General features: G+C 41.4%; 8 protein-coding genes, 1 long non-coding RNA gene and 1 pseudogene across 31 annotated transcripts; 2 read left to right on the top strand and 8 right to left on the bottom strand.

The window, feature by feature from the left end:
- Positions 1-86,978: 86,978 nt before the first annotated feature.
- On the bottom strand, positions 86,979-128,473 carry LOC144593001 (uncharacterized; annotated as a pseudogene).
- A 182,253-nt stretch (positions 128,474-310,726) lies between these two features.
- LOC144593090 (chloride channel protein C-like) lies at positions 310,727-382,309 on the bottom strand. Its single transcript, XM_078398531.1, has 16 exons — positions 381,841-382,309; positions 375,210-375,339; positions 374,634-374,714; positions 372,131-372,306; positions 366,131-366,223; positions 365,576-365,819; positions 361,750-361,944; positions 359,761-359,849; positions 355,209-355,348; positions 354,282-354,453; positions 351,750-351,921; positions 339,476-339,642; positions 325,073-325,252; positions 318,939-319,032; positions 312,846-312,938; positions 310,727-311,105 (listed from the first exon to the last, which is right to left on the bottom strand). Exons 1-16 carry the CDS (start codon positions 382,065-382,067, stop codon positions 310,887-310,889), a joined length of 2,472 nt encoding a protein of 823 aa, XP_078254657.1. The 5' UTR covers positions 382,068-382,309; the 3' UTR covers positions 310,727-310,886.
- A 4,172-nt stretch (positions 382,310-386,481) lies between these two features.
- ube2v2 (ubiquitin-conjugating enzyme E2 variant 2) lies at positions 386,482-395,834 on the bottom strand. Its single transcript, XM_078397371.1, has 4 exons — positions 395,689-395,834; positions 389,986-390,125; positions 388,082-388,207; positions 386,482-386,711 (listed from the first exon to the last, which is right to left on the bottom strand). Exons 1-4 carry the CDS (start codon positions 395,702-395,704, stop codon positions 386,565-386,567), a joined length of 429 nt encoding a protein of 142 aa, XP_078253497.1. The 5' UTR covers positions 395,705-395,834; the 3' UTR covers positions 386,482-386,564.
- A 5,090-nt stretch (positions 395,835-400,924) lies between these two features.
- Positions 400,925-422,753, bottom strand: mcm4 (minichromosome maintenance complex component 4). The gene is made up of 17 exons (XM_078398529.1): positions 422,515-422,753; positions 420,279-420,356; positions 417,019-417,186; positions 415,987-416,147; positions 414,839-414,940; positions 414,134-414,229; positions 413,950-414,045; positions 413,704-413,842; positions 413,050-413,270; positions 411,486-411,606; positions 411,068-411,327; positions 408,750-409,115; positions 408,334-408,461; positions 407,619-407,826; positions 407,266-407,494; positions 406,232-406,365; positions 400,925-401,315 (listed from the first exon to the last, which is right to left on the bottom strand). The coding sequence occupies exons 2-17, from the start codon at positions 420,346-420,348 to the stop codon at positions 401,223-401,225; spliced, it is 2,592 nt and encodes an 863-aa protein (XP_078254655.1). The 5' UTR covers positions 420,349-420,356; positions 422,515-422,753; the 3' UTR covers positions 400,925-401,222.
- Positions 422,754-423,086: 333 nt separating this feature from the next.
- prkdc (protein kinase, DNA-activated, catalytic subunit) lies at positions 423,087-608,664 on the top strand. The gene is made up of 86 exons (XM_078397370.1): positions 423,087-423,314; positions 427,546-427,622; positions 428,311-428,403; positions 428,724-428,798; positions 429,515-429,614; positions 430,468-430,580; positions 431,706-431,805; positions 431,897-431,952; positions 434,248-434,278; positions 435,801-435,958; positions 440,677-440,823; positions 442,467-442,631; positions 443,507-443,675; positions 444,333-444,382; positions 448,432-448,578; positions 450,686-450,838; positions 451,779-451,894; positions 460,843-461,002; positions 463,537-463,623; positions 466,132-466,251; positions 467,061-467,217; positions 472,283-472,386; positions 472,490-472,580; positions 474,634-474,797; positions 475,072-475,218; positions 477,813-477,920; positions 478,884-479,110; positions 480,615-480,709; positions 481,433-481,532; positions 483,965-484,098; positions 484,445-484,696; positions 485,731-485,957; positions 488,749-488,957; positions 490,179-490,302; positions 491,336-491,494; positions 492,136-492,339; positions 498,424-498,609; positions 500,411-500,515; positions 506,809-506,976; positions 509,306-509,433; positions 511,575-511,782; positions 512,003-512,181; positions 513,123-513,291; positions 519,322-519,387; positions 519,917-519,989; positions 522,344-522,492; positions 524,388-524,528; positions 526,914-527,033; positions 527,475-527,618; positions 528,588-528,739; positions 530,315-530,446; positions 539,556-539,661; positions 541,121-541,245; positions 542,457-542,606; positions 543,993-544,166; positions 545,828-545,926; positions 546,067-546,277; positions 546,821-547,010; positions 555,786-555,992; positions 557,122-557,234; positions 557,652-557,783; positions 558,489-558,668; positions 560,035-560,243; positions 560,872-561,010; positions 564,304-564,492; positions 568,325-568,549; positions 572,142-572,250; positions 574,353-574,464; positions 581,639-581,819; positions 583,669-583,843; positions 585,441-585,631; positions 586,081-586,261; positions 587,392-587,552; positions 587,952-588,163; positions 590,442-590,529; positions 590,619-590,762; positions 591,503-591,704; positions 593,499-593,566; positions 594,535-594,755; positions 596,832-596,915; positions 597,332-597,424; positions 599,308-599,379; positions 601,875-602,076; positions 603,053-603,241; positions 604,868-605,007; positions 607,957-608,664. Exons 1-86 carry the CDS (start codon positions 423,161-423,163, stop codon positions 608,159-608,161), a joined length of 12,372 nt encoding a protein of 4,123 aa, XP_078253496.1. The 5' UTR covers positions 423,087-423,160; the 3' UTR covers positions 608,162-608,664.
- Positions 586,951-633,663, bottom strand: LOC144592642 (uncharacterized). Of its 2 annotated transcripts, none has more exons than XR_013547159.1 (5): positions 633,486-633,663; positions 609,728-609,777; positions 601,948-602,016; positions 590,379-590,454; positions 586,951-588,322 (listed from the first exon to the last, which is right to left on the bottom strand). It is a non-coding gene; the product is annotated as an uncharacterized LOC144592642 (long non-coding RNA). The 2 variants fall into 2 exon arrangements; XR_013547160.1 differs by having other exon boundaries at positions 590,379-590,449.
- Positions 633,664-633,723: 60 nt separating this feature from the next.
- cebpd (CCAAT enhancer binding protein delta) lies at positions 633,724-635,271 on the top strand. Its single transcript, XM_078397368.1, has one exon. It carries the CDS (start codon positions 634,030-634,032, stop codon positions 634,924-634,926), a length of 897 nt encoding a protein of 298 aa, XP_078253494.1. The 5' UTR covers positions 633,724-634,029; the 3' UTR covers positions 634,927-635,271.
- Positions 635,272-642,201: 6,930 nt separating this feature from the next.
- Positions 642,202-829,487, bottom strand: spidr (scaffold protein involved in DNA repair). Of its 5 annotated transcripts, none has more exons than XM_078397363.1 (20): positions 829,415-829,487; positions 825,866-826,024; positions 822,964-823,033; positions 820,866-821,078; positions 816,479-816,642; positions 788,382-788,638; positions 776,919-777,019; positions 755,440-755,659; positions 712,891-713,095; positions 709,108-709,379; positions 674,097-674,258; positions 670,004-670,091; positions 666,469-666,627; positions 663,142-663,201; positions 658,375-658,582; positions 653,900-654,052; positions 651,185-651,278; positions 648,457-648,571; positions 643,654-643,707; positions 642,202-642,414 (listed from the first exon to the last, which is right to left on the bottom strand). In XM_078397363.1, exons 1-20 carry the CDS (start codon positions 829,430-829,432, stop codon positions 642,277-642,279), a joined length of 2,910 nt encoding a protein of 969 aa, XP_078253489.1. In that variant the 5' UTR covers positions 829,433-829,487; the 3' UTR covers positions 642,202-642,276. The 5 variants fall into 5 exon arrangements, with proteins under 5 accessions (XP_078253489.1, XP_078253491.1, XP_078253490.1 ...); XM_078397365.1 differs by having other exon boundaries at positions 648,463-648,571; XM_078397364.1 differs by having other exon boundaries at positions 663,142-663,198.
- Positions 829,488-835,483: 5,996 nt separating this feature from the next.
- mapre2 (microtubule-associated protein, RP/EB family, member 2) lies at positions 835,484-889,843 on the bottom strand. Of its 5 annotated transcripts, none has more exons than XM_078397358.1 (7): positions 889,712-889,843; positions 862,369-862,496; positions 846,522-846,667; positions 845,684-845,891; positions 842,461-842,600; positions 840,780-840,932; positions 835,484-840,695 (listed from the first exon to the last, which is right to left on the bottom strand). In XM_078397358.1, exons 2-7 carry the CDS (start codon positions 862,487-862,489, stop codon positions 840,624-840,626), a joined length of 840 nt encoding a protein of 279 aa, XP_078253484.1. In that variant the 5' UTR covers positions 862,490-862,496; positions 889,712-889,843; the 3' UTR covers positions 835,484-840,623. The 5 variants fall into 5 exon arrangements, with proteins under 5 accessions (XP_078253484.1, XP_078253487.1, XP_078253483.1 ...); XM_078397361.1 differs by lacking the exon at positions 889,712-889,843 and adding an exon at positions 889,255-889,406; XM_078397357.1 differs by lacking the exon at positions 889,712-889,843 and adding an exon at positions 875,501-875,730.
- An 11,213-nt stretch (positions 889,844-901,056) lies between these two features.
- dtna (dystrobrevin, alpha) lies at positions 901,057-1,091,112 on the bottom strand. Of its 14 annotated transcripts, none has more exons than XM_078397354.1 (24): positions 1,090,405-1,091,101; positions 1,089,982-1,090,167; positions 1,015,373-1,015,440; positions 1,012,085-1,012,175; positions 1,007,551-1,007,631; positions 1,003,665-1,003,878; positions 998,429-998,514; positions 992,923-993,077; positions 981,690-981,795; positions 977,295-977,461; positions 974,860-974,984; positions 966,191-966,274; positions 956,657-956,734; positions 956,098-956,190; positions 950,225-950,312; positions 949,141-949,229; positions 940,723-940,836; positions 925,521-925,617; positions 925,021-925,041; positions 917,802-917,967; positions 916,316-916,405; positions 909,237-909,405; positions 908,455-908,584; positions 901,057-903,280 (listed from the first exon to the last, which is right to left on the bottom strand). In XM_078397354.1, the coding sequence occupies exons 6-24, from the start codon at positions 1,003,817-1,003,819 to the stop codon at positions 903,137-903,139; spliced, it is 2,157 nt and encodes a 718-aa protein (XP_078253480.1). In that variant the 5' UTR covers positions 1,003,820-1,003,878; positions 1,007,551-1,007,631; positions 1,012,085-1,012,175; positions 1,015,373-1,015,440; positions 1,089,982-1,090,167; positions 1,090,405-1,091,101; the 3' UTR covers positions 901,057-903,136. The 14 variants fall into 14 exon arrangements, with proteins under 14 accessions (XP_078253480.1, XP_078253468.1, XP_078253471.1 ...); XM_078397348.1 differs by lacking the exon at positions 1,012,085-1,012,175 and adding an exon at positions 906,292-906,329 and having other exon boundaries at positions 903,143-903,280; positions 1,090,405-1,091,112; XM_078397342.1 differs by lacking the exon at positions 1,012,085-1,012,175 and having other exon boundaries at positions 1,090,405-1,091,107.
- Positions 1,091,113-1,153,433: the final 62,321 nt, after the last annotated feature.

Raw genomic sequence — 1,153,433 nt, 5'->3', positions numbered from 1 at the left:
ACCCACCTGGATGTATAGTGTTCTTTTTCAAAACTAGAGTAAATGAGTGACCTATAACACAACAAAGGTATTTATTCACAAAATGCTGGAGTAACTCAGCAGTTCAGGTAGCATCTCAGGAGAGAAGGAATGGGTGACGTTTCGGGTCGAGACCCTTCTTCAGACTGAAGGGTCTCGACCCGAAACGTCACCCATTCCTTCTCTCCTGAGATGCTACCTGACCTGCTGAGTTACTCCAGCATTTTGTGAATAAATACCTTCGATTTGTACCAGCATCTGCAGTTATTTTCTTATACGACCTATAACGCAACAGTCATTCGGGTTTAATTTTATTTGCTGAGGAAACCCAGCTGTGGTCTTTAAAATGCTGCTGACATTTCTTGGAACTCCCTGCTTCAAGTTCTGAACAAATTTCTTTGGTTTAGGTAAAAATGTTGCACTTTTCATTGCAGTTAGAAATGAAGATATTTTACACATGCGTAATTATTCTCAGGAATCCTTTCCATTTGTTTTCTACATTGGCATCAAAGGCGCACTTGGAATTATTTTAACACTTTTGTCAGTTGTGTTTGGAAATTATCATGAGATTGTAAAAATGCTGTGATTCTAGAGCAATATTCATTGGTGATTTTAGAAACAGGACATGTTGTGAGTTTAGCTCACATCATTGACTGTGAACATTATATAATAAATACAAAGAATGCGGAAATGGCATCAATTGATTTTATTTTCTTCAGAATCTTAAATGTTGCTACTACCAATTTGGATGGGAGGAAACCTGGGGGTCAGGAGTATTAGCGGGCAGGAGATGGGGTCTGAAGAAGGGTCTCGACCCAAATAGCCGACTATCGATGCTCTCCAGAGATGCTGATGACCTGCTGAGTTACTCCAGCACTTTATGTCCATTTGTGTATTAACCTGAATCTGCTGCTCTTTGTATCTACAGGAGACATGGGCTGTGTGTGTATTCAGGATTGAAAGTAATTGGTAGCCCACTTTAGTGCCATGCTGGTAGAAGCATGATGTCCCTGGAGAATCTGGCATGCACTATTGGTCTCCTTATTTAAGGAAAGATGTTAATGCATTGGGAGTAGTTCAGAGAAGGTGTAAACACCTGAAATGGATGGTTTATTTTGTATATTACAGACCTTTTTGTCACGGAGTTAGGTTAGAGTGGATGGAGCGTTCCCACAGTAACCAGACACCACTGTCTCTTTAAGGACACAGGCTGTTAATTACACTGCTGGAGGCTATTGAAATTGACAATCGACATTTGTGCAATGATTCTCTATTAAACAATGATGCAAACATCCTTTAGTATTTTTAGCGCAGTAACAGAAACACATTGTTAGCTGTTTAAAAGAACTTTGTAGATAGACACAAAATGCTGGAGTAACTCAGGGGGCAGGCAGCATCTCTGGAGAGGAATGGATGACATTTCGGGTCGAAAACCTTCTTTAGACAACCCTTGATCCGAAAAGTCACCCATTCCTTCTCTCCAGAGATGCTGCCTGTCCCGCTGAGTTACTCCAGCATTTTGTGTCTATCTTCGATTTAAACCAGCATCTGCAGTTCTTTCGTACACGCAAAAGAACTTCGTATTTGAAAACAACTTGTTGTTTCACGGAGTGACCACTAGGCGGTTGGAGTGAATCCCTTATTCGGATATAGCGGACAATCGGCAATAAGGAACACCATTCCCCCCCATGGTCCACTATAATGAGGGTTATCTGTATCTTTTTTTTGCATTGGTCTTAGCTCTTTCTTTATGATTCTTCTTTTTCTTTATACTAGACCATAGAGGAATGTGGCGACTGTGTGAAAATCTGCCATATCAGGCAGCTTTCTGGTACACAAGCAAATGACTGAAAAGAGGTGGGACATGGGGTTTGAAGTTCCCAAAAAAGCAGACTGACTTGTGCATCATTGGAGATCAGAAGTGCATTGTGGCAAAATATCACCTGAAAATTGCTGTAATGAATAGTATGAAAATCAGAGATGTTCTAGAGCAAATCATACACAATGCACATTAAAATACACGTAACTCCCTGTCTATCCATTGGCTTACATAGAACCTAGAACATATAACAGTACAGCATAGGAACAGGTTCTTCGGCCCATAATGTCCATGCTGAACATGATGCCAAGACAAACCAATTTCATCTGCCTGCACATGATTTATATCTCTCCATTCCCTGTATAGCCATGTGCCCATCTAAACACCTCTTAATCTCCACTATTGTATCTACCCCCACCACCACCCCTGGCAGCACGGTCCAGGCACAACATCACACTGTGTAAAATAAAGCTTGCCCTACTCATCTCCTTTGAACCTTGCTCCTCTCACCTTAAAGCTATGCCCTCTAATCTTTGACATTTCCACCGTGGGGAAAAAGGTTCTTATGCCTCTCAAAATTTTATATACTTCAATTGAGTCTCCCTGCAACCTCTGGCATTCCAGATAAAACAATCCAAGTTTGTCTAAATTCTCTCCTTGTAGCTAACACCACATAATCCAGACAGCATTCTGGTAAACCTCCTAGGGCAGCACAGTGGCGCAACGGTGGAGTTGCTGCCTTACAGCGCCAGAGACCCAGGTTTGATCCTGACTACGGGTGCTGCCTGTACAGAGTTTGTATGTTCTCCCCATGACCTGCATAGGTTTTCTCCGGGAAACTCCAGTTTTCTCCCACACTCCAAAGACACAGGTTTGTAAGCTAATTGGCTTGGGGGTAAAATGGAAATTGTTCCTAGTATTAATGTGCGGGGATCACTGGTCGACGCGGACTTGGTGGGCCGAAGGCCCTGTTTCTGAGCTGTATCTCAAAACTAAAACTAAATTAAACTCTTCTGCTTCCTCTCAAAAGCCTCCACATCCTGAGCTTAGCTGCAATCTTGGCAGAAAACTAGGAGAAGGTATGTGAATAAGGAGGGCAGTGACACAGAAGATGTCATGAGAGTACAGGGTGAAGAAAGTTCAGAAAGAAGGAGTGGCATGTTCAAAGCTAAATTAAATCCTATCTAATTAAAGATAATGACCCTTTAAGGGAAGGCAGTTTTCCTTGTTGATGTGTTTAGAGCTGTTGCTTATACATATTTTTTATATTCAGCAATAGATATTTTTTTTAATCAGCTGCCTAGAAAAAAGGTTCTTGGCCTCACATGCTTGCTTGTGACTGCATGATCACTTGAATGTCCTATTGTTCATCTTCAATTCCCTTCTGTGTAACACGCAGAAAGTTCAATAAGTTCTTTTTTTAACTTAAAATTATTAAATTAAACTTTTAATGAACCAGATATAGCATAAAATATTATTCAAAAGTTCAACTGCACGCAAAAAAAATCAAACAATTCATTCAGTGATACGAAATAAAAATGAGGTTTAAATATTGATATGTCAAAAACGAATAATCATTGCTTGAATTCTACTTTTATATTCCCAGTATCTGTTTAGTTTGCTACTCAATTTGCTAATAATTTACTGTACTTTAATTTCACAAATAGTCAAGAAGGTGTGCACACAAAATGAGGAAAAATGTTTCCAAATAAGATTTTCTTCAAACAGTATTTTAGAATAGTTCTTTAGAAGAACTATTCTATTACAAAAAACGCAGGGGCATGTTATTACAGAGTTTTATCTGAGTTTCATTTGTTGCTCTAATTTCTCAACTCTTAAGCAGTTACCGGCATGTAGAGCTGAAATCAGCAGTTTCCACATCTAATAATGCTCAGATTTTAGTGTTATGCTTCCCTTCTCTCAAAAAAAAGTTGTTATTGTAATGCTGATTTGCTGTACTGCTCAAAATATTCATATATATTTTATCCTGTATGAGGTCATAAGTGATGCTAGCCGAATTAGACCAATCGGCCCATCAAGTCTACTCCGCCATTCAATCATGGCTGATATCTCCCTCCTAACCCCATTACCCTACCTTTTCCCCATAACCCCTGACACCAGTACTAATCAAGAATCTATCTATCTCTGCCTTTAAAATATCCTTTGGCCTCCACAGCCTTCTGTGGCAAAGAATTGCACAGATTCACCACCCTCTGACTAAAGACAATCCTCATCTCATCTCCTTCCTAAAAGAACATCCTTTAATTCTGAGGCGATGACCTCTAGCCCTAGACTCATCCACTAGTGGAAACAACCTTTCCACATCCACTCTATCCAGGCCTTTCACTATTTGGTACATTTCAATCAGCTCCCCCCCTCATTCTTCTACGTGAAGGTTTCCAGCACTGCTCATGTAGATATGTATTTACATGGCTGGTAGATGTGTATTTACGTGGCCGTAGTTTCTAATCAATCGTGTCTCCATCACAGTTAATGGTGGGGAAACTGGACAACGATAATGACAATGAATATCAAGGATGGGTGGTTAGATTTTCACTTGTTGGATTCACATTGGTTTTGCGCATTCACATTTTTGCATGTACCACTGATGTAATTTGCAGGATTTTTGCACAGTTGGGCATGTGATCCATTGATAATTCTAGGAACTGCGTGCATCGTGCGATGTCCTGCAGTGGTTAGAGTTCTTAAAGCTGACATCCACAATAGGCTCTGTGGCTGGAAAGATTGGGGTGGCTGTGGCCTTTCACTTTAGTAGCTGGGATGTCACCTGCCATTTACAATGTACTGGGGTTATTTGGTATTTAGTACAATTCCAGAGACTGGGTTTCTGCAACACCAAGAAAACCCAAATGATCCAGGCCAGACCAACCCATTTTATAAGCACCCCATCAGCCATCTCAACATGTAGTACCTCCACCACCAGCTCACAATGCCTGCAGTCTATAAATGCAATACAATTACTCACCCAGGCTATTCTGACAGCACCTCCCAAACCCACACCTTCGACCATCAAGCAGGTCAAGTGCAGCCGGCACATGTAAACACCACCACCTGCAGGTTACCTTCCAACTTATAAATGATCTTCACTCAGAAATATCTTGCTGTTCGTTCATCGTCACTACATCTAAATCCTGGAACTCCCCACCCATTAGCTCTCCATTCACCAGAAGGGCTGCAGCAGATCAAGATGGTATCTCACCACCTATCTCACGTCGGCAATTAGGAATGGGTGATAAATATTGACCTTGCCAGGAACCGGAGATGCTGAAATTAATATATTAACAAAACAGCATTAGAGTTTCACTATAAGAGAAAAATCATTTGGCGCTACCCACTGGACAGATTTAAAGAAGGGAGTGGGGTGAAATGATATCTGAACCTTGCTTAAAAATGAGTGACTACCTTGGGTTTTCTCTAAATGAGACCATGCAATTAGAAATTAGAAATGTCTATTCATTGAATTTAAGTAAAAGTACAAATTGTTAGTAATATATTAGATTTATTCAATATATCTTACAATCAGTCTTTTCCTGTCATGAATATTATCCAATTTGGTGTGCAGTTGTAGTGCTTTTTTTTCATTTCACATTTCTAGCACTTGCCTTTTCCCCCCACTTTTTTTTACATTTCCAGGCCTGATGTGTTTCCTTTTTTGTCAATTATCCAGAGTACAAATTTAGGATAAAGTATTGTCAGTTGTGTTCTTGAAATCCTTGAAGTCTGCACTAGCTGTGCAGTAGAAAGGCTGGCTTGTGAGACAGGAATCTGTAGGTGGTGACCGACCAGGAGCCTTGGCAGGATAAATAAAGAAGATAGAAGTAAGAAATTGCAGTGTGATATAGTGAATTCTGTTTGGAGACATTCTTACCTCAGTAATTAAGCACAAATGCAGGAGTTTCTTAAACACTGTTTACTTCTCTGCAGACTCTACTACTAAGACTTTACTTGATGGTAAACTAGCGTGAGATAGTACCACAGCAATGTAGTTAAAGAGCTCCACATATGGATTGGGACTTTTTGAAATGTTATTAGAAGATAGAAGTATAGGGAGATACGCTGTTTGCTATTTTCAATAGTTCTTTGGAATTGCACTAAACACCAAATAACCCAGTGCAGTAATCACTATGTGAAGGTTTCCAGCACTAATGACACCCTGAGGAAAAGAAGCAAACAAGGAATGATTCAAATGTAAATAAACCACAGTCACCCCGAATTCTTAACGCAAAACAAAATTGCGTGATCATGCGGCAGAAAATTTAGAAGTTCGCTTTACAGATGTTATTTTTCCTGAAAAAATAAAACACTTTTTTCTTTTTATTTGTTTCACAAAGCCCTGGATTGGAGTTGTCTGCCTGTGATGTGAAAGTGCCCCTTTATGTACTTGCACATTCCACCGGAGCAGAGAGAAGTGGGCTCCAGTGGGAAGCAGAGAAAGCAATGGATGACCTTGTCCTTCGTTGCTGAGGGTCTGTGGGTTTGGGCCAGGGACAGGAACTCCCTGTACAGACACTGTGTCTACCAGCATACAACCTACTCCACAGTGGAACACTTTGTTCACTGCCACCAAGGAAAACTCGCACAAAAACACAGCCTGTAGCAAGCTGAACCGTTGAGAGCTGCCCAATTTTTTCCCTCTCTTAAATATGCTTTGAGAATATTTCTGGCATATGAAAATGATATAGCTCGTTAGAATGTTTGAGCTGCTGTGGAAGATAGAATAACACTAAAATCCAAACAGCAGATAGTCAAGGTTACAAAAAAAAATCCCACTCAGTGTGTAACTTGTGTAGAGAGGAATCCATGGAAAATATTATCATTTGTGCCTTGACCCATTACCGACACTGTATCTTTGAAGAGGAATTTGACTTACAATGTTTCCTGTAAGAAAATATGGAATTTCTCAAAGTGCACATGACAACATGCACTTTTACCCTTTTATGTTGATTATGGGTATACTTTGGGGCAATTTTTAATTTAAAAATAGGCAGAACAGAGCAAGGAATTTATTTTATTCTGCCTGTATGATTTATTGTTTGGACGAAAAGATTCCACAGATTTGATCTTATAGTTACTCTCTGTAAATTAGTGAAAACCAAGTTAGATTTATAGACATTCAAATAGTGGAATATTTATTAAGCACATTCAGAAAATGAATAATAAAGTTCAAAGAGGCAATTTTAGAGCTGTCTGCAACTTCTTGATGAGTTAATGTAGTGTCTTGGAGGTTAAAAAATGTTGAATTGAATTTGTATGGTGTCTTGTGTAGGAAGGAACTGCAGATGCTGGTTTAAACTGAAGATTGACACAAAATGCTGGAGTAACTCAGCGGGACAAGCAGCATATCTGGAGAGAAGGAATGGGTGACGTTCCTGTGAAGAAGGGTCTCGATCCGAAATGTCACCCATTCCTTCTCTCCAGAGATGCTGCCTGTCCCGCTGAGTTACTCCAGCATTTTGTGTCTATCTATTGTAAGGTTTCTTAGCAGAACCAAACCAATCACTGTAGATGCAGCAGATCTTAAATACTCAGATCAGTGTCATTCCCACAGCCACCACAGATGGCAAAACCAGAACTTGAGTAGGTTTTCATTGCTTTAATCAAATAGATACAAAGTTGGAAGCAAAGGGAGGGAGCCTGATAACTCTTCTGCTTTCCCCTTGCAGAAGAAGGTACACTTACTGCCTTGGTGACACAAGGAACTGCAAGTGCTGGAATCTTGAGCAAAACACAAAGTGCTGGAAGACTCAATGCATCAGGCAGCATCTATGGAGGGAATGGACAGATGAAGATTCGGGTCGGGACACTTCTTCAGGCTGGGGGTGGGCGCCATTTTGAAACGTCGCCTGTCCATTCCCACCACAGATGCTGCCTGACACATTGAGTTCCTTCAGCACTTTGTATTTTACACTTACTGCTTTTCCTCTTGCATCCTATTCTGGTGTTCGGAGTTGTTGAGCTGTGACAGCAGAGCGATGTTTAGGTCTGTTGGGACTGTCTGTGAGGCATCCAAACTTCGGGTGATGGGCATTGCTTGGGCATGGTTTCTTCTAACATGGAGTAGGCATCACATGCTCGCTACTGCATATTCTTCATAGAAGAAGATTGTGCAAGAAGCAGCTGAAAAAAAGACTTTGACAGCCAGTTAAATCTTGCCTCTAACACATTTAAATACATTTCTAAAAATCTAGAATTAAGAACAAATTTAATTATTTGTAATAAACACTTAAATATAATGAATGTAAAATAAATTAAAGGATTTTGATATACTATGACAATTTCAAAAATGTAAGATACTGAAATTTCACATTTGTCTCCTGTGGCTATTCCTCAACATTCAAATGAAACGAATTTATGTTCATTTTAACAGATTCCCCAGAGAAACTACCACAAATGCCTCCTCTGTGACTGAACTCTATGAGAAAACCAACATTCTTGCAAAACACCACAGCAGAGTTCCACATTTTCATATGTAAAACCTTAACGTCATGACTCATGACTTTTAATCTATTCTACATGTTCCTTGGTCTCCATCCCCTTTGTCCTGTTTTCACACCTTAACTTCCATATCTATGTATCTCCCTCCCCCCTGACACCAGGCTGAAGAAGGGTCTCGACCTGAAACGTCACCCATTCCCTGTGGGGGAGGACCACAGTCTAGGGTCCTTCCGCTGCTGGAGACGCCCCTCCAAATAAGGGATACTGTGTAAATGTCTGTAAATTTGGAAGTGAATGCCTGTATCGAATGTGTAACCTCCGGAAATGTCGGATGGGGTTGTTAAAAAGAAGATGTTTTGTAAATATTTATTACTTGAATAAAGTATTTTTTGATATAATTTTTTTTATTTTTTAATTCCTGCTCTCCAGAGATGCTGCCTGTCCCACTGAGCTATTCCAGCATTTTGTGTCTATCTTATATATATATATATATATATATAACGTGTGTGTGTTTGTGTACACAAATACATACATACACATAAAACAAAAAATAAACATTAATAGTGCAATAATAGTGCAATAAAAATGACAAAAATTTAATATATCAGGGAATCAATATGACTGCCTTTGAAGAAGTTTTAATTCTATAATGAGGTACCTCTTGGCCACATTATTTCCACAGACTTTCTTTAAAATTTGTTTTAATTTACAGAAATTCTAGACAGAGGAATTGAGAATTGAGAAAATTATTTTGAGCAGTAAATTAGGAAATTAAGTAAAGCAGTAAAACATAATTCAGTGTCAGCCTTTTCAAACTGAATTGATATGAATTGTGTGGACTTTCAAAAATATTATGTGTTTGCATTACAGAACCATTATGTCATGTTTTATAATGTAATCTATAAATTATAAGTCTTGCTACAAAAATATAAATCAGGAAGATGGCTGGTATCCTTGCAACTACACAAAGCAAAGGGTAGCTACTTGGGGGGAGTGGAGAAAATTGACAAAAATAGAGAGAATATATGAGACCAGACAATGGTTTGTAAGTTCACATTTTGCCAGCAAACTTATCATTTATAAATCATATTGTAAAATGTAACAGAATGGCTTTGTAATTCAAACAAATCATATTTTCAAAATACCAAGTAAAACATGTCATTTCAGTATGAGTTGCCTGATGCTGTATCAAGTTTTTAATGTTTTACTTAATTTTCTTTCATTCCTACTCGACATTAATTTCTCAACTTTCAATTTCTTCATCCAGACTTTGCAGACATTGCAGCAAACTAAAAGAGTCAAGATGAGGTGAAAAAGATGAGGAAAAGTTAAAGTTGCAACTTGGTCGACCATCATTACCCTTTGAAAGACAGCTGGTGTGACTTTGTAATGAACTCAGCCCAATGCGTCTGCGAAGTTTTACTGTTGTATGCCTTGAACATAGAAGAGTAGAACTCTGAATATCCAGCAGCTTTGGGACTGTGATGGTGCAGGACAGGAAGATTTCTTGGATTAATTGAATACTTAGTAATAAACCAAGACACTTTAACCACATATTTTTAGATGTTACATAGTACTATGCAAACTGATAATTTCTCTCTACAGGTGCAAGACAGTTATGGAACAATGTAAAAGGCCTGACTAAAGATGTAGAAGTACGACTGCAATGTTGGCCTATAAATACAATAGTATGGCGAGTCCGAAACTTGTTGGTTGTAGAAGAAGTTTATTGCAGCCGCAATCTTCGAATACAGAGTTAAACAACAAGGTAAAGGACAACCATTACAAACTTACTGTCTTCCTTGAAGACTTCGCCGAACTGACTAAATCGGGCGCCAAACGCGCACCTGACATCGCTGGCCAATCAGCGATGTCGCTCCCTGGACCAATCCCCATGGTCGCGTTCCCACGTGACCTCGCTGGCCAATCCGAGGGTTCGACGACCTGGACCATTCTCTATGGTCGCTACATGACCCCCCCCAGAACCCGAGGTGCGGAACCTAACAGGGAGCCGGATTTCGCGACCATAACGGGTACGGAGAGGGACAGCCTGAGCCACAGGAGCCGGAGGTTCCGGACTTGGCAGAACAGCCGGGACGGGAGGTTCCGGAGGAACTACCGGAACGGGGGGTCCAGGAGGAACTGCCGGAACGGGTGGTCCTGGAGGAACTATCGGAACGGGGGGTCCTGGACTGAGCGGAACTAATGGAGGTTGGCCTCTCTTAGGGGTTTGACCGACCAGGACTGGTTGATCCGGATCCAAATGTGCAGGTTTGAGCCGGGACACCGAGACGAGCTCACTCTTGCCGCACATGTCTAAGGTGAAGGTAGCCGTTCCCTTACGCAGAACCCGGAACGGCCCTTGATAGACCCTCTGCAACGGGGCGCGATGGGCATCTTTACGCAAAAAAACAAACTCACAGTCCTTCAGAGAAGATGGTTCATGTACCATGGGACACCCATGACGTGAAGTCGGAACTGGAGCCAGGGAGCCCACCCGTTCCCGGAGAGATGCTAACATTGATGGGACGGTAGGCAGCTGGTCTGAAGGGTCAGGAAACAGATCTCCGGGTACTCGAAGTGTCGAGCCATATACTAGCTCTGCGGACGACGCACCGAGATCTAGCTTAGGAGCAGTCCGGATGCCCAAAAGAACCCAAGGGAGTTGGTCTACCCAGTCCGGGCCTTCAAGCCTTGCACTGAGGGACGCTTTAAGTTGGCGGTGGAACCTTTCTACGAGTCCATTTGCCTGGGGGTGATAAGCAGTCGTGGGTTGTAACTTGGACCCGTACAGCTCTGCCAGCGCGGCCCAGAGGGACGAAGTGAACTGTGGCCCTCTGTCAGTAGTAATAACTGCCGGGACCCCGAAACGAGCTACCCAATGAAGGGCCAAAGCCCTAGCACAAGACGCGGACGAAATATCAAACAATGGGAAAGCCTCTGGCCACCGGGTGAACCGATCCACCACCGTGAGGAGGTGGGTGTAGCCCCGGGAGGAAGGTAAAGGCCCGACTAAATCCACGTGGATGTGAAAAAAACGAACAGCCGGGACCTCGAAATCCTGTACGGGGGGCTGGACGTGGCGTTGGACTTTAGCGGTCTGACAGGGCACGCAGGAACGTGCCCACCCCGCTACCTGTTTCCGCAGGCCGTGCCAGACAAACCTCGCTGCTACCAAGGCCGAGGTGGAGCGGATAGACGGGTGCGCCAGCCCATGAATAGCATCGAAAACCCGGCGCTGAAGGGAGGGCGGTACTACCGGCCTGGGACGGGGAAGAGAAACATCGCACCAGACTTTCGTGCCCTCCGACCCACAAGCTACCTGGGCCAACTTCAATCCCGAAGTGGTGGACCGGTAAGTCGAAACGGTATCCGCTAGGAGCTGTGCCTCCGCAAGCTCCTGGGGATCCACCTCGCAGTCCACCGCCGAAATAGGGGGAAAAGCAGGTCTAGACAGGGCGTCAGCAACGGCATTAAGCTTACCCGCGACATGACGGACATCGGTGGTAAATTCGGAGATAGCAGTCAGATGCCGCTGCTGGCGGGCCGACCATGGGTCAGACAATTTCAAAAAAGCAAATGTTAATGGCTTGTGGTCCGTAAATGCCACAAATGGGCGGCCCTCGAGGAAATACCTGAAATGACGAACAGCTAAATAGAGGGCCAGAAGCTCTCGGTCAAATGCGCTATACTTCAGCTCGGCCGAATTTAGTTGCCGGCTGAAAAACGCTAAAGGCTGCCAACGGCCACCGACCTGCTGCTCCAGAACCCCGCCCACCGCCACGTCAGAGGCGTCAACCGTCAGGGCCGTGGGGGCGGAGGGGCTCGGATGGACCAACATGGTGGCGTCTGCCAAGGCTGCCTTAGCTGCTGTAAAAGCCGACTCAGCGGTCGGGGACCACAACAACTCTACCGGATTCCCTGCAAGGCATTGGAAGAGTGGGCGCATGACTCGCGCAGCTGCCGGAACGAACCTATGGTAGAAATTAACCATGCCTACGAACTCCTGTAGCCCTTTTACTGTGGTGGGCCTAGGAAATGCCCGGATAGCCTCCACCTTTTCGGGCAAAGGGGAGGCGCCGGCAGGGGTAATTCTGTGCCCTAGAAAATCAAGAGCAGGAAGGCCGAATTGACATTTGGAGGGTTGGATTATGAGCCCGTGGTCTTGGAGCCGCTGGAACACGGTCCGCAAATGGGCCTGGTGTTCCTGCACAGAGGGGCTGGCGACCAGGATGTCGTCTAAATAAATAAACACAAACGGTAAACCCCGGCCCACGCGGTCCATCAGCCGCTGGAAAGCCTGTGCCGCGTTCTTTAAACCGAAAGGCATACGCAACCATTCAAACAACCCGAACGGAGTAATTGTTGCAGTTTTCTGTATGTCCTCCGGTCGCACCGGAATCTGATGGTATCCTCGCACCAAATCGATTTTGGAAAACACCACCGCTCCTTCCAGCCCAGATGAAAAATCCTGTAGGTGCGGTATGGGGTAGCGATCAGCCGTGGTGACAGCATTGAGAAGCCGATAATCGCCACATGGTCTCCACCCCCCAGATGCCTTGGAGACCATGTGTAACGGCGAGGCCCACGGGCTGTCAGACTGACGGACAATTCCCATCTCCTCCATTTTCCTGAACTCCGCCCTTGCCACCACCAGTTTGTCTGGCGGTAGTCTCCTGGCCCGAGCGAAAACGGGAGGGCCTTCGGTGCGGATGTGATGGACCACACCGTGCTTAGCCGAAGGCGTGTCAAAGCGTTGGACGAGCAGCTCCGGAAACTCTGCCAGAATCGCAGCATACGAGTCGGGGGCCGCGACGACGGCCTGGACAGTAGGGCTGGGCGAGGAGGCGATTGTCGGAGCGACGTGCTCGTCTTCGGCGGAGGGTCGGAGGTCATTACCGCGGACATCCGGAACCAGTGAAAAAGCCCAGAGAAAATCTGCGCCCAGGATCGCTTGTTTGACGTCGGCTATGATGAATGGCCATTCGTACGTGCGGAGGCCTAACACAAGGGACATCTTCCGTGTACCGAAAGTGCGAATGGGGCTGCCATTAACCGCGATGAGGGTGGGACCTGTCTTACCCGATCTGGTTTCGAGGTCGGTCGGCGGCACTATGCTGACGATGGCTCCCGTGTCTACCAAAAATTCTGTGTCCGTGAATCGATCATGGACATAGAGGCGCCGGTTCTGGCCAATCGTAACTGCCCCTATGTACGATCGGCCGAGGCATTTCCCGCGAAGGTACAAGGCAAACGGCAGTTGCGGGCTCCGTTACCCCATCGTAGGTGATAATAGCACCAGCCGCGCTTGTGCGGATCTTTTTGGCGGGCTTTCGGAGAATTGGCGGGAGACGAGGCGCCATCTTGCCGTCGCTGTGGCGTGGTCACTGATGTCGAGACTTTGTTGATCGAACCACTTGCCTTGTTTTTTGCCGCTATGAGCGCGTCCGCTTTCGCTGCATATGCTTCGGGGTCCTTAAAAGAACAATCCGTGAGCAGCAGTCGGACATCCTCGGGAAGTTTCTCGCGGAATGCCTGTTCGAACATAGGGCAATCCGTATGCTCACCGGCTAGCATCATCATTTCGGCCATGAGGACGGAAGGCAGTTGGTCTCCAAGATCTGGTAGGTGCAGAAGTTTTGCCGCACCACCATGCTTATTAAATCCGAAGGTTCGCAGTAATACTTTCTTCATGGCCTCGTACTTGTTTTCCGCAGGTGGATCCACGATGAACCGCATCACGCGCTTGGTTGTGTCCGGCGATAGAGCGCTGACGAGGTAGAAGTACTTCGTGGATTCGTCCGACACCTTCTTTATATGAAATTGAGCCTCGGTGTGGATAAACCAAGCTTGCGGTGCGTGCGTCCAAAACCACGGAAGATGAACGCTTCCGGCGCTTAACTCCGGTGTGCCCGGCTCGGTCATCGTCAACGAGGCGTCGGGTTCCTGCTCAGTCGGTGATCGTCCAGATCACGTCGGGGTCACCAATATGGCGAGTCCGAAACTTGTTGGTTGTAGAAGAAGTTTATTGCAGCCGCAATCTTCGAATACAGAGTTAAACAACAAGGTAAAGGACAACCATTACAAACTTACTGTCTTCCTTGAAGACTTCGCCGAACTGACTAAATCGGGCGCCAAACGCGCACCTGACATCGCTGGCCAATCAGCGATGTCGCTCCCTGGACCAATCCCCATGGTCGCGTTCCCACGTGACCTCGCTGGCCAATCCGAGGGTTCGACGACCTGGACCATTCTCTATGGTCGCTACAATAGCAGCCTTTACACTCTGTAAGGGTTGATCACCAATACATTAAAAAAAGTCACAGGGAACCAACAGCCGGTGTTTTATTACAGATGCATGTGTGTGAAGAAAGAACATTAGCAAAATAGTGTCTGAGCTGGTGACCACAGAGCTATCCCTGAGTGTTAGCCCAATAACAGGGTTCATTTCCAATTTTGGTCAGGGCAAAATTGGTGGTCGCAGATTTTGTTCCACCAGTGGTGGCTTCTCGAATCCATGTTGTGATCTGCTAAATCAAAGTAGATAGCTACTTTCATAACTTGTATGGTTCTTTCTGCAATAGAAATATCAACAGTAGACGAGGGCATTCGATTCAATTTGAGATACCAGCTATCAAGACAGATGTGTATAGCGATTCATTCTTCCCTCGCATAATTAAAGCATGGAATAGTCTTCACCCTACTATAGTTATTCAACCAGACGCAACTAAATTTAAGGCAGCTCTTCTCCAAGAAGCCCTTCTTGCTTAAGTCCATACTCCGCCACCTCCAGTTTAAATTCCATTTGGAATATTTTGGAGGACCAAAAACCATGAACCAAGAACAGCAATCATTGATGCTTCCTGTTTACCTTCTGTCAGATCCATACCAAATTCCAAATGAAAATCTGAGAAGATTGCTGGAACTTATGCTTAATATTATACCAGGGTAACTTGACCACTTCTCAGTCTCTCCCTGCACATCAGCTGGCTTCTGTTCCTGGAGAGCACAGCTGAGCTTTGGACCGGGCTCTCTGGGAAGTCATAGGCCCAAAGACATTTTTTTGTTATTTTTTGTAAAGTGCTTTTGGCCCTTTGTCAATGCAAAATGGGAATCAAGTGATGCAAGATATTCAGGAACCACATTTAAATTCTTGGCAAATCTAGACACAATAACAGTGCCATCTAAGGAGGTGTGTGGAAATGTTCTCATCATTATAATTTCTAATCCTATTCGGAAATATGTATATATTTTTTCTCAGAGAGATGCAAGTGTACATTTACTTTATTATGAGCCATTAATTCATATGTTCATAAGTTGTAGAAGCAGAATTAGAACATTCGGCCCATCAAGTCTACTCCACCATTCAATCATGGCTGATCTATCTTTCCCTCTCAACCCCACTCTCCTCAAGTTCGTTGAGGTCGCATGTTCGTGGATATTTAAGAATCAAGTGTTATTGTTTAATTTATTTAATTCTGTAGCAATTATTAAAACATTTTGACCAAGATCTGTAAAGTATCTGTAAAATATCTGGAAAGGTCTGAAGAAAGGTCTCGACCTCGAACATCATCTATTCCTTTTCTCCAGAGATGATGCCTGACCCGCTGAGTTACTCCAGCATTTTGTGTCTATCTTCAGTGTAAACCAGCATCTGCAGTTCCTTCCCACACATCTGTAAAACATCTGTGGGTACTAACAGTTTTGTATTCCCTGTGGAGTGAATCACTAAAAGACACAGAGAACTGCTGAAACTCATGTACCTTTTTTGTTCCATGATCTCCAAATACTCCGCACCTCAGCACACTCGTGATACATACTTCACACATTTACATATACTATAAAGTTAATTTATTTTTGTATTTATTTATTCATTCATAAGTAGTGGATGATGCTGGCAAGATGGCTCTAATTCCATGTCTCTAAGCATTAAAAAAGTTGTGATGATTGAATTTCTGAACTGTTGCAGTCATTCTGCTGGTTGTATTTAGAAACATAGAAACATAGAAAATAGGTGCAGGATTAGACCATTCGGCCCTTCGAACCTGCACCGCCATTCAATATGATCATGGCTGATCATTCAGCTCTATATTTCTATATTTGTACATAGGGGTGTTTGTACGTTCTCCCTGTGACGATGTGGGTTTTCTCCGAGATCTACGATTTTCTCTCACAATCCAAAGACGTACTGGTTTGTAAGTTAATTGGCTTGGATAAATGTAAAATTGGCCCTAGTGTGTGCACGATAGTATTAATGTGCAGGGATCGCTGGTCGGTGGGCTGAAGCAGGGCCGTCTTAACGCATGGGCCTGATGGGCACTTGCCTGGGGGCCCACGAGCATAGGGGCCCCATGCTGATCTGTGTATGTTAAGTGACTTGCAATAAATAAATACTACTTTAAAAATGTAGGTTCAATAAGTGCTTTTTTCGCAACATTTTCAGTCACTAAGTGCTTCTCACAGCGATCTGTAAGTGCTTTTCGCAACAATGTAGCACCCTAAGTCCATCGCTAAGTGCTTTTCGGTAAGTGCTTTTCGCCGGCACGACAGGGGGGGCTGGTAGGGAAAGGGGGGTGGGGGAGAGTAACGGTAGGGGCCCCAGTACACTGCTTTGCCCTGGGGCCCATAATGCTGTAAAAACGGCCCTGGGCTGAAGGGTCTGTTTTCATGCTGTATCTCTAAACAAAACTAAACTACAATCATTTCAGGTAAGGCATGATAAAACTTTGACCAAGTAATGTTGAAGGAACGATATATGTACGTGTGCTACTCCATGATATTCAAAGGTTTCAAAGGTTTCAAAGGTCTTTTATTGTCACGTGTACCAATTAAGGTACAGTGACATGTGAATTACCATACAGCCATACTAAAAAAAAGCAACAAGACACTCAACTATATCAAAGTTAACATAAACATCCACCACAGCAGATACCCCACATTCCTAACTGTGATGGAAGGCAATAAAGTCTAATCTTCTTCTTCATTAAATCTCCTGTGGTCGGGGCAGTCGAACCATGCGTCGGGGCGATCGAAGCTCCTGCGTCGGGGTCCTTGGAGCTCCCGAAGTCGGTCTCTAACCAAAGGACCATGAGGTCTACGATGTTAAAGTCTGCAGGCACCCATGGTTGGAGCTCTGAGGTCGATCCCTGGCGAAGGGATCGTGAGCTCTGCGATAGTAAGACCGCGGACTCCCGCGGTTGGAGTTCCCGAAGTTAGTCTCCAGTAAAGGCCGCCAACTCCTTGATGTTAGGCCACAGTGTGGACGGAGATACAATACGGGAAAAAAATCGCATCACCGTCGAAGTAAGAGATTTAAAAAAGTTTCCCCCACCCCCCACATAAAACAAGCTAAAGAACACTAAAAACATACATTTAACACATACTATTAAAACAATAAAGAAAGAAGGTACAGACAGACTGTTGGCGAGGCAGCCATTGCTTCTCCTCCCGGTGGCCCACAGGGAGTGAAGAAAGGTCTCAACCCAAAACGTCGTCAACCGACGTTGTCCACAGATGCTAGACACAAAATGCTGGAGTAACTTAGCGGGACAGGCAGCATCTCTGGAGAGAAGGTATGAATGTTTTAGGTGTTTTAGGAGAGACGTTTTAGGTCGAGATAGTTCTTCATTTTGTCCGCAGACTGACAACATGTAAAAATTAAGATTTTAAGAGGTAATTTAACGAAAGTTTTCATATTTGTTATATTGTACATGCGTCATTGGTATTATGTTAAGGATCTCACTACTGTTGGGCAATGTTAAAGTATTCACCCATTTTTTTTCAATCTTTTTTTAATAGTAATCAAATAGAAGGCTCGATTAAGGAGGCTGTTTGGGTGGAACTCAGAAATGAGAAAGGTTTAGCAACACTTATAGGGGTGTATTATAGACCGCCAAATAGGGAACGAGAATTGGAAGAGCAAATATGTAAGGAGATAGCAGATATTAGTAGTAAGCACAGAGTGGTGATTGTGGGTGATTTCAATTTTCCGTATATAGACTGGGAATCACATTCTGTTAAAGGGCTGGATGGTTTGGAGTTTGTAAAATGTGTGCAGGATAGTTTTTTGCAGCAATACGTAGAGGTGCCTACCAGAGAAGGGGCAGTGTTGGACCTCCTGTTAGGAAATGAGATGGGTCAGGTGACGGAGGTATGTGTTGAGGAGCACTTTGGGTCTAGTGATCATAATGCCATTAGTTTCAATATCATTATGGAGAAGGTCAAATCTGGACCAAGGGTTGAGATTTTGGATTGGAGAAGGGCTAATTTTGAGGAGATGAGAAAGGATTTAAAAGGAGTGAAATGGAAATTGTTGTTTTATGAAAAGGATATAATAGAGAAATGGAGGATATTTAAAGGTGAAATTTTGAGAGTACAGAGTCTTTATGTCCCTGTTCGGTGGAAAGGAAAGAATAATAATTTGAAAGAGCCATGGTTTTCCAGGGAAATTGGACACTTGGTTCGGAAAAAGAGGGAGATATACAATAAATATAAGCGGCAGGGAGTAAATGAGGTTCTTGAGGAATATAAAGAATGTAAAAGGAATCTTAAAAAGGAAATTAGAAAAGCGAAAAAAAGATATGAGGCTGCTTTGGCAAGTAATGTAAAAGTAAACCCCAAGGGGTTCTACAGATATGTCAATAGCAAAAGGATAGTGAGGGATAAAATTGGTCCATTAGAGAGTCAGAGTGGACAGCTATGTGCTGAGCCGGAAGAAATGGGGGAGATATTAAACAATTTCTTTTCTTCGGTATTTACCGAGGAGAAGGATATTGAATTATGTGAGGTAAGCGAAACAAGTAGAGTAGTGATGGAAATTAGGAGGATTAAAGAAGAGGAGGTACGGACACTTTTGAAGAATATAAAAGTGGATAAGTCTCCAGGTCCTGATAGGATATTCCCTAGGACATTGAGGGAAGTTAGTGTAGAAATAGCAGGGGCTATGACGGAAATATTTCAAACGTCATTAGAAACAGGGATGGTGCCGGAAGATTGGCGCATTGCGCATGTTGTGCCTTTGTTTAAAAAAGGTTCTAAAAGTAAACCTAGCAATTATAGACTTATTAGTTTGACGTCTGTGGTGGGAAAATTAATGGAAAAGATACTTAGGGACAATATATATAATTATTTGGATAATCAAGGCCTGATTAGAAACAGTCAACATGGATTTGTGCCTGGAAGGTCATGTTTGACTAATCTTCTTGAATTTTTTGAAGAGGTTACCAGGGAAATTGATAAGGGCAAGGCTGTGGATGTTGTCTATATGGACTTCAGTAAGGCATTTGACAAGGTTCCACATGGAAGGTTGATTAAGAAGGTTAAATCGTTGGGTATTAATAGTGAGGTTGCAAGATGGATTCAACAATGGCTGAATGAGAGATACCAGAGGGTAACGGTTGACAATTGTATGTCAGGTTGGAGGCCAGTGTCTAGTGGAGTGCCCCAAGGATCTGTGTTGGGTCCACTGTTGTTTGTCATTTACATTAATGATCTGGATGATGGTGTGGCAAATTGGATTAGTAAATATGCAGATGATACTAAGATAGGTGGAGTAGTTGATAGTGAGGTAGATTTTCAAAGTCTACAGAGAGACTTGGGCCTTTTAGAAGGGTGGGCTGAAAGATGGCAGATGGAGTTTAATGCTGATAAGTGTGAGGTGCTGCATTTTGGTAGGACAAATCAAAATAGGACGTACAGGGTAAATGGTAGGGAATTGAGGAATGCAGTGGAACAGGGGGATCTGGGAATAACTGTGCATTGTTTCCTGAAGGTGGAATCTCATGTGGATAGGGTGGTGAAGAAGGCGTTTGGTATGCTTGCCTTTATAAATCAGAGCATCGAGTATAGAAGTTGGGATGTAATGTTGAAATTGTACAGGGCATTGGTGAGGCCAAATCTGGAGTATGGTGTGCAGTTCTGGTCGCCAAATTATAGGAAGGATGTCGACAAAATGGAGAGGGTACAGAGGAGATTTACTAGAATGTTACCTGGGTTTCAGCACTTAGGCTACAGAGAGAGGTTGAACAGGTTGGGTCTTTATTCTTTGGAGCGTAGAAGGTTGAGGGGGGACTTGATAGAGGTTTTTAAAATTTTGAGAGGGACGGACAGAGTTGACGTGGGTAGGCTTTTCCCTTTGAGAGTGGGGAAGATTCCAACAAGGGGACATAGCTTCAGAATTGAGGGACAAAGGTTTAGGGGTAACATGAGGGGGAACTTCTTTACTCAGAGGGTTGTGGCTGCATGGAATGGGCTTCCGGTGGAAGTGGTGGAGGCTGGCTCGATTTTATTATTTAAGAGTAAATTGGATAGGTATATGGATAGGAGGGGATTGGAGGGTTATGGTCTGAGTGCAGGTAGATGAGACTAGGTCAGGGAGAATGGTCGGCGTGGACTGGTAGGGCCGGACAGGCCTGTTTCCATGCTGTAGTTGTTATATGTTATATGTTATAATTAATTAATCCTGATACTTTTTAAATGTTACCATGTGAAGGGTTATTGTAATATGCTGTGCATTCAGGAAGAGAATGAGGTTTCCAAGAGGAATTTATTAGTTAGAAAGAGGCTGCTAGATGATTAGTTATTAATAGCATGAACATGAGCATTATTAATAACATGAGCATTAGACTGTTTCAACACTCTGGTAATGTGGAAACTTGCCCTGTCAGAGGTTTTCTGCATTGGTCAAACAATAAAATGGCTCAAGGTTATGAGAAAAAACCAGTGCAATTGGGAAAATTTCCTGGAATAAATCCCAGGGTAAAATACTCTTGGGAATTCTTCAGTGATTAGATGGAAGTAACATTTTTTCAATTGTTGTTGGAGCCTAAGTTGAATTTCATAAATCATGGCTGTTGGTTTTGGCTTGATAATGTGCCAGGATGAAAGCTGTTGCACATAAATACACAAAATATTTATATTTATTTAAACGTCCCAAAATTCTTAGTTGTATGCAGAGAGTAATTGCTTTCGTCCCCAGTCGCCCTCCACTCTGGTGTGTTAAATATGAGAGAACTTAGTTACAAAACACAATTTAGGCAGGTCATGGGATTATTTCAGCTTTTAACATGAAACAACCCTGCCAAAATGTGTTTAAAATTATCACATTTGTGCAGCTTTCCATCAAAATGAAATAACATAGAGTGATTGATAATTATGTTTTAATAAAACTCGTGTTCTATATCCAGAGTTCTTTATTATTTTTTCCCATGTTTTTTTGCCCTCAAAATTTGCAATTTGATAAAAGGATATTAGTGAACAACATGTTTAATGCTTTGGATGTTATAGACGAAAAATGTACTATTTCCCAATAATGTACCGACAGAGGAGACATAAAATATTATATCCCCACATAATAGTGGTGATAATTAATGCAGAGTGCACTACAATTCATCTTTTTGCAACAGCACAATATCATGCATCAATGGTGCGTGAGAAGGCACCATCACCACTAATTAAGGTGACAAAGACCCAATATAATAAGTTGGCTATATACATTATGTTAGCAAAATGCAACAGAAATGTTACTGTCAACTTCAAGTCATTATCATGCCCTGAATAGAACAAAAAGTGCTAGAGTAACTCAGCAAATCAGGTAGCATCTTTGGAGGACATGGATAAGTGACATTTCAGGTCTGGACCTTTCTTCATACTCATCTTGAATTCCAGTTTACCTAAGTTGAAATAAGGTTTAATGGTCATTTAGAGTTAATACTTACAGTATGCTGGTCAGATTTTAGATTTTGTTCATTTCACACCATGACCCAGAGCAATTATTTCCATTGGAATCCTCCAACCCTGTATAGTTTAAGTAGACTAAGCAGACATTCTTACAATGGAGCCAAATGACATGAAACCAGTGGAAATGGTGATGGTTATGTCTTCTATCCAGTCTTTTCAGTAAGGACAGATAATCAATGTAAGCAGTATTCATGCCAAGTTCTGTTTTATTCGCCAGATAATAACAATAATTAATAGCAAAGAGATGAAGCATATCTCTTTGTAAGTAAAGAAATGAAGTAAAGAAAAAATAACTTGTTTTTTTGGATGACAATAAAGGTTATTCTGATTCTGATTCTGATATGTGCTCTTGGTTCAGGCAATCTTCGCTTCAGTTTTGACAAGGGATAGGCCAACTGAAATGGAACATCGACTTCGTTTTTCAGTTTAGAGATACAGCGTGGAAACAAGCCCTTCGGCCCACCGAGACTGCGACGACCAGCAATCCCCGCACACTAACACTATCCTACACATACTAGGGACAATTTACAATTATAACAAGTCAATTAGCCTACAAACCTGTACATTTTTGGAATGTGGGAGGAAACCGGAGCACCCAGAGAAAACTCACGAATCACAGGGAGAACGTACAAGTTCCGTACAAACAGCACCCATGGTCAGGATTGAACCAGGGCCTCTGACGCTGTAAGACAGCAATACTACCGCTACACCACTGTGCCATTAGAATGTATATAGCCAACTTCAGTAGGAATCCTTTCTCTAATGATCAATGATGTCAGGCAGTGTTGATTAAACTATCGTTAGTCACTAGTTCCACATTTTACACACCTTCACCACAAGAACAAGTAAAGAACAAGTGGAAATGGGCTGTGAAATATATCCCACTCTGGGAACGCACATGAGATTCACAGAGAGCGGCACCAGGATTACTGCCAAAAGGAATTTCAAGGCTCATATGATTACAGATTAGCTGTATGGTTTTATGTGCCTCAGATGGGCTTCTTTCATAATGATGTTTCCAGCAGTCTCATTTCCTTTTAGATCATTTCAGTTTAGAGACTGAATATTAAAGGAAATAAACAGGCCATAGAACCCATTAAATTCTTTCTGTGAGCAATTTACTATTTTACTTTCTTTCTTGCCACCTTTGCCCTTTAATATTACTCCTTTTCAAATGCCCGTCCAATTTATCTTCACAGGATTCATGAATTTTGAAGTATAGTTCCTACCAGGGACATACACATCTTGACCACCCTCTCTAACAATTAAGAGTTAAGTTCAGATATACTTCAACACTGGCCAAATTAGTAAATGATTGGAGCATGGGGATATTTAGAATATTGCCCAATATTGAATTGCGCACAAACAAAATTCGAACGTATGAGAAAGGAGCCGTTGTGATTTAAACTGAGTATTGTGGTTGTTCCAAATCAGCCACTGTAACTGAGGAAGAGGTTTGACAGAAGTCCCAAAGAAATAGCATAAATGCCAATTTATACTTTTGAATGGGCTTTCTGCCAATCTTCCATAAATCAGGGCAACCTCTATGGATCAGCCAATTCTTTAGCAAGTTACTTGTCCTTTTTCTGGAATTACCCACAGGTAACAATAAGGCCCAACTTTGGGCCTTCCCTATCAAGTTCTTCAACATATTCCTCCAAAACATGTTTCTTTTCTCCCCCCACACTTAATCCAGAGCCCAAGAGGGAGAAAAGCAGATTTGTTAACAGGATTGTTAACCAAAACAAGAATATATTTGTCATCACCAAGAATATATTTTCTGCAGCCACTCCATAGTCGCATGCCCATGTAAATGGAGCCTTCCTCTTCTTCCTGACCCAACTTGTGATGAGAACATTGATTCTGGTTGATTAATTGTGAATCAAACTGTGAGTTGTATTGCTGTCCAAACAGCTCTTCTAATTTTAATGCGTTATTTATCTGTCGTGTTGCAGCAAAAAAAAATTTTTTTCATGTCATTAAAGATTTTCTGAGATGGTGTTGTAATGCTATTAATTTTGTTTTTAATTTATGTTTTACGTAATTATATTTTTCATCTCTAAATTTGAAAACTTAATGACTTCCAATGCATAGAAACCATGTTGATACAACAGCCAGGAAGGCACATCAATGCTTCCACTTCATGAGGAGACTGAGGGAAATTAGCATGTCTCCATTAACTCTTACAAACTTTAAAAGATGCACTATAGAATCCATACTGTCAGATTAGTTTGGGAACAGTTCTGCCTTAGACTGCAGGAAATTGCAGGGTGTTGTGGATGTATCCTAGTCAACACACAGACCAGACTAGACCTCCCACCATTGACTCCAACTACAATTCACACTGTCTTCGAAAACAGCCAACATTATCAAAGACTTGTCCCATCCTGATCATTGCTTCTTCTCTCTGCTTCAGAAGCTTATATGTCCATAAGTTTGGGTACTCTCTGATTCACCTCTTCCCCGTTGCGAACATTGGACTTTGTATATGGAACTGACGCCCTACAATGCTGAGGACTATACTTTGCACTCTGTATCTTCTCCTTTGCTCTATCAATTGTATTTGAATTTGACATGATTGTATTGATGTATAGTCGCATCTGATCTTTTTAGATAGCATGTAAAACAAAACTTTTCACTGTACCTTGATATATGTGACAATAATAAACACAAACCTAAACCCTAAATCTAAACATTTCAGTCTACCCAACTACGCAATACAATTAGTTATATCTCATGCTAGTTGCAGACCTGAGGAAATCTGTTCCACTGTGAATATGACGCACATTTGAATAGACTGTGGACAAAGTTTTGACACCACTTGCTTTAAGTGTTGATCCAGTAGCAGCTCAAATCATTCATAGCAGTGCTTCCCATAACATTTTGATGTTTGTTAGTTAAAGTGAGCCCAGCCTTAAATAGTGGTTGTGAAATGGACCAGCAATCCAGATTCTTGTAGTAAGTCTGAAGAAGGGTCTCGACCCAAAACGTCACATGTTGTTTTCCTCCAGAGATGCTGCCAGATCCGCTGAGTTACTCCAGCATTTTGTGTCTATCTTCTCTTGTTGTAAAACTCAGGAACATGTGACTTCAAATCTCCCGTGGCAGTCTACAAATTTAACTGAGTTTAAAATCAGTCTCTGAAAGTGATTACAAATCTCTGATTGCCACAATATAACAGTCAGTTGCCCTTGTAAAGAATGGAACTCGAGATAACCTTTTGAAGTTGTCCAGTAATTATTTCAATTAGATAAACCTGCCTTCAACAAAGCAACCACTTCAGAGATTTAGCTCTCAGGGCTAAAGGAATCAAGGGATATGGGGAAAAAGCAGGAACGGGTTACTGATTTTAGATGATCAGCCATGATCATATTGAATGGCGGTGCTGGCCCGAAGGGCCAAATGGCCTACTCCTGCACCTGCACCTGTTTTTCTATGTTTCTATGTTTTCTTCTCACGGAAACTAAGGAAGATGTTAACTGCCCAATTTACCAGCTGGACTTGCAACCCAAGAATGAATTAAAAACAAAACTTACATCAACAATCAAAGTACTGATCAACATTTGAATCTCAGGCCTTTTTTGAATTATGGTTCGTTTCCACACCAGCCCTCCAACTGAATTATCCAGAGAAGCATATCTCAACTTATTTCAGAGGAAGGCATTCCAGCAATGATAAAAAACCAATTAGCAACCAATCCAAGAACAGATGCTACCAAGACTTATAAAGGTCTCCAACATTTACTTAAGGCTGCATTGGTTTTGAAATTAAATCATGAAGCACTTAGAGTAACATAATATACAATTGAAGTATGGAGTACATCTTTTAAGATTGTGAAATGGACAAATTTCTTCACTCACGAGTCATACAGCATTGAAGCAGGCCCTTCAGCCCAACTTCCCCATGCCGACCAAGATGCCTCATCTACACCAGACCATGTTTGGCCCAAATCCATCTAAAACATTCCTATCCACTCAGGAAGATTAATCTTTCGAATTCTTCACCCCTTTCAGCACTGGAAGCTCAGTCGTTATGTTCATTCAGGAGAGAGATTGATAGATTTCTGCGCATTAGGGAAATTACTGGAAATAGTTAGAGCTGGAAAATGGTGCTGAGGTGTGAAATCTGCCATGATCTCAACCTGTGGTGAGTCAGACTGAAGGATCAGGTGGCTTACTCTTACTCCTACATCTAATATCAGGAGAGAAATTCCTAAAATATCAATTTTAATATAATAAAAAGTTCTTATTTAACCGAGTTCTTGGGAAATGTTTGTTTTAATATTTTATACACTAAAATTTCATTGTTTGCTGTTTTTTCTCCGCTATTACATACTTGAAATAGTTGGTCAGTGAAAATTGTGGCTCACTGAGTTCCCATAAACGACAAACTCGCTTCTGATTATCAAAGTTATGCGAGAATGGTTTTCAGCATAGATGTTATTGCAAACCACACAGTAAAAGAATGCATCTGAAGTGAACACAAATAATGTATTCAATAAAGAAAATACAGAATGAAAAATAAGTCCTTAAAGGATATGAGGCATGGCACAGTGGTGCAGCTAGTGGAGCTGCTGCCTCACAGCACCAGAGATCCAGGTTCCATCCAGACCTCGGGTACTGGCTATGTGGAGTTTGTGCGTTCTTCCTGTCACCTTTCCTCCCATATCCCAAAGACATGCAGGTTTATAGGATAATTGGCCTCCCTAATGCGTAGAAAGTAAATGGGATAATATAGACCTGGCGTGGGCAGGTGATCGGTAGTCGACGTGGACTTGATGGACCGAATGGCCTGTTTCTATTCTGTATCTCTAAAACAAAACTAAGTAAATTATAGGCAATAGGTGCAGGAGGAGGCCATTCGGCCCTTCGAGCCAGCACCGCCATTGAATGTGATCATGGCTGATCATTCTCAATCAGTACCCCGTTCCTGCCTTCTCCCCATACCCCCCGACTCCGCTATCCTTAAGAGCTCTATCTAGCTCTCTCTTGAATGCATTCAGAGAAATTGGCCTCCACTGCCTTCTGAGGCAGAGAATTCCACAGCTTCACAACTCTCTGACTGAAAACGTTTTTCCTCATCTCAGTTCTAAATGGCCTACCCCTTATTCTTAAACTGTGGCCCCTTGTTGGTTATAAATTGGTTATAAATATCCTTTATATCCATCAACCCCATGATGATGAGGTAGTTTTTTCTGTAAGAATATGGTCCCAAAATTGATGGCAAAATGTGAATGCTGATTCCACGTTGGCCACCAAAGCATTGCTGAGCTATTTTTATCTGGGGCAGAGAATGCATCAGCTCAGCGACAATTGCTAAATTGTATATAATGATGAACATGATTTTGGCTTATCAGGAAGAGAAAAGGTCACCAGGCATTTTGTACTGAGCTTCTTTTGTGAGATCGTGCCCTTCATGCATGCCTCCTATCTTTTAAGAGAGTATTAGTGAACTCTTTTTTTCCAGTAGTACAAAAGAAGCAACAAAAATTGACAGATCTGTTCAAACTGTTTTTGGTTTCTTTTTTTCATTGAACTAAAATAAAACTAAAGTTAGTGCAAAACATTAGGCTACTTACTCAACGTCCAAATTTTGTGTTACTGGGAAATCTTGTGTTACGAGAAGAACTGCTCCACTGCGGAATCTCCTCAAGGTATGTCTACTTTGAAGAAGTTCCCCTTCTCTCTCTTCTGTGAGACCCTCTCTCACTGCTCCCCTGTCATTCTTTTCCAGCTTTCTATCCCACCCACCCCTCCACCCACAATCTTTCTGAAGAAGGATCCTGACCCAAAATATCACCTATCCATGTTCTCCAAAGAAGCTGTTTGACTCACTGAGTTACTCTAGCACTTGATTAGTGACATTAAGACAAGAAGACTGTTGCCTGCAACTGAATAAAACAAAGATAAAGGAAGACTTAATGACTGACTTCGTTAACATTGATTGATCGTGTCTCTTTGGAAGCACACAATTTATGGCATTTTAGTTCAATACTGGAGAGTTTCAAACTCAATTTACTCACTTCACTCAGGCTGCTGCTATTCTGATACCAGTGAACACATGAAGTAGATCCTACTTTCCACATGTATGTCAGGACAAAGTGAACATGTATTTCTTTGGCTCTTAGGGAGATCGGAGGGAATACATTTTGAATTTTGTACAATAATTGATCAAGCAGAATAGCTTTAATTTATCTCTTAAAGCAATCTAGTGTCATTCAGTTTTCACAGATTAGTGGCAAATTTATCCTTTGTTATAAAGCGTTCTGAAAATAGATCTACCAGGTTAGCGAAATGCTAGAAAACATCTCCTTTTTGGAATTTATTGAATTTGATGCAAAGTTTGAATTTAATTCTCCTGATTTATAACTTTAACTTTTAGAGTTAATATTTTTCAGTCCTTAATAATGATTTAGGATAGTAGGACTGTTACATAGTACACATTTGTTCCAAAAATGAATTTTAGAGCATTCTTCGATAATAGGACTTTCTCCCTTAACATTCAGCTTGAGCATTCATGCCATAACTTGCTCGAAGTCTAACAGCAAGGTACCTGAAATGAAAATTAGGACCAAACACTTATTTTCTGAACAAATGAGCTTTACGGATTGAGATAGAAGTAAAAGCTTGAAGGACGAGTAGAATAACGTAGAGTCAAATCAGGTATGTAAAATTAGATAAAAGAAAGGGAAGAAAGATTAGTTTAAGGGAAATAAAATGGAAAGCAAAACAAAAAGTTTTTTATTAATAAAAACCTTTTTTTTTAAATGAGAGATAATTTCATTGCAGAAATGAAACTCATCTCTTCCTATCCATGGAAACATGGAATATTCACCCAGAGTAGGTGAATCGAGGACCAGAGGACACAGACTTAAGGTGAAGGGGAAAATATTTAATAGGAATGTGAGGGGTAACTGTGTCACACGAAGGTTGGTGGGTGTACGGAACGAGTTGCCAGAGGAGGTAGTTGAGGCAGTAACTATCCCAACATTTAAGAAACAGTTAGACAGATACATGGATAGGACAGGTTTTTTTGAGGATGTAACTAGGAAAATTGACAGGGGAGAGTCAGTGGATATGGTGTACCTCGACTTTCAGAAAGCCTTCGACAAGGTCCCACATAGGAGATTAGTGGGCAAAATTAGAGCACATGATATTGGGGGTAGGGTACTGACATGGATAGAAAATTGGTTGACAGACAGAAAGCAAAGAGTGGGGATAAATGGGTCCCTTTCGGAATGGCAGGCAGTGACCAGTGGGGTACCGCAAGGTTCGGTGCTGGGACCCCAGCTATTTACGATATACATTAATGACTTAGATGAAGGGATTAAAAGTACCATTAGCAAATTTGCAGATGATACTAAGCTGGGGGGTAGTGTGAATTGTGAGGAAGATGCAATAAGGCTGCCGGGTGACTTGGACAGGTTGTGTGAGTGGGCGGATACATGGCAGATGCAGTTTAATGTAGATAAGTGTGAGGTTATTCACTTTGGAAGTAAGAATAGAAAGGCAGATTATTATCTGAATGGTGTCAAGTTAGGAAGAGGGGATGTTCAACGAGATCTGGGTGTCCTAGTGCATCAGTCACTGAAAGGAAGCATGCAGGTACAGCAGGCAGTGAAGAAAGCCAATGGAATGTTGGCCTTCATAACAAGAGGAGTTGAGTATAGGAGCAAAGAGGTCCTTCTACAGTTGTACCGGGCCCTGGTGAGACCGCACCTGGAGTACTGTGTGCAGTTTTGGTCTCCAAATTTGAGGAAGGATATTCTTGCTATTGAGGGCGTGCAGCGTAGGTTCACTAGGTTAATTCCCGGAATGGCATGACTGTCGTATGTTGAAAGGCTGGAGCAATTAGGCTTGTATACATTGGAATTTAGAAGGATGAGGGGGGATCTTATTGAAACATATAAGATAATTAGGGGATTGGACACATTAGAGGCAGGAAACATGTTCCCAATGTTGGGGGAGTCCAGAACAAGGGGCCACAGTTTAAGAATAAGGGGTAGGCCATTTAGAACGGAGATGAGGAAGAACTTTTTCAGTCAGAGAGTGGTGAAGGTGTGGAATTCTCTGCCTCAGAAGGCAGTGGAGGCCAGTTCGTTGGATGCTTTCAAGAGAGAGCTGGATAGAGCTCTTAAGGATAGCGGAGTGAGGGGGTATGGGGAGAAGGCAGGAACGGGGTACTGATTGAGAGTGATCAGCCATGATCGCATTGAATGGCGGTGCTGGCTCGAAGGGCTGAATGGCCTACTCCTGCACCTATTGTCTATTGTCTATTGTCTATAGAGGGATATGGGCCAAACATAGGCAGGTGGGACTAGTGTAGCTGGGACATGTTGGCCGTTGTGGGCAAGTTGGGCCGAAGGGCCTGTTTCCACACTGTATGACTCTCTGACAGATTGGATTTCAATAGCAATAATTATATTATTTAAAACTTTTTATGCTCTGAATCACATCCTCTAAAGGGCCTGTCCCACTTAGGCAATTTTTAGGCGACTGCCGGCGACTGTCAAAGTCGTAGCAGATTGTCGAAATTTTCTTTTACCCGATGACAATGACCACGACAATGCCGAGTCAGGTCGAGATTACACCATCTTCGGAAACATCGCGAAATTCCCATGCTGTCAATGCTTCTCCGGCGTCCTAATTTTCACTGAAATCACTGACAAGTCGGTAAGTACTTGAGAGTTTTGAAATATAACATCTTTCCCGGGTTACTTGCAAACCAAGCTTGACAGTAACAAGGCATAAACTGGATTTACTTCCAGTTTACTAATAGCAGTATTAAGAAATTTAATTTAAAAAGTGGTTAAATGGATTTTTGTGAAAAGTGTGTGGGCATTCTTTGAAAATGTACTGGAGATGCATATCTGGTTTCTGGGTTGCATATCTGGGTTGGGACCCTACTTTACATGTGATCGCTGATGGTCGTAAACACCACGAAAATTCCCACGCTTACCTGACCGTCAAACTGTCGCCTCCAATCCACCCGTCAAATGGCCTGACGGTAAATAAATTGGTTAAACACAAGTATTTTATGGTATCTTCAAATGACTTTACTTATTTTAATATTATGTGCTTGTAAATGCATCTAAGACAACCTGGCAAACCTGGGGACAGCATGCAACAGCGCCCGCAATAAGCAACGATACCTGGTAACAAGTCAGCGAAGTGCTGAGATCCACTACGATTCTTGGAAGACTCCTCACGATCATGCCCGCGACACCCGACGAACTGTCGGCGACAGCCTAGTCGCCGGTAGTTGCCTTAAAATCGCCTAAGTGGGACAGGCTCTTTACTTTACATATTGAGGTTAAGGGACAATGAAATTCAGCAAATTCTTAAAACTAGGAGAAAGACTAGAAAGATGGAGCTGATTGTATCTTAGTTAGTGCAAATCAATCAGCCATTTACATATTACAGATTACATATGATGATGTATTCCCCCAAACTTGCTGATCTAATGAGTGCATCAATAGCCACATACCCCATTATTTGTTTAGGATGTTTTGGTTCATTATCTTGGAGCATGGCAAACTTTATTTGACAAAGCTCTGTGGTTCTTGATGCAATGAAAGGGTCAACTGAAGTGCTGGCTGAGGAAACGATGCTGAAGTAGCGATTTAGAGTCAATCAAAACCATGTGCTGTCTTCCTGGAATTCACAAATTCCTGTCAAAATTTGCCCATTGCCAGCCACCAGCAAGTTCTTTAATTATCTTCATCTGTGTTCTTTTAGTTGAAAGAATTTACTTTGTGTCCTTATTATGAGCAGGACTCTAAATTTGTAGGTTTGTGGGGAAAATACATACCCATCTTCAAATTAGTGGGGTATGAACATTGCATACATCCACAATTACATATTTTAAATTTTCTCTGGCTTGTTCCCCCAGGTCCTCCCCCCTCGCTGCATCCCGTACACTGAGTATGCTTTTGCTTTGAAAAATATCTTGCAGTTTATCTTTAAGGGTAAAACTTTTGGTCTTCAGGCAGCATTTTGTATTACCTTGAGGAGGAAGTTCAGCACAACACTGATTAGACTGTGTCAGCAGTTATGATTGCCCCAAAGTATACTTTAGAAATTAACGGAAATTCAAATAAGTCTTATGGGCCAATGTCACAAATACTCTTTTAACTGAGACTTAAGTTTACATGGCTTCTTTAAATTGACCTAACTTCTTTACGTAGTTTCTCTCCCATCAGGCAAAAGGTACCGAAGTGTGAAAACGCACAGCTCCAGATTCAGGGACAGTTCCTTCCCAACTATTATCAGGCAACCAAATCCTACAACAACCAGAGAGCAGTGCTGAACTACTATCTACCTCTTTGGTGATTCTCAGACTATCCTTGATTGGACTTTGCTGGCTTTACCTTGCACTAAACATTATTCCCTTATCATGTATCTATACACAGTAAATGGCTCGATTGTAATCGTGGATTGTCTTTCCACTGACTGGATAGCACGCAACAAAAGCTTTTCACTGTACCTCGGTACACGTGGCAATAATAAACTGAAATATAATAAAATTCACATGAATGAGATTTGGGTGCACTTGCTTTAATTATGCAACAACGCATCAGCATCTCTCCTCAGACAATCTGACTTCCATACAGCCACAATATCCTGTTCACCCACTCCAGTCTGGCAATTGCGGAGCAATCAAAGAAATATTTTCCAGATACTTTATCTGAAGTGGTCTGATGTCTTTAATCCATTTTTCGTCTCTCCTGCGGAGAAAGCTTGGCATTTGAGGATTCTGACATGGCACACTAGACACCACATGATAGGATCAATTAATCAATGTCCGCTTCGCCTTTTTCCATGTTGGGAATCATTAAAGGGGTGACGTAGTGAGTAGTTGCTTTGTTGGTGAGGATGGAGAACAATGACATGTGGAATTTGAACATGCAGAATGGGCTGGTTTTATTCAGTGCTTGAGTTCTGCTGCATTCAGCAGCATTTCCTGTTCTTCCAAAAGAAGCAAATATGCAGTGCTCTCATATTTTATTTAATACAAATTCAAAGATCTGATTCAGCCAAATCCTGCTAGTCTATTACTGTCCATAAGCTTGTGACATATGTGGCACATTATAGAATCCATCAAAAGAATGAAATTCATATTTTACTGCTCACCTTCTTCAAGCCCAAGATGTACAAGTGGAGTATTTGCAGTTTACATAAATTAATCCTAAAGATTATTGTAAAGAATTTCTATCATAACCATTGGACTTTCATGTGGCATGATTAAGAGCAGATATATTTTTATAACATTTGAAAGGCAAGTCAACATTTTACTTATGTAGAAACAAGGAACTGCAAATGCTGGTTTACAAAAAAAGACACAAAGCACTGGAGTAATTCAACACATCAGGCAGCATCCCCGAGGAACGTAGATAGGTGGCATTTTGGGTCGGGATCATTCTTCGGACTGCTGGAATCTAAAGAAGAGTCCTGACCCAGAATGTCACCCATCCATTTTCTCCAGGGTTTGGCCTGAACCGCTGAGTTACTCCAGCACTTTGTGTCTTTTTTTTAACTTATTCTTTCAGTGTAAGTTCTGATTCTACACATTCTGAAATAGAGGTGATAATCTCTTATGTAAATTTACCCTTTGATTTGCAGATGATTTTAAGAAATTCAAAGCTATTGCGATTTATTTTGCCAAGGCAACATCCGGGGGCTTGCCTGGATCGAGCGGCACTCCAGAAGACCAAGCACATGGACCAGACTGGACTTTGAAAATAGTGCCAAACCTGGTGACTTGCATACGGTCTCAGCGGACAATTACTATGCACTTTATACTAATTGGGGATTGTGACTAGGTATGGCAATACTATACTGAACTGTATGCCAAAAAAAGGAATTTCATTGTACATCTGTACGTTTGATAATGAACGATTGAACCATTGAATTGGCCTGAATGCCCCTTTCCAACAAAAATCGTGAAATGCCATGAGGCCTATCACAAATATACCTCGGCAACAACCCCGATCGACATAAAGGGAGCCAGGGTCAAGTGCTGAGTATAAATATAAGAGCTCAGAGAATGGAATAAATTGCAAAAGATTTAATTACCATCACTCACTTTTTCCCTAACCTTACAAAGGGTTTGCTTATATTTTAAGCTAATATTCTTAGAGATCTCAGCTAAATTATTAACTTATCTGATTTCTCCGCAATGCCACCATATTTCCATTTCTTGTTCGAACATTACAATTCCTGTTTAATGTTATATTAACCATTACAACTATGCTTAAAACTATAAAAACTATAACTTCAAGTAATATCGTTAAATAAGACCTTTTTTTTCATTTGTCACCTCTTATGTCATCCTAAAGCACTTTACAATCTATTGTTTTGATTGCACGGGCAGCCCGGTGGCGCGATGGTAGAGTTGCCTCTTTACACGGGGCAACCCCAGAGACACGGGTTTGATCCTGACTACAGGTGCTGTCTGTACAGAGTTTGTACGTTCTCCCTTTGACTGCCTGGGATTTCTCCAGGTGCACCGGTTTCCTCCTACACTCCAATGATGTACAAGTTTGTGGGTTAATAGGCTTGGTATAATTGATAAATTGTCCCTGGTGTGTAGGATAGTGCGAGTGCGCGGTGATCACTGGTTGGCGTGGACTCGGTGGGCCGAAGGGCCTGGTTCCCCATTGTATCTCTAAACTAAACTGAACTATACTAAAAGTATTTTTACAGTATTGCAATGCAGGAAATTTGGCAGCCAATTTCCACAAAGTTAAATCCACAAAAAACAATGTGATAATGATGCGATAACCTAATTCTGTTGTGTTGAGTGAGAGGTGAATATTTGCAAATACACAAATAATAATTTCCTGTTCTTTTTTGAAATAACACTATGTGATGTTTTGCACCCACCAGTGAGACTGATGTGACATATGCCGTGCATTCTCAGTTGCACAGGAGATCAGTTTACTCCATTCTTATCTCCAGAATCTGACTGGAACTCACAATTTTCTAACTTCAAAATGGGGGGTGCTGCCAGCTGAGTCAGAAGCATCAATTCAGAAACAAATCCAAAACAAGGAGAAATTGACAAAGGATCTTGCTTTTTACTGTGTACTTTCCACTTACATTTGACTTCCCAAAGTACAACTCAATGAATTTAAAAGAGACTTAGATAGAGCTCTAGGGGCTTGTGGAATCAAGGGATATGGAGAGAAGGCAGGCACAGGTTACTGATTGTGGATGATCAGCCATGAACACAACAAATGGCGGTGCTGGCTCGACGGGCCAAATGGCCTCCTTCTGCTCCTATTTTCTATGTTTCTATGTTTCTATGTAACAATGCACTTATATGGATTAAACCTCATCTGCCATCTCCTCATCCATATTCCAACTGATCTATTTTCTGCTCTATCATTTGACCATCTTTCACACTATTTACAACTCAGCCAATTTTTGTGTCATAAAATTTTGAAAGCATTTTCATAAAAAGACAAATAGAAGAAAAGTAGCCCTATGTTTACATAAGTGTTCGACTTCAGAGAAAGGAAATTGTGTATGAAGATAAACTTATTTTTTTAATCTGGGTATTCAAAAATGTGGCATTGACTGTAATTTGACTTATTTTCCTGAATGGCAATGAACTGAGGAAAACAAGTGTGAGAACCAGACTGAAATTATAATGTAAATTACGTCATAGACTTAACAAAGTGTAATGTTTCTCAACACATTACCTCCCCATCTGGATTACAAAGGATTTTCATCCAGATGTTCACATTCACAAAAAATTGTTTTCCTGACTATGTATATCTTCTAAGCAATACCCTACCCATGCTATCAGGGAGGCTGAGAAGTTAACAACAACAACAACAACAACAACAACACTAATAATATTAATAATAATAATAATAATAATAATATTAAAAATATTAAGTATTACAGTTACTTTCCAGGGTTGAAAGAGAGAAAAATGTAGTTTACTAATGTTTTTCTGACTTTCACAACACTATCAAGTTTCAAAACATCAACTCAAACATTGATTTTTTTGTTAAATATGTTTTCCTTTAATGTGGACATGAATAGAGTATAGAGTTGAATATTTTATACCATTAATGCTCCCAACATTATTTTTTTTAGGCATTTATATCAAAGGCTTTTGTCAGCACCTTATTCTGTTTTGTTGAAAACGGTAGGAACATGAATGTTTGTTCGAACATCTTAATGATGTTCTTTACTCTCTGTAGCCTGGTTTATTACTAAGATGTGTGTCACTTATTGCTCAGCTCACAGAACAGTCACCAGAAACCACAAGGTTGTCTTGGTGTAGACATTTGAGCACAACAAACTGGATGATGCTCTGTGGGAGGGCAAAAACAAATGAAGGAAATATTTTTCGAATGAGAAGTTTGAACTGTAATCCTATTTGTCCTCAGATGGACTTCAAAGACATAATGTGACTGTTCAGAAATACAGGAGAATTCTTTGTCCCTCAATCATTATCTGATCATTACCAGCTCACTGTTCACAGGATTTCACTCTACATACATTGACAGCTGTGTTTCCTACAAATACATCTGTTGCTACATTTCAGGGATAATGCAATTGCTATGATGTGCTTTCGTAGTTGCATAGAAACATAGACAATAAGTGCAGGAGTAGGCCATTCGGCCCTTCAAGTCAGCACCACCATTCAATGTGACCATGGCTGATCATACACAATCAGTACTCCGTTCCTGCCTTCTCCCCATACCCCTTGCTTCAGCTAGCCCTAAGAGCTCTATCTAATTCTCTTTTGAATACATCCAGTGAATTGGCCTCCACTGCCTTCTGAGGCAGAGAATTCCACAAATTCATAACTCTCTGTGTGAAAAAGGTTTTCCTCATCTCCGTTCTAAATGGCCTACCCCTTATTCTTAAACTGTGGTTCCTGGTTCTGGACTCCCCCAACATCAGGAAAATGTTTCCTGCATCTAGCATGTCCAATCCCTTAATAATTTTATATGTTTCTATAAGATCCCCTCTCATCTTCCTAAATTCCAGTGAATACAAGCCCAGTCATTCTATTCTTTCATCATATGACAGTCCCGCCATCCCGGGGATTAACCAAGTGAACCTACGCTGCACTCTCTCAATAGCAAGAATGTCCTTCCTCAAATTAGGAGACCAAAACTGCACACAATACTCCAGGTGTGGTCTCACCATGGCCCTGTACAACTGCAGAAGGGCCTCTTTGCTCCTATACTCAACTCCTCTTGTTATGAAGGCCAACATGCCATTAGCTTTCTTCACTGCCTGTTGTACTTGCATGCTTACTTTCAGTGACTGATGTACAAGGACACACAAGTCTCATTGTACTTCCCCTTTTCCCTTTCCTAACCTGACACCATTCAGATAATAATCTTCCTTCTCGTTCTTGCCACCAAAGTGGATAACCTCGCATTTATCCACATTATACTGCATCTGCCATGCATCTGCCCACTCACCCAACCTGTCCAAGTCACCCTGCATCCTCATAGCATCCTCCTCACAGTTCACACTGCCACACAGCTTTGTCATCTGCAAATTTGCTAATGCTACTTTTCGAAAATCCTGATATCGTGAAAGGGACTATATAAGTATGTCGCTCTTTTTTGTAAAGACATACGATACGATACGATACGATATGATGCGATTTAACTTTATTTATCCCAGGAGAGAAATTGATCTGCCAACAGTCATAAAACACAAATTACATACCAGTGTGTCATTGAGGGGGTGAGCTGTATTGTCTCACAAGAGACGAAACCCACAAGAGACAAAACAAAAGACCTTCTTTCTTACATTGAAGTATAGTAACGAGTGATGTTTTACATCCACAATGTTAAGCGAGTTTATTGCACCAATATCTGCCCTATTCTGGGTGGCAAGTAACATATTGGAGAATTTTTAGTTTTCTATTTGTTCATTGAGTATCTGCATCTGGTCTAGATCGTGAGGATATTGTTTGAGGTTTTTCAAGAGCCATGGATTTACTCCATTTTCTTGAGGTGGTTTTCTGAGACTTCTTATGAAGACCATTTGGGTTTCCAGGATTCATCTGGATAGAAGCTGCATCACTGAAGTTTAAACACGCTGGTTCAAACAATGCTTTTGCCACTTGAGGTAATGTGGAGAAATACTATTGACGTCCTCATAGATGGAGAAATCCAATTTCTGAGCATTCATTGGACTTCTTGGGAGGCTATGCCATGCAACAAATGCATGGACCTTTGGAGTTTAGAAGGATGAGGGGGACCTCATTGAAACTGAGTAGTGAAAGGCTTGGATCGAGTGGATGTGGAGAGGATGTTTCCACTAGTGGGAGAGTCTAGGACTAGAGGTCATAGCCTCAGAATTAAAGGACGTTTCTTTAGGAAGGAAATGAGGAGGATTTTCTTTAGTCAGAGGGTGGAATTCTTTCCTGGAAGGTTGTGGAGGCCGTCAATGGATATTTTTAAGGCAGAGATAGATAAATCCTTGATTAGTACAGGCATCAGGCGTTATGGGGAGAAGGCAGGAGAATGGGGTTAGGAGGGAGAGATAGATCAGCCATGATTGAATGGCGCAGTAGACTTGATGGGCCATATGGCCTAATTCTGCTCCTATCGCTTATGACTTTATAACCTTATGACCTTATGGGCAGAAATTAGGGTGTAACTGTGCAGGCATCCAACATAATTAAGGTAACTTGAGGATTCCATCATGCAACGCGTTGCATTGTTTATTTAGACATTGAAATAGTTCTGATCCATGTCAGTGCACAATACTCAATCCAATGTACTTAATCTTTGAACATTAAGGAAACTCATACATCCAACAGTTGAATACAGTTCTAACTTCCAAAGTTAGTTGTGGCAATAGCAGCCAGATAAAAATTCCCTAAAGGATTACCTTGAAAGTTATTTCTAACTTTGCTTGTATGAGGGGCTACTAAGGATGCACCTTTAGAAAGGAGAAGAGGATGAATTTCTTTAGTCAGCAGTTAGTGAATCTGTAGTGAATCTGTGGAATTCATTGCCACAGACGGCTGTGGAGGCCATCATTGGGTATTTTTAGAGCGGAGATTGACAGATTCTTGATTAGTAAGGGTGTCAAAGGTTATGGGGAGAAGGCAGGAGAATGAAGTTAAGAGGGCAAGATAGATCAGCCATGGTTGATTGGCGGAGGAGACTCGATGGGCCGAATAGCCTAATTCTGCTCCTATGACTTATGCACTTATGACCGAATTACTGAACTAATTGGTGCATGGCTTTGTTGGCAGCTTGTGGCCTTTAGCCATCCAAGCCACCCTACCCAATTTACCAAGAACTTTCTGCCAATTCCATATTAAAATTAAAATAGCAAAAACTTAATATCCTGTTGTATTTAAATTCATTTTTTCAATTTATGGTATTTATTAAAGAAGGACAACTGAAGTTAGCCTCTACATATTATGGAGACTCAAAGACTGCAGATGCTGGAATCTTGTATAGACAATAGACAATAGACAATAGGTGCAGGAGGAGGCTATTCGGCCCTTCGAGCCAGCACCGCCATTCAATGTGATCATGGCTGATCATTCTAAATCAGTATCAGTTGTATAGAACACAGTGCTGGAGAAACTCACCAAATCAGGCAGCATCTCTGGAGGACATGGACTGCTGATGTTTTAGGTCGAGACCCTTCTTCAGATATATGAATCGCTCCATAACATCCTTTTGTAATTGGCCGGGTCTGTTTTGGTGCAATTTTAAAGCTGTTTTTCTTTGTCCTTTTGCTGTCTTATCTAAAAGGTACATTTCTTGCTAAATTTTAATGTATGAATGCTCCATGTTATTGTGTATTTTGTGTGAATTTGTAATATCTGCAAGATTCAATTGACTATACTATTAGTTGTTTTCACTGTCATCCTGTGGAAAGTAGAAGATTTGGGACTCATTGTTATTTCATTCTTGGTTCTCAGCCTTAGTCAAAAGGATAAGTTCATGAGGGCACACGGTCACAAAATCAGATGCACCTTAGAGCTTGTGTGTTCGCACACAGTGGTGAACCGACTGAATAAACAGTCATGTTTGGGGATGCAAGGGGAGACTCATTCAGTGGCCGTGTTTCAGCAGAGAAGCAGGGGTGACACACTGCAGGCTGAACTTCAGATCACCTCTGGGAACACCACAGTATTTCCTGCAGCTGCTAAGGTTTGCATCACAGGATATTTCCAGACCAATGCAGATAACATCAGGTAGTCATTTGCACTCATGTGAAGGAAGCAAGAGAGTCATGGCAGTTTGCCAGGGGTTGAACACTTTCTACATTAAAAGAACTGAGCTAAAATCTGTAAGATATCTACAACCAAAAAAAATTTGATTAAGAAAAGTAGCTCCAATTAAAATCCTCAAGAAGGAGCAATTCTGATAAGACCATTCACTTCAAGCAAGACTCTTTGTATTATGATATGTATCTGCAAGGTTAATAAGTTAAGTTGGTGCAAGGGCCTACAATGCTACTTGGAAGACCATCAATGTTCTGCATGCAATATCCATACATGGTCAATAAAATTAATTAACACCAGTTTTAATTAATTGATTATTGATAATTGATTAATTATTTGATGCCAGTCTACTTATGGAGGCCTGGCTGGAGAAGGAAATATTTTTGATACAGTAGGGATTCTCCACTGTTACGTTCTCGAATGAGAATATAACAGCACAAGAGCAGCCAGTGATGAGTTTTTGCCACATGCCTTCCAAGTAATCAACCCTTATCAAATATGGTGATGATACCACGATAGGAATAGATCGTGTAGACGCACAGAGTCTCTTGCTCAGAATAGGGGAATTGAGAACCATAGGTTTAAGGTGAAGGGGGAAAGAAATCTGAGGATTAGCTTTTTTACACAAAGGGTGGTGGGTGTATGTAATGAGCTGCCAGAAGAGGTAGTTGAGGCAGGAACTATTGCAGCGTTTAAGAAACAGTTAGACAGGTGCATGGAGAGGATAAGTTAGGAGGGATAGGGGCCAAACGCAGGCAGGTGGGACTAGTGTAGATAGGACATGTTGGTCGGTGTGGGGCCGAAGGGCCTGTTCCCATGCTGTTTGACTCTATGAGTCTATGGCTATAACTGAATATCCCAAATCACAACATCAGATTTTGAATGTGCTCTACGCTCCCTCTCTGTTTTCATTGTCTCCGATAACGCCATAAGATCTCAACTTCACAAATGCAATCATTTTTGTAAATGATCCTAAATCTAGCCCAAAAGTGCCAATGAGATTTCATGTCTTTTCTCACCTTTACGTCTGTGATCAACTCTTTTCAGATGTGCCAACTGGCACAATTATCACTACCATCACCAAGAGATTGCAGCCACACAATGGCAAATCCCTGCTGGTCCTCTCTCTCACTGTAAAGCACCCACCTTCTATTCACTATCCCAGCCAAAATGCTACTTCCATTTTAAATTTCTGCAGTTTAGATTAGTTTGTAGTTTAGAGATACAGTGCGAAAACATGCCTTTCGGTCCTTCGAGTCCATGTCGACCAGTAATCCCTGTACACTAACACTTATCTACATAATAGGGACAAGTTGCAATCTTTACCAAAGCCTATTAACGTACAACCCTGTACATCTTTGGAGTGTGGAAGGAAACCGGAGCACCCAGAGAAAACTCACGCGGTCATGGGGAGAATGTGCAAACTCCATACAGACAGCACCTTTAGTCAGGGTTGAACCTGGGTCTCTGGCGCTGTAAGGCAGCAACTCTACTGCTGCGCCACCGTGCCACTGCTGCTATGATTGTCCAGCTGCTTGAGAAGACAATCACTTACTAAAACATGTTGGAGGTATTGTCATTTTAAAGTCTGTGAATGTTTTATGATTCACACAATTAGGGCAAAATTTGTCATACTGGTAATGGAATGTTTTAACCCAACTCAATACTATAGTATTGAATTGATACAATTTGGGGAAATTGAACAACCAGGTTACAAACACAAGAAATCCCTCAACATTAGAATAGACTAGACTGAGGTGGACCCGTTGGGTCCAAATCTCTCCAGTGGGCCTCTCCTGGGGCAACCCTACCCTAACTGACGATTCTGTGGGCCTGGCAACCCTCTCCAACTGACGAAACCCGTTGCCGGGCGGGGAGTGTCCCCCGGGATCGTGGGCGGGCGAGCGGGGACAGGGAAGAGGAGAGGGAGCCACTCACCTCGGGCCCGTGCCGCCAGCGCTGCAGCCAGAGGCTGCCGTGGACCCAAAGCCTCTCCTACATTGGCCTAGCACCCTCCCCTCCTCCTCTTCCACTCCCCCCCCCCACTGATCCACTGACCCACACCATCCCCCTTCAACTCCCCCTTTTCCCCCTCCTCCCCTCCCCTCCACTCCCCCTTCAACCCCCTTAAAACTTCCCTCCCCCACTCCCCCCTGATGAGCGGATTGCTCATCGTAGTGAATGGAAAATAAACCAAAATATAGCAAATGTTGGAAATATGAAATAAAACAAATAAAGATGAAAATGCACAACTGCTGCAATAGTATCTGTGAAGAGAGGAGTCAACAATTTGGGCTGGGTTCTTCTCTGTGAGAAGTGAGGAGTGAGAAGTGGACAAGCAACGATTCCTGGGAAATGTAGCCATTCATTATCCACACAAAGGAGCTGTGATGAAACAAAAAGCAAGCAAGAAAAACAGGTTGGAGGCATAATAAACTGCCCATGCTGGAATCATGAGAAAATTATAAAGTACTGGAGTTACTCGGCAGATCAGGCAGTACCTGTAGAGGGAATGGATAGGTGATGTTTTGGGTTGGGAACGGTCCCGACCCAAAACATTGCCTATCCTTTACTTCCACAGACGCTGCCTGGCCTGCTGAGTTGCTCCAGGACTTTGTGTTTGTCTGACTTGCTAAGACAATGTAATGCAGAAGGAAAAGTAAGTGAGTGACAAAAGCAGAAATCCATAAAGCCGATGCATCAAAACTGAAATTAATATGGGTACATATGCTAAAATTGTCAACACTGACCACTCATATTTACCTTCTGGTGTAAGATCCGTGTTTAGTGTGGAACTGTAGTTACAAGTGTAATGGAGACAAATGGGCTTCTCTGAAGAAGAGTCTCAGCCCGAAACGTCACCCATCTTCTCCAGAGAAGCTCCTTTCCAGCTGAGTTACTCCAGCACTTTGTGTCTATCTTGGGCTTCTCTTACAATTATATTGAAGGTTCAATAGAAAATGTCAGAGTTTCATGATGTGGTGGTGAAAGCAAAGACTCTCGCAGCACTATCTGAACTCTTACTTTTAAAACCCTCCCATTTGCCAAATGTCCTTTGAATAGCCTTCCCCAATCAACCTTTGAAAGTTCTAGTCTAACACTATGAAAATTAGTCTTGCCCCTCTTTAGAAGTTTAACCTGTGGACAACTCTTATCATTGTCCATATCTATTTTAAAACTAATAGAATTGATAGAGTTGTACGGTTTCATGTGAACTATCAGAGTTGCCACAGGTGGTACAATGTTTTCAATATTAATCATACTTGAAAACATTGGTAGAGTGACAAAAATCAACTCAACAACAAGGAGTAATGAATGCTGAGAACGTGAGAAACATTTGTGTTTTTTATGTGACTGTCACTCATTTCTTGTCATTCCATTTCCCAGTGAACAATCCACCTAGGTCATTGTAACACTGATTGTATCTTTCATGTAAATTTCTTGCAGAGTTTTTTTTTTTGTTAATGTCTATTATTATTCTCTCCAGCAGATTTCTCTTAACCACAATAGCTGGGAGGCAATTCAGTTGTCCCGGTCACTGGAAAACTTTCACAAGGGAACTTAATGAAATTGCTGATTCACAAATGACGTTGCTGGCTACAATTCAACATCATAACAGGTTCTTCTTCAGTGCTTCACCCCTTTTCTACATGGGTTTATGGGACTTTCTGGAAGCCTTCCAGTTTTACTGGGGTTGGCCTAATTCACCAAATCTGCTCACTTGCACCTGCTACAAAGCATCTGCCTATACCGTTTCTTGATTTCAAATTAATCTAGAAAAATAATGAAAAAGGGGCGAGGCTCTACCCTGAGATTGTACGTTTTAAGCATTTTGTGAAGATTCTATATTATTATTTTTGCACCTCAGTGAACATAGTACCAACTTGAATGTAGGTAGAAAGATTTGGAAAACTCGCAACAGGAAATTCTTCAGCTTCTCCATTATCTCATAGATATTTTGCATTATTCCTGAGTACACAGTGAGAAATAAAATTGCACTGTGCATTGCTGGAAATGTCGCCAGCAAATACTGAATCCATTTTCTAAATTGTCATCTCATACCTGCCAACCCCCCCCCCCCCAATAGAACAGAGATAGAGTTCCCTTAGTCCTCGCAGGTGCCATGGGTTATGGGGAGAAGGCAGGAGATTGGGATTAGGAGGGAGAGATCGACCAGCCATGATTGAATGGTGGAGTATACTTAATGGGCCGCATTGCCTAATTCTGCACCTATCACTTGTGACCTTACTTTCACCCTACGAATTCCCTTAGTCATTATCTTTTCCCTACCAATCCCCACATGCAGCACATCCTCCTTAGTCATTTCTGTCAACTGCAATGGAATCCCACCACAGTTTTCACTCTCCACCCTTGTCTGTTTTCCACCAGGACCGCTCTCTCTGAGTGATTCCCAGTATCACTCATCCCTCCCCATCCATCCTTTTCCATCCCTTGAAACATTCCTCTGCAACTCTAGGAGCTGCAACACCTGTCCTTACACCTCCTCCTTCAGCACAAATCCTTACTTATCAGATTCTGAATAAGGGTCTCAACCTGAAACGTCACTCATTGAGTCTGAAGAAGGGTCCCTACCCGAAACGTCACCTCCTCCTTCTATCCAGAGATGCTGCCGGTTCCGCTGAGTTACCGCCAGCGTTTTGTGTCTATCTCCAGCACCAACAGTCTCCTCTTTGTCAACATCATCTTCCAATTTCTGTCTCCACCCCTCCTCCTTCTCCATCTGACTCTCTCTGCCCAACATCTCCCTCCTCACCTCGTTCCATGAACCATCTGCCAACCCCTGCCTCAGCCTCCCTCTTACCTCTTTATACTGGCCATCTCCCCTCTACACTCTCTGTCCTGATTCAGCGACTCAACCCGAAATACCAAACATCCTTCTACCTCCATTGATGCTGCCTGACCTGCAGAGTTCCGCCAGTAGTTTTTTTTATTGCTTCTGTTTGTTGATGTTCATTGGGCAGTTGAAATGTAGAATCAATCATGTGCTTATTGTGTGATCTGCTTCCCTCACCAATGCTGTTATTGAGAGACAATGGCTGTAGTCTTCTCCTGTCTAAGCTAATTACCCTCATGTTTACTGCTCTCGAGTAAGAAGGAAGTAAATTAGCTGGCCACTGAACATCATTAATGGACTGACACAGCTCATTATGTCTTCCACAGGGCCTGTAAAAGTCTGGAAGTTTGGAGTTTAGAGTTAGTTTAAGCCAGCACCACTTTATGCTGCCTGGTTTTCCTTACCCTATTGAAAGAACAACTCAGTGACATAGATGAAAAGTTGCCTAGAAAGTTCCTTCCATGAATTATTTCTTGCTCTCACAATGCCACTAATCACTGGCCACACCCTTTATAATCTTGGAGAAGGGTCCCGACCTGAAACATCACCTGTCCATGTTCTCCATGAGATGCTGCCTGACCCGTTGAGTTACTCCGGCACTTTGTGTCCCTTTTTAGTCTTCTTGCCCACATAGTTTTATGGTCTGTGTGTGTGGTCCTGGCAGCCCTATAGTATGGTGCATGTCAGAATGACCACACAAAGATTGAGGATTACAGTCTACAATTAAATTTAAAGGCATTCCCAAGTAACCCTGAATCTATGTTAGGATATTGTTTAAGGGAAGTTTTCCCAATCATGTTACTGGAGGTGAGACACACCCCAAAGTAGCAGCAGTTCTGACATGAGGCTAAAAGGGATTACAGATGTGATCGGTGGAAGCTCCACCCCAGCCAATGTTTCGCTTTGCCTTCTGTGCGCATTCTCAAAGACTCTGTGATTTCACAGAAAATCTGGGATTCAACAGCAAATCTGTGGGAATTCACAGCATAAGCGCAGTCTGAACTGGGAAGGGAGGAACAGCAGATGGTGGTTTATACTGACGATAGACACAAAATGCTCGAGTAACTCAGTATGAAGAAGGGCTCTGACCCGAAATGTCACCTATTCTTCTCCAGAGATGCTGCCTAACCCACTGAGTATACACCAGCATTTTGTGTCAATCTCGTAGCTTGAATTGACTTTTCAACACATTTCAGACCGCTTCACTGTGCATGAGCTTCACTTGGGCCTAGCTGGTCAAATTATAACAATATTTAATGGGTATATATCATACTCGATGCTTATGACGTTAAAGCATGCACAGGAGGGTAGCTTTCCAAGAGTGTTTTAATATTCCAATCAATGGCATATTGTTTTGGTCGGACTCTGAATGTTTCCCTGTGACAGTCTTCCTTGTCTCGCACATAGAAGAACATTGACTGTCGCAGAACTCTTCCAAAACTTGGCAAATGGCAGGTCTTTATAGCTTCCTTGGACGCCGGATGTGTAGTTCTTAATGAGGCTGCCAACTAAGTAAAGGCAGAAATCTTAATTGCTGGAATAAAAGGCTCCAGTTATAGTCAAAGAGCCATAGAATCATATAGTGTGGAAACAGGCCCTTTGACCCAACGCCAAGACCAAGTACTTTGGTTCTGTCTTCACTAAGGAAGACACAAACAATCTCCCAGAAATACTAGGGGACCGTGGATCTAGCATGAGGGAGGAACTGAAGGAAATTCACATTGGTCAGGAAATGGTGTTTCATGATGTGTCCCACACAATGATCCATATCCTCCATTATCCGTATATTCATATCATAATCATAATGCTTTCTAAAAGCCTCTTAAATGCCACTATCATGTTTGCCTCCAGCACCTCCCCTAGCAGTGCATCCCAGGCAACCACCATCCTCTGTACAAAAAAAATGTGTCCATGCATCTTGTTTAAACTTTGCCCTTCTGCCCTTAAAGCTATGGCCTGTTGTCTTTGTCATTTCCACCCAGAGAAAAAGGTTCCAACGGTCTATCCTACAGTATTTGCCTTTCACGATTTTATATACATCCGTCATGTCTCCCCATAATCTCCAGCATTCCAGGTCCAACTATCTGAGTTTGTTCAATCATCCCTTGTAGCTATTACCTGCCTAATCCACCCCCTAATCTGGCTTTCACCAACCAAACCCAATGTTTAATTGTGTCCTCCATTGAATGGTCTTTTATTGGTTAGAAATAAGGCTCTGCTCCAGTGTATTAATGATGTGCTGGAAGGAATTGAAAGCACCATTACAGAACTAGTAATTCATTATTTTTCAAATGTTATCAAGCAATTAAACTTAAGTTGCCATTTTATACGTTTGAACCACATTAATATTTCCCAGTATCTACATTTCAAAATCTTTATAAAGATTCAGTGAGCTCCATAAATTCGTGTGGGCTGGTATAACATTACAACTAACAACACGTCCTACGCAATAAACATTGATAAAAGGAAGTTCTGGAAGAAGATTTTGAAAAAAGACTATGACTGAACTTGCCTCTGGCATCAACCAGTAAAGTTATTATTCATCTTCAAAAAAGTGCCACGCGCCTTGTACACCTGATTGTCTATCTGCAGCTGGCTGAACAAAGCTGGGCGAGCTCAGACAAGAGACCGAGGCAACATACACTTGTTCCATTGCCGCAGGTGTACGCTATAAGCTTCATGTTTTGTCAGATGATGGGCGGAGGCTCCTGAGAGCTGCATTTTTCCCCCGCATTATCTGTGCGGTAGGCCCGTTGCTTTAAACATCTTACTTTCAACAAACAAAGCTGGGGAATGATTGCAAACAGGGCCTTAAAGTGGGTCAGTTTTCATCGCCTGGTGTTCTTTGACAGCAGGGTTGAGCCTGGTCCCGTTTTAACCTTTCTACAGTGAACTGCTGATCTGAGAAAAGGGCAGATGATATAATCATCTGGGTAAAACTGCTGCAGGTCAGGGCCTGCCATAGCATTAAGTTATTTCTCTCAATGACGGAGGCACTTGCCTGTGGCAGGTGCAGGAGAAGGCAGGGCCGCAAACTTTCCGAAAAGCTGCTCACATGCAGGAGTTGTCGAGACAAGTTTTAGGTCTGGGAAGCTATTTGTTTTCCAGCCTATCTTTAGAAGAAGCTGAATACCTATCCAACATTATTCAGTCTAAAATGATAACTTATATTTTCTCTCATTCTTGTGCAATGTTTCCAAAAGTACAACAGGTTTAAATAAATAAAACATACCTTGCACATTTCTCACAATCTGTAATTGAAATCATAACTTTAAAAATATATTTCCGAGAGGAAATAAATGAATGAAAATATTCTTAATACAAACCTTGGGTTCTCAGTTAATAAATCTGCAGAAAGAATAAAAATAAAAATAAGTACCATAAAATCTAAATGGTAAATCAATTCCAAAATCGTTGCTGGTCAAGGTTTACATCTGTTGGTGCCTTCATCACTAAACATTGAAAAGCTACAAGGCACCTGTAAATGGAGGTCTTTTACCGCCTACCCCAGTAGCTATGTAAACAAACAAATCAGATTGTGTCAAAAATTGTGAGCCTTAAATCAAATCAAAAAGAAAGGTTCATCGTGAGCAAGCTGCACTGGCACATATAACAAAGAAGGTAAAATGTCACATTCAATGACAGCAGTTCGTAAATCAAAGTATTTTTCCCACACTTTTTAACCAGAAACCGCCCGTTTTTAACCAGAAACTGTCCATTGAAAATTTAATATGTCAATGGTACATATAAGAGAGGTTATCTGATGCTGAAGGGCAGTATTGTTGATGGTAAGCTCTTTACAGTTTTCAGCTTGTGTGGAGATGAGAGGAGTCATTTGTTTCTGCTGCTGAAGTATTTTTCCTTTCATTGATCCCCACGTGAACTGTTCATTTTAAACACAACTGCCTTTATGGATCCTATCAGGAGGCAGCTAATACATGTGTAAAACGCAAAGTGCTGGAGGAACACAAAGGGTCAGGCAGCATCTGTGGAAGGAATGGACAGGCAGCGTTTCAGGTGGGGACCTTTCATCAGACCGATGTTTGGTTTTCTGATGAACTGTAGACATTTTCAGATATTAGACAGTCTTCATTCTTCATTTCCATCCTGGCCTGCCCGATTAAAATTTGCACCTGAGGGGGGAGAGGATGCACATCTCAACCAGATGGATTCTTAATTAATTAAGTTCTGGTAGAGTGGCTGCCTCACAGCTCCCTTAACCTGGATTCGATTCAAACCTCCATCGCTGTCTGTGTAGAGTTTGCATGTTCTCCCTGTGAGGTTTCTCCTTATACTCCAGCATCCTACCACATCCCAAGGATATCCAATTGTCAAGTTAATTGATCACTGTAAGTTGTCCCAAGTGTGTAGGTGAGTTGTAGGATGTAGATAAATTTCATTGATGTTTAGTTTAGAGTTACAGCACGGAAACAGGCCCTTCATCCCACCAAGTCCAGGCCGATCATCGATCATCCGTACACTAGTTCTATGTTATACCACTTTTACATTCTGTACACTAGGGGCAATTTACAGAAGCCAATTAATCTACAAACCTGCACCTCTTTGGAATGTGGGAGGAAACCAGAGGACCCGGAGTAAACCCACACTGTCACAGGGAGAATGTACAAACTCCACACAGACAGCACCCACAGTCAGGATCTAACCCGGGTCTCTAGCCCTGTAAGACAGCAACACTACCCCTGAGGCTAAAGCTGATAGGAATCTGGGGAAAGTAATAGCGGCTCCTTAAACGTTGGCAAGCCACTCTATGATTCTAAATAAATGACTCAAATTCTGAAGAAGTTGTCAAGCTTAGACTGCTCTTTCTTGCAGATTGGAAGGAGCGAGAGTTCTTCTCCAGTGTCCACAAGAGGTGCTTTTCTGCCCCCTGTCCAGGACTCCGAACTCACCTGTGCTTTCCGACTCCCCAACCATCTCAGCTGGAATCCTTTCCTGCCACACATTGCTTCACCAGCAACTGTAAAGCTCCTAATCATAATAATAATAATAATACATTTTATTTATATAGCGCTTTTCATATACTCAAAGACGCTTTACAGAGATTTTGAGAACATAGGGAAATTAATAAATAGATAAATAAGTAAATAAATAAATGAACAGAGAAAGGAGACAGTAGGTGAGGTGACCTTCAGTGGTTGAAGGCAGTACTGAACAGGTGAGACTTCAGCGATGTTTTGAATGTGGTGAGTGTGGGGGAGTCTCTAACGGTTTGGGGTAGTGAGTTCCATAGGGTGGGAGCAGCGATGGAGAAAGCCCTGTCCCCCCAGGATCTGAGTTTAGTCCGGATGTGGGGGGATAGGAGATTGGCAGCGGCAGAGCGGAGGGTGCAGGTGGGAGTGTGCCTGTGGAGGAGGTCGGTCAGGTAGGATGGGGCCAGGTTATGGAGGGCTTTGTAGGTTATGAGGAGGATTTTGTACTGGATTCTCTGGGGGATGGGGAGCCAGTGGAGTTTATAAAGGACGGGGGTGATATGGTCACGGATCGAGGTGTGTGTGAGTAGACGGGCAGCGGAGTTTTGAATGTATTGAAGTTTATTGATGATTTTTGAGGGTGCGCCATAGAGGAGGCTGTTGCAGTAGTCCAGACGGGAGGTGATGAAGGCGTGGATGAGGGTTTCTGCAGCTGTGGAGGAGAGGGATGGACGGAGACGGGCAATGTTTTTGAGGTGGAAGAAGGCTGTCTTTGTGATGTGTTTGATGTGTTTGTCGAAGGAGAGGGTTTGATCAAGGATGATTCCAAGATTCCGGATGTGAGGTGAGGTGGATACTGGGAGACCATCAATGTTGAGGATGAAGTTTTGGGTGGATTTGGTGAGCATTTTTGGACCAATGATGATGATTTCAGATTTGTTGCAATTGAGTTTGAGGAAGTTTGATTGAAGCCAAGATTTTATTTCAGTAATGCAGTTTGTCAGTGTAGAGTGTGTGGTGGAGGAGATTGACTTGGTGGAGATGAGGAGCTGGATATCATCGGCGAAGCAGTGGAAGTTGAGACCATGACGGCGGATTAATTGACCAAGGGGGAACAGGTAGAGGATGAAGAGGAGGGGGCCAAGGACTGAGCCTTGGGGGACACCTTGGGGGAGGGGAGCGGTGGGGGATTTACAGTTGTTAATGGAGATGAACTGGTGTCTGTCAGAGAGGTAAGATTTAAACCAGGATAGGGCTGTGCCGGTGATGTTAAGGGAGGTTTCAAGTCGGGTGAGGAGAATGGAGTGATTTATGGTGTCAAAGGCGGCGCTGAGGTCAAGTAGGATGAGGATGTTGAGGTTGCCAGCGTCGGAGGAGAGGAGAATGTCGTTTGTGATTTTGAGGAGCGCAGTTTCAGTACAGTGGTTTGAGCGGAATCCAGATTGGAAAGTTTTATACAGGTTATTGGTAGAGAGGTGGTATTTTAGTTGGGAAGCTACAGCACGTTCCAAAACTTTGGACAGAAAGGGTAGGTTGGAGATTGGTCTGAAGTTGTTTGGGGTGTCAGGGTTTAGACCAGGTTTTTTCAGAATGGGGGTGACAGCAGCGATTTTGAGGGATGGCGGGACGATGCCAGTGGACAGGGAGGAGTTTATTGTTGCAGTGATAAGTGGAGAGAGAGCAGGAAGGCAGGCCTTGACAAAGCTGGAGGGGATGGGGTCCAGAGAGCAGGTGGCAGTTTTTATTCCTGTGAAGAGGTCAGAGAGGTCAGTGGTGGAGATTGGGGAGAACTGAGGCAGGGGCTGACAGGATAAGGGGGGGCAGGTGGTTTGAGGGGGAGCAGGTGCGTTGGTGGTTAAGGTGCTGTAGATGTTGTCTATTTTGCTTTGGAAGATTGAAAGGAAAGTGGTGCATTTGTCAACTGTGAATGATTGGGAGATGGTGTCCAGGGGGCTGAGGAGTTTGTTTATTGTAGAGAAGAGTGTTTTGGGGTTTCCGGAGCCAGAGTGAATTATTTGAGAGTAGTAGGTGGAGTGGGCATGGGAGAGGGCATCTTTATAGTGCTGTATGTGGTCTTTGTAGGCTTGGGAGTGAATTGTGAGACCTGTTTTGTTGCGGAGTCTTTCAAGTTGACGGGCATGAGTTTTCATCACGCGGAGTTCAGGGGTAAACCAGGGAGCAGAGTGGGTGAAGGAAACTGTTTTGGTTTTTATAGGTGCAAGCTGGTCGAGGCAGGAGGAGAGAGTGCGGTTGTAGTAGTCAGTGAGGTCAGAGGGGCTGTGGAGGTCAACGAAGGGAGAGGCGGACATTATTTCAGAGAGGGAGGATGAGAGCGAGGTAGGTGAAACAGAGTTCAGCTTGCGGAAGTTTATTTTGCGTTTTTGCTTTGGAGCTGGGGTGGGAATGTTGACGGACATGGTGATGGCTAAGTGATCAGAGAGGGTGGGGTCGGAGCCAGAGAGGTGATGTAGATTTAGTCCAGTGGAGCAGACAAGGTCCAGAATGTGCCCACGGTTATGGGTGGGAAAATTTACGTGTTGAGTGAGGTTAAAGCAGTTGAGTATTTCAGTGAAGTCAGCGGTTATTGTGGAGTCAGTGGAGTCCATGTGGATGTTGAAATCACCGAGGAGGAGGATTGAGGGGGAGAGAGAACAGAACTGGGTCAGAAAGTCAGAGAAGTCAGAAAGGAATGATGGGTGTGGTTTGGGAGGGCGGTAGACAACTGCCATGACTAATTTTGTGTGGCCAGAGAGTTTGAAAGCCAGGTGTTCAAATGACGGAGCAGATGAGATGGAGATGAGGTTGATCTTGAAGTCCTGTCGGTGAATTACGGCAATCCCACCACCTCGGCCTTCCGAGCGTGGTTTATTGATGTAGGAGTATCCGTTGGGTGTAGTGAGGTTGAGTGAGAGGTAATCCAGAGGTTGTTGCCAGGTTTCTGTCAGACAGAGGAAGTCCAGTTTATTTTCCAGGATGAAGTCATTTAGAATGAGGCTTTTATTGTTGAGGGACTGGATGTTGAGCAGAGTGAGCTTCATGTTGCTTTGTATGGTGTGGATGGACACGGGTGATTTAGCCAGGGCTTGTAGTCAGGGGGCACGCTCGTGTGCGTTGTTGTGATGATGTAATGGATGAGTGGAAGTCCGATCAGCTGACCAGAGTGTAGGGATTGAGTGACCGGTCTGGGAGTAGACAAACTTGTGACCGGAGCCTCTGTGGATGTATTTGGGTCGTCGTAGAAGTCCGTGGTTGATGATGGCAGAGATGCATGTCGGAGTGGGATTAGGATCATGGATGGGATTAGGATGACACCCATGATCCTGTTATCCCTGTGACCATGTGGTTTTAACACATATGTAGTCCCTTCCCATCAACCACCAGCTATTGTGATGGGAAGTTGGAAAACATGGCGGCTGTTTTAGTTTAGTTTAGTTTATTGTCACGTTTCTTGAGGTACAGTGAAAAGCCGAGTGCAGGAAAATGTGAATAACACAAAAGGTAGCTGATGACAGACATGGACATGATGGGCCAAAGGGCTGTGTTGATGCTGTATGGCTCTATCTGTCTGTGACATAGAGGGGTGGAACGGGACTGATGCTGCGATTGCTTCTGGTGAACTTGGCATGGATGCACAGGGCCAAATGGTCGCATTCATGAGTAAGTATGTGTTTATCATGGCTTGGATAATCATGGTTAGCTTTACTGCTCTTGAACATGACCTTCCTCTAGCATCTTGACTCATTACTTCAACCAGCTGCTCACTGTCAGTGCTTCTTCAGTGATTCTTATAAGCTCACTGACTCCACCCTTCAGCCTTTTTTTCCCACTTTCTGTCCTTAACAATTTATAAGCATCAGTAAAGTATTCTCCTCCCTCTGCCCAGACCAGCCTCAAGGTTCTAATTAGTAACAGGCTCCAACTCACTCTCCCAATCTTGTAAGCTGCAGTACGTTTTCCCTTTTTGATTTCTGAAAGTTTTCACTTCCTTAAGTTATTTATTACATTTGCTTGGGCATTCAATCAGATTTTCTGTAATTTTCTTGCTGGAAGCATCTTCTCAACCTGCTTTCTATCTCTTCATTCATTTTGCTCCGCTTAACGTGAACTCTGTTACGAACCCTACACACTAAATCATCTTTACCTCAGATTGATGTTTTGTTTAGACATTAACGTCTTCCTATCCACTTGACATTGCTCAAATGTGTTCCAGACAAGTCTGTATGCAGCTTCCTCCTCTTAATTTAAAGTTGTTTTTTGTTCAAATTATTGTGGGAAAGACAGCATAGAATTATCCGAAGTACCCAGCCTGGTATAGATTGCGGGTTCCCATTACTTATACCCCAAGGACAAGCGCGCATATTAGTTACTCCGGCTTTTTGTGTCTATCTGCACATATTACAATCTATGGTTCCTGTCCCTCATATTTCCTCACATCTGTCCAGACACATGATGGAATAATGTAGACATCAGTAATTGTAATCCCATTACAACCTGCAAAAAGCATTTAACATGGCCACAGGGAGGTAAATAATAATTAAGATGCAATTGACGTTTTGTTTAATTTGACCCACCAATTTTACACAGTGAGCAAAGAGGTAGTATGTGAATTATTTTCACATCATATTAAATTTGAATCTAGTATAATATTGACACAGATTTTACTAAGGAATTTGCACCATTGTAATATCACGCTAGTTCACGAGGGCTCTGACTGTGATGACCCAGGCCGTCCACCACTCTTTGCAGCCTCTTGCCTTCCTGTGCATTGGAATTGCCACACGAGGTCATGATGTAACCAGTCAGGTTATTTTCTATAGTGCAAGTTTAGAAGTTTCCTTTTCATTCATTTTCAGACAGCATTTATTTATTGCCATTTATTGCCCACCCCTTACTGTGGTGAGCAACCTTCCTGGACTGCAGCAATCCTATGACATGTTCAAAGCCATCAAAACCTGCTCTATCCACATTAGACACGGCACGCTTAAAAAATGTTTGGACAACTCTCTCGTTATATAATGCAATACATGCTGATGTTATTCAAACACAGAAAATAAAATTTAGATCTGAATTTATAATTGATATAATTTATATTGAAAGTAGATGTCACATTACAATACCTGGTTTCTTATAGGAAGTAAAATTCACAAAACACGTTGATTATTGTAGTCCTCATCTGTAAACCTCACATAATGAGGATCTTGCCAAGACCCGAAGCCCTGAGTTAAAGGGAGAGATTGGACAGGTTATGATTTTATTCTTTGTGGTGCAGGAGGCTAAGGGGTAATCATATAGAGGTGTATAAAATCATGAGGGGAATAGATAGGGTGAATGCAACAAGTCTTTTACCCAGAATAGGGGAGTCAAGAAAGAGAGGTTTAAGGTGAGTGGGGAAAGATTTAATATGAACCCGAGGGGCAACTTTTCCACACAGAGTGTGATGGGTATATGGAGTGAGCTGCCAGAGGCAGTAGTACAGGCAGAACTATAACAGCCTTTTTAAAACATTTGGATAGGTACATGGATGGGAAAGGTTAAGAGGTATATAGAGTCATAGAGTCATAGGGTGATACCATGTGGAAACAGGCCCTTCGGCCCAACTCGCCTATACCGGCCAACAATGTCCCAACACTCGTCCCACTTGCCTGCTCTTGGTCCATAACCCTCCAAACCTGTCCTATCCATGTACCTGCCTAACTGATTCATAAATGATGGGATAGTCCCAGCCTCAACTACCTCCTCTGGCAGCTTGTTCCATACACCCACCACCCTTTGTGTGAAAAAGTTACCCCTCGGATTCCTATTAAATCTTTTCCCCTTACCCTTGAACCTATGTCCTCTGGTCCTCGATTCCCCTACTATGGGCAAGAGACTCTGTGCATCTACCCGATCTATTCCTCTCAAGATTTTGTACACCTCTATAAGATCACCCCACATCCTCCTGCGCTCCATAGAATAGTGAACCAGCCTACTCCCTGTAGCTCACATCCTCTAGTCCTGGCAGCATCCTTGTAAATCTTTTCTGAACCCTTTCAAGTTTGACAATATCTTTCCTATAACATGGTGCCCAGAATTGAACACAATATTCTAAATGCGATCTCACCAATGTCTTACTGCAACTGCAACATGACCTCCCAACTTCTATACTCAATACTCTGACTGATGAAGTCCAAAGTGCCAAAAGCCTTTTTGACTACCTTATCCACCTGCGATTCGACATACAAGGAACCATGCACCTGTACTCCAAGATCACTCTGCTCTACAACACTACCCGGAGGCCTACCATTCACTGTGTAGGTCCTGCCCTTGTTCGACGTCCCAAAATGCAACAACTCACACTTCGCGGTATTAATTCCATCAACCATTCCTCTGCCCACCTGGCCAATCGATCCAGATCCTGCTGCAATCTTTCACAACCATCTTCACTATCTGCAAAACCACTCACATTTGTATTATCAACAAACTTGCTAATCTTGCCCTGTATGTTCTCATCCAAATCATTGATGTAGATGAGAAACAGTAAAGGGCCCAGCACCGAACCCTGAGGCACATCACTAGACACAGGCCTCTAGTCCGAGAAGCAACCTTCCACCATTACCCTCTGCTTCCTTCCATGGAGCCAATTTGCTATCCATTTAGCTATATCTCCTTGGATCTCATACGATCTAACCTTCCAGAGCAGGCTACCATGCAGAACCTTGTTGAACGCCTTACTGAAGTCCATGTACACAACATCTACAGCTCTGCCCTCATCAACCTTTTTGGTCACTTCTTCAAAAAAATCAATCAGATTTGTGAGACGTGACCTCCCACATGCAAAACCATGCTGACCATCAGTCTCGCCTGATGCCGCAGAATCTCCAGTCCGCACTGACTATCAAGTCCCCTACCACTACGGCCCTGCCTGACGTCACTTCCCAGTTAAGCCTCAGCACCAGGGTTGGAGTCATAGCCACTCAATCTTGTCATGTCATCCACTCTGACAGCTCCCAAGAGGATGTACCTGTTTTCAATAGGTACAGCCACCGGGGGCTCCTGCATTCCATGTTTACTTCTCTTCCTCGTTGTCACCCACCTTCGCTCTTCCTGTATCCTCGGTGTGACAACCTCACTGTAGGTCTTGCCAGGAAACGCTCGTTTTCCCAGATGGTCCTGAGGTCATCCAGCTGCTGCTCCAGTTCCCTAACACGTTCATTTAGCAGCTGCACCTGGACACAATTTCTGCAGGTGTAGTTGTCAGAAGCACCAGCAATGTCCCTGACTTCCCACATCCTGCAGGAGAGACACTGTAACAGCTTGCCTGCCACTACTTCAGTGGACAAAATCACAAATTACGAATGAGACACACTCAGAGTTAGACAATAGACAATAGACAATAGGTGCAGGAGTAGGCCATTCGGCCCTTCGAGCCAGCACCGCCATTCAATGTGATCATGGCTGATCATTCTCAATCAGTACCCCGTTCCTGCTTTCTCCCCATACCCCCTGACTCCGCTATCCTTAAGAGCTCTATCTAGCTCTCTCTTGAATGTATTCAGAGAATTGGCCTCCACTGCCCTCTGAGGCAGAGAATTCCACAGATTCACAACTCTCTGACTAAAAATGTTTTTCCTCATCTCTGTTCTAAATGGCCTACCCCTTATTCTTAAACTGTGGCCCCTGGTTCTGGACTCCCCCAACATTGGGAACATGTTTCCTGCCTCTAACATGTCCAACCCCTTAATAATCTTATACGTTTCGATAAGATCCCCTCTCATCGTTCTAAATTCCAATGTATACAAACCTAGTCGCCCCAGTCTTTCAACATATGACAGTCCCGCCATTCCGGGAATTAACCTAGTAAACCTACGCTTTACGTCCTCAATAGCAAGAATATCCTTCCTCAAATTTGGAGACCAAAACTGCACACAGTACTCCAGGTGCGGTCTCACTAGGTCCCTGTACAACTGCAGAAGGACCTCTTTGCTCCTATACTCAACTCCTCTTGTTATGAATGCCAACATTCCATTGGCTTTCTTCACTGCCTGCTGTACCTGCATGCTTCCTTTCAGTGACTGATGCACTAAGACACCCAGATCACGCTGTACGTCCCCTTTTCCTAACTTGACACCATTCAAATAATAATCTGCCTTCCTATTCTTACCACCAAAGTGGATAAGCTCACACTTATCCACATTAAACTGCATCTGCCATGCATCCGCCCACTCACACAACCTGTCCAAGTCACTCTGCAACCTCATAGCATCTTCCTCACAGTTCACACTGCCACCTAGCTTTGTATCATCGGCAAATTTGCTAATGGTACTTTTAATCCCTTCATCCAAGTCATTGATGTATATTGTAAATAGCTGCGGTCCCAACACCGAGCCTTGCGGTACCCCACTAGTCACTGCCTGCCATTCTGAAAGGGACCCATTTATCCCCACTCTTTGCTTTCTGTCTGTCAACCAACTTTCTATCCATGTCAGTACCCTACCTCCAATACCATGTGCTCTAATTTTGCCCACCAATCTCCTATGTGGGATCTTGTCGAAGGCTTTCTGAAAGTCGAGGTACACCACATCCACCGGCTCTCCCCTGTCAATTTTCCTAGTTACATCCAGTAGATTAGTCAAGCACGATTTCCCCTTCGTAAATCCATGCTGACTCGGAACGATCCTGTTACTGCGATCCAAATGCTCCGCAACTTCGTCTTTTATAATTGACTCCAGCATCTTCCCCACCACTGATGTCAGACTAACTGGTCTATAATTTCCTGTTTTCTCTCTCCCTCCTTTCTTGAAAAGTGGGATATCATTAGCAAACCCTCCAATCCACAGGATCTGACCCGGAATCTATAGAACATTGGAAAATAATTACTAATGCGTCCACAATTTCTAGAGCCACCTCCTTAAGCACCCTGGGATGCAGACCATCAGGCCCTGGGGATTTATCAGCCTTGAGTCCCATTAGTCTACCCAAAACTTTTTCCTGCCTAATGTGGATTTCCTCCAGTTCCTCTGTCACCCTAGGATCTCTGGCCACTAGAACATCTGGGAGATTGTTTGTATCCTCCTCAGTGAAGACAGATCCAAAGTACCGGTTCAACTCTTCTGCCATTTCCTTGTTCCCCATAATAAATTCCCCTGCTTCTGTCTTCAAGGGACCCACATTTGCCTTGACTATTTTTTTCCTCTTCACATACCTAAAAAAGCTTTTACTATCCTCCTTCATATTATTGGCTAGTTTACCCTCGTACCTCATCTTTTCTCCCCATATTGCCTTTTTAGTTATCTTCTGTTGCTCTTTAAAAGAGTCCCAATCCTCTGGCTTCCCACTCTTCTTTGCTATGTTATACTTCTTCCCTTTTATTTTTATGCTGTCCTTGACTTCCCTTGTCAGCCACGGATGCCTCTTACTCCCCTTAGAATCTTTCCTCCTCTTTGGGATAAATTGATCCTGCAACTTCTGCATTATTCCCAGGAATACCTGCCATTGCTGTTCCACAGTCTTCCCTGCTAGGGCCTCCTTCCAGTCAATTTTGGCCAACTCCTGCCTCATGCCTCTGTAATCCCCTTTGCTATACTGTAATACTGACACCTCCGATTTTCCCTTCTCCCTCTCCATTTGTAGAGTAAAACTTATTATATTGTGGTCACTGCCTCCTAATGGCTCATTTACCTCGAGTCCCCTTATCAGGTCAGGTTCATTACATAACACTAAATCCAGAATTGCCTTCTCCCTGGTAGGCTCCAGTACAAGCTGTTCTAAGAATCCATCTCGGAGGCACTCCACAAACTCTCTTTCCTGGGGTCCATTACCAACCTGATTTTCCCAGTCTACCTGCATGTTGAAATCTCCCATGACCACCGTAGCATTACATTTGTGACATGCCAATTTTAGCTCCTGATTCAACTTGCACCCTATGTCGAGGCTACTGTTTGGGGGCCTGTAGATGACTCCCATTAGAGTCTTTTTACCCTTACAATTCCTCATCTCTATCCATACTGATTCTACATCTCCTGATTCTATGTCACTCCTTGCAAGGGAGTGAATATCATTCCTTACCAACAGAGCTACCCCACCCCCTCTCCCCACCTGCCTGTTTTTTCTATACGTTGTGTACCCCTGAATATTCAGCTCCCAGCCCTGGTCCTCTTGTAGCCATGTCTCAGTGATTCCCACAACATCATACTTGCCAATGTCTAACTGAGCCTCAAGCTCATCCACTTTATTTCTTATACTTCGCGCATTTAAATACAACACTTTAACTTCGGTATTTACCTCCCCTCTCACACCGGTCACAATTGGCCCTGACCTTACTCTCATATCCCTTATTCCCTTCTCATGTGATGTGGACCAAATGCAGCCAAATGGGATTAGCATAGATGGAGCATCTTGGTTGGCATGGACAAATTGGGTTGAAGGACCTTTTTCCTTGCTGTATGACTCTATGACTATAACTAGTGACCTCCTCTTCCTCATCTATACACATGAAGCATGGAACCGACCATATTTACACTGGAGCAATGCGCCATCATTCCTAGAGAAAACAGGATACCACTCCTGCATGGTCCAGTGCATATTACATGGGTTGGTTCTTTTTAGCGTTGCCACAGTATCTATTATGGATACAGGAATCAAAATACTGCATTTGTACGCCTTCATTTCATCACTTACCTACACAGCCAGTAAAGGAAATGCAATATTTGGTCCTGTGTATTGAGAGGATTTTTATTAACCATGACATATTCATATTTGTTGAGATACTGCTCTTTCCTTTTAAAAGCTTTTCACATCTGCCAGCAATTAAAACATTTATCAGTGGCCAGATGCCAAATTTTTGGTTTCTGTAAATGCAGAGAACATCTGTTCGAGAGGCTGGAAATTTGGAAAATAAACTTTCACAATGAGGGAAAGAACCTCCGGTGCAGTATTTGGGAACGGACACTGCCTGTGAATTAAGGCACTAGCATGTAAGAAGGTCAGCCTGTTCCACAAAACCAATTCAATTGATTTATCCAACCAAGTACCACAGCTGGATGTCTTCTCCTTTTCAGTAAAGATGCGGTAAAGATTACAATGTGCTGAGTACGCCTGCAAAGGGACAAATATTATTCACATTGTGTAATCTGGAGATTTACTGCACAGAGTTTGTGCAAGGGCATGAGAATTGTCTCTTGAGAGTTTCCGGAGACTTCTCAGTCCAAAAACACAATCATCGAGTCATAAAAATAGTATTCTGTTTGTAACATACTTCAGTGTCATTTGTTTCTTTTGTGTTTACTTAGGATATATTTTAGTAGAGAGTTGAATCTTTGCGGGTTAAGCAAAAGTCAATCAGCAGAGAGCTGTAGATATAAAACAAAGAAAAAAATCTTCCATTTATATGGCACCTCTCCTTGTAAACTTTATCACCAATTAAGTATTTTTGACATGTGCAGGCCATTGTGAAAATAACCAAATCATCTTTTTTTAGTTATGTTGATTAAAGGACAGAAACGGCCAAGTCACCAAGGAGAACATCCCCTACTCTGTACAATAGAGTATCATGGGAACTGTGCCATTCCCTGAAGAGAGGGAAGTTGTGCCTCAGTTTCTTGGCTCATCCAAAACGCATCGTTTCCAACAATGCAGTCCTCCCACCAAACTTCCCTGGATGTCTGCCTGTATTTGCCTTTTTTGCACAAGTTACATCCAGAACCCTTCCAGCCCAGTAGAAAGGGTTTATCCAATGGTTAGGAGCAAGAGCCAACGATTGATTAAGCAGTTGTTCTTTACGTTCAGCTATTAATCAGGATGCTAATACTATGATGTGGATCGGGAGAAGGGGTTAATGAATGTGGTGGATGGAGCCTTTCCAAAAAACTAACTTCACTTCTGGGTGTTGCAGTCCAACATTTGATTCTTTTTGGATTGGAGACAATCACTTTAGCTGTGTTTGTTTGCAAGGCTGAAGTACATGGATGAGCGCATAACACTGCTTCCTGTGGTTTTGGCCAAAAGTTAAATTATGTTTGAAATTTCACATTTAAACATATATAAAATTTTAAAATAAATGTCTTCCTATGTGTTTGGGGAAATAACAGGAAGGGTTGCTGAAAGATTACTTTCTACTGTATCCCTACAGGACCAAGATTGCAGCCAAGGTTTTCCTTGCCAGGCTGTGTCTTACCCTGCCTTCTCCCTGTGTTGTGCTGATGAAGGAATTCATTACTTTCCTTGTGAGATATACACTCTTACCTTGGCAAAGGTTTGATCATTTCTACAAAGGGTACACTGGTAGAAAAGCACTGTGCAAAAGAAATTTACTGTAGCTGCTGAAAGTCTGAAATGTAAACAGAAAACATTGGAAACATTCAATGGCCATTGAGGATTAACATTCTGATTCGATGTAAAGTTATTGGCAAGAAAGTTTACCTCAATTTTTTTCTGGATAGATAAATATTTCCTCCATTTTCTATTAATTAGAAAAAAAGTTCTCCTTTACAGTCTGAAATAAGATGAAATGACAGATAAAACAGTCAGCAAAAAGATTCTTCAAAGTAATTTATTACGAGTTAGCATAGAACATAGAACAGTACAGAAGATAGACACAAAATGCTGGAGAAATGCGGGACAGGCAGCATCTCTGGAGAGAAGGAATGGGTGTCACTTTGGGTTGAGACCTGTCACCCATTCCTTCTCCCCAGAGAGCTGCCTCTCCCGCTGAGTTACTCCAGCATTTTGTGTCTATCTTTGGTTTAAACCAGCATCTGCAGTTCCTTCCTACAAATAGAACAGTACAGCACAAGCACGGATCCTTTTGCCCACAATATCAGCACCAAACAAGATGCCAAGTTAAATTAATCTCTTCTGCCTGGACGTGATTCATGTCACTCCATTCCTTGCATATCCATGTGCCTATCTAAACGCCGGTAAATGTCAGCAACGGAAGATTTACTCAAATGTTACCCATTTTAACTTGTTACTGCTGCTTGCAACACAGGAACGAGACTGGCACCAGGTTTTCCTTGCCATTGGACAACGTTATCAAAAGAAGACAATCTTCCAGCACTTAACTTATGACACTGTGCACATCCTTCATTTTCCCCCAGCACCTTGGTTATTGGCTGAAGTTGGTATGATGGTGATAGTCAGACCACACTTAATGTCAGGGAACTTGCATTGAGGGACAATAATTACCCTACATTGTAGACGGGTTTGCTTGTGTACTAGCTAGATGAAATCCACCATCAAAAATGGACTTACTGAAGGTGAAAAACAAATAGAAGTTAAAAACCATCCATGTCCCTTTTCTACTAATGTAATATAAGATATCAATTTTATCGAACAGATTTTGTATTCAGCTGGTTGAACAATTTCCCATTGCTCCAACATGAATACATCCCATTTAAGGTTTGATTGTCTACAATCAGTGAGACTCTCAGCTTCAGGCCAAGGTTCCGGCAATATTCTGCTATTGGCCTTACATCCAGAGGATATCATAAAATAATAAGCTGTGGTTTATTTTCTAGACCACTGACTGAACCGATGCATACGTGTGGTCATCAAGAAATAATTTGTCATGCATGCAATGAACCCCCTCCACACCCACAACTGTCTAGGTTGACACATAATGAATGGTCACCCGACAACGACTGTGGCTCATACCCAGGAATGAGTCACCGTCTTCAAGAAGAAAGGAATCTGTATCTGGAACTCCTTATCAGCAAAGAACCCTCTCAGATCAAAAACAGAACAGAGTGAAAACCAAAGCTCCGTGTGTTTCCAAATAATGTTGTTAGGATGAGTCATTCAAGGAACAGGGTCTTTAGGAGTGAAATATTTTCCATTGCAAAGCTATTATGTGTGAAATATTCTAACATCAAAAATAACCTGGTTTTGAATTAGGTTGTCAACTAGAAAAGCAAAGGACAAGTAACTATTTTCCGTGAATCCAAGCTAATTGCTTTTTCAACTGGCCACTCAGGGCAACAGTGGCACAGCTGGTAGAGCAGCTGCTTCCCGGTGCCAGAGGCCCTCGTTTGATCCTGACCTTGGGTGCTGTCTGTGTGAGGTTTGCTCGTTCTCCCTGTGATGGATAGAATTCGCCTCACATCTCAAAGTGTGTTTGTAGGTAAATTGGCCTGTGTAAATTGCCACCTGAGCATCAGGAATGGATGAGCATGTGGGAAAACAGAACTAGTGTGAACAGGTGATCGATGATCGGTGTGGACCCGGTGGGGCTTGTTTCCATGTTGTATCTTTAAACATAAACTCTGGATAGTATATTATAAGAAATAACTGAAGATAAAAGGGGAGTTATTCACCTCTGTACCGCTCAAATAACTTGAAAACTGAAATGCGATAACATTTGATGTATTTGAGATCCTGTTCCTTGAACCATTCATTCTTCTACCAGCTTTAGTCTCGAAATTCAGTTCACTGCTGTGAGATAACATTTCTGTTATTTCCATTTCCATTTCTTCGTGGTTCATATTTTCTGTCTCCTCCGTTGTCCATTGCCACCATGATGTTATTATCCTAACTGTTAGTCAGCCTCTATTGAATTTTTTAACATCTTTTCACACGCCTTCCTTTTGTTCTCTCATCCTGTCCCTGCTTTCCCTGCATTGGAAATATTGCCTTTTGTGACAATGGGAGGACTCGCCATGTTGCATTGGTCAAATACCACCTGCTATCAGGCCAGGCAGTGCCCTGATAGGTGCTCAGCTGCTTCAGTCTGTTTGGCTTATTCGGTGCATGGTGCACAACCTATGTCAAAAAATCTGATGGAACTCTGCACATGACAAAAACAACAAATTAAGAATATTATCGCTGAGCATTTGTTATATTCAGTCTGAAGAAGGATCTCGACCCGAAACGTCACCCATTCCTTCTCTCCTGAGATGCTGCCTGACCTGCTGAGTTACTCCAGCACTTTGTGAATAAATACCTTCGATTTGTACCAGCATCTGCAGTTATTTTCTTACACTATTTGTTATATTAAGTTCACTTGCCCTGGTTTTGAAACTATTTTATCTTTAAACGTTTTCAGTTCCAAAGAAAGATTATTTACCTGAATCTAGATTTAATTTCACCCTCCATAGGTTCTGTGTGTCCTACTGAAAATTTGCAGTACTTTCTGCTTTTATCAGAGGTTTCTAGCATTTACAGAATTTCACTTTTATGTTACCCTCTCAGGACTGATCAAAATCTTTCATCTAGATTATGTTTGTATGTGTCTGGCTTGAGTTTCCACGAAGGTTTGGAGTGTTATCAGTGAGTCATTGCTAAAATTCATTCGATACACAAGGTTCTAACTAGGTTAATGATATTTTATTGAAAATATTCTGAATTCAGATCCTTAAATTGGCTAATAGACACAAAAAACATTAAGGGTACGTACTACAAGTGATTTTAAAGATTTATTTTAAGGAGTCATTGAGTCATACAGTGTGGAAACAGGCCTTCACCTCAACTTGCCCACACCGGCCGGCCAGCATGTCACCGACCTACATTAGTCCCACTTGCCTGTGTTTGGCCCATATCCCTCTAAACCTGTCCTATGTATTTGCCTAATTGCTTCTTAAACATTCACAATCATTTACTTGCATTGAGCAGAATTCTGCTAAATAAAAACTTGTTCTAGCAATAAGAACGTGTTCTGGCAACAAATGAATATTTTCCTGTGTTAGGTGCAAAACAATTTCAAGAACCGAAAAAAGATAGAAGTATCCTAAATCTTCTATAACATATATATATATATGTAGAATGAGCAGTAAAATAGTTTACATGCTTTTTTTGTTGTTAATCCTTTTAAAAAACATAGGAGCAGCCCTTTATCAGTGAAGGTAATAAATTGCTTTGAATTTGGAGGAAAGAGGGTGTGGCGGACTTTATTACAAATGATAAGCATAGATATTTGTCAGTGAATCAACTTTCAACAATAAAATAGTGTTTTACAAAGACACAAGAGACTGCAGATATAGAAATCTTGAGCAAAGAACAAAACACTGAAGGAACTCAGCAAGTCGGGCAGCATCTGTTTAGTTTAGTTTAGTTTATTATTGTCATGTATATTGAGGTACAGTAAAAACCTTTGTTTGCATGCTATATAGCCAGAGAAAAGACAATACAGGAATACAATCAAGCTCTCCACAATGAACAGATAAATGTTAGAGGGTACACCCTTCAGTGCAAGATATAACATTGACGTTCGATAAACTCTGATTAAAAAGAGTTCAAATGTCCTCTGTGAGGTAGATGGGAGGTCAGGACCGCACTCTGGCTGATGAGAGGGTTGTTCAGTTGCTTGTTGATAGCTGGAAAGAATCTGTTCCCGAATCTGGAGGGAAATGTACAGACAATGTTTCGGCTCAGGACTCTTCTACACACTGTCCAGATCCCTCCACACATGCTGCCTGACTCACTTTATTTCCTTCAGCACATTGTTTATCTGCAACAGTCTTTTTTTTTCCTTGAGGCAGCAGCTCATTCTGGAATTATTCTTTGCAGCAATATCAGTGACAATTTATTGTAAGCTGAGAAAGCAGCCACTGTCTTCAGTAGCCAATTCTGGTTGATGCTTTTCTCCGGTATTTCACAATAACCACAGGCAAGAAGAAAAAAGAACTTAATCATAACATAACCATATGAAAGAACGATTCGGCATGTTCCCAGATGTAACCAAATACCTGGGAGTTGAACTAATTTTGCAAGCTGCCCACTCTTCTCTCGCATGGTTTATAACATTGTCTGGATTAGTTGTGTTATGCTGCTTGGAACAAGCACAAAGTTATTACCATGAGTTGGGGCGCCCAGTCTAAACAGCTTTAAACATGAATCACTGCCCTTGATTATTGTACTGCACATCTCATGTTACCGTCCTTCCTCTTGCATGCTGACAGTGTTCAGATATATAAAGATGCACCAAAACTGTGACTGTAGTCTTGGACAGAGGCAGTTTTCAAACCGTGCAGATCCAAATGTCACAGCAGGGGCTGCATTGTGACGTTCTGACCCTTCGGGAGATGAGCAGGGTTCCACGATCACTCACGAGATTCAGAGACGGCATTGGAAAGAACATAAGAGTGAAGAAAATGGAAGCAGACTTTTGCTGTTGAACCTCTTGAGCCTAAAACACCATTCAATAAGACGAGAGCTGATTTTTTACCACAGAACATTCATTGTATATGAATGCGCGAAGTATAATTGTATATGAATGCGCAAAGTATAAGAAGTAAAGTAGATGAGCTTGAGGCTCAGTTAGAGGTTGGTAGATATGACATTGTGGGGATTACAGAGACGTGGCTGCAGGAGGATCGGGCCTGGAACTTAATATTCAGGGTTATACATCCTATAGAAAGGACAGGCAGGTGGGCAGAGGCGGTGGGGTAGCTCTGCTGGTGAGGGATGAAATTCAGTCTCTTGCGAGGGAAGACATAGGGACTGACGAGATAGAATCACTGTGGATTGAGTTGAGGAATTGTAAAGGCAAGAAGACACTAATTGGTGTTATCTACAGACCCCCAAAGAGTAGCCCGGATGTAGAGTGTAAGATGCAGCAGGAGTTAAAACTGGCATGTAAGAAAGGTAATGCCACTGTGGTGATGGGGGATTTCAATATGCAGGTAGACTGGGAAAATCAGGTTGGTTCTGGACCCCAAGAAAGAGAGTTTGTAGAGTGCCTCCGAGATGGATTCTTAGAGCAGCTTGTAATGGAGCCTACCAGAGAAAAGGCAATTCTGGATTTAGTGTTGTCCAATGAACCAGATTTGATAAAGAGAACTCGAGGTAAAGGAACCGGAGGTAGTGAACGTAATATGATTAGTTTTAATCTACAATTTGAGAAGGAGAAGGTTAAATCGGAAGTGTCAGTGTTGCAGTTGAACAAAGGGGACTATGAAGGCATGAGAGAGGAGCTGGCCAAGGTAGACTGGAAAAGGGATCCTAGCAGGATTGGCGCTGGAACAGCAATGGCAGGAATTTCTGGGAATAATCCGGAAGACACAGGATCATTTCATTCCAAAAAGGAAGAAAGATTCTAAGGGGAGTAGGAGGCAACCGTGGCTGACAAGGGAAGTTAGGGATGGAATAAAACTAAAAGAAAAGATGTATAACACAGCAAAGAGTAGCCGGAAGCCAGAGGATTGGGAAACTTTCATAGGACAACAGAAAGTAACAAAACGGGCAATACGGGCTGAAAAGATGAAGTCCGAGGGGAAGTTGGCCAAGAATATAAAGAAGGACAGTAAAAGCTTCTTTAGATATGTTAAGAGAAAAAGAGTATCAAAGTCAAATGTGGGTCCCTTGAAGGCAGACACGGGTGAAATTATTATGGGTAACAAGGAAATGGCAGAAGAGTTGAACAGGTACTTCAGATCTGTCTTCACTAAGGAAGGCACAAACAATCTCCCAGATGTACTGGAGGACAGAGGATCTAGGGGAGTAGAGGGACTGAAAGACATTTTCATTAGGCGGGAAATAGTATTGGGTCGACTAATGGGACTGAAGGATGATAAATCCCCTGGGCCTGATGGTCTGCATCCCAGGGTCCTCAGGGAGGTGGCTCTAGAAATAGTGGACACATTGGTGATCATTTTCCAATGTTCAATAGATTCAGGATCATTTCCTGTGGATTGGAGGATAGCTAATGTTATCCCACTTTTCAAGAAAGGAGCGAGAGAGAAAACGGGGAATTACAGACCAGCTAGCCTGACTTCGGTGGTGGGAAAGATGCTGCAGTCAATTATTAAAGAGGTAATAACGGTGCATTTGGATAGCAGTAAAAGGATAAGTCCAAGTCGGCACGGATTTATGAAAGGGAAATCATGCTTGACTAATCTTCTGGAATTTGTTGAGGACATGACAAGTAAAATGGATGAAGGGGAGCCAGTGGATGTAGTGTATCTAGACTTTCAGAAAGCCTTTGATAAGGTCCCGCACGGGAGATTGGTGACTAAAATTAGAGCACATGGTATTGGGGGTAGGGTGTAGACATGGACAGAAAATTGGTTGGCAGACAGGAAGCAGAGAGTAGGAGTAAACGGGTCCTTTTCAGAATGGCAGGCAGTGGCGAGTGGAATGCTGCAAGGCTCGGTGTTGGGGCCGCAACTGGTTACCATATATATTAATGATTTGGAAGAGGGAATTAGAAGCAACACTAGCAAGTTTGCAGATGACACAAAGCTGGGTGGCAGTGTAAACTGTGAAGAGGATGTTAGGAGGTTGCAGGGTGACCTGGACAGGTTGAGTGAGTGGGCAGATGCGTGGTAGATGCAGTATAATATAGATAAATGTGAGGTTATCCACTTTGGCGGCAAAAACAAGGAGGCAGATTATTATCTCAATGGAGTTAGGTTAGGTAAGGGGGAGGTGCAGCGAGACCTGGGTGTCCTTGTACACCAGTCACTGAAAGTTGGCGTGCAGGTACAGCAGGCAGTGAAGAAAGCTAATGGAATGTTGGCCTTCATAACAAGAGGATTTCAGTATAGGAGTAAAGAGGTTCTTCTGCTGTTGTACAGGGCCCTGGTAAGACCACATCTGGAGTATTGTGTACAGTTTTGGTCTCCAAATTTGAGGAAGGACATCCTTGTAATTGAGGCAGTGCAGCGTAGGTTCACGAGATTGATCCCTGGGATGGTGGGACTGTCATATGAGGAAAGATTGAAAAGACAAGGCTTGTATACACTGGAGTTTAGAAGAATGAGAGGGGATCTTATATAATAAAATTATAAAAGGACTGGATAAGCTAGATGCAGGAAAAATGTTCCCAATGTTGGGCGAGTCCAGAACCAGGGGCCACAGTCTTAGAATAAAGGGGAGGCCATTTAAAACTGAGGTGTGAAAAAACCTTTTCGCCCAGAGAGGTGTGAATTTGTGGAATTCTCTGCCACAGAGGGCAGTGGAAGCCAAATCACTGGATGGATTTAAGAGAGAGTTAGATAGAGCTCTATGGGCTAGTGGAATCAAGGGATATGGGGAGAAGGCAGGCACGGGTTACTGATTGGGGGACGATCAGCTATGATCACAATGAATGGCGATGCTGGCTAGAAAGGTCAGATCAGTCTGATGCCTGATTGCTATCATGTTACTAGCCCCTTATCTTTCTTAACAAGTCAGCATTATCCTTTTCATATACTCCACTTGCGGTGTTTTCACCTGCTGTGTCCTAAACAGATTTGCCTATCAAAAGGCTTTGGAATGGATATTTTGTCAAAAAGTCCCTGACTGCTTTCAAGGCAGATGTACATGGATAGCAGCATCTCATGGATTTTCTTCTGCAGGCTTCTCAAGCTTTTTTAGAAGCAAATTTATGTTGCACACACCAGGTTAATACTTTTTGTTGGAACCCACACGTCTTGGACTATTTTGGAGAGCCCCTCCTAAATTGTGGCTCCTCAACACAGCACCTATTGTGTCATTAGTTAAGAAAAATATTCTCACCTATTTAACCAAATCAATTTTTATCAGCAATCATGCATACACATTGTAGTAATACAGAAAAACTTTAGGAAGAATGGTAAATTAATGGTCTAGCAATGAAAATGGAATGATTCTAGAAATTATTATGCTACAATGATCCCTATCATAATTTGGAATGCACTGGAAAAAATTGTTTTAAAGTGACTATTAAGATTCAACTGTCGGAGTTAAATCCAAGCCGAGCACCCTCTGTTTATTCCCCATTTTTCACTTATTTTAATGCCAGACAGAAAATGCTGGAGTAACTCAGTGGGACAGGCAGCATCTCTGGAGAGAAGGAATGGGTGACATTTCGGATCGAGACCCTTCTTCAGAAGTATGTCACCCATGCCTTCTCTCCAGAGATGCTGCCTGTCCTACTGAGCATCTTGTGTATACCTTCGGTTTAAACCAGCATCTGCAGTTCCCTCCTACTTATTTTAATGCTGTTGATTGCCCTCCTACTTATTTTAATGCTGTTGATTTCTTCAGTTGACTGAACACAAGAAATTCAAAGCTTTGTCATTGATTGTCAAGGGGAGGCAAAAAGATGCCTGCAGTGGTCATTGGCAAACCTTTCTGTGGCATAAGTCGTACTCGCCACTTGTCCACATGCCTGAATGTGGCTCAGTTCTCAATGGAAGGTGGGACAGACAAGTGAATTGTCCAAAGAGCAGCCATTAGATTTGTGCTTCTCTTTATTGAAAGCTAAATGCCATCAGTCTCTCCCTTACTGACCAGCTTCATCATCTCCTCCTCCTCCCACTCTACCTCTCCTCATCCCACCATCTCTTGTTCTACAGCTACTGAGGTGGCTTTGCTACAGAGCTCTGGAGGTCCAGCAGGCTACACCAGATTTTGACACCCAGATCCTCTCCCGGGCTATTTTGCAAGATATGCCCGGGGTGGAAATTCCAAAATTGCAGAGGAATTCCGATTCTCTACTTCGTAAGTTTTTGGGTGATAACATTCACTGTCTTCGCATGCATTGGCTTTGGGCAGAGTTGTAAGCCATTATTGAGCAACTATCTCCATTTTGCAAGTAGCAACCCTTTGATCCAATATGTGGTTCAGTGGACTTTGGCCTTATAAACAAACCATTGCTGATCCAATTACTATCCTCTGGTCATGATCACAAGACAGCTGGATTTTTGGGGAAGGGACAACCCTTTTGGTGCCAGTGTGTCCTGGGTTATTTGCGGAAAGCCTACAGGTTGATACAGATGCAATCGATAGCTGCTTCCATCCATTGGATGCTGCTGTCCTCAAATGTACCCACTCTTACTTTGCCTATTGATCTCTACCACAAATAGTGATGATGAATTTCATTCTGCGTGAGAGAGTAGCAGCCATTCCATCTTGGAGACCTTTGAACTATCTTTTATTGGACTTTATCTTGCTTTAAATGTTGTACCCTTTATCTGCACATTGTGGATGGTTTGACTGTAATCAGGTATAGTATTTTCTTTGACTGAATAGATTTAGATTTTTCTTTTAGATTTAGAGTAGCAAGCAACCAAGCCTTTTCACTGTAACTCAGTACACATGAAATTATTGAACTAAACTAAACTAATGCCTCCTCCTCCCTATCGTTCTGAAGGACTAGAGGTGCAGCTACCAAAGCTCCCATACTAAGCTGTACGGTTTGGGTTTAGGTTAATCCTATCCTTTGTCACAGTATTCTCTCTTGACCTCTCAAACTCCAAAAGTATCTAGCAATCAGGCAACACCATTTCTCTGCAAACGTCTCTTCTTCTAATCAATCACCAACAAACAGGCATGCAATTGGTGATCTCTTCCATTAGAACATGTTAGGAAGATCTTCCTGGACTAAACAACAGGCTCCAAATGAGCACCTAAAAAATGTCATTACTTGAGTTGCTGCTGTCCTATTTGCAGCATTGCAATAATTCTGTGTTACATGAGAATTTGCATCATGATTCCAGTGTATGCAAGCCCCCCCCCCCCCCCCCCTCTCTCCCCCTCTCTCCCCTTACCAATCTGGTGGTCGGCATGAGGTCATCATTCATAAGGTCATAAGGAATAGTAGAATTAGGCTATTCGGTCCATCAAGTCTACTCCTCCATTCAATCATGGCTGATCTGCCTCTCCCTCCTAACCCCATTCCCTTGCCTTTTTCCCCATAATCTCTGACACCTGTACTAATCAACAATCTATCTATCTCTGCCTTAAAAATATCCACTGACGGCTTCCACAGCCATCTGTGGCAAAGAATTCCACAGATTCACCACCCTCTGACTAAAGAAATTCCTCCTCATCTACTCCCTAAAATAACATCCTTTGATTCTGAGGCCATGACCTCTGGTCCTAGACTCGCCCACTAGTGGAAACATCCTCTCTACATCCACTCTGTCCAAGCCTTTCACTATTCTGTAGGTCCCCCCTCATTCTTCTAAACTCCAGCGAGGTCAGGCCCAGTGCTGTCAAACGCTCATCATATGTTAACCCACTCATTGCTGGGATCATTCTTGTAAACCTCTTCTGGACCCTCTCCTGAGCAAGCACATGCTTCCTCAGATATTGTACAAGTTGTATTATGATTCATCCAAAAAAAATCAGACGCATTTTGGCACATTCAAAACGAAAACAATGAGTGCCATGCACCCCAATTTCATGGCATTTCGGGATCTGCATGAATCACTTTCCACCAAATTTGTGCAACTTTTCATTCACACCTACTTCTTCATTAAACTAACGCGAACAAAAACAGGAATGTTGGCCACCCAAAATGAGCCACTTGATTCCCACGCTGTCTCTAATTGTTCTGTACATCTAACCCTTGTTCTATCTCGTTATTCTCAAACAGGTCAGGTTAGAAATTTCAAGCCAGCCTCATTCCACTCGGAAATGACAAGGACCCACCTTGTGTTTCATCCCTGCATTGAAAAAAACACCCTATAGGCAAAATAGGCTTCATTGGGTAAAACCTATGCTGGATGTGACAGATCACAAAAGCCTATTGACACAAGAGTAGTTTAAACTGACAGACAAGAATAACCAAGAACATTAATGAGTAATTGGCGCTGTCTTAGTTCTGACTGGAGCTGGTTCCCACAGCATTTGCGGTTTAACCACCCTGCGATTGCAAGAGGCTGGAGTTATCAGATGGCATTGAGGGGAAGTTGTTATTTGTGGTCATCACTGCCTTCAGAATCCTTGCTCTGAGAAGCTTTATAAAAATCCACCGGAGAGAAGATGTCAGATGGTCCCACTGTGCCACGCCTCAAATCATCTTTAGGGTGGCACAGTGGCAGAGCGGTAGAGTTGCTGCCTTACATCAGCAGAGACCCAGGTGTGATCCTAATCTCGGGTGCTATCTGCACAGAGTTTGTACATTCTGCGTTGGTTTTCTCCAGGTGCTCCGGTTTCCAGCGGTTTCCTCCCACATTCCAAAAACGTGTATGTTTGTAAATTGTAAATTGTCCCTAGTGTGTAGGATAATGTTAGTGCACTGGGTGATCATTGGTTGGCGTAGACTCGGTGGGTCACTGTGTCTCTAAAGTAAAGTTAAAATGGCTCGATTGCAATACAGGTCAGCAATTTGATCACGTAACAAGGGGAAAGAATGAGCTGAATTTGTGAATTCTCTGTCACCGAGGAAACATAATAATGCTCTCCGGTAAACCAGTACCTGATCACTTAATTTTCTATTTAACCCCAGGCATTTAGTTGGACATTTACCCAGCCTGTCAATAATATTTTCACCTATGTGTTCTTAGAGACTGGTGTTTTACAAGTGAACTGAGAAGCAGGACTATGTAAGAAGGAACTACAGATGCTGTTTTAAACCGAAGATAGACACAAAAAGCTGGAGTAACTCAGCGGGACAGGCAGTATCTCTGGAGAGAAGGAATGGGTGATGTTTTGGGTCGAGCCCCTTCTTCAGACAGAAGAAGCTGGACTGTTTCAGCTTTGGCTGATATAACCAAGTCTCAGTTTATCCTTGTGGAAGAATCAGAACCAACGTTCTGAGCTTTCAACTACGACCCTCTCGTTTAATATCAGCTGTGGCTTAGTGATGGAAATCTGGTTGTTGATTTAAAGGCCTCCTCCAGTTATGTGAAGCATAAGTTCAAAACATGAGTTGTGCTGAAATTGGAACTGATGTCTTTAGAATGAGATGATAAACTAAACCAGATCCCACGGCATTGATCAAAGAAAGGCAAGACCTAAATTCAAAAAAATTTGGGTTTCGCCCATTTTTGGTGTGCTAAACCATTTTTGGTGTGCTAAACCATTTTTGGTGTGCTAAACCATTTTTGCGCTCAATCAGATATTGCAATCATTGAAATTTCACCAGGAAATGATTGCTAGCACAAACTATTCTGACTAAAATGTACTTCTGTGGTTTAAAATGTCTTTTCAATGGATGTTAATTGATCAAATTTCTAGGATACTATGTTTCACAAACAAATTATCTGTCTGTTATTGCATTGTTGATATGAGGGCTCTGCATACACATTGTCAGTTGTATTTACCTTGGTCAAAAGAAAGATTGCACATAAAAACATGATACATGGATTGAAGAGTCATAGAGTCAGGGAGGCATACATCAGCCCAACTTATCCATGTCGACCATCATGCCCCATCTACACTAGCCCCACCTGCTTGCATGTGGCCCATATCCTTCTAAACCTTTCCTATCCAACTACCTGTTCAAATGTCTTTTAAATGATGTGATAATACCAGCCTCAACTACCCCCTCTGGCAGATGGTTCCATATACTTTGTGTTAAAAAGTTGCCCCTCAGGTTCCTAATAAATCTTTCCTCCCTCATCAATATCCTCTGGTGTAGGAAGGAACTGCAGATGTAGGTTTTCACCGAAGATAGACACAAAATGCTGGAGTAACTCAGCGGGACAGGCAGCATCTCTGGATCAAAGGAATGGGTGACGTTTCAGAAGATGGGTCTCGACCTGAAACGTCATCCATTCCTTCTATCCAGAGATGCTGCCTGTCCCACTATGTTACTCCAGCATTTTGTGTCTATCTTCTATGTCCTCTGGTTCTTGATTCCTCCACTCTGGATAAAAGACTGTGCATTTACCCTATTTGTTCCTCTCATGATCTTATACACCTTTATAAGATCCCCCAGGGATTAAAGTCCTGACCTGCTCAACCTCTTCCTATAGCTCAGGCCCTCAGGTCCTGGCATCATCCTCATAAATCTTCTCTGCACCCTTTCCAGCTTAACAACGTAATTATACGGCAAATTGGGATACCTTAAGACTGTGAAAGACACTATGCAAATGCAGGTAATTTCTTTAGTTTCAAAGTAATGTATTTTCATTTTATCATGCAGTGTTTAACATTTAGCAGACAATAGGTTTACAAGATTTATGAAATAGCTTATGGATATCAAAAGTAACAATTTGTTGTTAGCGCTTGAATTTTGGGAAGACGTTTTCTTTTGTCTGCAACGTTTCATGTCTTTTCCTGAACAAGGTATTTCCTTTGTTCTTCAGCCATCTAAATTTTGTGAGAGAGAATGATGTTTGACCTATGAATGTAGCCATGGGTCTCACCTCTTGGGTTACTGCCAAGGAAAACCAGAGTTCAGAAGTATGGGGTGCAAACCATGATGATATCAGCCACAAGTGTTGATATCAATCTCCACTCCACAATATTAGATATCTTCAAAACACACCGACAGACGGAAAGAAAGCTTTCAAGTATCATATGCATTCAAAAGCAATCATTTCTGACAGTGAATTTTACAAATGAGTGTTTAACACACTTAACATTAACGAACTTGAAATCCTGTGCACTGGTATTAGTGACTTGATTTATATGGGTTAACGTCCACTTAGAACTAAGTATTGTTAACTGAATAAAGTATTGTTACATGAACAGTAGTATTAAAGGTTCTTTAGTGACAGAGAGTGATCTGGACCCTTACAAATTCAGGAGCAGAATTCCCAATGCTTGAAAGAACCAGGTTGGTTCAAGTAATTGACATTTGCCCTGCCTTTGGGAAAATGTTATACACATTATTTAAGATAATTATAGCAGTACAGGTTATTGCTTAATTACCCAAGAAATGTGTTTTGATAACAATTTAGCAGCACCTGATGTGTAAACTCCCAGAGCTCTAAAATACGGTCCAAGTGTTTAACGCATTCAGACATAAAATCCATTTCATTCACACAGTGTGTTCAAGCAGTGAGCAACGTGAAAAGCAGATGATCCAGTACTGCACTCCAATCTATGCTGAGTTAGCTCATTTAAGTCTGTCATAAAAACTGAGGTGTTAAAATTGGCTTGCCATAACTCAAGATTCAGGAGGAAAAATTCAGACAAAGTTCCTATTGCCGACTAATATTCAAGGACATTTTTGGAAATTGTGTTGGAGATAGGAGTGAGCTGCAAAGAGCACTGATGTCATTTAATTTCCATAACCTGCTGATACTTGCACTATATTCTGGTAAATGACTGCCTGTTGATTACACGATAATTACAGAACAGCAGCCAAGCAAAAACCAAAATCTTCGAGAATGAAAAGAAAGGAAACTGAGGGATGTTAAATAAAGAGATTAAGTTATTTATTCATCGGTTATTGACGTCTATGCATCTCAATGTTTGCAAAGAGCTTTTAAAGAATGATAAAGTCTTTGAGAACATAAAGCATTACGAATCAAAAGCTTATTCTTTACCGTGGGCAATATATTTGATAGTATTTTCAATGTAGTGTTTTCAACAATAGAATCAGGCCATTCAGCTCCACTCGTCCATGAGAGTATTCCACTCCATATAAACATCCATTCACTTCACTTCCAAATAGCTCAATCATATACAATTCTACTCCTTTCTCTTTCATTCCTTTACCTGCCTTCCTTCCATAGAGATCATAAATCTCAACCATGTCATGAGGTACCAAGTTCTACCTATTCACTACTTTTATACTTGAGAGTTTAACATGTAGCCCTCATTGATTGACTATTTTACTTCTGTGGTCCCCTGTTTTGGACTTTCCCACAAATAGTAACACTTCTTTACATCGATAAAAAAATGTCTCATGTGTAAGATTTTTTTTTTGAAAAGCCAACATATTATTCTTTAATCCTGCTCATGCTGGCTCCTAATACAAAATTGTAGGTTGTTGAAGTTTTCCCCCTGGATCCAATAAAACCCAATAACACCATTAAAAAAATCAATGTATGAAATATGCTATGTCTCCATTCCATTTTATTTTTCCTTTTTAAGCATTCATCATTTCCTTATTAAACAATTGAATAATATTTATCTCAATGGAAATGAAAAATTCCTGGATGCAGCAGCGAAATCTATTTTATCTCCAGGTCTGGAATCTGTAACTCTCATGTGGAAATCAGTTAGTGATTCACAGATCGTACAAAAAGCAAGCTTACAATTTAGGCTAAACTTCTTCAAAATAATGGGGTGGTGTTAAATATGACAATCTGAGGGTTTGAACTATAGGGAGAGGTTGAGCAGGCTGGAACTCTATTCCTTGGAGCGTAAGAGGATAGGGTGATTTTATAAAGGTGTATAAAAGCATGAGAGGAATAGAACAGGCAATGTCTCTTGCCCAGAATTGGGGAATCGAGAACCAGAGGACACGGGTTTATGGTGAAGTGGGTAACATTTAATAGGGATTTGAGGGGTAACTTTTTCACACAAAGGGTGGTGGGTGTATGAAACGAGCTGCCAGAGGACGTACAGTGCCTTCCATAATGTTTGGGACAAAGCCCCATCACTTATATATTTGCCTTTGTACTCCACAATTTGAGATTTGTAATAGAAAAAATCACATGTGTTTAAAGTGCACATTGTCAGATTTTAATAAAGGCCATTTTTATACATTTTGGTTTCACCATGTAGAAATTACAGCAGTGTTTATAAATAGTCCCCCCATTTCAGGGCACCATAATGTTTGGGACACAGCAATGTCATGTAAATGGAAGTAGTCATGTTTAGTACTTTGTTGCATATCCTTTGCATACAATGACTGCTTGAAGTCTGCGATTCATGGACATCACCAGTTGCTGGGTGTCTTCTCTGGTGATGCTCTGCCAGGCCTGGATTGTAGCCATCTTTAGCTTATGCTTGTTTTGGGGGCTAGTCCCCTTCAGTTTTCTCTTCAGCATTTAAAAGGCATGCTCAATTGGGTTCAGATCGGGTGATTGACTTGGCCACTCAAGAATTGATCATTTTCTAGCTTTGAAGAACTTCTTTGTTGCTTTAGCAGTATGTTTGGGAGCATTAAGAAGATAACTGCAGATGGTGGTACAAATCGAAGGTTTTTATTCACAAAATGCTGGAGTACTCAGCAGGTCAGGCAGCATCTCGCTAGAGAAGGAATGGGTGACGTTTCGGGTCGAGACCCTTCTTCAGACTGATGTCAGGGGGGCGGGACAAAGGAAGGATATAGGTGGAGACAGGAAGATAGAGGGAGATCTGGGAAGGAGGAGGGGACCGGAGGGACAGAGGAACTATCTAAAGTTGGAAAAGTCGATGTTCATACCACTGGGTCATGAATTTTGAGGCATTTGTTTGAACTTGAGCAGATATGATGTGTCTATACACGTCAGAATTCATTATGCTACTACTATCAGCAGTTGTATCATCAACGAAGATAAGTGAGCCAGTAACTTCAGCAGCCATACATGCCCAGGCCATAACACCCCCACCACCGTGTTTCTCAGATGAGGTGGTATGCTTTGGATCTTGGGCAGTTCCTTCTCTCCTCCATACTTTGCTCTTCCCATCACTCTGATATGTTAATCTTTGTCTCATCTGTCCACAAGACCTTTTTCTAAAACTGTGGTTGCTCTTTTAAGTACTTCTTAGGAAACTGTAACCTGGCCATCCTATTTTTGCAGCTAACTAGTGGTTTGCATCTTACCATGTAGCCTCTGTATTTCTGTTCATGAAGTCTTCTGCGGACAGTGGTCATTGACAAATCCACACCTGACTCCTGAAGAGTGTTTCTGATCTGTCGGACAGGTGTTTGGGGATTTTTCTTTGTCATAGAGAGAATTTTTCTGTCATCAGCTGTGGAGGTCTTCCTTGGCCTGCCAGTCCCTTTGTGATTAGTAAGCTCACCAGTGCTCTCTTTCTTCTTAATGATGTTCCAAACAGTTTATTTTAGTAAGCTTATAATTTGGCTGATGGCTCTAACAGTTTTATTCTTGTTTCTCAGTCTCATAATGGCTTCTTTGACTTTCATTGGCACACTTTTAGTCCTCATGTTGATAAACAGCAATAAAAGTTTCCAAAGGTGATGGAAAGACTGGAGGAAAGACTGGCGCTGAGAGCTCTCTTTTACCTGCATTAAGGAGGCATTTAAACACACCTGAGCAATTACAAACGCCTGTGAAGCCATGTGTCCCAAACATTATGGTGCCCTGAAATGGAGGGACTATGTACCAACACAGCTGTAATTTCTACATGGTGAAACCAAAATGTGTAAAAATGGCCTTTATTAAAATCTGACAATGTGCACTTTAACCACATGTGAGTTTTTCCTATTACAAATCTCAAATTGTGGAGTACAGAGGCAAATAAATAAATGATGGGTCTTTGTCCCAAACATTATGGAGGGCACTGTAGTTGAGGCAGGGACTATTGCAATGTTTAAGAAACAATTAGACAGGTACATGGATAAGACAGTTTAAAGGAATATGGGCCAAATGCAGGCAAATGGGAATAGTTAGATGGGACATGTTGGTCTGTGTGGGAAAGTTGGTCGAAGAGCCAGTTTCCACGCTATATGACTCTGTGACTCTACTGCAGAAAACCTTTGACAAAAGTAATCACAGGTCCACTTGAATAATACCATCCATGTCGAGGATCACGAGTCACTTAATGCCACAAATCTAGAGGAGGGTAGTCTGATTATTGTGTTTGCAAGTACAAAATGAGTAATATATGAAATAAAAACAGAAAGTGCTAGAAGCACTTGGCAGGTCAGGTAGCATATGTTGAAAGAGAAACAGCATTTATTTTTCAGAAATGGGGCCCTTTATCGAACTAGGAAAAAAAAAGCCTAGTTTTCGATCAGCGAGGAGGTGGGAGCAGGGGAGGGAATCAATAGAACAAAAGGAATACGTCTGAGAGTGCAAGTCCAAATGAGTTAATGTAGCAGTAGGAAAAGCAGTTAGGGTCAGATTATAAAGGTCATAAGGTCATAAGGAATAAGAGTAGAATTAGACTATGTGGCCCATCAAGTCTACTCCGCCATTCAATCATGGCTGATCTATCTCTCCCTCCTAACCCCATTCTCCTGCCTTCTTCCCATAACCTCTGACTCCTGTACTATTCAAGAATCTATCTATCTCTGCCTTAAAAATATCCACTGACAGCCTCCACAGTCTCCTGTGGCAATGAATTCCACAAATTCACCACCCTCTGACTGAAGAAATTTCTCATCATCTTCCTTAAGGAACGTCCTTTAATCCTATTCATCCTCTTCCTCTTTATGCAGTGCTTTTTTTTGTGACAGTACATCCCAGTACAGTGTACCAGAATGTCAAATTTTAAAACTACATTTCAAAATGTTTTGACATTTTAATATTGCAAAAAGAATACCAAAGGTTAAAAAAATAAAATGTATTAATTAAATTAGATGGTTAGATCCTTAAACAGCAACAGCAGCTTTTAGACGCTCTGGGTAGAGGGGATGTTGAGAGGATGCTTCCACGGGTGAGAGAGTTTAGGACCAAGGGGCATAGAATAAAAGGATGCAGCTTTAGAAAGGATATGAGAAGGAATTTCTTTAGTCAGAGGGTGGTGAATTTGTGGAATTCATTGCCACAGACGGCCGTGGAGGCCGTCATTGGGTGTTTTTAAGATGGAGATTGACAGATTCTTGATAAGTAAAGGTGCCAAGGGTTATGGGGAGAAGGTAGGAAAATGGAGTTGAAAGGGAACAAGAGATCAGCCATGTTTGAAAGATAGAATAGACTTGATGGGCCAAATGGCCCAATTCTGCTACGATGACTTATGAACTTATGAACTTAGAATGATGATCCACCATAGACATCAACTGCAAGGAATAATATGAGGGCTGGCACCTTTTGGCCGACAAAAAAAAAATTGGCTTTGTGTAATGTAGCAAGGTCGTGGAGAAAAATTGCTAAGCCAATGAATAGGTGGATTATTACATTTAGTAAATACAGTTTTACAAATGTACTCCTCACCAACTTCTCCAGACTTTAATGGAAGCTTCACTCACACAAGAAAATGCGGATCCAAGGATAACTTTAGCACAAATGCATACAAACAGTCTTCTAGAAGATATGCACAAAAAGCTGGAGTAAATCAACGGGATAGGCAGCATCTCTGGAGAGAAGGAATGGGTGACGTTTCCGATCGAGACCCTTCTTCTGTATTCTACCTTCAGCATCTCACATTAAATACCCGAAACTCTACCCATTCCTTCTCTCCTGAGATGCTGCCTGTTTCGCTGAGTTACTCCAGCTTTTTGTGTCTATCTTCAGTTTAAACCAGCATCTGCAGTTCCTTCCTACAAACATTCTAAACGGGATTCAAAGATCCTATTGTAATCCGCTGTTCCATTTTGTGCTTGATTATTGCACTTCCTGAGGAAGTGCATGAGAAGCTCAGGAATGGGTGATTGCCAATGACGTCAGGATCAGTTTTGGACACCATATCATGCCACAAATCACTTCAGAAAACATTAATCCATTCTGTGCACCATTGCAGATACATCAATGTCAATCACACAGGCCCGAAGAATCCAATCCAGCTGGCCATTTGACTAAGAAGTTAACCACTGTTACGATCTTCCATACTGAGGGAGCATTTGCAATAGAATACTTTTGACAAATCACGCATATATAATCCCCAAGGAATAAAGACCTCATAATTGCAAAAAAATAGACGTATTCCAACCTCTAAACACTTCATACACTCAATTACTCAATAAAATTATGTTTATGGAATAATATGGAGGTTTGCCAACTGATCTTACCATTTTAAAGTTATTGACTCAAGGTAAAGTATTTTGAGACATTTGTTATATTGTATTTCAAGGCACCCAATTCGCAGCTCTTACTTTTAATTCCATACGTTTTCTATAACCAGATCACTTTATGAATTACACTCATTTTCCTGTTACTTTTGACCTAGCCCCCAGTATTTCTACCAGAAAAAGTATCCTAGCAGTCAATTCACAGGCCAGGCAAATGGTTTTCTTAAAAATTGATCTCATTATTTATTTGTTCTGAGGATACAATATCACTGTTAGTAGGTAAAAGGTTAGTCAGTCATACAGTCTTACAGTGTGGAAAGAGGCCCTTCGGCCCAACATGCCCACACCGGCCAAAATGTCCCATTTACACATATCGTACCTGTCTGCATTTGTCCCAAATTCCTCTAATCCTGTCCTATCCACGTACCTGTCTAAATGTTTCTTCAACATTGCAATAGTCCCTGCCTCAACTACCTCCTCAGGTAGCTTGTTTAATATACCTACCACCCTTTGTGTGAAAAAAAGTTGCCCCTCAGGTTTCTATTAAATCTATCTCCCCTCACCTTAAACCTATGTCCTCTGATTCCCAATTCCGCTACTCTGGGCTAGAAATTCTGCATCTACCTGTACGTTAAGAATAAGGGGTAGGTCATTTAGGACTGAGATGAGGAAAAACTTTTTCACCCAGAGAGTTGTGAATCTGTGGAATTATCTGCCACAGGAGGCAGTGGTGGCCAATTCACTGGATGTTTTCAAGAGAGAGTTAGATATAGCTCTTAGGGTTAACGGAATCAAGGGATATGGGGAGAAAGCAGAAACAGGGAACTGATTTTGAATGATCAGCCATGATCATATTGAATGGTGATGCTGGCTCGAAGGGCCGAATGGCCTACTCCTGCACCTATTTTCTATGTTTCTATGTTTCTATATTTACCCGATCTATTCCTCTCATGATTTTGTACTCTTCTATAAGATTACCCTTCATCCTTCTTTGCTACAAGGAATAGAGTCCCAGCCTACTCAACCTCTCCCAATAGCTCAGACCCTCTAGTCTTGGCAAAATTATCGTAAATCTTCTCTGCACCCTTTCCAGCTGGACAACATCTTTCCTATAACATGGTGCCCAAACTAAACACAATACTCTAAATGCGGCCTCACCAACGTCTCATACAACTGCAACATGACCTCCTAACTTCTATACTAAATGCTCTGACTGATGAAGGCCAATGTGCCAAAAGACATTTTGACCACCCATCTGCCTGTGATGCCACTTTCAATGAACTATGTACCTGTACTCCTAGATCCCCCTGTTCTACAACTTGCTCCACTGCTCTGTTATTATTTCTTCTTGCTGGAAAAACAATTTCTTCCATTTATCATAATTCTCAATATTCACGATTCAGCATCCACCAAGATGCTATCCCTCCACTTGTATCCAATAAGAAAAGAGCTGTTAGCTTTCTTCATGTTAAAAAAGCAAATTGAAATTTATTGTTTTACTCTCCTATAATATTTTTCAACACTAGGTCAGAAATACAATAGCCAATGAATTAATGCAGATTGGAGTTTTATTCGACCCACACATCACTCAAGTTTCAGTAAATAAACATCTTGAGAGTTTTCCATTATTTTAATGCGGGTTTCTGAACTTTAGTTACTGCAGAGTCATTGTGCTTTTCATTTGGGCCTTCAAAAGGTTAACAACTTCTTACTTACTCAGAGCATCATTTACCACACTTCTGAATTTAGCTTTCTGTTTTAAAATTAATGATAGTGAACGTACGGTGGTATATTTTTTATATATGACAGAAAGCATGCTGATGCACTTTAAAGTGAAAAATTAGTCAGGGAAAAAGTACCTTTACCGAAGCCATAAATCAGTACTTGTAATTCTTACAGCATGTCGAGACACATCGAGGAGAACAACTTGTGTTTTTTTGGAATTCTGCGAGTGATCTGAAGACGCAATATCATAAGCCTTGTGTCTGCTGGAGGCTTTTGATTGCCAGACACGTATCACACCTATGTGTAGGTCAGGCCCACCCGAAGTATGGAGCCATGACGTGTTTTGGCAGGTTGGTGTCTCGGAGAGAAACATGCACCTGTTTACAATTAGCTGCCACAGATTCTTTTCAAAATTCCTTTCTGCACCAAGAAGATCCCCTTTCATATGAGTGCCTCCAGTTTGTTTTTGATTGGCATTTGATTTAAAGCTGTTAGCACCCTCTATGAGATTATCTTCCAAATTTTACCCTTGGTGAACTGTGTTTCCATGCCTAAATATAACAAAACATTTCGGGAATTGATTTTATTCGCCCAAAATGTTCTTTAGTTCACAAGGAGGCAGAGTTTTTTTTCTTGATTTGCAGATGTGACTGGTTCATCCCATTTGACATCCTGCCCCTTCAGAAAACTTCTTCCTGTGGAGCTGCTCAGAAAAAGCCAGTAGGGGGCATCACAACTGAGCTTCCTCCTATTCTCATCCTACCTTTATACATGTTTACCTGAGCCACCACATAGTGGCCAAAATGTAACTCATCCCTGATGGCTGAAGTCAGGTGGCCCAGCAGTTCTCAGGAATTCACCATAGGGTATGTCGTGGTCCATGTTACTCAATGACTCTGTTCTGCATTGGTGGAGGTCAGGATGTGTGAGGGGTAGTAAAGGGTGATGAGGGCAAACATAAGCCTAAAATCATAGCCTTTTATGATTTAGCAGGATAGCACGCGACACATAGTTTTTCATTGTATCATGGCGGCACGGTGGCTCAGCTGGTAGGGCTGCTGCCTCACAGCACCAGGGACAATTATAAACCAAAACCAATACCAATATGCATATATAATAATAATAATAATAATAATAATAATAATAATAATAATAATAATAATAATAATAATAATAATAATAATAATAATAATAAGCATTTATTTTATATAGCACCTTACCAGAAGCTCAAAGCGCTTTACAAAAACAATCATAACATAAAAACAAACAGACAAACTATCCTAACAGAGAAGCGGCGAATAAACAGCGCCAGCGTCCTCTCACGTCAGGGTCCGGCAGTATACAACAAAAAGCACAGGACACACAAAAAGCACAGGAATACAATTTTAACACAAACAGCCATCACAGTGATTGCTCTAGGCACACCCTCACTGTAGGAGGCATCGTGGAAGAAAACGAAAAGATCGATTACTTTTCAGGTACAGAGGGATAAGTGGGTAGAAAGCAAAATAAGAAAGATTGGCATACAAAGCAAAATTCAGCCAAAAGCCAAAAGCAGTTTCATTTCAAAGCTGAGGACCACCTCTCCAGTGCAGTTTTCCAATGGAGCCCCTGTTTCAAGCACTAATTCACATTTCTCCCAAGCCTCTCTACAAACTGGGAAATATTTCCAAAAGTAGCTGCAACCTCATTCCATCAGAATGCTGCCCCTAATCTCAGGGAGGGGTTGGGAATGACTGTGGTAGGTAAATGCACCTGCAGACTGCTTATTAGTGGTTAGGTCCCATTTATACTCTGAGGCTCTGGGAGAGATAGAAGGAGAGAGAGGGGAGTGAAAGAGAGCGAGAAAGAGGGAGAATGAGAGAGAGGAGGAGAGAGAAAGATAGAGAGAGAATGAGAAAGAGAGGGAGGGAGAGAGGGAGAGAAAGAGGGAGGGAGAAGGGAGGAATGAGATGTAAGGTCAGAATGAAGAACAAGGAGGGCAAAAAGGTTTCTTCTTATTTTCTAATGCAGGATGTCAAATGGGATGATAGTCATCAGATTAACTGAATAGATACAAAAAAAATGCATAAAGCAGCACCTTTTACAAACTTAGATCCTTGCAGGCCATTTTCAACCACTGACGTCCTTTTGAAGTGCAGTGTGGTAAACATGGCAGCCAGTCTCCACCTACTAAGGTGCTAATAACAAGGGTCAGGGTTCAAAATGGTTTTAAACGAAACTGTCTGAAGAATGAATATTGGTCAGAATTATTCTTTCTCATATTGTTGAGTTGGATCCAATGGAAAAGTTCTGATGATCCTCATCCTGAAATGTTAGCTTTGTTTCTCCGATGCTGAATGACCTACTGAGTGTTTCCAGCGTTTTCAGTTTTTATTTTAGAAAAGTTCTTTTTTCAGACTTGTTAAAGGAAACACATTATGTACTGCATAGTTCCAGTGGGAAAGGCAGAAAAAGCCTCATGCATGATGACTTGTTTCTAACTCCTATAGCAAATGTAGATCTGTTTGTTTTCTGTACATGTGAACAGAGGCACTATGCCGGTGAGAGTCTTGAAACCACCATTTTTCGTCTGTAGTCAAATATAAATCTCATTGAAATATTTTAATATTTTGCCACATTAGGGTGAGAAGAACGGAAATCTATCATAATTTCAGGTACAAATGACTATGTCGTAACATTGGAGACACAAAAGACTGCAGATGCTGAAATCTTGAACAATAAAATAAACTACGACAAGAACTCAGCAAGTGAGATGGCATCTGTGGAGGGAATCATCTTCTGCTTAAGCCTTTTGCTCCTCTAGGAGCATAGGCCATTGACAAATGTCCTCCACCTCACTCGGTTGGCGGTTCTTTCGAGATCTCCCCAGTTGAGCCCACTCCCAGACATTTCTGCCTGGACACCTCTTCTCCAGCTATTCCTGGGGCGACCTCGTTTCCTTTTTCCTTGGGGGTTCCATTTCAAGGCTTGCCGGGTGATGTTTGTGGCAGGTTTTCTGAGGGTGTGTCCAATCCAACTCCAGTTTCTCCTTCGAATTTGTAAGTCAATGGGATCCTGGCTTGTTCTTTTCCACAGGTCCACATTGCTTACTTTGTCTCTCCACCAGATGTTTAGTATTCTCCTGAGGCAGGTGTTAATGAATGTTTGCAGCCTGTTTGTTGTGTGTTTTGTTGTTTTCCATGTCTCTGATCCATACAGCATTACCTGCTTCACATTTGAGTTAAAGATGCGTATTTTAGTGTTGATTGAGATGTGTTTTGAGCTCCAGATCTTCCTGAGGGTATGGGGAGAAGGCAGGAACGGGGTACTGATTGAGAATGATCAGCTATGATCACATTGAATGGTGGTGCTGGCTCGAAGGGCTGAATAGCCTACTCCTGTGTCTATTGTCTATTGTCTATTGAGCATGTTAAACACCACCCTAGCCTTATTGATTCTGCTTTTTATGTCTGCATCTGCCCCTCCGGTGGTGTCCACAACACTGCCTGGGTATGTGAATGTTTCTACCTCTTCTAAGGCTGTGCTGTGCATGAGGATAGGGTTGCTGGTTTTGGAGTGGATCTTCATCACCTGTGTCTTTGCAGTATTGGGTATAAGACCAAGTTTTGTTGCAGCTTGTGAGAGTCTGTCCGTCTTCTCCTGCATTTGTATCTGTGTGTGTGAAAAGAGAGCTATGTCGTCTGCAAAGTCAAGATCATCCAGCTGCTCCCACATTGTCCACTGAATTCCACTTCTTTTCCCTTCAGTTGTTTCCATCATGATCCAGTCAATTGCCAGGAGGAACAGGAATGGTGACAGTAGACATCCCTGCTTGACGCCCGTCTTGACACTAAAGCTCTGGGAGAGCTGGCCTGCATGCACAACGTTGCATGAGGTTCCATCGTACGAGTTCTTGATTAAGTTTATGATCTTGGTGGGAATTCCATAGTAGTCCATTAGGTGCCATAGTGTTGTCCTGTCTAAGCTGTCAAACGCTTTCTCAAAGTCGATGAAGTTGATGTACAGGGACGTGGTCCATTCAATAGACTGTTCAATGATGATGAGTAGTGTTGCTATGTGGTCTGTGCATGAGTGAACCTTCAAGAATCCTGCTTGCTGGTCCCGTAGCCTCTTGTCTACAGCTTCCTGAAGACGTTTGAGGATGACCGGTTGAGAATTTTACTGGGTACAAAAAGTAGGGTGATCCCTTGGTAGTTGTTACATTTTCTTAGGTCACCTTTTTTTGGCAGTTTCACAATGTATCCCTCTGCCCATTCTGTGGGTGTCTTTTCCTCTTCCCAAATTCTCCCAAAGAAGCCATAGAGCATGTCTGTCGATGAGTCTACATCTACTTTAAGGGCTTCAGGTGGAATATTGTCAGGGCCAGCAGCCTTGCCAGTTTTCTGTTGCTTGATTGTAGCCTTTATTTCTGATTTTGTTGGTCTATCATGCTTAATTTGTAGTGGTATCCTGACTTTGGGAATATGTGGCTGTACTGCCGGTGGTGGCCTGTTTAGGACATCTTTGAAATGCTCTACCCATCTGTCGAGTTGCCCTCCTGAGTTGAAAGCAGTTAGCCGTTCTTGTCTGTAATTGGTTTATTACTATGCAGGTATGTCCCGGACAATTTCCTTGTGATGGTATATAACTTCCTCATGTTCCTTTGAGTCGCCGCCATTTCTGCCTCCTTGGCTAGCCTCTCCACCTCTGTTCTCTTGTCCCTCCTGATGTTCTTTCGCACTTCTTTGTGGCATCTGTTGTACTCCTTTTGGGCCAAAGCCATTTCAGCTCTTGTTCTTGAGTTGTTCACTTTCTCTTTGAACTTTGTCCTCTGTTGGATTGTGTTGAGGGTTTCTGGTGTTATCCACTCCTTGTGCTTTTGTGCTCTTTTCTCTGGGGCTTCCTCACAGGTTGAGCTCCAAGCAGCTTTTAGGTGTTCTCACTCCTCATTTATTGTCCATCCTTCCTTCCTCCTCAGCTGTAGCTCTGTATTTTCCCTTGCGAGGATATCCTTGAACTTCTCCACCACTTGAACACTGCTGAGGTATTCAGTGGTGTATTTCGCTCTTTGGCTTTTGGCCCGGTGGTATCTCCTCAGCCTTAGCTTGAATTTCCCTACCAGGAGGTGGTGGTCTGAAGCAGTATCTGCTCCTCTTCTTGTTCTGACATCTTCCATGGATCTTCTGAACGTTTTACAGATACAAATGTGGTCAATTTGTTTTTCTGTGACATGATCTGGTGACACCCAAGTTGTTTTGTAGATTGTTTTATGGGGTAATACACTTCCCCCAATCACTAGGTTATTGTTAACACAGGTCTCAGCAAACATCTCGCCATTTTCATTCATTTTCCCCACTCCATGTTTTCCCATTGCTGCCTCATATCCCTCGTTTTGGTCTCCAATCTTAGTGTTGAAGTCACCCATCAGGATAATGAGATCTCTGGCTCCAATACTACCAAGTAGGTGGTTCAAGCTGTCATAGAACCTGTCTTTGACCTCATCCTCTGCATCGTTGGTGGGTGCATGACATTGGATTATGTGGGCTTTCACTCTCTTGTTGTTGGTTTTGAAGGTTGCGGAGATGAGGCGAGAGCTGATGGGTTTCCATGCCATTAGAGCCTTTCTTGTGTCCTTTGTCATCATGATGGCCATTCTCTCTGTATGCTTCGCTCCCTCATCTTCATGTCCAGAGTAGATAATGGACTGCCCGCTGCCCAATTTGATCTCCCCTGACTGTGTCCATCTAGTTTCTGCCAAGCACAGGACTGAGAGATTGTAGCGCACCATTTTGTTGGCATTTGTGGCAGCCATGCCAGCCTGGAACATGGTTCAGATGTTCCCTGTCCCCACAGAGATGGATTTCTTTGGCGTCAGAAGGTGTGTCAGCTTCCCAGCGCCCTTGCGGGTTTGGCTGGGAATCGTCATGTTCCCCGTCGCTGGGGCACCTTCTTCAACCAGGTGTGTAATTTGGTTTTCATTCATCAAAGTTTCTGTAACACACACTTTTTTCCAGGGTGGGGTAGTTAACCCCACGCCCAACCCCCAACCTAGAGGACCAGGGACTGCTTCGTCTGCCTCCTCACCCATGACCTGTCCGGTTTGGTTGAACCTGCCAGGGATATAAAACCCCATAGGGGTTGGATAGGATTGGGAGGGAATGAATAGATGATATTTCAGATCAGGAGCCTTCTTCAGACAGGAAAAGGGTCCTGGCCCAAACCGTTGTCTGTCCATTCCTTCCACAGATGCTGCTGACCCGCTGAGTTCCTCTAGCAGTTTATTTTAATAAGGCTAATATAATAAAATGATTTGTACTAGTATTCTTATGACGGCCGTGTTCTGAAGAGCAGTCAGAGAATGGGGTTCTTCATGTTTTTACTTATGCATTCCAATAGCTTAAAATTCACAAGCTGAATACTTCATCATTTAACTTTCAGAGTGTTTATAATCCAAGGATTTTCCAGATTACACAAGTATTTTTCTATGAATTAGATATCAAGTGAAATTGGTCAGTTCTCAAACCTATACATCTTTTATTAGCCATAACTGTCATTTCATTGACCATTTATCTTTTCCATGTCACCTATAAAGTGGACTCCAAAGCAGAAGGCATGCCTCTTGAAGATCCTTTGGTATTACGAGTCTACTACTGCTTTCTTTTATTCTATGGGAATGCCTTCATTTGCCGATTGATCTGTGGGATACCTTGCAGCCTACCGGCTTAAAACTGCACAAACATTTCGGGCATTGTGATGAATGTGAGCAAACACCTATTCACCCACTGCAGATCATACCTTCAAAGTTCTGAATGACCGACAGTAGACCAAAAGCATTCCTCTCTCTGCTGCAAAAAGAAAAAGAAAAGTTTTATAAAGGCACATATCAAAAATGTAAGACCATATTTTTCCATTCTGGCTTTCAGGCTGGTGAATGATTCAGATGCAGCAGAATTCAACCAAAAACAGATTTATGTTTAAAATGTAGTTTATCCTCTGGCAGAAAACAAGACTAAAAATTTAGCAATGTCTCAGCGGTTGCTCCCATTATCTCACTGTCATTAGGTGTAGGAGTAAAGGTGTGGATGGCACTTTTTTCAGTGCAGGGGTATGTCTGGTATTATTAGCCCTGTCAGCATATAAAGTAAAAATACATTTTACCTCTACATTTTGCAATTACATTTTAACATTTAAAAAACTATTGTCTTTAGTACAGCCAAGACTAAAGAGATTTTCCTAACTTTTTTCAGGATTTAATTATTTGAATGTGCTCCTCAAAACTGAAAATAAGAGCAAACATTAGCAATGTAGTAACTGGAATTTAAACAAAGATTTATTGAATATTATTACAAAGTTTGATCTGAAAAGAAAAATGACGGAACTACATGTGTTATAAAACTTCTTGACAGCTATTCTGAGTAATTCCTAGTGGGAAAGAATCTTACATCAATGCAAATACAATTGCAAAATGTTTAATTTAGTTTAGTTTAGAGAACAGCGCAGAAACTGGCCCTTCAGCCCACCGGGTCCGCACCGACCAGCGATCATCGCATATGGCACTAACCTACACACATGAGGAATATTTTTTGCATTTACCAAGTCAATTAACCTACATACCTGTACATCTTTGGAGTGTGGGTGGAAACCGAAGATCTCGGAGAAAACCCGCGCAGGTCACGGGGAGAACGTGCAAACTCCATACAGACAGCACCTGTAGTCAGGAACGATCCCAGGTCTCCGGCGCAGAAAGGAAGCAATTCTACCGCTGTGCCACCGTCCCACCGTGCCCACCGTGTCTTTAGGAATTAAATCAGATACTAATTTGATTAAAACAAATACTAGGCTCCGTGAGATTCATAGAGAAGTGTACAATATAGAGATCTTCATGCATAGGGTGGAAATGTATCTCTCTTCTTTCGCAGCAGCCTGCTTCATGCACCTTATAGTAGCTGGTGAGAAAGCAACTATGCAGTGACTTAATGCCAATTTTTGGTTACATGGAAGGAGGGAGAGGCAATATAAGATGGGCATGTGGGGAAGAGAGTCTAAAAACGAAATGATAAACTAAATTAGCACTGAAGAACAACAGAAAAGCAAAATTCATGTTTTTGATCAATTTTACTTCATGTGAGCAAACGGCACAAAAAAAAGTTCAATGCTGAATCTGAAATTGCCACTGGATAAGTCTTGTCCTTGGGCAAGGCATAAAAGTGAGTGCTCATGAATCAATGACAATTTTTTGTATTTTTTTGTTGATTTCTATTGAGCACAATGGAAATAAAAATATAAGAATATCAACAGCCACCTGTATCACGAGTCAAGAGTCAAGAGTATTTAATTGTCAAATGTATGGACAATGGATCAATGAAATTCATACTTGCAGCAGCCTAACTGGCCTGTAAACACAGCACTCAAGATAACATAACCATATGATAACAGACCAACCATCATGCAAACCAACCTCCCTTCCTTTGACTTCATCTACACTTCACGCTGCCTTGGCAAAGCCACCAACATAATCCAGACTCACTCCAGTCACTCTCTCTCTTCCCTCTCCCATTGAGCAAGAGACACACAAGTTTGAAAATGTATACCTCAAGATTCAGGGACAGCTTCTTCCCAACAACTATCAGGCAACTGAATCATCCTCTCAGTAGGTAGAGTATGGTAGTTGCCTCCCATCTACCTCATTGGAGATCTTTAAACTATCTTTAATCGGATTTTATTGGACTTTATCTTACACTAAATGATATACCCTTTATACTGTATCTGTATACTGTGGACGGCCTGATTGTAATCATGTACAGTCTTTTCGTTGACTGCATAGCATGCAACAAAAAAGCTTTTCACTCTACCTCGGTACACTTGACATTAATAAACAAAACAAACAAACTAAACTATATTAACATAATAAACAAAACACATTAATAAATTAGTTTTAGTGATACAGCACAGAAGCAGGCCCTTCGGCCCACTGAAACGATGCTGACCAGCGATCCCCATACTCCAGCACTATCCTACACACTAGGGACAATTTACAATATTTACCGAAACTAATTAACCTTCAAACCTGTATGTCTTTGGTGTGGGAGGAAACCGGAGCATCCGGGGATAATCCACGCAGTCATGGGGAGAACGTACAAACTCCGTGCAGACAGCACCCGCAGTCAGGATCATACCTAGGTCTCTGGTGCCCTAAGGCAGCAACTCTACCGTAGCAACTCTACCAAACTAAAAAACTCCAATATTAGTGCAAAAAGCCCGAAGTCCTTATTGCAACCAAGAATGTTCATAGTTTATAGCTGTAAATTATCTTTCTTTAAGCAATCAACGATGATATATTCCCATAGGTTCGACAGCATTTTTTTCAATAAAGGCATCTCGCATCTACTGCCACATCCCCAGTCCTCATTCAACATGATGACAAGTCAGCTTTCCAGTTGCACAGTTTCTAAAAAGAAATGTACTTTGTGAAGTTGTCTCATGGATGGAAGGCAAAGTGCCCTTGACACAGGAGGCACATAGCATCTGTCTGTAGAATTCAAACCACTTGCTTCCTTAAGAGCTGCCTCACACATCTGACGCTGCATTCCCCATGTAAAGGATTCTTCCACAACTCAAATTCTTTATCCAATTATCTGTCTAATGCCAATGTTTATGTGATAGGTAAATATTAGTGTGGGCTCGGTTACTAATCTCCCCTTTGAAAGGAAAGGATGCATACAAATTTAAAGCTGAGCAAGTGATTCTAAACTATGTATGGATCTTACTCCATAAGAATGATGCTTTCAAACTCCTCAAACAAGATCAGAAAATTATGAATTATTTCACTTTAACAGCCTAAATTCTTAAAATAAAATCCCACAACTCCTTTCAGAATATTTTTTTCTGTTCCAAGGGAAAGTTGATTTTACCAGGTAAACGATTTTACTGCTTCCTTTTAAAATTTAGAATCACTAGTTGGAGAGGTGGCTTGTTATATTAGAATAATTTTCACTTCCTAAAACTCGTCCCCTCCTTCACCTCACTCCCTTTCCCAAATGATCATCTAGGGACAGAGCTAGTGTGTTGGGATAGGATGCAGCTCATGAAATCCTTCTCTCAAGTGGAGACAAAAGAGCAATGAAATCTCTCAAGTGCATTTCTTCCAGTTACTTTCTCATATAAATATAGATCTCGTATAACATATGGTTCTTAAGTTGCATTTGCAAATATATATTTTCAATGGACTGTTGCATGTGTAATTTCCATTCCCATGGGATATTTCCTTTTCCCATTTATATTAAGATAGTAATGGAACATTTTATATACAGAGTGTAACATTTTACGATTTTGCACTCTGTACATGGAGAATTGCACAAGGAACATCGACTGAGAATTTGTGTACACATTTCCCACAAATTTTTCATCAATCAACATGAATTATATGAACTCGTGAAACTTACCAAAATACTAAAATACAAACAGAAAGATTATCATTTTAAGATTCTCGAGACACAAGTTTTGAAAAAAACAGGCTGTTTAGTACTTGTGGAAGAAATCCTCCAATAATAAAAAATGATGGATAGAGTGATGTTTTTGAATGAACGAATGAATGAATGAATGAATGAATGTTTATTGGTCAAATATGTGCATATACAAGGAATGTGCCTTGGTGCTCCGCTCACAAATGAAACACAAACATACAGTTAACAATGAAGAATAAAGCATATCCACATCAAAACAATAAGGATACACTATTACAGTGTAAACATGTGGGTGAAAATAAATCAGAGCAAAACTCAAATTTTATTTTTCTTATTGTTCTAAAAATCACCTTTTTGTAATCTTTTAAATGCTGGCTTGATTAACTTACAAATGTAATTTAATAAAAATTACAAAAAAAATACCACTAGCTACAGCAAATTACAGATATTAATGAGATGGATCAATTTAAAATCACCCAATTGAGGATCAGATCAAAGAGCAATTTAACATTCCAAGCTATTATCTTTAGGGAATATAACTGAGCAAAATGTCACTGCTCAGTGACATTCCTTTCTCCATCCTGGCCTTTTGACGGATTTCTCATTGACTTTGTCCCACACAAACCCCATTTCAAATAATAATTCTGTTTTTGCTCCTCGCTTAGGTGAGCAAACCGTTTTATGTCAAAATGGCCATGGATTGACCAAATTACATTAATCACAATGTTATTCCAATGCACTAAAATAAAAATAAAATAAAATGCTGGAAATGCTCAAAGGGTCAGGTCACATCTGTGGGAAGAGAAACAGAGTTAACATTTCAAGTCGAAGACCCTTCATCAGAATTGGGAAAGAGACAAAAGGTATCCAACCTGAAATTTTAAATCGGTTTCTCTTCCCACCAATGCGAGCCGACCTGTTGAAATTTTCAGCGTTTTAACATTTTATTTTAAATTACTATGGGGGTGTCACAGTGGTGCAGGAGGGCGTTACAGTGGAGCAGCGGTAGAGCTGATGCGTTCGATCCTGACTTTCGGGACTGTCTGAGTGGAGTTTGTACATTCTCCCTGTGACCTGCGTGGGTTTTCTCCGGAAGGTCCGGCTTCCTCCCTCACATCAAGGACGTATAGGATTGTACATAAATCATAAAGTTGTCACTAATGTGTGTAGGATAGTGTTAGTGTGCGAGGATCACTGGTCGCCATGGACTCAGTGGGCCAAAGGGCTTGTTTCCGCACTGTTTTTCTAAACTAAACTAAACTAAACTACCATTAAGTGTGTGAAGGAGAGATTTAGGAGATCCTTCCTTCCCACTGCTGTGAGACTGCACAACCAGCACTGTTCCCAGCAGACGAGTCAACTGTAACAGTTAAGAACACACAGAAAACTGATGACAATTTATCCTTGTCTTTACTTTTATCTATAATGTCTTGCTATGCACTTTGCTGCTGTAACTCTGTAAATTTCCCTGGTGTGGGACGAATAAAGGAATATATTATCAGGTAACCATTTTTTGCATGAAAATGGGTGGCCCACAAAAGAAAATTGGAGTGGGCATTCAGTATCTGAACTATTAATGTCCAGGCATGCTGACGCAATTTTCCGGTGATATGTGGAGCAATCTCCTCATCCAGAACAGATGATGGGTGCTAATTGAGGCCTGTCTACCTATTGTGGATGCCATTTAAATACTGTCACCCATATGTAGTTGCTTAGATCCTTTCATCCCAACACTCTCCACTCACAATGAAAATGTATTGTGTTACCCAAACTTTCCCTTCACTAATTCATACAACTCAAAATGTCACAATTATTCCACACTTTGTAAAGGACGTTTCAGATGTCAAAGCACGGTAATTTTGGACTTTAACAAATACGTTGTTGCTGTAGCCGGCCACATTTCACAAAATAGTGTGTTTAGAATCAATTTCAGACATATTGGAATTACTGCTGTCATAAGATATGTCCTTAATCTAAAACGGTTTCTTGAATGTACCCATTGTTCCTCATGTGCCAAATGCAGACTTTGATCTCCTCCGCGTGTTTACACTACAGATGTGAATTTGCAGCTGCTTCACATTCGTAGTGGACTTGTTAATGTAAACCGTGTGGCACCATTCACTCCCACCCTGTTTGAAGTTGCAAAAACTCCCACCTCCGAGAACCGGATTTGGGGTTAGCTGTGAAATTGTAGATTCCCATCAAACTGGTTACAATTCCTAATGGGAATCTCCTGTTGTTTTCAAACATTGAGGGGATATGCATCTTTCTGAGCTCATTCCCATCCCAATCCATTGCAGTTTTGCAACGTTAACGTGGCTTTTGCTCAGCACCAGGATCCAAAACCCCTCTTCACCACCAATCCCCATCCACATCAATATATTTGTATTATGCTGGCTGATACATTGAACATGTCATTTTCTGTCATTCCTTTGCCAAACCTACAACTCTGCTGGTTTATGGAGCTAGTCTTGCAACCCCAATCTTGAGAAGTGCCCCCCCCCCCCTCTGCCCCACATCCAATCTAAATGGTTCCTGAAATGGCTCCTTAAAGATAGCCAGTTTGCCTCCATAATAGAAGCTCAAGGGTGAAAATCTCATCCAAAGCAATTAGCGCATGGCTATCTAGCAGTCTCTGTGAAAGATAAAATCCAGAGGGAGATACCTCATGCTCATGATGGCTCCCCAAAGGTTCCTAGCAGTCCCACGATTTGGGTAGGGAGTCAATCCATGTAAAGACATGATGCAGGCTCGGTTGGAACTTTGATTTAGAGCATTTCCTCCTGACATTTTAATGATTTGCAACATTAGCAACACTCTTCTACCATTAAATGTTGATGCTAAGCACTCACAATAAGTGCTTTCAGACCCATACATCCCGTCCTTTGGGAAAGCAACTTTAAAATATTTTCTTTCTTACTGCGTCCATGTTTTGTTGGCCCTGAAATGTCGTAAGGGCTTTTACAAGCTTGCAAGAGACCAGCTGATCTTTGTTTTTGCCATTTCCTTGGAAGTGGAATCCCACTTAAAGGTCAGGATTCTTTTTGTGTAAACTCATTTGGAATTGAAGGATAAAATGGTTGAGAGGAAGTGAAATGCTTCACCTGATTTTCACTGTACCTAGTCTAGTGTACACATGGCCATAAACTAAACTGAACTGAACTGAATTTCATTTACATAGAAAGAATGAAGGAAGAAGTAATATCATGAAAAATATTGAATAAACGTACTGACTGTCAAGAAGATGAAAGGTGAAATGTTGGAATATAATTTGTCATATTCTGTTAGAGGAAACAAAGTGGTACATAACTGAGAGCATGTACCCAATGTGATTAATTTGTAGCTTGAGGGGAAGCTTGGTGGGTGTGTTGAAGGCAAGCCTTTGCAGGCGCTGTTACAAAATAACTTCAGCACTCGCTAAACTATTTCAGGGGTAGAATTTCTTCTTCATATGAGGGGGTGAGCTGTTTACCAAAGATGTGTTTTGACTCGCTCTCTGAGTTCTCGGGCAGCCCTGATTGCAACAAGAATGGCATTTACGCTCGAGAATAGTGTATCTTCTTGCCATCGGCTCCTTCGGCTGGACCTGAAGACACAAGGAATTACGGACGCTGATTTACAAAAATAAGGCACGGCACAGAGTGAAGTTACAGAGTGGCGCAGCAGTTGATTTGCTGCCTTACAGCTGCCAGAAACCCGGGTTTGATCCTGACTACGGGTGCTGTCTGTACAGAGTTTGAATGTTCTCCGAAACATGGGTAGATGATGTTTCGGGTCGGGACTCATTTTCAGACAGGGGAGAGACAAGTGAATGTTAGGTGGGGGCGGGTCCTGAAGGATGTTCTCAAACCTGCATGGGTTTTCTCCGGGTGTTCCGGTATCCTCCCACACTCCAAAGACGTACAGGTTTGTAGGGTAATTGGCTTTGGTAAGTTATAAAATTGGCCCTAGTGTTCAGGATAATGCTAATCTACAGGATCGCTGGTCGGCGCGGACTCAGTGGGCTGAAGGGCCTGTTTTCAGGCTGTATCTCCAAAGTCTAAAAGTCTAAAGACACAAATTGCTGGAGTAACTCAGCAAACTAGGCAGCATATCATATCATATCATATATATACAGCCGGAAACAGGCCTTTTCGGCCCTCCAAGTCCGTGCCGCCCAGCGATCCCCGTACATTAACACTATCCTACACCCACTAGGGACAATTTTTACATTTACCCAGCCAATTAACCTACATACCTGTACGTCTTTGGAGTGTGGGAGGAAACCGAAGATCTCGGAGAAAACCCACGCAGGTCACGGGGAGAACGTACAAACTCCTTACAGTGCAGCACCCGTAGTAAGGATCGAACCTGAGTCTCCGGCGCTGCATTCGCTGTAAAGCAGCAACTCTACCGCTGCGCTACCGTGCCGCCCTCATCTCAGGAGAACATGGATAAGAACGTTTCGGGTCGGAACCATTATTCAGAATGACTGCAGAAGGGGAAGGGAAGAATAGCGAAAGAGAGATGGGAGCATGATCTGAAGAAAAGAGTTGTTTCCTTTCTCAAAATGAACCGGCTTATACCTGTCTCCTCTCAGGACAAGGCAGACATGAAAAATCTGTGTTAAACCATGACAACGGGCAGGTGCTAATTTATTGAACCACTCTTGTTTCTTCATTTTCTCGCCCAGGAAACCTTGCTCCACCACCCATTCAACCAGCTGCGTAAATAACAGTGAGGGCACATGCCTCACATGTGAATTAAACTGATGCAAGGCCACTCTGTGCATTGGAAACACTCAACGTCAAAGATAAAATTAACTTGTACCACCTATAGGGCCACAACAAAAGTGCAGGTCATTGATGGATAAAGAGTGATCGCAGCTGATGAAGATTCATCAGCACAAACTTTGCGAGCCATTCAGAAATCAGTGACTAAACCAGTGGCCATGAGTACTGTGGGAACAGCTTTCCTGTCTCTGAGTCTAAAAGCACATGTAATCCACATGACACAAGCTCCTTATAAACCATGCTTTATTATTCCAGTAACACATTTGGGTGGCACAGTGGTGCAGCGGTAGAGTTGCTGCCTTACTGTGCCAGAGTCAGTTCAATCCTGACTAAGGGTACCGTCTGTACGGAGTTTGTATGTTCTCCCCGCGACCGCGTGGGTTTTCCTCGGGTGCTCCAGTTTCCTCCCACACTCCAAAGACGTACAGGTTTGGAAGTTAATTGGCTTTGGTAAAGGTGGTAAATTGTTTCTAGTGTGTCGGATAGTGCTCGTGTACGGGGTGATCGCTGGTCAACTCGGACTCGGTGGACCGAAGGGTTTGTTTTTGTGCTATATCTCTAAACTAAATATTTAATGAAAATACAAAGTGCTGGAGGAACTCATTTGGTCAGGCAGCATCTGCAGAAGGAAATGCATAGACAACGTTTCGGGTTAGAACCCTACTTCAGACAAACGTTTTATAACCTTATATAATCGACCACAAAGATACAGGTAACTCTTTTTGCCATAAAGTCCAGAGTTTTCTCTGGTTCTCTTTACATAGAAACATAGAAAAATAGGTGCAGGGCTAGGCCATTCGGCCCTTCGAGTTAGCACCGCCATTCAATATGATCATGGCTGATCATCTAAAATCAGTACCCTGTTCCTGCTTTTTTCCCATATCCCTTGATTCCTTTAGCCCTAAGAGCTAAATCTAACTCTCTCTTGAAAACATCCAGTGAATTGGCCTCCACTGCCTTCTGTGGCAGAGAATTCCACAGATTCGCAACTCTCTGGGTGAAAACGTTTTTCCACATTTCAGTCCTAAATGAGATTAAACTTATTCTTAAACTGTGACCCTTGGCTCTGGACTCCCCCAACATCGGGAACATTTTTCCTGCATTTTTAAGAATAGTATATGTTTCTACAAGATCCCCTCTCATCCTTCTAAATTCCAGTGAATACAAGCCCAGTCAACCCACTCTTTCATTCACAAAATGCTGGAGTAACTCAGCAGGTCGGGCAGCATCTCGGGAGAGAAGGAATGGGTGGCGTTTCGGGTCGAGAACCTTCTTTGGTATGTCCACTCTTTCATTATATGTTAGTCCCGCCATCCCGGGAATTAACCTGGTGAACCTACACTGCAATCCCCCAATAGCAATAATGTCCTTCCTCAAATTAGGAGACCAAAATTGCACACAATACTCCAGGTGCGGTCTCTCTTCATTTAAGATACCCAATGAAACTTATCACTCTTTACATTACCTCGACTAATTCCTCCATTTATAGATCATGGTGGAATTTTGTTTGATAACAGTCCTATGTAGTGCCTTGGTACAAAGTTTACCATTAAAGGTGTTGTTATACGAAACTGAGGTGACTGCATGTGCTATTTGGCGCTATATTCCTCAAAATGCTGGCGAAAAGAAAGGTGGGACAAATTTATATTGTTTTCTCTGGAGCACGAAGGTTGAGGGAAGACCTGATAGAAGTATATCAAATACTGAAAGCCATAGATAGGGCAGACTGTCAGAAACTTTTTCCCAGGGTGGAGTGGTCAAAGACTAGAAGGCATAGCTCTATGGTGGGAGGGGCAAAATTTAAAGATGTGCGGGGAAAGTTTTCTTCACAGAGAGTGGAGGATGTCTGGAACAAAGATAGACACAAAATGCTGGAGTAACTCAGCGGGTCAGGCAGCATCTCTGGAGAAGTGGGGCAAGTGACGTTTTGGGTCAAGACCCTTTTTCGGACTTTGTCAGGGAACGCCAGGGTTGGTGGCGGTAGCAGATAGTGGTATTTAAGATATTCTTGGATAAGCACTTGGAAGTACAGGGAATGGAGGGATATGGATCACATGCAAGCAGAGAAGTTTAACTTGGCATTAGGTTTGGTACAGATATTGTGGGCTGAAGGGCCTATTCCTGTGCCGTACAGTTTTATGTATGTTCTATGCTAATATTTATAGAAAGATATTCTACTTGGACATCACCTCCATCTTTTCTGTTTTGTTTGTGTGTCCGCTCATCAGCTCTAATTGGGAAAGCTAACTTCCTGACTCAGGTGCACCTTTTTAAAATCCACCAAACTTTCACCAAAATGTCACCAAAATAAAATGAACAGGATATGTCTATCTTTAGTATAAACCACCATCTGCAGTTCCTTCCCATACATGATTTTCCACATATTCTGTAGCATAACTATGCACAAATGTAAAATAGAAAAGGAACAGGTAACATAAGGTGACATTGATTCTGAAGAAGGGTTCTGACCCAAAAAGTCATCTGTTCCTTTTCTCCAGCGTGGCACAGAGGCACACAGGTAGAGTTGCTGCCTTACAGTGCCCACAGTGCCAGAGGCTTGGGTTTGATCCCGAGTGCTTGTCTGTACAGAGTTTGTACGTTTTCCCCGTGACTGCGTGGGTTTTCTCCGATATCTTCAATTTCTTCCCACACTCCAAAGACGTACTGGTTTGTAGGTAAATTGGCTAGGTATAAATGTAAATTGTCCCTAGTGTTTGTAGGATAGTGTTAATTTGCGGGGATCGCTGGTCAGTGCAAACTCGGTGGGCCGAAGAGCCTGTTTCCGTAGAGTATCCCTAAACTAAGCTAAACCAAGATTCTGCCTGACCCACTGAGTTGCTCCAGCACTTTGTGTCTTTGTGGAAAATCATGTCCACTAAGGGACATTTCGGCTTTAGTTTCAATATAAATTTGTTATTCGTACGTATAATAAAATCTAGAACAATCCTTATTTTTTGCGCTACATTAAAACCAACATATTTCTCAATATTTTAATGCTTCTTAAATGCCAGTAAGGACAAGTCAAATAAACTCCTAATTATTTACCAGCTTTTCTCAATAAATCTTTGTGAGAACTTAACAAAAAATCTCCCCTGGATCACTTTGTACAAGGGGAACGAAAAATTGCAAAAAGCCTAGGTTGAACAGTTCTTTTCAAAGTTTGAATGCTTAATGTACATAATTTTGATTTAATTATCGATCATATTTCCACCATTTATTTTCCAGTCCTTCACTGTGATCTCATCTATTTTTATATCCATTTCCTTTGAGGACACTGCAGCTGGTTCTAATGCTTACAAAGCACCTCCACAAGATTTGGAGCCATGCAACCAAACAATTCATTCTGTGTGGTATATTGTCCTTTATCCCAGGAGTCCAAACTCTGTTTAATTCCTTACCTCATCTCTACAGGTGCAGAACACAAAGTAACTCTTCTGTAGTACAATGTACAACCAAGTTCACTTCTGAACTCTTCACATTGTTAAGAGTTATTTCCCTAATGTTGTTGCTGATTGCAGGTTACGAATAATGATCCAGCTCGCTGGCCAGGTGTAAGAAACAGCTGTCCTTGGCCAGCTAAGGCTTTGCAAAGTTGATAAAAGTGTCATGCTTGAGAAAAACAGACTGATAAGAGAGCAAACCCATCAATATCCTTTTTCTATTCTTATTCTTATATAAACCTTATGAAGTATTCAACCCTGTAAGATATTTAACATATTTACCCAGAAATTTAAGGACTGAAGCGATCATACAGAGTATAAAACTATCTGCTGCAAAGGGAGGATTGCAGTGTTCTGAGTTACAAAGAGTTACAAAGGTACACTGCACTCTGTACCTTCCTCTTTGCTCTATCTATTGTACTTGAGTTTGAACTGATTGTATCTATAAATGGTATATCTGATATCTGTTTGGATAGCATGCAAAACAAAGCTTTTCACTGTACCTCGGAATGTGTGACAATAATAAACCTAAGCCTAAGCCTAAACTAGGGTGTCTCTCTGCATGATACATTTTTAAAAACTTAACATGTCAGTACAGCAAGTATTTAGGAAAACTAACAGAATGTCATCATTTATTTTTCGACTAATATCTTGTATGGGCCAGTTGTCTCACGAAGAAACACTGGACAGTCTTGGTGTGTATCTGCTGGAGTTCAGAAAAGTCAGAAGAGACTACTTTGCTGCAAATTTATATGTTCATATGCTCTGTGCTTGTTTTTCATGGTTAACCATTTTCTTCAAATATCAAAATTAATTGCTCTCATGTTCAAAATGACAGAATCATTCAGTTGAACAGTCTAGTCAAATAGTTCTAATGATGTAACTGGAAATGATATTACTACATAAATTGAAATATTCAGCACAAGAAATATTTGTTGTTAAATAGGTTAAGTTGATCCTTATGTAGCATAAAATGAATGGGGGGAAATGAAAACCACAAACTGAGATAATCTGTGGTTTCTTTTTTGCTAAGTAGTATATTATAATGCTCTGGCTCCAGTTGTGGCTATTTCAATATCATATGCCATTACCATCATGTCTGGGAAGAGGCTTGGTTTAATCTGGCTCAGCATGTGCAATACCAGACTGCCAACCCATTGATAAAGCAGCTCAACACATGGACTAGAATTAAAGCCAGTACTCTGATAATGTGGTTATATTTTTAAAGTTTATATGAAAATCTTTCTTTGGAGAATATTCCCACTTGAGAAACACTTCCATCTTGATGATCATCAGCGTAGGACCACCTCAAAGCTGAGTAGACTGAGTGGTGGAGTAGACTCGATAGGCCGAATGGCCTAATTCTACTCCTATAACTTGTGAAAGCTGTGTCCTCAGTACCTGCTCAACTCTTTCTATACCCATGACTGTGTAGCCAGAAACATTTCCAAAGCCATCTTTACATTCGCCCAATATACCACTGATATTGGATGAATAACAGGCACGGTGGCGCAGCAGTAGAGTTGCTGCCTTACAGCGGGTTCAATCCTGACTATGGGTGCTATCTGTACAGTTTTATGTTCTCCCTGTGATCATGTTGGTTTGCTCTGGGTTGTCCAGTTTCCTCCCACACTACAAAGATGTACAGGTTTGTAGGTTAATTGGCTTCGGTAAAATTGTAAATTGACCCTGGTGTTTGGGATAGTACTAGTGTACGGGATGAGCACTGGTCAGCGCGGACTCAGTGGGCCGAGGAGCCGACTGCAGAAGGCTAATTGATAATCTGATTGAATAATGCCAGATCAACAATCTTGCTCTAAAGGAACCAATTGACCAAGGAACCAATTGTTGACTTCAAGAACAGAAAGCCAAGGATCAATGAACCTGTCTTAATTGACAGGATGGTGGTGAAGAAAGTCAAAGGCTTCGAGTTCTTGTGTGAGCATATCTGAAGATCAGTCCTGCACAATGATGCAATCACAAAGAAAACATCAATGCGTCTACTTGCTTCGAAGATTGAGGAGATTTAGTATGTCACCGAATATACTAACGAAGTCTAAAGCACCGTTTCTCTACCGGGGTTCCCAGGAACCCTAGGGTTCTGCGAGAGGTCGCTAGGGGTTCTGAGAGAAATAGTGATAAATAGGCTAATCATATGTAAATGCATTTTTGAGTCCATTTTGCGTTTAATTTCATATTTATAATTTTATAATACACATACGGCATATTCTTGGAAAATTATTGGGTATTATAATAAAGTCTTCAACCTGTTATATTATTTAAAAGTATAATAATCATAGGGAATATGTTTAGCGACATCTATACGACGTCAATATGAAGCGGCCTTTAGTGGTCAGTGGACAGGAGCTGTACTTGACGGATTTGTGAATCAAAACTCACTCGAGTACAGACGCATGCACGGTCTCCATCAGTCCTGTCTGTGCTTCCTGGCATGCAGGTACAGCACCTCTTTCACCCACGTTATTTAATCATTTTTGCCCATCATTTAGGGATGTTATATGAATTTTCAAAATTTAAGTATGTTTATGTTTATTTTTGTTAGTTTATGAAAAGTTTGTGTTTATATATGTTTTTGTTAATTTATGAAAAGTTTATGTGTGTTGTTCTCTCTCTCTCTCTCTCTCTCTCTCTCTCTCTCTCTCTCTCTCTCTCTCTCTCTCTCTCTCGCTCTCTCTCTCTCTCTCTCTCGCTCTCTTTCCTCCAAGGTTAGTTCTGCTTGCAAAGAGAAATAACGAGATTAATAAAGATATATAATTTTTATGTAGGGGTTCCCTGAGACACAAAAATTATTTCAAGTGTTCCACAAGGGTAAAAAGGTTGAGAAACACTGGTCTATAGATTGTACCTGCCATTATTTAACTGGAAAAAAATTATGCTCATCCAACTTTGGGTATCTAAACAGGTTAACAATTTGGAGATAGTAGAGGAATCAAGAGATGTGCTGTGGCAAAGCTGGATGTTAAAGATACCAAGGCACCACTTGGACATGGCAACTTGGAAAGTTCACCTCATTCCATAACTTGGAGACCAAGACAATGGATATTTTTAAGGCGGAGATTGGCAGATTATTGATCAGTAAGAGAATCAGGGGTTACGGGGAGAAGGCAGGAGAATGGGGTTGAGAGGGAAAGATAGATCAGCCATGATTGAATGGCAGAGTAGACTTGATGGGCCGAATGGCCTAATTCTGCTCCTAGACCTTATGAATTTATGAACATCCCATTAGGCACCATTTAAATAATGGTTGCTAGGAACTGACTGTGTGTACATTATGTCATGATTATCTGCATGTTAACAGTGGATACATTTCAAAAACAATCCATTAAAAGTGAAACATTTTGAGATATCCTTATAAAGTGGAAAAGAGATAATCTTTACTATTATAAAAATCAAACAGCTGGAGGGGATCAGCAGGTTGAACAGTATTTTGTGTGGGGAAAGGAACTGGTAATGTCACAGGTCAAGTCCTTGCATCAGGAATGCAGGGTCTCAACCCAAAATGTCACCAATTCCTAACTCCCATAGATGCTGCTCAACATACTGCATTCCTCCAGAAGATGGTTTTTGCTCCAGTTTCCAGCATCTGCAGTCTCTTCTGTCTCAGTCTTCACTATTGTCTCCATTTCCAAATAATGTCCACCATGGCCAATGTTCCATTTGAATTAAGCACAGTAGGAGCAGTTTATACGGATCAGACTGATTTAATTAAAGATACCTCAAGTAGGTTAGATGTGGAGGCACGGTGGCACAGCGGTAGAGTTGCTACCTTACAGCGAATGCAGCGCCGGAGATCATGCACGGGTGCTGTCTGTATGCAGTTTGTACCTTCTCCCCGTGACCTGCGTGGGTTTCATCCGAGATCTTCGGTTTCTTCCCACACTCCAAAGACGTAAAGGTTTGTAGGTTAATTGGCTTGGTAAATGTAAAAATAACTGTCCCTAGTGTGTATAGGATAGTGATAATATGCGGGGATTGCTGGTCGATGCGGACTAGGTGGGCCGAAGGGCCTGTTTCCGTGCTGTACCTTTGAACTAAAAAACTAAAAAAAGATGGAAGCAGGGATTTATCCGTCTCTACCTCAATCATTGGATATTATTCATTTCCATTCATTCAAACAGTCCTGCCATTCCTCAAACAAGAGATTGTCACAAAATGCTGGAGTAACTCAGCGGGACAGGCAGCATCTCTGGATAGAAGGAATGGTTGACATTTCGGGTCGAGACCCCTCTTCAGACTCAATCTGTCTCGACCCGAAACGTCAACCATTCCTCCTATCCAGAGATGCTGCCTGTCCCGCTGAGTTACTCCAGCATTTTGTGTCTATCTTCAGTTTAAACCAGCATGTGCAGTTCCTTCCTACAACATTCCTCAAACAGGAGTCATCTAGACTTCGGATGTACTTTGGGCTACTTTGTTAGTTATTTTGCTAATATGACTGCACAACCTTAACTGGAAATGCTGACTTCCAAATGTTTTAATGAGAGTAACTCATACTTTGCATTACTTCTTGAGTACAAATGTTGCAACATGTCCTCTGACTTATGAATTATTCTTGTTTAAAAGTACTAAAGATAAAGTGGGTTACAGCAATCAAGCTTCAAGTTCTATCCCATCCCTTTTTGTTCTGGCACTGTTCGTGAAATTGATATGTTGTTTCATGTTACACCCATAGATCCCACAATGCACAAATTATTGTTGACCACGGTTATTAATAATGCACCCAAAATGAAGACTCTTTTGATAATCTGTGATTATAAATGATCCAGCTTTGTAAACCAACTACAAGGCAGATGATGTTTGTAGAAGAGAACTTTGTTATCCCAGACAGAATAATTGTGTCAGCCTAAATGTATACAATAAATCATTTTATATGCCGGCATTTTTCACTTCACTACAACATCTATTCAGGAATGTTGTCACAATCAAGTAAGAGTCATAGGGTCATATGGCTTCAGCCAACTTTTCCATGCCGACCAAGATGCCCTACCCTCACTAGTCCCATTTGCCCATGGTCAGTACATATCCCTCTAAACCTTTCCTGCCCATGTGGCTGTCAAAGTGTTTTTATATGCTGTTATAGTATCTATCCCAACTACCTCATCTGGCAGTTCATTCCCTACACCCATCATCCTCTGAGTGAAAAAGTTGCCCCTCAGGTTCATATCAAATTTTTCTCCTCTCACCTTAAACTTATGTCCTTTTGTTTTGGATTTCCCTACCCTGGGTAAAAGACTGTGCATCTACCCTATCTTGTCCCCTCATGATTTTACGCATCTCTATAAGATCACCACTCAGCCTCGTATGCTCCTAGGAATAAAGTCCTAGCCTGCCCAACTTCTCCCTATAGCTCAGCCTCTCAAATCCATGAAGATCTCTGAGTTAATGTGTGGAGCTTGGGAGCAACACATGGGTGCAGTGTAGCATTCTGAACTTGAGTAAATCCTCATGCCCATGATGACTCCTGGTCTCTGCTAGAGGGGAAGGAGATAAATTCCCCTCCCTTTCAGTATAGAGTCCGTTCACATATGGACTCTATGTGTCAGTCTATATACAGGCCATTTACTGAGACTTTAGGATATGGCATCAAATCCATAAACCATATGGACTATTCTATATGCTGGAATAGTCCATAATTCTATTGGACTATTAGCATATAAATTATATATGCTATAGACATATAGCATGTGTCCATTGCCCCAGGAACTATCATACCACCAGCCCATTTTATGTATTTACAGAGAGGATAACGTTTAGATCCAAATCAGCCACATACAGTTGAAAAATATCTTTCCACTGCAAGATGTGATATGGTGTTGATGTGCATGTTAATTATGTGCTAGATTAAGGCAGGAACAAATATAACCGACTGTCTCCTAGTTCACTGAGATCCAGGCCTTAATGGCACCATCTAGGGACCATTCCAAACCCACTGAGCCACAGGGAGCTGGATGAGAGGTGCCAAATACCCAAAGTAAATCTGTCTACAGGCATTATTGCCAAAAAACATTAAAACAGATCCTTTGAAAGCTCCTTGAAAATCAGCCACAACAAAGCTTGAGGTAATCCAAGGAGGGGGACAATCCTGTTGCTGGGGCAGTGTGGCTGGAGGGACACAAGTAGTTGTTCTGAGGGGCCAGGAAGGGTGTACCTGCTCCTGCTAACTTCACAGTTTGCAGAATTATTTGAAGAACTCCATGTCCTCTGTCCTTGGTTTAGTTGCCACCCATGAACTGATAATCTGTGCTCAGACCAGGCTAGAAATGAGTGCAGAAGCTCATCTCAATTCTGAGGCCTGCACTTGTCTTGGCCGTTAGCTAGAGTTGACTAAAAATAAGGCTAATGTTATGCTGGTCCAAAATGCTAAGTTGGTTTAGAATGTAGAAACAAGGAACTGCAGATGCTGGTTAAGGAGCAAAAGGACATAAATGCTGGAGTAACTCAACAGGTCAGGCAGCATTACGTTCATATTTATTTTCAATTTTGTCCAGGAATTTAAACTTGGAGGTTGTGAGGAGTCTGGGCTCAGGGGTAGGGGAGGTGATTTTAATGTTTGCATGTTCATAATCAAATCCATTAATCCACTAATTTCAAAATTAGTTTCACATTCTGATGCTTGGTTTGTAGACTGGCATGTAGTGTTTGAACAACCGAAACCACAGCCATTCTAAAAAGCAGACTAATTTTCTAAATTAATTTTGGCTCCACATTGGCATGAACTTGCACATGAAAAATTGCAAAGCATCATCATTTTTCAGCTGCTTTTAAAACATTCTTTGTTCCTGGTTCCCATTGATTTTCAAGCAATAAGCCTCAAGTTCTTGGGTTTAAAGGCTACATGTACAAATCTTTCAAAGTTTACAATGTTGGATAATTTTTAAAAACATATATAAATAGAATATCATTAGCTATGCTGTAGTATATTTAAAAAGACAAAACAATAGAGTCTTATGTAAAATGAAGCTAATGATCTTGGAAACCTGGTGCCCAAAGTTTCGAATGAAACATATTTATATGAAAAAAGAATTCAACACAAGTTTACAATCACAATAGGCATAACTCTAGTGAGTCCCCTAACAGTAACCTAACCAGAACAAACTAACCAGATGTTTCAGACGAGGGTAACATTGACTGGTGATTTTTTAGCCATTTCAGGCAAACATCTGTTTGCAACATCTAGCACATCTCATAGAGACATAGAAAATAGGTGCAGGAGTAGGCCATTCAGCCCTTCGAGCCAGCACCGCCATTCAAAATGATCATGGCTGATCATTCAAAATCAGTACCCTGATCCTTTCTCCCCATATCCCTTGATTCAATTAGCCCTAAGAGCTATATCTAACTCTCTCTTGTAAACATCCAGTGAATTGGCACCCACTGCCCTCTGTGGCAGAGAATTCATAACTCTCTGGGTGAAAATGGTTTTACTCATCTCAGTCCTAATGGCCTACCCCTTATTCTTAAACTGACTCCTGGTTCTGGACAGGGGGAAGATTCTGAACATGGGGAAGATTTTTCCTGCATCCAGCCTGTCCAATCCCTTAAGAATTTAATGTTTCTATAAGATTCCCTCATCCTTCTAAATTCTAGTGAATATAAGCCCAGTCGACCCATTCTTTCATCATATGTCAGTTCCGCCATCCCAGGAATTAACATGGTGAACCTACGCTGCACTCCTCCAATAGCAATATTGAAACGAGGTATCATGCTAATTCTCCAGCCTGGAATTGTGAACCCAGGAGGTCACTTCATCATTATGATCAGCCAACCCAAGAATGGGGGCTGCTCAGAAAAAAGTACACAGGATGAATATACTGCAATTTACAGATAAGAATTTGATAATCAAAGCAAAAGTGATCAAGGAGGTAACTCAGAATGTTGGCAGGACCAAGTGGGCTATTCCTGGATCTATAACATAACTGCCCATGTGCCAACCATGGTCCCATGGTTGTGTAAATCCTGGCCTTACCTTGCCATGGGCCCTGATATAGCCGATTTTCATCAGGACATTTTATTAAATATCTTTAAGGGACCAAAGATATGCGTTATCAAGGTCTATTGCTGTCAGGTGCTCACCAATCTGATGATTCCATATCTTTCACTGTGTTTTTTTTGTCATTGTCTTCTGCTTCAATGACTGTCCCTCTACACTCCATTTTAAATGAAACTATGGGTCTTCATTTGGATATTTATCCGGGCTGCTCCATCCTTTCAGTGTGCGTTCATCCACTTGCTTGAGGGTACATTTTACTGAAGCATCTGATTAATCACTGTTATTTTGCTTATTAAATCCTTATCTTTCAGTAACAGTGTGAACATTATGCTTTCTTTCCTGATCTCAGACAATCTATGTGGTAATCTGAACAAACTGTCATCAACTGCATTTTGCTTCAATGACTAATATTCAATTGTATGTTCATCCTGTGACTGTAAAATGACCATCTTTGCACCCCTGGCAGCCATAGTTACGATCAAACCCGGGTCTCTGGTGCTGTAAGGTCGCAACTCTATTACTGTGCCACTGTACCATGACTGCTAATGAGAAAACTCTCCTTTGTGTGCCAATGCTGTATCAGAAACAATTTTCTTATTTGTTCTGGCATGAAAAGCATTTGTACCTGGATTAACGGAACAATTTTATGGGGAATAAATACCAGTAGGATGCTAATGCTGATTTGTGTTATTCCGGGTCATATGATGCTGTCCCTCTTTCAGAACCAAACGTTTGTCCTTTGCCTTTAAACTACCATTATATGTGTTCCTGTGGAAGGGACAAAATTCAATAGCATTTTTAGCAGCCATTGGTTTAGTGGAAATGGTTGTTGAAGGTGGCGCAGCGACAGAGCTGCTGCCTTACAGCGCTTGCAGACCTGGGTTCAATCTCAACGACAGGTGCTGTCTATACGGAGTTTTGTACGCTCTCCCCGTGACAGCGTGAGATCTTTGGTTTTCTCCCACACTCCAAAGACGTACAGGTTTGTAAGTTCATTGGCTTGGTGTATGTGTAAATTGTCCTAGTTTGTGTAGGAAATTGTTAATGTGCAGGGATCACTGGTCGGTGCGGTCTCGGTGGGCCATAGGGCCTGTTTCTGCGCTGTATCACTAAACTAAACTAAATTGATGGTCAACGCAGACTTGGTGGGACAAAGAGCCCACAAATGAATCAAGGTTTTTATGCCTTACAGCTTAAAATTGATTCTATTATCCCTTTATGAAAACCTGTCCCTCAGTTCACAATCTGAAACTCTCCAAGGTTGCAGTGCCTGGGGTGGCAGAGTAATGCAGCTGGTGAAGCCACTGCCTCACTGCATAAGAGTCTTGGGTTTAATCCTGACCTCGGGTGCTATCTGTATGGAGAACCCTGTTGGTTTCCTCCAGGTATTCTGGTTTTCTCCCACATCCCAAAGATGTGTAGGTTGGTAAATTAATTGCCCACTGTAAATGGCGGCTCATACATAGAGGAAAATCAATTAAGATAGGCGCAAAAAGCTGGAGTAACTGAGCGGGTCAGACAGCATCTCTGGAGAAAAGGAATAGGTGACGTTTCGGGTTGAGACCCTTCTTCAGGTTGAATAAAATAATCTGAGGGCAGTTAATTAGCATGTGGGAAGAATTATTAAAAATGTAGGATTCATGTAAATGGTGGTTGACGGTCAGCATGGACTTGTTGCACCGAAAGAACTATTACCATGCTGTATTTCCCAACAAATCCCCATAAATCTATAAAAGGTCTTTCAGCACCACTTTGTAGCTCTCTGTATCTCAAAAAGGCTCGCGGGTCAAGGATTCTTCGAACCTCTGAACTGTAGAAGCGCCAAACTATAAATAGGATAGAAATACAACCATTTCAGAGTGCGTATTTTGGTGTCATTTGGCCAGGTGATCAAACAATCAAAAGTGTAGTTAACAGTAAGATACTGTGTATGTTGCAAAACAGTCGGATAAGGTGGATTACATTTGGAACCGAGCCATAGTAAAGTAGTGTTCCTGACCTCATTAATAATAAATATTAACTGTGCTACATAGTTTTTCCACACTCAGACCTCCCACACATCTGCAAAATATTCCCTCTTCTCATCTTAAACGACCAAATTCCAATCTTAATTAGATTTTTGTGAGTCATTCTATGCGCACAGAATTGTATCAATGTGTAGATGGACTTACTGAGATGGAAACCAATGTCCAAATAGGACCTTGCAAAACTTGCCTAATAAACTTTAACCTAACCTTTTAAACATGATATATGTTTCAGAATATCCCCACACCACAATCTCTTCAGAACATACTTTAGACATTCCTGATGGAGTAAAGTGTGCACTTGGCACTACATTTTAGTTTACTCCCCCTCTAACTGGCCTGTAATGTTTTCCATGTCGACAGAACTACATCCTTATGGGGTCTGGCTCAGAAAATACTACCAGATACATAGTCAGAGAAACCGTCAGAGACTCCTCCACACTCACCACATTCAAAACATCACTGAAGTCTCACCTATTCAGTACTGCCTTCAACCACTGAAGGTCACCCCACCTTCTGTCTCCTTTCTCTGTTCGTTTACTTATTTATCTATTTATCTATTTATCTATTTATTCACTTCCCTATGTTCTCTAAATCCCTGTAAAGCGTCTACTGTAAAGTATATGAAAAGCGCTATATAAATGTAATGTATTATTATTATTATTATTATTATAGTGGTTATGCAGCTTCTGCCGAAAATGTGAAAAAAGGGTCAAAAAAGACCAAGAGTGGTGCCGAATGGGGGAGGTCACATCCAGTAAGTTTTTGTTGAAAGATAGACACAAAGTGCAGGAGTAACTCAGCGGGTCGGGCAGCATCTCTGAAGAAAAAGGATGGGTGACGTGTCGGGTCGGGTCGGGCTGGGACCCTTCTTCAGACAGTCTCTTAGCTCAGGCAGTCGAGTCCTGATAACATCCTCGTAAATCTTCTCTGCACTCTTTCAGTTTAATGACATCTTTCCCACAGCAGGCTGACCAAAAACTGAACACAATATTCCAATTGCGGCCTCACCAATGTGTTGTACAACTGTAACAATACGTTCCAATTTCTATAATCAATTGCCTGACTGTGTGCCAAAAGGTGGAACATAAGAACATTGGTTGGGGCAAGTGACCCATTTCTCTGATGTGAAATTTACGTGAAAATATTTCTGCTTTCAGCTCTGGGATCTGGAATTAAATTCACCCTTTCCAATTAAATGAAAATGTTTCCCTCAATTGCTGGTTTGGGGAACCCCACAGTGAAACGAGAATCATTCCATAGCGGAAATTGCCTTCAATCTGTCTCGAATATGGCAATAAATTAAAATGATCATTTAGAAATACAATCGGGGATGGAGATGGAGCTCTCATAGAGTCATAGAGTCATAGAGTGATACAGTGTGGAAACAGGCCCATCGGCCCAACTTGCCCACACTGGCCAACATGTCCCAGCTACACTAGTCCCACCTGCCTGCGCGTGGTCCATAGCCCTCCATGCTGCTAGAATAGCCAGCTGTTCTACATTGAGACTTAGATGCATTGGAATTCAGGATAGGAGGGGTTATAATCGCTATCTGATCATGATATGCCTACATTGCAAGTATTTAATGCGAGATGCTGAAGGTAGAAAAGAGAAGAAGTATCTTGATCCAAAATGTCACCAATTCCTTTTCTCCAGAGGTGCTGTCTGACCCGCTGAGTTATTCCAGCTTTTTGTGTTTATCTAGAAAAGCTAGCTTGATTTGCTCAATATGGATGATGAAGTACTTACCAAAACCTTGCGGTATCTGAGTTTCAAAGGTCCTACTTTAAGAAAGGTGAGATCATATTTCTCTGAGCTACTTTGCCATATATAGTTTAACAATAAAAAAATAATAAAAAATTAACCAGTTTGCTATTTGGCAATTCCAGCAAAATCAAAGACATATTCAAAATGAATCATGTTCCTTTGAAAGTCAGGAATAGAAAAATGATAGCTGAGACCATGAGAGGATATGTGTCCGCTGATAAGATGAGCTCTTATCACCTCCCCGCCTTTCAGTGAAGGTTCCTCGTAATGGCAGTTTCTCTGATGTTTCACATCAGACCCATCCAATTTAGTTTTTAGTTAAGTTTAGTTTAGAGATACAGCACGGAAACAAGCCCTTCAGCCCACCGAGTCCATGCCGACCAGCAATCCCCACACGCGAACACTATCTTCAATTTACAATTATACCAAGCCAATTAGTCTACAAACCTATACTCTTTGGGGTGTGTGAGGAAACTGGAGCACCCGGAGAAAATCCACACAGGTCATGGGAAGAATGTACAAACTCCATACAGACAGCACCCGTGGTCAGGATCGAACCTGGGTCTCTGGCGCTGTAAGGCAACAACTCCAACACTGCACCACCATGCCTCCCTAAGCAATTCCAAAGCAATATGCAGGGATTCAATGTCCAGATAGTTTAGACAGCACGAATCACATGTCTAATTACAAAGATTTGAAACAATTTTGGAATTGTTATATCACTTAAGGTAATTGTGTTTTCTACTTCTTGATTAGCACTATGTTCTACTGTGGGGTTCTAACTAATGCATCAGTCAAGATGATAGGTGGGAGGTGAAAAAGAAGAGAGAAGACAAGATGATGATACTAAGTACCATCAGTTAGGTTGTTTTATCAGTTCTTTACAATTAACCTTACTATCTCATAAGATGATAAGAGATAGGAGTAGAATTAAACCTAGCCCATCAAGTCGACTCCGCCATTCAATCATGGCTGATCTATCTCTCCCTCCTAACCCCATTCTCCTTCCTTCTCCCCATACCCTCTGGCACATGTACTAATCAAGAATCTATCTATCTCTGCCTTAAATATATCCACTGACTTTACCTCCACAGCCTCCTGTGGCAAAGAATTCCACAGATTCACCACCTTCTGACTAAAGAAATTCCTCTTCATGTCCTTTCTAAAAGAACATCCTTTAATTCTGAGGCCTCAAATCCTTGTTTTCAAGTAAACCTCATTGGCAGATTTATACTTGGAAATGTCCATATAAAGCACCACTTACAGGTATTAATGATAATGAAGGTAGAGATCAGCCTGTTTAAATTGGGCTTTGCAGGAGATATACTGAAATGAAATTTTAGTTTTGCAAGCCATTGTTTACAGAAGAAAAGGTTGAAGGACTGTACTGTATCTGTCAAGGAATTCTCTATTTAACTTCCACAAGTGTACAGTAAAGAGCACACTGACGGGTTGGATCACGGCCTGGTTCGGCAACTTGAATGCCCAGGAATGAAGGAGATTACAGTGAGTGGTATACACTTCTCGGTCCATCAGAGGTACTTACCTCTCCACCATCGATGGGTTCTATAGGTGGCACAGCCTCAAAAAGGCAGCCAATATGGTCAAAGATGGTACGGTGGCGCAATGGTAGAGTTGCTGCCTTACAGCGCCAGGTACCCGGGTTCGATCCTGACTATAGGTGCTGTGTGTACGGAGTTTGTACGTTCTCCCTGTGACCTGCATGGGTTTCCTCCAAGATCTTCGGTTTCCTCCCACACTCCAAAGACATACAGGTTTGTAGGTTAATCGGCTTGGTATAAATGTAAATTTCTTTAGTGTGTATAGGAGAGTGTTAGAGTGCAGGGATCATTGGTCAGTGCAGACCTGATGGCCGATGGGTCTGTTTCCACAGTGTGTCTCTAAACTAAACTAAACTAAAGATTCACACCACAGTTGCCATTGCTCACTTTTCACTATGACTATCAGTCAGAAAGTAAAAAAGTCTGAAAATCATGACCAGCATGTTCAAGAATAGCTTCTTCCCAACAACCAGGCACAACCAAGACTATACAACACTAACCGCAACAATTATGAACTTATATGTACTGTCTGTAATTGCACCAAGGAGATTGATTTTTGCACAAATAATAGTCATTAATTTACTGATTTTTAAAAAATTAATATATATTTATGGCCCTGTTCAGCCCCTGCAAGTAAGAATTGTATTGTTCTGTTGTTGATACATATGACAATTAAAAACTCTTGACTCTTGATGCCAAGAAATTTCTCAAGATTAAAGTGCAGAATCTGTCACAGTAAAACATGTGTGGAAAGAAGCATTGATATAATTATGTACCTTACTTGGATGCATAAATATGTTGGACATAAATACATCAGATATGCTCAGAGGAGAATCTAATTAAGATGTGAATTATGCACTTCAGGACCCAAATCCTGTGGAGGAAGTATAGATACATCACAGTAAAGATAAAATCTGAAGAAATGAAACAAGTGTTCATAACTTATTGACTAAGTAATTTATGGCATTTCATAAAATGTGCTTAGCAGTGTATCATCTTTGCTTCTTTAACATGCTAGAAAACAATTCAATGTTCCACAAATAGCTTACATCAGGAAACAAAAGAATCGTAAATTTAATTTTAATATTATTGCAGCAGGAAGCTTTACATTTTCGAAAGGGGAGAGCATTGGGAGATCATTGGAAGTGCACATTTGGAAAACTGATAATTAACTAGATCATCTTTGCCAGAATGAAAATGGTGCTTAGTCTGAATTCAAATGAAAAGTCCTTCTGTAATCAAACCAGTTTCTTAAACATATGGCTAGAAATTGAAGACACAAAATGCTGGGGTAACTCAGTGGGTCAGGTAGCATCTCTGGAGAACATGGATAAGTGACTTTTCGGGTCAGAACCCTTCTTCAGATTGTGGTGTGGGGGGGGGGGGTGCAGGGGGAAAGCAGTCAAAGTCTGGTGAGTCACAGGTAGATACAGGTGAGGGGGGACAAAGGCCAGGAATGAAAATACAAAAGGTGTGAGATAAGGATAGAATCGGTGCAAATTGTGAAGCCAGAGGAAGGAATATAGATGGAATGGGGCGGGGGAAGTAGAGAAATGGGTGTGAGTCCAGATGGGGCAAAGAAAAAAAAACTTTAATCGGAGTTTACTGAATTTTATCTTTCACTGAATGTTATTCCCTTTATCAGTACACTGTGGACGATTCAACTGTAATCATGTATAGTCTTTCCACTGACTTGATAGCACGCAACAAAAAGCTGTTCACTGTACCTCGGTACACGTGACAATAAACTAAACTAAACTAACCTAAATAAACTAAACTAAACTAAACTAAGCTAAACTAAATTAAACTAAATTGAACTAAACAGGCCCTTTCGGCCAATCCCATCCACATCATCTATGATTCCTATCAATACTAATCCCATTTTCCCACATTAGGTCCCTATCCTTCAATGCCTTTCTTCATCAAGTTCCTACCTAAACAGCTTTTAAACATTGCAACTGTATCTCAAATGAGTATCTGCATGTGGTTGAAACTCCTGGCGGAAGTGAATTTTGTTATAATGTTGTTAGCATCAATTGACAAGCTAGGCAATAGACAAACAAAATAAGGCTACACAAAATTCTTCTGCTAAAATCTCTGCATTTATTAACAACTAGCATTAGCTCACTCAGAAGCATGCACAAAATTAGTTAAAGCTGCACTAATGTGATTTCTGTCTGCAATGTTAGTTTTTTTGCGGTGTTGTGCGGTTAAATTTCTTGGCTAAGGTTTTAAACGTTAATTCTGTAAGGGTGTAATCAGTGCAGTGATTAATCATGGAATTTCCATTTCAATGCTTTATGTAGTATTGCGTTTCACAAGCATAGAATAAATCATAATAATAAATATATTAAAAATGTGAAGCTGTGTTCATTTTCAAAGCTGCTAGACAATTATGTCTGCTTACAATCACAATTTGACGATAAGATCTGCTCAGGAAGAGCTCCTTTGATCAACAGAATATCCCTACAAATCAGTGTTTCTGACCTTAAAACAACATAATTTTAACCCTTTGCAATATTTTTTCTTTATAAATTTCAGAATACTTTTATTAGCATCCACAGAAATAGTGAAATTTATGACAACGTTCCAAGGAAGTATATCAGCAGATTTTAGTCAGATTTTATGTCAGGAAGTATATCAGCAGATTTTAGTCAGATGTGTAGCCAAAACCTAAGCAGACATTTCTGGCTAGATAATGCAAACTGCTGGCAATACTTAGCAGGTGCATCTAAAGCAGGTGAATAACCTTCAGGGCTTGGATCCTTCGCAGAACTCTTGAGCCAAAATATTACCCTGTCTTTCCCCTTATAGTTTTGCAAGAATCTGCTATGAATTTCCAATATTTCCTTTATACAGTCCAGATTTCAAGCTGTTTTTTTAAAGATCTTTTCTGCATTTATTTCAAGCTTTCTCTTAAATTTTCATTTAAGAGGCAAGGTAGAGGATAATATTTAACCTTAATTATTTATTTTACAATTAGTTTAGTTTAGTTTAGTTTAGAGATGCAGCGTAGAAACAGGCCCTTCGGCCCACCGAGTCCACACCGACCAGCGATCCCCGCACATTAACATCACCTTACACACACATTTTGCATTTTTGTGCCAAGCTACAAACCTGCACGTCTTTGGAGTGTGGGAGGAAAGCGAAGAATTTGGAGAAAACCCACCCTGGTCACGTGGAGAAAGTACAAACTCCATGCAGACAAGCAGCCGTAGTCAGGATCGAACCCGGATGTCTGGCACTGTAAGACAGTAGCTCTACCGCCACGCCACCATGCCGCCCCTAAATTTTACAAAATGATATTGGAGGAACCTTGTTATGTACCCAGATCATCTTGTGAGGAAAAACGTCAACTTTTGGTAACTTTAGCGAGGGGGTGAGGTGGAGTTCTATAATTTTGCTTTAACCATTTACATCTACAGTCACACTTTTACAGAGGAGTGTGTAGGCAATTGCTACACTTCATTTTAAATTGAATGGCCAAAAGATAGTTTCAATCACACTGTCACTAATTCCCCGACCCCCAGTCTCCATCCCCACTGAACACGTTATGTATCCTCTGCCAGATAGATCTACATCCTATCCACAAGAATAACTCCGTGAGTTAAAACTTGGCAGGTATAACAAAGCCCATGGGATTCATGAACTCCGCTTGAAAAGCATTTGACAGGGCTGAGTGTGAGGTCACGTGGAATGCTTTGATTATATAAACAGTCAGGCCAGAAGAGAATAGAAAAGTCTTTGCAAACCATTTAACTTTTGAGTTCTTTGTTTCATAGCACAGACCTTTTCTGAAATAACATTTAATTAGCCCGAATCCATGTTGAAAAGGTCAGTGGAAAGGGTGTTTCTGTGACAAAGTTATTATTCTGTTCAACTAAATGATATATATATAAACAAAAGAGCATCATGCACCAAACCACAATAAAGTGACCCTGTCAAAACTAAACAGGAGAATAGACCTAACCAAGTCACAATAATGATCAATTGGCCAGTCGAGTGCCTTATCAGTTAATCTAGTCCAATTAGAATGAGTTACAGTAATTATTGCTTTCATTAGCAGTGCATTTGCTTGTTCAGATAATCATGCCCCTGAAGATATAAATGTACAGTTTATGTCATTCAGGTTGGTGCTTTGCTGTGAACCGCTGGTAATTGAATTGGAGGTCAATCAGTCAATGATCAAGGTTCAAGGCTTTGTGTTCCCCATCCAGCCAGATTAAAATGAAGGGGAAAAAAAGTCAGCTGATCTTCAAATTTGGCAGCCGCAACGATGGTGAAGATAATTTACAAAAATGTCTTACTCTGACAGACTGCAAAATAAGAACAGCAGCTCAGCTAAGGTACATGAACAAAATTGGCCCTTCATCACAGGTGCAAACATTTATTTCTTGATCCACTTTCCCTGATATTTATAAGGCTGTAACATTATAACATAAAAATTGTGATACTCAGTTTAAAATTTAATTACCTATACTTCAATAAGTTATGAGACTCTCTGAGGATAGAGAATTTCAGAGATACAGTACACTCCAGAAGAAAAAAAATCCCATTAACATCGGAATTAAATGAACAAACCTTTACTTTGTAAATGTGTCCTCTTGTTCTAAAGCTGTCCCACGAGTCACTCATTTCAACATCTACCTTATTGTGCCCCCTTAGGATTGTATATGTTTCAACATGATCTCCATTCATTCTTCTAAACTCCAAAGAATTCAAAAACTTCTTTAGCTGATCATGATAGGACAAACCTATCAACCCAGGGATTACATTAATCCCATTTGGATGGCCTCCAATCCTAGCATATCCTTTCTTAAATAAGAGGGCTAAAACTTAAGCATGACTCCAGGTGTGGCCTCACCAACACTCTGTACAATTGTAACAATAACTCCCTATTTCTAAACCATTCCCTTTTGAAGATCAATATGCCATTTGGCTTCCAATCTGTTTCCTGCTGCCAATATTGTGTGATTCATACACAAGGACACCTTGATCTCTCTGTAAATTCCTCAATTGCAATCTTTCCCCATTTCAATAATAGTCTACCTTTTGATTCCACTTACTCACTATTTCCTATATTCAACTTCATTTGCCAAGCTTTCACCCATTCACTCAATCTATATACTTGCTATTGCAAGCCCAAATATTCTCATTGCAGCAGACCCTCCCACCTATTTTAATGTGCTCAGCAATACTTGGATACCTTACACTCGGAATACCTTAGAATGGAGATGAGGAGGAATTTCTTTAGCCTGAGGATGGCGAATCTGTGGAATTCATTGCCATAAACGACAGTGGAGGCCAAGACATTGGGTATTTTTAAAGTAGAGATTGATAGGTTCTTGATTAGGAAGGGAGTCAAATGTTATGGGCAGGAGAGTGGGGTTGAGAAGGAAAAATAGATCAGCCGTGATTGAATGGCAAAGTGGATTCCATGGGCTGGATGGCCTAACACTATTCCCTATGTCTTATGGTCAATCTGTCCTCCTCCTCCACATCATTAATATAAATCATGAATCATTAATCAAGGATGAAGAACTGATCATTGGAGCAGTCCATTGATTATTGCCTTCCTGCCTGACACAGATTCATTTATTCTGACTCTCTCACTTCCATATGATAACCAATGTTCAATCCACGCGTCCCCCAACAACATAAGCTCTTAAAGGAGGCTGTCGACACATTCCCCATGTCTGCCAGACAACAAAAATATACCCTTTGGATGTGATTACTATATCCTCTTTGATTTGGTAAATGCTGGATATCCAAACTGGCGTTGCCACACTATTTTCCCTTTTGTCTTTTTAAGGCATGAGGTGAACCCATTCTTTACATTTTAGACACAGCGCGGAAACAGGCCCTTTGTCCACCGAGTCCGCATCGACCAGCGATCACCATGTGCACTAGCACTATCCTACAGACTAGAGCCAATTCACAATTTTACTGAAGCCAATTAACCTACAAATCTGCTCGTCTTTGGAGTGTGAGAGGAAACCAGAGCACCTGGAGAAAACCCACGTGGTCATGGGGAGAACGTACAAACTCCATACAGACAGCACCCACAGTCAGAATCGAACCCGGGTCTCTGGTGCTGTAAGGCAGCAACTCAACCGCTGCGCCACTGTGCCGTCCTGGGGTGTTCTCTTTTACCAGAACACCATCACTTAGAGCAGGATGTGCAAACAAGAAGATTGGAGGGAGGGGAGGGGAGGGGAGGGGGGTATAATGAAGATGACGAAGAGCACAGTGTGTCAGTACCACCTCAGTGCCACAAGGCAGGAGTGGCATAAGTTGGCGGGTGGTGTATCACAGGGAGATACACCAGGCAGTGGCAGGTTGGAGTCTGGCACCAAGCACAATGGACTTAGTGCACGGGAACAGTCATATTGTCCCCGATGACTCAGGCAAGGATCATGATTGAGATTGCCTTCACGATAAGTCAGGTGCAGTTGCAAAAGTGAGATGGTAAGTGTGATTTTGAGTACCTCTCATCAAATATAGCTGAAGGCAAAGAACATCCTTCCCATGTGCACATTCTTGCAGAGGGATCTTGCTGAGGGCAGATTACAACAGCCTCTGTGGAGGCTTTGAGCACCCCTTTGCAATGGTGTAGTGACAATCCCATTCCACAGCACAAGTTGGTGCAGATGACAGCTGCCATGCAGGGAGAGGTGGCAGGTGTATCACATACAGCAGAGCAGATGTGCTTCCCTCCTCCCCCTGGAATATAGTTCTCAGCTTTTTTCTTTGCATCCCTCTCAAGTAGATGCCCAACATTAGCCACTGTCCAACCTTGCAGCACTTCACCCAAGTCTCAAGATGTTTCATATATCTGAGCCAGGAAGCTGTAATTTCTTCTCTGGCTTCCCACAATGTTCCTCTGATTAGGCCTGGAGAATATATTTACCTTCGTACATCTCAGGACGTCACAGTACCTCCTCAATAATAATATGGTCAGTCTTTAAAACATTTCCTTTAACTTTCACAAGTTCCCTAATTTTCATGTCTTTCTCTGCAGTAAAAGCAGAGGAGAAATATTCATTGAGGACAGTGCCCATCTCCTGTGACTCCATACAGAGATGACCACTTTGGTTTCTGAGGTGACCGATTCTCTCTCTAGCTATGTTTTACCTTAAAATCTCAATAAATCTCTGGATTCTCCTTAATCTTATCTGAAAGAGCTATATCATGCCTCCTTTGTGCCTTCCTGATTCCCTTCTTAAGTGTACTCCTCTGTTCCCTACATTCCTCCACAGATACACTTGATCTCGGATGCCTGTACCTGACCCCTCCCTCATTCTCTTTCCTGATCATAACATAACATAACAACACTTTATTGTCACTCGGCTTTTTACACCGAATGAAATTTCAGCAGTCACACAAAACACAGCAAAAAAGAAAAGAACACAGGACACCCGACCCCAACACAAACATCCATCACAGTGACTCCAAACACCCCCTCACTGTGATGGAGGCAACAAAACTTCCCCTCTCTTCCCCCCTCACCCACGGACAGGCAGCTCGACCCCTACCGACCCCTCACTCTCTTGTTAACCAGGGTTCTGTACTCCTATCTGCTGCGCCCTTCGGTCTAACAGGAACATGCATACCTTCAATTCCCACTATCACACATGTTAAAAACATCCCACTAACTCATCGTCACTTTTCCCACATACATCCTACCCCAATCAACCAACGCTGCCCTCATCTGTAACTATTTTACAGCCAATCTGATTCTGGTCCTGGTCACTGGTCCCACAGAGCTCACCCACTGGCGTCAGTCACTTGTCCTGGCCGATTCCCGAAGAGGAGGTCACATTTGGCCCTCTCCCTCATATGGCCCTCGACATATTATCTGAGGAAACTTTGCTGAATGTTTCGTAATTTCATAGGTTAATAAATTATAGGAGCAGAATTAGGCCATTCAGCCCATCAATTCTACTCCACCATTCAATCATAGCCGATCTACCTCTCCCTCTCAATCCCGTTCTCCTGCCTTCTCCCCATAACCCCTGACACCCATACTAATCAAGAATGCACTTGTCAAATGCCCCTCCATCTTCGTCCTTGGCACAATGCAGTCACTGTCTGCATTGAGAAAGTTAAAATCCCCTATTATGACAAACTTATCAGTCTTGCTGTCTGCAGTTTTCCTGCATATTTGTTCCTCTAATTCCCGTTAACTATTTGGAGACCTGCAGTACAATTCCAAAAAGGTGATCACATTTTTTTTAAATTCCCACCCATATAGCTTCAATGCATGAGCCTTCATTAATGTAACCCCAGACTACTTCTGTGATGTTCTCTTTAATCCATAAAGCAAACCCACCTCCTCTTTTATCAGAGATGCTGCCTGTCCCGCTGTTACTCCAGCATTTTGTGTCCACCTTCGATTTAAACCAGTATCTGCAGTTCTTTCCTACTCCTCTTTTATCTCTATCTTGCTACAGCATCTGTATGCTCCACCAGGGAGAATGTGCAAATTCCACATGGAGAGCACCCGAGGCAAGGATCGAACCCGGGTCTCTGGCGCTGTGAGGCAGCGGTTCTACCAGGTGTGCCACTGTGCCACCAACACTGTGAACTGCCTAGTGGCAATGACATTCTTTATAACTTGAATTTCCAGCGTTACTGTCATGGATTGTGTTGAAGAGTAGAAATGATGTGTGCAAGTTAAAATGGCTGGTTCTCGTTCCAAGATCCTTACATGTAGAGATGATGTGAGGGAGCTACAGAACTGGGAGGTGCAGTCATTCTCCCAGAACATGGCTCGTTGTTCCATTATGAGCAAAAGAATTCATACCAGATGTATATCTCATGCATCCAGTAACAACAAAGTAACAAGAGTGAAGGAAGAGAGTGAATTATGGTTCAATGGGAGTGAGTAATCACACTGACATTTAATCAAGAGGTGCAGATGATCTCATGCACCACTGTAACAAGTTCCAGTGCTTTATGGATGTGAGCTGAACCCCCAGATTAAGCTTCATTATTCTTATTCATTTCTGCCATCTATTATTTCCCATACTACGTATGTCTTATGGTTTCAGTCAAAAGCTCACAATAGTAATGACAGTTAAAAATGTTATTTTCATATTGACGTGATTAACGACTCTGAGAAGTTATTCAGACATGGTTAAGTTTTAAGCATGTGTGCACATTATAAAAGAGTTGTGGTGTTGCCGTTTGAGTTTTCATTCACTGCCTTAGATTAGCTTCAAAGCAAAAAGGCAGAATTCCAGTTGAGTTTAGTTTATCATCACATGTACCGAGGTACAGTGAAAAGCTTTTGTTGCATGTTAACCAGTCAGCGGAAAGACTCTACGTGATTACAATTGAGCCATTCACAGTGTACAGATACAGGACAAAGGAACTAATGTTTAGTGCAAGATGAAGTCCAGTAAAGTTCGATTGAAGAAAGCCCGAGGGTCTCCAGTGAGATAACTAGTAGCTTAGAACCACTCTCTAGATGTTGATAGGATGGTTCAGTTGCCTGATAACAGCTGGGAATAAACTGTCCCTGAATCTGTAGGTGTGCGTTTTCACACTTCTGTACCTCTTGCCTGATGGCAGAGGGGAGAAGAGGGAGTGACCAGGGTGAGACTTGTCCGTGATTATGCTGGTTATTATGCGTGATTATAGTTTCATATCCATTTTGCTGAGCAGGAGTTCAAATTGTTGTCAGTCTATCTCAGTTCTCAGAATAATCCCTCTCCCCCATATATGATGGGAATCTCATTGAAGCTTACGCAATAGTGAAAGGCCAGGATAGAGTGGATGTGGAGAGGATGTTTTCACTAGTGGTAGAGTCTCCGACCAGAGGTCATAGCCTCAGAATTAAAGGACGTTCTTTTGGAAGGAGATGAGGAGGAATTTCCCTCAAAGCACACCAACGATGTGAATTGATAGGGATGAGATTAACCCTTGATTATGCTGCTGGCCTTGCCGAGGCAGCGTGAGGTATAAATGGAGTCAACGGAAGGGAGGGTGGTTTGTGTGATGGCCTGGGCTGTGTCTACAAATCTCTGCAATTCCTTGCGGTCTTGGCTGTAGCTGTTCCCAACCATGCTGCAATACATCCCAATAAAAACCTTTCTACAGCACTTCTCTAAAAGTTGGTGAGAGTTGTTGGGGACATGCCAAGTTTCCTTAGCATTCTAAGGAAGTAGAGGTGTTGGTGTAATTTCTTAGCCATTGCTTCGATATGGGTGGACCAAGACAAGTTGCTGGTGATACTTACTCCTAGTAACTTATAGCTTTCACGATCTCTACTTTGGTGCCGTCAATGCGTGTTATGTGATATGTGTACCCTTCACTTCCCGAATTCAATCAATATCCCTTTTGGCTTGCAGACATTGAGAGAAAGGTTGTTGTCCAGAAACTAGATCACAAGGTTCTCAATCTCCTTCCTGTAATCTCACCATTATTTGATATCTGGCCCACAATTACACCAATTCCCTCCATTGGTGTAACTTTGACCAAATGGACTGTGATGCATCATGCAGGAAAAAATGCTCATCAATTCTACATGGATGACAGCAGAGTGGGGCAGCACAGTGACACAGTGGCATAGCTGGTAGAGTTGCTGCCTCAGTGCCCCAGAGACCCGGGTTCAATTATGATTTTGGGTGCTGTCTGTGCATAATTTGTACGTTCTCATCTCCGCCTGCCACTGAGTTCAATGTATTCCTTGGATAATAAGTGAAAAGCTGAAAATACTCTATAGATCAGGCTGCGTCTATGGGAAGACAAACAGTCAACTGGCGATCCTTTGTCTTCGACCTGAATCATGAACTCTACTATTTCCTGTATTTTCATTTTTTTTAGATTTCCAGCATCTGCAGTTTTCCCTGACTTCCATCTTTCAATCCCTGTCATTACATCACCCTATTCCAAGTGCTCTATTTTTGCTCATTAACCTCCAATGTTTTATCAGTCTTCTCAAAATCTAAATACACCCAGAAAAATCTCCATGAGATTCAACAGACACAGTTGTACTTTCATAAATCCATGTTAACTTTGTCTAATCCCCCTGATATTTTTAATTCTTTTGTCACCACATCCTTTATAATACACTTGAGCATTCTCTCTACTACTGACGCTAGGCCAACCGATGAGCTCTCTCTCTCTCTCTCTATCTCTTTTTAACAAAGTACTGAGTTTACATTTGCCATGCTCCACTCTGCAAAACCTGTTCCATAATCTATAGAATTTTGGAAGTTCTTAACTTTCTTTCTCCTCTCCTTTTACAGTGTGTGCAGTTTGAGCGTGTGTGTGTGTGTACTCATGCATGCTTTTGCTGTGTGTGTGTGCATACAGTGTATTTAATGTATGTGCGTGTGTGTACCCACTTTAGGAAAGATTAGGAAATGCAGTCCTAAAATGTTAAGAGACAGCTGACTTAAAGCCAGTTAAAGCTACTACATAAAGAAATTGACAACAAAAAAATGGATTTTCTGGTGAGCACCTCCCAAACCTTTGGTTAAAATTTGCTTCAAAGAGTAGATTTTCTTACATTATAATCTCTTTTTTTTTCAAATTGTGGTTTGCAGATTTATTTTTATAAAAGCAATTTTGTGTAATTTATGTATAATTTGTTTTTGCGTTTTTGTCTGAGTCTATGTGCCTGTGATGCTGCTCCGGTTTCCTCCAACATTCCAAAGACGTACAAGTTTGTAGGTTAATTGGTTTCTGTAAATTGTCCCCGGTGTGTGTAGGAAGAACTAGTGTATGGGTGATCGCTGGTCGGCGTGTACTCGATGGGCTGAAGGGCCTGTTTCCTTGCTGTATCTCTAAACTAAACTAAACTGGCCTCCTGACTCTGAGCCATTAGGTTCACGTTGCCTGTTCATTGACAATTTCATTGTGCATGGAGCTCTAATTAAACTGTTGATGATCTACGTCTTTCAACAATGAGCCCAGATCTGTATATTCAATAGCAGCAGGACTGCACCGCTTAAAACATTTTAGTATTGAAATGTTTTGAGTTCGTGGGAGTGCAACAAAACTATAAATGGTAGATGTGAGTCTCAGTGGATAAAAATTCTTGATGGGTGAGAAATGATGATGCAGCGAATTGAGACAGTGTCTGAGGTTGGAGCAGTTATGGTATTTGATGATGTATTTACTGACCTTAACCATATGCAAAATCACTGAACCTCTTGCATGTTCTTGAAGCTTAACCCCTCCAGCCAACTGCTCCAGTTTCTTTTTGAACATTCGTCCACAGAGCCTTTTGTTCCTGTACTTTTCCAGCTTGATATCCACCATGTTGCGGCCTTCTCTCTTAATTCTTCATTGTTACTGGGTCAGGTTTAATTCCTGCATAACTGGGTAGACACACAGTCTCTTGCCTAGAGTAGGGGAATCAAGAACCAGAGGACATAGCTTTAAAGTGAGGGGGGGGGAGATTTAATAGGAACCTGAGGGGTAATGTTTTCACACAAAGGGTGGTGGGTGTATGGAACAGGCTGCCGGAGGAGGTAGTTGAGGCAGATACTATTGCAACCTTTAAGAAACATTTGAAAAGGTACATGGATAGGACAGGTTTAGAGGGATGTGGGCCAAACACAGGTGGGTGGGACTAGATGGAACATGTTGGTCGGTGTGGGCAGGTTATGCTGAAGGGCCTGTTTCCACATGTATGACTCTGTGACTCTATCATTCTATGACTCCATTACTGCTTGCAGATTTTTCAAGCACAATGCAGCTCCCTTTAAGAGATCCAGGTTGACTTTAAGCAGTGCAGAATTTTTTTTTTTTTATTTTCTCCGGAAAGTCGGAGGTTGCAGGGAGACCTGACAGATGGATATAAAATTATAAGAGGCATAAATAGGGTAGACAGTCACAACCTTTTTTCCCAGAATGGAAACATCAAAAACTAGAGGGCCTGGCTTTACAGTGAGAGGGGCAAAATTTAAGGGAGATTTGCGGGGCGAGGTTTTGAACCCAGAGGGTGGTGAGTGCTTGGAACATGCTGCTAGGGGGTGGTGTTGAGGCAGATGCAATAGTGGCATTTAAGAGACTTTTGGTTAGACATTTAGATATGTAGAGGATGGAGGGATAAGGATTAGGTGCAGGCAGATAAGATTTGGTCTTGGTATCATGTTCGGCATGGACATTGTGGGCAGATGGATCTGTTCTTGTGCTGTACTGTTCGATGTTCTATGCGCAAATATGTTTCAGTTAGTGTGCAATGCAGATACCATTGTAATGAGCAAGCTGCATGAAGCTGGTGCAATCAGCAGACACGGGTCTATTTCCATCGCCATCCTGTTCCTAATTTTCATAAACTATATGACTTATCTATCTAAGCTTAAAGAAATAATGTACTATAGCTTTAAACAAATAATGATAAATTCATTCTGTAGATTGTGGCATTCAAACAGTCAGGGACAAGAGAATAATGCCTAGAATACACGTCTGATCATTTTGTTGAATATTGTCCGATATTCATGTAAACCCTTTCGTTGACTATAGAAACGTAGAAATAGAAAATAGGTGCAGGAGTAAGCCATTCGGCCCTTCGAGCCAGCACCGCCATTCAATATAATCATGGTTGATCATCCAAAATCAGTACACCGTTCCTGCTTTCTCCCCATATCCCCTGATTCCTTTAGCCCTAAGAGCTATATCTAACTCTCTCTTGAATACATCCAGTGGATTGGCCTCCACAGCCTTCTGTGGCAGAAAATTCCACAGATTCGCAATTCTCTGGGTGAAAAAGTTTTTCCTCATCTTAGTCCTAAATGGCCTACCCCTTATTCTTAAACTGTGACCCCTGGTTTTGGACTCCCCCAACATCGGGAACATTTTCCCTGCATCTAGCCTGTCCAATCCCTTCAGAATTTTATATGTATCTAAAGATCCCCTCTCATCCTTCTAAATTCCAGTGAATATAAGACCAGTCCATCCATTCTTTATAGACATTAAAGCAACAATCATTGCAGAAGGCATAACTGGACATAAGAGTACAGATATTTGCAATGCAATAGTTTCGCACTTAACTTAAATATTATTGACACTATTTTTAGAATTGCATTCTTTGTTGTAAGTTCCAATATGAAAATAAATCTTCTGCAGATTGGCAGAAATAAAAATCCAAAATGAAAATTCAAAACATAACTTTGCAGTCTCCTGTGGTTGTTGGAAGAGGCTCAGCTCTTCAAGGGCAGGAAGAAAGGTTGTGTGTCAGTGGAAAAGAGAAAAAACAAGCAGCCAGTAAAACAACTTTATTGAAATATGGACGGCAGGTAGTCAGTGACTTGGTTGTTTGTAGCCATTTCTCTGACTCTTTCTGTGCTACCACCACCAAGAAAGATCAGAATCAAACTTAAACAGAAACTGCCTTGTACTTCTACTTTTTTTTATAAAAAAGGGTACATACTCGCACAAAGTGACCTAGATTGTTCGTTTTGCATTAATTGGCCATGATATTTATGGGCAGTCTATTTAGAGGAATAGTAAACGGCAATATATTATAACAATACACAACTAGGTCTCTTTGTTAGGTATAACTCCAAATGTACTGTTCTGTGGTATTTATATGCACTAACAGCCCTTTAGTTCATTGGTAATAACGTTGATACATTGATAATAGTTACATGATTTTACAATAATGTGCCTAGTGCATAAAGAAGGTGGAGGAAAGACTGCAATGGATCAGTCTACTCTGACCAATCTTCCAGTCTGTTGCTGCCACAGGTCTTAGTCCAATATTAATAGTGACTGAACTTGATTCATTCTTTCGGAGAAGCTACTCTAAACTTCAGGGATTTACTTTGCAAATACTATCTGCGGGTCTCCTGCCCCACGCAGACTGTCAATACCCTGCACCACTACGGACCACCATCAAGGACACCTATCATTCCATCTCTCGCCCTCATTTTGACTAGTCTCAATATTGGGTGCTCCTCCTGCCTGTTTATAGGCTGATTGAAGAGCAACGTACTGGTGACGAAAGTAATACAGCAGTATCCGAAAAGACTGAGTGTGTGCTATAGAACTGCCTTGAGTCAACAGACTGGAATATGTTCAAGATCAATTCATCCAGCCTGAATTAGTATAACTTCGTAATCACCAGCTTCATCATGAAATGTGTTGATGTCTGCATTATGACAAAGAAAGTTAGGATCTATCCTAACCAGAAACCCTGGATGAACAGGGAGATTCACCGTCTGCTGAAGTCCAAATCTGAGGCTTTCAAGAAGGATGACCCCCATACTGTAGAAGAAGGCCTGTTATGATCTCCACAAGGTTGATCGGATGCCAAGAGAGGATTCAAAAACAAACCAAATAATCAATTCAGTCAAGTGGATGCCAGCTGACTGTGGCATAGCCTGAATGAATCATGAGTTACAATACGAAATCTGGATGATCTCTGGCAATGATGCATCTTTATCAGATGACCTCAATGCATTATAAGTGTTTTGAACAAACAAATAAAGTGTTCTATAAACCCCATCCTACCTATCCTTCATTGGCTGTCCCATAGATGTGCACATTTGTACATTAATTGGTTTCTGTAAATTGTCCCTAGTGTGTAGGTTAGAAATAGTGTGCAGGTAATCGTTGGTCAGCATGGACTCGGTTGGCCGAAGGGCCTGTTTCCACGCTGTATCTCTAAGCCAAACTAAACTAAACACACATCTCAGTAGCAGTCTCAGTAAGTGGCTGGCCCTGGTAGAGTCCATGGAATCACTGAAATCTCTGCCAATCAATTGCATCTTCAACATCTCACTTCAAAAGTATGCCATCCCCATCTGCTTCAAGGAAATCTCCATCATTCCAATCTCGAAGAAAATTAAAGTAGCCTGTCTCAATGACTACACTGGCAGCTCTGACATGGATCACAATGAAGTGCTTTGACAGGTAATGTCCCACATCCACCACCTTCAACATGGTCCCAGCACCGATCACATCTTCCCATCTCCACCCCTTTCTTTTTAGTTGTTTTAAGTCTTAGAGATACAGCACCGAAACAGGCCCTTCAGCCCACCAAATCCATGCTGACCTGCGATCCCTGCAGATTAACACTATCCTACACACACTAGGGACAATTTACACATACATCAAGCCAATTAACCTATATACCTCTACATGTTTGGAGTGTGGGAGGAAACCAAAGATCTCGGATAAAACCCACGCAGTCACGGGGAGAACATATAAACTCCATACAGACAGCGCCCGTAGTCAAGATCGAACCCATGTCTCCTGCAAGCGCTATGAGGCAGCAACTCTACCACTGCACCATCGTGCCACCCAAGGAGTTCTGCGAAGAGTTGCACAACTCCTTGTTCCACCCACCCTTCCCACCCTTCCCAACCCCTCCTGTTATTTTCCCCTACAACCACAGATGTAACACCTGTCCCTATACCTCCTCTCTCACCTCCATCCAACAACCACAACAGTCCTTCCAGGTAATACAGAGATTCACATGTACCTCCTTTAACCTCATCTACTGCATTCGGTGTTCCCGAAGTGGCCTTCTTTACATCGGCGATCTGTTTTGCCGAACACTTGTGCTTGGTCCACCATACCTGTTGGATCTCCCGGTTGCTAACCAGTTTAACTTCCCTTCCTATTCTCATTTTGACCTTTCTGTGCTAGATCTCCGAGAATCATAGTCATACAGCACGGAAACAGACCCTTCAGACCATTCCGACCAACAAACCCCTTCTACACTAGTCCCACCTGCCTGCGTTTGGCAAATATCCCTCGAAATCAGCAGCTCGTTCCATGTACCTACCACCTTTTGTGTAAAAAGGTTGCCCCTCGGGTTGCTGTTAAATCTTTCCCTCCTCACCTATAATCTATGTCCTCTGGTTCTTGATACTCCACCATTGCCAGAGTGAGGCCACACACAAACTGGAGGAACAGCACCTCATATTCCGCTTGGGTACATTACAACCTAACGTTATGAACATTGAATTCTTCAATTTTAGGTAACTAATTTACAAACACCCCCCTTCCACACTTGCAGAACTGGAGTAAAAGCAAATCACCCTTAACCCCAAGGAAATGCCTAGGATGAAGAAGACATACACATGTTGTCAAACTTTATGCCTTAATCCTCAACAGCAAACTTACTATGTACAATAAGAATGGTTCACTAAAGATAGACACAAAATGCTGGAGTAACTCAGCAGGATAGGTAGCATCTCTGGATAGAAGGAATGGGTGATGTTTTGGGTCGAGGCCCTTCTTCAGACTGAGAGTCAGGGGAGAGGGAGACACAGAGATAAGGAAGGGTACGGTGTAAAAACAAGACATCAAAGGGGATGGTGATAAAGGAAAATGTAGAATGGATCATTGTTAGCTAGGAGTAGGTGACAACGAAGCAAACAGAGATAAAATTTAACCAGGGAGACAGTCAGACTGGTCGGAGAACCTAGGATGGGGAAAAGATGGAAAGCAAGGGTTACTTGAAGTTAGAGAAGTCAATGTACATACCGCTGCGGTGTAAGCTGCCCAAGCAAAATATAAGGTGCTGTTCCTCCAATTTGCGCTGGGCCGTTCTCTGACAGTAGAGGAAGCCCAGGACCGAAAGGTCAGTATGGGAATGGGAGGGGGAGTTAAAATGTTTAGCAACCGGGAAATCAGATAAGTTGAGGCAGTCTGAGTGAGGTGTTCAGAGAAATAATCACTGAGTCTGCTCTTCGTCTCACTGATATATATGAGTCCACACCAGGAACAGAGGATACAGTAGATGAGGTTGGAGGAGGTGCAACTGAACCTCTGCCTCACTTTGAAAGACTGTTGCGATCCTCAGGCGGAGTCGAGGGAGGAGCTAGAGGTACAGGTGTTGTATCCACTGCGATTACTTCAGTGTAAACCAGCATCTGCAGTCCCTTCCTGCTCAAGAATGGTTCACTAATATGATACAAGGGTGATTTTTCAAGCCTGAAGATTTATTTATAAAACAAATCAAAGTAGAAACCTCTGTCCTAAAATATTGCTTAGAACTGTAAAGAGATGTATGTAGTAAAGGAGGCAGACCAATGTTTTCTGAAGAAGGAATCAAATACCACATTAATCAATATTGATCAATATTAATCAATAGTGACTTATGTAGAAAGATTGTCTAATACATGTGAATGAAGCATGAAATTTTGGTCTTTTTTTAAACGGTTGTGAATCATCGATTTGGATATTTCCAGTCTCTACAACTCACTCTGGATTAAACAGTTAGTTAGTTTGGGAACTGGACAGAGCAGAATAAAAGCCACATCAAAGGTCCAGTAGATTTGCCATGGGAGACACACGATAACATGACTCTAAGAAGCCTTCTGAGTCAGACAACCTCTATTGTGGAAGTGCACAGGAAATAGCAAAGCAAGGAAGGCCACATCTCCAGCTATTCCTCCGTCACTCCTGCAACAGCAACTGCTTTGCCTCCAACCAGTTAAAAAAAGAATCGTTTCAGTTGCATTTAATAGGTCCTTTTCTCATGGCTATTACTTTGACTATTTACTGCTAAACTGCCCAATTATTTTGATATGCGTTAGACTGATAGGAGCCTTCCAATTATCATAGTTGGTTTGCAGAGAAAGCACACAAACTTAAAATGAGCAGCCAGTAACTGCTAATGAAGCAACAAAAAACAACTAAAGACAAGCAGATCTACTCTTAAACAAAAATAAGAAGAAAATATAAAGAGATTGCAAAAGGATTCATTAATCAGTCAAAGGCTTTCCCAGAGGATAACCAGTGTAGAAGCCACCCATGATAGACACAAAATGCTGGAGTAACTCAGCGGGACAGGCAGCATCTCTGGAAAGAAGGAATGGGTGACGTTTCGGGTCGAGACCCTTCTTCAGACTGAGAGTCTGGGGAGAGGGAAACGAGATATGGAAGGGTGCAAAGAACATGTAAGGTGTGAAAAGAACAGATCAAAGCAGGCGATGTTCAAGGAAATGTAGAATGGTTTTTCATTGTTGGATATGAGGAATGTGACGAGGCATACAAACTGTGAAAAATTAATCAGCCACCCATCATAGTTCACAGTTACTCAGACCAAAATGTCTTAGATTGAATGATTTCTTCATTGGATTCAGCCTGGACAATTGCAGTTGTCCAGTTGCAGCATCTGGCGATTGGGAGAGGGAAATGTCAGCATGAGATCTTGTTTTTGAACTCCATCCCATGAGTTTGGGATGGTAGAGTGGAAGCGCCCATGGAGCCACCATCCCACAGAGCCAGCGTCCCGAGCTCAATCCAGGCCTTAGATCCTCTGTGTGTGTGTGTGTGGATTCTCATGCACTGGTGTAAATGGGTGATTGAGTGCAGGCATGGACTTGGTGGGCTGCAGGCCCTGTTATCCCACTTCAGTTCAGTTTAGTTTATTGCCACATGTAGCGAGGTACAGTGAAAATCTTTTGTTGCTTACTAACCAGTCAGTGGAAAGACAATACATGATTACAATCAAGCCATTTACAATGTATAGATACATGATAAGGGAATAACGTTTAGTGCAAGGTAAAGCCAGCAAAGTCTGATCAAGGATAGTCTGAGAATGACTCGGATTCATTCCCACTGTATGACTCGATGACTTTTGCTTGAGGGTTTGTGTGGCTTTGGGCAAGGACAAGGTTGGTTTAAGTCAACTTATTAACTTATGAACTCTGACTTTAGTTGTTAGATATGCCATTTTAACTGCACATTTCCTCTGTTCCTGAAGTTGTTCTGGCATTTATATTTAAATGGTGAAAATTAGTATTCCTCCCTCAAGCTGAGCAATCAGTCTATTCAATAGGACTCCAGCCAGGGTTTTACCAGCAGTCAGGAATAAAGAGCTTTCCTCTATGATTATGGAAGACATAATAGTTCCCCTTATGCTTATGTAGGTGGATAATTGAGATGATCTCAAAGTCTTGAGGAGCTTTCTCCTGGTTTCAGAAGCCCTGAACTATCTCTGTCAGTTTCTCAATCAGCAGGGGTTATTGGGAGAAGGCAGGAGAATGGGTTTGTGAGAGAAAGATAGATCAGCCATGATTGAATTGCAGAGTGGACCTGATGGACTGAATGGCCTAATCCTGCTCCTTTAACTTATGAACATGAACAATGGGCCCTCTTTTTTTCAGGATTTTTCAGGATTTAAAGAATTATGAGCAGATTGACGTAACAGCCAAGAAGGCTACTCCTTCAGGAGACTGAGGAAATATGGCATGTCCTCAATGACTCTTACAATCCTCTACAGATGCACCATAGAAAGCATAAAGTCGGGTTGCATCACAGATTGGTTTGGGAACAGCTCTGCCCAAGACCGCAAGAAATCGCAGAGTTGTGGATGTAGCCCAGTCCATCTCAAAGACCAGAATCCCTGCCATTGACTCCATCGACACTTCATGCTGTAGGAAAAGCAGTCAACATAATCAAAGATTTGTCCCACACTGGTCATTCTTCCGTCTCACTGCTCCCGTTGGGCAAAAGATACAGACGCTTGAAAGCGCATGCCACCAGACTCAGGAATAGCTTCTTTCCCTCTGTTATCAGGGTTCTGAATGATCCTTCCATAAGCTTGGGTACCACCTGACTGCACTCTGTATCTTCCCCTAAGTTCCACTTGAGTTTGACTTGATTATATTATGTATGGTATTATCTGATCTGTTTTGACACAATGCTAAACAAAGCTTTTCACTGCACCTTGGGTACATGTGACAACAATAAACATAAACCTAAAGATTTTCTATAAGAATATAATATTGCATCCTATTTGATTAAGAATTAGATTAGTTTAGTTTAGTTTAGAGATACAGCACAGAAACAGGCCCAAGCCCACGCCAACCAGCAATCCCACACAATTACATTATCCAACACACACTAGGGACAATTTAGTTATACCAAGCCAATTAACCTACAAACCTGTACGTCTTTGGAATGTGGGAAGAAACTGGAGACCCCGGAAAAAATCCATGCATGTCACGGGGAGAATGTACAAACTCCAAACAGACAAGCACCCGTAGTCAAGATCGAACCCGGGTCTCAGGCGCGGTAAGGCAGCAACTCTACCACTGCACCACAGTCCAACCCTTGTGACATTAGTCTTAGATCTTATGACATTTTCTATATGTTTGAGGAATATTGTTAACCTACCTTTTTGTGCTTATATCGCACATGCTTTGCAATTGCACTGTACTTTTTTTTACTTGGACTGTGGGAGCGATTAAGAATATTGCTGCACTTGGCAACCTTGTGCAGATTTGGCTTTTTTCTTCCCCTGGTTTTGAAATGCAGCTGACGTAGGCCAAGAGAAAAAATATATATTTCAGCTTTCAAAAGTACCAAAAATCCTTAAGGGAAAGCTTGGAAGGGAGGAGGGCGTAGGAGCAGCTAAAAGAGACAACAGTGCCAGTAACCAGAAACAACTGAGTCATTCAGCAAATCAGAGATATTTATATTGACGTTACCACGAACAAGGCCCTCACATCCCTATGGCAGGCAAAGCTCCACACAAAGCCCTGTGAAGGTTTTTTTTTTGCAATCCACAGCCTATCTATTATAATTGTTTCCAGATTTGTGTGGGAGGTCAGGGCCCTGGAGTGCTGCTCCATGCCAAGTTTATAAACACAGCAGTATTTCCAGATGGCCACTGGCTCCAGACTGGCTAGCAGGTTGATTGGGACCAGAATAACAACAGGTGGAGAACAGACAATGAATTCCTTGACACTCTTTCCTCATCCCCCACCGCCCTACCACCTCAACGGTTCGCATTCTAAAATAAGAAGACACTTAGCGTGCAGGAGAGATGTGTGCATTTTAGAAATGTCTTACCGTAGTCGCTGTACGAAGCAGAGACTAATATTCATCTCAGGAAAGTTGGCAGAGATGTGAAAATACCAGCGTAGAGGAGGTGAGAAATGCAAATGTTGAATAAGCCCACGAAGTGCACTGGTTTGTATAATGCAGGCTTTTACATTTTATAAGTGATGATGATATTTTTTTTTGCCTTTTTGGTTTTGTGTTGTCACAATAACAAATATATTGTTGGGAAAGGGAAACAACTGGTGTAAAATGCATCTTCTCTAATCCATCAATACAAGTTTGTTTCAGTTCTGACAGTTTTACTGAGTGAGCTTTCTTTAATTGGGAAATGCAGTGAAAAAAATCCTAGTTTTATGGCAGCCCAGAACTCTATATGATTTACCAATGGAGAGTTAAAAAAATGAGGGGGTGTTAAGCAGATACAAAATGTACATTATTTGTACAGAACATTTCGGGAGAAAGTTGTGCAATGTGATTTTCTGGATCCTCCAAGACCTACCAGAAACTGCTGATACCACCTTTACCACATGTTGTCTGACAAGTTACTTGAGGTTTATTCAGAAAATATTCTCAATAAAGAATCACTTGTGTGCAGTGTTTACTTGCATTACTTTTAGTGAGCTTGCAAAGACTGGCCACTATGTTGCTCCTGTTTTTTTAGGATATGTAACGCAGGTTCTGCTGATTTTATCAGTTATAAATCTACACTTGATAATTCACAACATGCTCTGTGCTAAAGGTTTAAATTATCCAATAATTCAAATTAAATAACATAAAATAAGAAGTCAAAAGTGAGCATTTAGTACTAAATCACGGTTTTAATCATGACACAACTCGAATGATCCAATTTAGAACTAAGAGACATAGACTGCAGATAATGTTTTGCGAGTTATTAGGGGAGAATTTAATTTTCATGGAATTTCTAATCTTTTAAGCAATACACCTTAAAATGTTCAACATTTTCTGATCCAGAATTATAACATATTCATCACATATTCCACTCTATGCTTTACTGCTTCAGGCAGTAAAGGAAGAAATCTTTGCCATTATCTTTTTGCCTGATTTTAGGGAAACTCTCAAAGTAGGCAACAATTCCAACCTAAACAGGCAGAATTAAAACATTTTTTGAACCAAACTACTGATTTGCTACAACCCTTTACATTGTGGAGTTCATTGCCACAGACGGCTGAGGAGGCCAAGTCAATTGATATTTTTAAGGTAGAGATTGACAGATTCTTGATTAGTAAAGATGTCAGGGGTTATGAGGAGAAGGCAGGAGAATGGGGTTGAGAGGGAAAGATGGATCAGCCATGATTGAGTGGCAGATTAAACTAGATGGGCCGAATGGCCTAATTCTACTCCTAGAACTTATGAACTTAGTGTAATGCAAACTCAAAATCTATCCTTTCTTCAGTTGTGAGGGTGTGATAGACATCTGATGTGAAATGCGAATCCAGCACATGGAAATCAGATGCTGATCATGACACATATAAACACTGATTCTGTATTTTAATTTCCAGATTATCAAAGCTTAATGTTAGCAGCTGTGTTTCAATTGATAGCACTTGTGTCTCTGAGTCATAAAGTTATAGGTCCAAGCCCCACTCCAGTGACTTTCAGCACAAACCCTGGTGTAGCACAAACCTGCAATTCTGTGTAGTATTGCCTTTTGTTTTTGGCCTTTATTTGTGGGATCCCATTCTGTTGGTGGTTTTGTGTTTTAAATCTATTTTGTTAAAAGCAAAAGAAAAGTGTTTCTGCCTAGGTCTAGGATGCAATGTAGCATTGTGCTGGCAATTCAGATAGATGTTAAACCAAATCTTCATCTGCCCATTCAGATGTAACTAACAGATCCCATGGTAGTATTGCAATGAAATGCAGCAGCTCTGGTGATATTAATACTTACCACTCAACTGACATTAATTAAGTGGATTATCTGGTCATTTCTGTGTGTGGCGCATGTCCACATGAATTGGCTGATGTATGTCTAATTTAAAAACAAAAAAATACACATCAAATTACTTCATTTGGCTTTAAGGGAGATATGAAAAGCACTATGCCATTTCCACACTTTCATTTCTCCCTTTGGTATAAAAGGTTTTTGTATAAATATATGGAATTACAAGTTCTTCCAGAAATTAATTTATTTATGTTTTTGAACCATACTGAAATCTAACGCAACAGTCTGGATGATATTATCTTGTGGCATGCAGTGTCCTGCATCCAGATATTGCTGACCATTGATTTCAAAGGCAAGGCACCAATGAGTTTTTAAAATGCAGCGGTTGCCAGCTGCTAATAATTTCACAAGGGTTTTGCAATACAGACTTTCTGGGGCCAAGTGTTTTGTGGAGTCGCCAAGAGCTGTACGAGTGCCAACAACAACCCACATTTAGCATCGTGCTATGAACTGTGTTTCAGGAAATACTAGTCCTGGTTTAATAAATTCAACGCATGATCAATAGGTGAAAAAGTGGCATTGATCATACTTGTATGCTCAAAATATTTTATTCAAAATATATATGCAAAATATCATCCATATGATATGCAGAAATTTAAGTTCGACCACATTTGGAGGGATCCTTAAAATAGACACATATTGTGTAAAGATGTGAGTACACTCATTAACGTAATATGCTTAATGTTATTTAGAGAGGGTGTAGGCACCTGCTGGGGATGCCACTGGTATCATCATATCAATGTACTTGATAATGTTGCTACTTAAATAGCAGAACACACCTAGAAATCCATAGAGAAACAGTGCAGCACAGGACTAGGCCCTTTGGCCCACAATGTCAGTCAATTATGTCAAACTAAATGAATCTCCTCTGCCTGCATGTGATTCATATCCCTCTATTCCTTGCATAATCATGTGGCTATCCGAAGTCTCTTAAATGCCACGATCGCATCTGTCTCCCCCACCACCCCTAGCAGCATGTTTCAAGCACCCACTACCGTCTGTGTAAAATAAAATGCCCCCTACATTTCTTTTTTTTTTTTAGAATTTAGAGATACAGCGTGGGAAAAGGCCATTCAGCCCACTGAGTCTGTGCTGGCCAGCATTCACCCCAGAGCCTAGCACTATATTACAGTCTAAGGACAACTTACAAATTTACCAAAGCCAATTAACCTACAAACCTGTACGTTTTTTGGAGTGTGGGAGGAAAATGAAGCGCCCAGAGGAAACCTACGCATTCACAGGGAGATTGTACAAAATCCGTACAGTCAGCACCCTTACTCAGGATCGAACTTGGGTCTCTGGCACTGTAGGTTTCAATTCTACCTCTGCGCCACTGAGCTGCCCTTTGTAAAGATCAGTTTATCCACAGTCTAATATCAGGCCTCATTCCATGAAAGATTCCTCAATATCATTCTCAATTCACAAGCTACCAGTCAACATTGAATGGCATCTATGTCCAGAAACCTCATATTCTCTACAAACATACATTTTTGGCATGTGCACTGAGGGACTGGTGTCAAAAATGTTGACAACGATAATCTAGTTGGATCTTCTTCTTCTGTCGTGTGTCTTTTAGAACTGCAGCTCCGTTGAGGCGAGCCAGGCCAACATGTCATCGTCCAGGTCAATCAGACCTCGTTCACCATTCGGTGGCCGGTATTTGGGGCAACTGGTGACCATGTGCTCCACTGTCTGTGTTGGGTCCCCACACTCACAGAAGGCACTGTCCACGAGACCCCACCTCTTCATCACTACTCCATAGCGTCCGACGCTTGTCCTCAAGCGATTGAGGGTTATCCACTGCTTTCAGGTCAGGTCCTGGCCAGGGACATCCATGGGTTCACCGATGTAGCGGTGTAGCCTAGATGGTTCCGCTGACTTCCACTGGTCTCTCCATCTCGTCTTGACCCAGGTGGCCTTGGAAGTGTCAACCGGTGTTGTACAGAGCAGCTCGTGGGCTTGCATGGCAAAGGGGTGCCGTGACTTGCGACGCACATGTCGTGGTGTCTCTGTGACGATCTGATGGAGAAGGTGGAAATCACTAGTCTGTGCCTTTCGAGAAAGGGCCAGCATGGTTGCTTCTCGTCTGATGTTGGCCGGGGCGATGCCAGCAAGGACGGGCAGTTGGTTTACTGGGGTAGCTCGTAGGCATCCGGAGACAGTCCGTAGGGCGCTGTTGAGGGCGGCATCCAGCTTCTTAGCGTGAGGGCTACGGCACCAGACCGGGGCTCAGTACTCGGTGGCTGAGAACACCAGGGCCACTGTGGACATGCGCAGTGTCTTCGTCGTAGCTCCCCATGTGGTGCCGGCTAGTCAGTGTGGCACGGGCGCTTATCTTTGCCTTGGCACCTTCCAGGTGTTGTTTGAATGACAGCGTTCTGTTGAGCTTCACTCCGAGGTACGTGGGGGGGGGGGGGGGGGGCTGGTTGGATGAAATCTGAGGATGATAAAACAAGAACTTTGAGGCTGCAAGCAAGTTAGGGAAGGTGCAGAAATGGGATAAATGTCATTCAATATGAATATAGATAGTAAACAATATATTTTGGAAAGAGAAAAGAAAAAGCAGAAGGAGAATTATACAACATACTGTGCCTTATATGCCGCTCTCTCAAATTTCAATAGTCCAGAGTACGTCATTGTCACTTGGAATGGAAAGATACGATACAATAGAACTTTATTTATCACAGAAGGGAAATTGGTCTGCAACAGTCATAAAACACAAGATACATGAAATTAAAGTGACGTGTGGAAAGGATTGGGGATGTGCAAAGATGGGGGGGGGGGGGGGGGGTCGGGAGGGGAGTCAGTCTACCCCACGACAGAAGGGGGAGGAGTTGTACAGTTTGATAGCCACAGGGGAAGAGGATCTCCTGTGGCGTCCTATCCTGCATCTTGGTGGAACCAGTCTGTTGCTGAAGGTACTCCTCAGGGTGACTAGTGTGTCATGGAGGGGGTGAGCTGTATTGTCCAAGATGCTCCGCAGTTTGAGGAGCATCCTCCGCTTCAAGGCCACCTCCCCTGACTCCAACACCGCTCCCAGGGCGGAGCCAGCCTTCCTGATGAGTTGCTAATCCTGTTGGCTTTTGGACCAACAGGTAATTCCTACTTACTACAGCTTTACAGGTACATTAACACAACAAGTAAACATACAATAAACAATAATACAATATGCTATCAGTTATATTAAGTAATCGGATCACAATAATGCAAGCTGAAGTATATAGTGCAACCCTAGTAGGTAAAGTCCATAGTAGTTCAGTGCTGAGGTAGTTAATGGTTAGAGTTGTGTAAGGTGCTCCAAGAACCTGATGGTTGATGGGAAGGAAGTATTCTTAAACATAGAGGTATCCGTTCTCAGGCTCCTGAACCTTCTTCCCATTGGTGGCAGCAAAATAAGAAGGTGGCCAAGGTTGTGTGGATCTGTGATGATATCAGCTGCCTTTTTGAGACAGTGCTTCCTTTAGATCCCTGCAATGGTGGGGGAGGTAAACACCAGTGATAGACCAACCAATGTCTGCCACTTTATGCAGCTTCCTTTGATCTTGGGTGTTTTTTAGTTGCAGTGCCATAAACCTATAGATTCTCTCCAGGTGAATGTCGCTCCTCAAACTTCTAAGCAAGTAGAGGCATTGATGAGCTTTCTTTGTGATTGCATCATTGTGTTGGGCCAGGACAGATAGTCAGAAATGTGCAGCACCAGGAACTTGAAAATGTTGACTCTCTCCATCACCATTCCGCCAGTGGAGATGGGTGCCTAGACATTTGGCTTTTTCTCCCGAAGTGAACAATCATCTCCTTGGTATTTCTAACAATACATGAGATTTGTGTAGGAAGGAACTGCCGATGCTGGTTTAAACCGAAGAAAGACACAAAAAGCTGGAGTAACTCAGCAGGTCAGAGAGCGTCTCTGGAGAGAAGGAATAGGTGACATTTCGGGTCGAGACCATTCTTCGAATCTTCTTCAGACAAGTGAGACTGTTGTTTTGACACCATTCGATCAGATTATTGATCCTCTCCTATATTCTGTTTCATCATTGCCCATTATTTATCCAACAATAGTTGTAATGTTATCGAATTTGAAAACGGCGTAGGATCTGTGTCTGATGTCACAATTATGAGAGTGGAGCAGGAGACAGAGCACACAGCATTGAGGTCTGGTGCTGACAGTCAGTGAGGAGGTGGTGATATTACCAATTCTTACTAATTGGGACCTGCCAATGTGGAAGTCGAGGATCTAGTTGCAAAGCAGTGAGCAGAAACCCAGATCCCTAAGTTTGATGATAGGTTTAGAATGGATGACGGTGTTGAATACCCAGCTCTCGTTGATGAACAACAGCCCTATGTACATGTATATATTGTGCAAGTGGTTGTGCAAAGTGAAGAGCCAGCAAGTTTGCATTCGCCTTTAGGTAGGTGAATTATAGTGGATCCAGGACCTTACTATGGCAGGAATTGATATGCGTTCATAACCAACCTCTCAAAGCACTTCATCAAAACGGATGTGAGCAACATTGGAGTACCAACGGATGTGAGTTGGTAGTCGTTGTGGCGTGCCAGCCATTTATACCTCGCACTGCCTTGGCAAGACCACCAGCATAATCAAGGACGTCGCACCCCGGCCACTCCCTCTTCTCCCCTCTCCCATCAGGCAAGAGGCATAGAAGTGTGAAAATGCATAGCTCCAGATTCAGGGACAGTTTCTTCCCAACTGTTATCAGGTAAAAGAACCATCCTACCACAACTAGAGAGCAGTCCTGAGCTACCATCTACATCATTGGAGACCCTCGGACTATCTTTGATCGGACTTTATCTAGCACTAAACATTATTTGTGTTCTTTCTTTTATCATGTATCTGTACACTGTGGACGGCTCGATTGTAATCATGTATTGTCCTTCCTCTGACTGGTTAGCGTCCAACAAAAGCTTTTCAATGTACCCCGGTACATGTGACAATAAACTAAACTAAACTAAATAAGTGGGAAAATTGGAACAATACAAGTCAAGTCCTCCAATTTTCACGCGCAGTCCCCAAATTCATTTTTTTCACTGAGCAAGATTCCATGGCCTTGCAAACATAAAATAATTAGGGAAAAGAAATGCAGGGAGCTAATAATAGAAGAAAGCAAGTCCTCAACCAGATAGCATATTTTAAAAAGCCATAGCTTCTTAGTCTTTATTGATCAGGAGCCCATGTGTCATTTTTTTCTCTCCTGCTTTCCATCTGACCTTTTCCTCCAGCCCTCCCCCCTTTCTCTGCTGATTAAAACATTTTAATTTCTAACTTTTCTCAGTTCTGATGAAAGGTAATCAAATTGGCACATTGACACTCTTTTCCTCTCCCCACAGATTCAGTTTGACCATTTGAGTATTTCCCACATTTTCAGCTTTTATCCCACACCTCAACAGGTCAGGCAGCATCTGTGGAGGGAATGGAGAGGTGAACCCTTCTTGAGGCTGGGTCTTAACCTGAAATATCATCTATCCAATCCCTTCACTGATTGGAGTTCTTACATTGACCTCTGGGGTGATGAAAACCCTGCTACACTGTAGAATTATTCAGACTATGTTTCTGTTCATCAATCGGCTGATCCTGAATAATCATGGTATTTGTTTTTTTGTTTCTGACGCTGACCCACAGTGGGCACAGGGTGAACTGCAATTTCCTTTCCTTTTGTAACACAAGAAACATCAACTCTCCAAATGTGTCATTTTTCTCCTATTCCAAAAAGGATTTGAAAGCAAAATATAATTTTGTTTTTCTTTGTTCTTTTACTTAACTGAAAGCAGTGATTAACATTCGGATGTGGGAGCAAGAAACTGCTGATGCTGGTTTACACAAAGAGCTGGTGCAACCTAGCGGGTCAGGCAGCATCTCTGGAGAACATAAATAGGTCATGTTTCGGGTTGGGACCCTTCTTCAGACTGATACAAGTCCAAGACCAATAATAGTGCATATTACTCGAGTACATAATGTGAAGTTAAGGAACGACATTCTTGCTATTGAGGAGGTGCAGTGTAGGTTTACCAAGTTAATTCCCGGGATGGCGGGACTGACATATGATGAAAGAATGGATCGACTGGGTTTATATTCACTGGAATTTAGGATGAGGGGATCTTATAGAAACATATAAAATTCTTAAGGGATTGAGAGGCTAGATGCAGGAAAAATGTTCCCCATGTTGGTGGAGTCTAGAACTAGGGGTTATAGTTTAAGAATAAGGGTAGGCCAGTTAGGACTAAAATTAGGAAATGAGGAAACATTTTTTCAGCCAGAGAGTTGTGAATCTGTGGAATTCTCTGTCACAAAAGGCAGTGGAGGCCAATTCACTGGATGTATTCAAGAGAGAATCAGATATAGCTCTTAGGGCTAATGGAATCAAGGGGTATGGGGAGAAAGCAGGAACAGTGTATTGATTCTGGATGATCAGCCATGATCATATTGATTGGCGGTGCTGGCTCAAAGGGCCAAATGGCCTACTCCTGCACCTATATTCTATGTTTTTAAGTTCAGACTGAGGGAACATCACAAGTGGTCTGATACGACATCTTCTGTCCTCTGCTCCACATTTGTGTCACTCTGCCATGAGAATTTGTAATTTAGTGTCCTCATTGCTATTTTACCTGAGACATTCAGTCAGTACAGTATAAAACCAAAACCTGGGATCCTATGATCCACGCAACTAAAGTCTACATCACACTCTGTGTCCAAACATTGGTAACTCCACACATTGTGCTCTTGTATGAATAACATGTTCTCCTAGTAATGATAATTTAATTTTCCTATCATATGACAACCACACAAAGCACCTGCTGGTAACAGCTCATCAGTTAATCAATGCAAGATGCAAGTAGCCATCAAAATCAACATAATACAAAGGAGCAATTGAGCTAACAGTTTTGCTGGCAAAGCGTCACTTTTTATTTTTGCTAAAAATGCCTTTTGACAGTTCTTTTTCCTATGGTCTTATACTACGACCAAAATCGCAAGCAGAAACTGCTCTAAAGAAACATAGACTTTCTCCCTGTGCCTCAAGCATGGGCAAAAAATAATGCATATGTAACTTTCCGGGAGAACAAAGTTTCCTTTTGAAGTCAGTTGGAAAACTGAGCCCACTTACTTACAATGTGCTGGTGCCATAATGATGTCATAAACACTCCAGCCACTTTCCAAGCAACTGAAATCTCTGCTGAAGATATCAGTGCAGCCTTGTTAGATTAACACAATACAGACACTGTAATGAAATGATTTACTCAGTGACTCTAGACTCTTAACAATATTTTTAACAATGTCCGTAATGTTTCAATACATGTAAGGATGTTGTGTTTTAGAGCTGTGAAAGAAAGGGTGAGTGCACCCACTCGATCAGTTATGTTTATACAAGGAAATAGACAGGAATGGGGGAGGGTGTGTTTTCAAGGGCTGCTGTCTTGTTCTGATGGCCCTGGCAAAGGCTGGCCTCTGTTTTTCAGTAAGTTTACTCCACTCCAGATGTGCCTTGGCTCCAGCGTGGCTGCCATGTACAGCAAATCGACATCTTAGCGCTCGTCAATCTGTGGGGTAGAACAGCCACTGTGTCGTCAAGCTGACCTACTGAGTGATCCAGGAATTTACACAGCAGAGCTCAGAGCAGAGGGGCTGCCATGCCTGCAACCTACAACAGCGGAAGTGAAATGGCAAGGGTGCCGGGTTTAAAATTATGGTTTTTGGGAACATTATTTACACTGCAGAGCTCAGAGCAGAGGGGCTGCCATGCCTGCAACCTACAACAGTGAAAGTGACATGGCAAGGGTGCCGGGTTTAAAATTATGGTTTTTGGGAACACTACCAGAAACAACGCTAATGAATGTATGTGTAGCCGTGGAGAACATCGGAGGAATTTTGCAAAGTTCGTGTTTTGTATATGTTTTAAATTCCGAATAAAGTTTATTTTGATATTTTTTAAATGAGCACTTCAGAATGAAAATATTCTTCCCGGGCATTATTTAAGTGTTTATTTTGCAGTCTTTAATTAAGGATACTAAGAAGCCATTTCTACATTACATCCGTAAATACAAATTCTTTAAACAATGGGCAGATGCTTTGCATCAAAACATGCAGTGAAAACAATATAGACAAATTCAACTTCTATTTTAGACCACAGAACAAACTCCCACTTCTGTATATGTCTGAAATCAGCTCAGTAACAAATGTTTTAGAATTAGCTTTATTCAGCAACTGATTCTACCTCAATATCACTATGTCTGTCAGGTAGAAAGTTCAGTGTGTATGAAGGAACTGCAGATGCTGGTTTAAACCGGATAGACAAAAAAGCTGGAGTAACTCAGCAGGACAGGCAGCATCACTGGAGAGAAGGCATGAGTGAAGTTTCAGGTCGAGACCCTTCTTCAGACTTCTTCAGAAGTTCAGTGTGTTTAAAGAGTTGCCACAGAGTCGTACAGCACAGAAACAGACTTCAGTAAACTCGTCCATGCCAACCAAGATGCCCCAGCTTTAGGAGCAAGGAGGTCCTATTGCAGTTGTACAGGGCCCTGGTGATTCCGCACCTGGACTATTGTGTGCAATTTTGGTCTCCTAATTTGAGGAAGGACATTATTGCTATTGAGAGAGTGCACCAGGTTAATTCCCAGGATGGCGGGACTGACATATGATGAAAGAGTGGGTCGACTGGGCTTGTATTCACTGGAATTTAGAAGGATGAGAGGGGATCTTATAGAAACGTATAAAATTCTTAAAGGATTGGACAGGCTAGATGCAGGAAAAATGATCCCGATGTTGGGGGAGTCCAGAACCAGGGGTCACAGTTTAAGAATTAGGGGTAGGCCATTTCGTTCTGAGATGAGGAAATACTTTTTTACCCAGAGAGTTGTGAATCTGTGGAATTCTCTTCCACAGAAGACAATGGAGGCCAATTCACTGGATGTTTTCAAGAGAGACTTAGATTTGGCTCTTAGGGCTAAAGGAATCAAGGGATATGGGGAAAAAGCAGGAATGGGGTACTGATTTTAGATGATCAGCCATGATCATATTGATGGCGGTGCTGGCTTGAAGGGCTGAATGGCTTACTCCTGAATCTACTTTTCGATCTTTCTGTCTAAGTCAGATTAATTTACCCGTGTTTGGCCCATATCCCTCCAAACCTTTCCTATCCATGTACCTGTCCAAATGTCTTTTAAATGCTGTTATTGTACCTGTCTGAACTACCTCTTCTGGCAACTCGTTCTATATATCCACTACCCACAGTGTGATAAAGTTCCCCTCAGGTTCCCATTAAATTGCTCCCCCCTCACCTTAAACCTATGTTCTCTGTGTCTTGATTTCCCCTACCCTGGGAAAAATATATTTTGTGCATTCACTCTATCTGATTTTATACGCCTCTATAAGATCAATCCTCAGTCTCCTCTTCTCAAAGGAATAAAGTCCAACCTCTCACTCTCAATTAGGCCCTTGATCTTGGCAACATCCTTGTAAATCTTCTCTGCATTTTTTCCAACTTAATGGCATCTTTCCTATAACAGGGTGACCAAATCTAAACTCAATATTCCAAGTTTTGCCTCACCGTTGCCTGGTACAATGTAACATAACATCCCCAAAGTCTATACTTAGTTCCCTGACTGATGAAGGCCAATATGCCTAAAGGCTTATTCACTACTATACCTACCTGAGATGCCACTTCAAGGGAACTGTATACCGGTGCTCTGAGAACCCTTTGCTCTATAACATTCCACAGGCCCCTATCATTCACTGTGAAGGTCCTGTCCTGGTATCATGTCCCAAAACGCAACACCTCACATTCATCTGAATAAAAATCCATTTGCCATTCCCCACCCCACTTGCCCAGCCGATCAAGATCCTGCTGTAATTCGTGATAGCCATCTTCACTGTGCACGATATATTACAATTTTAGCATCATCTGCAAACTTACCAATCATATCCTGTATATTCTCATCCAAATCATTGATACAGACAACAAACATTTATGAGTAGAATGTGTAAAAATGAACTGCAGATGTTGGGATATACCAAAGATAGACACAAAGTGCTGGAGTACCTCAGCATCTCTGGAGAAAAAAGGATGAGTGAAGTAGTACAATCCCAACAAGGTAATAATGGCTCCATCTTTACATCTCAGCTCCGCCCATGTAAACTCACTGAATGATCCCTCAATAACGTAATCTCAGACTACTGCAGTGATGTTTTCCTTAATCAATAAAGCATTTCCTGTCCTTCTTTATCCACACCTCTATTTTTTCTGCAGCCCCTCTACCTTGAAATACTAAGCTGCCAGTCCTATTCCTCCCTCCATTAGCCGGGTTTCTGTAATGACTACAATGTCCCATTCGCATGTACCTTTTGGTTTATTTATTTATTCACAAAATGCTGGAGTAACTCAGCAGGTCAGGCAACATCTCGGGAGAGAAGGAATGGGTGACGTTTCGGGTCGAGACCCTAGAAGGGTCTCGACCCGAAACATCACCCATTCCTTACCCATTCCTTATCTCCCGAGATGCTGCCTGACCTGCTGAGTTACTCCAGCATTTTGTGAATAAATCGATTTGTACCAGCATCTGCAGTTATTTTCTTATACCTTTTGGTTTAGGTTTATTGTTGTCAGATGTGTCAAGGTACAATACCAAGTCAGATAATACTATTCATAGATGCAATCTATCAAGCCAAACTCAATAGATAGAGCAAAGGGAAAGATACAGAGTGCAGAATGTAACTATCAGCATTGTAGTGCAACAGTCCCAAATACAAAGTCAATGTCTGCAATGCTGGTAGCTGCGAAGCAATCACTACATTGGCTTAGGGAAGGACCTAACCGAGGCCTGAAAGCAAAGAGGAAGAAGCCATCCCTGAGTCTGGTGGTGCATGCTTTCAAACTCGGTACCTATCCATGCCTTGAGTTCATCCACCTTACCTTACAATACATGCAATTTCATCCAATAGTCTTTCTTAGCCACGCCATGCTCCTGTCTAGCCTATCTACTGAACCTGTTGTCATCGGCTTCTGTATCGATATCCAACCTCAGCACTCGATCCCGTCCCCCAGTCAATTGAGTTTAAATGCTCCCATGCAACATTTGCAAACATGCCCCCCAGGATACTGGTCCTCTTCCAGTTCATGTGTAACCTGTCCCTCTTGCATAGGCGACCTCTGCTCCAGAATATATCAAAGTGGTCCAAAAATCTCAAACCCTGCCATCCTGCACCAACTCCTCAGCCACACGTGACGCTGTGAGTAATTCAGACATTATTATCCTTGAGGTCCTACTTTTTAACCTTTTGCCCGACTCCCATGTTCACTCTGCAAAACCTCATCCCTTTTCCTATCAATGTCATTTGTGCACAACAACTTCCAGCTGCTCAGCCTCCTTCTTGATAATGTTATGCAACTGCTCAGAGACATCTTGAATCCAGACATGAGGGAGGCAACACACCATCCTGGAGTCCTGTTAGCGGACACAACATTTGATGGTTGACTTCTAACTAATGGGTCCCCTATCACGCTTGCTCTGTGCAACCTTGCCACTGTTCCGCAGAGCCAGGCCTGGTCCCACGTAACTGCTGCTGCTTTCCCTTGAGTAGTTAACACTACCCCCAAGTGGGTGGCACAATGGCGCCGCGGTAGAGTTGTTGCTTTACAGCACCACAAATCTGGGTGTCATCCTGACTATTAGTGCTGTCTGTACAGAGTTTGTACATTCCCCCCCCGACCACGTAGGTTTTCCCTGGGTGCTCCGGTTTCCTCCCACACTCCAAAGACGTACAGGTTTGTAGGTCAATATGGCTTCGGTAAAAATTGTAAATTGTCCCTAATGTGTAGGATAGTGCTGGAGTGCAGGGAATCGCTGGTCAGTGTGGACTCGGTGGGCCAAAGGGCCTGTTTCAGCACGGTATCTCCAAACTACACTAAATTAAAAAACTGAACTAAACAATATCCAAAGGGGTACTTGTTTTCAAGGGGAATGATCACAGGGGATTCCTGCACTCTGTTTATACCCATTCCTGCTGGTCAACCAACTACTTTTTGTCTGCACCATAGGCATGACAACTTCACTAAACTCCTATTCTATGAAGCCCTCAGAATCCCTAACGATCCTCACTGTGTCCAGTTCCTTCATGTGGTCTGCCAGGAGCTGCATCTGGACGCACTTCTCAAAGGTGTAGACAGCAGGGACACTTTTCCTGATCTTCCACATCCTGCATGAGGAGCATACCACTGCCCCTAACTGCCATCTTTAATGCACTCAGATGCGCTCAGAGTAAAGAGGAACATGGGTGTTCTTCGCTGTATGTGGAGAGACTTGATTATCATTAACTAGTTTGAAATTCACATCATCAAACTTTTAACAAGCCTGGCAAATTAAGCTCAAGACTTTCCTCAAGCAATGGCGAAGGTTCATTTAACTCCAACACTATTCTGATTCTGTTGATTCCAGGGTATGTACCACACTGTCTGGCACTCCAAGGCCAGACAGGAATGCACCAACTCCAATAGAGACAGCAGAGCTGGACCACATCCAGGACACACACCAGGGCTAAACCAGTTCCAATAGACGCACAAGCCTGGACCAAATCCAGTAGACTCACCAAGGCTGGGTTGATTCCAAATTGATAGTAGAGCAAGGGCCAAGTAGAGACTTACCAAGAATGGACCAATAATAAACCTAAACCTAAACCTGATGCCAATCTGCTTATTGATCTTGACGGATTCCAACAGAGTCACCATGGCTGGATCTAAAAAAATACACCCACAGGCTGGACTATCTCCAATACGAACACCAAGATTCAGCCAATGACAATAAATGAACAAAGGCTGAAACAAATCCAATAGATAAACAAGGTCAAGATCAACTACAATAAACTCTCCAGGGCAAGACCAACTACAATAGACACATCAGGGCTTGATCAATTGCAATAGACGTATCGGGATTGCACCATTTCCGAAAGACATGCCAAATTTCAACAAGGAAAGGTGGACAACTGCATTGGAAGCAATTGGATCAATTTCAAAAGATGCATCAAAGCGAGACCAACCCTAATTAATTCACCAGTGTTTGGCCAATTCCAACAGTAACACTGGTGTTAGAACAGCCCAAGTTGGCTCAACATGCTGGAACAGTTTCTACAGGGTCACCAGTACTGGATGAACCCCATTAGATTCCACAAGGCTTGCCCAATTCCAATCAACATTTAGGCATGTGCTGAAGAATGGCAATTTGTACCACAAAAGTGCCAGGAAATGACTGCCCACAACAAGAGGGAACGTTGCCACACTACCTTGACAGTCAATGGTATTGAAGTCCTCTGCCCCATCCCAAGGGGATCATCATTGACCAGGAACTGAAATGGGCCAGCCTAGTGAAAGGCTGGGTATCATGCGGCAAGTGACTCCCCTTACGACACCCCAAAGCCTTTTCATAATCTGCAAGACACATGCCAGGAATGCAGTAAAATTGATTGGTTGATTGAAAGATACAGCATGGAAACAGGCCCTTCGGGCCATCCAGTCTACGTCGACCATCAATCACCCATTCACACAAGTGCTGTGTTAGTCTACTTTCTCATCCACTCCCTACACACCAGGGATAATTAACCCACACGTCACTGAGCTGTGAAAAGAAACTGGTGCACCGGGTTTGAACCTAAGTCAATGGCTACAAATTGCACCTTATCAGTCATGCAGGTTGCTCCACCAGTGCCTTCCAATGCAGCAACTTTTGCTGGAGGGTCAAAGGACGTCAAAAGCATGGGAAAATCAACCCTTTTAGATTTTCCTCCAAATCACACACCTTTCTGACTTGGAAATATATAGCCATCATTTTGAAGCTCCTTGCCCACTGTCACTGCGAGCACATCACCAGAAATATTGCACTGGTTCAAGAAGGCAATCGCCTTCACCTTCTCAGTGAAAACAGTGATGCATATAAATGTCAGCCTGATATGAACAATATGAGCAAAATAATGTTACAAATCAAAACCTTGCACCGGCACTGGAGCCATTGCATTAGGACTGTACCAATTCCAATTGAGTCACCAAGCTCCAATAGATTCATAAGAACTAAACCAAATCCAGTGAACGCACTGAGAGTGGACTAGCTGCGTGAGACTCAGAAGGATGGATGAAATACACAAAGCAACAAGATTGGACCAGCTCTAATCGGCAATTTATTTTCAGTAGATACACCAATGAGCATCAGAAATAAAGCTGTCTGGAATCTTTCCAACAGGAATAATCAATTCTAAAAGATACAGCGAGATCACCTCCAGGAGATTCACCAGGGTTGGACCAACTCAATCAAGACTTTATCAACTCTAAAAAGACAAACCAGGTTTGAACCAATTGTAATAGACAAATCAGCAATGGAACAAATCCTAATGGTACACCAAGTTTGGACCTTATGCAATAGATACACTAGTGTTATTCGAAACATCATAAACACACTATCTGGTGACCAACCCCAGCGGAGAGACCAAGTCTGGAATCATTCCAATAGACAGAATAAACTTCAACAAATAAACTGAAGCTGGAGCAACTCCAATAAGCTCACCAGGATGGGTGAATTCCAATAGAGTCACCAGAATCTGATAGAAATCCAAAAGGCTGAACAGGGCTGAACCACTTCCAATAGATACACCAGCATGAGAACAATAATCCAATGTACTAGAACTGGACCAAGACCAATGGACACAGCAGGGATGGACAAATTCCTGTACATGCTGCAGACTTTGGACCAATTCCACAAAACCTCCAAAGGCTGCAACTAAACAAACAGGATGACCATGGCTGGGTCAAATGCGAAGCAGTCATCAGAACTGAACGAATTCCAAAAGAGACACCATTGCATGGCCAGTTTAACGGATATTCCAGGGCTGGATCAATTCCATTAGACTCACCAAGGATGAACCAATTTAACTTATGAATCAATGCTGAAGAAAATAAGACAGGCTCACCAGGACTGGAAAATTCCAACAGGCAATCCAAGTCTGGTCCAACTGCATTAGACTCAGTGGGGATTGGCCAGTTCCAACAGATGCACCATGCTTGGAGAAATTTCAATAGATGCACAAAAACTGGACCAAATCCAACTTAATAACAAGGAATGAACTGACTCCCATAAAACATGGCAGATTTGAACCAATTTCAAAAGATGCACCTGTGTTGGTGCGATTCAAATAGAGAAGCCAAGCCAGGAGCAGTTCCAATAGACATAAGATGAAGAGATTAATTCCAGTTGACACATCCTTACTGCACCAACTCCAATAGAAACTCAATGGCTCGACAACCTCCTATTGGCACATCAAGATTGGACTAGTTACAATGAACTCATCATTTTAGGATCAATTCCAGTAGACATACCAGACGTAATCTAATTCAACTGGTACCCTAGATGCCACCTCCAATAGTCAGACCAAGGGGATGACCCTTTACATAAAGAAACAATAAGGATGAAGCAATTCCAAAAGACTCACCAGCAGTTGGCCAACTCCAGTCAACTTCCAGTGTTGAACCAATGGCTTGCCACTGCTGAATGGCAAAGCACATAATAATCCTGCTCAAACAGACTCACCAGGACTGGACTAATTCCAATAGACTGATATGCACTTATCTAATTGAAATAGATACACCAAGACTGCAAAATTACCGTAGGCATAAAAGAGCTGGGCTATAGTCCAGGAGTATAGCTCAATAGACACCAAGCCTGGACTAATCCCTAGAGACCAATCATATTTGGAGCCTTCCAGAGATGACACGGGGACTAGCCCAATATCTATACTCTCATCAGGGCTGCAGCATTTCAAATACACAAATCAGAGCTGGTCCAATGCCAGTAGGCAAACCATGCGTGGACAAACAATAGGGTTGACAGAGCCCAACAATGTTCAACTCCTGAAGACTTATCAGCACTTGACCAAATCCAATCAACCCACCAGTGCTGGACAAATCCCAATAAGTACATCATGGATGAAGCAATTCCAATTAACACATCTGTTCTGGACTATTTCCAATATGATGCTGTATTTAATAAAAGGGCTGGGCCAATGTTGATAAACATTTGATACCAACTTTCACAGCTATCAAGATAGGGCAAATTCTAAGACCCTCACAATGGCTTAACCTTAGTTTAGTTTAGTTTAGTTTGCAGTTTGGAGATAAAGCACAGGAACAGGCCTTTAGGCCCACTGAGTCCTCGCCGACCAGCAATCCCAATATCCCCATACACTAACACTATCCTACACACTTGGGACAATGTACAATTTTTACCAAAGCCAATTAGCCTACAAACCTGTACATCTTTGGAGTGTGGGAGGAAACCGTAGCACCTGGAGAAAGCCCATACAGTCACAGGGAGAAGGTACAAGGTCCGTACGACAGCACCCGTAGTCAGGATCGTACCCGGGTCTTTGGCACTGTAAGGCAGCAACACTACCACTGTGCCACCGTGCTGCCCCATTCAAAATGCCAACCTATTCAAAAAGATGTGCTAGGTCTGGATCAATTACAGTAGCACAAATATAGCTGGACCCCCTCGAAAGCAAATACCAGACTCAGACCACCTCATATGCTCAACAAGGCTGAGCGGTTTCAAAAAGAAACACCAGCACTGGATCAACTCTCCCAGATACCCCTGGGTTGGATCAATAACTAAAGACAGATGATAGCCAGAACCATTCCAGCGGACAACAATTTATCTGATAGTGGTAGAATAATAGTCAAAGTCATACAGCACGTTGACAAGCCCTTTGGCTCAACTCAACCAATTACATTTGCCTGCATTTGGCCCATATCTCTCTTAACCCGTCCTATCCATATACTTGTCCATATATTTTTTAATGTTGTTATTGTACTTGCCTTCAACTACTTACTCTGCAGCTCGCTCCATATACTCACCACTCTCTCTGTGAAAAAGGTTACCTATTGAAAGTCCTTTTGAATCTTACACTTCTTACCTTAAACCTATGCCCTCTCGCTCTCAAACAAACTCAGTACATAAACCCTACCTATTCCCCTCATGATTTTATACACCTACATAAGATGACTCCTCAGCCTCTTGTGCTCAAAGGAATAAAGTCCTAGCCGGTTCAAACTGGCCCTAGAGTTCAGGCCCTTGAATCCTGCCAATATCCTTGTAAATCTTCTCTGCACTCTTTCCAGCGACATAACATCTTTCCTAAAGAAGGATAACCAAAACTGAACACTATACTCCAAGTGTGACCTCACAAACGTCTCGTACAACTGTAACATAAAATCCCAACTTCGTTACTCAATTCCCCAACTGATGAAGACCAGCATGCCAAGAACCACATTTGTGAGACAAGGCCTCCCATGCTCAAAACCATTCTGATTATCCATAATCAACCCTTATATATCAACATGCGTAACCATCTTATGCCTCAGAATCTTCTCCAGTAACATTCCAACCACAAATGTTAGGCTTACTGGAATTTTGTTCCCAGATTTTATTTTTGCAACCCTCATTAAGTCGACGCTCAACATTAGCCACCCTCCAGTCTTCTGGCACTTCACCTACGTCTAATAATGATACAGATATCTCAGCCAGGAAGCCTGCAATGTCTTCTCTATCTTCCCACAGTGTCCTTGGATGTAAATGATCAGGCCCTAAATTTAGTTACCATATATCTTAGGGTGTCTAGCACCTCCTTAACTGTAATAAGCACAGTCCTAAAGACATTGCCATTAACTTTCACAAGTTCCTGAGTCTTCATGTCTTTCTACATGGTAAAAACTGAGGGGAAATATTCATTGAAGACCTTGCCCATCTCCTGTGGCTCTACATATAGATGATCACTTTGGTTTCTGTGGAGACCTATTCTCTCTCTAGTTACCATTTTCCCCTTAGTTTACCACTGAAAATTTTAGGATTCCCCTTAATCTTATCTACCTTTTTGCCCACCTGATTTTGTCCTTAAATAGCTTCCTCAATCCCCTGATCCACCAAAATATTTGATCCCAGCAGACCTGCCTGACCCATACTCAGCTCATCATCCAGGTTTCCTTACTTACTACCTACTTTGCCCTTCACTCCACCAGGAACATCTATACATTGGAGCTCCCACTTCAAAAGCATCCCACTCCCAAAGCCCCTTAGCCCACAATCAACTTTTGCAAATTCATGTTCAATTATCAAAGTTGGCCTTTCCTAAATTTAGAGCTTTAACATGGACTAGCCTGTCCTTATTTATAACTATTTTAAAGCTAACAGACCATTTGATTACTGGTCCAAAAGGTTCACCCACCACCAATTCCCCAACAGTAGGTCATGCCTGTCCCTCTACTCTGTCAAGCCCTCGACATATTGGCTGCGAAAGCTTTCCTGAACACACTTGACACATTCCACCCCATTTAAACCCTTGGCACAATCGCAGTCCCAGTCTATAACAGAAGAGTCAAACTCCCCTACTCTGACAACGCCATTAGTCTTGAAGTTGTCTGCAGAACCCAGTATATTTGTTCCTCTAATTACCTTTGACTATTTTGGGCCCGAGTACAATCCCAACAAGGTGATCATCCTCTTTTTTATTTTTCAGCTTTCACCAATACATCCTCACTGGACAATCCTTCAGTAATGTCATCTCGGACAACTGTCTATTGTCTATATTCTCCTTAATCAATTAAGCAACCACCCGCTCCTCTTTTACCCCTGCCTTATCTCTCCTGTCGTACCTGCACCCTGGAACATTGGGCTGCCAGGACTTTCCCCCACTTAGCTAGGTTCCTGTAATACCCATAACATCCCAGTCGCAAATACCTATCCACGCCCTGAGTTCATCCACCTTACCCGGCAGGCCCCCAGGATTCAAATAAATGTCATTTAATCTAACCATCTTTTTTCGCTCCCTGCTGTGCTCCTGCTTATTCTACCTATTGAACTTGCTGTCATTGCCTTCCAGCCTCTCACCTGTGTCACTACCTTTTGGATCCTGTCCCCTTGCCAATCTAGTATAAACCCTCTTGAATAGCACCACAAATCAGTCCGTCAGGATATTGGGCCCATTCAATTCAGGTGCAACCCATCCCTCTTATAGGTTTCACCTCTGCATAGAGTCATAGTCATACAGTCATCGAGTGATACAGCGTGGAAACAGGCCCTTCGACCCAACTTTCTCACACCGGCCAACATGTCCCAGCTACACTAATCCATCTACCTGCATTTGGCTCATACCCCTCCAAACCTGTCCTATCCCTCCATACCTGTCTAAGTGTTTCTTAAATGTTGGGATAGTCCCAGCCTCAACTACCTCCTCTGGCAGCGTGTTCCATACACCCACCACCCTTTGTGTGAAAAAGGTACCTCTCAGTTTCCCATTAAATCTTTTCCCTTTCATCTTAAGCCTATGTCCTCGTCCTCGATTAGCCTACTCTGGGCAAGAGACTATTTGCATCGATCAAGAGACACTGTGCTTCTGCCACAGAGAAAAATTGCAAAGGTCCAAAACTAACTATTTGCCTCTGCATCAACTCTTCAGCCACACATCTATCTGTCCTATGTCCTATTCCTACCCTGACTAGCCCAAGACACTGGGAGATTATTACCCTTCAGGTCCTGCTTCTTAACCTTTTTGCCTAACTTCCTATATTCACTCTGCAGTTCCTCATCCATTTTTCTACCTATGACATTTGTGCCAATGTGCACAATGACCTCACTGCGCACTGTTCCCCTTGGAAATATTCTGCAGCTACTCAGAGCCATTCTAGACTCTGGCACCATGACGTCAATAAATCATCTTGGAATTCTGTTTGCTGCACAGAATCTTCTGTCTGCCTCCCTAACTAATGAGCTTCCTATCACTTTAGCCCTGTCTGACTTCACCCTACCCCTCTGTGGCACAGAGCCAGGCCTGATGCCACAGATCTGACTGCTGTTGATGCCCTCCTCTGAACAGTCAACCCCCCCTCCACCCCTCCCCCCCTCCACCCCTCCCCCCCCTCCACCCCCCCCCCCCCCCCCCCTCCTGCACCTATTGTCTATTGGTTATTGTCTATTGGAACGATTAGTTAGTTACAAAGTTCAGCAAATAAAAATACCTGGTTACACTAATTGACTAACATTATTGGGCTTTGAAAATTCAAGCCAAACTGGATCAGGATGTTCAGTATAAATGCTTCAGAATCACAATTAGACATATTATGAGAGGAATTATACAGAAATGTTCACAGATAACCATATGGGTATTGCAAGTTACAATACCTTTACCATTTTTAAGCCTGGAGCCAACCAATCTTTTGTAAGCTTCAACTATTGCGTATTTGTTGAAGAGCCAGGTGGAACTGACTCCAAATTTGTTGAAGAACCACATTCTCATTTCACCTCTGCCATCGTGAAGAAGGTACGTGAAGAACCTGAAAACTGTAACATTCAGGTTCAGGAACAGCTTCTTCTCAACAACCATCAGGCTATTAAACACTACAACCTTCAACTAAGCTCCGAACTACACAGACTGAGGGGTATTGTTTTTGTCATTGCACTAGTATTGGGTTTTTTTTAATATACTGCACTTTTTTAAATGTTTATTATGGTGTTTACAGAAAACTGTGTTTACATATCTGCTGTGCTGCTGCAAGTAAGAATTTCATTGTTCTGTTGACTCATAACTTGAAGAAGACAAGGATAAGTTACAACTCAACAGAGTTCCGGTAAACACAACCCAAAGGAATTGACCAAAACCAACTGGAGTCGTATTTAAGGTAGGTTGACCATGTGGTGAGTGCAAGGTAACATTGAACAAGGCAGTTGATGAAGAACAGCTCTCATTGCCTTCTTTGCAGGGTTAAATGCTAAGTTGACTGGAGCCAAAGTTTTCAACAAACTAGATCTGTCATATGTTTCCAATCAGCTGAGCATAGACAAGGAAAGTCAGCAATATTAACAATTAATGCACACATGGGTTTTACTCCTACTCATAACTTCCTTGTGGTGTGAAATAATCACCACAAATTTTCCAGTTACCATAGACAAGATTCTAGAAGGTGCATTTCATTCCCTAAAGGTCAGAATGATGTACTAATAGCCACAAGAATCAAAGAAAAAGACCTTCAAATGTTATTTATTTTAAGTCTTGTGATATAATGTCAATCTCAAAAAGACTATATGTTCATTCATACAGAAAGCAATTGTTCACCTTGGACTAAAAGAAGAGTGAATATGATTATTAAAAAAATGAAAACTTTACAGAACTTGATCGATTCTTTAACATAGGACAATGCTAGTTTTTTTTGTCAGCCCTTGCAACAGTACACATTCCATTACATCATCTATTGGAGATGAACACAAGAGTGGTCAAAGATAATTTCTTTGTGAGAAGAGTCTGGGAAGTCATTCTTTATCAGCTCACTATGTTAAAGGGAGTGACATATTACTGTTATGGGCAATAGAGAAGAAAAGTGAAGAGGTGAAAATTGAGAAAAATTTGCTCAGTTTGAGAAAAAAGCATAACTAATTATTTTTGGATTGAAAATTTAGAACATAATCTTATGTTGATGTCATCGGCCTGTATCATTAATTTTTAGCCCAGTATCTGCAATATAAGCTGTGATTACATCAAGAATGCAAAGGTGTGTCTTCCCTATCTCAATATGATTGCACAGTCAAATACAAGTTCAAAACAAAAAGTAAGTGCAAAGGTTGCCATTTGAGAATACAGACACAGGGGATTAAAACATGATTATCACATGAAGATAAAAGATGGTTGTCAAATTGTAGTAATGAAGGTAGCCTAGAAGACAAAAAATATATCATTCTAAAAATATTATTAAATAAATTTTAAAAGAAGCGACTGATTTGGACAAATATTCACTTGAAGACCTGAGATTGATGATAATGAATCTTTCATGGAATGTATTGTGACATATAACAGTTTTCATGTATTGAGAAGACACATCTTGGAAGAATTTCACACTGGGCATTTTTATACTATATTAACATATTGTCAGAGATGTTGCCTTGTTGCCAGAACCCGCTAAAGATCTGCAACAGCCAGCAATCAAGTGCCAGCGTTGCAGAGCCAAGGCAGTGAGAGAACTGACAAGGGTAGCATTCATTGCCTATTTGTAGGCAACAAGGAACTGCAGATGCTGGTTTACAAAAAAAGATACAAAGTGCTGAAGTAGATGACTATTTCCTATTTCACCCTGCTGTGGTGGTAGTGGTTCACCTACTTGAATCACTGCAGTCTTTCTAGTGAAGGCATTCTCATTGTGTTACCTGGAAATCTTCAGCAATTAGACCCAGTGACAATGAACAAAAGTTGGGTAATCCCAAACAACCAATGACAACTCAGCCCAACAATCCAAACGCATCTAATTGTGAATGGGTGTGGACAAGTAAATAGCTGATGGCAGAAGTCACCTAAAAACATCCTCATCCCAGATGGGAGAAAGCCCAGATTGCCTCTCCTGAGGTACATAGGTGAGCCCAATGGACTTTCACAATAGTCTAGTAGTTTTGTGATCATCAACATTAATGATACATTTGATTTAGTACAGAACTGGAAGTGGCAATGACATTTGCAAAGAAGGCATGTTGATTCTTATGAGAAGGGATATTATAACTTCACTTTAATCATGGATGATCATTCAAAATAGATTGAGGTGAAACATTAGTCAAAATGCACAGAAAATATAGCTGCTTGATATCAGAAATAAATACAGAAAATGCTGAAAAATTCTCAACTAGTCAGTTAATATCTGCAGTCATTAGCTTGAAGCATTCATTCGGTTTCTTTTCCCACATATGCTGCCTGTCCTGCAGAGAATCCCCAACTTCCCATAGCCTTCCCACCAATAAGATACAATTCCAGCCCTTGGTGAAGGGCCCAGCCAGTTACAACTTTACAGAACAAATAATGTGCAGACCCCCTTCCAACCCACCCAGAAAGAGAAAGTTTCTTCTTTCGGACATTTTTGCCGGTTTTAATAACCAGGCATGTGCTTCAATGTGGAATTTATCTCCTGCTATTCCAGTCTTTTTAACTTTGTCATTCACAAGCCTTACTTTCTTCCAAACCAATTTATAGAGAGGGGAATATTGAAGGACAATTGAACTTGGCCAACACAACTGATACATACACATAAGTCATACAATCAGAAGGCAGTTGAGGCCAATTCACTGGATATTTTCAAGAGGGAGTTAGATTTAGCTCTTAGGACTAAAGGAATCAAGGGATATGGGGAAAAAGCAGGAACGGGGTACTGATTTTAGATGATCAGCCATGATCATATTGAATGGCGGTGCTGGCTCGAAGGGCAGAATGGCCCACTTCTGCACCTATTTTTCTATGTTTATATGTTTCTATTTGAAAAAGTGGATGCCTTCAGAATCATTAGTTGAGGGTATACCTTCTCATATCTGATTAAACAACATGTGTGCATTTGATTGCACATTGAACCCAGCAGCCAAAAAACACATGAAACTGTGTTGCCGCTCTTTAGACTTTGGACCTTAGTGGATACAGTGTGGAAACAGCCCCTTCAGCCCATCAAGTCCATGCTGACCAGTGATCACCATTAGCACTATCCTACACACTGGAGACAATTGACTATTATCAGAAATCAATTAACCTACAAACCCATACCTCTTTGGAGTGTGGGAGGAAACCGGAGCACCCTGAGAAAACTCACACCATCATATGGAGAACATGCAAACTCCGAGTAGATAGCACCCGTAGTCAGGATCAAACCCAGGTCTCTGGCGCTGTAAGGCAGTAACTCTACCGCTGAGCCACTGTGCAGCTCTACACTGAAGCTTTACTGTGAAGTCAAATATGATGAATTTAGCATCTTTTCTGTAGAATGCATCCATCAACTCAAGAATGTGGAATCATGTGCCAACGGATTTCAGAGACAAGTACTCTCACTCCATTCCGTTCTGCAAACCCCAATCCTGCTGCTTGCTGGTTGGGATGAACCAATGTCTAATGGTCTCACACCCCTGCACAGTAGATCTGCTGTACCGACCCTACCTTGAGCATGGTAAGGTTTCCATTCTGCCTTCATACTCTTCCAATAATTGTGCCGCAACTCAAAGGACCAAGCAGGTAGGTCACAGAAAGACCCAAGATTATGAGAGATCTTGGGAACAGCAAGTTAATGAATGGAAACAAATTATGACTAATTTCCTGCTACAAACCTATACTTGCCCAGTAATGCATCAGAAGTAAACTGGAAAACTTTAGATGATTCAAGCTTAGTCTAAAACATACAAATAGATCACGACTAAGAATTCAATGAGAGAGGATTTCATCCAAAGTGTTGTCTCTGGTAGTGCACAGAATACAAATTGAAGAAGATATAATTTACACATCAGCTTTCAAAGTTATCTTGTAAGTTCAGATTTGCTTAACAGAAAGAAAACTCAAATGATTGCCTGCAGCTATTAGGTTATATGTTTAAATGTATCTGCCTTTGGGATATATTTTTCCAATTACGGAGCAGAAACAGGTCATTTTGTCAGTTTTATGCTCCATCAGTTAGCATCATGCTTTCAGGTAAAGCATTGCACAGATGGAAAGGGAAAGCTCTGTGATGTGATTTATCCTCATTTATGTCAATTTTCCGTAAGAATGGTCCCTTGGTTTGCCTCAAGATTATTAATCAATCCCAATTAATGTTACATTACGTGTCAATCTATTTCTGGTCATTCCATCAATACAAGAATATCTATTTATGATCTATTTCTATCCTGTCAAAAGAAAACTACAAAGCTCAGTAATTTTATTAGATGCGCAGCAAAAATGGTCATGAAATGCCACAGATTTTCTTTTAGCAATGAACAACAGAAGTGAGAATTGTATTATCTCTTGCTCTCTGGTCTGGCCAAAGACAGTTATATAGGTTAAAAAAAGACATTAGAGTAAAAAAGTTGCTGGGGTAACTCAACGGGTTAGGCAGCATCTCTGAAGAATGTGGATAGGTGACGTATCAGCTCGGAGCCTTCAATCAGTCTGAAGAAAGGTTCCGACCCGAAACGTCATGTTCCCCAGAGATGCTGCCTTGTTTCTTCAGTAATATAAGTTAGCCACGAAAAAATTTGACCATCAAACGCCAAGTTTTCTTATTCCTTGCAATCGTGATATTGAATCTGTTCCTTGTTGGTCATTTGTCTGGTCTTATCATAAGGCATCTATGAAAATAAACAAAGAGAAATAAAATGGGAAATTATATCAAATCTGTGTGTAATAAATTCTGTATTTTGATTTGTTTTTATTTGCATTGCTTCCGTTACACAACAAAACTCCCTTTTGAGTTTCTGTATAATGTAAACCAAATATTTTACCTCAAAGATAAGAAGAAAATGTTTGAAAAAAATTGTTGAAGAATAAGATCTTTTACTTCATAGTTTTGTCATCTGGAATCATAGTGGGATTTTCGAGAGATGCAATACTTCATACTACTCGGATATTAGAATCTAAAGTATTGCCCTTCAGATGTGAAGTACAATATGTGCTGATAATTATCAGATATTTTGTTCTTTGAACCAGGCATGCAGAAAAGTCAAAGATCAAATGAAACCTAAATACAACAAAAACAGTGGCAATCATTTATAGTAATCAGAGCCAACAAATTTCCTTATTAATTATATAACCAAGTTCCTGTGGGAAAATGATACATATTTGTCATTTATGCTCATAAACAATACACAAAAAAACTCTTCTAAATTATAAATGAAGTTTCTTGAAAATCGCATCTTGATCCTGACCATACAGCAATGTTGTTTATCTTTGTGGGAATAATCCTATAATACGACATACTTTCAATTAACTTCTCGCGAGGGGACTCTCCACATTAATTGTGAAATTTTAAACAATCGTGTTCAAGATAACCATTTAGGAAAAGAAATAATTAATAGAGTAACTTTCATTTATGTAGACTATTTACCAGACCACCATTATTATCAGATTATCCACCTAAAGTAATGAGACTGTTTTGAATTTGAGTTGTTCATCACAGCTGAAGTGATAATAGTGTTTAGTTCAGTTTGGTTCAGAGATACAGTGAGCAACAGGTCTATCGACCCACCGAGTCCGCACCGACCAGCGATCCCCACACATTAACACCATCCTACACACACTGGGGACAAGTTACACATACACTGAGCCAATTAACCATCGTACCTGGTACGTCTTTGGAGCGTGAGATGAAACCGAAGATCTCGGAGAAAACCCACGTGGTCATGGGGAGAACGTACAAACTCCGTACAGACAGCACCCCTGGTCAGCATCGAACCCGGATCTCCGGCGCTGCAAGCGAGGTAAGGCAGCAACTCTACCGCTGCTCCATGGCTTGCTCCATGGTTAATCTTTTAGCCTGTGGCAGCAATCACAGTCCATTAATGTCAGTCAGCTAATTGCTACCATCTTAAAGAGGGCCCAGTGCTGGAATCATATCATATCATATCATATATATACAGCCGGAAACAGGCCTTTTCGGCCCTCCAAGTCCGTGCCGCCCAGTGATCCCCGTACATTAACACTATCCTACACCCACTAGGGACAATTTATACATTTACCCAGCCAATTAACCTACATACCTGTACGTCTTTGGAGTGTGGGAGGAAACCGAAGATCTCGGAGAAAACCCACGCAGGTCACGGGGAGAACATACAAACTCCTTACAGTGCAGCACCCGTAGTCAGGATCGAACCTGAGTCTCCGGCGCTGCATTCGCTGTAAAGCAGCAACTCTACCGCTGCGCTACCGTGCCAGAGAGTTGGACTGATCGAGGCAAGGGGCTCTGTTAGTGTGAATACTGTTGCCCCATTTCATGTCTGAGAACCCAAGAGTAACTTTGCAAAACAAACGGGTAACAGAGTTGCCACCCCCCCTTTAGCCAGTTATATATCCACTGAACAATGGAAACTAAAGAAGCAAGACTGAAGTGACATCCACCAGAGCACCTGACTCATAGAAACACTCCAGGCTCCATAATATTTTTCTGGGCCACCATCAGCTCAGACCCTCACCTCCAACAACTGAAAAATGTTAAACCCATTTCCTGCCCTCCAAGTTGTGTGCCATCTACAGATTTGGAAATTGAAACACATCCACCCAAATTCAAGTCAGTACTGTACACTAAGAAAATGAGTGGGGTTAGCACTGAACTTTGGAGAATTTTAGTTCAAATTTTCTCCAGGCTGAATAACAAGTTTTTACTTCTTATCTCTGCCCGCCGGGTCCACGCCGCTCAGCGATCCCCGCACATTAACACTATCCTATGCACACTAGGGACAATTTTTCTTTTATTTCATTTGCCGTGCCAATTAACCTACATACCTGTACGTCTTTAGAGTGTGGGAGGAAACCTAAGATCTCGGAGAAAACCCACGCAGGTCACGGGGAGAACGTACAAACTCCGTACAGACGGCGCCTGTAGTCAGGATCGAACCTGAGTCTCCGGCTGCCAGGGAGGACCGGCGCCCGTCCCGGCATGCCCCACGCCTGACCCTCCTCCCATGGTGCAGCACGGACCTTCCTCCTGTGGTGCAGCACGGACCTTCCTCCCATGGTGCAGCGTGCCTTCAGAGAGAAGGCAAAAGAAGATGTCTGGCAGGACAAACCTGCGGCCGCTCTCCTGCTCCTGGCCGCTGTGATGGCTGCCCAGGGCCGGGGTGAGTGGCTCCCCCTCCCCTTTCCTCTCCCCCTCGCCCGCCCCCGGCCCTGGGGGAGACTCCCCGGCCAGCAACGCGTCCACGGGTTGTCAGTTTGGGGAGGGTTGCCGGGTCCGCAGGAGAGGTTTGGACCCAGCGGGTCCACGGGTCGTCTAGTTGTGTCTAAAACTTGGGTGCACATTTACATCATTAGTCTCCCCTTCTCCGGCATGTTTTTGCACATTATCCAGGACCTGTGCATTGTAAAAGCAGCATAAAGTTTATTTAAATCATGTGTCTCTACCCTCGATGCTGATGAATAACAGGATCGCTGTTCAAGGGATGTTTTCAGGAACGTGCAGGAGGAGAGTGGCCAGAACTAATATCTGGGGAAAGACTTGAGGAAGAACAGATAGATGATCCTCCTTTGGACACTGACTGCTTTATTTCCAGAAGGTTACATCTGGGGCTCTCTGCGTGCACACAACATAGAACAGATGTGGAGCCTGGTGTTTGGATCTGAAGTTATTACTGGTTTCATGCTCACTTCAGAGCACTATGCCTCATTGTGGCATGATTTATACGTTGTCTTGTACAGGGCACTGCAGAATCCAGCACATGCCGGATGCACTTGCCTCAACAGCATCCTAGGGCTCCACATCAGCATTTATTTCAATGCTGTTGAGTGTCTGATACCTTTTGAGTTTGTTTTTTTCTTTAAAATTCAAGACCGATGCACAGACTAAAAACTTACTGGGAACTCAGATTATCTCATTGAGATTTCAAAATGTTATCAATGGACATCCCAATGCACCTCATTTTGATACGGCCCACACACCAACAATCAGTCTAAAGGTTAGTCAGTCAACAGTAAGTTGTCTCGGTGGATTTGGCATGTTTTCATTGGGTTGATTTGGTCTGATATATTAAACCCTTGTGGTTGGGAGGGGTATTCCATGCTACAAATGCGTGTGATAAGATACAAGTATATTTTCAAAAACCATTTTCTTCTTCTTGGTCATTTTTCAGGACATTCATTATCTTCTGGCAAGGCCAGGTTTGATGGTTCTTCCCCAATTGTTCTTGAGAAGGTAATAGTGGCATCACAGCTGCGCAGTGGCAGATCTGCTGCCTTACAGCACCAGAGACCCAGGTTCAATCCTGACTTTGTGTGCTGACTGTAAAGACATTGTACATTCTCCATGCAACTGCATGGGGTTTCCCCAGGTGTTCCGGTTTCCTCCCACATTCCAAAAACATGTAGGTTTGTAGGTTAATTTACTTCTGTAAATTATTCCCATTGTGTAGGATAGAAAGGGTATGAACGGATGATTGTTGGTCAGTGGACCCAGTGGGCTGAAGGGCCTGCTTTGACGCTTTATCTCTGAACTAAACTAAACCAGTGAGCTACTTCTTTGAACCTTTCTAGTTAAGGCATTCCCATTGTGTGGTTGATTGGGAAATTCCTACATTTAAACCCAATGTCACCTGTTGCCTTTTTCCTTCACGTGTACCTAGAACAGCCTAGGAGAGCAACAGCACCATTTTGTGGATGGTATATGTTATACCAATAGTGCATCAATAATGGAAGGAGGAAACAGGTTGCTGATTTGTCAATTCCCCCCCCCCAATGTTGAGAGCTCAATTTGCAAAGGAAGCATTGTCAGAAAAAAGGGTGTTTGGTGCAGCAATTTGGTAAAGGGATCAAGAAGACAGGCCATGGGGACAATTGAACTCAGAAACAGAATGTAATGGAAGGGAAGTGGGAGAAAAATGCAAATTCAAGGGAATTAGAACCTTCTGCCAATTAAACCCCCTTTACCTGTATCCATCTATCACATCTATCTAGGGGGAAAAAACTGCAGATGCTGGTTTAAATCGAAGGTAGACACAAAATGCTGGAGTAACTCAGCGGGTCAGGCAGCATCTCTGGAGAGAAGGAATGGGTGACATTTCTGGTCGAGACCCTATCACTTGCCAGGCTTTGTCTCAATTCCACCTCTCTTCCAACTCTTACAATCTCTTACAAACAGTCTGAAGAAGAGTCCAGATCCAAAACGTCAGCTATCCATGTTCTCCAGAGATGCCACCTGATCTGCTGAGTTTCTCCAGCTCTTTGCATCTTTTTTTGTAAACCAGCACCTCCAGTTCCTTGTATCTACATTTTTCCATTCAACTGTAATTATATACAGTACTTCTACATTTGTGAAGATTTTTTTAAAGTGGTACCAGTCGAGTTTGCGTTTAAAGATCTCTATGCTGGATCATTGGCTAATCCAAATCATTACTTTTATTTTTAATTAAATGTTTAATGGAGCATAGACCACCAATCTGTCTTTGTACAATATTACAATGTTGGCAGGTTCCATCAGCAGCTGCCCCACTCTAGAGATATCTTCATATCAGTTGGATCACTGTGAGATCAATTCCATCCCCAGTTCCACAGATAATAAAACAGCCCTTGTCAGTGTGGAGGAAGACACAGATATTGTTATATAGATCAAAGATGAGTCACTCTTGCGCAAACCAACTGCCAAGCAGTGACTGTCTCCAACATTCCCTCAAGCACCCCTTGGATTCAGTAACATTACCATCGCTGAACATAAAGAAGGGAGGAAAGCCCCCACCATTAGTCAGAAACTAAACTACACCTGCTACTGCGAGTCTACGCAGTCTACCAGAAGCTGAGAGACCAATCTACCAGAAGCTGAGAGACCAATCTACCAGAAGCTGAGAGACCAGTCTACCAGAAGCTGAGAGACCAGTCTACCAGAAGCTGAGAGACCAATCTACCAGAAGCTGAGAGACCAGTCTACCAGAAGCTGAGAGACCAGTCTACCAGAAGCTGAGAGACCAGTCTACCAGAAGCTGAGAGACCAGTCTACCAGAAGCTGAGAGACCAGTCTACCAGAAGCTGAGAGACCAATCTACCAGAAGCTGAGAGACCAGTCTACCAGAAGCTGAGAGACCAATCTACCAGAAGCTGAGAGACCAGTCTACCAGAAGCTGAGAGACCAGTCTACCAGAAGCTGAGAGACCAATCTACCAGAATCTGAGAGACCAGTCTACCAGAAGCTGAGAGACCAATCTACCAGAAGCTGAGAGACCAGTCTACCAGAAGCTGAGAGACCAGTCTACCAGAAGCTGAGAGACCAGTCTACCAGAAGCTGAGAGATACAGTCTACCAGAAGCTGAGAGACCAGTCTTCCAGAAGCTGAATATCCTGCAATGAATACTCACCTTCTAATTTAAACCAATCCATCATCTAGAAGGCATGCCTGTGATGGAATGCTGCCCATTTGCTGGATGAAGCTTTCTCCGGGTCCTCCGGTTACCTGCCACATTCCAAAGACATGCATGTTTGTCGGTTAATTGGCCTTTTTTAATTGCCCGTAGTGGGGATGATGCAAAACTTGGATAACATCGAACTAGTGGACAGTTGGGCATTGGCCGGCATGGACTTGGTGGGCCATTTTTCCAGGCTGTATCTTTAACTAAACTAAACCAAAAACAGCTTCATGGTAGCACAAGAAGTTGTCTGTAGTATTCTGTGGCTGAGGTAAGTTAAGCTTTTGCAGGGCAGTTCAAGAACCTGATGGCTGTAGGAAAGTAACTGTCCCTAAACCTAGTTATGTGCAGCTTCAGACTTCTGTACCTCCTGCCTGTTCACATCAGCATTGAAGAAGGCATTGCCCGGATGGTGTGAATTCTTGATGATAGATGCCATCTTCTTGAGGCAGCGCCTCATGTAAATGCTTTCGTTTGAGGGGAGGGCTGTGCCTGTGATGGAGTGGGTTGAATCTGCCACTCGAGGCCTGACCCAAAACATCACTTATCCATATGTACTAGATAATGATGGCTGATCTGCTGAGTTACTCCAGTACTTTGTGCTTTGTCTTGTATACCAGCATCTACAGTTAGTGCCATAGAGTGACTAGAGTCAAAGAGTCATACAGTTCCTTGCATCTATTCTTTGCAACCTCTTTCATTTCTGTGCATTGAGATTGCAATGATACAACCAGTCAGGATTCTTTTATAGTCCATCTGCAGACATTTACTGGAGTATTTGCTAACATGCCAAATCTCTTTAAACTTCTAAGAAAGTAGAGGTGCCAGCATGTCTTCTTTCTGATTACATCTATGCACTAAGCCGAGGACAGATTATCGAAGATATTAATGCCTAGGATTTTGCAGGTACGGTCTCACCAACGTCTTGTGCAACTGTAACATGACGTCCCAACTCCTGCACTCCTGCACTAGGCAAGGGTGTCAAATGCCTTCTTAACAAACCCTCTCCATAGTCAATCATCAATTTGTCTACCTGTGCTGGTACTCTGTACCTGCACCCCTGGATCTCTCTGCTCTACAACACATTCTAGGGCCCCTCCACTTGCTGTGTAATTCCTGCCCTGGTTTGACTTACCAAAATACATCACCTCACACTTGCCCAAGTGTGTGAGAGACGAGCAAAAGGTTTTTTCTCGATTCACTCAGACTTTGATGTAACTCATGAAGCTGACCACTAGCTGCAGTGCACATGGCAAGATGTTACAGGATTCGACACTGCGCGGCATCATCTAACTCCCGTTGCGGAAACACACATTATAGCAGAAACACCTGCATTGGCAGGCACCCATGTAATCTATATTCAATTTGTGCTTTTCCCTTTGTATGGTTTATAACAAAGAATAAGCAGAGCCTGACAAATCTATGCGAAATATTAAAATATCATGAAATAAAAATTAAAGATAAAAATGTTGGACATACTCAACAGTTGAAATCAGATCTGATCAAATTAGCTTATTGTGAAATATACCAAGGTGCAATAAAATTGATTGTGCACATAAAGTCCACAGGGCAGCACAGCTGGGCATACATACAGCATACATACAGCTTACATACAGCATACATACAGCTTACATACAGCTTACATACAGCTTACATACAGCTTACATACAGCATACATACAGCTTACATACAGCATACATACAGTAATGATGAATATGACAATAAGTACAATAACAAGTGGAAAAAAAACTGAATGGTGCAATTTTGCAGTGCAAATTGAAGAAGTACAAAAAATATTAAAGTACAAAAAGGGAATAACCAAGTACGGTAGAATTAAGAGAAAATGATGCAGCACCTCCAGAAGTGGGTATGAAAGAGGTGCTTGTTTCACGATTCACGGTGCCATCGGATTCCTGAACTAACCAGTCAGGCAGCATCTGTGGAGATAAAAACAGAATTCACCACTTGTGTTATTTGGTCTCCATTCTATCACAACCATTCTGTTGCTCTTTCCACTGTTCCCCATTCCCTGCAACATAAAACAGTTTATTGCAGCTCGTTTTCTAATGCTTCCCAGTTCCAATGAAAAGTCATCCACCAGACTTGCTAACTGTTTCCCTATCCACATGTGCTTCAGACCTTCTGAGTATTCCCAACAACTGTTTTTATATCAGATCTGATATATCAGGCCTGAGCTATAGGGAGAGGTTGAGCAGGCTAGGACTCTATTCTTTGGAGCGCAGGTGGATGAGGGGCGATCTTACAGGTATACAAATGCTGGAGTAACTCAGCAGGTTAGGCAGCATCTCTGGAGAGAAGGAATGTGTGACGTTTCAGGTTGAGACCCTTCTTCAGACTCATATCACATCAATCTGAAGAAGGGTCTCGACCCGAAACGTCACACATTCCTTCTCTCCAGAGATGCTGCCTGACCTGCTGAGTTATTCCAGGATTTTGTGATACCTTCGATTTGTACCAGCATCTGCAGTTATTTTCCTACAGATATACAAAATCATGAGGAGTAGATCGGGTAAACAGTCTTTTGTCCATAGTTGGGGAATCGAGAACCAGAGATCATGGGTTTAAGGCGAGGGGGGAAAGATTTAATAGGAACTTGAGGGGTAACTTTTTTTACACAAATGGTAGTGGGTGTATGGAACAAGGTAGTTGAGGCAGGTACTATCGCAACATTTAAGAAACATTTGGACAGGTACCTGAATAGGACAGGTTTAGAGGGAAATGGGCCAAACACAGGCAGGTAGGACTAGTGTAGATGGGGCATATTGGTCGGCATGGGCAGGTTTGGCCAAAGGGCCTGTTTCCATGCTGTAACTCTGACTCTATGACTCTATCTCCAGCATTTGCAGACTTTGTTTTTTTGCAAAGTACACAGCCCAGTTCCAGCGAATTTATGAAGCTTAACCACTTCGCTAGCTGGCACTGTCACATTTGACAAGGGGATGTTGTTATATAATAGAGTCAATTAAATAGATCGAAGACAGGTTTCACATTTAAGCAGGAATTTAATTCTGTCGTGATTTTAAAAGCTTTTCTTTCTAAGCACTTTTATCTTGTTAAAACATAGTATGCGATTGGGAGATTTATGGTTCGATTTGATGCAATGAGGATGATTAAACTGATGCCACAGGGCAGAATCATCCAAATACACTGTGAGAAGGAATGAGTAATGACGTAAATTGAGCTGTGTGGTTCCAATAGCAGTGACTGTTTGTGTGTGTGGGGTGGGGAGGTGGGGGAGGAGGAAAGGGTACTGGGAAACTGTAACTCATTGTGGCCTGATTTTACTGGCCTCAGTGGCAAGATCCTTGGACATCCATCAAGCTGCTGAGCGGGCCCGCCAGGCTGGAGCCCTCACGGTTTCACCGTGTCAGTGTGATCAAGTCCAACTGTGCAAAGCGCAGCCCTGCAGAGACGTGCTCAGCTCCGCCCAGATCATTCTCACTGCTGACTTCTCCCTCAGGTTCGGTCTTAAAATGCGACCAGTGCTGGCTGCAATAGAGAAGGATCCCACAGGAAGCCTGCGTCAGTGATCTCCACCACCCTGAACTCACCACTTAACCAGACACAGACACAGAGCTCCAGTGTCTGCACAACATCTGAAAGGTTTCTCACATTCCTCATACTTCAGTGATGCATAATTAAAAACTTTTGTACTTCGATGTCTCCCTGTGCCATTTTTTTCCATTACCTTTGTCATCTTGCAGAGGGTACATTTTTATTGTTATTAGAATACTCCTAAGCAACAGTTCTCATTTCAATGCTCATCTGTTTTCATTAAAATATAATTGTAATCCACACTATTTTTAAAAGAGTAAGCACTTTTTGCTACCATTCTGTTCACCACTTGTCAGTCTCCCTGAATCTATGTAAGATGAAGTTCAGCCATAGAAAACAACGGGCAGAGTTGTACTTTAGAATTGATTCCCCAAAACCATTTAGTCATGACTTGCAATATTCTCCTACACTGGAACTAACAAATAAGTGATATTTTAAAGTGATAAAGTTGACTTTATCATTCTTCCCTTTAGCTATGTTACATGGAACATGTAGGCCAGATTATCTAAAATATCTCCTATCACGTAGGTCTGAGATGCACAAATTTAACACCCAAATGGACATTGGTAACAAGCAGGAACCTAGTTGTCTCTAAATTTAGAAGCAAAATGTCATTATGGACTCCATAGGCTGTCAGTGAAAATTAATATTGGCCTGAAAACCACTACATATTTCATCTCAATGTCAAATAGGAAAAATATGGGCCCAATATGGGACCAACATAATTTACTCCAAATCCTTGCTGCACATAAGGTTTTTAGCTAACTTTAGCTAATTCTCCATCGCCTATAATACAGAGCCTAAGCCCTCCCTTTCTAACCTCCTCACATCACCCCTGTAAAGAAAGCAAACCACCAATCTTCCATCTTTGCAAACAATTATCCTGTCCCTTCCTTATCATCCCCAAATCTCTTTAAAGTTTGCAGACTCTGAGACTCATGTGCACCTTCCCCATATTCCTGCTCTAACTAAACTCCTGATCCCCAGCTGATAGTCATGGAGCTGGTGGCAGGACTTGTCCCCTGGTGGTGATGAGGGGAGGCATTGTGGCGCAGCGGTAGAGTTGCTGCCTCATAGCGCCAGAGACCCAGGTACGATCCTGACTATGGGTGCTGTCTGTACGGAGTTTGTACGTTCTCTCTGGGTGCTCCCGTTCCCTCCCACACTCCAAAGACATGCAGGTATGGCGGTTAACTGTAAATTGTAAATTGTCCCTTGTGTATAGGATAGTGCTATTGCATGGGATGATCGCTGATCAGCACAGACTCGCAGGGCTGAAGTCAGTCCTGATGATGCCACCATCTTGCTCTCCCCAAGCCCTCCAGGCAACACACCAGAAGCATTGCCCCTTTTCCGGGGTTACGTCCGTGCCCGGGTGGTATTAGAAAAGGGATTACGCGCTGTCCACAGGAACACCCTGGGGGATTTCCAGGACTGTTGGGCACCGCGGAGGTGGAATGCATCCTTTTTTTTAACCAAAAATAAATTTAATCAACTATACAAAATACAATACAAAACCAATACCAACAAACCCACCACCATAGTGCGGTATGGCACGGTAGCGCAGCGGTAGAGTTGCTGCTTTACAGCGAATGCAGCGCCGGAGACTCAGGTTCGATCCTGACTACGGGTGCTGTACTGTAAGGAGTTTGTACGTTCTCCCCGTGACCTGCGTGGGTTTTCTCCGAGATCTTCGGTTTCCTCCCACACTCCAAAGACGTACAGGTATGTAGGTTAATTGACTGGATAAATGTAAAAATTGTCTCTAGTGTGTGTAGGATGGTGTTGGTGTGCGGGGATCGCTGGGCGGTGCGGACTTGGTGGGCCGAAAAGGCCTGTTTCCGCGCTGTATCTGAAATATGAAAAAAAATATGAAAAAATAGTACAATTCTTATGAACTGTCTTGGTTGCACTATAGGCTGCACTTCAGGCTATTGTTTTCCTTTCCACTAATATATTTTTTTAATTTATTGAACTTTTCTGTTTGTTTTATTATGTTATCTATTGAGTATCATGTATGCTGCTGGAAGTATTAATTTCATTGTTCCATTTCAGTATATTTGACAATTGTACACTATATGTGACAATTAACCATAAAAAAAAGTGTTACTCTAAGCTGTACAGTGGTGCAGTGTTAGTGATTTTCTCACGCCTCCAGCAGCCCCAGTTCGATGGAGGCCACATGCAAACAGGAGGAATAGCATCATGCCTCACCCCACCCCACCCCACCCCACCCCACCCCACCCCACCCCACCTCACCCCACCCCACCCCACCCCACCCCACCTCACCCCACCCCACCCCACCCCACCCCACCCCACCTCACCTCACCCCACCCCACCCCACCCCACTCCCTTATGATCCACCCCAGTGTGTACCTATTTGTCCTATTGCTGAGGGACATCACAGAAGTGTTGAAGTGTCTCTAATATCTACCACAGAAACAAGATATCTTCCCACTGACCTAATAAAGCTGCGATATGGTAAGTGATTTGCAATCTGTTTTGGATGCAATCTCAATGTTATTTTTGGGCTTACAATGAATATCTTGAGGTTCAGGTGGCTTAGTCAGAGAACTGAATAATATTAAAGTTTGAATCCAGGTACACATTGTTTCAACATTGACTACATAGCGAGATGCTGCAAGAATAAGAAGAGTCTGTCCAATCCTCATCAAAAATGGTCCTTAGGCCTCATTTGAAATGCCAAACTATGCTGCTAACAGAATTGATTTTCATGCAATGAGTAGCACCAATACACCGACAGCTCAGCGTCCCACGAAAATACCTTTTCAATTCCCGATAACATTCATCATTGTCCTTTGTGAAATTCAGGCACCAAAATGCCTACTTGTACTCTACTGATGCTTTTCACTTGCTAAAGTCTTTCTAAAATCAGCACATTAGATTTTTTTTCGGTGCTTAAATCTTTGAGATGTGCTGAGAAAAGTGGCCCCCACTTGGTTAAAAGAATGTGACAAGAGCTTACACTCTGTCTTATCGCCCTCTGGAATAGTTCATAATCCTTTCAGCAGCTCTCAGACATGTGGTGTTTTGGCTTCAGTGATCAGCTGGAGACAGCTTTTTAGAAGGCAACTACTAGCTGTTTACCTTTGGTCGGTCTGGGTACACCGTAGGTCTATGTTTATGTAAGCCAAATGCATGACGTCAGAACAAACCTCCTCAGAAGTATTGATCTTAATGTTTGTGGTTAAGTAAAAAGAGATGAATGCACTCCAAAGTGTGGTGTTGGTAAATCTCCCAATACCAGCAAGACTATTTACAGCTGAAGAAATTCTGTTTGCAAGTTGGTCCAGGGTACAGTTAATAGTGAGCCTGAATATTGTAATGCCTCCAAGTGCATAGTGCAGATGACAAAAATATTTTTTTTGCATGCTTTCAATAGACAATAGACAATAGACAATAGGTGCAGGAGTAGGCCATTCAGCCCTTCGAGCCAGCACCGCCATTCAATGCGATCATGGCTGATCACTCTCAATCAGTACCCCGTTCCTGCCTTCTCCCCATACCCCCTCACTCCGCTATCCTTAAGAGCTCTATCCAGCTCTCTCTTGAAAGCATCCAACGAACTGGCCTCCACTGCCTTCTGAGGCAGAGAATTCCACACCTTCACCACTCTCTGACTGAAAAGGTTCTTCCTCATCTCCGTTCTAAATGGCCTACCCCTTATTCTTAAACTGTGGCCCCTTGTTCTGGACTCCCCCAACATTGGGAACATGTTTCCTGCCTTTTCACCAATTCACCAATGCTTTTTCACCAATGCAATTATAAATTGGTTTAATAAACAGTAAATTTACGAACGATACGTTGGCGCAGCGGTAGAGTTGCTGCCTTACAGCGCAGGAGACCTGGGTTCTATCTTGAATACGAGTGTTGTCTGTAAGGAATTTGTGCATTCTCCCCATGAACTGCATGGGTTTTGCCCAGGTGCTCTGGTTTCCTTCCACAGGTGTGTAGGTTAATTGGCTTTGGTAAAGATTGTACATTGTCCCTCGTGTGTAGAATAATGTTAGTGTATGGAGATCGCTAGTCGACGTGGACTCAATGGGCCGAAAGGCCTGCTTGCCTCTGTATCTCAAAACAAAATTAGACTAAGTCACAAAGAATTTACTAGATACAAAGCATGACGATTAATGACTGTAAAGGGAAAGCTGGAAGAGGAGAGCAAAGGAAAAGTCAAAGGGACGATAATGAATGAAGATAGAAAATGGCAAGGTGGACAGGACTAGACAGAGGAATGTAAAGGGTAGAAATTTTCAGCTGGTGATCATGAAAAAGGGAGGATAAAGGTCTTTTGTTAGGGAATGAGTGCGAGTTCTCGTGACAGATAAAATTGTAGGAAGTCAGTGCTTTCAATTGTGCTGTCTGCTCCCGTTGTCCAAACTTTCTTGCCAGATGTCAGGACCTTCCTCCAGCTGATGGTCAGCATATGTTTATTCATATATATATATATAGAGCATTTGTGTTCTTTATTTATTTATTTGTTTGTTTGTTTGTTTGTTTATTTATTAGCTTATTTGTTTATTTTTATGTATGCATGTGTGTGTGTGTATATATATATATATATATATATACACAGACACACGCACACATATATATATATATATAAGCACATAAATGTATGTGTGTGTGTGGGTATGTGGGTGTGTGAATGTGTATATATATATATATATATATACACACACACACACACACACACATATACACACACACACACACACACACACACATATATATATATATATAAATATATATACCCACACACACACACACACACACACACACACACACACACACACACACACACACACACATATATATATGGAGCCGAGAATAACCTCAATGCATGCTGACCAACAGATAGAGGAAGGTTTACCTCACTTCTGGCAAGAACCTTTGGATGATGGGAGCTGGCGGCAGAATGGAGCTGAATGTCCTTAACAATCCAATGGAAGCCAACACCGTTCTTCCAGATAACAGGCTGTCATAGCTGTTGAAAGCTCTGAAATGTGAAATATATCTTGTCTTAAATATCAGAAGCCAAGGTTTTAAAAGTAAAAACAAAATTCTCAGTGCTGCCTGAGTCTTAAAAGTACTCCTCATCATACAGATGTGTATAATTGGCATTGCACGATCTTACTACCGCTGCAATTGTTTACTTTTTCAGCTAGCATGCTATCCAGACTATGAGTATGGGTTTTGTTGAATCTTTTTGTACCTTTTGCTTACACTGTTGTCAGAACACCAACGGCAGCATCAATCAATTTCTTTTTGCCTTTGGTGCAGCCTTCAGTGACAACTGCTGTGCCTTCTGCCACCCTCTAGCATTTTGCAGTCAGTTTCTAAAGTGGTCCAAGCAGTCAGTAATTTTTCAACTTCAACAGGAAGGGAAAAGGTTTGTTGATGGATGTGCTATTTCCTCCACCCAGTGGAAAGGTCACATGGGTGGCAACGCACAGTTCCCCAGAGGAGAGATAAATACAAGTTCACTTTTGCCCGGTTTTGAACTGTGTGATATCAAGACATGTTGAGTTGGGGGGGGGGTGGGGGTTGAAGGATCTCTTAATAGGGGAGAGACCTGTGTATGAGTGATCTTTTGGGGACTGGGTGAAGGGGTGACCACAATGACCTGTGAGCAAAATGCAGACGAAAGGCTGAATGTACCCAGAATACCTCAAAGTTAATCTTACAAAATCACATTGCAGTCCACACTTACATCTCAGTTTAACACCGAGGCTGTTGTGACAAGGGAATGAGGAAGGGTGTTGGACTTGAAATGACCTTGGAGTTAGCCGTTAGTCAGACAATGCGGCTAGTGAGTAGGAGTTAATGTTAGCAGTGAATGTGCATATTTTGCAAAATGGTCTACTTTAAAGAAAAAAGGATTTTATTTTCAAGATCCATTCTGAAAAGATTTAGGGTGAGTATTTTTTTAGGTGAGTGTGTTTACTGAACAATCAAAGCATTATCAGGTTTTAAGTGGAAGCCTGGCTCTCCTGATATTGGTGATGGAGCTCAGCCAGGAGTGAGTCCTGCAGCTGCACTTCACTCAACTCCCTGGTCCCGACCCGATTTCCCTATGGGGTGTGCATGCAAAAGCAGATAGAGAAGTACTTCACTCATTATTCAACTAGAGACTGGAGATATTGCCAACCTAATTGGCTGTTGTGATTCTTACTGCATTTTTTTGAAAATGCTAACTCACACAAAGTGTACTATGTAAGTTTTCGAGATTATTTAAGAGAAACCAAATGTGTTTGTGTTGGCTCTTCCACAGCCAACAATAGACCATTGTGGGCTCCATCTTTCCTTGGACATCGGTGCCGGCACTAATTTTTTTAATATATATATATATATATATATATATATATATACATATATATATAATTAGAGGTATGGAAAGCTTCAGAAAAAATTAGAGCTGGCACCGATGACCAAGGAAAGATGGAGCCCACAATGGTCCATTCTTTTCTTTCATATGTCAACTACAACAATCAAAAGTGGCAATTGGTGCTTCAGAGTACCGTAGTTGACGCTTTGCTGCAAATTTTGCCAGTTCTGTAAAACTACCCAGGGTGGACGACGAGGACATAAAGCAGCTCCCACCCCAATGGCCCATTGTTGGCTGTGGAAGAGGTGACAATGAAGGGATATATGGATGCGAACAGTGGAACTGGCAGGATGAGCAGTTGGGGGAGGGGCAGGGAGAGAGGTAATGCACGGGCTACCTGAAGTTAGAGAAATCAAAACTAGTACCACTGGGTTGTAAGCTGCCCAAGCAAAATATGAAGTACATATTTCCTACATATATATATATATATATATGTCAACAACTAAAAGATAATTTCAGTAATATCATTATAATATATTTCTTCAGAAATACTTATTGGAAGTTCAAGCCATATGATATTTTCTAAGAGAAAATTACTATAAAATCTCAAGAGTTCCAGAAGAGTTGTTCAGGAAAGTGAAAACCGAGGCGTTTTTAACAAAAGTATAAATCAGAGCAGTCAGTTTTGATATATGTTCTGCTACTCATTCAATGTAAAACAATGATGCTACTTTTTGCTTAATGCTTCCTTTTGCTTACAGTACAATTTTTTCAGCCTTGATCTATTTTGCTCCAGACGTAAGTCAAATTTAAGTTAATTACTAATGCTTCTACTTATGCCAAAACATCCATTCTAATTCCAATTCTGTGGAACAGAAAGAATGGTGTGTCAAGTTTACAATGCTTACAGCACTAAAGAGTTCACTTCAATTCCATAGACTACAAATCTGAGCAAAATGATATCCAAACTGTGATTCTGTCCATCTTGGACCCATCCAAAACAAATAATGGTGCATGACCAAATCTTAAATTAATGCTGTCAATACGAGCAGCCTGTTGCTAAAGATCAAAAGTCAAAGTAAGAACTTAGCATTCGGTTGATAAAAAGATGGGTTTCTAATTACAACGTTAATTTAAGAGCTCCATTAATTCTGGATCCAAACATGAATGAAATCAATCTTGTGAGTGCAATTTGGATATAAAAAAGTTTTTGGTATTGTTTACTGAAGTCATTTATAGAAAGTGGCAGTAATAAGAGTAAAAATCTAGTTTTATTTATAAAAACAGTTACATGCACACACACATGTCATAAAATGTTTAGCAAGGATTTTATTCATGAATACTCGGCTTGAAATAAAGTGTTTTCTGGTCATTACTTTCAGATGTTTAGAAATAGCGGAATAACAAGAGCTTAATAATGGATTTTCTGCTTTAATAAACAATGCACTTTTCCAATTAAAATAAATCCAAGACATGAAAACTCGCAACCCATGAAATAACGTTTGATGTATAAAATTCTAAATGATTTTCAAACTACCAAACTACCACATTTTAAAATCTGAAATAATTATACATAGTCAATGACATGGGAGATATTGGTGTTTCAAACAGAACAATGTGAAATTCCACAGCACCAAATTTCCACACTGAGATGTGCCATGCAAGAATAAGGCTTAAAACATATTGGTGGCACAGTGACACAGCGGTAGAGTTGCTGCCTTACAGTGCCGAAGACCCGAGTTCGATACTGACTACGGGTGCTGTCTGTAGGGAGTTTGTACGTTCTCCCCATCATCGCGTGAGTATTCTCCAGGTGCTCCAGTTTCCTCCCACAGTACAAAAACATATAGGTTTGTAGGTTAGTTTGGCTTTGGTAAAAATTGTAAATTGTCCCTCGTGTGTAGGATGGTGCTGGTGTACAGAGTTCGCTGGTGGGCCGAAGGGTCTGGTTCCACGTTGTATCTCTAAACTAAACAAAATTAAATTCAATATGTTTTGCCTGCACAGAAAGCAGGTGGAGAAATTGGATTGACCATATTTTCATAAAATGACCTAGGTTTAATCAAATTTCTAAAACCTTGTTTTTAATATCCATCTGCTCTAAACAATTCATAACTTTTCATATCGATACTGACAACGGGTGCTGTCTGTACTGACTACGGGTGCTGTCTGAACGGAGTTTGTATTTTCTCCCCATGATCGCATGGGTTTTCTCCAGGTGAAAAAGGGGCCCGACCCAAAAGGTCACCCATTCCTACTATCCAGAGACGCCTGGCCCGCTGAGTTACTCCAGTTACTACTTTTAACCTTACCATAAATACAGAGATAAATCGATAAATAGGTAGGTAAATAGAAATATATATGTAAAAATAAATCAATGGCATTTTTTAATTCAGTCAGCAGTAACTTTACATTAGTTTAGTTTAGTCAAGGTCACAGGGGGAACATACAAACTTCGTACAAACAGCACCCGTAGTCAGGATCAAACCCAGGTCTCTGGTGCTGTAAGGCAGTAACTCTACCACTGCACCAACTCTCTATTTGAGTATTTTAGTCAGAGAGTGTGTATCGAGTTGAATACTGTGTGGTGTTGTCATTCAATCGTTTCATAGAAATATAGAACAATGATATCTCCCATGTCATTGACTTTTTAATCATTATTTTAGATTTTAACAAAATAAATGATGAATGACACAGTGGCTCAGCTAGTAGATCAGCTGCCTCACAGTGCCAGAGACCCGGGTCCGGACCTTACCTCGGGTGCTGTGTGCGCAGAGTTTGCACGTTCTCCCTGTGACTACGTGGGTTTCTTTCGGGTGCTCCGGTTTCTTCCCACATCCCAAAGATGTGCGAGATTGCAGGTTAATGGGCCTCTGTAAAATTGCCCTCAAGTGAGTAGAGTCTAGATGCAAAAATGGGCATAGCATAGATCTAGTGTGAATAAGTGATCGATGGTCGGTGTGGACTCGATGGGCCAAAGGGCCGCATTCCAAGTTGTATCTTTCATTTCAATTCTACTCAATTCACCTGCCTACCTCTACTTATCACGATAGACTGTCGACCAATATTCATCTCTGACCTTTCTTTTCCCTTCCGCAAACTTTCTCCGTTTCTGGGATTAGAATCTATTAGTTTCTGGGACTGCAATCTCTTGCAGGCTTTCCAGCATTTTATTTCAGATATTCGGCTTCTGAAGCACTTTGTTTCTGTACACTTATTATAATTAAATTGCTTCTGAGCAATAAATTACGGATCAAACCATAAATAAAAATGAGACCAGAACAATTACAAGAAAGGAAAAAAGCTTAATTACTTTGAAGTATATGTTCTCAGGATATTCCACTGCAATTTGCAGCTATTAAATTACCTTTGAAGTGGCATTAACGTTATTATTAAGCAAATGCAGCAACCGAACTGCATTGGTCAATGTCCCACAAATATCAAATAAATCAAATCATCACTTAATCTGTTCTTGGCACTGTTGGTTGAGGGAGGTGTCGGCACAGAGACTGGAAGTCTCTGCAGTTCATTGCACAGCAGTTTTCTTTTCATTCACCCGAGCGAGCGGATGAACCTTTACATTTTGACTTTTGACATTTCATCTTCAACAATGCCTTTACTCTTTCAAGACTACAATGAAGTATCAATTTTATTAACGTACCCAAAGCACACCCAGGGACAAGATATTAATATCTTCAAAGTTTTATTCTTGAAGCTTGTTGTTACATTGGCATAAGAGGCCTGTCCTGTGCGGGAAGCTGTAGATGGAAGAATACAATTAGGAGACAACAATGAAAAGATATAGAAACAAGGAACAAGCAGATACGGGTTTATACCAAAGACAGACACAAAGTGCTGGAATAACTCAGCAAGTCAGGCGGCATATCTGGAGAAAAAAGGATGGGTGACGTTTCTGGTCGGGACCCTTCTTCAGACTCACAATAAAAAATATATAAATTGTTTCGGGAAGATGGGTGTAGTAGAATTGTATGGGTTGTAGAAATCCCATTGAGCATAAAGGTTAAACAGAATACATCGGAATGCCAGGATATTCAATGGAATCCAAGAGACTGGATCATTCTGGATGTAGTTAAATAAAGGAAAGAACACAAAATTGCCAGTGGGGATTTACGAGTGGCTGTTCTGAGCAGACAGCTGGCGTTGGCAGTTACTTCTTAAATGAGAAAGGCAATGCAGTCTGGGGAGAAATGTGTCTTTTGATCACTAGTACTAAACATGAATCCAAATGTATTAACGTCAATGTAATCTTACATGTGATAATGAATAGAGCCATCCAGCTATAGTCTTGCATATGTTTAGTTTAGTTTAGATTACCTCAATGTAGGGATTCACCATGGAAACAGGCCCTTCGGCCCACTGAGTCCAAGTCGACCAGCGATCCCTGTACACTTACACTATCCTACATACACTAGGGACAATTTACAATTATACCAAGCTAATTAACCTACAAACCTGTACGTTTTTGGAGTGTGGGAGGAAACTGGAGATCCCAGAGAAAACCCATGCAGGTCTCGGGGGAGAACGTTTAATCTCCGTACAGACAGCACCCATAGTCAGGATCAAACCCAGGTCTCTGGCACTGGAAGGCAGTAACTCTCCTGCTGCGCCTCTGTATCATCTGTTGGTAATAGGCAAACGGAAATTTTTCCCCAGTAATTATTTTATATAATGTCCAGTATCAGTTTCTCACATCAAGGACAGAAATAGCGAACAAATGATTATGCATATGGTATAGGATGATTGGTTTAGATGATGAAAAGAAAAGTAAAAGCAATAAAATGAAGTTTTCTGAATCTGAATGCCCATGTAGAGTCATGCAGCATGGAAACTGGCTCTTTGAATGATCAGCCATGATCACATTGAATGGTGGTGCGGGCCCGAGGGACCGAATAGCCTACTACTGCACCTATTGTCTATTGTCTTTGGCCCGACTCATTCATGCTGCCCAAGATGCCCATCTAAGTTAGTCCTATGTGCCTATATAGAACATAAAACAACGAATAGTCCAGCACAAGAACTTGTCGTTCAGCCCATAATGTCTGTGTCGAACATAATCCCAAGACCATTTCTTATCTACCTACACATAATCCATATCCCTCCGTTTCTTGCATATCTAAATGCTGATCCAAAAGCCTCTTAAATGCCACTGTCGTATCTGCCTCAACCACCAACCCTGGCAATGCATTGCAGGTACTCAACACCCGCTGTGTAAAAACGTCGCCCCACATATCTCCTTTAAACTTTGCCTCGCTCACCTTAAAGCTATGATCGACCTATATTTGGCCTATATCCCTCTGAACCTTTCCTATCCATGAAACTCTCTAAATGTCTTTTAAATGTTGTTGTACCTATCTAAACTACTTTCTCTGGCAGCTCATTTCTTATACACACCTCCCTGTGTGAAAAGTTTCTCCTCAGGTTCCCTCTTTAACTCTTAACTCAAACTAACTTTAAAATTAACTCGTTCCCATTTCACTCTAAATCTATATTTTCTAATTCTTTATATCCCAACCCTGGGAAAAAGACTGCCTGCATTCACCTTATCTATGCTCTTCTTAATTTCCTTAATATATATAAGATTACCCCTCAATCTCCAACATTAAAGTCCTAGCCTGTCCAAGCTCGGCCAGTTTAAAGGACAAATCAGGTTTATGAGTTTAAAATTGCTGAGACAAATGGTTAAAATATAAGCTTACTTCATAAAATTAAAGAACCACTGTCACATTATTAAACATTTACAGAAACCTGAAAAGATAAAGTTGTAGCGACCATAGAGAATGGTCCAGGTCGTCGAACCCTCGGATTGGCCAGCGAGGTCACGTGTGAACGCGACCATGGGGATTGGTCCAGGGAGCGACATCGCTGATTGGCCAGCGATGTCATGTGCGCGTTTGGCGCCCGAAATAGTTAGTTCGGCGAAGTCTTCGAAGAAGACAGTAAGTTTTTGATGGTTGTCCTTTACCTTGTTGTTTAACTCTGTATTCGAATATTGCGGCTGCAATAAACTTCTTCTACAACCAACAAGTTTCCGGACTCGCCATATTGGTGACCCCGACGTGATCTGGACGATCACCGACTATGCAGGGACCCGACGCCTCGTCGGCGATGGCCGCGCCGGGCACACCGGAGTCAAGCGCGGTAAGCGTTCACCTTCCGTGGTTTTGGACGCACGCACCGCAATCTTGGTTTATACACACCGAAGCTCAATTTCATATAAAGAAGATATCGGACGACTCCACGAGGTATTACTACCTCGTCAGCGCTCTATCATCGGAGACGACCACGCGCGTGATGCGGTTCATCGTTAATCCACCTGCGGAAAGCAAGTACGAGGCCCTGAAGAAAGTATTACTGCGAATCTTCGGGTTTAATAAGCATGGTGGTGCGGCAAGACTTCTGCACCTACCGGATCTTGGAGACCGACTGCCTTCCGTCCTCATGTCCGAAATGATGATGCTAGCCGGTGAGCATACGGATTGCCCTATGTTCGAACAGGCATTCCGCGAGAAGCTTCCTGAGGATGTCCGACTGCTGCTCACGGATTGTTCTTTTAAGGACCCCGAAGCATATGCAGCGAAAGCGGACGCGCTCATAGCGGCTAAAAACAAGGCAAAGGACCAGGCAAGCGGTTCGATCAACAAGGTCTCGACATCAGTGACCACGCCACAGCGACGGCAAGATGGCGCCACGTCTCCCGCCAATTCTCCGAAAGCCCGCCAAAAAGATCCGCACAAGCGCGGCTGGTGCTATTATCACCTACGATGGGGTAGCGAATCCCGCAACTGCCGCTCACCTTGTACCTTCGCGGGAAATGCCTCGGCCGATCGTACATAGGGGCAGTTACGATTGGCCAGAACCGGCGCCTCTATGTCCATGATCGATTCACGGACACAGAATTTTTGGTGGACACGGGAGCCATCGTCAGTATAGTGCCGCCGACCGACCTCGAAACCAGATCGGGTAAGACAGGTCCCACCCTCATCGCGGTTAATGGCAGCCCAATTCGCACTTTCGGTATACGGAAGATGTCCCTTGTGTTAGGCCTCCGCACGTACGAATGGCCATTCATCATAGCCGACGTCAAACAAGCGATCTTGGGAGCAGATTTTCTCTGGGCTTTTTCACTGGTCCCTGATGTCCGCGGTAACGACCTCCGACCCTCCGCCGAAGATGAGCACGTCGCTCCGACAATCGCCTCCTCGCCCAGCCCTACTGTCCAGGCCGTCGTCGCGGCCCCCGACTCGTATGCTGAGATTCTGGCGGAGTTTCCAGAGCTGCTCATTCAACGTTTCGACACGTCTTCGGCCAAGCACGGCGTGGTCCATCACATCCGCACCGAAGGCCCTCCTGTTTTCGCTCGGGCCAGGAGGCTACCGCCAGACAAACTGGTGGTGGCACGGGCAGAGTTCAGGAAGATGGAGGAAATGGGAATTGTTCGTCAGTCTGACAGCCCGTGGGCCTCGCCGTTACATATGGTCTCCAAGGCATCTGGGGGGTGGAGACCATGTGGCGATTATCGGCGTCTCAATGCTGTCACCACGGCTGATCGCTACCCCATACCGCACCTACAGGACTTTTCATCTGGGCTGGAAGGAGCGGTGGTGTTCTCCAAAATCGATTTGGTGCGAGGATACCACCAGATCCCGGTGCGACCGGAGGACATACAGAAAACTGCAACGATTACTCCGTTCGGGTTGTTTGAATGGTTGCGTATGCCTTTCGGTTTAAAGAACGCGGCACAGGCTTTCCAACGACTGATGGACCGCGTGGGCCGGGATTTACCCTTTTTGTTTATTTATTTAGACGACATCCTGGTTGCCAGCACCTCAGTACAGGAACACCAGGCCCACTTGCGGACCGTTTTCCAGCGGCTCCAAGACCACGGGCTCATAATCCAACCCTCCAAATGTCAATTCGGCCTTCCTGCTCTTGATTTTCTAGGGCACAGAATTACCCCTGCCGGCGCCTCCCCTTTGCCCGAAAAGGTGGAGGCTATCCGGGCATTTCCTAGGCCCACCACAGTAAAAGGGCTACAGGAGTTCGTAGGCATGGTTAATTTCTACCATAGGTTCGTCCCGGCAACTGCGCGAGTCATGCGCCCACTCTTCCAATGCCTTGCAGGGAATCCGGTAGAGTTGTTGTGGTCCCCGACCGCAGAGTCGGCTTTTACAGCAGCTAAGGCAGCTTTGGCAGACGCCACCATGTTGGTCCACCCGAGCCCCTCCGCCCCCACGGCCCTGACGGTTGACGCCTCTGACGTGGCGGTGGGCGGGGTTCTGGAGCAGCAGGTCGGTGGCCGTTGGCAGCCTTTGGCGTTTTTCAGCCGGCAACTAAATTCGACTGAGCTGAAGTATAGCGCATTTGACCGAAAGCTTTTGGCCCTCTATTTAGCTGTTCGTCATTTCAGGTACTTCCTTGAGGGCCGCCCATTTGTGGCCTTTACGGACCATAAACCATTAACATTTGCTTTTGTCAAATTGTCTGACCCATGGTCGGCCCGCCAGCAGCGGCACCTGACTGCTATCTCCGAATTCACCACCGATGTCCGTCATGTCGCGGGTAAGCTTAATGCCGTTGCTGACGCCCTGTCTAGACCTGCTTTTCCCCCTATTTCGGCGGTGGACTGCGAAGTGGATCCCCAAGAGCTTGCGGAGGCACAGCTTCTAGCGGATACCGCTTCGGCATACCAGTCCACCACTTCGGGATTGAAGTTGGCCCAGGTAGCTTGTGGGTCAGAAGGCACAAAAGTCTGGTGCGATGTTTCTCTTCCCCGTCCCAGGCCAGTAGTACCGCCCTCCCTTCAGCGCCGGGTTTTCGATGCCATTCATGGGCTGGCGCACCCGTCCATCCGCTCCACCTCTGCTTTGGTAGCAGCTCGGTTTGTCTGGCATGGCCTACGGAAACAGGTAGCGGGTTGGGCGCATGCCTGCGTTCCCTGTCAGACCGCTAAAGTCCAGCGCCATGTCCAGCCCCCCGTACAGGATTTCGAGGTCCCGGCTGTTCGTTTTTTCCACATCCACGTGGATTTGGTCGGTCCTTTGCCTTCCTCCCGGGGCTACACCCACCTCCTCACGGTGGTGGATCGGTTCACCCGGTGGCCAGAGGCTTTCCCATTGTCTGATATTTCGTCAGCGTCTTGTGCTAGGACTTTGGCCCTTCATTGGGTAGCTCGTTTCGGGGTCCCGGCAGTTATTACCACTGACAGAGGCCCACAATTCACTTCGTCCCTCTGGGCCGCGCTCGCAGAACTGTACGGGTCCAAGTTACAACCCACGACTGCATATCACCCCCAGGCAAATGGACTCGTAGAAAGGTTCCACCGCCAACTTAAGGCGTCCCTCAGTGCAAGGCTTGAAGGCCCGGACTGGGTAGACCAGCTCCCTTGGGTTCTTTTGGGCATCCGGACTGCTCCTAAGCTAGATCTCGGTGCGTCGTCCGCAGAGCTAGTATATGGCTCGACACTTCGAGTACCCGGAGATCTGTTTCCGGACCCTTCAGACCAGCTGCCTACAGTCCCATCAGTGTTAGCATCTCTCCGGGAACGGGTGGGCTCCCTGGCTCCAGTTCCGACTTCACGTCATGGGTGTCCCATGGTACATGAACCGCCTTCCCTGAAGGACTGTGAGTTCGTTTTTCTGCGAAAAGATTCCCATCGCGCCCCGTTGCAGAGGGTCTATCAAGGGCCGTTCCGGGTTTTGCGTAAGGGAACGGCTACCTTCACCTTAGACATGTGCGGCAAGAGTGAGCTCGTCTCGGTGTCCCGGCTCAAACCTGCACATTTGGATCCGGATCAACCAGTCCTGGTCGGTCAAACCCCTAGGAGAGGCCGACCTCCGTTAGTTCCGCTCAGTCCAGGACCCCCCGTTCCGACAGTTCCTCCAGGACCCCCCGTTCCGGCAGTTCCTCCAGGACCCCCCGTTCCGGTAGTTCCTCCAGGACCTCCCGTTCCGGCTGTTCCGCCAAGTCCGGAACCCCCGGCTCCTGTGGTTCAGGCTGACCCTCTCCGTACTCGTTATGGTCGCGAAATCCGGCTCCCTGCTAGGTTCCGCACCTCGGGTTCTGGGGGGGGTCATGTAGCGACCATAGAGAATGGTCCAGGTCGTCGAACCCTCAGATTGGCCAGCGAGGTCACGTGTGAACGCGACCATGGGGATTGGTCCAGGGAGCGACATCGCTGATTGGCCAGCGATGTCATGTGCGCGTTTGGCGCCCGAAATAGTTAGTTCGGCGAAGTCTTCGAAGAAGACAGTAAGTTTTTGATGGTTGTCCTTTACCTTGTTGTTTAACTCTGTATTCGAATATTGCGGCTGCAATAAACTTCTTCTACAACCAACAAGTTTCCGGACTCGCCATAAAGTAATTCTTTAGTTCAATATTTAGCAGTTCACTAATAAGGCCGATGCAAACCACACACTGACTGACAGTGTAATGAAATTCTTATTACTTTACAGTTCTCCCCACAAATATTACCTGACCTGCCAAATATTTCCAGCATTCTCTGTTTTTGTTCAGATTTCCTGCATTCACTGTGATTAACTTCATCGGTGTTTCATAACTCACAATTCCAACAGTAGTTTTCCCCCATTTTCTTTCTTTCTTTCTCCTTGAATGTTTTCATGCATCTCCTCCAGAAAACAAAACTGTTATAATTAGCAAGCTCCCACAACCCTCTCTCAGCACTTTGCCTGAATGTGTTTTCAAGTTCACTATAACTTTTGAATGGGGCTGACTTAGAAAAGTTCCATTACAACATGATTGATGATCGGCTGCTGTGCCAAAACCTATGTTGATCACTGCCTATTTAATCATTCTTTTTTCATATCTCTTTATGACACAGGAGCCATTGTGCCCAACAAGTATCTGGCAATATTGTCCGAGAACAATCCTATCGAACCCATTGCTTGAGGAGCGACACAGTGGCGCAGCGGTAGAGTAGCTGCCTTACAGAGCCAGAGACCCAAGGTCCGATCCTGACTGTGGGTGCAGTCTGTACGGAGTTTACATGTTCTCCCTGTGACTACATGGGTTTCCACCGGTCTCATCCCGCATCCTAAAGATGTGCAGGTTTGTAAGTTAATTTGCTTCTGTAAATTGTCCCAAGAGTGTCGGATAGAACTAGTGTATGGGTGATTGCTGGTCAGAGTGGACTCGATAGTCCAATGGGCCTGTTTCCACGCTGTCTCAACAAAACTAACCTAAATATTCCACCATTTATTTCCTGCAGTTTATATTCTCCCACATGCCCATTTATTCCCAACAATACTGCCACCTACACTATGAGCAATTTAAAGTCGCTAATTAACTGGCAGCACATTGTCGCGTTTATTTGTATAATAAAGCTCGTACCACGACGTAAACGGAGTATACCTTTAATTAGCAACTCTGTACAGCAGCCGCCTGCTTGTCTGCATGCCCGGGCAACTCCCCCACTGCCACACCCCGGGTCCCCACGTCACCTCCGGCCACCGCATTCCTTACACTCTTATTCCCATAATACCACATCTCCCTTTCTTTGAGAACAAAGGGTGGACTACCTTTGTCTCTGCAGGTCTCAAGGGGTTTATTCTGCCCTTTTGCTGGAAGACCTGTCCCTGATTCAAGCATGCAAAATAGAAATAAAATAACTTCCGCGTTACCATACTGTGAACTATTACTTTAGCAGGCTGTGTTCTTCAAAACTTAAACTCTCAGGTTTCAGGTAAATGTACCAGGTTTACCGAACATTTTCACCCTCTCTTTTTCTTTATTATAGAAAACAGATCAATAAATCACAAATCAAGTCTCTTCGGCTTTCTAACCTCTCTCCCACACCTGGTCCGCACAGTCTCTGTGGTGGGGCCCTCTCTGCTGGGTGATGTTGTTACTGGTGGAGCTGGCTCTGGTGGAGCTGAATCTTCTCCCACCGGTGGCTCATCAGCGTCGACTACCCCACTGTTGGTCTGCAGCGGCACCAAGTGCTGCCGGTTCCTTCTCAGTGTGCCCTGAGGCACCTGGACGATATAAGAGCGAGGGGTATTGTGTGTAGATAGCACTTTGCCCTCGACTCGTGCATCGGTGACCCACACCTCCTCCTCAGGTACTAGTGGCTCCAGATTTCTCGCTCCGTGCCTCTTGTTGAAGGATCTTGCGTCGTTCCACCTCTTCTCCCTTTCCTTGGCCCCCAGCGCGTTGTAGTCAGGCAAAACTGGATTCAGCAGGGTTGGAAGGGCAGGAACAGTAGTGCGGAGGCGGCGCCCCATCAACAGCTCGGCCGGGCTATAGCCGTTCTGTAGAGGGGTTGCTCTGTAGGCCAGCAATGCAAGATATGGGTCTGACGCCTTTGTTAGCAGGTTTTTCACGGTTTGTACAGCGCGTTCCGCCTCACCATTGCTCTGAGGCCACCTGGGGCTGCTCGTGATGTGCACAAAGCCATACTCTGCTGCAAAGGCTTTAAAGTGGCTACCTGAGAACTGGGGCCCATTGTCACTTTTAAGAACTTCCCCAATTCCATGACGAGAAAACATGGATTTCAGGTGTACCACCACATCTGTGGACCTTGTGTGTGACAGCAGCGCAACTTCCACATACCTTGAGAAATAATCAACTACTAGTAGATAAGTCTTGTTTTTCAGCGTGAATAGGTCAGCTCCCAAGGTTTGCCAAGGCCTGTCTGGCATCTCCGTTGGCATCAGCGGCTCTTTGACATTCCTTCTCTCTTGGATGCAGGTTCTACATTTCAGCACCATGTCATTCAGCTGGCTGCTGAGTCCTGGCCACCATACCGTCTGTTTGGCCCGGCCCCTGCACTTTGTCACCCCCAGGTGTCCCTCATGTAGTCTCTGCAGCACATCACCTTGTAAGGCTGATGGGATGACGAGCCTCGTGCCCCGCAGCAGCAGCCCATCGTGCACAATCAGCACTGCTCTTTCAGCCCAGTAATGTCTCAGCACTCCCTGCAGTTGGCTTTTGTCGGGCCAGCCGTTTGTGCAGTACTCCATCAGTGCAGAGCATGTGCTGTCTGCCCGCAGGTGCTCACGTAGGCTGCTCAGATAATCTCCTCTGACAGGAATGTTGCTGATGACAGAGTCTACATAGATGTTGGTGTCCTCTAATAGGCTTGTGTCTGCGTGTGTTTTTGCGGCTCTCAGAGGAGCACGCGATAGGGTGTCGGCTGTCCCCAGGCTTTTGCCAGGACATGATTGACTGTATAGTTGTACCTCATGAGTCTCATCCTAAATCTTTGGACTCTTGGTGGGAGGTCATCCAAAGCTTTCCCTCCCAGCAGACTCACCAACGGCTTGTGGTCAGTTTCCAGCTCGAATGGTCTTCCCAGGATGAAACAGCTGAACCTTTCACATGCCCATGTCGCAGCCAATGCCTCCTTCTCTACTTGAGCATAACGCTGCTCTGTCGGTGTCATTGACCTGGACGCATATGCCACAGGTGACCACATGGCATCGCTTTTCTGCAGCAGGACTGCCCCCAGGCCAAAGGAAGAAGCATCAGCAGAGATCTTTAGAGCACTGTTTGGGTTGTATAACGTGAGCACTGGTGTGGATGACAGCTCTGTTTTTAACCGATCAAAGGCGGCCTGCTGCTCTGTCCCCCAGTACCAGTGGTTCTTCTTGGACAGCAGGTCTCGTAGCACTTTGTCTTTTTCGGCCAGGTTAGGCAAGAAGCGGCCCAGCTGATTGACCATGCCCAGAAAACTCCTGAGTTCGCTGACATTTTTGGGTGCATCCATTTCTTGTACTGCTCTCGTCTTCTCTGGATCTGTCTTCACTCCATCTGCTGAAATCACATGACCCAGGAATCTGACTGTGTGGCGTGTGAGCTCACATTTGTCCATGTTGAGCGTAATGCCGGCCTTATATGCCTTCTCTAGCACCGCATGCAGCCGCACATCATGCTCCTCCTGCGTCTGTCCCCAGACCAGGATGTCATCCATGTGACACAGTACCCCCTCCAGGCCACCGGTCACTTCTGTCATCATCATCCTTTGAAAGTGCTCGGGTGCTGATGCTATGCCAAAGGGTAGACGGTTAAAATAGTAGCGCCCAAAAGGCGTGATGAAGGTGGTGTATTTGGCAGACTCTTTTGTCAATGGTACTTGCCAAAAGCCCATGTTGGCATCTAATTTGCTGAATACTGTTGCACCAGCTAGCATGCCCAGAGTGTGCTCGACAGAAGGCAGGATAAACTTTTCTCTGCATACTGATCCATTCATCATTGTGAAGTCCACACAAATGCGAACATCACCTGTTTTCTTCGGCACCACCACCATCCCGGCACACCAATCAGTCGGCTCCTCAATCTTGGTGATTACGCCCATCTTCTCCATACGGTCTATCTCCTTCCTCACTTTTCCCATAAGCGGCAGAGGGACTCTGCGTGGCGTGTGGAGAGAGAAGGGCACAGCCTCTGGCTTCAATTTAATTGAGTATGGCCTCCGAACAAGACCCAAGCCGCTACACAGCTTCGGATATTGTTGTTTCACTGATTCCACGGTGATGCCGTTAACCCTGCACACAAGCTGAAGCCGTTCTATGGCAGGCCTTCCCAACAGTGCAGTGTGCAGGTCTTTTACTATATAAATGTTCTCTATGGCTTTCTTTCTGCCTCTGCGCAGTGTTTCTCTGGCTACACCCAGGACAGAGAGTGCATCGCCCCCTGGCCCAAACAATGGGCGTGTCGACACTGCCAGGCGCTTCACATCATGCCCCCCTGTAATGTCATAGTACACCTCGGCTGGCATGGCGGTGACATCAGCACCAGTGTCTATTTTAAAGCACACTTTTTTTTGTCTCACTTCTAGCTGCACCGTCCACGGGTCTTTTCCAGCATCCACGGCTCCCAGGAAAAAGCTCTCTTCTTCCTCTGTAGTGACAGCATTGAGAGATTTTGCACTGTTTCTGCACACTCTACCATAATGTCCCTTTTTGCCACAGTTGTGACACACAGCATCTTTAGCAGGGCATTCCCATTTCCCATGCGAGGGCATTTTTCCACATCTATAACAGGCCTTTGAACCTGGCTGAGGCCGTGTATTAAGTCTATTTTTGCTTGGTGTTTGTGCTTGTGGCTGAGGCTTTGAGGGAAATTTGGGTTTTCTGTAGCTTTTAGCATATACAGCATCAACATTAGAGCACTTGCTAGCACCGCTATTTTCTCCTCTTAAGTCAGACCACTGTCGTCTAACTTGTTCAGACTGCCTTGTTTTTGTTATTGCAGTTGCAAGGGTTAGGTCTCTGTCTAGCTGTAGCTTTTCTGACAATGAGACGTTTCTCAGTCCGACCACTAACCTGTCGCGGATCAGCTCGTTCTGTAACTGTCCATAGTTGCAGTGTTCAGCTAATCCATACAGAGCAGTGATGAAGGAATCCACCGTTTCACCTGGCAGTTGCACACGCTGATTGAATTTGGCTCTTTCATAGATTACATTCTTTTTAGGTACAAAAAATGCATCAAAGCCCGCCTTGACATCTGTGTACTCCCTCCTCTCATCTGCAGTTAGCGTTAGCCCCTTTAGCACATCTTCAGCTTCATCGCCCATGCAATACACTAACGTGTTCACCTGGTTTTCTGCTGACGTCGCGTTTAAATTGCTTGCAAGCCGGAAGCGGTCGAATCTCCTGATCCAACGCTCCCATTCTTGAGGCTTGGTGAAATCGAATGGCTCTGGAGGTTGTATTGTGAACGTAGCAGTTGGTGTGGGTTGCGCCATATCTGCAGGCTCGTCTCCCATCTCGCGCCAAACGATACCCCTTCCTCTTCTTTATATATTTTTTGCTTACAAGGATCCCTCTTCTGACACCATGTCGCGTTTATTTGTATAATAAAGCTCGTACCACGACGTAAACGGAGTATACCTTTAATTAGCAACTCTGTACAGCAGCCGCCTGCTTGTCTGCATGCCCGGGCAACTCCCCCACTGCCACACCCCGGGTCCCCACGTCACCTCCGGCCACCGCATTCCTTACACTCTTATTCCCATAATACCACACACATCTTTGAGATTTAGGAAGAAACCAGAGCACCTGTGGAACATGCACAAGCATGGATGGAAAACATGTAAGATGCTTTATTCATGCCCTCTAATCATGTTAACATTACCACTTGAAGCAAAAGTTGTAAAGAAAGTAAGGTGTTAGCCAAACAATGGACCCGTCTATAATCTAGGGGAAGCACTAGGATATTAATTGAAAAGCAAACAGCTGCAAATACTGAAAATCTAAATTAAAAAAGGAAATGTTGGAAATATACAGGAGAAAGAAAGAGGGGGGAGAGAGAAGGAGAGCGAGGGAGAGAGGAGGAGAGAGAGGAAAGAGGAAGAGGGAGAAAGAGGGAGAGAGGGGGAGAAAGAGGGAGGTAGAGGGAGAGGGAGAGGGAGAGAGGGAGAGGGAGAGAGGGAGAGAGGGAGAGAGGGAGAGAGGGAGAGAGGGAGAGAGGGAGAGAGGGAGAGAGGGAGAGAGGGAGAGAGGGAGAGAGGGAGAGAGGGAGAGAGAGAAAGAGAAAGAGAGGGAGAGGGAGAGTGAGAGGGAGAGGGAGAGGGAGAGGGAAAGGGAGAGGGAGAGGGAAATAGGTGGATAGAGGTGTGAGAGGGGGTATAGACCTATCACATGCCAGACTTTGTTTTGCCCCCACTACTTTTCCAACTTCCTCCCTCCTAAGACAGTCTGAAGGATGGTCCTGACCTGAAACATCACCTACTCATGTCCTCCAGAGATGTTTGACTCGTTGTGTTACTCCAGAACTTTTTTTAAAAAAAAATTAAATGTCAACTCTGTTTCCCTGTCTGTAGATCCCACCTGACCTGTTCAGCACTTCCAGAATTTTCAGTTTTTATTTTCCATATGAAAGGTAATGAACTCCCTTTTTGGTAGAATAACCATGAAATGTCTCCATCATCTCCAACAAAAAAGTACACACTATGGGCGCTGATAGAAATTAAACTGTACAAGCAGACAGAGTGCAAATAGGAAATGTGAAGTATATTGCATGAAAATGACATACATTACTGATAAAAACAAAAAACAACGGTTATCTCAGCAGATGCCTGGAACAGATTACACTATCAAATAAGCGTCCATGGAGGAAATGTGAAACCTTGAAGCAGGGCAGCTAATTTTATGTGCATGCCTTATTTATCTATTTTATTTAACCAGACAGATTTTATAAGGTTTTGCTGGCATACTATGTAGGAAACAAGAAAGGAAACCCATTAGGATGCAGCTTTCATTTAAGTTAGATCCCCTGCCAAATATAATCAAGAGTCAAGAGTCAAGAGTGTTTAATTGTCATATGTACCGAAAAGGAAGAATTAAATTCATACTTGCAGCAGCATAACAGATCTGTAAATACAGTATTCAATTGATAACATAATAAAATGAACAAAACAAAAAAAGTTAATTGAATTTAAAAAAAACAATATTAATGCGAAACAACACAAAAGCGCAAAGTGCCTAGTGGAACTAAGACAGTTCGTAGTCTAACGTTTAGTTGGTATTTGTAGTGTTCTATAGCCTGATGGTTGGTGGGAAGAAGCTGCTTAGTTTAGTTTAGTTTAGTTTAGTTTAGTTTAGTTTAGTTTAGTTTAGTTTAGTTTAGTTTAGTTTAGTTTAGAGATACAGCGCGGAAACAGGCCCTTCAGCCCACCGAGTCTACACCGACCAGCTATCCCCGCACATTTACACTATCCTACGCACACTAGGGACAATTTACACTTATACCGAGCCAATTAACCTACAAACCTCTTTGAAGTGTGGGAGGAAACTGAAGATCTCGGAGAAAATCCATTTGGTCACGGGGAGAACGTACAAACTCCACACTGGCAGCACCCGTAGTCATGGTCAAACCCGGGTCTCCAGCACTTCAAGCTCTGTAAGGCAGCAACTCAATCGCTGCATCACCGTGTCACTCCATGTTCTTGAACCTGAGGTCACGGTGTTCAGACTCCTGTAGCTTCTTCCTAATGACAAGAGTGAAATAAGAATGTCACCAGGGTCCTTAATCTAAATGGTTTTCAACTCTGCGTTCCGCAATGTCTCATCACTTAGATAATATGATTCTTTCTTTTATTTTTCCCTACAAAAATGAACAATTTCACCTTTTCTCACTTTGGCCAGATCTGTGCCTACTCACTTAAACAATACAGATTCTTTGTGCAACAAAGTGCGCAACCACTTAAAGGTCCCTTCATCCAAACAATTTTTATAAATTGTATAAGGTTGAGGTGCCAGCACTGTTCCCTGTGGCACACCACTTGTTACAACTTGCCAATTATCCATTTATGGCTACTTTGGTCCAGACAACATCCAATCCTTGCCAATGTATGACCTTCAGCACCATGAGGTTTATTTTTATTTTCTGCAGTAACCTTCAATCTAAACAGATTTTTAGTTCCAGTTCTCCTTGAGCACCAAGATGCCGGGAGATCCATCCCTACAAATCAATCTTTCACAGGTTACAGAAGCATTTCCGTGACCTTGAACATAAGTTTTGTGGTGACTCCCCAGGAATACATAAAGTTCACCACCTCCCCGCTGATTTGCTGGATTTTTGATCTTTGTAATTTTCCCAAATGTATAATAGAGAATGTTTTGCCATGGCTTTACCTCTTACAACAATAATTCCAGGTAGCATTGGAGAAAGTGTCTCCTGCTTGAGCCTAATTCAGACGAATCCACTTCGAGACATCAAACTGTGCTTTAAGAGATGCATTCACACATTATTTCAGCCACAGGAGGTAAGGTGGTAGTATTGCACTTAAAGTACATGTGCAGCTAACTACTAACATAACCTGGTGGACACGTTCAAGTTCCATCGCAAATAAACCTTTGAGGTTAAAAACAATCATGTTTCAAAATTAGTAACATTTTGTGGTCGACACCTTCGCCTGCAGAAATGTTTTCAGCAAAAAAGGTTGTGTTTGAGAGGATCAGACCTAGATTGGACACCAATGTCTGAAGTGGGTAGGATTTCTTATGAAGAAAAGTTGAACAAGTGAGGCTTGTATCCACTGGAGATCAGGAGAGGAAGAGTGGAGTTGATTAAAATATATTAAATCCCGAGAGGTCTTAGCAGGCTGGAGGTAGAGGATGCCTCCTCTAGTGGGAGACTGTGAAACTTGGGATCACTGTTTAAAGATAAGAGTTCATTATCTGCACGGTGGCGCAGCAGTAGAGTTGCTGCTTCACAGCGCCAGAGACCCGGGTTCGATCCTGACTCCGGGTGCTGTCCCTGCAAAGTTTGTACGTTCTCACCATGACCTGCATGGGTTTTCCCCTTGGACCTCCGGTTTCCTTCCACACTCCAAAGACGTACAGGTTTGCAGGTTAATTGGCTTTGGAAAATTTGTAAATTGTCCCTAGTGTGTGGGATAGTGTTAGTGTATAAAGTGATCACTGGTCGGCGCGGATTCAGTGAGCGTACTTTCATGGTGTATCTCTAAAATAAACTAAACTAAACTAAGCTCTTTGTGTTCTTCGCAAGATTGCAGCATTTACAGATTCTTGCATCTGCTGACCCCCATACCACATTGTGTATGCTTTTCATTTTCTTTTTTACCTTTAAAACATTCCTCAAAGCTTGCTTTCTTGATCAGGCTATCGACACACTTTCTAATAGCTCCTTGTTTGGCTCATTTTCCGTAAACCTGGGGTCAGCTTGCTACATTAAATGCACTCTATAAGTGCAAGGTGTTGTCATTTACCGTTGATATAAAGTAAAGTGGAGACAGAAAACAGATCCACAGAACTCTGCCGATCATAGGAAGAACCTTCACTGTTCTTGTGTGTTCTACTGCCAAGCAATTTTCAATTCAGATACAGGATGCCTAATTAATTCTGAATCTTATTTTTCTCTGAGGTGACTGTAAGAATCATGCACAACCCTGTATAAAAATAACAGAGAAAAAAGTAGTCATTTGAACGCCAGAGCTAAAAAGGTAAAGGACAAATCTGCACTTTCACACATGCAAAAATTCAACATGTGGAGTGTTTCAGAAGGAACAACATGTTACAGAGAACTTACATCATAATGAGCAGACAGAATAAACAGCAGTACATTTATATGGCACCAAATCTAATTACTGAAATTTTATTGACAACCGTGAATTAACAACATTACAAAAGAGCTACTGAAGTAAAACATCATTGGCATTTTCAAATGGATAAAACCCCTGCGATTTTTATTGACCTTTTACTAACTTCTCCAGCTATTATTTTTGTTCAAGTTGTAAAATAATTATACTGGCTTCAACTGCTACCTTCCGAGAGTCAGTATGTCTGTACTTTAAATGAACACACACACACACACACACACACACACACACACACACACACACACACACACACATATACATGCACACACATCCACACAACGTCTGTGCAAACACTGTAAAAAAAACTAGTGATGTTTCTCATGGATATGAGAAATATTTTTATTCTATTACAGTGATGAATGTATGCTGAAGAGGCCCCTATCTTTATGGAATTGAATTTAGACTTATGTGAGGAATTTACTGACACCATCCTGCCTCCTTGGACTTTGCACTGGCTCCGAATGAGAAGAATGGTTTCTGGTATCAGGGGAAGGTTCTTTCCCACTTTTTCTTTGCACATTTCTTGGGAAACCCATCAAGAAAAACACAAGTTGATGCTTTGCCAGGGAAATTAGATCATGATGATCTAAGGCAGGCCTGTTGTTTAGCACTCACAGAACAACAAGGTTTTTATAATGCTGTTGTGATTTAAAGGTGCCCCCATGATCTGATCCCAGCCCAACACCATGAAGCCAACTCAGGCAGATTCCGCTTCATTTAATTAAATTCCTGAATTCCCCTGAGCCCTTATTTTACCTCTACTACAAGTTACAGACCACCACACCCCATTGCCAGACCTTGACACTGCTCACCAATCCCTAAGCCCTCCAGGACCCGAGAAACCCAGCCTCTCCCCCCTTTCTCCCTCCCTCCCTTCCTTCCTTCCTTCCTTCCTTCCTTCCTTCCTTCCTTCCTTCCTTCCTTCCTTCCTTCTTTCCTTCCTTCCTTCCTTCCTTCCTTCCTTCCTTCCTTCCTTCCTTCCTTCCTTCCTTCCTTCCTTCCTTCCTTCCTTCCTTCCTTCCTTCCTCCCTCCCTCCCTCCCTTCTTTCTTTCTTTCTTTCTTTCTTTCTTTCTTTCTCTCTCTCTCTTTCTCTCTCTCTCTCTCTCTCTCTCTCTCTCTCTCTCTCTCTCTCTCTCTCTCTCTCTCTCTCTCTCTCTCTCTCTCTCTCTCTCTCTCTCTCTCTCTCTCTCACTTTCTTTCTTTCTTTCTTTCTTTCTTTCTTTCTTTCTTTCTTTCTTTCTTTCTTTCTTTCTTTCTTTCTCTCTCCCTCTTTCCCTTTTCCCCTACAAAACCTCATCAGCAATTTACGACTTGAGCTTCATCAACTAGGGGCGGCACAGTGGCGCAGTGGTAAAGTTACAGCGCCAGAGACCCAGGTTCTGTCTGTATGGTGTTTGTACGTTCTCTCCGTGACCTGCGTGGGTTTTCTCCAGGAGCTCCGGTTTCCTCCCACACTCAAAACCATACAAGTTTGTAGGTTAATTGGCTTGGTATAATTGTAAATTGTCACTAGTTTGTGTAGGATAGTGTTAGTGTGCAGGGATCGCTGGTCGGCCCAGACTCGGTGGGCTGAAGGGCCTGGTTCCATGCTGTATCTCTAATCTAAACAAACCTAAACTGTCTTCTGTCCTCAGGACCTTCCCAGACCCAGACCCCACTCCTGGGCTTAACTTAGATTTTCTTGGGCCTTGGAAGCTCCAGAATCTCTAAGCAGCAGATCCACAACCAAAATGGTCATTGGCTGGAGGACCATCAAGTGACCATGTTAGCAGCAGGGCTCTCTAATCCTTTTCAAACAAATCAGAGGACACAAGGGAGTCCCTTGTCCATCAGGTGAAATCTGCAAAGTTAGTCCAGAGACATAATGTTAAAAAGCAGAGTGACGTTGTTTTGGCATCAATGTAATTTCTTCTCTGTTACACTGAAAACGCAAGACACTGAATCATAATTTTGTCCTACAGAATTACTGTTATATAGACCAGGATGCAATAAAATTCCTTGTTCACACAAAGCTCACAGAATGAACAGTATACAAAATGTAATGATAAATACGACAATAAATACAACGATGAGAGTATTTCCGTGGGTGGAAATATCAAACAGCACAGGACATAGATTTAATGTGTAAGGGGCAAAGTTTAATGGAGATATGCACGGAGGCAAGTTTTTTACACAGGTGGTGATGTGTGCCTGGAAAGTGCTGTCAGGGGTGATGGTAAAGGCAGATAGGTTAGTGGCACTTAAGATCTTTTGGATCGTGGATGTGCAGGGAATGGAGGAATACGGATCACATGTAGGCAGATGAGATTAGTTTATCTTGGCATCTATTCAGCACAGACATAAGTGGGCCGAAGGGCCTCTTCCTGTTCTGAACTTTTCTATGTTCCATGGCCCGCGAGTGTAAAACAGGAGAATGTTTTTTATTTATTGTATCATCATGGTGACATTTTCATGTTCTTAGGTTGATACCAGCCCATTATTGTATTATCAGAGCCCTCATGGAATAAGCATTTATCTTCTTATTCGGAGAGAGATACAAAGAATCCTACAGCACAATTTGAAGGGAACTTCTGCTGATATCCTGATCAACATTTACTCCTCAGTTATAATATTTATTCCATTGATGTTTGTGGGTCATTGCTGTGCAAATATTAACTATCACATTTTGCCACAAAACTATAATAAATACTTTTCAAAACCTATACATTTTGCTGGAAATTATCATGGGAAATCCTGAAGACATGAAAAGGACCACATACAGTCAGGTTCTTGGGCATTTATGATTTTTGTTGTTTTAGTTTAGAGATGCAGTATGGAAACAGGCCCTTTGGCCCACTGAGTCCACGCTGACCATTGATCACCCGCACAGTAGATCCATGTTCACCCACTCCATGTTCACCTACCTTCACATCCTATACACTAGAGGGAAACCTACAGAAGCCGATTAACTTACAAACCTGCACATCTTTGGAATATGGGAGGAAACCAGAGCACTCGGAGAAAACCCATACGGTCACAGGGAGAACATACAAACTCTACACGGACAGCACCTGTAGTCAGGATCAAACCTGGGTCTCTGGCGCCATGAGGCACCTGCTCTACTGCTGCACCACTGCGCCACTCTTTTTCTCAGGGAGCAAGTACAGAAGAAAGCATGTGGCAAAACTGCTTGTCCCCCATATTTGTTACCAAAATTAGATGCACAGGTGCTCAGAATTGTAATTAGGGATACAAGGTGCCTGTTCTTTGTCAGTAAAATGTAGTTTGTAAATGTTTGGAAGTGTTTGTGTCCATTTCTTGTTGGAGTTCTACCCATCAGGAAATGGGAGCAGGCATTAACTGTCTTTTTTCCTTAGTTCTTAATGCATGTGATGATCTGCGCAACAAGTGTTTTTGACATAATTGACAGTAATTGAGACAAAAGGTTACTGAGGAGTACATCCCATTGAAAGTCAGGACTTGTACTTGAATTTAAGGATCTCCACTCGGACATTGTTTTTATCTTCACTGACTCCCCAATATTAATGTTAATGTGCTGCCTAATAAAGATCACCACAGCTGTGAACTTGATCCTACAATTTGTGGCTCCACGTATTGCACTGGCTATCCCATGGTGTAAGGGAACCTGTCTAACTGCTCTGCCGAACCCTTTCTCGGCCGAACTTCCCTTCGCCCCCTCAACTTTCCTCTCCTCCCCAATTTTCTCCTGACTCCTCAATTTCCCCCTTCCATCTTCACGACAAACTTGGTAGTTCCTACATCACTTTAGCACCATCGACAGTCTTTCCAGGAGATGGGTTGTCAATGAGACAATATCAATCTTGTGAAGCAAATAGTCCCTAATTTAGTGATTATGTTTCTGGCTCGGACATTGGAGCTGTTTAGTGCCAAAAGGTGTTCGTAGCAGAATCCTTTTCAACACTGAGGTGGCACCGTAGCATAATGGTAGAGTTGCTGCCTTACGGTGCCAGAGACCTCATGGCGCCAGAGGTTCAATCCTTACTATGACTGCTGTCTTTACGGAATTTGAACGTTCTCCCTGAAATCCAATGGGTTTTCTCCAGGTGTTCCAGTTTCCTACCACATTCCAAAGACGTGCAGGTAATTGGCTTCTGTATGTTGCCCCTTCATGTGCAGGAAGCAAAACTGGCATAACATATAACTAGTGTACGGGTGATGATTGGGTCGGTGCAGACTCAGTGAGCCTGTTTCCATGCACATCTCTAAACTTTAAACTGTATTGGGTTAACTTTGGGGAAATATGTTGCCTTGGCTAGCTGTCGAACTCCATGAGAACAATAATTGTGTTTTGAGTAATCAGCCATTAAATCAAAACTTGGACAAGGATACATAATTTTTGTTGCAGTGAACTTATTGGACCTGTCTCAGGAACAGTGTATGCAGGGGCTGAGTCTCCCAGTGAGGTTTTGACAAAGCTGTGTTGAATGCTACAATCTGACCTACAGCCAAATACTTCCAGTGACTGTCAAAATAATTTCAGCACAGCAATGTAATGCCTCGGGCTTAGTTCAGGCTTCCACAGGGGACATGAGTAACATCAGCCAATCGTCAATGCATAAATATATTAAGCAGATGAATGATATTTCGTGCGCCGGAGAAAGTGGCTGCCTCACTTCCTGTGTGTCCAACAGTCAGTTAAATAAGAGCATAAATATTTTCTGCAGTAAGCAACTGCAGATGCTGATTTACACCAAAGTTTAGACACAAAAAGCTGGGGCAACTCAGTGGGTCAGGCAGCATCTCTGGAGAAAAGGAATAGGTGATGTTTATTCATTTATTCGATGTACCTTTTCACATCTCTCGTTTCCCAATCCCCTGACTCTCAGTCTGAAGTTGGGTCTCGACCCGAAACGTCACATATTCCTTTTCTCCAGAGATGCACAAAACATTTTGTCAGGATACAGGACTGTTAGCTCCAGCAAGATGACTGTTTCAATGTGAGCCACAGATTCAGCACACGATAGGAGGACAAACATCAACTTCAAGGGACAACAGTAGCATCTTGATAATGCATGTAATTTCCCAACCACCTGGGATTCTGGAAAAGAATAGAAACATAGAAACATAGAAAATAGGTGCAGGAGTAGGCCATTCGGCCCTTCGAACCTGCACCGCCATTCAATATGATCATGGCTGATCATCCAACTCAGTATCCCGTACCTGCCTTCTCTCCATACCCCCTGAATGTTAAGTTATGGTAGAAAGATCAGATGCCAGAAGAGATCAGGTAATTATACACAATGCAGTTCAACTGCCCTGTTTGTCACCTTGGCCTGCTGCATGCTGCATGACTTTGTAGTGCAATTGAGTGTCTAGGGTTATGGGGAGAATGGGGTTGAGAGGGGAAGGTAGATCAGCCATGATTGAATGGCGGAGTAGACTTGATGGGCCAAATGGCCTAATTCTGTTCCTAGAACTTATGAAATTATGAATTATGTAATGTCACCACACAATCTCCAGTGGAAGAAGGCGTAAATGTTAATGAGGCTATGATGTATGAAAAGGGTTGATTATTTTTCAGAATGGTTTCACAACAGAGATCGTTTTTAAAAAGCTGCAAATCAAAAAACTGCCAATGCTGAATATCTAAAGTAAAAACGGAAAATGCTCAAACTGCTCAGCAGGTCTGGCTGCACCTGAGGGAAAAGAACCAGAGTCAACGGTTCAGGTCAGAGACATAGAAATATAGGCCATTCGGCCCTTCGAGCCAGCACCGTCATTCAATATGATCATTCCTGATCATCCAAAATCAGTACCCCGTTTCTGCTCTTTTTTTCCCATATCCCTTGATTCTGTTAGCCCTGAGAGCTAAATCTAACTCTTTCTTGAAAACATCCTTTGTCAGAAAGGAAAAGGAGACAAAGGAGGCTTGTACAGCAGTAGCAAGGATGAGGAAGGGGCAATGTCTCAGATTGAAACCAGGGTGACCATGAGGGTACAATGTAAACAAAGTAATCTGGTCAATGAGTGAGGGGGAGCAGGTAAGACTGTGAGAACTTAGACAAAACAAAACATAGACTAAAGAATGTCAGTTGCAAAATGTGGGGCAAAAAGACAAGCCCAACAGGTTAGGCTGGGCATGCCCTCTACACCCAGAGAGAAAAAAGAAAGTGAAAAAAAAGAAAGGAAAAAAAATCTGAGCTAAGATGACGATCCAGACCAGTGGTCAGAGTTGTACAGCAGGAACAGGCCCTTCAGCCCAACTCATCCATGCAGGGAGTGAGGAAAAGGAGAATGCAGGAGAGAAGTTCACTCTCCAACTTCTCCAGACCAGGCAACCATGTTTACAGCTTACTTCTCCATGGGCGCACGGTTTTTACTTTATCTGAGATATACGCATCCTCCACAATCCCTGCATATTCATAACAGAGGGATTTGGCTTGGTGGAATATCTACTGGCATTTCGTGGGTGTGCTTTTAAAATTAATCAAACATTATGAGGAACAGACTCTGACTTCTTCATGTGTACTGCTGAGTAGCAGGTACCAACTGGGAACATACATTTGTACAAAATATAATTATCCTAATTGGTTAGAACTCATTATAAAGGCAGATTTAAAAAATATAGATAATAAATGTGATCATGTTGGGTTTGAATGTTATTTAGAGTCATAGAGTCATATAGTGTGGAAACAGGCTCTTTGGCCCAACCTGCCCAAGCCGACCAACATGCCCCATCTCAAGTCCCATCTGCCTGCTTTTGGTGCATATCCCTCAAAACCTACCCTATCCTTGTGCCTATCTAAATGTTTCTTAAACATTACGATAGTACCTGCCTCAACTGTATAAGAAAATAACTGCAGATGCTGGTACAAATCGAAGGTATTTATTCACAAAATGCTGGAGTAACTCAGCAGGTCAAAGAAGGGTCTCGACCCGAAAAGTCACCCATTCCTTCTCTCCCGAGATGCTGCCTGACCTGCTGAGTTACTCCAGCATTTTGTGAATAAGTACCTGCCTCAACTATCTCCTCCAGCAGATTCCATACACTCACCACCCTTTATGTAAAAAAGTTACCCCTTGGTTTCCCATGAAATCTTTTCTCCCTCACCTTAAACCTATGTTCTCTGGATCTCGATTTCCCCAACTCTGGGCAAAAGACAGTGCATTTACCTGATCTATTTCTCTCATCTATATACTAGGGGGGATAAGGGGGGTTGAGGGGGATGGAGTGGGGGCAGGGGAAGGGGAGAGGAGGAGGGGAAAGGAGGGAGGGGAGCGGAGAGGGGAGGGGTGGAGAGGGGGAGGGAAGGAGAGGGGAGGGGGAAGGGAGGGGGAGGGAGGGGAGAATGGAGGGAAGGGAAGGGGGAGGGAGGGAGAGAGGGGGGAGTAGGGGGAGAGGGGAGGGGGGAGTGGGGAAGGAGCGGGTACTGCACCAATGCAGTAGGGGTTTGGGCCCAACTTGGTCTCGTGAGGAATTAAATTCATGAAGAATTTAATCCATTACTGAAATAGTTAATTAATTTCAATCATGATACTCTTTAATTAAGGTTTCCAATATTGTGCTCTCTCGGGTTGGCTCTGAAAAAGTTCAAAACCCGCTGTGAAATATCTATGATTCATCTTGTGACCTGGATTCATAAAAATAGTGTGATGGGGAGGAATGTCTCATGGCAATACCTTATCTAGAATTGGATTGAAATCATTGAGTCTCATTCATGAAATAGTCAAGCTTAACAAAACAACTCTATGTCTGCCGAATTATACTTTCTACAGAAACTTTGTGGAAGAACCAAAGCTGCAAACTTTCTACACAAGGGAAAGTTTGCATTATTTCTGAAACAAATGGTAAATGTCTTAAATGTGACTATTTTGGTTCAACTCATAATTTTCCTGTAAGTCTTGCACTAAACATTACATCCTTTATCATGTGGTCAGCTTGATTGTGATCATGTATAGTCTTTCCCCTGACTGGATAGCAGGCAACAAAAAGCTTTTCACTGTACCTCAGTACACGTAGCAATAATAATAAACTATGCTAAACAAACTAAAGTCTCTTGATTTCAATTGAAACCTCCAGATTTCAAACTTTTTTCAGCAAATTCCACAAAAGATGAGCATAAAACTAAAACATTTGATTAAGGGAGAAATAGAGATATGAGAGGAAAAGCAAAAATGCTATAAATATAAACAGAAAGAGAATAAGGGATTTCAAAGTGGGGAAGTATTGCTTTGGAGGTTGATGTTGCTGTTGATGTTGATGTTGATGTTGATGTTGATGTTGATGTTGATGTTGATGTTGATGTTGCTCACTGTGACATGTAACATACAATCTTTTATGTAAGACCTTTACAGATAACTCCCTTGTGCCTATTCTACCATTCAATTTGATCAATTTAGCCACTATGTTTCATATCCCATGGTTGCTCTCATAGAGGTGTTATGCTATGTAATGCATCTTACTGCTAAACTAAATCTTGTTATTCCAGGCCATAGAACAGAATTTGTGAATAATCGAGTTGATGCCAAGCCAGTTTTGCTTGGCAAGTGAATTGGAAGTACAAAACAAGTTGTATATTTTGGAGGCACAAGGAACTGCAGATGCTAGAATCCTGAAACTTGAAACAAAGTGGTGGAGGAACTCACCGGATCAGGCAGCATTTGTGGAGGGAATGGACAGATGGCATTTCAGGTCGGGATCCTTCAGACTGTCTGGAGAAGGGTCCCTACCCAAAATAGACACAAAATGCTGGAGTAACTCAGTGGGACAGGCGGCATCTCTGGAGAGGTGACGTTTCGGGTCGAGACCTTGCTTCAGACTCTCATTTTGGGTCAAGACCCTTCTTCAGACCGTCTTAACCCAAAATATCATCTGTGCATTTCCCACTTCAGACGCTACCCGAGCCGCTGAGTTCCTCCAGCACTTTGTGTTTGCGTATTTTTTTAATTTTCTGATTTCCTGTAAAGATGCTCATTTTAAAATAGAGTGTAACCGCACATAAACAGGTCATTCAGCCCATCGAGTCATTTAGTCTAATCCTACAGTAATGCTACATTCATAGATTCCGTGAACTGCAATTTGTGATTGAAAAGTCATGGCAAACATTATGTATTTCAATCTTTCAAACAGATTTAGAGCATACAATGGCATTTTATTGCATTTCCTGGCGATGAACTTCCCTTTCCTCTCCATCAGATATTCCACAAGTACCATAACTCCAATGGAAGCTAAATGGAATTTACAGGAATACAACAGAGCAAGAGTTTATCTTTCAGTTTCAGTTTAGTTTAGTTTAGTTTATTGTCACGTGTACTGAGGTACAGTGAAAAACCTTTGTTGCGTGCTAACAAAAGTTAGCGGAAAGGCAAAACATGATTACAATCGAACCATTTACAGTGTATAGGTACATGATCAGGGAATAACGATTAGTGCAAGGTAAAGCCAGCAAAGTCCGATCAAGGATAGTCCGAAGGTCACCAATGAGGTAGATCGTAGTTCAGCCCTGCTCTCTGGTTGTAGTAGGATGATTCAGTAGACTGATAACAGCTGGGAAGAAACTGTCCCTGAATCTGGAGGTGTGCGTTTTCACACTTCTATACATTTTGCCTGATGGGAGAGGGGAGAAGAAGGAGTGGCCAAGGTGCAATTCATCCTCGATTATGCTGCAGGCAGCGTGAGGTATAAACGGAGTCAATAGAAGGGAGGTTGGTTTGTGTGATGGTCTGGGCTGCGTCCACAATTTGTAGCAATTTCTTGCTGCCTTGGATGGAGCTGTTCCCAAACCAAGCTGCGATGCAGATGAAATGTGTAAATTAAAAACTGAAGATAGACACAAAATGTTCCTGCTCTCCAGAGAAAACGAAAATGCTGAGTTACTCCAGCATTTTGTGTCTATCTTCAAGCTGTGATGCACCCTGATAAAATGCGTTCTATGGTGCATCTGTAGAAGTTGGTGAGAGTTGTGAGACTAACCAAACTTCCTTAGCCTTCTAAGTTCTTTTCCCAGTTCATTTAATTCATCTTGGGAAGCTTGTGGTACCTCTGCAAAATTGTAACCGCAGGATTTCTAATTTACCAGAATGGTATGCTGCTTTTATTCTTTGTGGGTCTAATTACTAATTACTTTGTGTATTAGTCAAGTTTCACTGGCTAAAATCATAGCTTTGCCTCTGGAAATGAACCTGCTAGGAGAGCTCAAGCAAAACAGTTGGAATGAAACAAAAATTGTAACAAGCTTATTAAATACCAGATAATGTGATTTATTTTTTAAAGGACTAGATTTACTTTATGCAAACAAGGGTGCTGGGGGAGCTGCCTGAGTATTTTTTCCACCAAACACTTCATTTAGAATGAAACCTGAAGCACGCGAAGTGGGCCTTATAGTCAGTCCAGTTTAAAAATATTCATTTTCAAGGACTTAATTTCACAAAGGGCATGATGATTCATGTAAATATGAAAATGTTAAAAACACCCTTAAACGAGTAAATTCTTAACGTGGATCAGATCATCTATATTGCAATGGTAGAATATTGCATCTGGTTACTTCCAATTACATGTAACCCACAAAATTAGGACTATTTTCATTTTATGCTTTATTTCCCATAGAATATAGAACAGTACAGCACAGGAACAGGTCCTACATCCCCCTATGTCCCTGCCCAACATGATGCTAAGTTAAAATACCCCAGCCTGGAGGTTATCCATATCACTCTATTCCTTGCATATCCACATGCCTCTCCAAAAGCCTGCTAAATGCTACTATCATATCTGCCTCCACCATCTGCCTCCACCATTACCATGGCACATTTCAGGCACCCATCACACTGTGAAAAAAACCTGCCACGCACATCTCCTTAAAACCTTGCATTCCTCACCTTAAACCTATGCCCGCCAGTCTATGATATTTCCACCTAGCAAAGAAGGTTCCAACTGTTTACTCTATCTATGCCTCTCATTATTTTATGTACTTTAATCACATCTCCCCCTCGGCCTTGCTCCAGAGAAAACAATCCAAGTTTGTCCAACCTCTTGTCTATAAGCCTGTTATAGCTTATACCCTCTAATCCAGGCAACATTATGGTGAAACAAGTCCTGACAGCTTCTTCCCAGCTGTTATCAGGCAATCAAACCATCCTATCACCAACTAGACAGTGGTCCTGAGCTACCATCTACCTCACTGGAGACCCTTGGACTACCTTTAATCAAACTTTATTGGACTTTATATTGCACAGAACGTTATTCCTTTTATCCTTTATCTATACACTGTGGGTAGCTCGATTGTAATCATGTGTTGTCTTTTTGCTGTCTTGATACAAAAAACACGCAACAAAATGCTTTTCATTATACCTCGGTACACGTGACAATAAATTAAACTAAACTAAACTATTTTATGAAACACCATAACAAAGCCTGTTATGCCATCATTAACATATCCATTACTATTCAGTGAAGAAGGGTCTCGACCCGAAATGTCACCCATTCCTTCGCTCCAGAGATGCTGCTTGTTCCGCTGAATGAGTCCAGCTTTTTGTGTCTATTCAGTGATTGATCATACATTTTAGAATGTAATTCAGTATCTCAAAATGTCTTAAATATATAGTAAAGCTCTGTGCACAGTAAAACCTGAATCATCTGCCTGGCCGGGTTGCTCTGTTGTGAACCAGAGTCTAGGTGTTGGTGGGAGCTCTCCAGCTACTAGTCGAGCTGGAACATCGCATGGTCCTGGTGGGTTTGGGAGCTGGTGAAAGGGTGAATGAGAGAGCAAATACCTTGACGCTTGCATTCAGCCATGGTCTGCAGAAAATGTTCACCCGCAGTTTAAGTTTAGGAGATGAACATTGGCCACCTCTCCAAATTTTCCATAGCCTCGGCTGCTGCACTTGCATTTACCACCGATGAACAGTGGGATCCTGTAGATGTTCACCCATATTCCAAAGCTTTAACCTCTAAAAACTGACTGCTTCTAGGCTTTGGATTCAAGGATCATCCCTTTCCATCCCCTTTTTCTTATGGTAAAACTATGATAAGCTGTTATCAATCTGCTCAGAAATACTGATGGTTTGATGCCTGGCTCACCAGGTGATTTTTTCCAGTGTCTCTTCAAATTTACTTGGGTCCTCATTCTCACACTCCCTTTAAGCTTTCTGGGACCTTCGTTTCCGTGCTCACTTTAAACCTACTGGGTCCCTGGTTTCCACGTTCCTCTTAAACCAACAGGGGCCCTGGTTCCCATCCTCACTTTAACGGGAGTTCACATGCTCCCTTTAAACCTACAGGGGCCCTGGTTACCACACTTACTTCAAAAGGAGCTCTAATGCTCCCTTTAAACCTAATGGGGCCCTGGTTCCTATACTCCCTTTACACCCACTGAGCCTCTGGTCCCCACACTCCCTTTAAACCTACTGCGGCCCTGATTCCCATTCTCCCTTTAAACCCACTGAGCCCCTGGCGCCCATGCTCCCTTTAAACCCACTGGGGCCCTGTTCAACACATTCCCTTTAAACCCACTGGGGCCCTGTTCAACACACTCCCATTAAACCCACTGGGGCCCTGTTCAACACACTCCCTTTAAATCCACTGGGGCCCTGTTCAACACACTCCCTTTAAACCCACTGGGGCCCTGGTTCCCAAACTCCTATATATTGCAGTGTTATAGCCTGAACAATATCTGATAGTGTAGAAAATGTGTCAGCCCAGCACCACAAAGTGCGGAGTGTGCTTGATCATTGGAAGTTTCACTGGACGCCAGGAACACATGGCATTGCTGATGTCCAACATTCTTACAGAATTAATAACGGCAATGCATCAACACTGTTATTAATTAGGATTCCCATGTGACCACCCACAGTCAGTCCAGAGGAAGTTGGTGGGAATGTGAGTTGACAGAACAGCCCATAATCCAACTATCCAGCCTCTCTCCCCAAGTTCTTGGCTCCTTCCATCAATATCCCTCCCACTGGTTTAACATTTCACTCCTATTCTCTTTTTATCTAACACCTCTTTGTCTTCTTTCTCACCTCTAGCTTTTGCCACTTATTCCACCCATCTGCAATCAAGCCCCTGTCACCTGTACCCACCTATTATTTGCCAGTTGACCCGCCACCCACTGCTCTTTTCCAGCTTTCTGTCCGTTACTATAATCAGTCCGAAGAAGGACCACAACCTGAAAATTCGCCTGTCCATTCCCTCCACAGGTGCCGCCTGACCTGTTGCGTTACCACAGCACTTTGTGATTTGTTCAAGATTCCAGTATCTGCGGCCTCTTGTGTCTTCACAATGCTGCTCCTGTTAGCTCCAAAACATCACCAAGAGGATGTAAAACTAGAGGAATTGCCATAATAGTCTCTTCCTCAGCTCTCGCCTCTTTTTCTGTCTTGTGATTCATTAGATCCACATCCTAAATCATGCTATAGAAGTCCTTTGGTCTGGTTTTGCTGGCAGTTCTATGATGCACTTATGACACATTGGTGCATGGAGAGTATGTGGCATAAGGGGAAAGGGGGGGTGGGATGGTGAAACTAATGCACAAAGCATGTTTGATCCGAAAAAGGCCGGAAATTCGAGAGATCCAAGCATTGCATGGAAATTATAGCTTTTTGAATAAAAATACCTACGTTGACAGCAGCTGCCTGAGACGTTTGTAATTGACCAACAGTGGGTAGAATTGGTGTTAAGGAAAGTAATAGAGCACAGATGGAATCAAGTCTTGAAATTCCAATGAAGAAATAGCCCTCTTGGGAGGCTACGTAAACCTCTCAAGACATTCTTTGGAGGCCGAGCAGATTTGTTAATATTGCAAAAGTATATCCAAGATAAACCAAAAATTTGAAGCACTACCACAAAATGAAATAAATACTGGAATTAAAGAAAATCATTTGGCTTTGGGGAATTGTAATTTATCCTCTGTCCTCAAATCTACATCAGCAAGTGCAACTGTGCTAGCTTCATAACAAGAAACAACATAGAGTGAAGGAACACAGTCAGGGTTCAACAACCACACCATATAGATTTTGCAGTTCAAGGTTCTGTCATTTAGTTTCTCTCTCTTCATATCGTAGCTCAAACATCAAGTTATCCAAGTATTTCTTGCATTCTGCCAGTGACCACATGATACATTTATACTGATTCATTGTGAATCACAAAGACACTGCTCTATAACTGACGATGACTCATCAAGTTGAGCAACCAATATCTCTCCAAGTGAACATAGTCCAGCTCAGAACTACCTATTCATTGTTGGAGCCTGGTAATTTGCAGGAGAGAAGGAATGGGTGACGTTTCGGGTCGAGACCCTTCTTCAGTCTGAAGAAGGGTCTCGACCCAAACGTCACCCATTCCTTCTCTCCAAAGATGCTGCCTGTCCCGCTGAGTACTCCAGCATTTTGTGTCTATCTTCGATTTAAACCAGCATCTGCAGTTCTTTCCTACACACTGGGAATTTGCATGACAGACTTGTGAAAATGGCCTTCCGTTACACAGCATAATGTGGCATGAAGTCCATTGGGAAAGGAGGGGGTATATAAAGCAGATATATGATTGTAGAATGCTCCAATTGAGACTTTATTAGTCATTCAATATTTAGATAACCTTTGCTGGAATGATGATTCATGAGGTTTCCTAAAATATCTGCACTGATGAGAAGCTCCTTACAAGTTAAACTTAGTAAAGTATTACATTATTTTTCACACTGTGCCTTAATCTTCATATTGAACGGTAACAGCAAAAGGATGTCATCATCTGCAATAGAAATTAATCAATTGAAGATAACAACCCTCTTTTAAAATCAATTATCCATTGCATAAAATTCCTTTGTAACTAGAATTTGGGCATGATAGTAGCACTTAAGATGTCCCACGTCTGGATTCAAATCGTGATAATTGTTAACGTTTCATCATGGATGGCAGGGAATGGTAATGCAAACTGGAAATCATTGTCAAGAATTTCTTCAAGGGTTCCCTGGTTGGATGCTGTGACATTAATGGAAAATTAGCAGAAGTCTTGCTTATGATCTTTCTTTCCACCTGCTCTCAAAGTTACAAAGGTCAATTAAAAGAATCATTGAGGAAATACCCAGTATGTGGTCCAGGTATTTTAAAAATTGTTTATGCTGAAGGAATAACTTTGAAGCAACTGCTTTTAACTCAGGACATGGAGGACAATGAGATTGGGGTGGAGAATACTAATATGCAAGGACAGTTTGACATTGAGAAGGAGGAGGTGTTTCTGATGTACATTAAGGTGGATAAATCCCCCGGGCCTGAGGGGAACTATCCCAGGTTATTGAGTGAGGCAAAAGAGGAGATTGCAGGAGACCTTGACAAAGGTATTTGTATCTTCTCTAGCCAGAGACCCTGAGGATGGGAGTGTAGCTAATAAAGTCATAGATAGAGTTATAGAGTCATACAATGTAAACCAGGGGTCCACATAAAAAGGGAATAGTTTGTTTTAATTTAAATATTTAATATAATCATTGAGAAACCTAAAGTGTTTTGTTGTTTAAAAGCTTATCAATATTGGGGCTTCACATTTGTTGATGCCAAAAGCAATACACTATTTAAATGAGCATTAGTTAATCTGGATCTCAAATAGTCTGGTAATGTTGACGTATATTGTATTCTTTTAGCACAGCTATAGTGTCATAGAAACATAGAAAATAGGTGCAGGAGGAGGCCATTAGGCCCTTCCAGTCAGCACCGCCATTCATTGTGATCATGGCTGATCATCCACAATGAGTAAGCTGTGCCTACCTTCTCCCCATATCCCTTGATTCCACTAGCCTCTAGAGCCCTATCTAACTCTTCCACAAAATCACAACTCTCTGGGTGAAAAAGTTTCTTCTCACCTCAGTTTTAAATGGCCTCCCCTTTATTCTTAGACTGTGGCCCCTGGTTCTGGACTCCCCCAACATTGGGAACATTTCTCCTGCATCTAGCTTGTCCAGTCCTTTTATAATTTTTACGTCTCTGTAAGATCCCCTCTCATCCTTCCAAACTCCAGTGAACACAAGCCCAGTCTTTCCAATCTTTCCTCATAGGACAGTCCCGCCATCCCAGGGATTAACCTTGTGAACCTACGCTGCACTGCCTCGATAGCAAGGACCCTTCCTCAAATTAAGAGACCAAACCTGTATACAATACTCCAGATGTGGTCTCACCAGGGCCCTATACAACTGCAGAAGGACCTCTTTACTCCGATACTCAAATCCTCTCGTTATGAAGGCCAACATGCCATTAGCTTTCTTCACTGCCTGCTGTACCTGCACGCTTACTTTCAGTGACTGGTGTACAAGAACACCCAGGTCTCGTTGCACTTCCCTTTTACCTAATCTAACACCATTGAGATAATAATCTGTCTCTTTGTTTTTGCCGCCAAAGTGGATAACCTCACATTTACCTACATTATACTGCATCTGCCATGCATCTGCCACTCACTCAACCTGTCCAAGTCACCCTGCAACCTCTTAACATCCTCTTCACAGTTCACACTGCCACCCAGCTTTGTGTCATCTGCAAACTTGCTGGTGTTATTTCTAATTCCATCATCCAAATCATTAATATATATTGTAAATAGTTGCGGCCCCAGCACCGAGCCTTGCGGCACTCCACTCACCACTGCCTGCCATTCTGAAAAGGAACCGTTTATTCCTACTCTTTGCTTCCTGTCTGCCAACTAATTCTCTATCCATGTCAATACCTTACCCCCAATACAATGTGCTCTAATTTTGCTCATCAATCTCCCAAGTGGGACCTTATCAAAGGCTTTCTGAAAGTCTAGATACACTACATCCAATTCATCCATTTTACTTGTCACATCCTCAAAAGAATCCAGAAGATTAGTCAAGTAGGATTTCCCTTTCATAAATCCATACTGACTTGGACCAATCCTTTTACTGCTATCCAAATGTGCCGTTATTACCTCTTTAATAATTGACTCCAGCATCTTATCCACCACCGATGTCAGACTAACTGGTCCATAATTCATTGTTTTCTCTCGCTCCTTTCTTGAAAAGTGGGATAACATTAGCTACCCTCCAATCCATAGGAACTGATCCTGAATCTATAGAACTTTGGAAAATGATCACCAATGCATTCATGATTTCTAGAGCCACCTCCCTGAGTACCCTGGGATCCAGACCATCAGGCCCTGGGGATTAATCAGCCTTCAGTCCCATCAGTCTACCCAATACTATTTCTCACCTAATACAAATTTCTTTCAGTTCCTCTGTCTCCCTAGATCCTCGATCCTTTAGTACATCTGGGAGATTGTTTGTGTCTTCCTTAGTGAAGACAGATCCGAAGTACCTGTTCAACTCTTCTGCCATTTCCTTGTTACCCATAATAATTTCATCCGTTTCTGCCTTCAAGGGACCCACATTTGTCTTTACTAATCTTTTTATCTTAACATACATAAAGGTTTTACTGTCTTTCTTTATATTCTTGGCCAGCTTCCCCTCGTACTTCATCTTTTCAGCCCGTATTGCCCGTTTTGTTACCTTCTGTTTGTCCTTTGAAAGTTACCCAATCCTCTGGCTTTCCGCTACTCTTTGCAATGTAATACATGTTTTCTTTTAGTTTGATTCTATCCCTAACTTCCCTTCTCAGCCACAGTTGCCTCTTACTCACCTTAGAATCTTTCTTCCACTTTGGAATGAAATGATCCTGCATCTTCTGGATTATGTTCAGAAATTCCTGCCATTGTTGTTCCACCATCATTCCTGCTAGGATCCTTTTCCAGTTGACCTTCGCCAGCTCCTCTCTCATGCCTTCATAGTCCCTTTGTTCAAATGCAACACTGACACTTCTGATTTAACCTTCTCCCTCCCAAATTGCATATTAAAACTAATCATATGATGGTCACTACCTCCAAGTAGTTCCTTTGCCTTGAGTTCCCTTATTAAATCTGATTCATTGGACAACACTAAATCCAGAATTGCCTTGTCTCTGGTATGCTCCAGTACAAGCTGCTCTAAGAATCATTCTCGGAAGTACTCTACAAACTCCCTTTCTTGGGGTCCAGAATCAACCTGAATTTCCCAGTCTACCTGCATATTGAAATCCCCCATAACCACAGTGGCATTATCTTTGTTACATGCCAGTTTTAACTCCTGCTGTAACTTACACCCTATATCCGGCCTACTGTTTGGGGGCCTGTAGATAACTCTCATTAGTGTCTTCTTACCTTTACAATTCCTCAACTCTATCCACAGTGACTCTACATCGTCAGTCCCTATGACACCTCTTGCAAGGGACTGAATTTCATCCCTAACCAACAGAGCTACCCTACCTCTTTTGCCCACCTGCCTGTGTGTTGTTCCTGACCCAAAACGTCACCTATTCAGGTTCTCCACAGATGCTGCCTGACCCACTGAGTTACTCCAGCACTGTGTCTTTTTTTGGAAACCAGCATTGGTAGTCCCTCGTTTCTACATTCTGTCTTCTGCAAAACGATATTGAACAGCTAGACAAGTGAAGGCGCAGCTCTGATCTCGTGAAAGTAAAATTAAAATAGAGGGCACATTTTATTCCTTGCTATTGTGAGCTGTCAACATTGTTCCCTCCCAACTCTGAGGCTGAGTGATCAGAGGCAATGCCCATCCCGTCCGCGTTTGCCTGGACTCCGGTCCATGTGTTGGAGGCGGCCAGGGGTGGGAGGGTTACAGTGAATGTCGGTGGTGTATGGCAGCCCAGTGGGCGACCGCTTCCCCCGTGAGTGGCGGATCACTGGCAGCTCCACCCCCACCTCACACATGGCTGTGTTCCAATAATATTCTTCTTTTGATTTTTTTTCAACCTTTTAATACTGCCAAAACCATTATTAACTCACGGGCCGCACAAAAACAAGCGGCGGGCTGGATTAGGCCATAGGCTGCCGACCCCTGGCCTATAGCGTCCGGGCCTAACACAGGGCAAGGGCGGTCCCGTAGGGGACAAACAAATTTAGCCGAAAATACGGGATACCCCGACTAATACGGGACAGTTGGCAACTCTTCAACCACCATCATTTGTTGAAACCCCTTTGTTGTTTCTTTGCTTAATAAGGGTCGTGGAGAGAGAATCCAGGGAATTATAGGCTGTTGAGCCTCATGTTAGTGGTAGGGAAACTACTTTTGCAGAGGATTTTTTGAGATAGGATTTACTTCTGTTTGGAAGAGAATGGTTTCATCATGGCTTTGTATTCAGCAGGTTGTGTCTTACTAACCATCTTAGATGAATTTTCTGAGGAGGTGATGAAGGTGATCGATAAGAGTAGGATGGTGGATGCTCTACATGGATTTCAGTAAGGCATTTAATAAAGTTCCCAATAATAGGTTGATCCAAAGGATTAAGATGCATGGGATTCATAGTGACATTGTAGTTTGGGTTCATAACTGGCTTACTGATAGAAGATAGAGGGTTGTGGTGGAAGGACAATATTCAGGCTGGAGGTCTGTGACCATTGGAGTTCCACAGGGATCTGTGCTAGGACCTCTGTTGTTTGTGATATAAATAAATGACTTGAAAGTAAATGTGGATGGGTTTATGCAGATGATATCAAGAATATAGTGAGTAAGGCTGTCAAAGTGTACAGCGGAATATAGAGCAGCTACAGAAATAGCTGGAGAAATGGCAGATTAGTCTGTGAGGTGTTGCACTCAGAAGGTCAAACGTTAGGTGAAAATATCCAATTATTGGCAAGACCCTTAACAGCATTGATGTACAGAGGGATCTTGGCGTCCAAGTCCATGACTACCCTGAAAGTGGCAACACATGTAGATCGAGTGGTAAAGAAGGCATGCGGTATGCTTGCTTCATTGTCTGAGATACCAAGGATAAGGAAGTCATGATGCAGCTTTATAGGACTTTGCTTCGTCCGCATTTGGAGTATTGTATGCAGTTCCGGTTGCCCCAGTACAGGAAGGATGTTGAAGCTTTGACTGTCAGCAGTTTGTGCAAGCCACGAGCTGTGGTTGTGAATATTGCAACTGTCAAGTTTTACGAAGACGATGTGAAGCATATTGGGCACAAGTCCTGACTGCTAGAATCCGTTGAAAGGTGATCGGGATGGGGAGTGATGAATTGAGTACACCGGAGATGCAAGTAATGATCTGGGGTGTTTAAAGATGCCTTTGCTAACCTTGAGTAAGGTCATAAAAGATCATGATACTACATCCAAATACTCAACTGTTTCCTTCCTGCCTACAAATGAGCTCTGCTGCGAACTGCTCCAAGTGCCTTTTCATCATGTTCTAAGTGGGTCTCCAGGGTCCCTGCAGAAACAGGACTGCTCTCTTCATTTCCATCTTGTCTATCAAGGCCACTCATCCCCATGACCGTTCTTTTCCATCTTGCTCAGGTCCGATTCAGCTCACCCAGGACCTCTGGCACCTGCTCCAACCCAAACACAGCGCCCACATTCTTCCATTGACTCCATCTACATTTCACGCTGCCTTGGCAAGGCCACCAGCATAATCAAGGATGAGTCTCACCCTGGTCACTCCCTCTTCTCCCCTCTTCCATCAGGCACGAGTTTGAAACACATACCTCCAGATTCAATGACAGTTTCTTACCAGATGTTATCAGGCAACTGAACCATCCCATCACCAACTAGCGTGCGGTCCTGACCTATCTCATTAGAGACCCTCAGATTATCTTTAATCAGATTTTACTGTATTTTATCTTGCACTAAACGCTATTCCCTTTATCCTGTATCTGTACACTGTGAACGGCTTGACTGTAATCATGTGTAGTCTTTCCGCTGACTGGACAACACGCAACAATAAAAACTTTTCACTCGGTATACGTGACAGTAATAAACTGAACTAAACTAAACTAAACTCTTTAGAAGTTCTAGTTAACCTAAAATAATGCCAGCAACAATCAATTTTGCAGGGTGTGCAGTCACAATAACAGTAATGATGGCTGGGTGCACACAAATAAACAAGCAATCCAAAAATCAAATAAGCATGATCAAACTATAGACAGACACAAAAAACTGGAGTAATTCAGCAGATCAGGCAGCTTCTCCGGAGAAAAGGAATAGGTGACGTTTCGGGTCGAGACCCTACTTTAGACACTGTCATTCCCTTGCCTACAATTGGAAATTTGCCAATTAAGTACTCTGTATCTCCAATGCTCCAACTAGCAATTTATCTATTCCTTGGGTTGGTCATGGACCTGTTTGAATATATGATAAAGTGACTTGCAAAGCATGCTTTTTGGGGTTTTTGCAAATTGCTCTCTTAAAGCCTTAGTCAGTCAGCATTCTGACTCACCTTACAATATTTATTTCTAACTAGGACCAAGCCCACATCTTAGTTTAGTTTAGTTTAGAGATTGAGCGGAAAAAGGCCCTCCGGCCCACCGAGTCCGCCCCAACCAGCAATCCCCACAAACTAACACTATCCTACACACACAAGTCAAGTCAAGTCAAGTCAAGTCAATTTTATTTGTATAGCACATTTAAAAACAACCCACGTTGACCAAAGTGCTGTACATTTGAATTAGGTTCCAATAGAAAACAAAAATGAAAACATACAGTGGCACGCAAACAGTTCACAGCGCCTCCTCAATGAGCCTCAAACGCTAGGGAGTAGAAATAAGTTTTGAGCCTGGACTTAAAGGAGTCGATGGAGGGGGCAGTTCTGATCGGGAGAGGGATGCTGTTCCACAGTCTAGGAGCTGCAACCGCAAAAGCGCGGTCACCCCTGAGTTTAAGCCTAGACCGTGGGATAGTGAATAGCCCCAAGTCGGCCGATCTGAGGGACCTGGAGTTAGAGAGGGGGGTTAGAAGATTTTTGATGTAGGGGGGGGAGTGTCCATTTAGGGCTTTATACGTGAATAGGAGGAGCTTGAAGTTGATTCTGTACCGTACAGGGAGCCAGTGGAGAGAGGCCAGAATCGGGGTGATGTGGTCCCTTTTACGGGTACCCGTCAGGAGTCTCGCTGCGGCGTTTTGGACCAGTTGCAGGTGGGACAGGGAAGATTGGCTGATCCCAGTGTATAGGGAGTTGCAGTAGTCTAGGCGGGAGGAAATTAAAGCGTGAATGATTTTTTCTGTGTCGTCGAATTTGAGGAAAGGTTTGATTTTAGCTATGGTTCGAAGTTGGAAGAAGCTGGCTTTTACCACAGCGTTGACTTGCTTATCAAATTTTAATGCAGAGTCAAATATCATGCCGAGGTTTTTGACATGCGGTTTGACTAGGCAGGATAGGCTTCCAAGACTGCCTGTTATCAATTTGATGGAGTCGGGGGGGCCGAATAGGATGACCTCAGACTTGCTCTCATTTAATTGGAGGAAGTTCTGTGCCATCCAACATTTTATGTCCTCAAGGCAGTGTGAGAGGCTGTTTAAATTTGACTGGTTGTTGGGTTTCAGGGGGAGGTAAAGCTGAGTGTCATCGGCATAGCAGTGGAAAGAAATGCCGTGCCTTTGAATGATTTGGCCAAGGGGGAGCATGTATAGAGAAAAGAGAATGGGGCCTAGGATTGAGCCTTGTGGAACTCCGCAGGAGAGGCTAGCTGGAGCAGAGGAATAACTGCCTATGTTGATGGCGAAACTCCTATCTTTGAGGTACGAAGCGAACCAGCTCAGGGCAGTGCCATCAATGCCAACCGCGTACCGGAGACGGTCAATAAGGATGGTGTGGTCCACTGTATCGAATGCTGCGCTGAGGTCGAGAAGGAGCAGGATTGCACAGTCGCCGGTGTCGATGGCGAGAAGCAGGTCGTTGTGTACCTTCAACAAGGCAGACTCTGTGCTGTGGTGGGCTCTGAAACCTGACTGGAAACTTTCCAGGATGGTGTTTTGGTGCAGGTAGGGCACTAATTTGTTAAGGATTGCCTTTTCAAGGACTTTTGACAGGAATGGCAGTTTGGAAATGGGTCTGTAGTTGCTAGGCAAGGTGGGGTCTAGGTTAGGTTTTTTCAGTAGGGGCTGGACCACCGCGTGCTTGAAACTGGTTGGAACAGTGCCAGTGGCCAGAGAACTGTTGATAATAGAGAGGATGCTGGGACCAGCTATTGCAATGACATCCTTCAGAAGGGCAGTGGGGGCAGGATCAAGGGGGCAGGTTGCAGGTTTCATAGCGGAGATAAGCTTTGCAAGGGAGGATAGAGTGACGGGTTGGAAGCAGTCCAATTTAGATGAACAGACTAGTGAGACAGCTAGGTCACGGGTGGGAGGGGAAATGTTCATTCTAATATTCTCAACTTTGTTGGTGAAAAATTTAGCGAATTCTTCGCACTTAGCAGGGGACCCAACTAAGCTGGTACTGGGGGCGGGACATATGACAGAGGTAATTGTTCTAAATAGGACCTTGGAGTTATGAGAGTTTTTGGAAATAAGGTCGGAGAAGTATTGTGCTCTAGCAGACTTTACTGCTTCCTGGTATTTGAGAAGATTGTTTCTCAGAATTTCGAAGGAAATTTGAAGCTTGTCACATTTCCATCTCCTTTCTGATTTTCTGCACTCCCTTCTTAGGGCTTTGGTGGTGTCATTGAGCCACGGCCGACCTTTGGGCTTAGGCTTTTTCATTTTAAGGGGAGCGATAGAATCCAGGATGGAAGAGCAAGTGATATTAAATAAAGAGGCGAGATCCTCAGTGCTGAGATGGGGGGGAGAGGCCTCAATAGTGCAGATGTTGGGGGCAGCTGTGAGAGCCTCGGAGAATTTACTGGCAGTCAATGAATTTATGTCGCGGGAGTAGCGAACAGGGAGATGAGATTTTGCGGGAGATAAAGGCAGAGATGCGTCAAAAATGATAGCGCTGTGGTCCGATAGACAGGCTTCAGTAGTTTCAATGTTGTTGATTGGGAATCCGGACGATAACACTAGGTCGAGAGTATGGCCTAACTTGTGAGTGGGTCCCGTGGTGTGAAGAGTCAGATTGAAGGACTCAACCAGGTGCATAAATTCACTCACAAGAGGCTTAGTGGGACAGCAAACATGAATATTAAAGTCACCAAGAATCATGATCCGGTCAAATTTGGGCAAAATGCTAGAAATCAGATCAGCAAATTGGGTGATGAAGTCCTTATGCATTTTTGGTGGGCGATACACAAGAACAATTAAGAGGGGGTAGGCTAGGCCTACTTTAATTAGTTGCACCTCGAAACTGGAGAAATGATCAGCGTTCAGGAGGCGGCAGTTGAAATGTTTCTTAAACACAGTGGCTAAGCCCCCACCGCGTCCGGAGAGCCTAGGCGAGGTGAAAAAGTGACAGTTATCAGGACAGAGTTCCACGAGTGGAGCAAGCTCACCAGGGTTAAGCCACAAGGGACAATTTACAATTTTGCCAATCCAATGACACTACAAACCTGTAAGTCTTTGGAGTGTGGGAGCAAACCAGAGATCCCGAAGAAAACACATGCAGGAATATACAAGTTCTATACAGACACCACTAGTCAGGATCGAACCCAGGTTTCTGGCAGCTGCTCTACCGCTACGCCACCGTGCTGCCCAAAGCAGAGTGCATCTATTCAATGCATTCACAGTTCCAGCCCTATGATACAATATAATTATCATCTTTAATGGTTGAGTCTGAAGCAATGTACATAGAATCTCTGCCACAGCTAAATCTGCTCTGTGGGCTGAACAGTGATACTCCAATATGTTCAATATGTTGGGGACAAAGTAGTGGGAGCTATAGGCTGCATATTACCTTTCCTATTTGATTTGGGAATGGTTGATGCTGAAAACACAAGCAGAGAATTCCACTACTTATAACTAGTGAGAGATGGACAAAATGTGATAAAATTGCAATAATCTGAATCCACAATGAATCTACCTTCGACATGTTTGCTTCACGTTTATTCTGTTCTTATGCTTCACTCTGCCCGGCTTCTCGGCTAGGAATAGAATTCAAAACATGTCAATGGATCCAACAGTGAGATTTGGCAGAATATTAACCTTCCTGATATTTCTACATTTCCTTGCTGTTGACAGATGCCCTTGTTCCATCCCAAAAAATATCAGAGAAAATATTCCATTTTCATGTACAGACATCCTCACCAGGGACTCGATGTGGTTGCAGTCGGTCCAAGGGCCTGTTCTCATGCTGTACCTTTCAACAATCAAACCAAAAGTGTGTTCCATAGAGTTCCTCATTTGCCTAACATACAAGATTGAAAATTATACCAACTGTTAGAAGTAGAAATTGTTTTGGGCAGATATTCACAATAAAATCATGGAAATATAAATTTTGCAAATTATAAACTGGGCCATTGGTTGATGATCGCATGTCACCTTGTGATGAATTTCTAAATGAAACTTAAGTAGGAGCTGTGTATATTCAAGTTTTTTTTTTAAGAGTCATAGAGTCATAGGTTGATACAGCATGGAAACAGGCCCTTCAGCCCAACTTGCCCACACTGACCAACGTGTCCCAGCTACACCATTCCCACCTGCCCACTTTTGCCCATATCCCTCCAAACCTTTCCTATCCATGTACCTGTCTAACTGTTTCTTAAATGTTGGGATAGTCCCTGCCTCAACTCCTCTGGCAGCTTGTGTGAAAAGGGTATCACTCCGATTCCTATTAAATCTTTTTCCCTTCACCTTAAACCTATGTCCTCTTGTCCTCAATTTGCCTATTCAGGGCAAGAGACTCTATGCACCTAAGATGTATAACTAACTTTTCCACCAAGTTCCTTACTAAGGAGGACAAACTCTTTGTTGGCATCGCATAGAGTACCAGGGGGTACCACACAAGGCTGGGTGGAGGTAAATCTCATCCCATCAATGGACATGGTTGGATAAAAATACATTCTTAAAATTATTCCATATGATCAAAAATGTGGCTTGTGAAATTTGAGTTCACAAAATTTGGGACAGATCTTATGGGCCGAAGACCTTGTTCTGTAGTGTTGATATACCTCTAAGATGTAAAACAGGAGACTAATCATCCAACATTGCAGACAGGAGTGGTACTCTCATCAGGGTGAAAGGCTGGCATGTACCATCTGTGTGCAAACAAAAAGAAAAGCATTAGTCTACGTGTACATAAAGTGAGTGCAAATTACTGTTTGGCATCTCCAGTATAAAATTGGACTCACTTCAATACTCAATCAACCTTTCAGTAAAGGTGATCACTTATGCCCTAACCAGAAATATTTGAGACCCCTTTAATTGAATTTTAAACGAGAAGCTAAAGTTGCTTTTTCAGGCACCTCTGCAGTGCCACAGACACTTCATTGTCATTCCCCACTTTGGACACTTTCCATCCATAGATCACCCTCCGACTAGCTCTGATCAGACTTTGATGGCTTCATCTTGCACTAAATGCTATTTGCAATATTCCCCTTTATCATGTACACTGTGAATAGCTCGAATGTAATCATGTATTGTCTTTCGCAGACTGGTTAGCACGCAACAAAAGTTTTTCACTGTAGCTCAGTACACGTGACAATAAACTGTGGGTGGCGCGGTGGAGCAGCAGTAGAGTTTGAAGATGATGTTAAGATAGGTGATGGGGCAGGCAGTGTAGAGGAAGCAAAGACTCTGCAGAAGGACGGACAGGTTAGGAAAGTGGGCAGAGAAGTGGCAGATGAAATTCATTATAGCAAAGTGTAGAATCATGCATTTTGGTAATAAGAATAAAGGTGTAAATTATTTTCTAAATGGAGAGAATCCAGAAATCAGAGGTTCAACAGGACTTGGGAGTGCTGGTACAGGACTCACAAAAAGTTAATTTTCAAGTCGAATCGGTAGTAAGGAAGGCAAATTCAATGCGAGCATTTATATGAAGAGGACTGGAATACAAAAACAGAGATGCAATGCTGAGGCTCTATAAGGCGGTGGTCAGGACGCATTTGGAGCACTGTGAGTAAATTTGGGCCCATATCTGAGGAAGGATGTGCTGGCTCTGGAGAGGATCCAGAGGAGAATTACAAGAATGATTCCAGGAATGAGTGGGTTAGCATATGATGAGCTTTTGACAGCACTGGGCCTGTACTCACTGGAGTTTAGAAGGTTGAGGGGGGACCTCATTGAAACTTACAGAATAATGAAAGACATAGATAGAGTGGATGTGGAAAGGATGTTTCCACTGGTGGGACAGTCTAGGACCAGAGGTCACAGCCTCAGAATTAAAGGGCGCTCTTTTACAAAGGAGGTGAGGAGGAACTTCTTTAGTCAGAGGGTAGTTAATCTGTGGAACTCATTGCCACAGAGGGCTGTGGAGGTTGTTAGTGGATATTTTTAAGGCAGAGATAGACAAATTCTTGATTAGAATGGGTGTCAAGGGTTATGGGGAGAAAGCAGGAAAATGGGATTAGGAGGCAGAGATCAGCCATGATTGAATGGCAGAGTAGACTCGATGGGCCAAATGGCCGAATTCGAATCCTATAACTTGTGAACTTGTGAGTTGCTGCCTTACAGCACATACAGCACCAGAGACCCGGGTTCGATCCCGACTACGGGTGCTGTCTGGATGGAGTTTGTATGTTCTCCCTGTGACCTGCATGATTTTGCTCCGAGATCTTTGGTTTCCTCCCACACTACAAAGACGTACATGTTTGTAGGTTAATTGGCTTGGTAAAATTGTATATTGTCCCTGGTGTGTGTAGGGTAGTTTTAGTATTAGTGTGTGGGGATCGCAGGTCAGTGCGAGCTCGGTGGGCCGAAGGGCCTGTTTCTGTGCTGTATCTCTAAACTAAACTAAATTAAACTAAACTAAACTAAACTATTCTAAACTAAACTAAACTAAACTAAACTAAACTAAACTAAACTAAACTAAACTAAACTGAACTAAGCGTTCCTACCTCTCACTATCACCCATCAATCGCTGGTTCTGGTCTCCTGGCTTCACTCTCCCATCTGTTCATTAGCCCTTGTCTGAGAATCTTTCTGTTAGCTGCAACCTATGAGGCAATGGGCCAGTTGCCTCTGGCTGTCCAGCAGGTGTCTGCAGCTCAACAGCCTTGTGTGAGTGAAGAACAGACACAATCTCATCTGGCCCTATAGCACTGCACCAATTGTACTGGTATATAGACCAAGCAAACTAGCTCCACACCAATGTACCAAAACATTGGATTTAGATGACTGGAATGACCAGAGCTCACTTTAATTGCATGAGTTAAATAACTTGAAGATGAATACCAATAAGGCAGTAGCCATAATGTCAACAAATGTGCCTTCTGTTCCTAATAGAATCTGTGGTTGCCTTCACTAAACACCATGTGTACTTGGCGACATTTTGCCTTTACATCTGGCAATGAGACTGGTTCTAAGTTCCAAATGCTTTTCTGATTCACATAATATATTCTGTATGAAAATTACCACATTGGTGTCTGTATTTTTCAGAAGAAATATCTGTTTTCCATTACATGACATAGTTTCCATCTCATTAACTGTAAAATTGTTTTCGATAAACCTGCAGGAATGACGTCATAAAATTGCTTTGCAGCTTTCTGTAAATGTCAACTGTCACATTGCTCCACTGCCTGAAGACGGCTTTTTCTCTCACCAATCTGCCAAAGACTACGGAGAGTGGTGAAGCTAATTAAGCTTAAACAAAATAACCATGAGAATTAAAGTTCAAACCAAAGAAAACAAACAGAAATGTGTTAACAAGTCTCTCTGGTTTTGGATTGAACTGGTGCTGAGAAGATTGTGAACCATGTCTACAAGGTTGTTCACTTCTCCAAACAATCTGTTAGAAAGTCAGACAAAATTATTCTGTCATCAGACTAAAATGGCAAACCCAGGACAACAATAATCTGAGTGGAATATGGGGTGGGAGGCTGATAAAGTTAAATCTGGCCTTTGGTTTAGATCTTACAAAGTTCTCCAAGTTGAAACCTGTTCCCTTCAGAAAAATAACCTGAGATGTAATAAATCCCTGGAACTCACCAGTAGGCTTATTTCCTCTCCCCAGAATTTCCTTGGGGCTTGGGCTGCAACAGGTTGTGGTGCATTAATGGCAGAGGCATCGAGTTGTATGGCATCGAAGAACAGTGGATCTCCACAAGGATATGGGAGAAGGCAGGAGAATGGGGTTAGGAGGGAGAGATAGATCAGCCATGATTGAATGGCGGAATAGAGATGATGGGCCAAATGGCCTATTTCTACTATCATATGACCTTATGAACACAGAAGAAGACTCCACTATTTTCTGGTGGGACCATTTACAGAGGAAATTACTTTCCACCTGACAAAATTACAGGTCCAGGGAAGCAGCTTTGGAACTGAACTTCTGAACTTCTCCTTTGAGGACCTCACTTGAGTGGCCTTTTGGCATTTGCAAAGATGAAAGTATGGAAGTTAAGGCATAAAAAGGACAATGCTAGAAAGACACAGCTGGTTAAACGGATCTATGGAAAATAAAGCGAGTTGTCCAGTTGAAGATCCTTCATCGGTACCGATTTTCAAAATGGGGAAATGTTCTTGGACCTGGATTTCAGGGTAACACCATTGAAAATAGTTTACATGGTACATGTTGGCCGATGTGAGCAAGTTTGGCCGAAGGGCCTGTTTCCACTCTGTGTGACTCTGTGACTCTATGACATTAATTGAAGAAAAGTCAATAGTACATCTGATGCTACAGCAAATGCACCAAAATCCTTCATCTCCCCAATCAAAAAATGCCAACATCATAACTTGAAAAGGGTTTAGGAATTCCTACAGAGGGATCACCCATACCTTTTTGCTGAGATGTTTGTCACAGGCATTTCTGAGCTGAGAATTCAATCACTGATTTCATTCAAATCCCTGCCATGAAACACCATTGAAGACATTCAACCCCTCAATGAGCCTTTTTTCGTCTGCACTGTTCTCCTGAACTAAGTATCACTGTTATTTGTTCATTCAGATAGACAAGGAACCTAATGTAAATTGTGGCAGGCATTGAAATTCAAAATTTCAATGGAAATTTGAAATAAACCCAGAAAGTTTTGGAAATATTCAACAGATCGGGCAGCGTTTATGGAAAGAGAAATAGAGTCGACAATTCAGGTTGCAGACACTTCATCAACCATCATTATTTTAGGTCAATGTGGCAGTCGATCGTCAACTGAATTGCAAGCATAGTAAAAGTATTGCAACAATGAATAATGTGATGACAATATCTCTTAATATAATATAACACTTTCCGTACCAGTTAATAGTCGTGAACATAAATAAACATGAATTAAAATTTTATCTCATCATTATTTTTTGAGTATGATTTGTTTATATGAATTGTTCCCAAAATATTAAATTTTCAAAGGAAACATTACTAAATATTTCTCCCTGCCTTTGCAATGCAATTCATGTTAAAGTTTATACAAATCACTCAATAACAATTGTTTTTGAGTGTGCTGCCTGAAATACTCAGGCAAAGAGTGCAGTGAAGATTTACGAGGGTATTGCCAGGAGGTAGTTGAGGCAGGTACTGTAACTAAATTTAAAAGGCATTTGGGCACATACATGGATAGGGAAGGTTTAGAAGGATATGGGCCAAAAGTAGGCAGGAGGGACTGGTGTAGATGGGGCATCTTGGATGGCACGGGCAAGTTGGGCCGAAGGGCCTGTTTCAATGCTGTATGATTTTACGACTCTATAAATAATTATCTGCAATTTAAGCAGCAATTTGTTGTAAAACTTACCTTTCATACAGCCATGGAATATTTCACAATATGATCAGAGGAAATCGGAGTCACAGAAATATGTCAACTTCACTCCCAAAGTGAATTGGCATTTATAGAGCGACGTTACATGGTATTAATTGATAAACCACTACTCGAGGCCTAGTCACTCTGCGTCCAGTGTGACCAGAGCTGGATTGAACTGCTGAGTCACAGTTTGTAAATGTAGCTGTGATGTTATCATAGGAATGGGATTAAGCATCACACTGAATGGAGTACAGTAACTGGACACTGGAGTGTGAGTATACTTAAGTAAAAAAATGGAATAACTACAGAGCAAAAGGATTGAAAGATGTGGAAATATATTTTTGAGGAAGGATTAAGTAAGAAGTAGGGTTTTATCGAATTCAATAATTAGCATCATATAATAATCATATGATAATTAGCATCCCTGAGAAAACATTCTTCATTGAATAGTATCTTATCCAAGAAATTGTTCTATTTATTCTACATGCACAATCAGTAATTTTGATGGCCTTACAAACATGTAATTAAGCTGGGTAAAAACAAAACCAATTATTTCCATGTGTGAAACAACATGGCAGAATTGTGATTTTAATTTACAGAAGTCACATGTATCTAAAATACATAGAATGGCATCATCACAATTTTGGACTTTTAGTTCAGAGAAGGACCATGGTTTATCATTTTAATCTGCAGTATTCATCACCAGCAGCAATGAAATGAGTTTGAATTGCTTCCCCTCTGTTTTCGTTATTCAATTCCCTAAGGCCCTCGCTTCTGTGTGATCTTCTTCATGTGGGATAGCGAGGCTTTCTACCAAGCATCATCTCCGTGGCAACCATCACTGTCACCCTATGCTTAACCAGCAGAAGATGATTAAAGCAGGAGAAGATGAAGTGCTATCGGTCTCTGTCCTTGAGGTTGAACACTTTGCTGTCAGAAGCATCTCACGTAACAGCAATGCCGAGAACTAACACAACTGGCTCAGCTGTGGCAGTGGGATTCAAACAGACAGTACATTCACAATCCTAATCATCTGTTGCACAAAATTTAACATCTTGAAGTAGTCATGCTCGTCATGATTTTGTTAAAGTGATCCTCATTCCTGACATAAAAGACAAGAAAAATGCAATTTACAAACTGACATGCCTAAAAATTGGATCGTGCAGCACCAAGTATTTTATGCACAAATCATGCAAAAGTCAAGTCAGCCCAGAGTATGTCACACCAGCAAACATCTCCAGGTGAAATAGCACCTTTCTGAAAATTGTACCCGGCACTTACTTTTGCACATCTAATGTTTATCCACCAAAAGACCTAATTACATCATCAACGTGCATGACTGCCAATTCTGCCATTACTAACCTTTAGTTTAGTTTAGTTTAGAGATACAGCGAGGAAACAAGCTCTTCGGCCCACCGAGTCCTCGACGAACCGGCAATCCCTGTACACCAACGTTATCCTACATACACTAGGGACAATTTACAATCTTTATCAAAGCCAATTAACTTACAAATCTGTACCGCTTTGGACTTTGGGAGGAAACCACAACCATCACTGAGCAATTACAATACAACAAAGAGTAAATCACATTACTCCATTATTTTTCTTGTCATGTAAAGGGTCATAGGAACATGCAAAGTTAGAAAGTAAATATAATAACAAATCCTCGAGCTTGGTCTACTATCCAATTAGATCATGGTCGACCTGTTTGCAATCTCAATCTCAGTCCCTCATTTCTGCTTACATCTGGTAATTCCCTCCCCACCCCCAACCCCCTCCCCCCCACCCCTCCATCATTGCCCCCACACCCCCCCCCCCCCCCCACCCATCCCAACCTTTCTTTCAAGAATCTACCTGACTCATCTTAGAAGTATTCAAAGATTTGCTTCACATCTTAGCTTTCATAAATTACCAAGTTTCAAGCTAAAAAATGATGCAAATTTTATACTAAATTCACCAATTTATATGGGGTCACAAAGTTTCTTATGAGGAAATGTAAATCACTACTCTTGGAGATGCAGACTGTGGTACACGCAAGATAATAAATCAGAAGGCCACAAACCATTCCTGCAAAACAGATGATATAGATTATAACAGCTTGGGACCAAAAATCCCAAGATTCCTGCTTCACCACAAAAATGTAGTGGAGCTGAAAACCAGCTATCTACAACTACTGATGCAGGTCCTGTCCAAATCTGCAGGAGAAGTGGGGGTTTACTTGCAACCTCAGGTTAAGTACATTGTCTCAGTGTCCCTACAAAGCCATGGCGGCAGCAGTCATACTAACATGGACCCAGAATGCTGGAGAGATGCCATGCAGCTCAAACCATTGGAAAGAAGGTCTGGCAAGGACCTAATGTGCCATGAGGTACTTATCAACTTTAGTTTCTAAGAGAGATTATAGATTCATTTGCGACAGTAATTGATACGTCTCCTAGTTTGATAACCTTTGGCAGTTACATTTTTGAAGTCTTTCCTTTCTGGCAGAATTTGTATGAATTTAAAGTTAGGATGAATTACACAACGAGTTTGTTAGGTGAAATACTCAACACGATCCAGAACAGACCCTGTAGGATAGGAGGTGGGCAGCATTAAAAGCACCACTCATGAAACATGAGGCATCCCCACTTCCTGCCCACTCACCAGGCAATTGTTGCATAGTGCAGAATTCCAGGGGAATCAGATCCCGTACCTTTTCCAGACATTCCTGGTTGATCTGCTCATTGCCTTTTCATTATTTTGGATCTTCATTGGACTTGGAGTTCGGATTGCTACTTTTCAACATTTGAAAAATATTTCAAGTGTTTTATTGTCATATGTCCCAAATCAAGACAATGAAACTCTTACTTGCAGCAGCACAACAAAAGAAGTTCAGTATATCTATCTATATTATATCACTAAAACTCTCATCTTGTATATATATTCTTACGTATATATACATATATATATATATATACATATATATATATATATATATATATATATATATACGTACAAATATATATATATATATTTATAAAAAGTGAAAAACTTTAAAATGTAACAACCATTTGATATATATATATAATATATATCGGAAATACAGCCAAAAAGTACACAATAGCGCAACAATTTTAGGACCACCTTTCCTATCCATGTCTCTGTCCAAATGTCTTTTAAATATTGCTTTCGTACCTGCCTCAACTACCCTCTCTGGCAGCTCATTCCATATACTCATGATTCTCTGGATGTAATAGTTGCCCCTCACGTTCCTATTAAATTTCTCCCCTCTCACCTTAAACCGATGTCCTCCGGTTCTTGAATCCCCTACTCTGGATAAAAGACTGCATTCACCCTATCTATCCTGTTGGTTTTCGGGAAGAAACTGCTCCTAAACCTGGACTTTACAGTTTTCGGCCTTTAAACCGATCTTCTTCCCGATGGCAGGAGTGAAATGGTGGTGTGGGACTCTGATCATGCTGGCTGCCTTTTTGGGGCAACGACTCTTATAAGATCCCTTCAATGGTGGGGCGGTCAGTACCCATGACAGACTAGGCAGTGTTCACTACTTTTTGCAATCTTCTTCGTTTCAGGGCGTTCGAGCTACCGAATCAGGCCGTGATCTTATTCTTTAATATATACTGAATTTTTATTTCTAAAGAAATTTCTGCATTTAAGGCAAGTTGAATTAATGCACAGTATTATTAAATTCTTGAAATTTGCCCGTAAATTTACAAGATAAATCTGGGCCACAATATCTCTTTGGGATATATTGCATTAAGAGGTAGGTCTGAGCAAAAAGCTATACTTTCAAATGTGCAATAGCTAGCTAACAATAGCTAACAGTAACAGATCAATGGGTTGTAAAGCCCTTCCAATTCAGGAGTTTTCATAGAGTAATAGAGTTATAGAGTCTTACAGTGTGGAAATAGGCAGTTCGGCTCAATTTGCCCACACCGACCAACATGTCCCATCTACACTAGTCCCACCTGCCTGCATTTGTCCGATATCCCTCTACACCTGTCCTATCCATGTTAATGTTTCTTAAACATTGTGATAGTACCTGCCTCAACTACCTCCTCCGGCAACTTGTCCCATTCACCACCCACCCTTTGCATGAAAAAGTTATCCCTCAGGTTCCTCTTAAACCTTTCCCCCCTCACCTAAAACCTATGTCCTCTGGTTCTAGATTCCCCTACTCTGGGCAACTGCGACTACCTGATCTATTCCTCTCATAAGTTGAGCAGATGAGGTTCATCAGATATTAGTCAGTGGGAGCCATCACTTGTACAATAGATGATGGTGGTAGCAGAATTAGCTCAGGACACTTCCAGTTTCCAGCCCCGCGACGTGGACGCTTCTGCTATGTTGCCCGAAGCTTGCGCCCTTTTCAGGTCGGACAATGACAGTGATGTAACATTTGAAACATGGATGATGGACACGAAAGAAGAAGAAGGTCAGATGTTAGTTGTCAGATTAGAGTGGAATTGATTGTAGCAATTATCGAGAGGAAGAGACACAGGAGAGTTAAGATTTAAACTAATTTGAAATTTGAAATGAAAGAGGTATTCCTGTTGCACCATGCCACATGGAAAATAATCTGCAGTATCGCTAGCCCATAGTTCATCACTAGGTGTGAATTACATTTTCAGCATCCAAAGCAGATGAAAAACAACTCCAGCAGCAAAACACCAGTATAAAAGCGACCGTGTTCACACTACATAATAAGGCAAACACCCGTTTTATTTCAATATAATAGAATCCTGAACTTATATGAGTGTCAAGAATTTGTGACTTTCGTTTAAAGGATTGACCTTTAAGTTTTGTAATCATCGTGAAAGATAATGTATTTTAGTGTGGATAATGGAATCCTGTAACAGTTGTTTGTAATGTAAAGTAAGTCAGTGTCACTTAGAGTCATAGAGTCACATAGTATGGCAACAGGCCCTTTGGCCTAACTTGCCCATGCCGACCAAGATGCCAGATCAACACTAGTCCCACCTGTCCCTGTTTGCCCCATATCTCTCTAATCTCAAGGAGCGACCAGAACTGTACACACATTCCAAACGCTGCCTAACCAGTCTTATAAAGCTGCATCATATAAAGCTGACTCTTTATACCCAATGCCCTGACCATTCAGAATCAGAATCAGAATAACCTTTATTGTCATCCATAAAAACAAGCCTTTTGGACGGGATTTCGTCACCCACAGTCCAACAATAAGAGCAATAAAAATAAACAATTACACACACAATCACAAACCAACACAAAACAAAAAAAAGAAACATCCATCACAGTGAGTCTCCTCCAGTCACCTCCTCACTGTGATGGAAGGCCAGAATGTCTTTTTTCTTCCCCTGCCGTCTTCTCCCGTGGTCAGGCTGTTGAAGTTGCCACGTTCCAGGCCGCGCTAATAAAAAAACACAAAAGACAAACGGACCGCAGGTAAGCCGCAGCTGCTGGGGCAGCGACGCCATTTTGGATACTTGAAGGCAAGTATACCATATGCCCTCTTTCTACTCGTGTTGCCACATCCAGGGATTTTGTCTTTCACTTGTTTTTCCCCCACAGATTTCAAGAGAACTCTTATACCGTCATAGGGTCATAAGGTGCTGAAACACTTACTTCAGCCCAAGCCGTCCATCTCAGATAGTCCTATATGCCTGGTTTTGCCCAATATCTCTCTAAACCTTTCCTATCCATGTCTCTGTCCAAATGTCTTTTAAATGTTGCTTTCGTACCTGCCTCAACTACCCTCCCTGGCAGCTCATTCCATATACTCAGGATTCTCTGGATGTAATAGTTGCCCCTCACGTTCCTATTAAATTTCTCCCCTCTCACCTTAAACCGATGTCCTCTGGTTCTTGATTCCCCTTTTCTGGATAAAAGACTGTGCATTCACCCTATCTATTTCCTTCATGATCTTAGACACCTCTATATGATTACCCCTCATCCTCCTGCGCTTCAAGGAAAAAATCCTAGCCTGCCCAACCTCTCCCTACACCTCAGCCTCTCAAGCCCTGGCAACATCCTTGTAATTCTTCTCTGCACTTCTTCCAGATTAACAACATCTTTCCTATAGCAGGTGACCAAAACTGAACACAATACTCCAAATGCAACCTCACCAATTTCTTGTGCAACTGTAATATAACATCCCAAATTCTAGACTCAATACTCTGATTGATGAAGGTAAATGCACTGATAAGCCTGCTTGACCACCTTATCTACCCGCAACTCTACTTTCAAGGAACTATGTACCTGCATTCCTAGATCCCTCTGCTCTACAACACTCTGCCGGGTCCTGCCATTCACTGAGTAGTTCACTTCCATAAAGTGTTTTGAATGTTTCTGTGCCACTGACCCCAATAAATCCAAGACAGAATTTATGGCCTCGCTAATCTATTGCATTTCTTGTAAACACATTACATGGCTTGAGATTGCTTTTCAGAACACATTTTTATGCACCACAGGATGCTTATATGATCAAGTTTCATGATAACATGCCCCCAACTAATTTTTGATTAAATAGTGAATAGTGATAACCTCCTGAGAGTAATTGCCTAAATGCCACTGAATCCTCTTGCTTTAGTAGCTGAAATATTATCATGAGTAATGTGTCCTTAATTCAGCGCTCCACACAGTAAACTTCATAATTTATTTACACTGTAGCCCCATCCCTAATGGTGTTACTTCATTAAAATCAGTTTCTCTAGTTCCTGCTGAAGGCCAATAGTGGGTTTGGTTCAGGGTACAGCAAGGTGTGCAATAAACATACTAAATCACTCTGGTGCTGAAATCTATAACCCACTTCTTATTGCTTGCAGGCACCTGTCCACCTCCACAAAGCAAAGGAATCTGTTGCTTTTTGCTGTAAGATGGGTAAAGAGTCACAGCTAGAAACTTAATGAACTTTGAAACTTTTGGGATCCTTTTATCATAAGTTTTGAATGTGACTTTAAGGCGTTGGGACCTTCAATCTGTTTTTCAATTACTCTCCCGTGCAAAAACTATAGGTTGATGTGTTCCGATGTTCCTTCAGGTCAAGTGTTCTTATTTCCTGCTGACGCTTTTAAAATTCCAACAACAGAATAAATCAATTACAGTCAGACTCGAGGAATTCTCATTCATATTTCATCCCACACGGTCACAATCCAACCTGAATTCAATTTCATTCCTTTTGTAATGTGGTGGATAGAATGTGTCATTATAACTGAGCTAAGCAAACATCAGATATGCCTAGTACAAAAAAAATAATTTTGTATTATCGTAATATATGCATAGGTGTTGATTACAGAAGATGTGCTTCACTGGAGCCATGGACTCTGAAAGCTACTTCATGAGAATTCAATAGTATGCCGCTGTTCATTGTCAATCAGTTTCCCTCATATCTGAACGTAATCAAGCTTCTTGTTGATAATGACAAGTTATGTCGTCATATTATATTCAAAGCAACTTTCCAGAGAGAGTAGTATCTGGATCAGACAGAATATGTATATTCAGGCAGAGAATAGAAGTTGGGAGATCATTGAGTATAAAAGTTAGGAGGTCATGTTGCAGTTATAGGGAGAGCTATAGGGAAAGGTTGAGCAGGCAAGGACTCTATTCCTTGGGGCGCAGAACGATGAGGGGTGATCTTATAGGGATGTATACAATTATGAGTGGAATAGATCGGGTAAATGCACAGAGTTTCTTGCCCAAGTTGAGGAATTGAGAACCAGAGGACATACGTTTAAAGTGAGGGGTGAAAGATTTAATAGGAATCTGAGTGGTAACCTTTTTAGACAACAGGGTGGTGGATGTATGGAATGAGCTGCCGGAGGAGATGGTTGAGGCAGATGTTTTTTAGACATGTACATGGATAGGATAGGTTTACAAGGATATGGGCCAAATGCAGGCAGTTAGGATGCGTGTAAAAGGGACATGTTGGTCGATGTGGAAAGGTTGGGCTGACGGACCTGTTTCCGAATTATATGACTCCATGACTCTAATAGTCTTCCTGTCCTAGAGCTCATAAGTTCATAAGCCATAGGAGCTAAATTAGGCCATTCGGCCCATTGAGTTTTTTCCACTATTCAGTCATGGCTGACCTATCTTCCTCTCTAAACCCCATTCTCCTGACTTTTCCCAATAACCTTGGGCACCCATACTAATCAAGAACCTGTAAATCTCTGCTTTAAAAACACCCAACGACCTGGCCTCCTTGATCGTCTGCGGCAATGAATTCCACTGATTCGCCACCAACTGGCTAAAGAAGCTGCCTCTGGACACTAAGATAAATCATCCTCTCAGATACCCCAGACAGAATGACCCCCAAGCATCAGAACAGGTGAGGTCCAGGCTCCAGAAGGAACCAAAGGGAAGGAGAGTAGGACATTTTAAGAAAGACCCCAGAATTAACAGGACAGAAAGCTCACAAAGGGATAGGAGAGTTTGGCCAATTGTAATAGGAATCGATGTGAAAGGTGAGGTGAGTAATGGATTAAAAGTATTATAAATGAATGCGCCAATTATAAGAAGTAAAGTGGATGAGCTTGAGGCTCAGTTAGAGATTGGTAGATATAACATTGTGGGGATTACAGAGACATGGCTGCAGGAGGATCGGGATTGGGAACTGAATAATCAGGGTTATACATCCTATAGAAAGGACAGGCAGGTTGGCAGAGGAGGTGGGGTAGCTCTGTTGATGAGGGCTGAAATTCAGTCCCTTGCGAGGGGTGACATAGGGACTGATGATGTACAGTCACTGTGGATAGAATTGAGGAATTGTAAAGGTAAGAAGACCTTTACCGCTAAGAAGATCTTAACTAATGAGTCACCTCCAAACAGTAACCCTGATATAGGGTGTAGGTTGCAGCAGGAGTTAAAACTGGCATGTAACAAAGGTAATGCCACTGTGGTTATGGGGGATTTCAATATGCAGGTAGACTGGGAAAATCAGGTTGGCTCTGGACCCCAAGAAAGAGAGTTTGTAGAGTGCCTCCGAGATGGATTCTTAGAGCAGCTTGTACTGGAGCCTGCCAGAGCGAAGGCAATTCTGGATTTAGTGTTGTCCAATGAACCAGATTTAATAAGGGCACTCAAAGTAAAGGAACCACTTAGAGGTAGTGGCCATTATATGATTAGTTTAATCTTCAATTTGAGAGGGAGAAGGTTAAATCAGAATTGTCAGTGTTGCAGTTGACAAAGGGGACTATGAAGGCATGAGAGAGGAGCTGGCCAAGGTCGACTGGAAAAGGATCCTAACAGCAATGGCAGGAATTTCTAGGCATAATCCAAAAGATGCAGCATCATTTCATTCCAAAGAGGAAGAAAGATTCTGAGGGGAGTATGAGGCAACCGTGGCTGACAAGGGAAGTTAGGGATGGAATAAAACTTAAAGAAAAGATATATAACATAGCAAAGAGTAGCGGGAAGCCAGAAGATTGGGAAACTTTCAAAGGATAACAGAAGGTAACAAAACGGGCAATACAGGCTGAAAAGATGAAGTATGAAGGTAAGCTGGCCAAGGATATAAAGAAGGATAATAAAAGCTTCTTTAGGTATGTTAAGAGAAAAAGATTAGTAAAGACGAATGCGGGTCCCTTGAAGGCAGAAACAGGTGAAATTATTATGGGTAACAAGGAAATAGCAGAAGAGTTGAACAGGTACTTCGGATCTGTCTTCACTAAGGAAGACACAAACAATCTCCCCGATGTTCTAGTGGACAGAGGATCTAGGGAGACAGAGAAACTGAGAGAAATTTGTATTGGTTGAGAAATAGTATTGGGTGGACTGATGGGATTAAAGGGTGATAAATCCCCAGGGTCTGATGGCCTGCATCCCAGGGGACTCAAGGAGGTGGCTCTAGAAATCGTGGACGCTTTGGTGATCATTTTCCAATGTTCTATAGATTCAAATTCAGTTCCTGTGGATTGGAGGGTAGCTAATGTTATCCCACTTTTCAAGAAAGGAGCGAGAGAGAAAACGGGGAATTATAGACCAGTTAGCCTGACATCAGTGGTGGGGAAGATGCTGGAGTCAATTATTAAAGAGGTAATAATGGCAGATTTGAACAGCAGTAAAAGGATTGGTCCAAGTCAGCATGGATTTATGAAGGGGAAATCCTGCTTGACTAATCTTCAGCACTGCCTGAGAGACTACTGGAGACAGCCACACACACACACACACACAATATTTAAGAGCTAATTAGATAAGCACTTGAAACACCAAGGCAAAGAAGTCTATTAGCTGACAATAGATAGAGATCTGATGGCTGGCACAGTCATGGAGGGTAGAAGCCCTGTTTCTGCGCTATATGGCTATTGAGATTTTCATTTAGTTTTGGTTTAGAGATAGTACGGAAACTGGCCCTTTAGCCTACCTAGTCCACACTGACCAGCGATCCCAGCACATTAACACCACCCTATGCACACTAGGGACAATTTACACTTATACCAAGTGTAGGAGCCATTTGTGTTTATATTAGCTGTTTAGCATATTATATTATTTTGTATCTTGCTGTATTATTTTTGAACACTTGGGGGTTGTCGTGAGATGAATACATATATGGGCATAATGGGCATATATGGACTGGGAGGAGCCAGAATTATGAGTATAACTGGGTATGCAGAGATGGGAGGGGTCAGACATGGAGACGCTATGGCGAGATACAATTCTTACCAGATCTATGACAGGAGAAATACAAATCTGTTTGTATTACTACTTCAATAAACGACTAATTAAACTGAAACGTCATGAAGATTTCTCTGTTGTTGATTTGCGTCAAGATCTGTCACTCAAGCCTCCGTGAAATGGTGGTAAGCGGAAGTTACTACTACACCAAGCCAATTAACCTACAAACCTGTAGATCTTTGGAAAGCTTAAATTGCACTCACGTCGATGAAGAGTTTAGCAAAGCTGTAGTTGGTCTTACGAATGTAGAGGAGACCTCACTATAAGCCATGTAGGATATAATAAATTCAAATTGCTTTTACTCTTGCAGGGGTGGAACAGAAGGTGCCATGTTTTCCCAGGGGAACTGTGGTGGAGATAAGATGGGTTTGGGTTGTGTTGGTGATATACTAATGCCCTTCAGCAAACTTCACATAAGTATGTAGATTTAGTCACTGAATCCAAACAATAAATAAATTCAAGATTCAGCAAGGGGAAGGCACAGTGGACAACCTATGCAAATCCTGCCACTGCAAGATGCAAGAAAAGGAATAGACTAGGTTTATCTGAATTATAGGACTAGAATACTCATTGCCTCTGCCGTTAATCGTGTGATAACTAAAGGCAGGGCTTGGATCCAAGTAAGCTTGATTAGCTAGTGCCAATAACAACTCCATAATTCATCAGCCTTTAGATCACTTGCCTCTCTTTAATCTGAACAGGCAACATTAATTGAAGCTGAAAAACAGTCATTCTCTGAATTGTTCTTCTCTGGACTTTGCAGAGTCAGCAAAGCACAATTGCAAAAGTAAATTCAGGCAGAGTTTAATAAGGACATAAATCTGTGTTATTATGAGAGTGTTTGAGGCTCATTCCAAGAATCAAACCAACTCCTCATCTTTTCAAGAGAAATTGGTGGTTTTAGTGAGCCTCAACCTCAATGCGGTTGCAGACTCACAGGATTCACCAGTAAACTGCAGAAATCACAGATACAATTAACAGTAAAACTGATCTTATTCAAAGCCTGTGTGCCACAAGCTAGGTTTCTTTCCATCTAGATGTCTATTATTGCAGAGTACATCAAGCAAATGGTAGAAAGAAATAGTTTGGGCTTCCCTACCATTGGCACTCCAGGCTTTTTATTACTAATCACTTCTTCTGATTTAATCTCTGTCAGGGAGCAGAGTTTCCAGCCATTTCTGGGTGACTGAGTACAGGGATGGCGCATCGTATGGGAGGTGCATTCCCAATCTTGTGGTACCCCTGTACAATGACAATAAAGATATATTGTATTGTATTAATTTCCCTAAGATCTGATTTGCATCTTACATTTCTTTACAAATTCAATGTTGTCAGATTTGGCCTATCGTAGGGCGACACGGTGGCGCAGAGGTAGAGTTGCTGCCTTGCAGCTCCAGAAACCCAGGTTCGATCCTGACCACAGGTGCTGTCCGTATGGAGTTTGTAGGTTCTCCCCATGACTTGCATGGGTTTTTCTAGAGTGCTCCAGTTTCCTCCCACACTCCAAAGATGTACAGGTTTGTAGGCTAATTGGCGTGGTATAATTGTAAATTGTCCCTCGTGTGTGTAGGATAGTGTAAGTGTGCAGGGATCACTGGTCAGCGCAGAGTCAGTTGGCTGTTTCCACACTGTATATAACATATAACATATAACAACTACAGCATGGAAACAGGCCTGTCCGGCCCTACCAGTCCACGCCGACCATTCTCCCTGACCTAGTATCTCTAAACTAAACTAAACTAAACTTGTTTAAGCCTCTTGCTTTTGTGGAAATTGACACATATTTAGGTTTAGACTTAGGTTTAGGTTTATCATTGTCACGTGAACCGAGGTGCAGTGAATTAAGTGTTTTGCAGGCTATCCAAACAGGTCCTATATCTAGATGCAATATTGTCCTACATCAGCAATTAAATAGTAGTGTTTCCTTATACTCTTGAGTCTGAAGAGAAGGAGAGAAGGAATGGGTGGAGACCTCTTCTAAAGAAGGGTCCCTTTCCTTCTCTCCAGAGATGCTGCCTGTCCCACTGCGTTACTCCAGCTTTTTGTGTTTATCTTTGGTTTAAACCAGCATCTGCAGTTCCTTCCTATACATTTTGTGAGACCAGACTTATTGCTAGGTGTTAAGCTGACATTTTCCCTTCCAGCTGAATATACAGAAAAAGACCATAGATTTCTATTGTGTCGGTTGATCACAGGTAGAAGGTGATAATGAAATAAAAGTAATAGAATATTACCCAGCATCAGGGGTCACCTTGCCAGACTAAAATTAATTTGCTGAAATTCATCTCCAGTAACTCAAAATACCAAACTCCTTCATATCAGGGTTTTGTCACCTGCGGAAAGGTGGGTTTCCAGAGTTACTTTGGTTCCAGACAAGGGGCAAAGTTCCACCTAAATTATTCACTAGGTATTCACGTGGTACAGGAGCGCCCCAGGTTATGAAAGGTTACTACCTGAATAACGGGATACTGACTTTACGCAAATTATCCTGTAACTTCTCAAACAGTTTTTCAAGATAGGAAAGTTAGTAACAGCAATGCAAACATAGGATATCCAGTAGAACAGTACAATGCAGGAACAGGCCCTTTGGCCCACAATGTCCGTGACTGATATGATGTCAATCTAGACTAATCTCTTCCACCTGTATGTGATCCATATCCCTCTATTCCCTGCATATCCATGTGCCTATCTAAAAATCGCTTAACTGCCACTATCATATTTACTTCCACCACTACTCCTGGCAGTACATTCCAGGCATCTGTCACTGTCTGTGTAATAAACTCGTTCTGCACATCTCCTTTAAAGTCAAGTCAAGTCAAGTCAATTTTATTTGTATAGCACATTTAAAAACAACCCACGTTGATCAAAGTGCTGTACATCTGATTATGTACTAAGGGAAAAAAAAATGAAACATACAGTAGCACACAAACATAACAGCACATACAAAACAGTTCACAGCGCCTTGAACATTGCACCACTCACCTTGAAGCAATGCAGATTCAGGAGTTATGAAATACGAATAAAAGCTAGTTAATTCAATCTTCAAAAAAAAAAAATCTCCCTGCAGTAATCAAGCTAACATCATTGCCTGCTGTAATTGCATGCTGTTAATCCACAGCAGGACGTCATTTAAGAGATTTGTGTTAGAAACTGACAAGGCAAACTCTTCGGTTTAGTTTCAGGTTTCTTTTGGTAACATGTACCAAGGTATAGCAAAAATGGTTTTCTTTACATGCTATCCAATCCAATCAGATAATACAATGCATGAATACAATAGAGCCAAACACAAGAACAAAAGGTAGAGCGAAGAGATACAGAATTTTAAAATAAAAGTCCCAGAGAAAAAATCCCATGTCTGCAATGAAGTAGATGAGAGAATCAGGTCTGTACTCTAGTATATGGAAGAACCATTCAGAAGTTTGATAACTGAGGGGAAGAAGTTGTTCCTGAGTGGAAAGGAAAGAAAGGGTCTCGACCTGAAACGCCACCCATTCCTTCTCTCCAGCGATGTTGCCTGTCTCGCTGAGTTACTCCAGCATTTTGTGTCTATGTTCTGTGCCTATATATCTTATGTTGTTCCAGAGAGTGGTGGTGAGCACTTTCAAGCCCCTGTATCTTCTTCCCAACAGGAACCGGAGAGGAAGGAATGACCGGGATGGGAAAGGTTCTTAATTATGTTGGCTGCTTTCCTAAAGCAGAATGAAGGGTAGATGGTCAATGGTGGGAGGTCTGATATCTGTTATGAACTGAGCTGCATCCACAATTCTCTGCAATTTCTTGTGGCTTTGGGTAGAGCTGTTCCCAAACCAAGCTGTAACCAAGCCCAAACCAAACCAAGCTGATGCAACCCAAAAGTATGCTTTTTACTCTGCATCTGTAGAAGTTTATAAGAGTCGTCGGAGACATGCCACATTTTCACATTTTCCCCTGAGTAAGCATTTCTGTGCTTTTCTTATTGTTGCTTCATTATGGTTGGTCCATGACAAATCATTGGTAATATTAACGTCAAGGAACTTGAGGCTCTCAACCATTTCCACTTTGGCACCATTGATGCTGATGGTGATATGTACTCCACCAAGCTTCCTGAAGTTGATAAATTAGCTCCTTCATCTTGTGTCTTCTATTGACACTAGTAAAATACTTAATCAAACAATGTACTGTCCATTGATAATTTAAGGCCATCAAAACTAGTCATTGGATGTGGGACATTCTGATCCTGAAGCATTCTGATTCCACAGACGAAGACAATAAATAAATAATCTTGTCATTGAAATTATTTGTTTCCGACTTGGGAAAAACAGGTTGGGGAGCGTACTCAGGAACAGAACTTTTACATAACCTGGGGAACGCCTGCATTACAATACAATACAATACAATACAATATATCTTTATTGTCATTGTACCCAGGGATACAACGAGATTGGGAATGCGCCTCCCATACGATGCAATAATTTAAGTAATTTAGACAACAGCAACCCAACGAAACGAAACAATTGTAACAGTTTTAGACAGGGTAAAGTGCAAGTTGATCTATGCGTTGTGGCCATCCGGCTCAGCAGGACCGGTTCATAGCAGCTATGGCCCTGGGGATGAAGCTGTTCCTGAGTCTGGAGGTGCGGGCGTAGAAGGCCTTGTATCGTCTGCCCGATGGAAGGAGTTCGAACTTTCCCTACAATTTTATCATAGTCCAATGCTGGAAATGGAATGAAATGGATTGGATCAGATCAGGCCGTTGACTTATGTTCAGTGTGTTTTAATACTTTATTGAACTTGGTAGACTTTAAAATGCACCCTCTCCTCAATGGGCGGAGTAGGTTAAAATCAGGGTATTTATTTCCAAATTTACTTCTTTGTTTTTTTTTATTCTTGCCAGAAGATATTGTGAAATCTGGCATCTAAGATGTTATTTAGAACTTTGTGGTGAACATCAGATTTATTTTGTTATTGTGAGTAAAATGACAAATGATATTTTTATAAGCATTTTGAACGATTTAATTGAATTATCAGTGAATTGTTTAATGATAGGTTTTCTGAATGTAAAATGTTTACATAAAACGTCCCATTTCACATGTTTATACAGGAAGTTGCCAGTATAAATATTGACATATAAAAAGTCACAGGAAGTAATTTTTGTGGACAGGATGTGCATGCTGTATACTTTGAGAAAGTCTGTGGCGACTCCAGCAACATTTCACTGACGTTATGGTCATAAGATAGGCTGGGATATGAAACCCTGGATCATGGCTTAAAAATGGCCAACCTGTCGTCATTGTAAGAGTTCAGTACCAATTATTTTGCAACCCAACACTGCAAGTAGACTTTAAACTTTAGACATACAGCGTGGAAATAGGCCCTTTGGCCCAGCAAGTCTACAACAACCAGCGATCACTCCGTACATTAGCACTATCCTACACACTAGGTACAATTTACAATTTCCAGAAGTCAATTAACCTACAAGCCTGTACGTGTTTGGAGTGTGGGAGGAAACTGGAGCACCCAGAACAACCCATGTGGTCACAGGGAGAACGTACAAACTCCACACAGACAGCACCCATAGTCAGGATCGAACCTGGGTCTCTGGCGTTGTAAGGCAGCAACTCTACCGCTGCACCTCTGTGCTACCCTGCACCAAGTACTTCAACTCTCCACTGATTAATGAATTTATGGTAGATTAGATCTTATTGACTACCAGTCATTATCGCACCCGATGTTTCTGATTTGGTTGGAGTACTGAATCACTGAAGAGAAGTTTAGTATTCTAAAATAAAATCAATGCAGCCTCATTACAGCGCAAGTTAGTACTCATCCCATATGTCATATGGACAAGCTGAGCATCAGTCCACAACGGGCGATCAGGAGAGATAATTGTGGCTCTTTAAACTAACTACCCAAGTTTCATTGTATTAACAATCATCCTTGCGCAAATCTTTGCCTGAATATTGCCAATATTTCTGCCTAATGTGCAGGTACAGATGTACAGATTCACAGACAAATTACACCCGTCTCTTCTTTGGATATTTAGAACAGTCATTTGTTTCAATCCTATTCAGCCACCCTCCTACAACTCTTTAAGGTGTACTTTGATGACTGGATACTTCTGCTGCTAATCCACCTTCTCACTTTCACATATCCAATGTCTTTTTTTTCCTTTCATTGCTTTAGACTTTGGAGATACAGCATGGAAACTGGGCCTTGCCCCCTCCCCCCTCTCCCCCCCCCCCCCCCCCCCACCGAGTCCACACCAATCAGCGATCGTGCTACACACTAGGAACAATTTACAAATTTACCAAAGCCTATTAACCTACAAACCTGTTCGTCTTTGAAGAGTGGGACATAAAAGGAGCACCCGGAGAAACCCCACATGGTCACAGGGAGAACGTACAAACTCCATACAGATAGCATCCATCATCACCTTCCAGATCAGCCCACCATGCAAAACCTTGTCAAAAGCCTTGTCAAAAGTCAAAAGCCCATATAGACAGTGCCTACCATACTGCCTTGACCAATTCCAAAGATGTGCAGGTTTGTAGGTTAATTGTCTTCTGTAAATTGCCCCATGTGTGTAGGATAGGACTAATGTATGGTTGACTGCTGGTCGGTGTGGACTCGGTCGGCCGTAGGGTCTGTTTCCACGCTGTACCTCTAAACTAAACTAAACTAAACTAATCCACTTGGTGTTCTCTTCAAAACACTGCAATGGGGATTGCAAGGCACGATTTCCCATGCACAAAGCCATGCTGACTATTCCTAATCAGTTCTTACCCTTCCAAATGCAAATAGATAATGTTTCTCACAATCCTCTCCGTGAACTTGTCCATCGCTGACGTGAAGCTCACTGGACATATGTTCACAGGCTTGTTCTTGCAACCCTTTTCAAATAAAAGTGCATCATTAGCCCCCCTCCAGTCTTCCAGGCAGGCAGGCAATAACGATCAGCCAATAACTCCAGATTAAATGTCTTAGGCAGTGCATCAGGCACTTTATGTTGTGCATCCACCAGTCTTCTTCCAAACCCTGGGCTATCAAAGTTCTCATCTGTTTCCTGCGATGTAGAACAAGTGTGTAACAAAATCCTCCATGGAGCTGAAGCCTGAAATGCCCTCTTTCCCCCTCCATTCTCACCTTGGCCTTCATGTGCATTTACTGGCTCACCCTCCAGAATTAACCACTGTACCAATCTCTAATAGGCTTTTTTTCATAAATTTCTGATCTGATGGCTGAGTGGAATATCAAATGACTGTATACCTTCATCTGCCACTGTCTTCTTCCGCTTATCCCACCGATCAAGAAGATTCAAATTCCCAAATATCTAAAGTGCAAAAAGAGCAAGAGTTGGGTTGTGCTGGGAGAACTATCTGCAACTTGTGAACCAGAAAGATTTTGGAAGAAGGGGAGCAGGGGGGAAACAAAAGGACGGTTAAGTGTGCATTTATCAAATGTGCTCATCATCAATTTTTCCAGCATCGCTTTCTTACAATTTGGCCCCAGATTTACCTTTCACTAAACGCCCACTGTTTTTCACCAGCACAGTAAACCACACCTGTGGAGGATAAGGCTATTTGGAAGATACATTAACCGTGCAATATTTGATCCCAGCTGATGCAGTCAGGCACTAAACTTGCAGAGACGGTAGGCAGCATAAATCTAACGTACTGCTTTCCTCATAATGAAGGGGTCAGGGCTAAATTAGTGCCAAGCCAACATATTCAGCACCTGAAATTTCTCTCTTCAGATAAGTAACCAAACAATCATATGCACGTAGCTACCTAAGGTTAGAGTAAGACCCTCTTTTGATGGGATGCCTCCCATTTAAATGGTAATTTGTTGCCTATTCAATGTTATAGACAATAGACAATAAACAATAGGTGCAGGAGGAGGCCATTCGCGCCTTCGAGCCAGCACCACCATTCAATGTGATCATGGCTGATCATTCTCAATTAGTACCCCGTTCTTACCTTCTCCCCATACCCTCTGACTCCGCTATCCTTAAGAGCTCTATCTAAAACACACATTTCTTCACAGGATTTTTGCTAACTGGACACCCAGACTTCAAAGGTCAAATACTGAGCTGGTCTTGAGTTAAATTACTTCCTGACATTAATCTGTCCCAGAGCTACCCAATTGACCCAATGGCTCAGCATCCATTGACCCTGGTACATGGATAGGAAAGGTTCAGAGGGATTTCAGCCAAACGCAGGCAGGTGAGATTAAAGTAGATGGGGCATCTTGATTAGCATTGGCAATTTGGGCCAAAGGGCCTGTTTGCCATGCTGTATAACTATGACTTATGACCCATTGGCACCACGGGTCAGCATCTTGCAATCTGTGGTGAGCATCAAGAACACAGCACTGATCTCTGGCTCCTTGCTTCAGCCAAACCCTCCCAGAGGGACCGGTACAAACCATTGGGAGGAACCCCTCCTGGTGAAGAAAACCAGCCATGTCCACAACATTCCATCCACCAATTTGACAGCCAGCTGAGCCACTTTCAGTGCATGCAGCGATCAAGCACTGCATATAACTGCGGCCAGTGCAGGAGGAGGGAGGAGGATTGGAAGAGGGTTGAGATATGATGAAGTGACAAAGAGGAATGGCTAGAGGAAGTGAATTGGAAGGAGGAATGAGAAAAGGCAGAGGAAGGGAACAGCAACAATAACATAAACCTGTCCCTTTAGTTTTGAAGTTCAATGTTGCCAACCCAAGTGCCCACAGAACACAAATGGGAGAAGACTTGAAATTCAGCTACAGTGCTGGTTGATGTTGTGGCCCACTGATATACACGTGGTTTAAAGAAGATGTCAGGACATAAATAAATAATGATCCTGACTGGTCACGCTGTGACTTGTTATGGCAATTCCAGCAGATGGGAATGGAAGAGGCTGCAGAGAGTGGTGGACTCAGCCTAGTCCATCAAAGGCAAAGCCCACCCCATGTAGAAAACATCTGCATAACGACACTGGTTCAAGAAAGCAGCATCCAACATCAAGAATTCCCAACATCCAGGCCATGCCCTCTTCTCACTGCTACTATTAGGCAGGAGTTCATAAGTTTATGTTATGAGAACAGATTTGGACCATTCGGCCCATTAAGTCTACTCCGCAATTCAATCTTGGCTGGTCTATCTTTCCCTCTCAACCCCATTCTCCTGTCTTCTCCCCATAACCCCTGGCACCCATACTAATCAAGAATCTATCAATCTCCACCTTAAAAATATCCATTAACTTGCCCTCCTTGTCTTCTTTCTAAAGGTACGCCCTTTTATTCTGAGGCGATGGCCTTTGGTCCTAGACTCTCCCACGAGTGGAAACATCCTCTCCATATTCATTCTATCCAGGTATAGAAGCCTGAAATCCCAAACCACTGAGTTCAGGAACTTTCTACAACTATCAGGTTCTTGAACCAACCTGCACAAACCTAATCCTACCTCGATGACATAAGATTAAAAATTACCTCTTGCACAACCAGGGACTTATTTTTCTCTAATTTGTTTTGCACTAATGATTTTTTGTTGTAGTTTTTGTTTTCTTTTTACTGTTTGCAGAATTTTCATCTGTATATATTACACATACTGTATTATACATATTTTCATATGTGTAATTTATCTTTTTGTGCATTGTCTGAGTCTATATACCTGTGATGCTGCAGCAAGCAAGTTTTTCATTGTCCCTGTACCTCACCGTACTGGTGCACATGACAATAAACCTGCCGTGCCTTGAGCAACGAATAGGTCCAAATATCATAGCAGCCAAAAGAATGTTTCCAAAAGCAACCAGGCTACAAAGTTAATTAAAATAGAACTAAAGATTCATAAGGGGCAAAGAGAAACTTTTCAGTCTCACAAGAAAGTTTTTGATGTTTGCTGGAGAAACAATCAAACTAAAGAGTAAATCAGTGAATATTTACCGTAATGTTAAAAGAACACATATGTTTGTGCAGTGGTGTGCAGATGTTTGCTGTTCTCTACTTTAGTATCTCCATAAATCAGGGACAGCAGAAATGAGGAGAGGGCCCTTCTGTGTGTGATTTGGAAACAGTAATGTGATGCAAAATTAAGTTTTACTATCACTGCATGTAGGATGTGTTCTTCAACCCCTCACATTTTCATGACAGAAAACTGGCAGCCAGGAAAGGAGCTTAAGCAAACAACTTCTAAACATGAAATATATAAAATGGATGAGAACAATACTCTCTCCAGAAGAAAAAATCTAAATCTAAACTTGATCAAAAGGCTTGACTTAGACTTTACAAATATTTCCATAAAATAATATTTCTAGGTGTTCATTTCAAATGTTACTTTGTCTTGCATCTGATATGTAATAAAGGAGTTTCTTCGCATCTCATCTGATTCTTGTACTCATCACATCAAAATTATATGTTGAGGAAGTGTATAGGTTTAGAGAGCCTTTGTATTCTGTAAGCGATGGATCTTCGATAGATGGGGTAAAAGGGAATGTCTTAGTAATCGAAGGGTGAATAAAACCAAAGGCCACAGATTTGATGTGATCATTAGAAGCAGAGGAAACATAATGGAATGTTCTTTTTACATTCACATATAACATTTGAGAGGATGACAGATACACGTTCCACCCTGCATGGAAATAGTTTTCAAAAAAATTGAATAATATTGGTGAGTAAAGGCATAGAAGGGGATTTTTCTTCCAATGGGCCAACACAAACCCATTAGGTCAATATATTTCTGCCTGTGCAACACGGCAATGTGATTTCACCTACCTTTAGATATATTTTAATCACATAGTTAGTCCATAATGATGTTTTAACATCCAGCAACATTTTTCTGGACATGATTTGTTACTGCAGATTATTTTCCAACAGTTGTAATGCACAGATGAAAGACAAATGTAATTTATGACAAATACTAAACCCATCAATATACTGATTATGTCTTCCCTGTTAACTCTGGATGAATGACACTGTACACCCTGTATCAAGGTTGCAATAAAACAAATACATTTTACAATCTCTTTTGTATGAGGCTGAAGATAGCAGTTTACTTTGGTCAATTTTGGGCTGTATGAGAATATTACCGAGACAAATGTTAGTGTTAAGTTATGGAGTTATAGAGTCAAAGAGCACGGAAATAAGAACTTTGTTCCAACTTGTCCAAGCTGACCAAGATGCCCATCTAAGCCAGTCCCATTTGCCCATGGATGGCCCTTATCTCCCGAAACCATTCTTATCCATGTATCTGCTCAAATGTCTCTGAATTGTTGTCAATGTACCTCCTCAATCTTTTACTCTGCAGGTTGATCCATATATGCAGCTACCTCTGTGTGAAGAAGTTGCCCATTGGACCGCTTTAAAATCTATCCGCCCCCCCCCCCCCCCCCCCATCCTCCCCACCCCTTCCCTAACCTTAATCGTAGGGCGGCACAGTGATGTAGCGGGAGATTTTCTGCCTTACGCCAAAAACCCGTGTTCATTCTCTGTACTGAGGGGTGCTCTCTGTACTGAGTTGTTCAATCTCCCTGTGACCATGCAGGTTTTCTCCGGGTGCTCTAGATTCTTTCCACATTCCAAAAGACATGCAAGTTTGTAAGTTGCCCCTAGTGTGTAGGATAGAACTAGTGTATGGACGATTGCTGATCGGCATGGACTCGGTGGGTTAAAGGGCCTGTTTCCATGCTGTAACTCTAAAGTAAAACTAAACTAAATCGATGCCTCCAATATTTGTTACCCTTATTCTGGGAAAAAGACTGTGAGCATTCAGCTTATGATTTTATGTTCCTCTATAAAGTCACCCCTGAGTGTCTTCTGCTCTAAGGGATGAAGTCCTAACCTGCTCATCCTCTCCCTTCCAGAATCCCATAAATCTTCTTTGCACTTTTTCCAGCTATCTTGTCACATCCTAAGCCAACAGCGTAACCAAAACTCTATACAACCCACTAAGTGCAGCCTCACCGACATCTTGGACAACTGCAACATAACGTCCCAACTCCCATACTCAATGTACAAGAAAATAACTGCAGATGCTGGTACAAATCGATTTATTCACAAAATGCTGGAGTAACTCAGCAGGTCAGGCAGCATCTCGGGAGAGAAGGAATGGGTGACGTTTCGGGTCGAGACCCTTCTTCAGACTGAAGAAGGGTCTCGACCCGAAACGTCACCCATTCCTTCTCTCCCGAGATGCTGCCTGACCTGCTGAGTTACTCCAGCATTTTGTGAATAGTCAAGTCAAGTCAAGTCAATTTTATTTGTATAGCACATTTAAACACAATCCACGTTGACCAAAGTGCTGTACATCAGTTCAGGTACTAATAAACGAACAACTAAATGGCACATAAACATAACAGCACATACATAAACAGTTCACACCGCCCCCTCAGAGGGCCTCAAACGCTAGGGAGTAGAAATAGGTTTTGAGCTTGGACTTAAAGGAGTCGATGGAGGGGGCAGTTCTGATGGGGAGAGGGATGCTGTTCCACAGTCTTGGAGCTGCAACCGCAAAACCAAATAAATCCCATACTCAATACCCTGACTGATGAAGACCAGTGTGCCAAAGAGCTTCTTCATCACCCTGTCTACTTGTGACACAACTTTCAGGGAATCATGAACTTGTCGGTATTATATTTGGAATGGCAAACCTATTGTTTCATTGTGTTGTGACCAGTGCAGGCGCTCCAAGTTGTGCTGTGAGGCTTCATTTACTGCCACACGTTGCACACTGATGCTTCAGTTTATATCTGCAAGAGCAAAAATGAGCATTACATGAATTGTCACATGCTAATGTGCAGGTCCGACACCAGAAAAAGGGGCATTACGTTTTGATGTCCACATGATTATTTCCATTGCATTATAATGAAAAGTGAATGAATGAGTGCAGCTTTCTCTCGAGTCAATACACCATTTTACACGTCCCAAAGGTCAGAGGAAATAATACCACTTCAGTAGGTTTGTAACTCTGACGATTCACAGGAAGTCAGAAATGTTTAAGATGATGTTGGTTCATTAGCAGCTATGAGGTCAAGTATTCAAACTGAAAAATTACATTGCACTATATTGTTTTGATTAGTTGCAAATATACACATGGAAAAACTGCAGGTGCATTCACACACAGCTACCCGTTGTGTAAATAACACTGCACATTCAATTTAGCCAGACTCAGCCAGAGAACAAAAAGATTTTTATGTTGAGTAGCTAAAACAGTGCCACCTACCTGCTGCCCAGAGACTGATGCAAAATGCAACCAACCCTTTTTAAGTTTGAAGACACAATATTTCCATGCAGGAAGGCTGGCCTGGGGACTGCGTGAGGATTGAACTGTAGGAGCAAATTCATTGGGAGCAGCAGTGGAGATACCAACAGATCCAGTTGCCACACATCAATCTGATTTACGCGCTGCATGTGAATGTCTCCTTGTCATCATCGTCGAAGCTATCCCTCGAGGTCGAGGATGATGGTCCACGTTCCGTCACAGAACGAAGACGCCTGTGCGTGTGTTTGTTTAACGTGTACTTGATGTTGCACTTCGAGAACCACACGGTCCTTCACAAATCAATCAACTAATTCCAATGGCAAGGGAACTAAGACGATTGGAGCTGGTAGATCTATTGCAGCCTTCATCCGCCTTCACAGACATTGAGTTCAAGATAACTTTGTCCGCCTGGTCTTTGTAACAATGGGATAACAATAAACATTGTTGCTTTAGATTTGTGTGCATCTCTGAAGTAGTGTTGAATATTAGTGTTTACACTCATTAAGGCATCTGTTCACAGCAGCAGGATTTCCTTATCTTCTCTGGGTATTATTGACCTGAATATAGAACAATTGCGAGTGTGATTAATGGGTTTACCAAGCTTTGCCTTCGAGTGAATTCTCTCAGGAGAGGGATGATGGCCAAAGGTTTTGATGCTTCTCTTCATGCTGGCATGATAGATGAGGTGGACAGATGATACGGGTGTCAGGGACAATGGAGAGAAAGCAGGAGAATGGGGTTGGGAGGGAGTGATAGATCAGCCATGATTGAATGGCGGAGTAGACTTGATGGGCCTAATTCTGCTCCTATCCCAATGGCCTAATTCTGCTCCTATCACTTATGACCTTATGACCTTAAGACCTCCTTAACTGTCAGACTCTTCTGGATTCTCACACAAGTATGTGTGAGCACAGTGGTCCTGCGAGCTCTCAAAGCTGAAATATTCCCAGTTTTCTTCTACGTTAATCTCCTCAAGGCGTCCACAAGTCTCAACTTCCTGAACTGTGCCAGAAGTCGTACCCGGAAATTTGTCTGCTGAAATTTCACCAGGTCTTTTGTTCTCCAAAGACGTACAGTTTTGAAGGTCAATTGGCCTGGTATAAATGTAAATTGTCCCTTGTGTGTGTAGGATAGTGTTAATGGGGGGGATTGTTGGTAGGTATGGACTCAGGGGGCCGAAGGGCCTGTTTCCGTGCTGCATCTCTAAAACTAAAAAAAAATAAAACCAAAAAAGGTCAGACTAAACTCCTGCAAAGTATCAGCTCAGCATTCATTGAGATGAATAGTAACCCTGTTTATCAGCTAAGATAGACACAAAATGCTGGAGTAACTCAACGGGTCAGGCAGCATCTCTGGAGAAAAGGAACATGTGATGTTTCAGGTCAAGACCCGTCTTCAGACCCCTTCGAGTCTGAAGAAGGGTCTCGACCCAAAACATCACATATTCCTTTTATCCAGAGATGCTGCCTGACCCGCTGAGTTACTCCAGCATTTTGTGTCTATCTTCAGTGTAAACCAGCTTCTGCAGTTCCTTCCTACACTGGTTATCAGCTAAATGCATATCAGCAATTTAAAAACTAGAGATGCCAGAAATTTAAAATAGAAAATGCCAGAGACAGTTAGCAGGCAACGTTGTAATACGTACGCATTGAATGTTGCTTCTGAAATTCAATCTTATTATTGTTAATAGAACAAGGTTTTAGGAGCTGATATCAATGTACATTTGTTGCTACGTCATATAATTGGCACACAGAGGCATAGTGTCATAGAGTCACAGAGCTACGCAGTGCATAAAGTGACCCTCCAGCCCACCAAGACCATGTCGACCAAGTTGGCATGCAGGGCTAGTCCCATTTACCTGAGTTTACCACATAGCCCTCCTGCCAATATACACATCCAGATGACATTTAAAAGTCATAATCGTATTTACTTCTATCACTTCCTCTAGCAGCACATTCCAGATACGGACTGCTCACTGAATGAACAATTCCTCCCCGATGTCCCGAGCAGGTAGATGAGACTAGGTCAGAGAGAGTGGTCGGCATGGACTGGTAGGGCCGAACGGGCCTGTTTCCGTGCTGTAGTTGTTATATGGTTATATGTTATATGGTTATATGGTCCCTCTTAAATCACTCCCCTCTCACCTTAAACCTATTCCCTCTAGTTTTAGAATCTTATTCCTTGGGAAAAAGACTGTTAAGTGTTCATTTTATCCTTGTCCCTCATGACCTTGCGCACTTCAATAAGGTGACCCCTCAGCCTCCCATGCTCTAAAAAAAAACTCCCGGCCTAGCCAACCACTTCCTATAATTCAAGCCTGCATATCCAGGTAACATTTTGTGAATCTCTTCTGCAAGCTTCCAAACTTAACGGCATCCTTCCTGTGCAATCAGAACTGCACACAGGACTCCAAGTGTGGTCTCACCAATAACCTGTACAGTCGTAACACGACATCCCAAATCCTGTACTCGGTGCCCTGACTGATGACGGCAAGCATACAAACACCTTCCTGTCTACCAATGGTATCAATAGGGGCAATGTACAGAAGCCAATTAACCTACAAATCTGTTAGTCTTTGAATAAGGGAGGAAACCGGAGCACCCAGGGAGAACGTACAAATTCCGCACGGACAGAATCTGTAGTCAGGATCGAACATGGGTCTCTGGCGTTGAGAGGCAGCAACTCTATCGCTGCACCATTGTGCCACCGATGTAGCACCTCACACTGTTCCAAGTTAAATTCCATTGGCAATTTTTAGGTCCAATTCTTCTAGATCCTATTGCAATCATAGATAACCTTCTTTACTCTCTGCTCCACCAGAAATGTCGGTGTAATTTGCAAATTTAGTAACCGTGAATAGTAAATAACATTGTCATTCAGATCGTTAATATAGATGACAAACAATGATGGTCCATTCCCTCTGCACATCATTGGTCACAGGCCTCCAATCTGAATTACAAGCAGGTGGCATGGTGGCAGAGCAGTAGAGTTGCTGCCTTACAGTGCCAAAAACCCAGGTTCAATCCTGACTACGGGCACTTGTCTATGCCAAGTTTGTACAGTCTCGCTGCAACATGCATGGGTTTTCTCCAGGATCTCCGGTTTCCTCCCACACTCAAAAGTACAGATTTGTAGGTTAAATGGCTTGGTATCATTGTAAATTGTGTGTAGGATTGTGCTAGTGTACGAGGATCGCTGGATGGCGTGGACTCAGTTGGCCAAAGGGCCTGTTTCGCACTGTATCTCTAAATTAAACTAAAAAAACGACATAATCGATTACCACCCTCCACTAGCATATCAATTGTCTTGCTCACCCTGGATCCAAGATGCTTTAACCTTCCTGACTAACTACCACGAGGGATCTTAACAAAGGCCTTCCTTGCCAACCCTCCGCTGCCCTGATCAATCCTCTTCATCATCTTATGGCGAGTCCGAAAACTTGTTGGTTGTAGAAGAAGTTTATTGCAGCCGCAATATTCGAATACAGAGTTAAACAACAAGGTAAAGGACAACCATCAAAAACTTACTGTCTTCTTCGAAGACTTCGCCGAACTGAACATTTCGGGCGCCAAAAGCGCACATGACCACGCTGGCCAATCAGCGATGTCGCTCCCTGGACCAATCCCCATGGTCGCGTTCCCACGTGACCTCGCTGGCCAATCCGAGGGTTCGACGACCTGGACCATTCTCTATGGTCGCTACAATCTCTTCAAAAAAACTCAATCAAATTCATGACACAATTTCCCACGCACGTCACACAAAGTCATGCCCGACTGTCTCTAATCAGTCCTTGCCTTTTCAAATGCTGGTAGGATTCTCTCTCACAGAATTCACTCCGATAACTTACTCACCACTATGCTAGGCCCAGGGTCTGAAGAAGGGTCCTGACCTGAAATGTCACCTATTCTTTTTCTCCAGAGATGCTGCCTGACCCATTGAGTCACTCCAGCTTTTTCTGTCCATCTTCGGTTTAAATCAGTTCCTTCCTACGGACTGTGCTAGGCTCACTGGCCTTTAGTTCCCTTCCTTGTACTTGCTGCCCTTCATCAAACAAAGGCATATTAGCAACCCTCCCCCTTCCATACCTCACTCACTCCTGACTAAAGAAAGATTTCAATCTAATTTACTTTAAGCATATTTTTAATGGTGAATTTTCAGTGCACTCTGACTTGGTTCACATGTCGGTAGGCTTAATTAGAGAAACAGAAGAAAGGTTATGTCACAGGATATGATATGTTTAGAGCAGCATACACCTCTTGCAAACCTTTATTCGAGTTTCTGCAGTCATGCTGTAGTAATTATGTTTTGGCAGCAGACCAGTCTTTGTCACTGTCGAGCCCACATGTGCTTGGGACAAGACATCCTTGTCACGGCAGCAACAGTGGCGAAGGAGAATAGACCTGCAGGATGCAGGACAATACTGGGAAGGAAAAGGAGGGAATCCTCGACCTTGGGATGAGGCCTGCGAGCAAGCAGCATGACCCTGTGCCTTGATGAGTCACAAGAACAAAATTCTTGGAAGCTGCAACGGTCACAAGTGAAAACAATAAAAGAGATCCTTTCATGTACAGAAATATAAACACTGAATAGATTGTTCTGTATCTCATGTTCTTTGAGGAGGATGAATGGTTTATTCTGCGAATAAATAACTCCTTGTCCTAGTTTGAATGGTGTTCCATAAGTTAATACGATCACGTCTTTTTAAAAATAATCCAATTTGTGATCATCGAACTGCATTATATATGATCTCATTATTGGGATCCTGAAGAAGGGTCTCAACTTGCATTGCAATTTTCTGCTTGCATAAAAGTTCCATAACTTCACAACAGAGATTTTCAAAGGTTCTTCAGGTGTAGATTTTTCAGGTGTAGATTTTTGTTTTAAGTTAACTAGTTGAGTATTGTGCATTCTGTAAACCCCGCTACGAAAACAAAAATAGAAATCGTGAAAACTCAAAATCATGAGTCACATTGGGTGGGATGCTTCATTGGAACAATGCTCAGGGTTCTCATGAAATTTCCCAAACAAACCATTTTGAATTGTAAGTCATTTCCAAAACATTTCACATTTACAATAATTGTAATTTACCTTTGCAAATCTTTTTTTAAAAATCTATGTGAAGGATGGAACTGTGAAATTCCTTCTAAATGAATGAAAGGAAGTTTAAAATTCTCTAACTTTATTTTAGTCTCCATTGCTCGCAAGCAAGATTTTGTATGGCATCCAGCAGGTAAACACCAAGGAAGAAAACAGCGGAGTGCAGTGCAGTCTCATTCTATACTGGGTGCCTGGATCCAATTACATGTTACCAACGAGCAATGCATGCCTGTGGGGAATCATAGTGTAGCACACCACTTGGGGCCATGTACAAAATCACTTGGCTCCAGCTCACAGGGAATTCCTCCAGGCAAGGAGAAGGTATGGAGGGCAAGCTCATACCAGCAGCTAACAGTACTAGACGTGCAGAAACAGAAGAAGCAAGGTAGCTGACTCCAAGCCTCACATTATCGTAAATGTTTACCAGTTCTTCATAGATACCTACTAAACATGATGGTGAGGACATCAAAGGTTCATAGAATGGGCAAGATGAATCATAGTCATACAGCATGGAAACAGGCCCTTTGGTCCAACTTGCCCACACCGGCCAACATGTCCCATCCAGAGGACATAGGTTTATAGTGAGGGGAGACGGATTTAATGGGAACCTGAGGGGCACAAAGGTTTACACAAAGAGTGCTATGTATATGGAACAAGCTGCCAGAGGAGGTAGTTGAGGAAGGTACTATTACAACATATTGAAAAAGTTTGGACAGGTACATGGATAGGATACATTTCGAGGGATATGGGCCAAACACAGGCAGGTGGGACTAGTGTAGACGGGGCATGTTAGTTGGTGTAGGCAAGTTGAGCCAAAGGGCCTGCTTCCCTGCTGCATAACTCTATATCTCTATGACATACACGTAAATTGGCTCCCCAAATCCTCTCTTGAACTAATAATTTTGAAGCAACATAAACCAATTGCTCATTCAGTTGACAAGGGTGCATAACCTTTAAAAGTAAAGCAACTATGTTAAGCATTTTGCAGGGAACTGCATTTAACATCCACAGAAGGCAGCATTCATATTTTGAGTTCAGATGGCCAAATACAAAATACAGTGCAAAACTCAAGTTACAATTTAAACACATTTATTAACAATATCTGGTCTGTAGATTCATATATCAATTTTAAGGTGTACAAATGAGCCATTGCTCTTCTTAAGAGACTCCAGATTATTATTCCAAATGGTAAAACAGATAAATAAAGTGACTAAAATAATTCTGGTATGAGTAAGGGGTAGAAACAAAAATGCTATAAATACATCACCCAGAAAATCTGTCAGACAGCACAAACATTTCTGCTTATTCACACAAGGGAGCAGCTTTTGCGGGAGCCAACAGAATATTTTGTACTTTGGAATCCCAACTTCCTCAAACAGATATGGGCACTTGAATTAGTCAGAGATAATCCATTTTGTTTCACCATGGTGTGAAAATCAGCAACTGATCCCTATACTTCATACAATCTAGGAACGAAGGAGATTACAAAAAGTGGTGGGCACCACCCCATCCATCAAGGGTACTGGCCAGCCCACCATCGAAGAGATCTACAGGAGGTGTTGCCTCATAAAGGCAGCCAGCATCATCAAGGACCCCCACCACCCTGGTCCCGCGCTCTCATTTCACTCCTGCCACCAGGAAGAAGATATCAAAACCATGAGCTCCAGGTTCAAGAACAGCTTCTTCACAATAACCATCAGGCTATTGAACACTACAAACACCAACCAAACTTTAAACTACGAACTGTCTAAGTTGCATAAGGGGTCTGAGCTTTTGTTTTGTTTTACATTATTGGTGGGCGTCAAAGAAAGTAATTGGACCTTATACGATGTGATACGAAACGATGGGACTTTATTCATCCCTGGAGGGAAATTGGTCTGCTAACAGTCACAACACACAACAAGGTACACGAGAACTAGAAATTAAAATTAAATTTAAAGTGAAAAAAAAAGAAAAAGACAAGCGACTGTTGGCTGGCTGCCATGTGCACAGCGCCTTAACTGGAATGAATGAACAAACAAACACAGGCTTATCCCCTGGGCAGAGGATTCTAAAACTAGAGTGACCCCCTCCATCTCCCCCACACTGAGTCCCCCTTTGTTCTCCCATCATCCCCCATGGCAGTGCCCCCACTCCATTCCTCCATTGTTCTTCATGGCGGTTCCCCCCGCCCTTGTTGGACATGGTCATTGACTAGCATTTTGGTCACACGAGTGTTAGTTGCCACTTATCAGTCAATGCTTGAATGTAGTCCAAATTATTTCATTTACTGAGGTGTTGCAAGTATTTCTCGCAGTGTTGCTAAATTAACAAATGCTATAACGTTATATATAGCAACATTATTAATGTCACAGATCCCAAGTGAAGCAAACTGCTCAGTGGAATAGATCATTTTGGGAGGTGAGAATATGGGCAGGTTAACAGTGCCATTTTGTTTTACTGCCCTGCCTGTGTGCTACTCCTGTCTATTGTGCATCGAGCATGTACAAAAACATTTCTATCAGGAAGCATTATTTGCCTTCCCACCTCCCAAAAACAAAAGTTTCCAGTGTTTTCACTTTTATGCGTTTATTTAATATAAATCCGCAAGTGCTGATGATGTAACTTGAGAAACAGCAATCTCAGTAAAAGTACACTTAAGGTTTTAAAAACACCTTAGACTTTATTCATTCAAAAACAAATATAGCATCCAGCTCACTTTATAGAATTTACATTCCATCCAAGTATGTCTTTTTGATAAATTCCATGCTATGAAAAAGATTCATTTTAAACCCAAATATAGGGACCTGACAAAATTATATAAACTGATGTGATACAGATTACATCAGCAATATAATGCCTGGGTGCAAATGAAGGTTTTTGCTATGACAAGGATACACTGACAGGACAAAATAACTTTTCTAACTGGCACCAGGCTGCTTCCTGTCAGCAGAAGGAATAAGTCATTCAAAAGACTGTCTGAAGGACAGAAACATCCTACAATTGCCTGTGTGTCTAGATGCAAAGTGTGAAGAGTAGTATCTACGGTATGTTTCCATTGCAGCACCAGCAAAAGCCACCTTTCATCAATGTGCCTGCAATAGAACCTCAGGCTGCTATTATCAGTGATTCAGAGCCTTGCCAGTCATCATGTCAATCTGACAATATCTGCTCCAGGAAAATGCAAGGAATTGAGTGTAACTACGCTTAGAGAGTGATATTGGTTTGGTGAAGAATAAATTTACTGTCCTCGTGCAAGTTGGCAGCATTTTGAATCCCACAAATGGCACATTTTAACTGCACGTGGTTGTCTGTCAGTCAGTCACCCAATCTCCTTTACTAGTTAATATCCTTCCACTGACTATGCTGCTGTGTTCAGGATAGCAGGAGTATTAGGCACAGTATGTGAGAAGCCACCACAAACTGATTGCACAAACATGTTAATTCAATTCAATCTATTTTGCCATGATTAATTTTATGAGGATTTTATTTTTTTTATCATATCAAGGAGTTATTGAGGGTCAATAATATGAAGGTTACAAAAGAATTACCAATGAATAGAAAAATGAGTTATAATCATTGGTAGCACTGTTGGATTAATTGGTCATGAGAATGTTGTCCAATTGTCCACACCCTTTCCTCCATTTCCCTTTTCTGCAGCTGGTCAGCTGGTGTTAAAGGCCGGTCCCTCCCAAACCAAGGTTTGGTGCTATGCATCCGACCAACAAATATCTCAAGACCTGTTTGGGTGGGCTTGGGAACACAAATGGATAGTTTTACAACATTCAGTTTAGCAACGAGCTCATTGTCAGAGACATCTATTATGCTGTGCACGAGAACCAGGAATAATATGGTCAAGAGATATTTATTGCCATCTACAGTACCTACCCATCCTTTGGTCAGCCAGGTAGCAACTGCATGGCATACTGCTGTAAAATTAATGCAGGACAAGTGTGATGCATTGTGAATGGTCGTTTACCATTCATCGTTCAAAGAATTCGATTCTTTATGGTACACCTCGCAGCTATCAGTTAGACTCTGGACCACTGGGAAGCCCATATTGCTGTCATGGTTACACATTTGCTGTAATTTTGCAAGAGAGAATGAGAAGTTTTAAAATCTCTTAAAATACAGTGTCTAATCTTTCTGTGCACCTGGGGATTGCAAGCTGAGCTACTTTGAATATATTTCCAGTACCAGTTTTGAATGAGTCTCACTGTTATGTTCATTAACACCAAATGTAACTGCCATTAACAAAGCAATCCTCATTCAGCTCCTTAGCTGAAGGTAAGAATGCAGTTTCAATGAGAAGTGTGTAGGAAGGAACAGCAGATGCTGGTTTAAACCGAAGCTAGACACAAAGTGCTGGAGTAAGCGGGACAGGCAGCATCTCTGGAGAGAAGGAATGGGTGATGTTTCGGGTCGAGACCCTTCTTCAGAACTTCCTTAGTGAATAGTAAGTGCTTCAGTGAATATTCCTCACTGCGGTGAATAAGAGGTGTCAACAAGTAATGTTCCTTTTAAATATTAGTGAGATGAGCTCTTCCTGCTGTTAACCACATGTTATAATGTGAAGGACATGGCAGAATCTAAATAGACTTGCACGATGATTAATCCGAGTCTGCAAACATTTAGTAGGCATTTATGAGCCACATACTAATCCCTTCCCTAAATGGCAGTTGGCATAATTCAAATCCTTCATTTGCACCCAGATGTTTTATTGAGGCTGTGTCTCCATGCACACTCGGTATTTTCAAGCCATAATTCCTACCTAGCTGTACCAAAATTCACCAGCATTTAGGTACGTGGAGAGTGGCTCCTTGGGCCATAATGAACTTGGACGCTCTCTAACACAGCAATGGATTTCTAAACATCAGATAGCCAACTTAACAACTAGACCTGTTCATTTCACAAAGGATTCTTGGCTTACGCTATAAAAGCATGTTTTTAGTATCTGCGGCACGGTGGCGCAGCGGTAGAGTTGCTGCCTTAAAGTGCTTGCAGCACCTGAGACCCGGGTTCGATCCCAACTACGGCTACTTGTCTGTACAGAGTTTAGACGTTCTCCCCGTGACCATGTGGGTTTTCTCTGAGATCTTTGGTTTCCCCCCACATACCAAAAATGTACAGGTTTGTTGGTTAATTGGCTTGGTATGAATGTAAATTGTTCCTACGGTGTGTAGGGTAGTGCTAATGTGTGGAGATTGCTGGTCGGTGCGGACTCGGTGGGCCGAAGGGCCTGTTTCTGCATTATATCTCTAAACTATACTAAGCTAAGCTGATAGTTCAGAGATTGACCGTTTGATCTCTTGAATATTTACCTCTCTGTGTAGGAATATAATAAACGCAACACATAGAATGTCACAAATGGAAAGTAAAGCATGAATTAACATTTTTGCTTCACATTTCAAAACGTACTTCACCTAAAAAATATATCACATCCTTCAGAAGAATAACTCACTCAAATGTTATTATGTTTTTGCTTAGACATGCCACAGGAGATTAAAAACCCAAGCATTTCTATGTTCTCATACACTCTGGAAACACTGAACATTTATTATTACAGTAAATTTGATTTTTTTTTCCCAGATGTGCAATGGAGTGAAAACATTCTGAGAAATTAAAATGACCTTACAGCATAGTCATGCAGTGACTTAGAGAGTCATCTTCACTCATGGGAACAGACATGGCTTTTTTGATTCTATGCGAACCACTTCTGATCCCCAATGATAAAATGTGAATATTATGCATTTTCAGAATTCTGAAATACCCTTTCCAGCATCTCCTCGCCAAAGAAATCTAATATGGAACATTTTTGGAACAATAAACTGTTAGAACAATTTCTCATGGTATTCAATATGATGCATTATTTTATCATTCTTTTTAAACATTTATTCTGATGCGTAGAAATGTGTTCACTGACCAGTGGTTATTTTTTACCACGATCAGCTTGTTCCTACTTTCTGAATGGAAATTTAAAGAGAATTCTATGCCAATAACAGGAAATTGATTTTAAAAATATATAAATGCCCTGGAGAAAGACTCGAAGACTGTGGAACTTGGAGATGATTTTAGGACAGTCCGTATTACGGTCGAAAGGGTGCTGAAGCTCCTGAGCCTGATAGGATTTATCTGAGCACACTGTGGAAAGCTACAGAAGAAATTGCAGGAGCCTGAGATATATGAATCATCGTTATACATGGGTGAGGTGACGGAAGACTGTAGGATGGCTAAAGGTGTGCCTCTATTTAAGAAGGGCTGCAAGGAAAAGTCTGGGAATTATTAGCCAATGAGCCTTGCGCTGCCTCGGTAAGGCCACCTTCATAATCAAGGATGAGTCTCACCCTGGACACTCCCTCTTCACCCCTCTCCCATCAGGCACGGGGTACAGAAGTATGAAAACACACAACTCCAGGGACAGTTTCTTCCCAGCTGTCATCAGGCAACTGCACCATCCAATCAACAATGAGAGAGCGGTTCTGAGCTACCATCTACCTCATTGGAGACCCTTGGACTTTACTGGACTTTATTTTGCACTCTACATTATTCCTTTTATCCTGTATCTGTTATGGCTTGATTGTAATCATATATCGTCTTTCTGCTGACTGGATAGCACAACAAAAAAAGCTTTTCACTGTACCTCGGTGCCAGTGAGCATAAACTAAACTAATAAAACATCCTATAAAAAGTAATAGCATTTGGACTTGCAGGGAATGGAGAGATATGGATTATGTGCAGGCATCATGTTTGGCACAGACATTGTGGGCCATAGGGCCTGTTTCTGTGTGTACTATTCTTTGTTGTATGTTTTATATTAATATTTCAGATATGTGCCATCATTAGAATTGTTCAATAGGTTCATATACAAAACATTAACTATTTCCTTTACTGTGATGACCGAGCTTTTGTCTACTTCTCGCAAGGTGTTATTTTATAATGGAGCTCTCTTTTTCCAGCACAAAATTAATAAATGATGCCAGCAATAGTAGTTTGGAAGGACACCAAAGATTAGCCGCACAATCTCTGGAGAAATATGTAGGAAGGAACTGCAGATGCTGGTTTACACCGAAGATTGATACGTAATGCTGGAGTAACTCAGCGGGACAGGCAGCATTTCTGGAGAGAAGGAACAGGTGATGTTTCGGGTCAAGACCCTTCTTCAGACTGAAGTAATTTTTTGTTTGCTAATATCAGAGTTTACCCCTTTTGCATTCAAGGCAAACAAAAATTACTGTTCCTGCCAGCTACCTTTTTCAATGATCTAGACATCTGTGTGATGTGCACTTTCTGGTCTCAGTTTTAAAAAAGCCAGACCATCCTATGCAGCTATTCTGAGGCCAAGTAGTTTTCTTAATAGTCCAACTGGGGCTCAAAACATAACATCACCTCCTCACGTATTCAACCTGGAAATAAATTCACCTTTCTCACTTACTTTGCATGCACCAAGTGTATGAAAATCTCTGAAGCTACAAGATTTCAAATGTCCCTTCAACGTTTTAACAGTTTCCTAATTAGAGAACTTGTCAATGGTTCGTGGTGCTTAAAAACTCATTATCAATTAACATGTTGCCAGCTCTGTCACTAAATTAGGGCGGCACGGTAGCGCAGCGGTAGAGTTGCTGCTTTACAGCGAATGCAGCGCCGGAGACTCAGGTTCGATCCTGACTACGGGTGCTGCACTGTAAGGAGTTTGTACGTTCTCCCCGTGACCTGCGTGGGTTTTCTCCGAGATCTTCGGTTTCCTCCCACACTCCAAAGACGTACAGGTATGTAGGTTAATTGGCTGGGTAAATGTAAAAATTGTCCCTAGTGGGTGTAGGATAGTGTTAATGTACGGGGATCGCTGGGCGGCACGGACTTGGAGGGCCGAAAAGGCCTGTTTCCGGCTGTATATATATGATATGATGATATGATATGATAAATTGTTTTTTTATTTTTCATTTATGGACATAATTCTTAGTTCATTTCCTCGCCCACCACCTTGACTAGATTGTTGTTAGCATGTTATATCAGGAAAATCTCCATCTATATCATGTACAGAGATATCAGTTTGTCTTGATGTTTTTTCTAGTTTGCCAACATATCTGCAACATATTAAAAATTGTCCCTAGTGTGTGTAGGATAGTGTTAATGTGTGGGGATCGCTGGGCGGCGCGGACCCGGTGGGCCGAAGGGCCTGTTTCCGCGCTGTATCTCTAAATCTAAAAAATCTAAATCTAAATCTAAAAATATAATAATATATTCCTTTATTCATCCCACACCGGGGAAATTTACAGTGTTACAATTATTATTATTATAGGCGGCACGGTGGTGCAGCGGTAGAGTTGCTGCCTTACAACGAATGCAGCGCCAGAGACTCATGTTCGATCCTGACCACGGGCGCCGTCTGTACAGAGTTTGTACGTTCTCCCCATGACCTGCGTGGGTTTTCTCCGAGATCTTCGGTTTCCTCCTACACTGCAAAGACGTACAGGTCTGTAGGTTAATTGGCTGGGCAAATGTAAAAATTGTCCATAGTGTGTGTAGGATAGTGTTAATGTGTGGGGATCGCTGGGCGGCGCAGACCCGGTGGGCCGAAGGGCCTGTTTCCGCGCTGTATCTCTAAATCTAAAAAATCTAAATCTAAATCTAAAAATATAATAATATATTCCTTTATTCATCCCACACCGGGGAAATTTACAGTGTTACAGCAGCAAAGTGGATAGCAAGAGAGCAAGAGATCGTTCATTATAAATAAAAGATACATAAATTGTCATCAGTTTTCTGTATGTTCTTAGCTGTTGTTGTTAACTCGTCTGCTGGGAGCAGTGCTGGTTGTGCAGTCTCACAGCAGCGGGAAGGAAGGACCTCCTATATCTCTCCTTCATGCACTTGGGGTGAAGGAGTCTGTCACTAAAGGAGCTACTTCCTCAGCAGCCAGACCCAATCCTCATGCCAATGTTCTCCTGCATTTGTTGCTTAGCCAGACAATTAACAAGGAGAAATCCCCCTATTGAACAACCTTTGTTGAAAATGAACGACAACAACTATCAATAGTGGCTGATACGTCTATGCATTCAAAGACACGCCATGCATGGTCCTTGAGGGCATGTAGACGATCAATGTACTACACTGACCAAGTTCAAATCTGTGCTGGAGACTCAAAAGAAATCCAGGATTGACATAGAGGGCACTTTACTTTGAGAGCTTCTAATTAAATCACAAGGCAAATGACATCTTCTTGTAAAATTCGATCATTCCCATTGGAGTTGCTGTGGTTCAGGAAGCAGCTGCTGTTCAGTATCAGCATACAATATCAGATCAGTAAGGAAAGGCTTGTTGTCGGAGTGCTTTGTGCCCCAATTTGATACTGCTCTCAACTTCCCATTAGTTTCCTGCTGTGACTGGCACCAGATAATTTGATATCCATCATATATTTCCCGAGAAGCTTACTCTAGCCAGCTTTTAAGGCTCAACTAGTCCGTGTGAATGATCCCAGAATTCAAAGATGTGAACCCAAGGATCTTATCTGTTTGGTGGCCAGAGCCCATCTATTAATGATAGAAAGCTTGGCTGGTCAGAGAACAGAGCTCAGCACCTTGTCAGCAGAACCCACTGTTGTCAGTCCTGAAGGGACAAGAGGAAGGATATGAAGGATGGGATCAGGAAAGCACAATCATAGGCTGGCATTCTGTCCATTTAAGAAGATATGTCCCACCTCTTCTCTTTGGTCATCCACACCAGCCATTCTGCCTTTGATAATTCCAGGCATGGATGGAAAAAGGCTATATGCACAGATTCTCTTGCCCAGGGTAGGTGAATCGAGGATTCGAGGACATACACTGATGAGCCAAAACATTATGACCACCTGCCTAATATGCTGTTGGACCTCCGTGTGCCGCCAAAACAGCACCGACCCACCGAGGCATGGACTCTACAAGACCCCTGAAGGTGTCCTGAGGTATCTGGCACGAAAACATTAGCAACAGATCCTTCAAATCCTGTAAGTTGGGAGGTGGAGCCGCCATGGATTGGACTTGTCGTTCCAGCACATCCCACAGATGCTCAATCGGATTGAGATCTGGAGAATTTGGAGGCCAGGGCAACACCGTGAACACTTCATCATGTTCCTCAAACCATTCCCGAACAATGTGCAGTGCAGTGTGGCAGGGCGCATTAATTTGCTGAAACATGCCACTGCCATCAGGGAATACCATTACCATGAAGTCAAGTCAAGTCAAGTCAAGTCAATGAAGGGGTGTACCTGGTCTGCAACGATGTTTAGGTAGGTGACACGTGTCAAATTGACATCCACATGAATGGCCGGATCCAGGGTTTCCCAGCAGAACATTGCCCAGAGCATCACACTACCTCCCCCGGCTTGTTGTCTTCCCATAGTGCATCCTGGTGCCATCACTTCCCCAGGTAAATGGCGCACATGTACACGGCCATCCACGTGATCTAAAAGACAATGGGACTCATTGGACCAGGCGACCTTCCATTGCTCAAAGGTCCAGTTCCGATGCTCGCATGCCCAATGTAGGCACTTTCGACGGTGGACAGTGGTCATCATGGGCACCCTGACCGGTCTGCGGCTACACAGCCCCATAAGCAGCAGGGTGCGATGTACTGCATATTGTGACACATTCCTCCCATGATCACCATTAAATTTTTTTGTGACTTGTGCCACAGTAGACCTTCTGTCAGTTCGGACCTGACGGGATAGCTTTTGTTGCCCTCGCGCATCGATGAGCCTTGGGCGCCCAACACCCTGCGCCGGTTTGTGGTTTGTCCTTCCTCGGACCACTGTCGGTAGGTACTCACCACTGCTGACCAGGAGCACCCCACAAGCCTTGCCGTTTCAGAGATGCTCTGACCCAGTCGTCTGGCCATAACAATTTGGCCCATGTCAAATTCGCTCAGGTCTTTACTCCTGCCCATTTCTCCTGCATCCAACACAACTTTGAGAACTGACTGTTCGCTTGCTGCCTAATACATCCCACCCCTTGACAGGTGCCAGTGTAACAAGATAATCAACGTTATTCACTTCACCTGTCAGTGGTCATAATGTTTTGGCTCATCGGTGTATGTTTAAGGTGAAGGGGAAAATATTTAATAGGAATCTGAGAGGTAACTTTTTCAGACAAAGCCTGGTGGGTGTATGGAACAAGCTGCCAGAGGAGGTAGTTGAGGTTGGGACTATCCCAACGTTTAAGAAACAGTTAGACAGGTACATGGATAGGACAGGTTTGGAGGGATATGGCCAAATGCAGGCAGGTGGGACTAGTGTAGCTGGGACATGTTGGCCGGTGTGGGAAAGTTGGGCCAAAGGGCCTGTTTCCACACCATATCACTCTGTGACTCTATGACTCTAAGTCTCATTCCCGGTCTGCGAAGTAATGTGTGATTTTGCTCACATGGGTTCTTGAGATGCAGACTAATGTTGTTCCGCATCACATTTCCAGCCGCAGGGGAACATCAACAGCAATATCTACTTTGTCTTTTATGTTTCTTATTTTTTTCTTAACTAATCAGTGTTTATTATCACACCCTGTGACATAACTATCTGTCCAACTGCCTTTTATTGACTTAGCGAATGAAGAGCCTTTTATATAAGTCTGCACAGATCCAAAGGTAACTAAAGGTTATAACTTTACAGAACAAATAACAAGTCTGAGTCTTCTGAAAGTAGCTATCTTATCATGAAAGCCAGACATAAACTGTTTCATTCATATTATTTCCCCAGCTGACGCCTATCAGAAATGAACTCTTAAGTTTTCTATGGCACTGTTTGAAATGTTCACTAATAAAGATTACGAAATGCTATGTTGCTTTGTTGTGGCCTCATGTGTTGCCAATATGTTGGCATTGGTCACAGTCCATATGGACTTCAGTCACGACTTAAGTATTGTTAAGCCAATAAACGTACTACGGCAAATTGTCGTAATTTTAATTTTTTTCTCCAATGCCCTATGGGAGGAAGATAATGGACTATCTTTATGGAGTTGTACAGCGCAGAAACTGGTCTTTCAGCCACCGTCCATGCTGAATTCTCTGCCGATCTACACTAATCCAACTTACCGATATTGATAAGCATTTTTGGTACAGCTTTTGTATCACAATCAGTCAGAACTCTTCAATTTCTGGCTGACTTCCACGGTTGGACTTAAAATATCTGTGAGGAGCAAATACCAATTTCTCTCAGTCACAAAACAAAGCTATACTTACGATCAACAGGAAATCATTTTTGTGACCTCTATTCAATCTATTTATCTCTGATATCTCAGAGAATTGCAAACTTCTACTGAATGCCGATAAATTAGTAGTCAAACAACAACACTCTAGTGATCGTTCTTTCCCAGGAAGTATTGGAGATATTTTTAGCCTGTGTCAGAAGATTTGGGAGAAGGCAGAAGGATGTAAATCATCCAAAACCCGATGGCAACCTGTATTTAACTCATGCATGTCAGATATAATTGGGATTAAACCCACCCCCAGCACCGTCCACACCTCCGCCCACCCCCCGACTCCCCAAACTATATCTCTCTTTCTTTGCTGAGGCTGGATTGTGTCTTCCAATACACCAATCACTCATTATGAGCAGTCTTAACAGGAGTTTAACTCAGTACACACGTTTTCCAGGCTTACAGGAACTTGCCAAGTAAACATAGGTGTGAACACAGGAGCTCTAGAAGAAGCCAAAATGTTAACAACCAAACCCAAAAATGTGATCTTGGCTGCACTGTTGCTTTACTGATTGAATACAAACGCTCTCATGTTGGAAGATGAGGTGGTTCTTTGTGTAAATTGCTTTGGAACAAGACTTTATACTATTTGTTCTTATTCTAGGATGGAAATATCAAACACTAAGGGACATAGTTTAAGACATGAGGGACAGTGGTTAAAGGAGATGTGCGGGGCGAGTTCTTTATACAGAGGGTTTTGAGCGCATTGGCAGGGCTAGTGGTGGAGGCAGATATGGTAATGGTGTTTAAGAGATTTTTGGATCGGCACATGCAGGTAATGGAGAATATAGATTATGTGCAAGCAGATACGAATTGGTCTTGACATCATGTTCGGCACAGACATTAACCTGGCCCCATCCTACCTGACTGACCTCCTCCACAGGCACACTCCCACCTGCACCCTCCGCTCTGCTGCTGCCAATCTCCTATCCCCCCCCATCCGGACCAAACTCAGATCCTGGGGGGACAGGGCTTTCTCCATCGCTGCTCCCACCCTATGGAACTCACTACCCCAAACCGTCAGAGACTCCTCCTCACTCACCACATTCAAAACATCACTGAAGTCTCACCTGTTCAGTACTGCCTTCAACCACTGAAGGTCACCTCACCTTCTGTCTCCTTTCTCTGTTCGTTTACTTATTTATCTATTTATTCACTTCCCTATGTTCTTTAAATCCCTGTAAAGCGTCTTTGAGTGTATGAAAAGCGCTATATAAATGTAATGCATTATTATTATTATTATTATTATAAGCCGAATAGGGCCTGTTCCTGTGCTGTTGTGCTCTTTGTTCTATGTTCTAAGGTCATACAATTTTAATTTCACTTTTCAACAACAGAGATGCCTATTTCATTGCAGAACTTCAGAAGTCCTGTTCGCAGGAGTTCATACTCTTGTCTGAACATCAAAATCCAATGAGATTCAGGGTATCACTAGAGGTGCTCACAGAGCAATGTACCTTGGCTTAGTGGGCCTGGTGGACATTCTCAACCACAGTTGTGAATGTGTCCACATCAAGGGGAAACTGGATCCCTGACATTCTCTTATGGAGCTTGACATCGGTGCAGCAGGAACGATCTCAGCAGCTCTCGCAGCAGAAGCTGCTGAAGGGCTGCAAGCCTGGCTCGCCCTCCATGCAACGGGGAACCTGCCTGGAGTGGGAGCCTTTCCCAAGGCTCGGCTCCTGCCCGACCCCGAGGACTGGGAACTGGAGAGGACAGTGGAGGGAGTCGGCGACTGTGGCAGACGCCAGACAAAGGGCCGTGTGCAGTTGGGGGGAGGGTCGTCATTTTCGTTCAGCTCTCACATTCACCTTTGTGAGCCTGATCCACTTGTATTTACTACAGTTACCATTCTCAGACATTACTTCTTCAAATGTCATGCAATGAAATTCATAGCTACTTGATTTCTTCCATTAGACCCATTTAGTGACCATAATTATCCTCTCAGTGAAGTAATATCCTGATACAAGGCAATCAGAAAAAATGCATGAAAAAAAGAGGGCGATCCACTGGAGTAAAGACAGGTAATAGTCTCAACAACTGCTGAATCCCTGCCCCAATTTTCAAATTCCCCCTTCTCTCTGTTCTGTTATTACTTTGAGTGCATATCTCCTTGCCACCCTCATGTAGTGGAACTAATCAGTTCACTCCTTGCCTTATCCTAACACCTCAGTAACTGGGATACCATGAAAACCTGCGGTACAAAAATGGGCAAGTTTGGGTTGGATATGATGTTAAAATATTTCTTATTTCAAACATAACTTCAATCAATGTGTAGGAAGGAACTGCAGGTGCTGGTTTAAATCGAAGATAGTTGCAAAATGCTGAAGTAACTCAGCTGGTCAGGCAACATCGCTGGAAAGAAGGAATGGGTGATGTTTCAGGTCGAGACCCTTCTCCAGACTGATCATTCAATCCATCTCCAACCTGGTCATTTCCATTTCTTCTTGCCACATCACCATCCGCTAGTGTAATCATGTTTGAGATCGAAAGAGATGCCCCCCTCTCCACCCCAACCTTGTGAGAAAATGTATTTACAAAATAAGAGATCAGTTTGCCCCCAACTCAATGAACTGTAACTACCATTTTCTTCAAGTGCACCTCTTATTCTCACTCTTCACAGGGGCAAAGGTTCATCCCAACCCCAGATCAATGATCATTGACCCTCAGGTTTCAACGACATCCCAAAGTAAACCACACCCTTCAATGTCCTGACCAGGACTTCCTCCAACTACCCAATGATCTCACCGACACAGTTCGTTGTCTCTCTGTGTCCTCAAGGCCTGAGAGGTCACCTAACAGAACCCAGCCCTGCAGGGAACAATTCCTGTCTGTCGATCAGTCCAGCTTCTGGGCAGGAAACCTGCTTTGAATACAGGCCGGATGTTGTGACACCTATATTTCATAACAGTGGCCTGAGCCAAATCCTCACTTCTCCAATCCCCACCCATCCCCACAACAAATGCACCTGCCCACCACTGCCCGGTCCCACTTAGCAAGCTCATCTTGCCTATATTAATAGCATGTGGTCAAGTCTGCTTTTAAAAATTTCAGCTTTTGGGGCTGTCAACTATGATAAGCGCTTCAGTAACTTTTCCCCTTCCTAAACCTGCAATGTGTAAAAAAAGCTTTTTTACAGAAACCCTGGGAGATTAAATTGGGGTGGGGGGGGGGGGGGGGGGGTGGGGAAGGGGGAGGTAAGAGGATTTGGGGAGGGGGGGGTGGATGGTTACAAAGGATGATGTTCTATTCAGTGCAGGTTGTGCAGGTGTGCTCTGAAAACCTGTTTCATATTTCATTCTCTATGTTCCTTTATACATTTTCTGTCTCCTGCCTTTTGAACTGTACTGGAAGCCCTGGCCAGAATCCATCAGCGCATGTGATCCCAGAAGGTTTGTCAATGTCGTAAGTCCCACTATTACATCAATAAGCATCTGCTTGTAAAATGGGAAGCAAAACAACCTAAGCTCAGTTTGTATTAATGTACATAAGGATTTGTAATGTCATAGTTTCCTCACATGCTCACCAGACCCAGTGAATATTAAAGGTTATTTGAGTTTCACTTTACTAGATTAATACCAAATCAGATAAAAAATGTTTAATTTAAGATTCAGCTAAACTAATGTTCAATTATAAACATTGCATTGTGACCCTGGACGAGCCTCTTGTTTATATACACACGAGACATTTAGAGATCTTTGCTTTCTGATTTCAGCTTTGAATCCTTCATTAAAGCCTTTTAAAAGTGGACCTGGCAGGACTATGTCAGAGTGGCTTTCATTTTGCTTTCTCAGCACCATCTAGACTACATCAATGTTGACAAATCTAAACATTTTCAAGCTCCTCATGTTGTCATTGGCAGCCTGTTCCTAACCTCTTAATTTATACATTTTTCACTCATAAAAAGGAGACTTAGTCCAGTTCCCAGGGCCATGTGTCAGTAAAATGTTTAACTTAAACATACAGGCAGAAAGTTAATGAGAAAATGTCAGAAAATCTGCGGGCTACACAAAGGAACTTCATCTGTAGTCTCTAAATATAACTGCTTAAGTTTATGAAATTTCTTAAGGGCTACATGCCCTTGGGTCCATAAATCTCCATTAAATTCAAACCGTACAGAGCAAACATTAGGGGCACGGCAGCCAGAAATAGCTTTTTCCTGTAAGATGTGGAAAAGATTAGGGTGGGGGAAGGGTGATGCAGAGGAACCTATAAAAGTCACATTAGGAAGTGCAGGCAGCTTTGGCACGCGTGTCCACCGTGTTAAATTAACTGTTAACACAAATAATCAAAGTGCAAGACCCGTCCAGCTCTGGCGCCAGCAGAATGAGGGGGAGGCTGGGTCACTGGTGCCTCAAGTGCTGGACTAACAGGTGTAGACCAACCAGGGACTTCACAGGATGGAAGTGCTTACAGAACACATTGACCCACTGTTAGAGGAAAACCATTTTGATCTCATTTCCCAGCCATTGTGTGTGTGTGTGTTTTTTTTAAACAGGCTAAAGACAAGATGATCAAATGATGGCATTTCGTTATTGTCGTATGATAATTGTAATTGTAATTCAGCAACAAAAAAAAATCAAAGGTTGCAAAGGCCACGTTCTGTCATTGAATTTGTACTTTCAAGGTCTTTGTGTTACAAAGCTACCTTTTTTATTTATGGCTTTAAGAAAAACAAAGTCTATGCACACCATTTAACTCCTTCAGTGCTAGCAATGAATTTACATTTTTGTAGATTTCCATCCTTTCTTACAGTATTGCTGCCACTTCGGCACATCGTCTCAATCGCCTCACCCATTCCCCAACTCAATTTCCCTTTAGCTCTGCTCCCCACATTCCCATCTGTTCCCGTAGATTCTACCACTCACCTGTATACCAGAACTAATTAATCGACATCCGCACATCTTTGGGGTAATGGGAGACCCAGACGGACACAGGGAGAATGTGCAAACTCCACACAGACAGCACGGGACGCCAGGATTGAATCTGAGTTACTGGAGCTGTGATGTGGCAGCCCTCTACTAGCTGCTCCAATTGTCACCCAACTGCATTTGCTAAAATCTATACATTTGTAATGTTCATATAAAGTAATTATCTGCGAGAGGCAGTCATTGCATCAGCATTTTATGAAAGAAACATACAGTCCCTTGATTCCCACAGTAGAATCTCTGGGCTGGGTAACGTTGAAAAATCCTTCCATTGACAAACCCAGATTTTGTAAAGATTTGTATTTCCCGAGTAGTAACAAAGTGGTGTTTAGAATTCTGGGTTCAATGATGAAAGCAATCATTACTTTTCTGTCACATGCAAAATAAGTCAGCTAGGGCAAAAGGAAGATCAGTTTACAGAACTCTTTTCAAAAAGTACCTTGATCCCTTATTAAAAATCGATTCAAATATTAGCACAATATCTTAATCTCACTTGAAGGTGTTGAATCATGTGACGCTCTGAGGAAATGTTCGTTTTTCCCCTTCTGTGGTTCAAGTGGCAATCATTTAATAAAACACCAGTAGAATTTAATCATAAAGGTAAGAAACTGGTTTTAATTCTTCATCATGAAAGTGCTCTTAAAAGTTCATAAGGGGCATACCTTGTAACATGAAGCACGCCAAATATTATCTTGTACACGTCAATGTGTGCCTGGTGAACATCTGCCAAAAAGATATATGGCAAACATGTTATGACATTAAACATTGTGCGGTGCCAATTTAAAATCAGGAGCTGCCACTTGTAATCTCTGCAGACCAGGAAAAGCCTTTGCATGCTCTCACAGCTGAACAAGTGATAGCAACACACAGAGAACTGCTGTACTTGTTGGACCAAACCAGGGGTTCTGGAGATCAGGGTGGAAACTGGACGTAAGAGCAATCAGTTCAATAGTTAATAAAGCCACAAAGTGCTGAAGAAACACAACAGGCTAGGCGGCATCTCCGCAGAACATGGACAGGCAACCTTTCTTCAGACTGGAGCTGTTCCAAAAAAATCATTTATCCATGTTCTCCGGAGATGCTACCTGACTGGCTGAGTTACTCCAGCACTTTGTGACTTTATTTATAAACTAGCATCTGCAGTTCCTTGCATCCACTGTTCAATAATGACATTACTGAATGGTGAAGCATGTCCAAGGGTCCAAAGCAAGTACTCCGCCCCATCTTTCTTATGTTCTTATTGAAGCCTCTAGTTGGCTGATTTCACCTGATTAGTGGTACAACTCCAAACATTGCTGATGCTTTACATAATTGTTCCATACTACAAAAGGCTGCAGGAGTAGTGTCAGATGCCAAAACCTACTGATAGCTCAAGGTTTAAAACTATAGAACATCAAAGATTTCAAAGGCCTTCTATTGTCACGACATCGAACAGTACAGCACAAGAACAGGACTTTCAGCCCACAATGTCTGTGCTGAACATGATGTCGTTAAACTAGTCTCCTCTACCATGTCATGATTCATATCCCTCCATTCCCTGTATATCCATGTGCCCATGTGCCTCATCAAAATCCACTTTCATGTTTGCCTCTTCCACCAAGCCTGTCAGGCACTGTGTAAAAAAAACTTGCCACATACATCTCTTTTAAACTTTGCCCCTCTCACCTTAAAGTGATTAGCCACCACATATGTACTGTAGCTGCTTCAGTAAGCCGTGTCCTTGGGATGCACCATGACTGGGGAAATCAATAGAGGGAACACAAAGCAGATAGTCTGTCAGAGGATGGAGGAAAAAAAGGATCTTTCAGCAAGTGACTCGAAGCTCCCTGATAATAACTCTCCTACCTGAGCCATGTGAGGAATAACGTGGGAGTCACTTGAATTCCACCAGTGTCCTCACTAAAATTTGACATCTGCTGTATCCTCAAACATAATTTCGTAAGGCAAGGACCACGTTACCTTCTCCTGTCACAGGTCGTGGTTGATCTGATCTGGGCCTTTCTTCCACATTTCACCCTGATCTGCATGACCCTTGGTTCCCTTTAACAAGTAACTGTTTATTCAGCTGTGGATCGAGAGGAGGATTTTGCCCTGACTGCCAGATGCCAAGTGGGATCCCTCGATTTTAAATCGGCATTGCATACACTTTCCTTTCTGCTGGAGTTTGAGTTACAATAGTTTGCTGAGTTGGAGGACAAAATAAGTCACCAAGGCTCTATGTTCAAAGAGGGCCAACTACATTTCATTACCATTTACCAAATGCAGGCGGGCAGGTGCACCAAGTTCTTTGAATCCAAGTAACTTAATCCGTAATTGTTAAGAATTCATGACCACATGCACATCCTCTTAAGTATCAGATGGTGTGAACTGCATCCATAGTATGTATCATATTGGTCACAAACAATAATTGCTGTCTTTAGATGATTACCACTTTAAGAATTATTTCATATGACTAAGTGTAATGGCTGCATTGATATTTAAAGAAAGTTCTAGAAAGGAGAATACATTAAAACTCTGATAATTCATGTTCCAACTATATGTAAATCCCAAAAGTCAGGCATATTGGGTGATGTTTTCCACACACCCTTTCAGCTATTATCAGGCAACTGAACCATTTCAAGAACCTGGCTTTGATCCTGACCTTCATTGATAACTGGATGGAGTTTGCACCTTCTATCAATTCATTTCCCTCTGGTATTCCTCCAGCTACTCCGATTTCCTTCCATATCCATCCATATCCATCCGTCCACCATAACACGCTGGTTGGTATGTTTAGATTAGTTTAGATTAGTTTAGTTTAGTTTAGAGATTACGAAGATTAGAGATTTAAAGATTACAGAGATTTAGAGATTAAAGTCTGCAGCGCAGGAACAAGCCCTTCGGCCCACCGAGTCTGCACTGACCAGCGATTCCCGCACACCAACACTACCCTACACACACACGGGACAATTTTTACATTTATACCAAGCCAATTAACCTACAAACCTGCACGTCTTTGGAGTGCGGGAGGAAACTGAAAATCTCAGAGAAAACCCATGCAGGTCATGGGGAGAATGTTCAAGGTCTGTACAGACAAGCACCCGTAGTCAGGATCGAACCCGGGTCTCTGGCGCTGTAAGGCAGTAGCTCAGCTACGCCACTGTGCCGCCCTTGGTTAGATGGCTAGATGGCTGCCTTATATTAGCCATAGGATGTGGGAGATTCAGAGGGGTGTTATTAGATTACAGGGAAATAACTGGGGGGATGAGGTATCTTTGAGAACTGACAGGGACTTGGCTGACTGAATGGCCTTTTCTAAGACATAAGGTAATAGGAATCAATTTTACATAGAACCATGTGCCATTGACAAAGCACACTTCCAACACTTTCTTGGTGTGTGCCCATTCATGACCCATCACACGTTAAAGGCACATATCCTGGAGGCCATCATTGTTCCTTTATTGTGCAAGGTGTAATCAACCACCAAACAGCGGTTTCAAGGATGGCACTGTGGCCAATGTCTCCAGTTTACACAGTTAAGCACTGGCCAGCTGAAACAACAGGGCTGACGCTGAAGCATTTAGAGGATCACCGCAGAACTCGACCGAGCAAGGCTCAGAATGTATGACAGTCTGCTTGGTGCTGCACAACCTGGTGACTATGAAGGTTTATCCTTGCCATGGATATTGTCTATTGAGGAGCTGAGGACCCAGAGATTGAAGAGGAAGAGGGAGAGCGGGACAGTGGCGGTGGGGTTGCTGCCTTACAGTGCCAGAGGCCTGGGTTCGATCCTGTCTATGGGTGCTGTCTGTATGGAGTTTGTATATTCTCCCCATGGCCGCGGCGGTTTCCTCCCACAGTCCAAACACGTTCAAGTTTATTGGTTAATTGTCTTCAGTAAAATTGTAAATTGTCCCTAATGTGTAGGGTGGTGCTTGCGTACGGGGCTATTGCTGGTTGGCACGAACTTGATGGGCCGAAGGGTCTGTTTCCGCACGGTGTCTCTAAAATCTAAAAAGGAAGTTGAGGAAATCTTGAAGGAAGAGGGAGAGGAAGGGGCAGGAGAAAGGAAAATGGTAACCCCAAACTAACCACTGACTTTCTGCTTGGGATGTGAAGAATGATTTCAAGCCTCAACGGAGATGAGGAAAAACTTTTTCAGTCAGAGTTGGAAATCTGTGGAATTCTCTGCCTCAGAAGGCAGTGGAGGCCAATTCTCTGATTGCATTCAAGAGAGAGCTAGATAGAGCTCTTAAAGATAGCGAAGTCAGGGGGGTATGGGGTGAAGGCAGGAACGGGGTACCGATTGAGAATGATCAGCCATGATCAAATTGAATGGTGGTGCTGGCTCGAAGGGCCGAATGGCCTACTCCTGCACCTATGTCTATTGTCTATTGTCTATTGAAAAGCTTTACTTTTATATGCTGGAAATTGAATATGGTGTGTTTTTGTAATGTAATTGAGGAGTTCAACAAGTGGATGATAAATCTGGAAAATAATATTCCAAAAGTCTTAAAACACCAATATTAGTCATATTAACCAGGCACATTCAAATTATGGTGATGGTGCAAGAAACCAATAGTGAAAGCAATGATTTTTAAACTTAAATTCTTTTTATCTGTTCATTAATTCATTGAGTGTTTTGGCAGTATTTCTTCAAATCGTACATAGCTTAAGTTCAAGATCATTATTTTTAAATTATGTTTGCCACCTACCTAAGACTTCAAATAAATGATTTAGAAATCAGATCACATTAAGAAGTAGAAACAAGGAACTGCAGATCCTAGTTTACACAAAAGGACACAAAGTGCTGAAGTAATTCAGCGGGTCAGGCAGCATCTTTGGAGAACATGGATGGGTGACATTCCAGGTCAGGGCCCTCCTTTAAACCTGACATTTCGGGTCGGGACCCTTCTTCAGTCTCGTCTGAAGAACCTATGGACACTTCCACGGATGAATCAAAACTGTTACGTTCTCTCCTTGACTTGGTGGTTGTCACATTTCATAGACAATTATGACATTGCAATTTATGTGGACAGCTGTAGGAGAACAAGTCTGGCAAATTACTGTAGCAAGCATTGAATCAGTAAACCACTATAATTTATATGCAAAACAATATCGTAACCATAGCAGCATAAATGTTGAGTCTCTTGAAAAGACACCAGTAAGTTTCAGCTAGAACATAGAACTATAACACAAGAACAGGTCCTTTGGCCCACAATGTCCATGCCAAACATGATCCATGCCTCCACATGATCCATATACCTCCATTCCCTGCATATCCATGCGCTCATCTAAAAGCTTCTTAAACACCACTATCACATCTGCCTCCACCACCATCACTGGTACCATACATCAGGCAACCATCACACTCTGTGTAAAAAAACACCTTGCCCCATACATCTCCTTCAAACTTTGCCCCTTTCAACTTAAAACTCTGCTCTGTTGTCTTTGACATTTTGCACGTGGGACTGTCTACCCTGCCCTCATAATTTTATAGGCTTCAAATTCAAAATCAATGATCAAATGATATTTATGCTTCTGTGTTTATATTAGAAGCATAAATGTTGCAGAACACAAAAAAAAGGAGAAAGTACCATTCCTAGAACTATCTTGTGAAGGGAACAGGTGTCAAATACTAACAGACTTCCAAATGGGTTGGGATGTAAACTTCCACCCAGTACAATTCAGTGCTCATATGAAGAGAAATACACATGCTAATTGCCAGAGTGAAACGATGGCCATTTTACAACACTACAATGTGGATTGTATTCATTCCCTATTTCATGTCCATTTTATTAAAGCAAGATGAAAGGACAGTCAGAAGAAAATTGCATCAGCTCAGAGAGCAGTGTTTGGATTTTAACTCCAGATATCTCCAGAGATGCTGTCTGACCCACTGAGTTACTCCAGCTGTTGTGTCTATCTTTGGATTTTATGAAACTGTTTTATTGAAATTATTTGCATTTTTGAAGTCTTGGCGTTAAAATAAAACGGAAAGCTTGAAGAATTCAAAAATCTCTCAAACTTGAGAACTGGGAAAGAATGAAGTTAAAAGTTACTAAGTATTGATTTCAAAATAAGGGAAATTCAAAGGAAGTGGAAGAGCAAGTAAAACATTAGGTGTTCAGAAAAAGCAAGCAATGTTCAGAGGATCTGTTGTGTTGGTGAGATAAAGAAGGACGAAGGCCACAAAAGACAGGCAGAAAGATAATGCATTGGCCACTAATACAAGGCTGAGAAAGATTGACTATGAGGCAATAAGCTTTTCCTTGCACCTGTCCAGCGTGACATGGGTGTTGGAAGAGCCTTTCCAGATTCGGAAATTGCATTAAAGTCGGAGTTTGACATCAAAAGCTGCCCTTTTACTAAATATTCTGGAGCTGATTAGCAACAAGTTGTACTCCAGGATTTCCAGTATTCGGAGGGTTAACTTCTTTTTCATTTTCAGAAACACACTATATAGTTTGGTTAAGAGTTCAGTTAAGTTAGACCCTTCCAAATCACATATGGAAGTTGAGAAAATGTTCAATCAATGGTCAGAGCAGAAATTACTGTCTTCACTCCCTCTCCACACACACAAACACTAATAACTCCCTGCACCACATTCACCTGTTCTGCAGGCTTATCAAATTGAATCTAGTATTAATTTTAACTTTTGTCAAAGGTGTTAAACTAGCGATATCAGGTTAACATCACACACACACCTCCAGTTCAGATTGTTAAACTAGTGTCACCTGATTAACACTCTCATCTACTTTTACCATTATTGATTTTTATCATTACTATTATTATGAAGAACAGCTTCTTCGATCAACCATTTGGTGCATGAACCACCCTGCACAACCCTAACCACAAACCTACCTCAACCCTACCAAATCACTACTCTGGTCACTCTATGTGCATTGTGTTTTGCACTATCATGGTCTCGTTTACTTGGAATAATTGATAATGTATTGTATATTTATTGTATATTTATTGTTCTGACTAATGTGACTGTGAAGCTGTGACAAATAAGAATTTCATTGTTCTGGTTCACACCCAGTGCATATGACAAATAAATACTCTTGACTCTATTCTACATTTTCCTTGAGCTTTGTCCCCTTGGATGTCTCGTTTTCACACCTTTCCCTTCCATTTGTGTCTCTCTCTCCCCTGACTCTCAGTCTGAAGTAGGGTCTCGGTCCAAAACGTCACCCATTCCTTCTATTCAGAGATGCTGCCTGTCCCGCTGAGTTACTCCAGCATTTTGTGTCTATCTGCAGTGTGAATCAGCATCTGCAGTTTCTTCCAACACAATAGTCTTGACTCATTTGACTCTTGACTCTCACAGATACCCCAACTGCACCTGGCTGCAAATAAATGAGCCTTGGCCAATCCACTTTTCGTGCCATGAGTTTCATATGTTAATATCACCCTTATGTTAAAGTCCCAAAGAGATACTAGAGTCTAACTACAATCTGCACCATTAATTTCCAGACAAGGGGAGATGCCAGAGCAATAATCCACAACACTGCCCTATCTGGGTGACTAGGTCTACCGTTAACCTTCTGAAGCATGAGCTGCAACAGTCCTTGGGCCATTGTATGCCAGCAGCTTCCCAGAGTAAAGTGCAGTGCTTCATCCAGTTCTTCCTCAGACGAGCAGATGAGGATGAATCTGAAGATGATTCTTCTGTCGGTCTTGGAAACTGAAACGGGAAGGTGGCACACCTGCAGCCTAACATCCTTGCATGGCAATGGTTCAAAGGTCAGCAGCATTTAACTGTAAAAAACTTTCATTATTAAAACAGCCCCGTTCCAGAAGGTAGTTTAAAGCATATCAGCAGAAGGGACGGAACAGGAAAAAATCTGCGACAAGAGCGGAGAATTGGCAAATTTACAAGATCAAATGAGGTGAAAATAGTGTAAATTCTTTCCTTTTTTGAGGAAATTAACTCAAGCCTGGAGTTACTGGTTCTAGAGAGTAGTTTAAAGTTTTCTTTTATTACCCACTTCCTCTCCCTAAGCCTGACACTGAAAATTCCTGCAGCTAAAGTACCCAAGTCATCTAGAGGACACCCGGGAACAATTTACAACCTCCACGTTTTACTACAATGCCCTTCAAAATGAAGCACTGATTGTTTCTTTCCTCCCTACCATGATACTTTTCAAACTTGTATTTATTTATTTTAATCTAAAATATCCAGCTGCAATTTACTAACCTCCCTAGAGCCAGGAAGGGTTTTTTCTAATTCTTAAAAGAAACTTTCAGCTAATCTAAGGAGGATTATTCATATTTAAAATGAACAATAAATTCTCTGATGTGGCCCCAAACATCTCAATTAACACTTTCTGGTGAATGCAAGGCTAAGATAACAATCTAAACATTTAAACAATACATCCCACTGAAGGGTCAAAGGTTAATTTTTAGTGCCTTTGGAAAACAATGCTAAACTTTGACTGCTTCCTTCTCTTTGATTTGCCTAGTGCTGATCTCATTTTATCTTTGCTCAGATGTACAAAAAGATTCTTAATAGCCCCTGAAATTATTTTGTAAGAATCTGTTCTATGGACAATTGACACACATCTGAAATTCCTCCCGCCAACATTTTAAAAGAGTTCCTAATCTTCTTAAATTAGACAATAGACAATAAGTGCAGGAGTAGGCTATTCGGCCCTTCGAGCCAGCACCACCATTCAATGTGATCATGGCTGATCATTCTCAATCAGTACCCCGTTCCTGCCTTCTCCCCATACCCCCTGACTCTGCTATCCTTAAGAGCTCTATCTAGCTCTCTCTTGAAAGCATTCAGAGAACTGGCCCCCACTACCTTCTGAGGCAGAGAAGTCCACAGATTCACGACTCTCTGTTCTAAATGGCCCACCCCTTATTCTTAAACTGTGGCCCCTAGTTCTGGACTCCCCCAACATTGGGAACATGTTTCCTGCCTCTAATGTGTCCAACCCCTTAATAATCTTATATGTTTCAATAAGATCCCCTCTCATCCTTCTAAATTCCAGTGTATCATCCAATTAAGTTTGATCATCCAAAATAGCACATGGGCGATTTTTAGATGGGTTTGTTATGCATTGTATACCAGTAACTCTCGCAATTCAAAATCAGGGCTGTAAATTAATATAGATAACATGGTATATTTTATTTGTTGATCCCAGCAGAGGTCACAAATGGTTGCTACAATTCATCACAGAACCACTCTACTGGAGAAGATAAAAATTAGCCACGGCTCCCAGTCCTCATCCAAATATTTGAAAAATACACAAAATGTCAATTACTCAGACCACATAATCCCTGTTATGATATCCCTCATCGTCCAATTGTCTTTGACCCCTTGCTGCCAAACTTTATAAATCAAGAATAATCATGTGTCAGGTAATATATGTTGTCTGGAACTCAATCCATTCATTACAGAGGAGAAAAAAAATAATGAAAGAGAAGAGTTATTCCTGTTGTTCTAAAGTCCACATCTATCTATGGCCTGTAATTCTTCTCATGAAATATAGGTTTGAATGGTTGAATGGTCAACTCATGCTCCTAGTTTGTACGTTTGTATGAGAATATTTTGTTTTGGAGAGTGTCTTGAACAGTCACAAAATAGAGTCATGGGATTGCAGTTTTGAAACATGCAAATTCTGCTAATGCCATTGTGTGAATACTAACTTCCAGATGTTTTTCATTGAAAGAGCAATTTCAGCTGTTCTCACCCCAACAGTGACACAGTACCTTGCACCATCACATATCCCAAAGGGTTTAGTCTGATGTCCGCTCATTGAGGTTTCTGCTGTTTGGTGTCATTCTTGACTCAATGGTAATGTATTTACCTTTGAGTCACTCATGTCCCTCTCTAGAGACTTGAAAACACAATCCCGGCTGACAATTCAGTTCAGTGCCAAGGGACTGTAGCATAATTGGAGGTCCTCACTTTCACATGAGGCATGTGGATGGAGAAACAGTCAATGTTTCACGTCTACAACTATTTCTGATGCGGAGTGGCTGACCCAGAGCATTGACCTTCTCTCTCCAAAGATGCTGCCTGACATGCCTAAAGATTTTCCAGCATTTTCAGGAGGTTGTTTCAGATTTCCAGCATCTGCAGTTTAGTGACAAAAAAAAATGCATGCCGCATCTGGAAGTAGAGCAGAGTTGATCCAGTATTTATCCCTCAACTAATATTGTTAAACAGAACCTCTGGGCATTATTTTACAGTGTGTGAAAATCGGCTGCTGTTTTTCCTGCAATACAACTGTGAGTATATTTCAGAGAGTACTTCATTGGCCTTGTACACGGTGGCTTAAAGTTGAGCTTTGCTGCCATGACCATACAACTGGTCTACAGTTATCTTGTCTTGCATCAAGGGCACGTTCTGTTGAGTCCATGTGGTAGTTGTTCTGCACTGGATATCGCATGCTAAAAATAAATCACTGCCATTTCACAATAGGAGGTTTGGGACCTGGATGTTCAGGGCCCCAACAGTGATGAACATGAACATTGCTCCAGCATTATGGCCCCAAACCCAAGACGCTTTGACATTGTCATCGACACTGACTGAATTACGACAGACAGGGCACAACTCGTTCAAAGCACAAGGTGGTGCATACACCTTCTGGTCGGGCAAGGTAGAAGAGAAATGATGTCTTCATGGGGTGGGCTTTGCATTAAAGTTGAGTCATTTAAGTTTCACTCTGTTTCCTCTTCAGAGACTTGTATATGTTTTCCAGGCTAACATTTTAGACAGTTAAATAGAGCTCTAGGGGCTAGTGGAATCAAGGGATATGGGGAGAAGGCAGGCACAGGTTACTGATTGTGGATGATCAGCCATGATCACAATGAATGGCGGTGCTGGCTCGAAGGGCCAAATGGTCTCCTCCTGCACCTATTTTCTATGTTTCTATGTTTAGTTTAGTTTAGTTTAGTTTACTGTTATGTGTACCAAGGTACAGTGAAAAGCTTTTGTTGAGTGCTAACCAGTCAGCGTAAAGATAATACATGATGGCAATTGATCCAGTAACAGTGTATTGATACATGATAAGAGAATAACGTTTAGTGCAAGGTAAAGCCAGCAAAGTCCAATCAAGGATAGTCTGAGGGTCACCAAAGAGGTAGATAGTAGTTCAGCACTGCTCTCTGGTAGAATGTGGTAGGACGATTCAGTTGCCTGATAACAGCTGGGAATAAATTATCCCTTAATCTGGCGGTGTGCGTTTTCACACTTCTATACCTTTTGACATTTCAGTCCAGTATACATACAGTTACATAGAATGGAAACAGACCCTTTGGCCCACAGGAGCTATCTTGGCCAATGAGCATCCCTCCGTATTAATTCTATCCTCCAGCATTCGGCCCATGGCATTCTTTGCCTCGCCAATTCAAGTGATCGACTGACACTTCTTAAATGCTGTCAATGACTCTACTTCCACCACTTACATAGGCAGTGTATTCAGGTACTCACCACTCTCTCTGTGAACAAGGTCCCCCTTAGATCTCCTTCAAATCTTATCCTAAATCTACATTCTCTAGTTTTATCTATATATGAATCTATATGAAGCGACCCCAAATGAAATGTTGTCAGCCCATTTTTCTCCACAGATGCTGCCTGACCCATTGAGTTCCCCAACACCTCTCCATTTTACCAGCATCTGTCTTTGTGCCTCATGAATTTGAAATGACAGTATGCGTCAAAGTAAAATAAACAGACACATGAAGGGTAAGTTCCAGCAGGAAACATGTGACCTACTGTAAATAACAGGTGATGGGTGGAAAAAGTGCAGGAGGTCCATCCAGCAACTTGTTGATGGATTATTAAATGCTGACAAGTCCAATCATGGCTCAATGCCCAAAGGCCCACTCTCTAGAAATCTAACAATCGAGAACATCTTATCAAGAGAGGTAGTGAAGACCCATTGGAAGGAAGACTTTGACTATACATTAACAGTAACCGTGCCTTGAACACCATCCTATGGCAAACTGTTTGGTCTAGATTTATTGCCGCATCTGTCCAACAAGGTCAAGAAAACCATAAGCCAAATAGAAAAAAATAACAATGTCTCTTTTGCATATGTTATTTCTGCTGAAGTCCTTGAATCTGGCAGAGAGTTACTTCAGTCCTGACTCACCACCACAGCTCCTACATCTGGAAAGGAACCTCAATGTCATAAGCATGACATTCTTCAAGTAAGGAGATTAAATCTGACTCGGGTAATCACAGAATAGTCTCCCTGATGGCTGGGTCATCAGAAACTCATCATCAGGTTTTGCATCAACTGCTTCCTTCAAATGGCTGAAGAAGCTGAAGGGGCTTCAATGGGTAGAATTTCAGTGTGAATTCTATCAATTTAGAGGCACATTGGATAGGACTCTCACCACCTTGAATCCCTAAAGAAATGCAGTGGGTGGCATTCACCATGATACACTGCACCTGTGGACCACACAAAACTCTTTGACTCCATCAACATGAGAGGATGGCGAGAATCCTTCACAAGTTTGATTACCTGGAGAAATTCATCAGAAGAAACTTCATGCCCCATAATGAAACGAAAGCTGTGATCTTAACTATGGAGTATAAGAAAATAACTGCAGATGCTGGTACAAATCGATTTATTCACAAAATGCTGGAGTAACTCAGCAGGTCAGGCAGCATCTCGGGAGAGAAGGAATGGGTGACGTCACCCATTCCTTCTCTCCCGAGATGCTGCCTGACCTGCTGAGTTACTCCAGCATTTTGTGAATAAATCGATCTTAACTATGGAGTTGCTCTCATGCAGACTGGTGTGTGGCAAGGAAGTATCACTACTCAAATACTTTTCTCAATCTTTTTCACTATTTTGCTACTTTTTAAAAATTAATCAAAATAAACTTTATTCAGAATAAAAATACACACAAACAAAAAATGCAAAAATTCTTCCGACATTTTCACCAGCTACACACAATTGAATTAGCATTGTGTTTGGTGATGTTCACAGAAATATCATTAAATCGCCACCCTTGCCACTTATGTGGGGTGATATCCCTTCTCATTGTTTGAGGGCCATCTCCATGACATCCTGTCCCCCAATGTCCAGCAGTGGAAGTCACCCTGAACTGTGGACTCCAACAGAGCCTAGGCATTGGCTGCACCAAGCTTCAGTGCGTCCAACAACACATACTCCTTCAGCCTGGAGTGGGCCAGTCGACAAAATTCCCTGATGGACATCTCGCTGTTGACATTTAAAAAAAAAATCAAAATAAACTTTATTCAAGTAATAAATATGTATAATACAGGAAAAGTGTAAAAAAAATTGTCTGACCTTCTCGGAGGCTATACATACGTTCAATACTGTTTACACAAATCACACAATTTTACCACACGCCCTTGCCACTCATGTGGCCCTCTGGAATGAAAACCCTTCCCTTATTTTAAGGGGTCCCCACCACACCCTGCCCCCCAATGTCCAGCAGTGGAAGGACCCTAGACTGTGGCCCTCCCCCACAGAGCCTTGGTGCTGGCTGCACCAAGCTTCAGTGCATCCCTCAGCACATACTCCTGCAGTCTGCAGCCGGCCAATCGCCAACATTCCCTAACGGATATCTCACTCTGCTGGGAGGTCAATGAAGCTCGGGCAGACCAAAGAGCGTCTTTCACCGAGTTGATGACCTTCCAGCTGCACCCGATGTCCGTCTCTGAATGCGTCCCTGGGAACAGTCCGTAAATCACAGAGTCCTCTGTGTTGCTCGCCGAGTTCTCGCTATTGACATCTCTCACTGAGCTTCCACCTTGAGTAGGGCTAACCCACAGGGCAAAAGATAAACTTCCCAACCTTAATTGTCTACACACCAGAGCAGGGCGGCCAACTTCAGCCATCAGGCTGATGCCATAGCCCAGTTTGTTCAGGGGACTAATCAAAGACTCCCACAACATTACTTTCCAAAGTTCTGAAACTGCTTGACAAAAGAAAGAATTAAAGGATGGTCTTGAGATAGCGTAAATTTCCTCTCAACTTATCGAAATCCCTGTCCCGTAAGTGGTCAATATCAAGAAGGATTATTTGGTAAGGCATTGAGAGTCTCAAATCCATTCATCAGGAGCACTCTGGAACCCAGGTTAAACAAAGGAAGTAACAGACACACCTCCGAAACTATGCACCCACCCACCCCATCAGGTGCCATTTTCCCTACCTGTGGCAGTGTTTGTGGGTTCATCTAAAGAAAGACAGAAAATGTTGGAGTAATTCAGCGAGTCAGGCAGCATCCCTGGAGAACATGAATAGGTGATGTTTCGGGTCAGGGCCCTTCTTCGGATAGTGGCAGAATGGACAGTCCTCAGCAGAAGCCTTACCATTTTACCCTTCCACCCTCACCTCATCAAATTCGAGGCCCTCCATAATGTAGAGCTCTTCTTCCATCACTTCCCCTCTGTGGGTTCCCTGTCAGCCTCATCAACCACTTCAAAAGCCAATGAACCAGAGTAAGGAGTATGTCAAGCTGAATCCTGATGGGCTGCCTAAGAATGAGATAGCACACCACACCCACGATCTGCCCATGCCTTTGTTGATGTTAGCTGCATTTAGTGAACTGTAACGGCATGCCTGATGAAATCACTGTACGATGCAGATATTCTGCTTGGGACCAATCAAGTGCAGTAGGATTCAATTCTTATCTCTGTTTGTCCACTGAATCATTCCTGATTAACAGTCCAGCAGAAAGATGGCGAGATGTTCTTGGGCTTAATGGTGATGTTCCTTGAGTTAACATACAGCACGCTAGAGTGTGCATTCTCGGAATTAACAGTTAAGCACATCTATGCTCAATTATAGCGGAGTTGCTTGCAATCCATAGACCTGATCATTTCAACACAAATTTTTGTTAACGGATTGCTTGCAGAGACTCTGCTTTGAGGGCAAGATAACATTCACAGGGAAGCTGCTCCCCCTCTCCCCATTCGTAACAAGGATAGAGTCCCCCTTGTCCTCACCTTCCACCCCATCAGCCAGCATATATGCCCCTCCTCTCCCCATTCGTAACAAGGATAGAGTCCCCCTTGTTCTCACCTTCCACCCCATCAGCCAGCGTATACAACAAATTATCCTCCAACATTTCCATCACCTCCAACGGGATCCCACTACTGGCCACATCTTCCCATTTCGCTTGAGCAGCTTACACCCCAGCGGTATGAACATTGATTTCTCTAACTTCAGATAGTTCCTCTGTCCCTCTCTTTCCCCTCCCCTTCCCAGTTCTCCCACTGTCTTCCTGTCTCCAACTACATCCTATCTTTGTCCCACCCCCTCCCCTAACATCAGTCTGACGAAGGGTCTCGACCTGAAATGTTACCCATTCCTCCTCTCCTGAGATGCTGCCTGACCCGCTGAGTTACTCCAGATTTTGTGAAACCTTCAATTTGTACCAGCATCTGCAGTTATTTTCCTTCACAGGGAAGCTAATGTTTTGATATGGGTTACTTCAAAACTCCTTAATAAAATCATTTTAGTTTAAACACTCAAATAAAATCACTTCATGGATATGAAATTTTCTAATAACAAGAATGCCACAAGCACGCCCCATTACCATCATCAAACCATTCCTCTTGAGGTTTAGGATTGTTCCGAAGTGCTGAACTATGCTTTAAAAAATGAAATTACTCAATTTAAGTTATTGCAAAATATGAGCCCAAAAACGTTATTGAATCTCCAAGGAGAAATGAAAAGCAATTACCTTAACTGGTAAACATTATATATAATCATTGAAATTATTTTTCAGGAATTCTTTCACATGTGGAGTATCAGTTCAATGACATTTTCAAAACTCAAATGCACAATGTTTTACATATCCGTATCTAACGGTGCATTGCACCTTTAATCTTATTAGTGGCTGCAAGCAAATGAAAGCTATTTATAAATATTAATTGATATAAGCACAACAATGTTCTCCATGTTTTCAGGGACTGTTGTTTTTAATTGCAAGACCATGGGTAAGGAATAAAGTCAGAGTGAAAGTTACTGATGATGCAAGCTCTTTACATGAGCTTTTTCCACAAAAGTAGATATTTCCGCATTAGTCATAACAATTTAATTACTTCAATATCTCGACAGGCCTTGGTGTGCAAAAAATCATTGCCACTTTGGTTGAGAATTTATCATATTTGATTTCCATGCAGCATTTACAGAGTCTTTTGTTCGCCATCCTTTTAGAAATGGTTCAATCTTCATTTCGATTGGAAACACTGAATGATCCCAGTCACATTCAGAGCAACTACCTAAATGACATATTCGCAGTCATTAAGTGAACACTGCACATTAGAAAGAAGGCAGCACGATGGCGCAGCGGTAGAGTTGCTGCCTTACAGCTCCAGAGATCCAGGTTCAATTCTGACTCTGGGTGCTGTCTGTATGGAGTTTGTACTTTCTCCCTGAGACTGCGTTTTCCCCGGGAGCTCCAGTTTCCTTCCACATTCCAAAGATGTATAGGTTTGTAGGTTAACTGGCTTCTGTAAATTATAAACTGTCCCTCGTGTGTTGGCAGTCATACACAACTCTTTGTTTTAGATAAATAGACGTAAGTCAAGAAATTAGGGGTCGGCGCGGACTCGGTAGACCGAAGAGCTTGTTTCCGTGCTGTATCTCTAAACTAAATTAAAAGATGGCCTGGAAATTTCTTGAATTACTTCTATTTATCTAAAACAGAGTTTTGTATGACTGCCTACATTAAATCAAATAAATCAATGCCATTTGAACAAATGGTCACAATTTCAATGGCCAACTAATCTTTTTCCATTTCCGTTCTATTATTCCTAATGGGATGGGCAAAAGGGATGGGTAGTCTACTCCAAAACCTTGCCCGATACTGCTCAGTCTCAGCTGCCAAAGGGAGTTCACTAATATCCTGAAAAATATTCACCGAGCAAGCTTTTTTTCTCTCAAATGTCTACCAGAAGATCAGAGGATACCCAGTGAAACAAAAAACAAAGCAGCTTTTCCAGAGTCTCCCTTCCACTGATACTCCATCTAAAATATCCCTCAAACACATATTCTGGATCAATACAATAATATGGGATAAACCAAATATATTAAGGAACAGGGACCAATAAAAGGCATAATGGCCTAGAATTCATATAAATGGAACAAAGCAGTCACTCATTAGCAAACACATAACTCCACAAGCAGAAAGCCGAGCAGAGCTTTATAGGTTTGTGGGCTTAAGTGTCTGCACTGAACGATTGTAATTTCATGCGGCATCCCAAAATTAATTGGTCCATATATCCATTCAACATAGCTTCATGAAAGGACACGCAGGGCTGCAGAATTAGCCCCATAAAAGGATCAAGAAGTGCCAAGCTGCTAAAGAAGCTAGCAACTTCAAATTAGTTAAATTATTGACTGCATATCTTAAGGAAATCAATCTTGGGCAAAAGCTGTGGCAAACAATTTAAAAGTATAAAATGTGCAGGAGTATCTTGGGAGCTTGAACTTCACAAAACCTGATTTAATAATTAATTTTGTTCTTCGATGGTTTTCTGCTTTGTGGACAGTTACACAATCTGTGCCAAAAGGATGTCAATGCCCAGGAAAATTGGGCCAGAACTGGTTGCCAATGGTGAGTCCCTGTGCTCACTGCTAACCTAAAGTGCAGACGTTCCTTTCCAGATCCCCTTCTGTTGACATGTTGTCCGAAGGCCATTGCAACACAGAATGAAGGGCACGGTGCTTTGCATGTTGAGCACTATTGAGTTTCGTATTTACAAAACTGTTGTTGACATAGAAAATAGGTGCAGGAGGAGGCCATCCGGCCCTTCGAGCCAGCACTGCCATTCAATATGATCATGGATGATCATCCAAAATCAGTACCCGTTCTGGCTTTTTCCTCATATCCCTTGATTCCCTTAGCCCTAAGAGCTAAATCTAACTCTCTCTTGAAAATATCCAGTGAATTGGCCTCCACTTCCTTCTGTGGCAGAGAATTCCACAGATTTACAACTCTTTTGATGAAAAATATTTTCCTCATCTCAGTCCTAAATGGCCTACCCCTTATTCTTAAACTGTGACCCCTAGTTCAGGACTCCCCCAACATCGGGAACATTTTTCCTGCATCTACCCTGTCCAATCCTCTAAGAACTTTATATATTTCTATAAGATCCCCTCTCATCCTGCTAAATTCCAGTGAATACAAGCCCAGTCGACCCATTCTTTCATCATACCTACGCTGCACTCCCTCAAATGTCCTTCCTCAAATTAGGAGACCAAAATTGCACACAATACTTCAGGTGCGGTCTCACCAGGGCCCTGTACAACTGCAGTAGGACCTCCTTGCCCCTAAACTCAAATCTTCTCACAATGAAGGCTGCAAGTAAGAATTTCATTGTTTCAATAGACAATAGACAATAGGTGCAGGAGTAGGCCATTCAGCCCATCGAGCCAGCACCGCCATTCAATGCGATCATGTCTGATCACTCTCAATCAGTACCCCGTTCCTGCCTTCTCCCCATACCCCCTCACTCCGCTATCCTTAAGAGCTCTATCCAGCTCTCTCTTGAAAGCATCCAACGAACTGGCCTCCACTGCCTTCTGAGGCAGAGAATTCCACACCTTCACCACTCTCTGACTGAAAAAGTTCTTCCTCATCTCCGTTCTAAATGGCCTACCCCTTATTATTAAACTGTGGCCCCTTGTTCTAGACTCCCCCAACATTGGGAACATGTTTCCTGCCTCTAATGTGTCCAATCCCCTAATTATCTTATATGTTTCAATAAGATCCCCCCTCATCCTTCTAAATTCCAGTGTATACAAGCCTAATTGCTCCAGCCTTTCAACATACGACAGTCCCGCCATTCCGGGAATTAACCTAGTGAACCTACGCTGCACGCCCTCAATAGCAAGAATATCCTTCCTCAAATTTGGAGACCAAAACTGCACCAGGTGCGGTCTCACCAGGGCCCGGTACAACTGTAGAAGGACCTCTTTGCTCCTATACTCAACTCGTTACATATGACAATAAAACATTCTTGACTCTCTTGATTCTTGATATTGTGGTGTCATTGTGTGGCTTAATCTTGTGACCTGCATTGACAGTGAAATTTCAACTTTGACATCAAGGCTCCAATCTTCGTCAACAGTCAAACATGACAGACCTAAACATATATAAAGGTGAATTGAAAGAATTGTTTTAATTCTTACTTCATATTGTTCGCAATATTAAAAAATCTTTAAAAGTATTAAAACATTTAATGTTAACATCCCTACCATCAATAGCATCTACATGAGGTGCTGCCTCAAGAAGCAGCATCTATCTTCAAGGATCCACACCATCTGGGTAATGCCCTCTTCTTCACTGTACTCACAGTCAGGAGATGCAGAAAATCTGAAGACCCACACCACCAGGTGCAGGGACAGCTACTTTCCTACAATTATCAGAGTCTTGAATCAACCTGCACAACCTTAATCCTGCCTTGGCAACAAAATACTATGGACCACCTCTTGCACAATCACAGACTTGTTTTTCTTACTGTGCTTTGCACTAATATCTTGAACTCTGCAGTCTTTTTCTTTTCAGAAAAATTGGCAGAATTTGGGTAATTTATGTATAATTTAAGTCTTATGTCTTAAGTCTTGGTCTGTGTGTGCCTATAATGCTGCTGCAAGCAAGACTTTCATTGTACCTGTACTTCACCATACTTGTACATACGACAATAAACTCAACTCGACTTGAACCTTGAATCACTTAATGCACATTTAAATAATTTTAACAAACATATATGTCTTTAGTCAGAGGGTGGCGAATCTGTGGAATTCTTTGCCACGGAAGGCTATGGAGACCAAGTCAGTGGATATTTTTAAGGCAGAGATAGATAGATTATTGATTAGGACAGGTGTCAGAGGTTATGGGGAGAAGGCAAGAGAATGGGGTTAGGCGGGAGAGATAGATCAGGCATGATTGAATGACGGAGTAGACTTGATGGGCCGAATGGCCAAATTCTACTCCTACCCCTTATGACCTTATATAAGCAAATACCGTAAATATTAAAAATAACATATTTTCCGAGGTGCCTTCCAAGCATTTAATTCTATTCAGGTTAATGGGCTCACCGTTCCAATATCGGGTCTAATGGAGATTGATGGGAATAACAAGTTAATGGTCCACTGCCAGACTCCGTGAGGAACCTAATGTCAGAGCATTGCTGTGATGTTTCGGTGCTATCCTGGAATACCAGACTTGGTGGCTATTATGCTGAGAAACACTGACAGTTTGACATGGAAATACCAACATTTCCCTGCAATTTTAAGCTTATTAAATCCAGGAGTTCCTCCTGTCAACTAATTCTATTATACCCTTAAAGGCCTCTTGTAGACTTGTTGAGGAAGATTTACAACCTGGAAAGCAATGTTGGCTTTTAGTTGTGTTCAGAGGATATATTGGTGCTGACAGAGCTGCATTTATTGGCCATCCCCAGCCATTGTTGAATCTTCTCATTGAAAACCTGACACTCTCATATTGATACAGTTTCCATGTGGTGTTAGGTGCAAGAATCCAGAATATCTTTCTCAAGGTATTTTGAAGGGGAAACATGAGAATTATATCAACGCTACTCTTTGCTTTCTTTGCAATAAAAGCTGTAGAAGAGGAATCTGCTGTCAACATAATCGGAGCATTGCAGGTGTTATATGTAATGTAGCTACTGTACACCCACGATATAGAGTATGTAGCATGTAAATAGGCCATTCAGCCCATCACGCCCAAGCTAGCCCATGGGCAACTATTCTATCTTCCGGCACTAGGCCCATTGACTTCTGTGCCTACACAATCCAACTGCCTATCTATATACTTGCTAAATGCTGTTAGTGACTCTGCTTCCACCATTCTCACAGACAATTTATTCCAGATGCTCACCACTCTCTGGGTGAAAAAGATTCCCTTCAGATCCCTTCTCAGCCTCAACCTACATCTGTATCCTTGTGTTTTAACGAATTAACATGGGCAAAACTTTCCTGCAGTCTCCCTATTTGTACCCCTCATAATTTTATACACCCCAATCTCATCCCCTATTATCCTCTTCTACTCCAGTGAAAAAACATCCAGCCGCTCCTCACAATCGAAATGCGTTACCCCAGGCAACAGTTTAGTGATTCTCCACTGTACCCTCCCCAGTGCTGTCATACCAGTCCAATAGTGTGATGACCAGAATTGCATGCGGTATCGCTGCAGAAATTACCTCTTCAAAAAATTCAACTCGATTAACCAAACAGGATCCACCCTTGACAAATTGGTTTTGGTAAACTGTAAAATTCTCCATAGTATATGTAGGTTAGTGTACAGGGTGATCAATGGTCGGCACTCAATGAGGAAGGATCTGTTTCCGCACTGTATCTCTAAAGCCTAAGGCATTGGAAACTTTAGCATTAGGTTATGACAATAGACAATAAGTGCAGGAGTAGGCCATTCAGCCCTTCGAGCAGCACTGCCATTCACTGTGATCATGGCTAATCTTCCACAATCAGTACCCCATTCCTGCCTTCTCCCCATATCCCTTGATTCAACTATCTTTAAGAGTATCTAACTCTCTCTTGAAAGCATCCAGAGAATCGCCCTCCACTGTCTTCTGAGGCAGAGAATTCCACAGATTCACAACTCTCTGGGAGAAAAAGTTTTTCCTCATCTCCGTTCTAAAAGGCCTACCCCTTATTCTTAAACAGTGGCCCCTGGTTCTGCACTCCCCTAACATTGGGAACATGTTTCCTGCCTCTAGCTTGGCCAATCCCTTAATAATCTTATATGTTTCAATAAGATCCCCTCATCCTTCTAAATTCCAGTGTATACAAGCTCAGTTGCTCCATTATGATGTAGTTCATATTTTATATCATATTTATATCAATCATATTTTGTGCCCCTTCTGTCGCCAGAATTACAGTGGGAATGCTTTCATTAGCACTTCCTTAGGTATGGATAAAAGTATCAATGCCAGTTGCTGCTTCCTATCTGCCTCGAATGTCTGGTGAGAATGCGCACCATGGACCAGGAACTCACTGGAAAGGACCAACTTACTCACCTAGAGTGGAAGACGTCAGACGGAGGGCCTGTAAGCGGAACAGCGAAGATAGGGAATGCACTATATTAATGGTGGAGTGGGCCACTAGAGGCCCTGTAACAGCCTGGGGCTTAGTTGGACCTGGCGCTGCTCCAAGAGGCCGAGTGCGTGGACCAGATGCGGCTTGCAGCAGTAGAGCAGCAGCGGAGGACACCATGGCCACGCTTAGTCAGGCCGACCCTGCAACGGCATCAGGATAATCGGGTTTCATGGTCCAGGTCGAGAACCCTGCACTTACAAACTGGGACTCGAAAATGGTGCCAAAACTGGCAACTCTCTATACTGTTTCAGTGTACTACTGCTATGCACTTATACTGTATCTAAGATGTTTATCTAAGATGTGTCTAAGTGATACTTGTAGTGAATTGTACACAAAAATGAATTTTACTGTACCTCGGTACACGTGACCAATAAAGTTCCATTGTACCATTGTAAAGATGGAATGTATTGTATTCACTGTATACTGTATAAACTGCTGCAGTCAAGGTGTCGAAAGTCTACACGATGAGTGGAAGCAAAGAATTCTAGGATTCAGACTCATCAATCATGAAAAGGTCGTGCTATATTTCAAAGTCAGGTACTGTTACTTAGAGAAGAAGTTGTAGATGTTGATGTTCACATGTTCCAAGCACTTCCATTCTTCTGGGTGATAGTGGTCAATCTTTTGAAATTTACTCTCAAACATTTGGCAGGATATATATAGAAAAATATTCCACGAAAGATGGCTTTTACAAATTAAAATGACCTGAAATAAATTAAAATAACCTGAAATTTCCAAGGGTGTTTTCCCCATTCTCTTACCATCACTATTGGCAAATACACAAAAGAACTGAGTTTAATGTGGCCCGTGCTACTTGTAATGACTACAATAAAGGATTGAATGTTTACACTTCTTCAAGGGATGGTGTTAATATATTTCAAATCCCAAAGCAAATAGATAAACTGGATCATGGAACGAAGCTTAATATCAATTCAAATGCCAGAAAAGGTGAATATCAAAGGGTTCAAAGGGATCAAAGGGTTTTTTTATTGTCATGTGTACCAATTAAAGTACAGTGAAACTCGATTTACCATACAGTCATACTATAAAAAGCAACAAAACACACAACTACATAAAAGTTAACATAAACATCCACCACAGCAGATTACCCACATTCCTCACTGTGATGGAAGGCAATAAAGTCTAATCTTCCTCACTCTTTAGATGAATCTAGACTTGCATAAAAGTTGAATATGTAGGTTGACAAATATGGGGAATTGAAGCACGAGGAATGCTGCCTGTATTAGAAGGTGTCAGCTACAGGGAGAGGTTGGATAGACTTGGATTGTTTGCTCTGGACCGTTTGGTGGTTGAGGGAGACGATAGAACTATAGAAAATTATGAGAGGCATTGATAGGGTAGACAGTCAGAACCAATTTCTCAGGGTAGAAATGTCCAATGGTGGATGGTAGTTATAAGATGAGAAAGTGAAAGTTTAATGGAGATGTGCTGGCAAGTTTTTTTTTTTACACAGGGGCCTGGAGGCTACTGCCAGAGGCGGTGGATACAATAGTGGCGTTTAAGCAGTTTTTAGATAAGCACATGGAAGTGCAGGGAATCTGCTCATGTACAGGCAGATGAGATCAGTTGGACTTGGCATCATGTATGGTGCAAAGATTGTGAGCCGTCGTGCTGTTCTGTTTTATGTTCTATGTTAAGAGAATGTTATAATTTTCAATCTGACTACCTCCCTTGTCCTTCATTAATATTGTTGCTATGCCTTTTCACACAACTGCAATAAATTGTCTTATTAAAAACATGATGCAACCGTGAAAATAAATCCTTCCTGCCAGGGAAGGACATATCATCGTATTTATTAGACCATATATACAAGCAAAAATATAAGGACAATTATATTTGTCAATTTATTCAGTTAGAGAATCCTGTTGCATCAAATGTTTCTGAAACCTTGGGAATGCTGTGAATCTTCAGAATATGTTATCCCACATTATTCTCCATATCTTTGAATGACCCTATAAGATCCCCAGTGACCTCTTGCAATTTCTAACATCCTCTTCGTGCCTCTTTCTAAATATTTGGCAACCTTTTTCATGAGAAAATGATCCTCAAATCCTGAATCCTGGTACACAGACCCTGGTACCTGACTTTAAAACCCTAGAGATATTGTTACGTTACCTCCAACACTGTAGATTATGAAACCCTTTTGCATTCTCATTTACCAAAGCTAAACCATACATGTGGCTCATTTTGAGGTGATAGATTTTATTTTCAAAAGTTTTCATCAAAGGTTTTTTTTGAAAGTTTTCAAGCACATTTCAGCAGGAAGCGGGTTATTTGAAATCTATAAACTTTGTTTTCTTTGGAAAGCAACAGCAGACGGACTATTCAAAACTGAACTCTGCTAATGATAGGATTACATCATTTCAATGACGCATGTCGGGGACAAGAAGGAGCTCCAGCAGATATCTACATTTGCTTATTCTTCGATTAGATTCCCAAAGGTTTCCTGACTCGGACTGAATAGTTTTGAAAGTCTAAGCTGCCTCCCAGTGTGGTAAAACTAAACTACACGAATCACATTGCCCAGAACCCAATTTATTCTGCAAGTTTTTATCAAACTTAACTGTACTAAATCTCTAAAGTGTCTGCCAGTGAATCTAATGTGCTATGGCATGAGTCTTCATTGCTAGCTGGAACTGAATTCAGATAGCTCTGCCGGTTAATTTAGATTTTGAGAAATAAAGGTCTCGCTTTTTTAGATCATTCCAAACAGTAAATGTAAAATGCTCAAGATACAACAGAAGGCCTCATTCTTAATGCCCACTCTATGCTGTGAAGTTCAATCAGACCTTGCTTTACGGGCCCCAGCAGGCTCTGATCTAGGAAGCTGATAAATCTGGCAGATTTCTCGTGCAAAATCACTACTCGTTGACGCTATCCACTCAGTATCATGCAAGGCCAACATTATCCTCAGCCAAGCTAGATACAGAATGCTGGAGTAACTCAGCGGATCAGACAGCATCTCTAGAGTAAAGGAACAGGCGACGTTTTGGATCAAGACCCTTCTTCAGACTGAGAGTCAGGAGAGAGGGACACGAGAAGAATGAAAAGGTACAGAACGGATCAGAGCCGGCACCAATGATCAAAGAGCCCTCAATGATCCAGTGTTGGCTATGGAGGAGGTGATAACGAGAGGATATGAACAGTAACACTAGCAGGATGACTAGGGTGGCGGAGGAACGGAGAGAGGGGGAATGCAAGGGTTGCTTGAAATTACAGAAATTAATATTCCTACTGCTGCCTCAGCCGCGATGCCACCGCCCATTGCATTAGAAATATGTTGAGAGAGCTTTAGATGCAGCTCAGCTTGCAACAACCTGCCAAAGTGAACCCATCAATACCCCTATTGTTGGGTGCTCCATCAGCGTATAGGATCAAATGTTTAGCATGAGGAAGCATCTCCTACTGTGGAACATGCAAAAGACTAATCAATTACTCGCAGGTTGACTGCTCATTGATTTCGTTTAGTTTAGAGATACAGCGCGGAAACAGGCCCTTCGGCCCACCAGGTCCGTGCCAACGACTAATCCCCGCATATTAACACTATCCTACACACACTGGATTACATTTACCAAGCCAATTTACCTACATACCTATATGTCTTTGGAGTGCGGGAAGAAACCGAACATCTCGGAGAAAACCCACGCAGGTCACGGGGAGAACATACAAACACCATACAGACAGCACCCATAGTCGAGATCGAACCCGGGTCTCTGGCGCTGCAAGCGCTCTAAAGCAGCAACTCTACCACCGTGCCACCAGTTTCTTTTGAGTGCTGGTTGGAGTGCTCAGAGTCATAGAGTCATAGATTGATACAGTGTGGAAATAGGCCCTTCAACACAACTCACCCACACCGGCCAACAATGTCCCAGCTACTCTAATCCCACTTGCGTGCGCTTGGTCCATTACCCTCCAAACCTGTCCTATCCAAGTACCTGTCCAACTGTTTCTTAAATGATGGGATAGTCCCAGCCTCAACTACCTCCTCTGGCAGCTTGTTCCATACACCCACCACCCTCAGTGTGAAAAAGATACCCTTCGGATTCCTATTAAATCTTTTCGCCTTCACCTTGAACCTCTGTCCATTGGTCCTCGATTCCCCTACTCTGGGTAAAAGACTCTGTATCTACCCGATCTATTCCTCTCATGATTTTGTATACCTCTATAAGATCTCCCCTCATCCTCGAACGCTCCATAGAATAGAGACCTAGCCTACTCAACCTCTCCCTATAGCCCACACCCTCTAGTTCTGGCAACATCCTTGTAAATCTTTTCTGAACCTTTTCAAGCTTGACAATATCTTTCCTACAACATGGTGCCCAGAACTGAACACAATATTCTAAATGCGGTCTCACCAACGTCTTATACAACTGCAACATGACCTCCCAACTTCAGCTGCTCATTGGCTCTTGGACACTTTAAGATTTAATGTCTCCAAGGAACAGTGTGCCAGGAGTTGATTTTGAGGTTTCTGCAATATCTGCCTTCTCCCATACTCGGACCTTTAACTATTTCTGTCAGAATGCATAATGAAGGGAGAATAAGGAGAGGACACACTGGGCAGAAAACCTTTGCACAACAAGGGAAGAGGGGGAAAAGGGTCTTCAGTAGGGAGGACATATTTGCCAAGGATTTTCCAGACGCCTTTCTGCTATATCCATCTCAATGAGAAAACATGTTTGAGGTGCCTGTAACTCACCAAGTTAGCCCTCTTCAAAATATCGAACATGCCTTCCAGACTGCAGACATTTCCAGACATTGTTAAGCAAAGAAGCCACAGACACTCTGATATAAAACAGCTGAATACGTCACATTCAGTATCAAAAATAGAGGAATCCACATATCAGGCAGTATCTGTGCAGTATCTCTCTCATCTCCCCGACACTGCGAGTTCCCATAATTTTCTGTTTTTATTTCAGTTTTGCAGTATCAATAGCATTTCGCTTTTGCAGAATTAAAATCATTGTCATTGTCTGTCATTGCATCAAATATTGTGAAATATGTTATTAGATCATAGAACAAGGCAGCACAGGAATGGGTCCATCAGTCCACAATGTCTGTGCCAACATAATGCCTTGTTAATTCTCTGTCAGCAGGAGATCCATATCCCTCCATTCCCTGCATATCCGTGTGCCCATCTATAAACCTCTTAAATGTCACTATCATATCTGCTTCTACCACCATCCCTGGCTGTACGTTCCAGGCACCCAACACACTCTGTGTAAAAAGTCTTGTCTCCCACATCTCCTTTAAACTGTCCCCCTCTGACCTTAAATCTATGCCCTTTAGTCTTTGGCATTTCCACGCTTGGAAAAATGTTCTGACAATCTACCCTATGTTCTTGATTATTAATGTCGTATATGATTTTAGTAAATTATTTTGTCTTTGGGATTTTGCTGGCAAAGATTGCCCATCAGTAAATATGGTGAACTGAAGATGGGGAGTTAAGTGTTAACTCTGTTGGTGGGACTGGAGGCATATATATGCTGGACCACATAAGAAAAGCAGATTTCCTCCCTGGAAGACATTAGTGAACCAGACCCATTTTAATAACAGTTCAGTAACTCCAAGTCTATCATTTAGTTTTAATATCATTTAGTGAATTAAATTCCCCAATGACCATTTGAACATATATCTCTGGTCCAGAATCTTTGCGGTTAGTCTAAAAATCTAACCACTCTACTATCATATTCCCATTTGTAGCATTGGTTGTAAACGAGTAAATACCACTACCTATTTAATTAGTCGGGTGTTTGACTGCCCTGATTACTGTATTGCTTATGTAAGCTTCCGGTATCGATCCAGAAGAACCATTGGAATCCACAATTATGTTTCTTGGATGTTTTGAGTCTTTATTAGTTTATTTGATACTTCACATTAGCTATTGAATCCAAATGCTATTTTGGCAAAGAGAATGCAGAGCTGTAAAACCTCAGGCTATAAGAAATAAATCTGAGTGCATTAAGGCAGACAGCATTATCAAGTGGTGAATTGCGGGCACAAATGGAACTTGTGAGAAATTGTAAGTCAGGCTCGGGTTGGATATATTCTAAGATTACGAATCATGATAAGATGTGCAAAGCATTTAGTGAGAGTGCATGTCAGTTTTCCTATCCAAATATTTTTTTAGAAGTAACAAGGGGACATGATAATGTACAGAATAAAGCTGTTCATGAATGGAAGAAGGCTACTCTTCTAATTGGAACAGGATCGACACAACACTAGTTAATTTAACACTGCCTCTTAGGACAGTTGTTCTCTCATTCAATATCTTAAAAATATTGCAAAGCCAAAATCACCCAGCACTAACAGACTTTTTCAATGGGAATTAATTCAATAACCTGCAGTTATAATCTTGTATAAACAAACTGGACAAATGGACACAAAATGTTGCAGTAACTCAGCGGGACAGGCAGCATCTCTGGAGAGAGGGAATGGGTGACTTTTCTGGTCGAGACCCTTGTTCAGACTGAAAGTCACGGGAAAGGGAAACGAGAGATATAGACGATGATGTAGAGAGATATAGAACAAATGAATGAAAGATATGCAAAAAAGTAACAATGATAAAGGAAACAGGTCATTGCTAGCTGTAGCTAGGTGAGAACGTAAAACTGGTGTAACTTGGGTGGGGGAGGGATGGAGAGAGAGGGAATGCAAGGGTTACTTGAAGTTAGAGAAATCAATATTCATACCGCTGGGTTGCAATCTTCCCAAGCAAAATATGAGATGCTGCTCCTCCAATTTGTATTTAGTGTCACTCTGTCAATGGAGGAGGCCTAGGACGGAAAGGTCAGTGTGGGAATGGGAAGGGGAATGAAAGTGTTTAGCAACCGGGGGATCAGGTAGGTCCAGGCGGACTGAGTGAAGGTGTTCAGCAAAACAACCGCCCAGTCTACGTTAGAGTCCACATCTTGAACAACGGATACAGTTGATGAGGTTGGAGGAGGTGCAAGTGAACCTCTGCCTAACCTGAAAGGACTGTCGGAGTCCCTGCACAGAGTTGAGGGAGGAGGTATAGGGGCAGGTGTTGCATTTCCTGCGGTTGCAGGAGAAGGTACCTGGGGAGGGAGTGGCTTGGGTGGGAAGGGATGGGTTATCCAGGGAGTCATGGAGGGAAAGGTCTCAGCAGAAGGTGGAATGGGGTGGAGATGGGAAGATGTGACTAGTGGTGGGATCCCATTGGAGGTGGCAAAAATATCGGTGGATTATGTTTTTGTATGCGACGGGTAATGGGGTGAATGGTAAGTACTAGGGGGACTCTGTCCCTATTGTGATTAGGGGGAGGGGGAGCAAGTGCGGGCTGTGGAGTACTGAGGAGACATGTGTGCCGGCCACATCTGTGATGGAAGAGGGGAACCCCTATTCCCTAAAGAATGAGGACATCTCGGATGTCCTGGTATGGAACACCTTATCTTGGGAGCGAATGCAGCGCAGACAGAGGAATTGGGGGTGGGGGATAGAGTTTTTGCAGGAAGCAGGGTGGAAAGAAGTGTAATCAAGATAGTTGTGGGAGTCAAAAGATTTGTAACAGACATCAGTCGATAGTCTATCTCCTGTGATGGGAGATGGTGAGATCAAGAAGGTGGAGGGAGGTGTCGGCGATGGTCCGTGAATTTGCGTGCAGGATGGAAATTGGTGGTTAAGTTAATGGAAATCCATGAGTTCTGCATGTGTGCAGGAGGTTGCACCGATGCAGTCGTCAATGTAACGGGGGTAGAGTTTGGGGATTGGGCCAGTGTACGCCTGGAACAGTGATTGTTCAATGAACTCTACAAAGAGGTAGGCTTAGCTGGGGCCCATCGGAGTGCCCATAGCTACGCCATTGGTTTGGAGGAAATGGGAAAAGTCGAAGGAGAAGTTGTTAAGAGTGAGGACCAGAAGAGAATATTAGTTGTGGGAAATTGGCTGGTTCTGCAATCGAGGAAGTAACGGAAGGCTTTAAGGCCTTCCTGGTGGGGGTGGAGGTGTAGAGTGACAGAACATCCCTGAGTCATTGAATGTGGATAGATGATTGACTTGAACTTTCCTCACTATACTTTTAAGAACTGATTCTTCCACAGGTTCACTGATGTGCACATTCAGGCGATGTTTTTAATACAACAGAGCTCATGTTCAACAAGATTCCTATTGCAGTGGAGATTTATTTGCTTTCAGTATTGTTGTTTAGTGGGGAACATGCCAGGTGTATGATCCTATGAGGGTAACTAAAATAAGAAATTTGTCACTCGGCTTTCTAAATTTCATAAAGTACCCATATTTTACTCATGTATCACCATATATTTCCCAGTACCTTTGATGCCGAGATAAAAATAAATACTGTCAGACTCACTGATCAATGAACATAAGAAATCTATACATCAGAATACTGAACACACGTACTGATTCTGACATTTATATAACTTATATAAAATATACCAAGCAACAAAGATCTGTGTGATTTAGTTGAGATGGTACATAATGGAAAAAACGTATAAGATTATTAAGGGGTTGGACACGTTATCGAGGCAGGAAACATGTTCCCAATGTTGGGGGAGTCCAGAACAAGGGGCCACAGGTTAAGAATAAGGGGTGGGCCATTTAGAACTGAGATGAGGAAAAACTTTTTCAGTCAGAGAGTTGTGAATCTGTGGAATTCTCTGCCTCAGAAGGCAGTGGAGGCCAATCCCCTGAATGCATTCAAGAGAGAGCTAGATAGAGCTCTTAAGGATAGCGGAGTCAGGGGGTATGGGGAGAAGGCAGGAACGGGGTACTGATTGAGAATGATCAGCCAAGATCACATTGAATGGCGGTGCTGGCTCGAAGGGCCGAATGGCCTCCTCCTGCACCTATTGTCTATTGTCTATTGTCAAACAAAAACACCCAAATCATTGGATTTCCAGTCAAGTAACTTGTTCAAAAGAAAAGGAAAGGTCACATAGCGAACTGGCTATGGCAGATAAACCAGAGCAGATTAAAGAATAGACATTACTGTACTTGATTGGTCACAATGAGAGGGAATTATACCACACCATAAGATCCTCAAATGAGTCCCTGGAAAATGCATTAGATACACTCTAAGCAGATTGAACCCTGCCTAGAAAATAAACAGTTGACCTTTTTTTACAGTCAAGTATGAATGGGGAGAATCTTTTGATGACTTTCTTGGCAGAGCCGAAGCTGCTTGCATTTAATTGTGATTTTGTGGATTTAAAGGACTCACTCAACAGAGATCCGGTTATTTGTGGAATCCAGGGGACCAGCACTATAAAAAGCCTGCATACTATGTGAGACAGTGTTCACTTTTTTTAAAATGCAGGCAAATAGGCTTAAAGTGTTTGATAGGGAACAGCAAGGGCGGCACGGTAGCGCAGCGGTAGAGTTGCTGCTTTACAGCGAATGCAGCGCCGGAGACTCAGGTTCGATCTTGACTACGGGTGCTGTACTGTAAGGAGTTTGTACGTTCTCCCCGTGACCTGCGTGGGTTTTCTCCGAGATCTTCGGTTTCCTCCCACACACCAAAGACGTACAGGTATGTAGGTTAATTGACTGGGTAAATGTAAAAATTGTCCCTAGTGTGTATAGGATAGTGTTAGTGTGCGGGGATCACTGGGCGGTGCGGACTTGGTGGGCCGAAAAGGCCTGTTTCCGCGCTGTATCTGAAATATGAAAAAAAATTAAAATATATATATATATGTATGATGAAGCATGAATCAAAAGGCAGGAAAAGAAAAGTATAACCAAATTGCTTAGATGCCGAAAAGAACCATAGACTGCAAGATCTACCACCTGTAAAAGATTTGCCCTGAACAGGGTAAAGTTGTATGGTAAAATAATTTCTACCAACGAAACATGGTGATGAGGACATTAAAGGTCCATGGAATGGACAAGATGAATCATTCAGGGAAAGGATACAGTCAAATTCAGTTATCAGTGAAAACACTCAACCTAGTTATATTAATTATAATAATAATAATAATAATAATGCATTACATTTGTATAGCGCTTTTCTAGAAACCCAAAGACTCTTTACATATTAGATATAACATAAAAATAAATAAATAAACGAACAGAAAAGGAAGAATAAGGTGGAGCGACGGTCAATGATTGAAGGCGGTGTTGAACAAGTGAGACTTCAGTGATGTTTTGAATGTGGTGAGTGAGGAGGAGTCTCTGACGGTTTGGGGTAGTGAGTTCCAGAGGGTGAATTATATTTATATAATTATAAATAATTATTCATTTAAAATTATATTAATTCTGTGAAAGGAACACCCACTAGATACTCAATCAATGGCACGCAAAAACATTTCAACTTGACAGAGGAATAACATGTAGTGCCCTTTCAAAACAAGTCCACCAATCTAGAGATGGTGTCATCTTAACCAATCTGTCTGAAGAAGGGTCTTGACCCGAAACGTCATCTATCCTTGTTCTCTAGGGTTGCTGCCTGACCCGCTGAGTTTACTACAGCACCTTGTGCCCTTTTGTTTCACATACTTTAGGTGTATAAATGAATACACTGAAGATGCTGAAAGGGGGTAAACCAAAGAATACAGAGATATATAATGTTGATTCTAAAAGTATGCAAGAATGATCCAAAGAGTGAGAATATCTATGGTGTGGCTGAACTTGTAAATTTATATGTGTGGCTGTACTTTTCTTTCATGTTAAAAAGAGATCAATGTAGCAGTATATTTAATCAGAAAATATGGCATTGGTTGTAAAAGGCCAACAATTGTTATAAGGCTCCTATTTTTTTAAATAAAATGCAATATGGTTGTCTATTCCCCAGATTAAAACATTATTTGTACAATCTTTCAGATTCAATCTATAATAAACATTTGAAGGTCTGTTAACTAATTATCTCAGATAAATATACAATAAAAGAAATTTGGAAAAAAGCAAAGAGAATACATCGTGAAGACTATACAATTTTAAAAATTAATGTTTATTGTTAATCTACATCAGATCACTGTTTAATACACCACAAATGTGGTATCCTACTGCAATTGTGATAGAAAGCTTTAAGATGTGAACATCTGTGTTTGGGGTGAAGGCTTTTATTTACTATCCTTTGTCAATGAAACCCAAACAAAAAATCAATAGTAATTCTTTAAAAGACTGGAAAGGAGATATTCTATGCTATGGAATATCTTCAAAAGATAATCTTCCCCAAGTGGAACAAATATGTATTCAAAAAAAGAAGTAGCAGGCTGAGTGGAAGAACTGATATTACAAAGCAAAATATTGGAGCGTGTGATGATGTTCTATGGTCAAGTACATATCAGAAATAATTTTTACTTTTCTCTCTGAGATTTGATTTTGAGTAGAATAGATTAATGAATCAGAAAGCTTTATCTTTTATGAATGTTTGTTTCCAAATTCTTAGATTCAAATAGTTTTTCCTCAAGTCGGAATGCCATTAGATCTTTCCGTGTAATGATGCCAACGACACGATTTCTCAGGTCAACCACAGTCAGATGGCGAAGCCCCAATGTTCGAAAAATTTTGTAAGTGCGTTGAAGAGAAAAATTAGCATGGACAGTCATTGCTGACTGGTTAATGTATGGTTTCTATTGGCAATAAACAAAAGAGATATGGATGTTAACGTTAAACTATTTCCTGTTCTCAAATAACAAGATATCTGATTGGAATCAATTATCCTTTAAGGCAAGCGACATTTTCATAATAGAATTTTTACATATCAAATGAATGCAATCAAAATAACTGAACTTAATGCAATGCAAGAAAAATAACATTGAAATCATTAATAATTGTCAGTCATACATATCAAAAAGTTACTAACATATGAATGGGGAATTGAAGAGAAAATGTTGACCCCAAATGTGGTTAAAATGTGTAATATATGGTATGGTTGAAGCAGAAAACAAACATGAATTGAAGGTATTAAACAGCACGCTGGTGCCATTCAATGAGGAGGAAGTCAGTGGAAGCTTGTGGAATATGAACAAATAAATTAATTTGTAGGGCTAAAGATGGGTTATGCTCTGCAATTACACTTTATAAACACAAAATTCCCCCTAAAAAATCTTTGCCTTCCATTATCAAATCAAAGCAGTTCACTTAAGTCAAAGCAACATCAGGTCATTGTAATTCTTATTTATTTGTTTTTTAATATCTAGTAACCATTTGTAATCATGCATAGTTATTCTGTGCACAGTTATTCTGTGCACAGAGAATTAATTGTTTACAATCAAGCTATCTATGCCCAGAAGGAAAAAAAAATCAATAAGAACCTTTTATGACTTGGATGAAGGGATTAACAGTACCATTAGCAAATTTGCAGATGATACAAAGCTGGGTGGTAGTGTGAACTGTGAGGAAGATGCTATGAGGTTGCAGGGTGACTTGGACAGGTTGTGTGAGTGGACGGATGCATGGCAGATGCAGTTTAATGTGGATAAGTGTGAGGTTATCCACTTCGATGGTAAGGATAGGAAGGCAGATTATTATCTGAATGGTGTCAAGTTAGGAAAAGGGGACGTACAACGAGATCTGGGTGTCCTAGTGCATCAGTCACTGAAAGGAAGCATGCAGGTACAGCAGGCAGTGAAGAAAGCCAATGGAATGTTGGCCTTCATAACAAGAGGAGTTGAGTATAGGAGCAAAGAGGTCCTTCTGCAGTTGTACAGGGCCCTAGTGAGACCGCACCTGGAGTACTGTGTGCAGTTTTGGTCTCCAAATTTGAGGAAGGATATTCCTGCTATTGAGGGCGTGACCTCAATAGGTTTACTAGGTTAATTCCCGGAATGGCGGGACTGTCCTATGTTGAAAGACTGGAACGGCTAGGCTTGTATACACTGGAATTTAGAAGGACGAGAGGGGATCTTATCGAAACATAAGATTATTAAGGGGTTGGACACGTTAGAGGCAGGAAACATGTTCCCAATGTTGGAGGAGTCCAGAACCAGGGGCCACAGTTTAACAGTAAGGGGTAGGCCATTAAGAATGGAGATGAGGAAATACTTTTTCAGTCAGAGTTGTAAATCTGTGGAATTCTCTGCCTCAGAAGGCGTGGAGGCCAATTCTCTGAATGCATTCAAGAGAGAGCTTGATAGAGCTCTTAAGGATAGCGGAGCCAGGGGGGTATGGGGAGAAGGCAGGAACGGGGTACTGGTTGAGAATGATCAGCCATGATCACATTGAATGGCGGTGCTGGCTCGAAGGGCCGAATGGCCTACTCCTGCACCTATTTACTATTATCTATTGAACCCAAAGATCCTAAATATAGATCATACAAATCCACCTATAAATCAAGAGATTTTATTCAACATTTTGAATAATTTGCTTACCAAGTTGACATAGTAGTCTTTATATTGCTGGTCAGTTCTATACATGTTCAGGAGCAGATTTATCTTTGTCAAGTTTTGAAACTTGAAAGAAACCTATGAATAAATTGAGAAATAGACTTATAATGTGGCATTATATCTGGATTTAAAAATGCAAATTTAACGATGAACTGCATCATTCAAATATTGCCTGACATTTTCTTCAGAGGATTTCCAGATCAGCTTAGTTCACCAGAACTATAGCGCAAAGTCTATTTGCACTTGCAAACAAACTCTCTGCCATGCTTCCAGGAATTAACATTTGCAGATTAGGAGCCGCTCCGAGGAATTTCCTGGCCTTTCATTTTATCTTTGGCCATTTTTGAATGAAAGGAAAATGTTGCTGGATCCCTTGAGAAGATCAAAAGGAACACTCTGCAGAACAAGACTGACCATTAATTTATCCCAATGTTTGCATTAGTGATTATTTATGGAACAGGTTCTTGTTTTTATTTGCTCTCACAAAAATGATCAATGTTGGGTTTTTTCAATACCCAAGGATCATGTAGGATTAAGGAAAGGTTGTCAAATGCTGTGGGCATATTCCAACAGTCCAGAGAACACCAGTTAACTGTACATAATAATAATAATAATAATAATAATAATAATAATAATGCATTACATTTATATAGCGCTTTTCATATACTCAAAGACGCTTTACAGAGATTTAGAGAACATAGGGAAATGAATAAATAGATAAATAAGTAAATAAGTAAACGAACAGAGAAAGGAGACAGAAGGTGAGGTGACCTTCAGTGGTTGAAGGCAGTACTGAACAGGTGATTTGAACATGAACAGTACTGAACATGTACGTTGATTTCCGAAATATAATTTTCTCAGTTTTGAAAGCCACAGTTGACAGTGTTAATGAGAATGGAGTGGAAATAGCATTCCCCAACAGTGCAAGTGTATATCATAGGATCATTAGATCATAACCGCCATGGCTGATCTATCTTTCGCTCTTAACCCCATTCTCCTGCCTTCTCCCTATAACCTCTGACACCCGTACTAATCAAGAATCTATCTATCTCTGCCTTAAAAATATCCATTGACTGCCACCTTCTGTGGCAATATCAGATGCAGAGAAGAAGAAAACTATATTGTTTAACCTTCTGTCTATTTGGCTTTTCTTCTAATGCCACCCAGGATGTATGGTAAGTTTGTTGTGCTTTTTCATGGAAATCTTTTTATTGTATGCATCAGGAAGGATGTCCTTATTGTGTTGCCCCATGGGGTTAAGTCAGTGCTGCGCGTCTTTAACAGCTGGAGGAAACCTCAGATGGGGCATCTTGGTCTGCCTGGACATTAGGCCGAAGGGTCTGTGTTTGTGCTGTATAACTCTATGACTCTATAAAATATGTTCTGTTAAATATGCAGCAAATCTAAAATAATTGTACAGCTGTTGGACTAAGCTTTTGGTTTTCATTTTTTACTTATTTCTGTTTTTAATATGCTTTAATAGCAGTTACAGTGCACGTTTAAAAGATATCACGATGTGAAATTACAAAATGAATTCACTGATGAATATAAAAATTAAAAATATATATTTATAGACATTTAAATGATGAAAGGAAAACTAAAGTCACGAAAAATTGCAGAAAGATTGGCAAGATAATTTCCATATATTAAGGCAGAGTAATAGGGAAAGTATTGAATAACCACTGTAATTCAGTTTTAATCCAAAAGACCAAAGTAAATACCACTAATGAATGAGCTCAGAATTCATGCAGTCGGGATAAAAATGTGAAAAATAATTGACAAGCTAGAAAAACGAAAAGAATTGAAGACTACTGATTGAGATAATATTTGCAAATAAATGTCAAAGGTCGGGAGGCAGGAACGAATGTATTATATTGTAAAAAAGTTCAAAAGAAAGGGAATGGTGAAAAGATAGACAGACAGCCAAAGTTGGTCCTTTACACAAAAAAGCAAACAAAATTAAATCTGGCCTCAGTTGTCCTTTAAATATCAATGATGGAAATATACCAGAATATCAGGAAAAAAAGACATATAAACACCACAGGTCTTTAAAACTGCTCCACCATTCAGTAAGAACATCGCTGATATGATCGTGGCTTCAATTCTATCTTCCTGTGCAATTTACTAGAAGGAAGCAGTTTTATGCTATACCAGAACAACTAAGTCCTCAGGGAGCTCCCAAAGATGTCCTCGTGGAATACAGAGGTGGCATGCACCAGCGAATTGATATGTGTATGGAGCACTGAGATGTCATTCATGAGAAGACTGTCACTCTAGGTCGACACGGGAAATTATCTATTCTCCAGGAGTAAGAAGAGGCTACATGTGGAGATAAGGAAATGCAGATACTGGAATCCTGAGCTAAATACAATGTGCTGGAGGAACTCAGTAGGTCGACAGCATCTGGGAAGGGAACGGATAGATGATGTTTTGGATCAGGACCATTCTTAGGGTTAGAGGGGAGAAAACTCGAAAAGAGAGAGGGCGGCATGACAAAGCCTGGCAAATGATAGATGGATACAGGTGAGAAGGATCGGATTGACAGATGGTGAAGTAAATGACAACGCTTAGGTGAAAAGGAGACAAAAGGGGGTCAGATGAGCAATGGAGAGGAGGAGGGAAACGCAGAGCCAATAGGAGGGGTGTGGGAAGGAAAGAGGGGGCAATAAAAGGAAAATGGGGGACTAAGAAATGGGAGATGAGCATACGAAAGTGGAGTAAGAAGCAGGGCAAGTGAGGGAGGGAGTGGGGGTTGGGAGCCATGGGAAAGAAAGGTGGAAGAGGGAATGTTACTTAAAGTTGGAGAATTCAACATTCATACTGTTGAGACATAGGCTTCACAGAAAGAAGATGAGTTGTGTACCTGTCCCATTTGCATGTGTCCTCACTCAGGCAATGGAGAAGGCCATGGGCAGAAATGTCAGTATGTAAATGGATAGGGGAGTTTAAATGGTTAACAAACAGAAGATCCAACAGATTTAATTGATCTAAGCTGCCTCATAGTTCCAGAGACTTGGGTTTGATCCTGACCTCAGGTGCTGTCAGTGTGGAGTTTGCATGTTCTCCCTGTGACTGCATGGGTTTCTCCAAGTGTCAAGTCAAGTCAAGTCAAATGTATTTGTCACATACACATACTGTGCAGTGAAATGAAAGTGGCAATGCCTGCGGGTTGTGCACAAAAAAGAATTACAGTTACAGCATATAAATATATCCCAAAGACATGTGGGTTTGTAGGTTAATTGGTCTCTGTAAATTGTCCCAAATGTGTAGGCAATGGGATAACATAGAACTAGTGTTGGTAGGTGATCGAAGGTTGGCATAATCTCAGTGGGGCAAAAGGTCCTGTTCCCATGCTGCATCTCTAAACCAAACTAATTGGAGATTTTCCAGGATTCTCTTTCTGTTCTAGATTTACATGTCAGTGGATAACTCCAACGGAACAACCATTATGCATGAGATCTTCCTTTGTATGTAGAAGCAGAAACATAAGATCCTTCCACCTGCCACACCTTACCTCCCAACTCACACACCTGATTGTCATGAGCATAGTCCTTCAACCATGCAGCCCACTGTCTCCCAGGGGAGCGCTGAAGACAGCAGAGATCTGTATTTGGGGGTCTGGAATATTGCTCAGCAGGTCTGCTGGTTGATTTTGAGGTGAGAAAACAGGACGCCATCCAACCATTACTCTATCGTCTCCACGGACCTGGGAGGTAGCCTAGTATTCAGGTTCAGGACATTGATGTCCCTGTGCAAACGGCCACCCCGTCACACAACACCATGATTTTCAGATATAGGCTCAGCTGTGTTTCATGGCCAGCTCCCTCAGTTGGTTGTGGGAGCAGCCTGAAGCTGGCATCTCAAGAGCAAGATTATCTCGTGGGTCTTCAAGGCTATCTATCCACACTTCAACTGAAAGGGAGCAGCATCCCAGAAGGCAGCCAACAGTTACCCAGGGGCGACTATGACTGTAAGCCCATGTATAAGGTGCACAGTGGCACAGCTTTGTCCCACCCTCACCTCCTTTCCAGCTTTCTCTCCCCTATTACAATCAGTCTGAAGAAGAGACCTAGCCCAAAATGTCACCTATACCTGTTCTCCAGAGATGCTGCCTGGCCTGTTGACTTCTCCAGCACTTCCTCCTCTAGTGTTCCTTCAATAATAGATGTCATCCATTGATAAGACCTCTGAGGGCAATGTATTTCAGCTGCTAAATGCAGCAAAAGTCACTCATTGTGGGTTGAAGCTAAGTCACTGCATTTTTTGATGGTAGCTTTAAATCACAAAAGCTGTTGCAAAGTAGACCAATATTACTCATAGCTGGACTGGGAATGAATTGTGAATGTGTTCAGACACGACCAAAATGCTTGATATTTGAAGGTAAAACTGAAAAAAGAAGGTCAACACACACTAATGATATCAGGAGCTACATCAATCAGGAATGTGAGTCTTCTGTGCAAGGGTACAGATCATTTTGAAGTATTGGGCAATTTCATTACCGGCCTAATTCTAACTATGGCAATCCTAACTAATATTTCAGTAGCATATCCAGTTTAGCCCTATAAAGTAACAAATGCATTGAAATTACATAGGACATACTGTAACTTAAATAACATTTATAGTTAATGAAACACAAAGTGCAGGAGTAATTCAATGGGGCAGGTAGCATCTGTGGAGGGGATGGATAGATGACATTTTGGGTAGGGACCCTCATTAAAGTGAAAAAGGATCCTGACCTGAAACGACATTTGTCCATTCCCTCCCCAGATGTACCCGTATGTATAAATTAATTAAATGACTCCTGTGATGATCTACACCTTGCACAATAATAAGCATCTGGAGTCATGCCACACTCCCCATCAAGAACTTATTAATGAACAATTCAGTACAAAAATAAAGCCACGTAAAATATATTTAAGCCTTATTGCCCCAACTATTTGTTCTGAGGCAATTGATATTAATTGCTTTGGAAAACGTGGCTAATTTTCAAGGCACTTTATCACTTCATGCGAGCATTTCATATCCAATAGTTTGTGATTGTCTTATGCACAGAAAAGCTTGCTTCACTTATGATCTGTATGGCCCTTCATGAATCCCATTCTCCATGTGAAAAGTACAATGCAACCAAGGCAAACTGTTGCCTGAAGTGTTACGGTTTAGATAAGCATTTGATTTCTCTTTTTTAAAAGTTCTTGATATCTGGTGATAGTTTTCTGTCTTTCCTGAGCATTTGACTAACTTGAGACTTTAAACTGTAGCGATGCAGTCGGAAACAGGACCTTCGGCCCATCGAGTCTGCACTGACCAGCGATCACCCCATACACTAGGGACATTCCTACACACTAGGGCAAATTTACAATTTCACCAAATCCAATTAACCTACAAACCTGTAGGTCTTTGGAGTGTGGGAAGAAACCGGAGCACCCGGGGAAAACACATGCAGTCAGAGGGAGAATGTACAAACTCTGCACAGACAGCAACCCTGAGAGATGGTATGGCAGCACTAAAGATGTATAGTTCACAACCTCCACCTCCATTCTTATCATTATCTTGTGTACATGGCTCAGAAATAAAATTTAAGCCTCTCCAGCTGCAAATTACCCTAACTTCACAAAATCTCCATTGATGCGCAGCAAAATAAACTCCAGTTGATCGTTATCTCACCCATTGTCATATTTGTCCCTAATGTGGTCAAGAAATTGGCTGGCAAAACTTAAACAAAGCTCAGTCGTTAAAATTATTCCTTGAGTGAATTTCGAACTCACATCGCTACCCACCCATCCCAAACCTTTCCAGACGTAAAACCTATTGCAAAGTAATAGTAACTATGGATTGGTATCTGGGATAAGGCTAGCTCAACTTAGAAACATAGAAAATAGGCCCAGGAGTAGGCCCTTCGGCACTTCGAGCCAGCACCACCATTCAATATGATCATGGCTAATCATCCAAAATCCCATATCCCTTGATTCCGTGAGCCCTAAGAGCTATATCTAACTCTCTCTAACTCGGTGTGCATGAAACAAACAGGTACCGAGGAGTATGTTATTACTTCCTTTGATTACAACTGGTAATTCTCACCTCGTGGTAGTTCAATTGAGCATATTGTTGGCAACTCTCTTTGTTCTGTGTTTCAAAAAGCTTCTCATTTTCCAAGATTCTGCAGAGTTCCAGTCTAGTCCCAAAACAGATGAAAGCGGAAATGAGAACACAAAATAGGATACAAGGCACAAGGTACATTTGCTACTCACTGTACTTTGACAGATGCCTGTTCGGTACAAAGTATTAGCTCATTCAGCCTTCCACATCCAGATAGCCAGGCTGGTGGACAATGAATTAGGTCCAGGATGGTCAGGCCAAGTGCGGAGCAATTGTAATCCTTTGGGGCAGAGGATTCCAATGTTTATAGCCTTATGGGTGGAGAGATTTCTCTTAACCTCAATCCAAAACTACCTAAACCTTCCTACACAAGGTACTGCAGATGCAGGTTTACGAACAAAGACACAAAGTGCTGGAACAACTCAGCAGGTCTCAGCAGATCGTGGCAGCATCTGAAGAAGGGTGCTGACCCAAAACATCACCTGTCCATGTTCTCCAGAAATGCTGCCTGACCAATTGTGTTATTCCAGCATTCTGTGTCGCTGCCTAATCCTTATCCTGAAACAATGATTACCTCCAACCAGAGGAAAGATCCTCTTGCCATCAATCCTGACAAATATATATTTTTTCTCATTCTTCTAAACTCCAAAGAGCAAAGGCTTATTTTAATCTGTTCACTCCTTGTAGAACTGTTCCCCTACTCCAAGAATCAATATAGTGAATCGTTAAAGCAAACTCAACGCTAGCATTTATTTCAAGAGGGCTTGTATACAAAAACAGGGACGTAATGCATTTGAAATATTGTGAGCAATTTTGGTTACCATATCTGAGGAAGGATGTGCTGGCTCTGGAGAGGGTCCAGAGGAGGTTTACAGGAATGATCCCAGGAATGAGTAGATTAACCTATGATGAGTGTTTGTCGGCACTGGGCCTGTACTCGCTGGAGTTTAGAAGAATGAGGGGGGACCTCATTGAAACATACAGAATAGTGAAAGGCTTGGATAGAGTGAATGTGGAGAAGATGTTTCCACATGGGAGAGTCCAGGACTAGTGGTCATAGCCTCAGAATTAAAGGATGTTCTTTTAGGAAGAAGATGAGAAGAAATTTCTTTAGTCAGAGGGTGGTGAATCTGTGGAATTCTTTGCCACAGAAGGCTGTGCAGGCCAAGTCAGTGGATATTTTTAAGGCAGAGATAGATAGATTCTTGATTTGTACAGGTGTCAGAGGTTATGGGGAGAAGGCAGGAGAACGGGGTTAGGAGGAAGAGATAGATCAGCCATGATTGAATGGCGGAGTAGACTTGATGGGCCAAATGGCCTAATTCTACTCCTATCGCATGACCATATGATTATTGTACTCCCTCCAAGGAAAGATCAATCTTCCACAGAAAGCAAAGCTAAAACTAGTATTCTATACACAATAGACAATAGGTGCAGGAGTAGGCCATTCGGCCCTTCGAGCCAGCACCACCATTCAATGTGATCATGGCTGATCATTCTCAATCAGTACCCCGTTCCTGCCTTCTCCCCATACCCCCTGACTCCGCTATCCTTAAGAACTCTATCTAGTTCTCTCTTGAATGCATCCAGAGAATTAGCCTCCACTGCCTTCTGAGGCAGTGAATTCCACAGATTTCCAACTCTATGACTGAAAAAGTTTTTCCTCATCTCCGTTCTAAATGGCCTACCCCTTATTCTTAAACTGTGGCCCCTGGTTCTGGACTCCCCCGTATACTCCCCTGGACTATTCTCGGGTGCATTCTTTACAAAGCCCTACATAATTGCAGCAAGACCTCCTAACACTAAGACAGTGCCTACCACGATCTCTGTGTCATATGCCTGTTGACACTATACGATCTGTGTATAGACGCACCCAAAATAACTCTGAATATCAAGTCAAGTCATTTTATTTGTATAGCACATTTAAAAACAACCCATGTTGACCAAAGTGCTGTACATCAGTTCAGGTACTAAGAACGAACATACAATGGCACACAAACATAACAGCACATACATAAACAGTTCACAGCGCCCCCTCAGAGGGCCTCAAACGCTCGGGAGTAGAAATAGGTTTTGAGCCTGGATTTAAAGGAGTCGATGGAGGGGGAAGTTCTGATGGGGAGAGGGATGCTGTTCCACAGTCTCAGAGCTGCAAGCGCAAAAGCGCGGTCACCTCTGAGCTTAAGCCTAGACCGCGGGATAGTCAGTAGCCCCAAGTCGGCCGACCTGAGGGACCTGGAGCTAGAGTGGTGGGTTAGAAGATTTTTGATATGGGGGGGGGGGGGGGGCAAGCCCGTTTAGGGCTTTATACGTGAATAGGAGGAGCTTGAAGTTGTTTCTGTACTGTACTAGGAGCCAGTGGAGAGAGGCCAGAATCGGGGCGATGTGGTCCCGTTTACGAGTACCTGTCAGGAATCTCGCTGCGGCGTTTTGGACCAATTGCAGGCGGGACAGAGATGATTGGCTGATCCCAGTGTATAGGGAGTTACAGTAGTCTCGGCGGGAGGAAATGAATGCGTGGATGATTTTTTCAATGTCGTCAAATTGGAGGAATGGTTTGATTTTAGCTATGGTACGAAGCTGGAAGAAGCTGGCTTTTACCACAGCGTTGACTTGCTTGTCAAACTTTAATGCAGAGTCAAATATCACACCAAGGTTTTTGACATGCGGTTTGACTAGGGAGGATAGGCTTCCAAGGCTGCCTGTTATCGTTTTGATGGAGTCGGGGGGGCCGAATAGGATGACCTCAGACTTGCTCTCGTTTAGTTGAAGGAAGTTCTGTACCATCCAACATTTTATGTCCTCAAGGCAGTGCATGAGGCTGATTAAATTTGACCGGTTGTTGGGTTTCAGGGGGAGATAGAGCTGTGTGTCATCCGCATAGCAGTGGAAAGAAATGCCGTGCCTTTGAATGATTTGGCCGAGGGGGAGCATGTACAGAGAGAAGAGAATGGGGCCTAGGATGTAGCCTTGTGGAACCCTGCAGGAGAGGCTAGCTGGGGAAGGGGAATAATTGCCTATGTTGATATCAATATTTACTTATCTTGCAAAAATTGTTCCACCTTTCCAATTTTCCTTCAAAACTGATATTTTACATATTGTCATATTGTCACTTTACACATGCTAACCTAATTAATTAACTGATTTAAATTCCTTTGCTGTATCTTTTTATCCTCACAGAATATCCGGCCAACATTGAGTAGAAGATATCAAAATATCATGAAAGAAATATATCTAATTTGAATCTGAATAATTGCTTCTACCAATTTCCTGGAAGCTTGTTCCATAAATAGACCATTAAAATATAGTTCTGGTGATAGATTCACTCTCTATGGTTCTGCAGAATTCCAGCCTAATCCCCAAGCAATTGAGAATACAAAAGTGGAAGTAATTATCAATTTAAAAAATGCTTGAAATACATGGGAAATCCATTATCTGCTGAAAAATTAAAGAACATTTACTGTTCACAGTGCACACCTCATTTTGCTGCATTGCTTACATCAAATTGTAGAGATGTTATTCAAAATTTCTCTCATATTTCGGTTAACACCCAGCTCCAATTCCCAGCCCACTTTACAAACTCAGTCCGAGTCCTTAAATTTGATGTGATAAACAGGATGATGTACTTTCACATGATTCACGTAATCTAGTCTCTTTAAAAGCAGGAATCATATAATTTCTTCATCGTCCCTATTGTAATGAGAGCATGTCCAATCTAAAATATTTTATTGAGCTACAATATTCCTCATTTATAAGCAAATGAAAGTAATTTTGAAAGCAATGCTGCTTTCACTTCAGGATGAAACTTAACACTTTCAAGTATAGATCCTATCTCAGCCATTTCACCTTCCTGTTATTTTCACAAAACTATAAATGTGTGATATCCTCCAAAGGAATACACCAATAACTGATAAAGTTACATTATTCCAAATTATAGCTTTATGAATTGGCTTTACACTTATTAATAAATAATTTATTATTTCATTACATGTTATAATACGTTATAAAAAAGATTCTAAAAAAGGTCAGATGCAGTGGAGTGCAGGGAAGATTAACAAGGCCAATGGCAGAAATGTAAAAACAGATCAGAAAAGGATGAACAGATTGGTTCTATTTCCGCATGGATAAAGAAGGCTGAAGGGTGACCAAATAGATGTCTTTAAAATTATACAGGTTTTGACAGAGTAGACATTTAAGGGAAGCTTCCACGTGGATGATAACCCTTCATTATAAGATAAGCACCAAAAAGTCCCACCGGGAATTTGGAACAAACTTATTTACCCAATGAGTGGTGAAAGAGTGGAGCTTGCTTCCAGAGTGATGTGAAGTTGATGGTGCAGATCCATTTAAGAGGAAGACCAGCGTATGAGAGTGAATATATCTCACTGAGAAAGGATGGGAGGAATCTAAAGTGACGTATAAATGTCAATTGAGACTTGGTAGACCAAATGGCCTGCTTATGTGTAGGATATCCTTTCTATCATTAATCTAAGTTTTTTTTTACTCTGGGAAGAGAAGTACAAGCTTTGGCTGAAACTGAAGGCTTGATGTCTGGTGATTAAAGATCATCACAGCATCAGTAAGATTTAAACTGATATATACCTTCACTTCATCTTTTTTAAATAGTGCCAAACTTCCTGCGGATGTTAATGGGGAACCACAAGCTACATTATTACTGACCATGCCAGTACATTATTTTATTTTAAGATTCATTGACATTTGTTCTGTAGTGAACTGCCCACTGTTTTCACTACAGAACAAATGTCAATGAATCTTAAAATAAAATAATGTACTGGGATGGTCATTTGAGACATCTTCATGAAATAACAGGGTGTTATCAACATGCATCTCTTCTTTACAAAATAAAAATTATCCCTAGTCTATTCTACATCCTGAAGAGATTCACGGTCATTAAGCAAGAAGGTTTATCTCCTTTCTAGGCTAAAGTTGGTAAATAGCAGAGATGAAAAAAATCAATGAATGGAAAAAACAAGGAAGCATTTCAAAAAGCACAAAAATTGTTTGCAGATTGCAGATCATGACTGCAATGTCTTGACTGTGAACATAATTTATTTTGCTGCAATTACTATGGAAGCATAACTGCATGAATAAAGATGCGTTTCATTCTCAAACACAGCTGGTCATTTTGTAACCATCGACACAGATTTTATCTTAATTATCTGGTTTTGCTGTCGGTTGCTGGGTTAATTTTAACAATTCTTATCCAACTGGTGGAATGGTATGTTCCACAATACATTTATGCAGTTTTAACATGGCACGGACAAAGCAATTTCCATTTTTCCTTATGCCGACAAGATGTTTTTAACATGGAATTTTGAAAAAGAATTAACTCGCTCTTGAAATATATTCATGCAGAGGATGCATTGTCGGATTATTTTAACAAAATGTTGATGCTATAACCAGGCTCCCTTAAAGTAAGTTGTTCATTATGAATCCCAATGTCTACCATTGGGCGTGACTGCTTCCTATAATTTTATAAATGTTTATTAATTTATAATAATCATGTTTAATATTGCAAGTATGGACGGCACAGTGGCACAGCGTGGAGTTGCTGCCTTACAGCACCAGAGGCCCGGGGTTGATCCTTACCACTGGTGCTGTCTGCACGGAGTTTGTGCGTTCTCCCTGTGACCATGTGGGTTTTGTCCAGGTGTTCCTGTTTCCTCCCACACTCCAAAGATATACAGGTTTGTAGATTAATTGGCTTCGGTGAAATTGTAAATTGTCCTTAGTGTGTAGGATAGTGTTTGGGTACCGGGTGATAGCGGGTCGGCGAAGGCTCGGTGGGCCAAAGGGCCTGGTTCCACACTGTATATCGCAAGTCTAAAGTCTAAAGTATTTTGGACAGCCAATAGTTCCTTTGAATAGCTATGATAAATTGAAATCATAACTTTTCAAACAATATGTTTTAGATTTAGATTTACTCATGCATCATTTTAAGACTGTTTCAACTCCATTGACATGATGGTTACTCCCACCAGCTGTTTAGTTGCACCTTATTGTTCAAAATGAAAACCATCTGGCCAGTTCATAAACACTTAACCTGCTCAGCAAGTGGCCCAACTAGATGGGTGCAAGCACACAAATCTGCTCACCTGGTGATGCTTCCAATAAATACTTCCTCGTGCCCTTGGACCGCTTGATAAATCACCGGGAATCCACCATGGCTTGTCTCCAGCAGAAGCTCAACCAGAATAGACACCTTCTCCTTCAGGTGGAGGACCTTCACTTGAGGCTCCATGATATCTTTGGCTGTAAACAACTCTAAATTAAGCCTGCAAGAATTTAAAAAAAATAATAATCTGGCACTATTAAGGCTTTTTCATATTCATACGTGTTATCACTGTGTATTAAAAGGTGCCTGAAAATTTAAACCAAAAACACCTCAACAGCAGCCTGGTTTGGCATAAACTTGGAATTCTATATTCTTGAAACTCCTTTGCACAAATTCAACACTGTAGCATTCATACAAATGATGTTGCATTGCCAAGTCCTTGCAGGCTTGAGTTCCAAGTCATCAATGTAAATATCAGAGAAGCTGAACTATAATTGTAATATATGCCAACGTTACAGTCAAACTTGGTGTACAAGTATGGAAATTACACATTATAAATTGAAAACTCGAAGTACCTTAAGTTGAAAGCAAGTCTTTTATTGTAAACCAGCTCCTTGTATCTACATTTTGTAGCTTTGGTATTTTTCTTATAATGATATTATTTGTGATAGAATATTCTAATGGATCTGGAAATCAAAGTTGCTCATAATATCTACAAAAAATTGAGTCCTTGCCCAAATATTGCCCAGGATTATGGGAAGCATATGCTTAAATATTGTACATTTTTATTAACTATGACACTATATTGTCACCATTTCAGTTTTGGTGTTATCCGGATAAATCAGAATGAAATGAACAGGGTTTGATCTAAAGTAGTTTTTTTAAGATTCATTTCTATTCTGAGGCAAACAAACTTACACGGCAAGGAAAAGGCGTTGGTTATTATTTGTGCAAATACATCACATACATTGATCGAGAATCTGATTTTCTCCAACCTAGCTTAAAGAAATTGTATGAGGAGTTAGTAAAGGTGGTCAAAAGCCACTTGTTATTATAGAACAATTAATTTTTTTAATAGTCAGAACATCACCTTGAGAACAATATGACTCTAATTTTCTATTGGTTTTTATCAATTGACTCCTCTCAATTATACATAGGAGAAATAATTTCTCACCAATATCCTGATGAACTTTGGTATTTACTTCCCATTTTCTATCTTCTTCAGAGACTGATTATTCAAAATGAAATATAAAACTACTGCATAGGAAGGAACTGCAGATGACGGTTTAAACTGAAGATAGACACAAAAAGCTGGAGTAACAGCGGGTCAGACAGCATTTCTGGAGAAAAGGAATAGGTGGCATTTCGGGTCGAGACCCTTCTTCAGACTCTCAGTCTGGACAACTCTTGCAACCAAATTTGAAATGAACATACTTCAAACTCAAATCTTCTTGGATATCCTTTCATTCTGTTCAATGACTACAAACCTGTACCCTTCTTATTCTCTGAAAACCAAGAAATATGTTTTAACTTTGTTGAAACTTCATATTTACTCGTTTGCTCATCAGTTTGACATAAAGTAGAACTATTCAAATCTAGTTGATCAGTCTGAGAAGGGTCCCGACCCGAAACATCACCTATCCATGTTCTCCAGTAAATGTAGTTCCTTGTTTCTACACCTTCCTCAATGTTTACTTAGTTTAAATTCTCATTCTAAATGTTGAAAGCAGTTCCAATAAAATCTATAGAATGAATTTACATTCTCATTCTAATGTTGAAAGCAGTTCCAAGATAATCTATAGTTTCATTTCAGTTTTTGAATAGGGTTATGAATCATGTGTTACTTCCCCATCTAGAGAATGGGAATAACGAAGGCCCCAGGAAAACATTCAAAACATTTTCAAAATAAACATTTACAGGTTCCTAGTGCTATCCATTTGCATGGAACAGTGTAGCACAGGAACAAACTCTTTGACCCCTGATAACTGTGTTGAACACAAAGCCAAATTAAACTGATACTTTCTGCCTTCTTGTGATCCATATCCCTCCACATTCACGTGTTCTACCTGAAAGCCTCTTAAACACCACTATCTTTTCTGTTTCCACCTAGTGCATTTCAGGCACCCATCCCTCTCTGTACAAAAACATTGACCAGCACATCATCTTTAATCCTCTGACCTCTGACCTTAGTCAAATACAATTCCTGCCAGTATTTGAGATTGCCACTCTGAGAAAAAGGTTCTTACTGTCTACCTTATTAATGCCTCTAATAATTTTGCAGACTTCTATCAGGTCTCCCATCAGCCTCCAATATTCCAAAGAAAACTATCCAAGTTTATCCAACCTCTCACAGCTAATTCCCTCTAATCCAGGCTGTGTCTTGTGTTCTTTTTTTTTTTTTTTCTATGACTGCTATGTAGTTTCGTTCGGTACTTCGGTACCGAACGACAAATAAAGCTCTGTTATACCTGTTATCCTGGTAAACCTCCTCTGCACCTTCTCCAAAGTCTCCACATCCTTTCTGTAATGGGGCCACCAAAATTGCACACAATACTCCAAATGTAGCCTAGCCAAAGTTTTATGAAACTGCAACGTGTTCTCCTGACTCTTATACTCAATGCCCTGATACATCTTCTTATGTTGCTACTTTCAAGGAGCTATGGATTTTGACCACAAGATCCCTCTGTACATCAATTCTGTTAAGGGTCCTGCCATTAACTTTCTACTTTCTCCTTACATTTGACTTCCCAACGTGCAACACCCCCACACATGAGAGGGCAACGCTGGATCTAGTATTGGGAAATTGGGAAGGGCAAGTTAATGAAATGTTTGTGGAGGAGCCTCTTGGAACCAGTGACCACAGTTCGATTAAGTTTAAGATAGTATGGATAGGGACGGAGAGGGTCCATGTGTTAAAACGCTCAACTGGGATAAGGCCAACTTTGAGGGTATGAGACAAGGTCTTACTCAAGTTGACTGGAGCAGGTTATTTGAGGGAAAGGAACATTGGCCAAGTGGGATGTTTTTAAAAGTGTGCTGACGAAAACTCGGGATATGTATGTCCCTGTTAAGGGCAAAGCAGGCAAACGTGAGGAAGCTTGGCTGATGAGGAAAATTCGGGCACTGGTCAAAAACAAGAAGGATGCATGGGACAGGTATAGGCAGCTGGGGTCAAGTGCATCCCTGGAGGAGTTTCGGGAACTAAGGAGTAAACTGAAAAAGGAGAACAGAAGGTCAAAAAGGGGCCAGGAGATAGCTCTGGCGGGTAGCATTAAGGACAATCCCAAAAGATTTTATAAATACATAAGGGGGAAAGGTAACTAGAAAGAGTGGGACCTCTCAGGAATTAAAGCGGTCATCTCTGTGTGGAGCTACAGGAGATGGGCATGGTCCTAAATGAGTATTTCTCCTCTGTATTCACCGAAGAGAAAGACAGTAGGACGGAGGAAATTGGAGCAATCACTAGAAGTGTCTTGAGAGCAGTCAGGGTTACCGTCAAAGAAGTACTGAAGGTACTGTTGTGCTTGAAGGTAGATAAATCTCCAGACCTGATCAGATATATCCGAGGACATTGCGGGAAACTAGAGAGGAAATTTATGTCATCCTTAAATACAGGAGAGGTGCCGGAAGGTTGGAGGGTGGCAAATGTTTTATCGCTTTTCAAGAAGGGCTGCAGGGAAAATGCTGGGAACCATAGGTCGATGAGCTTAACATCGATAGTTGGAAAGTTACTAGAGAGTATTCTGGGGGATAGGTTCTACAGGCATTTGGATGGGCAAGGGCTGATTAGGGATAGTCAGCATGGTTTTGTGCATTGATCTGAGGGACCTTGTTAAAGTCCATGTCGACAATATCCAATGCCCTGCCACCATCATTCACCTTTGTCACCTCATCAAAAAACTCAAATCAGGATTTTGAGACATGATCTTGTCCGCACACAGCCATTCTGACCATCTTGAATTAGCCCATTCTCTTCTCAATGCCAGTAAATACAATCCCTAAGAATCCTCTCCAATAATTTCTCTACTCAGATGGGAAGCTCACTGGCCAACAATTTACTGGATTAGCCCATTTCCCTTCTTAAACCACTGTCTGAAGAAGGCATGTGGGGTGCTCCCGGTCAGCAGTGGTGAGTACCTACCGACAGTGGTCCGAGGAGGGACAAACCACAAACCGGCAACAGGGTGTTGGGTGCCCAAGGCTCATCGATGCGCGAGGGCAACGAAGGATATCCCGTCTGATCCGAACCAACAGAAGGTCTACTGTGGCACAAGTCACAGAAACTTTTAATGGTGGTCACGGGAGGAATGTGTCACAATACACAGTGCATCGCACCCTGCTGCGTATGGGGCTGCGTAGCCGCAGACCGGTCAGAGTGCCCATGATGACCCCTGTCCTCCATCGAAAGGACCTACATTAGCCACGCGAGCATCAGAACTGGACCATGGAGCAGTGGAAGAAGGTCGCCTGGTCCGATGAGTCCCGTTTTCTTTTAGATCACGTGGATGGCCGTGTACGTGTGCGCTGTTTACCTGGGGAAGTGATGGCACCAGGATGCACTGTGGGAAGACGACAAGCCAGTGGAGAGAGTGTGATGCTCTGGGCAATGTTCTGCTGGGAAATCCTGGGTCCGGCCATTCATGTGGAAGTCAATTTGACACGTGTCACCTACCTAAACATCGTTGCAGACCAGGTACACCCCTTCATGGTAATGGTATTCCCTGATGGCAGTGGCCTCTTTCAGCAGGATAATGCGCCCTGCCACACTGCACACATTGTTCGGGAATGGTTTGAGGAACATGATGAAGTGTTCACGGTGTTGCCCTGGCCTCCAAATTCTGCAGATCTCAATCCGATTGAGCATCTGTGGGATGTGCTGGATCGACAAGTCCGATCCACGGCGGCTCCACCTCGCAACTTACAGGACTTGAAGGATCTGCTGCTAATGTTTTCGTGCCAGATACCACAGAACACCTTCAGGGGTTTTGTAGAGTCCATGCCTTGGCGGGGCAGCGCTGTTTTTGTGGCACACAGAGGATCAACAGCATATTAGGCAGGTGGTCATAATGTTTTGCCTCATCTCTGAATGTGCACATACCACTGGAAACAACGCGAGGATGCATGGAACCTAGAACTGCTTGGTGCAATTACCCAGCAGGCAGGTAACCCAGCGGAAATTAGTGGTTTTATGATTTGTACTGAAAACAGGCATTACATCTTCTAATCCTAGCAATAATGTTTTAGTAACCTTGTAATAATATTTTTTTTCACAAAACATTGGACACCATTCCTCTTTTAGCCTTTTTAAATAAGCATTCTAAACAATTTATTTTTGTTAAAAAATACATAACCCTACATTTCTGTATTGTGAATACACACTGGCAATAATAGGGGCATTCAGGAAGAAATATGCGGTGAATTTTGTTTATTCACAGTCTGGACTGAAGGCAATTTATTCTGGATAGTATTCATGTTAAATTAGCCTTAATGTAAACTGATTTATATTATCATGATGGACCATTGTGTTTTGAATAAATAGCTCAGCCATAATGTTACAGTGGTGTTTTATATTACCTATAATGATAAATGGCAAGATTACTTATTTTTACATTACTGCCTTCGATTATGGGAGAGATTTAGTGTTCACACTAAAAACACTTAGTGTTTTCAATCTAGTGCTAAGATATTCATTTGAAGAAATTAGTGTGTTTATACTGCTTGTTCATAGATGTGTAGGAAAGAACTGCAGATGCTGGTTTAAATCGAAAGGAGACACAAAATGCTGGAGTAACTCAGCGGGTCAGCATCTCTGGAGTGACGTTTCGGGTCAAGACCCTTCTTCAGACTGATGATTAAATGCTGTCTAGTGATCCTCATGTTGCAATTGACGTGTTATGCTTTTATTCCAGTTAAGCATTCTATCTAGATCTGTGACACAAGTCCTGCATTGGCAGCTTGGCAGACTATCAAGATATGACAATTTCCTAACATTTGCACTGCAATTTTCAATGCAATGAATTAAGTCATTTTGTGCAAAACATTCAGATTTCTGTGGTAATATATATTTTTTAATGCAGTGTTGGTGGAGAGGGAAAGATTTTAGAAGAGATTAAAGGCCTATGATCCTATGTTGTCAAATGTTCTGTTCCCCCTGTTATTCCACGATATAAATACACAGGGGTCATGAAAAAGTGGATAGCAACATCTCCCAGTTAGAATTCCTGCTCTGATTCTGATGATAACCAAGATGTAAATTTGACTTTTCTGATAGTAAACCTTTCTAAGCCTCAACTTCTAATGTAGGCTGTCCCTCAATTGGAATGCAGCTCAGAGAACTGGATACAACATTCAATGAACCTTTGTGGCCATTTTCCCAATTTTTCCAAGGGAAATTGCGCGACAAAGGGCTTATTAAGTACAATAGCAAAAGTGTTAATAAAGATAAAAATACCCTTCCTGTTCATCTAGCAAAGGACCATTGGGACAATTGAATGAAAGGCTTCTGATTTCAGGCACCCATTGGTACCATCAAATATTCTTTGAATGAGATCAAGGTCATCACTATTAAATATATAGAGTAAGGCTTCTCAACCATGCCCCAGCAACCTTTCTCAACACCATATGTAATGAGTTACCCATTTAGATGTATATTTTTTCCCCCTTTCCTATGTAAATTATGTCAGTTCGTGGGGATAGTTTGTACAGTAATGATTAGGGTGGGAGCTAATAGATTAATTTGACATGGTGCATTAAATGTCATTAGACAAATTACTCTTTCATTCCATCAATTTGAGCTGGGACTTTAACCCAGATCACAAACACGGAAAATTATCACCTAATCGGATATATCCCTTTTAACATTTTTACCATAAAAAGTAATCAGACATTTTAAAAGAAGTTTTAGTTCTCTCTGCCATTGAAAAGTAAAAGTTTGGTTGACATAGAGAGGTTTTATCACACATCATTATTTGAACATTTCCTGCCTTGTATGCCAGTAAACATTTTTGCAAGGATTACATTTTGGAACAATTAACTTTTTAAAAATAGACTTTGGTGATCTTTTTGCATCTTTTTACTCGCTTATATGGAAGTATGGATTTTATAGTCATGATAATGTTGAAAACAAAATGTATAAAGATCAAATAATATTGTTTTCTGAAACTCGGCAGTTTGGCCAGTATGCCCAGCACTGGCACTGTACAGTAATATATCGTGAACAATCAATACATGAAATATTATTCTTCATACATCCAGTAACCTTTCTATAGATGTACTCAATTGACTAACCTCCTAAATTAAGTGCAGATATCCTTGTCCATTCATATGGAAGGGTCTCTTCTCCTTGACTATTATACACACGGTAAGTTTTGTTTTCATAGTTAAGAATATATAAAGGTGAGAAATTAGGCCATTTGATTCCTCTTTGTTTTACTATTCAAAAAGATCGTGACTTTTTTTTTACCTCAGCGCCACTTTCCTACAAAAAACATCTTGTATTGTTCAGTTATCTTAATCAAAAAAATCTATTGTTCATCCTGAGCTTCCTGAACGCCTCAAGTCATGTTCACCTTAAGTTTTATGAATGCCCAAATAATCTGCCAAGAATGCACCATTTATCAAGACACGTCGCAAATAATGTTTTTTTTACTGGCTAATACATTGGCACAAGCTTGCCTGGATCATGTGTTATGTTTGGTCTATCACCTTGTAATTAGTTTAAAAAAACTGCAGCTACTGGAAAATATATGAAACCAAACACCCCACAACCTCTTTTTGTTTAAAAAAATATTTATTCATTTCATTTGATTTTAGAAATGCTATTGAAAATGGCCCAAATAATGCTTCCTCTGCCCATGAAAATGATCATTTGGTTTGATAGGGACCCAAAAATATTTAAATGGATAAGTTCAGCAATGGGAACAAAATCCATGAAGACTGCTCCTAAATCATAACTTCAGTTCAAATGAACAGGCAAGAGGATTATCATCTCCAAATTTGCTCTTTTCTCAAACTGCTCTGCTTCCTACACTTGACTAATCTCTTTGGATCAAAATCAGTATTGGTTAAAATTAGTGTCTCTTAGTTCCACTGTAATCACTGTTCTCCAAACAATGAGGTTTAGGAATTCTTTTTCTACGTTGAGTTATGACTAAAGTTTGAGAAAGTGATAATTAAATGACATCAATCACCACATCCCATTAATGAATTGGAAAAAGTGTCCCAAACCTCAGTGGAAATCATGATTGGATTAATACCATTAGTCTATTGCTGAAATAAATGTATTGACCTAAGAGCTATATGTATGAGTATGCCTCGTCGCCTCTCCTCCCTCCTCAGCAGCAACACATTCCTCTATTCATTTTGCACTATTGTTACAATTTCCTCTTTCCATCATTTCCATTGACTTACTATTACAACAGATTGCACCAACTCGTCTCTTTCTTTCCTCTCCTCAAGTTGCACATAAACATCATTCTCCGCTCAGCTGCACAAACACTAACTCCTCACTTTTCACGTTGGACATACTTATTTTACATTCATCCACTTCCCGGAATCAATAACCCCCTCACTTCTACAAGAATTCCACCAAGGAAGCTGTGTATCAGCTCCATGGACCATCTCCACCGACCTTCTCAACATTAATCCAGTTTCCTTGCAGCACACAATACAAAAACGAGGAAGAGCAAGGCAGGAATACCAATACTAAATTTGAGTCCGAAGAAGAGTCCCGACCTGAAACATCATCTATCCATGTTCTCCTGAGAGGCTCGTTGAATACCTCCAGCATTTTGTGTCTCTCCTAGAAATACCAATTTTGCTGCCTATCCCATTCACATGCACACGCCTGTTCCATTGTTTGCGAAGGGTTAAATTCAGAACTAAAGACTGGACAAAAACATGTATTAATATCACTGAATGCAATCCATAATTATATTGGAAACATATTCATGAGGATTTTTCTGTTTTGTTAGTTGTAATAAAATCTGAAATACAGACTTTTAAAAGACATTGAGGATTTTACAAGAAACATTAAATAAAAGGAATGTAGAAAATAAATTTCACTGTATATTCCAACCCAAAATAATCATGAATGTTTTATCAGATCACCTGAGAGGCAATTAATTCATTCTTCTGCAGAAAACTCTGGTATATTACAAAAACAGTAGCAAAGTTGAATCACAGATTTCAGAAAGCTAGGTTCCATGTTTTTATCAATAGACATGAAAAGGAAAAATTGGGAGCGGCAGTGATGAATTGGAAAAAAAATAATGCAAGTTCACATTACCGGCAGGGAAGGAATCCTTACCAACTGGGACCACATATTGGAAATCTGGGCATGCCTTTCCTACTAATAATTTTATATGGCTGGAAAATCAAGCATCAAAATTTCTGATGCACAGTTCTACTGCACCAGCTTCCCACAAAGCACCTTGAACTGCCAGCATTTTGAAATATTATGCAGCTTCAATTACTATTGCTACTTTAAGGCAATCAAGCCATTAATGTGGCCAAAAGTTTTTTTAATTGCATAGGCTTTGTGGTTCCTATTTATGAATAACATCTTTCTTTGCATAGTACAATTTGTACAGAAGGACTATGATCAACTGAGACACATCCGTCATTAAATACTAGCAAGTGAGTAGAGCGTATTATAGCCAAAATGGAAAATAAAAATGCCTGGTACCTTTCACTAATTTGGTGCAGAAATCAACCAATCCATTGCACACATCAAGAGTTCCTTTCGTAGTGTTCAAACTTCCATTATGCAATAGATACACCATTTGTTACTAATGAACTTTTGTAACATTTAAAAATGAAGTCTGCACTGCACCACCTCAGGACAGTTGATTCTATGAGTTGTGTAAGAAAATAACTGCAGATGCTGGTACAAATCGAAGGTATTTATTCACAAAATGCTGGAGTAACAGCAGGTCAGGCAGCATCTCAGGAGAGAAGGAATGGGTGATGTTTCGGGTCGAGACCCTCCTTCAGACTGATTCTATGAGTTGTTCAATTCAAACATCACAGAATTCATAGGACCCCGATATAGAGTTTAATCTTGCACAAAAGTTGCAGGAACTTTCTAAGATGCTTTCTCAAAAGATTAAGGTCAGTTCACATTAAAAATGCATTGTGCCCATGCAAGCTTGATGAAATTGCTCAAAATCCCTAACATTTGACATTGAAGAGCTTTTGTCAAAAAACCCTAACGTAATTGGCCATATCTGGGAAGGAGAATATTCTATGCAACTTCAGAATTGCTGTTAGCATAACCATATTTAAGAAAAAAGGCAAATCCAGCTGTTATATCTATAGAGGGGTGGGTATGCTGCCCAGAATTCAGCATTTCCTCCTCTCAGTGGCTGGACACCTGCTCCCCAAATCACTATGTAGAGTCTATTCATCCAAACTCACAGCAAATATGATCTTCACTTGCTTAATGATGGCCTGCAAGCTTCCTGCTGTCTAAATGCTTCTGAGACCTGGATCACCTGTAGCAGATATCTCAAGACACTGGAAAACTACTGCCAATGCTTTATCTGTAAAATTCTCCTCATTCACTGGAGGGTGAAGTGGCAAACATCCACAGACGAATCAATGCTAGTGTCCTCTGTCCTGGGAAAATATTACCAGGTAGTCAAAGGAAAATATGCAATGATGTCCATTGCAGGGATTTGGTGTCAGTTTGTGAGCTGCGTGGCCTTCCCCAAGGAGCTGAGTAAGTTTGACTCGTGCCTCATACTGTGGTTGTTGTCCTGGAGATGACACCCACATTGGTTCACTTTTCCAGTCAATGAATTTGGAAGATGTTGTAGAGATAGTGTTTGTGGAATTTTTTCAGTGCTTTAAATTGCCTGCTGTAGGTAGACAAGATGTTACAACTATGGAAAGTGCACTGCGTTTTGCAGAAAAGAAGGTGCCGCACAAAACAGTAACACGAGTAGTCAATTAAAAAACACAAAGTGCTGGAGTAACTCAGTGAATCAGGCAACATCTCTGGAGGACATGGATAGGTCATGTTTCAGGTCGGGGCCTTCTTCAGACACAATTGATCTATTTTAATGAAGGGGAATCTGTTTATCGTACTTTGAATGTCCATATATCCTCCTCAGCCAACAGACAGGGCCACTAGTTAATATCTACTTAGAAAAAGAACAACACACCATGCATTCAGCATTGTCCTAAAATCTCAGTCAAGATCCAGAACACATCCGATTCAAATCGGCTGTCTACTTGAGTCAAGGCAGACAAGCAGTATATTGTAATTTTTCTTGACACAAGCTGAAAGTTGGCTAAAAACGAAAAGAGTATAATCTTATTGGAGAATATCTGGGAGGAAAAAAACCCCCACATAAATATGTCTGAACAATGAAAAGGCTGTTTTGTCCTTTGGGGAGAGGGTTGGGTTTTCAATCTATTTTGCACTCACATCTAAGTCTAACGATGGATAATTATATAGCTGGTGTGCGGCTGAGGGCCAGATATATTTGGATTCATGGCACTCATAATTCCACTGTAAAACAAAATAGAGAAGCATGCTTACAGGGAGCAGTCATATTGGTGTATAGTATCAATTTGCAGCTACCTTGTTTGTCCAGGCAGATGCCCAACTGGCATGAGCTGCAGATGTGAGATCCACATGGATTTCTGAAGGAAACTTTTCAAATGGATTTCCTTGTCTGTTTTTTTTCCATTGGCAGCACTCCCTGATTCTTACATTCAGATCTTTTTCCTCACTTCAACTGATACTTTTCTCAGATATCCATCTACCCACACAAAGCAGTGAGGAGATCACAGAAGGTATTCTGTGGAATCGTTTAGCTTTACTTTTACTGTTACCAGTTTGCAAGATCAATAAAATGTATCAAAGTGCCCCATTAGAAGCAGAACTCTAAAATAACCCAGCAAAACCGATTGCCCCAGTTTCTTGTCCTATCGTTGAAGCTGCACTCATTTACAATATAGGAAGACATTTCTCTTTTCATTCCATTTCCATTGATACCCTGTAGAAATATAAGCAATGAGCTGGGTTTAGGATTTGGGAGATTAAGTGAGACAACTGTTCTCAAAGTACTGTTCCTCATCCTGAAGAGGGAAAATTGTGCCATTTACTTGCTGATAGCTGAAGGGAATAACAAAGTTGCCAACGTCAACGTAAAGTGATAATGCCCATAAAGACCCCTTCCTTCAGTTAAATTCTGTTGGAGGCTTTAAGCAACATAGTCTGTCACAAGGAATGCCATTGCAAAAATATAGGTAATCCAGCCAGAATCAGGAGAATAAGAGAGAAAATGGCAAAGCAAAACTACACTGACATAAATCACTACTTATGGATCAGTGGAGGTTGGAAAAGATACCCTTCCAGCATTCTAGTGGGTTTTGGATGGGGAAACGGAGTTAACTCTCATCAGAATTCCCAGCAGCTGTTTATTGATCTGAAACATTGACTCCATTTCTGGCTTCACTGATCCTGCCTCACTTGCAGCAGTTTTCCAACATTTACTGCTTAACCCAACACAATCAATTTAGGGAAACACTTTTGCTGTCATCGGCTGAGCATATCTACCTTTCATTTAGGCTCAGCTGTCCTGTGATACGTGCATAGCTTTTTCTAGCCCCTTCTCTGGAAATTAGGTCATGTCATATGATACTAGTAGAAGTAGGCTATTCGGCCCATCTAGTCTACTCCGCCATTCAATCATTGCTGATCTAACAGTTAATTACCTAATAGTTTTCCTTGGCCTCTAGACTTTAGCAATCCTGTTGCTTGTCGGAAAGCAGGAAAGAAGTGGGGAAAGCAGAAGGATTATCTGTGGTAGGGCAGCATTGCAACACGTATCCAAGAACCCAGCCAGGCTGGGGACACGGGAACCCTGCTGAGCTCAACAGTAATGGCACATGACTTATTTCATGAATCTCCCAGGCAGCCAGCCAGATTGACAGGCAAGCCAATTGCAGGGCAGAAAGAGTAGTCTATTTCTAGACAATTGATTGGATGAAGAGAGTTGAAGAGCAGATTCAAAAGTCAGAGAGGGAAATTGGTAAGAGGAACCGAAGCACCTGGACGAACCCAACCGGGTCACAGGGAGAACATGCAAACTCCACGCAGACAGGACCGGAGGCCAGGATGGAACCTGGTCTCTGGAACATGGGTCTCTGCCTCTGAGGCAGCAGCACTACCAGCTGCACCACGATGCCACTTTGATATTCCTTTACATCCTCCTCCCTACTCAATCTCATTTAGTTTCATATCACCAACAAACCGGGAAAGATGACATTTCAAACCTCAGCTCAATTGTTGAAATTTTGGGGTCCAAGCACTGATCCCTACTCAACCCCAACTTGCCAACCTGAGATGGATCAGTTCAATTCCTGTTGAATAACCAATTGTCTATCAATTGTCTGTACATTATCCACAACTCTATGAGTTCAATAATCAACCCCAGCATCTTATCTACAGGCTTTGAAAAATCCAAACACACCACATCAACTGGTATCCTCCTTATATCTTCCGCGAGCTAGAAAGAACTTCAACTGATTAAACAAACATGATTTTCCCTTCCCCTTGGACAGTGGGAAGGATGTTGATACAGGCTGGGGTGAGGGTGGATGAATATATCTCTGACTACAGAGGGATCCATTCCATAAAGACTTCCTAAAGGCCAGAAACAAAGTTCTATTCCTCCTGGTCTTAAACCAGAATATTAAAAGCATTTACTTGGGCAAACCACCATATCAACAAATGAATTTAAATCAATTCTCCAAGTTACAGAGCAGAACCATGATTTAAATGTGTTAATGGAATGCATGACCTGGCAAGCATGATAAAACAATATAGACGCAGGTGCTTAAGAAGGAACTGTTAATGATGGTTTAAACCGAAGATAGATACAAAATGCTGGAGTAACGCAGCGGGACAGGCAGCATCTCTAGAGAGAAGGAATGGGTGATGTTTCGGGTCTCAACCCAAAACATCGGCCATTCCTTCTCTCACTAGATGCAGGTGCATGAGGTTAGTGTGGCATTTCCTTCATTTTCAGGGCATAACCCTGTCCCATTGTTCTCCCGCCCATAGTAAGGAGTGCAGATTAATATCAAGACCATTGATAATTAGCAGCAATGTACAATTGGCTGTTCACCTAATATAACTTACTTCATAAGGCTTGCAAGTCAAGATTGCCCCAGAAGTCTCTTCATTTTTGCCACAAAGTAACTTGCCAAGATAAGGGATATATTTCACAGGAAAATTAACTCTTTATGTGCACCTTTCCTAGCACATCGTTAAACCCTGTTTCCATTTTGTGAAAATATTCTTCTCATTTCTTTGTATTATGGTTCTGTAATTTTGATGTATTCAAGCATTTAAATAGAGAAGCTTAGATGCACAATGTGTGGCAGTGTTTATGTCTGGATGAGGCACTGAGACTGAGCATATACTTACGGTTTATTCTGGTACAAGACGTATGGTTCTGGCTCCAGGAATGGAATATGTTTTTGCTTCAGTAAAGAGCTGTACAGCGAATGGTTAAATAAGTCTCCAATCATCCTGGCCACCATGACAGCTACCATTATTGGCAGCAAGGATTGCACATCATTGGTTAGCTCCACCTGCAAGAACATAGGATATACTATATCAGATTTGAACCAACGTAAATGTTTGAGTCACCAAAATCATTGTTAGGTAGGATTGCTTGGACAAGAGTTAATGTATTTGAACCGCATTAAGGAAGATGGAGGGTGAAAAGTGGGTAAGTGTGCTGTCATGATCTGTTGCTGGCCCCGATTTGTCCAGGTTATTTCTTGCTTCCAGTTTCCCCCACCCCCACAAAAAAAATCAGTATGAAAATGGGTTCCAATCCAAAACGTCACCTATCCATTTTCTCCAGAGATGCTGCCTGACTCACTAAGTTACTCCTGCATTTTGTGTCTATCTTTGCTGCCATGTTCCCCTGCTTATCAATAAATTGATGTGCTTTCGATGAAATGGAAATCAAATTGGCCATACAACTGTCCTGAGCAATTTTGGAACTTTCTCTGTTCATCTGTTATTTTGGCATCAATCAAAAACTGGAAATAAATAACAAAAGGAATAAGAGAACAGAAATGTTTATGTTTAATTTTTATTCTACACATTTTCTGTCAGATAATAACATACATATAGTTGAAATTAGTTGTGGCATCTGGGCTGGATTTTCTCTTGTAGTTGATTCATTATGAAAAATGGGACTTACAAGTGGTACCCAGAACCCACCCTGCTGGGAGTTGGAAATGATTCATGCAGCAATATCTTTGCATGTACAATGTTGGAAAATCTGGGACATTTGCGGCAGAAGCAGGTGGAGCAGCAGCCAGAATCATTACCTCTGGTGCGAGCCAAGGATTTCCTCATGGCCTCTTCTCATCACCCATGTGCCTTGGCAAGGTATCAAATTCTAACATATATTGATGTCATCAAGCTCTGTATTCCTGTTAAGTTTAACAACCCTTCCCCTGCCTCTGCACTGTTTTATTCCTTTTCAAATATTCAATCCTTGGATAATCTATAATTTAATGCCGAGTACATTAAATCTGTCATCATTAGCCTCTGTCACATCTGTACCCTTACTATTGACACTATTCTTCCGACACAGTATTCTTCACCTATTATCTCAGATCAAATTACATCATTGCCTACTCTGACTACAATTTTACTGAAACCGATTAACCTAGAAACCTGTACACCTTTGGAGTGTGGGAGGAAACTGGAACACCCGGAGAAATCCCACGTGGTCACAGAGATAATGTACAAACTCTGAACAGACTGTACTCATAAACAGGATTGAACCCGGATCTTTGGCGCTGTAAGGAATGAGCTCTACTGCTGTGCAACTGTGCTGCCCTTCTGCTGCATCTTCTGATCTGGTGTCATTGGCAGTGGAGCTGTTTATGCAACTTTCATCCATGCTTTGATGTCCTGAAGCTCCAGATAATAGCGCCATGAGGCTATTCATCCCCTGAATAATGGCCAGTAATGTTGTTGGATTGGAAGGCATCTGTTCATTATTGAATTGTATCCCTTAGAGTTTGCATTAGCAATCGAGTCTATTCAGCCACAAAAGCTGGATTCAGTAAATGTTCCACATAATCTCTGGCTGGTATCCATCTATGCTATACCTTGATGGAGGTGGCTCTCACACACAGATTCACTTCAGCCAATATGTGTCTTGGAATGATATCAGCACTCAACATTATAGAGACATTATGAGGAAGAGCTGTCCAAAAACCTCCAATTGCCTACAATGAACAATGTGACCGAGTCACTGTTTCTACTGCAAAACAGAGGCTACAAAAGTTCTCCCCTCACACACAAGGACAATGGATACTTCCCGAGATTTTATTAATCTTTTAACAAAATGCTCATTTCTAACATAGCAAACTTAACAGGGAATGGCTCACAGAAGTGTGCAAATGTTTCATTTTTTGTAAAGAATCTCTCCCTCTGCTCTTTCCCCCACACTGTATTTTCTGCAAATCCTTCACCAGTCGCATGACGACACTGCTCTTCATATGAAATCCGTGCAGCATCTCGGGAGCCTTGGGGGAGCTTAGCCCAGAAATTGGATCATGTACTGCCCAATTTGTAGCAAACCGTTTTCCATTTTATCTGAAGTAGATCATGCTGGAGGTCAGTAAAGGCCAGATTACATCAAAAATGAATTGGGCCAAGCGTTTCCCATGCTATTCATGTTACATCTGCAAACATTTCTTTGGCACCAGGCACACTATGAATGATGTAATTATTTGTGCAAAATACATTTTCGTGCACAACAAAACATGTTAGAGCTGGATGTCCCATCAAGGGTCGACAGTAAACGTAATCTGGGGAATGGAATTGGTTTAGCAGAAGTAGAAAAAAAATGTTTTATTTTCTCGCTATATCAAGGTACATCTTTCTTTCTTCAGTGTACCCGATGGGCACGTTCAGAAGAGACTACAGGCAACAGAGACATCAGTTAAAACTAACAATAAGCTTTTTGTTTAGATGCCAAGGGGGTCAGGGGTTATGGGGTGAAGGCAGGACAATGGGGTTGAGAGGGAAAGATAGATCAGTCATGATTGAATGGCGGAGTAGACGATGGGCCAAAAGACATAATTCAGCTCCTATAATTTATAAGATACACATTTCACCAGTGAGTCAATGGTAATACCACTGGTAGCAATCATTCAGGGTGAATTGAGATAACGGAGTAGGAGGTATAAACATCTGATCCCAGATTTTTGGAGACTTCATTTCCTATTCAGACTTCTCAGCTTTTCTAAAACTGTGGTAGGAACATATGCAAGATTCGATGGGAGGATGTTTGGCCACACTTTTTGCACGGACTGGCATCTTAACATCGACAATATCAAGTCCATTCTCAACATTCATAGCATGATCATTCTAAGTGTCCACAACAGGTCCCTGCCACATCTCCCAACTTGTTCCTCACTGCTGCACCAAAAATATCCCCCTGCACTGTACTAACAAAAAAATAATGATTTCAGCTATTTTGATTTCAGCGAGGAACAGATGGCAGATCTGGCGCTGGGATCTGCCAGCAATGCTGCTTTACCACATACACAAGTAGTCGTGGATTCATCTGTCTATCCATGGGGAGGGGGCCCCTTTATAACCTGGATTTACTGATAGACAGGAAAGGTTTGCAATCCATCAATGTGCAAGATATTGTGGATTACAAGAAGAATATCCAGATGGTGCATGTCATGTTTCCAGATTGCACATAAGGCTGTTTCATCCAGTGAACGCCAGAGGACAAGGGCTTCCCTCTCCTTTTCTGGCTGCTCATGATGGTGCACTTGTCCAACATAATAGATGAGTACAGGTATAAGAGTAAGAGAAGCATCAGGATCATCGTGCAAAGTACTACTCGTCTCCTCGAGTTGAGATTTTGTAGTCTTTATCAATCAGAGATGTCCTGCAGTACATGCCAAGCTGATATTGAGAATTTGTCATCTGCTGCATTCTGCACAACTTTGGCAATCAAAAACGCCAGCTGTTGCCGGAGGAAGGGCAACAAAAAAGAAAAAATAAGGACCCTGAGTTGGAGTCATGGGAGTAGCAGGAGGATGAAGCCAACCACCATGGCATGTATTTGCTCAGATTCCACAACTTCTTCCCAGATAAGTGGAGGAGGCAAGCAATGGCCATATCGGGTTCAAGGGATTCCGCACAACAAATATAAGGTACAGGTCCACCACTGATTTTTCCAGCAAATGGTGGTCCAGCATCTCCTTTAATACAGACAAATTACAAGAGCACACATGAAATCCTTCTGAAGACGTGGCGCCTAGGCTGCCAATCTCAACCACATCAGGACTTCCGCGGCTGATCAGCAGGTCGAATTTGCCCCCTGCGGTCAGGTTTCTGGAACTTCAGCCCTGCCGGAGCCAGCAAATCCGTTCCCACAGCTGACTTCAGAGGCCGACTTTGCGGGCTGGTATCGGAGCCCTTCAGCGTGCTAGGCAGACCATTCCAATGCCGTTCGACTCCCCTTGTAACCTCCATTGGTCCAGCAAAATGGATAATCCAGAAAGGCTCTAGAACCAAAGATGCCAGAAAATTGGTGGTGGACCTGTATTCAAAAGGAGCCTGCAAATTAGAATTCTCCAATGCAAACCGAGAGACTTTCTCCATTTCCTCAACAGCCAAAATCAGCCAGTAAATCACAGATTTTGCATAAAATCTCTTTAGATACTGCTTAACAAGCCTAGCTGTACTGATAATAACACCATGAATTAATTAATTCCTGCCCCAACTACCTTAGAGGTTTTCTTTACTACATCTCTGTATTTCCTAATGAGTGGCATCTCAATTAATGAACACTGACCTCTACATAAAATGTTTTACTGACGTTCACCATTCCAGACGGTGCAAACATTGGTGCAGATCACCTTAATATATCCTATGAGGTCATGAAGTTCTTTTTCTTTTCGTTCTGGAAAAGAATGTGGCATAATGGCGCAGCTGGTAGAGCTGCTGCCTCACGGCGCTGGAGACACAGATTTGATCCTGACATCGGGTGCTATCTGTGATGAGTTTGCATCTGCTCCCGGTGACTCTATGTGTTTTCCCCGGGTGCTCCGGTTTCATCCGTCATCACAAAGACGTGTGTTTTTAGGTTAATTGGCCTCTCTGTTGCCCCCTTGGATGTGAACGTGGGAACTAGTGTGAATGGACAATCGATGGTTGGTGTTGACTCAGTGGGCTGAAGGGCGTGTTTCCATGCTGTATCTCCAAAACTAAAAACCTTCTATCAGGCTCTTCTTACAGTAGGCTGGATTGTCTCCAAGCCCTACAGAACTCATTCCCAACATGTATCTGGTTAACCAGGACCTGCATGTCCATTGAAGTGTTTCTACAAATTGGCTGCCATGAAAAATGCAACTTTAAGTGATGGCATCCATCTGTGAAAGGTACCAATCAATGTTCGGACGTGTGTGCAGGATCTGGATGAGGTCCTGTTGGGAAACATGCATGTCTCACATTCACCCTAATTTCAAGATGCAAGCCACCCTAACTCATTCCAAATTGGATTCTAGGCAATTTTGCATCTTTTTGTGGGAGATTCAAATATGCATTAGCATTAAACTCAGCCATGTTTCAATGCATCAAAAGTAGATGCAATCTAATTCCAGGGCATCTATCTATCTGTAAGGCATCGTTCAATAACAACTGCAATGGGCGTATAGAAAAATACTATCTCGCAAAACGCAGTTTAAAAAAAAAATTGCAGATGGGGATTTAACAAAATGTCAGTTGTTAAGGATAACAATTGCTAAATGTCTCCTGCCAAAAAGATCCCAATCTATAACTGTAGGCAAAAAATACTTTAAAGTATAAGCTGATCCAGACAATTTCTGTCCATTTCCATTTTTTATATTGAATGTCGTAGGATGTTATAATTACTTATAATAGTTGTCATAAAGATTACATTTAAATAAGTTTATAAATTTATTTTATAAATTTAGAATTTGTTCCTTTTTTTAAAGAGTTAAATTAAATGCCGAAATTCAAAATGGTAATTGACTGAACATTATTTATGTGTATTTTTTAACAAAATAACTATGCAGGATATCCTAGTTAATGCTTGTAATGGGTTCCTGCCTAAGGGCCGCTTAGTTCTTAAATTTATTCAGTTCATTTCTATTTACACAATGCTTATTCTAGTTTCTTGTTCAAAGGGTACAATATCTGCGGAAATGTTCAATTTCCTTTAATATCTCAAAAATTTTAGTTTGGTGTATAGTTTGGTATACAAGATGTAACCAAAAAGTATCAATAGCTTTTAGTATGTAGGTTTCTTTGAACAGAATAATAATTTTAGATCCTTCAACAAAAACCTGCAATTACTTGGAATGAACATTGGAATAAATTATTTTGACAATACGTTGAATTCAATTCGTACTTTTTCTCTACTTTAGTCAAAAGGGAAGTCGCCTAGCTTTTTATCGGACTTGTTTTTTAACCATATAGTTGAAAATTAGTATTATTACTGTGAGAACCCATGCGGATTCTTACTGGCCACTGATGAGAATACAGTTCACGAAAGTGCACAAATGATACACCCAGGCTTTGTTAACTCAATGACAATTAATGTTTTCTGTACAAAATACTAAATGATTGCACTTTTAAAAATGAATAGTTGTTCTGATTGTTTTACCCTCTTTATAAAAATCCATGGAAGACCTGGTGATGAATAAATTACAAACCATCTAATGGGAACCATAGTGTCCACTCCTGGTCCACTGGGTACCACTGACGAGTATCCATAAAAGGGGCCACATCACCCCGATTCTGGCCTCTCTCCACTGGCTCCCAGTATGGTACAGAATCAACTTCAAGCTCTTCCTATTCAAATACAAAGCCCTAAACGGGCTTGCCCTCCCCATAAACCCACCACTCTATCTCCAGGTCCCTCAGGTCAGCCGACTTGGGGCTACTCACTATCCCGCGGTCTAGGCTTAAGCTCAGGGGTGACCGCGCATTTGCGGTTGCAGCTCCTAGACTGTGGAACAGCATCCCTCTCCCCATCAGAACTGCCCCCTCCATTGACTCCTTTAAGTCCAGGCTCAAAACCTATTTCTACTCCCTAGCGTTTGAGGCCCTCTTAGGGGGCGCTGTGATTTGTTTATGTATGTGCTGTTATGTTTGTGTGCCATTGTATGTTCGTTCTTAGTACCTGAACTGATGTACAGCACTGATGTACAGCACATTTTTAAATGTGCTATACAAATAAAATTGACTTGACTTGACTTGGTCTTTCATTCATTTTCACCCATTTTAGAGCATTTGATGGGATCTATTTTTAAAACAAAAGCTCTGGTGCCTTTTCATGAGGGAAGTCAATGTGAGGATTGTTTAGTTTCTGAACTAACATTGCTGACCTCTAACATTCACCTATGCATTCATCTGAATGGAACTGGAGTCCTGAGTCAGAACCATGAGTGAAGGACACATCTGCTTCCTGAAGTTACATCTCCTTCAAATTCCAAGGGTCAATATTGGCCTTTAACCTATATGTTGGAAAACTGCAATGAAGGCATTGAAAGTTTTACTAAAAGGTTCAGCTCCTTGATAAGTACAATAAAACAATTGTTGTTTGAAAGAAAAATCAGCCTTCACATGATCTTCCATAAACTTCATGAAAGCTGGTCAGGAGCTAATAATATTTGTTAGTAATAGAAACAACATTCTTATTTTTCACACTCCCAATCATTTAATACATTATAAAAAATATTTGTGGATGAAGTACACTTGAAGTGCTCTAGCTCCTAAACCTTTGGAAATCCTGACACCTAGTGGTAACCCTGAGTATGTCAAATGCAAATTCTTCAGTAATATTGCAATTTAATGAATTAATTATATGACCTAGTTTGAAAAAAACAGTACAACAGTTCCAGATTTCTAGATAATGTAAAATCAACTGGAAAATTAAATGTAAGTGAAATAGGTGCAAAGAATAGAACATTGTTAACAGCGATAATTTAGCAAACCTGTGCTCAAAAGACCCCTTGAAGACCTAGAACATGAAATGCAAGAAGTAAATGTGCAAACAACCAACTAGGAAGTGAAATGGTATGTTAATCTTTATTCCAAAATGTTGGCGTACTAAACCAAGGGAGTTGACTGAGACCATACAGGAGTACAACACGCAACTTTAGTCTCTGGACCTAACAAGAATTTGTGCAAAGGTTTCTGCACACTCCAAAGGATAGTAAATATTAATAGCCAGGATGACAAACTCATGATAGAACCAGAGTAAGAAAAAAATTGTGAAAATAAATCTAAGAAGTGCTTGATGCTCTTGCCTACAAATTGGCCTTCCTTCACCCTTTAATGTCCAATCTTTACAATATTTTTTAAAGCAGGCAGATGCCATTGGCTTTGTCTGCATGTCGGCAAAGTCTGATATGTCGGCAACATTTTGATGAATGTAGGCACAGACTGTCAGGTTTCTCCTTCAGTGGAAGGGGTTGATCAGTTGTCCCACAAGGTGATGTGTACTCTGCCAACACATCCCCAGAGACACAATCATCACCACCTTCATTCTTTTTCTACATCTTCCACCTGCAGCAAAGCAAGCAAGGGAGGTCGCCCTCTTGTGGTCAACCAATGGAGGGCTCATCTCTATAATATCTCCACATCTCCTGATAACTCCTGTTTACATGTCTGCCCTCAGCACATACACAGCCCATACTGAGTGAGGAGCCATGGATTTATGGAGCATGAGTATCCATTAGCTGAAATATGTTGAGTGAAATGGACCACTATAGAATAAATAAAACAAATTAGGCTCCAGGTGTATAATGTTTGACCGTTGAAGTTTTTTAACATTCAAGAAATGAAATTATTTTCTTTGGAACAAATTGGAGTTCATGTGTGGTATGTGTGAGCAGTCTACGATTAGAGTCATAGAATGATACGGTGTGGAAACAAGCCCTTCGGCCCAACTCGCCCACACCGGCCAACAATGTCCCAGCTACACTAGTCCCACTTGCCTGCGCTTGGTCCATATCCCTCCAAACCTGTCCTATCCATGTACCTGTCTAATTGTTTCTTAAATGATGGGATAGTGCCAGCCTCAACTACCTCCTCTGGCAGCTTGTTCCATACACCCACCACCCTTTGTGTGAAAAAGTTACCCCTCGGATTCCTATTAAATCTTTTCCCCTTCAACTTGAACCTAATTCCTCTGGTTCTCGATTCCCCTACTCTGGGCAAAAGACTCTGTGCATCTACCCGATCTATTCCTCTCATGATTTTGTATACCTCTGTAAGATCTCCCCTCATTCTCCTGCGCTCCATGGAATTGAGACCCAGGCTATACAACCTCTCCCTATAGCTCACACCCTCTAGTCTGGCAATATCCTCGTAAATGTTTTCTGAACCCTTTCAAGCTTGACAATATCATTCCTATAACATGGTGCCCAGAACTAAACACAATATTCTAAATGCGGTCTCACCAATGTCTTATACAACTGCAACATGACCTCCCAACTTCTATACTCAATACTCTGACTGATGAAGGCCAAAGTGCCAAAATCCTTTTTGACCGCCTTATCTACCTGCGACTTGACCTTCAAGGAAACATGCAATTAGATCCCTCAGCTCTACAACACTACTCAGAGGCCTACCATTTACTGTGTAGGTCCTGCCCTTGTTCGATGTCCCAAAATGAACCTCACACTTTTCTGTATTAAATTCCATCAACCATTCCTCCGCCCATCTGACCAATCGATCCAGATCCGGCTGCAATCTTTCACAACCATCTTCACTATCTGCAAAACCATTAACTTTTGTATCATCAGCAAACTTGCTAATCTTGCCCTGTATGTTCTCATCCAAATCATTGATGTAGATGATAAACAGTAACAGGCCCAGCATCGAACCCTGAGGCACACCACTGGTCACAGGTATCCAGTCTGAGAAGCAACGTTCCACCATCACCCTCTGCTTCCTTCCATGGAGCCAATTTGCTATCCATTCAGCTATCTCTCCTTGGATCCCATGCGATCTAACCTTCCAGAGCAGGCTACCATGCAGAACCTTGTTGAACGCCTTACTGAAGTCCATGTACACAACATCTACAGCTCTGCCCTTATCAACCTTTTTGGTCACATCTTCAAAAAAATCAATCAGATTTGTGAAACACGACCTCCCACATAGAAAACTATGCTGCCTATCCCTAATCAGCCCTTGTCCATCCAAATGCCTGTATATATCCCTCAGAATACTGTCTAGTAACTTACCAACTACAGATGTGAAGCTCACTGGCCTATAGATCCCAGCATTTTCCCTGCAGCCCTTCTTGAAAAGAGGCACAACATTTGCCACCCTCCAGTCTTCCGGCACCTCTCCTGTATTTAAGGTCAACTCATAAATTTCAACCAAGGCTCCCGCAATTTCCTCTCTAGTTTCCCGCAATGTCCTCGGATATATCTGATCAGGTCCTGGAGATTTGTCTACCTTCAAACACGACAGTACCTTCAGTACTTCTTTGATGGTAACCCTGACTGCTCTCAAGACACTTCCAGTGATTGCTCCAATTTCCACCGTCCTACTGTCTTTCTCCTCGGTGAATACCTGATTCCTGAATACCTTTGATTCCTGAGAGGTCCCACTCTCTTTCTAGTTACCCTTTTCCTCCTTATGTATTTATAAAATCTTTTCGGATTGTCTTTAATGCCACCCGCCAGAACTATCTCCCTTTTTGCCCTTCGGATCTCCTTTTTCAGTTTACTCCTTAGTTCCCGAAACTCCTCCAGAGATGCACTTGATCCCAGCTGCCTGTACCTGTCCCATGCATCCTTCTTGTTTTTGACTAGCATCTCAATTTCCCTTGTAAACCAAGCTTCCTTACATTTGCCTGCTTTGCCCTTCACTCAAACATGGACGTACACATCCTGAGCTATCTTCAGTACACTTTTAAAAACATCCCACTTGGCCAATGTTCCTTTCCCCTCAAATAACCTGCTCCAGTCAACTTGCCCGAGCCCTTCTTTCATCCTCAAAGTTGGCCTTACCCCAGTTGAGCATTTTGACACGTGGACCATCTCCGTCCCTATCCATACTATCTTAAACGTAATTGAACTGTGGTCACTGGTCCCAAAAGGCTCCTCCACAAACACTTCATTAACTTGCCCCTCCCAATTTCCCAATACTAGATCCAGTGTTGCCCTCTCATGTGTGGGGGCCACATACTGCTTGAGAAAGCTCTCCTGAACACTTTTGAGGAATTGCACCCCATGTAAACCCTTCATGCGTTGATTTTCCAAGTCTATATTGGGAAAGTTAAAATCCCCTACTACAACCACCTTATTTGACCTGCAGCTGTCTGCGATCTCCTGGCACATTTGTTCTTCTAATTCCATTGACTATTTGGGGATCTGTAGTACACCCCCAACAAGGTAATCATCCCTTTCTTGTTCCTCAGCTTCACCCATATAGCCTCACTAGACGAACTGTCCATAATGTCACCTCTGAACACAGCCGTGACATCCTCCTTAACCAACAATGCAACCCCCCCCCTCCTCTTTTACACTCACCCTTGACTCTCCTGAAGCTCCTGTACCCTGGAACATTGAGCTGCCAGTCCTGCCCCTCCCTTAACAAGGTTTCAATAATGGCTACAATGTCCCAGTCACACATACCTATCCATGCCCTAAGCTCACCTGCCTTACCCATCAGGCCCCTTGCATTAAAATACGTGCAGGGTAAACCAATCCCCCTTCCTCGCTCTCCGCCTTTCACCTGCCAATTCTGTCCACAAATCTTTCCCACACCATCCTCCATACCAACTTCTAGCCTCTCACGTGCCTCTGCCCTGCACGAGATCCCATCCCCCTGCCAATCTAGATTAAACACTCCTGTGTAGCATTATAGATAAACCCTTCCCTCTTTGAGTAGAGAGCTCAGTAGTATCACAAAGAAAGTAGTGGGCTGCAAACTGCAAAGCATGGCAATTGAAAAGAATCAATCACTTCACACCTGTCTCAATACCTCCTCCCTTGTTTCCATCCAGGGTCCCCAGCAATCCTTCCAGGTGAGACAGAGGTTCAGGTGAAACTCCTCTAATCTCATCCACTAACCTGCACCCATAGCAGGTGGACCTTCTTTGTGAGTCTTATCCTCTGATGGCTTGTGGACAAGAAGCGATAGGACTGTTGCTCCCAGTAGCCTTGGAGGTAGATTGGGCAAAGGCCTTTTCACTCTCTCACTTTAGTTGCCTTTGGCAAGGAGCATCCAGGAAACTTCCCCTCACATGCCAGGTGACACAGAAAGCTCAAACAAGACATTACAATAATAACAATCAAATTTCACCTCAACATTCAGCAAAAGTCACTCAAAAACCTTTACCAGCATTTAGACACCATGAGCTCACTTTAACATTATCCCCAGTGAAACTATGAACAATTAAAGGTATGTTCAAACAGCTAAGATGAGTGGGGGCTTATTCCTGCTGTTCAGACCTGACTCCCTATCCGTGACTCACATTGTGTGTCGTTTGCATGCATGTTACTCTAAGGCTGATGTTACAACTTCCTTCCCTGACTATTCCTTGAGTGCAGCTCGTGATTAATATTCTACACAAATTGGGAACAAAGATAATGATGCTGAGCAATTGAATTTCTAGGCCATTAGGTTTACAGATACTTGTTTTTTGGAAAATTCTTACCATGATAGCAGTGAGGGAAATTGTTAGTCTTGAAACACCACAAAAATATGAGGCAGCTCCAATTACTGCAAAAAGGCCAGGATCTATCCAGGCTCCATAATCGTCAGTTTGGACACCAAATATCGACACCATGATCAGACCAACAATCCTGCCACATAAGGCTCCTGTGTATCTAATGGAGAAGATGGTCAGTTTAACAGCACCAAAATTATCATTAGAATTTGACAAAGGTTACGTCAAAATCTGTCAAACATTAAATAGTTTTCCAGTTACACTTTATTAATGAACATTCTCAATGAATATTGCAGAATAAAAACAAGGATGGAATTCGATTTAGACCTTAAACTTTAGAGATACAGTGGAAACAGGCCCTTCGACCCACCGAGTCCACACCGACCAGCGATCACCCTGTACATTAGCACTATCCTACACACTAGAGACAATTTACAATTTTACAGAAGCCAGTGAATTTAAAAACCTGTACGTCTTTAGAATGTGGGAGGAAACCAGAGCAGCCGGAGAAAACCCACGCGGTCACAGGGAGAACGTACAAACTCCATACAGACAGCACCTATAGGCATGATCAAAGCCAGGTCTCTGGCACTGTAAGGCAGTAACTCTTACCACTGCGCTACCCCAATTAACTTCTTGTTTCCCATGTGAAACCCATCGATGAACAAACAAGAGACCAAATATTAAACACTTCTCACCAGAGGAGGAATCTGAAATTACCCATGGATTGTTGACAAGTTTATATTGGCGGAACCTAACAGTAAGCATGCCCATATATCCCCACTAGTACTATTGAAGACTACGTCACGCAAGGATGTGCTTCACTTTAGTTTTCCTCTCCTGATGTGGTGTCTAATGGTGAGGGCCTTTTCCAGGTTAAATCAAGTCATAGAAGACATGCAATTAAAAAAAACTTCCACATGGGGAAAGACATGCTTCAAGTAGGCAATAACAGGATAAATCATATTGACCAATCAACGGCAACAAGAAACTTCGATTTGCGTAATATCCCAAGGCACTTCACGGGAAATTATATATACAAAATTTGATAATATACAGTAATATTAGAGCAGGCGTTTGCTCACAGCTACAGGTTTTAAGGCAAAAAGAGGCAAGAAGATTTAGGAGAAAATGTCAGAGTTTCTCTTTGGATGGTCGTGTTGTGGAAGCGGGGAGTCTGCAGAAAGCCTTGGACAGGTTGAGAGAATGCGCAAAGTGGCAGATGGAATACAGCTAAGCGCAGAGAGCGTTCATGCACCTTGGTAGTAGGAATATAGACATAGACTGTTTTCTAAATGGGGAGAGGATTCACAAATCAGAGGTGCAAAAGGACTTGGGAGTGCTGGTGCAGGATTCCCAAAGGATTAATTTGCAAGTTGAATCAGTAGTAAGGAAGGTAAATGCAAGGTTAGCATTCATTTCGAGAAGACTAGAATGTAAAAGCAGGGATGTAATGCTGAGGTTTTCTAAAGCACTGGTAAGACTGCATTTGGAGTATTTGTGAGCAGTTTTGTGCCTGATATCTGAGGAACGATGTGTTGGCGTTGGAGAGGGTCCAGAGGAGGTTTATGAGAATGATCCCAGGGATGATTTGGTTACAGCTCTGGGCCTGTACTCACTGGAGTTTAGAAGGATGAATTGGACCTCATTGAAACACCAAATAATAAAAGGCCCGGATAGGGTGGATGTGGAGAGGACGTTTCCATTAGTGGGAGAGTCCAGGGCCAGAGAACTCAGCCTCAAATTAAAAGGATGTACCTTTAGAAAGAAGATGAGGAGGAATTCCTTTAGCCAAAGGGTGGTGAATCCGTGGAATTCATTGCCATAGACAGCTGTGGAGGCCAAGTTCATGGGTATTGTTAAAGTGAAGATTGACAGGTTCTTGATTAGTAAGGGTGTCATAAATTATGGGGAGAAGGCAGGAGAATGGGGTTGAGAGGGAAAGATAGATCAGCCATGATTGAATGGCGGAGTAGACTCAATGAGTCGAATGGCCTTATTTTGTTCCTATAACTTATGAACTTATGAATTTATGCAGGCATGGTCATTATTGATTAAAACATGATGTGTGTAAAAAGCTGGAAACGGGTTAGTGCAAACACAGGTAGAGAAGGTTACAGAGATTGAGAAGAAGATGGCCATGAAAGAGTTAAAAACATGGATAAGGTTTAAAGTCAAGAGCTCCTTAACCAAAAACCAAAGCAGATTATCAAGCAACAGGAGGAAGATCGAAAAGGATTGCAAGAACAAGAAGGCGCAAGGAACTGCAAAAAAAACCCCACAAAGTGTTGGGGTAACTCAGCAGGTCAGGTAGCGTCTTTTTGTGCAAGAACTAGGATACAGGTTGAAGGGTTTTGGGATAAGCTGAAGTTGACGAATGGCTGGAAATGAGCAATCAACCAGGATAGAACTCAAAGCTTTAGATTGGGGCCTGCCAGACGTGTACACAAGTCAGATTTTTAGTTAACTAAGCAAAGCCAAAGTCGATAACAGGTTTATAGCAGTAAAATGTTATCTTACAGCATTGGTATGACAAGTCCACATGCCATGGCAGTACCAGCTGTCCAACAAGACAATAAATAGTAAATAACGAGAGCTGTAAGGAGAGCAGCAAATCCAAATTCTTTGTGTGTTCCTCTTCTGAAGAGATATACAATCCCATTCTTCCCATTTTCAACCAAGAGTGTCGCAGCTGAAGACAGAGACAACAGTTAAAGAAACCAAAATGAAAATGCTATGAAAAAGCTATCTGAAATAGAAGCACAGACTGCTGGAAATACCCAGCAGGTCAAGCAATGCCTATGGAGAGAGAAACAGAGTTAATGTTTCTGGTTGTCGACCTTTCATTTAATGTGATTTATGTTACCTATTTTCAGATTTTTAAAAATTTAGTCATGAATTAAATGTCAGGAAGTGGCTACATATCAATTTACAAACAGCATTAAGGTGAATGAAAATACCAAATACAAGGTATTGCAGGTGCTGGTTTATACCCAAAATAGACACAAAAATGCTGGAGTAACTCAGCAGGTCAGGCAGCATCCTTGGAGAACTCGGATGGGTGACATTTTGGGTCGGAACCCGAATCGTCGCCTATCAATGTTCTCCAGGTATGCTACCTGACCCACTGAGTTTCTCCAGCATTTTATTGTCTACCAAATACATTTAGTTGATTTTCATCAACAACTCCATATTCAAATTCTTCCAACAACAACACTTTGGCCAGAATTTGAATAGCCATGTATCTAGTAGCAAGGTCTATAAATGGGCAGGCCATAATGAGGATCTTATATCCTGAACACCCACCCCACCAGCTCTCTAACCCCTATAATATTCATCAAAAGAGTAATGTCATATTCATCAGTTATAACATCACTGCTCCTGCGACAAAACTGAATATCCACATCCTACAATGTTCCAGAAGGATTTAATCTAGGTGAGGTTTACCTTCATTGTGACTATAGTTTGAATGTTCTATGCCATCAGGTCCCATCCACGTTGTTCCTTGCGGGCAGTTATAGAGATAGAATTGCTCGGTCTTACTCAGAGGGTGAGTGGCCTTTGTGGAGCTGTTGTGGTAAAGAGACCTGGTAAAGCCAGAGAGAAAACAAAACAATTAGGCTTCTCATTAACAAGATGTTAAAATAAATCGAGATAACAAACAGTTGTCGATTTTTAGTTTTTGAGATACAGCATGGAGAAACAGGTCTTTTGGTCTACCAAATCCATGCTGACCATCATTCATATCTATTCGCACTAGTTCTGTGTTATCCCATTCCCTACAAATGTGCTTTAGAGAAGAATAATGGAGAGAGAATCTATGAAATGATTTAAGAAACAACTTGTAAGGTTGCAATATATTGATAAACTATAGCGAGCAGAATATCCTTTAACACCCATAAGGATCCTGAGAGCCACGGCTATTGTTGTTGTCATGAATGATATAAATGTATAATCACAGGGTTAGGTATGGTAAGACCAGGAGTGGGAAATGTAATCTTCATACCTTGATATCAATAATTAAGTAATATTCACTAGTATGAATTTATCCTCCAACTTCAATACCCACAGACGTCAATTCTGGTGCATATTGCATTGAAAGATTCCATTTCTTTGTGAATTTATCTGTGTTGATATGAAGGTTCTGGATATCTGAAATGGTGTATCATAGCACACTGCTTTTTTTGGGCTGTTATTTGTCATTTTTCCATTATACCTTAATTAGTTCATAAAAATATGTATTTGCACATTGACATAAAATTGTTACAATCCCATAAATCATAAAATCCTTTTTAAGGATAGACAGAATCTGAGCTAACTAATCTTCCTCTGTAGCTCTACATTTTCTGCACAGTTATTGCCATAGATCCCCATGCTCGGTTCTAACCTATCGTGAGTTAAAGCTTTGAGTAAGCTACGCTTGAACTCAACTCTGAAGTGGCACTTAGAAATGTAATTTCCTCTGGTAGCAGAGTTCACAAACATCATAAATTTGCCCTTGCAAGTTGCCCTAGAGGGAACCCTACCAGGAGAGATTATTTTACAGCACTAAAGTATTAAACAAATATTGTGGAGTTGTCAATATAATTATTATTTTTACTTGAGATCAGTGACAGGAACTTAAATTACATGTTTAATATTGCATATTAAAGTGAATTAGACTGAGGAGAAAAATGATCAAAGTATTTATTCACAAAATGCTGGAATAACTCAGCAGGTCAGGCAGCATCTCAGGAGAGAAGGAATGGGTGACGTTTCGGGTCGATTCCCTTCTTCAGACAGCATTTTGTGAATAAATACCTTCGATTTGTACCAGCATCTGCAGTTATTTTCTTATAATGATCAAAGTATGATTTGAGAGTACTTTTAAAACTGGGATCAGTCAAGTAACGAACATTGGTGCAGGAAGAAAACTCCAATGTGCATGATGTGAGAACTAAAGTCCCTTACACACAGAGTGGAACAGAGAAGCAGATTGCACAATAAACCAGAACTGTTGATTTAGGTGGTGCAAACTGGTTCATTTGCCTGACAGTGTGGAAATCCCAGCTTGGAGGCGACAAAGCTGTGGAGGAAAGTTAGAGCAATAGTAGATAGTGATCAATTGAGCAGAGTTGGGAATAAGAACGACTAAACATTCTCCTGGCCAGTCTCCCACTTGCTGTAACAGTGTTGTCACTTGCAACCTCACGTTCACCCATCACCCTTCATTCATTATAACAGCCCCTATTCCAGTAATAGTCAAAGTAGATGTGCTCAAGCTTGTTCAAATTATTTGAAATCTCTACATGTGGCTTTATCTCTGTAATCTTCCAAGAATTTTGTGCCCCTTTAATTATGCTTCTTCAATTTATTTTCCACTTTTATTCAGAGCCTTGCCTTCAGTTACCTCAGCAATCCCTGGAACTTGTTCCCAAAACTATCTTTCCCCCACTTCTAAGCAAGCTGCTGTTTTTATCTGATGTAGTTTGGTGCCTGATGACTTTGAGGTGCATTGGAAAATTCAAAGAGGAGTGCACTATTCAGCATTTAAAGATTACTCCACTACTGAACTAAATCACAGCTGATCTAAATTCAATCTAATTGATTTGATTCCATATATCTCAATGGTCTTGCTAACAAAATCAATAAATCTTGTTTCTGGCATTTTCAATTGAGCCTCAACTAATTTCGCGGAAAAAATTGTAATTGTTCACTACCAGCTCTAAGAAGCAGCGATCTCTGGCATCACACTAGAATGGCCAAACTCTGATTTTAAGGCTATGCCCCCAGGTTCCAGACTCTCCTCAGTAGATGTCAGAGTTTCCCTTATTCTACTCTGTGAACTCCTGTGATCAACTGGAGCATAACAACTAATTCCGCTCTAATGTTCTATATACTAAGTCCTATTTTACATAGGCTTTCAGATATTTCAATGTTTACTGCCTGATTTAATTCTGGTGACTGTATGCTGTATCTGCTCCATGATCAATACGTCTTCCTTGAGATACGGTACCCTGAACTGAATGTGATAAATCAAGAATCCCTAAAGAATGAGGACATCTCGGATGTCCTGGTATGGAACACTTCATCTTGGGCGCAGATGCGGCGCAGTCAGAGGAATTGGGAGTAGGGAGTAGATGAGGCCCTGACTCGTGTCTCCTCGGTACCCCGCAGCTCCGCCCTTGCTCCCCCTCCCCCTAGTCGCAACAGAGACAGAGACCCCTAGTACTTGCCATCTACCCCATCAGCCGTCGCATACAACACATAATCCTCCGAAAATTTCACCACCTCCAACGGGATCCCAGCACTAGTCACATCTTCCCATCTCCATCCCTTTCTACCTTCCACGGAGATCGTTCCCTCCGCAACTCCCTGTTTAGCTCATCCCTTCCCACATAAACCATCCTCTCCCCAGGTACCTTCTCCCGTAATCACAGAAGATGCAACACCTGTCCCTATACCTCCTCCCTCGACTCTGTCCAGGGACCCCGACAGTCCTTTCAGGTTAGGCAGAGGTTCACTTGCACCTCCAACTTCATCTACTGTATCCGTTGTTCAAGATGTGCACTCTTATACATCGGCGAGACCAAACGTAAACTGGGCGATCTCACGGTTGCTAAACACTTTAATTCTCCTTCCCATTCCCACACAAACTTTTCTGTCCTTGGTCTTCTCCATTGTCAGAGTGAGGCTAAACGCAAATTGGAGGAACAGCATCTCATATTTCACTTGGGAAGCTTACAGTCCAGTGGTATGAATATTGATTTTTCTAACTTCAGGTAGCCCCAGCATTCCCTCTCTCTCTATCCCTCCCCCACCAAAGTCGCACTAGCTTCTCATTTTCACCCAACAGCTAACAATGGCCTGTTTCCTTTATCATCGTTACTTTTTTGCATATTTTTCATTCATTGTACTTTATCTCTCTACATCATCGTCTATATCTCCAGTTTTCCTTATCCCTAACCAGCCTGAAGAAGGGTCTCGACCCGAAACGTCACCCATTCCTTCTCTCCAGAGATGCTGCCTGTCCCGCTGAGTTACTCCAGCTTTTTGTGTCTACCTTCGGTTTAAACCAGCATCTGCAATTCCTTCCTACAAAATACCTCCTCATCTGTCTCAACATATTACCTGCCAGGCTTTGTCCTGCCCCTCCTCTCTCCCAGTTTTCTTCTCCCTTCCCTCCCACAATCGGTCTGAAGAAGGGTCCCGACCCAAAATGTCACCTATCCATGTTGTCCAGAGATGCTACTCCAGCATTCTGTGCCTTTTTCTAAATTTGAATTATTAAGTGCAGGTCGGCCTTATGTGGTAACCCTCAAATGAAATTTGACTGTGATCAAGTGTGATGCCACGTTCTGCGCTGTGACCACACACAAAAGTGTCAAACTGCATTGCATGGACCAGCTAAAGCGTTGAAGAGTGGAGGGAGGGAGGGAGGGAGACAGAATGCTTTTTAATTTCAAAAATAAACTTTATTCAGAATAAAATATACAACTTTTTTTTACACACATTGTATCGAATGAGCTGCCAGAGGAGATAGCTGAGGTAGGTACTATGGCAACGTTTAGGAAATATTTAGACAGGTAAATGGATTGGATAGGTTTAGATGGATATGGGCCAAAACCAGGCAGGTGGGACTAGAGTAGGTGGGGTATGTTGGTTAGCGTGGGCTGAAGGGCCTGTTTCCTCGCTGTATGACTCTATGCAAAACAAAATGTAGAAACATAGAACTGTAGATGCTGGTTAATACACAAAAGGTCACAAAAGGACAATGGTCTCGTGCTAAAACGTCTCCATGTTCTCCAGAGATGCTGCTTGACTGACTGAGTTACTCCAGGACCTTGTGTCCTTTTGTATACAAAACAAAATCTGAACAAAAACTCTTCATTCATTCTCAGTGTCTATACCTGCAATAATGTCAAAGTCAGTAGAGTTTGCGTCTATCTTCAAATAAACACTCTTGCCACTCGTGTGGCCCCTTGGGATGTATACTGGAAAGGAAGGATGCATATCTCACCTGTTTTCCGGTTTGTTGTGCGAGTCAGGGGAGAGCGGGCTGCACGGGAAGAAGGAAGGCACGTAGACCGTGGCTGTAATTGTGACTACCTGCCAAACAAGTAGTCACACAGGTTCAAAACTTCAGGAATACTCTATCTTCCAATTACAGAGATTATAAACGTGTATGTGAATAATAAACATTTTAATTGAAAAGAACTCCAAGTAATTTCCCAATGTTATTAAAAAGGGTGCTAAAATTGCAGTCAATTAATCAAGATTTGTTGTTCAATAAAAATCTGTGAACTCCAGAATAAGGCAGTATAAGAAAATAACTGCAGATGCTGGTACAAATAGAAGGTATTTATTCACAGAATGCTGGAGTAACTCAGCAGGTCAGGCAGCATCTCTGGAGAGAAGGGATGGGTGACGTTTCGGGTCGAGACCCTTCTTCAGACTGATGTCAGGGGGGCGGGACAAAGGAAGGATATAGGTGGAAACAGGAAGACAGAGGGAGATCTGGGAAGGAGGAGGGGAAGAATATAGGTGGAAACAGGAAGATAGAGGGAGATCTGGGAAGGAGGAGGGGAAGAGAGGGACAGAGGAACTATCTAAAGTTGGAGAAGTCGATGTTCATACCACTGGGCAGCAAGCTTCCCAGGCGAAATATGAGGTGCTGTTCCTCCAATTTCCGGTGTGCCTCACTATGGCACTGGAGGAGGCCCATGACAGAAAGGTCAGACTGGGAATGGGAGGAGGAGTTGAAGTGCTCGGCCACCGGGAGATCAGTTACCAGGCAAGTCACTTGCAGTCTTTTATTATTCCATCAAGCTTGTTTCCAATTTTTAAGAGCGTAGTGTAGAAATAAGGAAATGCAGATGCTGGCTTACTAAAAAAAGGACTAAAAGTGCTTGAGTAACTCAGCGCAGCGGTCAGGCAGCATTTCTGGCGAGCACAGATAGTTGATGTTTCGGGTCGGAGCCGTTCTTCAGACTGATCATTCTGAAGAAGATTCCCCACCCAAAAAGTTGCTTGTCCGTTCCTTCCCCAAAAGCTGCCTGACCCCGAGTTCCTTCAGCACTTTGCATTAAAATAGTTTCTACGACAGATGGGCTGCGATGAGCTGGTGTGGGTGTATAAAGCACTGTTATAAAATCCATAAAAACAGCAGTAAAGTCTGATTTTTCTTATGTTTTAATTAATAAAAAACAAAAAATATCCAGAAGACAAAGTTGGAAAAATTGTTTTTATCACCATTAAATCTCTATCATACCAACAAAAGTCAATAATGTAGAATTTGTATTTAATTTATTCATTCAGGACACGGCGGCCTTTGGAAAGTGCATGCAATTCTGTTCTTCAGATGCACTGATCAATGTTAATGGTATCATGCTGGACGATACTAAATGTCAATAAATTAATATGATCTCTAACGTACACGTTATTATTGTTTCAGTAAATATTCAAAGATACTGGGAAATAGTCAGTAATCCAAATTACCAAAGTGGATAATAATACAAATTGCTTGGAGGAATTCCAAATTTGTTTCTTCGCTCGAGATTCCAGAACCCACAGCTTCTTGTGTCTACCAACAAGTGTATTGCATGAAATAAAGGTGTGCAGTGTCAGGACCAAGTTTTCAAACTGTGGATTTCTTCACAGAGGGAGACATTCTTGGATTTTCTACATTAAACAATGTTGCCACAATCCAATACATAACAGGCTATAATTTCATTCCAAAATATTCAATGTCTTGAAATAACATATGCCCTTAATCCATCTTTCCAGTTTTTACAATCTTAAACAAAAACACAAACAACAACTCGGTACCAGCCTTTGGATAGATATTACATCTTCCTGTGGCTGTGTTGTTTTTAAAAAAATTATGTGAATTAAGAGCTCAACAATATAGGGGTAATAATAGAAATTAATCATCCAAGAGTCAGCCTTTGCCGGAAATATTACCGGAATCAAATTATCTACATTTAGCTGTACACTACAAAAAACTTACCAAAATCAGGATTGCCTCCAAGAGCTTGCTTAACTTTTGCATTAATGGGTGCTTAATTAAATTAAATAATTTGATCCGAAATTTGTTGACTCTCATGTTCATTGAGATAAACAATGCTCCCAGCAGACCACCTATTATTCCCAGGATAATGGATGGAATGAAGACCATAATATTCATGTCAAGCAAGTATTTCACCTAGACGAAAGAGAATATTTGTTAATATCAATACTAATTTAAATTGAGAAGCTTGATAATAGAGTCAAACAGTGCAGAAACAGGCCCATCAGCCCAATTCGTCCATGCGGACCAAAATGCCCCACCTAAACCACTCCCATTTGCCCGCATTTAACCCACATCCCTCTAAGGAATTTCCTGTCCATTTACCAGTCCACTGTCTTTTAAATGTTGTTAGGCACAAAATGCTGATTAACTCAGCAGGACAGGCAGCATCTCCGGAGAGAAGGAATGTGCGACGTTTTGGGTCGAGACCCTTATTCAGATTGATTGTGCCTGCCTCAAGTAGCTCCTCTTGCAGCTCATTCCATATATACCACCCTCTTTGTGAAAAAGGTGCTCCTCATGTCGCTATTAAATCTTTCTCCTCTCGCCTTAAACTTATGTCCTCTGGTTCTTGATTCCCCTACCCTAGGTAAAAGATTATGTGTATTCACCCAATCCATTCTTCTCGTGATTTTGTACACGTCTATAAAATCCCCCTCAGCCTCTTGCACTCTAAGAAATAAAGACCAAGCCTGCCCAACCTCTCCCTATATTTCAGGCCAAGTCCTGGCAACATCCTCGTAAATCTCTGCACTCTTTCCAGCTCCAAATGAGGCCTCACTAATGTCTCTGGCAAATGTAACAATATAATAACTATCCCTTTAAAGAATACTGATGTTTTTCAGTACAGGAATAGATGTCAAGGAAATGTAGATAACGCAAAGCTGCATCCAAACAATGCAGAGGTGGGGCTCCATAGTGGAGCTCTAGTTCATGCCGAGTTAGCATATCTCAAACTTGTTGGCTTGGCAGATGATGAAACGCCCATCAGTATTGCCCAAAATAAGGTCTTCAAAAAACACCTGGGTTTGCTCCAATATTTAAAGAGGCCACACTGACTTTTACCATGCCTTGATATTTGGTGCATGGAGCTTTCAATGGACATGATTTTTATTTACCCCTTGATTGTAATGTCCAATGCCTTCTCCTATTACCACGAATCCACTCCCAGTTACCAACACTGCCAGGAATGTTCTCTAGGCCACCTAGCAATAGAATCAGGCCGAATTCCTTCCCTGACTCCTAACTCATCCAACCTTGCCAATTACACCTGTATCTACCAAGCACTGACTGGGCGTTGTCATACCCCTCCTCACTTCCAGCTTCCTCCCTGCGCCCCTCCATCCCCCCACAACATCACAACAATCAGTCTGAAGAAGCATCCCAACCTGAAATGTCACCTATGTTCTCTGGAGATGCTGCCTGACCTGCTGAGTTTCCCAAGCACTTTTGTTTCTTTTTTCATTGTAGGTACATTTCAAGCCCTGAACATTTTAAAATCTTCTTCTTACGGTGTCCACACATGCTAGATATTGTGTTTCAGCCTAAACTGAACAGCAATATCATTGTTCTCTGCGAGGTCCTCAGCTTTACATTCGTGCTCCAATAGAGGATATCTCAATAGGTGCTCCATAGTTTGTGGTTCAGTGCCACATATGCAGATGACGTCTTCAGTGTTATATAACCCCACTTCGTGAAAGTCGCTTAACAACGACCAGTACCAGCTCTCAGTCTGTTGAGGCATTTCCATTCAGCCCAGCCTGATTCGGCCGCAGGAGGAGGTTCGACTTTGGCACTTATGGACATGGATGTCGTTGATGGGAGATTGGCTAGTCTTTCTTCCCACAATGCAACTCCAGTACCTTCAGCTTCAGCATTTGGTTCAACTTCGTTGAGGAAGCTTTTCCTGGACTTTAGCCGACTCTTTGCGGGTTCATGTCCGAATAGGGGACGTCGTACATCTGTGGTCTGGCGATGATGTTCTCTACTGCTTGTTGCACTGCGACGAATCTCTGGTAGTGTATAGGCTGTCAGTTGATGTTGGTCTAAGACATCCAGTGACAAGGCTGCAGGTTGTATTGATGGCTGGATCAATCTTCTTAGCATGGGCTGATCTTTCCCAGACTGGGCATGCATATCCTGCTGTTGAGTATCAAAGGGCCAAGGCAGTTGATCGTAGATTGTCAGGAATTGCGCCCGATCTTGTTCCAGTAAGTTTGCTGACAATGTTGTTTCTTGCACTGACTTTAGCTTTTGTCTTCTCAACATGGGTCTTGAAGGAGAGACAATGATCTAAGGTGACTCCTAGATATAATGGGTGATCGCAGTTTTCAAGAGGGGTACCAGACCAGTCGGCGTTTGACTTCTCGGATGCACAGATGGAATGCACACACCTGTGTCTTTGATGGACTTGCACGGAGGTGGTTCTCTTCGTAGTAAGGTGTTAGCTTGTTGAGGGCATTTGAAAGTCGTTCTTTTAAAATGATTTTCTTCAAGAAGACCAGGTACAAAGAAACTACAATGCCTCCAATTGTATTGCGACTAAGATATTGCCTTGTGATGACATGGAGACAATTGAAATCAACATGAAACATACAACATGAAATCTGTCCTCAGGGTGTTATTAAATTTCTTACAGTTTCATTATACAAAAAGATCCTAAGGCAAGAATTATTGCCGAGAGCAGATAAGGAACATACTTTCCGGTACAACAGAGTTCTCCAAAGAACAAATCAACTACCTTATTTCTCTTTGGAAAGTATATCCTCTGCTGATCAAGAAGGCTGTAATGTAAAACTAGAAAGGAATGTTTTTGCCATGAGGGGAATAGAAAGCTTGCAATTTGCCAGGAAGGTTAGCTCAGACCAGAAATACCTTGAGGGTGAGTTCCCCACTAAAAGGTATGTACAGTAGCTTGTGGGTCACTTTTAAAATTATCCACTCAATTATGATAGATTTATTATAAAAGGGAATAATAAATATTCTTAAAGCACTCTTTTGCAATATTCCAAATTATTGAAAACAAGCAAAGATGTGAGCTGGTCCATCTCCAATACATTAATGTCTTTTAATATTATTTGAAGTTTTTTAAAAATTGGAATTTAAGGTGAAAGGGAAAATATTTAATAGGAATCTGAGGGGTAACTTTTTCACACAAAGGGTGGTGGATGTATGGAACAAGCTGCCAGAGGAGGTAGTTGAGGCAGGGACTATCCCAACATTTAAGAAACAGTTAGACAAGTACATGGATAGGACAGGTTTGGAGGGATAAGGACCAAATGCTGGCAGGTAGGATTAGTGTAGCTGGGACATGTTGGCCGGTGTGGGCAAGTTGGGGCAAAGGGTCTGTTTCCACACTGTATCACTATGACTCTATGGAAGATACAACATGAAATCAGGCCTTTTGGTCCACTATGTCCAAGCCGACCATTGATCATTCGTTCACACTACTTATATGTTATCCCACTTTCGTATCCGCTCCCTACACAGGGGCAATTTCACAGAGTACACACCAACCAACAATCACCACATACACGACCACTATCCTAAACACTAGGGACTATTTACAATTTACAGAAGCCAATTAACCTACAAACCCACACCTCTTTGGAATGTGGGCGGAAACCGGTGGACCCAGTGGCAACCCACGTGGTCACAGAGAGAACATGCAAACTCCACACAGACAGCACTATAATGGCTTGACATAGTGAGTAACCAGCATATTAATTTAATGGAGCTTTATACCTTGACTCTTCACAAAACATACCCCAAATAAGATGCTTTCTTCAGCCTTGAAGAATCCAAAATGGCCCTGATAGGTAAATCCATGGAAAGAGGAGGAGAGGAGATCAGTGGTAAATGTAGCCATCAAACAACAGAAAAAGGTCTGCCAGGCTAGTTTGATATCCCAGAAAGAAGCCACCTCTTCAAAAGTGAACAGCAGCCCACCCACAGGGGCTCGAAACACTGAAGCAATCCCTGCTCCTGCGCCTGCAGTAATGAAGTTTCTCCTGAAACAGATCAACAAGCCCAAGGATAATTTTTTACCACTTCTAAACAGGAATTTTAGGACAACATTGCTTTACTTTTGCCTCCAATTAAAGGAATGTTTTATATTTTAACTCACAATTTATCCCTCTTCAAACAATAGAATCCAAGGGGGGGGAATCATTTGTGTCAAACCCATCAATTACATAAAACAATTCATGATCCTAAACAGCGAATGCAGTACACAAATAAAATTGACAGTTTTCCATTGCTTTTAAAATTTGCTCGATGATTCAATGAACTCAACTTTCCAATTTCAAAATTGATCAGTTACCTGTTAGCACAGTTCCGAAATCTTGTAAAGAAAGGAAATTGGACTCCAAATGTGTCAGATTTAAACTGACTCAAGCCGCTTCCTAAAATTGAACTGCAAAGCAAAAGTCATTATTAATGATTATTTTTACATATTAGCTTTAGATTTAAATACAAGTAATGCTGCAATTTTGACATTTTGAGATAAACATTCCTTGGAATTCAGTAATCTTATAATCTATAGGGAGCGCTGCCTCAAAAAGGCAGCCAGCATGATTGAGGACTCACCACCCAGGCCAGGCTCAAATTTCACTCCTGCAATCAGGAAGAAGGTAGAGGAGGGTGAAAGCCATGACCTCCAGGTTCAGGAACAGCTTCTTCCCAACAACTATCGGTTCTTGAACACCACAAGCACCAACTAAACTATAAACTACGAGCTGCCTTGGTTGCACTAGGGACTTTGGGCTGTTTTTGTACTAATATTGTTGTTGTTTTTTAATTTACTGATCTTATGTATTTATTTATTATGTGATCTATAACCACTGTGTAGACCGATATGTTAAGCTGCTGCAAGTGAGAATTTCGGTGTTCCGTTTTCAATATATATAACCATTAAATACTCTTGACTTTTGAGCCTGCTATTGCAAATAATCCCATTACAATCCACCATTTCCTATTCTTACCTATTCTTACCTATAGCTGTACCAGTTCTAACCATTGCTGAAGGAGATTGCCCAGGACTTTTTGGCATTTGCACACACTGAACAGTACAGTCACATCCATGATGTGTCTGGTTTTATCACACGTTAAATTAAGTTTACATAGACAAAGGCTTTATACCGTGGGCTGCAGGTAATTGAGCTGTCTCATAAATCCAACATCCCACATGTGATTCTGACATCTTGTGCTGTGTTCTTGGAATTTGCACCTTCCACCTAGAATTGCATGGGGTTCCCTGAGGGTGCTCCAGTTTTTTCTCATATCCCAAAGGAGCAATAGTTGTTAATTAGCTGTTTGAAATTGCCACTGGTGTAAGTGTCTGTTGGGAGTATCGGGTGGGGATTGTTAATGATTAAGTGTGAGAGAATAGAGTACAGAGAAATAAATGGGTGGCACGGTGGCGCAGTGATAGAGTTGCTGCCTCACAGCGCCAGAGACCCCGGTTCGATTCTGACCATGGGTGCTGGCTGTACAGAGTTTGTACGTTCTCCCTGTGACCGCGTGGGTATTCTCTGGGTGCTCCGGCTTCCTCCCACACTCCAAAGACGTAGGGGATTGTAGGTTAATTGGCTTCATTAAAATTGCAAATTGTCCCTAGTGCGTAGGATAGTGTTAGTGTGCAGGGATCATTGGTCAGCGTGGACTCAGTGGTCCGAAGGGTCTGTTTCTGCACTGTATCTCTAAACTAAACTATAACTAAATAAGAATGATAAGATTACGTTGAGTGTCATCATGCACTCAATGGGGCAAATGGCTGTCTTCTGAGTTGTGAGGAAATTTGATATATATATATACTAGACCAAGTGGACCCGTTGAGCCCATTCCGTGTAGAGGGGGAAGAGGAAAGGGGAGAGGGTGTCAGTGAGTGAGCCCTGGAACCAAAGCCTCTCCTGTATTGGTCTAGCACCCTCAACCCCAAGCATAACATCCGAAGGCTGTAATGCATCGTTCGATCAGCTGAGAAGGTTGTTGGCTGCAACCTTCTCCCCATTGACGAACTGTACACTGCAAGGGCCAGGAAGCGAGCGGGCAAGATCATCTCTGACCCCTCTCACCCTGGCCACAAACTCTTTGAAACACTTCCCTCTGGAAGGCGACTCTGGACTGTCAAAGCAGCCACAGCCAGACATAAAAACATCTACTCAATAACCAAAAGTCTGTAGTTTCTTTTTGCTCTGGTTTATTTCACTCACATGTTTAAACCGTAAAGTTGTATTCCTAATGTTTTAATGTTTTATGCTTTATTCTTAATTGTTTACTGTCTGTTCATGTTGTTACTTGCGAGCGGAGCACCAAGGCACATTCTTTGTATGTGTACATACTTGGCCAATAAACTTATTCATTCATTCATTCATTCATTCATATTGCCAGAGAATCTAAGCAAGGTGGACAAATACTGATGTAGAAACAAGGAGCTGCAGGTGCTGATTTACAAAAAAAAGACACAAAGTGCTGGATTAACTCAGCAGGTCAGGCTGCATATGTGGAGGTCATGGATAGGTGACATTTCAGATCAGAACCTCATATGACCCTCATCCTAATGTCCTGGGAAAGGGCAGTATATACTGATTTAATAATGTCACTCTGTCCTGGGCATACCATCCAAAAGGCTGTATGTTTGGTGTAGCACGGATCATACCAGTGCTCCCAGATCTGCACCAATACACATAATTAACTCACAATACAGCAGTCTGTTAATGAGTACTCCCTGATGGCATCCAAAGAACAAGTAAAGCTCTGAGTTGCGCAATAGCTCACTGAGGCACATAAAAATCTGTATGCATTTTACTTACACCTCAAGAGAAGCAGAATTGGCTCAAATCGCTGCTGCAGAAGACAATATCTATTGCAGGCACGGAGGGGGGGGGGGGGGGGGGCTACCACATCCCCACTGGAAATAATGGTCTGATATTGCAGTAAGTCCATGGTTCTTGTCTCTTGAATGCGATCAGGCAGGCTGGACAACATGCCAGGCATTTGAATGAATGAATGAATGAATGAATGTATGAATACTTTCAAAATACATCCTCCATATCTTTCACTATCATGATCTTCATCTTCAGCCAGGCACTGGGCCACAACTGATGTACTTCTGGGAACTACCCCCGTTGTTAGTATCAAGTGCCTCTGCATGTGAAATGCAATGAGATTTCAAAGAGATAATTTTTAATTATTTGAAGAAATAACAGGGAAATTGAATCAAGAAAATCCAACATACCTCACAGCAAACGTAACATTTTTTAATCTACACTTTTTACATAACTGTATTGCTAAAATGCTGTAACACTATACTCTGCCCTCTTGTATTTTTCTCTTTGCAGTACCTGTTGTACTTGTTATGGCTTGATTATACTCTTGTATAATATTACCTAGATTTTCAGAAGGCATTCGATAAGGTGCCGCACGTCAGGCTGATGAGGAAGTTGAGGGCCCATGGTATTAAAGGAAAGATACTAGTATGGATAGCAGATTGGCTGGATGGCAGCCAATAACTAGTGAACTTGTGAATATTCTATAACTTGTGAACTTGTGAATTTGATTGAACTAGATAGCACACAAACAAAGTTTTCCACTGTATCACGGTACCCATGACAAAAATAAACAAATATCAATGTCAATGATAGTTTAGAGTTTATAGATACAGCATGGAAATAGGCCCTTCACCCCACACTGACCATCAATCACCCGGACACTAGTTCTATGTTATATCACTTTCACATCCTACAAATTAGGGTCAATTACCAGAAGCCAATTAACCTACAAACCTGAACATCTTTGGAATGTGGGAGGAAACCAGAGCACCCAAAGGAAACCCACGTGGTCACAGAGAAAACGTACAAACTCCACACAGCCAGCACCCATAGTCAGGATTGAACCCGAGTCTTTGGCACTGTGAGGCAGCCGCTGTGCTCCTTTGTCCATCCTTTTTAGGTTGTAGTATGTATGGAGTCACAAAATAAATTGGATATGAAACTGTAAAAGTTGCCAAGACATACCAATTTAATGGAATGTGCCAACACAGTATAAGAAAAGGTTGGAAGACAAAGGCTAAGAATGAAAACAAAATCACAGACAGGAAGCGTGTTCTATATAGCACTACAATGGGACTAAGTTTATTGACTAAAAAAAGATAATCAAAGTCAGGAATTTGGAATTTACTGATGAGTCCAAAGAGGACATTAGAAAAATTGTGAAAGATTGCAAATGACTACAGGAGGACGATACCAATCAGCAGAAAGAATAGAGGTGGCTTTTAATGATCAAATCACATCATCGTCAATTCCACCAAACAAAACATCCTTACAATGGCACAAGTGCTCACCATTGAAAAAGCTCTGAATTTGAGATTCAGGCCTGATCAATAGTCAATAGTCGTTTATTTGTCACATACACATAAATGTGTAGTGAAATGAAACATTACCCGCGGTTGAACAATAAGATCTGGCATTTGTTAAGGGGTGCTACCCTATCTAGGACACTGTTCAGGAGATTGCTTTTTCAATCTTTCTCACCTTATCGTTGTGAGCAACTTCTCCCACCAGGCTCTCCTGGAATGAGATCAAGGACTCTCAGATCTTGCTTTGAACCCTCCTTGAGCTTCTCATCAACCGTCCTCCAATCTGGTTCACAGGTTCGCTGTACTTTTTATACAGGGGCGGCTTAATAAATTGGTTATCATATCATCATATCATATCATATATATACAGCCGGAAACAGGCCTTTTCGGCCCTCCAAGTCCGTGCCGCCCAGCGATCCCCGCACATTAACACTATCCTACACCTACTAGGGACAATTTTTACATTTACCCAGCCAATTAACCTACATACCTTGTATCTGTTGTATCTGTTTCAGGCTCAACTGGTACGCTGCAAAATTGGAAGGCATGTTCTTCTGACAAATTAAATATCGTGCAATTTGAAGGATGGTCACTGTGAGTTGTACGGCAGCAACACTAACTATTGTGTCACTGTGGAATCAAGTGATTCGAGACTCCATATTACTGCTCAATGCACAAAAAATGCAATGAACACTTCTGGACTTAAAATGCATTAAATTCCTAAGTTTTTGCAAAGGAGAAACACTCAAGTCGTTAAATTTCCCGGGGGGTTCGAGAGTTCGTCTGGTGTAACTTGTTTGGAATTCTGGTGAAAATCGGAGAAAATGGTTTAAAAAAAAGTTATGCTGTATTTCCAGGATGACCAAGCTTCTCTGTCAAATTTATTTCAGATAAATGGAAGAAGTCACTAAACATCCAATTCAAGTTTACCTATCTAGTGAAATGTCTCCACAAGGCTTCATATAACCCTGTGTCTGTATCATTCACCATCACACTAGAAAAACCTCTTGCTCTTGGTTTATATCTCAGCTTGCTTATACACGCACAGAGGAGAATAGCAAGTATCAACAAACAGTTTTTTAAAAACTAGGTATCCTTTACTGTTGTTGGTCAAAACACATGACATGGAAATACCTCACCTGGACATGCCCATGGTTTCATTGATCCAGTTTATTTGTTTTGAACACATGGTGGAAATGTTATGAACATCAGTTATGGGGAATACATGTTTTTCCTTCTTTTGTGTGTCGAACAAGAACACCAAAAAATACCAATGAAGTATAGTATACAAAGTGTGAAATTACTTTTATAATGAAACAAAAGTGTCCTTTAGATATAGTCCTGAGTCCCTCTTTTGCTAAAATGTGAATTCTCATTTTTTCCCACACTGACCTTCTCTATGACCTATCCGACATTTGCTGAATTGAATGAAATGTTTTAAATAATATTCTCATTTGCAAATAATTGTATCATGACTTCGTCCTGGACTTGATCACTGCATATCGACCCTCAAAGTAACACTGCAGTTTTCAGAACACACTAGACTACATAGTTGGAATAACATAATATCTATGAAGACAGACAACCATTGAAGATGGAGTATGTGGACGACTCAGAATATTTAGTTATAATTTTTAAAGATTTCTTCACTGTGGATATTTGTCAAGGAGGATCTCGTTTTCTGTGACAAAATGCAGTAGACAAAGCAAATAACGGGAGGATACTTTATTGCAAATTGTATCCAAAAAACCTGCTTCAACTTCCAATAATTTTTTTCTGTTGATTCTAGAAAATTAATTAGCAAGTAATACTTCCTTTGTGCAAACAAAAAGAGATCTTTGGTGTGTGACATGGACAATCATTAATTATCTTGATCTGAGCAGACACTGAATCTGTTGCAACTTCACAGTTTTCTTGTTTCAACTGAGAAGCATTGTACTTTAATCTTAACAGTAAACTTCTTACCCCATATGAATCATTGGTCCTTCTGGCCCACAGAAGAGTCCTGAGGCGACAGCTAACACACAAGACACCAAGGTCCCAATCAACGTTCTAATGTGAAAGATATATTCAACTGAGGCACCATTCAGAAAACCAATCACTTCCGGCAAACCACTTGGCATTCCTAATGGACAGAGAAACTGGAAACACCAAACAAACAATGTTAATCAGCAAGAATTATAAAGAATCTCTCAATCCATCCTGCAAATGTAGGTTTAGCCAAGTTCTTCATATGGTTTATGAAATATTTTGGGACAGCGGGCTGAACAAATTGCCCCTTAGATTCTTATTAAATCGTTCCCTTCTCACCTTAAACTTATGTCCTCTGGTTCTTGATTCGTTTACTCTGGGTAAAATACTCTGTGCATTCACACTATTTATTCCCCTCATGATTTTATACATCTTTATAAGATCACACCTCAGCCTCCTGTGCTCAAGGAAAAGACTTCTAGTCTGTCTAACCTCCCTCTGTTGCTCAGATCCTTGAGTGCTAGCAACATCCTTGTAGGTCTTTCCTGAACTCTTTCCAGCTTAACAGCATCCTTCCTATAGCCGGGTGATCAAAACTGAACACATACTCTAAATGAAGCCTCACCAACATGCTATACAACTGTTATGCTATCTACTTGCGATGCCACTTTCAGGGATCTATGTACCTGTGCTCCTAGATCCCTCTGCTCCATAACACCCTCCAGGGCAAGCCATTTAGTGTGAATGTCCTGCCCTTGGTTTGACTTCCCAAAACGCAACATAACGCACTTACCTGCATTAAACTCCATTAGCCATTCTTCTGCTACTTGCCCAGCTGATCAAGATTCTGCTGTAATTTTTGATAACCATCTTCACTGCTTTGAAACGACCCACTTTAGTGTCATCTGCAAACTTACTAATCCTGTCTTGTACATTCTCATTCAAATTGCTGATATAAGGTCAGACTGGTTAGGCTGGTTTTATTTTCCCTGGCGCAGAAAAGGCAGAGCAGTAAACGCATACATTTAATAAAATTATGAGGCTGATAGATATTGTAGATAGGAATAATGGTTTTTTTCTATGGTGGTGGTGTAAAAGATGAGCGGGCATAGATTTAAGGTGAGTGGTAGGAGTATTTGAAGGGATCTGAGGGGAATATTTGGAGTCTGTACTGAGCTGCCTGAGGAGATAGTTATGAAGCATCCAGAGAAACACTTGAATTGCCAAGGCATAGAAGATAACAAAATTGAGTAAATGGGATTAGTGTAGATAGGTACTATGCAGGCATAGACATAGTGCATCGAAGAGTCTGTTTCTACGCTCATTGACTCTGTGATACTCTGGCTCTATGAATAGATTAGTCCAGCGTGGAATGCTGTTGAAAGGTTTAAACCCAGAAACCACCACCAATACGAGGTCCAAGAAACTGCAGATGCTGGAATCGAGCAAAAATCAAAGTAACAGCAAATTAAAGCAGCATCTGTGGAGGGAATGGACAGGCAACGTTTTTGATCAGGATTCTTCTTCAGACTAATTCTGAATAAGAGACTAGTTCATTCTTGACAGGACCTCACTCTATTTTGCACAGCCTTTAAAGAAGGTTGTCAGCCCATAGAGCCACATTTATCCAGGTGGAATCACAGCAACAACATACATTTTGATAACCGAGGATGATACGAGGGCTGCAAGGATCAGGGAAATGGTTCCCACTTTTGGTCAGGAAGCAGGACAGAAACCAGCTGGGAGGTCCTTTGGTCAGACTGGCCATATGGGAGGATGATACTGTTGTATCCTGCAAGGAGTAAGAATGTCCACTTATGGAACAACATGGCAAGACATATGTGTATGGAGGAACTGCAAAGCAGGTTAAAACGCAGTAACAAAAAGTTGGAACTCAGCATCTCTGGAGAAAAGGAATAGATGACGTTTCAGGTTGCGACCCTTCATGAGAATGAGAGACAGGGGAAGGAAATGAGAGATATAGACAGTACTTAGGACAAATGAATGGGAGAAATGCAAATAAACAATAATAATCAGAGAAATGTAGAGCTCATAATGGTCTATTGTTGGCTTTGGGAGAGGTGATAATGAATTATACTGACTCGTGATTTATTGTACAGTTATACAGATTTCATGATCTCATGAGACATCAGCTTGAAGTTACGGCAGAAAATTCTGAAAAAATACTCAGTTCAGGCAGCATGTGCAGAAAGGTAAACATTTAACATTCCAAGTTATTTAAATAATTTGCCCAATAGCCCAAGCGACAACTCAAATGCATAAATGTTTCTTTGAGTGCTTATTTCAGTGGACAAGCCGCTGTCAGCTATCCTTCTCTTCCACCTGTATGACCTAAATGTCTCCAACCCCACTCCCTTCCTTTGATATCCCATAACTGGAGATCACATTAACAAAATCATTGGTCATTAACTGTCAATAATATAATTCAATAATTAACATGACCAGTGTGAAAAGTTTACATTAGAGGGGAGCTTACCAGCACCACTCCAGAGGATAGTGCGACCATTATCACTCCAATTCCAACTACATAGATCCAAGTGAGGAAATATTGACTGTTCTATATACAAAATTTAAAAAAATAATTTGAAATTAGAGGAGGATCAATATGATATTTATTTTATACATTATTTTTGAGGAGAGGGCTGGCACATTCAGTCGATGCAGCATCAAACACAGTGATTTTCTGATAACTCCCCACTGTGACTTACCATGGAACTGATCAGTCTCTTTCTAGTGAGGAGAAATTATAACAGAGTGCACCCACAACTGCCTTTATTAACTGACAACTGTCCTCAATCAGAGATGGTATATGGCACAAGAAGAGCTAAGTAAACTATACTCCAGCCTTATATATAAGACATATCAATGTTGTACCATTGATAAAATAATTATAAAACAATGAGTTCATTTAACAAGAAATTTAGAAACAGAACCTGTGTCATTTCTGTTTTCGTAGTCGTATAATTGTATAATAAAACCTATTTCAATTCAGCAAAATGAAAAGAAAATGTAATCTCAATTCACATACAATCTTTTTTTTATTGTTCCTTACCTGGATGTAATGTAGAACAAGCATCCATTTCAATGTAATAATTGAGTCAATGGCCTGGTATACAAAAAAACCCAGGATTCCAACTGCTATTCCAATCAATCCCATCATAAACCATTGGTCCCAGTCTGACCTGGAACAGAAGAAGGAGAATGAGTGATCTTCCAAGTATCTCAAATAGGTACATGGAAACGTTAGACCACCTGCTCCACCATGTTGGTTGAAGACACTCAAGTGTTTACTTACCATACGTATCGAAGACAGAACAAAGAAATTCCACTTGCTGCAACATAACAGGTCGTAAACACACATAAATATAATAAACAAAAAACAATAAATTTAAAAAATTAAAAAAATTAAAACAATATTAATGCAAAAAGTTCAAAGTCCCTAGTGCAATCCTGCCATTTCGTAGTTCAGTTGGTGTTTGTAATATTCAAAAGCCTGATCGTTGTTGGGAATAATTTGTTCCTGAACCTGGAATTCAGTTTTCCAACTTGTATAGCTTCTTGCTGATGGCAGGAGTGAAATGAGAGCTTGGCCAGGGTAATGAGGGTCCTTGATGATGCCTGCTGTTTTTTTGAGGAGGCACCTCCTATCGGTCCCTTCGATAATGGAAAGGTCAGTACCCACAATGCAATATCCACCACTTTTTGTAATCTCCTTTGTTCCTGGGTGTTCGAGTCATGATGTAACAGTCAGTATGCTCTCTACTGAAAACCTGTAGAAGTTCAATAGAATATTCGTCGTCATACTGATTCTCCTCAATCTTCCAAGGAAGTAGATGCGTTGATGGGCTTTCTTTATGAATACATCAATGTGCGGGTCGCAGAACAGATCTTCAGAGATATGCATGCCTAGGAACTTGAAGTTGCTGACTCTCCCCACCATTGATCCATCGATGAAGACAGGCTCGTAGATTCTCGATTTCCCACTTCTGATGTCAACAATCAGCACCTTGGCCTTACAACATTGAGACCAAGGTTGTTGTTCTGGCACAATTCAATCAGACAATCAATCTCCCTCCTATACTCTGACTCATTGTTGAATGCAATTTGTCCAACAACAGTGGTGTAGTCCAAAAGTTTAAAGATGGAGTTGGAACTGTGTCAATGGTACTTTAGTGTTGAGGGGACTAACTCTCACCTCACTCTTGGTTAGCGGTGCGGGTAGTGCCAGAATATAAATTTACAGCATTAGGTCAAGAAAGTTTTGGGGCAAATAGTCTTAACTGTGCCCTGTGTTCTAAGTCACATTTGATATCAATGAAATTTGGCAAAGATTAGCATTTATGAAGGAGATAACCAATGGAGGAAACAGTGATTATCCACATAACAGAAAAAAAATCATGAATGGCTTTGTCCTGTTTTTGCACTCATCATTAAGGAATGAAAAGTTAATGGGTCCTCCTCCTTTATTAATTGTCCATTACCAATCACAAGTGGATGTGGCAGGTCTGCAGAACTTATGATCACTGAAGGATCACTTAGGTCTCTCCACAGGATGCAGCTTCTCCAATAGATCGCATCTCTTCTAATGTTGTAACCTTATTCTTAGACACAGTTCCTGGCATTTTCCACACTCTTCATTGAACCAAGGCTGGGCCCTTACATTGTTGGTAATGGTGGAATGAAGGGTGTGCCAGGCCTCAAGGCTATAGATTGTGCTGGGTTAAAAATCTACACTGCTCATGAATGCCTGGTATTGAGCTGCTAAATATCATGGACTGCTCCGCAGAGAGGTCCCAACCTCTAATTTCTGTTATTTAAAACTTGAGGTTACTCTGTCTTCAGTTTTTGGACCATATAGAATAATGCAAGAATGGAAAATATTCAGAGCAAAAATGCTGCCAAATCCAACTATCTGTGCTCACGGCTGGTACAATTATAGCCCTTCTTTTACTGGATCTGCTAATGCCAACTTACGGTCCAAACTCTTCTCAATCCAAAGTCCCAAGGTCCTCTAGTTGTTGATTTCCCAACTCCTGGAAAAAGACTGTGTCCATTCACCCTATCTAATCTCCTCATGATTTTAGGCACCTATATCACCCATCAATATTGTATGCTCCAAGGAATAAAGTTCCAGCCTGTCCAACTCGTCCTATAACTCAGTCCCTCCAGTTCTGGCAGCATCCTCATAATTTTTTTCTGCACTCTTTTCTGCTTAATGGCATATTTCCTATGTGTATGAAGGAACTGCAGATGCTGGGTTAAACCAAAGATAGAGACAAAATGCTGGAGTAACTCAGCGGGACGGACAGCATCTCTGGAGAGAAAGAATGGGTGATGTTTTGGGTCTGGTCTGAAGAAGGGTCTCGACCCGAAACATCACCCAGAGATGCTGTCTGTCCTGCTGAGTTACTCCAGCATTTTGTGTCTAACTTTGGCATCTTTCTAACAGCAGGGTTACCAAAACTGAATACAATACACCCAAGTACAGCCTCACCAACGTTGTGCACAACTATTTTTTAAAAATGCGTATTACCGTTATCCCTTTCCATTCAAATTCAAACACAACAACATTTCTGAGAAATAGCAGTAAATTCATTGAACGACAACTGGAGAACACCTTACAGGTTCACATCTTCCACATCCACACATGAATCTAAACTTGGTCAAACATTTTGAGAAATACAGCAACATAAAATAAATCTAAAAAATCCTCTTACCAATGTAGCAGAATTTTCACAGCTGCTCATCTTATGACTTGGCTCTATGAAACCTCTCTACGAGCACAGAAAAGATTTGGCAAGCCGGAAAGGCTACAGAGAAGATTTACAAGGATGTTGCCAGGGCTAGAGGGTCTGAGCTATAGGGAGAGGTTGAGTAGGCTGGGACTCTATTCCTTGGAGTGCAGGAGGATGCGGGCTGATCTTATTGAGGTGTATAAAATCATGAGGGGAATAGATTAGGTAGATGCACAGAATCTCTTGCCCAGAGTAGGTGAATCGAGGACCAGAGGACATAGTTTAAGGTGAAGGGGAAAAGATTTAATAGGAATCTGAGGGGTAACGTCTTCACACAAAGGGTGGTGGGTGTATGGAACAAGCTGCCAGAGCAAATAGTTGAGGCTGGGACTACTCCAATGTTTAAGAAACATTTAGACAGGTACATGGATAGGACAGGTTTGGAGGGATATGGACCAAACCCAGGCAGGTGGGACTAGGGTAGCTGGGACATGTTGGCTGGTATGGGCAAGTTGGGCCTGTTTCCACACTGTATCGCTCTAAGACAGTTAGAGTGCTAAACAGCACAAAAACAGGCCTTTCGGTCCAACTCATCCATGCTGACTAAGTTGCTTCACCAAGCTAGTCCCACTTGCCTTACCCATATATCCCTATAAAGCTTTTCTATCCATGTACCTGTCCAAGCGTCTATTGAATGCCATAATTGTAGCTGCCATTACCACTTGCTTTGGCAGCACAATTCATGTTGCACTTTGGGAGGTCAAATGCAAGGGGAAAATATACAATTACATGACTCTTAACAGCATTGATGAACTGAGGGATCTTGGAGTTCAAGTCCAAAACGCCCTGGAAGTGGCAACACAAGCAGATAGAGTGGTAAAGAAGGCATGTTATGCTTGTTTTCACAGATCAGAGCATTGAGTTCAAGAGTCATGAAGCATGTGGAGGCTTTAAAAAGGACTAGACCAAGTGGACCCATTGGGCCCAAACCTCTCCTGCATTGGTGCAGTACCCTCTCCTCCCCCCCCCCCCCCTCTCCCTCCTTCCCCCTCCCCCCACTCAACTCCCCTTATCCCTCCCCCCCCCTTTAAAGCTTTAAACTTTAAAATGTGAATAACTTTACAAAATATAACACTGATTTCAATGAAACTTCTTCCATTAGCTGCAAAGGGATGAAGGTGAGTGAGGTGGGCTTAAAATTGCCGCGCTATCGTGTACCGTTTTGGCTGTAGTTCAGGAACAAACAAACAAACAAATTAGAGTTTTAGTATATAGATGTGTAAGAGGTCTACCAGAATCTTTCTTGGAATAGGGGCTATTAGCTACAGGGAGTGGTTGGACAGACTTAAATTATATACTCTGGAAGGCCAGAGGTTGCTGGGAGATCTGGTAGAAATATATAAAATTATGAAAGGTATAGATAGGGTAGGCAGTTGGAACATTTTTCCATTGACAGAAAAAACCAAAACCAAGAGAGCTTTAAGGTGAGAGGGGCAAAGTTTAAAGGAGATGTGCAGGGTAAGTTTTCTTTTTACACAGAGGGTGGTGAGTGCCTGGAACCTGCTGTCAGAGGTGGTGGTTGAGGCTGATATGATAGTGGCATTTAAGAGACCTTTGGATAGGCTTATGGAAATGCAAGGAATGGAGGAAGATGGATTATGTGGAGGCAGATACAAGTTGGTCTTGGCATTATGTTTGACACAGACATTGTGGACCGAAGGTTCTTGTGCTGTACTACGTTCTAAACTCTAGCTGCCATTCCTCGGCCCATTGGATCAAGATCATATTAACATCTCAGATATATCAAAAAATAGAAATTGATAATGCTGTTGATGGATATTACAGGGCCACAGTGAGAGACAGCTGAATTTTAATCTCATCTATCCCATTTTGTTCTCCATCATTGTCATTTACTTTCTGTGCCTTTGTAAAGATACAGTCTATCCCACCCAAGATTTTAAGAGTATAGAAAGCAAGTGACAGCTGCTGGAGTAGGAAATGGGGCCAGTGAGATACACTGAGAGCTAAGAAACAGAAAGTAAAATCAGTTTAAAATGTAAAATTTTACAAACTTGAAGAGAAATTTACTATTTGTAGTGTGAGAATTTGTAGCTTCAATTATTACATCTATGGGCCTCTCGAGTTAATTGACTTTTCAGGACTTTGATTAATTTCTTTATCAGGGTGTTTCCATACTAAGTTAACGGCTCTATCTTGCATCATTTAGTGTGTACTTCCAGCACAAATCTCGCAATTGGTCAACAGATATAAGGCCAGCAGAGGCACGGCACAAGTCACATGCCATTTGTATCAATTTGCAATGTACAGGCTGAATGTAGCTTAGCACAACATATGCTTGATGCTTTTAGGCATTGGCACTCCTGTAGAGTGAGAAAACTGCCTAAGATATATAAAGTAAAATATTGAAATACTTTCCTGGAAGTTTCAACCTGCCTGATAAACCAGATAGCAAATGATTTTGCGATCTGATCAACTACCCTTCAGGTCTCTCAGATCCCAAAGGCTGAATTTTACCCTTCATAAAACAATCGGTTTTGGGGCCAAGTCAAAGGTTGAAACTCAAAACCTGGAACTTCATCCTACTCTGCCGGAAACCAAAATGAAGGGCAGGCCAGTGATTGCTCAAAAGGCTGTTTTTGATCATTAATAATTGAAATATTGTAATGAGACTATGTGCCTTTGTATTAACAATAGTCATTGTCAGCTGGCAAGTGAAATGAGGCAAGGGGCTTCATCCATAAGGCATGTCCTTTTATAGCTGTTTATGGTGCAAGAGGAGATACTACCTGCAGCAACATCCTAGGTTGGTTAGTATGTCATTCTTGTGCCATCTTGTCTGCCTCCCCTTACAATTGCTTCCACCATGATCACCAGAGTTCCATTATTCCTTGACCGCGGAAGTGTAGTCATTAATAGATGAAGAGGAGCAGTAATTTAATACCTGCAATTAACAACCAACCAAATTTTATAATTTGAAAGACATCTAGTTGTGACTGTATTGTAAATGTTATGTGATGCTGTTTCTTTCAACCGACAAACCATACTAACTGTATATATATGTACAGTTTAGTGTTGACTAAAAATGCAAGGAATGGCAGATGTTGGTTTACAGAAAAGGACACAAAGTACTGAAATAATTCAGCGGGTCAGGCAGCATATTTGGAGAAAATAAATAGGTGGCGTTTTGGGTCGGAACCCTTCTTCAGACTGTATATATGTTTTATATCTAATTAAAAGCAAAATTATCTTTAAGAATTGTTGGCTGCAATTTTATGCTGACAGCTTAATTGCAATACCAAGTTACATGATGCCATATAACTTCCTAGATTGCCAAATCGCCCCCGCCTCTCAGTTGTCTTCAGTGTGATTGAATATAAAACTTCTGACCCAATGCTCAAAAAATCGCTTGGATGTCATTTGTGAAATTTCTTCAGCAAATTTGCAAGACAGCCAAATCATGAAAGGAAAATCTTGGGACAAAATGATTGTAATTTGCAATTCCTTATATTCTTTGGCTATACCTATGAATTTAAGTCAATATATTCTGAATAAATTAAGCTCTGGAAACAGTTGCATCCATTCCCACTTCAACTAATTTTCTCAATGCCATTCATTTCTGCTGGGATATGGACACCAAGAGCATTTCCTTTGTGCACGAGATTATGCAAGAACCATTTGTGGGCTATTCCATCATGAAGCAAATCCCACCCGAGTCTAATCTCATCCACTGTCAAGGTCTGTATATAGCACATGTGTGCATTACACATAGTATTAGTGTTGACAAAAAAATGCTGCCTGTTTTTGTGCTCCTTATCCAATTAGCTGCAACCAGAGATATCCATTAATCTCTCATTAACCATTAAAAACATTAATTTTTCAACTCTGAAAGGCAAATTACAAAAAATGGTTAGCAATTGCATTAATTACCTGCAAGGCATTTCTCTCAGCCATTTTTTATAAACGTCACTGTGAGATGGCAAATAATCCAGACTCTCGTGTGATGCCAGGCTCTCTCGGTCCTTCTGTGTGTACTTCACATTAATTAAATCAGCCCCAGCACTTCTCTGAACATTCAGTTTACCTATCCCAGGTCCGATCAAGGGATCTTCCTCAGACTCCCTCCATTTCTTAGTAGGCTTGAACAGAGAAGTCATTTAGCTCCGGTGGCTTTCAGAGCCTCTGCATCCAGCTTCACAAGTTCAAAATAGGAAGAATCACGGCTAAAGCTTTAACGAACACTCAGTGTTTACCTGTATAAAGAGAAAATGACGCTGGGACTAGACTTAAGTTGATTCTTGTAACGAATAGACCCATCTGGTGAGAGCTTCCATAAACCTGCTATTTCCAGTTTTTTTCAGATGGTGAGTCAACAAAGACAGCCATCCTAACAATACTACCTGAAAAAGGCTCACAATCTTCCTAATTTGCCTCTGCCTCCCTGCATATGGTATACATATTATTGCCAATCTTTCGTAGTCTGCAATTGTAAGAAACAGTAGGTGTTTTTAATCTCATCAGGTCCATGCTGGCCCCTGCAGAGCAATCTTATCAGACATTTCCACACTTATTTCCATTCATCCCTGAAAATTCTTTCTCACATGCTTATCAACTCCCCTTTGACTCTTTTTGCCACTTACCTAGACTAGGCAGTAATGTACAGCAAATGTGATAAAAAACCAATGCACCATGCAGAAATAAGTGTAGTCAGAACATGGGAGCTCCACATGTGTAACATACGAGATTAGGGTGAAAGTTGGATTCCTGGTGCTGAGACTTTGATCCAGCTAATATCTTGGCTAATCTGTTACCCTAACGACATATCCTTTAACATATTTCGCTTGGGCAGCTTGCAGCCCAGCGGTATGAACATTGACCTCCTACTTTAGATAGTTCCTCTGTCCTTCTCTTCCCCTCCCCCTTCCCAGTTCTCCCTCTATCTTCCTGTCTCCACCTATATCCTTCCTTTGTCCCACCCACCTGACATCGGTCTGAAGAAGGGTCTCGACCCGAAACGTCACCCATTCCTTCTCTCCTGAGATGCTGCCTGACCTGCTGAGTTGCTCCAGCATTTTGTAAAATAAATATCCTTTAACATCACTGAGTTGCAAAGTTCCATCAACTTAAAAATACAGATTAGGCAGCAGTCAGTTTTATTCACCATTTTTGTGAGCAGTTGTCAAATGCAAGGCTGTTGCACTCAAGAGCACAAGTGTGGTGCTAATATATTATTTGCATGTTTAAATTATTGGTTAAAGGACAGAAAAGTGGGATTTACTGGTTCACTTGCAGGTTGGCTGCTATTACAGGAATGTTGCAAGGCAGCACATGCAGAGAAACAAAGTCTGAAAATAAATAGTGACATCATAACAAAGGGTTAAGTTGCGACTGGTATTTAGGGAAACAGGTTATTCAAATTGGTGGAGAAGAAAACTATTAGACTTGCATTCAGAGCCATTGAATGTTCTTGCATATGAAACACAGAGGCTGGCATGTTATACCAAAGAATTAGGAACAGAAATGAAAATTTAGTTCAATGGGATTGCAGTATTATAGTAAGGCACAAAGGCTTTGAGATGACATCTACAGCATCATGTACATTTTGGTCTACACATCCTAGGAATAATTTATCATACATTGGGCAACAATAGAATCCAGTATTTACTAGAATGCAGAATACGGGTTGTGCAAATAGGAGGAATTGAATATGTATAGATCATATTTTCCAGAATTCTGAAAAGGGGAGCATTGAAATACAAAGGTTTACAGGCACTCAACCAGGAGGCATAACCTCAAGGGATTAGATATTTATGACCAAGATATGGAAAGTTATTTTCACTTGAGGGTTGTGAATTTTTTTGAATTATGATCCAGTTTTTCTTCAAATTCTCTGAATGGACAGTTGTTGAATAAATTCAAGATGTTGCTTAAACAATGCTGGCAGAAGTGAAAGATTATCTACCATCTTACTGAATGGCACAGTAGGCTCAAGTGACCAGACTCATACAAATCAGAAACAGGCCTTTCAACCTAACTCGTATATGCCGACCAAGATGGCTATCTACGCTAGTCCCATCTGCCTACTTTTGGCACATATTCATTTAAATCTTTCCTATTCATGTACCTGTCCAAATATTTTTTTAATGTTATTTTACCTGCCTCAACTACTTCCTCTGGCAACCCATTCCATATACATACTCTGTCTGGAAAAAGTTGTCTCAGGTTCCTATTAAATCTTTCCCTTGCACCTAAACCAATGCCCTCTGGTTCTTGATTCCCAAGCCGGGGAAAAGGACTGTGTACATTCACCCTATCTATGCCCCTTCTGATTTTATACACCTATATAAGATAACCTTTCAGCCTCCTGCACTCTAATGAATAAAGCCCTAGCATTTCCAACCTCTCCCTATAACTCAGAACCTAACATCCTGATAAATCCTTGTAAATCTACTCCATTCCAGCTGAATGGCATCTTTCCTAGAGCAGGGTGACCAAAATGCGAACATAACACTCCAAACATCTTATAATACTCCAACTTTTCTATTCAGTTCCCTTACTGATGAAGGCCTGCATGCCAAAAGCCGCTTTCAACATCCTGTCTATCTGTGACGCCACTTTGAAGAAACTATTTCGATGTACTCCTAGGTCCCTCTGGTCTACAACATTCCCAATGGCTCTACCGGTCATTGTTAAGATTCTACCCTGGTTTAACTTTCAAAAATGCAACATCTCACACTTATCTAAATTTGTATTCCTTGGTCCACTTACCCAACTTTTATTGTTAGCTACAGACTTACTAATCATGCTTTGTACATTCTCAATTAAATCATTTATATAAACAACAAACTACAATGGGTCAAGCACCAACCAGAGGCATACCACTATTCACAGGCCTCTAGTCCGAAACAACAATCCGTCATCGCCCTCTACTTCCTTCTATCAAGCCAATTACATATCCATCAAGCCAAATATAACACATTGCTACTTCACCCCCTTCACTAAGATAGATTAGTACACAAAACTGTTCTCAACTCAAGGCATGGAATGACAAGGGCTTTACAGTGCTGTATTCCAGTTATCTAAGTACAATGGTAACTATTGAAAATAACTTTTTTTAAATTTAATAATGATGGACAAGGAAAATAATCCAAGCATATGTAATCCAAATGTCTGTGTAGCTCCGGTTTCTAGTTTTTCACCATTTGGAAAGCACTCTGAGAATATATATATTTTAAAGATTCAAAGACCTTGCATTTGCTCAAATTGCTTCACAATGTTATGCTTCCATTCATTCTACATCCTCGATACATCTGTCACCAGCAAACTCTTCAGTGCATCTCTTTATCCAAACATTAATAAAGCTAATGAATAGTTGAGGCCCCTAAAGCAAATCCCTCAATGAAGTCACACAAGAATTTTGAAACACTTTGCAAGTTATTGCCAGTTCTAACCCTGGTGTGTATCAGATAACAAGGGTTCAATTCTAAAAAAACCCAAATAGTGTTAATACATTGAATGAAATAGCAGAAAAAGCAGAGCATTTCTTTGCTGTTGTGTAAATAACCATTAAGAAAGCTACCAAGGACTGTAAAGAAGGTTAGCACACCTTTAAATTTTAATTTATTAAATGAATGCAGCCACTTTGTGTTTTGTTATAAACTTCAATGGAAAGCCTCACAAGAAAGTAAACTTCAGACAATACCCGATCTTCTTTTGACCAGATCATTAGCAGCTTTTAGTCTGAGAAACATATGATTTTTTTTCTACGGAATTCAAGGAAAGTTCAATCTAGAATTTTAGCTAGTCAGATCATATGGCTCTCTGGGAACAATTTTCTTTTGAAGTTGAAGATGATTCTTGTTGTCTCCCAAACAGACACCATTAAAATGTTCTGAAACTGTAACAATCTGAATTATGTTGCCACTAACGTTAACACATTTGGTCAATCAATTACCCAATTCACAGAAGGAAACAAAAAGCATCTCACTGCATCTTATTCACATCTTCAAGACAAACTTTAATCTTAGTGAGTCCTAACTATACACCGATACTCTTCTTTCAATTTCAAATGTATGTTGTGGCAGAATCATACTGTAAACAAATGCAATATTACTTGATACACAGCTGCCTATCAGAAAGTAATTTCCATAAATACAAATATTAAAACAATCCTCAACACACTGACATTACAATTAAACAGCAGCAAAATAATGAGCGAAAACTTTCAACAATTCTTGAGCTTAGTTTGCATAACATATACGACAACCTAAATTGTGATACAGCTTTCATTGAGAAGTTCAAGAACATGCTATTATATACACCAACCACTGCCTTTATTAACCAATTATCTTGCATAACATCTGCTATGATCAATCAATAAATGACTTAGTTTCACTCATTTTTATCTCTGCCCCATCTATGTAAAAGCATAGATTGTAAGTTGCTTTCTTATCATCATTATCATTGACTTGGTAAGAGCAATAAAGCTACTCATCCCCACTTCAAAATTTATTCTTGCCTGGGAACATCACGGTGTGGGCATACATTTCAAGATTTACAGATATCTAGGTCTATTTTAGTGGATGTTTATTATCGTGGAAATTTGACAGCAACAAGAAGTGAGGTTTTGGAGAGTGATTTTGAATCAATTAAAATTAATTGCTGTAAGTTTGTCCTTCAGGAGGCTGTGAAATCTTCACATTCTCTTTGCATGTCATCATACGCCGTAGGTCTTGAAGTACAGCCTTAATACTATAGGAATTTTGCCATTTTGATAGAACTGGTATGCTACGTGAATCCACCTACAAGACAAAAAAATTAAAAGTTCACTAACAGTTTTTAACATCCAACTAAGCCATTGCAATGTAAGGTAAAATAACCTGGAGATGAATAAAATAAATTCAACCTGTACAATTGCTATGGAATTTAAAAATCTAGATTATGAAAATTATCCAGACTTCATTAGCATGATCAATGGTAGATACAGATGTGAAAATGTCACCCCAAACTATCTTTCACGTCCTTAGCAGGTGATATACATAAGATCAAATATACATTAGATTTAAGACTTTACTAGAGTTTCTTAAATTGACATTCTTAAAAGGAAAATGAAACCACACAATAGTTAAAGTAGTTACATTGCAAGACATTTTGAAGGAGCATCAATAATTCTGGTACCAAAGTAAACGAGGAAATTATGAGGGATAATGAAAAACCTGACCAAATTAGTAGCTAGTAGGGAGTGGGTGGGTTGAAGTTTGAGGAGGAGAATTTCCTATGATATTAGACTCACCCTGCAGTTGCACAAGGACATCTGGCATTCATGCTCACATGCAAAGATGTACATTTATGTGGGCCAAGATAACACGTAAGCAAAGTTATTCAGTGTAAGTGTCAAAAATGTGGATCTCAGTTCTGCCATTCCACTTAATTAAATGCATTTGCTGAGATTTTCCACTTACACATTTGTTGAACTTGCTCCAACATTGAACTCTTCATGGAGTCCAGGACAGATGCAATACCCCACAGCTTGCCAACTGGAAATATGCTAATTTCAGGTACCCCAATCATTTGAATGAAGAGAAGAAAGAAGAGGGGCCAGTTTCAGGTCACCGGATTTTTTTTAAATGATATTAAGTTTAATGTATTTAAATATTTTCAATGCAATTGTGTCCTTTTAATTTGCAAAATGTTAAAAATATTACATTTTTACAATTAACATTTTAAAGGCTTTTGAATGCCAGACACCCAAACATTCAATCAGCTCTGCAGCTGGATAAACCAACTTTTAAAACATTTCCGTGGAATTTATGATCAGGTCTTGCTCAAGGTTCAATCGGATTTAACTGAGTGACTCATCATTCCTAGGAAATTGTAATCCGTTGTATTTCCCCATATCAATCGGGGATGATTTGTAGTAAGTAAACACCAACTTTTTTTACACATCCTTAACAGCTGATTTTTCAAACTATTATGGGCAAAAGCACATGCGCTGGTCACCAACAATGTTTTCAGACAACAATAATGTGCCAACATTAAACAAGACGCAGTGCAGGAGGAAGTAAGAAATCTTCCAGATGGGGCCAGACGACTGGAGATTAGCAGGACAAGTTATAAAGATTTTACAGTTCCAACAAATCATTAAACAAATGTTATGTATCCGATCACTCACCGCTCCATTGGAATTGTTGATTCCATTCATATTTATTTTTGTTACAAATCTAACAGTTGGAGCTATCTCTGGATATTTACTTCCACATTCTATTTTCAGGCTATAAATTCTGTTTTCAAAGCAAGTCTGAAAGAATAAAAAACATTGGATATTGTAAAATAAATACAAAAGCAGAAATACCGATGCTGATTTTTGAATTATGAATTGTGTCTCAGCAATAGAATTCCTGTCTGACATTCTCTTGGCAATGAAAAATGCCAGTTTTTAAATATTTGTTTGGAAACAAACCTTATCACTCCGAAGTACAAGTCTGAAGAAGGGTCCTGCCCTTAACGTCACCTACCTAGGTTCCCCAGGACTGACCCAGAGTTACGCCAGCACTTTGTGTCCAACAATGCCAAGTTGTCCATTTATTTCATATCAGATCAAAGGAGAAGGAATACTCGACCAAAGATCCAGGCAAATCTTTCCTCCCACTTATAATTCACCTACCCAGTAATTCACTGCTTCTCATCCAGAAGCTCCTGCTGAGCGATATTTACCTAGTCGACTGGTCAGCATTGACGATATGTGGGGAAGCCATTTGTTACCGTTTAACAATCTGTAAGGTCCAAAAACATTCAATATGCTAAAAGCATTAATTTCGTCCAAGCAAGACAAGTCTACTGACGGGCAATCAACTGTAATTGGAGAAGATTCCCACCCCCAGCAAAAGCAGTACAAGTTAACGTCTATCAAATTAAAAACTATTTACAGAGTATCTAATCCTGTGTCAAGCCTGCCAATATGATATCCACATGTGTCATGTGGTAATTCCAGCATACGCAACTAGATTTCACTGTGACACCAGTTTTGCTCGAATATGATTTCTCCAAGCTCTCTTTTTTCAATTGCAAACGTTGTAAAAATTCTATCCATGTGACTAAAGGCTTCACAGACTGAAGCAATTTAAAACACATATACTGGTGTTCATAGCATTGAAGCTGAAATAAGGTCGATCAGCTACATATACATGCAAGGAGTCATTCAGCATGGAAAGAGTCCATTTGGCATAGAGCACCAAATTACACTAATCCTACTTTATTCTTACCCCATTCCCATCAACTCCGCACAAATGTACACTGAATAACACTGTAGACACTAGGGGCAATTCACAGTGGCCAGTTAACACACACATGTATTTGGATTGCAAGAGGAAAAAGGAGCATCTGAAGAAACCAAAGGCTTCACAGGAAGATGCAAATTCCGCAGATAGCGCCCAAAACCTGGTCCCTGGAGTTGCAAATGGAGCAGTTTGATGAGCTCTGCCACTTTCAGAATAAATTGGTGTGCATAACCTTCAAACACTAGGCTCAATTGCTAGGAGTATGTTAACAAAAACTGAGGGATGAAAATGAAAAGTCCAGCACATACTATGTCTATTTCAGAAAATTGAGTAGAATATACCAAAGCCGAAAATATATATCTTTCTGGGTTACCCTTAGTTGAGGGCAACCTGAGATGCCAGTGATTTCCATGAACTACTGAACCTCTCTACCTTTTATCTACTGGTTTAAGGCAGCTGAGCACAACAACTATATTCTGGTCTGAACAAACATTTTCTGGTTATCAGTCTCAAGAAGTGTCCAGACCCGAAACATCACCTATCCATGTTCTCCAGAGATACTGCCTGACCCACTGAGTTATACCAGCACTTTGTGCATTTTTTTTGTAAACCAACATCTGCAGTTCTATCACTCTCCCATTTTCTGGACTTCACAGCTATTTTGAAAGAGCTCCTTTAGTACTGATCATATCACAATTGGGACAAATTACCCCTTTTGTGAAAGCTAGGGAACATGATCTCCTGGATTTAGCATAAAAAAAGGAAATTGTACTTTTACGTTACTTTGTTATTTACTGACCCTGGGCGGCCCAATAATCATTCCTGTCCATCGTGTGAGTGTCATATCTTCATCATCCTCGAGGCCCCAGCTCACTGTCCCATCACCTACTCCTTTTTGGCCTTCTTCAAGCTCTTCCAGCAAACAAAAATTACGAGGAACTGTTCAACATAAAACAGTTAGTTGTTAAGCCAACTTCAAGACCTATGATAATGCGTGAAAAAAGTTCAGGTCGGAATAATTTAATTCTTTAAATATATCTAAATGTTCTTTCAAGCGTAATAGAATATACAGTATACAATTCCTTAAGAACCATCTGTAAAATTTGTAATGTTTACAGCAACTAGCTACAAAAATAATTTCAGAATGGATTTTATCATCTCAAACATATTCTTGCAATGATGTTTCCAATGCTTGCCGAAACTTGCAATTTTCTCTTACCCCTTTTCCTCTTCCAAACTGTGCTTTTTGAAACCTACTTTGAGATCACACATTTTAACCTCTCATTTCGTTCAGTGACAAAATGTATTTGATGTCCTATATTTGCAAGATATAGTCTTGATGGTTTTCACAGTGTAACGAGCTGATAATGGAAAGGAAATAGGGGATCAGGCTAAAGTGAAGAGGAAACTCAACTGCATATCCTTAACCAAAGTGTATGGAAGGATTGCATAAATAAAAGCATAAAGACTAAGTATAAATTAAAGTGAGTTTAATGCCAAACAATAGCTACAGAAAAATAAAAAAGATAGTGCCGAGAAAATTGTGGAGTGGACAAATGTCTTAACAACTCCCAATTGAAATGACAATAATCATCAGAAACATTCAGAAAATTTAAGAATGGAGAATACATGCCAACAACATCTGTATCCTGTGGGTTTTTTTAAATGGCAGTTTTCCTAATTAGTAGCGGATGTTTGAGAATTAATGTGTTTTGAATGTGATGGGAGTAAGCTAAATATTCATAACTTTAAACAGAAAATCATGGATATTTAGCTTGTTCCCATTAAAAAAAATTATTGGGCAAAGTATTAGGGATAGAATTAACGTACATTTGGAATGATAGTGGCTGATCAGGTACAGTCAGTAAGGCCTTCTGGGGAGGAAAGCCTGCCTCAGTAATTTGAGCTTTTTGAGGAGGTGATGATGATTGACAAAAATAGGGTGGTAGACCATTTTATATGGACTTTAGTAAAGCAGTTGATAAATCCCCAAATAGTAGGCTGATCGAGAAGGTTAAAGTACATGGAATTCAAGGCAAGCTGACTAATTGCATCCAAAATTGGCTTGGAGATAGGGGGAAGAGGATAGTTGTGGAAAGACTGTGGCGTATTGCAGGGATTGGTGCCAGGATCTTTGTTTTTTGTTGTGTGCATTAACAATGTGAATGTTAATTAGGAGGTGAGTAATAAGTTTGCAGATGGCATGAAAGTTGGTGGTGGCTTGTTTAGCGAAGAAATTTGCCCAAGGCTACAATATGATCTGGATCAGATGGAAAGTTGGATAGTGCATTGGCAAATGGAATTTAATCCTGACAAATGTGAGATGATGCATTTTGGTAAACCGAACAGGGGTAGGACATACTGTAACTGGTAGGTGCTGAGAAACGTTGATGAACAGAGACCATGAAGTTCAAGTAGCATATAGGGGTAGATGAAGGCAGTTCATGGCAAAATATAAAAGTTGGGGCACAACATTACAAGTTTACAGAATACTAGTTAGACTGTACAGAGAACTTAATAATATGCCAAAATCTTTCCTGTGTAATACTAGTTATCACAATATATGAAGGATGGGGTTATACTGGACAGCATGCAAAGGAGATCTACCAGGAAACTGCCTGGTCTGGAGGACATAATTATGGGGAGAGATTGGGTATGTTGAGAGAGAAAGGAGTTGTAAAGGGGATTTATGAGAAGGGTTTATTTTTCGTTTTATAGAGTGTAGTTGAAATTTGGAAGTTGCTGCCAGAATTGGTGAAGTCAGATACAATCGGTGGGATTTAAGAGACATTTATGCAGGTACTTAATCATAGAAGGATCTGACCTGATGCAAACAAATGGGATTAGATGGGGAAAAAAGTTTGAATGATGTGATAGGCCAAAGAGCCATATTCTGTGTATCGGGCTGTACTGTATATAACTATGATTCTCCCTGCTTCAAAGAATGCAAATCTGCCTTTCCTTAACCAAACTATCAGCCTATCAACCCCTGGGATCTTTCAATACTTAATTTATTTCCTCCCTAGCAAGCATATGTATTGTAAAAATCGTTGACATTTTCCACCTTATTGTTTTCACTCATGAGATCTAAATGTCCGATACAATGTCTGTAATATCTTTTGGATATCCAATATTAACAAAATAAACGCAAGGTCATCCTTCATACCCAAATCCCTTCTCTCCTAAAAAGATACAGCTCCAAGGACAACAGCCATTTGGCAACACTAACAGATTAATCAAACAGAGCAGATTCTTTGAACAGCTAGAAATGCTTAACAGCAATGGCACTTTTGAATTATTTCTGTACCTGGTCCATCACAAACTGCTGAAAATACTAGAACTGTATTCTTTGGAGTTGAAAAGAATAAGGGGTGATCTTACCGAAACAGAAGATCATAAAGGAGCAAGAGAGAATAAATGTTGAGATGTTTCCATTACTGGGAGAGTCTCAAGCAAAAGGATAATTATAATGGGGATACCCATTTACAATTGAGGTGTGAATGTCCAGAACTTCCTATTCTTTCGGGTTGTGGAGACTAAATGACTAGGGGGCAAATACATTTTTGAAAGTAATGAGAGAAATTAAGTGGAATGGGAAAAGGTATAGAAGAGTTGAGGCCTAGGTAAATCAATCATGATCATATTTTTGAGGGCTTGAGGGGCTAGGTGACCCGCTCCTGCTATTAACCTGCTCCAGTTGATAGAAAAAAGTTTGGTTATATATTATGTTGCAAATCAGCCAAATTCAGCCTGCTTAACAGACCAAGCACCTCAGGCATATTCAAGTCTGCAGATTTTAATAAGAACCATTATTGCCACAGTCAATATTATTAAATCATTTTCAACATCAACTACTTATGTGGCCTCCGTGGTTTATACTACGTGACAAAACCTAGTTTTAAAGGGCTAACATTTTGCAGTTTCGTATTACATAGTTGTACGAGCCACTAACTTGGCATTTTCTAAAAATAAATATTCCCTATTAGAGGACTGAGTTCAGTGGTCTATCTTTTCATCTAGGGATTTACAAATTAATCCATACATTCTTTTCAGACTGAAGGTGCTTACTGCCCTTTTCTCTACTCTTTATGACAGGATTCACCAATCAATTAGGATGTTACTTTTCCACGATTTTTGAGAACATCTTTGTAGTGTTTTCTCTGTTCTCCGGGAAAACTATAATGATGATGGACTCGACTTTGGAGTAGAGTGCTCATCCTGCTAAAATGGTTAAGCACAATAAGAAACTCAATGTTAGCTGGGTGAGGTGGTTAATACTGGTTTGCCTCGCCTGCCAATTGATTTTACAATGGTGACAGCTCTTCGGTACCAAGGCACTAACTACGTTTTGTGTGTCTCCAAAGTAGTAAGAGATTACTACTGCTGCTCAGTGGACTAAACTTGAGGGCTTGGTCAATTGATCTAGTCAGTCAGCCTATGACCTTATTGATGTGATGCAAGTAGTGAATTTTGAGAGAGGTCTTTGATCAGGAATGGTTTCCAAAAATAGGAAAGTGATCCACATTTTCCAGTCTTTCATTGTGAGTCTTGACAATTGGGGAGGGGAGAAAAAATGTGGTGAATTCGCTGAGGCTGATTGGTAGATGACTTCAGTTCAAAGCAAGATATGTACTCTAATTCAGTCCAGCAAGGTCATAAAGAGATACAGAAACAGGCCATTCAGCTGACCACAAACCATCCATTTACACTACCCTATATTAATCACATTTTTATTCTCACCATAATCTCATCAACTCCCTCCAGTTTTACCACTCACCTACACATTTGGGACAATTTACAGTTTCCAATTAACCTACCAACCCATGCATCTTTTAGGATGAGGAAACCCACATGGTTACAGGGAGAACAGTGTGTCTGGGGTCAGGGATTAATCCATGGCTCCAGTGCTGTGAGGCAGCAGTTCTGCTAGTGATGCCTGTGTTACCTTAAATAAAAATCTCGCAAGTAAGTGTTCAATTTGAGAGTCATCCAATCACGACTGAAACTGCCACTAGATCCAAACATGCGGCTCAAACTCCCAATCCTAGAATTTTGTGATATGTTGCACGATGACCATCTGCTCCACCGAACTGGAGCCTAGCCTAGGACATGGATATTTGCAAACATTATCAATGCTGGTGTTTGATGAATTGTGGAGATGCAAATTAAACAACTCATCCAGTAGATTAAATCCATGGCAACATGACATTTGTTGGAGGTAAAGAGTACCCCTGCATGAGGTGGATTGGGGATGTCAGGGCAATGCCAGTGTTGCTCTTCTCCACGCTGCACTGGGTCTGTGGAAGACCCTTTAGTCAGTATCACATCCTGCATGTTAACATATAGAGGATGAAGAATGGCTAGAAATTGGAAGACAAATTTGAGGTGGTTTTCACTATATCCCTCCTGCTCACTAGAATGAAAGGCTTTCATGATGTCAAGAAGGCCACACAGCAAATGTTGTTGCTATTATTTCTTCTATAATTTGCCAACCAAAACTGCACACAATACATCAAACGGGTTTGTGGCAAATTTAAAAGAACTTATTCACTTTTCAATTCCCTCTAAAAACAAGTTTTGATGTTTTATTTTATCACCTACCTCTCAACAAGTTACCATCAGGAAGACTTAAAATCTTGAAAATGATAACTATCAGAAGTACCTGAATTGAATTTAGTTTGCATAATTTTACAAAATGTATGTGCGTGCGTATGCGGACCACACAAATTGGATTATTTAGGAGTGAACAATAGACGACTAATATCCTTTCAAGAAACTCGTCTACCATAAATAAGTAGTCAAGTTAGTTCTACAAAACTGGCTTGAATGACAAAATATAATAGTTACTTCCGCATTGTTACAGCTGTGATGCAAATTAACGCATACACCACAGCCTAAATATTGAATTTCGTTTTCTTGCAGTAAAACCGAACAGCACTAAGAAAAGCTACAGCATGTAACACAACCGAAAGTGTCTTTCCTTCTTGCTTAAAGGCAAGCAGGAAGGCAAGCTTCTCGCCGAGGTGTTGGACAGGAAGCTGGGATTAGTCCAATTAAATGAGGAGGTATGTGCATTTGATGTATTTCAGGGAGCAGGCCATGACACGGCTGGTGGATTAAATGCAGACACCTGCACCAGGGGAAAACAGCCGCAACTCCGGGCCGCACATTTTCACCGATTAACCCGTAAACCGAGCATGGTCACTGACGGCCTGCAAGTTCCACCTGGCTTCGGCTGCACGGAGTGCCTTAAAAGGCAGCAACATCGTGCGGCCAGCGCCGGGGCTGTCAACCCACAACCGCGGCTCGTTTTGTCCGGGCCACCCTCTACCCCTGGGCTGGGCCGAGCGGGCGGAACAGGGACAAAACGCGAGAAGCAGGAACGGAAGGAAAGCCCGGCCCGACCCGACCCAACCCGGCCCGACCCAACTCAGCCCACCATACCACACCCATACCAACTCAACACAGCGCACCCTCTCCAGACCGCGCGTTACCCTCGCACCTTGGCAGCCTGACATCTTTATCGGAGCCCGAAGGGAAAAGCCGGCGCCGCCGCCGTCGCTCTCACGTGACCAGGGCGCGCTCCCGCCGGCGCAGCGGGCGCGTCCGCTCGCTCCCGCGTGCGTGCGGGCGACAGGCGGCTCGTGCTTGCGCGCGCTCTCTCTGGCCCCGCTCAACGACCGAAGACAGACCAAAGATACTAGCGGAGCAAGATAGACCACTCGATCCTAAAAAACCGCAGTCAAGTCAAGTCAAGGCGCCATTTTAGTAGGCAGAAACTTGCAGAAACATTTAAAAAGAAAAATAACAAAAATCTGTGAATTGATAAATGAGTTATATTCTGCATTTTTTAATGGTATCATCACACATACTGTTTACACTGATTACACTGTAATCACCCCAAAACACTGATTACACTGCGAGAGGCGTAACGGACGGCGGGTTTTGCGTACGACACTTCAGTATGGGTGATCTCAACGGGGTGGGGTCCATCTTGTTCCTCTAGTATCTTTGCTGAAGACAGACACCAAATGCTGCAGTAACTCAGCGGGACAGGCCGCATATCCGGAGAGCAAGGAATGGGCGACGTTTCGATGCAAGACCCTTCTCTAGACTGAGTCAGGGAGAGGAGAGATGTGAAAACGACAGATCAAAGCAGACGAGATGTGCAGGAAGGATGTGTAGGAAAGAAAAACTTCAGGTGCTGGTTTAAATCGAAGGTAGACACAAAATGCTGGAGTAAATCAGCGGGTCAAGCTGCATCTCTGGGGAGAAGGAATGGGTGATCTCCCTCTCCCGTGACTCAGACTGCAGAAGGTCCTTCTCCTGAGATGCTGCTTGACCCGCTGAGTTACTCCAGCATTTTGTATCTACCTCAAGTCAAGTTTATTTGTCACATACACATACACGATGTGCAGTGTATGTGCGAAAGTGGCAACGCCTGCGGATTGTGCAAAAAAAAATTACAATTACAGCATATAAATTAAAATTAATACAGAAAAGAAAATTTAGTCCCTGGAGTTATAATAGTTAACAGTCCTGATGGCTTGTGGGAAGAAACTCCGTCTCATCCTCTCCGTTTTCACAGCATGACAGCGGAGGCGTTTTCCTGACCGTAGCAGCTGGACCAGTCCGTTGCTGGGGTGGTAGGGGTCCCTCATAATCTTGCTCACGCTCTGCACCTCCTGATGTATAGGTCCTGCAGGGGGGCTAGTGTAGTTCCCATGGTGCATTCTGCCAAACGCACTACTCTCTGCAGGGCCATCCTGTCCTCAGCAGAGCTGTTCCCACACCAGACTGTGATGTTGCCGGACAGGATGCTCTCTACAGCCCCAGAGTAGAAGCATTGAAGGATCCTCAGAGACACTCTGAATTTCCTCAGCTGTCTAAGGTGGTAAAGGCGCTGCCTTGCCTTACCCACCAGTGCGGCAATGTGTGTTGTCCATGTCAGATCCTCTTTGATGTGGACTCCCAGGTATTTAAAGCTGCTCACCCTATCCACAGTAGACCCATTTATTTCCAGTGGCGTGTACGTCCTTGGATGTTGAAGTCCACAATCAGCTCCTTAGTTTTTTTGACATTCAAGGAGGCTATTGTCCCGACGCCAGTGGATGCGGGTTTAACCTGAAGATAGACATAAAACGCTGGAGTAACTCAGCGGGACAGGCAGCATTCTGACTAGAAAGAATGGGCGATGTTGCGAATGGAGACCCTTCTTCAGACGGAGTCACAGGGGAGAGGGAGGTTAGAGCTATGTGGAAGGGTAAGGTGTGAAAACGACAGATCAAAGCAGACGCGGCTCAAGGAAATGTTGGCTTGTAACTACGAGCCATACAATCAGCAAAAACAATCAGGACAGTGGTACTAGTCTGAAGAAGGGCCATGACCGGAAACATCACCCATTCCTCCTCTCCAGAGATGCGATCTGTCCTGCTGAGTTACTCCAGCATTTTGTGCATATGGACAGAGAAGAATAGGATATACAGAAAGAATTGCACAATGTGCATACAGAGGTTTGCCTCTTTCAAGCCAAGTACCAATATCAAAATTGATAATCTTTAAAATGGATGTCAAATTTACCATTCCAGTTTTCAGCCTTACCCTGTGGCATTGCCCCCTAAATCCTGTCAGATCAAATCTTCTGATTTCATTAGAAATTATAGGGCAAGGGAGAAGGTAAACTACTTTCTGCTTTATTTTAAAGCTGTTAATTTAGAACCTAAAAAAAATATCTTTAGAGCCACGGAGCACAGCAACAGGCCCTCCAGTCCAACTTGTTCATAGCACCCAAGATGCCCAATCTAAGGCAGTACCATTTGGCTATGTTTGTCCTAGATCCTAAACTTTTCCCAGATTAAGAAAATATACATTACTGATCAATAAAAACATATTTATTGCATTTACTAAATCAAGTTATTTAAAAACAATAACTTTCATTTGTTTTAGGAAGAGCAATGAAGTAGCAACCAGGTCAGTCACACAGCAAACAGGCCCTTCTGCCCAACTTGTGCATGCCCATGAGGATGCCCAATCTTACCTAGTCCCATTTGCCTGCATTTTGTCCACATCCTTCTAAACCTTTCCTATCCATGTACCTGTCCAAGTATCTTTTAAATGTGTTATCGTACCAGCCTCAACAATCTCCCCTGACAGCATGTTCCATATACCCAGCCACTCTTTGGAGTGAAAAAGTTGCTCCTTGGGTTCCTATTAAATCTTTTCACTCTCAGCCTGTTTTCACGATGTAACACTATAATATTCCCCTTATGATCTTATACACCTCCATAAGGACATCTATCAGCCTTCTGCACTCCCAAGGAGAACAATCCTGGCCCACCCAACCTCTCCCTGTACCGCAGGCTCTCAAATCCTGGCAACCTTATGCAGCTTCTCTGCACCCTATCCAGCATAATGACATTCTTCCAAGAGCAGCATGACCAAAACTGAACAATATTCCCAATACAGCATCACCAAAATTTTGAACATCTGTAACATAACATCCCGATGTCTTATAATACCTATTGTACCAAATGCCTACTTTACCAGCCCATCTGCCTGTGACAAACTTTGTACATGTACACCTAGATCCCCCTGCTCTGCAACATTCCCCACGACCCTACCATTCCGTCAAGGTCCTTCCAAAAATGTAACATCTCACTTATCTGCCCACTTGCTTAGCTAATCAATATCTTGCTGTAACTTTTGATAACCATCATCACTGTCTATAAGAACACTACTTTTGAGTCATCTGCAAACATGCTAATCACACCTTGTACACTCTCATCCAAATCGTTGATATAAACCACTAATGGAAATGGGCCCAGCACCAATCTGAGGCACTCCAGCCTGTAAGCAGTCTCCAGTCTGAAAACCAACCTTCCACCCCCACTCTCTGCTTCCTTCCACAAAGCCAATTCTCTATCTAGCTCTCCCTGGATCCTATGCAATTCAACCTTCCAGAGCGGCCTACTATGCCGCAGGACTGTATTAAAGGTCTTTCTTAAGTTCATATAGACATCTACGTCCTTATCAACCTTCTTCAAAAGAAAACCCAAATCAAATTCAGAAGATATGATCTGCCATGTACAAACCCATACTAATTTATAATGGTATACCTGTCAGGGATTTGGGAGTGGGGGAAGGAAAGAGGGTAACCAACCTACAGAACTCCTCCCTTTGTTAACTTTCCCACCCTCTCAAGAGTCAGTGTGAAAACAGGCCCTTCGGCCCAACCTGCCAACATGTCCCAGCTACACTAGTCCCACCTGCCCGCATTTGGTCCGTATCCCTCCAAACCTGTCCTATCCATGTACCTGTCTGTTTCTTAAATGTTGGGATAGTCCCTGCCTCAACCTCCTCTGGCAGCTTGTTCCATACACCCACCACCTTTGTGTGAAACATTTACCCCTCAGATTCCTATTAAATCCTTTCCAGCATATAAATTATGGTCCTCTGGTCCTCAATTCACCTACTCTGGGAAAGAGACTTTGTGCATCTACCCAATCTATTCCTCTCATGATTTTATACACCTCTATAAGATCACCCCTCATCCTCCTGTGCTCCAAGGAATAGTCCCAGCCTACCCAACCTCTCCCTACAGCTCAGACCCTTGAGCCCTGGCAACATCCTTGTAAATCTTCTCTATATTCATTCCAGCTCGATAACATCTTTCCTATAACATGGTGCCCAGAACTGAACACAATACTCTTAATGCAGCCTCACCAATGTCTTATAAAACTGCAACTTGAGCTCCCAACTTATATGCTCAATACTCTTGCCGACCCGTGCAAAAACACCTTTTTGACCACCCTATCTATCTGCGACCACCTTCAAAGAACCATGCACTCGCACTCCAAGATCCCTCTGCTCTACACCACCCAGAGCCCTACCATTCACTGTGTACATCCTGCCCATGTTAAGACTTCCCAAAGTGCAACACCTCACATTTCTCTGTATTCCATCAACCATTCTTCAGCCCACCTGGCCAATCGATCAAGATCCTACTGCAATTTTTCACAACCATCTTTACTATCTGCAAATTCACCCACTTTTGTATCATCTGCAAACATGCTAATCTTGCCGTGTATGTTCTCATCCAAATCATTGATATAGATGACAAACAGTAACGGGCCCAGCACCGAACCCCGAAGCACACCACTAGTCACAAGCCTCCAGTCCAAGAAGCAACCTTCCACCATCACTGCTTCCTTCCATGAAGCTAATTTTCTATCCATTCAGCTATCTCATGGATAGAAAATTATTCATGGATCCCATGCGATACCCCACCTGGTTCTGTCTGAACATCATCCCCTCCCCCTCAGGTTACACCTAGCACCCACCAGCCTCAGTGCATTCTCTCCCCCTCCCCACTGTAGCATTATTATATACCAACAAACCTTCCCTCCAAGTTCTGATGCAGGGTGTTGACCAGAAACATTAACATTGTTCTTTCGTCTTCACAGCAGCTGCTTGACCTGCTAAGTTCTTCCAGAGTCCAGCATTTAGTCATTTTTGGCTTGTCCCCCCAAAACCACAACATGTAAACTGCTCCAAAATTAACATTTTGATGATTATAAAGAGACTAAAAACCTTTCTTTGCATTTTCATCAAACCAATGGCTCATTGATATAAATAGGTCTTCTGGCCTGGCGAGTTCCATCCCAACACGAAACAAACTTCACAGGAACAGCATGTTAATACATTTTTTTTTACTGACAATACAAAACATATCCCACATTTTATTCAATTAGCATACAAATTATTCAATTTCTTTCAAATTGAAAAATGCATCATATCAAAGATTGAAAAAATAATCACCTATTTACAAATGTAGCAAAGCAGCTATGCAATTCCCTTGGCGTACAATGTTATCAAGAGACATTCATTTCATATTAGTATAGCTAAATGAAATTACCAAAAAATTGCTGCAGAATAAGCAAAATAATGAAAAATACATCTTTCAAATAATCAAACAAGCTTCAGTAACCAAGATCAAAAGAAAGCATTACTGATTTTAAATTCTTGGTTCGTTTGTTCTTAAAGTAGTCGAACAGTTTTCCCAGTTACAGTTAAGAAGTCTTCATCTGCCAGAGCCCGGAGAGCTTCTTCAAACATGTCCTTGGTAATAGCCTTAAAAAAATAATTAAAACTGTAAGTTGCATGCAAGGAATAAAAACTTTTTTTTGTGCAAATCTATGCTTCATATGGGGAGCCAGATTTACTTTCAGTTATTAAGCAGCAAGTATTTTATTCCCTGCAACTTTATCAGTCCCTCTCCTACGACCAGACATGTGCAAAGTTTTTCTGCTTATTCTTATTCCAAGCAACATTCCACACAATTTCAAGACTATTGGGACAAAAAAACATGAAAGCGATGGTTCACATGCATTGTAAGTACACTAGTCTTACATTAGTAAGACTTTTGTTTTTAAATCACTGCTTTAAAAGGCAGTCAGAACCTGCATTACCATGTTCATACACCATTTGACTTTAGATATTAAAAGAAAAATCATGACAAGAACTTAGTAAACAATCATCCTTAGAGGGAAGGAGCAGAGGACTAGACAATTGTGTCATTCTTTTATTTCGAGATGTAGCATGGAAACAGGCCCTTCAGCACATGCTGACCTATTCACACTAGTTCTGTTATCCTACTTCCTTATCCACTCCCTACACACCAGAGGCAATTTTTACAGAAGCCAATTAACTTATAAACCTGTGTGTTTTGGGGATTTGAGAGCACCCAAAAGAAAAAAACGTAGTCACAGGGAGAATGTGTAAACACCGCACAGACAGCACCTGAGGGTCACTGGCACAGAGAGGCAATAGCTCCACCAGCTGCGTCTCTGTGCTGCCTCAGAGGACAAATACAATCCTGGTAATTACAGGCCAGCGAGTTTAACCTCAGGTGTTGGTAAAATTTTCGGAAACAATAATCGAGAACAAAGTTAACAAATCACTTAGACAACAATGCATTGATGGAAGACAGAAAGGACTGAGAAAAAGTTTGTTTGACCAACCAAATTATTTTGATATGATGTCATCGGGATGAAGGAAATATAATTGATGTGGATAACATGGATTTCCAATGAATATTTAATTAAGTGCCAGATAATTCTGTCAAGAAGGTTGAAACCCGTGAAAAAAACAGACAGAACTGGCTTGAATAAGAAATGAAGACAAAAAAAATAGAAATAACACTGAATGGTTGTTTTCTCAGGCTGAAAATAGTCAATGGGAGTTATCTACAGGCCCCCAAATAGTCGCCTGGATATAGAGTGCAAGTTGAATCAAGAGTTAAAATTGGCATGTAGCAAAGGTTATGCTACGGTGGTTATGGGATTTCAACATGCAGGTAGACTGGGAAAATCAGGTCGGTATTGGACCCCAAGAAAGGGAGTTTGTGGAGTGCCTCTAAGATAGATTCTTAAGAGCAGCTTGTACTGGAGCCCACCAGGGATTAGGCAATTCTGGATTTAGTGTTGTGTAATGAACCGGATTTGATAAGGGAACTCAAGGTAAAGGAGCCATTAGGAAGCAGTGACCATAATATGATAAGTTTTAATCTGCAATTTGAGAGGGAGAAGGGAAAATCGAAAGTGTCAATATTACAGTTGAGCAAAGGGGACTCTGGAGGCATGAGGAAGGAGCTGGCCAGAGTTGACTGGAAAGAGACCCGAGCAGGGATGACAGTGGAACAACAACAGCAGGTATTTCTGGGAATACAGAAGTACAACGAGATCTGGGTGTCCTTGCACATCAGTCATTAAAAGTAAGCATGCAGGTACAGCAGGCAGTGAAGAAAGCTAATGGCACATTGACCATATCAAGAGGAGTTGAGTATCAGAGCAAAGAGGTCCATTTGCAGTTGTACAGGGCCCTAGTGAGACCACACCTGGGGTATTGTGTGCAGTTTTGGTCTCCAAATTTGAGAAAGGACATTCTTGCTATTGAAGGAATGCAGCGTAGATTCAATAGGTTAATTCTGGGGATGGCTGGACTGTCAAATGTTAAAAGAATGTAGCAACTGGGCCTGTATACTGGAATTTAAAAGGATGAGAGGGGATCTTATTGAAACATACAGTGCCTGCCATAATGTCAAAGACCCACCATTTATTTATTTGCCTCTGTATTCCACAATTTGAGATTTGTAATTAAAAAAAAAAAATCACATGTGGTTAAAGTGCACATTTGTCAGATTTTAATAAAGGCCATTTTTATACGTGTTGGAAAAAAAACAGCAGAAGCTGGTTTAAATCAAAGGTAGACACATTCTGAAGAAGGGTCTCGACCCGAAACGTCACCCATTCCTTCTCTCCTGAGATGCTGCCTGACCCGCTGAGTTACTCCAGCATTTTGTGTCTACCTTCCATTTTTATACATTTTGGTTTCTGCATATAGAAATTACAGCTATGTTTATATATAGTCCCCCCATTTCAGGGCACGATAATGTTTGGGACACATGGCTTCACAGTTGTTTGTAATTGCTCAGGTATGTTTAATTGCTACCTTAATGCAGGGATAAGAGAGCTCTCAGCATCGAGTCTTTCCTCTAGTCTTCCCACCACCTTTGGAAACCTTTATTGCTGTTTATCAACATGAGGACCAAAGTTGTGCCAATGAAAGTCAAAGAAGCCATTATGGGACTGAGAAACAAGAATTGGGGACATCAGCCAAACCTTAGGTTTACCAAAATCAACTGTTTGAAACATCATTAAGAAGAAAGAGAGCACTGGTGAGCTTACAAGTCGCAAAGGGACTGGCAGGCCAAGGAAGACCTCCACAGCCGATGACAGAATAATTCTCTCTATAATAGAGAAAAATCCCCAAATACCTGTCCGACAGATCAGAAACATTCTTCAGGAATCAGGTGAACAGAAATACAGAGGCTACACTGCAAGATGCAAACCACTGGTTAGCCACAAAAATAGGATGGCCAGGTTAGTTTGCCAAGAAGTACTTAAAAGAGCAACCACAGTTCTGGAAAAGAGGTCGTGGACAGATGAGAAGAAGATTGACTTAAATCAGAGTGATGGCAATAGCAAAGTATGGAGAAGAGAAGGAACTGCCCAAGATCCAAAGCATACCACCTCATCTGTGAAACACGGTGGTGTGGGTGTTATGGCTTGGGCATGTATGGCTGCTGAAGGTACTGGGTCACTTCTCTTCATTGATGATGCAACTGCAGATGGTAGTAGCATAATGAATTCTGAAGTGTATAGACACATCCTATCTGCTCAAGTTCAAACAAATGCCTGAAAACTCATTGGCCGGCGGTTCATTCTACAGCAAGACAATGATCCCAAACATACTGCTAAAGCAACAAAGGAGTTTTTCAAACCTAAAAAGTGGCCAAGTCAATCACCCAATCTGAACTCAATTGAGCATGCCTTTTATATGCTGAAGAGAAAATGGAAGGGGGCTAGCTCCCAAAACAAGCATAAGCTAAAGATGGCTGCAATACAGGCCTGGCAGAGCATCACCAGAGAAGACATCCAGCAACTGGTGATGTCCATGAATCGCAGACTTCAAGCAGTCATTGCGTGCAATGGATATGCAACAAAATACTAAAAATGACTACTTTCATTTACATGATATTGCTGTGTCCCAAACATTATGTCGCCCTGAAATGGGGGCACTATGTATAAACACTGCTGTAATTTCTACATGGTGAAACCAAAATGTATAAAAATGGCCTTTATTAAAATCTGACAATGTGCACTTTACCCACATATGATTTTTTTCTATTACAAATCTCAAATTGTGGAGTACAGAGGCAAATAAATAAATGATGGGTCTTTGTCCAAAACATTATGGAGGGCACTGTATATGATTATTAAGGTATTGGATGCGCTAGAGGCAGGAATTTTTTCCCCGATGTTGGGGGAGTGCAGAACCAGGGGCCACTGTTTAAGAATAAGGGGTAGGCCATTTAGAACGGAGATGAGGAAACACTTTTTCACCCAGTTGTGAATTTGTGGAATTCTCTGCCTTAGAAGGCAGTGGAGGCCGATTCTCTGGATGCTTTCAAGAGAGTTAGATAGAGGTCTTAAAGATAGCGGAGTCAAGGGATATGGGGAGAAGGCACGAACGGGGTACTGATTGTGGATGATCAGCCATGATCACTTTGAATGGCGGTGCTGGCTTGAAGGGCCTCCTGCACCTATTGTCTATTGTGATCCCCTGGGTTCAGTGCTCCGACTCCTGCCATCTCCAATGCATGTTTAAAGTGGACAACTTTGACAATGTACAGACACCACAAAACTTACATTTATAGCAAACTGTGATAGCGATAGACTTTAGGTGGCGGTTGGTAACATTTTTCAAAGATATAGCAATTGAAATTTAATGCAGAAATATATTTGGTGAAATTTTGTTAGGAAGCACAAAGAAAGGCACAAAAATATAAAAGAAAGAACACTGAAGAGGGTGCAGGATCCTGGGGCACATACACATAAATCCAGGAAGGTGACAAGACAAGATGAGAAAATGTTTATCAAATGGTATCAAATGTTCCTTAAACAAGAGTGCAAGGATGTGCAGTTACAATAAATTCTTATAGAACAATAGTTAGGGCTTGAATAGAGAGCACTTTATCTTAATTTTGGTCAGAATGCAAAAGGACCAAAAGTCAAGCAAACTTTTTTTAAAAGACATGTTCACGGAAGAGGGGAGAATCCCACAAGCAGTAAAAACTAAGGATGAAGACGCAAATTCGTTTTTGGATTTGCAACAGGATCAGATTAAAATGTGAGAAAAGTAAGGAAGTTGAGCCAATTCTTGCGGAAAGATGAAGTATATACAGGGTTTCTCCTGTACTTTACCATTCTCTGATTCCACGATTTTAAAAATAAACACCAAGTAACAGGAATCTATCTTCTCTGGATTATTGCAATTTGGATAAACATGCTTCCAAGTTCCATTATCACTAGAACTGGGTGATGCAATACATCTGCCTCACAGCATAAAAAGAACAGAAAAGAAAAGATTCCCATTTTACACAGGTCAATCCAAACCTTTCCAATCAAAAATATAAAATAGCTTACAATATCAGATTGACTTCTTAAATCATCAAATAGCAGTTGGTATCTCATGGCTAGAGTTTTGCCTTTAGACTGTATGAGCTTCTTCAAGGCTTGAGCCAACTCTTCCTTCCGTTTACGAGCCGTGGCACTCATTCCTGAAACAAATAAATGCACTGTTAGATGCAAGGTGTTCGGTTGATTCTTTGAAGCTTAAGTGACTGCATACATCTGCAAGCTAATTATGAAATGAAAATGTTAAATCTGAGTAAGGGAATGTTTCCACAATTCAGTGCGAGTGTGCTGCAGTGTACTGCAAGACAATCAGATATTCAGAAACCATTTAAAATCAATAATATATTCAAACATAAATCTTAGGATTCTTGGAATCTTGGATTTGTGCCACATTCCATTCTCTATATTAAAGATCTCATAGCATCGTCAAACACGGCTGACGTTTTAACTGCCAAACCTGCATCGGGTTTGTACTGTATAAGCAACCAAAAGGAAAAACTGTCCTTTCTCACCACCCAGGGACCCAAATAGTCCACATTCAAGTGAAGCAGCAATTGACATACACTTCCAATCTGGTTCATTCCATTTGTGCTCAAAACGTATTCTTTTCTACACTGGAGGAATCAAGTGTGATTACGTGTTGCAGGGACCAAAGGGTTCAATTACTTAATCCCTAGGGATGACCCGTAATTTCCAAATGCCTGTCACTGATTCACCATCCCATTCCCGCTCTGCACTCTTCCAATGAGACCCAATGCAAGTTTGAGGAATAGCATTTTAATATTTCCTCAGGGTTAGGACTCAAAATCAATGACTGATAACCTACAGAATCATTGATAGATTTCAAAAACATAACATGCAGTCTCTTGCAAATTTTACATTAATTTGTGTTGCAGTTTACTATTGACAAGAAGCTGAATTTTTGATTTGCGGCAGTCTATAATTCATTTTCATTTTAGAATGGAATTAAGTCAACACTTATAACATTTTCTTTTCCCAAACACAGCACGTAAAATGAAAGAAATATTATTTTAAAACATTACCTGTAGTAAGGATGGATATATCGACAATCCCAGTCCTTGGATCAGTTGCAGACTGTTTCAGAGCTTCACGGTGAAGACGTTTTGCTTCTTCCACATCTAGATTTTCAACTTTTTCGGAAAAACGCACTTTGGCGTAAGCTTCTGCCAGACGTATCAATGACTCCAGTTGACGAGGATATGCTGATACCATACCCCTTCCACTGCCGATTTTCCTCATGTCTACATAAGCCTTTATCACAAAGGCAAAGAAAAATGTGTTTTGTGTGGCCGTGTAGTTGGGGGGGGGGGGGGGGGGGGGGGGGAGAAATGCTTGCAGCACTTTAGAATATTATATTAAAAACAGGAATCCTCACCTCAATAAGCGACTGACCGGCTTCTTCACTCAGCCTAGGATGAACATACATGCGGGCATAAGCAATATAGTCCCTGAGCACCGCCATGTCAAGGTATTCCTCTTCCATTTCTTCTTCACTTCGATAATAAAGTGAAACCAAGTGGTGGGCAAGACGACGATCATAAGCTTCATCTTGTGGGTCCAACATAAGGAAGATCAAGTCAAACCTAGAAAATTAATGTATAGGAAGGAACTGCAGATGCTGGTTTAAACCGAAGATAGACACGAAATGCTGGCGTAACTCAGTAACAGGCAGCATCTCCGGATAGAAGGAATGGGTGACATTTCAGGTCGAGACCCTTCTTCAGACAGAGCCAGGGGAGAGGGAAACTAGAGGTATGGAAAGGCAAGGTGTGAAAACGAGAGTTCAAATGGGACGAAGATACTTGTTTTCCCACCTTACCCTTCCATATCTCTCGTTTCCCTCTCCCGACTCTCACTGAAGAAGAGTCTCGACCCAAATGTCAGCCATTCCTTCTATCCAGAGATGCTGCCTGTCCCGCTGAGTTACTCCAGCATTTTGTGTCTATCTTCTAGAAATTAATTAGTTGGTAACACATGTTCAGTAGTTAAGAGCATAGAATGAAGGAAGTTATTCCAGGAAGATTTCTGCAGACAGATATTAAAAAGTTATAATATGTTGATTGAGAGCATTTCTGTACTGATTACATTACCTGGATAGGAGCGTGTGCGGAAGCTGGATGTTTTCTATTGTTGTCTTTTTGTGGTTCCACTGAGACTCCACTGGATTCGCGGCTGCCAGGATAGATGTTCGGGCGTTCAGCTGGCAGATTATTCCAGCCTAAGAAACATTAAAAAACGAGGCTTTGTTATTCAAACAAAAATCAACTTTCACTCAAAGTTCATCAACAGCAGTTAAATCAAAAGGAGATGTTGCAAGATGGTTTCTAAACACTTTGGAACTAAAGAAAAAATATTATTTTTGGTAGTACAATGTAATGGAAACTCGCTGTGTACAACACAGAATAATGACCTTACAGACATCAGAAATGAGTATCTGATTCATGCATTTATAATAACACTGTAAAACATGAAAAACATTAGAGGATTTTTAAAAGTCGATTCCTACCTTTGCAATGGAAAGGGTTTGCTGCTCCATAACTTCATGCATCACTGATCTTGTGCTATCGTTCATTTTATCAAACTCATCAATGCAGCATATACCATTATCACTAAGAACAAGAGCACCTGTCTGCAAGACAAGCTGCCTCGTCTCCGGGTCTTTGGTCACGTAAGCAGTAAGACCCACAGCACTGGAACCTTTGCCAGAAGTGTACTGGCCTCTGGGCACCAGGTTGTGCACGTACTGCAGTAACTGAGACTTGCTGGTACCAGGATCACCACATAAAAGGATGTTGACCTCTGCACGGAAATTGCCACGGCCAGTAAGGCTAAAGTCCTTGCGAGTCCCACCAAATAACTGCAACAAGATGCCCTGTTACAAAATAAAAAAGTTTTTCAAAAAATGAACTCTTGACATATTATCATGGATGCTATTGCTGGTTGTAAGGAAATGCCAAATTAGTTACCCATTTTCTGTTCCCTAGCACTGAACTTGATTTGGTGGTAGTTACTTACCAAGATTACAAAGATCATCCACAAAAGTGTTTTGCTTTATAACCAGAGGCAAAGCCTCTGCACAAAGCTCAGCACTAATCTTAAAATATCCATCCAATGTTCTGGGTGATTTCGGTGGCTTGGACCGACTGCCTTTCCAAAATTGATTTTTATCTGCCACCACCAGTTTGCAGGGGGAGGAAGGAGTTCCTATTATCCAAACACTACATCGTATAAGGCAATGCCAAAAAAGCTTTTCACTGTACCTCGGTACACATGACAATAAATATATTGTAACTGTTTTTTCACAGGCAATAAACCAGGAAGGGAGAAAAGGAAAGTTATTTTATGAAGTGTTTAAAATAGGTTAGCCGAATGCAAAATAAAGGCTTAAAACACACACAAATTAAAATAAGGCTAAAATGCCAAATAAACATATAAAAATGTTAAAGTACATTATTACACACGCACATATACACGCACAATATATATATAAAAATGGATGTGTATATATATTTTTTAAATATAAGGGCTAGGTTATATTAACAGCTTTATTTAACATTAACAGTTCATTCAAAAAAAAATTAACGAAGTATTCCAGCTATTTGGCAAAAAATTACATCATAGAAATCTGAAATAATTAATCTAACTGCGGTGAAGTACAAGATTATCGACGGTAAGTGGGATTTCCGCATTAAACCACATATAGAAAATAGGTGCAGCAGAAGGCTATTTGGCCCTTTGAGTCAGCATCGCCATTCATTGTGATCACAGCTGATCATTCACAATCAGTAACCTGTGCCTGTCTTCTCCCCATATCCCTCGATTCCACTAGCCTGTAGAGCTCTAACTCTCTTTGAAATTCATCCAGTGAATTGGCCTCCACTGCCTTCTGTGGCAGAGAATTTCACAAATTCACAACTCTCTGGGTGAAAAAGTTTCTTCTCACCTCAGTTTTAAATGGCCTCCCCTTTATTCTTAAACTGTGGCCCCTGGTTCTGAACTTCCCCCAATATTGGGAACATTTTTCCTGCATCTTGTTTATCCAGTCCTTTTAAAATTTTATACGTCTCTATAAGATCCCCCCTCATCCTTCTAAACTCCAGTGAATACAAGCCCAGTCTTTCCAATCTTTCCTCATATGACAGTCCCACCATCCCGGGGATTAACCTTGTGTACCTACGCTGCACTTCCCCAATAGCAAGGATCAAATTAGGAGACCAAAACTGCACACAATACTCCAGATATGGTCTTACCAGGGCATTATAAAACTGCAGAAGCACCTCTTTACTCCTATATTCAAATCCTCTTGTTATGAAGGTCAACATGCCATTAGCTTTCTTCACTGCCTGCTGTACCTGCACGCTTACTATCAGTGACTGATGTACAAGGACACCCAGGTCTCATTGCACTTCCCCTTTATCTAATCTGACACCACTGAAATAATAATCTGCCTGTGGAAATCCAGTTGCTGTTAGTTTAATGGTGGAATGAAAGCACAAGTCAGAGCCAATACGAGATTATGTGACAGAATAATTCCAGAACCTGGGACAAAGGCCACTGACAGCCAAAAAAATGTACAATTTTCAGCATTGGAATTTCCTAATCTCGGTCTTGTAGGTGACGCGATGACTTATCAGGTTTGTCTGGTATCTCGTATAGGAAAATGGTAAAGCAAGAAAAAAAAGAGCAAAGAGAAAATAACCATGTTTTTCTGAGAAATATGCACAGGAAGAATATATTTGGAGAAAAGTTGACTGATTTACCACAAATAAGAAAATATTTAAGAAATAAAGCCAATACATTGTGTTTTTCTGGAAGACCTTTTACCTTTTTGATATCCTCATGCTCATAGATGCTGGGAGCCAATGCAGCAGAGAGTCGTTCGTAAATATCAGGCTTCTTTGACTGATCTTTGAGCATTTCAATGCGCTGCTCAGTAAACAGCTTGTGCTCCTTTTCATCATCATAGCTGTGAAGTCGTTTCTCATCAGTTTTGCGAAAGTGAATGACATCAATGTGAGTTTTGTACACTGACTTCACGTTGCTCACACGTGGGTTTACTCGAATGGGAACTGCTCTGTAGATGCCTAGCCATACATAACAAAATAATCTTTCACTTCCTCTAAAAATCATACATCAAGTATCTGCAAAGAGTCTCTAGAGATACACGGGCTTAATTAAAAAAAACTCAATTGAAAAAAAATCCGAACCATAACTTGCAACGTTTCACAAGTACAGCACTAACCTGTGACATTCACACGATCGCCAGGCTGCACTTTATCTACCAAGTCATTGTGAGCAAACAGAATAACTGTATGTGGTGTCTGCCCTGCAGGCATATCTTCAGGTGACTCTTGCAACTTAACCTGAAAAAATCACATAAAGTTAAAGGGTTAAACGTCATACCTGCAAATGCATATCCATACTGTGACCGCATGCCACCCAAAAACACGTGGTGAATTTGAATTCCACTACAAGTCACTTCAGGAGACTTTAATTCTCCCCCCTCCCACCCAGATTAAAAACTTTCAGCATTGCTTACATTTATGTTAGCCAAATTAAATTAAATTTTGTTTCATCTCATAATTTGAAATTTGGTTTTAATTCCCCATCAGATTTCTGCTCGTTCAATCTGCTCAAACGAAATGCCAAGTCAATTTTGACTGCTTATTTGTCTATTTTTTAAAATTGTTTATCTACTTTTGTAAACCAGGTGCTGCAGTTCCTCGACTCTCTATTCTGACTGCCCTTATGCAAATAGTTCTGCATCAAAGTTTTCAGCTTCACATTCAGCACATTCCTTTGGCAGTCAATTGGGGAACACTTGTACAACCTGGCAATCATAAAACATTTTGAGGTAAGGGGAAACGGCAAGTTAATTATTTCCACCACGTTAAGTCAACTCGTATGGGTTCTGGCACAAAGGCTGGGCTCTCCTCAAAACCATGAAAATGTGAAGGGTGTTAAGATTTGTTGGTTTAGAAGGATGAGAGGGGAAATTCATTGCAACTTACCGAATAGTGACTAGAGTGAATGCAGACAGGATGTTTTCAGTAGTGGGAGAGTCTAGAACCAGAGGGCACAGCCTCAGAATAAAAGGACAGACCTTCAGAAAGGAGATGAAGAGGAATTTATTTAAGTAGAGGATGATAATTCTGGAGAATTCATTGCCACAGATGGATGTGGAGGCCAAGTCATTGGGTCTTTTTAAGGCAGAGATTTGACAAGATTCTTGATTAGTACAGTGTCAAGGGTTATGGGGAGAAGGCAGAAGAACAAATGAAAGGGAAAGATAGATCAGCGATGATTGTATGGTGGAATAGACGCGATGGGACGAAAGGCCTAATTCGGCTCCTACGACATGAGTTTCAGAGAATTAGAGGCAGGTTATCCAGTGCAATACTGAGGTGAAAAAAAAGCAGGACAGGGCTCTACTGGAGAACATTGAGAAAAAACAGGCTGCATCTGTCATTAAATAAGTCCCAAATTCACAGCCAGTTGGGACTCGATATTTTAATGCGAATGTACCATTATGTGGTAGTCCTTTTCTTCTTCTTTTACCAAGATCTTTTACATCATAGTTTATTTGTTTGATGGCTGCAGATTGGCATTTTGTTCACCTGAACAAATCGCCATAGAGTTTCTGATTCAGCCCATCGTGTCATCCCTTGTAAAGTATTAAGACTGTATCAATTATTACTAATTAGTTATGAAAGAAATGCATCGCAATTGGACAGACTACATTTTTTTGCACTTCAGTCTGTCAACAACACTTTAAAGAACTATTGGGAAAAACTTGCAAGACGTACCATCTGCTTGTCTGAGAATAGTGAGCGGTTGTGGATTAGACCCATGCTGTGTGTGGTGTTACAGTTCTTGCACACAGACGGCTCAGCAATACGACCACGGTCAATTTCCACTCTTGTGCAGAAAGCACACACTTGACAACTGAAGAACGCTTCTTGCATTTCAGGAATCAATTGGGAAGATCTGATCACCATGCCACTCACTGTGATCAACTGATCAATATCTGCGAGGAAAAACCAGAAACAATGAGTTGAACTAACAAACACCGCCCTGTGGGGACACAAGGAACTGCAGTGTATGGAATCTTGAGTGAAAGTCAAATCGATGGAGTAACCCAACAGCATCTGCACAAGACAGGGATAGCCAAAGTTTCGGGTGGGGTCCCATCTTCAGGCGCTTGAGAGATGGCTTAAAAGTGATATAATAATTCGATAGAGCTCTTAATGATAGTGGAGTCAGAGGGTATGGGGAGAAGGCAGGAACGGGGTACTGATTGTGGATGATCACATTGAATGGCAGTGCTGGCTCGAAAGGCCGAATGGCCTACTCCTGCACCTATTGTCCATTGTCTATTGCCTAACAGTTGGTATTAATAACTGTTTAAATGTTTCATCAATTAAAACAAGCTTATTTTATTCTTTACAACACCACTCTACCTTCAGGATTCAGACTTCTCATGTTTTTGGTTCTCACAGCATTGAATGGTCGAACTTGGATCTGATGCTCCAGTACAGAGTCAGGGAAACGCTCAAAGAAGAGTTCATTGACAGCCATATCAAAAGTAGGAATCACTTCCTATACACAAATAAGAAAAGAAGAATTCACCTTCAAGGCACCGATTTAACATTTTTCAAAAATGGTCATTAAGAACCAATAATTTGTTGTATAAAGACAGGCATTACCTGTGGGTAACAAACAAGTTGCCGGTAGAGTTCAGGGTCAAACGCTCTCAAATGAGAGGAGCTCACATTTAAGAATGGCTCTCCGACCAAGTTCATCTGCAAACAAAGCACACAGTCATGTTCCCTTCGGTCATAAAGTGCTTACACATGAAGAAAAATTGGCAAAAATCAAGCTGGGTACTACCTCCTCGAGTCGTTGCATGTACAGTGGCTCATTCAGGTCCAGGCCCACAGTATCATCATCTTTAGTAGAAGGGTCAATAAAACGCTGAAGAAACCTCTGCCAGAAAACAGTAGCAAGATTACTTTCCTTTTAAAAAGTGACAGAAACCACATCTCTCAACTCTTGCTAATTGTCAACAGGCTATTTTGCCCTATTGCGTGAAATCATGCACTCGCATCAGAAGTCATGGTCAAATATCAATAATAATGAACCATATAGGATGTACATGCATGGCTTTATAGTTGTGGACATCTCTCAGCAATATTTTATTTAACAGAAATGGGATTGTCTCCTAACATATATGTATAGGGCAGCACGGTGGCGCAGCGGTACAGTTGCTGCCTTACAACGCCAGAGACCCGGGTTCGATCCTGACTACGAGTGCTTGCCTGTACGGAGTTCTTACGTTCTCTCCTTGACCTGCGTGGGTTTTCTCTGGGTGCTCTGGTTTATTCCCACACTCCAAAGACGTACGGGTTAATTGGTTTGGTAAAATTGTCCCAAGTGTGTGTAGGATAGTATTAATGTGCGGGGACTCAGTGGGCCAAAGGGTCTATTTCTGCATTGTATCTGTAAACTAAACTAGGGAAAAGATGAATATCTATTATAAAAAGAATAAATCCAAACAAAACTAACTTGCAAATTAAACAAAAAAGGATCAGTTACCTGAAATTTTCCCTTGCATGCAGCTACATTAACATCTGTTCCCCAGATAACCAACTTCTGGCCAAGAGATTGCTCACTGGTCACAACATCATCCACCGAAGGCTGAAGAGATCAAATCAAACATCTAGCATTGGTAACAGTAACCACAAAAATCACAAGATTGTTATAAATTACCCATCTGGTTCATTTACTACGCTGCAAAGCAATGAATGTGTTGACCCCATGTCTGGCCTATGTGTATTCTCATGCAAACACCAACGTGGCTGGCTCGTAACGGAAGTTGAAATAGCCAAGTTTACGGGCAACAAGAAATCAAATACGAGTTGCCAGCAATACCCAAAAATCACTAATAATTTAAAAGATAAAGGCTAAAAACAATAAGCTTAGCTAAAAGAAAATTTGGTCAAAGCCTCGATAAGCTAGTTTCCCTTAGGTACCTGAAGTAACTCAGCGGGTCAGGCAGCATTTCTGGAGAACAGCGATAAGTGACTCTTCTTCCAACAATCTGCCTATTAAAAACCCACCTCGTCTGTGTCCACCCATTACCTGCCACACTTTGTCCTATCCTTCCTCTATCCCAGCTTTCTTTCACACACACTTCCAGGAGTCTGAAGAAGAGTCCCATCCCAAAACGTCACCCATCCATTTTCTCCAGAGATACTGCCTGGCTCACAGAGTTACTCCACAACTTTGTCTTTTAAAAAAATATATAAACCAGCATCTGCAGTTCCTTGTTTCTCATAAGAGTTATAGAGTGACACAGTGTGGAAACAGGCCCTTCGGCCCAACTTGGTCACACCGGCCAACAATGTTCCAGCTACACTGGTCCCACTTGCCTGTGCTTGGCCCATATCCCTCCAAACCTGTCCTATCCATGTACCTGTCTAACTGTTTCTTAAACGATGAGATAGTCCCAGCCTCAAATACCTCCTGGTTTTCTCTCACCCCTGTCCTGAAGCTCCTGTACCCCGGAACATTGAGATGCCAGTCCTGCCCCTCCCTTAACCAGGTTTCAGTCATGGCTACAACGTCCCAGTAGCTCGTATCTATCCATGCCCTAAGCTCATCTGCCCTACCCGTCAGGCCCCTTGCATTAAAATACGTGCAGTTTAAACCAACCCTCCTTCGCCTTTCTATTAGGTACGTACCTGGTCTGCATGCAAGTCCACCTGGCGAGCCTTACTAGCAGACCCCAGGTCAGGTCGCTGGCGTATGGGTGTGCCACGTGCACCACTGCGAGGGGTCCCTTCCACGCGGGAGCTCGGGGTACCATAAATCAAGGGGGAGCTCACGTCAAATTCACTGGCAGCTGCAAGGCAATAGAATATTTTGGCAATTACTTCCAGCAAAAGAAAATGCGGTCAAACATAATTTTTGTAAATACATTACTCATGCACAAGAACATCCTGGCAAGTTAGCAGCAAATGTTCCGAAGACCAAAAATAATTCCAGCATCTTGTAATGTTAAGCCCCAAGAAATTCAAGCATTTGCAAAACAAAAATGAGCAGTTGCTGTGACTTTCAACCTGTTCCTGCCAACCCACAAAACAGCAGAATTTAGTTTAATTTCATAACTTCATATGAGCAGAATGAGGCCATTCGGCCCATCGAGTCAGCTCCACCATTCAATCATGGCTGATCTATCTTTCCCTCCGCAACCCATTCTCCTAGCTTCTCTCAGTAACCTTTGACACCCTTACTAATTACGAACTTGTCAATTTCCGCTTTAAAAATACGCAATGACTTGGCCTCCAAGTTTATTTTAGGGATACACCATTGAAACAGGCCCATTGGCCCACTGAGTTCACTCACACACAAACTAGTTCTATCTGACACACCAGGGACAGTTTACAGAAGCCAATTAATTATAAACTAGCACATCTTTGGCATGTCGGAGGAAACCGGAGCACCTGGAGTAAGCGTACTTGGTCACAGTGAGAACACACAAACTCCATTCAGAATCGAACCCGGACATCTGGTGCTGTAAGGCAGCAACTCTACTGCTGCGTCACTGTGCCTCCCCTAATGCAAGATTATCCCATGGAAAATTAAAGCTGGCTATGTTCCCCAGTACGGCAAAGGAGGAGAATGTGTACTGCTGTGGTTGTATTAATTACACGGCTGTAAATGTTCACTTCAAATGAAAAAAAAAAGTTCACTTCAGATGAAAAAACAGCAACCTGAGTGACGTGATCGTGCAGGGCTGGAGAGGAAGGAAGATTCCTGCACAGCAGGGCTCTGAAGATCTGCTGCTGGAGACGTGGGCATCGGTTGCAGCTCCCCGGTGAAGGTAGAGTCATCCACTCGCTGCCTTTGCGATGGTGGAGACTGCACTCCATCACTGCGAGCTGGAAGAAACATGCACATCTTTAGCATCACGTGCACATTCACTAATGTGCTTTTATAAATACAAGTAACAAGAAGATTCTGGCTTCATATAGACACCAAGTACACAATTACAGGGGACTTTCCCCACCAGATGGGATCATTCAAAGCAAAACAAGAAAGTACTGGTTATTTGAAGTCAATCATTTCAGCAACAGTACATCAATGCATGTGTTCCAGAGGGCTCAACATCTTCAACTGGGTGTTTCATCAACAACCTTCCCTCCATCACAAGGTCTGAAGGCATTTGTCAATGACTACTTAGTTTCATTCACAGCATCAGCTGCTAAATCAAACCATGCCTTCAGGGAGTCTGACCCAGATAACACCCAGTCTCATCATCATAAGTGACAAATAACTTAAACTAGACCAAGTGGACCCGTTGGGCCCAAACCTCTCCTGCATTGGTGCAGCACCCTCTCCTCCCCCCATCCCCCCCCCCCCCCCCCCATCACCCTCAACCACCCATATCCTCCCTCCTCCCTAGGAGATAGATTTTAACTTTGATATGTGAATAACTTTAAAAATATAACATCGATTTCGATGAAACTTCTTCCATTAGCACCAAAGGGACAACGGTGAGTAAGGTGGGCCTAAAATTGTTGCGCTATCGTATACCGCTTTGGCTGCAGTTCAGGAACAAATAAACACACAAAAGAGAGTTTTAGTATATAGGTAGATGTCATGCCGGCTGCCAGAGCAGAACATTTTCAATATTTCAATGACTACTACCACAGTTAAAAAACTTCAATAAAATCCTGGACAACACCACTGATTATAAACAACTAGATTAAAACTGCAGTTGCAAGGTATCTAAAAGTCTATTTTTTGTTGTAAATAATTCCTGACTCCCAAACCCTTTCCAAGGTACATCAGAAGTTGGCCTTTTACTTACCATCCAACAACATTCAAGCAACTTATCACCATCCACAACAATGCAATGCCCTCCACTTCAAACCACCCTAAATCTTCTGCTAGCGGTATACCTCAGCTGTGCCTAACATCTACAGGCTACAATGCAACAACTTGCCAGGGTTCTTCAATGATGACTTCCAAACCTATAACCTCTACGCCATAGTAACTTAGGGAAGAAGGCGAATGGGAACATCGCCACTTGCAAGTTCCAAGTCACACACAATCCTGACTTGGAAATACTTTGCTGTGCTTTTATTTTCACTGGATCAATAGCACTACAGGGAGATGGAGAGTAACTTCACAAAAAGACTACAGCGAAAGCAATAACGCACCCCCCCCCCCCCCTTAGGTGATTTGCAACTGTGATAATTGTTGACTTTGCTCGAGAATCTAAAGGGCCGGTCCCACTTCGGCGAATTTTAAGGCAACTAGGCTGTCGCCGCATGGTCATGAGTAGTCGCCAAAAAATCGTAGCTTTTTTCTGGTCACCGCGGAATTTTCTTCCTGCTCAAAAAATTTCGCCGACTGCTGGCTTGACGCCAATGATCGTAACTTGTCGTCTCCTGTCGTGGGCGCTGTCGTAGGTTGTCGCCAGGTGACATTGGTTGTCGCCGGTGCTGATCCACCTTTTATAAGAATTTTGTTTGTTTGAATAAAGTAAATTTTGGACATTTTGACCAAAGATTGATGTTTGAAGTTATTGTATTTCAGAGTAGTTTCTCATGGCATCTCTTTCAAATATTTTAATTTCATTTATTTTGACCAATAAAACAAACACAAGCACAAGCATTGCACTGCATTGAAAAGCGAACTCTTTTCATTTATTTTGACATTGCACTGCATTGGGTCTCTTCAGAGACAAGGGCTTCAACCACACGGACCTCTTCTTGGGCTTCTTCTTCCCCATTCTCCTTGTCCTTCTGTCTTGCAGAATTGTAAGCATGAGGGCCGCTGGAAGCAGCAGGGCTTGCATTTGATGCAAGAGCAATGCCATCATATGTTGCTTCCTGACAGTCATAATGAAGAATGATCGGAAATCCTACCCACACCCCTTTGGCGCCAAAATTACACGAAATGGCCACCGTTGTCATCAGTTGTGACCTGACAGGGTCGTAGCTTGTCGAGGGTGGAGGTAGGTTGACTTCGGTTGTCACAGTCGCTGTCGTAGGTGGATGTCCTAGGTCGCGACGACTGGGTCGTCGGTAGCTTGCTGTCGTCTAGGTGGTAGGTTGTCGTAGCTTGTAGACATTGTCGTAGAGGGGAGGAGGAGGGGGGGGGGGGAAGAGGTGCTGCACCGATGCAGGAGAGGTTTGGGCCTAAGTTGGTCTAGTTTATGCTAGCAGTCTTTGAATAGACTATCAAGGTAGATTTCTTCAAACATTAGACCTGTCAATTAAGAAATGAGCAACATTGTAGGAACCCCCATTTCATTCCCATGGTGAATACCCAAATGGAAAGTAATCAACTGATTCATGCAACTTGAGTGCTGGGTGGAAAGAAGGTGCAATGGGGGTACAAGGACCAGCTGAATATTTAGCTCGTGGTTAACTCATCAATCTAATAATAGCCAAAATTATTCAAATAACATGCATTGCTTTGACAAAATGCCACATGTCCAGACCATCATACAAACTAACCTCCCTTCCATTGACCCCATTTATACCCCATTCTGCCTCGGCAAGGCCAGCAGTATAATCAAGGACGAGTCGCACCCTCACCACTCCCTCTTCTCCCCTCGGGCAAAAGATATAAAAATGTGAAAACACACACCTCCAGATTCAGGGACAACTTCTGTCCAGCTACTATCAGGCAACTTAATCATCCTACCACAACTAGAGAGCAATCATGAAATACTGTCTACCTCACTGGTGAACCTCAAACTATCTTTGATTGGACTTTACTGGGTTTACCTGCACTAAACGTTATTCCCTTATCATGTATCTATACACTATAAATGGCTCGATTGTAATCATGTATTGTCTTTCGGCTGACTGGATAGCATGTAACAAAAGCTTTTCATTGTACCTCGGTACACAAGACAATAAACTAAACTGTATAGCATTTTGTACCCAACTGATCTAAGTTTCTAAAGCCTTCAATAACTGCTGATGTGTTTGGGTTCAAGAACATTAGGACGTACGTGTGGAAGGAGTACTGCCTCTTCCTCGTTTGCTTCCTTTACGACTAGGTGTGGATGTTGGGGATGACATCTTTAGTACTAGGATGAGAGAGAGAAAAAAATTAGTCAGCTGTACATTCCAACATTTGTCAGACTTTAATGCGAACCGAGGCCAAAATGCCAGGATCACTATAGAGACTATCAAAACATAAATTCCTTGCTTTAAAGGATTTAAAACATAATCAAAGAAAGGTTACACAGAATGGTCATTCAACTCACTGGATCAGTGCCAGCCCGATGCAATTGCTTTAAGTTAGTTCCATAGAGTGATGGCACGGCAGGCGAGGTCACGGCCCCTGACCTGTACTGTTGCCATGCAACGCCTACTGGAGGGCAAGGCGGGCACTCCCACGCTCCTCACGGCTCAGCGCCCCTGCTCCGCTCCTCACTTCCTGCGGTTCTTCGGCCCCTCACCGCTCCTGCTGGCCCTCTAGCCCTTCTCCCCGCTCACCCTCTCCATCAGCCGGGGTCCCCTTCTGCACACCTCGAGGCTGGGGTCGCGGAGCAGAGCCGTGGCCTGGTCCCCCGCCTAGGCTCCCAGCGCCCAGCCCAGTTCTCGCTGTTGCTCGGCCTCCGCCGCCGATCGGCTTCTCCCGGGTCCCCTTCCTCCTCCTATTCGGGCTCGACACTCGGCTGCTTGTCTTCCACCACCTCCTCCTCCAAGGCCGTTGAGCACGGCTCCCTGGGCCCTTCACCCTCAGGCGGGTTGCCGACCTCCAGCGCTCGCTGCTTCTGCCCCTGCAGACCCCTCGGCTCGGGTTCTTCCCGCTGCTCTTCTCCCAAGCTCGCTCAACCCCATCCTTTCTTCCTCCTCCTCTTCTTCTCCCCCCGCCGGCCAGTCAGCGGTCCTCTGCTTCTCGGCCTTGCACTCCTGGCTCCCTTCCCGGCCGCGTTTCCCCTTCTCCCGCCGGTTGGCCAGACGTCTTCCCAGCTGCTTCTTGTGTCCATGGGCTTGGCAGCCCTTCTCCTGGTTCCTCTTCCTCCGCTGGATCCTCCGGCTTCTTCATTTTTTACAGCACAAAAATTGGCCTTTTGGCGGCTTTTTAAAGGTAAGAATGTACCTGTTGCATGTATTGGTAGTGTATGCTGTAAACTGCCACGTCCTCCAGAAGGCTTGAGTGACTCTGACCGTACAACCTTACGTGCAATCACCTAATACACATCCATTCCACTTGGTAATGTGGAAAACAAATAAACTTGGAATCTGAAACAAAAACAGAAATACTGGAAAAACTCACCCAGTCAAACTGCATCTGTGACAAGAGAAAGCAGTTAATGTTACAGGTTGAAGACCCTTAATCATCCTCCTTCTAGCATTTTCCATCTAAATAATTATTTATTTCCCTTATGAACATCATGACTGAGTTTGTCTCCACTGAAATCCTCATCAGTGTAAGCCAGATTCTAGCATTTTAATGTATTAAAAAGTTTTTCTCCAGGTCACCTATTTTTCTGATCATCAAAAACATGCTGTTAAAATATTAGTCTATACTTTTTTACCATTTGATTAAAATCTCGACATGATGTATAGTCAAATTACTAGTGATCAGGTGACTTCTTAGCATGTATTGGATATTTTAATTTTATATGGTTTCGAAAAATGTTCCACAATGTTGCCCACTCAACTTTAATTTATGTTAAAATCATATTCTGGCTTTTCTATTCTGGTGTTTGTGACACTGATGAACAGGAGCAGCCACAATAGGGAAAAATAATTATTTGAGAAAGAGAAAATGAGTTGATCGGGTCCTTCTGATAAACCAAGATGAATTCAATAGTTTGGGTTTAAATATCGGTTTCACTCATGGAATGTGAAACTACAGAATTGGGAGAACAAAATAAATGTAATAGTACGACATTGCCAATTCTTTACACCAGAAATTTGAACACGTTTAGATAAATAAATATGTTCAAAACAAAATTGTTTCGATGCATTCATAACTTTCATTTTCTTTTGATAAAGCGTTATAGGGCAATTTAGAAACAAGAAATAAAACTGAAGATGTATCAATCTTTTCACCTTAAAAAAAATGAAGATGGATCCAACTTTCTATTTCACATAACTAATCTATTTCGTTTCAGACTCCAATTTACTTACACGCTTATCAATGCAATTAAAACATAACTACAAATACGGTAAGAGACTAAACACAATGCTATCCTTTTACTTTTAACTGTAGCATCCGCAACATTTTACCTGATTAACTTCTCCCACAAAACCCCGTTTTGGCGCGGAATGGACCAGATGACCCGGGCTTCGCGCGCTTTTCCGCCCTATCAGCAACTTCGCGCGGAGGGGATATTGGAAGTATCTATATTCAGGCGGAAGAGAAATCGCTTTGTGAATTGTGCTGGAAGCACGAGTCACGCCCCCTCCGGAAATTGACTTAATCTGAACCTTAGGTGAAATATTAAAAGGCAACGTCTCTCTCCAAAAGGAATTATAGAGGGAGGAACAAGATTAAGTGTAAATAGCTCCACACTCCCACTCTCTTGCAGCATGGAAGTGCTGGGGCGGGCGGTGCTTGGAACGTAGAACGTGGGGGTGGGCGGAGCTTGGAACGTGGGGCGGGCGGTGCTTGGAACGTAGAACGTGGGGCGGGCGTTGCTTGGAACGTGGGGTGGGTGTTGCTTGGAACGTAGAACGTGGGGCGGGCGTTGCTTGGAACGTAGAACGTAGGGCGGGCGTTGCTTGGAACGTAGAACGTGGGGCGGTCCTTGGAACGTAGAGTGGTTGGTGCTTGGATCGTAGGGCGGTTGGTGCTTGGAACGTGGGGCGGTTGGTGCTTGGAACGTGGGGCGGTTGGACTTTGGGATTCGGAGCGCTGCGACCGGCCGGCATCATGGCCACGGCGGCGGTTGGAACGCAGCGGCGGCTGGACAAGTTGCACAGCCTGCTGTCCGCCAAAGACAGCAGGAGCGCCTCCATGGATTCCTGCAGCGTTATCACTGACCTCAGCCACGACTTTCTGGATACCAGTAATGAAAGCAGGCTGGGTGCGTATATGCGATGGATGGGACCGCCGATAGAGAAGCGGCAGTTTAATTGTGCAGATCCAAGCCAGGCTCCTTTTCTCCAGAGATGCTGCCTGACCCGCTGAGCATTTTGTGTCCATCAGCGCCTGTAGTTGCTCCCTACACGAGGTCGAGGAACTGCGGATGCTGGTGTACAAAATAAAGACACAAAGTGCTAGAGTAACTCAGTGGGTCAGGCGGCATCTCTGGAGAAGATAGTGTTGTTTCGGGTCGGGACCCTTCTTCACACTCGGTTTAATTGTGTATGTCTCTTTCAATCCCAGTTCCTGGGGACAGTCACGCAGAAAGCACCGCAAACCAAGCCGGGGTTCACCCCACCGACACACCAGAAAATTAAACGCTTCATTTCCCCAACCTCACTTGTCATCCAATCCATGTCAAAGTGCCGCCATTCAATTGTACTTCTGGCAACAAGTGCCGCGTTCAGGAATAAACTTTCTTTAACCCTTTAATTGCAGAACAAGAACTAGATCCAGGAATTTAAAAAAATATTATTCGACTAGTCTAAAAACAGAAAAAGCAAATTATAAACATTGAATACAAGAGAGTATTAAAAACACGTTTCTATGCTGTATCTTACAATCAATCAAAGCAAACCATCGTTTGCAAACATGAAACCAGAAGAATTAAAAGTATATATTTATTGCTTTATTAACTTGAATTTAATTTTGCCCCGTTTTAACGATTTTAAGCAGATTTGAGAACTTACTTCCTTAGGCTTATCTTTCTCACACTCAAAATCTAATTTTAATACTGCTAATATAGTTTTTTAAAAACAATTAATTTGAATGATTTATTAATACAGTAGGTTTTATTTCTTCACGAGATATAGGTGTTGCTGGCAAAGTCAACACTTGACCCTCAAGCTGAGGAATAGTTTAGTTGAGTTCATTGTCACGTGTACTGAGGTACAGTGAAAAGCTTTTATTGCCAGCTAGCCAGTCGGCACAAAGACTCTTCATGATTACAATCGAGCCACAGATACATAACAAAGGGAATAACGTTTAGTGCAAGATAAAGTCCATTCGAGTCTGATTAAAGATATTCCGAGTCTCCAATGGAGTACATAGTCACTGAGGAATGCACTCTATCTGTTGATAGGATGAGTTGGTTTCCTGATAACAGATGGGAAGAAACTCCCTGAATCTGGAGGTGTGCGTTTTCACACATTTGTACCTCTTGCCTGATGGGAGAAGGGAGAAGAGGAAGTAGCCAGGGTGCGATTATGATCGTCCTTGATTATGCTGGTGGCCTTGCCAAGGCAGCGTGAAGTGTAAATGGAGTCAATGGAAGGGAGGTTGGTTTGTGTGATGGTCTGGCATGCGCCCACAATTCACACAATTTCTTGCGGTCTTGAATGGAGCTGTTCCCAAATCATGGTGTGATAGTTTAAGAATTTTGAGCTAGTTTGGAGACCAGATCGGTTAGGATTGACAGATGTTAGTAAACCAAATTGTTTTAAAATAACATTTTGGTAGTTTTATTGTTGTTGATCCTATTTCTTTTTTCTTTGTTACACAATCATTGTTGAACTTTTTAAAACATAGAACAGTACATTGCAGGCCCTTTGTCCCACAATGTCCATGCTGAACATGTTGCCAGGTTAAACTAGTCTTCTCTGCCTGCACATGATCCATGCCCCTCTATTCTCTGCATATCCATATGACTGTCTAAAAGCCTCTTAAATGCCATTATCGTATCTGCCTCCACCACCACCCCTGCCAATGTATTCCAGGTACCCACCACTCACTGAAAAAAAAACTTGCCCTACACATTTTCATTAAATTTTGCGCCTCTCACCATAAAACTCTGCTCTCAAGCAAGTCAAATGTTCCCGAGCGGTAAAAGAAGGCCCGCTATGATCTCTGCAAAGCCTTCATGGATGCCAAGAGACAATGCCGGGACAAACTTGAGTCCCGGTATAATTACTTGGGCACATGTGGCAAGGTCTGAATAAGATAACTGGCTGCAAAGCAAGGTCAGGCAACATTATTGGTGATAGTGTGACCTTACCCGATGATCTGAATGCTTTCTATGCTCGCTTCGAGCAGAAGGCCAACAGGGCGGTGACACCTGGCCCTTCAGATTTTAGTGTGCCTCTCCCCAGGGTGACCGTAGCAGTGGTTAGATTGGCCTATCTGAGGGTAAACCGATGAAAATCAACTGGGCCAGACGGAATTCCTGGCCGTATCCTTAGCTGTGCGGACCAGCTAGCGGGAAATTCGCGGAAATCTCTAATCTTTCCCTACTCCGTTCTGAGGTACCTACCTGCTTCAAAAAGACCACCATCATCCCAGTGCCGATGAAAAGCAAAACCTCATGCCTAAACGACTACCATCCAGTGGCCTTAACATCCGCCATCATGAAATGTTTTAAGAGGCTAGTTATGGAACGCATGAAATCCAGTCTACCCAGCGGCCTTGACCCACTCGCCACAACAGGTGCACGGACGATGCCATCCCCCGAACCCTGCACTCATCCCCAAAACACCTGGATAAGATAGACACAGACGCCAGACTCCTATTCACAGACTACAGCTCTGCCTTTAGCACCCTTATACCATCCAAACGTATCACCAAACTTGCGGGATTTGGTATCAGTACTCATCTCCGCAACTGGATCCTCGACTTCCTGACCAATACCCCAATCAGTGAGGATAGGGGACAAATCATCCTCTACGATAATCCTCAACATGGGGGCTCCTCAAGGATGCGTTCTCAGCCCCCTTCTTTACTCCTTGTATACCCACGACTGTGCAGCCATGTACAAATCTAATTCAATTTTGAGATTCACAGACAACACCACCATTGTGGGATGAATATCAAATATCGATGAGACGGAGTATAGAAAGGAGATCGAGAACCTCATGTCCTGGTGTCAAGACAACAACCTTTTTCTCAATGTCAGCATGACAAAGGAGATAGTGAACGACTTCAGGAAGCAAAGCGGTACACGTACCACAGTTTGCATTAACGGCGCCGATGTAGAGATGGTTGAAAACTTCAAATTATTAGGAATCAATTTCACCAGCTTCTCCTGGACCACCCATATTGAAGCAAAGACCAAGAAAGCACACCAACACCTCTACTTCCTTAGAAGGCTTAGGAAGTTTGTCTCCTACAACTCTTACCAACTTCTACAGATGCACCATAGAGAGTTCAAGTTCAAGCTCAAGGCACTTTATTTGTCCCTGTGGGGCAATTTACAAAGGCACGTAGAGTAGTACAAAAACTATTGGGGGGCGGGGGGGGGGGAATTAGCAGCGTGAGCAGTGGGACAGGGGTGGTTGGGAGTTGAGCTGAACAGCCTTGGGAAGCATTTTATCAGGATGCATCACAACTTGGTTTGGGAACAGCTCCATCCCAGACTGCAAGAAATTGCAGCAAATTATGGATGCAGCCCATGACCATCACACAAACCCACCTCCCTTCTATTGACTACATTAATACTTCACTCTACCTCGGCAAGGGCAGCAGCAGCAAAATCAAGGATGAATCGCCCAATCACCCAAGCTTATTATCTTATTCCTGGTACATTATTTAACAATTGTTGTCCTACCTGTCAGGGAGCTTAATGGTCACCATTAGTCTTAGGCTTGGTCCAGTAATGAAAGGCAAACACTCCTGATCACCTATCCATTCCCTCCACAGATACTGCCTATGCCGCTGAGTTGCTCCTGCACTTTGTGCATTACTACGCTCTCCTGCAGATTGACTGACCTATCTGTAGCTGCACTAATGTTCATTGTTAAGCCTGATCTGTTATGATATTGAGCAGATAATAATGGGCAATTATTAAATTCATCAGTTCATAAGTCATAGGAGCAGAATTAGGCCATTTGGTCCATCAAATCTACTCCACATTTCAATCATGGCTGATCTATTTTTCCCTCTCAACCCCATTCTCCTGCCCTCTCCCCATAACCCTTGACACCCTTACTAATCACTAACCTGCCAATCTCTGCTTTAAGAATATCCAAAGACTTGGCCTCCACAGGCATCTGTGGCACCGAATTCAACAGATTCACCACCACCATTCAACAAATGATTATAATAAAATACTTTGCGATTACATTGTACCCTCACAGTTCCCTAATTTCTTCAAATTCATTGTATTTTTTGTATTTGCCTTTTGTGGCCTAGAATTTGTACCTTGTGTAGTTTATTTTCCCATTTCTATTATTTATATGCAGCTCTGCACAACTCATTGATATTCTCCAAGGATCAAGGGTTACTGATCTTCCTTCGCAAATCACTCGGCAATGAAGATGTAAGTTCTCCATGAAAGCAAGTTTGCATTTTATTTATATTTGTATATATCAACAAATGAATAAGGTCCAGTTTAGCAAGTAAACGTGGAAACGGGCCCCATGGCCCCCCAAGTCCATGCTGAAATCAATCACCTGCTCACACTAGTTTTATTTAAGCCCACTTTTGCATCCACTTCCTACACTAGGGGCACTTTACAGAGGCCAATTAACTTACATACACATGTGGGAGGTGACCGGCGGAAACCTATGCAGTCACATGGAGAATGTGCAAATCCACACAGGCAACACCCAAGGTCAGGATCGACCGTGGGTCTCTGGCGCTGTGAGGTAGCAATTCTACCAGCTGCCCCGCTGTGCTGCCCTTAATTGCCATTCTCCATTCAGTAAATTCATGATTGATCTGATTACACCGTCTGCATACTCTCTATTCTCCACCCACAGAAACCTTTCATTCCTTGCTTATCAATTATCTACCTCTGCTTTTAAAATATTCAGTCTGCTTCCACCGTTCTATGAAGAAGGGAATTCCAAACATTAGCAACCATCTGAGTTTAAAAAATCACAACATCTCACTTTTGTGAATGATATTTATTTTTTGAACCAAGTCTAGTTGATAATTTCAAAGTTTTTTTAGAATCATATTTTATTATGTAAAATTCAAAGAATATCTTTTGTTTTGATTTCTAGTTTCGAGACTGTAGAGAAGAAGTTTTGAAGTTAATTACTGCATTTGTTGAAAAGATTAAAGAGGCTGTTGGACCTCATGCCTCTGAAATCAAGGTAAGGGAATTCCTTATGTCAAAAAAATAAACTGCAGATGCTGGTTTATATCAAAGGTAGACACAAAAAGCTGGAGTAACACAGTGCGTCAAGGAGCAGCTCTGGAGAAAATGGATCGTGACGTTTTGTGTCGGGATCCTTCTTCTGCTGTGGTTTCCAAATAAACCTGTGGAGATACAATCAGGATTTTATAAAAAGAACAATTGGCTTATAAACCTGCTGCAAAGTTTTTTGAGCTGTTATAGTCTTTATTGACATTTTATAACAAGGTATGACTTTTGTAAAAGTGAACAATTTTGATGTATAATTTCTTGTTTTAGGACATGTGCCTCGTGATGTATACCAAAGAAAGAGTTGCAAAATGCAAGTCTGCTGCCTTAGACCTTCTACTTGTGGTAGGATCCTTTTGCCTCATATTTTTCATGGTGGGATTGCATCCTTGGAGGCTATTTGTCTTGAAGTGCAGTCACTTATTTGTAATGGCTTCAGATGGCTTTAGAAAATAACAGTTTGTGAATTACAATTAAGGAAGTAATTAAGGAAAATTGAATTTCTTTCAGTGGTATATATGCATTAAAGGTAGACACAAAATGCTGGAGTAACTCAGCGGGTCAGGCAGCATCTCGGGAGAGAAAGAATGGGTGACGTTTCGGGTCGAGACCCTTCTTCAGACTTCATCAGTCTGAAGAAAGGTCTCGACCCCAAACGTCACCCATTCCTTCTCTCCCGAGATGCTGTCTGCCCCGCTGAGTTACTCCAGCATTTTGTGTCTACCTTCGATTTAAACCAGCATCTGCAGGGTTTTTTCTCCTACTTATATATGCATTATCTCTGTGGATATTGTGAGCATGAAATTTATCTTGTATTTGTATCATTACAGGTTTGATTAAAAAGTTGTTGATTCCATTCTTATTCTTGAAGTTGGAGCATGTAATCTCGACTGACACATTGGTCCAGTACTCTTGAGTGCAGTGTTATAGGAGTTGCTATCCTAGACAACATGTTAAATTGAAATCTTGTCCCCTAAATTTGATAATATAGTAACTTTCTCATATCAGTGTTTCTTTGTTTTAATCAATAATGTTTAAATAACATTATGATATATTTTCAGTTGCTGCGCAGTAAAATCTCTCTTCAAGAATTTAGAATTGGGGAAATATTCAACAAATTCTATGGGGAATTGGTGCAGAAGAACAAACTTCCAGATACTGGTGAGTTTGTAAAAACAAAAAATGCTGGCACTGCTGTGGAAAGAGCAAAATGTCGTGTGAGGTATTGATAGAAAATATTCAGCAGGTCACCCATTGATCATTGTCTGAGGGGAATGTGATGCAACAGGGGCAAGTTGGTGGAGAAGCTTGGTTTTCTAGAGTATGAGTATATCAATGCCGCCACAGGATTGGTGTACAGGGGTCTTGCTCTAACTATACATGGCCTTGATGAGACCACCTTGGGAGTATTATGTTTGTTTTTAGTCATCTTACCGCAGAAAAATATACTTGCCTTAAAAGGAGTACGTTTGGAATACAGACTGGGATTGCAGAGCTGCCATATGAGCACAAATTAACGATTTATGTTCACCAGAGCTCAGTAGAATGTGAAGGGGGTCCAATTCAAACGTTTAATAGGGCTAGATAGGTGGGAGATGTATTCCTTGGCCCACAAAGCCAGGGTCATACCCTTGGGTTACAGGGCATGAGATGGGTACTGAGAAGAGGAGACATTTCTTCCTTCAGAGGATGATGAACTCTGTTATTACAGAGAGCTGTGCAGGCCAAATCGTTGGGGCATTTGGATGGATAATCAGCCGTGATTTTATTGATTAAAAGAGTGGCCATGAATATCTGACTGGCCATGCATAAAAAGTAATGGGCATGCGTTGCCTAAACACCATGATCTCCAAGCAGGTTGACAGGTTCACCTGATGGAGCCTATTTTATTTGTTTGCATTATCTGATACCTGTCTCTTTAATACCTTTATAAGATACTTAATAAGTATACTATATAAAATGTTTATGTCACAGTAATTGCATTAATATTTATTTTAATGACTTGTCTTTATAGTATTGGAGAAGGTATATGAGCTACTGGGGGTTCTAGCTGAAGTACAACCTGCTGAGATGCTTGACAATTCAGAAAAACTCTTCCGTGCCTACTTAAGTGAGTTAAAAACTCAGGTGCGTTTAAATTTTTTTCATCTGTTTACCTTGCAATTTTGTTTAAAATGATAGGTTAGCCTATAGCCGTTTTAACTATTTGTTAATATTTGCGGGGTGATCGCTGGTTCGGGTGGACTTGGTGGGCCGAAGGGCCTGTTTCCGTGTTGGATATCTAATCGAAACTAAGCCAAAGGGCCAACATGCAGTTGGCCTTCCTCATTGCTTGCATTATCCGTTTGTTCACTTCAACTGATTCATTCACAGGATACGCAGGTTCCTTTGAACATTAATCCTCTTCAAACTCAGCATTTTAAAAAAAGCTTCCCCTCTGTATTTTTTCTATTAGACTGCCCAACTTCACATTTTATTTGATTTGCCAGAAGGGATGACATTTGAGAAGCTGCAACCAGCAGGGCTGGGACCTAGAACTGGGAAATGGGGTTAACGTAAAGTCCATATGAAATCCACTTAACAGCTATCACAGCAGCCCAATTTGGCAGCACATTTCTGTATATATATGATATATGATATATTTGAGTGCTTTCTGAACCAAAAATCTTTTTTTTAAACCAGATTTCTTAAATAAACAATCTGGTCTATGTTAATTTATTTCAAATCTTTCCTTGCCCTCTATCCTTTCTTGATGTAGTTAGTAAATTCCCCTTTTGTTTTCTTTTTATTCCATACAGAAACACATGTTTGTGTATTTTCTATATTTGCTAACTTTTCCATGTTTTTCCAGGGGTAATTGGCATGTACTGTATAATTTTGAAAATCTGTCAACCAAATCTTTCGAAATCCTGGTGGTTTTGGTATTTGGCTCAGCAGGTGTTGTTCCCTTTAAACCTTATTGGGTCGTTTGAAAATGAATTCTTCTGCTTTTTAACATCTGAAAAAAGTGAAATAAAGTTTATTAAAGGAATAACAACCAATAGTCCAGATAAACTGCCATTCCAGCACCACCAATGTCCCAAGCATTCCAGATTACCACAGCCTTGTTGTACATTGTTCTTCTGCTGATTAGCTGAAAGAGGTGATGTCAGTGTTCAACAAAATCAGTTTTTGAGTGCAATTCCATGAGAATCATATTTTGGGATTTCTTTTCCTTATGAAATTACTAATGTTGACAATTTAATTCCTCAGATGACTTCTGCAACGAGAGAACCAAAATTACTTGTGGTTTCTGGGTGCCTTAGAGGATTAATAGCACTTATGGTTAACTTCACAAAGTCCATAGAAGAAGGTGTGTTTATGTTTTAATTATTTTGAGATAAAAATGTTTAATCTAGCATAATTAAAGGAAAAAAATCAATTTGTGTTTGTATTTTTTATAGATCCAAAGACATCAAAGAATATTTATGACTATGCAGTGAAAGCCATAAATCGGCAGGTTAGTTCTAAAGGATACATTACATATATAGAATATTTTGGCTGAAATGAAGGATGAATGCAAAAATGTTAAGTACTGCTGTGATAGAATTGAAAAGTGTGAGAATGGAAGTAGCAGAATCCATTGAGCGTGGCTCATAGTCCAGTGAAGTTTAGGAAATTCAGAGGTGGTGCTGTGACTAACTGCAGACCACTTTTTAGCACAGGAAATGACCGCTACAGATGTATTCACTTTTGAAAATTTGCTATATGACATTGAATTAAAGATCCAGAACCAAACTGTTGTGGCGTCATTGGAGAAGGTTTTTATTTGTGTGCATAGACCAAGAAATTGCATGTTTTTTAAAATGCGTAAGAATGGTTATTAAATGATCTCGGGGACAGGCAAAACAAAATATAGATGATCCCTGTATTACGGCCATTTGGGTAATAAAAAGTTACCCTTACTATAAATCACTATCCAAAAATTAGAGATACGAAATAAAAGTTACTCACAGAATTTGTGTGGAAAAAAAAAGGAAATATATACTAAATGTGTTTATTTCGCATCACTTTTCTTGATACATGTGAGATGACACAACATTGCATTAAGAAAAATAAGGATATTGATCGTTTTCCAGAAACACATCCTCTCGTAACATGGTGGTTGCCTGCATAGCATTTAGGACCATCAGGTTATTGTTCTCACTCATGCAGTAAAATGTTAATTAATTTTTGAAAATTAAAATGCTTTATATTTGATTTAGTAATGTAATTCATGTGCAGAAATCAATACATGGTAACAAGGAAAGACCGTTATTCATACACCGGTGTATTATGTTACATTTTCCCAATGCTTTCACAATAGAGTGATTTCTACTGCAGTTTGTATTCTGAAAAAAGGAGCAGTATAAAAGGCTGAATCAAGCCGTCAAGCTCTAGTTAATTTACTGGCACAATGTAGAACTAGGAATTGGGCTTGTGTATGCAAAAGGTAAATTATTGCTGTAAAGTATTTAAATGGAAAAAAATCACGGAAATCAAATCATTCTGCGATGTGGGTTTTAAGTTTTATTTTGCTGCTACATTTCAATTCATTAATCTACAAAAGTTGGTTTTTAAAGGTGGAAATAATGTAAAATTCAAGTTTATCATGTCATAAAATGCTGGAGTAACTCAGCGGGTCAGGCAGCATCTCGGGAGAGAAGGAATGAGTGACGTTTCGGGTCAAGACCCTTCTTCAGACTGATGTCAGGGACAAAGATAGAATGTAGTCAGAGACAGGAAGACTAGTGGGAGAACTGTGAAGGGGAGGGAAAGCAGGGACTACCTGAAGTTAGAGAAGTCAATGTTCGTACCGCTGTGGTGTAAACTACCCAAGCGAAATATTAGGTGCTGTTCCTTCTATTTGCGCTGGGCCTCACTCTGACAATGGAGGAGGCCCAGGACAGAAAAGTCAGATTGGGAATGGGAGGGGAAGTTGAAGTGCTGAGCCACCAGGAGATTAGGTAGGTTAAGACGGACTGAGCGGAGGAATTCAGTGAAATGATCGCCGACCCTCATTTATCAATGTCATGTTGTTTGAAAGCCTTAATTTTATTTCTGCGAGTTCATTAAATGCAATTTGGCTTTTTAACTTTATAAAACCACTTAAAACCCCTTGAATAATTGGTCAAGATATTGATTTTACAGTTTTAATTGTTTCTAATGCTTATGATTCTACTTATTGTAATTATTTTCCCATGCAGATTAGTCTTTTATCAAATCTGACAACGTGCAAAAATGCTCTAATGGTGATTTTTCAAAGCTAATGATCACAATTGTGCAAGGAAAGGGTGAATGCTGAAATGAGCATTAATTTGGTAACATTTATAATAAACTCATAATATCTCACTTAATATCCTAATTCCTTTCTCATTTAAGTGAGCCTTGGCTCACTTGCAAGATTTCCACCTCTGGTCTATTATTGTCATGTGTATGGGTGTCAAACTGGGATAACGTAGAACTGGTGTATGGGTGATCGTTGGTCGGCGTAGACCTGGTGGGCCGAAGGGCCTGTTTCCATCCTGCCTAAACTAAACTAAGTATGATATATTGAGCTGGTTCTCTGTAGTCAGGAAACAAGCAGTCCAGTCAATTTCTGTCCAGTGAAAAATGATCTGCTATACAGAAAAAAAAGCTCAGTACATGACATGTTGGATGATACTACAAAAGAAATGTATCATCTACTATCACTTGGAGGTGAAGAAGGCAACTCTAAGTCATTAATGATACGTTGTGCTATACTTTTCCAACTTTTGTATGCTTCTCTTGACAGATTGACATGAAAAGATATGCTGTTCCTTCAGGTAAGATTTCTTTGCTTTATATCACCAATTGCAAATTGACATAATAACATTTTGATATTCAACACAGTTGTTTGCAGTGATTAAAAGGTTGAATTTTCAGATATTTATGGATGTAGATACCAGGAATATAAAGCTACATTCTCCGTAATTATAACAGGCTTTAGAAGTGAAATAAATGCCAATACCAACAATATAGGTAATTTTAATGCAGGAAAAACTATTGTAAGTTACTAATTATAAACTTACTATATCCACAAACATAGCTATTATTTCTCCTCCAAATCTTACATAGAGCTAGAGTGATACAGTGTGGAAACAGGCACTTTGGTCCACTTCGCCCACACCGGCCAACAATGTCTCAGCTACACTCGTCCCACTTGCCTGCGCTTGGTCCATCTCCCTCCAAACTTTGTGTGAAAAAGTTACCCCTCGGATTCCTATTAAATCTTTTCCCCTTCACCTTGAACCTATGTCCTCTGGTCCTCGATTCCCCTACTCTGGGCAAAAGACCCGATCTATTCCTCTCATGATTTTGTATACCTCTATAAGATGTCCCCTCATCCTCCTGTGCTTCATGGAATAGAGACCCAGTCCACTCAAACTCTCCCTATAGCTCACACCCTCTAGTCCTGGCAACATCCTCGTAAATCTTTTCTGAACCCTTTCAAGCTTGACAATATCGTTCCTATAACATGGTGCCCAGAACTGAACACAATATTCTAAATGCGGTCTCACCAACGTCTTATACAACTGCAACATGACCTCCCAACTTCTATATTCAATACTCTGACTGATGAAGGCCAAAGTGCCAAAAGCCTTTTTGACCACCTTATCTTCCTGTCACTCAACCTTCAAGGAACCATGCACCTGTACTAGGTCCTTCTGCTCAACAACACTACTCAGAGGCCTACCATTTACTTTGTAGGTCCTGCCCTTGTTCGACGTCCCAAAATGCAACACCTCACACTTTTCTGTATTAAATTCCATCAACCATTCCTCCGCCCACCTGGCCAATCGATCCAGATCCTGCTGCAATCTTTCACAACCATCTTCACTATGGTTGTTACACTGAAGGCGTTAATGCATGCTGAGCTATGTATTCTCTAACTTCTTCTTGAACTTCCCTGAGTGACTGTTCTTAGTATAAGGTTGACCATTAAGGTTTGGTCATCTGTTGAATTGCAAAGGCCACCCTGGTTTATTTTGTCCTCACTGGATTTGTATGAATGTGAACTGTTAGCAAAACAGTTCATTGGGAATGAATATCATTCTAATTTTTCCTCCTGTACAAAATGTTAAACTGTTTATCATCCAGCCAATGTTGATAATTCAAAAATATCACCTTGTTTTTTCCTTCTAAATATTAGTTTCTCCCTCCTATCAAATTTGTCTTGAAACATGTTTGCAAATGTGTATCCTAAGCATTCACAACATTTTTAACAGGATGGGAAGAAGAAATCAAATATAAATCATTGTGAGATGCTCAACATCTGAACATGTTAAATTAATTTTATTTCTACAGCTGGGTTGCGTCTTTTTGCTTTGCACTCTAGCCAATTCAGCACCTACCTCCTGGACAACTACCAACTTCTTTTTGAGGCAATGTCAGTGTGGTGTGGCCATACTAATGCTGAGATGAAAAAAGCTGGCTATGCTGCACTTGAAAGTTTCCTTAAAGAGGTAATGAATTTTCCCCCAAATGACTGCAATATATTAATGCATGTTTGATATGAATCAATTAACTGAATTTCCACCTAAAACACTGAAACTGCAGAGTCTTAGTCTCCCGTGGTCATAAGGCATAATATCTTCAGCGATGGTCACTGTGATATGTGGACTGTGGAGTGGCTTTTTCCCACTTGAAAAAATGACAAATTTGAAATGTTTTGTAAGTACTACAAGGTCTTTCATGCACTGAAACCTGTTATTGCTCACAACAGGCCCATATTGCTGTTATTTTCCTCACAATCTTCTCCTCGATCTTCTTCAATTAATTCTGATAATATTCCTTTCTGCTCCATATGCTTATCTATCTTTCCCTTAAAAGGCTCTATACTAAACATCACATCAAATTAGCAGTAAACTCCACATTCTAAACACACTGGATAAATAATTATTTCTTATAGGCACCAGCAGTAAATTCATCAGATTTATATCCCATTTATTCTTTATTGACAGGTATATTTTTCAATTTTTAATATTTCTGTATCTTTTCAGTGCCTCTTTTTCTATTTTATGTTGCAGATACTACAACTCTTCACAATACTCCATATGTGATTGTGACCAGATTATATTAAAATATAAGATTATATTAAAATATAATTGTCAACCCGCTGACAAGGGAGGTGCTGTGGTAGTCTGGCGTGCTGACCTCTACCGGACCGAGGCCAGACGACAACTCTCAGACACCTCTTCCTACCTATCCCATGACCATGACCCCACCGATAAACACCAGATCTTTATCATCAGCACCATCACGGACCTCACCATCTCCGGCGATCTACCCCCCAATGCCTCCAAACTCATAGTTCCCCAGCCCCGCACGGCCCGATTCTACCTCCTACCCAAAATCCATAAACAGAACTGTCCCGGCAGACCCATTGTCTCTGCCTGCTCATGCCCCACCGAACTTATCTCCACCTACCTCGACTCCATCCTATCCCCCCTGGTTAAATCCCTCCCCGCCTACGTCCAAGACACCTCACACGCTCTCCATCTCCTCGATAACTTCCGGTTCCCAGGCCCCCACTCCCTCATCTTTACCATGGATGTCCAGTTACTCTACACTTCCATCCCCCACAAGGATGGTCTCGAAGACCTCCGTTTCTTCCTCAACCGCAGAACCAGCCAATCCCCATCTACCAACACTCTCCTCTGCCTAGCAGAGCTGGTTCTTACCCTCAACAACTTCTCCTTTGACTCCCCCCACTTCCTCCAAACCAGAGGCGTAGCTATGGGCCCTAGCTACGCCTGCCTCTTTGTCGGGAACGTCGAACAATCCCTGTTCCGGGCGTACACCGGCCCCATCCCCGAACTCTACCTCCGCTACATCGACGACTGCATTGGTGCTACCTCTTGTACCCATGCAGAACTCACTAACCATACACTTCACCTCCAATTTCCATCCTGCCCTTAAATATACCTGGAATATCTCCGACATCTCCCTCCCGTTTCTGGACCTCACCATCTCCATCACAGGAGACAGACTAGTGACGGACATTTACTATAAACCCACTGACTCGCACAGCTATCTGGACTACACTTCTTCCCACCTGGTCCCCTGCAAAAAATCTATCCCGTACTCCCAATTCCTCCGTCTACGCCGCATCTGCGCCCGGGATGAGGTGTTTCACACTAGGGCTGCAGAGATGTCCTCGTTCTTCAGGAAACGGGGCTTCCCCTCCTCCATTATAGATGAGGGTCTCTTCTACATCCCGCAGCTCCGCTCTTGCTCCCCCTCCCCCCACTCGCAACAAGGACAGAATCCCCCTCGTTCTCACCTTCCACCCCACCAGCCAGCGGATCCAACAAATCATCCACCAACATTTCCGTCACCTACAACGGGACCCCACCCCTCCCCTCTCTGCGTTCTGCAGAGACCGTTCCCTCCGTAACTCCCTGGTCCACTCGTCCCTTCCTACCCAAACCACCCCAACCCCGGGCACTATCCCCTGCAACCGCACGAGATGCAACACCTGTCCCTTTACCTCCCCCCTCAACTCCATCCAAGGACCCAAACAGTCTTTCCAGGTGAGACAAAGGTTCTCCTGCACCTCCTCCAACCTCATCTATTGCATCCACTGCTCTAGATGTCAACTTATCTACATCGGCGAAACCAAGCGCAGGCTCGGCGATCGCTTCGCTGAACACCTGCGCTCGGTCCGCATTAACCAAACTGATCTCCCGGTGGCCGAGCACTTCAACTCCCCCTCCCATTCCCAGTCTGACCTTTCTGTCATGGGCCTCCTCCAGTGCCATAGTGAGGCCCACCGGAAATTGGAGGAACAGCACCTCATATTTCGCCTGGGCAGTTTGCAGCCCAGTGGTATGAACATCGACTTCTCCAACTTTAGATAGTTCCTCTGTCCCTCCCGTCCCCTCCTCCTTCCCAGGTCTCCTTCTATCTTCCTGTCTCCACCTATATCCTTCCTTTGTCCCGCCCCCCTGACATCAGCCTGAAGAAGGGTCTCGACCCGAAACCTCACCCATTCCATCTCTCACGAGATGCTGCCTGACCTGCTGAGTTACTCCAGCATTTTGTGAATAAATACCTTCGATTTGTACCAGCATCTGCAGTTATCTTCTTATATTAAAATATAGCATGTGCTCACAGATAGTCAAGGCAAATGTTGGTCCCTTGAAGACAGAAGCAGGGGAATTTATTATGGGGAACAAGGAAATGGCAGACGAGTTGAACCGGTACTTTGGATCTGTCATCACTAAGGAAGATACAAACAATCTCCCAGATGTTCTAGTGGCCAGAGATCCTAGGGTGACGGAGGAACTGAAGGAAATTCACATTAGGCAGGAAATGGTGTGGATAGACTGATGGGACTGAAGGCTGATAAATCCCCAGGGCCTGATGGTCTGCATCCCAGGGTACATAAGGAGGTGGCTCTAGAAATCGTGGACGCATTGGTGATCATTTTCCAATGTTCTATAGATTCAGGATCAGTTCCCGTGGATTGGAGGGTAGCTAATGTTATCCCACTTTTTAAGAAAGGAGGGAGAGAGAAAACGGGAAATTATAGACCAGTTAGTCTGACATCAGTGATGGGGAAGATGCTGGAGTCAATTATAAAAGACGAAATTGCGGAGCATTTGGATAGCAGTAACAGGATCGTTCCGAGTCAGCATGGATTTACGAAGGGGAAATCATGCTTGACTAATCTTCTGGAATTTTTTGAGGATGTAACTAAGAAAATTGACAGGGGAGAGCCAGTGGATGTGGTGTACCTCGACTTTCAGAAAGCCTTCGACAAGGTCCCACATAGGAGATTAGTGGGAAAATTTGGAGCACATGGTATTGGGGGTAGGGTACTGACATGGATAGAAAATTGGTTGCCAGACAGAAAGCAAAGAGTGGGGATAAATGGGTCCCCATGATCAGCCATGATCACATTGAATGGTGGTGCTGACTCGAAGGGCCGAATGGCCTACTCCTGCACCTATTGTTTATTGTCTATTGACCATTGTCTATATTTATTTCAGCTCTCCTAGACACCAACTGTAATTCTTGGTTTTGTTTATGGTTTTATTGACCTGTATTGCTACTTCTGGTGCCTTGTTTATCACTTAGATATTTAGCAAAACTTAATTGTTCTTAATTTTAGTCTGTGGAACTGAACCACAGTCGTCTGTTGACCAGTTCAGTAGCCTGCAGTTGTTATGGCCTTATTGACCGTTTTAGTGACTGTAAGCTAAAGCTAAAATCCAACTTCTCTATCTAGCTACCTACTGTTATTTCCTAGGTATGTATGATCGATTTACCTACTCACTGAAATGCATCTTTTCCAAAATTACTAAAATTCCATTCATTTCAAGTTCTATTCAGATCTTTCCTTGGTGCATTATGAGAGTGCAGAAATTATTGATGTCGAAGCAATTCTGATTATTGAATTTAATGTTTTAATTGTTTATTTTAAAAGACGTTTATTTATTCAATTAGTATCAAAGCATCCAGGATCTTTATTGCTGTGTTGCAACCCATTAGTTGGCATGACTTTTCATATTGCCAGAAGTGTAAAATTGACGGTATTCAAATACCGTGAAAGTTGCACTCCCAAAAAAATCTTGGATTATAGAAAATTTCATCGTACAACCAATTGTGTCAATGGGGAAGGAAAGGCTAGAGGTTCGAGAGTTACAGACTCACGATTACAAATATATTTTTCCTGCAGGATTTTCAAAAGTAAAGATTTTATTTAAAGTTACAAGATTATTTCTGCAAGTTAAAAATATTAAAAGCTGTATGTTACATCATTAGAAGTGATGCTTGTCAATATCAATGACCACCTAAGGTGAAAATTGACAGATTATGTTCATAAGAGAGACAATGGTGTCTGATTACTGCGGGGAGGTTAAATACAGAATTTTTTCCTTTGACTTTTTTCCAATACAGTTTTTTTTTTTCCTTGTCAATTTCTTATAATTTTTAAGTGGCCCTCTCGTTCCTATTCGAAATTGCATTTTAACCAATTTGGCTCAAGTAATACAAATCTCAAATTAACTTTGCAGAGATTGAACATTTTGTTTGACTGCATAAATGTTAAGATGTACGATAAGGCCAACAATCTTAATTTACATTCAACATTGTTCTCGCAACTCTTTCAACTATTTCTGGATTGAAAGTACATAAACTTGTTAATTTGCATTCTTTTATCGTTTTCTGTACGCAGATTGCATTACAAGTGGCAAAGAATGCACATGTGCATAAAGATAAGTTGCATTACTTTATGCAACAATTTTATAACATAATCCGGAAAATGGAATCAAGCAATAAAGAGCTCTCCATTGCCATTCGAGGATATGGACTTTTTGCGGCTGTAAGTTTCATTCTTATAAATTGTTTTGTGAGCTATTCTTTTGGATTTATAAAGTACAGAAATAGGAGGAATATTTGTGCAAAAAAAACCCCCACATTTTCTAGTGTTTTCAAATTGTGTACTTTGATATCTTCTCTGCTGCTTTGACAATTTACATTGAATATATATATTCCAAAAGAACCAGGTCCAGTTGAGAATTTTAATGCAAATCAAGATTTGGAATGAAGTGGCTGAAAGGATGAAAGCCGATTAAACAGGGAATACTTGGGGGGGGGGGGGAAATGAAGGGCTTGGAAGAAAGAGCAGAGGGCTGAGGAGAAATTGGATAGCCATTTCAAGGAGGCACTTCAGCAAAGAGGGACAAAATGGCACCCTTTAGTACTTAAGAGTGTAACACATTACATCAGTGAATTTCATTTTGTGTCTATCCGTCTAACATACTAACTTGTCTGAGTCCCTGATCTTTAGTTTTCAATCCTCATTCTCATTATTTCTCTTTTGTAAACACATGAATCTGGATAAGAATAGTTCCTTGGCTCATTCTTCATGTCCTTCCACATATCAAAGCAAAAATTTGATCATCTATGTTAATCTTTTGTGTACCCAGAGGTGAATTAAGTTTGTTGCTTAATCTCTCACGATTTCCTTCTCTTTTTTTTAATGCTCTCTCTTTGGTTTACCTTATAGCTTCTTTAATTATTTTTGTTATCTCTCTTTGCTGTATTATTTCAACCATTGTCTATTTTCTTTCTACATTCCTTTACTCCCACACAACTAATCAGACGGAGAGGGTTGAATATATTGTGCAGATAATGTCTGCCAGGTAACAAGAAATGATGATAAATTGGTACAGAATATTAGTTCGACTATATTTATTTATGTATTCTTTGCAATCCTTACACCCCTTGAAACAAGGAACTCCAAAGACAATCAGTCTTCAGTCTGATATCAAGATTGAGAATTTAGTAATTAGGAGAAACGAGGTACAGGTATGGTTTCTGTTGAGATAAAAACAAAAGAGGGTATTCAGTAAAGGTATTTAAAACCATAAAGAGTTTTCATTTGGTAAATAGAGATATTTGGTTTTATTCTGATGGGGAATCTGTCACAGGGTGTCACTAACTTAACATCCTTATCGAGAAAATTTGGGACAGAGGTGAGGAGAAAGGTGTGCAGCAGATTACGTAGTACTAATGTTAAAGTCATAAAACTGGGCTGTACAGCTCAGCAGATGCATACTGCTGTTCGTTGGCATGATAGCACAAGTCATTTCTCATCCCAACCATTGCGAGTGCAGTCTAACCAAGAATAAGTTGTTACTGCAATGAAACAAGAATAAGTCAAAGACGATTGTACTTTCTAAGGAAAACTAATAAATATTTAAAAACAGATGCAGGACTAGAGGAAAAGGGTGGGGCAGTTTTATGGGATTTGGATTGTTTGTGTGGAAGAACCTGTACAGACAAAATGCAGAATGGTCCAATGGGCCAGAAATGTAACAAATTAACATTAAAGTGTTCTGCAATATATTTTGAAAGCACTGTATTTTAGTACTTGCTTTTTACCTTCTCAATGAACACACCAACATTAATTAATACATTCTAAATGTTAATTAATTTTATTTTTATTTTCTATGATTTTAGCCCTGTAAGGCTGTGAACTCACAACATGTTGACTTCATGTACATGGAATTGATCCAGCGTTGTAAACAGATGTATCTTACAGAGGCAGACACTGAAGATGACAATTTTTATCAGCTTCCCAGTTTTTTAGATTCCATTGCAAGTGTCATATTTCACATAGACAAAGTAAGTTTATATGGTGTTCTTTCAGAAACTTTCCGATCCATTCCATGCTTGTCTGGTTTTAGAGGGGTTTTTATTATCTTAATAAACTTAAAAGTTTTGGTTTTCATTTGCATCCAAAATTCTTTAAAATATGTGTAGGAAGGAACTGCAGATGCTGGTTTATACCTGCAGATGCTGGAGTAACTCAGCGAGTCAGGCAGCATCCCTGGAGAAAATAAATAGGAAGAGTTTGAAGAAGGATCTCAACCCAAAACATCATGTATTCTTTTTCTCCAGACATGCTGTCTGACCCGCTGAGTTACTCCAGCTTTTTGTGTTTATTTCAGGCTTTACAACAAGTTAATTTTAATAACAAGCAGTATTTATAGTACTTTCATGTACAACACCTAGTTAATTTCTCAAAATTAGTTTTTTTTTAAACTGTCTCCTATAACACTCCGGATGCAGTCCAAGAAGATGAACCAGTCTTGGTTTTTGTCACATCGTCTGTTTCCAGAATGCTGTTTCCACTGGCTTTGTTCACTCATAGCATGCCCAGCCATTATGTGCCATATTGAAGCACTGGTGCAGTACTGAAGATTGATAGAAGCCATAGTTTGACCAAAAATAAATTTATTGACAATTTATTAAATTGTCAATAAATTGGCCAATTTATTAACAAATTAGAAATGTATTTATTAAATCAATTTAGAAATGGATAAAATGCAAAGTTTTTTTAATGCCACAATTCTAAAACAATGTCATTAACATTAAATTGTAGTTATTCTTGGGGTAATAACATAGATCAAAAAGTTTTCTGCTTCAGCTATTTGAAATGAGTAATTCATTGAAAAATAAATAGTTTACCTCAATTACTGCAATTCTCTCTTCTTCAGATCCCTGGAGTTTATACTTCGGTGTTAGAACGTCTAATAGTGGTTCAGATGGATGGCTTCCCACAATATAGTACAAAGATGCAACCAGTTTGTTGTCATTCGATTGTTAAACTCTTCATTGCTCTGGCTGGAAAAGGCCCTGTGCTGTGGAGTTTTATCAGCACTGTAGGTCAGTTTCAATCTTTGCACTACAACTATACTATTCCTGTATAGCAGAATATTCCCCAAAATTTGTGAATGCACAAAAGTACTAAAAGTGTATTTAGCTCTTTAACGTGTTGCTAACACGAGGGAAAACAATACACTGTGAACTGCTCCTATTTGAAATGTCTATTTTAAACGAGATGAACAAAGATTAATGTCCTTTCGGTGTTTCAGTAAACGATTGTCCCTTTTGAAAGGCCAAACTTTTTGTGTACATTGGTTAAATCAATTTTTTGTGATTTTAAAAAAAATTAAAATGCTTTTACTAAAAAAGTACAAGCAAGTTTAATGTAATGCTTTACTGCTATTAGCTGCTATATTGTTTCCATTATTTTGGAGTTAAGTTTTTTTTCAATGTGCGGGAGGGAGGAAGGTTTGCTAGTTTGGATGTGGAGCAAGAAAAATGTAGCTTTTACAGAGGGAATATGACATTGCCAATGAAAAGAAAATAATAACTGCTGCCATTTGATGGCTTGGTAAACTGTCTAGAAAATATTAAATGTTAATGTAGGACAGTGTTCAAATTATTTTGGGGTAGACAATAATTGTACAAATTGGGATTAATTTGGTTCTTGCATTTATTGAGCTGATGATATAATATTTTTTTAAATTTGTGTTTCAGTGCATCAGGGTCTGATCCGTGTCTGTTCAAAGCCAGTTCTACTTCCATGGGTAAGATAAATTTGCATGATCTGCTCAGCTGAGCACTAAGCATTGATCATTGCACTAAAATCTTAATGTTGAATAATGGCTCGCTAGCATGAATCTAATTTCAGACAAGATAGAGGATTATTCCATAAATTTTTATTGGGTCATTGTTAAAATAACATGAAAAATAACTTCATTTGAAGTATTTACATATTAACAGCATAATTTCAGACACAATATCTTTAACATTTAAAATATATTATCAGTTTTCTCGACTGACAATGCTAAAATGATGTATCAGTTGGCCATGTGGCATTACACTTCATGTACTGGAAGCGTATCTTCTAATTTTCTCTGTGTTCCAAATAGCATGAACAGCAGAAGCTCTTCGGCTGCTGGTTCTGAACATTGGCTTCAACAACCTCAGATCTCTGCTGTCTCCCTGTCTTTTCAAATAGAACATTCCATTTGGATTCCATTGCATTGCTTTCATTTCATGGCTCTTTAACTTATTTTGCAAATGGTTGAGGTGACTTAAAAAGATATTTTTTGCTGCGTTTTACCCCCATCTGAAGGCAGTTGAAGCCATTAACAGCTGACTGTTTTGCTATTCATAGCGCCTGTACTTTTGAATCAGGACATTATGGACTCAACTACCATACTCGGGAACAGCTTCTTCCACTCTGTTATCAGGGTTCTGAATGGTCATTCCAACTGATTGTATCTATGTGTGGTATATCTGATCTGTTTGGAGAGCATGCAAAACAAATGTTTTCAGTACATAATAAACCTAATGTCCAGAGGTTTTAGGAGCAGAATTAGCCATTCGGCCTATCAAGTCTACTCCACCATTCAATCACGGCTGATCGATCTTTCCCTCACAACCCCATTCTCCTTCCTTCTCCCCATAACCCCTGACACCCTTACTAATCAAATTGAAAACATTGTGGATTCAAAGCTCCCCTCACCCTCCAAAGAATGGCAGGCATTCAAAAGCAGTGCTAGATTGGCAGAAGTGCCAGCATTCTGATGTCATCAAGATATTACCTGCCAATTCCAGCCGTATCAAAGCCCTTAGGAGATTCTTTGCAACTCTTGAAGATCCAAAGTCCTTGTCAATGTTGTTCTCTCTACATCACCAGAGATTGCTGTTATTGCTCGTTTTGTGTAGATTCTCTGAGCTTGGGGTCTGCATTTACACTGTCAACAAGGCTTCCCTTTCAGTAAAATAAATCAAAAATGCTGAGCTCACCAAAACAGACAGTATTTGTGAGAAATGGGGTTAACACATTGGGTTATTGATCTTTCAACAGCATGCTGCTGAATGGTTCTGATGAAATACCATTGCCTTGAAATGTTAACTGAATGAGTGAATCAGAGCGTACAGGAACTCATGATTTACCTTTTCTACAGATACTGGTAGTCTTTTTAGTATTTCCAGAATTTTCTGTTTCATTTCCAACATCCATTTGTTTTTTAAGTTTCTACATACCTATAACAAGGAGTTGGATAAATATTTTGGAATCATTAACGCACAATGATTCTGAAGGCTGGATAAAGTTGCTGCATTTAGGATAGTTTCAGGCTGCCTGAGAACTAACTGGTTGTACGGATGCATCATATTGATAATTGGAAGATCGAAGGAGTAAACCCTTGGATTCTGCGCCTTCATTCATCAAGATCATTGAATGTTTTTTTACCATAGTTAAATGTATCTAGTCTGTCATCAGATCTAAATTTTTCCCAGATCCCCTCTTTCCCTTAGTATCCATAAATCTGTTATCTCTGTAGTAACAGGATCGTTGCGAGCCAGCATGAATTTACGAAGGGGAAATCATGCTTGACTAATCTTCTGGAATTCTTTGAGGATGTAACTAGGAAAATTGACACGGGAAAGCTGGTGGATGTGTTGTACCTTGACTTTCAGAAAGCCTTCGACAAGGTTCCACATAGGAGATTAGTGGGCAAAATTAGAGCACATGGTATTGGAGGTAGGGTACTGACATGGATAAAACATTGGTTGACAGACAGAAAGGAAAGAGTGGGGATAAATGGGTCCCTTTCAGAATGGCAGGCAGTAACTAGTGGGGTACCGCAAGTTACGGTGCTGGGACCGCAGCTATTTACAATATACATTAATGACTTGGATGAAGGGATTAAAAGTACCATTGGCAAATTTGCAGATGATACAAAGCTGGGTGGTAGTGTGAACTGTGAGGAAGATGCTATGAGGTTGCAGGGTGACTTGTACAGGTTGTGTGAGTGGGCGGATGCATGGCAGATGAGTTTAATGTGGATAAATGTGAGGTTATCCACTTTGGTGGTAAGAATAGGAAGGCAGATTGTTATCTGAATGGTGTCAAGTTAGGAAAAGGGGACGTACAACGAGATCTGGGTGTCCTAGTGCATCAGTCACTGAAAGGAAGCATGCAGGTACAGCAGGCAGTGAAGAAAGCCAATGGAATGTTGGCCTTCATAACAAGGGGAGTTAAGTATAGGAGTAAAGAGGTCCTTCTGCAGTTGTACAGGGCCCTAGTAAGACCGCACCTGGAGTACTGTGTGCAGTTTTGGTCTACAAATTTGAGGAAGGATATTCTTACTATTGAGAGCGTGCAGCGTAGGTTTACGAGGTTAATTCCCGGAATGGCAGGACTGTCATATGTTGAAAGACTGGAGCGACTGGGCGTGTATACACTGGAATTTAGACGGATGAGAGGGGATCTTATCGAAACCTATTAGGGGTTGGACACGTTAGAGGCAGGAAACATGTTCCCAATGTTGGGGGAGTCCAGAACAAGGGGCCACAGTTTAAGAATAAGGGGTAGGCCATTTAAAACTGAGATGAGGAAAAACGTTTTCAGTCGGAGAATTGTGAATCTGTGGAATTCTCTGCCTCAGAATGCAGTGGAGGCCAATTCTCTGAATGCATTCAAGAGAGAGCTAGATAGAGCTCTTAAGGATAGCGGAGTCAGGGGGTATGGGGAGAAGGCAGGAACGGGGTACTGATTGAGAATGATCAGCCCTGATCACATTGAATGGTGATGCTGGCTCGAAGGGCCGAATGGCCTCCTCCTGCACCTATTGTCTATTGTCTGTTTTGAGTGAACTCAGAGACTGAGCCTCCATACCTCTGAGAGATGGAGAACTCTAAAGATTCATCATTCTCAGTGAAGAAACTTCACCTCATTTCAGCCCAAAATAGACTTCTTATTCTGAGCATGGCATATATTCTAGATTTCTCTCAGCGAAGGGAGACACCCTGTATTCACCATTATTTTGATGAGGCCAGAACTGTGCATGATATTCCAACACATATTCCAGCTTGAACTCAAATCCTAAAACCAATAGACATGGGAGTAGAATTTGGCAATTCAGCCAATCGAGTCTGCTCCGCCATTTGCTCTATTTTTCCCCTCGACCCCATTCTCCTGCCTTCTCACTGTAACCTTTGACACCCTTCGTGTCATAGTGATACAGTGTGGAAAGAGGCCCTTCGGCCCAACTTGCCCACATCGGCCAACAAAGTCCCAGCTACACTAGTCCCACTTGCCTGCGCTTGGTCCATATCCCTCCAAACTGTCCTACCATGCAACTGTCTAATTGTTTCTTAAACAATGGGATAGTCCCAGCCTCAACTACTTCCTCTGGCAGCTTGTTCCATACACCCACCATCCTTTGTGAGAAAAAGTTACCCCTCAGATTCAATAAAGAACCGATCAATCTGCTTTAAAAATATCCAACGACTTGGCCTCCACAGCCATCTGTGGCAATGAATTCCACAGAATCACCACCCTCTGGCTAAAGAAATTCCTCCTCACGTTCATTCTAAAGATGCATCACTTTATTCTGTGGCTGCACACTTAGTTGGTCCTTAGCTCTCCCACTACTGGGAACATCCCCTCGACAAGTTAATCCTCTAATAGTTGTATTTCATTTTATCTGCTGACCACTCTGTTATGAAAGCCCTGGACTTACAGTTTATCTTTTATGTGTCGTCTTTATTGAGCATATTTCCTTATTATGTGTTAGTTTATTGTATTGACCAGTGTTAATATAATCAATCAATTCTTTAGGAGGGAATTCAGAAGCTTGGACAAGGGTCAAATGCACAGCTGTCAGTTAGCAATGGTGGCAATGCAGCAAAAGGAAAATGGAGAGTTCCATCTTACAAAGATTATTTGGACTTATTCAGAATCCTGCTGGACTGTGAGAAAATGAAGGTAAGTCAAGTATACATTTACTAATAAAAGACCACAAAGTAACTCAGCGGGTCAGACAATGTCTCTGGAGAACATGGATAGGTGATGTTTTTTGTCTGATGTTTTTCAAAATAGAATACTTCATGATGAAGTCAACGATGATGAGGTACAGAATGGATAGTTAATGGCAATAAAAAAAATGTTTAGAATATTTTTTACTTACATTTATTCAAGAGCTAAATCTTTGTATTAAAATGTCCACCTTTTTGGTTGCAGTGAGCAAGAGTAATTCCCTTTTTGGGAATTTTATGTTCTGGGGATTGTATTGGTTAGGTCTTCAATTAATGCATTCCACTAGTATCCTTTACATTTCTGTCAAAGTTGGCAGATTGTCTTGACGGAACTTTGTTCTTCCAAACCCTCAACCCTAACTTCAGCTGTCTGTAAAGCCGAAGATTCTTCAAAGCCAATTTCATGTTGCCCCAACACAGATCTCCCAACCCTTTCGAATTTGGCGGAAGGTTTCCGCTTTCTTATTTCGTTTCTGCCATTCCGATTTCGCCTCACATTTTTCCGCAAAACACATGCCTCGCCGCTCGCTCCGCCCCGCGGCTCACCCGGCCTCACCTCGCAACTCACCGGGCCAGGCCTCGCTGCGTAGCGTGAGGCCCGTTGATGTTGAGAGGGGATGAAGTGTAGGAAAATAACTGCAGATACTGGTACAAATCGAATGTATTTATTTGCAAAATGCTGGAGTAACTCAGCAGGTCAGGCAGCATCTCAGGAGAGAAGGAATGGGTGACGTTTCGGATCGAGAAGAAGGGTCCGAAGAAGGGTCTAGACCCGAAACGTCACCCATTCCTTCTGTCCTGAGATGCTGCCTGACCTGCTGAGTTACTCCATCATTTTGTGAATAAATACATTTGAGAGGGGATGAGGTGGGTGAATGGAGGGGGGTTGGGGTGGAGGGAGTGGGGGTCGGGGGGAGGGGAGTGGGGATAGGGGGATGGAGAAAGGGAGTGGGAGGGGAGTGGAGGGGGGAGGGGGAGTGGAGGTGGGGGGAAGGAGGGGGAGGGTAGTGGGGGGACGACATGGACCATTGTGATTTGCTGTTGAAGACCACTGGAACAAGTATGTCTTCGATGAAATTAGGTATGTGCAGTTTTAAATGAATCTCTTCATAACTTAGTCATACATTTTATGACCATTGTTCTTTTATTCAATACCGAGAGAATTGGGATGTGTAAGGAAAAAGCAAAATAATTTAGAAAAAACAAAACAAAACAATGTTTTCTATGTGTTGTAAAATAACCTTTCTATAAACAATAGAATATACTCATGATAGGCCTGACATTGTACATGTAGTCCAAAAACTACAGACTGTTGGAAATAATAGTCGTTTTTCACACATGAATGTATGCGCATTTGGCGTGCATACTTTTTTTTGCTGAAAAGTTGCATTACGCCCCATATTGCATTACTGCCTGTCCGTGGGTGCGGGGGGAAGAGAGTGGAAGTTTTGTTGCCTTCCATCACAGCGAGGGGGTGTTTGGAGTCACTGTGATCGATGTTTGTGTTGGGGTCGTGTGTCCTGTGTTCTTTTCTTTTTTGCTGTGTCTTGTGACTGCTGAAATTTCGTTCGGTATTTATACCGAATGACAATAAAGTTCTGTTATACTGTTATATATAATGAATTTTGGTGTAAAATTCTAAATTTTGGACAACAAAATTATGAATTTGTAAAATCTAATGTTGGGAGGTCTGCCAACAGCTTCCTCACTCCTGGATGGGATGTAGGCAGAAGCCGGGTTTGGATTGGTGATCCAATCTTTTGTTGTCGCTAGCCTTCCGGGTTCATTCCAGTCTTCCCTGCTTTCATTTATATCAGTAATACTTTTGTTACTGTCTTTCATTAACTTTCTGGTGGTATCCTGTATGATAATTCCAGGTGGTCATGTAGAAACAAATAAGAAGAATTGCAGCAAAACTGCTGTTTCTTAAATTTTCAAGAAATTAGAAATATGACTTTTCTTCAAACAATTGTGATTAAAATTGTGATGTGTCATCCACTGCAAGCTGAAGGGATTAAATCTGTTGTGACAAACGTAATGTTCTATATATATTTAAGGTATCCGGATTGGTTGAGGAGACGTTACAGATAATTGAGTCTCCTCTGAAGTCATTAAATCGCCTGCTGTATGACGAGTTCATTAAATCGATGCTCAAAATTATTGACAAATTGGATCTGACTGTGGATAAGCAAAACCCGAATGAAGAAGTGGTATTATACTTTTTTTTCTCTCTTATCTGTTTGCTTATGACATGTTATCTGATTTTACATTTGGACACCTTAGAACTATTATCAATAGCCGTAGCCATATTTCTTTAATTTCTGTGTCCAAAGAGGAGCTTTATTTGTGTTGATCGCTGTGCATATTGAAGAAGTTCACCAATACCATATATACTGTATAACAGAGAGGAACACCTGCTTACAGTGATGCCTGCTTAGAATTAGCAGACCTCAGCTCATTCATCTGCACCACATACATGTTGAACTTTCCAGAGATTGGTGTCCAAGTGTTAATTAAACTAATTCCATGGAGAAAAAAGGATCTGCAGGTGCTGGTTTACAGAAGAAGACGCAGAGTGCTGGAGTAGCTCAGCGGTTCAGGCAGCATCTCAGGAGAACATGGATAGGTAGCGTTTCGGGGTCCTTCTTCAGACTCTCTGAAGAAGGATCCAGATCCTTCAGGCTCAGAGTCTGAAGGGTCCTGACCTGAAACATTACCTATCCATGTTCTCCTGAGATGCTGCCTGACCCACTGAGCTACTCCAGCACTCTATCTTCTTTAATTACATGGAGCCAGCAATTCTGTTAACATTGGACAGGTTAGATAGGAACTTCTATAACTTTTTGTGCTGTTTATAAATACACTGCAACTGAGCAGCAATGAGTTAATGCCCTGCAACACTGGTTCCTCAAGTTAACTTCACACCCCTTTCTAAAACGTGATGTGTCATTAATTTAGCAGTAATATAGGGAAAGTACATAGACAAACCCTCAAAAATATAAATCCCTAAAACTGAATTTTAATGTAATGAATACTTAACCAGTTAACTATAACAAGAAATTGTTCATTGATTAGCTTCAGAATCTAATTCAGAAATTGTTGACTAAAATGGTGAAGTTTATGTCACGATTGAAGCTCTCTGGTTTGCAGGGGTCGGGTGACATCGACAGCGGCATTGCCATTCCCACGTCTGACCCAGCAGCCAACATGCAGCCAACTAAACCAAAGGATTTTACTGCCTTCATCAATTTGGTTGAATTCTGTGGGTAAGTGTACAAATTGCTCAGAAATAGTTCAATGAGGCCATCTTAATTAATTTTGAATGAAAAATATTGCCGCATCTCTGCTCTGCAGTATCTTTATTCACAGCCGTGGACTTTGATTGCCATTGTATGTGAGTGTTTTGAAGTCTCCAGTTTTTAAGTAGAAACAAGGATGCTGGTTGACACAAAAGGACATAGGGTGTACGGGGTGATTGCTGGTTGGCGCAGACTCGTTGGGCCGAAGGGCCTGTTTCCCAGCTGTATCTCTAAAGTTTAAAGTCTAACGATACAAAATGCTGGAGTAACTCAGCGGGTAAGGCAGCATATTTGGAAAACATGGATAGGTGACTTTTCCGGTCAGGACTCTTCTTCAGACTATTTTAAATATATTTAAAATCAGTCGGTAGTTCTTTTGCTTGATTTTGTCGTGGTTACCGGTGTTCAAAATGAAGCAGATGACACGGAGAATTCTTCAAGAAGTTAAAAGCCTTTATTTGCAAACAACGGCTGGAACAATCAGGATGTCAACCATCTGACTGCCCACTTAGTACACCGGGCAGCCTATTTTTATAGGGTTATTCTAAACCTTATCTCCTTTGTATTACCTCATACCCACACTCCCTTTCTCCCACACTCCCTTTCTCCCACACTCCCTTTCTTCAGTCCTTCATTGCTTTGTAGTACCTGTTTGTCCCGCCACCATTAAATCCCATTTAGTAATATATCCTTATCTCAATGCTCACATCCCTTCATATTTCGCCTCCCTTATTTCCTGCTAGTCCATCCCTCACATCCATCCATCCCCCAAGGCCTATGTTTTTCCTTATCTCTTCTCTTGCCACCATTAAATCCTACTCATTGATGAATGTCCGCATCCCTTCGCATTCTGCTACCCTTATCATCAAGGCTAAAGCAAAGGAGTGTTATACAAAGGAGTGTTATGTTACAGAGACGTGTCAAGGGTACGGAATGTCTAGAGCGCCTTAATTAGTTACAGACAGGCGCCTAATGCCTAAGCAGTTACAAACCTTAAACAACAATGTATAAAATAATGCCGTAACAATGTCTAATGTATAAAATACTAGCAAATAATATCATGCATAAAATACTAGCAAATAATATCATGCATAAAATAATATTCTCCCATATTTCCCCCCTTTGAGACCTACACGGTCTCACAGAAAAAGAAAACCAAAAAACGCACATGCTGTTAACTCAAATCATAAATCCACTCTCAACCATTAGCCCCCCAACTTAGGATTTTATAAAGAACGTGCAGTTTGTCAGTGTTCTTCTTCCAACATGCTAACATCCTGGGTCACTCGGCCAAAAACCTACCCCCATATGTCTAGGGTAGGAAAAAAGACCCAGCTTCCCTTACAACTACGTTCTTAGTAATCTTCCAGAGTAAATTGCTCATCAGTATAGTATTCTATCGGAGAGATCTGTTTCTCTTGGAGGTGAAATTTGCCCGTATCCTGGAGCAACGGCAGCTGATTCGCAGTAGCTTTCACTAGAAGAGATTTAATACATGGAAAAACACAACACAGCACAATAGCAATTATAAGCAGGGTGATTCCGATAGTCACCCCGATTTTAAACAACCACGACCCCCATCCGCCTAGAATCTTTTCTAGCCAGCCAAAGAGTTGGTGCCCGTAACCTGCATTCTGTTTAACCTCTGAAGAGTCTAATCTTGATCAATGCGTATAATTGTGAGGGTCTGGTATAGCCAGTATTTGTTCCTTGGCTTTGGCGCATACGATACATTGTGATTGTTGCATAGTGTGTGCCGTGTACTGTGCCCACTTATACCAATCATTAGTGGTTGCTGTGCGCCATGCGACTAAGTTATGTGAGTCATCGCCATCCCTATCCTCAACGTTCCTTCGAACCCGCCTCTGTTCCCCTAACTCTTAACAGGGTAGTATTAGGACCAGTCTGGTTCCACCCAGTCCAAAGCTGTGAAATCGAGGGCTCCCAGATCTGATTTGGGAGAGGCACGGTCTGATTCGGGAGAAGCACTATTGTCCCCCACCCCGTTGCCCCTGTCCACATTGTCGCGAGGAGGACAGACGCCCACAACCTCATCTTTAACAACCTCAGAGTCACTAATGCCCCCAAAGACTTCCTTTATGATCTGGTCAATGCCTGATCCTTCCCCTGCGTTTTCGTTCTCACGCTCGCTTACCTCTTCTCCTGTATTTTCGTTCTCTTTCCCGTTTACCTCGAGGTCATTCACAGGTTGTGCCTGTGGGACAGTCCTTGTACAATGATTGAGATGGTACCACGTGGGCCGGCCCTCTACCTGAACAGCAGTCGGTGAGGCCTTGGTTACTGTGAACGGTCCTTCCCTTCTCGGCTCATTCCACCTTCGTCGAAAGGCTCGCACATAGACCTGATCTCCGGGTTTAATAGGTCCTTCTCCCTGGTCCGCCTCTGGCTCCTTTTGCTTTTCCTGTGTGTAAATAGACTTGTGTATCATAGTTAACTTGCATGTATTGTTTAAGTTCTACCTCTAATTGCTCCAAACTTGGTCCCTTGTAAGGACCTCTCCATTTGGGCATCAGCATGGGTCTGCCAGTGAGCATCTCATGTGGTGTTAAATGAGTTATTCGATTAGTTTGCATGCGACAGCTCATTAATGCCAATGGCAGGGCATCAATCCAATTTAACTTTGTAGTTGCGCAAATCTTGTTCAATTTAGCCTTCAATGTTCCATTAACTCTTTCTACCATGCCCTGAGATTGAGGGTGGTATACACACCCAAATCTTTGTTTCACTCTCAGGGCTTGCAGCACCAACTTAACTGTTTTTTTAATAAAAGCCGCTCCATTGTCGGAACTGATTTCGGTTGGTATGCCGAATCGTGGGATGACCTCATTTAGTCAGAAACTTGACTACAGTTCCTGCACCTAAATCCTTAGATGGTACTGCCTCCACCCATCTGCTAAATCTATCAATTACTACCAGCATATACCTTTTCCCTCGTACTTTTTTCAACATGTCCACATAGTCAATAACCAGGTGTCTAAATGGTCCTTCGGGCACAGGTATATGTCCTATAGGTGTTGCTATTCCCTTTCTAACATTGTTTTGAGCACATATCTCACATTGTGACAAAATGTAATCTACTGAAGCCTGTAGATAGGGTGACCAAAATCCATCTCTCTTTATCTTCCTTAACACCTCCCCCCTTGCACAGTGGTCTAGCCCATGCGCTTCTGAGATGAGAATGGTTAGCAGAGGTGTAGGTGCTACCAGTAAACCTTTGTCCGTATTCCACAGGCCCTCTGCATTCTGTTTGGCTCCCCTCTGTCTCCACATTGTTTGTTCAGCTAAAGTAGCCCTACCTTGCATCGTAACTATATCCTGTGTGGGTTGCAGGTTCAAATTTACCTGCGGGGCAATAATGGCTGATTGGCATCCAGATGCTTTTCTGGCTGCTTCGTCTGCGGCATGATTGCCCTTTGTGATCATGTCATTTCCATTTTTATGTGCCTGGCATTTAACGATAGCTAGTTTAGTCAGTGCCTTTATTAGATCTGAAATTTGCTGAAAATGCTGTATAGGGTCTCTATTGCTTTTCTTGAAGCCACGCTGCTTCCATACTGCCCCAAACAGGTGACAGACCCCATGTGCATATGTTGAATCTGTGTAAATGTCAGCTTTCTCACCCTCCATCATTTCACACGCTGTTGTTAAAGCCTTAATCTCTGCTAACTGGGCTGAGCAAGGTTGTGGGCAAGCTTCTAATCTGATTGTTTGAAAACCTGATTGGTCCTGCTGCACTACTGCAAATCCTGCATGATTGCCATCATAATCCCTATAGCATGAACCATCCACAAACAAAACTTTCTTGTCCTCATCATTCAGTGGTTCTGATTGTAAGTCCATCCTTAATTTAGAAAAAACATCGTTTCCCCAACACAATCATGGGGTTCCCCCTCATAGTCAAGCGGAACATAATCAGCTATGTTACTTGTGGTGCATCTTTGTATTGTAATGTCTGGGAATGTCAACAGCATTTGAAATGCTATTATTCTAGCCGGTGTTAATACAAACTTCCCCTTCTCCAACAGCTCTACTACTTTATGGTGTGTATATATAGTTACAGGATAGCCCAGTAGCCCTCCTGCCTGTTTGAAACGTACAAGTGAAAGATTCTCTCATAATTTGGCAGGGTCAGGGCTGGGGCTGACTGTAACTCTCGCTTAATGGTGTTAAAAGCTGTCTCTGCCTCCTCATTCCATTGTAAAACATTTCTCAAATTTGTGTGTCCCGCTTCCTTCAGTATTTTTCTCAATGGCATCACAATTTCAGCATATTCTCCAATCCAGTCTGAGCTATATCCAGACATTCCCAAAAATGTCATCATTTGCTTTACTGTCTGAGGCTTGGGAGCTTTAATTATTGCCTCAATTTGATCTGGTGCTATAGCTTTTACTCCCTTGGAGATCAACCGTCCTAAATATTCCACCTGTTGCTTACAAAACTGCAACTTCTTCCTGGACACTTTATGGCCTCCGTCTGCCAGCCTTTCTAAAAGAGTCAGGGTGTCTTGCTCACATTGCTCCTCACTTTCAGAGCAGACCAACAAATCATCCACATACTGTATTAACGTACTATGTAGGGATATACCTTCCAAATCTGCCTTCAGTACCTGATCGAAAACATGAGGCGAGTGTTTAAATCCCTGCGGCATCCTAGTATAAGTATATTGAATGCCCCTGTAAGTAAATGCAAACAAAAACTAACGGCACGCTAAAGAATGCTGAGCAGGTACAGCACGTGCTAACGGCACGCTAAAGAATGCTGAGCAGAGATCAATCACTGAAAAGTACGCTGCCTCCGGTGCATCCCCAACATATTCTATCAACTACCTGTCTGCCTACTGGCCTTCATCTTCCCCTTCCTTGTGCTCCCCCTTGAGGGCCCCAATCCTGTCGGGGCTGATTCCCTAATCTGATTTGCCCCTGATAGGACATTTGAGGAGAAGCTCCCCCAAAGACATTTATTATTGGCATGGGATTCTCTGGCCTCTGCCTGGCTCTGTCATAGGACTCACTCTGCATCAGTGTATCGTTCACTTCTGCTGTTTCAGCCAGGTCTGCTGTTACTGCCAGCATTTTCTTTCCTTTTTCACGCTCTTTCTTTTTTAGTTCTTCAAGTTGCATTTGCATCAACTTTCTCTGCACCTCTTCTTGTTGGTTCACCATTTTTTGTCTCTCCGTACGACATTTGTCAACTGCATGAACCAGGTGGTCCCTGAACTGGGAGTGGGGTATGGTTGACAATTCCACTACCTCCTCCAGTCTGGACTTAACTCGAGGAGACATTGCGTCCACTATAGCGGTCCGAAACAAAGCGGTCATTAACTCGTTACCATCTATGTTTTGTTCGGTTTCAAGTCTCCACTTTTTCAGTTGATCCTCCAGATAAGCCGCTGGGTTCTCCTTGTCCCCCAGCGGGTCTCCTTTCAACGTCTTTAAATCCACTTTGAGCGGGTAACAGTCTCTGAGGGCCTGCCAAACCCTCTGCCTGACTCGATCAAATGACGTGCCATCAATCATCGGGTTATTTGCTGCGTTTTTTATCCCAGCCATTTCACATAGTTCTGTTAACTTCGTGGTTCCTATTACCTTCACCAGTAGTGCCTTCAAATCTCCCATAGCCAACAATTGCCCTGTAGTCGTCTCCTCAAATGCCCTAATCCATTTTCCTGCCCCGTTATATATGCTGGGCAAGGTGTTTTTCAGCCCTTCTAGGTCTCGGGTCGCCCAAGGAATATACTGAGTTTGTCCTGCCTTTTTCATAAGTAACGGCATCATTCCACCCTTCAGCTCCTGTCTCTCGTTTGCCATCTCTTGTTGTAGTTCTACCTGTATGCTTTCCCACCTCATTCCTTCCTGGGCATACCCCTGGCTTTCCTTTCTTTTTCTTTCCATATATTTTTCCATATCTCTATCTCTAAGCGCTTTATGGATGCCTCTATTTCCCTTCTACACTCCCTTGTTCTTTCCCCATCACTTTCTAATTCTGCTTAATTCTCACAGTCTTGCCCTCTCTCTGATGCCTGCTGATTACATGCCTGTGTTTCTGCGCTGCAGTCTCCCTCATACTCCTTATTTGCTGCCTGACGGATCTCACAAATCTTTCTGTCCCTGAGATCCCTGAGGACCTGCAACCTTTTAATGTCTGCTTCTAGTTCCCGTGCTTCTTGCTTCATCCTTTCCTTTTCTCGCTGCCCCCTTCTCTGTCTATATTCCTTTATGTCTTGCCCATTCTTCCAAACTTCGACTTCTCCCTCTATCTCCACTATCCCTTTCACCAACGGGCACTGCTTTATTCCGTCCTGGCTGGAATAGGGAGGGGGATACCCAGGGCCCCTTAGGCTGGGGTACAGAGTTGATTTTTTCCCCTGAAGCTCCTGATTTTCATGCTGTTTTGGGGGTTTTTCACCCTTGTTTGGGGTGGTATTCTTTTCCTGGTATGCTTTCCTCAGCCTTTCTCCTTCTATTCTAAACAATTTAAGCACGCCTAGTTCTTTTTCCTTTTTTGTTACTCGGATTTCTGATTTATCCTTAGGTTTATAGTTCTTAATCAGTACTTCCATTTCGTCACACATATTTATATCAAAGGTGCCTTCCCTGGGCCATTTCGTGACTAATTTTCCCGTTCTTTTTTCCCATTTCTCAAGAGTGTTTTTTAATATCCTCTTTGGATACGGGGAATTTCTTACTTAGTATTTCAACTGCAGTTATTTTATTCATTGTACTCGTCTTATGTTATGTTAGTGCACTTGGTCAGTCAGTTTAAATGCAGTCCTTGTTTTCACTCCGTTCCGTCTCTATAGTCACTATGGTACCTATTACGCTATTTCTATTTTCTACAGTTCTACTATATTCCTTTAATATTTTGCAATTTTTATTTTTTATGTTATCCAATTATTCCAATTAAAAAAAAAATTTTTTTAATCCTGCCCGTACAGACCCCTAGCCGACCAGAGTAATCCCCGGTTCAACTAGAGCGGTATCCACAGGTCGCCTTGTCTATTCAGACCCCTAGTCAACCAGAGTGATCCCTAGTTAACTAGAGCGGTATCCACAGGACGCTTTATCCTGCCCGTACAGACCCCTAGCCAACCAGAGATCCCTAGCTAACTAGAGCGGTATCCACAGGACGCTTTATCCTGCCCGTACAGACCCCTAGCTAACCAGAGATCCCTAGCCAACTAGAGCGGTATCCACAGGACGCTTTATCCTGCCCGTACAGACCCCTAGCCAACCAGAGATCCCTAGCTAACTAGAGCGGTATCCACAGGACGCCTCGTCTATTCAGTCCCCTATCCTCTTAGGGCGGTATCCACGAGGTCTTCGTGACGTCACAAACTCTTACTCAACTAAATCTACTTTCTACTTACCCCACTGCGCAGCCTTCTTGAGCAATCCTCCGGGTCTCTTTTTAGAATAGTTTAGACAGATTCTTTGGATCGGAGAGGCCCTTGGACCGCCTGGGCGCTCCTGTGCCACCAGTGGTCCCCCGTTTTCAACAGGCCATTAGTCCAAATAAAGCGGAAAACCGCCTAACATTTTGCGGGTGGCTACCCTTTACCTGTTGAACCGGGGAGCCCCTGACGGGCTTGGAAGCGCCTTTAGCTTGTCGTCCGTTATCGAACGGGCCTCTTTCCGATCCTGCCGACTACGCCAATTTTGTCGTGGTTACCGGTGTTCAAAATGAAGCAGATGACACGGGGAATTCTTCAAGAAGTTAAAAGCCTTTATTTGCAAACAACGGCTGGAACAATCAGGATGTCAACCATCTGACTGCCCACTTAGTACACCGGGCAGCCTATTTTTATAGGGTTATTCTAAACCTTATCTCCTTTGTATTACCTCATACCCACACTCCCTTTCTCCCACACTCCCTTTCTTCAGTCCTTCATTGCTTTGTAGTACCTGTTTGTCCCGCCACCATTAAATCCCATTTAGTAATATATCCTTATCTCAATGCTCACATCCCTTCATATTTCGCCTCCCTTATTTCCTGCTAGTTCATCCCTCACATCCATCCATCCCCCAAGGCCTATGTTTTTCCTTATCTCTTCTCTTGCCACCATTAAATCCTACTCATTGATGAATGTCCGCATCCCTTCGCATTCTGCTACCCTTATCATCAAGGCTAAAGCAAAGGTACAAGCTAAAGCAAAGGAGTGTTATACAAAGGAGTGTTATGTTACAGAGACGTGTCAAGGGTACGGAATGTCTAGAGCGCCTTAATTAGTTACAGACAGGCGCCTAATGCCTAAGCAGTTACAAACCTTAAACAACAATGTATAAAATAATGCCGTAACAATGTCTAATGTATAAAATACTAGCAAATAATATCATGCATAAAATACTAGCAAATAATATCATGCATAAAATAATATTCTCCCATAATAACTGGTTCTGAATTTAAAGACATTCACCATTAGTCTGGTAACGAATCTACTATGAGCACAATATCTGTTTCTGCAACTGCATGGAGACCATTGTGTGCAATTTGTTTGAGCTCAGAATTAGAATAAAACTAATTATGTGCGATTTTAACCATTGAGACTGAGTATAGAGGTAATTCTTTGCCTAGCTCTACACCATAATTGTAATGGAGCAATAGAATTTAATTGCATAATATATATTTCATGCTCATATTGACCTTAACACTTTTGGCACACTCTAATAAATCCATCATTAATATTAACTAACTATCCACATTATTTTAAACATTCTGTATTAAATAATATATTTGATATATTTAGCCTAGACTTGTGGCTTCATAGCACAGGTGTGTACGTTGTGTCTGTGTGTCTAACTTCGGGGAATTTTATTGGCACAGATTATTTTCTTATAGTGTTTGAAGTTACATTTTTTAAACTGTCTTCAGCAAAATTATCTTAACTTTTAAATCAGGGAGTTGTTATTGGACAAGCACACAGAGTACTTTGAACATTGGTTGTACAGATTTGGACACGAGCTCATCCTGCGATCAATACAATTTCCCCTCGTTAGTGGATTCTACAAACTTCTGTCCATCTCAATGAAAATCGCCCAAAAAATCAAATATTTCCAGGTGATTCAATTATATACCTTTAATTTTCTTCTTCCTTTATTGCCATTTTGCACAATATGCTTGCCTGTATCTGAGAAGCAAGGTCCATGACTAGCTTAGTCCGGGTTGCTGGATCGGGATAGGGAGCACTTTGGTAATCGGTCTATCAGTTTTCTGTTTGGATCTTTGAAGGCACATGAAAACTAAGAAAGTTTTATAAGCACCCGGGTGCCAGATATTGCTCTAGACAGCTCTTTAGCTCCAGTGTTTCTGAAACATAACCTTGTTTTGTTAACTTCTATAACATTACATTTATGTAGTTTATGTAAGTTTAAGTCTGTGCTCCTGGATTAAAGTATTTTTCTTGAATTCGAATTAGAATCTGTTATCTATGTTAAGTTCTCAAGTCCTGGACTACCCAGGGTCGAAATTATTTTCTCCAACTCTATCCTGTAAAAATGTGTAATAGTTTAAACACCCCAGTCAGGTCATTCCTTGAGAAAATAGCCAGACTGTTCAGCTTTTCCTGTTGAATATATTCTTTTGGTTGTATTTGTATCTTTTTCATTATTTATATTTTTGCCCTTCCTGTAATATAGAGAACAGAACTTGCTTTGTTATCTGAGTGTAATCTTACTTGATGCCAGTTTAACTTTTGCGCTTTTCAGTTTTGTCATGAAAATTAATCCAGAACTTTGCTATTTTAACGGCTTTGTGTTTAACAGTTTTGTTGAATAGGTTGCTACCTTTATTGATTTGTACTGTTTATTTGTGTATTTGTACTGTGATCCCTTTGTTCTCCTATCCCCATTAATATCATTATTAGTGAAGAGATTTATGACATCCTTATTGTTCCAACAATATACACCACCTAACACCTAATATTTACCCCAGCGGTATGAACATTAACTTCTCTAACTTCAAATGGCCCTTGCTTTCCCTCTCTCTGCATCCCCTCCCCCTACCAAGTTCTCCCACCACTTATTGTCTCCAACTACATTCTATCTCTGTCCCACCCACTCTCCTGACATCAGTCTGAAGAAGGGTCTCGACCCACAACGTGACCCATTCCTTCTCTCCGGAGATGCTGCCTGTCCCGCTGAGTTACTCCAGCATTTTGTGTACAAGGACAGAGTCCCCCTTGTCCTCGCCTTCCTCCCCATCAGCCGTAGCATACAGTATATAATCCTCCAACATTTTCGCCACCTCCAACGGGATCCCACTACTGGCCACATCTTCCCATCTCCACCCCTTTCTGCATTCCTCAGAGACTGTTCCCTCCCCAATTCCCTGGTCAACTCGTCCCTTCCCACCCAAACCACCCCCTCCCCAGGTACCACAGGAGATGCAACACCTGTCCCTTTACCACCCCCCTCGACTTAATCCAAGGACTCCGACAGTCTTTCCAGGTGAGGCAGAGGTTCACTTGCACCTCCTCGAACCTCATCTACTGTATCCGCTGTTCCAGGTGTCAACTCCTGTACATCGGCGAGACCAAGCGCAGGCTCGGCGATCGTTTCGCTGAACACCTCCACTCAGTCTGCCTAAACCTACCTGATCTCCTGGTTGCTCAGCAATTTAATTCCCCCTCCCATTCCCAATCTGATCTTTCTGTCCTGGGCCTCCTCTATTGTCAGAGTGAGACCCAGCACAAATTGGTAGAACAGCACCTCATATTTCGCCTGGGTAGCTTACACCCCAGTGGTATGAACATTGACTTCTCTAACTTCAAATAACTCTGGCTTTCCCTCTCTCTCCATCCCCTCCCCCTTCCCAGTTCTCCCATCAGTCTTAATATCTCCGACTACTTTCTATCTCTGTCCCACCCACTCCCCTGATATCAGTCTAAAGAAGGGTCTCGACCTGAAATGTCACCCATTCCTTCTCTCCAAAGATGCTGCCTGTCCCGCTGAGTTACTCCAGCACTTAACATCTATATCTGCAGAAATTAATTTGCCACTTAACTGTCCCATCTGGTAAATTACTAATATCTCTTGTGCAGTTGCAAGTAGCATAGAAACATAGAAAATAGGTGCAGGAGGAGGCCATTTGGCCCTTCAAGCCAGCACCGCCATTCATTGTGATCATGGCTAATCATCCACAATCAGTAACCTGTGCCTGCTTTCTCCCCGTATCCCTTGATTTCACTAGCCCCTAGAGCTCTATCTAACTAATAATTTAATTGTTCTGTTTCGGGACATATGACAATAAAACACTCTTGGCTCTTTACGCTTCTGGTACTTTGTCATTCCTTCTTTGTATTAACTAAGTACCATGTTGGTGTGTGCAAATTTTGAAAATAGACTTCCATTACCATAAGTTTGCCTATTGATAGGCAACGGAGGTCCAAGCACCTAGCCTGGTGAATGGTGCAAACAGCTGTTTCTTTGCCTTAGGAACTTTTGACATTGTTGATCAGCTACTTCTTGCCCCATATTCTGTCCCTGGGGGTCAAATGTCCTCTGAATGTGAGCAAGGTGACGAATGAGCCTGCTTCCTTTGTTTGTTTGGTCTTGACTGAATTTCTGATCCAGTCAAAAATTGTGTTTTGCCAGGGTATGAGCATAAAATCTCAAAAGCAGTGCCTCAAGAACACAGAAAGGTTCGCCTGCTTTGCTTTATTTGGGAAATTTGGAAAGGAGGTAAGTGCTATGAGAACAAGTTTTTGAATATCCTTTATTGCAGGAAAAGTTACATTCCTTTGCACAGTTGTATGCAATTTACTACTGATAATTTAGATTTTTTTGCTCTAATGGGAAATGCTGTTTTTTTTCAAAAAATTAACAATGTGAGAGTTAGTTTTTAAAATTGTCAAATGATCAGTTAAGTCCCATGCCAAACATTAGTGTACAAATGTGAGCAAGATGATTAGTGCAAGATGTAGGACAATGCTATACTTCACAATCAGAAATGGCATCTGGCATTTGAAATAATTAACTGACAGTTTATCTGATTGCATGACCCTAAAGCATTCATATTTCCATATTCCTTACAACAGTGAAGGAGTCTATTTCATCTCATAGAGTATAGACACAAATTGCTGAAGTAGGTGACGTGTTGGGTCAAGACCCTTCTTCAGACTTGGAATGGTCACCTATTATCTTCTCCAGAGATGCTGCCTATCCCACTGAGTTACTCCAGAATTTTGTGCCTATCTTCGGTAAACCAGCATCTGCAGTTCCTTCCTACAAACCATCTCATAGAGTCTATGTTCGGTCACAGAGCAATCCTATTTCCCAGTAATTTTCTCTGCAGCCAGTTCTCCCCATATTCCTGTCAATATCCCACACATTTTACCACTTGCCTGCATGCCACGGCCAATTTACAGTGGCCAAGGAATGAATATCCAAGGAAGCCAGAGCATCTGGGGGAAATCGCATTGTCTTAATTTCAAATTTCATGTTGACATTACTTGAGGGTGGATAAGATCCTGGGTGACTGAAGATATGATGCAGCAGCTCTACTAACTGCCTCCGCTGTCACGCTGTGAAAACGGAGAGGATGAGACGGAGCTTCTTCCCACAGGCCATCAGGACTGTCAACTTTGATAACCCCAGAGACTAAATTTTTGTCGACACTTTTTGTGCTATGTTTAGTAACTTATTAACTTTATTTATATGCTGTAACTGTAATTATTTTTGTGCACAACCCGCAGGCATTGCCACTTTCATTTCACTGCACATCGAGTATGTGTATGTGACAAATAAATTTGACTTGACTTGATACTGCCACTCTTGAATAAGCACAGTAATGAAGAAGGGCAGAGAAATTATCCCAACAGACTATTTGATTATTTTCACATTTTTGCTTGTAGAAAATTGCCATGAAACATTATAACTGCTATGTTTTAATAGTAAAATGGTAGCTTTATTTCGTTATCTGTGCACTGATTTCAGATAGCTTAATGGAGTCCTCTAAGGCATTGCAAATGCATATCTTTTCTATTAATTTTGAGCGAAGAGTTGATTATTTTTATATTAAGCCATCTGTTAAGTAAAATGTTGACCTCATTTATGGGTCTCAAGAACCATTCTTTTGCTGCAGTAGTTGTTAAATTGTGCAATGGTTCAGTCATTTATCCCTTACAACTCTGTTTTGTGCAGAAGCACAAACTTCATTCCTTCAATTAACTTTTTTAAAAAGGGTTGAATTATAATTGTTAACTGATGGACCTAACATCTTGTCTTTCTGAGATCCTGGTTAGTCCCAGCCACTTCATGCCATGTTTTACATTCTTGAATAAAGATTAGCTGGAAAGGTACTAAAACATGCCCCAGATTTCACTTTGTGTGGCTCGCCATTGAGGTTAACAGTGATGCTGCCAAGTACAGAGCCTTAAAGAATAAATTGTGGATAGATGCCTCTGGATCTAATCAACAATGCCTTGATGTATTTGGGACAGATAAGTGAGCCTGAAAAAGACTTGCTTGTGAGACTACTGTAAAATTCCTTGACAGATGACCATGTCAAACCCCAGCTTTGACATCTTTCAAGATTTTTATGACACTTCAAAGGCAATTAAAAATGAAATGAATATTTTGTTTAATTGAAAATTTCAAAGAAAATATAATCATCTGAAATATAAATCAAAGAAAATATAATCATCTGAAAACAATAAATGTCTGTTAAAAATACTGCTCACATATAATTATTTGAAGAAAAACAATTAATGGAAAGCTAAAAATTGCAAATGCTGGAAATCAGGTTAATATAAATACTTTAGAATGCAGTGTGATCCTTAATTCTTAATATGGAGATCTTCAACTTGATTAAAAGCTAGAAAGGGTTTTATGTACAATCATTAAGACTTGGACGGCACGGTGGCGCAGCGGTAGAGTTGCTGCCTTACAGCGAATGCAGCGCCGGAGACTCCGATTCGATCCTGACTACGGACGCCGTCTGTACGAGTTTGTACGTTCTCCCTGTGTGGGTTTTCTCCGAGATCTTCGGTTTCCTCCCACACTCCAAAGACGTACAGGTATGTAGGTTAATTGGCTGGGCAAATGTAAAAATTGTCCCTAGTGGGTGTAGGATAGTGTTAGTGTGCGGGGATCGCTGGGCAGCGCAGACCCGGTGGGCCTGTTTCTGCGCTGTATCTCTAAATCTAAAAAAAAAATCCAAGACTCACAATTTCATGTTATTCATTCTAGGTGGCAACACGAATGAAACAGTACAAGGATGAGTTACTGGCTTCCTGTCTGACCTTTGTGCTCTCTCTACCTCATGAAATAATTGAACTTGATGTCAAAACGTATATTCCTGCACTCCAGGTTGGTATATTTCCTATGACGGTCTGCATGATGGACTAGGCTGTGTTTGAGACATTCTGAAAACGGAATCAGGAATAGTTAGCTCCTCAAGGTAAATGGCTGAATAATCAGCTCTTTTGAGGTGGGATAGATGGCAGACACTCCCTGCCGTCCACCCATCTCCTCATTCCCTTCTCTTTATTTAACTGAGTGTCCATATGTCAAGGGTAATAACCTCCTGCTTCATGTCTCCTCTCCCTCCAGAAATAACTTTCAATCTGTTCCAGTTGTTGTGAGAACTTACAATGTGACAGATAATACATTTAGAGATTAATCTTGAAAGGAATGGAGGTTCAGAAGTAATTGGAGTTTCCAATATACAGATATATAAAAGTGGGAGAACAAATTAGTAAAACAAATGAAAGGGAGCTTTTGGAATCCTCGATTTATAAATGGGGATAAAGAACACAAAAGAAAAGCAGTAATGCTAACAGTCAAACCAATCATTGGATAGACCAATGTTAGAATCAAATCATGAGCTTAGTTTATGAAGGATAACTAAAATTAGTTTTGTTAGAACAATATTTAAAAGGAATCCCATTAGAAATATTAAAATCTGTGTCATTAACAGTGAAAACAAATATTTTCATTGGCTGTGGCCTAAAAAAACAATATTCTTGAAAGTGCAAGTACTTAGCGAATAAACTTAAAGGGACACGTGATAGAGGAGTGTGATTATTTTGTTGGCTTCTTTACAGAGTTGACATCTGTACCATGGAGAGAATTTACTATAAATTCTGTGATTTTATTATTGCCATTTTCAAAATTAGACTGCATTTAAACTTGGACTTAGCCACGTCCCTCTTGCTAATGCTGGATTGGATGCTCTGGAAGACTGGTCATGCCATCTATCCAAGAAAACCATTCAGCCTTATTACAAGGACATCTTGCCACACTTGGATGGTTACCTGAAAACTTCAGTTTCAAGTAAGTTACTCTTCAGTAACTCTTCTTCAATGCAATAAAGCCACTGCTCTTTCCACTTTGTAAATAAAATTGTTCAGCCCAGTTGTAAAAGGCTGAATTTAGAATATTAGCATTTAGTCCTCTCCAATCAACTCTGAAATCCATGTTGTGATTAATCATTACCAGAAAGTGCGGAGATTAATGCTTTATTTCTTTGTTTGCTGATTGGAATTAAATATATTAAGGGTATGTAATTCAGGCACAGTTAAAATGTATAACTGTGATTCAGAAGCTTGAGTGACAAAAACTCCTAGCACAGGGTAACTCAGAACACATTAAATTTGAAAATTAAAATATGGAGCTGGAGCAGGAGCAGGGAATAGAGGGATGATGTACAGGCAGATTCGTTGGTTTTGGTATCATGTTCGGCATAGACATAGTGAGCCAAATGTTCCTGTGCTGTACTTTTTATGTTCTTGGAGCAGACCTTTCAATGCCTCATGTCTGCCCCACAATTCAAATGATCATAACTGTTTGTTCACTTCAGAATCCTGTTCCCACCTTCTCCCCATATCCTTGATCACTTTAGCATTAAGCAATCTATCCAAGCACCTATTTTTTGAATAATGATGTGGCTTCCACTGCCTTCTGCGTGATAGTGAATTCCATAAAACCCTTGTCCCACTTAGGCGATTTTTTAGGCGACTACAGGCGATTAGGCTGTCGCCGGGATGTCGCCTGTATGGTCGTGAGTAGTCTTCAAAGAGTCGTAGCTTTTTTCTGCTCGCCGCTGGATTTTGAAATGTTTAAACTTTTTCGGCGACTGTTGGTTTGACGCCAATGATCGTAGCTTCTTCACGTCTCCTGACGTAGGTTGTCGCCAGGTGACATAGGTTGTCGCCGGTGCTGACTTAATTGAATTCCATTGGCGAATACCTACGTCAACCAGCGACAGGTACCGGCTTCAAAACTGGAGGCCAAAATGATGTGAATTGCCTTCAGTTGTCGCCGACACGGTCGTAGCTTGTCGTAGCTTGACGCGGGTCAAAGTATGTTGACTTCGTTTGTCGTAGGTTGCTGCCTGTGTGGTCTTAGGTTGTCGTAGATGCGCTCGTAGGTGGACGTCCTAAGTCGCGACGATTGGGTCGCCGGTTGTCGGTAGCTTGCCGTAACTTGACGTAACTAGGTGGTAGGTTGTTGTAGCTTGTCGTAGACATTGTCGTATGGGGGGGGTCCAGTCGCCGGTTTTCCGGCGAACTACAACGACTATTGCAGTCGCCTAAAAAACGTCTAAGTGGGAAAGGCTCCTAAGTTCCCCGTTTTATCCCCAGACCCTTAGTTCTGAACAATCTAGTTATTCCCTCCATGGCAAGAGCATTTTTACTAAGAACAAAAGTGTGCACATAATTCTCTATTGATTCTCAGCACAGCACAGTATATCTGCAGCAAGACATTCTTTTTTCTGTACTCTAGTCCACTTCTAATGAAAGCCAACATACAACTAACTATTGCCTTTCTAATGGTTTGCTGTGCCTGAATGGTTGCTTTCAGTGACTGGTATACAAAGACAACCGGATCTCAGTGTACCATCTCTTTTCCCAATATATCACTATTCAAATAATAATGTTCAAATATTTTTGGAACCAAAGTGGATAACTGACATTTATCCACATTAGATTGCATCTGCTGTGCTTTTGCTTGTTAACCCACTTTGACTACATCACATTTATAGCAACTTTGCATCCTCCTCAAAACTCACATTCACTTCGCTTTTGTGTTGTCTGCAAATGTGAAGATGTTATATTTGTTTCCCTGGTCCAAATCATTGATATTGTGAATAGCGGGCCCAAACACTGATTCCAATAATTACTGCCAGCTTCCCTAAAAAAACCTTCTTTATTTCTAATTTTAATTTCTTGTCCGTCAACCATTTCACACCCATGCAATGTATTTCACCTATTCCCATTTACCTTAATTTTGCATTCCAACCTAAATGTGACCTTTTCAATGGTATTTAGGAAGTCCAAATACACAATATCCACTGGTTCTCCCTTACCTATTTTTCTAATTATATTTTCAAACATTCCATAAGATTTTTCTTTCATAAACACATGCTGACTTGTCCAAAGTTGTTAGTGTTTTCATAGTGTTCATTACTGCATCTTAGAACATAGAACATTACAGCAAAGAAACAGTGTTTCGGCCCACAATGTTGATGCCAAACATGATGCCTTGTTAAACTGATCTCATCTGCCTGTACATGATCAATGTCCCTCTATTCCCTGCACTTACATGTGTCTATCTAAAAGCCTCTTAAACGACACTATAGTATCTGCCTCCACCACCCCTGGCATTTCCAGACCCCTACCACCCTCTTTGTAATTGGCTGGGTAAATGTAAAAATTGTCCCTAGTGGGTGTAGGATAGTGTTAATGTACGGGGATCACTGGGCGGCACGGATTTGGAGGGCCGAAAAGGCCTGTTTCCGGCTGTATATATATGATATGATATGATATGATATCTCCTTTAAAACTTCCCCCCTCTCACTTTATAGCTATGCTCTCAACTGTTGGACATTTTCAGCCTTGGAAAAAGGTTCTGACTGTCTACCCTATCTATGCCCTTCCTTTTGTAATGGATTTTAGTATTTTCCCCATTACTGATGTTAGGCTTACAGGTGTCTCTGTATTTTTCTCTTTTAAATAGCGAGATTATATTTGATACCCTCTAATCTATAGGAACAGCTTGGGAGTGTACAGGATTTTGGAATATGGCTGCCAATATATTGATTATTTCTTTTAGTGCCTAGAACATAGGTTATCAGGTCCTGGGGATTTGTCTGCCTAATTGCCCCATTCATTTCCCTAGCACTACTTATTAATATTTCAAAATTTCCTCCCTCTCTGTAGTTCTTTGGTTCACAAACTTCACTGAGAGGATATTTATGTGCACATTTCTTAAAACAGAATCATAGTGTGTGTTGAAGTCTTCCACTGTTTCTTTGCTCCTAATTACAGTTGTCCCTGTTTCTGACTGGGGAATTTACATTTGTCTTCACTAACTTTTTTTCTCTTCACGGATTCATAGAAACTTTAATAGTCAGTTTTTATATTTCCTGCAAGTTGACTCTCAAATTCCATCTCCCCCTCTTAATTGTTTCGTCCTCTATTGACTTCTAAACTTCTCTTATTTCTCTAAATTGCTGCTATTTCTGACAATTCTATATGCCTTCTATTTAGAAACATAGAAAATAGGTGCAGGAGTAGGCCATTCGGCCCTTCGAGCCTGCACCGCCATTCAATATTATCATGGCTGATCATTCAGCTCAGTAGCCTGTACCTGCCTTCTCTCCATACCCCCTGATCCCTTTAGCAAAAAGGGCCACATCTAACTCCCTCTTAAATATAGCCAATGAACTGGCCTCAACTACCTTCTGTGGCAGAGAATTCCACAGACTCACCACTCTCTGTGTGAAGAAATGTTTTCTCATCTCGGTCCTAAAAGACTTCCCCCTTATCCTTAAGTTGTGACCCCTGGTTCTGGACTCCCCCAACATCGGGAACAATCTTCCCGCATCTAGCCTCTCCAACCCCTTAAGAATTTTATATGTTTCTATAAGATCCCCCCTCAGTCTTCTAAATTCCAGCGAGTACAAGCCCAGTCTATCTAGTCTTTCCTCATATGTAAGTCCCGCCATCCCAGGGATCAATCTGGTGAACCTTCTCTGTACTCCCTCTAAGGCAAGAACGTCTTTCCTCAGGTTAGGAGGAATCTAACACATCCCTAATTTATTTAATAAGTTATGGACTTAGTTTTCTGCCAGATTGGACTGAAAATTTGATCAAAGGGTGTCAAAGGTTATGGGAAGAAGGCAGGTGAATGGCATTGAGAAGGTAAAATAGATCAATCATGATTGAATGGTGGAATAAATGGGCCAAATGGCCTAATTGTGCTCCTCTGGCTTATGGAATCTATGTATACATTCTTAAATATTCTCCATTGTTTATTTATTCTCAACCTATGTAGTCAATCTCTAATATCTTCATAATCAATTGTTGAAAAAAGGCAAAATAAAGATTTAAAGGCAAGGGAAAGGAAAATATTGCTAAGTTGTCAAAATCCTGAGAAAGAAACTATAAAAAATAAACTAAATAGCTGCAGAAAGAATTGTTGAAATGATGGAAAGTTATTTCAGATTTATTTCAATGGTTATTTGATTATGAAGTGCATTTCCAAGTGTTATATCAGCAAGGTTCAACATGAAATAAACCTGATTACTGTTGGACATGTTAAATGTAAGTGAGTTTATCTGTCTGAGGAAGAGATACAGAAATATTTCCATGACCTCAAGGTTCGCCAAATTGCTTTCTAGTCAGTGTACTCGTGCAGTGAAGTTGTTATTGTAAAATAGGTGATACTGAAGGCATTTTTCTATCCAATTAACTCTTTCAGACAATAATTAAAGATGTGACCAGGTAAAATATTCTTGACATGTTAATTAAAAGATAACATTTGACCAAACACTGGGAAAGTAATATAATAGTGTTTTCAGTGTCTGTCTGACAAGCTGTGGCTGGGGTAAGTGGGTGAGGTGCTTAGCCTTGTGCAGCAGTGCTTGGAATGGCACTTTGGTCTATGTGCCCCAAATGTTTGGAGAAAAGATGGGACGGGGTTGTGGCCACTCATTGCCTGCTTTTCCCAGAGAAGGATCTATTATCATTGGATTCAAACGCTCTCATGCTTGAAAATTATTTTCTTCCTATAAATCTAAACACTTGAGTTTGACTTGATTGTATTTTATGTGTGCAATATTATCTGATCTGATTGGAGAGCATGCAAACCAAAACTTTGCACTGTACCTCAGTACACGAGACATGAATAAACCCAAAACTAAGCCTGAACATCACGGCGTGTCTCAGGTAAATGAAAGATATCAGCTGAATCACAGATCACACTTGCATTATCTACAACTTAAAACACTCTCAAGGCTTGGAAAAAATTAACCAGGATTTGATGAGTTTAAAAAATGACTTAAACATTTTTTTTGGTTATGGATCCTACAATGTTTAAACCTTGCATTAATTAGGTCAGTCCGAAAGCAACTGGGAAACGATGAGGATTGATACTACAGGTAAAGGAGGAAACAAGATTCTTATAAGTCGTCTGAAAAAATCAACAAATCTTTCCATGGTGCGTGGCTTTCATTTGAAATTTGAGCTAATGATTTTTATCTGTGAAATAAATGATTAATGAGTTTGCTTTTAAATTATTTTAAACATTTTTCATGAAACAGAGTGAGGAATCACCTGCTGCAAAAGTGAGGCGCAGAGTGGTGAAGTTACTCGGGTGTCTGGGGGGACAGGTCAACCGAAGTCTGGTGACAGGTAGGTGTGAGGACAGTTTGATGTATGTCAAACAAACTGAAGGCTGAATAAATAAAAGATGGAAATTTAAGGCTAGCAAACACTATAATTGTATTTATTAAGAGCTTTACTTCAGTGTTGATTTATTTTTAATAACAACAATGTTAAACTGTGATATCTATGCCTGCTTAATTTTTTATATATATATCAGGTGAATCAGGTGCCAGGGTGGAGACATAAGAAACTGCAGATGCTGGTATCTTGAGCAAAGCACAATGTGCTGGAGGAACTCAGCAGGTCAGGCAGCATCTGGGGAGGGAATGGATGTTTCGGGTTGAGAGCCTCTTCAGACTGATCATCAGGTTGCCAGGCTGGTGTTTTAGCTATGTCTTTTGTTTCTAAAATTAAAAGTTATGATTTATTGGATAAAGCTGGTTGCCATTAGAACTGTAGAACAAATAATTATGGTGAAAAAAAGACACAAACTGCTGGAGTAACTCAGCAGGTCAGGCAGCATCTCAGGAGAACATGAATTGGTCATGTTTTGAGCTGGTACCCTAAAATATTAAGCTAAACAGTTGTATAGACTTAAATTGTTCTTGTTTTGCTTAAATAACCGATGCATGTTATTGATAATTTTTTACTTTTGTGATCGGTGACAAGGCAGAGACATATTCTTGTGTACTGTCATGAACTAAATGTGATTAAATGCCACTTGCTTTCTACGGCAAGGAAGGGAATGTTAACAAGAGACGACAATTTATTAAAATTGCCATTGCAAAGCCAGCTCCCATTTTGAATGGGAAGTTGTGAATAATTCTCAGTGTTGTCTTAAGTATTTGGCGTAGCCTTTGTTTTTTTGTTAATTCTGGCCCTTTAACTGCATTTTGTTAAAGGGCTCACACCCACTCTGTATACTTTCCTATGCAGAGACATTGTGCTGTTGGCAGAAGGTCTTAGTGACTGGTCTCTAGCATTTGAAGTGTGTGCGAGAGAATCAGCCGCCAGATGTGCTGGCTCTGCAAATTGGGTTCTGTCGGTGACAAAACATGACGTTCTCCATCTTTGTTTTTCATGACTCATTCCTGTTTTCTCTTTCTTTCTCTGTGTAACGTTTGATGTACCGTGGGCCAATTTTGCATCACATATTTATGAAGCCAGTATCAAATTCAATAAAGCACCCACTGACTATGAGCAAACTTCACTTAAATGGCAGTCAGAATATTTTATAATTGTACATCAAATCTGAATTTCCTTCAAAGAATGAAGTTAAAGAACTGATGATGGATAATTTTCATTCCACGAAGGAGACCTGATAAGCATGTAAGAACAGGATAGGTATAGGGTAGTAACATGGATTAATATTCATGTGTATTATTATGACATTTTATTAAATATCATGAAAGTATTTTCTGTTGCTGCAAGATATTAAGTCTAAGCATTGAAGCAGCAGCTCCTTATAAATGGTGAAGGGTTTTAGCCTAAAACTCAAAATATTGGAGGAACTCAACAGATCAAGCAGCATTTATGGAGGGAATGGACAGACAATATTTCAGATCAAGCCCCTTTTTCAGACTCACGAAGGTCAGGCAACACCTTTGGAGTGAATGGACAGATGACCTTTCTTCAGGCTCTTCTTGAGTTTGGTTTGGGGTCGGGTGTCCTGTGTTCTTTTCTTTTTGCTGTATTTTGTGTGACTGCTGAAATTTCGCTCGGTGTTGTGCCGAGTGACAATAAAGTGTTGTTATGTTATGTTATGTTATGTTAAGGAACATAATTTCCCTCCATAGATGCTGCCTGACCTGCTAAGTTCCTCCAGATTTTTTGTTTTTATCTCAAGATTCCAGCATCTGCAGTTTCTTGTGTCACCATGAATTTAGCTCCCATTAATACAATTAATCCTCTTTTATTAAAAATCATCTTGCCTTTTGGAACTTAATGTTCTCCATTTTCATTCAAAATTATAACATTGCATTTGAGATTATTTATGACAATAAATAATCTAAAACCCAAACCTAAAAACGTATTGCATAGAGTACAAGGAATACTTATGCATTCTCATTTTAACCAATAGCTGCTTCTTCTGAGGAGATGATGAAGAAATGTGTTGCTTGGGTGTCAGAGAAGGCACTGAGTTTTGCAGTACCATTTGCAGATATGAAACCTGTTATATATTTGGATTCATTCCTACCACGTATCTCTGAACTTGCGCTTTCTGCCAGTGACCGACAAACTAAGGTGAGCTACTGTTGTCTTCATCCACATTTAGCACCAGACCCTGTTGTGTCACAGGGTAATATGTTGCCAGAGCTGCTCCTCTTGTTACGTGTCCTGTAAATGAGTATTTGTACTGGAAATTAGCATTCCTTTCCACCCTCATCAGTAATAACATTATTTGTATCTCTTATATTTTTATGTAGTCACTCCGTAGTTCGGTAATGTTTTAAGTCATTGATTTTTTTTTCATTTTTAAAGTATTAAAACTGTTTTTATGTATAATAAATCCTGCCAGGTTGCAGCTTGTGAACTGTTGCATAGTGTGGTTGCTTACATGCTGGGGAAAGGATCGCAGATCTCTGAAGGTCAAGAAGAAACAATGTACCAGCTGAACAAACATATGTATCCAGTCTTACTCTGTCTAGGCTCTGATGTGGACAAGGTAAGAAACTATGACCTTGAGCAAATGAATGTTGGGGATTAAAATCTCAAATGTATGAACTAAAAATACTGTATATTCCCATAGGTGTTGTATTATTCTGGCCTTGTATTGTTTGTCTGATTTAAACATGGACATTCTCCACTAGTTAGGTACAGGCACCTTGCGTTTTACGCGTGCTTCCTTTACACACTTTTAGAATGAACCTGCTTTCGGAATAACACACTCAATTTTATTCCTGGCAAACTTACACATCAACTTTCAAAGATAACTTGTAAATTCAGTTTTGCTTAACAGAAAGAAAACTCAAACGATTGCATGCAGGTATTAGGTTATATGTTTAAATGTCATCCAGTCATAAGTGATAGTAGAATTAGGCCATTTGGCCCATCGCCTACTCCGCCATTCAATCGTGGCTGATCTATCTCTCCCTCCTAACCCCATTCTCCTGCCTTCTTCCCATAAACTCTGGCACCTGTACTAATCAAGAATCTATCTCTACCTTAAAAATATCCACTGATTTGGCCTCCACAACCTTCTGTGGCAAAGAATTTCACAGATTCACCATCCTCTGACTAAAGAAATTGCTCCTCATCTCCTTCCTAAAACAACGCCCTTTAATTCTGAGTCTAGTCCTAGACTCTCCCACTAGTGGAAACATCCTCTCCACATCCACTCTTTCCAAGCCTTTCACTATTCTGTATGTGTGTCAATGAGGTCCCCCCTCATTCTTCTGAACTCCGGCAAGTACAAGCCCAGTGCTGATAAACACTCATCATAGGTTATACTACTCATTCCTGGGATCATTCTTGTAAACCTCCTCTGGACTCTCCAGAACCAGCACATCCTTCCTCAGATATGGTGCCCAAAATTGCTCACAATATTCCAAATGCGGCCTTACCAGTGCCTTATAGAGCCTCAGCATTACATCCCTGTTTTTGTATGTACCTGCCTTTGGGATGTATTTTTTCCAGTTACTGAGCATAAAATAATTATCTCCGTTTTCTGCTTTGACGGTGAGAATCATGCATTTCAGGTAAAGCATTGTACAGATGGAAGGAAAAGCATTATAATGTTGTATGATGTGATTTAACCTTATTTATTTCAATTGGTTACGTGCATTGCCTAGCATATGTTTCATTTACACACTTTTTGATTTGCACATTGTTTTTCAAGCCCCTAACCCTCCCCTACTATGCGAGGTGCCTGTACAGCTTTCATATTTGGTTTACTTTAATTTGGAGATATCGAACAGAAGGCCCATCGGCACACCGAGTCCACACCGGCCAGCGACCTTGTACACTAGCACTACCCTACACACTAGGGTCAATTTACAATCTTTACCAGAGACAATTAACCTATGTCTTTGGAGTGTGGGAGGAGACTGGAGCACCCGGGGAAAGCCCATACAGTCACGGGGAGAACCTACAAACTCCATACAGACAGCACCCGTAGTCAGAATCGAACCCAGATTTCTGGCGCTGTGAGGCTGCAACTCCACTGCTGCACCACCCATATCCTTAAAATTATTTTCCAGTGACCTACTGAGTTACTAAAGAACTTTGTATCTTTTCTTGCATTTCTAAACAGGTTTAATTCCTCCTCCCACCACTGTAACCATGTGTTCCTACATCCATCCACTACCATTTCCACTCAGGATAATAATAAATCCCATTAATGGTTTTGGATCGCAACACCTCCTTGCTGTTTAATTCCCAATATACTTTACACCTTTCCATTCTTTGTCAATGCTCCCACACTACGGGACCACTGGGCAATCATGGGAGATCCTGATACCCCAGAATGTTTGTATGTTTTTCCATCCATCTGTCTTACTTAATAAGATCTCTCCTACACGTAAACTCATACCAGAACTTAACATATCAGGTTATCTTTTCTTTGGTATATTTGCAACAAAATTGTAAAGGATTTCAAGAAAAAATAGTATTTGCAGGTGTATGTAGGTATTTCATCTGTGGAATGTTAATCTAATTTGAAGTGCATATTCCATTGAAGTGCTGATGTTTCCCTGCGCGGATGTGGAAATAATTCTCAATTCTAACTTTGAAAATATACATGTGATGAACAAGCTGGAGGGTCCTCAAACTTTTATGTCCACTAAAAGCAGTGGGCTCTTTATCCTCCCAGTCGACCAGATACACCTAAAGTGGGTGATGTGTTGGTGTTGTAGTTCATCATAACTCCCAACATGTTAGTTTAGTTTATTGTCACATGTACCGAGGTACAGTGAAAAGCTTTTGTTGCATGCTAACCAGTCAGCGGAAAGACAATACATGATTACAATCGAGCTGTTAACAGTGTACAGATAAATGAAAATTGTGGAGAGATGAAACCGAAACAGAAGGCTGTGGAGGCCAAGTCAATGGATATTTTAAAGGCAGAGATAGATAGTTTTGATTAGTACAGGTGCCAGAGGTTATGGGGAGAAGGCAGGAGAATGGGGTTAAGAGGGGAAGATAGATCATGATTGAATGGCAGTGTAGACGGTGGGCCAAATGGCCTCATTCTGCTCCTATCCCATGAACTTATGAACTGAATAAAACAACTTTCTTGTTTGTTTGTATTTTTATATATAGGTGACCAGCCAATTATTCGAACCACTTGTCATGCAGCTTATTCATTGGTTCACTAATAATAAGAAATTTGAAAGTCGGGATACAATGGCACTGCTGGAAGCTATTCTGGTAACAATTCTTAACTTATCTTGTTAGCTTCGGAAGTTGATCGTGAACATGAGTTTTAACATCTGTGTTAATGCACATTAGAGATGAAATATTTTTGTTTAAAAGAGCCAAGCAGATGAAATCTTTATACAAACCATGTTAAAGAGATTTACATGGCTAGAAACATCCTAATCTACTAATTGACATCAGGTACATGAATGTTTGCTAATTTCTTTAATATTATTTAACGTTTAATTTTTTATACTTTTTCACAATGTACTCAACTGTTACTGCTGATATTGTTGTCGATTGTTTGTTTCTTTTCCAAGCATTGGAGATGTTGAAATGAATATCCAAAGTAACAGTTACTAGGAGCCAATTATTAAAATATTCAAAGACATTTAAGTAATGAATTTCTGTTTGATGGATAGAAGAGATGCTGTGATGAATCATTTTATTAATTGTTGAAAGCTGATGCTGAACTACAGTTAGAACTAACCTTATTGGTGCAGGTTCGGACCTAAAGGCCTCCAATTTTAGGCAACTACTAACCAAATGCCCAAACCCCCCTTTCTCTCCCTCCTCTCCCCATGCCCCCCCTGAACCCCCACATATTTCTCCCCTCCTTTCCCCCGCTACTTTCCTCCCTCTGGCTTTACAATTCGTAACTCTTCAATCCTCTCACAGCTTCTGCTCTGTCCTTGGTTACAACCATCTGCCTATCAAGCCCCCCCCCCACTCGCCTGTATCTTCCCATTACCTGCCATACTTTGTTCTGCCTCTCCCCTCTTAAGGCTTTCTTCTTCCCCCTACCCCACCTTATAATTGTGCCCTTTTGTATAACTCTGTATGTTTGTTTCATTCTTTGCTCAGTGACAGGAGAAATGTGGGTTGCTGTTACTGGGCAATGATTTGCTCCAAAACATTGCAGTACAATTCTGTTTGATTTTTGTTCTGAAAACTAAAGACTGATAATTTTCATAGAATGGTATTGTGGATCCAGTGGACAGTAATCTGAGAGACTTTTGTGGGAAATGCGTGCAAGAATTCCTCAAGTGGTCCATTAAACAGACAACCCCACAGCAGCAGCAGAAGAGTCCTGTAAATACAAAGTCACTCTTTAAGAGACTGTATAGCCTTGCTCTTCATCCCAACAGCTTCAAGCGATTGGGAGCAGCCCTTTCATTTAATAGCTTATACCGAGAATTCAGGTAAGCCTATTTTCAACATTAGATATATATAATTAGATATAACAGGACCATAAACAATAAGCAAATGTATTCCACATCGAAGCATGTACCAGCGTTTAAAAGCAGAAAATTGCAGATAGAGTCGTAGAGTCATACAGTGTGGAAACAGGCACTTTGGCCCAACTTGCTCATACCGACCAACATGTCACATCTACACTAGTGTCACTTGCCTTAGTTTGGTCCATATATCCCTCTAAATCTGTCCTATCCATGTACCTATCCAGATGTTTCTTAAATGTTGCGATACTATCTGCCTCAACGACCTTCTCCAGCAGCTCATTCCATAAACCCAAGCACTTTCTGTGGGAAAAAGTTTCCCCTCAGGTTCTTATGTATGTCCTTTGGTTCTTGCTTCCTCTATTCTGGGCACGAGACTCTGTGCTTCTACTGATCTATTCCTCTCATGATTTTGTACACCTCTATAAGATCACCCCTCATCCTTCTGTGCTCCAAGCAATAGAGTCCCAGCCTGCTCAAGCTCCATCTGTAGCTCAGGGGCTGGAAGTCTGAATTGAAAACAAAAAAATGATGGAAATACTCCACAGATCAGACAACATTTGTGGAGAGAGAGGTGTTAACATTTAAGGCTGATGACTTTTCATCAGAATTGTGTTATGAATTACACTGAAAATGATTTTGCCTAAACCTTCATTGAAATCAAATGATTCAGTGTTTTTATTAGCTTTTATCAAAATAGATGAAGGTACATTTAAACATTATTTTCTTACTTGTAGAAGACATTCATTTTAATGTCTTACGCAATTGAAATACCTGTCTTTCTTCAAGACAGTAGTAGGGGGAGATAGTTGGCAGAAAGAGGTGAGGGGAAGGGGTGGGACAAGATCTGGCAAGTGAGAGGTGAATAGAGGTAAGTAGGGATTGAATGGCAGATGCGCCAGATGGTAGAAGAGAAGGGTGGAGATCGTAACCTAGGCCAATGGTGATGTGGAGAAAACAAAGGCAGCAGATGGTCAATTATCCAACTGACTTTTCCTTCTCCTGCTTGTGCCAACATTGACATTAACTACTGTGACTGTATTCACTTGATCTCCTCCTTAAACCTCTTCATCTCCATCTCAATATTATAAAATATTTTGCACCCATGTTCTCAAACAATCACAATGTTAAAAATGTGACATAAAATGCATGTTTCCATTTGAATGCGTTATCTATGCGTAATTTAACATTCATGGGTGGAATTCATTTTTCTCAGCAAAATGTAGCTCTCAGTATCGTATTCTTAAATAAAGCCATGGACAGTTACATGGATAGGAAAGGTTTAAAGGGATATGGGCCAAATGCAGGCAAATGGGACCAGCTTTGTTGGGGCATCTTGGTTGGCATAGGTGGGTTGGGCCGAAGGGCCTATTTCTGTGCTATCTGACTGAAAAATGTTTGGACATACTGATACATGAGATCTAGATGTATTTTTGTTATTCGCCAACAATAATTGTTGTATTTCCAGGGAAGAAAGTGCCTTGGTCGACCAGTTTGTCTTTGAAGTATTGGTTGTATATGTGGAAAGCCTTGCCCTCGCACATGCAGATGATAAATCATTGGGTAAATTATTTTCAATGTCAAATTTATGTAGTATCTGCGAATGTTAAAGTATCATTATTGTATGGTGTTGTAAGCTGGGCTTTATTTGAACCTTGCATGACACTTTTCTTGAAAAAAGTGGACCTATTTTTGATAGTTAAAAAAAAAAAATACTGGAGAAACTCCAGAGATGGTGCCTGACCCGCTGAATTGTTCCAGCAGTTTGTGTCTATCTACTGGAGAAACCCAGTAGATTAAGCAACATTTGCAGAGGCGGAGGATGCGGATAGGGTCTGTCTATTTGTCCAGTCCATTAATCTACAGGTACAAAATTGTCCTGTCTATCATTCTTCAAAAATAACTTTAGCAGGAGGCATTGTTCCAAGGATTATGCACCCTGCTCCATTAAAATGTCTGAAACAGCCGTGTAAATATTGAATAAAAACTATTCCGCAAGTACTTCTGTTTTCTTTCAAGGTATTTATTTCACAAAATGTTGGAGTAACTCAGCAGGTCAGGCAGCATCTCAGGAGAGAAGGAGTGGGTGACGTTTCGGGTCGAGACCCTTCTTCAGACTGTTTTCTTTCAAGATGTTTAAACCTTTTATTGTTTATATTGCGTTACTTTATTTCAATTCTGTAAAAAATTAACATCAATCCTTAAAATTCATATTGATGAGATTTTGTTCTTTGGTAACAATTTATTTAAAAATATTGAAAGCAAATGGATATTATTTCTCTGTAGGTACAGTTCAGCAGTGCTGTGATGTTATTGATCACCTGAAACGGATTATAAAACAGAAGGCTTCCACTTTGAATAACCCTGTGAAGAGACGTGTACCCAGGTTTGTGGCTTATTGTGAACTTTTCAGCTTCATAACTCAAAAAATGTACGCATTTGCTATTGATAGGCCATTGCCTGTAGAACAATGTTTTCATGTTTCAAATTTATTCTTCTAACATTGCAAATCCTCTTCCTCGCAATTTATTGCATTACCTTTAATTGCTGGAGGATAGGTTGATTGATGCTAGGCATTCTCCAGGCACTTGAACAAAAACAAACTGCTGGAGGCTGTATCTATGAAGGGAAATGGACAGATGACGTTTCATCTGATGAGAAATGGACAGATGACCGTTGGGATCTTTCTTCAAGACAGTAGTGGGAGAGATAGTTGGCAGAAAGAGGTGAGGGGAAGGGGTGGGACAAGATCTGGCAAGTGAGAGGTGAATAGAGGTAAGTAGGGATTGATTGGCAGATGCGCCAGATGGTAGAAGAGAAGAGTGGAGATCGTAACCAAGGCCAGTGGTGATGTGGAGAAAACAAATGCTGCAGATGGTGGAATCTGATAAGGAAGATGAGGACTAAATTGCAGAACCAGAGAGAGGAGGTGGGTAGATGGGAACTTGAAATTGTAGGGAACAATAGTGACCCAGAGGAGAGTGCTAGGTGATTGCCATGCAAACTGGAAGAATAGAATGCCATATTGCCCTTGGTTAATCCACAGTTCAATGACATGAACATTAAATTCTCCAATTTAATGTATCTCACCTAGCGCTCACCTTTCCATCCACTCCTCCTGCCCACCCAGTCTCCCAGTTCCTTCACATCTTCTTTCTGCCCATCACTCATCCTTATCCCCTCCGGGTCCTTTTTATCCCCATCCCACCCCTACTCAAACTTCCAATCTACCAAACATCCTTATACACAACACAAATGCATGGAACACTTTCTTATCATATTTCAAGACTCAGTACTGCACTTACCTTCAACGCAGCCACCCTCTCCACTTATCACCTCCAGCCTAAGCAATTATCTTCACCCTTCTCACCCTGGATCCACCTTTCACTTGCAAGTTCTTGTCCCACCCCTTCCCCTCACCTCTTTCTACCAGCTATCTCCCCACTACTCCAGTCTCAGAAGGGTCCTGACCTAAAACGCTGTATATTCATTTCTCCCCATAGACACTGCCTGCCTGGCTGAGTTGCTCCAGCAGTGTCTTTTCTTTGCTCACGATTCTAGCATTCTTCAGGTACTTCATTATGTTTGAGTCACCATTTTAAAATGTATTTCAGTCGTATATTTGATTTGGTGGTACAATCAAGCCCTGCTATAATTTGTGTGTATTTTCTAGCAGTGTCATTGGGATTGTGACTCTTAGTCAATTACCTTAATTTCCAACCCCACAAACTCTTGCAATGCTTCACTTCTCTAACCGAAAACAGAGAGGCTGATATAAATGGAGACACAGGGAACTGCAGATGCTGGAATCTTGAGTAAAACACAGTGCTGGGAAAACTCAGCAGGTCAGACAGCATCTGTGGAGGACATAGAAGGGTCGGAACCCTTCCTCGGACTACTAAACGTTGTCTTACCACTACCTAGCTCATTGAATTTTGGATAAACAGATTTATTGGATGAACAGATAAAGCAGGAGTCAATCAGTCAATCTCTTGAGCCCTCTTCCACTATTCATTAATATCACGGCCGATCCAATCTTGGCCTCAATACCGCTCTCTGTTGCACCTGCCTATATTTTCTAACTTTCTTGTAGTTTAATTATGTCAGTCTCTCCCTGGAATATATTAAATGACCGGCAGCACAATTCTCTACGTTGAGAATTCCGAAGAATTACAATCCTACGAGGGAATAAATTCCTCTTCAGTACATTATCCTGCCAAATTACTTACTGTTACATGCTAACGTGTTTTGTGACCCAGAGGGAAGAGTGGGTGGAAGATAGGAAGGAGGCGAGGAGTGGGAAGGGGGACCCAGAGGGAATAGCACCTCCAGATCCAGATCTCTGTACAACAGCATTTTGTAATATCATTTTGTATCTTTCGTCATTCTTCCTTCTATGTTATAAAGAGTGCTTGTGTACCTACTTTTGGAAAATGAGCAGAATAGCACCATCTACCAGATATTATTTAATGCACATTGGAATATTAATTTTAAGTGTGTTATTGTTGGGTGAAAATAAGCTGTGGATTGCAGAATCTTAAACCTAAAATGTTGAGATGGTGAACTTGAGCACCCAGAGAAAACCCACGTGGTCACAGGGAGAGAGCATGCTAACTCCACACAGAGAGCTGCCTCTTTTAAAATAGAACACTTTTCTCGAGAAGTGGGGAAGGTTTAGGGTCTCCAAGTGCCTGATCAATGGGAACATAAATTGATCATGGTTACCCCAATATCTTTGAAAATGAAACTATACAATAAATGTCTAGCTAAGTATGTCATTGTAATGTGTCTTTTATATTGTACCTTTGATTTCTGCAGGGGATTTTCCTCTGATCTGAAGGTGTGTTTAACAGATGTTGTCCTATGGCTGCTGGCTCAATGTGGACGACCCCAAACAGAGTGTAGGCACAAATGCATGGAACTCTTTTACGAGCTTGTTCCCTGTTTGCCAGGTGTGGTTTTTATTTCATTTTTTGGAAGGATATGTACTATTTTATGATAAATAATTTTATTCTTTTAACGCTGTACTTACTGTAAAATGGTGGGTCTTGCCAGCCAGTCTATGAGTAACTATCAAAAGCACGAAAATATACTTTGCCTCTTTCGCTCCCAATTTTCCTTCTCCTTGTCGCTTCCAAATATCTTACTGTCTGTCCACCTTGATATTGCACCAGATTACTATTAACATTGTACTGTAAAACTTCACAGTACCATTGTGCTGTCTGATGTTCATTCACTGCCATTTCAAGCTGTTGTATACCTTGATTCATGAGAGTGCATCCGTGTATTTACTTTCAGGAAACAAAACGCCACCATCTTGGCTGGATGAAATTCTGAAGAAGAATGATGTTTCATTTCTTATTAATAAGTTTGAGAGTGCTGGCAATGAGAACGGCACCTCAGGAATCATATCTCACCCCACGCTTAATGATCTACGAGAACCCTTCAGTATAAGAACAACTGTGCAATGGATGGATATGTTGCTGGCAGCTCTAGACTGTTATAATACATTCATTGGTCACCATATGCTCAAACCCAATGAACTACTCGGTGAGTTTCTTGTTTGTGGATCCTGAATGCAGGTTGCTCTTTGTCTCATTGGATTATTAGAATATATTTTTGTGCTCATCGACATCTACATCTTAAAGTCTAAACGACTCGATTTTTATGCTAAGAAGAGCTGAGACTTTCCAGTATTTTATCCTTCAACAATTTGCAAGGATAAGCGACAAAACATCCTGCACAATAATTCTCCACTCTAGTGCTCCTCGAGAATTCATTCTCAGCTCCTTACTATGCTCCCTAGACACTGACAATTCTGCTTTAGCTCCATTTACAAGTTGGCAGATGACAGCATTGTAATAGGACGGATCACAAACACTGACGAGATGGGGAATGGGAAGGAGACAGTGATCACGCAACTTGGTGTTCAGACAACAACCTCTCCCTTAATGACAGTAAGACGAAGGAGATAGTCATTGATTTCAGGAAATGGGGTGGTGTACCCAGACAGCATCAATGGTGCTGAAATAGGGATGCTGAAGTATTTCAAGTTCCTGTGTGTAAATCGCATTACCAATTTGTCCTGGTCCACCTGCATTGACAAATTAAATTCGGCATGTCTCCAACAATTCTTACCAACTTCCATTAGAGAATTCATCCATTAACACCATGTTGCCTTGGAAAAGCAGCCAATGTAATCAAAAACCATTTACAGCCTGGTCATTCCCCTCTACCATCGGAAAGAAATACTAAAGCTTGAAAGCACATACCACCAGGTTCAGGAACAGATTCCTGCCTGCTGTTATCAGACCACTGAACCAACTTCTCATAAGCTAAGGATATAGTCACGATCTACCAATCTACCTCATCGTGGCCCTTGTATTTTATTTCAATGTGCACTCTTTTTGTAGTTGTAATACTATAGTGCTGTAACACTCTTCTGCACTCTTGATATTTTTCTGTTGTGTATGGTTTGATTATACTCATGTATCGTATGAATGGATAGCTTATAAACAGCGTTTTTCACTATCTCAGTATATACAACAATCATAAATTAATACGAATTCTGTGACATTTTGCAGGGACTTCCCAAAAATCTGGTTTTCTGAAAGCAGTGGATTTCTTCCTGAAAAACCTTGCGATGAATGACATTACAGCGGCAGAGGAAAACTTTGCTTATGGGATGAAGGGCACACTTTACAGTCTAAGAGAGAGAGAAGAATACAATTATAGTAAATGCACAATCATTGTCCGGATTATGGAATTTGTTAGCATGGCACTGGAGAGTTGCCAGCAGGATTTCTGGAAGGTAATATTTCGAATTCTTACATCTATGCCGCATCTGCGCTTAGGATGAGGTGTTCCATACTTGGGCATCAGAGATGTCCTCATTCTTTAGGAAACGGGGGGTCCCCTCTTCCATTATAGATGAGGCTCTCACTAGGGTCTCCTCTATATCCCGCAGCTCCGCTCTTGCTCCCCCTCTCCCCATTTGTAACAAGGATAGAGTCCCCCTTGTCCTTACCTTCCACCCCATCAGCCGTCGTGCACAACAAATTATCCTCCAACATTTCCGCCACCTCCAACGGGATCCCACTACTGGCCACATCTTCCGATCTCCACCCTTTTTTGCTTTCCACAGAGACCGTTCCCTCCGTAACTCCCTGGTCCACTCATCCCTTCCCACCCAAACCACCCCCTCCCCAGGTACTTTCCCCTGCAATCACAGGAGATGCAACATCTGTCCCTTTACCTCCCCCCTCGACTCCATCCAAGAACCCAAACAGTCATTCCAGGTGAGGCAGAGGTTAACCTGCACCTCCTCCAACCTCATCTATTGTATCCGCTGTTCCAGATATCACCTTCTGTACATCGGTGAGATCAATCACAGGCTCGGCGATGGTTTTGCTCAACACCTCCTCTCAGTCCGCCTTAACCAACCTGATCTCCTGGTGGCTCAGCACTTCAACTCCCCCTCCCATTCTCAATCTGACCTTACAGTCCTGGGCCTCCTCCATTGTCAGTGAGGCCCAGCGCAAATTGGAGGAACAGCATCTCGTATTTCGCTTGGGCAGTTTACATGTGGTATGAACATTGACTTCTCTAACTTCAGATAGTTCCTCTGTCCCTCTCTTTCCCCTCCCCCTTCCCAGTTCTCCCACTAGTCTGCCTGTCTCCTACTACATCCTATCTTTGTCCCGCCCCCTCCCCTAACATCAGTCTGAAGAAGGGTCTCGACCCGAAATGTCACCCACTCCTTCTCTCCAGAGATGCTGCGTGACCAGCTGAGTTACTCCAGCATTTTGCGTCTACTTTCAAATTCTTACAGTGCATCCTGTGTACTTCCAATGAATCAAAGTAAGACATATAATTATGGTCAACAGTGCCATGCAAGTAGTTTTCATTTGGTACGTTTTCTGTTTAACCAGTTCTAGCAATCTGCATTCATCTTCAGCCTCTTTTTCCATAAATATAAATCATAAAATGGGGTAATTAAATCCTTCAATGTGCATTCAACCACACTACCTCACAGTACAATACTAATTCCTTATTGAAAATGATTTATTTTGCTCATCTGGCATTGATGTACCAGTCCGACATGTTGGACAATCTATACAAGTCAAGTCAAGTTAATTGTCCGATGCATAAGTATGTTGAGGTACAAGTACAATGACAATTTTGTTTACAGCAGCATAATAGGCACATAGACCTCTTGACAAACACATAAAATATAAGTTATATATAAATTACGTGTAAAATTCTACAAGGCAGTAGAAAAAACCCAAAAACGACGTAGCTGTGGATCTGAGATGATTTAACATCAGCAGCTCATAAAGACAGAGGAGTTAATTTGGTTTCTTTACATTTCTTTTTATATATATATATATATAAAGTCTATGTAGTTTGGAACTTATTTGGATGTTGTAGTGTTTAATCGCCTGATGGTTGTAGGGAAGAAGCTGCTTCTGAACCTGGACGTTACAGTCTATTCTGCTGTTCCCTATGTGCTTATCATTCCCAATTGATGTTATTTGCAATGATTTGGAATTGGAAGATGTTTGCTCCAAGCCAAGGTTGGATTGCTGCAATGCAGTACAATACGAAAGCTGAACATATGTAAAGTATGTAAAAGTTCACTGTGAGCCAGATGACAATCTGCAAAATAAGATCGATAGAAATCAACAACTTTAGTTGTCTGAATTATTACAATAGAATCAAGACCTTTTTTGATAATTGCAAAGGAGGTTGTGCATATCAGATTGTTTCCATCATATGTCAGAATACTAGAGATATTCTGCATAAATTAGAGTGAGTGAAGCCCATGTCTGAAGTTTCTATGTTTGACTCCGATTGTTAATTAGGGCATCTTAATGATGCCATAGGTTGCAGGGGAACAGAAATAAATAATTCCACGTCACATTATTCCTAGTCATAGAAAAAATGAACTATTAGGTCAACCAATTTATTTAAAGGAGCACGTTAATTCCAAATTCTTTGGCACCTTTATGGTCCCTTTATGTAAAAATTGAGCAATTATTATTCTTGCTGCATTAAAGTGTCTGATAGATGTTCTTGATCACATGTAAGTTGTGTTGTGAGCTCTAAATAGATACAAAAGTTAAAATTTAGTAGTGCTATTAACAGTAATATTTGTCATGTAAAGCACAGAATTGCTCAGACTCGTTTTAGTATTTGCATTCAGTACCAGGGGATTGCTGGAAGGCAGCTTTGATTTTACATTCCTCATTGCCCATGGGAGGTGGTCTGCTGGAGGAAGGAACTGCAGATGCTGGTTTAAACCAAAGATTGACACAAAATGCTGGAGCAGCTCAGCGGGACAGGATAGGGTGACGTTTCGGGTCGAGTCCCTTCCTCAAACAGATCTGCCTTGAACCATTACAGTTTTTATTGTGAAAGTGCTCCCATTATGTGGTTGAGTAGGGAGTTCCAGATTTTAGACCTAATAGCAATAAAGAATTTAAATTCATCCCATTTAAATAAATTGAACCAAATGAGTTTATGTTTTCGTTCTGATTTTGCTTGTTCAAATGCAACTTTTGGAACTTGTCATTGGATTACTCTTCCCATTTTCTCTTCAGGTGCTTGAGAAAGACTTACTGAATTCCTGTCTGTTTGAACTGATAGCAGCAGTAGTGGCTGATCCACCCAGTGTTGGGTTTAATATGGCAGATGTACAAGTGATGAAAGGTCTGCCTGATGCCTGTGTTAGGCTTTTGAAAGCTGTGGTAAGATCACCTTTTTGCAAAATGTTAGAAGACGGCATGAGAAAAAGAATCACATCGCAAAGGTAAGATGGAAAATGTTTGTGATAAAGAAAATAGATGTAGAATCCCTGCAGCTGCATTTACAAGTTATACAAAGTGTTTAAAAATAATTTGTATTTATATGGTGCTCAAGTTGATTTTGACAAGTGTAATTGAACAAGATCAAGATGAGGTAAGGGCTAAAGATTGGTCATGGCTTTGAGATGGAGAAAAGTTGAGTGCCTGGTTGGCCAAACCCATGGCTACTAATAACGGGAAAATTAGTCAGGTATCTAAGATAAGGAATTGGCAAAACACGAAGATCTAAAAGGGTTGCAGAGAAGGTGAAGATTATAGGTGAGGGACTGAACCATGAGGGGATAACAGCACAAGGTTGGGTATTTTATATGCTGTTATGGTATGTCAATGTTGATACGGTAACAGGGGGGCATGTGGAGGTAGAATGGCTTTACTTAAGATCTACAATTTTGGACACATTCAGGTTAATGAAGGGTCAAAGGTGGGAGGCTTTCCAGGAAAGTAATGGAATAGTTCAGGTTGAAGGAGCCACGAAAGTGCAGGAAATTTCATCCGTGGCTGGGTAGTTCAAATAGGGATTACAGATGCCAATGTGATGAACTGAAATTCTGCTTTTTGCCATGACATAGGATGAGGATGGAATTAGTACCAAGTAGATGGATATTTCAAGGCTTTAACCTTGTTTAAGTAAGAAAGGCAAAGACAGGTGGAGTTCCCACCATCTTCAGTATGCACTTATTCAGTGTTCAGTGCGCAGTGACTAATGCTGGAAAGACTACTTTTCAATTCACAAGAAAGAGCTTTCCAAGCATCCGGATATTTTGAAAGGCGAAATAGAGGGGCAAATCCGTTTCAAGTGACTAAAAGTTGTTAACTGGTGCATTGCTTGAAGATTTCTATGACCATCAACAGTGGGAACATTTATATCCTTCAAAACGGAAAATAAGAGATATGGAGAAATTGCACGAAAGATGTAATCCAATAAACTATGATAATTGTTTTGTAATAAACAATGAAAATATAAAGCAAAATTATTGTCTGAACAATTGAAATTTCAGCATGAGAACTTGCATCTGAATAATCTTTTAACAAAGATACCTAAACAATAATTAAAACTATTGCTTCTATCTTCAAGTGATAGTTGAATGTTTGCATCACTTTATTTTTTCAGGCTCTCAAAATTAGCAATTATTTTTTATTAATTGATGTTTTATTATATTTTACAGTATAGAAGATCTGTGCAGTGTGGATCTATACAGTCAGACAGATCATGACAAATTAAGTTCCATCCTCTCAGCATGCAAACAGCTTTACAAGGCCGAACTTCTCAACTCTGTGTTGAAGTGCCAGGTAATTTTCAAATATCGCAAGATCACTGACATAGAAAGTGTGTTACTCATCTGTAAGTGATTTACTTGTATCTGAATAATTCCCATACAAGCGACAGAAGTTGAGGACAGAATGCTTTTGTTATTGAACGTACATAAGTATGGCTTTTCATGCTGTAAATCCTGAACATTGCAATTTAGCGCAGTGCCTTCGGAGTACAATACTCTTAGTTCCAGTGATAAACAACAAAAAAGATGACACTGATATGCGATTAATTCAAACATAAAACTGAAAGCTCAATTGGATTGGGTATCTTTTGGCATTAAAGATTCTGTGATTTGGTTTGTTATTACATTCTGAATCATTCTTGATAAGGTGACTGCAAACATTAAAAACTCTTGCACCCTACAGATCTGAAGTTTTTCCCAGAGCTCTAGTTCACTCACCATTGCTCTTACAGTGCAACTTATCATTCCTCACTCATAGAGTCGTACTGCATTGGAAACACACCATTCTGTCCAAACTATCCATGCCATCCCAGTTGTCTAAGCTGAACATGGGACTTCAGACCCTTCTTCATTATCCATTTCCTCTGCAGATGCTGCCTAATCTGCTGAATTACACTAACACCGTACTTTGCTCAAGATTCCAGTATTGGCAGTTTCTTGTGTGTCCACATCTTTAACTTGGTTAGAGAGATAGCATATGCATGCATGTCCTGTAATGTCATTCACATTTGGCTGGTTTCAGGGTGTTTTATATTATGAGTGGATGCACCATATGGGCCCTTGAGAGCTTTGGAGAATAGAGACCACCCAGGGGTACAAGTACACAGATCCCTTGAAGTGGTGACACAGGTTGACAGGGCAGTGAAGGAGGAGTTTGGCATGCTGTATGTTGTAACAAAACATCTCAATTACTGTACTCAATGCCTTAACTGATGAGGCAAGTGCGCCAAACTCCTGAATCATTTGGTTAATTTTTCATTTCGCACTCGGGTCTAGATACAAGACCCACCATCATTGCATGTTCTAAATCCAATTCTTTAACACAGACAGGGAGTCATGGCGTGCCACTGAATTCAAAGCTTTTATTAGCTATCTACAAAGGAATGGCACCTGGAGATGAGAGGAAATCCCTGCCTTCAATAGACGTTAGCAGTAAAGTGCTAGCAGATGGCCTTTTACAACTGTCTTTTTCCCTTGGTGTGCAGGTAAGTGAATGTGACATGAATAAAAACTTGATGATGGTAAAAAGTGACCTGCTTTCTTTTCTCCATAAAATATTTTAGTCCAGAGAATATTCCATTGGTTGCTACACATTTTACTTAGACCAGTATATTAATTCATGAGTCAAACTGGCTGTGTAATCTGAAACAAAAGGATTTTCTGTTTCCAGCAACTTCAGTATTTTGAGTATACCTAATGTGCTGACTTGTTAGTTCAAACATTGTTAATCTACTCTGTTTTGTGAGTTGCCATTGGATTCAACAAGTTACACAATGCTTGTTTTTTTCCTCTATTAACCATCTACAGAATAAACTAAATTAACACGGTTTTGAACAACCATATGAGGATCAGCCAGCTGACATTCTGCCTCTTCACATGGATATAATTTTCTAGTATCGCTTATCACTTTAATCAAGCTTTGTGCCACCTCTCCATTTTGTTCAATATTTCACCTGTGAAGGATGTTGAGAGGATTATTTGATTTAAAGGCATAAGATAAATGTTATTTGTTGATATTGTAGACGATTGGTTTAGATTTGAAGATAATTTCTAAATGGCATTTTTAATATGGCCGGGCATTATAGCTGAAGCATACTTAAATATACTTTGTCTCCTGATTCTGTAGTGTGAAGAACTGGTCTCTTTGCTATTGAACACAGTGGAACTCTCAGTGCCACTTTCAGGGGCATCTCAGAGAAATTTCATCAGATTTTTCCATGGTGAATATTTCTACAATTTGTTTCTCGAAACCATTAACACTGAATTGCTCAGAAATCTTAACTCTTCAGTTGCCTTGTTAATGAAATCGGCAAATGAAAACTCTAAAATGGTAAGCATTTTTTATGTGATACTTATGTAAACATCATTGGTCCAATAATAACATTGTATGATAATTGGCATATGATGTCCAGTATTAAATGTGAAATACTACAATATATACAAGCAACCCCTGCTTTTCGGAGTCGGGGGGAGTGTGTAAGGGTTCCCAGTAAACAGTATATATTGCAATTTACCCTAATTCGATGATCTATCATCTACACATGTGTTAAGACATGTGAATTGAAAAAAAAAGTTTATTTATTTACTTCACATAAATTTTGAAGGATTTTGGATCCATATCCCATGCTTTTTGATAGCGAATTGTGAATTATGTAGGGGCAATTTCCTTTACCCATGCTGCCATAATGCCTGATGAGGCAATTTGATGTTTGGCGATATGAGTGGAGGATGCTTTTATTACTCGCAATCTTCTGTATTTTTATTTTGAAGGGGGAGTTCAGTGGCGAAGGTTGCTACCTCACGACTCCAGTAACCCAGGTTTGATCATGCCAGGTGGTGTGGTAGCACAGCTGCAGGGATCAGGATTTGATCCTAACCTGGAGTGCTGCCTATGTGGAGTTGGCAGGTTCTTTCCCTGAGCACTGTGTTTTCTCTGGCCTTCCTCCCACATTCCAAAGAAAGGCCATGATAGAGACCTTAACAGGAGAAACAAGAGAGACTGGATCTTACGTTTAACATAGACCAGACGAGGAATGGAAAAAGTAGAGCTCATTAAAAGTCAGTAGGTTAATTGCTTACTATAATGACAAAAGGAATCAAAGAAAAATTGTTGGGTTTGTTTCAAGGGTATATAAAAATAAGGAGAATGGGAATGTGACTGATGGGATTGCACAGGCAAGGATTCAATGCGTTAAATGGCCACCTTAAGCATTGTTTTGTTTAAAATAAGATATATATCTAGACAAACAATTTGACATTGTCCAATAACCAAGTCGGAATCAAGAGTGTTTAATTGCCTTATGTACCGACAACAGATCAATTAAATTCTTACTTGCAGCAGCTGTATGGCCCACGTTCACAATACATACAAATACATCCAGCATTTTGTGATACCTTAAGAATTCGATAAATTGATAACTGTAATACGAGTGCAAAAACTGAAGTCCTTAGGATACCCAAAAACAATCCATAGTTTATAGTTAAGGTTAGGTGTGTAGTGTTTCAGAGCCTGATGGTTGTTGGGAAGAAGCTATTCTTGAATCTGGTGCTCATGGCTTCCAGGTTCTGTACCTTTTTCCTGATGGTAGGAACAAAATTAGAGCGTGGCCAGGGTGGTGTGGGCCTTTGATGGTATTGGTTGCCTTTTTGAGGCAGCTCTGTCTAGATTTCTCTGAAGGTAAGTAACCATGTAACCTGGGATGTGGCCTAGTGCAATAACTCACCAGTAAAAGCTTGTAAAGTCATGAAATGATAAGAGGATTAATTTAATGACTCACTACTACTCGCATCTCAATAACTCTTTAATTTTACTTTTTTTTCACTATACAGCAAAGAAATACAGGAAGGAATTGTGCAAAGCCGAATTTGCATTATTTAATGAAAACTAAGATTTTTGTACATTTCACATTCTGGATTTGACCAGAATGTTTCCATTAGTGGGAGAGTCGAGGACTAGAGATCATAGTCTTAGAATTAAAGGACTATGGCGAGCTGAGCCATTTTGGATTCGAACCGTCGTTTGTCGGGCTCGAACTCTTGCGTGGACTGGGCATGATCTGGGCCGATCAATCACGGGGTCCGGGGGGCGGGCTGTCGTGTGTGGGCGGAGAACAAAGCAATTGCCGTTAGAATTTGAACTCGGGGATGCGCTCGTGAGCGACGGAGCTGTATCGATTATTTATTAAACGGAGTGATTACACAACGCGTGGACCTCTACAGTGGTGATCCTGACTATCTAAAACGGCCTATTTTGGATTATGTCATGTCTACAACCAACACCCAGACCAGCAGAACGCAGTTTCGATCAAACTGCCCGCTTCCTGGACATCACAGCCCCGCGTGTGGTTTCAACAGGCTGAAGCCCAGTTCCACATCCGCCAAATCACCGCCGATGCCACCAAATACTACTACGTGGTCAGTGCGATGGACCAGGACACCGCCGGGTGCATGATCGATTACCTTCACCAGCCACCAGCCGACGGCAAGTACGAGGGCCTCAGAACAGTCCTCATGCGCACTTTCGGTCTCAGCTGCCATGACAGGGCAGGACTCCTGTACATGAATGGCCTAGGCGACTGCAAGCCGTCCGTGCTTATGGATGAAATGCTCGCCTTGATGGACTGACAAGACCTGCTTCCTGTTCGAACAGGTTTTTCTCGAGCAGATGCCTGAGGACATTCGCCTGCTCCTCGCGGACGACGCTTTCACCGACCCCCGAAGGCTGGCAGCCCGTGCGGATGTGCTGTGGCAGGCGAAACAGCAGGGTGGTGCCGCCATCAGCCGGGTGGCGGTAGTGCCTCAGCAGGTCAAGCGGCCAGGCCCAGCCTTCACCGAAGGCGCGGCAGTGAAGCCAGCCACGAGCAACGCCGGCAAGGGTGAGTGGTGATACTACCACCAAAGGTGGGGTTCCGCGGCCCGCCGATGCCGACCACCATGCACGCATTCCGGAAAACGCCTCGGCCGGCCGCCAGTAGTGGCTACTGCGGCCAGCCAGAAGCATCGCCTCCTCTGCACCTGGGATCATCATTCGGAGCGGCGTTTTCTTGTGGACATGGGAGCAGAGGTGTGTTTTGCCCCCATCGGGGGCCGACACTCGTTCCGGAAAGAGGTGGCCTTATCTGGCCGCCGCCAACGGCAGCAACATCAAGGCGTGCGGGATCCATCTCGTCAATTCTGCGACATTTGAGTTGATCGCCTTCGCCACACCGAGTTGACTGCGCCACATCTCGGCTCAGTGACCTTCTCTGACAACGAGTACACCAGGATTTTGGCCGATTTCCCCAACATCATAACCCCCCAGTTCACAATGGCAGCCCCAAGCATGGGGTGAAGCACCATATCCCCACCACAGGATCGCCACTCCATGCATGCGCACGCAGGCTGCCCCCCGACAAGCTCCAACTGGCCAAAGACAAGTTCCGCTAGATGGAGGAAATGGTCATAGTGTGCCGCTCAGACAGCCAATGGGCATCTCGGCTTCACATGGTCCCCAAAGCATCTGGGGGCTGGAGAACCTGTGGGACTACCGCCATCTCAATGGCGTCACAACAGCCGACCAGTATCCTGTCCCTCACATCCAGGACGTCATGGCCAATCTGGGCGGCACCAAGGTTTTTTTTCCAAAATCGACCTGCTACCATCAGATTCCGGTCCACCCGGACGACATCCCCAAGACGGCTCTCATCACCGCAATCGGGCTCAGTTCCTTTCGACCTCAAGAACGCTGGCCAACTTTCCAACGGATCATGGTCACGGTGGGCCGCGGGCTGGACTTCGTGTTCATCTACCTCAACATCGTCCTCGGCGCCAACCGCTCTCAGCAGGAATACCGCACACACCTCCGGCTGTTCTGCCAGCGGCTTAATGAGCATGGCCTGGCCATCAACCTTGCCAAGTGTCAGTTTGGACGACCTTCCATCAGCTTCCTCAGCCACCACATCAACCAGGTTTGAGGCTATTCGCAAGTTTCCAAAACCCTCTACGGTGAAGGGACTCCAAGAGTTTGTCGGCATGGTAAACTTCCATCACCGTTTCGTGCCAGGCGTCGCCAGGATCATGCAACCGCTGTTCAAGGCCCTGGCCAAATAAGCCGAAAGAGCTCGTTTGGGTGACGAAGCCACGTCCGCGTTCAACAACGCCAAAGAGGCGCTGGCAAAGGCGACGATGCTGGTACATCCGCGGGCCAACGCACCAACAGCTTTCATGGTTGACGCATCTGGCACAGTTGTGGACAGAGTGTTGGAACAACTGATAAATGGAAGCTGGCAGCCCCTCGCTTTTTTCAGTCATCACCTGAGACCCCCCCCCCCCCCCCCCCCGAACTGAATACAGCGCTCTCGACCGGGAGCTCCTCTAGCTCTACCTGGCCATCCGGCATTTCCGCTACTTCCTCAAGAGCAGGGATTTCAGAGCTTTTACTGACCACAAACCACTCACGTTTACCTTTGCCAAAATGTCTGATCCCGGGTCATCCCAACAGCAGCATCACTTGGCAGGCAAGAGCAACCGGGTCACAGATGCGTTGTCCCGCACCGCCATCAATGCCATCCACGCTTTGGCCCCGGGTGTCGACTACACGGCCATGGCGGCCGCCCAGCAAGAGGGTGAGGAGATGCTCGCCTACTGCACCGCCATCTCAAGCCTGTTGTTGGAGGATGTGCGATTCGAGCTCGCTGACACCGCTCCTTTGCGAAGTGTCTACCGGACAGCCAAGACCCATCATCCCCACGGCCTGGCGCCACCGGATTTTCGGCATGGTTCATGGTTTGGCTCACCCTTCCATCTGGGCCACAGCAGCACTGATGGCAGCCAAGTTCATGTGGCACGGTTTGCGCAAACAGGTAGGCAGCTGGGCCAAGGCATGCATCCCCTGTCAAACCCCAAAGATTCAGCGACACATCAAGGAGCCACTGCAGAATTTCGCCCTGCCACACTGGCGTTTCAACCACATCTACGTCGACATCATTGGACCGCTGCCTCCATCCAGAGGTGTCACCCACCTTTTCACCATCATGGACCGATTCACAAGATGGCCGGAAGCCGTCCCGCTCTCAGATACCTCCACTGCGACGTGAGCACGTGCCCTCACCGCCCACTGGATCGCCCGCTTTGGTGTGTGGTCACCTCCTGACATCTCCTCAGGTGGACATCTCCTCCGACAGAGGTGCACAGTTCACCGTGTTGTGGTCAGCAATGGCCCGGCTGCTTGGCATTAAGCTAAACCACACTATGGTCTACAACCCATAAGCAAACGGCCTCGTGGAGCGTTTTCACCGTCACCTGAAGGCATCCTTAAAGGCACGGCTCGCGGGCCCGGACTGCATGGACGAGTTGCCGTGGGTTCTGCTGGGCATACGCACTGCCCCAAAGGAGGACCTGGCAACTTCCTCGGCCGTGCTGATGTACGACGCCCCGCTTACGGTCCCGGAGACTTCATCCCGGCGGCACGTGGACATCAGGAACCGCCCACGACCATGCTGACGCACCTCCGTGAGAAGGTGGGCACGCTTTCTCCAGTCCCAACGTCCCGCGACGGACTCACCACCACGTACGTCCCACCTGCCCTCCAGGACTGCCAGTACATTTTCCTTCGCCGCGATTCCCACCGTACGCCAGTGCAAAGGCCTTACGAGGGACCCTTCAAAGTACTACAACATGGCGCCACAACTTTTGTCATCAACATGGGCGGCAGGCACAAGACTGTCTCCGTGGACATTGACGAACCAGTGCAGGTGGCACAACCCCGCTGCAGAGGGCGTCCACCGTCACGACCGCAGCCACCCTCAACTCTGCCAGCTGCGATCCCGGACACAGGAGACACGTACACGAGATCAGGCCAACTCACTCGTCAGCCTAACCGCCTCCATCACTCCGGCTCTGGGGGAGGGGGTCATGTGGCGGGCTGAGCCATTTTGGTTTAGAACCGTCTATTGTCGGGCTTGAACTCTCACGTGGACTGGGTGTGATCTGGGCCAACCAATCACGGGGTCCTGGGGGGGGGGGCGGGCAGGCTGTCGTGTGTGGGCGGTTAGAATTTGAAATCGGGGATGTGCGCGTGAACGACAGAGCTGTATCGGTTATTTATTAAATGGAGTGTTTACACAATGCTTGGACCTCTACAGGACGTTCTTTTAGAAAGGAGATGAGGAGAAATTTCTTTAGTCAGATGGTGGTGAATCTGTTGAATTCTTTGCCATAGAAGGCTGTAGAGGCCAAGTCAGTGGATATTTTTTAGGCCGAGATGGATAGATTTTTGATTAGTACAGGTGTCAGAGGTCATGGGGTGAAAGCAGGAGAATGGGATTAGGAGGGAGAGTTAGATCAGCCATGATTGAATGGTGGAGTAGACTCATTAGGCCAAATTCTACTCCAATTACTTATGACCTTATGACCTGATAATCTCATTATTTTACAGGTGAGCACCGTCCTCAATGGAATGCTTGACCAGAGTTTCAAGGATCAGAATGTACGAAAAAAGCAGGGTAGTCTCCTGGTCAACGCTGTACTTACCAACTGGCCAAAACTTGAGTCTTGGTGGTCAGAGGGATCCAGCTCTGAGAGCAAGATGGCTGTCTTGACACTCCTTTCCAAAGTGCTACAGGTATATTTTTATGGGTCAAAGGATCTGTTCCTGTGTTGCACTGCTTTGTTTGTCAACACGGTATATGCCTTATAAACGTGAATAGAATGCAACCAGCATTAGAAAAATTAAATATTAAGGCATGACGTCCTACCTTCAAAGGAGACGTATGGTACAGGGGAATGATAAGAATGATCTTGGACATTAGAAGAAAATGAAGAGAAGATGTAGAATGTTAAACTGGACACTTCATATAATTATACATCTGACAATAACTAGATTCTGGAAGGTAGAGAAAGGAGACAGGGGTGCAGAGAATGAGGATAAATGGTAAACAGTGGACATGGGGTGTTTGAAGAGAAAAGCGAATGCACCAAAAATGAATCATACAATTCATAAAGTCTCACACCTGATGACAATAATGATTGCATCATTCGTAGTGAAAGGCTTCTATGTACTTCAAAAATGACTGCTGAAATGACACAATGAAGAATAAATTGGAATGATACTAAGGTAAATTCTGAAGTCATAGTCTGAAGAAGGGTCCCGACCAGAAACGCCACCTAATGAGATTGAAGAAGGGTTCTGACCCTAAACATCGCCTATCAATGTTTTCCAGATATGCTACATGACTCACTGAGTTACTCCAGCACTTTGTATTCTATTTGAGATTCCAATACCCGTAGTTCCATATGTTTACATTCTCTGTTAGTAAATTAAATGGAAAAGAACTGCAAAGTCGAGAGACTCCAGTGAATTGTGCAGGCAGACAGCTTTTTTTTCAGATTGAAGCAACAAAGGTGGAAAGGCCATGATGGAGAACTTAACAGGAGAAACAAGAGAGATGTAAATTGGATCTTGTGTTTGACATTGTGTAGACGAGGAATGGAAAAAGTAAAGCTCATTAATCATTGGGGACAAACAAATTATAAAAGTATTTTGTGTGTTCTGTTGCTTTTAATTGGTATAACTGTATAGCAAAACAAAGATGAGAGTTTTAGTGATATATATATAGATGCTCTGTGAAATATCTCGATCTGAAGCTCTGGCTCTTTTGCATCAAGGTCTGATCAGCTCTCTCTGTTTTACAATGGTTCCAAGCTCTCCGATTAATTCTTATGTAATTATGTTTACATTTCTTCAGGTCGCACTCCACCATGTCTCTGAAAATGTCCTCCAGGCTCACTATCTGTACCCAGAGTTTTCTATTAGGCACAAGAAAGTGCAGATGCTGGATTACTAAATTATATAAAATGCTGAGTAACTTAGCGGTTCAGACAGCATCTTGGAGAAAACGAATAGGTGATGTTTCATGTCAAGAGCCTTCTTCAGACTGAGAGTCAGGGGAGTGGGAAAGAGATATGACAAGGTGCTAAGAACAAATGAGTCAAAGGTGTGAAAAGAACCAATCAAAGCTAGCCAGATGATCAAGGAAAGGTGGAGCCCACAATCCATGTTCTGAATTTCCTAAACCCCATCGCATCTCCATTTTTAAGACCCATCTTAAAATCCCATTATTTTTCAAAAGTTTTGATTAGCCTTGAAAATGTTTCCTCTGCATGGTGGCAAATTTTATTTGGGTTATGTCTCTGTGAAATGTATTTTTCTGCCATAAAGGTACTTTTATTAATACAAGCACAGGATACATAAATCTACGTTGAATCTGGCTGATTTGTGCTATTAATACATGCACGGATATATTGATGAAATATATTTTAAATTAATGCTTCATTATGTTTCTGTTCATTTGCTACTCTAAATGATTTTGTTGGAAATTGTTCAATTAGTGTAAACAGTTTTGCTAATTTGAGTTTTCTTTTAGATTGATTCCTCGGTCTCTTTTGGCAACAGTCACAATGCATTTGAATTGGTATTCCAAACCTACACCACGATATTAACGGACTCAACGTTAGCTTTAAACTTGAAGGTATGTTTTTCAATTTTGGTGGTTGTAGGGGATGGGGGGAGGGGCAGCTAAGTAAATTGTATCTGATAGCAAAGTAAAGGTTTGGAGATTCACACAGGGTTAATGAGAAGCTGAAACATCACAAACACCTAAAAATGTAAACTTTTTTTACAAGGCAGGCACAGTGGCATAGCGGTAAAATTGGTATCTTACAGTGCTAGAGACTCAGGTTTGATCCTGACTACGGAGTTTGCACATCCTATTACTTATGAACTTAATTTAAATTACTGAAAGCATGCACAATGTGATTTGCTGCTGAGATTGAGGTGGATGATGTTCATGTGAAGTGGATGATGTTCATTTGGTTATGTTAATGTGCAGAAAGAGTAGTAAATAGTTAATTTAGGAATTGTGATTATAATATAGACAATAGACAATGGGTGCAGGAGTAGGCCATTCAGCCCTTCGAGCCAGCACCGCCATTCAATGCGATCATGGCTGATCACTCTCAATCAGTACCCCGTTCCTGCCTTCTCCCCATACCCCCTCACTCCGCTATCCTTAAGAGCTCTATCCAGCTCTCTCTTGAAAGCATCCAACGAACTGAGGCAGAGAATTCCACACCTTCACCACTCTGACTGAAAAAGTTCTTCCTCATCTCCGTTCTAAATGGCCTACCCCTTATTCTTAAACTGTGGCCCCTTGTTCTGGACTCCCCCAACATTGGGAACATGTTTCCTGCCTCTAATGTGTCCAATCCCCTAATTATCTTATATGTTTCAATAAGATCCCCCCCTCATCCTTCTAAATTCCAGTGTATACAAGCCTAATTGCTCCAGCCTTTCAACATACGACAGTCCCACCATTCCGGGAATTAACCTAGTGAACCTACGCTGCACGCCCTCAATAGCAAGAATATCCTTCCTCAAATTTGGAGACCAAAACTGCACACAGTACTCCAGGTGCGGTCTCACCAGGGCCCGGTACAACTGTAGAAGGACCTCTTTGCTCCTATACTCAACTCCTCTTGTTATGAAGGCCAACATTCCATTGGCTTTCTTCACTGCCTGCTGTACCTGCATGCTTCCTTTCAGTGACTGATGCACTAGGACACCCAGATCTCGTTGAACATCCCCTCTTCCTAACTTGACACCATTCAGATAATAATCTGCCTTTCTATTCTTACTTCCAAAGTGAATAACCTCACACTTATCTACATTAAACTGCATCTGCCATGTATCCGCCCACTCACACAACCTGTCCAAGTCTCCCTGCAGCCTTATTGCATCTTCCTCACAATTCACACTACCCCCCAGCTTAGTATCATCTGCAAATTTGCTAATGGTACTTTTAATCCCTTCATCTAAGTCATTAATGTATATCGTAAATAGCTGGGGTCCCAGCACCGAACCTTGCGGTACCCCACTGGTCACTGCCTGCCATTCCGAAAGGGACCCATTTATCCCCACTCGTTGCTTTCTGTCTGTCAACCAATTTTCTATCCACGTCAGTACCCTACCCCCAATACCATGTGCTCTAATTTTGCCCACTAATCTCCTATGTGGGACCTTGTCGAAGGCTTTCTGAAAGTCGAGGTACACCACATCCACTGACTCTCCCCTGTCAATTTTCCACGTTACATCCTCAAAAAATTCCAGTAGATTTGTCAAGCATGATTTCCCCTTCGTAAATCCATGCTGACTCGGAATGATCCTGTTACTACTATCCAAATGCTCAGCAATTTCGTCTTTTATAATTGACTCCAGCATCTTCCCCACCACTGATGTCAGACTAACTGGTCTATAATTACCCGTTTTCTCTCTCCCTCCTTTCTTAAAAAGTGGGATAACATTTGCTATCCTCCAATCCACAGGAACTGATCCTGAATTTATAGAACATTGAAAAATGATCTCCAATGCTTCCACTATTTCTAGAGCCACCTCCTTAAGTACCCTGGGATGCAGACCATCAGGCCCTGGGGATTTATCAGCCTTCAGTCCTATCAGTCTACCCAAAACCATTTCCTGCCTAATGTGGATTTCCTTCAGTTCCTGCCTAATGTGGATTTCCTAGGTTCTCCGGCCCCTAGAACATTTGGGAGATTGTGTGTATCTTCCTCAGTGAAGACAGATCCAAAGTAACGGTTTAACTCGTCTGCCATTTCTTTGTTCCCCATAATAAATTCCCCTGCTTGTCTTCAAGGGACCCACATTTGCCTTGACTATTTTTTTCCTCTTCACGTACCTAAAAAAACTTTTGCTATCCTCCTTTATATTATTGGCTAGTTTACCCTCATCTTTTCTCCCCGTATTGCCTTTTTAGTTAACTTTTGTTGCTCTTTAAAATAGTCCCAATCCTCTGTCTTTCCACTCTTCTTTGCTATGTTATACTTCCTCTCCTTAATTTTTATGCTGTCCTTGACTTCCCTTGTCAGCCACAGGTGTCTCTTACTCCCCTTAGAGTCTTTCCGCCTCTTTGGGATAAATTGATCCTGCAACCTCTGCATTATTCCCAGGAATACCTGCCATTGCTGTTCTACCGTCTTCCCTGCTAGGGCCTCCTTCCAGTCAATTTTGGCCAGCTCCTGCCTCATGCCTCTGTAATCCCCTTTGCTATACTGTAATACTGACACTTCCGATTTTCCCTTCTGCCTTTCCATTTGCAGAGTAAAACTTATCATGTTGTGATCACTGCCTCCTAATGGCTCTTTTACCTCTAGTCCCCTTATCAGATCAGGATCATTACACAACACTAAATCCAGAATTGCCTTCTCCTTGGTAGGCTCCAGTACAAGCTGTTCTAAGAATCCATCTCGAAGGCACTCTACAAACTCTTTTTCCTGGGGTCCATTTCCAACCTGATTTTCCCAGTCTACCTGCATGTTGAAATCTCCCATAACCACCATAGCATTACATTTGTGACACGCCAATTTTATCTCCTGATTCAACTTGCACCCTATGTCGAGGCTACTGTTTGGGGGCCTATAGATAACTCCCATTAGGGTCTTTTTACCCTTACAATTCCTCATTTCTATCCATACTGATTCAACATCTCCTGATTCTATGTCACCCCTTGCAAGGGAATGAATATCATCCCTTACCAGCAGAGCAACCCCACCCCCTCTGCCCACCTGTCTGTCTTTTCTATACGTTGTGTACCCCTGAATATTCAGTTCCCAGCTCTGGTCCTCTTGTAGCCATGTCTCAGTGATCCCTACAACATCATACTTGCCCATGACTAACTGAGCCTCAAGTTCATCCACTTTATTTTTTATACTACGCGCATTTAAGTACAACACTTTAACTTCTGTATTTACCTCCCCTCTCACATCGGTCACAAATGGCCCTGCCCTTAATCTCTTTTCCCCTCTAGAACTTCTGTTCCCATTCTTCCGAGAGTCTTCTGCAATATCTCCTGTATTCCCTTTAACCTCATCTTCACAATTTGTTAACCCCTCCCCCCCACTACTTAGTTTAAAGCCACAGGTGTCGCACTAGCAAACCTGCCTGCCAGAATGTTTGTCCCCCTGCTGTTAAGATGTAACCCGTCCCTTTTGTACAAGTCACCCCTAGCCCAGAAGAGATCCCAGTGGTCCAGAAATCTAAATCCCTGCTCTCTGCACCAGCCCCTCAGCCATAAATTCATACCCTCTATTCCTGGCCTCACCAGCACGAGGCACCGGTAGCAGTCCAGAGATAACCACCTTCGACGTCCTACTTCTCAGTCTTTTTCCTAACTCTCTAAACGCCCGCTGTAGCACCTCCTTCCTCTTCCGCCCGACGTCATTCGTGCCCACGTGCACAACGACTTCAGGTTGATCGCCTTCCCTCACTAGGATGTTCTGAAGGCGGTCCGTGATGTGCTGAACCCTGGCACCAGGGAGGCAACAGACCATCCTCAAGTCCCTCCTGCTGCCACAGAATCTTCTGTCCGTCCCTCGGACGATGGAGTCACCCACCACTACGGCTCTTCCTGACTTCGGTCTCCCCTGTCGAGTATCCTTGCCAACAGGTCCGCCACTCGGACTGGAAACGTCTTCTGCCCCGACAGTTCCCAAGAGGGTATACCTATTTGCAATAGGCACAGCCACTGGGGTCTCCTGTAGTCCACGTCCACTCCCCCCTGAAACAGTCTCCCACCTTCGCTCGACCTGGACCCTTGGCATGACAGCCTCACAATAGGTCCTGTCGAGGAAACTCTCGCATTCCCGGATGGCCCTGAGGTCATCCAACTGCCTCTCCAACTCCACCACACGTCCATTCAGGAGCTGCACCTGGACACAGTTCTTGCAGGTGTAGCTCCCAGAAGCTCCAGCGACGTCCCTATCTTCCCACATCCTGCAGGAAACACACTGCACCAACTTTTCCGCCATTACTTTGTGTGTATAAACAGTTCAGGCTTAAAACAATTGTAACCTCCTCACCTCAGCCTCCTCGCCGAAGACTCGCAGCCAAAGACTCGCACTTTTCTCACTGGGCACTTTTCTCACTGGGCACTTTTCTCACTGGGCATTTTTCTCACTGGGCACTTTTCTCACTGGGCTGCACCCTTTTGCAAGTCTTGCTTATATCACCAATTAAATTGCCTGATTGTCCAATTTACCAGACTTCTCACTTAAATGATCAACCAATCCACGTATTCTCTTCTAACTGACTTATTACACTGTAATTGCCACTCACTTACTTTCAGCCAACGGTGGTCCTCTCTCCAACTTCCCGACCTTTACAGACTGATTAACAGTGCCCTATTGGCGCTCTTTTTAAACTGCCGTTCCTACCACTATTAGCAGGTACTTACTTTCAGCCAATGGTCGTCCTCTCTCCAACTTCCCGACCTTTACAGACTGATTAACAGTGCCCTATTGGTGCTCTTTTTAAACTGCCGTTCCTACCACTATTAGCAGGTACTTACTTTCAGCCAACGGTCGTCCTCTCTCCAACTTCCCGACCTTCACAGACTGATTAACAGTGCCCTATTGGCGCTCTTTTTAAACTGCCGTTCCTACCACTATTAGCAGGTACTTACTTTCAGCCAATGGTCGTCCTCTCTCCAACTTCCCGACCTTTACAGACTGAATATGATTGAATTTGCTCGCAAATTTGAAGGGCAACAAAAAAGATAGATTTCAGACTAACTTTGAATGAGTTATGGGATTGAATTATTTATGAAAGTAGAAAGAATTACTAATTTACAGAAACTGAACATGTTGAAAGCTATAGGAGGGGCAAAAGAGCTCTTTCTGAGAGGAACTGCAGATGCTGAAATCTTGAGGAAAATACAGTGTTGGAGGAACTCAGCAAGCCAGCCAGTATCTATTGAGGGAGATAGATCCATCAGTCTGTTTCCTCTCTGCAATTTTGTTTAGCCAGGGAATTATTCATCATGGAAACAGGCCCTTCTGCCCAACTCATCCAAGCTGACCAAGATGTCTTTCTGAGCTGGTCCTATTTGCCTGTGATCGGTTCAAATTCTTCCTATCATGTATCATTCCTACTACTATGTTTGGACCCTAAATTCTGCCTATCATAGTCTTGTCTGAATAAATGTTTTTAAAGTGTTGTATTCCTACATGGCGCTACAGGAAAACTAAACTATGCGTAAATCCAAAAATCAAGATCCATCCTTTTGTTGGTTTATTTATTTATTTGCTTACGGTTCCAGCATCTGCAGTGTCTAGTGTCTCCATTTTACTGTTCCTCTGTGAAATCGCCTCAAAGTATGCCTACTTTGAAGAAGTTCTCCTCTTTCCCACCATCATTCTGAAGAAGGGTCCTGATCCAAAACTTCATCTGTCTGCCTCTCCCCACAGCTGCTGCCTGGCCTGCTGAGTTCCTGCAGCATTGTTTTTTGCTGAGAGTTATATCTGAGTTCAATACGATTGTTTGTGGAAAGGAATATTGTCAGTTAGTCTTATTTCAACATTGATCAGGTGACAGATTTGATCCTGACCCTGGGTACTATCCCGTGGAGTTTGCCTATTCTTCCTGTGACTGTATGGGTTTAACCCAGGTTCTCTGGTTTCCTCCCACATCCCAAAGGCTTTCTAGCTTCTGCAAACTGCCCATAATGTCTGTTGGATGTTGCAAGAATCAAGGGGAGTTGATGGGCATTTGTGAGAGAAAAGGTTTCCAGAGAGTAAGTGTGGAACCATGATTAATGGGGATGTTCTGACAGCCACCATAGACCCAATGGACAGAATAGCCTCCTCTGTTATGATAAATTATTGTCCAGTTTACTGCACTATTAAAGTTGTGAGGTTTGCCTATGGAATTTAAGTCAAATTTTCTGAAATGTATTTTCTTTTATTTTTGCAGACCCAGGCTGTGATTATACTTCCATTTTTTACTCAACTTCCAGAGGAAAATCTTGCGTTGCTTCGAAACGCCCTTGATCAGTTTGTAGCTGCCCATTTTCCAATGAAATCAGATGAATTTCCAAAGGGTACATTGAAATATAACAACTACATTGACTGTGTCAAAAAAGTAAGTGCAGTTTTGACAGGATAAATGGAGTGCTTATATTTTCTTCTAAAATGAGAGTAATAAATAAGTGATTGAATTGAGAGGAAGTAAATTATCACTTTCCTTGTTCTCAATTGGAACGATAATTTCAGTGTTTAGGAGAATCTGATAATTTGAGAAACAATTGCAATGCAGTGTTTATGAAAGAATCTACATAACAGAAGTAATGGTTCATTTATTTGGCAACAATTATTAGTTTCAAGAATGATTCCAGTGGATTTAGAATGTGATGCGAAGTGAATATATTTGTGTTTTTTATTACTGGAGTACTTGGCATTCAAAGGTAGGCTGCTTTTCTTTTTCCTCTTCTGTGTGCATTAATAAAATTACACGGCATCATTTCTTAGAATAAATGGATTCTGAATCTATCGCAATTTTTGAATGAATGAATACTTTATTGTCACATATGACAAGTCACAGTGAAATTTCTTGCTTGCATAACCAAGGTATGCAAATAGCCGCTGACAAAGTTACAAAGTATACACAGTATCCTTGCCAGGTCACCCTTTGTTCCGCCGGCGGCTCCGACCTCATCGCCTTCACTGCATGCTGGGGGGTGTACCACTAATTTTTGTGCTGGTATGTTTTCTTTAAACTTAATGCCTTCTTCTTTGGTTAGCCATAGTTTATTCAACCTTTCCTTAGAATCTCTCCTCGTTACCAGAAAATATTTTTGCTGAGCGTCATGAATTACCTCCATAAATGTCTGCTGCTGATTAGTGTCTCTTCTGCTAATCTACTTTAGTCCATTTACAGCCATTCTATTTTTCCATTGTAATTCCCTTTATGTACATTTTATGTAACGTAACTTTATCTCTTTCAAAATGTATTCTGAATACAATTATACTCTGATCATTTCTTCCTATGGGATAGTTTCATACCGAGGTTATTTATTAAGCTTGTGTAAGAAGGAACTGCAGATGTTGGTTTAAACCATAGACCCAAAAAGCTGGAGTAACTCAGCGGGACAGGCAGAATCTCTGGAAAGAAGGAATGGGTGATGTTTCAGGTCGAGACCCGACCCGAAACGTACCCATTCCTTCTCTCCAGAGATGCTGCCTGTCCCGCTGAGTTACTCCAGCTTTTTGTGCCTATTTGTTAAACCTGCCTTATTATCCATTTACCAGATCCAAAGTTGATTGAAACCTTTTTGGCTTTGTAATGCATTCGACCATAGAACATGGTACAGCACAAAAACAGACCTTTTTATCCAGGATGTCAGTCTAAACTAATCCCATCTGCATGCACATGATCTATACCCCTCCATTCCCTATCTGTTCATGTGCCTGTCTAAATGCCTCTTAAACGTTTCAATCGTTTCTGCATCTATCACCTTCCCTTGGCAGTTCCAGACACCCATCACTCTATGTGTGGAAAAACTTGCCTCGCATATCTCCTTTAAACCTTTCCCCTCTCACCTTAAATCTATGCTCTCTAATATTTGTCATTTCTATCCTGGGAAAAAGACTCTCGACTATTTACCCTATCGGTGCCTACAGCAATTTTTTTTTTCTATCAGGTTCCCCTTAAGCCTTCAACGCTCCAGAGAAAACAATCTCAAATTGTCCAACCTCTCCTTATTGCTAGCACTCACCAATCCAGGCAACATCCTGGCGAAACCCTTTTTCATCCTCTCCAAAGCCTCCTGTATGCGGCAACTAGAACTGCACACAATACTCCAAATGTGACCTAAGCAATGTATTGTACAACTGCACCTTGACTTGCCAATTTTTATAGTCAATTCCCCAATGATGATGGTAACTCTGCATGCTATTCTTACATGCTATTTTCAAGAATCTATAGACACACTCTAAAATCCCTTTCTACATCAATGCACCTCAGGATCCTGCTATTTGCTGTATACTCTCCTTGTACATTTGACCTCACGAAGTGTAACACCTCACACTTGTCCGTGTTAAATTTCAATCTGCAATTTCTCCGCCCACATTTCCGAATAATCTATATCCTACCAAATCCTTTCTCAATCAATCTATCAAATCACCATGGATCCCATGTGCCTTAATCTTCTGGATCAGCCTACCATGAGGGGCATTGTTGTATGCTTTACTGAGGTCCATCTATATAACATCTACCATACCCTACCCTCATCAATCGTCTTCATCATCTCCTCAAAAAGCTCAATCAAGCTGACTACGGCTGCATAACAACATGTTTTATTTTACATCTTTACCAGTTGTGTTAGTTGCAATGTACTTGCTATCAAATGTTGTATTGAAGTTGCTGTGTTTATTATTTTATTCCAATTGATGTTTTACCTTGTATATTTCAGCTACTGGATGCTTTGGAGTTATCTCAGAGTCCATTATTATTCAAACTTCTGACTGCTGTTCTGTGTCGTGACAGCAGACATGTTATGGAGGAAACATTTCAGACCTGCTTTCAAAATATAGCAAAACGGTATACACCACATTGAAAACAGTGTGCATGTAAAAAAAATAATAAGATTTGTGATTTTTGTTCCATTCAGGTTGTGCCTGCAAAAAAATCTGATGCCTCTTTGCTTTTAGTTTATAGTTACAGCTTCCATATTACATTTGTTATGCCAGAGAGAGCTTAGATATGTGACTAAATATATTTGTGCTTAGTCTGCAGCTTCAGTTCAATCAGGAAGTGCAAAGTAATGGAAAGAATGTTTGATCGAAAGTAAGGAGTGCAGGAATTAGATTTTTAAACATGAACAGGCATCTTTTTGTCAGTTTTATCACCCTGCATAGGTGTACTCTGCTGTACAGCTGTAGCCAAGCGGGTAAAAGAGTATCTGATTCTTAGTGAAGAAAGACACAAAGTGCTGGAGTAACTCAGAGGGTCAGGCAGCATCTCTGGAGAACATGGAAAGGTTGACTTTTCAGCACAAGATCTTCAGACCTGATCTGATTCTTAGTATTGCATTTGTTGAACGGATGGACTAGGGTTATGAAACATTAAAACAAAAAAAATCTGGAATAATATTGCAGGTCAGGCAACGCTCGTGACGAGGAACAAAGTTAATCTTTTAGATCAATGGCCTTTCATCAGAATGGAATATTCACCACTGTACTTTACATACATCTACTTTTGAGACCTTTTTTTTAATGTATTTGGCTTGTAGTCTGTCAAAAGAAAAGTGTGGTCAGATTGAACATTTTTCTTAAGCCAATTGCAGTGTTTTTCATAATTTAAGCAGAGGCGGTGGATGAAGTGTGAGAAAGCTGAGCATTCTGTGCCGAAGCAATTTGCTTGTAGAATCCAGACTCATTCCTTTGACCCCCCCACTCCTCCTCCCTCACTCTGCTCCATCCGCCTAAAACTCAATCCGTATTCATGAACAGCTGCACATAATGATAGTGGTTCAGTGCTACATCTGATGAAACTCCTGGATTCCACTCCTTGCTTAATTTTAATATCTCAATTTTTCAACTAGTAGTAAATTTGTACTTTTCTGGTAATACACAAAATTCTATTTTTCCTGGGGGGGGGGGGGGAAGCACCCTCCAGTCTTCGATAATTGTGTTTTTGTACACCAACCAAGGTTAGTCTTTCCTTCGAAAATAACTGCAGATGCTGGTACAAATCGATTTATTCACAAAATGCTGGAGTAACTCAGCAGGTCAGGCAGCATCTCGGGAGAGAAGGAATGGGTGACGTTTCGGGTCGAGACCCTTCTTCAGACTGATCAGATCAGTCTGAAGAAGGGTCTCGACCCGAAACGTCACCCATTCCTTCTAACCCGAGATGCTGCCTGACCTGCTGAGTTACTCCAGCATTTTGTGAATAAATAGTCTTTCCTTCCATCTTTGCCGAGTCTCCATAAACTGAATGACTGTGGTGATGAGATTCTGAGCTCATCATGGGTCGATTATTGAAAATATTGATGTTTAATAGTTTTAAGGTTTCCTAATAGAGTGGCATCCTACTGAATAATTTGAATATATTTTATTAGTCTATTACATAGAAACATAGAAAATAGGTGCAGAAGGAGGCCATTTGGCCCTTCGAGTCAACACCGCCATCCATTGTGATCATGGCTGATCATCTACAATCAGTAACTTGTGCCTGCCTTCTCCCCATATCCCTTGATTCCACTAGCCCCTAGAGCTCTATCTAACTCTTTTAAATTCATCCAGTGAATTTGCCTCCACTGCCTTCTGTGGCAGAGAATTCCACAAATTCACAACTCTCTGGGTGAAAAAGTTTTTCTTTTCACCTCAGTTTTAAATGGGATCCCCTTTATTCTTAGACTGTGTCTCCTGGTTGTGGACTCCCCCAACCTTGAACATTTTTCCTGCATCTAACTTGTCTAGTCCTTTTATGATTTTATACGTCTCTATAAGATCCCCTCTCATCCTTCTAAACTCCAGTGAATCCAAGCCTAGTCTTTCCAATCTCTCCTCATCTGACAGCCCCTCCATCCCAGGAATTAACCTCGTGAACCTACACTGCACCACCTCAATAGCAAGGACGTCCTTGCTTAATTTTAATATCTCCATTTTTGCTTTGTTTGATTGAATCTTTGGAGAATTTTAACTTGCACTGATAAGTCTTTCATTTATCTGCCTCAGAGGTACTTGTGCAAAGCAGGTGGCCCTGCTAGAAGCTGCATATGAGATGTTCGGAAATGAAGAAATGCTTCCCAATACAACAAGGCATTTTGTTGTGGATCGTTCTCTTCTTACCCTTATTTCTCACTGCAGTTCGGATGCTTTAAGGGAGTTTTTCTGCAAAATTGTGAAGGATGCCATGGGATTTGCACAATCTAGATTCATAAAGGTAATACTGAATTTGCTTACTTTTATCACACAGTTTTTATGAAACATATGAATTTATCAAGCATAGTTTATGTTTTTAGTATGCTGTAAATTTTTCTGCCTGTGGTGTAGATGTCTAATATTTTCTCATAAAATTCAACTTTGCGGACAAAATATTGAAGTTTTTGATTTAGTGTTTTCCAACTGACTTTTGAATTTTTAATAAATGTTGTTTCTTGCAGATGAATGAGTCCTCTTTTGACAACCAGTTGACAAAGAAAATTGGTTGTTTCAAGCTGTTTGAAGTCATGTATGCACGCTTGTCAAAGATTGATGTCTATTCAGAGGAGTCAAGAATAATCCAAGCTTTCCATTCGTCAGACACCATAGAAGGCAACAAGCTTACAAAGCTTTTACTAAAGTAAGTTTTTTGTCATCACTAGAGCAGAAACCAAGTGTTTGAAAGCTCTTGAAGTTCCCTTTGTTCATATGCATTGTTTGAAGATAATGGTTGTAGTTGCAGTCACTTCAACACAAAGGTCCATGCAGGTATTTATCAATGATCCCCTATTTGTTAATCATTCACATACAGCCTTCTATCCCTTGGCTTCATACAAATGTCACAGGACAGATATCATCGACAAGCTATGGTTACAAGCAACTGTAGATGCTGATTTACAAAAAAAGACACAAAGTGCTGGAGTAACTCAGCAGGTCAGGCAGCATCCCTGAATAGGTGAGATTTTAGGCTATGATCTTAACGATTGGAAGGCAGACTTAAGGGCCTGTCCCACTTAGGCGATTTTTTAGGCGACAGCCGATGACTGTCAAAGTCGTAGCAGATCGCCAAAATTTTATTTTACCCGATGACAATGACCACGACAATGCCGAGTCAGGTCGAGATTACAGTGTCTTCGGAAACATCGCAAAATTCTCACACTCTCAATGCTTCTCCGGCGTCCTAATTTTTGCTGAAATCACTGACAAGTCGGAAGTACTTGAGAGTTTTCAACTATAACATCTTGTATGGGTTATTTAAAAACCAAGCATCACTGTAACAAGGCATAAACTGGATTTACTTCCAGGTTACAAATAGCTGTATTAAATTTTTTTTTTTTTAAAGTGGTTAAGTGGATTTTTGTGAAAAGTGTGTGGGCATTCTATGAAAATGTACGGGAGATGCATTTCAGTATTATTAAGGCATAAGTAGTATTTACAAAATTCATATGAACATAATCATCGTATTATGACACTTAAACGTAAAAACACCCCTTGCTTGGAATTGCATATCGATAACTATTTTGCAGAAATCGTGTGCTATTCATGTACAAATGACAGGAATATCTTCCCTTCTGTCTCAAGGTCCTGCCATGATGCAGTTACGGAAAACATGGCTGGAGAATCTCAGCTCTTGGAGAAGAGGAGACAGTACCATTGTGCAGCTTATAACTGCATTATTTCAATTCTTTGCTGCATTTTTACAGAGGCTAAATTTTATCAAGGATTTCTTTTCAGTGAAAAACCAGAGAAGGTAAGATGCTAAATCCAGTTCTTCATGCAATTAAGGCAGTACCTCATTGCGTTCCTTTTCTGATGCTAGTTGTGTTAATGCATTTGTTAACTCAAAATGGCCTCCATTTCCTTAGTAGTGCTTGGCGTCATTAATTTCCAAAGTCGGGAAACTGAAAGACATGCATTTCTTTGTTACTTCCCACAGGGTCAGTACATTATTGATGGGGAATTGGTAGAATCTTAAAATTGTACTCTGCTGTTATTTATTTACCGTTTGACGGGTATTATTGAATGAGCTTTCATGGTGCTTTCAGGCAGTACAATGCACATGATTGTAATCTTTATAAATAGTCATAGTGTCATATAGCATGGAAGTGGGCCCTTCGGCCCAGCTTGCCTTTGCCGACCAAGGTACCCCATCGACAATAGTCCTATGTGCCTGCGTTTGCCCTATTTCCCTCCAAACCTTTCCTATCCATGTACCTGTCCATATGTCTTAGAATTGTACAGCCTTAAAACAGGCCCTTTAACCACACTAATTCCATTTGCCCTTTAGGTCTGTGTCCTGCTATTCTTTCATATCCAAAAATATGGCTAAATGTCTTTTTAAACATTGTAATTATGTCTGCCTTAACCATCTTCTCTGGCGGCTCCACCTTATCCAGTGTTTTTTTGTGAGCTGGTATGCACCAGTATACGTATGGTATATACCAGCACATGTAAAAATTTGATTTGATTTAAATAAGTTTTTCAAATATTTAGAATTCTTAAAATTACAAAAAGATTATTAATCTTTAAAATATAACATTTATTAATTAAATTAGGCACTCAGGTCCTTAAATAACTTAAGCAGCTTATAGGTCAACACCAACATCTATAGCAGCAACAGCAAGGAATTTTATGAGTACTCGCAACTTTTTTGTCTATAAAAACCACTGACTGTACACCTCGTCATCTTGTAAACCTCTATAAGGTCACCTCTCTTCCTCCCATGTTAAAGCAAGTGTAAACCCATCTTATCCAATCTTTCCTTGTAGCTTCAGCCTTTCATTCCAGGCAACATCCTATCGAGTCTCTTCCACATTCTTTCTAAAGGGCCTGTCCCAGTTACGCGATTTTTAAGGCGACTGCGGCGACTGTCAAAGTCGTAGCAGATCGCCAAAATTCTTTTTACCCTACGAAAATGTCTACAACAATGACCACGACAATGCCGAGTCAGGTCGATACAAGTAACTTTTTTTGTGAAACTAGCACCTGGCTAAGAGATTACAGCGTCTTCGGAAACCGCGAAATTAAAGTGCGCTTACCTGACTGTCAAACTGTCGCCTCCAATCTACCTGTCAAATGTCCTGACGGTAAATAAATTGTTTAAACAAAATTATCTTCTGGTATCTTCAAATGCCTTTTTAAAATTTTAGTATTACGTGCTTCTAAATGCATCTGCGACAAGGGATTTTCAGTGAACCTCCAGCAGAACCAATGCGTTCCCGTGGGAGACTTGGAATGTGGTTTTAGCGTGACGTCCGGGACTTTTCCGAAAGACGGCGAGAACCCGACTGCCAATACTGTTGTCCCCACTGTCTTTGTATCAGCCTCCCCGGTATCAACATCTTTTACTTATCCAGTCCCGCTGAAAATCCCACAGCCACTCTTCCTCCCACTGCTGGGAGATCCGAAGCTGAAAAGCGGGAGGTACATTCCAACGCCCCCTTCCTGATATATCAGGTTATTATTGGGGCCCTCGCTCTGATGTTGTTGGTCGCGGTTGCGGTGATAATTATCAGAGAGCGCTGTTACATAGGTGCCCGTAAAACGGGAAACAATGGACTTCGAATAGAACCCAAAAGTGTCAGTGTCAGTGTGTGGAGTTGGGGACAGAGCGACTCAAGGAATGATACTGATCAGGCTATTGAATCTGGCAACAAATATCAAAGTGCACTATCCTACCATGTTAATTAATCTTAAACCACAGAACCATTTAGCCCTGATACACTCTCTCTCACACACACACACATACACACTCTATTCATTGGAATAGAGATATTATATGCAACATCCTTTTCTTTTTGATGTTTAAGCGGTGGAGGAATTGGGTTCTTAAAATGACAGGAAAGGATGTCTCAAAATGTCTCTTGAGGTTATTCCACTGTCCCGCGCTTCCTTGTAACCTGCTGCAGTCAGGTCGAAGAAAATAGACACTAAAAAGCTGGAGTAACTCAGCGGGACAGGCAGCATTTCTGGAGAGCAGGAATGGGTGACGTTTGGGGTCGAGACCTTTTCTTCAGACTGAGAGTCAGGGGAGAGGGGAAACGAGAGATCCCTGGATAGAAACATAGAAAATAGGTGCAGGAGTAGGCCATTCGGCCCTTCGAGCCTGCACCGCCATTCAATATGATCATGGCTGATCATCCAACTCAGTATCCCGTACCTGCCTTCTCTCCATACCCCCTGACCCCTTTAGCCACAAGGGCCACATCTACTCCCTCTTAAATATAGCCAATGAACTGGTTTGCGCTGCCCCCAGACACTAGGGCAGAGCACATCTCACCATTGTCTTCTCCAGGGTTGCGACATCGCCTTGTTCACACCGAGTATGTGCGCTTGTCCTCAGTACCGGCGACAACCTACCACACCTGGGGACAGCATGCGACAGCGCCCGCAATAAGCTACGATACTTGGTGACTAGCCAGCTGTCCCCAAAAAATTTAGAACATTTTGATTTTTCAGAGATGAGCCGAGATCTGCTACGACTCATTGGATACTGCTCACGATCATGCCCGCGACACCCCGGCAAATGTGCAGCGACAGCCTAGTCGCCTTAAAATCGCCTAACTGGGATAGGCCCTTAATGCTACTACATCGTTCCTGTAATGTGGTAATCAGAACTGTACTTCAAGTGCGGCCTAACCAATGTTTTGTGCAGCTGCAACATGAAATCCCGACTCTTTAACTCATTGCCTCAGTCTATGAAGGCAAGAATGGCAAATTATTCTTTACTGCCCTCTCAAACTTTTGTTGTCGTTTACAGGGAACAATGCACTTGTACCCCAAGGTTTCTCTGTGCATCAACACTCCTGACATTTACTGTAGATGTCCTGCTAGTATTTGACATTTCAAAATGTAATACCTTGCACATAACTGGATTAAATTCTACAATCCAACGCATAATTTGTACAATTATATTTAGAAACATTTACAGGTTTTGTACGGGTAGAGTGTTCCTGTAACAAGCATGTTAATTTACTGAGTTAATTTACTCAGTGATAATAAGATAGAGTCTTGACTAGAGAAAGACTACAAGGTTGTGATGTGAATATTCCTGTGGTGATCTCAGATATGATGGGCTTACGTTAGGGGTAGTGGCTCGTGTTTCTACGAAAGACATTTGTGAATCAGACAAGATTTTGCAACAATCCAGTTTTACATGGTCTATATTGAACCCAACCGTTAATTGCAAATTTATGTGAAAAACTCCTCAGCTGCTGTGGAGGGGTTCAAATGTCAAACCCTGTGGATTACTAACACAGTAATCAGATCCATACAATTCTTGTCTCCATGTTGCTAGTGGTGAAATCAACACAAAATTACTTAGAAATTGAATAACTATTCAAGTGAAGGATTGCAGTCTTAAATTGTCACTATTCCAGCCTCCATTAAAATTGGTGGGTGGGCTGGATTCTTGCAAACCTCTATTTTTGTGCATATTGTGTATATTGTGCATGTACTTACTTGTATATGCACATACTTGGCCAATAAACTTATTCATTCATTCCCTCTATTGAAAATCTGCAAATTTTTCCCTCTATTGAAAATGATAAAACAAAACAATGAACTAGTTTTACCACACGTCCAACGAACTAGTTATTATCACACGTCCAACAATATAGTGAAAAGCTTTTATTTGTGTGCTTGTTTGCGTGCTATCCAGACAGAAAAAATCTCTTGGCTATTCTGATCACTGTAAACTGGTAGAGCACTTCTGGCTGAGAAGGGAATGGTATTTCATTCCAAAGAGGAAGAAAGATTCTAAGGGGAGTAAGAGCCAACTGTGGCTGACAAGGGAAGTCAAGGACAGTATAAAAATAAAGGAGAAGAAGTATAACATAGCAAAGATGAGCAGGAAGCCAGAGGATTGCGACTCTTTTAAAGAGCAACAGAAGATAACTAAAAAGGCAGTACGGGGGAGAAAAGATGAGGTACGAAGGTAAGCTAGCCAAGAATATAAAGGAGGATAGTAAAAGCTTCTTTAGGTGCGTGAAGAGGAAAAAAATAGTTAAGACAAATGTAGGTCTCTTCAAGACAGACGCAGGTGAATTTATTATGGGGAACAAGGAAATGGCAGACGAGTTGAACAGGTACTTTGGATCTGTCTTCACTAAGGAAGACACCAACAATCTCCCAGATGTACTAGTGGACAGAGGTCGTAGGGTGATGGAGGAACTGAAGGAAATTCACATTAGGCAGAAAATGGTGTTGGGTGTAGACTAATGGGACTGAAGGCTGATAAATCCCCAGGGCCTCATGGTCTGCATCCCAGAGTACTTAAGGAAGTGGCTCTAGAAATCGTGGACGCATTGGTGATCATTTTCCAATGAAAGGAGGGAGAGAGAAAACGGGAAATTACAGACCAGTTAGCCTGACATCAGTGGTGGGGAAGATGCTGGAGTCAATTATAAAAGAAGAAATTGCAGAACATTTGGATAGCAGTAACAGGATCGTTCCGAGTCAGCATGGGTTTACGAAGGGGAAATCATGCTTGACTAATCTTCTGGAATTATTTGAGGATGTAACTAGGAAAATGGACAAGGAAGAGCCAGTGGATGTAGTGTACCTGGACTTTCAGAAAGCCTTTGATAAGGTCCCACATAGGAGATTAGTGGGCAAGATTAGAGCACATGATATTGGGGGTAGGGTACTGACATGGATAGAAAATTGGTTGGCTGACAGGAAACAAAGAGTAGGGATTAAAGGGTCCCTTTCAGAATGGCAGGCAGTGATTAGTGGGGTACCGCAAGGCTCGGTGCTGGGACCGCAGCTATTTACAATATACATTAATGACTTAGATAAAGGGATTAAAAGTAACATTAGCAAATTTGCGGATGACCCAAAGCTGGGTGGCAGTGTGAACTGTGAGGAGGATGCTATGAGGATGCAGGGTGACTTGGACAGGTTGTGTGAGTGGGCAGATGCATGGCTGATGCAGTTTAATGTGGATAAATGTGAGGTTATCCACTTTGGTGGTAAGAACAGGAAGGCAGATTATCTGAATGGTATCACGTTAGGAAATGGGGAAGTACAGAGAGATCTGGGTGTCCTTGTTCATCAGTCACTTAAAGTTAGCATGCAGGTACAGCAGGCAGTGAAGAAAGCTAATGGCATGTTGGCCTTTATGACAAGAGGAGTTGAGTATAGGAGAAAAGGGGTCCTTCTGCAGTTGTACAGGGCCCTAGTGAGACCGCACCTGGAGTACTGTGTGCAGTTTTGGTCTCCAAATTTGAGGGATATACTTGCTATTGAGGGAGTGCAGCGTAGGTTCACTAGGTTAATTCCCGGAATGGCGGGACTTTCGTATGTTGAAAGACTGGAGGGACTAGGCTTGTATATTGTGGAATTTAGAAGGATGAGAGGGAATCTTATTGAAACATATGATTATTAAGGGATTGGACATGTTAGAGGCAGGAAACATGTTCCCAATGTTGGGGGAGTCCAGAACCAGGGGCCACAATTTAAGAATAAGGGGTCGGCCATTAGAACAGAGATGAGAAAAAAAAAATCAATCAGAGAGTTGTAAATCTGTGGAATTCTCTGCCTCAGAAGGCAGTGGAGGCCAATTCTCTGGATGCTTTCAAGAGAGAGCTAGATAGAGCTCTTAAAGATAGTGGAGTCAGGGGATATGGGGAGAAGGCAGGAACGGGGTACTGACTGTGAATGATCAGCCATGATCACATTGAATGACGGTGCTGGCTCAAAGGGCCGAATGGCCTACTCCTGCACCTATTGTCTATTTCTTGCTGCCAGGACCTTTTCTCAATTCGTTTTTCTTTTGCAGAATATCTTCATCTTTGAAAATTTGGTAGACATTCAACGTACCTACAATTTTCCTGTGGAGATTGAAGTAAGTCTAGACTATTATGTGACAGGTTGTGTAGGTCTTGATAGATGGTATAATTTCTGTCAATATCACCACCGGGCAGCCTGTTGATTTCAAAGGTTTCAAAGGTCTTTTATTGTCACATGTACCAATTAAGGTACAGTGATATTGCAATTTACCGTACAGCCATACGAAAAAAAATGATTTAATATATGAGAAAATGAAGATCTGGAAACCAAAAAGAGTATAAACGAAAATACAAATAAAACTTAAAAAGGCATTCAAAGAGAATCAAGATGTTCAAGTTTGGCAAGGCATAATTATAAATCCAAAGTTCTTTTTCTGGACTTTCCATGCAGCAAACACACTTGTAAGGTAGTAGATCTAAAAATACAACTGACAAAGTGCAATGTCACAGAGTCTTACAGCGTTGAAATAGGCCCTTTGGCCACATCGGCCAACATGTCCCATCTACACTAGTCCCACCTGCCTGCGTGTGTAGTAGGGAATAATATGGAAATATCCTAAACCTTTTTAAAACGTTCTGCTTCAGGTACCAGTGGAGAAGAAAAAAAGGTATTTTACAATTCGCAAAGAAGCTCGAGATACAACGGATGGAGATTCAGGTTTGCATGAACTTTTGTATAAAATCTGAATTTTAGGTAAATTTGAATGGGGTTTATTAATACAATCGTCATGACCATGATGATATTGATCAAGCACATGCACAGGACTGACAGCAAAAGCTGAAGATGATACGAGATCAGCACCTCATTTCTATAGTACCCAATATGATAACTGAGGTTGAAAATTGCTATTTTGGGTTCTGGCTATGAACTCGGTTCTCAAAACCTAACCCCATAAACGCTTTAAATCACAATCTGCCAGCTGCAAAAAAACATTATGTTTCATTTTTTATTTCATATAATGAAACAAAAAATTAGAAGGTAAAGACTCTTTCTGAGTTCCCGTGAGCTTTACACATTCATTGAAATATATACCTGAAGCAACAGTTCTTTAGTGAGTTTCCTGACACATGAGAGTGATAGGAAGAGGAAGGCATGCCAGTGGATCTGGATGAAGTCAATAGAATGGGAGGAGGAGGAATGTGTGGAGAATTAACAACAGCATTGTATAATAGAATTAAATGGCCATTTTTCTGTTATATGTCAGATGCAAACAACATCTCAGGATTCATTGATATGGCAGCAGGAGGAATTAGGGTTGCTAAAGCACTTCATAAGGTCATAAGTGATAGGAGCAGTATTAGGCCATTCGGTCCGTCAAGTCTACTCCGCCATTCAATCACGACTGATCTATCTCCCCCTCCTAACCCCATTCTCTTGCCTTCTGCTCATAACCCTGACACCCGTACTAATCAAGAATCTATCTCTGCCGTAAAAATATCCATTGACTTTGCCTCCACGGCCTTCTGTGGCAAAGAATTCCACAGATTCACCATCCTCTGATTAAATAAGGTCCTCCTCATCTCCTTCCTAAAGGAGCGTCCTTTTTTTCTGAGGCTATGATCTCTGGTCCTAGACTGTCCTACTCGTGGAAACATCCTCTCCACATCCACTCTATCCAAGCTTTTCACTATTCGGTATATTTCAATGAGGTTACCCCTCATCCTTCTAAACTCCAGCGAGTACAGGCCCAGTGCCACCAAACGCTCATCATATGTTAACCCACTCATTCGTGGAATCATTCTTGCAAACCTCCTCTGGACCCTCTCCAGAGCCAGCACATCCTTTCTCAGATATGGTGCCCAAAACTGCTCACAATACTCCAAATGTGGCCTGACCAGCACCTTATAGAGCCTCAGCATTACATCCCTGTTTTTGTATTCTAGTCCTCTTGAAATAAGTGCTAGCATTGCCTTTAGCTTTCTTATTACCGTTTCGACTTGCAAATTAACCTTTTGGGAATCCTGCACCAGCATTCCCAAGTTCTTTTGCACCTCCGATTTCTGGATTCTCTCCCCATTTAGAAAATAGTCTATGCCTTTATTCCTACTACCAAAATGCATGACCACACCTTGCTGCCCACTTTTCTGCCCACTCTCCCAACCTGTCCAAGTCCTTCTGCAGAGTCCCTGCTTTCTCAACACCACCTGCCCCTCCACCTATTTTCGTATTATCACTTGCCATACCAACATAGATTATCGTTACAGTGTTCAATGCATTGCAGTCGAGAAGCTTTTCAGGATGTATAAACTGAAATAAATGCACACAAGGACAACTCTGTAAACTATCAATGCAGAGAGTTGTGGAAGTGTCTTAGAGAGGAAGGGACCAGACACATATGTTAATGTGTGGCTAGGTGGATAAATGTTGGGAATATAGGACAGTTTGGCCCACAGTTTCTGTGCCAAACATGATGCCAAGACCAAAGATAGACACAAAGTGGTGGAGTAAATCAGCAGGTCAGGCAGCATCTCTGGAAAAAAAAGATGCCGCCTGACCCACTGAGTTACTCCAGCACTTTGTGTTTATCTTTGGTATAAACTAGCATCCGCAGTTCTTTGTTTCTTGTGTTTTACTTAAATAGGAGCAGAAGTTGCCTTAGGTCCTTCAAGTTATTTAACACGATCAGAATGAAGAAGGGGCTTTTGGCTTGTCTCTGAGTCCGTGATCGGGAGCTTGGAGGTGCCCTGTGTAAGCAGCAGAAGCAATAGATCATCTCACAGTCTATTACCTGTCCCCATCTCAGGCACCACCTGCCCCATCTATGGAAAGGGCTGTGCTTTATAGTGGCCTCATCAGCCATCTTAGAATCCACCAAAGCAGTGGAAACAAGCCATCCTTGATCCTGGAGGACTGCTTTAGAAACAGAAAATCGCTAGCAATTTCTGATTTTATTTCAGCTTTTCATCCATCGATGTTGAGCATGACAGGTGGTACTGTCAATAAAGTAACACTCACCGTTCTTGGATTTGTCTAACCCCAGCCTATTGTTGATGACCCTTCTCTTTATTCAGATGAACCCCACTATTTGTCCTCCCAGTCATACATGGTCGACAGTAGTCTCAGTGAAGAAATGAGTCAGTTTGACTTCTCTACTGGCGTTCAGAGCTTCTCTTACAACTCTCAAGATCCCACGATGCCTGCAGGTCGAACCAGGAGAAAGGTAGTAATCATCACTGGTGTAAATTGTCAGAACTTTAACCTTACTGATATTTAAGATACTTTTTAACAAATTTACTTCATCAGATAGAATGAACTAATCTGCCTATCATCCTTTGTGATATAATTTAATAGTTAAGTACAGTATAGGGGTTTGTTGTGTCTTTTAAAATGTTCACATTTGCTGTTTTGATGGTAAGCAATCTTCACAGTGTAATGGTTTCCACAACGACTTTCATTTGATACTGCAGCAACTGAAATCTGTTAGCCTTGTCAAATTTTTGCTGAAATTGGCCCACATCTGCCTCATTTCCAGCTTTCTCTCCCCCACTACAATCAGTCTGAAGGGTCCAGACCTAAAACGTTGCCTATTCTTGTCCTCCAGAGACGCTGCCTGACTCGCTGAGTTACTCAAGCGCTTTGTGTTGTAAGCCAATGTACAAAGGGTTTCATGTGCAGGGTCATTTATGCTCATTGTGTGGTCTGACGAGGGAGTGCAGATCTTAAAGTAACTTTGTGTCCCAAGAAACTCTGTATTTATAGATATGTCTCAATTTATGGAGGTCAATTGTGAAATGGTCCCAGTTTCTTCACTCTATTATTATAATTTGGGAGAAGCTACTATGAATAAGTAAATTCATTATAAGAACTAATTTATATTTGCTGGCAGAACTGCATAGCCTGTGAAGGAATTATATTTGTGGGTGAATTTAAATTGTATGAGAACTGTACTTGTTTATTATTGTCATGTGTACTGACATATAGTGAAAAGCTTTGCTTTGCGCATTAGCCCAATCAGGTCAAATAATACCGTACATAAATACAATTGTCATACTCAAGTACAATTGGTAGAGAAAAGGAGAAGATACAGAGCGAGGAATATAGTTCTCAGCATTGTAGCACACTAGTTCTATAGACAAAATCCAATGTCTAATTGGGTAGAGTTGAATCGGTCAGTATCGTAGCTTATGGAAGGAGCGTTCAGAAGCCTGATAACAGAGGGGAAGAAGCTGTTCTCCTGTGTGGTGGCATGTGCTTTCAAGCTTTTGTACCTTTTGCTCAACTGGAGCAAGTAGAAAAATGAATGACACGTCTTTGATTATGTTGGTGGGGAGTCTGGTCTGTGTGATGAACTGGGCTATGTGATTGAACATTGCAAATTCTTGTTATCTTGGACAGAGCTGTTCCCTTACCAAGCTGTGATGCAACCTGATAGTATACTTTCGATGTAGAAGCAAGGATCTGCAGATCGATTTATTCACAAAATACTGGAGTAACTCAGCAGGTCAGGCAGCATCTCGGGAGAGAAGGAATGGGTGACGTTTCGGGTCGAGACCCTTCTGCAGATGCTGGTTAAGACACAATTTGCTGGAGTAACTGCGGGTCAGCGTCTCTGGAAAACATGGATTAAGTGACATTTGGACTCTTCTTCGCACTGAAGAAGGCGCTCAACCCAAAAAGTCACCTATCCATGTTCCCCAGAGATGCTGGCTCACCCTGACCTGCTGAGCTACTCCAGCACTTTGTGTCTTTTTGTGTATGCTTTCTATGGTGCATCTGTAAAAGTTTGTAAGAGTCTTTGGAGATGTGCCGAATTCTCTCAGTCTCCTAAGGAACTGCATTCTTGGCTGTCAATGTGCTTCAATGTGATTGGTCCATGACAAATCGTTGATAATATTAATGCCAGGGAACTTGAAATTCTCATTTCCATTTCTGCGCCATTTATGCTGATTGGGGAGTGTACTCCACCATGTATCGTGATTTTAGGTGTTGTCAGAAAAGATCAGAGTAGAAAACTTTACAGTTAAAATTGTAACCTAAGGTTACACAGTACAAATATCTAAAATAAGATAATCATTTTTTCGATTAAAACCACAGCTTCTGTATGTTTACTTGCAGGACTGGACAGAATCAGGTGTTGTACAGAGTAATATCGTGGAACTTGAGATGGATGAGATGAACCAGCATGAATGTATGGCAACCATAACTGCTTTGATCAATCACATGCAGAAAGCTAACATCACACCTAAACCTGAAGAGGTTTGGAAACATCTTTTAACATGAATAATTTATTGAATTCTATGAAAACCATTAACTCCTGAAAGTAATGGTTCAGATGAGGTTACTAACATATTGCATTATATGTCCAAATTTTCAAACAGGACTTAAATAAAGAATACAAAACTCACATCCACACCAAAGCATATCAAAGCCAATTAATTAGTTTCAGAGTGTAGTCACAGTTGACAAGCATGGCTGCCAGGTTATGAACAATAGGGTTCTGGATGTAATTGAGATGATAAATCATATCAGGTTCCATTCCATAATCATAATCATACCTTATTAGCCAAGTATGTTTTGTAACATATGCGGAATTTGATTTGGCAATAAAATTTACCAATAAAAAGCAACAAAACACTCAAAATACATTTTAACATAAACATTCACCAGTGACTCCTCCACATTCCTCACTGTGATGGAAGGCAAAAAAAAGTTTAATCTCTTCCCTTCTTTGGCTTCCCACGGTCGGGAGCCTCAAGCCTTCCATTGATGGAGCGATCTTGGCAATTGGGCCCTCCACATCAGGGCGATCAAGCTCCCGCATCGGGGGGATCTCAGTTCCCCCGCGCCGGGCGATCTGACCCCAGGTCGGGGCTGGTCGAACCTCCTGCGACTTTGTACCTTCCCGACATCAGTCTCTACCCAAGACTGCAAGCTCCTCGATGTTGAAATCCACAGGCCGTGGTTGGAGACTAGATCCCAGGCAACGGATCGCAGTTCACGACTTGGTAAGTCCACGGCCCCGCGGTGGGGCTCAAAGTCAGTCTTGAGCAAGGCCGCTAGCTCCGTGATGTTAGGCCACAAAGCGACCGGAGATACGATCCGGAAAGAAATCACATCTTGGCAAGGTAAGAGATTGGAAAAAGTTTCCCCTGACCCCCTCCCCCACCCCCCATGTAAAACAAACCGGAGAACATTAACACATACTTTTTAAAACACACTAAAAACAACAAAAAAGACGAAAAGACAGCCAGACAGCCAGTTGGCGAGGCTGCCATCGCTGATGGAGCCACCCGGGCGTGAAGGGCTGAATGTGCCAATTCTCCACCCCACTCGTCAGTGTGCAGCCGTGACCTGTATCTAGCACACCTTGTCAACCATTAACAGCAAGCAAGGAGAGTCAAACAATTTTAGGTCCACCTTACTCACCATCATCCCTTTGGTGCTAATGGAAGAAGTTTCATTGAAATCGGTGTTATATTTTTAAAGTTATTCACATTTTAAAGTTTAAATCTATCTTCTAGGGAGGGAGGGAGCGGGGTGGAGGGAGGGAGTGGGTTGGAGGGGGGCAGGAGGGAGGATAAGGGGGTTGGAGGGAGGGGGTGGGGAGGGAGGAGGGAGTGGGGGAGGAGAGAGTGCTGCACTAATGCAGTAGAGGTTTGGGCCCAACGGGTCCACTTGTTCTAGTAGTTTAAAATTGCCTTGGATATTCAGAGATACAAAACTATTAAAATTGCTGTAAATAATTTTAAAGTATAATTACTGCTTTAGAAGATAAAGTACTTTAAAGTACTAAATAATTGTAGACAAAGTAAAATATAAATAATCAAACATATCTTTACTTAGTAATCTCGAGGTTGAACATCCTCAACCTTTTAAGAGTGAAGTCTATCATGCTACACCAGATCTGGCTGGTGTCGGATCTGAGATGATTCTCGGTGCAGTGTTGAACTGTTGCCAAAGTTGGTAACCTCAGACTTTCTTTACATTGATTGAATAATGCGGAAAAGGCTTCTGAACAACACCAAAAAATATTTTGTCCCCTCAATTTAGGTTTGGAGTTTGGAGATACAGTGTGGAAATAGGCCCGTCTGCTCACCAAGTCCACATTGGCCATTGATCATCTGGACACTAGTTCTATGTTATTCCATTTTTGCATCATATATACTAGGGGCAATTTACAGAAGCCAATTAACTTACAAACCTGTATGTCTGTGGGGTTTGGGAGGAAACCCACGCAGTCACAGGGAGAACGTACAAATTCCGCACAGACAGCACCCATATCGAACGCGAGTCTCTGGTGCTGTGATAAAGGATAAGTTATCCTGTGCAAGATAAGTACACAAATCCTCAATTTAATATCTTTTGTGAGAGATGATGTCTATGATTTTATCAGAATGTCAAGGTAGGTTTTGTGTTCAAATTCCTGAATCTATGACTCTCCGACTCCGGTGCAAGCAGTCTGTCAATGAAGCAAAGCTGCCACAATTCAAAAATTAGATAAATTATAATTTTATTTTGGATTTCCAGCATCTGCAGTTTTATGCTTTTCAGAACTTAAAATTCTGTGGATAGGTAAAAACAAATAATTTATATTCCTGGATTTATCACAAAGTTAATTTTTTTGCAATCTTTTCTCTACAGAATAAAGCCCCACATGAGCTTCCACCTTGGATGAAATTTCTACATGGAAAATTGGGAAATCCTGCAACGGCATTAAATGTCCGACTCTTCATTGCAAAGCTCATCGTTAACTCAGAGGAGGTCCTACATTTCTTTGTTCTTATTTCTCCATAAAATTCCCTGATGATCCTGAGGTTAACTTTTCTGCTTTATGTTTTGACCTTTTGAATGGGCAAGTTATTTCCAAATAGTTGCCACAATCGATCTGCAAATGGATATCTGGTCAATTTATCCTTGAGGATCCTTCCTTGTCCCTCCCCAAAGCAGGCTGCCTTTAATTTGAAATATTCCTTGATTATCAGAATGATATCTAAGATGTACAATGATTTTATTTTTGTTGTAATTTTAGAGAATGCTCCTAAAAGCATGAGTAATACACCAAAATGTTCTGCTGTTTAATTTCTAATGAGATCTAGGAAATCAACCATTAATTTTACTAATCCTACCAATTGTAGCTTTGGCCTGAAAGAGTTCTTTTAAATCCTTTTGTGTTAATGTCAATGAAATCTGATTGCTTTTTAGATTTTCCAGCCATATGCACAGGAATGGTTGGGGCCTACGCTTCAGTTAGTGGTTTCTGGTAATAATGGAGGTGCTGGCATTCACTATATGGTGGTAGAAATCGTGGTTACCATTCTGTCTTGGACAAGTGTGGCTACCCCAAAGGTACAGAAATATCTTTCATTGATCTGTTTCATAAGCTTAGTGCCAAGAAAGCGAAACGTGTGGGTATCAACATTTATGACACATTGCCACTTAATGTGTAATTACGTTAAATTTCTTTTCAATTACAAGATGAAGCAATAATTTCCTTCACTGTGTACAGAGCCATACTTGGTTTCTGTTCATTCTTGTGAATATATATTTTTTTCTGTGTGAAATAGTGATTTCTGGTAGAGTAATGCCTATTTAATTTGTACTCCTTTAAATTCTTGCATTTTGAATGGGGTGAATTTAAGAATTGTTTATTACATTTATGATGGTGGCTTTAACACAAGATTCTTACTAAAAATGCAAAATGAGTACTTAGAAATAAAGTTGTGACACAAAGGTAATTAATACATGGAATGCTCTAATACATACATGCGAGTCTCTTAGAGAAAAGAATTGGATAAATATTGAAAAAGGAAAAGTATAATAGTTGTCAAGGGGAAGACACATTAGTGCGAGTAGAATGGATGATTCCTTTCCAGTTAAAGAAATACCACTTGCAAAGGCTTGAGCTGAAATGCTTTATCCAGTGTTATAATTCTTATTAAATTATAATTCTTATTATAAAATTGTGTGAAAGCTTATCACAGTTTGTAATGTGCAGTAACTATGACTATTGTTAAATGTTAAACACAAGATAAGTTTGTCGCCTATTTATATATATATATAGTATAACTATTATCTTCCTTTGTGGTTCTTTACAATAAATAGTGCCTGCATTGATTAATACCACACTAGAATTTTAGAAATGTGGATAGGTGACATTTTGGGTTGGAACTCTTGTTCAGATTGATTGTAGTGGGGGGGGGGGGGGGGGGAAGCTATAAGAGAGTAGGGAGGGAAAGGACAAATCATGGCAGATAATAGGTGAATGCAGGTGAAGGGGGAGTGAAAATAAACTTAATTTATTGTTTTTTTTGTTAGGGAAATCAGAAGAATGAGATTCTAGCAAATCGCTTGCTGGAATTTCTGATGAAGAATTGCTTTCATGAGAAGAGGGCAGTGTTCAGGCACAACCTGGAAATCATTAAGACAGTGGTGGAATGCTGGAAGGATTGCCTGACTATTCCTTACAGGTGAGCAGTGGATTCTACAAGTGAATATCCTAATTGCATGGACGTGGACCACAAAGAGGGGCAGCGCAGTGGCATAACGGTAGAGCTGCCTGCTGCCTCACAGCTCTGGCGTCCCGGGTTTGATCCTGACCTGGCCTTTTAGGACTGAGATGAAAAACTTTTTCACCCAGATAGTTGTGAATCTGTGGCATGCTCTGCAACAGAAGGCAGTGGAGGCCAATTTGCTGGATGTTTTCAAGAGACAGTTAGATTTAGCTCTCAGGGCTAACGGAATCAAGGGATATGGAGAAAAAGCAGGAACGGGGTACTGATTTTGGATGATCAGCCATGATCATATTGAATGGCGGTGCTGGCTCGAAGGGCCAAATGGCCTACTCCCGCACCTATTTTCTATGTTTCTATGACCTCTGGACTGTCTGTAGGATTCCATCAATGCCCAAATATCTGCAGGTTAACCAGTTAATTTGGCACTCTAAATTGCATGGTGTATATAGGTAGGTGGTAGAATCTGGAAGGAAATAATAGGCATAAAGGGAGAATAAAATAGGATCAGTGTAATGGTTGCTTGATGGTTGGCGCAGATGATATTTTTCCATGAGGATTGGACTGTAAGAATAAAACCAACTGGTCTAATCCCTCCATGGCCATGGGCAATAATGAAACAAGCATGGAACCTGTAGAAATATTACAGCATGACGTTGTGATTGATTTTTGAATTAACAACTTGAAAAGAACTTACATTTGCATTGTGTCTTTTACAATCTTGAGATGTTGCAATTAGCTTTATAGCCAGTTAGAAGCTTCTGAAAATGTAGAAAATATAGGATTGAATTTGCACTAAGCAATGCAGCACTTTCTCAAGAACATTTACCTAAATTTTAAGCTTAAAATTTGGGATTGGCATTTGAACCCACAACACGCCGATGAAATGGTGTAGCAATTAGCTACAGTTGATGGTATCATATATGGCTATCCCTATGTTACGAATGCCCGACTTACGGACACCCATATATGTGAATGAGCTCCCATGATATTATTAAATTTGAAAGTCCGACTTAAGTTTGTTCCTATTAAAAGCAGAACCTGTTTCCTCTCTCTCCATTTTCTTTCGTATTAGTCTTAGGTGCTTTAGATGCCAGTCACTACAATGTTTTGGAAGTGTGGTGACCATTTTGAATGCTTTTGTGTATGTTCTGACTTGTGGACAAAATCAACACTGTAAAAAAGGAAATGTAATAAAAAGAAACCACAGAAGCTGGTTTATACCAAAGATAGACACAAAATACTGGAGTAACTCAGCAAGTCAGGCAGCAAATCTGGTGAAACTGAAGAGGTGACACGGGTTGGGACTCTGTAAGTAAAAAACCTGTATGTTACCCTGGGATGGCCCGAAAAAGAAAAAAGAAAAGTTAGAAAACTTGAAAGATTTTTATAGGATAAGATTTTTTTTTAATTCTGAGGTACATAATGTAAAGTACGGTATTGTAGCAGATGATACGTATTTATGGACAGGTAAAGTGTTTGGTAATGTATATTTTATCTTAACATCTAAAATTGTTAATATATTTTGTGCAGTTTGATCTATGATCGATTTGCTGGAAAGGATTCGAATTCCAAAGACAACTCTGTCGGCATCCAGTTGCTTGGCATTGTTCTTGCCAATAATTTCCCCCCACACGATCCAAAATGTGAAATTGACAGTGACAGGTAGGCTGAAAAATAATTTGTCAAATTAGGAAATATTTAAGCTTTTGTGACTGATACAAAATAGTAATCAACATAATGAAAAGCATTTTGTTGTAACAGAAACCATGCTTCATGATGGACTTTGTATATATGGTAAATATTTGTTCAGAAAGCGACAACACATTAATAAGTTTAGCACATTTAAATAAAGTGCAAATCCCACAGCAACATTTAATCAAACTGAATGTCCAAAATCATTTTTGAACTGTGCAAGCGGAATGTCAACTATCTATCGGATCTATTTATACTGCTAATTTTGATGTTATATTCTTTAGATCACAATTATTGGAGGAAGTACTGGAAGTTTGTTAATTATAAATTTAAAGCTACATATTTAGACGTATACATTTAGTTACCGATATTTGAGCCCTGAAATATTTCTTAGTTAAAAATTGGAACATGGATGTATTTCTGAGTTTTATTAACCTAGCAGAATTACAGGAGGGATCAGATTTGACTCTTAAGCTATTGAAAACAAACACCTGCTTGCATTTTGTTCAGAATTTAATTTTGTTTACCTAATATCAGTTAGAATGGCACTGTCAACCCAGCCTTTTTATTTGAATAAAAATTCTTTCAATGCAGCAAAATATTCAACATGTCCAAATTTAGTTTCAACCTGGGGGTTTGATGAGAAGCTTGTGAATTCCTTTTTCATGCATTCCAGCTTTTGGGCAATAGAGGTGAAGAGAAATTTTAACTTGGAATTTCACTTTCCATTGTTATATTTTCTCCCTCATGTTTCCTGTAACCTTACAACTTCAATCCCAGAACCGTCGATACTCTGATTACCCTGTCCTCCAATCATACCCGAGCCTCTCCATGGCATTTCCCTGGGTGTTTACCAAAAGTCATAAAGCTAATCTAACCCGATCACTGGAAACTAGGCAGGCTTGTGTCAGCTTCTGGTTTTATCTCCTGTCCAGATTTAGTCTTGATTTACTTTACTACCTTTTAGAAACATAGAAACATAGAAAATAGGTGCAGGAGTAGGCCATTCGGCCCTTCGAGCCTGCACCGCCATTCAATATGATCATGGCTGATCATCCAACTCAGTATCCCGTACCTGCCTTCTCTCCATAACACCTGATCCCTTTAGCCACAAGGGCCACATCTAACTCCCTCTTAAATATAGCCAATGAACTGGCCTCCACTACCTTCTGTGGCAGAGAATTCCACAGATTCACCACTCTGTGTGAAAAAAAACTTTCTCATCTCGGTCCTAAAAGACTTCCCCCTTATCCTTAAACTGTGACCCCTTGTTCTGGACTTCCCCAACATCGGGAACAATCTTCCTGCATCTAGCCTGTCCAACCCCTTAAGAATTTTGTAAGTTTCTATAAGATCCCCCCTCAATCTTCTAAATTCCAGCGAGTACAAGCCGAGTCTATCCAGTCTTTCTTCATATGAAAGTCCTGCCATCCCAGGAATCAATCTGGTGAACCTTCTCTGTACTCCCTCTATGGCAAGAATGTCTTTCCTCAGATTAGGAGACCAAAACTGTACGCAATACTCCAGGTGTGGTCTCACCAATGCCCTGTACAACTGCAGCAGAACCTCCCTGCTCCTATACTCAAATCCCCTCGCTATGAATGCCAACATACCATTCGCTTTCTTCACTGCCTGCTGCACCTGCATGCCTACTTTCAATGACTGGTGTACCACGACACTCAGGTCTCGTTGCATCTCCCCTTCTCCTAATCGGCCACCATTCAGGTAATAGTCTGCTTTCCTGTTCTTGCCACCAAAGTGGATAACCTCACATTTATCCACATTATACTGCATCTGCCATGCCTTTGCCCACTCACCTAACCTATCCGTCATGTTGCAGCCTCCCAGCATCCTCCTCACAACTAACACTGCCCCCCAGCTTTGTGTCATCCGTAAACTTGGAGATGTTGCATTCAATTCCCTCGTCCAAATCATTAATATATATTGTAAATAGCTGGGGTCCCAGCATTGAGCCTTGCGGTACCCCACTAGTCACTGCCTGCCATTCTGAAAAGGACCCATTTATTCCTACTCTTTGCTTCCTGTCTGCCAGCCAGTTCTCTATCCACATCAATACTGAACCCACAATACCGTGTGCTTTAAGTTTGCATACTAATCTCTTATGTGGGACCTTATCGAAAGCCTTCTGGAAGTCCAGATATAACACATCCACTGGTTCTCCCTTATCCACTCTACTAGTTACATCCTCGAAAAATTCTATAAGATTCGTCAGACATGATTTACCTTTCATAAATCCATGCTGACTTTGTCCAATGATTTCATCACTTTCCAAATGTGCTGCTATCCCATCTTTAATAACTGACTCTAGCATTTTCCCCACTACCGATGTTAGACTAACTGGTCTGTAATTCCCCGTTTTCTCTCTCCCTCCCTTTTTGAAAAGTGGGGTTACATTAGCTACCCTCCAATCCTCAGGAACTGCTCCAGAATCCAAAGAGTTTTGAAAAATTATCACTAATGCATCCACTATTTCTGGGGCTACCTCCTTAAGCACTCTGGGATGCAGCCTATCTGGCCCTGGGGATTTATCGGCCTTTAATCCATTCAATTTACCTAACACCACTTCCCGACTAACCTGGATTTCACTCAGTTCCTCCATCTCATTTGACCCCCGGTCCCCTGCTATTTCCGGCAGATTATTTATGTCTTCCTTAGTGAAGACAGAACCAAAGTAGTTATTCAATTGGTCTGCCATGTCCTTGTTCCCCATGATCAATTCACCTGTTTCTGACTGCAAGGGACCTACATTTGTTTTAACTAATCTTTTTCTCTTCACGTATCTATAAAAGCTTTTGCAGTCAGTTTTTATGTTCCCTGCCAGTTTTCTTTCATAATCTATTTTCCCTTTCCTAATTAAGCCCTTTGTCCTCCTCTGCTGGACTCTGAATTTCTCCCAGTCCTCTGGTAGGCTGCTTTTTCTTGCTAATTTGTACGCTTCATCTTTTCATATCATATCATATCATATACATACAGCCGGAAACAGGCCTTTTCGGCCCTCCAAGTCCGTGCCGCCCAGTGATCCCCGTACATTAACACTATCCTACACCCACTAGGGACAATTTTTACATTTACCCAGCCAATTAACCTACATAGGAATGGAGTGAGGTGGAGGATAAATACGTGGCTGAGGAACTGGTGCAGGGAGCAGGGTTTCAAGTTTCTGGATCATTGGGACCTCTTCTGGGGGAAGTATGACCTGTACAAAAAGGACGGGTTGCATCTGAACCCGAGGGGAACCAATATCCTGGCAGGGAGATTTGCTAAAATAACTGCGGAGACTTTAAACTAGTACGGTTGGGGGGAGGGACTCAAACACAGATAGCTAATAGGCAGTGTGTGAGGCAGGAGGCAGAAAAGGGAAACACTCAGACCCAATATGTAGGAGAGAAAGAAGGGAAAAGAAATAAACTGAGAATAAGAAATGATGGGTCCCTTAAATGTGTATATTTTAATGCTAGGAGCATTGTAAGAAAGGTGGATGAGCTTAGAGCCTGGATTGACATCTGGAAGTATGATGTTGTGGCGATCAGTGAAACATGGTTGCAGGAGGGTTGCGATTGGCAATTAAATATTCCAGGATTTCATTGTTTCAGATGTGATAGAATCGGAGGGGCAAGAGGTGGGGGTGTTGCATTGCTTGTCAGGGAGGATATCACAGCAGTGCTTTGGCAGGACAGACTAGAAGGCTCGATTAAGGAGGCTGTTTGGGTGGAACTCAGAAATGAGAAAGGTTTAGCAACACTTATAGGGGTGTATTATAGACCGCCAAATAGGGAACGAGAATTGGAAGAGCAAATATGTAAGGAGATAGCAGATATTAGTAGTAAGCACAGAGTGGTGATTGTGGGTGATTTCAATTTTCCGTATATAGACTGGGAATCACATTCTGTTAAAGGGCTGGATGGTTTGGAGTTTGTAAAATGTGTGCAGGATAGTTTTTTGCAGCAATACGTAGAGGTGCCTACCAGAGAAGGGGCAGTGTTGGACCTCCTGTTAGGAAATGAGATGGGTCAGGTGACGGAGGTATGTGTTGAGGAGCACTTTGGGTCTAGTGATCATAATGCCATTAGTTTCAATATCATTATGGAGAAGGTCAAATCTGGACCAAGGGTTGAGATTTTGGATTGGAGAAAGGCTAATTTTGAGGAGATGAGAAAGGATTTAAAAGGAGTGAAATGGAAATTGTTGTTTTATGAAAAGGATATAATAGAGAAATGGAGGATATTTAAAGGTGAAATTTTGAGAGTACAGAGTCTTTATGTCCCTGTTCGGTGGAAAGGAAAGAATAATAATTTGAAAGAGCCGTGGTTTTCCAGGGAAATTGGACACTTGGTTCGGAAAAAGAGGGAGATATACAATAAATATAAGCGGCAGGGAGTAAATGAGGTTCTTGAGGAATATAAAGAATGTAAAAGGAATCTTAAAAAGGAAATTAGAAAAGCGAAAAAAAGATATGAGGCTGCTTTGGCAAGTAATGTAAAAGTAAACCCCAAGGGGTTCTACAGATATGTCAATAGCAAAAGGATAGTGAGGGATAAAATTGGTCCATTAGAGAGTCAGAGTGGACAGCTATGTGCTGAGCCGGAAGAAATGGGGGAGATATTAAACAATTTCTTTTCTTCGGTATTTACCGAGGAGAAGGATATTGAATTATGTGAGGTAAGCGAAACAAGTAGAGTAGTGATGGAAATTAGGAGGATTAAAGAAGAGGAGGTACGGACACTTTTGAAGAATATAAAAGTGGATAAGTCTCCAGGTCCTGATAGGATATTCCCTAGGACATTGAGGGAAGTTAGTGCAGAAATAGCAGGGGCTATGACGGAAATATTTCAAACGTCATTAGAAACAGGGATGGTGCCGGAAGATTGGCGCATTGCGCATGTTGTGCCTTTGTTTAAAAAAGGTTCTAAAAGTAAACCTAGCAATTATAGACCTATTAGTTTGACGTCTGTGGTGGGAAAATTAATGGAAAAGATACTTAGGGACAATATATATAATTATTTGGATAATCAAGGCCTGATTAGAAACAGTCAACATGGATTTGTGCCTGGAAGGTCATGTTTGACTAATCTTCTTGAATTTTTTGAAGAGGTTACCAGGGAAATTGATAAGGGCAAGGCTGTGGATGTTGTCTATATGGACTTCAGTAAGGCATTTGACAAGGTTCCACATGGAAGGTTGATTAAGAAGGTTAAATCGTTGGGTATTAATAGTGAGGTTGCAAGATGGATTCAACAATGGCTGAATGGGAGATACCAGAGGGTAACGGTTGACAATTGTATGTCAGGTTGGAGGCCAGTGTCTAGTGGAGTGCCCCAAGGATCTGTGTTGGGTCCACTGTTGTTTGTCATTTACATTAATGATCTGGATGATGGTGTGGCAAATTGGATTAGTAAATATGCAGATGATACTAAGATAGGTGGAGTAGTTGATAGTGAGGTAGATTTTCAAAGTCTACAGAGAGACTTGGGCCTTTTGGAAGGGTGGGCTGAAAGATGGCAGATGGAGTTTAATGCTGATAAGTGTGAGGTGCTGCATTTTGGTAGGACAAATCAAAATAGGACGTACAGGGTAAATGGTAGGGAATTGAGGAATGCAGTGGAACAGAGGGATCTGGGAATAACTGTGCATTGTTCCCTGAAGGTGGAATCTCATGTGGATAGGGTGGTGAAGAAGGCGTTTGGTATGCTTGCCTTTATAAATCAGAGCATCGAGTATAGAAGTTGGGATGTAATGTTGAAATTGTACAGGGCATTGGTGAGGCCGAATCTCGAGTATGGTGTGCAGTTCTGGTCGCCAAATTATAGGAAGGATGTCGACAAAATGGAGAGGGTACAGAGGAGATTTACTAGAATGTTGCCTGGGTTTCAGCACTTAGGCTACAGAGAGAGGTTGAACAGGTTGGGTCTTTATTCTTTGGAGCGTAGAAGGTTGAGGGGGGACTTGATAGAGGTTTTTAAAATTTTGAGAGGGACGGACAGAGTTGACGTGGGTAGGCTTTTCCCTTTGAGAGTGGGGAAGATTCCAACAAGGGGACATAGCTTCAGAATTGAGGGACAAAGGTTTAGGGGTAACATGAGGGGGAACTTCTTTACTCAGAGGGTTGTGGCTGTATGGAATGGGCTTCCGGTGGAAGTGGTGGAGGCTGGCTCGATTTTATTATTTAAGAGTAAATTGGATAGGTATATGGATAGGAGGGGATTGGAGGGTTATGGTCTGAGTGCAGGTAGATGAGACTAGGTCAGGGAGAATGGTCGGCGTGGACTGGTAGGGCCGGACAGGCCTGTTTCCATGCTGTAGTTGTTATATGTTATATGTTACATACCTGTACGTCTTTGGAGTGTGGGAGGAAACCGAAGATCTCGGAGTAAACCCACGCAGGTCACGGGGAGAACGTACAAACTCCTTACAGTGCAGCACCCGTAGTCAGGATCGAACCTGAGTCTCCGGCGCTGCATTCGCTGTAAAGCAGCAACTCTACCGCTGCGCTACCGTGCCGCCCTTGTTCTGATACTATCCCTAACCTCCCTTGTTAGCCACTGATGCACTACCTTCCCTGATTTATTCTTTTGCCAAACTGGGATGAACAAATGTTGTAGTTCATCCATGCAGTCTTTAAATGCCTTCCATTGCATATCCACCGTCAACCCTTTAAGAATCAATTGCCAGTCTATCTTGGCCAATTCACGTCTCATGCCCTCAAAGTTACCTTTCCTTAAGTTCAGAACCGTTGTTTCTGAATTAACTAAGTCACTCTCCATCCTAATGAAGAACAACCATATTATGGTCACTCTTGCCCAAGGGGCCACGCACATCAAGACTGCTAACTAACCCTTCCTCATTACTTAATACCCAGTCTAGAATAGCCTGCTCTCTCGTTGGTTCCTCTACATGTTGGCTTAGAAAACTATCTCGTATACATTCCAAGAAATCCTCTTCCTTAGCACCTCTGCTAATTTGATTCACCCAATCTATATGTAGATTAAAGTCACCCATTATAACTGTTTTACCTTTGTTGCACGCATTTCTAATTTCCTGTTTGATGCCATCCCCAACTCTACTACTACTGTTAGGTGGCCTGTACGCAACTCCCACTAGCGTTTTCTGCCCCTTAGTGTTTCGCAGCTCTACCCATATCGATTCCACATCCTCCAAGCTAATGTCCTTCCTTTCTATTGCGTTAATCTCCTCTCTAACCAGCAACGCTACCCCACCTCCTTTTCCTTTCTGTCTATCCCTCCTGAATATTGAATATCCCTGGATGTTCAGCTCCCAGCCTTGGTCACCCTGGAGCCATGTCTCCGTAATCCCAACAATATCATATTTATTAATAACTATCTGCACATTCAACTCATCCACCTTATTCCGAATGCTCCTTGCATTGAGACACAAAGCCTTCAGGCTTGTTTTTACAACACTCTTACCCCTTATACAATTATGTTGAAAAGTGGCCCTTTTTGATTTTTGCCCTGGATTTGTCTACCTGCCACTTTTACTTTTCACCTTGCTACCTATTGCTTCTACCCTCATTTTGCACCCCTCTGTCTCTCTGCTCATGCTCCCATCCCCCTGCCACATTAGTTTAAATCCTCCCCGACAGCACTAGCAAACACTCCCCCAAGGACATTGGTTCCATTCCAGCTCAGGTGCAGACCGTCCTGTTTGTACTGGTCCCACCTCTCCAAGAACTGATTCCAATGTCCTAGAAATTTTCTGGTGATTTGGATTACAATTACCCTTAATTATGTTCAGAGGTTTAATTCTTTACAACAGAATGGAAACAAATGTTTTCATATATTCTGCACTGTTCTGTCTTGACCATGGGCATATTTTAATCGTATGAAGGAACTTCATCTGCCATGGCAGAAAGCCTGTGACTGGTGGTGTACCTCAGGAATCAATGCTGAGCCTACTACTGATTGACATTTACATCATTAGAATTAGCAAGCATATTTCATAAGTTTGAGGATGATACTCAAGTAGGTGGTATCGTAGACAGTGAAAATTTATCAAAAATTACAGCAGGATCTTGATTAGCTGGGCAAGTGAGTTGAAGAATGGCTAATGGAGTTCAATGTTGAATTTTGGGAGGTCAGCCCAGGGCAGGATCTTCCTGTGAACGGCAGGGCCTTGGGCACTATTGTAGAGCAGAGGGATCTAGGAGTATAGTTACATGGTTCCATGAAAGTGCTGTCACACTGGTGACAGGGTGGTAAAGAAGGCTTTTGGTACATTGCCTTTTATCATTCGGGTATTGAGTATAGAAGTTGGGGTGTATGTTACAATTGTACAAGACTTTGGTGATGCCGCATTTGGAGTATTGTGTTCAGTTTTTATCACCCTGCTACAGGAAGGCCATCATTAAGATGGAAAGAGTGTAGATAAGATTTATGAGGATGTTGTCAAGACATGCAGACCTGAACTTATAGGAAAAGATTGGGCAGGCTAGGACTTTAATCCTTGGAGTGCAAGTGGCAAAAGGTTGATCTTGCAGAGGTGTATAAAATCATGAGGGGGTTTGAGTGTGTGAAGGTGGAGTCTTTTACCGAAGGTAGGGGAATCAAGAACTAGAGGACATAAGGTGAAAGGGGAAAGATTTAATAAGAACCTGAGGGGTAACGTTTTCACTCAGAGGGTGGTAGATAAATGAAACAAGTTGCCAACGGAGCACGTTTTGAGGCAGGTACAGTAACAACAATTTAAAGACACTTGGACAGGTGCATGGATAGGAAAGGTTTAGAGAGATGCAGACGAAATGCGGGCAAATGGGACTAGGTTAGATTGGGCATCTTAGTCGGCATGGACGAATTGGCCAGAAGGGCCTGTTTCTGTGCTATGTGACTCAGACTATGACCTGGTGACTACTTCAGCGCTCTTTCTAAAATAAGTGAACGTTGTTGTTTATAAATAACATGCTTTAGAAATGCAAGGAAAGTTTTTCTGTTGATCAGTATGTATATTTTTTCTTCTGTGTTGTATTGAATATCAACAGATTGCATTTCACCACTGTAAAACATATTCTAGCTGATGTTTCAAGTATAACTTTACCTTCTGTTAGATATTTCCAGAGACTGGTAAAGAACCTTTCCTTCACAAGATACAAAGAGGTGTATGCAGCAGCTGCTGAAGTCCTTGGCCTTGTTCTCCAGTACTTATCAGACAAAGTAAGCACCTTGTGTTCAAATAATGAGTAAAACTGACTTGTTTTTGATGAATATTATTTGAGGATAGTGTCTTTGTTAGTTCAGTGGGTGACGATGGGAACATTAGATGTGGATGTTCAGTGAGGTGAATCATTATTAAGCATGACAGTTAACATTAAATAAACAAAATGGAAAAGCTGGAAATACTGAGCAGGTTAGTTGTAGAAGAAATAGTGTTGAAGACACAAGGAACTGCAAATGCTGGAATCCTCTTTCCTCTCCCGGCACCACCTTCCGCTAAAAGTCAGTAAGTCGGTTAACCAGTTCCACAATTCCCAACGATGGATTCCTCTTGGGATCCCTGGCCAACAATCAGTCACTCAGGGAACCTCCCTGCCTGAGGTCATTCTTTGATGGGCCTGATTTCTCCTGGTCTTTTCCTGCTTCTGTCCACCCCCCCCCCATCTCCCCCACAATCAGACTGAAGAAGGATCCCAACCCGAAATGTCACCTATCCGTTTTCTCCAGAGATGCTCCTTGACCAGCTGAGTTACTCCAGCATTTTGTGTCTATCGTTGAGAAAAAAATCTAGTTGGACAGGTGTGTGGGCAGAGACCGTTTTGGGGGAGGGTTGAGTTAGCTGAAATGGGAAAATTCAATGTTCACACCTTTGGGTTGTCAGTTACCCATGCAGAATGTGAGATCACCTACTAGCCTGAGTCCAACTCATCTTCCCCTGCCTGGTTCCCTTTGCCCATCATTTCTTTCCCATCACATTCCACCTTTCACCTACCAGCCTCTGCCCCATCCCCTTTTGCATTACTATATGCCGGCGGTTTTTCCTGTACCCTCACAATCTGAAACATTGATTTACATATTTTACTTCCACAGATGTCACTTTACCCACTTAGGTTTTTGCAGCATTCTCGTTTTGTTCTGGATTCCAGCAACTAAAGTCTCTTTTGTCTTCTGATAAATCATAAATGCACAAGTGTAGTTCATAACTTAACATCATACTGATGAGTACCTGGAAATTTGGAACACAGACCCTCTTATTATTATTTTAATCATCCACAGCTCTTTCTGGCTTATTATATTGAAGATGATATTGGGGTTAATGAAAAATAAAATGCTCTGGCCAGCAGTAACTCTCCTAATGGATTAACGCACTAGAAGGTTTGAAGGGGGCAGCTCTTTCAAAAGTGGTCAGATTTCTGCAGACAGTCACACAGATAAATCTGTTGTCAGGATTTTAGGAGCTTTTAGTAATCCTCTTTGAAATGGGGAGTCAAATCAACTGAAAAAAGGCCAGATAGTCTTTCTATCCCATCCAGATATTTATCTGCAGAACATTGTTGTTCTATTCCTTATTCTAGAAGAACATTGCAACTCTTTTATTATTTTCCTCGACCATCCGTTGGTTAAAAATCTTGCTGGAATTCAATATTCAGCAATTTAGTGCCATATTTTCATTTTCCAGAAAATTGATATTCCCATTCACGATACAATTGTTAAGGAATTACAGAAACTTCAGTGCACAGAAGAGGACAAGTTTATTGTGTGTTTGAGTAAGATTGCCAAGCATTTCCCTCCATTTGCTGACAGGTAACGTTTAACATTTTCGTAACTTATGAATGTGATGGTACAATTCGTACTTTTATGTTTTAAAAGATGCAGTGTGGCAAACTAATTGTAAACAGTTTTATTTAACTGTATATTGCATAAATAGAATTTACATCAGTGTTAGTGGTTGGAGGACTCGAGCTAATTTAACCAGTTTGAATTTAGGTGCCATATTCCCATTTTTCTTCCAAGATTTGAAACTACCTCATAGAGTGGAATGGATTAGTTAAGACTACAGAGACATGGAGTCTTTACATTTGTTACTTTTGAGCATATTGGACGAATGCACATATTGGGGCTTCACAATGGAGCAGCGGTAGAGTTGTCGCTTTACAGCGCCAGAGATCCGGGCCCCATCCTGACTAGGGGTACTGTCTCTACGGAGTTCGTACATTTTCCCTGTGACCGCGTGGGTTTTCTCCGGGTGCTACGGTATCCTCCCACATTCCAAAGAAGTGCAGGTTTGTAGGTTAATTGCCTTCTGTAAATTGTCCCAAGTGTGTAGGGTAGAAATTGTGCATGGTGATTGCTGGTCAGCAAGGACTCGGTGAACTGACAGGCCTGTTTCCATATCTGTAAAACTAAAACTAAAATATTATGTCCATAAAATGGAAAATGTGCAAGATTGTACAATCTGGTGTCTGAAAGCATGTAGTGAGGAAAAATCCAGGACCCGAAACCTTCACTCTGTTTCTGCCTTCACAGGTGCTGTACGGCCTATCGAATATTCACAATATTTTCTCTTTTGTTTTATTGTAAAGTATGTCCAGGCCTGTAAAAGTGCTGTGACCATTGCATAATGTCACCTTTTACCTCTCCCCTTATCATCACTTTTTACCTTAACTTCAATGTCAGAGCATCCGATGTAAACAGCAATCTGGAGAAAACTACAGTACTTAGCAGATCAGGCAGGATCTCGGGAGAGAGAATCAGAGTCACTGTTTTGGTTCACAGAAAAGGGTTAAGTTAGAGACAAACAAGTTTTAAAATGCCATGAAGGGATAAGAGATTATTGTTTAAAATAATGTCTTTTTAGTAGCATGTTTGTACAGAAGCTGCAATCAGGTTGTGCTATGTTATATTACGTTTCATAACCTTCGTGATAGGTGGTCCTCATTTTGTATACATTGTTTATAAATAATTTGTTCTAATACCCAAGTTCCTCAAGTGTTTTATGTGATTTTACATTCAAGGTTTCTGACTACAGTATTTTTCCTATTACCAAAGTTGTATGGTGTACTAAAAACACACTGCCTGGAAGTGGTGATGTATCGGGCAGAGGAAATTCCTGATGCTTACCTGCAGTTAAAGAGCAAAGATTTTGCACAGATCCTGGCACATCGGTGAGCTGATAGCTATATATTTTATGTCTTGAGAATCACCGGTTTTATAAGCTGTTTTTAAAATCAATTAAATCTTTTCCCTCTGGCTTAACACAAGAGCACTTGAGTTGAGTTTAGTCTATTGACATGTTTACTGAGGTACAGTGAAAAGCTTTTGTTGCGTGCTAACCAGTCAGCGGAAAGAGAATATGTGATTACAATTGAGCCATCCACAGTGTACAGAGACTTGATAAAGGGAATAATGTTCAGTGTAAGATAAAGCCAAAGTCCGATCAATAGCCGAGGGTTTCCAATGAGGTAGATAGTGGTTTGGTAATTCGCTCCTATTTCATGTTCGCTGGCCTTGTGCTGGTGTTTTTCCTGGATAGTTAACCTGCTCTGTGTATTCCCCAATGCTTGTGTTGAACTAGTGTTCAGAGTTACCCCAGTAACTCCAATTCATTCCTTCTGCTAGAAGTGGTGTCCTGTGCCACTTCACATTTTATCTAAGTGGTGGGATCACCAGTGGAATGAACATACTACATTTGTTACAGAGATGTTTTACTGTAAAACTTTCTGTACATCTTTTAAAATGACTAGAGTTTGTAGATGTACATGACATCAGTTTTAAATCTATGCAACCAATGTAATTAATGCACTGTTTTCAACATAAAATTGTGAGGCTAAACTCACCATAATAATCACTGCTGATGCAGATATCTTGGAAACCAAAACTCTTACTATTTTTTTTAAACTCCTTGCTTACTTTTGCTTAAAGTTTATTAGTGGTCAGATACTGAATACAAAATGCATTCCCATAACTGCAAGTAAACCTTAATCAAACACAAAATGTTATCTTCCTTACAAGTAAACATTTTTTTTTCTTAAAATACACATTCAATATTGAAAAATTATTGATAACATACTTTTTTTTTAAAAGCACTTTGGTACCTCAACAAGTGAAAATGTTTCTTTCCAGAAAAGCTGTCATCTGAAATGTTCTTTGGATGCCAAATTCTTGATTTATAGTGACCACAGAGTCTATATTCGCAACATGTCACTCTGGTGCCTTATAGCTGAATAGTTAGTTCATTATCCTTGATGAAAGCGAGTCATCCAAAACACACACACCCTAGATTTGGTCCTTCAGTCTGTTCTACGATTGTTGATCTCATTCATAGACATGATTGGGACCACTACACCCTTGCCTGGAAAAGTGAGGTTGGAACTTAACCCAGATATTTGGATGTGATTATTACCCAATGATCATGTGTAGACATTGGTTTATGACGAATGTGGGCTCAGACATATCCCAGATGCTGATTAGTCTGCTGATTTAGCTGACATCATAAGGCATTAGAAGTATTCACAAGGCATTGTTAAACTCTGTTTATCTTTCTTACTAAGGGATGAAGAACGGCAGAAAGTTTCTTTGGATATTTTGTACAAGATTATAGCCAAACTGAAGCCGGTGGAACTGAAAGAACTGCTGGGCTCAGTGACAGCATTCATTTCCCACCCATCTCCCATTTGCCGAGAGAGGATGTACGATGTTCTGATGTGGATACATGACAATTACAGGTATGTAGTAATAACAAAATCACTTCAACCAGGAAAAGGTAGATAGTTACATCTGAATAATCCACTTTTACAGCAACACTTCTCCAAGAGTTATTATGTGTCTATAACTGATTGACAAAAGCATTTTAAGGTACATTTAAGATTTGTTGAAGTTTTAACTTGGTTTTACTTTTATAATTCTTGATTTTGTATTGTTATGGATATTTTATCAGAAGCATCTCAAACTCATGAAGGCTTTTGAAATGATGAGATTATTCATCAATTCATTTAATATATCAAAGAGTACATAAATATATTTAAAATACAGTTTTAAACCAAAACCACCATACCTAATGGTTTTTATTTAGATAAGTAAACGATTCTGAGTTTGTATCAACAATAAATCTATAATGGAGGATTACAATATGTCGATTGTTTTTATGTGCAACAGCCAGTGTAAATTTAGAAGAAAATGTTGCTTGTAAAAGCTCCTGAAAAACTTTGAGATTTTATAAATAAAGTAAAGCTCCGCATAATATACTTCATTTGGACTATCAGCGAGGTCACATGATAAAAACATTAAAAAAAAATTAAAACAAAGGTCAAATTATTGGACTAAACACGAGGTTGGTATGTGCTTTTGAGAGGGAGAGATGTTGGAAAGGATTGAGATCACTGCTTGGAAGATATTTCTAATCTATGCATCTACAAACAATAATTGGTAATGTTGTGATTTTGGTAATAGCCTAAGAATCTGAAGTCACTGACTGCCATGAAATCTAACATGGCAGCAGTGACTGAATATGAATTATTATGCACAATAGGAATAAATCGATGGTCATGAAACTAGGAATGTCATAAAATCCCAACTCATGGTCATTTATGCAACCAATCTTGCCATCTTTTGCTATTTGAGATTCTAGGCCTATGACAATACTGTAATTTCCAAGCTGCCTTGTAGAACATCGAGGCAAGCCACAGCATTTTTATGACTTTTACAGAAAGCACAACGACAATATACAGGCAGCTCAACATTGACCCAAGTCCATTCATACACAACAATGACACATTCAACCCAGTCAACTATCTGTGGTGGCACTGCGGTAGAGTTGCTGCCTCATAGCATCAGAGACCCGGGTTCGATCCTGACTACGGGTACGGTCAGTATGGAGTTTGTACGTTCTCCCCATGACCTGTGTGGGTTTTCTCCGGGGAGCTCTGGTTTCCTTCCACACTCTAAAGACGTACAGGTTTGTAGACTCCTGAGATGCTGCCTGACCTGCTGAGTTACTCCAGCATTTTGTGAATAAATACCTTCGATTTGTACCAGCATCTGCAGTTATTTTCTTATACTTTTTAAACAAATCTGGATTTTTTATGAATAGCTAATATAAAATGGAGAATTGCAAATGTAAAGTGGCTTGATATTCCAAACTGCTAACTGAATTGACTAATTCCAGTCAAAGACAGCTGGGACTCTAAGCTTGAGACAGATGTTGGAAACACTAACTAAAAGTAGATTGATTCAAAACATGTATTTCAAAGTTATTAGCTGAGAAAACTCCCTCTTCTACCCCACACCTGCCCCCTGTACTACCTAGATAAGTTTGTTCAACAGAAGGTCAACACGGGAAAGAAAATTCATGAAGTGATTGTGGTTAATTCTCTTTCTCTCTCTTCAGAGATCAAGAGAGTGTGTCTGATCCTGACTCAAAACATATATCCAAGGCTGCAACCGATGCATTACTTCAGGGTCTGACTGATGAAAATCCTGCACTACAGTATGTAACAAATCTTGTTAAAACATTGCTAAGATTGGATCATTTTCATTTGTGTTTTTCTCTGAATATTGTCAGTCAGCGTTGACTACTATGGCAACTACAAGCTGACCTTAGATTATTTCATATTGCCTTTCATTCAGGTTATATTTAAGAAACTTCTGGAGTCATGAAAGTCGACTTCCAGCAGCCACCTTTGAAAGAATGATGGCCATTCTTAAATCTTTGTATTGTAACAAAATAGAGACCGAGTTCCTCAGTATAGCCACCAACGTTCTTCTTGAAATGACAAGCCGCAGCCCTGACTACTCCCGGGATATGTTTGAGTATCCACTCTCTGAATGCAAGTTTCAGGTAAATATAGTATTGTAAGTGCTTAATTAATCTAAAACCTGTATAATTTCAAAGTTCACAGATATACTTTACAAGCTTCTGGAACAGATGTTTATAACTTTTTAAAGTTTGTTTCTTGGATGTAATTGCAGGCAAGGCTTGATTTATTATTCATTCTTTTTTCTTTTGTGTACTGCCAGTCAATTTGAAAAAAAGACAGGAAGTGCAACAGTAAATTAGCGGGTCAGACATCACTTCAGGAGAACATGCATAGGTGACGTTTTGGGTCCTGATTCCTGATTCCTGATTCCTGACTGGAAATGTCACCTATCCATGTTCTCCAGAGGTGCTGAGTTACTTAGCACTTTGTGCCTTTTGTAAACCAGGATCAGCAGTTCCATGTGTCTACAATTTGATCATTCTATCATGATATTATTTGTGAATTTTTAGAGAGTAAGCCTGTTACAATTATTATTCAGCAAGCTTTCTTCTTTTGCAACTGATATTCTTTATATTCATTTCAATACACTCACTGCCCTGCAATCTGTATTTTATTTTCCTTAGGATTATAACATCGATTCAAGTTGGTACCAACGTAGCAGAATTCTTACGCCACTGTTTGTGGAAACTCAAGCTACACACAGCAGTGTTAGAAGCCCAACGCAAGAGGCATCTCTTAGAAGTCAAAGGATAATAGGTGGTCAAATTAGAGCTACCCTAACCCATTATGAATTTACACCAACTCAGAACCCTGGTAAGTGCAAAGCTTTTTGTCCTTTTTGAGTCTGATGACATGGCTTATATTCTGTTTGCACTCTGGTATGGTTGAGGGAATAAGAGTGATAATCTAGAGTAAATTCAAATCCCAACAATTTCAGAATTTGGTTTTTCTGGAAATAAAAAGACAGTTTCAGTAAAAATGCATATGAAGTGCACAAATGCTTGTAGTAAAGCAACTTGCTCATTAACGGGCTGATTCCAGCAATGAGTAGCGCCAGCAATCACTGGTGACCTTGCAGAAAGTTAACAACAAAGATCCAGCACTCATAACCAGATTTCACTTTTCCCGCCATCGATTCTGTTAGCTGTCAACTCGAGGAGATTGCAGGCATTCAGTGGATGTGATACCACCTAGCAGCCAATACATGGGGATAATTTACACAGCAAACCAATACAGTTTTTAAGTAACTTTCAAAAAAATTCACGTCATGTAAAATAGATTGTAATATGCATTGCCAGGAGCTGAAATATCATGACCTTTTTTAAAGGTAAAGCATGGGGTTTTTGAAATATTTATCTGAGGAAATTACAATTTGCACATTAAAGTAGTTTACATGAAAAAAGTTGTTGAGCAATTAAGAAATCAATATGCCTTTAAATAATTGGTATCCTGTTGCGTACATGAGATTCAAATTATTTAGTATTGTATAACATATTAGTGTTTCTTTCTTGAGATCAAATGGTAAATAGTTTTAAGTTATAAAGTCGGAGAAATACAGCAGGGAAATTACCCCTTTGGCCTACCAAATGCCGACCAGCACCTACCCATTTTCACTAATGCGTTGTTAATCCCTTTTATTTATATTCTCCCCACTTTCCTATCAACTCATCTCAGATTGTTCCACGCGCCTTCATATTAACGGCAATTTACACAGATCAATTAACCTACCAACCTGCATGCCTTTGAGATGTGGGAAGGAAACTGAGCACCTGGAAGAAACCCACAAGATCACAAAGAAAACTCTACACAGACAGCACCAGTGATTGGGATTGTACCCAGGTATCTGGCGCTGTGAGGCAGTCACTCTACTGGCTGGGCCACCACCCAATGTCAGCATTCGACATCAAGATTCAGCAGCTGGTCTGCACTGACCATCTGTGTCCATACTCACTGTCTGGTTTATCCCAATACCATCAGGAACCCGTACTTTTAAAAGTGTTAAATGTAGTATTAAATTGCATCTACACCATTCTATCACCCAAATTTAAAACAACAACCCGAATGAATTTCTTGGCATTGGCACTCCTAACAACTGTGTGCTTGGAGGTACAGGATTGAAGCAACCCACACTCGTTTCATTAAAGAACTTCCAGGTATTAGAAAATGGTCAGGAAATAATGTTTATTTAAGAACCATTTAGATCTTGGAATGGGAAAGCTGCTGAACTGGAAGACTAAAGTAAGGCATTTTTTATCCAAACCCATACTGTGACCAGACTTTCAGTCCATTAGGCTGGGCTATTTCCAACCCCAATCTTCACAACAACCATCAGGCTATTGAACACTACAAACTCCAACTAAATTCAATCTACGAATTGCCTGGGTTAGAACTTTGGGCTTTGCTTTATTTTTGCACTCTATTGGTTTTTTTAAAATGTATTGAACGTTTTTTCTTTGTTTATTATATTATCTATTGAGTATTGTGTTCACGACCTGTTGTGCTGCTGCTGCTGCTGCAAGTCAGAATTTCATTGTTCCATTTCAGGACTTGTGACAATAAAAACACTCTTCTCTTGACAAATGCAGTCATTGTGCCACTACAGTATTGTAACTTCGCATAAATCCTGTCACTGCAGTCATTGGTCACTAGGTGGCAGCAACCAAACATATTTAACCATTCCTTCTCTCCAGAGATGCTGCCTGTCCCGCTGAGTTAGTCCAGCTTTTTGTGTCTATCTTCGTCTTATATTTTAACATAAGATAGACACAAAATGTTGGAGTAATTCAGCGGGACAGGCAGCATCTATGGAGAGAAGCAATGGGTGACGTTTCAGGTCGAGACCCTTATCTATGTATCTCCCTCTCTCCTGACATCAGTCTGAAGAAGGGTCTTGACCCAAAACATCACCCATTCCTTCTCTCCATAGATGCTGCCTTTCCCCCTGAGTTACTCCAGCGTAGAGTCATAGAGTGATACAGTGTGGAAACAGGCACAACTTGCCCACACCGGCCAACTAGTCCCACCTACCTGCGCTTGGTCCATATCCCTCCAAACCTGTCCTATCCATGTACCTGTCTAACTGTCTAAACAGTCTGAAGAAGGTCTCGACCTGAAATGTCACCCATTCCTTCTCTCCAAAGATGCTACCTGTCCCACTGAGCTACTCCAGCGTTTTGTGTCTACCTGTCTAACTGTTTCTTAAACTTTGGGATAGACCCAGCCTCAACTACCTCATCTGACAGCTTGTTCCATACACCCACCATCTTTTGTGTGAAAAAGTTACCCCTCAGATTCCTATTAAATCTTTTCCCCTTCACCTTGAACCTTTGTCCTCAGGTCCTAGATTCCCCTGCTCTGGGTATGAGACTGTGCATCTACCCGATCTATTCCTCTCATAGAGTCATAGATTGATACAGTGTGGAAACAGGCCCTTCGGCCAAAAATGTCCCAGCTACCTCAGTCCCACTTGCCTGCGCTTGGTCCATAATCCTCCAAACCTGTCCTATCCATGTACCTGTCCAACTGTTTTTTAAATAATGGAATAGTGCCAGCCTCAACTACCTCCTCTGGCAGCTTGTTCCATACACCCACCACACTCTGTGTGACAAGGTTACCCCTCGGATTCCTATTAAATCTTTTTCCCTTCACCTTGAACCTATGTCCTCTGGTCCTCGATTCTCCTACTCTGGGTAAAAGACTGTGCATCTACCCGATCTATTCCTCTCATGATTTTGTATACCTCTATAAGATCTCCCCTCATCCTCCTACGCTCCATGGAATAGAGACCTAGCCTACTCAACCTCTCCCTATAGCTCCCTCTAGTCCTGGCAATATTCTCGTAAATCTTCTCTGAACCCTTTCAAGCTTGACAATATCTTTCCTATGACATGGTGATAGCTTTCCTATAACATGGTGTTATGCTATTTCCCATAGCATTTTGTGCCTATCTTCGCTTTAAACCAGCATCTGCAGTTCCTTCCTACATATTTTATCATGAATCACTGCACGGGAATCTCAATAAAACGTGTATTTAAAATTACAGCACAAAGTGCTGGAGTAACTCAGCGGGGCAGGCACCATCTGTGGATGGAAATGGGCAGACGATATTTCAGGTTGGGTCACTTCTTAAGACTGATGGAGTCATTGGAAGAAAGCTGGAAAAGAGAGGTGTGGGTGGAGCAAAGTCTGGCAAGTGACAGGTGGATACAGGGGAGGAGGGTGTGAATGGCAGTTGGGTGGAGTGACAAAGGCTAGAGATGAAAAGGAGACAAAGGGGTGTCAGATAAGGAGAGAAGAGGAGTGAAATGTAAAGTGGAAGAAGACGGGGAGGGGAAAGAGAGGAGGGGTAGTGACTCGCCAATGTCCGGTCACTCTCCAACAAGCTGGATGAGGTAAGGCTGTGGATCAACACCCAGCGATCCCTGAAAAACTGCTGCGCGCTGATCTTCACGGAGACGTGGCTCAACGCACTGGTCCCCGACGGGGCTGTGGAGCTAACAAACCGCTCACTACATCGTGCTGATAGAACAAAGGACTCCGGTAAGAGCAAGGGCGGTGGGCTCTGCATCTACATTAACAATGACTGGTGCACCAACCACACTGCAATAGAGAGCTACTGCTCCCCAGACCTGGAGTACTTACTGCTCAAATGTAGGCCGTTCTATCTGCCGCGGGAGTTTACGGTGGTCATCATCATGGCCGTATACATTCCCCCACAGGCTAATGCTAACCTAGCATTAGCACAGCTGCACTCGGCCATCAGTAAGCAGCAGGATGCCCACCCCAACGGTGCCTTCATTGTTGCAGGGGACTTCAATCAGGTCGACCTACGAGCCTCGCTCCACAAATTCCATCAGCATGTGCAGTGCCCTACCAGGGGCTCAAACACACTGGACAAGGTGTACACCAATGTAAAGGACGCCTACAGAGCTCTCCCCTGCCCACCCCTGGGACAATCCGATCACCTCTCACTGTTTCTACTGCCCGCATACAAACCCCTCATCCGCAAGACCAAACCCACAATAAAGACGGTCAAAATATGGCCCGAGAATGCCACCCTACAACTCCAGGACTGCTTTGATCGCACCGACTGGGACCTGTTTGCACAACAGGCCACCTACGGTTCAGAGATAGAGGTAGACTTGGAGGAATACGCATCCACTGTGCTCTCCTACATCAACTGCTGTGTGGAAAATGTCACGGAGGACAAGGTGATAAAGATGTTCCCAAACCGGAAACCCTGGATGAACAAGGAGGTACAGAACCTGCTGAGGGCACGCAACAATGCCTTTAAATCTGGTGACACTTCAGCATACAGTGTTGCCAGATCACACCTAAGCAAAGGTATTAAAAGGGCCAAAGACACCCATAGGCAACGGGTGGAAGACCACTTCAACACCACGGACACCAGAAGCATGTGGCAGGGTGTCAGGGACATCACTGGCTACAAGAGCAGCCCTGCCTGCCCCCACAGCGATATGGCATTGACCAACGAGCTTAACACCTTCTTTGCCCGCTTTGAAACTGGCAAAACCACCTTGAGTGAAAGAACCCCAGCCGAGGCGGTGGGACAGGTCTTGCAACTGAGCACACAGGAGGTACAACGCGCTCTGCAAAGGGTCAACCCACGCAAGGCTGCAGGACCGGATGGTGTTCAAGGAAGGGTACTGAAGGACTGTGCTGAACAGCTGGCTGAGGTATTCACCAAGATCTTTAACCTGTCATTATCTCTGGCTACGGTCCCCAAGTGCCTGAAGTCGGCTATCATAGTTCCGGTGCCGAAAAAAGCAAAGATCTCCAACCTGAACGACTACCGCCCGGTTGCCCTAACGCCGATTGTCATGAAGTGCTTTGAGAGGCTAGTCCTCTCACACATCAAATCCAGCATCCCTGACTCACTGGACCCACATCAATTTGCATACAGGGCAAATAGATCTACAGAGGACGCCATCTCTCTGGCTCTTCACACTGTCCTGACTCACCTAGAGAGACAGGGCACGTACGTGAGGATGCTATTCATAGACTATAGCTCCGCCTTCAACACGGTCATCCCCACCAAGCTCATCACCAAACTCCACCAGCTAGGCCTTAGCTCGTCATTATGTGACTGGATCCTGGACTTCCTGCTGGAACGACCGCAGGCAGTGAGAATGGGCCCGCACCTGTCCTCCACTATCACCCTGAGTACCGGCACACCACAGGGCTGTGTTCTGAGCCCCATGCTCTACTCCCTCTTCACACACGACTGTGTTCCTGCATTCGACACCAACACCATTGTCAAGTTTGCAGATGACACAACGGTGATCGGGCTGATCACCAACGGGGATGAAACAAACTATAGAGCGGAGGTGCAGAACCTGGCGGACTGGTGCTCGGATAACAACCTGTCCCTAAATACCACCAAGACCAAGGAGCTGATCATCAACTTCCATAGGTCACATAACGGGGAATATGCCCCGATCTCTATCAATGGGGTCAGTGTGGAGAGAGTGTCCAGCTTCAAGTTTCTGGGCACTCACATTTTGGAGGATCTAACATGGTCCAATAACACTGCTGCGCTGGTCAAGAAGGCACAACAAAGACTGTTCTACTTAAGAACACTGAAAAAGTCTGGTCTACCCCAACAGCTGCTGAAGACCTTCTACCGCTGCACCATAGAGAGCATCCTAACGCATGGAATCCCTGTGTGGTACCTCAGCTGCACGGAGGCAGAAAGGAAAGCTCTACAGCGGGTAGTCCATAGAGCTCAGAGGGCCATCGGAACACAGCTACCAGACTTGGAGGGCATCTACAACACACGATGCCTCAGAAAAGCCACCAGCATCCACAAAGACTCTTCACACCCCTGCAACAGTCTGTTCGAACTCCTTCCATCGGGCAGACGATACAAGGCCTTCTATGCCCGCACCTCCAGACTCAGGAACAGCTTCATCCCCAGGGCCATAGCTGCTATGAACCGGTCCTGCTGAGCCGGATGGCCACAACGCATAGATCAACTTGCACTTTACCCTGTCCAAAACTGTTACAACTGTTCGTTTCGTTGGGTTGCTGCTGTCTAAATTACCTAAATTAGTGCATCGTATGGGAGGCGCATTCCCAATCTCGTTGTACCCCTGGGTACAATGACAATAAAGATATATTGTATTGTATTGTATTGTATTGTATTATTAGCTGAGTATTCAGAGTTCATACCGCTGGGTTTTAAGTTACCCAAGTGGAATATGAGGTTCTATTCCTTAGATTTGCGTCTGGACAATGGAGGAGGCCCAGGACAGTAAGGTCGATATGGGAAGGGTAAGGGAAGTTAAAATGTAAGCAACTGAAAGATGCAGCAGTCCTTGGTGGACAGACTGCAAGTGTTCGGCAAACCTCTAATTGTCCTGCCCCCTCCCCAATGCGTACACATTTCTCCCACCATCTCCCAATCACCCTCATCTCCAGACTACAAGTCACCTGTTTGTCTTTTAACAACCCATGTCCCTCCCTCTGGCTTTACATTTCACTCCTCCTCTCCTTATCTGACACCCTTTTGTCTCCTTTACATCTCTGGCCTTTGTCACTTATTCCACCCACCTGCCAATCAAATCCATCTCCTGCGTCTCGAACCAAAATATCACCTATCCATGTTCTCCAGGGATGCTGCCTGACCTGCTGAGTTACTCCAGCACTTTATGTCCTTTTTCCCTTTTTAATCATTTGCCAGCTTCTCCCCCCCCCCCACCACCACCACACTCCATCGGGCAATGGATCCCTGTCTCGACAGATCATCATTCTACCTAAGGTGAAGGAAGAAATTGCAGATGCTGGTTTACACCGAAGATAGACATAAAATGCTGGAGTAACTCAGCGGGAAAGGCAGCATCTTTGGATGGAAGGAATGGGTGACATTTCGGGTCAAGACCATTCTTCAGACTGAGAGGGACACACAGAGAAAAGGAAGTGTCAGGTGTGAAAACGAGAAATCAAAGGGGATGCGGTTCAAGGAAATTGTAGAATAGATCATTGTTAGCTAGGAGAAGATACCAATGAAGCATACAGAGAAAAAAATTAATCATGGGGACAGTCAGACTGGTCGGGGAACTAGGAATGGGGTGAGATGGAGAGGAAGGGAAAGCAAGGAACACTTGACGTAAGAGAAGTCAATATTCATACCGCTGGGGTGTAAGCTGCCCAAGTGAAATATGAGACTCGCCGTTCAGTCCGCCTAAACCTACCTGATCTCCCGGTTGCTAAACAACTTAACTCCTCCTCGCAATCCTGCCCTGACCTTTCTGTCCTGGGCATCCTCCACTGTCAAAGTGAGGCCCAGCGTAATCCTTGAACTTTATCTCCTTTGATGTTTTGTTTTCACACCTTACCCTTCCTAATCTCTGTCTCTCCCTCTCCCCTGACTCTCAATCTGAAGAAGGGTCTCGATCTGAAACGTCACCCATTCCTTCTATCCAGAGATGCTGCTTGTCCCTCTGAGTTACTCCAGCATTTTGTGTCTCATCATTGTCCCGAAGCACTGACTATAATGGTTCCCTTGGTTAGTTAAGTGTTAATAAGATTCAAATCCTAATGCCTCATTAACTGAATGACTTTTAATTTAACCCAATGGACTTAATATGCAGGGACTGGTGGGATATGGATCACGTGCAGGCAGATGAAATTAGTTTATCTTGGCATCATGTTTAGTGCAGACATTGTGGGCCGAAGGGCATGTTCTTGTGCTGTACCTTTCTATGTTCTGTGACCCTAATATCTGTTGAAACTTTTACATTTCTAAATTACAAGAAACTCGTAATTTCTTGTCAGACTAAAATTTGTTTTTTGGCGGCACAGTGGCGCAGCGGTAGAGTTGCTGCCTTACAGCGCTTGCAGCGCCTGAGACCCGGGTTCGATCCCAACTACAGATGCTGCCTGTACGGAGTTTTATGTTCTCCCCGTAACCGGCGAGGGTTTCCTCCGGGATCTTCGGTTTCCTCCCACACTCCAAAGACGTACAGATTTGTGGGATAGACACAAAAAGCTGGAGTAACAGCGGGACAGGCAGCATCTCTGGAGAGAAGGAATGGGTGACGTTTTGGGTCGAAACCCTTCTTCAGACTTGTTAGGGATAAGGGTAACGAGAGATATAGACGATGATGGGGAGAGATAAAGAACGATGAATAAACAATATGCAAAAAAGTATCGATGATAAAGGAAACCGGCCATTGTTACCTGTTTGTAAGGTGAAAATGAGAAGCTAGTGCGACTTGGATGGGGGACGGATAGAAAGAGAGGGAATGCCGGGGCTACCTGAAGTGAGAGAAATCAATATTCATACCACTGAGCTGTAAACTGCCCAAGCGAAATATGAGATGCTGTTCCTCCAATTTGCATTTAGCCTCACTCTGACAATGGTGGAGACCTAGGACAGAAAGTTCTGTATAGGAATGGGAAGAAAAATTAAAGTGTTTTGCAACCGGGAGATCAGCTAGGTTTAGGCAGGCTGAGCGAAGGTGTTCCACGAAACGATCGCCCAGTCTACGTTTGGTCTCGCCGATGTATAAGAGTCCACATCTTGAACAACTATTATCTTTTAATTTATTTGATACTTTTGTCCAGGTGCACGGAATTTTAATTGGTTAACAGGAAGCAGTTTGGACACATTTGCCGAATATTCCCCACCGTCTTCTGACTCATTGTCTTCCTCGTTATATGTGTATTCGAAGTGGAGTGAGAGGCCACAGAGAACAGCCTTAAAACCCGTTGGTCCAGATTTTGGCAAAAAAAGACTTGCTCTTCCTGGTGAGGTCAGCGATAAAACAAAAGGTAATCGTTGTTAATTACGTCTCAGTGTTTTACAATTAAAACAAGATACAATAGACCAGTATATTAAAGGACTACCCCATTGTGGTATTAAGGACACAGCTAATGCAGTTAAGTTTTATTTTTGCTGTCAGCTGCAAAATGCTGATCATCTGATTCTGTACTTTGTTCCACACTTATAACAGAAGCGTTAATTGATAAACTATGTTTTGTCACTTTACTGCATCATAGTAATATGCCTGGACATCTCTGCAATATGGATGCAGTATCTCACCAAGACGAAGCATTTAACAGGGAGAGGACCCTTTCCCTTAAATCATCGCCCGTCGTTCTATCCTCATTACATTTATTTAACATATCTATTTTTTAGCATTATTTTACTCACTCTGTTACCACAGGACTCAACGGCACGAGGCCTTATGTGGCTACTGTCTGTTGTCTGAGTTTCAGTGGCTCCAGTACAAGTCTGTAGGATCTGTGTCACCTCGAAGGCAGTGCAGCCTAAGGTGTCACTTATGACCTTATATGAGTTTGTGATTGGATCCTTTGTCTGCTCATGTGCCAGATCCCAACTTACTTTCACAAGTTATATCTGTAATCAAAGCACCAACTAATTGATTAATCTCACTGCCTGGCCCAGAGAGCAGCTGTGACCAAGAACAGTTTGCTGCCTGCCCAAGTCTTTAAATAAAGTAACGTCTATGTGAGACGCAATGGGATTCACAGAATCCCGTTCACAGAAGAGGAAACTGATGGAAGGGAAGATTAGAGTAAAATAAATGGAACTTGATTGTGATACTACGTCAGAGGCAGGTAGGGAAGTTGTCTTTCTAAATGTATATACATCTTACCCCTCAGAATCCTCTCTAGTAACTTTCCTATCACTGATGTTAGGCTTACTAGTCCATATTGTAAGGTTTTTCTTTGCTCTTCTTAAATAGAGGCACAACATGAGCGTGTCTAACGATGCTTCGTGCATCTCAGACAACTGTTCTTCGGACAGAAAACAAGAGCTTTGCAAGGACACGGCATTAGAGAGTGTGAGATCTGAGGTGGAATTGGATGTGGTTTATTATTTTCTTTGTGAGTAAAGTAATCTGCAATCAATTCATCTTTTTATGCATTGAAATAGTTGCTGATCAGAGAGCAGACATCCTACGTCTGAGAAGACGATTCCTCAAAGATCGAGAAAAAGAGACTCTAATCTTTGCCAGAAGGACCATTCAGGAAAAGTACCGTGCAAAGGTAATTTTGCTTCACATTTTTTTAAAACTGACCATTACAAAAAGCTTTTGAAATCGTCCACCTTTGACCAAGACATAGCCACAAGGAACTGCTGATGCGGATTTATCAAAAAAGGTGCCAATTGTGGAGTGACTCAGCGGGTCAGACCAAAGAAGGGTCCTGACCCAAAACATCCTTTCCCTCCACAGTTGCTGCCTGATCCGCTGAGTTACTCCAGCACTTTGTGTTTTGACACTGAAGTACACTGGTTAAAAATGCTTCTGATTATTGTAATGGAAGTTCATCACTTGTCATTGTTACTCTGCAGCAAGTGGCAATGTTTTATTTTATAATGGGTACCAAGAGAGTCAGATTATTATGAGTTAATCTGTGGCAAGGGGGTGAGATATTTACATTATAAATCACAATCTTTTCTAGGAAATGAAAACTGCCCAGGAGATGAAACGTGATGCAGCTGTCACTCTTTACAGATGCTATCGAGTTGGAGATTTGCCTGACATTCAGATCAAATTCAGCAGTTTAATTGCTCCGTTGCAGGCTGTCGCTCAGGTCTGTAAATAAAACCTTCAGCCTTTAACCCCAACCACCAACCTGCAAAATAAATTAACTTTGATTTGATTTTGATTTATTAAATACTTTTTCCTCGCAATGTAAAAATCAAGTTTAGTTCTGAATGAAAGATGGATAGATTATTTGTTATGTGTTATTAATCATAAAGGTAATCTGTGAGAAAATTTTCCAACGGCTTTTGTGGTGATCACTGTTCAGATGTTCACATGACAAACTGTTCACATGACAAACTGGTGAAGACTATTGCATCAGCAAGGTGGAGGAAACTGGAAGTTTTTTTTTTAAAGGTGGTTGAGTTGGTACTTTCAGTTCTAATGAATGGATATAAAAGCTTGTTTGCACTCATGCAGCTATCTGTCAGATAACTATTATAACGTGTTCTTATGACTGTTGGCAGATCATTTTCCTTCCTGGGATAAATAAAGTTGTATCGTATCGCCAGTTTCTTCTGCTGTTGCTTTTCCTGTTGAAAGGGGCGTCATTGTAAATTGATCTCAATGTCTCTGAGGAGTGGTGTTTGAGACATCTCATTGCTGGTATCTTGCAGAGGCATTTCATAGAGCATGGGCTCATACAGCTGAAGGAGTCCTTTTGGCCCATCTTTGTTTCATCGATAAGTCTAAATTGCCGAGCATATTTCCAGGAGTCAGTGACTGAAAGTGAAATTGTGGAATTGTTTTTCAGAAAGACCACTCACTTGCAAAACAACTCTTCAGCGCCCTATTTTCTGGAATTCTGGAAGAAGTGAAGAAATCAAAGACAACTGGTGAAATGAAGAGCGTTGGCAAAGAGCTCATGGAAAATTTTAGTCACATGCTGAGCAGCACAAAATTGTGTTTTCCACCATTTGTGGCCTGCATTCAGGTAGGGCCAGCTGTTGCTTAATGCTGTACCCTTTATCTGGGCACTGTGGATGGCTTGGTTGTATTCATGTATAGTCTTTTCTGTGACTAGATAGCATGCAAACAAAAGCTTTCACTGTACCTCAGTACACATGGCAACAATAAACTAAACTAAACAAGTCACGTACAGTTCATCAAACCATTTATGGTGAACCGTAGTAAGTCCTCCACTGTTTGTCATTTGGGTTGCAACTGTTAGCAAATGTATAGGCACGAAAAATGATTGCTACGATAGCAATAGCTATTTGTCAATGTTGTATATGAGTTTGTGTGCCGAATGTAGAAAATGATCAAAATATTCTGCAGGTAAAAAAGCATCATCATTCATCAGATCTGATGAAAGATCATTAGTCAATGGTTCAATGATCAGTGGTTCAATGGTACTTTATTGACAGACGTACCTAGCTACCGTGAAATTCCTTATTTGTGTACAGTTCAGTCAGAATCTTACTATTTATGGACACAATCATTCCGAAATACAGGAGTGCAAGAACAGTATACTGTGGCAGTACACGGGAGTCGCCATGGTTCTGGCACCATCTTGTACCATTCAAATTCAAAGTTGTTAAAGTTGTAGTCTTAACTTGGCCATAAAGTTGAGTTTCTCAATTGCTAATAATTGCTTAAATAATACATAAACTGATTCCATAAATTGCAAGACCCAGAATATTTCATATACAAGGTTCCCAAGAACTGTGAATATAATGATTTATTTAACCAGTCATGTTTTGCAAATAACTGATTTCTTACAATTATCCAAATAAGAGTTATTCCTGTCTGGTAGTGGATTTCTGATCTGATCAGTAACTAACTATGTGTATTTGATGATAAGGAGATGTCTCTTTTGTGCCTGGAAGACCAATGGGACTGTGAGGGGTAAATAGGATAAGAAAAGTAGTGGAAGAAGAGAGGATGAGTTCCAGTGAAAATTAGTCTGAGCACAATGGCACAGAAGAGATTTTGTTGAGCAACAGCTCCACTGGTTGAGGTAACTAGTTAATTATAAAAAGATCTTAATAGGGGGATAACTGAGGTGAAGTGAACATGTGTATTTGGCTTACTTTTATTCTTTGATAGTGACAAAGTCTCAACCCTTGAACTTTATAAAAGAAATGTATTAACCATCTAATCATTTCCCTCCAAGTCATTATTTTTGTTCTATTTTTCTTTGTAAAGAACTTTGTGGACTTCTCAGTATTGTTAGTGATTCTATTAATAAGTTGTGCTTGCACTGCATCTTATTTCCATAAGCATTGAGTTTGATTGCAGCTGTTTGTTTTTATTGGAAAATAGTGATTTGACATTGGTTTTGATTTGTTTTACAAAAGAACATGAGTTATCAACACCAAGATCTGCTGAATCTGAATCCTGCGATCATCAGCTCAACCTCCTTGGCCAGTTTACAACAACCAATGGGAATTGTGCTTATGGAGCTGAGTTTGATCCACCACACTCCCCAGGAGGAACCGCCAGCAAAGCGGGCACGAGGCACATGTCAGCAATCTCCTGACACCACCCGATGGGTGGAGCTCGCAAAGTAAGGCTTTGCATGACTGGTAAAAAGGTAGAACGGCCTGTTACAATAGTGCACATTTTTGTGCAAAAGAAACAAAGTGCCAGAGGAACTCAGCAGGTCAGGCGTATCTGTGGAGGGAATGAACAGATGATGTTTTGGGTCAGGACCCTTCTTCAGACTGATGGAGTGTAGGAGAAAGCTGGAAAAGAGAGGTGGGAGATGGAGCAGTGCCTGGCAAGTGATAGACGGAGAAACAAGAAACTGCTGATGTTGGTTTACAAAAAAGGACATAAAGTGCCTGAGTAATTCAGTGGGTCAGGCAGAATCTCTGACGAATATGGATAATATGACATTTCGCATCATGAGACTTCTTCATACTGGAGAGGTTAAAGGTGGATGCAGAGAAAAGAGGAGACTTTTTGGTGATGTTTTCATTTTCTTCTTTTCCCATCCAACAACACTTCCATCTGAGTCCAGACTGGATGTGATAAACATAAACAAGTACAGCACAGGAACAAGCTCTTCAGCTCACAATGACTGTCTGTTGGGAAACATTTGTCCTCTGAGCAACTAGGATTAATTGATGAATCTATTGTTACTTAGCCATGTTTGAAAGCATGAACACTGATTGTACTGATTTTTTTTGCAGATTGTACCGATCGATAGGAGATTATGATGTCCTGCGTGGAATCTTTAGTGAAAAAATTGGCACAAAGCCCATCACTCAGAGAGCTCTTCTGGCAGAAGCTCAAAATAATTACTTTGAAGCTGTACAGTTATACGACCAGGTAAAAGTGGCTGTGATGAATGAGATGTTTGCAGCGATAATGATTAGCTGAGCCCGGCTCAGGTCTTGCATTCACCTCGTAGACGCTGTTGCCTTTTGCAGCTGTTTGGTTTTTAAACTGTGGGTAGACACAAAGTGCTGGAGTAACTCAATGGGTCAGGCAACATCTCTGGAGAAAAAGGATGGGTAACGTTTCGGGTCTGGACCCTTTTTCAGTCTGAAGAAAGGCCCCAGCCTGAAACGTCACTCTCTTTTTTCTCCATAGATGCTGCCTAATCCGCTGAGTTAAGGGCCTGTCCCACTTAGGCGATTTTTTAGGCGACTGTCAAAGTCGTAGCAGATCGCCGAAATTTACTTTTACCCTACGACAATGACCACGACAATGCCGTGTCAGGTCGAGATTACACCGTCTTCGGAAACATCGTGAAATTCCCACGCTCATCAATGCTTCTCCGGCATCCTAATTTTCACTGAAATCACTGACAAGTCTGTAATTACTTGAGTTTTGAAATATAACATCTTTCCCGGGTTATTTGAAAACCAAGCTTCACGATAACAAGGCATAAACTGGATTGACTTCCAGTTTACTATTAGCAGTATTAAGACATTTAATTTTAAATGTGGTTAAATGGATTTTTGTGCGGAGTGTGGGCATTCTTTGAAAATGTACGGGAGATGCATATCTGGTTTCTGGGTTGCATATCTGGGTTGGGAGCCTGCTTTAAAAGTAATCGCTGATGGCCATAAACATCGTGAAAATTCCCACGCTTACCTGACCGTCAAACTGTCGCTTCCAATCTACCTGTCAAATGTCCTGACGGTAAATAAATTGGTTAAACACAAGTATTTTATGGTATCTTCAAATGACTTTACTTAATTTAATATTACATGCCTCTAAATGCATCTAAGACAACCTAGCAAACCTGGGGACAGCATGCGACAGCTCCCGCAATAAGCAACGATACCTGGCGACAATACAGCTGTCGCCAAGAAATTTCAATCCGGTTGATTTCTCAGCGACGCGCCGAGATCCACCACGATTCTTTGAAGATTCCACAAGATCATGCCCGCGACACCCCGGCGAACTGTTGGCGACAGCCTAGTTGCCGGCAGTCGCCTTAAAGTCGCCTAAGTGGGACAGGCCCTTGACTCCAGCACTATGTATGTACCTTTGGTGTAAACCAACTTCTGCAGTTCTTTGTTTCTACTGGTTTCAGACTGTATTGCTGCTACACCCTTTCCACAAAGGGTAACAATTCGGGAATGGAAACTAGGCTGCACTGGGCAGAATCTAGAGCAAGGGGAGTCTTCTCGAATGATACTCCACCAAAATAAAATGGATTTAGCTCAATTAATCCAATATGTTTTGTGTACCACAACGGCCAGTTGTGCGTTTTGTTTACATGTGGTGTGTTAAATGCTCGGGTATAATTTGTTGCTGCAGTATTATCAATAATTTTTGCCTAACTTCACTTGTGCTGCGGTGTCAGTGTGTTTTCATTAAAATCATTACAGCACAGAAAGAGGCCATTTAGCCCTTCAAGTCCATACTGCCTCTGTGTACGAGTGACCACTCAGCCCACCGAGTCTGCTCCATAAGTAGCTGTAGTAAATTCTTTGCTATTAAGGTCCCTTGATCCCTTAAAGTGAATGTGCTCTGATGGCATTGTAGCAACATTCCCAAGATAGAGGAAGATGATGAAATTAAAGACATTACATTATAACCAAACAATAGGTTAAATGATCTTCTCGTCGCTAAACACTAACTCCCACTCCAATTCCCATACTAACCTTTCCATCCTGGGGCTCCCCAACTGTCAGTGAGGCCCAATGCCAATTGAGGAACAGCACCTCATATTTCGCAAGGGCACTTACAACCCAGTGGTATGAGTATTGACTTTGCTAACTTCAAGTAGCCCTTGCTTTCCCTCCCTTTCCATCTCTTCCCCCATCCTAGTTCTCCGACCAGTCTGACTGTCCTCCGGACTAAATTTTATCTTCATATGCTTTGTTCTCATCTTTTCCTAGCTAACAATGATCTATTCTACATTTTCCTTGAAATACATCCCCTTTGATGTCTCGTTTTCACATCTTATCTTTCCATATCTCCGTGTCTCCCTCTCCCCTAACTCTCAGTCTGAAGAGGGGTCTTGACCGGAAACATCACCCATTCCTTCTATCCAGGGATGCTGCCTCTCCTGTTGAGTTACTCCAGCAATTTGTGTCAATCAAAAGGTAAAATGAAGCAGAGGAAAGAGCATGTGACGGACGCCAGGTTCTTAACCTTAGTGAGAACCAGCTTAATTACTGAAAGTTCAGAGGGGAAGTGAAAAAGGAAGTAAGAGAAGCTTAGAGACATCATGAAGAAACATGAAAGGAAACAAACAAACATAAAAAAGGCAACAAACGATAAAAGGAAATCCCAAAATATTTTATTGGCATGTGGATGTTTCTGGGATGTGTTCTCATTAATATTTGCTCCTCTTGGCCTGGAAATGATGTTCAGCAAGGCCATCTTCCTTGCCAGGCCAGAAACGTACTGATCCTTGATCACACTTCAGAAACTGTTCCCCTTCCTGCCTCTTATTATCACAAAACTACCCTATATTTGGATAGTTGAAGTTCCCCGTGATCACCACACTCTGTCTTTCCACAATGTTTTTAAATTTTCTGCAGATTTGCATTTTAATAATCTTCCCACTCATTAGCAACCTTTCAAATATGCATTTCTTTGTTTTTTAAACTACAAACACACAGATTTTGGAGTGGGAAGAGCCTGCAGATGCTGGATTCCTGAGTAAAATAAAAGTATTGGTGGAACTCAGTGGGTCAGGCAGCATCTGCAGAGGAAAATGGGCAGATGTGTTTTGGGTTGGGACCCTCTGTCAAGACAGACGAAGTGTCCTGACCAAAAATGTTATCTGTCGGTTTCCCTCCGCAGATGCTGCTTGACTTGCCAAGTTCCTCCACCATTTTGTTTCTTCGCACAGGTTTTGCCCTTGATTATATCAAAACATCATCTCGCAGTCTATAGTACAGCAATATTCTTCTTATTCAATACCGCCACTCCTTTCTTTCCATCCCTATCTTTCCAGAACTCCCCGTGTTTAGAAATTTTGAGAATCTATTTCTGCTATGCTCTTAGCCATGTCCCTACACTGTCGCAGTCCCGCATGTTTGATTTATTGGTTTGTTCCTAAGAGCCAGTGCTAACTAGCGACAGGAGTACTTTGCACATCATTGCGTAATATTTTAAGCTTTATTTTTTGAGTTCTTATGAATTTGATCTTGCAGGCCTTGAAAACAGAACAATGGTTCGATGGAGACCCTACAGAAGCAGAGAAAGACTTCTGGGACATTGCAAGTCTGGAGTGTTACAACCAATTGACAGAATGGAAATCACTCGAATATTGTTCCCTTATTAACATCAGTGAAACAACACCTGTAGATTTAGAGGGGATGTGGTTGAATCCTTTCTTTCAGGTGAGCTCAAATGCTTTAAGTTTTAATGCTTCTGTTCATTATTTCACCATTGTTAAATTCAGCCCATCATGTTGAATAAGTTGTCTGTCACTCACCACTCGAGCTTATCCTTGTGCTGAACTGGAGTATGTTTAGTTGTCTCTTGATGACAACTAAACCGTGCACCTGTTCCTCACTGCAGATCAAACAGGGTATTCAATTAGTCCCCAATTAACTGCAGTGAATAACGTTATATGTAAAACGCAGAAATTAGTAAAACTTTTAAGCTTTAATTAATTAATGCTGAGAGCATTTGAAAGAATGCCCGGAGGGAAGCAGACAGAATGCAAGTGATTTAAATGAACAGTGGGCCACTTACTAATCCCAGTTTTAGCTTCAGAAGCTTTCTTTAAAACTGCATTATAAAGATGATGCTTAGCATAAGAACATTTGATGAGTTGATTTCAGTTCAAGATTACACTAAATGCACGGGCATATATACCCGAAATTAGAGGCTATTAGAGTTTATAGCAACAGAAGGTCGGCGCAGCTGTAGAGTTACTGCCTTGTAGCACCCGAGACTGTGGTTTGATCCTGACTACTGGTGCTGTCTGTGCAGAGTTTGTACGTTCTCACTGTGACCTCGTGGGTTTTCCGTGGGTGCTCTGATTTCTTTCCACACTCCAAAGATGTACTGATTTGGAGGTTAATTGGCCTCTATAAAAATTATAAATGGTTCCTAGTGTGTAGGATACTGTTAGTGTACAGGGATTGCTGATCGGCATTGTCTCGGTCGGCCAAAGGGCCTGTTGTGTCTCTAAACTTAACTAAATGAAGTGACATTGTGGCACAAGTTATTAGTTTGATTACTTCCAGTTAAGTGCTAAGTGTTTTACTCATCAGTAGAGATTTTGGAGCAGTAGATATATGATAATTTAGAACATTTTACATATTTGGTCATTTGCATTCGGAACATATATTCTAAATCGTGTTGAAACAAGGAACTGCAAATGCTGGTTAACAAACACAAGGTATAAAGTGCTGGAGTAACTTAGCGGGTCAGGCAGCTTCCCTGGAGAACCTGGATAGGTGACATTTTGGATTGGGATCCTTCAGAATTAAATTGTTTTGATGATTTGAAAATGCACACTATATTGTCGCCATGAATGAACGATAACAACTAAGTAGCTGAATAATGAATGCTTTATTCATTATGACCAAACAGGATGAATCTGGCCTTACCAATGTCCATTAGGCCATATTGCTACATTGCCTTTTGCAATATCACTCAACACTCAAGCTTGGCTTCATTAACTAATGCTGAGCATAGTGACTTGTTTCATGCTGATCTCCAATGCGCCTATTCCTTCCTACACATTAAACAGGTACTTAATTAGCCCTCGATTAACTACTGTGAATAACATATTGAAGTAAAAATTAGTCAAACTTTAAGCCCTCGTCAATTAACACTTTCAGAATTCAAATGAATGCACAGTGGGAAGCAGTGTCATTAATTCCCGAGTAGATGCACATTTAACTTTAGAACGTGGTGCCAGGTTGTTTGTCTTTTCCCACCAGAATGCACTTTGGGAGCTGATTTGGGGCCAATGCTCAGCCTATAATTCCCAACTGCATTTGCTGATTTTATTCACATAGGTTGCAGTGTGCATTTTGCACCATTAGATGGTGCAGAAATATTTTAAGAGCCAATACATAATTTAGTGAATGATATAAAAGCATGAAATTCACTATCTTGTACTCAGTGAAGAGACTTTTATATTTTCATCACTATTCTGTTTATTGCATTTGTAATTGCTGCTTTTTCCACGGTTTTAAGTATGTGCCTCCAATTGATTGCAATATGCTGAGTCAAAATGAAAGTTCAACTTGTCTGAAAAGTGTGAATTTTTTAGCACCATTCAAATTTGTCTCCACTCTTTGGGGATGCATAACTTGAAGTTGAGTCCCGTGAATGCGGGTTCTTATTGGCCAAGTAGAGAACTAAAGAGCAACATCCAAAGGAAATATTTGCCTACATGGGCTATCAGTTGATTTAAAAGCTTGATAGTTGTTAACTGAGCTTCATTACAGTAGTTCAGAGGAAAATCTGGAACCACTTATTCTCTGACGTTGAAGAAAGGTTGTTGATCTGAAATGTTAAATTTGTTCCTCTCTCCACATATGCAGCTGACTGCTGAGTATTTCCAGCATTCTGCTTTTATTTCAGATTCTAATATCTGGACTATTTTGCATTTACCATACCTAATGGATGGATTCTCATGTGGCGAAGGAACAACTGAAATGCAGATAACTAGAATCATTTTAAATTTCACATTTTCCCAAAAAAAAGAGAATATTCTAATTGTAATTGGATTGTATTCACAAGGAACTGCAGATGTGGAAATCTTGTGCAGAACACAAAGTGCTGGAGTTATTCATTGGGTCAGGCAGTATCTCTGAAGAACGCGAATGGGTCAAGCTTTGGCTTGGGATATTCTTCAGACTCTGTTGTAATTGTAAAACGTTGTGGCAATTAATGTACACTAGACCAAGTGGTCCCGTTGGACCCATTCCTTGTGGAGGGGGGACAGAGAAGGGGAGAGGGTGTGAGTGAGTGAGCCCTGGACCTAAAGCCTCTCCTGTATTGGTGTAGCACCCTCAACCCCCCCCCACTCAATCCCCCTTATCCCCTCCTCCCCCCACTGACCCACTCCATCCACCCTACCCACCCCCACTTGCCCCTCCCATGCGCTCGCATTAGTTAAAGGTCCCGGGGAGGGGGGGGTTGCATTAGTTAAAGGTCCGGGGGGGTGGTGGAGCGCATTAGTTAAAGGTCTTCAGGGGGGGAGAGCGAGCTCATCTCATCTCTTGAAGACGTGCGGGTCCCATTGTAATGTGAGGGTGGAGGGTGAGCCCTGGACCCAAAGCCTCTCCTGTATTGGTGTAGCACCCTCAATTCCCCCCCCGCACTCAATCCCCCTTATGCCCACTCCTCCCCCCACTGACCCACTCCATCCCCCCTAGCCCACCCCAACTTGCCCCTCCCCTGCCCCACCCCCAGTCCCTCAGCCCTGCCTCCACCCCCATTCCCCCACTCCTCACCCCTATTCCCCCCTCCCCTGACTCCCACCTCCCCACCCCCACTCTCTCCTGCCCCCCCACTGTCCCCCTTGCCCCCACCTCATTCTTTCCTCCACCCCCAACTCCCCCCACCCCCACTCTCCCCTCCCCCCACCCGCACTCTCTCCTCCCCAAACCCCCTCCACCCACTCGGCCGCCACGCCCACTCCCCTCTGTGGGGCCGTTGGCGACGAAAGGCACATACCAGTGCCCGTGCGTTCAACGCTGACTGCCGACGTGCGAGTCTCCTCCGGGGCCTGGCGAGAGGGGAGAGATGCGAAAGGAAAGGGGCGAGGGAACGACTGAGGCCCGGGCGGGCGGCGGCGCTGCTGGCGGCCTTCTTGTTTTGGCGAGTGAGGAGCAAATGAAGTCGAACGTGGCCGATTGTGACGGCCTACGCTGAGGACTTTCAGGAACTGGGTTAGAAAATGAATTTTTAAACTTTAAAATGTCTGTAGCTTTAAAAATATAGCTTCAATTTGAATGAGAGTTGTTGGAGATTATGCCCAGGATAATGGTGAGTAAGGTGGTGCAAAAATTGTGGCGCTATGGTGTACCGTTTTGGTTGTGCGAAGCACCAAAGTTATGGTGCGTACAAACACACACACACACACGGACAGAGAGTTTTAGTAATAGATATATAAAATATAGATATAGATAAAGATAGATATAGATGATATTTTCGTAAATGTTTAAAGGACTTCTAACATCCAGTTTTATTTTTCCCATTCAGGAGACCTACTTACCATACATGATGCGTAGTAAAGTAAAATTGTTACAATTGGGTGAACCTGACCAATCCCTGCTGACATTTATTGACAATGCAATGAAGGTGGACGAGAGGAAGGATGTTATTGAGAGTCACTATAGCCAGGACCTGAGCCTCCTATATATCCTGCAGGATGACTTTAGCCGAGCGATGTACTATGTCAATAATAGTATGACAATGTTCATGCAGGTTAGTAAGTGCTGGATGCATCTATTATATTTGTAATACGTCTTTAATCTTGTCTCTTTGGGTTTGAATACATTATTTAACATGTGGTTAAAGTGAAAGGAGTCTTGTGTTGCCATCGAGTTGACAATATTTTGGATAGATTTCTAGTGCACAAAACCAGATTTTTGGGGTGAAAGGAAAGATAACACACAGGGTTAAAACATCAAACTTTTTGATCACCATGGATTTCCTCTCTTAGATTCAAGGGATATGGGGAGAAGGCAGGCACGGGGTATTGATTGGCGACGATCAGCCATGATCACAATGAATGGTGGTGTTGGCTCGAAGGGCCAAATGGCCTCCTACACCTATTTTGTATGTTTCTATTGTGCCTTGGACAATGTTTGGTGGTTCTCACCTGTGGGTGACTTTTGATTGCAGTTGAAGTAGTCCATGCCTTGGTGACCAATTCTAAAGTGCTGTTAGCAGAGGAAGTAGGCACATTTTCTGGCATGTGAAGGAGAGAGATATCCAGAGCAGTTAGTTCAGCATAATCCATAGGATAGGAATTCTGATAGTGCAACTGATCTCTTGAAATGAGACCCGGGTTCGATCTTGACTATGGGTGCTGTCTGTATGGAGTTTATACCGTTTTCCCCGTGACCGTATGGCTTATTCTCCAGGTGCTCCAGTCCCCGTCCCCCCCCCCCGCATTCCAAAGACATACCAGTCTGAAGAAGGGTCTCGACCCGAAACGTCACCCATTCCTTCTCTCCCGAGATGCTGCCTGACCTGCTGAGTTACTCCAGCATTTTGTGAATAAATCAGTTTATAGGTTAATTGGCTTTGTGTAAATTGTCCCTAGTGTGAAGAATGGAACTAATGTATAGGTGATTGCTGATCGCCATGGACTCAGTGGGCCAAAGGGCCTGTTTCCACACTGAATATCTAAACTAAACTATCTGGGTTATTTGATTAAGATACGATATGATACGATAAAGCTTCATCCCCAGAAGGAAATTGGCCTGCCAACAGTCACAACACACAAGGTACACAAAAACTTGAAATTAAAAGTGAAAACAAAAAGAAAAAGACAAGCGACTGTTGGCTGGCTGCCTTGTGCACTGAGCCTTCATCGGAACAAACGAACAAACAAACAAACACAGACTTATCCCCTCGGCAGAGGATTCTAAACTAGAGTGCCCCTCCCCCACACTGGGTCCCCCTTTGATCTCCCATGCCCCTCACAGCGATCCCCCCACGCCGGGACCTCCATTGTTCTTCACAGCAATACCCCTACACCGGGTCCCCATTGTTCTTCACGGCGGTCCCCATTGTCTTCCCCTCCACCCTCACGCTCATCGACCGCGAGGACCCATTGCCACCTAGGCTCCTGTTGCCGCCAAGGCTCACGTGTCACCGAGGCACCCGCTGCTGCTGCTGCTGCTGATAGTTAGCCCAAGTTACCTCAAGTTCAATTCAGTGGGAGAAATTAGTGTTGACAAATTAAGCTCATCCTATTTCATGCATCCTGGATCTGCATTAAGTTTTCCAAGTTCACATCCTGCGACAGGATGCCCAACTCTGCAATTGCTGTACTGACGTAACATCCTTCTATGGCGTGAAAAAAAAGTTTAGTTGCGTAATATTATTTGTTCTCTACATTTCTTGGCACAGTGGCGCAACAGTAGAGTTGCTGCCTTATAGCACCAGAGACCCGTGTTTGATCCTGACTATGGGTGCTTGTCTGTATGGAATTTGGACATTCTCCCCATGACCTGCGTGGGCTTTCTCCGAGATCTTCGGTTTCCTCCCACACTCCAAAGACGTACACGTTTGTCGGTTAATTGGCTTGGTGTAAATGTAAAATTGACCCTCGTGTGTGTAAGATAGTGCTAATGTCGGGGGTGATTGCTGGTCGGAACGAACTCGGTGGGTCGAGGGGCCTGTATCTCGAAACTTAAACTAAATTTAAACTTTTTAACAGGATTTAGGCATGTTTTCCATTGTTTTAAATAGTTAGAATACATTTGGCACAGATTATGAGGAGAGAATATCTGAGGACAGATCTGCTTATCCATCCTGGTGCCATAGATGGGAAAGTAATCAGGTTATCGTTTCCATGACTCAGTTACCTAAGTGGCTTATTGCATCTTTGTCAGGCATTGGGAACAGTTTTTGCACTGTTGATCTTTTTTAAAATTATACATAAACAAATATTTTAGGGTAAGGAAAGAAAGTTATAATTATATAAAATGAGAATAAACCAATATTTTAAGGTGAGTGGGGAACGATTGAATAGGAACCCGGGGGGGCAACTTTTTTACACAAAGGATCTGACATGGGCAACGCACATTGCCGCACTGGTGGGTAAGGCAAAGCAGCGCCTTTACCACCTTAGACAACTGAGGAAATTCAGAGTGTCTCTGAGGGTCCTTCATTGCTTCTACTCTGGGGCTGTAGAGAGCATCCTGTCCGGCAACATTACAGTCTGGTTTGGGAACAGCTCTGCCCAGGACAGGATAGCCCTGCAGAGAGTAGTGCGTTCGGCAGAACGCACCATGGGAACTACACTCGTCCCCCTGCAGGACCTATACATCAGGAGGTGCAGATCCAGAGCAAGCAAGATCATGAGGGACCCCTGCCACCCCAGTAACGGACTGTTCCAGATGCTACGATCAGGCAAACGCCTCCGCTGTCACGCTGTGAAAACGGAGAGGATGAGACGGAGTTTCTTCCCACAAGCCATCAGGACTGTCAACTTTTATAACTCCAGAGACTAAAATTTTTTCTACACTATAGTAACTTATTAACTCTATTTATATGCTGTAACTGTAATTCTTTTTTGTGAGCAATCCGCAGGCATTGCCACTTTCATTTCACTGCACATCATGTATGTGTATGTGACAAATAAACTTGACTTGATGGGTATATGGAACGAGCTACCAGAGGAAGTAGTTGACGCAGGTGTTATCACAAAGTTTAAATGACATTTGAATACATGGATAGAATAGGTTTAGAAGGATATGGGCCAAAAACGGGCAGGTGGAACTAGTGGCAGGTAGGTCGGCGTGGGCTAGTTGGGTCGAATGGCTTGTTTCCATGTTCTATGCCTCTATAATTTATTAAAAAACACTAACCAATTTGGTGTTTCTAATTTAATGTCTTCGATTGTGTACAGCAAATTTTATTTTATTTTTTGCTTTTTCTTGGTTACCTTGTTTGGGAAAGACACATTTTGGCACACTTTATTATATACTAGACAAAGTGGACCCGTTATGCCCAAACCTCTCCTGCATTGGTGCAGAACCCTGTCCTCCCTTCCCCCCCTCCCCTCTCTCCTCAACCCCCCCCCTCCTTTCTACCCCACTCCCCCCTCCTCCTCCCCGCCTGTTAAACTTTAAAATGTGAATAACTTAAAAAATATAAGACCGATTTCAATAAAACTACTTGCATTATCACTAGTGACAATGGTGAGTAAGGTGGGCCTAAAGTTGTAGCACTATCGTGTGCCGTTTTGGCTGAAGTTCAGTCACAAACAAGATAACAAACAAGAGTTTTAGTATATAAATGACATATTGATCAAATATATATTTAATGTTTTTTTTGTTAGAATTTCTCCAGTATTGATGCTTTGCTGCATAAGAGCCGACTTACCATGTTGCAGTCTCTTCAAACCCTGACGGAGATCCAGGATTTTCTGGACTTCATCACCAATAAACGTAAGAATCTAACCACTGCCAAAGCAATCACTGTCGGCTGAATTGGCAGCTGCCTCACAACATCAGAGACTCTGGTCCAATCTTGACTTAAAGTGCTGTTTATGTGGAGTTTGCAGATTTTCTTTGTGACCTTGTGGGTTTCCTCCCAATGCTCCCGTTTCTTCCCATATCCCAAAGACGTGTGGCTTAATAGTTTATTTGGATACTGTAAATTATCCCCGGTGTGTAGGTAAGTGTAGAATCTGGAGGAAAATAATGAGAATATGTAGAAAATAAAGAATAAGATTAATGTAAGATTAGTATAAATGGGTGGTTGATGGTTGGCATGGACTCAGTGGGCCAAATGTCTATTTCTGTGCCATATCTTTCTATGCCTTTACAACATCTGTTATATATATTTATTTATTTTTTGCCTTACCACACAAGACAATTTGAATCGCATTGGATTGTATCACCCCACCATGGCCAAACCAAAAATAAATTTCAGAGAGACCTTTACCTCTAAGATTAAAACCAAGAACTTGTGACCAACATACCACAAATATTTATGACTTCTCTCATCACAGGATGAATAATGGTAGACATTTATGTCAGAGATTGTCTTCTAATCTGGATCAGATAACCTTGAGATTAGTTTGGAATGTTATTAGTCTCATGGCCTTGGAGAACAAAGTGAATTCCTTCTGCTTAACTTGTGTTTGCTGTGTGCAGAGGAATTACGGGGACATTTTCTATGTAATTGGGGAAGTTAAGCATAGTGTGTATCGCAAGTTAAAATTACCTAACGGCCTTCAAAGAAGTACTTAACCAAAAATAGTGATTACATGAAACCATTAAGAAACATGGCAACATTTTTATAGATACTTCCACTTAAAAGCTTTACTGATAAACGATTGACATGAAGTGAATATTAAAATCAAAATTTCATTTATTGAATCACTTCTTATCAGGCTGCCAACAAAAGGGCTGCACTGTGGTACAGCTGGACAGCAGAGTGGTGCAGCTAGTAGAGCTGCTGCCACACAGGACTAGAGACCAGGTAGAGACCTCAGGCACTGACCGTGTGGAGACTGTACCGCGTGGGTTCAGGTGCTCCAGTTTCCACCCATAACTCAAAGACGTGCAGGGGTGAAGGTTAATTGGTGTGTGTATAGGAAGTAGGTGCAAAACTGTGCTAATAAAACTAGTGTGACTGGGCGATCGATGGACGGTATGGACTTAGTGGGCTGAAGGGCCTGTTTCCAAGTTGGATCTTTAAAAAGGAGCTCTACAACTCCACTGTTTTTTTCTACCTCTACATACTCTATTGTTTGACATAGTTTCTTGGGGCAGGTGCAGTTTCCACTTGCAAGGCTGAGCTGCCATTCTCAAATCCTTGCCAAACTACATCCCTCAATTCCTGATCTTTGAGTTTAGTGCATTTTCCATTCCTTTACTCAACCCCTAACAATGATAAATTATGGTCACAATATATTATTATTACTAACACCACAGCGTTAAGTGTGATATAATGAAAGAACCCCTGTGGTAAACCTCTAAGTACACAGTAAACCTGCTGATTGTTTTCAAAGCAATTGTGCACTTAATTTCGCTTTTCACATTATTGAGTTGCTCTGTAGATTCGGAACAAATCTCAATGCGTAGATGTGTGGATGGAATTTTTCTGTTATAAACGTGTGGTTACTAAATCCAACTTTATTTGTTTACACAATTCTCTTTTGTAAATCTAGATAAAAGGGAGTACCAATTGTGGGCGAGTTATAAGGTCAAAAGAGCATCAGTGATAGGAGCAGAATTAGGCCATTCAGCCCATTGTCTATTCTGCAATTCAATCATGGCTGATCTATCTCTCCCTCCTGCCCCCATTCTCCTGCCTTCTCCCCATAACCCCTGACCCCCACACTAAACAAACGCCCACACTAATCAAGTCATACACTAACCTGGTATATATCTCAGAATCTTAGCAATTATCTGAACTTTGACCAGCCATTAACCTGGGTGCTCTGCAATATCATACTAATATATGTTATGAGGTACAACTTCATGTTTCAATTCTTTATTTTTGAAACCATTTTTGTGAAATAAGCATTCCATTTTTGCAGATAATTTAACTTCTGAAAAACCTCTCCGAAATTTGATAAGAACTTGGACTGGACGATACCCAGAATCAAAGATGGATCCCATGAGTATCTGGGATGACATAATCACAAACCGGTATGAACCAAGAATAGTTCTTTCCATCCTATCAGTAAATAGGACAGTTCCTGTGAAATTTTGTATGATATAAATGTTAAACTGCAGAAACAAGAAATTACAAATGTTTAGAAAAGACATAGCGTGCTGGAGTAACTCGGTGGGGCAAGCAGCATCTTTGGAGAATATGGATAGGTGGCATTTTGGGTTGGGACCCTTTTCAAACTGATTGCGGTGGGAGAGGGGTGAAGAAAGCTGGAAGAGGAACATGTCAAGTGATAGGTGGATACTGGTGAGGGTATTTATTAATAGGCAGATGGTTGGACAGAGGGGACTGATAGGACAGGTTTGGAGGCATATGGGCTAAACGGGGGCAGTTGGCACTCTTGTAGCAGGGGCATGTTGGCTGGTGAGGGCAAGTTGGGCCGAAGGGCATGTTTCCACACTGTATCACTATGACTACGAAAAGACAAAAAGTGTCAGACAAAAGAATTGAAGAGTTACAAATTGTGAAGCTAGAGGAAGGAATGTAGGATAAGGAGAGAAATAGGTCCGAGTCCAGAAGACAGAGGGGAACGTGGGGAGATAAAGCAGGAGAAGGGGATTTGGTAATTACCTAAAATTGGAGAATTCAATGTTCATACCATTGGGTTGTAAGCTACCCAAGCGGAATATGAGATGCTGCTTCTCCAGTTTGCTTGTGGCCTCACTCTGGCAATGGAGACTAAGGACAGAAAGGTTAGTATGGGAATGGGCAGTGGAGTTAAAATGGTTAGCAACCAAGAGATCTAGTAGAATGTTGGCAGACAGATGGTTAAAATGGTTAGCAACCGGGAGATCTAGTAGAATAGTTGGTGGACAGAATGCAAGTGCACAGCGAAACGGTCGTCAAACCTATGTTTGTATTCACTGATGTACAGGAAGCCACATCGGGAACACTGAATGCATAGATGATGTTAGAGGAGGTGCATATAAACCTTTGTCTCACCTGAAAGGACTGCTGGGGTGCCTAGATGGAGGTGAAGGAGGAGGAGGTATAGGGACAAGTGTTACATCTCCTGTGGTTGCAGAGAAATGTGCCAGGGAAGGGGGTGATTTGTGTGGGAAGGGATATGAACACAAATAGATGCGGAGGGAGCAGTCTCTGCGGAACATGAAAGAGGTGGGGATGGGAAGATGCGACTGGGTGATGGGACCTTGTTGGAGATGACGGAAATGTCGGAGAATGATGTGTTGGACGGGGAGGCTCAGAGAGAGTCCAAGTGAATTTCAGGGCACGGTGAAAGTTAGTGGTAAAGTTAATGAAATCAATGAGTTCTGTGTGAATGTTGCTCTAATGTGTTGTGTTAATTTCACAAACTATACCTATAATATGAAATGAAGAGCAAGATGTTTGAGGAGTTGAGGAACTATGTCGCTTTCATATTGAAAATGGACAATGAGCACATCATCCACAAATTAAAGATCAATTTTACTGTGCTATTAACCTGACTACTGACTGACAACCACTGAAATGGTTGAGTCGGTTGGCATAGAAACAATTAAGAAAAGGTGAGTTAAGTAACGAAAGAGAAAGCAATGGAAAGATATGCCAGTAGGTGCAGAGGAGACTTGTGCAGATGGATTAGCATTCACTTGTTGAGCCAGTTGCCTGTTACAATGCTGAAAATGGTGTTTTTGCTGAACCTGAAATATATTAATAGTACTATAGGGCAGCTATCTTTCATCAGATAAACAGATTTCAACAGAACGTTACAGGGTTATCTTTTGTCTCACTTTTTCCATATGTGGTCACTTCTTGTCAGAACTCATTTATGTCCTCTCTGTTTCTACTGTCGGCTTTTCGTAAAGTCATTTCTATTATGTGGCATTGCTCATATCTTCTAAACAATGCCACATAAGACAGAGTACAATATAGCTCCTTTCTTCCCCGTGAATCTGCATGGAGCAAAATGGTGGCATGGTCCTCTCAACAATGTCAGCCTCCTTGAATGGAATAAAATTTTGACCCCTGTAACATCATCTGCCACTACTGTTGTGATCTCTTATTCGGGCCATCATCTCTATTCCCAGGAGCTCGCCATGAGATCTAGGGCACACATTCTATCATATGGACCTTCTCCTTACCGATATTTAATTTGTTTAATACAATTTTGTACAGCCACTTTAATGAAATCCATTCAGTAAATATCACTCTTGTTCTCTCAGGTAAACCACAAATAGACTTAGAATTTAAAATACAAACAGCAAATGTTGGAAACACTGAAAAGTTCTGGCAGCATCTATGAAACAAGAAACAGTTAATGTTTCAAGTCAAAGTTCTGATAAAGGACTTCTGATAGGAAACAATAACTTTATTTCTATTTATAGATCTGTCTGTAGCTAAGTGTTTCATCGTTTAGTGTTTTATTTAAAATTTCACGCAGTATTGTATATGAATGCGCGAAGTACAAGAAGTAAAGTAGATGAGCTTGAGGCTCTGTTAGAGGTTGGTAGATATGACATTGTGGGGATTACAGAGACGTGGCTGCAGGAGGATCGGGCCTGGAACTTAATATTCAGGGTTATACATCCTATAGAAAGGACATAATATAAGAAAATAACTGCAGATGCTGGTACAAATCGATTTATTCACAAAATACTGGAGTAACTCAGCAGGTCAGGCAGCATCTCGGGAGAGAAGGAATGGGTGACGTTTCGGGTCGAGACCCTTCTGGACAGGCAGGTGAGCAGAGGCGGTGGGGTAGTTCTGCTGGTGAGGGATGAAATTCAGGCCCTTGCGAGGGAAGACATAGGGACTGACGAGGTAGTCACTGTGGATTTAGTTGAGGAATTGTAAAGGCAAGAAGACACTAATTGGTGTTATCTACAGACCCCCAAATAATCGCCCGGATGTTGGGTGTAAGATGCAGCAGGAGTTAAAAGTGGCATGTAAGAAAGGTAATGCCACTGTGGTGATGGGGGATTTCAATATGCAGGTAGACTGGGAAAATCAGGTTGGTTCTGGACCCTAAGAAAGAGAGTTTGTAGAGTGCCTCCGAGATGGATTCTTAGAGCAGCTTGTAATGGAGCCTACCGGAGAAAAGGCAATTCGGGATTTAGTGTTGTCCAATGAACCAGATTTGATAAGAGAACTCGAGGTAAAGGAATCGCTTGGAGGTAATGATCATAATATGATTAGTTTTCATCTGCAATTTGAGAAGGAGAAAGTTAAATCAGAAGTGTCAGTGTTGCAGTTGAACAAAGGGGACTATGGAGGCATGAGAGAGGAGCTGGCCAAGGTAGACTGGAAAGGGATCCTGGCAGGAATGACGGTGGAACAGCAATGGCAGGAATTTCTGGGCTTAATCCGGAAGATGCAGGATCATTTCATTCCAAAAAGGAAGAAAGATTTTAAGGGGAGTAGGAGGCAACCGTGGCTGACAAGGGAAGTTAGGGATGGAATAAAACTAAAAGAAAAGATGTATAACACAGCAAAGAGTAGCCGGAAGCCAGAGGATTGGGAAACTTTAATTGGACAAAAGAACGTAACAAAATGGGCAATATGGGCTGAAAAGATGAAGTCCGAGGGGAAGTTGGCCAAGAATATAAAGAAGGACAGTAAAAGCTTCTTTAGATATGTTAAGAGAAAAAGAGTAGCAAAGTCAAATGTGAGTTCCTTGAAGGCGGACACGGGTGAAATTATTATGGGTAACAAGGAAATGGCAGAAGAGTTGAACAGGTACTTCGGATCTGTCTTCACTAAGGAAGTCACAAACAATCTCCCAGATGTACTGGAGGACAGAGGATCTAGGGCGGTAGACGAACTGAAAGAAATTTTCATTATGCGAGAAATAGTATTGTGTAGATTAATGGGACTGAAGGATGATAAATCCCCTGGGCCTGATGGTCTGCATCCCAGAGTCCTCAGGGAGGTGGCTCTAGAAATAGTGGACGCATTGGTGATCATTTTCCAATGTTCAATAGATTCAGGATCAGTTCCTGTGGATTAGAGGATAACTAATGTTATCCCACTTTTCAAGAAAGGAACGAGAGAGAAAACGGGGAATTACAGACCAATTAGCCTGACTTCGGTGGTGGGAAAGATGCTGGAGTCAATTATTAAAGAGGTAATAATGGTGCATTTGGATAGCAGTAAAAGGATTGGTCCAAGTCAGCATGGATTTATGAAAGGGAAATCATGCTTGACCAATCTTCTGGAATTTTTTGAGGATTTGACAAGTAAAATGGATGAAGGGGAGCCAGTGGATGTAGTGTATCTAGACTTTCAGAAAGCCTTTGATAAGGTCCCGCATGGGAGATTGGTGACTAAAATTAGAGCACATGGTATTGGGGGTAGGGTGTTGACATGGATAGAAAATTGGTTGGCAGACAGGAAGCAAAGAGTAGGAGTAAACGGGTCCTTTTCAGAATGGCAGGCAGTGGCGAGTGGAGCGCCGCAAGGCTCGGTGTTGGGGCCGCAACTGGTTACCATATATATTAATGATTTGGAAGAGGGAATTAGAAGCAACACTAGCAAGTTTGCAGATGACACAAAGCTGGGTGGCAGTGTAAACTGAAGAGGATGTTAGGAGGTTGCAGGGTGACCTGGACAGGTTGAGTGAGTGGGCAGATGCGTGGCAGATGAAGTATAATATAGATTAATGTGAGGTTATCCGCTTAGGCAGCAAAAACAAGGAGGCAGATTATTATCTCAATGGTGTTAGGTGTTAGGTAAGGGGGAGGTGCAGCGAGACGTGGGTGTCCTTGTACACCAGTCACTGAAAGTTGGCGTGCGGGTACAGCAGGCAGTGAAGAAAGCTAATAGAATGTTGGCCTTCATAACAAGAGGATTTCAGTATAGGAGTAAAGAGGTTCTTCTGCAGTTGTATAGGGCCCTGGTAAGACCACATCTGGAGTGTTGTGTACAGTTTCGGTCTCCTAATTTGAGGAAGGACATCCTTGTAATTGAGGCAGTGCAGCGAAGGTTCACGAAATTGATCCCTGGGTTGGCGGGACTGTCATATGAGGAAAGATTGAAAAGACTAGGCTTGTATTCACTGGAGTTTAGAAGGATGAGAGGGGATCTTATAGAAACATAAAATTATAAAAGGACTGCTAAATGCAGGAAAAATATTCAAAATGTTGGGCGAGTCCAGAACCAGGGACCACTGTCTTAGAATAAAGGGGAGGCCATTTAAAACTGAGGTGAGAAGAAACTTTTTCACCCAGAGAGTTGTGAATTAGTGGAATTCTCTGCTCACAGAGGGCAGTGGAAGCCAAATCACTGGATGGATTTAAGAAGGAGTTAGATAGAGCTCTAGGGGCTAGTGGAATCAAGGGATATGGAGAGAAGGCAGGCACGGGTTATTGACTGGGGACGATCAGCCATGATCACAATGAATGGCGGTGCTGGCTCGAAGGGCCGATTGGCCTCCTCCTGCACCTATTTTCTATGTTTCTATGATTTTTCATGAGTAGGAAATGGCAGAGAACGGACATGCTATAAAATTCAGAGGGAGAAAGCAAAATATCCGCAATCGAATAGAACCAAAACGAAATGGATGACACAGATTGGAGTTGATTGTGAGACGGTGATCTCACAATGCTAAAGCATGCCAATCTGTTTAGAAAGGAATGTGTAGAAGGTGAACATAAGAGAGTAAAGAAACATTACTGGAACTGTGAAATACAGATCATAGCTGTTGCTGGAAATCTGATGTTGGAGAGAATGCTCGAAGCTCAGTAGATCAGGCCATTCCATGGAGAGAGAAAAACTAAAATGTTGTTAGACGTGGTTAACTTGCATCAGAATCGGCTAGTCTGTTATAAACTAGAAAAGCTAGTTTTCTGAAGTTGTTCAAATCTGTTAATTTTCAAGGACTGCAATATTACCAGATGGAAGTTGAAATGTCGTTCCTTAAGTTTAAGTTGGAATTTGTATAAAAAGTTAAAATCAGAAGAGTCAAGTGGAATGGAGGACTAACGCGACAAACTTAGGGTCAGCCTTGTTGACTAAATGCACACAATCTTCAAAGTGATAATCTAACCAGCATTTGGTTTCTTCAATCTACAAGAGACTACACTGTGTGCATCCAATGCATTGTACAATAAAGGAAGAAATGCAAGTGAATTATTTCTTCAAATTTCTTCATCTGGATTCGGTGTTGGAGGTTCCTGGATGGTGGTACGGTGTAAGGCATTGCATCTGGTATGGCTGCATGGGCAAATGCCATGAGATAAAGCGTTGGTGTTGGTAGAGCTAGGAGAGTGAATCATGGAGGAAACCCAGGTGGTAGCAGGGGGAGTTCCCAACTTCACGCAGACTGCATTAGAGGTCATGATCTAATGCGGATCACTGGAACTATGGGAAAGTAGATTGACCAGCCATGCCATTTTGTCCGTCAAGTCATAAGGACCACAGATGTTGGTTTCGGTGACGTTTCGGGTCGAGACCCTTCTTCAGACTGATGTCAGGGGGGGCGGGACCGCCCCCCTGGCATCAGTCTGAAGACAGGTCTCGACCCGGAACGTCACCCATTCCTTCTCTCCTGAGGTGCTGCCTTACCTGCTGAGTTACTCCAGCATTTTGTAAATAAATACCTTCGATATGTACCAGCATCTGCAGTTATTTTCCTACACAGATGTTGGTTTTATCAGTTTGCAATGAGGTCAACTGTTGCATCGAGGCCCTAAATTACATGGCTATGGGCAGCCTAACAAAGGTCTGATAGATTTAGAAAATTAGGTAATTGCAAATGAATTACTCAAGAAGAGTCCTGACTGGAAACGTCTCCTGTCCATTCCCTCCACAGATGCTGCCTGACCCGCTGAATTCTTCCAGCATCTGCCATTCCTTGTGTCTCTGCTAATCATAGTTGTTGCCTCTGGAACTGCAGATGCTGGATTACGGGATAGGACACAAAGTGCTGGAGAACATGGATAGGTGACTTTTCAGGTCGGGACCCTTCTTTCAGAAAGAAACCCAGTCTGAAACACATCTATCCATGTTCTCCAGAAATGCTGCTCGACTCACTGAGTTACTCCAGCACTTTGTGTCCTTTTATAGTGGTCGCTTTCTCAGTATCCGTCCATGTGTAACACCAAACAACCGCTGGCCTGCTTTCAGCTTTGGTTTTCAGGACCCAGGTTGTGTCATAAATAATGTTATTACAATAAAAATGTTTGTCTGATTTTTTTTTGTTCCATGTTGCAGCTGTTTCTTCCTCGACAAGATTAAGGAGCAGTTGTCACTTGTTCAAGCCGATGACAGTATGGAGGTAGATGAAGAAGCTGACGTTAAGATTGAAGTGGACGGAGAAGAAGATGTCAACATGATCATTAGAGACTGTAAATTTAACATGAAGTTAAAAATGTTAGAAAGTGCAAGCAAACAGGTATGCAGAAAATTGGCATTGAACATAGAACAATACTGCACGAGAACATGCCCTTTAACCCACAATGCCAAGACTATCTGCACATAACCCATACCCCTCCATTTTCTACATATCCATACGCCTATCTAAAAGTCTTTTTAATGCCACTAATTTCTCTGTTTCAACCACCAGCAGTGTGTTCTAGGAACTCACCACCCTCTGTGTGTAAAAAAAAAACTTCCCCTATACATCTCCTTTAAACTTTATCCCTCTCGCTTTAAACTAAACTAACTGAACTATGCCCTCGTGCATTTGATTTTTCAATCCTGGGGAAAAGATACTGACCGTCTACCCTATCTATGCCTCTCATGATCATATATATTTCTATCAGGTCTCCCTGCAATCTCCGGTGTTCCATAAAAAACAATCCAAGTGTAACTAATAACACAGAATCCAAACAACATATTGGTAAGCCTCGTCTGCACATTTTCCACATCCTTCCTATAATGGGGTGACCGGAACTTCATACAATACTCAAAATACGGCCTAACCAAAATCCTGTAATATTGATATATATTGATTTATTGATGTCATGTATATTGAGATACAGTGAAAAACTTTGAAGGCTATCCTGTCAAATCATACCATAAATGAGTAAGTCAAGCCATACACAAATATAACAGGATAGTGCAATGAGAAAAATAACCAGAATGAAGAATATAGTATTGCAGTGTTAATTACAGAGAGAGTGCAAATAATCAAGTGCAAGGGCCACATTGAGATCAGTTCGGAGATTGGAACTAAACCCTTAGCTTATGAGAAGTCCTACATTAAGTAGTCTGATAACAGTGAAGAAGAAGCTATTTCTGAAACTGGCGGGTACGTGCTTTCATGATTTTGTATCTCTGGCCCGACAGGAGAGGAAAGACAAGGAATGATTTGGGTATAGTCTGTGAATATGTCTATGTTGAACCCTGCAGACTTGAACTTCACCCAGAAATGGGCCACACGGTCCATCCATACGTAGTTCCTGGTTGGGGAACACTTGTTTTGTCGTCTTTGGCACCCAATCCTCCATACACTTACCAGTTAAGTTTGTGAGAGCAGTAGCATGTTCATTTAGGTTGGCTGCATAGTCCTTGAAGATGCACCAGTCCCCCGACCAGTATCTGTTCCAGTATCTTGATCAAACTCAATAAATATAAGAATTTGTAATAGAAGAAAAAATTTGTGTTGAGCTACATCTTGTTGTAGAGAGGTGCCACTAATGTCGCAATTGTTCAATCACAGCATTTAGATGACACAGAAATGAAATGAACATGGGAGGGGTTTGTACCTGGATTCCAGTTTCTAATTGGCAGTCATTGCTCCTGCAGCCAGGGTTGATGCCAAGTAATGTCTCTTTTGGTCAATAAAACACCTGGTTCTCAGCATAGAAGTTATCTGTACAGTGGGCAGTGGCTGAGAGGGTACCGATAGGAACAGTGTAGAAAACTTCTGTTCACACAAGGGGAGGAAATAAACTGGCCATAAATTATGGTATGATATAAAAGATTGGAAGTTAAATTACAATTAACAATATTATGGTTGAAGGTATCACAAAATGCTGGAGTAACTCAGCAGGTTAGGCAGCATCTAGGAGAGCGGGAATGGGTGACATTTCGGGTCGAGACCCTTGGTTGAAATGATTTGTGTTCAATAATTAGAATTGTAACCAATTGTTAGATTGTCTGAATGCTAAGTCTGCGTCTTCACCTTAATTAACTAATTCTTATGCCTTTAATTGGTTCTTTACCTACATTAAACTATTACGTTCTCAGAATGACGCAACATCTTTTAAAAATAAGTTTAACTTGTTTCCTTATTTCAGAACAATTTTTCAGTGTCGACAAAACTGCTCAAAGAACTTTTCAGTGAGTCCAAGGCCAGGGATGACTGGAGAGTGAAGTGGATACACAGTTACAGCCGATTCAGCCACAGGCAGAGTTGGACTCTGGGGAGACCTGAGCAGATTAAAACAGTGATGAAGAATATCCCTTTGCTGGGTAATGACCAACAAACTCCTATCAAACGCCTGTCTTTGAGACCAGAATACAGGCTCTCTGATCATTTTCCCACTGTGTGCATTTAGGTGACCTGCACAAATTTATTTTATTACCGGGTATTGTCAGTGAGAATTTTGAAACAATCTGCAACTGGCCTGGCTCAGGATTATTCAGAAGCAGAGCAATAAGCCATTAAAGGACATAAAGTGCTGGAGTAACTCAGTGTGTCAGGCAGAGGAACATGGATAGGTGATGTTTTGGATCGGGGTCTTTCTTCAGTCTGAATAATGGTCCTGACTCAAAATGTCACCAATCCACGTTCTCCGGAGATGCTAGCTGACCTGCTAAATTACTCCAGAACATTGTGTCTTTTTTTGTAAACCAGTCAGTATCTGCAGTTCCTTGTGTCTTCATTTTAAAGGATAGAATATAGGTGCAGGAGTAGGCCATTCGGCCCTTCGAGCCAGCGCCGCCATTCAACATGATCATGGCTGATCATCCAGAATCAGTACCTGGTTCCTGCTTTTCCCCCATATCCTTGATTCCATTAGCTCTAACATCAATACCTAACTCTCTAATGGTACATGGACTGCTATAAAATTAAAACACCAAACTCCTTGTTCACAAGCGAAACAGATTAGAAAGATGGATTGTTTAAGAAGAAAATAATTGAGTCATTAAAGACTAGCGAATTTGGAGGAGTGTGGTGGGATTTATTGGAGTCAATTCCAAGGGAAGGCATAATCCATTTGGACATTTATTGATTAACCTAAGTGGGTGTGGATTTCTAAAGGGAAAATCATCTCTGATTATCTAAGCACATTTTTTTGACAGTCAACAAAGGGGAGTGGATGAAAGCAGTGCATTTGGATGTCATCTGCATGGATTTAACCACCAGGCATCTTGGGAATGTGGCAAATTGTATACAAAATTAGTTAAGTAGCGGGAAACTCTTTTACCCGACATTTCAACTCCAAGTTGTTTTAACATTCATCCTTGCCCAGCCATTGGAAGCCCAATAGATGCATATCTTGAGCTCCCAGTGAAGGTATCCCAGAGCAAGCACTAAGAATTGAGATTGACAACCTAATATGTTAATTTTGGCTGGTATGATCATGAGCTGACTGGCCTCCTTTGCCATAATTTCTTATGATTCATAAGCGTGATTCAGTGTATGCACATGAGGACCTGGGCTATACATAGTGCAGATGTCACACCTTTTCCAAGACTTGTACAGAGTGTGAGTATTGTGCCTTTACTGGGAACCATACACAGTGCAAGTGTAACGTTTTTACTAGAAGCCGTACACAGTCCACATATCCCAGCTTTACATGAAACCGTACACAGTGCACGTATCCCAGCTTTACATGCAACCGTACACATTGCACCTACCCCAGCTTTACATGAAACCGTATAGTGCACGTATCCCAGCTTTATGTCGAACCGTACAAAGTGCAAATATCACGTCTTTGCTGGGAACTGTACAAAATGCAAGTATTACACTTGTACCGGGAACCGTACACAGTGCAAGAATCGCAGCTTTACTGGGTGTGATTGTTTAGGATGTGAGAATGCAAACAAATGTATTTTCTTCTAGTTGAAACTAAGGTGGAATATCTAAATACACACCGGGATGCTCTCAGAGAACAGAACACCTTGCTTGGTACAACCTATCACATTATGGCCAGTGCTCTGGCTAAAGACCCATCGAGTCTTCAGCACCTTGAGAAGGATCAAGCGAATGAAGTAATAAAACTTTCTGAAGCCACTGAAACTAATGTAGAACAGGTAGGAATACATCTGTCACTCTACAAGGACGTTTGGGTTTAGATTTATTAATGTCACATGTACTTAGGAACAGCTTTATTTTGCATGCTACCCAATCAGATTAGATAATATACATCAATACAATTGTCAAACTCAAATGAAATAGGTAGAGCAAAGGGGAAGATGTAGCGTGCAGAATATAGTTCTCAGCATTGTATCGCACCAACTCCATGGATAAACAATGTCCGCAATGGAGTAAAGGTGAATTGGACAGTACCCTAGTTTATGGAAATAGCTTTCAGAAGGATGATAACAGTGGGGAATATAGGAATATAGAAGCTGTTCCTGATTCTGGTGGTGCACACTTTCAAGCTTCTGTACCTTTTGCCCAATGGGAGGGACGGGAGGATGTGTGAATGCCTCTGGTGACTGACGCTCATCTGGAATTGCTTCTTGTTGTTTTGTTCCAGGTTACAATTGGATTATACAGAAAGGCTTATAAATTTCTCCAAAGTTCTGCTAAAAAGACTGAAGAGGAGGTGCAGTCTCTTCCTGAAGAACATGTTGAGACAGCGGGAGTGATTGAAGCCTACATGAATTTGGCAACTTTCTGTGACAAGCGCCTGCGTGAGGAAGAGGAAAGTGACAACAGTAAGCCTGCACGAAAGCTTCCCATAACCTCCGTTCCTCTCTGCCGTTGCAACTTCTGTGTGTTGACAGTATGCAGCTAGTAGAACATAATCTCTTTTGGTACCATGGTGACTGGTATTTCTCAGGTATTTCCACACCTCAGTTTATAGCCAGTTGAGTGTCCTGACATTCAGTCTTGCCACCATGACAACCGAACTGGTGCTAACACTTAGCTCTGGAACAACCCTCCTAAACTGCTCCAGGATTCTACACCACTTGCCTCCCATAAGATGCTCCTAACATGCATTATATTTCCTGCATAGCTCAGTGCTAAATTTTGTTTGTTAACACTCATATTTCAAAGCATTAAAGAGGCAATGTAAATACCATTCGTTGTGTAGACCACCATGTCTTTTTGCAGCCAACTAACCTTGATAAATAAATTATTCAATTTATTTCATTTTGATTGATCTTTTTTTTTTCTGCTGCTTTTATATCATCATCCTTCTCATCTTCATACATCTGTTGGGTTTTCTGCTAATCATTTATCAGCAGGTGTATGACCTGTTGGTCCTCATGCGTGCATTAAGGATCAGTGCCCCTGACATCACTCAGTTTTCAGACCCAGAAACCACTTGCACTTTTCAGAGGATACTGTGTTTTGAAACACTGGTTACTAAATTAGTCAGAACATACATGACAAGGCAATCAGTTTAGTTTATTATTGTCACATGTACCTCGGTACAGTGAAAAGCTTTTGTTTGCATGCTATCCAGTCAAAGAAAAGACTATACATCAAGCTGTCCACAGTGCACACGGATAAAGGATACAACATTTAGTGCAAAAGATAAAACATTGAAGTCCGATTAAAGATAGATCAATGGTCTCCAATGAGGTAGATGGGAGGTCAATCGAAGGAAGGTTGGTTTGCATGATGGTCTGGGCTGTGTCCACAACTCTCTGCAATTTCTTGCAGTCTTGGATGGAGATGTTCCCAAAGCAAGCTGTGATGTATACCAATAAGATGCTTTCTACAGTGCATTTATTGAAGTTTATTCTGGCTTTCACGCATTCACAGTTATTCTGATTATGAGCACAATGTTGGTGCATCCATTCTTTCATGGATTTCAATAAATAAATTTGTTTTACAGTTATGAATTTCCCTGAGCTGCAAACATTCCCAGCGTGTGTGGTGGAGAATATGTTAAAAGCAATGAGATATGACTCACAGGAAGCAAGACTGAGATTCCCGAGATTGTTACAGATTGTGGAGTTATATCCAACTGAGACACAGGACATTATGGCGAGAGAGGTATGTTCTTAGGTTGGTTGGCTACTGATTGAATACTTTCTGTTCTAATCACATTTTCCTAGAGCAAAACTCTGAATAATTGTGAAAACACAAGGAACTGCAGATGATGAAATTTTGGTGAGTGAGTGAAACACAAAATGCTCGATTAACTCAGCAGATGTAGCAGTATCTCTGGAGGATATACGTTTCTTGGAGAATTAATAAAGATTTTAATTATTTTTGAACCATTTTCAAAGCCACATTTTGAGAAAGGTTCCACTGTCCTTTCTTGATGTTTTGTTGGTTCTATGGAATGACAGTAGTTGGAGGCAATTCCTTTGATTTCAGATTAAACTATTAAATTAGGTCTTTGCTTAATTTTTAAAAACAATCTAATAAATCTTCTTTAACATTCACTAGGTGTCTACCATTCCATGTTGGCAGTTCATTGGCTGGATTAGTCAGATGATGGCTGTACTAGACAAAAGGGAAGCTAATGTGGTGCAGCACATCATTGAGAAGATTGCAGATTCCTATCCACAGGCTGTTGTCTACCCATTCATGATCAGCAGTGAGAACTTCACATTTGAACCATCTGCAAATGGCAATAGGAACAGAGAGTTTGTTGAGAGGTAAAAAGAACTGCTGTCATCCAGTCTCGTGTTTTTTAAAATTATTGAATCATCTTTTCAGCTGGTTAAATATTAACTCATTCCTTATTTGGGATAATGCTTTGGTCCATCTTTAATGTACTGTAGTTTTGTGGTTCTTCAACATAGGGTCTGTATCACCTGTAATGTGCAAACATAACAAATTTACTCTAAGATGGTGAAGGGAAACATACTAATTATAAATGGAGGGAGAAGATAGACAGAAATTGATAGATAGGAGGATCTTATTGCAAACTCAGCTTCAATGCTTTTGCTTCTATTAGGATTCAACTTGACTTTTGTTTACTTAAGGAAAATAGTTTCAAATGCAGTGCATTACAATTAGAATTCTTAATTGTTGGTTGACCTTGTCTGGTCAAAGCCATGACATCCTTATTCTATGCCCACAGTTGTACATAGTGCAAAGCTATACATTTTATGAATTCTTTGTTTACACCTTCTGTAATCCTAAAAAGGCTTGATAGTTAATAAGCTTTATTAGTGGCATTACAAATTTTTCTTAGTAACTTAAAAGATTTCAAATCTGCCTCTCAGCTTATCAAATCTTTCTCCAGAGTAGGATTCTTTCTGATACAATTGGCAACAACTAAAGCTTTGCCAGCTTTGCCCACATTACATGAATGAAAAAAAAATCACAACAAAATATCCAGCCTGTTTTTGTTGCCAAAGTGTTTACGTAGCTGGTGTGGAAGAGTTGTTGGTCAGTAATGTCCCCCAGAATGTTGGAGCGATATTTAATGATGGCATGCCCAATAATTGCCAAGGGAGGTGTTCAATGCCTAATGTGCATTTGACACACACATGACAGTCATGTTGCCTGGCACTATCAGTTCAAGTCTGGATGTTACACTGGTCTTGCGTCATGCAATCATCAGTCTACGTTTGCCTTCTAACCTTACATAGGAAAAGCCGTTGATGTAGCAGCTGGAGATGGTTCAGCTTTGGGTATTACTGCAAGGCAATTCTGCACCTGAGATGATTGGCTTCCATTCAACCATTATCCATTTTTGCAGTTAATATTCCAGTTACAGGAATTCCTCTCATTCTCATTTACAGTATCAATGTTCTTTGGATGTCTTTACTTTGTATTCATGCTTTCCATTCATTTTGAATTCAAAAATTTGCTGACTTCATCAGCTTTCTGAAACGTTTATCACTCTTTGAATAATAAAATTGCTTGCGATACAGTCGTAGAATCCTACAGCACAATAAGAAGATACTTGTATACTGGTGCTCTCTGTCTGAGAGAACTGACCAATTAACTTCAACGTTCCTCGAACTTGGTTGCCTGCAAATATATGCCCTTTTTTTGTTTGAAAAGTCTGAAGTCTGGTTCCACTAATTATTAGGTGTTACCTTCCAGATCTTAAACTTCTTCATATAAACAAGTGTTATCTTCATCTTCCCTCCAATTTTTTGAATTATTTTCAAACTATGGCCTTGGGTTATCGACATCTATGTCAGGAGATTCCTTAATTCCTGAAAAACCCTCATACCTTTTCTATTGGGATTCTCCTTAACTTTACCTTTACTGAGGAAAGCAGCTTCAAATAATATGCATTTTGACTGGAGTTCATCATTCCCAATATAATACTGACTGACCTTGTCTGGTCAAAGCCATGACATCCTTCCTAAGCAAAGGTGCCCACAATTCTATGGCGTGCAGATCCAGAGAATTTGTAAATTCTTTGATATTCCAGTCAATTAATTCAATAGGACTTAACATTTAATTTATTGACCATGTTAGCTCTCTTTAGCACTTCGAAAGATTTCAAAAATGCTTCCTGATTTATTACTGTTCTCTCCACAATTCCTATGTTTTACTCCCATTGTAAATGTATTCACTGTGTAAATTAATTTCCAATGTAAATGTATTCACTACGATTAGGCCATACAGGGATACAGTGCACAAAAGTGCAAAATGAAAGTTCATCCATGCCGTATAAGTGATCCAGATCCATACAAAGCTTATCCCCTAAGACAGATGAGGACAGCTTAAAGTTAGGTGTCTCTAATGCTCTCTGGTTGTGTTCTTCCCTAGAGATTTTCCCCTAGCTATACAGTTCTCTTGCCCTCTCTCTATTCACCAATTAACCTACTATTGTCTTGAGCTTCCCTTCCCTAACTGGAACTCTTTTGTTCACAAAAGCAATTGAATGAAAAAGTGAATTGTTACCTGTCCTCTCTGTTCATCGATAGAATCTTGTCCACAGTCATGAAGCATATGTTTCTCTCCCAGGTTGAAGGCTAAACTGGATAAAGGTGGAGTAATTGAAAAGTTCATCCATTCCTTGGAACAGTTGAGTAATCCAGACTTGTTATTCAAGGTAATATTCGGAATTCATACACTTCTTAAAAAATAATTCACGCTTGTACGAATAAGTAAACAGCTGAATAATTCTTTGTTCTTCAATAGGACTGGACCAGCAACCTCATTAATCTACTGAGCAGTAAAGTGAAAAATAAGGATCTCTTGAAAAACAAGTATAATGAGATGTATTCAAATTTGGCATCTTTGCAAACTCCAGGTATTGGAGCATTTAGAAAACGTTATGCTCAGGTTGGTGAAAGTTAATCATGAGTTTCTAACCTAATATCCCTTTTGGAAGCCATTAAAATTATTTTTTTAACCAAAAACATTACCCATTTTAATGTGTGGATGATATGGGGAGCAGCAAGCTTGTGTTGTGGAGGTTTCAAGCAGAACACAGAATTCCATTGCCCTTGGTCAGTCATGAGTGGTGAGATTTTTTTGTCTCTTAACAATAATTGTCATTATATATTTATCATTTATATAGATTTTTATCATTATATTTCATAATTGCACCCTTTTGTCAATTTTCACTTTTATCTCAAGTTCATGTATAAAGGCCTTCTGTCTTGCAGTTCTGTTGGCACCAGCTGTTCTCAAGAGCCGAGTAGGGATTCCTAATAGATAACCCAGACTATGAATAAATAAAGAAAACACAATCAGCCTCATCTTCCCCTCTCCCCACAAAGGAAGGATGATGCTTATTAGAGCATCCTTAGTTCTATCCCATAAATTAAGAATAGTCTCTGGTGTCCAACATGGGCTGGAAACCTAAATCACATCCCCCTGTGAATTGCTTGACTCAGCTTATGCATAAGTTGTTTTCATTTATATTTGAATGATTTCAGATCCTTTGGGATTTATACTTGTAGAAAATTAATGTGTTCTTGTCTCTTTTTTTCACTTTCTTTAAAATAGTATTATCTGTTTATCATTTAACAGTTGCGTGCACTGATCAACAATATCTTATTGTCTTTTCTGAACTTCAGATTTTCAGCAAAGCTTTTGATCAGTATTTTGGAAAAGATGGCTCAAAGCTGTTGGTGATGAATTCAAGTACATTTCAAGGAATAACAAACAAAATCTTACAAAGTGTGAAAGAACTGCAGGCACCTGGGAACCTGAAGGAGTATTCACCGTGGATGAGTGAATTCAAGCTTGAATATCTAAAGAATGAATTGGAGATCCCTGGCAAGTTGTATTTTCTGAACCTACACACTGCTCACTGGTTTAATTTTGGCAGAAGGCCTTCATGAATGAAAGCTAGAGGGTGTTAATGTTATTTTAATTGCACATTCGTTCTGCTTTACAAGTGTGTGACTTTTAATAGCTCTAGTTCTCCTTGAAGACAGCACAGTGACGCAGTGTTAGAGTTGCTGCCTTACAGCCCCAGAGTTGGGCTCGATCCTGACTACGGGTGCAGTACGGAATTTGTACGTTCTCCCTGTGACCACATGGGTTTTCTCCAGATGTTCCCCTTTCCTCCCACACTCCAGATTTGTAGGTTAATTGATTTCTGTAAATTGACCCTCGTGTGTAGGATAGAACCAGCATATGATTACTGGTCGACTCATACTTGGTGGGCTGAATAGCCTGTTTCCATGCTGTATCTCTAAAGTCTAATATAAACAGTGATCCACCAATAGTTCTGATGCGAAAGATTGACAATCCCTTTCCCTCCACAGATGCTGCTTGACCTGCTGAGTTCCTCCAGCAGCTTGTTTTTTGCTTCAGATTCCAGCATCTACAGTCTCCTGTCTCCATAATCGACAATTCATTTGTCATATTAAAGGAAGCATTAGCCACTAGTTCAAGAGAGGTCTTTTCATTATGATTCTACTAATATTATTTTACACCATTACCAGCAAAATAATGTCTGTACTTTGGAAGCAGAGAATTGAAGATAAGAAATTTAGAACAATGTTGGGACATTTAAGGCTCATGACACACTTTAGGTTGTGCACTATCCATACAGAGAGCTGAACGTCAAATTCAGCATCTTTCATGATTGGATGGTTTATTATTATTTTGTATACCGATATAGTGAAAAAATTTGTTTTCCTTACTATTCCAACAAATCATACCATGTATGAGTACATCAGATAGTGCAAAAGAGAAAAGGAACAGTGTACACAATATAGTGTTCAAGCTACAGAAAAAGTGCAGATGGAAAGGCGGGATAGATTGGAAGATTTTTTTAATTCATCTCTAGCATATGAGAGGTCTGTTCAAGAACATGGTAATAGCAGGAGAGAAGCTCTTCTTGAATCTGGAGGTATATGCTTTCAGGTTTTTGTATCTCCTGCCCAATGGGAGAACGGATGAAGAGAGAATGACTGAGATTTTAGTGGACCTTGATTATGCTGGTTGCTTTCCCGTTCGCGTGAAGTGCAAATGAAATCAATGGGGGGTGGAGATGGTGCTGTTTTATGTGATGGTCTGGGATATGTTCACATCTCTGCAATTTATTGCGATCTTGGCAAGCTGCCAGTTGCATCTGCATAGGATACGTTCTGCAGTGCATCTGTAGCATCATTGGAGACATGAAGGCAAATTTTGTTAGGCTTCAGAGGAAAAGAGGCATTGGTGTGCTTTCATGGCCATAGCATCAATGTTGTTTAATCAGGACAAGTTGTTGGTGATATTCACAACTAAAAACATAAAGCTCTCAGCCATCTCCACTTCAGCACCAATGACACAGATTGGGGCATGTACATCAACCCGGTGAGATTTTGCTCAGGCCCAATGACGTATTAGGGGAAGGAAAAAGATGCATTTACTATTAGATTTGCAATAATTGTTGTAAGAAATGACTTGGCTATGGACTGGAAGTAGATCACTTGCAAATTTTGGTCTGCTATAGAACAGAACACTGCTGGCAAAAAAAAAAAAAAGAGTAAGGAAATACCGCAAAAGCCTTTTTCCTAACTAGGCCATGATACTCAAATAGACCAGCCATCCATAAGAAATATGTTTTCTCTTTAGGACAATATGATGGTAAATCGAAACCACTGCCAGAATACCATGCGCAAATCGCAGGATTTGATGAAAGGGTATGAACTGTTTTAAACATAATTATTCAGAAGAAAATGTTGATAAAAGTAGTCATCTATATTTTTAAGAATTTGTAATGTATTTTGTGGAAATACGTAAAATGTGATCCTAGAGCAGTAAAGATGGAAAATTGTATAAAAGTCGTAAAGAAAAACAGAAGTTGCTGAAAATACTCAGCAGCCTGGGAGCTGGGTTAAAGCTATGTCAGAACTGGTTACTGTTGAAAACCCATGACCCAGTTTAAAGCGCTCATTACCCACGTACGACAAGAAGAATGTGTGCACAAATTAGCACTTTGGCAGTATGTATGTATCCCAAATTTTTCTAAGTTTTATGGTCTAATATTTTAGTCCTTAAATTTATCATAAGAAACTGGACACATTTGCTTGTTTGCTCTTTAATTTCCTCTTTAGGTTGGAATTTCAGATAATTTGTTAGAAATGTAATTGCAGTTTTCAAAGGGAATCTGTACTTTGTGCTCTGGTTGGTTTATTGTGCATAGATACATCATTTAGTGCATTTTAACTTCCAGTGAAGTAATTTTATCTAAGACTATTGAAAATATAATGCATTATCAATCTGATACATTCTGATATACCACGATGTTGATGGTTAATTAATTTTGATTTGTATTTTCAGTTGTTCTATTGCAACAATATTAACAAGTGTTCAGTAATTATGTTAACATTTTAAGGCATGAAATTGTATAATCTTACATTTAGACTAATATGGTTTGTTGATTACTTCCACTCACAAATAATAATAAGGAAAAAAAATCAATATTGTTGAAAGGGCTCGTATAGTTAATAATTTTGTTCTGCAGCTAATGATTTAAAAATTATTTGAAGGAGCATTCTAATTGTAAAGCATTTACTCCTACAAGTAGTAAGTTTGACATTTCTCCCATTAAGTTACATCCACTGTAATAAGGTTGTATATCTTAATGTTTGACTATGACTTTACTCAGATAAAAGTTATGACTTCTATAAGGAAGCCAAAGCGTCTAATAATTCGTGGAAATGATGAAAAAGACCATCCGTTCCTTGTGAAGGGTGGAGAAGATTTACGACAAGATCAGCGAATCGAGCAACTATTTGACATCATGAACATTATCCTTTCTCGAGATGCTGCTTGCAGTCAAAGAAACCTGCAGCTGAAGACATACCAAGTCATTCCAATGACGTCCAGGTACAATAACATAATTGCTGTTCATAATGTAATGCTTTTCCAGAGATGATGTTTTGACACTACCTTTTTGACCATCGGTGCTACAAGATTCAATGAAGGGCTGATGCCCTCCAAACCCTTACTATTTTCACTTCTATGAATTGCTCCAGATTAACATTATCTTATAGCGTGCTGTGATTTCTTAGAGGCCTAATCCTCAGAATTGTAGGAACTCCCACTTGTTGATGTTGTTAAGCTGAAAAGGGTGCAGAGGTGGTTTACGAGGATGTTGTCAAGACACGAGGGCCTGAGCTAAAGGGGGAGAGTGAGTAGGCTAGGATTTTACTCCTTGGAGCACGAGGATAAGATGTGATCTTATAGAGGACTAGGGTAGATGCACAAAATCTTTTACCCAGAGTAGGGGAATCAAGAACCAGAGGACATAGGATTAAGGTGAGGGGGCGATGATTTTTTACACAAAGGGTGGTAGGTATATGGAACTCGCTTCCAGAGGAGGTAGTTGTGTCAGGTATTATCACGCGTTAAAAAAACATTTAGACAGGTACATGGGTAGAATAGGTTTAGAGCAGGGGTCTCCAAACTATGGCCCGAGGGCCACGTCTGGCCCACCCAGAGATTTTATCCGGCCCACAATGAGATTTTAACACATTCTATGCTGCAGCTCGGCTTCCCCCGTCTTCTCCCATCAGCGCGTCTCCGGCTCCCTCCCGGCGCTCCGAGTGTCCTCTCCGACACCTCTCCCAGGTCCTGCACTTCTCCAGGCTCAGTGCTCCTGCTCCGCGTCTCGCTTCCTGCGGCTCTTCAGCCCCTCGCCGCTTCTGCCGGCCCTCCAGCCCTTTCTCCCCGCTCTCCATCTCCATCAGCCGAGCTCCGTTTCCACTTGGCCGGCACTCAACACCTCGAGGCTAGGGCCGCCGTGTAGAGCTGCGCTCCTACTCCACTTCCACCTCCTCCTCCAAGGCCGTCGAGCACTCCCTTTCGCGGGTCACCAACCTCCAGCGCTCGCTGCTTCTGCCCCTGCAGACCCTCCAGGCCCCTCGGCTCAGGTTCTTCCCGCTGCTCCTCTCCCAGCTCGCTCAACCCCGTCCTTCCTCCTCTTCTTGTCCCCCCAGTCGGCGGCCCTCTGTTTCTCGACCTTGCTCTCCTGCGTCCCTTCCCGGCCGCATTTCCCCTTCTCCCGCCGGCTGCCTCTTGCGTCCATGGGCTTTGCAGACCTTCTCCCGGTTCCTCTTCCTCCACCGGATCCTCCAGCTTCTTACCCATTTTTTACAGCACAAAAAAATTACCATTTTGGCGGGTTACTCGTGTAAGAGTTACTCGTGTATGCCAGAAGCTGCCATGTACTCCAGATGATTTGAATTGTTTCCATTTGTTTTATTTAAGTTCTTTTTTGAGTTCATTAAATTTATAAAACTGACATTTCTTTATTTTTTCCTACGGCCCGCAAAAATGTGCCAAATATATAATGTGGCCCTCATGTTGAAAGGTTTGGAGGCCTCTGGTTTTGAGGGATATGGGCCACACACAGACAAGGGGACCAATGCAGATGGGGCATGTTGGTCCGCATAGGCAAGTTCGGCCGAAGGGCCTGTTTCCTTGCTGTATGATTCTATAACGGGAGCCATCTTAAATGATCCATAGAATAAGTTGTAATGAATCACAAGAACAAATGGAGCTTTGCAATGAAGACAAAATGTGGGGGAAGGAAGGAATTACAAACACTTTGTGAATAGAGATTGGTGCGCTTTCCATTATAGCGAGAGAAGTTTCAAAAATCAACAACACCTATCCTAAAAAGTCAATGGCTCTAGTGAAAATTTGTCGATTGAATGTTTATAAATCAAGGAATAACTGATTGACTTTATTTAAATTCAAAACATGAATTTCCATCTGAATTGTGCCCTTCTCAGAATACACATTTCTATCAGGTTGCAATAACTTGGACACACATCTCATAATGGGATAACTAATTAACCTATCTCATTATGCATCCTAAGATATCACATTAACTATTCTGTATAATAATTAATTTTTATAGCACTCCATAAATGACAATTGAGTTGTGTTTCTCTTCAGACTTGGTTTGATAGAATGGCTGGACAATACTCATGTGTTCAAGGACTTCCTATTGAGCAACATGACTGAGGATGAACAAAAAAGGTAAAGTTGAAATAATCAAATAAAACATCAATTGAAGATACAATGTGAGCATTCTGTAGGATAACAATCATCCAAACTGAAATTTAATCGAGTATTTGGTTCCATACATTTTCATTAGAATTCATAATCTGGCCTCGGGTCATAATTCTCTGTAGGAGGGCATCTGATTTCTTCTTGCAAATTTATGATTTTAAATGTGCATGAGGCTGATAGAAGTGTGAATTAATAATGTCAAGGAAACCAGAGCATTTGGGATTTGAGTGACCAACTGAATTTGTCTGTCTTTAATCAGACGGGAAAGAAGGTGAACTAAACTGTGCAAGAACTGCATAAGTTGAAACACATTTTACTAATATTTCAGCAGTCTTTATATGTTACATTATTAATTTGTATTTCCAATTTTAAACTGTGACAAGGAAACTAGAACCCATAAAACTGGTTGAAGACTGGCTATTGAAGGTGTCAGGGCCAGGAAATGATGTTGTGAAAAGGTATCTACTTATGAACATGTGAGTAAATTTGACTTGGGATCCAACTTCTGACTGGAATTTTATGTAGTTTTAACCTTTTGTAACATGATCAGTACCACTAAACAATAATAAGTAAAGAATAATTCTGATGTTGGCAAATTAAAAAATAGGTGGAATATTAATGTAAATCCATTTAAAAGGCATCCTTCAAATGCTAATTAGATTAACTTTAACATTAAGCAAGAGTTGCGGATTTGTAATGTATATTGGCATGTAAAGGTGCTGCAGTAACTTTGGAATATAGTACTAAGATCTTAATAATGCTGTTGAGGTAAAATGTTCTTCATGTTGGAGCTTATCCATCATTTACTTAATATATTAATGTAATATGGAATCCAAATATTCAGTATTAAAAGCTTAATTATTGTGATAGTGTTAAACTGTCGACGGTAAATCTGAGCATGTAAATTACTGTAAATTAAAGTCAATAAAATAGAATTCCACTAAACTTAAAAGTTAATCTTATCTGTATGCCATACAGTTAGTACAGAGAGATTGTATTCAGAAATAAAGAAATCAGATTTTATGATTGGTCCATGTGTACATGTCCGCATCTTTTACCTTCTTTACATCGGTGAGACCAAACTCAGACTAGGCAAAGGTTTCACCAGACATCTGTTCTCTGTCTGCAGACCTGCTGCAACTCCTGGTTATTCATTATTTTAACTCCCTTTCCCATACCAATCTTTCTGAAGATAGACACAAAATGCTGGAGAACTCAGTGGGACAAATGGCATCTCTGGAGAGGAGGAATGGGTGAAGTTTCAGTCTGAAGAAGGATCTTGACCCGAAACGTCACCCATTCCTTCTCTCCAGGGATGCTGCCTGTCCCGCTGAGTTACTCCAGCATTTTGGGTCTACCTTTGGTTTAAACTAGTATCAACAGTTCCTTCATATACCAACCTTTCTGACCTTGGCCTCCTCCATTGCCAGAGTGAGGCACATGCAAATTGGTGGAACAGCACTTCATATTCTGCTTGGGTGGCTTACAACCCAATGGTATGAACACTGAATTCTCAATATTTAAGTAATACCTCCCCTATCCCCTCTCTTTTAAATGTTTACCTCCCCAGTCAGGTGCTCATCCATTTCTCCCACTGTTCTGCCCCAGTCCTCCTGCTTCTTTCTCCTCCTTTGTACACTAATTTCCCATCCTCAAGTACCCCATTGCCCTTTTCACTCTTCCTCTATTCCCTACCCCTTTCCCCTTTCAATTGTATCCCTCTCTCTGGGCTTTAGATTTTACTCCACTTCTCTCCCTATCTGACACCCTTTTGTCTCCTTTTCACCTCTAGCCTTTGTCACTTACTGCACCCACCTGGTAATTTTTTGTACCCACCCATACCCTTTCAACTGTATCCACCTATCACTCTCCAGACTTTGTCCCACCACTTCTCTTTTCCAGGTTTCTTCACCCTACTACAATCTGTCTAAAGAAGTGTCCTGACCCAAAATGTCGCCTATTCATTCCCTGCATAGACGTTGCCTGATCCGCTGAGTTCCTCTAGGACTTAGTGTTTTGCTCGAGATTTCACAACTCCAGTTCCTCGTGCCTCTCATAATGTTGAATTTATTTATACTTTGAATTCCCCTCTACAAACCCCTCTGACCGGAGTTTTCATGATGGTTTCTCTGGAGTTGATTGATTGAAAGATACAGTATGGAAACAGGCCCTTCAGCCCACCAAGTCTATGCCGGCATAAATCATGTATGCATTAAATCATTTGTGTCTCATTGTCTGTACTTGTAGAATAAATCCTACCACCTCGGGGACTGGGCAGATATATTGCATAAAATAATTACCTTGTCTGGCAAGCCTGGGAGTTTCTGAAATCTCTAATAAGTGTCTTTTCCCCTTCCAGGAAAGCCAGTCGGACTGAAACAATCAAAGCTTTCCACGAGTGTGAGCGGGCTGTACCACAAAATCTGTTGAGGTGCGTGATGGGATTATATGTGAATTGCATATCATCTTCATGTTGTAATTATTGAATTATGGAATAATTAGTGATAGTCATTCCGAACAATAAGCCGACGGCTAGGATTGTTAAATAGAGGTACCATATGTTGTCATCTTTATCTTGTGCCAATACTTGGCCAGGTTGTGTCTATCTGAACATGAACATCACTAAGGGAGGCTTGTGGTGGGGTAGGGTTGAGTATTAGAAGCTGTTTCATGTGAACATCCATCAGAATTTTGTTCTATCACTACACCCACTCCTGGGGTCTTCATATGTTACAGGAGCAGAATTAGGCCATTCAGCCCATCAAGTCTACTCTGCCATTCAATCATGGCTGATCTATCTTACCCTCTCAACCCCATTCTTCTGCCTTCTCCCCATAACCCCTCACACCAGTAAGAATCTGTCAATCACCGCCTTAAGAAATATCCATTGACGGCCTCCACAGCCGTTTTGAATTCTGCCGTTGACTATTAAAGCCATCCTTTCCTCCGTGTTCTAAGGACCTCCTGGAGAAATAAGACATTAATCTTTATTTCTCTAAATGGAGCAGGTTGATTTTAATTGATGGAGTCATAAGATGATGCCAGACCTTCCCAAGTTCAACCTCTTGCTGAGAGAAACTGGACCCCTTGCACTTTGGCCAGTGTGGACAAATTTGGTATTCTGCCTATAAAGAGGAGAGGGTTAATTGCACATTTTAATCCGCTTAAATTTTTAACACGAGGAGGTTGATTTGTAACCTACTATTTTTGAGTCGATACAATAGGCTACATTGATGGCTTATTAGTACATTGACCATGAGTTGCTGTCAATCTGAAGGGGGCAAACCACTAGAACAGCACATCTGCAGCAATCCCAACAGATATCTTTGGCATAAACCAGCATCTGCAGTTTCTTCCTACACATATGGTCACAGCTATAATAGTACACTTTGGTTTGTGTCACTATTATCTTTCAGGCAAAGATCCCGTTTAGGACAATAGCTCTTAAACTATTCAGATGTTTTGATACAGTTATACGAAAATCTGCCATGTCGGAGATGCAATTTTTTTCAGGATCATCATAACAAATTTACTCATTGATCATTTAATTTGATGCTTGGGGGTCTGAGCAAAATTGCTGCCATAGATGCTTAAAGTAACAGTAGTTAGGATTTACAGAAAATTAGACACAAAATGCTGGAATGATTCAGCGAGTAAGACAACAGCTCTGGAGAAAATGGATAGGTGACATTTCAGGTCAGGACCCTTCTTCAGATTGTTATAGAAAGTTATTTTTCTCTATTGTATTTGAATTTGACTTGATTGTATTTATGTACGGTATATTTGAACTATTAGATAGCATGCAAAACAAAGCTTTTCACTGTACGTCAGTACACGTGACAATAAACCTACGCACGTTTAATAGTCTGACGATGTACACAAAGTAATTTCATTCTTAAGTGGGCACTGCAGTCTCACATATGCAGAAGCCTATTGGGTTTACGTATGCAGCTGTTTGTGTCTGGCACTGTTCCACATGAAATATCATGCACTCTATATTGCTGAAGATTGCTATGTACCCGGGGCACACACTACGCAAGCATGTGCTAACTTTCAGTCACTTTCCCCAGCCTTTGATTCAGTCTACTATAATGGGAAATATCTTGGGATGTTTCATAGTATTTATTCTGTAGTGAAAATACTCCTTGTTGTCAGCGATAAAACCACCACGTGGGTGACAACAGATTCCAGACAATACAATGTATGAAATGTAATAAAAAGGAACTGGGCAGCACAGTGGCACAACGGTAGATTTGTTGCCTTGCTGTGTCAGAGACCCAGGTTTGATCCTGACTACGGGTGCTGTCTGTACGGAATTTGTATGTTCTCCTTGTGATCATTTTCTCCGGGTACCTCCCATATCCAAAGATATGCAGGTTTATAGGTTAATTGGCTTCTGTGGGCCGGTTTTCACGCTGTATTTCTAAAATAAAAACTAAAACTAAACTGTAGGTGCCGGTTTATACAATAGACACAAAATACTGGAGTAACTCAGAGGGTCAGGCAGAATCCCTAGAGAAAATGGTCAGGTGACATTCTTCAGTCTGAAGAAGTATCTTGATCTGAAATGGCACCTGTTCATATTCTCCCGAGATGCTCCAGCATTTTAGTCTATTAATACTTAATGTATGTTTTGGGCCATTCAACAAACAGCATCCCTATCAATGTTTCATGGAATGTATACAATAACACCTATGTGCTGTTCATCATATTCATGTTGTGTATCTGATTAGTGTTAAAGTTATTGGAAAGAGGTTGAGTAAAAATAGGGAGGAGGTAAAGGAATGTGATTCAGCATCTTAGCCTGAGGTAATGAAGTGATAAAAGTATTCACGATCCTATGGAATGTTAAAACAAACGAGACAATTAAGATGCATCTATGCGACATTTTCCATATCCTTCTCCCCTATCTGATCATTTATCCAGGAGAGCATTCATGAGAATGAGCACCACTCCAGAAGCGTTCCTAGCTCTCCGCTCTCACTTTGCCAGTACTCACGCATTGATGTGTGTCAGCCACTGGATTCTGGGGATTGGTGATCGACATCTCTCCAATTTCATGATCAACCTGGAAACAGGGGGCATGGTGGGAATTGATTTTGGTCATGCATTTGGTTCTGCTACGCAGGTATGAATGAGATTTTGTACAATAAAATGTATTCTGAAGAAACAAACAAAAAGTTGAAATGACTTTAATACTTGGTGGTGGAAACACTCAGCATCTGAGGAACGAACATGATCGAATGGCGGAGTAGACTAGATTGGCCGAATGGTCTAATTCTGCTCCAATATCTTCTGGTCTTATGGAAAGAGCTAATTTTCCAACAAAAGGGCTTTAACCTAAAACATTAACTGTGGCACCACTGGTAGAGCTGCTGCCTCACAATGTCAGAGACCCAGGTCCCAGGTTCGATCCTGACCTCAGATGCTGAAGTTTGCACATTCTCCTTGCGACCGCGTGTGTTTCATAGATACATAGACAATAGGTGCAGGAGTGGGCCATTTGGCCCTTCGAGCCAGCACTGCCATTCAATGTATTCATGGCTGATCATCCACAAACAGTACCCAGTTCCTGCCTTCTCCCCATACCCCTTGATTCCGCTAGCCCTAAGAGCTCTATCTAACTCTCTTTTGAATGCATCCAGTGAATCGGCCTCCACTGCCTTCTGAGGCAGAGAACTCCACAAATTCACAACTCTGTGTGAAAAAGTTTTTCCTCATCTTCGTTCTAAATTGCCTACCTCTTATTCTTAAACTATGGCCCCTGGTTCTAGACTCCCTCAACTTCGGGAACATGTTTCCTGCATCTGGCATGTCAAATCCCTTAATAATTTTATATGTTTCTATAAGATCCCCTCTCATCCTTCTAAATTCCAGTGAATACAAGCCCAGTCGCTCCATTCTTTCATCATATGGCAGTCCCGCCATCCCGGGAATTTCCTCTGGTTGCTCCAGTTTCTTTCCACCTCCTATTCTTATTGTAAAATGATTTTCATCCACTTTTCAACAGTCTCTCTTAGAATTGAGTGATAGAAAAATGTACTAGTTCTTTTTAAAAAAGTTATTGTAAGCGTTGATTATGATTGTGCACTTTTTTGATTTAGTTTCTGCCAGTGCCTGAGCTGATGCCATTCCGTCTGACACCTCAGATCTTGAACCTCATGCTCCCAATGAAAGAATCAGGCCTTATTTATACAACCATGGTACACGGATTGCAAGTATTCCGCCTGGATCCCGATCTTCTCCTCAGTACTATGGATGTCTTTGTAAAAGAACCATCGTTAGACTGGAAGGTAGATGGCAATGAAAAAAGGAACACTAATTATTAAAATGAAAAGTTTATTACCTTTTAACACTGTTCATGCAATGTACCTTTTCTTGATAACTTGAAGAATATGTTATTTGTCTATGAATTAGCTGTGATCTAAGTATAATCTGAAATTTATATAAAATTTAGTTTCCGCATATCCTCCTCAGGTTGATAGGCTTGGACTAGGAGAGGAGCTGTGGCCCCAGCTGTTCACAACTTATACTCATGACTTGGATGAGGGAAACAAATGTCACTTTTCCGAATTTACTAAAGATACTAAACTAGGTGGGATAGCGAGCACGAAGAAAGGATGAAAAGTGGTTTCAGTGCATTTGGATAAGCAAAGTGAGTGAGTGAGAGCAGAGAAAATTGAATATATTGTGGGAAATGTGAGGGCATCCATTTTGCTGCACAAAAAGAGAAAAGCAAAATATCTTTACACGGTGGAAGATTGGGTGGCTATTCAAAGGGAGATCAAGATGTTGAAGGCCAACAAATGGTATATAATATCCTTTGTTAAAAGAGGATTCAATACGGAGTGAGGAACGTTTATGGTGTTGCTGAGACTGCACTTGGGTATCAATGAGAGTTGATCAGGGTGGCACCTGGGCTGAACTCAATTGGAGAGGGGTCAGGATTGTGAATGTGCAGTGAGGAGGTTATGTTCTGGCAGATGGGACCCTAAGGAAATTGGGAACAAGAAGCAAGAATAGCGATGAGGCCTTAACTGAAAGATAATGGATACCCCAAACTCCCAGCAGAGGGCTACCTTTAACTAACACTGATGCTGGTTAAGACTGGCCATGCAGTTTGGTATTACTGGGGAGGAACATGCTTCTGCATTACCAGTATCTAAGTACATTTATCATTTAGGTGTTCTGCCAAAAATTCTGCCGAACAGTGAAGAAAAGTTGAATTTCTGTGCCCCACATTAATTCAGTTTGTATATATAGGCATAGTGGAATATAAAAGCAAAGGGATCATTTGAGAGCTTTATGGATTGCTGATTAGGCCCAAGCAGGACTACTGTGAGCAACTTGGGGGACTGCACTTCAGGCACAATGAAATGACCTCGGAAAGGCTGCAGACGAGATTTTGCAGCTTGTTGCCCAAGATAAGTTTCAGTAATGAAATAAAGGAGGTTAAGATGTGACCAAAAGTTTTAAAGACAGTAAGGGGTTTATGAAAATAGGTGATTATTCTCTCGGATGGGTGAGTTATAAAAAGGCCGCAGATGTGAAATTGAAGGCACAAGAAATAATGGAGATATTTTTCCTACTGTGTTGTTGAGCTGTGAACTCTGTAGCTGATTAGATTTTGACACTGACAGGTACTTGAAAATTAACGAATTGCAGTACTATGGACAAGAAGTGGTGATATGCTCTAAGAATGGCCACTCATTCAAAGAACAGACATAGTAGATCAAATGACATTAAAGTTAGGTTTCTATGATCAAGAAAGAACTTTAAAGGTAGAACGTTAAAAAAAATACATACAACTGTAACTTCAGGCCAAGCAATTTGCTTACTCAAACTGTGTGGAATTAAGCTAATTCAAAAAGTTTAGTTGGGCATTTTTGTTTACTGTTTACATTTCTTCCTGCTTGCAGAACTTTGAGCAGAAACAACTGCAAAAAGAAGGGACATGGATTAAGGACATTAACACAAATGAAATTAACTGGTATCCAGTGCAGAAGGTGAATTGTGCTAAACGGAAACTTGAAGGAGCTAATCCATCTTCAATCACCAGGTTAGTTGATGTTTAAATGTGGTATTTATGGGGTTGTAAATAACATAGAATTTTTCAGCAAGAAAGTTAGAACCTACAAAATAGATAGACACAAAAAGCTGGAGTAACTCAGCGGGACAGGCAGCATCTCTGGAGAGAAGGAATGGGTGATATTTCGGGTCGAGACCCATCTTCAGTTATCTTCGGTTTAAACCAGCATCTGCAGTTCCTCCTTACTTATGTACCCACAAAATAGTTCATTTGGTCCAAGACTATTTCCACTGTTGCTTTATAGGTGTGTACATGCAGTTGTTGCTTCAAGCTATTGACTTGTTATTAACCAGCTCGGCACAATGGATTTCTTCATATCTATCTTACAAATATCCCTTAAGGTTTCATTATATATTGACAACTCCCAAGTCATCTGTTATTGAAAACAGGTTCAGCAGCTTAACTCCCTTGACGGGACACAGACCTGACGTATGAACTCTGCATCTCTCTTCACTTTAGCTGGCTGACCTGCTTCTATTTCAGCCGTTTAATTCACTTGAATATCATTCTAAGAATAAGGACCCTTTAGTGTATTTGCTGAGATAACATTTTTACAGATATTGTGCGTTTTTAAAACCTATGATCTCTACCTGTGGATCATGGTGTTTTGTCAATTTACTGAAATAATACATCCAACAAGTGAAAGAGGACACAAAGTGCTGGAGTAACTCAGCAGGTCAGGCAGCATCTCTGGAGAACATGGATAGATATTGTTTCGGGTCAAGACCCTTCTTCAGACCAATTGTAGGGGGAGAAGAAAGCTGGAAAAGGGAAGAGGCAGGACAAAGCGTGGCAGGTAATAGGTCAACACAGGCAAGGAGGATTTTTTTTAACAGGCAGTTGGTTGGAACAAAGGCCAGAGATAAGAACAATAGGTGGTAGTCAGTTGTGAAGAGTTGTGGAAATAGGTAAGCTTAGTTACCTGAAATTGAGAATTCAATGTTCATACCGTTGGGTTGTTACACAAGTGAAATATGAGGTACTGTTCCTCCAGTTTGCATGTAGCCCCACTCTGGCAACAGAGGCCCAAGACAGAAAGGCCAGTGTGGGAAGGGGAAGGTGGTAACAACCAGGAGATCCAATAGGCCTTGGCGGACCATTGTTTTTACATTAAGTGAAAGAGGATTTCATATATGCACATTTTATGTTTTTAGCAAAGATTTCTATTACTTGAAATTTCTCAATATTAAATGAAATTGCATCTTGAATTCAATTTGTAAAATGGCAATGTTGTGTATTAACATTACTCATTTTAAAATACTACATCGTATCTGACATTTACAAATGACAGCCATGGCTCAGTGTTACTAAATACAGAAAACACTGGAAACATTTTATGTAGACTAGACCAAGTGGACCCGTTGGGCCCATTCCTCGTAGAGGGAGGGACAGGGAAGGGGAGGGTGTGAGTGAGTGAGCCCTGGACCCAAAGCCTCTCCTATATTGGTGTTGTACCCTCAACCCCCCCCCACTCAATCCCCCTTATCCCCCCCTCCTCCCCCCACTGACCCACTCCATTCCCTCCCCCACTTGCCCCTCCCCTACCTTCACTCCCCCCAGCCCTGCCTCCACCACCATTTCCCTCCCACCCCCACTCTCCCTGCCGCTGGGCCTCACTCTGACTGAGCGTACGTGTTCAGCGAAAAGATCGCAGAGCCAGTGCTTGGTCTCGCCGATATATAGCAGTCCACACAGTAGATGAGGTTGGAGGAGATGCAAGTGAACCTCTGCCTCACCTGAAAAGACTGTCGGAATCCTTGGACAGAGATGAGGGGGAGGTATAGGGACAGGTTGGACCAGGGGTATAGGATGGAGTTAAGGTATGTGGAAATTAATTCAGTGGGACAGGAACAAGGAGAAACAATGGGTCTGCCAGGGCAGTTCAGTTTGTGAATTTTGGGGAGAAGCCGTGCGGGGCTGGGGAACGATAAGGTTGGAGGCTTTGGAGGGCAGACTGTTCTTTAGGGAACGGGGGTTCCCCCTCCTCCATCATAGATGAGGCCGTCACTAGGGTCTCCTCGATATCCTCGAGGCCACTCTAGCACCTTGAGCAAAAAACACAAAGTGCTGGAAGAACTCAGCGGGTCAGGCAGCATCTTTGGAGGATGTGGAAAAATGGCATTTTGGGTCGGCACCATTCTTCTGACTCATTCTAACACCTTGTTCCCCTCCCCTTGTAACACTGTCCCAAAATATCCATTTTTGTAGGCAGAAGGACCTGTTCCTGTGTGGCACTATTCTATGCTTGTGTGTTCTTATTCTATGAGCTTAGTAGTGAGTGTAATTGAGATATCTGATAATGGAGTGCAGGGTCAGTCATCAAGGACATCAGGACTAAATTACTTGTCTATACAAAAATCCCAGGGTTATACAACTGATAGAAGTGACAAAGATGGAGGTGGGATCCTGCAGAAGAATTGGTTTACAATGTGAATTTTAAATTATAATAGTAAAGGTTTAAGGCAAAATATTTTCAATTGAACCATTCAAAATTAAGATGTTTCCCTCATACATTTCAAAAATATTGGTCTGCTGTATGCAATTCTTAAAAACTGAGTTCACAACATTGCTTGTACTTCTGTACTTTTTTCTAACTAGTCTCAGAAATTTCTGATGAATTCAAGGCATTTTTAATCACATGTACAGGTGCTTCATGCAAGTTTTCAACAATAAAAGTCTCTGTGATAGCATTAAGATGGTACCTCGGTTGTAATAAGATTTCTTTAAGTTGTTGTTCACTCTACACTTCGATAACCGTGAACGTCAATGAGCTCACTGTTAGTATGAACACGGGATTGGGATCCTTGTTTTCCTGAAATATAGCATTATTTATTTGTAATATTTTAGCATTATATGCATTACTTATTTGTTATCTTTTTTGCATCTGTCTTAAAAATGTGAATGTTGTTTTCTTTTCAGAGAGGAGTTGCGATTGGGACATGAAAGCTCCAAGGCATATAACAGTTATATAGCCATCGCCAAGGGAGATGAGAACTATAATGTCCGTGCCAGAGAAGCAGATGAAGGTCTTTCTGTGGAGCGACAGGTGGAATGCCTGATTGATCAAGCCACAGATCCAAATATCTTGGGTAGAGTGTGGTCTGGTTGGGAGGCTTGGATGTGAAATTTAGCAATAAAAACTGATGCAAACTAGGATGGTGGCTTGGTGTTAATGGGTTCAGCTGACCTAATTTAAAAAAACACTACTCATTTGCTCATTTTAAAGTAGAAAAGCAAATTGCAAGAGATATTTGGTTGGTTGCTTGTAATTACCCAGAAAGTTCATGGTCATAATTTGTCTCAGAAAACAAAGGGCAGAACTTAGTGGTGACTCACCTTAATGGTAGCCTTAATTGATCTTGTCAGCTGATTTGATCGGAAACATCCTCACAAATTAAATATTTCATGAGGGAGTGGTGGAGGAAATACTATGGAAAAAGGGTTTAAGATTGTTAAACAGAAATGTTATAATCGTGGTGCTGGCAGTTGGGCAGTGGAGGGATTTCAGATTTGATCTTTAAAGCTGTACTATTAATTGAAAATAATACGATGGCATGAAGAAGATTCTTTGAGCTTGGATATTAAAAAGATTGTTGAATCAATCTAGAAAGATATAATTTGCTGAAAGTGGCAATTTGTGTCAAATAATATTTCTTGTGTTAATAAAGATTTTTTTTAAATGATTTTCCTGTGGTTTTTGTGACAACTACAAAATTAGGTCTTCTATCATCTATCTATCTATCTATCTATCTATCTATCTATATATACCACTAAAACTCGGTTTGTTTGTGTTTATGTGTGTTGTACCATGCCCTCTACACAGCCAAAACAGTACACAATAGCGCCACAATTTTACCCCCACCCTACTCACCATTCCCCTCCGGTGTAAATAAACCCACTTTTGTTACTTTTAAAAAACAATTTACCTTATAAACTTTAAAAAATGCGTTCCCCCCCCCCCCCATACAACAGAGGACTGGCACCCGTCCCGGTATGCCCCGCGCCTGACCTTCCACCCACGATGCAGCGCGCCACAGAGGCTGTGGCAGAGGGTCCAACAAGATGGCCGTCCCCGCTGCTCCCAGCAGGAGAAATGGTGCCGAGGTCTGTGCCTTCTCCCTGTCCACTCTTGCCCACCCACGGCCCCGGGAGATGCTCCCCGCCCATGCCGTCGCCACCGTTCCCCGCCGCAGATTGCAGCCGAGCTGCAGGAGGCACGGGGCCGACGACACTGCTTTTTCCCTCTTCCCTCCATGCTAGCACACGGCCACAGGGGCACTCCCCGCCCATGGCGCCATGGTTGGGCCGAGGGGGGCGGGAGGGAAGGGGTGGGGGGAGGGTGGTTGGGGGGAGAGGAGGGAGGAGGAGGGATGGGGGAAGGGGAGGAGGGGGTGCTACACCAATGCAGGAGAGGTTTGGACCCAACGGGTCCACTTGGTCTAGTCTGTATTAAAGGTCTAAGACACGTGTGATATCCAGGCTCTTCCATTTACTAAAGTTTTCTTTGTACTGTGTCACTTATTTTTTTTAATAATAGAAGCAAGGAGTCCAAATTCTAACAAGCTTGAAACAAGCAGAAGCAAGGTTGTCAGAAACTGGCCAGCAGGTGAACAGACTAATCGGAGCCTGAACACTACTGGGTTTGCTACTGGGGCAGAAGTTGCTCATATTGTGCATCTGCTTCACTTACCTAATCAATCGAAAGCTTATTCTTCTGGATCAGTAGAGGACTAATGACTTCTGTGGAGAGAAAGGTGTTCATTCAAAAATAATAATTTTTTTAATGTATTAGTTCCCAGCATGTGAAGCACAGCAGCATTTATGTTCAGTACTTCCATTATTTCTTGAATCTTTGTTTTGTCAGCCATCAGTCAGTGCATTGTTCTTAATCAACTTTTGTAATATTTTCATTTAGCTGGAAAATAATTTAATAATATAATGTTTACATTTTGCTCTCATTCACAACTATACTTTCCATTTGATAGTAGCACAATATTTTTCACCACTGAGGAAGCCTAAAGCATGCCTTAGATAATGAAAAAAGTAGTCCTAAAAATTTCAGAAATATGCAACATCATGCTACATTACTGTTTAAGATAAATGACATTCCAAGTGGCTGAAGCTTGTCCATTAAGAAATAGTAATCATTGGTGTGTGTATTCCTCCTTATTTCAGCAATCACGGTATTCTAGCTCCATTTTGTTACTTAATTTGTCAATTAGAAGTGCTTATTCTGCAGTAAAGTAACTGGGTCACAGAAGTATGTATGGTGCAGAGTTCAAGAGTAACTGAAAATGAAGTAAACCCACATGGCTTAGAGTTTCTGTTTTAGTTGCAAAGAGCAATTTCCATGTAAATTGTCCCCGTTTTGAAATCTCGTCTTCTCTAAACTTCAGAAGTTTGTTTGCATATCGGCAAAATTAAAATGCAAGATATACTGTTGTTCTTAAGAGCAGTTACTTACTTTAATTAATTGGATTAATTGCTTAAAGATTTTATAACAAAAAAAAACATATGTTGCTTCACCAAATACATTTCAGAAAATTTATTTTTAAAACAAACTCCTCTTTAAATTACAATGGTTAGTTCAAACGTAATTCTTAAATAGTATCTTTTGACTTTTTTGTTAATATTCTTGCACCAAAAAGTTCTGACTGAAGATTCTATAATACAAATACAATTAGCAGAAAATCCCAATGATTAATGCAACCTTGGCACAGTGATAATTTTGCTGGGTGGAGTTGGATAGCCTGTTTTTTAAAACTGCAAAAAAAAACAAGTTACACTGGACCCAATTTTATCATTTGTACTTATTCTGCTGATACTGACTCAATTGAGTTTCCACACTGTCTTTTTTCTGGTAAAGCTATAGATCTACTGCATATCTGCAAGTTCAAACAACACAAATGCTTAATTACTGTTCTTCAAACTTAAAAATCCTGTACCTAGCTGGAAACATTTGGGTCTGGTGGTTTCTGTGGTGAGGGGGAACTTGGTTAACAGATTTAGTTAGTGACCTATCAGAACTGAACAAAGTCAGCAGACCTGAAATATATATTATCAGACAAGAACGTTAACATGATTGTGGTGTCTGTGGTGGAAGAGAATTTGGTCAACATATTAAGTCAGTACCCTGCCAGAAACTGAACACTGGTAATAGATCTGAATCTTTTAAATTTGCTTACACTGCAACCATTTCATGGCATGGCACATTCCAGGCTATGCACTGTATTGTCATGATCCATTGCATTAAACCAACATCTCCTTTACTCTAGGAAAGAACTGCATATGCTGGTTTAAATCGAAGGTAGACACAAAATGCTGGAGTAACTCAGCGGGACAGGCAGCATCGCTGGAGAGAAGGAATGGGTGGCGTTTCGAGACCCGAAACACCACCCATTTCTTCTCTCCAGAGATGCTGCCTGTCCCGCTCAGTTACTCCAGCATTTTGTGTCTCCCTTACTCTCCCTTGCCAATCATACCTTGGGCACTGAAGTCATTCAGAAGGATGAGTAGGGTGTTGGTTGAAGTTGGAATCCTCTTTGGCCTCAGCCAGGGTTCCAAAGTTGGTGAATGTGCTCCAATGGTTCTGTAATTCAGTGAATTGGAGGGTCCTAGCTTATTTGTGAAGAGGCAGCTCAGCTTTTTCCTCGATGACCAAACCCACCTCATGAAAACATAGCTCCTTACTGATTTCCCCATCAAAAATAAGGTACAGCCAGCATGTTAACTGAGCTGACATGCTTGTACCTGCCCTCCCTCAGTCAGGATGGTAACATCGACGACAAAACATCTGTATAGCACAGCATCTGAGGATTAAAACTAAACTTAGTGCTCTCGTAGTCCATTACACAGTAATGATCGGTACCCTTATGTATGCTTCAGAGACATCGGCTATTTACAGGAATGCAGGTAGTTCTGCCAGAAGGCATGTTTCTATACAGCCTTTATGTTTGTTACTGCCGGCTAAAAATACTAAACTTGTAACTATTAAATACAGTGCCCTCCATAATGTTTGTGACAAAGACCCATCATTTATTTGAGATTTGTAATAGAAAAAAATCACATGTGGTTAAAGTGCACATTGTCAGATTTTATTAAAGGGTATTTTTATACATTTTGGTTTCACCATGTAGAAATTACAGCTAAGTTTATACATGGTCCCCCCCCCCCCCCCCCTCCCCATTTCAGGGCACCATAATGTTTGGGACACATGACTTCTCGGGTGTTTAATTGCCTCCTTAATAGAAACATAGAAAATAGGTGCAGGAGGAGGTCATTCGGCTCTTGGAGCCAGCACCACCATTCATTGTGATCATGGCTGATCATCCACAATCAATAACCCGTGCCTGCCTTCTCCCCATATCCCTTTATTCCACTCGCTGCTAGAGCTCTATCTAACTCTCTTACATCCATCCAGTGATTTGGCCTCCACTGCCCTCTGTGGCAGAGAATTCCACAAATTCACAACTCTCTGGGTGAGAAAGTTCCTTCTCACCTCAGTTTCAAATGGCCGCCCCTTTATTCTAAGATGCAGGGAAAAGAGCTCTCAGCACCTAGTCTTTCCATCACCTTTGGAAACTTTTATTGCTGTTTATCAACACGAGGACCAAAGTTGTGCCAATGAAAGTCAACTAAGCCATTATAGACAATAGACAATAGACAATAGGTGCAGGAGTAGGCTATTCAGCCCTTCGAGCCAGCACCGCCATTCAATGCGATCATGGCTGATCACTCTCAATCAGTACCCCGTTCCTGCCTTCTCCCCATACCCCCTCACTCCGCTATCCTTAAGAGCTCTATCCAGCTCTCTCTTGAAAGCATCCAACGAACTGGCCTCCACTGCCTTCTGAGGCAGAGAATTCCACACCTTCACCACTCTCTGACTGAAAAAGTTCTTCCTCATCTCCGTTCTAAATGGCCTACCCCTTATTCTTAAACTGTGGCCCCTTGTTCTGGACTCCCCCAACATTGGGAACATGTTTCCTGCCTCTAATGTGTCCAATCCCCTAATTATCTTATATGTTTCAATAAGATCCCCATGAGACTGAGAAACATGAATAATACTGTTAGAGACATCAGTCAAACCTTAGGCTTACCAAAATCAACTGTTTGGAACATCATTAGGAAGAAAGAGAGCATTGGTGAACTTACTAATTGCAAAGGGACTGGCAGGCCAAGGAAGACCTCCACAGCTGATGACAGAAGAATTCTCTCTATAATAAAGAAAAATCCCCAAACACCTGTCCGACAGATAAGAAACACTCTTCAGGAGTCAGGTGTGGATTTGTCAATGACCACTGTCCGCAGAAGATTTCATGAACAGAAATACAGAGGCTACACTGCAAGATGCAAACCACTGGTTAGCCGCAAAAATAGGATGGCCAGGTTACTGTTTGCCAAGAAGTACTTAAAAGAGCAACCACAGTTCTAGAAAAAGGTCTTGTGGACAGATGAGACGAAAATCAACTTACATCAGAGTGATGGCAAGAGCAAAGTATGGAGGAGAGAAGGAACTGCCCAAGATCCAAAGCATACCACCTCATCTGTGAAACACGGTGTAATGGCCTGGGCATGTATGGCTGCTGAAGGCACTGGCTCACTTATCTTCATTGATGATACAACTGCTGATGGTAGTAGCATAATGAATTCTGAAGTGTATAGGCACATCCTATCTGCTCAAGTTGAAACAAATGCCTCAAAACTCATTGGCCGACGGTTCATTCTACAGCAAGACAATGGTCCCAAACGTACTGCTAACGTAACAAAGGAGGTTTTTGAAAGCTAAAAAATGGTCAATTCTTGACTGGCCAAGTCAATCACCCGACCTGAACCCAATTGAGCATGTCTTTTATATGCTGAAGAGAAAACTGAAGGGGACTAGCCTCCAAAACAAGCATAAGCTAAAGATGGCTGCAATACAGGCCTGCCAGAGCATCACCAGGGAAGACACCCAGCAACTGGTGATGTCCAGACTTCAAACAGTCATTTCATGCAAAAGATATGCAACAAAGTACCAAACATGCCAACTTTCATTCACGTGACATTGCTGTGTCCCAAACATTATGGTGCCCTGAAATGGGGGAATGATGTATAAACACTGCTGTAATTTCTACATGGTGAAACCAAAATGTATAAAAATGGCCTTATTAAAATCTGACAATGTGCACTTTAACCACGTGATTTTTTTCTATTACAAATCTCAAATTGTGGAGTACAGAGGCAAATAAATAAATGATGGGTCTTTGTCCCAAACATTATGGAGAGCACTGTATATTGTCACAAAAAGCTGGAGTAACTCAGTGGGACAGGCAGCATCTCTGGAGAGAAGGAATGGCTGATGTTTGGGTCGAGTCCCTTCTTCAAACTGGTTAGGGAGAAGGGAAACATAGAAAAATAGGTACAGGAGTAGGCCCTTCGAGCCAGCACCACCATTCAATATATTCATGGCTGCTCATCTGAAATCAGTACCCCATTCCTGCTTTTTCCCCCATATCCCTTGATTCCTCTAGCCCTAAGAGTTAAATCTAACTCCCTCTTGAAAACATCCAGTGAATTGGCCTCCACTGCCTTCTGTGGCAAAGAATTCTACAGATTTACAACTCTCTGGGTGAAAATGTTTTTCCTCATCTCAGTCGTAAATGGCCTACCCCTTATTCTTAAACTGTGACCGCAGGTTCTGGACTTCCCCCAACATTAGGGATATTTTTCCTGCATCTCACCTGTCCAATCCTTTAAGAATTGTATATGTTTCTGTAAGACTCCCTCTCATCCTTCTAAATTCTAGTGAATACAAGCCCAGTCGACCCATTCTTTCATCATATGTCAGTTCTGCCATCCCGGGAATTAACCTGGTAAACTTACGCTGCACTGCCTCAATAGCAATAATGTCCTTCCTCAAATTAGGAGCCCACAATACTCCAGGTGCGATCTCACCAGGGCCTTTCCCTTATCCCTAACCAGTCTGAAGATGATCTTGATCCAAAACGTCACCCATTCCTTCTTTCCGGAGATGCTGCCTGTCCCACTGAGTTACTCCAGCTTTTTTGTGTCTATCTTCGGTTTAAACCAGCATTTGCAGTTCCTTCCTACACTATTAAATATGTATTTTTAAAATAACGCCAGAAAATAAATATTGAGAGTCTGAAGCTCTCTAGCCCCTAACCACCTTTTCCCCATTGACATAATTATTTATATAACATAATTTTCACAGACATGAGGTTTTTTAAGAACATGACTATCATGTTATAACATAACTGGCTCTACTGCAGAACTATTGCAGTTTTCCAAATCTATTGCCAGTAGAAGTAAATCAACGTAAGAGCTCTCCCAGTGAAACATCCCCAATGTCAAGGCTCTAATTATACTCAGCTAATTCTGATGGGCAGAGCAAATCATTTGTATATCTGACACCAGATCTCCTCACCCAAAATTATCCTACATTCCATGCTCCAGCAAAGCAAACATTTATCAGGAGGACAAAGGAAACACTTCCCTCAAAGCTTCATCAAAAAAAATTATCTTAACAACCTCATGGGAATCACAGGCCATTCACTGATCAAATTGGAGAAGGAACTTCCAACACAACCCTTGGAGCCTCATCACAACACACGTGAGCCCAGTAGCAGATACGGCCAACCGTTTCCCAAGGTATTCACCCATCTGCCTCATTGAGCACCTCTCGAGTCTGCGAATCTCACATTGGTCTCCTCAGCCATCTCAGATCTCACAAAACCAGAGTAGAAACATCATTCTTGACTTCAAGGAACAGTCTGAGATCAGAGCAATTTAAAAGTTCAATACCACCTACTATCAAATTTTACTTGATAATGCTCTTAACAGAATAAAGCCTGATATCAGTCACCTGATTGAAAATAGTAATTTATATAATTTGTCTAAGTATTACTCCCTCCAAACATACTGTCAGACCTGCTGAACATCTCCATTTTCTGCTTTTATTCCTTCATGTATTGCCGCATACAAATGCCATTGTCAATAACTATTCTGCCAAAGACCAAAAATCACAGGCTTGTATGGTGAAAACTGCATCGTCTTAAAAGGAAATTTGTTTATCTAATGAGTTTGTCTTACCAAATGCTCATTTTATGCAGCTCAGAGTAAGTTTCCCAATCAGTATTCCATATGCACTGGACAGTATGCACAGTATTCCATATGCACAGTATTCCCATTCCTTCTCTCCCGAGATGCTGCCTGACCTGCTGAGTTACTCCAGCATTTTGTGAATAAATCGATTTGTACCAGCATCTGCAGTTATTTTCTTATGCACTGGAAATGTAATTGTCTGTCAAATGTAATTGTCCAGTCAACTAAACTAAGCACATGAAAAAGCTTAAACTTTAGCCCTTTCCTGATGAGTCCAGCGTCATCGTCATTTAGCACATAAACAACCCCTTCGACCCAAATTGTCCATGCCAACCAAGATGCCTCTTCTAACCATTTGGCCCATATCCCTCTAAACCTTCCAATCCATGTGCTTGCCCAAATGTATTTTAAATGTTGTTATCGAATCTGCCTCAAGTACCTCCTGTGGCAACTCATTCCATATACCCACCAGCCTCTGAGTGACAGAATTGCCCCTCAGGTTCATATTAAATCTTGCCCCTCGCACCATAAACATATGTCCCCTTGTTTGATTCCTCTACTTCGATTAAAAGACTGTACACTCATCCTATATTCCCCTCATGATTTTATACACCCCTATAAGATCATCCCTCACCCTACTGCACTTTAAAGAATAATGTCCTAGCCTGCCACGTCTCCCTATAGCTCAGCCCTGACTAGTCCTGTGATTATTGTAGAGATAAGGCAAAAGATTCCTGCATCACCGGTGAAGCATTTTCATGGCCATCATAACATTGAGAAGCTCATCTCAGAGAAGGGGCTAGCTGTAGACTGCAGAACATCCAGCACTGCCCATGTGTGTTTCCTGGCACCAGATGATTATTAGTTGATAGGACAGTAGCGGGCTGGATAGGGTAATGGCACTGTTCCTTTGGAGCAAAGCTATTGTATGCTTCAAGAAATCACTTTGTTTTCAATGAGGTTACAGTTTCCTAAAAAGGGTCAGTAATTCAGGAAGGAAAAGAGATTTCCTCATGTGAAGGGCTGCGAATCTTTGGGGTCTTTTAGAGCATTGTGGAGGTAGATTCAAGATACTAATCGGTAAACATGGTACGCTTACATGGCAGAGCCTGCAGCTCAATCTTATTGAAGGTTTTACAATCAAAAGCTATCAGGAAGCAACTATCTCGCTGTTGAAGGGTTCAAAGGTGTCACTACAGACCAATTATGTCCTTCCTAGTATAACATTTGTCGCCTGGAAGGGAATCCTGGACGGAAGGGGAAACTTGATAGATTTAATGTTTCCAGTGGGAGTCAACTGGCCATATCCATTTATGGATATTTTGGGAATCGTGGTATATGAGTTTGGATTAAAAGGCTCATAAAGTCATAGTCATTCAAGTAAAATATCAGGCATGATCGCATTGCTTTGTGAAGCAGGTGCAGGAGGCTGAATGGCTTACTCCTGTTTCTATTTCTCACATTGGCAAGTGGTGCATGATTACTGTACATCACCACACATTAGGCTCAGAGTTTGTGAAGCAATGCTTCTCATGCCGACCAGAAAATAGCCACTTCCACCATCACTATACAACCATGCAAGCTTATTCCCCCAACCAAACAAAGTAGAATTTTCAAAACCTAATAAAAGGAACCTAATAAAAGGCTGCAAGGTCCAGCGTTGTGGCTTTGCTGTTAACAATATAAACATATAAATGATTTGGATGAAAATATAGGTGATCTCATTAGCAAGTTTGCAGTTGACACGAAAATTAGTGAGGAAGGTTGTCAAAGGATATTTTTGGCAAATTTGGAGTTTATTTGGACAAGTATGAGGTGGTGCGTTTTGGGAGGTCAAATGCAGGAGGAAAGTACACAATAAGGGACCTCAGAGGAGCATTTGATGTACAGTGTAAGTCGCCATAGTGCCTGAAAGCAACAACACACAAATGGACAGAATGGTAAAGAAGGCATATGGCAATGCTTGCCTTCATCAGTTTGGGTGTTAAGTATAAAAATTGGCAAATCATGGTGCAGCTGTTAGCAAGCAACAAAAGCTTTTCACTGTACTTTGGTACACATGACATTAAACTGAAACTGAATAGGAAGGCTCACTTCAAGTAACCCTTGATTTCCCTCTCTCTCCATCCCCTTCCCCTTCCCCGTTCTCCATCCAGTCTTACTGTCCCCTATTACATTTTATCTCTGTTTGCTTGGTTGTTACCTTCTCCCAACAATGATCTATTCTACATTTTCCTTGATCTCCATTCCCTTTGTCCTGTTTTCATACCTTCCACTTCCGTATCAATACACTTCCTTATCTATGTACCTCCCACTCCCCTGACATCAGTCTGAAGAAGGGTCTCGACCAGAAAGGTCACCCATTCATTCTCTCCAGAGATGCTGCCAAATGTTACTCCAACATTTTGTATCTAAACTGAAACTGAGTTGTGTAGAACTTTGATTCGACTATATTTAGAATGTTGTGTTCAGTTCTGGTTGCTTCATTACAGAAAAAATATGGAGGCTTTGGACAGGATCATTGGGATGATGTCTGGGTTGGAGAGTATATTAACTGTATGCAGAGTTTCACTGGAGCATAGGAGCCCGGGGGGAAACCTTACATAACTATGTAAAATTATGAGACGTATAGATAGGATAGAGAGTCTTTTTCCCAGGATGGAATTGACAAATGCTAAATTAATGAGTTTAAGGTGAGAGGGGAAAGATTAAAATAGATTTATGAGACAAGACTGGAGCGAAATGTCATGGGAAACGGTAGTAGCACAGACAATAACAAGATTTAAAAAGCAGGCAAATGGGATTGGTTTAGATTGGCATCATGGTCCATACAGACATCTTGGGCTGAAGTAGGGAAATAACTGCAGATGCTGGTACAATTCGAAGGTATCACAAAATGCTGGGGTAACTCAGCAGGTCAGGCAGCATCTAGGAGAGAGGGAATGGGTGACTTTTCGGGTCGAGACCCTTCTTCAGACTGGTGTCAGGGGGGGCGGGACAAAGAAAGGATATAGGTGGAGACAGGAAGACAGCGAGAGAACTGGGAAGAGGGAGGGGAAGAGAGGGACAGAGGAACTATCTGAAGTTGGAGAAGTCAATGTTCATTCCGCTGGGCTGCAAGCTGCCCAAGCGAAATATGAGGTGCTGTTCCTCCAATTTCCGGTGGGCCTCACTATGGCACTGGAGGAGGCCCATGACAGAAAGGTCAGACTGGGAGGGGGAGTTGAAGTGCTCAGCCACCGGTAGATCAGGTTGGTTAAGGCGGACTGAGCGAAGGTGTTGAGCGAAACAATCGCCGACCCTGCATTTGGGCTCACCGATGTAGAGAACTTGGGCTGAAGGACCTGTTCCGGTGCTGTATTATTTTATGTTCTATCCTATTCTTCCCAGGTTGAAACCCTGAAATCAACCACACTGTTCTTGGTCCAAATATGCCGAATGTTGACATGCAGATCCATGCTTGACCCTTTCATATATTCTATAGGAAAATAACTGCAGATGCTGGTACAAATCGAAGGTATCACAAAATGCTGGAGTAACTCAGCAGGTCAGGCAGCATCTTGGAGAAAAGGAATGGGTGACGTTTCAGGCCGAGACCCTTCAGTCTGAAGAAGGGTCTCGACCCGAAACGTCACCCATTCCTTCTCTCCAAGATGCTGCCTGACCTGCTGAGTTACTCCAGCATTTTGTGATACCTATCATATATTCTTCTTGATTCTGCTCTTTTGAACACTTTATTTTTCTTTTTTATAATATTCATTATCCCAAACCGTAGATATCTTCCTCATCAAATTATTCTCTCTACAACTCGGCACTAACTAATTGGTACTCTTTAAAAGTTTTATCCCCCCCCCCCATTCCTCTATCAATAACCTTGATCTGCTTGACAATTTCAACCCTGCACAGGACATCAACTCTTCTGCTTATCCACCGTCATTCCCTTGATCATGTCATGATCTCTTGATGTTCCCTAATCTCTATGATTGGTCTCCCATTTAATGGGAGAAATGTGAGCATACTGGGGTTTGGGAGGGAATGCGAGGGGTAAGGTGGACATTACTTAAAATTGGAGAATTCAATGTTCTGGGTTGTAAACTATGCAAGTGGAATATGAGGTGCTGCTAATCCAGTTTCTGTGTGGCCCCACTCTAGCAATGGGGGAGGCCACAAACTGAAATTCTACAAAAAGTCATGTCATAAGGAATAAGAGTAGAATTTAGGCCTTTTGGCCCATCAACTCTACTCCGCCGTTCAATCATGGCTGATCTATCTCTCCATCCTAACCCCATTCTAATGCCTTCTCCCCTTAATCTCTGACACCTGTACAAATCAAAAATCTATCTATCTCTGATTTAGAAATATCCACTGACTTGGCCTCCACAGCCTTCTGTGGCAAAGAATTCCACAGATTCACCACCCTCTGACTAAATAAATTTCTCCTCATCTCCTTCCTAAAAGAATGTCCTTTAATTCTGTGACTATGACCTCTAGTTCTGGACTATCCCACTAATGGAAACATCCTCTCCACATCCACTCTATCCAAGCATTTCACTATTCTGTATGTTTCAATGAGGTCCCCCCTCATTCTTCTAATCTCCAGCGAGTACAAGCCCAGTTCCGACGAAACCCTCATCATCGGTTTACCTACTCAATCCTGGGATCATTCTTGTAAACCTCCTCTGGAACCCTCTCCAGAGCCAGCACATCCTCAGATATGGTGCCCATAATTGCTCACAATATTCCAAATGCGGCCTTACCAGCACCTTAGAGAGCCTCAACATTACCCTGTTTTTGTATACAAGTCCTCTTGAAATAAATGCTAGCATTGACTTTGCTTTCTTTACAATCAATTCGACTTGCAGATTAACATTTTGGGAATCCTGCACCAGCACTCCCAAGTCCCTTTGCACCTCTGATTTCTGGATTCTCACCCCATTTAGAAAATAGTCTGGGCCTTTATTCCTACTATCAGAATGTATGACTCCGTACTTTGCTACACTATATTCCTCTGCCACTTCTCTGCCCCCCTCCCAACATGTCCAAGTCCTTCTGCAGAGTCCCTGCTTTCTCTACACTACCCGCCGCTCCACCTATTTTTGTATCATCCGCAAACTTTACCCCAAAACCTTCAATCCCCTCATCCAAATCATTAGTATACAACGTGAAGAGAAGCAAGCCCCAGCACCGACCCTTGTAGAACTCCACTAGTCACTGGCAGCTAACTAGAAAGAGCCGCCCTGATTGCCACTCTTTGTCTTCTGTCATCCAGCCAACCTACTATCCATGTGAGTATCTGCCCTTTGATACCGTGGGCTTGCATCTTCCTAAGCAGCGTAACGTGTGGCACCTTATCAAAGGCTTTCTGGAAATCTCAGTAAACAACATCTATTGACCCTCCTTTGTCTGTCCTGCTATTTACTTCTAGGAACTGAAGTCCCGTGCACTTCATCTAATACAATGGTAGTTCTGGCTTTGAAAATGAAGTAAAGAAGCCTTCATGGTACCAGATCCTTTTGAGTCATATCGTGGTGCTTTTATCAATTTGTACTGATAAGTTTATATTTACAAGAAGAACAATCATCACTATCACAAAACAGAGTTTCATCTGCATATGACATTAAATATGAGTGATAATTGTATCACTTTATTGATATATAATTGGTTTCACTGTATGGGTCCTTAAACCCTTAACGTCTCTACTATATTGAGGGGATAAGTTTCTTAGAAATGTCTGTCGATCTAGCAAGGAATGGCATAATTAAATATGCAGAAATGATTGGTGTCTAAATGTACCAAAATTCCCCTGGGGATACACGAACCTTCACCATTTCCATGCCTGAATTGCTGCCATCCCAAGAGCTTTGATCACACACAGTTTCATCGACAAGTCTGCCACAATACCCATCGGTACGTTCATTTAGTGGTTGGGAATTGAGGATTCAACTTAAACATGCAGGTGATTATCTCTGGAAGAGCCGTTGCTTTGTTCTGGAGCATTTAGAATTTGTGGTTCTATGTTAATCATTACTGGCTGTGTTGCATGAACTTCAAGGCAAGGTGGTTTAATCTTTGAGCTGGGCAGTACTGATGGAGGGCGGGGGTGAATACAGTTAAGGGTTGAGGGCAGAATTGCACTAAATGCATACCACCTCTAAATGTATACCACCTCTTCAAAAGCTAATTCCCAACATCCTTCCACTGTCCGCATTTTTAAAACATCTACAGCCTATATAGAGTCTGTCTACAGAATGAGGAATATTTTCCATGTACAGCTTCACCGTATTTTCTGCGAGTAAATTTATGCACTAGGATACTCAAATTTAAGGGTTGGTGTCTTTAATGCTCCAGTGGACGGAACTACTAATAAAAATTTACAGATTCTCAGTGTTATATTAACATTTTGCATTTGACTTGGTTTCACACAGAATCTAGGTATCTAGAAAATAGATGCATTGCCAAATAATTAGAGAGCACAAAATTATAATGCATTGTTTGTAATTGTACAGATGTATAATTGATTGAAGTTTATAAATTAACACCACTTTTATGGGCCTATTTTGAATGGGCTTAATCATAACCTTTGCCCTTATGGATTTTTGAGACTTGACAGAAATGGACTCTGGAATCTAATCTAATCACCACCAATCTAGTTGGTAGATTTGTACTCACCAACCAAGTCCTGTTTTCTACAACATATGTCCAAATACTGTAAATCTAAACTTAATATTGTTTAACCTTTTCAATTCATTTTATCATTTTTAAAATATATGCAAATCTTATTGGAAAGTATCTTGGCATGAAAAAAAACTTCCAATCTGGCTATGATTTACTGATTTACATTATAAAGCATTTGGCCCTGTGCCCAAATTTTGAATGAATGAATGAATGAATAGAAAATTAAACAAGGTTATAAACAAGAACATTGCAAACATACAAAAAAAATGTATAACACAAATGTCAGGGAGATACTTCTACATGAACAAATAGCTTACAGGGATAGGACAATTTTATGTATGAATAACTTTTGCCAATATATAACTATTTTTGTGGTATGTGGTCATCAGTTGCACTTTCGAACCTTTAAGAGATGTGCAGTATAAATGAGTAGACTTAACAACTTAGCATTTGTAAAGATTTAAGTCCTGAATTATCCAAATCTATCACCTTGCACATATGCAACATTAACTGTTTGCCTTCTGATAATTTATACCAAGAGATTTCAATATGCAACACAACAAACTTAACATTTTACATTGTTTCGTTCAGTTTAGAGACACAGCATGGAAACAGGCACTTCTGCACACGGAGTCCACACCGACCAGCGATCCCGCATACTTACACTATCCTACACACACTAGGGACAATTTTACACCGACACCGATACCGATCTAATTATCCTACATACCTGTATGGCCTTGGAGTGTGGGAGGAAACCGAAGATCTCAGAGAAAACCCATGCGGTCATGGGGAGAACGTACAAAACTCCATACAGACAGCACCCGTCGTCGGGATTGAACCCGAGTCTCCGGCGCTGCATGCGCTGTAAGGCAGCAACTCTACCGCTGCACGACCGTGCCACCTATATAGCTCAAAGTAGTCAAATGAGTTCCATGCATCATGTAAATTTAGCTCAAAAGAATAACAAATAAAAACTATTTTGGCTGCAAATGCCTGGGTTGTTCCTAGACCAATAATAGCAGAAACTATATTGTATTTACATTTCTATATTTGAATGCAGGTTCGCTTACCAATGGAATAATCGATTATTCAAATTTTATGCCAAAAATTAAAATGTGAGTTTATTTTAGTTAAGTATTTCATTTAGCACATAATTTGATCAAGAAATTGTCTTCAGCAATTTCTTTCAGAGGAGCCCCTTTAGTATGATGGCAACAGTAGTAATAAAGTAAATAATAAAGTAAAGATTAACAAAAATGCATAATCTAATGAGGTCAATAAATTTGAAGTTCAGAGTTTAATGAGGGCACAGGATACCAAAATCCTGCATTCAGCAAATATAGCAATGATGAAAACCACAAAAATAACTACCTCTGTTCCTTTACCTCTGCCAGTTTGTTACAAGATATTGAAGTGGGAATAGACCAAATGGCCCTTGAGTGGGATTGTGATCAATCCCTTAAGTGCAAAAACTGCCAAATTCAGGGAGGAATAGTCATTATGACTACTTCTGTAGGCAAACGACAACGGCAAATGTGTTGCCAAAATTAGGCAGTATTATTTCATTGTTTTGTTAATTTGGGGCCAGCCACCTAATATAGGCCCATTAAACTCAGTTCAGTACAGTGCAGCCAACCAGAAATTTAAAAAAAGGGTTGTAAGAGATTGTACATGCAGCGCACAAAGCTTATAATGTCATAACAAGTAATTGAAGTATCAAAGGTTTCTAAAAACGACTCTTGACTACTCATGGTTATGCGATCATCTATATACTAAAACGTTTGTTTGTTTGTTCCTGAACTACAGCCAAAACGGTACACAATAGCACAACAATTTTAGGCCCACCTTACTCACCGTCATCCTTTTGGTGCTAATGGAAGAGGTTTCATTGAAATCTGTGTTATATTTTTTAAGTTATTCATATTTTAAGGTTTAAATCTATCTCTTGGGAGGGAAGGAGCGGGGAGGAGGGGAGGGGGGAGGGAGGGAGGAGGAAGGGGGGAATAGGGGGGAAGGAGGGAGCAGGGGTGAGGTGGGAGGGGGAGGGAGGGGAGGATGGGGGAGTGGGGGAAGGGGGGAGAAGGGGAGGGGGGAGAAGGGGGGGAGGGTGGGAGTGGGGGAGTGGGGAGAAGGGGGAGGGTGGGAGTGGGGGAGAGAGGGGGAAGGAGGGAGGGGGAAGGGGGGGAGGGCAGGAGGGGGGAGTGGAGGGGGGGGAGGAGAGGGTGCTGCACCAATGCAGGAGACGTTTGGGCCCAAAGGGTCCACTTGGTCTAATATCCAATAAAGGCTTAAGGGGAGGCTACAATTAAAGTTTATTTTCTTTGGGTCACCCAAGGTGCTCTTTTGCACTTTCCCTTTAAAAACTAAAAGGTACCACATGTATGTGTAATTTACCTTCCTGTTGCAGAATAAATATACATGTGGTACCTTTTAGAGAGAGGGAAAGCAAGTGTTACTTGAAGTTAGAGAAGTCAATGTTTATTCCGCTGTCCAAGTGAAATAGGAGGTGCTGTTCCTCCAAATTGTGCTGGGCCTCACTCTGACCATGGAGGAGGCCCAGGACAGAAAGACCAGTGTGGGAATGGGAGGGAGAGTTAAGTGTTTAGCAACCGGGAGATCAGGTAGGTTTAGGCCGAGTGAGCGGAGGTGTTCAGCGAAACGATCGGCAAGCCTGCGCGTGGTCTCACCGATGTATAGGAGTCAAATATCGTCTTATATAAAGTCTTAAATTTACCCACCAGATAGGCATACAGATGATAGATGCAAGGGATATTGTGGCCTCCACTAGATTCAATCTGCAGGAAATCAAATATCTCCCTGTTCCATATAGCCAATGCCAGTCTCTTGCAATAGGATGGCCATGACTAAATGGGTGTTGCCTTGTTAGTGGGCAATAATCCAGGATATGAAACTGCAGCTACTAAACTACTTATGTTTCAGGAAGGATGGAAGTAAATTTCTTCAATAAAAAAGTATAATTTACCAGACTTCCTCCCAATCCAATAATGGCAGTACAAAGCAGAAAGTTTTATGTATTGTCTATATCCACTAAAAGCTGGATCACACCACAGTGGGAGGAGGTTAGAGGGGGAGGGAGGGAGGGAGGGGGGGGGGCATGGGGGGGGCGTGGAGGGGATGACGGGTGGGATGGTTGTGAGGGGTGGAGTTGGGGTCGAGAAGGGTGGTGTGTGTGGGTGTGGAGGGAAGAAAAATGGGGGATCTGCAGTGGTGAAGGCATGGGTTTTGAGCAGGTGGGGAGGGGAAGGAAAAGAAAGATGTGTGACGATGGGGAGCTGGGAAGATGAGGAGAGGGGTGGGGGAGGTTATAAGAAATTGGGGAATTCAGCATTTATTTTTCTGAGACTGTGGCTGTACTTTTTGTTTTAATTTGCTATGTTTCAATTTGTCTCTTATTATGTTCAATCTGCTTTTAAAAAAAAAAAAATTGCTACCTCAATAATAATAATAATAATAATGCATTACATTTATATAGCGCTTTTCATATACTCAAAGACGCTTTGCAGGGATTTAGAGAATATAGGGAAGTGAATAAGTAGATAAATAAGTAAACGAACGGAGAAAGGAGACAGAAGGTGAGGTGACCTTCAGTGGTTGAAGGCAGTACTGAACAGGTGAGACTTCAGTGATGTTTTGAATGTGGTGAGTGTGGAGGAGTCTCTGACGGTTTGGGGTAGTGAGTTCCATAGGGTGGGAGCAGCGATGGAGAAAGCCCTGTCCCCCCAGGATCTGAGTTTGGTCCGGATGTGGGGGGATAGGAGATTGGCAGCAGCAGAGCGGAGGGTGCAGGTGGGAGTGTGCCTGTGGAGGAGGTCGGTCAGGTAGGATGGGGCCAGGTTATGGAGGGCTTTGTAGGTCATGAGGAGGATTTTGTACTGGATTCTCTGGGGGATGGGGAGCCAGTGGAGTTTGTAAAGGACGAGGGTGATATGGTCACGGATCGGGGTGTGGGTGAGTAGACGGGCAGCGGAGTTTTGAATGTATTGAAGTTTACTGATGATTTTTGAGGGTGCGCCATAGAGGAGGCTGTTGCAGTAGTCCAGACGGGAGGTGATGAAGGCGTGGATGAGGGTTTCTGCAGCTGTGGAGGAGAGGGATGGACGGAGACGGGCAATGTTTTTGAGGTGGAAGAAGGCTGTCTTTGTGATGTGTTTGATGTGTTTGTCGAAGGAGAGGGTTTGATCAAAGATGATTCCAAGATTCCGGATGTGAGGGGAGATGGATACTGGGAGACCATCAATATTGAGGATGAAGTTTTGGGTGCATTTGGTGAGCGTTTTTGGACCAATGATGATGATTTCAGATTTGTTGCAGTTGAGTTTGAGGAAATTTGATGACTTTGGTCTGATCCTATTAGATGTTCCCTCTGTTCTCATAATCACACACACACACACATTCGCTCTCGCTCACTCTCTCCCACACACTCTCCCACGCTCACTCACAATCTCTCATGCTCACACTCTCCCGTACTGACTCTCACGCTCACTCTCCCATGCTCACTCTCCTTTGCTTTCACTCACTCTCTCTCACACTCACTCTCTCTCACACTCACTCTCTCTCACACGCACTCTCTCACACTCTATCCAACATAAAACACACTGCTTTCTCATTTTTCCAGTTATGACAAAGGGCCCTTGACCCAAAATGTTAATAGTTTCTTTCTGCACTGAGTGCTGCCAGCATTTTGGTTTTTGTAGAGGTAGTCAAATTGAAGATGGAGGGAAAAAAAAAAAGTGAATTAAGAGAATAAAAGAGACAAAAAATATTAAAAGCATCAAGCAGAAGAGAACATTGCAATGAATTGTTGTAGGTGTTCCTTGAGAAGTGAATGTTCAGATATGTGCACAGAATCTGCAAACATTCTTGATGGATGACATTTAGAAGAAGCATGCATAGCAACAGTGATGCACCCACTGGATTATTTCTAAAGGATCTGAAAGATTAAAAAATATCAAATTTCAGCACTTGCTTCTAACCATTGTGGTGGCAGCTTGATGCAATACAACGACCAATCAACAACAATCAACTTTCATCAGTCAGTTGTGATTTAATAGTTAAGTAATCAGTCAGAAATGTGAACTTAGATCCTATTACAGCACTAACTGGAGGGGGCAGAGTGGCACAGGAGTGGCACAGTGGTGCCGCGGTAGAGCTGCTGCCTCAGCACCAGAGACCCAGGTTCGATCCTAACCACGGGTGTTGTCTGTACAGAGTTTGTACATTCTCCCTGTGACCGCGTGGGTTTTCTCCAGGTGCTCCGGTTTTGTTCAACACTTCAAAGACGTACAGGTTTGTAGGTTAATTGGCAAAGCCGCCACAGACAGATATAAAAACACCTTTTTTTCCACGAGCAGTAGCTCTACTCAACAGCCAAAGTCTGTAGCCTCCTTGAGCTCTGGTATTTTATTTCATTCTTCACATGTTTAAATTATAATGTTTTATTTTTAATTGTCTACCGTATATCGTGTTGTTTTCCTTGCGAGCAAAGCACCAAGGCAAATTTCTTGTGTGTGTACATATTTGGCTAATCGAATGTATTCAATTCAATTCAATTCAATTCTGTAAACTGTCCCTGGTGTGCAGGATAGTGATAGTGTCCGGGATATGGGGTGATTGCTGGTCAGCTTGGACTCGGTGGTTCGAAGGACCTGTTTCTGTGCTGTATCGTTAAAGTCTAAAAGTCAGTAAAAAGAATTTGAATTCAGAAAAGAACCCGGTCCATTAAGTCTTACTAAAGGTACCACAAAAGCACTGACTTTAAAAGAAACACGCACCTGGTTCACATGCCCTTTTGAGAAAGAAATCTGCAGTTCTTGTGTGGTTTTGCCTTTACATGGGTCAAAATCCATAACAATGTGGTTAATTCTAAACTGTCCTCTGAAATGGACTAGCAAGCCCCTCGAATGTATCCTAAGTGCTACAATGAAACAGAGAAAGAATAAAACTGGATGAACAATGGGCACTGAATTTGGACAGAACAAATTTGGTCTCACCAGAAACGATGTTTAAATCGGAGAACTCTCCCAGAGTAGTCAAGCAACAATTGGATACAGTTAAACTCACAAAGTGCCAGACTCCTTCAACACAATCCCAGGGAATGTCCTGTTCTACCAGCAGAACAGACCTATCACGAATGGGATGAAGGAGATAGCCCTGGGAATCCTCAACACTAATTCTAGACTTCAAAGTTAGACACAAAATGCTGGAGTAACTCAGCAGGACAGGCAGTATCTTTGGAGGGAAGGAATTGGTGACGTTTCCATTCGAGACCCTTCAGGGATTGATGTCAGGGGAGATGGAGATACATAGATAAGGAGGTGAAAATAGGACAAAGGGAATGGAGATCAATGAAAATGTAGAAATGCAAATTGTTAGCTGGCAGAAGGTAACATCAAAGCAAACCAAGATAAAATGTATTTGGAGACAGTAAGACTGGTAGGGGAACTGGGAAGGGGGAAGGATGGAGAACGAGGGAAAGCAAAGGTTACTTGAAGTTAGAGAAGTCAATGTTCATACTGCTGGGGTGTAAGCTGCCCAAGTTAAATATGAGGTGCTATTTGAAGGAGACTTCAAAGTGTTGTGGCATCAGGTCATATGCAGGCAAGGAAATCTCTTACTGTCCTCCTTCAATACTCTCCACTTGGCTCAATGAAGTTAGCCCCAGCAAAACTCAGTAAACCTTGACATCATCTAATACCCCAAAACATCCATTCACTTCATTATGACTGCTGCATGTGCCATCTACAAAATGTACAACCAGTTAATCACTTGGACATTTAGGTTGCATCTCCAAACCCATGACAAAAACAAAAAATGCTACAAACACTCAGGAAGTCAGTCAGCATATGCTGAGGCAGTCATTTCAGGTAATTTAATTTCCATCAGAATCTATGCTCATGTTAACATGACCCTCATTAGCTTCAGACTTGACAATTCGAACATGCACTTGATCTGTCTCCCTCCTTCTAGCACCCACTAACTTGAGGTAATTTTAAATTGTTCGCCAAACTAGTTTCCCAGTTGGACAGCGCTTCAGTTTTAAAATTCCCACCCTTTTAAAAAATCACTCATTGCCTTATTCATCAGCATCTCAGTGATCTTCTCCATCCCCAAATCGCTACAATTTGTCATGTTCTTCCAATCATCCCCTGAATTTAATCACCTTACCACTGTCAACAGTGCCGTCAGCTGACAAAGTCTCCTATTCTCTTTATAAACTCTCCCTTTCACTCCTCCATAAAGGTGCTTTTTAAAACTGACTTCTGAACAATGCACTTTGTGTCCTCTTCTGAACAATGTTTTGATCATCCACCTGAATATCTCTCACTGTGAGGGGTAGTAAAGTTTTGTAGATAACAATACCTGCGAAAGGTAAAGTTTGTCCATGTTAAAAGTACTCGATAGTCCCATTATTGTTACTGATCAAATCAGGATGATTGAGACAGAGTTCCCACTTGGTGGAGCAGTCGGGACATAAGAAGCTCACCAAACTTTGGATGATCACAGGAATTGCTTGTTCCTCAGCCATTTCTCATGGAAATTATCCAAAAAGTCACGAAATATACTTTTTAAAAAAATTATAGCAACTGAAACAGTTAGTTTATAGTTAAAAGTACTTTAAATCGACTATATTACCAATGTAAAAAACAGTTCGTTATTTTAAAAGCAATATACTGATATTTGCAGGAATTGTTTTAGTTATTAATATAAATATTACAATAATAGCAACAATCAAGTTCTTGGATCCCGAGCATACAAGTTTCCAAACTACCCTTAGATGGCAGCCTGGCTGAATTGATGAAACTTTCACCATGGAGTCCAAAGACCCAGAGTGAAACCCACTTTAGCTTTCAGAGCACAACTTAGCAATCCACACAAGCACCATCCAAAATAAACAGAGGGTGAAGTATTGGTGAAAACTATTGACAAATCTGCTTAGATCACATCGGGAAGGATGTAAACTGTTCTGGGCATTACAAGTGGGAACGCAACATGGGTTTTACCAGACTGAGAGCTCGGCAGCAAGGAATAAATCACAAGAAGAAACTGCACCCAGTAGCATTACATTCTCTGGAATATAAATGTTTAAGGGGTGATTTGATCTGTTTTCAAGATATTAAAAGGAACTCCGAGGGAACCGATAACAATATCAAGATAACAAGATAAACAGCCAGATTGATGGGAAAGTGCACTGATAATTTATATTTTTCCAAATGAATGCCAGACGGTAAAGGGGAACTGAGAGAGGAGTCCAGATTCAGGGACAACTGTCTATAATTGTAGGAGATTGAAGATAATTCAACAAGCAAAGGGTGGTAGGTTTGTAACTTTCTGCCATAAATATGCCTGAAGAGCTTCGCAAAAAGCAACGAGAGTCCTTTGGAGACGTAGATAGGAGAAATTATAACAAGGAACAAATGTGCATAACGCCTGGATGAGCCCAACTCTCACTAGTCATGGACAAATCAGCAATTCTGAGCAAAATGGAGAAATCTATGTTTTCTTTGCATAGATTTTTGTAGGAAGAAATGCAGATAAGAGGGTTGGTCAACAGATCCTGATGCAGTTAAGGGTTGAGTCGAGACCTGACAAACTGACATATAACAGCTGTGTAAGAATACAGTGAAATTGTGAAAAGTAGATTCAAAGGAGCTGCATGGCAGGGAAAGTAATGAAAGAGGCTGGCATGATTTTGAGTTGAAAGTAATGAAAGATGGGATATTAATTTTCAGAATCACCAAGTAAACAAATTGGCTGCTGCATTTGCACTGGTCTGGATGCTTTCTCTCTTTAAGATCATTAAGAAAGAGACTTTAATTTATATAGTTATCAGTGTCTGGCTTCAGTTTAACCAGCACCATTATATGCAGTATCCAGCCATAATGACACAGCTAATCAGATATATTTTTCAAGAATTTACATAGAGCAACAATGACTTGGACACACTGGAATCAAATAGAAGCTGGTGGCCACAAGTGAAAATAACATCAAACTTGCCATAATTCAGACACACCGTGCAGAAATAACTGAGAGGGTCAGGCAGCATCTCTGGAGAACATGGGTAGGTGATGTTTTGGGTCGGGATCCTCCTTCAAACTGAAACCCGACCTGAAACATCATCTATCTATTTCTCCGGAGATACTGCCTGACCTGCTGAGTTACTCCAGCACTTTGTGACTTTTTTTGTAAACCAACATTTGCAGTTCTTTGTATGAATATTGACATAACGCAATGTTGGTTGCATCACAATCATTTGCAGTCTGGCACACAGGGAAACACAGAGTTGATGAGCAGGTATCACTGACTGCAGCTGGAATATGTTGGGGGTCGTAGATTTGCTGAATAAGGATATCTTTGTCAATTAAGCCGCCACAATTTCTGAGCCAGTGAGGATTTATATTATTGGTTGTGTCCTTGGCATGAGTAGATGCTACAAAAAGGCAAGTTCTTTCTTTTTATTTTTTATTATAAATCAATATATATCTTCCATGGATACAATGTTCTTGATTGGCTTATTATTCTACTGTTACTCTTGATCGTAACAAATCAAGGGTAAAAACTATGAGTTACCTCTCCATTGTATTCTGGTGGGTCATTTGTCGTAGTCTAACGAGCTCCCTCAACATACGTCTAAGCTCCATTTTTCCCCAGTTGAGAAATTATATTCTCTGTGTGGTTAAGTAATTAAAAATTGTACCCTAACATGGAACAATTTATACAGTTCTAATATTAGGAGGATAACCTTCAGGTAAAATGCAGTAAAAGCTACCATCCGTCTTCTTAACTGGAGAATTGATGGCTGAGGACAGCGTTAAGGATTTACGTTATTTCATCAAACACTGACAAACACCGAGACCATTGGGAAGTGGATCCTCGTAGGAGAGTAGTACGCGATTGTTTGCTGAAAATAAAAATGTTCACCCCTACACGAGAGCTGATTTACTTTAAAGTGTGCGGGAAAAAAGTGCTGGAAGGAGCTCAGCGGGTCAGGCAGCATCTGTAGAGGGAAATGGACAGACCACATTTTGGGTTGGGTCCCTTCTTCAGTCTTCAGTCCAGTTTGTGGAACCAACCCAAAACTGTCAGTACTTTTCCTTTCACAGATATTGCCTGGCCGGCTGAGTTCCTCCATCACTTTCTGAATTGCTCACAGCTTCTTGTATTCCCACTTTAAAGTGTGTTTAATAATATAGTCGTGACAGCGCTTTGACCCAACTTGCCCATATGGGTCAACATGTCCCATCTATACTAGTCCCACCTGCCTACATTTGGCCCATATCCATCTAAACCTGTCCTATCCATGTACCTGTCCAAATGTTTCTTAAACGTTACAATACTACCTGCCACAACTACCTCCTCCGGCAGCTCGTTCCATCCTTTGAGTGAAAAAGTTACCCCTCAGGTTCCTATTAAATCTTATCCCCTCACCTTAAACTTATGACCTCTGGTTGTCAATCTACTCTGGGCGAGAGACTCTGAGCGTTTCACCCGATCTATTCATCTCATCGGAATCGATTGAGAAACAATAATTCAATCTTTTTAAAAGTTATTTTCACTATAAATGACCCAGTTCAAGCACTCTCCTCAATGCAAGTTTCGGCACGCATGCAAGCATGTGAAAACTTGGCGATTCCACCCACGCAACCTACCAGATCCATTAATAACCCCCGCAAGCAGTTGTTGTCTGCGGTCTGGCCACCGCTCTCCGCCCCCTCTGCTGTCCTCGCCCCCGGGCGCTCCAGCAGCGCTGCGCTGGGACGGGGGCCGGGCTGGGCTGGGCTGGGACGGGACGGGCCGGCGCTCACCCCCGGAGCGCGAGGACCCGCCCCCCGCTCCACCTTCACGGCTCCCTGAATGGGTGACGCGCGCGGGCCGGGAGTATAAAGCGGCGCGCGGCAGCGGGACTGCAACATCGCCTGCTGCAAACGTCCCAGCGCGACTACAACATCGCCTATTGCAAACGTCCCAGCGCGACTACAACATCGCCTATTGCAAACGTCCCAACGCGACTACAGCATCGCCTATTGCAAACGTCCCAACGCGACTACAGCATCGCCTGTTGCAATCGTCCCAACGCGACTACAGCATCGCCTGTTGCAAACATCTCAGCGCCACTGCAACATCGCATCTTGCAAACTCTCAGCGCGGTCGCAACAACCAGTGAGCGACGCAGCTGAGAAACCAAGCCCCTTCATGAGTAACCTGTACAACCTGGATTCACGCTGCGTTTCGCCATGCTTCCCCATGTTTGCCGTCGAGCAGGCTAACTTCTACGACGGTGTCAGCGGCGGGGTGTCAGCGTTGGGGGCCAAGCCAGACCGGGGGATGTGCGAGGAAAGACCAAGCCTGATCGACTTGAACCCGGCAGGTGCCATCTACGACGACGAGAGTGCGATTGATTTCAGCCCGTACGTAGTGGAGCCGGGGTCGGGCTCCCAGCTGGAGCTCTACAACGACGACCTGCTGGCAGACCTGTTAGCTAGCACCAACAAAGGGGACAAGGCTCAGCCCGAGTATGGGTACCTGTCCCACGCAGCAGCCAGCCCAATGATGAACTCTGTCACTGGGATATCTGCCTCGACAGGTAACCATTCGGAGAGGGATCCGTTCGCCGCCCAACTGCGCAGCAGCTACGATCAGAGACTGGACTTGTCAAAAGTGATGGTTAAGGAAGAAAGGGACGAGAACATGGAAACACCGCTGCACTCGCAGATTGCTGCCTGTGCCCAGACCACCGTGCATCTGGCCACTGGGCAACCCACCCCTCCCACCAGCCCGGAGCCCAGCTCGTCAAAATCTCACGGTCGATCGCTGTCTGCAAAGGAAAAATCCAAGAAGTCCTTAGACCGACAAAGCTCCGAGTACCGACAGAGGAGAGAGAGGAATAACATTGCCGTGAGAAAGAGCCGGGATAAGGCGAAACGGCGTAACGTCGAAATGCAGCAGAAAATGATGGAACTCAATGCAGAGAACGATCGCTTGCATAAAAAGATTGATCAGTTGTCTCGGGAACTTGCGATTATGAGGAACTTTTTTGAGCAACAACCCAACGCAGCATCTTTCCTCAATGCAAACTCAGACTGCCGGTGACTTTTAAAAGCTTAATAAACACTTTAAGCCTTATACCTCAACCAAAGAATCAATAATGTGTAGCAAGTACTGTGAATTTAGAAATGTGTCGATTTCTCTCGCCGTGAGTTCTGAACTGGAACGTTGCAGACTGCCTTAAAAACTTTTGCCACAGCAACAAAGGCTAAACGTTCCTTAAATTATTTTTTATAATTCTTGATTTTTCTATACTTAATCCAACTAGAGTACAATTTATATGCCACGATTATAAACTTTATTTTTCACGTTAGTCAAAACAGTTGCTAGCTGATGGCTGTCGTTAGTTTTGTAACTGTATGTCATTTTTATGAAAAGAATTAATTAAATGCGTCAAATATATTTAGTTTGTGAAGTGTATTTGTTGAATACCTGGGTTGGGCAAAGGAAACAAAAGGTGAATGGAAAATTTTCGGACGACAGGATATCGTGCCTTTTGCTGAGTCACGTTGTGACTGAGAAAGCACGTGAATAGATAACTCCCAGTTCCCAAACCTGAACACAAAGTTCATTACAGCACGTGACTACTGGAATGTATTTTTCAGAAGCAACATTTCCACTTCTCATTAGACACCTGATTAGTGCAACTTCACGCTGGAGTTACAAATGGGATTAGAATTCCAGAATGGAATCTACACTATAAAGAAATAGTTAAAGGTGTAACTAGGATTATTAATCTTAAAATAACTCGTGACAAAAATTATGCTACGCATGCAAGTTTAATGCAATGACTGAACACTGCTTGACAGAGCGAAGGTATAATTACACCCAACCTACAGTTCAATTACACCAATAACTATCTCTGTTTTAACCGATGTGTGGTTTTCATTATTTTAGTGTATAGTACAAGTACATCAAAGCAGCAGGAATGAAGTCACAATTTTAAAAGCACAACACTCAAAATTGTCTACATTCATATTTCACTCCCTTGTGTAATAGATGGGTCTAATTAATATCTTCTGACAAATGCTGAATGTATAAATTCATTATTAGTTTTTACTATAGAACTATTTATAGCAGATATTAAATGTGTACAAGCCCATCACTTAAGAGCTACCCAATAACAAGTAGCCCAAGTAAGAACATTTTGGTTCAGATGGTACTGGAATGGTCCTTTCACTTTGATACTTCAGCAAAACCTATAAGTATTCAGAGTTAAGTTTTTGTTTTACAACTGAAAATTAGGTACATTGGGATGAACAGTCCAGAATTTTTAAAAAACGCTTTTTCAGGTATCTTAATGGCTAAAGTAAACTGCTGGAGTTAGTGTATCAAGCAGCATTTATTGAGGGTCCTGATGCAAGGTCCCGACCCAAAATATCGAAAATTCCTTTCTCCCCCACAGATGCACCTTAACCTGCTAGTTCCTCCAGTATCTGTAGTCTGACTCCATGTTACTATCATAATATGACAATAGTGCAAGAAAGTGAAGATGAACTATAAATAATCAACCAAGATGTGGCTGAATAACATACTCCTGTACTTCCCATGTTTGTCTAGTTATTTGGCCTCATCAGTTCATGTCAGTATTTAGGATGATCCTCCTGTACATTTTCATTGAAATCCATCAGCATAACTGTCAAATTCCCTTCTCTCTCACCCTTATACCAATGCCTGTGGAAAAATGCAGAGTTGCATGAAGTTGGTTGGTGAGGTGGCATCTGGAGAGGGAATGGACAGGTGATGTTTCGGGTCGGGACCCTTTTTCAGACTCTTGAGTCTGAAAAAAGGTCCTGACCCGAAACCTAATTCTTTAGGAAACGGGGGTTCCCCTCTTCCATTATAGATGAGGCTCTCACTAGGGTCTTCCCGATATCCCGCAGCTTTGCTCTTGCTCTCCCTCCCCCATTCGTAACAAGGACAGAGTCCCCCTGTCCTCACCTTCCACCCCCCCCCCCCCATTAGCAGTCGCATACAACATATAATCCTCCAACATTTTCGCCACCTCCAACGGTATCCCTCTACTGGCCACATCATCCCATCTCTACCCCTCTTTGCTTTCTCCAGAGACCGCTCTCTCCGAAACTCCCTGGTCAACTCGTCCCTTCCCACCCAAACCACCACCTCCCCAGGTACTTTCCCCTGCAACCCCTCTCATCCTTCTAAATTCAAGCCCAGTCGACCCATCTTTCATCATATGTCAGTTTCTCCATCCCGGGAATTAACCTGGTAACCTTTTGCTCCCTCTTCTATTTCATCTTGAAGCCAGCCATACCATTCTTTTTCTCAGGGATAATACTATTCTTTTTCTCAGAGATAATGCCTGATCCGCTGAGTTACCCCAGCCCTTCGTGTCAATCTGCGGATCAGCGGACAAGCCCTACACCAGGCCATCAAGGAGCGGAGTAGCCAGTGGCTCTGGCTGAAGAGGAAAGACCCCATCTGGTCTCCCAAAGAAGCCGGCTAGGCAGATGCAGAAGGGGTGTGGTTCTGGGACGCCAGAACACACCGCTGAGCCTACTGGAGACTTCGTGGGCCCAGTCAGCGAAATGTTGATGACAGTAGGAGCCCACTTGATAACCCCAATGACATGTCTGCCCAGCCTTTCTCAACATCGGAGGAGCATAGGTGAGTGCTTAAGCCTTCCATCACCACCAGGAGCAAGTTAAGAGTTGGCACTTTGGATTTTAACATCACGTCCTATGTATTTGAAAACACTTAACCCTTCATATTCCCACACCAATAATTCTTCTGAGGTAGACACAAAATGCTGGATTAACTCAGCGGGTCAGGCAGCATCTCAGGAGCGAAGGAATGGATGATGTTTCATGTCGAGACCCATCATCAGAATGATGTCAGGGGAGGGGGCGGGACAAGACGGGTTAAAACGTGGTCGTAGAGTTTGAGGGCAGGAGGAATCACAGAGGGGGAGCAGTGAGAGAGCATGTTGCTAAACTCTCGTCGAAGAGAGGAGGAGAACTTCAAAGTAGACATATCTTGAGGAGAATTCGCAGTGGAGCGGCAAGATGTGTAGGAAAAAAAACTGCAGATGCTGGTTTAAATCGAAGGTAGACACAAAATGCTGGTAATTCTTCTGATATCTCTAGATATATATGTATGTGTACATCTATTTTTACTCTAATTTGTACTCTTACGTCTCTATTTTGCCTTTTTCTCCCACATGACTTTGGTTCGTTCTTCCCCTTAAGTGGAAAACATTTTGGTTTTAGCATGTCATTGAACATGGTTTTCAATGTTTCTCTGTTGTTCTAGAGTTTTTACACTATTTTCACACAAATGACCTAGTGATACTGCTTGTTCTCAATAGAAGCATCTTACAGTCTCATTTAATTTAGTTCTCCTTACAATCAGAAGGGAAATGATCTTCCAATACCATCCTTTTGTTCTGGCTTTGAATCAAGACTAAAAAGTAAAATACAAGCGATATTTTCTGCAGGCAAACACATTTTAATTTACACATTTCCATAATACAAATAAAGGATTTATTTCTAATTATGGGAATGCATCGTATCCTGTAGTTCCATTGCAGCACCAAACTCTGAGTAAAGGTTGATTTACCTCTGGGAAAAACTCTGAATCTACCATTCCACTGCTTCTCTGGCTGGCCTCTCATCTTCAACTTGTATAAATCCGAGTTTAACCGAAACACTACTGCCAGTATAAGTTACACCGACTCCTATTCACCCAGCACCACTTTGTTCTCTACTCATGACCCTGGCTTCCAGTCAGCCGATACTTCGGTTTTCAAATACTTATTATGATGTTCAAATTCCTCATTGTACCATCTCAAATGTTCAAATTCCTATTGGACCCAGCACACTGATGCAATTATAAATAAAGCACATCAACGCCTCTACTTCCTAAGATTACAGAGATTCGGTCTGTCAGAGAGGATCCTCTTGAACCTCTACAGGTGTACAGGAGAGAGCATATTGACTGGTTACATCATGGCCCGGTTCGGCAACTTGAACGCCCAGGAGCGGAAAAGACTGCAAAAAAGTTGTGTACACTGCCCAGTCCATCACCGGCTCTAACTTCCCAACCATCGATGGGATTTATCGGAGTTGCTGCCTCAAAAAGGTAGCCAGCATCATCAGAGACCCACACCATCCTGGCCACACACTCATTTCACCCCTGCCATTGGGAAGTACAGGAGCCTGAAAACTGTAACGGCCAGGTTCAGGAACACCTTCTTCTCTACAGTCATCAGGTTATTAAACGCTACAACCTCAAATATGCTTTGAACTACTATAGACTTATTATCATTATTATTATTATTGCGCTACCTTTGTTTGTTTTTTGAGTATGTGTGTATGTATATATATATATATATATATGTATGTGTGTATGTATACACACTGAACTTTTTTTCTCTCGTTTATTATTTATCATATTGTTTACAGAGTATGTGTTTACATATTCTGTTGTGCTACGGGCTAGTAAGAATTTCATTGTTCTATCTGGGTCATATGACAAGGAAACACTCTTGACTCTCCCAAACTTTAGAAATTCCTGCAGCCTTCCAATCTGCATTCCCCTCCCCCCTCCACTCTGGTCTCTTTATTTTCCACACCCTTCACCCAAGTATTGGAAGTGGCAGACTGTGTAAGTGTAGATATTTTTAAATGTTACACAAGCATACTTTATTCAAGGATATTAACTTTCACATGGGTTGCGATAAGACAACTAGCTCATGTGAAAAATACAATTAATTTCTTGAGTTTGTTCAAGATGGAACTATATGTACTAGAACCAGACATGGGATAGGGTTACGATTAGTAGCAAGCAACAAGCCAGATTTAGTTAGGATCTGAATAGTTGATGTTAGAACAATAATAATGTAATTAGGTGCAATGGTATGTCTGAAAGGGGAAATGTAAAACATCCAAGACTCAAATCTTGGTAGCTAAGATTGACTTCAATGAAACAGAGCATTGTAGTAACCAAAAAATGTTCTGTAGAAGGGTAAAATAACAGGAATTTAGCGCACGGTGTTCAAACAGTAATTTAATTAATATTGGACCAATTTATATCTCCTGAGGAGAAAGAGTACTAATTGTCAATAGTTTAGCCAAAGGGAAGGAAAAATGTAAAGCTAAATAAAATGCATTCAGATTGCATTCAGAAAGATACTGGCCAGCACAAATCCTAGTGTCCATCAGAAATGCAAACATACAAAAGGCTGCAGCAATTCAGAAAGTAAGAGATATAAAAGGTGAGTATGAAACTTGAAAGTGTTTTCAAACTTAACTGAGTTAAAAAAATAGTAAAAGTAGCTCTGAAATAATCTGGACTGTTGGAAAAGTATAATACTGTATTGCCATTGTAAATGAATAAAAGGAAGTGTCAGGTTTGTTGAATAAATGCATTTTGCCTGTGTAGGAAGGAACTGCAGATGCTGGTTTACATCGAAGATAGACACAAAATGCTGGAGTAACTCAGTGGGACAGGCAGCATCTCTGGATAGAGGGAATGGGTGACGTTTTGGGTCGAGACTCTTCTTCAGACTTTCTGTTGGCAAAATGCATTTTGCCAAAGGATGAAAACAGCACATCAACCTTCCAAGGGAAGTAATACTGCACAAGGGAGATCAACCCATCAAACGTAAAGTGGGAGAAAATAAAAGTAACAAATGAAAACAATAGCACTAAAGGATGATAAATCTTCAGGAGCAGATGGTTTCTGTTCAAAGGTATTAATAGAAAAAGCCAAGACCACTGCAGAAACTAAAATTACAAGTATGCAACATTTAAAAATTATTCCTTTAAATTGGAGAAATTCCATTACAAAAAGTCAAGAGGGGGAAATAGGGATTTGTAGAACTGTTAGTCTACCATCTATTTTTTAGGAAACTGCTTGAGTTTATTCCCAAGAGTGATTCAATACTTGCAAACAAAAATCAGCAGATTAAAAAAGAGCTGATGTGAATTTTTACATTTGAACCAGTCTAATTTTTCAAGAGGTGTCTAAAATGGTAGATATAAGGTACATATAAGGTTCAGACGGTGTTTTATAAAGTTCCATTAGAGAGACTGAAAACTAAAGTAGAGACTCATTGTATTAATGGCAAATGATTGACATGACTGGAAAATTGGATACCGAAAGTGGTGATAACAACCAAAACACAAAGTGGCAATATGCGACTAAATATTATTGCAAGGATCTGAGTTGAAACTGCAAATATTTACCATATTTATAAATTACTTAGATGTTAGAAAGCTACATGCCCAAGTTTGTAAATCACAAAGATGGGAGGTATTGTAAATAATGCAGATGGAAGCATCAAAGGGAAAGGCATTTAATAAATAATCAAGTTCTCTAATATTATTGTTGATTATTATGATTGACTGAACGTCACCCATTCCTTCTCTCCTGAGATGCTGCCTGACCTGCTGAGTTACTCCAGCATTTTGTGAATAAATACCTTCGATTTGTACCAGCATCAGCAGTTATTTTCCTACACTACATGATTGACTGAAAGATTGATTGAAAGATACAGTGTGGAAAGAGGTCTTTCAGCCCACCTAGTAAACAGACCATCGATCACCCATTCACACTAGTTCTACATCATGCCACATTTGCATCGATTCCAAACACATTTGGGACAATTTACGGAAGCCAATTAACCTACTAACCTTCATCTTTGGGATGCAGGAGGAAACCCACATAGTCCCAGGGAGAATGTGCAAACTCCACACAGACAGCATGCGAGGTCAGGATCAAATTGGGTCTCTGGTACTATCTATTAGCGGCTCTATCAACTGCATCACTGTGCTGCCCCTTGAAAAGTGATGTAAAGTCGTTTTATACAACTGTGAAAAATATTAGTAAGTGGTTCATCAATAAAAATCTGCAAACACCAAAAATAATTTAAAGGATTTCATTTCCAGGTAGAAATTAAAATACCAAATTTTCCACTTATTCAGCCATGATCTAATTGAATAGCTGACCAGATCAAGGGAATAAATGACCACCTCTATTCCTTGGATTCAAAGTTAGATGAACAAGAAATCTGAGAAAACCTGGGAAAAGATTTACACAATGAGAAAAGTGCCATTTAAGTTGGGGATAAATCCTTTCTTTACCTTTCCCCACTAGTAGTCTTTTGGATCGTAATAAAGCAATTAAATAAAAATAGGTGTTCTTCCTATTTTTCACAGATAATGGTTGTTTCATTATCCTATTTCAGATCCCTATAAAGATACAAATATACAATTTAAATATCATGACACACCACATACCCAAAGTAATTATTTATTTACAATACACGAGATTCATAAATATATAATGCAATGTCAGATATTCATTATAAAATAGCAAACATTTAACCGTCATTGTAACAACAATTGCTGATGGATGATAATAATCTATGTTTCACGGAGGCTGAGTTACCACCTGGAGCAGACTGATTTCTTCCAATCCAATCCAGATTGCTGGATGATTTGTTATAGAGTGGACAAAGCAGCTGAGAGACCCCACCTCCTTTCCAAGAACACCGTCTACTTCATAGCCCTATCATGGTGGTCAAGTAACAAAATAAACAGTGTCAAAAAAACATGCAATATACAAAATATAAATTATTGAATGAAAATATATAACATAAATATAAAACCTTTTTTACATTCTCCTCTGTGAGGACATGTATTTTTATTTTTCAAACACATTTTACCTTATGAGCCGAATAACACATATTAATAAGCATATGGCTTCCCCAATATGGATTGGTCAGCAACTTGATACCAGTTGATCTAGAAATACCAAGGTCAAACATAGACAACTTATGGCTGTCAGTAGATTCTGCCCCAACATTTACTGTGTAATGCAATTTCTGCTGATTTTGTTACTGAGGATGCATTGTCTGAACTGAGAAGTGAATACTGCATCATTGAATTCATAGTTTCTTTAGCTACTGAAAGCAAAAGAAAGATTCAAACAAGGAAGAAAGATAAATATTTTTTAAAGATATAAGAACATTTAAACGGTGAAGGAATGTGAAGAAAATACAAAAATTCAAAAATAACTTCCTATGCATGGAAGATTTATTTTGGATTTTAGCCTTGACACGGTTAAATTGGAGCAGCAAAGGGATTTTATGATGTGCTTTTTCCAGCCTAATTTCTCCACTTACCATATACATTTTATTCAAGGTTTGGTAGTTCAGTCATTAGAGCTTTCATGTTCAGAAATTATTACATAAACAACTGAGTATTTACAGAAAAGGGAGAATATCGGAATTTAGAAATGCATATGCGAGTGTTTTATGGTCATGATATTCAAACATTTGAGTTCTAAATCAAGCATTGCTGAAGACTATGCCATAAAGGTGTGGCTTAGACACTATCCTCTTAGAAGTAATAATAAAAAGTGCCAACTCAATAGAACCTTTAAGATGTTTGCAGGCCTTAGCACATAGATGATAAATTTGACACCTGGGGTCAAAGAGGCTGTACACATTGTCCTCAGATGTACTGGCTAATGAAGTAAAGTTCCATAACACTAATCTGCAAAGTTCTGTAACACTAATGTTAAATCTGTAGTTTGAATGTTCCAAATTTCTAAAATTATTAAGCGATAGCTCCGGAAAACTCCAGTGATTGGTTAAATCCCTGAATTTCTGCTTTTGTAAATGAATGAATGCAGTCACTTCCATAATTAACCAATTTACAACTAAAAAGGGGGTTTCACCCCAAAATGGTGTTTGTCAACTTCAACTTTTGAAATGTTTCCAAACTGCCCACAAGACCAACTCACCTCTTCATCCCTGGAGGAATGCATCAACAGAGATGAAATGCTTGGTTCCCGTAGCTGTATTGGGAAATAAGATCGCAAACAAAATGTGTCAGACTTGTGCACATACTATATTAGGTACACACTTTACTTTAGGAAAAAGAAGATCTTCTACAATTTTTTTTATTAGCGTTAACTAAAGCTCTGCTCGTACTGCCCTTTTATGTCAGCCTCCTTCATCCAATACACGGTAGATGATACATGGCATGCTGGGGCAGCGGTAGAGTTGCTGCCTTACAGCGAATGCAGCGCCAGAGACCCGGCTTCGATCCTGTCTATGGGTGCTGTCTGTACAGAGTTTATACGTTCGCCCCGTGACCTGCATGGGTTTTCTCCGAGATCTTCGGTTTCCTCCCACACTCCAAAGACGTACAGGTTTGTAGGTTAATTGGCTTGGTGTATGTGTAAAGAGTCCCTGGTGTGTGTTAATGTGTGGGGATTGCTGGTCGGCGTGGATCCGGTGAGCCAAAGGGCCTGTTTCCGCGCTGTATCTCTAAAACTAAACAAAAACGAAACAACTAAATCCCATTACAACATTTTCACAGATATATTTTCCAGAAATTATCTTAGTATTAAAAATACTTTTTTATTTAAAAAGGCAACTTCAATCAGCAATGAACATCTTATTACTGGCAGAAAAGCCAGTGAAGTTATTTATTCATTCACCTCTCCTGTAGGCACTGGAATTATTACCAACTTTGTTAGAAGGCAAAATTCTCGGTCTGGCATTAATTTTAAAGAAACTTAAAATTTTAACAGCTTGGAATTTGTGTTTAAGCTCAAAGACCTACTTTGTTTTGCACTAGTTGAATGAAATTTTAAAAAATGCCACAGCAAAGTTCTTCAGCCAAAGGTACAAGAAATTCTTTAAAGTCCTGGCACACATATATTTCTTGGGAAGCCACATTTAGTATTAACACCATTGATGTGCTGCCAGATATAATGCAATAATATTAGGAGAGAGAGCTTAGAAATAATGCCAAGTGAAGATGTATATGAAGTTCAAATGTATTTAAAATTTTCAGCATTAATGGCTTTGCTGATTTTAATTCTTTATAATGTTTAATATTTTAATTTTTTTCTTCCATCTACATCATGTAATATATTCCAGGGAGAAATATGCACTGACGCTGGGGCCTCAACTGATGCTTGGCCTATATTTCAAACGGAAAAGCCTTCAATGTTTGGTTACAACTCCAAAGCTCTGAGTTTCAATTCCACGTTCAAGATCACCCCTCATCCTCCTGCGCTCCAAGGAATAGAGCCCCAGCCTCCTCAACCGTGTTAAAGTGGTTAAAGGTTTGAAGCTTATGGCTCATAAGAACCTTTAATGATGGTTCAATTGATTGCTGTGAATTACCCCTTAGAATAGGCAAGAGGCAAAAGGATCATACAGACATTGATGGGCATATGAGAGAGAACAAATGGGTTCCATTGAAATGAGAGTGGGAATGGCAATGGAACAGGTTGCTATGGTGGAGGTGGCATGGCCTATTACACTTCCACCTGTGTAACAACATATAATGTATAAATAGCACCAAATAAATAAATATTTTATTGTGATAATGTATGGAATCCGAAACAGACATCATGTGGAGAATAAAATGGTACGTCTTTAAAAAGGAAGAAATTCATTTTATGAATATCACAAAAGAGGTGCCAGTATAAAGCAACATATTTTACATATTTGTTGAAGGGATCAGCAATCAATTGTCTAAACCTAGTTGCACTTGAGAAGATAGTGGTGAGTTGCTTCTTGAACCGCTGCAGTCCTGGTGCCGCTAAGGAGAGAGTTCCAGGATTCCGGCTCAACGACGGTGATAGAATGGTGTTATATCTCCAAGCAAGGATGGTGTGTGGCTTCAAGGGTGGGTTGTTCTCATGCATTTGCTCTATTTGTCCTTCTAAATGGTAGAGATTATGGGTGTGGATGGTGCTGTTTAAGGAGTTTTGGCGTGATTTTAGGCTTTATGCTTTAGAGATACAGTGTGGCAACAGGCCCTTCGGCCCACCAAGTCCACGCCAACCAACGATTGGTAAACTGGTGCTATCCTACGCACTAGGGGCAATTTCCAATTTCCAAAAGCCAATTAACCTACAAACCGGCATGTCTTTGGAATGTGGGAGGAAACCAGAGCACCCGGGGAAAAAAACCCACGCAATCTATGGAAGAACGTGCAAATTCCATACAGACAGCACTCACAGTCAGGATTGAACCCGGGTCTCTGGCGCTGTAAGGCAGCAACTCTACCACTGCACCACTGTGCCGTCCTAGTCGTTGCAGTGCATCCTGTTAATGCTACAAACTGCTGCTACTATGCATCGGTGGTGGAATGAGTAAATAGCTGTGGATCGGGTTCCTATCAAGCAGGCTGGTATGTCCTGTATGGCGTCAAACTTTTCGAGTGTTGTTATAGCTGCACCCACCCGGATAAATGGAGAGTTTTCCATCAAAATTCTGGCTTGAGCTTTGTAGATGTAAGCAGGCTTTGCAGACTTAGGAGGTGAATTACTTGTTGCAGGATTCCTAGCCTCTGACCTGCCCTTGAACCCACATCGTATATTTGGCTACTCATTTTCTGGTCAATGGTAATCCTTAGGATATTGATAGTTTAGGATTCATGTATGGTAGTGTAATTTAATGTCAGGGAGTGATAGCTGGTTTTACTTTATGTTGGATATCATCAGTGCCTGGAACTTGTATGGCGCAAGTGTTACTTTCCACGTATCAGCCCATTTCGTCTAGGTCTTATTCCACTTGGTTGTGGAGTGCTTCATTATATGAAGAGAAGAAAATGGTGCTGAACTTTGTGCATCATCAGTGACTGTACTTCAACCTTTACAACTGAAGGTAGATCATTCATGAAGCAGCTGAAGATGGATGGGCCTAGGGCATGAGCCTTATCAACTCCTGCAGAGATGTCCTGTGACTGAGATAATTGACCTCCAACTACCGCAATCATCTTCCTCTTCAGCGGTGGGATTGCCTCCCTGATTCCCAATGACTCCAGTTTATCCAGGGCTCCAGGATGCCTCACTCGATCAAATGCTACCTTCATGTCAAGGGTAGGTACTTTCATCTCTGATATTCAGCTCTTATGTCCACGTTAGGACCAAGGCTGTAATGTCAGGAGCTGAGTGACTTTGGTAGAACCCAAAAGGTGTTTCCATGAGCACTTGTTGCTGAGCAAGTACTGCTTGATAACACCATCGATTATCCCATCCATCACTTTGCTGTTAATCAGGAATAGACAAATGGGGCAGTAATTGCCCAGGTTGAATTTGTCCTGGTTCTTATGGGTTGGACATTCTTGAGCAATTTCCCATATTGTTGGGTAGATGCCAGAGTTGTACATATACTGGAACAGCAGGTCAAGGGTGCAGCCAATTCTGGCACATGAGTCTTTAGTACTATTGTCAGAATGTTGTCAGGGCTCATTTAACTTCGCTGTATCCAATGCTTTTAGCCATTCCTTGAAATCACAAGGAGTGAATCTATTTGGCTGAAAACTGACATTTATCATTCTGGGTTTCAGTGGAGGAGGCCTGGATGTATCAACCACTTGGCACTACTGGCTGAAGATTCTTGTAAAGGCGTCAGCTTTCTTTTTTCAACTTACTTGCTGGGCTCCACCATCACTGAGAGTGTCGATATTAGTGGAGCTACTCCTCCAGTGAGTGTAAGAAACTAACTGCAGATGCTGGTACAAATCGAAGGTATTTATTTCACAAAATGCTGGAGTAACTCAGCAGGTCAGGCAGCACCTCAGGAGAGAAGGAATAGGTGACGTTTCAGGTCGAGACCCTTCTTCAGACTGATGTCAGGGGGTCGGGACAAAGGAAGGATATAGGTGGAGACAGGAAGATAGAGGGAGAACTGGGAAGGGGGAGGGGAAGAGAGGGAGAGGAACTATCTAAATTTGGAGAAGTCAATGTTCATACCGCTGGGCTGCAGGCTGCCCAAGCGAAATATGAGGTGCTGTTCCTCCAATTTCCAGTGGGCCTCACTATGGCACTGGAGTACTCCTCCAGTGAGTTATTTAGTTATCCAAAACCATTCATGACTTGACGTGGCAGGACTGCAGAGGTCAGAATGAGTTGAAAACTGCAATGTGTTGTTTATGGGATTGCTTAGTTCTGTCTATTGCAGGCTAACAACACTGTTGGGATGCAGGTAGTCCCTGTCTGACAGGTTCACCAGGTTGATTCCTCATTCTGAAGCATGCCTGGTGCTGTTCCTTGCTTCCTCCTGCACTCTTCATTGAATTAGTGTTATGCCCCCAGATTGATGGTGATGGTCAAGCAGGGGATATGCTGGGCCACGAGGTTGCAGATTGTGGTTGAGTACAATTCTGCTGCTGTTGATGGCCCCAGGCATCTCAGGTCCAGTCCTGAGCTGCTAGATCTCACTTAATTTTTACTTGAATATATAATTGTCTGGAACAGCTCCATGCATGCTATTAATGCTGTGGATTAGTAGGTAGATATGTATTTTGCTCGTGAGAAATATCAATTCGTTTACTGAGATTTGAATGCATTTACTTCCAGTTAAGGCATTGAACTTCACAGATAAAAACTCACAGATTTAAAACTTTAACCACTCAGAGCATGTTAATAATTCATGGACAGAGATGTTGTGGGTCCCAGCAGTGGAAAAGAGTGTTTTCACAGAATTCCAACGATCTTTTCAGAGAAAATTCAGATGAGGATTTTATGTTCTTTATGCTAAATGTACTAATTTCTAAACAATCTATACACAAAAGTTACCTTAACTTTTACGGTACTGTTCGGCAACCCAGGGCAATGCAGGAACACTTCCAACTGCATCTTGGTTAGAGGTGTCGTCACAGACTGACCACATTGATGGCAGTGAAATAGGTCACTGTAACATGAACAATCTAACATTTAAAAACCAGGAAAAAGACAACAATTCATTTAACACTTCAATACAGCATGATGATAAGGCAATCTTTGAATAAGATCATTGAGTAGAGGAAAGGAGAGTCATACAGCATGGAAACAAACCACTGTCTAATCGGCATCCATTCACCTTAACCCCATTGTCAAGCACTTGGCATGTAGCTTCTGTGCTCAGGCTATTCAAGTGCTCAACTTGACACTAAACTCTGCTTCCACCATTCCCTTGGGAAGTGTATTCTTGGCATTCACCATCCTCTGGGTGGAAAGGATCCCCCTCAAATCCTCTCTAAATCTCTTACCACTTATCGTAAATTTACATCCTCTAGTACATCACAGACTACAAGAGGAAATTAAATACTCACATTCCGAGGAATATATAGCAACCTAAACACATCCCGAGATGCTGCCTGACCTGCTGAGTTACTCTAGCTTTTTGTGAATAAATCGATTTGTACCAGCATCTGCAGTTGTTTTCTTAAACACATTATATGTGTGTGTTCATATACAAATTGTTTTCATCACAAAAGTATATTGTAAACGTGCTCTGTCATGGTATAATCTGATTAGAAGTCTGTGACCAGTGGTGTACCTCAGGGCATTGGTGCTGGGACAATAGTTGTTTATAATAAATATTAACAACTCACAGGGTAGGAAGTATGATTAGCAAGATTGAGGATCACACAAAAGTTGGCAGTGTTGTGGATAGACAATAGACAATAGACAATAGGTGCAGGAGTAGGCCATTCAGCCCTTCGAGCCAGCACCGCCATTCAATGCGATCATGGCTGATCACTATCAATCAGTACCCCGTTCCTGCCTTCTCCCCATACCCCCTCACTCCGCTATCCTTAAGAGCTCTATCCAGCTCTCTCTTGAAAGCATCCAACGAACTGGCCTCCACTGCCTTCTGAGGCAGAGAATTCCACACCTTCACCACCCTCTGACTGAAAAAGTTCTTCCTCATCTCCGTTCTAAATGGCCTACCCCTTATTCTCAAACTGTGGCCCCTTGTTCTGGACTCCCCCAACATTGGGAACATGTTATCTGCCTCTAATGTGTCCAATCCCCTAATTATCTTATATGTTTCAATAAGATCCCCCCTCATCCTTCTAAATTCCAGTGTATACAAGCCCAATCGCTCCAGCCTTTCAACATACGACAGTCCCGCCATTCCGGGAATTAATCTAGTGAGGAAGGTTGTTTAAGGCTACAGCAAGAGATAAATCAGATGGAAAATTAGATGGAGGTTGGCAGATAGATTGTAAACCTGATAAGTGTGAGTGTGTGGATTTTAGGAACTCAAGTAGGAAATGGTAGGGTGTTTCCAATTTCGGGTAAATCACTCCTGTGCTCCTTTCCCAATCCCACCAGCCCACCCAGGGCCCCCCTCCCTTAATTCACCCTTCATTTCCCTCCCCGTCCGCCCCCACATTACCTAGATTTACCAATTCCCCCACTGTTCCACCTACCCTCATGGGTTTCTTCTCCTTTGGCTCAACTTCTACTTCTGGTTCAATCTATACATCCATACCCTCCATTATCTGGTTTCATCAACCACCAACCAGCATCTGCTCAACTTTCCCCTTCCCACATGTCTCCATTTGCCAAGTCTCCCCCCACCCTTCATCTCGTCAGACCTTCCAACCTTTATCTCACTCCTCCCTTTCACTTGTGTATACTGGCGATCATTCCTCGACACTCTCAGTCCTGATGCAGAGTCCCGACCACCAAAGATTCTAACTCTTGAACCATGCCCTTGTTCTAGTATGGCCTCTAGCACAATCTTGGATTATTAAGTAGATTTATGTCAGTGTGGTCTCTGAAACAATCCACCACTGGGAGCTTAGCTCTGAGGTCTTTGGCTTGGCTGAGTGCAGCAGATGAGCTATTTCAGCAGACACGACTTTGACAGCCATTGAGTCTCCATTACTCCCAGACTCATGTCCTGGCACAGCCTCTAGTGTGATCAGGGTCACTGTGAATGCCCTTGACACTAACATTCTGTCACGTTTGCAACACGTTTTAAAAATAAAACACATTTGCTTTACACTTACAATACCTATCCCACCTCGAAGCACATGAAAAGAAAATATTGCAAGAAGCTTGAATTTAAAAAAAGGCATCTTTTCCATAACAGTCTATCTCTCCCAAGCATTTGAAAAGGAAGTGCTCCAAATGTGTCCAGCCACAAGTTCAACAATAATGCGTTGGGCTCCTGGTGAGAAGCAGCAACAGGGTGGAATCTGCCACCAGCAGTTTAAGTCCATGCCGAAACTTAGAGCGAACTTGCACAAGGATGTCAGATAAATTCCCTAGTGCAAAAACTGACATCAGAGCAGAAGATCTATCCCACTATGTTTGTTTTAAAGAAACCAACATAAAAATTCTGGATTTATAATCATCATCTGTTTTCTAAGGTTATATTAACTAAATTAAGTTTACCCCTGTTTTTATGTAAACATGCTATAGCACAAGGAAACGTTTAATATTCTCACAGGAGTACCAAGGCAAAAATATTAAACAAAAATGTCGTAAGTTACTTTCTAAATTACACAATACGTTTTCATATACTGACCATTCCCCAAGCACCTTTTCCAATTTTCCATTTCCACATTTGTTGCAAACTATCCAGGAGAAAGAAGTGGTCTCATCCACGCCAGCCACAGTTCCTGGAAATAAATGCTTGCTCATAACCATGGGATTAATCAAAATGAACAGATATAAGCAAGACATATAAAAATTATTGATTTGTGCTGCAAGGAAATAATTGAAAAACTTTTAAACATCCAAATTTTACAATTTGCTCACAGATAAACACAGATATTTTCTTCAAAGGTAATAAATCTTATAAGTAAGTCTGAAGAAGAGTCCCGACTCTAATCATCACATATCCATGCTCCCCAGAGATGCTGCCTGACCCATGGAGTTATTCCAGCAGTTTGTATTCTTTAGTATAAACTAGCATCTGCAGTTCCTTGTTTCTACAATAAAGCTTGCACATTCCCTTTCTCCCAAATATACTTAATCTCGCTTCTCTCTAGAATAACCCTTGATATTTCTTTCATGTACTCCCTGTACATTCTAACCGATCTCTGGTGAAGAAAGCTTTCCTTCAATTTTCCATATCTATTCTATCAAACGTCACTCACAAATCTCCTTTGTCACCACTTTGTAATGATGTTTTAGAAAAGGGACTGAGGCACAATGTATCTGCACTGGTTGTTGTAAAATATGTCACAGCTCCTAAAGATGAAATTTTGCAAAGATATTTTCAAAATATATTTACATCTTTTTTATATTTAGTGTTTTACGGCTCATTTACAGAGTGTTCTGGGCCAAATAAGTACATAAAATGATTAAGTGGATTTAGTCATAGAATTAATGTGTCCAAAGTCCATTGTAAACATTAAGAGAAACAAACATGTTTGCATTGATTCATTTTAAACACCTTAGTCATCTAAACCAAATAAGTGATTCTAAGATCACAACAAAAAAATGGAAAGCAATTGCACACTAACGCACTATGAAATGCTTTTGTAAATGTAGCTTCATTCCCCAGAGTCTGTCTATACCCATCTCCATTCCCTAAAGTCTGTCTGTACCCTGTTCCTGCGCCCAAGAGACACTAGCTTCACAATAACATGATTCATCAACAACAAGGACATGATAATGAGATCCCACTAAACAAGTGGATCTGGAAATGGGTTCATCCAGAATTGATCCCCAGTTCAGAATGGGTTCATCCAGAATTGATCCCCTTGATGTTAAGATTAAGGATTATTTCAATTATGTCGGTGAGGAGGCCAGTACTACCAGGCCATTGTAAAAATGATGTTAGTCCACAGGGAACTCTTTAAACCGGAAGGAAAGGCACTTTGCCTTTCAGGAAAGTATCGGGAATCTTAGAATTTGTGGAACACGTACAAAGCAATGATTAGAGGTTGGCGAGGTAGGAGCTTAGTCGTGGTAGAGTAGAGGCTGGGATTGGTGGTGGTGAGGTAGGGGTAGGTCATAGTGGGATAGGGGTTCACCAACAACTTCTCCTGGACCACCCATATTAAAGCAACGTCCAAGAAAGCACACCAACACTTCTACTTCCTTAGAAGGCTTAGGATGTTTGGCATGTCCCCTACAACTCTCATCGACTTCTGGATGCACCATAGAAAGCATTTTATATGGATGCATCGCAGCTAGGTTTGGGAATAGCTCCATCCAAGACCGCAAAAAATGACAGCGAATTGTGGACGCAGCCCAGCTCATCACACAAACCAACCTCCCTTCTATTGACTTCATTTATACCTCGTGTTGCCTCGGCAAGGCCAGCAGCATAATCACACTGGCCACTCCCTCTTCTCCCCTCACCCATCAGGCAAAAGGTATAGAAGTGTGAAAACGCACACCACCAGATTCAAGGATAGTTTCTTCCCAGCTGTTATCAGGCAACTGAATCATCCTACCACATTCTACCAGAGAGCAGTGCTGAACTATGATCTACCTCTTTCGTGACCCTCGTACTATGCTTGATTGGACTTTGCTGGCTTTACCTTGGACTAAACGTTATTCCCTTATCATGTATATATACACTGTAAATGGATCGATTGTAACCATGTATTGTCTTTCTGCTGACTGGCTAGTATGCAACAAAAGCTTTTCACTGTACCTTGGTACATGTGACAATAAACTAAACTGAACTGGTGCAGAGATGTGGTGTAGTAGAGAGTCGCTTGTGATGGCATGGGGGTTTTATTACGATGGGCTAGAGATCTTGGTACAGTTGTGCAGGTTGTTGGTTTGGTAGGGTAGGGGATTTGGCCATGGTGGGATCGGGGACTTGGTCATGGTGGGATAGGGGTCTTGGTCATGGTGGGATAGGATCTTCAATGTGGTGGGATAGGATCTTCAATGTGGTGGGGTAGGGACTATCGCAGTGGGATAGGTTGGCTTGGTGGAGTAGGGGGCTGGTTTCATGGATTAGGGGACTAGTTTGTTGGAGTAGAGGATTGTTTGGTGGGGTGGGGAGTCGGTTTGGTAGGTTGGGGAGTTGTTGCCTCCATCTGTAGATTAAGGTGATGGTGTTGGATGCAACAATCTGCAACCGCCCATGTTTGGAACATGGATTGGAGAATAGTACTTCCTACATCAAGCTTTAATGTATATATTTTTTAATCCCTTATTTCCCCAGTCTGGATGAAAGTTTTTCACATTAAAATGGATAAATTTGCTCAAAATATTTGAGACGTAATCTTTCTGTCATCATACTTAACCAAAAGAGTTAGAAACACAGTCTTACCATGAACTGTACATATAGAATTTACTTTGGTCGTAGCACTGAGTTCATCAAGGATAACTTGTCCAGTCAATGTAGATGCTTCCTGGTTTTCATTGCACTGAGACACTGATTTCTGGAGTGAAAGTACAGTACCCTCAGCACAAACAACGGAGTCTAACAAAAAAAAGTTGTCACCATGATAGAAGATTACATGAAAATGAATTCAGCATTTTGTAGAACGTATGTGTAGACCACGTGTATTAAAAGCATTGGTTCTTTTCCCTTTCTATGACATTTTGAATACGTAAGTCTAAAGATAGAAGCCACTATGTTGAAATATAAAAGTAATGTCATCAAACCAAAGAAATAAAAGTCTGCTAAAGAAATTCCAACTTCTGTTGTGATTCAACTTTTTGAAACATATTACAAGCAGTAATACAAAAGATGACAACGGTCATCAACTGTACAACAAGATAAGGTTAGAAGGATATGGACTAAACCCAGGCAAATTGGACTTGGTTGGCATGGACGAGTTGGGCCGAAGGGCCTGTTTCTGTGCTGAATGACTCTATGACTTCCCTGAGATAAATAAAACAGATATTCAATGTCACTTGCAACTTATCAACAAATTAATAGTTCTAAATATTTAGCTTTGATACCATGCTGGTCACTTTGTTTGAAGTTTCTGATTCTGGCATCTCGGCATTGTGTGAATATTGTGGAGTCCAGAATTTGTGGAAAAAGGCCAGAAAGATGTGCCTCCAAATATTGTCATTACCTTGCCTCAACCAGTGTAACATGTCTGATTTCCTTAGCCAATGTACTGTGTGATTAATTATTTACAATATTTGTGGACATGCCTTCAGTCGTCAAGCCCCAAAACTCTAAAGACCCATGCCAACCTCCTGTTTATTTTTCTCTCTCAAAAAGCATGCCTTAGAACCTCTTTAACAAGTCTTTTCATCATCTGTTCTAATGGTCAGAAAGTATCATTCTCATAAAGTCACAACTTACTGATGCTTTTCTGTGGAAGTTCTGGTTTCCAGCACAGATTGATCCCCAAGTCAGCAGTGGCAATAGCTCTATGCTGCACTAGTGGACTCTTCATCGAGTCAAACAGGTAATATGAACTTATGCAGACTTATCAGTTCAGAGCCAGAGCAGTCTCACTGGTGAGCTTATGTCAGGTTTCACCTGGTATAAATGACCAGGTGAAGGTTTAACAGCCATCTGTACCAGAAACAGAACAATGAAATTCTTACTTGCTGAAGCTTAGCAGGCCCATTATTGCAACAACACACAAATAAATATACAATAATCAATCATATAATAAATTAATAAGCAGTAATACTCAGTCATAACAATGCAAAACCGAAGTATGTATTGCTACCAAAACAAAGTTCAGTCAGTCGTGGTTACCGAGGAAGGGTTATGGTTAGTGTTGTGCTGTGTTCAAGAGTCTGATAGTTGCTAGAAAAATATGTTCTTAAACCTGGAGGCCTGAGTTTTCAGGTGTCTGTACCTTCTTCCCAATGGTAGTAGCAGGGTGAGAGCGTAGCTAGGGTGGTGTGGGTCTTTGATGATATTAGCGGTCTTTTTGAAGGGAACGCCTTTTGTAGATCCCTTCGATGGAGGCGATATTAGTATTTGTAATGGACTGGGCAATTTCCACCACTTTCTGTAGCGTTCTTCGTTCCTGGGTAGTAGAGCTACCGAACCAGGCTGTGTAGCAAACAGTGATATGCTCTCTACCATATATCTGTAGAGGTTTGACAGAATATTTGGTGATATAACAAATCTCCTCAATCTTCTCACAAAGAACATTGAAGAACTTTCTTTGTGATTGCATCAGTGCGCCTGGTCCATGAAAGATCTTCAGAGATATGTATGCCCAGGTGCTTGAAGCTGTTGACTCTCTCCATTGCCGTCCTGTCGATGAAGACAGGTTCATGGATCCTTGGCTTTCCCTTCCTGAACCCAACATTCAGCTCCTTGATAGAAAGGTTGTTGTTCTGGTCAGGGCCATCTTTACAGCATTGTGGGCCCCGGGCAAAGCAGTGTACTGGGGCCCCTCCTCCTCCCACCCTCCCCGTCGCCCCCACCATTACTCTCCCCCACCCCCCTTTCCCTACCAGCCCCCCCCCTGTCATGCCGGCGAAAAGCACTTACCGAAAAGCACTTAGCGATGGACTTAGGGTGCTACATTGTTGCAAAAAGCACTTACAGATCGCTGTGAGAAGCACTTAGGGATGGAAAATTTTGCGAAAAAAGCACTTATTGAACCTATATTTTTAAAGTAGTATTTATTTATTGCAAGTCACTTAACATACACAGATCAGCATGGGGCCCCGGGCAAGTGCCCATCAGGCCCATGCGTTAAGACGGCCCTGGTTCTGGTACCATTCAATCAGGTTATTAATCTCCCTCCGGTACTCTGTTGTACAAACTCCACACAGAAGCACCTGCGGTCAGGTTTGAATCTTTGCCAAACTTTTCTATCTAACTTTTTCACTTCTTCAAATGACTCTACTTTAAAACCTATTTGACCAATCTTTTCATCGTCTAGGGCCAGGGAGTATTTTTCTCATAAAATCACTGGTGTCAAAGATAGAGGCTGCCCTAGCTGCATCACTGTTCCATCCACAGAGCTGCGGAAATACAGATTTATTTTCCTATTATTTAATTAAGTTAATTTAAATGTTTTAAAATTATTTTTCAGTATGTTTTTATTGTATTTATCGTAAAATAAAAAACATATATGTTACATTTTATTTTGGAAGCTTTGTTTAAAAACAGACTCCAAGCTGTACTGAACATTAATGGCATTGACAAACATTAAGTAACTCTGGTAGCTTCAGCAATGGGTAAGTCTGGGAGAAAGGGGAGAGTTGTGGTTTGTAGATCAGGGAAGTGGTAGGAAGGAGGTTCCCAGAGGAACACTGCATACGGGACTGTGCTGGAAAAAGCAGTTCCAATTCTGCACAAATAATTTCCCGTCTCTAAACTTCCATAAGTTTCTTGATCATTTATTGCTTCCAGTATTACACATCGCCTGTAACTTCCTGTTGGAATTCTTCCAGTCTGGTTTCCAGCTAACCCGTAACATGCCAACAATTCCAGCCAAAGCGATGAATGCAATTTTCTGTGTTTTCAGTGAGGTGTATAAACTCTTTCTCTGCTCAATCTCCCTGCTCCACCGACAGACCCAATTATGCCATCTTCCACCAGACATCACTCCTCCATGTCAACTCTATCAAACTGTCTATCCCTGGTTTCATCGTTATTTATCCAGTCAAAATTTGCCTACTTCCTTGAATAGTTTCTGCTCTCACTCCTACCCTTTCACCTCCAGAGCCGTTAAGAATTCTTTGTTACTTCTCTACTCTTCCTCATTCATGTGCTCCATCACGTCATCAAATCAGACTTGAGGTTCACTTCTTGTGGCTTCATTTTCCAGAGTGGTAGGACTGCCAGTCTGATATGAAATCACCCAAAGTATGGATGAGTCTCAAATGTAGCTTATTATCAGAATGCTGAAATTATTCTCATTTGAATCGATAATATACTTTGCTCCCTTGCCACTAATCTTGCCACATGCTTCAGCTGAACCAAAGTTAGCATGAGGTTATAGTTTATCTGAGATGATTGTCCACTTCCCTGTGTAATTGGATCTTCAATTTCCTCATTGGCAGACCACAATCAATACGAATTGACAACAACACTCTTCTTCCATGATTCCTCAAGGCTATGTACTCAGTCCCCTGCTCTACTCTACACCCATGACTGTGTAGACAGGCACACCACCAAAGCAATATTTAAATACACCAACAATACCAACATTGTTGGATAAATAACGGGTAACAATGAGTCAGAGTCCGGTTGAAACACTGATTGAATAGTGCTGGGAACACTGTCAAAGGTATTTATAGGAGGTGCTGCCTCAAAATGACAGCTCATATCATCAAAGACCCACACCAACCTGGCCAGCTTTTATCTCACTACTATCATCGGGCAGAAGGTACTGAAAACCATGACCATCAGGTTCAAGAACAGCTATTTCTCAATAAGCATCAGGATTTAGAACACTAAACAACACGACCTAATCAACTATGATCTTCCATGGATCCTGTCATTGGATGGACTCTAGACTCAATTTTGCACTGTTATGGCTGCCTAGTATTGTTATTCATTTATTGATTCTTGAATATTATATCTTTATCTCGGTGTTGTTGAGTTAATGGGCCTGTTATGCAGCAGCAAGTAAGAATTTCATTGTTCCGTTGTCGGTACATTTAACACAATTAAATGCTTTATAAGTTGTTCAATACAATTTGTTTTGCAATGTTCCTTCCTACCTCCCAATTCTAAGCCTTCCAAATGATTTCAGTATTTTAATGTCATGCTCTTCATAATCCCTTTGGTTTCTAAATCCCTTTGGTTTATAAAACATCCTGAAGAGATATCTTCTAGAATTTTTTTAATGAACCAAGACTTACCTGTTTCAACTATGGCATCTTTGAACATAATACTGTTGGATATTCCACCATTTAGTGATTTAATAATCTCAGAACCCAGCATGCAGAATGAGGTGACACAGATTGAGATGGTTCTAGGTAGTCCAAAATCAACACTTGCAGATTGCAGTGTTGAATCAGTCACAAAAAACCAATCGTTCTTGCCAGAGAGTTGAGTGGATTTTTGATCCTATGAAGAAATACTTCAGTATTAAATACTACTAAATTTACTAGAATATCAGCTATAAATTGGATTGATACACAAGAATATACATTTTCAAAAGACTTTATGCATGGGCATAACAAATGCTATGTTGGATAATTTAGCTGTCACTAAAATTAACTGCCAAGCTGATCCTGTGCAGCTCTGGCAAAAGAATTTACAAGATTAAACACAGCAAGAATACAGCACACAAGAGGCCATTTGGCTCAGAGCTTCCAGAAACTCTTTGCAAAAGCAATCCCACCAGATTATCATACTTTTACTCATATTTATTTCATTTCAAGTAGTTATCCAGATCCTTTTTGAGCACCACAATTGAACTCACCCTTTTCTCCTTTGGTAAACTTAATTATTTAACTAATCACCCTTCAGTGAAAGTCTTCTGGCCCCTGACCATTGTGCCAATAGGCTCAGCTTCTCCTCGTCTATTCTAATTTATCACATGATTGCAAATTTCTCTATATGATATTCTCTCAACCTCCTCTGTTCCAAGACAATCCCAGCTTTTCATATAACTAAAAACCCTCATCCCTCTGGACTCATTCTAGTAAACCTCCTCTGCACCCGCTCTACTTCATTACATTTTTCTTAAAGTATGGTACCCAGAACTTGATACAACACTTACATTGTGGACAACCCGCTATCTTGCAAATACTCATTGTGAGCTTGCATTCCCGACTTATATTTATAAAGCCCAGGATCCAAAATGCTTTTTTAAAACCAATTTCTATAGGCTGGGTTTGTTTTCCCCGGAGAAGTGGGGAGCCTGAGGAATGACCTGATAGAGGTATATATAACACAGAGTTGCAAGTAAAAAACCTCACAGACAAAAGAGCATAGCTTTAAGGTGTGAGGTAGGGGGATTGGAGGAGATTATGAGAGGGATTTTTTTCACACAGAGTCTGGAATGCACTGCCTCATGAGATGATGGAGACAGATATCCTCACGACATTTTAAAAAAAACATCTAGGAAAGCACTTGTGGGCAGGGCATAGAAGGCTTTGAATCTTATGCAGGTAAATTGAATTAGTGTGGATAAATACATCACAGGGCATGTTCATGGTGAGCAGAAGGGCCTGTTTATGTGATTATATGATTCCATACAGCAAAGGTGACCCTGAACTTGTCAGTTTAATTTTCCATCCCATGCTGACTTCTGTCTTTGATTCCCACAATGTTCTAAAGAAACCCAACGTAATATCTAGGAAATGCATCTCATCCATTGTCTTGGCATGTTGTATGCTCTGGAATCAATACTGAACTTTAGATAACTAGCCTCTAGTCTGTGTCAGAACAGTTCTAATGTAAGGATCCGAGGAGATTGAAGAACTGAAGGAAATGAGTATGAGTAAAGAAAAGTATGAGAAAAGCTTGTGGGACTAAAAGGTGGTAAATCCCAGCAATCTAATGATTTCCATCCCACCATTTTGAAGGGAGTGGCTTCATAATGCACACTCAGTTATCTTCCAAAATTCTGCAGATTCTGGAATGTAGGGTATTACGTATAATCCTCTATTTAAAGGGAAAGTGATATCAGGGAACATCAGACCTGTAAGCCTAACATCATTACTAAGGAGCAGGTTGGAAACAAAAATGAAGGATATAATTATGGGAGACATTGCAAAGAATAATAGCAAAGAGCAGTCAGCAAGGATATATGAAAGGAAAATTAGGTTTGACTAATCTACTGAAGTTCTTTGAGGATATGACTAGTAGATAAAGGAAAACCACTTTGTACTATGCCTCCTATTATTTGACAACCTTTTCCTGTACTCGAGTTTGATTGCTGAAATAATAACTGAATCTTCACTCTGAATTTTTCTCTCCCTCCAAAATTTTGCAACACAATAGAACTGCCACAAAAATAAAAGTTGCAACAACACCACACTCTGATTCCCTGATTGATCTTGATTGTGTACTTGGATATATGAACCGTGGCCTTACAGACGAACTGTACAGGGGATGTTACAAAGTCAGTAGGTCTGAACTATGGCCTTTAATTTTTTTTGGGAATATTTACATTAAAATATTTTGAGGTTGAAAATTACTTGTGCTGAGCTAACAACAGGAATTAATTTCAAATTAGCAATATTTTCCATAGATCAGAAATAATGCACTTTGACATAATGCAATACGGGGAGAAAAGATGAGGTACGAGGGTAAACTAGCCAATAATATAAAGGAGGATAGTAAAAGCTTTTTTAGGTATGTAAAGAGGAAAAAAATAGTCAAGGCAAATGTGGGTCCCTTGAAGACAGAAGCAGGGGAATTTATTATGGGGAACAAGGAAATGGCAGACGAGTTGAACCGGTACTTTGGATCTGTCTTCACTAAGGAGGATACAAACAATCTCCCAGATGTTCTAGTGGCCAGAGATCCTAGGGTAACAGAGGAACTGGAGGAAATCCACATTAGGCAGGAAAAAGTTTTGGGTAGACTGATGGGACTCAAGGCTGATAAATCCCCAGGGCCTGATGGTCTGCATCCCAGGGTGCTCAAGGAGGTGGCTCTAGAAATTGTGGACGCATTAGTGATTATTTTCCAATGTTCTATAGATTTCGGGTCAGTTCCTGTGGATTGGAGGGTAGCTAATGTTATCCCACTTTTCAAGAAAGGAGGGAGAGAGAAAACGGGAAATTATAGACCAGTTAGTCTGACATCAGTGGTGGGGAAGATGCTGGAGTCAATTATAAAAGACGAAATTGCGGAGCATTTGGATAGCAGTAACAGGATCGTTCCGAGTCAGCATGGATTTACGAAGGGGAAATCGTGCTTGACTAAACTACTGGAATTTTTTGAGGATGTAACTAGGAAAATTGACTGGGGAGAGCCGGTGGATGTGGTGTACATCGACTTTCAGAAAGCCTTCGACAAGGTCCCACATAGGAGATTGGTGGGCAAAATTAGAGCACATGGTATTGGAGGTAGGGTACTGACATGGATAGAAAGTTGGTTGACAGACAGAAAGCAAAGAGTGGGGATAAATGGGTCCCTTTCAGAATGGCAGGCAGTGACTAGTGGGGTACCGCAAGGCTCGGTGTTGGGACCGCAGCTATTTACAATATACATCAATGACTTGGATGAAGGGATTAAAAGTACCATTAGCAAATTTGCAGATGATACAAAGCTGGGTGGCAGTGTGAACTGTGAGGAAGATGCTATGAGGTTGCAGGGTGACTTGGACAGGTTGTGTGAGTGGGCGGATGCTTGGCAGATGCAGTTTAATGTGGATAAGTGTGAGGTTATCCACTTTGGTGGTAAGAATAGGAAGGCAGATTATTATCTGAATGGTGTCAAGTTAGGAAAAGGGTACGTACAACGTGATCTGGGTGTCCTAGTGCATCAGTCACTGAAAGGAAGCATGCAGGTACAGCAGGCAGTGAAGAAAGCCAATGGAATGTTGGCCTTCATAACAAGAGGAGTTGAGTATAGGAACAAAGAGGTCCTTCTGCAGTTGTACAGGGCCCTAGTGAGACCGCACCTGGAGTACTGTGTGCAGTTTTGGTCTCCAAATTTGAGGAAGGATATTCTTGTTATTGAGGGCGTGCAGCGTAGGTTTACTAGGTTAATTCCCGGAATGGCGGGACTGTCATATGTTGAAAGACTGGAGCGACTAGACTTGTATACACTGGAATTTAGAAGGATGAGAGGGGATCTTATTGAAACGTATAAGATTATTAAGGGGTTGGACACATTAGAGGCAGGAAACATGTTCCCAATGTTGGGGGAGTCCAGAACCAGGGGCCACAGTTTAAGAATAAGGGTAGGCCATTTAGAACAGAGATGAGGAAAAACTTTTTCAGTCAGAGAGTTGTGAATCTGTGGAATTCTCTGCCTCAGAGGGCAGTGGAGGCCAATTCTCTGAATACATTCAAGAGAGAGCTAGATAGAGCTCTTAAGGATAGCGGAGTCAGGGGGTATGGGGAGAAAGCAGGAACGGGGTACTGATTGAGAATGATCAGCCATGATCACATTGAATGGCGGTGCTGGCTCGAAGGGCCGAATGGCCTACTCCTGCACCTATTGTCTATTGTCAACTTGTCTATTGTCTAATTCACTTTGGTTAAATCGCAACTGAATAAGAATTGCCTTTGTACTATCGTGAGTTCCGCTGCACAGTAGGAATTTACCTGCATCAAACTCTTCAGAATTATGAAAATGAGAGCATATAACTATCTGGAATGTGATTTTCATGCTCGCAAGATCTTGTCAAGCACTTAGTGGCCGTTATAATATGTCTTAAGTTGCAGTGATAAAATAATTCACAATATAAAAATACAGCAGCAGGCAATTCTGATACAGCAGGATCTCACAAACTGTTTCCAATTAAGAGGGCAGAACTGGCTTCGTTTTCAGGCCACATATATGTGGGGCAGCAATTCCACACAACTGCACCAAAATGCCAGGCTACAACCTTTAGATTCGGCATGTACAAGATCAAACATTTACTCAGTAACTTCCAAGAGAGTAAATAACTATAATAACATATCTTGGCATTTTAAACGTATTTTTTAAGCTGTTCATACCTGGAGCTTTCTGTAAATGACTTCTGCTTTGAAACTACATCGTTGATTTTCAGGAAACTGCTGAAATTAGATTGGAAACAATGCAATAGTTAATCAACCACAACTGTACATTAGTTGAAACATACATTGATATTTGCTGCATAATAAAGCTAACACTTCAAATAATCCAGTAATTACATAATACTCTCACATTGAATTATATAAATGCGAGTTGCTTTATTGATATGTTTGGCGAGTGAATTTTGTTGAAAGAAAGGAATTGTTGTAATGATTACCTTCACCATATTCCGGCAACTAAGATACCATTGAGCTGTGATAAAATGGTGTTGACAGTTACAAATTTCAGGCTTGCCTTTAATATTCTCATCGGTTGATTATTTCTGTATACTAGAAAGATATCTTTTGATTCCTACTTCCTAACCTGAGTTCATTTCTAGCTATAAAGTGCAATGAAATTCCCTAGAGGCATGAAATACACTACATAATTACACATCTTGCAAGGGAAAATCTAACAATTATAATGACAGCCAAGATCATTACCACTTTTGGGTCTCCTCCCAATAACATCTGGTCACCATTGATCAGAAGCCTATACAGATCAGTCATATAAAAAACAGCGGATTCGAATCGGGCCTGCCTGTCTTTATCTCCTCAGCCAAGACGTTTAAATTTAAGTGATTTGACTTTCTATCATCTGCCAGGCATCCCAAATAAGCAACGGAATCCATCTGATGAGGAATCCCTAGTCTGATAAATCCAACTCCAAAAGCACTCAAAAAGCTCAAGACAAAGCAGCCTGTTCGACAGGCAAACCATTTACCATCCCACACATACATTTCCTGCACCACTGGCATACTGTGCCTACAAATGTGCACCTTCCACAAAATGTACTGGCTACATCCTTTTTGGCAGCACCTCCCAATGCCACACTAGCAACCATCAAAAAGGATAAGAGTAACAGGTGCAATGGAGACAGTCCTCATCGTACATCCTCCTTTTTAATCACTGTTCCTTCAGCATCGGCAGGGCTAAATCTTAGAATTCCCTCCCCGCAATACTGTTCAAGCAGATTCACCAGAATAACTGCAACATACTGCTGCTACTTCTCAGGGCAATTATCATACTGCTGCTACTTCTCAGGGCAAGGGAGAGGCAATAAATGCTGGCATTCCACGCCTCAATTTTTTAGAAGATCATGATTATCAACTGACGGTACAGTATAAAAGTCAAAGCAGACTCAGTTACATTATTAAATCTCCAAAAATGTGACGAGGGGGTGGAATTTCAAACCTCCTACATATTTAACTTCCAGCTCTGGGCTCCTGGACCAAGCTCTGCAGTTTATTTTTTTCAAAAGCTCACTGAATTCAAGCATAGATCTATTTATCAAGATAATATTGAAGAGAATTAACAATGAATGGAATGGATGTGGAGAAGATGTTTCCTGGATGTGGAGAGGATGTTTCCACTAGTGGGAGAGCCTAGGACTAAAGGTCAGCCTCAGAATTAAAGGACGTTCTTTTCGGAAGGAGATGAGGAGAAACGTCTTTAGTTAGGGAGTGGTGAACCTGTGGAATTATTTGCCACATAAGGCTCTGGATATGTCAGTGGATATTTTTAAGGCAGAGATAGATAGATTCCTGATTAGTCCATGTGTTAGAAGTTATGGGGCGAAGGCAGAAGAATGAGGTTAGGATGGAGAGATAGATCAGCCATGATTGAAAGGTGGAGTAGACCTGACGGGCAGAATGCCCTCATTCTATTCCTATCACTTATGACTTTATGACCTAATATTCAGAAATGAATAAATTAAACAGCACCAGAAAATAGAAACAGATATTGGGACATGCAGTTAACATATGTTCAAATGCACCATGAAAGTTTTGTGCACTGTTCATTAAACTTTAATGACTTATCAGATGACAAACTTCTACACTGATAAATGTCTCAGCACTGAGTTCTAATTTGGGGAATGAATAGCACCTTCTGAAGCTAGCATGGACTACTTTAAACCAGTCTGTTCCACTGAATACGTAGATGCACTCTACTTCAAGAACAAGTTAGATTGAGTGCAGCAGCAAGTACAACCTGGTCAAATGATATGGACAGCTTAGAAGAAGGCGATTATTAAAATTTCCATTGCTGTATTGAACACTTGCTGGGAGAAGGGCAATGAAGGGCAGGATGTGAATTGTCTCTTGGGACCTGATTAAGTGGGAGAAGGGGGGCCAGGGGGGCAATACCAAGAACTAAAAACCAAGAAAGGCTGTTCAAAGTTCAGTGATCTCTCAGCTGATTAGTGGCAATTTTTTTCCCCCTGTTGTAACTTTCGTTTTCCTCTTTCAGCATTCACGCTTCCTTGACTGAAACAGAAAGAGAAATAAGCCCATAATACCTCTCACATTTCATTTACAACATCACAAGGTGTTTTAAAACCAATTAAGTCCCTCTTCGCATATCTGCAACTATTATTTGAGCATCACTTTGAATGTAGGGAAAGTCACTTTTTCACACTTTTCTTTATAAATCTGCTCTTTCCCTGTGTAGGTGCAACACAATATTCTGCACTCTGTTTATTTTCTCATTTGCACTACCTGTTGTACTCATGTCCAATCTGATTTGCCTGGATAGTACGCAAAACTAAGCTTTTCACCATATCTCGGTAAACGTGGCAATAATAAACCAATACCAATATCAAAGGGGCAGTATACAGCCAACTTCTGTCAACAGAAATGTGAGAAATAACAGATGACCTATTTTCAAAAAGAGACTGAAGGATAAATATTAGTAAGCACACCAGGTATAACTCTGCTGGACTTCTTTGAAATGGTGCCACAGGATGTTTCCACCCAGATGAGAGAACAGATGTAGCCTTGGTTTAACAGTACAGCACTGCATCAGTACTAAACCAGACTATCAGCCAAGTACTTTGTGTAAATTGAACCCAGAATCACTGAGGCAAAAATGCTTTACACCAGACTGGAAGAAAGATCATGGGCAACAGCTCATAAAGATTAGTGCCTGACGATGCAATAAAATTCTAGGGCTTTTTGTGTGGAACTGTCCAAGTTACATTTTTTATAAGAGGCTGGACTTTAAATCTAGATGACTATTCATGGCATGGTAAGAAATGTGCTATCTTCATCAATTTCAGGTTGAAACAACAAGAACTTTTTTACTAGAATCAACACCATAAAGGAAAGCACTGAGACTGAAACAACCACAACACAATAAGTATTTTGTTAAGTGTATTATCAGGAGCAGGCTATGAATCAAGCTCTACATAAAACTTGAAATATTTGACATGTTGACAGAACATTCAGTTACCTGAAGAATATATTTTAAATCGTGTATTGCTGCAGGTCGATAGAGGTCAGATATAGTTTCATTCTGAAGCACCTCCACTCCACCCTCCCCTGGGAGAGGGGCAAGAACATAGCAAAAACTTGGAACAGGCAGAATTTCGTCAGATGCCAAATTTATATGCTAGGATTAAAAAAAAATGGTACATTACTTTCAATTGACATTACAAATGACAAATCAATCATCTTGCAGCATTTTCTATATGAGCAGTATGACAAGGGCCATCACCACTTGATGAAAGCTGTCTTGCCCACAGCACCACAACTCAGTAATATTTTATTTATAAAGAAGTTTATGCAATGTTTCTTAACTTTGATTTCCAGCACAAAGCTAAATGATGACTCAGACAAATAAAGTTTCAAAAAATAAATTTGTCTGTTCAATACATCGCTAGAGTAACACTGCACAATGCTGAGTTATAATTTTACTGCTTGTCAAAGGAGCCAAAACAACACAAATATAGCCAGATCACATTTATGCAGTTGAAGGTACCAAACCAAAAAATAATAGGCACATGGACAAGATTTTGTTGTGAGCAGCAAGCTGCCCATACTTATTTAATTTAATTTGTTTAAACTGATCTATTCAACAATAGTCCCAGTGGGGACCTGTGGTGAAAAGGTAGTTGGATTCTATGGTATGTCCAAAATCAAATTCCACTATAAAATGGGGGGAAATATTCTCTGACCTAGCAAAGATTGGACATTTTTGAATGTTTAAGAGACATTCAAACACAACCATGAGTCACAGGAAATGTTTAAATTTTGTTTTAAAATTATATTAAAACCTAAAACATGTTGAAACACTTACTTTTAAACACTCCAAAATACTAAAAACAAAAACTCAAGAGTCCCTTGGAACCAGATCCAGTATTCAAATAATAAAACCATGAATTCTATCCCCTCTAAAATCTTTCCCACAGAAAGTGGCAAGGAAATATTACAATCTTTTTCTTCATTGGAGGAATGTCCCAATGCTCAACGACAAACCATGAATAGAAACTTCAGTTTTTTTGCTTTTACTTGCATACCAATTCCAAAGTTGGTGTCAGCTGTAGGTTTTGAACACCCAACTTATGGTCATCCCTCCATATGAATGGGTTCCCATAATATTTAAACATAGCACAAAAAGTAAGGAAATTTGTGTTTGGTAGATTATTTTTTTGTTGTAACAATGCTTCTTGGCAATAAATCTTATACCGTTGGAAAGCCTGTTTATTTCCCTTTTAAATGGTGCCACATTTGTAAGGAACATGCATTTGTGGGATGAGCAGCAGAGCTGAGTATATGGGTTGCGCCCATGAAAAATTTGCCAAATCTCTGCCAATGCCAAACAGCTTATTCTGCCATTGACTCTTGTTCAGTGTTGTTTGGTGGATTGGATGATTGAAGTCTGAAGAAACAAGACATATTGGCAATTTAACAATTTATTCATTTAATAAACAGGAGCCACAGTAGCGTGTGGAAGAACCATACACAGCCATAACAGCCTGGCACCTCCTCCTCATGCTGGTCACCAGCCTGATCACACACTGTTGTGGGATGGCATCCCATTCTTGTCAGCACCTGGGGGTACCAGAAGCTCAAAACAAGAGTCAATAGCAACAGCAGAATAAGCTGTTTGGCATTGGCAGAGAAGATTTGGCAAATTTTTCATGGGCGCAACCCATATACTCAGCTCTGCTGCTCATCCCACAAATGCATGTTCCTTACAAATGTGGCACCATTTAAAAGGGAAATAAACAGGCTTTCCAACGGTATAAGATTTATTGCCAAGAAGCATTGTTACAACAAAGAAATAATCTACCAAACACAAATTTCCTTACTTTTTGCGCTATGTTTAGTTTAGTATCTTGGAATGTGGGAGGAAACCGGAGCATCCAGAAAAATATATACGCTGTCACAGGAAGAACGTGCAAATTCCATACAGACAGCACAATATTATTAAATTTAAATGTGTGACAGTTATATACAACAAAACTTGTTTTAATTCTTTGCCCAATTTTAAAAATTACTCTTCCTCATCCTTTCCATGTTCTTTTGGCACATTAATTTCAACATTGTGGAGATATGGTTACCATATCAAGTGATTTTTACGTATTTTCCAAATTATGGATAACATTGCCTTATGGACATCGGTAAAAACAGAACCAGTTGATACCCAAAAACTCCATGTATATATGGAAACAATGGTGTCAGGATCAATGGTGTCTCTGGTGCTGTGAGGCAACAGCTCTACCAGCTGTGCCACTATGCTCATATTGGTGAGACCAAACGTCAGCTAGGCAACCGTTTTACTGACCATTTGAACTCAGTCTGCCAGGGCCTGCTAGATCTCCCGGATACCAACCAATTAAATACCCCTTCCCATATCAAACATTCTGTCCTTGGCCTCCTCAGTTGCCAGAGTGAGGCCACATGCAAACTGGAAGAACAACATCTTATATTCTGCTTGGGTAGCTTACAATCCAATGATATGATCATTGAATTGCAGATAACCCCCAACCCACCATTAAACACATACTTTTCATTCCATTCCACCTACCCCATTGCCCAGTTCCTTTCCCATCCTCCATTCACTTATCTCACACCCTTACCTATTCCAAGTTCCCTGCTTTCCTCACCTCCACCTCTTTCTCTTCTACCCACTATCCTTCCTTCTGGTTCTACATTTCACTCCCCACCTTTCTTCCTTATCAAATTCCACATCGACACGGTAGGGCGGCACGGTAGCGCAGCGGTAGAGTTGCTGCTTTACAGCGAATGCAGCGCCGGAGACTCAGGTTCGATCCTGACTACGGGTGCTGCACTGTAAGGAGTTTGTACGTTCTCCCCGTGACCTGCGTGGGTTTTCTCCGAGATCTTCGGTTTCCTCCCACACTCCAAAGACGTACAGGTATGTAGGTTAATTGGCTGGATAAATGTTTTTTAAAAATTGTCCCTAGTGTGTGTAGGATAGTGTTAATGTACGGGGATCGCTGGGCGGCGCGGACTTGGAGGGCCGAAAAGGCCTGTTTCCGGCTGTATATATATGATATGATATGATATGACACCCTTTTGCTTCGATCCTTGGTTATTATCTGCACCCATCTGCCAATTACCCTTCTTCATCCAATCACTTGCCAGTTCTTGCCCCACTCCTTCACCTTACCTCTCTTTACCAGCCTTCTCACCCCCACTCCATCAGGCAGAAGCAGGATGCTGACCCAAAACATCGTCTGCCTATTTCACTCCACAGATGCTAATTGGTCAACTGAATTCCTATAGCAGTATGTTTTTTCTTTACAAGTTGTGCTGTTTTAAGAAAATCCACATCTTAATTTGTTACCTTCGCTCAGACCATCTCAAATAGAGATTTTTGGTATTAAGCTACCCCAATGAGTCACCACAATGTTGAACCACATCACTTACATGACCACAACAAACCCAAAATATTTACCCAGTTTCTTTTCAAGTGAAACAATATTTGTTCAATATAATTTTTTGCATATCATCATTACCTCCTGGCTGTCTTGACTTTGCCCATGGACTTTTGGAAGAGCCAATGGAGGCCACAGACTTTCAATCAGACTGAACAGCCCTGAAGACCTGAGAGATAAAGTGGTAACCATATCAAAACACACTGAAATGACGCATCTTGACAAGGGAGCATAAATCATAGAACAGGAACAGGCCCTTTAGCCCACTGGAGAAACCATCTCAACATCTCCCCTGTCATGCATCCTCAGGATTTTCTATGTCTCAATAAGGCTGACCCTATTTCTTCCAAACTCCAATGCTGTAGATGCACAGTTGTTCGTTCAAAGCTGAGAGTTACAGGATTTTTTGGAATCTACAGATGTAAAAGGATACACAGGATATATCAATTGGGGAAACTAGTTTGAGGAAAATCAGCTGTGATTTTGTCATATGACAGAGCAGACTCAAGGTGCTATGAGGCCACGTCTGTCTGCTCCTATTTACATTTGTATGGACCATGGTGCCACTGTTGTATTTCACTCTTCATCATGTTAGTTTAGCCACTGAGTTACGTATAAATCTGAATGATGAGACTGTGATTTGAACCATGAAAAAGGTAATATCTCCATGTTTCTGGTGTGCACAAACTAATAGGAATGGTTGCCTAAGATACCAAAAAAATTAAAGCGTTTTGGAAAAAAAAGGGAGGGAGGGAGGGAGGAGGGAGGGAGGGAGGGAGGAAGGGAGGGAGGGAGGAAGGGAGGGAGGGAGGGTGTTACTACACACAGCCATCACCATGAACTTAAGGGCATGCAGATACCTAGTGTATCTTAATAAGGAATCTTGGAGATGTTCAACATGAAAGCATACAGAGCATGCAGAATTAGAAAACAAGACAATTAATGTGGCAAAATTAATTGGAATTAATTGACCAAAATAACTTTTCATGTAATGTTCCATCATTGCCGAAGTTGTCAAGCAATTAATTTGATTTTCCAGATGAAAGAATTGTTTGCATACTATTAAGAAAACTTTTTTAAAAAGTCACACCCCGAAAATGCTTCTTTCTTGTTTACTGCGAGAGTTAAACAATAATTGCCTTAGTCTGTATGGTGTTTTTTGGAGGAGGAAAAACCTGTTCAGCCGCAGTTTAGTATTACACTAGTTAGACCATACTCTGAAAACAATATTGCAAAAAACATACCAGCCAACCAGTCATAAAGTGTTAAATAAGCATGTCCCTGCTTGCTCAGATTGTCATTTTACAACCAACGCATCTGCTAATATTTGAGGCAATCGACAATAGATGACATCTATCTTTGTCCTCTCAGCAACCTTAGACCCCTTCACCTTACACCTGTCATCACTCAGAATACCATCACAGTAAAAAAATTCAGGACAAGTGTATTACAAGAGCTTCCCATTTATTGCAGTAACTTTTTGAAAGGTTTGCCTCATTTAATTAATGGATGATTACAATATCTAAAAAAAAAGGCGTAGGAAAGAACTGCAGATACTGGTTTAAATCGAAGATAGACACAAAATGCTGGAGTAACTCAGCGGGACAGACAGCATCTCTGGAGAGAAGGAATGGATGATGGTTTGGGTCGAGACCCTTCTTCAGGCTGATGTCAAGGGAGTGATCGGTACAGAGATAAAATGTAGACGGAGACAGTAAGACTGGTAGGAGAAGTGGGAGGGGATGAAGAGAGAGGGATAGCTTACACCCCAGCGGTATGAACATTGAATGAATGAATGAATGAATGAATAAGTTTATTGGCCAAGTATGTGCATATACAAGGAATGTGCCTTGGTGCTCCGCTCACAAATGACAACACAAACATACAGTTAACAATTAAGAATAAAGCATAACCACATCAAAACAATAAGGATACAACATTACGTTCTAAACATGTGAGTGAAAATAAACCAGAGCAAAAAAGAGACTACAGACTTTGGTTATTGAGTAGAACTATCACTCGTGGAAAAAAGCTGTTTTTATGTCTGGTTGTGGCTGCTTTGACAGTCCGGAGTCGCCTTCCAGAGTGAAGTGCTTCAAAGAGTTTGTGGCCAGGGTGAGAGGGGTCAGAGATGATCTTGTCCGCTCGTTTCCTGGTCTTTGCAGTGTACAGTTCGTCAATGGGGGGAAGGTTGCAGCCAACAACCTTCTCAGCTGTGCGAACGATCCGTTGCAGCCTCCGGATGTCGTGCTTGGTGGCTGAGCCAAACCAGACCATGATGGAGAAGGTGAGGACGGACTCAATGATAGCAGTATAGAATTGGACCATCATTGCCTGTGGCAGATTGTGTTTCTTCAGTTGCCGCAGGAAGTACATCCTCTGTTGGGCATTTTTGACTGTGGAGTCGATGGTGGCCCCCCATTTAAGGTCCTTGGAGATGATGGAACTTAAATGACTCCACAGATGTGACTATGGTGTTGTTGATGGTGAGTGGGGGGAGGGGAGGGGGAATCTTTTCGAAAGTCTACAATTAGTTCCACTGTCTTGAGAGCATTGAGCCCCAGGTTGTTGGGATGGCACCAGGACGCCAGCTGTGTCACTTCCCATCTGTAGGTAGATTCCTCCCCATCCTGGATCAATCCAATCAGGGTAGTGTCATTCGCTTGACAGAGGAGTCTGTGGAGGTGCAGTCGTTGGTGTAGAGAGAGTAAAGGAGAGGGGAGAGCCTTGCAGATCTCCTATGTTGAAGGTCTGTGGGTCCGAGATGTGCTTTCCCAACCTCACATCCTGCTTCCTGTCCGTCAGGAAGTTGATGATCCACCGACAGAGGGGTTCAGGCACAGTCAGCTGGGAGAGCTTGTAGTGTAGTAGCTCTGGCACAATGGTCGTCCACTGATCTATTGGCCCTATATGCAAACTGCAGGGGGTCCAGCAGGGGGTTTGTGATGTTTTTCAGTTGGGCCAGCACGTCTTTCAAAGGTCTTCATGACTACAGAGGTAAGGCCTGTAATCATTAAGACCAGAGATCCTTGTCTTTTTGAGTACAGGGACAATAGTGGAGACCTTGAAGCAGGCAGGGACAGTGCATGTTTGCAGGGACTGATTGAAAATGTCTGCGTAGATCGGTGCCAGTTGTTCGGCACAGAGCTTGAGGGTGGAGGGGGAAACATTGTCCGGCTTTCCGGCTTTTCTGTTTTCTGAATAGCCTCTCCACCTCCGCAATTTCTATTGTAAAAACTGGAGTCATTCAGTGAGGATGTGCAAATTGGTGATTGCAGAGGGGTGGGTGGGTGGGGGAAAGGGCCAGTCTTTGAAAACTCCAGCCAGTCTCTGAGTAGGTGTGAATTGCTGCTTGGGGAGGAGTGGTTGTGGATGGATCCAGTCTTTGCAAACTTACTTTTCGAATTTACTTTTTCAATGTACAACATAGGATATCTGGTCTGCAGAAAATGTGAACCATTTCATTTTATGCTTGAATAGCTATTAGGGCAGAAGATTTTAGATCTGGGCAAAGCACGTTTTCTGATGAAAGATTACTGACCTGAAACTTTAATTCTATTTCTTTCTCTACTGATGCAAACCAGTTAATTGCTCTTACTCAAAAGCAAGAGCCTCAAAAGAAGAATAGAGGAGTTGAGAAATTCAATCGTATTGGAGGGAATGTTGTAGACAATAGATGCAGGAGTGGCCATTCGGCCCTTCGAGCCAGCACCGCCATTCACTGTGATCGTGGCTGATCATCCAAATATGTAGTCCATATATTAAGGGCCAAAACTCCAGATTTTGTTTAAAATGGGTAAGTATTGACTATTGTGGGCAAACCTTCCAGGTAGTTGCAACATTTTCATTACACAGTATTACTTGATGCAGACAATGAACTTTATTCTCCCTGTTGCAAATCAAAAATAAAAGATTCACAATGGCAGATATAACATCCACTCAGCAAAAATATGTAAAATTCCCAATATTAATTGTGTTCCTAATTTCTGTCACAACAACATCAAGCTTATAAAATATGCCAAGGAAAAATAAACACAAAATAAGATTTTGGATCTTGTTTGGATCAAGAGTATTAACTAATAGAAGCTTTGATGCCCTGAATGACTACATTTGTGGCCGAAATATTGGCTATCCCCAATAAATGTATATTTGCTGGCCCATCCATCCTTCTTACCTTCCCCTTGTAGTTCTCTGTAGAATCTTCATTCCTCTCAGGTAACATGTCTTTCCCTCCCAGCAAGCATTTTGTGACTGCAGGTCCTCTTCCACTGAGCAAAATGTCTGCTGGTGAACTTCACTAAATAAACCATACGAGTCTTGTACGAGAAGACAAAGCCTACAGGAAAACAATTGCATTCATTTATCTAATTTCTGATATGGTCGTCATTTCTCTAAACATCAATTCATTGTCAAAAATAACTTTGTCATGATCGATTATTGTTAATCACTTGTCCTTAAAATGTTATTTTACCCCATACAATTAACATTAAATTATCACTCTGATTGTACTAAAATATGAATGAATCAAGTTTTGAAGAACAGGGGATAAAAATGACTTGGTTACTACTGGGCTAGATTTGTACGTTATGATACACAGTAGTAGAATCCCAACTATCAGATTCCAAATGAACAAAATTGTGGGTAATAATGTACTGTCCCTCTCTTTCTACCACAGTTGGACTGGAGTCAGCAATCTTCCAGATTTTTGCTCACTGGATATATATTTTGCTAATTAGGTTACATTACGTCAAACACAAGAGTGTATTCTTCTTCCTTTATTAAACTCCAAAGTATGGGGGGAGGAGGAAATAAAATTACATGTGAGACGTCCTTTCAAAATCTCAGGAATGGTTCCCTTTTGATAGCATTAGAACATGGAGCCAAATAAGAATCTGACTTTTATTTTAATTTTAGAAAATTATAAGTTGAAATTCATCAAGGTTTTTTTGTTAGCTGTAATCTCCATTAACTTGGACAAAGCAATTGGATACATAGCAAGTGACAGATATTGGTGACTGTTCATCAGTTAGGTTACTACATTAGCATAGAGACCTCAACAGTTATTACAAAAATACAAACTTTCATTGTATTCAACTTTGAGGGAAATTTAAATTCAAGTAAGTTAATACATCTTTAATAAAAAACTATATCAATAATGTTCAATCTGAAACTACTGGGGTTTTTTAAAACATTTCTTTAGTAAAGTTGTTTTTGGAAGAATTTCTGCCATCCTTACCAGAACAGGCCTACAAGGTAATCCAACCTCACCAATGTGATTAATTCTTAATTATCTTCAGAAATGGCCTAGCAAGTCATAGATTTCTGGAGCCAATTGGGATGAACAATAAGCAGTGATTTGCCAGCAATATCCAAACAATGTTTTATTTATTTGTTTTACACAGAACTACGGTGCGACATCAAATTTCTGAGCCTGCATCATTATTTCCAATCAAAATAGGTAATATTTTTTGTGAGTTTGAGGCAAAGAGCTAAAGTGCGGAATTACCACGGCTGAAAACCTAATAGAGATTTGAGCTCTCGTATTGAGAAGCAGTAAAGATAACATGCCAACTAGTAATCCAACTTGACTTTATATTTAAACAATTTTTATTGTGATTCACAAGTTCATGTTATAGGAATAGAATTAGGCCATTCGATCCATCGAGTCTACTCCGCCATTCAATCATGGTTGATTTCTAACTCCTAATCCCATTTTCCTGCCTTTTCCGCATAGCCCTTGACACCTGTTCTAATCAACAATTTGTCTATCTCTGCCTTAAAAATATCCACTGATGGCAATGAGTTCCACAGATTAACTACGCTCTGACTAAAGAGGTTCCTCCTCACCTCCTTTCTAAAAGAATGCCCTTTAATTCTGAGGCTATGACTGCTGGTCCTAGACTCTCCCATTAGTGAAAACATCCTTTCCACGTCCACTCTATCTATGCCTTTCATTATTCTGTACATTTCATTGAGGTCCCCCCTCAATCTTCCAAACTCCAGTGAGTAGAGGCCCAGTGCTGTCAAACGCTCATCATATGCTAACCCACTCCATTCCTGGAATCATTCTTGTAAACCTCCTCTGGGCCCTCTCCAGAGCCAACACATCCTTCCTCAGATATGGGATCCAAATTTGCTCACACTGATTGAGATATAAAATTGCTTGAATTGATATTTGAATGTATAAAAGCATACATGAAGTTGCTTTAATCAGTGCAATGTGGCAATTATTTAATGTGCAATAAGCACTGTGCTGATGACCACAAGACATACTTCAAAACATCTTCCCGACTTCATTATTTGTTTACATTGCAAGATAACAAAACTTCAGCTTTTACTCCAGGTTAGATTTTCAAAGATTCATTCCTCAGCAGTAAGCTCCAGGTTACAACTAATTTCTCCAAAAACACTCATCCTCACATCCCAGTACACCTTCTGTCCATCATTTGAAATCTGTTTCCTCTAGTCCTTATCTAAACTACTAATTTACTTAGTTTCTCTCTATTTGCCCAATTAATCTAGATTTCCTATGACATTTTAATGGAGAGTGCAATACCATGGGATCAATAAAAAACTTCCAGCACATTGATGGTGGGGACACAGCGATGATAATGCCATTGAACATCAAGGGTGATTGGTTACACTCTGTCTGGTTGGACTTGGTCATTGCCTTGCACTTTCATGGCATGAATATTATTGCCACTTTTCAGCGCACACGAGAATGCTGTCTCAGTTTTGGTGCGTGCAGGCACGGGCCATTTCATTTGCTGAGGAGTTGTGAATGGAATTTAACATTGTTTGCTTTTGATTGCATATTGCCATTTCTGACATTTTGATGGAAGATCACTCATGAAACAACTGAGGAAGCGTGTGTCTCGGATATAGCTCTGAGAAACTTCAACATAGATATCCTGAGACAGAGATGATTGACCTCTACTATATAACCACCTTCCTTTACTGAGGTGTTTTTCCTATGATGCCCAGGCAGTAACATTCACTTATGAGAATACAACCTGTTGGACAAAGGCTTTATTTTAATCAGCCAATGCCTGCTTTCATTATTTTCATAGCAATGACTTTCTAGCTGCTCATTGGCATCAGGTCTCGGCTTAACAATTAATTCATTTTCTGATGCACAAATAAATAGGGATATTACTGGAGACAGTTCGTAGGAATAGGATTTATCCACAATTGGATAAGCATGGATAATAGGAATTGTCAGAAATGCGTTGTGTGGGGCAGGTCCTTTTTGAGGAGGTGACAAAGAAGATTGATGATGGTAGGGGCAGTGGATGTTGTCCACATGGACCGGAGTAAAGCATTTGACAATGTCCTTCATGGTATGTTGGTTAGAAGCTTAAGTAACATGGGATTCATGATAAGTTGTCAAATTGAATACAAAACTAGCTTGGTCAGAGAACACAAAGGGTAGTGGTGGAAGGGTGTTTTTCTAACTGGAATGTCTATGACGAGTAGTGATCCACAAAGATCAGTGCTGGGACGTCTAAAATACGAAGGATTTGTATGAAAATGTTGGTGATACGATTAGTGAGTTTGTAGATAACATAAAAATAGATTGAGTTGTGGTTAGTGAGAAAGGTTGTCAAAAACATACAGCAGAATGTAGATAATTTGGAAATTTGGGCAGAGAAATGGCAGATGGCATTTAATCTGAACCAGTGCATTATGAGAGGTCAAATGCAAGAGGAAAGTACACAGGACTCTTGGGAGCATTGATGTGCAGAGGGATCTTGGGGTGTGTTCATATCTCCGTGAGAGTGGTAACATAAGTAGACAGAGTGGTAAAAAAGGTGTATGGTACACTTGCCTTCATAGTTCAGAGCGTGGAGTACAAAAGTCGGTACATATGACAATGAAACATTCTTGAATCTTGAGCTGCATAGAACTTTGGCTTGAAGTAGTGTGTACAGTTTTGATCTTCACATGCTAGGCTTTGGAGAGGGCACAGAAAAGATTCAACGGGATGTTGTCTGGATTGGAGATAGTTGCTAAAAGGTGAGATTGGACAAGTTTGCATTGCTTTCTCTACAGTGTCAGAGACTTAGTTAGGGTGGACCTGATAGAAGAACAGAAAATTATGACAGGCATAGATAGGTAGGATCATCAGTACTTTTCCCAGGACGGTAATATCAAATATTAGTGGGCATAGTGTTAAGGTGCGAGAAAATATTTTTAAAGGAGATTTGGGAAGTAAGTTGTTGTGTTACGCAGTGAATGCTGGGTGCCTAAAACACACTGACTGGGCAGTTGATAAAAGCAGATACAATAACAACATTTAAGAGGCTTGCAGATAGACACATGAATAGGCTGGGAATAGAGGGATATGAACGAGCTGCAGGCAGATGGAATTAGTTTAGATTGACATCATGGTTGGCGCCGACATAGTGGGCCAAAGGGCCTGTTCCTCTGCTGTATTGTTCTACAGCAATAAAGCTCCATAAATAAATATACAGATTCCACTTTGTGCCTGTTTTTTGGAAACAAACGTAAAACTAAAGAGCACTTCATTATAATTCATTTTTTCTATCAAGCACCAAAATTTAATTAGGAAGTTTTAGATCTCCTGCAACGTTTCTGGAAAGGATCATGCAATCAAAGTTTAAATGGCCTGTTTTTCTATTAATTGGTAAATTTTAAAGAAAAAACTTGAATTAAATCCCAAAATTGATAGTTGGATTAAAAAACACAAAATGGTTAGATTTATCATGTTGATGTTTCAACAGTGTTATATTAAATACACTTTGAATTCCTTCATAGACCATGAAGCATTTTGGGATATTCCAAGTTTTGGAAAAGTACAAAAATAGATCCTATTTTACGAAGGTTACACTACAGTTTCATCATGTTGTTTGCATTTTCTTCATCACTGTCGTGTAACGAAAATGTATTGTATTAAATTTGTTCTGATAGTTTTCATTTGAAAGCTGAATGGAAAATATGTCTAATTTGTTGAAAAGGGACACAACTTAGTATTGTTTTGCAGAGACACAATTTCTCTTTGAAATAACATATTGTTTACATTTGAATTATAAAAAGCTACTATGGAATGGGGAAGGGGAATTGGGCCTCATAAATTTCCTAAGGATATGTAGGTATGTAGGTTAATTGGCTGGGTAAATGTAAAAATTGTCCCTAGTGGGTGTAGGATAGTGTTAATGTACGGGGATCGCTGGGCGGCACGGACTTGGAGGGCCGAAAAGGCCTGTTTCCGGCTGTATAGATATGATATGATATGATATGCTGAGACTTGCTTCAGTATTGAAGGTAGACACAAAATGCTGGAGTAACACAGCGGGTTAGGCAGCATCTCAGGAGAGAAGGAATGGGTAACATTTCGGGTCGAGACCCTTCTTCAGACTGATGTCAGGGGAGGGGGCGGGTCAAAGATAGCATGTAGTAGGAGACAGGAAGACAGTGGGAGAGCTGAGAAAGGGGAGGGGCAAGAGAGGGTCAGACGAACTATCTGAAGTTGGAGAAGTCAATATTCATACCGCTCGGGTGTTAACTGCCCAAGCGAAATATGAGATGCTGTTCCTCCAATTTGCGCTGGACCTCACTATGACAATGGAGGAGGCCCATGACAAAAAGGACAGATTGGGAGTGGAAGGGGGAGTTGAAGTGCTGAGCCACCGGGAGATCAGGTTGGTTAAGGCGGACTGAGCGAAGGTGTTGAGCTAAACAATCGGCAAGCCTGCGTTTGGTTTCGCAGATGTAGAGAAGTTGACATCTGGAACAGCGGATACAATAGATGAGGTTGGAGGAGGTGCAAATGAACCTCTGCCTCACCTGGAAAGACTGTTTGGGTCCTTGGATGGAGACGCGGGGGGAGGTAAAGGCACAGGTGTTGATTGTTCCCGATGTTGGGGAAGTCCAGAACAAAGGGTCACAGTTTAAGGATAAGGGGGGAGTCTTTTAGGACCGAGATAAGAAAGTTTTTTTCACACAGAGAGTGGTGAAACTGTGGAATTTTCTGCCACAGAAGGTAGTTGAGGCCAGTTCATTGGCTATATTTAAGAGGGAGTTAGATGTGGCTATTGTGGCTAAAGGGATCAGGGGGTATGGAGAGAAGGCAGGTACAGGATACTGAGTTGGATGATCAGCCATGATCATATTGAATGGCGGTGCAGGCTCGAAGGGCCGAATGGCCTACTCCTGCACCTATTTTCTATGTTTCTATGTTTCTATCTCCTGCGGTTGCAGGGGAAAGTACCGGGGAGGGGGTGGTATGGGTGGGAAGGGACGAGTGGACCAGAGAGTTATGGAGGGAACGGTCTCTGCAGAAAGCAGAAAGGGGTGGAGATGGAAAGATGTGGCCAGTAGTGGGATCCCTCTGGAGGTGACAGAAATGTTGGAGGATAATTTGTTGTATACGATGGCTGATGGGGTCGAAGGTGAGGACAAGGGGGACTCTATCCGTGTTACGAATGGGGAGAGGGGGAGCAAGAGTGGAGCTGCGGGATATATAGAGACCCTCATGAGAGCCTCATCTATAATGGAAGAGGGGAACCCTCGTTTCCTAAAGAACGAGGATATCTCTGATGCCCGAGTATGAAACACCTCATCCTGGGCACAGATGCGGTGTAGACGGAGGAATTATGAGTAGGGGTTAGAGTTTTTACAAGAAACAGGGTGGGAAGAAGAGCTTCAGTATTGGTGAATCTTAACCCTATTGATACATAAAGGTTTAGCATCAGCTATGAGAGAGAAATAACCCAGGAGATAATAATCCAAGAGACAAGCAGTAGTACTTTTCTGAGAGTTGCATGTGCATGTTCTTGTTAATTGCAATGCCAGGATGAGGCATAGTCTGTATGTGCTTGTACCTGGAGATACATCAAAAACTTGATTTACAGGTTTGGAGTGCGTAGTGGCAGTGAATGTTAACGCTTTGCAGGCAGCATGCCTTTGCAGCACAGAACATCACAGTCATCACCATAGCAAATGAAGAAAGATGCTTGGTGCCTCAAATTATTCTGTTTACGGTAGTTTGTTACTCGGTGAAGCAAAATACCTCTCTGGCTAAAGCAACTGAAAACTTTGGGATCTTTTGGTTACTCAATGAAGGAAAGATCTACATAATTGCTCAGACAAATACAAAACATGCCAACTCAACTTTCACAAGACATTCAGGTACCTAACTACTTTTGCTCCAAGTTTAAGGGCCGGTTCTAAATAATATTTGGGATTTCTAGGATTGTAGGTTTGCAAACATGCACTACAGGGGCCCAAAACTGTTAGCTACATAAATATAACTCGGTGCTCGGTGCCAGAATTGAATTCTGAGCACATTACTGGCAAACACCACAACTGGAAGAAACTCTATATATTTGTCTGCTTAACATATACAAATAAACCAATTAAGCAATTTGTGTATATTTGTGTATATCCAAGCCATATACAAAAATATATATTTGGGACAAACAGCAGGCAATGTTGATGGCTTCTAATACCATAAGTAGTTTTAACAGGGGAGCAGGAAATGCACTTGGAGATGAACAACGCATGGATATGTGCAAAAATCAGTGATTGAAAAGACATAGCCAATTGATCCTTTAAAGAACTAACACAGAAATGATAACTCCTTTTCAGGCTGCAATTTTCTAATCATTCTTGAATCTTCTTGAAACAACAACAAAGTACACGGAGTAACATTCCTGCATCTGGTTTTCAGTGTTTTTCAATTTTGTTTTTCCTAAAAGTTTTCATTCATATCCCTTTAAACCACTGCGCCGTCTGTTTACGAAGCTACAGCAACAGTTCCCAACACACACTGGTTTCCAGGAACTGCCTGCTATTCCCTGCAAGGTCAGAGAAGTCAGCCAATGATAGGCAGCTAGAGTCACAAAAGTAACCACAAATCTCCACGAGGCCCCAATGGGACAGCTGGAGCAGGCGGAGTACAATTCCATTCACTCTACCAATCACGATACAAGAAACTTATTATAAACACTTCTTGAAACTGGGTACAGCCAGTACATTGTGTTCTCTTTGTGAAAAACAACTTGAAGCTGCTTTGCTTAAAGCGATCAACAAATCTGTTCTTTTTAAAATATTTTAATTAGTCTCTGGAATAGCCTTTCCAAATTACTTTTAAAAAATGAACAGCACCTCTTGTTTCATTATAGCCAGAAATGCAACATAAAAATTTTAAATTTAATGAAAAAAATAATCTCAGCCACACAATAGAGTATATGGGCCAATAATTAAGCAAAATACAAATTTCAGTTGTTCAGATGTCAAATGTTGACAATTTCAGACCACAGTATATTAAATGTGGTCTTCCAAAGGGTGGAACAGTATCAGTGGGTTACAAGTCAATACAACAGACACCAATGGTCACATCATCTCCCTGTGTTCAGAAGGATTGTCAGCTGTTGTATAAGAAATTACAACAGTCTTGAGGGTTATTTTTTTTCGTTAAATTAAAAAAATTTATGTTGCATTTCTGGTTATAATGAAACAAGAGGTGCTGTTCATTAGACTCTTAAGACCTTGGTTTCAGATTAAATGAAATTATTTTCTTTTTTTAAAATAAAACTATCATATTGTGATCACTGTTCCCTAAAGGCTCCTTTGGTCTGCGACATATTGGAAAAACGATCCACTTCAGTTGTGAACAAGTGCAACCATGGGGTATCTTACAATCACATCATCATCAATGAGTAATATTTGCAGGATAGTAAAAGGAACGTTAAATCATGATCAGTCTGAAGAAGGGTCTCGACCCGAAATGTCACCCATTCCTTCACTCCAGAGATGCTGCTTGTCCCGCTGAGTTACTCCAGCATTTTGTGTCTACCTTCAACTTAAACCAGCATTTGCAGTTCTTACCTACACATAAAATCATGATTATTGTTTTTTTTCAAACACTAAGCTCACAAAGATCTAGCCGAACTCACCTAATAACAAACCAGAGATGACACCTATGATATTGCTCACTCGCGACTTTACAATGTGTGCTATATCTATTTGCCAAGCCATTGGAAACTGGTGGAGTAAATAGGACTGCATGAGTAACAGGCAATCCTTCGCCGACTGCGGTCATCATTTTAAAGCCATTACAGAAGGTGGTGTATTTCTTTCTGCATCACTGAACCAGCCAAAATGTTTTTTTCATCCCATGGGAGTGGGTGGGTTGCATCGTCTTAAGGTAAAGTAAAATGATATCCAATAATAGCAATTTGTAATTTCAGAATCCATATATCATTACAATTATAAAATAATTGAAAATACTTTACATGGGAGGAAGTTGATGATGTGACCCATGTTAAAAAGTATTAAGCTTGACAAGGAATACTGCTCTTAATCACACAGAACATAATTTTAATTTTTGGTGAAGATCAAGACATTTGTTGGGGGCAAATTCCAAAGTATGAATGGTATCCAAAGAGTTAAACATACTATGAAGAAGTTGATATCATTAGCACGTGGCTATCTACTTAACTGTAAAACTAGAATTTATTATTAGTATTTTAAAGTAATTCTAAACTTTGCTGTTCAGATATAAATTTGTTTGCAGGAAAATCAAGTGACTTTCCATGTACAAGCCCGCTTTAATAGATCTGGCAGAGTACAACCAGCTAGAGCTAGATCAGTTCTATAAAAAGCTGCCAAAGGAACAAACAGTGTGTCTGCCTAACTTTCACGTCAAGGCCATGCACAGTCACATGCTGTTGGTACATCAGCAGCTTTTCAAACTTATCCTATGAATGAACTGCCTGCTTTTAAAGCAGCTCGCTCCAAATCTGCGGGGTCTGTTTATGAACAGTATCTGCTGAGACATGCATCGGGTAACGTTGTGCTTGAGCAAATAACAGCAGACATCATATTCCTGCCAGACCACATGTTTTTTCTCAGAACAAAGCAGGAAACAGCAACACTGCCCACAGAAAAATCAAAAATGGTGTGCCATTTTTTAACAAATAAATCTGTAAAGAATGTTCCCCCCGCTCCAACTATCTTTTCTACAATCAAAATTTAAAAATCACTTGGGGTTATACAAATTGTATATCACAGCAGAAATGCTGGTATGTATTAAAAGACTGCAACCTAGAAAATTTATTGCAAACACGAAGGGCTTGATTGGATAGTTTGTAAATACACCTGAAATCTCAAAATGTTTTTACATCTGCCAACCTACTGCGAATTTCTTAGAAACTAAGAAATAATATGCTAGATTCATTCAATGGGGAAAAAAAGATTATAGCTGGCATTGTACAGGGAGTTCTGCTATAATGTAATAGTTGCATTCCTAAGAAAGCTCACATTGTACAAAATTACATTATAAAGACAATTGTGTCAATGGGAAAAAGTCAATGAGGGGCTGGAGAATTTCAGACTCGCAATCCCTGCAGGATTTTCAGAAATAAAGGTATCGCTATGTTTATTTTTGTTACTGAAAGCTAAAATACTAAAGGCTATATGTTACATTGTTTAATAAAGTATAATTGCACAAGTGTCAATGTAAGCTACTGCTTGTCAATTTCAATGCGCCTGTGGTAAAGGTGATAGATTATGCTGTTAAAAGACACTGGTGTCTGATTACTGTTGGGAGATTACACGGAAACAGTTTTTAGACTGATTTTTATCTAAGACATTTTTATTTTGCTTGTCTATTTTTTCTTTTTGAATTACGACATTTGTTACTACTGGCAGGAGTTTAACTCACATCATGCTCATGGTGAAAATGAGAGCAACATTTTGTCGTCTAAGAATTTTTGCCCTATTTATCTTTTAATATTTTTACCCCCACATAGGTCTGATTTCACATTAATAACTACCTTCCTTTCGGCCACACAAAAGACCACAGATCTTCTATTAGCCTCAAGCAAAATTATATAACTACTTGAGGTCTGACAACTAAGCCAAATCCTGACAATGTTTAGCTGTGTACTTATTCTAGCAGGAGTCAATACTTCATTGTGAAATTCCCCCTTCTGCATCTAGACACAACCAAGGCCTTCTGTCAATTTGCCAGGAATCTGCAACTTGGAAAAGAGCATAAATCCTAGATTATTTCAAGTGTGTACATCTCAGTTAGAGATTTTTTTAAAACATAAAAGCTGTAAATATTCAGGTTAGGCACTATCTGTGGAAAGAAAAAGAGAAATAGTTCCAGGTTGCTGGTCTGTCATTCTGCTTCCCTCTCCCACTGGTATTTGACCTGCTGAGATTGCTCATAACTTTGTACTTATTTTAGATTTCCACCAGCAGCAGTTTATTGGTGCGTGCCAAGTTCATTTAATAACCAACTAAAGCATTAACATAAATTATCCATTGACGAACCAAAATGAATGAGTTTGCAAGAAAAACAAGTATTTTAGGTTTTTGCTCCGAAAAATGTATTACCCTGTTGGTGAGAAACAAAAGGAATCCCAGAATTTCTGGGACAATTATTTTCTAAACGTAATAATGTCTCGAACAGTAGAATAATTAGCAGGCATGTGAGTGAGGTGAAAAAAAAGAGGAAAAGAGCCGAGCGCTTGCACGGGGGTCATGGTGAGCGGGGGTCAAAATATTGGAAGATTTTTGAACATTTACACACAAAATTACCAGTTTCAAGCCTCTTTTAGTGCATTTCAAAGTAAAAACACACATTACAAAATAATGTGAATTTGTCACTGTTTACTAATAACATTAGGAAGTAAATTCACACATTAATTGATAATCAGCTCAAAAAGGTGGTAATTAGCTTTTCTGCTGTTTTATATTTTAACCCCATCTTAATTAATTTAGTGATATAATCTTGCACTTAAATTTAATATTTAATCGTTACAGTTCCACCACTGATTTTCTGGCACTCTTTGCTCCAGAGCTTTGCTGGTTTATCTAGCTGGCTAAGGAAGTCGGCTTTGGGGATAGATGTGCTGGCTCCAGCTGGGCTGGAGTCTCAGAGCCCCAGCAGCGGGTTGCAAATTCAACCCACCGATCGGTCGTGGAAGTCCCGATGAGGTCGAGATTGGCTGCCTTGCCCAGCCTAGGTGCCACATTTTCGGGGAGACTTCCAGGGCGGGGGGATTTCTCACAGAACCCCTAGCAACCTCTAGCGGAACCCTAGTGTTCATTACAAGTCTGTACATCGTTTATTTTCTTTTTTTTTCGGATCCGATTTTTCCATTGGTAAACCCGATTTTGGCAAAGTGAAAATCGCGGAAATCATGCAAAAAGCGCGGAAAATTGATTTTTAAAATGCGGAAATCTGCGGAAACGTGGAAAATTCACATGCCTGACTTAGCAATGTAATAAAAAAGAATTGTAAATACTGGTTCATACCATAGATACAAAATGCTGGAGTAACTCAGCTGGTCAGGTAGCATCTCTGGTGAATACTTAGCAAACCTTCAGTTGGTATCACAAAATGCTGGAGTAACTCAGCAGGTCAGGCAGCATCTCAGGAACGAAGGAATGGGTGACGTTTCGGGTCGAGACCCTTCAGTTGGCATCAGAAGGCATTAGAAAAATACTATTAACACCATTGAACTCATACTTCATGCTCATGCTGAAGATGAGAACACAAATTGTCATCACTGAATTTTGGCCCTAGCTTTATTTTAATGTTTTTACCCCCCTCTCCCCCAAAGGGTCTGATTTCATGTTAAAAACTACTTTCTAATCCATCACACAAAAGCTTGCACCAAAGTACAACAAAATTATATTCTTGATTGATTTTTGACTGAATGATACTTTTGGCCCTCTTCAGTCCTGGCAGCCCCCCAACATCAGGTTCCTCTTTGTTCTCTGTGGCCTCCTCATGTCAGGTCCCTCTTTGCTCTGAGTGGCGTATCCTCCGCCGGGACATCATCGGCCGACTGCCGGCACTCACGCGGGCGATAGCTCTCCGACGGCCCATCACGCTCTCCGACGGCCCACCAGCTCGTTCACCAGTATTCTTCCTCAGGCCAACTTCCCCAGTATTGCTGGCCATGCCACAAAAAAGAAGGAAATGGAATACAGCATAGCAAAGTGTACGGTCATGCACTTTGGTAAAAGGAATAAAAGTTTAGACTACTTTCTAAATAGAGAGAGGATTCGGAGATGCAAAGTGGCTTGCGAGTGCTGGTGCAGGATTTCCAAAAGGTTAATTTGCAGGTTGAGTCCGTGGTAAGAAAGGCAAATGTAATGCTAGCATTCATTTCAAGGGGACTAGAATATAAATGCGAGGATATAATGCTGAGGCTTTATAAAGTGCTGGTGAGGCGACATTTGGAATATTTAGGGCCCATATCTGAGGAAGGATATTGGCATTGGAGAGGGTCAAGGTTTACGAGAAAGATCCTGAGAATGATTGGATTAATGTATGAGGAATGTTTCATAGTTCTGGGCTTGTACACGCTGGAGTTTAGACAGATGAGGGGGGAATCTCATTGAAACCTACCGGATAATGAAAGGCCTAAATAGAGAGGATAACCACAAAAAGCTGGAGTAACTCAGCAGGTCAGACAACATCTTGGGAGAAAAGGAATAGGAGATGTTTCGGGTCAAGACCCTCCTTCAGACTGAGAGTTAGGGGAAAGGGAAACGAGATATATAGACGGTGATTTACTTCACCGGTCATGGGAGAGGGCACAGCCTCAGAATAAAAGGCCATGCCTTTAGAATTTAGATGAGGAGGAAATTCTTTAGCCAAAGGGTGGTGAATCTGTGGAATCCATTGACACAGATGACTGTGGAGGCCAAGGCATTTTGTATTTTTAAACCGGAGATTGATAGGTTCTTGATTGGTAATGGTGGCAAAAATTATTGGGAGAAGGCAGGAGAACAGGGTTGAGAGGGGAAAATAGATCAGCCATGATTGAATGGCAGAATATACTCGATGAGCCGATTGGTTGAATTCTGCACCTATTACTTATGGTCCTTTACATGCCCAAAACTAAACCAATATTGTATTCTGAGCAGACATGCACAGTGATGCTGCTGGTAAAGCCCCTCCCTCACAGCGTCAAAGACTTGGGTTCAATCCTGTCCTCAGATGTTGTCTGTGTGGAGTTTGCATGTTCTCCCTGGGACGGTGCAGGTTTCCTCTGGGTGCACCGGTTTCATTCCTCACAAAGACATGTGAGTTTATAGATTAATTGCCCTTTGTAAAAATAGACCCTCATTTGCACGGAGTGGATGAGAAAGTGGGATAACATCAATTGATGGTCGGCATGAAATCTGTGGGTTTAAGGTCCTGTTTCAATGCTGCATTTCCAAAACTAAAAACAGAGAAATTAATTTTCACAACCAAGGTCAGAGAGAGAAAAGGATGCATGGATTTGCTAAAGCCTCCGGGAAGAAATGCCACATCCCCACTGACTCCTGGGAATCTGGTCCATGCCTGTTTAAAGAAGCATCTGGGAACTTCAAGGCTGTGCATGGGAACACACAGTAACCCTGCATAAACTGTCAGCATTGTCAGCCACTAGGTGCCTCATCTATGGAAGAGTCGGCATTTCCCACATTGAGCTCATTAGCCACTTCAGAGTCAGACTAGAAGCAAGTCAGTCTTGATCCCGATTACACAAGGTGTCAAAAAGAGCCATATTTGGGTAAAATTTATGTGGGATTTAAAAGGCCAGCAAGCGTCTGTGCTTCAAGATGGTAGCTGATTTTTAAATCCAGTTTCTGAGCACGCCTATATTTTGCTGAATTCAGAAATTTGCAAGTCAAAGACAATGCCTTTTAGACCAATTAGAAAGATAAAAAATAAGAGGGGTACGTACACAGCTGCCTAGAAATAGCATAGGCTGATGAGAAATTGGGAACTTATCACATGAATTGCAATTTCATGATTTTTCTTCCAGGTTCTCAGTAGCTCTGACAGACTAACAAATGGAAGTACTCAGGAGACCTGGAGCGTCGTCTTGCCTGGCCGCCCCCTGCACTACCAACTCAGTGTCACCACTAGGACAACAGGCCTTTACAGCCGAGTTCAGACTTTACCTTTTTAACAACTTTGAACATGAATCATACAAAATGACGGCAGGAATATGACGACTCTCGTGCACTGTCTCAGTGTAATCTACTACTCTTCATTTTTGTACTTAAGTATGATTGTGCTGAGGTATAATAAGATTTTGACTGAGCTATATGCAAAAAAAGAAATTTTGCTGTCCCGAGGTTCCTGTGACAATAAAGTACCATTGAATTGTGCATGTAGGAAGGAACTTCAGATGCCCGTTTACATCAAAGATAGACGCAAAATGCTGGTGCAACTCAGCGGGTCAGGAATATGTGATGTTTCGGGTCGAGACCCTTCCAGGTCCTGAATTAGTCTGAAGAAGGATCTCGACCCCAAACGTCACCTAGTCCTTTTCTCCAGAGATGCTGCCAGACCCGCTGAGTTACTCCAACATTTTGTGTCTATCTACCAATGAACCTTGTCGGCCTGTCAATCATCAGTTATGAACTCCTTCTTGACATGTCTATCTAATAAACAGCCCCAATCTTCCTCATCCCATCCCACTGCAGCCTCAAAAATCCCTCGAGCCTCACCATGGTCCATCTCAAGAACAGGTGAAAGAATAACTTTTGATTTGCAAGGTTTATTTAGTAGCCATTTGTGAATGCATCAATCATTTTATCGGGCAATATCTTTCTTTTACCAGATATGGATTTTTTTATTCAATAAAAAATTGTATGTGTTTTGTAAGCAAATAAAATTTCATAAGAGAAACTAACATTTTAGAAAAAGGGAGTGAGATAAAGTGGGAAAGTGATGGGAATAATCAAGCCAACGGGACATCAAAATGTGAACAATAATTCCAAAGAAACAAAGAAATTCTCCAGGAACACAAGGTGTCTGCAGCTTCATCGAGTAGAATTTGTACTTATTCACATTACGTGGGCAGATCACTAGTTCTCTTTTTGTTATAATTCTATCTCATTAAACAGTGCATCATTGATAAATAGCTCCATCCCAGATTCAGATGATATTTGCAAAGGTGCATAATCATAAATCTACTTCCTTTTATGTCCAATACCATTGGTGAGATCCAATTCCTTTTTAATATATATCAACTAAATGATCAATTCTCATTGTCTTTTAACATGGTGTTCTGAACAGTGAGCAAATGCAAAAGAAAAAGTTTTGGACAGTAAAAGGCAACTAAAGTGGAAGAAGAAAAAAATGGGTCAATTGCATAAAGGATGAATGATGAATTTTAGATAAAGTTTACTCATCAACGCATTTACAAACAAAAGTGAAACTATTTTCACTGTAATTTATGACGTTATTTTCTATTGAGAGAAAGGATTATAACCGCAAAGGAAAGCCTCAGATGCAATTTTTTAAGGCAATTTATTGACAGAATCGGCAAATTTCACTCGGCTCTAATGTATGGATTCCTCGTACCCTGCAAAATAATGTGCATTATTGATACAAGTTAATAAAGCAAAATTTAAAGTTTCCAGTTTGTGACCACAAAGTTTTTGATACTTTCCTTTGTGAGAACATAGGCCCAAGCATGAAATATATTCTAAGTTGAAATTTTGAAAAACCTAGAATTAAAACTGCAAAATGTATGTACACGTTTGAAACAATATAGGACTATAGAGCATGGAAATAGGCCCTTTGGTTGAACTTATCCAGGCCGACCAATTTGCCTAACTGAGCTAGACTCACTTGACTACATCTGGCCCACATCCCCCACCAAACCTTTCAATCTATGTACCTATCCAAGTGTCTTAAATATTATAATTATATTCACCTCTACCACTTCCTCTGGCAGTATGCACTATCCTCTCTGTGAAAAAGCTGCTCAGGACTGCTTTAAATCTTTTCCCTCTCATCTTAAATCTCTGCCGTCTATTTTTAGACTCTTACCCTGAGGAAAACACTGTGGCTTTTTTAATTGATTGGCCAGCTGGGCTGAGGAATGGTTGATGGAATTTATACAGTTGCATTTTGGGAAGTGTAACATGGGCAGGACCTACACAGTGATAGGGCTCTGGGGAGTGTTGTAGAGCAGAGGGATCTAGGAATGCAGGTGCATCGTTCTTTGAAGGTGAAGTCGCAGGTAGATAGGGTGGTCAAAAAGGCGTTTGGCACATTGGCTTTCATCAGTCAGATACCTTCCCTTGCAAACGCAGAAGATGCAACACCTGTCCCTATACCTCCTCCCTCGACTCTGTCCAGGGACCCTGACAGTCCTTTCAGGTTAGGCAGAGATTCACTTGCACCTCCTCCAACCTCATCTACTGTATCCATTTTTCAAGATGTGGACTCTTATACATTGTGAGACCAAACGTAGACAGGGCGATCGTTTTGCTGAACACCTTTGTTCAGTCCACCTGAACCTACTTGATCTCCCGGTTGCTAAACACGTTACTTCTCCTTCCCATTCCCACACAGACCTTTCTGTCCTAGGTCTCCTCCATTGTCAGAGTGAGGCTAAACGCAAATTGGAGGAACAGTATCTCATATTTCACCAGCTTCTTGTTTTCACCCGACAACCTTTATCATCGTTACGTTTTTGCATATCTTTCATTCATTGTTCTTTATCTCTTAAATCATTGTCTATATGTCTTGTTTCCCTTATCCCTAACTAGTATGAAGAAGGGTCTCGACCCGAAAAGTCACCCATTCCTTCTCTCCAGAGATGCTGCCCGTCCTAATGAGTTATTCCAGCTTTTTGTGTCTATCTTCGGTTTAAACCAGCATCTACAGTTCCTTCATACACATATTGAGTATAGAGGTTGAGAAATCATGTTGCATAAGACTATGATGAGGCCGTATTTAGAGTATTGTGTTCAGGTCTGGGCACCATGTTATAGGAAAGATGTTGTCAAGCTAGAAAGGGTACAGAGAAGAAGGGTACAAACACAAAATGCTGGAGTAACTCAGCGGGTCAGGCAGCATCTCGGAAGAGAAGGAATGGGTGACGTTTCGGGTCGAAACCATTTTTCAGACTGATGTCAGGGGAGGGACCGGGACAAAGATCGAATGGGGTAGGAGACAGGTAGACTAGTGGGAGAACTGTGTAGGGGGAGGGATAGAGAGGGAAAGCAGGGACTATCTGAAGTTAGAGAAGTCGTTGTTCAAACCGCTCGGGTGTAAACTACCAAAGTGAAATATGAGGTGCTGTTCCTCCAATTTGCGCTGGGCCTCACTGACAATGGAGAAGGCCTAGGACAGAAAGGTCAGATTGGGAATGGGAGGGGGAGTTGAAGTGCTGAGCCACCGGGAGATCAAGTACATTAAGACGGACTGAGCGGAAGTGTTCAGCGAAACGATCGCCAAACCTGGGCTTGGTCTCGCCGATGTAGAGAAGTTGACACTTGAAACAGCGGATACAGTAGATGAGGTTGGAGGAGGTGCAGGTGAACCTCTGTCTCACCTGGAAAGACTGTTTGGGTCCTTGGATGGAGATGAGAGGGGAGGAAAAGGGACAGGTGTTGCATCTCCTGCGATTGCAGGGGAATGTACCTGGGGAGGGGGTGGTTTGGGTGGGAAGGGACAAGTTGACCAGGGAGTTTCGGAGGGAACGACCTCTGCGGAAAGCAGAAAGGGGTGGAGATGGGAAAATGTGGCCATTAATGGGATCCCGTTGGAGGTGGCGGAAATGTTGGAGGATTATATGTTGTATGTGACAGCTGATGGGGTGGAAGGTGAGTTCAAGGGGACTCTGTCCTTGTTACGAATGGGGGGAGGGGGAACAAGAGCGGAGCTGCGGGATATCGAGGAGACCCTAGAGAGAGCGTCATCTATAATGAAAGAGGGGAACCCCCGTTTTCTAAAGAATGAGGACATCTCCGATGCCCTGGTATGGAACACCTCATCCTGGGCACAGATGCGGCGTAGATGGAGGAGTTGGGGATAGAGTCTTTACAGGAAACAGGGTGGGAAGAAGTCAAGATAGCTATGGGTAGTATAAGAAAATAACTGCAGATGTTGGTACAAATCGAAGGTATTTATTCACAAAATGCTGGAGTAACTCAGCAGGTCAGGCACCATCTACCTTAACCAGAGGGGGACCAATATCCTGGCGGGGAGGTTTGCTAGCACTGTTGGGGAGGGTTTAAACTAATTTGGCAGGGGTTTGGGATACAGCATGGAGTTAGTATAGGGGGTGAGGAGAAGGAAAATATAGAGGAAAAAACTGGTCAGATTGGGAGGCAGAACAAGAATGCCCCAGCACAATGGGGTAGGGCAAGTCTGAACGGCATTTATTTTAATGCAAGGAGTATTGGAAGCAAGGGGGATGAATTGAAGGTGTTACTGAACACATGGGAGTACGACATTGTTGTCATTACGGAAACATGGTTGAAGGAAGGGCAGGACTGGCAGCTCAATATTTCAGGATATAGAATCTTCAGGAGAGACAGAGAGCAGGGAAAAAGGGGAGGGGGTGTTGCAGTATTAATTAAAGATTCTATTTCTGCTGTAAGAAGGGATGACATATTAGCGGGTTCCTCAAATGAGGCTATTTGGGTGGAATTGAGAAATAGAAAAGGGGCATGCACCTTACTGGGTGTATACTACAGACCCCCAAACAGTCAGAGGGAAATAGAAGAACATATTTGTAGGCAAACCTCGGGGGGGGGGTGAAAACAACAGGGTAGTAATAGTAGGGGATTTCAACTTCCCGAATATTGATTGGGATAGCCAAAGTGTCAAGGGCCCTGAGGGTGCAGAGTTCCTAAGTGTCATCCAGGAGGGCTTTTTGAGCCAATATGTTGAAAGTCCAACAAGGGAGGGGGCGGTATTGGACTTAATCTTGGGAAATGAGGCCGGACAGGTGGCTGAAGTGTCAGTGGCAGAGCATTTTGGTGACAGTGATCACATTTCAGTGATATTTAAGGTGGTAATGGAAAAGGATAAAGAGGGACCAGAGGAAAGAGGAAAATTTCTAAATTGGGGCAAGGCCGATTTTAATCTGATAAGGCAGAAGTTGGCCCTGCTGGACTGGGATCAGCTTCTCGTGGGGAGGACCGCATCAGAACAGTGGGAGTCATTCAAAGGAATAATTGAAAAAGTACAGAGGAAGCATGTTCCCTTAAAGTTCAAGGGTGGGACAAACAAGTCCAAAGAACCTTGGATGTCGAACGATATAGTAGGATTGATTCGAAAAAAAAGGGGGGCTTTTGGAAGGCATAAAGAACTTAAGGCACAGACATCATTAGAGGAATATAGAAGGAGTAGGGCGGTTCTTAAAAAAAAAATTAGGAGAGCAAAAAGGGGCCATGAGATAGCACTAGCGGGCAAAATAAAAGAAAATCCCAAAGTGTTCTATAAGTATATCAAGGGTAAGAGGATAACGAGGGAAAGAGTGGGGCCCATCAGGGACCATAGTGGAAAGCTGTGTGTGGAGCCAGAGGATGTAGGAGATGTTTTAAATGATTTTTTTGCATCTGTTTTTACGAGGGAGGAGGGCGATGCGGACTTCGAAATGGAGCAGGAGGGTTGTGATGTTCTTGAGCATATTGCTATTGACAGGGAGGCGGTGCTGGAGGCTCTGGCAGGCTTAAAAGTGGATAAGTCTCCGGGCCCTGACGAGATGTATCCCAGGATGCTGAGAGAGGCAAGGGAGGAGATTGCGGGGGCTCTGGCACAAATTTTCAGAGCCTCTCTTGCCACAGGGGATGTACCGGAGGACTGGAGGATAGCTAATGTGGTGCCATTATTTAAAACGGGCAGTAGGGATAAACCTGGGAACTACAGGCCGGTGAGTCTGACATCGGTGGTGGGGAAGCTGCTAGAAAAGATTCTGAGGGACAGAATCAGTCTTCACTTGGAGGATCGAGGGTTAATTAAGGATGGTCAACATGGCTTTGTTAAGGGAAGGTCGTGTCTGACTAACTTGATTGAATTTTTTGAAGGGTGATCAAGGAGGTAGATGGGGGTAGTGCAGTGGATGTGGTATACATGGATCTCAGTAAGGCTTTTGACAAGGTCCCACACAGGAGACCAGTCAAGAAGGTAAGAGCCCATGGGATCCAGGGCACCTTGGCAAAATGGATAAAAAACTGGCTTAGTGACAGAAGGCAGAGGGTGATAGTAGAAGGGTGCTTCTGTGACTGGAGGCCGGTGTCCAGTGGGGTGCCGCAGGGATCGGTGTTGGGTCCCTTACTGTTTGTAATCTACATAAATGATCTGGATGTTAACGTACAGGGCATGATCAGCAAGTTTGCAGATGACACAAAGGTAGGGGGGGTGGTGAATAGCGAGGAAGGGATCTGCAAGCTGCAGGAAGATATAGATGAGATGGTCAGATGGGCGGAGCAGTAGCAGATGGAATTTAATCCTGAAAAGTGCGAGGTGATGCACTTTGGCAGAAATAACTTGGAGAGGGAGTACACCATGAATGGAAGGACCCTAGGGAAGACAGGGGTACAGAGGGACCTTGGAGTACAGGTACACAAGTCCTTGAAGGCAGCAGGACAGGTGGACAGGGTGGTTAAAAAGGCATATGGGTTACTGGCCTTCATTAGCCGGGGCATCGAATATAAAAGTAGGGGGGTAATGATGGAATTGTACAGAACACTGGTGAGGCCACAGCTGGAGTATTGTGTACAGTTCTGGTCACCACATTATAGAAAGGATGTGATAGCTTTGGAGAGGGTGCAGAGGAGATTCACCAGGATGCTGCCAGGGATGAAGGGCCTCGGCTATGAGGAGAGACTGAGCAGACTGGGGTTGTTTTCCCTGGAGCAGAGAAGGCTGAGAGGGGACATGATCGAGGTGTACAAGATCATGAGGGGCATAGATAAGGTAGATGGCGGGGAACTTCTTCCACTGGTGGAAGGTTCAACAACGAGGGGACATAGATACAGGGTAAGGGGAGGGAGGTTTCGGGGGGATGTGAGAAAGAACTTTTTCACCCAGAGGGTGGTTGGAGTCTGGAACTCACTGCCTGGGGTGGTGGTGGAGGCGGGAACACTCACAACGTTTAAGAGGCATTTGGATGGACACTTGAAATGCTACAACATTCAGGGCTACGGTCCAAATGCGGGAAAATGGGATTAAAATTAGACTGTGTTTGGTAACGGGCGGCACGGACACGATGGGCCGAAGGGCCTCTTTCTGTGCTGTAGGACTCTATGACTCTATGAGAAGGAATGGGTGACGTTTCGGGTCGAGACCCTTCTTCAGACTGATCAGCTATAGGAGAAGATAGCTATGGGAGTCAGTAGGTTTGTAGTAGATGTTTGTAATAGTCTGTTTCCTGTGATGGAGACGGTGAAATCTAGAAACGGTAGGGATATGTCGGAGATGGTCCAAGTAAATTTGAGAGCAGGATGGAAATTAGTGGTGAAGTTGATGAAGTCAGTGAGTTCTGCATGGGTGCAGGAGGTAGTCCCACTACCTCAATGTAGCGGAGGTAGAGTTCGGGGACAGGGTCAGTGTACTCCTGGAACAGGGATTGTTCGACGTACCCTACAAAGAGGCATGGAAAGCTAGGGCCCATGCAAGTGGCCATAGCTACGCCTTGAATTTGGAGGAAGTGGGAGGAGTCGAAGGAGAAGTTGTTGAGGGTAAGGTCCAGCTCTGCTAGGTAGAGGAGAGTATTGGTAGATGGAAATTGGCTGGTTCTGCGGTCGAGGAAGAAACGGAGGGCTTTAAGACCCTCCTGGTGGGGGATGGAGGTGCACAGTGACTGGACATCCATAGTAAAGATGAGGGAGTGGGGGCCTGGAAAATGGAAATCATTGAGGAGACGAAGAGCGTGTGAGATGTCTTAGACATAGGTAGGGAGGGATTGGACCAGGGGGGATAGGATGGAGTCAAGGTATGTGGAAATTAATTCGGTGGAACATGAACAGGCAGAAACAATGGGTCTGCCAGGACAGTTCTGTTTGTGGATTTTGGGGAGAAGATAAAATCGGGTCGTGTGGGGCTGGGGAACAGAGAAGATTTACAAGGACTAGAGGGTCTGAGCTATAGGGAGAGATTGAGTAGGCTGGGATTCTATCCCTTGGAGCGCAGGAGGATATGGGGTGATCTTATTGAGGTGTATAAAATCATGAGAGGAATAGATCGGCCAGATCTACGTGCCCAGAGTAGGTGAATCGAGGATCAGAGGACATAGGTTTAAGGTGAAGGGGAAAAGTTTTAATAGGAATCTGAGTGGTAACATTTTTCACACAAAGAGTGGTGAGTGTATGGAACAAGCTGCCAGAGGAGGTAGTTGAGGCAGGGACTAACCCAACATATAAGTCAAGTCAAGTCAAGTCAATTTTATTTGTATAGCACATTTAAAAACAACCCACGTTGACCAAAGTGCTGTACATTTGATTAGGTTCCAATAGAAAAAAAATGAAAACATACAGTAGCACGCAAACAGTTCACAGCGCCTCCTCAATGAGCCTCAAACGCTAGGGAGTAGAAATATGTTTTGAGCCTGGACTTAAAGGAGTCGATGGAGGGGGCAGTTCTGATCGGGAGAGGGATGCTGTTCCACAGTCTAGGAGCTGCAACCGCAAAAGCGCGGTCACCCCTGAGTTTAAGCCTAGACCGCGGGATAGTGAATAGCCCCAAGTCGGCCGATCTGAGGGACCTGGAGTTAGAGAGGGGGGTTAGAAGATTTTTGATGTAGGGGGGGGAGTGTCCATTTAGGGCTTTATACGTGAATAGGAGGAGCTTGAAGTTGATTCTGTACCGTACAGGGAGCCAGTGGAGAGAGGCCAGAATCGGGGTGATGTGGTCCCTTTTACGGGTACCCGTAAGAAACAGTCAGACAGGTACATGGATAGGACAAGTTTGGAGGGATAGGGACTAAATGCGGGCAGGTGGGACTAGTGTAGCTGGGACATGTTGGCCGATGTGGGCCTGCTTCCACACTGTATCACTATGACTCTATGGCTACTCACCTTATCTATGGCCCTTGTGATTTTATAAACTTCTGCAATCTCAACCTTCAGACTCTTGACACTTCAGAGAAAAAAGAAGATCCAACCTATCCAGCCTCTCTTTAGGACACAAACCCTTGGTGGGCCAGAGGGCCTGTTTCCATGCTGTACCTCTAAAAAATCTAACATAATGTCCCAACTCGTGTACTCAATACTCGAACCAAAGCAGGCATGCTCTGTTCACTCTGTCGAGCTGTATTGCCATGGAACTATGTACCTTTCATGGAACTATATACCTGTACACCAAGGTCTCTTTGTTCTATAGTTGCAACACTCCCCAATGGCTGAGATGTAATATAATGTCATGACATATCTTTCCCTGTAAGTTTTTAAAATATAAATATAGTTGTCCTGCACAATTTGAATTTTGTGAAGAAATTCAGCCATTAAAAACACCCAAATGCAGAAAAATTTCTTTAAAAATATATCATTGCCCCTTTTCAGCTTTTTATTATTTTAATCTGCAGCCAACATTAACCTCAGAGCAGAAAATGTTGGCAATACTATCCACTGATGCAGCTTAACCTGCTGAGTATATCCAGCATTTTCCATTTTATTTCAGATTTCTAGTATCTGCAGTTTTTTTTAACTTTTCAATTAACTTCAAAGAAGTGAGATTTAAGCCAAAAGGCACAATGAACTGGAGGTAGAGATGGAAAGTGATGAAGCAGAAGGTGAATCATTGACTGAGTGGAAGAGAGATTGCAAGGTGTTTGAAGACTGCAGCTTGATGATACGATCAGATGAATAAGACAAAGCCAGGAATCTGTAAATTAATATCAAAACCGAAAACTGTACCAAAATAATAAGATTTTGAAATGAATAACATAATCTCCATACAATACCTCATACAATTAAGTACTTGCTTCAAATGTGTCAGAACAATAGAATGTTATTTTCTGGATAAAAGTTACAAGAAGTAGTTTTGTTCATATATAGGCTTTTCAACATTACATTCATAGTAAAAAGGAATTCAAAATAATTTTGGTAGACAGCCATTTAGCTTATCATTCAATCTAATGTGATGTTGAGATTCAATCAGCAATAGTGATTTATAAATCTGAAAGAGTCTTTGCCTGAAATTTGAAACAAAGAACTGCAGGTGCCAGTTTGTACCGAAGAAAGACACAAAGTGCTGGAGCAACTCACGGGGCTCAGGCAGCATCTCCGGAGAAAAAGGAGAGGTGACCTTTCTTTTGACTGCTGGTCCCAACCCGAAATGTCACCTGTCCATTTCCTGCAGAGATGCTGCCTGACCTGCTGAGTTACTCCAGCATTTTGTGCCTATCTTTCCCTGAAAACATTTAAACATACGGTACTAATTTTTGAGTAGTCTATTTGTTAATAGACCAGTAACATTAAGTTTTTATTATTTACCCTTTTAAAATATTTAGCTTCCTTAATATAAACCTTCCTTAACTTTATTGGTGTCTCTTGTTAATTATATTTTTTCATGCAGCAAAAATGTTCAAGTAGCAATACATGTGCATGACAGGATGGTGCACACGTAGTGATGCTCCCATATGCTGCACCCTTTTCCTCTATGTGGTAGAGTTTGTGGGTTTTGGAAGTTATGTTGGAGTGTCCCAGACATGCAGTAACTGCAGTCTATTTTGCAGTTGGTACACACTGCCACCAATGGTAAATTGCTTCATGCAGTGGCAGTTAATTGGCCTGTTTTGTCCTCTTGTGGCATTAAGCTTCCTGAATAATGCTGGAGCTATATTTATCCAGGCAAGTATTCCATCATATGACTGACTCATGCCATTATGTAATTGAAAGCTTGGGAGTGTCAGGAGGAGAGTCAATCACCACCAGGATTGCTTTTGCAGCTGGACTAGTTTGAGTTTCTGATCAAGACTGCAATGATAATGCTACTGAAAGTCAAAATGAAGATTAGACCTCTCTCTTGTTGGAGATGATCAATTTGCTGATACTTTCACGACATGCTATTTTCACATCAATTTGCACTTGAATCTTGAATTGGTTTTGCTGTATTACAGACATGAACTGCTTTATTTGCTTATGAATTATGAATTGGTCTGAATATTTTACAAACAGTCCCATCTCTAAAAGTATGATGGAAGAAAAGTCATTAATGAATCAGCAGAAGAGACTTCAGGCTGGTATATTGCTCTGAAGACCTTCTGCTATGACATGCTGGGGTTGGGATAATTAAGCTGAAACAACAACTACCTTTGAGCAAAGTATGCCTCCAATTATTTAATACCCATTAATTTCAGTTTTACTTGATGCCATACGCAGTCGAGGGTAGACACTCTTTCTTACCTCACTGTGGTCTATGTTTGGTCTATGTTTGGTTTATGTTTGACCAAAGCTGTGATTAGTTTTGGGGAAAAGAACATTTAAAAAAAGACAAAGACAGAACATTAGAAAAGAAATGTGCATTAGCACGTAGAACAGGGAATACAAAAATAATTTGTAGGCATGCGAACAGTGAGAATTGTAGAAACAAGGAACTGCAGAAAAATGGTTTACAAAAATGGACACAAGTGAGAATTGTATTAGAATTGAGCAGATTAGAGAAGAAAAAGTAAAAATTCACACTTGGAGGCAGAAGGCATGGCTGAGGTACTAAAGGAGTACTTTACATCACATTTCACCATGGAAGATGATGCTGCTCGAGACTCAACAAGGTAAGATGCAACAGTAATTCTGGATAATAGTAACTTTTATTAAAACAGTGAAAGTTAATAAACAGTAAATAGAAAGTCTACCTATTTTTACAGTTGATAACTCACTGAGATTAATTTTTACAGTTGATCCAGCTGAGATTAATTTATAGTTGCTAAATGAAGTAAGGGGGGAAATTGCTATAGCCTTGATTACAATATTCTAACATCCACATATTCAGGGGTAGAACCCAAGGATGGGCAAGTTTTTAATGTTATACTTTTGATAATAAACCCAGTGATTACACATCAATCAGTTTAACCTCATTGGAGGATGGAATTAGCTGTCACTTTGATTAGAGAAGCCTGCACAAATTTGCTAAAGGTAAATTGCATCTAATTAACATGACTGTTTTTTGGTGAGGTAACTGAGATAAATAAGATTGAGTGCAATATACAAGACATTTGTTAAGGTGGGTCAAAAAGGGTGATCAACAAGACTGAAGCCCACTGTTTTTTAGTGGTATGACTAATTACTAAGACTTTTAACAATGTCTGCAGATGCACCATAGAAAGCATTCCATTGGAATGTATCAAAGCTTGGTATGACAACTGCTCAGCCTAACATCACAAGAAACTGCAGAGTTCTGGATGCACCCCAACCTCACTCATCTCGACTCCATCTACATCTCACGTTGCCTTGGGAAAGCAGTTGACATTACCAAGGACCATGAGAGGGTGGAAGAGGGTATGACTGGGAAGAAACACCCCAGTCATTCCTCTTCTCCCCCCTATCATTGGCCTGAACATACAAGATCTCAAATGCATGTACCATCAAGTTAAAAACAGCTTCTCTCTCGGTTTTCAGACTCTTGAATGTACCTCTCATATAGCATCACCAGAGAAGACACCCAGCAACTGGTGATGTCAATGAATCGCAGACTTCAAGCAGACATTGCATGCAAAGGATATGCAACAAAATACTAAACATGACTACTTTCATTTATATGACATTGCTGTGTCCCAAACATTATGGTGCCCTGAAATGGGGGGGACTATGTATAAACATAGCTATAATTTCTACATGGTGAAACCAAAATGTATAAAAATGGCCTTTATTAAAATCTGACAATGTGCACTTTAACCACGTGATTTTTTCTATTAAAATCTCAAATTGTGGAGTACAGAGGCAAATAAATAAATGATGGGTCTTTGTCCCAAACATTATGGAGGGCACTGTATTCCTGGTTCTTCAATATATCTTATTACAGCCCTAGCACTTTTAAAATCTGTATTTCTCTCTCGCTGTAACACTATATTCTGTTTATTTTTTATTTTTTGCACTACCTTTTGTAATCATGCATACTATGAGCGCATTCATGTATCGTATGATCTGCCTGGAGAGCAAAAAAAAGTTTTTCACTGTATCTCGGTACACATGACTATGATAAACCAATATCAATAAGTAACAGGGAACAGAGAGCAACAGTGAAAGGTTAGTTTTCAGATCCGAAAGAAATATAAAGTGGAATGACCAGGATGTGGAACAATGATCATTGTTTATCTAAATAAAAATTGAAGAATGGACTTGGTTTAGTGGACACAATTTCCCAATCAGCAAATAACACAAAACTTGGAAGCATGGGTGTACTGTGCGGAGGATAATTATAAACATAGCACAAAAAGTAAGGAAATTTGTGTTTGGTAGATTATTTCTTTGTTGTAACAATGCTTCTTGGCAATAAATCTTATACCGTTGGAAAGCCTGTTTATTTCCCTTTTAAATGGTGCCACATTTGTAAGGAACATGCATTTGTGGGATGAGCAGCAGAGCTGAGTATATGGGTTGCGCCCATGAAAAATTTGCCAAATCTTCTCTGCCAATGCCAAACAGCTTATTCTGCTGTTGCTATTGACTCTTGTTTTGAGCTTCTGGTACCCCCAGGTGCTGACAATCAGGTGCCTGATTGGCACCTGATTGGCAGCATCTGTGAGCATAGGCCCTGCTACAGTGGTCAGTAGGTGTCTGCTCCAAGAATCGGCATGCCACGTTTGACTGATCTGGATAGGGCCCGTGCGATAGGGCAACTTCAAGCTGGTGTTCCGCAAAACCAAGTTGCGGCATTATTTGGAGTGAGCCCTAGTACCATCTCCAAAGTGAAGGCCAAGTTCCATATAACGGGGGATGTCAGAGACAGGCCGCGAAGTGGGCGTCCCAAGAAGACGACACCCGAAGAAGACCGTTTCCTCACCCTGTCAGCACTTAGGAACCGTAGGCTGTCTTCTACAGATTTGCAGTCAAGGTTTGCAGGACGATATGGCCGACGGCTCTTTGCCCAGACAATTCGGAACAGACTGCACGCAGCCGATCTCCGGTCTCATAGGGCTGCCAGGAGGCCTGCCATGACTGCCCTTCACCGTCAGGCCCGTTTGCGCTGGTGTCGGCAACACGTGCACTGGAACCTGAACATGTGGAGGAACGTTATGTTCAGCGATGAGTCCAGATTCTGCCTACGGCAGTTGGATCATAGGGTCAAAGTGTGGAGAAGACGCGGAGAACGCTATGCTGATTGCTGCACCGATAGAGTAACATATTTTGGTGGAGGCAGTGTGATGGTGTGGGGCGGCATCACCCTCACTGGAAAAACGAGGCTTGTCATCATTGGAGGCAATCTCAATGCAGAGAGATATCGAGATGAGATTCTGCAACCAGTGGCAATCCCATATCTCCACAGTCTGGGACCGAACTCTATCCTCAAAGATGACAATGCTCGCCCCCACAGAGCAGGGTTTCTCAGAGACTACCTCCAGAATTTGGGAGTGGAGAGGATGGAATGGCCTGCCAGCAGTCCTGACCTCAACCCCATTGAACACTTGTGGGATCAGCTTGGGCGTGCTGTTCGTGCCAGAGTGACCAACACAACCACGTTGGCTGACTTGCGACAAATGCTGGTTGAAGAATGGGATGCCATCCCACAACAGTGTGTGACCAGGCTGGTGACCGGCATGAGGAGGAGGTGCCAGGCTGTTGTGGCTGTGTATGGTTCTTCCACACGCTACTGAGGCTCCTGTTTATTAAATGAATAAATTGTTAAATTGCCAATATGTCTTGTTTCTTCAGACATCAATCATCCAATCCACCAAACACCACCGAACAAGAGTCAATGGCAGAATAACCTGTTTGGCATTGGCAGAGAAGATTTGGCAGATTTTTCATGGGCGCAACCTACATACTCAGCTCTGCTGCTCATCCCACAAATGCATGTTCCTTACAAATGTGGCACCATTTAAAAGGGAAATAAACAGGCTTTCCAACGGTATAAGATTTATTGCCAAGAAGCATTGTTACAACAAAGAAATAATCTACCAAACACAAATTTCCTTACTTTTTGTGCTATGTTTTTAGATTTCAAGAAGATGTAAACAGGCTGGTGGAATGGATGGTTTAGTGCAGAACATTAATGCTGAGAAATGTGGATTTTGGGAGGAAGAATAACAAGAATAAAGAGTTCTGAGTATATCTATGCATAGCTCATCAAAAGGGCAAGCTGAAGTGGTGCTTAACAAAATGTATGCAGGATCTTAGGCTTCATAAAGAGAGGCACAGAGTACAAGAGGAAGGACACCATGATGCAGGGGATACCACAATTTATGAATGTACCAATGAGCAGTAGGCCAGATGACGCCTCGAACCTACTGCACCGCTCAGCAAGATCATGTCCAATATCACCTTCACAAACCCACCTATCCCTTCCACACCTTGCTTATTGAGAAACTATCTATCTTTGCACTGAAAATATTCAAAATATTCTGGTTCCACTATCCTGTGAAGTGGAGAATTGCAATACAACCCTTCGAATAAAACCCCACAGTTAATTTAGCCTTAAATGGACATTATTATTTTAAAATAGTGATCCTTGGTTTTGGATTTCCCCAGAAGAGGAAACATCCTCTCCACATCAACCCGTACAGACCCCTCGTGCATTCAATCAAGACATCTCACACTATTCCCAACCCAAGCATGGCGGCGCAGCGGTAGAGTTGCCGCCTTACAGCGAATGCAGCGCCGGAGACCCGGGTTCGATCCCGACTACGGGCGCTGTCTGTATGGAGTTTGTACGTTCTCCCCGTGACCTGTGTGGGTTTTCTCCGAGATCTTCGGGTTCCTTCCACGCACCAAAGATGTACTAACTTGTAGGTTAATTAGCTTGGTAAATGTAAAAATTGTCCCAAGTGGGTGTAGGACAGTGTTAATGTGCGTGGATCGCTGGTCGGCGCGGACCCGGTGGGCCGAAGGGCCTGTTTTGCGCTGTATCTCTAAACTAAACTATCTCTAAACTAAACTAAAAAGGATATTATTTATATCCTATATAGTGAAAACTGATGCAAAATTTGAAAGTTATCTACCATTTCTATATTTTTCATTATTAACTTAGGAAAGATACGGTTTTTAAAGACGGTGCACAAGAGATTTATTTTATTGATTGAGTCACATGGATAGAATGGGGAAACTGTGATAGTTCTCCTTCAGAATGAGATGATTGCAAGGAGATCTGATACATCTCCCTCTCCCCTGACTCTCAGTCCGAAGGGTCTCGACCCGAAACGTCACCCATTCCTTCTATCCAGAGATGCTGCCTGTCCCGCTGAGTTACTCCAGCATTTTTTTGTCCATCTTTAATCTGACAGATATATTTATTGTCATCTACGTTAATGATAGACAATAGACAATAGGTGCAGGAATAGGCCAATCGCCCCTTCGAGCCAGCACTGCCATTCAATGTGATCACGGCTGATCATTCTCAATCAGTACCCCGTTCCTGCCTTCTCCCCATACCTCCTGACTCCTGATTGAATGGAAAGAAACTGTTCCCATTGGTAAAGAGGTGAAGAACTAGAGGAATCAGGGAAACACAGAATGAGGAGGCAATTGGTTCAAATAAAACAACTGTGACATAAGGAACACAGCAAGTAGTTGTCACACTGCCAAAGCAGCAGTCACTGCTGATTCAATAATACCATTGGAAAGGTATCTGGACAAGTACCTAAAAGGAGAGCTGAATAGCCTCTTCCATTTTGCACCATTTAATGTAATACAGAATCAGATTATACACCAAAGGGCCTTTCAAATCCGTTAGCAAGTCTCAGACCTCTGTGTTTCACAGAAAATGCAAGCAAGTTCAGGATTAACAGCAATTGAGATGATTGAATACAGGTGGGTTCCAATTGGAACTGTGCAAGATGCAGCCTACTGTTTCCAGTAGTTGGTAACTAGTCAATAATCCCCTTAGTTATCCCCTGCGCTTATAATTCTAAAATAGCAAAATGCCAAATTCAATATTCCACTCAAATAACAGTTCCCATAAGGAGGAAAATTATTGTTAGGCCATCTTTTAACATCCTATGATGAACACCACTCGGCCCTCACATGTCACTCTTTACTACCTTTATTTTCTTTTAATGAGCCTTCGTTCTGCTTTGACATTAATTTCCACAGGATATGTGAGAGACTATCATCCTCTTCCTCTAATATTAATACTGACGATTAATGAAAAAGATGTAGGCTTTGTCAGCTGAGCCAGCATTTAATTGTACATCCCTCATTGTCCTTTAGAAGATGACGGTGAGCTGCCTGCTTGAGCTACGGTATGGGTAAATCGACAATGCTGTCGGGGAGGAAGCTCTAGAATTGACAATAGACAATAGGTGCAGGAGTAGGCCATTCGGCCCTTTGAGCCAGCACCACTATTCACTGTGATCATGGCTGATCATCCACAATCAGTATCCCGTTCCTGCTTTCTCCCAATATCCCTTGACTCTACTATCCTTAAGAGCTCTATCTAACTCTCTCTTGAAAGCATCCAGAGAATTGGCCTCCATTGCCTTCTGAGGCAGAGAATTCCACCGATTCATAACTCTCTGAGTAAAAAAGATTTTCCTCATCTCCGTTCTGAATGGCCTATCCCTTATTCTTAAACTGAGGCCCCTGGTTCTAGACTCCCCCAACATCGGGAACATGTTTCCTGCCTCTAGCGTGTCCAATCTCTTAATAATCTTATATGTTTCAAGAAGCTCCTCTCTCATCCTTCTAATTTCCAGTGTATACAAGCCCAGTCGCTCCATTCTTTCAACATATGACAGTCCCGCCATCCCGGGAATTAACCTTGTGAACCTACGCTCCACTCCCTCAATGGCAAGAATGTCCTTCCTCAAGTTTGGAGACCAAATCTGCACACAAAACTCCAGGTGTGGTCTCACTAGGGCCCTGTACAACTGCAGAAGGACCTCTTTGCTCCTATACTCAACTCCTCTTGTCATGAAGGCCAACATGCCTTAAGCTTCCTTCACTGCCTGCTGTACCTGCATGCTTAATTTCAGTGACTGATGAACAAGGACACCCAGATTTTGTTGTACATCCCCTTTTCCTAACTTGACACCATTCAGATAATAATCTGCCTTCCTGTTCTTGCCACCAAAGTGAATAACCTTACATTTATCCACATTAAACTGCATCTGTCAAGCATCTGCCCACTCACACACCTGTCCAAGTCACCCTGCATCCTCATAGCATCCTCCTCACAGTCCTGTCTGCCAACCAATTCTCTATCCATATCAGTACCCTACCCCCAATACCATGTGTTCTAATTGTGCCCACTAATCTCATATGTGGGGCTTTATCAAAGGCTTTCTGAAAGTCCAGGTACACTACATCCACTGGCTCTCCCTTGTCCATTTTCCTAGTTACATCCTCAAAAAAATTCCAGAAGATTAGTCAAGCATGATTTCCCATTCGTACATCCATGCTGACTCGGACTGATCCTGTTACTGCTATCCAAATGTTCCGCTATTTCATCTTTTATAATTGACTCCAGCATCTTCCCCACCACCGATGTCAGGCTAACTGGTCTATAATCCCTGTTTTCTCTCTCCCACCTTTCTTAAAAAGTGGGATAACATTAGAACTTAGACTCAGCGACGGTGAAGGAATGGCGATATATTTCCAAGTCAGGATGGTTTGTGGTTTTGAGGCCAATTTTAACATGGTGGTGTTCCCATGCTTTTGCTGCCTTTGTCTTGTCTTAGTAGAGATTGTGGGTTTAAAAGGTGCTGTAGTTCATCCGTCTCTTATTTTCATTAACTATATCATTGTCATAGTATTTAAAGGCCCTAACCACTGCCCTAACCACACTCTTTTTCAAAGTATAATTGCAAAACCTTCTTGTGTAGATTTAAAAACTGCTGGCTGGTTTCTTTCCACGATCTCTTCATGCAGCTCAGTTTTGTGCCCTTTAACGTACTTTATAGTTTACACAATCAGTAGAACCTTTGCTGGTGTTTGCATTTCTACATGTTGTTTCCTTTAACTTTATGTGGCCGTATATCTTTTGTCATTTCTGGTTTCTTTCATTTTGGCAAGCAGAGATATTATCCCTTTGGCATGTAAACTGGTTTAGTTTCACATTAAATTCTTTTCTGAACATTTCCCACTGATCTAATGTTGTTTTCTCCATTGATAGATCTGGCATGTTTATCATGGACGATTTCTGTCTTGAGACCAGTTTTAGTTTAGTTTATGCAAAGGAGATGGACTGAATGGGGTTGTTCTGTGCTATAAATTATTCATGCAAACTGAACTAATTGTTGTTGGGCGATTCTAGTTATTAGCTTTTCCAAATTATCTGTCTTCTGTTTTTATCTGTGTTTATCTCGTATTGCTCTGCATTGGAGTGGAATGAAACTGCTCGCAGACTCTATCTCATTCTTACAACTATGTAAGTCTAAACCTCTTAACTCCTTCATTCTTCTCCTCCTCCTACAATTTTCAGGCTTCCAAAATTCAAACTTAGCAATGTCACCATGTATTAATCAGCTCCTTATATTACATTGTATTTACTCCTCAACTTTTTGTAATGTTCAACTTGGTTTTTGTCCTTCAAGATGGCAGCGGCAGCAGATGAAAGAAAGCAACGAAGCCAGTGAACGGGCTGGGACCTCACCCTCGGACCCGCTCCAGATGTTCCCAAGTCAGTTGCAGGAGGCACCCCAGGGCATGGAGGCTGAGTGGTGGCCATGTCAGGCGAGGGACAGTTCAAACTAGCTTACAACCCAACAGTATGGACATTGAATCTTCCAATTTTAGGTAACAACAAACCCCTTCCCCTTGCTTTTCTGACCCTCTCTTCCCTGTGCCCCACGTAGACTCGTACCTATGTAGAACATAGAACAGTACAGCACTAGAATTATTACAATGCAGCACCTATTTCCCCCCTCCCCTTCCACCTACCTTCCTTCCTCTAGCTTCAAAATTCATAAATCTTCAATCCTTTTTATCTCACACCAGTTTTTTCATCACAAGCCTTTATCCAACCATCTGCGTATCAACCTCTCCCCCCCCCCCCCCCCCACCCCTTTTGGATGTATCACCTATCACCAGGCTTTGTCCAGCCCCTTCTCTCTTTCAGCTTTTTTCCCCCACCACCATCAGTCTAAAGAAGGGTCCTGACCCGAAACATCAGCTATGCATGTTCTCCAGAGATGCTGCCTGACCCACTGAGTTTCTCCAGGACTTTGTGTCTTTTTTTGTAAAATCAGCATCTGCAGTTCCTTGTTTCTACATTGATCGATCCATCATTAATAATGGAACATGAGTTTCCACGAAGCTCAGTCAGTAAAAAAAAAATCAACATTGAATCCAAACCCTACCTTGCATTTTGTTGACCCACGTTTGAATGATCTATTTGGTTGCTTCTGATTAGTTGATTGTGAATATCTTTTACAGGAAGACAGTATACTCTCTGAATAACAACTTTCAGATTTTTCTTTCCCCATCCTGCTGCTCCTTGGCTTTCAATTACTTCAAGTAATGAATCACATACACTATTAGCTGCAAAATGATATTCAAAGTCCAACAGTTGAATTGGTTTCTCCGGTTGGCTTGGCTTACTTTGTGTATTTCCTGTAGTTAGTGCAATGCCCTGTTTTGTAAAAAAAAACCAATTGGTTAAGATTCAAGTCTAAGGTTTCATAGTCACACAGCTTTAAAACAGGGCCTTTGCCTCAAATTGCCCAATGCCAACCAAGAACCCCCATCTACACTAATCCAACTTGCCTATGTTTCGCCCAAATTCCTCTAAACCTTTCCTATCCATGTCAGAGTGTAAATCATATCATATCATATAATAATAATAATAATAATGTATTTTATTTATATAGCGCTTTTCATATACTCAAAGACGCTTTACAGAGATTTAGAGAACATAGGGAAATGAATAAATAGATAAATAAGTAAATAACAGAGAAAGGAGACAGAAGGTGAGGTGACCTTCAGTGGTTGAAGGCAGTACTGAACAGGTGAGACTTCAGCGATGTTTTGAATGTGGTGAGTGTGGAGGAGTCTCTAACGGTTTGGGGTAGTGAGTTCCATAGGGTGGGAGCAGCGATGGAGAAAGCCCTGTCCCCCCAGGATCTGAGTTTGGTCCGGATGTGGGGGGATAGGAGATTGGCAGCAGCAGAGCGGAGGGTGCAGGTGGGAGTGTGCCTGTGGAGGAGGTCGGTCAAGTAGGATGGGGCAGGGTTATGGAGGGCTTTGTAGGTTATGAGGAGGATTTTGTACTGGATTCTCTGGGGGATGGGGAGCCAGTGGAGTTTATAAAGGACGGGGGTGATATGGTCACGGATCGGGGTGTGGGTGAGTAGACGGGCAGCGGAGTTTTGAATGTATTGAAGTTTACTGATGATTTTTGAGGGTGCGCCATAGAGGAGGCTGTTGCAGTAGTCCAGACGGGAGGTGATGAAGGCGTGGATGAGGGTTTCTGCAGCTGTGGAGGAGAGGGATGGACGGAGACGGGCAATGTTTTTGAGGTGGAAGAAGGCTGTCTTTGTGATGTGTTTGATGTGTTTGTCGAAGGAGAGGGTTTGATCAAAGATGATTCCAAGATTCCGGATGTGAGGTGAGGTGGATACTGGGAGACCATCAATGTTGAGGATGAAGTTTTGGGTGGATTTGGTGAGCGTTTTTGGACCAATGATGATGATTTCAGATTTGTTGCAATTGAGTTTGAGGAAATTTGATTGAAGCCAAGATTTTATTTCAGTGATGCAGTTTGTCAGTGTAGAGTGTGTGGTGGGGGAGATTGACTTGGTGGAGATGAGGAGCTGGATTTCATCGGCGAAGCAGTGGAAGTTGAGACCATGACGGTGGATTAATTGACCAAGGGGGAATTAATTGACCAAGGTCTGTCAGAGAGGTAAGATTTGAACCAGGATAGGGCTGTGCCGGTGATGTTAAGGGAGGTTTCAAGTCGGGTGAGGAGAATGGAGTGATTTATGTATATACAGCCGGAAACAGGCCTTTTCGGCCCTCCAAGTCCGTGCCGCCCAGCGATCCCCGTACATTAACACTATCCTACACCCATTACATTTACCCAGCCAATTAACCTACATACCTGTACGTCTTTGGAGTGTGGGAGGAAACCGAAGATCTCGGAGAAAACCCACGCAGGTCACGGGGAGAACGTACAAACTCCTTACAGTGCAGCACCCGTAGTCAGGATCGAACCTGAGTCTCCGGCGCTGCATTCGCTGTAAAGCAGCAACTCTACCGCTGCGCTACCTGCCTTAACTATTTTCCCTGGCAGCTCGTATTTATGACAAAACAGTGAAATACTAAGTGCAAGGAAACATTGCAACCTACATAATCTGTTAGCTTTCTACAGATGTTCAAAGGAATATCTGCACATGGGTGGGGGAATGAAAATGGAAAATGTTGGATAGTTGCTTTGAAATTGGATTTAATTAATTTTGACATGCTAAATGGGCTTTGTCCTTTGTTTCAACACTAAATCGAATGTCACCAGAAAAAACGGCAAAATTGGGACTTTCTTAAACAATGAAGGAGGTGGCTGCCACACGATTTGGGTCCTGATTTACAATGAGCAAACCTATACAATGAAAGATTTCTCTCTGTGCGAGCTGCCTTTTGATCCAAAGTACATTAATGATGATTTTCATTGCCATTACGCGCATAAAATGACATGAGAGTACATTGCAAGAGGAAAATACCTGATTCCATTTTCCAGTGGGGAACAATCAAACCAGGTACAAACACATGAAAACATGCACAAAATGCTTTATGTGCACAACTTATGAAGGCAAAACACAAATGAATCTAATTTCTACACAAACAGTTTAATGTTTTTACTTGAATTTCACTAATCTGGTTCGTTTTTTTCTTTCATTAATATTTTGATTGTTGATGGCCTGCTAACTGGTGCAATTTTAAGAACTCTGACAGATGCACCTGAAAGATAGATAACTGGTAATACATTTAACCTCAATTTAAAGAATAACTTAAACAAGATTTTCATCTTTATTTGGATCAGTGTTTTAGTAGTGGGTAATGCAGTGAAAATCATTAGAAAGAATGAATTTCCAACTACAGAATTCGTGAAATATGCCCTGCATTTACTCATCACATCATAATGCAGCTTATTTTTGACAATGTGACTGAAATTTGGAAAACAGTGCTGTGGTAAATGGTATGATTCTTCAGAGGGTAGTCATATTTTCCCCAACAACAAAAATGTCTCTAAGCCTAAACTATTTCTTTGTGGAGGTATTACTGGATTTGGAGGGCAGGAGAGGGCTGTTAATGGAAAGCAACATCTGTCATTAAATGGAGAATAACGTTAATAATCTGTAGATATACAAAATAACTATGGACTTAGAAAGTTAAATTGGTGCGTATTCATTAAATTGGCTTTTTTTCAGCAAAAATAATGGAAATCCCCACTCCACCCAGATGAAGGCATGGAGTTCTGGAGCTCATTCTGGTTCGTCTGGTAAACATCCTGTCCCATCACCTCCTCCACACAGCACAATTCCCATCACTCTCCATTATTTTTTCCCTACTCCCTTCCAAGGCTGTCCTCGCCCTTTTTATTATTCCCATCCACAGCTCTGCTTAATCCTCTCTTCATCTCACATCCACTTCGTCTTCATACTGTCAGAAAATTACAAAAGTGTCTACTCGATCATGCATTGGTCTTCTGTATGATAGAATATCACAACCACATGTTAAATCGACCAACCCAAGTGTTGCTACAAATCAAATTAGGCCTATGGCCATAGCTTAGGCATCCTATCATCAGGCAGTATTGTCCATTTAGTTGAAGAATGCAAAATTAATATTGAATTTTATTCCCATTAAATTTTCAGATACATTCTATGTAACTGTCATAATTCAGCAAAAGAATAGAAGAAAAAGTGCTGTGTGGAAAATAGATAAATGCTATGTTGGTCAATTATATGATGTTCCATTAACATTAAGTATTGGAAGAAGGAACTTTATTCTTCAACTAAATGGACAGTACTGCCTGATGTGATAGCATTTGGCAAAATAGACTGTTTTATTTTTTGTCACTAATATTTTATCTCTTAATGAAAATGTTCAAAGAAAAAAAAAAGCAGAATTTCATGGACGCTCACCTCATCAGTTGAACCATGTTTCTCTCCTGCATCAGTTAGATTGAATTTCACAGCTAATGACATTGGAGCTTTTTTGAGTACCGGTAACTTTTCAGGAGAGCAATCTTTAACTTTTGTTCCAGCAATCTTTTCTGAAAATATCTTCCGACTGAAATATGTGCAGAGAATAACAGGAGATTTTTCACCTTGCACGTCAAGCTTCTGCCTGCAAGAAACAAATTTGAAAAATTTATAGTTTGCAAATTATTATACTGACTTGTCAATCGCATAGTAATTTGAAGACTATTACATTGTCAAGTAACTATTCAGTATTAAAACAATAACATGAATCAAACATTATATATCAAATGGCCATTTGTGGTTTTAAAAAAAGCAATTGGCCAACATTCATGCTATAGAAATGAGGCAAAGCCATGGCAAGAAACTTCACAAAGCTTTTTAAATGATCCCCACCGCATCCCAGGATGGCCCGAGAACCATTTGCTGCTTTCTTGAACACAGACCCAACCAGTCTCCTCACCAAATGCTAAATCAGTTCCAAATTTGAACTTTTTTTTTTAACTACACTTATTTTCTCTAAACAAAGGTGTGGTTACAGGAACCTGTTTAGGACAAGCTATGCCTGGGCCTGTGATTAAGGTATGGAACAGTCCTTTTAGTCTAAATCAGGACCTCTTACCTCACTTATTTTCCTTTGTACACTCATGACTTTGTTTGACAATAGACAATAGGTGCAGGAGGAGGCCATTCGGCCCTTCGAGCCAGCACCGCCATTCAATGTGATCATGGCTGATCATTCTCAATCAGTACCCCGTTCCTGCCTTCTCCCCATACCCCCTGACTCCGCTGTCCTTAAGAGCTCTATCTAGCTCTCTCTTGAATGCATTCAGAGAATTGGCCTTCACTGCCTTCTGAGGCAGAGAATTCCACAGATTCACAACTCTCTGACTGAAAAAGTTTTTCCTTATCTCAGTTCTAAATGGCCTACCCCTTATTCGTAAACTGTGGCCCCTTGTTCTGGACTCCCCCAACATTGGGAACGTTTCCTGCCTCTAACGTGTCCAACCCCCTACTGGAAGAGCTGCTTCCAGCTCTTGTAAAGAAATTAAAGGTCTCATCAAATTTGCTGCCAATTTCCACCTTTTTCTTATACTTACATGATCAACCTTTGACGTTTTTGTTCCCTATCTCAACCTCTTCAGTCCAGAGGAAGGGTCTCAATGCCGAATGTCAACTGTTCATTTTTCTCCCTGGGTGCTGCCTGACCCACTGTGTTCCTCCAGCAGTTTGAATTTTGCTCTAGATTCCAGCATCTGCAGACTTGTGTTTCACATCTTTTACTGTAATTTATGCTTTGTTTTTTAGTGCCATCAATAAGCACTCCTTTGGTCATTGCTGCTTACTTATGAATGGTCTTACACTGCAATCCTGTTTTCTCCCCATTGCAATGCAATCAATTGCTTTTGACCTGCAGATTCACTATGTGTGTGCTGAAGTTCGTCTTTTCATGAATTCTTGCTGTCAAATGCAGTGGCTGCAATTACCTAGTTTAGGGTATTACTGAGGCAGGAGGCACACTATTCACGTTACTTTTTGTTACCAAATACCCCAACTTCAATCTGATCAAATCAGCATATCATTAAAAAGGATGCCAATTATTAAAATAGTTATTTTAACTGCCATAGTTCAAACATTGTACTCCACATATAAAGAAAACATCTAATAAATAAATCACATTAGTTATGTGTTGCAATCTGTAGAGACGCTTTATGCCTTCATATGGTACTTTGAAAATAACGCTAGCAAAGCATGAAATCAATTAAAATTCTTACGTATTAAATAAACACACTATGTGAAAACTAAGAACTACACATTACAATCTGTCATCAGACTTCCACGTAATTGTTAAGTTTGATGCATGAAATCAATACAATGATAAAATCTATACAACTTCCACACAAATTGAAACTCTTGTCATTTAAGTGGCTCATAAAATTATAGTATAATGTAGAACTCTTGTTTCAGCATCTTTCAACAGAATTTTGTTGCAGTTTTGTAAATTTAACTATTTCAGAGAACTAGTTTGTGTGCACCAACCTCAAACAATTTGTGTGCACCAACCTCAAACAATTTGTGTGCACCAACCTCAAACAATTTGGTCGTCTGCCGTCCCTATTTTGAAACCACATCCAGGTCAAAAATTAGAAAAAAATTGCAGGTGCTGGAAATCAAAACAAAAATAGAAAAGGCGTCGAATATTCAGGAGGCCAGACCACACCTGTGTGAAGAAGAACAGAGTCAACATTTCAGGTTGGCAATCCTCTGATAGAACTCCAGTTGACTCTGTTTTTCCTTCCCACAGATGTGGCCTTCCTTGCTGAGTATTTCAAGCATTTTTTGTTTTACATCCAGGTCAAATTGTAAATTGAATCTTTGGCTCCATTAATCCTGACATTTTATGTTGCAGTATGCCAGATATTAATGGAATGAAACATTTTTTTAAACTGCTGATGCTGGAAATCTACATTAAATAGAAAATGCTGGAAAACCATCCAGATCAGGCAATGTCAGTGGAATCTCAACCTAATCCATTTCCAAACTCCTGGACCTAGCACTTAGTGCCCCCTTTGTAACAAGATCCTTGGCTTTCTCACCCATTGATCAAATCAGCGAGGATAGGTGACAAAACAGCTTCAACAATCAATCTTGACACCGGTGCCCCACAAGGCTGTAATCTCATCCATTTACTATACTTGCTGTACATTCATGACTGTGTGACCAAGTTCTGTTCTAACTGGAATTACAAGTTGGCAGATGATTTCATCTTAGTAAACCGGATCTTGAGCAATGATGAAAGGAGATAAGGAGCTTTGCAACATGGTGAAAGAATGAAAGAAAAACAGTGTAATGTTTCAGGTCAAAGACTCTTTGCTAGAACTTCAGGTACATGTTTCCAAATCAACTTCATATTGATAAACTGAAACTTTTCTATTCTAAATTAGAATCATATATGATCACAGTAACAGTATTTAATAATTTTTACATTCTAAATTTCATTATCAAATTGAATGGAGGATTCTTTATGCTGGTCAGCTCTCCAAAATCAACACACATGCAACAAGGTTACACAATTCAACTGGAATTACGATACGATACGGTACGATATGATAGAATTTTATTTATCCCAGGAGGGAAATTGATCTGCCAACAGTCATAAAAACACAAAATACATGAAACATGAAATTAAAGTGACGAGTGGAAAGGCTTGGGGGATGTGCAAAGATTGGGGATGGGGGAGTGGTCTCAGTCTACCCCATGACAGAAGGGGAGGAGTTGTAAAGTTTGATAGCCACAGGGAAGAAGTATCTCCTGCGGCGTTCTATCCTGCATCTTGGTGGAACCAGTCTGTTCCTGAAGGTACTCCTCAGGTTGACCAGTGTGTCATGGAGAGGGTGAGCTGTATTGTTCAGGATGCTCCACAGTTTGAGGACCATCCTCCCCTCCAAGACCACCTACCATGAATCCAACTCCGCCCCCAGGATGGAGCCAGCCTTCCAGATGAGTTTATTGATCCTATTGTCGTCCGCAGCCTTCGCCCTGCTGCGCCCTGAATTTAGGTTCTCCCTGTGATACAACATTGGTATATTTTCCAATGGTCTTTACTTGGTTCCTCATTAGAACCACCAATACTGAAGAGATTCACCAGGACATTACCTGGAATGGAGGACAGTAGTTATAAAGAGAGATTGGATAAACTGTTGCACTGTTCTATGAGTGTATTCTCAGAGTGACGTAGGAGGCAGAGAAATGACATCATAGGTTTACAAAATTTTGAGGGGATCAACTGGATGGATTAGGTTTAATTTATCTATCACCAGCTCCATAATTATTAGCTGTTTCATATTATCAAAATATTGAAACATCTGAGGCTGATGGGAGACTTGATAGAAGTATAGAAAATTATGAGAGGCATAGACAGAGTAGACAATCAAACGTCTGAAGATGGGTCTTGACCCAAAAAGTCACCAGACCTCCCAACATTTGATTTTACAAATTCATAATTTTGATGTCCAAAATTCAGAATTTTACATCAAAATTCATAATATGATGCGTAATGCAACTTTTCAGCAAAAAGAAAGTATGCACGCCAAATGCGCATATGCGTTGCACTACATTCATGTGTGAAAAACTATTATTTCCAACAGTCTGTAGTTCTTGGACTACATGTACAATGTCAGGCCTATCATGAGTATATTCTTCTATTTACAGAAAGGTTATTGAACAGAGATACTTTTTGCAATTCAAAGAAGAAATTGTTTTGTTTTGTTTTTTAAATTTGGCTTTTTCCTTCCACATCCCAATTCTCTTGGTATTGAATAAAAGAACAATGGTCATAAAATGTATGACTAAGTTATGAAGAAAGAGTTGATATATGCGACTCGACTAAGTATACGGAAGTACTTGTTGAAGTAAATTCACACATTAATAGATAATTAGCCCAAAAAGGTGGTAATTGGCTTTTCTGCTGTGTTTTATATTTTAACCCCATCTTAACTAATTAATATAGTCATATAATCTTGCACTTAAATTTAATATTTATTCATTACAGTTCCACCACTGATTTTCTGGCACTCTTGGTTCCAGAGCTTTGCTGGTTTATCCAGCTGGCTAAGGAAGTCGGCTATGGGGATGTCCTGGCTCCAGCTGGGTTGGAGTTCCAGAGCCCCGGCCGCAGGTTGCAAATTCAACCCACCGATCGGTCATGGAAGTCCCGATGAGATCGAGATTGGCTGCCTTGCCCAGCCTAGGTGCCACATTTTCGGGGAGACTTCCAGGGCGGGGGGATTTCTCGCGGAATCCCTAGCAACCACTAGCGGCCAAATTGACAAATTGGCCATGGAAGTCCCGATGAGGTCGAGATTGGCTGCCTTGCCCAGCCTTGGTGCCACATTTTCAGGGAGACTTCCAGGGCACGGGGGATTTCTCGCGGAACCCCAAGCAAACTCTAGCGGCCGATTGACAAATTGCAATTACCGACTATTTTGCGGAAAAATATGAGGCAAAACCGTAATGACGGAAATGAAATAAGGAAGCGGAAACTTTCCGTCAAATTCGGATGGGTTGGGAGGGGTGCGTCACCCATTCCTTCTCTTCAGAAATGCTGCCTGTCCGGTTGAGTTACTCCAGCATTTTGGGTCTATCATAGACAATCAAAACCTTTTTCCCCAGGGTGGAAACATCCAGCACTAGAGGGCATAGCTATAAGTTGAGAGGACGAAAGTTTAATAGAGATGTGCAGGGCAATTTTATTTTATACAAAGGGTAGTGGGAGCCTGGAGTGCATTGCGGGGGTGGTGATGGAGATAGATACGATAGTGGCATTTAAGAAGAATTTGAATAGGCACATGGAAGTGCAAGGAATAGAGGGATATGGATCATGTGCAGGCAGATGAGATCAGTTCAGTTAAGCATTATGTTTGGCACAAACATTGTGGGACGGATGGCCCCATTCTGTGCTGTACTGTTCTATGTTGTATGAAGCATATTAGTTACATTATTAATTGTTTAAAATTGAATGTGTCTGTGATTTTATATATGTAACTTGATGCTTTATCCAGCTCACTACAGGGTGGAGTGGGGGTGCGAGCATTTGTAATCTTTAAGATTGTATGGAATTTATAAAATAAGATTGTCTTTAATCCATTTCAAATTTTGGCCTTTCTAATCAGTTCTTATCTCAGACACAATTGTTGTTATTTATCTGCTTATCAGAAAATGTGGTCACTGGACCAATATATATATTATCAGTCTCTGACTTCCCCTGGGAAGGTTTTGCTGAGTCATCTCTGAACAGCTACAGCCTTCGACTTAAGCATTGACAGTCCTGACCAACAAAAGTCAAGGAGGACATACCCCAACTCAAAAATAACAAGGTCCTGGGAGCAAACAACATCTCTGAAGGCTTTTCAGCAAAGAGTCAGAAATCTCCTGCCTCCATCTGAGAAGAGAAGGATATACCAGAGGTCTTTAGAGGTGTGGTAAACATGACCACCTTCAAGAAAGAAGGCAACATAGATTATGCTAAGCACAGCCTATGACTTAGGAGAATTTTGGACCTAGACGCACTGAAGGAACGGTGATATATTTCCAAGTCAGGATAGTATGCAACATGGCAGGAATCCTGCAGATGGTAGTGGTCCCATGTACCTGCTTGACCTAACGGTATGCAAAAAAGGAATTTCACTGTAACTACATACCTACATTTAAAGTAGCTTTGAACCTTCAGTCGAGCAGAAACATGTTGCCTTCTGGATTAGCAGCTCCAGAAACATTCAAGGGAAAATAAATCACTCTAAAAGAATCTGAAGGCAACGGTCTAACAGAAACCTGTGCCTAAAGAAGATGGTAGATGGGGAGGGTAAAAAAGCATCCATATCTTGCTGACAATCATGACTTATACACGTTCTTCAATGGCAAAAGCAATCTACAAGCCAAACATCTAAGACACCACTCCACCATGCATAAAATGGGGATGAATTCATCATCGTGGACAAGGAGAAAGTTTGCTCCCACTCAACGAAAAGCATCAACGCCATCCAACAGCGACCTATTTGGACCAGCTTTGCAGCCTCTCCTGACCGACTAGAAACCGAGAAGGCCACATCCCAAATCAAAAATAAGGTCTCAGACAGAGAGACAATCCTGTCCATTCCTTCTCTCCAGAGATGCTGCCTGTCCCGCTGAATTACTCCAGCATTTTGTGTCTAACCCTGTTGAAACTGTACAGAACCATGAAGAGCTTCAGCCACAATTCCAGTCTCATCTGGGAAGAGGATATATCAAGAGGCTTCACACATTGTGATACCTTCAGGAAAGGAGACAAATACGACATCGGCAACTTCAGAGGAAGGTACATGAAGAGACCCTGAAAAGTGTGCTCCCTTCCCCAGATCTTGGAAGCTACCTCATGATAAAGGCAGACATCAATGACAAAATTTGCCACTGGTTTCAATGATTCAGTAGATTTAAGAATAGGTTATTTAAAGATCACAAAACTCAGCAGCTATAGTAGCAATCCCTTCTCTCCCATTTCTATCTGACACCTGCATAATCCATAGCTAGCATCTCAAACAGGAAACTGCTAAAATGCTGCCAATGCTGTGTCCTCAAAATCTTACAAATTCACGTGAAGGATAAACATACCAATTTCACCGTCCTCTCCCAAGCCAACATCTCCAGCATCGAGGCCCCAATGAATCTTACCAGACTAAATAGTGCTGGGCATGCCATAAATGCCTGACAACACACTTCTGAAACAGGCACTATTCCTGGTGCTGTTGTGATAGATTACCCTGCAGGCAGAGAAAACTACCAAAAAATGTCCTCAATGGGCGGCACGGTGGCACAGCAATAGAGTTGCTGCCTTACAGCGCCAGAGCCCCAGGTCCCGAATTCGATCCAGACTACAGGTGCTGACCATCCGGAGTTTGTACTTTCTCCCCGTGACCTGCGTGGGTTTTCTCCGAGATCTTCAGTTTCCTCCCACACTCCAAAGACGTACAGGTTTGTAGGTTAATTGGCTTGGTATAAATGCAAATTGTCCCTAGTGTGTATAGGGTAGTGTTAATGTGCAGGGATCGCTGGTCGGTGCGGACTCAGTGGGCCGAAGGGCCAGTTTCCGCGCTGTATCTCTAAATTAAACTAAACTGAAGCTTCCTTGAAGTACAACAATCCTCTGCCTTCTGAGAACATCTGCCACATCTACTCAAAATGTAAAAGCACCGCTTAGGATGATATTGAGAGAAGCTTTGAGAAACAAATTTAAGAAGCCTTGCATAAGTAGAAGCAGGAATGGATCTCCTTACTACTTGCCCACCAGATCTGTATGTCCCCCACTGCCAACTGTGGAAGAGTCCACGGTTCCTTCATTGCAATCATCAGCCACCTTAGGACCCGTAAAACTGGAGTAAGAAGCAAATTGTGCGTGACCCTAAATGACTAGCTACAAAGAAACGCATACTTTTAAACTAATGACTTTGAACAACTGCACAAAAGCCTTTCATTGTGTGCACTGCTTTGAGAATAAAGCCAAATGTACATGCTGTTATTTTTGCTTCAACAAACATATGCAGCACAATCATCAAATCCTTCACTTAAAAGTAATCCAACCTCATACAGATTGTGGTATATTGCCCTAACTGTGATGACATAGAGCCAGCAAACCTCAGGGTAAATTAATTTAGGAAGTTAGGAAATTAAAATTTGCATGATAAGTAATTTGGCACTAAACATAAATCTCATCATGTTGTAAATCCTACCTTCCTAGTCATACACGAGTAACTTTTAATGATCTACGAGCAAAAAGGAAAGAGAAATAAATACTTTCTACCTCATGTAAACCATGAATGAAAATGGAATTATGAAGGGGCTCAACTGAAACTCGGGCACATTTTCAAAGGTTAAACCACATGAAGAAATTTAAAATACACCACTGGATTATAATAGGTGCTTACTTTGCCTGATTAGATTTGTTAAATTCCGTACGTTGCAGAGAGAACGATGCCTAAAGAAAGTTTTACAGCTTGACATCCCTCATCTCCTAGCAGCCAATTGAAGCAAAAGAACAAAAGAAATACGAGTTTATTATATGACTCCTTGAGCCTGCCCCACCATATAATTATATCATAATGGAACCCTAACTAAGTTGTAGTTTAACCTGGATATGCTATAAGTTGTCGTTTCATCTGAATTATTACTGTAGATTTTGACTCTTTTAGGGTCTGGACCATTCCCTGTTGCACTCCTCTAGCAACAAATGCCAACTTGAAGATGGCCATTTGCTCTCAGTCGCTTCTCTGTATTTTAATCAACCTCCATCCATGCAACTATTACTACAGGAAGGAGATTGAGAACCTTGTGACCTGGTGTTGAGCCAACAACCGTTCTTTCAATGTCAGCAAGACAAAGGAGATAGTGATCGACTTCAGGAAGCAAAGACATCAGTGGATGCATTGGTGTTGCCAGAGTAGAGATGAAAGCTTCAAATTCCTAGGAGTAAATATCACCAGTAACCTGTGAGAGGAATGGGTGACATTTCGGGTCGAGACCCTTCTTCAGACTGAAGAAGGGTCTCGACCCGAAACGTCACCCATTCCTTCTCTCTCGAGATGCTGCCTGACCTGCTGAGTTACTCCAGCATTTTGTGAATAAATACCTTCGATTTGTACCAGCATCTGCAGTTATTTTCTTATATCACCAGTAACCTGTCCTGGACCACCCATATTGAATCAATGACCAAGAAAGCACACCAACGATCTGCTCCCTTAGAAAGCTTAGGAATTTCGGCATATCCCCAACAACTCTCACCAACTTCAACAGATGCGCATAGAAATCATTTTATCGGGGATGCATCACAGCATGGTTTGGGAACAGTTCCATCCAAGACTGCAAGAAATTGCAGAGAATTGTGATGGAACCCAGACCATCACATAAACTAATCTTCCTTCTATTGACTCCATTTACACCTCACACCTCGGCAAGATCACCAGCATAATCAAGGACGAGTCGCACCCCGGCCACGCCCTCTCCTCTCCTCTCCCATTAGGCAAGAAGTATAATAGTGTAAAAACACACATTCAGGGACAGTTTCTCAGCTGCTATCCTACCAACAACTAGAGAACAATCCTGAGCCACTATTTACCTCATTGCAGACCTTCGGACTATGCTTAATCGGACTTCACTGGACTTTATCTAGCACCATACGTTATTCCCTTTATCATGTATCTGTACACTGTAGATGGCTCAATTGTAATCATGTATTGTCTTTCCACTGACTGGTTAGCATGCAACAAAAGCTTTTCATTGTACCTCAGTACACGTGACAATAAACTAAACTGAATGAAACTTAAACTAAACTAAACTTTAAACTTGTGAGCCCATTTTTTAATTAATGCTTTTTGACCATTTGGCTTTTCCTATATCTACCCAGCCAATAATATGCTCAAATAACTGCACATCATACATGATATTATTTTCATAAAGCCACATTGTTTTGAGGGGCCTATTCCTACAATCTTTAATGATGGGTAATAGAATTATACCCACAAGACTTGTTAAGATATCATTCTGTTTACCCTTTCTAAAATAGCACAGTGCAATGTGTCCAGGAATCTGGGGAATTTAACAATTTAATGTAATGAGCTTACCATGCTTTATCAGAAACTGCCAGTCCCACTGAAATGTCATCAATCTACAATATTAAATCTTTTTCTCCCTTTAGAGGTGTTACCTGAGCTGCTGAGTATTTCCAGCACTCTATTTTAACCTGATATTCAGTGTATGCAACCCTTTGCTTCTCCAGCTTGAATCTTAAAATGGCAGCATTGTTTTGTCCCCTTCTTTTCTGCTTTCATTCTTCTGTTTACACCTCCTCTGGACATAACATTGGTGATGAACAAGCTTGCACTGCCCTTTCACAGTTGGGACTGTCACCGCTTGTGTCTTGTGCTTCCCTTTGATCTCACCAACCCCCTTTCCTCTGCTTTTCTTAGCTCTAATGGAAGGTCATTGACCTGAAACATTACCTCTGTTTCTTGGTTTCTAAAAATGCTGCCCAACTTGCTTTTGCCAGATTTCTGTTTTTTTATCTTGTAGTTTTTTCTGCCATTGTCTCTCTGGAACCCACATGTATTTCTGCTGCTCCCTTTCTTTTTCCATTAATGTATAAGCTCAAAATTTTCAAAAATATCCCTTGTAAACATACATTGCTACCCTATCTCCCGCACTAATATTTTTGCCACATAATTCTTCTGTACCTCAGGTTTACTTTCTTTTTCCAACATTATAAACCTTTTTTAATCTAATGCTATCCTTATCCATAATTGATAGCCCCTTTTCTCACCATGATCTCATATGTCAATGCAATGTAAGATCATTTTAAATTTTGACCCCCTTTGGGACGATGCAGCCATGACCACTTTCAACGACGCCAAAGAGGCGCTGGCAAAGATGATGATGCTGGTCCATCCACAGGCCAACGCGCCGACGACTCTTACGGTTGACGCATCTGGCACAGCCATGGGCAGTGTGCTGGAACAGCTGATCTATGGTTGCTGGCGGCCCCTTGACCATTTCAGTCGTCACCTGAGACCTCCTGAGCAGAAGTACAGCGCTTTTGACCGAGACCTCCTTGTGCTCTACGTGGCCATCTGGCATTTCCGCTACTTCCTTGAGGGTAGGGATTTCAGGGCTTTCACTGATCACAAGCTACTCACGTTTGCCTTTGCGAAGGTGTCTGATCCCTGGTCATCCCAGCAGCAGCATCACTTGGCCTACATCTCTGAGTACACGACTTGCACTCAGCACATCGTGGGCAAGAGCAACCGGGTCGCAGATGTGTTGTCCCACACCGCCATCAATGCCATCCACGTTTTGGCCCTAGGTGTCGACTACACGGCCCTGGCGGCCGCACAGTGAGAGGATGAGGAGATGCTATTCTCAGGCCTGTTGTTGGAGGATGCACGATTTGGGCCTGCTGACACCACGCTCCTTTGCGACGTGTCTAGGGGACAGCCAAGATCCCTCATCCCTGCAGCCTGGCGCCGCCGAATTTCCGACATGTTTCATGGTCTGGCTCACCCTTCCATACGGGCAACAATGGCACTGGTGGCGGCCAAGTTCATGTGGCACGGGTTGTGCAAGCAGGTCGGCAACTGGGGCAGGGCGTGCATCCCCTGTCAGACTCAAAGGTTCAGCGTCACACCAAGTTTGCAGAATTTCGACCTGCCACACCGGCGTTTCGACCATATCCATGTCAACAACGTGGGACCGCTGCCTCCATCCAGAGGTGTCACCCAACTTCTCACCATCGTGGGCCAATTCACGAGGTGGCCGGAAGCTGTCCCGCTCTCGGATACCTCCACAGCGACGTGTGCACGTGCCCTCACGGCCCACTGGATCGCCCGTTTTGGTGTGCCGGTGGACTTCTCCACCAACAGAGGTGCGCAGTTCACCTCCAAGTTGTGATCAGCAATGGCCCGGCTATTTAGCACTCAGCTGCACCACACTATGGCCTACCACCCACTATGGCCAAAGGCCTTGTGGAACGTTTTCACCGTCAACTGAAGGCATCCTTAAAGGCACGACTCGTGGGCCCGGACTGGATGGACGAGTTGCCATGGGTACTGATGCGAAGGATGTGGCACTTCATGGTCGAGCTGGTAGCACGTGGACACCCGGAACTACCCTCGACTATGCTGACGTGCCTCCGGGAGAAGGTGGGCACGCTCTCTGCCGTCCCGCCACAGACTCGCCCCCACATACCAACCACCGACACCTCACAAACTGCCAGTATGTTTTTGTTCGCCGCGATTCCCACCATACGCCACTGCAAAGGCCTTACAAGAGACCCTTCCTGGTACGGCAACACGGTGCCACGACGTTTGTCATCGACATGGGCGGCAGGCACGAGTCTGTCTCCGTGGACCGTCTTAAGCCGGCACACTTGGACATTGCAGGTGGCACAACCCCGCCACAGAGGACTCTGCCAGCTGCAACCATGAACACAGGAGACGCGTACACGCGATCAGGCCACCTCACTCGATAGCCAAACCACCTCCATTACTCCGGTTCTGGGGGGGGGGGGGGTCATATGGTGGGCCAAGCCACTTTGGTATCGAACTTTCGTTTGCCGGGTTCAAACTCTCGCGTGGACTGGGCGTGATCTGGGCCGACCAATCACGCGGTCAGGGGGGGCCGTCGTGTGCCAGGAGAACAAAGGATTTGGCAGTTGGGATTTGAACTCGGGCACGCGCGGGTGAGCAACGGAACTGTTTCGGTTAATGATTAACAAGATTGTTTACACGATGTGTGGACCTCCTCAAAATAAGCATTTAACCTTTTCATCTGATTTTCCAATCAATTTAAGCCAATGCACATGGTTTTAAATTTAAATCTCCTTTCTCTGACTAATCAGTGTATTTAACAGTATGCAAAATTCTACCACACTGTGAGCTTCCCTTCATAAAAGTGAGAATACCAATTGTCTCTCCATATTACACGTCTAAAGTGTTGCTTCCACTGCACATTGTGTCAGAACACTGTTTGATCTCCTTTTGTCAATTTGAACCGATCGGCCTTAAGAAAATTTTCATTGGAATGTTTTACCATTGCTGGAAATCTTTTTCATATTCCATAGAAAGCAGCCACTTTATTTTATCCGTGTCAGACAAAAATTGATCTATTTAGTTTACCCTTGTTTCAATTACCATGTTGCTTACATGTCTTCAAGTACTCATCCAGGTACCTTTTAAAAATGACGAGGATTTATGACTGCACCATTCTCTCAGTCTATCTTAAAAGAAAGAATTTCATTGTTCTGTCTGGGACATATGATAATAAAACATTCTTTACTATTACAACAGAAAAAAAATCAATTTCCCTCCAATCCTTCAATCAATTAATGTAAATCCATAATCACTCGGAGAAAGGTTGATAACCGTCTCAACCTTTCTCCCAAAGAAATGTGCCGTTCTCATCCAAACTTTTATAATTTTATTTCTGAATTAAATTTCCTCTTCATTCACGAGAGAATAACTCAAGCCATTCAGCCTCCCTTCATAAGTTTAAACTTTTAGCCCCGGCAACATCTTCAAAAATCTTCTCAGAACCCATTCTAATACAAGCATCTTGTCTATTTTGTTTAATTCTCTCTCCAATGGCATTGCTGCTACAAGGGGCCTTTAAACCACTCAAGCCAGTTGGGTTTAAACCTCAATATCATTTTCCAACATACCTTTTGTTCTTCTACTTGTTCTTCTGAGATAACTACATTTTCCACTGTGGTTCTTATGACATTCAACATTATTACAGATACCACAAAAGGCAACCCCAAACTTTTCCATTTGTATTTGTCCATTGTAAATGTCAAACACCCAGGAATATTGCACCTTACTTTGGATTAATCTGCAACCATATGGCCAAAATATATAAAAGCGATTAGGACAAACCTATTTGTGTCATTTGTTCATCTATTGTATTTTTTTTAATGAGTATATCAGCTACAATACGTTATATTTTCAGTTTTATCATAATCTCTTTAGAGTTGACTTTATTTAGTGATGCAACATTACTGGCAAACTCTCCTTCCCTTCACATCGGGAAGCACCTTGGCGCAGCTGGTAGAGCTGCTGCCTCACAGCTCCAGAGACCCTGGTTCGAACCAGACCTCGATTACTGTTTGTGTGGAGTTTGCACTTTCTCATTTTGGATTTCTTTGGGATGCTCCCGTTGCCTTCCACATCTCAAAGACGTACAGTTTGCAAGTTAATTGGCAACTCTAAACTGCCCCTAGTGTGTAGGGATAGGATAAGAAAGTGGACTACATAGAATTAGTGTGAATGTTTCTATGTTATCCCACGGTCCGCGATGTATGTTCCACAGTCGGTGTAGTTTAATGGCCGGAAGGGTTTGTTTCCATGCTGGAATAATTAAACTTACCAAATCTTACCCTCATCTTAATTTTTCAAATTGCTACCTTGCTTTATGACCTTGACACTTTCAACTGCATACATTATTTTTCCCTTACTTGCATTCTGTCGACACCACTTCCATTTCTCTAGTTTTAAAACCTGTTGACACCTCTAGTTATCTCATTATCTAGATTATCCTAGATTTAAATGGAGCCCCTTTCAGTGCAATAGCTTCCTTCTCCTCCAGGTGTGACACCATTGCCACATGAAATTAAAATTATTTCTCACACACCATTCTTTGAGTTATGCTCTTAGAATAAACTCAGATCTATTCAAACCATGACAATTGCATGCAGCTCTGGTGACATTCTCAAAATGATCATCTTTTTGAAGTCTTTTATTTTGCTGCCCAAATCCTCAAATGCACACAGCAGAAATACATTGCTTGTTTTACTTGTGATGTTGATTCCTACATGATCTATGACAACCGAATCTTCCCACCACACCCACCCCCACTCCACCTCCACTCCGTTCTTATCCAGCTCCAATTCTGCCAAACAGATACAAAGAGTATTATAAAAATCTAGATGGTCATTCTTCTTATCCACTTAAATAAAGAATTGTGCAAGGGAAACTTTTGTGAGTCAGAATGACAATTTGCCCGACTAGCAGCAGAGTAGAAGGTCAACATTTTCTTTCTTTATAAGTTAGCAAGGTGTTCCAATTGATAGAGCTCAGCAATCACCAAACCAGGGATCTTTTGATGACTGCAAGTCAGCTTCCTGGTCAAGTCACTACTAAGCATAGCCTGCAGAAAGATGGGAGGGTGGAGTGTTTGGAAGTGGGGGGGAGGGGGGAATGGAAGTGGGACTCATGAAGAAAGAATATTAATTAAGTTATTGAGGCAAATGGAAAGACACAAAATGTTAGAGTAACTCAGCGGTTTAGGCAGCAATCCTGGAGAACATAGGTTGTGATGTTTTGGGTTCAGACCCTTCTTCAGACATGCATTGAAGCACACGTATGGAAATTACGTGGTTGAGAAGATATGCAGGAAGTTTACCTCTTCAGAAAAAGGATCCACTTAAATTGCACACGTTAAAATACTTTTTTTTTTAAACAAGCTGAACAGCAGATAACATAATGGAATGCAATGCTGTATATAGATTTTGTTTTAAACAAATCAATCTGCACAATGTTTTCTGCGTACATAGAAGCAAAAAATACTTAATGACACAACATTACTTCACAATTCATTCACCTCTTCTTCTCTGGATCAAGGAAGTCTTGCCTGCAGTCCACTTTTGTGGGGTCTAAGGTACCTAATGAGACCAATGTGGGAACCACAAACTCCACCACTGGCGGATGGACGATGCTTTACGAGGTGTGCGGACAGGTAGTTTGTGAAGTGCATTGCGCGTGCTTCCAATGCATGCATTTGATGTTAATAAACATCTCGAATGCGCCTGCTTACCTTTAAACTGTCAAGGGCCCCAAGATTCACAGGATTCAGTAGGGATGTGGCATTTCTTTAAGCAGGTTTTGAACACCTCCTTGAATCTTACCGACTATCTGCCTGGCAATCTCTCTCTTTGACCAAGACAGACCACAGTATTTGTTTTGGCTGACCATGTTAAGATGATGTAGCCTGCCCAGCAGACAGAGTCAGAGCGAGTCCCAACAAAAATTGCAGGAACAGCACCTCATATTTCACTTGGGCAGCTTACAACCCAGCAGTATGAATATCGACTTCTCTAACTTTAATAACCCTTGCCTTCCCTCTCTCCATCCCTTCTCCCTTCCCCATCTTAGTGTTCGACCAGTCTGACTGTCTCCCTGATTAAATCTTATCATTGTGTGCTTCGTTATCGCTTTCCCCTAGTTAACAACAATCTATTCTCCATTTTCTTGAACTTCGTCCCCATTGATGACTCATTTTCACCCCTTACCCTTCCATATCTGTCTCCCTCTCCCCTGACTCTCAATCTGAAGAAGGGTTTTAACCCGAAACGTCACCCATTCCTTCCATCCAGAGATGTTGCCTGTCCCAGAGTTACTCCAGTATTTTGTGTCCATCTTTAGAGTAATTCAGGTTCAGTACCGGAGAGTCGTGCCCAAGAGGGGAAACAGATATTAGTTCGATATTCTCCCAAATACACCATTAGCTGTATTTTTCCAATAGTTTGAGGTGCCTCTTGTAGATAGCCCAGGTCTCAGAAACTTTTACGATGCAGGGATCACTGCTGCCTAGTAGACCATGAATTCTGTATTAGATCTGACGTCGTAACATCAAAATAACTTATTTCTTAATTGAGCAAAGACTGTTCCAGTGTTTCGAAGGTGATGGCAAATTACATTTCAGGAGGGCACTGGCAATGATTTTCCTGGGACAAATAGCAGGAGACCCATTGTTCCCGCATTCAGGTAACTTTCGTCAAGATAGTCATGATTATGGCACTGTAAAGTCGCCTGGTATCCTGGACAATGAAATTATACATAAACGACTAAACCTCTTCATTGCCAACTTTTTGTACTTCAGCAGGGATATCATCTACTCCTGACATCGTTGTTTCTCTGCTGGGATATGGTTCCTTTGACATTAATAGGTGAGGTGGAGCAGCAGGACTGATGGAATAGAGTGATGCAGAATAGAATCAATGGTGCTCATATCAAGGATAGAGTCATATTAAAGGAGGAATTTGAAGTGTTCCTACTGGTAAGTGTTGACTATCTCTCTATACCTAATGACCCACTCCATCCCCCCCCCCTCCCACCCCCACTCACCCACTCCATCCCCCTCAACCCCCCCCTTATCCCCCTCCCCTCACCCATCCTCCCTAACTCACTCACCCACCATCCCCCTCAACCCCCCCCAAACCTCTTCTGTATTGGTCTAGCACCCTCACCTCTCACATTCCCCCCTTCCCCTCCCACTCACCCACTCCCCCCTTCTCCTCCCACTCACCTACTCAATCCACCCTGAACCCCCCTTATCCCCTCCCCTCCCCCCACTCACCCACTCCACCCCCTCTCAACGCACCTCCTCACCTCCCCCCTCCCCCACTCCATCCTCTCATCCCCCCTCCCTCACCCACTCCATCCCCCGTCAACTTCCCTAACCTCCCCTGCATTGGTCTAGCACCCTCCCCTCCCCCTCCTCACCCACTCCATCCATCCTCACGTGGCCGGAAGCGAGCTGCGGCTCGCTACGGGTTTCTGCCACTTCCACCATCGCAAAGACAAAATATCGTAGGTCGATGCATTGTAAGTGGAAGCATCATAAGTCGAGGAGCATCACTATTAGATCGACGGGTCCCAACTGTGCACGCACTGGCTGACATCGAAAATGCAGCTCATCCTCCCGGCGGGGGGTGGGGGAGCGCATTTATTAAAGTTAGCGGCGGTTCATCAGCTCAGCAGCCCTCCCCCCCTCATTGGCCGCCACTCCCATCACTCGGGCAGGTCCCATTGTGACGTTGAATGCTGAAGACGGCCAGCGTAAGTTGAAAAGGTAATTTTAAAACTTTTTAATGTCTATAACTTTAAAAATATAACACCAATTTGAATGAAACTTGGTAGTACACGTCCCAGGACAATGGTGAGTAAGGTGGACCTAAAATTGTCGCACTATCGTGTGACGGAGGCACAAAGATAAGGCACAATCATCCGGGGGGAAACAAATAAACAAACAGAGAGTTTCAGTAATATATATAAATGCATACTTTCCAGAGAGCACAGAGGCAATGACATTATTCTAGCTTGAGGAATTCTCCCATGGTAAGGTTTAAGAAGTCAGGTTTATTTCCTTGGGGTGAGGTGGGGAGGCAACTCATTGAAATTATTCCATGAATTGACAAAATTATTCAGCTGAATTGTTCAATTGTGTGAACAGTCAATTATTAGAATACAGAGCAGAGAGACAATTTCACAGAAATATTGTGGAATAACTTCCGAGAAAAACCAAATTAGGATGGAGAGAGACATTTGAAAGTGATTTGTGAGGTAAAAGGGGCTAGCAGTTGGTAGTTATGCATAGGTCAGACTTGTTTGGACCCAATCGCTTTATTGTTTTTCAAGTTCTTAAATGGATCATAAATTAAGTGATATGCCATCAAGGACAGATAATGATAGCTGTCATTGTGCATACATGATAAACAGGGTATTCAAGTTATCACCATGAATTCCCCTCTAATCAAGAGATGTATTAAAGGCAACAAAAGGTTTTGCAAGATTTTAAATTAACTAATTCCCAATGAGATAGTACAATTGAAAACACATGATTTACTTTATGGCACCACAAATGAGCAGATGATGGCAAAAATGTAATTGGAGGTAGATCACATAAATCAGCAATTTGGTAATTGGCATTAAGATGTACAATAGAGAAATGATCACTGGAATAGAGCGAGAATTTCTGCCCAACAGTTATCAAACGTAACCATTCTGTAACAGCCATTTAGCATATTAGGATTTTATATCACTTTAATGAAATACATTACTATACATAACACAGGATGGCACAATAGTGCAGCTTATAGAGCTGCTGCCTCACAGTGCCAGAGACCTGGATTCAATCCAGACCTTGGGTGCTGCCTGCGTGGAGTTTGCACGTTCTCCTTGTGACCATGCAGCGTTCCTCTGGGTGCTCAAGTTTCTTCCACATCTCGAAGACTTGTGAGTTGGTAGGTTAATTGGCCTCTGTAAATCGCCTTTAGTGTGTAGGGAGTGAATGAGAAAGTGGGATAATAAAGAACAGGTGATCGATGGTCAGCATGTACTCGGTGGGCTGAAGGGCCTGTTTCAATGCTGTATCTCCAAGCTAAGCCAAGCTAAAACATTAAGTATCTAGTCATACATACTGAAATTCAAATATTAAAGCTAAATATTCTTACTTAACTGAATATGTTGGCCATCATTTTGATCCTACAAGCTTAATCGAACAATATGTACAATGAGCCTTTTCATAAAAATTGCAGTTGAAAAGTGTATGATTTGTGCTTGAAGAATGCTTTGAAGATTAATGTATCACATTCATTCAAATGAACTTGTTTATCGTATGCTAGAAATGATCTTGTTTACTTATGCTAAAATGAATAAGGCAATTGGAAGGAAAACATTAGACCCTCAGATTCTTTAGACATTCAATATTCAACATTTCAACAGAGTATTGTTAAACTGAATATAATATCAGAACAATTAGCATTTTATCTCCTGGGCAACAAAAGCACCAGTAATCTTGTCAACGATTACCATTCATCAACTACAGACTCAGCTGGAACATAATTGTTTTTCTCACTTTTGAAGACACAATTTCATAAATAAATTGAATTGCAATTGCTTCCAACCCATAACAAAACTGCTAAATGTTCAATTTTCTTTAAATAAATGGACGGTACGGAGGCAGAGCGGTAGAGTTGTTGCTTTACAGCGCTTACAGCGCCATAGACCTGGGTTCGATCTCGACTGCGGGTGCTGTCTGCCCAGAGTTTTGTACGTTCTCGCCATGACTGTGTGGGTTTTCTCCGAGATCTTTGCTTTCTTCCCACATTCCAAAGATGTACAGGTTTGTAGGTTAATTGACGGTGTAAATTGTCCCGAGTGTGTGTATGATAGTGTTAATGTGCAGGGATCGCTGGTCGGTGCAGACTTGGTGGGCCGAAGGGCTTGTTTCCGTGTTGTATCTTTAAAACTAAAAATAAATAAATATATGACAGAAAATGCTGGGGTAACTCAGCAGGTCAGGTAGCATCTCTGGAGAAAAGGAATAGTTGACGTATCAGGTCTTGACCTATTACCTTGATAATTCCAGAGTCACCACCTTACTAATGCTTGTCCCTTGGATACATTTCTGCTTCTAGTTTTGTCAGCAGCTAAATTAAAACTGATCACAAGTATTATGCATCCCTGTGCAGGATTAATTTAGCTTCAACAATCTTGCTTAAATATTTTGAATAATGTTAAGGAATGGAAGTTATAGTGAAATTAGATCAGAGTTGTTATCTCCAATTAGAAAAGAGTACCAATAAACATATCGGGCAGAGTCCCCACTTTTTGAGTCGTAATTAGGTCATTCTAATTTATGTTCCTTGCATTTATATTTTCTTCTCATGTTTTAGCTCTATTACATGTCAAGCCAGAAAGTTGAAAATATTGCTTGCATCTGATGCATGGATCTTACCAAAAATCCCTGATATAATCCTTTTATAACTATTTGATTTTGAAAAGCTAGTTTTAATCTTGGCTTCTTATGCCACCAAATCATAACATGCAGCATCATTATCAATACAACAGGTTTGCCAATTGTCAGTTCATTATACAATCAAACTGCAATACAAGCAGAGGAAAAGGTCTCTTAATTGTTTCCTCAATTCAGAAGGTAATAAGGGATGGGAAATAAATAACAGATTAAAGGGACAACACATTCTAAGCAGATGCTTTAAAGATGCATAAGCCAAAATTAAAAGATTTTTTAGGAAATACCTCGATGAAAAGGGATGAAAATTAGATAGAGATTCCAGAAATATTATTTATTTGATGACACATGTGTGTCTTCAAGTTCCAAAGAATTATGGCAGTAAAGAAAGGTAGACGGGTAAAAATTTGAATACATAGACCTCAATAGAATGAAATAAATTTAACAACTCAGCAGTTAAGAAATATTGGGTACATGGATAGGACAGGTTTAGAGGGATATGGGCCAAACAAAGGTGAGTGGGACATGTTGGCCGGTATGGGCAAGTTAGACCAAAGTTCCTGTTTCCATGCTGTAAGACTCTATGACTTTATAATAAACATGAAGGAAGCAGAGCATGCAGAAGTAATGGTGGCAGTTTAAGAGGTGCAAAATGGAGCTTCATCTCAAGGTGCCACTAGATCATTTGTAGAAATCAAGGAGTAAACTCCATTGGATTAGGGTTATATCAACAAAAGATGGTTGCAGTTGATGGTCAATTATCCCCACCTCAAGACTTCACACATAAAAGATTTTCAGGAAAGTGGCCTGGGCCCAAACTCTGTCTTTGGCTGTTTCAATAGTGACTTTCCTTACCATGAATATTAGAAGTAAGGGTGTTTATTGGCATGCATAATGTTCGGTTCTGTTTGCAACCCTTCAGTAAATAAAACATCATTTATTTTCATGTAATAATACATATACCACATTCATTCAAGAGCTGATACCAGAGTTCCCAGCCATTAATATCCCACAAATCTCCAGTGACCCTGAAGTTAATTGGATTTAAATATTGTGACCATGTGAGAAGGTCAAAGACTTGGTATTCTGTGGCAAATAACCTCTTCTGATGTCTCAAGGCCTTTCCATTCTCCCATATTTCAGGAGCAACCACGCACAAAGACAAGCATCAACAATGAAATTCACCACTGCCTTCAATAATTGAGCATACCCTTTGTCCCTCTGAGGAAAAGAGAATTTGAAGATCTAGACCTCAAACCTGGCTTAAACCTCATAGTCTAATGGGCACAGTAATCACCATGCTCATACGCATTTCTGATAAATGGACTACTCATAGCAGAGACCTTAAAGCACTGGAGAGGTGCCATGAATACTATATTCACACAATCCTCCAAATCATAAGCAGAAGTAAGGTCATCCTTACCACAATATACTGACTCAGATGAAGAATATATGGTGTTCTTATTGAACATGAGCAATTACAAAAACATTAATTTTCTAATATTTAACAATCATTTAGACCAAAACATTCAAAAGAGATGCCATGGAACATTTACCTTTATTGCAGCCGGGCTGAGGTTAACTGGCTAATAAAACAAGAATTGAATTTGGTCTGTCACAATTGAAATACATTTGCTGTCTAACGCTGCAATGAAACCATTCCTCAAATTTATGGATTTGCATTTTATTATGTTTTGTCGTTTCGGTTCTAAAGATTAAAAATGTAAATTTTAATCTGTGGGGAGCCAGGAAAATTATACGCAGAATATTTAACACATTCAAATGTATTACAAATAAAATTCAATGTCTTTATAGATACCTTTTTTTTTTTAATTGAGCAAAGGTTTATTAATCTTAATGAACATTTTAAATCAATTTATTTTGAAATTTTCTTTTTATATTTTTAGTTATTTCAAGAAATTTTCTTTGTTTTTAATATTACCCTGAGAGAATACCTTGGGATTTAACTCAGACTAAATTTTGCATGAGAAATCTGTGCCGAACAAACCCAAATAAAATCAAACTGTTTGTAGATCATGCAGAAGCTCTGAGCAGGCATAGGATTCATGTGGTGACCCCACTTTAATTCCAGGAATCTATTCAGAACCATATCAGAAGTGATAGATTTGCACCTTCCCTCACCCTGCAGATTTGTCAGAGTGTCCCAGAAATTTACATTTCTCAGTGCATGTGCAAGCGTGGAACTTACAGTGCCTTCCATCATGTTTGGGACAAAGACCCATCATTTATTTATTGGCTTCTGTACTCCACCATTTTGAGATTTGGAATAGAAAAAATCACATATGGTTAAAGTGCACATTGTCAGATTTTAATAAAGGCTGGTTTTATACATTATGGTTTCACCATGTAGAAATTACAGCTGTGTTTATACATAGTCCCCCCCCCCCCCCCCCCCCCCCCCATTTCAGTGCACCATAATGTTTGGGACACATGGCTTCACAAGCATTTGTAATTGCTCAGGTGTGTTTAAATGCCTCCTTAATGCAGGTATATGAGAGCTCTCAGCACCTAGTCTTTCCTCCAGTCTTTCCATCACCTTTGGAAACTTTTATTGCTATTTAACAACATGAGGACCAAAGTTGTGCCAATGAAAGTCAAAGATGCCATTATGAGACTGAGAAATAAGAATAAAACTGTTGGAGACATCATTAAGAAGAGAGAGAGCACTGGTGAGCTTACTATTCATAAAGGGACTGGCAGGCCAAGGAAGCCTCAACAGCTGAATGCAGGAGAATTCTCCCTATAATAAAGAAAAATCCCCAAACACCTGTTGGACAGATCAGCAACACTCTTCAGGAGTCAGGTATGGATTTGTCAATGACCACTGTCCGCAGAAGACTTCATGAACAGAAATACAGAGGCTACAATGCAAGATGCAAACCACTGGTTGGCCGCAAAAATAGGATGGCCAGGTTACAGTTTGCCAAGAAGTACTTAAAAGAGCAACCACAGTTCTGGAAAAAGGTCTTGTGGACAGATGAGACGAAAATTAACTTATATCAGAGTGATGGTAAGAGTAAAGTATGGAGGAGAGAAGGAACTGCCCAAGATCCAAAACATACCACCTCATCTGTGAAATACGGTGGTGGGGGTGTTATGGCCTAGGCATGTATGACTGTTGAATGTACTGGCTCACTCATCTTCATTAATAATACAACTGTTGTTGGTAGTAGCATAATGAATTCTGAAGTGTATAGACACTTCCTATCTGCTCAAGTTCAAACAAATGCCTCAAAACGCATTGGCAGGCTGTTCATTCTACAGCAAGACAATGATCCCAAACATACTGCTAAAGCAACAAAGGAGTTTTTTGAAGCTAAAAAATGGTCAATTCTTGAGTGGCCAAATCAATCACCCAATCTGAACCCAATTGAGCATGCCTTTTATATGCTGAAGAGAAAACTGAAGGGGACTAGCCCCCAAAGCAAGCATTAGCTAAAGATGGCTGCAATACAGGCCTGGCAGAGCATCACCAGAGAAGACACCCAGCAACTGGTGATGTCCATGAATCGCAGACTTCAAGCAGTCATTGCATGCAAAGGATATGCAACAACATACTAAATATGACTACTTTCATTTACATGACATTGCTATGTTCCAAACATTATGGTGCTGCGAAATGGGGGGACTATGTATAAACACTGCTGTAATTTCTACATGGTGAAACCAAAATGAATAAAAACGGCCTTTACGAAAATCTGACAATGTGCATTTTAACCACATGTGATTTCTTTTCTATTACAAATCTCAAATTGTGGAGTACAGAGGCAAATAAATAAATAATGGGTCTTTGTCCCAAACATTATGGAGGGCACTGTATTTCCATTGCAATGGCTAATCACCAGTTGCTCCCATTGGTTACGAACGGCACAATATTAGACATGAAGTGACAAAGACACTGAAATGATCTTATGAAGAAGATAACCACAAAGAGTTAACAGCTCCTAGTTTTAATTCTGGTTTATGCAAATTTATATATCTTAACTAAAGCCTCTTGCATTGATCATAGAATTGGATCATAACATTGGAGAGGAAAGGTTGTCAGTTTTTCACAAGTGCTCTCCAGGGATCACAGTTGGTAATGTATTGTGGGTAAGGAAAGGACCAGGCTTTATTTTAAGGAATTTCTTCCTTCTCCTCCTCCACCACCCCATCGGTTCCAACCTCATTGAATAAAATGCACTTTTAGATCCAGTGCCTAGCCCATTAAACCAAAAGATTGAGAAAAACGAATAATTTTAACAAATCATGGCTTGCCATAAATATTTTAATAGAGTACTTACATCCATTCACAATCGTAATTTTTTGAAACAAAAATCACTTCTCTGAATTATTTTTTATCAATGAATGTACTGAAATTATATTTTATAGAGAACAATAGCGTTAGCTAAGTCTTCGCTAATCTTTTGAATGGAAACACCAAAGTGCTTACTTAACTCTTCTACAAGGTCTGCAGTGTTGGGCTTTTAAGATAAGTCACGTCATTCGTAACCACAAACTATATTAAAAACAATGCAGAAAGGTCAGATGCAGACACTGATATACTTCTGCGTCTATGAACATCGTGAAATTTGTTACATAATCCAGCCATAGCATCTGCCAAAGTTGCATACGCTTTCAGCCATAGACTCAAATATTTTATCTCTTTCCCCATCAATTATTTCCAGTTAAGATCAGCATGGTCAAAAATGTCACCAATTTTATCAACTATTTGGCTTCTCAGCGACAGTGTGGAAAATGTTTTAAACAGTATGTTAATTCTCAGAGATTGGTGTTAAGAATAACTTCAAACAAAATCAGCACATTTACTAATGGCTTTCATAAAATATGTCTTAAAAAGTACAGCCTTAGCAGGAAACACCGTTTCTTTAACTACTGAGCCTTCCTGTTCAGTTGAATATAGTTCTATTATTGCACATGGTTACACTTAATTAGGACCTGTAATGACTTGCATTAAAGTTGCATAACATATTTCACAAAGAAGTAATTCAATATTACTTATTCTTGCAAGCAAATACATACAATTCCATCACAGGAAAACGTGTGGATCCTATCCAGCTCCATCAGATTCAAAGTATACCACAGAAATCCGAAATTGCATCGGTTAGATGTTAGCAACAATCCAAGCAAACGAATATTATAACACTTATACATTGTGTCAATTTCACTAGTCCCAGCCATGTCGTGTCTCATGACATGACTGCAAGAGTGGAGGCATTAAACAACACGGGCTGCCATAAGATCCACTAAAATTAGCCTCCCGCAATCTATGTTCACCAACTCACAGTTTTATATTTGACTTACAAGCGGCTCTATGAGCTTGGGGAAGCCAATGACGTAGCAGGTCTCACACAATGTGAAAGTGGTGAATCTGTGGAGTTCATTGCCACAGAAAGCTGTGGAGGCCAAGGCAGTAGATATTTTTAAGGCAGAGATAGCTAGATTTGTGATTAGTACAGGTATCAGGGGTTATGGGGAGAAGGCAGGAGAATGGGCTTAAGAGGGAAAGATAGATCAGCCATGATTGAATGGCAGAGTAGACTTAATGGGCCGAATGGCCTAATTCTGCTCGTATCACTGATGACATCAAAAATATTCATATTTAGGCTTAAAATAACAGAATGGTTAAGAAACAGAAAGAGGCCATTCAGTACCAGCGCTATCTATCCAGGAGCAATCCAGCTACTCCTGCTCCCACATCCTATCCACAGAGCCCCTCAAATTCTTACTTATCAGGTACTTATCCGGGCCCCTCATGAACACAGCAAATAAATCTGCCTCTACTACTTCACCTGGGAATGCAATTCAGGTCTCAACTACTCACTGCGTAAAAATGTTTGTCTCATACATGTTTCAATTACATAAGTTTAACACAGACAACCATCACAGTGATTCTACCAGGCACACCCTCACTGTGATGGAAGGCAAAGAAAAGTCTTATCTCCTCCTCTGTTCTTCTCCCACGGTCCGGCAGTCAAACTGCTGCTTCGAGGCGATCGAGGCTCCCGACTTTTGAAACCCCCGCCGGGCGATGGAAGGACCCAGGGCCGAGCCAAGCAGGCCGATGAAGGTCCTAAGCCCCCACCAGGCGATTAAGGTGCCGAGGCCGATGTGCTAAATGCCTTTTTGACCACCCTGGACCACCCTGTGGTGTCACTTTCAACGGACCATGTGCCTGCACTCCCAGATCCCTCTGCTCTGCAACACTCCCCAGAGCCCTACCATTCATTGAATAGGTCCTGCCCAGGTTAGACTTCCAATAATGCAACACCTCACATTTCTCTGTATTAAATTCCATCAACCAATCCTCAGCCCACCTGGCCAATCGATCAAGATCCTTCTGCAATTTTTCACAACCTTCATCACTATCTGCAAAACCACCCACTTTTGTATCATCTGCAAACTTGCTAATCTTGCCATGTATGTTCTCATCTAAATCATTGATATAGATGACAAACAGCAACAGGCCCAGCACTGAACCCTGAGGCCCACCACTAGTCACAGACCTCCAGTCCGAGAAGCAGCCTTCCACCATTATCCTCTGCTTCCTTCCATGAATCCAATTTTCTATGCATTCTATTCATGTTCCAGATTACAGCAGCTGCAGTCACTTGTGTCTCCTGCAAGCGATCTCTCAATATTGTGAGATCATAATGCAGAAAGGAATTCAAAATATTAGAATCCTTCTTATAAATCTAGTCTAAATGCTCCGAAAGACTGAAATGGTAAGCGTCCTTCCTCATACTGACCAGAGCATAAAGACAAAGGAAGCCCTAAATTCAATACCTAGGGTGTGCCTCTCCCACCTAATTAAGGTCAATACAAATTAGTCTGAGGGATTCACACCAGGATCCCAGCACAGCACCATACAGTCCAAGTGCGTTACGGTCTACTCAGTATGCTGCATGTAAAAAATAATCAGGGAGATACAAGTGCACCCAACTGTAGTCATATATATGAAGGACATGTAGGTGAGGCACCCATCAGCAAATGCCCAACAAAAATTCTATCCCAGCAAAATCTAACATCTGGAGGAGAGGAACCAAAAAAGTTGAAAGTATTTTTCTGAAAGGAGTGCATTCAATGCAGCAATAGAATTTACAATCAAAATGTTCAGATTAAGTAAACTGTAAAATTGATGTTAATTTAAGAAAAATACTCCAGCAGAGACATATTACAAAGTACATTTGTTATCCTGTGGGTCACCCAACCTTATACTTCCTTATGTGGTTGTGTGTCAAATTTTGATTGATAACCATTTATCAGAAGCAACTAGGAATGTTTTGCTTTATTAAAGTAACCACATAAATCAAAGATCTCACAAAATGCTGGAGTAACTCAGCAGGTCAGGCAGACTGAAGAAGGGTCTCTACCCGAAACATCACTCATTCCTCTCCTGAGATATTGTCTGACCTGCTGAGTTACTCCAGCATTTTGCGATATCTTCGATTTGTACCAGCATCTGCAGTTATTTTGCCTACATAAATCAAAGAAATTAGCTAAACCTAGCTGGGAACTGCCAATTGTTATCAGGCAACTGAATCATCCTACCTCAACCAGAGAGCAATGCTAAACTACTATCTACCTCTTTGGTGACCCTCGAACTATCCTTGATTGAACTTTACTGGCTTTACCCTTGCACTAAACGTTATTCTCTTATCACGTATCTATACACTATAAATGGCTCGATTGTAATCATGTATTGTCTTACTGCTGACTGGATAGCTCGCAACAAAAGCTTTTCATTGTAACTCAGTACACATGACAGTAAACTAAACTGAACTGAGTGTTCAGCTGCTCCAGCTAAGTGTGTCCTGATTTATACAATCGACCATAAGTAGATGAGCAAAGACAAATGGCAATGTATAGGGTTGGAACCCCAATTCACTTGAATCGTAATTCCTAATCTGGAGATTTAGGAAGAAAACAAAAATCTGTTATTTTATCTTTACTTAAAAAAATTCTTACAAAGATCCAGAGACCTGAACAGGAGATGAGGCTTCACTTTTTACCTTGCCCCTTTTTAACAGCTTTTTCCAAAAATAAATATTATTAAGAGTAAAAAATATATACAAAACAAAAACTGAGCAAAAACTCCTTAGACATTTTCAGTCCCTATCCATTCAATAGTGTCATATTCAGTATGATCATCTATCTTTAAACAAAACACCCTTGCCATTCATGTGGCCCCCTGGGGCGATATCCTTTCCCTTGTTTGAGAGGTTGGAGTCTGCTCCTCAATGTTCAGCAGCGGAAGGACGCTAGACTGTGGTCCTCTCCCCACAGAGCCTTGGCGTTGGTTGCATCAAGCTTCAGTGTCCATCAGCACGCACTCTTACAGTCTGAAATGGACCAGTTGGTAACATTGCCTGATGGACATCTCACTATGCTGAGAGGCCAACAAGTTTCAGGCAGACGACAGAACACCTTTAACCGAGTTGATGCTCTTCCAGTCGCACTTGATGTCCATCTCTAAATGTGTCCCAATCTCTGAATGTGTCCCGAGGAAAACCCCATAGATCGGAGAATCCTTTGTTACGGAGCTGTTGGGATGAACCGTGACAAAACAGCTCTCAGAATATTCTGGGGATAGAGACTCAGTGGTACACTGCTAAGGCCTCATCACCATTGACAGCTCACAAGGTGACCTTATGGTCACTTCACAACAAGTGTGAGAGCAAGGTGAAAGTTCAAGGTTGCTGAATCATTTAACATACTTCGTATGAATTCTGTTTCTTTACATTAAAAATCTACTTCATTCCTACTAAATGCACTCAATAACCTTGCTGGTTTTTCCCCCAATCATTCCCTTTCTTGGCTCTCAATATTAATGACTGGAAAATACTCCCAATCATAGACTCGCCCTTATGCTTTCAATTGTCACAAAGCCAAAGTCTAATATGCTCACTAAAGAATGCAAACATTATATTTAATTTTGTGACAGCTGATTGTTGACTGTTTATTGGTCCATTATCAACAAATACTATGTTATATCATGGGAAAACTTCAAACAAATCATATGTAATCTTAACTCTTTTATATGCGAGCAGTCATGTACATTAGATAAAAATGTGACAACCTCGACAGCTTGACACCAGCAAGGGAAATCAGAAGATAAATTAAATAATTATTTTTTCAGGCACGGCAGAGCAGGCAATGTATTTAAATTTTCGAGGCCATTGTTTTTCCGACAATTACATCAACAAGAACTGTCAGTAGCTTAAGGGATTTTATCACAGAGCTAATGGGCTAGAATCTGTCATTCGTTTACTATGTGTGTTCAGGAGTACAAATTACCTGGTTACTTTGTTCTAGGAGGGAACGAGAGGCCTTGTAAGAGTGTCAGGAGGGTGTGGTCATTGACGATACAGGTATGGGGAGCCAGAAGCTAGGTTGGAGGCTAGTGTTATAGTCAGAGTCATGCAGTGTGGAAACAGACCCTTCAGCCTAACTTGCCCACACCGAGCAAGATGTCCCATCTACACTGGTCCCACCTGCCCGCGTTTGGCCCATATCAACTCTCAACCTGCCCTATCCGTGTACCTGTCTAAATGTTTCTTAAATGTTGCGATAGGGCCTTCCTCAACTACCTCCTCCGGCAGCTCCTCCATATACCCATCTCCCTTTGTGTTAAAAAGTCACCCCTCAGGTTCTGATTAAATCTTTCCCCTCTCACCTTAAACCTATGCCCTCTGGTTCTCGATTCCCCTACTCTGAGCAAGAGATTCTGTGCATCTACCTGATCTATCACACTCATTATTTTTATACACCTCTATAAGTTTGCCCCTCCTCATCCTGCACTCCAAAAGAATAGAGTCCTAGCCTGCACAGCCTCTCCCTATAGCTCAGGCCTTCGAGTCCTGGCAATATCCTCGTAAATCGTCTTTGCACTCTTTCCAGCTTGACAACATCCTTCTTATAACCTGGTGCCCAGAACTAAACACAAACTCTAAATGCAACCTCAACAACATCTGCAACATAACTTCCCGACCTCTATACTCAATACTCGAACTGATGAAGAGTAATAAGCCAAAAGCCTTTTAGACCATCCTGTCTAACTGTGGTGCCACTTTCACGAACTACGTACCTGCACTCCTAGATCCCACTGCTCTACAACAGTCCCCAGAGCCCTACCATTCACTGCGTAGATCTTGCCCATGTGAATCTTCTCAAAATGCAACAGCTCACATTTCTCTGTATTAAATTCTATCAACCATTCCTCAGCCCACCTGCCCAATTGATCAAGATCCTGCTGCAATTTTTTCACAACCATCTCCACTATCTAGAATACCACCCATTTTTGTGTCATCTGCAAACTTGCTAATCATGCTATGCACGTTCTTACCCAAATCATTGATATAGATGGCAAACAGCAATGGGCCCAGCACTGAACCCTGAGGCACACCACGAGTCACAGGCCGCCAATCCGAAAAGCAACCTTCCACCATCACTCTCTACTTTCTTCCATGAAGCCAATTCTTTATCCATTCAGCTATCTCTCCTTGGATCCCATGGGATCTAACCTTCCAGAGCAGCCTTTGCCTTTTTTTGAATAGGTACAAGATTCTTGCAATTGAATGAAAGATGAAGTAAAGCAGGACCATAAAGTTCTAATATCCAGAATATTACTGGAACCATTTGCATATTGCCATAAGAGTCAATGAGATCAGAATGTTTGCATGATGTGGGATAATTGGTTTTCAATTCAGCTGGCACTAGGGAAAAGGTAAACGGATCCATTGGGATGGGCTGGGACAAGGGTGTTAGTGAACATCAGTGTCCTTGATTCATGGTTAATCAAAGTTGCAATCAAAATGATTGCTCAGAATGGTATTGAGAACCTTAAATCTATAGACTGGAAACAGACCAACACACTGCTTGGATAAACAATAAGAGGGTTTGCACCAATTCATAAACTATTCACCTGCCACCTCCTAAATGGAGGATTCTGAGATTCCCACCTTGGCTTCATCAGTCTCTACAGAACTGTAAACTAGAATAGAGTAAACCGGCCTCAACAAAGCAGTGAGCAGGATAATTGAAGTGAGGGGAAATAAAGATGGCTAAAGTGAAATATTGGCTTATATTCTCCTCTGGAAAAAAGTTTTAATTCTTTTAAAATTAATGAACCATGTATATGCAATGCATTTACCTCGCTGGATAAAAGCTTTAATTTCTTTAAAATTAATAAACCATGTAACTCAATGCATTTAATAGTTGGAGGAGAGCTCTTATGAATTAAATAATCTTTGCGTAGTCATAAGTCTAAAAACTCTTTACTACTGATTTCACTCTGCTCAAAAGATGGTTTGGAAAAATATTCCACAGTTTCTATGACCCAAATTGAACTTTTAAGTCGATGACAACAATGAGGTGTGCCTCTGTGCCTGCGGGTAACTTGGGAGAACAGATACCCTGTGATCAGATTCAGCTCAGATCCCGAAGGCACCAAGGCCATCATCCAAGCTACCAAACCCTTACCACATACTTTTCAAGAGAATATTCAAAGAACCAGGAAGTGAGGGACTGAAATAAATCTGCTCCAAGTACAAAAGACCGTCAGATGCAAAGTTGTAGAAAGGAAGGATATTTTTAGTTGGCTGATACTTGTGAAAATTGATTCTCAAATGTTCCCTCAACTTACTATTCTGGTGAAGGATCCTGTTTCTCTTGCTTTTACCTCATAATTGGTTGACTCTTATATGTCATTTGAAATAGCCCAGAAAGCCATTAATTTGTATCATTACTGTTATGTTAAAACAGAGAAAGAATAAAACCAGGATGAACCATCTAGCAATTTAATATGGATACAAAAAATGTTGCTCTCAGCTTCTACACAAAATTTAACAAAATTAGGAAACCTGTCCCAAAGACTTGACAAAACCAGACTCACAGAAGTCAGAATCTTCTAACACAACCTCCGAATACATCCTGTCCCACTGCCAGGGCAGACACTCCAGAGAGGCAAATATAGTAGTTCACAGGTGTGGGGCAGTAGCTCTGGGTGTCCTCAACATTGACTTTTAACCACGTACTGCCAATTTCTTCTGATTGTGGTCTGCCAATGAGGAAGTCAAGATACCAATTAAATAAAGTTGAGCAGAGACCCATTTCTCTGAAGAGAGACACAAAAAAGCTGGAGTAACTCAGCGGGTCAGACAGCATCTCTGGAGAAAAGGTATAGGTGACGTCTCAGGTCGAGACCCTTCTTCAGACATTTCCATTTCTCTGAGTTTGATGATAAGTTTTGAGGGGAAGATGGTGATGAAAGCAAGCTGTAGTCTATGAACAACCGCCTGATGTATGCGTTCTTATTGTCCGAGTGGTCCAGTGTAGAGTGGACAATCAGCTAGTTCGTATCACCTCTTGATCTATTGTGGTGGTAGACAAATTGTAGTGGGACCAGAGCTTTACACCGCAGGAGTTGATATGCCTCATAACCAGCACTTCATCACTCTCACAGCACTTCATCACCATAGTGCCACCAGTAAATTGTCATTGGGGTATGTCACCTCAGTCTTCTGGGGCAGAAGAATTATGGATGCCTTTTTAAAGCAGGTAGGATCTTCAGTCCTGTGACTATAGTTACAATATTTGCACCTAACAGGTTTATGAAAAATTGCCCATGTTAAAGCAAAGCAGAATAAATTTACTTTGGATAATTTTTGCTCAATCAGAATATCCTTCAGCATCAGCAGTGATGAAAGGTGCGTTAACAGCACTATTTTCAGCACTTATTCTCTAATATCTTAATTACCAATGCCCTGTTTGAGTTTTGCAAGTCCAAGCGGTTCAAAAGGTCAACACAGCTTGGTCCAAACATGAATCAAAGATCTGAATTCCTGAGGCGAGGTGAGAATGATTGACTTTGACATCAGACAGCATTTAATCAAATATTGTGGTAGAACTGGTGACTGGGCACCAAGGAGAAAATACTTCAGTGGTTGGAGTCATGTGTCGAACAAAGAGGATGACCGTCGATGGTTAATCATCAAATGCTAAAGTTATTCAAGATAGTGTCATTGATCTGGGATTAAGTGTAAAGAACTAATGCTCATCCTTCTATCAGAAGTTCAAAAAATGGTGATGTTCACTGATGATTGGATAATTCCTTTTCCCAATTCCCAATTCCTTTTCTCAATTGTTCATAAACAAAGCTATCTAGGTCTGCTTTCAACAAGGCCTGGACAACATTCATGCATGGCTGATAAATGGCAACTAACAATTGTACCACAAAAGAGCCAGGCAATGGCCATCTACAACAGCAGAGAACTGTAGCATTTAATGGCGTTAATATTGCTCCATCTGCCTTCATTACAAGACCGGCTCACTGACTGCTACGGATTTGCCTCCCAACATCCAAAATGCTTCTACCATTTACATGGCACAATTCAGAAGTAGGATGGAACCCTTACCTGGTAAGTGAATGTCCAATCAAGGCATTCAGCACCATCCAGGAATAGGCAGCCGACTTGAATAATGCTGCACACACCACCCCATATACTCATATCTCCCACTACTGGTGCATTATTGGTGCTGCCTGCATCATTTATAAACTGAATCGCATTTACTTATCCAGACTTTCCAAGCTACGCCTTTCAAACCTGTAACTTTTACCAGCTTGGTGCAAGGGAACACCATCCTTTACTGCCTCCCTCCAATTTAGTCATGATTACATCTTAGAAGAACATTGCAGTTCCTTCATCATCACTGGGCCTATATCGTGGAATTCCCACCCAGCAGTCCAGTGGGTGTACCTTCACCAAAGGGAGCAATATGGTCCAAGAGGCTCCATCATCTCAAAGGCAATTAGAAGGGGGAATAAATGTTGACCTTGTCAGTGATGTCCATATCTCAAGGCTTTTATACTTTGAATGAATTTGGTGAACCTCATTTACTGCCATTCGACAGCCAAGATATCAATGAAATTAATTTGTCAATAACCACAATGTTAAATTTTCAGAATTGATTATGGCACTCCAAATAGATACTGGACTAAAGCTTTGTGTTTTATCTTTCTGGAATATGAAAGATCAAACCATGAAGTGGTGCCATGCACCAACTAAAAATCTAAATTTTAAAAGTGCTTGCAGAGGTGAGGACCATTAGAAGTTGAAAGAGTAGCAATTACTATATGTAAATTAATAATTGTTATAGTTACATCTGTTATTAGTTAAATGTATTTGCTTCATGAAGTACTTAATAATTCTTATGCAAAAAAATGTTTAAAATGCTCAGATAAACAAAAGGCTGAGATCAGTACAAGGAAATAAAATCCTCCTTGGGATGTTTTTAAAAAGGATTCCACCCACGCAACCCATTTTTACTGGAAGTGCAAGCTTCACAAAACAGTCTCATTGACGAGTTGATGAATTCTGTTGGCTGCGTTACAATAGAGCTTGCTACAAAGAACAGTGAGCGATATTAACTTTTAACCCATAAATGCAACAAAAACAGAATACTGTTGAGAAATGCAATCTTAACAACATGGGAAAGTTTAAAATAATCAAATAAGTTAGCAACAAATACTAACTGCTAAAAATGATAATTGTGGCAGTTCAGCCAATTTAACATATTGTAGGATTCCCGCTCCACCCCCCTAACTCTTTCCTGTAAGCCTCCTGACCATTGCCAGGAATTGGAATGCAAACATTCCCTGGAGTAACAACTGACGTCAGCAGTACATTCCAAAATTGGCAATCACCCGCATCTGGAAATTCCAGTCTGCAGCACTTGTACACTGCAGTCAAAGTGCTCCTGCTTACTGTCAGACTAAATCCAATAGTGATCCTTCACCATCAAGGCACCAATTTTAACCAATATCTATGTTTACAATGTAGTGTAATTTACCGCCCTAAAACTATTTATTTGTGCCATTGGAATGATATTTTAAAATCTCTCTAAAGTTACAACTTTATTTTACTGTTCAAATTAACTGGGTTAATTGTTTAATTTATTCTTGAAATTTGCATCATTTCTGCTGAACATGATGTCGGTTTGCTGAGGTACAGTTCCACAGGTACCAGGTGACTTGCATAAATAAGTGAAATTAATCCAAAAAAAAGAGAGCTCAAATTGCAAGTCTCATGGGCTATTCATACAGTCAAACAGGACAAAAACAGGCTTTTTGGCCCAAATCGTTCATGCCAATGAAGATGCTCTGTCTAAGCTTGTCCCATCAGCTCTTGTTTAGCACATATTCCTTGAAATCTTTCCTATGTATCTGTCAAAATATCTTTTAAATGTTGTTATTATACCGTTTCAACTACTTTCACTAGCAGCTCTTTCTATATACCCAGCATCCTCTGTGTGAAAAAGTTGCTCCTCAAGTTACCGATTAAATAATTTCATTCTCATCTTTGTCCTCTTGTTCGTGATTCCTTTAACCTGGGTAAAACACTCTGTGCATTCGCCCTTTCTATTTCCATCATGATTTTATATACTAAAACTGAACATAGTGCTCCAAGTGTGGCCTCGCCAATATCTTGCACAACTGTTAAATGGCATTCCAACTTATGACTCATGAAAGTCAATGTGTCAAAAGCTCTCTATGCCCCTGTTCTATAACATTCCCCAGGCCCCTACCATTCACTGTGAAGGTCCTGCCCTGCTTTGACTTCGCAAAATGCAACAACCTTGCGCTTATCTGCATTAAACTCAATTTGCCATTCCTCGACCACTTGCTCAGCTGGTCCTGCTGTAATTCTTGATAACCATTTTTACTGTCTATGATACCACCTATTTCAGTGCCTTCAACAAACTTACTAATCATGCATTGTGCATTTTCATCCAAATTGTTGATTTAAACTCCAAATAGCAATGGGTGCAGCTCCAATCCTCGAGGAACACCACATGTCACAAACTTTCAATAAAAAAAATACCTTCCACCATCACCCTCTGCTTACTTCCATGAAGCCAATTCTGTATCGTCTCTGTGGATCCCATGTGATCTAACCTTCCAAAGTATCCCAATATAACAAACCTTATCAAAGGCCTTGCTGAAATCTTCATAGACTAAGTTTATGGCCCTTTCCTCATCAAACTTCATGGTTACTTCTTCAAAAAACTCAATCAGGTTTGTGAGACATAATCTCTCATGTACAAAACCATGCTGACTATTCCTAATCAACCCATCTATCCAAATCCATCTCTATATTATCCATCTAAGTCCTTTCTAGCAACTTTCCCACCACAGACTTTAGAATTGAGTTTCTAGTTCCCAGTTTTTCTTTGCATCACTTCTTAAATAGACACAACATTAGCCATTCTTCAGTTGTCCAGCACCTCACCCATGTCTAACGATGATTCATATATCACAGTTAGGACTCCTGCAATTTCTTCTCTAGCTTCCCACACTGTTTTTGGATATACTTCAATATGCCCAGGAGATTTATCTACCTTCATATGTCTTAGGGTGTCCAACTTGTTTTGAATGTAATACAGATCGTCTTCAAGACATCTTCATTAATGGTCCCAAGTTCCCGGTTCATCATTATTTTCTCAGCATTAAAAACAGAGGAGAAATATAAGTTTTGGATGTGATTCTGAGAGACAGGATCTAACTAGGAAAGGCAAGGACCATTACTCAGCATGGATGTGTGCATGGGAAATCGTGAAGTTTTTCTTAAAGAGCTATGCACGAGGGTTGGCAATGGCGGGGCGGTGGACCGTCCACATGGACATTAACAAGTCCTTTGACAAAGACTTGCTTGGAAGGAAAGCATTGAAAGTTATAGTCAGCATAAAATTGGCTTGGTGGTTGAAGACAGAGGGTGACAATGGAGTGCTGTTTTTCAGATCGTGCCAAACTGAAACGTGCCAGCATCTGTTCAATGCTAGGTCCATTGTTGTTTGTCAACTACATTAAGGATTGGGATGAGAACGCAGCTCTTAGAAAGTTTGCAAATGACTCCAAAATTGATTGCATGGCTGACAATGACAAAGATTATCTAATGTTACAACAGGACCAAGATCTATTGAGAAAGTGAACCAAGGAATGGCAGATGGAAATTAACTCAGACATGTGCATTTTGGTAAGTACACTATGGTAGGACTTGTACAGTAAATGCAGGGCCCTATGAAGTGTTGTCATACAGAGGTGCGAGTACATAGTTCTCTGAAATTAGAGACAAAGTAGACGGGGTGGAAAGGAAGGCATTTAGCATGATCAACTTCATTGTACAAGAGTTGAGATGTCATGCTACAATTGTAGAGAGACATTGATAAGAGCACACTCACAGTATTGTGTGTAGTTTTGGTCACCCAGCAATCGGAATGATGTCAATAAGCTGGACGGGTGCAGAAAGTGAACTTGTTACTGGGATTGGAGGGCTTGAGTTATAAGATATTCCAGGCTTTTTTTCCTGGAACATGGGAAGCTGTGGGATGACCTCATAAACTCATTAATAGATAAAGGGAATAATCACAGCCTTTTTTCCCCAGGAAACTAGAGGACAAAGATTTAAGGTGAGAGGGGAAAGATTTAAAGGCAACCAGAGGGGCATTCCAAGCACATGAAACCAGCTGCCAGAAAAGGTGTTAGAGGAGGACACAATTACAATGTTTAAAAGACATTTGGACAGCGACACGGATAGAACAGATTTCAAGGAACATGAACTAATGCATGGCGAGCCTGGGATTCAGGTAGGCAACTTTGTCAGCATGGACATGTTTCCGTGCTCTATAACTCTGTGATTTTGGGATCTAAAACAAAACCATAATCTATCTTCATTCAATTAAAGACATGCATTCCCAGCTGCCACAGCAGAAAGCAAACAGAATTCTCAGCAATTTCCCTTTTCCCATACTTGAAAGGACACAGGCAATTGAGGTAGGCTAACTTGGCGGAGATTAAAAGTCAAAATTGAAAAATATTTGCTGCAACTTTGTAATATGTCTTCATCAGGTGAATCGTAATGAAATATAGACACAAAATACTGATTATTGAGCGGGTCAGGCAAACCCTAGAGAAAATGGACAGGTGGCGTTTCAGTTTGGGACCCATCTTCATATTGATGAAGGGTCCTGACCTGGAACATCACCTATCCATTTTCTCTCCAGAGATGCTGCCTGACCTGCTGAGTTACTCCATCACTGTGTCAATTTTTTGTTTAAATCAGGTCCTTTTTATTATGTTAGAGCCATGAGGAAGTCTGATAAAAATGTTTTTTTAAACCAGACTTAATTCATGATGATACAAATTGTAAGAAAAACTTTATGGCAAGATTTGCTCTAGCATATTGTAAATTTAAAAAATCAAATTACAATCTGATCTTTCTCAGAAGCTTAGAAACATGTAAATGTTAATCTAACATTAAAGGATGCTCAGGATACTGTACGTATAATCAGTTTGCTACATCATGATTAAACCACTCTTATATTCTCTAACATTTTATGTGAAGGGGATGGATATTTAATTAAAATATTTAATTGAACTACCTTTGAAGGCCTGCTGTCAAGCTAGAAAGAAAATAGAACAAAGTTCATAACTGTTCATAACTGTCACAAAATGAAGCAAAAGTTTGTAAATGCTGGGCTCATTTCTCTGAGTGCTCCTGTTCAAAGACATACAGGTTTGTAGGTTAATTGACTTCTGTAAGTTATAAATTGTCCCTAGTGTGTAGGATAATGGTACTGTATGGGGTGATCGCTGGTCCGCGGGAACTCGATGGGCGAAGGGCCTGTGTCCATGTTGTAGTCTAAATAGCATTCTACTACAATTGGTTCTCAAAAGCTCGATGTGCCAGTTATTCGATACCAGCCAAGGCAATGCAGAAAACAAATCTAGTCCGAGTACTCACTGATGAAATGGACATCAGGAGCATTAGAACAGAGGAAGGTCATTTAGCCCTTTCAGCCTCTACCATCATTCAATGATATCAAGAGAATGGACCTTACACCAAAGTATGTGGAAAACAAAGGTTCTCGATTAAACTACTTCTGCTGCTCTGCTGATAATAAAGGTCCAAGATGAAACCCAAGAAAAAGCAGAATACTTTTATTTCTTGGTTACCACCTCTCAGGGAAAACAGACATGAAATTTAGCAATCTGCTTTTGGCCATCTGAAGAAAAGTATTTTCCAACATCAAGTCCTCTAACTGAGTAGAAACAGGCTCTTTCTTCCATTATTCAGAGACTCACAATAGTAAGCATTTCAAAACAATGGAGAAGTACCATCAACATTGTATTCATGAATCATTTCAAATCCACTGTAGGACAAGTGAATCAACATCAGAATCCTCACCCAGAAAAACAATGCCAGCTATAGATAGACACAAAAAGCTGGAGTAAGTCAGCGGGATAGGCAGCATCTCTGGAGAGAAGGAATGGGTGACGTTTCGTGTCGAGACCCTTTTTCAGTCTTGACCTGAAACATCACCCATTCCTTCTCTCCAGAGATGCTGCCCGTCCTGCTGAGTTACTCCAGCTTTTTGCGTCTACCTTCGGTTTAAACCAGCATCTGCAGTTCCTTCCTGAACAATATCACCTATTTAGTTCAATGAATACCTACTTGACATAAAAATCCTGAAACAGGAAATTCACTTTGTGCTCTTGTCACATAAAAGGTTGAGAAGGAATGCTTCAAAGAGGTTCTCAAATCTTCCTTGATAAAATGCAACTTTCTCACCTACTTTTGAGAATCCCTCGCCCGTGGGATTTTAAAATGGAGGAACATGATGATGCTGAGAGAACCTTGAGTCCATTCAACAAGAGATATGATTGTAATATGCACAGTAAGCTATCAAAAGATATTTGCCTAAAATATATCTTCTAAATAAGAACTATTTGGATGCTACTACTGGAATAATACCAGTAGTTGTTTCTATAACCAGAAATGAGATACATTTGATCTCATTTCTGGTTATCCAGACTGTAGGAGCAAACTGGAAAAGCCACGGGGAGCCACGGAGATAACATTTGTGCAATGTGTACAATCTATCGTCTGAATCATTGGTGGGCTCACTCATCTAACTTGTCACAATGGAATGAATGGAATTTTTGAAGCTTATGTCTGGACAAGCTTAATGAGGAGATTTTTAGGCTCAAATTAAAATATTTTTAAACTCGTCAAAGTCGCCAATATGAAGATCCTAATGAAGAATAAAATTATCTTTAATTGATCCACATTGTTCACATTGCCAAGGAACTTTGTGCATACTGGGCACCAAAAACCTATATCTGCACACTTTTAAGTACAGTAACTTGTTCTTTAACATCAAACTCTCCTGATAATTGTGAATCTATGGGTATTGTAATTAAAAACTGAACAATCCAGTAATTTGAACTAAAATAAAACTTGATCATGCATGTGCTAACATATTGAATATGACTGTACAGTAAATAAACTAAATTATTAAAGTATTAAAGTTTCAGGAGAAACTGATGCAGGAAAGTTAATATCAAATGTTTAAAAAAAATTGCTTTGTTTTTTCCCTGTCTCTGCCCATTATTACATAAAGTATTTTTAAAACAGCTTTGCTTAATTGTAATGCAATATTAGATTACTAAGAACATGCATCTAGCCAACTACATTCAAGAAAAGAAATATATATACAGCCCAACAAGGGTACTACAGGCAGCAATGTATGAATACAATGATGCCTGTACGAGAAGGAGCATTGAAGAAACAAGGAATTACAGATGTTGGTTTACACAAAAGGACACAAAGCACTCAAGTAACTCAGTGTGTCAGGCAGCATCTCTGAAGAACATGGATAGGGAAGGAGCATTCTTCCATAACCTATTTTTTTAAAGGATGTAACTATATCCTCCTGGTCAGCACTACCCCTGATCACCAAAATTTGCAGCCCCTCCTGGTGGCGTTTCCTTTGAATAATCACCCCCTTTCAAGTCAGAGCTTCCTCCTGGTTGTGGTATACGACTGTTGTAGAGGACTTACCTTCTTCAACAATCTGCCTGCAGATTATCAAAGATAATAAAGGAAGAGACACGAGTATTACACACGTATAACGAGATCCTTGACTTCCTTAAAAGGCAGACCACTATCAATGCGAATTGGCAACGCTTTCCCCTCAATAATCTTCCGCACAGGGGTACCTTAGGGCTGTATGCTCAGTCCCCTACTCTTCTTACTCTATTTCAAGAGAGAATTAGATTTAGCTCTTAGGGCTGAGGGAGTCAAGGGATATGGGGAAAAAGCCAGAACGGGATACTGATTTTGGATGATCAACCATGATCATATTGAATGGCGGTGCTGGCCTACTCCTGCACCTATGACTGCGTGGCCAGACACAGTTCCATAGCTGCAAACCAAACCATGTCCTGATGAGATTACTATTTAATTGCTGTGGACAACAAAGGTTCAAACCAGGTTCTTAGTACGACAGCACAAATCACAAATGAATGTCTTTTTAAAGTACAGCATTATTTCAAACACAGGTGTTCAGATGCTGGGCCCAAGAACATAATGGATCAAAAACAGCTTCTTCCCCGCTGTTATCAGAATACTGTACAGATCGCTCATAAGCTCAGGGTGTAGTCCTTGACTCCCAACCCACCTCATCAAAATCATTGTACTTTCTTTATCTGCACTTTACTGGAGGTCCAGCACTACGACAACGTCACACTACATGATGCACTCTGGTTATATGTCTATTTGCACTCACTGTACATGAATGATTGAACTCATTTATGGTATGATTTGATTGGATACCATGCACACAAAGCCTTTCACTACATCTCGGCACAAATTACAATAATAAAGCATTACCAATTCCAAAAGTGTAGTGCTAAATCAGGTACCAATGAAATGCTAGCTTGACCCAAGCAGGGGTACTTCAGTTTTTAAAACTATGTTCAAGAAACAATTTAACAAACATATGAATAAAAGGTCATGTGGTACTCACCAAGGTGGATGGATATGAACAGAATCTCCTGCACTCATTCTGAGGTGGGATGCTGTTTCTCTTGTGAATAAAACCGTGAGCTGGATTTTGGCGTCAGAGTCATCATTTTTAATTATTTGCTCCACGGAGATTTCAGTCAGTGGCTGGCACAAGGCTACGGACATTGAACATTCTTCATGTAACTCCAAAATTTTCACCATTAAAATACCTTCTTTTTCACCTGCCGCATGAGGAAAAGAGATGGGAAATACACTCATTAGTGTCTCTTTGTAGTGTAAGTTTTGACTTACCAAAGGAACTAGGTTATAGAAATAAAGAACTGCAGATGCTGGTTTACAAAAAGGACACAAAGTGCTAGTAACTCAGTGGGTTAGGCAGCATTTCTGGAGACAATGGATAAGTGACGAGTCGGGTTGGGACCTCTTCTTCAGATTGAAGAAAGGTCCCGACCCAGAATGACACTTATCCATTTTGTCTCCAGAGATGCTGCCTGACCAGAGTTACTCCAGCACTTTGTGTCCTTTTTTAAAGGAAATATGTTGTTAACACACTTTTTTTGTGCACGATATCCTGCTCTTTATCTGCCTAGCCTAGTGTTCTGCTGTCGCTGCTGATGCACAATCTGGTGTTGCGTGATCAATGCCTCTTAGTCACTTAGCTTGGTGGCCAGTCAAGCTACCTGTGAATCTTTTTCGCTTTTCCACTCTCCATAACTGAAATATGAACTGATTTGATGTGAAATCAAAGAGTAGATCTGAAGCATAGGCAAACTACAATTTGAAACCAAAAGGGATAAAAACGCCCTTGGAGTGGTGTGGTGGCGCAGCAATAAAGTTGCTGCCTTATCGTGCCAGAGACCTGTGTTCTATTCTGACCATGGGTGCTGTCTGTATGGAGTTTGTATATTTTCCCTGTGACCGTATGGATTTTCTCCGGGTGCTCCAATTCAAAGACATACAGATTTGTAGGTAAATTGTAAGTTGTAAATTGCCCCTAGTGTGTAGGATAATGCTGGTGTAATGATACAATCACAATCATACTTTATTAGCCAAGTATGTTTTGCAACATACGAGGAATTTCATTTGCCATACAGTCATAACAATAAAAAGCAACAGGACACAGAAAATAATTTTAACATGAACATCCACTACAGTGACTCCTCTGCATTTCTCACTGTGATGGAAGGCGAAAAAAAGTTCAATCTCTCCCTTCTTTGTCCTCCAGCGGTGTGGGGCCTCTAACCTTCTGTTGATGGTACGATCTTGATTCCCCTAGCCGTCGGCGGGCCTTCCTCGTCAGGGCGATTAAGCTCCTGCATCAGGGGAGGGAGGATCTCAGCTCCCCTCGCTGGGCAATCTACCCTGGGTCGGGGCTAGTCGAACGTCGTACAGCTTGGAGCTCCCGACCGGTTTCAACCCGAGACTCCGAGCTCCTTGATGTTAAAGTTCGCAGGCGATCCAGGCAAGGAATCGCATGCTCAGATGGTAAGTCCACTCCCCCGTGGAGGGGCTCAAAGTCAGTCCCAAGCAAAGCCTCCAACTCCATGATGTTAGGCCGCAGAGCGACTGGAAATACGATCCGGAAAACAATCGCATCTCCGGCAAAGAAAGAGATTTAAAAAAATGTTTTCCCCAACCCCCTCCCCCACCAACATAAAACAAACCAGAGAACATTAATATAGACATTTAAAACTCACCAGGCAAGGTAATGCAGAAACCATATCTAGTTCAAGTACTATCAGTTTAGTGAGGACTGACATGTCATGTTCACTGATCAAACTCACTGATGAAATGGACATGTGGAGCATTGATCAGAGGAAGGACATTTAGCCCTTTCAGGTTCTATCATCATTCAATGATATCATGCCTGATTCTTTGATATATTGCTCCTTGCTCCATTTGTCTTAAAATGTATGCTTAACAGAAATTTATCATCCTCCGATTTAAAACAGACAATTGACCCAGCATCAAGTGTTATTTGCAAAACCATGTTCAGAGTGTAGAAATATTACCGAAATCCACTCCATTTTTATGCATTCATAGTTTTCTTAAAACAGTGCGGAATTATTTATATTTGTGTCTGGACTTTTGGCAAGCCATTCTACAGGCAATGCGAATAAGTACGATACACGCATTTTAAAAACCACTAAACGTGCTTTGAGATGAGGAGGAGAGCAGGAGGATGGAACAAAGGGCAAGCTGTACCTTGGAAATTCACATTCATTAATTTTTATCAACAAGTTCATAAAGAAATCAATGGTATGATTGATGAATACATCAAGTCTTGAATACCCTTATGGTGGATGGTTCTTCTGAAGCAGAGGCTTCATAGAATTTTATGTAGCACTCAATCAGGGTTGGGCGATGAACAACCAAATCTCCTTTCCAAAGTGACGCAAGACATTGTGAAACATGGTGTTCGATACTAATAGAACAGTTCATTCTTTATTCAAGGCATACAATCTCAGGCAACATTTGGTATATTGCTACAGCAAACAAAAGCTAATATTCTCCCTTGTTAAGTGAAGGGATCACCACTGAGCAATGCACCGGAAAGTTCACCACTGGAGCAGTTCACACAGGCTCTATTTAAAACTAGCCAGGATAGGCCAGCTTCTTCCAATCTTAACTATACAACCTGGGTCGCAGGGACAGGAATAAAGATCAACAATATTTGCCCTTTGCTGTCCAACCTATTTTATTTAACTCTGGTTATATTTGCCACACTACAGTTATGCAGAGTGGTTTAAAGGCATAGGAACTAGAAAAAAACTTGCAGTTATATCGCACATAGAAAGTACTGTCGGAAAACAAGAAATGCAACTTCAAATTTATGGACATCCTTCGCTCAGTCCGCCTGGACCTACCTGATCTCCAGGTTGCCAAATATTTTAATTCCCCTTCCCATTCCCACACTGACCTTTCTGTCCTAGGCCTCCTCCATTGTCAGAGTGAGGCTAATCGCAAATTGGAGGAATAGCGTCTCATATCTTGCTTGGGCAGCTTACAACCCAGTGGTATGAATATTGATTTCTCCAACTTTAAGTAACACCTGCATTCCCTCTCTCTCCATCCCTCCCCCATCCAAGTCACACCAGATTCTCGTTCTCACCTAGCAAACAGTTAACAATGGGCTGTTTCCTTAATTATCGTTACTTTTTTGCATATCTTTTATTCCATTGTTCTATATCTCAACATCACTGTCTATATCTCTCGTTTCCTTTTCCCCAGACTAGTCTGAAGGGTCTCAACCCGAAGTGTCACCTATTCCTTTTCTCCAGAGATGTTGCCTGTCCTGCTGAGTTACGGCAGCATTTTGTGTCTATATCCAATTTATGACAGATAGCTTTCCCAACAACGATCAGAAAGCATATTTTTAAGAAATATTGATTGATTCAAGAGATAAATATATTGCAGTGCAACAAAGTTAACACCCTGCTGGTCTTCAAGTTTGCCATGGGATCTATTACCTTACCCCCATTTCTGAGAGAGTAGAGCCTTAGTTTGATAGCTAATAGAAAAGATAGGATCTCCAACAGTGTCTAAAGATAGTACCAGATTGTCAGAATAGGTTTATGTAGTCAATCAGAAAGAGTGACACTTGAAATGAAAAACCATCTTAGCTGGGCATTTAAAAACATTCCATAGGGTTTGGAGCGTTGAGCAATGAGCCACATCTGACACTTAAAAATAAAAGACAGATACCTAGCATTACTGCAGGTTTATTACTATTTTATGCAGAAACTTCAAATCGTTGCCTTGAACTCAATTTCAAACGTTCTATCCTTAGCTATTTTCTCCAACATGGAGTTCATGGCATTGGACCTTGGTAGTGCAGCAAGATAGAAATTATCTACCATACATGAACCATTGAGAGGCCCGGTTGTGCTGTAAAGGGATCAATGATGAAAGTGAAAAGCAGTGATTTGGAGTAAATCTACAGTTTTATAAATGCAGCTAAGTTTTGGTTTAGAGATACAGCATGAGTCTACACTGACCCATACATTAATATTTAATTAATATTAATGACCTAGATTTAGGTTGCAAAAGCACTGTTATAAAAATAAAGAATGAATGTCACATGCAATTAATGTAACACTAAATCTTTCCAGAAGAAACTAGTAAACCTGTTATGCAACAAAAAACAGACAATTTACCAACACAGCAGACAGGTCTTTCAGTAAATTACCTTAATTCATCATAGAGATGTCTATCATATAAAGTAAAGGGGGTAATTTTCCTCAATGTACACTTTGCTTTTAAGATATAATTGCAATACAAGTTACTACCTGCCCCAATCATGTGAGCTTGACAAACTAGTATAACAGCTTTTACATCCTTCCAAACCAAGTCTTTTTTGATATAAACACCATTCTGCTTTTCTGAATTCTATGTACATCTATATACTAAAACTCTCTTTTGTTTGTTTGTTTGTTCCTGAACTACCACCAAAACGGTACACGATACTGTGGCAATTTTAGGCCCACCTTACTCACCGTCATCCCTTTGGAGCTAATGGAAGAAGTTTCATGGAAATCGGTGTTATATTTTTTAAGTTATTCACATTTTAAAGTTTAAATCTATCTCCTAGGGAGTATGGGGGGATGGAGGAAGGGAGAGGGGTGGAGGGAGGGGGGGGGAGGGAGGGAGGATAAGGGGGGTTGAGGGGGATGGAGGGAAGGGGGAGGGAGGGAGGATAAGGGGGGTTGAGGGGGATGGAGAGGGGAAGGGGGAGGGAGGGAGGATAAGGGGGGCTGAGGGGGATGGAGGAGGGCGAGGGGGGAGGGGGAGAGGAAAGGGTGCTGCACCAATGCAGGAAAGGTTTGGTCTAGTTACTATTAATTTTCAAAATCATGCCAATTCATATTGGAAATGTTTATACAATTCCTGTTTTAGTTGTCACATTAAAAGTTGATAGTCCACCATGAACCTATTCAATTTAATTTCTAACGCTGATGTAAAAATGAAGCCAAGGGGTCTTATTTCACATTAAAATTTAACTAATATTCACAAGAAAAATAGGAGACTTGGAAACACATGCAAAGGGTAAAGTTCAGAGATCAGAGAGCACATAGCAATGTGCTCACATTTAGAAACAAGGAACTGCAGATGCTCGTTTACCAAAAAAAGGACACAAAGTGCTGGTGTATCCCTGTGGGTCAAGCAGCATCTCTGGAGAACGTGGACAGGTGATGTTTCAGCTCGTGACCCTTCGTCAAATATCACTCCTAAGTGGTCACCATTCAAACTTGAGACCATCTCGACAACTGGTCACTAAGAGTCAGTAGGTTTTAAGTTTCATCTGCACTTTGGTTAGCAAAATAACTATCATGAAGTAAACACCAAAAAGCCTGCAAGTTTCTACAAGCCAAACCTAGATTGAGCAAAGCTGTAAACATCTTATATCAGCACAAAAATATCAGGACTTTACAAGTACAATGAATAAATATTTTACAAAATCATCTTCAACATAAACAGAATATTCAGTAAAAAGATTGTTTCATTCAAATTATGTGTACAGATTTTTATTTGTGGAAACTTGGTCCTGATGCACGACTACTGTATAATTTCAATGCAGGTCATGGCCTACATCAAACCTTACCTGATGCCAAACTTAGCACTCAGTCAAATTCAGCCCTGGTGTAAAGTACAGGGACTCTCATCTCACCAATGTCCTCTCACCAGAGGACATAAATTGAAGGTGAAGGGGAAAAGATTTAACAGGAATGTGAGGGGTAACTTTTTCACTCAAAGGGTGGTGGATGTATGGAACAAGCTGCCAGAGGAGGTAGTTGTGGCAGGGACTATCCCAATGTTTAAGAAAGTTAGACAGCTTCATGGATAGGACAGGTTTGGAGGGATATGGACCAATCACGGGTAAGCAGGACTAGTGTAGCTGGGACAGTGTAGATGGACGGTGTGGGCAAGTTGGTCCAAAGAGCCTATTTCCACACTCACCAATACTGAAGAAAATTAAAGTCAGGATTGGAAGGTATGTTAGTGTCAATGTTCGCCTTCATCATTTTGTTGATGCTTGAAAGGAGACTGATTGGACAGTCTTTATCTATTTCATGAATGGAACATATCTAAAAAAAATCTCACATTGTAAGGTTGATATCAACATTATAACCACAATGAATCAGGTTGGCCAAAGGCTCAGCTAGCTCTGCAGTATAGGCCTTCACTTCGACATCTGGGATTTTGTATAGTCCTGCACCTTTTCCTGTAATCATTGCCTCCAGCATTCTCCATGGAGTGAATCTAATTAGCTGGAAACTGGTTCTTATGGAGACGCAAAATCTGCAGATTCTGGAATCTGGAGCAAAAAAGGCAAACTCCTGAGGAACACGAGGTCAGGCGGCATCATTGGAGAAAAATGACAGTCGACGTTTTGGATTTGGATTGAAAAAGTGGAGGAGAATTGGCTCTTAGCTATGGGGATCTTCTCATTGACCAATGTTGATTCAATGGTTTGACGTAAATAGCAGATTAAGGAGAATGTCAAGCGATGAGGTTACAATTGCAATGGTGTACATTTCTGCTGGTGATGATCATGATGAATGGAATGGAATGCTTTATTGTCACATGTGACTTGGCACAGTGAAGTTCTTTGCTTGCATACCCAATGTATTCAAATGACCCACAGCATGTCCAGTTTTGAGCAGCCAGGACTGTCCTATGACTAATCTTTTTGAAAAACATTTGTAATGTTAGACAACATAATAGAGGATGTCCTTCATGTAAAGTGAGGACCTCGTCTCTATGAGGAATTGCAAGATCATCTCATGATATCAACACTCTCATACACATATGCATTTACCACAAGTACATCATATTCTGTTTGGAATAAATTGGAAATTTGGGGTTTACCAACTGAATCCACATCTACTTTCCACTCAGCAGTAATGTTATTTAGAGATTCTCAGTTATTTGTAGTTTTAATGCAAATTGAATAAGAGCTATGTTTGTCGGAGAAGCGACCATTAGATTCAGAAATTTGTAAAATCCTGACTGGAACCCAAGATAAAACTCAGTTGGTAACAATGTTGGTTGTGCACCATGAGTGAATCATGGAGACACAAACAACAGCAGATGCCTGAATCTTTAGCAGATCACAAAGTGCTGGAGGAACTCAGCAGTTCAGGCAGCATCTGAACAGAACATTTTTTCAGAACCCTTTTGTGAAACATAGACTAGCAGTTACAATAGTAACTGGTGAAGCCAACCTTGGGGCCAACCTTTCCCAGCACATTCCGCTGACATGCATTTCATTTCTGTCATTCCTGGTAGTGTTACCAAATCCAACAGGTAAGGCATGTGCTGAAAGCTGCTGTCAATTGCCGAGTTCTGTTCCTGAACCCTGCTTATTCTGATTAATACATTTTTATCCACAGTGGCACAGCTGGTAGAACCACTGTATCACAATGCCAATGACACGGATTCAATGCTGTCCTCAGGTGCTGCCTGTGTAGAGTTTGCATATTCTCCTTGTGACCACGTGGATTTCCTTTCGGTCTTCGTTTCATCCCACATCCCAAAGATATGCAAATTGGCAGGTTAATAAGCGAGTTCAGTATCTCAATAAAAGCAAGGAATCATAGGATTTGTCGAAGATCATTCGGGATAAACAAAGAGCATTGCTAGTGATCGCGAACGCAGTGCTGTATAAACTGTGTGAACGCATTGGGCGGAACTCTGTGTAACTACTTCTAAACATATACATGTAAATGAATGGCTAATGTACACTGAAACAATGGTTGATAAATGTTAAAATGTAATGAAGGAAATTAAGAGTTGTATGAATTGTACATTTACTGATTGAGTTCTGGATTTCAGTTCATATCAAATCTGGTTGAACATAAAGTTGAACTTCTGATCAAAATGAACTGCAAGTGCAACAACATCTCATTTACACACCAAAGGAGGCAGTAAATTACATAATGCTGCACAGACGGTGAAACTATCATCAGTATGCGAAACTAAAGAGATGGGTAAAGTGTTTCTCAGGATGTTAAACCACTTTAGACGACCTATGGCCTGTTCAACATGAATCCCGACATTGGCAACCTTCTTGGCTTTGTGTACTTTTTCTCTGGTCACTTGATGATATCCACCGCTGGGAGGGGAATCTCTAAATAGGCTTGGCGAAACATCGTCTTCTTGAATGGGAAATCTTCTATCCGCCATTATGCAATCCCCAGGATCAACTAAGTTCAAAAATCCACTCTTCCTAACAATGTGTGTATAGATGATCGCCCACCCCAAGCTTTTGATAAGAATGTAATCATGCCGTTTGGGGTAATTCCAACCAATAATTTCACAGCGTTGCGTTTCTTGTAGTTAGACCATGTCAAAGCCTGCAACTGTAGATGCTGTGGTCATTCTATAAATATCTCTGTGCAGTCGAGAATGCATCTCAGTGCTGGGCATTTATTTATTATCTGTTTCGGCTGCGTGGATCTTATCAAATCACGATCTGTAAGCATGTCCATTACATACTGGTACAAGTTACAATGCAAAAGAAAATGGTGCAAGTACATTGAACTAATTTATACAATCACAAGATTATAACTGAATACTGATTAAAATTATCCAATGTAATGGGAATCAGAAGAGACATGATTTGTCAGGAGACTTGTGACTAGGTTTTGTACTACACAACTTTACTTATACATGTACATGCAGAACGCATTCAGAAATCAACAAACGTGCATACAGGCCTTGGCCGTAGACAAGTATAGTAAGAGGTGAAAACTCCACAAATACTTTTCATATTATCTATTGATATTTATAGCAATCATACATTTCATTTCATTTCCAGCCCCCCCCCCCCCACCAAAACAAAAACAATAAAAAATGAGTGTTACTCGTCATCACAATCTCGCTCACTCACTGAAGCGGGCCATGAAGCGACCAAGGAAAAGCCAAACCATCAAAATCATCATAGTTTTGTACAAATGAACCATAAATACACCAAGTTAAACGTTTTGAAAGCATTTTCCTACCTCGAAGAAGCAAAACTGGAAAATACGTGTGAAACGCAGGTCTGTATTCACACGGTGGCTCAGCTGGCGAGAATGTTTAACCCGAATGACCCATGAACTGGACATGCGCAATTGTAATACCAAACTCGCTTATTGGCATGTGTAAATTCCCCCTGGTGTATAGGGAGTGAATATAAAAGTGGGATAACATATAACTAGTGTGAACGTCTAATCGATAGCCGCATGGACCAAAGGGCCTGTTTCCATGCAGTATCTTTCAATCAATCAAAAATCTGATAGAAGATATATTGATAGTAAATACCACACCATGTATAGAAAATAACTTCCACTGTATTTTTATTGAATCCTCAAAAGAGCCTTCTTTGTTATCCCCTTGTCTTTCCAGGTATAAAAAAACATAATTTTGTAAACCTTTGATTTTCATTGCAGCTCCTGAAATTCTGCGACTCATCAGCCATGAGATGATTGGGTGATCAGTTGGCATTCTCATGGGACATGTGTACTTTTAGCAATTTCAGAGTATGGGGAATTGCAGTGTTCCCAAGGACCAAGTCCACGCCTTTACTTAATCACATCTTGGACCTGAGTTTACAAATCACAATTTCCAAATCAGCAGAAAACACAAAAAACTTGAAACCAAAGCAATTGTAAGAAAGATAGCAATATATTTTAAGATGTTGTTTGACTGTTCAGATATGCGGCAGAAAAAAATGCAAACTTACTTCATTTGGGAATAATGAAGAGAGGCATTTACTGAGGGTAGAATTCTAAAAGGGGTGCAGCTTACATTAATTGGATTTTATTCTGTCTTCATTTCAACTGCTCCCGGACTCCTCCACTTATCAAAACACTAGTTGACAAAAGACAAAGGGATAGTGGAGATTGTAAACAGAAATTTTATTTTGTGGTTAAAATGTGGTGCATGTAAACTTAAAACCATTACAATTGTTGATCGTTTGATACTCACTGACTTGGGCGCATGCCTGTAAGATCACGTGCGAATTATTCTGAGATGCCACAGAGCTAAATTACACTTCATTAAACGTGAAGCCATCTAAAGGTCTCCAGCCATATGCCAACTCAAAGACCATGCAAAGAAAACTCAATTTAGTCAGTACCTCAGGGAACCTGATGATTTCGAACAATATAGAACCACAGTGCCTGGTCTGTCCATTGTTATTAGTACCTGTGAAGAGACTCTTAGCTTTGCCACAAGAAATCAGATATTGCTTTCTGTAAACTACCTGGAGATTCAAGACCTAATATGGCAAAAACACAAGGCATTTCTATCATGTCTCAACAGGTGAAAGAAACAGATCCATCGGCATCTGAGGTAAACAAAGTCTTATGACCCAAGAAATTACAGTGGGTGGAAAGAATGCAGGAGAAAGCAAATTGCCAATAAATCGTAACATGTACAAATTCTTCTGCACAGGACCAACTATGGCTCGAACACCATGCCGCTAAGATTCAAGAAAAGTTGATCAAGACGAGAAAGGCCACAATGGAAAGAATACTTCAAATACCAAGGTGGAAAGGGTAGAGATTTATGAGGATGTTGACAGGACTTGAGGATCTGAGCAAGAGGGAGAGGTTGAGTAGGCTGGGACTCTGTTCCTTGGAGCGCAGGACGATGAGGGGGTATAAAATCATGAGAGGAATAGATCAGGCAGATGCACAGTCTCTTGCTCAGAGTAGATAAATCGAGGACCATTGAACATAGGTTTAAGGTGAAAAGATTTAATAGGAGTCTGAAGGGCAACTTTTTCACACAAAGGGTGGTGGGTGTATGGAACAAGCTGCCAGAGGGGATATTATCCCAATGATGAAGAAACAGGGGTTATCCCAACGTTTAGGAAACAGTTAGACAGTTACATGGACTGGACTGGTTTGGATAGGATATGGGCCAAACACAGGTAGGTGGGGTCAGTGTAACTGGGATATGTTGGCCTGTGTGGCAAGTTGGACCGAAGGGCCTGTTTCCACACTGAATCACTCTATGACTCTCTATTCTCATTCAAAATCTGTACTTAATACACATGGATTCCTCCTTTTCACAACATACTGTCCACAAATCTATGGTACTTTCCCAGCCTGGCATGTGACTGAAAATGTAATTAAAAGGGTAAACAAAACCAGGATTAATCTGCCAGCAAAATATAAATCACTCAGTCGGCCTGAGCCCATGCAATCTCCCGGTTGCAAAACCCTTTAACTCCCCATTCCATACTGACCTTTCTGTCCTGATCTTTCTCTCCTCCACTGTCACAGAGTGAGGCCAAATGTAAATTGGAGGAACAGTATCACATATTTCGCTTGGGCAGCTTATAATATGAATATTGATTTCTCTAACTTCAAGTAACCCTTGCTTTCCCACTCTCTATGTCCCTCCCCCACCCTAGTTTTGCTACTAGTTTCACCGTCGTCCTGGTTAATTTTACTGTTTGTATTCCTCGTTGTCACCTTCCCCTCAGCCAAATTTGGTGTCTATCTTCAGCAAAATAAATAACTTTTATTCAAGCAACTCAAACTGTAGTTTTAAAATGCCAATAAAATTACACTGATTGGAAAATATATCTGATATGTACTTTAAATAAGCTTAGACAAACCAAATTGAAGTCTATGGACTTCTCTAAAAAAAAACGAAGAATGACATTAGCTATTTCAAATGTTCCACTTACCTCTGTCCAATTTACTAATGTTTATTAATACTGAATTGTGCTCAATTATATATTATCCATTAACTAAAACGAGGCTGCATTAAGTGCATTATTGATTTTGAAAACAACAACTAGTTGTATATTTCCTTGTCCTATTTGTTCTTTAATACAGAGTTCAATTAACACACCCAAATCTTATTCACCCAAATGCGTACATTTAATGCACCACTTCTCCTCGTTTTTAATGGTCTTTACTGTGAAAGCTTTGCTTTACTTATTGTTTACATGCTTGTATTTTTAATGTTTCGCATAAAATCCTTATTTAAATTGTTATGGTGCTGCTTACCTATTTGCAAAAATAAATTGACAGGAAGTTATAATCAAATTAAGTCTCACATGAAATTTGCTGGTATGAATACATTGTTAGCAATAAATTGTGGCTTTCACACCACTAAGATATCAGCATTTTGGAAACGGTGTCCATCTATAGCAAATCAAGGGTCAACATTTATAACTACAATGTATTTCTCATTTTCTGATAACCACACACAACTCTGCAGCACTCTTACGTCTACCCAAATTATATTAAGCTAGCTTTCATGTGATGAGCATGGCAATGTAATTATGTTGATTCTAAAGGGAGAATGCTTGCAGGTTAACGTACAGATCCACACACAGAAAGTATTTTAAAGGTTATTTCTTTTAAGCTGTATTGGCTAACTTATCTTGGCACAGTGCGTCCTATTCAGAAAAGGAGACATCTGCATCAGATAATGTAATTTTAATATAGACACAAGGAAATGCAGATCTGGAATCTTGCATAGACCATAAAGTGCTGAAGTGGGTCAGGCAGTATCCCTGGAGGACATGGATAGGGGGTATTTACGGCCAGGACCCTTCATCAGACTCACTCCTACAACCACGTATGATGAAGGGTTCCAACCCTAAACGCTGCCTATCCATGTCCTCCAGAGATGCTGCCTGACCCAAGTTCAGCACTTTATGTTCAATGTAATTTTAATATTGCTCTATCAGGTAAGGTGGCAGTCCTTAGCCATAACTGACAGTTCAGTTTCATACAGACAATATCATTACATATTTTTACTGGTCTCATTTCCTCGAGATCTATTTTTAAGGTTTAGTGAATGTAACTCTCCAAATTTCTGGTCGAGAGAGGGAGAAATCAAGTTACAAATGGTGTAAGCATTACACTGCAAGATGATCAGCAAATCCATAAATGCTTACTTGCTAAATAGAAGAAAAAAACTGCTTTGGAGTTAGATTTGCAATCATCTCAAAGCTAATTCTGCCTATAACCAAATCTCGAAAAAAATGTTTTGCAAGGTATTTAAATAGATTCTGACAACACACTCAAAATTGAAGGAAATGCAATATCCTGGAGTCCTAAATAGAAACATAATTAACTCCATAAATAAACAAAGTTGGGAAATCTATGTTACACACCAAAACTATGTGGAAGGGACAAAAATTAATATAGCTTAGTTTAGATTTAGTTTAGTTTAGTTTAGAGGTAGAACATGGAAGTGACTTGGATGGGTTGGGTGAGTGGGCAGATAGTCCAGCTGTTGGTAGTTGTGCAGTAGGAAACAGAAACGGATGCAGTATAATGTTGATAAATGTGAGGTTGCCCACTTTGGTGGCAAGAACAGGAAGGCAGATTATTTGAATGGTGTCAGATTAGGAAAAGGGAAGGTGCAACGAAACCTGGGTGTGCTTGTACATCAGTTACTGAAAGTAAGCATGCAGGTACAGAAAGCAGTGAAGAAAGCTAATGGCATGTTGGCCTTCATTGCAAGAGGATTTGAGTTTAGCAGCAAGGAGGTCCTACTGCAGTTGTACAGGGCCCTGGTGAGACTGCACCTGGAGTATTATGTTCAATTTTGGTCTCCTAATTTGAGTAAGGATATTATTGCTATTGAGGGAGTGTAGCGTAGGTTCACCAGGTTAATTCCCGGGATGGCGGGACTGACATATGATGAAAGAATGGGTCGACTGGGCTAGTATTCATTGAAATTTAGAAGGATGAGAGGGAATCTTATAGAAACATATACAATTCTTAAAGGATTGGACAGGCTAGATGCAGAAAAAATGTTCCCGATGTTGGGGGAGTCCAGAACCAGGGGTCACAGTTTAAGAATAAGGGGTAGGCCATTTAGGATTGAAATGAGGAAAAACATTTTCACCCAGAAGGCTGTGGAGGCCAATTCACTGGATGTTTTCAAGAGAGAGTTAGAGTTAGCTCAGAGGGCTAAATCAAGGAATCAAGGGATATGGAGAAAAAGCAGGGTCAGGGTACTGATTTTAGATGATCAGTCATGATCATATTGAATGGCGGTGCTGGCTCGAAGGGCCGAATGGCCTACTCCTGCACCTATTTTTCTATGTTCTATGTTCTACGTTCTAACAGGCCTTTCGGTCCACCGAGTCCATGCCGACCATTGGTCACCCATTCACACTAGTTCTATGTAATCCCACTTTCGTAACCACTCAATACACACTAGGGGCAATTTACAGAAGCCAATTTACCTACAAACTCGCACATCTTTGGGATGTAGGAGGAAACTGCAACAAGCGAAGGAAACCCACGCGGTCACAGGGAGAACGTGCAAACTCCACACAGGCAGCACCCGAGGTCAAGATCGAACCCAGGTCTCCGGCGTTGAGAGCCAAAGCTCTACCAGCTGCACCACTGAGCCACCCCCATTTTACATATCCCCAGAATGGTCAAAACATTTACTGTATAAAAAAAAAAAAATGTAGACACAATAGTTTAACTCATAAAAGCAAAAATAATGGGTGGGTGGCAGTGAATTGAAAATTGGTAAAATAAGGACCATCTCTGGTACTAATTATAGCGAAGAATTCAATTAAAAAATATAGGAGGGTTTTTCATTAGCTATCTTACCATTTTCCTAAATATTATACAAGGATTTTCCGTGGAGAGGTATTTTAAGTTGCCTTGAGATTGCAAAAACAGGTGAAGAGTAGGTTCAGTTTACATGTGAAGAGCAAAAGCATTAATGTCCACTAATTCATTGCACTGAAATAGAATTGCTAAAATAGCTTTTGCGTATTCTCTGAAGTCAAATGCACCTATAAAGTCATTTGCAGATTTAACCAAAATAATAAAGATAAGACCACCTATTGCAAGAAACTGATCATGATCTTGAGATGCAGTCTCCCGATAAGTATATACTTCTGTTGTTGCAACGCAGATGGGTTTTTTTAACTTTCATTCAAAAATAATACTTTGAGCTGAAGCCATTAAGATGCCGAATCACTTAAGCTACATCACATTCCAAATTAAAAAATAAGATTATTTTCATAATTTGTTGACAAAATTAATACATTTGCATGGAATAAAATGTCAAACACCCCAGAAAGTCGTGGTTCATTACTTAAAAATACGATGATTGATAAACAAAAATGATGTAATTAGTAAAATTTGCAATATAGTTTTACTATAAAATAAGTTTAATTTTACATGCAACTCACACAAAATAATCATATTATACATGCGTTATCTGTACTCATAAGTAGCAAACATAATTAATACACTTCAAAACTATCTACCTGAAAGATAATAGTCGCAGTGATTTTGCCATCTCAAGGATGCAAATATGGATATTACAGAAAAACAGAAAATACTAAAGAGATTCAATAGACAATAGGTGCAGGAGGAGGCCATTCGGCCCTTCAAGCCAGCACCACCATTCAATGTGATCATGGCTGATCATTCTCAATCAGTACCCCATTCCTGCCTTCTCCCCATACCCCTGCAGCAGATTCAGCAGGTCATGCATCATTTGTGGAAGGAGAAACAAAGTTGATGTGTAAGATTTCCAACACTTCCGTTTTTTCGATGTTCATGGATATGTAAAAGATTGAAATTATTTCAAAATGGGCCACGGTAACAGGGGAGAGGAAAAGGGAAATGGCACAAAGAAATCCAACCCCAATCCTAGAGAGGGTAAACAAACTGAAATCTAATTATAAAGTGGAAAATGCAGAACAATACTGCATATCAAAAAACTTTATCCAGTTCTGACGGATTGTTATCTATTTAACCCCTTGATCCAGATGTTCGCTAGCAAGAATTTTCTTTTTTTTTCAAAAATGTATTACCTTGGTGATGGAACAAAAGATAAAAGAGAATTCAATAGTGCACAACTCGTGATCCCACAAATGGAGAGAAACAGAATTATAAATTTAAAATTATGTCTACAATGCTAAAAAGCAGACTGAAGTTTGATAATGAGCTCAGTTCATAGTTAAAACACACGGATACAAAAAGATTTCTATAACAAAACCAACTACACTAACAGGGGAAAAAAAGAAGTATTTATTTTACACAACTTTGATTGAACGGTAATATTTCTCATTTCCAAATGTTTGACTGCTTAGCCCAACATAAGCAAATGCAGTCGAAAGACAAGTCCAAGTGAGTAAATACACATTGCTGCAAGGACAGAGTCCAGCTGTCTATGTATACAAAAAAAGGTCAGTTCTGATGTAAGGTTATCTATCTGTATTATTAATTCAGTTCTTCTTTCTTCATAATCATTGTCTGACCTGCTGGGCATTTCCAGCATTATCATTTTAGTGTCAGCGACATCCTGACCTAAATGTCACCGGTTTAACAAATCCCTTTACCTGTTTCCCCTCTCCTTAACTGCCCTCTAAGCTGTGAACAAATGGTGTTGTAAACATAAGGATCATCCGGGTTCACTTTATTGTAGATATCCTTGTTATTCTATCTATCCACCCTCTTCCTTCTGCAGATGTTATCTGAACTGCTCAGTATTTCCAGCTTTTTCCAAAGATCTGAATCTTATTTCAGATTCCCATGATCTACAGCGTTCCGATTTTGAAACTTGCTTCAAAAGTCACTTATTCAGTTCAATGCAGATGGTTACCAACAAACATTTGATAAGGAAAATATTCAGCTAACAATTCCAGTTCTTGAAGAACATAAACTGCATCATCTTGTACACAAACTTAACATATTGCCTGTTGTGGCTGGAGACGATGGGACAGGAAAGTCAATGTTTATTAATATTAATAAACTGTACCTATTAGGCGATGGTGTAAAAATTAAAATTAGTATATTTGGATCTTGAATATTTAGTCCCAATGGTTACAAGGTTTGTAAAGTTACATGGAGAACATGCAAGTCAAGACTGGACAAGAATGTGCTGGCAAGTAGTACATTCTGAAAATGGAAAAATACACACGATACTGGGACACATTAATGTGGAATGCTACAAGCTATCAGTCAGTAAGTTCACTAGAACTTTGAAGATAAGCAGAAAGAACTTTGCACTCCTCGGTTCAACATGTTAAATGAAAACTGTTTTTTTCCCTACAGTGCATGGGCATACTAAAATACATTATTAAAACAGAAATGAAAAAAAGAAATCACTTGATAAGAAGACGTGTAAAAAGTAAACCATGGTTTGTTTGTTTTTAAGTTCTGACATTTGCACATTCATAATTTTCTTCTCACTTTCATAAACAGTTCATATTATCAACAAATATAAATTGCTTTGGGGATTTTTACTGCCCCAAATACCACGATTAAGCATTGACACATTGGGTAGAAGGACTGATTATCACTGCAATTATTAGCGTCAATTTATGAATCAAATCACATTTTGCATTTTTAAAACTACATTCATTGCCTTTTCACATACAAAGTAACATCTATAATCTGTAAGAACATATTTACTTAGAGCACATTGATCCGAGGTGGCCAGTCTTCCCAAAGGTCAGCAAAATGTTAATATGGATTATGATGGAGTTTGCAGCATTCCACTTTATCACATTCTGGTACAGTTCGATCTGTTCTAGAGAGTAACTTTGGGTACCCAAGACGTCTTCCCCAATTTTCTAATATTTGTTGGGGAGAAGTGACTGATTACATTCAGCATTTCTCCACAACAATATTGAGAGCCCTGGTTGCGGGAGCCCTTGTTGAAATATACGAGTCATCTTTAAATAGAGGAGAGGTGCCGGAAGACTGGATGGTGGCAAATGTTATGCCTCTATTCAAGAAGGGCAGCAGGGAAAATGCTGGGAACTATGGGTCAGTGAGCTTAACATCTGTAGTTGGAAAGTTACTAGTGTAGTTGGAAGGAAGCAAAGGGTGATGGTGGAAGGTTGCTTCTAGGACTGGAGGCCTGTGACTAGTGGTGCGCCTCAGGGTTCGGTGCTGGGCCCGTTCTGTTTGTCATCTACATCAATGATTTGGATGATGACAAGGCAGGATTAGCAAGTTTGCTGATGATACAAAAGTGGGCAGTTTTGCATAGTGAAGATGGTTGTGAAAGAATGCAGCAGGATCTGGATCGATTGGCCAGGTGGGCTGAGGAATGGTTGATGAAATTTAATAAAGTGAAATGTGAGGTGTTGTATTTTGGGACATTTAACAAGGCAGGACCTACACAGTGAATGGTAGACATCTGGTGAGTGTTGTAGAGCAAAGGGATCTAGGAGTATAGGTGCATGGTTCCTTGAAGGTCAAGTCGCAGGTAGATCAGGTGGTCAAAAAGGGTTTTGGCACATTGGCCTTCATCAGAGTATCGAGTATAGAAGTTGGGAGGTCATGTTGCAGTTGTATAAGACATTGGTGAGACCGCATTTAGAGTATTCTGGGCACTGTGTTATAGGAAAGATATTGTCAAGCTTGAAAGGGTTCAGAGAAGATTTACAAGGATGTTGCCAGGACTAGAGGATGTTAGCTATACAGAGAGGTTGAGTAGGCTGGGTCTCTATTCCTTGGAGCACAGGAGGATGAGGGATGATCTTATAGAGGTGTATAAAATCATGAGAGGAATAGATCGGGTAGATGCACAGAATCTCTAGCCCAGAGTAGGTGAATCGAGGACCAGAGGACATAGGTTCAAGGTGAAGTGGAAAAGATTTAATAAGAATCTGAGGGGTAACTTTTTCACACAAAAAGGAACAAGCTGCCAGAGGAAGTAGCTGAGGTTGGGACTATCCCAACATTTAAGAAACAGTTAGACAGGTACACGGATCGGACAAGTTTGGAGGGATATGGACCAAGCGCAGGCAGGTGGGACGAGTGTAGCTAGGACATGTTGGCCGGGTGTGGGCAAGTTGGGCCGAAGAGCCTGTTTCCACACTGTATCATTCTATAATTCTATGAGAGAACAAATGTCCATTTTACAGCTTTGCGTGCTACTTTCTCCTTATCGGCATTCCAACCAGTAACTGCATTCAGAAAGAAAAGATCTTGCTCAAAGAACTCATTTAAATTCATCAAGTGTGTTTTATGAACACTTTAAATTTATACCACTCTTTATGCTGCCCATTTCTGTTCAAATCTTCGGTTTTACTATCTTTTCAAGTTTTCTACATTAAAATCAATTGTAGTTTCTCAGATTTCCGCAATTATCCAAATTATGGCATTTCAATCAGGTTATTGATTGTAGATGATCAGCCATGATCACAATGAATGGCAGTGCTGGCTCGAAGGGCCAAATGGCCTCCTCCTGCACCTATTTTCTTTGTTACTATGTTTCTAGAATTATGCAAGTATATCACCCAATTTACCCAATAAAAAAAGTGCTGAAAGAACTCAGCAGGTCAGGCGGCATCTGGAGTGGAAATTATGTTTCGGATCGAGACACTTCATCATTTGTACATACATAATTTTCTTCTCACTTTCATAAAAAGTTCAAATTATCAGCAAATATAAATTGTTTTGGGGATTTTTACCGTCCTAAATACCATGATTAAGCATTGACTTATTGGGTAGAAGGACTATCACTGCAATTATTAGTCATTTTTGGAATCAAGCTACCTATGATTGATATTTTTCATGGGGGAGTCCAGAACCAGGGGCCACAGTTTAAGAATAAGGGGTAGGTCATTTAGAACTGAGATGAGGAAAACTTTTTTGCACAGAGAGTTGTGAATTTGTGGAATTCTCTGCCCCAGAAGGCAGTGGAGGCTGATTCACTGGATGCATTCAAGAGAGAGTTAGATAGAGCTCTTAGGCCTAGCGAAATCAAGGAGTATGGGGAGAAGGCAGGAACTGGGTACTGATTGTGGATGATCAGCCATGATCACATTGAATGGCGGTGCTGACTCGAAGGGCCGAATGACTTACTCCTGCACCTATTGTCTATGTATCTATGATTAGAACATTAGAAGAGATGAGATCATTCGAAGATACTTGACCCAAACGTCATCTGTCTATTCCCTCCATATTTGCTACCGGACCCATTGAGTTCCTTCAACACTTTTTTTATTTTGACCAAGGTACCAGCATCCGCAGTTTCTTGTGATCACATTCTCCTAGTTTATTTTATCAATTAGACCCAAACAGGACTGTTGTAATGTCCATTTATTTTCATTCACTAATAGTCCTCCACTATAGTCCTGTGTTTCTGATGCTCATGATCATTTTCAGCCCCTTCTTAAATAGGCAACCCTTTATTTTAACAGCTCCAGATACTCCCACAAGAGAAAACATCCTTTCCACATTCACCCTACTTTTGCTCTTCCTCAAATATGATGCATGCTCTTGATTCATTCAACCTGATTTTGTGTAGCCTGATGATATTCCTAAGAAGATGAATGTACGTTGGTATATGGGGAAATTCGTTGCTACACAATTATTGATGTCCATCTGAATAGATGTAGCTTTGGCTTTGTATCTCTCCTAAAACTTCTGACCACTGGCAATGCAACATATCCTCAGAACTGCATTTACAGATCAGTTTACATTGAGGCTTGAAATACCAGAGTGGACTCAAATTTTTATGTGCAAAAACAAGAGAGCAGCTAGAGGAACTCAGGAGGTCAGCCAGCATCTGTGATGGGAAATGGTTCGTCAACTTTTCATGTTGATATCCTTCCTCTCGACTGACAGTAGAGGAGAAATAGCCAGTATAAAGAGCTGGGGGGAGGGATGGGTAAAGAGCTAGCAAACAGTAGGTGGGTACAGGTGTTGATTGGCTGCTAACAGTCAGGTGGGGAAGGGTAGGGTGGAGATAGCAACAGAGGCTGGGAAGTGGTAAATGGAGAATAAAAAGCTGTGCCTCTTGCCCCATTCCTCCCCCTACCTCTCAATACTGGTTACTTCCCCTCTACTCTCAGTCTAGATGATGGGCCTCGACCTGAACTGTCAACTTTCTATCTCCTCCACAGATGCTGCCTGATTCGCTGAGTTCCTCCAGCTGCTTTCCTTTTTTGTCACAGCAACTGCAATCTCTTCCACCTCAAAGAGAGAAGATTTACTTCCCTAAGGGATAAATGTTGCACCTTGCCCTATTCCAGAGTATACAGACTTTGCAGTAATTAATTACCAGATATGCCAGAGATTTCTTAAAACAAGTAAATTATGAAATCTAATGATCATGTGTGCACTGAAAACCCCACAAAACACACGTGGAAAGGCGACAATAGAAACTGTTTTCCGCTACAAATACTGACGCAACATTTTCAGCATTTGCCTTTAGTATTGCAATAGGCATAAAGGACAAGTTACAGTAAAGTTCATCTTGTTCTGCAACACACTGGCGTGCCAATTTAGTTCAGGTTCTTGCTCTGAAAAGCTTGATTCAGAACCAAAGGTCCTGTACCAACCCCGAGATGGCATACAAAGTTACATAATGCTGCACTTAAAGAATATGCTTGTAATTCACTCAAGCAGGCAGACTTTTCATGAGTAATACTAAATACGGAAAACATATGTAGGTACACTGTTGAAAACATAAATGTAAAACGTAAATTCAGATAAAACACTCTTCATTAAAGGGACCTACCTATATGAATTCTGGAATCAGTTAAAGACTGATGTCTCCAAAAATTGATGGAAGACCTCTCCCTGCACAGTAGCCTGTTTAACCTTTCTGCTAGTCCTCCCCTGTAGAAGATAAAATAATTTAAAGTTAGATTTATCCAGAAATGTACAAATTTTATGTAACACACAACCATCATCAAACCATCAAAGTCAACTTTATTGTCAATTTTCAGTTAGTTTACACAGACAGAAAATCGAAATACCGTTTCCCACAATCCCGAGGAATAAAGTGCATTAAATTAAGTTAAAATTAAAAAGGCACAGCAAACAACAATCAATATAAAATATAGTCACTTCAATGAAAAAAAGATGAAGATGAATATATTACAATAAAAAATAATGAACAGTAGTGCAAAGCCTGTCCATAGCAGCGTTAAAAAAAAAATGTCTGGTGCTGGATGTGCGTGTGTGTGGGGTGTTAAAGTCCAGGTCCAATGGGGGCAGGGGAGAGAGGAGGGAAGGAGGGGAGAGAGTTCAGCATCCTGACAGCCTGGTGGAAAAAACTGTTCTTTAGTCGGGTGGTGCTCGACCTCAGGCTGCGAAACCTTCTCCCTGAAGGCAGGAGGGTGAAGAGGCTGTTGGAAGGGTGGGAGGGTCACCCACAATGCTCAATGCTTTGCGGGTGAGGCGGGTGGTGTAAAGGACCAGGAGTGTTGGGAGTGAGGCGCCAGTGATCCTCTCAGCAGTGTTCACTATGCGCTGCAGGGTCTTACGGCTGGAGGCTGTGCGGCTTCCGAACCACACAGTGATGCAGCTGCTGAGGATGATCTCAATGGCGCCTCGGTAAAAAGTGTACATGATGGGTGTGGGGGCTCCCGCTCTCTTCAGTTTGCGGAGGAAGTAGAGGCGCTGCTGGGCTTTCTTGGCGATGGCCGTGGTGTTGTTGCTCCAGGAGAGATCCTCGGTGATGTTCACCCCCAGGAATTTGGTGCTGCTCACCTGCTCCACAGCAGCACCATTGATGGTCAGTGGGTGGGGGTGTTGGGTGTGCGTTCTCCTGAAGTCGACAACAATCTCCTTTGTTTTCTCCACATTCAGGAAGAGATTGTTGTCTGTGCACCACGCGGCCAGCTGGTTCACCTCCTTCCTGTAGTGGGTCTCGTCGTTGTTGCTGATGAGACCCACCACGGTTGTGTCGTCCACAAACTTGACGAAGTGGTTGGAGCTGTGGGTGGGTGTGCAGTCGTGGGTCAGCAAGGTGAAGAGCAGGGGCCTAACACACATCCTGTTGCTGCCGACCCGTACAGACTGCGGTCTGGCAGTGAGGAAGTCCAGCAGCCAGTTGCAGAGAAGGGGGCTGAGGCCCAGATTTGTTAGTTTACAAACCAGCTGCTGGGGGATGATGTTGTTGAATGCTGAGCTAAAGTCTATGAACAGCATCCTAACATATGAGTTTTTAGTGTCCAAGTGGGTGAGGGCTGGGTGTAGAGCAGAGGAGATGGCATCCTCAGTGGGCCGCTTAGCTCGATATGCAAACTGAAACGGGTCCGGGGAGGGGGGGAGGTTGGATCTGATCTGCTTCATGACCAGCCTTTCGAAGCACTTCATGATGGTTGAAGTCAGCGCTACAGGGCGGTAGACAGACAAATAACCTGGTCGTTGGGGGGGGGGGGGGGGAGTTATTTTCTGCGCAGGTGTGTTGCTCTGTGCTTCAAAGCGTGCGAAGAAGCCGTTGAGGTCGTTCAGGAGAGAGGTGTCACTGTCACAAGTCTGTGGTAAGGGTTTGTAGTCCGTGATAGTCCTAATACCCTTCCACAGGCTCCGTGTATCTCTGCTGTCACTGAAGTGGGCTGTGATGCGCCGGGTGTAGTGTTGTTTGGCTTTCCTGATGCCACTGGAAAGGTTGGCCCTGGCTGCTCTGAGACCGGCTGGATTGCCCTCTCTGAAGACAACGTTGCGGACCCTCAGCAGCCCATGGACCTCCCCTGTCAGCCATGGCTTCTGGTTAGCCCGGATGGTGATGGCTCTGGTGTGGGTCACATCATCAATGCATTTGGTGATGTAGCCTGTAACTGTCTCTGTGTATTCCTGAATGTTGGTTGTGTTGTTGTATGTTGTTGTAATATGTCTAAATCTAACATTTTAAGGCTGAGGATAGGGGGTGTCAAGAGATTTAAATTGTCATGTGTGCCAGCAATGGTACAATGAAGTTCTTGCAGCAGCAAAAAAAGGTGTGGTTTCAAAGTAAGATTTGGGGAAAGAATTATTGTGACAGGTGACAGAAGCTCAATGTCAATCTTACAGATTGATCAGAGGTGTGCTTCAAAAGCATCATCCATTCAGTCAGACGTTTGTCAAAATCACAATCTCATCATCAAATGCAATACACTAAATTGAAAGATTGCTGCTTCACCAGAAAGGACGGTCTGGTCCTCTGGATAATGGAAGGGTGAGATAAAAGTGCAAGTGTACTATCTCCCATGTACTCTTATATCTCCTATGTACTGTCCTGTGCAGAAAGGATTTTCACTGGATATCTGGAGCAGTCCTTTCAGTTCTACTTGGACCCTCTCCCTCAACATTTTTAATGATACCCCACAGTAATTACAGAGTCCAACATATAGACCAGACTCCCCACTGTCTCCATCTACACTCCATACTGCCTCGGAAAAGCAGCCAACATAATCAAAGACTTGTCCCATTCATTCACTTAAGGAGGTGGCTCTAGAAATAGTGGAAGCATTGGAGATCATTTTTCAATGTTCTATAGATTCAGGATCAGTTCCTGTGGATTGGAGGATAGCAAATGTTATCCCACTTTTTAAGAAAGGAGGGAGAGAGAAAACGGGTAATTATAGACCAGTTAGTCTGACATCAGTGGTGGGGAAGATGCTGGAGTCAATTATAAAAGACGAAATTGCTGAGCATTTGGATAGCAGTAACAGGATCATTCCGAGTCAGCATGGATTTACGAAGGGGAAATCATGCTTGACAAATCTACTGGAATTTTTTGAGGATGTAACTAGGAAAATTGACTGGGGAGAGTCAGTGGATGTGGTGTACCTCGACTTTCAGAAAGCCTTCGACAAGGTCCCACATAGGAGATTAGTGGGCAAAATTAGAGCATATGGTATTGGGGGTAGGGTACTGACATGGATAGAAAATTGGTTGACAGACAGAAAACAAAGAGCGGGGATAAATGGGACCCTTTCGGAATGGCAGGCAGTGACCAGTGGGGTACCGCAAGGTTCGGTGCTGGGACCCCAGCTATTTACGATATACATTAATGACTTAGATGAAGGGATTAAAAGTACCATTAGCAAATTTGCAGATGATACTAAGCTGGGGGGTAGTGTGAATTGTGAGGAAGATGCAATAAGGCTGCAGGGTGACTTGGACAGGTTGTGTGAGTGGGCGGATACATGGCAGATGCAGTTTAATGTAGATAAGTGTGAGGTTATTCACTTTGGAAGTAAGAATAGAAAGGCAGATTATTATCTGAATGGTGTCAAGTTAGGAAGAGGGGATGTTCAACGAGATCTGGGTGTCCTAGTGCATCAGTCACTGAAAGGAAGCATGCAGGTACAGCAGGCAGTGAAGAAAGCCAATGGAATGTTGGCCTTCATAACAAGAGGAGTTGAGTATAGGAGCAAAGAGGTCCTTCTACAGTTGTACCGGGCCCTGGTGAGACCACACCTGGAGTACTGTGTGCAGTTTTGGTCTCCAAATTTGAGGAAGGATATTCTTGCTATTGAGGGCGTGCAGCGTAGGTTCACTAGGTTAATTCCCGGAATGGCGGGACTGTTGTATGTTGAAAGGCTGGAGCAATTAGGCTTGTATACACTGGAATTTAGAAGGATGAGGGGGGATCTTATTGAAACATATAAGATAATTAGGGGATTGGACACATTAGAGGCAGGAAACATGTTCCCAATGTTGGGGGAGTCCAGAACAAGGGGCCACAGTTTAAGAATAAGGGGTAGGCCATTTAGAACGGAGATGAGGAAGAACTTTTTCAGTCAGAGAGTGGTGAAGGTGTGGAATTCTCTGCCTCAGAAGGCAGTGGAGGCCAGTTCGTTGGATGCTTTCAAGAGAGAGCTGGATAGAGCTCTTAAGGATAGTGGAGTGAGGGGGTATGGGGAGAAGGCAGGAACGGGGTACTGATTGAGAGTGATCAGCCATGATCGCATTGAATGGCGGTGCTGGCTCGAAGGGCTGAATGGCCTACTCCTGCACCTATTGTCTATTGTCTATTCCTCCTTTTCCCGCTACTGTCAGGCAGCGGATACAAAAGCCTGAAAGTGTGCAACAACAGATTCAGGATCAGTTTCTTCCCTTCTTTCTTCTTTCGTATGTCAACTACAACAATCAAAAGTGCAATTGGTGCTTCAGAATACCGTAGTTGACGCTTTGCTGCAAATTTTGCCAGTTCCGTAGAACTACCCAGGGTGGACGACGAGGACGTAAAGCAGCTCCCACCCCTCGTCCCTGCTATTATCAGGCTTCTGAATGGTAAGCTGGAGTACTGTCCGCTTTACTGCAACCCCATAGCAGACACTCATGTTTGTCTATGTTACTGTTGCACTATAATGCAATTACAATAATAAACATAAACCATTGATGACTAATTGGTGTTGCTTCCTGCACTCTTACAGAACTCAAAATGCATTATCTTTGCTGGTACTACTTTCAAAGGGTCCATATTTGACTGTTCCCTTCTCTTTCTTGTCTTTTCTATCTTCATCTCAGAGTATGGGCCTGCCACCCAGATCCATTCTAAGCCCATACACTTCCACAGCTATCTTTACCACACCTCCCACCATTCTGATTCCCATTCCATTTTCTTTGTTTCACCATCATTTCTGCTCTGATGATGAGACTTTTGAATCCGGTGCTTTTAACATGTCTACCTTTCCCTTACCTATGATATCTCCTAGATCATAGTTGATGGGCTCACAGCCGTCTCCTCTATTTGCTGGACTTCTGCACTTCTCCCAGTCAGGAGGTCAGGGTCCTCTTGTCCTCACCTTCCACCTCAACAGCCTTGATATTCAATGGATTGCCTTACATAATTTCTGCCAAACGCAATGGAATTACACCATCAGGACAACTTCCTCTTTCGTTATCTTTCTGAATTCAGAAGAGATGCTTTATACTGCAGTTTCCTGATCTATTCTTTATTGCACACAAAACCATCCCTTCTCATCTACCCAGGCCCTCCTCTACCCTCCCCTCCCCTCCCCACCCCCACACATACTTTTCTTTATACCCCCCTGCCCAGTTCCTTTCCCCTCCTTCATCCACTCATCTCACCCCTCCATACCCCAGGTCCCATATTTTCCTATCTCCACTTTCCCCCACACCCCATTCCCTTCCACATTATTTGTGCCTGGAAAATAATGCCTCAAAATGGTTGCCAAGCAGTGCAAAGAGAAACAGTAAATAGTCAGAACTTGTGGTCCATAATGCAATTAATGACATAGGTAAAATGAGGGAAGAAGTCCTGCAACCTGAACTGAGAAAACTATGTACGATGGTAAAATAAAATACCCTAAGTCTGTAAACTCTGGATTTCTTTTGGTGCTACATTCTAATGCGTATATAAATAAAAGGACAGATCAGGCAAATGTGTAGCGGAAAATATGGTCAAAGAGGAAAGGTTTTAGATTTCTAGACCAATGCGGACCATTACTTGGGAAAGAGGGAACTGTACAAGCTGAACAGGTTGCACCTGAACCAAAACAGATCTGACATTTTTGTCGTGGGTTTGTGTGAGCTGTTGAGGAGGGATAATACTAATTTAGGATGGGATTAGGACACAGAGTAAGAGAAGAGTGGGGGCTGACAAACAGGCAAAGATGGAAAACTATCTCTAGTCAAATAAGCGGAAGGTAAGCGGATTATATCTACTTTAACACAAATAATCCGACAAGTAAGGGTGATAACTTGAAGTTGATGAACAACATCTGGGAGCATAGTTTGTTGCTGTCACAGAGACACGGTTGAATAATGGACAGGACAATCTGATATTTCGAGGTTTAGAATCTTCAGGCAGAACATTCATTCATTATTGTAGTCAGGAGGGAAGGTCTTCAAATGAGGCCACAATGGTAGACACAAAAGGCAGGAGTAATCAGCAGGTCAGGCAGCATCTCTGGAAAAAAAGAACAGGAGATGTTTCGGGTCAGAACCCTTCTTCAGACTCAGAAGGGTTCCAACCCGAAACGTCCTCTATTCTTTTTCTCCAGAGATGCTGCCTGACCCATTCAGTTATCAGCATTTTGTGTCCATCGTCAGTATAAACCAGATCTGCAGTTCCTTCATCCACAAGGGTACACCTTAGAAATAAAAAGGGAGATGATCACATTGCTGGGAGTATGCAAAAGGCCACCAAATAGTTAGTGATAATTCAGGGAAGCAGATAGGTTTCGGTTTATTATTGTCAAATGTACCAAGGTACAAAGAAAAGCTTTGTTTTGCATCCTTTCCAATTGGATAATACTATATATACATGTATACATTCAAGTCAAATTCAAGTACAATAGATAGAGCAATGTGCAAAGTACAGAGTGCAGGATTAGTTCTCAGCATTGTAGTACATCAGCTCCATAGACAAAGTCCAATGTCCACAATGGGCTAAAGGTGAATCGGACAGTGCCCTAACTTATGGAAGGACAATTCAAAAGCCTGGTAAAAGAGAAGAAACATCATTGATAATGAAGAGGGTTGTTTTCCGTTATTGATCGGTTGGTTAGATGGGCAGATAAATGTCAAAGGGTAGATGGAATTTAATCCTGACAATTATGAGCTGTTACAATTTGAGAGGATTAATAAGGCTGGTATATATAAATGTATATATATACACACACACACACACATAGATACATATATATATAAAGATTAGCAGGAACATAAGAAGCAGGCAGACATCAGTGTGCAAGTCAAAGGATTCTTGGAAGTGACACCATCGGTAGACAAGGAGATTATGAATGCGTATAGGATACTTTCATTCATTTATTGGCAAGACACAGAATATAAGAGCAAGGGGGATATAACGCAACTATAGATACAACACAAACATTAGTAGTATCCCAGATGGAAAAATGTGTCAAACTTTCATTACCATATTATGGGATGTGGCCAGGAATAGAGAGTTTCATCAATGAGAAGAGACAGGAGAGTGTGGATTTATTTCCTTTGGAGCGGAGAATACTGAGGGCACTTGACTGAGGTATCCAAAATTATGAGAGCCTAGAAAGGATTGATAGCGAGAAGGCTTTCCCCTTAATAGATGTATATTCCCAGAAGGCACTTTAAGATTTAGAGGGAAATTTGTGGAATAATTTTTGTAACCAGATGGCGTTTGAAATCTAAAACTCACCCTCTCAGAGAGTAATGCAGTCCTTCATTACATTTTAAAATATGCACTGATTTGCAAAAATGCACTGGCACAGCTAAGAGAGTTGCTGCTTCACATCTCGAGTTACCCGGGTTCAATTCTCATGCCTGCTGTTGCCTTTTGTTTGCATGTCTCCCTGTATCTGTGTTGTTTTTTTCTGTTCCAATTTCATCCCACATGCCAAAGACATGCTGGGTTGATAAGTTGAATAACTATTGTAAAAACTGCCCTTTGTGTGTCAGTGAGTGGTAGAATCTGGAGGAGTTGATGGGAGCACAGGCAGAATAAATATATTCTGAAAAAGCTTTTTAGATGGTCAGCTCAGACCTGTTTCCGTGATATATCATAATGTCTCCACTATGGAACAACCTTTAAATTATTATTGATCAGCAGAATTTCAAAGCTAGCTTTCATTTAATCACTTGAAACTTCAATTTCTGTCACTGATCTTATGTGCAAAATCCAAGAATGTGATTTTCAGCCTCAATAATGATTTGAATGTAATGGTAAACAAATAATGGGAGTTTAGTGCACACTAAGTGGCCTATCAAAATAGTTGTTTTATAATCCTGCTAAAGTTTACAGAGCTGGCCCACACTAATAAACTGTAAAGATTCACAAAACATAATTGCCTGAATAATGCTGCCAAAAGCTCCAGAGAACCACAACCAGGCACAGAATTCTGAACTTCCACGCACAGTGCAGCTTGGGAGTAAGGAACACACAGACAGACGAGGGTGCATCTGACATCTCCAGTCACCTCTGTCCAATTGCATTCCATAACTTACTGAGCCAAAGGGCTGGATACACTTAGAACTGGATACATTATCTAGTGTAGTCCTCTGTACACAGTATCTAATGCAGCTCAGTCTGAAGAAGAGCCGACACAAAATGTCGTCTACGCCGACGTGTATTATGCATTTGAATTGGACCACTACCTTGACTGTGAATCTGAGCTTTTGTTTAACTTTATAATTATTTATCTTTGTGCATGTGCTTAATTAACAGTAATTTAATATTTTTTTATTGTTTTTTTAATTTAATTTAATAATTCTTACTTTGAGTATCTAAATCCATTTCAACTGCTCTTTAAAAATAACCAATATTATCCGCGTCACATAACAGTTGTGCATCAAGTCTATGCTAGCACGAGTAATGCTGGGATGAGGGCCTCAGGATGGATGCATTATTCAAGGTCTGGTGAACACATGTTTCTAATCGACAAGCAGAACCAAAGCCTTGGTGTCACTAGTGACACTAGTTACTGCAGGGATTAAGGAAGTGAGAGAAAGCAACCATAGGCAATGGGTTAGGGATTGAGTACAATCCAGTCCAATGCATTTAATGAGATAACATCACTCCGGATCAATTTCACTTGGCAACGTCAACACGAGAAACACGTGGTTATGTCACGTGACTTGGAGCAGAAGCTCCATAGAGTAAGAACAGGTATTACTCATACAAGTGTCACAAGAGGTGATAGTATAATAGATTGCAACCCCATGATCAGAAGTCAGGCAGACTCAACTGAGACAAAAATCAAATGCTCCATGCAAATCAAATTTTAAAATATATATATATTCAGGCAAAATTACAAGCACACAGTGGATTTTCCACTGTTAAATTTCACATCTAGCTTTAAAAACAACAAAATATGCAAAATAAAAGCATGCACGACCTCATACCAGCTCCGCAATTCAATTAGATTGTGGTTGATCTTTGTGGGGTTGTCACTTTTCCATATTTATCTTGTATTCCGAGATTGACTAAACATCCAAAACTCTTTCGGTCTGTCTTGAATTTTCTTAGTAACCTTGAGATCTCTTTGATAGAGAATTCGCTACCCTCTGACTAAAGAGATTTCAGCTCACCTCAGTCCCAAATGGCCATCCCTTTATTTAAGTGCCCGAGATCGAGAAGAGTGGGGAAACATCATCATTGCATTTACTCTGTTCAGCCACATCAGAATTTTGTATTTTCACTAAGATCTTCTCCATTTTTCTAAACTTGATTGGTAATGTCTAATCTTCTTATTCTCTCCACCCAGCCAGTACCTGCCTCCCCTGCCACAATCCCACAATCATAACCGTACATCTTGAGGAAAATCAGACTTGTCAACAATAGCTCATTTGCAGTCTCAACAGGACCTTGCATAACTGCAGTGAAATGTCCTTAGTTTTGTATGCAAATCGTCTTATATTGAAAGCCATTCAATTATTTGCCATCCTAACTCTGTTAAAACTCACATGTTAGCTTTGTCACCATTTAAAAATTAATCTGCTTGTCTTTTTTTTGCCTATCATAGTTAATGACTTTATTCTTCCATATTATATGCCATCTGCTACATCCTCATCCATCCCAATCACCTTGAAAACTCTCTACTTACGCCTCACAACTCATATTGTCTGCCAGCTTTTTATCTTCAGCAATCATGATTGTATTGCACATGACCTCAATAAAATTATCAATAAAGATTTGTTCTAACATTAAAAAGTTGGAATACATAAAATATACACTAATTTGATCGTGAACTAAAAGAAAAAGCTTCACTTTTCATTGTTCAACCAGAATTCAGTTCCAATGTCTTGTTTTGATGATACTGACTTATGCGTATCCTTGCTGAAATCACTCACAAATAATAATTATTTCCTTAAAGTAGTAGATCCAAAATCTGCACAACTATTAGAACTGAACCTCTTTAGTATCAGATTTGCCTTGTACACAATTCAAAGCATTAATTTGTCAACGCTGTCAAAGATTTCATTCAACAAAGAAACACCACATCTGCAACTTCAATTTCCAATTAAGTACCTACACCAAATTTAGTTTTCACATTTAAGATATAAATGAGCCTTTCAGGAGAATTTACTTCCAATTTGCATTGCCATAGGCTTCAAAACATCAGAAAAACAGGACAATATAACTTGAAACATTACAACTTCTTTCACAAACTTCTGAATTGACCACTTTCACAAACATTGCTTTTGTGCAACAGCATGAAGCGAGTACCCCACTGTATTCAGTAATGTTATTATCTGTTAGCTTTTTTGTAAAGTTTCAACATTCTTTTTAAGTAAGAGATTAATTAGCCTTTCTGGTTTAAGCAGATTTGCATGGGGGAAAAATATTACACTTATAACCTTTTCAAGGGTTGTAAAATCTGAAATAAAATTATTCAAAATGTATCTTGAAACAAGAATGAATCATGGTTTCGTACAAATTTATTCTAAACAAGAATATCTAATCTAGCTATCGGTCTAATCACTTGCAATCTTTCATTAAACTCACAAGATATTTATAGAAAAGTTTCCATGAAAAAATACTGCAAATGAAAAAAACCTACAGATGATAAAAATTTGGTTTAGCAAATGGAAAATATAAACAAAAGCAAAATACTGTAAATGGTTGAAACTTAATATAGAAAACAAAACTAAAGAAAATCTCAACAGAATGAGCAGCGTCTGTGGGAAAAGGATCAGAGTGAAGGTATCAACATTACAGTATGGTGTGTAGTTCTGGTCATCACAATCTTGGACGGATGTGAATGCGCTGGCCAGAGTGACGAGGAAATTCACCACAATGGTGCCTGGATTGGTTGCCTGGATTATAGTTATGGGGAGGGATTAGATAGGCTAGGCTTGTTTTCCCCAGAATAATGGAGGCTGAGTCATGACCTGTTGGAAGTAAAGAAGATTACGAGAGACATGGATACGGTAATTTAGACAAAATAGTTTTCACACACCAGGGGTAAAAAAAAACAAGAAGGCATCAGGTTAAGGTGAGGAGGAGTTTTCTCAAAAGGGATCTGAGGTGCAAATTGTATTTTTACATGGAAAATATTTGATAAGTGGAATGGACTGCCAGAGGAAGTGGTGGAATCAGATATAATCACTCAGTTGAAGAGGAATTTAGCCAGGCTCTTAAAATACACAAACAGAATATGACCCTAATGAGGACAAATAGGATCCAGTGAAGATGGCAAAAAGGTCCGCATGGATGCGGTGGACCGAAGAGTCTGTCTCTGTGCTGTACAACTCGATGGCCATAGAAATGCAACAATAAAAAAGGCAAACCGTCCTGACTCACCTGGGAAATTTTCTTTTCTTTTTGGCAGAATCTTCTGGGGTTTTTAATGTCGTTCTCTTTTGCTTCTCAGGTGTCTGCAGAAATGCTTGTGCACATTTCAACCAATCACTTGCCCTCCTGACAGAGGGCTGATCACGTCCAGACTCACAAGCAGATAAGTTGGGTTGTGTCGATATGGATGGAGTGGACTTTTCAGCTAGGTCCTGTTCGGTTGTGCTTTCATTATCAGATGAAAATTCTAAAATATCTTCTGCTACCTAGAATTGAGAGATCCATGTTATTTACACATGATTGTGTTTTAAATTTTGTTTAGTTTAGAGAAACACTGTGGAAACAGGCCCTTCGATCCACTAAGTCTGCGCCAACCAACGATTACCCCTACACTAGTTCCGTCCTACACACTGGAGACAATTTACAGAATCTAATCGTGTATAGTCTTTTCGCTGACTGGATAGCACTCAACAAAAAGCATTTCACTGTACCTCAGTACATGTGACAATAAACAAAACTAAACTAAAAAGTTATTGAAATGTTGGAAGAAACCAGGGCACTCCGAGAAAACAATAGACAATAGACAATAGACAATAGACAATAGACAATAGGTGCAGGAGTAGGCCATTCAGCCCTTCGAGCCAGCACCGCCATTCAATGCGATCATGGCTGATCACTATCAATCAGTACCCCGTTCCTGCCTTCTCCCCATACCCCCTCACTCCGCTATCCTTAAGAGCTCTATCCAGCTCTCTCTTGAAAGCATCCAACGAACTGGCCTCCACTGCCTTCTGAGGCAGAGAATTCCACACCTTCACCACCCTCTGACTGAAAAAGTTCTTCCTCATCTCCGTTCTAAATGGCCTACCCCTTATTCTCAAACTGTGGCCCCTTGTTCTGGACTCCCCCAACATTGGGAACATGTTATCTGCCTCTAATGTGTCCAATCCCCTAATTATCTTATATGTTTCAATAAGATCCCCCCTCATCCTTCTAAATTCCAGTGTATACAAGCCCAATCGCTCCAGCCTTTCAACATACGACAGTCCCGCCATTCCGGGAATTAATCTAGTGAACCTACGCTGCACGCCCTCCATAGCAAGAATATCCTTCCTCAAATTTGGAGACCAAAACTGCACACAGTACTCCAGGTGCGGTCTCACCAGGGCCCGGTACAACTGTAGAAGGACCTCTTTGCTCCTATACTCAACTCCTCTTGTTACGAAGGCCAACATTCCATTGGCTTTCTTCACTGCCTGCTGAACCTGCATGCTTCCTTTCATTGACTGATGCACTAGGACACCCAGATCTCGTTGAACTCCCCCTCCTCCTAACTTGACACATCTACTCTACCCATACCTACTCCATCCCTCAACCAATTATGAAACATTCACCATGAGTTGAACACTTATTTTCATTTATTTCTCATATCTTTAACATCCTAGTATGGCAACTGCTCTGCTTTTGACCACCTGAATCAGCAAAGAATGGTGAACGCTGTCCAATACATCACTTCCTTCCATTTAGTCTATCTTCATGTACATTGCATCAGGAAGGCTGAAAGTATCATCAAGGATGCCTGCCCTGCCACCCTGACTATTCACGTTTCTCAATTCTACCTTCTGGAAAACCCGCGCAATGTCATCATAGTGACGAAGAAAATAATCAGATCGATGAAATGTACCATTTGTATTCATATCATAACTTTCTTTTTCAAAATAAAAGGAAAAATCTTCCCAGAGCTGAGTTATATACAGGGTCACCTTAACACTGCACATCTACTCTACCCATACCTACTCCATCCCTCAACCAATTATGAAACATTCACCATGAGTTGAACACTTATTTTCATTTATTTCTCATATCTTTAACATCCTAGTATGGCAACTGCTCTGCTTTTGACCACCTGAATCAGCAAAGAATGGTGAACGCTGTCCAATACATCACTTCCTTCCATTTAGTCTATCTTCATGTACATTGCATCAGGAAGGCTGAAAGTATCATCAAGGATGCCTGCCCTGCCACCCTGACTATTCACGTTTCTCAATTCTACCTTCTGGAAAACGATACAGGAGCTTGAAAGCTCAGACCTCCAGACTTTAGAACAGCTTCCTTCCCATGGCTATCAAACTCCTGAACCAATCAACTTTTTCACATCTCCTTCCAGGATGTGCTGCCACGGACTCCTACCCTTAAGTCTACTTCATTCACTTAGTCCAATATTGCCCTATGTTTTGCACCACTACAGACTGCACTATAATCTTGGTACCATTCTGATGTTTTGCATTTGTTGTTGTATTTATTGTTGTATCTATCATTACCGTACACATTTTATTCTATGAATTCCATGCAAACCAAGAATTTCATTGCACCATATTTGCAATAAGCAAATCTGAAAATGAATATGAATAAGAATATATTTTATTTCTTGCCTTCTGTGATATCTGCAAATGTTTATGTCGTTATTTGCTGATGCTTTTTAGCTTATAGCTGCCACTCTAGACAGGCTACTCAATATAGAAGTATATTAAAAAATGGAAAAGTAGGGGTTAAATTAATAGTAATATACACTTGAGACTCACTGCATTTTCCTAACATTTCTCAGCACCATAAAAAAATGCACGCCTCCAATTATACCCACATTTTTGCTTATGGTAGGAGAGCACCCTGGGGGTCACATCAACTCCAGATCACATGAAGTCACACAGCACCAACTTAAACATAGCAAAGAAACCCTCCTGATCATCAGTCTGATAAAGAGTCCCAACTCAAAACGCTGCCTGTCCATTCTCTCCACAGAAGCTGCCTGGCTGCTGTGTTCCTCCAGCACTGCGTGTTTTGCTCAAGATTTCAGCATCTGCAGCTTCTCGCGTCTCCTGATTATCATCTTTTGTCTTTGTGGCTCGAAGAACAAGTCAGAGATTGGGTAGAAAATGCGCTTCACGGAAGGAAGCAGAGGGTGATGGTGGAAGGTTGTTTTTCAGACTGGAGGCCCATGACTAGTGGTGTTCCTTAGATTGGTGCTAAGCCCAATAGACAATAGGTGCAGGAGGAGGCCATTCGGCCCTTCGAGCCAGCACCGCCATTCAATGTGATCATGGCTGATCATTCTCAATCAGTACCCCGTTCCTGCCTTCTCCCCATACCCCCTGACTCCGCGATCCTTAAGAGCTCTATCCAGCTCTCTCTTGAATGCATTCAGAGAATTGGCCTTCACTGCCTTCTGAGGCAGAGAATTCCACAGATTCACAACTCTCTGACTGAAAAAGTTTTTCCTCGTCTCAGTTCTAAATGGCCTACCCCTTATTCTTAAACTGTGGCCCCTTGTTCTGGACTCCCCCAACATTGGGAACATGTTTCTTGCCTCTAACGTGTCCAACCCCTTAATAATCTTATACATTTCGATAAGATCTCCTCTCATCCATCTAAATTCCAGTGTATACAAGCCTAGTCGCTCCAGTCTTTCAACATATGATAGTCCCGCCATTCCGGGAATTAACCTAGTAAACCTACGCTGCACGCCATTGCTATTTGTGGTATATATCAATGATTTGGATGAGAATGAACAAGCATGATTAGTAAGTTTGCAGATGACAGTAAAGTGGGTGGTATCAGAGTGGAGATGGTTATCAAAAATTACTGCAGGATCTTGATCAGCTGGGCAAGTGGGATGAGAAGTGGTTAACGGAATTCAATACAGATAAATGTGAAGAGTTGCATTTTGGGGAGCCAAACCAAGGCAGGACCTTCACAGAGAATGGCAGGGCCCTGGGTAGTGCTGTAGAGCAGAAAGATCTAGTGGTCCAGGTACATAGTTCCATGAAAGTAAAAGTGTTCAGTTTTGGTTACCCTGTTATAGGAAGGATGCTGTTAAGCTGGAAAGAGTGCAGAGAAGATTCGGATGTTGCAAGAACTTGAACCTGAAGGGCAACTTTTTCTCACAGAGGGTAGTGGATATATGGAATGTGCTGCCAGTGGAGGTAGTTGGGGCAGGCACTATAACAACATTTAAGACACTTGGACAGGTACATGGATAGAGGGATATGGCCCAAATGTGGGCTGGTAGGACTAGCGTAGATGGAGCATCATGGACGGCATGGGCCAAAGGGCCTATTTCTATGCTATATGACTATGACTGGTTATCCTGCGTTAGCATCCTGTTTTTATTGGTTAAAAATGCAGGAGGGTCAGCTAGCCACAAATAGTCTACAATACCAAAAAGCTCTCAGTACTTATTACACTGAATGAGGTGCTTTTCACTAAGTCAGACTGTGTGCCTTGTGACAAGCAACTTTGCAATTAGAAACTTGAGGTGCCAGATCAGCAACAACGAAAAGTTATTTTGACTTTTGTTTCGTGTCAGAAAGAAGAAAATGTTCAGTTTATTTTCTTGTAACAGGATCTCCAAATCTCTTTCAGCATACTTAACACTATTTAAAGACTAAAGTAAGGTCACAGAATAATCTACGGCACAAGAAAGTTCCCATTGTGTGCTTTTAGAATCAAAATTTTCAGATAATTAATAACTTTAAGAGCCATGGGTTTTTTAAAGTTGTACTTTTCCATCAGCTGAATGGAACCCAGAACATCTGTGACCACCATGTTTCTCGTGGGCTGGCTAGTCACCGAATAAGAAACCAACTGCAAAATAACATTAATAACATTAATCTCATCTCCTTCTTAAAGGAACGTCTTTTAATTCCGAGACTATGAGCTCTAGTCCGAGACTCTCCCACTAGTGGAAATGTCCTCTCTACATCTACTCTATCCAAGCCTTTCACTTCGGTAAGTTTCAATGAGGTCCCCCCTCATCCTTCTAAACTCCAGCGAGTATAGGCCCAGTGCCAACAAACTCTCACCATATGTTAACCCACTCATTCTTGGGATCATTCTTGTAAACTTCCTCTGGACCCTCTCCAGAGCCAGTATATCTTTCCTCAGATATGGTGACCAAATTTGCTCACAATACTCCAAATGCGGCCTGACCAGCACTTTATAGAGCCTCAGCATTACATCCCTGTTTTTTTATATTCTAGCCCTCGTTTGCCTTCCTCACTACCGATTCGACTGGCAAATTAACATTTTGGGTATCCTGCACCTGCACTCCCAAGTCCCTTTGCACCACCGATTTCTGGATTCTTTCCCCATTAACAAAATAGTCTCCGCCTTTATTCCTACTACCAAAATGCATGACTCCACACTTTGCTACAATATATTCCATCTGCCACTTCTCTTCCCACTCTCCCAACCTGTTCAAGTCCTTCTGCAGAGTCTCTGCTTTCTCTACACTACCTGCCCCTCCACCTATTTTCGTATCATCTGCAAACTTGGCCACAATGCCTTCAATCCCCTCACCCAAATCATTAATATACAACGTGAAGAGTAGTGGCCCCAGCACCACCACACCCCACCCCCCCAAACCCTTTAGAACTCTGCTAGTCACTGGCAGCTAACCAGAAAATGCCCCTTGCCACTCTTTGCCTTCTGCCATCCAGCCAACCTGCTATCCATGCTAGTATCTGCCTTTTGATACCATGGGCTCTCATCTTCCTTAGCATCCTCACATGTGGCGCCTTTTCAAATTATACTTTCTGAAAATCTAGGTAAATAACATCAACTGACTCTCCTTTGTCTATCCTGCTATTTACTTCTTCAAAGAATTCCAGCAGATTCGTCAGGCAAGATCTCCCTTTCACAAAACCATGCTGACTTTGGCCTATTTTATTATGAACATCTAAGTACTTCGTAACCTCATCCTTTAATGGACTCTAAAATCTTACCAACCACTGAAGTCAGCCAAATCGGCCTATAGTTTCCACGATTCTGCTTTGCTCCCTTCATGTACCATGGGGTAATATTGCCAATTTTCCAATTGTTTGGAACCACTCCTGACTCGAGTGATTCCTGAAATATCATAATTAATGCCTCCACAATCTCCAAAGCCACCTCTTTTAGAACCTTAGGGTGCAGTCCATCCGGTCCAGGTGACATCCACCTTCAGCCCTTTCAACTTCCCAAGCACCTTCTTCTTAGTAATAGCCACTCCACTAACTTCCACCCCCTGACTCACATGAATTTCAGGCACGTTGCTGGTGTCCTCCACTGTGAAAACTGATGCAAAAAAAGTTAATCAATTCCTCTGCCATTTCTTTATTCCCCAGTATCACTTCTCCTGCATCATTCTCCAACATTCTCCAACGGTCCAATGTCTACACTTGCTTCTTTCTTACTCTTGCTATCCTTATTTATATTATTGGCTAACTTACCTTCGTATTTCATCTTTTTTCCCCTTATTGCCTTTTTAGTTACCTTCTGTTGTTCTTTAACAACTTCCCAATCCTCTGGCTTCCCACTAATCTTTGCAATGTTATATGCCTTCTCTTTTAGTTTCGACTGTCCTTGACTTCCCTTCCCAGCCACGGTCACCTCATTCGCCCCCTAGAATCTTTCTTCCTCTTTGGAATGAAAAGATCCTGCATTCTCCGAATTATTCCCAGAAATTCCTGCCATTGCTGTTCCATCATCATTCCTCCTAGGGTCCCTTTCCAGTCAACTTTGGCCAGCTCCTCCCTCATTCCTCTGTAGACCCCTTTGTTCAGCTGTAATACTGACAGATCCGATTTCATCTTCTCCCTCTCAAATTGCAAGTGAAATCTTATCATGTTGTGGTTGCTACCTCTAGTGGTTCTTTTACCTTGAGTTCCCTAATCAAATCCGTTATCAGTAATACTACCTGATTTGCTGTGTTTTTCCAACACTTTGTTTTTACATCAAATTTTGGGCATGTGCATTTTTTTCTATTTCCAGTTCCTTTAAGTCTAATACCACATACAAATACAGATACACCACCGATTTTCCGGCACCCTTGGTTTCAGAGCCTTACTGGATTATTTGTTTTGCTGGACTAACAGAGGTCACATAATGATAATTTAACAATACACCTCTGACCCACTAATTATACCCCTCTGCATCTCTAAAGCACCATGGACTGCTAGAATCTTAAATAAAGCAAATATTAAATGTAAATTAAATGTGAATTAAATAATTGATGAAATGTACATGAAATACAGTCTCCTGCCCAGAGTAGGTGAATTGAGGACCAGAGGACATAGGTTTAAGTTGAAGGGGAAAAGATTTAATAGGAATCTGAGGGGTAACTTTTTCACACAAAGGGTGGTGGATGTATGGAACAAGCTGACAGAGGAGGTAGTTGAGGCAGGGACTATCCCAGCATTTGAGAAACAGTTAGACAGGTACATGGACAGGACAGGTTAGGAGGGATATGGACCAAACACGGGCAGGTGGGACTAGTGTAGCTGGGACTTGTTGGCCAGTGTGGGCAAGTTGGGTCGAAGGGCCTGTTTCCACACTGTATCACTCTATGACTATGACTCAAAGGGATCACCATCAACAACGGCAGATGTAAACAATTGACTCTTTCTGGATTGAGGCATATGTCCAGTTAGAGTGCACCAAAAGCAATGCCACCTGTGGCCGCCGTGTGAACTAGTCTGGCCGACGTGGGAATTTCAAGCGCGTTCTCGTAATTTTACCGGATTAAAAGAGGTGCCGAACCATCAGAAGCTGGAAAAACTGGGGTGTACCTGTATCATCCTTGTAGTACATTTGTGGTGTTTGTGGAAACTGAAGGTAGAATTAAGCCTTCCCTCTAACAAAGGCATTTTGTTTTGTTCTCTCCACATTTCACTCTTCCTCTGAAACTTAAAATCTTTTAAAATCTCTACCTGAAGTCAGCAACCTGAAACGATGTTTTTCTCACTGCAGATGCTGCTTGACCCGATTTCCAGCTTTGTTTATGTTTCATCCTTCCATCGTCCGCATTATTTTGTACCTTAGTTTCTGCCTTATTTTTTTGTTTTCATTCAGCTATTACATCTTCACATCAGATTTACTGAAATTAACACTCCTTTGCCACCCACTCTCTGCTTGCATCAACATCACAAGACATTCACTCTTTCTTGTGCCCCACCTTATCACTGGCATTCCCTTCTTTTCAATCTCTTTTCCTTATCTGTAACTTAAAACAAGTTTGAAGCAAATTGGAATATTTTTTCTTAGTTCTTAGTATATGATCATTAACATGAAAAGCTCTCCACTAACGGTATCTGACCTGCTGAGCATTTTTAGCTCTGTTCTATTTCTTTTATCTGAAAGGCCAATAAGCCCCCTGTTTCGATTTCCTTCACAATGAAATCCAGCATTTTCCCTACAATCAATGATAGGCTGCATCCATCCATAGGCTGCAGTAAAGCATTCAACAAGGTTCCTCATGTTAGGCTGCTCTGGAAGGTTAGATTGCATGGGTTCCAAGGAGAGATAGCTGAATGGATAGTAAATTGGCTTCATGGAAGGAAACAGTGGGTGATGGTGGAAGGTTGCTTCTCAGACTGGAGGCCTGTGACTAGTGTTGTGCTTAAGGTTTCAGTGTTGGGCCTGTTATTGTTTGTCATCTATCTCAATGATTTGGATGAGAACATACACGGCAAGATTAGCAAGTTTGCAGATGATACAAAGGTGGGTGGTTTTGCAGATAGTGAAGATGGTTGTGAAAAATTGCAGCAGGATCTCAATCAATTGGGCTGTGGAATGGTTGATGGAATTTAATGCAGAAAAATGTGAGGTGTTGCATTTTGGGAAGACTAACATGGGCAGGACCGACACAGTGAATGGTAGGGCTCTGGGTAGTGTTGTAGAGCAGAAGGATCTAGGAGTGCGGATGCACAGCTCCCTGAAGGTGGAGTCGCAGGTAGATCGGGTGGTCAAAAAGATGTTTGGCACATTGGACTTCATCAGCCAGAGTATTGAGTATAGAGGTTGGGAGGTCTTGTTGCAGTTGTATAAGACATTGGCGAGGCCACATTTAGAGTATTATGTTCAGTTCTGGGCACAGTATAGGAAAGATGTTGTCAATTTGGAAAGGGTACAGAGAAGATTCACGTGGATGTTGCCAGGACTAGAGGGTCTGAGCTATAGGCAGAGGTTGAGTAGACTGGGACTCTATTCTTTGGAGCGCAAGAGGATGAGGGGTGATCTTGTAGAGGTGTACAAGATCATAAGAGGAATTGATCAGATAGATGCACCGAGTCTCTTGCCCAGAGTAGGTGAATAGAGCACCAGAGGACATAGGTTTAAGGTGGGAAAAAGATTTAATAGGAATCTGAGGGGTAACCCTTTCACACAAAGGGTGGTGGATGTATGGAACAAGCTGCCAGAAGAGGCAAGGACTAACCCAGCATTTAAGAAGCAGTTAGACAGGTACATGGATAGGATGGGTTTGGAGGGATATGGACCAAATGCTAGCAGATGGGACTAGTGTAGCTGGGACATGTTGGCTGGTGTGGGCAAGTTGGGTTGAAGGGCCTGTTTCCACACTCTACCATTCTATGATCTTAGTTCTACTTCTTTTTTCCCTCCTTTCATAAACACACCCTAACTTTCCAAATTTGTTTTCACTTTTCCCTGAACTTGTCTGACTCCTTCCAATTGGACTCAAACTTTCTGTCAGATTCATTTATTCTTCTTTGAAAACAATTACAAAACAAGTTTAATATTTCAACCATTTCTTTAATTTCCAAAATAAAATAATTTCTTCTGCCCGTTTACTTCATTAATAATGGATTCCAGCACTTTCCCAAAAATTTACATCTGTTCAATTAGTTCTGTTTTCTAGTTCTTCTTTCCCTCTATTCTTGAATGTCCTTGTAGCCTTCCAAATTTGTGTTGTTACTCTTATCAAATTAATGAAAATTTGACAACTGCAATACAAAACATATGGCCCTAATAATGCCAGAAGATGCCAGTAGTTTCGTTTAGTTCGTTTAGTTTAGTTTAGAGATGCAGTGCGCAAAAAGGCCTTTTGGCCTACCGAGAGTCCCGTCGACCAGCAATCCCCGCACACAAACACTATCCAACACACTAGGGACAATTCACAATTTTGCCAAGCAAATTAGCCTACAAACCTGTACGTCTTTGGAGCGTGGGAGGAAACCGAAGCACCCGGAGAAAACACACGTATATCACAGGGAAAACATACAAACTCCATATAGACCGCATCCCTAGCCTCTCCATACTCTACTGCTGCACCACCATGCTATCCAGTTCTGTGGTGAAACACTAGCATTAACTTGGTAAATTCAGGCAAGTTTGGAACATCAGCAGGTTCATGTTCAAACATAGAAATGGTGTTATAGATTTCAGCAAATGGATTTGTCAGTATATTCTGCCATTGGATTGGATTTCCCAATTTCCTGTCAAAACATAGTGACTCAATCAAGTATGGGACATTCTCGCTCATAAGGTTTGACTTTGCAGATCTGAACCAGCTTAAGTAAAGAAGTGTAGATAGAAGGAACTGCAGATATCAGTTTCCAAAAAAATTCACGGTGTTGGAGTGATTCAGTGGGCCAAGCAGCATCTCTGGACTCAGTCAGCCACGCAGCATGTCTGGAGAACATGGATAGGTCAGGTCAGGACCCTTGTTGATTTGAGGTAGAGGGAGGAGAAAGGTGGAAGAAAGGTGGACAAAGTTTGGCAAGTGATAGGTGGACACAGGCAAGAGGAAGACTTGATTGGACGATTGGTTGGACAAAGAACAGAGACGATAAGACGAAAAGTGTGAGATAAGGATAGATGATGCGAGAGGAAGGAATGAGAAGACAAAGGAATGAATATAGATGGAAAAGGACGTGGGGAAGTGGAAAGGAAGAAATGGGTGCACATCCAGGTGGGGCACAAGTAAGAGAGGGGGGAAAAAGGGGAGGGGAAATTGGGGGAAGTTTCAGAAGGTTCGTTAGCTAAAATTGGAGAATTTAATGTTCATACCACTAGGTTATAAGTTATGCAAGTAGAATATGAGGTGCTATTCCTCCAGTTTGCATGCGGCTTCAATCTGGCAATAGAGGAAGGCCAGGTCAGAAATAACATTATGGGAGTGTGAAGGAGAATTATAATGGTTAGCAAACGAGAGATCCTGCAGGCCTTGGCGGACCAAGCACATTTCATACAACATAGAACAGTACAGCACAAGAACAGACCCGTGGGCCCACAACGTCTAATGCCCAAACACAATGCCAACTGAGTATTACGTCATAGAGTCATACTGCATGGAAAGAGGCCCATAGCCTAACTTGCTCAGGCCAACTGAGAAGTCCCATCTATATCAGTCCCACCTCCCCATGATTGGTCCTTATTCCTTAACTTATCCTATCCATGTACCTTTCCAAAAGTTATTATAATGCCTGCCTCAACTACCTCCTCTGGAAACTTGTTGAACCCACAAATTTCTGTGTGAAAAAGTTGCCTCTCAGGTTCCTATTATATATTAACCCCTCTCACCTTAAACCTAGGTCCTCTGGGTCTTGATTCCCCCTACTCTGGGTAAAAGACTGTGCATCTACCCTATTCCCCTCATGGTCTTATACACCTCTATAAGATCACCCTTCATCCTCCTGTGCTCCAAGGAATAAAGTCTTAGCCTGCTTAATCTCTCCCTTTTGCTCAAGCCCTCAAGTCCCAGCAAAATCCTCGTAAAAGTTCTGGCAAATTCAACGCAAAGGATCTGCCTGCACATAGTCCATATCCATCCATTCTCTGTGCATCCATATGCCTAACCAAAAGTCTCCTAAATACCACTATTGTATGCGCCTCAAGCACCAACCCCGACAGTGCGTTCCAGGCATTAACCACCCTCTACGCTAAAAACCTGTCCTGCACATCTCCTTTCAAATTTGCCCCTCTCACCTTAAAGCTCTGCCCTCTAGTACAGTGTCCTCCATATTGTTTGGGACAAAGACCTATCATTTATTTATTTGCCTCTGTACTCCACAATTTGTGATTTGTAATAGAAATAAAAATCACATGTGGTTAAAGTGCACATTGTCAGATCTTAATAAAGGCCATTTTTATAAATTTTGGTTTCACCATGTAGAAATTACAGCAGTGCTTATACATAGTCTCCCCATTTCAGGGCACCATAATGTTTGGGACACAAGGCTTCACAGGCGTCTGCAATTGCTCAGGTGTGTTTAATGCCTCCATAATGCAGGTATAAGAGAGCTCTCAGCTCTCAGATCAGAAGTACTCTTCAGGAGTCAGGTGTGGATTTGTCAATGACCACTGTCCGCAGAAGATTTCATGAACAGAAATACAGAGGCTACACTGCAAGATGCAAACCACTGGTTAGCCGCAAAAATAGGATGGAGGGGTTACAGTTTGCCAAGAAGTACTTAAAAGAGCAACCACAGTTCTGGAAAAAGGATTTGTGGACAGATGAGACGAACATTAACTTATATCAGAGTGATGGCAAGAGCAAAGTATGGAGGAGAGATGGAACTGCCCAAGATCCAAAGCATACCACCTCATCTATGAAACACATTGGTGGGGGTGTTATGGCCTGGGCATGTATGACTGCTGAAGGTACTGGCTCACTTATCTTCATTGATGATACAACTGCTGATGGTAGTAGCATAATGAATTCTGAAGTGTATAGGCACATCCTATCTGCTCCAGTTCAAACAAATGCCTCAAAATTCATTGGCCAGCAGTTCATTCTACAGCAAGACAATGATCCCAAATATACTGCTCAAGAAACAAGAGTTTTTCAAAGCTAAAAAATGGTCAATTCTTGAGTGGCCAAGTCAATCACCCGATCTGAACCAAATTGAGCATGCCTTTTGTATGCTGAAGAGAAAACTGAAGTGGACTAGCCCCCAAAATAAGTATAATCTAAAGATGGCTGCAATACAGGCCTGGTAGAGCATCGAGAAGACAGCCAGCAACTGGTGATGTCCATGAATCGCAGACTTCAAGCAGTCATTGCATGCAAATGATATGCAACAAAATACTAAACATGACTACTTTCATTTACATGACATTGTAAATATTATGGTGCCCTGAAACGGGGGGACTACATGTAGACACAGCTGTAATTTCTACATGGTGAAACCAAAATATATAAAAATGGCCTTTATTAAAATCTGACAATGTGCACTTTAACCACTTTCTATTACAAATCTCAAATTGTGGAGTACAGAGGCAAATAAATAAATGATGGGTCTTTGTTCCGAACATTATGGAGGGCACTGTATATTTTTCCATTCTGGGAAAAAGATTCTGAATGTCTATCCTCATAATTTTATATCATTTTATCAGGTCTCCCCACATCTTCTGGCATTGCAGTGTCTCTTCCACCCTTAACTCCTTATCTCACACTTTTTGTCTTTTCATCTCTAGCCTTTGTCCAAATTTTTGCCAATCAAATACCACTCTCCACCTGTATCCATTTATGACTTAAGATAGACACAAAATGCTGGAGTAACTCAGCTGAACAGGCAGCATCTCTGAAGAGAAGGAATGGGTGATATTTCAGGCAAGACCCTTCTTCAGACCACCAATCACTTGCCAGACTTTGTGCCGCCCCCCCCCCCCCCATCTCTTTTAGATTTTTATAATAATAAGAACAATCAAGTTGGAAGGAGAGAATTTTATACAAATCTGAATAAATCACTGACAATTTATTATGGGTTACAAAATTCTACAGGTAACTAATGTACAGAAAATATATTCAGCCTTAATGAACTCTTTCAAAAAGTAAGATAAATGGACAGATGTGAAATCAGTCTCCACACATTCTAAAAATGATTGGTATTACTAAATTATGAGGAATGGGGAAATAAAGGAATGAAGAAAAATCTCTCAGGGTAATACAGCACACCTTTACAAAAAGTTTTAAGCAACCTACAAACTTAAAACAACTGAATTGGTTAGTTATAAGAATGGACATCTCCTTCAGATCTTTCATGTATCATCAGCGGACAAGCCACTGGCAGGCTGCCCTTACAATGTCTGTACTGGAAAATGGATCATGGGGCAGGTATGGGCAGCTGGGATCAAGTGCATCCCTGGAGGAGATTCATGATCTGAGCACCAAAAAAAAAAATCAGGTGGACAAAAAGGGGTCAGCAGATAGCTCTGATAAAATTAAGGATAATATCAAGAGATTTTATGTACTTTAAGGGAAAAAGGGTAACCACAGAGAGAATGAGGCCCCCAACGAATCAAAGCGGTCAACTCTGTGTGTACCACAGGAGATGGCCAAGGTCCTGAATGAGTTTTTCTTCTCTGTTTTTACCATGGACATGAGGACCGAGGAACTTGGGGCAGCCAATGGAAGTGTCTTAAGGGCAGTCGATATTATGATCGAAGAGGTGCTGAAAGTCCTAATGCATATGAAGGTAGACAAATCTCTCATGCCTGATATATCCAAGGACACTGTGGGAAGTTAGAGAGGAAATTGCAAGTGCCCTGGCTGAGATTTATGAGTCATCAAGTACGGGCGAGGTACCGGAAGACTGGAGGGTGCAAATGTTGTGCCTCTATTTAAGAAGGGCTGCAAGGAAAAGCCTAGGAATTCTAGCATCTTTAGAAGTCTAACATCTGTGGTTGGAATGTTACTTGAGTGTTCTGAGAGATAAGATACACATGTATTTAAATATGGATAGGAGCTGATTAGGTATGGTCAGCATGGTTGTACATATGACTAAAAAGGTTGATGAGGGCAGAGCTGTAGACGTTATATATATGGATTTCAGCAAGACATTTGATAAGGTTCGGCATGGTAGGCTGCTCTGGAAGGTTAGATCGCATGGGATCCAAGGAGAAATGGGTGAATGGATAGAACATTGGCTTCATGAAACGCATGGGGTGATAGTAGAAGGTTGTTGTTTTGGACTGGAGGCCTGTGACTGGTGGCGCGCCTCAGAGTTCGGTGCTAGGCCAAATGGTATTTGTTATCTATATCAATGATTTGGATGAGCACATACTAGGTATGATTGGTAATTTTGCAGATGTCACTAAAGTGGGTAGTATATGCAGCAAAGTTAGTTGTCAAAAGTTGACAAAAATCGGTTGAGCAGGTGGCCTGAGGAATGGTTAATGGAGTTTAAGAAGTGTGAGGTGTTGCATTTTGGGAAGTCAAACCAGGGCAGGACCTACACAGTGAATTACAGGTCTCTGGGAAGTGTTATAGATCAAAGGGAGTTTGTGCCTTCTTTCCATGGGTTTTCTCCGAGATCTTCGGTTTTCTCCCACACGCCAAAGACGTATCAGTTTGTAGGTTAATTGGCTTGATGTAAATGTAAATTGTCCCTAGTGTGTGTCAGATAGTATTAATGTGTGGGGATTGCTGGTCGGTTTCTGACTCGGTGGCAAAGGGCCTGTTTCTGCGCTGTATCTCAAAACTAAACTAAACAAAGGGATCTGGGAGTGCAGGAACATGGTTCCTTGAAAGTTGCGTTACAAGTAGACAGGGTGGTCAAGGTTTTCATTGGCCTTCATCAGTCAGAATATTGAGTATCGAAGTTTGGAGGACTATAGTTACAGTTGTGCAAGGTATTGGCGAGACCTAGAGTATTGTGTTCAGTTTTGTGCCCTGTTATAGGAAAGATGGTATTAAGATGGAAAGGGTGCAGAAAAGATACATGAAGATGTTGCAAGGACTCGAGAGCCTGAGCTATGGAGAGAGTTTGTGCAGGCTTGGTCTTTATTCTTTGGAGTGCAGGAAGGTGAGGGGTGATCTTATCAAGGTGTATAAGATCATGAGAGGAATAGATAGGGTAAATGCACAGAGCGTTTTACCTAGAGTAGGGGAATTGAGAACCAGAGGACATAGGTACAAGATGAGGGGGGGAAGATTTTAATAGGAACCCAAGGGGCAACATTCTTTTTACACAAAGGGTGGTAGGAATACGAAACGATATGCCGGGGAAAGTAGCTGATGTAGGCACTATCACAATATTTAAGAAAAATTTAGACAGGATATGTTTAAAGGAATACTGGACAAAGTGGACCCGTTGGGCCCAAACCACTCCTGCATTGGTGGAGCGTGGGCGTGTGGGGGGGGGGAAAGAGTCCTGTCCCGTCCCGGTACGGGGATGTTCAGTGGTAGACGGCGGCGGCTCTGCCACTGTTGCTGAGCCGCATGCGCGTTTTTTTAAACTTTAAAATGTAAATAACTTTAAATATATAACACCAATTTCAATTAAACTTCTTCCATTGGACCACGGGACGATGGCGAGTAAGGAGGCCCTAAATTTGTTGCACTATCGTGTACCATTTTGGCTGTACTTCGCGAACAAGCAAACAAACAAGGAGAGTTTTAATGTATAGATGGGGTAACTGCAGGCAGGTGGCCGGAGTAGATGGGGCATGTTGGCTGGCATAGGCAAGTTGGGCCAAAGGGTCTGTTTCCATACTGTATGACTCTCTTAAACTCTATGGATGGTCATAGCCAAAAGGGTTCTGTTTGTGATGCAGGGGCTTTCGTCAAGATTCAGCCCAAACAGCAGCATTACAGAGCTGTGCTTTATCGCACTCTTCCAGAGATGGCCTGGAAACACGCAAGCACATACACAGACAAATATCAACGGCTGCTGAGAAACCATCAATACAGTGAAAGATGCCCTATGGTATGCATGAAACATGCTGCCTTATCAAAGAAAGGGTTAGCAGCACCTGGTGGTAAATTTACTCAGTCAAAGGGAGAACAAGCAAACTCCACACAGATATAACTGGAAATTAGGATTGAATTTGGATTGCTGAAGCTGAGGTAGCAGCTCTACCAACTGCACCCCAAGCTTTGACGGATTTGATAAATGGAGCCAGAAGCATGGGATCCTATTGAGCTGAATAACATTTAAAGGTATTGTACGTAATCATGTTAAAGGCTGCCAACTGCTTGAAAGGAAAGGGGAGAGATGGATTTCCTTTGTCACAGCTACTTTGGATAGAGATAACTAATTTAAGTATTTTTAGCATTGTATTCACTTCATATCTTTAAGTAAAGACTTATGAATCATGAAATAACAGTCAAGGTTAACAATCTTTCAAGTGTTAATTACATGTCTGTTGCATTTTCTGTTCAAGTGGCTTTACTGACTGATTTTTAGTAGGATGTGTACAAAGGATTTGTATAACTGCAGATATTGTTAATTTTGTTTGTTCGATTTGTGCTTTGACTTTAAAGTGCATTTAAAGGTGACCTGCACTGCCTTTTAAAAGTTGACAGGAAATGACTCTGGGCTTGTGGTTAATCGCTCCCTGTCCTACATAACTTTTGCAGCGCGCTGGAATTTCCAGGTATAGTCACATGACATACTAGTAAAGAGTGGAGTAATTAAGTAGTTAAACAATCTGATTGCTGTAGTAATGGAGGAAATTTTTTAAGGATTTCTTTCACCACATAATGCTCATATTTTGAAGTCTGCAATTGTATTCTTATTATCTTAATTTTACAAATGCTTTCTTGCTTTGACTCTTTTACTCAGTGGTATGTTTAAACACATTTTTGTTTGTTTGCCAAGAACATAGTGTTCCAGGGTGTCATTTGGTGACGTCTGTTACTGGTCTGGAGCCAAAGGAGAATGAAGTTCATTCTCCTACAATGCATATCGGCAGATTAGCTGAGGAGCTTAACTCTTTATGCGACTAAAAGGAAGGGCTTGGTAGTTACATTGATGAGAAGTAGACTTTTGAGAGGGTTTTTTTCAAAAAATTGTTTACAAAAAAAATCAAAAGTGTGTAATGCAAAGTATTGACATTAACATTTTTGTGGCAGACATATTACTTTAGTTTAGAGATACAGCGTGGAAACAGGCCCTTCGGCCTACCGATCAGCGATCCCCGCACATTAACACTACCCTAACACACTCGGGACAAGGGTGGCACGGTGGTGCAGTGGTAGATTTACTGCCTTACAGCGCCTGAGAGCCGGGTTTGATCCTGACTTTGGGTGCTTGTTTGTACGTTTGTATGTTCTCCCCGTGACCTGCGTGGGTTTTCTCCGATTTCTTCCCACACTCCCACCTGATTTCTTTGGTTTCCCCCCACACTCCAAAGACGCACAGGTTTGTCGGTTAATTGGCTTGTTCATATGATAATTGGTTCCTAGTGGTTGGATGAGTGGCAGAGACTGGGAGAGTTGATGGAGAATATGTTAAAGAAAAATTGATGGGGCAATGAGATTGCTCTTTGAGCCGGCATAGACGTCCGGGGACAAAATTGTCCTCTTGCTAGCCATAAGCATTGAACATCACTTCCACGAGTTTCTCTTTGCAGTCCAACACCTTCCAGCTCCTCAAAGTTCTATACTTGGCCTCCATCCATTTCTCATCACATCTTGCTTTTTGGCAATATAATCGGTTTCCTCATTTTTGGTAATGTCATCCATCTTTTAGTTTTAGTTTTAGAGATGTAGCATGGAAACAGGCCCTTCATCCCACCGAGTTTGCACCGACCAACGAACACCTATTCAATAGTTCCATGTTATCCCAGTTTCGCATTCTACACATGAGGGACAATTTACACAAGACAATTAGCCCACAAACCTGCGTGTCTTTGGAATGTGGGAGTAAACTGGAGCACCCGGAGAAAATGCATGTGGTCACATGAAGAACGTGCAAATTCCATACAGACAGGTTCCCATATTCAGGATCAAACCCGGGTCTCTGGTGCTGTAAGGCAGCAGCTCTACCACTGCGCCATCTTGCAGCCACCACTCTGATGCCCTAGTCTTAATGTCAAATTATTTGCCAGGATCTAGAAATTGATGAGAATATTTCTCCAACAAAATATTGGAAATATTAAACACATCCTCATCAAAACTAGCCATGAATTAATTCCTAACCATTGACTCAACATAGCAACAATCTAAAAACTGGATTCAACGATATGTAGCCTTCATGTCATAATGGACTCCAACATGACTTTCCACATCGTTAGCCATATTATCAATAAAACTGCCTGTTTTCCTGTAAATTAAAATAATCCAACTCGGTTCTTGATGGCACTCATTTGCTGTGAGAAATGCTATTATTGACTCTGAATTATTCCAATGCATTTCCAGTTAGTGTCCCTCAACCTACGTTCAATTTAGTCATAGTCGTGGAAATCTATTCTAATTTACACCATCATCTCTCTAAATGTTAACCTGCGTTAACTAGTTATTAAAACAGACATATTTATTTTTAAATCCTTTAACAGACTTGGTATCATTTTCTTTGTATGAGTCCCCAGTCTAGATGAGTGGCCTTCACCCGAAACGTCAACTGTTAATTTTCATCCACACATGCTGCCTGACCCGCTGAGTTCCACCAGCAGTTTGTTTTTTGCTCCAGACTCCATAATCTGTAGTCCCTTGTTTACGCAACAGATATATGCTTTCTAATTCCAGTTATTCGATTATCCCCAAATTGAAATTGCTCTTTCACTGTAATCGTCTCTTCAGCTCCTTAACCTGGAATTTCCATCCCAAAACCTGGCATCCTGCTTTCTCCCTCAAGGCATTTCTTAAAATCCATCATTTTGCCTGAATTTTTGATCACATGCCCAAATACTGCCTTATGCAGCTGTGCCAATTTTAGAAAATCAATAACAAACTGCTGTTGGAAATCTAAAATAAAAATAGTAAACCTTGGTAAACTCAGCAAGTCCGGCAGCATCTGTGGAAAGAGAAACAAATAATGTTACAGGTCCAAGATCCTACATCAGTTGAAGAGTCCTGGACCTGCAACATTAACTGTTTCCCTTTCCACAGATGTTGCTTGACCTGCTGAATGATTTCATTGTTTTCTGTTTTCATTTGGGTGTCAAGCTTTATTTGGTAATGCGGTGAAAATTGCAATCATTTGCTCTTTTAAAGGTGCTACATAAAACAAATTAGTGATGTGTGTAGAAAGGAACTGCAAATGCTGGTTTAAACCAAAGATAGCTGGAAGTTGGAAAGCTGAAATGACTGCTGAGTTACCCGTTGAGGTACTCCAGCTTTTTGTGTCTAAATTGGTGTTGTTGGTGATGTTGTTTCTTTTTTTGCAGATACATTTTCTTTATGAACTTTGCAAATATTATCCAACCTTCATTGAAATAAAGTGAATTTCATCAAAAAGGTACTGAACTCTGTACCACTGAATCATTTTAGAACTGTCAAAGAGCATTGCCTCTCCATATCAGTTTGCTGACTACCATCCCTCTTGCACAAAGAAACACCCAACCTTAAAAATAACCAGCGATTATTTTACCAAAGTACAGAAGCAAATATGATGCTTATACAAATACGTTTGAATACATAACATCTACACAAAGCAGCATGATATAAAGTTTAGTTCTCAATCAATATTATTCATTAGTATTTCATTCACAGTATTCTGCCCAGAATGCCAGTGAAATTATTTCTTCAGCACAATATGAGATCTTCAATATTATTCCATTGACCAAATGTTTTGAACCACATTTGACAAATCACACATTTTCAGAAAAAAATCCTGGCTTTGCTTCAGTATTTTGAACAATTTATTTGTGATCGTCAAGAAAGGGTATTTTCATGATTGGTGTTCCTTGCACTCTGAGCATGCAATGTCATCGCTCGGTATAGCAGAGATCAGATGCACATTAAAGTTACCATTCATTGTTCTGTAACCCTTCCCTTATTCTTGTCCAAATCAGCAGAAAAAAAAATTACTTCACCAACACATGTTGAGTTTCTCATACAATTTTCCCTTGCAGTTTCTGAAAATCACCACTTACCCTTGCACAAGATATCAAATCTAAATAAATATATTAGGATCTCGTTAACACAGATTGGGAGGGGGGGTGGGGCATTACCCAAAACATTCATCGCTATTAGTCGCTGTGTTGAATATTCCTAGCATTACACATTTATTCTTCAAATTTATCGCCTTTTTCATTCAGACTTAACTGTTACTGTTTCAAGTATTTTAAGATTTTAGATTAGATAGTATAAAAATATTTTGTCATAATTTTCCTTTTGTGTGATGTACATATCACTAGTAAGACCAGCAATTAATGCACATCACAAAATGCTGGTCAGAAATTAGTTCTAAGATATCTTTAACTATTACAGCTTGTGCATTGAAAGTGCATTGCCACTGAGTAATAGGTTTCAGTATTTTCATCAAGTGAAAGATCAGCAATTTTTTCGCAAGTCCGCACAGTAGGTTGCTCTGGAAGGTTATAGTTCATGGGATTCAAGGAGAGATAGCTAAATGGATAGAAAATTGGCTTTATGGAAGGAAGCAGAGGGTGATGGTGGAAGGTTGCTTTTCAGACTGAAGGCCTGTGACATGGTGTGTCTCAGGGTTCGAGCTGTGCCCATTGCTGTTTGTCATTAGATCATAAATCTAATTAATGATTTGGATTAGAACGTACATGGCATGATGAGCATGTCTGCAGATGACACAAAAGTGGGTGTATTGTAGATAGTGAATAAGGTTGTCAAAAATTGCAGCAGGATCCTGATCGGTTAGACAGGTGAACTGAGGAATGTTTGATGGAATTTAATACAGAGAAATGTGAGGTGTTGCATTTTGGGAAGTATAACATGGACAGGACCTACACAGTGAATGGTAGGGCTCTGGGGAATGTTGTAGAGCAAAGGGATCTAGGAGCGCAAGTACATAGTTAATCAAAAGGTGTTGTCACAGGTAGATAGGTTGGTCTAAAAAGCATTCAGCATGTTGGTTTCATCAGTCAAAGTATTGAGAATAGAAGTTGAGAGGGATGTTGCAGTGATACAAGACATTGGTGAGGCCAAGTTTAGTGCTGTGTTCAGTTTTGGGCACCATGTTATAGGAAAGATGTCGTCAAACTGGTAAGAGTTCAGAGAAGAATTACAAGGATGTTGCCAAGACTCGAGGACCAGAGCTGTAGGGAGGTTGAGCAAGATAGGACTATTCCTTGGAGCGAGTGGAGGAGGAATAATCTTATAAAGGTGTAGAAAATCGTGAGAGGAATAGATCAGGTGAACACACAGAGTCTCTTGCCAGAGGAGGGAAATAGAGAACCAGACTGAGGGTTAAAGAGAGGGGGGAAAGGTTTAATAGGAACATGATGGGTAACTTTTTTACACAAAAAAGTGTGGGTGTGTGAGAACGTGCTGCCGGTGGAGGTAGTTGAATTAGGTCCTATTGCAATGTTTAAGAAACATTTAGACAGGTACATGGATAGGATAGGTTTAGAGGGATATGGGCCAAATGCAGGCAGGTGGGACTAGTGTAAGTGGGACATGTTGGTTGGTGTGGGCAAGTTGGGCTGCAGGGTCTGTTTTAACTCTATGACTCAAAGTCAGAATAATATACAACTTGGAGGGAACCTTGCAAGTGGAACATTTTGTGAAACTGGGACTAAATTAGCCAGATTTCGTATTATTTAGCTTGAACTTTATTGCATTTATGTTTTGATTTCACATCCTTCTTTCAAAGTTTATTTTTTCAGCAGCCCCTCTAAATCCTGCATACAAGATAAACAAAATTGTAACACTGATCTAACCATACAATATTGCCATTCCTCCATTAAATAATACTTCAAAATCCAAATCAATAAAAACAAAAACAGTAAGTAAATCTGATACATTTGAAAGGATAAATTCGACACCAGTACACATCACTCCGGCCAAGAAAAACATCAAGTATTTTTCCTTAGAAATAAAGTTACCAACTTCAATCATTTCTCTCAAACATAGTTAAACATTTATCAAAGCATACGTTAACGTTTTAAAAAACAAAACATCTGCAACGGCCAATGACAATTGTGGGGCTTTTTTTGCAGTGAAATTCAACTTTTCTCCTCCCGTGAAGTACATCCATTAATAAAATTATGCTACAAAGCTTCTAGAACAAACCATTGTTTTTCTCCCTGAAATCCTGGAAATGGTTTTTTGACTTGTGAAGCTATAATGCCCCCTATTGGAAATTCTATTTAAAAAAATAAGCTTGTGAGATATGAAAGGATAACTAGCCTTCCAGATTTCAAAAATGACACATCAGCAATTAATATCTAAATCGCTATTGCATGTCGCACTAAAATGTTCATCAATAATTGTCTGGTTTTAGAGGATGAAAGAGCCGACCTTAGTAATACTCACAACTGAAAATTTAAAATATTGATTATCCATCAAAGTCCAAAACATTGATTATCCAATATTTTTTAAGGATACCACGGGATTGTTAAACCTTGTTACATATTTTATAGGATAATCCAGACAAATATGTTTTGGGGGCGCAGGGGACGAAACCAAAGAGGTGACAAGGAATCAGTCATCAGTGGTTCAATCATTTTGAAAATTGACAATGTGGTCTAATCCACAGACAATATTAGTCTAGCTCATCGTCATATTATTTTGGCAGACCATTCTACTTGTGATGTGGCCAGGGCAGAGCAAAATTACAATTCAAAATCTTGATCATCATTCTGGAAAGCATGGAGTGGAAAAAATGTTTTATCATATAGGCCACTGGAAATCGTACAAATTTCAACCACATATTGTTCCATGAATTCTAATTCTTCCCACAGTATAACCATACAAATTAAATGGAGCATCAACATCTGGCTTTTACCTGTCGATACAGAGCATTTCTGATTTGCAGAGCCACCCAGTGGACACAATAACACTGAGCACAAAATTGTACTTAAAATTGAAAATTTTCCAACATTAGCAACTTTGATACTTTGTATTAGTTCCAAACTATCGCTGGTTGATTAAATATTTTAGACAGCAATATCATTTTAAACTGTTACCAAAACAGCCTCCACTAGTTCAAATAGTTAAGCTCTTAAAGAACAAGTAAATTATTGTTTTGGAGGTGCAATAAAGCGCAGATGCAGGAATCTTGACCAACAAACAATCTGCAAGAGGAAATCAGCGGATGAGACTGCATCTGGGGGTGAAAAGGAATGGTCGACGTTTCAGATAAAAACCTTGCAACAGGACAGTGGAGAGGGGAGATAGCCAGTATAAAGAAGAGAAGGGGTGTGGTGAGACGGAAGCATGTGGTGATTGGTAAACATGGTGGGGTGAGGAATGACAGGCATATTAATGTTCCTGGAATCTTAAGGACTGGCAGCTTAACGTTCCATGGTAAGGGTGCTACAGGTGACATAGAGGTGGAAGTAAAAGGGAGGAAAAGTGGCTTTTTTGATTAAGAACATCACGGCAGTCGTCCGGAATGACATTACTGAAGGATTGTCCAGCGAGGCTCTGTGGGTAGAACTGAGAAATGAAAAGGACTGATCACCTTGTCGGGATTGTAGTATAAACCTTCAAATAGTCAATTGGACATATACTGGGAGATTGCAGGCAGCTAATAGAGTTGTCATTATCGGGGATTTTAACATTGCCAATATAGATTGAGACTGCCGAAGTGCCAACGGGCTTAGATGAGGTGGAATTTATCTAATGTTCAGGAAAGTTTTCTTAGGCAATATGTAGAGAACCCTACGAGAGAGAGGGCAAAGCTTGACTATTCTCGGTAGGGTGATCCTTTTAGGACCAGTACTAGAGTTCTATTAGCTTTAAAATAATTATGGATAAGGACAAGTCCACAAGTTTAAGTTCTTGATTGGGGTAAGACCAACTTTGATGGTATTAGATAGGAGCTTGCAAACATTAATTGGAGTAGTTTGTTTGCGGGCAAAGGAATGTTCAGAAAATAGATGTTTTTAAAAGTGTGATAGTGAGACTTCAAGGTGTACATGTTCCTGTGGAGTGAAGGATATGGCAGGTAGGAGTAAGGAGCCCAGGATGATGATAGAAATTGAGGCTCTGGTCAGGAAAAGGAGGTCAGTTACAGGTAGCTGGGATCACGTGTATGCCTAGAGGAGTAAAGAAGATTGCAGAGCATACTTAAGAAGGTCTGAAGAAGGTCTCGACCCAAAACGTCACCCATTCCTTCTCTCCAGAGATGCTGCTTGACCCACTGAATTACTCCAGCATTTTGTGTCTACCTTCGATTTAAACCAGCATCTGCAGTTCTTTCCAACACATACTTAAGAAGGACATCAGGTGGGCAAAAAAGGAGCATGAGATACTTTTGATAGATCAGATTAAGGTGCATTCAGAGAGATTTTGTATGTATTTTAAAGGGAAAGGGTAACTATGTCGCATAGAGTCCCTCAGAAACCAAAGTGGTCATCTATGTATAGAGCCACAAGATATGGACTTGGCTTTCATCAGGCAAGTTAATGGCGATGCATTGAGGACCGTCTGTATTACAGCCGAGAAAGTGCTGAATGATCTAACTCATATGAAGGTGGATAAATCTCCCGGGCCTGATCAGATATGTCCAAGAACACTGGTAGGCGAGAGAGGACATAAGATCTCCTGGCTGAGATATATGAATCATTAGACATGGGTGGGATGTCGGAAGAGTGGTGGGTGGTTAATATTGCGCCTCTGCTTAAGAAGGGCTGCAATGAAAAACCTGGGAACTATAGACAGCAAGCCTAACATCTGTGGTAGGAAAATAGTGAAGCGATGATATACATGCATTTTTCCCAGGGTATAAGGTCAAGAACTAGAGGGCATATGTTAAAATGAGAAGGGCAAAATTTAACAGGAACTTGAGGGACAACTTTTTCACACCGAAGGTGATGGGGATATAGAATGAGTTGCCAGAGGAAGTAATTGAGGCTGGTACAATAACAACATTTAAAAGATATTTGGACAAGTATATGCATAGCAAAGATATAGAGGAATATGGGCCAAACGCAGGCAAATGGGTCTAGTTCAGATGGGGTATCATGGTCATCATGGGAAAATTGGGCCCGTGCTTTTCACAATGCTGTATGATTCTACATGGAACCAGGTAGAAGAGTGGAAAGTGGAGTTGGAAGGCAGATGTGGGTGGATGTTCAATGGAAGCAAGGAATTGAGAAAAAGGAAAAATAGGAGGCATATGGAGCGGAGCAAATGGGGAAGAAAGGTAAAGGCGAAGATAGCTGCAAGAAGATAATAAGCATGAACAAGGGCTGCCAATGCCAGAATCTGGGAAGTAAATTTAAACATAACTGAACTTCAGCAGCACTGGTGACACAAAATTTACCAAAGAGGCACTGGATTAGTAAGAAAACAAAAATCTTAAAAGGATTTCTACATCCAATAACACCCAGTAACACTTTCCTAAACAATGGAATACTTTATCGTCACGTGTGACAGCGCACAATGAAATGCAGTGAAAAACAACCTCTTGGATCAAAATGAGATGAGTAGGTCTGCAACAAGGCAACTTTAAGGGTCTTTAAAATAGAAGAAAAGGTAGATGTCATATCAAGATAAAACTGAGGCAGCCTAAATCTCCAGAGCACCGGCACCAACCCATCATATTACCATATCACCACCCCATTCGACAAACCCCACATCTCTCTCCTCACTCTCGCACAGAATCCTCCCTATTATTTTTCTCTTTTATTTTTCTCTACTGCTTGCTTCCATTTATCATCCATATATATCATTGTTAAAGGCATGGGCCCAACTCGCCCATGCCGAACATGTTGAGCATGATACCGAATAGCAATTAAATTCTGGAGGATCCAGCCAACATAAAGCCAAACAAAGGAAAAATAATAAATTAAATGAAAAATAAAAGTATAGAAAACTAGAACAATCCATCTTTTTCGCTTGTTCCTCAAATTACTGATCTCTTGTCAGCGTCAAGAGTTGCTTGCAGAGAATTTGAAACTACCATCATGGTCACGCATAAAATGCAAATACTAAAATGATTATATTTCAATTTTTATATTACAATAATATTAATAATATTTTGGAGTGCCAATTGATAATGTATGACATTAACCGGTGTCCTAACCAAATACAGCAGTAAATTTCTTCTTTACGCCAGCTCCCAATGCTAAGCGTCAATTCTCTTAACGTCAGTAGCTAATTGTTTAATATTTTTTGATTGCAAGGTCATGGAAAGACGACATTGCAAGTGTTGTTGCGCATAGCTTTGCACAATACATCTTGCATTTATCTGGATTGCAAAGATGCTGCACAATTACACCATTTTCAGGCCTATTCAAAATTTCATACAGTTTTAAAATATAATCCCAATTAGTTTCACAATTGAGAATCATAATCTGCTTCTCTTGCCTCAAATTACACAATTTCTAAAAGCATTGTCAGTGACACTGTCCAACCTAACTGGTAAAATAAGTTATTACTCTAATAAATCTAACTTAAAAACTGCAATTCAGCATCCGTTTTCCAATTATATAAGAAATGGAAGATTACCAAGCTATTCTGTCCATTGAGCCTGCTGCACTAAATGATTATGGTTGATCTCCTACTTCAGTTGCACTTTCATTCCGTGATTCCCATCTCCTGATTTTTTTTTTGCATTAAATATTCTTTCTATCACAGTTTTACACATTCTCCGACTTAGTATCCACCATCTTCTGGGATAAATCATTACAAAAATTCATAATCATCTGAGTAAAGAAGAGTAATTTCAATCAAGAATAGTGACCCTTTATCTTGAGACCATGACCCCAGTTTTCTTCTCTTCAGCCAGGAGGGATTTCAGTTTAGGAGGTCCTACTGCAGTTGTACAGGGCCCTGGTGAAACTGCACCTGGAGTATTGTGTGCAATTTTGGTCTCCTAATTTGAGGAAGGACATTATTACTATTGAGGGAGTGCAGCATAGGTTCACCAGGTTAATTCTCGGGATGGCGGGACTGACATATGATGAAAGACTGGGTCGACTGGGCTTGTATTCACTGGAATTTAGAAGGATGAGAGGGTATCTTATAGAAACATATAACATTCTTAAAGGATTGGACAGGCTAAATGCAAGAAAAATCTTCCCGATGTTGGGGGAGTCCAGAATCAGGGGTCACAGTTTAAGAATAAGGGGTAGGCCATTCAGGACAGAGATGAGGACATTTGTTTTCACCCAGAGAGTTGTGAATCTGTGGAAGTCTCTGCCACAGAAGGCAGTGGAAGCCAATTCACTGGATGTTTTCAAGAGAGAGTTAGATTTAGCTCTTCGGGCTAAAGGAATCAAGCGATATGGGGAGAAAGCAGGAACGGGGTACTGATTTTGAATGATCAGCCATGATCATATTAAATGGGGGTGCTGGCTTGAAGGGCCGAATGGCCAACTCCGGCACCTATTTTTATTTGCTTCTATGTTTCTATGATATGGCGTTCCATTCATAATCTTGACTCTATGCTAGGCCAATAAAGGGGATTATTACAATGCTTTAAAGAATGAAATAAAATAACCAAATTGATCAAACTCACTGTTGAGGATTCAGATTGCGGAGTTGCACTTTCTTTGCATCTCGCTTTACTGCTCACTGAAGCATCGGAATCAGTATATCGTATGTCCAATGAACACTCCTTGTGGTCAGAAATCATACCTTCATCATCACTAACACTGTCCCAGTCAATTGCAAGCTCTTCTTCTGTTTTTTAAAAAAAAGTACAAACAAATTGTATTTAGGAACATTGAAGGGATATTTTAAAAATTGTGAACAGACTTGTGATGTGATTTCAGAATGGAATTTGCCCAAAGCCAACAACCTTTTTGGAATTGGCTGATGAAGTGTGAAATGTACATTGGTTTTGTTTTAGGCTTCAAGAAAATCAAGAATAAAGAGTCATTCCCCAACTGTAAATCACCTTCCCAATCTCCATCTAATGGGTCAACGAAGCCCAAAGGCTGCTGCCCAGCCTATGTTGCAGACCCACCCCCAACTTAATGTGGGCCAATGTCAGCAGACAGATCTCCTTGTGCTCTGCCGGCAGTTTGGGGGTCTCAGCCCAAGATTTCCCAGCTGATGGAGGGATGGGAAAGGAGTATCTGGCTCAGCTCCCATGATTATTCAGGGAGGTTTGCTACTGCTACTCGCGAGGGTTTAATCTAGAGTGGCAGGGTGGGTGGGGACCAGAATAGTGGGTCAGAAATTAGAAGGACTGATGAGAAGGTAGAGGTTAGGATCAGTACGACTCAAAGGAAGGACAGGCAGGGAAGTGAAGGAACATGAAGCTGATAGGCAAAAGTTTGTTTACTTCAATGCAAGGGAGTATTGTGGGGAAAACAGATGAATTTAGAGCCTGAATCAGTGCTTGGGACTACGATGGTCATTGCAAAAACTGGGTTGTGATAGGGACAGACTGACAAAGTTCTGGGGTTTCAATGTTTAAGACGTGATGAAGAAGGGAAGAGGTGAAGGTATTCTTGTAAAGCGTCTTTGAGTATATGAAAAGCGCTATATAAATGTAATGTATTATTATTATGATTATTATTATTACTCTATTAATCAGGAAGACTGTCACAGCAGCACTTAGAGAGGACTTACTGGAGGATTCAGTCACTGAGGAAATAAAAATAAGAAAGGTGCAAGCACCCTAATGGAATTGCAATATAGTCCTGCCAATAGCAAGCGGGAGATAGGCGGATGTAGATGAGGTTCTAAACAAGTACTTTGCATGTTTTCACCAAGGAAAAGGACATGGAGGACAATGAGATCAAGGTGGAGAATACTAATATGCAAGGGCAATTTGAGATTAAGGACGAAGATATGTTGGGGCTCTTGAAGAGCATCAAGGTGGTTAAATCCCCAGGCCCTGATGGGATCTATATTGAGAGAGGCAAGAGAGGATATTACAGGAGCCTTGATGAAGATCTTTGTGTCTTCTCTAGCTCTCTTCGCATATGAGATCTGGTAGAACTGGAGAGTAGCTAACTTTGTCCCTTTGTTTAAGAAGGGAAGTAGAGAGAATCCAGGGAATGAGAGGACAGTGAATTATAGTCATTAGTAGGGAAGCTATTGGAGAGAATTTTTCAGGATAGGATTTACTCCCATTTGGATGAGAAATGGTTAATTAGGGACATTCAGCATGGCTTTGCATCCAGCAGATGGTGTCTTGCTAATTAAATCAAGTTTTTTTTCAGGGGACGATGAAGGTGATAAATTAGAGCAGTGGATGTTGTCTACGAGGATTTTAGTAAAGTATTTGATAAAAGTCCCCCATGGTAGGCTGATCCAGAAGATTAAGATGCAAGAGGTTAAGTGACTTGGTTGTATGTATACTGATAGAAGACAGAGGGTTGTGGTGGAAGGACAATATTCAGACTGGAGGTCTCTGACCAGTGGAGTTCTGCAGAGATCCGTGCTGAGACCTCTGTTGTTTGTGATAGATATATATAAATGACTCAAGGCATCAACATAGATGTGTTGGTGAATAAGTTGCAGATGACACCAAGATTGCTGGGGTGACGAACTGTGAGGAAAGTTGTCAAAGTATACAGCGAGATATCGATCAGTTATGGAAATGAACAGAGAAACGGCAGATGGAGTTTAATCTGAGCAAGTGCAAGGTGTTGCACTTTAAGAGGTCGAATGTATGGGAAAATATACAATTAATGGCAAGACCTTTAACAGCATTGTGTAGGGAAAAAAACTGTAGATGCTGGTTTAAATCGAAGGTAGACACAAAATGCTGGAGTAAATCAGCGGGTCAGGCAGCATCTAGGGAGAGAAGGAATGGGTGACCTTTCGGGTCGAGACCCTTCTTCAGACTTCAACAACATTGATGTACAGAGGGATCTTGGGGTTCAAATCCATAACTCTCTAAAAGTGGCAACACGTGGAATACTGGTGGTTAAGGAGAGACTGATAGAAGTATGTAAAATTATGAGAGGCATAGATTGGGTAGACAGTAAGAATCCTTTTCCAATGGGAATATCAAATACTAGAGGGCATTGGTTTAAGGTGAGAGGGGGAAAGTACAAAGGAGATGTGCAGGGCAAGATTTATTTTCCAAACACAGAGGACGGAGAGTGCCTGGAATGCGCTGCCAAGAGTGTTAGTGGAAGCAAAGACAATAATGGCATGTGAGAAACTTTTGGATAGGCATACGGATAAACAGGGAATGGATCAAAATAGATTATGTGTAGACTGATAAGCGTTAACATAGAAAATAGGTGCAGGAGTAGGCCAGTCGGCCCTTTGAGCCAGCACCGCCATTCAATATGATCATGGCTGATCATACAAAATCAGTACCCCGTTCCTGCTTTTTCCCCCATATACCTTGATTCTGTTAACCCCAAGAGCTAAATCTAACTCTCTCTTGAAAACATCCAGTGAATTGGCCATTGCCTTCTGTGGCAGAGAATTCCACAGATTCACAACTCTCTGGGTGGAAAAGTTTTTCCTCATCTCAATCCTAAATGGCCTACCCCTTATTCTTAAACTGTGACACCTGATTCTGGACTCCCCCAACATCGGGAAGTTTTTTCCTGCATCTAGCCTGCCCAATCCCTTAAGAATTTTATATGTTTTTATCCTAAATCCCCTCTCATCCTAAATTACAGTGAATACAAGCCCAGTTGACCCATTCTTTCAACATAAGTCAAACCCGCCATCCCGGGAATTAACCTGGTGAACCTCCGCTGCACTCCCTCAATAGCAAGAATGTCCTTCCTCAAACTGGGAGACCAAATCTGCACACAATACTCCAGGTGTGGTCTCACCAAGGCCCTGTACAACTGCAGTAGGACCTCCTTGCTCCTACACTTAAATCCTCTTGCTATGAAGTCCAACATGCCGTTTGCTTTTTTCACTGCCTGCTGTACCTGCAAGTTGGTCTTGGCATCATGTTCGGCCGAGACATTGTGGGTCAAAGAGCTTGTTCCTGTGCTATACATTGAACACATGGAACTTTGTTTGCACACAATTAACTTTTTTTTTCTCGTTTATTATATGCTTTACAGTGTACAATGTTTACATATTCTGTTGTGCTGTTGCAAGTTAGAATTTCATTGTTCCATCTGGGACATATGACAATAAAACACTCTTGACTATACTGATCTATGTTCTATCATTCAACATGTTTAAGAACCTTGAGTACAATATAAACCAAAACCCTACATACACCATATCTTGCATTCCAATTAAGCAGCCCATTTGTGGATTGCCAGTCTGCTCTCTCCTTCATGGATTATAAACATTATTTACACCACTGAGAAAGTTTGATTGTTCTTTCAGTTCTATTAACCAGCCCATCTAGCACAACATCAGGTGCCATGCCTCAAATAACTTTGATCTCCCACCACATTTTGACTATTAGGCCCTTATTTCTAATTAAAATGATTAAAATGACATCTCTGACAGCTAATTTATTGTTTTTTTCCACCTACATGACTTTCATTTTAATGCCACGGCGCAATACATCATCAAATGTTTTCACCAGAAAACCGCGGATAACAATCATTTGGAAATCAACCAAAAACCTTCAAAGTTATGCAAGGAAACAATCACCCGATGTAGAAATGTAATATTACAACTCTGAATGCTTCTTGCATGCAAAAATCAGACAGTCCATTCAGATAAAAATGTTATGAGCCACCCATTTAGCTCGTATTCTGTACAAGATAGATTTAAACAGTTTGATCATTATATTAGAGACTCATTTGCTATTGTATTAAAAAAATTGATTAATGTTGAAATCACCAGTAATGAATGCTGTGCCTTATTTTCACTATTAATCCTTCCAATTACATCTGTCCAAAGTTTCCCTCCTCAGAACCTGTCTTTGTAAAATATGAGGGTCTTCAATGCAGGTAGGTGTTAACAATTTACAAATAATCACATTTTTCTGGGGGTGATAGAAAGTTACTTGCCTTCATTGGACTGACTGCTTGTTAATGAATTAAGCATGTAGCTGTACTTGTGGTAGGTGTTAGCTGTACTCTGGTCTTTTAGAACGGATCTTCTTTCCTCCGTAACTCTCGAATTACTGGTCATTACCTCTCCATCTGATAAATCATTCTCACTGGAACTCCACACAATTTCTGCACTTTCCTCCAAGTTCTGACTGCCAGTGTTTGTTGTACCTAATATGGCATTAAAAAGTTCCAAACAACCAATTATGCATAATGTATTTAATACAATAATAGTTCAGCACAAATATTTAATTGTATAACTTTAAAAAAGACATTTAATGTTAATAGACAAAGTAGAACACAGTAAATATATTTGCATTTATCTCTTGATTTTCATCAATAAACTGTCTTTTAACATAAATCACTGATGGAGGTCAATGCCCTAACTAATATGTGCACAGCAGTGTCCCACAAACAGGAATTAAATAAATGTGTTTGCTTATAATGTTGTTGTTAGCCAAAGAAACTTCACTATTCCTATTTGAATCATGTTTAACATTTTTTTTTATCCTCCTGGGACCTCAGATGAACTGTTTACCAAAATTTGACCCTGAAGACCTATTATAAGTTACTCTACAGTGCTTTTGGTGAGAGAGGAGGTGATACCTCTTACTTTACACTCTTGGTGGTACATTTGAGTATTAAAATCAAAGATGATGTTTTAGTCTTGGAGCTACACTTCAACTCAGTCTTCTGAGAAAGTAATAATTGAGATTGTGTTCTCTGGCATAGATCATAACCCCCTTAATTTTAAAACTACAAAGGAAATTTGTGGAAAATTCATAATTTTCACAAACTTCCTTTTTTTAATGGATGCATTTCATCTGGTCCGAACATGTATTAAAATACTATTATCAAGAACTGTCACTTAAATAAATTATTTGGAGAGAGAAGTGGACACTCTTACCAGAAAATGATAAGTATTAGTGAAGGAACAAAATAATCCAAAATAGTGTATTTTAGCTCAGGACATACTTATCTCAGGATAAGTAGGAAACAGGCTTAGTAAACAGCAAATAATAGTTTTGCCAATCATATAATTGAGCTGCCACTTTATTTCTTAGAGATACTACATGTTGTTTATTTATTTAAAGTTTCAAAAGGCTAAAAAGGGGAAGAAAATCAACTTTTTCATGTTTTCACCTACCAACATGCTACAAACACCAAATGTTTCATATTCAAATCCTGGACCAAGCTTAATTACTTGATCTCAGCAGTAGTGGCGCTGCACATTAGAATAAGTGTCTATTGCTGGAGAGGCATTAAATTTAAAAAATATATATCTATCACCCCTTACTGAATAAATGCAGCTGCGTGATCTTGGTGCCCTTTGTAAACAAATTAAAAGCTGAAACGGTGTGTAAATTCCCAACAGCAGCCATGGACTGTTGTCATAAAACAGAGATACTTGCAACTTAAACTCTAATAACAATAACGACATTGGTGAGATCGCATTTAGAATATTGTGTTCAGCTCTGGGCACCATGTTATAGGAAATATATTGTCAAGCTTAAAAGGATTCAGAAGAGATTTACAAGGATGTTGCCAGAACTAGAGGGTGTGAGCTCTCGGGAGAGGTTGAGTAGGCTAGGTCTCTATTCCATGGAGCATAAGAGGATGAGGGGAGATCTTATAGAGGTATACAAAATCATGAGAGGAATAGATTGGGTAGATGCACAGAGTCTTTTACCCAGAGTAGGGGAATCGAGGACCAGAGGACATAGGTTCAAGGTGAAGGGGAAAAGATTTAATAGGAATCCGAGGGATAACTTTTTCACACAGAGGGTGGGGGGGTGTATGGAACAAGCTGCCAGAGTAGGTAGTTGAGGCTGGGACTATCCCATCGTCTAAGAAACAGTTCGACTGGGATAGGACCGGTTTGGAGGGTTCTGGACCAAGCACAAGCAAGTGGGACTAGGGTAGCTGGGACATTGTTGGCCGGAGTGGGCGAGTTGGGCCGAAGAGCCTGTTTCCACACTGTATCAATCTATGACTCTATGACTAATCAGCTCCTTCAATGGGAGTACAAGAAAGCACTTGAAATGAGAAAAATTACCTTCAGCAGAATGAAGTGCAGGTGCAAGGTTTCGGACTACTTTTAAATCTTGTCTCATGGATTTCTTACCCTGGTGCACAACATTTGGAGATGAATAGCATTTCAGCATTAAAAAATGTTCAATTACATGGGTAGGAAAAGTACGTTAATTTCAAATATTACATTTCAGATCTAATTTTGTTTTCAAAATGGCACTACTAATATCGTAAAGAACAAATGAAAATATTTTAACGTTTTTATCTGCATTTTAAAAATACTGTACTGCAATATCTAAAATAATATTTTTCAGGAGTGTTTTACACAGATTAAAGATTTTATTGATCAAAACTGAGCTCAGTTTATATTGTATCTGCATGTAAGCTAAATGATTGATAGTTTGTGATATTCAAATATTGCCTGCACAATAATATCCCTACAATGTTATAACTAATTGTTCTAATGTGGCAAATATGGAAACCCAAAGCATGAAACAAAAACATCTGGTATGGGAGAGGGCCTCTCAATATGGCTCTTACCAGAACCACATTTACTTTTTACAGCCCTCCAAAACCATTAACATGACATGTGTAAGAAGGAACTGCAGATGTTGGTTTAAACCGAAGATGGACACATAAAGCTGGAGTAACTCAGCGGGACAAACAGCATCTTTGGAGAGAAGGAATGGGTGACATTTCGGTTCGAAACCCTTCTTCAGCTACATTAACATGACATTGTTGATAGCCCTCTTTGGAACTGTGAGATAAAGACTGTTTTAGACCAACAAAAAATACCACACTGCACTGAACACAGAACCGTACAGCACAGGAACAGGCCGTTTGGCCCACATTGTCTGTGCTGAACATGATACCAAGTTAAACTGATCTCATCTGCCCGCATATAATCCATAACCCTCCATTCCCTGCACATCCATGTGCCAATCCAAAAGCCTCTTAAATATCACTATCAGGCCTGCCTCCACAACCAACCCTGGCAGCGTGCTCCAGGCACCCACCACCCTGTATAAAAAAAGCTTACCCCGCACAGCTCCTTAAAACTGCTCCTCTCACCTTAAAGCTATGCCCTCTAGTCCTTGATATTTTTTCACCCTGGGAAAAAGGTTCTAACTGTCTTTCCTATCCAAGCATGTCATAATGTTATTTACCTTCGTCAGGCTTCCCCTCAGGTGTCAGAGGTTTTGAGGAGAAGGCAGGAGAATGGGGTTAGGAGGGACAGATAGATCAGCCATGATTGAATGGCGGAGTAAACTTGATGGGCCGAGTGGCTTAATTCTACTTCTATTCTTTATGACATAACCTTCGGCGTTCCAGAGAAAACAATCTGAGTCTATCCAATCTATTCTTATCGCTCTAATCCAGGCAGTGAACTCAAGCCGGAACAGGGTACTGATTTTGGATGATCAGCCATGATCATATTGAATGACGGTACTGACTCGAAGGGCCAAATGGCCTACTCCTGCACCTATTTTCTGTTTCTATCCAGCATGTGAATCCATTCTCACAAAATCTATTCTGATAGGTCATTAATCAGAGATAGTATCATTGCCTAAGCAGCTGAGCATTTCCTGTATTTTCTGTATCTCTAAATTAATCTAAACTAAACACTTCATCTGTCCATCTCCACACACTCTTCCAATCAGGTCCTCTCCCCACACTGTTCCAAACTGCCCATCCCACCTCCCATATTTGGTCCCATACTTTACCTTCCTTGCTCATTAAATTCTGTAATCTGCAGTTCTGAGCAGCCTTCACCTTTCACACCCCAGCCTCTGTTGTTTTCTGCAGCCCCCTCTTCCCCACTTGACTCCATCCACTAACCCAACACCCCTCACCTAGATCTACCTATTGCGTGCAAACTCTTGCCCACCTCCCTCACCTCTTTACACTGGATATCTCTCTCCACTCTTCAGGCCACAGGAAGGGTCTCTCCCAAAATGTCCATTTCCCTCCACTGATGCTGCCTGGCCCACTGAATCCCTACAGTAGTTCCCAAACCTTAATTTATGTTTTCTTTATGGAGGGTGCAAGGTGACTTGGACAGGTTGAGTGAGTGGCCAGATGCATGGCAGATGCAGTATAATGTATATAAATGCGAGGTTATCCACTTTGGCGGCAAAAACAAGGAGGCAGATTATTATCTCAATGGTGTCAGATTAGGTAAAGGGAATTGCAACGAGACCTGGATGTCTTTGTACACCAGTCACTGAAATTAAGCGTGCAGGTACCCCAAAATGTCCATTTCCCTCCACTGATGCTGCCTGGCCCACTGAATCCCTACAGTAGTTCCCAAACCTTAATTTATGTTTTCTTTATGGAGGGTGCAAGAGGAGGCCAATTCACTAGTTGAATTTAAAAGAGAGTTAGATAGAGCTCTAGGGGCTAGCGGAATCAAGGGATATGGGGAGAAGGCAGGCACGGGTTACTGATTGTGGATGATCAGCCATGATCACAATGAATGGCGGTGCTGGCTCGAAGGGCCAAATGGCCTCCTCCTGCACCTATTTTCAATGTTTCTATGTTTAGCCGAACACTCTTTTCTTCATTTTAAAACTTGATCCATCTCTTACTTTTCCCCGTACCAATGGCTACCAGCCTCAAATATTAACTGCTCTTCTCTCCCCAGATGCTAACTGACCTGCTGAGAATTCCCGGCATTTTGTGATGTTATGTTTTTTATGGGAGATGTTAATTTCAGTACTAAGTGCTGGGTTGGCTTGTATCAAATGTCAATTAAAGGACAGAAGTTCATAAAAGACAATACCAATAGATTATATACAACAAGTGCATATTTGAAACATGGCTAATAAAACTGCTGAGATTAGGATAGAAATAGAAAGCATTGGTGATATAGTCACCAATGAAATAAAAAACAAGATTTACGACCTAACAATATTAAATTATCTTACTTCCTTTTGTAATAATTCTTGAAAACCTTCTCCGCAATAGTCCCATGATTTTGCAACTGAAGGTGTAAATTTCTTCGCAAGGCTATTTGCCCTCTTGCAAGCAACGTCCGCATCATGTAAAGAAATTAATCCCTGTGTCATTGCAATAGTCCTTTTCCTCTGAAAAATAGACAAATATGTAGTATTGCATACTTGTAATAAACAAATCTGCAACCAATTGGATTTACTTCTCATTTTTACAATCCCACCAAGTCAGAAAAAATGTTATTTAACTTTCTTTCAAGGTTGACAAATAGAATGAGAGGACCTTGATTTGTGCAGCAAAGCGAAAGGCCCTAAAGCCCATAATGTCTGTGCCAAACATATTGTCAACTTAAACTACTCTCATCTGCCTGCACGTGATCCACATCTCTCCATCTCCATGTGCCTTTCTAAAAGCCTCTTAATCACCACTATCGTGTCTCTGTCATCTCACTGCATTCCAGGCACCAACCACCCTCTGTAAAAACTTGTCCTGCACGTCTCTTTTAAACTTCGCCCCTCTCACCTTAAAGTTAAGCCCTCTAACATTTGATATTTCTATTCTGGAAAAAAGGTTCTGACTATCTAGCCTATGCATACTTTTATATACTTAGAAACATAGAAAATAGGTGCAGGAGTAGGCCATTTGGCCCTTTGAGCCAGCACCGCCATTCAATATGATCATGGCTGATCATCCAGAATCAGTACCCCGTTCCTGCTTTCTCCCCATATCCCTTGATTCCGTTAGCCCTAAGAGATATATCTAACTCTCTCTTGAAAACATCCAGTGAATTGGCCTCCACTGCCTTCTGTGGCAGAGAATACTTATGTGTATACTTTTATATATTGCAAGTCAAGGTCCTCCTAACCATCGTGGATTCCTTTTGTGGCATGGTCATTGTTTTAATATGGGAACTGCCACAACCAAATTCAAAACAAGTTCATCTAAGCAGCAATACAAAGATGACATGTAATCATTTCTGTGATGTTGACCTCGAAAGTACTAGCCAAGAAATTAAGTGATAACACCCCCTCGCTTCTTCAGAAAACAATGGCACCTCTAATGATGGTGTTTTCATTAGCATATTTTGAAAATCGGTAGTAGACAATAGGTGCAGGAGTAGGCCATTCAGCCCTTCGAGCCAGCACCGCCATTCAATGCGATCATGGCTGATCACTCTCAATCAGTACCCCGTTCCTGCCTTCTCCCCATACCCCCTCACTCCGCTATCCTTAAGAGCTCTATCCAGCTCTCTCTTGAAAGCATCCAACGAACTGGCCTCCACTGCCTTCTGAGGCAGAGAATTCCACACCTTCACCACTCTCTGACTGAAAAAGTTCTTCCTCATCTCCGTTCTAAATGGCCTACCCCTTATTCTTAAACTGTGACCCCTTGTTCTGGACTCCCCCAACATTGGGAACATGTTTCCTGCCTCTAATGTGTCCAATCCCCTAATTATCTTATATGTTTCAATAAGATCCCCCTCATCCTTCTAAATTCCAGTGTATACAAGCCTAATTGCTCCAGCCTTTCAACATACGACAGTCCCGCCATTCCGGGAATTAACCTAGTGAACCTACGCTGCACGCCCTCAATAGCAAGAATATCCTTCCTCAAATTTGGAGACCAAAACTGCACACAGTACTCCAGGTACGGTCTCACCAGGGCCCGGTACAACTGTAGAAGGACCTCTTTGCTCCTATACTCAACTTCTCTTGTTATGAAGGCCAACATTCCATTGGCTTTCTTCACTGCCTGCTGTACCTGCATGCTTCCTTTCAGTGACTGATGCACTAGGACACCCAGATCTCGTTGAACATCCCCTCTTCCTAACTTGACACCATTCAGATAATAATCTGCCTTTCTATTCTTACTTCCAAAGTGAATAACCTCACACTTATCTACATTAAACTGCATCTGCCATGTATCCGCCCACTCACACAACCTGTCCGTCACCCTGCAGCCTTATTGCATCTTCCTCACAATTCACACTACCCCCCAGCTTAGTATCATCTGCAAATTTGCTAATGGTACTTTTAATCCCTTCATCTAAGTGAGAGGCAAGTACACTCCCAAATCACTGAAAAGCAAACCAAACACTGAAGCCAGAAATTCAAAATAAAAGCCAAAATTGCTAGAAATACTCAAAAGATCCGGCAGCATCTGAGGGTTTTTGACCTGACACATTAACTCCTTTATCCACTCCACATTTGCTGCTTAATCTGCTGCACATCCCTCATACTTTTTCCTTTTTCTATTGCAGATTTTCAACATCTCCAGTTTTTAGTTTTTCAAGAACAGACGTAGGTCAGTCAAAACTCCAATGGTACACCCATCCCCAATAAATTCAGATATCGCATCAGAGTGTAAAAGGCAAGACAGAAACATTCACAATCATCTTTATCAGAGTAGAAAGGAACTGCCAAGACTGGTTTCACAAAAAAAAGACACAAAGTGCTGGAGTAACTCAGCGGGTCTGGCAGCAGCTCTGGAGAAAAAGGATGGATAACGTTTTGGATCAAAAAAGTCACCTCTCCATGTTCTCCAAAGATGTTGTCTAATCCTCTGAGCTTCCCCAGCACTTTGCGCCTTTTCATCCAAAAAGTGTTTGTTGGATGTAGCCCCCCAAATCAGATCTCCACTGTCAAGATCATAGCTTTCTGCCAACTCAATTCACTTTACATGGTGCCAAGAAAAATATTGCCTTGCCATCTGCAGCTGAAAAGTGACTACCAATTATCACAACATCATTCTAGGCCAGGATTGTCTCAAAGCAAAACAACTCCATCGACTTCCTATTGATCTTCATTAGTAAAACAATCATTAACATTGCCAATTAGCATTGGCCCAAAGTTAAACTGGACCAGCACCAGAGGTTAGAGACTACAAATTGTCAATTTTAAGATCTGATCCCAAAGTTCATGAGATGCTTTTGTGTGGATGTGGCTCAGACGTGAGTTACGGGGTTGGTACAAGGAAGAGCCTTCCGTTTTCACTTCATGTTGGGAAGGAAATGTGCCATTTTTTAAACTTTTATTGGTTCAGACCTGCCCTATTTCAAAACATCCACAATTGCTTCTGCTACAGATACTGCTTGACCCACCAAGTTCCTCCATCAGCATCTGCAGTCTCGTGTCTCCATCATTTCGAAGGTGGTGGAACAGTGTTGGACAGGAAGAAAATGATGGTAGTGTCAGGTGCGAAGGGGAAGGAAGGGGCAGAATGCAAAGGGGGATGAGAGAATGGTGGGGAACAGTAAGTGAAGGGCAGTGTGCAAAAGGGCATGGTGAACAACAGTTTGTGAGGGAATGGAGGGATGATTGGGGGGAGGAAGTGAGATAGTTAATTAGTTAGTTAGAAGGAGACACAAGGGACTGCAGATATTGGCATCTTGAACAAAACAAAGTGCTGGAGAAACTCAGGTGGTCAGATAGAGCCTCTGAAGATGCTGTCTTGCATGTCCGCACATTCCTGTCTCTAATGCTGCAAACAATATCAGTGCACTTGTGTAATCTCACACCGGGTACCTTTCTGGCGCCGGACATTGCTGCTAAACCATGAAGGGCCGGAGGCAGCGACTTGCCTCTCCTCGCCTCCACGTTGCCACGGAAATCGAGGCGGGGCACCAAGAAAACTCCACTGCGGCTGCACAACACTGCCCAATGAGCTGAGGAGGCTGAGCGGCGTCACCTGTAACTGGGCGCCGGCCCAGGCTGCCGATTGGAGGGCAGCTCGGTGACGACATTGCAACTCGACCCCACAGCGCCCACGTGTGTCGGGAGGACCTGCAGATGCTGGTTTACACCACAGACAGACAGACACAAAATGCCGGAGTGACTCAGCAGGCCAGGCAGCATCTCTGGAGAGAAGGAATGGGTGGGACCCTTCTTCAGACTGAAAGTCAGGGGAAAGGGGAACGAGAGATATAGACTGCACTTAGGGGAAATGAATGGAACATAATGTGGTGAATCTGTGGAATTCTTTACCATAGAGGGCTGTGGAGGCAAAGTCAGTGGATATATTTAAGACAGAAGTAGATAGATTCTTGATTAGTACAGGTGTCAGAGGTTATGGTGAAAAGGCAAGAGAATGAGGTTAGGAGGGAGAGATAGGTCAGCCATGATAAAATGGCAGAGTATACTTAATAGGCCCGATTCTGCTCCTATTGCTTATGATCTTATGATATGCAAAAAGCAACCAAAATCAAGGAAAGGTGGAGCCCACATTGGTCCGTTGTTAGCTGTGGGATAGGTGACAACGATTATTGAGTGATTGCACGGCAGGCGAGGTCACAGCCCCTGACCCTTACTGTTGCCACGCAACGCCTACTGGAGGGTACGCCGTGCACTGCAGTTCAATGTTGCGGCTGCACTTTGAAACTCGGCTTCTCCCATCAGCACGTCTCCAGTTCCCTCCCGGCGCTCCGAGTCTCCCGGCGCTCCGAGTGTCCCGACACCTCTCCCCATTCTTGCGTTCCTCGCTCCTCCAGGCTCGGCGCCCCTGCTCTGCGCCTCACTTCTTGCGGTTCTTCGCCCCCTCGCCACTCCTGCTGGCCCTCCAGCCCTTCTGCCAGCTTTCCCTCTCCATCAGCCGGGGTCCGCTTCCACTTGGCCGACGCACAACACCTTGAGGCTAGGGCCGCCAAGCAGAGCCGTGGCCTGGTCCTCCGCCTATTGCCTAGGCTCCCTGCGCCCTTCCCAGCTCGTGCTGCTGCTCGGCCTCCGCCACCAATCGGCCTCTCCCCGGCTCCTCTTCGGGCTCGACATTCCGCTCCTCGTCTTCCACCACCTCCTCCTCCAAGGCCGTCGAGCTCGGCTCCCTGGGCCCTTCGCCCTCAGGCCCCGGCGGGTCACTGACCTCCAGCGCTCGCTGCTTCTGCCCCAGCAGATCTCCAGACCCCTCGGCCCGCTGCTCCTCTCCCAGCTCGCTCAACCCCGTCCTTTCCTCTTCTTGTCTTCTCCCCCCGCCGGCCAGTCGGCGGCCCCCTGCTTCTCGACTTTGCTCTCCTGCCTCCCTTCCCGGTCGCGTTTCCCCTTCTCCCGCCGGCCAGACGTCTTCCCAGCTGTTTCTTGCGTCCTCGAGGTTGGCAGCCCTTCTCTTGGTTCCAATTCCTCCGCCGGATCCTCCAGCTTCTTCCTAATTTTTTACAGCACAGAAATTGGCCTTTGCCGGCTTTTTAAAGGTAAGAATGTACCTGTTGCATGTATTGGTCGTGTATGCCGTAAGCTGCCATGTCCTCCAGATGGCTTGAGCGACTCCGTGCGTCACGCACCTTGACCTCACGACCTTACGCGCAATCACCTAATGCAGACTTAGGAGCGTAACAGGACGACAGTAAAACTAGTACGATGACTAGGGTGGGAGAGGGACACGCAGAGCGGATGCAAGGATTACTTGAATTCAGAGAAATCAATCTTCATATCGAGCGCCCATATAGTTGTTCACCGTTGGTTGCCACTGTGATCCATGGTTCGCCACTACAACAGGCGTCGACCAGCAGCAGGAGGGAGAGTCTGAGCGCACACTTTTATTCCCTAAAAGACTGACTCGAACCATGCGGTCATATGCAGTCAGGCAGTGAAGCGATCACTGACTGGTATTATTGGGAGAAGGCAGGAGAATGGGGTAGAGAGGGAAAAATAGATCAGCCACGATTGAATGGCGGCGAAGACTTGATGGTAGGCACAAAATGCTGAAGTAACTCAGTGGGACAGGCAGCATCTCTGGAGAGAAGGTCAGCAGATCAAGCAGTTGCAGAGAGAAAGCTACAGGTAAATACATTTTTTAAAACAGAAAAACAAATGAATTTTTTTAAATAGTCAAGTGTCTTACCCATTCTTCTGCTCAGGAGTTCCCGCTGTCTGCACTGAAACAGAATCATCAAAACCCTGCCTATCAAATGGTACCAAAGTTCAGTCAACAAAGCGATCACTAACTGGTATTAGAATTGTCAACCTTCAACAAATGTCACCATTAACTCTCAACCATGAACTATTGGTGCCGATACAAACAGCAGCACGTACCGAGTAAGTAAAGGGATTTCACAAGGTACGAGACAGAGGGGACTAGGAAGGACACGATAGGAATATAGGAAATAACAATCGCATCCTGCCGAATTAATCCAAAGCAAATAAAGAGAGTTGACAAGGATATACCTTTGTTCAAGGTAGCCGTCGAGAACCAATTGTTGGGTGCAGAAAAGAAACGTATAACGCGTGGTATTTGTCTTTCTTTGTAAGTGTATTGTGTGTAAGTGTATCCCGGTTTTATGTGATATTGATATTTGTGGCGCTATGAATGTTTAATGATTGGTTAGGATAAGTGCAAGACAGGATGCGAGTGTTTTGCATTTGTTTGAATCAATTGTCTGTTGTTTCCTTTATTGAGTAGATACTGGTAGCATAGATGGTGAGGGCAGATATTGAGGGGGGTGGTTCTGGGACACCAGAACTAACTGTTGAGCCTTCGCGAGGTTTCGACGGCTTAACTCAACGAAACACCAGTGAAGGGAGGTGCCCACTTGATAACCTCAATGATACACTTGCATGTAGGCAATCATTTTTTTTATGTGCTTGTTATCATGTAGATAAACTTATTATTGCATACAGAGTTAGTTATTGTCCTTAGCATTAATGTGCATAAGCAGTTTTGATACTTTGGGCTTGGTTTTCTTGGTTGAGCGCTTATCCTGGTGTTATTAAGTGGTTGCACTGCAGGCGAGGTCACGCCCTCTGACCCACGCAACACCATCTGGAGGGCACGCCCTGTACTGCAGTTCAGCATTTAGCAAGGGCATCAGCAAAGCGGGGTCGTCTTCTGTCCCAGCATCCGTTCAATAGAGTGATTGCATGGCCGGCGAGGTCATGGCCCCTGACCCATACTGTTGGAACCTAGAACAATGCAACACAGGAACAGGCCCTCCAATCCACAATGTCTGTGCTGAACATAATTATAAGACAAACTCTTATCTGCCTGCACATTATGCATATCCTTCTATTCTCTGCATTTCCATGTGCCTATCCAAAAGCTTCTCAAATACCACAATCATATCTGCCTCTACCACCATCCCAAGCAACAGGTTCAATACCCTCTAAAAAGGTTTGCCCAGCACATCTTCTTTAAACCTTGCCCCTCTCATCTTCAAGCTATGCCCTCTTGTATTTGATAATTTCCATTCTGGGAAATAGGTTGACAGTACTGCTATGCCTCTCAATTCTTTACTTCCATCAGATCTCCCCACAGCCTCCAGCATTAGCATTCCAAGTCTTGTCAACCTAACCCTGTAGCTAATATCCTGAAGTAGGGTCCCATCCTAAAACATTACCTATCCATGTTCTCCAGAGATGCTGCCTGACCCACTAAGTTATTCCAGCACCTTGTGTTCTTTTTATCATTCTGATAAACCTCTTCTGCACCCTCTCCAAAGCTTCCACATCCTTCCTGTAATGGGATGTTCAGAAATCCACGTAATACTCCAAATGTAACCTAATCAAAATCCTATAAGGTTGCACCATGACTTCCCAAGTCTGAAGGGTCTTGACCCAAATCATCACCCATTCCTTCTCTCCAGAGATGCTGCTGTCCCGCTGAGTTACTCCAGCTTTTTGTGTCTATCATCGGTTTAAACCAACATTTGTAGTTCCTTCCCACACACTTCCCGACTCTTATACTCCATGTCCTGACCAATGAAGGCAAGTGTACCACGGACCCTTGCATAAATCAGATCTTACATCGGAAACAGAGGTGCTTCTGTGAATGGGTAAATTTACTATTCGCAGTGGAGACTAAGAGGGAGCATCCACAAAAACAGTTGACTGGCTTGCTGAAACTGCAGTGGGGCACTGCTGCCGTGACCACCAAGATGGATAACTCATATAAAGCAGTGGGCTTAAAGAATTGCTTCCAAAAATGCAAGTTTACATGGGTCGCCTATTATACAAGTTGAGGAGTGCCTGTATATGTTCCCTGACATTTGACCTCCCTAATGCAACACCTCAGCACTTGCTCGGATTAAACTCCATCTGCTTTTTCTCCAGTTTCTGCTGCTGATCTATATCCTGCTGCATACTTTGACAGTCATCCTCACAGTCTCAAATCACTATTAATCCTATGCACAAGTCCAACTGTTAGCACTAATAATTCTCATCAACAATGACTGCCAACTTCCCACAATGGTAATTATATTTGTCAGTGCTCTCTTGACAAAAAAAAAATGTCAATGTTCTTTCATGATGGCATTTGTTCATTCCTTTGCCTGCCCTCTTACAGGTAATAGAGGGGGGAAAAATAGTCACTTCCCCTCTATTGTCTTACACCCCCACCTCAAAAAAAAACTAGTTCAAAACAGATAATGCTGTAAACTCCCACAGGTCCGGCAATATTTCTAGACCAAGAAACAATGTTTCAAGTCATATATCTGTCACTGTGATAGATGTTTCTTTGATGGATGTTTCTTTTTTTGTGTGTTTTTGGGTTGTGTAATTTTAATGCCTATTTAATGCTTTTATTGTTGGACTGTGTTTTTGGGGTTGTGTAATTTTAATGCCTATTTAATGCTTTTATTGTTGGACTGTGGGTGACTGAATTTCGTCCAATATTGGATGACAAATAAAGCTATCTTGAATCTTGAATCTTGAATCAGTTTGACCATTTTGTTGAAACACCTAGGACCTATAACCCTACTTCACTCCAATGATATTGCCAGAGATGTAATGCCTAAGCACTGGTCAGTTCGCATTTGGAGTACCGAGCACAAATTTGGGCCCCATATCGGAGGAAGGATGTGCTGGCTCTGGAGAAGGTCCAGAGGTTTACAAGAATGATTCCAGAAATGAGTGGGTTAGCATATGATGAGTGTTTGATGGCGCAGGGCCTCTGCTCGCTGGAGTTTAGAAGGTTGAGGAAGGACCTCATTGAATCTTACTGAATAATGATAGGCATAGATAGTGGATGTGGAAAGGATGTTTCTAAAGGTGGGAGAGTCTAGGCCCAGAGGTCCTCGCCTCAGAATTAAAGGGCACTCTTTTAGAAAGGAGGCAAGGAGGAATTTCTTTAGTCAAGGGTGGTGAATCTGTGGAACTCATTGCCACAGAGAGCTGTGGAGGCCAAGTCAATGGATATTTTTCAGGCAGAAATCGACCGATTCTTAATTAGAATGGGTGTCAAGGGTTATGGGGAGAAGGCCGGAAAATGGGATTAGGAGACAGAGATCAGCCATGATTGAATGGCGGAGTGGACGATGGGCCGAATCCCCTAATTCTACTACTGAACTGACCAGATGATCCAGTATTTTGTGTTTCATTTCAGGTTTCCAAAATAACTGGGGGGGGGGTTCTTCAATTTTGGTTGTGTGCACCTTGCCTTTCTTCATACTTGCAAAAGGTCTGTAGTATTAGGTGATGAAAAAGTGGAAGCAATGTTTTGCAAACCAATAGTTTATTAATAAAACTAGAAGCAAGCATATTTATGATGGCAGACTGAGAAAAACATGCCACACGGTATATTCTCAGAAGTAGTACTTACATTTAAACTATAAGACATACTTAAAATAATGCTAAAGGAATGGGTTGAAGCAAAGTAATGCAATTGAATCAAGCTAGTTCTAACACCAGTTTTATTTTGAGAGAGAGAAAATAAATTGTTTAATGAACGTTATGTAGTAAGATGAAAAATGTTTGAACAAGGATGAGCACATTAGGCATTCACTAGCACACTAGGCTACACAACCTTAAGGTACTGGTGGCAGTATAGGGAATGCCTATCAGTTTAGTTAAGTTAAATTCAGAGGAAAGATTAACTGGCATGGTGAACTATTAGGTCTGAACTCAGTCGTGCCAAGGGAAGGATTTTGTATTTGGTTGCATCTTTAAAATCTCCCTTCTGTATCGTTGACCAACTGCTATTTACGACCATTTGGCTGCTTCATGGGCACACTTACCAAAATTTTAACTTAAAAACAAATTCAAATTCAGAAACCAAGGTGGGTTGAAAAAATACATTTTCGGCAGCCTACAGATTACAGATGTATTATAGGTATGTAGTTTTAAGTTTAAATGACTCCCTCCAAAGAACCTGGTATAAAAAATATTTACATGACATAATTACTGAATACATCAATATATATAAAGAACAACCTTTCAAAAGCTATTCTTTGTGATGTCACAAAACTTTAACTGTACAATCACAATTATGAATTTAAATAAAGATTAAACAGCCAGGAAAAATGAACATGATTAGAGTAAATTCTAATAAGCAACATTTATTCGAAAAGGTTACATTAGGTGTTCAGGATCACCAAATCAAAATGGGAATCTTACATTCAATCCCAATAAAATTTCATTTCTTTGCCGTGGACCAAGTTCTGATGTACTGTTGGCTTTAGGTCCATAATGATCAACCAGCTGTTGAGAATGAAAATTTGGTATGATTTTCTCCTTAAAGGAAATGGTTGGATCCTTCAGAAATCAGATCAAGAATATTGTCTGAAATAGCACAATTATCCAAAGCATACCTTTATCTATTTGCTGTGCCTGCTGAATTAAAATCAAGTATATTCAATCCAAATAAGTTGCATTTCCAGTATCACAAAGGTTGAAACAGAAATTTCAGCAACAGCTCCTTCATTTACTCTTATGCCACAGAAAAACAAGGAACAATTGGACCCAAACAATTTTAAAATGAATAAAGATTTAGATTTGATTTTATGGATACAATTTGCTTTTTTAAACTAGTCCCCCTTTTGCAAGGATTTCTCTTACAAGATCCTTTTTTTTTTTTAAATGGTCAAGTTAAAAATGAGACTTTCAAAAAAAAAAAGTCTTAATTTAGGAGCAATTGGGTATCTGATGGTACCAGACCAGTTTGTGAAAGTAACAAATGGATATATTCTAATTGATATTAACTCTTATATAGAACAGTTACAAAACACAACCAGACAATGTCAGAATAAAGATAAATACACTTACAAAATTTGATATCATTCACCTTGGATAGCAAAAAGGCTAAAGATTTTGTTCAAAACAAAATCTGAGCTGCTAGTTAGTATGTGAACTACCTCAAATTCAATTTTCCTGATAACTTAGCAACCAAGTCCAATTGTTGCTAAGTTCAATTATTTCCCCCCTAGAGCCAGAGTGAAACAATGTGGAAACAGGCCCTTTGGCCCAACTTGCCCACATCGGCCAACATGTCCCAGCTACATTAGTCCCACCTGCCCATATTTGGCCCACCAAACTTGTCCTATCCAACCACGCAGGAAAATATAGTCTAAAGATTTAAATATGCTCACAAAATTAGTTTCATCCAAGAATGCATGGACATCAATCAAGGATAATGAAAATAATTAATTTCTATATAGTGGAGAAAAACATACAAATTAAGCAAGGAACACGTGCCGAGAAATGTAACTTGGAACAACTCTGTTTGGACAAGAGAAAAATTAAACAATGTCTGACAAATCTTTCTGAATTTTATTTGAGTGTATCACTAATCTAAAGAGGAACTGTTTATAGACATTTCAATGAATATCTCAAGGCAGCCTTTCACAAGGATCCAAATGAAGACAAATGTAATAAAATAAGAAATCAGAAATAAACTCATTAACATCATAGATGGTGTTGATTAGTACAAGCCAGAAGGAATAATATGTACATTCTTCTATTATCAGAATGTGACCTTTAATATCTTTAAGAAATCTGTAATGGGTCTACAGCAATTAGTATACAACTAATATTGTTGAACAGAGCAGACTGTCTGAATTTGCTCATGATAGAAAGTTAGATGGCACAGTAGTAAGACAAAAAGCTGTAGAAGAACATTTGAGTACAAAAACTGAATTTGAAGTAATTCAATCTGTCAAAGGTTTTGGATCTATGAATGAGTTCATTTTTTTCTTTTAAACTGATAAAAAGCTGTGGAGCAGTGGATGAGAGGGATCAGAAGAGAATATTGAAGCGACGTGTTTATGAGAGAGAAGTACATTAAAATCTAAAGGGAAAGTCGAATAGAATACTAAGCTTTATTTTTTTTTTTACAATGGGGGTGCTATGCAAAATAGTGGAAGTTTAATTGATTGTATGAAAGTTCTAGATGGTATGAATTCAGTGTAGAATGTTGCCTGGGTTTCAGCACTTAAGCTACAGAGAGGTTGAACAGGTTGGGTCTTTATTCTTTGGAGCGTAGAAGGTTGAGGGGGGACTTGATAGAGGTTTTTAAATTTTTGAGAGGGACGGACAGAGTTGACGTGGGTAAGCTTTTCCCTTTGAGAGTGGGGAAGATTCCAACAAGGGGACATAGCTTCAGAATTGAGGGACAAAAGTTTAGGGGTAACATGAGGGGTAACTTCTTTACTCAGAGGGTGGTGGCTCTATGGAATGGGCTTCCGGTGGAAGTGGTGGAGGCAGGCTCGATTTTATTATTTAAGAGTAAATTGGATAGGTATATGGATAAGAGGGGATTAGAGGGTTATGGTCTGAGTGCAGGTAGATGAGACTAGGTCAGGGAGAGTGGTCGGCGTGGACTGGTAGGGCCGAACGGGCCTGTTTCCGTGCTGTAGTTGTTATATGGTTATATGGTTATAAAGCAGTAAAAAGGTATGGTTTCTAAATATTGTGATAACACAGATAGGTAGAAACAAGTTTTTCTTTTAAAAAGAGGACAATGGGAGACCATGAACAGGTTTGTTAGGTTAACTTGGTGGTCAAAGAAAGTAATGTAGGAAATGAGAATTTGTCCCTTTTTCCCCCAGAAGAAAAATGTCAGCTAAGATACAGAGATGTCCTACTGCATTAATAGCATACGAGCTTTTTTTAAGTAATGTGTTTATAGCTGGGGTATGCCAGTGACATAGGACACATCTAACCATGACTATAGTAGTGTACAGTATTGATCTCCTTATTTATGTAAATGTCTTGGAAGCAGTTCAATACATTGGAGGCAGTTCACAAACGATTTATCTGACAAATACCTGTCATGGGCAGGTTGTGTTTTGAGGAAAAGTTGGACTTTTACCCACTGGAGCTAAAGATTAAAAGCCAACTTAGTTGAAGAGTAAAATATATTGAGGGTTGTTAATAGGTTGGATGTGGAAAGGATGGATGCTGTTAAGGAAGAATCTTGAACTGCACATCACTGTAAAATTAAAATGTGGGGGAAGAGGGTTACCTATTTAAAACAAACAAGGCGATTTCCTTTCTCACAATTGAGGTTTTGGAACTGTTTCCCAAAAAGCAATAGAATCAGTCTATGAACATTATTTCAGACAGAGGTAGCTAGATACTTGAAAAGCTAGGGCTGAACAGTGACTGGGAAAATGTGGGAGTTAAGATTATAATTAAGTAAACCATGATCTAATGAAATTACAGAGCAGGCTTTGGAAGCCAATGGTCTACTACAGCTCCCAATTTGATGTTCATTTCCAGGTCTGTAACTGAAACAGGTAAACCAGTAGCAGAGTAAATTATATTTCTATATATTTCAGATGTCAAAAGTTCCATTTTACAAACCCATCAAAATTCAGTTTTGGAAGCCAAAACATAACAAATGAGTAAAAAAACAATAAACTCATGATGAAAACACACATTTTGTTATATGTAACCAATGTATTAAATTTCAACAACAGGTGTACAATATGTACATATGTAACAGTTTTGCTAAGACCAGTTGATTTACCTGTCTACACCAGTATTACATGCCAAGTGTTATTTCGATTTCCAAGCACCATGTTCTATAAATTGACCTTCCACATTTCTTCCTTCAATCAATGAGTTTCACATTAACCATCATAGAATTTCTGAAAATTAATCCTTGGCTGATATACAAAGTCAAATCCAATAAGTGCAGGAAGAATCACTCCTCACAAATTTTCTCTCTCTAGCAAATAACTGGTCCCAGTCTAGCAAATCTCATCAAGGGTAAGCTGATATGTTACTACCAGTCAAGACTGTCATTCAAATTCAGGTCTTTTTACCATTGACACAGCAACCAGATTGTATCCAAATTGCATGCACATACTATTATTCTAATTTCTTTTGCCGTCTAAGTGTGACAACCATAAAATCATCAGTATATTGTTATTTAGCCGAGCTCCTGGTGAATGTAGGTTTATATGCATCACTGCAGTAACAGGTTTCTTATGTCGACTTTTATACACAAACCACAAATATAAACATACATCTAATTTATTAAATTAGAAAGGTAAAGAACTGAAATTCACGTCTTGAAAACAAATCTGTCATGCAACAAATTGTGGATATTTTTCATAACATTTAAACCTTAATAAGACTTTCTTTACAGATTTAAGTACCCATTACGTCAATGATGTTTTCTTATAAATAGGCTGAGATTACCTATATATTGTGTGGAAATATATGTGTGACGAGTTTCTCTATGTAATTTTCAGGAAAAATATACATGATGCATACGGATTTGTAATTTCGTATCAATGAAGCTACTTCATAAAACCTCAGTGGATATTATAGTTTTGAAATCAATAATGTTGTCAAACTGTATTTTTGCCTAAACATAGCCATAATGCAAAGTGTTAATTTAGCCCCAAAATTACCATATTCTCCTATGCAAAGGCAGTTGCTGCAACTGCACGATGGTAAGATAATGGGTAAGGAATGCAGTACTTTGCTGATGCAGAGTATGGAGGATAATCTCTAATGTTCAAACTGAAGTAATTCATTCCAAGAAGTCCTCAGTGTGCTCTTCATCCAGAAATAGATGCTTGCGCTGTCAATATTCTTCTGGTTCCTGAGTTAGTTCTTCAGCCTGTACCTGACCATCATCTGGCCCTGCAATTCCCTCCTGCATTTTAAAAATAAATACATATATAAATACTATATTTAGCGATGTATATTTTTTCCAAATAAATAGTAAAATTCTACATACATCAGTAGCATAGAGCACATCCATGAGTCGTTGAACAAGGTCAATATTCTCCTGTCCATGTTCTTGGCATATGAGTTCAATTTCTCTCAGTTTCCCAAAGTAGAAGTCCCTTTCCTTTTCAACTCCTTCAAGTGCGAGTTTTAATGAACTCACCTGTGAGCAGTTGAAAAAAGTTACAATTAAATGAAGCAAATATACTGGTTTCTACATAAATCACAAGAATGTTTTTCCACTTATAGGACAAAAAACATCGAATTTTCAGAGTTTCAGTACAATACTGTATTAAGATTAAATAAACTATTCCAGATCATTTCCAATAATTTGGTGAAAGTAGGTTGTTTTTCGTTACTAAGAGAATTAATTAAAAAAATATTAAAAACATGTCGCCATCACAGAATTGTTTCACAGGAGCCAGTTCATGACGTCCATACCAATGATAATGTACATATATTGAGCTTAAAAACACAACCCGAGCTTCACTCAAGGATCGGATGGTCACACATTGTGTTGTGTCACAGCCCATTACAGGTTCTGCTTATTTCTCTTTTAACTCTGCTTACGGGGAAAGAGCCTTAGGACAAAGATAATGTTAAGGTACAAAACCCACATTAAAAATAAATTGTTACATTCTATTTTCTAATAGGAAAATGTGTTCTGCATAACAATATTTTGGACACTGGAAAGCTTTACTAAACTGTATAAATCATCTTCAACCATGTTTCTCTGCTGTCAATGAACATGAATGAAATGATTTTTTTAATTGATCAGAGATTTTAAAACATGTAGCAAGTAGTAAGATGTGCCTGGCATCTGACGCCAATGTTTTTTTCTCTAAATGTCTGGAATGTGATAATATCCCAAAAACTTACTTTTTCCAGACACGTATATATACCTTCCAGTCATTAAACTTACAGCAGCCGTTTAATGAACTTGCTCTCAATTATGATTGGATCCTTCCTATCATATATAATCAATCAAGTCCAATAGTGATGGGGAAAGAGTTTAGTGAAAGTTCTCACTTTATTCAGGATAGCTGGTAAATACATTGTTTGAAAGTCATATGTTCACAATACTAGCAAGGAACAAATATAAAGTTATATTAGTTTCAAATATAAATATTGGGAAATACAGCTTCAAGATTTAAAAAAATTATCCCTTTACAAGTATTTACAAAAATCCAAATGGGACTATGGTGCATAATGTTTTGTTGTTAAATTCAAAAGCATTAAACAACTTCAATCTTTATTTTTTAAACTCAAACATTTATCAATGTGACATAGTATTGAATGTCCCAATTCATGCATCAACTGCAATATGTGCACAACACAGCCATAAATGGGTTGTGCCTTGACCCCAATTTCTATTATACTAAAAATAATTCTGCTTCTCAGAAGCGAAGAATGGTGGTGTGGTGACAGTAGACAATAATGTTCAAACCCAAACTTGTTTGCATGGTGACAAACTCCATGATCTATGAACGGCAGTAGCAGAGCCCCCAGTGATGAACCTGAAAATGGGTCTTATGATAAAGAAGATAGAGGGGTAAATGTGTATATATTCAACAAAAAACTTTGCCTAATAATATGCTCATCTGGATTCCACTTCAACTACACCTATGATTATATTTATCAATTGTGAATATATTAAAATTACTGGAAAGTTTAGACTTACTACCACATACCTGCTCATTCAATTGTGCAATATGTGATTCTGCATCACCACCACTTTTTGCTCCTGGTGCCTTTCTAGCTTGAGCTGAAGTTGGCCTAGATGGTGTTGACGCTGATTTAGGAGATGGAGTGCTTTTTGGAGCAGCAGCACCTACCATTTGGGCACAAATTGAACCACCTGAACAACTTTATTTACTGTAAATTCTGATACATATGTCACACTTTCATGCAGGTTTGTTTGTATTATCTATAAAACCTGTAATGCAAAGCAAGTATTTCAGCTCTCAATTAACTTGATAGTAAACTAAATTTTGAGTTATGTTTCACATTGAGAATCCAAATATAATTGGCAAGATCAAGTTGAAGTTTTTGATATCCCATGGATAACTATTTTTACGGCAAGCAAAATTTTAAAAATAAATAAAACCTTGCATGGAAGGTGCTCCAATATCGTCTGTTCGTGTGAGAAAGCTTTCAGTTACAAGAATGGAAAATGCCCAATAGAATTTAGTGGGACAGTGCAACCCATCATTATAAATAGAAAAAATATCGCTTTGAATCAAAATTATTCCTTTTATAATGTACTGTTTAAAAAGTTATTCAGTGTGGGTAGGAAGATAAAGGAGCAAATTCTTATATTGTTCTTCCTGGTGTTTTTAACAATGTGTGGCTAAGATCTAAATTAAAAATCAAAAAATTTCAGTTGTTAGAGATTCCACTTGGGGGGGGGATCAAGATCTGGCCAGAGTGTTTAAGTGATGGCTTCACAGAGCAGATGATATTTAATGGTAAATGGAATTCCTTAAATACATACTATATCTTTAATGCCAGATTATGTTAAATTATGGAATCAGTAAATCCTAAGGATATATTCCCTTCAAATAATTCCACAAATTATAAGGCATCCATTCAAAATGTACCGATGAAGGACAACCACCAAAATTATGGCGTAAAGCCGTAAGTGATTAACATAGGTAACAATGCATACAAAACAACTTAAAATTGTCAAGTTATGGGAAAGTAAAATGCTAGTCTGAGATCAATGATCAGAGGAGAGAAGAAAGGTGATCCAAAGTAAAATCTTTAATTGAATTAAGGACAAGTAAAAATATTAAAGATTTATTACTTATTCTACAAGCAAGTATATAAAAAGTGAGTCTCCAGTGAAAGAGCGTATAAACTGTACATAAATTTTAAAGAGCATGAGGATTAATCCACATTCTGTCAACAGATGAACCAAGGACAGGTGCAGGTCTGGAGGAAGATTAATGCCACAACATTTATCTCGACTATTTACTACTTTTATCATGTCTATTTCAACTATTAATTATCTCCATGCCAAAATATGTGGAAATTCATTGTTTTTCTGCATAAGTGGTATCCCTGGATTTGAAGACTCAACAAATTGAGAACCATCTAGTTGCTTCTTGCTGTCCTAAGTACAGAAAAATATTTCCAGATTTTGACATGAACTGATTATTTATTACCAAAGATCAGAATTGTTTACAGATTGATATATCCTATGAGTTTATTGTACCTGTTGCCTGGGATATTCCAATTTAAATGGTAAAAAGCTGTTTCTAACAAACTAACAAATCTTAAGTCTTGTAATATCTAACAAACATGTCAGCTATGCATATTAATGGCAGTGAATGAACATGCTAATATCTAATGACACAGAATAGTGATTATTTTAATTTTAAATTGAAAAATAAGGAATGACAAGAAAGAAAAGAAGCAAATGACAAATCAACCTACCAGCTGGACATAATTATTTCAGCAATGCTTGATATTGACTGCCAGGAGAAGCAACAATGGGAATATCATTACAGACTTAAATCTTTCCAAAACCGTATATAAAATGCAGTTCATGGTTAGTGGGATTAACAAGGTAATAAACCACTGGGCTCACAAAGAGCGAGTCAAGGAAGTTGATGGAATGGTGCTGGAGGGATGCTGAATCAAACAATTAACGCGAGTTTAGGGAACATTGGATTGTAGGAAATTTTATTCATCCAAATGTTAAGACACTGGGGAGTAAAGGAACAGTGCTTGGGCAGCAGAAGGAGCCTACATCTCGTACTTATGTGCAACTAGATTCCTTGTTGCAGATAACATAACAGAGCTAACATAAAGTTGATGATCTGGATGCATCTTGTATGAAGATATGTGGCATATAGAAGATGGAATGTTGTGTAGCAAAGTGTGGAGTCATGCAGTTTGGTAGTAGGAATAAAGGTGTAGACCATTTTCTAAATGGGAGAGAGTCCAGAAACCCCAAAAAGTTGATTTGCAAATCAAATCGGTAGTAAGGAAGGCAAACGCAATGCTCGCATTTATTTCAAGAGGGCTAGAATACAAAAAAAACAGGGATGTAATGCTGAGGCTCTATTAGGCGCTACCCAGGCCTCATTTGGAGTATTGTGGGCAATTTTGGGCACCACATCTCAGGAAGGATGTGCTGGCTCTGGAGAGGGTCCAGAGGTTTACAATAATGATCCCAGGAATGAGTGGGTTAACATATGATGAGCATTTGGTGGCAATAGGCCTCTACTTGCTGGAATTTAGAAGGATGAGGGGGGACCTCATTTAAACTTAACAAATAGTGAAAGGCTTGGATAGAGTGGATGTGGAGAGAACGTTTCCACTAGTGGGAGAGTCTAGGACCAGAGGTCATAGCCTCAAAAATAAAGGATGTTCCTTTTGGAAGGAGATGAGGAGGAATTTATTCAGCCAGAGGGTGGTAAATCTGTGGAATTCTTTGCCACAAAAGGTTGTGGAAGCCAAGTCAATGGATATTTTTGAGGCAGAGATAGATAGATTCTTGATTAGTATGGGTGTCAAGGGTGATGGGGAGAAGGCAGGTGAATGAGGTTAGGAGGGAGAGATAGATCAGCCAGGAATAGACCATGGGCCGAATGGCCTAATTCTGCTCCTATCTCATTACCTTATGGCATATTAAATGTGACCTGCAGTATTACAAACAAAAAGTCTCCAAATAGGAAAAGGATGAAAAAGGTCAACTATAGCCATAAACAAAGTGTTGGAGGAACTCAACAGCTCACACATCGATGGAGAGAATGGATGAACTGCGTTTCATGTCGGGACCCTACTTTAGACAAACTAATGTTCGATGATGCTATAAATAAGATACTCTGAATGGCAAGCGGTGCAGAATTGACAGCATATGGGTATGCTCATGACAAAGCATGACCAAACATGTAATACTATTACCTGCACTTGGTGAGCTTGCTGCTTTCTTTGGCAAATTAAAAATTTGTTCACCATGATTGGGTGGAGGAAGAGCATCTTGACCTTGTCGTGCAAGCACTGGATCGTACTCTTTACCATCATAATTTGCATCAAAGAACTTCTTGAACCACTGGATGAATTCCAAATTATCCTGAAAGCGACCTTTAACCAATCGCTCCACTGGAATAACCTGACAAAAATAAATCAATAATTTTATTCTATGACATTAAAATTATTTTAAACACATTCAGAAAGGGATAAAGGCACATTAATACATCCTTACAAAATACCTCAAGAAGATTTAAAAAAAATTAAATAAAGCAAGTATACGAAACAGATTCAGAAAATATTTGCTATCATTTATTTACAATTGGAATAATATACCACAAGCTTGTACCAGTCAATTTATTTACTGACAAATTTACAGTTTATTACCTGGTTTACTTTAAAAACAGAACCACTCATACTAGGGAGATAGAACATACCACTCCCACATTATGGGATTATTAATGAAACTGAAATGTATTGCCCCTCACACATCTGGGAAGCAACATCAACATGGATGTGCCTGTTGCATGCGATGGGATTTAATAAAATAATACAATATCTTCATCCAAAGGTTCTCGTTTACATTCGTTTCCAAACAATCCAATTGACTGATGCAGTTCATCAAATACATAAACTCAATCAGCTGCCCAACAATGTCCTAGATCAATGAAATGGGAGATCTGCTATTGCAATAAAAAATACAAACATCTTTTGGATAAGAATGTTAACTCACAACTACAATCCATGCAATTTCAAATAAATAAATACTTACTTTATCTACATTCATTCGTTTAAAAGAAGCTTGCAGAAGTTTGAAATTGTGAATATACTCGTGTTCCAACTTAGCCTGGAATTTTACTTTCTTCAAACTAATACAGCCAGAGAACAACATATCCATGAACTGGCAATAAGCTGCACCTGAAGAATACCAAAAATACAATTCAGTGTCATTTAAAGTCGGTTAGAATAATGTTAAATGAACATAGACAATACTTGGGTTATTTAATACATCTCTGGTCTGTGACAGACTAGAGGATAAGAATGCCCTCAAATCTAAATCTAAATTATCTAAATCAAATGTACTGGTACACTATGGATGGCTCCATTGTAATTATGTATAGTCTTTCCGCTGACTGATTAGCACGCAAAAGCTATTTACTGTACCTCAGTACACGTGATGATAATCTAAACTAAAATTATGCAACTGAGACTAACGAAAATGGAGATGGGCTCCCCAACCTTCCTCTTGTCAAAAAGTTCCAAGTTACTTTCTCACCTGACACTGCTCAATGTCAGCAAATATATTGCAATTATTTAAAACATAGTTAATAGACTCATGCAAAATGGCTGCTTGCTTTCAGTCTATTGCAAGCAAATAAGACCAAAAAAAACCACATTTTAAAATTTACACTGTAAACTACAAACGATTTCTAGGATTAACTGCAATACATTAAATCCTCGTTATAATGGACCGGGGAAATATTGTCCTTTATTGACGATTGTCCACTTTCACAGAGTAGTTTTATAAAAGACTGGAGCGACTAGGCTTGTATAAAAGACTGGAGCAACTAGAATTTAGAAGGATGAGAGGGGATCTTAGAAACATAGAAACATAGAAAATAGGTGCAGGAGTAGGCCATTCGGCCATTCGAGCCTGCACCGCCATTCAATATGATCATGGCTGATCATTCAGCTCAGTAGCCTGTACCTGCCTTCTCTCCATACCCCCTGATCCCTTTAGCAAAAAGGGCCACATCTAACTCCCTCTTAAATATAGCCAATGAACTGGCCTCAACTACCTTCTGTGGCCGAGAATTCCACAGACTCACCACTCTCTGTGTGAAGAAATGTTTTCTCATCTCGGTCCTAAAAGACTCCCCCCTTATCCTTAAGCTGTGAAACATATAAGATTATTAAGGGGTTGGACACGTTAGAGGCAGGAAACATGTTCCCAATGTTGGGGGATTCCAGAACCAGGGGCCACAGTTTAAGATTAAGGGGTAGGCCATTTAGAAGAGATGAGGAAAAACTTTTTCACTCAGAGAGTTGTAAATCGGTGGAATTCTCTGCCTCAGAATGCAGTGGAGGCCAATTCCCTGAATGCATTCAAGAGAGAGCTTGATAGAGCTCTTAAGGATAGCGGAGTCAGAGGGTATGGGGAGAAGGCAGGAATTGGGTACTGATTGAGAATGATCAGCCATGATCACATTGAATGGTGGTGCTGGCTCGAAGGGCCGAATGGCCTACTCCTGCACCTATTGTCTATCATTGAATGTAGTCGACACAAAAAACTATAGATGCTGGTTAATACACAAAAGGACAAAGTGCTGGAGTAACACAGCAGGGCAGGCAGCATCACTGGAGAACACGAATAGGTGATGTCTGGACCCATCTTCAGATGAATAGTCTTCGAGTTACACCAGCACTGTGTGTCATTTCAGCCTATGGTCTGCACCAGCGAGCCCTTCTTTACCAAACGGTTTGGTTGATGCAGCCATTGTTGCGGCTCACGTTACAGCCCCTTGCCATCAGCTCTTTCTTCAGGCCATTGCCAACGACAGGACATGCTTGGTCACTGTGAGGCTCCCTCCCCTCTCACAAGTTACCGCTTCCTCCTGGCGACCATCGTTTGTCCACAGCCACCTCCTCCTCCTCCAGTCGCTTTGTCATAGGTAGAGTACGTCAGCATCTCTGGGGAGGAGGTGGGGAAATAAACAGGCTGAGTAGACAGAGACAGGACGTGGAGGTAGCGGTGGTGGAGCGGGAAATGGCCGAGGGGACAAAGTGATGACCAACAGAAGTAGCAGCTGGCTAGAGGGGAGGGAGCCTCACGGTGACGGAGTGCCTCACGGCAGTGGCCTGAAAAAAATGCTGTCCCCAGGGAGAGCGGCAACAACAGCCATGTCAACAGGAATGTGTGGTTGCTGAAGGGGGGCTCGCTGATGCAGCTTGCGAGTCGGAGGTAGCGTCAGAAGCCAGGGCTTTAAGCGGCCGGGGTGGCGGTGCAAGCCAGGGTGGCATGGGCAGGTCCAACTGCTATAACCAAAATCCCATTAAAACGAGGGTGCATTGCATCTTCAATTCCCTGTTGACATTATTTCCCTACACCAATGCAGTGTGGCAAGATAAATTTATGAAAATTACACACTTCCAAACAAATTTACAGAAGAAAATAAAGATGCTATGGCAGCTAAAAAAAGTCAATAAAAGAAACCCCTCCAGTAAGAGTTCAACTTGCATCAAAACTGAAATGAAAATATTACTACTTTTAAGGGCAAATATTCTAGGTCCATGAAAATGCACAGCATTGAGTAACTCTATTCTAATATTACTGATAATGATCAGCAAAAAAAACAGATTTTAAAATGAATTCATAGATGAATCAAGTCAGCAGCTTTTGAAAGAAACTACAAAATATAAAGAATATAATAATAATAATAATAATACATTTTATTTATATAGCGCTTTTCATATACTCAAAGACGCTTTACAGAGATTTTGAGAACATAGGGAAATTAATAAATAGATAAATAAGTAAATAAATAAATGAACAGAGAAAGGAGACAGTAGGTGAGGTGACCTTCAGTGGTTGAAGGCAGTGCTGAACAGGTGAGACTTCAGCGATGTTTTGAATGTGGTGAGTGTGGGGGAGTCTCTTACGGTTTGGGGTAGTGAGTTCCATAGGGTGGGAGCAGCGATGGAGAAAGCCCTGTCCCCCCAGGATCTGAGTTTAGTCCGGATGTGGGGGGATAGGAGATTGGCAGCGGCAGAGCGGAGGGTGCAGGTGGGAGTGTGCCTGTGGAGGAGGTCGGTCAGGTAGGATGGGGCCAGGTTATGGAGGGCTTTGTAGGTTATGAGGAGGATTTTGTACTGGATTCTCTGGGGGATGGGGAGCCAGTGGAGTTTATAAAGGACGGGGGTGATATGGTCACGGATCGAGGTGTGTGTGAGTAGACGGGCAGCGGAGTTTTGAATGTATTGAAGTTTATTGATGATTTTTGAGGGTGCGCCATAGAGGAGGCTGTTGCAGTAGTCCAGACGGGAGGTGATGAAGGCGTGGATGAGGGTTTCTGCAGCTGTGGAGGAGAGGGATGGACGGAGACGGGCAATGTTTTTGAGGTGGAAGAAGGCTGTCTTTGTGATGTGTTTGATGTGTTTGTCGAAGGAGAGGGTTTGATCAAGGATGATTCCAAGATTCCGGATGTGAGGTGAGGTGGATACTGGGAGACCATCAATGTTGAGGATGAAGTTTTGGGTGGATTTGGTGAGCAATTTTGGACCAATGATGATGATTTCAGATTTGTTGCAATTGAGTTTGAGGAAGTTTGATTGAAGCCAAGATTTTATTTCAGTAATGCAGTTTGTCAGTGTAGAGTGTGTGGTGGAGGAGATTGACTTGGTGGAGATGAGGAGCTGGATATCATCGGCGAAGCAGTGGAAGTTGAGACCATGACGGCGGATTAATTGACCAAGGGGGAACAGGTAGAGGATGAAGAGGAGGGGGCCAAGGACTGAGCCTTGGGGGACACCTTGGGGGAGGGGAGCGGTGGGGGATTTACAGTTGTTAATGGAGATGAACTGGTGTCTGTCAGAGAGGTAAGATTTAAACCAGGATAGGGCTGTGCCGGTGATGTTAAGGGAGGTTTCAAGTCGGGTGAGGAGAATGGAGTGATTTATGGTGTCAAAGGCGGCGCTGAGGTCAAGTAGGATGAGGATGTTGAGGTTGCCAGCGTCGGAGGAGAGGAGAATGTCGTTTGTGATTTTGAGGAGCGCAGTTTCAGTACAGTGGTTTGAGCGGAATCCAGATTGGAAAGTTTCATACAGGTTATTGGTAGAGAGGTGGTATTTTAGTTGGGAAGCTACAGCACGTTCCAAAACTTTGGACAGAAAGGGTAGGTTGGAGATTGGTCTGAAGTTGTTTGGGGTGTCAGGGTTTAGACCAGGTTTTTTCAGAATGGGGGTGACAGCAGCGATTTTGAGGGATGGCGGGACGATGCCAGTGGACAGGGAGGAGTTTATTGTTGCAGTGATAAGTGGAGAGAGAGCAGGAAGGCAGGCCTTGACAAAGCTGGAGGGGATGGGGTCCAGAGAGCAGGTGGCAGTTTTTATTCCTGTGAAGAGGTCAGAGAGGTCGGTGGTGGAGATTGGGGAGAACTGAGGCAGGGGCTGACAGGATAAGGGGGGGCAGGTGGTTTGAGGGGGAGCAGGTGCGTTGGTGGTTAAGGTGCTGTAGATGTTGTCTATTTTGCTTTGGAAGAATGAAAGGAAAGTGGTGCATTTGTCAACTGTGAATGATTGGGAGATGGTGTCCAGGGGGCTGAGGAGTTTGTTTATTGTAGAGAAGTGTGTTTTGGGGTTCTAATATGATTCTATCTCCACGTATTAGCCATCTAAGGAATGAATCATATTTTCAATGTCACATAAATATGGTGACCATTATAAGACTCACTCCATAACATTCAAAATGAAACATTCGCCCCATTTCCACTGATTGGAACAAAATGGATTTGTGGCATAACAAAGGCCCATCTGATTTAACTGTTTTGAAATGTTTTGAACAGTCAATCCTTTAAGATTAGCTAAGTGACTGGCAAAACATTCTTCACCCCTGATGGAATGGAGACCTAAACAGTGCTTTGCCTTGGGTTCAAAGTAAGATTTTATAGTGGAGAATGAACAACCTCAGAACCTATGTAACAGCTTTACACACAATTCCCAACAAGTCTTCACGCCCAAATACATACGAGAGTCATAATCTGAAATGAGCTACGACTAAAGATTGCATTCATTAATGCTGCTTAGTATACCTTTTACTGATAGCCATGGACCGAAAAGCAGAACATCAGTATTTTAGAGAAGTGAAAATATGCATCTTTAATGTTTGAGACTAGCTTCTGGCCAAGTCCTCATAAGATTGAGCCAAACTGACAAGTTCCTACTAATGTAATGCAGCCTGCGGCTGTGTAAAATATTTCTCCCCAGCAGTATTTGCTGACAAATAATTTCAAACTTTGTAAAAAGATCCAGCTGCTTTAATTATACTTGGCAGAACAATATTTCCTGGAAAAAAACAATTTATGCATTTACTTATAATTTGAATAATGCATCAACTCAAATAGTAATGAAAGCAGCAACTACAGTGCCCTCCATAATGTTTGGGACAAAGACCCATCATTTATTTATTTGCCTCTGTACTCCACAATTTGAGATTTGTAATAGAAAAAAAATCACATGTGGTTTAAGTGCACATTGTCAGAATTTATTAAAGGGTATTTTTATACATTTTGATTTCACCATGTAGAAATTACAGCTGTGTTTCTACATAGTCCCCCATTTCAGGGCACCACAATGTTTGGGACACATGGCTTCACAGGCTTTTGTAATTGTTCATGTGTGTGTAATTGCCTCCTTAATGCAGGTATAAGAGAGCTCTCAGCACCTGGTCTTTCCTCCAGTCTTTCCATCACCTTTGGAAACTTTTAGTGCTGTTTATCAATACGAGGACCAAAGTTGGGCCAATGAAAGTCAGAGAAGGAGACTGAGAAACAAGAATATAACTGTTAGAGACATCGGCCAAAACTTGGGCTTACCAAAATCAACTGTTTGGAACATCATTAATAGGAAAAAGAACACTGGTGAGCTTACTAATCACAAAGGGACTGGCAGGCCAAGGAAGACCTCCACAGCTGATGACAGAAGAATTCTCTCTATAATAAAGAAAAATCCCAAAACACATGTCCGATAGATCAGAAACACTCTTCAAGAGTCAGGTATGGATTTGTCAATGACCACTGTCCGAAGAAGACTTCATGAAGGTTTACACTGCAAGATGCAAATCACTGGTTAGCCGCAAAAATAGGATGGCCAGGTTACAGTTTGCCAAGAAGTACTTAAAAGGCCAACCACAGTTCTGGAAAAAGGTCTTGTGGACAGATGAGACGATCAACTTATATCAGAGTGATGGCAAGAGCAAAGTATGGAGGAGAGAAGGAACTGCCCAAGACCCAAAGCATACTACCTCATCTGGGTAACACGGTGGTGGGGGTGTTATGGCCTGGGCATGTCTGGCTGCTGAAGATACTGGCTCACTTATCTTCATTGATGCAACTGCTGATGGCAGTAGCATAATTAATTCTGAAGTGAATAGACACATCCTATCTGCTCAAGTTCAAACAAATGCCTCAAAACTCATTGGCTGGCGGTTCATTCTACAGCAAGACAATGATCCCAAACATACTGCTAAAGCAACAAAGGAGTTTTTCACAGCTAAAAAAATGGTCAATTCTTGAATGGTCAAGTCAACCACCCGATCTGAACCCAATTGTGCATCCGTTTTATATGCTGAAGAGAAAACTGAAGTGAACTAGCCCTCAAAACAATTATGCTAAAGATGGCTACAATACAGGCCTGGCAGAGCATCACCAGAGAAGACACCCAGCAACTGGTGATGTCCATGAATCACAGACTTCAAACAGTCTTTGAATGCAAAGGATATGCAGCAAAATACTAAACATGACTACTTTCATTTACATGACATTGCTGTGTCCCAAATATGTGCCCTGAAATGAGGGACTATGTATAAACACTGCTGTAATTTCTACATGGTGAAGCCAAAATGTGTAAACATGGCCTGTATTAAAATCTGGCCATGTGCACTTTAACCACATGTGATTTTTTCTATTACGAATCTCAAATTGTGGAGTACAGAGGCAAATAAATAAATGATGGGTCGTTGTCCCAAGCATTAGAGGGCACTGTAAGTAAAAGCATAGAGAAATCAACAGATTTGTCTCTACTCTTGGATCTATATTGGTGAACTGTATCAATGTTGATCCAAAAACAAAAATCGACCAATCTCTGCAAAGGTTGTAGAATGGAATTTTTAAACCACATCTTGAGCACAAGCTAACATATGCAGAAAGGTTGGGAACTTAAATGTATGATATCCTCAACCATCGTAATGTCACAGGTGCTAAGAAGTAATGTTCCTCAGTTAGATAGGCTATGAAATAGAAGGCTCACCCTCATTCTATTGCCATTTTGTCCCCATGTGCTTCTGGTGGCATCCTAAGAACCAATTAGTAACAGGAGTAATGTGTCCACAACCCTAATGGAGTCATAACAAGCATTGAACTGGTTGTAAATCAAAGCATTGAGAAATAAAACGCCTTTCTTAAAACCAAGGTGGAGTGTGAGACAAACAACATTTTGCACGGTGAAAACCAACATCATTTTGGAAAATGGAAAAAGATATGAAAATCCTGAAATGTCATTTGGTTATAATATTGGCAATAATTGGAGCATACCTAAACCAAGCTCTAGACCACACCACCACCTGGTACTCCTGGCCTCACGAGTAACTTTTTTATTGCGGTAATGCATCATTGCTGGAAACAGCATTTGCAGATAAGAGCACTTTCTGAGGCAGGACTGTTTTGAGAAAAAGTTTATTCCATGGTAATATTTATTTCCACCCACCCTCTTGCGTTTCTCTAGTCAGAGTAGGACAGGCATTGCATGTTCCCTTAAGAATAATGGGCAGAGAACTGAACAGGACACATTTAGATATTCTAGTTATCATAAGCATGCATCTTGTGCACTTGGCAACAGATTAAGTTTTGCTTTTCTTAAGTATTTAAAGTACATTATCACTGTTCAAAAAATGTTAGTTTGAAGCACACTGTGAAAAATAACTGGAACAAGCAAAATATTGTGGGCAGGAATGATGTTGGCCCCTTGAAACTTGAGAACTCTGATACTGCAAATAAAATAAAGTGGCAATTGGTGCAAAAGAAATACAGATGCTGGAAATTTGAAACAAAAACAAAATGCTTGAAGCACATAACAGGACAAGCAGAACATTGGGGAGAGAGTGACATTTCAGGTGTAGGGCCTTCATCAGAAGATGGCAGACTGACTGAATAAATGTGAGGTGTTGCATTTTGGGAAGTCTAACATGGGGAAGACAATGGTAGGGCTCTGGGTGGTGTTGTAGAGCAGAGGGATCTAGGAGTGCTGGTGCATAGCTCCCTGAAAGTGGAGTCACAGATAGATTGGCTTGATTACTAGGATGTTGCCAGGATGAGAGGGTCTGAGGTAAGGATGAGTAGGCTGGAACTCTATTCCTTGGAGCGCAGGAGGATGAAAGGTGATCTTATCGAGGTGTACGAGATCACGAGAGGAATAGATCGGGTAGATGCACAGTCTCTTGCCCAGAGTAGGTGAATCAAGGACCAGAGGACATAGGTTTAAGGTGAAGGGGAAAGTTTTAATAGGAATCCGAGGGGTGACTTGTTCCACACAAAGGGTGGTGGGTGTATGGAACAAGCTGCCAGAGGAGGTAGTTGAGGCAGGGACTATCCCAACATTTAAGCAATTAGACAGGTACATGAATAGGACAGGTTGGGAGGGATAAGGAACAATTGCTGACAGGTGGGACTAGTGTAGCTGGGACATGTTGGCTAGTGTAGGCAGGTTGAGCCGAAGGGCCTGTTTCCACACTATCACTCTATGACTAATTACTTTGTGTCTGGGTTCATGGCAGGGAGAGAGGTTAGCTTGCTTGAAATACCATGGAAGCTTAAACAAGAAATTGTGGATATGAACTAACTACAATAACAATGACCTGTACAATGAGAACAATAAAGACACAAAAGAATAACAAATTCCAGGATCAGATGCAGATGCTCCCCGCCTTACGATGCTTCAACTTACAATATTTTGACTTTGCCATGGTGCAAACGGCAGCGACCCGTAGCTCGCTTCCTGCCACATGATCAGGTGTATTAAATGCATTTCGACTTATGATATTTTCGGTTTCCGATGGGTTTCTCGCAACGTAACCCCATCGTAATTTGAGGAGCACCTGCAACTTCTATTCCAGAAAGTCAATGTGGATACTACCAATGCTCTAATTACATTCTTCCAATTTTATCCTGACCGGAAATCATTCTTTAAGAACAGAAATTCTTAAGTATTCTTAATATTTAATTATTCCATTTAACTGTTTAATAATAATATATTCCTTTATTCGTCCCACAACGGGGAAATTTAGTGTTACAGCAGCAAAGTGGATAGCAAGCGAGCAAGAGATCATTCATTATAAATAAAAGATACATAAATTGTCATCAGTTTCCGTGTGTTCTTAGCTGTTATTGTTGACTCGTCTGCTGGGAGCAGTGCTGGTTGTGCAGTCTCTTGAGGAGATGCCATCCTCCTCCTCTCTCCCACCGCCTGTACTGAGTCGAGGGGGCAACCCAGGACAGAGCTGGCCTTCCTGACCAGCTTGTCAAGTCTCTTCCCCTCCGCTGCTGAGATGCTGCTGCTCCAGCAGATCACGCCATAGAAAATGGCTGATGCAACCACAGTGTTGTAGAAGGTCCTTGGGAGTGCCCCCTGCACTCCAAAGGAGCTGATGCAACCAGTGTTGTAGAAGGTCCTTAGGAGTGCCCCCTGCACTCCAAAGGACCCGAGTCTCCTCAGCAGATAAAGTCTGCTCTGGCCCTTTTTGTATAGCGAATAAATATCTTTGTATAATAAATATTAATTTTCAGTTAATGACTGGCGCCATTCGAATGTAATTCCATAGGTGATGATCAAAGTGCTCACACGAATATGTACAGATACTGTAAACTGATTTTCTAATTTTTCAGCTAAATTTAAAACATGAGCTTAAAAGCAAATGAAGAATAGTAGGGTAAAATAAAGATAATAGGCTAATAATAGAAAATGAATTCCCAAAATGTGACTGATAAGAGTCCGACTGGAATCTTCGTTTGGCCTGCAAGTATTCATATTTATAAATAGTATAGAAAACCACATATCCAAGTTCACCAGTAAAGGCACCAGAAACAATGTGGATAAATGTATTGAATTACAACATGTAAAGGACCAACAAATTGATTCCAATGCAGGCAAGGGAAGTAAGCCAGTGACACTCAAAAAGGTTAAAACAGATGTTTCCCAATGTAAGACTAATGTACATTGACCGTCAGTAGCACCTGGGAGAGATTCATAAAACAAAGTGAATTTAAGATAGACAAACTGAAAGAGGTAAATGTGATTGTCTCGCAGAGGCCATTCAGATTATGCCTGGAATAGACAACTACTCTTACACATTTTTATCTGAAATATATCAGTTACGGTATAGCACTCACTCGTAAATCCTAAAATCCACTTCATAGAGTGCCCAGATTTCTGTGCTCAAACATGAAATCTTCTCACTCAAAAATGAGAACACTGTTCAATGTCCCACAGCTGACATTGCACAAACCATTCCATCTTTTTATGCTGTAAATATGCAGAGTCATAATTCCTGGTGGAAAATTAAACAGATGAGTTTAAGAAATGAGTTTATAAGTGAGCAACTAAATTTATTTCACTAGACATCGAAAGCCATAAATTACATAAAGTCGGAGATACAAAAAAAACTAAAGCTCAACACCCTCCCATTGCAGTGCTGAAGACTTGCGTTTGATAACTTACAATATTAATGCAATCAAGGTAACCGGCAGTTTTTAAAAAAGTTTTGGGCATAGTAGTTTCAGACAGGATAGAAGGGGATGCAAAAGGATGAGTGACATTTGATTAGGAAGAGCATCTTTGCAAACAGTGACCACAAATGTAAGATTTGTGGTAATTATGGAAAGCAAATTAAAATTGGTCCTCAAGTTAAGGTTCTAAATTGGGGGAAGGCCGATTTCAATAGCTGAACTGAATAATATTGGAAGGGTAGATCGAGTACACATTTGTGGGTAAGACAACATATGACAAGTGGGAATCCTTTAAGGGAGAGTTAGCAAAAGTTCAATGACAGAATATTCTGGTGCAGATAAAAGGGAAAAAATATCAAGATTAAAGAAAGTTCAATTTTGAAAAGGTTCTGTGCTTTTGGGTTTAGACAACTACAGTAGAGTCCCTTGAAAATTTTGAAAGGTGTATAAGAGTACTTAAGAAGCAAATCAAGAGGGCAAAAAGTGGTCACAAAACATTAATTGCAGACAAAATTAGGAAGAATTGCAAGTCATTCAACATGTATATTAAGAGCAAGAGGGTAGTTAGGGAGGAGTAGATTCCCTTTGGGACCAAAGTAGTAATCCATGTGTGGGGAACAGGAGGTTGTGGGTAATGTCCCCAAATTAATATTTCTCATCTATATTCACCAAGGAGATAGAGAAGGGTAGAGAGTTCCAGGTGGGATATGTTGATGATGGTTTCAGATATCTTAGAATGCATAACGATTGATAAATCTCCAGGGCTGGATGAGGTCTCCCTCAGAATACTGTGGGGAAACAAGGGACAAGATTGTTGAGGCCCTGACAATTGTTTGCATCGTTGTTTGCTACAGCCAAGATACCAGAAGAAGAAAGAATAATTAATGTTGTTCCTTTATTGAAGAAGGGTCGCAAAGTAGGAAACTACAGGCTGGTAGGTATTACATTAGTGGCGAGGACAGGATTTACGTTCATTTGGAATGGCAGGGCTGATTTAGGGAAAGTGAGCTTGGATTTACGAGGGAGAAATCCATATCTTATGAATTTCATTTATGGGTCGTTGTTACCTCAAATAGGAAATAGATTAAGGGCAGTAGATGTCCACACGGAATTTTGAGAAGTATTCGACAAAGTCCCACATGGTATTCTGGTCCAGAATGTTAAGGCACATGGGATCCAAGCCAAGCTGCCCAACCAAATCCAAAACTGACCTGTTGATCGAAGTGGTGTACCAAAGAGAAAGCTGATTGAGATGTATATTAGTAACTTGTATGTGAATGTAGGAGCTCCGATTAGCAAGTCTACAGATCACATAAAACTGGAGGTGTTGTGGAAAGTGAGGAAGGTTGTTTTATTTATATATATAAATATATGTATATGACAACCTTCCTCACACATACATATATATACACACACACACACACATATATATATATATACACATATATATACACACACACATATATACATATATATATATATATTGAGCAGAGCATTGGCAGATGTAATTTGATCCTGGCAAATGCAAGGTGATGCATTTTGGGAAGTCAAATAAGGGCAGCAGCACATGTACAGTCAGTGATAAAGCACAAAGGAATGCTGATGAACATCAGCAAGGATGCAAGGATCAAACTGCATAGTTCCTTGAAAAAATGGCAACACAGGTCAATAGGAAAATGAAGGCAGCATATGTTAAGCTTGCCTTCACATGTAAGAATATGAACCATAGAAATTATGATGCAACTTTGCAAAATGCCAGTCAGGCCTCGCTAGGAGTAAGACACAAAAAGCTGGAGTAACTCAGCGGGACAGGCAGCATCTCTGGAGAGAAGGAGTGGGTGACGTTTTGGGTCGAGACCCTTCTTCAGATACAGGGAGTAATGTCTGGTCACCTCAGTATGGGAAGGATGCAATTGCATCTTGCAGAGGAGATTCATCAATGTACTGCCTACTTTGAAAGACTTAGGAGAGAAATTGGATTGGCCTGGAGCAAAAGGCCGAGGGGTTACCTGGTGTAAGAATACAAGATTACAAGAATCTGATAAGATATACAGTCAAAATCTATATTGCATGGTTGGGGTGTCAAAAATAAAGAGGTCAAAGGTTGAAGATGAGAAGAATTTAAGGGGATCTGAGGGTTAAGTTTGATTTTCCAAAGTTAATTATATATGTAGTATACCTCCAGGAGAGATTGTGTAATCTGACACAATAACTATATTTAGAAGATATTTAGACCAACACTTAAATAGCAAGACCCAAAAAGATATATTCCTAATGCATGCAAATGATTCGGCAGGAAAAGATAGGTTGCAGGGCCCGTTTCTGCGCTGTATGACAATAACTTTATAACTAACTACATTTCAACCAAATTGTTCCAGTTCAATTTCAACATCTACAAATACCCACAGTCCAAGTATGATGTGTCTAAAAGAAACAGGCCAAAAACAAATCTGGCCATGACATGCCTCAAAGTCTACTTCCAGCAATACAAGAATTGTTACCCACACAATTGCTAATTATTAACTTATATGGGTAAGATAATCACATTGGACATATAGGTGTGAGAGATCACTGGCATTGAGTTGGTTTTAAAACAAGCAGTTACAAAATATTATGATACCCTCGATAAGGTTCCAATGTTCTATAGATTCAGGATCAGTTCCTGTGGATTGGGGGGTAGCTAATGTTGTCCCACTTTTTAAGAAAGGAGGGAGAGAGAAAACGGGAAATTATAGACCAGTTAGTCTGACATCAGTGGTGGGGAAGATGCTGGAGTCAATTATAAAAGACGAAATTGCGGAGCATTTGGATAGTAGTAACAGGATTGTTCCGAGTCAGCATGGATTTACGAAGGGGAAATCATGCTTGACTAATCTTCTGGAATTCTTTGAGGATGTAACCAGGAAAATTGACTGGGGAGAGCCGGTGGATGTGGTGTACCTTGACTTTCAGAAAGCCTTTGACAAGGTTCCACATAGGAGATTAGTGGGCAAAATTAGAGCACATGGTATTGGAGGTAGGGTACTGACATGGATAGAAAATTGGTTGACAGACAGAAAGCAAAGAGTGGGGATAAATGGGTCCCTTTCAGAATGGCAGGCAGTAACGAGTGGGGTACCGCAAGGCTCGGTGCTGGGACCGCAGCTATTTACAATATACATTAATGATGTGGATGAAGGGATTAAAAGTACCATTAGCAAATTTGCAGATGATACAAAGCTGGGTGGTAGTGTGAACTGTGAGGAAGATGCTATGAGGTTACAGGGTGACTTGGACAGGTTGTGTGAGTGAGCGGATGCATGGCAGATGCAGTTTAATGTGGATAAGTATGAGGTTATCCATTTTGGTGGTAAGAATAGGAAGGTAGAGTATTATCTGAATGGTGTCAAGTTAGGAACAGGGGACGTACAACGAGATCTGGGTGTCCCAGTGCATCAGTCACTGAAAGGAAGTATGCAGGTACAGCAGGCAGTGAAGAAAGCCAATGGAATGTTGGCCTTCATAACAAGAGGAGTTGAGTATAGGAGCAAAGAGGTCCTTCTGCAGTTGTACAGGGCCCTGGTGAGACCGCACCTGGAGTACTGTGTGCAGTTTTGGTCTCCAAATTTGAGGAAGGATATTCTTGCTATTGAGGGCGTGCAGCGTAGGTTTACTAGGTTAATTCCTGGAATGGCTGGACTATCATATGTTGAAAGACTGGAGCGACTAGGCTTGTATACACTGGAATTTAGAAGGATGAGAGATCTTATCGAAACGTATAAGATTATTAGGGGGTTGGACACGTTCGAGGCAGGAAACATGTTCCCAATGTTGGGCGAGTCCAGAACAAGGGGCCACAGTTTAAGAATAAGGGGTAGGCCATTTAAAACTGAGATGAGGAAAAACTTTTTCAGTCAGAGAGTTGTGAATCTGTGGAATTCTCTGCCTGAGAAGGCAGTGGAGGCCAATTCTCTGAATGCATTCAAGAGAGAGCTGGATAGAGCTCTTTAGGATAGCGGAGTCAGGGGGTATGGGGAGAAGGCAGGAACGGGGTACTGATTGAGAATGATCAGCCATGATCACATTGAATGGCGGTGCTGGCTCGAAGGGCCGAATGGCCTCCTCCTGCACCTATTGTCTTTTGTCTATAATATTGCATCTGACATTTACTGATAGTTAGACAAGGTGAAGCAAGGCCTTTACAATATTAAGACATGGCTAAATCCTCCAGTTAAGGCTAGCATAAGCATGCACGGCCTAAACATTTTGCATATGTCATTGAAGCAGTACATGATCACAAAAAGTTTACAAACTATGTGACATTATTGCACATAACCAACAGTTTCTATCTCGTAGTCTCAGTGAACCTAGATCGAAATTTCAAAAGGTAAACAACCTATTCCATTGCTTTCAACAATTTTAATTTTAATGAGTCATTAATGTAACTCATGACATAAATCACTAAATAGTAACAACTTTATTTTCAAAATAATTTAATTTGAAACAAAACAAATTTGATTAAAACATATTCATTCTGTCTTAAATGTCTTGAAAAAGGTGACAAATCCATTAAGTTTAATGCTTTGCAATTTTCATTTTGGACTTGTAAATCTTAAACGAAAGACAACACCATGCCGATGGCTCTGTTGAAGGTCAGGAATGATTTTTATTTCCAAAACAGTAAATTTCTATGCTTCAGTGAATGTTAACTGCCATGAAGCAGCTCTAGTGTGGCTATCTTCTGAGGACTACTCCAAGCTGGTACAGACTATTTGGTCCCTGAAGGAATTACAAACAGGCAACACAGATTTCACTCACAGTCAGTGAGTGAAGTCAAATTAAAATCAGTCTATTTTGTTTGGACACAAGCTCTAAATTTAGTGCCTTTTTGTTGCATATACCAATATAAAATGTGCAGTGAAAATATACTGAAACTTACAAGCAACATACAAGAGTATAATCTACTGTAAAAATGTAGCAACTCAATGAACACTATCTCAGTAATTTCCAAATTCATTAGCACATTATACATAAAGAATGAAATCTACAAAATGAATGTTACCATTTTTGCAAGTTAAGTTTCCTGCCAACAAATTATTTGAAGCATAAAATATATATATATTTTTTTTTTAAACTGAGCATTCTTACCTGAGCAAAGCTGCTCAATCTTTGAGTAGTTTAAACACACGGTATCATTAATCCAAGCCATGATATCATGCCGGCTCATATTCTCACTGGTTACCGACGTTGAATACACATTGACAGCCATTCCCCAACTGTAATAAAATAAATGGAACACATTGTTTTAAACAGTTTCAGTTATCAGCATTCAAAAATATTTATTTTACCTTCCTCTCCTAGATGCTTTATCAATTAATTGGATGACGAGACAGTACAACTTTACCATTACACCAACATTTTACTGCAACATCACTGATGAGGTGGCTTTGGTGCTCAATGATCAGGACTGATGAGCACCATTGTCTCAAGCCTTATTGAAAAATAAATTTACCAAGTTAAACGATTAAAAAAAATTGATGTTGGTTACATTTTCAAAGCAAAATTTACTACACCAAAGAAACATGAAAGGTTGTCTGCTTCCTTACTCATAGCATTACTACCAATTTATTCCTTTTTAATCAATGAATGCAGACACAACTTCAAAATACCCAAACTCAAATACTGAAGTGGCCAATTATCAGCATTCTTCCTAAAAACATGTAATTCTAATATCAATGCTTTTTTTCCCTTCACGATGCAAACACTATACATCTTTGGCTTTCCATCCTTCACTCTTCCAAATTAATTCAAAGAGTTTGAAGAACAGCGACTCATGCTTCAGTTTAAGCACAGTAATTGCCCATGAGAAGTCAAAGTTATCAATTTTAGATAAGCCTACTTATTCTATTGATTTTATTTTAGATTTCAAACAACTGATGCACTTTTGTTGTTTGATTAATAAACAGTTTTATTCAGCAAAGTTTAATTTTTGGTGGATTTATTACTTTAACTCCTTTGCCAAGAGCTAATTCTGATCCTTGCTAATGCAAGGGAAAATAAGAAATATAAGAAGTCCATTCAGTAGTCCTTTGGCTTTCTTCACTATTTAATCTTCTCTTTTACATGCTCCATTTCCTTTTACTTCTGCATAATTTCATTAAACCCATATCCATCAACTACCTTAAATTTGGTGCTCATCATTGTAACCATCTCCCAAGAAAGATTAAGCATGGATTGGAGGCAAGATTACAAACCTAAAACATTTAAAAACCAGCCCAAATCTATCGATTTCCAGTTTTAAAGGAGGCAAGAGGAGACAAGCAAACAATCCTTCCACAAGGCACATACACCAACAAGTCCCAAATATCCTCCTGGGTGAAATAATTCTTCTTAAAATTCCCTATCTCTTACCCTGTCTTTTCTTAGACACTCCTTTAAAGTGAAAGACTTCTCACTTCCTGCCCCACTCGTATATATTTGTATACCTCGGTCAGGTTCCCCTCCATTTTCCTCATATCAAGCTCTCATCATAGACAAAATACTCAGTCAGAATCTCAGACCTCCAAACATTTGATTTTACAAATTCAGAATTTTGATGTCTAAAATTCAGAATTTTACATCAAAATTCATAATATGGCACGTAATGCAACTTTTCAGCAAAAAGAAAGTATGCACGCCAAATGCGCGTATGCGTTGCGTTACATTCACGTGTGAAAAATGACTATTATTTCCAACAGTCTGTAGTTCTTGGAGTACATGCACAATGCCAGGCCTATCCTGGGTATATTCTACTATTATAGAAAGGTTATTGAACAGAAATACTTTTTACAACAAAAAAATTGTTTTGTTTTGTTTTTTCTATTTTGCTTTTTCCTTACACATCCCAATTCTCTTGGTATTGAATAAAAGAACAATGGTCATAAAATTATGACTAAGTTATGAAGAGTTTCATTTAAAAAACTCCACATACCTAATTTAATTGAAGACATACTTGCTCCAGTGGTCTTCAACAGCAAATCACAACTGTCATGTCCCCCCCACCCCCACTTCCCCCCCAAATCCACTCCTCCACCCGTCCTCCCCCACTCCCAACCCCACTCTCCCCCTCCCTTCCTCCACTCCCTCCTCCCACTCCACTACCCCACTGCCCCCCTCCCCCTTCATCTGGCCCAAATGGAGTGTCCAGCCACCTCCTCAGGACCTGCACGAACAAGCTGGCTGGAGTATTCATTAACATCTTTATCTCCATTCAGAGTTTCCCACCTGCTTCAAGGTTACTTTCATGCCGATACCAAAGAAAGGTAGTGCAAGAAAATAACTGCAGATGCTGGTACAAATCAAAGGTATTTATTCACAAAATGCTGGGGTAACTCAGCAGGTCAGGCAGCATCTCAGGAGAGAAGGAATGGGTGACAAAACGTCACCCATTCCTTCTCGCCTGAGATGCTGCCTGACCTGCTGAGTTACTCCAGTATTTTGTGAATAAATGCCAAAGAAAGGTAGCATGCCTTAATTCTTTAACTGATTAGACTTATGTCAAGTACTTCGAAATGTCATAAAACACAGGTCACTGCTCAGATGTTATACGTTATTAATGATCATATCTGACAAGTTGTCTCACAAGAAAAAAAATCAATTGATAAAGTTGGTGACACACTGCTGGATTCAAAATGAACAACTTGATCCTTTTGTTTGGGATTGATGTCCAGGAGTGACATGCGGCCTGGAAAAGGATAGCTGTGGGTTTTTTTTTTAGGAGAGACCAAGAATGAAGAGAAAATATTGTCGGAAATATCATGTCTCTATTCAAAAACACAAGGGTAGTCTGCTGAGGCAGATGATGCAATTCCTCTGACCTCTGTTCAAAAGGAGCATAGAATGTATTGAATTTGTCAGGGTGTGATGCCTGTTGCCAGCGATACTGCTCATGGCAGAAAATAAGTATTTGAAGGTCACTAACATGGACGGGTCTGGCAAGATAAGATTTTTTTTAAGAACAAATCAAAAATTATTTGCAACCTCCATGGATAGAATGCAAGTCAGATGCCAAGGTAATAAGTGTATTGTCAAGGTTCACACCAGCTTTTAAAACAAAAAATACAATCATATGGTCTTCAATTAAAAGAATTTGGGCCAAAAATTGCCATATTGCAGTGTTAACCAGGTCACAGTAGTCGAGTCAATAGTTTCATTGTCATATGTCCCAGATAGAACAATGAAATTCTTATTTGCAAGCAACAAAACAAAATATGTAAACATAGAATACTGTAAACAATATAATAAACAAGAGAGAAAAAAGTTCAGTGTGTGTGTGTATATATATATATATATATATATATATAAACATAGCACAAAAAGTAAGGAAATTTGTGTTTGGGAGATTATTTCTTTGTTGTAACAATGCTTCTTGGCAATAAATCTTATACCGTTGGAAAGCCTGTTTATTTCCCTTTTAAATGGTGCCACATTTGTAAGGAACATGCATTTGTGGGATGAGCAGCAGAGCTGAGTATATGGGTTGCGCCCATGAAAAATTTGCCAAATCTTCTCTGCCAATGCCAAACAGCTTATTCTGCTGTTGCTATTGACTCTTGTTTTGAGCTTCTGGTACCCCCAGGTGCTGACAATCAGGTGCCTGATTGGCACCTGATTGGCAGCATCTGTGAGCATGGGCCCTGCTACAGTGGTCAGTAGGTGTCTGCTCCAAGAATCGGCATGCCACGTTTGACTGATCTGGATAGGGCCCGTGCGATAGGGCAACTTCAAGCTGGTGTTCCGCAAAACCAAGTTGCGGCATTATTTGGAGTGAGCCCTAGTACCATCTCCAAAGTGAAGGCCAAGTTCCATATAATGGGGGATGTCAGAGACAGGCCGCGAAGTGGGCGTCCCAAGAAGATGACGCCCGAAGAAGACCGTTTCCTCACCCTGTCAGCACATAGGAACCGTAGACTGTCTTCTACAAATTTGCAGTCAAGGTTTGCAGGACGATATGGCCGACGGCTCTCTGCCCAGACAATTCGGAACAGACTGCACGCAGCCGATCTCCGGTCTCATAGGGCTGCCAGGAGGCCTGCCATGACTGCCCATCACCGTCATGCCCGTTTGCGCTGGTTTCGGCAACACGTGCACTGGAACCTGAACATGTGGAGGAACATTATGTTCAGCGATGAGTCTAGATTCTGCCTACGGCAGTTGGCTCATAGGGTCAAAGTGTGGAGAAGACGCGGAGAACGCTATGCTGATTGCTGCACCGATAGAGTAACATCTTTTGGTGGAGGCAGTGTGATGGTGTGGGGCGGCATCTCCCTCACTGGAAAAACGAGGCTTGTCATCATTGGAGGCAATCTCAATGCAGAGAGATATCGAGATGAGATTCTGCAACCAGTGGCAATCCCATATCTCCACAGTCTGGGACCGAACTCTATCCTCCAAGATGACAATGCTCGCCCCCACAGAGCAGGGTTTCTCAGAGACTACCTCCAGAATTTGGGAGTGGAGAGGATGGAATGGCCTGCCAGCAGTCCTGATCTCAACCCCATTGAACACTTGTGGGATCAGCTTGGGCGTGCTGTTCTTGCCAGAGTGACCAACACAACCACGTTGGCTGACTTGCGACAAATGCTGGTTGAAGAATGGGATGCAATCCCACAACAGTGTGTGACCAGGCTGGTGACCAGCATGAGGAGGAGGTGCCAGGCTGTTGCGGCTGTGTATGGTTCTTCCACACGCTACTGAGGCTCCTGTTTATTAAATGAATACATTTTTAAATTGCCAATATGTCTTGTTTCTTCAGACTTCAATCATCCAATCCACCAAACAACACCAAACAAGAGTCAATGGCAGAATAAGCTGTTTGGCATTGGCAGAGATTTGGCAGATTTTTCATGGGCGCAACCCACATACTCAGCTCTGCTGCTCATCCCACAAATGCATGTTCCTTACAAATGTGGCACCATTTAAAAGGGAAATAAACAGGCTTTCCAACGGTATAAGATTTATTGCCAAGAAGCATTGTTACAAAAAAGAAATAATCTACCAAACACAAATTTCCTTACTTTTTGTGCTATGTTTATATATATATATATATATATAGAGAGCTATCGATATTCAACAAATCCATTGGCTATAATGTAGACACAAGGAACTGCAGATGTCAAAATCTTGTTTAGATGAATCTCGCATTTTCTCCACAAAAAAACAAGTCGTCCATCAGATATTAAAGCAGTCACATGGATCACCTTGAATATAATTCAGTTTGGGGCAATTGTGAATTTTATTATTGTAAATAGCTGGTGTCACAAATCTCATTTTACTCCAAAGAACAAAAGTGAAAACTTGGCCAATTATCCAAAGAAAAAGCCACACTATACTAAATAATTACTTATTTTATGGAAGTCAAATAGTTGAAACCACTACAGAGATTTCTCAACTTTTTCTTTCCATTACTGTGGTATAGTATTAAGTAGTGCTGACAACTAATACCTTGGCAAGTGTCCCAACTCTATAAACAAACCATGGAGAATGTTCACAGACCATACCCAAATATCCATGTGCATTTATTTTCTTGGTGGCAACAGGGGATTAGAATCAGCACTGAAAATCCAACTGGATTTTAGCCCTCTTTCATTGAGAGGAAATTGACAATCTACTTGCTAAAAGGTAACTCTGCCAAGTTAATCTTTTGCAAGTGGATGTATTGTGTGAATTTGGAGCACGGTTTTCAGTGTTTGTCGGCCTATTATAGGAAAGATGTCTTTAAGGCAGAAGGAGTGCAAAGAAGATCTCCGAAGATGTTGCCAGGATTCATAGCGCCTGAGCTATAGGGAAAGGGTGGGCAGGTTAGGACATCATTTATTGGAGTGCAGGAGGTTCAGGGGTGATCTTATAGAGGTGTATAAAATCATGAGGGTATAGATAAGGTGAATACACACAGTCTTTTAGCCAAGTTAGTCAAGAATCAAAGGACAAAGGATTCAGATGAAGGTGCAAGATTTAATAGGAACCAGAGAGGCAACCTTTTTTTACTCGGAGGGTTGTGGGTATATCGAACACGCTGCCAGAGGAGCTAGTTGAAACAGAAGTTATAACAGCCTTGAAGAGAGACTTGGACAGGAATATAGATAGGTAAGGTTTAGAGGGATACGGGCAAACCAAACTAACTTAGATGGGGCACAGGTTAGAATGGATGTTGATATGAAGAACCCGTTTCTGTGCAATATGATTCTACGACTAAGTACAATAGTTTCTTTGTATCAAGCAATCCCTTTGTCATGAAGCCACCATTGGGTCCTCTTCAAGTAACTAAGAAAGCAAGCAGAAAATATATCTGTATATCTAAAATAATTGTTTCTCAAACCTTCAAAAGCTTTTCAAATATTCTTAACTCAAATATCTTGAATTCAAACTTTGCACCTTCCTGCCCATTTGCTGAACATCTACATTGTTTGAAGATGCTTTAAGGGTGAGTCAGTAGTCAGTCTTGCCCATTTTCAAAGGAGATGGGTTCATGTCATATTCAAAACACAAGCATATAATTCAAGCCAACATGTCACATTACTGGGAGTGAATTGCACTGCCGAAAGTGTTGCCTTTCAATATTCAAAGAAAATCAAATAATTCTTCCATTGTCCCGATTAATATTTATTTCTCATTAGGCATCACCAAAGCCCTTTCTCATCCGATTACATTTGGAGGCTAAGTTTATCAACAACTGCAGAATATTTTCTAGTAGTACTTGCAGGTAAAATTCAAAGTTCCAAGCAGTTTTTTCACAACCCCCTCATCCCATCTGGAAATAGATGCTGACATTGTCATGGTCTTTTCATGGTTGCAGGCCGCTTTTTCTAAAGCTACCACTTTTGTCATTTATTTCAAGAACTCTGCTTCGGGACAATCTGTTACTGCATTTTGCCCCTATTTCATAATAGGTCCCCGACATCAATGTACCTCACCTGCAGTAGCCATCGGCTGGAGTAGCCCTTCATGATCTTCCTTTATATATATATTTTTTAATCATCTGTTTAAACTTGGATAGGCCCTACTTTCTGCTAGAGCCCATCACTTTAGTGCACACACTGGTCGTATAGTTAATGAAAGTCTTTATTTGTTTGCTTCACCCCCAGCCCCTCCCAAGTTATATCCAGTATTTACTACAAGTCTTCATTTCTTCTTTGCAGAAAAATGCATAATCCCTGCATCGTCCCTTGTTAACTATCCTATCTCCTCTCCCTTCCTACCTAAACCACCCCATCCCCGGGCACTTTCCCCTGCAACCACAGATGCAACACCTGTCCCTTTACCTCTCCCCTCAACTCCATCCAAGGACCCAAACAGTCTTTCCAGGTGAGACAGAGGTTCACCTGCACCTCCTCGAACCTCATCTATTGTATCCGCTGCTCTAGATGTCAACTTCTTTACATCAGCGAAACCAAACGCAGGCGCGGCGATTGTTTTGCTCAACACCTTTGCTCAGTCCGCCTTAACCAACCTGATCTCCCGGTGGCTGAGCACTTCAACTCCATCTCCCAGTCTGACCTTTCTGTCATGGGCCTCCTCCAGTGCCATAGTGAGGCCCACCGGAAATTGAAGGAACAGCACCTCATATTTCGCTTGGGCAGCTTGCAGCCCAGCGGTATGAACATTGACTTCTCCAACTTTAGATAGTTCCTATGTCCCTCTCTTCCCCATCCCAGTTCTCCCTCTATCTTCCTGTTTACACCTATATCCTTCCTTTGTCCTCGCCCCCCCTGACATCAGTCTGAAGAAGGGTCTCGACCCGAAACATCACCCATTCCTTCTCTCCTGAGATGCTGCCTGACCTGCTGAGCTACTCCAACATTTTGTGAAATAAATACCTTCGATTTGTACCAGCATCTGCAGTTATTTTCTTACACTATCTCCTCTCCCAATACAGTTAAAATATAATCTTCAACGTGCAATCCAAGAGATCAATATTTGCTACAAACCCCTTCATTCAAGGCAAATTATCCAAATTCTTGAAAATAATCATATACACAATAGCATGGGATCCAACCTTCCAATATGCAACTGAAAAGTATCAGACTCCTGAACAGACCTCAGATTGCTAAGAATGAATTCTTCATCTTTCAATTTATCTCATTGCAGCCTTCTTTTATTCTGCACTCTCTCTGCACAAAAAGTATTTTCTCTTTTGTACTACCTGGTGCACTGGCATATGGTTTGGTTCGCCTGGATAGCACGCAAAACAGTTTTTCACTGCACCTCAGTACCTGACAATAATAAATACCAATATTGAGAAGAATGTTTTACTTGCACCAAACAGCTCTCACATTTTTCCTTCAATACTTCTGTTACAAACTTAAAGATTGCTGATACTTAAATTAATGGCAAATGAAAAACTGCATTGTAGATCCAAGTCAATCCAGTAGTGGTTCACCAGACACTCGGGATGATCTGCTTAGAATTTTTATTTTTGTTCTTCAATTAATTGTTTGCCACTATTTCCAAGATCCAAAACTTTAAAAGCTCACCTCTGCTTCAAAGTGCCTAAAAAAATAACTTCTACAAAATGAGTTTACTTTTAATGTTCATTACAAATATTGCTAAGACAGTAAAACACCGAGAAATAGAGGTACACCTTACAATAGCCTAAAGAATACACAAGCTCACACATGAAATGTTGATGACTGTAGACCAGATTCATATCATAGGCAGAAAGAAGCTCATTAGATCACCAGAATTCAACTAGTTTGAAGCAGGGTTGTTGCAATTATTCTTGATAGGTATTGATTTATTTAACCGACTTTACTGCAAATTGAATGGATATCAAGCAAGACCAGCATCTGAGTCCCTTCGTTGTTTGACAAGTGATTTAAAACACTCACTACAGTATTCTAAAAAGGATATTAGGCAGCCTTCATGTTTATGAACCCCAAAGGCCCCAAGTCTTAGGAAAAGGGAAGACAAAATTGTTAATTGGAATGAACATATGTACTCAGTTGTAACTCCAAATCCAGTGCTTTCAACGTTAGTATTGCAGTATTAAATGTTGTCTACATGTGCAAAATTTAATAGATATGCTTATGAATGCTGAGGTGGTAAATAAGTGGACCAACAACCCAAGGCATAGGTCAATGATCCAGATATGGTGTGTTAAAAATTCAGAGGCAGCAAAGAATTTTAAACTCAATTAATAAACTAAAATTTATATAAAAACTAGTCTAGGAACTATCTGCTTCACTAATATTTGTCAGATGGTAATCTGCCATCACTATTAGTCTAACTATGCTGCAGCAGAGCCACATAATAGTCAGCATTGCCTACTTAACTAATCATTCAGGCTGCTAAATTGCAACATAGAAATGATAAAAAATCTTTAGATCACATGGCTTTAATGGAGGCACCAAATTCCAACATGGCAAAGTCACTTCCAGCCCAGTCTACTTTGCAAAGCCCTCTTCATTAAGATGTGACTAAACTTGGAGAGCTGTTCCTAGAGTTTAGTCGAGCTACTACCTGACCGATTCATACTCAAAGATAACGTGCCTGACTTTTCTATCACCAACATTTGATCTGTTGTGTGCCACCTACAGAACAGACCCACCCATGAGATTCTGGCTGAAAGGCCCATTTCCATACTGTATTTCTATTATTACCAGTGACACTGCTATACAAGTTGAAGAGGGTAGCTCCAAGTAATCAATATTGACAGCAGACCCCATTAAATCATATGGCATCAGAATAAACATGAGCAAGAAAGCTTCCTATTCATTATCACCATCTTCCCTCAGCCAAGGTGGAACCGGTGCTCTTCTCTCCTATGGATGTAGGTCCAAGAACATACATATTTACAATGAGGATGATGCCCATGGCACTGGTGCTAAAAGATGATACATTCAGCCACATGTGCCAATATGATTCATTTCAAAATCCCTGGAAAACCCCAACATCTCAAAAGCAGTTTTTCAGTCAAGTTGATGACAATATCAAGAAGTAACCGAGAGAAAAGATCAATGTCCTCTGCAGTACAGAAAAAGTGCTCCAGGACCATCCATGCAGAAAAACACTGATATCTCCCCCATAATGTGGAAAATTGCTCATAACACCCATTTACACAAATTTAGTCGTGTTAATGACGGTTTATTACAATCAGCAGCATTGATGGAAGATGTTATTGGTAATTATATCAAGCAAAGCTTACTCACCAATAACCTGTTCACAATGCCCAGGTGAATTTTGCCAAGACCATATCACAGCTTTACTCCAAACACACACCAAAGAGTTGAATTTAAGAGATGTAATAGTGCCTGGCTTTGACATCAAGTCTGTGTTTGGTTAAATGTGGCACCAAAGAACACTGGTAAAACGAAAGTAAATTGTCAAAAGCACTCCCAATGATTGGAGTCGTATCTTTCACAATGATGATGAAAGTCAACCAGACCAGCCTCTAACATTATCGCACAAGTTAACTGCATATCCTGGGTTCAACCATCTTCAGCTGCTTCACCAATGACATTCTATCACAAAATCAGAACGAGGATGTTGAACTGGATCAGCCACACAAACATCCCCATTACAAACAGATCAAATGCTGGATCTTTCTGTGGTGAGCAATTCGGCTCATCACATAACAGGCCATTTCACCATGTATAAAATCCATGTTAGGAGTGCAATAGAATACTCGCTGCTTGCAGTTCCAATAATACTCTAGAAATTTGACATTGAAATTTAACTGCATTCCATCCACATCCCTAAACATTCATTCTCTCCAGCAGTCAAATCATGGTACTAGAGTGATCATCTGCAATCTACACTGCAATTCCTTGCATCACCTAAACCTGGGTCTCAACCTGTAACATCACCCATTCCTTCTATACAGAGATGCTGCCTGTCCCATTGAGTTATGGCAGCATTTTCTGTCTATCTTCCAAAACCTGCAACCTTAACCAACAAGGAGAAAAAGAATAGGAGGATGTGAACACTCACAGTTGCGGCTTCACCTCCAAGTCATATATCACCGCGACTTGGAAATATATAGTTATGCTTTCATTATTGAAGAGTTTAAATTCTGGATCACACTTCACTTCAGCATTAGAGAACATTAACCAGAAAAATTACAGCACATCAAGATGATGGGTCAAAACGACCTTTTTAAGAGCAATTAAAGATGGGCAATACAAAAAGTGTTGGCAGCGATGGCCTCATTCTGATATACGGATATATTTTAAAACATGAATGTTCGGTAAACAGTAAAGTCAGAGTTATACAACGTAGAAATAGGCACTTCAGCCCAACTGGCCCATGCCAATGAAGATGTCAATCTGAACTAGTCTTATTTACCTGCGTTTGGCCCACATCTCTCTGAACCTGTCTGTCTAAATGTTTTTTTTCTAAAACATTGTAATTGTACTCACCTCAAGCAGTTCATACCATATACCAAACCCTCTGGAAAAAGTTGCCACTCAGGTCCCTTTGAAATCTTTGTCCTCTCACCTTAAATCTATGCCCATTAGGTTTCCCTACCTCGAGATAAAAAGGACTTCACATTATCTTTGCCCCTCATAATTTTACATTTCATTAAGTCACCCGCATCTTTTTACAACCAAAGGAGGAAAGTTCCAGCCTATTCAAACACTCCTTATAACACAAACCCTCCAATCCCAGTAACATCTTTAAACCATTTCTGCACCCTTTCCACCTTAATAACATCTTTCCTACAGCTGTGACCAAAACTGCACACAGTTTTCCAAGGGCATCCTCATCAACAACTTGTCCTGTTGCAACATATCTTAACTCCCACATCAAAGAAATAACTGAAAATATTTTGTAAAGATATTTTTCAATTAAAATTTACAGAATTAATTAACTTTAAGTATGAAACATACCAAATATTATATTTTTCTTATTGTCAATGAATGAACTCTAGAAAATGTATTTAAATGTTTACCTAAATAACATGCAATTTACTGGCATGCAAGACGAGAGAGAAATAGCTGCAGCTTTCAAAGACATATTCCTCATTTAACTCTTCATTTCACACCAATTTAAGTTATATTACAAACTACTGCTAAATATATATAGTATTAAACAGCAAATGCAGGGCCAATGTACAAATACTTGAATATCAGTTCATCATAATACAGAATTGTAATTCAAATTCCCCTTATCATAATAAATTATCAAACAAAACAAACCAGCTTCATATTACAATAAGAGAATTATGAGGTAGCAATTTTAAGAACATTTTCATAAAGATTTAATAAAATGGGTTAAAATGCTTTCAAAATTCAAGATACCAGTATTGCATGCAAACAGCAAAACGGTAGGCCTAACTACATACCCCTAGAACGGGCCCCTTTTCATAAGCTAAAGATTCTGGTTGGTTATTTTTATCCACAATTAAAGCTGGATAAATAATAAGCATTGTAACCGTTAGTATATGTAATCCATGCACAGTAATGAACAAATAATGATAACATGCTTCAGCAAACATCTATTTCTCGGATAGCTATTGAGAAGACATCCAGCAACCAAAATGATTCTCTTCCAAACAGAAAAACAAGCTTTTCTCCACACAAGAAAATATAAATAACGAATCACACACCAGTTCTGATAATTCTTTACACGGTTCACTTTTGTAAAGGGGAGGTTGTTATTTTTTAAAAGCTGAACGTGAAATGTATTTTACATTTACTGGCCATATCCTCCCATTTCCTCAATGGTTGGAGATCTAGCAGCGCCTTTGTACAAGCCAGCTACAAGAGGAAATCTCACTGAATGCATGACATGGTGACCTCGACAGTCAGGCATCCCACCAATCAGGTTCAAGAATTTTACAAGCTCCATCAATCTGGGGTTTGCTTAATAATACTACCAACTGCAGCTCAATCTTGAGGAATCCATTTTTTGAAATGCGCTGGGGAGTGTTCTGTTCTTCTGTTTATTAACTGCATTTTATTTCAGTCAAATCTTCTTGGCCTCTCCTTCAGTAACTGAAATGGTACAGTCCCACTTCACAGAAATAATTACTTCATCTTATCAGAAATAACGGCACCGAAGGATCTAGCACAACCAGAGAGGGAGGGGAGGAAGGAAGAGAAAAAGCACAAGGACATGATAAACAAACGAGTTTCCTGTGCTGTTCATTTTCCAATTACCCCACGTACATCAGTAAGGCAAATTTTATTTCAAAACAAAAATAAAACTCAAATTCGTCTAACAGTTTTATTATGCAATCCCTTGCATTTCTTCATCCTGCTGCAATCTCCAGCCATATATATCTACACAGAGCTCTCATTACCTGTAAGAACGCTCCCCTCTCACTGTATGCTTCCGAAAAGGAATAATGGTGCCATTGTCCTGAACGATGTCGTTATTATTCTCACCGTTTGGGGAAAGTGCTTGTTGTGTGGGACCAGGCATTGGTGCCATCCCAGACTACCAATTTCTCAGTGCGTGTTGTAGGCTAGGCGGTGAGCCCGTGTCTTCACTACGGGGCTCTGCTCCACCTCAGCGCTGACGTCAGGCGTACGAGGGGAGGGGAGGGGGGAGGGGAGAGGGGAGAGAGAGAAAAAAACCCAGAGACGTCCGGCGGCATCCCGGTCACGTGACAGGGCTTTACCCTAGCAACCAGCCAGCTCGCCGGACCTAGCAACCCACACCGGGGACCGAGCGCAGACCAACCTCCAACATAGGGTATAAGAAAATAACTGCAGATGCTGGTACAAATCGAAGGTATTCATTCGCAAAATGCTGGAGTAACTCAGCAGGTCAGGCAGCATCTCGGGAGAGAAAGAATGGGTATAAGAAAATAACTGCAGATGCTGGTACAAATCCTTCTCTCCCGAGATGCTGCCTGACCTGCTGAGTTACTCCAGCATTTTGTGAATAAACACCTCCAACATAGAGTCAAACAGTGTGGAAACAGGCCCTTCGGCCCACACCAGCCACATGTTCCATCTACACTCACCCCACCTGCCTGCGTCTGTGCCCATATTCCCCGTGCCCCTGTCGTGGCCCGTGCCCCTGTCGTGGCCCGTGTCCCTGTCGTGGCCCGTGTCACTATTGTGACACAATGGCGGGACTGTCATATGTTGAAAGACTGGAGCGACTAGGCTTGTATACACTGGAATTTAGAAGGATGAGAGGGGATCTTATCGAAACATATAATATTATTAAGGGGTTGGACACGTTAGAGGCAGGAAACATGTTCCCAATGTTGGGGGAGTCCAGAACAAGGGGCCACAGTTTAAGAATAAGGGGTAGGCCATTTAGAACGGAGATGAGGAAAAACCTTTTCAGTCAGAGAGTTGTGAATCTGTGGAATTCTCTGCCTCAGAAGGCAGTGGAGGCCAATTTTCTGAATGCATTCAAGAGAGCTAGATAGAGCTCTTAAGGATAGCAGAGTCAGGGGGTATGGGGAGAAGGCAGGAACGAGGTACTGATTGAGAATGATCAGCTTTGATCACATTGAATGGCTCGAAGGGCCGAATGGCCTACTCCTGCACCTATTGTCTATTGTGGCCCGTGTTCCTATTGTGGCCCGTGTCCCTCCAAACCTGTCCTCTCCATGTACCTGTCGGTGTTTCTTAAACGTTGCAGTAGCCCCTGCCTCAACTTCCACCTCTGGCAGCTCGTTCAATATACCCACCACCCTTTGTGTGATAAAGTTACCTCTCAGATTCCTATTGGATCTTTTCCCCTTCACCTTAAACCTAGGTCCTCTGGTCCTCTGGTCCTCGATTCCCCTACTCTGGGAAAGAGAATCTGTGCATCCACCCGAGTACTTCCCCCTGCAACTGCAGGAGATGCAACACCTGTCCCTATACCGCCTCCCTCGACTCTGTCCAAGGACCCCAACGATCCTTTCAGGTTAGGCAAAGGTTCACTTGTATCTCCTCCAACCTTATCTTTCCAGTTATGGACTCCTCTATATGGACAAGACAAAGCACAGGTTTGGCGATTGTTTCGCCGAGTACCTCTGCTCAGTCCACCTAGGTCGACGCAATCTCCTGGTTGCTAAACACTTTAACTCCCCCTCCTATTCCCACACTGACCCTTCCATCCTAGACCTCCTTCATTGTCAGAGTGAAGCCCACCGCAGATCGGAAGAATAGCAACTCATATCATATCATATCATATCATATATATATACAGCCGGAAACAGGCCTTTTCGGCCCACCAAGTCCGTGCCGCCCAGTGATCCCCGTACATTAACACTATCCTACACCCACTAGGGACAATTTTTACATTTACCCAGCAATTTCGCTTGGGTAGCTTAAAACCCAGCGGTATGAATATTCAAGCAACCCTTGTTTTCCCTCTCTTTTGGTCCCTCTCCCACCCTAGTTCTTCGACTAGTTTCACTGTCCCAATTAATTTTACTGATTGTATGCCTCGTCACCTTCCCCTCAGCTAAAAATGAACAATTCTACATTTTCTTGATCATCGTCTGCTTTGATCTGTCTGTCTCTTACCCTTTTGTATCTCTAGTTTCCCTCTCCCCTGACTCTCACTCTGAAGAGTCTTGACCTGAAACGTCACCCATTCCTTCTCTCGACAGAGATGCTGAGTTACTCCAGCATTTTCAGTCTATCTTCGATATAATCCAGCACCCGCAGTGCCTTCCTGTACATCTCATCTTTAAACTTGCCTCTCAAAATTACTTTGTATTCTGGGCAATGCAATTTTCAACAACGCTTCCGCTGTGAGTACAATGGATTATTCATCATCTTTTAGTGATGTTATGTGGTTTCCAATGATAAAGACATAAAATTATTCTTATTGTTGCAATCCCAATAAAATTTAACATCTAAGATTTTTTATTAGTAATTAGTCGCCTCGCAAACACAAGAACTAACAATAAAACCTTTGTGTTCCTGTTAAATACAATTGTTGGCAAATAATTCTGACCACACAGTAAAACAGACACTAGATTTGTTCAACTTTGTAAAGACTTTGATTACAAACGTCTTGCCGCTTGGATTACAACACAGTAGCTTCGATGCAAATGTACAATTTTTCTTTTAAAAAACAAAATATGCAAGAGCTGACTATACAAGTAGAACTGACATACATTTCCAACAAGGAATAAAGATTTTACAAAAAAAACCCACAAAGTGCTGGAGTAACTCAGCGGATCAGGTAGCATGAAAATGCCTACCATGATCTTTGGAAATAGATAGTGAAACTGATTGTATAAATTGCAGCATAATCTCCCCCCCACCCCCCCCCACCCACCAGCATTGGTGCTACCTCACCTTGTTTCAACCGTTTACATTTGCAAATAATCATAAATGTATATATTTAACTGTTAAATAGTAACAATTCAAAAGTAACTATTCAAAATCCATGTTTCACAAAGAATCGCAGCGACTTTTAAATAATTGAATTATGATTGCTTCCCCAGTCCATCTTTTTCCTACTTGAACCAAGGTACAATTGTACATAGAAAATAGAACAGTACAGGAACAGGCCATTGGCCCATATTTGTGCCTAAAATGAAACCAAAGTAAACAAATCCCTTCTGCCTGCACATGGTCTATATTGCTCCATTCCCTGAATATCCACGTGCTTATGTAAAAGCCTCATAAATGCTACTATCATAACTGCTTTCACCATCTCCCCTGGCAGCATATTCCAGGCATATACCACTATCTAAAAATAAACTTGTCGTGCACATCTTTAAAAACTTCTGATCTTAAAGCTCTCTGGACTTTGACATTTTCATTGTTGGTAAAAAGGGTCTATGCCATTCATAATTTTATATACCTTTATCAGGACTTCTGTCAGCCTCTGATGCTCTCGATAAAACAACCCAAGTTGTCCATCATCTCCTTGGACCTAATACCTTCTAATCCAGGCAGCATTCTGGCAAACCTCTTCTGCACTCTGTCCAAAGTCTTCACATCCTTCCTGGAAATGGGGCAACCAGAACGACACACACTATTCCAATTTATTTTTTTACGACTCTATTTGTGTTGCTACATTCAAGCAACTATAGACAATGGACTCCAAGATGCCTCTGCACATTTGCGGGTGTTATTCTTTTCTGTTCTAGAATAGAGGAAATTCGCTATTAAATTCCAAATGTGCAATTTTACATCAAACCACAGAAAACATGGGAAACATCACTAGAGTACATACCCACATTGATACCCTGCATATTGAAGCACAACACAATGGCTATTTGAAATTGGCATCTGATTGGTGTGCAACCAATTATATCACATTGATTTTGTTGGTCAGGGTAATCTTAAACTGCAATACAAAACACAGTTACTGCAACCTTTCCTTATCATTTCTCGCAGTTTCCAGGTTCTGGTTCCATTGAACAAGGTGTTTTCCATGCTCACTTGTTTCAGTAACGTAAACCACATTCTTTAACAGTGCCGAGTCTGATATTATAATCATGTGAACAGATCGCCAACATCCTAGTTCAGATATCCTCATCTAATTTATTTTCTCCCAAAAGGGGGTTTATCAATACAGCTTAACAAAAATTCCAGTTTTTCATGGAATTGAAACGACTATTTCTTTAAAATTGTGAATTGGTGCTTTAAGTGCACTATCAGTCCTTCAGCATGCAGTAGAACAATTCGCTTTTAAAAAACGATATTCATCAGAAGCTTCATGCAAATTTGTCCATTTTCTCAAATTAAAAAAGGCACAAACTACTCAATTTCATAAATCCTAACAGCATTGTTACTCATGTACATGAAAACAGAATATCTTCTCAATTTGTCAGATATGTCCAAAATATATGATAATGCAGAAAATGGCAGTGATCTTTCCAAAACCCCGTAAGAAATTTGCAACACCTTTATGAACAGAAATTTAAAATCTTACCCTTTTGTAGGAAGAAAACCAGCAAATATGCCCTTATGTGATGCTAACTATTTGTGTAAGGCTTGATACAGCACAAGGGGTGGGGACAAAATTAACTGCTGTGGCACTGCTAGGACTCAAGACAATTATTTAAATACAAAAGGCACTAACATTTCAGATAACAACAAGCCTTCTAATGCCAGAGACAATAAGTTATTGTTTAGTTTGGCTATTATTAATGCATTCATTTCTACAATGAAATAATTACCATATTCAGAAATTTTTCGATTGACTAATTTACATTTGCCTTGAATTATTAATAACACAAATGTACAACTTGCCTCTATATTACCTTTAACAAAGCAAAACATCTTGAGGCATTTTCCAGGAACATAAGATGCTTACGAAATTAGCACTGAACCAAGTAGAAAAATTACGACCAAAGTGCCAAGTTTCAGGGACCACTGTGTAGGGAGAGGTTTCTCAAAAAACTGATTTACATCAATCTAGAATTTAGGATAATCGATTTTGATGTTAAAAAAAATCAAGAGTGTACAAGTAGCCAGAATTAGAAGAATGGCAAGTTCTTTACTGAATACTTCATTGTTGCAAAGAAGTTCAATGTAAACTTGAAGTAACACATCGTCTTCTATCAAGGCAGATTATGATTAGAAGGGGCAAAAGGGGCCACAAAATGGCTTTGGTGAGCTGGATTAAAGAAAATCAAGGCTTTTTATACTTGCATTAAAAACAAGAGGCGAACCTGGCAGAAGGTAGGACCACTCAAGGATAAAGAAGGGAATTTTTGTGTTTGGAGCCTGCGAATGTAAACAAAGTACGAATATAATACCTTGCATTTGTTTTTAATCGAAGAGAAGAACAGTGTGATCAGTGTGGAGAATACCAATAATAGTTTGAGATTAAGGAAGAGGTGGTGTTGGAGTTCTTGAATGAGCATTAACATTGATAAATCCCCTGGACCCGATGGGTCCTGATATCCATCCTAGGACATAGTGAGAAGCAAGACAGGAGATTGCGAGAGCCTTGACAAAGATCTTTGCACCTTCTCTAGCCACAGGCAAGGTCCAGCAGGACTGGAGAGTAGTTGTCCCTTTCTTTAAGATGGGAAGTAGAAAGTATCTAGCGAATTATAGGCCAGTGGAAACTATTAGAGAGGATTCTTCAAGATAGGATTTACTCTCATTTAGAAGAGAATAGGTTAATTAGGGACATTCTGCATGGCATTGTGCACAGCAGGTCGTGTCTTACTGACTTGATTGAATTTTTAATTGAGTGACAAAGGTGATCGATGAGATAGGACGATGGATCTTGGGTGATAGGCCCCATCACTGAGAGCCCAGTGGGACCTCCATCACCACACAGAGCGCAGCAGCCCAAGGCAGTCGCCCGGTACCATCTTGTCCAGCACAGTTGGGGAACAGAAAAGAACCGTGGTGTGGAAACCCTGTCCTGCTCTAAGTGAGACTCGCACGACCAACTGCCCACACGGACTTCAGGGTGAAAGGATACTTATCTTAAACATTAACTCCGTTTCTCCTTCCAAGGACACTAACCTGCCTAACCTGCTGAGTGTACAAAGTTCTTTTTAACAGCTAAAAATGTAATTTTTGTTACTGCAAGGTAAAAATACTAAAGCTGTTTGTTACATTGTTTAAGAGAGTTATGTGATGAAGCAATGTCTTGTCAATTTCAATGACCTCTGCTGTGTAACTAGCAGTCTGTGTTTCTGAAGAAGGGTCTCGACCCAAAATGTCAACCATTCCTTCTCTCCAGAGAAGCTGCCTGTCTCACTGAGTTACTCCAGCATTTTGTATTTATCTTCCTAAAGAGACAGTTCGTGATAAGTGAAATCCATTCTAAAGAAGTCTGTAGTAACAAGGTTTACTCTACTATTTAAGAGGAGCTGGAAAGAAGAGTCTGGGAACCGTAGGCAAGTGTGCCTAACATCTGTGGTCAGCAAGTTACTGCAGCAGATTCCGAGGAATAATCAGCATGGTTTTCTACGTGGGAGATTGTGTCCTATGAATGTCTGAGTTTTATTTTAACAACTCAAGACAGGCATAGATATGGTAGATAGTCAGAACCATTTTCCCCAGGTAGAAGTGTCCAACACTAGAGGACATAAATAAATGGTGAGAAGGGGAAGTTTTGTTTTCATTCACACAATGTGGTGAGGGCTGGAACACATTGCAAGGGGTGGTGGTGGAGGCAGATACGATAGTGGTGCTTAAGAAGCTTTTGTATAGGCACATGGAAACGCAGGGAATGTATATGGCAGGCAGACGAGATCAATTCTGCCAGCATCATGTTCAGCACAAACAGGATGGTCCCTGTGCTGTACACTTCTATGTTCTAATCAAAGGTTGATGTGAACAAAGCTTAGATTTTGTCTATATGAACTTCAGCAAGCCATTTGATAATGTTCCACATGATAGGCTGCTCCGGAAGGTTAAATCATAGAGGATCAAGAGAGAGCTGGTCAACTGGATAGAGAAATGACTTAATGCAAGTTAACAGAGGGTAATGTGGAAGCTTGTTTTTCAGACTGGCGGCCAGCGATTAATGATGCGAGTTTAGAGTTACAGCGTGGAAACAGGCCATGCAGCCCACCAAATCCACACCAACAATCACCTGTACACTCGTTCTTTCCTACTTACTAGGGACAATTTACAGAAGCCAATTAATCTAAAAATCTGCAAGTCTTTGGAATAGTGGCGTAAACCGGAGCTCCCAGAGTAAAGCCACGCGGTTACAAAGAGAACTACAAACTCCATACAGACAGCATCCGTAATCAGGATCGAACCCGGGTTTCTGATGCTGCAAGGCAGCAATTCAATGACTGCACCTGTGTACCGCCCTCAGGGATTGGGACTGGCCCATTGCTCTTTGTGGTATATCAACGATTTGGATAAGAATGTAGAAGGCTTGATTACTAAGATTGCAGGAGACACTAAAGTGGATGGTATCATAAATATCAAAGATGGATTTCAAAAATTACAACAGGACCTTGATCAAGTTGGGCAAGTGGGCTGAGGAATGGTTAATGGAGTTTAATGCTGATAAGTGCAGTGTTGCATTTTGGGAAATCAATTTGGGGCAGGACCTTCATAATGAATAGCAGGCCCCTAGGGAGTGTTGTAGAACTGAGGGATTTAGGAGTGCAGGTACATAGTTCCTTGAAGGTGCTGTCACAGGTAGATAGGGTGGTCAAGTATGCTTTCGGTACATTGGTTTTCTTTCCGAGTATAGAAGTTGGGATGTTATGTTACAGTTGTACAAGACATTGGCGAGGCCACATTTGGAGTATTGTTTTAGTTATCCTGCTATAGGAAGGATGGTGATCAGCTGGATAGTGTGCAGAGAGGATTTACATGGATGTTTACAGGACATGAGGGCCTAAGCTAAAGGGAGAGGATGGGCAGGCTAAGGCTTCATTCCTTGGAGATCATGAGGCTAAGGGGTGATCTTATAGAGCATACAAGATTATGAGAGGGATAGAGAGTGTGAATGCACAAAGTCTTTTACCCAGAGTTGGGGAATCAAGAACCAGAGGACATATGTTCAAGGTGAGAAGGGAAGACTTAATAGGAATCTGAAAGGCAAAATTTTCCATAGCGGATGTATATGTATATGGACAAGCTGCCAGAGGTAGTTGAGGCAGATACTATAACAATATTTAAAATACATTTTGGTACATAGTACATGGATAGGAAAGGTTTAGAGGGATACATGGGCAGGTGGAAGCAGTGTAGATGGGGCATCTTGGACCAAAGGGCCTGTATCAGTACTATATGACTATCTACTTCTGTGTTTATTCCAGCTTGTGTAATAGAAGTTAACTAAGGATGTCAAAGAAGCAATGTTCACTCTTTGGCATCATTAAGCAAGCCCAAATCCTTAGTGCATGAACATCAAATTGACAAAAGAATCACAACAATTGAGTCCTCTGCTTCAATCTGACAATGATCCAAATGGAAGATTGGACGCCCCAATGTTGACTGATGTGCAGAGACCATGCCAATGATCTTAGAGGCATCCATTGCTTTATCAATCCAGAAGCTGTAATTTCACACAATAATTCCTTTTGAAATTTCAAGTATTATATTTACACTAGTTCTGAATTATCTACTGCTCAAGTAGAATATTAAAAATTATAGATCTGATACAATTTGCCTTTTATAAATTCCCTGTTTAGAGATACAGCACGGAAACAGATCCTTCAGCCCACTGAGTCCACACCAACTAGCAATCCCCACACACTAACACTAAAACTGTACATCTTTGGAGGAACCGGAGAAAACCCAGTCAGATCACGAGGAGAACGTACAAACTCCATACAGATAGCACCCGTAATCAGGATTGAACCCGGGTCTCTGGTGCTGTAAGGCACCAATTCTACCGCTGCGCCACTGTGCAGCACAGTGGCACAACGGTAGAGTTACTGCCTTCTAGCGCTAGAGACCCATGTTCAATCCTGACTACGGGTGCTGTCTGTATGGAGTTTGTCCATTCTCCCTGTGACCATGTGGGTTTTCTCCGGGTGTTCTGGTTTCCTCCCAAAGCCAAACAGGTTTGTAGGTTAATTGGCTTCTGTAAAAAAATGGAAATTGTCCCTAGTGTGTTGGATGGTGCTGGTGTACAGGGATCACTGGTTGGCGCAGACTTGATGGGCCAAGGGGTCTGTTTCCATGCTGTATCTCTAAAGTCCGTGTCTAGATTAATTTTGCATTTATAATTGTGCATTCATTAACACTTCGTTACAATGCCACCCAGTGTCAGTCTTACCAGCCTGAAGTTCCCTTATTTCTCTATTTTACTTTTTTTGAGTGTTCTATGATACTATTCCATTTGCTGGTATCTTTCCAAGGCAAGCATCACTACCAATCCAACTATCCCTGAAGCAACCTCTTAAAACCCAATGTCAGTCAGATTGTGGACCTATAAAATGTGAAAACTACAAGAGAAATCACTCATTAAATTCATGATCTCCACTTGTTTTCAATGTCTGTCTATTCTAGTCCAAATGCAAAACAGATTCTTTATTCCTAATTGCAATTTGACTAACATCAGCTTCCCAAAGGATCCACATACACATTGTGATGTTCCTTTTTATGTTTAAAGAGTGAAATTGCAATTATAGAGTTTAAATATTTGCATTAATTCACTGTCCTGTACTATTGAGTATTGCATTCAATAGTTATAAAACCACAGTTATATCCTAAAATCATAAACCTTTCTCATATTTCATGTTTACATATGAATACGTTGCTCAAGCAGTTCATCTCCAAAATCTTTTTCACTATGAACTCATTCCCAACAAATTCATCAATGTTCAATTTCCCTCTTTGATCTTCAGACTAAGCAACATTGTCCATGATTCTCCCTTCTCAAACATCATACCCATTCTTTTCAAATTCTCTTGCCTCAGAACACTCACTAGGTATAAATGCCCTTATTCAAATTCCTTATTCCATCCATATCTCTTTCATTAGGTTGGTTACATCCACTAAATATTCAAGATACAAGATTCAGGATATCTTTATTTGTCATCCAAAAAACAAGTTTTTTTGACGAAATTTAGTCACCCACAGTCCAACAATAAAAGCAATAAAATAAGCAAATCACACAACCCCAACCAACACACAAAAAAAAGAAACATCCATCACAGTGAGTCTCCTCCAGTCCCCTCCTCACTGTGATGGAAGGCCAGAATGTCTTTTCCCTTCCCCTGCCGTCTTCTCCCGCGGTCAGGCTGTGGTGGTTGCAGGCCGCGCCGGACGGTGAAAGGTTCTCTCTTGCCCTCACCCCAAATTCATGACACCTTTAGGCCTTTATCTAGTAATACTCCGAATTAGATTTTTTATCATTTTTATTCCCCCAAAATAACGTAAATCAAAGTCTTCAATAAAATATGCTGTGACTTACACTTATGATCCAATTCCTATCTGCCCTGATCCTCAATGCAGTAATAATTTTTTTAAAGCCTTTAGAGATTAATTTCCTGAGAGACATATTCAAGTGCAAAATATTGGTTTTTCTCTTCTTACTGCAAAATACAGAAAGAGGAGAAAAATAGCATCAACAACTGAAAATACATTGTTTTAGGAACAAAGAAATCATGTCACAGATACGAGAAAGGTTAATGATTTTAGGATACAACTGTTTAAGTATCCTCTCCAAACCTATTCAGAGGATTCAAGTGGAAAAGAGAAAGCAGAGGGGAAAACATTTAAAGTGTAAGGTACAACAGTTCATTGATTTGGGATTTTGGTAGCAAAAGTAGTTAGTGTAATGGTTAGTATTTTTCTTAGTTACTGAATTGTTTCAGTGGTTACATTTTAATATTTCAAACCTTAGTTTGCATTTTACTATTTCAAGCATTTTTTTTAGGTTAATAACTGTTAGCAGTAAACTGGAACCTGTTGCAATCTGAACCTGTGTGTCACAAAGAAGTGGCAAAGCATTTACACTCAATACTAACATTAACATTCAAAATCAGGCGTTTTGGATGCAAGCTAGATAAAATTGATAAAACATCAAAATTTGTTGCAATACACCTCATTCCAGGTTTAAGGAGCAGAAATAATTGCAGGCCAAAATTTTATTTCCAGAAGGTACATGGATAGGACAAGCTTGGAGGGATATGGACCAAATGCGGGCAGGTGGGACTCGTGTGGCTGGGACATGTTGGCCGACGTGGGCAAGTTGGGCCGAAGGGCCTGTTTCCACATTGTATCACTCTATGAATCTAAGGTGGAATGATAAGTTTGTTTTGTTTTAAAACGAGAAAGCCATGGATTTTACCTGAATAGTTGAAAAAGACATTTAACTTTGGAGAGGTAATTTCTCTTGAATGCTCTTTGTGTACGAAAAGATCTCACTCAGTTTCCAAAATACCCCTCATCCCTCCAAAAAGGCCTCTTGTCCAGAAAGGTTAAGGATCTTCCTTGAACCCCATTAAAGATTAGCATCACCCATAAACCCCATCCAGATCAGAGATCAGACTTGATATTCCACATATAAATACAGCAACATTTTTTAAAATCTGTACAAAACATCACCCATTAACATCCAGGCTGTGTATGTACTGAAAGACACATGGAAGATACATCTCAACTGCTGAAACTGAAGTACACAGAGAACGCCAAGAAACCCATGGACTGCATAATTTGGTGGTGGCTAAAGCATGCCGTCATCTACAGAAAGCTCAGGAGTAGAGAAAGTCAATGATAACGAACTAAACTATATGGATAGTTGAAAAATTAATTGGAGTGTGAAAGATACATCTTCTGGATGTGCTGGGACGCATCCTCAGTGATGTGACCTGGGGTCATGGGGTGTTTCGGGTCTCACAACATCAGACACCCTCGCCCAGGCGACCCAGCCAGGGTTGATCAGGCCCCGACTTGCATCCCAGCAGCAACCGCCTACGGATCAGCCTTCTTGATCCAAAGCCACCTAGTGGCTTTCTCTGCGGCTTCGCTTGCGGATTGAATGGCCCTCTTCTTTGCCAGCCCTGTAATGCCCAATTGGTTGAGGACTTTTCAGAGTGAGCGTCCTGCAAAGCCTCTACAGCCCACCTCTATGGGTTCATAGCGTCTTCCAGCCTCTGTCCTGGCACATCTCCACCAGTTCCTGGTACTTTGCGCACTTCCTCTCATTAGCTTCTTCAATACGCTCTTCCCAGGGCACTGTCAGCTCCAGAATGATCAGCTGTTTTGTCACCGGAGGTGATGATCATGTCTTGCCGGAGTGATGTTGCTGTGATGTGCTGTGGACATTTCAGCTGTTTGCCCAGATCGACGTGCAGCTGCCAGTCAGTGGCCGTGTAGAGGAGGCCCGCCTGTGTTTTTTGGTGTGGTTGAGGCTTCTCTCCAGCTTTGACAAAAGTGATTGATTTCTTTGGGGCGTGGTGGTGTTTGTTGTTACTGATGGCAGTGGCTATGCTCTCAGCAACCACCTTGAGCACCTGGTCATGGCGCCACCGATGGCGACCTTCCCCAAGGGACTTTGGGCAGGTGCTGAGAAGATGTTCTAATGATCCTCTTCTCGAGCAAAGTGGGCAGGAAGGAACTATATGGATTGTTGAAAAATTAATTGGAGGAATGTATTCAGAACAATCTGTGGCATTGACTGGATCTTGACTGCTGGATTATGGTGGTCATTGTATGGTGGGGGAAGAGGGTGAAGAGTAATTTGTACACAAAGCATAGAAAAACACTTGTTTAAAAGAAAAAAGATTGCAGGCTTGATTGAGATCACACGCACAACTGTCTTCATGGTACCACAATAAAGAATATTAGTATTCTGCATGAAATCATGACCTCCATTTAAACAATAACTCTGCAAAGAAGCGTGTTAACATTCCATCAGCAGAAATTCATCAGTTAGAAAAAGGAATGGTGCAAAAAAGTCGTGGATGGTAATTCATTAATTACTTTCAATGTCAAGGGGTTTGAAAACAAAATAGCTCTGTACTGTGAAATGCCATGTGAAATGCACTCACCCAAGAAAGATGTGCAGGAAGGAACTTCAGATGCTGGTTTAGACCAAAGATAGACACAAAGTGCCGGAGTAAATCAGCAGGTTAGGCAGCATTTTTGAATAAAAAGGAAGGGTCTGAACCTATCATCAGACTCTCTCATCCAAGGAAGATGGTCTTTTCTCAATTCTTCTACTGAAGAACTGAACTGTGGTTGGTGGGCATACACGTCCAAACCAAACTTCTTAAATAAATACTGTCAGCTAATCTTGCAGACACATAAAACACATGAAAATGATTCATAGTATGACTAGTTCTCAACTGCCTTTGAACAAACTATATACTGTAATGTCATCATTTTAAAGTTGTAAATCACTTTATCTACAGTGGGAAAAACTGAAATGACATCACAGTATTTAGACAGCAAGACGTCCAAAATGAAATGGTTACATAACAGTGTATTTTTGATATGTCACGTCAAAACTTTCATCAAATATGTTCCCAGGAAAACAATTAGCATCCAGCCCAACCCCCAACGCCTGGTTGAAATCCATTAACATTTACTGAAGGTTCACACTTAATTTCCTTTGGTGGTCCAACTCTTTTCCTCCTCACGAGGAGAAACTTGTTCTAAACTTTGTGCTAGAATATTAAAAGTGTCATAATCCATTTTTTTAAAATGGTGATATTCGTATGGAAATCTTTTGGAGTGGTTTTGTACTTACTTTTAAGTGCTTCCATTTGCCTCTCTCTGGCTGCCCCTCACTCACAACGTGATGCAGACCTCAAATGCGCCGCTGACGTTTGTGATACCCGGGTGGGCAGGTCGTGGAGATTTATTTTTTATTTTTAATAAAACATTTTAAAATCCAGTGCATGCACAGTTCGAGACTCGGCCTTTGTGTCCCTTTGGTACCCAACCCGGTTGTTTGCGTTTCGTTCTGAACACCTCCCTCCCTCCCTCCCACCCACCCACCCACAGCCGCTGTCAGGCGAGCTGCAGCTGCCAGTAAACATCAGCCGCGCTCCTCCCGAGCCGAGGGCTTCTGTCGCCCACATCCCCAATGACAAAGCAGCCGGGCCTGAGCTGAGCTGAGCTGAACCGTGCAGTGTTAAACTCGCCGCCTTGCCCCGGTTGCACCGCGCCCAGCAATTCGCACTTAACACTGAATTTTTACTCACAGTTTTTTGTTTCTTTCCGCGTGTAAATCTCGCACCAGTGTGCTTCTCTTAAGACACAGCAAGACCGGGCTCAGCTGGCAGGAGGCGGGGCCTTTTATTGATTTGCTTTGACTTTTGTACAATTTCCTGATTGTACCAATTTCCTGATTGTACCGCTTGCTTCCTCTACAGTGTTCAACCGGTTGTAATAGTTTGATGAGGGTGTCTCTGGGGTGGGTTGGGGGGGTGCAATAGTAAGCCGTAAGTGTGTGTGGGGGGGTTGAAGGAGGGCGATTGGTGAGAACGCCCCTCCTGCCGGTTTTGCCCAATGCAAGCGGTAGAAGCAGCAGCGCCCACCCACCCACCCGCCCGCCTGGTGCCGCCTGCTCCCGCTGTCCAGCCGCACTCCGCTCCGCTGCAGGATGCCCGCACATCTGCTGCACCGACTTCCCTCTGCAAACACCTGCTCTCCTTTGCTGTTTTTTCCTTTGTTGCACGAAAACAAAGCTTGTATAGTGAAAGTGCACGCGGAGTGTAAAATTGAAAGCTGCAAGCAGATTTTTAAAAAAAATTGCAGTGATCCTTTAAAAAAAAATGCAATTACAGCACATCTATTTTTCAGTTGATATTAAAACGTTTGTCGAACATGGATGGACACTTGTTTTTCTGTAGCAAGATCCTATATTCAGATGTTGCAATAATATTTCTATTGCATAATAAAGGCGTGTTTCATTCTCATCAACGAGCGTCGCCCGCATCACGATTTCAAATGTCACCACAATGGTTCCAGCAGTAACAGATGAAGGAAATTTCAGTTAACCAAGATGACAACCACGCACAAACATTTTTGTTAACGGGGTTGCCAGCTCTCCGTGAAAATGCAAGGAATTGAAGGACAATCGTTACGGCACTGCTAACTAATCCAACGGAAAAATATGCCTAGACTAAAATATGTTCTGATTTCCCTTTCATTTTCTTTGAAGGAAATTGTGGGTTGTAAACCAGGCAGAGGTTTAAATGTGGGAGACGCCTGACTGATGCATATAGACAATTACTTTGTTCTCTTATTAAAATGAAAACGAAAGTGTTTGAAATATTCAATCGGTCAAGCAGCATCCGCGAGGAAAGAAACGTAGTTCTGATTAGGTTGGACTTTCTCGGAGGGGGAAAATCGAAAAAACAGACGTGTTTTAAGGTGCAAAGGACAAAGAGAATGTCCAGGACAGGGTGGGACCCAAGAGAAAACGGAAGCCATATAAAGAATTGCAGATGCACAAAAGGCATAAGAAGGGTATGGACCCCAAACCTCACATATCCATGTTCTCCAGAGATGCTGCCCTTTGAGTCATGCCAGCCAGCCCTTTGTGTCCAGACACAGATTAGTATTGGCTGAGAGTGAGTGATGATTGCTTTTCACTGCCACCGAATTTGTCTGTACGTGGTGGAGGAGAAAACAGAACCCCTGCTGTAATTATAAAATAGACCACATAGTAGCTGGTGGAAATCTGAAATAAAGGGGAATATTAGGGGAAACCAACAGGTCAGATGGCATGGTGGGAAAAAATCTCAGAACTAGCCAGAGATTGAATTTTTTTTTAAGTGCAGAGGTTGGAAATATTATACAAAAGATGATACCGGGAACATTCAGCAGGTTAGGCTGCATATCTAAAGACTGAGAAACAGGCTCTCCCCCCAACTAACCTGAAGGATCATTGATCCAAAAAGCTATTCCTGTTCACAGACACAGACCATCCACAGAACATACTTGCATTCTCTGCTCTTACTTGTGGGCGGATCAATTATGACAGACCAGGGAAAGGCAGATTATCTGAAATGATTCAACACAACTTTGAGTCCTGAAAGGGAGGGGAGAGAGGGGGGGGAGGGGGGGGGCGCGTGCCTTGGCAGAAGATGACGTATTTTTATCCTTTGGCCTCTCACAGAACAGTGTAAGAAGCTAAATTTAGAAGGAATATGATGGGAATAGGATGTGGAATCAAAGTGACAGGCATCAGTATGTTCAAGGTCACCCTAGCAGATTGAACAGTGGTGGTCTGCGGTTGGTTTGTCCAATGTAGAGAAAGCCGTTTCATGATCACCAAAGACAATGTCCAAATTGGAAACAGTACATGTGAATGTGTACTTCATCCAAAAGAAGTGTTTGGGTCCCAGGATGTTGCATCTTATGTGTTTGCATGGAAGAGATTTTTCTTTCTAAGTTGCATATTGGGGTCATGGTAGAAGCGTCCATGTCGCGGCCCTGGTTAATGATAATTCTACACAATAAGAAGAAGAAGTTGCATATAAGTAGTAAAAGTCTCTGCCTTTACAGTGCTTAGCTTCAGCCAGTTTGATTTAGTTCACATGATATTTTACAACAAAACCATCAAATGGATATTTACGACCTTGGGCTCTGACAAAATCCTCCTGAAGTGCTGGTGACATGCTCCAGAATAATTTATTGCAATCTGTTAAGCACAGAATTCTGACAGACAACAGGGCAAATTGTCCAGCCCACAGAAAATCAGAACAAATCTGGCCAATTACCTCCCCATCAACTACTTTCAATCATCAAGAAAGTAATGGATATTCCATTGGCTCAGCTATCAAGTGGCATGTACTCACAATGTTCAAATTGTATCTTGTCTGAAAGCACCAAACCCATGCCCTTCTTGATTTTATGCACTCCCATAAGGTCACTCTTTAACTTCCTACACTCCAGGAAAAAAAATCCCAGCCAATCCAGCCTCTCCTTAAACTCAAACCATCCAGTTTCAATAACTAACTCGTAAAAGGATACAAAAGAGGACAAAATGTGGAGTGACTCAGCAGATCAGGCAGCATCTCTGGAGAACATGGATAGGTGATGTTTCGGGTCAGCACCCTTATTCAGTCCAAGCTCTCCTCTCCACTTATTCTACATGCTTCTCTTGTGTAGATCCTTATACCCTTTCTGTGTATGATTATTCGCTCAAATCATCACACTGATCTACATTTGACTGGTATAAGCCCAATTCCTTCATTATTCCTTCATTATAGGTCAGGGAGAATGGTCGGCGTGGACTGGTAGGGCCGGACAGGCCTGTTTCCATGCTGTAGTTGTTATATGTTATACAGGCCAAGTATCCGTCTTAGTGCTTTTTAAACATTGTGAGAATATCTGCCTGCATTATCCCTTCAGATAGTGCATTCCAGACTCCAACCTCAGTATGAACAAAATTCTCCATTTGATCCTTTCTCAGAATTGCCTCACCTTTGCTTTCTTTTATGCTTCTTACTGCATCTTACCTCCACAAAATATCCCACAGGAGTGGAGCTAATTTTCAGAAAACGAGAAGTAGTTCAACCTACAGCTCAAGAGTCAATGTTGCCCAAAATTGCGATTGTAAAACATCAGTATGGAGATGATGTCTACACGTGTGATTGCTCTTAGCCATTGCTGATGTTTTTATTTAAGCATTCAATATCAGCCAGGCAAATATTCCAATCTGCTCCCACTAAATCACATAGCCCTCTGACAAGTAAGTTTCACAACTGGACTACTGTGCACATTTCTGGTCATCATGCTATCGGAAGAATATGATTACGTTGGAGAGGGTGCAGAGACGAGGGACCAAGATGTTGCCTGGATTGGAGCATTTCATTTATAAGGAGTGACTGGACAGGCTGAGTTTGTTTTCCTGATGTGGGGGAGTCTACGGGTTGAACCTTTTGAAGTACAGTAAATCATGAGTAAATCATACAGTAAATCATAATGCATTCAAGAGAGAGCTGGATAGAGCTCTTAAGGATAGCAGAGTCAGGGGGTATGGGGAGAAGGCAGGAACGGGGTACTGATTGAGAATGATCAGCCATGATCACATTGAATGGCGGTGCTGGCTCGAAGGGCCGAATGGCCTCCTCTTGCACCTATTGTCTATTGAGGGGAATTCATAGTGTAGAAATAAATAAATCTTTTTATGGTGGGGTGGGGGGGGGGGGGGGAGGGGGTCAAAATGGGGCAAGGTTTAAGGTGAGAGGTTGAAGTTTTAGAGGGAATTCAAGGCAGAAATTTTGCAGACTTAGGTGGTTGGAGTCTGGAATGCACTACCGAAAGGGGTAATGGAGGCAGATTAACAAGGTCACAAGGTTTAAAAAGCACCAAACAGATATTTGTAGGAATAAAAAACTGCAGATGCTGGTTTAAATCGAAGGTTGACACAAAAAGCTGGCATAACTCAGTGGGTCAGGCAGAATCTCTGGAGAGAAGGAATGGGTGACATTTCGGGTCGAGACCCTTCTTTAGACTGATGTCAGGGAATGGGGCGGGACAAAGATCGGATGTAGTCGGATGTAGTAGGAAGACTAGTGGGAGAACTGGCAAGGGGAGGGGATAGAGAGGGAAAGCAGGGACAATCTATTTGAGTAGCCGAGGTGCAGAAGACTATGGGCAAAAAGCAGATTAATGTGGTCAGGTACAAACCACAGCAAGGACATGGTGGTCTGAAGGGCCAGTTTCCATGCTGAAAGATTCATGAAACGATTCTGGGAAACGTGGACCACATGCCATATCATGGGAGCTAACGTTTTGCAAAAATAGACCTCAATGATCAAGTTTACCTTGCAATCAATGCGCCAGTCTCGGTTTTGGTTGATTGAGGATAAAACGTATTTGAAGATCAAAACCAGTACCGGTTTCATTCCTGATCATTAATAAAGCCAACAGGATAACAATCCGTTCACTGATCTGGGTGGTACTTTATTAATCTCAATCTAGAATACATTGCCCAGAACGCAGGACACTGAGAAAAAGAGGTTCATCTCGATCCTAGAACTAAATTAAAATACATGCCTATGAAAGTAGAAATGCTTTTCTGCCTTGATGTAATTGTACGGTGACTTAATCTCACCCATATAAAATGAATGTCTAATGCAAGTCTTGGTAGCTGATGGTTCCAATCTCAGTTGGTAAAACCTAATTCATGATTGTGGGTCCAATGGTAGAGCCAGTTTTGCCACATCGGACTTGGAGAAGGGTTTAGTAACATATTGATCTCAATGGTAATTCTAGGCCTATGTATTAGGGGGTCACGTTTTCTTCTCAGACTGCCTCTTGGGATTAAGGTTGACTTGCCTCCACCACAATTCTGCAGGGTTTTAGGTGGTTGATGAAACCTTGATGGAAGCATAGACGTTTTCACAAATGAGATGAGGTGCCTGACAGGTAAATGGATTTTGAGAGGTGATGCATTCCTTTTGCAATTAGACTGTTTATGTGTGCTCCTGACACATGGCCTTGAAGTTCTCAGTGTCATCCCAAATGCTCTTTTACTATTTTGAGTGTAATGGGTCAGGGATTTCCAAGAATCAATGGGAATGTTGCATTTTTTTCCAAGGGAGCTTTGAGCAGATTCTTGAATCTTTGCCTCTGTCCAACGAGTCATCTCCAACTTTGGTGGAGGTCAGAATAGAGTATCTGTTTAAGGGTCTAGTTTGTACATGCAAAACATTGTGGCCTCGCAAATAGTGGAAACAATGCAATTAGGGCTTCAGTCCCGGAATTGTTAGCCTAGGAGAGGTCACAGAAGTTGGCTCACTCAATGTATTTGGAGAATTTTGTGGAGACGGCACAAGCAGTAACTTTCTAGTGTCTTCAGTAGATAGAGCAAATCTCACAACTCCCCTGTAGATCATGAGTTTAGCACGTTTCAAGGTCTTATCTTCAAAACACCCCTTTTTTCTGCAATCACCCATAAACTGTTCAGATACACTGAAAATAATAGTGAATTTCACCATCAATAACTGTCTTTGCAGAGAGGTAGCTCCCAAGATATGAGAAGTGGTCTATGTTTTCTCAGGGTCGTTCCAACAAACGTTATTGTTGGGGCATGGTCATGTCCATGAAGAAGAAGTTGATATGCAATTTTTGTCTTACCAATGTAGAGACCAAAGCCAATACGCTCCAACACCTTAGTGAACTGAACTAGTTGATGAAAACTTGAAGCTCTGCCTCCAAACATGTGCATTCACAAATATCGACTGCACACTGTTGTTTGAATACTGAAACTGCCAAGAGAAATATTACAAAAAGTGGTACGGAAATGATGCAGACATGTTTGACACTCATCTTCACTGATCCATTGTGGACCAGCTGGTTTGGATCAAGGCTGGCAGGCCAAACGTTCAATGAAGTCGAATTTCAGGGTGCAACTGAATTTGAGGATAATGCTTCATAGTCCCTCCTAGTTAAGACTCAAAGACTTGAATCAGATTGAAACAGCCCATGTGATGTTCCTCCTTGCATTTTTCTTTGCATTGGCACGCAGTAATAATCTTGCCCAGTTTCTAATCCACATTCTGATTCAGGAAAGCAATTCTTCAACCACTGGGAAAAAGTGGTTGAGGAAAATCCTGGAATGACATTCTCTGGCAGAAGGCAGGAAGAGCCTCTACAGTTTCTCTCTCTATTTGAAAACAATTGTAGTATCTCCTCTTCCCAGATATGGAGATTATGAATCTTTGATTAATGCTGTTTACCATCAAATTTTAGAACTTCAGAGCGATACTTCTGCTCCTGAGGCCTCGTGTTTCAAATGGAATGTGACGTTTTCAACTCATTGTCAGCCAGGATTGTTGGCAAATCCAATCCGAATAAAGTATTGTAGTCATGTGAACAACAAAGTCATGCTTCAGGCAGTCTTCAAAGTGTTCCTTCAAAAGGGTATTGATTGTCTTTCCCTCCTTATTAAGATCACCTCTATTCTTAGTGGGATGATGCCTTGGGTATTCAGGCTGAAGATGGCTTTGACATCACTGATGAACTGGTCAGCAATTTGCGGATCTTTCTGCATGCTCTCTACCTACCACATGGTTTTAGGTCATGGATTTTCTGTCGTAGTTGTCCTTCTGGTATCTGTCATGCTCTCCCTTTTCCCATTAATGACGTTGTAACTTCCAATCCGGTTGTGCCTTGCATTTCTAGTTAATTATCTTCACAATCTCCTGGCCATTCTATCAAACCAGTCCTAGCTCTCTTTAGTGGATAAGCCACAATTGCCAATGATGGTGGGCTTCAGGATAACTCATACACTGGCCACTCAGTGGCTCCATTCAGCTGAGTGACAGATTGTGTGTGAGGCGAGCCAAGAAGGGCTACCTTTGCGGGATCCTTGCAAGCTTCAATGTTGTTTTTTGTTGCAACATGACATCTGTTGATGCTGATATTTACTGGCCAGAGTATTTGAGACAACTGAGTTGATTAGGCAATGATCAGTCCTGCAATCATTAGTACTGTTGTGGCACAGGTGACACATACAACTCTGTGATCCTTGATTAGGTGGTCAAAGAGTGTGTAAGAAGGAACTGCAGATGTTGGTTTAAACCGAAGATAGACACAAAAAGCTGGAGTAACTCAGCGGGACAGGCAGCATCTCTGGAGAGAAGGAATGGGTGACGTATCGGGTCGAGACCCTTCTTCAGACTGGTTAGGGATAAGGGATACGAGAGATATAGACGGTGATGTGGCGAGGTAAAGAACAATGAATGAAAGATATGCAAAAAAGTGATAATGATAAAGGAAACAGGCCATTGTAAGCTGTTTGTAAGGTGAAAATGAGAAGCTAGTGCGAATTGGGTGGGGGAGGGATAGAGAGAGAAGGAATGCTGGGACTACCTGAAGTGAGAGAAATCAATATTCATACCACTGGGCTGTAAGCTGCCCAAGTGAAATATGAGATGCTGTTCCTCCAATTTGCGTTTAGCCTCACTCTGACAATGGAGGAGATCGAGGACAGAAAGGTCTGTGTAGGAATGGGAAGGAGAATTAAAGTGTCCAGCAACTGGGAGGTCAGGTTGGTTCATGCGGGCTGAGTGAAACGATTGCCCAGTCTGCATTTAGTCTCGCTGATGTATAAGAGTCCACATCAACGGATACAGTAGATGAGGTTGGAGGTGCAAGTGAACCTCTGCCTAACCTGAAAGGACTGTCGGGGTCCCTGGACAGAGTCGGGGAGGAGGTATAACGACAGGTGTTGCATCTTCTGCAGTTGCAGGGGAAGGTACCTGGGGAGGGGGTGGTTAGGGTGTGAAGAGACGAGTTAATCAGGGAGTTGCGGAGGGAACGGTCTGCGGAAGGTGGAAAGAGGTGGAGATGGCAAGATGTAGCTAGTGGTGCGATCCCATTGGAGGTGGTGGAAATTTCAGAGGATTATGTGTTGTATGCGACGGCTGATGGGGTGGAAGGTAAGGACTAGGGGGACTGTCTCCGTTGCGACTAGGGGGGTGGGGGAGCAAGGGCAGATCTGCAGTGTTCCGAGAGACACGAGTGAGGGCCTCATCTATGATGGCAGAGAGGAACCCCCGTTCCCTAAAGAATGAGGACATCCCGGATGTTCTAGTATGGAACACCTCATCTTGGGCGCAGATCCAGCGTTTTTGGAGGAATTGGGAGTAGGGGATAGAGTCTTTGCAGGAAGCAGGGTGGGAAGAAGTGTAGTCGAGATAGTTGTGGGAGTCAGTGGGCTTGTAATGGATGTCAGTTAATAGTCTATTCCTGTGATGGAGACTGTGAGATCAAGAAAGGGGAGGGAGGTGTTGCAGATGGTCCAAGTAAATTTGAGTGCAGGATGAAAATTGGTGGTAAAGTTGATGAAGTCCACGAGTTCTGCATGGGTGCAGGAGATAACACAGATGCAGTCATCAATGTAATGGAGATAGAGTTCGGGGATAGGGCCAGTGTACGACTGGAACAGGGATTGTTCAATGTACCCTACAAAGAGGCAGGCATAGCTAGGGCCCATGCAGGTGCCCATAGCTACACCTTGAACTTGGAGGAAGTGGGAGGAGTCAAAGAAGTTGTTGAGGGGAGGACCAGCTCCGCAAGGCAGTGTAGAGTGTTAGTAGAGGGAAATTGGATGGTTCTGCGGTCGAGGAAGAAACGGAGGGCTTTAAGGCCTTCCTGGTGAGGGATGGAGGTGTAGAGTGACTGAATGTTCATAGTAAAGATGAGGGAGTGGGGACTCAGAAAGCGTAAGTCATTAAAGAGACGAAGGGCATGTGAGGTATCTCGGACATAGGTCTGGAGAGATTGCATCAGGGGGGATAGGATGGAGTCGAGGTACTTGGAAATCATTTCCGTGGGACAGGAGCAGGTAACAGAAACAATGGGTCTGTCAGGGCAGTTGTGTTTATGGATTTTGGGGAGAAGGTAAAAATAGGCTGTGCGGGGCTTGGAAAAGATAAGTTTGGAGGCTGTGGAAGGCAGACAGCCGGAAGTGATGAAATCAGTAATGGTGTTTGAGATTAAGGCCTGGTGCTCATCAATGATATACAGTAATGGGTATCAGTGCCCGGACTGGGTTTGCCATGCAGTTGCTGTTCTTAACCCCCTGACAAAACTGGGTGTTGCCAAGGTAGAGCTCCGAACATTTCATGAAGGACCCCATTGGAGTTAGCCTTCCTTATCCCTGCCTTGATGGTAACATCTTGCCAGAGAGTTACATTTTGTTCATAAACCCGCCTTGTAAATATCCATTAAGATCAGTTTGTCTCCACCCGGGTTACAAACCAGTTTTTCCATGGTTGGAGTCAAACTCTTCCTCCACCCAATCTGTAGCTTCTAATGTTGGAGCAAATGTGCTGACAACTATATCAGGTTGGTTCCCTTGCAGGTGGCAATGGGGAAGGAAACCAATTTCTTTAAATTAATTTATTTAAATCTTTTTTTTTTGGTGTTTTTTTGTACTTTGAGTATTTTTTAATTACTCTTTATTATTTAAATTGGTTATTTTTATTTTAAAAGTCTTTAAAATAGATATTTGAAAACGTAATATTCTTGAGAGATTTTACAAATGAGAAAGCCCCATCCCAGAGAGCTTTGCTTTCAGTCAAAGCCTTTCAGGGATATTCTGGGGCAGTGGCTCTATACATCACTACCTGCAGTGGAGTAACTGCTAAGCCTTTGGTGCCTGATTCAAGGCTGTGGAGGTCAATGAGAACATTCCTCTAATTCTAGTCCAACCAGCACAATCTGGTTAGAACATAAAAGCAGTGAAGATTATAAGTCTTAGTTTCCCAATGTTTGAGCCTGTGGTGCAAGTATGTTGTTGATGGCTTACTTTTCTTTGATAGCACCTTGCTTGGATAAGCTTTATGACAGACCTTTGATACTATTTCCACTGATGAAGTGGATCATCATTTGGTGAACAGATGAGGTGTAACATTAGCATTACACATTAATGACAGATGAAGTTGCACAGGCTTACTCACAACATCAACCTGTGTTTTGGTTCAAAGAAGTAATGCAATGCTTTCTGATGAAATCTGTGCATTTAAGGAACAAATTCTGTGAAACTGTATTTTAATTGGGCATTTGCTATGAAAATTCCACTGTAGATGTGGGACAGCCAGAGCTACAACTCCAGCGTTTGTACTTGTCATTCTCCAGATGGGATGGAGGGAGAATCATTCACAATAATGTAAAAATATGGAGTTGCTGTGCTGTTTGCAAGAGCAAAGCATTGAATATCAGTCACTGACTGATATTCTAACAACTAACAGTCCTTCTTCCAGATTAAAAAATCTACAGTCAAGAATTAATTTAAGGGACACATGGATGACTGCTCATGATTCAGCCATCTACATACAGTTCCTTGAATGAATAACTTGTGTATGGCCATTAGCTTTTATCTAGACATATATTTAAAATGAGCAATAGGTCTAAACTTAATTAAACAACGAGTAATGTTTAAGTGCAGTTATTTTTTTTAGTAAGGTGGGGAAAGAGGGTGGGATGAGAGAAATTGTTGACCTTATTGACAATCATTGACAAATGAAGGAATGGGAGATAGCCTCCAGTTGGCTGGTTAGACAGTAAAAAACAGAGAAAGGGTAAAGAAGTAAATTAGAATAAATTGTGGCTGTTAGCCTTGTGGAGAAGGGGAAAATAAATGTTATTAACTATTAAAGTAATTTTTAAAATAAAGATACCTTCATCTGAACCACATCAGTGTAAACTACAATGGTATAGAATGTAAACAAATATGGCAGGTACACAAGAAAATCTGAGTTAGAGCATGGAACACAATTAATATAGTTGTTGGAAAGCATACGAATATATTATTCAGAAATATTAGTCCATCGCATTATTTGTAGTTGGAGGTTGGAGAACCTCGGGGAATATGTCAAAATCCTGATTGATGTTTCAATGTAGTATTCAGTAATAGTTAGACACAAGGGACTACAGATGCTGGTTTCCAAACTTTGTATCTTATTCAGTAATAGTTTTGCATTACATCCTTAGAAAAAGCAGTCAGAATTAAATAGGTGATATTACCAAACCCGAAGAACAAGACATAAATTACAAAGGAAGAAATGTAGGTGAACCCTAATTTCTAGCCTTTTTAGAAATTCGCTCTTTAATGAAGAAATATTCCATTCCAAAATACAGACACACAGTTAAATACTTGAACAATCTTGAAACATGGCAAGTCCCCAACTTGTTTCAACACACTGTACGTATGGGTACAATACTTAACAACACAAAACATAAATCAGTAGTTTTATTACATTAACAGTGTTTTACATTGAGTCTTTAGTGCTTTCAAAGTTACAGCCTCTCCTTTTGGAGAAACTAAATATTTCAGTTGCTGTGGTTAGTTCAAACATTATGTAGTCAGATATTTTTGGTGAAAATTCAATGTCCGTTATTTTGGACAGAAAAAAAATGGTTATTATTCACAGCGATTTTGTTGAATTTTATCCATTCTGAATTCAGCAACAGAGACTTTAGTATGTATAATATATATCTACATTAATTAACCTATGTAACTGGAGAAAAAGTCAGACAAAATTAATAAAAGATTTTGCACTGTGCAACAAACAAAACTAGACAAATTTTCACTTCATGCACTAACAGAGTACAATTTGTTTCACAGTGAAGGCCACAATCTTGTGCAGGGCAACTCTGAAACATGCCAAGCCTTTCTCCCTTACAACACTCTCAACCTTAACTGAAAACTATCAGCATTTGTGTTTTAAAAAAATCTCTATTCTACATCAATTCTCTTTAGATAAACTATCTGACTTAAATCAATAATTATAATCATATTTCTTTTCAGTGTTTAATCTGACTATATCAATTAAATCACATGATTTTCTCATGTTATTTTACATGCTTTCAAGATAATATTTATGGTTACCACATAATAATCTTGGATATTTCCAGCAATTCTTTAGCTTTCAATATACATATGTTTTGTGAGGCTTACAGATTATTCAGTGTCACTCTTGTGTCATTATCAAATCATTTTACTTATCTACACTACAAATAAAAATATATGGTACACTTAAATGTGGCATCCTTTCCAGAAAGCTTCTATGATAGAATTCTGAGTAAATTACAGATAACAAATATTATTAAGTAAAACAAGTTTATAAAGCAATTCAGCTTTAAGCAAGTTTAGGTTTGTGATAATTCACATGGAGATGCTGTTTTGTACAGACACTTAAAATGTTAAATTAAATGGTGTTTGGGAGGACAGTATCTGCAACCTTCTGCATATGTAACTTGTAGATTAGTCAGACTGAAGCCACAAAGCCTCTTGAACTCTAAATTATCACACTGCTTCTTTTATAACATTTGCAATTCTCTGCATTATTTGATAAAACTACTCTTTTCTCACAATGTGCACACTACATAGATGGCCAACCAAAATAACACGTTTCAAACATAAAAATTAGCAATGCACATAATGTGTAAATACTAGTCTGTTTGAGTTCATGGCGATATAATAGAAAACAAACAAAAATAAGTGTAATCTAAACTAGCAATGGACATGTTTGTTTAAAATATTGCTTAACCCATTGTTCAATCACAAAAAAGAAGTTAAATGACCTAATTTCAACTTTGTTACTGTGTTTGTTTTTGGCACCTACGGTTCAAAGTACAAGAACAGAATTAACTAAGAGTGTCTTTGACACTATTCAGTTCTTCTATTTTACAGATGTGCATCTTATTAAAAAATGCTGAAAATTAGTAGTTAATAGGACGTTATAATTTTGAATAAATAATCATATTTAGTGCCTCAATATTTGATTTTTAAGTGCATTTCACCAAAATAGGTTTATCACAGTTGAAAAAATACGTAACTGCTTTGTCAAAGTTCTACACAGTTCAGCTAGAAACAAAACAAAGTGTATTAATATTAGAAGTGTAAACAAAATATTTTGATCACAAATGTGAAGAATATCTTTTCTTAATATTAACACTGCTTCCTCTTGGAAATAGCAACACCATATATGTTCAGCTTGGTGATAATTACAGTGTTGTCTTGAATTCTGTTCTCAGTTGAGCCATACAAAGAAGATGCTAATGAACCCAGATTTTAGTAAAAGAATTGTTTGACAACACATCTAACTAGAAACCTTTAAAATTACTTTGCTACAGTATTCACACTAATTATAAAATCCTTATTTTGTCATGAGACGCTTCATGTGCTCATTCCATTCCTGACTGAAACCAGAAGATAGACCTTCCTCATCATCTGTCCGTATGCAGCTTTCATCATCGTCAGTTCTTACGTAGCTCTCATCATCAGTTTGACTGTAATTAGCCTGACAAGTGGACAAAATGACTGAATTATACATAAGGCAAGAATCAAATTGGACACCTACTCTCAGTAACAAATGAGAACTATTCAAATTGTGAAAATTAAAAAAAAACAAATCAACAGTTCAAAATTTCACAAAAACAATGATTTAAGCATGTCTTAAACAACAGGTCAATAACTGGAGTAAAACACAGCATGTGACCTGCAAAGGTCAGTACGATACTAAAAATTCAATAAAGCAGAAATAAAGTATTTGCATTTTCAGTGTTAAAAATTAGGTTTTATTCATAATACTGCAGAGGATATCTTGTGTATATGATGTAAACATAGTTGCTTTTTCTTGTCGTTGATGATGAATGTATACTGAGTGTTGCATCTATTGCAACTGATAGTTTCCTGAATAGCCCTTCCCAAGTGTAAGAAACAAGGCAGTACTGTTAGTAGGCAGTTTAACCACATGCAAGCTTAAATTCAATTCTGCCCTGACCTTCATGAGCTTCTCCATCAAGAATTGCATATAATATGGAATGCAGAATAGGTCTTGGGATTCAACAGATCCATGTTAATGTTTATGCTCCACACATGCTGCTTCCCATGCTTTTTCACCTAACGTTATCCACATATTTCCATTCTTCTTACTCTCATGTACTTTTTCAGCATTCCGTTAACCTTAATGCTATTCATCTTAACTAAACTTGCTAGCAAGTTCCATGTTGTTTCATTCTCATGGCAAACAGGTTTCTCCCGTACTCCTTATTGTATTTATTAATGTCCCTCTATTTATGGGTTCCCCATAAATTTCAACATCATCACTTCACATGTTTATTAACATCTGGTGTGGCACCTTATCAAAGTTCTTCATGAAATTCCAAATACGTTACATATATTGGTTCATATAATCTGCAATTTACTAACAGATTTGACAAATGATTCTCATTTCATAATGCCTTGATAATTCTGTCCAATCCTATTGCTATTTGCTTGGTGCAGTATGCCTTAGTCATTTAGCCTACTTATGTCAGACTAACTGATCAGTAGTTCCTACTTTTTCACTCCCTCTTCTTAACTTGTGGGATTACATTTGCTCCCTTCCATCTGCAGGAAATAATCTATCTCCATTACCACCTTTTCAAAACCTTGGGATGCAAGTCATCAGGTCCAGTGAATCATGTTTGCACTGTTTCAGGGAAGATTGGTGTCACTTCCATGAAGGTAAAAGGATCATACAAATTCAATTTTGCTGATATTTCCTCGTTTTCCAGTCCATGAAGGACGCATATTACCTATTGAAAATCTTATATTACATTTCTATAGAAACTTTTACAGTCTGCTTTTAAATTTCTCACTCATTTACTCTTACATTCTCTTTTCCTTATCTATGGCACGGTAGCACAGCGGTAGAGTTGCTGCTTTACAGCGAATGCAGCGCCGGAGACTCAGGTTCGATCCTGACTACGGGTGCTGCACTGTAAGGAGTTTGTACGTTCTCCCCGTGACCTGCGTGGGTTTTCTCCGAGATCTTCAGTTTCCTCCCACACTCCAAAGACGTACAGGTATGTAGGTTAATTGGCTGGGTAAATGTAAAAATTGTCCCTAGTGGGTGTAGGATAGTGTTAATGTGCGGGGATCACTGGGCGGCACGGACTTGGTGGGCCGAAAAGGCCTGTTTCCGGCTGTATATATATGATATGATATGATATGATATGACGGTTCTCCTTGGCTGAATTCTCAGATTGTCCCAGTCTTCACTTTTTTTCACATTAAAACATTGTCTTTTTACTTTTCCGCAATCTGACTCTATTTGGGAATATGCTCTGACATTCCTGGTTTATATTGGTTAGCATTATCCATTTTGCCTGCCTTATCTGAACCCTAATTACAACTAATCACCACAACTAAATAGTTTGAAATATCTACAGCCCTAGTTTTCCACATCATAAGGACACGAGTCTCAGCCTAATCCAAATAAAAATGGATTATTACCAGAGGCATATACAAATTGGAGTTAAATGTGTGTCTTCTTAATTCCATCTATGTTGTTGGTTCCTACATGGATGGTCACAACTGCATCAATGAAGCTCACACCAACAAAGCAACTCCCTCTTTCCCAGCAATGGCCACACATTGAAATCCAGATCTCTCACACCAATCTTTAAGTCACATATTCAAATCCATTTTGTAATCATGTTTTATAATTTGACCATAGTTGCTCATATTTCTTCAGTAGAATTCTCTTCTTAATCCCACTTATTTTGGTGGTTTTCACATGGATGGTGACAACTGGATAAGTCCCCTCTATCCCAAGGTTCATTCTAGACCCAAAGAGATGTCCTCCATCTTGGCACAGGTCAGACAACATATTCTTCGAGTCTCTCACTCACAGTTATAAAGAATAGTATCCACCCTGCTAATGGTACTGAACCTATCAATACCACATTGTGTATTATTTTTTCCAGCCCAAATGGCTCCTGTACCACGATGCTATAATCTGTCTACTTATCTTCCTTGCAGTCTCGACACAGGGGAAAAGGGACTTCATACCTATTAGACAAGTGCAAGAACTGAGGTTCCCCCAACGCTACTTTCTGGATCTCAAAACTTAGTTAAGTAACAGCTATAGATCCTTCATCCTTCCCAACTGAACAATTCTGTAATATTTAATCTGAAAGTATGACTGTACTTTAGAATCTAACTTCAAAGTATATTTAACCTTCCCCGATGCATTGCATCATCCCTAGCCCATTAACTTTGACACTGAGTTCCATGGGCTTACGTTTTTATTTTGTTTAGAGATTCAAATCTTCTCAATAATGGATAAATAGTACAAAAAATAGAAGACTTGCACTCAAACATCTTTGGGAAAGATGCTTCTTCTCCCTCACCGACCCCCCCCCCCCCCCCTCAAGTTGCAGACACTAAAGTAGCTGGATAGGTGCTTTTCCCTGCACTGTGCAAATGTACATTGAAAGCCAGTAGTTAAAGTCAATGTAGCAATGATAGATAAAAATTACTTACACAGGATACAGAAGGTCTGCTCACCCCTGCAAACTGACCTGTAAATAGCAGATAAAATAAAGAGAAAGAAAGATAGCCCCAAGTGTAACTGATGTGACCACTTAAAATAATAAAGATATGATGTGGAAATAAAATTAAAATTGTCAAATAAGATGTGTAGTAAAAGGAAAAAATAACAGTATCTTGCAGTAAGCTTCAAAACTGCAATTACGTTGAGACAGTAGAAGTAATTAAACAAAGAAAATGCAAGGCACCTAGTCTGGACATTGATATTCTACTTGTGTTTGCAGTGATAATATTTGAACCCAAAATGGATGGCAGAATAAGAATTGAATGAAAAAAACCACACTTTCTTAAGCTTTCGATAGTTGTCATTACATCATTTAATAATAAAGATAAAACCAGCTGATTGAGGCAACTTCTGAGAAATGCATATTTGCTAAGATTGTCATTCTCCAGAACCTGCGAAGAACATCCTTCAGACCTTTAAACTGAAATAAATTATGGTAACTCCATAAAATGGTAATCTCTTAATATGATAAACAAAAGAAAATGTGCTTTTAAGAGCAAGGATTCTATTAAAAATAGAATACCCAGCTCCATTAGAGATTTCGCCCCGTATGTATGCCAATCAGGGTGTCAATAGATAACAACAGTGGAAAGAGAAATAGAGTTCCTGTTTCAGGTCGAAGATGGTTTCTGGTGAAAGGACTTCAACATGAGACCTTAACATTTGTTTCCCTTTCCACAGATGCCACCCTACTTGTTGAGTTATGCGCTTTCACATTTTCAGCATCTGATTTTTTTTGTGGATTTTTCAGGTTGTTAATGGATTTAACATACAGCAGCTCCACGTGACCTCCATTGTTCAGAATAGTATACATTTGACGTTCTATAGATACAGATAGCCCTCATTATAATGGACCCTAGGGGGATGAATTGTGTCCGTTATTGACGATTGTTAGCTATAACCACCTAGTGGTCACTATGTAACTTCGGTGTGAATTAAAACAATCTTTTTTCCATTACATAGGAGAGAGTGAATTGAGTAAACAGGTAGCTTTTCCTCACTCTTCAATAACTGGTGATAGTAGCACATTAGCAGAAGTTGTTTTCAAATACAAAGTTCTTTCTAACAGCCAAGATATATATTTTTGTTACTGCAAGCTAGAAACACAAAAGGCTGTTTGTTACATTGTTTAATAATCATTGCACAAGTGTCGATCGAAGCAATTACTTGGCAATTTCTATGATCTCTCTCGAATGTAATGAGCAGCCAGTGTTCTTAAAGAGATAGTGGTGTCTGATTACTGTGGGGATTCACCATCCACTATAACCAAAATCTGTTATAAAGAGGTCTCTAATAATGAGGCTAGACTGTTACAATTTAATGAGAACTACAGATACTCATTTACAAAAATAGACACAAAGTACTGGACCCTTCTTCAGACTCTCGACCCGAAACGTCACCCATTCCTTCTCTCCCGAGGTGCTGCCTGACCCGCTGAGTTATTCCAGCATTTTGTGTCTACCTTCGATTTAAACCAGCATCTGCAGCTCTTTCCTACACGGACTAACACAGTGGGTCAGGCAGCATCTCTGGAGAACATGGATTGGTGACGTTTCGGGTCGGGAAAATTCTTCAGACCTTGGTTGGGGCCCATGTTCTGCAGAGATGCTGTCTGACCCGCTGAGTTACCCCAGCACTTTGTGTCTTTTTTAATCTGTAATTTAATACTAGGGATTAGTAGCTGATATATGGGAATGACATTGGCATGACTATCAAATTATCAATGGAACACACAGTGCTGGAGTAATTCAGTGGGTCAGACAATGTCCCTGGAGGACATGGGTGGACGATATTTCAGGTCAGGGCTCTTCTTTAGACCAGAATATTGGCCATGAATATCTTCAGATTTATTGTTGCTCAGTCACCATGAACTTAGGAAATGGTCTGTGGAAATATTCTTTTATTTCCTGCATAGTCATGTTGAACAATGGCTGAAACAAAGGACATTCAGGGCCAAAGTTTTATTTCTATTCCAGAAAATAGTGTTACAAAGCACCACAAGTCATCCTAATGTAAACCAGAAGTAGTTCTCACCACCTTTATAGAAGCCAACCTCTGTGGCCAAGTCACATGTTGTGGTTGTACAGTCTCACCTGGTAATTCTCATCCTGCAGTTTTTGCTTCAGGTATTCTTCCAGTTTTAGCTCATGTTCAAGTTGATGGACAGATTCATTGTCGTAACTTTCATCATCTGTTCTATAAGATTCACCATCTTCTGTAACACTTACAAAGAAAGGAACCATTAAGAGTTGCACATTTGCCAGTTAGTATGCATGCTCCCTTTATACTAATGTCTCGTATTCACCTGCTGTGAGTTAGCCTCCTGCACTCACTGTTCCCTGCCATGAGATCCACATATACATGAGGTGGATCTTTTTGTGTTAAATTTCTGAGTGAAGCCGGCTTCAATGTGGTCGATGAGGCCCTATGTATTGCAGAACCTTCCAGTCGTAAATAGCTAACTTGGTAGGGGCTGAAGAAGTCCCAACAATAGAAATGCTTTATGAAGATTTGAACGAATCAACCTCACTTTTTTTGTTCCAAAGCCCTGCATCGGAACATATTACTTTGTTAAGCCTGTTTCTAAAAAAAAGCAAATTGCAGTAAGTTCTAATTGTTGAAAATACTTAATTTCAGAGAAACAGTTCAAAGTTTCCTGCAGAAATGTATTTCTCAGCAAGATTGTTTAGATGTTTGGTTAATTTATATTTTAAGGGGAGGGAGAAAGAACAAAGAAAAACCAATAGAAATTTTCCATAATTATGATCAAGGATAAAAAGTGTATCTTTAGGTTGCACATATACATGAGCGTAAATTTTCAAATTTATTATTCAACCACTGAAAGAAAACAAAACATAAAATTGAAGATGCTTACATATCACTTCGAATTGTTCCTGTGGCAGCAGCACTGTGGATGTAGCTGGGATTTCTGGCATTAATCTGAGCAAGAAAGGCCTTCTCAGAAGTTGGTGAAGGAACAATGTCATCTAAATGAGTACGACCAAAATCAGAGTCCACATTGCTCTCTGTTTCACTGCCGGCCTCTGCTGAATTGAAAGCAAAACATTCATTAGGAGTGATATTTATAGTATTAGGCTGTGTATATTAATGTAAAGGCATGAAATGAGCCATACTTAACTCAACAAATTAAAAAGACCATAACTCACAAAACCAGAGAGAAGGAAGATTGCAATCTTTATTCCTACAGATACGAGTTTACTATTGTCACAATATAACCAGAGATGAAATAAAATTAAAATGAAATAATGATCTTGCCCCTAAGCTCAACCTGAATCAACGATTAAAGTCTGAAGAAGGGTCTCAACCCAAATCGTCAACCATTCCTTCTCTCTTGAGATGCTGCCTGACGCGCTGAGTTACTCCAGCTTCTTGTGATACCTTCGATAATACACAGACATCTTTTCGATCCTCAAAAGCAACCAACGTAACTATAAACAAAAGCTTGTTTCCTTCTGTGCTTTCATTTTAAAATAGCTCACTGTGCTTTTAGGCAGCAGCAAACTTAAATAATAGTAAATTTATACACTATAGCCATACAATTGCCCTTTGCTTTCCTGTGGCATGAGCGAAGCAACAGTGAACGTGACCCTTATATGACTCAAAAAAGCATTGTGTACATTACTAGGATTTGGTAATTGTGTTATGGAGAAGTAACAGCTTGGACGTCCAGCTTCCAGCAGTTACCCGGAAGGAGAGGGATAGCAATCAAATTTTAGATGCTGGAATTCATTTGAATGAAGTCAATTGAATCCAATACACTGTATTGATTGAACGTGACACAAAGTGGAATTAGGGGATTGTTTAGTTTAGTTTAAGAGACATCCCATGGAAACAGGCCCTTGGGTCCACCTAACACACGCCAACCATCGATCACCCTAGTTCAGTGTTCCCCCACTTTCAGATGCACACTAGGCGCAATTTACAGAGGCCAATTAACCGACAAATCTGCATGTCTTTGGTATGTGGGAGGAAACTGGAGCACTCGGAGAAAACCCACATAGTAACAGGAGAACATGCAAACTCTACAGACAGCACCCATACAGACAGCAACAATGCGGTCAAAGATTGCACAGATTTATACACAGCAAAAAAAGTCCACACAATTTCTCTTGATGAATCGAAATTTAAAAAAAGAAAATTTAGGAAATACTTGGCAGGTGAGGCAGTTCCATGGGAAGGTGTACAAATTTAAATCTACGACACTTTTTTTCTATGCTTGCATTTTGTTTTACTCAGGAGTGAGATTAAATGTAATGATATCGAGGTCAAATGGTGCCTCTCCAAAAATTCAGCCTGGCACTTCAGTAGCAGAATGCCCAGCCAAAGATTATTGTCAGGCTTAATAAATATGTCCATTGCCTCCACAGATATGGCCCGACTGGCTGAGTTACTCCAGCATTTTGTGTTTTGCTCAGGATTCAAGTATCTGCAGTTCCTTGTGTCTTCTCACAAGTATGAATTTTGTCTGCATAGTTTAGAGGCATTCTCAGGGCAACACGCTTTCCACTGGACTGCAGTAATAGCAAAGAATCTGCAGGAGGAACTCAGCAGGTCAGGCAGCATCTGTGGAAAGAGTGGATTTTTCAGGTCGGGGCTCTTTATTTGGACTGATGAAACCTGCTAGAATCTGAAACAAACACAGACATTTTCCTTTACTCTACTTGAGAAAGTGCACCCAGGAGGGCGTCTCTTTGAACAGCTCCCAGTCCAGCACAGAGAACCCAATTCACTTTGGTCCTTGGAATACCAAACTGCTCTCATTTACCTCCACTGGTCTCATCTTTTGTTCCTTACTAGTCCCAATTACCATCCCCTTTCTCCTTTCATTATCATTCTTTTTTCTTCTACTCTTTGCTACTTTTTGTCCTCTGAGTTATACCCTATTGTTCTCTTCTCCCTGCTTCCTCTTATCCTCCTTGAAAGTTCAACGCTATTTTATGTAGCATGCTCCTTAGTTCAGCATTTTTGTTTCTTTGTTTTATTTTAGATTTCAAGCAATCGAACATTGTACTTCTGTATTATTGTTTAGCTCGAATATAGTTAAAGATAATCTTTCATCAGAATCAAAACAGCTCCCTTGCGATGCTTCAAATAAATATTTTACTTCAAGCTGAGATGGCAAATGGAATATCTCTGTTTAAAATAACATTGTAAAATGATTCACAGCACATAATTCCATTAGAACTTCATAAATATCAGTAGTTGACTAAGTCTTTGTGATTCAACTGTTTTTTTTAAACTAACACTGAAGCACATTTGAGTAAATCTTCTTGTTCCTAGATTGAGGAATGATGCAGTATCTAAACCTGACAATTGTAGAATCATTCAGCAGACTGATATGCAATCAGAGATTCAGTACAAATTTCCATCTGCTTTATGAATAATCAAAAAACACAACGGTCTATGTTAGGGGCAGGAATTCTCCCTTGCAATTTTCCCATAACATGATGTTTCCAATGTCGCAGGTAACAAAACAAGACGATTTGCCTGTGAATTTTCAAGATAAATTGTACAATTGTCACAAAGGAAGACACACAGCGCATTGAGTCACTTGATACTGATTGGGACCAGATATTCTTTCGAATCTCCTCTTGCTGATCTTAAAATAGACTTCCACCAGTTTGGCTAAGAACTAAGAACTCATCATAGACCAGAGGCCTAAGGTCTTTACTAATTTGTATGCATCAATGTCTCATGAAAATCAATTAGGAAAGCAAGGAGCTCTTCTCTTTATATTCTATCAGTAATTTGTTCCATTTCTGTCCTCTCTTCAATGCATCGATTCTTAGTTGGGTTATGGCTCCAGGGCTTTTTGTTTGCTCTTGGTGGCTAATAGTTATATCTGGATTTGAAAATAAGTAGGTTTAGAGAAAGGAGAGATTGGGATTCTCAAAGCATCGGACCAATCCTTGGGTAGGAAAGATGCCAATATCCAAATTAGGGGCATATGGGGCAATTTCTTTTTTACATCGTGTTGGGTGCCTGGAACGTGCTGCCAGAGGTGGTGGTGAAGGCAGATACAATAGTGGCATTTAAGAGGCATTTGGGTAGGCACATGCTTATATAGAGAATGAAGAGGTATGGATCGTGTGTAGGTTAGTTTATCTTGGCATTATGTTTGCAACAGGCGTGTGACAAACATGGCTAGACTGTTCTATGTTTCACGCGTAGGGCACTCAAACCTTTGAGACCATTATGGGACAAAGGGCCCGTTCCTGTGCTGTACTGCTCTATGTTCCATGCAAAGTTCACTTGTACCTTTGTTCCATAATGGCCCTTTCTCCCACAATGGTCTCAAAGGTATGAGTGCCCTAAGGATAATAATAATAATAATAATAATGCATTACATTTATATAGCGCTTTCATATACTCAAAGACGCTTTACTGGGATTTAAAGAACATAGGGAAGTGAATAAATAGATAAATAAGTAAACGAACAGAGAAAGGAGACAGAAGGTGAGGTGACCTTCAGTGGTTGAAGGCAGTACTGAACAGGTGAGACTTCAGTGATGTTTTGAATGTGGTGAGTGAGGAGGAGTCTCTGACGGTTTGGGGTAGTGAGTTCCATAGGGTGGGAGCAGCGATGGGGAAAGCCCTGTCCCCCCAGGATCTGAGTTTGGTCCGGATGGGGGGGGATAGGAGATTGGCAGCAGCAGAGCGGAGGGTGCAGGTGGGAGTGTGCCTGTGGAGGAGGTCAGTCAGGTAGGATGGGGCCAGGTTATGGAGGGCTTTGTAGGTCATGAGGAGGATTTTGTACTGGATTCTCTGGGGGATGGGGAGCCAGTGGAGTTTGTAAAGGACGGGGGTGATATGGTCACGGATCGGGGTGTGGGTGAGTAGACGGGCAGCGGAGTTTTGAATGTATTGAAGTTTACTGATGATTTTTGAGGGTGCGCCATAGAGGAGGCTGTTGCAGTAGTCCAGACGGGAGGTGATGAAGGCGTGGATGAGGGTTTCTGCAGCTGTGGAGGAGAGGGATGAAACATGGAACAGTGCAGCACAGAAACGGGTCCTTTGTCCCACAATAGAATCAAAGGACCCGTTTCTGTGCTGCACTGTTCTATGTTTCATCCATAGGGCACTCGTACCTCTGAGACCATTGTGGTTCCTGTGCTGTGTTATTCTATATTCCTGGGGTAGATCCCATAACTTTGTGTCTGCTTCGACATTGAATAATATCACAGCTGACCTGATTGCAACCTCAGTACCACATTCCTGCATCCGCCTTTTACCTCTTTACGTATCAAGAATCTATCTACTTATGCCTGAAAAATATTCAAAGATGCTGCTTCCACCTCTAAGAAAAAAAAAGTCTTAAAGATTTATGATCTTCTGAGAGGACAATGTTTGCTTCATCTATGAAATTAAACTGTTACTTTTGGATTCTTCCACAAGAATTCTCCATATCCACTCTGTTAAGGTACCACAGGATATAAAGTCCCCTTTCATCTTCCAAGCTTTGGTGGATAGTTTAGTTAAGAGATACAGTGCAGAAAAAGACTCTTCGGCCCACCGAGTAAACGCCAACCAATAATAATAATAATAATAATACATTTTATTTATATAGCACTTTTCATATACTCAAAGACGCTTTACAGAGATTTTGAGAACATAGGGGAAATGAATAAATAGATAAATAAGTAAATAAATAAATGAACAGAGAAAGGAGACAGAAGGTGAGGTGACCTTCAGTGGTTGAAGGCAGTACTGAACAGGTGAGACTTCAGCGATGTTTTGAATGTGGTGAGTGTGGGGGAGTCTCTAACGGTTTGGGGTAGTGAGTTCCATAGGGTGGGAGCAGCGATGGAGAAAGCCCTGTCCCCCCAGGATCTGAGTTTAGTCCGGATGTGGGGGGATAGGAGATTGGCAGCGGCAGAGCGGAGGGTGCAGGTGGGAGTGTGCCTGTGGAGGAGGTCGGTCAGGTAGGATGGGGCCAGGTTATGGAGGGCTTTGTAGGTTATGAGGAGGATTTTGTACTGGATTCTCTGGGGGATGGGGAGCCAGTGGAGTTTATAAAGGACGGGGGTGATATGGTCACGGATCGAGGTGTGTGTGAGTAGACGGGCAGCGGAGTTTTGAATGTATTGAAGTTTATTGATGATTTTTGAGGGTGCGCCATAGAGGAAGGAGGCTGTTGCAGTAGTCCAGACGGGAGGTGATGAAGGCGTGGATGAGGGTTTCTGCAGCTGTGGAGGAGAGGGATGGACGGAGACGGGCAATGTTTTTGAGGTGGAAGAAGGCTGTCTTTGTGATGTGTTTGATGTGTTTGTCGAAGGAGAGGGTTTGATCAAGGATGATTCCAAGATTCCGGATGTCATCCCGTACACTAGTTTTTATCTTACACGCTAGGGACAATTTACAGAAGCCAATTATACCCACAAACCCGCACTTCTTTGGAATGTGGGAGGAAACTGGAGCACCCAGAGAAAACCCACACGGTCACAGGGAGAAAATGCAAACTCCGTACACACAGCATCCTTAGTCTCCAGCACTGTAAGGCAGCTGCACCACTCACATGCCTTTCATGTCCACTGTTTCCTCATAAGACAACCTACACATTCTTGGTAACAATCTAATCAAATTTCTCTGAACAGCTTCCAATGTATTTGCAGTCTTCCTTAAAGTAGTCAATCAATGTTGTGCAGAGGACGCCAAATAGGGCTCATGACGTGGAAGTAGTGGATACTTTAGTTATCATCGTCAAACATGTGGGTCTCTTGCAGACAAGATGGGAGAATTCATAATGGGAAATATAGATTCTGGAATAGTTTCTGCAGACTGCTGAAAAGCAAATGTAATCTGCTATTTAAGAAGGAAAGAAGAAAGAAAGCTGGGATGTAGAGACCTACAGTATTAGTCTGTACCAGGAAAAATGCTGGAATATATAATAAGAGGCATAAGTACAAGACAATAATAAAACAATAATTATAATTGATCAGAATGAACATGGATTTATGAAAGGTGATGTGTTTAATCTAATGGGATTCTTTGAGGATGTCTCGTGGGGTAGATGAAAGGAACAATGGATGGGATATTTTCAAATGTTCAGAAGGCTCTTGTGAATGTATCACAGGGGAGGGGGTGGGGGGTTATTATGTCAGAGTACATGGAACAAAAACAAAATAATGCCAGAAATGTACAGAGGTCAGGAATCATCTGTGGAGAGATTAATCCTTCATCAGAACTGGAAAAGTGAGAAAACAGACATGTCTAAAGTTGCAGAAAGTGAGGGCAGTAAAGGTATCAGTGTTAAGATAGTTGATCAGGTAACAAAGGCAACGCTTTCCAGGAGACTAATGCAGCAAAAATATACTTTCCTTTATACTATATTGGTTACTCGGCTGTCATACGAGGAGAGATTGGGTAGGCTTAGTCTCTATAAAGTTCAAAAGAATCACCTTGAATTGTGCAAAATTTACTGGAGAGCTCAACAGGCTTGATGTGTGGAAAACGTTTCCAAGCATATGCAGTGGAATCAATGTTTACTATATCAATCGGGACACAAGGAACGTGTAGGAAGGAAATGCAGATGCTGGTTTAAACCAAAGATAGACACAAAATGCTGGAGTAACTCGGCGGGACAGGCAGCATCTCTGGAGAGAAAGAATGGGTGACGTTTCGGGTCAAATCCCTTTTTCAGACTAGAGTCAGGGGAAAGGGAAATGTGAGATCTAGATGGTGATGTAGAGAGATATAGAACAAATGAATTCAAGATATGCAAAAAAGTAACAATGATAAAGGAAACAGACCATTGTTAGCTGTTTGCTAGATGAGCACAAGAAGCTGGTGCAACTTGGGTGGGGGAGGGATGGAGATTTGTCAGGACACAAAGAACAGCAGATACTGGTTAACAAAAAGGCACACAGTACTGGAGCAACTCAGCGTGTCAGGTAGCATCTCTGGAGGTTTCCTGTATTGGTTATGATAAATTACCTGAATTCAACTCTTTTACCAAAGAGGACATTGTGTTGGTAATGGAATCTGCTGCCACTAACAGATTATTTCTCAAATTTCTCCTGGAACCTGTAAAGAAAACAGTTTGTTTTATTATAGATGAAAATATAAAGTTATGCCACAATTTTGTGTTTTCTTTTATGTATAGTAGTGTTTATATAATAAAAAACACTTATCATATGCCGTGAATTTATAGAAGCACAAAATGACACAACACAGAAAAATGCCATTCAGCCCACTATGTTTGTACAGACAGTTTTATGGAGGCTAACAATAACACATTCAAGTCTCCTGACCCAACCCTTTACCCAAAATTCTGCAAACCATCCTTCCTTCCCTTTTGAATAATACACCAGATACTGTATTCCAGGTCTAGATAATGCCCCACGTATTCAAATAACTGGAGTCCTTCCTCCATGGTCCTATTTCACGTCATCTCTTCTGCACCTTCATAAACACCTTGCTATTCTAGCCCAATTTTTCTGCCAGAAATTGAAGCTGAGGCCAAATCTATCCTTCATAAATGTTCAGCAAATTTCTATTTGCTTGCAACACAGGAAGCATTTCAGCCCAAATGAGACCACGCAGCCCTCAGTTATCATTATCATGTTACACATGCCCATGAATACCCCACTGATTCTCTCAGCAGATATTTACACTTCATTAATTGTAGTCAAGCAGCATACTTTTAGGATACTGGAGGCATATAATTACAAGGGAACATACAAACTCGACAGAATCAACACCGGATGTCAGAATTGAACTAGGTCACTGGACCCATGGACCAAGTCACTGCAGTTGTAGATAGCTGCACAACATACAGTGCCACTGTGCCATCCTAACTCTCGGCCTCTGTTGGTAAATTCTAGAAACCCAGATGCTTTTTCAAGTTTCCTCAGTCTATCCTATGGCATGAACTGGCAGGTGTTCCAGTCCCTGAGTCCACTTTAAAATGTTACCATGTATTTCCTATCTTATTGGCTTAATGGTAGGAAATAGGGTGGTGGTAGAAGGTTGTTTTCTGAATAAAGGGCTGTTACTAATGGCATGCCTCAGGGAATAATGCTGGGCCCATTGCTGTTTGTCATCTACATTAATGAGTTGTTTGAGAATATACAAGGCATAATTAGTAAGGTTACAGATGAAACTAAAATACGTGGTATCGTAGACATTGAAAATGACGATCAAGAATTACAGCGGGATCTGGATCAGATGGGCAAGTGGATCTTGGATTGGCTAATGAAGTTTAATTGCCACATCCATTATCCAAAAATAAAACAATCACCACTGCTATTTGTCAATTCTGTATTTGGGCATAAGATCCCACTCCTAAACTGCACTTCTGCATTTGTGACAACAGTGTATCATCCATTCATTCGTGTATTTTGCACCAAAACAAATGCATTTCAGGCCAATTTGCCCTGCAATATCAATTTTGAAAAACATATTTTTGCCATTAACTCACTCTGTGCAAATGCTTCCTGTACATCTCCTCCAACCCCTGTCAATGAATCCTGAGGTGTATGAGTTGGAGTTGAACAGGCAGAGGTTGATCTGATAGGCATTGGAATAGGAACGGATCGACTGATGGTGTGACTCGGTGATGAACGAGGAGATCCTGCCCCCTGAGTCTGAAAAGAAAAATACAACGTTACTGCTTTACTGGAGAGCTTGACAGGCCGGATGTGTGGAGAATGTTTCCTAGCGTAAGCAGTAGAACCAATATTTACAATATCAATCAGGACACAAGGAACTGCAGATCCTGGTTTACAAAAAAATACACACATTACTGTCAGTTAGCATCTTTACTGCTTATGAACCTATTGCATAGAAGACATGCTTTGGGTAACACCTACTTTTCCTATTAGATTAATGGCAAGTATTTCATGCCTCTCACAGCAACTGGAAGAGTAGACACTGGGTAACATTTTTACCTGCTTTTTAAAAAAGTGAAGACAAACTGCCTTCTGATTTGTAGGACAGAACAGTATGGGGTTGAGAGGAATAGTGATATCAACATTAACAGCTTATTCTGTGAGTCACCAGCCCCATTTAAAGTAGAGGTACGTAGTATTACAAAAGGGACGGTAAATTCCCAAAAGACTCAAAGCAAAACACATCAGACAGCAAACATCACAGGTTTTGGATGTTATACTAGAGGCTATTTTGAGGGGATCCCCAGGATCTCCTCAAATACAGATTCAGATGTTAAAGATATACCCACGGACATAAATGGAAAGAGTCATCATGGGTCTCTGCATACAAGTCTATGCAAAGTTGAATGAGCTCATACACATAGATTAGTGAATAAAATCTTCAAATGCCATTCCCATCAAATTCATCCCAACTCCAGGCAGGATTCAAGGCACTACATCAAGGCATCAATCACTCAATAACAATCTCTGTCAATCAGAATTCATACCGATCAGTGATATAGTGCACTGCACCCTCACAATTACCTCTACAAGCCTCATACTCAGACCTCACAGCAACCATATATCAGCTATTTGTGCAGTCTGAAGAAAAGGGTCCCAACCCGAAATGTCGCCTATGCATTGATGCTACCCGACTTGTTGAGTTGCTCTAGCACTTAGTGTTTATGCAGTTATTCATATATAATAGGTTTATCATCCAAACGTATCACAGTTTCATGTACACTAGAAATACCAACCACTTATTGGTGTGGGACATGCATAGCAGTATGACCTTACCTCATGGAAGAGAGGGTGTTGACCATCATTGGAATAAATAGTACACAATTATGGTGACCAGTATGGTTAAAGCAGGCAGTATCCTTGTATGTAAATCTTCCTTCTCGTAACCCATTTACTCTACATCCTACCCCACCTCTTCTAATTTACAAGTTCAGGAAGTACAGTGCCCTCCATAATGTTTGGGACAAAGACCCATCATTTATTTATTTGCCTCTGTACTCCACAATTTGAGATTTGTAATAGAAAAAAATCACAAGCGGTTAAAGTGCACAGTCAGATTTTAATAAAGGCCATTTTTATATATTTTGTTTTCACCATGTAGAAATTACAGCAGTGTTTATATATGGTCTCCCTATTTCAGGACAGCATAATGTTTGGGACACAGCAATGTCATGTAAATGAAAGTAGTCATATCTTGTACTTTGTTGCATGTCCTTTGCATTCAATAACTGCTTGAAGTCTGCGATTCATGGACATCACCAGTTGCTGGGTGTCTTCTCTGGTGATGCTCTGTCAGGCCTGTATTGCAGCCATTTTTAGCTTATGCTTGTTTTGGGGGCTAGTCCCCTTCAGCTTTCTCTTCAGCATATAAAAAGCATGCTCAAAGGGTTCAGATTGGGCAATTGACTTGGCCACTCAAGAATTGACCATTTTTTTAGCTTTGAAAAACTCTTTTGTTGCTTTAGCAGTATGTTTGGGATCATTGTCTTGCTGTAGAATGAACTGCCGGCCAATGAGTTTTGAGGAATTTGTTTGAACTTGAGCAGATAGGATGTGTCTATACACTTCAGAATTCATTATGCTACTAACATCAGCAGTTGTATCATCAATGAAGATAAGTGAGCCAGTACCTTCAGCAGCTATACATGCCCAGGCCATAACACCCATCACCGTGTTTCACAAATAAGGTGGTATACTTTGGATCTAGCGCAGTTCCTTCTGCATACTTTGCACTTGCCATCACTCTAATTAATCTTCATCTCATCTGTCCACAAGACCTTTTTCCAGAACTGTGGTTGCTTTTTAAAGTACTTCTTGGCAAACTGTAACCTGGCCATCCTATTTTTGCGGCTAACCAGTGGTTTGCATCTTGCAGTGTAGCCTCTGTACTTCTGTTCATGAAGTCTTCTGCGGACAGTGGTCATTGATAAATCCACACCTGACTGCTGAAGAGTGTTTCTGATCTGTCGGACAGGTGTTTGGGGATTTTTCTTTATTATAGAGAGAATTCTTCTGTCATCAGCTGTGGAGGTCTTCCTTGGCCTGTGAGACCCTTTGCAATTAGTAAGCTCACCAGTGCTCTCTTTCTTCTTAATGATGTTCCAAACAGTTGAATTTGGTAAGCCTAAGGTTTGGCTGATGTCTCTAACAGTTTTATTATTCTTTCTCAGTCTCATAATGGCTTCTTTGACTTTCATTGGCACAACTTTGGTCCTCGTGTTGATAAACAGCAATAAAAGTTTCCAAAGGTGATGGAAATACTGGAGGAAAGACAAGGTGCTGAGAGCTCTCTTATACCTGCATTAAGGGGGCATTTAAACACACCTGAGCAATTACAAACATCTGTGAAGCCATGTGTCCCAAACATTATGCAGCCCTGAAATGGGGGGACTATGTGTAAACATGGTGAAACCAAAGTATAAAAATACCCTTTAATAAAATCTGACAATGTGCATTTGAACCACATGTGATTTTTTCTATTACAAATCTCAAATTGTGGTGTACAGAGGCAAATAAATAAATGATGAGTCTTTGTCCCAAACATTATGGAGGGCACTGTATAAGCATGAACCTTCTATTCTGCCACCTCTACGTCCCACGGACCCTGCTTTCACCCAGTACACTACAATTCCTGCACCTTTCCCCTTTCAGACAGTCAGGAGCTGCAACCTAGCAAAACAGTGGTGGGGGAGAGATGAGATCGTACTGTCACCGGGATAGTCCACCAAATCCGGTCTGGTACAACATGCAATCTACATACTCGCTTGGCAGTGGAATTTCATTAGCACATTGGCAGTACCATCCATCATGAAGCGTTTTATGTGCGATGTCTCGCTTTCCAAAAATAACACATGGGGAAAGTGGTCAACATGTGGGTGAAGCAATTAACAAACTTGATCGCCGGCAATACCTTGGCAACCCAGGTGGTTGACATTATAGCTGTGTGGAAATCAATGTTGAAAAGATTGTGCCAGGACAGTCCAGTGACCTTTATTGTGCCAGGACAGTCCAGTGACCTGTGTTCTGATAAATCCTTCCAATTTCTCTAAGGAAATGAGCAAGTGGCAGGAGGACACCATTCATGAGCCCAAAGCTATCACTTTGCCTGTTCCCTTATCATTGCCCATTCGCCAGTCAGCCCAGACTGCTGTCACTTTCGATAATTTGGCAAACTGAAGCCTGGTTTGCTTCCCACAGAACTGATTAAGGTCATTTTGCAAAGTAACCAGTAGATGTCTCCCATGAAATTCAGGAAGGCTTCTGTCAGAGGGCTGCAGCACTGCATTTGTTTAGATTAGTTTAAAGATACATCATGGAAACAGGCCCTTCAGACCACTGAGTCCATGCCAATCATTGATCGCCCATTCACACTAGTTCTATAGTATCCCACTTTCTCATTCACTACCAACACACTAGAGACAATTTAGAGGCCAATTAACCTACAAGCCTGCACGTCTTTGGGATGTGGCAGTAAACCGGAGCACCCAGGGGAAACCCATAAAGTCACAGAGAGAACGTGCAACTCCATGTGGACAGCAGCCGAGGTCAGGATTGAACCCAGGTCTCTGGCGCTGGGAGGCAGCAGCTCTACCAGCTGTGCCACTGTGTAAGAGTACTAGGAAATTTGTATAAGAGTATAAGGCAAGCAGAAGACCATATCATTGTAAAGGACAATTTATGTTGACTTATTTATTGTATTTCACATGTTTAAATTTATATCCTTTGTCACGTTGAAATGTTATTTAGGCTGTCATTTTAGAATTATTTATGCATAAAGTTATTATTACAGCAGTGGATTTGCTTACAAATGGGTCTGTGTTCATCTGTCACCATAATGATGCTAACTTGTCAAACAATGCACTTAACATAAAGGAAGTAACGGGCCTAAAAAGTACAGGTTTGTGATGCAGTCAGTTCAGGATATAAAAAGGAAACAAAAACGGAGCTGACAAGTATTAAAAGACGATCCCTCTATAAAATGTTCTGCATTGCTCCTGCATGGTAGGTACACTGAAAATGATCAGGAATTCATTAGTATGATTGATTTTCGCCCCCACAGTAGCATCCAGGCCAACAACTGCCATCACTAAATAGATGACCCTTTATTTACAACAGGTTCTTTGGAGCCTTTCATTGTTAAGGATAGCTTTTCTGCAGAGAAAGCCATTGTAGTACTTGAATAGCACTTTGTTGCCAGAATAGTTATTTAATTCTGCGCAATAACAAAGGGATCATTTCCGACTAAGTGATCATTTCCTACACCTAAAGCAGTTTAACTCAGGACACTCCCATTTATCAAACAGAAAGTAGATATAAGGTAATTGGGAGCTGGTGTTGCTTTCAAGGACCACAGTACCCGAGGAGAGGAAATAAGCTATAAACACATCAGTTATCGGGGGAAACAGGAGTGTAGATTAAAAGTTTGCCTGACATGAGTTTTTATTGGTGGGTCGTCAGTGGAGAGAGTGTTAGCAGTTTTTAATTTGTTGGCATTAACATCTCAGATGACCTGTCCCGGGCCTGGCCAGGACCTACATGTAATCATGGAGGTGTGTCTGCGCTTCTACTTTCTTAGAAGTTTCAAGAGATTCGGCATGTGACCGTTTATGGTCTGTTATGACAATTCCAACACACAGGTACAAAAGAGGCTGCAGAGAGTTGTGAACTCAACTCATTCCATCACAAGCATTGGCCTCCCCACTAGCAAAAGCATCTACATGAGGCGATGCCTCAAAAAGGCGCATCTATCATCCAGGACCCAATCTGGGCCATACCCTCTTCTCGTGTTACCATTCGGTATGGAAGCCTGAAGTTGCACACCATCAGGTTCATAAATAGCTACTTTCTTAAAAATATTTGGATTCTTGAACCAACCCACACATGTTCATAAGAAGTGTCCTGACCCGAAATGTCACCTTTCTGTGTTCTCCAGAGATATTGCCTTACCCGCTGAGTTACTCCAGTACTTTGTGTTTTTGTGTAAACCAAAATGCAGGTCCTTGTTTCCACACAACCCTAATCCTACCTTGACAACAGCACAATATGGACCACCTCTGCACCACTATGGATGTGTTTTTTCCCCAATTGTGTATTGCACTAATGTCTTGTTTTTATGCAGTCTTCTTTTAGAAAATTAGTGTAGCTTGCATGTAAAATGTATAATATGGGTATTACAGTACATGCAATGCATGAATTGGATATAATATATGCATAACATACAATGTATGCCTAATATATAATGCACATATAAAATACATAAAGCAGATGTATAACTTGTATAATCCATGTTTTTCAGTCTACATGTATTCTGTGATGCTGCTGCAAGCAAGATTTTAATTGTACCTGTACCTCACCGTACATGTGCATATGACAATAAACTCGACTTAACACTGGGGAAGAGCAGATGGATATCATGAACAATGAAATGTGGAAAAACACAGAACATGATGGGGGCAATGAACAGGTCAGATTCAGTGGAAAGACTCTGAATATGAAACTGCGTTATTTCACTATCCACAGATATTGTCTGACCTGCTGCATGTTTTAGCATTTTCTGATTCTATTTCAAATTTCCAACGACTGCAGTTTAAAAAAAAAGTTTTTGCTTAACCAATGAAACATGCAGACAATTTTAGACTGATTGGCCAGGTAACAGCAAAAGGTTACGTTTATAGCTACTATGTTTTCATGGTAAATAGCAGGAAATGGGGAAGAAGCAGAGGTAGTTGAATGGTTCGTAATAATTTTAGGGATATATAAGACCTATAAGACCTTAGATGGAGGGTAGAAGAGGCAGATGAGAGAAATTAAAAGGAGATACTGATGAAACTGGGGCTTGCTCACTTTCCCAGGTGATCTATATCTGGTGTTGTTCCAGAGAGCTATTCATCAAGAAGGCTACTTGTGTGCTGAATACTGAAAGCATTTTACGGCAAAATCAGCCAATTTTATCAGCAGGCAATTTCGGGAAAGGCTTTCAACGTACAAGTGAGAGTTCAAAGGTTCATGAAGGTAATTTAGTAATGTGGCCTTTCAGGAAGACAATTAATTATTTCCATAGAATAAAAGATTAAATGAACACGACAGGCTTTTAAAATGGTGCCAATCACACAGAAGAAAGTAACATGGTTAATACAAATCCATTAAAAAAATTTTTTTGCAATAGTTCACCGGCTACTTGAAATGTTCAAGGATCATCATTATCTGTGCATTTTGACTTTCTTGTATATTATTCGTGAAACTGTTTTCACTTGAATCAATGATTAAAATCACACATTCATGCGAATTATTTTAGCGTTTCTTTCATTCTTCCCCAACAAAGGGCAATGCAGCCCATTGTGCCAAAATCAGTTCAGTGAATACACCTTTCAAATGTACCGGGTGTCAGATTTGTGCAGCAATCAGATTAATAAAATGCGATCAATTTATCACAATGCCTGCTTAGTTGTTCATTGTCATAACCCCAAGGAAACAACATATTAAATGTAAACTCATTATCATATGCAGTTATCTCACAAACAATGCGTAATATAAAGAGTCAAAGCATAGCAAGGAACTTTATAACGCAATCGTGCTTTTATAACTAAAACAAATGATTAGTTATAAACTGAATAGATTAATACAAATTTAACCTTTATTATGTCATATACATTAGTATCATTTGCCACAGAAAACCTAGCTTGTTGCAGTAAAAGCAAAATATGTTTATTGAGCCACAGTGCAAGCAGAGAGCAAAATAAATCAGCTTACTTCCTGTCTCATTTCTTCTTCCTATTCAAAAGTTTAAAAACCAAGTATTATTTAGACAAAGCATAATCATATAGTTATGTAATTGTTCAACATCGTTCATTTCCAAAAAAATGGCTTCCTAGCCTGCAGCTAATAGTATACATTTATTAAAACACACATGTATAAAAGTAGATTTAAAAAAATAAGGGGATGGCTTTGAGGTGAATTCACTGAGGGGCACATCCATTTACATTAAAGTAGTAAAATGGGATTAGCGTCAGAAAAGTTCCCTGCTTATACCCCTTTCCAAATCTACTACATCCAAGGCTAGAAATTACAAAAAAAAGGAATCCACCTCCGCTTATCAATTAAACTTCATATTCCTAATTTGCTACACTGCATTGTTGTTTTGCTGTGGTTTAGTTAATTGTTTAATACATCACCAAAAACCGGAAATAGGTGAGGAAAATTCATGTCATTAATCCGTTACATTTGTTAATTTTCTCATAGAATAACCTTACTTTCAGTAACTTCATCAGGCCCTCCAGTTGAACCATTAATTCTCGGCGACTTTCTTGCAGTGCCGACATCCTCTGTTCTAATTCGTCTTTTCGCTGCCTGTGAAGTGTACATCAAGAACTAACTTTTAATCTAACATGTGTCCATTAGCTTCTGAAGGATCTGACAGTTTTTTTAAAGCAACAAAGCAAACAAGTTTAGATTGTTTTATGTTACTCAAAGAGTGCTGGTAGGTATGCTTTTTTTTTGCAGTATCACCAGATTCTTCAAAATTTGTTCTAATATTTAATCACATTCTGAAAAATGTCAAAATGAAGGTACAATCAATGTTTTGCTCTGATCTAAAAATTTAGAATTTGTTTTTTAGTCATGAAGCTCACCGCTACGACAGGAACAGAGACTCCGGTAAGAGCAGGGGAGGAGGACTTTGTATTTACACAAACAACAGCTGGTGCACAAATGTAAAGGTCATTGATAACCACTGCTCTCCGGACTTGGAATATTTATCAATAAAATGTCGCCCTTTCTATATGCCATGAGAATTCGTGGTTGCCATAATCACAGCTGTATACATACCACCAGATGATAATGTTGCAACAGCTTTGGGCTATCTGCTAACTGCTGTTAGCAAACAACAGAGCGCCCATCCTGACGGAGTTATTATAATAGCAGGTGATTTCAATCAAGCAAAAATAGACTGTCCTCCCGACATTTTATCAACATGTGCATTGCCCAAGAGGAAAAAACGCACTCGACCATGTTTATCATTATCATTATCATCGACCATCATTAAACAAGGGTACAAAGCATCACCTCTCCCCCATCTGGGCCAGTCAGACCACATCTCCTTGTTTTTAACTCCAGCATACAGACTTATCAACACGGTCAAACCAGCTGCTGGAGACATACAAGTGTGGCCTGAGGGAGCTTCTGAGCAACTACAGGACTGCTTTAACCACACTGACTGGGACTTATTTGAGGATGAGGACATTGACACCTACACTTCCACTGTACTGTTTTACATAAAAAGCTGTGTAGACAATGTCACCACCACAAAACGTATCTGTGTCTTTCCCAATAACAAACCATGGATGACCAATGGATAACCTGCCTCAACGACTACAGGCCGGTCACACTAGCACCAATAATCATGAAGTGCCTGGAGAGACTGGTCCTTAAGCACATCAAGGCTGCTCTCCCACCCACCCTGGATCCACACCAATATGCATACAGAGCCAACAGATGACGCCATTGCCACTGCCCTCCATACTGCATTGATCCACCTAGAACAAAGGGGAGCATGTGCACGGCTGCTGTTTGTTGATTACAGCTCTGCATTTAATACAATCATACCCAGCAGACTGGTCTCCAAGCTGTCCGACCGAGGCTTCCAACACAACATCTGCCTTTGGATAAAGGACTTCCTAACGGACCGGCCGCAGTCAGTCAGGATGGGCCCCCACCACTCTCCCACTCTGTCACTCCGCACAGGGGCTCCACAAGGCTGTGTGCTGAACCCCTCCTCTACTCTCTCTAGACCTATAACTATACCAACCCACAACACGAATATAATCATCAAATTTGCAGACGACACCACAGTGGCGGGGCTGATCACTGAGGGCGATGAGACAGCTTACAGGGAGGAGGTACAGAGGCTAACCGGCTGGTGCTCAGAAAACAACTTGGCACTCAACACCAAAAAAACAAAAGAGCTCATCATCGACTTCAAGAAGAAGCAGGGTGACCATCCCCCACTGCACATAAACGGAGAAAGAGTGGATAGAGTCTCCAGTTTCAGGTTCCTGGGCACCCACATCTCAGAGGATCTCACGTGGTCAACCAACACAAACTCTCTGGTTAAGAAGGCACAATAGCGGCTTCACTTCCTAAGAACACTCAGGAAAGTCAACCTGCCACAACAGCTGCTAGTGTCCTTCTACCACTGCTCCATTCAGAGTGTCCTGACACATGGGATCCTGGTGTGGTACGGCAACAGCTCTGCGGCTGACAAGAAGGCTCTGCAGAGAGTCATCAACACAGCCCAGAAGATGACCAACACGCATCTGCCTGCCCCGGAAGACATCTATAGATCCTGTTGCTTGAGGAAGGCATCCTGCATCCTAAAGGACCCATCTCACCCCGCCCATCACTTGTTTGCCCTTCTGCCCTCAGGAAAGCGCTACAGGTCCATCAAAGTGCACACCACAAGACTAACAAACAGTTTATGCCCTAAGGCCATCACCACACTGAACTCTGCACTGAAAGCACACACCCCATAAACAATATTTATACTGATTTATACTGTACAATACCTACCTTTGTGCAATACTGATATATTCATATATAATATTTATTTTTATAATACTATTCTGTGCAATATCTTATATTCTGACAATGACCTTCTGAGTGCAATATCTTATATTCTGATAAGGGTGCATAAGTAGGCATAATGTGTATGTGTGTGTGAATCAGTGTGTATGTGTCACAGTGTGCGAGTGTATGAACAATTTTGATTTTTCTCACTCTTTTCCTGTTATTTTATTGTTATCCCGTACATTTGATCTCCGCTCAGGCAGTGTGCCTGAATTTCGTTGTATGCACCACTAAAATGACAATAAAGTGATAAATAAATAAATAAAAGATAATCAGCTTTACCTTGATCAGAAGAGCAAAATTGAGCAAGCTTTTCCTCACGCCGTCTTGGCGCAAATAACGTGTGTCTGTTTATCAGGTATTCTATTATTACTCATCAATTCTCTGTAACATTGGGCATGGGGAATGAGGACCAAGTGCCAAATGTGGTTGATGTCAAGGTGAAAATTTACCACCTGCAACATTCTCATTTTCAAGTTGGTAATCTGGATTTTAATTGCCCAATGGTTTCCAGATAGAAGTTGGGCTGGTGAGTTTATTTCATAAAATGAGATGCATGTAATATCAACGAATGAGCAGATGTAAATCTTACCAGCTGACTCTGCTTTCTTTCTGGTTGAGAAATTACAACCCAAAGCTGTCTACCAGCTGCATGTCGAGACCATAAATGGGGAGGAAAAGGACAATCCTTGAATCATGAAGGTCTCTCAGTTAAACCTTTTTCCTCCTTCTTCTGGTTCAATAACTAGTTAAAGTCCTTGAGCCTTTTCTAGCCTAGTTCTTTGGTATTACTGTATTGAATGCCTATTAAAAATGTTAAGCACAGATGAAGGCTTTATGGGATGCGGGTTGATTTTGGTGGTGACCACCTGATCAGGATACCAAGTGCTAAGAGGAATTTCCAGTTCCAGATGACCTTACTATAGATGAGTAACCAGCTAATTTTAAAAGCCCAGTCCCTTTGAGCCAGGTAGCTAGAGTTGGAACACATCCTCATAGATGTGCACAGGCATTTATAATTTAGAAAGGTTTGGCAGAAGTGAACGATAGCAAAGACTTTATTGTATTTATTAGAAATAACATTTTAACTGACACTGTTAAATTTGGAATTGCTTTTGGTACATTTGAGGTTAAATTGGATTGCGCTTGACAATGGGTGCAGGGTGTGTTTAGCCTATGCCTTTTAAACTGGCCCTGGATTTCATCCTGTCTCAGCATTGTACCGATTTTGGTGTTATTCATTACATTAACTTATTAGCAGAAGTCGACATTTTGAGTGGCTAGAACCAGGTTAGATTAAATTTCAATGTTTAAAGCAAGCAGGCACATAGTTCTGGAAATGTAAGTCGTATTAGAGATGACTGCAGTTTGCTTAAGGGGTAGTCCAACATGGGAATGGGCTACATGATTTTCCAGTGCTATACTTAAGGCTTTGATAGCAGAGATAAAGAGCAGAACAAAAGTTCTGTCATTGCGACCAAGGGAAATTCCGAATACATGTTGAGAGATCGGTGGATATCATGCTGCAAGGAGTTCAATGATTCACAAGGTCAGTATATAGATTCTCAAATGCCATGTGGTACCAATGGCAGCAACACCTTTGGCCACTGCTCAATGCAGTTTGCCCCCATCACTAACCTAACCATGACCCTGTAAGTTAGGACTGACAACTACAATTCTGGTGTCCCCAACATCAGCACATACCACTCTTCCAAGCCTCACACCCATCTCTCAGTTTACACACCTCACTGACTATTCAACCAATGCAAACATACGGCCTTACATTGAACATTTTTCCCTAACTGGAAAGAGACACATAACTGGTGATGCTGCAACATCTTGCTTCTCTGGAGGAAAGAGAACTTACTACAACTTGAGTCTATGGTGAATGGGAGAAGGGACACCACTGAAAATGTGAGCATCTTTATTTCTGAACAACTTCCTCACATGTTAATCCTCCCCATCACCCCCACTGACTAGTTTTGTTTACATAGATAATATATTATGATTTTATCTGTTGTTATGTTCCCTCCATATATCTGTTATGTTCCCTCCCTGCATATCCACTACCCTGTACCTTTCTTTCAGACCGTCACAAACCTACCTACGGCCTCGGTTGACAATGAAAAAAACTTGCAATGAATGCTGGTTCAGAATTCTGATAATGTTTTTGATTATTCTGAGTCACCATTCATATCATATCATATCATATCATATATATACAGCCGGAAACAGGCCTTTTCGGCCCTCCAAGTCCGTGCCGCCCAGTGATCCCCGTACATTAACACTATCCTACACCCACTAGGGACAATTTTTACATTTACCCAGCCAATTAACCTACATACCTGTACGTCTTTGGAGTGTGGGAGGAAACCGAAGATCTCGGAGAAAACCCACGCAGGTCACGGGGAGAACGTACAAACTCCTTACAGTGCAGCACCCATAGTCAGGATCGAACCTGAGTCTCCGGCGCTGCATTCGCTGTAAAGCAGCAACTCTACCGCTGCGCTACCGTGCCGCCCAGTTTTAACTTCATCTGCGATTCATGTAAGTAACATTTAAGCGCCTGCTATTTTTAATATTAAAATACACAATTCTCTGCAGGTTAAACATGGATATCTTATAGATAAAAGTTACACAGCTTTAACGTCCATAATCACCCAGAGCTTGTTTGGTGCAAAGTATACGGACTTGACTAAACCATGCACAGGACATCCAGTCAGAACAGTAGGCTGCACCACAGTTATTTCAAAGGATTCCAAAATACTTTCAAGTGTTTTAGGCATCAAGTCAGTGGAGAGCTCAGTATGCTTTTCAAAGCTTGGAAGCTAACAGGATCACAATACTATTCCATTACGGAGGTGAATGCAAATTGGAATGTTTAAATAGAGGTTTGCGAGGATCATAGCATAAAGGAATGGGCCAGAAGGGAGGGCATCCTTCTCAGACAAGGTCAAGGGAGACTAGCAGCTCAGGGCAGGAGGGCTTATCCCCCAACCTCTTATTGTGTAGGAAGGAACTGCAGATGCTGGTTTAAACCGAAGATAGACACAAAATGCTGGAACAACTCAGCAGGACAGGCAACATCTCTGGAGAGAAGGAATGGGTGACGTTTCGTGTCGAGCCCCTTCTTCAGACAGACCTTCTCTCATTCTGAACAAGGGTCTCGACCCAAAATGTCACCCATTCCTTCTCTCCAGAGATGCTGCCTGTCCCGCTGAGTTGCTCCAGCATTTTGTGTCAAGCTCCTCCTACTGTTTGTATCCAAGAATACCATTTTCAGACCACTGAGGTATTCACTGAGTTATACCATCTGTTCCAGGCAGTGCTCCTGTTGCACACTATGCCTGGACTGGGGAGTTGAAGGTCAGAGAGGCCCTGTTTATTCATGGTCAGTTCATGCCACATACTGCAGTTTGAAGCACTCCATTTTATTCACAACGTAACAGAAGCTCTGCTCAAAAAGGGGAAAAATTCATCTCTTGTTACCCGAGTTGAGAGCATCAGGCAGGATGAATATACTGCAGATCTGAGCAGACAGCACAACACTTGAAGATTCAGGAAGTGGTAGACTATACACAGGTCACACAGCAAGTTCAAGCTGTCGAGCATAACCTATGGCACAGGAGGCCTTTTTGTACAATGTGCCTCATCTGGCCAAAGGAGTTGTTTAATTTATTCCCATTTCAAAACTCTCAGCCTGCAACCTTGGTTATAATGATTCCGCAAGTGCACACCCAGCTGTGAGCTGCAAACCTCAACTACTGTTTGCATGAAAAAAAATTCTCAACTGCCCTCCAGTACCATTAATCTATGTACCTTAGTCACCTTAGTTACTGACCTCCCTGCAAAGAGGAATACGTCCTTCCTGTTCAGTTGTCTAGCTTCTCGCTAAACTATCAGTCAGACTCTTCTTTTCAAAACCTAACAATCCCTGATGAGTCAGTGTCTCCACAGATCAATATTTCTCCAGCCTTGACGACATTCTCTTAAATCTCAATGCACGGTCTTCAATGTTTTCTAATCTTTGCTCTAGGACTGTGACCAGAACCATACACAGTACTTTAGCTGTGACCTAGCGATACAGGTTTATCAGGATTCAATTGCATTTTATGCCTCGGTCAATAAAGACAATTTTTCCCCAAGCATTTTGAACCATTTTATCTACCTGTCCTTCCTGCATGACCTGAAGTTCCTTTGAGATCTCTGATCCTCTACACTTCTTAGCACAACTATTTATCATATATTCCCTTGCCTAGTTTGACCTCCTCAAATACATTACATTTCTCTAGACTGAATTTTATTTACCAATTTTACAACCACTTTGGACCACTGACAAGCCACCTTTGCCTGTGCCTCTTGTAATGAAAAATAATAAGTGTTTAACTTTCCTGAAAGAAGTAGTCTGGGACTTCCTTGTACAGCATGAAAAGCTGGGATATGTTGCAGATATTTCCAGTTTCAGATTGGAAATAACAGGATTCCAGCTGCTAGGCTTTGTGATCTTTATATTCACCTACAAAGCAATTTTGGCCCGACTCAGCAAGTGACATATTTCAGTAGCTCCTGACTGAAACACAAAAAGTTCAACCATTGCACTTCACTGAGCTAATATTGCAGGAAGGCTCCTGGCATCTTTAGTGAATGTGGACTCTGACTGAAGGACTTTGCTTTCTCCCCTTTCTCATATCTTTCGTGTGTCCTCTGTTCCTTCTCCAGTGGGTGCTAAGTGCTTGACACACTGTGCAGAGTGAACATATAGCATTAGATGCCTTGTCGAGATTCAGTTTATCAGTGGTAATGTTAGATCCGCAGTGGCCACTGATTCAGGTCGTCATTTTTCTACTGTATCTTTTTCTGGGAGCCATAAGTGATGCATCAACAAATGCTATCCCAGTATGTCAACAACCCAAAATGGATTGCCAATGTTTACCTACATGTCACATGCTAAACTGGAAACTGGTATCAGCGTGCATCCAAATTGTGTGGGTATTATATTTGTTAACCCTTCCTCTTTGTTTGGCACAAATGTAAGTATGTAAAACAATTAAATGTGTAAATTGAACTGTAATAGAAATAGCAGTAAATGGCAGGGGAAAAAGAATAGGTTCCTAATATGTAGGCAAAAAAGGCAAATGCAAAGTTTAGTACTGAGCCATAAAGTGCATACTTTCATTGCAACCTACTTTCATTGCGCTAGGGGATCCAAATATTTTCTCTGTTCAATAAATTGCAGCTGGGAATCCGATTTACAATTAGAAAATGGTGATCATTTGTCAATTCAATTCAATCAATTTCAATTCAAGTTTATTTGTCACATACACATAAATGTGCAGTGAAATGAAAGATTATTTCATCCCTTCCAGAATAATAAACTCCACAAATATTAGCAATGTAGGCAGATCCCTGGGTTATGAAAGGGTTCTTTCTGTTCCTCAGAAATGTTCCGAACCCAAATTTTTCAAAATGAACATAATCAATGATTGGGAGAAGATCACAGAAACAGCTGTGATGGGAGAGTGAGCGGGAAGACTCAGTGAGTGAGCCTGCTCAGAGACTCGGCTCGACCCAACCCCTGATTGTTGAGGCTCGGATGAGGGTAGTTTGGTGGGAAGTGAAGGAACGCAGGAATGCCCCATTCCCACCCAGTAGAAAATACCTGAAGCCCCGCTGAGGCCGGAAAATCCACCTTCCCTCCCACACACCAGGAAAATACCCTGGATAAACACCATCTGCAACTCTGCATACAGACGTCAGAACGGCTGACACTGTATCTCAAACCACCAATTCCCTTTGAAAATATTGTCTCTGCTTTGCTTACATACAGCTGCATGGTAAGACCCTGACTGCAGTGGCTAACTCCAAGTCACTTGATTTGCCTCGAAGACTCGCCTGTGAAGCACTGATATAGTTAGCTCAGCCAAACTGGTTTCAAAAACTTGAGATTGCGCAAAGTTGGGCAGGGTTCTTAAGAGAAGTGTAACTAAGAAAAGGGGGCATATTTTAATGAAGATTTTGGTAGTCGAAAATTCATGTCAGAGCTTTCATAACACGGGGATTGCCTGTAGCAAAAGGGCTACTCCAAATGCATTGCTAGACCGCAAAATTCTGAATACTAATCTATCCTGCCAATAATCAGCGAACCAATAAATATTACTTTTATTTCTATATCAGCTGAATTTTTAAAAATGTTTGGCTTTCACCAACATACAACAAACTGATGGTATGTTTGTTGCTTGGGGGAGAATCAAAACTGATTCTGGCAGTTGCCAGAGTAATATACGAGGGGAAGTAAAAAGCATGCACTGCCACAAAATATAATTTACCTTCCACCCAACCCCACCTCCCTCATTTCTTATTGACAGCTGAATATGATGTTGTAACATTGAAGCTGCTGCTTACCTGTTTAACAAGTCTATCCTAGGTGCTATGTGAGGTCAAAGTAGTGATTTGTATATCTGATTCCACATATTCCTAACTCTAGCTGCACCAATGCCAAGCATTAAATGGAAGTGAGGCACTTTTCCTCAAGGGAATAATTAGAGGATGATTCATAGCTAATACTGCTGGAAGCTGGGGACACACCTTGACTACATTTATAATGTGTAAGAAACATAGACACAAGTAGCAACAGTAATATTTAAATAGTTCATCTTATACAATATTACAGCAGAACAAACATGTTTTTGTACCAGGACCTAAGTAAACCATAATTTCATGCCAATTATGTTTTGAATAAGTACCTGTTCTTTGCTATTCCTACGTGAAATAATTTTAGACAGTTTCAATCAGAAGCCTTGTAGCTTAAAGCAATGTATATTTGTTGCAACTCATGATATATATATTTTTTAATGCTACCAAATCTAACCTGCTCCTCATACCTTTACAATTTATATTTGGACCTCAAAGTTTTTTTAAAAAGCCACAAAGAAGTGTGAAAATAAATCAAAGGTTGCTCTAATGGAATTGAGATGCAGTTTAAATGTATGAAAGTAATGAAGACTTTACTTTGTTAAATTATCAAGTGCTCAATTCCCTACATAATAACAGGCAGTGCAATCCAAAAATATTTGGCTGGAAATTCCTGCAAGCTGCGAAAGTCACATGAAACATGTGATTTGCTGCAGAACAACACAATTCAAGGGGCCACACTCCAAACTTTGAGCATCCAAGAAATGTTAACTTTAACGTGCTCAAAGAAAGAATAACTTTAGATAAGTAACAAAAGTCCAAAATAGATGGGAGGGAAGGAGGGAATTGCAGACTATGCTGGATAGATCCATTGAGCAGGGGTGATAGGGGCAGTGGGGAGATTCAGGGCATCATTTAATGTAGTGAATTGGGGAAATAAATCTCTCGTTGGGACATGGAGTTGGGAGATTGTCTGCAGCTTCTGGGGAGGGTCTCGATTGTAATCAAATTGGAAAACAAGACTGGGCAGGGTTCTTAAGAGAAGAGCAATTAGGAAAAGGGGGCATATTTTTAAATGAAAAGTACAGTTAGGTTCAACTGCTTTCCAGCACAAGACTGCAGGCTGGAATCTGTTTGGGCAGGTTCCCATTCAGAGCCAGCCCTCCCATTCAAAATCTTGCATTGAAGGCATGCTTCTGCATGCTTTTCCCCACTCTCTTATGACTCCTGGATGTATGCGACATGAGAGCATTTCATTGAAGTGCCATTCGAATATGCTACACGATTATCCAAATATTTCCATCATATAGAAGGAAAACAAAGGATTAAAATTGCAAGATAGACACAAACGGCTGGTGTAACTCAGCAGGACAAGCAGTATCTCTGCCTTCTTAGTGTCATAGAATGATACAGTGTGGAAACAGGCCTTTCAGCCCAACTTGCCCACGCCCACAATGTCCCAGCTACACTAGTCCCACTTGCCTGCGCTTGGTCCATATCCGTCCAAACCTGTCCTATCCATGTACCTGTCTAACAAGAGACTCTGTGCATTCCTTGCCTGTTCCTGGATCTGTCTAAATACTTCTTAAATGTTACCAACGTACCTGTGTTTCCACCACCTTCTCTGGCAGCATGTTCTCCAACTTGCCTCAGACATATCTAACTTTCCCCACCTCACATTAAGCCTATTTTAAACATATTTGACATTTCTACACCGGGAAAAAGACTTTGATCATCTATGCCTCCGTAATATTATATACTTCTATTTGGTCACTCCTCAATCTCTGACGTGCCAAAGAAAACAATATAGGCAACATCAACCTCTTCTGTACCCTCTCCAAAGCCTCCACATACCTACTGTAGTGCTGTGACCAGATTTGCACACGATACTCCAAATTAACTTAAATAAAGGTTTATACAGCCGCAACATGCTCAATGCCCAGAATGAAGAAGGCAAGCCATATGGGTTATTTACCACCCAATCTGGTTGTGTTGCCACTTTCAGAAAGCTGTGGATTTGCACCCTAAGACATGCACCCTTGTACATCAATGCTCCTGTCGGTTCTGCCACTTACTGTGTACCTTGCGCTTACATTTGACCTCCCAAAATGCATCACTTAACATTTGTATAGATTAAACTCCATCTGCCATTTCTCCATCCAAATTTCCAACTGATCTATATTCTGCTGTAACTTTTGACAACCTCCCCTACTATCCACAAGTCCACCAATTTTTGAGTCATCTTCAGACTTAATAATTAGTCCACCTACATAAAAACATAGAAAATAGGTGCAGGAGTAGGCCATTTGAGCCAGCATTCAATTTGATCATGGCTGGTCAGTACTGTGTTCCTGCTTTCTCCCCATATTCCTTGATTCCGTTAGCTCTAAGAGCTATATCCAACTCACTCTTGAAAACATTCAGTGAATTAGTCCACCTACATTTTTAGTCAAATCATTTGTATATATTGGAAACAACAGGGATGCCAGCTTTGATCCCTGCAGAACATCATTGGTCACAGACCTCCAGTCTGAAAAATACCCATCACGAATACTGTATGTTGTCTATATCCGGGCAAATTTTGCATCCAACTTAACATGGATCTCATTTGATTTAATCTTATGGACCAGCCTATCATGAGGCACCTTGTGAAATGCTTTACAAAACTGCATGTAAACAGCATTCACTACTCGACACTCAATCATATTCATTGCATCTTTATAAAGGGCAATCAAACGTGTGAGGCAGGTCCTATAAAGGGCAATCAAATGTGTGCGACAAAACCTTGCTGACTATTCCTAATAAATCTGTGCTTTTCCAACAGCGAGTAAATCCTGACCTCAAAAATTTATTCGAATAATTTCCACCACTGATGTATGTATGGTTCACTAGCCTATCATTTCCTGGATAATCCCTGTTCCCTTTCTTAAACAAAGGAACAGCATTAGCTATTTTCCAATTTCTCTGACATTTCCCATTACTAAAGATGATACAAGAATCTCTGTCAAGGCTCCAGCAAGCTCGTCCTTTGACTCCCTCAGCATCCTGTGATAGATCCCAATAACACTGGGGACTTACCACCTTGTTGCTTTTCGAGAGACCCAGTAGCTCCTCCCTCCCTAATGATATGCTATCAATACACTCCATCCTGATCTCACTATGCTCCAAGTTCTTCTCCTAAGTGACTACCTACTGTTATACGGTAGTCATTAAGGACCTCAGATAGACACAACTCACCCAATTCATCTGGCTCCATGCATGAACTTCCTCCTTTGTCCTTGAGTGGACCTATCCTTTCAATAGCCACCCTCTTGTTCCTAACACAACTTTACAATGCATTGGGATTCTCTTTAATCCTTCTTGCCTGCCCCCCCCCCCCCGTTTAGATCTCCTGATTCCCAGTTTCATTTCTTTCCTGCTTCCTTTGTATCCCTCAAGAGCCGTGACAGATTTCAGCTTCCTATAGTTTACATTTGCTTCCTTTCTCATATTGACTAAATTTATCATCTCTCTTTTTACAAATGATAAGATGCTCTGCAATAAAAGATAGAAAATAGTTTGGTTGCATATATCAGATATACTTTCACCATCGTGATGAAAATGTCACCCATAAATACAAGTCATAACGACATCAAACACACTAAGTGATTTGCAATGTCAGTGGCTTGTTTTGATTTGTTGCTAACTTTAGATCTCATTATACTCAAGACTCTATGTAAGGAAGTTCGTTATCAGTCAAGAATTCCATAACATCAGCTTGATTGATCAAGCATATCAATATATGGCAGGTGCAGGTCCATCTGTTTGATTTAACTGTGAAGAAGTAAATAATTTATTTTTTGTTTGAACAGTTCTACATTTCTACTACAATGTTTTCTTAGTTCAATTAGTTAATTTATTTATGTAATTTTCTATTTGTGAAAATTTCAAAAAGTTATTCTGTACTTAATTGTAGATTCTTAGAGTGGCACTGCACAGAAATGGCTCATTTGGCATTCTTTGTCCATTTTTTTCCATCTGCACTGATCCCATTTGCTTGCACCAGAACTGAATCCTATGATGTCTTGCCTATTTAAGTGCTTATTTAAATGTCTCTTAAATGTATTGATTTTACACACCACCAGCTCCTCCAGCAGTGTGATCATGATAACCACTCTCAAATTTACCTCCAATTCCCTTTCAAACTCTTTCCTCTCATCTTAAACCGATGCCCTCTTGTTTTCATTTAAAATTAATTTTGAAATCAAATGTATTGATAAAGTGGACAGAAGGAAAGATTTACATGAGTCATTAATAGTGATTTTGGATCTAGGTGATGTGTGGATTACTCAGCACAATTATATTCATCAGTCATTTTGATGAACATGATTGTAGAAACAAGAGCAAAATCAAAGTAACATAACTTGGTATAAAATGAGTTTGTTCTGACACTACTCAAACATAACGATCAAACAAAAAAAATATTATTGTCCTCAAATGCCTCTGGAGATTGTGGTATGCTGCTGTCAAAATAGAGATGGACAGAGAGGAGTTGAGGATGAAAAAAAAACTAGTATCTGGTAACACCTGATCTATGCACCCAAGTGTCTCACATTGAGGTGGATAGTGCCTTAAAACCTGAAAAAAATGGAGGGGAACAAGCTGAAGATCATTGTCCACCGGACTGTTTTTGTTTGTACCTCTATTAGACTACCTATGTGATTCAAATATACAAACCTCTTTGCTGATGGGAAGAGGAATGACATGAATCTTCCAAGAGCACATGAAAATGGAACTGGGCACAGTCTTTAAGGAGCCCAACTTCAAATCATTTAACTCCATTACTAGCTTAGTTTATAAATGGTCGGCAATGCCCAAATTCTGCAGCTATAGAAACGGGTGCGCAGTTACTTCATATAAACGCTGAACTCAATGATAGGTCAAGGGCTGCAGTGTATCACGATGAACCATTTTTATGATAATTAAGCAGAGATATTTCTGTCCTGATATTTTGCCCTCTTATAGAACATTCCCTTTACTCATTTTTTTTAACTAGGGTAAGTAAGTTGTTGACCTCCGTGAATCACAGCACAAAGGCAGTTTTTACTTATCAACAGACTACAACAAGCAGGTTGCAATCTCACACTCTCTCCTTATCCACACATACTGTGTGCACTGTCACCAAAACCTAACCCTGTAACGGGCAGCACTATTTATCCAAAATAACATTTTATTCTCCTTCACCTTGGCAGGCGGTGGAAAAAAAATCCTATTGCAGAAGAGGGAAACATAGAAAAATAGGTGCAGGAGTAGGCCATTTGGCCCTTCGAGCCAGCACCGCCATTCAATATGATCATGGCTGATCATCTAAAATCAATACCCCGTTCCTGCTTTTTCCCCATATCCCTGGATTCCTTTAGCCCTGAACAAAGGAATATTAACCACCAGGTGGCGCCGCATTGGCTGCCTCGCCAACAATCGGTCTCGTCCTTTTCTTCTTGTGTTGTTTTTAGTATATGTTAAATGAATGTTTTAGTGCTCTTTAGCTTTGTTTTATGTGGGGGATGGAGAGGGGAGGGGGGGGGGGGGTTTGGGGGAATTTTTTTTAAATCTCTTATCTCAACGGAAATGCGATTTTTTTCCCCATATCGTATCTCCGTCCGCACTGCGGCCTAATATTGAGGAGCTGGTGGCCTCTTGCTGGAGATCGACTTTGGGAGGTCCAACCGCGGGAGCCTGCAGGACTTAACATCATCTGAAGAAGGGTCTCGACCCGAAAGGTCACCCATTCCTTCTCTCCAGAGATGCTGCCTGACCCACTGAGTTACTCCAGCATTTTGTCTCTACCTTGGATTTAAACCAGCATCTGCAGTTAGTTTTTTTTCCTACACATCGTGGAGCTGGTGGTCCCTTTGCCAGGGATCGACCTCAGAGCTCCAACCGCGGGAGACTGTGGACTTTAACATCATGGAGCTCGCGGTCCCTTGGCTAGGGACCTTCTTCGGATGCTCCAAGCTGCAGGAGCTTCGACCGCCCCGATCACGGAGCTTCGATCGCCCCGACGTGGGGGCTTCGATCACCGGCTGTGGGACCTTCGATCGTCCCGACTGCAGATGGTTTGACTGCGCCAACAGAGGGAGAATAAAGAGTGAAGATTAGACTTTATTGCCTTCCATCACAATGAGGAATGTGGGGAATGTGGGTGCTTATGTTAACTTATGTAGGTGTGTGTTTTGTTGCTTTTTTTTTTAGTATGACTGTATGGTAAATCGAGTTTCTCTGTACCTTAATTGGTACACGTGATAATAAAATACCCTTTGAACGGAAGGGCACGAGGACAGAGAAAGAATGGAAAAGAGATCTCTGGCCTGTGGCTGACCTCATCTCTGGTCAACGTCTCTCAGACGAATTTTCAATCCAACTGCATTTTCAATAAGTTACCTGAGGAGTCGTAGCTCAGCAAGAAGGGTTGGATTCTGTTGTGCCTTCTCAGGTGTGGGTTGAGATGCCTGTTCGTGCTCAAGCCTCAATCTCTGAATTTCTTGCAGGATTTCTCTGACGAATAACAAATGTTATTGCAGGCTTACATTGCAACAAATAAAATGACGCAGGACACAATTGTAGATACTGGTTAGAATCATGATTAGAATGCTTCAAAGTTTTTAATCGAGTTAAGAGTTTAGAGATACGCCAACCAAGTCCACCCCAACCATTGATCATGCATTCACACCAGTTCTGTTATTTCACATTTTTATCCACTCCCTAAAAGACTTGGGGCAATTTATTAAGGCCAATTAACCCACAAACCAACAGGTCTTTTGGGATATGGAAGAAAACCAGAGCACCCAGATGAAACCTACATAGTCACGGAGAGTGTGCAAATTCCGCACAGACAGCACCCGATGTCAGGATTGAACCTGGCTCTCTGGTGCTTTGACACAGCATCTCGACCAGCTGTGGCAAGTGATTAAATCACTTCAAATCTTCCAGGCAATGGATCTTTATTATCTGGTGTTAACTTGGTTCAGTTCTGTGCACACTCCTCTGAATCAGAGGATAAATGGACAGGGAACACGGATTGAATTTTTTTTTTTAAACATCAGTCAACATAGGAAGCAATTGTTTGTGAAGAAAGTGGAAATATTTTAACTGGTGCAGTAGGCAATACCTGTCTGTGGTTGATATTACGGAAGTCATTAATAACTACAAATGGCCAACTTTAAAATCATAATTACATAATTATAAATGTTTGTATTTTAAGAATCAGCACATCTCAGCCACTCGTTCACTTGCCTCATAAGATGTGATTTCACACACCACATTTGAATTTATAATCAAGATCCTACGGCAAAGTGATTTGCAGCATCAATGAATTATTGCATGGTTTAAGGACAATCCTTCAAGTGGTGATAAACTAAGGTTGTGTTCTTCCCTTTCCAGCAATTTATTTGCTAATATCCTGAGCAAATTGATCACAATTGCCTCGGAATATATTCTGCGTTATTTCAAAGACCCAAATCTATTGACTGGCACAAAACCCATACAAAATGGTAGCATGGTGTTAGGATGCATTAAAATTAGACTAAAGTCTTTATTAAGCTGGTTTTGGATTAAAACAGTGGACTGTGAATTGTAACCTTAACCAAAGGCAGTGAAAGACAGGATAATATCACCTTAAAGAGGCCAGGAAGAAGCTTCAAATGCACAGAATTTAACTCTTGTTTTTATATACACACAGGACATGAAGATATTTGAGGCAAGAAACCTGGTAGAAATATCACATCGTGTAGTGGGAAATGTTGCTTTCCATCTGAGCTGGCAGACTGGCACTACACAATATGGTCATGTATGAGGAATAGGCAAGGTGCCACTGAAACTTCTCTCTGTTGGCTATTCTGGTCATCAGCAACCTCTAAAAATACAACCTGCAAAACTTAATGTTCACATTGTCCTCTAGTTAAGGAGAAGATTAATTTTGGATTCTAAATTGCAACTTACTGCTTTTTTTCAGTTTAGCATCGTAACACCCTGGTATCTTAATCTTCCATTTTCCTTTTGATTTGGTCATAGAGCGAATCAGTAAGGAAGCAAGCCCTTCAACCCAACTTTCCCACACCGGCCAACATATCCCAACTACACTAGTCCCACCTGCCTGCGTTTGATCCATATCCTTCCAAACTTGTCATCCATGTACCTGTCTAACTGTTTCTTAAACATTGGGATAGTCCCAGCCTCAACTACCTCCTCTGGGCAACATGTTCCATATCCCTACACACTTTGTGTGAAAAGGTTACCCCTTAAAGATTCCTATTAAATCTTTTCCCCTTCACTTTGAATCTATGTCCTCTGGTCCTCGATTCTCCCACTCTGGGCAAGAGATTCTGTGCATCGACCCGATCTATTCCTCTCATGATTTTATACACCTCTATAAGATCACCCCTCATCCTCCTGCGCTCCGGGGAATAGAGACCCAGCCTACTCAACCTCTCCCTATAGCTCACACCCTCTAATCCTGGCAACATCCTTGTAAATCTTCTCTGAACCCTTTCAAGCTTGACAATATCTTTCCTATAAGATGGTGCCCAGAACTGAACACAATAATCTAAATGCAGTCTCATCAACATCTTACACAACTGCAACATGACCTCCCAACTTTTATACTCAAAACTCTGACTGATGAAGGCCAATGTGCCAAAAGCCTTTTTGATCACCTTATCTACCTGCGACTCGACCTTCAAGGAACCATGCACCTGCACGCCTAGATCTCTCTGCTCTACAACACTCCCCTGAGGCCTACCATTCACTGTTTAGGTCCTGCCCATGTTAGATGTCCCAAAATGCAACTCCTCACATTTCTTTGTATTAAATTCCATCAACCATTCCTCGGCCCACCTGGCCAACTGATCCATATCCTGCTGCAATCTTTCACAACCATCTTCACCATCTGCAAAACCACCCACATTTGTATCATCAGCAAACTTGATATTCTTGCCCTGTATGTTCTCATCCACATCATTGATGTAGATGACAAATAGTAACGGGCCCAGCCAATTTGCTATCCATTCAGCTATCTCTCCTTGGATCCCATGCGATCTAACCTTCCAGAGCAGCCTACCATGCGGAAACTTGTCGAATACCTTGCTGAAACCCATGTATACAACATCTACAGCTCCTTTTGCTAATTTCTTCAAAAAACATTTGTGAGACACGACCTCCCCTGTACAAAACCATGCTGACTATCCCTAATCAGCCCTTGCCCATCTAAATGCCTGTATAACTATCCCTCAGAATATTTCCAACTATAGATGTTAAGCTCACCGGCCTGTAGTTTCCAGCATCTCAGCATAAAATCATGCACAATTTCAATGCAAGGTTTATACACGGAGAAGGCATGCCAAACCTACATCCTTTGATAAGGTAAATAATGGTGTGAGGAATAGCATTAAAGGCCTAAAATTTTGCCATGATACCTCAAAGTACCATGACCACACTCTTTCTATTCCCTTCCCTATCATTAATATCATTTGGATAATACTCATTCATTGGTGGAATGGTGGAAGAAATATACTAAGGATGAAGAGGCACTGATACAATAGAGATACATTTCATGTGTGTAAATCAATCCAGTTAGATTCCCTTTGTACATTTTAGGTTTAAATTATCCCTTCCCTCTCTGCCACACAAATATATTTTAGCAATATTCTTTCTTTTGCGACCAGCTACTCCACCATTTTGGAAAATGATTTCAAATAATTGATCCACCACTTTTGTCCATATATACTTTACTTTTCCCTGTGAAAATGGAGATGAAATATTTATTATCTTTGTCTCTCCCTCTCAAATACAAAAATGCACAAAGCTATCCTTTGAGTTTCCCTTACCCTTATGTGCTGAGGATAGTCCCTGCCTTTCCCTTTATATCAACCATCATTTTTTTTAATACTCAGTCAGCCTTCTATCTGCCCATTTTATTTCATCTCTATAGTTTTTAAATGTTTACAGTATTGTACTTCTGTGTGACATATGCTTCATTCAAACGTGACTAATCTACTGAAGCCATATCTTTGAGATACTAATTTAACCCTGGTAAATATTTAACATGCCTCAGAATGTATCTCTCATTTAAATATTTCTCACGTATTTGAGCTGACATTTTTCAATCTAATTAATGTTATCTCAACTACTAGAGTTGACAACCCTTTTATATTCCTGAAGACTATCACATGATCTTTCCTCCAACTACTCTGTTCCAACACTTACATAAGTAACCCTTAATTGTCCACAGAAACAGAGAAAATAGAAGCAGCAGTAGACTATTCAACATGATTAAAACTGATCCTTTATCTCCCCAAATGCTTAACTGCCTTTTGTGTCCAGAAATTTATTATTCATCTTCTTGAATATATTTAGCAAAGGCATCCATCATCTTCTGTGGCAGCGGAATCCACAGATTCCACCACCCATTGAGTGAAGAAGCTTATCCCCATTTCAGTCCTAAATACCTTAGCCCAAAGAGTCATAGAGTGTGGAAACAGGCCCTTCAGCCCAACTCTCCCACAATGGCCAACAATGTACCAGTTACACTAGTCCCACTTGCCTGCGCTTGGTCCATATCCCTCCAAACCTGTCCTATCCATGTACCATTTCTTAAACGATGGGATAGTTCCAGCCTCAACTACCTCCCCTGGCAGCTTGTTCCATACACCCACCACCCTTTGTGTGAAAATGTTACCCCTCGGATTCCTATTAAATCTTTTCCCCTTCACCTTGAACCTATGTCCTCTGGTCTTCGATTCCCCAACTCTGGCAAAAGACTCTGTGCATCTACCCGATCTATTCCTCTCATGATCTTATACACCTCTATAAGGTCACCCTTTATCCTCCTGAGCTCCCTGGAATAGAGACCCAGCCTACTCAACCACTCCCTATAGCTCACACCCTCCAGTCCTGGCAACATCCTCGTAAATCTTTTCTGAACCCTTTCAAGCTTGACAATATCTTTCCTATAACATGGTGCCCAGAACTGAACACAATATTCTAAATGCGGTCTCATCAACGTCATATTCTGAGACTGTGATGCTCGTCAGAGGAAACACCCTTACTGCACCCCATCCTGTCAGAATTATGAAAGTTTCAGTGTGGTCGCCTTTTATTCTTCTAAACTAGTATTACAGGACCGGATGACCAAACCCTTCTTTATTCAAGTCATGCCATCTCAAGAATCAATCTCTTGAACTTTTGCAGCATCCCCTCCGATAACTAGTGCAATGCTATCTTTGGCAAGGAAACCAAATCTGCACACATTACTCCAGAAACCAGCGCACAAAAGTTTTGTTTAAATGAAGCAATTCATTGTTGCTCCCATACTCAATACCTCTTGTTTTCAAAATAAAGCTTTCCATCTTATCTATAGCCAAAGTGTTTTTCATTGATGCCCATTATTTCCTTGATGCCACACCCAATCACTGCCCCTTGCATTTGTAATTCAGCTTTAGGGAGAGAGATAAACTGCAGAAACAGGCCCTCAGGCCCTTTGGCCCACCGAGTCCATGCTGACCACCAATCACCCCTACAATCCTACACACTCGGGACAATTTACAATTTTACCAAAGCCAATTAACATACAAATTGGCTTGTATTAGGGGTGTGGAAAGAAACTGGAGCACCCCGAGAAAACCCACGAGGTCACAGGAAGAACGTGCAAACCTCGTACAGATAGTATCTGTAGTCAGGATTGAACCTGGATCTCTGGCACTGTAAGGCATCAACTCTACCGCTGCGCCACTGTGCTGCTTTTGGCCCAAATTTAGATCAATACTGGGCAAGAGCAAGCAAGTTGGCAAGTAAGACCAACTTGACAGCCTTATTAACAGCCACTTCGATCACGTTGCAAATGATTGAAAGTGGATTGATCGGGTGGTAATTAACCAAATTGGATTTATCCTCATTTTTGTGGACAGGATAATGGGCAGTTTTGGGACAGCACTAGTGTTATAAATGTGCTGGAAGTGTTTGGTTTTAGTTCTCTGGCAGAAATTTTGTTTTAGTCCAATAGCAGTCACTGTATCCAATGGTTACTTGATATCACATTGATGAAATGGAATTGGTTGCAAACAGTCTTCTGTGATGTTGGGCCTTCAGGTCGGTGTGGAGAGGGTTCCGTCCAACTGACACATTTGCTTTAACATTGCTGCAAAACGTCAATCTTCTCTTTAGCATTCACGTGCGGGGCTCCACCAATATGAAGGTTGGGAATCTTCTTTGTGTAGGCTCCTACGACTGGCTGTTTAACTGTCATGATGGGAAGGGGTGAGGAACATTGATCTGATCTGGATCAACCTTGCTGTTTTGGTGTTGCAGCTTCACCAAATTGGCACCTCATTTTAAAGTATCTCCCACTATTTACTTCACTGGAGACCCTTGGACTATCTTTAATCGGACTTTATTTACACTAAACGTTATTCCCTTTATGTGTCGGAAGGAACTGCAGATGCTGGTTTAAACCAAAGGTAAACACAAAAAGCTGGAGTTACCCAGCAGGCCAGGCAGCATCTCTGGAGAAAATGAATAGGTTCAATCTGAAGAAGGGCCTTGACCCGAAACATCACCTATTCCTTTTCTCTAGAGATGCTGTCTGACCCTCTGAGTTACTCCAGGTTTTTGTGTCTATCTTTGGTTATTCCCTTTATTCTATATCTGTACACTGTGGATGGTTCGATTGTAATCATGTATTGTCTTTCCACTGACTGGTTAGCACACAACAAAAGCTTTTCACTGTCCCTCAGTACATGTGACAATAAACTAAACTGCTACACCCAGTATGCTCTTCTGCACTCAATGAAACTGTGTTAATACCTGGGCTTGATGGTTATGCTGGAGTGAGTTTCGTTTTAGTTTAGTTTAGTCTAGTTTTTTGTCAAATGTACTAAGGTACAATGAAAAGCTTTTGTTGTGTGCTAACCAGTCAGCGGAACAATAATACATGATTACAATCAAGCCATCCAGTGTATAAATAAAAGGAATAATGTGAATAACATTTAGTGTAAGATAAAGTCCAGTAAAGTTCGATCTAAAATTGTCCGGGGGTTTCCAGTGAGGTAGATAGTGGCTCAGGACTGCTCTCTAGTTGTTGGTAGGATGATTCAATTGCATGATAACAGCTGGGATATGTGGACAATCAAATTACAGGTTGTGGAGGTGTTAATTACTGCTGTAGATAGTCATAGCACCTCTTGGTTGCCCGGTTTTGAGCTCCAGATCTAACCATCCAGTTCAACACGACTGTAGTGCCATCCTATATAACAGATGGTGCCCTTGTGAGTGTTTACTTCTACCAATGGTATTCCACAAGCAGATAAATGAGAGATTATCTTCATGTTGGTTCAACTGTGGCAGAACCAATCTGGCAGTTATGTCCCTCAGGATTCAATGCCTGGTGTTACTAAGTCCCTCTTGGCGATGGATATCGGTCCCCCATCAGCGTACATTCGCATAGTGCCCTTGCTACTTTCAGTGCTTCTTCCAAATGTTGATCAATGTGTAAGAGCAGTGATTCACTAACTGAGGGAGGATGATGGCAGTAATCGGGAAACGATTTTCTTGCCCATGTTTAACCTGGTACCTTGAAGCTTTGTGGGATCTTGAGTCAATTTTGGCTATATACCGTTGTGGCTCCCTGAAGATAGACACAAAATGCTGGAGTAACTCAGCACGTCAGGCTGGAAAAGGGGAATAGGTGAAGTTTCAGGTCGAGACCCTTCTTCAGTCTGAAGTTACTCCAGCACTTTGTGTCTTTGGTGTAAACCAGCATCTGTAGTTCTTTCCTACACATTGTCACATTGTGCCCACTGGCCTACTCTGATGGGGGCAGGGCCACTCAGGGATTATGATGGAAGAGTCTGGATTCTCTCTTGGTGGGAAAATAAAGCAATTGCAGATGCCAGAAATCTGAATTAAAGACAGAAAATACTGAAACTAGGTCATTTTAGGTAGCACAATGGGTTGCTCCTCCCCTCATCTTTGCAACCCCAAATTAACCAATTTTATCTCTTTCTCTGTTCTGATGACAGGTTTCAGACCTAAAACATTTAACTGTGCTTCCTTCTACAGGTACTGCTTGGCCTGTACTACTTCTTGATTAGTACAGGTGTCAGAGGTTATGGGGAGAAGGCAGGAGAATGGGGTTAGGAGGGAGAGATAGATCAGCCACGATTGAATGGTGGAGTAGACTTGATGGGCCAAATAGCCTAATTCTACTCCTATTCCTTATGACCTGCTGAGTATTTCCAGCATTTTCTGCCATCTTCTGGCTTGATTCTGCAAGGGGAACTATGACACGGTGCTGCATGACTTGTCCGTCCATGGGACAAGGCCGTTTCTGAGGAAGACTTTGCAAGGTTGATTGGTCTTCATATCCACATCCAGAACTCAGTGCCAAGAGTCAAGAGAATCAAGAGTTTAAAGTGTTTTACTGTCATAAAGGAACAATTAAATTCTTACTTGCAGCAGTACCACAGATATGTAAACATAGTACTCCAGACCTCAGACAACCCATTGATCCATCTAGTTTCTTTTTTCTCAGCATCAATGTGGCTGTCATGGTAGAACTGAATGGTCATTTTTGAGTGCCTTTGAGAGTCAAACATGTCAGAGCAGATCAACTTAGAAGTCTTTTCTTTTATTCATTGAATTTAATTTTCACAGCTGCCATGATTGGATTTGAACTCGAGTCTCTATACCCATTAGTCCTGGCCTCTGAATTCTAGCCCTGTAATTTTATCACCTTGCCACCATCCTACCATTTTCGTTGGACATGCAAAGTAAAGGTGTAGGAACATAAAATTAAGAGTGGACACTTACCTATTCTTATTTTCAAGTTCAGCAATCAACTGCCGCTGCTGCTTATTTGCATCTATGGTAGAGGTAATATCAGGTGGAGAGCGTTGTTGCTAGAAAGATTTAGAAACATTTATTTTAGAATTAGCGCACTTTTTTCTGCAGATCAATAGAATGCATTGGAGATCACAGCCATATACAGAAAAGGGGATAAGTTTGCATTTGCAGCCACCGGAATAAAAAAAGGATTTTATACCTAAGTTGCCAATTATGCTGCAGTGTAAACAACATTACTTATCATTGTATATTAACCGGTTGTGTCCTTGTTGAACCATTTTTGAAATTAAACTTGATCACTGACTTTAACTGTGGCTCCCTTCAGTGAGATCTGATGGAATTTAACCCCTTGACTAAACATGTCCGAATCAAGTGGGAATAGTATGGATGGGAGCAGGATTCTGGGAAATTAGAGAAAGGAGGCTTGAGGCAGGGCCCTGAGGTGATCCAGGTCAGAACAGGAACTGGGAATCCAAGATGCAGGACCGAATGCCACAGGAGATCCTTCTTCCCTGTGGCTATCAAACTTTACAACTCCTCCCCCTTCTGTCATGGGGTAGACTGAGACCGACTCCCCTTCCCTTCGTCCACATCCCCCAAGCGTTTGCACATCCCCCAAGCCTTTCCACTCGTCACTTTCATTTCATGTTTCAGGTACTTTGTGCTTTTTATGACTGTTGGTAGATCAATTTCCCGACTGGGATAAATAAAGTTCTATCGTATCGTATCGCAAGGAAATCATTAAAAAACATCAGTGGTAGAGGCTAAGAGCAAACAAAATTGAGACATTTTCTGGTTGGCAGGTGATGTGCTGCAGTATGAACGTTTTACAATTTATGTCAATGGCTGGGATGAAGGTGGCAAAGATATAGTTCACTGATGACCCGGAAGATAGGTAGCAGGGCAATAAAATAGAAATACTTTACATGTCAAGCAGCATCTTCCTCCGCTTAAAGGTCTGAAGCTTTAATTTTTGTTATCCATCCCCCATTCGGCTCGATTGTAATCATGTATTGTCTTAAACTAAACTATAAAAACCCCTCAAACTTACTGAAGATGCTGCTTCAGCAGCTAGTCGTGCTGCATATCTTGCTATCAGTCGATGTTCTTCATCCAATCGGTTTGGACTGTCAAGGACACTATAAAAAAGAAAACAAAACTGAACAAAATGGAGCTATTTATTTTAGTTTTCAATCTCAGTGATTAGAATGTATTTTTTCCCACTGGATATTGTTCTTATCGTAAAATTTCTTTCAAATTTATCATTGGGAATTACTTATGGAAAATGAGTCTTGCTTAAAGATTCTTTAGTTATATAACTTGTATAAAATAGGTTGCCCGAAGCAAAACACAACCGACTCCTATTAAATACTTGAGACAGAATATACTGTAAAATAAAGGTTGATCTGTGTTGGAAAGAACTGCAGATGCTGGTTTTGGGTTGAGACTCTCGGGTCGAGACTGTCGACCCGAAACGTCACACATTCCTTCTCTCCAGAGATGCTGCCTGTCCCGCTGAGTTACTCCAGCATTTTGTGTCCATCTGCATTTGATCTGCTGGTATGTTTCCTCAAGTCTATCGAACCCCAATTGCAACAATTCTTTTTATATTAGCTCTTTATAAATCCATTATTACAATTATTATTGGAGATTAATAATTACCAAAGTCACAAATTATGATAAGAAAAACAGAACAAGAAGTAGGGAAGGAATGGGTTAATTGTATTAGGGTTTAACAGTAAATGGGGAAATTATTCCCTTTTTTTGAGACTTTCGTTACCAAGAAACAGAAATTTAACGTCACTATCAAAAGAACCAGTGCAGGAACTTTATTTTAGAAAACACGTTAAAATCTGGAACATCCTGTCAAAAAGAGTAGTGGAAGCAGATATAATGGTAACTTTTAAAAGGGAATTGAAAATATACTTGAGAAGCAGGGATTAGAAAAGGAAGAAAGGTTGGAGAATGGGATTAAATAGATAGCATATTCGAAAGAACTGATTAGTTTTTCTGTGCAGTGGATCCAGAGTCATTCTGTGATTTGTGAGATATTTAAACAGCATTGTTGCTCAAACACAAAATAGTGCAAAAGCAATCCTCGACTGATTTACAGTGGTAGAAACTCAAGTGGGCTTATTTCTAAGCCTCAAATTATTGCTCTGAAGGAAGACCTTCATATTACCTGCCCTTCCACCTATTTTCGTATCATTTGCAAACGGCCACAAAGCCTTCAGTCCCCTCGTCCAAATCATTAATATACAACGTGAAGAGTGGCGGCCCCAGCACCGACCTCTGCGGAGCTCCGCTAGTCACTGGCAACCAACCCGAAAAAGCCCCCTTTATTGTCACTCTTTATCTTCTGCCACCCAGCCAACCGTGCTACTATCTGCCCTTTGGACTCTCATCTTCCTTAGCAGCCTAATGCGTGGCACTTTATCAAAGGCTTTCTGAGAATCTAAGTAAACAGCATCTACTGACTCTCCTTTGTCTGTCCTGCTATTTACTTCTTCAAAGAATTCTAGCAAATTTGTCAAGCAAGTCCTCCCCTTCACAAAGCCATGCTGACTTCAGCCTGGCTTTGGCTTGGACTTGGCATGGTTGGTGTGGACTTATAGGCTGTAACCTTCAATCAATTAATAAATAATTGGGCCAAAAGATCTACCCGACATTGCAAATATTACAGACATATACTTCATCTCAGGGAACATAATGCTGGTGAATGCAAAATTTACCAATATTTTCAAGAGTTATTAAATAAGGCTTGTTTATTGAGTTGTACAAAACTCCCCTGCAATAGTCAAACACAAAAGATCAGGGAGGATTACAAGCAAAATATATGATATCTCAACCAATATCAATAAACTAAACTATTACGACTATTTTTGTTGTAAATATGTTGATGGCAGCAAAATAATTTCAGTTGTATGGATTCATTTCATTAAAAAAGTTCTAAGATTAGTGTAGTAAATGCTGCCATCATGCAATAATTAATAAATCACTCACAGTAATCTATTGCCTTGTAAAACATTTTGCAGCCATTAGTAAGACAACAAAAACCATGAAGAGAGATAAAAAATATAATAAAGTATCCATAACAATAATAGGAGTAGTTTATTGACTTATTGATAATGGAATGGAGAAATATTAAACACATTAGGGAAATGTGTCATTAAAAAAGATGATAGTCTTGCAGGAAGTTTAATTGCCCTAAAATTAATTGAAGTATAAAATGGATAAGGAAATGGGGTTCCAACAATGTGATCAGGATTAACTTTCTATTCCAGAATGTATGAAACTCAACAAAAGAGGATTGGCATCCAGACCTAGTACAGAGAGTGCATCAGAGCTGATGAAAGAACTTAAAGTAGTGAACCTTTAGGCAATATATTATATGTTTTAACGTAATAACCATAAAAGACAGAAAAGACCAGGGTAGTTAAATATAGAAAAGCCAATTATGAAGGACTGACAACAGAACTGGTAGAAAGAAAACAGACATTATTAGCAGGTAATTGGATACATTTCAAACACTGACATACAGATAACAAAAAAAGACTATTTTGCCTGAAAGAAAACAAGAACAACATAAATAGTAACAAGAAATCATGGGAAAAACTTGAAGTATATCAGAAAAAAAAACTAAGGACATATCACAATTATACAACCATTACAGCAAGCGGTGATAATCAAGTATACAAAGACATTAGAGGTCAAACAATTGATGAGGAAAAAAAACTAGGAAACAAAATTATCAAGGATACCAAACAAAACAGTAAAATGTTCCAGAGGCAGATACATTAAGATGATCAATAGGGAGGTAAGGTTATTATTACTGTTATTGCTCATCAATTGTTTGTTACATGAATCATGAGCAAAGAGATGTTGACATTGTGGTTCCCCTACCACTTCCTGTTTGACATTCTTTTGCATGTCCTTCTTCCCTTCCTCACATTCCCTTCTCTCAACTTCTCAGCTGATGGGAGCGGGCAAATGCGTTTCTTCCGTGACCAGGTTATACAGCACGCAACATATGGGCTTGATTGTAACCATGTATTGTCTTTCCGCTGACTGGTTACCACGTAACAAAAGCTTTTCAATGTACCTCGGTACACGTGACAATAAACTAAGCTCAACTCAGTATTTCCTAAAGTATTGATGCCCTCTCACTGGACCCACAGGGGTTCCACACAACAGACTGGATAACAGATACATGGAGGACACCACTGGTGTATTCTGTATAATTATTTATGGCAACATCGCCTGCTATTCATGTATGTGGTTACTGGATCAGAGCTGTGAGATACGTCAGGAGTGGAAAACTTTCAACTCGCAGCACCCAGCCTTTTCCCCACCGCAGTAACTGCAACTGGATGAAGGAAACGCGACTCCTGCTATGATAACTGGCATTGCCGTGTTTGATGATGAGGTGCCTCTGTTCACTCACCCAATGGAACATGCAGAGAGTGAAAATAGTTCAGAGAATGTCTCAGTTCACGTAAAAGGGAATGTGCCTGGTGTCAATGGCTACCAGCATGATGAGAAGCAGTAACCATGCACATACTCACTCCAACACTCGTTTATCTCCAGCAAGAGGGAATAAGAGGAAGGTTATCCTCTGTGTATCCTTCAGTGTCTTAGCTTAAGCAACAGTGTATTGCAAACTGCAAGATCTTGTTTACATCTCCAATAACTGGCAGGCATAGAAGATTAAGAGTCAGGATCACTGCCGTAGCCACAAATATTGAAGTTCACAATGACGGTCTTTGCCGGAGGAGCCAGCAGATTTTAATCATACGATACGATAGAACTTTATTTATCCCAGGAGGGAAATTGGTCTGCCAACAGTCATAAAACACAACAGGATACATGAAACATGAAATTAAAGTGACACTGGCCACTTTCAAGAAACAGAGATGGTTAAAGTAGAAGCCAGTTCAAACACCATTCCACATATTCATTATTCATTCCCGTGTTCTATTTTCCTTTATTCTCCCTTGGCCACTTCTTGTCATTCGCTCTCAAAATAATTTACTACACCATTTCCGTCCAGCTCACCATGCTCTCCTCCCCCCCAGTGTTGGTCTAAGCCTGTATACAAGTCTCAGGCAACCAGGAGCTGCTTTACGTCCTCATCGTCCACCCTGGGTAGTTCTACGTAACTGGGAAAATTTGCAGTAAAGCGTCAACTACAGTACTCTGAAGCATCAATTGCCACTTTTGATTGTTGTAGTTGACATACAAAAGAAGAAGGCAACCAACAAGTCATATTCCAACATAATTTGTACCTGTTTGTTCAGAATCCTGATGATTCAGCATCTGGTTAGTCTTTGCATTCCCTCCAACATACTGTGGCCCCTATTCACATGCTGCCTACAACACACTGTAGTTCCTGTTCTAGTGCTCTCTGCAACACATTGTGGCCCCCATTCTTGTGCTCTCGACAACACACTGTGCCCACCGTTCTTTTGCTTTTTATAACACACTGTGCCCTCGTTCCTTTGCCCCCCCCCCCCCAATACATGGTGGCCCCTGTTCCCACACTCCCTTTATGACTGCTTTCCCTGTGCTCCCTCCAATACTCTGTTGCCCCAGATTCTGCATTTGCTTATAATGCATCTGCTTTTGTTTCTTGTCTTCCCTTCAAATATACTGGGCTCGCTGGAAAATGTACTTTACAACTGTAATGTGTAAAAGTGGAGCTTTAGCTAGAATAATGTCCGGAAAATCTACATGTGGGGACAAAGTCTCAAGAGTGCCGGAATAATGGAGTTATAGGAATGGTGAATGAGATAAATTCTAATGTACAGATGTACAGTGGAGAGCCTATGGATGGTTGCATCACAGCCTGGTTCAAGAAAACATCCAAGAATGAAGGAGGCTGCACAAAGTGGTGGACATTGCTGAGTCCATCATGGGTACTGATTTTCCAACCATCAAAGGAATCTATAGGAAGTGCTGCCTCAAGAAATAATATTATAATAATTAATATTATCAAAAACCCACACTTGCTGGCCTTGCTCTCATCTCATTGCTACTATGGTAAGAAGGTACAGGAGCCTGAGAACCATTATCATATCAAGAACATCATCTTCCTCTCAACCATCAGGCTTTTGAACCACCAGGCACAACCCATATGACTTTGGCGTGCACGATTACCGTCTGGTTTACCTAATATAACTGATAACTTATTGCATATTTATTTGTTGTGGTTAATGTACCTGTTGTGGAGATTCTGAACATAAAGATTGTGACAGTAAATAAACAACATTTGAAAAATGGCCATCAGATGTTAAAATTCAACAAAAGGTTGCTCCAGTTCAGATGGGACAGTCCTGATAATATACGATTGGGTTCTCTAAAGAGCAGCCTATAACTTGATTTGGTCCCCTTTTGTCTCAAGCAATGCAGGTGACTAAATGAAGCCAGACTTCAACTGATGCAACCTACCCAAATTGTATTTTATCATAATTACCTCACATTCATTTATGGCCTTTATTTTCAAATAACAATCTATTTTCATTTCTAAATCCTGTTATAATCATGATTTTAATAGTTAGTGGAGAATGAGTTAGAATGGCAATTTGGGAAACCTAATTGATGTGAAACGTGGCAGATTATGATGCTGTTTAGCATTGATGAAAACTAAAATTAATACTATTGACATCAACTGTAATTGATTTTCTTGTAGTAGTTCAAATACAGAATCCGCTACATACTTTAGATTAGTATTTTATCTTACTATTGAATATCTATTCTGCATTCTCAGAAAGCAGTGTGAATTTAAAGCTTTGTGGATACTTAATAAATAAATCACATTCCTTGTCCTTGTTATTTGCACATCAATGGAATGGAATGACCAATTTCTAAAGGCTTTTCTTTCAAACATTATTATTTCTAAGTTGGGTAAAATAAACCTCAACTAACCGTGGAAAATTGTTCAGAAGGAGGTTGATATATAGCCCAATCAGAACATGTTCATCACCCAGTCTATCAGCAATATCAAGGCTGTACTGTAACCTAGAATGATGGAAATGTGAAATAATGAAATCTAAAGAATAAAAGAAAGCATTGCAAAAGGTACAGGTGAAATTTAAAAAAATCAAATGGAATAATAAATTTTCACATGCACAAATACTATTTTGTTTCAGTTTCAAGATATTCAAACTAGAATTCACTACACTATTCCACTAGTTTGTTAACCGGTTTAGTGATGGAGTGGGATTATATAAACCTGGATCAATAATTAAGTAAAAGAGCCATCTTAAACTATGCAACTGAGAAAACATAATTTTCTTTTAATACTAAATAAGAGCAGAAATTTGTATGCTGATATAAAACTGCAGAGGTAGACTACTTGAAATTCTACTTTCAGATACTCAAAATGTATGTATATATTTATGCTATTTGTTAGCATGATATATGATGTTCTTCTTGCATGGTTATTAGCTCATGCCAGACAAGCTACACTCTATTTAATACTCACCCTTTGCCTCTCAGCAAAGCTGGAGTAACCCTAGCCAGTTGTTTGTTCTGCTCTACTTCATTGATCTCATCAGGGAAGCTATTAACAAGATAAGAACACTGAACAAAGAACAATACTGAGGAAATGGGTCAAAGCAAAACTGTAAAGTGCACGCAAATGTAAACACATGGCAAAAACAAAATACCCAATAAACCCAAAGAACTTAAAATGTACTTAACATTATGCAAAGACACTAAAGATACATCAGAAATAAATGTGGCAAATCAAAATAGGACTGAACAAAATTGTAAGGTAGCTTTAATGGAATGGAGAAGAATGTGATTAATTATTGCTGGGACTAACTACACATGTTCGCTGCTCACAACAATTTATATTGGCAATATTCAATTAAGAGTGCCCTACTGCGACAATGAAAGATATTTATACTTTTCTGCAATTAGAGTGGGTAAATCGATTGTTTAAGCAGTAACTTATGTTGTGCACATGCTTCATGCTCCTCCTGTTGCACTGCTGTCTCTTTGCAAGCTCCAGTGATGTGTCATTCTGTGGAAGAATGGCACCAACCAAAATGCTTGACCCATGATGTAAGGTTCAGAATTGTATCAGTCTCAATCTGCATCACTTTGAAATAGAACTTATTGCTGTTTTGAAATATGAATGGGAGAACAAAAAAACCTAAAAATGCTGATAATTACCACATGATTATTTCCCTGGAGGGGTCTGGGTGAACTTTATACATTCATTGTTGAACAATCTTATGCTATCCGAGGTACAAAGCTTTTAATAAATACAAATGGTCAGTGTGAATGGATGGCTACAGCCATTCATAAGTTTACGACAGTGTAAAGATTTCCTGTGTGTTTTCATGGCAATTTAGAGCAAAAATAATCCACTTCAGCATGTGTCACCCACAAGAGATCTAAAACCTGCAAGAGCAAAGCACGAAAGTGTGTTTTTCTTTAACCTACTAGACTGAAGAAGCCTTAGGGACAAGCTGCAGAGTACACACCAGGCTGTGTAATTTAGGATAGTTAATTCAATAAAATTAATGTAGGGGAGAAATATGGGATTATAAAAGTAAAAAGAATCAAAACACATGTTGAAAAGAAACTTTGAGAAACATAATCGGGAGAATTTTTTTTTTTAACACTTCTACTAGTTAATTTTCCGTGCCAGAGAAGTTTCTCAGCAGTCCTGAAAACTTAATATATTGTTAAAAATGTACTTGGAGTTGAATGAATAAACTCGAACATTTTCTAATTTGTTAAGTGGGTACAGTGCTAACTACCCTATCTTCAGGTCCTTATGTTGACTTCAATGCTGCATCTGTCAATGAGCTGCTCATCGAACAACAGGCCAATTCATTCAGCCACTGCCAAAATTCACATTAGATGTCATAGTCTGCTCTCTACTTTCTTCCATAACTACAGTGAACACATTTGTCCTGTCATTCCTCCTGCAAAACATCCATTGAATACAGAATATATCCAAAATCAAAACCTTTAATCCTTAAAAGGACTGGAGATTAAATTTTTAAAAGGCTGGCACATCTATCTATCCATATATATATATATATATATATTTTTTTTACTAAAACTCTCTGTCCGTGTGTATGTGTGTTTGTGTGCACCATAACTTTGGTGCTTCGCACAGCCAAAACGGTACACCATAGCGCCACAATTTTCACACCGCGTTACTCACCATTATCCTGGGCATAATGTCTAACAACTCTCATTCAAATTGAAGCTACATTTTTAAAGCTACAGACATTTTAAAGTTTAAAAATTCATTTTCTAACCCATTTCCTGAAAGTCCTCAGCATAGGCCGTCACAATCGGCCACGTTCGACTTCATTTGCTCCTCACTCGCCAAAACAAGATGGCCGCCGGCAGCGCCACCGCCCACCCGGCCTCAGTCGTCCCTCTCCCTTCGCCCTGGCGGAGACCTGCACGTCGGCAGTCAGCGTTGAACGCACGGCCAGTGGTAAGTGCCTTTCGCAGCCAACGGCTCCACGGAGGGGAATGGGCATGGCGGCCGAGTGGGTGGAGGGGTGGGTAGGGGGGAGTGGGGGGAAGTGTGGGGAGGGGAAGAGGGGGTGGGGGAGGGGAAGAGGGGCAGGAGTGGGGTTGGGGAGGAGGGGAGAGTGGGGGAGGAGAGAGTGGGGGTGGGGGAAGGGGGGAGAGTGGGGGTGGGGAGGTGGGGTGAGGGGAGGGGGGAATAGGGGTGGGGAGGGGGGAATGGGGGTGGAGGCAGGGCTGGGGGAGTGGGGGTGGGGGAGGGACAAGTGGGGGTGGGGTAGGGGGGATGGAATGGGTCAGTGGGGGGAGGAGGGGGGGGATAAGGGGGATTGAGTGGGAGGGTTGAGGGTGCTACACCAATACAGGAGAGGCTTTGGGTCCAGGGCTCACTCAGTGACACCCTCTCCCCTTCCCTTTTCTCCTACGAGGAATGAGCCCAACGGGTCCACTTGGTCTAGTTTATCTATAAAAATCCAGTCACTTTAATGGATGGCAATTGTGTGTTCCTCAATTGATTATCCGTCCTTCATTTGGAGGGCGAGGCTATTGGATGGCACTCTTGCAGAAGTCCTAGAATAGCTTGTGAATGCACCTAAACCCATTCACAAGGTCTCAGCTTTGAGAGGAGCAGGTAGAACGTCATTTGTTCCCCACATACTCAACAGGAGTGAGAATAAAGACTCACTTATCTGGATCTTCCTCCAATTCCAAACACATGCAAGGAGTTGATATATGTTCAGTGGATCCTTCCTATTTAGAAGCTTTAATTCTTTAAATGTTTTTATTTGTATTTTATTTATATCGTGGTTTTATCATAATGCACGTGTAACAAAGACAAGTTTATTTCTACATACCAACCAAATATTTAGGCTTCATTTAGATGATTTAGAATACATTCAGAATATTAAGACTAGATTGTAAACTCAAGACCAAATGTATTAAGGATCATGATTTTTAGTTATATCTCTAACAAGCCTCTCAGAAATAATCTTCAGCGCTAGGGGCACCACAGGCATGGTGGTTCAGTAGTAGAGTTGCTGCCTTACAGCACCAGAGTTGCTGCCTTACAGCACCAGAGGCCCGAGTTCAATCCTGACTATGGATGCTATCTGTGTAGAGTTTGTATGTTCTCTCTGTGACCAGGTGGGTTTCCTCCAGTTTCCTCTCACTCTCCAAAGACATACAGGTTTGTAGGTTAACTGGCTTCGGTAAAATTGCCGAATAGGATAGTGTGTAGGATAGTGCTAGTATATGGGGTGATCGCTGGTTGGCACTGCCCCGGTGGGCCGAAGGGCCTGTTCCCATACTGTATCTCTAAAGTTTAAACACTTATGTAGACATTTAAGTAATATTTTGCCAGTTGTCTCTTCCTTCTGCAGCCGAAGATTGATCCCTATAATCTATTTAAAGTACAAACATGTTAAGGAATTAAATTCTCAAAGACTGGAATCAGATTAATAGTTAATATTTTTTGCCAATCCCACTTAATCTGATTTCAGCTTCCCAATAAATACTTCTGTCATTTAGACTACTCCACTTTCTCCACAGTGAGATTATCACCTTACCTATTCATTCATAAATGTGGAAAGAATATTAAGCAAGCTGATGAATCAGCAGCAGTGCCTACAGGCTAAAAACTCTGATAAAGATGTCATCAGTTAATGCTGAATGTATCCTTTGTGAGCTAACAAAATTATCTAGGAATTGCTTCAACTGATGTTTAACCCATTAAGTATAAGAAAATAACTGCAGATGCTGGTACAAACCGAAGGTATTTATTCACAAAAATGCTGGAGTAACTCAGCAGGTCAGGCAGCATCTCAGGAGAGAAGGAATGGGTGACATTTCGGGTCGAGACCCTTCTTCAGACCCATTAAGTATCAGAATCTTCAGACCCATTAACCCATTAAGTATCAGAATCCTAACTAAATTCATTCACATACTTACCAATGTAAAAAAGGCAAAAGTGAAGATTTGATTTAAAATAAAAACAGAAAATGCTGGAAATATTCAGCAGTCAGGCCACATAGAGTCAACGCTTCAAGTCTGAGGAAAAGGACACAAAGTGCTGGAGTAACTCAGCGAGACAGGTAACATCCCTGGAGATCGTGGATAGGTCACGTTTCAGGTCAGGACCCTTCTCCCTTTGTCAGAACTGAAAACGTGAACAACTTCAGAGGTTGGGGAAGAGGGAATATCTCTGATAGTGCAAAACCCAGATGACCATGGGGATAAGTTGTAATCAAGGTTGTCTGGTCAGTGAGTGAATGTAGAGGATGAGAACATAGACTAAAGAATTGCAAAATGTAGAGCAAAAGGACATGCCCAACAGGTCAGGCTGCGCATGTCCGCTGCTTGCCGAGAAATAAAAGAGGAAAGGAAAACAGAGCTAATGTTACAGATGGATGAGTGATAGAGAGGCATAAACCAGGTCATCTGTTTTTGTGGAATTCAATACTGGACTCAGAATACTGCAACGTGATCAAGCAGAAGATGAGGTGCTGTTCCTCATTATAGCAGTACAGAGAGTCGCAGACCAATAGGTCAGAGGGGGAATGTGGATGAGCAATTAAGAGTCTGAAGAAGGGTCTCGACCTGATACGTCACCCATTCCTTCTCTCCAGAGATGCTGCCTGTCCTGCTGAGTTACTCCAGCATTTTGTGTTTACCTGAGCAATTATAGAGACAGGGAAAAAGAAGCTCAGGATCGCCTCCTGTAGACCAAGCCCAGGCACTCTGCAAATAATCACCCAATCTGCGCTTGATTCTTTGGAGACAACCCCCCACACTTTTCAAGTGGTCTAGAAGTATTTTTGTATGGGAAGCATCTGGAATAACACATCCCATTATTTCATGGCACTACCAAACTATTTCTCTTTACTGGCTACCACTAAAAGAAATTATTTCATTCCAATTGCGGCAATGAAAATAAGGGTTTGTTCCATCCTTTTAAGACTAGTCAATAATATATTTTACTATTGTTCTGGGATATAAATAAAATTTGAGTGTAGAATTTCCAAATTGTTCTGTAAAAAAATATTCAAAATTATCCATGGGGATTGTATAGAGTTTATGAATGCAGTTTCCAAGGTATTGTGATTGGTTGAGTCTTTTCAAGAATCAAGAGTGCTTTATTGTCACATGTCCCAAAACAGAACAATTAAATTCTGACTACAACAGGTTTGCAAATACAATACTCAGTAGATCAGATAACAAACAAAAAAAGTTCAATACATTGTAAAAACCCCTCAATAGAGTTGCAAAATAAAATAAAGCCCACAGTCCCTAGTGCAACTCAAAGAGTTTATAGTTTATTTGGAGTTTGTAGTATTCAATAGTTCATTGTTTTCCATTTTCTTTGGATGTTACAAGAGTAATTACAAAGCTATGTTACTTCAGAAGGATACACATTAAATTCAAAGAACTAACGCAAAATAGTGAAAGGCTTGGATAGAGTGGATGTGGAGAGGATGTTTCCACTAGTGGGAGAGTCCAGGACTAGAGGTCATAGCCTCAGAATTAAAGGACGGAGATTTAAGGAAGGAGATGAGGAGGAATTTATTTATTCAAAGGGTGGTGAATCTGTGGAATTCTTTGCCACAGGGCGGCACGGTAGCGCAGCGGTAGAGTTGCTGCTTTACAGCGAATGCAGCGCCGGAGACTCAGGTTCGATTCTGACTACGGGTGCTGCACTGTATGGAGTTTGTTCGTTCTCCCCGTGACCTGCGTGGGTTTTCTCCGAGATCTTCGGTTTCCTCCCACATTCCAAAGACGTACAGGTATGTAGGTTAATTGGCTGGGTAAATGTAAAAATTGTCCCTAGTGGGTGTAGGATAGTGTTAATGTACGGGGATCACTGGGCGGCACGGACTTGGAGGGCCGAAAAGGCCTGTTTCCGGCTGTATATATATGATATGATATGAGACTGTGGAGGCCAAGTCAGTGGATGTTTTTAAGGCAGAGATAGATAGATTCTTGATTAGTACAGATGTCAGAGGTTATGGGGAGAAGGCAGGACGGGGTGAGGACGGAGAGATAGATCAACCATGATTGAATGGCGGAGTAGACTCGATGGGCCGAATGGCCTAATTCTGCTCCTATCACTTATGATCTTAAACTGAACCAAATAGACTAAATACATTCTATAAAGTTTTTAACTCTGTTTGAATCTACTGAATAAGATCCATGTTTGGTCTTTATTACTGACCAAAGTTGCACACAAGTTTATTAACAAACAGCTAAATGATCGTATGTTTATTACTCATTCTTTCCATAACTTAATATGTTAAACCAAGGATAATGCAAGCATGAAGCATAATTGATTTAGAAAGCAGAAAATAATAACTTTTGTTCACCATATTTATAAGTGAGACCTGGCAACATATTTTGGAAATACACACCTTCTAACATTTGCATTGCATTGTGAATCCTAAGGGTCCTCAGAAAAGAAATTTGTCTGCTTCCTACACAAGTTAAAAACATTAGAAAAGGTCCATAATATACAATGTCTGGTATTAGATATCTACATTATGATGTAGTAGGTAGGTAGTTTTGTTTCTCTTTTAACACTCAAGAAATAAGGCCTGAATTAAGTATCAAGGGACTCAAGCATTTAAATTTAACAAAGGCAACCAATATTGCCATATAAATCTGATTCTACCATAGGCTCTGAGAATTTGCACAAATTTGGAACAAATGCACCTTAATTTTTTGAACATGTTGGATTCACCTATACTTCAACATAAAAAGGTCAAAATCGATTTATACATAATTCTGCAGGGATCGGTGTTACCCAATTATACCATAATGAAACAAAGTTTTTTTTAAAAATTGCTAATACAAAATTCTAACTTTATTCTCATCAATTACATGAAAAACATTGGCAATAGGGAAAAGACGTACAAGTATGTAGGTTAATTGGCTTGGTGTATGTGTAAATTGTCCCTAGTATGTGTTAATGCTCGGGGATTGCTGGTCGGCACGGATTCGGTGGGTCGAAGGGCCTGTTTCTGCGCTGTATCTCAAACTAAAACTAAAACTAAACTGCTTTTTGTTAACAATTACATCAGGTTCCATTGCCTGTGATGTTTTGAAAATTAGAATAATGATTTTTCAAAGTGAGAATTTCATGGTTTTGATCCATGATTTAGCTTTAGGGCAAAATGCCTTATTAGTTAGCAAATGCCATAATTTTTTGCAGAGCCAAAAATGGATTCTAGCTCCTGACCTTAAACACTTCTATAAACATTTTGAAATTGACATAAACATTAGGACACAAACACAAGTGGCAGTAGGAAGCTGAGACATCATAAACAAACATAAAGATTGAAAAGTATGAAATTTCCCAATGTTACGCTCAATGAGTGAAATTTATAAGGGCCAAAGCAGTCGTACAGCACTAATCAAGACATGTTACGCCATTTAAGTCAGTTTTATTTCATTCAACCAGGCTTAGTATGTTCACTAACCAGTGACTCGAAAAGAATTGAAAATACTGGACTCAGCACACGTGTGGAGAGAAAGACAGAGTACACTGGTTTGCTAAGTATTCCTGATTTTCTGACCACTGCAGCATGTTCTGTTTTCATATCAAATCACAAATTTGGCATCGATAACATTTAAAGAGACTGTAACAGTGCAGGAAGAAATAATAGACCAGCACTTCTGACAGCTTGTTAAGAACACACATGGATTGTAAAATATGCCAGTATCTGGGGATGTGACCGAAAGATCGCTAAAAACAAGGTCGCCTGTATGCAGTGTGTTAAAAGGCGATATTGAGTTAAAAGTGTTAAAATGCTTCATAAGCATTGTACTTGGGCAGGTGCAGTTACAAATGCCAAAAGGAAAGACAGAGATGTCTACAAGGCAATATTCAGAGGAGCAAATAGCTGAAGAGTGGGAAGTTGGGCCCACTATCTCCTGGGAACCTTTGGATTATGACTGCTTAGAGTGGAGAAGAAGCATTCAAGAATGGCTTTGAAAATATCACACCATGCAATAGGATCACGCAGAAGCCCAGAACAAGGTGCACATCATCTCATAAATAATCCACCCACTGCCCCATCTGCGGAAGAGTCTCTGGTTCCCACAATGGCCTCATTAAGAACCCATAAAACTGAAATAGAAACACACCATCTTCAATCCCGAGGAACTGCCTTAGCAGCAGATGCTACTAGATAATGATAAGAAGCAGAATATAAATGAAGAAACTGATTTTAAATCTGAAGTTCGGCTGATAAATTGACATGTCAACAATTCAGTCACATCAGGTACTGAGCAGTGAAGCAATGTGTGGAATTCAGCTTCTGATATTACTTACTACACTAGACCAAGTGATTTGTAGTTTTATTTACTTAGTGTAGTGCATAGGAGGACAAGTTGGAATTAACAGAATGTGAAGAACTGTGAGCAGAAATGATTAAATAAGTTATTAAATGGTTCAAATATGAGTTCGAGTTTAGTTTAAGAATTTGAATGTTAGAACTAAAGAAAAGGTTTCTTCAAGGTACTTTAAGCAAAAACAGTAAAGGATTTAAGAAAATAATCTAATTGGATAAAAGAGATGACAAAATGGTTTAGGTGACACAACAGCTGATTTTTTAGTTTGTAAAAGGTAAAGAGAGATTGCAAAGGTGCAAAGCTGATTGATAGCAACTATTTTAGAATATAATCAAAACGTCGACTTTCAGATGTAAATGCAAGTAATTTTCCACTGTATTAAGGTTTATCAAAAGATATATTTAATTGGGTTTTCCTGTATCCAAAGAAAATAATTAATTTAAATTGTACTGAATTTTTACATCTCAATGCCTGTTTAGAATGAAATGGAAATATGATGGCAAAGAGAAAATAATAGGTGTAGGTCTTCCAATCAGCCGAAAGTGCAGAAAAAGTATTAAGAGTTTAACAGTTTGCATAACTGGAAAGGAGAGATTACAAATCTAAATTCTCATATCAAATTATTTTTGTTCATTTTAACGTAGTCTTCAATTTATGTTTTGTAATTTGTAAAATGGTAATTTAGTTATTGTGTAATACCTATTAATTTATAATCACAAATGGCACCAGTAGTTCCTTTGCATTTATTTAAATCATATTCAAAATGGGAGCTACTGTCTGCTTGCGATCAATATACATTTTTTGTTAATTTAGAGCTTGGAAAATTTAGTGCAGTTCTGCTGTTCAAGGACAGTATTTATGTCTTACAGTTCCTACCCCAGAAGTGTTGTAGTTGTTTGTCAAAAGCCATTAGTTCTACATTAAAATACGAGTGACCATTGTAGCTGCTGATTGATAGCAACTATTTTAGAATATAATCAAAATGGGACTTTCAGACGTAAATGCAAGTCATTTTCCACTGAATTCTGTTTAATAAAAATCGTATCAGTCAGATATGTTTATTACGAAAACAATTGAACAATATTTACTCCAGCATTTTGAGTCCACCTTCAATATGAGCCTTGCGGTTTTTTTTATCTTACCTTTTAAAAATCCACAGAAATGGTTGACCTACCTCTTATTAGTGCCAGGGCTTCCTGAGGTTATAACTGAATGAGAGAACATTGTGTCATTCATATTAGGTGGAGGTCTTGAAGGCCTAGGGCACAAAAAAATTGTTTATCATTATGTTTTATGTAAAGCTTATCACCTTAACCTACACTAAGTACCAATCTTTGCCAAACCAAAATAGCAGTTAACCCACAACTAAATTGTTTAGTGTCACAAAATGTATCTAATAGTTCACCACTTTGAAAACCCAGTAAGATTCTTGAGACATTATAACCAATTTCAAGAGGTATCTTTTAAAAACTAAGCAGTTTTATGAAAAAAAATGATGTGCAGATATTAGCGAATGAGTATCCAAATGGGATTTATTTTTCAGTTATTTAATTGGCTTCATATCTTTAAAATAATGGACACAAGAATTCTACTGAGTGTTAATATGCTGCTACTTGCAATTATTTTAAAGGACCATACAAAATAAAATTGTAATGATTCTGAACAGGAGACAATTTGAGAATTCTGCTTCCACCAGCTCTGAAGAAAAACAATTAATTCCTATCGACTGCCTTTTCCACAAAGTAGTGCAAATGTTATGCCCTTGAATATTTATCAGATTTTGTTTTATTACTGGATCTTTTCTAGCTAGTGCAAAAAACAAAAAAAAATCCCTGTTCCCTTTTGATCTCATATTCTAATTGTTTTTGCCATATGCCAATAGTCTCTATTTATAAAGCAAAAGTATTCAATGTTTTTACAAAATCAATTAGTGTCTCTTCTACCGTCTCTGCTTTAAGAAGAATGATCCTAGCTTGCTCTCTCCGCATAATACCGGTCGGTACCTTGCAGGTAAACCCCCTACACCTTCTATAATTCTATGACATCCTTCCTAATGTTAATTCTCATTGCATTCTAACTAGAGAAATAAATACATTTCTTGAACATTTCATGCTCTCCATGTTTTTTTCTCTTTTTATTTGGTGTTCATTGGGAACTTCAGGCTGGATACCAAACATCAGTCAATGCAAAAATGTTGTCATCCAATCTTGTGGAAGTGGTGACAGGTTATTTAAAATATCATTATAAGATTAGGCAGAGCAAAATTGGATTGAGAATTTATTACATCTCCTTTAGGATATGTCTAACTTGTGAGATAAAGGGGAACCAATGGATGTAAATTATTTGGAATTCTAAAGACGTGCGATAAAATGGCATAAAAAAAGGTGTGAGATGTGACATAAAAGAGCGTGTGGCATAGAAAGGAATATAATAGAATGGAGAAAGGAATGATCAAATGACAGAAAGCAAATAGGAGGAATAAGATGCTAATCTTCAGCTGGCAAGCTGTAACAAGTCAGGTGCCAGAGGGATTATTACTGAGGCCTCAAACAGTTACCATCTACTGTTTCCACTGTTCCAGGTGTGGACTCCTGTATATCGGCAAGACCAAGCGCAGGCTCACCTCTCCTCAGTCCGCCTATAACTACCTGATCTCCCGGTTGCTCAACACTTTAACTCCCCCTCCCATTCCCACACTGACCTTTCTGTCCTGGACTTCCTCCATTGTCACAGTGAGGCCAGCCATTGGGGGAACAGCACCTCATATTTCTCTTGGGTAACTTACACCCCAGTGGTATGAACATTGACTTCTCTAACTTCAAGTAGCCCTTGCTTTCCCACTCACTCTATCCCCTCCCCCTTCCCAGTTCTCCTACCAGTCTTACTGTCTCCGACTACATTTTATCTCTGTACCGCCCACTCCCCTAACATCAGTCTGAAGAAGGGTCTCGACCCAAAACGTCACCCATTCCTTCTCTCCGGGGATGCTACATTGTCCCACTGAGTTACACCAGCATTTTGTGTCTATCTATATTAATGATGTAGATGAAGGATATTCAGCTTTGCTGATGATACAAGGCTCGTTGCAAAGAGGATAAATGATCTACGAAGGGAAATAGAGAGGTAAGTGTGTATGCGTATAACATTTAACATGGAACTGTTATCTGCTTTATAAGAGTAGTTTAAAAAAAAAGTAACATTAAAACAGTGGGAAACTGTTAAATGATTAAAAAGATCTGGTTGTCCTTATTTTGTTAGTGTGCAAGTGCAGCAGCAATTAGGAAGATAGATAGAATATTGGTATTATTGCAAGGAGAAATGGAGTACAAAAGCAGAGACGCAAAAGATTGTGGATGCTGGAATCTTGAAGGTAAAGGAAAATGTTCGGGTCGGGATACTTTTTCAGTATGAAGATGCATCCCGACCGGAAATGGCACCTATCAACTGCCCTCCACTGATTCCTCCTGGCCTGCTGAGATCTTCCAGCAGTTTGTTTCTTTTTGGTACAAACCGAGTGGAGCACTGCGTCAATTTCTCATTATTTGCTAAGACGAAGGATCCAAATAATGGACAGGCAGAGAATAGTCTTGTGCAATCCTCTCCTTTTCCCTGCAGAAGAGCCATTTTTGATTTCCATTCTTTTATTTGTTTTGCTTCACTGCTGCATCTTGGAACAGTTTCCAACCTAAAAGGTACTACTTAAATGAAATGAGCATCAAACAGGTAACTTGACTAAGCACAGTGACTGGATCAAAATAACAATGCAGCAATTCAGGAGAATGGGCATCAGAAGGAAACATTAGGGAAGATTAACAAGACTAACACAGTGAAATTGCATTTGAATAAGGAACTGGTCAGAAGTAGGAGGCATCTGTCAGAGAGATCGAAGCAATATAATAATGCCTGAGATATATGCATGAAAATACAAAGAGATTGGTAAAGTAAGATGGCAAGCTGCATCAATATTGCTGCAGGAGCTACGATATTATAGCAACGGGTTCTTCAAAGAATAAGCGGAAATGGTGACTTAATATTTTGACCTATAATGTAATTAGGGAAGGCAAAGGTGTAAAAAAAGGGTGTAGCGACAGTACATAGCAAATAAAATATTATAACAATGGCGGAGAATAAAGTGGAGGGCCTAAGTCAGCAATTATTTAGTTACAATAAAAGTATAATTTATAAGTATGAAGGGCTATTAAACTATAGGTATATATTACAGATTACCAAATTGTGGTAATGCAAACATTTCCATGCAAATTACAGTAACATACTAGAATTGCAGAACAATGATGAATGCCTATTTCATAATATAGACCTTCAGTAGAAGAGTTTAAAAGAAAATGTGGAGAAATTCCTGAAATGTGACAATTCATCATTTTGTCACCAGTCCAATGAGAAAGGAGCAGTGTTGGTTTGTGTTGTGGTAATCAACTTGGGTTGAGTTTGCATGTTTGCATTGGGGAAGAGTGATCACTATTTCAACAGGTTTAAAGGAATTATTAAAAAGGACAAGATACAATCATGCATTAAAATACTAAACTGGAAGGTAATAAATTGTAATCAAAATATGCAAAACAATAATTAAACACCAGGAAGCCTGATGATTCACAGGGAAATATTAGATGTATTTTTATAAATAAGCAAAAGAAGGACATCTAGAGAGAGGGTTCCCTGAATTATTAGATATTAAAGGCTGAAATGAGTAAAATAAAGTTGGAGATAAACCAGTAGATCAGGTTAATAATAACGAAGATACAAGTTGAATGGATAAAATACAAATGAGTCTAAGATAGTAAATAGATTAAGGAAAACATGAAAATAGCCTAAATGTTAAAATCTAAGAGAATCCTTAAGTTTATGAAAAGCAGAAACAAAAAAAGTGTGTCAAAGGACAGGTGAGGGTAATTATGGATGTTAAAGTGGTCAGAAAGAGATTTAACAAGGATGGTACAATGGGTGAATGACTCCAATTGTACAGTGACAGTGATTGTTTTCCTAAGAGGGAAGAAGGTTTAAAAGGTTTGATGGAGGTATTCAGAATCATTAATGGTTTTGACAAGGGTAAATCAGAAATTGTTTACACTGGCAGAAACATCAAATGATAGAGATATAAGATGACTGCAAAGGATTCAGAGATGAAACGAAGGAACTTCTTTATGAAGCTAGTTTCAATCTGAAACGAGTTGTCCGAAATCATAGAATTGAACATTTAAAAGAGAATTGCATAAATCATTAAAAGGAAAGAAAGTACAAAACAAATGGGGAAGGAGCAAGGGAATTGGATTGCCTGAATGCTTCAATGATTGGCCACCTTCAATGGCATATCATTTCATGAATCCGGTATCATTAACATAGGGAAACTGATCTCTAACTAGTTGTGTTTCAAAAAGGAAAGGTAGCAAATATTTTGACTATGATTGAGATCACACACCAAGAAACCAAAACTTTGTTCGAATAAATAAAAACTTTTTGCCAGTTGTGAATTTAATTGCAAGGTTTCTTTGCACATATGTTGATGCCAATTAGAAAATTAGAGCAAATAGAAAATTAAAAAACTGACACAATCTGGCTTCAGACTCCTTTTAGTTCTATAGTCATGGATAGCCAAATAATATATTTATATTACAAGCATTGATGATTGATTCAATGTTTAATCAGTGGACCAGATCATGCTGATCTTCAGCCAGGAGTTCCACGGAAAATTGGCAACTAACTGCAGCCCATTCCCAACTTAACACACCGACACATATACTCATATACTACTCCGCCACTAAACTCATGTTCAAGAATGGAGTGCAAATGCCCTAAATTTGAAACCGGAAGAACATTACATCCATCCTCTCAACTTTACTCAAGGGAAAGCTGATGCATGTAGCACGGTCTTAGGTTATTTTTAATCAATTAATTAATGATGTTTGGAAATATATGCATTTTTAATATTTTTTCTAAGTTCAATTTTAATTTTCTTTAGTTTAATTTAAATTAATTTCAATTTTAAATTTCTTTAATCGTCCACCCAAAAGCCAGCAGAGTTCTCTAAGACCCTGAGTCCCAGGAAATACTGCTGCCTCGTTCCCAATCCACGCTCACTTCACTGAGTGAACGGCCATGGCAGTCAGGCCTCTCACTCAGCCTCAGAAAAATGGGACCTGTGAAAGTCACGGGCTAAAGGTGCGGCCATTAAATAAGTGATTATAACAAAAAATCCCAGCCCTACATATAGTATGTAGGGTTTAATAGCCAATCCATGTTCCATTATTTTTGTTCTAGCTTTATTAGTTATTTCCTTAAACTACACTACTGTTGGTTACTGTATGGTTAGTTCATGATCACTTAAAGTACTAAATAATATTAAAAATAATGCTTACCCACATTCATTTCTGTGCAGCAAGAGCAAAACACATAATAAGAAAATACAAGTAATTAACTGTAAGACTAGCTATTAATTTTTAATGCAATATATAAACAAGGATAAATACTCTTTCTTACAAATGCAGGAAGAATTAGTTTCCCGTGATTAGTTATGATTTAATCAACACTCTGATGCTGCAAATAGTTAAATAAAGCATTAAACGTATGTTTTGCATTTTATCCAGATTACTGTTTCTGAAATATATTTTGTTTAAATGGTAAAATCACAAAACAAATGACCAAGAAAGCTAAAGCACTTTGTGTTGGAAAATGAATACAGTGATTGCGATGCACCATTAACCCAGAGCAAGCTTGCAAAAACATATATCTGCTCATTATCTTGACTCCAGAGTGATCATGAGCAGCAACCTTGCTGTTGATTACATTAACACATTACTGACTTGCACTGCCTTTAGCTGGCCTATATTGCCTCAGGAGGAAGTCACAGTGGCTGCAGCAGACAGCATAATCCAGGAGACGTTAAAAAAAAACTTGCTTATAGCATGCAGTCAGAAAAATACACATGGTTTCTTCCATTGTCTACAAGGAGTAATAAAGAATAAAAGCTAATGGAATAAATATCAATGAAATGTGATTCATGAGAGAAGATTTTAGCAAATATGTTGGAAAAACTCCAAATGCATCCAAATGTTTGTTATCACACTATAACTCAATTATATCTTACAGTAGACACAAGGTGCTGGAGTAACTCAGCAGGTCAGGCAGCATCTCTGGAGAGAAGGAATGGGTGACGTTTCGGGTCGAGACCCTTCTTCAGACTGATGTCAGGGGAGGGGATGAGGCAAAGATAGAATGTAGTCGGAGACAGTAAGACTAGTGGGAGAACTGGGAAGAGGGAGGGGATAGAGAGGGAGAGCGAGACCAAGTGGAGGCTCGGCGATCATTTCGCTGAGCACCTCCGCTCAGTCCATCTTAACCGACGTGATCTCCCGGTGGTTCAGCACTTCAACACCCCCTCCCATTCTCAACCTGACCTTTCTGTCCCGGGCCTCCTCCATTGTCAGAGTGAGGCCCAGCGCAAATTGGAGGAACAGCACCTCCTATTTCGCTTGGGTAGTTTATACCCCAGCGGTATGAACATTGACTTCTCTAAATTCAGATAGCCCTTGCTTTCCCTCTCTATCCCTTCCCCTTCCCAGTTCTCCCACTAGTCTTACAGTCTCCGACTACATTCTATCTTTGTCCCGCCCGCTCCCCTGACATCAGTCTGCAGAAGGGTCTCGACTCGAAACGTCACCCATTCCTTCTCTCCAGAGATGCTGCCTGACCTGCTGAGTTACTCCAACATTTTGTGTCTACCTTCGTTTTAAACCAGCATCTGCAGTTTTTTCCTACACATATATATCTTACAGTAACTACTTTTTATCTAAACCATCATTGATAGATGTTATTTCACATTATATTGAAGCCTATTTAGTATGAGGCTTACCATTTAAAGCTCCCTGGATTGCCATGTAAATATAAATTTGATCCATTAACATCAAAAGATCCACATATCTGATAAGTATATCAGTTACCTGCTGAGGGCATGCCCAGATGATATCCTGGCTGAATTGGCATGGACAGACCAGGACTGCCTCAGTTCACCAGATAACAAAAATAAGACCCTGATATTTACATTCATGGGCAGAACTGAAGGATAGATTGGATAGGATCACATCTCTTAATAATACTTTAAGATTGTTCCTGTGGCATGTATGGTGCAACATGTTTTCAAAACCAGGAGTGGGAGAAATTAGTTCTTGGCCATGTGTTTAATTATGTGTAAGTCAATGGCTATTGACTTTTCTCACCTACCCAGGTCAAGTCCAATGAAATGTGATTCATGAGAGAAGGCAACGTGTTTCCATTACTCTCAAGCCATTCAGTACTAACTATTAATAACTAATTTCTCCTCGTTACAAACGGGCGGCACGGTGGCGCAGCGGTAGAGGTGCTGCCTTACAGCGAATGCAGTGCCGGAGACTCAGGTTCGATCCTGACTACGGGTGCTCAGTACGGAGTTTGTACGTTCTCCCCGTGACCTGCGTGGGTTTTCTCCGAGATCTTTGGTTTCCTCCCACACTCCAAAGACGTACAGGTTTCTAGGTTAATTGGCTGGGCAAATGTAAAAACTGTCCCTAGTGGGTGTAGGATAGTGTTAATATGCGGGGATCGCTGGGCGGCGCGGACTCGGTGGGCCGAAGGGCCTGTTTCTGCGCTGTATCTATAAATTTTAAATCTAAAAATGTCCACAGGATTTCTGCAACACATGAATTACTTTCCAAGGTGGAGGTGGAGAATGGGAATGGTGGAAAAGAGGAGAATGTTGCCAAAGAAAATGTCCTCCTTTGCTTCATTCTCTTTCCTTTCACTCTCACCTGCCGCTCCTCCACCTAAAGTGCAATGACAAAGAAAGAAATGGCCATTGGGAATCTCCAACTTATTCCTGTAAACCCCACACTGTTCAAAGAGGGCAAAACTTTGAAAGATTGAGGAATTGAAAATTGGGAACAGACAGGGAAGAGGGGTTGAGGTCAGCATAGATCAGCCATTAGGAATCCAAAAATTCATTTTTAAACCATCTATGTTTGGCTGAAAGTTCCTCATTTCTGACAATCAGCAAAAAGAGATCAGCCTTTTTTAAAAGCAGCTCAATTAATAAAGCATGCAACATACATTACTACCATACCACATTTAAATTTATTTATATTAACTCTATGAAGAGATTACAAAATTGTACAATCCATGTCAAGATACTTGGATAGATACTTGGATAAAATAGTGGAAATTTCTGCTTCAATTTCCCAGCCAGAAAATATATTCATACAAGTGAAAAGCTTAGATACACTGGGGAACAAAAGTGTTAAATATTTGGTTAATTACCCCACAAATATAAATGTCTTTTAAATAAAATCTGTTGACAATAGCATATTTAACAAAAATACCCCTTAATTATTTATAGACTAAATCATTGCAACCTAACAGCATTATACATTTACAAATCTTCAGAAAGACTTGCTTAACAAAATGTTCTATCCAATAAACATAAACAAATTGAGATTGATCAAGATAAGCAACAATATTTAAAGTGCCTATTTATTTGTTTATATCTGAAATAAGATGCATGTAGGTGAAGAATAGCTGTGTAAATTTATTTCATATTCTTCCAATTTGGGCTTGACTCATCACCACTCAGTAGGACCCTGAATTTTGATTTTCGATAGGGCAGAGCATATATGGGGATATATCCATGGCATGTTTAAAAGGGAATTACAATTGTCATGGGATATTTTAATCTACATGTTGACTGGACAAACCAAACAGGCAAGGTTATCATAGAACAAAAAAATAGGTTAACATAAAACAAAAAAAAGGTACAAAATAGGCCACTGGAAATTCAGTGGAAGATGTTTAACATATACTCACACAATGTGGGCTAGATTTAGCGGTTTTTCAGGCTGGTCAGGATACATTGGGTGCAAAGGCTCTCGAGTGGAAGCACAGCTTAAGGACTTGCTAAGTGCGTTGGTTAGCTTCTTGGCCGGGGATTTCTGAGAATAATGATGCAAAAAGTAATTCAAGTATAGTGCCATTCAGCATTACTCTTAATTTCTCCCATTACCTCTCCTTACAAAACTTCGACTTAATCTAGATTTTAACTAAATGACAAGGACAACATATTATAAATGTTCCCATAAGAAAGCAGCACTGTTTCTTTTCATTATTGCATAGTTCTTATTACATATAAAGTATTTTTTGAATATAAACCACAAACGCTGGGAGATCAGGCAGCGTCCATAAAGAGAGAAAGAAACAAAGTCAACATTTGGGGTCATGACCCTTTAATCAAACTCATTATTTTGTCCAATTACTTTGCATAAGTAAGATGGTTGCGCTACTGTTACATTGCATACATATACTTGGGCAATATTGCTAAATTTGCTTATTTGCTCTCGAAAACAAGTGCAAAAAGACAGAAGAGAGCAATTGATATCATGACACTTGGTTAAATTGCCTGGTGGAGAATAAATGAGGTAAAAGCATTTATCAATGTTAGTCCAATAGATTTCTAAATACGTGGCTATTCCATCTCTAGTTTATCATAACCTAAGGATATCTGAAAGATAATATTGATTATCTCCTGTTTCCTCTAGAATTTATTTCAGCACATTTGTAGAAAAGCCACCAAGACCTGGTCTCTTCCAATTTGAAATCAACTACTTTTTACCAGTTACTTAGCATAATCACTCCAGCTCATCCACTTTTAACTCCTTCATATCAAAGGTTGCCTCCTTCTGTGAAATACAACATAAAATGCTCATTTAATATCTCTGTCATTTTCCCCAAAGCCATATGTTCTTGATCTCCAGTTGGATCTAGCAATTCTTTATATTAATTGTTCTACTATTTATTCCCTCTTTTTAAATTGGCAACCTTTTATTTTTGCTTTTCCTCCATAGTGGATGTGCCCAAAAACCTCCAGGCAAAAATGTCAGTTTAATTTAGTTTTTACATGAATGTTATCTGTTTTCATTGGATAACAATTGTCAGAAGAAAAATAGAGTTAAATGGAACACACTAGGAAAATATAGCTGGGAATTCACCTGTGCAAAAAGCTCATGCAATCTACTCAATAACATGAATTTAACAGCCAGCCCTGTTCATGCAAATCTCACTGTTGAATGAGCCAGTTCATTGCCCTGGAGCCTAATGATGAATGAGGTCCAATTTGACAAAATTGCCATAAAATCAAAATCGTACATTGGTTCACACATGAACCTATCCATTCTACATCAACATATAAGTAAGTCATGCTCCTGCCCTTCCTTATTCACTATTGTCCAAACAGGCGGCACAGTGGCGCAGCGGTAGAGTTGCTGCCTTACAATGCTTGCAGCATTGTCAGGCATTCAAAGTAGCTCACTATTACCTAAGTGGCCACATTAAACATGGGCTTTGACAGAAACACCCATATTGTGTGAATGGCTTAAGCAAGGTAGTTAATATGATGAGCTACAAATGTACACTCAGCTGATCCAAACCAAAACCATTCAGCATCTGAGGCAACCAGAATCTATGTACCATGCAGGCCAACTTTACTGTCATATATTTTACACATGGTTTGAACTCATGTTACTTGGAAGAATAGAATTCCTGATATCAATACTCACAGTTACTGCTGCCAATACAAACAAAAAGTCTGTTTTCCACTCAATTGCTCATTGAGGCTAAACAATAGAAACTGCAAGCACAAAGCTAATGCCTAAAGTGTTGACGCATGACGACATACTTAGTGGAAAACTGTTTCTGGTTTCCTAATCTTTGTAGGTTAACTGAATATTAATTCAATGATTGACCACTGAGAAATAACACTGCCATTATGGATGATTAGTACTTTGGCACATTACACATTTAGAATGATCTTAATATTTTTAGCACATTTTTATGTCAGATTTTACTGTACATGATTTTAGAATATATTTGTCCACACACAATAAATTCATACATTTTTAATCTAGAGCAATCTCATGCTGAAGTTGCACATGCTCAACCTCAGCCTACAAGGCTGAAAGCTCAAAATGTTAAGGATTAAACATGGATAAAACAGTACTATTATATTTCACAATTCTCACAGCAAAATTGATGCAGGCAATTCTACCAGGTTCGATGTAAACTATTCCTTCAACAAGCAATTGAAGATTTTTTGGTGTGAATAACGCTCCTTGCAAATTGGTAGAAATGACCAAAAACTCACACGGGTTGAAATAATTTATTTTATAAATTGAAAATAGTGTTTATATCAAGTTTAACATGTAGAATTGCCTTTGCTCTCTTACCCATTAAATTCATGTTCATCTTACCCATGATGTGTATTCTTTCATTTGGTGCTGGTTGCTATGAGAACCACTTGCATGGCCTCTCCAAAAGCAGTCTTGACAAAGCTGGTAATTGTGACACTGCTGGCAACGATATCGAAAACCCATCATACTCTCACTGTGGCAGTAGGAACACTCTACAGGGTGGAAGACTGTAAATGGAGCACACCAAACCAAGACACTATTACTTTGCGGCATTATTATTGTTTTCAATCAATTTTCATTTTGCCGAAAATACTGGATATTGAAGTACTACAAGCTAGATAATGAAAGAATATCTCAAACACTGAAGCTTTCAAATCGTGTGTTGCTAATCTGAACAAAACCTGACAACTCACAAGATCTCTTGTACAGCTCATCAAATTATTCTCGGACACAGGAATGAATTAACAAAGTTTGGATGAACCAGGTAAACCTGCCACTTCCAGAAGGTTTCTTACTGCACAAATACCCAAGGCTGCAGGGATATGAGCACATTGGCCAGCTGAGTTACTCCTAGATTTTATGTCTTTTAAGATGTGGTCTGACCTGCTGAGTTAGTTCAGTTTAGTTTATTGTCACATGTACCGAGGTATAGTGAAAAGCTTTTTAATTACGTGCTAACCAGTCAGCAGAAAGACAATACATAATTATAATCAATCAATTTACAGTGTATAGATTTAAGGGAATAACGTTTAGTGCAAGGTAAAGCCAGTGAAGTCTGGTCAAGGATAGTCCGAGGGACATCAAAGAGGTGGATGGTAATTCAGCACTGCTCTCTGGTTGTGGTTGGATGATTCACTTGCCTGATAACAGCTGGGAAGAAACTGTCCCTGAATCTGGTGCTGTGTGCTTTCACACTTCTATACCTTTTGTCTGACAGGAGAGGGGAGAAGAGGGAATGGCCAGGGTGCAACTCGTCCTTTATTATGCTGCTGGCCTTGCCGATGCAGCATGAGGTAGAAATGGAATCAATAGAAGGGAAGTTGGTTTGTGTGATGGCCTGTGCTGCGTTCACAATCCGCTGCAATTTCTTACGGTACTGATGGAGCTGTTTCCAAACCAAGCTGTGATCCAACTTACTCCAGCATTTTGTGTCTATCGTTGGTATAAACCAGCATCTGCTGGTTTCTTGTTATTAATTAGGGATTTAAGCATGTTGTGTTACATAAAACCTTGTGGAATGTTGAGTATGATACAAAATGTGTTTGCTCTGAAGGAGCCCTGATTCTCCATAAATAGCAAAACTGCAATCCTGGGTCATAATATATATATATTTTTAAATAAGTGTTTGAAAATGTCACAAAATATTCATGCACATATAGACACTCCTACTAACCACAAAAACCAACTCAGTATGATAGAGACTCCTCAAAGAAAAATCCTAATTAGCCAACGAAAGTGCCAAATGCCCTCAGCGGTGATACAAGTACTGCTGTACCATTCAATTTTTAGGCCTAAATTATCTTGGCAATTCATCAGTGATTGACTGCTTTTCCCAACTTAAGTCAGGAAGTTTGGGACCATAACGTGCATAAATCCTGAAACTTCCTGACCGACTTCTGATGGTTTCTTAGCAGCTGAAAGAACAGCTGTCTAAATTTTGACCAAATTACACCTGGTATAGGTTCTGCAATGTCACTTATTCCAACAGAGTGAAAATCTCAGAGAGAAAGGCAAGTTGCAGGTCATTTACATTTCTGTCATTAAGTTGGATTAAGTGCAAATGTTAAATGTTTTATGTGTTTGGTGGTATTTGTTTTTTAATTAGTTTATATATTTAAAACATATTTTAATGGTATGATTAATAATTTTAAATGTTGTTAAACATCAGAAACATTGACAAATATTCAATGCAGCATGTTCATCTTTGGAGCAAGACCTAGCTGGCTGCAAAAGTATTTCTGTGGGATTTACAATCAGCAGTGCAAGCCTCATCCATCGGGTTAGAGCTGGCTTTATTCAGGAATTTTGTGCTGGGTGTTCCACTCAAAGTATGTGGTGAGCAACAAGTACGGACAACTTATCGCACCCAAAAAGCACTAGTAGAGGGAAGTTTAAACATTTACGACACAGATGGAATGTATGTGTCATTATTGCTGCCCTGTTAATTCGTGTGTGCCCAAGATTTTGAACCAGATGGCTACCCAACCAACGATATTGCTACCTCTCTGCTTCCGATGATATATGGTGGCAGATTTAAATTACGGCAACTGATCAGTGAAGTAACTGGCTAGCTGCAAGGCACCTCTGGCAACATAATGTCAGTCAAGTCAAGTCAAGTCAATTTATTTGTATAGCACATTTAAAAACAACCCACGTTGACCAAAGTGCTGCACATCTGACTAGGAAAAAAAGAAACATACAGTGGCAGGCAGCCAAACACAACGGCGCGGCCATCTTGAACAAAATGTTAATTCAGTCAGGGGCATGTTTTGTAAAAATGTTACATGCTCCCTGCAACTTCTTACTCTAGGCCATAATATTGCAATGCTTGAAGACTGAACTGGTCAAATGTAAAGTAGATCTATGGTGGGAGAGATTGAAGTGAAGAAGCATAGGGTATTCAAGTAGACCAGAGGGCTTCATCGTCCTTCAGTATTGGGAACGAGGGGGGCAAGCACTCTTTTTTAGCGTCAATTTTACAGTGCAGATCCTTGTTGAGCAAAGAATAATTTATGAAGTAGAAAATGGGTCATTCAGGATATTCCCATTCTGGTGCTGAACTGTCACTCTTCAAAGATATTTGAAATTTCTTACCCAATGAAAGAACCGGGTGTGGTGAATGCATGCATCAGGTGAATGGAGCGCAGGCAGATGAGGAGTCATCTTATAGATGTGTATACAATCATGAGGGGAATAGATGGGATGAATGCACAGCATAATTTACGCAGATCAAAAACCAGAGGACCTTGGTTTAAGGTGAGAGGGTAAAGATATAATAGGAAACTGAGGGTCAACTTTTTCACACAGACGGTGGTGGGTAGATGGAACAAGCTGCCAGAGGAGATAGCTGAGGCAGGTACAATAACAACATGTAAAATACATTTGGACAGGTACATGAATAGAAAGGTTTAGAGAGATATGGGCCAAATGCAGGCAGGATGTGGCATCTTGGTTGGCTTGGGCAAGCTGGGCCAAAGAGCATGTTTCTGTGATGTGTGACTATGATTCTACCCGTGTGAGAAACAGTTAATACTGTATTTCACCTTAAAGACTTGGTCAGACAGTGGGGGAACACAGGAAATGTTAAGCTGCAGGGAGGGGAGGGAAGTGAGATATATCTGGAACACTAACTCTGCCTCTCTTCCCACAGATACAGCCAGACCTGCTAAACATTTCCATCGTTTTCCATTTTTATTTTAGATTTTCAGCATTTGCAGGTCTTTTGTTTTTCATTTTTTGAGAGATGCAGATTGTTTTGGAAGCACCGATCAAGAAAATAAAGTTATTTCCAGAGTTATCCAAGGCATTGCAAATGGCCTTAGTTTTCCTGAGATATAGCTCATGTCCTTGCTCCTTACTTAGTAAATCCTGTGGAAAGTGCTTGGAGGAGAACTTGTAATGAAACACTAATGAATCATAGGTCCCTTGTGATCTCTCTGTCTCAGCTCACAAAGGAAGTCTGGCTTCCTGTGTGAATTGGCAAGAACTCTCTTTCCCAATGTCAGGCTCTGTTCTAATGAATCCCTTGCATCTAGCTGCTGAAATAACATCAGGCTGGGTGAGCAGCCACTTAAATTAGAGAATTCTCATCGACTGAAACAAAAAGCTCAATTTTTATTAACTGAAAATTGGAACATGCACAAACTGAACCATTAGTATCATTATCAATCATTTAAAAAACCCCAGGTATTTTAAGATCCAATATATTTTAGGTTGTGCATGTTTGGAAATTACAGCTGATTAAAATAACTATTTTAGAGCCAGGTAATTTACAATGCGTAATTGTGGCATCTTATAAACTCACAGATATATGACCGCATGAGAGTAATAGGGTATTTGGATTTAGTTTTGTGACCATATGAAATTTATGCCAATTTAAGAGATTCTCCATGATTACTCTTGAGAAACTTTCTCAGTGTAATGTACTATTCCTATACTCTTATACTTAAGTATCATTGTGCTTAAGCATAGTAAGACTTTTTACTGAACTGTATGCAAAAAAAGGAATTTAACTGCACATGTGTCAATAAAGTACCATTGAACCATAAGATGGCTTTGAACAGTGCAGCGTGTGGTGGAGTACAGAACCACTGACAATGATTTCTAGATCTTTGCATGCGGTTGCTTTCAGTTTGGCTGAACAGTAACAATGAACTCTGGACGTTTTGCCATTTTCATCACCATAAAGAAAACGATACACATGATGGAAAAGTCTGCAAATTGTTCATGACTTACCATTTTCAACATTAGCAAGACGATGCATGAGAGGTAACCAGACAAGACATTGTGGAGGGGGATCAGACATCAGGGTGTCCAGAAAACTGTTTAGTGTCACTTTTTTCTGTAAGGCAAAAAAATAGATATTAGATTTTGCTTGCAAATTCAGATTAATATTTAAAATTGTGAATGGTATTGAAAACTTATGCTGTTCCGATTTTTAGAAACATCTCTAAAATCAAAACAAAATAATCTCTTTTCATCCAACATGTTCAATTTGTTTATGGAATTTGTCAGTATAATCTTGTCAACCTTGGCATTCTGCTGGCATTTTCAAACAAAGCTTTTAAATGATGACAAACATAAAGCAAATTTAAGAAACAAACTGCAACATAAACCTATTTGCACACTTCTGCTGTGCAATGCAGAGATGATTCCATTAGTAAAAATATATCGAAAGGGACTGACTTCTGCAACTATGTCCTTCGTTATGTTCTGACCTATTAGTAGGATAGACCTACCAACAGTGGGATACAGTTGGAAGGGTAACGCCATGAGAGTTTAGTTTAGTTTAGCGCGGAAACAGATCCTTCGGCCCACCGAATCCGCACCGACAAGTGATCCCCGCACACCAACACTACCCTTCATACACTAGGAACAATTTGTAATTATACCAAGCCAATTAACCTATAAACCAGTACGTCTTTGGAATGTGGGAGGAAACCGGAGATCCCGGAGAAAACCCGCACAGGTCACTTGGAGAACGTACAAATTCCATACAGACAGCACCCTTAGTCAGGATCAAATCGGGGTGTCTGCCGTTGTAAGGCAGCAACTTTACCACAGTGCCACCATTCTTAGTACTGACTCTGCATTTCATGAAACTTCACATCACAACCAACTAAATCTCTCACTGATGAGCACTTAGTCTCCTCTCCCAACTCCTTCATGTTGATCTCCATATGGAGAATTAAAAGGGAAAATAATATATGGTGACAGGGTGACTTCAGTGTCTATCTCTAGAGAACAACTCGGTAATAATACTGACCAAACTCAAAAAGATACAATTGGTATCTTTGCTTCCTCATCAAATGTCTGACAACTAATGCAAGAGTACGTGACCTTATCCACACTGATCTATCTGTTTTAGATGCATCTGTCTGTGATATTTGTAAGAAAATTCTATAATCCATGAAGGCAAACCCCCCCTTATTACACTGAGAATTACCTTCATTTTGTTGTACGGCACCGACATTGTACTAAAGGAGACAGATTAACAACTAGCAGGTCAAACGTAGGCGGTATGAATTCCCTGAAACAACAAAATGTTGTCCTCTACCATTAAACCAGGCTGCCAATCCTGGTGCAATGAGGAGTGAAGAGCAGCAAACAAGCATGCGTGATTGAAAATGAGGTGCCAACCGTATGAAGCCATCTACAGTATAGGATTACATGAATGCAAAACACTGAAGTTACTTGCTATAAATAGTGCAATGGATCAAAAATGTGCACGTTATTCTATGTGCAGTCTAACCAACTGCAGCTGCAACATGACACCCCTTATGTTGAACTGCAACATGACACCCCCACTCTTTTACGCAATGTCTCTGTCAATGAAGGCAATTTTTGTTCATTATCCTATCTGCGTGTCACATTTATAGGAAACTGTAGATTTCACATTTCACATTTGTGAACTGTAGATTCGTACCCCAAAGTCCTTTGTACATCAACATTCTCGTCCTTGCCATTTAGTCTTATCTCTAGAATTTCACCTTCTGAAGTGCATTACCTCACACTTGTCTGGATAAATTTTTGTCTGTCACTGTTTCATTTAACTTTCCAGTTAATATATGGCCCACTGGATCCTTAGACAATCTTCTTCATCTATGAGTCCACCAATTTTTATAATTTGCAAACTTACAAATCAAACACCCCTACATTGTCGTGCAACTCATTTATATTTTGCCAACAGAAGTCCTAGAACCAATACCTGCTGCACAATACTTGTTATAGATTGTCAGTCAGAAAAATACCCAAACACAAGGCTGTCTCCCATCACCAAGCCAAATTTGGATCTAGTTTATCACACAACCCAGATCTCTTGTGCCTTATCCTTCTCAGCAGCCTACCACACAAGATCTTATCAAAGTCCATGTAAAACCACATCTACCATTCTCCATCAATTTTCCTTGTTACCATCACAACTCAATCAGATTTGTGATACATGATCCCTCCTGCACTAAACCGACTCCTCCTAATCAGGGAATAGAAATCTTGGCCCTCAGAGTCTTCTCCAACTACTTCCCTGCCACTGGTATCAGGCTCACCAGCCTGCAGTTTCCAGTCCTTTCCCTGCTGCACTATTTGAACTAGGAAACAATATGGCTCTCCCCCAGACTTCTGGTACTTCAGCTGTGGCTAACAAAGATGCAAAATCTCCATCGGAGCCCCAGGAATCTGTTCCCTTATGCCCATAAGCATCCTTGTACAGATCTAGTAAGAACCTGAGGATTATCCACTCTACAGGAAGAGCAGGGTTTCTAGGGTTATATTCTCAAAGTTTCACCCTGTGTCACAGGTTAGTGAGTATAAGAAGATGGGATAGATCAACCCATGGCTTCAGGTTTTTGGATGGTTGGGAAATCTTCTGAGGCAGGTTGACCTGTACAAGGACTGATTGCCCCTGAACTGGAGTAAGCAAATAACTGCAGATGCTGGTACAAATCGAAGGTATTTATCCACAAAATGCTGGAGTAACTCAGCAGGTCAGGCAGCATCTCAGGAAAGAAGGAATGGGTGACGTTTCGGGTCGAGACCCTTCTTCAGACTGATGTCAGGGGGGGCGGGACAAAGGAAGGATATAGGTGGAGGCCCCTGAACTGGAGGTGAACTAATATTCTTGAAAGATTTGCTCATTTTACATCATAGAAGATATATGGTACGCTTGCCTTCAATGGTCGCAGCATTGAGTGCAAGAGTCATGAAGTTATGATAAGGCTCTACAAGACTTTTGTTAGGCCACATTTGGAGTAATGCATGCAGTTCTCTTTGCTCCAAGGATAAACTTTTAGATCGACACATGGATATGCAGGGAATAGAGGGATATGGATCAGGTACAGGCAGAGAAAATTAGTTTATCTTGGCATCACGTTCAGCACACATATTGTGGGCCAAAGGGTCTGTTCCTGTGCTGAGGAGGTTTTAAATTAATGAGGCAGGTGGTGGTGGGACCCAGAAGGGCAATACAGCAGAAAGAGAGGCTGACGCATATGTAAGAGCAAGAACAGTTCTTAACCAGAAGGGTCTCGACCCGAAAAGTCACCCATTCCTTCTCTCCAGAGATGCTGCTTGTCCCGCTGAGTTACTCCAGCATTTTGTGTCTACCCAGCTCTTAACCAATGGTATGTGTAGGCAGAGACAAGAAATTAAGCGAGAGGGGAAGATAGGGTTAACTGCGTTTATTTTATTGCAGGAAGCCTCAGTGGTTATGGGGAAAATGATCAGTAAATGGTGTGGTCAGGGGTCAGCAGTCAGTGGATAAGGGTAACCAAAGATTGGTAGGATCTTGGCTGGATCATGAAGGAAAATACAATTGGGATAGGGTGGAGTGGGGGGAATAAACATACCTTGCAATTCCAATTGGTGGGCTGACACTAGCTCAGTGGGATGCCTTTTATATTGGGCTCCTGCAAAGGCAGTAGTGCAATAAAACATAGTAAACTGATCAAAATATTAAATGAAAACTAAAGAGAATAAATGGAATAGCAAACTAGATTCAATGCCGGAGGTAAAAGATGATGTTGGCAACTGTTTTTGCCACTGAAGGGAATTGCCATGGGGTACCATGTTGCTCAGACTCAGCCCCTTACTTTAGGAGCCAAATAACTCATACAAAACATTGCCACATAGTTTACAAGGAAGAGTAAATTCCTAGGCTGCAGGATAGATGGCCTGGTCAATTGGGCAGAAATGCAGAGAAGAATTTCAGAGAAATGAGGGAAATTGGAACAGAAATAACCAACTTCACTCACTTACTGCAGAAAGAGACAGTGCTACGCACCTACATTTCGCTGCCAATATCTTCTGAGAAGGGAAATGTTTCCATAACTCTAATTTTAACCTTCCCAATTTTCCCAGTCTTCCCAATTTCAATTTGTTCGCAAATACTCAAAACTTCACGTTTTGTAGCATGAACAAATCCAAAGTTTCCATCCTTTTATTGCAGCTTTCAGAGTGCAAGGACTGTATTAAAGAGGGAGAGCCAAAAACTATTCACAACTGTTGTCGACATGGAGTTTGCACGTTGTCTTTTGGATTTTTTCCAGCTGCTTTGGTTTTCTCAGGCATTCCAAAGACGTGCAGGTTAGTAGGTTAATTGGCCACTGTAAATTGTCCTTTGTGTGTAGATGAGTGATAGAATCTGGGAGAGATGATGGAAATGTGGAGAGAATATGTTGCAAGGAAAATAAGTGGGGGAAAAGGAGATGGCACACACATGATGGAACAAAATGGTCTACTTTTATGTTATGAAATATGGAAATAGTGTGCAAAATGTCAAAATATTTCCTTTTTCCGGCAACCTACTGAATTGTAAGCTGCTAGAATTGGCTGGATGTTTAGCACTGTCTGAAATAAATATTGCCAGAGTCCTGGAAGTGTTTAATAATCAGAGCAATGTGAACCATTGGAAAATTTGAAAAAATGCCAAAAGATATCCATTGCTCAGTTTCCATATTTTCTGTCAACTACGAAACATGAAGTACGAACTACGAGTCATAAAGTTTTACAGCACGGAAACAGGCCCTTCGGCCCTCTTTGTCCATGCTCACCAAGTTGTGTTTCTGAGCTAGTCCCATTTGCCTGCATTTGGCTCATGTCCCTCCAAACCCTTCCTATCAAGGATAGACACAAAATGTTGGAGTAACTCAGTGGAACAGACAACATCTCTAGAGAGAAGGAATGAGTGAAGTTTTGGGTCGAGACCCTTCTTCTGATCTATATCTGTCCAAATGTCTTTTGAAAGTCATAATTGTGACTGCTTCTGTGGCTTTCTCTGGCAGCTCGTTTCAAATCCAGACTACTCTCTGAATGAAAAAAGCTGTGCACGGTCCTTCTTAAATGTCTCCCCTCTCACTTAAACCCAGGGCCCTCTAACATTCTTTAATACAAAAAAGTTATAAAGATGATAACATTCAGTTGAAGGAAACCATGCCAAATCAGTTTGTTGGATTTGCGTTGTTTCCACAAGCAGCATAAAAAAGACGGGTCAATCAGCTGATCTGGTTTTCAGCTGCAATAACCTTATTAGGGCAAATTATTTTGTTTTCAAGATTCCTTACAGTACTCAAAGATCTTCCAGTGTGTTGTTCAAAATGAGGCATAGGACTTGACAATTCTTCCTTTCCCCTTTTTATACTCTAACCCTTTCCTCTTTTTCCACAACCACTCATTTTCCAACTTTACCCACTCTCCTTCTCTTTCATAATATCCACAACCCTTCCTCCCAATTTGCTGCTTCTATCCTTTTCCCATATTTTACTTTATCACAAACCAATTGATCCCATGGTTCTTTCATCTCTCACTTGAAATTGTCCCACAGGTCCCTTTTAATGTTTTCCCCTCTCACCTTAAATCTATGTCCTCAAATTTTAGACTTCCATACCCTGGACCACTCACCATTATTTATGCCCCTCATGATTTTATATGCCTCCTTAAGGTCACCTCTCAAACTCCAATGCTCCAGGGAGAAAAGTCGCAGCCAGCAACTCAAATCAGCCAGTCCCACTTGCGAGTACTTTTTGCACCCTTTCCAGCTCAATGACATTCTTCCTATCGCTGGTCAACCAAAACTGCAGACAATACTCCAAATGCGTTTTCACCAATACCTTGTATAGTTGTATCATGATGTCCCAACTCCTAACTGATAAAGACAACGATGCCAAATGTCTTCTTCAGCAGCATATCTACCCATGTTGCCACTTTCAGGGCACCATCTACCTGAATCCCGAGGTCTATCTGTTCTACAACTGTGCAGAGTCCTACCATTTACTGCTAGGTCCTGTCCTGGTATAACTTACCAATATGCAACATCTCACACTTGCCCAAGTTAAATTACATTTGCCACTCCTAGGTCCACTTCCCCAGTTCATCGAGATCCTGTTGTAATATTAGATAACCTTCTTCACTATCCACTATGTCATCAATTTTAGTGTCATCCACAAACTTACTAACCATGCTAACAGCATTCTCATCCAAGTCGGTAATATAGATGACAAACGATTGTGGACCAGCAACAATTCCCGTAGCACAGGCAGCTCAATGGCACACCAGTAGAGTCGCTGCCTCACAGTGCCAAAGACCTGGGTTAAATCTTCACTATGGGTGCTATCTGTATGGATTTTGTATGTTCTCCCCTTGACTGTGTGGGTTTTTTCTAGGTGCTCCGGTTTCCTCCCACATTCCAAACACGTTCAGATTTGTAGGTTAATTGGCTTCTTTAAATCGTCCCTTGTGTGTGGGGTGCAAAACTGGGATAACATAGAACCAGTGTGAACACAGTGTGATCTTTGGTCGGCATGGACTCGGTGGGCCACAGGGTCTGTGTCCACACTGTATCTCCAAAACTAAACACACTACTGGTCACAGGCCTCCAATCTATAAAACAATCCTACACTACCACCCTCAAACTCCTTCCATCAAGCTAATTTTGTATCTTATTGGATGGCTCACCCCAGATCCCACATGATGTTACCTTCTGGACTAGCCTATCATGGAAGACCTTATCAAAGATCTTACAGAAGCCAATATAGACATCTGCTGCCCTGCCCTCATTAATCCTCTTTGCCACTTCTTCAAAAAACAATCAAATGTGTGAGACATGATTTGTCATGCTCAAAGCTATGTTCACTATCCCTAATCAGTCCTTGCCTTTCCAAATATTGGTGGATCTTGACCCTTCAGTAAAGTACCTGTTTGTTTTTCTCTTAACCTCTCTTTATTTTCGATAGCTTTGATCATTATTTCGCTTCTCTGCATTCTCAACCTTGGTTCCATAAGTTCATGAATGATAGGCTATTTGGCCCATCAAGTCTACTCCGGCATTAAATCATGTACTATTTTTCTGACTATTTTTCCCTCTCAACCCCATTCTCCTCCCTTCCTTTTCCTTCTCTGCTGATTAATTTGTCTTCAGGTTCTTTCTACCTTTTGTTGTCCATCACGGAATCAAGGGATATGGGGAGAAAGCAGGAACGGGGTACTGATTTTGGATGATCTGCCATGATCATATTGAATGGCGGTGCTGGTTCAAAGGGCTGAGTGGCCTGCTCCTGTACCTATTTTCTATGTTTCTATCATTTGGTGTCACAGTTGAGTGGAAACCTCAGGAGTACAGTGTATAGCTGCTGCTGTATTGTGAGTTTGGTGCCTTGCATTGACAACAATGATCAAGTCAAGTTTATTTGGCTGAAATCCTTACGTTTAGGTTAAGGCTTTGAGCCACAAAGTGCCAGGCAGGGAGAAATTAACCGAGGTTGGGCGTACATGAGCTGAAGATACAATGGTAGGCATTAAGAATGTGCAGATGTTTTAGATGTTGAACAGTTCACGGGAAAGTTAATGTAATTTCAACGTTGAGAAGTTCTTGAGCTGATTGTTTCTGCTAACATCTGCATATTATTTTTGTGGTCTGTGTTAACCACAAACAACTTTACTTCCACTAATTTCTCTTCTAATAACATAATAGGAAATAAAAATGTTGTACATTTTTATTTTCTATTATTATTATTATGATATTATTATTATTATGATGTGGAAGTAGAGTTGTTTGTGGTTATCACTGACCTCTGAAATAATTGGGAGCTTATTTGGAGTGATTCATATCCTGGAAAAAAATATTCTGGGAGCTGCTGGGCTAAATGCAGTAGCATACGTATCGCAAGGATCTGCCCGCATTTTGTGATGTTATGGAATCACCTGGCGAGTGGGTGCTGGAAAGAGACCAAATAAATACAGCCCATTTTTAATCTATCTATGGGCAAATAATCTTTTCACACAAATGCAAAAATAAAACAAAAATCAGGTGTAGAGAGATAGAACAATATTATAACTTTCCGGGGTGCCTTAGTGTCCACATGATTTTCATTGCATAATTTTTCCAGGCACCATAGTACATGATATTGATCAGATGGAAAGTTGGGCTGAGCATTTACAGATGGAATTTAACTTGATGAGTGCATGCTCATGCATTTTGGAAAGTCTAATAAGGGCAGGATATATACAGTAAATGGTAGGGCACTAAGGAAGGCAGATGAACATAGGGACCATGTCAAGCTAATAGTTCCCTGCAAGTGGTAACACAGATAGATATGTAGGGTATGGAAGAAGGATAACAACATACCTGCTTTCATAGTTTGGGACGTAGAATATAAAAGTGAAGTTACTGATCAGACTGTACTTAGAGGATTTTGTGCAGTTTTGATCACCACACCACAGTAAGAAAGTGCTAGTGCTGGAGAGATTACAGAGGAGATTCACTAGGATATAGCCTGGATTTGAGGAATTCAGTTATGGGGAGAAATTGGCTAGACTGGGCTTGCTCTTCCTGGTGCGAAGGTGGCGAAAGGATGTCCTAACAGTGGTATATACAATTATGATGCTCATAGAGAGGGTAATAGGTCAGAATTTTTCACCCATGGTAGGGGTTTCAAAAACTAGAGAGCGAAGGTTTAAGGTGAGAAAATAGTTTTAAAGTGGATCCTAGGGAAACGTTTTTTTCAAAAACAGACTGTCGCTGATATCTAGAACATACTACCAGAAGTGATGAAACAGATTCAATTACTACGTTTCAGAGACTTTTAGACAGGCACTGAAAGCTGGAAGGCATGGAAAGATACAGACCTAATGTGGGCAAACAGTATTAGTGCAAGTGGACTTGAAGGATATGAAAGGCTGGTGATCCCATTTGTGTGCTGTACAACTCCATCACTCTGACACACAAAAATGCATTTGCAGAGGAATTTTCAACCTCTGTTTTTTTTTTTAGTTTAACCAGGCTTTACCGAAGCAGCATCAAATTCCATTCCTTGACATTATTGAGATCTTGACCTCCTATGATCTCAAATAAACTCTCTCAACTTCCAGCAATAGCAAGACCAAATAGACAAGGAACACTCCTATGGTTCCTGCTTGTCATTCCCACCCTCTCAGAGCATGGTCCCAACCAAAGATAATAGAGCAGAGCAAGATAGACCACTCCGTCAAAATCACCTATACTGAAGTGTAGTACCCAAGGCAGCCATTTTAGTTGGCAAAACCCGCAGTACGTTATGCCTCTTGCAATGTAATCAGTGTTTTTGGGGAACAGTATGTGTGATGATACCATTAAAATGCAGAATATATCTCATCTATCAATTCACAGATTTTTGTTATTTTTCTTTTAAAATGTTTAGGCAAGTTTCTGCCTACTAAAATGGCGCCATGATGTAATACGGCTTTTAGGGTCGAGTGGTCTATCTTGCTCTGCTCTATTATCTTTGGTCCCAACCCCTTCCCATTACTGCAGCATTCACATATTTTCCTTTAACTAGAAGAGTGTTGCTTGCATTGTGATAAAGATTGTTACAAAAATTGCACTTGCTGTACCAGATAATAAAACCTGCAAAACATCAATGGAGAACATGGTGCTGCAATTGGTCGCATCAGTGTAGTGTTGCACAGAGAAACTTGACAATGTTGTTCCATCAACTTCACAATTGAAATTCTCAACCCTTATGCAACTTTCACTAATAGCATTAGAGTAACCAACAATATTCTTTGTACAGATGAAACAGATAAAAGCATTTACAACTGAAAGTGTCTATTTTCCAGTGATTATCCTAAAAGAAAAGTACAATTCACATGTGTGCAATATGCAAACAAGCCAAATATTCTGACCCAAGAACAAGAGCAGGTAATTCTGCTGTAATGTGTTTCCACAACACAAACGGAACATTACACAAGTGAGGAATGCGGGAACATTATGCATTGCACAGGCCGTATTGGTCAAACCACATGATTTTGATTGTGTACTAGAGAACCGTTAAAAGTTACATTGGAAATCAACAAGGAGAAGAAAAAGCAGTCTTGGATTGAAACAGTATATATGGGTGAAAATCTGTTTCCATGTAACCTCAGGCACCATTATCTCCTAGGAACACAGACAGTTACTAGTTTCAACGTGGGTGACCATTAAAAATAACACGCAATTGCTTCTATTGAACAATGAAGCATACAGCCTTTACTTTTTTAGCCTTCAATAACAAAAATAAATGTATTGCTATTGAAAACATTTAGGTTTGAAAATCTTGCAGGAAAAATAACTTTGTTATTGCTAGTCTGAAACTCTAATGTCCTTCACCCCCTTTCTATCATTGACATAATTGTCTTTATAATGTGATTTTGTATAATACAATATTTCTTTGGTACTCAACTATTGAGTTAGCAGAACTAATGCACATTATAGAATAATGTGCGTTGGTGAGGCAGCATTTTAAAGCATTATGTTCAGTTCTGGGCACGATGTTGTAGGAAAGATGTTGTCAAGCTGGAAAGGATAAAGAGAAAATTTACAAGGATATTGCCAAGGCTAGAGGATCTGAGCTTTCGGGATAGGTTGAGTAGGCTGGGACTCTGTTCCTTGGAGCGCAGGAGGATGTGTACTAGATCATGAGTGGAATAGATTGGGTAGATGCACAGAGTCGGCGAATTGAGGACCAGAGGACATAGTGTAGGTTTAATGTGAAGGGGAAAATATTTAATAGGAATCTGAGGGGTAACTCTTTCCACACAAAGGGTGGTGGGTGCACAGAACAAGCTGCTAGAGGAGGTAGTTGAGGCAGGGACTATCCCAACATTTAAGAAACAATTAGACAGGTAGATGGATAGGGATATGGAGGGATATTGGAGGGATATGGACCGAACCAGACAGGTGGGACTAGTGTAGCTGGGACATGTTCGCTGGTGTGGGCAAGTTGGGCCGAAGGGCCTGTTTCCACAGTATCACTCTATGACTCTAATGCACGATACGCATGTACGTACAGTATGTGCTCTTGTGCCTCCACATAGCTTTCGCCTTACCGGATATCCATGTCATCAGGTTCAAATAGATCACTCACAATGTGTTATAAATAACAAATAAAATAAAAGTAGATTGATATGCATATACATTGTTCAGCTGGAGATGAAGAGATAATTAATGTTAATGGTTCTTCACCTGCTGGGAAAAGCATGATCTTGATGCTTGCTCCGTGTACCCAAAGGAAGGACCTTCGAATACAGATGTTGGCAACTTCAGCACATCTCGTAGAAACTGATCAAACTTTGCATGTATCATTATTCCATTGGAGTCTGATATTTGGGAGAAAATATCTAGAAGATATTAGGAAAAAATGAAAATCATAAAAGATTTTACAAACAAGTAACATAAAAAAACACCTATTAAATTAAGAACATTGGTTCAAAGGCACTTTATTGTTACACGTACCTAATTACAGTGAAACGCTTTTTTTGCATATAGATCAGTGACAATTCTACTATACATTAGGCGCTATCATACTAAGTATGGTAGAAGTACAAGAACAGTCTAGCACAAGTACAGGCCCTTCATCCCAATAAGTTCATGCTGAATATAATGCCAATTTAAACAATCTGCCTGATCCATATCCCTGCATATACATCCAAAATTAGCTATAGACTTTAGCTACCCAATTGAAAAAAAACAGCAATGATCAGTCCCACCATACCTATCTGAAATACTGATAATGAGCCTTCACATAACTTCCTTTGGATTAATTCAGCAAGCTGATTGTGTGAAACATGATCTTGACAATTGTATTAATAAATTAAGCAGGAAATAATCAATCAATCAATCAATTTTTATTTGTATAGCACATTTAAAAACAACCCACGTTGACCAAAGTGCTGTACATCTGATTAGGTACTAAGGAAAAAATGAGACATACAGTAGCACACAAACATAACAGCACATACAAAACAGTTCACAGCGCCTCCTCAATGGGCCTCAAATAAGTTTAATTTAGTTTAGACTTTAGAGATAAAACGTGGAAACATGCCCTTTGGCCCACCGAGTCCACTCCGACCAGCAAATCCTGCATATTAACTCTCTCTACACACACTAGGGACAATTTACAATTATACCAAGCCAATTAACCTACAAACCTGCACTTCTTTGGAGTTTGGGAGGAAACCAGTGATCCCAGAGATCACGTGGAGAACATACTAACTCTGTACAGACAGCGCCTGTAGTCAGGATCGAACCCGGGTCTCTCGCGCTGTCAGGCAGCAACTCGACCGCTGCGCCACCATACCGCCAGTTATAACAGAAGATATTAATGGCCACTGGTTCAAGTGGACCCGTTGGATCCAAACCTCTCCTGCATTGGTGTAGCACCCTCTTCTCCCCTCCCCTGCCCCCTGGGAGTATCAGCAGTATTAACATAATTTAAAGGAGGCAACTACCTATCATGTGCATAACCAAATCCTCTTGCATTAAAATCACCATGTACAGGGCATTTTATTGGGCATTTCAAGCATAGTGATGACAACCAAGCCTTACTGAGATTGGAGTCAGAGGTGCTTATGGATGCTTGATGCTTTGAATGCTAAACTTGGTGTAAGGCCTAAATGCCAATAACACCGAGCACCATCACAATAACTGGATGGTGCTGATTAAACCACTACGTCCTCAGAGATAAAGTTTTCTTCTCAGCACTTTAATGTATCTTAACAGAGCTACAGAGGTCTGCTGAAGAAGATATCCACAGAGAACAAACTCATTCCACTAAATTTTTCATTTCAGTGGGGTGTTGACTTATTTTGTAAATAAGTGGCAGCTGGGCTTTTGTTGTGCTTTCAACTAACCAACAGTACAGAGATCTAGCAGCTCACTTACTGAATGAATAGCAGCTCCCAAAAGGGAAATTCAGATGAAAGCAACAAAGAAATGTGTTGTTTTTCAGATATGTAGGCTAATGAGACATAGCGAAACAGTCAGTCAAACATCGCTGTCACTAAATGTCAATCTGCTGTCTTCTGAATATTTTAATATTATCAGTTTGATGATATCGCCAGGTTTTGCTGTGAGCCCTGACCCACCAAATTCATTAAGAATGATAGAAATGTAAATCAAAGAGGATGTTATTCGGCCTATGGTGCCTGCCAAGCAAAAATTGAGTCATTTGATTTAATCCCACCTCCCAACATTCAATCTATAACCCTGAGGACTATTGCTTTTCAAATGGTATGTTTTAAGCCTTTCAGATTGTGTGTTTGAGACATGTGACGCCTTGCTGAATGATAATATGAATGATAACATCCATGGTACATGGATAGGATAAGTTTGGAGGGACATGGACCAAGCGCAGGCAGGTGGGACTAGTGTAGCTGGGACATGTTGGTCAGTGTGGGCAAGTTGGGCCGAAGGGCCTGTTTCTACACTGTATCACTATGACTTTACAAAGCATTTTTGAACTCCCTTCTAACCCTTCCACCTGTTAACTTAATGATTCTAGTTACTGTCTTCATTGCCAAGGAAAAACGGGTCCTTTCAAATCACTCGTCCCCACTAACCTCACCAACCTGCCGCAACCACTAACCCGTGTCGGAAAAAACTGCAGGTGCTGGTTTAAATTGAAGGTAGACACAAAATGCTGGAATAACTCAGTGGGACAGGCAGCATCTCTGGAGAGAAGGAATGAGTGATGTTTCGGGTCGAGTCTCTTAACCACTACATTCCACTCCCCGTCAACACAGGACAGCAATTCACCAGCCTTCCCTCACTCTGATAACAATCATAACTTAGGGTGGACAGATATGGACGGAGAAATTGCACTTGGTTTTAAATTTGGGTAAGTTTGAGATGTTTGGGAGGTCAAATGCAAGAGGAAAGTATACAGTTAATGGCAGGCTCGTGCATGTCCAGAGAGACCTTGGAGTCCAAGTTCTTAGCTCCCTGAAATAACAATGCAAGTAGATGGAGTGGTAAAAAAGGTGTATGGTACACTTGCCTTCATTGGTCAGGGTATTGAGTACACGTGTCAGAAAATCACATTATGGCTTATAATTTTGGTGAGGCTGTATTAGGTGGATTGTAGCTCTGGTTACCCCTTTAGAGAGGGTGCATAAGAGGTATACTGGGATGCTGCCTGGTTTAGAGGGTATTATCCATAAGGCGAAAAATCGGACAAACTGGTATTGTTTTCTTTGGAGCATTGTAGGTTGAGGAAAGACGATAAAAAATTATAAAATTATGAGGGCCTATAGATACGGTACACAGTCAAACCTCACACTGCCCACCATGGAAATGTTAAATATTGGAGGACATAGCTTTAGGGTGAGCGGAGGAAAGTTTAAAAGGGATGTGTAGAGCATGTTTTGTTTTTACACACAGAGGTAGGTGCATTTTAAGCGCTACCAGGGATGGTGAAGGAAGCAGATAGGGTAGTGCCGTTTAGGGGGCTTTCTGGGTAATGGAGAGATACAGATCACGTGCAATCAGAAGGGATTAGTATAATAAGGCATCATGTTCGGGACTGACACAGACATTAGGAAGTTTGGCATGTCCCCACAACTCTCACCAACCTCTACAGATGCACCATAGAAAGCATTTTATCAGGATGCATCACAGCTACAGCACCATCCAAGACCGCAAGAAATTGCAATGAATTGTGGATGCAGCAAAGACTATCACACGAACCAACCTCCCTTCCATTGACTTCATCTACACTTTATGCTGCCTCGGGAAGGCCACCAGCATGATCATTGCCGAATCTTACCCCAGACACTCCCTCTTCTGCCCTCACCCAACCTCCCTACTATTGACTCCATTTATAATTCACAAGGCCAGCAGCATAATTAAGGATGAGTCAAACCCTGGCCACTCCCTCTTCTTTCTTCTCCCATTAGATAAAAGGTATAGAAGTGTAGAAATGCACACCACCAGATTCAGGAACAGTTTCTTCCCAGCTGTTATCAGACAACTGAATCATCCTACCACAACCAGAGAGCAGTGCTGCACTACTTATCCAGCTCTTTGGAGACCCTTGGACTATCCTTGATTAGACTTTGCTGGCTTCACCTTGCACTAAACGTTATTCCCTTATCATGTATCTATACACTGTAAATGGATCGATTGTAAACTTGTATTGTCTTTCTGTTGACTGGCTGGCACGCAACAAAAACTTTTCACTGTACCTCAGTACGTGACAATAAACTAAACTGAACTGAACTGAGACATCGTGGGCTGAAGGATCTTTGGCCGTGCTGTACTGTTCAATATTTCTAATAACCTCATTGATGTTTGAGGTCCCAATTCTCCTGATCCACCCCATACGATTCCTGCACCACTGGTTCGTTACCCCCACTACCAGTGTCTTCCGCCCTCCTGAACTTTGCAGCACCTTGGCCCTAAACCAAATATATTTTTTTGCGTTCCGTTCTTTTTCCATTAACGTGTCTTTATCGGCCACCATTCAATTTCTCCCACACAATTAAAAGAGCTGATTTCAATTTCTGCAGGCTTCTCCAAATCCTTGTATTAAAAATTCAGCTTTTGAGCCATAGTCAAACACATAAAATATTTGAAGCACAGAGATAATATGTAAAACACTGTAACACATTTACTTTAGATAGTAAATGACATCCATACAACAATACCAATATAAGATAGTCACAGGCTTTTTTCTAAAGCTGTCCACCTGTACTACTACTTCAGTATGATACAACATGTTTCAATATTTTCTAAACTTGATAAGTATGCAAAGCATTAGGGGCAGCACAGTGGAGCAGCTAGTAGAGCTGCCAAATGGGTAGGAAGGAACTGCAGATGCTGGTTACACCGAAGATAGACACAAATGCTGGAATAACAGCGGGACAGGCAGCATCTCTGGATAGAAGGAATGGATGACGTTTCGGGTCGAGACCCTTCTTCAGTCTGAGTCAGGGCAGAGGGTCAGAGATAAGGAGGTGTAAGGTGTGAAAATGAGACATCATAGGGGATGCGGTTCAAGGAAGGTCAATGAAGATCCTAGCTAACATTGATCTATTCTGCATTTTTGTTGATCTCATCCCCTTTGATGTCTCATTTTCACCTTACACTTCCTTATCTCTGTCTCCTTCTTCCCCGACTCTCAGTCTGAAGAAGGGTCTCGACCCGAAACGTCACCCATTCCTTCTTTTCAGAGATGCTGCCTGTCCCGTTGAGTTACTCCAGCATTTTGTATCTATCTTTAGTAGAGCTGCCACTTCACTTCTCCAGTGATCCAGCTTCAGTCGTGACTTTGGGTACTATCTGTGTGGAGTTGCATGTTCTCATTGTGATTGCAAGGGTTTCCTGTGGGTGCTCTGGTTTCTTCCTATTTCATGAAAAAAAAATTGTGCTTTGTAGAATAATTAACCAATTTAATTCTCCCTTGTGTGTAAATCTGTGGTAGAATTTAGGGAAAGTTGTGAGGAACATGGGGAAAATAAAATGGATCGGGGTCGGATTTGTGTAAAAAATGGTTGTTAGATGGTCAGTATAGACATGTGGGCTGAAGGGCCTGTTTCCATGCTATATCTCTTTTTGACTTATCATGGCTTGTTGGGGTTGTGTCAGGCAGTATATAAAGACAACTTGTTCCTTCTTACATCTCAATTTGGAGGCAAGTGTAAATCGTGAAAAAGGTACGCATTATGACAATTATTCTGCACAAAACACTTACATCTCAGTTTATCCAGAATCTTCCCTCCACATATTGTTGCTAACGCCACTTTCACGGCAAAAACCGATATTTTGCCATGGCCTTCTCTAAAGAAAAAAAAAATCAATCACAATGTGACATTTTAAACAACAACTGCTTTCAGTCATTCATCTAATGAAAAAGAAACATGAAGCTAATCTGCTTTCGTAAAGAAATGTAATATTTTCGACAGGAGGGGGGGTCGAGTGGGTGGAGGGGAGGGTGGGGGTAGGAGGGGAGTGGGAGGGGGGAGAGTGGGGGGGAGAGTGGGGGGAAGGGAGTCGGGGAGAGTGGGGGGAAGGGAGTCGGGAGAGTGGGAGGAGGAGGGGTGGGGGAAAGAGGGACAGTGGGTGTGGGGGGCAGGGGAGGGAGTTGGGGTTAAGAGAGAGTAGTGGAGGAAGGGGGACAGTGCGGGGCAGAGTAGAGTGTGGGTGGGGAAGAGGGGAGAATGGGGGGAGGGGGTGGGGGGAGGAGGGAGTGGGGGAAATGGGGGGTGGGGAGGAGAGAGTGGGGGTGGGGGGTAGAGTGGGGGGGGGAGGGGGTGGAGGAGAGAGTGGGGGGATGGAGTGGGGGTAGGGGAGGAGCAAGTGGGGGTGGGGTCGGGGGGATGGAGTGGGTCAGTGGGGGGAAGAGGGGGGGATAAGAGGGATTGAGTGGGGGGGTTGAGGGTGCTACAATGCAGGAGAGGCTTTGTGTCCAGGGCTCACTCACTCACACCCTCTCCCTTTCCCTATCCCCCCTCTACGCGGAATGGGCCCAGTGGTCTAGTGGTTTAATATAAATCAGTAACTTCTGACTTGGAACTTGATTCAGATGTGTTATTCTATTTTATTATTTGGATGGTGTTGATGGGAATGTAAGAAGAGGCTACAGCAAAAATTGACAGAGCAAAGGGATCACTCTTTGGGCCAGAAGAGATTTAGTTTAATTTAATTTAGTTTAGTTTAAAGATACAGTGCAGAAACAGGTTCTTCGATATGATGGGTGGACATGGTCTCCTTCTTCCTTGCAAGAAATATGGAAAAAACAAACTGTTTAAAGTTCTCTTAAGAAAATATCCTTGGGTCTGAGACGTATTTCAAGAGAGGCAAAGTGTAAAGATGTGTGAGGCAAGTTTTATTTTTTACACAGAGGGTGGTGAGGGTCTGGAATGCGCTGTTAGAGGTGGTGGTTGAAGAGGCTCTGTTAGTGGCATTTTAAAGACTTTTGTATAGGCATATGGATATGCAGGGGTGGAGGACTATGGGTTATGTGCAGGTAAGATAATTGATGGTCTTGGCATCATTTTCAGCACAGCCATTGTGGGCCATAGGGCCTGTTCTTCTGCTGTATTGTTCTATGGTCTATAATAGACCGCGGGACGGGACTTAGCTGCGCACGGCTCGGCCGCGGGGCCTTCCATCGCCCGGCTCGGCCGCAAGACGTTTCAGCGCCCGGTGCGACTCGGCCGCGGAGACTTCCATCCCCTTGCGGGGACTGTGCGGGTCGGTCGAGGACGAGCTGTCTGTCCGTGGGCGTGGGGAAGAGAGTGGAAGTTTTGTTGCCTCCATCACAGTGAGGGGTGTTTGGAGTCACTGTGGTGGACGTTTGTGTTGGGGTCATGTGTCTTGTGTTCTTTTTTGTGTGTGACTGCTATATAGTTTCGTTCGGTACCTTGGTACCGAATGACAAATAAAGCTCTGTTGAACTGTTGAACTGTTGAATTGTTCCTGTGTCTTGAGATTGTGAGACAGAGCTAAATCAGATTACATTATACACTGTGCATAAATGGATTGCAATACAAACATTAGATCCATAAACATTTATAACATGGAAACTTATTTGGACCTTTATGCCAGGATCTTGTTAAAATAATTCTGCAACAATCCTATTCTGCATGCACATTTCTCATGATCTTTTTGTTAAATCTTTATGATCTTTTCACATTAAAGAAGCAGGAGGTTAAACTCAACAAGAACTGAAGTCAGGAGGCCATTCTGACCTTGCTCTGCTATTCAATAAGATAATGGGTGATTTTTTCAAAATTCCAGCACAACTTTTAAGGGATGAGGGCTTTGCAGGCTGTCACCACTGAATTGCCCATCTCTAGTTGCCATTGAGAAGGTGGTGGTGAGCTGCCTTCTTGAACCGCTGCAGTCCTTGAGGAGTGGATTTTTCCAACATCCTGTTAAATTGTGAATCCCAGGATAGTGACCCAGTGGCTGAGAAGGAATGGTGATATTTTTCCAAGTCAGGTCGGTGCAGTGCTTGGATGATAACTTCCAAGTGGTGGTGTTGCCATGGCTTTGTTGCTCTTGTCTCTCTAGCTGGTAGAGGTTATGAGTTTGGAAGATGCTGTAATGCATCCTGTAACTTGATGCAGACTGCCACTACTGTGCGAGACAGTGGAGGGTATGAATGGTTATGGACGGGGTGCCTGTCAAGAGGGCACACAACACTGGCGCAGATTAACCCTTGATCCCTTATACTAAAGCTATCAATCTCTGTCTTGAGATGTCACAAAACAGTTTGTGATGGTGTGCCAACATTGTGCCTCCTGCTTATTATAACGGTTGCAATGTCCAGCACAAACCACACATTAGCAAAGGGTGAATTTCATAAGTGGTGAGGGCCAGTCACATTTAGTCTGCACTATTTAGGATTAGTTTATATGTCTTAAAAATGTGGAACATTGTAGTTGAAACTGATGCTGGCAGATGGCAACTTATCTACAAGTAAAAATGAGCTGAGAAACTGCAGGAAAGGCATATTAGAGAAAGGAGCAGGTTTTTGAAATGTTTATTTGTCATTCCACTCCTTACAGATCATGCAACGAATGGGACGAAACAGAGTGCAATACAAATGCGAAACAGATAGACAGGGGATGACAGTGCAGTACAATTCGATGCAGTACAATACAATTAGACAGTGCAATACAATACAATACATATAGACAGGGGATTAAACCATGTAAACGATAGAAGGTAAAGCATTAAGAAAGTGAAAAGACCATCTTTATCTGCGGGGGTGAGGTGGCCTTCCACCGCAGTCAGTAATACACCGACCAGAGTGAGTGGTAAAATGAGGAATGTGTTGCCAGTAGTGGTGGGGGCAGATTCAATTGTGACATTCAATAAGTACATGAGGGCAAAGAATTTGAAGGGTAACTGAGAGAGTGCAAAGGAATGGGATAAGTTGGACCAATAGGAATTTGACATGTTACAATCATTGTGACATTTATCGAACTCAGATAAGTCAGCGAGATCAATAAAAACAACTTCAAATGCTGCATCCCACGAACTGCACCACTAATGTCAGACCCTTGCAATGCACTACACTTACAAGACTCACTCACCAAAAAAACTATCAATCCTGGTCTGTTTTTATTCTTCCACCAACATTTCTACAACAGTTTGTTTGATCATTGTCATACTACTGTTTTTGGGAGATCACAGTACTCAACAGTGCCCATACTCTAAAATGAATTCATCTGTTGTAAAGTACTTTAGGCTACTCTTAAAAGGATCTAAAAAGGCACCACAATTATTTATTTTTCCTTTATTTCAATGAAGACTAATCCTAAAATTCATGTGGTTCACCACAAACATGCCTTACAGCGCTAGAGACCCGGGTAGACTGCGGGTGCTGTTTGTACGGAGTTTGTACATGGGTTTCCTCCAGGTGCTCCGGTTTCCTCCCACATTCCAAAAACGTATAGGTTTGTAGGTTAATTGGCCTCGGCAAAAATTGTAAATTGTCCCTGGTGTGTAGGATAGTGTTAATGTACAGGGTGATTGCTGGTCGGCGCAGTCTCGGTGAGCCACAGGGCACTGTGACCGCACTGTATCTCTAAACTAAACTACACAAAGATATAATGCTAAAGAGATCGAGATTCTCAATTTCTTTACTATGCCAGCAATGCAGCCCCAATATTAACACAGAATATAATTTAGAAGACAACGCTGAATCAGTGAAATTCTACTCAAAGGAATTTTAGGCAAGTTAGGGTGGAAGGATTGTGTAGGTGGCACCCTAGTAGCGGGCAAAGTTCACACCAGTTTGACTGCTGCTGAGGTTTGAAATGAAATGCTTCTTAGATTAGTTTGCTGAAAAAAAAAGAACACTCCAACACAGTTTAAATTTGATAGAATTTTGTATGGAGTTGGGAGACTAGATTTTTCCAGCACAGAAATAATGCCCAATTTGCGTTTTGTGGACCCAACCATGAAGCAATACTTGATGGTCACCATGACAACTTCCACTGTAGCACGGTCTGACTACGAGAGCTCAATGGCTCTGATCGTGTCTTTGGATTATAATTTATAGACCAACTTGTACCAACCATGTACTGCTGAGATGCTGTCCTTTGGAAGTGGCTGTGACTCCACTGTCCCCTCTCATAGTAAATAGTTCCCATTCCTCCAAAGCAACCATTCAACGATTGCACAAAGAGTCTGTTCTCAGCTTTTGGCTCTGGGTCTGGGAGTTTTGTTAGTATTCAGCTTAGTCTTCTTCCAGTATAGAGAATAAATTCACTCATAGTTCTAGTCGCCACGCTACAGGAAGGATGTAATTAAGCCAGATAAGGCGCAGAAAAGATTCACAGTAATGCTGTCTGGACTGGACCACTTGTGTTATTAGGAAAGACTACATAGGCTGAGACTGCTTTCCCTGGAGTGGAGGAGGCTGAACAGTGAACTTAGAGGTTTGCAAAAATATGTAGGGCATACATAAAGCGTAGTTATGTCCAAAACTAGATGGTATGGGTTTAAGCTGAGGTGGGAAAGATTTACAAAAGGGACAGGGGCAAGCTTTTCACAAAGAGGGTGGTGGGTATGTGGAATGGGCTGCCAGAGAAAGTAGTAGAGTAGAGTACAATTACAATGTTCGAAAAACATTTGGAAAAGTACATGGATAAGAAAAAGTTCAGAGGAATTATGGGCCAAATGTAAGCAAACAAGATTAGGCATCTTGGTTGGCATAGACAAGATGGGCCAAAGGCTTTTTTTCCATGCTGCATAACCCTTATGAATCTCTGTGAATCTTTGAAAAAACGAATACTTTCCGCAACTGAATGCAACATGTAATGAATAGTAAAGAGCACAACAATTCCAGCCGAGTGACTGTTTCACTCAAATGTTAAAACATCCCACTGGGTTTTGACAATTAAAGTTTAATATCACTCATAAAACTTGAAAACTAAGCTGACTATGCCACAAGAAACTGCTGTAAAACTTACCCATCATAAGCAGCAAGCAGAAAGTTCAGCAGTAAACTAATGGACTGATCCACATTTATCTGATGGGTGGTCGGCATTCGTTTGTTCAGCTGGTAAAGTGTTGAGGAGATGATAGCTTCCAAACAAGCCACACTAAGTTCAGCATTCGGATCCATTGTATTTAGCCCATTTTCTCTGAATGCCTCGATAACATTCCAAACATCGACCAAGTGCACTAAACAAAGAAGAAGAAAGTGGGTGAGTTTCATAAAAGAGGAGCCAATTGAACCTGGCTGCCTCAACCTTCATCCCTGATGGGCCATGTCTCGTCTTGTATTTCTTTGCTCCTTGAAAGTGGTAACACAAATAGCTAGAGTGGTAGACATAGTATGCTTGCCTTCATTGGTCGAGGCATTGACTATAAGAGTCAAGAAGTCATAATGCAGCTTTTGGACCTAGTTGGGCTGCATTTGGAGTCTTGCATGCAGTTCTGGTCGCCCCATTACAGGAGGGATGTGGAGACGTTGGAAAAGGCGAGGAGGAAGTTTACCAACATGATGCCTGGATTAAGGGGTATTAGCTACAGGGAGAGGTTGAGCAGACTTGGATTGGTTTCTCTGGAATGCCAGAGGTTGTAGAGAGACCTTTTGTTTTTACTCAGAGGGTGGTGAGGGCCTGAAACATTGTTGGGGTGGTGGTGGTGGAGACACGATAATGCCGTTTAAGAGACTTTTGGATAAACATGTGGCTATGCAGGGAGTGGAGAGATATGGATTATGTGCAGGCTGATAAAGGTTGGTCTTGGCATTGTGTTTAGCACAGACATTGCAGGCCAAAAGGCCTCTTCCTATGCTGTCCTATGTTTACTTCCTCCTTCTTTATAATCTGCTTTCACCTTGATTCTGTGCTAAAGCGATTATCGATGGTGTAGTTTTTTCATCTCTATAGCATTATTCCTACATTTTCAGCATTTTCCGTTTACATTTTAGATTTTTAGAATTGGATTTATTTTTTTTCACTTGACAATGTACAGCTTTGGGAGTTCTTTTAGAACCCACACAAGCCTTCAAAAACCAAACAATAACAATCACCAAGTCTTTTATCAATCACGAAGTCATAGAATCTTCAAGTTTTCAGCAGTATCACCTAGCACTCCATTTCTTTATCCCCACCTCCGTGGAAAACATCTTAGACATTTTTATTATCTCCAGACTAACATTTTTTTGTTCAATCTGAAGTAAAGACCGAACAGAATTCTAGGTTCTATTTTCCTTGCATGTTGCTGTCGACATCAATCCTCACCTTGTCGATGATTACAAAACCATTTTCTTATCATAGATGAGATAAGTAATTTCACCAATCACTATTAATTTGTTGAGAGATGCTTAATTCCCAATTTCAATATGCAAATGATGCTTAAAAATTCACTTCCAATACTTGTCTTGGATGTCTGAGCTATTTGTTAATTACTCTGTGTAAAGGATGACTTCCTGGCAACAATCTTAATCTGTCTGTAATAAGCTTGCGCCTGTGTTCTCTTCTTGCATTCTCGCTATTCAGTTCAAAGCAATGTTTCATGACTAACTTCTCAATTCTTTCAGCTTTGTTGTTTGTCTCAATGAAAATTTTGCTAAGTTGACTCCTTTCCAGGTTTAAAAGCCGTGGTTTCGTATCCTCTCCTAATAACTCAAAGCTATACGCATAAGGAATCATTTTATCAATCAAAACAGGTCATAGTTCAGTTAACAGCAAAGTCCAATCAGCTTAGTCACAAATTACCCTGATTTGTATTCGACTGCTTTAGCAATGGAGTTAGATATTCAATGGCTTTGTTGACTGTTGCTCCACTTAGTTATACATGTTCAACATTGTGTCTATGAAAGTCTTCAGAGTCTGATTCAGCTTTATTGTTAGAGGTATTTATGCTAATATTACATTTGTTACCTCACAAATGTACTTTCATTAACTTTCATTTATAATTGTTTGTTCTTTTTGCAGAATTGATCTGTTCACCCACAATTTCAAAAGTTCTTCGTCCCCAAAATTCAGCACTATTCAACAAAAGACTGAATACATATCAACAAGGCGAATTGGAAAAGTAAAGGCCTATATTTTTCAAATATCCAACGGAGTAAAGACTCTATCCTGACAAAACTCAACCTTCTTATTTTATACAATCATGCTTGAAAGAAAATATGCTCAACTAAATCCATACAGCTTTGAGATCAACTATTATTCTTTCTGGGAAGTTTAATCAAATACTTTCACTGAATTCAAAATTCACCATGAAATTTCTCGACAGCCTCAGCACTTATTTTCTGATGTAAATCTCCCCCAGAAGACATTAACTTTGGTGCAACAAGCAACGTGGAATGGAATACTTTATTGTCATATGTGACAAGGCACAGTGAAATTCTTTGCTTGCATACCCAAGGTATACAAATAGCGGCCACCCATGGCGCTGACCAAGTTACAAAGTACGCCAGCTCCTTCTTTGTTCTCCCCACCGTGGTCCCCCCACGCTGGCTCCCCATTGTCCATTGTTCTCCCCCCTCCCTCACTGCGGTCCCCCCATGCCAGGTCCTCCATTATTCTTCCCCTCCCCCCTCATGGCGGTCCCCCCAAACAGGGTTCTCCTGTAGAGAGAGTTTCATCCCCGGTGTTGTGGAACATTGTACAACAGGAACAGGCCTTTCAGCCCGCAATGTCTGTACCAAACATGATGCCAAGATCAACTCTTACCCGCTTGCACATAATCTACATCCTTCCATTCCCTAAATATCCCTATGCCAATCCAAAGGTCTCTTAAATGCCACTATCATATTGGGAGGAGTGAGTAGTGTTGAAAAGGTAGGGACTGAAGAGAGCATTAAGTCTGGGGATAGACACAAAATGCCAGAATAACTCAGCAGGTCAGGCAGCATCTCTGAAGAAATAGGATGGGTGACGTCTCAAGGTGGAACCCTTCTTCAGACCTAAAGGGGATCTGCGGAAGATCAGTCTAAAGCTGGGGAGACGGGATTCAAAAACAAGATTGACACATTTGGGAAAGGTGGGAGGCCGAGGGAAGAGAGGAAATGATCTGAGCAAAGATCAAAGGCATGGGAATCGGGATTTCCAGAGCACAAAAATCCCCCATCTTCATCAGACCTTCTGGTAGTGACACATATAAAATTAATATTTGACTAACACCAAAGGTGGTCCCAAACTAATGATTAATACTTGTTTCAGTTTTTAAGGCCCAAACTCTTCATGGGCCATGGTTACACAGTCGAATTTTGCATTAGTGCTGTAAAACAAGCATAATGAAGGGTGTCAACTCAAAATATCACATATCCATGTTCTCCAGAGATGCTGCCTAACCTGCTGAGCACTTTGTGTACTTTTATGGCATTTTAAGTTGTTGTTCATGCTCTGCAGCCTGTGTACATTTGCACTCCATTTGCACTCAATAAATCTGGCTCACATTCCTCTGCTCTCCCTGAAAGAGGTTCTTCAAGCACAAAAGATTAGCCCTTGTTATTCTAAGCCTGTCAGTTTTACCAGATTAGAATTTACCTTCTAAATTCTGTTCTAAATTTGTTCTCCCTATGCCTTATGAGTTCTATTACTGCTTGGATTCATTTCTCCTCTGCGAAGCTCACTGTAATTTATTAAGTTAAAGACTCTATATTATTCTAGGGCACTCAGACGAAAAGTTGCCATGTCACAGAATGGCAAGGTGTAGGCTTGTATGCCCAATGTATTGCTTAAGACTTTTTGCTAAATGGATAAAAATTGGGGGAAAAAAAACATTAATTTCAGGAACCCAATTTGCAACAAAAATGTTAAACTGCATCAGTTACTCAATGGTTGGTAGTCGCCTGGAAGAAGTGACCTATAATTCTGCATTCTGAGACATACTCACCATTGCATTTTTTCTGCACGAATCGAAGCTTACATGCTGTCCTGTAGGTAGATAAACGAATGCGATCCAACTCTTGGGCCCCTAAATGGATGAAAGATGGCAAATAATTGAATACAGAAATAAACCAAAGAACTGGTTCACAGTTCTGGTCTTTCGGCCCACAATGTTAATGCTGAACATGACGCCAGGTTAAACTATTCCCTTCTGTCTGCATGTAATTAATAGCCCTCCATTCTCTGCATATTCATGGGTGTATCTGAAAACCTTTCCACACCACAATCGTAGTTGTTTCCATCCCAGGTAGCATGAACCCACCACTCTGTGAAAATAAACCTGCCCCGCACTACTTCTTTAAACTTCCCTCCCCACCCCACCCCACCCCACCCCCCACCTTAAAGCTATCCCTCAAGTCTTTACCAATTCCATCCTGGGATAAAGGTTCAGATTGTCTACCCTATCTATTCCTCTCATCATTTTGCATACTTCTATCACGTTTTCACAACCTTCGATGCCAAGTTGTCTAACCATTTCTTATAGTAAATGCGCTCAGCATCATGGTAAACCCTCCCCAGATCCTCCACATCCTTCCGGTAATGGGGCGACCAGTACTGCACCCGACAGTCCAAATGCCCAAATGTTATAAAGCTGCAATAATATCTCCTGACTCTTACACATAATGCCCTGATCAATGAGGGCAAATGTAAGATACATTGTAAACAATCAAAATATTCATATTCAAATCTAATATAGAATCAATGAACTTTACCGAGAAGGAATGAATGGGATTTCTCCCTCAGGAAATCATCTGATTCTTTGAAAGAGCTATCTTTTTTAAAAACTAATATGCCCACTGCACTTGCTAACACTGAAGTTCATCTGCTGATTGCAACTTATAAATAACCTTTTGCTTTTTCCAAATATCTGCTTAAGAATTAACTATTTTGGTATCATCTTCAAACTTCAAAAATATTCCTTCCAGCATATACAAATCATCAACAAACAGTGTATGGATTGGTTGTCCAAGAACTGCTAACTTTCAACTATCTCAAAACTTCCTGCAACTCCTCATGTGAAGAATAAAATTTGGTCACAACCTATTTAATGCCATTTAATAAACAGCACCAAATCCATAGGGAAAGCACATGATTTCTACAGAATTGGGCTTTCACCACACATGAATAGTTTGCCCATTTTGTCCAACTGCTTCACACCAGTATGTATGTTCACAAAAGACTCGTTCCATCCATCTTCCTTAACTAGATCCACATAACACCCAATCTGGAATTGTTTTTCTTTCGCCATGTCACTGCCAGCATTTGATCTTGTCAAGGAGGAAAATTGACTCTCCAAACAGGTCGTAGTGGATTGCAGTGTAGACTGACTGTAAAATAGATGCCTACAACAATAGCACATCTATTTAATTCTCTCTTTTTTTTAACTGGTTACTTTCTGTCCTTCCAACGTCTCAATTTCCTGATTTAAGGGGTAAGCTGATAATTGGTTCAACAAAGGATTGAACTGGAGACAATGTCAGTATTATGCCATTCAATATAGGAATTTGTGCAAAACAGACTGACTTTGAGATCACAGGAATGAGATCCTGCAAAAGGAGTTTGTTTGGTGTCCTAACCATAATTATCCTGAATCGGGTCACTGAAAACAGTTTGGCCACTTAGCAAACTGCTGTTTGTGGACTTTACTGTACACACATTCACCATAACATTTCTTTATGCGAGTAAAATAATGAGAAATCAAAATATAGCACTAGTTGTTCGGCACCTTGTGATGTCTTAAAAAAAGCGATGATTCTATATAGAGACTGGAACACATTCATTCATTCTAGACTGGCTCAAGAGGATGTTTTTTGCCAGATCTCACAAACAGCATGTTTATCCAATACAAGGCCATAATTGTACTGTTATTGGTTTGGCTATTACCCTTGCATTGGAGAGCTGAGAGTTACAGTCCTTCACTGGAGTTAATTGTGTAAAATTCTACAAAACTGCACTGCAATACCAATGCAGTATTGCCTTCCAGAAGCTCAGATGTTCAGATGAGTTACAAAATTAACATTGTATTATATGAACAGTGAATATGCCATGGCACCATTCTGGTATTGTCATCAACATTTTTTTTCATCCAATACCAGTGGAAATAGTTTAAATGGTTAGTTATCCAAATCCTGTTTGTGAGATTTTACTCTGATTAAGTTGGGCAGTGCATTTGACAAGTTACTTCACGTAAAATAAATAAATTATATATGATGTACTTTCTGGAATTTCTGAAATGTAATTAAAGATATATAGATGCAATACATTTTTCATTCAATTGTCCCTGGAGCGATTCATTATTTCCATTCAATTCATTTTGTCATTTCCATCAGTTGTTTTCCCTCCAAAGCAGAAAGACTGTACATCAAAGAATTAATTAACTGTGAATCATTTTGAGCCATCCTGAGGACATGAAAGGCATAATACAAATGCAATCTCCTGTATTATTGATAGCTTCCTATCCACTTCTTTGAGGTGAGTGAGCATTAATCCAAATGGAGTTCTTGAAAATATGGGTCAAAGTAAAACTACATTGGTTGGATTCATTCTTGCACTTTTAAAAAAATTGTTACTTTCTATTCAGTTGACTAACGTCATGTACCAGTGACGTTATTGCTATTTTACCAACCAGTTCATAATCTTATACCTTGGCTTTACATTGACTTAATTGAAAGCTTTAACTTTCTGCCTTGTTTTAACATATCAATTTGTATTTCTTAATAGAAACATAGAAAATAGGTGAAGGAGTAGGCCATTCGGCCCTTCAAGTCAGCACCGCCATTCAATATGATCATGGCTGATCATCCAAAATCAGTACCCCGTTCCTGCTTTTCCCCCATATCCCTCGATTCCATTAGCCCCAAGAGCTAAATCTAACTTTCTCTTGAAAACAATATGCTCAAAACTTCCATAATATTTCAAGTTACACTTTGCTGCCAATGTCCTTCCTAGCTATCAGAATTATTTGATTCTGGGTTTTGTTTTGTTAACTTTCATTTTTCTATTAAGCACATTTCCAGGTGTGTAAAACTATACACAAAGCATGCATTCATGGGAAGTAAGTGCTTTATTACTCTTTAAAATAGTATTAAGCAGTGTTGTGGGTCACCTTGATCTTGTTTATGGAAACTACACCAATATCAAGATCTTCATATACCAGGTTCACAGAACAACATTGTTAAATTTCCCTGTGTAAAGCCAAACTAAAAGTGGCATTGCCCCGATTGGCATCTTGTAAGTTCCCGTGCCACCCAGCATTCAGCACAGCAGGTAAGTTCCCTGTATCCAATTCTTTGAGCTGTACAACAAGATAAGCTATACTCTTTAAGTTAATAGGAAGTGTTACTGCTGACTGAATGGAGGCTGTAGTGGTGGGAGCAGGGCAAGAGACCTCAACTAGGGGGCAGGAGGGACCTGATCAAGCAGGTGAAGAAATAGGACGACAGCAGGCATGTTTTGGAACATGGTGGCCATAAAGATAATCCAGCAAGACAGACAGGTGCTCCTGGCAGCAAGTCTTCACTTGCACATGAATGCAGTCTTTGAGTTTTAAGTATATAAATAAATACACTCTGGGTAAGCCTGCGTGTTAGCCAAATGCATATGCCTGCTCTGTCTGCTCCTGGGGGCCGAAGGAAAATTAGAAGCCATCTTCACCTCTTAAATATAGAGACTGGATTAGCTTCTAAATGCAGCAAGGAGCTGTAAACTACAAGAAGTGGTGCAACGGTGAGTAACAGTGACACTGATCTGTATGGGCTAACCAATCACCCACACATATGATGTTGCGATTGAGATCTGTGACCTCCAATATCAAAGAGGACAATCTAAAATGTTGTGCATTCAGTTGCATGTTTTCCAAGAGAGACATGGTTTAAACCTAAGATAGGCACAAAGTGCTGGAGTTATTCAGCGGGTCAGGCAGCATCTCTGGAGAAAAGGGATAGGTAATGTTTCAGGTCGATACCCTTCTTTAGAACAGAAGAAGTCGAACCTGGTTAAACCTGGTTGTTTTGAGAGCAAATCCTGAACTGAAGAGAGCAGTCCTGAACTACTAACTACCTCATTGGAGAGCCTTGGAACAAAGTTGGATTTTATTGGCTTTATCTTGCACTAAACTGGTTAGCAAACAATAAAAGTTTTTCACTGTACCGTGACAATAAACTAAACTAAAAAAATCTGAACTTTTTCCAAACCAGTGAGGTTGACACAAGAATAAAGATGCCTGGACAATTAGAATGCTGCAAAATAATAAAGAGAAAATCAAATGAGCAGACTTGAACATTTTTCCTAGAGAACCCCAAAGGATACAGAAATACAGTGCAAAATTGCTCCAGTGTAAGCAAAAACAATTTTCAGCTGCAGAGTGCCAATTTTTTTATGACCTACATGAACACAACTCCAGACCTCTGGGCTTCATTTATATTTTACAGCATCAGCAATATATAAAATCTAACAGCATCTGAGTTTATAACTATATTTACCGATTTTATTTTCAGAAGACTGGTGATAATTCAACAAATTAAACTTCCAGGCGCAGAAAGCTGGAGTAACACAGCGGATCAGGCAGCATCTCTGGAGAAAAGGAATAGGTGATGTTTCGGGTCGAGACCCTTCTTCAGATCAGCGTATGCATTTTACTTTCTACAAACTAAGCTTCCAGCCCTTAAACTTTATTTTCAAATTTTTGCTTAGCCTCTGTGTAATGTCAATTCTGTTCTGGAATTATCCATAAATAAGTACTACTGCAGATGTCCTGTAGAAAGTATCCTGACTGGTTGCATCATGTTGTGGTGTGAAAATTCTAATACACAAGACGCTGCTGGACTCAGCCCAGTCCATCACGGGCACAACCAACCCCACCATCAAATGCATTTACACGAGTTGTTGCTTCAAGAAAATTCTTCAGGGATTATAGAAACATATAAAATTCTTAAGGGATTGGACAGGCTAAATGCAGGAACAATAGTCCCGATGTTGGGGGAGTCCAGAACCAGGGGTCACAGTTTAAAAATAAGGGGTAGGCCATTTAGGACTGAGATGAGGTAAAACTTTTTCACCCAGAGAGTTGTGAATCTGTGGAATTCTCTGCCACAAAAGGCAGTGGAGGCCAATTCACTGGATGTTTTCAAGAGAGAGTTCTATATAGCTCTTAGGGCTAATGGAAGCAAGGGATATGGGGAAAAAGCAGTAACGTGGTACTGAACTACTCTTTTAGATTATCAGCCATGAAATTATTGAATGGAGGTGCTGGCTCGAAGGGCCAAATGGCCTACTGCACCTATTTTCTATGTTTCTCTTTGAATTAAATGGGGTTTTTTCTCAGAGCAAAATTACTAAATCCTCATCCCATGTGTCACTGGTCCAAATCCTTCAGTCAAAAGCTACACTGTCAACTCTTTATTTGAATAAGATCACCTCTGAAGCATGTTCATATGCTAGTTGTAAGAATATGTATTAATTCATGGGAATATATATATATACTTTGTGGAATATACAAATGAGCAGTTCTCTTTAAAATGGGAGAAAATATGTCACGCAGTCAAATGTATTAATTTATTGAACAAACTTCCTATGATATCAACATGTAAAACTTTTAGACTGTGTCAATGTACACAGGACTAATGCAAGTTGCATTTTGCAATGATGTGCTTTTCATTCCTTTGAAACCAAACCAAGGAAACCTTCCAAAAGGAAAACCTTTCTATTCTGATTTCTTAATCTCGGAAAATAATCAGCTAAATCTCTTTTAACAGATTTCATGAATTCTCCTCATGACTGTACCATGGCAATCCACTAAATCTGCAGCTTTCAGCAATTAACCAGGCACAACATCTGCAGATACGCAATTATTCATGACTTTGTTCTTCTGGCTGATGTGACTCCTAAAAGGTCATGCAGGACAACGAAGCCAAAAACAATGTTAACTTATCAAGGCAGCAAGGATCACAAAGTGAGTCACTGACACATGCCAGAGTTGGCTGCCATGAAGAATTTCCATTGAAGGCAATCTTCTAATTTAAGGAAGGGATTAAAATAGTTGGCAATGACGCATGTGAGGGCAATGGGGCAGGGATTATAGATTTCCTCTGGATCTTTGATCTGGATTTTACTATCAGGAATGCATTCTCACAGTTAAAGGAAACATCAGAAAACTAAAAGCAAGATTTCAGATGCTGGAAGGAAAACACAAAATGCTAGCAAACCTCAGCAAAGCAGCTTCCCTCACCATTCCAGTGCAGTTTAATATGTCTCGTGAAAGAACACCTCATCTTCCTTCTAAGCATAGTGCAGCCCCCAAGGATCAGCACAAGGTTGTTACCAGGACAGTTGGGTAGGCCTTTATTCTGAGTGGCAAATGTTGTGCCTCCATTTAAGGGCTACAGGGTAAGCCTGGGAACTACAGGCCAGTGAGCCTAACGTCAGAAAGTTACTAGAAAGTATTCTGAGAGATAAGACACGTTGTAAGGTGCGTTTAGATTGACAAGGGCTAATTAGAGATCATCAGCATGGTTTTGTATGTGGAAGATCATGTTTCAAGAATCTGATTCAGTTTTTTGATGACAGAGCTGTGGATGTTATATATATGGATTTCAGCAATACATTCGACAATTTTCCGCATGATTGGCTGGTAGGGAAGAGGAGGGAGGGGGCGCGGGGGTAGGAGATGGTGGAAGAAATGGATGCGCTCCAGTTTGGCGGGGGGGGGGGGAATCGCAGAATGAGGGAGGGGGTAGGAGGCATTACGTGAAATTGTTCAATTTCAATTTGTAAATTCAATGTTCACAGCGTTGGGTCATAAGGCACCCAAATGGAATACGAGGTGCGGTTCATCCAGTTTGCCAGTAGCTCACTCTGGCAATGGAAGAGTGCCAAGGATAGAAGAGTAGGTATGGGAATGGGAAGGGAAGTAAAAATGGTTGGCAACTGGGCGATCCAACAGGCTTTGGCACACTGAGCGCAAGTTTCAGCTAAATGGTCACCTAGCCTACACGTGGTCTCACCGATGTAAAGGCCACCAAGGGACACTGAGGTAATCACTCTTACACAGGCTCAGTTTTTCTCTCTCTGCATAAGCCAGCTGATCTGCTAGGTAATTTCAACATCTCTTTTATTTCAGATTTCCAGCAACTGCGGTGTTTTGCGTCTCACAGCTACTGCATTATTTGTTGATTTTATCTCCGCTCTCTTCTGCTCTCTTGTAATCTCCCTTCATTTGAACCTCCTTCAGGCAGATGAGCTTTGAATAGCAATCAATCACCATCTCCTCTTAAGCAGCACCAACTGTATTGTGTCACCTGAATGCTCTTGGTTTTTACAGGGATCACGTACTGTTTTGGATTTTTCAATAGTTTTAATTGCAAACTCTTCATGGCTTACGTAAAACACCTAGCTAAAAATAAACAAAGCTGCAGAATATAATTTCCCTCCACAGATGCTGCCTGACCCGCCAAGTTCCTCCAGCACTGTGTGTTTAATTAAGATTCCAGCATCTGCATTTCCTTATGTGTACAAAATAAAATCGATTGATAAAGGAAAATAAGCTTGATGTGCATTTAATGGAAACAAATGAAGACATCAAAGGTATCCATGGCAAGAGAAAGTACTAAATCACAGGAAATTGCGTGGAAGTAATGGAAATATAGCTAGGATCATACAAGAAATACTGCCCAAATATCTCCCAGTGAAAGAAACTTGGTTATCTGGATTGATGACAATAAATACTCTGTGTGCCCCTCCCATCCCAACAAAACTGTGTCCAAAGTCCTTACTCATTTCTGCAAATAATTGTCTTCTTTCAGCCATGGTATTTTCTGTCCTCCCACGTTCTTCAATCATTCTAAAGGGCACAGAAGAAAACAAATAAGCGATCATGGATCTCTTTTATTCCCCATATATATACATAAAACATGATGTTCTTCAGGAGTATATATTTTATATCTTACCTAGACTGTGGCAAAGAAAAACTCCACAGCTAAACATATATCAAGTTTTGAAATCCACACATCTCCAAGAAAATGTTAATCCTAACAGACTATTTCACATGCGGTTAATACATTGATACAGTTGACCAGCACAATGTGGACCAGAGGCAAGAATTTCCCACAAATCCATATTGTGATTTCCATCAGGTGCTACCATGTGAAACAAGACATTTTATCAAAAAGGGGAAAGAAGAAAAAAGAAAATTTAATTAAATTAAAAATTCAGTACAAGTGACTCCATCCACCTCAGAGGTAAATTTTCCAAGCAAGCCAAAAATAATCATTTGGAGATCAGGCCAAGACTTTAAACAATTAAGATCACAAGATAATTAAGGACAAACAAGCATATTTGGCCCGAATTAGTTTACTTGTCGTTTCCAGCATTTACTTGCAGTCCCACCACCATCTACTCCCACGTCAGACATTATTTGTGACCTCAGTGTCAAACTTTATCACGTCTGCTGCAACAAAATTAAGCCATTTTATTGCATTTGTCACAATCCACTTGAGTTGTCAATTCCCCAGACAAGTAAAATAAACTGGTCAGCCTGGAACAACCCCTTTTAACTTTTTTTAAAACTTATTTTCCTCTTTATCAATGAATGGTGAATGATGCTAATTAAACTATTATTGTAGTACTACTGTTAATCAATTGCCCGTCACTGAAAATTAATTTAAATCTACGAATTCTGGAAATCGATAATAAATACTGAAAATGGTGGGAAAACTCTGCAGCATCTGTGGAGAGACAGATATAATTAATATTTCATGACGTGCAGGAGTAACTCAGTGGGCCAGGTAGCATCTCTGGAGATGCTCTAGCACTTTGTTTTTTTTTGTAAACCAGCATCTGCGGTTCCTTGCCTCTCTCATAATACTTCATATCTAAGATTTGTTGACCTCTTTTTTAATAAAGTTAATATTTTAGTAGATTACACTTTATATCTTTTCTTTTACCGAATGCTGGGGGTCGTTGGCAGTATTTTCTGGTTGTTTTTAGATTTTCGGCATTTGCAGCTATTTTGATTTTCAATTGTAGTTTAATTCACTGTCAATTTCCACTCAGGGATTTCCACTCACTTGTCTCCCAACAGAATTCCATTATCTGTCTTCTTGACAAAGTTGTCACTCAAGAAAGACACAAAGTTCTGGAGTAGCTCAGACAGTATCTCTGGAGAACATAAATAAGCGACGTTTCAGGTCGGGACCCTTCTTCAGTCTTCTTTGGGCTCCGTCCGAAAATGTCACATATCCATGTTCTTCAGAGATGCTGCCTGACCTGCTGAATTACTCCAGTAATTTGTGTCCTTTTATGTAAACCAGCATCTGCAGTTCCTTGTTATTACATTTAGCTGTCACTCATCTACTGTCCAACCCTTGTAACTAACTGATAATCTCCGTCCTTTCTCCTCGTTCCTCTGACAAAGGATGGTCAGGCTGCAGCAGAGTAGAACCGCAGACCTCCTGAAGTTGGGGTTCCTGAAGGTGGTGCAGCGGTGGAGTTACTGCCTTACAGCGCCAGAGACCTGGGTTCGATCCTGACAACGGGTGCCGTCTGTATGGCGTCTGTACGTTCTCCCCGTGACCGAAGAGCTCTGGTCTAAAGTCATAGCCACCTTGCCCACCTGCTCAGAAAATAGCAACTCGTCTTCTTTGTAATTCACACCTTTAGAAATGCTCGTGCTAAATTTGGTATTAATGCAAAATCAGCTTAGTAGCCAGCTTATTAATAAACAAAGATAATCAAACAAAAAATTGCTGATGCTGGAAATTTAAAACAAAACAGTCAATGCTGGAAGTACTCAGCAGGTTCAGTCGCTTCTGTGGAAAGAGAAACAGTCAATGTTTCAGGTCAGAGACCATTCGCCAGAACTTCGCCATGCAGCTTGTTACTGATGTTCTTTGATCGAGGACTTCTTTCCGGCATCCTGTCCGGCAACATTACAGTCTGGTTTGGGAACAGCTCTGCCCAGGACAGGAAGGCCCTGCAGAGAGTAGTGCGTTCGGCAGAACGCACCATGGGAACTACACTCGCCCCCTTGCAGGACCTATACAACAGGAGGTGTAGATCGAGAGCAAGCAAAATTATGAGGGACCCCTGCCACCCCAGCAACGGACTGTTCCAGCTGCTACGGTCAGGCAAGCGCCTCCGCTGTCACGCTGTGAAAACGGAGAGGATGAGACGGAGTTTCTTCCCAAGGCCATCAGGACTGTTAACTTTTATAACTCCAGGGACTAAATTTTGTCTTCTCTGTATTAACTTTAATTTATATGCTGTAACTGTAATTCTTTTTTTTTTGCACAATCCGCAGGCATTGCCACTTTCATTTCACTGCACATCGTGTATGTGTATGTGACAAATAAACTTGACTTGACTTTCTTTATTTAAAAGCACATTCACAAATGTCATTATTTTTCAATCTTTTTCAGAGGACACTGACATGACTCATAATCAACACTGACCCTTCATCACCACCTAGAAAATCCTTGCAGAGGAGCGAGGACCACCACAGGAAGGGATAGCTTTTATCCCTTTAATGCATTCTTTGGGGAAACGTGGCCCCTTGAAAAGGTGATAGATTGCTCTAATAAAAACAGAAAATGCTGGAAACATCCAGCAGGTCACACAGCTTCTGTGGAAAGGGAAAAATGGTTAATGTTTCAAAGTGAAGACTTCCATCGAATTCATCTCTTACGTTTTTTCCTTCCTATTATCTACCAGAGCTATCCCCAGCTCCCATTTTGCCCTCCTGATTTTCTTAAGTATGATCCTCAGTTCCCAAACCTCTTCCAGGGATACAATTGATCTCAACTGCCTGGCCCGTGCCATGTCTCATTCTTTTTCCTGCCCACAGCTTCAATTTCTCTCATCATTATTCGTTCATTTTAAACACATCACAAGATATTACTGATTGCTTAATTGCCCAAGGTCTGATCTCAGTCCACAATAGTTCACTGTAAAGGCTGTTCAAAAAGTTTATATCTACTTGCATCAGGCTGGATATATACCTGCTTATCATATAGTCAATCTCAGTACCATGTGTATATCCTCGTGGCAATCTCAGTACCATGTGTATATCCTCGTAACATTATCTTTAAATTATTCCGTCTAATTGAAGAGTTGAAGTATTGAGTGACCCAAATGATTGCTAAACATGGCATTACATCCAGATGAGATATGTATAGCTGTTATGTTACAGCACATTGATTGATCTTCATCTTTTTCATTTTCACTGAGCTAAAAGATTGACTATGTTATTTCTGTCCAAGAGTCTTTGAGTGTGCCTTTCAGTTTCCACCTAGAAAACTTTTCTTCTGCTAAAAAGAAAAGTTTTCTAGGTGGAAACTGAAACTCTTCAATTAGACAGAATAATTTAAAGATAGAGACAAGGTCCCAAAGACTTCATGCAATACTTTTCATTCTTTGCATTTAGAGAAGCAAATGCAAACTAAACATTTTTGAGAGAAGGCAGATGTGTTCAGACGCCCGTTTAAACCGGTGGAGACAATACGAGATGGTCAACAGTTTAGAACATCGAACAATACAGAACAGGATGGAACAGGATACAGAACAGAACCACAATGGTTGTGCCAAACATGATGCCGAGTTAAACTGATCTCATCTGCCTGCACATGATGCATATCCCACTATTCACAGCACCTCCGTATGCCCATCTAAAAGTCTCTTAAAAGCCACCATTGTATCTGCCTCCACCATAACCCTTGGCAATGCATTCCAGGCCCCCCTAACTCAAACTTGACCCCCACACACCTCAATTAAACTTACTCCCTCTCAGGACTTTTCCATCCTGGGAAAAAGTTTGGATTTTGGACTGGTAGAAAGCTCTTTATACCTGCGGCACGGTAGCGCAGCGGTAGAGTTGCTGCTTTACAGCGAATGCAGCGCCGGAGACTCAGGTTCGATCCTGACTACGGGTGCTGCACTGTAAGGAGTTTGTACGTTCTCCCCGTGACCTGCGTGAGTTTTCTCCGAGATCTTCGGTTTCCTCCCACACTCCAAAGACGTACAGGTATGTAGGTTAATTGGCTGGGTAAATGTAAAAAATTGTCCCTAGTGGGTGTAGGATAGTGTTAATGTACGGGGATCGCTGGGCGGCACGGACTTGGAGGGCCGAAAAGGCCTGTTTCCGGCTGTATATATATGATATGATATACATGGGAAGCAAACTTTAAGGCCCAATAACATTACAGACGCAAGGGCCTTTACACAGCAATAATCACCGTGCTGACAGTGTAAACTGTAAAAGGACTGAACCTTCATTAATAGATAAACCTTTTATTCCGAAGGAACCATATTACTTAGCTATAGGCTTCTATCATTTGTTCTTTCTTTCCATGTTCCACAGCATAAATCTTCCATTTACTGTTAAACTAGTCCAGATATCAATTTGCAACAATTTCTGCTTTTTGACTTGAATCACGTTTAAATATTCAGGAGAATACAAGCATTTCCATAAGACTGTATCACAGAAAATGAAAAAAATCATTTATTCAGCATGATCACATTCCACATTTCAGATGTGCATTGAATTAAAAGCCCTTCCAATCAGAACAGAATTGAAATTAGAAATGACTAACTAAATTTGAATCCACGCACCACAAATATGTTACAATTTCAACAAGAGAACCTTTCACAATATCACAGATTTTGAACTGTGTATTCATATATGACCCTTTCAGCTTTAATTACATGCACATATTCCAATCTTTATTTAATTCTTTGTTAAAAAGCTGAAATATTTTGATGAGTTTGGCTTCTCAGTCAGACTTATGACCATGACAGCTGTTAGGTTCAAGAGTAACTTTAGAACAGATTCCAGACACCAACTGGGGTTGAATAGATGAAGTTCCTTTGCTTTGCTGCTGAATGCAAGTCTGGGCCATTAATAAAGTTTCAGAATTAGTATGATTGACAAATGAACAATTCAGCTATTAATGACTGGGATCCTACAGCAAACGTGTTTCAAATCATAGTTGGATTACATTTAACAACATATTGCCTCGTTACGTATAATGAAGTGCTGATGAACATTTATAAGGCATTTTCTTCATACATACACAGGGTAAGAGTATTCAGTCTGAAGAAGGGTCTCGACCCGAAAAGATGCTGCCTGACCTTGAGTTACTCCAGCACTTTGTGTCCTTTTGTGTAAACCAGCATCAGCAGTTTCTTTTTCTATACTAAGAGTATTGCTGGCTAAGCTGACGTTAATTGTTCACCTTGCAGTTGGGGTCTCGGGTCCTGCAGCCACTGGATTCTGAAGGGCTAACAATCTCTCCAACTTTTCACTGATGCAATGTTTAAGCTTAAGACACAAATGACATTGACATATCATAAGGAGTGTACTGAATTGCTTAGTACAATGAATCCGGGTGATGACACGTCCCAAATGTATTATTATATATTTTATGAATAAAATATTTGTAAAAAATATACATCCTGAAGTGTTAGCTTGCAAAGAAGATCGGCAAAGAAATATCTAGGTTTATCCCAAACTGCTGTTTAACATGGGACTCTGTGCTTCACGGACTTGTACTCAGGGTTGATGACTGAAATAAACAACAGCTGCTGTTGGAAGGTTATTAACTCGGTGAAAGACACACACGAGTCTGACTGACACTTGCTGCTCTTGCAGTGTAATATGTCTGGAACCAAATGGAACCGAGTTGTAGGTCTACATGCTGAAGGACTCGCTGAAGCTTGGCGCAGTGCCACAAAGGCACAACTGCACACTAGGGGTTGGAACCTGCATTAAAACCGCTTGGACTGATAGCTCGTGGAATGAAAGAAAATTAAATCTCTAGATGATGTAACATGAATCTTGTAGGAACTAGAATTACACGTTTTGTATTGAGATTAGCAACATACAAGTGTACCAAAATGCCACCTATCCATGTTCTCTAGAGATGCTCTCTGACCTGCTGAGTTACTCCAGCACTTTGTGTTCTTTCGTGTATTGACTAGCCATCTGCAGTTCTTAGTTTTGCTGAACACTTGCGCTCGGTCTACAAAAGCCTACTGGATCTCTCAGTTGCTAACCTTTTTAACTCCCTTTCCCATTCCCATATTGACCTTTCTGTCCTGGGCCTCCACCATTGCCAGAGTGAGGCTGCATGCAAAAAGGAGGAACAGCACCTCATATTTTGCTTGGGTAGCTAGCAACCTAATGTATTGACATTAAATTCTCCAATTTTAGCTAACTCGTTTAAACTCTCTCCTCTCCCCTCCCCTGCCTCTCGCCCCACTTTCCTCCACTAAAGGTCAGTTAACTTGTTCCACAGTTTGCAACTATAAATCTCTCTTGGGCTTACACCTGTCTCTAATCAACAATCAGCTCTTAACGAACCTCCTTGCCTAAGGTCATCTGTTACTGTCCCCGATTTGCACCGTTTTATCTTTGCTTCCTGTCTTATTCCCCACCCTCCCTTTTACAATTAGTCTGAAGGATCCCGACCCGAAACATCACCAATTCATTTTCTCCAGGGATGTTGCCTGACCCGCTGAGTTACTCCAGCATTTTGTGTCTATCTTTGGTATAAACCAGTGCCTGCAGTTCCTTTTAATTTCATATTGTCTGCAGTTCTTTGTTTCTACAAATGTACTACATTCATAAACATTACAATTATGTAATAATGTAGTTCAGGAAAAAAATATTTATCTTCAACTACCAATTGCCAACTTCCTGACTGGCAACAGTCTGAGGTGTCATACTTCATGGGTGTTGTTGTATAAACAGCTTTGGGATTTTCGACCCTTGACAAGAAAGGATGGGTTGGGTGATACTATTGAAGCTTTGGTAAGTTGCTGCTGAGCATCTTTGGATGAAGCCATGGTAGAGTGAATCCATGTTTAAGTTCGAGTGTGGTATACAAATCAGACAGCCACTTCTATCCTGGATGGTGCAAAGCATCTTGAATGTAGTTTAAATGTCCTTCACAGGGCAAGAGGAAAATATTTCATAACTGGCTGACTTGTGCCTTTTCGATGATGGATAAAACACAGGAAGCTTGTGGATCAGTTCCTGGCGACGGGACACACAGCTCTTGGAGCTACAGTAGTTATGTAGCTGTTGTTGATGGATTCAGAAATGGACTTATCGTTGAATCCCAAGAGTAGGATGGAGAGAAATGGTCTTTACTACCAAGGCCAAGGACATTGCCTGGGCTTTTTTTTTTGTCAGTGGGCATGGACTCCACAGCATTCAGCCATTAGCAAACAAACTCATCTCAAATTTTTCAATGAATGCAAGATCATTGAGGAAGTAGAAGTTGACCGGGGTTGACACACTGCCTCGAGGAGCTCCTGCAGTAATGTCCTGGCCTAACTTCTTCCTTTGCTCTAGAATTAATCCAGTACATTGCTTCCCAACTCTCCAACATGCCAACGCCAACCTCCTGCCAAGCTGCCACCATTCTGATTTCTACGAGGGTATCTTGCTGCCTCATTGTAGTCAAATGGTGCTTTGAAATCCATATATTCTTATCTGATCTTTAATACTGTGCTCCTGTGCTCTGAACCAAGGCAGTAATGTGATCAGGAGTCAAGGAACTCCTGCCAGAACTTAAATTGAGAACACTAATGGCGAGTAGATGTTATTTGATGGCACTGTTGATAATCGCAACCACTTCTGTTGATGATTGAGAGTAGGTTGATGATCAGTGATTGTAGGTACTTGTACTAAAATGTGAAGTTATGCACAGCATGAGAAGGTGAATACAATGACTATCTTTTCTCATAAAACGATCCAGGACTGTGGCCGAAAGATGTTTTATAAAATGAGGAAATGGTTTGGATGATCGGACACAGAGGTTCCATTGTCAAGACCAACACTCAAGGTCTTCCATGTATATCACCAAGAAATCAAATCAACCCAGAAGAACCATTTTACCACTGGGAACCGAATAACATAAAACTTGATATAATGAAAAATATCTCAAGCAAATAACATGGATACACATGAGGGAGAAGTAAATGGTTATACTCAAAGAGTTCTACAATGCCCAATGGGAGGAGGTTCTGGTGTATAACCTCCTGCATTAATTAATTGGATTGTATAGCTTGTTTCTGTGATAAATATTCATGTCTTCTTACAAAATATATTCTGGCCTGCCAGGTCAAAATAGGTTTTCCTAGATGTGATTGGTGTGAAGTGCCAGAATGTCAGTACCACCATATAAATTGAATTTGATATCTCTTATCTTTAACTTCCTAAGCAATTACTTTTCATTTAAGCAATAATAAAAAAATAAAGATGTTTTATATACCAAATTCAACGATGCCTACTGTGACCTTCTACTAAAGGTTTAGTTTAGTTGTTTCACGTAAAAACAGTTCGGTGGCCAAAATGCCAAGCTAAAGTTCTGATGAGGTTTTGGAAATATACTACAACTGTGTCCTGTTAACATCAATTATTTCCACGCACCTGCCTTTGTCAATCAATGATCCAGCAGAGTTTTTAAATACTTTGGCGAGAAAGTAATATTTGCAAGATTAATTATGTGCTATAAGCAGTAAACATAAAGCTGAAAGTTAAGATCAAGACTCTGGTAAATGCAATCCTAGATTTTCTCGTTTTACTTTATCTCTTACTGTAACTGACAGAGCCACAATAACAAAACAACCTGCTCAGCTAAATTTAACAATCTTTAAAAGCAGACAGCAATTCGATCCGAATCCTCTGAACTGAATGTTAATCTGTTGGTCTTGTCCATATGGGAAAAGCTTCATTTTTACAGATATCTTGTTAGAAAATTATTTTATAATTTGAAAATAATTTATCGAAGTCCATTCCTCTAAAACCCAGAGATCCATAATGCAGCATTTTACTATATTTTTAACATTCATGATTTTCTGACTTTATTACTCTGCAGTGCGAGCAATACAACACACATTCAATTGAATATGGTTTTTTTTCCATAATTACTTTTAAAATTTTACTTTTTGTCCCCAATCTATGCTGTCAGATGTTTTCTTGTCCACTCTGAAATTACAACTTAAATTTACTTTATCAAGACTTCTCAACCCTAAAGCCTTCAACTTCTAATGTCCATGAATATGCCATTATCCTGGTCATCCATTTGGGCTGTGAATGCAGAATAAAAGGCTGCAATTTAACTGTGGCCGAACTCTCACAAACTCTTACTATTTTACTTTTTTTTTTTTACAAAGCATTGCTTTGTGAAAGAGCAGGACTCGTTAATCTACAATGCAGAACTCTGTGTGCTCTACTATGGGCAGAGATCCAGGATTGCAACTGAATTGTAACCAAATCTATTTCAAATGCTAAAATACATGTAGAGTTTTACAGGTTCAAAGACAAAACACGATGTGCATGAATAAGGCATCATTCACACAGGACTGAAATTTTGAACTTCTGAGATGAAATCCATTTATTCTTACCTGCTGGAGTATCTAAAAAATAGGCCCAATTACTGGTTTGGCAACACGGGAACAACTTATGGCAGATGATTTGCTCTCGATCACGTTTAACCTTATGTACAGCCTCAAATAAATCCAATGCTTCATCTTAGCGCCAGGCCTCTAAATGCAATCTCCTCTTGTTCCTCGACATTTCCAGTCAAGCAATCTAATACACCTAATCATGTGATCTGTTGCCATAGCTGCCGTGAATCCAGCTGTTCATGTTATAAAAGGCTGAACCAAACTTTTCACCCGGCTCCAGATAAACAAAGCCAAAGTTCTTTCACTGTTGAAGTTAAATTGCCCTCATTATTCTCCAGCCCAAATTATAACTTGAAACAATTTGAAATACAAATTTATTGGCAACTGTAATCAGAGAAAAAAAAGTGCGACTTATGTAAAAATTACTGAAATTCATTACTTCTACTGTCCATGAACAATAACTCACTGCGAATTACTCATCTCCAGAAGCAAAGACTGGATAACATGCAGTGCTTCTTTCTTCTAATCATCCCACTATCCTTTGGTTTGCACTGCTGACAAGCAACCAGGGAACATTTGGAATGAAGTTGCAGTGTGGAAGAAGACAGCTGACACCACCTGCTTTTTATGTTACGTACCCATAAGACAGATCGGGGTATTATTTCAAGCATAGACCACAGAGAGTCTTAGAAAAGGCATGCTGGGCGCACAATATACACCTGGCCAATGCCTACTGAATGACAGCCCACTGCCTCACAACCCTATTGAATACAAGGCCCATGGAGATGTGTGCAATATAACCAGTCACACAGGTTTAAAAGCACAAAAAGCACTGTCTACCCTGTGGCTGTGGAGCTAAAGCCTTTGAGGTGGGGAGGAGTAAGAGTAGGTGTAAGATTGACTGCTGAGGTAGGGTCAGGGTTTAGATGTGCTTGAGGCTGGAGAGAGATCTGCACTTATGGATACATATGGGTACGTTTGGTTTCCTGTGTCAGATTTTGCAGGTTGCATGAGAAGTGAATTTTGCAGATGATTAGAAGAAAGAAGCACTGCACGTTATCCACAGTCTTTGCTTCTGGAGATGAGTAATTCGCAGTGAGTTATTGTTCATGGACAGTAGAAGTAATGAACTTTCCTAATTTGTATATAAGTTGTACTTTTTTCTTCTCTGATTACAGTTGCCAATAAATTTGTATTTAAATTTGTATTTAAATTTGTTTCAAATTATAATTTGGGCTGGGGAATAATGAGTTGCAAACAGGAACTGCATGGTGCTGCCAGTGGCTGGGCCTCTCTCCTCCGTAGACCATCTTACATGCAGCAGGACCCAGAAGCAAAATCTCAAACTTCAGAATAGACATAACAAAACTTGATTCTCCAATAGATTTGATGCTGTACGACAAAAAATGTTTAGACCACGTTTCCGAGGGTGAATTCTGTACCAAAGGGCAATTATATAATCTCTAAAGCAGTTGTGGCCTGTGAAAATGGCTAAAATATGGTGGATTTGGCCAAGGATGGTAAAATTAATCTCACCAGGATCAAAGTTAATCTGAGTCCAAAGAAGGGTTCCGACCCAAAACGTCATCTATTTCTTTTCACTATAGATGCTGCCTGACCCACTCAGTTACTCCAGCATTTTGTGTCTCTTTTTGGTCTCAACCCACATCTACGGTTCCTTCCTACACAAAGTTAATCTGGACTGTTTTTAATGCAAGGCTTAGAGTTGGTAAGTATCCGGCACCTGTACCAAGAGACCTAACAACTAATTTCCAACAACCTGCAAGTCGAAACAAGGCGTTGAAGTTGTTGCCCATCTACGCAAAGCATACCTGATGACAAAACATAATTCAGGACTGCCAGTTGGAGTGGGGAAAGATTGAAATAGTCTTTAACAAGGAGAGGTGATCCTACTACCTGCTGATTAGCAGGAGCATTCCTGTCCCATTATGTTAAGGGAACGTTTGTCAAAAAAACATTTCAACTCACTTTTAGTTGTCAGATGCAGAGGCCATTTAAATGTTTTGAATGAGACAAGGCACATTCTTCACTGACTAATTTTCTAAAAGGGATTTTTACGAGCATTAGGAATCACATGTAAATTTTTGAAAGGCAGATACATCTGTTTTCGCCTTGGACGCAGGAGATCTAAAATAGGCTGCATTTAGCAATAAGACCCATGTCTATAAAATCAGATCGATAACCAAATGATATGTCTTCCCTCTTTTTACAATACTTTTGACTCACATTTTTCCCTTTCTCTGACCAGTGTTATTTTTCCTCCAGATTACCTCATAAAAAATGTAAGAGGGTAAGAAATAGAAGCAGAAGATCAATCTGCTTAAAGGTCATCTTTATAAAGACACGCAGGATTTTTCAGCAGCATCTGCATCTGCCATTTTAAGATCATGATATTTGAGAAATCCATCTTTAAAAGATCGTGAAGGTGATATACACACACAGAATCATACACTGTGCAGTTTCCTAAACACTTCACCCAATTTAGCATTGTTGGAGATACTCCTGCAGATTAGTCAAACAAGGCGACAGCACTTCACTGCCACATTCAACAATTGTAGCTGGGAGGGGAGGCAGGTAGTGGTGGAGAGGTGGAGTGGACTCGGTTACAGCCAGTGGGTAACTGAGGACTAGACAGCAGAGATAAATTTGACAGTAATGTTCAGAAGAAGGAACAAAACAACCTCCTAGGTTGTTATTAAAAGGACATGGAAAAAGATATGCAACATCCTACCCACTATGAGAAACTAGAACAATGAATTTCTGCAAACATTTAAAATTGCTACTTTTTGCTGTCATTTCCTACCCCTCCCTCAGTTTCAGACACACAATTATTCCATCTACACCCTCCCACTAAATACACATCCCTACATCACACCTAACCTGGAGGCTAACACTGACATTCTAATTCTCCAACACCCACTGCACCAAAGACAAGAATGAAAAATGTCCTTAATGTCCTTCATCTCCTCCATTTAGACAAATGTATGAAGGAACTGGACAGAGATCACACGCACAAGAAGGCGCCTTCGGGTTCAGTGCCTGAGGAAATCATTCTGAGGCTCATGAGCAGTGGGGCCTAAACATATACTTCGGACACCATCCATAATCTAGTGGGTTTGCTCACAAACAAAACTTTATTCCAATTGCTGTATTTGCTTTGTTTCAATCAATTGTACGTCCTCAAATAAATATATTGCAATGTGAATGCTGAATTGCACCCTCTTTATGACAAGTACGATTGCTAGATACCCGTTCTTTCTTGTCATTCTTAAACATATTAAAAATGTTAAGGGACTACTCACACAAAGAAATGCCAGCGGGTTCTGAGTTTTTTTGACAATACTTCCGCAGCTTTTCTTGTTTATCTAATCCAACTACAAAAGTGCAAAGCCATGTGCAACATAGCTGAAGACATCATGATTCATGGCTGATTACAGATTTAAAGTGAGTGGGGAGGACTTGGGGGCGGGAAACAGTCACAGCATTTCATGAGAGAAAACCTAACCACTTACTAGGGTGGGACTCAATTTTAGTGAGCCCTTTGCATTTCACACCTAACTGCTATGCTACAGACTGAATTTAAACTCTCTACATGGCTGAGCTACTTACTAAGGACAAAAATACTGAGCCACTGAGGACCGAGATCAATAATGTGTGCAATTCTGATTAAAATACAATATTTCCATCAAATTTTCCACTGCATTTTTTTCTATTTGTAGCTCATTTATATCATATGGTCTTGGTATCACAGATCACTGTTAAGAAATTTGATACATGTTTTAAACCGTTAGATGAGTCAGTGCAAGAGGTAAATATCCAGTGAATTTATGACTGAATACAGGGCTACTAGTGCAGCCTCTTGCAATATTGTAGCTCCTAGTTACTGAGACTTCCTTGTAAAATAATCTCAATGTTAGAAACACACAAGTATTCAAAAGGCAAATGGAGGTGGGGAGGGGAGGGGGAGGGGATGAGGGAGGGGGATAGGGGATGAGGGTGGGAGGCGGGGGAGGGGGTGCTGCACCAATGCAGGAGAGGTTCGGGCCCAACGAGTTCACTTGGTCTAGTTTAGTCTTAAAAGTGGTGGATGTTTAAACAGTTAATGGGAGGAGGCAGCTCCACAGACTTTGTTATCCTTAATGATGGCAGGGTCAGGATGTTAGTGTTAAAAACAAGGCTGAATCATTTATAAACTATTTTCAGCCAGAAATGCAGAGTGGTTCATCCATCTTCAGTTTTCTCCTCAGGTTCCCACCATCACAAGAGCCAGTCTTCATCCAGTTCAATGCATTCCATGTGATATCACAAAATGGCTGAAAGTAATAGATGTAGCCCAAACTCCAAGGCCAGACATCATCTCAGCTGTAGTAGGAAAGACATGTGTTCCAGGATTAACCTTGCCTCTTGTCAAGTTGTTCAGTATAGATTCAATTTCGGCATTCAATGACAATGTAAATAATTGCCCGGGTATGTCCTGTTCAAGAACAATGGGACAAATGCAGTCCAGTAGATTAGCACTCAATTGGTATTCTCTCTAGCATCAGCAACATGAAGAGGGGTGCCATTGACAATTCTGTTAAGCTGCACTTACTTTCCACTAGCGCAAAAAGGTTTGCTCTGAGGAATTCAGCAAGTCAGGCAGCATCGGTGAAAGGGAAATAGATAAATGGCATTTCAGGCAAAGATCCTTCTGCAGAACTAGCCGGCTGAATAATGCTCAGTTTGAGTTTTGCTTGGACTGCTCAGTGTGACAATTTATCACTACTTGGTTTCATTACAAACTAAACAACTAAGTTCCTGAGGTGAGGTGAAAGCAACTCTCCTTTACATTATGGTATCATAAAATGCTAGAAAAACTCAGCAAGTCAGGCAGCATCTCAGGAGAGAAGGAATGGGTGACGTTTCGGATCGAGACCCTTCTTCAGACGGATGTCGGGGGGGGGGGGGCGGGACAAAGAAATGATATAGGTGGAGACAGGAAGACAGTGGGAGAACTGGGAAGGGGGAGGGGAAGAGAGGGACAGAGGAACTATCTAAAGTTAGAGAAGTCAATGTTCATACTGCTGGACTGTAAGCTGCCCAAGCGAAATATGAGGTGCTGTTCCGCCAACTTGCGGTGGGCCTCACTTTGACACTGGAGGAGGCCCATGACAGAAAGGTTAGACTGAGAGTGGGAGTTGAAGTGCTCCGCCACCGGGAGATCAGGTTGATTAAAGCGGACTGGCGAAAGTGTTGAGCGATACGATCGCCGAGCCTGCTTTTGGTCTCGCCGATGTAGAGAAGTTGACATCTGGAACAGCGGATACAATAGATGAGGTTGGAGGTGGTGCAGGTGAACCTCTGTCTCACCTGGAAAGACTGTTTGGGTCCTTGGATGGAGTCGAGGGGGAGGTAAAGGGACAGGTGTTGCATCTCCTGCAGTTGCAGGGGAAAGTGCCTGGGGAGGGGGGAGGGGGGGGGGGGGTTTGGGTAGGAAGGGACGAGTGGACCAGAGAGTTACGGAGGGAACGGCCTCTGCGGAGAGCAGAAAGGGGAGGAGATGGGAAGATGTGGCCAGTGGTGGAATCCGTTGGAGGTGATGGAAATGTTGATGGATAATTTGTTGGATACGCTGGCTAATGGGGTGGAAGATGAGGACAGGGGGGATTCTGTCCTTGTTACGAATGGGGGGAGGGGGAGTAAGAGCAGAGCTGCGGGATATAGAGGAGGCCCTAGCGAGAGCCTCATCTATAATGGAAGAGGGGAAGCCCCATTTCCTAAAGAATGATTTGGGGTCTCGACCCGAAATGTCACCCATTCCTTCTCTCCCGAGATGCTGCCTGACCCGCTGATTTACTCCAGCATTTTGTGTCTACCTTCGATTTAAACCAGCATCTGCAGGTTTTTTTCCTACACATTGATGTTTGGAGATGGATGCAGATCCTACGATACGATAGAACTTTATTTATCCCAGGAGGGAAATTCATTTGCCAAGTCATAAAGAATACAAAATACATGAAACATGAAATTAAAGTGACGAGTGGAAAGGCTTTGGGAATGTGCAAAGATTGAGGAGGCCAGAAATACCAATAACCATCGGAGAGAAATAAAAACACAAAACTAATTCAAAGTTTCTTGCAAGAAACCCATCTGATGCAAACCTAACCTGTCACCGGAAACAATGGGAAGGTTGTCATTGCAGACAGTACCGTTGAAGTTCACCATGACAGGAGAGGTTAATATATGAAGGAAGGTTAAGGAGGTTAGCTCTACACACATCGGATTGTAGAAGGATGATATGATTTATTAAAACAGGTAAAATTCTGAGTCTAATTGACTGGATGGGTACTGAGACAATGTTTCCTTGAGTGAGGATATGAAAAACTAAGAGACAGAATTTTGGATTAAGTAGTTAGAGACAAATAACATTTTCTTCTTCTAAAAGAGAGGGTGGTAAATTTTGGAATTTTCTAATCTAGGGTCTTGTGGAGGAAGAGTCATTGATTTTATTCAAGCCAAGATTGCGAGACGTTTAAATTACAAGCGAGTCAAAAAGTGCGAGGAGAGAAAGGGCCAATGGCATTGAGATCAAGGATGGATCAGCTATTATCTTATTGAATGGCAAAATAGACTTAAGGGGCTAAATGCCCTACTGCTAATCTTTCTTTTTAGTTTTTATGCATTTAATTTTTTTTTTAAATGTGTATCCAAATTCAAAGAACAAGTAGACATTCTCTAATATCAAGTTTAAAAAAATTCATTTATGGGATATGGATGATGCTTTCAAGGCCAAATCTATGGCCCATGCATAACCACTCTGAGAAAGTTGTAATGAGTGACCTTTTTCCAATGGTTCAACGGTACTTTATTATCACTCATGCACTGTGCAATGAAATTCTTGCACAGGCTTCAGAAAATCCTAGCGAGGGAAGGCGATCAACCTGAAGTCGTTGTGCACGTGGGCACGAATGACGTCGGGCGGAAGAGGAAGGAGGTGCTACAGCGGGAGTTTAGAGAGTTGGGAAAAACGCTGAGAAGTAGGACGTCGAAGGTAGTTATCTCTGGACTGCTACCGGTACCTCGTGCTGGTGAGGCCAGGAACAGAGAGATAGAGGGTATGAATTTATGGCTGAGGGACTGGTGCAGAGAGCAGGGATTTAGATTTCTGGACCACTGGGATCTCTTCTGGGCTAGGGGTGACTTGTACAAAAGGGACGGGTTGCATCTTAACAGCAGGTGGACAAACATTCTGGCAGGCAGGTTTGCTAGTGTGACACCTGTGGCTTTAAACTAAGTAGTGGGGGGGAGGGGTTAACAAATTGTGAATATGAAGATGAGGTAAAAGGGAATACAGGAGATATTGCAAAAGACTCTCGGAAGAATGGGAACAGAAGTTCTAGAGCGGAAAAGAAATTAAGGGCAGGGCCAATTGTGAACGATGTGAGAGGGGAGGTAAATACAGAAGTTAAAGTGTTGTACTTAAATGCGCGTAGTATAAAAAATAAAGTGGATGAGCTTGAGGCTCAGTTAGTCATGGGCAAGTATGATGTTGTAGGGATCACTGAGACATGGCTACAAGAGGACCAGGGCTGGGAACTGAATATTCAGGGGTACACAACGTATAGAAAAGACAGACAGGTGGGCAGAGGGGGTGGGGTTGCTCTGATGGTAAGGAATGATATTCATTCCCTTGCAAGGGGTGACATAGAATCAGGAGATGTTGAATCAGTATGGATAGAAATGAGAAATTGTAAGGGTAAAAAGACCCTAATGGGAGTTATCTATAGGCCCCCAAACAGTAGCCTCGACTTAGGGTGCAAGTTAAATCAGGAGATAAAATTGGCGTGTCAAAAATGTAATGCTACGGTGGTTATGGGAGATTTCAACATGCAGGTAGACTGGGAAAATCAGGTTGGAAATGGACCCCAGGAAAGAGAGTTTGTAGAGTGCCTTCGAGATGGATTCTTAGAACAGCTTGTACTGGAGCCTACCAGGGAGAAGGCAATTCTGGATTTAGTGTTGTGTAATGATCCTGATCTGATAAGGGGACTAGAGGTAAAAGAGCCATTAGGAGGCAGTGATCACAACATGATAAGTTTTACTCTGCAAATGGAAAGGCAGAAGGGAAAATCGGAAGTGTCGGTATTACAGTATAGCAAAGGGGATTACAGAGGCATGAGGCGGGAGCTGGCCAAAATTGATTGGAAGGAGGCCCTAGCAGGGAAGACGGTAGAACAGCAATGGCAGGTATTCCTGGGAATAATGCAGAGGTTGCAGGATCAATTTATTCCAAAGAGGTGGAAAGACTCTAAGGGGAGTAAGAGACACCTGTGGCTGACAAGGGAAGTCAGGGACAGCATAAAAATTAAGGAGAGGAAGTATAACATAGCAAAGAAGAGTGGGAAGACAGAGGATTGGGACTCTTTTAAAGAGCAACAAAAGTTAACTAAAAAGGCAATACGAGGAGAAAAGATGAGGTACGAGGGTAAACTAGCCAATAATATAAAGGAGGATAGCAAAAGTTTTTTTAGGTACGTGAAGAGGAAAAAAATAGTCAAGGCAAATGTGGGTCCCTTGAAGACAGAAGCAGGGGAATTTATTATGGGGAACAAAGAAATGGCAGACGAGTTAAACCGTTACTTTGGATCTGTCTTCACTGAGGAAGATACACACAATCTCCCAAATGTTCTAGGGGCTGGAGAACCTAGGGTGATGGAGGAACTGAAGGAAATCCACATTAGGCAGGAAATGGTTTTGGGTAGACTGATGGGACTGAAGGCTGATAAATCCCCAGGGCCTGATGGTCTGCATCCCAGAGTACTTAAGGAGGTGGCTCTAGAAATAGTGGAAGCATTGGAGATCATTTTTCAATGTTCTATAGATTCAGGATCAGTTCCTGTGGATTGGAGAATAGCAAATGTTATCCCACTTTTTAAGAAAGGAGGGAGAGAGAAAACGGGTAATTATAGACCAGTTAGTCTGACATCAGTGGTGGGGAAAATGCTGGAGTCAATTATAAAAGACGAAATTGCTGAGCATTTGGATAGCAGTAACGGGATCGTTCCGAGTCAGCATGGATTTACGAAGGGGAAATCATGCTTGACAAATCTACTGGAATTTTTTGAGGATGTAACTAGGAAAATTGACAAGGGAGAGTCAGTGGATGTGGTGTACCTCGACTTTCAGAAAGCCTTCGACAAGGTCCCACATAGGAGATTAGTGGGCAAAATTAGGGCACATGGTATTGGGGGTAGGGTACTGACATGGATAGAAAATTGGTTAACAGACAGAAAGCAAAGAGTGGGGATAAATGGGTCCCTTTCGGAATGGCAGGCAGTGACCAGTGGGGTACCGCAAGGTTCGGTGCTGGGACCCCAGCTATTTACGATATACATTAATGACTTAGACGAAGGGATTAAAAGTACCATTAGCAAATTTGCAGATGATACTAAGTTGGGGGGTAGTGTGAATTGTGAGGAAGATGCAATAAGGCTGCAGGGTGACCTGGACAGGTTGTGTGAGTGGGCGGATACATGGCAGATGCAGTTTAATGTAGATAGGTGTGAGGTTATTCACTTTGGAAGTAAGAATAGAAAGGCAGATTATTATCTGAATGGTGTTAAGTTAGGAGGAGGGGGAGTTCAACGAGATCTGGGTGTCCTAGTGCATCAGTCAATGAAAGGAAGCATGCAGGTTCAGCAGGCAGTGAAGAAAGCCAATGGAATGTTGGCCTTCGTAACAAGAGGAGTTGAGTATAGGAGCAAAGAGGTCCTTCTACAGTTGTACCGGGCCCTGGTGAGACCGCACCTGGAGTACTGTGTGCAGTTTTGGTCTCCAAATTTGAGGAAGGATATTCTTGCTATGGAGGGCGTGCAGCGTAGGTTCACTAGATTAATTCCCGGAATGGCGGGACTGTCGTATGTTGAAAGGCTGGAGCGATTGGGCTTGTATAAACTGGAATTTAGAAGGATGAGGGGGGATCTTATTGAAACATATAAGATAATTAGGGGATTGGACACATTAGAGGCAGATAACATGTTCCCAATGTTGGGGGAGTCCAGAACAAGGGGCCACAGTTTGAGAATAAGGGGTAGGCCATTTAGAACGGAGATGAGGAAGAACTTTTTCAGTCAGAGGGTGGTGAAGGTGTGGAATTCTCTGCCTCAGAAGGCAGTGGAGGCCAGTTCGTTGGATGCTTTCAAGAGAGAGCTGGATAGAGCTCTTAAGGATAGCGGAGTGAGGGGGTATGGGGAGAAGGCAGGAACGGGGTACTGATTGATAGTGATCAGCCATGATCGCATTGAATGGCGGTGCTGGCTCGAAGGGCTGAATGGCCTACTCCTGCACCTATTGTCTATTGTCTATTGTCTATAACATATTTTGGTGCCATTTATGAAAGAAAAAATCCCAAGTCCAATGTCTGTTCCACACACTTTTTAAGCAGGGAGCAGCCCATCTCCCTGAATGCCATTATATGGGGAGCTTCACAATTGTGACTTGTAAAGATAAAGTAACATGGATAGGTTTCAAAGTCGGGGTGATTTGTGATTTCCAAACGAATTTGGAAGACACAATGTTATTGATCTTCCAATTGGCGGTTGTTTTAGGTTTCGCAGTTGCAGCTGAGGAAGATTTAGCAAGTTGTTGGAATGCAGCTTTTGATGGCACATTGTGCAACAATGGTGGAAGAAGCCTTTCAACATTTCATCATTGAGCAGGTCATTTTGTTCTGATATTATTGAGCCACTTGATCATTATTGGAACTGAAGTCATTCAAGCATGTGCTCCAGTGATTCACAACGCGAGTCATTGGCTGTCGAATGCCCACTCTTTGACCTGTTCTTGTAGCCATAGCAGACCCAGTTACGTTTCTGGTTAATAGTGCCCCAAAGATTATGATGGTGAGAAGTCAAAGGATGAATGTCGTTGAATGGCAAGGAGAGGTGATTATACCCTTTCTCGCTACATGTGGGTTATGACAGTTATTTGCTACTTCTCCAACCAAGACTGGATCTTATCTAATACTTGCTATTTATGGCCACAGGCAGCTTCATTATCTGATGAACCACAAATGGAATTGAAATGGGGTTAAAAAAAACAAAAACAATTATCCTTATTCAGTAGTCCTGACTGGACCCCCCTATGGTCTTGGCGGCAAGTAGCACCCGTCTCCAAAATTAATTTCACTGACTCTACTTAGCACTGCTAAATAGGAATAAATATGTAGGTAAACCAACTTCACAAGCTTAATTTTTACTGCAAAGGTTATTCCAATTATTTGCACAACTCTTTGATCAGATTATGCGGTTAAAACATAACGCCCTGTGCTCACAAACTGGCAGCCACGTTACTGCAGCAATTGCTCTTCAAACATATTTCATTGGGTCTCATGATCATGATTATTTGTTTTTTTAAAAATTCTTTATTCTCAAGAGCAGAACGCAAACATGACTACAACCACTGCTATTAAAATGGTGGCAGGACCATATATAGTGGGTTGAGATCACATTACATGATTCCCCAGTTTTAAATACCCCTAACTATTTCCCTCTCATCATGGAGGCAAGAACTATGCCCCCCACCAGCGCCACCTCCCAACCCTACTATCATCTATCAGTTTGTTTCACTCTCACTATTCACTGGCAGCATCGATCTCAAAAACGGCAACAAAATTCTATAGTATAAAGAACTGTCACTTCCTACCTGACAGTCAACAACATTTGTTTACCTTCTCTATAGTAATTACATCTATAAATATGCAGCCTGATGGAATAGGATACAGTTTAAGTTCTCATTCTATTGACTCTAAGTTTAGAAATACCATTTATAGTCATACTGTCAAACTTCTCAAAGAGTAAAGGAAAAGGAATTTCCATTTAAGAACATTCCAAAACAGGAGGAAAACCAGATTAAACAAGCTAACATATAGAACAATGATATTTATACCATATTTTAAAATAGGCACTACACAGCATTTATAATCCTTTTAATAAAGGCATTTTAACGTTAAGTATTTAAACACCAGAGAACCACAACTAAAAGGAGTTACGTACATTCAGAAAAATGGGTTAACTTTAAACAAAAACTTACCCTGTAGTTTTCACCATTCTTTGTATGTGTTTTGTTGGAATATTGATGATTAAAAAGGATTTTACTAGAATATTTTGGCTTTAGTGCAGAGACTAAGGGAACTCCTGGTAACAGCTTGTTGGAGAGCCGAACTGACTGCTGAGTTTAGAACCTTGCTTTGCCAGACGCTATCTTTAACTGTAAGTTAACCAGTCTCACATTCCTATGGGGTTCTGCTGGCAGATGCCTTTTGTGCAGTTCGCCAATCAAACGCTTTTGATCATCAAACTTGCTCTATTTTCTGGCTTTGTGCCAAAATCAAGTATCAAAATAGTAGAAACCCTTTTCAGTTGTCAGCTTAATAATACGATGAAACTGTTTTGCTCAATATATGACTATCTAGTTCATAAGACAATGTCTCAAAACTTTGTCAAGGTTCTGCCGAGAGTACCATTTTTAAAAAACATAATGTGTTCACAAGCAGTCTGAAGGGTCCCGAGCTGAAATTTCACTTGCCCATTTTCTCCAGAGATGCTGCCTGACCTGCTGTGTTGCTCCAGCATTTTGTGTCTGTAAATCTTAAACATAGCTCACCAAAAGAAAGAATTGATAAATAATATCACTGGAAGCTTGACAGCACTGGCAGTCTGGGCTGTCAGTAATACTTAACTAAAAGAATTCCCATCAGCCCATCAAACGCAACAATTCTGAATCACTATGCCCTAAAATGTATAATTATGAATAATTCATGTTCCCTTCAATCATAACACAAATCCCCACCCCCACATCCTTTCAAGTCATGCCATGGGCAACGAATTTCTGAACAAATTCCTTGATATGGATTGCTGCCATTACAAGTTTCAAGTGAACTGCATTCAGCACAAAAAAAGTTGCTAAGAGAGTAAAGTGCCTTTATGTCTGAAACCCAGTGAGAAACTGCAGTCTAAGCCAAAAACGACATATTTATTTTGTGACTGCAAAATAAACCTACAGCTCCAAGCTAAATTACAATCAAATTTAATCTCTAAGTGCCAAGACAAACAGTATCATTTCAGCTGGACAAACTGTTAAATGACATTGTTCACTTTCTATCTCACAATTACTGCCTCAAGGCCAGAGTACAATATCGACCAATATAAACAATGCTGTCAGTTTGTGCTTAATGTCAAAGTTAGCTAAAGAGATTGGCTTTTAAGGGAAAAAATGGGGAAGTATAGTTCTAGTTGCAGTGCCGGAGACGGCACAGCTCCTAAAGCACACGGATGTAAGTGAACAGAGTTACCCTTGTTGTGATGTAGTTCACAATTCCACAGTAATCAACCCTTGGGCTTGTCTACACAAGTCATAAGGAAACTGAAAGTTTAACACTTTATTCTAGGCATAGCTCACAGACGAGGTGTCACGTCTATGCTTTGAATGAGGAGTTTCAAAATATCCATCGAAGATGAGTCTTTTTCTGCGGGTAATTTCTTTACCTTAACCTGTCTCTCATATAAAGTCTGCAAATTGCACTTTCCGATCAATAGCAGCTCACATTTAAGCATGCAATTTTTAATGTAAGAAAAGCCAAGCTATTTAACAAGAACATCTTCACACAAAATGTGAGACCAAGTTACTTCAGGAGATTCTGAGGCTTGATCATATAATTAAGTTGCACGGAATACTTTAGAGTGAAGGAGCTGGTGGGTAGAGAGGAGGATGGGGAGGCAGAGATTTAGGAAGGAATTACAAAGCTTTGGTTTTCAGTACCCGAAGGCACGGATTACTAATGCGGAGGAGTCAAAAATCATGAACGCTTATGTGGGCAGTATTGGGGAAATGCAGATATTTCTGAGGGCTATATGTTTGAAAAGGTCCCAAAAAATAGCAAATCTGGAGGGAATTGAAGGCAAGGACAAGAATTTTAATACAACATGACTACTTAAACTGAGAACTATGCAGAGATGTGATGGGTGAAAGGATTTCCTGCAAGCTACGGCACAGCCGGCAGAGAGAGATCTGATTGACCATATCTAAAGCATACATAATTTGTATAAAATTCCCCTTGGATGTATTTTGACACTTCCTGTAAATTTGACAGGCACAAGGAAGCTATACAAAAATGGAGACATTCATGGGGAGAACATTGTCTTTACTTCCAAAGGACAGTGCCAATCACTCAAAGCAAAGCATGTTAGTTCAATATTCAGAAATAATTATATCATTTATGTTGCATTTGATGTTGTGTGTCATTGTGCACAAGAGAAGAACCTTGAATACATCCCACACGTCTTACAATTCTCCTCATTACTGCCTGTTTCTCCACCCAGGATTGGGAACCCACTGGGCTTATACTTTTCACCAAAGCTGTAACGAATAGCAATGAATTGAAGCCATCTGACATATCGCAGTCATTGAATATGTCAAGAGTCAGTACACTCAAATTGATCAGCAGATATGTCGCAATCAGGGCAGCACAGTGGCACAGCTGTGGAGTTGCTGCCTCACAGTGCTTGTAGCGGTGGAGACCCAGGCTCGATCTTGAATACGCGTGCTGTCTATACGGAGTTTGTACGTTCTCCCCGTGACAGCGCGGATTTTCGCCGAGATCTTCAGTTTCCTCCCACACTCCAAAGACATATAGCTTTGTAGGTTAATTGGCATGGGTTTGTATACTTCGTATAAGTGTAAATTGTCCCCAGTGTGTGTAAGCTTGTGTTAATGTGCGGGGATCGCTGGTTAGTGTGGACTCAGTGGGCCGAAGGGCCTGTTTCCGCACTGTATCTCTAAACTAAACTAACCAAAAATAATGGAAATTACGTTTAAAATTTAAATGATGCTTAATTGATCCTTAAATATCAATATAGAGCATCTAGTTGATATATGCAGCACGTGTTCACTTTGATCCCGTTTTATTCTATCGTCCCCATCAACTGTCCCTTTTTCCCATCCCTTTTCCTCAAATTTCTACCTTGTGAACAAGATGAATATCAAGATGTTCAGCAATTTGACCTACAAAAAATACACTAAATGCTTATTCTGGCGAGGTATTGAAAATCCTCAGTTAGATATGATGTCCAATTTCACATCATGGTCAAAAAGGGAAGCTACCTGATGTCATCAAAATACTCTGTCAAGATTGGCTCAAAGAACTCGAAGTGGAATGGAAAGATGGACTCAGTGTTAGCACTTCACAACGACATGGACAGCTCTGTAACACAATGGATAATGGCGCGGCCTCACAGCTCGAGTGACCCAGGTTCAATCCTGACATCTGATGGAGTTTGCGCATTCTCCATTACTGCATGGGGTTCCTTTGAGTGTTCTATTTTCCCCCATGTCTCAAGGATGAGGAGGTTAATTTGCCACTGTAAATTCTCTACTTCATGAGTGGTAGAAACTCGTGGGGAAAGGGGTGGGAAGGAGAAGCGGTTGATGTCAGACTTACTTCATAAAAGTTGGTGTTAGATTCAACAAGGGCTAATCATTTCACTTCCTCACAAGAAACCCACAAGAACAGTGGGTAAGATTGCTAGTTTTGATTATATTCCCGAACTGAGTCCTACAACTGCTGAAGAATTAAGACAAAACTCAACCGAAAAGAGTCAAGAAGTGTTAACTCCAATTGGTGCAGGGATCAACATAAGCAATGCCAATAGAGTTATGAAGATCAAAAAGTATTTGATATACGGTTTGTCAGCTAAATGTGTGATTTTTTAAAAACTAGTTTCACTCTTTTAAATGGTCATTCCTTGGTGTATTTGATTATATTTGTATTGCAATCCAAGAAGAGTCTCAAATTGCTGCCTTACAGCATTAGAGACCTGGATTCGATCCCAACAACAGGTGATATCCGTATGTTCGCCTTGTGACCTTATGGGTTTTCTCGGGGTGCTCCAGTTTCCTCCCACATTCCAAAGACATGTAAGTTCATAAGTTAAATTATTCCTGATATGTTCGATGCGAAATTGGGATAATATAGAACTAGTGCAAGGGTATCACAAAATGCTGGAGTAACTCAGCGGGTCAGGCAGCATCTCTGGAGAGAAGGAATGGGTGACGTTTCGGGTCGAGACCCTTCTTCAGACTGATGTCGGGGGAGGGCAAAGAAAGGATATAGGTGCAGACAGGAAGACAGTGGGAGAACTGGGAAGGGGAGGGGAAGAGAGGGACAGAGGAGCTATCTAAAGTTGGAGAAGTCAACGTTCATACCGCTGGGCTGTAAGCTGCCCAAGCGAAATATGAGGTCCTGTTCCTCCAATTTGCACTGGGCCTCACTATGACACTGGAGGCCCATCACAGAAAGGTCAGACTGGGAGTGGGAGGGGGAGTTGAAGTGCTAAGCCACCGGGAGATCAGGTTGGTTAAAGCGGACTGAGCGAAGGTGTAAGGGTGATCACTGGTTGGCGCAGATATGATGGGCTGAAGGGCCTGTTTCTATGCTATATCTCTAAACCTAAAATGCTTTTCAGTTTCTTATGAATCTTGCACACTGCATATTCCTTTACCATGGTCTATGAACCACTATGGATATGGACATTTTAGCTAGCAATGCAGAAATCATGCATATGGAACTGAAAAACTAAGGCCGAGCAATGAACACGCCTAAATTTGATGATTTTAACATTCTCTGGATCCTCCTCAGGCAAATGTTCTTTTCAAACTGACAATTTAGAATTATTAACTTCAAGTTAATAATAATTATGTTTGTTCCAACTGTCATTTCTATTTTTTAATCATTTTATTTGAATAAAAAGATTAGTCAGAAAATATTTTGCAACCATTGTCCATATCAGGCTATTGAAGGCTTAATTAAATTGAATTTTCTATACATTTACTGATATTCATCTCTGTAATATTTGAACTAAACTTATCCTGTATTTCATTGTTCATCTTGCTGTACATTTTTCCAAATAATTACTATGACTGTACTTTAAAGAAATTAATTCATGGTCCTCTGGTACATCATGGAAATCTAAAAGTTGCGAGATAAATTAAGATTCTCAGGTGTCATTCGAATAAACCATTAATCACCAAAAATAAACTAATTGGTCTCTTGGCTTGGTATAAATTGCACAGATGTCACAATATCTATCTACATACTGACAACCAATGCTCTTTAAAGTACCCGAAACGTCACCCATTCCTTCTCTCCCGAGATGCTGCCTGACCTGCTGAGTTACTCCAGCATTTTGTGAATAAATCGATTTGTACCAGCATCTGCAGTTATTTTCTTATACTCTTTAAAGTACAGATAGTTCCACCATAATGTGCATTTCCACAACACAAATTGGATATAATGTGAGTGATGAACTGGAGGTAGACCAACATTCTGGCAGGCAGGTTTGCTAGAGCTACAGGGGTGTGTTTAAATTAAATAGCGGGGAGGGGAGGTGTCGACAAAATGGAAGTATAAGGATGGAGTTAAAGGGAAAGATAATGTAGGAAAGGTTACAAAAGACACCCAAATTAATGGAACGGAAAATTCAAGAAGGGATAAGAGAGTAAGGCCAGGTGAAATAGGAACTGGTGTGAGAGGGGAGGCGAGTACCAAATTAAATGTGTACAGTATATGAATGCGCAAAGTATACGAAATAAGGTGGATGAGGTTGAGTCTCAGTTAGAGATTGGTAGGCATGATGTTGTGGGAATTACAGAGGATCGGAACTGGGAACTGAATATTCAGGGTTATACTTCCTATCAAAAAGACAGACAGGTGGGCAGAGGGGATGGGGTAGCTCTGTTGGTAAGGAATGAAATTCAGTCCTTTGTGAGGGGTGACATAGAATCAGAAGATGCAGAGTCATTGAGGGTAGAATCTGTATTTACCGAGGAGAAAGACAGTAGGAAGGAGGAAATTGGAGCAGTCATTGGAAGTGTCTTGAGAGCAGTCAGAGTTACTGTCTAAGAAGTACTGAAGGTACTGTTGTGTTTGAAGGTAGACAAATCTCCAGGGCCTGAAATGATATATCCGAGGACATTGTGGGAAACTAGAGAGGAAATTGCGGGCACATGCTTTGTGTCACCTCCCCACCTCTCTTTTCCAGCATTCACCTGCCCCCCCCCCCCCCCTACTCCTATCAGTCTGAAGAAGTGTCCCAACCTAAATTGTCAGCTGTCCATTTCCTCCCCATTTGCTGCCTGGCCTGTCGAGTTCCTCCAGAACAACTTTTTGCTCAAGATTCCAACATCTACATCTCTTAACATACAGCCTTTTGTATTTTTTAGCTTGAGTAACATAAAAAAACTTCAAAATTTTAAAAAGACCTGTATATTTTAAACGTTTACAGGGGAACAAAAGAAAGTTGTTAATATGCGTCTAAAACTCTACCCCCAATTCCCTTGTGCCAGATCTTCTTTGATATGAAAGGACGTGAGAGGACGCTGGCGTTGATTATTCGCCGCTTTTCCGTCAGGATAGTTTGTCTGTTTGTCTGTTTGTTTCTATGTTAATTGTATTTGTAAAGCGCTTTGTGCATGTGTTAAGGCGCTATATAAAATAAATATATTATTATTATTATTAATATTGATTTCTCTTTCAACAGATTCTGCATGGCCTGCTAATGCTTCCAGGATGTTCTAGTTTTATTGCATCAAAATAACTTGGCTTTAACCTGAAGATGAAATTGTCCATACAATTGTTTGATCTGGATTTTAATCTGGGCTTTTAAGAAGTGAATAAACATTGATATCTTCCTCTGCATCTCACACCTTGCCCCAAAATAAACTAGTTCCATCTCTCCTCAATCAAAGACAACTGTAGAAGTAGACAACGTCAATTGAAAAACAATGTATCTCTTTTCATTGGTTAACCACTGCCTGGTGTTACACATGTTAAACTGAAGATTATGCTGTTGCTACATATTTGGTTGTATTTCACTCCATGAGAATCAGGGATTTGAAAGATACACATGATTATCAAAACATTCATCATAATTAACATTCCTAAAATACTACTCTTCAATCTACTACAGCCTAAAAATATCGCCAGGCAAAGAAAATGTTTGGCAGATTATTCATTGTGTGTTTCTCCCAAAGTCACATCTGCCCTCTTGGATGCAGTGCAGTGAAAGAAATCCAAGTTTTATTTGAAACACTGAATTTTTGACCTCCATACTGATAGCCAATACTTCATAAATGATCGTTGAAGTTATTATTTACACGTCAGGTTAACTGTTCACTTTTCCTGTTTCCCACTCTCTTCATGGAATATTTATTATTCAACTCTAACATGTAAAAAATAAATTAAAAACATATTGGAGTATTAATAGAAATATCCAATGGCCCTGGCCTTCTCCCAGACCAGCAACAACAATGTCGCAAGCATGCTAGATTAATGAAGTTTTATTGTACAATGCCCATTTCCTTTGTCAATACTGAAGTATTAAGACCTCACCTACATCATCTAGCTCCATGTCCATTTGGGTTCCACCTCCTTCCTTTAATATATATATTTATAAAATCCTTTGGGCATTTTCTTTAAATGTTTTGGATGCAGGTTTACCTGCAGGTATCTGCTCCCCACTCTACTTTTGCCCAGAGCTGTTTTTTGTTCAAGATTCCAGCATTTGCAGTCTCTTGTATCTCCTGTCTAAAAATAATGAAATTGACTTTCCCGCAATCCACAACCTTTATTTCTAATCTGTCTTCATCCCTGTCCAGATCTACCTTGAAATTTACTGATTAATGCTCGTCTTCAAAATGCACTCCATTGACATATTCCCACTATATATCCAAGGTTAATTCCAGTATTTGTTCCTTCGCTGGTTGGACTAATTATCTAATGGCTGTGGAAACTCTCCTGGATGCATTTAAAAATTCTACTACCTCTTAATTTTCACACTTATGCAATGCTAGTTAATGTTGGGGATATTAAGGTTCTCTACTATGATAAGCCTATTATTCCTGCACATTTCCAGGCATTGCTTACATATTTGCTCCTCTATTTCCCACTATTAGGAAAACTGCAATGTACATTGAGCAAAGTCAACATCCCTTTTTTGTCCCTCGGTTCTACCATTGGATCTCATTTGAAGAGCCTTCTAGGATATTCTCTTTCATTACTGCAGTAACGGACTGCTTAATCAATATTACAATACCACCTCCTATTGTACATAATCTCTGTTGTGCCTGAATACTTCACTTCAACTGTTCAACTATATTCATAAAATCAGCTAATTGCCTGTCCCCTGGTGCAAAGCAATTTTCCAATGGTCAAAGAAGTGTAATACCACCCTTTCTCAAACGGGTAATACAGATGTCTGAAGAAGAGACCCGACCAAAACATCACCTGTCCATTTTCTCCAGAGATGCTGCCTGACCTGATGAGTTACTCCAGGACTTTGTGTTAATCTTTAATATATATGCATTCAATCCTTCAAAATCAGGGCTTTTATTTAGTTCCTTGCCTTTATAATCCAAAAAGAGTAATGAATATCCACAGCATGCTTAAATGTATTTTAAAACCATATTCCATTATTTTAAACACATTTAAATAAAAGCAGCATCTCATATGGCAGGTTAGTTTAGGTTTACATAATCTCCAGAAAAATACTAGTCATCCTGATTGTAAAAAGTAGGAAATACAGAAACTAATAATAACTCTAGTTAGATTACGTTCATAAAATGTTACCTTTAACATCAACCACAGTAAAAAAAAATGCGCATATTGTGAAAAAGGAATAAGTCACTAACACATATAGAACTTGATACACCAAATTTATGTACAAATATAGCAGCAGTCAGGAAGTAAAATATCCCATATCAGAGACTGCATTTCATTCCATACAGGATACAAAATATGAGCTTCAACCTTTGTATCAGAGGATTTAGCCAAATCATTAATAGCAAAAACCTTTCCTCTCATTTTGACTTAAACTGAAAAAGACATAGCAGCTAAATATTTCGATAATTTCTTTGTTGTATTTTATTGTTCTTTGTTCTGGTACAGATCATTAGATATGAACATACCAGTTATCATAAATGTGCCGATATCTCCAAAGTGTGATCAGAAAAATGTACTATTGATATTCTCAGAAAATAATTAAAATCTGTTACTATTATTGTTTGAAAATTGTAACCACATCTAATCACAAATTGCAGAATTGCAATATCTCCCACGATATTGTTCAGTCAATGTTAGGGAATATATCTTGTTTTCGAAAGGTGATGATCAAAGTAGTCAAATTATATTCTCTTTACAAGTTGTTAATGATATCAATACTTATCAGAATCGAGACTGGCAAGTGCAAATCTTTCTACACACTTTCCAGTAAACTAACACAAAGCGCTGGAGTAACTCAGTGGGTCAGGCAGCACCTATGGAGAACATGGATAGGTGACATTTCAGCTCGGGACCATTCTTCAGAATGATTGCGGTGGGAAGAAAGATGGGCCAAGATAAAGTCTGGTGAGTGATAGGTGGATGCAGGTGAGGGTGGGTTTTGAGAGGCAGATGATTTGACAAAGTCCAGAGGTGAAAAGTCAAAATGTGCAAGATAAGGATAGGAAAGCTGCAAATTGTGCAGCAACAGGTGGAAGGGGAGGGGGAAGGAGAGAAATGGGTGCTAAACCAAGTGCGGTGCAGGGAAGAGAGGGGCAGAGAGGGGGGAATTTGTAGATTAAAATCTCCAATATTAAGTAACCAATGTTCATATCGTTGGATTTATTCACAAAATGCTGGAGTAACTCAGCAGGTCAGGCAGCATCTCGGGAGAGAAGGAATGGGTGACGTTTCGGGTCGAGACCCTTCTTCAGACTGATGTCGGGGGTGGGACAAAGGAAGGATATAGGTGGAGACAGGAAGATAGAGGGAGATCTGGGAAGGAGGAGGGGAAGGGAGGGACAGAGGAGCTATCTGAAGTTGGAGAAGTCGACGTTCATACCACCGGGCCGCAAACTGCCCAGGCGAAATATGAGGTGCTGCTCCTCCAACTTCCGGCGGGCCTCACCATGGCACTGGAGGAGGCCCATGACAGAGAGGTCAGACTGGGAATGGGAGGGGGAGTTAAAGTGCTGGGCCACCGGGAGATCAGTTGCGTTAATGCGGACCGAGCGCAGGTGTTCAGCGAAGCGATCGCCGAGCCTGCGCTTGGTTTCGCCGATATAGATAAGTTGACATCTAGAGCAGCGGATGCAATAGATGAGGTTGGAGGAGGTGCAGGTGAACCTCTGTCTCACCTGGAAAGAATGTTTGGGTCCTTTGATGGAGTTGAGGGGGGAGGTAAAGGGACAGGTGTTGCATCTCGTGCGGTTGCAAGGGAAAGTGCCCGGGGTTAGGGTGGTTTGGGTAGGAAGGGACGAGTGGACCAGGGAGTTGCGGAGGGAACGGTCTCTGCGGAACGCAGAGAGGGGAGGGGATGGGAAGATATGGCCAGTGGTGGGGTCCTGTTGTAGGTGACGGAAATGTTGGTGGATAATATGTTGGATCCGCTGGCTGGTGGGGTGGAAGGTGAGAACGAGGGGGATCCTGTCCTTGTTACGAGTGTGGGGATGGGGAGCAAGAGCGGAGCTGCGGGATGTAGAAGAGACCCTAGTGAGAGCCTCATCTATAATGGAGGAGGGGAAGCCCCGTTTTCTGAAAAACGAGGACATCTCGGAAGCCCTAGTGTGAAACACCTCATCCCGGGCACAGATGCGGCGTAGACGGAGGAATTGGGAGTAGGGGATAGACTTTTTGCAGGGGACCGGGTGGGAAGAAGTGTAGTCCAGATAGCTGTGCGAGTCGGTGGGCTTGTAATAAATGTCCGTCACTAGTTTTTCTCCTGTGATGGAGATGGTGAGGTCCAGAAACGGGAGGGAGATGTCAGAGATAGTCCAGGTATATTTAAGAGCAGGATGGAAATTGGAGGTGAAGTGTATAAAGTCAGTGAGTTCTGCATGGGTGTAAGAGGTAGCACCAATGCAGTCGTCGATGTAGCGGAGGTAGAGTTCGGGGATGGGGCCGTTGGACTGTACGCTACCAAAGTCATATACGAGGTTCTGTTCCTCCAGTTTGTGTGTGGCCTCACACTGGCAATGGGGGTGGCCCAGTTCAGAAGACCAGTGTGGGAACAGGAAGGGAAGTTAAAATGGTTACCGGGGAAACAGTTGCCAAATCTACCCTTGGTCTTGCCAATGTAAAGCACACCACATCCAAAACGTCGAACACAGTAGATGAGGTAGGAGGAGGAGCATGTGAACCTTTGTCTCACCTGGAAGGACTTCTGGGGTCCATGGATAGATTTGAGAAAGGAGGTAGAGGTAGGATCTGGGTAGGGACAAGTGAACCAAGGAGTTGTGGAGGGAGCATCTCTGCAGAAGGCAGAAAGAGATGTGCATGGGAAGATGTGACTGCTGGTGAGATCACGTTGGAGGTGATGGAAATGTCAGAGTATGATGCATTGGATTAGGCTGGAGTGAAAGGGAAGGACCGGAGGAACTTCTTTTTCCACCTGGGGAAGTGGGAGTGAGACCAGCGGTACATGACACAGGAGATGCAGGCGAGGGATCCATTTATGACAGCAGGGGGGGGAACCACGTTTACTAAAGAAAGAGGTTATCTTGGATCCCCTAGAATTGAGAGCCTCAACTTGGTTGCAGAAGCAGCGGAGACAGAGGAGTTGAGAATAGATGATAGCACGTTTACAAGAGGCACGGTGGAAGTAGGTGTAGTCCAGAGAACAGTGGGGTCTATAGTAGATGTCAGTCGACAGTCTGTCCCGTGTGATGGAGACAGAGAGATCAAGAAAGGGTCGAAGTCTCTTGCACTACACTTCCTCCCACCCTGCCTCATGCATTAATTTTAGGTAACCTTCCGACAAACGGTCCTCCCTCCATTTTTCCTCTTCCCTGTGCCCCATCTGGCTTTGTACCCATTTCTCCCCTTCCATTGACATTCCTTCCTCTGGCTTCAATTTTCATGTCTTTTCATCCCTGCCATTTGTCCAACCATCTGCCTACCAAACCCCCTCCTCTCACATGTATCCAACTCTCACTTGACAGGCTTTGTCCTGCCCCTCCCTTCTTCCAGCTTTTCCCCCCTCCCACCATAATCAGTCTGAAGATGGGTCCCGACCCGAAATATCACCTATCCATGTTCTCCAGAGATGCTGAGTTACTCCAGCACTTTAATTTAATTTAGAGATACAGTGCAGAAACAGGCCCTTCAGCCCACTGGTCCACTCCGCCCAGTAGTTCCCGCACACTAACACTATCCTACATGCATGAGGGACAATTTACAATTTTACCAAGGGTTGGGAGCAAATTAACCTCCCAACCTGTACGTCCATGGAATGTGGGAGGAAAGCAGAGCTCCCGGAGAAAACCCAGGCAGGTCGCAGGGAGAACGTACAAACTCCGTACAGATAGCACCCATGGTTAGGATCGAACCTGGGTACCTGGCGCTGTAAGGGCACTGCACCACCCTGCCACCCACAAGGACAGCTTCTGTCTTTTTTTGTAAACCAGCATCTGCGCAGTTCATTGTGTCTACATTCCCATAAACTAAGTTTGACTTTTGGACCACTGCCAGGTGTCTGCAGCTCCCAGTTAGGTTCTGCGAGAGAGGATGGGGTGAATGCAACAAATCCAGAGGTAGCAATATTCTTAGTGCCATGGAGTCAAAATAATCACATTTGCTTTAGTTAGTTTCACATTCAAATAAGCACCTTATTCAAAACCTGCCTTTACGATGGTGATCTCCATTTGACCCATTGGGTGTTGGCTGCAATCCTTGTGTGCCTGCTTTTCCTAAATGTAACCCGCCCAGCTTCTGTTTGCATCTACTGATGCTTTATACCCTTCTGAACAACTAACAGTGAATCAAAATTCAACTTCCCTGATTAAAGTATTTTCCTGAGCATCTCTTCAGGAACTCTTCAGATAAAATCCTTTGCTGTTCTGGCTTTCACACATTAGTATTGCTATTCATTGCAATCTACCTTTAGATGTTTTCACATAGCCGTATCTACTTCATTTGCACTCTCTCACTTTCTCTGAAGGCTCTATCACCCACTACACTTGAAATATATTCCCTTGATCATTTTAAAATTAAAAACTATATTTCAACCCTTTCTCCTGCAGTCTTAGTCTCCTCAGGAATAGTCATAGCCAGCACTAAAAAATGTTAAAAGTTTTTAATTTATGAGGTATAAAGATTCACCAATATACAGAACCTTGTATAAAAGATACAGAAGGCACACTATCAATTCCAGCACTGCGCATAAGCTTAATAGCTACATAAATCTCAAATAAAGTTAGATGACACACTCTTCGATTGAGCTCATCGTATTTTTTTAAATTATCAGCAAAAATGGTGTTAAATTTCCACATCCATTCGGGAAAGAACTGCATAAATATGAAATTTATAACCTGTCATGTGTAGGTTAGTTCTATATTAGCCACAACCTAAGTATAGCATTCAATCCACTTACATACTTAGGTTTCGTATTACCAAGTGATGAGCCAAAGATATCTAATTTCAAGAATGAAGGCAGGGATTAACTGTAAAGTGGGAATGGTGGTTCCATAATCTGCAATGGTCACAAATAAACTGTGACAGTAGCCTGGAAATGACATACGCGTTCCAGTTCATTTTTTAATGAGATTATACATCTTGATCCAATAAGTACCTTTTCAGACATAAAAAAGTATTTTCTTGTACAAGAGATCAAAATTTAAATCCTCCTATAAATTGACATGTATCTTTGTTCTTTCCACTGTGCTAGTTTATATGTGTCAATGTAATCAGCTCAACAGCAGTGGAAAGTTCAGAGGGAATTTTGTTTTGTTCTCTTTTCTAGCCTTGGTTCACAGTCTTATCAATCATTGGAATGAATTTGACTACTTCCCTGGAAGTTTGTTTTTGATGTTTTAGATTTTGTAACAAGAAGCTTGTCAATTGACGTATTGTAAAACAAAGCCAAAAACAAACTGCTGCAGGGACCCAACGGGTTAGACAACATAGACTCAGTCATACAACACAGAAACAAGCCCTTCGGCCCATGCCGACCAAGATGTCTCAGTTAGCTAGTTCGACTTACCAGTGTTTGGCCCACATACTTCTAAATCTTTCCTATCCATGTACCTGTCCAAATGTCTTTTCAATATTGTTATTGCACCTGCCTCAACTACTTCCTCCGGAAGCTTGTTCCATACAGGGTGGAGTTAGGTGGCAATGTGAGCTGCGAGGAGGATGCAGGGTGACTTGGATAGGTTGGGTGGGTGGGCAGATGCATGGCAGATGCAGTATTACGTGGATAAATATGAGGTTATCCACTTTGGTGGCAAGAACAAGAAGGCAAATTATTATCTGAATTGTGTCAGATTAGGAAAAGGAGAGGTGCAACGAGACCTGGGTGTCCTTGTACACCAGTCACTGAAATTAAACATGCAGGTACAGCAGGCAGTGAAGAAAGCAAATGGCATGTTGGCCTTCAGAGCAAGAGCATTTGAGTATAGGAGCAAGGAGGTCCTACTGCAGATTACAGGGCCCTTGTGAGACCATACCAGGAGTATTGTGTGCAGTTTTGGTCTGCTAATGTGAAGAAGGGCATTCTTGCTATTGAGGTAGTGCAGCATAGGTTCACCAGGTTAATCCCTTGGATGGCAGGACGGACACATAATGAAAGAATGGATCGACTGGGCTTATATTCACTGGAATTTGGAAGGATGAGAGGGGAATCTTATAGAAACATATAACATTCTTAAAGGATTGGACAGGTTAGATGCACGAAAAATGTTCCCGATGTTGGGGAAGTCCAGAACCAGGGGTCACAGTTTCAGAATAAGGGGTAGGCCATTTAGGACAGAGATGAGGAAAAGCTTTTTCACCCTGAGAGTTGTGAATCTGTGGAATTCTCTGCCACAGAAGGCAGTGGAGGCCAATTCACTGGATGTTTTCAAGAGAGAGTTCGATTTAACTCTTAGGGCTAACGGGATCAAGGGATATGGGGAGAAAGCAGGAACAGGGTACTGAGTTTGGATGATCAGCCCCTCAGGATTTCATGCACCTTTATAAAATCATCCATCCTTCCTGTGCTCAAGGAATAAAGTCCTAGCTTGCCCAACCTCTCCCTACAGCTCAGGGCCTCGAGTCCTGGCAACATCCTCGTAAATCCTCTCTACATCATTTCCATCTTAATGGCATATTTTCTGTACCTGGTGGCCAAAACTGAACATAACATTCCAAATGTGGCCTGACCAACGTTTTGTACAAATATCTGTGGATCTTTGGCATCTCTGGAGAGAGACAGTAATCAGTGTCTCAGGTTGAGAACCTGTATCATGAGAGTGCAGGGGGGGGGGGGGGGGGGGGGGAAAGCCAGTATAAAAAGAGAGGAAGGGGTGAGGCAGGATCTGGTAGGTGACAGGTGAAACCAGGTGAGGTGGTGGTTGAGGGGCAGATGGAGCCACGTGGGAGCAGGAAAGATGCCGGGGGAGGCAAAGGCTGAAAGGTGATCATTGGAGCCCCAAGAAGCTGCAATGCAAGAATTTCATAAGTAAGGAAGGTAATAAGTGAGGCTAGTTGAGCAAGGAGTGATGAGCAGAAGAAACCAGTTGGGGAAGCAGATGGGAAATCCAGTAAGTAAAGTGTGTGCACGAGGGGAACGGACCTGGGTGGATCAGAAGGAGAGTGAAAGGAGCACAGGGAGTTAGCTGAAAATAGAAAATTTAATGTGCATACCTTGGGTTTATTCCCCAGGCAGGATATGAGACGTTTGACGTCATCCTGGCAGTGGCGACGGCTACAAACAGACCGGTTGGTGTGGGAATGGGGAGTTAGAATGGCTGCAACTCAAAGCTCAAAATGTCCATTGGGAACAGAGCACGTGATCTACAAAACATCTCATCTATGCTTCGTCTCGCCCACGTAGAGGAGGCCACATCAAGAGCACCAAATAGAGTAGACGAGGTTAGGGGAAGAATAGATAAATCTTTGCCTTATCTGGAAGAGTTGTATGGGTATCAGGATGGTGGTGAGGAGGCGCAAGAACAAATGTACAATTGGAGGGGTTAGTGCCAGACGAGGAAGAGGGGCATGTTAAGTAGTCATGAGCAACCCTGACAGTCACAGAAAGAGCTATCTCTGCAAAACGTAGAACAGGGAGAAAAGGGAACAATGTGACTGGTGATGGGATCCCATTGTAGCTGGCAGAACTGACGAAGGAAGACGTGCTGCATCTGGTGGTAGGTGGGATGAAATACAAGGACCAAGGGAACTCTATCTCTGATCAGTTTAGTAGGAATGAGGGTTGAGAGCAGACGTCCAGAAATGGAGGAAATGTGAGCGAGGGTGCCATAAACCACAGTAGAGAGGAAGTTATATTTCCCAAAAAGGAAGGACATTTCGGATATCGTGGAATAGAAAGCCTCGTTTTAAGAACAAATGTGGAGTAGATGAAGAAATTTTAAGGGATGGCGTCCTTACAAGAGACCAAGTGGGAGGAAGTTCAGTCAAGGTACCTGCGGGAGTCAGAGGTTTTATAGTAAATGTCAGTGGATAGTTTGTTTCCCGTGGTGAAAACAGAGAGACCCAGAAAATAAAAGTAATTTTGGTCACAGCAAAGATGGTAAAATGGAGGAGTTAAACAGGAGCGGGAGGCAGCCCTCATGCAGCCATTGATGTAGCAGAGAAAGAATTGGGGAGAAGGTTTGGAAAAACAGATGTAGCCTGGGCCCATGCAAATGTCCATAGCTACATTTTTTTTTCTTGTGTTCACTGATAGACTAAATCAGTATTTTTATTCATACTCTGCTTCATCCTACTCACGAGCAATTCTCCAGTAGTTGGTGTGCACTCTGCATTCAGTCCTGATCATCAATACCTCATCTTTTGCTCACTTCAACTTGCAAACTACTCACGTTCTCCTGACCCAGTTTCACCATCCATGGAAACACTCTCATCTCTGAATGCCCATGGAACCCGCTCTCCACATCACATTTCTGCTCATTTGAACCCAGTATTTCTGAAGTACCTTCATTTTCAGCAAATTAATTCAGCAGTCTGCTGCTCCCCAGTGGAAACACCTATTTGTTTATCTTGAATGAATAGGGCAGAAGCACTTCTGGTTTAATTATTTTTAACCATCATATGGTCTGCAAAGATCGCTAACTATCTTGTGTTAATTGCACTTTGTTTTCCTTAACTTATTTTTACAAAATCATAGGACAGGAGCATCTCTAGATTTCTCTTTTCCACAGGTGATTGCTTCTTCAAATTCTTTGGTCTTAACCAGTTCATTTTCTTTTCCAATTTGAAAAGTGAGGAATACTTGGGCTATCGCATCCTCTGTTTTCACACTGCTTCCTCCCCTCAAGCTCCTCCAGTTTTCCACTTGAGCGCCAATGTTCATTGGTGCAGTTTTCATATTCTAGTTCATGACATAACCCTTCCTCTTACTATCAGTGACAGGATTTTCAGCCATCTAGGATATACATGGCTGTTTGTCCAAGGACCTGGGGAGGGTCATTATTTGGCACTGGGGTGATGTGTTGTCATGTGCCGATTCTCAGCCCAAGCTTGGATGTTGGAGGGAATCTACCATGAGCTAGTCTCTGTACCTCATGGTCAAAAGAACGGTGAATAGAAATAGTTCTCGAATTCCCTTAGTCGTACAGGGCGAGGGTACACAGGGATGTACGAATGATCACGTAAATGAGCAGACCCACCTCCCACGTCCACCTTGATAGAGAGCAGTGCATAGGCAGCTCACTCAGCTATTGACAGGACATGTGGCTATAGCTGACAATTCATTCATGGCCTGTGCCTAATAAAACAATTCGCCAAACATAAGGGGGAAAGTACTTGAGAATTTTACAGACTGTAATAAATGTTCTTCTGAACAGTTTAAAGACCAAAACAATTATCTTGCATCGAATCAGTAGAAGCAGTGATCGTTTTCATGAAAACTATTCATTCCAATCTATCAGGGCAATCACTGATTTTATTTATTTTGATTATTAAAAGATTTTTTGAGATACAGCACGGAAACAAGCCCTTCGGCCCACCAAGTCCGCGTCCATCAACGATCGCCCCATACACTAGCACTATCCTACATGCATTAGGGACAATTTACAAAAGCCAATTAACCTACAAACCTGTATGTCTTTGGAGTGTGGGAAGAAACCAGAGCACCCAGAGAAAACCCAAGCGGTCACATGGGGAACTTACAAAATTCATACAGACAGATATCCATAGTCAGGATCGAACCCGGATCTCTGGCGCTGTAAGGCAGCAACTCCACCACTGCGCCGCCTGATTTTTATTTTAGCACTCCAATTTCTGTTTTATAAAGCTAAAGTAAAAATATGGAATATTGGAACAGTTTGAACACCTTTCGGCTACGTGTCTCAAACCAACTGGTCAAACAGCTTCCACAAGGATCATTGTGTGAAAGACAGATGCACACCTTCCCCCTCAAACAGCAATGGTCCAGTCTGCTACAGGCCTTGAAACAATAACTCGGATCTCTCCATCAATAAACATGGTTCAGAAAAGGTGTAAATAAATCTCTGCCTGGCATATACAGGAGATATGAACGTGCCATAGTCTATTCAGGTCCACCCATGCCTATGCCTCTATTTAACAATCTATTTCAGGAGACCAGCAGCTTCTTATTTCACAGATGTATGGAAAGGTGGAGATAAGTACACTGGGCTTGTATTCATTCTAAAATTCAATCTTAGTAGGTTGCTATCAATACCAAGTATTATTGACATTTGAGAAAAAATAAATTAGGCTATACAGCACCAACCACACTGCAGGGTGCATAAAATAATGGAATAAGCACAATATTATTTATTTTATAAATAATCATTTTAACAGTAACAAGCCTGTTCCAGAATAGAGTGTTTGATCAGAAACCAACCTAAATTGTAGGCCAGATTATTATGCAAATAATTAGCTAGAAATATTTTGACCCAGCAGAGCATATCACATTATTGATTTCAAGAATTTTAAAAATAATCCACAAATATTTGTATTTTTGTTAAATTAAAGGTGGGTGGCAGTAGGCCATATCATGGTGACAGACATCAGAACAAAAACTGCATCCATATTGTTAAAACAAAATTCCTTTGCTTTCCATGTGCAGATAATGATGCAATAAAAACACGATTATCTTCTTCCACTTGATTTATTGTGTTTCAAAGCTGCATTCTGACTATAAACTAACTAATGAACAACGAGGAAGCAGGGAGACAGACGTACAGTGCCCTCCATAATGTTTGGGATAAAGACCCATCATTTATTTATTTGCCTCTGTACTCAACAATTTGAGATTTGTAATAGAAAAAAATCACATGTGGTTAAAGTGCACATTGTCAGATTTTAATAAAGGCCATTTTTATACATTTTGGTTTCATCATGTAGAAATTACAGCAGTGTTTATACATTGTCCCCCCATTTTAGGGCACCATAATGTTTGGGACACAACAATGTCATAGAAATGAAAGTAGTCATGTTTAGTATTTTGTTGCATATCCTTTGCATGCAATGACTGCTTGAAGTCTGCTTCACGGACATCACCAGTTGCTGGGTGTCTTCTCTGGTGATGCTCTGCCAGGTCTGTATTGCAGCCATCTTTAACTTATGCTTATTTTGGGGGCTAGTCCCCTTCAGTTTTCTCTTCAGCATATAACAGACATGCTCAATTGGGTTCAGTTGGGTGATTGACTTGGCCACTCAAGAATTGACCATTTTCTTAGCTTCGAAAAACTCCTTTGTTGCTTTAGCAGTATGTTTGGGATCATTGTCTTGCTGTAGAATGAACTGCCAGCCAATGTTTTGAGGCATTTGTTTGAACTTGAGCAGATAGGATGTGTCTATACACTTCAGAGTTCATTATGCTGTACAATCAGCAGTTGTATCATCAATGAAGATAAGTGAGCCAGTACTTTCAGCAGCCACACATGCCCAGGCCATAACACCCCCATCACCGTATTTCACAAATGAGGTGGTATGCTTTGGATCTTGGGCAATTCCTTCTCTCCTCCATACTTTGCTCTTGCCATCACTCTGATATTGGCACAACTTTGGTCCTCATGTTGATAAACAGCAATAAAAGTTTCCAAAGATGATGGAAAGACCGGAGGAAAGACCAGGTGCTGAGAGCTCTCTTCTACTTGCATTAAGTAGGCAATTAAACACACCTGAGCAATTACAAACACCCCTGTGAAGCCATGTGTCCCAAACATTATGGTGCCCTGAAATGGGGGGGACTATGTATAAGCACAACTGTAAATTCTACATGGTGAAACCAAAATGTATAAAAATGGCCTTCATTAAAATCTGACAATGTGCACTTTAACCACATGTGGGTTTTTTTCTAATACAAATCTCAAATTGTGGAGTACAGAGGCAAATAAATAAATGAGAGGTCTTTGCCCCAAGGATTATGGAGGGCACTGTATGAAATGAAGCCTGATGTTCAGTACAGAATGAATGAGTATTGCATTCTCAGGTTTGGTTTTCAGGCCATCTGAAATTCGCTAAATATTAGACTTTCAATTATTTGAAATAAAATATTTTTCTTCCCCAAGTCAGTTACTAATCTCAAATATTCTCCTCCCCTCCCCCCCGCCCCCCCCCCCCCCACACCCACCCATTGCCCACTTAAACATCGAGCTCCAATGTTTAAATAATTTATCATTACAACATCAGAATGGAATAGATAAAACTAAAAAAAGGCAGATAAAACTAACGGTACTTTGACAGCACCACCCAATGACAAAATATGATACTGCAGCACAATTTGTACCCTGGATTATTTATAGAAGTGTCTCCCAGCCCTTAGTCACCTGCCATTTCCACTCCCTTTACTGTTTCAACACCAACCGGTCTGTCCTTGGGCTTCTCCACTGCTACAGTGAGGCCAAACACATGCTTAAAAAAGAAAATCTCTGTCCAATGTAAACTTTCAATTTTCCACCTAATCATCTGCCCATCGTCCCTCACTCCACCTATGTCTACCTACCACCTGCCAACCCTGCCTTTACCCCATTGCTCTCTTCCTATACTAGCTGTGTTCCCTCTACATTCACAGTCCGGATGCAGGGACTTGATACAAAACATCAACCATTTATTTCCCTCCACAGATGCTGTTTGACCCACTGAGTTCCTCCAGCAGTTTCGGTTTTTTTGGGTCCTCTTGGATCATTTTAGTCTTGGCTGGAAAAACTCAATGGATCAGGCAGCATCTATGGAGGCAAAATGGACAGATGACATTTCAGGTTGAGATCCCTTATCTGGACTAAAGAATGGAGCGGTGATAGTCAGTATAAAGACGTGAGGGAAAGGGGTGTGGCAAGAGCTAGCAAGGAATAGGTGGATATGGGTAAGGAGGGGTTGATTGGCAGATAACAGAAAAATGACGGAGGGAAGAGTGGAGAGAGCAACAAGTGCCTGGTGTGATAAGCCCTCCTTCACCTCATGGACATCCTCTCTGGCTTTCTACTCTCTCTTCACCTTTTCATTTCCAACTGACAATGTGACATTAACCACCTTGTCTCACTCTCTTCACTTTCCTCCTCCAACTTCAACCTATCTGAACCTCTCCACTTGTCACCTCTCTGAAGCTTCTAAATTCCATTGTAAGCATTTACTCTGTGGGCAAGGTGAATCAGATTTGCATACAATATTCCAGATGTGCTTTCACCAGGTTCCTGCATCATTGCAGCACGACTTCACTAATCCTCCGCTCAAATCATCTTATGATGAAAGCTGTATCAATTTCCTTTCTTATTGCTTGCTGTACCTGCACGTGGACATTTAGATTGAGTGCAAAGGCGCCTATATCCATCTGAACACCAATACCTTTCAATCTAATTACAAATGCCATGCCTTCTTATTTCTTCTACCAAATGATTAACTTTCTAGAATCTATGCAGATTTGGAAGATTACAATCAGGACATTCCCTATCTCCATAACTACCTCCTTCAAAATCTGAGAGCACAGATTATCAGATCCAGGGGAAATTGTTTCCTTTCAGCCCCATTAATTCTCCCACTTTTTTTATTACTAACGATAATTTGTTGAGGTGGTGCTCATTGACCTGTAGTTCTCCACTATATCTGGCAGGTTTTCTATGCTTTTTCTATGAGGGGAATTACAAAATGTGTAACGTAGGCGCAGTAACAAGACGAAAAAAAAGCAAAATGAACCATTCATCAGATATTTGAGATGTAAGATAAACAGAAGAAGCGTTAAGTGACAGAGAAGCAGGAGGTGAAGTGATCTTATTGGGATGATAGAGGGCAGAGGAACACTTCTCCTAAGCCCAGTTAAGAACCAGGAAGAGTTCTGCTACAGGTTGACACAGTCACCAAACTTGCCGAAGAGAAAAATAATTGATTCCAGAGGGATTGATTTACTTCTTGATGAGTTTGCTCCCTTCCGAGTAGAGATAAATTTGTTTACCTTATTTTTTAGCCGTCACAAGTTTTCTTGTCAACACAGTTAATACCAAGTTAAGTAATGGACTACCTCTATTATTTCACAGTGCATTCTCTAATGTGGAAATGACTCTTGATCTGCAATTTAGTATAGGACCAACGTACAAAGGGACACAAACAGATAACCTTATTCGACCAAAACAAATGTAGGTCCCTTGCAGTCAGAAACAGGTGAAATGATCATGGGGAACAAGGACATGGCAGACCAATTGAATAACTACTTTGGTTCTGTCTTCACTAAGGAAGACATAAATAATCTGCTGGAAATAGCAGGGGACTGGGGGTCAAATGAGATGGAGGAACTGAGTGAAATCCAGGTTAGTTGGGAAGTGGTGTTAAGTAAATTGAATGGATTAAAGGCCGATAAATCCCCAGGGCCAGATAGGCTGCATCCCAGAGTGCTTAAGGAGGTAGCCCCAGAAATAGTGGATGCATTAGTGATAATTTTTCAAAACTCTTTGGATTCTGGAGTAGTTCCTGAGGATTGGAGGGTAGCTAATGTAACCCCACTTTTCAAAAAGGGAGGGAGAGAGAAAACAGGGAATTACAGGCCAGTTAGTCTAACATCGGTTGTGGGGAAAATGCTAGAGTCAGTTATTAAAGATGGGATAGCAGCACATTTGGAAAGTGGTGAAATCATTGGACAAAGTCAGCATGGATTTATGAAAGGTAAATCATGTCTGACGAATCTTATAGAATTTTTCGAGGATGTAACTAGTAGAGTGGATAAGGGAGAACCAGTGGATGTGTTATATCTGCACTTCCAGAAGGCTTTCGACAAGGTCCCACATAAGAGATTAGTATGCAAACTTAAAGCACACGGTATTGTGGGTTCAGTATTAATGTGGATAGAGAACTGGCTGGCAGACAGGAAGCAAAGAGTAGGAATAAACGGGTCCTTTTCAGAATGGCAGGCAGTGACTAGTGGGGTACCGCAAGGCTCAGTGCTGGGACCCCAGCTATTTACAATATATATTAATGATTTGGACGAGGGAATTGAATGCAACATCTCCAAGTTTGCGGATGACACGAAGCTGAGGGGCAGTGTTAGCTGTGAGGAGGATGCTAGGAGGCTGCAACGTGACTTGGATAGGTTAGGTGAGTGGGCAAATGCATGGCAGATGCAGTATAATGTGGATAAATGTGAGGTTATCCACTTTGGTGGCAAGAACAGGAAAGCAGACTATTATCTGAATGGTGGCCGATTAGGAGAAGGGGAGATGCAACGAGACCTGGGTGTCGTGGTACACCAGTCATTCAAAGTAGGCATGCAGGTGCAGCAGGCAGTGAAGAAAACGAATGGTATGTTGGCATTCATAGCGAGGGGATTTGAGTATAGGAGCAGGGAGGTTCTGCTGCAGTTGTACAGGGCATTGGTGAGACCACACCTGGCGTATTGCGTACAGTTTTGGTCTCCTAATCTGAGGAAAGACATTCTTGCCATAGAGGGAGTACAGAGAAGGTTCACCAGATTGATTCCTGGGATGGCAGGACTTTCATATGAAGAAAGACTGGATAGACTCGGCTTGTACTCGCTGGAATTTAGAAGATTGAGGGGGGATCTTATAGAAACAAAATTCTTAAGGGGTTGGACAGGCTAGATGCAGGAAGATTGTTCCCGATGTTGGGGAAGTCCAGAACAAGGGGTCACAGTTTAAGGATAAGGGGGAAGTCTTTTAGGACCGAGATGAGAAAGTTTTTTTTCACAAAAGGTAGTTGAGGCCAGTTCATTGGCTATATTTAAGAGGGAGTTAGATGTGGCCCTTGTGGCTAAAGGGATCAGGGGGTATGGAGAGAAGGCAGGTACGGGATACTGAGTTGGATGATCAGCCATGATCATATTGAATGGCGGTGAAGGCTCGAAGGGCCGAATGGCCTACTCCTGCACCTATTTTCTATGTTTCTATTTCCCATACCCTGCATATTGGTATCCTCTTTCTTTATTTTCCCTTTTATTGCCTTAATTGAAATCTGCATCAATTACTCTTGACATTGATTTATAGATTCTCCATACCTTTCTCATCAGTGGCCTTGTCTCACATCTGCCCCATTCTTGGCTGTTTGAAGGCAGTTTCTTCTCGACCATGTGGCCTTTGCAAACATCTTGTGTGCATCACATATTAAATGCACGTTGATTTTTTTTTTAACGAACCATTTTTTCTTGATACATGCAGACATTTGTTAACAAAGTTTTCAAAAGTGACAATTAGGCTCAGGGGGTCATACCTTGTATTTGTGAGAATATCGCAATATTTCTGGAATTGGACGGTTTGCTCTCTGCTTCTCTGGGTCCTTTGGGAAGAATACAAGGTGGGCAGCCATTTGAGGACATCATTAATAATTTAAAAAACAGGGAAATTATAGTTTCTGGAAATCTGAAATAAGATCAGAAAATGCTGCATACAGGCAGCATTGTTGGAAAGTGAAACAGTCAGGCTAAATACCCTTCATCTAAACATTTTCGATTGTGCTTCTTTGCACAGTTGTTATCCGATCTGATGAGTATTCCAACATCATCCGTTTTTATAGCATTGAAAGCTTCCCCTACATGGAGTTAAGCCTTTATCTCACTAATGCTTCAATTAAAAACAATGGGAACTTTGGAAAATGTTGGGTAGTTTTCTTACCGAACATTAGCTGCTATTTGAACAACTGCAATAAACAGGATAACGGGAATTCTCAAGTAGACCTGTCTGCTTTTTGCAAGAATGACCATATCAATCAAAAATTCAACAGTTTGACACTAATTAATTAATTAAAATAAATCTGTAATCAAATAAGGTGACCTTTCAGCACTGGCACCAACAAAATAACCTTTTCAATCAAGGGTACTGTTGTTCTGTTCATACCACCAATCGGCTCATAGCACTAATAATTTGGTTTGGGCTCAGTGAAGAAGATGAAGAGAAATTTATTTTGAGGAATTAAGCAAGCTCTGGTTTCTAATCAGAAGTAGAATAAGTTCCACCAAGCATTAGAAGGAGGGCCAGTTTTATTGAAAAGGATCTCTGACCATATACATAAAAGATAAGTTGAACAATCAATTACCCAGAGTATGAAGAGTCCAATTGCATATCATAGCTTGCAGAACAATAGAAATGCACCCCAGGTATGACCCTGACAAATTATTTTCAACAGCATCTGAAATATTATTGTCAGTCCAGCTCAAGACCATCTTACACCATCAATATTCCTATTCATTGCTCTTGTTATCTGGAAAAACTAATGCACAACCGATGGCCTGTTGGTTTGAACAATCACTCAACAGGTTATTCAGAGTGCCCTTATTTATTGAGTTGAGTAGTGCCAGTAAATTGCACTGGCCTAAAAGGATCCGGTTCACTATGACTGATGATTTTGTATTGCCTGAAATTGAAGATAGTTTGTGCACAGATGATGTCTCAATCCTCAGATTTATCTTCCCAGCAACCATATTGATCTCATATGCTAATGCATCATAATCTTTCTCTCCAGTAGCACTTAGTTGCTCTGAAAAGAGTTAAGGAATATTATACGGTTTATACCATCACATTCTTCCTTCACTTTAAATGGATAACAGGATAGCAAGCTCTAATTTTGCTTCTGAATTTGACTGCACAAAGAACAAAGCCAGTGGCTATGTCATCAGGTCTGTCCAATTTCTACTGACATGGGATGTCTGTGTTCTTCCAGATAAGCATCTTAACTTCTTCACTCAACTACTCCGATTGTCAGTTACTTTTGCCTCGATGCTAGTATTTTGCCACGATATCTGACAGCTTGCTTTTTGAAGTTAACACTATTGAATTTAAGGTTTTCTGTAAATGTTAGAGAACAACAGATCTGTCAAATTGTACTCAAATTCATAATCAATTGGTTTGTCCTATCAAAAGAGGCTAAATATTTTAGAAGAATGAAAGATGATCTCATTGAAAAGTACAAGATCCTAAGGAGCAATAACAGGGTTGAGATATTTTCACCAGTTAGTCTCGAACATGGGGACTTAGTTTCAAGATAATGGGTTTGTCATTTGTAACCCAAGGGGTGTAGAAATTTCTTCTCACAGAAGGCAGTACATCTCTACATTTCTCCCCCCCAGTGTTGTGGTGGGGAAAACATTATAAGTATTTAAAGTGGAGGTAGATTCGTTTTTAAATGATTGTGAAATTGAAGGCTATTGGGGATCCGGTACACAGGATGAGTTGAAGCATGGGTAGATCTGCAAAGAACATATTGGATTTACGAAATGTACAAGTTGTCTTTAAATACAGGAGAGGTGCCGGAAGACTGGAGGGTGGCAAATGCTGTGCCTCTATTCAAAAAGAGCTGCTGGGAAAATGCTGGGAATTGTAGGCCAGTGAGCTTAGCATCTGTAGTTGGAAAGCTAGAGTGTATTGTGAGGGATAGGATATATATGGACAAGGGCTGATTAGGAATAGTCAGTATGGTTTTGTAAGTGGAGGTCATGTCTCACAAATCTGATTGTCTTTTGAAGATGTAATCGAAAAAGTCGATGAGGGCAGAGCAGATGATGTTGTATACATGGATATCAGTAAGGCATTCGACAAGGTTCTGCCTGGTAGGCTGCTCTGGAAGGCTAGATCACATGGGAACCAAGGAGAGATGGCTGAATGGATAGGAAATTGGCTTCATGGAAGGAAGCAGAGGGTGACGGTGGAAAGTTGCTTCTCGGACTGGCCTGTGATTAGTGGTTTGCCTCAGGGTTCGGTTGGGTCGGTTACGGTTTGTCATCTATATCAATGATTTGAATGAGAAGATACATGGCAAGGTTAGCAAGTTTGCAAAAAGTGGGTGGTTTTGCAGATAGTGAAGATGGTTGTGAAAAATTGCAGCAGGATCCGGATTGATTGGCCAGGTGGGCTGAGGAATGGTTGATTGAATTTAATACAGAGAAATGTGAGGTGCTGTATTTTGTGGAGCCTAACATGGGCAGGACCTTCACAGTGAATGGTTGGGCTCTGAGGAGTGTTGTGGAGCAAAGGGATCTAGGTGCAGGTGCATGGTTTGTTAAAGGTGGCCAAAAAGGCTTTTGGCACATTGGCCTTCATCAGTCAGAGTATTGAGTATAAAAGGTCATATTGCAGTTGTACAAGACGTTGGTGAGACCGCATTTCGAGTATTGCGTTCATTTCTGGGCACCATGTTATAGGAAAGATGTTGTCAAGCTGGAAAGGGTACAGGAAAGATGTACGAGGATGTTGCCAGGACAAGAGGGTCTGAGCTACAGGGAATGGTTGAGTAGGCTGAGAGCGTAGGATGAAGCGGGAGTAATCTTTGGAGTGCAGGATGATGAGGGAGTAATCTTATAGAGGTGTAAAAAATCATGACAGGAATAGATCTGGTAGGTGCACAGAGAGTCTCTTGCCCAGAGTAGGTGAATCGAGGACCATAGGCATAGGTTTACGGTGAAGGGGAAAGGATTTAATAGGAATCTGAGGGGTAACATTTTCACCCAAATGGTGGTGGGTGTATGGAACAAGCTGCCAGAGAAGGTAGTTGAAGCTGGGACTATCCCAGTGCGGGCAAGATGGGCTGAAGGGCCAGTTTTCACGCTGTATCACTGACTCTAAGGATGATGGAGCAGGATTAAGTGGTCTTCTCCTGCTGTTTTCTTGTGTTGTCTTCTGAACTCCATTCTGATGCATTACATCTAGCAATCCGATTGGTCCTCCAAATCTCTTTGTACTGCAACATTGTGCAGTCTCACTCTACCTAAATAACAATTCTCTTTTCCATTCTTCCTTCCAAAATTGATAACCTCATAATTTCCCAGATTATACGCCATTTATCAACTTCTTCCCTATTCATTCATTCATTTACAGGCTTTGTTATCTCCTCACAACTTACTAACCCACTCATCCTTATCCACCTTGTTTGTCATTATCTCAAAGTTATCTTACCAAATTTCTCAAACACGACCTTCTGTATATACAACCGCACCGGTTCAATAGACAATAGGTGCAGGAGTAGGCCATTCAGCCCTTCGAGCCAGCACCGCCATTCAATGCGATCATGGCTGATCACTCTCAATCAGTACCCCGTTCCTGCCTTCTCCCCATACCCCCTCACTCCGCTATCCTTAAGAGCTCTATCCAGCTCTCTCTTGAAAGCATCCAACGAACTGGCCTCCACTGCCTTCTGAGGCAGAGAATTCCACACCTTCACCACTCTCTGACTGAAAAAGTTCTCATCTCCGTTCTAAATGGCCTACCCCTTATTCTTAAACTGTGGCCCCTTGTTCTGGGAACATGTTTCCTGCCTCTGATGTGTCCAATCCCCTAATTATCTTATATGTTTCAATAAGATCCCCCCTCATCCTTCTAAATTCCATTGTATACAAGCCTAATTGCTCCAGCCTTTCAACATACGACAGCCCCGCCATTCCGGGAATTAACCTAGTGAACCTACGCTGCACGCCCTCCATAGCAAGAATATCCTTCCTCAAATTTGGAGATCAAAACTGCACACAGTACTCCAGGTGCGGTCTCACCAGGGCCCGGTACAACTGTAGAAGGACCTCTTTGCTCCTATATTCAACTCCTCTTGTTATGAAAGCCAACATTCCATTGTCTTTCTTCACTGCCTGCTGTACTTGCATGCTTCCTTTCAGTGACTGATGCACTAGGACACCCAGATCTCGTTGAACATCCCCTCTTCCTAACTTGACACCATTCAGATAATAATCTGCCTTTCTATTCTTACTTCCAAAGTGAATAACCTCACACTTATCTACATTAAACTGCATCTGCCATGTATCCGCCCACTCACACAACCTGTCCAAGTCACCCTGCAGCCTTATTGCATCTTCCTCACAATTCTCACTACCACCCAGCTTTGTATCATCTGCAAATTTGCTAATGCCTGGTTCAGCCTGGTTGTCTTCTATTTTTCTAAATGTCCTTGTGTTACCCATTTCATGTCGTTTCCTCAGTAACAATGTTTAGTCCGGCCAGTTTATTTTCCCATTTCCACTCTCTCGCCTTTCTTGTCATGGGGTGGACTCAGACTGACTCCCACCCCAACATCCTCAATCTTTGCACATCCCCAAAGCCTTTCCACTCGTCACTTGAATTTCATGTTTCATATATTTTGTGTTTTGTATGACTGTTGGCAAATTAATTTCCCGACTGGAATAAAGGTCTATCATATCGTATCGAAGATTGCAACCAATGCAGCAACCGCCATCTCTTCAACTGCTTTCTTTAAGACTCTAAGAAGCAGGGCATCAGATTCAGATCAGGTGGTTTACCTTCTATTTTTGTCTGGTGATAGAAGTTGTTTTAAATCCATTTTCCATGTTCCACTCTATTTTTGTTATTATATCTGTTATTTTTGGCATGTCTTCAGTGATTTCTACCTTGAAAATCTATCCAAAATAATGACGTCAAATCTCTGCCATTTCTCAATTTCTCATTATTAACTTCTCAGTTTCATCCTCCAAGGGATCGATATTTGTTTTAGCTGCTCTCTTTCTTTCTATTTACCCACAGAAGCTCTTCCTGTCTTTTATTAGCGTGCAGCTGGTCAAGGACCATCTGTGGAGAAAAAAAACAGGATTAGTGGGGCTGACCTTCTGCTTAGCAGCTCTCCCTAGCATGGAACACCAAGGAGCAGTACAGACCTGCAATTAGCTGGAGAAATCTGCCTGTTGAATCTGTGTCACTGATTTAAATGGAAATAAATATCTCAGGGCGAGTACAAAATTACATCTGTTTTATTTGATTTCTGTATTTATTTTATTTGTGATCCACATTTTCAGGTTTTTTAAATTTAAATTAAGCTATTTTTAAATATTTTAAGTGTGTTTCGACATCTATTAACGTCAAAACACTAAAAACTATGAAAGCATCATCCAGAGATAAGCCTGATAGAGGTGAAATGAACTTCAATAGTGCATAAAGCAAGTTCCAGCATTTAAAGCCCGTGATGAAGAAGGACATTAGGTTTATACAAAGAGAGGGTGCCACCTCCACGTATTCTGATCATTGTACAGCCTCCCACTATGTTTTGTCTGCTTCCCATTTCACCTTTCATAGTTCAAAACATTGCAAAGTTCCCGAATACCTAAACAGGTGTAACAGGATGTCCAAGATTGCCATGGGGCCAGCTTCCAATTATTCACCACCTGGCTTGTGTGGGTGTATGTAGGCTGATGAATAAAAGAGCAATCCATTCTGAGACGATAGGGATATTATTTGAACACAGCCAGATAAATCCTGCTATTCCAAAGCGCTTGCATTTACCTGGGCCGTTACAAGTATCAAATTAGCTGAATGTGTGTTTCTGGAAAGAAGCTGCCAAGATTTAGCATGACTCCAGGGGGTATTTAACATGACTCCACAGCTTTAGGCAGTGCATTGCATTGACTCTGCACTAATAAAATGCCCTGCTAAAGTTTGACAGAAGGGTAGGGTGAAGGAGAAGTCTTAGCTTTTATCAAAGGTGAGAGGCTTTACCCATCTGTAGAAATAAGGAACTGCAGATGCTGTTTCACAAAAAAAAAGGCACAGTGCTGGAATAACTCAGCAGATTAGATAGCATCCCTGGAGCACATAGATAAGTGACTTCTTGGGTTGGGACCAAGTAAGAATTTCATTGTTTTATTGTCATATGTCCCAGATAGAACCATCTTGACTATTCACTCTCCGTCAGTCTGAAGAAGGATCCTCACCCGAAATGTCACCTGTCCATGCTCTCCAGTGATGCTGCCTGACCCGTTAAGTTACTCAAGCACTTTTTGGCTTCACCTTTGTAACTATCTATCATTCAGCAACCATGAAAAGCTATTAAAATGGCTGCACATCATATAAAATAATAAGATTTATAAACTTAAAAACATTAAAAAATAACATTAAAAAGTAAAAAAATAAGTAATTTAACTAACCTCCGAATGTCTTGCTTAGCAATCCCCATTCAAATCGATGAGGATTCTGAGCCTGTGCCAAGTCTGATTGGCACTGGATCACAAAGACAAATTTTCCAGCAGAGTGTTGGGAATTTACAGCCAACCAAGGCCATGCTGGTGAGTCCAACAATGGAGCTGTCTGGCTAAGGAATCTGCATACTGCATCAGTATGTTCCAGATGTACAGTCCATTCAAGTGCAGGAAATACTTCCCTGCAAGTAGATGATGTCCTGCTGTTCCCTCTGGGATTGCTCATCTCGAGCCATCATAATTCAGCTCAGTGAGTAGAAGGAGACAACAATCATGAAAGAATTTTCCCTCCGTTCAGTGGACAAAATGAAAGGACTAAAATTACAATAGACAACAGGTGCAGGAGTAGGCCATTCGGCCGTTCGGCCGTTCGACCGCCATTCAATGTGATCATGGCTGATCATTCTCAATCAGTACCCCGTTCCTGCCTTCTCCCCATACCCCCTGACTCTGCTATCCTTAAGAGTTCTATCTAGCTCTTAATCTAGATACTTGTAGCATCTAGATTAATAAATCTAGACTATTACAAATAAAACACAAAGTACTGTTAATTGGCTGGGTAAATGTAAAAATTGTCCCTAGTGGGTGTAGGATAGTGTTAATGTACGGGGATCACTGGGCGGCACGGACTTGGTGGGCCGAAAAGGCCTGTTTCCGGCTGTATATATATGATATGATATGATATAACTCCAGGATAAGCACTCAACTAAGAAAGCCAAGCCCAAAGCCAAGGTATTATCTATCTAACTAAATATACCAACTTACAATAAATAATCCTTAGGAGCTCTATCTAGCTCTTAATCTAGATACGTAGCATCTAGATGAATAAATCTAGACTGTTACAAATAAAACACAATATACCAACTTACAATAAATAACTCCATATGCAAAAAATAGCTACCCACATATTAACTAGCTCTTAAAAAAACAACTAATCCTGTAGATGCAAGTATATCAGTGGGGTTATCAAGTGGGCAACCCCCTTCACTTGTGTTTCGTTGAGTTAGGCCCACGACACCTCGGGAAGGCTCAACAGTTGGTTTTGTGTCCCAGAACAACCCCTCCCTTAATACCTGCTATCACCACTGATGCTACAAGTATCTGCTACATAAAGGAAGCTGCAGCCAATTACTTCACTCTAATAATGCTAAACACCTGCATCCTATTTCCAACTTATCCTAGCCCATCATTAAGCTTGTAACACCACAAATGTTACCCTTGCATAAGACCAGGATACACTTACACAGACTACAATTACAAAGAAATACTGCATGTCATACGTTTCCTTTCTGCCCCCAACTGACATTATTTCTTCTCCACCAAATCCACCTACTGCCTTGCATTGCTGCCTCTAACATCTGCTTTATGGCCTGACGCAAACTCTGTCCACAAATTCCTAGCTCTTCAAATAACGACATGGTCGATCTCACTATGAAACCTCTACAACCCACCTCGACCGGACGTACTCTTGCTCTCCATCCTCGCTGCTCAACGTCTGCTGCCAACTCTACATATCTAAGCTTTTTCCTTTCATAAGCCTCATCTACCAAGTTCTCCCAAGGCACCGTCAGTTGCATAAAATACGGTATCCACTGACTAACTGACCATAACACTGTATCAGGCCTCAAACTAGTACTCATTATTTCCTGTTGAACAAGCTTTCCTCCCAAATCTACCTGCATCTCCCAATCAATGGCTCCCTGTAACTGGCCTGACTCATGCCTGTCTGCAAACTTCCCTTTTCTACCTTTCTCTCACTCATGGACAAAATGAATCGCTACCCTGATGCCAACTGAATTCACTTGTACTCTCCTCCTCTCGATTACTGCAGCTCTGCACTTCATGATCTGGTTATGCTGCCAAGTATACTGACCCTGAGAAAGACTAGTCCTACATCTGACAAAATATGCCTCAACGTTGCCACCTCTGAACACAGGGGACACGCCGGGTCCCCACCTACCGATTATTTGAGGTTCTGTAGTGATGGCAGCACATCATAAATAGCCCTTATAAGGAAACTTACATGACCCACCTCCATGCGCCACAGGTCTCTCCAGCTAAACCTCCTCTTTTCTACACTTTCCCAGTTCATCCACTATCCCTGCTTAACCTGAGCTACTGCCCTTACACATCTCACTACTTCCTCCTGACGACGTACCTGCTCTACAACCAATTTCCTCCTCTCTGTTGAACCTGCCTTATTCCACACTGGTTCCCTATGCCGAGTCTTAAGCCTCCTTTCCCTTGCTGCATCCTACCAATAATGACTGTATGCCTCTGAGCTGCTTGTACTTCTTCTGCTGCCTGCTTTGAGTTCCACTTCCTCCCGCTAGTTACACTTGGCACAAGATTACTAACCAAGGTATCCTTGCTCCCTGATAATCGCAATTGCAACCTCACCCTAGCACACTTAAACTCCTCTGTTAGGCTAGACAATGGTAAATGGCGAATACCTTTCCCATATAAAGCCACATTATTAAGACACCGTGGAACTCCTAACCATTTCCTAATATGTGAACTAACCAATCTCTCTAACCTTTCCACCTTAGAAATTGGCACCTCATATACTGTCAATGGCCACATCAACCTAGGGAATAGCCCAAACTGCAAACACCACAACTTCAACTTGCCTGGAAGCCCTGACTTCTCTATCTTTTCTAACCCATCAGTAACATATTTTCTAAATTGCTGAACCTGTTCAGTGTCATCCAGCTTCCTGGTAGACCACCTACCCAAACTTTTAACTGGTTTCTCCATTATAGATGGGATTTCTTCTTCATCTACATAAAATCTTTTCCCTACTACCTTTCCTCTTACCAAAGAAATACTCCGTGACTTACTTGGCTTAATCTTCAATCTAGCCCATTTAAGATTATCATTTAACTTCTTTAATAACCTTCTTGTACAAGCTACTGTTGTGGTTGCCAAGGTCATATCATCCATATAGGCCCTGATTGGAGGAGCAGCCGCCCATCCTGCCGTCTCTCCCTGCCGCGACCCACCTTGATGCACTAATCACTAGCTCCATCGCCATTGTAACGGCTAACGGGGAAGTTGTCCACCCTTCCATAATGCCCATCTCTAGTCTCTTCCATGCTGTCGTACAGCCTACTGTACTAAAACACATTCGGACATCTTGGAAATATGCTTTCACTAAATTTACTATCGATCCTGGAACTCTAAAGAAATCAAAAGCACTCCCAATAAGACTATGTGGCACAGATTCAAATGCATTTACTAGGTCCAAAAACACTACATGCAAATTTCTTCTTTCGAGCTTGGCTGTCTGAATCTGGTGACATATTACACTAATGTGTTCTAGGCAACCTGCGAAACCTGGGATTCCTGCTTTCTGCACTGTGGTTTCTATTAACCTGTTCCTTTCTAAATAGCTTGCCAGCCTCTATGCCACTATGTTAAAGAAAATCTTGCCGTCTACATTTAGGAGACATATTGGCCTAAACTGACTTAACTCTGAAGACTCTTTCTCCTTGGGAATGAAAATTCCCCCTGCTCTACGCCAAAACCTTGGTATCACCTGCTTCTCCCAAACTATTCACAAGAGCCTCCACAAGAATCTAAGCACATCAGGTGCACTTTTATCTACCCGGTAAGGGACTCCATTCAGCCCTGGGGCCGAAGAAGCCTTTGTACACCTTATTACTACTTCCACTTTGGTGGCAAAACATTTAAAATGCTCTATCTCTCCTAAGGGTGGTATGTCTGGAGGGAAACCCATACCCCTTTTCTTTTCTGGAGTATGTCCTTTTTAAATATTCCTCTCACTCTTCCTTTGAAGCTTTGAGCTTTCCACTTTTTACCTGACTAAACATTCTTATAACAAATTTAAATGGATCCCTATAAAATGCTGACCTGACTTGCTCCTTCATCTTTGTTTTCCTCCTAAGGTGTTCTGCCCTCCTTAATATTGCTAACCGAGTTCTCAACTTGTCTTTCAAAATATTAATTCCCTCTCTCTCCACTGTAGCCTTTCTCCACTGCTTTCTCAACTGTCTCCTCTCTTTCACTAATCTCTTGATTTCTTATCTAGATCTAACCACTTGTAGAGCCTGCACCTTTTTCTCAATAACACCAAACCTGTACGCACCATATTGATAAATAATCTCTCCCATCTTATCTAACTTGTTTTCCACGATCCCTTTCAGACTCTCTCACACCTTTACCAAATCTATATTAACAGTTTCCCATTCCTTTTTTTCCACTTGCCCTAGGCAATTTAACGCTAGGCTTCAGCCCACCGCTCTTCTTCCAGACTGGCAGATTAACCTCACCACCACCTACATCCCCCTCTACAGGGATTGTTCCCTCCTCATCAGTGACAGGGGTAATGATATCCTGCGAACTGTGGTTTTCTACCCGTCGCTGGACCTCACTTGACTGACTTCTCAAGAAGCACTGCACAATGCGATTTCCCTGCACTCCCTCTAACAAGCACTTTTTCTTTCCCTTATGTATTCTGAGGCACTTTGCTGTTGTTACTTTCTGCCAAATACATCATCTTTAGTCAGAAGGTGGTGAATCTGTGGAATTCATTGCCACAGACGGACGTGGAGACCAAGGCAATGGATATTTTTAAGGTGGAGATTGACAGATTCTTGATTAGTATTTGTGCCAGCGGTTGTGGGGAGAAGGCAGGAGAATGGGGTTGAGAGGGAAAGAAAGATCAGCCACGATTGAATGGCGGAGTAGGCGATGGGCTGACACATCAATGAGGAATTTATGATATTGGCTCAAGAAGTGTCAAAATATTTATGTTTTGGGAGTACAGATTGCATGTAGAAGCATTAGAAACAATTTATTCTATATTATAGGCAGTGAATAAATTGTATCTGTAAAATGTAATGCAGGAAGAATGCAGGCATGTTGCGAGGATAACCTTGATGACTGCAATAGTTCAGGAGATCAATTCAGGCACAAAACATCAAATCGAAGTTCTCAAATGCGGTTTATTTCTGAAATAAAATCAAAGACGGCTATACAGAAGCCCTACTGAGCAAATGAGCTGTGTTTTCAGGGCTAACTAAGACAGCTTGACTTCCTTTCAGGAAACCATCAGCAAGCCTCACTGGACATGGAGCAGGTGACAGAATGCATTGGCAGATCTTGCTGTCGGTCATGGCAATCCGCTTTCATCGGTGCACCCATGCCAGCACAGGATGGAGGTGCAGGTATGGGCTTGGTAAAGAAAGGACTGATTAAACTGTATTTGTATTGTTAGATGATACAATGGCGGCCACAATCCCAGTGATGTTTCAGCATGAAATTGCATCAGGTTTGAATAAGTGGCAGAAGCTATGAGTGAATATTTTTTAAGTATGAAGGATTGTCAAAGTAATGAGTATCACTGGTAGTAGAAGAGTATAAAATGGTCACAAAGAGTAGAATTTTAGTGATTTAAAAAAAAAAATCAAAATATACTTTATCCAAATGTACACAATACAAAACATTCGTCAACATTTTCAACATATGATGTTATTCCAATTACTTAACATTAGCACATCGCCAATTATTATTTAATGCTTGAGCAAATAGTTAAGAAAGTTTTAATAAAACTGATTCACAGACCAGACAGCATTATTGAATTAAAAACCTGAGTGACCATTCCTCCTCCTAATTTCATTGTTCAGGCACATAAATGGGATCAACTGCTTTGCAACAGTGGTGATTTAAAAGAACAAGTTACTTGAGGGTATCGGTGAAATGCCTCCCCTCTCCATCTTACTTAATATACTGTGGCAAAAATATATGTTGGGGAAATATATGTTGCTCAATTCAAATGTCATAAACCCCTATTCTTGTAGCTGTTATAAATAACACTTTATATTCAAGTCATTAAACAATTAGAAATAACTTAGTAAAAATAATTGTTGATTTAAAGACAGGGCATATGCAAAGCTTATTTGAGTAATTGCCTCAAAGCCAAAATCAATCAATCAAAATTCTGGCCAATCGGAGGTGAATTAATACACTAAAGACATAAAATAAACTACTAATTAATTATAACCTACCAAACCAGCAAATCAATTGATACAAGTTATAAGAAGAGGCTTGGCAGAGTCATACACTAGTAACATTTTCCAGTTCAGATATCAAAGCAATAAAGTTGGAATTAATCTCACGTTTCAATAACTGGCCCAAATTTCCTTCATTTTTAATTTGGTTCGATACAAAATTAGTATTCCAGAATTTAAAATGAGAAATTATACAAATCTGATAAGATTTTTGTTCCAAATAAAAACCTGTAAAATGATAAACCTTCCCAGAATGTTTTAATCTGCTGCCTTAATCTTTATTGACTCCGAACATCCATTATGAACCCCATAGTTTTGTTTAGTTGAATCCATTATCTCAGGCCTATCTCTGAAACCCACCTGTGTGACTAAAGTACTTTAATGTGAATTTACCTTAAAATATACATGAACTGCAGCTTCAGTAGCAAAAACAGCAACACCTCACAATTCAAAACCTCTGCCACTAAGAAAATATACAATAAATGTAACAGATTATCATCATTTCCAACACCACGAACAACCCTGTTTTGTATCATCATCCCTTCATTGCCACTGGGTGAAAGATAGAGAACTTTCATAAACAGCAAAATGCAAGTGCCTTCATCGTACAAACTGATCATACTTCATACTGATGCTGCACAAGAAAGGTACTTGATATAATCTTCTCAAAAGCCATTAAGGATTCTACTTTCCTGTTCTATAAAACCAGAAATGTTACCTATCTATTCCCACCACAAATGCTGCCTGACCTGTTGAGTTATTCCAGCCCTTTGTGTTTCACTCAAGATTCTAGCATCTGCAGTTCCTTGTATCTGTCCTGTGGTTCTGCTGCATTTATTGGGAAACTAGACCAAGTGGGCCCAAATCTCTCCTGTATTGGTGCAGCACCCTCTCCTCCCCCCCTCTCCCCTCCCCTTCTCCTCTCCCCTTCTCCTCTCCCCTTCTCCTCTCCCCTCCCCCCCTCCCATCCCCCTCCCCCTCCCCACCACTCCATCCCCCTCCCCCCACCCTCCCTAGGAGATAGATTTAAACTTTAAAATGTGAATAATTAACAAAATATAACACAAATTTCAATGAAACTTCTTCCATTAGCACCAAAGGGATGACGGTGAGTAAGGTGGGCTGAAAATTGTTGTGCTATCGTGTACTGTTTTGGCTGTAGTTCAGGAACAAACAAACAAGAGTTTTAGTATATTGATATGAGAGTAACTATCATCTGTTGAATATAGATGATATGGCACAAGCAATCTAAAGCAGCCCGATAAGATTTGCTGGAATAAAAATTGCATGTCATTAAACCATAACTCTGGGGTACACATCTTGATTTAGAAATGTAAAATTGTACATTTCAACATCTTATTGTCCGCATTTGCCAATAGTGTTTTATCATGCTAGAGAATGAATGTATTCCCTCTGCAGGTTCATTATCCTTTTCAAAGAACAGGTTAATCTTCTGACACTCTCCCAGAATTCTTGCAACCAGTGGTATCATATCATATCATATCATATATATACACAGCCGGAAACAGGCCTTTTCGGCCCACCAAGTCCATGCCGCCCAGTGATCCCCGTACATTAACACTATCCTACACCCATTAGGGACAATTTTTACATTTACCCAGCCAATTAACCTACATACCTGTACGTCTTTGGAGTGTGGGAGGAAACCGAAGATCTCGGAGAAAACCCACGCAGGTCACGGGGAGAACGTGACAGGGACACAGTGGTGACAGGGACAATAGATTGGTCAATTATGCAGTCTTTGTGTCCCTAACTCCCTACTGTCATACATTGTAGTTAGTGAGTGGATAAGGGTAGTCTGTGCCCTAGGAAAGAAAAACATTTAAACAGGAAGATAGGGACGTCTCACCTTCCCATTTTTACTAGTTCAATGACTAACCTAGATTAATTCAATCACCAAGAATTCTACACACAACGTCATCAAGTGTTTACCAATCTAAAAACCAGTAGATAGAAAAAAACTTCAGAAGATTAGTAAGGTTTTAAGGAGCCATACGATGGTCAGATGAATAGAGGAATCAAAAGATAAGGTAAAAAACTAATGAAAATAGAGGTTAAAAATGAATTAAAATACAGATTAAAGTGCCCTATATTGTGATATAATCAGGTGCTCTTATATGGATTCAAGAAATAAAATAACCAAATAAACAAATGGTAATGGAATGATAATTTGTGATCCAACTTAAAATGTAAAAAAGAGTTTAATAAAGGCTATCATTCATGTATATTTTTAATAACTGTAGACTACACAAAATTAATAAAACATTCTTACCTACATTCTGTTTAAGTCTTCAAGACTTGCTAGGCTATAAATAATGTGATTTAGGAAAAAGTACAATGAAATAGCAAGCCATTCATTTAATTTGGTTGAAACACAGCAAGCATGTCAGTAAGATTAATTCAGGTAGTTACTCATGTAATTTCATTACTGACAGAACTCAGGCAATTTTAACCAATTAATTAACGTGTCAAGCCAGTGAAAAGGTACTTCTTGTACAATAGGCAAATGTTAGTTGATTTGAAGACAGATTGTTAACTTTGGAATAGTAAAGAAAGAGATTAATTAATCACAATACTGACTTTATAACTGGAATCTGCACTCACTCTCACCTCATCTTCTCTCCTCCATCCCACCCAAAGACAGAGCCTTTATCTTTCCAAGGCATAGTTTAGGAGTTCAAAGCAACTTTGGTTTGAGTTCCCCCACGATAAATTTTAGTTTCAATTCCAACCCATGGTACTCGTTATCTCAATTAGGAAGACACGTAGAGTCACCTTTTACAGGGTAAATGTGGATGGATATTGGAATCTAGCATGAGCAATCTGTGACGGTCCACAAATGGAGCAAAACTTAACCTTAGATAAATTCACGTAATTAAAATGGTCTAATTGCACAAACAAAAAGACCTATAGTACAGGTTTACAAAATACTAAATTATTTACAATGCACAATGATTCCCACTCTCAGGAGCTGTCAAACTAAGTGAGGTGAAAACTCAAAATTCCATCAGTGAGACTCAAGCAGATAGAAACATAGAAACATAGAAAATAGGTGCAGGAGTAGGCCATTCGGCCCTTTGAGCCTGCACCACCATTCAATATGATCATGGCTGATCATCCAACTCAGTATCCCATACCTGCCTTCTCTCCATACCCCCTGATCCCTTTAGCCACAAGGGCCACATCTAACTCCCTCTTAAATATAGCCAATGAACTGGCCTCAACTACCTTCTGTGGCAGAGAATTCCACAGATTCACCACTCTGTGTGAATGATTCATGCGAGATGAAAACATTCAAATTTTTCACTGCAAAAGACAGTGGAAGCAATCAGGCATTTTGACACAGGACTGCGATGCCTTGAGAAAATAGACTCTGATGCCACCAAGATCACAAAAGTCAGTGGTGTAGGAAAATAACTGCAGATGCTGGGATCATCCAGGCCATCTTATGACATGTTGTCGGCAAGTTCACAAAAGTTGGCAGGATCGTCAACGCCATCTGTTGTGCTGTGCTTGTTTGACAAATTCACAATAAAGGTTGAACGCCCACCAGCTCCCTGATATTTGGCAGCATCAGTACACCCACCTCCAGCCCATCCACCTCCTCTTCTTGTCTAATTAGTCAGCATTCTAACATCAACATCACCCCTTCATAAAAAACGAACACCAGGAATTAATCTATGCGAGGTAAATGTTAAATTATTTTCTAATTCCATAGGTTTTTAATTTTTATTTATACAAAATGATAAGATAGGAACCCACTACCATTAAAGTATAAAATAGTAAAGGTGCATATGCATATAGTAAAGGATCCAGAGAAATCCAATGTACATAAAATTCACCTTAGAACAGCTTATGAAACTGAACTTCTATGCAATTCAGAGACTGAATTCAGTTTAGTTTATCGTCACATGTACCGAGGTATAGTGAAAAGCTTTTTATTGCATGCTATCCAGACAGCGAAAAGACTATACATGATTACTATCAAGCCATCCACAGTGGACAGATACAGGAGAAAGGGAATAATTTTGAGTGCAAGATGAAGCCTGATAAAAGATAGTCCAAAGGTCTCCAATGAGGTGGATGGTAGCTCACGATCGGTCTCTAGTTGGTGATAGGATGGTTCAGTTGCCTGATAACAGCTGGGAAACTGACCTAATCACTGCCTTTACCCAGAATGGGTTACATGAACTGAATGCCCAGAAAATGACGGTAAATGACCTCTCCACCAATGTAACATTTTACTCAGCATTACTTTCAAAGAGACTCTACAAACCTGAAATGAAATCCTTCACAAAACTACAGCATGGTTTTTGGAGGCAAAGAAGTTGCTGTTCACCCAAAAAGAGCTGTCTGGGATGAAAACCTTGCTACTACATTAGCCACTACCTTTAGCCACTACATTAATTCGGCCACTTCATCACAGTAGGTCACGAGTGGGACTCCTTGCTGAGAATCTGATAGCGTACAGCTCCACTTATAGTTCCAATGCTAGTAAATCAGACCGTGCCAGCCTGCAGAAAGACCTGAAACTACTTGGGCTTGGAAAAAAGTGGCACACAAGCTTTACACTACATATGAATCATTCAGCACAGGAGCAGGTCCTTTGCCCCACCAACTCCATGCTGACCATCTAATATCCATATTCAATGAACCTTTATTAATCTCATTTTATTCTCCCCACAGTCAGAATAGAAGAGTTTTTGATGTAAAACATTAACACTGCTTTTTCTCAGGCACTGCCTGACTTACTGAGTGCTCCCAGCATTTATTTTTTGATACAGCACAGATACAGGCTTACATAATACCGGGAATTCACTTGGGGAGGAAGGAATCCTTGCAGGCACAGAGAGAATATGCAAATTTCCCATAGACATCACTGACAGTCAGGATTGAACCCCCAGACTGGTGGAGCTCTGCAGAAAATCCACATTGATTGTCAAGTGCCCATTTACATGATATTACACACAGTTTTAATTCTGCCACCAAAACTCCAGACAGAAACTAAATGATAGCCGGGGCACTAATTAAGTTTGTAGCAACCAACAATGAATACAACTTATAACATGATACAACTACACTCAGAGTGAATGACCTGGTCCATTCAATGCAAAGTCATACAGCTTGTAAACAGGCCTTTTGGCCCACAAAATTCACATTAAACATCAAGTGCCCAAGGAGTTGCCAGGACTTGAGGGTCTGAGCTATAAGAAGAGGTTTGGCAGGCTAGGACTTTATTCCTTGGAGTGTAGGAGACTGAGCTGTGATCTTTTAGAGGTGTATAAAATCATGAGGGAGATAGCTAGGGTGAATGTAGAGTCTTTTTTCAGAGTGGAGGAATCAAGGATCAGAGGACATAAGTTTAAGATGAGGAGGGAAAGGTTTAATCGGAACCCGGGGGGGCAACTTTTTTTCACACAGTTTTGAGTATATGGAACAAGCTCCCAGAGGAGGTAGTTGAGCCAGGTACTGTGACAACATTTAAGACACATTTGGACAGGTACATGGATATTAAAAAGTACAGAGGGAAATGGGCCAGACGCGGGCAGGTGGGGCTAGTACAGATAGGGCAACTTGATTGACGTGGGCAAGTTGGGCCGAAGGGCCTGTTTCGATGCTATAAGATCCTGTGCCTCTATGGCTGCACCCATTTACATGATTTTACACTCGCACAATTTTTATTCTCCCCAGAACCCCACCCCAGATTTTAAATCGACCCAACTAACTCCTCTGACTCTCAATTACTTCAACATCTAAAATTTCCCACTGTTATCCAATTCAGACCGTTACATCGACTGCCAGAATCAATACCATGACTACAACAATAACAAAGAAACTGGGCACTTTGTAATAATTAATTCACTTCCCATCCTTCCATTGTTCACATGTTGCAGATCAGGAATGTGACAGAGTAATGATCGCACACGTGGGTCGATGCAGAAATTAAGAAGAATACTGCAGATCAGTCAGATTCAATCATTGCCCACCCACAGAACTCAATGTTAATCCTCTAGTGCATGGTGACATATATAGTAATAACAAAGTGCAACTTGACAAGGTTGCTTTGACGGCATCTCCTTGAGACAAACCTGGACAATGGAAACACCAGAGATGCAGAATGGTTGGAACAGCATCACCTCAAGGTTACCCTTCAACTCAAATTCATTCCAATTCACACTTAAATCTTCATCGGTCTGGGACATTGCTAGTGGTCAAGAGTTTGACAACCCCTACTCTGTACCATCATGGCTGCACAGTCAGAAAAGCATTGCAACAGGTCAAAGAGAATCATCAATATCACCAGCTGGCAGCAAAAGGCAAAACATTTATAAAGAATTGCCCAGGGGGTATGGGGAGAAGGCAGGAACGGGGTACTGATTGAGAATGATCAGCCATGATCACATTGAATGGCGGTGCTGGCTCAAAGGGCCGAATGGCCTCCTCCTGCACCTATTGTCTATAGTACACTCCATCACTTATTAACTGATTTTTGTCAAATAGGTACAAACTCTTTCATAAATTACAATGGCTATCAATGCTTTAGATAAAAGGCTTTTCATTTTTATTGTCAATCAATGTGATGTTTCAGGTCCGGACCCTTCCTCAGACTCATTGTAGTAGGGGGGAGAAAGCTGGAAAAGAGGTGGGAGCAGGATAAAGCCAGGCCCAACCCAAAACATCATCTATCCATGTCCTCCAGAGATGCTGCCTGACTCCCTAAGTTCCTTCAGCAGTTTTTTTTTTACTCAAGAGGAAATTGAAGTGGGATAGAAACATTGAATCGAGAATTACAATGTATGTTATTTCCTTTATGTAGATAAATACAGTACAATGTTACAGTGCTATAAAGTGTCAACAAATTTTCTGTCCATGAGTATATTAAAAGACTGCACCATATCCTCCCTTTGCCATGCTTCACCCCTCCATCCTGGCCCTTTCCCCAATTGGTGACTATCATTAAATTATATCACTTGCTGGATGAAGTCCTCCAACCCATCTCTAGAAGTAGCTCAGCAGTGAAAATAAATACAGCCTTTTTTTCTGCAACCGGATCTTTCAAAGTGCTCTTGATTGATTATAATTACAATAATCAGACACAGCACCGAACAGTACCAAAAAAAACCCTACTGGTGCTCTATTCAGATGGGTTTTTTCAACTCATTAACAGCACTAAATCCATACCACAAAAACAATAAACTGCCCCTTTCTGAGTTTGGCACAATCCCTGGTGTACAGGCAACATTTGAGAGAGACATCTGGTCTCAAAAGCCTCATACAACTCCTAATCTTTGAATAGGACAAAGTTTTATTATATTCATTTGTAGGAAGGAACTGCAGATGCTGGCTTACACTGAAGATAGACACAAAAAGTTGGAGTAACTCAGCGGGTCAGGCAGCAATGGAGAAAAAGGAATAGGTGACATTTCTGGTTGAGATCCTTCTTCAGACTGAGAGTCAGGGGAGTTGGAAACTACAGATATGAAAAAGTACAAAGAACAAATGAATGAAAGGCATAATATTCATAGTCACCAAGAGAGTGATGGCAGCTTACTGCCTGCAATGAAGTGGTATACTTCTTTCATCACGTAACAGACAATTATATCTACATCAATGACTGAAAGCCATGCTTATGCATAAATAGTGAACAGGGATATCCTCAGGACCAGGCAAATGACATAAATACAAAATTCGCAGAGAGGGTGGGGAAAGAAAATAAGAGGAAAAGAATGGGACTAATTATTTTACTGCATCATTTAGACCCAAAATCACCCAAAACATTCCTATCTCCCTTACTGATAAAAATCAAATATTCTTACATTTTAACCATTCAGTTTACATTACCTATAATCAAAATATTGATTGAAATCTAAGTGGAAAATTATTTTTACTTTTCAGTGTAATGTTTTTCAAGTATTATCAATTATTTCAACACATTTAACTGCAACGATTTCTACTTTTTACAATTGTGCCTATTCCTTACGCCTATTTTTCTTTACTTGTTTTCCTCCTTAGCTTCTGGTTTCAGATTTAAAGAGTAGAGAGAACCTGAAAGGAAAAATTACTCTTTGAAACCTGGAAGTATTCAATGTGTGGAGACTGCTCACCTTGAGTATTCTGGTTCCATTATATTTTCCACTTGTCACGCCAAAGTTGCTCAGCCTGTTTCAGATGATCTCTCTTCCAGACTTGTATGACACAATATATTGTGGGACATCAAATACAGGTAGTACATGTACAGTAAATAGCAGGAACCATAGGAGTGTTGATGGAGTTCTAAATGCCACACTATTGGATGAATGCGGTAGCATTAGATCGAGTGCAGAAGAGATTCATCAGGGTGTTGCTTGGTTTGGAGGGCTCTAGGTTCATGAAGAAATTTAAGAGGTCTGGTTTGTTCTCAGTGAAGCATTACAGGCTGAGGGGTTATCTTAGGTCGAAGCTTACAAGATTAGGAGGGACATAGGTAAGATATATACTCTGAATCTTTTTCCCAGCATGGTGTCGTCTAAAACTAGAGGGCATAGGGATAAGGAGAGAGGAGAAATTGAAAGGATATCTGAGGGGCACATTTTTCCACACTGCGGATTATAGTTGCATGGAATTATTTACCAAAGGAGATGGTAAATGCAGATACAATTAGTCTTAAAGGCATTTAGACAGGTACTTGGATGGGAAAGGAGTAGAACTAATGCAGGCAAATAGGATTAGAGTCAATAGACATCACCATTGGCAATGGCCAGTTGGGCCAAAGGGGTGATTTCTGTGCTATACCATTGCGTGATTCTGTTCTGGAATTGGAAGAGGATTTAAATAGGCACATTGCCAACTTCAGGTTAGGAAGCAGGAGCTGTGATCATGCTTTTGTAGCCCATCATTGGGCATGGATTCAGAGGTGCAATTGGTTAGTGTGAGAATAGATTAAATATTGCAATTAAAACTGCATTTTAACCCAGATAGGTGCAGAGCAACACAGCAAACAGTCAAAACACTTGTCTTATGAACCCTGTATATTTTAATTTCTGATCTTATTTATTTCAAGTGTAGATCTGCCCAAACTTAGCCAAAATCACCACAAGATATATCAAGCAGCAGAAGGCAATTTGTCACTGGCATTAGAATCTCAATTTATGGAGGTCAAGGGGTTGGTGGTGGGGTTATGATGAAAGAGTTACCAGTGCAGGGGGAGTTCAAGATTCCCTTATGGGGCTCAGAAAAACACCTCATTTAGTTCACTTTATTTTAATAAAACCAATGTTTCAGTGGATTTCAGTGCCTCTGGTACCTCAGTTACTGATCCCAAAATTTTACTGGCAGGTGTGTAAATTGCAAAACTGACTCTGGTGATTGTACTGGAGTCGTGTATGCAGGTCGAACTATACTTCTAATGATTACAGCACTCAACTCTTGCTTGCATTTCTGTAGTTCAGGACATGGTGAGGAAAGTGCTGGAGGGGAGGTTCTGCAGCAACATATCAATATTGAAAAGAAAAGTGCATGACTCATTTTGCAACTATCTGCCCACTACTTGCCCATTTAGTCAAACAGTGTTAAAATGTGACCTCAGCTGCTAGAAGGCGTGAAACCATGGAAAGGTTGACTGAGGTTGATTCTTCATTAATCCACTGGTATCTGCCAATCTAGAAACCACCAATGTCATTTTATCACTATCATTCCGACTGGAAGAAGTGTGTTAATTCCCTTGCAATGGTCATTATATCTCATCATGCACTCCATGGCAGCTCGATATACATTCACATACCTAATATGGGCCTCTTCTAAAGCTTCATTAAACATGGGAGCCAAGTTAGGCCCTTCAGCCCATCGAGCCTCTCCGCCATTCGATCATTCTATTATTCCCCCTCAACCCCATTCTCCTGCCTTCTCCCCATAACCTTTGACATCCTTACTTATCAAGAACCTATTTATCTCGGCTTTAAAAATATCCAAAGACGCGCCTTCCACTGCCGACTGTGCAATGAATTCCACAGATTCACACCCATAGGTTCAGCAAGTAAAAATTGCACCCCACCAGAAAAGGTGCCATGTAATATCCGAGCCACCCAATTATTATTTAAACATATATGTCATGCACTATGCCAATATTTAAAAATTCTGAGGCATAAACCATTGTAGCCTCAGATTACATTTTGAATGATTTAATTCAAATTGTAATTTTCAGAGACAATCCTTACCTGTGACATTCTTTAAATAATTCTGGGATTCATGGAATATGATTGCCACTGCACTACACATTAACTGGAAAGTCAAACAATGCTATGCAACTGAAGCAGCGGTTTCTGGCTGGAGAATACCTGCGCTGCTAAGTGTCACGATGCAGGAATGATGCACTGCAAGTGATACATGTAGGAATAAAATTCAATTGCCAGGAATCACCAGTGAGTCATCGCAGAATTCTTCAGTGATGTGATCACCAGCACATTTCTACAGAACATGCTGTATACAATAGCCTACTGCAGATGGCTGTCGCTACAGGAAATGCATATATCAGTAATATTGTTTGCTGTCTGCAGCGTTAAAAGTGTTTTCCTCAGAAAACACTGAAAATGATGAGAACAATATCAATCAATAAATTGCAGCATTTTTCTGCAAAGCAATTTCATTTCTACAATAGGTGGAGCTTATTGACCTGCAATCATTTCCAATAATTATCAAAAGATAAAAAGCACATTATTCAAATCATAAATAAAGTAAAATTGGAGCCTTTGTTAACAATCAGTCTTTGCAGCTTTAGCTTTGGAAGCAAAAAGGTTTTACAAAAACTTGCATTTCCTCTAATGAAAATCAATATTTAATTTTTTTAAGTAACTGAACAGCTTGTAAATTCAATAGCTTAAAAAACCTTAAATAATTTGTTTTAATATTAAATTAATAAAATTAATATTCTAGTTTTTAAGGCTTTTAGATTCTAATTAAAAAATCTTCCAAAAATAAACCAGAAAAATATTTTCAGTGTGGAATCACAAAAAGTCATAAATTAAATTTAACTTCTCTATTCTGATAATTGTCTTCAAACTAGGCAACTCGTCCAACTTACTAAACTGCCACTTAGCTTTGCTCTTTAAAATCATTTTTTTTGTCCCAGTTTCCTTTGGAAACCATCCATGTACCGTACTTCAGCAAAAGTGTGCAAGAATATTCTATATTTAATCATCCCCTATGTACTGAACCTTTCCAAGCCCATTCCTCAATTTTCCAAAACTCCTCCTTTCGTTACTGCCTCATGTTGCACCAAGAGAGAAAATGATAAATTGTGATAAGAGTCCAGCATCTGCGGCTGACTGTTTTGAGAAAATTGTGGTCATCCTCAGTATTGTAAACTTAATTATTCGAATATGATCTACTTACACTATCCTGTCTTTTAAAATCTAATAAGGCCAATCGCAAGACCACAATGAAGCACAAAGTTTGCCAGCAGCCACTAACAAATTCAGGACTTCCGAAAACACAATTGCCAGATAAATTAAAGGTCACGTTTCGAAAAGTCCATTGTCGTGATCGTTTATGCAAGAAACGCAACTAAATCACAGCTATGCAATTTGAAAGGTAACCTATACCAAATTTATAATATTCAACAACATTATATAACGATGATCTTTGCCCAAATATATTAAAACTGCTTTACCGGTAAGAATCAAGTCGATATTTGCTTGCCAATTACACACATTCAGCAAAATGTGACAGGATGCATGTACTACTACCCACAGGAAGAAGTGATTTTCTGCAATCAAAACTTCACCTCAGAATTCACAACACATGCTGATATTTTTGCTCAGTTTTACTGAAAGGAAACATCCAGCTGCACAAGAATGAAAAATGATTAGATATAAGCAATAGCATTTTGTTTTAACTTTCTAGCGAATATACTTCGCTAAGTGTTTTCTACCGTGTAATTTATAAATATAACCTATTTTGATAAACCAGAAAAACAACTATTAGACTAGTTCTAGACTAGACTATTAGAACAAAGTTCAATATCTATTACTTTGAGACAATGTTTTGTTACACTTCCGGTCTTAGGATATGTGCAGAAAGATGATTACATTTCTGAATCAAATTTTGCAATAATTACATAAAATAAGCTGCAATTTGCCATATACAGAAATAAAATATTTTTTGTGCTCTACATGACATTTACTGATGAAAATAGTATGCCTTATAGTCACTTTTAAAACATTTCTCACTCAGATAAAATATTTGCAAGAATTTCTACTAATGAAGTTAGGCGCCTTGAGAAAATGAGAGTATCACAAATCTAGATGCGTGCAATGTATGTCAAAGGTGGGATATGCTGTTGACATTATTGAAATGTCTGACTGAACACCAACATAGAATGACATTGTCTCATCAGAGGAAAAAAATAAGTACCACACATTCACATTACATTTTAGCACTAAGATATGGTCATGCAGAAATACATAGACCTCCTCTAGGCTTAGAGCAGTACTTGGTTCAGTACTTCAGGAACTAGGTGTCATTGGCCCCCCAGGATTTACTGTCCATCTCCAATTGTCCTTGAACTGAGTGGGTTTCTCAGTAATTTCAGAAGTTAAGAATCAAACACATTCATGGGTCTGGAGTTGCACTAACCATAATTTTGTGGTCCGCATTAATTGTTCCTCAATTTCCAAATTATTAGCTAGTGTTTCAATACCATTCGATGCAGACTTGAACTTGATCTTAGGATTGTTGGTTCAGACGTCCTCAGTATGCGCAACAAATGCAGACCTCCCAACATTTGATTTTATAAATTCATAATTTTGTTGTCCAAAATTCAGAATTTTACATCAAAATTCAGAATATGGCGTGTATACAACTTTTCAGCAAAAATGGTATGCACACAAAATGCGCATACGCGTTGCACTACATTCATGTGTGAAAAAACTACTATTATTTCCAACAGTCTGTAGTTCTTGGACTACATGTACAATGTCAGGCCTATCATGAGTATCTTCTGCTATTTATAGAAAGGTCATTGAACAGAGATACTTTTTGCAACACAAATAAGTGTTTTGTTTTGTTTTTTCTATTTTGCTTTTTCCTTCCACATCCCAATTCTCTTGGTATTGAATAAAAGAACAATGGTCATAAAATGTATGACTAAGTTATGAAGAAAGAGTTGATATATGCAACACGACTAAGCATACGGTAGTAATTGAAGTAAATTCGCACATTAAAAGATAATCAGCACAAAAAGGTGGTAATTGGCTTTTCTGCTGTGTTTTATATTTTATCCCCGTCTTAATTAATTAATATAGTTATATAATCTTGCACTTAAATGTAATATTTACTCATTACAGTTCCACCACTGATTTTCTGGCACTCTTGGTTCCCGAGCTTTGCAGGTTTATCTGGCCAAGGAAGTCGGCTATGGGGATAGATGTGCTGGCTCCAACTGGGCTGGAGTTCCAGAGCCCCAGCCGCAGGTTGCAAATTCAACCCACCGATCGGCCGTGGAAGTCCCGATGAGGTAGAGATTGGCTGCCTTTCCCAGCCTAGGTGCCACATTTTCAGGGAGACTTCCAGGGCGGGGGGGTTTCTCGCAGAACCCCTAGCGAGCTCTGGCGGCCAAATTGACAAATTGGCCATGGAAGTCCCAATGAGGCCGAGATTGGGTGCCTTGCCCAACCGAGGTGCCACGTTTTCGGGGAGCCTTCCAGGGCGGGTGAATTTCTTGCGGAACCCCTAGCGACCTCTAGCGGCCGAATTGACAAATTGCAATTACCGACTGTTTTGCAGAAAAATGTGAGGCAAAATCGGAATGGCGGAAATTAAATAAGAAAGCGGAAACTTTCCACCAAATTTGGAAGGGGTGCAAATGGATAGATTGTAGTGAAGTTACTGGATCAGTAACCAGTTCTGGACCTACGATCTAGAGACACGAGTTTCAGTAACCATAAAACTACCAGGCTAGTATTAAAACCCACTATGTCTTTCGAGAAAAAAACTCCAAAAACCTCACTTGATCAGGTCTAAAGACTGATGGCTCCAGACTTACTAATGTCATAAATTCATAGAACATGGAAACATGCCCTCTGCTCCTCCCCCCCCCATCCCCTCGAAATATGCTGACCAAGTTGGCATTCTAGGCTAGTCCCCTTTGCCCATATGTGGTCTATATATCCCTCTAAATCCTTCCTATTCGTTCACACATATTTAGAGAGACGTAATTGTATCCACTTCTATAGGTTTCTTTGGCAGCTCATTTTGGATATTGACTACCCTCCGAGTGAAAAAGTTACCCCTAAACTCCCACTTAAATCTCTCTGCTCTCACCTTGAGCATATGTCCTCTAGTTTTACAATCCTCTATCCTGTCATTGACTCTTAACTGTTCCCTCAGTTCAGGGGCAATTAGAGACAGATAATTAAAGCAGTATTGTTAGTGACAATCAGGCCTCTCAAATGAAAAATAATTTAAAAGTCACTTCCATGACTCTTGGGCCATAGTTCTCTAGCAACCCCTCATAGTAACTAGAGGTCATCAAATTGTATGTTCCCTGCACTAACGACATAATTATTTATATTCTAATCTAATAAATTCAGATTTTTTGGTATGAAGGCATTTTCAAGGAATCCGACACAATCTAGATAAGGAACCTGGCAATCCAATAGATTTCAAAAGAAAAATAAAGTTTGAAATATACTGGTATCTTTCATTTCGTTTAAGTTTCAAGATACGGCATAAAACAGAGTCCATGCCAACCTTCGATCGATCGCTCACACTGGTTCTACATTATCCCACTTTCTCATCTGCTCCCTACATATCAGGGGCAATTCACAGAAGCCAATTAACCCACAAACTTGCACATCTTTGGGATGCGGGAAGTGTCCGGAGCACCCGGAGGAAACCCACGTGGTCACAGAGAGGACTTGCAAACTCCACACAGACAGCACCCGAGGTCAGGATTGAACCCAGGTCTTTTCCACTGTGAGGTAGTAGCTGTACCAACTGTATCTGTGGAGCTAAAACAATCCAATTTATTTTAGCAATTCTGGAAGACCTGCCTGGCCAGAGAAATCATATCACCAGGGACTAATTTAATTTACTGTATTAATTTATTTTTTATGTTAAATTTTTTTAAAATTCTGTTTGTAGTTTTAGCACAATCCGCAGGCGTTGCCACTTTCATTTCACTGCACATCTTGTATATATATGTATGTGACAAATAAAGTTGACTTGACATTATCAAATAACACTTCCCGTTATATTACAAAAATACATAATGCAGTATCTGGACTATCAACAAATACTACCAAAAACTTTGTATCTATTTCTTAAAAGCAGTGAACTCGGTAATTGTCTTAATATTTTCACAATACAAATACAACTATACATGTTACAATATAGACATTTCCAAGTGTACCCAACACTATTGTGCATTGCAAAACCTTCTAACCATACAAATCTAACAATTGAGTTAATCTTTAGACAATTGGAATAAAATCCTAACATCGTGGAGCTTTTCAGCAGTTTACAGCATACCTTGACATCTTCTCTCTGGTTTCCTTGTGTGGTGCTGTGTACAGAGTTGGCCTAGGCGCATTCTCCACTAACATTACATCATTGACCGCGTTAGATTAAAATCTGCACCGCAACAGGCTGAAGAGAAACCCGGATTGACATTAAATTCCCGCTGCAGTGGACTGCAAAGCCAGCCCGGGGCTTGTGCTGTAATAAAACAGCAGAATGCTTGGTTCAAACAGGAAAATATATATATTTAAACTGCTTGAGACAGGTTATACAACAATCGCATGAAAATGGACAGCCAACCGCGTAGACTGTGACTAGTGAGGTAATACGTTTATCAAATAATTGCAGATGAATAATTACCTGAGCTATAGTTTGCAAAGGTCATATTCGCCCTTTAAGCATATATTCTTTTTAGAAAAATAGCCTTACACTCACCAAATATGCAATCGGCAGAGCTCTGCAGCAACCGGGGGCTTTCACTCATGCTTCCCTTCAATGTTCAGTTCACAATCCAATTAAAGATTTTTTTGTTGTTGCTTTTAAGCGCTTTATTATTTTCCTCTTCGTGCCGGTGTGGAGTGGAGCAGGGAAGCGGAGAGCCGATTGTGCGCTGGGTAATCAGCAGCACATCACGGTGCAGCTGAGAGGCGTCGAGTCCTGCAGCCGCCGGCGAGCATTGCCTGGGCTCAAAGCGAGCGGATACATTGGAGTGTGTGCGAGGCAACTCGCGGCCGGGTTGCCAGCAGCCCCATACATTGTAGCCGCAGATCCCGACCAGCCAGCCCACTCAGGCGCTGGTCGTGGAGAGCTTGCCCTCTGGTCAATGCATTCCGGGGAGAAAGAGACAGAGAGAGAGACAGTCAGACACTTGCAACACCCGCCGCTGCTTTACAGCAGCAATCTTCCACAAATGACACTTAACGGTGGTATTCTTCGTGGTCAGGAGGGGGAGGGGTAATCTCTTCCAAGTCACACAAGGAATTGGGTTTATTATAAGGTGTTCAGCGCTGGGAAAGGTATTTAATGTTTTTTTTCGATGGAATGCAGAATTGTTTAATGAGAATAAGTTACATCAGCACTGTGTGGGAGAACGGAAAACAGAGCAGCGCTCAACAATAATATAAACCCTGACCTCTTGTTGCGATAGGCCACGGCGATTATAGAAAGGGAATTGTGAGCAATATCTAAAGTTAAGGCAACTGAAAATGATGAACGCAAGAACGAAAGACAGGGAAATGAAGGAGGAAAGCATAAAATAGAGAGAGGGCAGAGTCGACGCATCAGTCCAAGGTGGTATTGCGTAGACCATATTAACTCGAATCAATGGACGATGTTAATGCAGCCCAGAAAACACTCGCACGTATTTGAAAATGCTTTCATTGACACGGGTCCAAGAGGGACTGTAGGGCAGCTGCCAAAAACTCACCACTGGGAAGGTGGTAACAATCTGATTTAATTGGCAGCTCCTGTGCTCAATTCCCAGCTACGGCCACCCGAGGGAGGTCTTATCAGACTGGAGAAGGGTCTCGACCCGAAACGTCACCCATTCATTCTCTCCTGAGATGCTGCCTGACCTGCTGAGTTACTCCAGCATTTTGTGAAATGGAGGTCTTATCAGACTGGATGGCCTCCTGTCCGGTGTGGCAAAGCAATCTGTTGGAATGCGGAACAATATATTGAGAACGGTCTTCCCAAATGTAATGTTGACTAGTTTCACAAATTTACTGCTCAATAAAGCAGGTGTTACCCGTTTGCTGGTATCTCGTGGGATATTTTCTATGTTTTAAGGAGCGCCGTTAAAATAATTTGAAAAAGTTGAAATAAACTTTATTCAGAAACAATTATTCACATTTTGAGAGTAAAGGATCCTCTGCTCACAGGAAATATTGGCGATGCTAAACAGCCGAGAAAATGTTATGTCAACGCAGTGTGTTTACATTGTCATGTCCAATGGGCGATTTTATTCTGCTTAGTGTTGACGGCATTATTGGCATTCACTGTTACGACGCCATGAAATTGACAACCAGGTATGGTTTAATGCTTTCCTTCTTCCCCTGACGCTCAGTCTGAAGAAGGGTCTTGACCCGAAACGTCATCTATTCCTTCTATTCAGAGATGCTGCCTGAGCCGCTGAGTTACTCCAGCATTTTGTGACTATCTAAAGTTTAACGCAAAGTCCCCATATTCCTGAGAATGAGGAAGCAAATCTTCCGCTCTTCCTCACAATTCCCAGGTGCACGCAAGTCAAACAATGCCAAGTGGTACAAGAGAGCTCGCTGTGATCTTTGCAAAGCCATCAAGAATGCCAAGATTCAATAGCGGGGCAAACGAGTCCCTGCCTAGTCACTCAAACACCCGCAGACTGTGGCATGGTCTGAATATTCTATGTGGCTGTAAAGCAAAGTTAGGCAAAGTCAGGTGAAAGTGCAGCCCTACCTGATGAACAATGCATTCTATGCTCGCTTTGAGCAGAAGGCCAATTCAATCCATCCCAAAGTCGTGTGCCTCTTCCCAGTGTCACTGTTGCAGAGGTTAGATCAGCCTTCCACAGGTGACCCACATTAAACAACTTGCCCGGATGGAGTCCCCGGCCACGTCCCTAGGAACAGCAGAGACCAGCTAGCGGGAGTATCCTCTGACATCTTTAATCTCCCCCTTCTTCATTCTGAGAAACCCACCAAAAAGTTCACTCATCCCAGTGCTGAAAAACCCCCAAGGTTTCTTGCCTTAATAACTACCTTTGATATCCACCATCATGAAGTGCTTTGAGAGGCTGGTTATGGAACGTATTAAATCCAGTCTATCAAGCAACCTTGACCCACTGCAGTTTGCCTAGCTCCACAACAGGTCCACGGCTGATGCAATCTCCCCGGCCCTACACTCATCCCTGGAATACCTGGACAAGAGAGACACCTACATCAGACTTCTATTCATAAGCTACAACTCTGCTTTCAATGCCATTATCGCATCTAAGCTCATCTCCAAACTCGCCAAACTTGGAGTCAGCACTCACCTCTGCAACTGGATCCTCACCTTGAGATCCTCGTAACCTGGTGCGAAGACAACAGCCTTTCCCTCTATGTCAGCAAGACAAAAGAGATTGTGATCGACTTCTGGAAGCGAAGCGGTACACAATACCCTGATATACATTGGTGGTGCTGAAGTAGAAATGGTTGAAAGCTTCAAGTTCCTAGGAGTAAATATTACCAGCAACCTGTCCTGGATCAGCCATATTGAAGCAATGGGCAAGAAAGCAGCCAATGCTTCTACTTCCTTAGAAGGCTCAGGAAGTTTGGCATGTCCCCGACAACACTCACCAACTTCAACAGATGCACCATAGAAACCATTTTATCGGGATGCATCATAGCATAGCTTGGGAACAGTTCCATCCAAGAACGCAAGAAATTGCAGAGAATTGTGGCGCAGCTCAGAGCATCACGTAAACCAACGTCCCTCTGTTGATTCTATCTACACTTCAGGCTGCCTCGGCAAGGCTACTAGCATAATCAAGGATGTGTCTCACCCTGGACATTCCCTCTTCTCCCCTCTCGCATTAGGCAAGAGGGACAGAAGTTTGAAAACACATACCTCCAGATTCTGCTTTCAATGCCATTGTCCCAGATTCAGGGACAATTTCTTCCCAGCTATTATCAGGTAACTGAACCTTTTTACCACTAATGAGAGAGTGGACCTGACCTACCATCTACCTCATTGAACACCCTTAAACTCTCTTTAATTGGACTTTATCCTGCACTAAACATTGTTCCCCTTATCCTGTATCTGTGGACTGTGGGCAGCTTGATTGTAATAATGTATAGGCTTATCGCTGACTGGATAGCGTGCAACAAAAAAAACTCACTATACCTCAGTACACGTGATAATAAACTAAACTCAATGATGATCACTGGAAATCAATGTAAATGAGTTTTAGCCACTTACGAAATGGTTCATCTTGGGCATGGGGTTAGAGGGACACAGACACTCCAATAGTTCTTGAGAATATGTGTGAATACATATATTCAGATTAATATTCCTGCGCATGTGACTGGTCCACTTCAAAATACCTTGAAAATTTCAGAACTTGTTACATGAGATGGACTTGAATGTTTAGTATTGTACTGCACCATTAATGGTTAAACAAATTAAGAAGCTAATTTTATGATCCCATCACACAAATACTGCAAAATACAAGTGACATTACAGGGTGGGTTGGGAAAAGCTCAGCCCACGACTGCAAGAAATTGTGGAGAGCTGTAGGGGAAGCTCGGACTCCGCACCATTGACTCCATCTACAATTCACACTGCCATGGAAAAGCAGATAATAGAATTGAAGAAGGGTCCCGACAGGAAACGTCTCTTATCCATGTTCTCCAAAGATGCTGCTTACCCACTCCAGTACTCCGGTACTTTGTGTCTTTTTTTGTATCTGCAGTTCCCTGCTTTGACAAACTAAACATGATTTCTTATCAGCCATTTCAGTTTTTTATCGCTTCAAAGCAATTTTGTTTTCGCACTAATTCCCAGAATCATTGAGATCTAGAAAATTAATTCATTAGCTACATTAATAAATTGTCAAGTCTCTTTGTCTCATTTAATTTTTAAAAAACATTAATTTGGTAATAAAACTGCTGTTCACATGTATGTGCCATGTAGATACCCCATTTTATATTCATTCAGTAAAGCAACGGTAATTTTGATGTATTAAATGCAGATTATTATTCTCATTGAATCATAGCGTCATACAGCATATTCACACTGACCTGGAATAAATCAATCTGGAACTTATACCTCTGGTATCGATGTCATATGATGAATATTAATGTTCAATTTTAATAATGACCACATGATGGCAGTAGTTTCAGCTTGTGGCAGTACCCGGGGATTAGGCCACTCCCTGGATCATCCCTCTCACCATGGTTCGGTTCAACCGCACGTCCCTTCCCCTGCAGGACTGTCCGTTTGTTTTCCTGCGCCCGGATGCACACCGGACGCCCCTTCAGCATCCGTATGAAGGACCATTCAAGATGCTCGAGCGTGGCCCTGCCACTTTCGTTTTGGACACGGGGGGTCGTCCTGAGACGGTCTCCATTGCGCGGCTGAAGCCGGCGCACGTGGACATTAGCCAGCCGGTTTTAGCACGTCCTCGGGGTCGTCCTGCGTCCCGGCCCTTACCCCCAACGTCTCCGCAGCCTTCTTCGCCTGGCAGTGGTGGCTCCGGTTCCTGCGACCGCCATGATGCACACACGGGCTGGTCATCTCATACGTCCCCCTGTCCGTTTCATGCCTCCGGTTCTTGGGGGGGGGGGGGTCTTGTGGTGGTACCCGGGGATTAGGCCACTTCCTGGATCATCCCCCTCGGCATGGGTTGGACAGGGCTGGGGAAGGGACTAGTGCTACGGGGTTTGCCTTGCTTTAGAGATAACTCATGCTTGTGACTGAAGAGAGAGTGGATGTTCTGTTGCTGGATTAAATTACTGTTAACACTTACCTGGCGTCTTGCCTTATTCCTACCGCTTTTCACATAATTTCTTTAATTAATGTTTGTTAAAGTTATTCTTTTAAGCTAGTGAACATTTGCTGACTAATATCCATGTGTTATATAGAGCCGACTGCAGCTATGGTTTGAACCTGACAACTATGGATGAAAGGTGCTCATTTACAAAAAAAGACACAATGTGCTGGAGTAAGTCAATGGGTCAGGCAGGATCTCTGGAGAGCATGGATAGGTGATATTTCGGGTTGGGACTTCTTCAGACTGCTGAAAACTGTTGTGGTTGGTGTGCCTTTGAAGATGAAACACCATTAAGGATTAAATTTTCATAATCAGCTGTTGGGCCAGAAATTTCTGAAAATAAATAACTAAACATTTATTATGAGATTAATGGCACTTTTGATTACATATGTAAAACCATTGTCAGGCATGAGAATAAATGAGTTAGGGTTAAGCATAGACATCCAAATGTCCTATTTGAGATCCATTCTGTCTAAAGCTTTACGCAAACAGCATCCCACTAGTTGCTTAACTACTGAAATTATTTGAACACTGTGAAGATTCTGATTTTGCAAAGTGGTAATGGATCTGAGCTCTCTTAATTCTCAGGTATTATTTTTGTAGTTACTTTGAAAAAGGAGAATATTAAAATAATTTATTTTTACTACTTCATCTTGCCTCTCAATCCTATCTAAGTGCTTGCAACATTTATTTGTCAATGTGTAGGAAAGAACTGCAGATGCAGACTCACTGTGATGGATGTTTCTTTTTGTTTGGTGTTAGTTGTGATTGTATGTGTTATTGCATTTTTATTGATTATTCTTGTTGGTCTTATTGTTTAACTGCGGGTAATGTTTCATTTCACAACACATTTATGTGTATGTGACAAATAAACGACTATTGACTATTGACTATTGAAATCGAAGGTAGACAAAAAATGCTGGAGCAACTCAGTGGGTCAGGCAGCATCTCTGGAGAGAACGAATGGGTGACGTTTCGAGTCGAGACCCTTCTTCAAACTGACCTTTTTCCAATCCTGTATGACTTGTAAACTATTCCCACAACACTGATATCTTCATTCTCCCATAGTGCCATTATCATCGCATACATTAACCAAATTACTATCCCAAAATACTAAAAGCTCTAAATATGCCTAGTCATCCAACTAATATGTGATTTTTCTGCCCTACCACGTAAAAATATGGACCCTTATAGTCGTGCACCAATTTTTATTTAAGGCAAATATGAACTGCTGGAGGAAACTGTTAGAGTGAAGGTTAAGGCAAACAGGAGTAATGAACCCTGAATAACATGTGAAATTGAGGCTCTGGTGAGGAAAAAGAAGGAAGTGTGTGTCAGGTACAGGCAGCTAGTATTAAGTATATCCTGGGAAGAGTTTCATGGATTGAGGAGCATACTTGAGAAGGAAATCAGAAGACCAAAAATCCAATTTTATAAGTATACAAAAGAAAAAAGGGTGATTAGAAGGAGAAAATTAAAGTGGTCATCGATGTGTGGAGAGACATCCACACAAGGAGATGGGTAAAGTCCTCTTTAAATATTTTGCCTCTGTTTTTACCATGGAGAAAGGGCGCGAAGGATAGGAAACTTGGGAAAGTCAAATGGTAATGTCCCGAGGACCGTCCTTATTGCAGTCGAGGAGGTGCTGACTGCCCTAAACTGTATGAGGACAGATAAATCTCTGGGACGCAATCAGGTACAGGTATACCCAAGGATACTGTGGGAAGCTAGAGAAGAAAATGCAGGAGCCCTGGTTAAGAAATATGAATCACCCTTAGACACAGGTGAGGTGCCAGAAGACTGGAGGGTGGATGTAAAATATTGTGCTTCTATTTATTGGTATTAGTGTTGGGATTGGTTTATTATTGCCATGTGTACTGAGGAATAGTGAAAGTTCTTTCCCACACCCTCTCACTCTGCTTCGTCTCCACTTACTCCATCTACTGAGGGTATGAGGCGTGAATTGTCCAAGATAGACTGGCGATTGATGCTGAAAGGGTTGACGGTGGACATGCAATGGAAGGCATTTAAAGGTCGCATGGATGAACTACAACAAGTGTTCATCCCAGTTTGGCAAAAGAACAAACCAGGAAAGGTAGTGCATCCGTGGCTAACAAGGGAAATCAAGGATAGTATTAAAACAAAAGATGAAGCATACAGATTAGCCAGAAAAAGTAGCATACCAGAGGACTGGGAGAAATTCAGAGTCCAGCAGAGGCGGACAAAGGGCTTAATTAGGGAAGGGAAAATAGATTATGAGGGAGAACTGGCAAGGAACATAAAAACTGACTGCAAAAGCTTTTATAGATATGTCAAGAGAAAAAGATTAGTTAAGACAAATGTAGGTCCCTTGCAGTCGGAAACAGGTGAATTGATCATAGGGAACAAGGAGATGGCAGACCAATTGAACAAATACTTTGGTTCTGTCTTCACGAAGGAAGACATAAACCGTCTGCCGGAAATAGCGGGGGACCGGGGGTCTAATGAGATGGAGGAACTGAGGGAAATCCAGGTTAGTCGGGAAGTGGTGTTAGGTAAATTAAATGGATTAAAGGCAGATAAATCCCCAGGGCCAGATAGGCTGCATCCCAGAGTGCTTAAGGAAGTAGCCTCAGAAATAGTGGATGCATTAGTGATAATTTTTCAAAACTCTTTAGATTCTGGAGTAGTTCCTGAGGACTGGAGGGTAGCTAATGTAACCCCACTTTTTAAAAAGGGAGGGAGAGAGAAAACAGGGAATTATAGACCAGTTAGCCTAACATCGATAGTGGGGAAAATGCTAGTCAGTTATTAAAGATGTGATAGCATCACATTTGGAAAGTGGTGAAATCATCGGACAAAGTCAGCATGGATTTACCAAAGGCAAATCATGTCTGACGAATCTTATAGAATTTTTCGAGGATGTAACTAGTAGAGTGGATAAGGGAGAACCAGTCGATGTGTTATATCTGGACTTTCAGAAGGCCTTCGACAAGGTCCCACATAGGAGATTGGTGTACAAACTTAAAGCACACGGTATTGAGGGTTCAGTGTTGAGGTGGATAGAAAATTGGTTGGCGGACAGGAAGCAAAGAGTAGGAATAAACGGGTCCTTTTCGGAATGGCAGGCAGTGACTAGTGGGGTACCGCAAGGCTCAGTGCTGGGACCCCAGTTATTTACAGTGTATATTAATGATTTGGACGAGGGAATTGAATGCAACATCTCTAAGTTTGCGGATGACACGAAGCTGGGTGGCAGTGTTAGCTGCGAGGAGGATGCTAGGAGGCTGCAGAGTGACTTGGATAGATTAGGCGAGTGGGCAAATGCATGGCAGATGCAATATAATGTGGATAAATGTGAGGTTATCCACTTTGGCGGCAAGAACAGGAAAGCAGAGTATTACCTGAATGGTGACCGATTGAGAGAAGGGGAGATGCAACGTGACCTGGGTGTCATGGTGCACCAGTCATTGAAAGCAAGCATGCAGGTGCAGCAGGCAGTGAAGAAAGCGAATGGTATGTTGGCATTCATAGCAAGAGGATTTGAGTTTAGGAGGAGGGAGGTTCTGCTGCAGTTGTACAGGGCCTTGGTGAGACCGCACCTGGAGTATAAGAAAATATTTACATCGGCGAAACCAAGAGCAGGCTCGGCGATCGCTTCGCTGAACACCTGCGCTCGGTCCGCATTAACAAAACTGATCTCCCGGTGGCCGAGCACTTTAACTCCCCCTCCCATTCCCAGTCTGACCTTTCTGTCATGGGCCTCCTCCAGTGCCATAGTGAGGCCCGCCGGAAGTTGGAGGAGCAGCACCTCATATTTCGCCTGGGCAGTTCGCAGCCCAGTGGTATGAACGTCGACTTCTCCAACTTTAGATAGCTCCTCTGTCTCTCCCTTCCCCTCCTCCTTCCCAGATCTCCCTCTATCTTCCTGTCTCCACCTATATCCTTCCTTTGTCCCGCCCCCCTGACATCAGTCTGAAGAAGGGTCTCGACCCGAAACGTCACCCATTCCTTCTCTCCCGAGATGCTGCCTGACCTGCTGAGTTACTCCAGCATTTTGTGAATAAATCGCACCTGGAGTATTGTGTGCAGTTTTAGTCTCCTAACCTGAGGAAAGACGTTCTTGCCTTAGAGGGAGTACAGAGAAGGTTCACCAGATTGATCCCTGGGATGGCGGGACTTTCATTTGAGGAAAGACTGGATAGACAGGGCTTGTACTCGCTGGAATTTAGAAGACTGAGGGGGGATCTTATAGAAACATATAAAATTCTTAAGGGGTTGGAGAGGCTAGATGCGGGAAGATTGTTCCCGATGTTGGGGGAGTCCAGAACCAGGGGTCACAGCTTAAGGATAAGGGGGAAGTCTTTTAGGACCGAGATGAGAAAACATTTCTTCACACAGAGAGTGGTGAGTCTGTGGAATTCTCTGCCACAGAAGATAGTTGAGGCCAGTTCATTGGCTATATTTAAGAGGGAGTTAGATGTGGCCCTTTTTGCTAAAGGGATCAGGGTGTATGGAGAGAAGGCAGGTACAGGCTACTGAGCTGGATGATCAGCCATGATCATATTGAATGGCGGTGCAGGCTCGAAGGACCGAATGGCCTACTCCTGCACCTATTTTCTATGTTTCTATGTTTCTACTCATCACTCACACTCTCCTTCCATTAGGACGCCTTCCACCACTGTTACCATCTGCCCTCCCCACCTCCCTTATGTGATCTCATAGTCCACCTTCGTTTCCCATCTAATTCCATAATTTGCAGCTCCTGGCTACCTCCACCTATCATGTCCCAGCCTCTGTTTCTCCACCCCTCTCTCCCCCATCTGACCTCATCCATAAACTCACCCATCTTCACCTGGGTCCACCTATTGCTTTCTAGCTCTTACCCCCATGCCCTCCCCTTTTACACTGGTTAACTCCCATCCATTCTTTCAGTCCAGAAGAAGGACCTTGACCCAAAACATCAACCGTCCATTTCCCTCCACGGATGCTGTCAACAATTAGGTTGCCAGGCTGGAATGGTACAGAGAAGATTTACGAGGATGTTGCCAGGACTAGAGAGTGTGAGCTATAGGGAGAGGTTGAGTAGGCTAGGACTATTCCCTGAAGCGCAGGAGGGTGATGGGTGATCTTATAGAGGCGTACAAAATTATGAGAGGAATAGATTGGGTAGATGCACAGTCTCTTGCCCAGAGTAGGTGAATCGAGGACCAGGGGACAAAGGTTCAAGGTGAAGGGGAAAAGATTTAATAGGAATCTGAGGAGTAACCTTTTCACACAAAGGGTGATGGGTGTATGGAACAAACTGCCAGAGGAGGTTGTTGAGGCTGGGACTATCCCAATGTTTAAGAAACAGTTATACAAGTTTGGAGGGATATGAACCAAATGCAAGCAGGTGGGACTAGTGTAGCTGGGCCATGTTGGCCTGTGTGAGCAAGTTGAGCCAAAGGGCCTGTTTCCACACTGTATCACACAATGACTGTATGACTCTATGCTGCCTGATCCACTTGAGTTCTTCCAGCGGTTTGTTTTTCTGCTCCAATCTCCAGCATCTGCAGCCTTTTTGTGTCTCCAGCAGGTTTTTTTTAATCTTAGGGCTCTTCTTCAGTTTGGAAGGGCTTGCAAGTAATCACCAGCTACAAGAGGAAAACCCCCTGCTCCTTGGACAATCGTCAGCTGATAAACGACAAACGAGTTCTGCTGCAGGTTCGAGAAACAGAAACATAATCCTGGGACCCCCTCCCCTCCCCCCCCCCCCCCCCCCAATCACCACTTCACACCTACTCACAGCGTAACTCCAGTCTGCAAAGACTGGGCCCTTGTCCACTACCCACCCCCTCCTTGCTGCCCAACATCCGTCTGACCACTTCTCCATCTGCAACAATAGAAATTGAGGAGGTGGAGAAGCTATTCAGGAGACAGAAAAGCCGGAAATCTCCCGGACATCTCCAAAGTTTCCCCCTCTACCGTCAAGCTCTGTGCCGAACAACTGGCACCAGTCTACACAGACATTTTCAACCAGTCCCTGCAAACCTTCAAAGTTGCCTGCTTCAAAGTCTCCACTATTGGCCCTGTACCCAAAAAGACAAGGATCGTGGGTCTTAATGACTACAGACCTGTCGCACTGACCTCTGTAGTCAGCTTCTTCTTGCATATGGCGTGCACAGCCTAAAGTTGTAGATCAAGGGTAGACATCCAGGCCAGGGCCGCTGGGTGGATGGCCTTGATACCACCAGGGAAAAGCCTCAGTGAGCAGTCATTCACGATGTGTGGGATGGTCTGGTCTGGATATCCGCAGTCACAAGCAGGGCTGTCTGTCATCTTCCACTTGTGCAGGTGATGTGTTGTTCTTGCATAGAGGGTGCGGATCCTGTTCAGGGTTAGTTATTGCTTGCGATGGGCGTCAAATCCTGGTGGTTTCACTGTGGAGTCTGTGATGACCTCTCCGTTGTTGGCGTTGGCATCTTTCCAGGCTCTGCACCACTCAGTCTTGGGGTCAAAATCTTCCAAGAATATGGCTGAAGACCAGAGGCGTTTGCGGGACTTCAGGAGCATGTTGGGCAGATTGTTCAAGTCAGCATGGATGGGAAGGTCAGGGTTAGCCTCGATGGTGCACCAATCTAGTCATGAAGACCTTTGAAAGACGTGCTGGCCCAGCTGAAAAACATCACAAACCCCCTGCTGGACCCTCTGCAGTTTGCATACCGGGCCAATAGATCGGTGGATGACGCAGTCAACCTAGGCTTGCGCTTCATCCTCCAGCACCTCGACCGCAAGGGGACCTATGCAAGGATTTTGTTTGTGGACGTTAGCTCTGCATTTAACACCATTGTGCCAGAGCTACTACACTCCAAACTCTCCCAGTTGACTGTGCCTGAACCCCTCTGTCAGTGGATCATCAACTTCCTGACGGACAGGAAGCAGTATGTGAGGCTGGGAAAGCACATCTCAGACCCGCAGACCCTCAGCATAGGAGCACCGCAAGGCTGCGTACTCTCCCCACTCTTGCCATTGTGAAGAAGGCCTGAAAAGTGTAATGTCCAGGTTCAAGAGCAGCTTCTTCCCTACAGCCATCAGGCTATTAAACATTACAACCTCAAATAAGCTCTGAACTACAATAGACTATTATTGTTATTACTGCACTATTATTGTTTGTATTTTGTGTGTACCTATATGTGTATGTGTGTACGTAAAGAAATGTGTATTTGTGAGTATGCATGTATATACACCCTGAACTTTTTTTTCTTTCATTTATTGTATTGTTTACAGTGTACTATGTTTACATATTCTGATGTGCTGCAGCAAGAAAGAATGTCATTGTTCTATCTGGGACAGGTGACAATAAAACACTCTTGACTGTTGAAACTTTACCTGGAATAGTAAAACGGACCTTATTTAATGTCTCATCTGACAGTTTGCAGGTCCTATATTTCCTCAAGAGTTTAATGCAGTGGTTCAGGATTTGAATATCCTGTTGCATTTTCGATTCTTTAGAAATGTAATGAAATTCCAAAGATCTCAGCAACATACTGATTTCCATAAATTTCCAGTATCGAACCACAACAGCAGTTTTCAAACTGTGAAAACAACCATGCGGTTTGATTGAAATTTGTGGAGTTATGGGCTGTGCTGGTGATGATAATCTCATCAGAGGTATGAGGAATCCATTGAAGAAATGTGACCAGGAATTTCCTCAGATTTGCTTCCACTTCACTGTCATTATGCTCCTTCCTGACCATCCTTAGACATTTATATCTGTGAAGGTATCTGAGGAATTGACTAGAGATCTTTCCATTGCTGCTATTTGTTAAATTTATTATCCGCTTCATGAATTAGGAATAGGAATCTTGAAACCTTTGGAGATTTGAGAGTCATTGGAGATATACCGAATTTCCTAGCCTTCTGAGGAAGTTAGTATACTATATTATCCATTGTGTCACTGTGGTTGGACCAGGACAAATTGATGGTGATATTTATACCTAGAAACTTGCAGTGCTCGACTGTCTCCACTTCAGCATCATTGATACAGATTGGGTCCCACTTGCTGGTCCAAACAACCAGATCAAAGCAAAGAAGCAATATTCCAAAATTCCTGATAGAGAATGTGTTGAATGCTCCCTGTTATAACCAGGGATATTTGGAATTCAGCGCAAAAGTCCTTCAATTGGTTCTTCAGGATCCAAAGGCAGGTAGGTAATTACTCCTTGTGGAGATACTGATTGGTGCTGTGTTGTAATAGTCAAAATATAATTGTTCCTGAGCTGTCTGGCTCTCCGTCGAGAATCTCAAACTCTCCCAGCTGATGCCTGACAAGATGGAATTGTCATGCTAACAAATGATCCCGCGTCTGATGAGAAACTTTTCAGTATCTTCATTTATATTTAATCAACCTTCCTTCACATCAAGAACGTGTCCACTTGCTGGATGGTCTGCCACAACTATTTATTTGGTCTTTGCCAGGTACTGTAATGTTCTACATCCTTAGATTTAGCTCCTGGTTTCCATGTATTCCAACTTCCCTGATATACTTACTTTCCAATCCCTAATGGCTTCATTGGAATTGGCATGTGGTGAGCAAGCTTCACAACACTTGGCAATTCTGGAGGGCAATTTTTTTTTCTTCACCTTACTGCCATTCTTATCTATTTGGTTTAGGATTCAGTAGAAGCAAAATTTGTTATTGATTTCTGCAGTCAATATCAGCCATCTTCTTAACTTACATTGCAGTTTTAGTGACAAGATTTCTCTATTTCTATAATAAAGCTTTTCAATATATTCAGAAAATAACAATGGACACAGACGTACAGGTTTGTAGGTTAATTGGCTTGGTAAACGTAAACAATTGTCCCTAGTGGGTGTAGGATGGTGTAAAAATGTGGGGATCGCTGGTCGGCGCGGACCCGGTGGGCCGAAGGTCCTGTTTCTGCGCTGCATCTCTAAACTAAATGAAACTAAACTAAACTAAGACTCAAAATCTCCAACTACTTTTTATGCCACATGATGAGTGAGGGATTACTCTGCACAATAGTTATGGTCTCTATCTCCAAATGGTTTAGCAATTTAGGGAATCCTCCCTGTGGCCTCTACATCTCTGGATTTGACTACTAATTTCTTCTACAAGAAGAAATGTTATATATAAACCGGGAAAGGTACTCAACAATTCTTATTTCAATTGACTGTCAGCATTCGAAATTGTTGGTATTGTAAACAACAATAAAAGTTGCTTAAGGATTCAGCAAGATGTATGTACGAAGCAAAGTTCAGAGGAGTGTTGCAGATGGACAAGTACAATAAAATACAATACAATACAATATATCTTTATTGCCATTGTACAGGGGTACAACGAGATTGGGAATGCGCCTCCCATACGATGCAATAATTTAATTAATTTAAACAACAACAACCCAACGAAACAAATTGAAACAGTTTTAAGACAGAATAAAGTGCAAGTAGATCTGTGCCGGATCACTGTGCGATGTGACCATCCGGCTCAGCAGGACCGGTTCATAGCAGCTATGGCCCTGGGGATGAAGCTGTTCCTGAGTCTGGAGGTGCGGGCGTAGAAGGCCTTGTATCGTCTGCCCGATGGAAGGAGTTCAAACAGACTGTTGCAGGGGTGTGAAGTCTTTGTGGATGCTGGTGGCTTTTCTGAGGCATCGTGTGTTGTAGATGCCCTCCAAGGCTGGTAGCTGTGTTCCGATGGTCCTCTGAGCTCTATGGACTACCCGCTGAAGAGCTTTCCTTTCTGCCTCCGTGCAGCTGAGGTACCACACAGGGATGCCATGTGTTAGGATGCCCTCTATGGTGCAGCGGTAGAATGTCGTCAGCAGCTGTTGGGGTAGACCAGACTTTTTCAGTGTTCTTAGGTAGAACAGTCGTTGCTGTGCGTTCTTGACCAGCGCAACAGTGTTATTGGACCATGTTAGGTCCTCTGAAATGTGAGTGCCCAGAAACTTGAAGCTGGACACTCTCTCCACACTGTCCCCGTTGATAAAGATCGGGGTGTATTCCCCGTTATGTGACCTACGGAAGTTAATGATTAGCTCCTTGGTCTTGGTGGTATTTAGGGACAGGTTGTTATCAGAGCACCAGTCCGCCAGGTTCTGCATCTACGCTCTGTATTTTGTTTCATCACCGTTGGTGATCAGCCCGATCACCGTTGTGTCGTCTGCAAACTTGACAATGGTGTTGGTGTCGAATGCAGGAACACAGTCGTGTGTGAAGAGGGAGTAGAGCATGGGGCTCAGAACACAGTCCTGTGGTGTGCCGGTACTCAGGGTGATAGTGGAGGACAGGTGCGGGCCCATTCTCACTGCCTGCGGTCGCTCCAGCAGGAAATCCAGGATCCAATTGCATAATGACGAGCTGAGGTCTAGCTGGTGGAGTTTGGTGATGAGCTTGGTGGGGATGACCGTGTTGAAGGCAGAGCTATAGTCAATGAATAGCATCCTCACGTACGTGCCCTGTCTCTCCAGGTGAGTCAGGACAGTGTGAAGAGCCAGAGAGATGGCGTCCTCTGTGGATCTATTTGCCCTGTATGCAAATTGATGTGGGTCCAGTGAGGCAGGGATGCTGGATTTGATGTGTGAGAGGACCAGCCTTTCAATGCACTTCATGACTATCAGAGTTAGGGCAACCGGACGGTAGTCGTTCAGGTTGGTGATCTTTGCTTTTTTCGGCACCGGCACTATGATAGCCGACTTCAGGCACTTGGGAACCATAGCCAGAGATAGTGACAGGTTAAAGATCCTGGTGAATACCTCAGCCAGCTGTTCAGCACAGTCCTTAAGTACCCTTCCTTGAACTCCATCCGGGCCTGCAGCCTTGCGCGGATTGACCCTTTGCAGAGCGCTTTGTACCTCCTGTGTGCTCAGTTGCAAGACCAGTCCCTCCGCCTCGGCTGGGGTTCTTCCACTCAAGGTGGAGTTGCCAGTTTCGAAGCGGGCAAAAAAGGTGTTTAGCTCGTTGGTCAGTGTCATATCGCTGTAGGGGCAGGCAGGGCTGCTCTTGTAGCCAGTGATGTCCCTGACACCCTGCCACATGCTTCTGGTGTCCGTGGTGTTGAAGTGGTCTTCCACCCATTGCCTTTGGGTGTCTATGGCCCTTTTAATACCTCTGTTCAGGTTTGATCTGGCAACACTGTATGCTGAAGTGTCACCAGATTTAAAGGCATTGTTGCGTGCCCTCAGCAGGTTCTGTACCTCCTTATTCATCCAGGGTTTCCGGTTTGGGAACATCTTTATTTCCTTGTCCTCCGTGACATTCTCCACACAGCAGTTGATGTAGGAGAGCACAGTGGATGTGTATTCCTCCAAGTCTACCTCTGAACCGCAGAGGCAATGCATTTGTAGAGTCCAAGTAAGTGTAGAACATGTGCCGGCTCGAAGGGCCGAATGGCCTCCTCCTGCACCTATTTTCTGTTTTCTATGTTCAAGACAGGGTAGTCTGGATTTGGTGTGCAGATTATGAATCTGAAATTAATAGAAGTTTAACTTCCATTTTTATGCTATCCTGAGAGGATTGATCATTACTCTTTAATGAACAGGAAAATAGAAAGCACTGGTGTTAATTTATAACCTTTCTAAAGAAGCACAGTAGGAAGCATTGCTGTTTAGGGATTATAGTGCAGCAAAGAACAACAAGGAGGAGATTTTTCTGATTGTAATTTTGTACGATCCACAAAGAAATTTTGAGAGTGCTCTGTGGTAATTTCTTGAGAAATTGTAAAACTGTTGCCAGATCAAATACAATCTGAGGATTAGTTAGAAATCAGAAAAATGAAATTGGGAGAATACTTTGCGGCCAATGTCTTGAACACAATTGAAGTTTACTTGTGTACTGTAAGTTTAAAACATGCAGGAACATTCATAATGATCACAATATCACAACTTGTGATTATAGAATTTATACTACATAATCATTTTTTATAGAATCATTGGAAGCTGTTTAGAATTTTCAGAATGCAGTCTGAGGAAGGGATTAGACCCGAAACATCACCAATTCATTTTCTCCAGGGATGCTGCCTGATCTGATGAGTTACTCCAGCATTTTGTGTTCAGCTACAAGATTACAACTTTCAGCTTTGGAAAACTGTTGCAAAAGAAGTGAATAAAGTAGGAGTCGGAGAAATTGCTTTAGTTTGAGAACCTACTAATGCTAAGATTATGGGAAAATGAATTTATTGTGTAATTTCCCTTTTTGTAGTTACAGCATTCAGTTGCACCATTTTATGAATGCTGGTTCATCAATATCCCTGAATGAGGATAAGCAATGATTCATAGTTCCTTGTGTCTCCATGATTCATATCTACACCAATTTAAATGTTATCATTCTTCCTCTATCAATCAGTCCCTCAAGGTCAAGGATGATTTGCTCACATCCAGTTGGATAGTGATTGATGAGGCAAATGAAGGACCTCCAGATTTTACCAAGGGTGGATCAGGACCTGCTGGATGAGATGGATGGGTAATTTATGGAGATGATACATTCCTTCTCCTGCTTATGTTGGGTTTCTGCATATTCCTGGCAAATGGACCCAATGTTCTCCTGCAAAAAAACGCTTCTTCTCCATACTGAATGGCCACTCCCACAAGGCAGTGAATATGTTACACATTTTTAAGGAGGTTTCGTACATGCTTGAATTAGTTTAGAAATACAGCGCGGAAACAGGCCCTTTGGCCTACCGAGTCCTTACCGACCAGCGATCCCCGCATATTAACACTATCCTACACTAGGGACAATTTTTACATTTACCAAGCCAATTAACCTACATACCTGAACGTCTTTGGAGTGTGGGAGGAAATCGAAGATCTCGGATAAAACCCACGCAGGTCACGGGGAGAACGTACAACTCCCTACAGACCGCACCAGTAGTGAGATTGAACCCGGGTCTCTGGCGCTGCGTTCGCTGTAAGGCAGCAACTCTACCGCTGCGCCACCGTGCCACCCTGAATTGTTTTCGCTTTCCACCCAGTTACCTGTGCTATAACGGGGCTTGAGTTAGAGTCCCATTTTGAGACTTGAGCTGAGAATTTGAACAACACATCTGGTCCACCAGAGCTATCTAACTATAATTAGTCTTGATTATATTTAATAGGAACCTGAGGGGCATCTTTTGTTTTACACAAAGAATGGTAGGTAAATGGAATGAGCTGCCAGAGGAGGTAGTTAAAGCTATCACAACATTTAAAAAACATTTAGACAGGTACATGGATAGGATAGGTTTAGAGGGATATGGGCCAGATACAGGCAGGTGGGATCAGGGTAGATCAGGCATGTTGGTCAGCGTGGGCAAGTTGGGCCAAAGGGCCTGTTTCCATGCTGTATGATGCTACAACTCCAGTATGGATGCTGGGGCTCTTGGCCTGGGAGAACACTGTGACATTGGCTCATTTATCCAACCAGCAAACCTTGAGGAATTTACAGAGACAATGTTGATGTGACTGTACTAATGTTTTGAAGCTTGTTGTAAGTAGTGCAAATTTTAGAAATATATGAGAGGGCAGACATAACACAAGACTCATTGAAACTGCTGAGAAGACAACGAGTTTTGTGCTCTGCATGGAGTTATTCATCATGAAACTTTCCTTCTCTTAAATGGCGAATGACTGTGCTGGCACACTGATGGCAATCGTAAATGTCATCATTGATGTCTGCCTTCATTGGAGTGGGTTGCAAGATGTAAGGAATGATCTACATTTTCCAGCATTTCATCATTGAACTTGAATTGAATGGAATACTTTATTGTCACATGTGACAAGTCACAGTGACATTCTTTGCTTGCATGCCCAAGGTATGCAAATAGTCGCCCATAAAGGGAGCTTACAAACTTACAAATTTCCCCTGCACCAGATCCCCCTTTGTTCTTCCCCTCCCTCCCCCCTCCCTCACGACGGTCCCCCCATGCCAGGTCCCCATTGTCCTTTGTTCTTCCCCCTCCTTCACAGCAGTCCTCACACGCTGGGTCCTCCTTTGTTCCTTCCCTGGGCAACGGCGTCCCGACCTCCATGTGTCCGTCCTCGTCTGTCAATCATCGACGGCCTCTCCACTAATGCTTCTGGGCCCTCTCCAGATGCTTCCGTGGTGCCGACCTGGGCCCCATCCGCGGGCTCCGCAGACCCAGGCACTGATGGCTTCGTCGACCCGCGAGGATCCACCTCCAACTCGAGAGGTTCAAACTTACAAGGCCCCGCCCGCGAGGCTCCACCGCCAGCCCGCTAGGCCCAGGCTGCAAGGCTCCGGCCTCGGCTTCTCAGCGGCACCTCCAGAAGGCATTTAAAACCATGGCCTTTATTGCTGAGGAGTAGCATTATGCTGTGGCGAGGAGGTGGTATGATTGTAGAAGAGCTTTGATTTGTACACGTTTTCTGAATAAGATTAAACTCTAAATTGTTATTGACTGATTTATTAAAGCACCTCATATTAACCATGTACAGAACAAAGCTTTATATTTCATATCTGGTCTTTTTGAAATGTATTGATCTGTGTATGGACAGGACAAGTTATATAATTAGGATAGAGGAGGAGATTAGACAGCAAAATTGTTTCTTCACAGATGGTAATGATTTACCATATAGGAGAGTACCTGGTTTATTTTAGTTTAGTTTATTATTGACATATGTACCAAGATACAGTGAAAACTTTTGGTTTGTGTGCTATCCAGTCAAGAAAAAGACTATACCTAAGTACAATCAAGCTGGCCACATTAAAGCATAAAGGTGCAACATTTAGTGTGCTGGTGTAAGAAATGCTGCTGTTAAAATGAAGAATTAAAAGAGTGGAATAATTGTTATAGATGATACCAGGTCCTCCTCTGGGACCAGCACGCAATGAATCGCTATGCTCTGGTGCCATCTTTAGTTAAAAAGTTGAAGAGATCTTCAGTTATTTTGCCAAGGGCCATAATGTAGGAGCAAGGATGCAGCATTATGTGCCTCACAAATCTAACCTGGTGCTCTAGTGATACTACCTAATGAGGATTGATTCATAAGAGTTTGTCAATCACTGCCAAATTTCAGGAAAGGATAGCCAGTTTGGAGGACTATGAAGCAATATGGAGGCAAAATCAATGAAGTTCTAAATCTACTCAAACCTCCAATTGGCTTTGATATGATAAGGCACAGTGGAAGCTGGAGGCATAAAGAGGATTTGAATCTGCTGATAGTCACCACTAGAGTGGTGTGGCAACATCACCCTCTCACTCAGTGTCAACAAGACCAAGGAATGAATGTACAAACAAGGAACTGCAGATGCTGGTTTACAAAAAAAAGATACAAAATGCTGGAGTAACTCAGCGGGTCAGGCTGCATCTCTGTAGAACATGGATAGATGACATTTTCTGTCAGGACCCTTCTTCAGACTCAAGGAATAAATCTTTAATTTCAGAAAGGGGAAGTCGGGAGACCACACACCTATTTTCATCAGTGGGTATGGAGAGAATTTGTTGCATCAAATTCCTGGGTATTAAAATCTCTGATGGCCTGTCCGAAGCCCAATTCATAGATGTGATCACAAAGTTAGCGCCTCTACTACGCTAGAAGTTTAAAGATAGTCAATATGTCTCCGAATACTCTAACAACTTGTACAACTGCAAGTGTAATTGTACCTAACCATACTTGCACAAATGACATTAAATTCAACTTGATTTGACTTCAAAGAAGAGAAAAATGGCTGGCAGAATCATTGTGTGAAAACAGTTGGTTAAGATCCTGTAAGTGATCTGGTACACAAGAAACTGTTCTCTGAAGAGAAAGGGAGATATAATTGCAATGAGAAATCTTTACTCCCGCATTCAAATTCCCTTTCCAAAACTACATGCCATTTGCCTTCCTAATTGCTTGCTGCATTTGCATGTTAACGTTCAGCAAATTGTGTACAAGGACACATTTTTTCAGTCGATAAATCTCCTGGGCCTGATCAGATATGTCCAAGGAAACCGTGGGAAGCAAGAGAGGAAATTGCAGGAGTCGGAACCTGGAGATATATGAATCATCGTTAGACACGGGTAAGGTCCCAGACAACTGGAGGGTGGCTAATGATGTGTCTCTTTTAAAAAGGCTGCAAAGACAAAATGGGAACTATCAAACAGCAAGCCTGACAACTAGTAGGAAAGTTACATGAAAGTATTTGTAAGGATAAGATGCACATGCATTTGGAAAGAAGGGGTTTATTAGGGATAGTCAGCATGGCTTGTGTGTGGAAGATCGTGTTTCATGAATTTGATTGAGTTTTTGGAAGAAGCAGCCAAGAAGGTTGGTGAGAAGAGACTCATAAACATAATCTATATAGACTCTTGCACAGTGTGCCTCAGGGATCAGTGCGAGGCCCAATGCTGTTTATCTTTTTTTAATCTACAATTTGAATGAGAATATATAAGGAATGATCAGTACGTTTGCAGAGGACACTAAAATAGGTGATATTGTTAACAGTGAAGATGGTTATCAAGACTTACAGCAGGTTCTTGATCATCTTGGGGCGAGTGTCCCAAGGAATGACTCACAAATGAGGTGTTTCATTTTGGAAAGTCAAACCAGTGCAGGACTTTCACAGTGAACAGTTGGGCCCTGGACAGTATCGTAGAGCAGAGGGATTGAGGAATACAAGTACATAGTTCCCAGAAAGTGACATTACAGTATATAGGGTGGTGAGTGAGACTTTTGGCACACTGGCTTCATCAGACACGAAATTCAGTGCAGAGGTAGGGGTGTTATGTTACAGTTGTACAAGATGTTGGGTTGGCCACACTTGGAATATTGTGGTCAGTTTTGGTCACCCTGCTATAGAAAAGATGTCATTAAGCTGGAAAGAGTACAAAGAAAATTTACAAGGATGTTGCCAGGACTTGGGTGTCTGAGCTATAGAGAGATTGGCCAGTCTATGACTTGATTCCTTGGAGTGCAGGAGGATGGGTATGATCTTATAGAAGTGTATAAAATCATGACGGGAAGAGATTGGGTGGATGCCCAGAGTCTTCCTCGGGGTAGGGGAATCAAGAACTAGAGGGCATAAGTTTAAGGTGGAAAGATTCAATTGGATCCTGAAGGATAACTTTTATTTACAAAGTGTGTGATAGGTGTATAGAACTAGCCATCGGAGGATATGCTTGAAGCAGGTACTATACTATTTAAAAGACATTTGGACAGGTACTGTACATGGATAGGAATGGTTCAGAGATATATGGGCCAAATGTGGGCAGGTGGGACCAGATTGGAAGAGGTTAACCAGTTGGGCCAAAGGGCCCGATTCCATGCTGTATGACTCAAAGACATCTGGGTCCCATTGAACATCAATATTTTTCAGTGTGTTGTTATTTAAAAACACACTTTTCCCCCAATCTTTATATTTCATGGTATTGCCAAAAATCCTTTTGAAGCCTCTTACAGTCTCCTCCCCTTCTTCAAATCTTCTTGGTTTTGTACCATCCGCAAATATGGAACCTTGACAAGTAGTCCCCTCTTCCAAATATCCAGGTGCTCCTTGCTATGCAAGTGTCTGTACTTCTGAATGGCTGAATTGATGTGTCCCTTTATCCTTCCACCTTTTGATAGCGTAGGTGTTTGAATTGAAGTTTTGACGTATATAAACAGTGATTTTAAAAGAAAATTGTGAACAAGCAGATTGTGACAGGTGAGTGAAATCTCATCTGTGACAGGTCAGAGATTTAAGTGAGGGCACAAGTGAGTGTACAAAGGATACAGGTCAGTGACCCCGAGCACTGAGGATGGGTCATTGACTCCGGACTTTGAAGGAACATGTCACCAAGGCAACATGCAGAGGGTGTTTGGGCAAACCAGTCAAAGAAACAGGTCAGTGACACTGAACGTTGACATTAAGAACATGTTTAATCTTACAAACAAATTGACTTATGAACACATTTCAAGAATCTAATTTGTTTGTATATTGGGGAGAAGCTGTAGTTTGTGAATAATTGAGCTTTGTGTTCCCCATTATTCACAACCCACCAACTCACCAATTCACTAGAACACAAGAAAATATGAGCAGAGATAGGTCAACTGGTCCCTCAAGCCTGCCTCACCATTCAATAAGATCAAGACTGATCTGTCACTGACCTAATTTCCTCTCATGTGACGATTCATAGCAAGAGGTTTTGAGTATAGGAGCAAGGAGGTGCTTCTGCAGTTATACAGGGCCCTGGTGAGACCATACCTCGAGTATTGGGTGCAGTTTTGGTCTCCCAATTTGAGGAAGGACATTCTTGCTATTGAGGGAGTGCAGCATAGGTTCACCAGGTTAATTCCCGGGATGGCGGGACTGACATTTGAGGGGGGGGGGGGGGAGGGGAGTGGGGGAGGAGAGGGTGCTGCACCAATGCAGAGAGGTCTGGGCCCAACAGGTCCACTTGGTCTAGTTCTATTTAATAATCAGCAAATCGAAGATGAATTTCCATTACTGTGGAGATCTCACCCCTGCATAATAATACTCTCATGAACGCTTTAACATTAGCTTCAAGCTTTGGTCACTCAGCAGCCATGTGTTCATTGTGGCAAATAGATAAGATCCATTTACTTATATTTTTGTCATTAATTCATCGATGAATTCTTGTTTTGTTAATTCTTCATGCATTTAGAAATTAATTGATGACAAAAGTGCATTTAGAGATAATACATTTCAGTTTGTTGGGTTAAGACCTTTCTGTACTTTGACCCCATTTGCTGTTTGCCTTTGATTCTTATATCAAGGAACAGCAGATGTTGGTTATACCAAAGAAAACCACAAAATGCTGGAGTAACTTAGCAGGTCAGGCAGCATCTCTGGAGCACATGGATAGTGGATGTTTCGGGTCTGAAAAAGGGCCCAATCCAAAACATCACATATCCAGTGTGATGTTTGATGGACTGTGTGGAGTGGGAGGACCCGGTGCTCCTCCCGTGCAGCAGGTGGCGCTACACAGGACAAAGGGAGATGTTTTGTACATGGTTATCTTGGCTGTACACAGTGTGGGGTTGCAGCCATTTTAGTTGTCTTGCTGCCAGCATTGAGTTACTGTAATAAAAACTTCTGTTGTACCTTGAAGACTCGCAAACTAATGGGAATGCTCTAATAGCCATAATAAACTGAATGGGCAAAATAGCCACCTTCGATGTTAAAAGAGAATACAAAGTATCTTGCAGGACTTTCCATATGGGATATTAAACAGATAGTAACAGTCGAATAGAAACAAGGAATTGCAGATGCTGGTTTACAAAAGAAGACACAAAGTGCTGGAGTAACTCAGCAGGTCAGGCTGCATCTCAGGAGAACATGGCTAGGTGACAATTTGGGTCGGGACCCTTCTCGGACTGTACTCTATTGAGGTCAGAAGAATGAGAGACAACCTTGTAGAAATGTGCAAAGTTTGTATGGGATCTGACAGGGTAGATATAAATGTTCTTCCTGGCCTGGGTGACCTGAACCAGAGGTCACAGTCTCAAAATAAGTGGTTGGCCATTCAGGACCGAAATGAGAAATAATTTATTCACCAAGATAGTAAACTTCGGAATTCTCTGCTTAAGAGGACCTTCATATCTCAGTTGCTCAATATATTAAAGACATAGATTATTAAAGTTTGTGCAATTAAGGGAAATGAGGAAAGTGAGTAAATGATTAGTCATGATCTTCTTGAACGATAGAGCAGGTGCAAGGGGAGAAATGATCTGTTCCTGCTTCTAATTGTTATGTTCTTTTACATGAGATATGTTTAATGGCTGGGATTGCCTTTTGAAGGTTTTGAAAAGAGTACAAATAGAAACAATTAGAAATAAAAACACAGAAAAACAAAGTCAAATATTTAGAAGAAATTGTCAACCAATGGCAGCTATTTTAAGATAACAGAATTTCCATTAAAAGTATAATCTTGAAACTGAGATTGAAAAAGGGTCATAAAGGAGGTATAACAAAGCAAGAGTGAGAAACTTGTGATGAATTTCTCTGAAGATAGACACAAAACGCTGGAGTAACTCAGCGGGACAGGAAGCATTTTCTGGAGAGAAGGGATGGGTGATTTTTCGGATCGAGACCCTTCATACTCTTATTGATATCTGTTTCTGCTTTTCCAAGGTCCCTTAGTTCAGTGGAGAGGGAACATAAAAATGGCACAGAAGGCTGTGTAGTTTGTGCAAAAAAATAAGATTGATGAAACAGTTTCCTAAATTACCTTTGTTAGATTTATGAAGACTAAGACAAATGTCTTAGAAATAAATATTTGAAAGCCTCCAGCAAATGTCAGAGATTGAAATGTGGGAAAGCAAGGACTATAATCAGACTTTTTTTCTGTATTACATGTACAATTCAGTTAAAAGTCATATTTTCTGTTACTGTCTCATGATTTAAAACTGGTTTAATACTTTGTGATCCATATTGTCACAATGTTTTATTCTTCCTTGAGTATATATGCTAATTTACATTTGTTAGTCAAATAATCAAATAATTAACTCTGCTTTTGAATTAACAGGCAGTCCGAGTACTTGTTATGTTCATTGTTCTATCAATTGCTATCTCCTGGCCTGGGATTCTCACATAAATGCAATAATCCATGTTGAATGATTAAGGTGTGTGGGGTTGGCATGAGAACGCAAATATAATTGTTAGAAGGAATATGTAATACCTTTCATTTAAATTTAAAGAAGGTTTTAGCTTTTCATTAGAAAGGCTTTTAAAAATTTTCTGAGTCAAATGTATGTGACATTCATTTCATAGAATCACAGAATAATTCAGCATGGAAAAAGGTAATTCGGCCCAACTGGTCCATGCTGACTATTGGGCAACCTTCTGTATTAATCCCAATGTTCAGCACTTGGTTCGCAGCCCTCTATACCTAAACAAGTCACATGTTTGCCTTGATAGTTCTTAAATACTGGCTGCAACCCAATTTCAACCACCCTTTCAGGCAGTGAATTTTAGGTACTTACCACCCTCTGGTTGAATATGGTAACCTAGCTTCTCCAATTTCTCTGTAGGACCAGTTCCCGTGGAATACTGTTCTATGTTCTATGTTCTAATTGATGGCAATGTCCCAGGCAACATTCTGGTGAATCTCCTCTGCACCCTCTCAAGGCTATAACATCCCTCCCATATCTTGGTGACCAGAACTGCAGCAATACTCCAGTAGTGGTCTGACCAAGGATTAATGAAGTTGGGGCATGACCTCTCTATTTCTGCTTTGAATGGCCCATATGCCTTCTTGACTATGTTGTCTGTCTATGTTGCCACTTTCTATGGACTATGGACCTATGTACTCCAAGTCTCTCTGTTCCTCAATACTTCCAAGGAACCTACAATTAATGATTATTTGTTAGCCCAAATGCATCACTTCATATTTGATTGGACTAATCTCTATCTGCCATTTTCAACCCATTTCACTGACACATTCATCTTTTCTCTGCAGCTTGACTACCTTCCACACTATCAACATTCTGCAAATCTTCCTTCCATCTGTGAACTTACTGACCATGCCCCCACATCCACATCCAAATCATTCACATATATTAAAAACAGAAATATATAGTTGATCCTTGTTAGACACCACTAGTCACAGGCATGCAATTGCATAATCAATTCTCTAACCATCTCAGAGTAACTCAGTGGGTCAGGCAGCATCTCCGGAGAATATGGATACGTGACGTTTTGGGTCGGCACCCTTCTTCAGAAATGTTATTAAAGAATGTGGAAAAGTGATAAATCAATCCAAAAGTAATTAAAATATTTATTCTGAAAGAATAAGTCGATAGACATGGGATTTGTACCAGGATGATAAATGCTTTTAAGAACAACATTTCAGAAATGAATATGTATTAGGGATTTTTCATTTATGTTTATTTCAATCTCATTTTGAATTTAACCATTGGGTTCTGGATTTCAATCAGATGAATAAATGAAAATTGGCTAAAGGTGTAAAGTGAGATTTTGATTGATGTCTTACATTTGGGAACCTTAAATGCAACTGACATTTTTCTTAGGAGCTCTTCCATGCATGTGCAATGCTATTGCTGCCTGATGGTAACTTTATGGTATATTTAAAAATGAATCAATAGGTATTGCAAAACAATAACCATTGGGATATTATTTAAAATTTGCATTAGTGTCGGGATATCCTAACATTTCTGATATTCACAGAACTCAAGGTTTCCTACTAGAAATAAGATGTTAGAAAAATTCCCCTTATCTACCTTTATATTGTAATATTAAAACAGTATTCATGATTTGTATGGTGTGTAATGTTCCAATAAGTACTGGAATTGCTGTTATAATAATCAACAAGATATTTTTTTATTAAAAGTCTATCATATAATTGCAATATGGTTACTTCCATCAGATAAAGTTCAATTAACAATATACTGTGGACTATAGTGTACTTTAAACTGGTAGTGGATTAATATTGTCACATGTACTGATACAATAAAAAAACTTTGCGTGCTAACCAGTCAAATAATGCTATGCATGAGCACAATCAAGTCATGCACAAGTACAACTGATAGGGCAAAGAATAAAGTACCACAGTGCAGAATATAAGGTTATAATGTTATAGTATTACAGCTCCAGAGAAAATGCAGATTACAAAAAAAAGGACAAGGCCTGCAATGAGGTAGGTTGGGAGATTGGGATTACACCCTTAGTTTATGAGAGAAATGTTCTTAAATTTGATAAAAGCGGGGAAGTAGTTGTTCCTGATTCTGGTAGCACCTGCTTTTGTGTCTACTTCCCGAGGAGAGAGGGGAGAAGAGTGAATGACCAAGTGTAAATGACCGTTAATAATATTGGGTTAATTACAGAGGCAACGTGAAGTCTAGATGTAGTTGATGGGGGATGTGGGGAGGAAGGCTGGTTTGCATGCTCTATTATGCGCGTTGTCAAATTTATTGCTATCTATTGTTGCCAGTCCAGAATAAAAATATTACACAAATCTGCATGTAACACCAGAACCAAATTACTAAAAATAACTATGGTGAAATAGCAAATATGTTGTAGGTTATTTGTAATTTTCTTGTTGCCATTTATACTTAATTGAGAAAGATAGTATTCTACCACATCCTCCAGAAAGCATTGGAAAACATAGGCAGATCCAGCACCAGTGAGAGCACTGAGCTAAATGGACAGACTGCGCTTGCGCACAGCGTTGGCAGCCGAGACGCCCCTCTGTCCAATCCCGAGCGTTCGCAGGGAACCTCGGACGATGGGCGGCAACGTAATGACGCAGGCGGGCGCGCTGACGCCATCGCGCTGACGCTCCTTGGTGCCGGCGGAGTGTTGAAGCGCGCATGCGCGGGCCGCAGGCACCAAGGTGCGTCCGAGCGCTCCTCTTCCATAATATCCCCCCTCCATAATATCCCCCCTCCATAATATCCCACCTCCATAATATCCCCCCTCCATAATATCCCCCCTCCATAATATCCCCCCTCCATAATATCCCCCCTCCATAATATCCCCCCTCCATAATATCCCCCTCCCATAATATCCCCCCTCCATAATATCCCCCCTCCATAATATCCCCCCTCCATAATATCCCCCCTCCATAATATCCCCCCTCCATAATATCCCACCTCCATAATATCCCCCCTCCATAATATCCCCCCTCCATAATATCCCCCCTCCATAATATCCCCCCTCCATAATATCCCCTCCTCCCATAATATCCCCCTCCCATAATATCCCCCCTCCCATAATATCCCCCCCTCCCATAATATCCCCTCATCTTCCATAATATCCCCCTTCCCATAATACCCCCTCCCATAATATCCCCTCCTCTTCCATAATATCCCCCTTCCCATAATACCCCCTCCCATAATATCCCCCCCTACCATAATATCCCCTCTTCCATAATATCCCCTTCCATAATATCCCCCCTCCCATAATATCCCCCTTGCATAATATCCCCTCCCATAATATCCCCCCTCCCATAATATCCCCTCCCATAATATTCCCCCTTCCATAATATCCCTTCCCCTCCCATAATATCCCCACTTCCATAATACCATAATATCCCCCTTCCATAATATCCCTCCTTCCATAATATCCCCTCCCATAATATCCCCTCCCCTCCCATAATATCTCCCCTCCCATAATATCTCCCCCTCCCATAATATACCCCCTTCCATAATATCCCCCCTTCCATAATATCCCCTCCCATAATATTCCCTCTTCCATAATATCCCCACCCATAATATCCCCCCTTCCATAACATCCTATTCCATTCGACAACACCCCGTTCCCTTCTAGAATATCCCACTCCCTTCTAAATTACAAGTGTGGCTATTTGGCCATTCAGCTTTTCACACTTTCTGGCTGAAACCTCTTCTTTTAATTTTATATTAATGAATTATTTGAACTCCATCTTTCATCCTATTTCTCACTCTTGAGTTGGATTCATCGACATCAATATTGGGTGTGGATTTGATCCAGCATTGAAAAATTAATTTAGTCCCCACGAATTATGCAATCCATTTTGAGGCCAGTCGAGAGAAATTCCTACGTGCATCTAAATTGTGTACATGGGTCAATCATTCAAATCTTACCTCACAGTTAATGGCTCAAATAATTACTTTTACAATGCAATTGACAGTTGAGAGGTCTAAGGTGAAATGTGCGTTCAGGGACTGCTGCCTGCTGGGCTGAAAAGAGGGTGCTGCACTCGTTTAAAGTTTGGAAATATGACTTCCTGAAGAAGTATGGTCCTCTAGAAATACAGTCTGATCCTGGCAACCCTTGGTCTTTAAACTAAGTGGAAGTGTATGACTGAGAATGCAGAATTGATGGGGAAAATGAAGTTGTTTGAAGGACTGAGAAGATGTGAGCTGAGTAAATGAATGATCAAGAAGGTGACAGATATAGTATAATTTGGGGAAATGTGCTGAATCGTTTAGGAGGAAAGAAAGAACTTCTTGATTGATATACCAGTGAATATTGGCACGAAACCCAAATACTGTAATTGGTGGAATTGAAATAAAAATGGTAGCATTTGATAATGACCAGGAATTTGTAGAGACAACAAGAAGAGTTGCCTTTTCAATTCAATGACCTTTCGTCAGAAAGTTGTAAATCTTAGCGTTTGGAGGGATCTGGGGAACATGCAAAGTAAATGAGCAGGTACTGAAAGTGGTTTGGAAGGTGTTTTGTAAAATTACTTTAAAAACCTGCAGTTGTGGAAATCTGAAATTAATGCAGAAATGCATTCTTTTGGATAGGGACATGGAGATATAGGGAATAGGGAGATATGAATCATGTGCAGGCTGATGAGATCAGTTCTGCTAGCCATCATGTCCGGCACAAACATTATTCCCATATGTACTGTTCTATGCTAAAATATTGAAAAAATCAACTGGTTCGGCAGGGTCTGTGGAGAGAAAATTTAAATGTTTCAGATTGATCAATAATTATGTTTCTATTGAAACTGATGTTATCTGTCCTGTTGTCCATTTCTTGTATTTTGGCTTCATTTCAAAATTGCTTGGGTAATTTTCTAGCTGAAACTTCACACAAATTTTAATATTTGTACCAGCTGTACCTAAGGGACTGGACTGGATATTATCGCATGTCAGCTTCAAGAGAAGTGCAAGGAGCAGTTGCTGTACATGGTCTCTTATGACCTCAAGGTCGTCATTTCTGTCCAGTGAGACGGACTGTGGAGCAGCCTATCTCCACTGCATCTCACTGCCAAGTTCCCTGCTGGAATGAAGTTAATCTGCAGTACAAATGGGATGCATTCAACCTGGTCACATCCAAAACCAATGTTGCTGCAACTTATGTCATCAAGCTGCAGTAAGTGGATGGAATAGACGCGGAAATTCAGAAACCAAGCTCCAAGTTTATATTGTCAAATTGTTCGCAGAAAGGCGTAATAATTGCATAAACAATGGTCCTCCTCCCAATTTGCCCTTGCTGAAAAATACCCTTGCAATAAAGATCCAGTATGGGACCCTGGAAATAATGGAGCATTTTCCACATTTAGAGAGCTACTTCATTGTGTTAATCCCATTGTCTAGCACTTGGCCCATCACCTTTATTCCATGGTAATTAAAGAGTGTCTCTAGATACATGAGTGACATGTGAATACCCACATCCATTGCCCACTCAGACAGTGCATTCCAGATGCTAATCTCTGTGTGAAAAATACGTCTGATGTTCTCTAAATTTCCTTACTGTTACCCCAAACAAGCCTATTATATTAGAGTTTGACTTGATTATATGCAAAACAAAACTTTTCACTGTACCACAGTGCACGTGACAATAATAAGACTTAGGTGAAGATGGATGTGTAATACATTGAGCATTGTGCAAGATAATAGTGAAATTGTTGGCACGTTTGAAAATGTCTTTGCTGCAGGCAAGGTAATTGAATTATTTGTTCACTGCATCCAAGGTGTCATGGTGTTGACCACCATGGCTATTTTATTGTCTTGCCTATTGAGTATGTACCTGATAGACTTCCTGGTTTCCTGCAGGAACAGTAAATCACTCATCTTTTCACTCGCTTCTACAAAGGGCCAATGCAACATTCAAAGCACAGGGAGCCCACTCCACCTCGTGCCATGATTTGCCTGGCAATTTTCAATTCTCTTCAATGACCACCACCACCACTGCACGTTCCCTTGATTAGGTGCAGACATATTTATGTCTTTCAGATTGAATTTAATACATGAAATTGGACCTCACTGAGGAGTTAAGCCTCCCAACATGTTTAGTGCTGGGAAAAAAACTGCAGATGCAGGTTAAAATTGAAGGTAGACACACAATGCTGGAGTAACTCAGCGGGTCATGCAGCATCTCGGGAGAGAAGGAGTGGGTGACGTTTCGGGTCGAGACCCTTCTTCATACACAAAGGGTCTCGACCCGAAACGTCACCCATTCCTTCTCTCCCGAGATGCTGCATGACCCGCTGAGTTGCTCCAGCATTATGTATCTACGTTATGTTTAGTGCTAGCTTGTCTTTGAAATCTGTATAATGAAATGGAAGCATGTATTTCATGTATTGTCTATATTACGTTAAGCAGGTGGATTGGGGACCGTCAATTGCCATCTCGTGAATGCTCTGTAAATGACCATTGCTATATGTACCTTCTCTGGACTCCAAAGCCCCTGACGACAATGTCAAAAGCTTGGTACATTGAAACCAGTGACACCGAAATCAACCAAACATGTACGTTAGCAAAACGTGGTGCAAACATCCTGATATAATAGTTGCATACAATGAATCCCTCATCAATGATAGGAAATAGTTTAAATTTCCTTTCAGCTACTGTCAGCTAAAACAACCTCTATGAACAGTGATGTAAACAAGGTAAATTGACAAATAAATAGATGCTATTACTTAATAACAAATTGACTTCTCTACAGATTACAGTGGGAATTTGAAACATGCATTAAAAAAAAAGGCATAATATCGAAAGTGCTGCTAATTTGATTTGATAATGGTTTTGAATTACAGGCACAGGTAAAGTTAGCATGAAGTGAATCAGAGGCATATACATTTACAAAGCAGCTGGCAGGGCCCCACTGACTCTTGTGTAAATAATTGCTCTCCGGTCCCACCTGCCACTATTTGGCTGGATCTGGTCTTGACTCGCCGGAGCTCAACACCTGTTGACATTGTACAAAACACAAAATGCCTTCAGCTGCATTGGCGTTAAACAAATTTACTAAGCAACACAGCCTTATCAGCACGCTTAGCTGTGACACTTAGCAAGCCGAATAGACACTGGTTGCCAGTTGCCAGTGGAATTCAATCTTTATCATTAAGCTGATGATACTTTGGGGTACACTTTATTTAAACGACCTCCCACTCAATTTAGTATATTTATTTCATTGTTCTTAAGGTTTCTTCCTTCAAGAAATATCTGCAACTAATTATGCAGATGAATGATAATCTCACCATATTGATTATTTATTAGTTTCTTCATGTGTAATGATACAGTATTTGAGAGACAAAGATTCCTGTTAGTCTTCGGAGCCCCCAATAATCCCAGAATCCCATCTGAACACTGAAAATCTATTTTATTAATCATGACTTGCTCCCCAATCCTTTACAATGGATTTTTTTTAAACACCTGCTCCAAATGTTTGCATTTTATTTTTATTTTTGTGCTTTTAGAGTTTTTATATTTTCTCTTAATTCATGCTATGCTTTGGTGCTTTGGTTTTTGAAAATAATTTTTATCTGGTTGTTCTTTCCTTACCTGTTTCTCAAAGTTTCCAAAGTACGTGTTTTTTTTAATGCTGTTCTATATTGTCTTTTGTAAGAACCTTCGGGTTTTTCTTCCCCACATTTATGTTTTTTTTAAATTTGCCTCCATTCACTTTATGTCATCTATCCTATCTAACTCTATTTTTGCACCAGAACACTGTTTCAGTTAGAAATACAGGTTGGCCACCAAGTCCACGCCAACCATTGACCACTCGTTCACATGAGTTCGGTGTATCTCACTTTCACATCCACTCCCTACACACTAGGAGCAATTCTACAGAGGCTAATTAACATCCAACCCCGCACTGCTTTGAGACGTAGGAGGAAGCAGGCACACCCGGAGGAAACCCACATGGTCACTGAGAGAATGGACAAACTCCACACAACTAGCACCTGAGGTCAGGATCGAACTTGGGTCTCTGACGCCATGAGGCAACAGTTCTACCAGCTATGTCACTGTGCCGCCTATAAATCTGTTATATATTACTCATATGTTGTTAAATATATTGGTGCAAAAACCTTCTTTGCTATCCAAGTTTTTGGTTTCTCCCAGCAACTCAATTTTTCCCACTGTTATCTGCTTTAGAATTCGTCCATTTCCATTTTCTCTGAAGCCCAAATGTCTCCTAATGTAAATATTTCACAGATTACTTTTACTTATCAATTTATCACACAGTACAATAAATAAAGACTGGTAATTGAACTACACCCATCTTTGGTGCACTTTGTTGTATTTAGTGTTAATACCCCTAAAGAAATCGCAGTTAGTCAAAAGCAGATCTGCAACATCTGGGTGATTTACAGCCAGAAGAATTGCTGAAATGTGAATTGCACTGTTCCAAATGGGACCGCGCTGCAAGCAGCACAGCTTCCAACCCTCCTAATTCATTTTTCACAATATGAGCATGGTTTGCAGAACCAACATTTAATGCTCATTCCTAATTGGCTTTGAGAAGGTGGTGATGAGTCATCTTCTTGGTCACTGTTGTGTTTCTGGTGACGGTGTTCTCGCTGTGCTGTTGGATGGGAGTTGCAGGGTCTTGATCCAAGCAGCAGTGAAGGAAAAGTGAAATATTTCCAAGTCATTCTGTTGTACGACTTGGAAGGGAACTTACTGTTGGTGTATTCTCATGACGTTTCTGCCCTTGTTCTTCTCAGTGGTAGACTTGTGCTATTGGAAGATACTGTCATTGCATGGATGAGTTACTGCAGTGCATTTTGTTTATGATGCAGACTAAAAGCAATACTTGCTGGTGGTGTTGTGAATGAAAGTATAACGTGGTGAACATTATACCATCAAGCAGGCTGCTTTACTTAGAACATAGTTTTATTGCATGGTGTTGAGCCTCTTGAGAGTTGTTCAGGATGCACTCATCCAAGGAGGTGGAGAATGTTCCAATACACCTTTGCTTGTGCCTTGTAGATGGTGAAAAGGGGTTTGAATGTCAGGAGGGGAGCCCATGCTGTAGGGTACCCAGTCACTGTTAACATGACTGGTCCAGTTGAGGTTTCAGTCAATGATGAGCCCTTGGAGTCAGTGAGTGATAAAGTGTGGAAACAGGCCCTTCAGCCACAATGTCCCAGCTACACTGGTCCCACCTGCCTGTGCTTAGTCCATATCCCTCCAACCCTGTCCTCTCCATGTACCTATCTAACTGTTTCTTAAATGTTGGGATAGTCCCAGCCTCAACTACCTCATCTGGCAGCTTGTTCCATACACCCACCACCCTTTGTGTGAGAAAGATACCTCTTGGATTCCTATTAAATCTTTTCCTCTTCACCTTGAACCTATGGTCCTCGATTCCCCTACTCTGTGCAAGAGACTCTGTGCATCTACCCGATCTATTCCTCTCATGATTTTATACACCTCTATAAGATCACCAACTCATCCTGCGGTCCAAGGAATCATGACCCAGGCTACACAACCTCTCCCTATAGCTCACCCCCTCAAGTCCTGGCAACATCCTCGTAAATCCTTTCTGAACCCTTTCAAGCTTGCCATTATCTTTCCTATAACATGCCCAGAATTGAACACAATTTTCTAAATGCGGTCTCACCAACGTCTTGTACAACTGCAACATGACCTCCCAACTTCTATACTCAATACTCTGACTGACGAAGGCCAATGTGCCAAAAGCCTTTATGACCTATCAACCTGCGACTCGACCTTCAAGGAACCATGCACCTGCATTCCTAGATCCCTTTGCTCTACAACACTCCCCAGAGGACTACCATTCACTGTGTAGGTCCTGCCCTTGTTAGAGTCCCAAAATGCAACACGTCACATTTCTCCCTATCAAATTCCATCAACCATTTCTCAGCCCTCCTGACCAATTGATCCAGATCCTGCTGCAATCTTTCACAACCATCTTCACTATCTGCAAAACCACGCACTTTTGTATCATCACTCAACTTGCTAATCTTGCCCTGTATGTTCTCATCCAAATCATTGATGTGGATAACAAACAGTAACGGGCCCAGTACCGAACCCTGAGCATACAACCAGTCACAGGCCACCAGTCCGAGAAGCAACCTTCCACCCATTACTCCAGCATTTTGTGTCTACCTTCCACCATCACCCTCTGCTTCCTTCCATGGAGCCAATTTGCTATCCATTCAGCTAGCTCTCCTTGGATCCCATGCAATCTAACCTTCCAGAGCAGCCTACCATGCGGAACCTTGTCGAATGCCTTACTGAAATCCATGTACACAACACCTACTGCTCTGTCCTCATCGGCCTTTTTAGGTCATGTCTTCAAAAAAATCAAACAGATTTCTGAGACACGACCTCCCATGTACAAAACCATGCTGACTATCCCTAATCAACCCTTGCCCGTCCAAATGCCTGTATATATCCTTCAGAATACTCTCTAGTAACTTTCCAACTACAGATGTTAAGTTTACCGGCCTATAGTTCCCAGCATTTTCCCTGCAGCCCTTCTTGAAAAGAGACACACCATTTGCCACCCTCCAGTCTTCTGGCACCTCTCCTGTATTTAAGGACACCAAGTACATTTCAACCAGGGCTCCTGCTATTTCTTCTCTTGTTTTCCACAATGTCCTCAGATATATCTGATCAAGCCCTGGTGATTTGTCTACCTTTATACACGATAGTACTTTCAGTACTTCTTAGACGGTACCACTGACTGCTCTCATGACACTTCTATTGACTGCCCCAAGTTCCTCCTTCTTACTGTCTTTCACCTCAGTAAATACAAAGGAAAAGTGCTCATTGAGGACCTTGCCCATCTCCTGTGGCTCCACACAGAGGTGACCGCTTTGATTCCTGAGAGGTCCCACTCTCTCCAGTCACCCTTTTCCCCCTTATGAATTTATAAAATCTTTAGGGATTGTTCTTAATGCTACCCGCCAGAGCTGTCTCCTGGCCCCTTTTTGCCCATCTCCTTTTTCAGTTTACTCCTTAGTTCCCGAAACTCCTCCAGGGATGCACTTGATCCCAGCTGCCTATACCTGTCCTATGCATCCTTGTTTTTGACCAATGCCTCAATTTCCCTCGTCAGCCAAGCTTCCTTACATTTGCCTGCTTTGCCCTTCACTTTAATGGGGACGTACATATCCTGAGCTTTTGTCAGCACACTTCTAAAAACATCCCACTTGGCCGATGTTCCTTTCCCCTCAAATAACCTGCTCCAGTCAACTTGACCGAGACCTTCTCTCATACCCTCAAAGTTGGCCTTGGCCCAGTTGAGCATTTTAACATGTGGGTCCCCTCTGTCCCTATCCGTAAATATCTTAAACCTAATCGAACTGTGGTCACTGGTCCCAAAAGGCTCCTGCACAAACACTTCATTAACTTGCCCTTCCCAATTTCCCAATACTCGATTCAGTGTTGCCCTCTCATGTGTGAGGGCCTCCACATACTGCTTGAGAAAAACTTTCCTGAAAACTTTTGAGGAATTGCACCCACTTAAACCCTTCACATTCTGATTTACCAAGTCAATATTGGGAAGGTTAAAATCCCCTACTACAACAACCTTATTTGACCTGCAGCTGTCTGCGATCTCCTGGCATATTTGTTCTTCTAATTCCCATTGACTATTCGGGGATCTGTAGTACACCCCCAACAAGGTAATCATCCCTTTCTTGTTCCTCAGCTCCATCCATATAGCCTCACTAGATGAACTGTCCGTAATGTCACCTCTGAACACAGCCGTGACATCCTCCTTAACCAACAATGCAACCCCCCCCCCCCCCTCCTCTTTTACCCTCACCCTTGACTCTCCTGAAGCTCCTGTACCCTGGAACATTGAGCTGCCAGTCCTGCCCCTCCCTTAACAAGGTTTCAGTAATGGCTACAATGTCCCAGTCACACATACCTATCCATGCCCTAAGCTCACCTGCCTTACCCATCAGGTCCCTTGCATTAAAATACGCGCAATTTAAACCTACCCTCCTTCCTCGCCCTCTGCCTTTCACCTGCCTATTCTGCCCTCTAACCCTTCCCTCACCACCCTCCATACCAACTTCTAACCTCTCACGTGCCTCTGTTCTGCATGAGATCCCACCCCCCTTAAATGTTGATGATGGCAGTCTCCTTCATGGTAATATAATTGGATGAGAAAGGTAGGTGGCTGGATGCTTATTTAAATATGGTAATTGCTTGCCACTTTTGTGGCATGAATGTTACTTGGTGTGCAGCAGTCCGAGAAGCACATCAGCTTGTAGAGGCAAACGTTCTTTGACAGCCGGATAGCAGCAACACATTTTATGGCTGCCACAGTAGAAAATAGCTGCAGGCAATAGGGAGAAAGCTCACAGTTTCAAAAAAAGAGTTCAAATTGCTAGTGAATAAGATGCTTGTTGTGAGGGAGGACCCCTGTGCTGAGAGACAAGAGTACTTTCTGAGCCAGAAAGAGGAGGCCTGCAGAAAGTGGATCATACAGTGTCCTCTTGGAAGGGCAATCTTGTACAAAGCAACAATAATGTAAAACATTCCACGACCATACAAGATAAACCACAAAAATGGTACTGTACAGAAACTTTTGATACACAGGCACATGGAAACTGTGTACACACATCACCCTCTCTTATACCAGCCCTCACGACAACATAGTCCTACCCTCACCAACCTAATGGGATTGTATCATTGGCCCCCCATTAGCAAGCAGTAGATGATCCCTGAAAGGTGCCAAGGCAACAGGGTTGTCTTAGTGGTTGACTTTAACTTCTTCAATATTGACTGGGACTTCCTCAGTGCCAAAGGCTTAGATGGGACAGAATTTGTTAGATGTATCCAAGCAGGTTTCTTGAAACAGTATGTGGATCGTCCAACTGGAGAAAGGAACATACTGGACCTTGTATTAGGAAATGAGCCTGGCCAGGGGACTGGTGGTTCAGTGGAAGAGCATTTTGGGGATAGTAGTCACAATATCATTTTTAAGATTGTTTTGAATAAGCAGAAGGCTCTCGGGATGGTACTAAGTTGGGGTAAAGCAAATGACAACGTTATTAGGCAGGAGCTTGGGAGAGTACACTGGGAGCAGTTGCTATTGGTTAAGTCCACATCTGACACGTGGAAGTCGTTTAAAGGCCAGTTGACCAAGTTCAGGATGCCAGGTTCCAGTAAGGAGAATGGTAAAGTAAGGAAACCTTAGATAACCAAAGTAGTCATAAATTTGGTCAAAAAGAAAAGGGAGGCACATGCAAGATTTAAGAGGAGAAAATCAAACAGAACCTTTGAAAAATACAAAGCAAGGGTTAAAAAATCAAGTGGGTGATTCAAAGGGCCAAAAAGGGGGCCATAAAATGGCACGTTGAATGGAAAAAATGCCAAGGCTTTTTCCACAGACATTAAAAACGCGGGAGAATGGTAGGACTACCCAAATATAAAGGAGGGAATTTTGCGCTTGGAATCGGGAGATGTAGGTGAGGTACTAAACAAGTACTTTGCGTCTGTTTTCACCAAGCAGAAGGATATGGAAGACAGTGAGATCAGTGTGCGAAATACTAAAATGCAAGGGCAGTTTGAGATTAAGAAGGAGGAACTGTTAAGGTTCTTGAAGAGCATTAAGGTGGATAAACCCCCAGGGCCTGATGAGATCTATCCCAGGTTGAGAGAGGCTAGAGAGGTGATAGTGGGAGCCTTGTTGTGGATTCTGTAGCAACAGACGAGGTCACGGAGGCCTGGAGTGTAGCTAATGTTGTTCCTTTTTTTAAGAAGGGCAGTAGAATCCAGTGAATTCTAGGCTGGTGAGCCTCATGCAGTGGTAGGAAAGCTACTGGTGCTGAATTTTAGAACGAGAATTTACACCCATTTGGAAGAGAAAGGGTTAATCTGTAGGAAAGAACTGCAGATGCTGGTTTAAATCTAAGGTAGACACAAAATGCTGGAGTAACTCAACAAGACAGGCAGCATCTCCAGAGAGAAGGAATGCGTGATGTTTCGGGTCCAGACCCTTCTTCAGACTCTATGGCTATATGTCAGGTTATGTTTTACTAACTTGATTGTATTTTTGGAAGAGCTGACAAAGGTAATCGATGAGGGTAGGGCAGTGGATGTTGTCTAGTTTTAGTAAGTCATTTGATAAAGTTGATAGGCTGATCCAGAGATTAAGATGCATGAGATTAACAGCGACCTGGTCGTATGGATTCAGAACTGGTTTGCTGATGGAACATAGAGGGTTGTGGTGGAAGGATAATATTCTGGCTGGAGGTCAGTGGCCAGTGGAGTTCGGCAGGGATCTGTGCTGGGACTAATGTTTGTGATATAAATAATATAAATAAATGATTTGGGTGTAAATGCAGATGGGTTGGTTTGTAAGTTTGCAGATGACGGGGCCACGGGCTTGAGGAAAGCTGTCAAAGTATACAGTGGGATACAGATCAGCTACAGAAATTGTGAGAAAATGGATTTTAATAGATGGAGTTTAAGCCGAGCAGGTGCGGGGAGTTGCACTTTAACGAAAGGAGAAAATATACAATTAATGGCAATATCCTTGGGGTTCCGGTCCATAACTCCCTGAAAGTGGCAACATGAGTAGTTAGAGAGGTAAAGAAGGCATATGGTATGTTTGTCTTCATTGGTCGGGGCATTGAGTATAAGAGGAAGGCACGTTGCTGCAATTTGATGAGGCCACTTTTGGAGTATGTGCCATTCTGGTGCCCCATTACAGAAAGCAAGTGGAGCCTATGGAAAGGATGCAGAGGATGTTTACGAGCCTGCTGCCTGGATTAAGGGGTATTAGCTACAGGGAGAGGTTGGACACTTAGACCTGATAGAAGTAGAGAAAATTATGAGGGAGGTAAACAGGACCTTTTTCCCCAAATGTTAAAATCGAATGCAAGTGGGCATAGCTTTAAGATGAGAAGGGCAAAAGTTAAAGGAGATGTGCAAGGGCAAGTATTTTACACAGAGGGGGTTGAGTGTCTGGAATGCTGTGCTGGCGCGGGTGGGGGAGGCAGATACAATAGTGGCATTTAAGAGACATTTGAAATGCAGCGAATGGAGGTAATATGGATCATGTGCAGGCAGATAAGAGTTGGTCTTGGCATTGTGCTCAGCACAGACATTGTGGGCCAAAGGGCCTGTTTTTGTGCTGTACTGTTCTACGTTCTATGCTCACCACACAAAGGTCAAGCTTCCAAAGTCCTTGATCTCGTTCATTTAGACAACAGTGGCGAAGAAGGAGACCATTGACTTGGGGGAAATGGGAAGTAGGTTATTTTGTATGCAGTCCTGGGACGACAAACCTCCACAGAGTGAAGAGCCACTGAGGCATAAACCGCCTTTCAAGCAGAGACTAAATATAAAATCAGCCAACCGTAATCATTAGCAGTGTTTCATTGTGGTAACTGTTGTCTTCATTTAATTTGTATTGCGACATCACCGCAAAAGTATTTTGGGTCCTTTTTAGACATACAGCTATCTTGTTTTTGCAGATAATGAGAAAAGTATCCTGTTTCCCCCATCACTTCATCATGGGGATACAGAGCCGGAGGAGCGAACGGAAGGAGATGATGACTGAAGTATGCCACTGAACCTGACTGTGAACAGAAACACCTCTGAGATTGAACATGTAAGGAATGACAAAATGGATTAGATGGGCATGTCACAAGGAGATAAGCCAAGTCCCAGTGAGCTGCTGTCAGATGTGAGGGGTAGCAAATCTGATGTGAGTGCTTGCTGGTGGGTGTGTTCAGGTAGCAGGGGCTTGCGTGATGACCACAATAGAGATACATCATGAAGAGTGTGACACAGGTGCACAACAAAATGGCTAGTGATCTGCTAGCCTGCTGCCAACATGCACAAGATGACCTGAATGCATGGAGAAGTCGATCTTCATGCTCACACAGGAGGTTGTGCAGAGCCAGGAGATAGATGACCACTGCTCAGGCGATCATATCTTTGCCAGGCTTTGAGAACAGCATCTCCTGCTTCACATGGTAGCTGTCTTGGAGCCACATTGGAGCCAACATGGTATCTACCCAGTCCTGCACCTGAGCATCAAAAGTCATCGGGTTGAGGGTATTGTCCCCCTTCAAAGGGTCCCACCAATTGACTGTGGCCTCTTGGGTAATATGTTCACTTACGGCTCAGGACCAGCCACTCCAGACTGCTCCTTCCTTTGCCAAGGGTCAGATTTTTGTGATTCATCAAGACCATCTGTGCAGATTTGCAATGAAAATTAACAGCAGAGGGAATTGCTACTTAGTGTTAGGACATGGAAACCCATGCATGGTTTTCAAATGTGAAAAGCATTATTTTCCATTTAACGGGTCAGGCAGTATCTGAAGAACACGGATAGATGACGTTTTGGTTCGGACCCTTCTTCAGACTGATTGTTTCCACAGAGATGCCACCATTGGGTTACTCCAGCACGTGTCATTTTGTGTAAACCTGCAACTGCAGAAATATGTTCTCATGTCTTACAACTTTATTGGGTTTTTTTAGGGGTGACAAAAGTGATTGAGCTTAGGACAGTGGGTGTTGTCGACATGGATTTAGTAAGGCATTTGATAAATTCCCTCACAGAATTTAGTAAGGCATTTGATAAATTCCATTATGGTAGGCTGATCCAGAAGATTAAGATGCATTGGATCCATGGTAACTTGTTTCGTTTCAGAACTGGCTTACCCTGTGAAAGACAAACAGTGGTGGTGGAAAGAGGTTATTCCGGCTGGAGGTATGTGACCAGTGGTTCCACAGGGAACTGTGCTGGGACCACTGTTGTTTGTGATATGGATGCAAAAGCTTGGTCATAAATGTAGATGAGTTGGTTAGTAAGTTTGCAGATGACACCAAGATTGCTGGGGTGGCGGAAGGCCAGTGGGATAGATAAGTTACAGATATGGGAAAAGAAATGGCAGATGGAGTTTAATATGACCGTGTGAGTTGTTTCACTTTGGGAGGTCGAATATAAGGAGAAAGTATATTGTTAATGGCAAGGCCCTTTAAAGCATCCCCTCCCCCTTCCCAGTTCTCCCTCTAGTCTTCCTGTCTCTGACTACATCCTACCTTTGTCCCGCCCCTCCCCTGACATCAGTCTGAAGAAGGGACCCAACCCGAAACGTCACCCTTTCCTTCTCTCCAGAGATGCCGCCTAACCTGCTGAGTTACTCCAGCATTTTGTGTCTACCTTAAAAGCATTGTTGTACAGAGGGACCTTGGGATCCAAGTCCATAGCTCCCAGAAAGTGGCAATGCAAATGGGGAGTATTTTAAAGAAGTGTGCCTTCTTGCTTCAAGAAGTACGCTTGCCTTCATCAGTTTCATCAGAAGTATGCTTGCCTTCATCAGTTGGGATACTGAGTATAAGACAGACTCAAATTGCTGGAGTAACTCAGCGGTACAGGCAACATCTCTGGGTAGAAGGAATGGGTGACGTTTTCGGGTCAAGACCCTTCTTCAGACTATAAGAGTCAGGAATTCATGTTGCAGCTTTAAAAGGCTTTGGTTAGGTTGCATTTTGAGTATAATGTGTGGTTCTGGTTGTCCCATTAAAAGAAGAATGTGGGGGCATTGAAGAGGGTGCACAAAATGTTGCTTGGGTTAGAGGGCATGAGCTATAAGGAGAGGTTGTAGAAACCTGGATTGTTTTCTTTGGAGCATTGGAGGTTGAGGGGAGACTTCATAGAAGTATATAAAATTTTGAGACACATGGATAGGGTAAGCAGTCAAACCTTTTTCCCAGAGTGGAAATATCAAAGGCTAGGGGGACACAAAGTACTGGAGTAACTCAGCAGATCAAGCAGCATCTCTGGAGAACATGGATAGGTGACGTTTTGGGTTGGGACCCTTCTTCAGACTGATTGAGGGCGTAGGTAAGGTAAGAGGTGCAAAGTTTAAAGGAGATGTGCGGTATAAGGTTTTTACACAGAGGTAGTAGATTTCCAGACACACAGCTAGGGGTGATGTCGAAGGAGATATGATAGTGGCGATTAAAAGGCTTTTCGATAGGCACATGATATGCAAGGGTATGGATCTAATGCAGGCAGAGGAGATTAGTTGAACTTGGCACCATGTTTGACACTGATATTGTGGGCTGAAGGGCCTGTTCATGTGCTCTACTATTCTATGGTACCTGATATCTTTCAACATTATACAGACATGGCTCCTGAGAGCTTGCTGTGTACCATGTGATACCTTATCTAGACAAGTTGATTGCTATCGCACTGAAGGATTTTCCATTTCAAAATTATTGCCTCCCTGTACATAATTGTGAGGCCATTTGACTTGATACCATCACCTCGGCATCATTCTGGCAATGATTATGACCTGTAGTATAAAATTGGTTATTTTCTCAGGATTATTCTCTCTTAAGTGGTCTGGTTTTATAAAAGCAGTCTGTGACGGAGGAAATTTGTGTAAGACAGAGGAATTTGAATAAAGGCCATACATCCCGTTCTCGTGGAGTCTCCCATTGTGTTTGGTACTGAAAATAACAGGAATAGGTGAGGGACTGCAAGCCAAAAGTGATTACCAACAGCCATCACATTTCTCTGGGAGGGATTACATTCCTAGTAAAGGAAAAGGATTCTAAGGATGTAATGCTGAGGCTTTATTAGAGTGCTGGTCAGACTACATTTGGAACATTGTGAGCAGTTTTGGGCCTCATATTTGAAGAACAATGCACTGGCATTAGAGAGGGTCCAGAGGAGGTTTATGAGGATGATCCTGGGGATAATTGGATTAATCTATGAAGAGTGTTTGATGGCTCTGGGACTGTATTCGCTGGAGTTTAGTAGGATAAGGGGGGGATCTCATTAAAACCTCCAAATAATGAGACACCTAGATAGAGTGGACGTGGAGAGGATGGTCGAGAGGGAAAAATAGATGATCGAACGGCGGAGCGGACTTGATGGGCTGAATGGCCTAATTCTGCTCCTATGTCTTATGAAGTTTTGAAAATGGTTCGTATCATTATTTTCCATAATGTGAAGCTACATCATATATGCATGCATCAAGGGAAGCAAGTTATTTTCTTCCTTTATTTATTTACTTACTGTCCCATTTAAATTCCATGAGAGCAAATCTTATTTTCAGCTCAAATGTTTGTGTAATGTTTTGTGAATTCTGAGAGGGCAATTTCCGTAACCCAAGCAGCCGCAACACATGGGTTGCCTGCACTTGCTCAGGAAAGCACGATGCTGCAGCAATCACATCAGATTCTTTTCTGCTCAGTGAAACATGGTGCTTCCACCATTGAGACTTTATCCATTCTTCATTGCACACTTCAATATTGTTGATTTGTATGAGACTCATAATGGAGCTCAACTGAAGTTCCAAGAGGGATTTATCTTTTCCGAGTGATTGTAGACTTTGTCTTGAAGTGTTAGCTCCTCAGTGCATCTTCTTGCTCATTTCCTAGTAATTTGATCAATATATTGTGAAGCACATTTCTTTCAGTGGTAGTGGCTGCAATGGCAAATCATCATCATCATCATCGATGTTGAACAGCTGTACAATGTGTTGGAGCAGTCGACCACTCTTTATTTTCTGAGTGAAAATTCTCCAAGGAAGATATATTTTGTAATGAGATCAGAGCTGATGCAAGCTGCTACTCATTAGGATGTTGCAATAAATGTATTTAATTTGAATAGAGAGTCAATCATTTGACATGTTGTAAGAAGAGCAAGTGGACCTACTAAGCAGGATATGTGAAAATTCTGCATAAATTGCATCCTCCTGGATAATTATTAATGTATTGTGCTGGTGGCAATGATTGAAATAATGTTCATTGACACCAATTGTCGGAATAACTCAGCAGATCTCTGGCAGTATCCTTGGAAATCATGGATAGGTGATGTTTCGGTTCAGGACCCTTGGGGGTGGGGGATTGTGGTGGGTGGAAAAAGTTGGAAGAGAGGAAAGGCAGGACAAAGCGTGGCAGGTAGTGGGTAAACACAGGTGATGGGGGCGGGGTTAATAGGCAGACGTTTGGACAAAGGCCAGAGATGAAAAAACTCAAGGAGTGAGACAATACGATTGGAATTGTAAAGCCAGAGGAAGGAATGTAGATGGGAGTGGAGGGGGAGGGAGGGGGGGGGGGAGAAATAGATGCAAATCCAGGTAAGGTACAGGGGAGGGGGGTGGGGTGAAAGGATTGGACAAGGGGGGATAGGATAGAATCAAGGCATGTGGAGATGACTTCAGTGGGGTAGGAGCAGGCAGAGACAATGCATCTGCCAAGGCAGTTCTATTTGTGGATTTCAGAGAAGAGATAGAAGGAGTAACTCAGCAGGTCAGGCAGCATCTCGGGAGAGAAGGAATGGGTGACGTTTCGGGTCGAGACCCTTCGAAAGGGTCTCGACCCGAAACGTCATCCATTCCTTCTCTCCTGAGATGCTGCCTGACCTGCTGAGTTACTCCAGCATTTTGTAAACAAATACCTTCGATTTGTACCAGCATCTGCAGTTATCTTCTTATACAAGAGATAGAAGGAGGCAGTGAGGGGCTAGGGTACAATAAGGTTGGAGGCCGCAAACCAGAATCTTTATTTTGTAAACCAGCAACAGCAGTTCCTTGTTTCCACATAATGATTGGAGTGACTTTGTTTGCATTCAGGATTATTATGCTTCATGCTGCCCTGAAACGTCTCTTTTATTACGGAATCAGTGGTGGTAGCACCACATTTCAATCAGCTGAGATGAATTAGATATGATCGTTGCAGTGTCACACTTTCCTGACCAAGTAATCATTGCCCTCTGGACACTGATTCCTCCTCCGATCAGCTGGTAGTTAAGATGGCCTCTCCCCTTGTCTCTGCTTTCATCGCCCTGCTCCACTTGATGCTACTGATATTCAGTTTCAAAGGCTGCTTGCTATTCTTCCTCTGGCACTGACTGCTGTCTGCAGTTTGCAAGGTTGTGCAGAATCCAAGGCACCACAGTGGGCTTACAATGCCCTCCATAATGTTTGGGACAAAGACCCAGCATTTATTTATTTGCCTCTGTACTCCACAATTTGAGATTTGTAATAGACAAAAAATCACATGCCGTTAAATCTGCACATTGTCAGATTTTAATAAAGGCCATTTTTATACATTTTGATTTCACCAAGAAGGATTTACAACAGTATGTATACATAGTCCCCCGCATTTCAGGGCACCATAATGTTTGGGACACATGGCTTCGCAGGCGTTTGTAATTGCTCAGGTGTGTTTAATTGTCTCCTTAATGCAGGTTTAAGAGAGCTCTCAGCCCCTGTCTTTCCTGCAGTATTTCCATCACCTTTGGAAACTTTTATTGCTGTTTATCAACATGAGGATCAAAGTTGTGCCAATGAACGTCAAAGAGGCCATTATGAGACTGAGAAACAAGAATAAAACTATTACAGATATCAGCCAAACCAAAATCAACTGTTTGGAACATCATTAAGAAGAAAGAGAGCACTGGTGAGCTGACTAATCGCAAAGGGACTGGCAGGCCAAGGAAGACCTCCACAGCTGATGACTGAAGAATTCTCCCTATAACAAAGAAAAATCCCCAAACACCTATCTGACAGATCAGAAACACTCTTCGGGAGTCAGGTGTGGATTTGTCAATGACCACTGTTCGCAGAAGACTTCATGAACAGAAATACAGAGGCCACACTGCAAGATGCAAACCACTGGTTAGCCGCAAAAATAAGATGGCCAGGTTACAGTTTGCCAAGAAGTACTTAAAAGAGCAACCACAGTTCTGGAAAAAGGTCTTGTGCATAGATGAGACGAAGATTAACTTATGTCAGTGATGGCAAAGGCAAAATATGGAGGAGAGAAGGAACTGCCCAAGATCCAAAGCATACCACCTCATCTGTGAAACATGGTGGTGGGGGTGTTATGCCCTGGGCATGTATGGCTGCTGAAGGTACTTGCTCTCTTATCTTCATTGAAGATACAACTGCCATTGCATAATGAATTCTGAAGAGTATAGACACATCCTATCTGCTCAAGTTCAAACAAATGCCTCAAAACTCATTGGCTGGCAGTTCATTTTACGGCAAGCCAATGATCCCAAACATACTGCTAAAGCAACAAAAGAGTTTTTCAAAACTACAAAATGGTAAATTCTTGAGTGGCCAAGACAATCACCCGATCTGAACCCAATTGAGCATGCCTGTTATATGCTGAAGAGAAAACTGAAGGGTACTAACCCCCAAGACAAGCATAAGCTAAAGATGGCTGCAATACAGGCCTGGCAGAGCATCACCAGAGAAGACACCCAGCAACTGGTGATGTCCATGAATCGCAGACTTCAAGCAGTCATTGCATGCAAAGGATATGCAACAAAATACTTCATTTACATAACATTGCTGTGTCCCAAACATTATGGTGCCCTGAAAAGGGGGGACTATGTATAAACACTGCTGTAATTTCTACATGGTGAAACCAAAATGTATAAAAATGGCCTTTATTAAAATCTGATAATGTGCACTTTAACCACGTGATTTTTTTTCTATTACAAATCTCAAATTGTGGAATGCAAAGGCAAATGAATAAATGCTGGGTCTTTGTCCCAAACATTATGGAGGGCACTGTATGTTTGAAGACACCCGTGCTTCTTCTGAATCTTTTCTGCATGAGACAAATGGTATTTTCTGTTACTGTATAATCCTGGTGCTTCATTGTCTCTTTATTTATCTTTGCTCAGATTGTGTGCTTAGAGTAGACACTAGTGTTAGAGGCTGTAGATATGGAGGGCAGCCTTCTTTTCCCGGGATTCATCCCCCAGAGTAGTGTTGGGATGGAAAAATTTATGAATGTGGACTCACTCTGGATGAAGGAATCTTGATAAGCTATTTATTGATAATTTGAGAAGATCTAGAAAGCCGCCTATCCAAGCTTGCTGTATGCACCATGGGGAGTGTTGTAAGCAGTGTAGTTAGAATGTAATAAAAGTGATATTAAATATGCAGACATAAATGGATTTCAATGCAGAAAAATGTAAGTTCATTTACTTCAGATGATATTCTTTTTTACCATTTTCAATTGGGGTAAAACTAGGCAATAGTGGACAGCAACAGCGAAGATGTATATTCATGGATCATCAAAATGTTTTGGATTGTGGAGTGAGGAAGTCATTCTAATCCCCAGCATCAAAAATAAAGAGTGCATTTTTACCACTGTAAACAAATAGACAAGGTTTTTGTCCACACCATAAATTGCCATGTTTTATGAACTTCAAGAGTTAACCTTTTGTCCAGTTGTTTGATAGTTTACTTTAGAGATACAGCGTGGAAACAGGCCCTTCGGCCCACCGAGTCCACCCCGACCAGCGATCCCTGCACGTTAACACTATCCTACACACACGAGGGACAATTTACACTTATACTAAGCCAAATGACCTACAAACCTGTACGTTTTTGGAATGTGGGAGGAAACCTGAAGACCTCGGAGAAAACCCACGCGGTCACGTATAAACAGCGTGCAGACAGCACCTGTCGTTGGAATCGAACCCAGGTGTCCGGCACTGCAAGTGCTGTAAAACAGCAACTCTACTGCTGCGCCACTGTGCCATCATGATACTCCTTGATAGGTGTTATGTGTCAAAATATCTAGGCAGGCTTTTTATTCAGGGGTATAGTGATATTTCAGGAGTTATACAGAGGGTTGAACTAATAATGTAGAGAATGTGATAGCCAATCATAGTATATTAGTTTGATAAATTCAATTTACTTTAGGGGATGTGGAAATAAAACAAAACCCATAAATGTTTAATTGGTACCTGCAAGGATTTTACCCAGTTTGATTTGCAATGTGGACAATGGTGGATATTCAGACCAAATGTATTACTCACACTTTCATGAAGTGCATTTAAAAAATATATATTGACTCATGCAATCATTACGAATCAGTGGTTCCAATAAAATTGTATTCTATGGCATAAAGAGGTAGTGCAAAATGAGTTCAGATGAAAGATTATTGATCTGAGATGTTAATTCTATTTCTCTTTCTACCGATGCTGACTGAACCGTTGAGTGTTTCCAGCACTTACTGTTTTTAATACAAAAGATTGCCAAATCTGCAGCCAATTTTAAATCCTGGCTTTTCATGTTTTCCATTGACTTAAAATAGAAAAATATAATTGTAAAATGAATAGAAAATTCACTGTTGTATATTTTGTGCTGCCAATAAGATATTATTTGTTGTTGCATTGACCTAAAATATTCTCAAAGATTAATGGAGAATTAGAAAAGATTCTGTTTCATTCCTTCTTGCTGTCCTGGAATTGGTTAATGTGCTAGTGTTTCCAGGATTAGAAAATGTACCATTATAACAATTTTGCAATATTAGGAGTTTCAGACACTAAGAATCCAGATGATGAAAAGTTGTATGTTAAGGTCTATGGTGTACAGAAAAATCAGAACCGCCACAGCTCTGAATGCTCTTTGAAAGAATGACCATATTGTAGTTGTAAGATTCGTAAATTCTCATGTTTACTAATGAGATTGTGAATGCTCATGAATGGAGGTAAACAAATAAGTTGGACATTATTAGGAATCCTTTACAATATGGGGTTATTTAAAAACTATCTGCTTCTTGCCAGTATTATTGCACAAACATATAACATATATTCATCCCATTAAAGTGTAAGAAAATAACTGCAGATGCTGGTACAAATCGAAGGTATTTATTCACAAAATGCTGGAGTAACTCAGCAGGTCAGGCAGCATCTCAGGAGAGAAGGAATGGGCGACGTTTCAGGTTGAGACCCTTCTTCAGACTGATTTCCCATTAAAAGTGTCTTAAGTAGGCAAAAGTTTGATTTGGGGACCTTGTAGTGGATAAGGTGCCAATAAAGCATTCTAGGATGTTCTAGAATTGCCCCAGAATATATCAAGCTTTTTGTGCTTTGTATTTTTGTGGGTTATATTCATTTAAGTAAATGGAAAGTATTCCTTCACACTTCCCGTTTATGCCTTGTGGACAGACAGTTAATATTTCAGATTCAGGATCCTTCATCAGAACTTGGGGAACTTGGGGAAGAAAACAAACCCTCAGTAGCAGGGAAGAAATGGGTAGGACAAAGGCAATATCTCTGATACAGTGAGACCAAATGAGTTCATGTAGTACTTAGAATCAAATTATGTTGCTTTGTCTGTTGCTAATAGCAAGGCTGTGGCTCCTGCCCAACAAGCCAGATAATACAAATAAGAAAAGGATTACTGAGATGAAAACCTTACAGGTAGAAAGAGTGAGTTACCTTGAGTTGGAAAATTCTATATTGCATGACGAAGCCTACAGTTTAGCTAAACAAAAGATGAGGTGCTGTTCTTCAAGCGTGTTTGTCCTCATTGCAACAGTGGGGAATATCACAGACAGGTTGGAGTGGGATGGGAAATTAAAATAGGATGCAACAGGGAGGCTTAGTGTCACTGCAAAGCAATCACCTAATGCTGTTTTTGGTTTCTCTAATGTGGAGGAGACCACATTGTGAATACTGAGAGATGTGTACTAGATTTGAAGAGAAGTAAGTGAATCACCATGTCACCTGGAAAGACTGACTGTCCAGATACGTGGCCCATTTTCCAGTTGACCTTGTCTCTTACTTTTATCCTTCAGCAAACCACACTGTGTATGCTTCCTGTTACTCTTCCTAATTAAAAGTCATGTCAAATCAATTCCTCAGCAATTTAGTCTTTCCTCTTTTACTTCTTCAGATGAATGCTTGAAAGAATTGGCGAAAGAACAAAAAAAGGGCCTATTTGCATCCAACATTTCAAAGCGCGAGCTCTTCCCCAAGCACGATATGATACTACTTTGGGAAGGAAACTATGATGACACTGTGACGGAGGTAGAAGATAAAGAAGATCTTAACAACTTGAGGGCAACTCTTATTTAAATAAATAAGGGCATTAAAAAGTCTGCCTGTAATGGTGCTGGACTAGCTTACTGAGGTAAGCACATAGATGTCATCAGTAATGCCTGAACAATGCAGGGCTGAGCACATTTTAACAATACAGGAGTTATGCCTGTCTGGTTTGTAAAATGCTGAGAATATGGAATGTCTTAAAGTGACGGCATAGTTGCATCTCAAAAGGGACTATCCTGCATTTTATTCCTTTGCTGGTTGCAAAGACAGGTTCAGGAAATGGAGTCATTCATTTGCCGAATTAGTTGGTTCTGTTAAAGTCAGTGAGATCTTGGATTTATTTGAGAATTACATTTTAAAACGCTGCCACTCTGTTGCAGTAGTTCTTGAAGGAAGTAAATAAAGTGTTGATTGTAGAAACAAAAAAAACTGCAGATGCTGGTTTATACCAAAGATTCGCACAGAGTGGTGGCGTAATTCAGCAGGCCAGGCAGCATCTCTAAAGAAAAAGGATGGGTGATGTTTTGGGTCCCAACCTGAAATGTCACATCCTTTTTCTCCAGAGATGCCGCCTGACCCATTAAGTGCTGATTGTTGCAGTCCATTTAAATGGAACTGACGGGCTGATGTGGTTGATGCCCCAGTGGCAACCTGGAATAGCAGTTCAGGATAACTCATTAACTGTGGATCAGGATAACTCATTAACGACTTGCTTGCTGAACTGCAGCTCCTGGGACAGTTGTACCCTCCCTTTTTGGGGTACTGGTCAATGGGTATCTTTCTGCATTTTGACTTGCTTGGCATACTGCCTGTGAGCTTCATCTTTTTTTCCAACAACATTTAAAAAGATCTACACTGGGAAATGCATAGGTAAGTCATATGGCATGGAGAGAAAAGAAAATTAGTTAGCAATTGTGCAAAGGCTCAAATGAACTTAAGTGGCATAAAATCTATAAATATGTTTAGGAAATTGATAAAAATACACATTAGAAATTGCTGATCCTTTCTATGACCGCTTAATCAACTGCCTGGGTATCAATTTCAAGTGTATATTCTTTACGCTTGACCTCCTGCACACCAGTCCAACAGAAAATCATGTGTAAAACTGATAATAAAAACACAGAATTTACCAGACTATTCTGTCTGTTGTGCCTATGCCAGCTTATGAAAAGGCTTGTCAATACATCTAACCACAACCTTTTTCCTCATAACCTTAGTGGTTTTAGTCCTTTTCATGATGTAGATCCAATTTTCATTTGGTTCTGCTAAATGTGTTTACATCAGCCTTTCTGTTAATTCATTTTCAAATGCAACAACATTCTTCTTGAAGAAACAAGGAATTGCAGATGCCAGTTTACATAAATAGGACACAGTGCTGTGATAACTCGGGGTCAGGCAATATCTCTGGAAAACATGGATAGGTGACGTTTGGGTCAGGACACTTCTTCAGACTTTTCATGTCGGGAGCCTTCTTGACTTTTTTGACTTTAGACTATTTATTCTGTCCATGTGGATACAGAATCTCCTTATATTTTTATACATTGTTAATACATTTCTCTTCAGGTTTCTCCATGTTGTGAACAATTCCATCAATGGAACTGGAAGGTTTGCAGACACAAGAGACTACAGACATAGAGACACCAGAATCTTGAGCAACAAACAATCAGCTCAAGGACCCCTTCTCCCGTCTCCAGCAGAACCCCCTCCTCTTGGACTCCTCCGGCTGGCCATCCACCTTCACTAGACCTTTTCGTTTCTAACTGCCGGTGCGACATCAACTGCCTCAAATTTTCCACTCCCCCTGACTTACTCTAACCTCTCCCCTCCTGAACGTACAGCCCTCCGCTCATTCTGCAGCAACCTCAACTTAGTTATCAAACCCGCCAACAAGGGAGGTGCCGTGGTAGTCTGGCGCACTGACCTCTACCGGACCGAGGCCAAACGACAACTCTCAGACACCTCCTCCTACTTATCCTTGGACCATGACCCCACAGACGAGCACCAGGCCTTAATCTCCAACACCATTACTGATCTCATCTCTTCCAGCTCTCTGCCCCCTAAAGCCTCCAACCTTATCGTTCCCCAGCCCCGCACGGCTCGTTTTTATCTTCTCCCAAAATCCACAAACAGAATGGCCTGGCAGACCCATTGTTTCTGCCTGTTCATGTCCCACCGAATTAATTTCCACCTACCTTGACTCCATCCTATCCCCCCAGGTCCGATCCCTCCCCATCTATGTCCAAGACACCTCACATGCTCTCTGTCTCCTCAATAACTTCTGTTTTCCAGGCCCCCACTCCCTCATCTTTACTATGGATGACCAGTCACTCTACACCTCCATCCCCCACCAGGATGGTCTTGAAGCCCTCCATTTCTTCCTCGACCGTAGAACCAGCCAATTTCCATCTACCAATACTCTCCTCCACCTATCAGAGCTGGTCCTTACCCTCTACAACTTCTCCTTTGACTCCTCCCACTTCCTCCAAATCCAAGGCGTAGCTGTGGGCGCTCACATGGGCCCTAGCTATGCCAGCCTCTTTGTAGGATACATCGAATATTTCCTGTTCCAGGCATACACTGGCCCTAACCTTGAACTCTGCCTCCGCTACATTGATGACTGCATTGGTGTTACCTCTTGTACCCATACAGAACTCACTGACTTCATCAACTTCACCACTAATTTCCATTCTGCTCTTAAATATACTTGGACCATCTCCGACATCTCCCTACCATTTCTGGATCTCACCATCTCCATCACAGGAGACAGACTAGTGACCGACATCTACTACAAACCCACTGACACAAACTACACTTCTTCCCACCTTGTTTCCTGTAAAAACTCTATCCTCTACTTCCAATTTCTCCGTCTACGCCGCATCTGCTCCCAGGATGAGGTGTTTCACACTAGGGCATCGGAGATAACCTAATTCTTTAGGAAACGGGGGTTCCCCTCTTCTATTATAGATGAGGCTCTCACTTGGGTCTCCTCAATATCCCGCAGCTCCGCTCCTGCTCCCCCTCCCCCATTCGTAACAAGGATAGAGTTCCCCTTGTCCTCACCTTCCACCCCATCAGCCGTCGCATACAAGAAATTATCCTCCAACGTTTCTGCCACCTCCAACGGGATCCCGCTACTGGCCACATCTTCCCATCTCCACCCCTTTCTGCTTTCCGCAGTGACCGTTCCCTCTGAAACTCCCTGGTCCACTCGTCCCTTCCCAACCAAACCATCCCCTCCCCAGGTACTTTCCCCTGCAACCGCAGGAGATGCAACACCTGTCCTTTTACCTTCCCCCTTGACTCCATCCAAGGACCCAAACCTTTCCAGGTGAGACAAAGGTTCATCTGCACCTCCTCCAACCTCATCTATTGTATCCTCTGTTCCAGATGTCAACTTCTCTACATCGGCGAGACCAAGCGCAGGCTAGGCGATCGTTTCCCTGAACACCTCCGCTCAGTCCGACTCAACCAACCTGATCTCCCGGTGGCTCAGCACTTCAACTACCCCTCCTATTCCCTATCTGACCTTTCTGTGCTGAGCCTCCTCCATTGTCAGAGTGAGGCCCAGCGCAAATTGGAGGGACAGCACCTCATATTTCGCTTGGGCAGTTTACACCCCAGCGGTATGAACGTTGAGTTCTCTAACTTCAGGTAGTCCTTGCTTCCCCTCTCTATCCCCTCCCCCTTCCCAGTTCTCCCACTAGTCTTCCTGTCTCCGACTACATCTTATCTTTGTCTCGCCCCCTCCCCTGACATCAGTCCGAAGAAGGGTCTCGACCCGAAACGTCACCCATTCCTTCTCTCCCGAGATGCTGCCTGACCCGCTGAGTTACTCCATCATTTTGTGTCTAGCTCAAGGAACTTGGTGGGTCAGGCAGCATCAGTGGAGGAAAATGCACAGATGAAGAAGGGTCCCAACCTGAAACACCATCTGTCTATTTCCCGCCACAGATGCTGCCTGACCCACTGAGTTCCTCCAGCAGTTTGTTTTTTGATCTGGAATGGCAAATTCTCATTTCTAAAGCTGTTTAAGTAAATAATTTAGCATCCCCTCCAAAGTTTTAACCTACTTGCTTCAATACTCTGTCTTTTTTAATAAAGTCAAGGATTCTGCATGCTTTTTATTTAAAGTCTTATCAACGTCCTGCTGGCTTCAAAGATTTGTGTATCTAACCCACCTGGCGTTAATCTGGCGTTCCCTTTAAAAATGCATTAACATCCATCTGCCATGCATCTGTCCTACTGAAGTTCTGCTCCTGTTCTAGTCATAATTGGCAAAAACATCCATTAATAAATAAATGACATACATAGGCGAGCAGTGGTGGAGGACGCCTACAGGTAGACTTGACCTGGCTGACCCTGCAATGCTGCCAGGACAACAGGCCTTTGTGGTCAGCTGCACTTAAAGCAACTTGGACTTTAAAAATGGCAGAAAAACCGGGCAATTCTTGTATATGGCATGTGGACTATTTCTATACACTTTGTACTTAATCTGGGAATGTGTTTGTGTATAGTGATGATTTACTGAACTGAATGCAAAATAAGAATTTCACTGGACTCCGTGCATTTGATAATAAAGAGCCATTGAACCATAAAGGCGGGCAGGCCATTGTTTATAATCTTGCTATCCGGGAATTTATGAAAAATGACCACTTCACCCACCTTGTAGAGTAAAATCAACACCATATAAAACTATTAATGCATTGGATAGTAAATGCCATTGGCAGCAAAGGATTCAGGAGACTAGCCTGACTATTTAAGCCTTCTGTAATGCTGTGCAAGTTAACAAATCAGCACTGCCTCCTTGAGGCTTCCTCCAACAATTTGGTCTGATATGTTCATAAGCACTTGGTCATATGTTCATAACCACACGAGACTGTCTACTGTCGATCATTATCTTATTGTATTTTACCACCGTCCTCTGTAAATTCATAATCTACCAAAACAATTAACGTTAAAAATTCGTTCTTGTTTTTCTTTGACTTTAACTATCAGCAGTGCGCCTTCCTGAAATAAAGGTTCCAGAAGGGACATTCAATAGGGTAGCAGTGAAGTAATATGAGCAGGTGAAAGTGGCAGGCTGGCTCTCACCTGCCTTAAGAAAACCTGGGTAGACACAAAATGCTAGAGTAACTCAGTGGGACAGGCTGCATCTCTGGAGAGAAGGAATGGGTGACGTTTTGGGTCGAGGATCTACTTCAGACTGAAGAAACATCACCCATTCTGGCTCGGAGGGGGGGGGGAGGGCAGAGAGGGTGCTGCACCAATGCAGTAGAGGTTTAGATAATGGGTCCACTTGGTCTAGTATATTACTAAAACTCTTGTATTTGTGTCTATATATTTGTCTCTTGTTCCCGAAATACCGCCAAAATGGTACACAATAGCGCAACAATTTTAGGCCCACCCTAACACCATTCCCCCGCAGCCTCAATAAATACAGTTTTGTTACTTTTTAAAAACAATTAACTTAATAAACTTTAGTAATTGAGCTGCCCCCCCCCCCCCCCGGCCAGAAGGACCGGCAGTCGTCCTGGCGTGCCTCGCACCTGATCTTCCTCCCGTGGTGCAGCGAGGCGGCAGAGGGTCAAACAAGATGGCTGTCGCCGCCATTCACCGCTGAACTGCAGGCGGGGTTTTGGCTCCAAGGCTCGCTCTGGCCGCAGTGCTGGCCGCACGGGACCGATGTGAGTGGCTCCCTCTCCCCTTCCCTGTCCCTGCTTGCCCACCCACGGCCCCGGGGAACACTCCTTGGCTGGCAACGGGTCCACTGATCGTCAGTAGGGCGAGGGTTGCTGGGCCCGCAGGAGAGGTTTGCACCCAACGGGGGTTGCTGTGCCCGCAGGAGAGATTTGGACCCAACGAGTCCACGCCCATCTAGTATTGTTTTTAAATGCAGATATTACTCAAGAAATTCTGCTTTCAAAGCCCAACAAGTAATATGATTTTAAAAGCCTATTTTAGGTACTTTTAAGATGGAGATTGACAGATTCTTGATTAATAAGGGTGTCAAGGATAATGGGGAGAAGGAGGGAGAATTAGGTTGAGAGGGAAAGATAGATCAGCCATGATTGAATGGTGGAGTAGTCTCGATGTTCGAATGGCCTAATTCTGCTCTTATGACCTATGAACTTATGGTCCTAGAAGACCAAAGATCTGGCTGGCTTTACAGTCTAGGAAACTTTAATATATCTGTATTGCTCAAGAATTAATAGGTGGAAATTTCAATGTTTTTCTAAGACGTGGAAGATTATCATGTTCCTTTTTAACTACTTAATAAAGGATATGTGAAAGATAATAAATAGACTCTTAATTAAGGAAAAAAGCATTGATGTGAGAAGATCCAAACATGGATCTTGATCTTTAGAACCTTAATCATATAATTGCACTTAGAAAATTTCAATCTTCTCTCAGCATTGTATTGTAAATATTTGTAATTTATGTCGATGTATTTTAACATATTTTATTTGTGAAAATACAGAATTACAAGATTATTTTTTAGAATAATTTTACATTTAGCAACTATTGTTATGCTGTCCAGTATCATATTTCTTCTATCAATATTCGTATTTAAGTGCCCTTTGATGTAAAACAGATTGTGGGTCGAAGCTAATGTTTACAAAATAACTGCATTTGTAAGTTATTTAGCAGGTGTACAAAATAGCACACTAAGAATAACAAAACAATAAAACAAAACGTAGAACAAAAGTAGAACAAAGCAAATTTTAAAAAAAAGAAGTTATATATATATATATATATTGATACAAATGTTTTCAGGTCAACCAGATCAGACAGTACAGTCCTCCTTAACATCCAAGATGCCATTAATACATGTTCTAGGCCTTTTACACCTCCACTGACAGAATATGTCATGTCCTCCTCTCCATTCAATGAGGATTTTTAAGAAAGGAGGGAGAGAGAAAACAGGAAATTATAGACCAGTTAGTCTGACATCAGTGGTGGGGAAGTTGCTGGAGTCAATTGTAAAAGACGAAATTGCAGAGCATTTGGATAGCTCAGGATCGTTGTGAGTCAGCATGGATTTACGAAGGGGAAATCATGCTTGACTAATCTTCTGGAATTTTTTGAAGATGTAACTAGGAAAATTGACAGGGGAGAACCGGTGGATGTGGTGTACCTTGACTTTCAGAAAGCCTTCGACAAGGTCCCACATAGGAGGTTAGTGGGCAAAATTAGAGTACATGATATGGGGGGTAGGGTACTGACATGGATAGAAAATTGGTTGACAGACAGAAAGCAAAGAGTGGGGATAAATGGATCTCTTTCAGAATAATAATAATAATAATAATAATGCATTACATTTATATAGCGCTTTTCATACACTCAAAGACGCTTTACAGGGATTTAAAGAACATAGGGAAGTGAATAAATAGATAAATAAGTAAACGAACAGAGAAAGGAGACAGAAGATGAGGTGACCTTCAGTGGTTGAAGGCAGTACTGAACAGGTGAGACTTCAGTGATGTTTTGAATGTGGTGAGTGAGGAGGAGTCTCTGACGGTTTGGGGTAGTGAGTTCCGCAAGGCTCGGTGCTGGGACCGCAGCTATTTACAATATACATTAATGACTTGGATGAAGGGATTAAAAGTACCATTAGCAAATTTGCAGATGATACAAAGCTGGGTGGTAGTGTGAGCTGTGAGGAAGATGCTGTGAGGTTGCAGGGTGACATGGACAGGTTGTGTGAGTGGGCGGATGCATGGCAGACGCAGTTTAATGTGGATAAGTGTGAGGTTATCCACTTTGGTGGTAAGAGTAAGAAGGCAGATTATTATCTGAATGGTGTCAGGTTAGGAAAAGGAGACGTACATCGAGATCTGGGTGTCCTAGTGCATCAGTCCCTGAAAGGAAGCATGCAGGTACAGCAGGCAGTGACAAAAGCCAATGGAATGTTGGCCTTCATAACAAGAGGAATTGAGTATAGGAGCAAAAAGGTCCTTCTGAAGTTGTACAGGGTCCTAGTGAGACCGCACCTGGAATACTGTGTGCTGTTTTGTTCTCCAAATTTGAGGAAGGATATTCTTGTTATTGAGGGTGTACAGCGTAGGTTTACTAGGTTAATTCCCAGAATGGCGGGACTGTCATAGGCTGAAAGACTGGAGCGGCTAGGCTTCTATACACTTGAATTTAGAAGGATGAGAGGGGATCTTATCGAAACATATGATTATTAAGGGGTTGGACACTTTAGAGGCAGGAAACATGTTCCCAATGTAGGGGGAGTCCAGAACCAGGGGCCACGGTTTAAGAATAAGGGGTAGGCCATTGAGAACGGAGATGAGGAAAAACTTTTTCAGTCAGAGAGTTGTAAATCTGTAGAATTCACTGCCTCAGAAGGCAGTGGAGGCCAATTCTCTGAATGCATCCAAGAGAGAGCTAGATAGAGCTATTAATGTTAGCAGAGTCAGGGGTATGGGGAGAAGGCAGGAATGGGGTACTGATTGAGAATGGTCAGCCATGATCACATTGAATGGTGGTACTGGCTCGAAGGGCCGAATGGCCTACTCCTGCACCTATTGTCTATTGTCTATTGATTTAAAAAAAAAGAAAATATAAATTAATATAGGTATACATCACTCTGGAATTGCAGTTGTCTAACATGAAAAAAAAAGGGAGTCCACATTGCCCAAAATTTCAAAGCTAATGTAAAGAATTTGTGGCTGTACATCTTAGAATTGATTTTGAATGTTTAACTTTCCGGCCTCTACAGGCATAGGGTGGAATATCGTACAATTGCCCTGGTCCTCCCCCAGCTCAGCTTCTTGAGGTGGGAAGGTCATTATGTACTCATGGTAGAATTTCTGCCAGCAAGTGAGAGCATTAGCGGTTCTTGAGCAAATCTAATATTGTTGGTGCAGGCTAGATGGGCCCTAAAATGGCCAAGAGGCCCTGAAAATAGAAAACATCGTCCAGTAGAAGTATTAGCTGAAATCTGGGGCTCTCTTTGGGATGACTTGATGAAATGAGGCGACCTCTACTAGCCCACACTGCTGTATGATTGGAGTTCGTCCTGTTGCCTTACAGCACCCAACATCAGACTTAACACAATCTCCTAAATTTAATAACCTGTTTTTAGCTGTTTTTGAGTGTCAGAAAAAGAAAAGAAACAGCTGAAAGAACTAGAGGCAATATATCACAACAGAAAAATTGTAACTCATATTTTTCTTACCCCTATAGATAAGATGGCTTTGTTTGGTATATTCTTGCTCACAACATCATAGAGTATGAGTATGATTGGCCCAGAGCCCAGTCTCCCTCTTGTGTCAAATTCCCACAAGGTTCCATACAATTGATGATCTAAAAGTTCCCCACAACTAAATACCATGGGAATATTAAAATATATTTTTGTGATGTTATTTTGGTCTTTATATTTTATTGCAATTTTTTTTTGTTTTTTCTTTAATCTTTAGATGTCTGTTTTTTTAAGTCTAATGATGTTCCAATTATTTTCAAATCTTTTTTTTATTATCAACATGCGGGTTTATTGATACACTGAGATATATGAACAGGTGTGACTGTCAGTGCAAAAGGAGGCCATTGGGATAAGCCATGGCTGATCTGTCTTTCACATTTATTTATTTGTCTTTTCTTGATAACTTTGCCTAGGAAATAAATCATCTGAATTCAGTGTTGCTGTCAATCCTAGATTCTCAATCTCCCGGGGGAGGGAATTTCAGACTTCACTTAACCTTTTAAAAAATATATTTCCTGATTTCACATCCAAGTAGTCTACTCTCATTTTTATGACATTCCGGATGTCCCCAAAAGGGAAAATAGTTTGTCTATCTCTAGCCTATTTAAAGAATATGTTCAGATGGTTCCTATATCTAAATTGTGGATAAAATCCCAATTTACTTTAACTATTTAATTCATGATATAATTCTGGTGAGAATGATCAGCCATGATCACATTGAATGGCGGTGCTGGCTCGAAGGGCCGAATGGCCTACTCCTGCACCTATTGTCTATTGTCTATTGTCTATTGTCTATAAACTACACTGTAATTCACTCATCAATCTCTTCCAAAGTTTATATATTTATTCACAGGGCTTCATGGCGAACATTGAACATAATACCTCAAATTAATTTTGACCTTGGCTCTATACAAATGGAGTATCACCATCTTAATTCACATTTTAAACTCTTCTGAAATATGGGTTAGTATTATATGAACCATTTTGATTACTTTTTGCATCTCTGACCTAGCTTTGTGCACATGGTAATTGAATCCACGTGTTTCACCACAGCTCCTATTCCCTACTCATTGGGAGAATATCTTAATTTGTCTTTCTCAAATCCAAAATTGATTATCCACACTGAATTCCATCTGCAATGATTTTACTCGCTTATTATTCTACAGCATCTCTCTCTTCATTGTTTTGACATTTTAATGCCTAAAAATGAAATTTGACTCGCATGAAGATGTTGGTTATCAGTCTGTTGATGGGAAACAGGTGAAAAGGTTTACATCCGCTATGCAATCTTATTGTTTATCTTCAGATAATCTTTCATAGAATCAATGATGCATCGTACTATGGATTCTAATCTCCATTTAATCAATTTATTAGTGTCCTCCTGGATTATTGAGGGCATAACCACTTTTCATTTTACTGATGCCTGAGATGGTGGTCACCTTTGCATTACCTGAAGTGGCAGCTCCTTAATTTTTACGCAGATTTTAACCTTTGGTTAACTCAACATGAAAAATGAACAGCTGGAGACTTCCCAAGGTGGGTTGATTCTTGTTATTTGTAAAAGCTGCTGTATAGTGGTCAGGAATATGTCGGCTTCTGTGTTTGACCGGTTTTCATGTACTTAGAGCTCTGGTGTTTACCATTGAGTCTCAGTATTTGTCATTCACTGAATCACACAATTCCAGTTATGACCCAAGAATAACTTCCAAGAAATCACATTCATTATTCTTGCAATGTTTAGGTATAAGGTGGCATGGTGGCACAGCGGTAGAGTTGCTGCCTCCCCGTGATCTGCGTGGGTTTCCTCCGAGTGTCCGGTGTCCTCCCACACACCAAAGACGTACAGGTTTGTAGGCTAATTGGCTTGGTATAATTGTAAATTGTCCCTTGTGCGCGTAGGATAGTGTTAGTGCGAGGAAACCGCTGGGCGGCGACGACTCGGTGGACCGAAGGCCCTGTTTCCACGCAGCGTCTCTAAACTAAACTAAACTAAACTATAAAAGGCCAGAAATTACTTTAATTTACTTCAGTCACTGTCTATTGAAATTTACTATTAGCAGGATTAACGACATATTTATGCTGTAAACCCTTCCTGACTGTAGAGAATGATGATCAGTACAATTATTCAATTTTTTAAAAAGCCAGATGCCTAGGAAGTCTGAGAATTTTAATGTTTCAAAAATAATTTTGACAACTATATTGGTAAATGTAATTACAATGTTACTGTTTTGTCATAACATTTTATTGGGACATTAAGGTTTTATGACAAAACAACAGCCATCTGATGTGGGCACTATTTCTGAAATAGCCAATCAGACCACTCTGTTCAAACAAATCAATGCG

This window comes from Rhinoraja longicauda, chromosome 4 (assembly GCF_053455715.1).
Source record: "Rhinoraja longicauda isolate Sanriku21f chromosome 4, sRhiLon1.1, whole genome shotgun sequence".
Lineage (NCBI taxonomy): Eukaryota > Metazoa > Chordata > Chondrichthyes > Rajiformes > Arhynchobatidae > Rhinoraja > Rhinoraja longicauda.
Note: the sequence above shows the minus strand (reverse complement) of the source record. Positions and strands in the feature narration are given on the sequence as shown.

Excerpts from the sequence above, each read along its gene's own strand:
- spidr (XM_078397363.1), bottom strand. Across the intron at positions 816,643-820,865 it reads AAGCAGTCAGTCCAATGAAG|AAGAAGAGCTTGCAATTGAC; the intron begins GCAAGTAACTTT and ends TTTAAAAAACAG. Across the intron at positions 642,415-643,653 it reads ATTCCTCCAGGGATGAAGAG|GGCTATGAAGTAGACGGTGT; the intron begins GTGAGTTGGTCT and ends CCACCATGATAG.
- LOC144593090 (XM_078398531.1), bottom strand. The coding sequence starts at position 382,067 with ATGACTTCTCTGTTCAAGCCTACTAAGAAATGGAGGGAGTCTGAGGAA. Across the intron at positions 375,340-381,840 it reads CTGAGAGAAATGCCTTGCAG|GTCAGACTGGGACCAATGGT; the intron begins GTAATTAATGCA and ends CTTCTGTTCCAG. Across the intron at positions 374,715-375,209 it reads TTGTTCTACATTACATCCAG|AACAGTCAATATTTCCTCAC; the intron begins GTAAGGAACAAT and ends TTTTGTATATAG.
- ube2v2 (XM_078397371.1), bottom strand. Across the intron at positions 388,208-389,985 it reads TGATTATTGGGCCGCCCAGG|ACTTGCTTTGAAAACAGAAT; the intron begins GTCAGTAAATAA and ends TTATTCTTTCAG. Across the intron at positions 386,712-388,081 it reads TCAACAATTCCAATGGAGCG|GTGGATTCACGTAGCATACC; the intron begins GTGAGTGATCGG and ends TTTGTCTTGTAG.
- mcm4 (XM_078398529.1), bottom strand. The coding sequence starts at position 420,348 with ATGTCATCCCCAACATCCACACCTAGTCGTAAAGGAAGCAAACGAGGA. Across the intron at positions 414,046-414,133 it reads ACATGCAACGACTCGAGGAG|ATGAACTTGGTCGGAGAGCC; the intron begins GTAGTACCCAGC and ends CTTTGTTTGCAG. Across the intron at positions 413,843-413,949 it reads AACTTGTTTGTTACCCACAG|GAAGTGATTCCTACTTTTGA; the intron begins GTAATGCCTGTC and ends ATTTGTGTATAG.
- dtna (XM_078397342.1), bottom strand. The coding sequence starts at position 1,090,055 with ATGTTAGTGGAGAATGCGCCTAGGCCAACTCTGTACACAGCACCACAC. Across the intron at positions 993,078-998,428 it reads GATTCTGGATAAACTGAGAT|ATATTTTCTCCCAAATATCA; the intron begins GTAAGTGTTTTG and ends AATATCTTCTAG. Across the intron at positions 949,230-950,224 it reads CTGCTGAAGCAGCATCTTCA|CAACAACGCTCTCCACCTGA; the intron begins GTAAGTTTGAGG and ends AAATCTTTCTAG.
- mapre2 (XM_078397357.1), bottom strand. The coding sequence starts at position 875,631 with ATGGCACCAATGCCTGGTCCCACACAACAAGCACTTTCCCCAAACGGT. Across the intron at positions 845,892-846,521 it reads AACGAATGAATGTAGATAAA|GTTATTCCAGTGGAGCGATT; the intron begins GTAAGTATTTAT and ends TATTTTTGTCAG. Across the intron at positions 840,696-840,779 it reads ATGTGCTCTATGCTACTGAT|GAGGGAATTGCAGGGCCAGA; the intron begins GTATGTAGAATT and ends TTTAAAATGCAG.
- cebpd (XM_078397368.1), top strand. The coding sequence starts at position 634,030 with ATGAGTAACCTGTACAACCTGGATTCACGCTGCGTTTCGCCATGCTTC.
- prkdc (XM_078397370.1), top strand. The coding sequence starts at position 423,161 with ATGGCCACGGCGGCGGTTGGAACGCAGCGGCGGCTGGACAAGTTGCAC. Across the intron at positions 435,959-440,676 it reads TTGAAAGTTTCCTTAAAGAG|ATTGCATTACAAGTGGCAAA; the intron begins GTAATGAATTTT and ends TTCTGTACGCAG. Across the intron at positions 590,763-591,502 it reads TTAGAAAACGTTATGCTCAG|ATTTTCAGCAAAGCTTTTGA; the intron begins GTTGGTGAAAGT and ends TCTGAACTTCAG.